A 951,735-nucleotide genomic window follows, 5' to 3' on the forward strand; every position below is an offset into this window, starting at 1 on the left:
CTGCAGCGAAGTGAGAAGTTAGGAAGTAACCTGGTGAAATGTGCTCAAAAGAAACCTCAGACATCTCTAGCATCGAATTCAACATCATCTGTCAAACTTCGATCAAAGCCCCGTTAGCTTTCCAAGTTCATGTTCTGTCTGAAAAGGAGCTGGAAATGCATAAATACATATCCACCAGCAGACACAAAGCTGTAGCTCCTATTTTTCCCATCCCTACTGATCCAAGTGACCTTCGCTACAGAAACAGGCCCTGTTTGCCACAGGTGGTCACAGGGCAGTCACCTGAGCGTACAATCTGAACGTGCCAGCATCTTACCTTTGTACTAAATACAGAAGCCAGAATATTAAAATATTAAGAGCAAGATCTTCCCCACTGGTCCATTATCTACAAATTCTCAGAAGCCGAGCAAGGTCCTCGGGGTTTGACAAATTATTGCACATTTTCCCTGCTTGCATTTCTGCATTTTCACTTAGCAATTGGCGAATTGTTCCTTCCCTGCTCCCCAGCTGAGCTGGAAATTAACAGGCTTTTGCTTATTTGTTACACAGTATACAGTAGTCCAAAATTAGCTTGAAGAAATTAGATCATACCATTAAAAAATAGAAAGTACTTATGAACCAGACACCTTATACACTAAAAAAAAAAGGAAGAAATTAAAACAAAGTCAAATTATCAGCCTAAACATGTACTGTTCTCTCCAAGACATCAGCTAAACATAATGCAAGGCTACTGTAGAAGTTAGTTCTTTACTGACTTCATATTCTTTGTGATCATGTGAGTCGTAGTAGAAGGACATTTATCATCAACTTTTACTGGGATTTTCCACACAAAAACAAGCAGCAAGTAGAAAAAAAGGAAAGTAAGATTTTGTCTAAAAAGGGAAGCCTACAAGGTGTCTGTGTGGACTTTACACTGAGGGGAGAAATAAAACCTCTCGTTTAGGGAATTGAACTGGGTGGGGTGGTTACTGACTGGCAAAAAAAGGCTACACGGCCGAGTGTTTGTAGTAACAGAAAACCAGCCGTGGCTTGATCTCTCCTGCATAAACAACATGAGCATGAATGCACGTGTTTTTGTGCAGAGAGGGGGGGGAAATTAAAGCTTTCTTGTCAGAATTTTCCAATCTCAACTTACTGGTGTTTATTTGAACTCTAAACTTATCAAGTAGAAAAAACCCACCGGTATTCCTCACCAGGGAAGAAATAAAGCAGCAGTTGTTGTTCCACATCCTGGGTATTTGCTTGTTGTTTCTTGATGAAAACTGATGAGAGTTGAGTTTTGGGTCAGTTTTAGCACCAGGAATTATCTCAAAACTCAGCTTTGACAAAAGCAAGCAGAAAGTTTTCTCTCAGATATAATACAACCAGGTTTTATTTAAGTTCTCTCTTTCCCCCCCCCACACTGGCAAAAGTTCAGAGGGAGTTTAAAGTTTTGTAAACATTTTAACTACCCCTCTTCCCCCTTTTATGAATTTACAAAGCAAAGGAGACAGGGAGACCAGATTTGCAACAGTTCCAAGTCTCTCCATGCTATTGGATCCAAAAACTATATACAAGTCTGCAGCAGTCTCTGTATAGTTACTGTACATGTTTGGGGGCAGGGGGAAGAGAGAGGAGGAGGAGGGGAAGGTGACCCCAAAAAATGAATAAACCAAACAAAACAAAATCCAAAGCCAAACTGCTCTTGAGCAACTCGAACTGTTTTCTTTAGGCAGTGATGACAAAAAGACAGACACCTTTATACAACTCCACCAAAATTGTAGCGTATCTCCCTTGGCAGGTTATAACTCTCTGGGAATGGGAGATGGGACCAGGGAGTTGAAACTAAGTGCATTTGGCAGTTTTCGTTTCCTTTCCTTTGTGGTGTGTGCACGTGGGTGGGTGGAGAAGGGAAGGTGGTGTTAATCTTTCGGTGAGAGAGGAAGGTTATGATTCCGTAAGTACTTAAACATTATGGATCCCAGTGAAGGTGTGTGAAGTAGTTTAAGGTGTAGAAGATAAGCAGGGCCGTCATTGCACATAGCTTTGCCCTCCACAGTCTCTCTCCATGACAAAAGGGCATCTCTGCTCATTAACCTAAGCACTGCTTGAAATGACAACTAGCTAAGACTGCTGGGGTATATATCTGAAAGCCAGTGTTCGCCCTCACCAAAGACTAAAGATCCACACGGTAAAGATCCTACTGTCTCTTAAACGAGACAAATTTGCAGGAAAAGAGCTCAAAATAAACTGGTCCTAACCCTCCGAAGGTAGCATTTAAGAGACAAATTCAACCTGAAAGAAGAGATGCCACTCCCCTTTTTTCCCAGAGTAGAAGTCCCCACTTGTCCAGGAAGGCTGGAGTATGCTGATGGGGAACTCCACCAGCTTCAGCATCACCACCTAATGAAGACAGACTCGAGCTTTCCCTCCAAAAATAATGTGCTGAGAAGGGCTGGCAGGGGGTGTGCAACTTCAAACCAACCCAAGCTAAACTGCGCCCACCACCGCCCCTCTCCTGCTGTTGCCAGTTCTAAGGTTAGCTTATGAATGCAACTCCTGGCTTGGGAGAGCACCTCTTGCCCTGATGGAGCGCGGAAGTCAGTGTCTGTGTGGCATTTTGGTTTTGACCAACATCTGTTAACCACAAACTCTCTCTCTCTCTCTCCATGACTGCACGTGTTGGATGTGGTAAGAGTAACCAGGAGAGGGAAGCAATGGTTTGTAGAATCCCAATTGATATTTTTTCCAGGTATGTCAGCAGAAGAAATCACAGCACAGTGAAAGCTTGCTGCCCAAATCAGCCTTGTTGTGAACAAATCCTATCTCCCACCCTCCCAGGACTCTGAACAAAGTCCACTTGACTCTAGGCTGACAGTAGGAACAACGCCTGTGCAGTCCTGGGCAGAAAGGGTTTGCTGGGGCTAGAGAAAGCAGCCTGAGATGATTGATTCTGTGATTCACTGCGAGGCGAAGAAGAACGCATGGTGGAGAGTACTGTGTCCAAAACGGAGAATCCATGGTTAACAGATGCAGGAAAAGCCAGTTGATTCGCACATGCTCAGTAGTCTTCCAAAGTCTCTATTTCTCCCATATTGAGCCGCTCTGATGAGGCATTCACTGAAAACCCTGTAAACCAAGAAGGACTTGTGTTAAAAATCTGGATGTGGTATATTGTATTTGATGCAATACATCTGTTACATACAGTAGCATGTGTAAGATAAAGTGAATAATATATATATCAAATAAAAACTCAGGGGAAATTCAGTAAGGCGAGAGATGTAATTACCCAAACTGTTCATTTTTTTCCTTAATAAATCAAAGATAATCAATTGTATATTTAGGTAAGTATCACTTGGTCTTTACAAACAGATCAGCGGAAGACTGTTTGCAACTCATTTAAAAGATGTGCCTCGTACTAGCTCTGCAGATGACATCTAGGCACAGTGGCGATGTCGCTCAGCAATGTCTTGGAAGGGAGCACACTGGAGTCAACTGGTACTTGGAAGTGCCTGTCAACACTGTACTTGCATAGTCCAAGAGGCAGAAATACATCTTGTGAACTCGGAATCCAAGTGTGGAATCATGCTCAACACTTCAGGGGGTGCGAGCAATTCTACCCCTTACTTTAAAGTCTAAATACATGTACCTATGAAATCTAGCAGCAATTCCATGTATTTCCATGCTTTTTTACAATCTTCTCTCTCAGGAGTACAACATGAAAATGTACAAAGTTATATAGGGCTATGCAGATGGCTCAAGATGCACCTAAGCTTCTACCCAACCTTTTAACTGTAAGTGCTGAGGACATGATGCACGTGAAAAAAGTGTGAGAAAAAGCAAAACATTTTCTACAAGGAAAAAATCCAATATATCATATGCAACTTTCCTACTGAAATCCAATTTTTATGGTTGTACCAACCCCATATGTAGTATGAGAAAAAGGAAAGTTTTCCTGTGTAAGACTACTAAACACAAACCTGACATTTCATTGTCTTGAGACTGCTGTGTAGGCTTGCTCTGTGCTAGAAAACAAACCGCTTTTCACAGCCATTATCTTCAACAGATAAAAAGTGCTCTGTTTAGCAGGTTTAAGAAAATTGTTCTGGCTCCCTCTTGTGGCAGTATGTTACCTAAAAGGTTTTGGAATTATTTTGTAATAGAGTGTACTGATTTTTAAGCTGCATGTGCTAGTTCTCTTACAGTTGCAACTTCTTAATTGTATTTAGTGATTTCTTGCTCACATTACATGAACAGGTTTTTAAATTATTCAATTGAAGACCCAAATCAGACTCGCTGGATGGCATCTAGGGGTGGCATAAGCCAGGATTCCACTGAAGAGTTCAGTATACTTCAATGCAGAAATCATTGATTTAATTGAAGAGTATTGATTTTTTTTTGAGAACAAGAAGGGAAGATAAAAAACAAAGGCAGAGCTCTGTTAGAGCCTTAAAAAAGGCAGTGACTTCCAGGTGTTTAATACCAGGCTGCTTTATAGGAGTATGAGCTAAGTAGCACCAGCACAACAAATACTGGCCCAGTGTGGTGCCCTAGTTTCTTTTCTATCACACACAGCACAAATGTGGACACATTTATTCTACAAGAATACTACAGCGACGCATTACATCCCACAATGCTCACTACTCACGTACTTACACAATGCCCTTGTATCTTAAAGGCCACTTTAAAGAAACCTTTCCATCAATGCTATAGGGGCTGGTTACCATCCTCACATAAAAATTAAGGTAGAGAAAAAAACCGAAAAGGACTACTAATGATGTCATCATCTCCACTGCCTCCAATTGGAAACTTGTGACCACGTTTTGACTTTTTTTCATAAGATCTTTGCCATCTTTTCTGACTAGGGTGGTTAGCTCATGTGAAAAGGTAGGAAGGAATAAAGGCAAGCCTCAAGAAGCTGTTCCTCATGAAGAAACAGAATATGTGCTTTTCTTAAAAGAATGAATTAGCATTAATTCAATAAAATAGGCATAGGTCAACTCAAAAGAGGAAAGGCAGTTTAACTGACATCCCTGAACTACTTAAAGGTTTGCAGGTAATAACCAAGGTATTGAAGAGGCCTCTTTCATGAGGGAAGGTTCAACAGAAGTTTTCCATGAAACTGATACAGAATCTTTTAAATCATTAAATAATAATACTGAAACAAATTCTAAAGACGCTTCAACAACTACCTTTTCTGCTCAAATACAATATTCCCATTTAAGGTTAACAAGAATTCTACACGCCACAAGGCCTTTACCAAATTAAACACTCATTTCTAAGAATTAAAACTGACCTAACAAGCTGGGATCTGCGCGAACCATTTTCTGTTTCTTCTTTTTCTTCCCACTCTGCACAGCCTCAAAATTGGATTGCTGGTTGTTGCTCTGATTGGTCTGAAAGACCGAATGTAGCGAACTGTGGTTCATCCCCCACACTGAATCCTAGAAAACAAAGCAAGTACAAGATTACAAAGTGCAATTAAGTTTGGTTTATTTATACCAAAAACATTCAGAGAGCCCAAAGCACCTTCTATATCATGTGTGGCAGCACTAGCCACTGATGCATCCACCCAACACATCTACCTCATCTTTCTAAAGCATATCCTGGATCAGCATGCTAAGACACTACCTGATCTACAGTTGGCCTCAACTGTTAGTTATAAAGGAAACTTGATTCTGCAGTAAATATTTGAAATCTGCTTTATTCTCTGCATTTCACATGACCTGTAAAATCCTGCTCATCCTCCTGTCAATCCAGCAGAAACACAGACTCTTCAGAGTCAAATATAATCTCTATACACTCCAAAGGATCATAGCGAGTAAGACTTACCTGTTGCTGCTGCTGTTGCCGCTGCTGACTGGCTTTCTGTTTGGCACGACGCTCAAGAAACTGCTTGGCAAACTCCTTGGCTTCAGGAGTATCTCCAAGATAGGCTCTGATATAATCATGAACCTCATAGGGAGACTCCACTTCCTTCAGGAAAGAAACAAACGTGGGAACTGCAAAAAAGAAGGCAGACCATGAGGGAATGCATGTTGATGCGTGAACACGCACCTGCAGTAAACACAAACTTTGGATTTCTGTTTCAAGTATTTGCTAATCTAGTAGCCATAGCACACAGCTTGCCCTTAAGTTCCCTACGGTAAAGCCCTATGATGCAATGCTTCATCTATTCTGCAGTCAAGGCAAGGATAAGAAAGCCAGCTAATATGATGAGAAGGAAAAATAAACTGACAGTCCTAAGGGTATGTTAGTCCATCAGCTTTAGCCACTGCCAGCTTTAAAGCTCAAATTTAATGCCAGGCCCAAATGGAAAATACTCGCCTCAGAGCTGTCATCAGTACAGTCTCTTTTTGGCTGAAGCACAACAGATCACACGCCACAGTGGCTGACCTGACCTGCAAGCACCTGAAGTTCAATAGCTAGCTCACTTGCAAGCCTTCTTTACCATCTTTTTTTCTTTAGAATATCTTTGTTGCACTGAATTTTTTTTAACATGGAGAAGGGCAAAGCAAATCACAAGCCAGGAAGACTCCAGGACAAGAGGCTGCCACCTGTGGCACAAAGTGCCCTTGGAAGGAAGGAAGCTCACTGTTGATGCATGACTCACAATGGCACTGCAGAGTCACGGTCCCTCCTCAGACACCAGATGCAGCCAGTTAGTATACCACAGATGGGGCCAACAAATTACTTCTAGTATCTCTCCTCTAAGAGGAGGGAAGCTGTGGCACTGCAGCCACATGTGAGGTGTATGCAATCCTGGCTCTTGGGGCAGCACTGGTTCCTCACTCAGGTTCAAGGGTCCCACAGAACCACAACTTTGCAGCGTGCAGATGCTGGAGCACAAGGATTTGCACAGGTCCACACTGGAGGCAGTAGGAAGCCTGCAGTGTTTTGCTACAAGAAGGTATCAGTTTGTGATCTTGGACTGGGAGCTCCTCTACATGCCCTCGAGCAGAATTAGTAAACAACCACCAATTTCACACCAAAAAATGCTTTGCACAGGGGCACATGATGCTTTGACTGGCACTTAAAAGTGAACTGGATCCTCATCCGTCTGCCTGATAATGCTTCCATGACCACCAAAAATCCTCAGCAGAGCTCTGGGTGGCAGACTTTAAAACCGTTTCCAATTCCCACTGATTTGCTATAGTTAGCCCAATGAAAACCATGGAGAAGATGATGCAGCCAGTTCTTTGGACTGCTATTTAATGATGCCATTTTGCTGACTGCATTAAAAACATTACTTTGATGTCATTACTTTCCCTCAGAACTATTTAGTCAGGAAACAAACTGGATATTGTTTCTCACAATGGATCATTAACATTCCTCCCCACCTCTTACCATCTAAGTTGTTGGCTGTGTTGAGTGCATGAAGCATCTGTTCACACCACTGAGTGAATCCATCCTGGGCTTTATTAACCCCCTGGAACAATTTCAACAGCTTCTCCTCTTCTTCCACCTTCTTGTTTTGTCTACTTGTAATACCTACAGATTTACTGAGATAAAGAAAACATATAATAAATTATAAATTACCAGACTTATCAACAGTATAGTATACAGTACAGTGATACAAGACTCACTAGTTTACAAGATGCAGACACTGTTTAAGAACCAACTAATTTTCCAAGTAGATGACAAAATAAATTGTGAATGGTCACCTATTAGCTATTTTTGTTGTCAAAACAGATCCTGAGTGACACAGAAAAAAGGAAAACACATTAAGATGTCATAACTGCTAAGTGATCATCTCAGGAGTGGTAGCCTTTCTTTGCAAAAGCTCCTTCCCCAATTCCTACCTGAGGCTGGCATTGCTTTTGTTTTTATTGGTCGAGTTACGAGGTCCCACTTCTTTCACTGCATCATCCCAGAAACCCATGTTCGAGTTTTTGGTATCAGCATTACTCCAGATGCTACTGACTAGGTCAGATGCCCACTGGTTGCTGGGATTAGTGTTTAGGGAGCCCCACACTGAATTCCCAATGCTGGTGTGCAGGTTAGAGTGCTGTTGAAACATAACAAAGAGATCCTGGTTATTAGCACCAGACCTGGCAGAACAGTAATGAACAGACATGGAGAACTGTCATGTACCGTTTCCCTCTACATACTGATTAGATAAATACCGTACGTACCGTAGTATTTCTGACTCTGTTCGGCTGCTGGTGCTGCTGTTGCTGCTGTTTCTGCATCTGCCTTGCCTCTTCCTGCTGTATCTCCAGCAGGGACTTGGTGGTGCCTGTTGGTTTGGTGACATTACCCCAGCCTGACAATTTTTGTTGCTGTTGCTGCTGCTGTTGCTGGAGGGCCTTCATTAGTTCACGCTGCTGACGCCTTTGCTGTTGCATGCAAGACAAAAGTGCTTGTCCGTACTTTCAGAAGATCATTACTATTCAAAAGTCTAGCTGGGAAACTGGTTTTAAACTAATTTCACTCTCTTCTGGAGGAGTCTGGCTGACCTATTATTTTTTGAGTCGTTACAGTTCCTCCAAAAAGGGAGGCACTAAGTAACTAGTAAATACAAATTGCTCATTAGCCTAGGACAGAATAAATTTGGCTAATCATGATTGCAGCCAGCTAAGCATTTGGGGTCTTGGAGGAATACTTTCTCTCCTACCACCACTTGCCCCCCTGCCCCTTAAAATGCCCTCATCTTGTGCATATCTGCAAACAAATTACAGTACAGATGTGAAATAATTTTATATTGTTTTGTGAACATATTATACTCCTAGGGTTAAAAGGGTAGTTCCCCCTCCTCTCAGATATTTATATTAAGAAGCTACGAAAACCTTCAAACAAGTACTTATTGAACCTATGCCTGAAAAAGATAGGATTTTACCTGAGTTATGTTATTTCAAGAAAACATTCCTCATCCTCACTATTCCTTCTAATCACTTACTTGACAGTTAAGCAGTCACATAGTTGAGTCCACTAACAAGTTACACTGTTTACACTATTTACCTCTTCTCGAAGCTGCCGTTCTCGTTCTTCTTCTAACTTTTGGATTTCTGCCAATGACAGTGTGGTCTGGGATTGGCAAGCTCCTGAATTTGATTGCTGACCCCATGTTGAAGATGAAGGGAGCTGGGCCAAAAAACCACATCATTAAGAATTACAAAACATTTTACAGAATACCGCTGAAGTATAATCATGAAAAATCAGTATAAGCTCGCAGCACAGGGGAAAAGGCAGGCCACCTTTAAACTTTAACAAAACATTGGAAAGTGTAAAATGGTATAATTAAGTATTGGAAAGCACACTCAAAGGGTAAACTGTATGCTTCTTTGAATTGCCCTCTGATGTATAATAGTGTCAAAGACACAGTGTATCAAGAATAAGGTAACACATAACCGCCTGAAAAACAGCAATCAATTCTGATTTCAAGAACTTCAGAAACTCTAAGCTTTAAAAATTTTGCACTGGCCCTTGCTCATTGCAGCAGAATAAACATCTGTACTCATCTGTGAATCCCTTTCCAGTAAGTTTCTATCGACTGAACCTTTTTCTTCTGTGTTTTGTAACTTACCTTCCTCTTGTTTCTCCCGTCACTTTGGAAGTCAACTATTTACCCTCTTCCCTGTCCAGATAGTTCATCCCTCCCTGCTCTGTTCAAGCTAGTCTAGACAACCCTGAATCCTGCTGTGGTTTTACTTCCTACACTGAACTGAAGGAGAAAGTTAAACTGTAGAAACATGTTACCTTCATTTGTGCAAGTTGCTGCTGTTGCTGCTGTTGTTGCAGCCGTCGTAAAGCCTCCTGCTGCTGCTGCCTCTGTCTCATTATTTCCTTCTGGCGCTGGAGTTCCAGCTCCTTGCGCTTTCGCTCTTCTTCTTCAAGCCGCTGTCTGGCTGCCTCTTCCTCCATGCGTAGCCGACTTTCTTCAAGTCGCCGTTGAGCTTCCTCCTCTTCACGTGCCCACTTGGCAGCCTCCTCTTCCTTCCCACGACATAAAGAAGAGTAAAGTCTAAGTAGACTTAGAAAATCTAAATTACTTCTACTCTGTGATACTGAGATCCTGACAGAACAGAGAGAGGCCTTTATATCTGTAATATGTGCTGTTTAGGTTGTTCATTTATCTTTACATTTCTCAGACAAGAAAGCCCAATAATATAGTCTATATCACCCCAAATTATAAGTTTCCCATTGCTCCACCAAGGGACTTGGAAGAGAATGACATCTTCCTAGTTCAGACTAGCTAATTTCACACCACTTTCCTTCTAGGAGTTATGCACCTTTCAAGTCTGAGCTTCTATCTGCTTATACTACTTACAGTCAAGCACTGCTATACTTTCAATGGAATAAAACTTGACAGAAATAAAGGGACACGTGTTGACATGAAATAAGAAAAAAGATGACAAAGACGGTGACGTTTACTGTTGTTACTGAACACTGAGTTGCAAAGGAAAAGATCCTTCTGCTAACAAAGGAGATGACTGTGTGGTGGGACAGAAATGGTGATGAATGTCTTATAAGGGGGGGCCCTGAAAAAGAATTTTAAAATAATAACTGGCAATTCTGAAATGGACCTGGAAGTTAATGTGAAGCCAATTGTGTTTCAAGATTAGTTTGATTTAGGGACTGTGAGAGTATCAATTAGGGGGCTGGAAGCTCAAGTTCCCCGATATGGACTTCTAAAGCTGACCCCAAGGGAAAAAACCCTGTTAATAGTAAGACAAGAAAAGGGAAGAAAAAAGCTGAAACTTTGAGAGTGGGTATAGTCTTGGCATAGTACAGAAAGACTGGCAAAACTGATCATCTCAGATGACATTAAAGATAACAATTCTATAGTAAAGCCTCAGAGAGTGACAATTCAAAACAAATTATTACTCTGGTATCTACTCTGCCTTTCTTTTGAAGAAAGGAGTAGAAATAACATGCTGCAAAGCCATTCTTAAGGCTCAAACATGAAGGAAAACAATCATTCAACGCAAATCTCTTTTCCAAAGGGTAGATCAGATTCTCATTATTTCGTCTGAAATCAGGATACAGGTAAACAACCTATTTTTCATTCACTTGATACTGTCTACAAGCTTTGCCTTCCTCCACCAAAACTGATGGTCTTTCAGGCACGGATGCAACTTTCAAAGCTTGTTCGTTCTGGCAGCCTCCATAATCAAATATAATAAGTCCCTTTTGCCATTTTTCACCTGTTTACGAATTAACTCCTCTCGCTGCCGTCTTTCTTCCTCTTCTCTTCTTCTCTCTTCTAGTCTTCTAAGTGCTTCCTCCTGTTGTTGCCGTTCCTCTTCCTCCCGCTGCCGCCTTAGTGCAATTTCCTGCTCTCGTTGTCGCCTCAGGGCTTCCTCCTGGAGTTAGGAACAAAATGTCAATCTATAAATGCCATTTTATTGATGAACCGCATCAGAACACAGACTACAACATGGTCTGGCCAGATAAATGGCCTCAAGAAAAGCTCCTTAGCTCCAAGCTAAGCGCTACCAAAACAACTATATTAAACAACACAGACCCACATGTTAACAAGTTTTTTTGATGCAATGTGCATCTCATACATAAATGAATTACTTTAATAAAGAAGGAAACACATGAAATCGTTGCCTGTCTTTGGTTTTAAGAATGGTGTTGAGAATGAAAACAAAGGGCGAGACTCCTCTTTCCAATATGTACTAACTGTACTTGAACATATATATATTTTTAATGTGCGGGTATAATTCCTTTTTTTGGGTGTCAGCTGTAAGTTGGTAGCTTTTTCTACTTGTAGGATTTTCTAAACACTGACTACTCAAGTGCACTACAAAACTCAAACCATATCTCCAGACACCAGAAATAAGCTTAAGAAGGTCAGTGCACTTAAGGACACTAAGTCCCAGAGATGTGGAATTTCATGAAAGGGCTTTGACTGCACTATTCCTACACTACTTAAATATCATGGGTGACAAAAGGTCTCTTGAGGGCTTTGATTTTGGGCTGTCCCTAAATTATTTAAATAGCTTCCAATAAATTATGTTTTGCTTTCCAAGTAGCAAAATTATTAACTTAACTCAAAAATAAACATCAGCACCCTTTCCTACTGCTCTGAAGAGCAATATAAACAGAAGCTTTTCCATTCTGCTACTTGCTTTTTGGAAGAACAGGGCACAACCAGCCTTCTGCTGGCCTCCTGTATATTGTTAAACAGGAGCGCATCTGTGCAACTTTTCCCCTAGTTCTTTCTCTTGCATATAATAGCCTTGCTTTTTGCTGCATTTTCTGATCTCTGAAGTCCAGCAACTGTGTTAAGGCCACCCTGGTTTTCATCCCTGCTATTCTTCTCTCCACTTTCTGACTTAATCCTACCAGCTCAACCCAAAGGTCCTACTTTTTGGACAATAACTTTTTTTAAGCTTTCATAAATACGTTTTCCTTTTGAACAATCAGTACTGTGCAATTGTACACTTACAAGTTTTTTTTATAAGCAATACATTATTCACAGGATGAAGGGACACTAATTGTGCAGCATGGATATAAATTTTGAACTCTGGTAAATCAAGGAAATTAATTCTGAAATCGAAGACCATTTTACTAAATCTGATACCAAATCTTCATATACACACAGCACAGAAACTGCAATACAGTTCACTGAACAACTGGACCAGATTTCTCTCTGACAATGGCTAACTTCAGATGTCTACAATATAACTGTCCAGTAGACAGAACATTTTTATAAGCAATCGTATGGCACTGAAGAGCTGCTGGCTGCAAACCAAGAAGTAATTCATATTCCTGTATATCACTTAAGTGGTTTAGTGCTAAATGTAAGTGCTATAAGTGTAAATTTTTCTTCCGCTAGCTGGACACAAAAAAGTAGCCTGTGAATCATTTTCTCATTAATCAAATCCTTGATTTGTCATATTCACAAAAGCTTCAAGCACAACACAAAACACCTAGACCATTTTGTTACTTGGGCCTGTAACTGAATTAATTGGACACATGCAGACAAGTCACAATAATCAAGTGTCCCCAATACAAGTGCTGAAAAATTTCTGCTTGTTTCTTTTGCTGAAAGTCTACTGAGGAGGCTGGAGGTGTGCCAGTCTGTTTTGTTTGACTAGAGACCACACACCAGGATCTCAGCTCAGGATGCCTAGCTGCCAGCCAGGCTCGGGGGGGATGTTCGGCACTAGTCATTGACATAACACGTAGTACCTGAGAGAGATGAACAAAGTCACCAAGTCCTCCTATATGACAGCAGTTCATTGACATCTCTGCCCTACTTTCCCGTTGGGAAGTGAGACTAGAATTGCCATTAATAAAACTGTAGGGATCTTTCTTGCTCAGACATGACAAGAGAGACACTGTTCAATGACAACAATTTAAAAAAAAAAAAAAAGACTTCTCTCCCCTAGAGAACTGAAGATGAACAGTGTTGTACCAATATGAGGAAAAAAAATCTGCAAGATTATGAAAAGCTGGGAACCACATGGCTGATGTGATTCTTTTTTCCTACTCTTCACGGCTATAGAAAAGGTTGTCTTAATATTTACTTCTGTATCTTCTATTCCATATCTACATCTATTCAATATTTTTGTTTGAGCATGTGACCAAAAACATTCAAAGCTCTCCAGCTTTCTGTCACTGACTTGTATGGGAAACAGACTCATTCCTTTGGCTCTTACTGCTCCCATATTCGTGGCTTCCTGCTCCAAGAGAATCCCAATATTTTTTAGCATCTTTTCTAATAATTGTTTTCAAGCACACATATCTTGCTGTACAGACAACTTATTTCAGATCTTTTAAAATATCTATAATATTGCAGAAAATCCTTAAGTAGCAAGCCTCATTTCAGTAGACTCTGGATTCTTAAATAAAATATTATAGAATTTTTTGCAGTTAGTAACACCTGCAATTCTGCTTGTCTATGTTACTAGGGCTTACAAATCTTTTAGTTTTGTGGATGTCATCTTTGAACCAAGTACTTTGAAGGGAGCACTAAAGATATAATTCAGAGAAAACAATTATTAGCTAATTATTAAACCTCAAATTTTGTTCCTGAAAGCGATCAATCATTACAAAATAGAAAATATCAGACCAGAAACAAAAAAAGAAATACAGGAGCTACACAAGCTGGGCATTACTGTTTGCAATTCTACAGTGCAAGTAATTGATGAAAACTATGAACAGAACTGGATTCAACATTTGGTATGACATTTCATCCTACAGAATTGAATTTCTATGAGTTATTGTTTTTATTTAGAATTCACCATCAACAGCGTATTTACTAACCTTATATACTAGTCTTTTATGCAGTATTACATCAAAAGCCTTCCTGAAGTCCAGGCAGATTAAGTCTACTGCTTCACCCCTCTCAGCTCTCACTGTCATCTCCTCAAAAGAAGTTAATCAAATTTGTTAAGCATCATCTCCTCTGTATAAATCCATGCTAATAAATCAGTTCATCCCTGATTCTACAATGCCTTCCAGTACAGAAGTCAGATTCAAATATTAGACCAGTTTTTTTTTTAATACAGAATACAATATTATTCTCTTTCCAGAGAAGTGCTTAAACTCTTTTGTTACCTTTTCAAGACATTACTGCTCAGAATTAAGCATTGTGGCAATTATTCAATTGGTAATAAACTAAGATACTTGCTGTGACTGCTTTTCAACCCCATTCTGCTTCCTCCTTGTAAATAATTATTTCCCATGACATCTCAGAAAGGGAGAATCAGATTGTTTACTGTACAAATCCAAAGTGGACAAAACACTTTGGAATTTAATGGACATTTCTAAGAAGTTATACACAGTAGCAAAACTCTTAGTCTGAAAAGAAACAACGCAAGTCTTTATTTGAAGCCACCATGGATGAAACACATTGAGTTACCAGGTGATCAGCTGAAAAATTAGTTATTATTAAAACAGGTCTAAAGCAACTTAACTCAAAAGTTAAACTTTTGAGTGTATTATTGCTTTAGCGCTACAGTAAAGCTTGAACTCGAACATCAAAGGATGCTTTTCTACTGTATACCATAATGACTTGCTGTACACAAAGTAGATATATTAAAGCAAGGAGCCATTTATTTATAGACTTGATTCTTAAAGATACCATGAAAGCTAACTACATATCACACTGCAGTCTATTAAAAGAGATCTTCAGTGACAAACCCAAACACTGAGTGAATTGAGGTCTATGACTAACTTACAAATAAAACTAAAGATTCTAGAGGCTTCCTCAGAAGTGTCTGATCCTCAAACCAGGAAACGCGCTTTACAACTGCCTACCTAAGCACATAGAAAATATTATAAAGGACAAAATTATTTATTACTTTCGCCTATTATTCATGTGCTACTTTACAGGGCATTTATTGACTAACTCCTTAGTGAATAAGCTCAACAATGTCCTTGCCCTTATCCTTCACATGCAGAGTGAAAACTTTTAACTTACACTGTCTTTCCCTCCTACGACACTTAAGGAACAATTAATCTTTCTTCCATACAGAATTCAGAAGTAAACGCTAGAAACGTCAAGCTAATAATGTCTCCATTTCATGTTCTTGCAACTACTACAACTCCTACATTCCTTCTCCTACTGCAATGCAGATCACATCATTCATCCCTTCCTTTCCCAAATACCAACTCAAGAAAATAAAGCTGAAAGACTCTACGACATAATCCAGATAGTAAATAATTTTTTTTAATAAATGACTAAGTTAAAAAAAAAAAAACAGGGAAAAAATAAGCTAAATGTTACATCACTTTTTTTTTTCCACTATAGCCCTCTACAATTTATTCATTTGAAACAGCTGCTCAAGCTCCAGTCTACTCCAGAACATACCCTAATCAAAACACTACACTGCATAAATGGTGAATAAAGATTAAACATACAATAACTGGGCAACTACCTAAAGTCTAATATTGACACTAAGAAGTTGGGAGGGAATATTCCACACGGAATAAAGCCTCTCAGCTCACAAACAGGAACCTATCTTGAAGTGAACCATCAAAGCCCATTTCTCAGATTGCAATTTGGGCTCTTAAACTTAAAATCAAGAACAGAAGAATCATTTCATATACTCACATGAAAAATATTAGAACTGTCTTCATACACACCTACCAAAGATTAATTAGACCCCACAGGTTTCTTAAAGTGAGTTTTATGAAGTATTAAAATTAGAGATGAACTACATTGAGGAAACTCACTTGCTTCCTGCGGGCCAGTTCTTCTTCTTCCCGTCGTTTCCTCTCATCTTCCTGCTGCCTCCTAAGTAGCTCTTCTTGTTGCCTCCGAAGCTCCTCCTGCCTTTTCCTCTCCTCTTCCTCTCGTTTGGCCCTCATTTCCACTTCTCTCCTCTCTTGCTCTAGCTACAATTCACATAAAACTATACTCAGATGCAGGTAACGTATTCCTACACCATTTCTTAGGGCAACTCTGCTGAGATCATACTAACAACATAACAGATGAAGCCTCTGACAGATGCTCTCCCTTAATTGTAATTTTACCTATCAGCTAGCTGCCTACTGGGGTCAGATTCCTGAAATAGTCTAGAACAATTTCTGACAATTTCTCTTCTGTAATGAACACCAGTTCTCTAGTCAGAATGAACACCAGTTCTCTAGTCAGTCTTTCTACATCAGCTCCTTAAAATAACCTCTGACTTTAGAAGCTAGTAGCGAGTTGCTTTGCAGTCATCATAAAATAATCAGTTTCAGGAAATGTACAGAATCATACAGGTTCAAACTTACAGAAATAATTTAACACTAGAGTAAGTGTGAAACAACCCCAACAAAGAGGACTCTTAAGATTCCCCAAACCAATTCTGGTGAAAAGATGCAAGGATTAAGAGAACGACTACCTGCTCCTGCTCAGGGTTTGGCATGACAGCTCATGATGATCACATTTTAAAACAGAGGTGGCTAGTGAAGAGTTTTTAAATCACAAGTGTAAAAAATATAACCACTACTTTAGAGGTCAGTAGTACCTCCACAGCAATGGTTTCCAAACAGCAGTCCACAAGGATTTCATAACTGGTTTCTATAACCCATATTCTCTTTATGGTGTTTTCCATGAAAATCTAGTAAAAATTGTACAGAGTGGCTTGAGGATTGAAGAGCTAGTAGTCTTCCACTGGCTCAAGAAACACAGTTACACTGCAGAACAGCAATCTCAACTTCTTACAGTACAAAACAGTTTCTGACCTTTGCAGCTTTGGCCTTCTCGAGCTGCTGAAGTTGTTCTAGAGCTGGTCCCTGAGCTGCAGTATCAATGGGGAGATCCCAGACACTGCTTCCTTCCCAGACTAGATAGTGAAGAAAACAAACATTGACAAGCAAAAATAAGCACATCACCAAAAAATAACTGAAAGGGGAAAATCTTGTGTATGCAGTTACTATATTTTATGAACTAAAATCATGACAATACATTAGTCTAAGTCAGTAGAGGGCCACTTTATCTTCCTGTAGAACAAGGCTTGCCTGTTACTGAAGCAAGGCTGGGTTTCCTACAAAATTCTGCACAAGAACCAGCTATTCAAACTCCTCCCATCAGAGCAGAACACCTTTATAATGTAACACACAATCCCTTTGGATCAAGACTTCCTATAACCATAGGAAAAATTACTGTATTCTTCACAGCTCTCAAATGAAACTTAAACTGCAAGACAAAGTAGCCTGAACCAGTTAAAAAATACTGATGCAGAAATAATTTCCCCTAGCATCAAAAAGGGAGCGATCATCTCAAAGATGCTGGCTCTTAATCCATGAACTTTTCTCAACATCTGACGCATGCTAAGCATTTTACCTGTAGGTTGTGAAGCTGACTGAAGTTCCCATATTGAGCCAGTGTCCGGCACTGACACAGACCTTGTAACAGGTGGCATCATGTTCTGTTCAGATATTCTGTAATACCAAGAGGAAGAGTCAACATGCCACTTCCAGGGAGAGGAGTGCTCTCAACATGCATGAGATTCAGTAACTTGTAACATACTCTTTTCCTTCCACACCTCTATTTAAAACAAAAATATGATGTGGACAATACTACTTGCTTGCAGAGTTCTTGCTCATCTCATCCCTGCTACCAGGTCAAGGGCTAAGCCAGCTACTGCTACAGTTTTGCATTTGCTGTTTATAGGCTAGTTTGAGGAACAAGCATCCAGTACTGCAGAACTCAACTGGCAAAGACATTCTGTTACCAGCACAACAGATCTGTCAAAAAGGTATGATTTCAACTATAAGATTTTCCTCCTCATTTTCATAAACATTCTCTGAGGTGAAGGCTACATATATAAAGAAGTACTCGACATCCTGCAACTGTTTCATATTCACACAATCTTTAAAACATGTAATGCTTAAATATGAGCAAACTTGAATAGGATGGACAAGATTATAATTATCATTATATACAAGTTAGAGTATAGGAAGAATCGTATTCAGTTCAAGTCTGGGCTAACTCACCTCATCTTCAGGGCCTGGAACTGTTGCAAGAGAATAGCGAGCTGCTGCTGCTGCTGGGATGAGAGGGCTGCCTTTTGCTGCTGAGCCAGCACCTGTGCATATTGTTGTCTTCAAAAGAGAAGCAGAGAATCACTGGTATTTGTTCACTTGCTTATTTATATAATGCCCAAGTTGCAGAAGTTGCGCACAGATTCATTCTCTGGGACTAATGCCCACTGACCTATACAATGTACATGCTAAATACTAGAGGAAACCACAGAATGGTGCCTTGGAAAGAATCAGAATACAAGAATACAACAAACCGGCCCACACAAGCAGAACCAAATTTCTCTTCACCCTCAACTATGTCAACTGGTTATTGCTGTCCAATGTTACTCTTGTAAGCTGTGCAACACTACTTCCCTTTTTCTATAAATTACATACAGATTGCTCAAATTAATCTGGCTTTGATGACTGCCCACCTATACAAATCAATCTCTTCCTCAGTATGTCAAAGCATCCCCTAGTACCGGGGCAGGCTCTTGCCTTATCAAATCATAAGCTGACAATCAGTATTAAAAAAATCATAATCACGGCACATGCTTTCAGGACCCCTTGAACAAATAGTCTATCTGATTGCTTTCTTTTCTCCAAGCTCCTACAAAACAAGTTGTTAGGAACTGGCCAGAACTGAACAACTGACAACTTTGGCAAAAATGGATGACAAACTGCTTTCTCCAGCAGTTACCTTCCAATGATCTTCAAAACGCTGAGCAAGCAGACCAAAAGTAAGTTCTGCCTTCTCCATCTCCAGTTCAAAAGACATGTAACCTTCCCCTGACTCCAAAACATCCGAACTGCATTACAAGAATAGCTGCGATTCAGTTTGGCTATAACAGCTACCTATACAGCAGGTCTCACCAAAGTAGCTATGCATGACACCGAAAAAGACTCTGAAAAGTGTGCCTGAGGTAGCCACACTCTGTCCTAATCCTGTAGATTATCGAGCCTCTGGTGTTTGTGGAAGCAGGCTATTGCTGTTGGAGGTGAAGCACTCCCAGACCCATTGCCCAAGGAAACAATGACAAGAAGCTGAACCCAGATGATTAAAAATGCAGAGCAGAACACAGCCACTGGAAGATCTCTGGGACTGGCAGTCTTACTGTATTAAAAGATGCTGATACTGGAGGTGCTGCATTTGGATCAGGGCCAACTCTTGTTGTCTAGTCAGCCGCTCTTGGTCCAGCTCACCCTATGTTTAGGAATAAAACATTGTATTTTAATAACATATATATAACAACAGTAGTAGTATATTGCAAATGCAAGCAATGTAAAAATTGCATTCTGAACTGAAAAGACAAAGAAAATAGAAAAATACCTAGACAGAGATCAACATTTACAAACAAAGCCTGTAGTATGGTGACTGTGAAATCACAGCACTTATGTACCACAGGACCAAGCCTTCCAGCCACAAACATAGCAAAACAAACATTTTTAAATTGAGTGTCTTTTCTTAAAAAGGTAACACAGGGCTCAACTTTGGTGCTTGGAACACCTGCAGTTCCAAGACAGAGCAGTTGACACATAAATAATTCAATTTCCATTTGTTACAGGACTATTTGAAGACTGTAACTGTCACATAATTACCAGATGTGGAAGCGGTGCTGGACCTGGAGTGAAGGGAACCCTGCCCCACATTTTCATGATGTCTCCCAGTGGCTGGAAAGTCTCATCACAGGCTCTCTTAACCAACAGTGACATAGTGAAGTATCCAGCCTGGAACCACTCTGCCATCTCCTGATTACTGAAAGGACCTGAAATAACACCAACCAATACACATCGAGGGGAAGGGGAAGTAAAGCCAAGTTGAGCATATCGGAAACAAAGAGCATGGTGCTTGTTAAAGTAACACAGTAGCTAGCACTCCTGTCTGTCTCATTCACTTGCCTGGACAGACAGTACATTCAAGGCTGAAGTGTCAATGCACCTATCTAGATCTTTACAGTGGCTACAGCGTTGCCCCAGATAGTCTTTATTGAAAAGTGCATTACTGCTTTTACCATGCATTGGAGGGAGATGAAAGCCAAGCAGCCATGGTGGTGTGGAGCTTGGTCCAGCTAATACACATCCTGCCTTCCAGCAAAGCTCACTACTTTGGGCTCAGCATCATGTTGATGACAGCTGCAATTTCCAGTTTGGACCTCAGCAGTATCCGCTAGCTGACAGTGCTAAAAGCACAAGTGCTTTTCCCCACATATATTGCACAGATAATTAAACAATCTTAGCCTGTTTCAACTCTTGCCTTCAAATCAGAGGAATTCATATTTTTTATAGAAGTTCTGTGTCTGGAACTTAGCAGACGAGCAGATTCACCTCTGAGTGCAAGATTACATTTTTTAAGATAACAAGGAAACCAGTTTCTCTTTTCCTTTCTCAAAAAGCTACACTTTTCCTTCTCTTCCTCTTTTTTCCTCACAGAGATTTCAGTCACTCCCTTCAAAGGAGGACTCCTATACTAATTTTACATATCCAAATGGACACAAAGCCAGTATAAAAAAAGAAAGGTTATTTATCAGAGTAAGAACCACGTAAATACAATTTTTGCAAATATATCTTCTGAAAAGCAAGAATGTTCAGCAATTCTTGCCTTCTCTGTAAAATTATCTTTAGAAGGTAATTCCTCCCAGAGAATATGAAACCACAAGAGTCATCCCAAGAAAAAATTACGTGGGAGTGTTTACTTCTGGAGGTCACATTCAAGGAAGTACTTACTCCAGTGAAAAACTGTTAGACCATCACTGAGCAATAAACACTCAGCAGCGACTAACATACAGTTTGAAGCACACTGAACGAATATAAACGCTTTATGGTTAATATCCTTTAAACTTAAAGGGGTGAGAAGAAAACCCTAAAGATGTGCAATACCTGCAGACAAGAGACTGGCACAGATCCCACAAACAACACCCCCACAAATCCTATCTAGAGTTCATAGCTGAGGAAGTCATTAACGCTAAACAGCATTAGCAACTACTAGTGAAGTACAGCAAGCAAGGAACTCACTGCTTAATTGCATTTTTGGGAGGCAGCTAAGCAGCTGCTAAGACAGAGCCCTGAGACCTCCAAAAGAAAAGTACCTTCTAAAAGCAAAGATGCAAGTATCTCTATGAAAGGCCTGTTCCTACTTTCATTGCAAAAATATTGAAGTTTAAGTGAAAACTGCAAGCATGAGACAGTTGGTATTATATGAACTAATAATGCACTGGCTGCATATACAATTTAAATTGAGATTATGTATGAGCACCGGCTTGTGAAAACTTGTTTTCTCTTTGCTCTGGATTCTAAACAAATTACCCTTCCCTGAATACTCAATGTCTTGGGCTGAGACTTAGAAAACTGATTTTAGTATTTCTCATGGATTCTTCAACAAGCTACTGAATGGTCACATTCTTGTTTTGTTTCCACTGTTGTCTGGAAATCTGAGTAACTATTAGCATGAAAAACAGGTTTTAGTCTAACTTCAATTTACAGAAACATGAAGTGATGGCAAACCTTAGCCACGATAAAATATAATTCTGGACATGAGGCATGCTGAGTTGATAGGGGCAGTGATGGGTAGAAGGATCCATTTTCAAAACCTAGTTCTAGAGTGGTAAATTCCCTGTGCTGCTTTTGTAAAAAAAAAAAAAGCATTAGTATCTGTTGGTGGTAATTTTGTGATGAACTCTAACAGTTCTGTGAAACAAAAGAGGAAGTGTAAAGGGCACAGACCTACCCTGAATTTCTCCTTGTGGATCTTTGTAGTACCACTTCTGCATGGCTTCATGGAACAACGGCATAGAGGAACCCTTTGCTCTGTGCTCTTGAATTTTTGCTGCTAGTCTTTCATCATCAAGGGCACTGTCCTGCAGGTATGCCACCATTTTCTCTGCTTGCTGCAGGAGACATTAAAACCAGCAAGGAATACAAGAGTTAGACGTGTGCTTACAGATTTGAAAATGAGTGTGCCAAATACAACAACCTTGTACTACCCAGTGCTGAAGAGTGTAGCAGGAATTACAGACAACTCAAGGACTGGTGTAATTGCACCACAAACCCTGAGCTTAGTCTACCACCTTGTCAGAGTCCTGAATAAGCACGGTTCACCTGCTTAAGTAAAGCTTTAAAACAACTTGCCAAGAAGGTTCCACACAGTATCACGGTGAAAAACAAAACAGGTATGGGAGCAATAGCATGAAAAATGCTCTACATCCCAGGAGTCACTGAACTTTCATGAATAGTCTGTGCTTCGTTTATATAAATTTTTTTTTCCAATATATTGGGCATACTGTTTTATGGTTTCTCAAGGCAAATGGTAAGGCTACTTGACAGTGGTCATAAGCACTAGGATCTCTAGCTCTTTAACACTAGGTATAGTACCCTTATTCAGAAAAATACTACATAGGCTTGAATTATTCTCCAGAAAAATAATGGAGGGAAGAAAAGTAGCTTTCAGTATACACTGTGGAGTGTAAAGTTTCAGCTGCATTTCTGTTTTTATGGGCTTCAAATATTTTTTGCATTCCACACTCCTCCAGTCTCATGATTACCAACAACAAAGGAATTTGAGAAATTTTACCTGCTCTAGGTGTTTGAGGCCCTCTTCATCATCTGGGTCAGTGGGAATGTTGCCCATGCCTGGAGCAGCTGTGACAGGTGTCTGAACTGGCCGCAGAGCAGGATTTGAATTGGAAACAGGAGGAGAAAGATGAGCAGGGGAAGCTGTGTCTGCAGAAATCTGTGGCAAAGGTTGAGCAACAGAAGCCAAATCTAAAGAAAAATGTTAGAATTAGTTCCTTATCTTTAACATAAGGGAAAATGACTTTTAAGAACCTACTGTAGAAAACATTCAACAGCTCAAAATTAGCACCAAAGCAAAAGTATTTTCATATCTTCCTGTATGTATGATTACACATTGGTACTGTTAACAGCACAGGCACCCAACCTAACTTCATGGAACAAACAGTTTAGTTCTAACAGTGCAGAACTCAGAACATTTCAGCATATCCCATTCCCTGGCCACATACATTTGTCCAGACTGATCTGCTCTACCACAATGAGGCACACCCACAACTAGCCTATGTTTCTCTAGACTGCATTGCAATGTGAAGTACCAGTGCACTGCAAGCATTTGAGATGGCATATCCAACAAATCCTGTATTTATAGACCAGTTGGTGAATTCCAGCTTTTCATCACCATAATCCAGTCCTTGTCTCTTAAAAGAGACCAAGACTAATCACAACGAGTAACTGAAACTTATAAATTTATCTATCAAGTTTATCACCTTCCCCTCTGTTGGGCATTTTGGCTGGCGGTGTATTCTCTGTTCGATTCTCTTTATCTTCTGTTTTTTCTGTTCTTTCTGGCACAGACTCTTCCTTCCTTTCAAAAAGGCTCGTCTGCAGCGGGTCTGGAGGCTGGGATTTTGGTGGGGTATCTGACCTGGCAGCCGGTGAAGATGTTTGGACTGCTTCTTCCACTGCTTCTGTAACATTGCATGGTTCTATGTAACTGAATTAACGGAAATTCTACACTGCAGTATAGAACAGATGCATGAGAAATCCCCCTTACCTGCCACTACTCTATCTGTTTTCTCCCCCTCTTTCTTTGTGGTCTTTTCATGATCTTTGGCTTCCTCATGGTGGCTCCCTTCAGAGTCAGATCTTTCTTCCCCTTCCTCCACAGGTCGGAAGTCCATCTCCTGTTCCTCAGGGATTGGCTCCTTCTGCACCTTCTACAAAGTCAACATAATCGTCCATAATCCACCCGACATAACAGGACATTTGCTCAGAGTAAAAAAAAAGGGCCCAAGACAGCTTTTCACCTTTAAAGAGAGAAACGCTCCAGAGGAGTCAAATGTTCCCATTTCTTCTTCTGCATCTTCTAAGCACCACTCAGGGAGACTGTCCCTGTCGTCATCCATGCTGCCACTCCCACACCGTACTCGCCGATAACCCCGTTCATCATCTCGTTCCCGGAAATCAAATTCAAACCTCCGCCGTCGCTCCATGTGTTCTCGCCAGCCTGCAGAACGAGGGCCGTCTAAGGTAGGGGGAAAGTAACTTTACAAGACAGTCCCGGGGGTAGTAGCTTACTTGGAAGGGTGAAGGGGTGGGTGATGAGATGACAAACAGTGACAGAAATTCAGAAAGCCCCTACAGGGTACAATCCTATGAACAGGAATCTTAAAGGACAAGGGAAAGAAAAGGAGTATCTTACCATTAAGCAGGAGACTTTCAAATATTGTCCACTGTATATACCCACATTATAAATTGTATTATGAGCATTAAAAACCCACATAAGGCTAAGAAAGCTGGGCTACATAATCTAAAACATGCTGGAGCACCAAAATAAGACAAGCAATACTAGATGCTGATTGAATTTACCAGCCATCGACTTAAATATTTTTTGGTATCTTTATATGTATAAGATTTTATATTTTCTTTTAGGCAATCTGCAAAAGTCACATCCTGAACAAACCATGCTTTTTTCCTCTTGCCCTCAGAGACACTTTTGTGCATATACATGAAAAATGGACTGACAACTGTTCAAATACCTTTGAAAGGACTGTTAAGTCTCTTGGATGGTAATTTTTTAGCCATGGAATACCAAAACTTGGAATGATAATAAGAGAAGAGGGAAAACTTGCCAAATTCAAGTGTAATTTTTATTTCACTTTTCCTTCTAATCTATTCAGAAGACATCTTCATTCAGCCAAGCTTAAAATCCTCTGACTGCAATAATGCTATTTAAACTGTAAAGAACTTGCTGCTAAGGAAAACAAATCGGGAGTGAAAGGATTGTAGTGGAAGCTTTCCATCCAACAGAAGGTATCTTTACCAGAAAGGTGCAAAGCAAAAATGAAAGCACCTTAGTTTTTAGTGCTTTCAGTGGTGGCTGTGTTCTTTTCTGGAGAAAAAAAATTTTTTTTTTGTCTCAAAATTTGTGCAGTCTCTCTGCTATCAAATGGCTACCAAAAAAATCACAGTAAAGAGGAGAAACGTTGTCCTCTGTTCCATTTGCTTCATATGAATGAGGAATGTTTCCACATCAACCCTAATACCGTAAGTATTAGTATTAACCATGCAAAAATCCACCTTTGTCTCACAAATACAGCAAATATAAAACAAACTCCTTCTAGAAATACTATGAACTTTAAGACTATATTTTATCAAGGAAACACAAAAGGTTAGACTTTAACAAGGTCTTCACTATACCCTACGTGCTTATTTGCAAATAATTCCACTGTATAACTTAATCTATGCCTCTAGTTATGCCTTAGAAACAAATAAATAACATTTTTGGTATGCAAAACTGTCAATCAATGTTCTGAGTCAACCTTTTTAATGTCATTAAGGAAAAACGTAAGGCACAGTAAACTTGCAATTATCCCATCTTTTCTGCCTGCTTTAAAGTAGTTCTTAACATCTTAGGCCTGTTATGTCAACCTCTTGTTCATCGATAACGTCTCAAAAAATACGTAAGCGGAGATAAAAGTTCACTGAAGATGCACTAATGGAGTAAGTGCTCCAGAGAGCTCAAGTACACTTTTGGACACTTTTAAGATTCAGCTGGACAGGGTGCTGGGCTATCTTGTCTAGACCGTGCTTTTGCCAAGAAAGGTTGGAGGTCCCTTCCAACTTGGTATTCTATGATTCTATGAAGTAATAACCATTTCGTGCATCCTCTTCAGAAGAGGATGCCTGCATCACACCCCATGCACCTCTGCCCACAGCGCCCTGGCCTCCAACTTAGTGCAAACTCAGGAGGTGCAGGTTTCTACGGGCCTTCTTTTCAAGCGAGTCATGCATATGAACATCTCATTAAAATGCTGCTGGATTTTAAAAGAACAAAAGCATCTCTGGGAGCAACCAGCAACTAAGCAGGACAATACAGTCTACCTGAAATAAAAGGCCTGACACTGAAATTCCACTGACATGGCATCAGAAGCAGCGTTAAGTTTACTTCCCCCCTCCTCATCAGAAATATCAATGCATCAAAACCAGGACTTCTTTTGGAATCGGAGGGCTTTTTCCAAGGTTTAAGTGTGAGAGGTTGCTGACAACCAGGCTGCATTTCTCATTAAAACCATGGGCAGACATCTCCTCAGTACAACCAGCAATGTCCACGTCAGGTTTCCCAATACGTGGAAAAAAAAAAAGAGCTATGGCCTGAACCTGGCAATGTCGTATCATACAAACAGATTAATATCTCTGCCTGTTTGCTAACCTGGGGCTCGCAAATAGCTGAGCATCTCCAGCTCTTTTGTATAGAAGAGGAAAATTTGGTATTAAGAACTTTCTATACGGCCATAAATGGGCCATCTTGAGACCATGCACTGAGAAGAGCCTCGATTATTCTTAGACCGTTCACATCCCTACACCAGGAGCACAGGTTCTTCACAGTGGGACCCAGAAACATGGTTTTTGAATGTTAATTCTAAGCATTTTGTGAATTCCAGATATCTTCAAAGTTCAAATTAAGAACTTAAAGAGATTTTGTTTACCATATGGTCTGCTTCCAAAGATTTAGTCACACAACCTCCTTTTATAGCCCACACATTTTCAGAGCTAGGTGGACAGGCAAAAAGAAGAGGCAAGTGGAGCAGACACATGCCCTTGTTTCTTAATAACAACAAAAGTTTATAAAAGCCTAGTTAGAATATAGTGAGCAACTCAGGTGTGAAGTACAGGGCTGCCAATCTTTAAAGCAAGCCAAAAGTAAAGACAAATCTTAAGTTCTTACCTAAAGTTTTTTAACCAACAGTTAGGACACAAACATAGCTTTAAATTCAGTCCTGTAGTATCATTAGGCACCAGTTATATGATCAAGATTCCAAGTTAAAAGAAATAACTTTAAGCTAAATTTACCCCTTGAAATTTATGGTGACATTATAGGTGAAAGAAAGGACTACTGGCTGCTTCAGGAAATCCAAGTACACTTTAGTCTCAATTAGTAATAGCTATTTATCTCTTAAAAGTTATATTCTCTAATTCAGAAAAGACATTTCCAATGTATACTAAAACAATACTAAATACTAAACAAAAGACAAAGGAATAGTACACATTACTTTTTTGGCATATATTGTATATGAACCTAGTTTTTATTTTGCTGAATTTTAGAGCAATATTCTCGAACGTACTTTAGCTGCTTTAAGATATTCAACAAGCACAAAGCCCAAAAAATAAGCCATTTACTTGATTCACAGCAGTTGATTCTGAAAATGGAGTGAACCAAGATGAGTTTGAAAAGCCTTTCAAAAAAAAGCAGCAACCAAAAAAAATCTTTTTATGAGATTACAGAATAAGGCCTCTCTAAAATGTTTTTCAGGAAGAAGATCTTAGAGCTGCTTAAGCGAAGACACAAGATCATATCAGAGAAATTTTAAGCAAGAAGAGATTATTCCTATTCCTTAAGGATGACTTGGTAACAAAAAACAAAAAGACATTTATATATCATTCACTAGTTTTGAGACCAAAAAAAGGTTTGTATATTTATCTGATAAAATGGACTTGCTCTGCAAATTTAAAGGGCAATCATTGTATGAATGCAAGAACTGGAACAACAGAAAGAAGGGGCTTTTTAGGTAAGCAGTCATTAAATCATTAAAAAAGATGGCTAAAAAAATTAAAAAAAAAAAAAAAAAAGAGAACTTTGAAGCAGCCAGTGAATTTAAAGCTATGGTCACATTCTTCTTACAGATAGTTAACCCACTCTAAAGATCCTATTTCACATCTACAATAGCAGCGGTACCACATTTACCCAGAACAACTAGCAAAACAACTTTTCCATTGTATAAGCCAAGGAAAGATGTCTTCTCATCAGACTTCTAGTCCTAGTGCACAGGCAGTAGTAGAAAAAAGCAGAAAACCCCATAAACTCTGACTGGAAAAGCCTGGTGATACAATCCAGACAGTTTTCATGATGCAAAACCAGACAAGTTTACATCCTTCTGAATTAAGTCGGAGAAGAAAAAAAGGATTAGGCTTGTCTATTTTAAGGAGGAGAAGTCTGACGGATTTGCTTCTTCACTTTATTACCAGTACTCAGAAGATCCCTCACTTCATATGAGGCATAGCCATGTGAGTGGAGAACAGTTTAAACACAGCATGGACACGACAGATCCCCTCAACTATGTCAAGGGAGTTAACTTTAGCTACAATAAATCAGACAACAGAATCTGTGAAACTATACTTAGGGGCACAAGACTGCTTCAGCAGAAGCAGTCCATCCTCTCGATTGTTTGTGCCTACTAAAAAAGCATAAAATGAGCAGATTTAGGTCAGCCATCCTGCAGTAAACACAACTGAAGGAGCAAGAGGAATTCAAAAGCTGGAAAAACAATGGTCTCTGGGAATCAAAGTATTCTTTGCTTAACAACAGAAGATTATAAACTCAAGCCTGACAACTGCTACGTTATTCTAAACTGTTCTCACCCAAAAGAAAAAAAAAGCAGCAAACAATCTAGTAGGAAGCATGCAGAGCCAAGTCCAAGGAAGATCCAGCTAAACAAATGACGACAGTACTCTGAAGACATTTCTCTATTTTTAGCAGGACACATGATTAGTACTATTACCTAACAGCTGAGTAAGTACAAAGAAGCAGTTCAAGCCATGACAATTTGAGTTAAATTCATTGTAAAGCAAGAATGTGATTAAAACCATTTTGATGGTCCTGTGGCTACTACTAACAGGAGAATTCAAATACAGCTCTGACCAAAGCTGAGAGACTAGTACAATACAGCTGTCAAGTCAGTCTACCTCAAAATTAGCAACTTCTCCACAGATTCACAGAATTCTTAGAACAGGCTTTTTATTATATCTGCTAAAACTAACTTGTAAGTGAAGTTAAGTTAGTTGTCTACCACAGCGAAAATTCAAATAAGCAGTAATATTTCCTATGATGGAAGATGAATTTTCAAAACCTTCCTCAGAACATCTTCCAAAAAAGTTCAAGACATGAATGAACTTCTGAACTTTGAGGTCTATGCTTCCTTTTAAGCTAAAGCGTGCAGGCTTGTACTTGCAAAACACTCCACTCCTGAGTATCATGCTGCATCTGATTATCATGAGGTACAATCGTAGCTGGCCTGATGTCATCTGAACTGTATAACAAAGTAGCAGTGTCTAATGAACAATCGTGACCAAACACTGGGGAAAAGAAAATTACATTCTTCAAAATTTGCCCCTTAGCCCTGCTCTAAATAGAAAACATCTGATGATAAATCTAGCCTTGGGCTCACTGCTAAATTTTAGTACAAGCTAACAGTTGTTTGAGGGCAGAGTAATACGTAGCTGTGGAGAGAGTTAGGAACAGAGGTAATGGTTGTTCACAACCATTATAGTACCAAAAGTCCTTTGGGATGTTGAAAAGGGTGATAGACCCATTGTAAGAGCAAGCATGACTTTTTTTAGTTGAAGAAAAGTTGTCCACCTCAGCCCCCAAAAATGTCCTGTGCTTCCTTTGCTTCCCTATGAAGATGTAACAGTAGAAGAGCCACAATCCTCCCTCAGTTCCCCAGAAGCCTTCTGCAGTCAAAAGATACCCAAAACCAAGATCCCACAACAGGTATGACTGGCTAGCAGGATCTTTTCCAAATAGAAGGGAAGAAAAAAGTTTCAGCCATATTACCCAAATACCAAGCTCTGCTTTGTATTTCTCCGGCAACTCTAGCAATGCAATGCTGGAAAGCAAGTGAACCAGACTGACTGTGTCAGGCCAGGGAAGGGTGACACCAAACAGATGCCTGAAATTCAGCGAGACAAGACATCCTGTAACTAACTATAAGATGCATAGAGCAACATATTTTGAGATTTTCCAAGGATGCCTCTTGGCATTGCAAACACATTTGGAAAACTAGAAAGAGGCCAACAACCTGAATGGTTTAGTACCAGCATCACTCCACAGCCTCAGATATGCTACCTAATGTAGGTAACTTCTCTCCCCTCAGCATCACAGCCACAGAGAAACAGTACTATTTAAAAAAAACCCTGATTTTACCAGGCACATACACACCTGGAGCACAACAGACAAGCACACACCTGAAAAATATTGTTCCCTTAAACATGTTAGGGTACTGAAGACATTAAAAAGAAAACAAAGGCACATAATTTTATGCTAATTGTTTTGTGACCAAGGGTCCCATGTATGCCAAAACAGTATTTAACGACCAAAACTGCATGAACCTTACCTATTTTTGTCCCAAACTTTATGCCACCTCCCTTTCCTCTGCTTTCCCCATGCCCTGATTCACCCACTGCCCTTTCCCTATAAACATGGCTGCATTTTTCTCCAGATCTCCTCTCACCTGGACTGTGAGGGCGCCATCTCTCACCATCCCTCCGTGACCCAGCCAGTCGCCAGCCTCCATCATCATCTTCCCCATTTTGTTCCTCCCTGAAGATGCGCCAGTTCTCGCTCTCAGAGCGTATAAACTCATGCTTCCTCCCCGTTGTTGCTGTCCCACCTTCCTCAAAGTTTGGTCTCACTGCAAAGAAAACACATGCCAGTGAACTTGCGTCCCGTCTTTAGGAACCTAGAAACAAAAGGGTTGAAATCTTGCTCCCTTATAGCCAAAAATACACCAGAAGTAAGTGGTGATAGAAACCTAGGAGACAAATGGAAGTTCATGGAAGGAAATGTATGACAGATTTAGGAAATCCCTCCACATCCCTACGTACCTTGGGATGGAAAGACTGAGGGGGGAAAAAAACAGAAGCAAAGCATACAAGAAATTATAACATGGATAGGAAAGACGGAGGAGGAAAAGATGACAGTTTAAGAGACATAGGGAAGCATAAAAGGAAAGAAGCCAAAGCATACAGAGAGAAAGAATAAACTGCTGTAGTATGAAAAGTCTCATGCTAAAGGAAAAATGGGAATACAGTAAATTGTAAACATTACACCCATTTTATATAAATGAAACATATTTGCTACTTCTGTAATAAAAAGAATGAGATCTACATATTTAATCCAATATGATGTACAGCGTTCTTGCAATGTTTTAGGAAAGACTGAAAATTTAAAGTAGGATTAAGGATTAAACAAGAAAAACATAGTAGTGTTAACATTATCCTGTGAATCCATCTTCTGGAGAGCCAAGGTCAGCATATTAGGCGTTAGAAGCAACTATGCTCGAGCTCAAGGACGAGTCTACCAGAAGTTTAGGAGACAGGATAGTCTTTTAGTTCCTAATTTACATTACATTATAATTAAAATAAAACATATAAAATCCTCAAGTACTTAATGAAGAGCAACACTGTCACAAAAGGACGATGTAAGTATTTTTATAAAAAGAATGCACATTATACACCAGTAACTCAGGCTAGATATACGCTGCTTTCACTGCTGACTCATCCTGACAGGGATACACCACCACCGAAATAAATGGTAGTACTAGCTTCAGGACTTCTGGATTTTGTATTTCTTTGAATATGTTTAGTTGTGTAGCACCAGAATTCTCACAGGAACCATGGTGATGCCACTTTGCTGATACTATTAACACCAGTGTCAACCTGAAATTGTGTGGTTATCTATAAAAAAAAAAGTATTCAAGTACTAGAGAAAGGTATACTTAATTTTTCTTCTTAGAGTCTTAAAATCCAAAAATATAAGATGATATTTGGTGAAGATTGTATAGTATGCCTGCTTGCTTAGACAGGAAAAACAAAAGAAAGCATGAGTATGCACTAAGATTCCTGGGGTGGAAAGGGACATTTTTAAGAATTTAGTTTAGGAAGGATAGGAGATTGCATTCCCCTTTCTTCACATCATGCAGCTTTTTCAGTCAATGAAAAAATGAGGAAACAGAGTACCTGAAATTCTATGGCATATCAAACCTCCGTTTAGAACTCAGAAATTCTTCCTACATAGAGATATTGCACTCTGGAGACAGGAAACACACACTGTCTTTGGACCTTGCATGTATCTTGGAGAAAAACCAACATCCGTTCTCCACCATCTCAAAACACTGGAGGAATAAAAACTTTTTCTTTCTCCAGCTCAATATTTTCCACAGTATATTGTTTTAGGGAGTGACTATAGTGAGAGAGTACAGGTGGAATTCAATCCAGAGTACAAAATCCAAGATGTTTCCAGTTTCCCATGCTCCAGGTTCACACGAAATCCTTTTACCACTGTCACAGGAACAAGTTTCTACAAGAATTTAAGATGGCAGGGCCCTTGACCTATCAGGTAGACAGGAGAGGCAGGAAACACCCCAATGTTTAAGATGCGAGAGTTCTTCCACCCTGATGACTACTTGGGGCCCTCAGAAAGGTAACTGGAATACCTTCCTCTTATTTTGTTTCTATATAAAGAGCTAAAGCACATTGGCTAATTTAAAGTACCTCATCAGTATCAACAGGCAATCTCAGCTACGAAGCCTAATATAACCCAGATACACATTTACTTCATTGAAGGGGACATCTGGCTAAAGACCCCTTCTGTCCTTGCTGGGCTTTGAGAACAAAAAATTTAAAACAAGTGTATTTTGGGAAGTCTCTGGTGATACTGGCTCCAAATAAAACAAAATCGCGGGAGACACTCAACTCCCTTCATTTGGTAGATGCAATGTTGGCAAATGTACTTATCTGGAATGGATAAATCTTTGCAGATGAAGGTCAACCACATTCTGTTTTCCCATGCTTCACAGAAAATAAAGGAAGGCAACAAACTAGACAGAATATCCAAGTCTAGGAAATATAGGCTTTTTTTTGTTTTAGATCTCCGAAAAATGTCACTTAGAAGAATGTAACAGGAAGTGCAGGGAAGCCTCTCAGTATTGCTCCTTGGATGGGCTTCGCATAGCAGAAAACTAGGGAGACAGAGCTACAGAGCCAAGTCAGCTGAAAGTAAAATACACAGATGGTGGCCCAGGAGAGAGCTGCAATCCAACAGACCACATGAGCCTAAGACCCAGATGATAAAGAATATGCCTCATTCTTTCTGAACTTATTTTTAAAATGCTACAAGAAGAAAAATGTAATTTTTTTTATTCTGCAGCACAAGACACTCGTTTTTCCTCACTAAAACAGTTACCAACAGAAAAAAGTTATTCAATTTGCTATTTTGAGACTAGAAAAATAGTATTTTTAGAGATGTATCTATTCTTTTTCATCAAAATTCACAGCTATTACCTGACACTTATTCAGTAATGTTAATTTGAGAGATTTTAGACTCTACCAGTTAAGAAAAAAAGATGTTCTTTCTTTCCATTGTTATTAAGTTAAGAGTCTGGAGACTGCTCTTTAACACTGGCAAGCTATCAGCTCACAGGCTCTGTTCTGCTCTCCCAAAAACATCTGAGAAAAAAAAAGTTACCTAAAGAATATTATGAAGTCTACTTTGCCACTAAATATCTGTATGTTCTTAGCCCCTCTACAGATATGTACATTCTATAAGCACACCCAAGGCAACTCAGGTTTTCTTAGTTAGTCCTTGTCCTGGTTTCGGCAGGGATAGAGTTAATTTCCTTTCTAGTAGCTGGTACAGTGTTTTGGATTTAGGATGAGAACAAAGTTGATAATGCACCAATGTTTTAGTTGTTGCTAGGTAATGCTTACACTAGCCAAGGACTTTTTAGTTTTCCATGCTCTACTGACTGAGAAGGCTGGAGGTGCACAAGAAGCTGGGAGGGGGCACAGCCAAACTGACCAAAGGGACATTCCATACCATGTGATGTCATGCTCAGTACATAAACTGGGGAAAGCTGGCCGGGGGGGCCGCTGCTCGGGGACTGGCTGGGCATCGGTCAGCGGGTGGTGAGCAATTGTACTGTGCATCACTTGTTTTGTGTATTATTATTATTATCATTTTATTTCAATTATTAAACTGTTTTTATCTCAACCCACGACTTTTTCTAACTTGTGCTCTTCTAATTCTCTCCCCCATCCCACCAGGTGGGGGGAAGTGAGCGAGCGGCTGCGTGGTGCTTAGTTGCCGACTGAGATTAAACCACGACAGTCCTTAAGACAGCTGGTTTTGCTCCCAAGAACTGAACTATTGAAGTCAGGTTTTGTATTCTGAATTTGCAGAAGATGGCATCCCCATTTGCTGCTGTGGGGTTTGAAACACACATCTCTACAGAGGTGACAAAACACCAAATGCTGTTTGCCAAGATCAGACACAAGTGGGATCCTGCCCCTCCTCTGATTTTAAATTCTACAGCATTAGAAATCTAGGAAACAAAAGAATCGATTACAAGGGGTCAGTGTTATATTCATCTGAGGATGGTATCACCTGTGATTCTTGATATCACCTTTCTAAATACAGCAGCACTCCAATGTGTCACATCAGATGACTGTTCTGATGCCATACTTCAGTGGAATTAACAGAGAAAAATGCAGTATATCATGACATACTTAAGTTTTCTGGTACTAGGACACCATAGCAAACAATATTCAAAGACAGCAAGGTATGTGTCAAAACAGGTCTGGCATTAGATGATCTTGAACATTAGATAGACCAGCCAAGAAACTAGTTCTTTACAAATACAAACTGGTCACAGGTTAAGGATCAGAAAAATCAGGCTACCCAAGTGACAGAAAGACTGTGACAAAACTATACAGGAATACTCCTACAGCTTTCATCTAAATTCGTAACTTCCAAAGTCCTAGCATATTGTCTTTGCTAGCTGTTCCTAGACTTGAGAACATTCATTTCAGTTGAAATGACTTAGGTCAGAGAGTCAGTATTTGGCAATGTTTTAAGGATGAAAAAAAACCTAAAATGCAATCTATGGTTTTGCCTTGGACTAATTGACTGGACTTCCTGAAGAGAAGGAGCAGTAAAAGGGCACCTCTGTTCAAGTCTGTCACAAAGCCAGTAATGGTGTTTACAGAAAACTTCAGATAGAGCCTAGTGGTATCCAGCCAAAAAAGCCTACAGCTGTGCAACACTGAGTTGAAGGGAGACTAACTGCAAAGAACAAGACTGGGATTCTGGGACATAGCCACGTGGCAACACGTTTATGAAGAGGACTTACTAACAGAATGGCAAATAACTTCTGTTCTCCGTGCTGTCAGTCCATATTTCCTATGACATGATCACTGTTTGGAGAGAATAAACAGGAAAGCGATGATTGACAGCAATACTGTTTCCTCTAAAGAGGGGACAAACTAGGAGTCTATTAAGTGCTTTGACTTGCTCTCTTCTTTCTGCTGCATGCTACACACTTCCTCAAGAAAAGGATTAAAAAGAAAAACCTTTGCAGCTAGTGTTTTTAAAGGAATTCACATAACTTTGCCTAGATGTGTAATTTTGTAGCTCATTTTACAGAAGAATAAAACAAATGGCTGTAAGATGATGTTTCTAAAGAAGGACTACCTTCTCATTAGGACAGTATTTGACATGCTAGGGACACAAAAGGAATATATATGTCATGAAGTGACTCATTTGTAACCAAAGTCAGTGACAGATCAGGAGTTCTGATGCCCATTTCTAGCTTCACATTTTCTCTCTCTCCATAAAATCTCAATCTCAACAGTAGGTCTCAAAGACATACTACTCAAATATCACTCTGTATTTTTTTGCTAAATTGACCATTATCCACTGTCATGAGTATGGCTGAACCAGTAAATTCAAAGGAATTAACAAGACAGTTTAATTCTGTAACACACACCTGGAAATCACTTACTGTAGCTATTTCATCTGCTGTACAATCATGTTAGATTTTCAATCCATTCAGTTGAATCACATTAGAAAACCTGTGACCAGGCACCATATGCTTTCTACAGTACAAAATACAGTTTGTAAGAAAATAACTGCTTGTAAAAAAAAAATCCTACTTGTGAATAAAAGAGGCTGTCTGTAGTGGAAGTTCAACTTTGCTGGAGTATAGAGGGAAGGATGAAGGGCAAGTCACACTGTCCTACAGGCTTGCCACAGCGGTGGGAGTCCCCTTGCACTACATTATTTGCCCTGGTTCTGAAGGTCACGCTATGCCTATCACAATTTTCGGTGCTGTGCCTGAACATGTATTAAAATGTTCCATACTAATGAAGCAAAGAATTAATGTTTTGCAATTTAGGGTTGGGGGGAAGGTTAAAGAAAAAAAAAAATTAGGAAGGATTTTGTTTCCTAAGCAGGAAAGTCTACATTAATAATTTTCCCAGCAGGCCTTCAGCAGTTTTAGTGCAAACAACCACAGCCTTTGTTTCTCAGATCCTCTTACATCTGACGTTCAATCAAAGCCCTCACATCAGCAGCTCACCAAGGGGAAAAAAAGTGTAAAATACTATTGCATTACAAAGCTGTCCTCAGAGTTCAGTTTAGTAGTGCAGCATGCTGACCACTCTGCATGGTCGTTCAGCTAAAACATCTTCCCTAAATAACTCTTCTCATTTGGTAAGTGAGAGAGAAAATAGCTTAAGTGAAAGTGGTTTCATTTACTGCCTGGAATCAGCAAACCACCTAATCTGCATTGTTTCATTCCTAGGCTTTAGCAAAATCCTGTGATTAATTCCATGTTTTCACAAAGGAGCAATGTGGAGATGGAAGAGAAGTGGCCAGATTTACATCTTCTGACCAGCATTAAGCTACAGTTCAGCAACACCCTTCAGAGACCATAGGCTGTACCATTAGCTGCAGCCCACCCTTCTGTTAAAACCAAGACTCAGGAGCTCGGGACCTAATGAGAAGAGGAAGAAGTGGCACTAGACAAGCAGCAGTGAGACAAGAGTTTCTCTTTTCACCTAAACAAACAGTAGTTGACACTGGTTAGGGAGAAAGTATTGGAGAACAGTGTATGTTTTTCAGCAGCAATACAGGAACTTTTTCCATTCAGCTTTTCCAGGGGAATTTTGGCCTTTTCAACTTTCATGTAAAACTTTAAGATTATACAAACCTAAAAAGTGATCTTGATTAAGGAGGTGAAGGGGAAGGCACCCCTTTTCCAACTAAGTGTTTGAGGATTTCTCCTTGGCTGCTAAGGGTTTGTATTGGGTAAAGAAACACTCCTAACAAACCAGCATTCTTTTCCACATGATCAGAGCTAACCGGCCCCCCTGCAGGCAAAATGACCAATCAAATCAGCTTCAGATGAAAACCAACCTCCCCAGCACTATAAACACAGGAATGAGACATACAAACCCATTTTTTAATTTTTTTTTTTTTTTAAGGGGGGGGGGGGGGAATCTCTACCAACCACTTGTGGGAAGTTTCTTGCCAGTGCTGGGACCAATACACAAGACCAGCCCAGTCCCTCTCCTGGAGCCCAGGTATTCCCCTTCTCCTGCACACAAACCTTTGGAAGACCGGTAAGTACACAAAACAATTTTTTTTTCTTTTTCTTACTGTACAATTAGAAATTGTTCTGTCATTCTTTAATTGAAGAAATTAAAGTTGTTTTCAGGGCACAGATTTTTATTTCTAAAGCTTGCTAAATTAAGTTATCACCTTAAACAAAATGGTTTCTGATTTCCCCCCCCTCAAAGAGAAAAAAATGCTCCCTCAGATGACCATAGTCCTAACAGCATACAAAGCAAAACCAAAGTCATCATGCAATATTTTTTCAGAAAGTTTTCAAGATAAACAGTGCTGGAAAGACTCTGCAACGCTCTGCAAACAGGGAGCATTTGCAAGCCTCCAGCTAAGGTAGCCAGGTGTTACCTGGCCAACTGTTATGAAAAAGTCATCCTCACCTTCTTGCTGCATTCATCGTAACTCAGCATTTAACTTCAGTTCCATCACAAATTAAAGAAGTGAGCTTCACCTCTTCAAGCCTGCTTTTACCATCTCTAATTATATCTCTTGCCCTCAATCATTTTCAATCAATGCATTCTCTGTGCTTATGGACACATTGTGAGCTAGCACCGCTGCCCAGGAAACCATGCACAGGCATCGAGTATGAACTCCAACATCCTAGAAAACTCAAGTCACTCCAGACAAGCTATTGGGAAGTTTGCATCACATAGGGCAGGACTGCTCTTCAAGACCAGCAAGTTCCACAAAAAATGGATGGCAGCAGACTTCTATTACTACAGCCTTACATCAAATAAAGTCTTCCCTCTTAACTGTAAATTTACTCCTCCATTAACAATACTTAATTTTGCATTTAAGTTTCTCTATAAGGATTTAAAATATACTAGCATATTTTAAAGCCTTAAACAACATTTAAGCAAAGTCTTGGTAAAGTTTTTCTGCTTCTCTAAAGGTGGCCAGACTAGCTGGTCCACTCAGATGCTACTTTATAATCAAGAATTAGGGTTCATATGGATCCTCACAGTATTTTCAGCATGCTGTACTATGTGAAAACACATTATACACAAAACGGAGCATTACAGAGGTCCCCAAAAAATCAAGTATATAAGCAGCCTTGCTTTCTGTACTATAAAAAAAAAGACATACTCTCTCATTTAAAAAAAAAAATTTTTTTGGTAAAGTGCATTCTGTAGTAAACTGTCATAGAAGGTCAAAAGTACGAGCTCTCACATCCTATACTTTGTAGCACTTGCTTTGAAAATTATGACTTGGGCTCAACAAATTAAAGCTCCCATTTTTACAAGACTGACTTACATATGTAACAAGTCCTGAAAACTGTTATCTTAGTTCTGCAGACTGCTCAGAAAAAAGTTTTGTCACAAACTACTCCCATTCATCTCAATGAGGCATTAGCTACAAAACCTAAAGGACTAACATGTTTGAAATTTTAACTATCTTACTAACAACTGTAGCATAAGCTTTCAACCAAAGCAGTTATTCTAACTGAATTACTTCCTACATTTCTAAGATTGTCCCCTAATGTAAGTTATATGATCCAGTCATGTCATCAATACTGAAAAAAAACTTCATTTCCTAATATTCATGTCAGAGCATCTCAAGGATTGCTATTCAATCTATAAATAACAATACTGAGATTTTTAGCATGAAAGTGCCTTTAAAATAAAATTATAAACTTAGTTTGTTCTCATTGCAAAATGCAGAGGCAGCAACACATCTGAACGATCACAGCTTAGAGTACAGAAATGATGTTTAAATCTGAAACTAGTACAAGATTATGTGGACCCAGGACAAGTAAAGAGGGAAAGTATACATTCCCAGAGAGGCATGCCAGCACCACCTGGATTCTAATAAATCTTCAAATTATGCTACAGTTGTAAGCAGTTTTTGCAGTTACTCTCAGCAAACAGCAGATCCTCTTGACTACTTTGCTGTCATAATGAAGCAGTGCACTATGAACTGCCTCAAATCCCTTCCAAGGTCAATTAGAACAGATTTTGTTAAGAGTAGAAGTTAGGCAGGTAGGGCAGCACTGCAGAAGTCTCCCTTCAACACAGCTCCACATAAAGGCATTCGGGCTCCTAAAAAGATTGCAGGTGCATTAGTGTACTGAGCTGAAAACCGGCTGGAAGTGTCACTTTAAATGCCTTCAACTGAGAAGGCAAACAAAAAGAAAATGAAGACACTGCTGCAAATGAGTCCCCCTGCAATCCTACCAGAGTCTTAACAGCTGAGCTTCTGCTGTCCAGAGAAAGGTCAAGCAAGAGGAAAGAAGATGAAAACAACATGGTGGCATGAAGCAGCAATATAACAAAGAGCTGTTACAACACAAGGAAGATGATCTCAAAGAGGCAAAGTGCAGGAGGTCAGTGTGCTGGATCATGAATTTCAGAAATGCAAGCAATATCCTAGAGCTGCAAGGCAACGTTTTATTACACATAAATCATTAGCAAGTCAAGTCAGTTTAGAACCTGCGCGACTGCTAGGAAAAGGGAAACTGTGACTTTCATTTAAAAAGGTAGCACTCACCCTACCTTGACTTGTCTTAGAAGAGTGTATAGAAGAAAGAAGCCAGAATGAGGGACAATGATGGTAAAGAGATTAAAAAAAAAGCTGAAGAACTGACATACACACTGGAGTTGGTGATAACCATTTAATTTTCAATAGACTGGAAACAGGAAGGATTAGACACACTGAATTCATGATAAAAGACTGGTCAACGTGCCAAAAGATGTTTAGAAAAGTCATTTCTGACAGTTCCCGTCTTTCCAGTCAAGGGCTATCAGCTGGGAAATGGAGGGAGAAGGAACACCCCAAAGCTACAACAGTTTCACAAGTCAGGAACCAGGAAAAGCAAAACCAGACAAACAGCATAACATAAAGGTTAAGAGATTACATTAGACAAATCTGGATTAGAAACTCACTATGTATTTAGCAGTGGAGACGAGTATTCTCCAACAAACAATGCAGAACTTTAAGTCAAAATTGAATGTCTTTCCTAAAACATACAGTTTGAAACTGGGATTAATGTGGGGACATCAAGGACCATGCTGGGCAGGGGATCGGATCAGATGGTCCAAATTGTACTTTACAACTTCATTAATTTATCACTAACAAGGAAAGAAGGTATTTGTATTTTTTACTACAGTGGGCAAGGAAAGGAGTATACAGAAGACAGGAATTCTTTTTAAATTCAAAGTCACATCAACTCTTCAGCTGAATCTGCTTTTGAGAATACAGAAGACTGATCCTCCAGCCCAAGTAAACTATTTCTCACAGGGCCATTCTTTCACCTCTTATTCTAAACCAACTGCATTGCTCGCAGAGCCTATTTGAAGTTTCTTACCCATTTTTCCCACCCCAAGAAGTTGAGACTTGTGGCTCTTAAAGCCATCAATAGCTTTTGCAAAAAAACAGTTTTAGAATTCAAGCTTACACACTTCCAATGCTATCACTGTCATTGAATTAGATACCTAATATTTTAAACAGTCCCAGACAAGAAAAATCAGAGGCTTCTATCAAAAGAGACCAGAGCAGTAACCTGGTTAACCTCAGCAGGCAAATTCCACTGCCGGAAGCAGAGACACAGGACTGTTGTGAAACATGCTGCTAGGGGCTAATGGACGTTCTCTTTCTCAAGTACCTTCGAAATCTGTCAGTAATGGATCCTCCCCCATAGAAAAGATCCCAAACAACCTGACGGTGAACACGGACTAAATTTTTTCAGAGCTTAAGTCAACATTAAGTGATTAATCACCACCCTAGAAAGCTCCTTAATGAACAAAATTGAGACCCTGCAATGCTGATAGCATTTTGCTCTGAGTAAAGCCTGTGGCACTCAAGCACGCTACCTTAGCATTGATGTGTGGAAGATCTAAAGTGTAGCCAAGAAAAGTGTACCACATTAAGTATGTTCTTCCTTTTTCTCTTAATATATGTAACACTGTAAAAAAGGCTTCTGTCACCAATCAGTATCAGATTCACTCTCACAGCATGTTTGTTTTGCAAACCCAAATTACTTGGAGGCTATGAAGCAGATACTGCCCTCAAAGTACCATGAGAATTTATACAAACACACTAGTTTTGGTTTTTTTGGTTTTGTGTTTTGTTGGGGTTTTTTTTCTTCTTCAAGAATGCAAGATGTTCACACCCAGAGGCATTTTGTTCTGTAAGTGTTCTCCTCTATTCAAACAAGGGAGTACTTCTTGTGAGTTCTGCTTATTCTAAGTTGATAAAACCAAGGCATTGTCCACGGCTCATTTTGAGCATGGTCCCCATCATCCTTCCCATTCAGAGATGCCCATTTTCCAGCTCCTTCAAGGCATCCAGAAGGGCCCTTCTACATCTTAGTGCAAGGACTCTGCTCTACAGACAAGTCACTAATCATCTGGTTTCTGAAGCATTTAAAATTATATTCAGGTTATTGTAAATTCTGTAACAGTGCAGCAAGACTGAAAACTGTAATTCAGAGAGCTATATAGTAGACCAAAGATCAAACTCAGATGAAGGCAGAGGTCATGCTATAAACTGAATGGACTATGATCAGAATCCCCCAAGAAAAGTAGCCTGGTACTATTGACCAGGAGAATCTCAGTAAGCCCACTATATTCTTTGGCACATGGAGCAGTTTCAAAGTAATTCCTTCTAAGAGATGTGAATTGGAAAACAAAAAATGAGTGGAAAAACACCAAATTCCACGCAGGCCATCATCTACTCTACCTCCTTTGACTACAGCATGGATAGAAGAAATAGCTGGATGGTTTTGAGAACCTACAGAAGGAAAGAAAAGTGAAAATTTAGCTAAATATTCACTGTGATGTCAATTCTCATACTTCAGTATGCATTAAGCACAAGTAAAAGCAAAAGAGAATGTTCTGTAATTACTAAAATTTGGTATCAAGATCAAGTAAACAGTCATGAAAACTGCTGGTTTACAGGATCATAGATCACAAGAAAGACTTTTACCTTTCATAAATTCATTCTTAAGTTCAGGATCCTTGGATCTAATGTCTTTCAAGATAAAACTAAGATGGCACTCTTGGGGGGAAAAAATCCAATTCCTCTAGCCTGTTTGTACACTTGTATTATACACTGAAACAGTCATAATTCAGAGAAAAGTCAAAACTGAAAGGCAACCAACAACATTGACTAAATACACCATGTATAATTATGATTTGCAGAATTTACATATATTTTTAAATCCTCTGTTGTTCTACAAACAAGCTCTATCACAACTGTCTTTAAGTAGATTGTACACATGATGAAGTCTCCATTTTACGTGAACTCATATTTAATTTTAATCTCTCCCAGGTGAACTTTAAACATTCAGTATTTATAAAATTTCTGGATTTGAGTGGCCAGTGTCTTTTCAAACGATACTCAGCATCTCTGACAAGTTTGGCAAGTTTTGAGGTTTAAAAGTAAACAAAGGAGCTTAACATGTCAAATACCTACAAGTATCCATTTTGCTTCCCACATTTGCAATTCCACCTTCACCTCCTATTCCCATACATTTGCTGTCCTATTTTCTTATTTGGTCACTAATAAAAAATACACTGCTTAGGCAGACTAGACTTATATCACAGTATATTTTCAGCATTGGTCTTCTGCCCTCTTTTTACCCAATCCTTACATAAACAGCCTCAGACTCCCAGAAGCAGCTGAATACTGTAATTCTGCTTAACTGGACATGGTGGGTGCAGACAGCAGTCATTTCCTGAGCTAGGGAAGTCTGAAAGGGCTACTAGGTAAAATACAGCATTCCCCTAAAATGCATAAACATGTTAGAGAAATAATATAACAAACATTATTTCCACAGTACTATTGTTAATAATATTCATAATAGTATTGGTAAACTATTATACTCTGCTAAAAAGAAGTTACAAAACCTGATAAAATCAGACAAAATTCAGTTTCTTTTCAGATACAGCATGCCTAATCCCATCCCATTCACCCCTAAAGAATTAAAGCATGCAACTCAAATGTAAATTTAGGAAGGTAGACTATGAAAGTTATATTTAAAAAACTAAGCGGGGAAAATTTGAGAAGTAGTCAGATTTTTAAACTTAATCTTTTTTAGCAAAGTATTACCACAAACAGTGGTAAATTCCTCTCCAGGCTCCTGACTTAATCTTCTCTGGATTGCAATGTATAAGCCCTCCTTTGTTGGCTTCAGTATTTCAACCCCTGCTGATGTGTCAAAAACTGTGAACGTTAGGCAAAATACAAATATGCTGCATTGTATCACATTTTTTCCTTTTCGCTCTTTTCTAGAAGATGACCACAGATATGATAGAGAGCAATAACACCAAATCCAGTGCTCCCCTCCTGACCCAAAGATACCTGAGGATGGTGACCAAGGATGGACACAGCACATTCCAGATGGATGGTGCTCAAGGAAAAGGTCTGGCATACCTCCGAGATGCATGGGGAATATTAATGGACATGCGCTGGAGATGGATGATGCTTGTCTTTTCTGCTTCTTTTGTCATTCACTGGCTAGTCTTTGCAGTGCTTTGGTATTTGCTGGCTGAGATGAATGGGGACCTGGAGCTGGACCATGATGCTCCACCTGACAACCACACTATATGTGTCAAGTACATCACCAGTTTTACAGCTGCTTTCTCCTTCTCACTGGAGACGCAACTCACAATTGGTTACGGCACTATGTTCCCAAGCGGGGACTGTCCCAGTGCTATTGCACTGCTTGCAATACAGATGGTCCTGGGGCTCATGCTGGAAGCCTTCATCACAGGTAATCCTTCATATTTAATCTTTAAATAGAATAGGTGTAACAATTAGATTTAAGAAATGGAGCTAGAAATAAATAGTGATCATATTAATATCTGAAAGAACAATTAAGTCAGTCACTACAAGGATGATGAGATTTCAGCTATGTAGTAGTAAAAGTTAAGCACCTTTCATTAACAAAAGACATAAATTAGGCAATATCAAGATTTGGACTTGAGAGTTCCGTTATTCATTGGACAATACTTGTGGCAGATCCCCACTTATCACTCTCAAGCACTTATTTCTTATACCATTATCCCTCCAAGTTTTTTCCATGGAATTACAATATTTAAAATCAATTTGTTTTGATTTTAAGGTTTACTTTTGTCTAGCTGAAATATTTTTGTTGGTCTTTAACTCAGTGTTTAAGTATTCCTCAGTACCCGATGTAATGAAAGTTTTTACAATGTCGCAGCTATTTCAAGGTATTTTAAGTTATTTAAAATAATTTTCAGGTTTAAAGTATTTCAAAAGACTTTAAAAATACACAGGTTAGTTTACTGTGTATTAAGAAAGAGCTTCTCCAGTGGTAGCACACCAAGATCAGATACTATTACCAATCACAGTAAATCGGGGCAAGCTAACAGCTCTCCTTCCTACAGCTACAGTTCACTCTCCAAATATTAATAAGTGAACATAGCTTAGAAAAAGAAGTATTTTAGGAAAGCTATACTTTTAAAAAAAAAAATAGGTTAGTGTGATGCCAGCCTAGCAATGTTCAAACATGTAGGTTGAGGCTAGAAAGACCATGTCCACCCAAGACTGCTTCTTTTCCTTTGGACTGTTTCACAGAGCTCGGAGGCTGCAGGGAACCAACCCAGGCACTGTGCTCGTATTCAGTTTGTTCTTTTCCGTGATGCAGGTGCTTTTGTGGCAAAGATTGCCCGACCAAAGAATCGGGCGTTCTCCATCCGCTTCACCCGCTCTGCTGTAGTGACACACACCGAGGGGAAGCCATACCTTATGTTCCAGGTGGCCAACACACGCTCCAGCCCACTGACTAGCATCCAGATTTCTGCTATACTTTACCAAGAACAAGAGAATGGGCAGCTGCACCAAACTAGTGTTGATTTCCACCTAGACAGTGTTACTTCGGATGAGTGTCCTTTTTTCATCTTTCCACTGACCTACTACCATTCAATCACTCCATCCAGCCCCCTAGCTGCTCTCCTCCAAAGAGAAGCTGCTCACCATTTTGAGCTGGTCATCTTTCTGTCAGCTGTGCAGGAGGGCACAGGAGAAACATGTCAAAGGAGAACATCCTACCTCCCCTCAGAGATCATGCTGTACCATCGCTTTGCCTCCGTGCTAGCCCGCAATGCCAAAGGTGAATATCAGATCAAGATGGAGAATTTTGACAAGACTATTCCTGAGCTCCCAACTGTGGCTGACTCAAAGAGTCCAAAAAGGACTGACAAGGAGATCCGCATCAATGGACAGCATGCCGACAGCTTCCAGCTCTCTGAGACTGGCCTCACAGAATAGAGAGAACAGACTTTGAACTTTGTGCTTTTTTAATTATTATTACATTAAAATTTCAGGTTTCATTTACAACCTTCCTTCCTTGCAAGCCCTGCCATCTTCCAGTGATCTTTCTCTTGTACTCCCATCCTTTTGATTACAACATGATAGGCAGAGTAAAGAGAACTGGTATGCCCATGTAAGCTGAGGAGAGGCTGGATTAACCACCCAGGACAAAGTCAGGTACAAGAATCACAGTACTAATTCTTGGAAATTAAAAGAGCTACCTGCTGAATTCACCAGATTATGATTAAAGCTGTACTGACCCTGAAAGGAGAGACCTTCAAAACTCCCAAAGCTGACCAAAATCATCATTAACCAGCTTGTGACAAAATGGACAATACAAAAGAGAAGTATCAGTCAGAACAAATACGGGGTCATTCAGTAAATATATTAGTTCCGGGATAAGCAACTCTGTTCATCCAAGATCCTAATTTTTCTGTTCTCTGAACTCTTTGGGGATACAGAGTTGTATCAGTTTTCAGATGGCTGAATTCACTCTTAAAAAGTACTGCCGATCTCACATGGCAGTGAAAAGCACTCCTGCTGGGCTTATTAAGCAAAACTGTAATACTAACCGTAGTTCTTCATTCTGCCAAATAAGAGAACATCTCATTTCAAGACAGGTCTATGAAGATACTATCAAAAAATCTTGATGTATATGACAAATGCTGCAGTGGAAATTTTTTCATATTTGGAAACACTGAATAAATTATTTAGTAGTGGAAAACAGACTATTCTAAATGAATTAATGTACTTTTTTTTTTTTAAAGGACCATACATTCCACATGTTCTCACCTTTGCACTGCTTGTCTCAAGTAGATCTGACCCAGAAGGATGCACTATGTACACAAGAAGTAGAACTGCATCCGTTTATATTTTATGCTTTTTAACATCAATGTTTGCCTGTACACACAGCATAAAAATATTTAGACACTTGAATCAATTTTAAAATAAAAAAAATAAAACAAACTATACATGAGACTTCTGTATTTAAGTGCCTCATAAACCTACTGCAATTAAGACACCATTCTGAAGCTCCTAAATAATTTAAGAAGCTAAAAGGATAAACAGAACAATGGATAATTATTTCCAAGCTCTCAACAAAAGCAATGCCTATTACATGTTGATACTTCACATACAGTCAAGTATCAAAATAAAGTAAAAGTTATCTTTCAAAGGTAAAAGACTTTTCCCAGAAACCAAGATGGCACAAATAGCAACTTTCATTGACAACAGCATAATACACTACCAAATATGCTTCCTTTTAACTTCACTGAAGTGGTCAGCAGCAGGAAAAATGGTCTCAAGCTGTCTGATGAGATACTGTTTAACTGAATTCTTCTCAAGCCCCAGAACTCTGTTAACTGACTTGTGTTCACAACCCGAAAGAGGCTAGCAAAAAGCTACTTTGTTTTAGGGTCTGGGGAAATGGGAAGCAGCCCCATAGAAGCATTTCACACAGGGAAGGGGAACGAGGCAGAAGGCCCACGTTTTCATTGTAATTCAGCTCTCGTTCCAAAATTGTTCAAGTATTGCCTCCCCACATTCCAGACCTCAGACAGATTTGGTTTTATCACAGATACTCTCAAAATCTCTTTTTTAAAATTTAATTTTATGTAAAAGCATTCATGAACATTGTGGAGCTTGGAGAGCAACACACTATCAAGTTACATTGCCTTCATCCCTACTTTTCTTAGCTGTTGACCTGTATGCAGTCTAAAGATCCCTTTTCCACCCTCATATCACTACCAATAATTTTTAAGTATTCCTTGCAAGTGTTATTTCCATGTTCTCGACCAATATAACACATTGAGAAGAGTCCTACAAATTAAGAACCAGTGCAAGAGCAGTAGAACAGATTCCCGAGTCAAGCCTGAAATAACCGTTTAGGAAAAAAGAGCAGTATTCTGTGCGAGGTATTATTTTTCCCCATAGATCACATACTCCAGTCTCAGGCAAACCAATTGTTCTAAAATTCAGATGCATAATCCCAACAGGATGGTACTATAATCTCACCATTTAGAGCCAAAGCTATAAAAAGCTATTTCTAATTTCAATTAACGTCTAATGAAAGCATGGGCTGCTTTGTTTGGTTTCTAAATGACTTGATACTTTAAAGTTGTCCTTTTTTTTAAATCATTTTCTATTTATAGATTTGGTTTAAAAGGTGGTACAACAGCAAGTATTAAGAAAAAAATGTTTAGTATACACTAAATGCAATCTTCAAATATTACATTTTGGAATGTAAAGCTGAAGAATACTACAGAAGCAAATTAGACAGACAAACACAACTGTGTAGTTACTTCAGAACAGCTGCAGAACAAAGGGTAGACAAAACACCCCTATTGCTTTTACAGTTCGAGAACTGGTGAACCATGGATGTCTGATAAAGTACTGGAAATATGCCAGGGCCCAAATTGGAATACAAGCCTAGAACAATTGCTGATGGGCTCTGATGCAACAAAATTGCACTCTATGCTTTGACTAACATTGCAAGAGCAAGCTGGTGATGAACCTTCTTTGGATGTACTTCTTGCTAGGGAGGTAGGGAAGAAAAACAAGCTAGGCAGACTAAGGGAGAGTGCAATTCAAAGAAATTCAACATCCTTTTTATAGTCATTTGAACACCCTTTTTATACTCAAGTCATCTTAACCTAACCAAAAAATACAAATTAAACAGAACTCAATCAGGTTCCACAACTGACTTACTAAATGTCTTGTTTAATCTACATTATTTACTACCAGTGTGTAATTACTGGCAACTAATCAAATCCCCTCAGCTACCAAGCTGGTATTAGTCAAGAGGCTGCACAGAAAATTAAGCAGCTTTTGTGCAGTTCTAAAAGACAGCCGTGATCAAGAAAACAACTTGCTCATTTTCTTTGCTAATGGCCTCAGCCTTCCAGAAGTGATTTGGGTTCTCAATGAAGTCTGTCAGAACTGTGACAATCTGCAACGGAAACTCACAAATACTTTGTGCATCTTCAATTTGCGTACTGAAACTAGGAACAGGTATCGTTTATGTTGAGAATCAGTCAAATGTGAACTTGCAGACTGTTGTGAGCACTGAAAAAGCAATCATTAATTTTTAAGAACAGCATATTGATCATATTTGAGAAGTAATTCTTCGTTGAAGGTCTATTACTTTTTTAATCTCATGATTTTTAATTGAGGGGTTCTTGCATTGTCATCCATTATGAATGCCCAGAAGAGTTTAATTGATCTCTTATTAATTCTGTAATGTGATCACCCAGAACAAAGAACATAAAAAAGCTGGCAACTCAGTAAATTATGTAATTTGAGGCTAATCCAAGGCCCTATGAAAGAGCAACAAAAAAATGAAGCACCATAAAGTTAGAAAATAAAATCCCAAACTAAGGAGTTTAACCAGGATAACAGAAACCAATATATGCATCTGCTAAAGCATGTTAGCCTGAATTATAAACTGCATGTCAATTCACTCCTTGATCTTTCTGCTTCCACTGCTTTGTGTGCTATACTAGTGCTTGGTATTAACATGGGACTTCTTTTGGCACATCTGTATCCCTATCTCACACTCAAAATATTTTGTCATTGGAAAGCCTTTACATAACAGTAACTATTTGTTTATTAATCAAGGCTTGAGTCAAAACAGACCAACACCTTCTGTTAACATTTTTCTGTTCTCCACCTTATTTCTCTTTGAAGGTAAAGAGGAGAGAAATGGTCCTCCCACTTATTGGGACATTAATCTCTAACACAGCAACCTGCAAACATAAATCACTATTGTTAAAACAATTTTTTTATATTAAAACTTCAGAAAGATTGCAGGTCTCTTGCCTCTATCATACTGTGCTACAGAGCTTTTAGCCAAATATCAAACCTGGAGAAACAGAACAAGAGACTTAAGAGGAACAATCAGGTACTACAGAAAGCTTCATGATTTGAAAATAAGCACACCATCCCTCATAATGAACCAGGACTTCCAACAAGCTCATGGGGACACCATCTTCTCTAGAAAATGGTACACAGAAGATGCATTCCAAAGTCCGATATGCACTATCCTAGCTGAAGCATTAACCCCCATGTTCAGGCAGAAGTCAGCTTCAGTAAGGACACCTTGCATACTGTAAATTCTTCTCTATTTCAACTGATACATCTCATCCTAAACTGACATGCAATATTTTTATCACAGTCTTAATCAGAAATGTGGTACATTCTATGGTCTGGATATGGAAGTGTTGTAATTTTATCACAAGAACAGGAAGGGGATAAATAATTAAAATTGAATCAACTGTGGTAGATATTACTTTTACATCTTTTGTAAAAAATGCAGTCCTGAAATCTCAGTAGTACTTATTTTTTCCTATTTTCTTTTTTTTTTTTTCCAAAAGGTCTCTGAATATAAAGACACACTGAAAGTCTGAAGTTTCACTACTGGCATTTAAAGACGGACAATCTCAGACCAATCTCAAGTTATTTTTAGAAGTAACCTCTTTTTAAGGAAAACAATGAGGAAAACAAGTAACATCTTAGTTTTGTGTTAACTTTCAACTTAAAAAGCAGAAAAATAAAAGCACTCTTTAAAATACATGAAAATCAATTCCTACATGGAGAGAGGACTGGAAGGGCTTTGAAAGCAAACATGGTAATTTAAGATTCCTAAGGCATGTGCCACCAGGGTAATCTGGAAGATTATTAAAATGGCAACTTATGCTACTCTCACTAAAAAAATATTGACAGCTAAGCAGGGATTAAAATACATTCCTGTCAGCTTTTAATTGCAACTGAATCTCTTTGGTTTTGTTTGTCTTGAAATTCAACCTGCAATTATGTTTTCTGACCTATGCTTTATCAATATGTTCACTAAGGAGCGTATTTAGCCAAGACTCCTTTGGCAGAGACCAAAAGATCCTCTGGGTCCTAAAAACACAAGACTCATTGTCAGCAAGCTTTTACTACTACAAAACCTCTCACTAAGCACAGCTGTGGTACGCGCTTGTGGAAACATGCCATGGAGAAAGAACAAGGTCATACTGGAGAACAATCAGTGCATGATCCCACGAAGCAGAAAAATCACTGCAGTTACCATATAACCAGTCGATAGAGGAGAACTTCCTTGAATATTCTTACCACTCTCAGAATACAGATTTTACCTAAATGGATATGTTCCATCTCCAAGATGACAGTCCACTCCAAGTTCAGCTGAATGTTCAAACAGACATACTGGGTCACAATTAAGGATCCAGTATTCTGCCTGAACATGGCCAGTGTGAAGCATTTAAGAAACAGAATAGGAGAGGAATGGCAGAAAGGGGGACCAGATGATAACCTGATCGAACAGAAGATTTGTATGACTTAAACTAATTTGACAGACAGTAAATCCATCAGCATGGGTACCTCAAAACACTGCTGCTGGGATCTACCTCACATTAGCAAGCATTCAAAAAAATTAACAGTTCACATGGTCCAGAAGTCCTAGATAACAAAATAGCACACGCCAGGAATGTTTAAAAGCTACACTGAAAAGGCATATTGCCACAACACACCTGTTAATCAGTACAGACTCCTTTCACAGAGGTACAGGAATTTAGTTCCAGCTGCAGACATCACATCTTAATTGAACAAACAGAATCTATTTACTGCAGATTTTTCTTATCTAAAACCTTTAAAAGTCTAATAGTGAAAACAACACAAAATAAGAAAAACACTTTGAGAACACATTTAGGTAAACTGGCACACTATCATGAATCTTGTATCAACAATATACTTGGAGCAATAAGAAACATTTATGTAGATATAGGTTCCTTCCCCAAAACACACCCTGTTCCTCCCTCCCATTTTCTGCCCATGCAGTAACAAAACCATACCTGGATCTTTTCGCCCTGGTTTTTCAAAGCGTCTGTCTCCCCTAGAAAGGCAGAACAGAAGTTTCAAATAAGGTTTTGGAACTACTCCACTCATTTTAGGAATGGCTTTTTTTTTTTTTTAACTTGGTAGGGGGCTTTTTTAACATCGGAGCTTGATGGACAGTATCTTTAAAGGTCCAAGTGACAACTGAAATTTTCAGGAACACTGATACGCACACAGCCTTTGGCAGCTAGGTATGTTTTGAAATGCGACCCTAAGTACTGTCAACAATGTTGAGACTAAAATTGAAGCGAATCCTTTAGCAATCCATATTTTCACCTATCATTTCCACTGCAACTGTCATAATTTATATTCTCTTAAAGTAGTTCCTTCTTCCCAGGAACTCAGCAGAAAAATTCTTTGCAAAAATGCTCTTTTACTTGCTCCTGAGTTTCTAGAAACATTACTGTATTGACTCCATCTTAGAAATTCAGACACTCCACTCACAGATACACCTAATCACCCTTCCTAAAGTGTTTTTATGAAGTCAAAAGTTACAAATGGAAGCTGAGCAGACGTATGTAAAAAAAGTTTAAGGGCTAGAGTTCTGTTACCTTTCCTCCCAACTCTGTGATCTGTGCATTTCCCTGCCCCCTCCTCGCCCAAATCCACCCTCCACTTCATCAAAACTTCTTTGGTAGAAACCGCTTTCTCCTCGGCCTCTGCCTGAAAAGACAAAAAACACAAGTGTTTGTACAAATAATAATAATAGAAGTTGAAAGAATCAGGTAGGTTTCCCTTTCCTGGTGTCCCTGTGAACTAATCTTGCAGTCTTAAGCCCCAGTCAAATTATCTGGGGCAAAGGGAAAAAGGAAAAAAGACTGAAGAAAGAGTCTTATGTAAAAATTCCAATCAAGAAGCAGAAGATCAGACAGAACAGGCAAACAATTCTGAAATAAATACTATGCAGAAAAAAACCCAGAAAACAGATACTTACCCAACAGAAATTACCAAACAAGGATGCATTGTTCACACAACATCCACACAGTACATGTACTTTACACTCACAAAAATCAGATTGCTTTTAACGGTGGAATCCAGTATAATGGTACTGCACTGCAGATGTACTCATAATTACTGCTATCAAGGTTAATAAAGGAGAAGGAAGCTTCACCACTATTAAGTTCTAGTGATTCCCAGCAGAAATCTCCCCCAGGAGCAGTGGGGAGAAAAGAAGAATCACAGGATGGGTATAGGCAGGACAGCATGAAGAACCCCAATAGCTATAGAATAAAAATTATCCTCCCCACTTTCTCAAGAAATGATTCTCCATAGGTGGCTACCAAGTATCAAGCCTCAAGCCAAAAAGTTATAGATGTATCCTCAAGTAAAGCATCTTGAAGCACATCTTCAGTGTTTGGGTAGGCGTGGGGTGTTTTGTTAGGAAAAAAAAGAAAAAACACAACAGCAAAAACACCACCCACACACATCCCCAGACCTTCAAGATAGCTTCCAGCACTGTTTAGATTAATGGCTGGGGTGAAGTTTCCAGATCTACAAAAGATAACGCTTCTTCACAAAGTGCTACAGCAGAAGAAATGGGAGATTTTTATCAGCTAACTTACCATTTCAAGGATCTCATGGAAAGACAACAACAAATGAAACACATCAATCAGCTGGTTGTCAGGATAATGCCTTTCCTACATACACATGCAGTCTCTATAGTCAAATCCAAGAACCTAAAAAGCACCGGATAAAGGGAATTCTTGTCTGTGAAACTATCACAAACCTCAGTCCTTTCATATTTCTCTCTTCCTGGCTTCAAGAAAACAAACACCTCAAAGGATGAGGTGCAAACCTGGCCAGGGACCTGGAGGAATAAGACAGAATGACCAAATGAAACAGGAAATAAACACCTTGAGAATGGACTCCAGTCTCTGTAGTCTTCTGAAGAAAGTAATGATAACAAGCCTCTACATCTAAAATCTAACGACCCCTGGATGCATCAAGGAATTGTACAGTATTTCAGTGTCTTATGAAAAGAGGCTCTAAAAAAATGGAAATAATCAAGGCAGTTACAACAGTTTCTCTACTATTCTATACCAAATCTCTTGCAAAAATAAAAAAGTTGCTTTCCAGGCAAAGAAAAAGAAAAGTGATCCCCAGATAATCCAGTCAGGCTCCTCAAATACACACTGATTTCATATCAGGCAGTAAAGGTTGCAGGGCGTATAAGGAAGCCACAAAGTTAATGTCTGTACAATTTCTCCTTCTGCTTCAGAAACAGGATTTAAATATCCTCTTTGGACAAAACTATCCTGTAGCTAGCACCAGCAAAGCAGTTCAGTATCAGACCTCCTGGTCACAGAGTTGCGGACTTCCTTACCACAGAGTTCTGGGGATGCTTAAGTTCAGATGGAGACTGAACGAACTCATAAAAGAAATAACACTGAGATTTACTAAAGACAGAGACCACATCTGGTTCAGGAAATACACTGAGCTGCAAATGTCTGGAAGCTGAGCATATATGTGATGCTTCTTCACCTTTGTATTTTTTACACAGCCCTTACTCTCTTGCCAAGGTGTCTTCTCTTGGCTGTTGCTAGAGACAGACTATTGAGTTAAACGAGCCCTTGCCTGATTCAGCATAGCTGTTCTTACACAAACTCAGGTGGAGACAGAGGAGTTGACTGAGCAGTCAAGGCAAGAGATGAGAGATTAGTATCAGACCTATTATGACTGTACTAGAAACACGAATACCTTCACTGTGGCAAGTCTGATACTACAAGGTTGACCATAGTCACGAGTGCAAAATAAGTTGCAAAGGCAAGAAACAGTAAAGATGTGATACAACATCAAAAGTAGCACAATGTTTATCCAGTTAAGGCATTATGGGTCCCTTAAGATCCTGGAAAAGGACTCCAAGCTGTTATTCTTCACAAATAAAGCCCAGGAAAGTTTAAGCATCTCATGCAATGGCAATCTTTGCCTAGTTTCTTCACCACAGGAAAGCTCTCTTCCTTCCTCTCACAGGAGATGATAAAGCAAAAGCAGTTCACAAGAGAAAGCCACAGGCAGGCAGAGTCAAAACAGAATGACGGCGCTGACTCATCTCACGTCTCTCAGGTAGTGGAGGTGGAAAGCTGCACACTTTTCCAACAGAAACAAAACCAGTTGTCCTTCTCTGTTTTTTACAGTGAGCGACAGCAACATTTGTAGTGCTCCCCCTTGCAGCGTGAGCAAGCATGAATGCACACTGATTACTGACAGCAAGACACACAACTAGCAGAGCCAGAAGGCTGGCGATATGGGAGATTTCATCAGCAAATAAAGCAAATGTCCTGGGTAAGGGGAAGAACAGAATCAGAGTTGTCTTAACAGCAGCATGGCTTATGGCAGCTTTAAAAGCACGTGAAACAACAGCCTGAGAAACCTCTCTCCACTTACACCCCTCTGTGTCACGGTTCATCAGTATTTCAGTTGTGCTCAGCCACCAAAATGGTCTGAATTAAAAGAGAACCTTGCAAAAGGTCCAAACAAACGATCTCAGCAATTCAGTTTAAGGCTGCCTGTGGGGCCATGGTACTCAGCTCCCAGCTGTACTGATATCACAAAGTATCAGACAGGACCTATCTAAGCCATCTTTGTCCTGGTTGTGTTGCCACCCTCCTCCACTGCATTCTACAAAGCACACCGTCCAGGTGGAGTAACAAGATGTGCCCATTCATCAGTACCCAGTAGAAGTACATGTGCAACTCCAGCAGAAACCAAGTAGACCACTGCGTGAGAAGCATACTGCATTAAAACAGATCCTACCAAGCTACAGAAGATAAGTAGCTAGTTAAGGAAAACTGTCGTGTACAAAGTCAGTTATTCAGCAACTATTACACAGATGAGTCTGACCTGAAAGTGCACCCTGGGACACAACTAATAGTGATAACAGAACATATGAAAAATGCTTGCAGAGAGGATAAAACTGCACATTCTGTTTGAACAAACAGTTCGCCATTCTGTTTCTGCGCTTCTAATGAATCTAGAACGACATGCTTATTTTAAATAGAATGCCACTTCCAAAAAAATGCCTGGCACATGAGGAGCAGACTTTCTAAGTGTAGATGTTGCAGAAAGTATTGAATGCAAAGTCAATAGATGTCAATAAACCCTTCCGTCTAAGAATCTAATGGAGCAGCTGTATCATTTGTATTTCACTAATTCCTTAAAAACCTCAGAATGAGGACCCCAATCCACTGGGTATTGTAATCATAACAGCCAAAAGCCTCTAACCTGAAAAACAGATGTCTGAATTTAAGTAAAAAATACAAGACACAAGCAAGAGGGCAAGAAGCAGCACACACTGTCATTCTAATTGTCATTACAAAACCAACACAATACAAGCAAATTCTTGAAACTACAACATGGCTGGAGTTTAGGATCTATGATCATAGCCATAATACTGTGTGGGAAGAGCAGGATAACTATAGTTCAACTACTGCTGTTTAGGTATGAGAACTTCCCACTTTCACACCATTTACACACTTTCCAACAGCAGCAAAGACAGATTACAAAGGGGAAAGAGGGTGGGAGAGGGAAGAGCTCTAATGGGAAGCAAAGTACCCTTCATAAGGGTCTTAACCAAAAAGGAGAATAGCTACAAAACAAGGTGTCTGTAAGCTTACAGCCCATTCCAGGTACTATTTAAATCTCTTCTCGTCTGAGGCTCTTATTCATGAATGTTGACATTCCAGTCCCGCCAGCACAAAGCACAGGGTTTAACTGCACACCACAGGGAGCTCCCAGGAAAACAAGTCAATTAGAAAAAAGGTCATGTGCAAGTAACTTGGTTTTTTTAGAGAATATAATTTCAGAACTAAATAAAATGTTTTGGCTTTCTATGTCCACACAAGGCACATACAGTATTAGCGATGGCAGTTGCATGCTGCAAATGGTTTTTAACAGTAACACCAAGTTGTATTTCAGCACACAGTCATAAAAATTTTAAATGAAAATCAAAGCAACTTCCACACAGTTGGAAATGTGAAAATGATTATTTTCACATCAGCTAAACATAATCATTATCAGTAAGACTTGGGGTGACTATTGAGAAAATATTTACTGACTGTTGTAGCTTTAAATACTGATAAGGGAAGTCACATTTAGAGTTCTAACAATAACCTTCCTTTACCAGCAGTTCATCCATTCTTCCCTTTGCCAATCTGTCACAGATTCCCTCTCACGCTCCCAAATGTCGGAACACAAGTCTGATTTGTGCCTCAGTGAGGGAACTTAATTAAGAAATCTAATCGTACATGCAAATTCTTCCCTGAAGTTACTGTTGTGCAAGTAACTTCAAGACCATAATCTTGATTTGGTAAAGCTGAAGCCCACATTTGATCAGCAGCAGCTTTGTTGCATACAATGATGTAAAGTTCATGAAAAACACCAGATAACCTTTTGAACCCAGGCAATTTTGCAATGCAATAGAGAAAAATGTTTTCCAACTGTTAAGTGAAGCAGTTCATTTAGTGAACAAACTCCGAAGAAATTCCAAGTCCTTTTCACTGTAACTTGAAAAAAACCACAGTACTGCATTTAAAGCTTGCAACTTGCAAGCAACATGTTAGCTTTGCAAGTTAGATGTCAACAGTCCTACACTGAGCTTTTCATAAATAACTATTAGAAACAAAGATCTGAATTTCAAGAACATGACATGTATAATTATGAAAAAATGTACAATTTTGTCCTGGCAGAAGCCCTAATTCGTTTGCTGAGATATAGAAAATTTGGGAAGACTCATGCCTAAAGCCCAAGACTAATTGCTCGTGGAAAGAAAAGGGGAAGAGTGGAAGAAACAAGCAGCAACCAGGATCAATGAAAGAGAGAAAGCTCAGTAATTTACAATTTCAAACTGTATCAAGAATGAAAAATGAATGGGGTAAGGTGGAGAAATGTGTCCTTTATAGCTTAGCAGAAGATAAGAATGACAGAGTAGGCTAACAAGCACAGCATATAACGATTCATACAAATTAAGAGGAAAAAGATCAAATGAGGATGAAAACAAAAATAAGTTAAAAAGATGAATTTTGCACCAAAGCTCTTGAGCTAGTATTTCTTAACGTATCTTAAAAATGAAGTATGAAAAAACAGGAATATATGCAGTAGAAGCTTTCAAACAGTCTTAATACTACTGTATAAATTTTAAGTTCTGTATGAATCAAACTTCATTGCCAAACAAAATTTCCATGCATATAAATAGATTCAATAATAGAATTACTGGATTAGAAGCCGTATTCTGCTACATTTAACCGTATGACCTCTTTGAAACTAGTGGGGGCAATTAAAAAGCAACCCACTGCTCACTGCATAAGGATGATGTTCATTGTTAATGGTACAGCAAGAAAAGAAAGGAAAATTTGATGAAAGAAAAATAAAGGGTTTGGCAAATTAGAAATGGTCAAGGTATCTTGATATTGAAACTAGAGAGCACACTAGAAGTCATATGAACTCAAATCACCAAATTCTAAGCAGCATTCATTTCATTTGCAAAACTAAGCCTTAATGCATCTGAAAAAAAAAAATAGCTAATACATGTATTCCTAGCAAAAGCGGAACATGGATGGTAGCAATGCAATACGCACATTAAAAGCACACAGCAAAAAAGCAACAGCTTTCAAATGCACAACAAAAATATAACAAGGTATATATAAGAGTGTCACCCCACATTATGTATGTGCACATACTTTTTTTTTTTAATTAAGCCCTGAACATTTGGGCAAAGACAATGATAAATAAAGAAGGGGAAGTGACAGGGAAATCTGGGGATAGCCTTGTAAAAGTTTAAATGTATATGCCATAGCTGGGAAGCAACCACAAGATGACAGATGACAATCTACAAATATCTGAAAGATGTAAGCCAAGAAGAAAACAGGATTAAGGAATGAGAACAGAAATGAGAGAACAAATTAAGTCAGAGCAAAATTCTGGTCAAGCATTTAATTATGTATGGCAGTGATTTCTGAAGATGTTATTGAAAATATCACCAGTTAAGGTCATTTAGAATTAAATTAGAAAGGACCCTAAGAGAAACCTCACCTAAGCACCTGCAAAGACAGAGGTTACATGATTAATTACTCCTGATGGTATTTCCAAGTCATTAGCTTCTTAGTATTCTAAATGTAACCCATCATATTTATATGTAAACCCCCAAAATAGTGTTCACAGCAGTACGTACGTTGAACGGGAACTGCTAAGATAAATTCTGGATTTAACAATTTGTTTTGAATCTAGTGATACGGCTTGAGGACATTATCTCAATTCATTTGCAAATGTTTGAAGTGATCCAGGATGAGACATTGACTATAGTGATGCACTAAAATTGGCAAGACTCAAATTTCTCCCAAATTCAGTTGTGTCTTTCCATTAACCTTCTCCTGTTTATTCTCAGGATGTTAATAAATAAAAATGACTTTTCAGAACACTGAACACCATCTACTACAATCTTAATGTTTTAAATACACTTGTGGATTCTTCTCCCCTTTCCCTATAAACTGGTTTTATACCTTTATTAAAGTTATTTCTAACAATTCTGAACCAAACAATTTCCTATTCCACCTCAAAACTACCTTTCCCTTTTGCTTTCCACACCCACCAATCTGACAAAGGCACGTAACACAGGTACCAGATGTGCTCTAAAGTGTGCAGAACAATCACTAAACACAATATTCATTCTCTTAACACCACCTTATTGGAAAGGCTTCAAAGCTTTAAGGGAAACGAAACTGGGCATGAGAAAATCTGGCTATAACCAAGCTCCATCTAACATCTTTCAGAAGCTTTAACCTGGACCACCTGCATACATTGCTGCACACCCCACTAACAGCTCACCTCGACCTCTAGAGGAACTTCGACCTCGAGGAGCCCCTACCACTGTTCCTCCTCCACGTCCCGTCAACCGCAGGACAGCAGCACTGTTTACAGACATCGAGAAATTTCTCTGCGAAGAAGAAGAAAGAGCCAAGGTGAGATTTTATTAAAAAAACAATACCAGAAACACTTATCATTATCCTAAATTTAGCTTAATACCAGCTTTGCTTTCCTTACGTTCATTACAAATTCTCTACAACTGACTAACACTAACAAGGAAAAGGATTCCTTGGAGACATGAGTAGCTGAAGCAGTCTATAAAAGTATACTGGTCAATATTAGTGCTTCCAAGTTACTTACCTGAAATTTCCATGCTCTAAATGTAGCAAGTGAACACCTACTCCTGTATCAGATGATTCCAGCACAGAAGTGATTAGAACATCAACAGCTTTAAACACAGCCATTCAGTTGCAAAAAGATTGGCACCTACCTATACCTGACACCATTAATTAATACCAATTCTAAACTTACTTCTTAAGCAAAGCAGGAAGATGTAAAGAGCAACAGAACTTGAATAAAATTATATTTACCAATCTCTTTTGCAGAAATAAGTCTTTTTTTTCCTCTAAATGTATCCTAGGAGTAACATGCTTTGGGGAAAACTAAGTGTATTTACGACTTCTGAAATTTAAGGGATACTCATTTTAATAAGACAATAAACACCAGTAAAATTCAACTTTATTTTAATATGAAATAATTGCTAAAGAAAAAGCTATTTCGATAAAGAATGGATAATTATAACCAACTCTGGCCCCATTCTCTGAGCACAAAGAGTTGGAAAACTGGGCCAAAGAATTCAGGAGCATGTTCAGAAACATTAACAAGCAAACCTGAATTCACACATTTTGACTGCAAGTTTTAAATAATTAGAATGCAAAGGGCTCCAAACAGCTGTTAGATCAGGCTTCTTGATAGGAACTTAAAGGAGGCAAATTGCTTACGTGAACTCATCTGAATTACTATGACTTTGAAGGTCTTCAGAGACCAGAGACACAAGCAATTATATACTATTTAAAAAACTAAATGGCTAACAGCAAAGCCAACAGACCATCTGAAAGAGTTTTAACCCATTTGAGAAACAAGCCTAACTGCTTGATATGTTCTTCCTACAAAGTAGATCTTCCTTCAAGAGAGAATTGGTAACTAAGTATACTGGGGGGGGGGAATCCAGTCATGCACGGCAAAATAGCAAGGTCAGACTCCAGTAAATCTGATAACCATTTCAACAGCAAGTCAAAATGAACCACCTCCATTTGCCTCTAAGCAAATCACCATCTTTCCTGCTGTTGATACTTCTGCTTTTTTGTTAAGTGGTGAAATATTTTACTACAGAAACAACTTCAAGCTATTGATCAGATTCACTGTGCATAGGAGATTCCTTAATTTTTGATGCCTTATTTTTCCAGTAAGAACAAAATAGTAATCTCATTTCCTTTTCCAATTTTTTTTTCTTTGATTTGCCTGCCTAAACTCTGAACAAATTCTCCTTCCCCTCTGTAGAGCTTGTGGTAGTAAAGATGCAATCCTTGTAATGTGCATAGTGATAATAATCCACATGGTAAGATCACAATAAGTAACAAAAAAGTAAAGTCAAAAAAGCAAAACACACCCTACTATTGATTAGTATATTACTTCAGTGTCCATCCCTGACAATGCAGACCAAAGAGCAAAGCTGCCCCAAAATGGGGGCTCAATTAATTCTTTAGTAGCAAATGGAAGACGTCCCAGGAAACAGATGTCAGAAACACAACCAATGAGGACACAAAAAAATCTCCGTTATATTCAGCAAAAGCTTGAGACTGCCTTACTCCACAAGCAGATAAGATTAAGAGAACTGAATTCTTTCCTAATGCAAATAGGAATTGCGGGGGGGGGGAAGGAAGGAGGTAAAGGAACATACGCTGCATATTGCCAGTGGTCAGTGGTGGAAACCTCTGTTAAAGCTATCTGCAGAAACCTTATTTTCTTCAAAAGACAGTTCCCTGGAAACAGATCTCAGACAAATCTATGATGTCATATAACAAAACTTACTACAAGGTGAATCAGTTGAACTCTAGGTTAGCTTCAGCATACTTATCACCAGGAAAGTGACATTCTACATAAAAAGGATAAAAAGGACCAGCAATTCCGTCCAAAGTATGTCTATGTCCTGTAATAGGGAATACTGTAGCCATAAGTATCTGGCTAGTTAAATTCCACAGGACTAAACAAATTTAAGCTTAAATTCATATAGCTGACATTATCTATCATGCATCTCTAGATAACGCATCTTTAAATCAGCTTGAGACAAGTTCTTCCTGGACATACCACACACACAATTACAATGCTATCAGGTGTATAACTCTCAGGATGCAAGCAAGAATTGCTCTGAATCCAAGCCTAGAGTAAGCCTGACAGGTTCAGCTTCAGCTGAACACTACCCCGAAGTGCACGTGTTCTGATCAGCCTGTCCTCTACAGGACTCCCAAATCTCCATCCCTCAAGTTCCAAGAGGATAATACTACCTTCAGTATTCATGGAGGGGGCACAAAGGTGTTTTAAACTCTGTTTTAAACTCTCTTTATCAACCTTAGATGAAAGAGCTTTCCTGCACCATGACTAGCAGCAAGGCCATTAATATTCACCTCAAGATCACTTCTGAACATGATACTTGATGATGAACAATGTTTGTTATGTCATGGGGAACAAACACCAGCAATTTCTGGTAGCTTAAATAATGCCATTCCCTTGGTATCTCAAATCAGTCACAAAGGGGGAAAAAAGATCTTCAGACAAGAAAAACCAGATTGTTCACATCTTCTGGGTCCCCAGAAAACGTTAAAGGAAAGACTTCTTAAAAAGGGAATATGGACCTCTTCTTTCAGATTAAGGTTTTTGTGGAGATTGTAGAGAACTTTTAAGCTGACGGTGAAGACTCCTGTATGATTACAGGTGAAAAGAAGCAGGAAAAAACAGTGACACAGTGCACAGCACCTCCTCAGAAGTTTTCAAGACTGATGAAACACTGAGCATTGCAGCAGAGGACCACCTATCCCTGAAGCTCAGCAGCACTTACCATCTCATCTGTACCAAGAGGCTACTCAGCTCATCTTCAATACCATAGCCTTAAACTCGTATTATTCCTCTTGGACAGTATCTTGACAATCACCAGAAGTCAATGTCCCCTTTAACTGTAAAAGGCTTGTAGTTTACTCTCCGAAGGACTCTACTATGCATCAGCAAAAAAAAAAAAAAAAAAGTCCAAAAGGTATTTAACACCAAGGTTCAATATTTTGGTGTGCTGCTGTATGTCTGGCTGACCATTTCCTGGGCTTGCTGCCTGAATCCCTCCTGTTCCCACAGGAGAATGGGAGCTGGGCTAAGATTTCCCATAAAAGCATATTCTCAATCTCAGTTTTCTTTTAAGACTAACTATGACATGAATTGCCTACAGTGTATTCACATGAACTTAAACATGACTGCTGATTAAAAGCTAAACTATTAGCATCCTTTTGTCAAAGGACAGCATCCTAAAAAGACACAAGAAATATTAATCAACTCTGAAGAGGAAGGAATTCCAGAAGAGGTGAAGAGGATATGCCAGAATACCCAGGCACAAAAAGATGATGAAAAATTCAAGAATACAATAGCATGCGGCAAAGGAAGGATTATGCTCCGAAATCTTAAGAAACTAATACTAACAGTCCCCACCTCTGCAAAAATCAAATTACACTCAAGTCAGTAAAAATACTCAGCTTTCTATTAGAAAACAAACAAACAAAAATTCAAACCACAATATTCTGAAGAAAGAAAAGTGCTAAGAAACATGACAAACCAGAGAGCAACTGCAAAAATCAGAAGTTTTGACAGCCATAAAGAGGGAATCAATTCAGCGTCAAAAGTCAGAGGCATTTTTCTCTGTAACTGTAGGACAGTTTTCTCTGCTAGGAATCGAATTTAAAGCAAGGGCTTTCAAACTACTCAGATCAGTCACCCCTGAAATGGAATCTTTGTTGACTACCTGTTCTCACTCTTATCTTGTTCACCAGTTAATTATATATCAATAGAGACCAAACAAGGAAATAATCAAGCAACTGCTTACATACAAAGTAGTTAAGAGTACTGCACCTTCCTAAGAAATGTTAACAGTCAAAAGACTTCAACACTTCTCCAAAAACCACAAAACTGAAGTTACAGAACTTAGACACTTCTTCTACAACAGAGAAGGTGTTCCAAGAACTGTAGAAGAAGTTTCACTGACCTGAAAATGCTGTGTACTTAAGAAATAGGTAATACTTCCCAGAAGATGATCCTGGATTTAACAAGTTGACTTGTCTGCCATCAACCAAACATCATATGAAAAACATTTTTTAAAATTTAAGACAATAATTAAGCCGGAATGGAATTTAAACTTTACACTAACACAGTATGCTTTCATAATTTCTTTCCCTGAAATCTACTAATCTCAAATTTTATGTTTTTTTTTAATGGAGGCGTACTCTTTATTTTGCCTTTAGACTAATGACAACCTAAAGATTTTTTTTTTTTTTTTTTTTTTAAAAGGAAGGATACAAACCTGTTCTTCTTCTGTAAAAGGTACAAGTGCCAGTGGTGGCAGGGGCTCCTCTTGTAAAATAGGCAGAAACTCCTTATCCAGAAGGTCTGAAGGTATCTGTATGAAAGGAAAATAGCATACAAATATACCCAAGTATTTCCATTTCACGGATGATACCACATATTTTGATTTAAAAAGAAATTTTTATCCTGCCAACTCCGTCTCCATCTACCCAGTACACCAGTACTTCCAATAACATTCACTGGGGATGGGTGTAACTCCACTGCAAATTTACGCCCCCCAGAAAAAATATTCTTACAGACAAAACTTCCAAAGCATCCACCACCCACAACTGTAATATGTAAAGTATCAAGATCATACACATCAGAATTCAAACTTCCACACCACTGCAGCTCAGATTTGAATCAAGTGAAATTTCATCTGGTAAATTAAAGTAGTATTGCTTTAACTTCAACACACTTTTATAAGCCAGATTTTTATTTATATATTAACAAAACTACCATATATAGCACAGAGGTTGGATTTGATTTAAAGTCAGCATTTCCAATTTACAACCAACAAGTAGAGTAAAACAACAACAAAAAAAGTAAAGTGAAACTATAGGTATGGATTTATTAAGTAGAGAACACTGATGATTTAAATCGAAATAAACTTTAACACTAATTTTTAATCAGTCCAGCGTCAGGTGGAAGCTCCATCAGCAGATGTGACCTTGAGCATGTGGACAAGAAGCTGCAATTACAGCCAACTGAGCTCTAATTATGCCAAGAGAACCGTTTCAAAAATATCTAGTTCACAATACTAGAGATAAAGACTTATCCCAATTTTAATTGAAGAAAAGCAACCTAGGGGTTTATTTTTTCATTTGGGTATACGCTAGCAGAAGTCTTCCTGCTTTCAATCAGAGCATCTTTTAATCAGAGCTACAACTTTGCCTAATCTTCAGCCAGCAAAGATTGAAGATGACACAGTGAAAAAGGACTAGGGTACAAGATACAGCTTAAAAACATCCCATCCAGTAGTTGACTAGAAACAGTGTCAAGAGTCCTCTCAGTCTCAGTAACTAGAATTACTCAACACCATGAAAATGTGTATATCAAAAGCAAGACACACTCTAATAATAACGCCCTTCTGGCAAACACACGGGGAGAAAATATTCTTTTGGACCATTCATAACCATCGGAGTGCTTCCTGTAACACAGGGTATTAATAGGTTGTTCTGAATCAGTCACAACTGTAGACGTCTTAGCATCATCTGATATAACGTACACAAATTGCAAAAAACAATGACCTCTGACAGGCTGACTTATTCAAGCATAACATCAAGGTCTAAATCGCAGCTTCTCAAAGTAGAGCACAATAATTCTGCATGTTAAAGCACGGCTTTAAGTTATAACACAGTTAACAGCTTTAGAAAAACTTTTGACATGTGGACAAGAAGCTGCAATTACAGCCAACTGAGCTCTAATTATGCCAAGAGAACCGTTTCAAAAATATCTAGTTCACAATACTAGAGATAAAGACCTAGAATCTTGTGTATAAGCAATGCAGGACTCCCGGTATGAAAATGTCAGCACAGTCATGGTAGGGTAAGAACATGGAGGTATGTGTGCACATCTATAGGCAAAGCTAAAGGCACAACCTGACATAATTTCTTGCAGTCCCTCCCTGACTCGAAGGTAAGGCTCTCGGAGGGATTCAGACTTGCAAGTCACTATGTGCCTGCTGCAACAATAAACCAACCTCTGTCACCATCTACAGAAAAACCTAATGTTTACAAATGCACAGTGTATGAATCATTTGCCTGAAACGCTCTCAGAAATTTGACTTTTGTAGCACTGCGAACCTTCATTTGAAATTAAACCAGAGGGAAATACTTGACTTTCTACACCGCTCTTTTGTATTACATGTACTACATTGTATTTGTGTCCCGAGTCCCAGAGAAGTTAACTGCTTGAGGACTGCTCTCATTGGGCTAGTTACCTGCTAAAGTGAACTGCCTTAAGTCAGGATAAATGGGGAGCTCTTGCCATTTTTAGATGATCTGCTAATATGATTTATTGCCTAACTTTCAAGCTGAATCAAATAACTATTTTACACTATATTAAATAAAATCCTACTGAGGCAAGCAAATCTGCACATCTGCAAGGAGACTTTAACCCCCAGTCATCTGTGGCAGTGGGACTGAATATGGCAATCAGGTTTTTTTGTTCTCGGGGGGTACAGGAAATTGCGTCTAAAGTGGCAAAAAGAATCAAACATAATGAATGCAGTAAGAGTGGAATCAAACAAGCACACACACAAAACCCCCACACAATCGGACCTCTTCAGTTCTTTGCCAAGGGATACACAATTTCTTTGCCCATAATCACAAAATACAAGTAACTATTCCTCATCACAAGACTGTCATTAGGAATACACACATCAGGACTTCTTCCTCTTCCTGCTCACCTTATTATCCTTTAGAAAAAGTGCCAACATTTCTTCTCTCCCATAGCGATAGTCTGCTAGTTTGTACTTTGGCAAAGCCGGAGACAGAGGAGGGGATGTCACGCTCCCACCACTAGACAAAGCTCGAAGCCTAAAATAAAGCAGAAAAGCAATGAAAACTGAATTGAGGAGAATGTGTCTTCACCTATGCTATCATCCCTCTGCACATTTACGAATTTGACACAAATGAAATAAATCCAGTACTGAAAGTAAAGGAAAGACATTAACAGTCTAACTTTAAAACTCTAAAATTTGATGCTTCAACAAGAAGAATGGAAGAGCTTCCCTCATTTTTCCCATAGCCAGGAGAGAGAAAGGAAAAAAAAAAATTATTCCCACGAGCACATCAAGGAATTCAACTCATCCTCTGGAGAACTCTTTTATGTTGACTATATAGCAAGCTAGCTACACACCTAAAGCCTTGACTAAGCTATTTACATTGGCTGCACAAAATTCAGTTGTAAATCTTCCATAGATATTAATGACAACAGCTTCTTTTTGACAAGAAAAATTCTTACCACACTAGGGACAGTGCAGCAAACATTAATCTAAGGAAAAAGTTTATTCAGATGTTTCGCAAAGTTTAACAAACAGTATAGGACGGTAAATTTTGCAGTGAGGTTTCTTCTTATGTCTCTGGAATTCTACTCTACTCGAAATACCTTTTCCAGAACTTAAAATTAATAGCATTTTTCAGAGAGCACATACATCATTTAGCTTAGTGTCTCAATAAAAAAAGATGTACAAAATATAGCCAGTTCAGAGACATTTCAAGCAGTAATCTAACCTACGGTAATAGATAAATATGCTATTAAGTTTGGTCCCATCCCACACAGGTAAGCTACTCAACTTCTTGCAGGTAACATCTTCTAGTTGTATGATATTATTCCCACTCCGCAGGTAGATTAGTCTCATTCTATACAATCATTTCCTCAGCTACCCAAATACCCTGTATTTTTAAGTTTGGGTAATGTTTTACAAAAGGATGTGTGTCAAGAAACAAAACCCAAACCACTTTCCTACATTCTCCTTGATGTGCATCTTAGACAAGCAAAACAATGAAAACTCTTCTCAACAACCGCAAAATCCTTGGAAAGGAAGGTGCTCTAAACTAAAACACTGATTCAGAGGCTACCTTTCACCTAATTATTGAAGCATGCTTTGATTTGTTTTATTGCTCTTTAAACAGAAAGGAAAAAGTAATTTGCAAGTCAAATGTTTATCTTATTTTTTTAGTTTGGTGCCACCCAGTGGCAGTTTCTTTACATACCACTTCCAAACAAAAAAAGCCTGGGGAGGCATTATTCAAAGGATTAGACGGCTCAGTTCAATGTTCAACTCCAATCCAGATCAAATGTGACCGAGAGTTTCACTATTAAGTGATACAACAGCATACGTGACAGACACGACTATACTGCAACCCAAAAGAATCATTATAAATCTTAGAATTTTATTCCATTATTCCTGCAGAAATCTAGTAACTCACTGAATATATACTTTCATACATAATCTGATCTGTTTTTTAAACTAAACGGAGACTGAAGTCCCCTCACTATGACACAGCAATCAAGTTACTGTTGAAATATGTACTTTTTTTAGAGTTGCCTTCCCCCTTCTCTTTTTTTAATATAACTTTGGCTTTCATCCATCAATGAATCTAATCATGTCTGTCTCTTACACTGAAGAGCAGCACTCCAGTATAAGATATCTGCCTGGTGGGTGTATTTATAGATAGTGATAAAGTCACTCTTTAACCTTCTTTCAATCTAACAAAATAGACTGAGCTCTCTCATTGTTTGCCAGGCCACAAATCATGTCTTTCTTCTTTGTTGAATACTCTCCAATTTTTGTACATTGTGTATAAAAATGTGTCAGCAAAAGTGAGTACGTTATTCCAGTAATAGTCTTACCACATGCTATGCAGCAATTATATTTCCTATAATCACTCCACACTCCCATTTACACACTTAAGGATCACATCACTCTTCAGAAACCATCCGGAATTCTTGTTTGTAATTGCAGTCACCAACACTTTAACAAGAAATTGGAACAAATACTGAACAATAATCGCACCTGTGCAATTACTCTTTAGCAAAAGCCAGGACAATGCATGTCAGACAAGCTGGAAAACTAACAGCTGACAAGATTATTGCACGTCATGGATTCCCTTTAACACAATAGCTCATTTTTCCTGACACTTTTCAGCGTGCAAATGCAGGAGACTATGACATGAAACGCACACTTTTACCATATTCCATATAGATTTTTTTTTTTTAAATACTGGGGGAAAAAAAAAGCTTGCTTAGCTATAGATTTAAGTCCAGTAAGGACAGTGTAAGAACTTCCTTATTAACACATGGAAAGACCAAGCAAGTAAGTTGTCTTCACTTACCTTTGTGTATACCTCTGAGATCATAAACATTATTCCTCCCTCAGATATTTGGTAGCAATGTGAATGTTATGCCCTACCATAATGTGAAACCCAACTCATTTCATACACAATGCCAATTTACAAAGTGAAGACTAATTTTATAATATTGCTTTCAGTCACAGGCCAGGGACTGAGGTGAAGCAGTATGGAACAACAAAGACATTACATCCCATTCAATCTTATAATCGATTCAGTCCCAAAGAACAGAAATTCACAATGTTTTTTTAAATTTTTAGACAAGGTTCCAGAGTCTCACAGAACAGAAAAAACTCACCATTCAGGCCCAAAGTTAAGTGTCTGAGTTTCTGCTGCCATTTTTTCCTTTTCTATTCCTCTTTTTTAAAAAGTGTGAACCTGAAAAATAAAAATGTTTACTATGAAGACAACTGGATTAATACAGTCCTTCATAAATTTCTTCACAATACAAAAGCACACCTGGTCATGCAAAGAAATGAAAAAAAATTGACTACGTGGATTTTTTTTTTTTTTTTTTTTAAGGAATCCATTTCAGCTCTCTGACAGATTAATTTACTAATATAGGAGTAACTGCATCAAGATCTCTTCCCTAAATTCCTCTTTTAACTGCTCAAACAGGACACTGGATCAGGGTATCTGAAGAAACAATTTGTACAAACAGTCCCTTTTCAAATCAGTGATTACTGCAAGACAACCAAGCACGGAGAATTTGATGCATAATCCTCTTCTGTGAGAACAGTAATGCTTAATTAACAGAATTGCAGCTTCCTGACAATTACAAGAGGATAAAAAACCCACTAGAATTACAGCAAGAAAGATTTGCCCGTTGAGTGGCAGAGTATTCAAGAAATTTCTACTGCTCATTCTTGAAAAATAAGCCTTCTAAAGATTGATTACATCCAATGCTGTGACATCCTCCTAAATCTGCAGGCAGATGACAGTATTTCTCTCATTCTTGGTTTTATTAAGCAAAAAAAAATGCACAACTTAAGACATCAGCTACTTCCATTCCTATTAGCCAAGGTCCTGCAGACATTAGTGAAGGTCAGGTCAAGTTCCTATGTATCAAGTGTATGGACAACAGCAGATGAAGCCATAACTGGAGGGAAAGAACAAGACTAAGGGAAGGCTATGAAGTTTTCTCTATCAGAGCCAAGTGCAACCCAGGCAGTTCTGGAGAAGCATCTTTTGCAGTAAGAAAATACAGCTCCTCTTTCCTTCCAGCAACAGCAAAATCCAAATCTGCAAAGGAAGGGGTTTTGTTTTTTTCAAAATCAAACAGACAGTAGCCAAAGCCTAAACAAAAAAAGGATTTGAAGCATTACCTACAGAAACTGGTTGATTAGACTTCAAGAACCCATAAAGACAGATGGTAGGGAGGGAGCTTTGCCATATCAGAACCCTGTTCCTTAACAGACCCAAGAACTAAATAAGGAGCTTCGTAAGTTTGTCTATACTTTGCAAGAAAAGGTGACGGAAAAGAAAAACAAAACATAGGGAGATAGAAGTGGAAAGGGCATTAGTTACTGAAGAAAAGAAAAAGACAAAAACAAACAAACATTTTTTTCTTATATATATGCTACTGAAGTAATGCTATTAACATAAATAAAAAGAGTAATAAAAAAAAAATCAACAGCCCGAAAGCTAGAAAATGCCAAAAAAAACCCCCACGCTAAAACTGCTTGAGCAGATTTTACCCAAATCTTTTGGGCATAAGATTACAAATAGCTGTAAAATTCCCTGCAGCCTAAACCTACCAACCAACGTTTTGCTCATGTATTTTTACTACGTACCATATTAACTTTTTCCCCATACACAATATAATTTATATACAAATCGTAATATTTTTATTTTCACAATAACCCTAAATAATGAAGTGGGATTATCCCCACTACATGCACCAGAAGCTAATACAAAAATATCCAGCTATTCTCACAGGCCTAGTATGAGATGATTTTGGTCTGATTTGCGTTGCCTTTTTGAAGCAGCCAACAGCTCATTAGAAAGTTCATGGTATATGCATTCATCATTCTGCAAATCAAAATACAAGGTTAGGTACCTAAAGACGACATAACAGCAGCCACATGTGAAAATATTGTGGGGCAATTCAAGCAAACCATTGCGCACACTTTGGCAGAGACAAGCCTCTAACACAATCCCTAGTAGCCTTAATTGGATGGCTGTCCCTTTGCTTCCTGCAATGCCTGTAATCCTTCTGCTGGGGGAGTGGCGGGGGGGGAGAGCTTTCAGATCAACCCATGTGGATCACTAGGGAACCTGGGATCTTTAGCTCCCAGCATCAAAGCTAGCTTAGTATCAGTAACACCTAAAAGGCTGGCACTGAATGTTAAACTACAATGAAAACACAGATGAAAAGCACCAGATACAAGGATAAAACACTAAAAAACAGTTAAGATCGAGCCATTTACTAGTTTTGGATCCACTGGGCCCCACCCTCTTCAGCCTCTGGGTTTCCTTCCCAAAAATTGAGGATACTGTGTCACCTTTCTCTACTAGACTCCTAAGTACTTTAGTACCTACAAGCATACTCAAAGCCTGCTAATCTCATCCCATTGAGCTGCAAAATGCCTTTCCTTGTCCCTCATTTTGGCCACCACACTTTGTTTGGGAACTCTTTACTGGCTTCCTCTTCTGTGTTGCATTCAGATAAGTTACTTCCTCCCTAGAATTTCTGACTGTATGAATTTTGAATTGAAAGCGAGACACCTGTAAGTGGATGAAATTGTAGCTGAACAGAAAAAAACCCAGATCTGCAGATGATTTGAGTAGGTGTAGCAGGTGAATTTACTCTAATAGGCAACATTACCCAGAAATAAAACATACATGAAAAAGAAGTTACAGGCAAAGCGGAGAGAAAACCATTGGAAAGGAGGCACTCTGGAAATAGGTAATGATTTGGGAGGAGAGGGGCAGAGGAACAGGAAAAAGACTCAAGAAGGCTAAGTGTATTCCTCTTGTGCGCTTGCTGTCTTAGCTGTGTCAGAGCAGACAAGATAGGGAAAGCAAAAACTATGTGCTGCTTCTGCTGGTTCACAAAGCAGCAGTCAAAAGGTGAGAGCACGGAAGCCAAACTGGAGAGGAACCTCTGACAGGGACTGCACAACACACAGGGTTGGTGTGTCAAGGAGAAGCTGTACTAACTGGAAAGGCAAGTTGGGGTGGACTATATGGCGCTTGCATTGTGAGAGGAAAGAGGCAGGGTGGAGCAAGAAAAAGGGTGAGGAATTAAGAAAAGGGAATGAATGATCAGGTCATTAAATTTAACTATTTTGGCCAAGGAAAAGGTATGAATTTATCAGATCTTTATTATCTAGATAACTTTCTTAGGCTCTAAACTTCAATATTAATAATTAAAATGTTAATTTTGGTCTTTTTTATCTATGCTGCCTCTTTACTAATCAAGCATGACAAATCACAAAAATAATATATACCTAACACATTTCCTCCTTGATATAATTTGATGAGGGAAAAGCCCTTTTCTGAACCGCTAGGGTTTTGTAAATAAAGATTTTCTAAAAATTAATGGCTATTGATTGAGGAATCTGCACAGCCACAGATTTTGTGTGGGCAAAGAGCACACAGGGACAGCCTCAAGTTGAAGCAAGAAAAACTGAGGCCATATTTTGATATGTCCAGTTAGCACTGCTGCTTGGGCAAGAATGCTACCTGGGGACTTCGCAACACTCCTTCAAAAGGGACCTTTTCTCCAAGGTTTTCTTCAAATCAGGTCAATCGTTGATCAAGGTGCCAGTGCAACCCTACAAACAGTTGCAGTTTTCCTGCATATTTGGGGAAAAATGGAATTGCTTCACAAACTGGAACTGGGACCCCATTTTCCTGGGGTGGTACCGCAGCCACCAACCCGCTATCAGCACGCAAGACTGAAAAGAGAAGAAATCACATCAACCCTACCATCAACCTGTGGACTAGCAAGGGAAAAAACATCCTTTCTATTTTGTCAGCAGCTTAGTACTTTCTAAGTCAGAAGTCCATCCTCTGAGCAGACACAAAATGTAATCCAATAACATTAAGCATTTAAGTGGCTTTCACTCACAATTAACAGGTAATATTATAGGTACAGAAGTTGCTATCAGCACCACTCAACTCATTTCACTGGTTTGCTTTAGGTACAATGGCTGTTTTACCAAGCTGACAGTTTTTTAAATTATTTTTCAAGCTCACTATTTACTACCTGACAAATCTATGAAAGCTCTCAGAAACATCTGCTTCAGATACAAGTCAGAACTTGATTCTACCAGCTAGATTTGTGCGTTAAAATGCATAAGAAGATGTTTCAGTTGAAAAAAAAAAAATCTAAGGAACGTCTATAATTACTGTGACACATTTTGGCCACAAGCTCTGGTCTTTTAAAACATATCACTATCTAATAAATATCTAGGCAAAAAGCTGTTTTTCAGAGACTTGAAAGATCTAAACTGACATGTTTTCCAGACTTTGCTCAACCTCAGGATTTACACGAAAATGCCATTTTAAGGTTTGTCCCTTACTCACGGGCACTTGAGTTAAGATTTTCAGGCAATGTTAAATTCCTACATTTCCATTACAGAATTCTGTCGGCTTGTACCACATGGCAATCTGTCTCACAAAGATGTTTTGCTGCTTTGGATAGAGATAACTTGAGATGCTAAGAATCAGTTTGAGTCTAAGCAATGACTGCATTCAGGTGTGCCCATCTAATCTTTCCTACAGACAGAAAAAAAATTAAAGATTTGGACTGTCACTGCAATTTATAGCTTTGGGGCTGCTGCTTGCTTGGGTTTTTTATTAACTTTGGAGACCTAAACCTTGGAAAAAAGATATACCACTGATCCTGCCTATACACAGATATTTTACTTTGAAATGGTCTACTGTTTGATCAGAGATGTTTAGGAAGAAAAGTATCATTTCCTTGCAAGGTAATTCTGTTGCTACTGTAGGTTTGAAACAGCCTTTTTAACCTAGAAATTGGCTGAAAATTTTGAGAACCAAAGAACACAACGGAAATTTAACGCGAGCAGATTTAAGTGCAAGGAATTAGGTTCTCCTTAAATAAACTTGGAACAGGAATTTAACAGCAGTGTTCCACCATGCAACAGCAACATTACATCAAGATGATAAAACTTCACCTGCCACAAGCAAGAAAATATTCCACAGGCAGCTACTACAGCTAGCTAATTTCAGTGCCAGTAACTGCGTTTTAAAAAAATTAACAGGTTGACTGAATAATTAATGCTGATTTCCTCTAATTCTTGAAATATTAAAGAAGATCCAGAACTGTATGCAAGCTACCTTTTAAGTACAGTGGTAAACAGGATGACTCAGGTGGCTACACTACCAGTCTGTTTGATATTAATCATTGGCTAAAGCAGACAACACTGATTAAAGGACACTGACATAATTAAGGCCAGCCAACATGGATTTATGGAAGACATTCAATCAAAATATACTTTTGTAAGATTAGAAATTTCATTGCTCAAGCAAGTAGGTGAAATAAAATTTAACTTCTGCAGGACATTTCAATTAAGTAGAATGCTAAAAAGAACAAAATCATTCAGAACCACAAGACGAGTCTCAAATCATCACAACCTATTTTTTCTTTTATCCTTCTCTTCTAAAGAATCTACAACAACCCATCTCAGAAGGCAAAATATTCTCAAAACAGAGAAAAAGGTAAGGAGCTATCCTCTTCTTCTATAGAATCTGTAACATTGGCCCACATAACTTCTAAAACCTGAGGATGACAAACATGGATATGGTAAATAATGGAAGTGACACGTCATCAATAATACCATTATGAATTATTCAATTACTCAGTCCAGTATAGCAGGTTGCATTCAATAAAGCCAAGCATACAATCAAAAGACTCACAAGAAGAAAACATAGGTGATACACAACAAATGCAAGACTATTCTGAAAAAACAGTCCTGAAACCAATCTGAGATTTATGACATTAATCAGCTGAAAAGGAACATATGATACAATATTGACTAGAAGAGCTAACAGAAAACACCGAATACAGAAATAAGGAAATTTAGAGTAAATATATAGTGGATTTTATCACTGCAGGGATACTGTGTCCCGTTCTGTTGTCCGTAAGGCAAGAAAGCTGATAAATCAGGTGTTCAAAAATTGATAGAACATGACAGATATGCCTTACAGTGGGGAAGAAAAACCACACCAAAGCTCTATTTATTGAGCTCTGAGAAAAATTTAAGTATCTTGTTCAGTCTGTAAATGATCATGCAGGTAAAAAAGGCTGAAGACCCAAGTTTATTCAGTGAAGGGACTGAGGCAAGACATTCAGAGATAAACAACAGAGTAAGTTGTTTTCAAGGTCAACACTAAATGATTTTCTAAAAAGTATGTTCTAGTTTAAACAGAAAATTAATCAGAAAAAAAAAAATCCATTAGTTACATTACACAAGATGCCAGACGAGTCACAGTAGTCCCTTCCGGCTTACCAAGCCTTTATCCTGATGAAGGCGGTAAATTTTTCAAGGCCTATCTACCCACATGCCAAGAGGAAGTTTTTCCTAAGGGAACAATGTCTAAACCATCCACTTCTCCAGAAACTATGCCTCTATTATTACAGTTACATTTTTAGATCTCCTAAAGTCTTATAACCTTCCTGTCTCAAATCATTGCAAAAGTGTTCCAATCTCTCAGCAGTTTCTGGTCAAAAATGGTCCGTGACATTCTCAAATGGCAGGACCAAACTGACTGCCCTCTGCTCACTTCATACAGATCCACCTAAAGCTTCACGGAGTGCTGCAGCATGCTGCTCCACAGTCAAGAATGACAAACACCAGAAGTAGGCACTGAAGCTCTTCTGGGATAGGATTACTAAGGAGACCTGCACACCTAACAAAATTCAAGAAAAATAAAGAAGCATTAAATATCACAATTCCAGATATTTCCTCCTTTCCTATCTACTATTGTGAACTTGGTGGTTAGAGGTAGGTTAGTGAACTATCCACTTCTTGCTTCACCTGCACACGAACAAACGTGAAAGCTTTTCCCAGTTTCCCCACCAGAAAGCAGTGTGACCTCCACCTTTATTACAAGACTTCGAGCCAAGGCAGACACCAGCAATTAAGCTCCAAGCAGAGTCAGGGGACCACACCCTTGGCTCTGCCACTGGCTGGAACACAAACCACTTCTCATTCCAAATCCTGTCCCAAAATCCTGCCAGCACTCTTGTTTTCCAGCTGAAAAATCACTTCCACATCTGTCTACCTTGTACATCAAAAATTTGCTGGTAGGTAAATATTTAGCCTGTGCCATTCCACAAGATGTTACAGATCAGGATGCTGAGTCTGTCTACCTGCTCCTCAACAAGGACAGTAGCCAGACTACATGAATACAACCAAAACCACATTGCAGCACCTCTCTCCCACTCGTCACACACATTATACAGACCATACATATATTCAAAGTGGCAGAACAAAGCTTCAGACTACATTCACTGAAAACATTCATTGAATTAACAGATATGGGTTGTTGTGGGTTTTTTTGGTTTTGTTTTTAAATGTCATTTACATAAGCAGTTTCTTCAGGCTTTGTAGAAATTCTGTCCCCCCACCCCTTCTTTAGGTTTCCTACTCATGCAGTTCTGAGACGTCCTATACTTCAGGAAACAAACATTCAACAGTGAGAAAGCGTCTAATAAAAAGTCCTAACAGAGAGAATTAGTATGTGTATCAGATTGCATATGTTCATCAACCAGGAAGTCAGAAGGTAACTTGTTACTACATATGAATTACAACACTTTTTAATAGCTTATCACTTTTCTTCTCTTTATGTTAATATTGCTAAAGATATTCACTTGTTTTGATCTAAGAACCATATCTTTGTACACTGACTTGTGATGTTATCCTGATCCTGCCTTAGTACTCTTAAAGCCTAGTATAACATAAATAGAGAAAATTACATATACAGATGATTCAGCATTAACTAAGCCTAATGCAAAAGCTTCCACTGGTTTTAAATTGGAGGCCCAATTCAACTACCATTATTAAATCAAGTTATTAGATGCTTTTACTTAAAATACTTGCCATATGCTACTTCCATGATCAACCTCATTCACTTTCCATCACACACATTATTCAGTCTAACACTGATGTCAGCCCTGCTTTGAGCAGGGGGCTGGAGCAGACAACCACCAAAGGCTGGTCTCTTCCAACCTAAATCATCCTCAGATTCTACTATACATGGCTCAAGAAAAATCAGTTTATATATCCATTACTTGCCAGTCATACCAACTCCTTGCCACATGACGTTCTGACTCTAAGTCTGAAGTTACATAAATTCAGCTATCCATTCATCATCATAAAACTTGACCCAAAGTAATCTTCACAGTGTACAAAGTGCATCTTTTCCTTCTGTTTCTTCCAATCTGAACTGACACACTATCACACACAGACCGCAAATCTGCTTTTACCCAATCTGATCTAGACATGGACATCTATAGCCTCTGAGTCTCCCAGTCACACAAACCAGTATCTTTGCATTCTGTTGATAGTATTTTATGATAAAGTGTTTCAATTTGTTGTCAGTGACAGGAGGAAAAAAAAGTATTTCATAGTAACCACAACTTGAAACAAGTATTTCTCTACTGAATAAAAAGGACCAAATACCCAGTAACAGAACATTACCTTCACAAAGTGCAATGCATCATGCTTACTTTCACTGTAATAACAGCTATTTAACATACAAAAATAATTTTGTAATTGGTTTCTTTTCCTAACATGTTATATGTAAGCTCGTTTATCTGTTTATAATGACAAATTACATATACAAGAGCCACTGTTGAAGGCATCAAGTAATCATTCTTTTTTGCCTAGATTTTTTAAAACATACGGCCAAAAAGATAGAAAATCATAACGCACAGCTTTAGTAATCAGCTGAGGGAATCAAAAAACAGTAAGTGATCCAAAAAGTATTGTCAACAAGACAAATTTTCTACATGTCCATCAAAACTTTTCATTGACCTATATACTCTACTACCTCTACAGAGCTCCCGATATCCCTTCTGCTTTTCTCCACAATCCTGAAGTCTACGTATCCAGCTTCTATATATTACAAGCTTTAAGGATTGCAGGAGAGGCTCACTCCTGAAAACACACACTTTGATTTCATGCTTGCCAAAAACCTCAGATGCATGAAAACAATTCTGCGCATCCTTTCCATACAAAAAAAAAAAAAGCAAGAGGGACATAAAAATTTTAATGGCAGCCTAGTTTCCCACACAGACGTCAAGCCATCGCTACAGTTTCTATATTCAAGGAATGTTTAACCACCTTTAGAGAGAATGGACTGACAGCCCTCCCTCTGCAAAAAAGAGAAGTGGACGCATTTTGTAATCAACGCACTGTGGCAATCTCAGCTACTAACAAAGCAATGTAAAGACCTCAGTCTGCTACAATCCCCTGCTACCATCTGAGCTAAAAATGAAAAAATAATGGTATTAAACATCACTATGATGAACTACATGGTTATATATATACACACACTACCACCAACCACAAGAGGGCCAATGTTGTATAGACCTTACAATTTAAAGCACTTAATTCTTCACGGTTCCATCCATAACTTATGTATACCTTGAGCAAACTTGCTAAGTTTTCTCAGTTCTGACAATTTTCAAACCAGATAATTTGTGCAACCAAAAAAAATGTTCAGGAATTGACTGCAAGAGAGGAAAGGAGAGACTAAGCTGGGCTGAAAACTGACTTTATTCCTGTAAAAGCAAATACCATCCCCCCTGCAGCATTTCACACACCTAGGTTTTCAAATGTCACTCAATGAATTAAAACAAATTGATGAGAAAACCATACAAAGAAACCGAGTCCCTTTCAACAGAAATGCTTCTTCAATAACAAAGAGGAGACAGGTTTCTCCTTACCAAAGCATCCAATGGATCTCTAGCAAGCTATGTAGGAAGAAGGCAGACCAGGCCTGTGCTTTTATGCGTGTGCAGAAATTTTATTGTTCTGCCCCTTAGCTCTGTCAATCTATAATGATGAATTAAATACAGCTTATCTCCACTCATCTTTGAGCAGAAGCACTGAGAGAAAGAAAAAAAAAACCACAACACAGAAAAATGAGAAAAAAAATGCTAGGAAAATGATTTTTTTTCTAAATCAGACTATGAGAGGATTTAACATCATACCTTAAAAAGCCCTAAGAAGGAATTTTGAAGACCTCAGTGAAAGAATAAGAAACATACATTTGACAGTTACTTGAACTTACAAGATCAGACAAAAGTAGGCAGAATCAAATTTCATATTCTTGGTATTTCAAACAAAAAAAAAAAAGAATATAAAGAGCTGGATGCCTGAACTACTTTAAAGGAGGGGGAAGAGGGGAAGGAAAAGACCATGGTCCAGGTACCTAGCTCATCTTCATCAATTACTGTGAACCAATGTTTCCCTTGTATGTTTAAATAATTAGAAAGATCTTTCAGCAGAGGCATGTAGTAGCAAACCACCTCTTCAGCCAGTCAGCTGCTCCAATGAGATGTTCCATATGACTTTGACATCTAGTTTGTTTTTAAATGAAGTATCTGTAGATCTTAAAAGAGCTGCCAACTTTTTTCTTACATTCAGGTATAAGAAACTCCAGTTTATGATACAGCTCCATTTAGACAACTGGCCTTAGGAGACAGCATGCATAGAAGAGATGCAATGGTACTTAGTCTGAATTCCTTAAAAAAAAAAAAAACAACAAAACCAAAACCTTCTTTGCGCTCCCCTTTTATACACACAGTCTTTTCCTCAATCAAGGAGTAAAACAGTTGGGGAAATTAAGTTGTAAAACCCTCAAGTCTCTATTTACTAGCACTTTTTTTTCCCCTGCTTACATCAGCATAAAGATCATATTTTTCATTTACTGTATGTTTTAGGAAGGCAAGAAAAAACACTAAAAGGAGTATCTGAGGATATTTTACAGTCCTCTTAAGATCAACATCTATAATGAAAAGAGCATCTGCAAGAGTCCAAGTTCTTACTGTCATATCAAATTATTTTTGTAAGCACCCTGTGAAACAAATCGCTGCAACGTGACTACTTTGCATTTTAGTTCTATGCTCTTCCTTTAAAAAACAGGCTCAAGAAACCATTCAGAAAAGGTCCTGAAAGAAATACAGTGACCAGGTACCCCCATACACGTTCATGTATCCAGGGACTGGGAGAGCCTGAGCAGCTCTTAAAATCATTAAGAAAACCTAGTATTTATAACACAATATTGTCAGATATTGAAAGGGGCTATCAAAGCCTCAACACAAGAAGTGGGTCTTGCTGGAAGTGACATTCAACTTCCACGGATAAATCTCTACCTTCTTAACATAGTTGACCATCAGATAGAATTTTTTTTTTTTTTTAAATCACACATTCAGTGAGAAACAAACACTGATACACATGACCATTGACATCAGTTAACTTGTAGAACTATGTGAGCCTGGGGAGCAAAGGGTGTGCAGAAGGGGCAACGGACACTGCAACATTTCTGTTGATACTCCCAGGACAGATCAAGGCACACATTTTTACCTCAGCATCAGCTAACTGTTCAAAGGATGCATATTCCAGTGAATGGCAAGAATACCAATACCTCGTAATACTAAAGCTCTTATGTATTGGAGCCAACACCCAGTAACAGAGCTCAAAAATACAAGAACAAAGCTTTTGTTGGTGACAACTGCAACCCATTTTGTTTACAAAGGTTCCCAATTATCACACTGTGCATCTACCAAATGTTCTATTCACAAAGCAGCAAAGTAATTTGTGTTTATTAAAAAGTTTCTTAAGAACAAAAGCAACCAGCAGTTATGGGAAAAGGAAAAAAAAATTCACACGTACTTTCCAGGAACTTGCCCAAGTCAGCTCCTGAAGCAAGAAAATAGAATGAGCAGCAAGAAGTTAGACAGAAGAACATAATCAGAATTCAGAAGTTCTTTCCCCTCCCACCCAAGAAAACAGACACTTAAGAATTACAGTAAGAGGTAAAGCATTACAGCAGCAAACCAAGAACATTGACCTGAAGGTTACTGGGGAAAATGTAGGTTTTATTCCAGAAGTACTACCTGGCAACATCTCCTTTTGGCCTACAATTTGTCCCACTTCAAAGTGCAATTACACAGAGTTGAAAGAGCGGAGACTGCTTTGTTGACACTGAAACTACTTGTCTTGGATCAATACCAAACATACACAATCCTGATCGATGTTCTCTTCAGCCTGCCAAGGCCTCTCCAGTCAAACACTGCTGGTCATTGCTGCTCCCAACACCCTGCTGCCTGCGGGCGGGGAAAGGCTCGCGTGCTCGACAAGCTCCCTCCTTCCTCTGCCTGTATAACCTGACAGGGCCGGACGTGCTCGGAGCGAGGCACACACGGGCTTCAATGAGGGCGCACCTGCCCGCGGCGCTGCCGGAACACAGGCCCACTCCCACTGGGCTGGGAGGGGACGAGCGAGCTCACAAGGGTCAATGTGAGGGGAGACGGCGCCGGGGACGCAGCTGCCAGCCCCGGAGGGCGTGAGGAGCCCCGGGCGCCCCGCCGTCGCCTGACAGGGACCGTCTCCCCCTGCCGGGACCTGCTGCCAAGGAGCCGCATGGAAAGGGAAAGGCCCACACCCCCGAGCGGAGCCAGGCCCAACAAGCCCTGCAAAAGCCCATCGCCAGGAGCGCAGGGGAGGCCCTCCAGGCGCGCCCCTCGCCGCCGAGCCAGGGCGGCCTCGCCTCCCGGTAGGCCGCAGGGCGCCTCGGGGCTGCGGCACCCACGGCGGACAGGAGCCGCCGGCGAGGCCGGTGCTCGGCGCGCGGCCTAGGCCCGCTCCCGCAGGCGGGGAGCGCGGCGGCAGCGGGAGCGCGGCGGCGGGGAGGCGGCAGGGGCGGCCGAAGCGGTGGCGGGGACAGGGAGCCGGCGGGACGGCGTTACCTGCGCTCCCAGACGGAGAGTCCCTCACGGCCACAGCGACTCCTCAGCCCCAACAACACAAGATGGCGGTTGCGCCGCCACGCAACGTCACGTGAGGACAGGCCCCGCCCCCTGCCTCCGCCGCGGGACCCGGATGGGCGACGGCACTCCCCTCCCCCCCCCGCCCTCTCGCAGGCACCGCCCGCGTGACGACACCGTGCCGCGCGCACGGGAGGGAGGAAGGAGAGGGCGGTCCCCCAGCAGCAGCGCGCGTGTCCCCCCACACCCCCACCGTGCGGGAGCGCGGGCGCCCCCTGCTGGAGGCACGCGCCGACTGCAGCCTCCCCCGCCCCGCCCTGTAGGAAGATGGGGGTGCTGGCGGGGGCCCGCGGGGTCGGTGCTGGGGGCTCCCCGGCCAGGCCCGCTGCGCCTCCCGCCCAGCCTCCTCTCCCGGAGCAGCGGCCCCCCCTCAGCCTGAGCCCCCCGGCAGTTAAATTACTGCGTCACCTTCGTGCCAGTTGTCTCCCGCCTGGGCAGGCCCTGCAGGGCCAGGTGCAAACCGGCGGTTGGGGCCTCGGCCGCTGAGGTAAATTACTGCTGGGCTGCTGCATCCACGCTTCAGGAACACACGTCATCACCCTCGGCCATCATACTCTTTCCCTGTCCTTTTAGGTTACATGTAGATAATTCAGCTTTATTGGTGGTGCTAAAAGCCCGCAAGATACTGTCTTAACTCTGAGAAGCCACCATGTTTTAAGTACACGCTGTGTCCGGGCATCGAGGGCAGGGTGGGCACCGCAGGGATCAGACCTGCTCTCATGCGGTCACCGGAGGAGCCCCGTGCATGGACTTCTGCAGGAGACAGCCTGGGAGGAGGAGGTGGCTGCTGCTGCTGCATATAGAGAAAGGGCATTAGGTAGTACATATTTTTACTCCAAATTACATTACCTGATGGAAAAATCAGGAGCTCAAGGCAAACTTTTTTCCAGCTAAAAATACCGTTTTATTTTTAGTCCTAAAACCCATATTAGTACATGATGCAAAATAGCCCCATGTGGTTCCTTCAGCCTAAAAAACTATTCTTAGCTGTTATGCACTATTGAAGGTATAACCGTTTTCAGCTGAAACAATTTCACTCCAATCATGATTTCGGCCACAATCCAGGTAGCTTTCTCCCTCCTCTTCTAGGTGAATAAATACTTGTCATTGAGCACTGAACGCCAGCCAAAAATGATGCAACAGTGAACACAAGTGATTCTTCTGAGCTAATGGGCTGAAAGCCTGTAATTCTTAGGACATATTTTTAGCTGAGAGCAACGTAGGACTGGACTACTTCACCCGAAAATCTTAGAATGAAATTTCTCCTTTAGGAGGCTGGTATGTAAAAGCAAAGCTCCTGAGCAAAGGGCTGGCCTCTGATTAGCTGCATCTGATCCTCCTGGTTGTTGTCACACAGCTTGAGCCAATACTAATAACAGTATGGGGAGGGATCAAGCTGTCAGTCAGAACTTCACAACTTCACTGCAGAAGTGGCTGTACCTTGTTATTCTACTTATCAAACTTTGGTTTGAGCAGTCAAAAGTATTTTCACATGCTCTAAGACAAGCTTTATCTGAGATGGCAGAATTTTAGCACTTGTGGAAATTTTTTTATCCCAGTTAGCACAAACATTGTATTATTGAGACAAAAAAAATTCAAGACGACAGTATCTGAAACATGCCTCATCTGCAGAACTTGTCATTTTTGTAAAATACCTCAAGGAAACTCACATGCGGTTTTTTTTGTAATAGCGGATGCATCTTAAATGCTCCACAACACTCATTTTCAAGCAGAACAGGCAGACTGTCATGAAAATTCAAGACTGTAACTGTGTGGTTAAATTCCTACATGGTTCAATTACAGGACTTCAGCTGATGTTATCTAGGTGTGAAATCACCCCAGCAGCTAGTCTGACATTTACTAGGGTACCGAGGGCATGATGTACTTCAGAGCCCTGGATTATCATGCCAATTCATCCTCACTATTAAAAATCCAAGTGCAGGGAAGTGGCATCCCTAATGAACTAAAAACCTTCCTTACTGACCCTTTGCTTTCACCTGTCCTAGCTTGGAAGCAAGAGCCTGCCTCCCTTGGTACAGCAGAGGAGCTACAATCACAGAACACAGCTTTGAAACAGCAAATAATTGTCAAAAGCAGCCCAGAAGATGTGGCAGAGTCTGTCACGCCTCCCCTCGCCACCCCCACTTTTCGTTATTTGGAAAAGTGGCTCTCCTGTTTGTCAAAATACCAGGGATTTTGTCTGAGAAGAGTCAATATCTCAGCAGCCTCTGTTTTCCATGTCCTCATTTCTCACATCCCTAAAAATAATAAAAACAACAGGCAATTCAGGCAGGTGAGCAACCGACTAGTTTTTTCTTTTTAGTACTTCTGCATAACCATAATAATGACATTGTTATTCAATCCAACAGTTGCCAGCAAAACAGAACAATTTAGAAAGCAATTAATATCCCAATGTCAATTTTTGCAAAGCTAATTTCAAAACTCACATTGCTGCAACTTCAAAATCCAAAAGCACTTACTGTTCACTGTGCTGAATAAAGGCTCCAACTAACAGCATCTATTTGAATTGAACAAAATTCCTTCAGACACGCTGCTCACTTCCTTATTGAAACCTGTCAACTGGAGTTGACTCAGATCTATTAAAATAAAACCACTGGCAGCCCTTTTTCCACCCTCTCTTCCTGCTGCCCCAGGCTCCTCACCCAGCTGCACGTGCAAAGCAGCACGACTCAGCAGTGCTTGCTACACTGGGGGGAAAAAAAAAAAAAGAAAACCAAGAGCTGCAGTGTTGCGATTTTCCGGTGGAAACAGAGACTAAGGAACCTTCACCCTTATTTTACCTGACCTCCGAGACCTGAGGGCTCACAGACACATGGCGAATGCATGGACTGCCGACAACGCGCAGAGCAGAGCTGCACCAGATAAAATATTTATATTTTCTGTTTCATCACTGGATTGCACCTGCAAGAATGCATAATTAGGCCTCCTCCTGAGCCCCCCCCCCCCAACCGGCTATGCCAGCAAAGCTTAGCAGATCAGCAACAGTAGGAACAAGACATTTGTACACGTTTTCAGATGTCCACATTTTTTTTTTCTCCCTTCTATAAAGGCAGAAAGAGGAACTGCAAAGGGAAATCTAGCTGCAGCAACCTGCCCAGCTCCCAGCTGGGGCACTACCAGGGCTGAGATGCAGAGGGTATTTTAAGATAAGGGAAGGCTGACAACGTTCTGATGTCAACATTGAAATACTGTCCACTGCTAAAATATTTACACAGCCATGTCCCTTTCTGAGGAATTGCAAACAGTAGGGCTTTTTACACCAGAACCGCTGTACAGAAGGGGAAGTGCTACCAAGAAGGGGCTGAACACTTCCCTCACTCATCCAAGTCAGGATGCCGAGCTTTAGGGATCAAACACGGGCACCTTCAGGAGTGGGGATTGCTACTGTGATTTGTGAACAAAACAGTATATTCAGGGACCTAAAATAAACGACAGACAAGACCAGAGATAACAATGCTTTATTTGTACATTTCAGCAACAGGAGAAATAATTGAAGATGAAATTATCTGCTTTGTTGTAAAGTATAAAACCATTTAATTATAAATATTTAGCTAAAAAAGCGTGATTTATAAAATATAATCTGTGAAGATATATATACACAGTTTAATTGTTTAGCAATTATTTCACCTGACATTAAAGAGTAGAGGTTTTTCTATTTATTATTCCACGCTCACAGTTTAGTGCTCACAGTTTAAGAAGCAAAACAGACAAGTGAAAAGATGACTGGTGAGTTTCATTCTGGAAAGAAGAAAAAATAAAATGCACGAACTGGGGAAACAGCAGAGGCAGAATTTGAGCAAATCTGTGTTTCAAGAGAGGTCTCTGAGGGAACACAGCTCCCCTGCCATGAGTTACAGAGTATATATCCAGACAAGCAGTGGGCATTTTAACATTTGTGGGCAAGTTTCCTGTGTTTGCGAAAGAAAATGGCTAATAATATAGTGCAAGCCCTCCGAATTCAGTTCAGCTAAGCGTGTTCACCTCGCTGCTCTTCCCTTCTTGAGCAGGGATTGGTCAGTATGCGGGGCTGGTGTTATCTGTCATGGCTCGAATGAAATCAAACAATGTCACCTTTATGATTCAGGATATGAGCAAATTTCCAAATAGAAACCCCCAGTGTGCCATCTGATTGCATTGTCCAGCTGGCAATATCGCTTAAAAACATACAGCTGCCTAAGGCTGGAAAATACAGTGAAGCCATACAGTACACTAAACGTGATGGAATGTGAAAGAAGATACGTGGTCAGGCAACTCAGTTTTCTATTCCTCGTTTAAGAGAGAGCCAGCTTCCTTCCTTCGAAGTCTTGGGAAATCTCACCTCTTATTGAAAGGTTTATTACTATGGCACTTCAGAGAAGAAAAACTGGAAGACTCTCCAACATGCTGGGGCGGCAGAAAATGCTATAGGAAATGATAATTAATTTGATCCATGTCCCTAGTAACTATCTTTCTCTCTTCACAGTGTTTTCACAGTGCCTGTGGCACGGAGCTTTGAGGACAAAGAAAAGGGATAGTCAAGGATGCGTGACAACACCCAACAGCAGTACAAACGTACAGGAAGTCAAGCTGTACTTTGTACACCGATTTACACAAGACCTCACTACTTGCCTGTAAACAAGGAATGAATTAATAAGGAGTTAAGAGAAAAAGGATGTCTAGGAAAGAATGAAGTCGGCAAACATGACACTTGTCAGTGCTCACCGTGATTTGCTACCTGCTGTTTCTGCTTCAGGGTGATGTGCTCCTGACAGTTCAGAGCAAACAGCACGTACACAGCTCTTATGATTCACATCGTTATGAATGCATAGTAACTGCAAGAGTTGTGCCCTTAGAAACTCAAGAGGATCTTCAGGAGAGGAAGGCTAGCAAAGCAGTAACGAGTTTTAGGCAGGATCCAGGCAGTTCTCTCCAGGTTAAGCCCTGATCTGGGAAACGTACCAAGTCATGTGCAGTCTCAGACTGCATATCAGCTGGTCGGTTACTGGGTAAATGCAGATTTTAACTCCCTGAAAGCCGCTCGGCGGTGTTTCCTTTCCTCCTCTTCCCGCTTTCGCTCATCCTTCTCAGCTTTTATCTCTGCTTCAAACTTACTGGCTGAAGAGAGGGCTTGAACCTTTACAACAGAGAAAATAAATGAGCGTCAAGCCTTGCATCAGAGGGAGAGCCAGAGCCTGAACTGCTCCCACATGAGCAACACAGAACTGTTTGCTGCACCTCCCAGCACTTGCTGGGAAGCTCTGTCAGGATGGGTCAAGTATTAATTACACTGCAGTGCTTGGGTATTTACACCCAATACCTGTTAGCTCACTTGACTTTAGCATCAATAAAAGAAAGGTCATTTACTAGTAAGTCACTAACAAGCGACCAAAACAATGGCATCAGTACTGTGTCCCATACATTCTTTCTGTAAGCAGGAAGCATAGCATAAGTTGTGAGTATACAGTTGGAGAAACTACTGCAGAAAACAGTTCTGAACCACAGCCAAATCTGAGAACATCATACTACACCATGGATAATCTGCAGATCAAAGAGACATTGTTTATTTGCTGGCTATTTTTCCACCTTTCATCTCAGTACATCTGCTGTGCAATAGCTGTGTTATGCTCTTGGGAAAAAATGTCTTATATAAACAAGCAGGATTATTTTCTCTTGAAGAGAGCTTTCAAAAAGGGTGCTTTGTCAGCTTGGAATGGTGCAAAGCTCTTTCTGCCAACCCCAGGACCCTGCAGAACAATTTTGATTCCAAAGGTTATACAGAGAGCTGCTCAAGAAAGAGATGTCTGAAATCCTATACTCCAAAATACTCCATTCACCGCTGAACTCAGTGTTCAGGTTGAGGGAGGTTTTACAAAATGGGAAACTCAGTCCCATTAGTTTCAGGATGCTTGTCTTTAAAAGCGGTCAGCCAGCTAGTCCCGTAAGAGCTCCCAGCCACAGGGACACAGGTCAGCCAGTCAGCTCTACCAGGGTAAGACCCACAGCAGAGATGATGAATTAAGCTGTTATAGTATTGACTGATCTGCAGAGGAAGGCTGTAGCTACAGTCCAACATAAAGTTTGAAGGGAAAAGCTATGGCTGAGCTTAGGGGAGGGCCATGAAATACACATCATTTTAGCTAGGGAGAAATCTGGCAGTATCTTCTATTGAAAAGCAAGCAGGGTCAGTGTCTCAGTGGCAATTAAGGCCTGCGTGCAGAGCTTTTTCATGTTCCTCTGTGCCACACCATACCTTAGCTTCAAAGAAGTTCTTGGCTCCTTTGACTCCCTCAATGGACACATCTATCTCTGAGAGCTTTGCAAGAGTCAACAGGCCGCTGTCCTCCTCGAGTTCCCCAGCTGCAGCTTTATGGAAAATCAGCAGGAACTAGCAAGACAGAGAGGAAAAATTCAAGTTCTTCACTGAGGCTCAAACAACTTAAAATGCAAACAGCACTGACATTTACCTGGAGGGGGCTGGAATTTACATTTCTGAGCAAAGGAAACCAGGTCTATATAAATGAAGTGGCACCATGCAACTTGTGCTCCAGTGCCCTGGCTCTGGTACACAGACCTGTTGGACTAAGAGGTAAAAATCTCATAGGAAGAGGGTTTTCTAGGGAGCAGAGCCCTGGTGAAGCACAGCTCCTACCGAGCCTGGGCTGCTACATGGCCAGAGGAAGGAGGCTACCTCTCCACCTGCCTAGTACAATTGTATGGTGGGCTTAGATACACCTCTTTATATCCCCACACCCTAGTGGTATATTCACAAGCCCCCCACCAGCTTCTGCAGTGTTCTGGGGGCTCAGATCACATCCCATGACAATGAAAGCAGGGCAAAGACATCCCTGGCTCACACCTGAACCCCAGGCTCCCTGGACCAAGGCACCAGTGCACTCCTGTTAAGAACAGCAGCCCAAGTGTGTGCACTTGAAAGGGATCTGGGGACTGCCTGGCTGCTATGAACCCTGCCTTCTGTCCTTCCCAAGCCCTATGGTCCACACGGTATGGGAGGGGAAAACAAAATCAAGGTCATAGAATCATAGAATCATTGAGGTTGGAAAAGACCTCTAAGATCATCGAGTCCAACCGTCGACCCAACACCACCACCCACTAAACCATGTCCCTAAGTGCCTCATCTACTCGTCTTTTAAATACCTCCAGGGATGGGGACTCAACCACTTCCCTGGGCAGCCTGTTCCAATGTTTAACCACTCTTTCAGTAAAGAAATATTTCCTCATGTCCAATCTAAACCTCCCCTGGTGCAACTTGAGGCCATTTCCTCTCGTCCTACCACTAGTTACTTGGGAGAAGAGACCGACACCCACCTCACTACAACCTCCTTTCAGGTAGTTGTAGAGAGCAATGAGGTCTCCCCTGAGCCTCCTTTTCTCCAGGCTAAACAGTCCCAGTTCCCTCAGCCGCTCTTCGTAAGACTTGTTCTCCAGACCCCTCACCAGCCTCGTTGCCCTTCTCTGGACACACTCCAGCACCTCAACGTCCTTCTTGTAGTGAGGGGCCCAAAACTGAACACAGTATTCGAGGTGCGGCCTCACCAGTGCCGAGTACAGGGGCACGATCACTTCCCTAATGCACCAGGAGAACAGAACATAGTTACTTCAACTAGTCCCTTCTCTAGGGCATGGGAAAAGTGATTCAAATCAACCCTTGGAGCTATGCCTCAGCCTGTTCCAGGGAACCCCAGCTGGTTTCACTAAGGTGAGCAAAGCCTACGTAATCCTGTCATGCCCATTAAATAACGTACAGGAGAGCTTCTCTAAGACCTGTCAGAGGTCAGGTCAGAGGCATGCCCTTGTGATAGTCAGAGCGGCTTGAACGAGTGTCCACAGAGCAACTGGTTTTAAAACCTTTGTCCTGCCCTGGACCATAGACATTTAACAAATCCAGAGTCAGTACAGCAGAGTGCATATTGGCAAGTGAATTGCAAAAGGAAACAAACAAAGAAGAGAGCCGTATTACACTCCAGGAAAGCACACTTTTTTTACTGAAGGAACAAGACCTGCCTGCTTAAAAATAAAGACCTCTGCACCACCTTCAACCTGCTAACCAAACTCCAGGTTAAGATGTGGATGCTCTAAGTGTAATTTGAGAGGTCCTATAACTCCCTGCTATTCTTGGCTACCCCAGGAGGTGTCTCAATGCTTGGCACAGTGCAGAAAGAACAGACGGGGACAAGTCACTCGGGTACAAAAGGAGCACAAGCAACAAAACTGCGCCACTGCACCACTTCAGTCCAGGGCAGAGGGCTGCAAATACCACGTAGGGTTGCCCTGAAATTTGATGTTCCTGTGCAAATGGATATCTAGTGCTGTGCTCCTCAGATTGCCAGGCTTGGGACTTTGCGTCTTCCTACAGAGAGCCCGAGCTGTCCCGAAGGAGGGCAGCAGAGTCCCAGGATCCACGCTGAGCCAGCCCCTAATGCGCTCGCCTGCTTCAAGTTGCTCGCAGAAGCTGGTGGAGATGCAAGAGCTTGGGAAGGCCTCCCATGGGGAAGGGTGTGGAGATGACAGCAGTGCTGGCTGCCCTCTCACAGAGGCAGTGTCACCAGGCATTGCTTCATGCAATGGCCTCATAACCCGTATGTGCTCAGCACAGAGCAGCCAGAAAGCAGGCTGTGCTTCGGGAGGGAACTTTTCCCCCTCCAAACACATGTAAGAAATTTAATGATGCTCTGCTGAATGGGCAGAACATCCTGCTCAGAAAGAAACCAAATCCTCCCCAAAATATCCTCTCCCTCTGCTCAGATCCGCTAGGCTCGGGCTAGTTCCTCTCCTCCACCACCAGGCATGGGGACACGGAGGGCTGGCAGCCAGGCTGGTGTTAGTCATGGTTCCTCCCCACAGTTTCTGCTCCACCCTGCAAGTCCCACTTCCTGGCATCGGAAACGGCCGGAGGAGGCAGCACAATCCTGAGGTCTGGTACAGCTGTTGCCCAGGGAGGGACTGGAAACACCCAGTCATGAGTACAAGTGTGCATGAATCATCCTGAAACTAGGGGATGGGGCAGCAATCCTCCCGTGGAATATGGGCTGCCACAGCCAGGAAGCTGAGCTCAAGGAAACCAAGGGCTGAGCCACCGGTTGGGGCGGACACAGCATAACATCAGCCCCAAGGACCCAGCAAAGCAGACCATGGGGCATCATGCTGGTTTCCACAGAAGCAACCCTTCCTCATGTAAGCACACCACCTGCAGCCCACCTCGCCAGTTATTTGCCCTCGAGGCATCGGTCCTCGCTAACTAGAGAACACCAGGAATCTGCATTCAGTTTCCTGATGAGTTCCCATTCCCAGCCCATCTCACACCCTTGCTAGGCCCAGGACACATCACATGCAGCTAAGCCTCAGGGAAATGTCAATAGAGAAGCAAAAGTGAGTAATGTTGGTATTTTTAAAAACCCTGCTCTCAAGGAGGACACAACACACACTTTCCACCCCACTAACCTCATAAGAGATGTATCTGTTCTCACATCCTTCATGATCCAAGACCTACCCCACAGTGCCAGGTCTCAGAGCAATGCTGCAGTTACACAGCCCCACCGGGCACCATGCTGGCCTCAGGGATGCGAGGGAAGGTATGGGACTGACTGGCAACTACTTTGCCTTGCAGCAGCTTGCCAGAAAAGCAGTGCCACCGAAGGCTGTGGTTTGCATCAAGCCTGCTAGCAAACACATGACATGGGTCAGCATTTAAGCTGGTGTGAACGTGGGGGGGCAGTGGGTGGATTTTTGTGAGTTCTAGATAGCAGCTACAATTAGACATTACTATTATAGCAATTAACTCTGGTTTCCTGTGGTAATGACAGAACTAGATGGTCAGAGGTGGTTTTTTCCCCCCCAACGTACCTAATCTTTTTAAGCCTAAACTTCTTCACTTGAGTCATGGAGGGAGTCTTGTGCAGTTAATTGTTGATGTATTGATGGATGCTCAAAGGTCAATGGTAGAAGGCAACTTTCCTAACGGGGCCAGCAGTTCAGCAGCAGCAAGTGAGAGCCATACAAGCCTGCTTTCCAGACGACAGCTTACATGGGAAAGGAGGACATGACACTACTCAAAGCAGCAACAAAAGGTGAAAGCAAGTGAAAGAGGTCCTTACCAATTCTCTGGCCAGGCCACGAGAAGCACTTCTTCAGGCAGTTATGTCAGGACTCGATATTCTCTGGAGAGGCAGACAGGAGCCCTCCAGTGCTCAAGTTACACTCTGCTGAATTCGGACACTCATTTAAACCAGGGTTTCTCCCTGTGTTGTCAGAGTGCCCCAAGTCAGCTTCGTCACCCACTACATGCTTGCTTGTCACCACCAACGGGAAGCATAGTGGGGCAGGGCTATAGGCTGGTTCAGGCCTCCTCACCCACTGGGAAACCTGCCTCCCTGCCAGTCCTCTGCCCGAACATAGCAGCTGGACACAGCACATCTGCAACAAGGCAAGAAGCATCCTGCTCCTCTCTACCATGGGAAGCTTTCGGTACATGCCAAAGCTGCTGTGTAACTTGTCCCCAGAGCTCTGCCAGTACCACTCCTTCATTCCAACCCATGTGCCACTCAAGCTTGCATTTGCTTGACCATCATTTTGCGTCTGGCGAGAAGCTACAACAGCACCAGCTGCCACATGCCGCCTGCCAAGGACTGGCAGCATGGGCAGCCTGTGCTGGCTGACAGGCGGCTGTGCAGGGAGCTGTGCTCCAAACAGGTGGCGGCAGAAGAGGAGCTGCTCTGCCACTTGTGCCATACCACTGGTGCCAGGACACCATGGCATCTTCCAGAGAGAGCCTTGGGGATAAAGGCCCTTCTCTTTCACAGGAGAGAACCCCTGCAGCAAGCCCAGAGGCTGCCCCCAGCTCTTCAACCAGGGTGAAGGGTGGCCCAGGGGGCACGCAGAGAGACAGAGGCTCCTCCAGCCCATGCAGTGATTTGGCAATCACAGTCTGACACGGGGCCAAGGGCATGATGCTCTTCCTGCTCTGCTGGATTCTTTGCTACCCCCGGTTAACCTCTGACCAGGCATGTCTCCTTCCCTGCCCAGAGGAGCTGCCAGCTTAGAGCTTTGCTAGTGTGAACTGACAGGCTCTCACTTCCCAGATTTGCTTGTCTTTCCCCCTTTCTATGGGCCAGGCCCTGTAACCCAATGGTCTTTAGCCTCTGTCTTCTACTACTGCCCTCTTGCAGCAAAAGCAATGCAACAAAACCCTTGGGGAACAGAAGCAGGGGGAGATGGTGTGACATGCCAGCACAGAGAGATGGTGCAGCAGCTCTGTGAGCTGCCAGTCACCCCTCACACCCCAACCAGACATGGGCCCTGACTGCTCATCCTCCCTCCCAGGCACTGCCAAAGGTCCTAGCACTTCCAAGATGAAGAACTTGATGTCCTGAGCTGTGGAGAACTCTGCACCTAATCTCCACAACTAAGCCCCATCCTGCAAGAGGCATGGTGAGAGCACAGCCCCTGCAGAAACAAGGGAGCCCAGCTGCTTGGGGCCCATTGCAGCTGTCCCCTGGGGCGGGAGAAAGCAGGACAGCAGCACAGCCCTCACAATCGCTGCAGGACACAAGCAGCACTAGCCCTCCTGCTGCCTAAGGGGCTGTCGGTTAATTCAGAAAGCCACAGTGTGACATACACTTCCTACTGAGACAGCAATCAAAGCCTGGGAGGAGGACATGATGCAACAGGAGGTTTTTATATGTGGGCTCCCCCTTCCTGCTGAGATGAGTTGGGTACCCTTGAGTGCATGCAGGTCACTGCTCAAATTCCCTCTCTTCCTCTGCCTGGCAGCAGATCCAGGCCTGCCCACACTGCTCCCACCGGTCTCAGCACAGAGGTGACAGACAGACCTGTTCGCTGTGTGTCCCTGTTGAGACAGCATGCAGTACTGAACTGCTGCATCACCACATTTATTCCTCACTGCAGGGAGGTGACCACCCCTTGTGAAGCTTGCTGTGGCTAGTCACTGTGCGATGCTGAGAGGGACTGAATATAAACTGGAAGAGGAAGCCTCCTGTGCCCCGTGAGACCAGCTGCTCCAAGGAGAGCCCTTCCCCTGTACCTGAAATGAGGCCTGAGCCACTGTACTGCAGGAGCCCAGCAGTGAGACCTTGTGACTGAAGGGACATACCACCTCCAGCTACAGCAGGGAGCTGTCAGCACGCCCGGGCAGCTGCACTAGGACTTAATGCACTCCTAAAGCAGGCAGAGAGGTTGGAGAGCTTTGACATCAGGTACCATTACTGCCACGTGGAGATGGATGCTGACAGTGGTCCACACCTTGAGCTCCCCATGGCATGGGGAAGCTCACCTGCTTCTCCACTGCACCCCACAGCTCGAGAAACATGGAGGGGACAGTGCTACCTACAGACAGAGTACAGGACCTGGCTGCCTCCTCCCTCCGCCCCACAGCCACATCCCTGTCTGCTTCTACAGCCACCCTCACCTCGCGGAAGCTGAGCTTCCCGTCGAAGTCTTCGTCCACCTCCTTGATCATGTTCTTCAGCCCCAAGTGGGTCTGTGGGGCTCCCAGCTTTTCCATCATCAGCTTCAGCTCCATCAGGTCGATGTACCCATCCCGTCCCGAGTCATACCTGCAGGGTGCAAAGGGGAGGGGGTCAGCCCTCATCATCCCCCATATCCATCTTCCCAGAAGAGGAACCATGCAAATGGATACAGTCACGGGGTGGTTCAAAGCTTGGGGGAGAGGGGAAGCTGCAAAACACAGCCAGTGCTGAGATATATTAAGCTCGGGGAAGTAGCAGGCAGCTTTCAGAGCTGTCTCAGAGAGAGAAGTGCTTAGGGGAGCTCAGACCAAACCACCCACACAGAAGGAGCGTGGAGGAACTCAGCTTATCTCTGTGGAATTTCCATCTCGCCCACTTCCATGCCCAGCACAAAGATTACTTAGGCACAGCTTACACCATACACCAGCACGGTGAGGCAAAGGCATGCTGGAGCCAGCTGCTGCCAGGTCTCCTGCTCATTTAGAGGAGAAACAGGGAGCAGAGACCACTAGAACCTCCCAGCAGAAAGTGGCTACCTTTCTTTGCAAGCAAAACACACCCCCTCTAGCTGTTAAGATCTTTCCTCTCCAAAATGATTTTGTACTACACAAGCACCATGCTTCAGGGCAGCTGCTTATTCAGTGTCCCCGGGCAGAACAGAAAGGCAGTCCTGGGGGAGCACAGCAATCCTAGCTGGTGCCGGGGGCTGCACCACAGGGCCAGGCTGGCAGAAGAAACCAGTGCCCACCTCTAGGAGCAAGACTGGAGTGGGACCACACTCCCAATGGAGCACAAAGGACGGCAAGGACTCTCTGCAGGAGGAGAGAGCACCTGTGCAGGGGGCAGAGTGCTTTAGGGATGGGGAGGCAGTGACCTGCCGTGCTCAGCCTGGGACTGTGCACTAATTCCTCCCCTGACATCCACTGCAGGTGCAAGTAAAGCATCTGGCCCACCCAGCAACCAGCACTTCACACCCACCAGGGCCACCACTGGGTTTCAAAGTCCAAAGGCTGGAGGGATGGGCACTCTGCTATCAGACAGCCCATCAACAGCCCTCCCTCATCCTGGTCCTGCCATCGGGGTCTAGCACAGAGCTGGGGGCTTGCATGGGAGGACAGGGCAGGGTCTGCCAGTCTGGGCTCAGCCCCGGTCCACAGCCTGCCACTGCCCCCTTGCCACCATCTCAACCCCAACAGAGCTAAATCCTTTCAACCATTCAGAAAGGAAACCCTAGGCATGGTGCTGAAGCTTTCCCGTTGGCAGGAGCCAGTCAAATCCTCCCACCCATCATCTTTCATTGACTGTTAGTTCTCTTCCAAAGAAATGAGGGCTGTAGCCATCCCAGACCAAGACCTGCACAGTTGTGGTTACCCTGGAAGAAAGCCCTTTCCAGCTGAGAAAACTCACAGCCGCAGAGGAAGCTGTGGCAGAGGAAGGCACGAACAAAGCCACTGGCCCCGAGCTGCTCGCAGGCATAGGCAGCGCAAGGCAGGGCTGCAGCCAAGAGTTCTTCCCCTGCCTTCATGAGCACAGGCACAGGGTGCTTTTCCCCCCACACTGGGGTGGCCTCCACGGCTTTCCAGAGTCCCACCACCTCCACAACCATCTTTTATACTCTCTGTGCCTCTTTGTTTCCAAGGGTCCCAGGTCCAAGAGACCGCCAAATGACAGGGATGTCACCACTGGGCTGGCATGTAGCCCCTACTACCAATCTGCCTGCATGCTCTGCACCCAGGAAACCTGCAAGCCCACTAGGCCAAACAGCTTTCTGGAAAACTAGAAAAAAAAACCTCTGTCAGAGCAGAAACCAGGTCACAGACCTGAGACTTCACAGGGAAGAAAGGCAGTGGGTTCATCACAGCAAGGAAGGCGTCAGTTAGTTAAGGCACACATTCACAGCGTTGCCCAGCCCAGCTCCAAGACACACTTTCAAGACCTCACAGAAGCGTAATAAGTGCAACATTTAATTGTCAATTTGCTTTTCCTTTAAGTTTGGGAGAAAGGGTGTGGAGCCATTCCTCCGGAGTAAGGCGGTTGGAGAGGCAGTACCTTTGATCAGATAAAGCAGCAAAGCACTTGGAATTGGGGTTGGGGTTTTTTTTTTTTGGCCCCAGCAAGCTCACACTGCCCTTTGGCCAGGTGCAGAAGCAGGATGACAACAAGGTCCCCACCATGGGCTGCCATCCGGGGTCAGGACACTGCCCAGCCCCTCTCAGAAGCATTGGGTAACGGAGATGAAGGCAAAAGGAGGGTACAAGCCCAGCCCATGCCTGCCATGCTCATCTCACCCTTCTGCTACAGATGCTACCCGCAGGCAAATACCGGCCCTCAGTGCCTGTCCTGGCACTGCCCAGGGGCAAATGCGCTGCCCCGAAAGGGTTAAGCGTGGGGCACAGCTTCAGGGCTCATCATCCCTGCAGAGAGGCAGCACAAAGCCAGAATTGTGAGAAATGGGGTCTTGCCAGCAGTGGGCCACAGTGGCAGAGCAGCACGCTGTACCAGCCACACAATGGGTGTTAAGCACGCTGGGCCAGGGTACAGCTGGCACCGAGACGCACCCTGAAATCAGGTTACCAGTCCCTTGCAGTTGGGGACAGACAGAGGGATGCTGAAGCCCCCAGATGCTCAGTGCCAGCCCCACAGAACAGCAGCAGCACCCTGCAAACTGCTGCATTCCCTCCCTGCCCCCCTCGCCTCCTAAAACAGCCTGAGTATTTTAGGACCTGGGCACAGCCACTCAGCTGCCATGGAGCCATGCAGCCAGACTATTTAGGGAGAGGCATATTTATAGGGCATGAGAGACAGCACAATTCATTCCCCACTGCCCCCCCGCAGGCACAGGCACTCAGTGCAATGGGGCATGGCACGGGCTACACCTTGTTGGTTGGCCGATGCTCCCAGCACACCTCAGCCCTACCAAAAAACCTCACTGTCCGCCTTTTGGGAGCTCCCAAAACCCCAGTCTTCTTTTTGGGAGCTCCCTTTCAGGTCCCAGGGCTCCAGCCAGCCCCTGATACCACTCACACCTGTTTCACTGCCCGCAGAGCAGCCCTGTCCCAGTGATGGACACTGGTCAGCCCTCACAGGCAGCACAGGCAGAGCTGGAGGAGGGCACCAGGGCAAGTTTGGTCCCTAAATGCATCCCAGCATCCTGGGGAGCCATCCCATCCTGTACTCCAGGATTGGCACAGCAAGAGTACGCAGCACTCTGGTGCCTTGCCAGCCCTCCCAGCCCCGCTGTCACCCGCTGTCCTGCCGTGACACCAGAACTTTGCTTCCTTCAGTCTCAAAGCTCCCCAGGCCGCAAGCCAAGCCTCACCCTGGTGACAGACGGGCATTACGGACAGAGGGGCTCTTGCATCAATGGGCAAAGACGTCTCACATCACAGGCAGGCAACTCCAGCAGCAAGTCAGTGCACAGCCATGGTGGGTCCCCACTCGCAACAGCTGGGATACTGCAGGCAGCTACGAGCACCACGGCCTGCACGATAAGGCTTCGCAGTGCCGCCATAGCAGCGTTCCTGGCAGCAGATGAGACACAGGCAGCAGCTGCCAAAATCTGCTGCAACAAGGATGCACCCAGATTCCCACGCTGGCTTGCTTCCACCCAGGCTGCAGTGTGTGCCTGGCTGCCGAAGTGCTGGGGGAGGAAAGCAGGAGCAGAAATTGGAGGGGGGGGAAGGAGGGAATTCTTGCTGAACAGACTTGCTTAAGAGCAAGAAGCGTGTTATGCACAATTACTGCCTGAAAACAATCATTGTACTGGTGTTACACAGCATAGCTAGGGGGTTACACCGTGGAAGAAAGAGGGATCAGGAAGGGAGGAGAAAGGAGATGCCGAGGACTGTGTCATCTGTACTGGCTCTGCAGTCACCTCCCAGCTGCCTGAAAAAACTCCAAGGAAAAAGAAAAGGATAGTTGAATGAGAAATCCCAAATCCTGAAGGATCAAAGAGCAGCTTCTAAATATTCACGCTTCTTGAGAAAGGCTGGAAAGAAAACCTGCCCTCCCTGTACACATTGCTGTACCTGAGCTTGCTCCACATGCTATGGGCACCTGTACTTTGATCTGTAGTTCCTGCATGCTGCAATGGCCTAATACAGGCTTTGAAACAAAGCAGTCGGAGTAATGGTGCTGAAGTAGTAATATTCTCTTCTTAAATATTTCAAAATCCTTTCTAAGTAGTACTTTACTCCCTCTGACCATTGCGTTTCAACTTACATGGAGAGGGAGGTGCTGATCTCTTCTCCCTGGTATCCAGTGATAAGATGTGTGGGAATGGTTCAAAGCTGCCTCAGGGGAAGATCGGACCTGACATGAGGAAGCATTTCTTTACCAAGAGGGTGGTCAGACACTGGAACAGGCTTCCTAGAGAGATGGTCGATGCCCCAAGCCTGCCAGTGTTTAAGAGGCATTTGGACAATGCCCTTAACATGCTTTAACTTTTGGGTCAGCCCTTAAGTGGTCATGCAGTTGGACTAGATGATCATTGTAGGTCCCTTCCAACTGAAATAGTCTATTCTGTCGCCAAGAGCTTTGGAAACAATTCCTTGTCCTGGTTTCGGCTGGGATAGAGTTAATTTCCTTCCTAGTAGCTGGCATAGTGCTGTGGTTTGGATTTAGGATGAGAATAATGTTGATAACACACCGATGTTTTAGTTGTTGCTAGGTAGTGCTTACACTAGTCAAGGACTTCTCAGCTTCCCATGCTCTACCAACTGGGAAGGCTGGAGGTGCACAAGGAGCTGGGAGGGGGCACAGCCAGGACAGGTGACCCAAACTGACCAAAGAGATATTCCATACCATGTGACATCATGCTCAGTATATACACTGGGGGAAAGCTGGGGGGGGGGGGGGGCAGGCCCCGCTGCTCAGGGACTGACTGGGCATCGGTCAGTGGGTGGTGAGCAATTGCATTGTGCATCACTTGCTTTGTATATTATTAATAATTGAAATAAAATCATAATAAACTGTTTTTATCTCAACCCACAAGTTTCCTCACTTTTACTCTTCCGATTCTCTCCCCCATCCCACCAGGGGCAGGGGGAGTGAGGGAGCGGCTGTGTGGTGCTCAGTTGCCAACTGAGGTTAAACCACGACATTCCTCCATACCAGGGTGGGGACAGGAACAGGCTCCTCAGCCATGTGCAGCTCCGTCCTCCCCAGCCCAGGCAACAGGAGCTCTCCTGCTCTTGGAGGGACATGAGGGTGAGATGAAAGTCTCCTCCAGCAAGATCTCCTCTGAGATGCTGGGCAAGACCCCGAGGCACCAAAGACTGCAGGACCCAGGCTGGGTGGCCAAGTTCCTGTGGAGATGACATCCCTGATAGCTGGGACTCCAGAGGCAGCTGGTCACAGACCAGAGACAGCTGGTCACACTGGGAGCACGGCAGTCCTGGAGTGAGCCAGTCTGCTGCAGCACATCAGACATGTCCCTCGGTATGGGGCACCCGGCGAGGGGCTCCCAAGTGGCTCCAGGAGCACAAGAGGACATTACAGCCTCTCCCACCAGCCAGGCACAAGGCACTTGCAAAACATGTGGGCAACACATGAAATTGCCTAAATACAAAAGCAATAGCAAGGCTGGAATTTCTCCACTCCCTCACACCCCGCAGATGAAGCCAGTGGCTGTTTTCCTCCCCCCTACATCCCTCAGAAAGGTTACTCCCACCAGGCACAGCCTCACAGCCTGGCTTTTACACCCCTCTCTGCCATTTCCCCAGACAAGATGGCACCAAGGGGAGCTGTGAGACTCCAGGGCTCCTGAGGGTTCATTCACAAGACTTGGGGAAGGGAGGTTATCATGGTTACCACAGTCCTCACACATTGTCAGAATAGGCAGCTAATTAGGTCACATTATAATTAGCCTGAGCTGCAGACTTCCTGGTCCCTCTGCCAAAAAATATACCCACCCCAAGAGCTGCCTGCACCCAGCAGCCCCTGCATGCTCTTGCACAGCCCCAGCACCCGCAGCAGATTCCCCCGGAGGCAGGGGTGGGGTGCAGGTATGGGGCCAAAATGGGGGGATGCTGCCAAGAGGAGGCTTGGACAAGTGGGTGAAAAGTGAGCCCAACTTGTGGCAGCAGGAGCAAGGAGCATCGTTTCTGCTTTGGAAGGATGCTCCCAGCGCAGCTGGCAGCACACAGCACCTGGATGGAGCACTAGATTTCAGGAAGTCCCATGTTCAGACGAGCCCTTTGCTTCCACCCTAGCACAGGGTGGTCACAGCCACCAGCCATACTGTGGCAAGCGCTGACAGATGCCAGAGCAGCTGCTATCACCAGCAACTCCTTTCCGGCCAGAGGGCCCTGACCCAGCCCACACCATGCCTGGGTCCCACAGGCTCAAGTTTAGTCCAAGTTACAGATTTACAAGTCCCACTAAACTGATAAGAAACACTTTTGGATGGGAAGTCTTATACTGGAAACCTGGCATCCCGTGGCAGTGAGAAGATACATCCCTGTCTGTCAAAGGCTTATTTTTTACCATTAGTAAGAAAGACCCTGGGTTGTGGTGGCCAGGGCCAATAAGCCATACAAAGAATAAAAGCCTTAATCACATTAACTCAAGCTCTGACTGGCAGGAATTAAGGGGAACATTTCCTCTCCTCATGGAGCACGTGGTATCGGCCAATACTTGAAACGGGTTGCTGGCAGCAGATGGAGCAAAGACCAGATCCTCTGCCACTGTAAACGCCAGGTGCCTGTAACAGTGAAAACCAGGATGGGGTTTTCCGTCCGTTTGTCCGGGGAGCACGGGGGAGCATGCAGGCCAGCTTCTTCCCCTTTTGGCACGGCTGGCCATCACTCAGCTGCAGTAGTCCTCACAGGGCATGCAATGTTTTCCAGCTACATTGACCAGCTGATTAGCATTCAACTGCAAAGCCTAGGTTTCCCTACTTACAAGGCCGGCATTTAATGAGCTCACTGTTGAAAAATTCGGCTGCAGTTCAGCTCTTCCACTTTTTATTTCCCAAACCACCACTGTTCCTTTCCTTATCCCTATTGAGGCAGTGCTGCTGCCCGCTCTGGGCTCTTGCCCGCAGCTTTTTGGTACTGCAGCTGCCAGCATCATTTGTCCTCCTGCCCTCACAGTGCCACATCTCAGCCCTCTGCAGAGTGGGATCCCCTTTAACCGTCATCAAAAGGGGCACAGGAGCGAGCAGAGCAGCGGTCTTGCCCGGACCACCTCCCTTCCTGCACCCAGCTGCCGACGCGACGCTGCCCATGCAACAAAGAGCTCTGGTGAACTCACAAAAGCCCATTGCCTGGTCTCCCGCAGCAACAGCCCCAGCTGGGGCCAGCAACAGCCCGCAATGTCAGGAGCTGGGAGCATTCAGCCAGGTTCTTGGTCACCTCCGTAAGCTGAAGTAGGTCTTTGCACCTTGCCGTGACAGCCCACATAGCACCTCTGTGGCCCTGCCTCCTCGTGCCTGGCAGTAGCTCACTCCCAGTCCAGCAGCCCTGCCTGTGGCCAGCTGGCACATGAGGCTGCCTGCCTGATCCCTCTACTTGGGGCTGGGAGGACGTCAGTCGCCAGGAGCATAGGCGTTTGGAGTGCTGGAGGGAAAGCTGAGCACAGGTAATCAAAGCTACCCAGGCACAGCCCAACTGCAGGAGCCAGGATGGGGATTCGTGGGGGAGAGACACAGGCTGGATCATGGTCCTGAGAAGGGCCAAGCCTTTCTGCTTACAGAAGCAGCTCTCCACATTGCCACCAGCAGCTTGACTTTAATACAAACCTTCCTGCAGGAAGGGGTTCTCCATCCCAGACCCCAGGAAGTGGGAAGCAAAAGGAAGCTATGCTCAAGCTTCATTTGGGTGCATGGGAGGGAGCACAAAGCCTGGCGAACAGAACCGTGGATGGAGCTACAGTACTGCTGGGCAGAGTCAGCAAAGCTGCTAGGGACGTTCGGGGTCGCAGTTGCTGAAGGCAGACATCCAGTATCACTGCAAAGCCTTGGGACACAGACCCACCAGGTGCCCCAGGGTGTGGGGCAGCAGCGCCTGTGCTCTCCCAGCCCCCCATCCCACCCAGCGTCCCCCAGAGCCACAGCTCATGGGTGCCACCACAAACAGCCATCATCCTGAACCCAGGTAGAGCAGAGGCAACCCCAGGCCGTGAGCTAAGCGCGGGACTGAGCTCCAGTCCCGAGTCTGAGGCGAACCCTACGACCCCCCCGCCAAAGCACAGGGACAATATGGGGATCAGATGGCGCTGGTAACCCGCCGCAGCTTCTTCCAGCCCGACCGCAAAACCGCGGAGAAATGCAAACATCTCGCCAAGAGCAGGCAGCCTCTCTCCAGATGTCCCCCCGGGGAAAAGCGCTGGGAGGGTCTGCGGAACGAGGGCAGAGCCCCAGACCCGACGGCAGAGTCCGCGGGGCCGTGGCAGGCGAGCCCGCTCCCGCCCCCGGCGCCCCCCCCCGGCGAACCCCCGCTCCCGCCCCACTCACAGGCGAAACATGCGCTCCATGTCCTTGATCTGCCGGCGGCTGAACTCCTTGAACTCGGTGTAGGGGTTGAAGACGGCGGCCCGCCGGGGCTGCGCCGCCCCCTCGTTGATGTCCTGCCGCCGGCACAGCTTGGCGCTCAGCTCCGCGCCCGCGCTGGCCGTCAGGCAGCTCCGCTCCGCCTCCTCCCCGGCCGCCTCCTCGCCCTTGGCCGCCGCCTCCTCGTCCTTGGCCGCCTCTTCGCTCTCCTCCAGCTGCAGCCGCCGCTGCAGCTTCTGCGCCAGCTCCTCCGAGGCCATGGCCCGGCGCTGCCCAGCGGCCGCGCTCCCGCCCCGCTCAGCTCAGCTCAACTCAACTCCGCTCCGGCTGGGCCCGCTTGCCCCGGCCCGCAACTTTATTCCCTCACTTGGAAGGAGCGGGGCGGGACGGGGCGGGACGGGGCGGGGGGAGGCCGGGACGGGGCGGGCGCTTAAGGAGGCGCGGCGGCGGCCGTGGGGGTGGTGGGGGCCGTCCGCGCGTGGGGCGCGGCGTGAGGTGGCCGCGCTGCCCCCCGGGGGTACCCCCACATGTGCACCCACAGTCGGGTGCAACCCCACAGGCTGACCCTCTCACGTGTACGCTCTCCCACACAGGAATCACCCCCACTCAGTTACACCCACACAGGCTATCTCCCCACAGGTACCCGTCTCCCCAGGCAGGGAACCCCCCACTCAAGTACAACCCCATGGTCACTCTCTCACGCACCCTCCCACGGGCAGGGTCCTCCCCAGGGAGCCCCCTGTGCCCCACACCAGGGCGCTACGCTGGCCCTGGGGAGCACAAGCCATGTGCATCCCACAGCTGCTGCCTGCACCACCCCGCTCTGCGGGGTGAGATGAGCCCCCAGCCTGGCCGGGAGCCCCCACAGCCGGGGAGAGCAGCCGGGCCCCGCCAGCTCCCCAGGCACCCCACAGCCCACCCCACGCCTGCAGGAATGGCAGAGGCCAGGCCTGCCTCATGCCGGGGCAGAGGGACCCCTTAAGCCCCGCCATGCACCTCCCCTCTCTTATCTCCTTGGGCTAAAATTAACCCAGGACAAAGCTCAGCTCAGCTCTGGGCTCCCCCTCCTTCTCCAGAGAGCATGGAAGACAGGCAGCCTCTTTCCACCACTCTGCTCCCCTTCCCCAGGCCAGTACCCAGTGCCACCCCTGCTATCCCCCAGGCTCTGCAGGACACAGGGGTGTCCCCACCAGGACCGTCCATCCCTGGCCTGGCTGATAGGTGGCTGATGGCATCCCCCAAGATGGGATTAGGGCTGGCGTGGGGCAGTTTAGGGTGGTTGCTGATGGGATTTACTCACCAGGGAGGGGAGGAGAGGAAAGCAACAGCTCGGACATGCCGTCTGCTTACGGCTCCTGCATGCCCGAGCCTGTGTGTCATGGGGAACCTGTCCCAGCAGCTGTTATGCGGCTGTTTCACACCTCCAGGCAAGTGGTAAGCAGCTCTCTGACCCTACCATGATGTGGTGACCTACAGTTGATCCTCTTGGGCAAGCTCATTCCCACGAAACCTCCTAAGAAAATGACTGCTGAGGCCATTTGCAGCAACCAAGCCTGCTACCTGCTGCCTGGGCAGCTCGAGGCTACCCCAGTGAGGGTCGGAATGGCTTGCAGGGTCACCACTGCATGTGGTACAAGAAGGCCACTGCCGGTGTTTCACACCAGGACCACCTGAAAACACGGCTGCTGAGTGGAAGGGATGGCATGTGCTGTGCCCACACTGCTTTGCCCTCAGACAGTGTCATGTCCGTCATGCAGAGTGGGGCGGTTTAGGGTGGTTACTGATGGGATTTACTCACCAGGGAGGGGAGGAGAGGAAAGCAACAGCTCGGACATGCCGTCTGCTTATGGCTCCTGCATGCCCAAGTCTGTGTCTCATGGGGAACCTGTCCCAGCAGCTGTTATACGGCTGTTTCACACCTCCAGAGCTGCTGCAAGGTCACTGGCTACCTTGGAGACTCATGAGTCCAGAGGCGCTTGATAACTGTATGGTGGCCAGAGACCTGAGTAGAACCAGGGTGAAATCAGCAACAGCACAGCCACGTTGCCATCTACTGGAAATAAATTTATGGGGTATGAGATGACTCACAAATAAAATGAGGAAAGCAACAGTCATCTGCAAACAGTAATCGGTACAGAGTGAGACGGCACAAGAACTAGGAGTATGACTATAGGGACATCATCTGTGGGATTGTGACAAGTCTGTACAGCACACATTACTGGAGTATATTCTAAGGTGCAAAATAGAGTAATACTGCTGGAAACCACTTAGCGTGGGGTAGGATACTTGTGGCGGTTAGGTGAGAGGGCTGTTGGCGGGGCAGGGGGCTGGTGTGTGTGTCGGGGGGGGGTACGTGGAGTTGTTGCTGTTGGTCATTGTGGTGAGGTGGGTGTGCGTCGTGGTTGCCCAGTGCCGCGCCCCGTGGGTCGGTGGGGCTGTAGCGTGGGGTGGGAGCATGGTGGCAGTTAGGTGAAAGGGCTGTTGGCGGGGCAGGGGGCTGGTGTGTGTGTCGGGGTGGGGGTACGTGGAGTTGTTGCTGTTGGTCATTGTGGTGAGGTGGGTGTGCGTCGTGGTTGACCAGTGCCGCGCCCCGTGGGTCGGTGGGGCTGTAGCGTGGGGTGGGAGCGTGGTGGCAGTTAGGTGAGAGGGCTGTTGGCGGGGCAGGGGGCTGGTGTGTGTGTCGGGGGGGGGTACGTGGAGTTGTTGCTGTTGGTCATTGTGGTGAGGTGGGTGTGCGTCGTGGTTGCCCAGTGCCGCGCCCCGTGGGTCGGTGGGGCTGTAGCGTGGGGTAGGAGCGTGGTGGCGGTTAGGTGAGAGGGCTGAGGGCGGATCAGGGGGTGCCCACGGCCATAGGAGCCTGAGAACGCCCGATCTCATCTGATCTCGGAAGGGAGGCGGATCGGGCCCGGTGAGTACTTGGATGGGAGACTGCCTGGGAATAGCAGGTGCTGTAGGCTTTTGCTGTTGGGAGGGGGGTGCGGGGGCGGCCCCCGTTTTGGTGTTGTCGTGTTGCGGAGGGTCAGGTGTGTGTGTGGGTATGTGCGTGTGTTGCTGCGGGTGGTGTTGGTGGGGCAGGTGTGCGCCAGGGTTGCCCAGCACCCTGCCCCGTGGGTCGGTGGGGCTGTAGCGAGGGGTGAGAGGGTGGCGTGGCTACAGGAGAGGGCTGTTGTCGGGGGAGGGGGTTGGTGCCTACGGCCATACCACCCTGAGAACGCCCGATCTCGTCTGATCTCGGAAGCTAAGCAGGGTCGGGCCCGGTTAGTACTTGGATGGGAGACCGCCTGGGAATACCGGGTGCTGTAGGCTTTTGCCGTTGGCTGCGGGGCCTGGGGCATGCTGGGACGGCCACTGTTTTGGTGTTGCGGAGGGGCAGGTGTGTGTGTGGGTATGTGCGTGTGTTGCTGTGGGTGGTAGTGGTGGGGCGGGTGTGCGCCGAGGTTTCCCGGCGCCCTGCCCCATGGGTCGGTGGGGCTGTAGCGTGGGGTGGGAGCGTGGTGGCAGTTAGGTGAGAGGGCTGTTGGCGGGGCAGGGGGCTGGTGTGTGTGTCGGGGTGGGGGTACGTGGAGTTGTTGCTGTTGGTCATTGTGGTGAGGTGGGTGTGCGTCGTGGTTGCCCAGTGCCGCGCCCCGTGGGTCGGTGGGGCTGTAGCGTGGGGTGGGAGCGTGGTGGCAGTTAGGTGAGAGGGCTGTTGGCGGGGCAGGGGGCTGGTGTGTGTGTCGGGGGGGGGTACGTGGAGTTGTTGCTGTTGGTCATTGTGGTGAGGTGGGTGTGCGTCGTGGTTGACCAGTGCCGCGCCCCGTGGGTCGGTGGGGCTGTAGCGTGGGGTAGGAGCGTGGTGGTGGTTAGGTGAGAGGGCTGTTGGCGGGGCAGGGGGCTGGTGTGTGTGTCGGGGGGTGGTACGTGGAGTTGTTGCTGTTGGTCATTGTGGTGAGGTGGGTGTGCGTTGTGGTTGACCAGTGCCGCGCCCCGTGGGTCGGTGGGGCTGTAGCGTGGGGTAGGAGCGTGGTGGCGGTTAGGTGAGAGGGCTGTTGGCGGGGCAGGGGGCTGGTGTGTGTGTCGGGTGGGGGTACGTGGAGTTGTTGCTGTTGGTCATTGTGGTGAGGTGGGTGTGCGTCGTGGTTGCCCAGTGCCGCGCCCCGTGGGTCGGTGGGGCTGTAGCGTGGGGTAGGAGCGTGGTGGCAGTTAGGTGAGAGGGCTGTTGGCGGGGCAGGGGGCTGGTGTGTGTGTCGGGGGGGTGGTACGTGGAGTTGTTGCTGTTGGTCATTGTGGTGAGGTGGGTGTGCGTCGTGGTTGCCCAGTGCCGCGCCCCGTGGGTCGGTGGGGCTGTAGCGTGGGGTAGGAGCGTGGTGGCGGTTAGGTGAGAGGGCTGAGGGCGGATCAGGGGGTGCCCACGGCCATAGGAGCCTGAGAACGCCCGATCTCATCTGATCTCGGAAGGGAGGCGGATCGGGCCCGGTGAGTACTTGGATGGGAGACTGCCTGGGAATAGCAGGTGCTGTAGGCTTTTGCTGTTGGGAGGGGGGTGCGGGGGCGGCCCCCGTTTTGGTGTTGTCGTGTTGCGGAGGGTCAGGTGTGTGTGTGGGTATGTGCGTGTGTTGCTGCGGGTGGTGGTGGTGGGGCAGGTGTGCGCCAGGGTTGCCCAGCACCCTGCCCCGTGGGTCGGTGGGGCTGTAGCGAGGGGTGAGAGGGTGGCGTGGCTACAGGAGAGGGCTGTTGTCGGGGGAGGGGGTTGGTGCCTACGGCCATACCACCCTGAGAACGCCCGATCTCGTCTGATCTCGGAAGCTAAGCAGGGTCGGGCCCGGTTAGTACTTGGATGGGAGACCGCCTGGGAATACCGGGTGCTGTAGGCTTTTGCCGTTGGCTGCGGGGCCTGGGGCATGCTGGGACGGCCACTGTTTTGGTGTTGCGGAGGGGCAGGTGTGTGTGTGGGTATGTGCGTGTGTTGCTGTGGGTGGTGGTGGTGGGGCGGGTGTGCGCCGGGGTTTCCCGGCGCCCTGCCCCATGGGTCGGTGGGGCTATAGCATGGGGTGGGAGCGTGGTGGCAGTTAGGTGAGAGGGCTGTTGGCGGGGCAGGGGGCTGGTGTGTGTGTCGGGTGGGGGTACGTGGAGTTGTTGCTGTTGGTCATTGTGGTGAGGTGGGTGTGCGTCGTGGTTGCCCAGTGCCGCGCCCCGTGGGTCGGTGGGGCTGTAGCGTGGGGTGGGAGCGTGGTGGCAGTTAGGTGAGAGGGCTGTTGGCGGGGCAGGGGGCTGGTGTGTGTGTCGGGGTGGGGGTACGTGGAGTTGTTGCTGTTGGTCATTGTGGTGAGGTGGGTGTGCGTCGTGGTTGCCCAGTGCCGCGCCCCGTGGGTCAGTGGGGCTGTAGCGTGGGGTGGGAGCATGGTGGCAGTTAGGTGAGAGGGCTGTTGGCGGGGCAGGGGGCTGGTGTGTGTGTCGGGGGGGGGTACGTGGAGTTGTTGCTGTTGGTCATTGTGGTGAGGTGGGTGTGCGTCGTGGTTGACCAGTGCCGCGCCCCGTGGGTCGGTGGGGCTGTAGCGTGGGGTGGGAGCATGGTGGCAGTTAGGGGAAAGGGCTGTTGGCGGGGCAGGGGGCTGGTGTGTGTGTCGGGGTGGGGGTACGTGGAGTTGTTGCTGTTGGTCATTGTGGTGAGGTGGGTGTGCGTTGTGGTTGCCCAGTGCCGCGCCCCGTGGGTCGGTGGGGCTGTAGCGTGGGGTGGGAGCATGGTGGCAGTTAGGTGAGAGGGCTGTTGGCGGGGCAGGGGGCTGGTGTGTGTGTCAGGGGGGGGGTACGTGGAGTTGTTGCTGTTGGTCATTGTGGTGAGGTGGGTGTGCGTTGTGGTTGCCCAGTGCCGCGCCCCGTGGGTCGGTGGGGCTGTAGCGTGGGGTAGGAGCGTGGTGGCGGTTAGGTGAGAGGGCTGTTGGCGGGGCAGGGGGCTGGTGTGTGTGTCGGGGGGGGGTACGTGGAGTTGTTGCTGTTGGTCATTGTGGTGAGGTGGGTGTGCATTGTGGTTGACCAGTGCCGCGCCCCGTGGGTCGGTGGGGCTGTAGCGTGGGGTGGGAGCGTGGTGGCAGTTAGGGGAAAGGGCTGTTGGCGGGGCAGGGGGCTGGTGTGTGTGTCGGGGGGGGGGTACGTGGAGTTGTTGCTGTTGGTCATTGTGGTGAGGTGGGTGTGCGTCGTGGTTGCCCAGTGCCGCGCCCCGTGGGTCGGTGGGGCTGTAGCGTGGGGTGGGAGCATGGTGGCAGTTAGGTGAAAGGGCTGTTGGCGGGGCAGGGGGCTGGTGTGTGTGTCGGGGGGGGGGTACGTGGAGTTGTTGCTGTTGGTCATTGTGGTGAGGTGGGTGTGCGTTGTGGTTGACCAGTGCCGCGCCCCGTGGGTCGGTGGGGCTGTAGCGTGGGGTAGGAGCGTGGTGGCGGTTAGGTGAGAGGGCTGTTGGCGGGGCAGGGGGCTGGTGTGTGTGTCGGGTGGGGGTACGTGGAGTTGTTGCTGTTGGTCATTGTGGTGAGGTGGGTGTGCGTTGTGGTTGCCCAGTGCCGCGCCCCGTGGGTCGGTGGGGCTGTAGCGTGGGGTAGGAGCGTGGTGGCGGTTAGGTGAGAGGGCTGTTGGCGGGGCAGGGGGCTGGTGTGTGTGTCGGGGGGTGGTACGTGGAGTTGTTGCTGTTGGTCATTGTGGTGAGGTGGGTGTGCGTCGTGGTTGCCCAGTGCCGCGCCCCGTGGGTCGGTGGGGCTGTAGCGTGGGGTGGGAGCATGGTGGCAGTTAGGTGAGAGGGCTGTTGGCGGGGCAGGGGGCTGGTGTGTGTGTCGGGGTGGGGGTACGTGGAGTTGTTGCTGTTGGTCATTGTGGTGAGGTGGGTGTGCGTCGTGGTTGCCCAGTGCCGCGCCCCGTGGGTCGGTGGGGCTGTAGCGTGGGGTAGGAGCGTGGTGGCGGTTAGGTGAGAGGGCTGTTGGCGGGGCAGGGGGCTGGTGTGTGTGTCGGGGGGGTGGTACGTGGAGTTGTTGCTGTTGGTCATTGTGGTGAGGTGGGTGTGCGTCGTGGTTGCCCAGTGCCGCGCCCCGTGGGTCGGTGGGGCTGTAGCGTGGGGTGGGAGCATGGTGGCAGTTAGGTGAGAGGGCTGTTGGCGGGGCAGGGGGCTGGTGTGTGTGTCGGGGGGGTTGTACGTGGAGTTGTTGCTGTTGGTCATTGTGGTGAGGTGGGTGTGCGTCGTGGTTGACCAGTGCCGCGCCCCGTGGGTCGGTGGGGCTGTAGCGTGGGGTAGGAGCGTGGTGGCGGTTAGGTGAGAGGGCTGTTGGCGGGGCAGGGGGCTGGTGTGTGTGTCGGGGGGGTGGTACGTGGAGTTGTTGCTGTTGGTCATTGTGGTGAGGTGGGTGTGCGTCGTGGTTGCCCAGTGCCGCGCCCCGTGGGTCGGTGGGGCTGTAGCGTGGGGTGGGAGCATGGTGGCAGTTAGGTGAGAGGGCTGTTGGCGGGGCAGGGGGCTGGTGTGTGTGTCGGGGGGGTTGTACGTGGAGTTGTTGCTGTTGGTCATTGTGGTGAGGTGGGTGTGCGTCGTGGTTGCCCAGTGCCGCGCCCCGTGGGTCGGTGGGGCTGTAGCGTGGGGTAGGAGCGTGGTGGCGGTTAGGTGAGAGGGCTGAGGGCGGATCAGGGGGTGCCCACGGCCATAGGAGCCTGAGAACGCCCGATCTCATCTGATCTCGGAAGGGAGGCGGATCGGGCCCGGTGAGTACTTGGATGGGAGACTGCCTGGGAATAGCAGGTGCTGTAGGCTTTTGCTGTTGGGAGGGGGGTGCGGGGGCGGCCCCCGTTTTGGTGTTGTCGTGTTGCGGAGGGTCAGGTGTGTGTGTGGGTATGTGCGTGTGTTGCTGCGGGTGGTGTTGGTGGGGCAGGTGTGCGCCAGGGTTGCCCAGCACCCTGCCCCGTGGGTCGGTGGGGCTGTAGCGAGGGGTGAGAGGTTGGCGTGGCTACAGGAGAGGGCTGTTGTCGGGGGAGGGGGTTGGTGCCTACGGCCATACCACCCTGAGAACGCCCGATCTCGTCTGATCTCGGAAGCTAAGCAGGGTCGGGCCCGGTTAGTACTTGGATGGGAGACCGCCTGGGAATACCGGGTGCTGTAGGCTTTTGCCGTTGGCTGCGGGGCCTGGGGCATGCTGGGACGGCCACTGTTTTGGTGTTGCGGAGGGGCAGGTGTGTGTGTGGGTATCTGCGTGTGTTGCTGTGGGTGGTGGTGGTGGGGCGGGTGTGCGCCGGGGTTTCCCGGCGCCCTGCCCCATGGGTCGGTGGGGCTGTAGCATGGGGTGGGAGCGTGGTGGCAGTTAGGTGAGAGGGCTGTTGGCGGGGCAGGGGGCTGGTGTGTGTGTCGGGTGGGGGTACGTGGAGTTGTTGCTGTTGGTCATTGTGGTGAGGTGGGTGTGCGTCGTGGTTGCCCAGTGCCGCGCCCCGTGGGTCGGTGGGGCTGTAGCGTGGGGTGGGAGCATGGTGGCAGTTAGGTGAGAGGGCTGTTGGCGGGGCAGGGGGCTGGTGTGTGTGTCGGGGTGGGGGTACGTGGAGTTGTTGCTGTTGGTCATTGTGGTGAGGTGGGTGTGCGTCGTGGTTGCCCAGTGCCGCGCCCCGTGGGTCGGTGGGGCTGTAGCGTGGGGTGGGAGCGTGGTGGCAGTTAGGTGAAAGGGCTGTTGGCGGGGCAGGGGGCTGGTGTGTGTGTCGGGGGGGGGTACGTGGAGTTGTTGCTGTTGGTCATTGTGGTGAGGTGGGTGTGCGTCGTGGTTGACCAGTGCCGCGCCCCGTGGGTCGGTGGGGCTGTAGCGTGGGGTGGGAACATGGTGGCAGTTAGGTGAGAGGGCTGTTGGCGGGGCAGGGGGCTGGTGTGTGTGTCGGGGTGGGGGTACGTGCAGTTGTTGCTGTTGGTCATTGTGGTGAGGTGGGTGTGCGTCGTGGTTGCCCAGTGCCGCGCCCCGTGGGTCGGTGGGGCTGTAGCGTGGGGTGGGAGCATGGTGGCAGTTAGGTGAAAGGGCTGTTGGCGGGGCAGGGGGCTGGTGTGTGTGTCGGGTGGGGGTACGTGGAGTTGTTGCTGTTGGTCATTGTGGTGAGGTGGGTGTGCGTCGTGGTTGCCCAGTGCCGCGCCCCGTGGGTCGGTGGGGCTGTAGCGTGGGGTGGGAGCATGGTGGCAGTTAGGTGAGAGGGCTGTTGGCGGGGCAAGGGCTGGTGTGTGTGTCGGGGTGGGGGTACGTGGAGTTGTTGCTGTTGGTCATTGTGGTGAGGTGGGTGTGCGTCGTGGTTGCCCAGTGCCGCGCCCCGTGGGTCGGTGGGGCTGTAGCGTGGGGTGGGAGCGTGGTGGCGGTTAGGTGAGAGGGCTGTTGGCGGGGCAGGGGGCTGGTGTGTGTGTCGGGTGGGGGTACGTGGAGTTGTTGCTGTTGGTCATTGTGGTGAGGTGGGTGTGCGTTGTGGTTGCCCAGTGCCGCGCCCCGTGGGTCGGTGGGGCTGTAGCGTGGGGTAGGAGCGTGGTGGCGGTTAGGTGAGAGGGCTGTTGGCGGGGCAGGGGGCTGGTGTGTGTGTCGGGGGGGTTGTACGTGGAGTTGTTGCTGTTGGTCATTGTGGTGAGGTGGGTGTGCGTCGTGGTTGCCCAGTGCCGCGCCCCGTGGGTCGGTGGGGCTGTAGCGTGGGGTAGGAGCGTGGTGGCGGTTAGGTGAGAGGGCTGTTGTCGGGGCAGGGGGCTGGTGTGTGTGTCGGGTGGGGGTACGTGGAGTTGTTGCTGTTGGTCATTGTGGTGAGGTGGGTGTGCGTCGTGGTTGCCCAGTGCCGCGCCCCGTGGGTCGGTGGGGCTGTAGCGTGGGGTAGGAGCGTGGTGGCGGTTAGGTGAGAGGGCTGTTGGCGGGGCAGGGGGCTGGTGTGTGTGTCGGGGGGGGGTACGTGGAGTTGTTGCTGTTGGTCATTGTGGTGAGGTGGGTGTGCGTCGTGGTTGACCAGTGCCGCGCCCCGTGGGTCGGTGGGGCTGTAGCGTGGGGTAGGAGCGTGGTGGCAGTTAGGTGAGAGGGCTGTTGGCGGGGCAGGGGGCTGGTGTGTGTTTCGGGGGGGTGGTACGTGGAGTTGTTGCTGTTGGTCATTGTGGTGAGGTGGGTGTGCGTCGTGGTTGCCCAGTGCCGCGCCCCGTGGGTCGGTGGGGCTGTAGCGTGGGGTAGGAGCGTGGTGGCGGTTAGGTGAGAGGGCTGAGGGCGGATCAGGGGGTGCCCACGGCCATAGGAGCCTGAGAACGCCCGATCTCATCTGATCTCGGAAGGGAGGCGGATCGGGCCCGGTGAGTACTTGGATGGGAGACTGCCTGGGAATAGCAGGTGCTGTAGGCTTTTGCTGTTGGGAGGGGGGTGCGGGGGCGGCCCCCGTTTTGGTGTTGTCATGTTGCGGAGGGTCAGGTGTGTGTGTGGGTATGTGCGTGTGTTGCTGCGGGTGGTGGTGGTGGGGCAGGTGTGCGCCAGGGTTGCCCAGCACCCTGCCCCGTGGGTCGGTGGGGCTGTAGCGAGGGGTGAGAGGGTGGCGTGGCTACAGGAGAGGGCTGTTGTCGGGGGAGGGGGTTGGTGCCTACGGCCATACCACCCTGAGAACGCCCGATCTCGTCTGATCTCGGAAGCTAAGCAGGGTCGGGCCCGGTTAGTACTTGGATGGGAGACCGCCTGGGAATACCGGGTGCTGTAGGCTTTTGCCGTTGGCTGCGGGGCCTGGGGCATGCTGGGACGGCCACTGTTTTGGTGTTGCGGAGGGGCAGGTGTGTGTGTGGGTATGTGCGTGTGTTGCTGTGGGTGGTGGTGGTGGGGCGGGTGTGCGCCGGGGTTTCCCGGCGCCCTGCCCCATGGGTCGGTGGGGCTGTAGCATGGGGTGGGAGCGTGGTGGCAGTTAGGTGAGAGGGCTGTTGGCGGGGCAGGGGGCTGGTGTGTGTGTCGGGTGGGGGTACGTGGAGTTGTTGCTGTTGGTCATTGTGGTGAGGTGGGTGTGCGTCGTGGTTGCCCAGTGCCGCGCCCCGTGGGTCGGTGGGGCTGTAGCGTGGGGTGGGAGCGTGGTGGCAGTTAGGTGAGAGGGCTGTTGGCGGGGCAGGGGGCTGGTGTGTGTGTCGGGGTGGGGGTACGTGGAGTTGTTGCTGTTGGTCATTGTGGTGAGGTGGGTGTGCGTCGTGGTTGCCCAGTGCCGCGCCCCGTGGGTCGGTGGGGCTGTAGCATGGGGTGGGAGCATGGTGGCAGTTAGGTGAAAGGGCTGTTGGCGGGGCAGGGGGCTGGTGTGTGTGTCGGGGGGGTGGTACGTGGAGTTGTTGCTGTTGGTCATTGTGGTGAGGTGGGTGTGCGTTGTGGTTGCCCAGTGCCGCGCCCCGTGGGTCGGTGGGGCTGTAGCGTGGGGTAGGAGCGTGGTGGCGGTTAGGTGAGAGGGCTGTTGGCGGGGCAGGGGGCTGGTGTGTGTGTCGGGGGGTGGTACGTGGAGTTGTTGCTGTTGGTCATTGTGGTGAGGTGGGTGTGCGTCGTGGTTGCCCAGTGCCGCGCCCCGTGGGTCGGTGGGGCTGTAGCGTGGGGTGGGAGCATGGTGGCGGTTAGGTGAGAGGGCTGTTGGCGGGGCAGGGGGCTGGTGTGTGTGTCGGGTGGGGGTACGTGGAGTTGTTGCTGTTGGTCATTGTGGTGAGGTGGGTGTGCGTCGTGGTTGCCCAGTGCCGCGCCCCGTGGGTCGGTGGGGCTGTAGCGTGGGGTGGGAGCATGGTGGCAGTTAGGTGAGAGGGCTGTTGGCGGGGCAGGGGGCTGGTGTGTGTGTCGGGTGGGGGTACGTGGAGTTGTTGCTGTTGGTCATTGTGGTGAGGTGGGTGTGCGTCGTGGTTGCCCAGTGCCGCGCCCTGTGGGTCGGTGGGGCTGTACCGTGGGGTAGGAGCGTGGTGGCGGTTAGGTGAGAGGGCTGTTGGCGGGGCAGGGGGCTGGTGTGTGTGTCGGGGGGGTTGTACGTGGAGTTGTTGCTGTTGGTCATTGTGGTGAGGTGGGTGTGCGTCGTGGTTGCCCAGTGCCGCGCCCCGTGGGTCGGTGGGGCTGTAGCGTGGGGTAGGAGCGTGGTGGCGGTTAGGTGAGAGGGCTGAGGGCAGATCAGGGGGTGCCCACGGCCATAGGAGCCTGAGAACGCCCGATCTCATCTGATCTCGGAAGGGAGGCGGATCGGGCCCGGTGAGTACTTGGATGGGAGACTGCCTGGGAATAGCAGGTGCTGTAGGCTTTTGCTGTTGGGAGGGGGGTGCGGGGGCGGCCCCCGTTTTGGTGTTGTCGTGTTGCGGAGGGTCAGGTGTGTGTGTGGGTATGTGCGTGTGTTGCTGCGGGTGGTGGTGGTGGGGCAGGTGTGCGCCAGGGTTGCCCAGCACCCTGCCCCGTGGGTCGGTGGGGCTGTAGCGAGGGGTGAGAGGGTGGCGTGGCTACAGGAGAGGGCTGTTGTCGGGGGAGGGGGTTGGTGCCTACGGCCATACCACCCTGAGAACGCCCGATCTCGTCTGATCTCGGAAGCTAAGCAGGGTCGGGCCCGGTTAGTACTTGGATGGGAGACCGCCTGGGAATACCGGGTGCTGTAGGCTTTTGCCGTTGGCTGCGGGGCCTGGGGCATGCTGGGACGGCCACTGTTTTGGTGTTGCGGAGGGGCAGGTGTGTGTGTGGGTATGTGCGTGTGTTGCTGTGGGTGGTGGTGGTGGGGCGGGTGTGCGCCGGGGTTTCCCGGCGCCCTGCCCCATGGGTCGGTGGGGCTGTAGCGTGGGGTGGGAGCGTGGTGGCAGTTAGGTGAGAGGGCTGTTGGCGGGGCAGGGGGCTGGTGTGTGTGTCGGGTGGGGGTACGTGGAGTTGTTGCTGTTGGTCATTGTGGTGAGGTGGGTGTGCGTCGTGGTTGCCCAGTGCCGCGCCCCGTGGGTCGGTGGGGCTGTAGCGTGGGGTGGGAGCGTGGTGGCAGTTAGGTGAGAGGGCTGTTGGCGGGGCAGGGGGCTGGTGTGTGTGTCGGGGGGGTGGTACGTGGAGTTGTTGCTGTTGGTCATTGTGGTGAGGTGGGTGTGCGTCGTGGTTGCCCAGTGCCGCGCCCCGTGGGTCGGTGGGGCTGTAGCGTGGGGTGGGAGCATGGTGGCAGTTAGGTGAAAGGGCTGTTGGCGGGGCAGGGGGCTGGTGTGTGTGTCGGGGGGGGGTACGTGGAGTTGTTGCTGTTGGTCATTGTGGTGAGGTGGGTGTGCGTCGTGGTTGACCAGTGCCGCGCCCCGTGGGTCGGTGGGGCTGTAGCGTGGGGTGGGAGCATGGTGGCAGTTAGGGGAAAGGGCTGTTGGCGGGGCAGGGGGCTGGTGTGTGTGTCGGGGGGGGGGTACGTGGAGTTGTTGCTTTTGGTCATTGTGGTGAGGTGGGTGTGCGTCGTGGTTGGGTGAAAGGGCTGTTGGCGGGGCAGGGGGCTGTGTGTGTGTCGGGGGGCGGTACGTGGAGTTGTTGCTGTTGGTCATTGTGGTGAGGTGGGTGTGCGTCGTGGTTGCCCAGTGCCGCGCCCCGTGGGTCGGTGGGGCTGTAGCGTGGGGTGGGAGCATGGTGGCAGTTAGGTGAAAGGGCTGTTGGCGGGGCAGGGGGCTGGTGTGTGTGTCGGGGGGGGGGTACGTGGAGTTGTTGCTGTTGGTCATTGTGGTGAGGTGGGTGTGCGTTGTGGTTGACCAGTGCCGCGCCCCGTGGGTCGGTGGGGCTGTAGCGTGGGGTAGGAGCGTGGTGGCGGTTAGGTGAGAGGGCTGTTGGCGGGGCAGGGGGCTGGTGTGTGTTTCGGGGGGGTGGTACGTGGAGTTGTTGCTGTTGGTCATTGTGGTGAGGTGGGTGTGCGTCGTGGTTGCCCAGTGCCGCGCCCCGTGGGTCGGTGGGGCTGTAGCGTGGGGTAGGAGCATGGTGGCGTTTAGGTGAGAGGGCTGAGGGCGGATCAGGGGGTGCCCACGGCCATAGGAGCCTGAGAACGCCCGATCTCATCTGATCTCGGAAGGGAGGCGGATCGGGCCCGGTGAGTACTTGGATGGGAGACTGCCTGGGAATAGCAGGTGCTGTAGGCTTTTGCTGTTGGGAGGGGGGTGCGGGGGCGGCCCCCGTTTTGGTGTTGTCGTGTTGCGGAGGGTCAGGTGTGTGTGTGGGTATGTGCGTGTGTTGCTGCGGGTGGTGGTGGTGGGGCAGGTGTGCGCCAGGGTTGCCCAGCACCCTGCCCCGTGGGTCGGTGGGGCTGTAGCGAGGGGTGAGAGGGTGGCGTGGCTACAGGAGAGGGCTGTTGTCGGGGGAGGGGGTTGGTGTGTGTGTCGGGTGGGGGTACGTGGAGTTGTTGCTGTTGGTCATTGTGGTGAGGTGGGTGTGCGTCGTGGTTGCCCAGTGCCGCGCCCCGTGGGTCGGTGGGGCTGTAGCGTGGGGTAGGAGCGTGGTGGCGGTTAGGTGAGAGGGCTGTTGGCGGGGCAGGGGGCTGGTGTGTGTGTCGGGGGGGGGTACGTGGAGTTGTTGCTGTTGGTCATTGTGGTGAGGTGGGTGTGCGTCGTGGTTGCCCAGTGCCGCGCCCCGTGGGTCGGTGGGGCTGTAGCGTGGGGTGGGAGCGTGGTGGCGGTTAGGTGAGAGGGCTGTTGGCGGGGCAGGGGGCTGGTGTGTGTGTCGGGGGGGTGGTACGTGGAGTTGTTGCTGTTGGTCATTGTGGTGAGGTGGGTGTGCGTCGTGGTTGCCCAGTGCCGCGCCCCGTGGGTCGGTGGGGCTGTAGCGTGGGGTAGGAGCGTGGTGGCGGTTAGGTGAGAGGGCTGAGGGCGGATCAGGGGGTGCCCACGGCCATAGGAGCCTGAGAACGCCCGATCTCATCTGATCTCGGAAGGGAGGCGGATCGGGCCCGGTGAGTACTTGGATGGGAGACTGCCTGGGAATAGCAGGGGCTGTAGGCTTTTGCTGTTGGGAGGGGGGTGCGGGGGCGGCCCCCGTTTTGGTGTTGTCGTGTTGCGGAGGGTCAGGTGTGTGTGTGGGTATGTGCGTGTGTTGCTGCGGGTGGTGTTGGTGGGGCAGGTGTGCGCCAGGGTTGCCCAGCACCCTGCCCCGTGGGTTGGTGGGGCTGTAGCGAGGGGTGAGAGGGTGGCGTGGCTACAGGAGAGGGCTGTTGTCGGGGGAGGGGGTTGGTGCCTACGGCCATACCACCCTGAGAACGCCCGATCTCGTCTGATCTCGGAAGCTAAGCAGGGTCGGGCCCGGTTAGTACTTGGATGGGAGACCGCCTGGGAATACCGGGTGCTGTAGGCTTTTGCCGTTGGCTGCGGGGCCTGGGGCATGCTGGGACGGCCACTGTTTTGGTGTTGCGGAGGGGCAGGTGTGTGTGTGGGTATGTGCGTGTGTTGCTGTGGGTGGTGGTGGTGGGGCGGGTGTGCGCCGGGGTTTCCCGGCGCCCTGCCCCATGGGTCGGTGGGGCTGTAGCGTGGGGTGGGAGCGTGGTGGCAGTTAGGTGAGAGGGCTGTTGGCGGGGCAGGGGGCTGGTGTGTGTGTCGGGTGGGGGTACGTGGAGTTGTTGCTGTTGGTCATTGTGGTGAGGTGGGTGTGCGTCGTGGTTGCCCAGTGCCGCGCCCCGTGGGTCGGTGGGGCTGTAGCGTGGGGTGGGAGCATGGTGGCAGTTAGGTGAGAGGGCTGTTGGCGGGGCAGGGGGCTGGTGTGTGTGTCGGGGTGGGGGTACGTGGAGTTGTTGCTGTTGGTCATTGTGGTGAGGTGGGTGTGCGTCGTGGTTGCCCAGTGCCGCGCCCCGTGGGTCGGTGGGGCTGTAGCGTGGGGTAGGAGCGTGGTGGCGGTTAGGTGAGAGGGCTGTTGGCGGGGCAGGGGGCTGGTGTGTGTGTCGGGGGGGTTGTACGTGGAGTTGTTGCTGTTGGTCATTGTGGTGAGGTGGGTGTGCGTCGTGGTTGGGTGAAAGGGCTGTTGGCGGGGCAGGGGGCTGGTGTGTGTGTCGGGGGGCGGTACGTGGAGTTGTTGCTGTTGGTCATTGTGGTGAGGTGGGTGTGCGTCGTGGTTGGGTGAAAGGGCTGTTGGCGGGGCAGGGGGCTGTGTGTGTGTCGGGGGGCGGTACGTGGAGTTGTTGCTGTTGGTCATTGTGGTGAGGTGGGTGTGCGTCGTGGTTGCCCAGTGCCGCGCCCCGTGGGTCGGTGGGGCTGTAGCGTGGGGTGGGAGCATGGTGGCAGTTAGGTGAGAGGGCTGTTGGCGGGGCAGGGGGCTGGTGTGTGTGTCGGGGGGGGGGTACGTGGAGTTGTTGCTGTTGGTCATTGTGGTGAGGTGGGTGTGCGTTGTGGTTGACCAGTGCCGCGCCCCGTGGGTCGGTGGGGCTGTAGCGTGGGGTAGGAGCGTGGTGGCGGTTAGGTGAGAGGGCTGTTGGCGGGGCAGGGGGCTGGTGTGTGTGTCGGGTGGGGGTACGTGGAGTTGTTGCTGTTGGTCATTGTGGTGAGGTGGGTGTGCGTTGTGGTTGCCCAGTGCCGCGCCCCGTGGGTCGGTGGGGCTGTAGCGTGGGGTAGGAGCGTGGTGGCGGTTAGGTGAGAGGGCTGTTGGCGGGGCAGGGGGCTGGTGTGTGTGTCGGGGGGGGGTACGTGGAGTTGTTGCTGTTGGTCATTGTGGTGAGGTGGGTGTGCGTCGTGGTTGCCCAGTGCCGCGCCCCGTGGGTCGGTGGGGCTGTAGCGTGGGGTGGGAGCGTGGTGGCGGTTAGGTGAGAGGGCTGTTGGCGGGGCAGGGGGCTGGTGTGTGTGTCGGGGGGGGGGTACGTGGAGTTGTTGCTGTTGGTCATTGTGGTGAGGTGGGTGTGCGTCGTGGTTGCCCAGTGCCGCGCCCCGTGGGTCGGTGGGGCTGTAGCGAGGGGTGAGAGGGTGGCGTGGCTACAGGAGAGGGCTGTTGTCGGGGGAGGGGGTTGGTGCCTACGGCCATACCACCCTGAGAACGCCCGATCTCGTCTGATCTCGGAAGCTAAGCAGGGTCGGGCCCGGTTAGTACTTGGATGGGAGACTGCCTGGGAATACCGGGTGCTGTAGGCTTTTGCCGTTGGCTGCGGGGCCTGGGGCATGCTGGGACGGCCACTGTTTTGGTGTTGCGGAGGGGCAGGTGTGTGTGTGGGTATGTGCGTGTGTTGCTGTGGGTGGTGGTGGTGGGGCGGGTGTGCGCCGGGGTTTCCCGGCGCCCTGCCCCATGGGTCGGTGGGGCTGTAGCGTGGGGTGGGAGCCTGGTGGCGGTTAGGTGAGAGGGCTGTTGGCGGGGCAGGGGGCTGGTGTGTGTGTCAGGGGGGTGGTACGTGGAGTTGTTGCTGTTGGTCATTGTGGTGAGGTGGGTGTGTGTCGTGGTTGCCCAGTGCCGCGCCCCGTGGGTCGGTGGGGCTGTAGCGTGGGGTAGGAGCGTGGTGGCGGTTAGGTGAGAGGGCTGAGGGCGGATCAGGGGGTGCCCACGGCCATAGGAGCCTGAGAACGCCCGATCTCATCTGATCTCGGAAGGGAGGCGGATCGGGCCCGGTGAGTACTTGGATGGGAGACTGCCTGGGAATAGCAGGTGCTGTAGGCTTTTGCTGTTGGGAGGGGGGTGCGGGGGCGGCCCCCGTTTTGGTGTTGTCGTGTTGCGGAGGGTCAGGTGTGTGTGTGGGTATGTGCGTGTGTTGCTGCGGGTGGTGGTGGTGGGGCAGGTGTGCGCCAGGGTTGCCCAGCACCCTGCCCCGTGGGTCGGTGGGGCTGTAGCGAGGGGTGAGAGGGTGGCGTGGCTACAGGAGAGGGCTGTTGTCGGGGGAGGGGGTTGGTGCCTACGGCCATACCACCCTGAGAACACCCGATCTCGTCTGATCTCGGAAGCTAAGCAGGGTCGGGCCCGGTTAGTACTTGGATGGGAGACCGCCTGGGAATACCGGGTGCTGTAGGCTTTTGCCGTTGGCTGCGGGGCCTGGGGCATGCTGGGACGGCCACTGTTTTGGTGTTGCGGAGGGGCAGGTGTGTGTGTGGGTATGTGCGTGTGTTGCTGTGGGTGGTGGTGGTGGTGGGGCGGGTGTGCGCCGGGGTTTCCCGGCGCCCTGCCCCATGGGTCGGTGGGGCTGTAGCGTGGGGTGGGAGCGTGGTGGCAGTTAGGTGAGAGGGCTGTTGGCGGGGCAGGGGGCTGGTGTGTGTGTCGGGTGGGGGTACGTGGAGTTGTTGCTGTTGGTCATTGTGGTGAGGTGGGTGTGCGTCGTGGTTGCCCAGTGCCGCGCCCCGTGGGTCGGTGGGGCTGTAGCGTGGGGTGGGAGCGTGGTGGCGGTTAGGTGAGAGGGCTGTTGGCGGGGCAGGGGGCTGGTGTGTGTGTCGGGGTGGGGGTACGTGGAGTTGTTGCTGTTGGTCATTGTGGTGAGGTGGGTGTGCGTCGTGGTTGCCCAGTGCCGCGCCCCGTGGGTCGGTGGGGCTGTAGCGTGGGGTGGGAGCGTGGTGGCAGTTAGGTGAAAGGGCTGTTGGCGGGGCAGGGGGCTGGTGTGTGTGTCGGGGGGGGGTACGTGGAGTTGTTGCTGTTGGTCATTGTGGTGAGGTGGGTGTGCGTCGTGGTTGCCCAGTGCCGCGCCCCGTGGGTCGGTGGGGCTGTAGCGTGGGGTGGGAGCGTGGTGGCGGTTAGGTGAGAGGGCTGTTGGCGGGGCAGGGGGCTGGTGTGTGTGTCGGGGGGGGGGTACGTGGAGTTGTTGCTGTTGGTCATTGTGGTGAGGTGGGTGTGTGTTTTGGTTGACCAGTGCCGCGCCCCGTGGGTCGGTGGGGCTGTAGCGTGGGGTAGGAGCGTGGTGGCGGTTAGGTGAAAGGGCTGTTGGCGGGGCAGGGGGCTGGTGTGTGTGTCGGGGGGGGGGTACGTGGAGTTGTTGCTGTTGGTCATTGTGGTGAGGTGGGTGTGCGTCGTGGTTGCCCAGTGCCGCGCCCCGTGGGTCGGTGGGGCTGTAGCGTGGGGTAGGAGCGTGGTGGCGGTTAGGTGAGAGGGCTGAGGGCGGATCAGGGGGTGCCCACGGCCATAGGAGCCTGAGAACGCCCGATCTCATCTGATCTCGGAAGGGAGGCGGATCGGGCCCGGTGAGTACTTGGATGGGAGACTGCCTGGGAATAGCAGGTGCTGTAGGCTTTTGCTGTTGGGAGGGGGGTGCGGGGGCGGCCCCCGTTTTGGTGTTGTCGTGTTGCGGAGGGTCAGGTGTGTGTGTGGGTATGTGCGTGTGTTGCTGCGGGTGGTGTTGGTGGGGCAGGTGTGCGCCAGGGTTGCCCAGCACCCTGCCCCGTGGGTCGGTGGGGCTGTAGCGAGGGGTGAGAGGGTGGCGTGGCTACAGGAGAGGGCTGTTGTCGGGGGAGGGGGTTGGTGCCTACGGCCATACCACCCTGAGAACGCCCGATCTCGTCTGATCTCGGAAGCTAAGCAGGGTCGGGCCCGGTTAGTACTTGGATGGGAGACCGCCTGGGAATACCGGGTGCTGTAGGCTTTTGCCGTTGGCTGCGGGGCCTGGGGCATGCTGGGACGGCCACTGTTTTGGTGTTGCGGAGGGGCAGGTGTGTGTGTGGGTATGTGCGTGTGTTGCTGTGGGTGGTGGTGGTGGGGCGGGTGTGCGCCGGGGTTTCCCGGCGCCCTGCCCCATGGGTCGGTGGGGCTGTAGCGTGGGGTAGGAGCGTGGTGGCAGTTAGGTGAGAGGGCTGTTGGCGGGGCAGGGGGCTGGTGTGTGTGTCGGGGGGTGGTACGTGGAGTTGTTGCTGTTGGTCATTGTGGTGAGGTGGGTGTGCGTCGTGGTTGACCAGTGCCGCGCCCCGTGGGTCGGTGGGGCTGTAGCGTGGGGTGGGAGCATGGTGGCAGTTAGGTGAGAGGGCTGTTGGCGGGGCAGGGGGCTGGTGTGTGTGTCGGGGGGGTTGTACGTGGAGTTGTTGCTGTTGGTCATTGTGGTGAGGTGGGTGTGCGTTGTGGTTGACCAGTGCCGCGCCCCGTGGGTCGGTGGGGCTGTAGCGTGGGGTAGGAGCGTGGTGGCGGTTAGGTGAGAGGGCTGTTGGCGGGGCAGGGGGCTGGTGTGTGTGTCGGGGGGTGGTACGTGGAGTTGTTGCTGTTGGTCATTGTGGTGAGGTGGGTGTGCGTTGTGGTTGACTAGTGCCGCGCCCCGTGGGTCGGTGGGGCTGTAGCGTGGGGTAGGAGCGTGGTGGCGGTTAGGTGAAAGGGCTGTTGGCGGGGCAGGGGGCTGGTGTGTGTGTCGGGGGGGGGGTACGTGGAGTTGTTGCTGTTGGTCATTGTGGTGAGGTGGGTGTGCGTCGTGGTTGCCCAGTGCCGCGCCCCGTGGGTCGGTGGGGCTGTAGCGTGGGGTAGGAGCGTGGTGGCGGTTAGGTGAGAGGGCTGTTGGCGGGGCAGGGGGCTGGTGTGTGTGTCGGGTGGGGGTACGTGGAGTTGTTGCTGTTGGTCATTGTGGTGAGGTGGGTGTGCGTCGTGGTTGCCCAGTGCCGCGCCCCGTGGGTCGGTGGGGCTGTAGCGTGGGGTGGGAGCATGGTGGCAGTTAGGTGAGAGGGCTGTTGGCGGGGCAGGGGGCTGGTGTGTGTGTCGGGGGGGTGGTACGTGGAGTTGTTGCTGTTGGTCATTGTGGTGAGGTGGGTGTGCGTCGTGGTTGCCCAGTGCCGCGCCCCGTGGGTCGGTGGGGCTGTAGCGAGGGGTGAGAGGGTGGCGTGGCTACAGGAGAGGGCTGTTGTCGGGGGAGGGGGATGGTGCCTACGGCCATACCACCCTGAGAACGCCCGATCTCGTCTGATCTCGGAAGCTAAGCAGGGTCGGGCCCGGTTAGTACTTGGATGGGAGACCGCCTGGGAATACCGGGTGCTGTAGGCTTTTGCCGTTGGCTGCGGGGCCTGGGGCATGCTGGGACGGCCACTGTTTTGGTGTTGCGGAGGGGCAGGTGTGTGTGTGGGTATGTGCGTGTGTTGCTGTGGGTGGTGGTGGTGGGGCGGGTGTGCGCCGGGGTTTCCCGGCGCCCTGCCCCATGGGTCGGTGGGGCTGTAGCGTGGGGTGGGAGCGTGGTGGCAGTTAGGTGAGAGGGCTGTTGGCGGGGCAGGGGGCTGGTGTGTGTGTCGGGTGGGGGTACGTGGAGTTGTTGCTGTTGGTCATTGTGGTGAGGTGGGTGTGCGTCGTGGTTGCCCAGTGCCGCGCCCCGTGGGTCGGTGGGGCTGTAGCGTGGGGTGGGAGCATGGTGGCAGTTAGGTGAGAGGGCTGTTGGCGGGGCAGGGGGCTGGTGTGTGTGTCGGGGTGGGGGTACGTGGAGTTGTTGCTGTTGGTCATTGTGGTGAGGTGGGTGTGCGTCGTGGTTGCCCAGTGCCGCGCCCCGTGGGTCGGTGGGGCTGTAGCGTGGGGTAGGAGCGTGGTGGCGGTTAGGTGAGAGGGCTGTTGGCGGGGCAGGGGGCTGGTGTGTGTGTCGGGGGGGTTGTACGTGGAGTTGTTGCTGTTGGTCATTGTGGTGAGGTGGGTGTGCGTCGTGGTTGGGTGAAAGGGCTGTTGGCGGGGCAGGGGGCTGGTGTGTGTGTCGGGGGGCGGTACGTGGAGTTGTTGCTGTTGGTCATTGTGGTGAGGTGGGTGTGCGTCGTGGTTGGGTGAAAGGGCTGTTGGCGGGGCAGGGGGCTGTGTGTGTGTCGGGGGGCGGTACGTGGAGTTGTTGCTGTTGGTCATTGTGGTGAGGTGGGTGTGCGTCGTGGTTGCCCAGTGCCGCGCCCCGTGGGTCGGTGGGGCTGTAGCGTGGGGTGGGAGCATGGTGGCAGTTAGGTGAGAGGGCTGTTGGCGGGGCAGGGGGCTGGTGTGTGTGTCGGGGGGGGGTACGTGGAGTTGTTGCTGTTGGTCATTGTGGTGAGGTGGGTGTGCGTTGTGGTTGACCAGTGCCGCGCCCCGTGGGTCGGTGGGGCTGTAGCGTGGGGTAGGAGCGTGGTGGCGGTTAGGTGAGAGGGCTGTTGGCGGGGCAGGGGGCTGGTGTGTGTGTCGGGTGGGGGTACGTGGAGTTGTTGCTGTTGGTCATTGTGGTGAGGTGGGTGTGCGTTGTGGTTGCCCAGTGCCGCGCCCCGTGGGTCGGTGGGGCTGTAGCGTGGGGTAGGAGCGTGGTGGCGGTTAGGTGAGAGGGCTGTTGGCGGGGCAGGGGGCTGGTGTGTGTGTCGGGGGGGGGTACGTGGAGTTGTTGCTGTTGGTCATTGTGGTGAGGTGGGTGTGCGTCGTGGTTGCCCAGTGCCGCGCCCCGTGGGTCGGTGGGGCTGTAGCGTGGGGTGGGAGCGTGGTGGCGGTTAGGTGAGAGGGCTGTTGGCGGGGCAGGGGGCTGGTGTGTGTGTCGGGGGGGGGGTACGTGGAGTTGTTGCTGTTGGTCATTGTGGTGAGGTGGGTGTGCGTCGTGGTTGCCCAGTGCCGCGCCCCGTGGGTCGGTGGGGCTGTAGCGAGGGGTGAGAGGGTGGCGTGGCTACAGGAGAGGGCTGTTGTCGGGGGAGGGGGATGGTGCCTACGGCCATACCACCCTGAGAACGCCCGATCTCGTCTGATCTCGGAAGCTAAGCAGGGTCGGGCCCGGTTAGTACTTGGATGGGAGACTGCCTGGGAATACCGGGTGCTGTAGGCTTTTGCCGTTGGCTGCGGGGCCTGGGGCATGCTGGGACGGCCACTGTTTTGGTGTTGCGGAGGGGCAGGTGTGTGTGTGGGTATGTGCGTGTGTTGCTGTGGGTGGTGGTGGTGGGGCGGGTGTGCGCCGGGGTTTCCCGGCGCCCTGCCCCATGGGTCGGTGGGGCTGTAGCGTGGGGTGGGAGCCTGGTGGCGGTTAGGTGAGAGGGCTGTTGGCGGGGCAGGGGGCTGGTGTGTGTGTCAGGGGGGTGGTACGTGGAGTTGTTGCTGTTGGTCATTGTGGTGAGGTGGGTGTGTGTCGTGGTTGCCCAGTGCCGCGCCCCGTGGGTCGGTGGGGCTGTAGCGTGGGGTAGGAGCGTGGTGGCGGTTAGGTGAGAGGGCTGAGGGCGGATCAGGGGGTGCCCACGGCCATAGGAGCCTGAGAACGCCCGATCTCATCTGATCTCGGAAGGGAGGCGGATCGGGCCCGGTGAGTACTTGGATGGGAGACTGCCTGGGAATAGCAGGTGCTGTAGGCTTTTGCTGTTGGGAGGGGGGTGCGGGGGCGGCCCCCGTTTTGGTGTTGTCGTGTTGCGGAGGGTCAGGTGTGTGTGTGGGTATGTGCGTGTGTTGCTGCGGGTGGTGGTGGTGGGGCAGGTGTGCGCCAGGGTTGCCCAGCACCCTGCCCCGTGGGTCGGTGGGGCTGTAGCGAGGGGTGAGAGGGTGGCGTGGCTACAGGAGAGGGCTGTTGTCGGGGGAGGGGGTTGGTGCCTACGGCCATACCACCCTGAGAACACCCGATCTCGTCTGATCTCGGAAGCTAAGCAGGGTCGGGCCCGGTTAGTACTTGGATGGGAGACCGCCTGGGAATACCGGGTGCTGTAGGCTTTTGCCGTTGGCTGCGGGGCCTGGGGCATGCTGGGACGGCCACTGTTTTGGTGTTGCGGAGGGGCAGGTGTGTGTGTGGGTATGTGCGTGTGTTGCTGTGGGTGGTGGTGGTGGTGGGGCGGGTGTGCGCCGGGGTTTCCCGGCGCCCTGCCCCATGGGTCGGTGGGGCTGTAGCGTGGGGTGGGAGCGTGGTGGCAGTTAGGTGAGAGGGCTGTTGGCGGGGCAGGGGGCTGGTGTGTGTGTCGGGTGGGGGTACGTGGAGTTGTTGCTGTTGGTCATTGTGGTGAGGTGGGTGTGCGTCGTGGTTGCCCAGTGCCGCGCCCCGTGGGTCGGTGGGGCTGTAGCGTGGGGTGGGAGCGTGGTGGCGGTTAGGTGAGAGGGCTGTTGGCGGGGCAGGGGGCTGGTGTGTGTGTCGGGGTGGGGGTACGTGGAGTTGTTGCTGTTGGTCATTGTGGTGAGGTGGGTGTGCGTCGTGGTTGCCCAGTGCCGCGCCCCGTGGGTCGGTGGGGCTGTAGCGTGGGGTGGGAGCGTGGTGGCAGTTAGGTGAAAGGGCTGTTGGCGGGGCAGGGGGCTGGTGTGTGTGTCGGGGGGGGGTACGTGGAGTTGTTGCTGTTGGTCATTGTGGTGAGGTGGGTGTGCGTCGTGGTTGCCCAGTGCCGCGCCCCGTGGGTCGGTGGGGCTGTAGCGTGGGGTGGGAGCGTGGTGGCGGTTAGGTGAGAGGGCTGTTGGCGGGGCAGGGGGCTGGTGTGTGTGTCGGGGGGGGGGTACGTGGAGTTGTTGCTGTTGGTCATTGTGGTGAGGTGGGTGTGTGTTTTGGTTGACCAGTGCCGCGCCCCGTGGGTCGGTGGGGCTGTAGCGTGGGGTAGGAGCGTGGTGGCGGTTAGGTGAAAGGGCTGTTGGCGGGGCAGGGGGCTGGTGTGTGTGTCGGGGGGGGGGTACGTGGAGTTGTTGCTGTTGGTCATTGTGGTGAGGTGGGTGTGCGTCGTGGTTGCCCAGTGCCGCGCCCCGTGGGTCGGTGGGGCTGTAGCGTGGGGTAGGAGCGTGGTGGCGGTTAGGTGAGAGGGCTGAGGGCGGATCAGGGGGTGCCCACGGCCATAGGAGCCTGAGAACGCCCGATCTCATCTGATCTCGGAAGGGAGGCGGATCGGGCCCGGTGAGTACTTGGATGGGAGACTGCCTGGGAATAGCAGGTGCTGTAGGCTTTTGCTGTTGGGAGGGGGGTGCGGGGGCGGCCCCCGTTTTGGTGTTGTCGTGTTGCGGAGGGTCAGGTGTGTGTGTGGGTATGTGCGTGTGTTGCTGCGGGTGGTGTTGGTGGGGCAGGTGTGCGCCAGGGTTGCCCAGCACCCTGCCCCGTGGGTCGGTGGGGCTGTAGCGAGGGGTGAGAGGGTGGCGTGGCTACAGGAGAGGGCTGTTGTCGGGGGAGGGGGTTGGTGCCTACGGCCATACCACCCTGAGAACGCCCGATCTCGTCTGATCTCGGAAGCTAAGCAGGGTCGGGCCCGGTTAGTACTTGGATGGGAGACCGCCTGGGAATACCGGGTGCTGTAGGCTTTTGCCGTTGGCTGCGGGGCCTGGGGCATGCTGGGACGGCCACTGTTTTGGTGTTGCGGAGGGGCAGGTGTGTGTGTGGGTATGTGCGTGTGTTGCTGTGGGTGGTGGTGGTGGGGCGGGTGTGCGCCGGGGTTTCCCGGCGCCCTGCCCCATGGGTCGGTGGGGCTGTAGCGTGGGGTGGGAGCGTGGTGGCAGTTAGGTGAGAGGGCTGTTGGCGGGGCAGGGGGCTGGTGTGTGTGTCGGGTGGGGGTACGTGGAGTTGTTGCTGTTGGTCATTGTGGTGAGGTGGGTGTGCGTCGTGGTTGCCCAGTGCCGCGCCCCGTGGGTCGGTGGGGCTGTAGCGTGGGGTGGGAGCGTGGTGGCGGTTAGGTGAGAGGGCTGTTGGCGGGGCAGGGGGCTGGTGTGTGTGTCGGGGTGGGGGTACGTGGAGTTGTTGCTGTTGGTCATTGTGGTGAGGTGGGTGTGCGTCGTGGTTGCCCAGTGCCGCGCCCCGTGGGTCGGTGGGGCTGTAGCGTGGGGTGGGAGCGTGGTGGCGGTTAGGTGAGAGGGCTGTTGGCGGGGCAGGGGGCTGGTGTGTGTGTCGGGACGGGGGGAACGTGGAGTTGTTGCTGTTGGTCATTGTGGTGAGGTGGGTGTGCGTCGTGGTTGCCCAGTGCCGCGCCCCGTGGGTCGGTGGGGCTGTAGCGTGGGGTAGGAGCGTGGTGGCGGTTAGGTGAAAGGGCTGTTGGCGGGGCAGGGGGCTGGTGTGTGTGTCGGGGGGGGGGTACGTGGAGTTGTTGCTGTTGGTCATTGTGGTGAGGTGGGTGTGCGTCGTGGTTGCCCAGTGCCGCGCCCCGTGGGTCGGTGGGGCTGTAGCGTGGGGTGGGAGCGTGGTGGCGGTTAGGTGAGAGGGCTTTTGGCGGGGCAGGGGGCTGGTGTGTGTGTCGGGTGGGGGTACGTGGAGTTGTTGCTGTTGGTCATTGTGGTGAGGTGGGTGTGCGTCGTGGTTGCCCAGTGCCGCGCCCCGTGGGTCGGTGGGGCTGTAGCGTGGGGTGGGAGCATGGTGGCAGTTAGGTGAGAGGGCTGTTGGCGGGGCAGGGGGCTGGTGTGTGTGTCGGGGGGGTGGTACGTGGAGTTGTTGCTGTTGGTCATTGTGGTGAGGTGGGTGTGCGTCGTGGTTGCCCAGTGCCGCGCCCCGTGGGTCGGTGGGGCTGTAGCGAGGGGTGAGAGGGTGGCGTGGCTACAGGAGAGGGCTGTTGTCGGGGGAGGGGGTTGGTGCCTACGGCCATACCACCCTGAGAACGCCCGATCTCGTCTGATCTCGGAAGCTAAGCAGGGTCGGGCCCGGTTAGTACTTGGATGGGAGACCGCCTGGGAATACCGGGTGCTGTAGGCTTTTGCCGTTGGCTGCGGGGCCTGGGGCATGCTGGGACGGCCACTGTTTTGGTGTTGCGGAGGGGCAGGTGTGTGTGTGGGTATGTGCGTGTGTTGCTGTGGGTGGTGGTGGTGGGGCGGGTGTGCGCCGGGGTTTCCCGGCGCCCTGCCCCATGGGTCGGTGGGGCTGTAGCGTGGGGTGGGAGCGTGGTGGCAGTTAGGTGAGAGGGCTGTTGGCGGGGCAGGGGGCTGGTGTGTGTGTCAGGGGGGTGGTACGTGGAGTTGTTGCTGTTGGTCATTGTGGTGAGGTGGGTGTGTGTCGTGGTTGCCCAGTGCCGCGCCCCGTGGGTCGGTGGGGCTGTAGCGTGGGGTAGGAGCGTGGTGGCGGTTAGGTGAGAGGGCTGAGGGCGGATCAGGGGGTGCCCACGGCCATAGGAGCCTGAGAACGCCCGATCTCATCTGATCTCGGAAGGGAGGCGGATCGGGCCCGGTGAGTACTTGGATGGGAGACTGCCTGGGAATAGCAGGTGCTGTAGGCTTTTGCTGTTGGGAGGGGGGTGCGGGGGCGGCCCCCGTTTTGGTGTTGTCGTGTTGCGGAGGGTCAGGTGTGTGTGTGGGTATGTGCGTGTGTTGCTGCGGGTGGTGTTGGTGGGGCAGGTGTGCGCCAGGGTTGCCCAGCACCCTGCCCCGTGGGTCGGTGGGGCTGTAGCGAGGGGTGAGAGGGTGGCGTGGCTACAGGAGAGGGCTGTTGTCGGGGGAGGGGGTTGGTGCCTATGGCCATACCACCCTGAGAACGCCCGATCTCGTCTGATCTCGGAAGCTAAGCAGGGTCGGGCCCGGTTAGTACTTGGATGGGAGACCGCCTGGGAATACCGGGTGCTGTAGGCTTTTGCCGTTGGCTGCGGGGCCTGGGGCATGCTGGGACGGCCACTATTTTGGTGTTGCGGAGGGGCAGGTGTGTGTGTGGGTATGTGCGTGTGTTGCTGTGGGTGGTGGTGGTGGTGGGGCGGGTGTGCGCCGGGGTTTCCCGGCGCCCTGCCCCATGGGTCGGTGGGGCTGTAGCGTGGGGTGGGAGCGTGGTGGCAGTTAGGTGAGAGGGCTGTTGGCGGGGCAGGGGGCTGGTGTGTGTGTCGGGTGGGGGTACGTGGAGTTGTTGCTGTTGGTCATTGTGGTGAGGTGGGTGTGCGTCGTGGTTGCCCAGTGCCGCGCCCCGTGGGTCGGTGGGGCTGTAGCGTGGGGTGGGAGCGTGGTGGCGGTTAGGTGAGAGGGCTGTTGGCGGGGCAGGGGGCTGGTGTGTGTGTCGGGGTGGGGGTACGTGGAGTTGTTGCTGTTGGTCATTGTGGTGAGGTGGGTGTGCGTCGTGGTTGCCCAGTGCCGCGCCCCGTGGGTCGGTGGGGCTGTAGCGTGGGGTGGGAGCGTGGTGGCAGTTAGGTGAAAGGGCTGTTGGCGGGGCAGGGGGCTGGTGTGTGTGTCGGGGGGGTGTACGTGGAGTTGTTGCTGTTGGTCATTGTGGTGAGGTGGGTGTGCGTCGTGGTTGACCAGTGCCGCGCCCCGTGGGTCGGTGGGGCTGTAGCGTGGGGTGGGAGCATGGTGGCAGTTAGGTGAGAGGGCTGTTGGCGGGGCAGGGGGCTGGTGTGTGTGTCGGGGGGGGGGTACGTGGAGTTGTTGCTGTTGGTCATTGTGGTGAGGTGGGTGTGTGTTGTGGTTGACCAGTGCCGCGCCCCGTGGGTCGGTGGGGCTGTAGCGTGGGGTAGGAGCGTGGTGGCGGTTAGGTGAGAGGGCTGTTGGCGGGGCAGGGGGCTGGTGTGTGTGTCGGGGGGGGGGTACGTGGAGTTGTTGCTGTTGGTCATTGTGGTGAGGTGGGTGTGCGTCGTGGTTGCCCAGTGCCGCGCCCCGTGGGTCGGTGGGGCTGTAGCGTGGGGTAGGAGCGTGGTGGCGGTTAGGTGAGAGGGCTGAGGGCGGATCAGGGGGTGCCCACGGCCATAGGAGCCTGAGAACGCCCGATCTCATCTGATCTCGGAAGGGAGGCGGATCGGGCCCGGTGAGTACTTGGATGGGAGACTGCCTGGGAATAGCAGGTGCTGTAGGCTTTTGCTGTTGGGAGGGGGGTGCGGGGGCGGCCCCCGTTTTGGTGTTGTCGTGTTGCGGAGGGTCAGGTGTGTGTGTGGGTATGTGCGTGTGTTGCTGCGGGTGGTGTTGGTGGGGCAGGTGTGCGCCAGGGTTGCCCAGCACCCTGCCCCGTGGGTCGGTGGGGCTGTAGCGAGGGGTGAGAGGGTGGCGTGGCTACAGGAGAGGGCTGTTGTCGGGGGAGGGGGTTGGTGCCTACGGCCATACCACCCTGAGAACGCCCGATCTCGTCTGATCTCGGAAGCTAAGCAGGGTCGGGCCCGGTTAGTACTTGGATGGGAGACCGCCTGGGAATACCGGGTGCTGTAGGCTTTTGCCGTTGGCTGCGGGGCCTGGGGCATGCTGGGACGGCCACTGTTTTGGTGTTGCGGAGGGGCAGGTGTGTGTGTGGGTATCTGCGTGTGTTGCTGTGGGTGGTGGTGGTGGGGCGGGTGTGCGCCGGGGTTTCCCGGCGCCCTGCCCCATGGGTCGGTGGGGCTGTAGCGTGGGGTGGGAGCGTGGTGGCAGTTAGGTGAGAGGGCTGTTGGCGGGGCAGGGGGCTGGTGTGTGTGTCGGGTGGGGGTACGTGGAGTTGTTGCTGTTGGTCATTGTGGTGAGGTGGGTGTGCGTCGTGGTTGCCCAGTGCCGCGCCCCGTGGGTCGGTGGGGCTGTAGCGTGGGGTAGGAGCGTGGTGGCGGTTAGGTGAAAGGGCTGTTGGCGGGGCAGGGGGCTGGTGTGTGTGTCGGGGGGGGGGGTACGTGGAGTTGTTGCTGTTGGTCATTGTGGTGAGGTGGGTGTGCGTCGTGGTTGCCCAGTGCCGCGCCCCGTGGGTCGGTGGGGCTGTAGCGTGGGGTAGGAGCGTGGTGGCGGTTAGGTGAAAGGGCTGTTGGCGGGGCAGGGGGCTGGTGTGTGTGTCGGGGGGGGGGTACGTGGAGTTGTTGCTGTTGGTCATTGTGGTGAGGTGGGTGTGCGTCGTGGTTGCCCAGTGCCGCGCCCCGTGGGTCGGTGGGGCTGTAGCGTGGGGTGGGAGCGTGGTGGCGGTTAGGTGAGAGGGCTGTTGGCGGGGCAGGGGGCTGGTGTGTGTGTCGGGGTGGGGGTACGTGGAGTTGTTGCTGTTGGTCATTGTGGTGAGGTGGGTGTGCGTCGTGGTTGCCCAGTGCCACGCCCCGTGGGTCGGTGGGGCTGTAGCGTGGGGTGGGAGCGTGGTGGCAGTTAGGTGAGAGGGCTGTTGGCGGGGCAGGGGGCTGGTGTGTGTGTCGGGGGGGTGGTACGTGGAGTTGTTGCTGTTGGTCATTGTGGTGAGGTGGGTGTGCGTCGTGGTTGCCCAGTGCCGCGCCCCGTGGGTCGGTGGGGCTGTAGCGTGGGGTGGGAGCATGGTGGCAGTTAGGTGAAAGGGCTGTTGGCGGGGCAGGGGGCTGGTGTGTGTGTCGGGGGGGGGGTACGTGGAGTTGTTGCTGTTGGTCATTGTGGTGAGGTGGGTGTGTGTTGTGGTTGACCAGTGCCGCGCCCCGTGGGTCGGTGGGGCTGTAGCGTGGGGTAGGAGCGTGGTGGCGGTTAGGTGAAAGGGCTGTTGGCGGGGCAGGGGGCTGGTGTGTGTGTCGGGGGGGGGGGTACGTGGATTTGTTGCTGTTGGTCATTGTGGTGAGGTGGGTGTGTGTCGTGGTTGCCCAGTGCCGCGCCCCGTGGGTCGGTGGGGCTGTAGCGTGGGGTAGGAGCGTGGTGGCGGTTAGGTGAGAGGGCTGAGGGCGGATCAGGGGGTGCCCACGGCCATAGGAGCCTGAGAACGCCCGATCTCATCTGATCTCGGAAGGGAGGCGGATCGGGCCCGGTGAGTACTTGGATGGGAGACTGCCTGGGAATAGCAGGTGCTGTAGGCTTTTGCTGTTGGGAGGGGGGTGCGGGGGCGGCCCCCGTTTTGGTGTTGTCGTGTTGCGGAGGGTCAGGTGTGTGTGTGGGTATGTGCGTGTGTTGCTGCGGGTGGTGGTGGTGGGGCAGGTGTGCGCCAGGGTTGCCCAGCACCCTGCCCCGTGGGTCGGTGGGGCTGTAGCGAGGGGTGAGAGGGTGGCGTGGCTACAGGAGAGGGCTGTTGTCGGGGGAGGGGGTTGGTGCCTACGGCCATACCACCCTGAGAACGCCCGATCTCGTCTGATCTCGGAAGCTAAGCAGGGTCGGGCCCGGTTAGTACTTGGATGGGAGACCGCCTGGGAATACCGGGTGCTGTAGGCTTTTGCCGTTGGCTGCGGGGCCTGGGGCATGCTGGGACGGCCACTGTTTTGGTGTTGCGGAGGGGCAGGTGTGTGTGTGGGTATGTGCGTGTGTTGCTGTGGGTGGTGGTGGTGGGGCGGGTGTGCGCCGGGGTTTCCCGGCGCCCTGCCCCATGGGTCGGTGGGGCTGTAGCGTGGGGTAGGAGCGTGGTGGCAGTTAGGTGAGAGGGCTGTTGGCGGGGCAGGGGGCTGGTGTGTGTGTCGGGGGGTGGTACGTGGAGTTGTTGCTGTTGGTCATTGTGGTGAGGTGGGTGTGCGTCGTGGTTGACCAGTGCCGCGCCCCGTGGGTCGGTGGGGCTGTAGCGTGGGGTGGGAGCATGGTGGCAGTTAGGTGAGAGGGCTGTTGGCGGGGCAGGGGGCTGGTGTGTGTGTCGGGGGGGGGTACGTGGAGTTGTTCCTGTTGGTCATTGTGGTGAGGTGGGTGTGCGTCGTGGTTGCCCAGTGCCGCGCCCCGTGGGTCGGTGGGGCTGTAGCGTGGGGTAGGAGCGTGGTGGCGGTTAGGTGAGAGGGCTGTTGGCGGGGCAGGGGGCTGGTGTGTGTGTCGGGGGGGGGTACGTGGAGTTGTTGCTGTTGGTCATTGTGGTGAGGTGGGTGTGCGTTGTGGTTGACTAGTGCCGCGCCCCGTGGGTCGGTGGGGCTGTAGCGTGGGGTAGGAGCGTGGTGGCGGTTAGGTGAAAGGGCTGTTGGCGGGGCAGGGGGCTGGTGTGTGTGTCGGGGGGGGGGTACGTGGAGTTGTTGCTGTTGGTCATTGTGGTGAGGTGGGTGTGCGTCGTGGTTGCCCAGTGCCGCGCCCCGTGGGTCGGTGGGGCTGTAGCGTGGGGTAGGAGCGTGGTGGCGGTTAGGTGAGAGGGCTGTTGGCGGGGCAGGGGGCTGGTGTGTGTGTCGGGGGGGTGGTACGTGGAGTTGTTGCTGTTGGTCATTGTGGTGAGGTGGGTGTGCGTCGTGGTTGCCCAGTGCCGCGCCCCGTGGGTCGGTGGGGCTGTAGCGTGGGGTGGGAGCATGGTGGCAGTTAGGTGAGAGGGCTGTTGGCGGGGCAGGGGGCTGGTGTGTGTGTCGGGGGGGTGGTACGTGGAGTTGTTGCTGTTGGTCATTGTGGTGAGGTGGGTGTGCGTCGTGGTTGCCCAGTGCCGCGCCCCGTGGGTCGGTGGGGCTGTAGCGAGGGGTGAGAGGGTGGCGTGGCTACAGGAGAGGGCTGTTGTCGGGGGAGGGGGTTGGTGCCTACGGCCATACCACCCTGAGAACGCCCGATCTCGTCTGATCTCGGAAGCTAAGCAGGGTCGGGCCCGGTTAGTACTTGGATGGGAGACCGCCTGGGAATACCGGGTGCTGTAGGCTTTTGCCGTTGGCTGCGGGGCCTGGGGCATGCTGGGACGGCCACTGTTTTGGTGTTGCGGAGGGGCAGGTGTGTGTGTGGGTATGTGCGTGTGTTGCTGTGGGTGGTGGTGGTGGGGCGGGTGTGCGCCGGGGTTTCCCGGCGCCCTGCCCCATGGGTCGGTGGGGCTGTAGCGTGGGGTGGGAGCGTGGTGGCAGTTAGGTGAGAGGGCTGTTGGCGGGGCAGGGGGCTGGTGTGTGTGTCGGGGTGGGGGTACGTGGAGTTGTTGCTGTTGGTCATTGTGGTGAGGTGGGTGTGCGTCGTGGTTGCCCAGTGCCGCGCCCCGTGGGTCGGTGGGGCTGTAGCGTGGGGTGGGAGCGTGGTGGCGGTTAGGTGAGAGGGCTGTTGGCGGGGCAGGGGGCTGGTGTGTGTGTCGGGGTGGGGGTACGTGGAGTTGTTGCTGTTGGTCATTGTGGTGAGGTGGGTGTGCGTCGTGGTTGCCCAGTGCCGCGCCCCGTGGGTCGGTGGGGCTGTAGCGTGGGGTGGGAGCGTGGTGGCAGTTAGGTGAAAGGGCTGTTGGCGGGGCAGGGGGCTGGTGTGTGTGTCGGGACGGGGGGAACGTGGAGTTGTTGCTGTTGGTCATTGTGGTGAGGTGGGTGTGCGTCGTGGTTGCCCAGTGCCGCGCCCCGTGGGTCGGTGGGGCTGTAGCGTGGGGTAGGAGCGTGGTGGCGGTTAGGTGAAAGGGCTGTTGGCGGGGCAGGGGGCTGGTGTGTGTGTCGGGGGGGGGGTACGTGGAGTTGTTGCTGTTGGTCATTGTGGTGAGGTGGGTGTGCGTCGTGGTTGCCCAGTGCCGCGCCCCGTGGGTCGGTGGGGCTGTAGCGTGGGGTGGGAGCGTGGTGGCGGTTAGGTGAGAGGGCTTTTGGCGGGGCAGGGGGCTGGTGTGTGTGTCGGGTGGGGGTACGTGGAGTTGTTGCTGTTGGTCATTGTGGTGAGGTGGGTGTGCGTCGTGGTTGCCCAGTGCCGCGCCCCGTGGGTCGGTGGGGCTGTAGCGTGGGGTGGGAGCATGGTGGCAGTTAGGTGAGAGGGCTGTTGGCGGGGCAGGGGGCTGGTGTGTGTGTCGGGGGGGTGGTACGTGGAGTTGTTGCTGTTGGTCATTGTGGTGAGGTGGGTGTGCGTCGTGGTTGCCCAGTGCCGCGCCCCGTGGGTCGGTGGGGCTGTAGCGAGGGGTGAGAGGGTGGCGTGGCTACAGGAGAGGGCTGTTGTCGGGGGAGGGGGTTGGTGCCTACGGCCATACCACCCTGAGAACGCCCGATCTCGTCTGATCTCGGAAGCTAAGCAGGGTCGGGCCCGGTTAGTACTTGGATGGGAGACCGCCTGGGAATACCGGGTGCTGTAGGCTTTTGCCGTTGGCTGCGGGGCCTGGGGCATGCTGGGACGGCCACTGTTTTGGTGTTGCGGAGGGGCAGGTGTGTGTGTGGGTATGTGCGTGTGTTGCTGTGGGTGGTGGTGGTGGGGCGGGTGTGCGCCGGGGTTTCCCGGCGCCCTGCCCCATGGGTCGGTGGGGCTGTAGCGTGGGGTGGGAGCGTGGTGGCAGTTAGGTGAGAGGGCTGTTGGCGGGGCAGGGGGCTGGTGTGTGTGTCAGGGGGGTGGTACGTGGAGTTGTTGCTGTTGGTCATTGTGGTGAGGTGGGTGTGTGTCGTGGTTGCCCAGTGCCGCGCCCCGTGGGTCGGTGGGGCTGTAGCGTGGGGTAGGAGCGTGGTGGCGGTTAGGTGAGAGGGCTGAGGGCGGATCAGGGGGTGCCCACGGCCATAGGAGCCTGAGAACGCCCGATCTCATCTGATCTCGGAAGGGAGGCGGATCGGGCCCGGTGAGTACTTGGATGGGAGACTGCCTGGGAATAGCAGGTGCTGTAGGCTTTTGCTGTTGGGAGGGGGGTGCGGGGGCGGCCCCCGTTTTGGTGTTGTCGTGTTGCGGAGGGTCAGGTGTGTGTGTGGGTATGTGCGTGTGTTGCTGCGGGTGGTGTTGGTGGGGCAGGTGTGCGCCAGGGTTGCCCAGCACCCTGCCCCGTGGGTCGGTGGGGCTGTAGCGAGGGGTGAGAGGGTGGCGTGGCTACAGGAGAGGGCTGTTGTCGGGGGAGGGGGTTGGTGCCTACGGCCATACCACCCTGAGAACGCCCGATCTCGTCTGATCTCGGAAGCTAAGCAGGGTCGGGCCCGGTTAGTACTTGGATGGGAGACCGCTTGGGAATACCGGGTGCTGTAGGCTTTTGCCGTTGGCTGCGGGGCCTGGGGCATGCTGGGACGGCCACTGTTTTGGTGTTGCGGAGGGGCAGGTGTGTGTGTGGGTATGTGCGTGTGTTGCTGTGGGTGGTGGTGGTGGTGGGGCGGGTGTGCGCCGGGGTTTCCCGGCGCCCTGCCCCATGGGTCGGTGGGGCTGTAGCGTGGGGTGGGAGCGTGGTGGCAGTTAGGTGAGAGGGCTGTTGGCGGGGCAGGGGGCTGGTGTGTGTGTCGGGGTGGGGGTACGTGGAGTTGTTGCTGTTGGTCATTGTGGTGAGGTGGGTGTGCGTCGTGGTTGCCCAGTGCCGCGCCCCGTGGGTCGGTGGGGCTGTAGCGTGGGGTGGGAGCGTGGTGGCGGTTAGGTGAGAGGGCTGTTGGCGGGGCAGGGGGCTGGTGTGTGTGTCGGGGTGGGGGTACGTGGAGTTGTTGCTGTTGGTCATTGTGGTGAGGTGGGTGTGCGTCGTGGTTGCCCAGTGCCGCGCCCCGTGGGTCGGTGGGGCTGTAGCGTGGGGTGGGAGCGTGGTGGCAGTTAGGTGAAAGGGCTGTTGGCGGGGCAGGGGGCTGGTGTGTGTGTCGGGGGGGGGTACGTGGAGTTGTTGCTGTTGGTCATTGTGGTGAGGTGGGTGTGCGTCGTGGTTGCCCAGTGCCGCGCCCCGTGGGTCGGTGGGGCTGTAGCGTGGGGTAGGAGCGTGGTGGCGGTTAGGTGAAAGGGCTGTTGGCGGGGCAGGGGGCTGGTGTGTGTGTCGGGGGGGGGGTACGTGGAGTTGTTGCTGTTGGTCATTGTGGTGAGGTGGGTGTGCGTCGTGGTTGCCCAGTGCCGCGCCCCGTGGGTCGGTGGGGCTGTAGCGTGGGGTAGGAGCGTGGTGGCGGTTAGGTGAGAGGGCTGAGGGCGGATCAGGGGGTGCCCACGGCCATAGGAGCCTGAGAACGCCCGATCTCATCTGATCTCGGAAGGGAGGCGGATCGGGCCCGGTGAGTACTTGGATGGGAGACTGCCTGGGAATAGCAGGTGCTGTAGGCTTTTGCTGTTGGGAGGGGGGTGCGGGGGCGGCCCCCGTTTTGGTGTTGTCGTGTTGCGGAGGGTCAGGTGTGTGTGTGGGTATGTGCGTGTGTTGCTGCGGGTGGTGGTGGTGGGGCAGGTGTGCGCCAGGGTTGCCCAGCACCCTGCCCCGTGGGTCGGTGGGGCTGTAGCGAGGGGTGAGAGGGTGGCGTGGCTACAGGAGAGGGCTGTTGTCGGGGGAGGGGGTTGGTGCCTACGGCCATACCACCCTGAGAACGCCCGATCTCGTCTGATCTCGGAAGCTAAGCAGGGTCGGGCCCGGTTAGTACTTGGATGGGAGACCGCCTGGGAATACCGGGTGCTGTAGGCTTTTGCCGTTGGCTGCGGGGCCTGGGGCATGCTGGGACGGCCACTGTTTTGGTGTTGCGGAGGGGCAGGTGTGTGTGTGGGTATGTGCGTGTGTTGCTGTGGGTGGTGGTGGTGGGGCGGGTGTGCGCCGGGGTTTCCCGGCGCCCTGCCCCATGGGTCGGTGGGGCTGTAGCGTGGGGTGGGAGCGTGGTGGCAGTTAGGTGAGAGGGCTGTTGGCGGGGCAGGGGGCTGGTGTGTGTGTCGGGTGGGGGTACGTGGAGTTGTTGCTGTTGGTCATTGTGGTGAGGTGGGTGTGTGTCGTGGTTGCCCAGTGCCGCGCCCCGTGGGTCGGTGGGGCTGTAGCGTGGGGTAGGAGCGTGGTGGCGGTTAGGTGAAAGGGCTGTTGGCGGGGCAGGGGGCTGGTGTGTGTGTCGGGGGGGGGGTACGTGGAGTTGTTGCTGTTGGTCATTGTGGTGAGGTGGGTGTGCGTTGTGGTTGCCCAGTGCCGCGCCCCGTGGGTCGGTGGGGCTGTAGCGTGGGGTAGGAGCGTGGTGGCGGTTAGGTGAAAGGGCTGTTGGCGGGGCAGGGGGCTGGTGTGTGTGTCGGGGGGGGGGGTACGTGGAGTTGTTGCTGTTGGTCATTGTGGTGAGGTGGGTGTGCGTCGTGGTTGCCCAGTGCCGCGCCCCGTGGGTCGGTGGGGCTGTAGCGTGGGGTGGGAGCGTGGTGGCGGTTAGGTGAGAGGGCTGTTGGCGGGGCAGGGGGCTGGTGTGTGTGTCGGGGTGGGGGTACGTGGAGTTGTTGCTGTTGGTCATTGTGGTGAGGTGGGTGTGCGTCGTGGTTGCCCAGTGCCGCGCCCCGTGGGTCGGTGGGGCTGTAGCGTGGGGTGGGAGCATGGTGGCAGTTAGGTGAGAGGGCTGTTGGCGGGGCAGGGGGCTGGTGTGTGTGTCGGGGGGGTGGTACGTGGAGTTGTTGCTGTTGGTCATTGTGGTGAGGTGGGTGTGCGTCGTGGTTGCCCAGTGCCGCGCCCCGTGGGTCGGTGAGGCTGTAGCGAGGGGTGAGAGGGTGGTGTGGCTACAGGAGAGGGCTGTTGTCGGGGGAGGGGGTTGGTGCCTACGGCCATACCACCCTGAGAACGCCCGATCTCGTCTGATCTCGGAAGCTAAGCAGGGTCGGGCCCGGTTAGTACTTGGATGGGAGACCGCCTGGGAATACCGGGTGCTGTAGGCTTTTGCCGTTGGCTGCGGGGCCAGGGGCATGCTGGGACGGCCACTGTTTTGGTGTTGCGGAGGGGCAGGTGTGTGTGTGGGTATGTGCGTGTGTTGCTGTGGGTGGTGGTGGTGGGGCGGGTGTGCGCCGGGGTTTCCCGGCGCCCTGCCCCATGGGTCGGTGGGGCTGTAGCGTGGGGTAGGAGCGTGGTGGCGGTTAGGTGAGAGGGCTGTTGGCGGGGCAGGGGGCTGGTGTGTGTGTCGGGTGGGGGTACGTGGAGTTGTTGCTGTTGGTCATTGTGGTGAGGTGGGTGTGCGTCGTGGTTGCCCAGTGCCGCGCCCCGTGGGTCGGTGGGGCTGTAGCGTGGGGTGGGAGCATGGTGGCAGTTAGGTGAGAGGGCTGTTGGCGGGGCAGGGGGCTGGTGTGTGTGTCGGGGGGGTGGTACGTGGAGTTGTTGCTGTTGGTCATTGTGGTGAGGTGGGTGTGCGTCGTGGTTGCCCAGTGCCGCGCCCCGTGGGTCGGTGAGGCTGTAGCGAGGGGTGAGAGGGTGGCGTGGCTACAGGAGAGGGCTGTTGTCGGGGGAGGGGGTTGGTGCCTACGGCCATACCACCCTGAGAACGCCCGATCTCGTCTGATCTCGGAAGCTAAGCAGGGTCGGGCCCGGTTAGTACTTGGATGGGAGACCGCCTGGGAATACCGGGTGCTGTAGGCTTTTGCCGTTGGCTGCGGGGCCTGGGGCATGCTGGGACGGCCACTGTTTTGGTGTTGCGGAGGGGCAGGTGTGTGTGTGGGTATGTGCGTGTGTTGCTGTGGGTGGTGGTGGTGGGGCGGGTGTGCGCCGGGGTTTCCCGGCGCCCTGCCCCATGGGTCGGTGGGGCTGTAGCGTGGGGTGGGAGCGTGGTGGCAGTTAGGTGAGAGGGCTGTTGGCGGGGCAGGGGGCTGGTGTGTGTGTCGGGTGGGGGTACGTGGAGTTGTTGCTGTTGGTCATTGTGGTGAGGTGGGTGTGCGTCGTGGTTGCCCAGTGCCGCGCCCCGTGGGTCGGTGGGGCTGTAGCGTGGGGTGGGAGCGTGGTGGCGGTTAGGTGAGAGGGCTGTTGGCGGGGCAGGGGGCTGGTGTGTGTGTCGGGGGGGGGGTACGTGGAGTTGTTGCTGTTGGTCATTGTGGTGAGGTGGGTGTGTGTTGTGGTTGACCAGTGCCGCGCCCCGTGGGTCGGTGGGGCTGTAGCGTGGGGTGGGAGCATGGTGGCAGTTAGGTGAGAGGGCTGTTGGCGGGGCAGGGGGCTGGTGTGTGTGTCGGGGGGGGGTACGTGGAGTTGTTGCTGTTGGTCATTGTGGTGAGGTGGGTGTGCGTCATGGTTGCCCAGTGGCGCGCCCCGTGGGTCGGTGGGGCTGTAGCGTGGGGTAGGAGCGTGGTGGCGGTTAGGTGAGAGGGCTGAGGGCGGATTAGGGGGTGCCCACGGCCATAGGAGCCTGAGAACGCCCGATCTCATCTGATCTCGAAGGGAGGCGGATCGGGCCCGGTGAGTACTTGGATGGGAGACTGCCTGGGAATAGCAGGTGCTGTAGGCTTTTGCTGTTGGGAGGGGCGTGCGGGGGCGGCCCCCGTTTTGGTGTTGTCGTGTTGCGGAGGGTCAGGTGTGTGTGTGGGTATGTGCGTGTGTTGCTGCGGGTGGTGGTGGTGGGGCAGGTGTGCGCCAGGGTTGCCCAGCACCCTGCCCCGTGGGTCGGTGGGGCTGTAGCGAGGGGTGAGAGGGTGGCGTGGCTACAGGAGAGGGCTGTTGTCGGGGGAGGGGGTTGGTGCCTACGGCCATACCACCCTGAGAACGCCCGATCTCGTCTGATCTCGGAAGCTAAGCAGGGTCGGGCCCGGTTAGTACTTGGATGGGAGACCGCCTGGGAATACCGGGTGCTGTAGGCTTTTGCCGTTGGCTGCGGGGCCTGGGGCATGCTGGGACGGCCACTGTTTTGGTGTTGCGGAGGGGCAGGTGTGTGTGTGGGTATGTGCGTGTGTTGCTGTGGGTGGTGGTGGTGGGGCGGGTGTGCGCCGGGGTTTCCCGGCGCCCTGCCCCATGGGTCGGTGGGGCTGTAGCGTGGGGTGGGAGCGTGGTGGCAGTTAGGTGAGAGGGCTGTTGGCGGGGCAGGGGGCTGGTGTGTGTGTCGGGTGGGGGTACGTGGAGTTGTTGCTGTTGGTCATTGTGGTGAGGTGGGTGTGCGTCGTGGTTGCCCAGTGCCGCGCCCCGTGGGTCGGTGGGGCTGTAGCGTGGGGTGGGAGCGTGGTGGCGGTTAGGTGAGAGGGCTGTTGGCGGGGCAGGGGGCTGGTGTGTGTGTCGGGGTGGGGGTACGTGGAGTTGTTGCTGTTGGTCATTGTGGTGAGGTGGGTGTGCGTCGTGGTTGCCCAGTGCCGCGCCCCGTGGGTCGGTGGGGCTGTAGCGTGGGGTGGGAGCGTGGTGGCAGTTAGGTGAAAGGGCTGTTGGCGGGGCAGGGGGCTGGTGTGTGTGTCGGGGGGGGGTACGTGGAGTTGTTGCTGTTGGTCATTGTGGTGAGGTGGGTGTGCGTCGTGGTTGCCCAGTGCCGCGCCCCGTGGGTCGGTGGGGCTGTAGCGTGGGGTGGGAGCATGGTGGCAGTTAGGTGAGAGGGCTGTTGGCGGGGCAGGGGGCTGGTGTGTGTGTCGGGGGGGGGTACGTGGAGTTGTTGCTGTTGGTCATTGTGGTGAGGTGGGTGTGCGTCATGGTTGCCCAGTGGCGCGCCCCGTGGGTCGGTGGGGCTGTAGCGTGGGGTAGGAGCGTGGTGGCGGTTAGGTGAGAGGGCTGAGGGCGGATTAGGGGGTGCCCACGGCCATAGGAGCCTGAGAACGCCCGATCTCATCTGATCTCGAAGGGAGGCGGATCGGGCCCGGTGAGTACTTGGATGGGAGACTGCCTGGGAATAGCAGGTGCTGTAGGCTTTTGCTGTTGGGAGGGGCGTGCGGGGGCGGCCCCCGTTTTGGTGTTGTCGTGTTGCGGAGGGTCAGGTGTGTGTGTGGGTATGTGCGTGTGTTGCTGCGGGTGGTGGTGGTGGGGCAGGTGTGCGCCAGGGTTGCCCAGCACCCTGCCCCGTGGGTCGGTGGGGCTGTAGCGAGGGGTGAGAGGGTGGCGTGGCTACAGGAGAGGGCTGTTGTCGGGGGAGGGGGTTGGTGCCTACGGCCATACCACCCTGAGAACGCCCGATCTCGTCTGATCTCGGAAGCTAAGCAGGGTCGGGCCCGGTTAGTACTTGGATGGGAGACCGCCTGGGAATACCGGGTGCTGTAGGCTTTTGCCGTTGGCTGCGGGGCCTGGGGCATGCTGGGACGGCCACTGTTTTGGTGTTGCGGAGGGGCAGGTGTGTGTGTGGGTATGTGCGTGTGTTGCTGTGGGTGGTGGTGGTGGGGCGGGTGTGCGCCGGGGTTTCCCGGCGCCCTGCCCCATGGGTCGGTGGGGCTGTAGCGTGGGGTGGGAGCGTGGTGGCAGTTAGGTGAGAGGGCTGTTGGCGGGGCAGGGGGCTGGTGTGTGTGTCGGGGTGGGGGTACGTGGAGTTGTTGCTGTTGGTCATTGTGGTGAGGTGGGTGTGCGTCGTGGTTGCCCAGTGCCGCGCCCCGTGGGTCGGTGGGGCTGTAGCGTGGGGTGGGAGCGTGGTGGCGGTTAGGTGAGAGGGCTGTTGGCGGGGCAGGGGGCTGGTGTGTGTGTCGGGTGGGGGTACGTGGAGTTGTTGCTGTTGGTCATTGTGGTGAGGTGGGTGTGCGTCGTGGTTGACCAGTGCCGCGCCCCGTGGGTCGGTGGGGCTGTAGCGTGGGGTGGGAGCATGGTGGCAGTTAGGGGAAAGGGCTGTTGGCGGGGCAGGGGGCTGGTGTGTGTGTCGGGGGGGGGGTACGTGGAGTTGTTGCTGTTGGTCATTGTGGTGAGGTGGGTGTGCGTCGTGGTTGACCAGTGCCGCGCCCCGTGGGTCGGTGGGGCTGTAGCGTGGGGTGGGAGCATGGTGGCAGTTAGGTGAGAGGGCTGTTGGCGGGGCAGGGGGCTGGTGTGTGTGTCGGGGGGGGGGTACGTGGAGTTGTTGCTGTTGGTCATTGTGGTGAGGTGGGTGTGCGTTGTGGTTGACCAGTGCCGCGCCCCGTGGGTCGGTGGGGCTGTAGCGTGGGGTAGGAGCGTGGTGGCGGTTAGGTGAGAGGGCTGTTGGTGGGGCAGGGGGCTGGTGTGTGTGTCGGGGGGTGGTACGTGGAGTTGTTGCTGTTGGTCATTGTGGTGAGGTGGGTGTGCGTCGTGGTTGCCCAGTGCCGCGCCCCGTGGGTCGGTGGGGCTGTAGCGAGGGGTGAGAGGGTGGCGTGGCTACAGGAGAGGGCTGTTGTCGGGGGAGGGGGTTGGTGCCTACGGCCATACCACCCTGAGAACGCCCGATCTCGTCTGATCTCGGAAGCTAAGCAGGGTCGGGCCCGGTTAGTACTTGGATGGGAGACCGCCTGGGAATACCGGGTGCTGTAGGCTTTTGCCGTTGGCTGCGGGGCCTGGGGCATGCTGGGACGGCCACTGTTTTGGTGTTGCGGAGGGGCAGGTGTGTGTGTGGGTATGTGCGTGTGTTGCTGTGGGTGGTGGTGGTGGGGCGGGTGTGCGCCGGGGTTTCCCGGCGCCCTGCCCCATGGGTCGGTGGGGCTGTAGCGTGGGGTGGGAGCGTGGTGGCAGTTAGGTGAGAGGGCTGTTGGCGGGGCAGGGGGCTGGTGTGTGTGTCGGGGTGGGGGTACGTGGAGTTGTTGCTGTTGGTCATTGTGGTGAGGTGGGTGTGCGTCGTGGTTGACCAGTGCCGCGCCCCGTGGGTCGGTGGGGCTGTAGCGTGGGGTGGGAGCGTGGTGGCGGTTAGGTGAGAGGGCTGTTGGCGGGGCAGGGGGCTGGTGTGTGTGTCGGGGGGGGGTACGTGGAGTTGTTGCTGTTGGTCATTGTGGTGAGGTGGGTGTGCGTCGTGGTTGACCAGTGCCGCGCCCCGTGGGTCGGTGGGGCTGTAGCGTGGGGTGGGAGCATGGTGGCAGTTAGGTGAGAGGGCTGTTGGCGGGGCAGGGGGCTGGTGTGTGTGTCGGGGGGGGGGTACGTGGAGTTGTTGCTGTTGGTCATTGTGGTGAGGTGGGTGTGCGTTGTGGTTGACCAGTGCCGCGCCCCGTGGGTCGGTGGGGCTGTAGCGTGGGGTGGGAGCATGGTGGCAGTTAGGTGAGAGGGCTGTTGGCGGGGCAGGGGGCTGGTGTGTGTGTCGGGGGGGGGGTACGTGGAGTTGTTGCTGTTGGTCATTGTGGTGAGGTGGGTGTGCGTTGTGGTTGACCAGTGCCGCGCCCCGTGGGTCGGTGGGGCTGTAGCGTGGGGTAGGAGCGTGGTGGCGGTTAGGTGAGAGGGCTGTTGGTGGGGCAGGGGGCTGGTGTGTGTGTCGGGGGGTGGTACGTGGAGTTGTTGCTGTTGGTCATTGTGGTGAGGTGGGTGTGCGTCGCGGTTGCCCAGTGCCGCGCCCCGTGGGTCGGTGGGGCTGTAGCGAGGGGTGAGAGGGTGGCGTGGCTACAGGAGAGGGCTGTTGTCGGGGGAGGGGGTTGGTGCCTACGGCCATACCACCCTGAGAACGCCCGATCTCGTCTGATCTCGGAAGCTAAGCAGGGTCGGGCCCGGTTAGTACTTGGATGGGAGACCGCCTGGGAATACCGGGTGCTGTAGGCTTTTGCCGTTGGCTGCGGGGCCTGGGGCATGCTGGGACGGCCACTGTTTTGGTGTTGCGGAGGGGCAGGTGTGTGTGTGGGTATGTGCGTGTGTTGCTGTGGGTGGTGGTGGTGGGGCGGGTGTGCGCCGGGGTTTCCCGGCGCCCTGCCCCATGGGTCGGTGGGGCTGTAGCGTGGGGTGGGAGCGTGGTGGCAGTTAGGTGAGAGGGCTGTTGGCGGGGCAGGGGGCTGGTGTGTGTGTCGGGGTGGGGGTACGTGGAGTTGTTGCTGTTGGTCATTGTGGTGAGGTGGGTGTGCGTCGTGGTTGACCAGTGCCGCGCCCCGTGGGTCGGTGGGGCTGTAGCGTGGGGTGGGAGCGTGGTGGCGGTTAGGTGAGAGGGCTGTTGGCGGGGCAGGGGGCTGGTGTGTGTGTCGGGGGGGGGTACGTGGAGTTGTTGCTGTTGGTCATTGTGGTGAGGTGGGTGTGCGTCGTGGTTGACCAGTGCCGCGCCCCGTGGGTCGGTGGGGCTGTAGCGTGGGGTGGGAGCATGGTGGCAGTTAGGTGAGAGGGCTGTTGGCGGGGCAGGGGGCTGGTGTGTGTGTCGGGGGGGGGGTACGTGGAGTTGTTGCTGTTGGTCATTGTGGTGAGGTGGGTGTGTGTTGTGGTTGACCAGTGCCGCGCCCCGTGGGTCGGTGGGGCTGTAGCGTGGGGTAGGAGCGTGGTGGCGGTTAGGTGAAAGGGCTGTTGGCGGGGCAGGGGGCTGGTGTGTGTGTCGGGGGGGGGGTACGTGGAGTTGTTGCTGTTGGTCATTGTGGTGAGGTGGGTGTGTGTTGTGGTTGCCCAGTGCCGCGCCCCGTGGGTCGGTGGGGCTGTAGCGTGGGGTAGGAGCGTGGTGGCGGTTAGGTGAGAGGGCTGAGGGCGGATCAGGGGGTGCCCACGGCCATAGGAGCCTGAGAACGCCCGATCTCATCTGATCTCGGAAGGGAGGCGGATCGGGCCCGGTGAGTACTTGGATGGGAGACTGCCTGGGAATAGCAGGTGCTGTAGGCTTTTGCTGTTGGGAGGGGGGTGCGGGGGCGGCCCCCGTTTTGGTGTTGTCGTGTTGCGGAGGGTCAGGTGTGTGTGTGGGTATGTGCGTGTGTTGCTGCGGGTGGTGGTGGTGGGGCAGGTGTGCGCCAGGGTTGCCCAGCACCCTGCCCCGTGGGTCGGTGGGGCTGTAGCGAGGGGTGAGAGGGTGGCGTGGCTACAGGAGAGGGCTGTTGTCGGGGGAGGGGGTTGGTGCCTACGGCCATACCACCCTGAGAACGCCCGATCTCGTCTGATCTCGGAAGCTAAGCAGGGTCGGGCCCGGTTAGTACTTGGATGGGAGACCGCCTGGGAATACCGGGTGCTGTAGGCTTTTGCCGTTGGCTGCGGGGCCTGGGGCATGCTGGGACGGCCACTGTTTTGGTGTTGCGGAGGGGCAGGTGTGTGTGTGGGTATGTGCGTGTGTTGCTGTGGGTGGTGGTGGTGGGGCGGGTGTGCGCCGGGGTTTCCCGGCGCCCTGCCCCATGGGTCGGTGGGGCTGTAGCGTGGGGTGGGAGCGTGGTGGCAGTTAGGTGAGAGGGCTGTTGGCGGGGCAGGGGGCTGGTGTGTGTGTCGGGGTGGGGGTACGTGGAGTTGTTGCTGTTGGTCATTGTGGTGAGGTGGGTGTGCGTCGTGGTTGACCAGTGCCGCGCCCCGTGGGTCGGTGGGGCTGTAGCGTGGGGTGGGAGCGTGGTGGCGGTTAGGTGAGAGGGCTGTTGGCGGGGCAGGGGGCTGGTGTGTGTGTCGGGTGGGGGTACGTGGAGTTGTTGCTGTTGGTCATTGTGGTGAGGTGGGTGTGCGTCGTGGTTGCCCAGTGCCGCGCCCCGTGGGTCGGTGGGGCTGTAGCGTGGGGTGGGAGCGTGGTGGCGGTTAGGTGAGAGGGCTGTTGGCGGGGCAGGGGGCTGGTGTGTGTGTCGGGGGGGGGGTACGTGGAGTTGTTGCTGTTGGTCATTGTGGTGAGGTGGGTGTGTGTTGTGGTTGACCAGTGCCGCGCCCCGTGGGTCGGTGGGGCTGTAGCGTGGGGTGGGAGCATGGTGGCAGTTAGGTGAGAGGGCTGTTGGCGGGGCAGGGGGCTGGTGTGTGTGTCGGGGGGGGGTACGTGGAGTTGTTGCTGTTGGTCATTGTGGTGAGGTGGGTGTGCGTCATGGTTGCCCAGTGGCGCGCCCCGTGGGTCGGTGGGGCTGTAGCGTGGGGTAGGAGCGTGGTGGCGGTTAGGTGAGAGGGCTGAGGGCGGATTAGGGGGTGCCCACGGCCATAGGAGCCTGAGAACGCCCGATCTCATCTGATCTCGAAGGGAGGCGGATCGGGCCCGGTGAGTACTTGGATGGGAGACTGCCTGGGAATAGCAGGTGCTGTAGGCTTTTGCTGTTGGGAGGGGCGTGCGGGGGCGGCCCCCGTTTTGGTGTTGTCGTGTTGCGGAGGGTCAGGTGTGTGTGTGGGTATGTGCGTGTGTTGCTGCGGGTGGTGGTGGTGGGGCAGGTGTGCGCCAGGGTTGCCCAGCACCCTGCCCCGTGGGTCGGTGGGGCTGTAGCGAGGGGTGAGAGGGTGGCGTGGCTACAGGAGAGGGCTGTTGTCGGGGGAGGGGGTTGGTGCCTACGGCCATACCACCCTGAGAACGCCCGATCTCGTCTGATCTCGGAAGCTAAGCAGGGTCGGGCCCGGTTAGTACTTGGATGGGAGACCGCCTGGGAATACCGGGTGCTGTAGGCTTTTGCCGTTGGCTGCGGGGCCTGGGGCATGCTGGGACGGCCACTGTTTTGGTGTTGCGGAGGGGCAGGTGTGTGTGTGGGTATGTGCGTGTGTTGCTGTGGGTGGTGGTGGTGGGGCGGGTGTGCGCCGGGGTTTCCCGGCGCCCTGCCCCATGGGTCGGTGGGGCTGTAGCGTGGGGTGGGAGCGTGGTGGCAGTTAGGTGAGAGGGCTGTTGGCGGGGCAGGGGGCTGGTGTGTGTGTCGGGTGGGGGTACGTGGAGTTGTTGCTGTTGGTCATTGTGGTGAGGTGGGTGTGCGTCGTGGTTGCCCAGTGCCGCGCCCCGTGGGTCGGTGGGGCTGTAGCGTGGGGTGGGAGCGTGGTGGCGGTTAGGTGAGAGGGCTGTTGGCGGGGCAGGGGGCTGGTGTGTGTGTCGGGGTGGGGGTACGTGGAGTTGTTGCTGTTGGTCATTGTGGTGAGGTGGGTGTGCGTCGTGGTTGCCCAGTGCCGCGCCCCGTGGGTCGGTGGGGCTGTAGCGTGGGGTGGGAGCGTGGTGGCAGTTAGGTGAAAGGGCTGTTGGCGGGGCAGGGGGCTGGTGTGTGTGTCGGGGGGGGGTACGTGGAGTTGTTGCTGTTGGTCATTGTGGTGAGGTGGGTGTGCGTCGTGGTTGCCCAGTGCCGCGCCCCGTGGGTCGGTGGGGCTGTAGCGTGGGGTGGGAGCATGGTGGCAGTTAGGTGAGAGGGCTGTTGGCGGGGCAGGGGGCTGGTGTGTGTGTCGGGGGGGGGTACGTGGAGTTGTTGCTGTTGGTCATTGTGGTGAGGTGGGTGTGCGTCATGGTTGCCCAGTGGCGCGCCCCGTGGGTCGGTGGGGCTGTAGCGTGGGGTAGGAGCGTGGTGGCGGTTAGGTGAGAGGGCTGAGGGCGGATTAGGGGGTGCCCACGGCCATAGGAGCCTGAGAACGCCCGATCTCATCTGATCTCGAAGGGAGGCGGATCGGGCCCGGTGAGTACTTGGATGGGAGACTGCCTGGGAATAGCAGGTGCTGTAGGCTTTTGCTGTTGGGAGGGGCGTGCGGGGGCGGCCCCCGTTTTGGTGTTGTCGTGTTGCGGAGGGTCAGGTGTGTGTGTGGGTATGTGCGTGTGTTGCTGCGGGTGGTGGTGGTGGGGCAGGTGTGCGCCAGGGTTGCCCAGCACCCTGCCCCGTGGGTCGGTGGGGCTGTAGCGAGGGGTGAGAGGGTGGCGTGGCTACAGGAGAGGGCTGTTGTCGGGGGAGGGGGTTGGTGCCTACGGCCATACCACCCTGAGAACGCCCGATCTCGTCTGATCTCGGAAGCTAAGCAGGGTCGGGCCCGGTTAGTACTTGGATGGGAGACCGCCTGGGAATACCGGGTGCTGTAGGCTTTTGCCGTTGGCTGCGGGGCCTGGGGCATGCTGGGACGGCCACTGTTTTGGTGTTGCGGAGGGGCAGGTGTGTGTGTGGGTATGTGCGTGTGTTGCTGTGGGTGGTGGTGGTGGGGCGGGTGTGCGCCGGGGTTTCCCGGCGCCCTGCCCCATGGGTCGGTGGGGCTGTAGCGTGGGGTGGGAGCGTGGTGGCAGTTAGGTGAGAGGGCTGTTGGCGGGGCAGGGGGCTGGTGTGTGTGTCGGGGTGGGGGTACGTGGAGTTGTTGCTGTTGGTCATTGTGGTGAGGTGGGTGTGCGTCGTGGTTGCCCAGTGCCGCGCCCCGTGGGTCGGTGGGGCTGTAGCGTGGGGTGGGAGCGTGGTGGCGGTTAGGTGAGAGGGCTGTTGGCGGGGCAGGGGGCTGGTGTGTGTGTCGGGGGGGGGTACGTGGAGTTGTTGCTGTTGCTCATTGTGGTGAGGTGGGTGTGCGTCGTGGTTGCCCAGTGCCGCGCCCCGTGGGTCGGTGGGGCTGTAGCGTGGGGTGGGAGCATGGTGGCAGTTAGGTGAGAGGGCTGTTGGCGGGGCAGGGGGCTGGTGTGTGTGTCGGGGGGGGGGTACGTGGAGTTGTTGCTGTTGGTCATTGTGGTGAGGTGGGTGTGCGTTGTGGTTGACCAGTGCCGCGCCCCGTGGGTCGGTGGGGCTGTAGCGTGGGGTGGGAGCATGGTGGCAGTTAGGTGAGAGGGCTGTTGGCGGGGCAGGGGGCTGGTGTGTGTGTCGGGGGGGGGGTACGTGGAGTTGTTGCTGTTGGTCATTGTGGTGAGGTGGGTGTGCGTTGTGGTTGACCAGTGCCGCGCCCCGTGGGTCGGTGGGGCTGTAGCGTGGGGTAGGAGCGTGGTGGCGGTTAGGTGAGAGGGCTGTTGGTGGGGCAGGGGGCTGGTGTGTGTGTCGGGGGGTGGTACGTGGAGTTGTTGCTGTTGGTCATTGTGGTGAGGTGGGTGTGCGTCGTGGTTGCCCAGTGCCGCGCCCCGTGGGTCGGTGGGGCTGTAGCGAGGGGTGAGAGGGTGGCGTGGCTACAGGAGAGGGCTGTTGTCGGGGGAGGGGGTTGGTGCCTACGGCCATACCACCCTGAGAACGCCCGATCTCGTCTGATCTCGGAAGCTAAGCAGGGTCGGGCCCGGTTAGTACTTGGATGGGAGACCGCCTGGGAATACCGGGTGCTGTAGGCTTTTGCCGTTGGCTGCGGGGCCTGGGGCATGCTGGGACGGCCACTGTTTTGGTGTTGCGGAGGGGCAGGTGTGTGTGTGGGTATGTGCGTGTGTTGCTGTGGGTGGTGGTGGTGGGGCGGGTGTGCGCCGGGGTTTCCCGGCGCCCTGCCCCATGGGTCGGTGGGGCTGTAGCGTGGGGTGGGAGCGTGGTGGCAGTTAGGTGAGAGGGCTGTTGGCGGGGCAGGGGGCTGGTGTGTGTGTCGGGGTGGGGGTACGTGGAGTTGTTGCTGTTGGTCATTGTGGTGAGGTGGGTGTGCGTCGTGGTTGACCAGTGCCGCGCCCCGTGGGTCGGTGGGGCTGTAGCGTGGGGTGGGAGCGTGGTGGCGGTTAGGTGAGAGGGCTGTTGGCGGGGCAGGGGGCTGGTGTGTGTGTCGGGGGGGGGTACGTGGAGTTGTTGCTGTTGGTCATTGTGGTGAGGTGGGTGTGCGTCGTGGTTGACCAGTGCCGCGCCCCGTGGGTCGGTGGGGCTGTAGCGTGGGGTGGGAGCATGGTGGCAGTTAGGTGAGAGGGCTGTTGGCGGGGCAGGGGGCTGGTGTGTGTGTCGGGGGGGGGGTACGTGGAGTTGTTGCTGTTGGTCATTGTGGTGAGGTGGGTGTGTGTTGTGGTTGACCAGTGCCGCGCCCCGTGGGTCGGTGGGGCTGTAGCGTGGGGTAGGAGCGTGGTGGCGGTTAGGTGAAAGGGCTGTTGGCGGGGCAGGGGGCTGGTGTGTGTGTCGGGGGGGGGGTACGTGGAGTTGTTGCTGTTGGTCATTGTGGTGAGGTGGGTGTGTGTTGTGGTTGCCCAGTGCCGCGCCCCGTGGGTCGGTGGGGCTGTAGCGTGGGGTAGGAGCGTGGTGGCGGTTAGGTGAGAGGGCTGAGGGCGGATCAGGGGGTGCCCACGGCCATAGGAGCCTGAGAACGCCCGATCTCATCTGATCTCGGAAGGGAGGCGGATCGGGCCCGGTGAGTACTTGGATGGGAGACTGCCTGGGAATAGCAGGTGCTGTAGGCTTTTGCTGTTGGGAGGGGGGTGCGGGGGCGGCCCCCGTTTTGGTGTTGTCGTGTTGCGGAGGGTCAGGTGTGTGTGTGGGTATGTGCGTGTGTTGCTGCGGGTGGTGGTGGTGGGGCAGGTGTGCGCCAGGGTTGCCCAGCACCCTGCCCCGTGGGTCGGTGGGGCTGTAGCGAGGGGTGAGAGGGTGGCGTGGCTACAGGAGAGGGCTGTTGTCGGGGGAGGGGGTTGGTGCCTACGGCCATACCACCCTGAGAACGCCCGATCTCGTCTGATCTCGGAAGCTAAGCAGGGTCGGGCCCGGTTAGTACTTGGATGGGAGACCGCCTGGGAATACCGGGTGCTGTAGGCTTTTGCCGTTGGCTGCGGGGCCTGGGGCATGCTGGGACGGCCACTGTTTTGGTGTTGCGGAGGGGCAGGTGTGTGTGTGGGTATGTGCGTGTGTTGCTGTGGGTGGTGGTGGTGGGGCGGGTGTGCGCCGGGGTTTCCCGGCGCCCTGCCCCATGGGTCGGTGGGGCTGTAGCGTGGGGTGGGAGCGTGGTGGCAGTTAGGTGAGAGGGCTGTTGGCGGGGCAGGGGGCTGGTGTGTGTGTCGGGGTGGGGGTACGTGGAGTTGTTGCTGTTGGTCATTGTGGTGAGGTGGGTGTGCGTCGTGGTTGACCAGTGCCGCGCCCCGTGGGTCGGTGGGGCTGTAGCGTGGGGTAGGAGCGTGGTGGCGGTTAGGTGAGAGGGCTGTTGGCGGGGCAGGGGGCTGGTGTGTGTGTCGGGTGGGGGTACGTGGAGTTGTTGCTGTTGGTCATTGTGGTGAGGTGGGTGTGCGTCGTGGTTGACCAGTGCCGCGCCCCGTGGGTCGGTGGGGCTGTAGCGTGGGGTGGGAGCATGGTGGCAGTTAGGGGAAAGGGCTGTTGGCGGGGCAGGGGGCTGGTGTGTGTGTCGGGGGGGGGGTACGTGGAGTTGTTGCTGTTGGTCATTGTGGTGAGGTGGGTGTGCGTCGTGGTTGACCAGTGCCGCGCCCCGTGGGTCGGTGGGGCTGTAGCGTGGGGTGGGAGCATGGTGGCAGTTAGGTGAGAGGGCTGTTGGCGGGGCAGGGGGCTGGTGTGTGTGTCGGGGGGGGGGTACGTGGAGTTGTTGCTGTTGGTCATTGTGGTGAGGTGGGTGTGCGTTGTGGTTGACCAGTGCCGCGCCCCGTGGGTCGGTGGGGCTGTAGCGTGGGGTAGGAGCGTGGTGGCGGTTAGGTGAGAGGGCTGTTGGTGGGGCAGGGGGCTGGTGTGTGTGTCGGGGGGTGGTACGTGGAGTTGTTGCTGTTGGTCATTGTGGTGAGGTGGGTGTGCGTCGTGGTTGCCCAGTGCCGCGCCCCGTGGGTCGGTGGGGCTGTAGCGAGGGGTGAGAGGGTGGCGTGGCTACAGGAGAGGGCTGTTGTCGGGGGAGGGGGTTGGTGCCTACGGCCATACCACCCTGAGAACGCCCGATCTCGTCTGATCTCGGAAGCTAAGCAGGGTCGGGCCCGGTTAGTACTTGGATGGGAGACCGCCTGGGAATACCGGGTGCTGTAGGCTTTTGCCGTTGGCTGCGGGGCCTGGGGCATGCTGGGACGGCCACTGTTTTGGTGTTGCGGAGGGGCAGGTGTGTGTGTGGGTATGTGCGTGTGTTGCTGTGGGTGGTGGTGGTGGGGCGGGTGTGCGCCGGGGTTTCCCGGCGCCCTGCCCCATGGGTCGGTGGGGCTGTAGCGTGGGGTGGGAGCGTGGTGGCAGTTAGGTGAGAGGGCTGTTGGCGGGGCAGGGGGCTGGTGTGTGTGTCGGGGTGGGGGTACGTGGAGTTGTTGCTGTTGGTCATTGTGGTGAGGTGGGTGTGCGTCGTGGTTGACCAGTGCCGCGCCCCGTGGGTCGGTGGGGCTGTAGCGTGGGGTGGGAGCGTGGTGGCGGTTAGGTGAGAGGGCTGTTGGCGGGGCAGGGGGCTGGTGTGTGTGTCGGGGGGGGGTACGTGGAGTTGTTGCTGTTGGTCATTGTGGTGAGGTGGGTGTGCGTCGTGGTTGACCAGTGCCGCGCCCCGTGGGTCGGTGGGGCTGTAGCGTGGGGTGGGAGCATGGTGGCAGTTAGGTGAGAGGGCTGTTGGCGGGGCAGGGGGCTGGTGTGTGTGTCGGGGGGGGGGTACGTGGAGTTGTTGCTGTTGGTCATTGTGGTGAGGTGGGTGTGTGTTGTGGTTGACCAGTGCCGCGCCCCGTGGGTCGGTGGGGCTGTAGCGTGGGGTAGGAGCGTGGTGGCGGTTAGGTGAAAGGGCTGTTGGCGGGGCAGGGGGCTGGTGTGTGTGTCGCGTGGGGGTACGTGGAGTTGTTGCTGTTGGTCATTGTGGTGAGGTGGGTGTGCGTCGTGGTTGCCCAGTGCCGCGCCCCGTGGGTCAGTGGGGCTGTAGCGTGGGGTAGGAGCGTGGTGGCGGTTAGGTGAGAGGGCTGAGGGCGGATCAGGGGGTGCCCACGGCCATAGGAGCCTGAGAACGCCCGATCTCATCTGATCTCGGAAGGGAGGCGGATCGGGCCCGGTGAGTACTTGGATGGGAGACTGCCTGGGAATAGCAGGTGCTGTAGGCTTTTGCTGTTGGGAGGGGGGTGCGGGGGCGGCCCCCGTTTTGGTGTTGTCGTGTTGCGGAGGGTCAGGTGTGTGTGTGGGTATGTGCGTGTGTTGCTGCGGGTGGTGGTGGTGGGGCAGGTGTGCGCCAGGGTTGCCCAGCACCCTGCCCCGTGGGTCGGTGGGGCTGTAGCGAGGGGTGAGAGGGTGGCGTGGCTACAGGAGAGGGCTGTTGTCGGGGGAGGGGGTTGGTGCCTACGGCCATACCACCCTGAGAACGCCCGATCTCGTCTGATCTCGGAAGCTAAGCAGGGTCGGGCCCGGTTAGTACTTGGATGGGAGACCGCCTGGGAATACCGGGTGCTGTAGGCTTTTGCCGTTGGCTGCGGGGCCTGGGGCATGCTGGGACGGCCACTGTTTTGGTGTTGCGGAGGGGCAGGTGTGTGTGTGGGTATGTGCGTGTGTTGCTGTGGGTGGTGGTGGTGGGGCGGGTGTGCGCCGGGGTTTCCCGGCGCCCTGCCCCATGGGTCGGTGGGGCTGTAGCGTGGGGTGGGAGTGTGGTGGCAGTTAGGTGAGAGAGCTGTTGGCGGGGCAGGGGGCTGGTGTGTGTGTCGGGTGGGGTACGTGGAGTTGTTGCTGTTGGTCATTGTGGTGAGGTGGGTGTGCGTCGTGGTTGCCCAGTGCCGCGCCCCGTGGGTCGGTGGGGCTGTAGCGTGGGGTGGGAGCGTGGTGGCGGTTAGGTGAGAGGGCTGTTGGCGGGGCAGGGGGCTGGTGTGTGTGTCGGGTGGGGGTACGTGGAGTTGTTGCTGTTGGTCATTGTGGTGAGGTGGGTGTGCGTCGTGGTTGACCAGTGCCGCGCCCCGTGGGTCGGTGGGGCTGTAGCGTGGGGTGGGAGCATGGTGGCAGTTAGGTGAAAGGGCTGTTGGCGGGGCAGGGGGCTGGTGTGTGTGTCGGGGGGGGGTACGTGGAGTTGTTGCTGTTGGTCATTGTGGTGAGGTGGGTGTGCGTCGTGGTTGCCCAGTGCCGCGCCCCGTGGGTCGGTGGGGCTGTAGCGTGGGGTGGGAGCATGGTGGCAGTTAGGTGAAAGGGCTGTTGGCGGGGCAGGGGGCTGGTGTGTGTGTCGGGGGGGGGGTACGTGGAGTTGTTGCTGTTGGTCATTGTGGTGAGGTGGGTGTGCGTTGTGGTTGACCAGTGCCGCGCCCCGTGGGTCGGTGGGGCTGTAGCGTGGGGTAGGAGCGTGGTGGCGGTTAGGTGAGAGGGCTGTTGGCGGGGCAGGGGGCTGGTGTGTGTGTCGGGGGGTGGTACGTGGAGTTGTTGCTGTTGGTCATTGTGGTGAGGTGGGTGTGCGTCTTGGTTGCCCAGTGCCGCGCCCCGTGGGTCGATGGGGCTGTAGCGTGGGGTGGGAGCATGGTGGCAGTTAGGTGAGAGGGCTGTTGGCGGGGCAGGGGGCTGGTGTGTGTGTCGGGGGGGTGGTACGTGGAGTTGTTGCTGTTGGTCATTGTGGTGAGGTGGGTGTGCGTCGTGGTTGCCCAGTGGCGCGCCCCGTGGGTCGGTGGGGCTGTAGCGTGGGGTAGGAGCGTGGTGGCGGTTAGGTGAGAGGGCTGAGGGCGGATTAGGGGGTGCCCACGGCCATAGGAGCCTGAGAACGCCCGATCTCATCTGATCTCGAAGGGAGGCGGATCGGGCCCGGTGAGTACTTGGATGGGAGACTGCCTGGGAATAGCAGGTGCTGTAGGCTTTTGCTGTTGGGAGGGGGGTGCGGGGGCGGCCCCCGTTTTGGTGTTGTCGTGTTGCGGAGGGTCAGGTGTGTGTGTGGGTATGTGCGTGTGTTGCTGCGGGTGGTGGTGGTGGGGCAGGTGTGCGCCAGGGTTGCCCAGCACCCTGCCCCGTGGGTCGGTGGGGCTGTAGCGAGGGGTGAGAGGGTGGCGTGGCTACAGGAGAGGGCTGTTGTCGGGGGAGGGGGTTGGTGCCTACGGCCATACCACCCTGAGAACACCCGATCTCGTCTGATCTCGGAAGCTAAGCAGGGTTGGGCCCGGTTAGTACTTGGATGGGAGACCGCCTGGGAATACCGGGTGCTGTAGGCTTTTGCCGTTGGCTGCGGGGCCTGGGGCATGCTGGGACGGCCACTGTTTTGGTGTTGTGGAGGGGCAGGTGTGTGTGTGGGTATGTGCGTGTGTTGCTGTGGGTGGTGGTGGTGGGGCGGGTGTGCGCCGGGGTTTCCCGGCGCCCTGCCCCATGGGTCGGTGGGGCTGTAGCGTGGGGTGGGAGCGTGGTGGCAGTTAGGTGAGAGGGCTGTTGGCGGGGCAGGGGGCTGGTGTGTGTGTCGGGTGGGGGTACGTGGAGTTGTTGCTGTTGGTCATTGTGGTGAGGTGGGTGTGCGTCGTGGTTGCCCAGTGCCGCGCCCCGTGGGTCGGTGGGGCTGTAGCGTGGGGTGGGAGCGTGGTGGCGGTTAGGTGAGAGGGCTGTTGGCGGGGCAGGGGGCTGGTGTGTGTGTCGGGTGGGGGTACGTGGAGTTGTTGCTGTTGGTCATTGTGGTGAGGTGGGTGTGCGTCGTGGTTGACCAGTGCCGTGCCCCGTGGGTCGGTGGGGCTGTAGCGTGGGGTGGGAGCGTGGTGGCAGTTAGGTGAAAGGGCTGTTGGCGGGGCAGGGGGCTGGTGTGTGTGTCGGGGGGGGGGTACGTGGAGTTGTTGCTGTTGGTCATTGTGGTGAGGTGGGTGTGCGTCGTGGTTGCCCAGTGCCGCGCCCCGTGGGTCGGTGGGGCTGTAGCGTGGGGTAGGAGCGTGGTGGCGGTTAGGTGAGAGGGCTGTTGTCGGGGCAGGGGGCTGGTGTGTGTTTCGGGGGGGTGGTACGTGGAGTTGTTGCTGTTGGTCATTGTGGTGAGGTGGGTGTGCGTTGTGGTTGACCAGTGCCGCGCCCCGTGGGTCGGTGGGGCTGTAGCGTGGGGTAGGAGCGTGGTGGCGGTTAGGTGAGAGGGCTGTTGGCGGGGCAGGGGGCTGGTGTGTGTGTCGGGGGGTGGTACGTGGAGTTGTTGCTGTTGGTCATTGTGGTGAGGTGGGTGTGCGTCTTGGTTGCCCAGTGCCGCGCCCCGTGGGTCGATGGGGCTGTAGCGTGGGGTGGGAGCATGGTGGCAGTTAGGTGAGAGGGCTGTTGGCGGGGCAGGGGGCTGGTGTGTGTGTCGGGGGGGTGGTACGTGGAGTTGTTGCTGTTGGTCATTGTGGTGAGGTGGGTGTGCGTCGTGGTTGCCCAGTGGCGCGCCCCGTGGGTCGGTGGGGCTGTAGCGTGGGGTAGGAGCGTGGTGGCGGTTAGGTGAGAGGGCTGAGGGCGGATTAGGGGGTGCCCACGGCCATAGGAGCCTGAGAACGCCCGATCTCATCTCATCTCGAAGGGAGGCGGATCGGGCCCGGTGAGTACTTGGATGGGAGACTGCCTGGGAATAGCAGGTGCTGTAGGCTTTTGCTGTTGGGAGGGGGGTGCGGGGGCGGCCCCCGTTTTGGTGTTGTCGTGTTGCGGAGGGTCAGGTGTGTGTGTGGGTATGTGCGTGTGTTGCTGCGGGTGGTGGTGGTGGGGCAGGTGTGCGCCAGGGTTGCCCAGCACCCTGCCCCGTGGGTCGGTGGGGCTGTAGCGAGGGGTGAGAGGGTGGCGTGGCTACAGGAGAGGGCTGTTGTCGGGGGAGGGGGTTGGTGCCTACGGCCATACCACCCTTAGAACACCCGATCTCGTCTGATCTCGGAAGCTAAGCAGGGTCGGGCCCAGTTAGTACTTGGATGGGAGACCGCCTGGGAATACCGGGTGCTGTAGGCTTTTGCCGTTGGCTGCGGGGCCTGGGGCATGCTGGGACGGCCACTGTTTTGGTGTTGTGGAGGGGCAGGTGTGTGTGTGGGTATGTGCGTGTGTTGCTGTGGGTGGTGGTGGTGGGGCGGGTGTGCGCCGGGGTTTCCCGGCGCCCTGCCCCATGGGTCGGTGGGGCTGTAGCGTGGGGTGGGAGCGTGGTGGCAGTTAGGTGAGAGGGCTGTTGGCGGGGCAGGGGGCTGGTGTGTGTGTCGGGTGGGGGTACGTGGAGTTGTTGCTGTTGGTCATTGTGGTGAGGTGGGTGTGCGTCGTCGTTGCCCAGTGCCGCGCCCCGTGGGTCGGTGGGGCTGTAGCGTGGGGTGGGAGCGTGGTGGCGGTTAGGTGAGAGGGCTGTTGGCGGGGCAGGGGGCTGGTGTGTGTGTCGGGTGGGGGTACGTGGAGTTGTTGCTGTTGGTCATTGTGGTGAGGTGGGTGTGCGTCGTGGTTGACCAGTGCCGTGCCCCGTGGGTCGGTGGGGCTGTAGCGTGGGGTGGGAGCATGGTGGCAGTTAGGTGAAAGGGCTGTTGGCGGGGCAGGGGGCTGGTGTGTGTGTCGGGGGGGGGGTACGTGGAGTTGTTGCTGTTGGTCATTGTGGTGAGGTGGGTGTGCGTCGTGGTTGCCCAGTGCCGCGCCCCGTGGGTCGGTGGGGCTGTAGCGTGGGGTAGGAGCGTGGTGGCGGTTAGGTGAGAGGGCTGTTGGCGGGGCAGGGGGCTGGTGTGTTTTTCGGGGGGGTGGTACGTGGAGTTGTTGCTGTTGGTCATTGTGGTGAGGTGGGTGTGCGTCGTGGTTGCCCAGTGCCGCGCCCCGTGGGTCGGTGGGGCTGTAGCGTGGGGTAGGAGCATGGTGGCGTTTAGGTGAGAGGGCTGAGGGCGGATCAGGGGGTGCCCACGGCCATAGGAGCCTGAGAACGCCCGATCTCATCTGATCTCGGAAGGGAGGCGGATCGGGCCCGGTGAGTACTTGGATGGGAGACTGCCTGGGAATAGCAGGTGCTGTAGGCTTTTGCTGTTGGGAGGGGGGTGCGGGGGCGGCCCCCGTTTTGGTGTTGTCGTGTTGCGGAGGGTCAGGTGTGTGTGTGGGTATGTGCGTGTGTTGCTGCGGGTGGTGGTGGTGGGGCAGGTGTGCGCCAGGGTTGCCCAGCACCCTGCCCCGTGGGTCGGTGGGGCTGTAGCGAGGGGTGAGAGGGTGGCGTGGCTACAGGAGAGGGCTGTTGTCGGGGGAGGGGGTTGGTGCCTACGGCCATACCACCCTGAGAACGCCCGATCTCGTCTGATCTCGGAAGCTAAGCAGGGTCGGGCCCGGTTAGTACTTGGATGGGAGACCGCCTGGGAATACCGGGTGCTGTAGGCTTTTGCCGTTGGCTGCGGGGCCTGGGGCATGCTGGGACGGCCACTGTTTTGGTGTTGCGGAGGGGCAGGTGTGTGTGTGGGTATGTGCGTGTGTTGCTGTGGGTGGTGGTGGTGGGGCGGGTGTGCGCCGGGGTTTCCCGGCGCCCTGCCCCATGGGTCGGTGGGGCTGTAGCGTGGGGTGGGAGCGTGGTGGCAGTTAGGTGAGAGGGCTGTTGGCGGGGCAGGGGGCTGGTGTGTGTGTCGGGGTGGGGGTACGTGGAGTTGTTGCTGTTGGTCATTGTGGTGAGGTGGGTGTGCGTCGTGGTTGCCCAGTGCCGCGCCCCGTGGGTCGGTGGGGCTGTAGCGTGGGGTGGGAGCGTGGTGGCGGTTAGGTGAGAGGGCTGTTGGCGGGGCAGGGGGCTGGTGTGTGTGTCGGGGGGGGGTACGTGGAGTTGTTGCTGTTGGTCATTGTGGTGAGGTGGGTGTGCGTCGTGGTTGCCCAGTGCCGCGCCCCGTGGGTCGGTGGGGCTGTAGCGTGGGGTAGGAGCGTGGTGGCGGTTAGGTGAGAGGGCTGTTGGCGGGGCAGGGGGCTGGTGTGTGTGTCGGGGGGGGGGTACGTGGAGTTGTTGCTGTTGGTCATTGTGGTGAGGTGGGTGTGCGTCGTGGTTGCCCAGTGCCGCGCCCCGTGGGTCGGTGGGGCTGTAGCGTGGGGTAGGAGCATGGTGGCGTTTAGGTGAGAGGGCTGAGGGCGGATCAGGGGGTGCCCACGGCCATAGGAGCCTGAGAACGCCCGATCTCATCTGATCTCGGAAGGGAGGCGGATCGGGCCCGGTGAGTACTTGGATGGGAGACTGCCTGGGAATAGCAGGTGCTGTAGGCTTTTGCTGTTGGGAGGGGGGTGCGGGGGCGGCCCCCGTTTTGGTGTTGTCGTGTTGCGGAGGGTCAGGTGTGTGTGTGGGTATGTGCGTGTGTTGCTGCGGGTGGTGGTGGTGGGGCAGGTGTGCGCCAGGGTTGCCCAGCACCCTGCCCCGTGGGTCGGTGGGGCTGTAGCGAGGGGTGAGAGGGTGGCGTGGCTACAGGAGAGGGCTGTTGTCGGGGGAGGGGGTTGGTGCCTACGGCCATACCACCCTGAGAACGCCCGATCTCGTCTGATCTCGGAAGCTAAGCAGGGTCGGGCCCGGTTAGTACTTGGATGGGAGACCGCCTGGGAATACCGGGTGCTGTAGGCTTTTGCCGTTGGCTGCGGGGCCTGGGGCATGCTGGGACGGCCACTGTTTTGGTGTTGCGGAGGGGCAGGTGTGTGTGTGGGTATGTGCGTGTGTTGCTGTGGGTGGTGGTGGTGGGGCGGGTGTGCGCCGGGGTTTCCCGGCGCCCTGCCCCATGGGTCGGTGGGGCTGTAGCGTGGGGTGGGAGCGTGGTGGCAGTTAGGTGAGAGGGCTGTTGGCGGGGCAGGGGGCTGGTGTGTGTGTCGGGGTGGGGGTACGTGGAGTTGTTGCTGTTGGTCATTGTGGTGAGGTGGGTGTGCGTCGTGGTTGCCCAGTGGCGCGCCCCGTGGGTCGGTGGGGCTGTAGCGTGGGGTAGGAGCGTGGTGGCGGTTAGGTGAGAGGGCTGAGGGCGGATCAGGGGGTGCCCACGGCCATAGGAGCCTGAGAACGCCCGATCTCATCTGATCTCGGAAGGGAGGCGGATCGGGCCCGGTGAGTACTTGGATGGGAGACTGCCTGGGAATAGCAGGTGCTGTAGGCTTTTGCTGTTGGGAGGGGGGTGCGGGGGCGGCCCCCGTTTTGGTGTTGTCGTGTTGCGGAGGGTCAGGTGTGTGTGTGGGTATGTGCGTGTGTTGCTGCGGGTGGTGGTGGTGGGGCAGGTGTGCGCCAGGGTTGCCCAGCACCCTGCCCCGTGGGTCGGTGGGGCTGTAGCGAGGGGTGAGAGGGTGGCGTGGCTACAGGAGAGGGCTGTTGTCGGGGGAGGGGGTTGGTGCCTACGGCCATACCACCCTGAGAACGCCCGATCTCGTCTGATCTCGGAAGCTAAGCAGGGTCGGGCCCGGTTAGTACTTGGATGGGAGACCGCCTGGGAATACCGGGTGCTGTAGGCTTTTGCCGTTGGCTGCGGGGCCTGGGGCATGCTGGGACGGCCACTGTTTTGGTGTTGCGGAGGGGCAGGTGTGTGTGTGGGTATGTGCGTGTGTTGCTGTGGGTGGTGGTGGTGGGGCGGGTGTGCGCCGGGGTTTCCCGGCGCCCTGCCCCATGGGTCGGTGGGGCTGTAGCGTGGGGTGGGAGCGTGGTGGCAGTTAGGTGAGAGGGTTGTTGGCGGGGCAGGGGGCTGGTGTGTGTGTCGGGTGGGGGTACGTGGAGTTGTTGCTGTTGGTCATTGTGGTGAGGTGGGTGTGCGTCGTGGTTGCCCAGTGCCGCGCCCCGTGGGTCGGTGGGGCTGTAGCGTGGGGTGGGAGCGTGGTGGCGGTTAGGTGAGAGGGCTGTTGGCGGGGCAGGGGGCTGGTGTGTGTGTCGGGGGGGGGTACGTGGAGTTGTTGCTGTTGGTCATTGTGGTGAGGTGGGTGTGCGTCGTGGTTGCCCAGTGCCGCGCCCCGTGGGTCGGTGGGGCTGTAGCGTGGGGTAGGAGCGTGGTGGCGGTTAGGTGAGAGGGCTGTTGGCGGGGCAGGGGGCTGGTGTGTGTGTCGGGGGGGGGGTACGTGGAGTTGTTGCTGTTGGTCATTGTGGTGAGGTGGGTGTGCGTTGTGGTTGACCAGTGCCGCGCCCCGTGGGTCGGTGGGGCTGTAGCGTGGGGTAGGAGCGTGGTGGCGTTTAGGTGAGAGGGCTGAGGGCGGATCAGGGGGTGCCCACGGCCATAGGAGCCTGAGAACGCCCGATCTCATCTGATCTCGGAAGGGAGGCGGATCGGGCCCGGTGAGTACTTGGATGGGAGACTGCCTGGGAATAGCAGGTGCTGTAGGCTTTTGCTGTTGGGAGGGGGGTGCGGGGGCGGCCCCCGTTTTGGTGTTGTCGTGTTGCGGAGGGTCAGGTGTGTGTGTGGGTATGTGCGTGTGTTGCTGCGGGTGGTGGTGGTGGGGCAGGTGTGCGCCAGGGTTGCCCAGCACCCTGCCCCGTGGGTCGGTGGGGCTGTAGCGAGGGGTGAGAGGGTGGCGTGGCTACAGGAGAGGGCTGTTGTCGGGGGAGGGGGTTGGTGCCTACGGCCATACCACCCTGAGAACGCCCGATCTCGTCTGATCTCGGAAGCTAAGCAGGGTCGGGCCCGGTTAGTACTTGGATGGGAGACCGCCTGGGAATACCGGGTGCTGTAGGCTTTTGCCGTTGGCTGCGGGGCCTGGGGCATGCTGGGACGGCCACTGTTTTGGTGTTGTGGAGGGGCAGGTGTGTGTGTGGGTATGTGCGTGTGTTGCTGTGGGTGGTGGTGGTGGGGCGGGTGTGCGCCGGGGTTTCCCGGCGCCCTGCCCCATGGGTCGGTGGGGCTGTAGCGTGGGGTGGGAGCGTGGTGGCAGTTAGGTGAGAGGGCTGTTGGCGGGGCAGGGGGCTGGTGTGTGTGTCGGGTGGGGGTACGTGGAGTTGTTGCTGTTGGTCATTGTGGTGAGGTGGGTGTGCGTCGTGGTTGACCAGTGCCGCGCCCCGTGGGTCGGTGGGGCTGTAGCGTGGGGTGGGAGCATGGTGGCAGTTAGGTGAAAGGGCTGTTGGCGGGGCAGGGGGCTGGTGTGTGTGTCGGGGGGGGGGTACGTGGAGTTGTTGCTGTTGGTCATTGTGGTGAGGTGGGTGTGCGTCGTGGTTGCCCAGTGCCGCGCCCCGTGGGTCGGTGGGGCTGTAGCGTGGGGTGGGAGCATGGTGGCAGTTAGGTGAGAGGGCTGTTGGCGGGGCAGGGGGCTGGTGTGTGTGTCGGGGGGGGGGTACGTGGAGTTGTTGCTGTTGGTCATTGTGGTGAGGTGGGTGTGCGTCGTGGTTGACCAGTGCCGCGCCCCGTGGGTCGGTGGGGCTGTAGCGTGGGGTGGGAGCATGGTGGCAGTTAGGTGAGAGGGCTGTTGGCGGGGCAGGGGGCTGGTGTGTGTGTCGGGGGGTGGTACGTGGAGTTGTTGCTGTTGGTCATTGTGGTGAGGTGGGTGTGCGTCGTGGTTGCCCAGTGCCGCGCCCCGTGGGTCGGTGGGGCTGTAGCGTGGGGTGGGAGCGTGGTGGCAGTTAGGTGAAAGGGCTGTTGGCGGGGCAGGGGGCTGGTGTGTGTGTCGGGGGGTGGTACGTGGAGTTGTTGCTGTTGGTCATAGTGGTGAGGTGGGTGTGCGTCGTGGTTGCCCAGTGCCGCACCCCGTGGGTCGGTGGGGCTGTAGCGTGGGGTAGGAGCGTGGTGGCGATTAGGTGAGAGGGCTGAGGGCGGATCAGGGGGTGCCCACGGCCATAGGAGCCTGAGAACGCCCGATCTCATCTGATCTCGGAAGGTAGGCGGATCGGGCCCGGTGAGTACTTGGATGGGAGACTGCCTGGGAATAGCAGGTGCTGTAGGCTTTTGCTGTTGGGAGGGGGGTGCGGAGTCGGCCCCCGTTATGGTGTTGTCGTGTTGCGGAGGGTCAGGTGTGTGTGGGGGTGTGTGCGTGTGTTGCTGCGGGTGGTGTTGGTGGGGCAGGTGTGCGCCAGGGTTGCCCAGCACCCTGCCCCGTGGGTCGGTGGGGCTGTAGCGAGGGGTGAGAGGTTGGCGTGGCTACAGGAGAGGGCTGTTGTCGGGGGAGGGGGTTGGTGCCTACGGCCATACCACCCTGAGAACGCCCGATCTCGTCTGATCTCGGAAGCTAAGCAGGGTCGGGCCCGGTTAGTACTTGGATGGGAGACCGCCTGGGAATACCGGGTGCTGTAGGCTTTTGCCGTTGGCTGCGGGGCCTGGGGCATGCTGGGACGGCCACTGTTTTGGTGTTGCGGAGGGGCAGGTGTGTGTGTGGGTATGTGCGTGTGTTGCTGTGGGTGGTGGTGGTGGGGCGGGTGTGCGCCGGGGTTTCCCGGCGCCCTGCCCCATGGGTCGGTGGGGCTGTAGCGTGGGGTGGGAGCATGGTGGCAGTTAGGTGAGAGGGCTGTTGGCGGGGCAGGGGGCTGGTGTGTGTGTCGGGTGGGGGTACGTGGAGTTGTTGCTGTTGGTCATTGTGGTGAGGTGGGTGTGCGTCGTGGTTGCCCAGTGCCGCGCCCCGTGGGTCGGTGGGGCTGTAGCGTGGGGTAGGAGCGTGGTGGCGGTTAGGTGAGAGGGCTGAGGGCGGATCAGGGGGTGCCCACGGCCATAGGAGCCTGAGAACGCCCGATCTCATCTGATCTCGGAAGGGAGGCGGATCGGGCCCGTTGAGTACTTGGATGGGAGACTGCCTGGGAATAGCAGGTGCTGTAGGCTTTTGCTGTTGGGAGGGGGGTGCGGGGGCGGCCCCCGTTTTGGTGTTGTCGTGTTGCGGAGGGTCAGGTGTGTGTGTGGGTATGTGCGTGTGTTGCTGCGGGTGGTGGTGGTGGGGCAGGTGTGCGCCAGGGTTGCCCAGCACCCTGCCCCGTGGGTCGGTGGGGCTGTAGCGAGGGGTGAGAGGGTGGCGTGGCTACAGGCGAGGGCTGTTGTCGGGGGAGGGGGTTGGTGCCTACGGCCATACCACCCTGAGAACGCCCGATCTCGTCTGATCTCGGAAGCTAAGCAGGGTCGGGCCCGGTTAGTACTTGGATGGGAGACCGCCTGGGAATACCGGGAGCTGTAGGCTTTTGCCGTTGGCTTGGGATCGTTTCAGGGTGCCCATGGTGGCCTTAATTTTTGGGGGGGATTTTGTTGAGGGGACAGGGAGTTGTTTTGGGGTTTTTTGGTGGGTGTTGTCGAGGGTCAGTTTGGTGGGTGCTGTATGCTTTTTCTTTCCTCTGTGGTCTAAGTTTTTTTATTTCAGTGTTTATTGAAGTTCCTTTTTTTATTTTTTCTTCCCCATTCCATGTTTTTTGTGATCATTTTCCTGTGCACATGCTTTTTCAAGAGTCATTGGCAGTAACCTACTTTTTGGAGTTGTCTGTGTAATTTGGCAAGCTAGTGGCGTTGTTGCTTGGTTTTATGGTGTAACTTTTTTCAGGGCACCGCGCTGCTTTTGTCTTTCTCACGCCATAGCCACCCCACAGCCTTTTCCTCCATCGCATGTACTGTGGGGGCTGCTGCCATGGCAGCATGCACTAGGCGAAGAGGCCATCGGTGTCTTCGAGAGGCCGTACCATGCTCTGGAATGCCCACTGCAGGATCCCATCCCAGGCGCCCTGCGGGACAGCCCCAGGGGGTCACTCTGCCGTTCCATCCCACTCCCTGCTCCCCTGTGCTGTCCCAGCTCTCCATGCCTTGCCCATGGCTTGACGTCACCCAGTGGGTCACATCAGAGATGTGGTCCCCTGTGGATTGACTCTGCCTGTTGGTGTCCCCCTGAGTGCCTTACCTCACCCAGGAGCGCATCAAGCTCATCCCTGCTTAGCACGGGGTCGCTGCCGGGGGAGCCATCCTCTGCCTGCGGGAGCAGACATGTCCTGCCAGCTTTCCTGCCTGCCCTCTGCCTGCACCCCTTTGGGTCAGGGCTGGTGACCAGGTTCAACCCCTCACCTGCTGCAGCCTGAGCTCACGGCCCCTCCAGCACAGCTTCACTGCCTCACCTCCAGCTACAGTCAGCCCATCCCTTACCCAGCCTGAGCCATCGCTCTTCATCATGCCCTTCGTACCCAGTACTGCCGCCTCACCCAGCCTGTTTCCCTCCACTGGGGCTGGGCACTGGTTGTACTGACCTTCGCTGCCTGTAGCAGGTGGTCGCCAGTCATTGCAGTGCTCTCCAGGCTGCCTGTGTCCAAGGTGCCCATGCAGGATGTGCAGAGCAGCAGTCCCCTACAATCGATGGGGGGTGACACAGACCATCAGGGCAGCCCCCCTCCAGGGAGAGGGATTTAAGGCCAGGATGTGGGGGATGGTGGGGGGCTCACCTCGGGTCCCCGCTGGCTGTGGGGCAGTGTCGGGATGCGGGGATTCGGGTTAAGCAGCGGCCGCAGACGCTCCTGTCACCTCCACCCCGCCGGGTGCCGCATGCCTCCTCCCCTGGGATCTCGGGGGGTCGTTCCGCAGCCACATCTGCCTCCCCCAGCTGGCCTGGCTCAGCTGCACTTGCCACACAGGAGCCACACTGCCACGTCCCGCTGCACCGCGCAAGTGGGGTGGTGAGGGACAGCCAGGGGCCACTGGGGTCCCCATGGCACCCCAGGGCTCACCTGGGGACACGGGGCAGCGGGGGCACCAGGCATGCAAGGTGGAAGGCCCTGGGGCAGCCGTCGCAGCAGATGAGCTCGCCACCGTCACCGCACGCTGCGCACTCGTCCTCGTTCTCCTGCCCCGGGGGAGTGGGCAGGGGGTCACTGCCACCACCACCCTGGGTGGCGCCGGCGGACAGTCTGCACCCATGGCTGTGGCAGGGCTCGTGCTGGCAGGGGACCCCATCGCCCACCGCCCCCTCTACCCCCACATCACCCACCCCGCACCAAACACACCAACCCTTTTCAGGCCTGGTGACCCCCATCAGCTGAGCCCCAGGTTGCCTGTGCTCAGCCAGACCAAAGGGGCATGCCAGGGACACCCCAACAGCCCCCAGCTCACCAGGTGACTCTCAGGGTGCTGACATGCTGGGGCTCACCTGGTGGGGGGTGAGGTCCTGGGTGTGAATGGCAGGCGCTGGCAGCCGGCCCTGGGGGTGCAGTCGGGGCTCCCCGCTCTGCAGGTGAGACATGAAAGGGGTTTGGGGGAGCTGCTGGGACAGCCTGGTGCAGTGGGATGCCCCCAGGCCATGGCCATGCTGCCAGGCAGGGACAATCCCCCACTGCAGCCTCAGGCAGCTGCAAAGGAGGGGTGAAAGCAGGTGCTGGGGGGTGCAGCATACACTTTGGGATGCCTTGGGCCGGGTGGGTGGCTTCAGGCTGCGGCTTCTGCTCCTGACCCCTGGCTCCTCGCAGATGGCCGGGGCATATGGCTCGTCCCCAGCTTTGCTGCCCATCTTGGAGCTGCCTGCAAGAGAGGCCAAGAGCCGCTCCAGTGGGGCCCCCTCCCCACCACCCCCCTGCCTGGGGGTGGCTTCTGAATTTGGGAGCTAAACTGGGCAGGAGGTCAGCTGGACTGGGCTGCACCTACCCGGCTCCAACACGTGTTTGATAAGGATGCCTTCGACGGCCCCGCGAGTGATAGGCACCTCACTGCCCGCCACGGCCACTGCTCTCTGCACCGAGGCGGCCACTGCCTGCAGGGCTGCAGGCAGGGGGGCGGCTCAGCAGGGCGGGCAGCCGCCCCTGCCCTCAACTGCAGGCAAACAGGGTGCACAGGCAGACACTGCCCCAGGGGGGGTTCGGCACTCACCGCTGGCACGAGGGGTGCGGGGGACATCCATGCCCTCTGGCTTCTTCACAGTCCTTGCCTTTGCCAGGGGCCCTGTGGGGTTATGAGGGTGGGCATCGGGGGGGACAGCACCCCACTGCACCTCAGGGACACCTCCAGCGCCCCACCCCATTTCCATCCCACTCTGGGTCTCTGTACCGGGGCTGGCGGTGTGCCGCGGGGAGGGCTGCGCCACTCGAGCCCCATCCCGGTCCTCGGGGGCTTTCCTCTTGCCTTGGGGTCTGTGCAGGGCTGGCGTTGTGGGGCTGGGGGAGAGGCGCCTGCCACGGTGCTGCCGGCCCAGCTCCACCTCTGCAAAGGGGACAGGGAGAGGGACAGGCACAACTGGCCCCAGGCGTCACCCCTGCCCTCTGGCAGCCCCCTGGGGTGCCAGTCCCCCCGGTCCGTCCCCCTCCTACCTCTGGGGAAGGCACCGCGGAGGGGCCGGAGCCGGGTGTACCGCTCCAGGTTGTAGTCCTTGAAGAGGACAGCCCAGAAGTCACGGACGGCAGCAGCATCGCGGCCCAGCAGCCAGGTGAGCAGCGCGTGGAAAGCACGGTGGGAGCCCTCCCGCTCTGTCCGGCTCAGCGTCTCCTGCCAGTGCCACCGTGGCCCATCGGCACACATCCCGGTGCTGCCAGCCAGCCCCAGTCCCTGCGGCACGGACATCATCTCCCACCCCATGACCTCACCTTGAAGACATGCTCGGGGACAACATCATGGTCAGCCAGGCCATGCAGCAGCGGGAAGACATCGTCCACTGCCATGGCGATCTCAGTGCGGTGCAGCTTCAGCAGGTGCCGCAGGTCTCCCTCACCCCCCAGTCCCGCCATGCTGCGGGGACACTGCCAGGGCCGAGCAGCCCGCCCTGACGCTCCCCTTTAATAAGCCCCAGCCGCCAACAGTGGGAACCTCGTCACGATCCTGCGGCCCCACTCATTTCTGTACGAGGCTGCGTAACCTGAGATCACCCCTCCCGCCACCGGCTGTCCCTGCGGCATGGCTGGGCTTGCCTCCACAGTACCACTGCGTCCTCAGCCCCGGTTGGGGGTTAGGCTGCTCCCCAGCCTGGGGCATCAGTAGCTGGTGTGACATAGCTGCCACTGCTGGTGAAGGACACCCAATCCCACGGTGACCACCCCATGGTGGCTGGGGAGAAGGGTGCAGCCGGGGTGCTGGCACAGGGGCCCTGTGTCATCCCTGCAGTCAGCCAGGCATCGCCCCAAAATTTCTGGACTTTCCGCAACACCTGCTTCTCTCATCCAGAAACTCAGCCATGGGAGCACGTGGGAAGTAACGTCTCAACAGTGGGGGAAAATGGGAATATTTGCCCCGGCTACCTGCAAACCACCTTCTGCGGGCCAGCAGGAAAGCACTGACACCAAAGAAACTCTACAAATGTGCATTTGGGTACAATTACGGATGCTGACCAAGCAAACAACCTGCTTGAAGCATCACACTGCTGCCCTCCAGCCTGCCAGAGTGACAGCAGCCCCAGGAGTGAGCCTGGGGATTACCTGGGCAGGCGCTGCCAGCAGCTCTATCATTGCCCACTCCGGGAAATTGGGCAATAAAGTGATTTCACTGGAAATATGCAGCTGTAAAAAACTTCAAGCCGGGAGAAACTGGCTCCTTGGGAGCATCTGGCATATAAAAGTCTGGGGGTCTCGCTGCTCTGTACCAGGCATCCAGGAAAGAAAAAGCTCCAAAGCTCCCATCCCTGTTCCCAAACGTTTGGGATTTCCCCAGGATTAATTTGCAGCCTCTCTCCCTCCAGAGACGTGTCCCTGCTGCCTGGAAGGCTCAGCTGAGGGTGCCATGGCTGTGCAGAGCTGTCCCCACACTGCAAGGCAGTGCCTGATGCCCGCTGTACAGCAAAATCCAACCTGAGTGGGATGGGAAAGGGGTGCAAGAGGGGAAGCTCCATTGCACAGAGCAAGGCAATACGGGTAGGGACAGTTACCAGTAAATCCTAAAAGACTGGAGCGGTATCCACTGGCTCCAAAGCCGTGCCAGGAGGAGGCAGCTGCTGTCCAGAAACTCGGGAAGAATAACAAGACAACACCCTCCGCAAGAGCAGAAAATACCCTCATACATTTCTGCTTAATGAATTAATGTGTTTACCCGCAGAAACGCTCACCCTGAAGCTCCTTTCAGGATTTGGGGTGACTTTTCCTGTGGAGACACTGGGAGCTGTGGGATGGGGGTTGGGCAGGTGCTGTGCTGGGTTGCCGTGCTCCATGCTGGGATTTCGGTATCCAGCGCTGCCATGGTGGGGATGGCTTCATCACCACCTGCCCGATGCGCCCACCCAGGGGACAAAACATGGGTGTCAGGCAAAACGGGAGGTTCATCTCCCCTCCTGGAGATCCACCACAGCCTGGCCACAGGCGCTGAGCACAAGTCTGTTCCACCCTTCCCAGGAAAACTGTTTTCCTCAGTGTCCAACCTGCAGAGCCACAATTTGTCACCATCACCCTGTGTTAAGCTCTCCGGCACCTCCAGGACAAGGCTCCAGCGCCTGCTGCAGGGGCAGGCAGTGGCTTTCCCCTCCCCATGCCCACCACCAGCAGTTACAGGAGCTCCTTCATGGGCAGGTGCTGCTCAACGCAGCCGCCAGCTGTGTGCCCACAGTGCTGGGCTCGGACTTGTTTTAAATTCCAACTTTGTGACTGTTTCTGTGCTCTGAATCACAGACAGATTTTTTTCCACATCCAGCCTGCTCAGTGGTGCAACAATTTGCATTTTGGGTTGTTTTTCTCATGTTCCTTCCCCTTTCTGAGACGCTACGCAGGGGGCAGAGCAGCAGCTGCCAGGTGCCATGTGAAGAGGCACGTACATCCTGGGAAATCAGATGGGTATTTCTGTACAACCTCGCTTAGAGCAGACCTTGGCAGCTGTAAGGTATTTGTAAGGGCTGTGAAAAGTCAGCTTTCAGAGGGGTGTAAAACCCTCCCTGGGGCTGGCACAAGCCCTGCCTGGCTGCAAGGGCCCAAGGCTGGGGCACAGGGGAGCCTGGCCACGCTCAGGTTTTGGGATGCCCTCTCTTTTCTATTGCTCCCCTTGCAGAAATCAGAGCGAAAGGTTCAAGGTAGGCGAGCTCAATTTGAGCTCACATCTGACTGCGAAGACTGAAGATGTTTCTCCTCAAATGCCCAGTTAAATCACCAACCCAGCATCCATCAAAAGCATTTGTAGCCCTCGATTCCTTCCTCCCACAAAAAGCTGTTGAAGCAAACGCACCCTTTCCAGCATTTCTTCCTTTCCCATTTCCCTTCCACACCGAGGTCCCATGGTGCGAACCATCGCCCTGCGTGTCTCTTGGACACCACCTGCCCCGTGCTCATCTCATACAACACGCCCCTGAATCACAGTCAGAAGTGGGGAACCCACCTGTGGTATCACCCCAGGAAGGCAGGGCACCCCCCGCCCTTGTCTCCAATACTGATCTCCCCATGCCTGCAGCTCACCGAGAGCCCAAGTGAAACGCTGCCACCATGCACAGGTTTCATCCCTCTCCCCTTACCTTCGGCTGCTCCAGGCTCCAGCATTTTTGGTTAAAAAAGGGCTCCAGGTGGGGCCCTCATCCTAGACTCCCATTTCTAGCAGCTTCCCTACCACTGCCCCATGCAGTCCGGATGAGAGCAGGTCCACCTGCACGCTTCACAGCTGCTCCTGCAAGAGCCTGGGAGGGAGAGCTGGAGTAGAGATTTATTTTAGCTTCAGTTTCCTCTTTCCTCCCCCTTTAGAAAGAAGAAACAAAAGCCCAGAGGTATGTTACATTAATTTATTTGGGACACACCAAAAAAGGAAAGTCAACAACTGTTAACGTACAAAAGTACAGAATCCTGGGACAAGATTTACTGTCCTGATTAAAAAGGCACCATGGTCCCAAAGAAGAGTAATCAGAATACATCATTTAGAAATTTTCCCCCTGTTGCAGCAGAAACAGAGCCAGGCTTTGGCTCTATCCACAGTCAAACCCAGTTAAAAAAACAAGTATGATTTAAATGCAATAAACGCTGCTCAGCCTGTACAAGATGTCATGAAAGGAATCACAGCCTAGAAGATGGTTGGACTTTTTTTTTGTTTTGGTTTTTTTTTTCTTTCTAGAAACAGTGAAGGTGACAAACCACTAAGTGTATAACTGAGGAAGACAGCAGACTTCTGATGTCTTCAGCTTGACTTTCTGTAAGACACATCAGTTAAACTGAAACTAGTAGGCTGAGTGTGGGGCTTCTGAATGAAATGTAATTCCCTGTGGTATACAGGAAGTCAGATTTGACAACCTTAAATTCCCTGAAAATCATAAAGCACTATACAGCTGTGTTCCATATTCGAGTCAACCCTGGTGGATTTGCTTTACACATGAGCATTTATACTGTCAGCTATATTTGTAATACAAAGGGGGGTTTACAGCAGTTATTAAAAAAATTCTACTTCGGCGAGGTCCGAGCTTGGCTATATTCCCTGCTGAAACAGAGCTGCTGGTGTAAAAGCCCAGTGAGAGGCTCAAGTCCAGCACCTCAGGGCTGGAAGGCAAATAGTTTAAACGTGACATAATTTGCACAGGGAAGTCAGTGAAGCACATCAGAGAGAGGAGGAGAGAGGGCTGCAAGCTCTCAAGCAGCGGAGGCTGAAGGGTGTTGCAGAACATGGGTGCGTGCTATCAAACCTGTAACGACACTACGAGTGATGCAGAATACACCGAGTTCACTAAATATTTTGGAGCAACTTACCATGAAGAACTTCTCAGAGACACAGAATACGGATCCCGGCAATTACTAACGAGCAAGGTCACTGGGAAGCCGATGCATCGCTCGGAGCCGGACGGATCTGTCCGTAGGCGGAGGGACGGAGCAGAGGTACGCCAGAGGCTGCCTGAGCAGCCAGGCCAGGGCTGCCACCGCCTTTTGCGCTCGCTAGCTCTGCTGTGTCCCAATCGGACCAGCAGCTAATTTACGTTTCATTCCTCCTTTGGCATAGGACTTCAAAGCAGTCCAAGAACTGATTCATCAGAAGTAAAGGAACTGTCAAAATTATTCGTACATGCATTTATTGTTAAAGGGAGCAAAAGCCAAAGAATGAAACAGCACGAGTTAATGTCAGTAAAACGATGTGCAGGACGGAGAGGAAAGAAACGGGGGAAAAAGCTGAGATACTGGAGTGGGGAAACCAACATTCACACTGAAAGGTAAATTTGAAAACCAGGCAAGTTTGCACTCTTTCTACCAGAGAACTTCTGTGGACAAATAGAGACTTGGGGCTTTTAATTTTCAGTGTAGTCTGGCAAGGTTTGGAAATCTCACCAGAGAGATCTCCAGCACTGGGTTTCACTGAAAGTTCCAAGTCTCTCATCTTTAAAAACCAGTAAAGCAACTCTAACTAAAAATGGCCGATACCCTTGTACTGCAGGTATCTAAAATCACAGACACGTCACTGCTCAGGATGTACGTGGGCAAGAGGGTTACACTTTGTTCAAGCAAACTCTGGGTGGAAAACTACCGTTTCCACCCTGCTGGTCTGCACGGACCTCAGGGCATGGAAAAGCAAGCCCAGATTCAGGTGCCTTTTGCTGTAAATACCACAGCTACCCACACCTGGGAAGGCTTTTTCTTCCCTATATCCTGAGAAGGCAGGATAACAGTTTATAAAATTCTCCCCATCTTAAAACTAAATAACGCAATTTGCATCCTTCCCCCTACCTTACCCCCCCAGAAGATAAAACATTACCACTTCATTTAGGATTCACACCTCAGATCCTAGATTAGGGACTTCACGTTAAACTCATCCAATTATGGGAAGGTTTATCCTGGTCAAGGAAACGTCATTAAAATAGAATCTAGAATAAAACATTCAGAATCAACAATGCTTTTACAGCCAAAGCATTCAAATGTCTCCTGATCTCTCTCTCCCCCTCCTCAAGCAAGAGAGCAATCCCTCCACAAAACCACAGGGTGCCTCTCCGGGACTGGGTAATACAAGCTGAAAACCAGCTTCCTTCCTCACAGAAATGCCAAATTCTGCTGAAAGGGGCCGAGCACCTTTCACTCTCACCGAAAACAGCAGGAGTTAGGGCTTTTCAGCACACAAATTTTCTATTGGCAACAAGTCCAAGTTATTTCCCTGCAGTAAATCAGAGTCCTGTTTCATACTGTTAGGCCACCACTGGCTCAGAAATGGGTGAGAGACTTCCAAAAACCCACTGATGTAGACAGGACCTTGGAAGAAGAGGCTTATATGCTACGTAACTTTAGATCATCTGCTATGTTTGAGCCTTCACATCATTAGCTGCTGACTACGTATCCTTCCAAATTCATGTGTTTTAGTCCTTGCCGCTGTTGTCATCCCAGTGCTCTTCCCTGGAGGCAGGATGTTCCTGAGCTCTGGCTTGGGGATCTACAACAATCACTTCCAATTGATGGTGGGATTTCAAACTTGCCTAACGTGTGCATTGCCACCTCATACTCCAGCAGCTCTGCCTGCTGACCGCGACATGCGCTAGCAGTTTTCGACCTTCTCCACAGTCTCATAAAACCCAGGCCTAACTCTCCTGATGCTCATCCGTATATGCTGGCACTCCAAGGGCATGGCGGTGCTTGCAGAAATCGCGGTGCACCGGCGCTTCCTTCTGCCCCGCAGTGAAAAGGCCGGAGCCCCGCCGTTCTCCTCCTCCGCGGGGTAGGATTCATCCACACTCGTGCCTTCGTCTGATTGCTCGTCATTTTTATATTTCATTTCCTTCGCTTTGTTTCCTTCCTTCTCCTCCTTGGCGAGTTTTCTGAAGTGCTCCAGACATTGTATCTTTTGTCTTCTTTCCATCATCTTCAATTCTTGCTTGTCTGTGAAATCTTCATAGTACATTTTTCTTTCGCTTCTTTGATCTTCAAGAAATTTCCACTCGATGCTAGTCATTTTTATTCCACTGTATTCCTCCAGTTTATTTCTCATCTGTGTGTCCATACAAAATACGTCAAAGAGCTTCTCCGAAGTCTCATTGAATTTGTCTGCTCGCTCAGTAAAAGCTTGGTTCTGTCTCTGCTTTCTGGTCTGATACAATCTGGTAAACTCCTCGTACATTTTGAGGATAAGTTTCTTTATATTTTGCGTCGCGATGGTGTGCAAGTTGCAAACCAACCAGTGCTCTTGCAGGTGCTCAGCGAGCAACTGGGCCGCATCCTCTTTGGACCGCTGGGCCTGGCCAGCTCTCTTGGGCTGCAATAAATACAGCATATTCTGAACCACATCCTTCTTGGTTGGCAGTATTCCCTGGGTGAAACCCGAAGACTCTACATATTCAACAGTCCCCAGAGTCTTCCGTGCTCTCACCTCGGTGTCCAGTGATTCCATCACTGCTTGTTTATCTTGTAGTTATGACATAATCTGAAAGACAAGGAGGGAAAAAAAAAAAAAAAAAGATGAGAAAACGGGCTCAGACCAGTAAGATCTGGGATTTAATGGTGTACTCCGTTGCTGTTGGACGGCTGCTGCGTTAGCCCAGCCCATTTAAACATCTGCACATCGAGACTATCTCGCTCCTCTGTGCGGTTCTTAAAGCCTAATATAGTGTGTTTGTTTATGTTAATTAGTTTTTAATTGGGTTTTGGACTTCATATTGTAAATTACAGCAAATCAAGACCGCCTAGGGCGCCGGACTTTAATGCCAATGCGCGAAGACAGGCATGCCTCAACACCGGCTGCACCGCAACACTGCACAGTTTCTCCTGCGCCGGTACGGGGCTGCCTAAAACGGGCGAGCTCATTTCCCCCGCGGGTCCTCTCGCCTTGCCCCCTCCCCGGGAGCGGCCCCGAAACGCCAGCTCGCCCTCCCGGTGCCCTCCACCCCTCCCTGCCCCCCGACGGAGACACCGCCCCGCAGCACCGAGGCCTCAGCTGAGGATTACTCATTGCAGCCCGCTGCGGCCCTGCCTAGGCCCGGCCTGCCCCGCAGCATGACTGGCACTTTTCCCGGCCGCGCAGGCGGCGCGGGGAGCCGGGGCGAGTGGCATCGCAGCCCGCAGCTCTTCAGCCGCGGCTCGGCCCCTCCGCCGCCCCGGCCGAGGCGGCCCGGGGAGCCACGAGGCCCGGGCCCGCCGAGGACACACGGTCCGCCGTGGGCCCCGGGCAGGCCCGCGGGCCTCCCGCCGCCTCGGCCCCCCTCGGCCGGCGGCTCCCGGAGGCGGGGGCGCGGCGGGGGCTGCGGGACCGCCACCGGGGGCTGCGGGACCGCCACCGGGGGCTGCGGAGCCCGGGCCGCCCCCCGCCCCCGCGGCCCGGGGCCCCCCGCAGCGCTGAGTCACGGCACGGTGCCGGGAAGGCCCCGGGCGCCACCCGCCCGCCCCGCCTGAGGCCTCCTGCGGGCCGCGGGCCCCGGGCGGGGGTCGGTGGAGCCTGGCGCGCCCTGCCCCCGGCCCGGCCCCTCCCCTCCCCGGGGCTCACCGCCATCTTGGAGGGGGGTCTGCGGAGCCTGCGCAGGAAGGAGCGGGGGGAACAGGCCGAGGTTGCCGCCGCCATCTTGGAGAGGGGCAGCAGCGCGGCGGCTCCCGCCCGCCCTCTCCCGGAAGGGCCGCCCCCGCCGCTCGCGTCTCGACCGTGCGCGCCGGAAGTGCGCTCCGCCTCGCGGCTGCCCCTTCCGCCCGGCGCGGCGGCACCAGCCGCGGGATTGGCCGCGCGGGGAGGAGGGAGCGGCGCGTGAGAGTGAGCGCGCGGCGGTGCCGCGGCCCCGACACCCCCCACCCCGCGCGCTGGCGGCCCCGCCCCTCCGGCGCCCGCTGGCGGGGGGGAGGAGGGGTCCCGCGCGGACCCCGGACGGAGCCGATTGGCTTCGCCGCGAGCGCCGGCTGCCGGGGACCAATGGGAGCCCCGCGGGCTCGGGGTCCCCCGGCTAATGGGCGGGCGCAGTGCGGGCCGCGAGGATGGCGGGAGCTGATTGGCCGCTGCCCAGGCGACGGAGAGCCGATTGGCGGGCGGACGTCATGGCGGCGGGAAAGGGAGGAAGGAGGGAGCTGATTGGCGGGTGCTATTATTGTTGGGCAGGAGAGAGGGAGCCGATTGGTCAGTGCCGTGATGGGGGGGGAAAGGAGGGAGGGAGCTCATTGGTGGACACAACGGCAGTGGGGCAGGCAGGAGGGAGCTGATTGGTGGTGCCATGGCAGTGGGGCAGGCAGGAGGGAGCTGATTGGTGGGTCCCTTGACCGTGGGGCAGGCAGGAAGGAGCTGATTGGTAGTGCCATGGCAGTGGGGCAGGCAGGAGGGAGCTGATTGGTGGTGCCGTGGCGGTGGGGCAGGCAGGAGGGAGCTGATTGGTGGTGCCGTGGCGGTGGGGCAGGCAGGGCAGCAGGCTGGTCCCTGCCGTGGGCACCCACACGTCTGTGCCCCGTGGTGCCAGGGCGGTGGTGGCAGCAGGACGGCGACAGTGACAGCAGCAATGGGCGCTGGGACGGAGCCGGCGGAGGCGCGGCACGACACATCAGAGGGGTGAGACCCCGCCCTGCCCCGTCCCCCCCCTCCCCGCCCCACAGCCCCCCTCACCTGCCACGTGCCCCCCGCAGGAGGGTCTACCTGGACCACAACGCCACCACCCCCCTGGCCCCCGAGGCGGCCCAGGCTGTGCGGGATGCCATGTGCCAGGCCTGGGGCAACCCCAGCAGCTCCCACCCTGCAGGTAGGGACCTGGGGGAGCTGCCATGTTAGCTCCCTGCTGTGGCTGGGCCAAGCCCCGTGGCCATGGGAGCCCATGGCAGAGCTGCCGGGCCTCATCCCGCAGGCAGGAAGGCAAAGGAGCTCATCGGCAGTGCTCGGGAAAGCCTGGCGAGGATGGTGGGAGGCCGGCCGGAGGACATTGTCTTCACCTCAGGGGGCACAGAGGTGGGAGTGGCCGCGATCTCTGTGCGGGGCGGTGACCCCCCTTCCTGGCCGCCCCTGCCCGCCACCTCCTCTCAAGCAAGCAGCGATGAGGAGGGTGGGGACGAAGGGCGCTGTGCTCCCTCTGGGCCTTCATTTTCCCCTCTGCCTTCCTCTCTTCAGGCAAACAACATGGTGATCCACACTGCCCGCAGGCACTTCCACGAAAGCCAGGCCAGGCTGGGGGACAGCTGGGGGACACCGCACATTGTGACGTCGAGCGTGGAGCACGACTCCATCCGCCTGCCACTGGAGCAGCTGGTGAAGGAGAGCCTGGCGGGTGAGCGGCAGAGGGACCACAGGGGACATGCTGGGGATGTCTGGCCGCAGACTGGGGTTTCCGAGGGGGGGGTTTCTCTGCTGGCATTTTTGTGGAGGAGGGTGGAGACCCGCTTGCTCCATGATGTTCCCCTTTCTCCCCGCAAAGGGCACTGACTCCCCACATAGTGCCCCCATTCCCTCAAGCTGGGTGCATTACCCTGTTGGCATTCAAGGCCGGCCCCAAGAGCCGCCATGGTCTCTGCCTGCGCACCAGCTACCCACACAACTTTCCTGCCCGCTCAGTGGGGCGCAGGCAGCCCTGGGCACTGTCGGGCTTCCCAGCAAACCTCAGGGCTTGTTTCTTGGCTTGAAGAAACCACCTTCGTGCCTGTGTCCCCACGAAGCGGGCGTGCTGAGGTAGATGACGTCTTTGCCGCCATCCGGCCGACCACCTGCCTGGTTTCCATCATGTTGGCCAATAATGAGACTGGGGTCATCATGGTGAGTCTGTGGGCAGCAAGTGGCACAGGGTGGGGACATCCTCGCAAAAAGGTGCTTGATAAGGGGGAGCAGACGGTCCCTGGGACGCAGACCCTCTTCCCTCCCGCCAGCCTGTCGCGGAGCTGAGCCAGCGCGTCCATGCTCTTAATCAGCGGAGAGCGGTGGAGGGGCTGCCCAGGATCCTGGTGCACACGGATGCGGCGCAGATGATTGGCAAGGGGCGTGTGGACGTGCAGGAGCTGGGGGTGGACTACCTCACCATTGTGGGACACAAGGTATGGCCCTGTTCACATGGCCCAGCTGCTGTTCACCCTCTAAGACATCTCTATTGGGGTGCCAGGGAGACTTTGGGTGCCCCCCACAGCTTGATACCTCATCAGTGGCCAAAGTTTTCCTGCTGGATGGTGCTCTGAAGACAGTCTTCAGCTGGGTGACAAGGCTCCTGCGAGTCAGGGAGACCTGTCTGGAAGGGGGAGCAGGAGGAGGCCAAGGGCAGGGGACAACTCTGCAGCAGCCTGTGCCTGTGAGATGGGCAGGGGTCAGCACTGGAGGGCACTCGGATTTGGGCAGGAGTACAGGAAAGGGACAGCTGGCAGTGTCTCCAGGGTCACTGCAGCTGTTTCTCCCCACAGTTCTACGGCCCACGGATTGGCGCGCTGTATGTGTGTGGCCCCGGCACCACCACCCCACTGCACCCCATGCTCTTCGGAGGGGGACAGGAGAGGAGTTTCCGGCCAGGGTAAGGTGGCTGGGTGTGGCCCAGAGAGCTGGACCTTGGGCTGGTGGCCAAACCACGCGTGGCTACTTGGTCCGAGCTGAACTGGCAGCTGTGTCACCTGCCAGCCCTGGGGCAGGCAGCCCAGCGCAGGGAGATGGATCCATGTGTGGGAACTGTGGGAGCCTGGTGCACAGGCTTTGCCACGGGAGGAACCACAGGGTGGAACCGCCCCCTTCCCAACCACCTCAGAGAGGTGTCCAGGACCCCCTGCCAGCAGTGAGGGGTCCCACGTGGGGAATGTCTGTGCCCCGAGGTTGGGTTTCTGGTCCGGAGAAATAACTCACTGCTCCCTCTTCCCTTCCAGCACTGAGAACACCCCAATGATCGCCGGCCTTGGCCAGGTAAGTCATGGGTGAGCGGTTCCCTGGGGGTGCTGCATGGCGGAGCCAGCATGGAGACAGTCACTTGTGCTCCCCGGTCATTAGAATTGACAATCTCGGGGTGCAGGAGGGCGGGCGAACTACCAGGAAAGGAGATGGGGCTTTCTGGTGCCAGTTAAAGGAGGTGCTTCGGAGCACTTGCTGCAGGCTTTGCAGCCCTGGCAGTGGGCAGTCACGCAGCTCATGTGGTGCAAGGCACCGAGAGACTGTTGGGGGATGCTGGGGACCTGGCAATTGCAGAGGCTGTTCCCAGGCTGGACTCACATGCCAGGGGGCTGCACGTGGAGGGAGGTGTCAGGGGGTCGCTGATGGAGCCTGTCTGGGTTTTCTTTCCTCAGGCTGCAGAGTTAGTGAGCAAGAACTGGGAGGCCTACGAGGCTCATATGCGGGATGTTCGGGATTACCTGGAGGCCAGACTGGAGGTGAGCAGACCTGGTTCCTGTTTGTCTTTCCCCTCCCAGGGTCTCAGCCTGCAGAGTGTGGGGCCTGGAGCCAGGGTGGGTATGTCCCTCTGGCCCTGCCACCTCCTCATCAGGACAGAGCTGCTCATGATCCCAGAGCAGTTCACAGCCCTCTGATTTCTCAGGCCGCCTTTGGGAAGCAGAGGATCCACCTCAACAGCCACTTTACAGGCTCCAAGCGACTCTGCAACACCTCTAACTTCTCAATCCTGGGCCCAGGCCTTCAAGGTAGCTCTTACCCCACCACTGCCCCGTGATGGTGCCCATGGAGGCAAGCACCTGTCCTGCACAGCACCCTGCAGCTAGAGACCGGCGGGCGCTCGGCCGTGGCTTGGGCAGGGAGATGAGGCAGGCAGCAGCCCTGGGAGAGCCTGGGCGCTGGGAGACCTCTGCTTGTGTGTGCTGCAGGGCGAAGGGTGCTGTCTCACTGCAAGATGCTTCTTGCCAGCGTTGGGGCTGCCTGCCACTCTGAGAAAGGGGATCGGTAAGCAGCTGGCTTTGCCAGGCCCAGGGTGTCTTCTCAGAGGAGTGCGGGTGGGAGGGAGGGAAACAGGACAGGGAAAGTGACCGTTGGTAGCTGTGGGCAGCGGCACCTGGAGCGGCACCCAAGGGTGCAGAGCTTTCCAGAGGGGCTGAAGGGCTGCGAAGGAGGTTATTGCAGGAGGCACAACTGGAACGCTTGACTGCTGCTTGGAAGGACTTTGTCCCTCCTGGCTTTGGGGATCCAGGTGAGCTTGGAAGTACACTTCAATGCCTGGCACTGCCAGAAGAGAGTCTGCCTTATGTCCGTGTGTACCTGGCTCACCTGCTCAAGCCCAATTTAAGTCTCCAGCAGGCTCCTTTGGGGGTGTGTGAGGACAGCAGGTGCTTTTGGCCTGGTCTAGAGCAATGCCCTGTAGACATGGCAGAGCTGCCAACCCATGGGGACATGGGAGAGGTTCTTCCTTGGAGGGAAAGAACCAGATCCATCGTAGGGCAACAAGCCCAGTGGGAGCAGGTGCCTTTGGAAAGGGAGCAGGGCACTGTGCAGGAGACAGGTTTGCCTGGTGTGCATCTGCAGATGTGCTCCCTCTTACGGCTTGGTGAAGCTTTCTGGTGACGCACGTGCTTCCTCAGCCTTCGAGTTAAACCCACTCACCCTCATGTCTGTTTCAGGCCCTCCTCAATTCTGCTCAGCTGCGGGATCCCCTACAACGTGGCGCAGAATGCCTTGCGGCTGAGCGTAGGGCGAGACACCACCCGGGCAGACGTGGACCTGGTTGTGCAGGACCTTGTGCAGGCTGTGGCGCAGCTGGACCAGGACCAAGCCCTGTAGACCCCGGGAATCGCTCCCTGGCTATCACCCAGGTTCTCAGGACGGGATTGTGCCCTGCTTGGCCCCAGGGTGCTGGCTGCCTGTATCAGTTTGGGCTCAGGTTTTGGCAGGATTAGTTTTGCACTTGATCCCCAAGTCGAACTGGCCCAGCCTGCAGTTTGTGATCATGGATCAGACGTTGAGGAAGTGGCGGCTGGTGGTGGCAGGAGGAGGAAGTGGGATTGCCCGTTTCGGCAGCAATGTGCTCTTAGATCTGCTTAGCCATATATCAGCTTGCGCTAACAAGGATCACGGCGGGGCTGGCACAGCTCTGCAGCACGTGTGGCTCAAGCAGAGAAGCTAGCACAGGCGCTGGAGGCAGCAGGGAGCTGTGCTGAGGAGGGGGCTTTGCTGCTTTGGGGCTGGGGCAGCTCATCAAGAGCTTGCTCAGGGCTCTGTCATCCCCACTGCACAGTGCAGGCATTCGCAGAGTCTTGCCGTCGCGTGCTCCTCGCTTGCCAGCATATACCCAGCTGGCTGTGTGCATGTTGGAATGATGGAGTCTCAAAGCTTGACTCCCTCCAGAGCTAACAGGCGTGGAAGCTATAGATGGAGCCTTTTGCCCTGGTTGCTTTCCACAAAGGAAACTTTCCCGTTGTCTTATCACTCAGAGGAGGAAAGACTATCTGCCCCAGAGGGAAACAAGGAGTTGATAGAAGCACAGCAAGATTCTGGGCTGGGAACTGCCTTGCCCCTGCCAGGGCCCTAAGCTACCAAAGGGTTTTTCGGCTGGGAAGGTGTCAGGCATGGCTTTCCCAGCACTGCGTTGCTTTACCTACTCCCCTTCCTCCTGTTCTTCCTACAGTGGGCAGAGCTCCTGTTGCCAGCTCCATGTGCTCCTAAAGGAAACAGAGTTGTCGGGGCAGCCATAACTGTGCCAGCACCCGAGGAAACGCGTCTTCCCTGTGTGGCCGAGGCAGTCACTCTCATCACCGACACAGGACGACACAAGTGTCACACGGATTAGGAGCGCTGCCAGCTGGGCTGACTGATGCTGGGGAACTTGGTCTCCCTGGGTATTCATAGGAATAAAAGTGATTGCTGCTGCTGTGGCTTTTTCCCAAGTAAAATGTTATTTTCCATGGTGTTTTCCGTGGGGGAAGCTAGACTGGTTGGGGTCACCTGGGCAATGTCTTTTCCCTCAGAAAATGCTCATGTCCCAGAACAGAGGCACAGTCCGCTGGAGCGGGGAGGTGCCCGCTGGTCCAGGTTGGCATGGAGTCCATGGACACAGATTCTTAGACGCTGGTCTTTCTCTTTACTAGCCATAGATTAGCATGGCAAGGAATACTATTTGGAACCAGAAAACCCCCGGGGCTTTCTGTAGATCTCATTTCTAACTGAAGTGTTAGGACCCAAGCACACTGACTTAAAGTCACTGATGCTGTCAGGCTGTTCAGTGTTGCCGCTGCTGCTCACACCTCAATCTGAAATGCAATCTTTTCCCTTTTTTTCTTCCCTTGCATAATAGTCAAAACCTCTTTTAGAAAAAGTAGTTCCATAGAGAGAATATTGCTCTGCTTCAGGGATAGATCTTTTATCTATCATGGACCTTTCTTTCACAGCTGTGGCACAACTGGAGATCCAGTTTTTGGGGCTCTCCTTCCCCCACAGGAGGTCCAGGCTTCCTGCATTGATTCAGACAGAAATTTAACCACAGAGCACAAAAAACTTTACTGACTTATTCTTTATACACACATGAAATGCAAGTTTTAACCACAGAAATACTAGCATTAGTTCATTTAGAATATTGCAGCCAAAGCATAAGAAGCGTTACAGAGGATATGAATACTCTGGGTGACCATTTTAATGGTTTTACTGTTCATTTTCCTACTACCACACTGCACAGGAGTGAGAGTCACTAGTGAATTCCTCTGTCTCCGTATTGCCTTATCCAGGGAAGGTGAGGAAGAACATGCCTATGACTTGGCCTGCACTTCTGTGGGCCAGTCTGTGCTTCCGCTCACACGTCCTACATGCTGGAGACAAATAGCCTTTTCTCATATGGCAAAATGTCAGTGGTTGTACACATTAGAACAAATTCACCTGTCATGGAAGTCTGGAAATACCAACATTGCTACATCAGCTGTGAATTTAAAAGTAGAGAGAGGACCTGGCCACTATGCTAGAACACCACAGAGTTGAAATATGTTCCTTTGACGTGGTCACATAGCTAGAATTGGATGGTAAAACCACAATTCATTTAATGGAAGAATCCACAATCTCCTGATAATCTTGTCTTCCTAAATTCTTCCAAGACAGTTTATAACACGCAAGGAAAAAAACACTAACCAAAATAACCGCTCCCCCAACAAGATCATAAGCACCTGGGAAGATCCGCAACACGACAAGCTGCAGGACCATGGCGATGACTATTTCCAGGTGCTGTACGGTGCTGACCAAAGCCGGGTGGAACTTGCTCAGGGCGTAGTAGACCCCCAGGAAGGCTGCTGTGGAGCACAGGCAGATGGCAAGGAGATAGCTCCAGGTTTCTCCATCCAGTGGGACGATTGGCTCTTGAAGTAAGAACATGGTGGATGCTCCCCACACTGTTCCCGTCCAGCTAAAGGTGAATAGTGCTGTCCACATGCTGATGTTATCTTTGATTGACCTATAGACTATCATGGAGAGAGCAGTGGTCAAACCTGCCATAACAGTCATGGTATAGCCAAAAGCTTCCTTCCAGGTGCTCAGCAAAGAGTTTTCTTCCTTAACAATGTTGGGGATCATGACCAGACAAACGCCAAACACGCTGCCAACTACAGTAATTATGTCAACATAAGCCATTCCTTCATCTACGAGTAAAAAAGCCAAAATGGCACTGAACACTGTAGTGGTAGCCCTCCACATAATGGTCCCATTGCTGGGGGGAACTATAGAGAAGGAAGTATAAGCACAGGTAATAGAGATGACATTGCAGACCCCATAGAAGAAGAGTCGGAGTCTGTGGCCTTTGGGGCCAAAGGGAGGCTCATGGTAATAACACACAACAGTAATGGACAGCACCTGTAAGACTGAACGGATGAAAATTAACTCTAGGGATGGCACTTTGGAACGATCAGAAATTAATCTTGTAATTAGAGCCACACATCCATGAGCCACGGCAGATCCAAAAAGGACTACCCACGTTTTCCTCGACTGCAGTATATTTCCTTCAGGAAAATGCTGGAATTGCCCAATCTCATCGGGTTTTGGCAGTTGTGCTGGCTGAAGCTTTGTGTCTATTGTACCGAAAAAGGTCCTTTCTCTCTTTTTCCCATCATTCAGTAGTCTTTTCTTAGGATTATCCTCCATAAATACTCCAGTATCTTCATTAACATCCTCATAGCCCTCTTCTCCTGGCTGGGGATAATGAGAAGTATATTTCACCGTTACTGTGTTGGGATGAATTTTCACTCGCTTTTTGACTGGGTATTTTTGGGAAGACGTATCCATTTCCTCAGAAACGTCCTGGTCTTAAGAAAAAAATGGAGAAGCACTGTTATTTTTATTTAATAAATAGCGAGAGATTCATTAGTATGTAAATGCTGTTAGTGTTTACAAGCTATTTTTATCAATTAAGTCCAAGTACTAGTAGATTGTTCTTGGTTTTGCTTTAATTTTCTGGTGAGTTACTGCTAAATACCATTGATAGGCCATTTGGATCTCCTTAAAAGCCAACCGTGGAACTTCATTTTAGTCACTAGTTTTTGAAAATGACATATATTCTCATTACGTGTAGTACATATAATGCATTCTAGTATATTCTTATTCTAATGAGAAAGTTCTCTTGCTAAGCTTTTTGGACAGTAAATACCCTGTAATTATGAATTAGACTTATTATTAATTGCTCGCTAATGTTACAAGATTACGGAAGAAATTTGGCTGGAGGAGATGATCGCCTTGTTTCTAAACTGACAGAGAGCAACACAGGGAAATAGGGAGTATCCCCGAGCAAGTCAGCATGGTTAGCATATGAATAAACAACACATTTTTGAACAATACTTTGACAGTGTTAAAAATTCCTTCTTCTTTTCATATCCTTTTATTTCCAGTGATTGATTTTGCAACAGATTTGTTCTTCAAATCTGATTTTTTTTTTAATGGGGAAAATTTAGAAGGACTGATCCAGACTACTAACTAGACCTTCCCGTGGCAGACATTTAAAAACCACAGCAACAAAACCACCACCCTTTTGTCTCCCACTGAAGGTCCATTTCACACTACACAAGCAGTGTGAGCGCTCCCCTCGGTGCCCCCGATTTGTGCACACCACCGTGACACATGTAGCAACACACGTGGCGCTGCTGCATGTGTCACAACGGCAGCATCAGCCTCCCAAAACAAGCAAGCAATCCCTTCACGCACCCAGCCTTCACCAGCACAAATGCCACTTGGTCTCTGCTGTCACAGGTGTGTGCAGCCTGCCCACAGGGAGCCCACCTGTGCCCTTAATTCCCTCCAGCTCTCCGCTGAGCTTGCCATTGCTGTCCCCAGGCCCAGCGTGACAGCACTGGGTCAGTTTAATTCAGGCACAGGGATGTCATTGAGATTACTTTGTTTCCGCAGCGCCCTCCACCATCTGCGCAAAGAGCCCTTCCAAATGAAGTGGCAGCAGGAGAAATGCAACCTTCCCTGCCTTCTATTCGCCCCAGCAAATAAACACATGCAGACCTTACCTGCAACTGAGAAATTTAATCCCAAGCCAGAAGGGGAAAACACCTCTTGGTCATCTACATCTTTGTCCGGGTGTCTAAACAGAAACAGTAGATGCTCTCAGATACCAAATAGGAAAGGTTACAATCATCTCAGCACAGAAAGTAATACCCGAGGGAGGCATGAAACATTCTGCTTGTTTTTCAAAGTTGAAAATTTGAGAAGCACTAGCATGACTTTGAGGCCATGCTCCTTGGGAACTGGCAACCCTGGTGCATTGTTAGGAAAAAAAACACCACCATAAAACCCAAAAAACTTTAGATGGAGAGAAAGCAATCAGTGTCATCTTGCCAAAATCACTCCTCAGCCATCTCTCAGAATTATTGATGGGACTAATCCAAAGAACAAGTGGCAGTTTTGTGAGTGTAAGGTTCCTACAGGTTAGTAACAAGAAAATTCACCATCCCATGCCTGCTGTACTGCTTCACCAGTGCTGCGGAGGAGAGGATGCCCAGGAGGACCCATCCTCTGGATCAAGTCATCCATCCCCAGAAGCCAAGCCCAGCCCTGCAGGCAGCAGCAGTTTGACCTCAGTGGTGTCAGCAGGGGATGGGTATGGACAACCCTGCAGTCCTTGTCTGCAGGGAGTACCGAAGCACCAGAGCAGGTGGGTCCTGAAGGTGCAAGACCACAGCCGAGTGGACAATCGGGCTGAACAGCACGACGGTGGTTTGTCAGGGAGACCACAGATCAAAAGAGAATGTAAAAGTGGGTGCAATAGCTCTTCACAGAAATACTTTAAAAATATCGTGGCCAGGTTCAGCCTTTGCATTTTCTCCATCCATAATCTGTGACAGCCAAGCACTGCCTGTCTCCTGGCAAAAATAATTTACATAAGAATAGGACATTCTTCCTTGTTCCTCACAGGCTAAGTGTTTATTGAACCCCTGCTACACCCAAGCTAAGCTGTAGCCTACTTCTCGCAGGTAGAGTGTATCCCTGGTAGGGATCACGATGAATGGGAGTGGGGAGAGGGGCAGGCACCGAGTCCCAGCTCTGGAGGAAGGCAGCAGCACCAGTTTGGACCTGCACAAGTAAGCGAGGTATCCTGGGGCACCACCTTACTTTTGGTTTGGCAGACTACACTCCCAGCCCTGAGATACCTCACTGAAGCAAAGATTGGTAGACGTTAGAGGGTCTGAGGACAAGAAACACTCTTGTCTATGCAGGAGGCCTTGTGCTAGTACTCCTGTTCACGTTTCTGCTGCCAACCCATTTTCAGCAGAGCTCAGCTGAAAAAACAAAGCGTACCCAGTACACCACTAAATGGTGGAGGAGTACCCCAGAGTGCCCATTAACGTACAGTTTAAATACTGCAAGAAACTTGAGAAGAAACAGCTGAAATGCCAAGGAGAGTAAATAAAGAGGGTAAGAGCTGGTATCAGCTGCACTAGTGGGCAGTTTAAAAGCACCCTACCAGAAATCTACCCGTCTCACCTGCTACTTGTACTTTTTCTTCAGATAAGTGGTTAATTTCAGATTCTTTTAATATGCAAATGCAAAATGCACTGAATGAGTCCAGGAAGGCAGTGATTTTCACAAGCACAGCTTTTCTTACCAAGCATTTTCATTGTGTTATAAATTCACAATTCTGCCTTGCTGTCCCCATATCTTAAAGAAATTAAGATCTTCTTGATTTAAGGCACAATATATGGATCGTGAATAAAATAAGTGGGAGGAAAATAGGACAAAAGGTGCACAACAGGCATTATTATCAGAGTGACAGTGGATCTAACCTGTATAAACTGTCATTTCATTAAGAAACAGCTGAGTACATGCTGCAACTATTGGTTCATGAAAACAGAAGCAAAATAACTAATCTTTTTACTATTAGCATAATGGTAACTTTCTTGCTTCCTGAGTTTAGATTACATTTTCTTCCAACAAATACAGAAAAGGGTATAGAAAAGAGACAAAATGCAGTTGCAAATTTAGTACTGGACCTGTATAACGTATTCAGAGATCTCTCTGCAGCAAAACAATAGATCATGAGCACGTAGCTCAAAATGGCTGTCCTATACAGATACTGTATTCCCTCCAGTATTCTTCAGCACTAAGAATGCTAACAATTGGAAGGTCTGGAAAGTGGAAGGGCAAACACATGAAAAATGAGAAAGGCAGGAGATGAGAAGAAACAAAGAACAAAAAAATAACAGGAGTGCTTAAACCAAAATTTAATTTTCTCTACTAAATATTGAGTATATGACAAATGTTACGCCAACTCTCACACAGTACATTTATTTGTACTCTTTGGTGTCCTTGCTTTTCTTAACCAGCGAGAATTTCAATGGAGACTGAGATTAGTGTATATCCCAAATCCATTATGTTTGTCCCAGACACAAATTTAAAATAAATGGAAATAAGCACAGCCTATGCAGAAAACCTGCTACTTCTCTTTCTGCTAGTCCCTTTTGTGGAGATCACATGAAGTTTTTATTTTTCTTCATCTCTGGAAACATAAAATGGTTTATTTGCATTTTCTTTGAAAAACATAATTTGATTTTGAATCAAGTTTAATACAAGGCTGAAGATTAAGCACTATGCAAAATTCTCATGTTATATAACAAAACAAACATTCCCAATCCAAACGACAACCTGGGACACCCATTTGAATTACCAGTTCATGGAAATCACCGACTGCTAAAGTGTGAACCCCGTTTTCCCATGGGTAAACGAATAATCACAATGGATTCAATAAATGTCACAAAACATTAATAGAATACACACCATGATTTCTTTCAAAAGAAAAAAAACCAAATACTCCTCTCCCCCCCCCCCCCCAATCACTACACATATGCTGATTAGCAAGGTAGAAATAGGTGATTATATGCCACTTGACTACTGCGTGGGAGGCTGAGCTCTCCTTCTTGCCGTGCCTGAAGGAATTAAGGCTTTGAGATCTGACTGGTGATTCTAACCACCAATTTTGAATAAACTCACAGAAAAATACTCTCATCTTCTGCCAGATCGGTCAAAATCAGTCAGCCAACCGAAATGTTATTACAAAAGATTTGCAGACCTGGCAATTGCAGTCCTTACGAAGTCGAAAACGAGAAGTCAGCTATCCCTGTGCTCTGAAAAGCAGGCCTCGCAGGGATGTTCCTTTGCCTCTGCTGTGGAAAATTCCCTGAATCCTGACCAGGTTAGACTGAGATTACCAGAGGGCTATTAGCAATCTCTATAGGATAACTAGAGACTAACCATTTTCCTTGAATATTATACGTACGAAAGACCCACTCCATCCCTACAAACCCATGCAACTGACTCAACTTGTGCCACCTTCGCTAAGCACTTCCGTGCACAGTGCACTGACTTCTCACATTGCAGGTTTTTCTTTTGATTCCTTATCAGGTGCAGGAAAATCTCCTAAATTCCTGTTTCAGCACCCTCTCCATTAAACCACCTTAACCTTGCTGGAGATTCTTTGGTGCTTGATAGTTCAGGCAACTGCACATGCCAAGGGATCTACACTCATGTGATGTCTGACTAGTGTAACAACGTGAACCGAGGGGGAAGAAGCACAGCAGGCAATTAAATGTTGGTATCACTGAAACAGCCTACATTTCTGCTAGGCTTTTAAACTATTTGATAAGGTGCATGCTGGAAAATCAGAGTACCTTTATCTTTTTAGCCAGATGGTCTGACTATATCAATTAATTTTATTAAAAATAGATGCAAAGAAACTCAAGTCTTTATTAAAATTTAATGAATAATAAAAGGTATTTAAGAAAATGACAGCAATTGTATGAAAGGAGTTTTTGGTACTTAAGCACAAGAGCACACTTTATACACAAACCAACAAACCAGTACCCCATGTCTTCAAATTAATCGAGTCACATCCAACAGCACTGCCTAAGGGAAGAGCCAGTACACCCTTCACAGAATTCAAATATAAACCCTACACTTAAGCCCCACGAATTGTCAGTACATTCTTGATAATGTTTTGCTACCCAAAAAACAACCCATATTTGTGCTAGCTTGCTAAAGCTGCCACATGCGATTTCAATAGGATTATATGTGACACCTTTAATTTCCCATGCTTTCACTAACCTATTCTCATGCTGTATAAGGGCTCCAAATGCATCCAGTTCCATGCAAAAATACTCTTCTCTGATTTCTGCATTCATGTCTGTTGCCTGCTGCTACTACCTCTGCAGCAGCAATACTTGCATTAAGTGATTTTGGAAGAAGAGCCACTTTGTCTGCAAACTTCCCATTCCAAAACCCCTAATCTGAACAAACCCCTTTAGACTGCAATTCCAGGCATGGGGGAAAGAACGGAGAATACATCAACACTTTATATGGTCTCCTACAGCATACGAAAATCGCCTGGCTAGATGTAAGAAAGGCCTTAAATGGTACATTACAATGGTCTGAAATAGAGCACGAGAAGGCACGTTCAGGTTTACTAGAACAGATTACAGACTAAGATTTATTTAAAGCTTACTGTTTTTGATCTTCTCCCAACAAATTGCATAAAACCTGGCAAGGCAGCAAGCTGGTGCGTGTGAGGCGTGTGCAGAAGGGCTTACAGGGACAGCTGGGTGAAAAACGGGAGACGGGGCTCAGGAGTTTCACATAGAGGATGGCACAAGTTGCGATGGCAACTATCACGTTTCCACCACCAAAGAGAAGATACCCAGCAGAGGAACTACGGCATCTCCAATGAGAACACAGGGAGCAGGCTCAGTAAGGCCTAAAAAAACCTAAGAGCGAGCAGCAACCCCGCGCGGTGGCCAGGGCAGGTCTGGCGTCTCGGCTGGGAGGGAGGCGGACGAGGGGCTGCTGCTGCTCGGGCTCCTTCCCCGCCAGGCCCCTCTCTCGCCGCCGGCTCCGCAACCCCCCCGGTGCGAGACTCGCCCGCTCCTGCTCCGAAACACTTACCGCTGCCGAAACACCCGCCCGGTGCCGCTGCCCGAGGCCGCCGCGCCCTCAGCATCCGCTCCCCGCCTCTCCCATGCCGGGAGGCCCCCGGCCCCCCTCAGCCCACAGGCCGCATCGCCGCGACCCCGGCCCAGGTGACCCGCCGAGGAGAGGCCACCCCTCCGGCGCCCGGGCGGGCGCGCAGACAGAGCGCGGCAGCGAGCGCTCCGGCACGGCCGCCGCCGCCAGGGAGGACGCTCCGGCCCACCTCGGAGCCGCGCCCCCGCTGCCTTACGGAGCCCGGGACCGCCCCCCGGCCCGGCCCGGCCCGGCCCGGCCCAGCCTGCCCCTCCCTCCCACGTTCTGTCGCGACAAACACAGCGCGTGTGCTCCCCCGCCCCGGGCGGTTTCCTGTCACCCTGGCGACGCCCCGCCCCCTCGGTAGCAGCGCTAACGGCCGCCTTCCGCCCCGCGCGGGCAGCCGCTGCGAGGCGCATGCGCGGCGTTTTCGCGCGAAAGACGTTTGCGGCGCCCGCGTGCCGCGCGCCGGGCGGGGCCACCCCGACTTGCGGCGCCCCCCGTCCCCCCCCCCGCCCCACGCGGCGGCGGCGGGCGGGCAGTGGCGGCGCGCGGGCGCCAGGGGGCGCTGGGGGTCCGGCGCGCGGCGGCGGCTGCGCCATTGGCGGGTCGGAAATGCCGCCAGATGGCGGTTTAGGATTGCGGCTCCGGTGAGCGCGGCCCCCGCCAGCGCCGCCGCCCCGGCCCCGGCCCGCACCCGCCCGGACCCCGCGCGCCAGCCGCTCCGCAGGCTCCCGGGGTGCCGCCCGGCCCGGCGCGGCGCGGCCAGAGGTGAGCGGGGCGCGGGGGAGGGAGGGCGCTGAGGCGCCGATCCAAGATGGAGGCGCGAGGGGCGGGGGCAGCGGGCCGGGGCCGCTCGCTCGCTCGGTCTCCGCGGCGGCCGGGCCGGGAGCGGGCGCTGCCCGTGCGAGGAGAGAGGAGAAGGGGAGGGGAGGGAAGAGGAGGCGGCGCGGGGCGGGGCGGCTCCTGCCGGAGCAACGGGTCCCCCGGGCGCGGCGCTCTTCGCCGCCATCTCATTGTCCCCGCCGGGGCTGCCGGGGGCGCCGGGCCGAGCTCGGCGGCCTCTCCCGCTGCCGGGCCTGCGCCCCGCTCCGGGCGGCGACGGCGCTCCCGCTGCGCGGCCCAGGGCCGCGGGGGCGGGGGCGGCCCGGGCGGCGGCGGCGGGGGATGCTCGGGCGGAGCGGGGGTGGCGCTTCCGCCGCGCAGGGCACGGGGGCTGCGGCGGCGGCCTCCGGCCGGCCCGGGAAGCGGCGGCGGAGTTGGTGCTGTGGCTGTGGGGAGGGAAAGTTGCGGGAGCTGGTGGGCTGCCCGGTTCGACTCGGCCCGGCCCGACCCGCCCACCTGGGCCGGGCTCGGCCCGGAGGAGGGCGCCGGGAGCGCCCGGGCCACCCCAGCGCCGCCAGCGTCTGGCTGGCGTCCAGGGGGGACAGGCGGAGTTGGGGGTCACAAACCGGGGGGAGTGTGGAGCTGGAGCCCCGGAGCTGGGGACCCCCCGTCCTGTTGCTCCTGTTGCTTATCCCCAAGTTGTTAGTGCGGTGACACCGGGGCAAGGGGATAGCGATGGGGTGGGCAGCCTGCCCGGGCTGGGGGCAAGAGGCCGCTCCTTGGCTTGCTAAGGGGAGGCAGACCCGTGCCGTGTAGTGGTGGTGTTTCCCTGACCTTTGGGGCGGGAGACGCAGCGTGCTGAGCCCGGGGTGGCTGGCGGGTAGGTTGGACCGTCTGGTAGTACTGGAGCTGGGAACCGTGGCTCCGGGCAGAAGCCAAGTGTAGGCAATGGCCTCTGACCAGTGCTGGGAGGTGGGAAGAGGCAGAAACACCAAGCTGGGGTCCTGAGCCGTTGGACAGCAAAAATAACAAGGGTTTTGCTTGGTTGGAAAAATTCTGTGATGGATGCTGGTGACTTGGTGACTGGCCTATGGTAGGAAGTGGTGGGCAGCCGCGCTGGGCTTTCTGTGTGTTCCTGGGGTGGTGTGGGGAGTGTGAGGGGTTGTTGGGATGAAGTGTGACTTGGCAGGAAGAAGATAGTAGCAGTATCCATAGAGCAACTTAGGTATGTGACTGCTAGTATCAGCATCAAAAAACTTAGTTTCTGGTAAGACAGTGTGAGTTTAATTAAACTAAATTGAGCTGCTTTATAAGTATTGATGATTTCAGTTGTGTTCTACACAATTTTGTGGTACTTGTAGCTCTGTAGAATTGGTCTAGTAATAGCATTTATTAAGTTATTGAGGAACGAAAAGCCTTTTCCAGATCACACCACTAATGCAACTGTTCTTAAATTGTGTCATGTGTTTGGTATGATGGACAACATTAATGTCTGGATTCAGACATCTCAAGACTTGCTTAACTTTTCCATGCTATTACGCTAGCAATAGGGGTGGTATGTGAGAAGGATTAGTCCAGATTTTCTGGATCCAAAGCAGTTTTGCCTTGTCTGGTGAGGTTTTTTGTTCATCTGTAGATAGCAAGGTCATTCAATGAGCATTTCTACAGTATAATCCATCAAGCCATGAAGAAATCACTGGACCACAGGCGGTATATACCTTGTCTGTTGAAAGGTGTCCTGACTATGGGAAGAAGTTCTTACTTTGTGGAACTAGAGGCCAGTTTATTTTTTCTTTCTTTCTGACTCAACTGTGATGAATTTTTGGTGGATAGCCTGAGAAAGTACCTGTAGTAGGTGCAGAGGTTTTTGAAATGGCAAGCCAACCCGTGATGCAGCAGGATTTCCTGGTGAGCGGGAGCAGAGGAGCTAACTCCAGGGTTATGATTAATCTGATAGGATGTAATTTTTACTGGCTGCTCAACACAGAGTGTTCAGTTGAAATTCTTGGTTGCTACTGCTGATGTACACGCTTGTGGATTTGCAGCAGTTGGAGGGGCTGGTGGAAAATGGTACTTTTCTGAAGCTGAATGAACAGTTAGTGCCAGCTGTGGAGGTTCAAAGTACCTCTTCTACAAACCCTGCGTTTAAGGACTGGAGCACATGGCATTTGGCAGCTCGTGGCCTCTGGTGGTTCCCAACATTTTACAAATGTGCTGAAGTTGATAAATTCACTATGAAAGACAGCATTTATGGCCAAACATCCACATACAATATGCTGTGGACAGAAGTTGTGAGGGCAGCTGAAACCCTGATATTAGAGCTTTGTGACTGGGGTCTCCAAGCTTTTCAGCTGCTGTCTCTGTCCATAGCCTGCCCTTCGTATTGTGCAAATTTTTGTGTGACATCTACTGAAACTGCAGTGCAACTATCAACTGCACCTTTTGATAGTTGAGAAGGTTTATGAACATTGAATGTTTGGATGCATTGACAAAATAAGTTACTCAGGATGTTCAGAAACTCAACAAGTGAATGTTTTTGGTTTGAAAGATCCCTTTCCTAAAGAATATGTACCTCAAGTTTGCTCTGGTGACTTTGGATTCTCTCCTTTCTTTCCCTTTGTTGCAGAGATTTGCCCTGATATAAGGTGGCTAAACATTGCCATTTTAAATATCATTTTGGTAGGCAAGTGAACCTGTAGAAGTGTAAGGATGCAGTGGGAGAGAAATGCTTAATTGTGATGGCTTTAAAGTCATTTATTGTGATAAGAACATGTCTTTATCGTAACATTTATATTGTTTTCTGTTAAAATGCACAAAAGACTGCTGAAAATTTGGAAGTGCTAGTTCTGTAGTTAACACAAGACATACTGAAAGCAGTGAACTTGTCTTTTCATCCACTTAAGTTGTGCAGGAATGTTAAAGAGTAAATTTGGATGCAGTGCTATTGAATGGGTGGTTGGCCTCCAAGAGATCTGGCTCTCCCCATTCTGCACCTTGAAGTGCCCAAGTGTTCGGGTGAGGCTCTGGCTTCTAGTGCTTGGAGTCAAAACCAGAAGATGATATTGAAGTCTGGCGCCAAGATAAGGATATGCCTTATCTAAATCTGATGTACTGGCTTCGGGATTTGAAATGTCAACCAAAATTTCTAAGATACTTCATGCTTTTTTAAAGTTTTGGTGTTTTACTTGTGGTCACTCAAATTTACCACGTGGAGCTCTGAAACTCCCATTGTAAGTTAACATCTCCCCTTGCTTGCAGTGCCACTGCGTTCGCTCATTTGGCTAAAAATAGAAGTTGGTTTTCTTTCTTGGAAGAGAAAGATAAATCCTACAAAGTTTGAGTTCACCCACAGATGATTGTTTTGTCGTTCCTATCCAGGGCATCTAGAGATATGCTTTACTCTTAGCAATATTTTGCTTTTCCAAACTGATTTCACTTTGTTGGTTTGTGTGTTGAATATGTGATCAGGATACAAAGACAGATTTCTTTGTTCCTCTAGAAAATAAGGGGTTGAGAGAACATTATTATGACCCTCTGTTGCAACTTTTCAATCTGAAAATATGCTTCCAAAAACAAGTGGTTTTTTGGGAAGGTCCACACTAATTTTTTTTTTTAAGGTAGACACCACCTTCAGTGGGCTGAAAGAGCTGAAGAGAAGGAGCTGCATAGGGAATCTTCTCCCTAGTTCTGATTTTGTAGCTACTTGCTAATTTCTGACATGTCCTATTGAAGGTCTAAATGTAGGTAATGATTTCACCACTTGACCATTTGTGTGTATCATTTGTGAGAGAATACCCAGTAACCTCAGGTCCTTTGGCTAAAGTTAGAAGGAGCTATGCTCCTGGCTTTTATAGTTTTGCAACACTTCCTCATTTGCATCTCTGTGGGCATTTTAGTATTTCGGAAGATGCTTTTTAATAATAACAGTATGCTTGAGATAGCAGGATGCCTTGGACGATAGATTCATCAGGGTATCTTTACTGAGCCCAAACTGTATCACGTGTATCCTGTTTTGAACTATAGGTTCAATATAAACTTGATAAATTTGGTGACTCTGCTTTCATATTACACAATCTCAAAGCCACCTTATTTTGGAAGAAAATGCCCATTTATAAGTATGGGTAATGCCATATTTGGTACAACAGGTGCAAATACAAAGCTTTTGTGCCACACACACACACACACCCGCAAGCATTCAAGTACTCTACTTCGATACTGCCAAATGCTCGTTCCATGATTATGCTGCTAGTCCTGCCCAGGGTGGATTTGTAGACTCAGTCTTAGGATATGCAAAAAGGCATTGGTTGCATGACATTGGTGGGACAGGCCTCTCAGCCACAGTTGCCAGCATTATTAGACACAAGAGCTTGATGTGGGAGTGTATTCTGAGTTCTAGTCTCACAGTTATTAATCATTTATTGCAGAATTAAGAGCAAGAGGTTGAATTCTTAAGTCTGTCCTCCCTCAACTGAAAGGCAAGTTGTTTCAGGTGGTTCCCAAAAGTAATGTTTTATTAGAAAGCAGCATGAGGCAACATCCAGCCAACTGTGTTCCTTGCTGTGCAGGAGTTCACAAGAATATGTGCTATTTATTCTATAAATAAATCTAATGAGTGTATATTCTGTAACTCTCCATATAGCAGACTTGTATTATATTGGCAGGTTAGCTGAGTGAAACAGTGTTAACAGATTGTTCAGCTCATAGGAAAAAATATTTCTTTGTAGAGTTACATAGGAATAGACCTGTGTGTCAGAAATGTTTCTAAATGTCAAATATTTTTCTACAATAAAATAATAATCAAAACAATTCATCTTGGATGCATTTCTTTTATATACTAGAGGATAGAATGTGGTGGTGTTTTTTGAAACAAAAATCAAATGACAAGCTGAGAATCTGTTTGTTCTCCCCCACATGAGGGTTTCTCTCTCCTTTTTAGGGTTAGAATCCCCAAGGACCAGGAAGATACCAATGTGTTAGTGTTTATAAGTGGAAAATAAAACTTCATTTGCAAATGGGTAATGAATTCCATCTTAAATGAGTGATAAAGATGCCAATTTTGCATTGTTATTTTCTTAGATCTGTTCACTAGGACCACAAGAACTTGTTCCTGCCAGTGGAATTGCACAAGATGGTTGAGCTGATCTGCCAGCCTGCCACAGTTGAGAGAAGAATCTCTTTCTCCACAGCTGCACAGTTCTTCCCTTTCCTTTGTGCTAGTGCCGCTGCTGGCTTGACCTTTCCTTGAGCTAGCTGAATTCCCTACCTGGCAAAACCCATCTGCTTGGGAGGGGTGTTTTTCTGCCAGGTGAATGAATTGTATCAGGCCATCAGAGTAAGATGTTGCTAGAGGTCATGCAAGGTCAGTGGCAAGAATGTTTTGGGGGAAAAATGGTTCTGGAGCTCCAGACCCTTCCTTCTTCAGGTGGCAGATTCAGAGTGACTCAGCTGTGTGCGCTCACCCTGGGTGGCAATGTTCAGCTTGGAGCCCATCACTGTGTGTGTAAAGTTGGGATTCCTGTGGGTAACTCTCTTACCTTTACTGAATTTCCTCTGCCAGCTTTGCTGGCCTGTGTTTGTTCTTCCATTCTTTGCGGTTGGTCCTGTCTGCCTTCCCATGAATAACTTGGTATCATCAGCAAATTGTCAGCATTCACCTCCTTTTCCAGATGTAAGAATGTCTCAAACAATTTGGGCTCCAGCTCGCATTCCTGTGGGACTTCACTGGTGGCCTTACTCTATTGTCAGAAATGACCATTTGTTTTGCTCTTTGTTTCCTTTCTTTTAACCAGATAACCTATCCATGCAAGGCCTTTTATTGCCATGGCAGCTTAATTTCTTTAAGAGCCTTTTGTGAAGAATCTTGTTAAACGTTTCTTGGAAATTAAAGCAGTCTTTATCAAGTAGAGCCCATCAGTGTGTGGGTAAGGGAGATCTTCTGGAGAACTCCTGTAGGTTTGTGGAACTTGACTTTGCTGTACAAAAGTGGGGTTGATTTCGCTGTCTAAATGCTGTCTTCTACTTAGCTATCAACTGATCTATCTTCTAGAATAGTTTCTACTAAGTTAGGCTCACTGGGCTGTGTTAGGTGAGAGAGAAAGCACAATTATAAATTGTGCTCAAGAGTAAGCACTGCTCCAAGCAGTAGAATTTTTTGAAGGCTCTTTTCTTTTGATTCACTCTTACGTGGCTTCTGTGGTGTCTAATAATTTTGTTTTTCCTGTAGCCTTACTTTAATAGGGCACTGCTTGGGGGAGAGGAATTAAGAATCTCTTTTCTAAGAAATGAATATTTTTAAAAATGTAGAGGAACTTATATATTTTGGGATCTTCGTTTTCCTGAGTTCAGTGGAAATTGGTCCAGGGATTGACAATTACTGGTAGTGGGAATTGGAGAAAAGGACAGAGAGAAGGATAAGCATGCAAAATACAGCCATGCAGGCCTGTTTCTATTGGATACTGAGCTTAAAAAAACCCAAACAAAACAACATGGTTGCAGTGATACTGTAAAACAAATAATATAGTACAGGGAGTGAAAGTCACCGCTGTAGAGATCATTCTTGCTTACAGAGCTGAAGTTTAAGGGTCTGCCTGCCTTTGACTACTTCCAAGCTGCACTCAGCAGCCTGTAACATTTGTGTTCTGCCATACATAATGCTCTGAGAATGGAAGTGTGAGTGGAGATAGAGAATTAAAATGGTAAGGATAGCTACCAAGCCTTTTGAAGGACTTCTCTGAAAGATTGTGACATGTCGGGTACTCTGCCCTTTTAGTTACAGATCATGATTTGTTTATTCTTCATCTCCTTTCTATTCCAGAATTCCAGTGTTTTTCTTCAGCTCTCTGAGGCTTTTGCTATTTTAGCACTAGCTGATTGTTCTACTTGTATTTACATAAATCAAATAAAATTTGCCTATAATGTGTCCTTTCTCATCCCTCTAAAAAGGGTTGGTATAGTGGGTCAGAAGAAATGGCATAATTTCTGTGGGTTTGTGTGTATCTCTTGCCTTCCCCAGTCTCATTGGTGATCTTTTTCTCTTTAGTATGTATTGTTTCTGTAAGCTCCATTTGGAACAGTTTTCTCTGCCAAAGTGATAAGATGGAGCTGAAATTTAATTCATGTTTCAAAATGTTTAGGGAATTTTTGAATACTAATTATTATGCTATTGTACAAGATGCTGGATGCGGTCAGAACCTGAAGAGGAAGAGACATGCAGAATATTGTACTATTTCATTAAAAATGGCCAATCTGAATTATGGCAGTGCTGTCCATTTGCTGAGGTGGGAAAGAGGACGGTAGGTTGGATGGCAGTGAAAACTTGGGATTGGGTCCTATCAAATATCCCCAAAGCTGGAGTATAACAAGTGGAATTGTCACAGTGGAACGGCAGATTTCCTCACTCTTCACTGTTGTAAGTGAGTGGGAGAACACAGGCAATAGAGTTAGTCAAGTTTCGGATATAACCTATGCTACTGGCACTGTCAGAAAAGGAATGGAAGTGAAATGCCCCACTTCTGGCATTTTTCTTAAATGTGTGTTTCAATATCGTACTGTTATACTTAGTTTTCTCCCCAAAGAAACCAGAAAAGCTGCTTGTCTTTTGCTTTGCAAAGAAAAGCTTTTACACACTTCTGTTTCTGTTGGTGTGTGTAACTATAGAGCACTGGCGTTAGGGACTGGTGGTTGTCCAATGTAAATTATTTTTACCTGAGGTGGCTATTGAATTGTGAATTTCTTGTCTTTTTGAAATGTTTGTTAATGTCATAGCCATTAAAGCTGCTAAAACTAACTTTTTCTGTTGGTATGCCTTACTTTTCTGATTTCTCATTACTGTTGTTTGACTTAGAGCATGTTGGTGTCCAGGTAGAAAGTTGAGAGGGAAAAGACAAGGGCATTAGTGAGGAGTAAGAATCAAGGGAAGCAAAGTGTCATGTTTGGTGGGCAGGGGGAGGAATTGCCAGTTGTAGCTGCCACTATTTCCTAGACACTTTGTTTTCCCTAGGCAAATGCATATGAAACTGCTAAAATTTGAAAGTGTATCCTTTTTAAAACCTTCAGAATATTTTCTTAGAGACTTGTGCCAAGACTTCATCCGTGAGGAGCGCCAGACCTTTTGCAAGAATGTTGTCATTCACCAGCGTCATCCATAGCATTTGTGCAGAACTTGGAGTCTCTCTCCGTGTAATGCCAGGATATACCACCAGTATTTTCTGTAGTAAATTCTGAGGTATTGCTAGGGTATGTCACTCATGTAGTTCATTTTATTGTGAAATACACAGCTAAGAATAACCCTTTCACATCTTACTTGCCCATAAATTTTTGGCAGTCAGCTCCTTTGTTGTCTCTCCCTCAAAACACTTCCCTGACCTAAAGTCATGCTTTGATAACACCCACATCTAGAGTTTAACTATTGTATCTGCCTCTGTCCCGAAGGCAATGTGTTGCTCCTTTGTAAGTTATGTTTGCATTCAAGCTTATGTCAAAAGATAATGGCTTTCTGTGACAGTAATCACAAAAAACATTCATCCTGTGGGACAATCGGTACTGATTTGTAGTTCCCCAATTCTGATCTCTTCACCTACAAGACTGGTAAATGGCAAGCAGCACCATTGCGAAATGGTACAAAGTGCCATTAGATTTATTTATGCTGTTTGAATCCTGAGTGCATGTGCAGGTTCACTATTACTGGCAGAGGCAAGCATGACACAGGGAAAAGCTTATGGAACTAAGCTATGATGGAACAAATACATAATTGAAGAACACGGGAATGTACAAAAACATTGGCTTGCAGCTTGCTAGAATGCAAGATTGCACAGTGGGCTCCCTTTGGACCAAATGAGGTGATGGATGAACAAACCAGCCTGTTCCCCTCGCATGCTGGTGGCAGCTAGTAGAGGAAGTATCGTGCAAAGTAACTACAGCTCCTGCAGCTCCCTGCTTTTCTTTGAAGTAGCATGTTTTATAAAAAAAAAAATGCTAGCCTTTTTAATCTCTGGTCAAGCTATTGCTAATATTCTTTGCATGTCAGACTCTTCAAAAGAAGAATGTGTGTCTCAGGTTAGTTTAAGAACTATTCTGTTCTTCCTGCGAGCTCCTGCAACTGATGTTACTGGCAGAGTTCCCTGAAATGGAGGCTTAATTTGAGAAGACAAAAAGCTGTGGTGAAGAAAGGGAAGAACATGTTGGTAGAAGGTTAGAAATGATCTGAATGTCATATTACGTTCACCAGACTTTCCTTTTTAACAGCAACAGAGACCAAAACTTTAAGACACAGAACAGCCTTGTTTGTATTTTTTTCTTAGCTGTAAATTCATGCAGTTAGGGCCTTAGTTGCTGGGGATTTTTTTTAATCCTAAAGGGGAACTTCAGTTATTACATTGTTATAGATGGCTCAGATAAGCATGCCTGTGGTTGAGATGGGTATTGTTAGGCAGTTATTCAAATAATGCCTCTGACAAACAAATAATTCAGACTGGAAATTCCTGTATTAGATTTTTAGCTGCAGATTGATTATTGTTTTCCAACAAAAAATATTCAAATTAATTATTGAATATGAGATTAAGGAATTTTTTTGACTGTGGTAAATACACATTTTTTTCTAAGGATTTTAGTGGGAAACTCCTGCTGAATTTTCCCACTTTAGGGTAAAGACCTGTAGTTGACCTGTTCTGTGGCTTAAGTGTGATAGCTGTAAGTTGTTACTTAAAAAAAAAAATAATAATCCACGTAGCTTGACGAGTTTATAAGTGTCTGCAAAATAGTAAATGGGAGCTTGGTAAGGACTACAAGCTATGTTTTTCAGGGTGGATCTGCACTTAGCAGATTTCATTATTGTGCAGATTTTACATAAGGAACAGATTGCATGTGCCACAGTGAGGGTAACCTACACTGTATCCTTCCAACTTTGTCAAGAAGGACAGGAGTTTGACAGACATCAATCTGTTACTATGTAAACACAAGCCATTCCCCATATCTTAAGCATAACTTCCAGGGTTTGAAAACTAGGCTTGAAATTCTTTGTCTGTTGTCATTAAGTTACTGAAAGGTAGATCTTGCCAGTCAGGTGTCTTTTGTGCTATATTCATGTTTCCTCCAAAGCATGCAAGTTATTGAGAACTCAAAAAATGAACAAATGTTTTTCCTAACTTTGTTTAGGAGAGAATGTTTGTTTTGGCTGAAATCTTCCAGAGCAACTTAGACAGACACCAGCATGGGAAAATTAGTAAAACTAGCAGGATATAACAACATTTTTGTGCTTGGGCAGTTTAAAATGTCATAATGGAATATGAAGTAAAAGAACAATGTAAACTGCTTTTACCCTTGCCAAAAGCTAACTGATGGTGTGGAGATCAGACTTGTTAGTGCTTCAAAGTGTGTTATAAAGGTAAGCAAAAGTGTCCATATATAGAACTTCTCACTTTTGCTACGATACCCAAGTGGGAGGTTACTCTGTTGGGGAGCCGTTTGGTGACTTCATTTGTTGTGTGGGTATCAGTGCTCTCACGAGTGGAACCCGGTGGCTTTAATACCATTTTCCCGCCTTAATTCTAAATATCCTGATCATATGTGATGAGAAGAATTGAGACCGCCCTGCCCCCTCCATATTCTGTTCCTTACAATCTGTTTTCCTTACTCTCCAGCTCATAAGAATTTTCCTGTATTACCAACACAGATTTAACCTTGCAGTATGTTTTCTTGAAGACCCACTACCTGAAATGTTCAAGTGGTTAATAGTTTCATGTAATATCTGCTTTGCAGTCTTCTAGCACCTGGCTTTCAAGCAGAAGTACACTATTATTTTGTCCTATAATTCCATTCCTTTAGAAACAGTAGTTTATTTCTGAAAAATTGCAAAGTCTTTATCATTTCGACGTCTTCATCCTCTAACTGGGACGTGCTGTGTTGTGAGAATATATGTTATAAAGATTTTTACCATTGAAATTTTATTTAATGAAATAACTGGTATTGAGGAGACTATTAAAGTGTGCTTATATCTAATTATTTTAATTTTTTCACTGTTTTTTTTGTGCATTGCTGGAATCCCTAGCAACATAACTCTAAATCCAAATTCATGTTGCTTTTACAGCCACTAAGGGATATTAAAGCTGTAGCATTCCGAGATCTCTATCCAATCTTGTGTTTTACTGTAACAATGGACTTTTACTAGAAGGGTTATTTATTTGCTTTTACTTTTGTGGTTCTGCCTGGGCTTTCTTTGTTCCTGGAAGAATATTCAACAAAAAAAAGGACGAAGAGAGACCTTGAGTTAATCCCTTTCTCTGTCTTGAGGGAAGATCATTTACAATATTCTTGACAGATGCTTGTCTAATCTCTTAATTGCTGGGAATTCCACCGCGTTTCTTAAGCAGCTTATTCCAGTGCTTTATATTCTTACTGTTTGGTTTTTTTTCTAATGTTTAACTGACACAATTTGCAGTAAACATTGATTTTTATTTGGTCATGTCCAGCTATTTTTGATGTACTTGTATGTATTTGATTCCCATTTTTTCCCTTGATATCTTCTCTAACACAAACGGTGTGTCTTTATATTCCAGTTCTTCCAGTGTTTCCTCATAGATCTTTTCTTGTCTTCTGATCCAACTCACTGCTTTGTAGACTGTCCTATCAGTCCATATCTTGAAACCTGGAACCCCAAACTGGGCACCCTGCTTTAATGCTGGAGACTTACTAGTGCTAGGTGGATTGCTCTCCATTCATTTATTTTGAAGAGCTCTTCACAAGACTCCATTGCTCTACTGTTATTCTTTTGTTTGTAGTTCATGTAAGGCTTTGTAAGCAATCGCAGTGTTTTGAGGTTCTGTGTTGGCCTGTACTTGGTTGTGTATCTGGATTCACTGTTGGTTTCTGTCACTCAGAGGCATGTTCATCCTCCTCACAAATGGAGGAATGAAAAGCAGGATGGCAACCAGCATGTAAAACAATTGTCACTGGTGAAACAAATCAATATTTGCCCCTTGGTAAAGCCAGCTTCCACTGTGCGGTTAGCAAGATGTACAACATAAACATTAGTTTCTTGGCTGATGATATTTGATCAAGCAGGAGCTGTGGCTTTCTTACTTGCTCTTGTCTAGGAGAATCAGGACTTTCCTTTTTGATGTTGTTGCCTGATGCAGTTGCCTGTGTTGTCATTCGATTAGTTGCAGTCTTCAATATTCATGAAGAGTAGTGAAGAAAGGGGCTGCCTTGTTTGTTCAGCGTCAAGCTGTTGAAAGCATACGTGGAACATTGGTTTCTCTACATCCTTTGATTTCAAATGCTGGGTTTTTGTTACTATAAAATGGTACAAATCTTCATGACTATTTCTGACAGTACAGAAAGAGGATTTGCTTTTTCATGGTAAAAGTGTAATAGCAGCTTTAAGAGAAAAGAAAAAAGCTGGGAAAGAAAATTAAAAAATTATGCTAAAAAAGTGAAAAAGGGATACATTTAATGTGAATATAGTCTCTGTTTTTTACAGTCTTCCTCTAAAATCTGTCTAAGAAATGACTCTCTTCTAGCACAGACTGTATTTTCAGCTTTTGTTTCTTTCAGACTGTAGGTATGCTTTTGTACCAAGTAGGGATGTTTTGAGCCTTGAAACCAATCTTCTAGTTATGACTTAATTAGCAACACTTATTTATTGCCTATTTGGATCCTGGCTTCTTCAAATAGCAGTGTTTGTTTCCTATCAATTTATAATCTTCAGTGAATAACTTCAGACATAGATTTGAATTGGTACTATATTATTTTAAGTGCATGATGATTTGAAACTTGGATTTCATTCATTGTTTGCTTATTTTGAAACTCTGTCTCTTACTGTGTTTTACAAGCTAATTTTTCTTGGGACTATTGATGGAGGTAGGATGAAGATTTAGAATTGCAGTGGAACTAGCATGTGTTTCCTAGGCTTTACTGAATTCTGTTCATTTAGTAGCTTTATATTGATAAACATGCCTAATCTTTTTTTTAGTGCATTTTTGTTCTCAATTACTGTTTTCCCACCTTTTTTTTTTTTGTGACAATCACTGCTATCACCTTTGCTGCCCTCCTGTCATGCCCAAGCATCTGCTTTTGACTGATTAGCTTCTGTTCCCTCCACCCTTGTCACTGCTTCCTCTACAAGCAGTTTGGCTCCTGCTTGGAGCACAAGGTCATCTGCCTGGCAGGGTTTAGGGGGTTGTTCCAGGCCATGCCTCTGGTAGGGAACAAGTGCTCTATACAGCTCTCAGAATAAAATAGGGGATGTTGTATGTTTCACTTAGCAGTTACAATGCTGTCTGCATTTGCCAAATCATCAGTAGCCGCTAAGTTTGTACTGTATTTTTGGAAACACATCGAATGAATTTGAAATTTGTTAGCAGTTGGTTTGTCAGCAGATGAACAAGTGTTTCAGTAGTGAAAAAACTAAGAGGACAGTGATTGAACAACCTTCCTTTCCTCCTGCGTGTCCTCTCTTTAAGCTACAGTCCCCCAGCAGTTAGCTGTATTTTGCTGTGCTGTTTCTTTGGTAGCGGTGGTTAGTAAAGGCATGTTGGAAGACAGGTATCTCTGCAGGTTAGAGAGTAGTTTGTGGTCTAATGTATAATAATTGTGATACTGAGGTTTGTTTGGGGGTGGAGAAGTAGTTGGTGTTTTGATTCTATACTTCTGTGGCAACCGCATTTCTGACTTTGGCTCTGAACCTAATGGAGCATGCTTTGTTCTATAATTGAGCATTTTACTAGGTGTAACAGTGTATAGTACAGGAGTAAATGATTTCTCAAGTAATCTGGCTAGTTCTCTGAGAATATGGGTTTCTTCCCTATCATTGCAATTGGGAGACCATCAGTACTTTATTCTTCAAATGTACCACCCAGGGAAACTCATATCCTCCATATATATAACTTATCTTACCAATATATCACCCTTTTTAATAGACTAGGAAGAACGTAATCATCAATCTCTTACTTTCCCTTCTAAGAGCTGTTAAATATCCAAGGCAAAAAAAAAGTCAACTGCTCTCTGATTTCTTGAGAGTTTGGCACTGTATGTGTATAAGGTGCTTGAGCTTTATTTATTACATCAAAATCCATTCAGTCTTACGGCATCTTTCGCTCTGGTTTCATAAATGTAGTGCACAATTCCACTGCCAGTTTCTCTTCTGCTCTGTTCTGTTTAGACTTTGCAACATTTTGAAGAATCCTTTCCTCGTTCAAGCTCCAAAACTGTTTTCCTGCCCCTCCATAGTAGTCTAGAGAGGTTTTTCCACAGTGGCTATATATGACTTCTTAGTTAATAGGCTTGGTAAGATTCAGTTTAGTTTTAAAGCAAAAAAAAAAAGTTTGTGCTTTTGCGTCACAAACTTGTAGCAATTTCTTGTCTGAAATTAAAGTAAGAAATTTAAGAAAAAGAAACACTAACAGAGCAGAACAACAGCCAGTTGGAAGGGGAAGCTAAAAGACTAAATATGGGGTATAACAACTCTAATCAGAATTTCTTGCTTCTGACAGCAAAGAACTAGATGGTTTGGTGTTAGGAGCAAGAATCTCACCAGCTAGCTGACAAAGTGATTTACCCTTAAATTCGCCTGCTGTGGTTAGGAATTGTCTTTTTGACCTTAAGAATTCATTTTCCCCTGTAACCTGGGGGCTCTGCCTAGAAAAGAGATTGCAGACTTTAAATGTTCATTTCAGTCTTACCTTGGGTTTGTAATAACAATTGTTTGTTGATTTCAGGAAAATTTGACTTGCAAATATAAAATGGTTAACTACCATGTTCATTGTTTTCTGTTCCATTTCCCTGTAATGCAGCTTAATTTTATGCAAGCCTTCATCTGTCTGGGAGTTTGCAAGCAGGTTAGAAATTAAATTGTACATTAGAGAACAGTCAATAATAAATATCCTTTTAAATGTTCGCATTTAAATAAAAAGAATTGTCAAAACCCCTCCTATTAAAATGATACTGTAAAATGTGTTCAGGTTCCCATTTTTCTAGTGAATTAAAATCTCAGTCTGTTTTCTTTTTTCCTCCTTTGGCAATTGATCTGATATCTCCTTCTCCCAGATCATTCTCCCGGTGTTCGAGTAAGGTCAACAGCTACTCAAAATGACAACCTTTTTTCAAGTGTGGCTGCCAAATTGCATTTTCATGTTCGAGAAAAATCTTCTGTCTTCAAAGAAAGCATGGACACTCCTGTTACAGAAACATTAACCGTTCCATTTCTGCTCACTGGTGTTAAAGAATCAGTGCTCCCTCTTTTGAGGAATAATTGAAAACTTGTGGAAGAGGCTTTTGTACCCATTGGCAAGGAACTCATGAAACTTTTTTTAGCTTAAAATACAGGATTTTCTCAGCATTGCTCTCTGAATGCTGGCGAGCTGTTTCAGCTTCAGTTTGGGAAATTTTGATGAAACTAGTAACTGGCTCATTTTGCATTCTCTTAATCTGTCCAGTATATCCGAGACTGGAAGATGACTGTATTGACTGCAATTAATATCTGAATAAAACATGGGCACACAAGTGTTGAAGAGTTCCCTGAATCGTGACTGCAAAGGAAGATTCAAGTTGTGGGAGTGCTCAGTGTTGGGCTTCACTAGGATTGTTCCTTCAGAGGGTTGGCATTAAAACAGGCTTTTCTTTAAAAGCTGCAGTAACCACAGGTTCTATCAGACAGAAACAAGCCTTTGAAAATAGTAATCTTTGATCAATTGATACTTCTGCAGTGTCTGCCTGTATCTTCTACAGGCAAAGAAATTATTTCAGTCTTACTACGGTGGAGTGGCAACTTAACTGCGTCGGTTTAACATGAACTAGCGAATGTGGTAGAAGAACATATGCAGTATTTACTGTTAGGAGCCTTTTTCTTGACTGAGTAGCTGTTAGATTTGTAGTATGAGTTGTGTTGCTGTGAGGGGCTTGGGTGTTTCTGTGATCAAACACAGGTAGAAGACTTCAATGGCAGCACTGTAGGAGAGGAAAAACTGAATATTTTATCAGTGCTGTGTCCTAGATATGTCATCACCTCATAGCATAAGGTCTATAAGAAAACTGTAATTATGTGTATTAATGAAATGAACGCAGCCACATGTAAATTTTTAGTTACACCACTGAAGAAGGCAGATGTTGTACTACAATTGCATATTGTGTCAGATCTGCTCATGATACTCCTGTCTACAAGGTTAAGTCCTTCTTACAATTCTGTTTTTGAATGGTACCTGCAGAAATATGAAGTTTTAGACAGAAATCAGCTTCATGGTTTTTTTACTGAAAAGGTATAAAGAAGAAAAAAAACCACAACCCAGGCATAGAAAGCTCAAATGCAGTAAAACCTAGCAGGCAGGGGTGGGGTTTTTATTAAATGTATCGAATGGGAAATTAACTGTAAATTCTCTGGGAGCTCTATATTTGGGAGTTTTTGTACTTATGAAGGATATGCGTTTTTCAACATGTGTATTTTAACATATTGAACATCTGCTTTAAGCATACAGTGAAGTCCAGGTTTCGCCCCGCATGTAAGACAGGTGCTTTCCATAGGAAACGCACAAGTAATTTCTGGTGTTCCTGGGAAAGAGCAGTAAGCCTAAAGGGGTTAGTTTAAAACGGTAGTCTGTTCCATTTTCTCCCCTTGTCAGTATTATGACCAGATTTATGAACACTTTTGATAGAAATGTAAAAATCAGTGATGGAAGTTGCTCTAGAATTGCTTTTGAAGCACACATTTCTTTTGTTGCTTCTTCCAGCCAGGTATGGGAAGGCCAGTTGGCAATTCTAGCACGTATGTTCTGCTTTGAAAGTGTCTGGAGGCTTTGGTTAGATAGATAACATGTTTTGCTAGAGACTTTACAAATGCATGTTAAAGCAGCATATCCTTATTGAATAACATTATTTAGAAGGCAAGGTATGACAGAGACAGGAGAATATGGTAATAACAGTAGAACAGTTAAAGAGTAAGAGGTGAGATTGCTCTTATGTTTCCTGCTGGTCATGGGCTGAGAATCGATTAGAGTAGTGTTGGACTTGAAATATGTAATTAATGATGAAAAGAGCCACTAGGAGTTCGGACTGTATTGAACATGAACTGTGTAATGAAGTAGAGAGGTGAGCTCAACCATGTTAAATGGAAGAACGTGTCACATCTGTAATATTAAAAAAGCTGTCTTAGTATTAGAAAACTGCAGTGGTAGAGTACTCAGTGATTTAGAGTATTTAGCATAAAAAATCTGAATGAGCTAATTAAGGGTATTAAAATGCTTGCAATAAAATTTGAATATTGAAAGTTTATAAAAGCTCTAAGCAGTAATTAAGGATGCTATTTTAATATCTAAAATTCATTAAAGTTGAGCAAAGAAAAACCCTGCCGCAGCTCACAAGGGAAAGTGTAAAAAGAACATCTGCTTTTAAATTCTTGTTGTCGTCTCTCTATTGGATTTAGTTAAATAACTAAGAAACATGAAATTAGACTATCCTCTTCTCATACATAGTATAATTTGGGATATTCCCATGTCCTTGCTAAAACTGGAGAAGATAGCCCTTTGAATGTTTATCTAATTTTATACTTCAGTTGATAGGGGATTAGAAACTACATTGTGAATTTTTTGTCTGCTCTGTATTTTCTGAGATTTTTCCATTTTAGAGCTTCTGAGATCATGGTTGAAATAAAAACTATACTTTCTGCCTAATCAAGCAACTTCCTCATTTTTAGCTGGTGAAGGTTTTTTGGCACCCTGTTCTCAAGCTATCCTTGCTATAGCTGTCAGGCTACTACTGCTTAGGTAACGGCAGCTCCCTGAAGAAAATGAAGAGAAGCTCTGTGTTTATAGCAGCTGGCTCTGGATAACCCTTTTGGTGCTAGAACTGCCAAATGGAGCAGTAGGAGAACATTCAAGCTAACTCCCCATCAAACTGCAGACCTTTGGATAAGCTCAAACAGTAGCCAAGAAGCTACTGGGAAATGGAAGAAAGGTCTTTGGCAAGAAGTTCTCTAGTTTCACAAATTTCTTCAAAAGCTCACCAGAACCTGTAGTGGGTTATTCTGAATATTGAGTTACATCTTGTCACCTGGAAAGGTACTTCTCCAAAAATGTTTACATACCTGTGTTATTGAGCCATCCACCCTCTCTCCTTGCAGTAAGTCTTTTGTGTGACAGTGAGTTGGATTAAATAAATAGAACGGGGCCTTTCAGTTTGCCATCAGCTTCTTTCCTTAACCGCTTTCCACTGGTGATAATCAGGATTTCTCCACTTGTTACCAGGATCTGCCCCTTTCTGCTAAAGTATCGGTGGTGTTTCTCTAGTGCATGCTTTTGCCATTCATAGTTTGGGCCACTGCAGTAGAGACTTATATGGGTGAGTCTGTGAGCAGGTTTGAAGGTTAAGACTATGGCCTTTTGAGGTAGGGGAACATGCAAAGGCTCACTTATTAACTGTGCTTATTGATGAGTAATTTTTGTATTAGCATCATTGACTAGTAATGATCGCCATTACCTTTCTCCAAGAATGAAAAATACTTGAAGATTTGTATCAAATTCTGAGCTGTTCTAGCTCACTGTTAACATCGAGTGTCTTCCCTAAATGGGATTTGAGCATGTCCATTCACTTTTGAAACCCAAAATGGGAGAATTAATGCCTTGTGTGTTACGGAATGAGTAGTACTGAAAATGTCTTAATTATCTTTCAGTTACTCTGAAGTTTTATACGTACTGCATCTTCCTCGAGAAGTATTTCTGAAAAATAAGGCTATTAATTTAGTTGGCTTTTGCTCAAATTAAAGGGAAAGTGCTTTTTCTTGTTACATATATCTGTACAAGTGAATGGATATTACCTTGGCCACTCAACTAAATTCTCCATAAAATAGTGCTAGTGTTCCTAGAGAACTCATTTTTAGCACTACATTAATGTGCTTTTTAGCGTTTCTCTTAGCAGGACTGTAATCAATACAGTACTTCATAATTTCTCAGGATAGACTCAGATTTAGATAGAAAGTGAGTATTAATGTGTAGAAATTATTCTCTGCAAGTGATTATGCTCTTAGTTCATTCAGGAGACAAAACCAACTTGTCCTGGACCAGGAAGCTGCCTCTTATCCAATACCCTTATAGTCATTTATTAAGCTATCTGCATTCATTGATGTTGTCTATTCACACCACTGCTTTTCATATTATCAGAGAAATCATTAATAGCTTCCTCTTCTCTGAGATTATGTTATAGTTTCTTAAAAGTCACTTATTGGTCAAAGTTTTATTTAAACAGCAAAATAATTCTAAATGTCCTGTTTACAGATGATTAACTTGGAAGATGACTTAAAGTCAAAATCTGAGTGTGGATGAAGTATAACAGACTTAGATGTTCTCTGCGTATGCAGCTCTCCTATGGTCTTGATGTTTGCCTGGGCAGTGGGAGTCTATTTAAACCTGTAAAGTTGAGCCGTGCTTTTCTTGTGGGAAGTCCAGGCACTTATTTTAAAGGAAGTGGTCTCACAAGTATTGGAAAATGAACCAAGTTGGGTTAAACTCTGTTTCTCTTTGAGAGGAACAACTGCATTTATCAGATAGTAATTTCATTATTTATTCCTTTATTAGAAGGCACTCCTTCACATGGTGATGTTTCATATACTGTTTTATCATTGAGAGTTTTACTGTAACTTCCTAATTGTTTCCCATTCAGGGAGTGTAGTTTTGTGGGGCTAGACATTACCTAGGAAATTGCACTTGGGGGGGGGGGGAAATCTCGCCAAGCATTTTCATGAGTTTAGCTGTGTTTGCAGTGGGTGTTTTAGTTTCATTAAATGTATTTTGAATTTTTATCAACTGAGATAGTGAAATGTTTCTTAGATTTAAACCTTTTGAAGAGTTACATACTCTGTTTCATAACCTATAAGCTAATAACATAATGTTACTTTTCCTGAGGGTCCAAGATGGTGAGCTTACAAGCAAAAAATGCTTGTCAACTGGAACCAATTGTTTGTACACCCTCCTTTGCCCAATTTTTGAGCCCTTCCTCCCCCCACTAAAAATAAATAAATAAAAGGCTAACAACTCAGAAGCCAAAATGATGAACATTAAATCCTGTGCTACTAAAGTTCTGGCATATTTGAAGTAAGTTTTTTTTGTTTTTTTTTTTTAGAACAGCCTTGAATTCTGGGAGATTTTTGAAACAAGCCTTTGAAGTAAGGAACGTGTCTTACTTTGGAAACAGAGAAATCAGTCCTTGTAAAATAATTCTTCAGTATGCATTTAATTATCTGTGAGTAGTCCAAATGCTTTTAAGGTAGCGAAGGAGCCTAAAGATTTCTGGGGAATTTCTTAGCTTTTCTTGGTCTTGGTAATTTATATCCATGCGGGCAGTTTGATGTCACCTTTTGAAGATTCATGATTTTTAGTTTGGTTTTCTAAGGCAATGCGGCTTTGCAAGTGTTTCAGTCGCTCCTGTCCCTGACAGGACAGTAGGGTGTGTAGTGAGGGGCAGAGGAGGGGGTTGGGAATCCTGATACAGGAGGGGACAAGGAACAGCAGATTGGAATGCTCTTATGTTGTTAATTTTTGGTCTTGTTTTTAAATAGGGAGGGTTCAGATTTTTTATGGTATGACATGTTATTTAAATGCATTAGAAATTTTATTGAGTTGCTGCATGTCTCTTTTGAACACAGTGACCAATTTCAATTAAATTTGGAGGGGGTGGGGGTGTCCAAAAGACAAATTTCTGCAGTTTTTGTGAAGGTAGATAACTGGCTAAAGTTACTTTGTTAATATAATTTCCCTTTCCCATCCCTCTCCTATATACACATACTCTTCTAAATAAAAGCAACAGCAGGATTTAAATTGTTGTTACATGTTAGAGAATCCACACAGAGTTATACTACAGTAATCTGTTCAGAACCAGGCTTCATTGTTTCCACAGCTCATGAAACTGCTGGAAAAGACAAATGTGAGGAAAGCGTAAGTATACAACAGTCTCAGTTGGACAAACACTAAAAAGAGCTCTCTTATCAGTGTATCAGGATGGCAGCAGACTTTTGAGTCTGTGATTCCTGAAAACAGAAATAATGTTCTTATTCTAGAAGAAAATCTTGAATATGGTTTAATACAGAGCAATTACATTCTCAGGAAAGACAGCAGAAGGAACAGAAAAATGCATCAATACCTTCTCAGAAATCCCTATGAAGTAGTTGATCACATTTAGGATCTTACTTGATGGCTCATGATGTGTTCTTGCAAATTCATTTTTTTTAAAGTGGGATTGTGCTTGACTGTTCCAAAGCCACACAATCCACTTATTGCATTGACAGAGAGAAATCTGTGTACAAGAGCAAAGTACTGTTAGATGAGATTTTCTTATTGTCTGAGTGAGGAGATGGTTTCACTGTTTACTTTTTTTTTTTAACTAGCGGTTACTATAGTTCCCTGGGGAAAAGGGGTTGACGCACTCAACCTGTCATGCTCGGGCAGCAAGTGGTTGCAGGATAGGAATGCACATTGATCAGTGTAACAGGGAATAAGGTTTTATTCTACTTTATACATATTGTGTAAAATTTTACACATTAATATTTTACTTTTAAGAAGCACTTTATTTGTTTTAAGAATTACTTTTTGAAACTTTGCAACTTGTTGGGAGTAGTGATCCATTTACTGAGGAAAAATTCAGCTCGTTTGAGGTTTCAGGTCAAATTTGTCACCTGTCCTCTTCAGTGCAAACTGAGTTTTACGCAGTGCCAATGACAAATGGGGAATTATTGCTAGATTGCTAATAAATATAACCTTATACAGTTTAATGTTAGAAAACCCAACCCTCAAATAAAAGGAAAGCCTGGTGAGTCCCACAGCCTTATTACTAGTACCTTTTAAGAATGAAAGTGAGAATTATCTATGTGACGAATAGGTGATTGGAAAAAAGCCATGTAGGATTCATTTAAACAATCAATTCTTCATGTTAGTGCTAATGTATTAATTTAGTAAGAAATGATTGTGTTCATGGGACCCTGATAACAAAGCTGGTATTAATGTGTCGTTTTGACTTCCATCTGAAGAAAAATGGGAGCCAAAAGACCACATGAATTTTCAGTGATAAGCATCACAGTTCAAATGTTTAATTATAATGGCAAATTTATGTATAAAGGAAACAGTGGGATTTTGTAAAACATATCTTGTTTATGTGAACACTAGCACTGTATCTCCTCCAAATAGTAAGACAGAAGCAGAATACAGGATAAAATGTAGAGACTCATTTTGGGGTAAAAAGAACCAAGAAGTGCTTGGACTTAAATGTTTGGGGTCAACAAATTAATTCTGGGGGATTTTATGGATGGTAAGTAAAAATACAGTTAAACAGTATATTACTCAAAACTGACTGCAGGCTACTGCTGAAAGATGTATCTGGTTTCTCCTCCATCCTTCTTCCCTTGTTTTCCGAACTTTGTGCTCTCATCAGCATAGTCTGCATCGTAGCAACGGTAAACTTTTTGGAGGAATATATTCTAAAATTGTGAATATATAATTTTTCAACTGGAAATATTACCTACTTAGAAGGAGAGGCCTGGGAAAATATATGGAGTATTTGAGATCGAAGTAGAGAAGCAGGCATTCAAAGGTGATTTTACTGGTAGACCTGAACTTGGTGACAGGAATGTAAATGGGGGCACAGACTCAAGAACAAGGGAGGGGATGGGGCGGGGCAGGATGAGACCTTCATTTGGGTCAGTGGAAGGAAAGGGATGGGGAGGGAAGTTGGTTCCTGGCAGGGAGATGCTACTTTTCTGGCTAAATCTGTGGTCCTTGAGTCATGGTCATTGAAAGTGACGGAGAGGAAACTGCACCAGTCAAGATCTACGTGACTGGGGTTCTCGCATTGGGACTGTGGGGAGCAATTAGCCTTCCTGAAGATGTGAAGGAGAAGCAGAAAAACTGGATCTGGTCTGCTTGTGCAGGTGTAGAGCTGGGGACGGTCGTGGTGTTCAGACTGCTAAGGGGTCACTCTTCTCTGTGAACTTCAGTTGATGCCTGGAGATCACAGGTCAAGAAGACAAGTGGGGATTTTGTACTGAATAAAGGAAAAGATCCAGAGGGGAGAGGTAGATTTGGAAAGCAAATGGCAGCAGCTGTAGTATGGAACATAGATGGTAATGAAAGATAACTTGGTTTGTTTATTCTTAGAGGGCAGTGTTAGGGTGGGATATGACTACATTTTTGAATGGGGGGGGGGGAAGCATACAAGCATACATAATTCCCTAGTATTTAATCAAGGAATGAAAAGTATCGAGTTCAAGTGATACAAAATCTAACGTATGTAAATGCGAGCAATCAGGAAGATCTAGATTTTGAGTGTTCTGGAGGAGTATGGCTACACGCATGCAGTTGTCTTGTGCCCTGCTCTGGGCTTTTGGCCTCAGTCGAAATACTGGTCTTTACAGGTCTGTCTTCTGCCCAGTGTGGTGTTTTTATTATTGTAGGTGTATTTATATTGGTGATTATTAAAAAAAAAAAAATTAACCAGGAGTGGGCATCACTTTTTAAATAACTTTCAAGGTTAAGACATCTTTCATTTCTCAATTATTTAAAGGTTTGATTAATGAAACTGTGATCAGCTAAATTCTGGATTTAAAAAAAAAGTTAATTACACTTTAAAATTCTTGTTACAAAACTTTGAGAGTTGTGTTTACTGGTGTCTCACTGAAAAGGTTAAGGGAAACTTGATTGTCATATTTAAACAATATTGTTTAATTAGTCCTGTGCCTCATGACTGCTGCCAGCTGCCCACAGGCAGCAGGAAAATATTTTCTCCCATCTTGATGTGAAAACTGGCTTTGTAAGGCAATGCTTTTCTTGCTGTTCTTCAGAGTGTTAGATTGTCTATAACTAGAAATGAAACATTGGTTATTTGTGCTCTTGCCTGCTTTGCTCATATGGACTGACTGTCAGATGGTAGTCAGAAAGAAATGCCTGTGTACCCCTCCTGCCTCTGGGCCTCGCTACTTTGATGAGTATCTTATATATTTTCTTAAGCAATCTTATAATTTTTTGTGTGTGTGTGTATATATATATATAAAAAAAAAGGATCAAACTTTCAAAGTCGGTCCTTTTTATCCAAGCTGAAAGGTTTGGTTGTGATTCAGTTTTTAGAAAATCCTCCCTGTTAAATCCGGGGCGAGTGGAAAGTCCCTATAGAAATTGTTGCATGCATGTAACCAGCCCGATACACTCAGTAGAGCTCATCGAGACTGAGCTGCTTACTGAAGTCACGCAGAAGTTTAGGCAGTATATCTTACTCTATATTCTGATATCCATAGTGTCTTCCAGAAGGATTTCAGCTAGCATCAATACTAGTATGTTTTCAAAGACTGGGTACTGTGAGAGCTTGAGGTTTATCCCAAAGCAGAAAATATAACGGGAAAGCGTTTTTTAACTTTGTCATGTGAGAAAATGATTTGAACTGGATTTAGAGGATGTGAGAAAGGAAATGGAAACACTTTTCAAGGTCACATTGGAGCTGAGAAACCACTTCAGTGTTTCTTTATGTATCATTGACAGAAGAGGCAGCACTTGATTCTGAGTCTTTGCAAAACTCTCTGATTAACCGTTATATTTTATAGAGAGAGAATATTCTCCACTTTAAAATGTACTTATCTTTCAAAGGTCAGATAGGACAGTCCATGAACAGGACATGTGTGTCATAGCTCAGATAGGCAAAAAATTGGCATTTAGTACCTGCACTTTTATGAAAATAACCTGCTAGTATAAGGCAGGGTTTTGAGAGGAAACAATACTAAATAGGCTAGTGTTGGTAGTACTACACTACTGTCAAGTTTTTTAATTGTGATAGAATTTTCCTGAAGTTTTCTTTCTGAGAATAACTAGTTGGCATTTTAGTACACATTTTAGATGTGTACTCCTTTACTATGGTTATGCTTTGTGTATAATAGTTATCACCAAGTATACCAACCAAAAATTGGTAGATATCTAGGTCTGGAGAAAGAGACAGTGTGATTCTCTTAGTCTGATTGCTAATTAGAAAAAACTTGATCAGGTGATTTCATGAAGTCTAGTGAGGTTGAAACTGTATACTCAATTTTTGGTTTACGCAACATATTTTAAAATACAGTGGTGGTGTTGTTTCTTATTACAGGGACTTTACCCAAAACAAATAACAGAAACCTAAATTACATTATGTTTTCCGTATGCTCCTATAGATGATTTTACAAGTAGCTTGGACTTGCTTAAATTAGACGTTTAATGATACATCTGAGTGATTTCTCCCTTCAAGATTGCAGTGAAGTTTTTTCATACTTCATGAATTTTGTGCACTTAAATAGAAATACAAGAGTTACATCTTGGTGCTAAATATGTGATCTTTTTTTTTATTGGTAGAGTGTCTTAAGCCTGCAGTGGGTTTCCAGATATTTCCTTTTGTAGACATAAAGCCACAATGTTTATTTTTTAATTTTTGGTGTATGTGATGTGTTAGTCTGAGCCGTGGTTATTAATTGACAGATGAGTTACACTATGATGGCACTTAAAATGCACAACATGTATTTCTGAAAGCAGTCGTTGCTATAGCAACTTTCTAGTAGGTCACTGGCAGTGGTGTGTGTGTGTATGATTTGGCTGTTAATGCAGACTAATACTGATAGAAAAATGAGAAATGTAAGTGTCAGAAAGAAGGTAGCCCTTCCCCCTCCCTGTCCTCTCCCCTCAAAAACAGGGTAAGATAATTTTGTGGAGAAAATGCTTATTTAAGATATTGCATGTATTGGCAAGAAACTGGCTATCAGCTGCTATAATTAGATGTTTTCTTTCTATTTATGCAAAGATTATTAAAAAAAAAAAACAAATTGCCTTAATCTCATTCTGCTTTTCCTTTGACATCTTTAGAGTTTGTTTAGGAAAGGAATACGTATTCAGTTGATCCGAAAGCAATGTGTTATATTTATTGAGCATGAAGATCTATTTTTAAAGACAAAGTACATCTGTATTATATACTGAAAGTGAAAATTTTGAGAAATTGCTTCTTATTCCTCATTTGTAAGATCTTTCAGCAAGGTACAATGCATTTCCATAGCAATTTAGGCCAATATAAATCTCATGGTCCCATTCTCCCCTGGCCACCCCTGTCTCTTTTGTAGCACTAGTCCTGTGCTCATGTGAACAAGGGGTGAGCCAGTTCAGGGAGCTGATCCAGATACAAACAACTTGAAAACAATTTTATAAATTGCTAGATGATTTCCTGAATTGCGTAAAGGGGCAGAAAGCCACATGCCAGTACAGCCACAGGAGGGAGGAACCACAGTAGCTGCAGTTCAGGTTAGTGTACATGGTTGGTAGTGACTGGGATTTTCAGAGGGGCTGAAGACGCTATTTCCCACTGACTTCTGGTTTTAGTTTGCTCTGAAACATAACTAAAAGTACTGTGCAGAGGACTCTTTCCCAAATTCTTTGCATTTGTATTCTTCTCTGAAATAGTTCTCTAATAGTCTCTTCTGTTTTTTTAATAGCATTATACTGCTCTAATTAGAGAGCATTCATATATCTCTTTTAGAGTGATCAACCTATAGCCAGGCCATTATTTTCAGTCTTGAATTAACACTGCCTTAAGATATTAGAAAATTAATGATTTAAGATGACACATTCTAGATTATGATAAATGAAAATAATGCCAAGTGGAGCAAGTGTTTTATGATACTGTAATCCACTAGATTTTTTTTTTCTCAAATCATAGTGTTGTTTTTAAAAAAAAAAAGAGTATAATGTGAACTTTGTTTTGTGTTGCCTCTCTTGGTCTCCAGCAGAAATGAACAAGCCATGCTGCATTTGCAATTGAATCAATATGGTAGAATTGTTCTGCTGTCTGGATGGGAGCAGTGAGAGATCATGGTAAGGAGTGGAGGGAGGGCAGTAGACTTGAGCCGCTTGCTGCTTTCTCTTTTCCAATGTCTCCTGTCTCTCCATTCACTGGTTTGCTGAGGGCCAGACCAGTATCAAAGCTACCGTAAAAGAAGCAGCAGGATCATGTGGCCAGGAGTAGGAGGAGAGAACAGGGATTGTGTTTTTGACAAGAGCAACCCATCAAATTGGTTCAACCATTGTATGAAACTTCATCCCAAGACTCTACTGAAAAAGGAAATCTCTATTCCATGTTGGGTTTGTTTGTTTTTCTCCTCCTGATGTGTAGTCATAGAATCATAGAATGGTTTGGGTTGGAAGGGACGTCTAAAGGTCATCTAGTCCAACCCCCCTGCAATGGGCAGGGACATCTTCAACTAGATCAGGTTGCTCAGAGCCCCAGCCTGGCCTTGAATATTTCGAGGGTTGGGGCATCTACCACCTCTCTGGGCAACCTGGCCCAGTGTTGTAAAAAAATGTAAAAAATTCTTCCTTATATCTAGTCATGTTCTCTGTGTTTTGAGAACTTGATTTGTGAAAGTGCTAAGTGTTGATTTAATCCCTGGAAAAAACTTCCTTGACATTTTTTTAGTATTTAAATTATTGTTGAATGCTTTATTAAATGTACTTGTATATACTGTGTACTCTGGAAAAACTTGCTCTAACTTTGCCTCAAGGGTGAAGGCAATGCTTACAGATCAATGTTTAAATTTCTTTGAATAATTTGTAGGGAGATGGAGGTAGGACCAGGTACAAGAAAAATGAAAGCTTGTATCTTCCTTATATTTTCTGTAAGGATTGTTCCTAGAGGAAATGTTCCCTTATTTGTTCTTATCTCACAGGAGCTGAGAATCTCTTTAAGGAAATGCTTCGAAGTATTCCCACTCTTGCTCTTACAGCCTGACAGTTTCAAATATCAGTTACCGTATGTATTTTTTCATTTTATGTAACTGTGTAAAAGATACTGAAAATCCTCTTCTTATCTTTCCGAAGTGCAGAAGAAAGTATCTGCAAATTCTGCAATATTTAAAACTGTACAGTCTGATCCCCTCTCTGCAAAAACAAAAGCCAAGAAGTCTTACAGGGGAAAATAACCTCTTGTGTGGATCAACTGCTGGAATTTCCCCTCTCACTGGAGAGCCTTAGCTTCTGGTGGTGGCAGTTTCTCTCTTCTGGAGCTTCTGCTAAGTTTCAATCAGTTTTACCAGCAGTGCTTACAGAACTGTGCTTTTTCTATTTTCAGTGTCTTGTATTTGAAAGTAGAGGTAAGACGATTCTCTTCTCTTCTAGGCAAGAGGTTTTTTCTTTTCTCATCCATTAATTTTTCCTTTTTCTTAGTCTGTCATTCACCAGGAAGAGATTTGTAAGGTTGTGTGTATCTAAGCAGCAGGTTGATATTAGCAGGCCTGTTACAGACCATCATTGCAACTAAGCAGAGAATTCTGTGAGTAGCAGGTGTTTTTCTGTTCCAGTTGTTGAGGATAGTGTGATACATGCTCTGAACGCTGGCCTTAATTTTGCCACTCTTCTCTTCCCCTGAACGGAGCTGTGACCTTCCACAGACTCTGAAACCAGCCAGATAACCCTAAACCCCCAACACATTTTTAAACAAGTTTTGGTTGTATCAGGGTAGCCTCAGGATTCCGAGTTGTTCCTGTTGTTGGGTCCCTTGGAGATGTTGGCTTGTGCAGCATAGCTCCTGTAGATAGATTCCTGATTTCATCTGTTAGCCTGTTTTCTGTGAGGCATCCCACTGCAGCTACTCTGTATTTCTAGTCTATTGGTAGTTAATCCTTGATTTCCTTTCTCAGCTCACAGTTGAGGTTAACTATCTTTAGGGATCAGGGTGGGGAGGAGGTTTGGTTGCCTTCCCCCCCAGCCCCACCATGGGAGGGGAAAGTGTTACTGTTTGGGTTACTGGAAAAACCCATGTTTTAGCTTTCCAGTACCACAAGGTTTCATCTCTGGGTATCTTTAGAAAAATAAAGCACTCTGCCAGTTCATGCTGGAACTCTCGATGGCTTCATCACCAGCGTCATGGAGCAACTTTCATCCGATGGCAACCTTTCCAAGTGAGGCAAGATCTCTTCTTTCTTCTGTCTCTTTTTAAGTGGTCCGTTTTGGCTAAAGCATTATCTAAGCTATTTCATTAAGCCCAACAGCTGCATTTGTCCAATGAACTGTTTTGGTAAGTATCTCCCAGATCAAAAATTCTTTCTTGTCTAGGAAGAAGGACTGCTGTCAGCGTTACTGGGAGAAAGCACTTTGGACTAGGCTTTAAAGCTCACAGAACAGAAGCACAAAAATGAATGATGCTTGCTCAGACACAGTCACACTATTTCCGGTTTTTGTCATCTGCTTGTCTAAGTAACTGTTTAGAAATAAAAAAAGGTATTCCCGTATTTCTGTAAGCAATGCAAAATACAGTTTAAAAAAAAGTCAGTGTTTGCAACTTACAGTCTGGGTATTCAAGTAAATTAGTGATAGCTTTACAGTTTGTGTTGTCATCATGTCTTCAAATAGATGTGTTTGTTTTTCCTCTTGACTCAATACAATCTTAAAGGGCAAAGAGGAAGAAGGTAAGAAATAAGTTGTATGGTCAGTTAGTGAAGCCTGGTTTGGTAGTCCTGTTATGTTCCTTACTGCTTACTGCAGTAAGGAAGTAAAGTAAAAGTATTTATTTACTTATAAGTAAGTAAAATCCACTAGTTTACCCATGTTCATGAAGGCTGTCCACCCTGTGTGTAGCACCTCTATTTGCAGTATCATGCACCTCAGCACCTTCCCTGGGCTGGGCAGAGCAGGGCATGTGGGCAACTGGCTCCGAGCTGTGTGCCTGATAAACAAGACAAATAGAAGCTCTGCTGATCCTGGCCCCTGCCACTACCCTCACAGGAGCACTAGGCTCAGCCAGTGCTTATTTTAAAAAATAGTCTTTTGAGGTACCTGTCCTTCTGTCAAATCTGTTTGCATTTGGTAACATGTTCAAAAATTGTCAAGAGATGGAGGGCAAAAACAGCCTGGTTGGATGTGAAGTCCTTGGGAGCTGAAGCTGAATCAGCTTCTTGTCCAGCTCATGTGTTGGCTTCTCTGTTCTTGCCTCTCCTCCTTGTATTTCAGGTAATGCTCCTCTGGCTTATCAGTTTGTCCAGTTTGGAATTGGGCTCTCAACTCGTTTCACACAGTGCGATTATCTTCTTCCATCTGTACAGTCATCATTCCTGTATCTGGAGCAATGAAGAAGATATTTTTTTCAAGCATTTTTTTTCCCAAGAAAGTTTCCCTTTTAATGGATTTATTCTGGTGTGCAAGATGTTTTTAAACAGCAAAGAATAGAGAGTTTCACCCCCTACTGATTCTTCCTAGGGTGGTTGACTAACCAAAATTTATTTCAGCACTGAATGATAAAGACTTTTCTTCAGGATTATTTACTGAGCTAAAATAAATCTTGTTCCCAGGTGCTAATTTGTCTTTTCTCTATTGATATTTGCATTTTGGACTATTGCAGAACTATTTCCAATTTTACATAGTATTTGATAATAACTTCTCTCCTTATCATTTCATTGATTTCTTGTGACTGGTGTGTCAGCAAGGTCATTAGGGAACGCTGGTGGGTAGACAACCCCATTTAGCTTATCTTTAATTTCTTGAGTCCTTCGATTCCTTTTTTCCCCTTGTGTCAGAATCCACATCAGGAGAGGCTTATAGGTACAGATAATGTCTTTTTTAGGTCAGTTGACATTGCTGCGAAAGAGTAGACAAGCTTCTGGATCAAACATTTAGCCTGAAATAAAATCACAATCCTCAAGCTCAGTACAGGTGGAAAGCAATTAATTGCTGTGAGCTCTGCTGCAATGGGGGGAGGATGTTAAAATCAGCATTTCCTGTGGGGCAGAGAGATAAGTTATCTTGGCCATGGAATATGGAGGCATCATAACCTAGGGACAGAGGAAACTAATTGTAATAAAGCCACTTTCCCTTTTGAGTCAAGTATTTAAAATTATTGTGAATTTTTAATTTCCAGCCATGTGTTTTCTGAAGTCTTTAGGATCAGGAGTGAGAACGTAGAAGTGGAATGTTTTTTTCTTCTGTGAAGTGTTCTGCTGGTAAATCATTATTTCTGAGTGTTTGCTGCTAGTCCTGCTGCTTTTCACCTGTGTAGTTGTGGAGAAGTCATCTTGGGGCTTTGGTGAATTACGTTCGTCTGGGATCTGTGGATTTAGGTTTGAATTTTGATTGCAGTATGAGGCACTTATGGTCACTGGGGAAACATGTTTGCAAGGCTTTTTATTTTTAACTCCAACGTGGTTACATGTGTCCATTGGAACAATGTGCTTCGCACAAGTGTGGTGGTTGGGTTGTTTTAAGATTGGAGGATGAGAGGAAAGTATTTTAAGGTATGCTTTTCCAGTAGAGGTTTTAACTGTGTAACTGACATAAGTCATAGTCTGTGCCATTTGTAATAATTGAGGACATGCAAGCAGTGGCTATTGGAGTACATTTCAGTGATGTTTATTCAGCTTGTTCAAAGTGTAGGTATATTTTTGTGTAGCAGTGTCTTTGGGGAAAGTTCTCTTTAGATCAGTGAAGGAGTGCAATGATGAGCATCCTTGCAGCACATGCTGTGGTTCTTGATACGCTGCTTAGATGTTACGGCTTGTTTGAATTTCATGTTGTTGTTGGCTTTGTGACATTAGGTGTGTTGGTCTGGCGTACAGGAAACCAATACCAGTGTAGGCTCTGGGAACAGTTTGATAGAAAAGTGTTTGCTTGGTATCACACATTGGATGACTTTGAAAGAGTATGAGTTTTCAGACTGCAAAATGTGTCATCTGTATGTTTTAGAAAAAGAATAGGCTTGGCTATATCTTTAGAATCTCTCTCCTTAAGCAAACCCATGAGGATTTCAGCATATTTATGGGTCTGTTCAAGTGCCTTTAGACTGAGGCAGTGTCATGAGAAATTGGTGATCTGACTTAATACATTTGCGGTAGCATTGATGGCTTTGATGGAGGGATGATTTAAATTGTGTAGTTTATAGATGCAGTTTAGTTTGTCTTGAAGATGACTGGCTTACTGAGTAGTAAAGAGAGAAATTCTTTAATGCATTCTGATGTTTTTTGTTCCATCTATTTTACTTGGATTAAAGACCTGCCAGGCTTGTCGGTCTTGGGGAGCATATAAAAAAAGTTCCTAGAGTAGGAGGATAGGGTTGCTTAGTATATTGGGAAGAGAACTTGAAACAAGTTTTAAGGTGAAGAGGAATCAAGTCAGAGTTGCCAGCTTGTTTTGCTGATTGTCAGGGTTTGGGATTACTATAGCTCTTTCTTTGGTATCTAGGACATGGTGGGATTTAAGGCTTGAGTAGTTTTTTCCTGAAAGGCTGCAGTTGTGATTGTTTCAGAATAGGGATTGTAGTGGTGCAAGACGTAGGTGAAGGGTGTCTGGTTTGATATGGGGTTGGGTTTTCTCAGGAAATTGTTGGGGTTGGGAGGTAAGGTTTGATTCTGTCATATTTATATATATATATTTCTAGTTAATGACTTCTTTTCTGGTCTACCTCTGCTGCTTTTTTTTTGGGCTCTTGTTCAGTTTTCACAAACTCTTTTTAGGAACTTAGCAGGTATTTGTAATTTAGGTGCTCTGGCTAATGGGTAGAGGAAGGATATGGAAATTACTCCCTCTCCGTGGTACACTACTATATTCTGTCAATACTCCAGCAGTGTCAAGAATCAAGAGTCAAAAGATCTGTGCTACTGTGAGCTCTTTTGAGAAGTCCCTTTTATGCCAAGGCAAACGTTTGGGGTTTTTTTTAATCATTTACAGAGTTATTTGGGCTAAAAATAGTTAATAATTGAAGGAAAACAACTTTCTTATGATTCTTGTTGAAATTTATTCCTGCTTAAATGAAAAGCATCAGTGAAACCCCTGTCTACTTAATGGTAGCACAAGTTAAAAACAGTTACTAAAAGCGAGGGTATTTAGACTGCCTCACTGCAGAAAGATAGCATTATGCTACTTACATTAATGCCTATTGGATATTTGCTAATCCCTTTATTAAATGGAACCTGTCTTCCAAGGAGCTCAAAACATAAGGGATTTAATAATTTTAAAAAATCCACATACCCTCGTGCACACAAAAAGATTGTATTTGAGTGAAAAAGGAACCTTAGTAACACAGATGCCAATTAGCTACATCAGGCTGAGGGCTAAGCTGAATCTCCAACCTGTTAATAGAGAGGCAGTAGCACAGGAATCCATAGTTTTTGTCATATGAGCATTGCTGAAGTCCCTGGATTGGGAAAAACTGGTACTCCAGGATCTTTCAATTCCTGGTCTGGTAGCATTGAAAGACTCTCTTGGCCTAAAGCTTTGTAAGGGTTATCTCTGGAGTAAGTATGAATGCTGAGCAGAGGCTTTCAATACCTCAGTCACACCTAGATAACGTCCAGAAATCTTTGCTGTTCAAGGGACTTGGGGCATGACATCTTCGTAAGGACGAGGATCCTGACAGGTCTAGCAACTAGGAAATTGACGGAGCTGTTTCTCGAAGCTTGGAGTCCAAGACGTGGTTTTCTGAATGAGCAGTTTTCAGTGGCGGGAATGCTTTAATATAGTCCCTCAACGCTACCTTCTTTTGAAGAGCCATTATGCCTTCGTGTTCTTTTGAGGGTAGGATAATAAAGCTGCCTATCAGGAAATTGGTAGAATATTACACTTTAGAGTGGTCCTACATTTACTTCTACTTAATACATGCAAGAGTCTCTCTATATTAACCATTAAATAGTCTTTCTGTGACCTTTATTTATTTATTATTTTAGTGACCTTATTTTCCTTGAGCCTTTGTGCACATCCCCATAAAGATCATGAGAGTACTAGAATTAGTCACTTCCCAGAGTTTTTAATTTATATGTGACTTCAAAATGTATGTTTTCTTTGATAATCTGGACAAAATGTTCTGCAGTTCCTCTTGGCTTTTCTCATCAGAGTCCCATATGAGGAAAAAAGAAAAGACAAAACAAAGAAACAAATGCCCAAAGAACAAAAACCTGAATTATTCTGAGTTTTTTCCTTTATTCCAGTGTTCTGCATGTCAGGCTTTGCTTCTTTTTGTGAAAATTGGTTTTACTGTTGGCAATTTTCCAGATGCAATGAATAATAGAACACCAGGTGTCCACTGCCGAGAAAAATTACAGATGAGTAAACACTCTTCTGAGGTAGCATAAAAATCTATTAACACTGCTTCTGGTGTGCCTGTAGACTGTCTGTGTTCTTGGCCCATTGTGCTTTGTGCTGTACAGAGATGAAAATCCAAAGCCTGTGCGACCATCTAAATGTGTTTGACTACACCAGGGATTCCTGCCTTCCTCTAGACGTGGATTATTTTGCAGGAATAAGCAGTCACTCACTGAAGTGCTTGAGTGTGAATTTAATCACTGGATTTAATTTTAATTATTGTCACACATGGATTTGATTGAGGGTAAAGTCACAGAAACATTAGAAGAAATGGGGGGGAGGGAGAAGGGATATCAAGAGTTCATCTAGTTCTCACCCTTTTCCCTCTAGCAGGCACAGTTACAGTAACACCATATTTTCAGACCCAAAGCAGGCTGTGTTCCCAAAACCTTGTCTGTTTTTTCCCAGCTGTTTCAATCTTGTAGGAATAAGCCTTTTCCACAAGCTTTGGTATGTTTGTTGTACCCAACAAGTATGACCCATCTATTTGTGAAAAGAAAAAAATCTTCAGTGGTGGATAATTCACATTTTCTTGAGCAAACTATTAGAGTGCTTCACTAGTCATTGTCAAGTTTTTCTTCGGTGTGTTACTTATATTTTCCTCGCTGCAGTTGAAACCCGTTACTTGTCCTTTTCTCACTCTGAGAAGGAGTTTATTCTCCCTTTCCACTACCTTTGCAGCAGTTTTTAAATATTGAAAAAGAAGTCATCCACCTTCAGTCTTGTCTGTGTCCAAATGTACTCTCCTGTTGCTTTCCTGCGCACAGGTGTTTCTGAGCCTCCTGGAACCCTGGCTTGGCCCACTAAAATTAGCTATGCAAAACCCTGAAAAGTTTTATGCCGTTTTAGTGAGCTGAATTGGCTTACTAAGAAAGCAGCTGAACAGGATGGCCCTTTTTGGGGGGAAGCATTTCATGTCTTGATAACTCAGCTATCTTTTAAAACCTTATCCTAAGGTATGGTGAACACTTATGCTATCCATACTATCGTACAATCTTTTGCAAGTTTTCACTGATGGCTCAGTCTTTGGTTTGGGAGGATGACTCCACAGTTTCTGATAGGCAAAATCTCTCTCGACTTTAAATTTGTCCCGTGGGCTTTTTTGTGACTCTCAATGCTCTTGCATCATCTTAAAAAGATGAGTGAGTTTATCTTCTCAAGACTCCTTCTGAGTCTTGGAAATACAAGTGCAGAGAAGCAGAAGACTTCAAGGATCCATCTATTCATGCTCACAATTTGAGGGTAGTAGAACTTAACTTTCTAGAACCCTTTTTATTATGGGTATTTTATCTTCAAAGCAGGTAGGTAGGAGGCTGGTAGATAGCTGATGTTATCCTAACGGACAGGTGGCAAGGAGCAAGTTGTTAATTTAGACCTTAATTGTCCAGATACCGGACTAGAATTAGAACTCAGTGCCTTAAGTTTTAGTCTTGTGCAATCAGACCATAATTATTTGCCTTATGAGTGACGGAGTGCCTGTAGCCCCCAGTGATCTCAGTCACAGTTGTGAATGCTCAGTGCTGCAGAAAATCAGGTCAAGTGTCTCACTGGGTTTCCGCAGAGTGAGGAGTAGTTACGTCTGAAGAGTCTGTAAGAATAACAAAGGGAAAGCAAGCTTGTTTTCATATGCTCAGTCCATCAAATTTATTTTTATTTAAAAACAAACAAAAAAAAAACAAATTGAAAAGGATAAAATTTCTGTTCTTGAGCAAGCCATATCTACAGGCAATCGTTTGCCACAAAGCATTTGATTGATATCTATAGTATTAGCCATCCTAGGCATTATAAGAAAGCAGTATGTGGAAAATATGGTTAAAAACTATTGAAGTAAACATTGGAGATGATCAAAATTGTCTGAGTGATGTGTGACATTTGAATCAACTATGCTATTACAATCATGGTTGAAAGATTGTATCAGCTTTCCTGTGTAATCTTAGTGTCAGTGCCTTGGCACAGACATGCACAGTACAGGAATTAGCTGCTACCTTCTGGAAATAGTAGCAGAAGATACAGAAAAACTGATTGGTTTTGGCAGTTCACACATTTTTAGAGACAGAAAACTAAGTATAGAAATGTGGTAGTATGACTTGGAGGTTTTTGTCATTTAAGAATTTTATTCCCAGCTCTGCAAGAAGTGATTTGCATAACCTTTCAGTGTGAGGTTTGCATTCATAATTGTGAAGAGCACAGAATAATATTGCACACTAGAAAGTGAGACTTCAGATTATTTTTCTGGCTGACTGGGCAGGACCTTTCTAGGCTAAAAGCGTTTGGTGAGAGGAAGCAGCAACAGCTGTTTTGCCTGTAGAGTCAGTTCTACATGTTGGTGCAACTGTAGAGTGCAACTGAGGAGACAACTGAAATTGAAGGCAATGTTAAATGGTTAGCTAGGGGTTGCCACGAGATAATTCTTGTTCCCACATATATATGTAACGCATCTGAAAACATCTGTAAAGAATGGAGGAAAAAAAAAAAAGAAACTTTAGTCAATGATAATGGACATATACTAAATGCTTTAATTTTGTGTACGGTCTCACGGCGTTGTTCTTGGCTTCATGTTTTTCTTGTATTATACACATTACCTTATACACATTACCTCTGTGAGCTTGCTTCCCTTTTTCTATGTATTAACTTCTTATTGACATTTTCTGAGGAAAAAACAATTGTCGATCCTCAGCTTGCTGTTCTGATAACTCCATACTTCTGAAAGACCCCTAGCCAAATCATATGCCACACTGTTCAGAATTGTCCCTTTAGTGCAAAACAAAGTATGTCCGTGTCTCTCTTGTACTGGGGAGCCCAGCACTGGACGCAGTGCTCCAAATATGTCTCATCGGCTCTGAGTAGAGGGGAAGGGTCACCTCCCTCGATGTGCTGGCAGTGCTCTGCCTAAAGCAGCCCAGAAGATGCTGTTGGCCTTTGCAGCAAAGGCCCGTTGCTGGCTCGTGTTCAAGTTGTTGTCCACCAGGATCCTTGGATCTCTTTTGGCAAAGCTGCTTTCCAGACGTTCGGTCCCAAACATGTGCATGCAGTTGTTCCTCCCCAGGCTGCAGGACTTTGAGGGTTCCCTTTATTGAACTTCATGCGATTCCTGTTTTTCCATTGCTCCAGCCTGTCCAGGTCCCTCTGAAAGACCAGATGCTTGCGCTGCCAATCAACCAGCTTTCCCAGTTTTTTGTTCTTATTGTTGACATGCTTTTGCAGATTGGGAACTGCAAGTCCTACTGGGTATTAAATGGATAACAACAACAGCAGACACACACATTTGGGAGAGGGATGTGGAATAATAATAATATGTCCAGTATGCTTTTGAAGGATGTACGAAATGAAGCATCGCCACGCTGCGCTAGCCTAGTTGTTCCTAATACTACCTCCTTCTGTCACAGTTAGACTGGATTAAGAATATTGCAGACCACATATTGGCAGAGCTTGCTATATATACTTTAAGTATTGAAGGAACTCACTAGTGCTTAGTGTTAATTTTTCTATCACTTGGGCTTTCAATCTTGGTTTAAATACTTACTAAAATGTGATAATGTGCAATTTAGATTTTGTGTAGAACATCAATGAAATTCTCTTAAAGATAGGCTAAGCAAGCATTATGTCTTGTTTGGCCTTAAATGATGCTATGTATTTTCAAAATCAGAGCTGGAAGAGGTGGTTTAATTTGGCTTTCGGTTCAAGTGGCTGCGGGGTCAACATGAATTAATTTGTTTCAAGTTCCAAACCTGTAGTAGAAATAAAGCTTATGCTTATAGAAATACATAATCCAAACGAAACAAAAACTCCTTAGTGATGAAGAACATGTCACAGCAGTTGTTAAATTCGTTACAGGGTTAGTTCCTGATGACTGTTTTTCTAGTTCTGCAGGATTTAGAATTTACACTTTCAATTTCTAAACATTATTTTCACTTTGCAGATGGGATAGCCGAGCAGGAAGGATTTAAGTGGTGTACCCAAGGCCATGCATAGGGTTGGATAAAGCAGTAAAAGGCTAGAATTTATCTGCCTGGCTGCGAGATCCTCTTTTCTCTCTCACCTTGATCAAAGCTTTTGGAGCTCTGCCTTGGTGTGCAACATGCTGCCTTCTAACAGAATTGTTGTTTGCTGCTGATGCAGGCCTTTTCCTAGCTGTCAAACGCTGCTGTTGGGCAAGAATATTGAGGGGACAAATCTTGTCTCTAAACTGAATACGAAAAACTTGAGTTTTACATGTCTTGTTTTATGATGCTGTGCAATGGTATGGCACACCATTGTGTATTATAGCTTCTTGTCTGCACAAGCAGTACGTTTGGAGTTCTCAAATTTCCTTTGGGCCTTAATGGGATGGAGAAGCGTACTGCTTTATCAATTTTCAACTTGCAAGGAAAGACATAACAGGGAGCACTGAGGGAGAAAGTAAAGTAATTTTAAATGCAAAATGAAGTTATGGCGTACAGGCGTTACCGATTAAATAGTAGAAGATATTTCTCTGTTAGTGAGCCATTGTTTGAATATATTTTGCACTTGGATGGGACAAGGTCACTTGGTCGACAAGGTCACTTGGTCAACAAGGAAAGGATTTTGAATGGGAGTCCGTCAAATACCAGTTATCTTTTAGTTTGTTTATCTTTTAGGTAACGGAATTAATAATGATGTAACTCTTATTGCTAAAATTAGTAGTTGGGGCTTTTTGTTTGGTTTTTTTTTTTTGTTTTGTTTTAAGTTTTGGTTTCAGCTTTATAACATGTAGGTACCTAGTTTATAATAAGGTAAGTTGAACTTACTTGGTTCTTGCTACCAGGTAGTTGCTTGGAACAATTCTGTCAGGTTTCAGGGTTCATGTCAATGCTTTCATTTGTTTGTTGTTTGGCTAAAATGGGTAGATTACTTCAGCACCAGAGAGGCAAATAAACAATCTAAAGACTGCAAAAAATAGGTAGCTATATGTTAGTGGAAAGTACAGAAAATATTGATGGAATGCATGTATCAGATTTATTGTTGTAAAATTGTAGAGCCTTTCTTAAAGCTAAGCTCATTATGAGATACTTATTGAAGAAAAATTATCGTAACACTGACAACTTACTAGAAAAGGCTTCTTTCTTTTTTAAGAAGCAGTTTTTTATATAATTATGTCTGCCCTGGTTATTTTGCATGGTTAAAAAAATAGAAGCAAAAAAGAAACATTTACTTGTTTTTCCATTGTATGTTTCAACTGAATGGTCTCTTCTACTGCCTGTGTTACATTCTTCTACAGGTCATTTTTAATTATGCCAGCATAAATTTATGTCATCTTAAAATATAGATGTGCAGGTTTAAAAAGCTGCAAACATGCTAAGGTCATTAAAATTGGGATTGAATGAAAACATCGGATTTTTTAAACTCCTAAAATAGAAGCAGTTAACCACAGGTTAAAGGACTTGTTCAGCTATATTGTGTTTATTATAGTTTAAATAACCCAAAATGCAAAAGTATGAAGTGTTCCTCCCCCTGCTCTTCTCTTCCCCAGGAGAAAGGTGACAAAATGGGAATCTGTCTCAAGCTTTCAGGATTTTTTATCAGTGCCTTAATTGTCAGGCTGAATAGGACAGAAAGGAGGAGAGTTTGATTTTTCTTGTTTATAAGAAAATCATCTTTAAGAAACAGGTGTTTCTTTTATTAAAACCAGAAAAAATGTGAAGGTTCACATTTGTGTAGTCCATAAGGATCAATGATTTTCCCGCAGTTGTCAAACTTAATTGCACGACAAAATTGAGAACTCTGTTCCAAGCACATAAAGCTTTTCATTAGTCACTATAGTGACTTATTTTATTTCCAGACCCAGTCTAAGCAACATGGGTGATAATTTAAGACTGAATTTTGGAAGCAAGTGGTGGTGTTTCTTTGAGCTTAGAGGAATGTTACTGTTGAGTTGCAAGGCAGTTATCTCACGACCGTTAAGGGTTTCCTAACTTGAGCTGAGTGTTTGGGTTGAGGAAGAAAGAGTTAGCATCCAGAGCATAATAGCCAGCAGGACTGTATTGGATGCATGTGAGGGATACAGATGACTTGGATTGTGTAACGGTGAGGCGTTATTCCATGCAATGTAAGACTCCGCTTCTGGTCAGTCCCACAAAATGGGTAGGATTGTGCTTTTTCCTTTTGGGCTTCTACCTCCTGAGCTGTTCATTTTCCAGCTCGTCAACATTGACAGTTCTTGTATTTTAACACTCTGGCTTAACCCTTGTTAAGTGCGTTTATTAACACAAGACAGTAGAAGGGCAACTTTGTTGTCTTCTACATGGTCCAGTCTAGACCTAACCACATACAGATGGATTTTTTCCAGCACTGCTTTGCAGTTTCCTGTTTAGCATATGGACTTTGAGAAAATACCGCAGGACCTTGCAGTTCCCTGTGTGTCAGGTTGTCTGCCATTACCACTGTGTCAAGGCTGTGGCTCCAGCTTCCTTGGTTCTTCAGTTGCTTCTGAATGAAACAGCTCCTCGCTTCTCCCTCTGGCTCTTTATACCCTTCACTCCATACTTTCTTTTAGGCCAGGACTTCTTTTCAAATAAGTTATTTCTGAGCAAGTATACTTTTCCTTATGTGTGAAACCACTTCCCTAGAGCAGTTGTGTACTGCTGGTTACTATATCCAAGCACGTACAGCACAACAGTTGTGTAGGGTGATAACTAGGTTAAAAAGGAAAATTAAAAAAAGAAATTCCACATAACAGTTGTCCAGGATGCCTTAAACATCTGTGGAAAGTCTCTCACATGAAACACACATCAATTTTCTTGAACTTCTTTTGAAAACTCTTTTGAAAAGTAAGATTGATACCCAGTATCCTGCTAGAATTAGATAATCTGAAGATCCAAGATGGATAGGTTTCCTTTGAGGTCTAGTTAGCATACACAAGAGTGCGTGTGTGTGTGTGTAAGTGCATGTGTCCTTGTGTGGGTACAAAAAAAATACACTTTTTAAACAAAGGGAAGGTATTATAAAAATGTGTACATCTAATTGTCATGGCAGGAGGAAAAAATACTTCCAGAATCTTAATCAAAACCTTTCTTCTTCTATTTTAGGATTTCATTAAATATTCTTCTTATGTTATACCTAAATATTAGTATTTTGTGATCACCAGAGTGCATGTTGTTCCGATTGTAGCGAACTTCTCCATTTCGGAGATCTGAACACTGCCTTTTTTCTTTGTGTATGAAATCAGCTCAAAACTTAATTGTCTGATGCTATGTTTGTTTTTAATAAATTCTTACAAGTGCCTGAAATGGTTGCTTGATGTTGCTGAATGGGCGTGTCATTCCCCTGTTAAGAGTAATCACATCCTTTAAAACATAGTGTCTCTAATGAAGAAATATTGTTATGGAAATGGCACAAATAGCATATCATGTAACATTTTTGTTCTTGAAGAACTCGGACTGCTTGTGTCTTATAGTGAAACTGGAGAACTTTTACACTAACCTGGTGTACTGACTGTGGAAAATGACCCCCTTTAAACTGTTAATGCTAGAGTGGTAACTTTCATTTCAAACAAACTTCCCTTTTGTGAACATTTCTTTTGCAAGAAGGTGGCTTTTTAATGATACAGCAGAAAAAATGGCCAATGAGATGGTAGTATATAGGAAAAATCTAAATTTGGTGATACTGTAAGTAAAACTGTTGGTTGTATGAAGTAGTAAGTACGGGAAGAACTAGTTGTATGCATCTGTGAGTCTAATTGGAACTGTAATAACCAGAGGCAAAAAAGTCTGTTCATGCTGTACAGTTATGGTTTTGGTAAATAAATACTGATGTGCATTATAGTAGGATGGAAAATAATACTTTGTGTACTGTTTTGCTTACACTGGTGCAGTTTTATTTAGATACTGTGCCAGTCATGTTGCCTCTTTCTGGCTTGATTTTCCTGCTGTCTTGTGCAAAGCTACTAGAGCACAGAAAAAACTGCCGATTGAGAAGAAATTAAATATTTAAATAAAAGATATTTTAAATATCCCATGTTTACAAAAGATGCAGTTAAGTCCTTGGTATTCATTACTGTTCTTCAACTGCAGTGCTCCATGCAGCTATTTGTATTATCCCAAGATCTGTAAAAGGGGAGAATGAAACAAATCATTTTAGTTTTTCCAGAACTTGCATTTTCTGGAAGAATGGGATGGCAGTTTTATGTTTTATTACATCAAAGATTAGTGCATCTGTCATATTGTGCCGTTATTTAGTGGTAAAGTCATGTCTGCTGTCATTAATCAACTCCTCGATTAGTCTTTTGGATAGAGAGATTTTACTAGTGGGTGTAGTGGTACCACAGATGCAGGCTAGTTTATTGTTTAAACTTACAACTTTGGTTTCATCAGGTTAAAATACTTTCTATTGCAGTTAGAGTTGCACAGCTTCTGACTACTCTTCTGTAAAATTCAGTCACATAAAACTGTAAGCCAGTTTGTCTAATTTGAATAGGTGTAATTCCATTAAAGGGAATGTTGTCAGGAATATTATCTTCTACCGGTTTTGTTGTGCCTAAATCAAAACTTGTATGATTTTTAGGTGCAGACTTTTTGTCTTGATTTGAAACTAGGAGAGACTTTCTCATGAAACTAGACTTCTGTCTTGCAAGTTTAGTCTATTGTGTGACCAGAAAATAGATTCCTTAAATCTGGATCATCATATTCTCTGATTGCTTATGCTTTTATATATATATCTTGTTTATTTAAATTTTCTCAGATAGAGTTCTACTTGTGTTTTTACATTAGAGTTACTGTAAACAAATATGGGAGGTAATGCAAAATAATTTGTGTAATTAAAAAAAAAAGTACAGTTGCCTAAACAGAATTGTAAAAACTGAATGTGAGAATATGATTAAGCTGTCCTGGGGACATCCATTCTAAATTTCATATGGTTTAATAGTGATGATACTTCAGAATTGACCACTTTTGTTTACAGTGGGTTTTTATTCAATATATGACTATTTTGGAATCACAGCTAACAATTTTTTTCTCTTTTTTGCAGACTGGACTTTGACGTTCTTTTCATGAAAGAGATTTCCAAGTAGTTGTTTTGTAATAACTTTGAGAAGAAGTTCTATGTAGCTCTTACTTTCAAGAGTGCTGCAAAAATGATTACTTCAGATTTGCCAGTACTACAGTGAGTATATGTTTCTCTCTCTATTTGAAATCTTCAGTGTTAAAAAGGTAGAAGTAAACAGAGAGGTGATCGTGAGGATAAAGCACAAGCTTGAGAGAAGTGCAGATTAGTGACTGTTCCAGGCCTCCTGTGTTGTCTTATGCTGAAAAACTGTGTGTAAAATGAAACAATTAAACCTAAAAGATATTTCTTTGTATGCATGGAGATTTAACTTTGCAGTGAAAAGCAAAACAAGATCTTTGCTACTTTTATGCTTGAGTATTGTGAGATTTCAGAAATGTGAATGGGTTTTAGTCATAATTTACCATATTTGTGTATTCCAGTTGCGTACTCTTTCTTATGACGAGCTGTATTTATTATGCAAAAAGCCTTTGGCCTCTGCAATTGAAGAGAGCAAGTGGTGTTAGCATGTTTTGATCTTACTGGGAAATACGAGTGGCATATACAAAAGGGAACGTCGCTGTACCTGGATAAAGTGAGCTATTGGGAAGAATAGAGTGGAAGTCTATGAGAGGAGCTAGAGAGTAAATCAAGTGGAATTAAGAAAGGAGTTTTAGAAACAGGAACAAAATGGAGCTTTATTTGATGTGTTGGGTTGACCTTGTCTGGCTGCCAGACACCCACCTAGCCACTCTCTCGCTCCTCTCTCAACAGGACAGGGGGAGAAAATAACACTAAAAAGCTCGTGGGGCAAGATAAAGACAGGGAAATCACTTACCAATTACCCTCAGGGGCAAAACAGACTCGACTTGGAGAAAATTAATTTAATTTATTGCCAGTTGAATAAGATGATGGTGAGAAACAAAGACAAAAACTAAAATGTGTTCCCTCTCCCCCCTGCCCCGTTCCCCAGTTCAACTTCACCCCTTCATTCCTGACTCCTCTACTCACACCTGCAGCATGGGGTCCTCTGAGGGCTGCACTGTGGATACCTGCTCCAGTGTGGGCTCCCCAGGTGCCATGGGGGAGTCTGTGCCAGAATGCTGGCAGCACCTTCTCCTTCCTCCTGCTGCTCACAGGGCTGGGCCCTCACCCCTCATGGCATTCGGCCCTTTCTTCAGTAGCTCTTACAGGGGCACTGCCGATTTCTCTGACTGACCCAGCTGTGCCCTGCCCTGGGGCTGTTGGAGCTGGCTGGAACACCTGTGTCTGGCATGAGGCAGCCCCTTCTCTCCTGACAGAGCTCACCCTGTGGCTGCCCTGCTGCCACTACCTTGCCTTGTAGACCAAATACATTCGTTAATTATCTAATGTTAAGTTTTTTGCTGGAAATGGACATATGAAGATAGGAATTATTGCAGGGTGTAAAAGAGCCTCAGTTTATCAAAGTTGAGTGATGTTCCAAACCTAAGATTTCAAGTGCCTTTATGTAAGAAACTGAATGTTTGGACAAATGTAAGGTTATTTGTCTGACCTTAATAACAACATGCTCTGCATTGCAATCTTTTTCTTATATTTTTAAAACCTCTTTCAAAAAAAGTTAACTTCTGCTGTGGGTGAGTAGGTGGCTGAAGATGGGGATGACCTTGATGGATACCACTGAGCAGGGAGCGTCTGGTTAGCTTTGAAGGTAGTTGTGGAAAAAAATTTTTCTCGGTTCATATTTTCCTGGATGTGCCACATTCAAGAAGTGAGCGTGTGCTTGCAAAACGTGCCAAGGACAAAAAGCTGGGAGATTCTGTCACGGCAACGGTGGGAAAGGGATATTCCCGTTCCCAGTTCAAGAAGTTAGATGACCTTAAGAAGTGAATGAAATATCATAGTCTTTAAAGTTAAAAAGTGCATATTAATAGGTTTGGTAACTCTGCACACAAGCTGAAAAACCTGAGGGACATTAAAGATGTTGGCATATTGTTTAATAAGAAGAAGATTGTGAGCCACCAATATTATGCAACTTTAAAAAATGAAAGGAAACGTGTATGTTGTTTTTTCCAGTAGGGCTGAGAATCATTTAATGCCACTGCGCGAAGTGTTGGTGAGATGTCATCATCAGTAATATATATATAGTTTTGGTTGCTTGTAAACAAGATGAGATCTTTCTTTTTAAAAAAAAAAAAAAAAATCAGCAGGATTTGCACATAAAGGTTTTGAGACTCTCCTGAGGGCTCAGAACAAAGTCTAGTTTGGATGAGGTATCAAAGAAAGTGATAACTGCTAATTCAGTAGGTCCCAACCAGACTTTCATCAGAAAGGAGTCTGGCTAAGAGTGAGAGAACCCGAAGCGATCTTTGGTTAGGGGTATTAGCTTCACACATTTATATTTGAGAAACCAGAATCTGGTTCCACACAGAGAAAGCCAAGATTTTCTTTCTAGCTCTTAAATAAGCAGCTTTGAAGGATTATTATAATCTACCACTTCTATGCCTTATTTCTACTTTTTCATAACACTTCCTAATCTTTTTGGCTACCCCCTTTAAACAAAGGGTCCTAAAGTCAATTTGATATATTAATGTACTTTGCTTAGGACCATATCAAATATTCCCTCCCCAATTCTTCTCTGTTGAGGGAGCGTGAAAGGAGAAATCTTTAATCTTTCTGGATTTATAGACGTGGCTTCAGAATGCAGTGAAGACAGGATTTCACTTATTGGTGTTTCAGATGTAGGGAAAAAAACCTGTCGTGTATTTGATCTGGGTGACTGACTGTTATGAGTCTTCTCTCAATGGGATGACTCATATTTGCTGTGAGGCATGTTCCTCTTTAGATTTTGAAGATCAACCATGAGAGCTGATTCATCCATGACTCATGAGCCTGTGCATTTAGCCATTTTTCTTCATGAATGCTTTTCTTCACAAGGCTGAGTCTGGTGGTAGCAATTACGGAATTTATGTCTGCCAGAACCTTGAGCCACCTCAGCAACACTGATAAAAGCTTACAGAAGCGTTTTTATTTACAAAGGCTGATACATGAACATACGTTTTTGGTGTGATGTGTTTTTAAGGGGGGGTGGTATAAGCTCTATAGCTAGGGCTTTATGTAATAATAGAAGGAAGGTAAACTTGTTTTGATTTATTTTGCAGAGATGTGAAATTTACTGTGTCTATGGAAATATGTACTTCAGACGCATGACATGGCAAGGGGCTGCCCAGTCATCTGTTAATTCTTCATTACCATATGGTTAGTTTAAATGGCTAGTTATTATAACTTCAGAATAATATCTGGAGTTTTTAGGAGGGATCCTGGAGTTACTGCAGGTTTTCCAGGATGCTTTAGCCACCACAGAGAACAGAAAGAAAAACAGAGTAAATTTGAGCCCCTAAAAGGGGTTATCACGTCTCTGCTTTACTCTGCCCACCCCAATCTTGTAGGTCTCCCACAATCTGCCAAATTCTCTTACGTCTCTGTCATGTCAAAGGTGTTTTAGAGAGGAAAGGTTTAGCCTTTTCTGGCACTGCTGCCTCTCCTCTTCTTAGATAATGCAGGTCTCTTTAGGCCCAGATTACTTTCTCTCCCAACAGCTTCAGGAACGATAAATTGTGACTAAGCCTAAGTTTTCCCCTCAGGTGACTAGTCACACACACGTAAGACAGGAATAGGATAATTCTGGTTTATTAAGATGTGGATGACTGCCACCAGATAAATTACTTCCTAGCAGTTCTGCAAGATGTGTAGGGAATGAGGGAGATGGATGCTGGCCAGATGCTTTGGTGTTAAAAACCTGACAGAACTGCAGGCAGTTGAGATGCTTTACTCCTCCTCTTGAGTTCAGAAATAAGAAGAAAAGGGGCATGTGTGAGTGTACCCAGAGCAACTGTAAGGCCTTGACAAAAGCAAGAAGCTCTACTTCCCAAACTGAAGGGACTCAAGGCCACGGTGGAAGGACCTTTTTGTGCAGGAGTTGCATGATTCAGACAGAATTCCCTGATGCTTGAAATTATGTTCATTTTAATGTAAAATCAGCCAAGGACTGTAGGTTGTCCTTGATCCTGTCTCCCTACTCCAAATAATGCGGGTATTGAAGGGAACTTACTTTCTGATGTTTTCCCCTTATTCCTTACATACTTATATTCTTTGCCAGAAGAAATCTCCTCTCTGTTCAATTTTAAACATTTATATTTGAGCTGCTCGTCTAGGTCACCTTACCATCAATAGAGAGAAAAGAAAATTTATAAAACAGACCAATTTTGGACACTGACCTTAGCATGAGGTATGTTGCACCTTAAGATTTTCTGTTTTCTGCATTGTATATGTCTAAAATTTAGATTAGATGAATCTCACTGTTAGTACTGATTTATTGAGCCTTTCCCAAAAGGCTTCCAGCAAACCAGAGAAGTTTTACCAGAAAAATATTAGAGAAGCATGGTTATCAGGTTTAAGACAACAGTCTGTTTAAGACAAAGAAGAGAACGTAGTTAATAATTAAAATGTTCCCTCCATATGCAGTGTTCCGAAGCAATTGAAATTTCCAGAACTAAATACACAAATCTCAGTAGGTTTTGCTAGACTGAGACAGAGGGTGTAGCAAAGTCAAGCTCTCTGTGGACTAAATGCATGCAAAATAGTAGTAGAGTTTAATTTATTTTTGTAGCTCCAGTGTTTCAAGGGAAATGTTTGAGCCATTTGCCTAGGAGGACTGCTGAATCTGGTTTTAATAGAGAAAAATCTTTATCCTGATGATATTAGAGGTGTGGTTTTGTAAGCTAGCAAAGCTACAGCGTTTCCCCAGAATGGGGGTATTGCTTAGACCACACCATGCCTAAAATTTTTCCAGTAAGGATCTGTGTAGACCAGAGAGAAGCTTATTTTTTCTATAAAGAACAAAAGAGAATGGCTTTAATTTCTCTGCAGCAATAGAAAGCAGCAGATAACTGGCTGCTCATGGCTTGGACAGGTGTACCCTTTGCTGAGTAAAAAACTTGCTGGATAGCTGGGCCCAGAGAGTTGTGGTGAATGGAGTTAAATCCAGTTGGCGGCCGGTCACAAGTGGTGTTCCCCAGGGCTCAGTACTGGGGCCAGTTCTGTTTAATATCTTTATCAGTGATCTGGACAAGGGGATTGAGTGCACCCTCAGTAAGTTTGCAGATGACACCAAGTCAGGCAGGAGCATTGATCTGCTTGAGAGTAGGAAGGCTCTGCAGAGGGATCTGGACAGGCTGGATCGATGGGCCGAGGCCAAGTGTATGAGGTTCAACAAGGCCAAGTGCCGGGTCCTGCACTTCGGCCACAACAACCCCATGCAGCGCTACAGGCTTGGGGAAGAGTGGCTGGAAAGCTGCCCAGCAGAGAAGGACCTGGGGGTGCTGGTTGACAGCCGGCTGAGCATGAGCCGGCAGTGTGCCCAGGTGGCCAAGAAGGCCAATAGCATCCTGGCTTGTATCAGAAATAGTGTGGCCAGCAGGAGTAGGGAAGTGATCATGCCCCTGTACTCAGCACTGGTGAGGCCGCACCTCGAATACTGTGTTCAGTTTTGGGCCTCTCACTACAAGAAGGACGTTGAGGTGCTGGAGCATGTCCAAAGAAGGGCACTGAAGCTGGTGAAGGGTCTAGAGCACGAGTCTTATGAGGAGCGGCTGAGGGAACTGGGGTTGTTTCACCTGGAGAAAAGGAGGCTCAAGGGGAGACCTTATCGTGCTCTACAACTACCTGAAAGGAGGTTGTAGCGAGGTGGGTGTCAGTCTCTTCTCCCAAGTAACTAGCAATAGGATGACAGGAAATGGCCTCAAGTTGTGCCAGGGGAGGTTTAGATTGGATATTAGGAAAAATTTCTTCACTGAAAGGGTTGTCAAACCTTGGAACAGGCTGCCCAGGGAAGTGGTTGAGTCACTATCCCTGGAGGTATTTAAAAGATGTGTAGATGTGGTGCTTAAGGACATGGTTTAGTGGTGGACTTGGCAGTGCTAGGTTAATGGTTGGACTCGATGATCTTAGAGGTCTTTTCCAACCTAAATGATTCTACGATTCTATATTTTTATGGGGCTTCTTCTGTATTCAAAAGTTATTTAAAAAAAAACCTGTCATTGTGAGGCAATACACATTTTTGTCAAATTGAGTTGCAGTGTGATGGCTGGTGTTTGAGTAGAGAATGGATACATCCATCCACATAGGCATTGTTTTCACGTGTATTCACTGTATTGCTTTTCACCAGTGTGGCCCTATTTTACCAAATAATTTTGAACTATGTGTGGGGTTTCTTTTATTTGGTTTTAGGCTTTTTACAGGTGGTTTTTTTTCACATTAATCGCTTGATATTGAGTTTTTCAAATTTCATATTTTATGAAGCAGAAAAGCTACTTCTCTTTAATTTTATCACAACAAAGCTTCATTTTCAGTATTTTGTAGAGATACTGTTTTACAAGCGTATAATTTTGGAACTCAAATGTACTCGAATACTGTTTTTTAATCTGGGGTGCCTGGTTTTCTGGGGTCTGTAGAGTGTTTAGAGATAATCCTTTGAAGTTACTTTCAGAAAAGGAGATTCATATATGTTTTACTCCATTCTAGCTTTTGTAAAGGATTCTGTGGACCCCATGGTGTTTTTGTGCTTGCAAATTGGAAAAGGTTGGAAAAGAATGTCTTAATATTAGAAATTCATCATAGTTCTGCAGAATTATTTGGGTTAGAGCAGATCTAGAACAATGCAGTCATTTCAGTAAAGAGAAGTATCAGAACATTCTTGATTCCGGTACAATGTTTGTATCTTTCTGCATTACTAAATAGCTTTTTTGGTGATACAGCAAATTTGTGAAGTATTCCTGATTTATAAAACAAAATAAAAAAATAAAACCCCAGACAACGTGGAAGATCTGTGTAGATCTTGGCTTGCTGAAGCTTCTCAGTTTCTGTAAACCAGATCACTAATGCCACCTTTTATGTTTGAGGTTGTATAAAATAATGGAATAGGTCTGTTTTTCACCTTCCCCTTGCACAAGTTTTACAGCAATTTAACTCCTTTCAGTTCAAGGAAATGCTATTGGATTTAAAGAAATCTCTGATTAGAGCTAGACTTGACCCATCTCTGAGTAATCTAGGACATTGTTACAGTTACTCTTTCATTTACAAAGATCTCATGCACTGGTGGTCTTGCAAACTAAAAATAAAGCACATCAGTAACAGGTATGGTTTTGCTTGTGGGCTCTTCTTGGGCAAAATCTAGTGCCTCAGAAGATCAATTACAAGCTGAGTTTCTTCAAGCAGCCAGGTCTGTTTTGAAGGCAGAGAAGTACCTGTGCGCCTGGCTTGGGGTGGGGGGGCGGGCAGAAATTGGGATAATGTTTTTTCCCCTACTTAGTATGGTCATAAGTTTAAAACAGGAATGATTGAAAAATGATACTGTGGGCTCCTCTGCTAATAGTCGTTGAGCAGTGTCAAGGTTTTTTCATTGTACAAGTGAAAACATTTTTCTAACTGCAAGAATTGTAAATGTCTTTAGAACAAAGTGAGTTTTCGGGTTTGTGCCTCACAGTCAGTGATAATCCTCTCTTTATTAACAGCTGCGCCATACCATTGTCTTTGAATGTGACTAAAAACATGATGTAACCCGGGTGGGAACTTGTGTAACTGTTCTAATGATGTGATAGCTGGATTGGACTCCAGTTTGCTTTCTCATGGCCTTGAAAGCAGCTCGGCAGTAGTTACTAAGAGTAAAAGAAAGTTGATACTAGTGAATACATTGTGGGATGGATATGTTGAGAATGTGCTGTTTAATATAGCCAGTTTTTGAAGTGTAACGTGGTTTCAAAATAAGCTGTTAATTTAAATAATTTCCAGTCTATAAAATGACATTCCAGCCCATAAAAAGGTAAGGCTTTTTGCCAGGGCTAACAATGCTTAGTTCCTTAGTTTGCAGAATAAATGTGGCAAGCCTTTTAATGCTGACTTTTTTTTTTTCTGGCTTAGGACTAAATATTTAATCAGTCAGTTATAGATTACTTGTTGATTTCAAATCATTTTAATTTATCTAGTGTTTTTCCCCCCCTAGGGATTCTACAAATGAAACTACTGCACATTCAGATGCTGGCAGTGAGCTTGAAGAAGCAGAAGTCAAAGGAAAAAGAAAAAGGGGCCGTCCTGGCAGGCCTCCAGTATGTGTAATTTAGTTTTGTTTTGTTATGCATCTATTTAAAATTGACTGCAAACTGTTTTTCATCTAATCATCTTGTGGTCACATAAGTAGGCTTTTAATGAGCCCTGTGTCAAACTTTATGAAGACTTGTAGTATGAAATATTTATCAGATTGATGCACAAACAATGTTTGGAGTGTTTAAAAAGGGACATAAAAATGAGCTCATAATAGCTATTATTTTTTCTTTCACTACCTACTTACATGAACATTACAATTCTGTTGTTATTGTCATATTACAACATTCTTTCAGACATGAGACTAATCTCAGTAAGCACAACCACTTTCTGTTTTGAAAGTTGTAATGGATTCTAAGTGACAAATGACATTTGAGCCATCCTTTTAGTAACTGATAATCTCTTAATGCGAATGGAAGAGTTGCAGCATAGTATTAACTAAATGCCTCGGAATATCTATTAACACATCTTAAAAATTCATGTAATTGACATACACTGTGTCCTATGTATAGATTGGGAGTGTCAACCTATTCTCTAGCATAGTGCAGCAGACAGTATTGCTGTCTGCTGTATAAGATTTGCTGTTCTTCAGTAGTCTCTGCCCATTGCTCACCCATGAATGGGAACATACAGAAACAATTCTCTACTACACATAGTATTTAAGGAGGCTTTCTCTTTTATTTTCATTTATTTTATAAAATAGCCAATTTATTGGAAAATACAGAAAGTGCTGTGTGTCATATTGTCCTTCATTTTAGTTCTTCAGTGTCATCAGATGTAGTTCTCTTGCTTATATCACTTGAAGTACACACTGTGGAATAAGATTTTTGGTGGGAACTTCTATGTGTTTGTTATTAATGGTTTTGATTCTCCTCATAGTGTTTGTCTATGAGTACACCCCCAGCATGAATATAGCACTAATAGATTGAGATTTATTATTTTTTACCCTAAGACCTTCCACCCTAAGTCTAACTCCTTAAGCATGAGCTAGTGAGGCTGTAAGAATGGACAGAACCATGTGTTCCTCTCAAGCATGCTGGCCAAGCTGGAGCAAACTCCTCCTTAGCATTGGTTTTCAATTTGCATCACAGTCTCTGGACTTACTTTGAGAGCCAACATTTTAAATCCTGGGCTTTTCTGGGCATGTTGTCTTCCTTTTTGAAAGCTTTTGAACAGTGTTTCCTATGATGGCATATATTCTTCATCAGATGGACAGACTTGCTCACAAACATGGAGCTTCTTTACAAGAAGCTTTAAAGAAGCATGTAAAGAGAACGGGTCATCTGTTTAGCTTGTAAGCGAAGGGCAAAATCAGAAATTATCTTAAGAATATCTCATTAGTAAATCTATGAGGTTTTGAAGATCTAATTAAGAAAAAAAACAACAGAGGATGGTGTAACCTGATTGCTAACCGAGAAGGTTGTCAGAGTGTAGGTATTTAAGTTAAAGCAACACTAGTGGTATCTTGTACCCACCACACATTCACTGGAAAGGAAAGGTGAATGTTACAAAAGGCTTTTCTCATCCCTCTGTCTGAGCTTATTAGTAGCTCCTATTCGCTGAAGCACTCTACTGGTCCTGCTATCAAGTTTCTACAGAAGCAATTGCTCATTATGCTTAGAACAGCTCCAGGCTCATTAAGTGCACGTGATTGTAAAGTGATGAACATACAGAGGAAGCGGCCATTGCTTCATACATAAAATGGTGGGCTATGAGCTGATCGTTGCTGCTAAGGCGCAAGACCTTAGGGTTATCAGAGATGATTCCATGAAAGCATCATCTTAATGCTCAATAGGGGTCAAAAAAACCAAATCCAGTCTTAAAACTGAGGAAGAGAATAGAGAATAAAACAAATACTGTGTCCTTTATAAAACTGTGGTTTGCCAAAATTTGGAATACTTTGCACAATTCTAGTTTCTCTTCCCCTCTTGACCTCCACCCCAAAATCTCAAGAAAGGGTATATTAGGACTGGAAGAGGTTCAGAGAAGAGAAACAATGATGGTCAATCATGGAATCAGGCTGGGAGGGACCTCAGGATGTCTCATTGCAACCTCCTGCTCAGAGCAGGTTCAGCTTTGGGATCAGACCACATTGCTCAGGGTTTTTCCAGTCTGGTCTTGAAAACCACCAAGGCTGGAGACTGCACACCCTCTCTCAGCAACCTGTTTCATTTTATTTCATGAAAAATTTCTTCCTTGTAGGCAGTCAGAACCTCTCTTTCTTCAGTTCATGACTATTGTCAGTTGTCCTCCCACTATATGCTGTTGCAAAAAGCCTCACGGGGGAGTGTTCCCGGCCCCCTGACCGTGCTGGTAGCCCTCTGCTGAACTTGTTCTAGTTTATCAATACCTCTCTCGCATTGAGAGGGCCAAAACTGGACACGGTATTCCAGATAACGGCTAAGAAGTGCTGAGTAAAAGGGTATAATCACTTTCCTTGGTGTACTGTTATATTCCTGTTTGTACAGCCCAGGGTGCTGATGGCCTTTGCTGCTCAGGCACATGGCTGTCTCATGTCCAGTTTGCTGTCCTCCAAGATCCTGAGGTCCTTTTCCATAGAGCTGTTCCCTGACTAGCTGGTCTCCAGCCTGTGTTGGTGCAGGGATTTATTCCTCTTTCGGGGCAGGTCTTTGCATTTGCCCATGTTGAATTTTGAGTGTACTGATAGCCCAGTCCTCCAGACTGTCAATAGCAGTCTTGTCCTTGATGTCATTAAGCCGTCTCCCTGCCAATTTGGTGTCATCTGCACACTTGACAGGAGCACACTCTTTCACCCCCTCTGGCTATCTGATAAAGATGGGAAACTGGACACGTTCCAGTTAGACTTCTGTCTTACTCCCTCATTGGCAGCCTCCAGGTAGAGGATGATCCATTAACTGCTATGCTCTGAGCCCAACAGTTCAACCACTTGTCCACCCATCTAGTCTTCTACCCATCCACATCACAACTTCCCAATTTAAATACAAGAATATTGTGGGAGACTGAAAAGCTTGCTAAAGTCAAGATAAATGGCATCTATTGCTCTCCCCTCATCCACAAATTCAGTCATTTTGCTACAGTTTTTTGGGTGACTTGACAAAATGTATATGTTTGGATACACAATCAAATCCTGCCTTCATAATCGATACTGCAGCAACAGAAAGGAGTAAATAAGGTTGTTCTACAAAAGAATGACCAAAAAGGAAAAAGCTACTCATTTTCTAATATCCTTGAGGAGAAGTGTGAACACCTTGGAAAGTCTAATCTAGGCAATTAAATTTATAACATTTGATATTAAAAGTCATGGAATTAGTAATTGAGGTATTGTTTTTGCAAACATTGTATTTCACTTTCCCTCCTCCTCCACATTGCTCACCTATCCACGTTGCTAACCCATCCACTTTCCCCAGGTGAATGATCTGTTTCTTACAGGAGGTGCAGCTCTGACATTTTTTCCCCCACTCTTCCATCTGCTAATGTGATTTTTATTTCCTCCACAGATACCACCTACCTTTGCTCTCAGACGTGAAACAGATTAAAATATTTAGTTAAATTCAGAGCTGTTTTTCTCAGCTGATACTTAGCTTTGATGTTTTTCATTTCTGTTGTAGACCTAAAGAAAGGCTTTTCTGCCCAAAGGCTCTTCTGTTTTTTGTTTGTTTTTTTTCCCTAACTAAAATATTATGGTCTAATAAGATTTGATGTCTCCCTGCAAATACTGATTTGCTTATGTCCTTAGGCCATCACAGCTACAGTGACACATCTGCCATAAACATATTGACCTCTTTTGGAAAGAGAGTTTACTCTTCTGTGCTTGTTTTGTCTAGCTGCATGGTTCTATTACAGAGCTGCACACAGTGTACTGCATCAAATACATGTATGTATGTATTTTAAATAGGTTTCTGCTGTAGTGTTATAGAATGGACTTGACCTTTTGTTAGAAAGACAGACTAGAGGGTTTTCCAAACTTTTTTCCAAAGAAAGATATTCCTCTTTGCAGATTTGAGACTTTTGTAAAGAGATGGTCCTCATTTTAAAAATTGCCATTTGTAGCAAATACCTCTTCAGTTCATAGAGAACCTTAATATTTTGGGGAACCTTCCCTTCCTGAAAACACTGCTTTCCAAGTTGCCCCTCCACTTCTATGAGAGACTATTCTAATGAATACTTGACTGAGTAGACTAGACAGTCAACTTGCGAAGAGATTAAGTGCATTGGTCCTTCAAAATAACTCTCAGAATCTAACCTGATTGTCCTGAATTCACCGACCCTTGCTGTGAATTTAACAGGAGTTGCACCATGTCCTGTTCTAGCATTGACAATGGCTGGTGCTGGCCTCCCCCTTGCCCATGTCTGCTTCTGAACACTGAGTCTTGTTAGACCAGATGCCTGTAGAACGACTGGCCAACAGGTAAATCTGTCCAGTCAGTGGAATATTTTGGTGCATGTATTTATGCGATACTGCATGTGAGCATACCATCTGGATATCTATTTAGTGAATTGTGTGGGGTGTATTTAAGGAGTGACCTATAACAGTCCTCTGGTTGAAGTTGCTGAGAAGCATTGGCCAAAAATGCCTTTTCTGTCTGCTGCATTATTGAAATACATGGGTATGGATGCGCTCTCCTGTTCTAGGTAGGGGATTTTGAAAGCCCAAGGGCTTATGATGCAATGCAGCTTTCATATTAGTGAGCTCACACTCAGATCAGTTATTTATCTAGCCTTTTTTGTCTCCTCTCTTGGATCAACGCTCTTTGTTCAATGTTGTTGGCATGCTTTATTTTAACCTACCTGGCCTTACCTTCCCAGGAGCTCAGAATAGCTTGGCTTAAACCTCAGCTTTTAGGGGTTGAGGGAGTGAGAGAGATCCCTGGCTATATTTCAGCTTTGAAGTAGGAGTAGACAGATTAGCCTCTTCAACTCAGAGGACAAGAAGAAATGTCAGTCTTTCTGTTCCAGAGGTGACAATTCTGAGATCTCTGCTGGTGTCTCTCTCATCCCATACTCAGGGCTGCAGCATGCCTTTCTCCAACTTCTCTCCTCAGATTCTTCTATTAAGGCAAGATGGAACAAGGCACTTCTGATCCTTTTGTCCCCAGCACAGACTGTACGGTTTTGCTTTCAAGTCCTTTTGTATTGTTTGATATGGAGGAGACAGAACACAATACCTTATCTTTGCATTCATATGTGAAATTTTAACTTTGCAGCAGACTCCTAGCCTTATTTAGTCTCGTAGCATGAATGTTAGATACTGCAGGGGATTGAGTTTTCCTCCTAGTTCCAAATCATACATGTCCTGATTAATAGTAGGAAGGAATCCTCTTGGAAGAATTTCTTTTCATAGTAGTTGAGCTTTGTGGTTTGGCGTGACTTACATCAGTGTCCTGTTTCAGCTTGCTTGCCTGATATTTTAGGTCTGTCCTTTAAAAATGAAGTGAATAAGTCTTTCTGTAGTTCTGTGGAAACGAAGTGCACATACAGCCAGTATGTGAAGACTTCTCTGTCGTGCTACTTGTAGCTTCCTGGTGGAGAAATCCTAATGACATTAGAAGTTTTCCTTTTAAGCTTTTGATGGGGTGGTCCTTGTATTTTTGGCAATCTAATCTATTCTTCATTTTTCTGTGGAAATAGTCTTTTTTTGGTAGCAATTGCCTCAGCTAGAAGAATAGTAGTGATTCAAGCATTTATAGCAGACTTTTGAGTCTTTAAGATCGCTTTTAGAACTCTTGCTGGATTTTAAAATAAGGATGAAAAAAAGGAACACTCCCCCACCCCTCAACACTGCCTCTGTTTTGTTTTTTTTTTTTTTTGATCTAAACTGGATGTGCTACAGCTGAAGCAGCTCTTTACACACTGGATGTTAGGGGACCTGCATCTGTCTTTATTTGCAGGATGAGGCTTTACACAGGGAGCATCTTGTTTGTTTCTATGATGAAAAAAGTCCAGAGGACTGACCATTTGAATCCAAGATCTTTGCCCTAGATAACCATGATGATGTTATGAAGTGGAAAGTGCGGTAGCCTTCTTTGCTTAATCAGGATTCATTCAGAAAGAGCTCAGACATTACCACTCTTCTGCTTAACATGAAGTTATAATGCAGAGGCCTCTCAAGATGATGATGCCTTTGAGAGGCAAGTTCTTCAGTCTGACTCAAGTGGAAGGTTAAAAAGCTTCTTTGCGCTATCTTGAGAAATGGGGTATTGCTTTAAATTACTTACGGTATGAATGCATGTAGAGGCCATCATTTAAGGCGGTGGGTTAGGTGCAGTTACTGACCTGTAACGCTTCTATTGTCTTTATTTCTTTGTGAAGTGCATCAGATCAACTTGGAATGTTAATGGAAAACGTCAAGCCACTTTCACTTTCTTTTTTGGTAGCATGTGAATTAACTTTCACTGTATTACTTGATTTTACAAATGTCAGTCACTTTTTTTCACAATAATTTTAAAGACATGAAAGGAAAAGTATTATCTAGCTAATTTATTACAAAATTCTGACTTGTCATCATTTGAGTTTAATTACAGTCAGGGTAAGTATTTTGTTTCCTGTTTGCCTTAGTTTAAGCCATAAAGCAACGGGTAAACTATGTGGTCATCAATATGGCCATTTTAGAGTTGCTTCTGTGACACATTCTGGAACTTCTGAATTTCCTAATGCTGGTGTATACAAATTCTCAGCTTTAATTGTTGTCAGTTGAATCTACTGCACAGATCTGAAAAATCATTAGTATCTTCTGTTTTCATTTGGCAACTCAGTCCATTTTGACACCACCACAAGTCTGACTGTCCTGGGTCTCAGAGTGAAAGCATGGATTTAACTGCTACAGGCTCACAGCTCCAAGCAGCACTTTTCTTGGTGTGTGATGAAAAAGCCTCAATCTTTCTTACCTTGTCATGCTTCTTTATCCTTCCCTCTGGTAGTCGTAATTCACCTCAATGTTGGCTCTACCATTGCAGCAGATGCCTGGATTATGGAAATCGTTACAAGGCTTTACGCATACATTTAGATACAATATTGCGAACCAGCTTGCCTTTTCCATAACTTTTCAGAGATCTCTCTCATAAACAGGAGAAAAGTCAGTTTTGAGTCGGGAAAACAATCAGTTCTTACCCACCTCAGGATTCTGACAGACTGACATTTAAAAAGGAAAAAAAAAAAAACCAAAACCCATGCATGACTGTCAATTTAAGGGGGCTTTAGGTAGAGGCAGGAAGTTTCTGGCTGAAAGTGTGTAAAGGGGCAAGCAGTAACCACAATTGTTGTTCCTGTTAAGAAGCAGAGGTTTTATTTTTCCTGTATCTTGATGACCATTTGGTGGATCCTCACAAGAGTAGACTTGCTACAAGTTCAGGCTGTTTGATCTTATGAAACATCACATTTTATACCTGTCAGTGATAGTCTGACAGGTTTACTGGAGCCACACTCATCCTTGGGCAGGGCTGTTTGTGTGGAAGCTCTTCATGGCATTAGAGGATGGGGTTTTTTGTGTTAAGCTGAAGGACCACCCTTTCCTGTGAATGCAGGTATCTCTTTTGGGATGCAGGGTTACTTCTGTTTGGCATCCTCAATGCCAAACATAATTTTTAGATTTGTAGTTTGACTTTGCAACTCCGCTTCCAAGAGCACCCTGCCTCTGCAGATATTCCACAGATACTCTGTATCATGGAGTCGTCTTTGCGTTTCTATGGTTGTACCAGTCCATGCTTTTTCTTCACTTGCTTCAGTGGTGTTGGATGTCTCCATCCTGGGATAGAATAATAGAATACCAGGTTGGAAGGGACCTCAAGGATCATCTGGTCCAACCTTTCTTGGCAAAAGCACAGTCTAGACAAGATGGCCCAGCACCCTGTCCAGCTGAATCTTAAAAGTGTCCGATGTTGAGGATTCCACCACTTCCCTGGGGAGATTATTCCAATGGCTGATTGTTCTCGTTATGAAAAATTTTTCTCTTGATGAAAATTTTCCTATTGTGAAAAATTTTCCTCTTGAAATAGGGTTACCTATTCAGCTTTGTACTCGGAGGTAGGAACCCGTATGAAGCTCATCTGTCAAGATGGCCTGCAAAGTTTCTTGCTGTAAATTCAGGGACAGTACATGCAAGTAATGTCTGACAGCAGCATTGTAATATTGTATGTTAATGAATAAGATAATGCCAGTTCCTCAATTCTGTGCCTTGTGCTTGCAAAACTTCATAATTAGAGTACCAGGCAGTTTCTGGAGGCTGGAGGACCTACGTATGACTTGCTTTCATATTTGCACTCTGGAGTGGGATTGAGCTTGGGCTTCCTATCAGATGCCTACTGGGTGGAAGTGCTCTGCAGTGGAAGTCCGGTGGGTACCCATCCTCTAGTGCCTCTCCACCTGAAGATAATGTTAGTCCCTGCCTAACTCAGAAAGTTCTAGTTTTGGATTTTCTTCAGTTTCTCAGTGGAGGATCTGAGGTCTGCTGGTTTTGTCTTTAGAGGCAGGATTCAATACAGATCCTGCATCTGGATTTAGCTACCCCAGCTTGGATGCAGAATGGCTTTTGTTAAATGAAAGACTTGGTTTCTCCACTGAGAGAGATGTTCTCATTGTCAAAAGAAAATCTATACCAGAGAGAAACTTTATTCAAGTAGACTCAGTACTATATCAGGTCCAGGATATCGAGATATTTACTTGGGCTTGAAGAATCTGGCTTTGTCCAATAATTCTGTCAAAAGTACATCTGTTGGTTATTTCTGTACCTCTTCTGAGAGCTCGTAGGTGTTCTCACCCTTCTAATTCAAACTATGAGTCTTGGTCAAAGCACTCCCCTTTCCCCAGGATACCTGACAAAAGTGGAGTTTAAACTGAGCATTTACATGTCTTGTGATTACTTGTTCTGAGCATGTGCATGCTGGTCCATAGTACTCATGCCAGTGTAGGTGGCTTTTCTTATTGCTTTCCAGTAACAAGGTATCTTTGGATGTGTGCATTTCACTTCCATCTCCTACTTGCTTTCCCTTCATCCTTGCAGTGTTTAATGTCTCCCTTTGAATTACATGTTGAGAGAAACTGAGTATAGAGGGGGGTTGCATTAGCTTCTGTGGAAGGCATCAACTTGCATTCCTGCTTTCATTTAGCAGTACATGTAGCTAGTTGAACTGCTTATGGCTTACTCTCACCCAGATTGAATAAGCACGTGGATTATATATCTCAAAAGAGTCAATTTACTTCAAATTCTTTGCTGTTCTATTAAATAGCGATTGTGGTTTTTTTGGAGCTTGGTAGAGATCAAACATTTCATGTATTGATAGCTTTCTTGCTGATAAAGGCAGCTTTGCACGTTTAAAAATTCATTGAGAGAGAACGCGTATTCTTTTGATCATAAGTGCAGATGATATCCAAAAAACTTTTCACAGATTGTACCATTATTTTAAGCTTTCCAGCTTGCATCTGTATGCAAGTCCTTAGTTGAATATTTGCAAGAGGCAGTTGCAGTTGCACTCTACTTGGCCCTTTTCTTTAGCTCTCTGGCCCCACCAGCAGTGATCCCTTTTAAAGTAAGGGGAAAGCTAGACTGCAGGTCTGTCTTCTACCAGCTCTCTTCCAGAAGTTAGATCCCTTTCCTCTGCAGGAAAATTCTTAATGTGTCTGCAGTTGGAAGATGCAACCAAAAATGTTGACTTCATGTTCTTTACTGTCAGCCAGTTTCTGTTAAAGCTTCTAGTATACTCAAGTAAATGGTACCATGAGGATATTGTCCTAAATGTAATCTTCAAGTCGCTTGCATGTTGTTTTCTTTAACATAATTCCTCAAAATAGCTTAATTGTTCTGTGGAAAACGGCAGCTTTTGCTTTTGTCTGCCTCACAGTAGGGAGAAAGAATAGAATATGGAAGTAAGATCGTAGCAGGAATCTTATGTTATTTTCCCCAGAAACTTTTTTTTTGTTTTTGCATAAAGTGACTTAAATTCAGAGCAAACTGTTCACTAGGTGACTTCTTACAAGTGGGATCTATACGACCTGATTATAAGCTTGAAGAATCTGGAGAAAACTTGTATTAAATAATTTAGATTCACAGGGAAAATGTTTTAACATAAAATTTTGAAGCAAGGGGCTATTACGATCTACTAAATCTGGCTGTATAAATTCAGTGATTTAAGTTGAGTTGAAGAGCTGACTCTTTATGTACACAATTTCTTATAAAATTTGTATAAAAATGAAAATAAATAAAATTAATGTTAACATGACAAGTACATTTTCAATAATTGTCTTCCAAAGATCATTAGTTATTCTAAAGTTTATTTTGTGTGCCAACATAAAACACTTTTCCTGTCCTGTCTGTAATTTGCTACCATTTATCTAGTTTTAGTCATGTTGTCGACTGTCTGCCTGTGTTGAATAAGACTAATATGGGTATTGACGTGAACCGGTACTCCAATGTTGGAAGCTCACCACTACTTACCTTGTCATGACAGTGGCTTTTAAGTTGTTCCTCAACAACTACTGATAAATAAAAATATATGTACCCAACTGGATAAAGCCCTAAGCAACCTGGTTGAATTTCATAGCTGACCCTGCTTTGAGCAGGAGGTCAGGCTGGAGACCTCCTGAGATCCCTTCCAGCCTGGCTTATTCTGTGATACTTGTGTGTGTATATACACGTGAGAGTGTATAAATGTGTGTGTAATATTTATGTATAATTTATAAAGATACATTGAGTGATTTCAGATATAGCTATAGTAAATTTTCATTCTGCTGGTTTTCTTTGCCCAGTCTGCCACTAAGAAACCTCGGAAGTCTCCAGCAGACAAGGGTCGTGCTGAATCTGGAGCTAGAGGAGCAAGTCGTGGAAGAGCTAATGGCCACCCTCAGCAGAATGGTGAAGGGGACCCGGTCACTTTGTTTGAGGTGGTTAAGCTGGGGAAGAGTGCTATGCAGGTAAAATAACTAATTGTGTTACCCCTTTACAATTCAGTATATCCTGCCTGTAGAAGTTCAGTCTAAGATATGCTTTTGTAAACAATTGTATTTTTTCATAACCTCTATTGGTCCAATGGACTGTCTGTGTATGATAAAGTAAGGGACAGAATGTGCTTTGATTGAGTTGAGGACTGTCATATATACTTCTGAAAGACAAGAGACAGGTCAAAGTCATGCATTTCAAATTCTCCATTATTTTGTTCATTACTTCCAAATTGAAAATACATGTTGGTATTAAGCAGCCCATTAAAGAACATCCTGTAATAAGTTTTATATGAGGAAAAAGTATATATGATATTAGTGATGGATCCAAGGCTTTTTTTGTTTGCTTGTTTTTTTTAAAAATATCTGCCGACACAAGCACTTTTGAGTACCTTGCACTGCAGCTTGCATTCTTCTTGCTCTCCCCACCAGAGCAGCAGATGAAGGAAAAACTAGGAGCCTAGACTTCCTCTGTGTCTAAGGGACAAACATGGACACATCCTGAAGGCAAATTTTTCATTGTAAAATAAACATCTAAGATAGTTGTAGTGAATTGCCTCTGGAAGTGTTTCTTACTCCTTTATGTTTTGAGAAATTTCAGAGGTCTTACAGGGTTTATTGGGCCAGATGAGTCCCACCTCAATGTCTATAGATGATTGGTTTTGACAGTATTTGTATGCTCTTAGTAAGCTACTGTGCTTCAGCTATTGTTTTTGGCACTCAAAGGAGAAACAATGGGCCCAAAAAACTGTTCATCTGGTGCAGTGCAAAGCCAATGGTCGTTGCTACTGAAAGATTGTTTAAGCAAACCTCCTTTACTTTGCATTTCAACAAAACAGGACTCGTGCAATATCAGTTAGTTTGTTTTGGCTTTGTGGTGCTAACTAACATGAGAAAATTACAAATTAGGAAAATTAGGGGCCAAGTCCCATTTTCAATATTACTTTTACTGTAGCTAAAAGCTGTCTAATTAACTCCCAAAGGAATCTAGTCTTCCAAGTGAGTGAAAGCTGTTGAAAATTTTTCTCTCTGTCTCAAATCTGTGGAAGGTCTGAGATGTAATTTTAAAGAAGTAATAAACAGGAAGAAAATGAGAGTTTTTATTCTTCATAGTTGCTGTATTTACAGTTATTCAGGATTGACCCTTCTTTTCTAGTAGGTGAAGACAGAACAAATTTACTCCTAACAAAGCTACAGATTCCTTGTGCCTCCTCTTCCTACATTTTTTAAGTCAGGGCTTCCAACTTCGCTTGGTTTTCAACACTTCTTCAAATTTCGTTTTTGGCAGGATTTGAGGAAACATCTGGAGTCTATTTTCTGGTTTTACTGTGGTACAGAACATACAATATGCTTTATGTAGTATGTTTGTCTTAGAGTTACTGATATTTGCAGGAGCCAAATGAAAAGGAATGGGTGGTTGCTTTGATATTTGATGACTCTGCATGTGTGGAATTGACTTTGATACATTTTATCTATTTCAAAAGAGATGCCATCAGAAGTCTTCTGCAAATGAAATTCTAAAAAGAAATTGTCTACATGTTTGTATTAAGAAACCTTTGGAATTCAAATACCAAGGAATTGTTTTGAGAAACTTAGTATTTGTATATGCATATATAGATGGGTGTGTCTGTATATTTGTGTATATATACATGTGCACGCACATGCTTAAAATGTGCCCAGCCTACATATTTGAGGAAGAAGTAGACAGCACGTTTTAAGCAGTGGAGAAATGATAAGCAAATAGTAAAGGAATAAGCAAGTTTATTTGAAGGCCTGGGATGCAAACAGCCATAAATGACTTGAGCCATATTTAGGAGCACCAATCCTAATTTCAAGACTGTGTCACTTGTGCACCTTAGAAAATTTTACTATTGGTAAAAATATTTAAAAAAAAAAAAAAAAAAGAAACCCTATAGTGGGAAAGAGGATGCAATTAAAATGTGATTTAATATTTTTTAACTTGCACTTATGGACAATAGTCCCATGTGAAAGCAAGGTTCTATAAACCAAATTTATTAGCATTTTTATACTTTTTCCTTAATAGCTTAGGGATTTTGATGTAACAACTAGGAATACCTGGCATTTTTGTTTTTCATAGTTTCAATGCAGGTTTTTTGTGGCCAATTTTAGCGATTATATATATTATATATATATTATAATACTGACAAGTATTGCCAATTTTCAGACAAGTGCCATATATTTCTATTTGTCAGAACCTATTATTTCTCAATATTTAGTTCTTTCACTGTAATATGAACTTACATTTTTCTATAGTGCTCTTAAGTTTGCTTCCAGCAATGAAAACCCAGAAAAATTAAATTAGTATATTCTGAGATTACATGGGAATTTTACTTCATGTGCTTTCATTTCTGGTCTATCTGGTCCTGCTGTCTGCTCTCAGGATTTTAGTTGTTAGATTTTTCTGGCTTTGTGTTGCCAACTCATGAAAGTCTGTACCTGAATTAAATTCTTACTTCTTTTAAGTTTGTCCTCTATTTTGGTTCTCGTAGCAGGATTCATTTACTTCTCTTCAGGCTTATTGCTGTTTGGTTCTTCCAGGGAAACAAAGTTAGGTTAATATTTTGTATTTCAAGTATACATAACTTCAGAGCTGTTCTTTGCATATAAATCTTTGCCTGTATTATGAAGTGCTAGTTTTGTCGGTGTTAAGTCTCATTTGAACTCTGTAAATCAATTTGATACCCACATTAACTTGGTATCGGATTGTTGCCACTGTTTTTTAATTTGCTGTGTAACCTTTTGTACAGTTAGTTGCTTCAGAAGTTTTTCTGTCGGCAGCTCTCTGTGTATGAAGTGTGATATGACCTGATGTTCGTGTTTTCTGTGGGTACATTTTGTTAGTCCATTAAGACTATTCATAGAGCTTTTTTAGGCTCTATGGTTTTTTCTTAGACAAACATGATACTCTTCTGCTTTTTGTCATTTGTCTCTTTTTTTTTTTCTTGAATGTTTTTATCGATACAGCTATATCCACTATATTTCCCCACTCTAAACCTCTGGAGGCAGAATGGACTATATCACCATTTCTCATGTGCTGAACTGCCTGAGTTTACACTGACGGGAATGAAGGGCGTGGGTGAACCTCCACTCTTCCAGCTGAGCCCCCAGTACAGAGGCTGACTTGTAGCTTAAATCTTAATAGGCACTTCTGCATTGGTCTCTGACCCTGGCATTAAGCTGACAGTGGAGTAAAGAACGTCTGATGATCTCCCATTTTGTTTAGGCCTCAGTCTGAAAATTTCTCATCAGTAAATTATGACCAATTAGCTGTAATGAAGTTTGTACTTCTGTGTTGGTCAAACCAAGCACAGAAGCGTTCTGCTTTCTTGTGTGCAAAGGGGATTTGTGCCTCCCCCAGAACATCAGAGAGAATCATCAGTAGTTGTAAGAGGTGTTCAATACCAAAACATGAATAGATCTATGCCTTGATTACCCTGTAATATTATATGCGTTACCAGCTACCCTTAATTGATGTTAGCAGTTCACTACAGATTAGATGCTGATTTTGAAAAACATATTTGACCCCTTTGCTTATGCTCATAAAAGTAATCTTGGTGTTGATTAGACATGGTTCAGAGTAAATATGGCTCTGTTATATGCCAACAAGCATTTTAGGATGTGTATCCAAAGAGAGCTTTCTAGTGTGTTGAAATGGAATTTTTCATTGTGCCACCAGTTCTTTGTCTCTCCAGAAATCAAGAATGTATGGGGTTCCTCACTGTTCTTGTCTGCACACCTTGGCACTCGTGGATTTGAGTCTTTTGAGGTTCCCTCCATGTTTGAGTAAATATGTATTTGTAGCACTGCCTACCCTGTCATGAGAAGAAATTTTCTTTGTTTCTTATATTTCAGTTCCTCAGATTTTTGTCATCTTTGCACCTACTGGGCTCATGTTGGCAAGCTGTGACTCTTGTTCACAGTTCTACACTGGCTAGAAAGTTTGTGTATCAGAGCAGGAACATCATGAGACCTTTTTTCCCTTCAGTTGTCTATCTGAAAAGATTAAAAATCTTTCATTAATATTAATTTAAAATACTTCTGAAATGTTAGTATTTTCAATAGTATTTTCAATATTATACTGATTTTCAGTGTTTATCCACCTGTCTCTTGCAGACTGATGTTAAAAATTAGTACATGCAAAAATAAAGGGTATGTGTCCCTTGTAATTACACGTTTGAGCTGTTGGAAATAATATGGAAGTGGTAAAGGAAACACTCTGACCACTTTCAGCAGTGCTCTTTTTTTGTTCTTTATGCATTAGCATCTTACTGGCATGGTTGCCAGTTCCTTTTATCATAATGTATCAGGTTTGGATGACACATAGTCATCAACATCTGTATCTGAAATTATTTTCTGATTGAAATTCCTAGTACCTCCAGTATCTTTTTCTATCACTTTGAGATTTGATGAATCTGTACAAGAAATGCAGGATAGTCGGTTCTTCCAAAGATCTGATATGTCTTTATGCATCTTGTTAATATGGCATATCCTACATAATTTCAGTAATTTTTGTATTTTCGTAGCATTTAGGGCAGAAATAGACCATTATGGTCTGTATACTACCTCCCTGCATAGCTCAGACCATGGAATTGCACCCATTCCTGTATTAAGCCAACAGCTTCTTTTACAACCCTCATTTTTCTACAATAATAGTAATATTAGTTTCAGTTAATTAGAAGTTAGGGTGGGCCAACCTTAGCAACTGTAGAGGTAGAGCCAAAGTTTTGAACATCATTGTTCCCACTCAGGTCTTGCTGCAGTAGCTGCTCCCCTATCCTGGCGGCCACAGGTACTTTGGCCATTGCAGCAGGGAGCTGGGCTGGTGAATGTGGAGCAGGAGGTGGCACTGGCCTTGGAGAAGGCATCTGGTGCTGCCCCAGAGAGCAAGGCTGCTCCTTGGGGTGGCTTTTCCCAGGGAAGGAAGTTGATAGTAGAGCAAGCCCCAGTGACTGCACAGCTTTATCAGCTGGTTCCTAACGCATTCTGCATGGATTAAGCTTTGCTTTGCTTACTTCTCTCAACTCCCTGGAATTTTATCCCACAGTTATTTTAATCACATAATCATTATACAGTATGAATAATCCCAATGTTCCTTAGTCCTTCCAGTGGTTCTGGTTAGAAAGAATTGCTATGTGCCTGCTTTAATCTTGCATAAACTGAGGCTGCTGTTGAACAGATTGGTCCCACCTTCTCCCACACCTACAGCTGATGTTTTTTACACCTTTCTTTTGTGTTCTGTCGTTGCACCAAGAAATAGATTGAATTGGAACCTGATGCTTTGGTGGATTTTTTTCAGCTGGATCAGCTCCCTGATTCAGCTCATCTCTGGCAGCAGCTCAGACTTCTTCTTGATTAGAATGACTGTATAACCATCACCATATCTACCTTATTTAGGAGGGATTGTGTTTTACATATATACTTTTACATATATACTTGAGCTTAAAAACATCAGAGCAGCTGTAACTGGATCGTACCAAAAGTCCAATATCTTGTCTCTGACAATGGCAGTTAAGAAAGAGAATAAGAAGGCAAAAATGTATTTTGGGACTTCTCCCTACCTCTGACTGTTTGCAGCTGAGGGTGAATGTGGTGTCTGTGGTTTTAGTAGCCTTAATGGCTTTCTCTTCCCTGAGTTTGTCTCTTCTCCTTATTAGAAGTCCTCTTTGCTGGATAGTGTCTCTGTGTCTGCCTCAGCTATTTCTGGGAGTGAAGGTCTTTGAAGTTTAACAATATAGACATACGATATTAAGTATTATCCATGTTTTTTGTATTAAAGGCATGTTTTAGTTTAATTGTGCTTTCTTGTATTTTAACAATGCTGTATTCTCCGACTTGAAGGATGGGTAATAACTTTGGGTTTCCCCAAACTGTCTCAGAAACTCCTTAGGAGTTTTAAGTATGCATTGTCTAAAGTTTACAGGGTAAAACAACTGCAACTATTATTGTCATTTAAACTACTATTTAGTTTTCATATTGCTAGATGGATTTCTTCTGCAGCCTAATCTTGTTTTGCTTTTGGTTGTATGCTACTGAATTAAAAGAAAAACAAAATCAAAACTAAGTATATGTTCTCATGCTTGTTATACTAGGAACAATTTAGCCACCAGATGAAGCATTAATTAATTAGAACGGTATCCCTTAATACCAAATGAATTTTTCTGCAGTCATCACACAAGACTTTTTTTCCCCTGTGATGTGATAAGATGTAGGGTGATGATTTTGCTGTTAATGTGAACACCTGTGCCAGTAGGGCAGTGTGTGAAAACATTTATACCTGAAAATACCCATTATACTTAAAGCTGGAGAAGTCTTTTGCTCTCTCAAATGTCATCATTTTTTGAAATATCTGGGGTGATCTGTGAACTCTTTACAAATTGTGCTAGCAAAGGAACTTGAATCATGTTTTATAATAAATTGATGTGTCTCTCTTATTGGAATAACTAATTTTTGTTTCTGCACTCCTCTAATGATTTTTTTTTTTTATTCTCATGTTCAATGTATATGAGTAGTTTTGATGCTTTGTAGCATCTCAGAACCATTCGTGCCCATGATTGGCCCAGCTTAAACAGACACAGCCCTTTGGAAATTGTGTAACATGTCAATTGTGAGAGATTAGCACCTACAAAAATTCTGTACCATAGTAGAAAACCTGCTTGGTATGAGGCCATTGAATGGTCCACCCATCATTTCTGAGGACTCAGATGAGGAAATGCAGCTCTGAGCAGTGCAGATCTGCTGTGACAAGAGTGCTCGTCCTCAGTTGTTCCTATAAAGTCAATCCATTTGAAAGAAGAATTTTTCCAGTACCTTTTATGCACATAAGTGTAATGCCAGTTAAATTGTGCCGTTCTAATACTCTTGTAAGAGAACTAAATATTTTTATCTTTCAGTAGTGTTTTTTCTCCCAAAAGGTTCCATATAATGTGTTACACTGATTTCCCCATATAATGATATTTAATGCCCATTCTACTGCATAGAAATATGTATTTATATGAAATGCCAAACACAGATCTCTGTATGGAGAGCATGAATCCCTTAGTTTTATTGGGAATAAATACTTCTAGGATTGTATTCCTTCCCTCTCTGTGCTTCAGGGGAAAAAAAAGTTACAGAGGTAGGCACTGCATAAAGCAGATTTCCCCATCTTTGCTTATGATGAAAAAAGAAAAAACAAGACACAGGTACCGTTACATTAAAGTAAGGCTTTTTAAAAAGAATCATTTGGGCTTTTCAGAAAGTGCTTGCTAGGTGTTAGAAAAGTGTGGACTCTTTCGTAATTTAAAATGACTGTCTTTAGAGGAAAAAGAATAAACTGCAGCTACTCAATCTACAGGTCTTTTTTATTAACCTTGTATTAGGTTTTTCAATGGGTGTATGTAAGACTTACTGTCTGCAACTTGGAATGCACCCAGTCATCTTGAAGTCTAATGCACAATCTTAAGTTGCACATACTTTTTCACATGTTAGGAACTACCTTCTCCCCAGTAACTGTCTGTGTAACTACTTCAGTCTTCACAAAATTTGACCTTAAAAGGCTTTTATTCTTTTTTAAAAACCTGCACAGATTCACTTAAAAACACCTTTTACACAGAGGATTGTGTCTTTCACTACTTCCCTTTCTTTCCCTGTGTTCTTATTTTCAGTATACTCTAAGTTCTTCTCACTGTCTGTTAAAGCGTATTTTCTAGCTTTTATCTTCTCTTCAGACTGCTCTTTATACAGATAATTGAAATCTTTAATTTCATTGTGCTTTTTTTTGTTTTGTTTTAATAAGCTTCGAATTTCATTTGAGTAACTTTGGTTTTTTTGGACAAAGATGTTAGTATAAGCTTTGATTTTGGGGGTTTTTTTCCTACCTTTAATGGAAACATGCTGCACACCCATTCTAGAGTCATTTTTTGTTCTGTCATATTCACTGTAAATGAAGCATGTCCACGATCAGTTGTGTGAAATGGCAAATTATTTAAATGTGCTTTATACTTGATTTGCCTTGGTTTACAGTTGACTCAGATCTTACACTTGAACATGCACTTTGTATGTAGTGTCTTTTTGTTTTCACTTTGTATTAGTAGCACTGGTGCCAGATTGTTACTCAATTTAAATTGTGAAATAGCTTTTTCTGAAATCAACTTTCATTAATATTTAGTGGGACTGTGCTAATTTACACGAGCTGGCAAGGTATCATCTGCAGTTAGTCCCTCTGGTTCCTTCAGCACTTAATACTCCTAAATGTAGTAATGTTCTTGCAGTGAAGGAATACGAAATGGATTCATAGCTGTAAAGCCTCCAGGAAGTAATAAGATAACTAGCTTCATTATTTCATTCATTGCATCAGACTTCTGCTTTTACTGGCAATCTGAGCTGCTGTTTCTCTTCAATACTATAAAATGTTCCTATTTATCTTTTAGCAGACTGTGAGATGTGAAGGTCAATATATCTGTAAGTCTCCATGATTGATTTTAAGTTGTTTACTCAGACTATGGATCTATTCTGCTACTTGCTTGACTTTCTTTAAGCTTCTTATTTCTGTAGCGTTGTCTACTTGGCATATTCTTCAAATTATGCTGCATGGTAGTTCTTAAAACAGAGTCACCGGAGAGTTAATTTCTGTGAGATTTTCTTGAAAGCTGTTACGGGCTTTTGAAAATCTCTGTACTGATTATGTATTTGTACTATACATCATCTGCCATTTGCAGAGGACCTTGATTTTTCACTCAGTTCTCATAAGAATAGAAGCATTTTCAGATTAAAAAAAAAAAATATGCTTAAGGAGTCTCATTTTTGTAACGTGTACTTGTATGGACTTGTTATGCTGACTGACCCAGAGATGCGGTGCATCTATGTGTGCATATATATGTATATCTATATATATGTACATATATAGGTATATATGTGTATGTCTGTATATATATGTATAGCTGTTTTCTGACAGCAGGGAGTGAAAGGGGGTCGTGAGTGTTACTGGAGTAATCTTGAGGTTTTATCTATGTAACTGAGCTAGATAATTTTTTTACTTTGCTTAAAATTTAGTTCCAATACTCCTTGCCTCACTCCAATCGGGTAACGAAGATGAGAAGCTAAAGAGTTTTTTTTGTGCCATTTCTCATTTATTGTGCTTCATAACCTCGTTGTCAGGGGAGCCCTTTCCCTTGTGCACATGCATTGAATATGGTGAGTCCCAAAAGCATGGATTTCCTGCACCTGGGCAGAGCGCTGCAGCACACGTACTGTAGATCTTGTGCTTCCCAGGAATGCTGAATTTATCATGTATTTCATGCACAGCATGCACGTGCACATTTCCATATGGTAAATCCATGCTCTCTACTGCATCTGAAGGTAAAAACATCTGGAAGCAGATGGGTACTGCCAGAACAACTCATGCAATCTATTCCTACCATCTTTCGTAAGTGTTTTGCAGAAGTAGGCAACAAGACTCTTGTGGGGTTGAATTCTTCTGGTGAATGGAGCCCACTTGTAGCTACCTCCTTTCCAAAGAGCTGTCTGGTCCTTTCTTCCTCCTGTCGTTGCATGTGCTTTCACTGCTATAGCAATTCTGTGTTTGGGACAGATGACAGGGAGGGGGCCAGGGCAGGATATCTCTGGGCAAGATGGTGACCAAATGTGGGTTGTTGCCCTGAGTTTGCTCCTTGCTTGTGTCTGAGAAGCTCTTGAAAACAGGGTGACTGGATGGAGGCCGCTAACAAGATAAAATCATCCTGGAGTGTTTGCTGTAACCTGTGGACTGTTGGTTAGAAATCCTTGTTTTTAATAGGAGTCTTTTTCTCTCTATGCATGTTTATGCAAAATAATTCCTTTTCTGGCAATGATTGCTTGTTGCACCATTTGCTACACTGTTGCCTGTTGTTTGATTTCTTTTTCACTCATATTCGACCTTTTTCCTGGTATTTGGATTACTGCTGTTTTTTCTTGGTTCAGTTGATACTTGTCTCTATTTTAGGTCTGATGTGTATAATTCTTATTTTTTCATCCTAGTGTTTCCAGTTTTTATAGCTCTTTTCTGTTACATCAAAAGTCAACAGTTTTATTAAGTTCCAACTGTTGTAGCATATGTAGTCTGGCTTCATTATCTCCTGTTGCCTTAAACTGCAATCTCTAAAAAAAATTTACCAACAAGCATGCCAAATGTGCATGAGGGGTTGAATGATGTAGATCTGTGGGTGTGATTCGGATACACTGAAAATACCCCTCTCATTTTTAGGGATTAGTGAATACAATTTGCGTGACTGTACTGATGCCGACAGGTCAGGTGCCTGTATGTGACTCGTCACCCTAAGCTCCTCAGCCAGTCAGTGGAGATCTACTTAGTGTAACCACGAGCATTTTTAAGCAGGAGCCATCTCATCTCACCGTGCATACCTGCTCTAGACAGATGAATTATGCTGACAACTTCACTGAATGCTGACTATATATGTGTATGCATGTGTGCGCACACATACACACTATGTTGAGTATAAAGGGAGTGACTAGCTTGTGTGACTACATGGGCTGTGCATGTGAAGTTAGGTAAGATGAATCCTACTCAAACATCCAAAATGTTAGTTAAAGCTTTGTCAATCCCTGCTAGGTCCAGACAACATAGGAGGTAGTCTTTGCCTGCTATCCCTGCTCAGAACCTTCACTCCGATTTTGCTGCTTTCTTTATCTACTGCTCCCACTAAAGGCTCTGCATTGCCTCAAGTCTGGTCTGTGAGTCTTGAGATCAGCTGCTTGTCTTTATTTTTCTGCAAATTGCATTATGGTTCTGGGTTGAAAATACAAGTACTATATTAGATAGGACAGAGTGGGCCCTTAGTGCCTAAGGACATAGCATGTGCCTCACAATTCTTTTTGCATGAAGAGACAAAAAATATCAGAGGGGGGATAAGCTGCACTGGTGCTACGGTTTTGAGGTAGTACTGCAAAAATCAATTAAATAATTGTTTAAAAGAGGCAGAAACAAAATTGAAAGATATTCCTCTAAGTCTTTCCCCTCCACTCCCCTTTTTTTTTTTTTTTTTCAGTCCAGATGGGTTCACTGGCAATATTTATAGCACAGTCCAGAAACAGCTGCAGTGGTATAGCTGAAGGGGCAGTATGTTGTAGCAAGAAACGTGAGTAAGGCTGAATGTGGAAAGGTATCTCTCAGGCCAGCCTTGCTTCTACAGGGAATGTTTTATGTGAAACTAGGCTGTGGACAGCGCACAGATACTGGTGAACTAGTTATTAACACTCAGGAAAAGCATCTGAGATTTCCCAGGCTCAAAGAAGAATGTAGTAGACTTCAGAAACTGTTAAGAGATGTGTGGCAAGAGTGAGCAAAGATAAAGATATGGAAGTATTTCTGTGCAAGCCGTGGCACAGAGTAGGATTCTTCTGCCTGAAAAGAGGGGACCAGATGGAAGCATGGAAAATACAAATAGGGGGTTAAGGTTTGTTTTCTCTTCTTCCATAAGAATTAGGTGGCATCAAATAGATGTAGCAATTGGCAAGTTTAAAACAAAACAATTATTCTTTTTTTGCAGTGAATAATTAACCCTTAAGACACATTGCTGCAAGATGATGTCAGTATAAAACTTTCTGGTTCAGACAGACACGTTCATGAGAGAAGAAATAGGCTAGGTCTTAAAGGTCTGGGAGAGTAACTCAGAAGTATCAGTATATTCTTGTCCTATTCTTACGCTTTTCCCTATGTGTATAAGCCCTGTTGGGCAGGTGAACCTGTGGTCTGACCCAGCACAGCTGCTATTTTCTTCAGTGAAAAAAATAGCTGCTGGCAATTGCGTGTTATTCTGATATCTATGCTAACATAGCTGTTCAAACAAATGTTTTAAGTTAGTAGTTCACCAGCAGTCTGGTCGTTAAGCTTTGTCAATATTTGGTTTAGTAAATAATTTTTACATTTGGCTACATTTGGTTTTATGTGCCCTGGAGAATTATGATGATTGAGTAAAATGATTGATACTTACAGGAACAAGTCTAAATTCATGATGAAATAACAGTGAAGCATTCTAGATAACTGGTTTTGTGCGGCTGCTTCATGTTTCCTCAACTTGTGTGATGATTAATTTGAGGCCAAGACTTCCTTTTTAATTTCTTCTAAGTAGCAGATGGACCTCTTCATAAGATTGCTTCTCTTACTGTGCATGCATGTGTGTGTGTATTGGTAGACAAAACCTCTAAAAACTTAGTTTCCCTGGCAAATTGAATGTTTAGAGATTCACGCTGGTTGTTGAATAATGTGATAATACCGATAGTCTCATCCTGTCTTGGGTTAAGAACGAGTATAGTGATCTGTGTTAAACATGGAGTGTTTTGGCTCAGTTCAGAGTTGTGTATGTCTCTAGTACATACACAACTGTTTTCTTGCTGCTTCCCTTTTCTCATACACTTGCTAAGGTCCCACTGGCAATCAGGGAAGTTTGCACTTGGATAAGCTAGAAACTGTAGAGGAATTTTTCAAGATCCTGTCCTTATATCTACCAGTTTAGAAAGAGGCAACTTTTTTTTAAGAGGTTGAATTATTTGGATTTTGTCTTTCCCATTCATTCTTTTTCAGCACGGTTGGAAACAGGTTGCATGGGGGGTGGTGGGGGGTGTGTGTGTGTGTGTTTAGGATTTTTTAAAATCAATTTTATAGAAATTCATTGTAAACCTGAACTCCAAAATAAAATAATGCATTTGCAAGGTGTGCTCTGATAGCATAATCAAGCTTCTCTTAATGAATGCTGCCACATGTATGGAACAGTAAAATTTTTTTTTCTTCATAAAACAAGTAAAACATAGTATTTGGTTACATTAAATATACACAATTCCTTACCTTCAATGTTTATGTAACTGAGGAACTTGGAATACTGTATTTTAGTGACATGAAAGGAAGCCATACTTGTCTTCCTTAAGTATGAAGAAGGACCTCACACAACCCTCTTGCTTTTCTAGAACAGTTTTTAAGCATCTCCATAGTTATTTTGTTTGCTTTGCCCTCATTGTTTCATTTTACCTACATCTGGAGTTTTAAAAATTGTGGGTCTGCACAGCTCTGATAGGGTTCTGTAGTCAGAACTGTAGGGTAAAGTCTCTGTATGGGAAGCAGCTATAGGCTTTGCCCTTGTATGTCTCTGCATTCCTTTCAGCTGATGTATATCTGCCATTAACTCTTTCTGATGCTGTGATTGCACTTCTGTTGACTGGCAAAATTCATTTAGTGCCCTTTCTCATCAAGCTACTGAGGCACATTTTCTCTCCCCAGAGATTAATACATGACAAATGACAAACATTCTTGACACCTGTATGCTTTCTGTCCTCCTCCCTGCTATTATTCATAATAATGACTGCGTGCTATGCCTGCGTATCAGTGTTTATAAAAATGTCTCCTGGCTACTTACAGTTCTGAGTGCAGTTTGAAACTATGACTCATCTTCATATACTGTGATTCAGGTGGCTTATTGACTCCCAAAAACTGTAAAACCAACTTCTGTGTATAATTTTTATTTACAAAGTATTCTTCATTGCATTCTGTCTTCCTGAACTATGTACAGTGTTTCTGAATGACTGATACACTACTTTGGCCTTTATAAATACTGAGATGTCCACTATGCAATATAAATTCAGTTTTTATCCCCAAGTGTTTCTACTCATCAGTTTTCTGGGAATATATGTTGACCATTCTGAATGGAATCACAGTATTTGGGGTTTTTTCCAACACAATTTTAAAACGGGATAAATACTGCAAGTAGAGTTTTGAGGAATGACAGTAATTTTAATTTGAACCTGTGTTTATACAATTATGGTACCAGAAAACAATGCATATAGTTCTGTCCTCTAACAATATTTGTTCTGTCTCCACCCTGAGAGAAGGTGTATAGATTTCTGAATTTGTACACATGTATAATTATAGAAAACAAATGCTCAGTTATAAAATTATATTCTGAAAAGAATAAGTCATTTGCCTTTAATAAAATACTTTTTAAGAGTCTCTGATAAGTATTCTTTTTTTCTTGACAGTCTGTGGTGGACGACTGGATTGAATCATATAAACAAGACAGGGACATAGCACTTCTGGATTTAATCAACTTCTTTATCCAGTGTTCAGGATGTCGAGGTACAGAACGTTGGAAACAAGTTGTATAGAATAAATCTGACAGTTATACAAACGTGTATTAGTGCAAATGCTGGTAAAAGATGTGGGAGGCACATGGATTGGTACTCCTCATATGCATGGTTTATGTAGAAATATTGTCTACGTTCAGGAATAATTTTATTTAAAGCTTGTTTGTCAAGGGCCTACCCTTTCTTTTTCTCACTTTGCTGTCATCCTAAAGTGTACAAATCCTCACAGAGACATTCTACTCGTCAGCAAAAGGAGACAAAAGTTCTGTTAATCAAGGTAGGCGTATCTTTACTTCCCCTTTCTGTTTCTTCCCTTTTTTTTTTATTACAAGAATTAGTAGGTGTAGCTATACCTTAACTTTGCTATTTTTCTTTCTTTCTAGGAAAATGATGGGTTTTTTTTAAACTGAAGAGGAAGGAGTCAGGCTTCAGTTGACTTTGATTAGCAAGAAAGATTTCTTCTGGATGAAGCACCAATCTTATTTCTTCCTCTGTAATACTTGATCAAGTCAGCAGCAAGCAGCCTGCCTTTTATACCCTATTTAAGCAGTCTCCATTACCAGGCATGCGGCAGTCAGTCTTTCTAGCATTCTGTTGCCACACCATACCTTCTAATGAATTTTTCATGTGTTGTCTTTTTTCAGTTAACTCGGCCTTGAAAAGAGAGAAAGACAGAGCTCTGCTCTCTCTGTAGCACCCAGAACCAAACTATTTACTGTTTCCTGATGCTTCCTATAATTTGCTTTGAGTAGAATTGAAAATAACCCCCAGTTCAGAAATTCTTTTTCTTCATTTTGTAACTCATATGGGAATATACCTTTAGACATCAAATGATCTGGGTAGAAGTCCCTTTTCTTCCTTCTTAAGTATAAGGTGAAGTCCCAAGTACAATTAAAAGCATCAGAGAAAAGAAATATGAGCTTGTCAGCAGCTTCAGCAATGCTTTTTCATAGCTTAAGGAAATAAACTTACTTTGTGGATGATAGGAAAGGCTGAAGCTCTGGAAGCATTCTGTGAAAGGGCTGAAGCTTAGGGTTTAGATTAGCAGCCTGTGTCAATGTCTGTACTGTTCACACAGATTCCCTAAAATATTTTTCAGACTTGTTTGGCAGCTTATGTGAAAGTAGTTGTATTCTGTGCTCTTTTTTAACACTCTCCTAAAGGTATATATGAAAAAAAACCCACAAGCTTCTTTCTAAGAATTTGGGCAGCATTAAACCAAAGGGATCCTTGGCCATATGTTTTTATTCTTGTTGATGGTGGAGGTATTTTGGTGGAGGCATGTCATAAATATATCTTCATTCCCCTGCTGCTCTCTAATTTCTACTTCCTTTCTTTCTCCTTGTTAGAGAAAGCAGCACTCTTATAATCTGAGAAGATTCGTATTTTTTAAATGTCTTGTTACTGACTTACACAGGCTGAATGCTCACTGCAACCATATGCTGCTGAAGCAATTGCTTCCCAGAAAAGCTTTCTGTTATTGCCTGTGAAGCAGCAGCGCTTCAAGTGGCTGATGTCATTTACTTTTTTCTTTTAATTCTTTTTTTTTTTAATGGTGACTTTCTATCCATTTTCAGTACTCTGCTTTGTACCCTTAGGGATATCTCTCTGCTGAACTTTCTTTAGTAGCCTTCTGGTTCCAAACAGCAATGATAGGAGAAAGAAAGCAAAAATTACTTATCCCCTGAGTTATAGTGTGTTTGGGGGATTTATTTCTGTGTTGGAATTTTTGCAGTGGGTATAGTAACAGCTGTAAACAGGGTTAAAATCCTGGCACACAGTTCTGTTCTTCTAATTTCCAGTAACATGCCTGTTTTCTAGAATAAGTAAAAACTTTATCAGAAGAGATTTTACCCCACTTAGGGTAAAATGCATACTAAGCTGTCCTTAATGGAAATGAGTTATGGAAATCTGGGTATTTTCTGTATTCTGTGAGGAAGACCAAGTTTCTTTTCATGGGAAGGTTATGACATTTTTACTTCCCTTTAAAGATTTTGTTGACATTCTTGATTGTTTCCATTTCTGATAAATAACAGCTCCTCGTGAATCTTAATGGCTTCCTTAATATTTCTTAATTTTCTTCTTTTCAGTTTGCTCCACTAACATTGTCTCGGATTCTCCAGCCTTCTTTCCCAATATTGGATCTAAATGCTTATTGATAATACATCTAACTTCGTGATCATTAACTGGAAGGGAGGATGACAACTAGCTTGGGAAGAGTTTCCTCAGGAAACTCCAAAAGTGTTGCTAGGTTTAAAAATCTACCATTTTAATAGTGCTTAGAATTATTTTATATCTAAATATATGTAAAGTGCACTTAGCATGACATTTCTTTCAAAAGTTTTAAGCAGGTGAAGAGTGTGTGCCTATTTTCTGACTTTAATCAGAAATCATTTAGGCAACAAACTGTTTTATTTAGCAACAGGATTGACCCTGATGAAAATACCTTTCTGTTTAGAGAAACCTTGATTTTTATATATTTATCCCATTCTCTTGGGCAGTGCATACGCTTAGATGAACCTCTTAGCATCCTCCAGCTTTGCTTAGAGATGTTCCTGAAACGAGAAGTGATCTATTCTAAATATGAATAAGCAGGCATGCTATGTAAATTATTAATACTAAAAAATTGTAAAATTCATGTATTTTGCAGGCAAACTTAAAAGATCTGTGCAACTTAAAATTGAATAAATATAAACCAAATATTCAAGCATGTCTGTCCTTTTGTCAACTCTTCTGAGTATCTGTTTAATCAGTTACTTTCTACCTAATGTGTTCTGGTTCATGCAGTAATGTCCATTAAAACATGAGAGATTTGGTTTTTAGCATGACTTCAATAATCTTTCTGGGTTTTTAAAGGATCGTTTGGTATAAATTAGAATTTTGTCCTATTGAACTACCAAAAGCATCTCAATTCAGTAATGATGTTTGCACGGGAGTTAAATCACCTTTCATGCCATCTTTCCACTAGTTTGCCTGCTCAATCTGTATGTTTGTTGCCTTTGCTGATTTTGATTACAAAGAAGTGAAAGTAGTTTCTTAAAGAATTTTTCCTTTATCTTGCTATTTTTTTTCTTCAAGAATAGCAACAAAAATCCCTGCCTTTCACAGTTTGTCTGTGTAGTCTTCTCCATGATGTTACATTGTATTTCCGTGACAGAAAAATGGTTAACAAGGACTGATAAATTCACCTATTCACTTTTTGTTTCCTACCCTTTTAAAATGCATTGCTGCTTCTAGAGGGAGGATCTTGTTATCAGTACCTGAGAAAGATGAAAAAGTTAGTTTTAAGATACTTTTTTCCTGGTAAAACCAGCAAATAAATGCTGTTTCCAGTCCTTGAAAAAAATAGGTTTGTTTGGTAGTAGGTATTTATTTTCCATGGTATTCACAATCTGTAAAGCAGGTGGTGTTTGTATTAACCTTCTTACTTCTCTGTCAGGAACTTAATTTAGGGGTTTACGTTTTTAGATAACAGGGAGCTTTTTGAATTTAGGTTGTTGTAATGATAAACAGATTTTTCAAATAACTTTCACTTGGCTGGGGGTTGGAAGTGTATCCATACTACTGAGATTTCCATTCCAAATGTTGTAGTTTGGTCTGTAGCATTGTGGATACAGGCATCCTTCTCTCTTGCTGAAGAGTAGCAAGTCAGTGTTCAGAGTTTTTCTGGGTTTTTTTGACAGCTCTTTTCCACTGCTTTCTTCTTTGTAGGAAGACATTTTTGCCTTTTTTTTCCTTTTTTCTTTTTTCTTTCTGCTTTTTTTTCTTTTTTCTTTTTTCTTTTTTTTTTTCCTGAACACTTACGTAAAGCACAGCATAGTATGCCAAGATCTCTGAGCCTAGTTGCAAGCAAGCTGAAATGTCTAATCAGCAATATGCGTGCCCAGGTCCCAGAAGGATTATAACTGTGTCAGTATGATGCTGCATCTGGGCTAATTAGCTCTGCCTCTCAGACTGTGTAATTAGCTCAGGTATCATGCTCCGCTGCTATGACAACCAGGCTGTTTCCATTTCTGGAGCTCCATGGATTTAGAGCTGACTTGGGTATCTGCATTGCTGTCTGCTTTCGCCTTCTGTTGTTGATATAAAACAAACAGAAAACCTCACAAGCACTCTGACCTTTCTACATTTTAAAGGTGGAGAGCCATGCTTGTGGAATAAATTTTTTTTTTTTTCTAACTGGAAGCAATTAGTGGTTGAAACTCTTCAGCTGTGAAGGACAAACCAACCCATCAAGTGCATGTAAGAAAAGAAACTTTCTTTTGCAGGGAAAAAAGGTCTCTCACATAGTCGAAGAGAACTACTTGACTGCTTTCAAGTATATAGTGAAATTATTCCCATTCTTTCTCTCCCATCCTTCTCCTTCACTCTCTTTGCTGATAGGTAATCCAGAAACCTGTAAATTCTTAAGCAGATTTTCAGAAGTGGTTTGAGCACTGCTTCCACTGCTAGCCTTACCTCTGTCAGACAGCTCTGAGATACCAGTTACTGACAAAACAAATCTGGTGGAACTCCCTTACTGTAAAATTCTTAGCAGTGTTGTAGCCTTCTCTGGATTGTAAGGAGCTCTCCCTTTAAGTAGTTGTGTGATTTGGCACACTGAAGTTGTTTTTAGGAGTAGTTGGTGAAGGAAGCAGTGAATTTCCTTTATATGATGTTTCTTGTATCTTATTTTTCCCCTCAAAGTCTTCACTTTATGTTCTTGTGTAGAATCAAATGTTAACGAACATAGTTAAAACTGCCACCTGTCAACCTTGATTGCTGGTGTTGTTTAGGGTTGGGTTTTTTCAATTGTGAGTAAGCAGGAATCTGTGTATGAACTTTTTGCCCAGTGCTTAAAGCGGGACATCTTTATGGAATTTTTCCTTGTGAATCAGACACTTGGGGATCCATGCTCTCTTCCAGCTTAAGCCTTGAACATGTAGTTGTTCCTCACCTATTCTAGTAAGATCCTCTGAAAAGTTCTGTGATTGAATGGTGCAAACTGAGTCAACAAGTGCAGGATTTAGGAGTTAGCTTGCCTGAATGCAGGATGGCATGCTCATTTTGATTTTTATTAATGTTCTGTGCTCTTAATTAAGGGCAAGCTAATAGATTTCTGTTTTGCCAAAGGCAATTGAAGGCTAAAACCAGGAAAAAGCACCGTAAAGTGGCCAATGTATGGTCTGGCAGAAGAAATGAACAAGCAACTGCTTGCTTTGCTGTTGGACAGGATTTCAGAAAATAAATTAGCCAGGAAATAGTGTTATTTACTCTGATTAATAATATTTTAATAGGCAGTATAACATTGTAAATAGAGTAATGGTTTGAAAAAAATTAGTCTTTTTGTCATTTATTTGTACACAGTTTTGTTTTGTGATCAATGAAATAATATTGCTCTGTACAGATGGATGTTATTGATCATGGAAAGAAGACTCCTTGATAAATATCATTTCCTGCAAACGGTCCTTTTGTAAGGAACTGCAAATTGTTCATGAGAAATGTTGCTGCCTTTAGCATGTGTTAAAAAGCTTTGTCTTCAGTCATTCATGTATTATTAAGATAGTGATATCATAAACGTAGTATTTTGAACAAATCAGAAAATAATGCTATTCATTGCATTGGAGCCTGTATTTTCATTAGGGGAATAAAATATGCTTTCTCACAGTTTCTTCAACAAAATCCCTTTTTTAGTGTGTGAGTTTAGGGGAGAAGTTGCAAAGTAAAGGACTAATACACATTAAAAAAAATTGATGCTTACTCATACATGATTTAAGTCATAGTAATGTCAAGGAATTATAAAATATTTTGTATGCATAGTATACAGAAATAAATAACTATATAACTATATAGTTATAACTATATGAGGCAGTTAAAAACATGCTGTTAACCACATTCAAAAATGGGAAGGTAAGACTGAAAGATGGAAATGACTTAATTTTAATTTCACGCGTGGTGTAGATAAACCAGATCTGATCTTTGTACTTCTTGTTTCTGAGCCTTGAGGTCATTTTTACAGTGTGTTTATCTTGAAGTGAAAGCTTCTAAAATTCAAACTGAAAATAAGATGCAAATTATTAACTGGTTTGGGTGAAGATAAATCAGATTACCAGAAATGCATGAAATGTTTCATCAGTTCAGTTCTTTAAATGAAGATAGGTAAGGTTAAAAAGTTCATATGAAACACTTGACAATGATTGTGGTTACATAAAAATCAGTTTTTTGTGAAAAAGTACAAATGGTTGATATTTGTTGACATTCTTGAAACTAAAGCTTTCGTTTCATTCTGTATATCGTTTTTAAACCAAAAAGGTTTTCAATATTTCTTCCTGTTTGCTGCTGAATGATATCTGTGCTTTTCATCTCATATACTCTTTCTTCCTTACTATTTTTTTTCTATTCTTTAGCTCTTAAAAGTTTATTTGGCTATGGGAAAACAGCTACAGATTTTTGTTGTTGTTGTTGTTTTAAGCTTTGCATCTCCCTAACTCTTCTGGAGATGGGAAGCCTTGAAAAATGAAAAAAAAAAAAAAATCAGATCTGAAAGTGTAAAAAAGATATGAAATAGTACATCACATCTTATAGCCACTTGTGAACTAATGGCATCTTTTTCCCAAATGGTGCATCCTACTACTTTCAGAAAACGAGTGGGGAAAAAAAAAACCCACAGGAATTTGCTGACCTTTCAGTACAGGAGACATGAATGAAGGGCACATTGTTCTGTGGTTTCAAAATCTGAACGAAATACCTGCTGTGTTGAGGTCTGACTTCAGTCCCAAGATTTCACCCTATGAATTAGTAACAGGAGCAACAGTAATTTAAACCAAACTTTTTTTTTATTACTCTCTACCTGAATATATTGAGCTATTCATGTCTCAAGTATGACAGCAGACCAAAAATAAGCTGGCTTAAAATCAGCTATTAACTAATTTATTAATATGAATTAATATAAACTTTCAAATAACTTAAATTTATTGAATTAATTGATGGAACTTGTGATACTAGAATACTTTAGAGCAAATGTATAATATAAGGAAAGACAAATTACCTTTTGAAATTGTAGTCTAAGAGCAAGTTCTGCACTGCCAGTTCTGTATAATACGTTCAAATCTCTGTTGAAAGTGAAAGCACTCCTTGTAAGCATGGAACAAAGTCTATGTTCTACTCCTGTGTACTACTTAGTAAATTCATAGCTTGTAAAATTATTTTTGGCACTGCTCATTGGAGATAGATTGTGTAAGGCTTTCAAATATTACTGCTTGTTTTCTATTGTATTCATTTAATTACATACATATCGATCTGGAAAATGGTACTACTCGTGACTACAAAGTTACTGTTTGAGAAGTCTCTCTCAGATCGATGATGCTTTAATGCTACAACTTTTTAAGAGAAGAGTGATAAACACTTCTTGGTGTTAATGATTCAGAACAGTTGCTGTCTTACTAGCCAGATCTGTCATTTCCTCTTTGTTTATGCTTAGTTTGTTTTCTGTATAATACAAATTTGTTACAGGAGGGACACCTCTGTACTAACAGATAAGAACATTAGTTTGATTTTTGTGACAGTATTGTTCTGACTTGTGACAAATCATGCCTCTGTATGAGTTTGTCTCTACCTATGTGTTAGATGCATTGCTGAATTTTTTTTTTAGGTGACATAGATGGTACTTTTTGTGAAGACAGGAACTAATTATGAAAAGCAATCAAATACCACTAGATCTTAGCACCGTCTTACTGCATTACAAATAGGAAGGCTCCTCATGTCTCTAGACTTTCCAAAGATGCAAATTCTGCTGAAGGTTGAGTCAGACTTTTTCCAGACCAAGGGTAGGAATTGAATTCCGAAAATGACATTTCTCTTAGCAAACACTCTAATTACAATTCTCTATCTTTTGCATTAAGGAAGCCATAGATTTATTAAGTGCAATGCTAGTACATGCTTCAGTAATTACTTTTGAAGAGAAAAAGACAGGGATGATTAAAAAGGTCTACATCCTAATAAAAAAGCCTTATTCTGTGGCACAAAGAAAGTGGTTAAAACAAATCCAATATTCTCTTAATCTGCAAGCATTCAACAGTAGCTGGATATAGAAGAAAAAGAGCAACTTGGGTTTCAAAGAAGATACATCTAAATTTGGCAAAAGCGGGCTCTTAAGCAGATACAATCCTGCTCACATTCCACTACTACCTGCTTCATTCTCTATTTATATCAATCTGATCATATTGCCTCAGTCGTCTTTAACCTGAACCATGACCAGCTGAGCCTTACAATTTTTCACCTCCTTCTAACTGGAAGTTATGGCATTTTCTGGCACTGCTAGGGTCAAATCCATTACAGGGAAGACTGGTGTAAATGGCATTTACCTCCATGTTGTCGTCTTTTCCTTATTTGCATCGAGCAAGAAGGATGGTGGAATGTTTTTTGGGTACCTGGAAGGGTGAAAAAGGAGGTTGTACAAAACTATTATCTTGCAGGAACAGTGAGGAGTTCCCTTGCCAGAAGTCTGTACCCTTGTTTAAATAAGGAACTGATAACCCCTAGCAAAGCTGAACCCAGTTCTTGGGTAACTGTCATCAACTGAGAAGTGAGCAGTAGAGTGTTTCACACTTATTTCAGTTAACACCATTAGCTTAAATTTCAGTTTAGAACAACTGGTTTTCATACTCTCCACCTGTAGCATTGGGTCCTGGGTATTTCAGTTCGAAACCGCCTGATTTCATAAAGGGATGAACTCAAGAATTATGAGGTTAAAACACCTTTGACTGATTAGAAAGCCTTTTCTCTCAGGAGTAGTCTGCAGAGTTTAATGGGCACTATCTGTTGTGGAAGTAAGCTTCTACAAAGTCGTAACATCATCTTTTGAAATACCTTTAATGTAGTTTGTCAGATTTACCACAATCTCTACTATTCGTTTTGTTTATTTCATCATTATTGAAATAAGTGTTCTGGGTAACCTGTAAGTTGTTGTGACTTAGGAAACTGTGATAATAGGAAAAGGGCCTAGAAATACTTCTAGCAACTTTTGGGAATGAAAACTTACTGTAGATATATTTAACTACATTGATATAGCCAATAATGTTGTTATTGGAAATAACCTTTTTTTTTAGACTCTAGAAATTATCAGATCCCAAAATTCTCAAGGATTAAACCACTAAAACAAGTTTTACTTCAGATCTAATTTGGTATGACAAGCATACATTTCCTATTGGCTATGTTTATTCCCAGCACAGACTCCTGGATCAAGATTATTTAGCCAACTATATGAATTGAACCATGAAGTAATGCAAGTAGCTCCGTGATAAGAGGTAGCGGTGATAAATTTCTGAGATATAACCAAAAAATGATGGTGGTTTAAAAAGAATTGCTATGAAGTGATTGTTCTTGAAATTTAATAAAACTAAGTAGCAAGAAGTTCTTTAAAACTATTGGGAATAAGACACCTGCCTAAAAATTAATCTGCTTGGATTATCAATGTATAGAAAGAGCAGTCAATGAATACTGGAAGTTTCAGAAAGACTAAATGATTTATTTTGTATCATTTCTTACCACAGGTGATGATGGATAGGTATCTCAAGCAAAAGGATACTAAATACATAAATGATCACGGGAGATGTGGTGTATGAGAAATGGAGGTACATATTTGAACAGAGGGCCGTTAAGAATTTGCACAGTTTTATCTGAAATGCAGAAAATTCTCTGTCAAGCATTTTTAAGGGAAGTTGTGAATATTTTTGTAACTTACATGCTGCAGCTCAATCAAATTACAGTTTTATTTTAGTGATTGAATTGAGCTCCTATTTACACAACTACACAGGGCTGTAAACAGGGTAACTACAGAGTCCCTCTTACCAAAACTTTCTCTGTCATCCAGATGCAGAACCAGATACAGAACCAACCCCTCCACCTGCCATCTCCCCGCTCCCTGCCCCCCCCCCCCCCCCCCCAAAAAAAAAAAAACCCACAACCAAACCTAATCTACTGATGTCCTAAAAATTGTTTTGGAAGTATTATCACAAAACTCAAAAAAAGAGATCCTGAAATAAGCTAATGAAGTGAGAATCAAGACCTGATCAGATCACACTCCTAGACTTAGAAACGATTTAGGAATAAAATCATTGAACTACCAGCAAAAGTATGTAACCTTCATTAAAGACAGTTTTTCTTCCAGAGGGAGGACAGACTGGAGTTTTACAGAGGTTTAATTTGTCTCTGGGGGCAGAGGTGGGAGTAATACTTCAGAGTCCAGGAAGTTGGATAACAATAAAATTAATGAATTAAATAAGATACCTAGAAGAAAATGGAAGATACTACATTCTCTCTAAAAGAAAGCCATATTGTTGCAGTGTACTGGCATCTCTTAAACATAAGAACAAAGTAATGTGGTAAAGCAGGTCTGCACAAAAGCTGTTGAGAAAATTGTTACATGGCCAACTATTAAAAGAAGGGACTAAATTTTCATTTTGGGAGACCAAAGCTGATTAATAAGTACATAACATGGTTTATATAGGGAAATGGAATATCATGCAAGTGACTTTAATTATGCAATTGTATAATAAGGACATTTCAGAGGGACCTAGCAGTGCTGCTAAGTAGCATTATATTTATTAAATTGAGAACTGTAACAGGAGATTATATATATATATTTGATGGAAAAAATACCTTTTTTCCAAATAGTTTAGCAGATAATTGTTTTGAGGATTAGGTGGTGGTAGTGGATTTTCAATTTGTTGATTCAAACCATTTTTGCCCCTTTTTGATTTTTATCTTACATTCTTCAAGTCAGTTTAATTAGCCATTCAAAGTGACTTTTTTTTTCATTGATGAAGAGGAGGCAGCTGCATCTCAAGAAAAGAGTATCTTCTGAGGTTAACAAAAGATTGCTGTTACTCCTGTGTTCTCACAGGCTGCCTTTTAGACAGCTAGTTTTTTCCTTATGGTGGGGAAGACTGAAAAATAAAAAAAAACCACCCCACACAGGTGAGGTCAGGTATATTTCCACGGATCCCCGTAACATGTTATGGGGATAATTTCCTCCAGTTAGAGGTGGATTTATCAAGAGTCCCCTTTTTCTTTCTGAAGTTATGAACCAAAAGAAATGGAGAATCTTGACAACTAGAGCATATGTGTTTCCCACTGAATTCATACTGTACTAAGTGGCTGTGTGTACGACAGTGTATTTCTAGGGAGCTCCTTTGGTTCCAAGGATATTGCTCACATGACTTTTGCTTGAAGTGAGCTCAACCAGAGTCCTTGAAGTATTCCCTTCAGACTTTTTTGTTAACCAAGAAAGGCATTGAATCCCATGCCATCCTAACTGCAACTGTAAATCAGCCTCTCTGATCTTGTGACCTGTGTCAGTTTTGGATTCTGAAACTGTAGGTGAGTGGAAACAACAACAGTTGCTGGGCCAGTCAAGTTCCTAAGTGACCTTTCTACTCTTAACTCCAAGTCTTGTAACAAGAATTTCCTGTCTTAAGGTTTTACTTATAGTTTAGAGCCAGCTGAAGATTCTCAGTTCTTGTGAAGCAAACATCAGTGGGGAATACAGTGGAAATCATTAAAATTCTTTCTTTAGAGCCTTTGAAGACAAGTTACTTCTAATCTGCAGTGAGGTGGTTATTCTAAAACTATGGCCTAACAAACCAAAAATCTTAACTGATTTTTGCAGTTCAAAGTAGAGAATCACATACACTAACGTATTCAGGTTCAGAGGAAAGGTATAAGTTTGTTTTCATATCTTGCTTTATTATTTGGTGAGTTGGGTAAGTGACCAGTGATGGAGTAGCTTTTTGCTCTGAATTATGAGAAGATCGAGTTTATGGATTGGCAGCACTTTGATTTGTAATTTGCCAAGCAGCTGTTGAACTGTCTTTTCAACCAGTCACCACTGAATTTGCTTCCCGAAGATGTAATCCTTTCCACTAATATACAGAAGAAAATATATGCCACTCAATTCCTGGTGCCACTTGTGAGTATTTCAGTAAAAGATTGGAATTTTAAGGCCTGATTAACAAAGGAATCATAAGAGATTCAAACTGTCTTGAATTCTTTATCTGAGTTACAAAGGGTTTAATCTTAATGATAATGATCCAGAAAACCTGGATGAGTTAGTTTGCCTTCTGTTCTCAAAATTTGTTATTAATGTGATTCCCCCCCCCTCCCAGAGACACCAGTCTTCTGGGGTTAGCATCAAGATAGCGAAGGTTTGTAGTTGATGCAGAAATTTGACTTACTGGTGCTGTATGCAGAATACAGCTTATTCTCCCTTATATCATATGATGTCTCACTATTGAATATGTTTTTTGACAATTTATAACTAAATCCATGGCTTAGAGTTTAATTTATGATGTGTACATTTGGAGTTGCTTATACTTCTGCCAAACAGATACTTTTTTTTTTGTGGTGGGAGAGTACACTTGTGTTCTGAAGATTTTTAAACACTCTGTGTGTCCTGTCTGTCTGCTCCGCTTGTAGCTGCCTACAGAAGAATGTTGCAAACAGGAAAGATACCAGCCCAGGCCCATTATAAGCACTTGCAAACCATTTTGTCTAATAGCAGTGAAGGATGTTCTCACTCTCAAATTTGTTTGATATCTAATTTTCAACCCTTTTTTTTTTTCTGGTTTCCATGGTAGTCTGTAACAGTAGGATTATACTTCAGTTATGTGCTGTGTGGAAAAATCACTTTATTTAGCTCTCTGATAGTTCACTGGCTACTTCCTTGGGATTTTTTTTTTGAGATGTAACAAATCGTTCCATATACATCTTCTCTGTCCCACATGGAATTTTGTAGAGACTTCTCATAACCCTCTTTTTGCCACTCTTTTTCATTTCATTTCAGTTACTTCTTTGTATTAAAAATGCACCAATTAAGATCAAAGAGTGAAACTGCATTCATATGATATTTATGACCTAATCTTAGGTCCCATGGTTCTTACCCGCTAACTCAGCTGTGACGGTCAACTTCTACCCTAAGTTTCTGAGATATCTGCATTCAAATGAGGCCTTGATGTGAACAGTCTGCTGATAAGGGGCAGTGGCTGGGTTCACCAGTTCGCAAGGTGTTATTGGAGTGGAGTCATAACTGTTGGGTATAAGCTGTTTGGCCTTGAGAAAGACAGGGTGGCCTATAACAATTGTCAGTTAGTTTAACTTGGTATATTACTTTATTGCTTTGGTTGTCTGATACTTTGGCCAGTGATTACTTTGTAGTGCTACTTTGCATATTATGTATATAATGCCATAATTATTTCTTTTACCTCCTTAATTGGGATATAAAATTAAAGTTGGATTTAGTTTTGACAGGGCTTTTGTGCATGAATAGTAGCTTAGTAAACTTAACTCCGTGATTACAGAGGTGTTTAATACATTTTAGGGAGAAAAAATAATCAGAGGTTGGGGAAGGAAGGAAGAATTTTAACATTCAAAGTGAGTAAATTAATTGATCTCAACTGTGTACTACAGTAATATTAGTATAGTACAGTATAATGTAATGCATATTAGTATGGTACACTGTGTTGATTGTAAAGTGTATTCACTGTAGCATACAGTATTAATAGTTGAGCTCACTTGCATTGGCTTTGCTCTGATTATGGTAGGTTATAAAATCAAGAGCGATACTATGGACCAGGTTTAATACCCGAGCTGTGAAGATGTGAGACAAGTTAGAGAGAAACTGCAGGGCTTAGATTTAGATTTAACATGCACAGATGAATGCACAGATGGATATCCCCTAGCTTTCTTTCAGGGAAATACACACAGAATTGATCTGAGTGGCTGGTGTTTCCTAGTGCTCTGAAGGAAGACTAGGCAACAAGCTGCTCTTGGGAAAGGTGAGCATCTGCACTCCTCGCCCTTGGTAGTGTTCCTTTCTGCCTGCCTGTGTTGAGCAAAGCTTGCAGTTCATTCTGTTTAGAAACAGTGAGAGACATTGCACTATTTTGAAAAATGCATTTAACCCTTAGGTATTTTGAGACTTTGATCTCATGGAAACAATGTAAGGTGGCAGGCATTTTGAAAATGGGCAATCCTCTATGCATTTCTTTAGTTCTTATCAGTGTGTAATAACAGAAAAAAAGTACTAAGTATCCTAGAAAAAAATTAATTACATGCATGAGATCTCATTAATAGGGACAATTCAGGGAGAACGGGAAACTGAAACGTGTAACAGTGGAATGAAGGATGAAGAGGTAAACTAGTGCCTTTAAATGCAGGAAAGTATAAGGCAAAAGGAAGAAATTATGGATTCCAAAAATTACAAGAAGGGAATATGTTTTGTGAGGGCACATCTACACAGATGAGCTTAGGAAGCAGGAGAAGAGAGAGGCAGACAGGTGTACATCCCAGTGGTTTAGCTTTGCTTCAACAGTCAAAATAGCAGTATACTCATTTCATCTGATAAGTAAGTTGTGGGGCTGCTGTAAGCACAGAATGATAGAGCCAGAATATATTGCTGAACAAGGCCATAAATTAAAAATGTAACTCAGTTTTTTAATATTCTCATCAAGTACTTGATCCATAGTATAACACCCTTTGGTGTTTTTATTGTGGACTTCAAGGAAAATTTCATGTGGGAAGGACAACAAAGCAATTACTAGACAAGAGTCTATGTTGACATGGAGTTACAGCTGAGAATGTAGTTATGCCAAAAAAAATGGGTACTGTACAGAAAATTCAACATTATGGTTAAACTTAAAAATGTGAGCATATTACAGTAAAGACATCCTGATATCAAGATTTCCCGACATCTTAAACTGATAGTGGGGGAGAGGGAGCACTGAGAAACCTTAAAAGGAAGGATTGCCTAAAGTGCTGAAAGCAGGGGGAAAAAAATAAGAAGAAAAAAAAAATTGAGTGGTTTGTTACAAAATATTGAGAAAACTAAATGCTCTTTACAAAATAAAACATTAGCTGTAGGTTATGTTAAAATATTTTACTTTACCCAAGTACTGCTTTGTGTTTTAAGGATTTTTTCACCAAGCTGTAAGACACAACCAGAGGAGTAAGGTGGCTGCTTTATTCTGTCGCTGCGTAAGTGGTGTTTTGCATTTGGATATCTACAAAGAATAGTATTAATGGCATGATAAAACTTGATGTATTTATAGGGCCATTTTTAATTTGAGCAAAACACACCATTTCAACTAATTCTGATAGTAAAATTTGTAAGGTAGAGGATCCAAAACAATCTGAGAGGAGATTGTAAATAAGGATTTAAGCCATTTTCCAGATTAAACCTGCCTTACTTGCAATGCTTCTCTGTGTCTTTCTTCTTTCCTTTTTCCTTGGTGGCACTTGATTAATTTTTCCCCTTGAGTCCACTATCTTTGTGTTAATTAATGCACTCGAACTCTTCATTCCCTCTTCTATTTCATCTGCTATTTATTACTATTAGTCTTCAGCAGTCTTTTCAGTACTTGGTGCTTTATCACTTATGTAAAGTTTTGTTTTTCTAGTATTATTAAGTTTACATAGGTGTATCTTTTTTTACATTTTGCTCTCAAATACTCCTTAGTGAATACTAGACACCCACCGTTGAGAAACAAGTTATATGTTGAGCTTTCTCAGTTTTCTGTGCCTTTTTCCACATTCCCACTTATATTTGTCTTGTCAATGCTTCTTGTGATCTGTGTGTGTTCCAGCAGTTTATCTTTTCTCAGTTCTGAGGTGACAGTTCCCTCTTGCATTATAACTTTACAAGCGTATCCAGACTTTTACTGATTTTTGGCTCTAGTATGTGCTCTCTTGTTCTCTTACCCATGCCAAAACATGTTGAGCAACTATTCATTGTGTTGTTTTAACTTCACTTTTAATATGATGCTTCCTCTTATTTTTCTGTAGTAGCCAAGTTCCAATTAAAAAACAAGTTTTCCTCAAGGGCTTTTTTCTATAGAGTTTCATCTAGTTTTTCTTTGTAAATCCCTTGTAAATAAAGATCCTGCCTCTGCTCTGTGAATGGCTAGTCCAGGCACAGTGTCATTGATATAAAAAGCTTTTGAGACAGCAGATACAGTATCTGTGCTACTCCATGTGGGGAGTTTTTTTCAGATAACGTATTACATGTTTAAACCATAGCTGTTACTGATTTCCTACTCCTCTTCAAATTGGTTAATGACCAGTCTCGGAATACCTAGATTTCTTCAAGTTTCCATTCCATGAACTTTAAGTTCTTAATTTTGTATAATAGATATATATTTGCAATAAGGATAAAGCAGGACTCTAGCCTAAGCCCTCTTCCTTACCCTCTCTGGTAAGGAAGGGCTAATTCAAGCTCTCCCTCCCCCCCCGCCTTTTTTTTTTTTCCTTTCAGTTTAGGGTTTTTTACATACCCGAAAGAAGGCGTTACAGTCAGTGTACATGCAGTTACAATTGTTGGTATGCTGCACTTTTGTAAATTCATCCATGAGTCTGCAAGATAGATACCTGGAAAATGGAGAATGTGTCGTTGTGGACCATCTTTGAAATAGTTCAAATTGTCCAGGCTCTTACAGGAACTCAGAAGTGAAAGAAAATAGCAGTCTGCAGCATCCTATCAATTCCTTTTGTAAGACCACCCTCTTTCTTCCTGCACTTCCCTACCTAGTTCATTGGCTGTAGCAAGAGCTGTACACATCCAAGATACAACAATTTCACCTGCACAACTCCTGTTCACTTCCAAAACAGTTCTATTTTCTATTGCTAATGAAGCTAGACAGAATAGTAGACAGCCTGTAAGTTGGTGACTCATCAAAGTTTACACACACAGAGATTAAATCAAGGTTGCACTGAGCATCTTAAGTTTGGCACTTCTTGATTTTTGCTTTAGTTTCTAAGCACAAAGATTTTGTATTTTTTGCATGTGATTTCTTAAATTCTTTGTATTTCCTTAGACAAAGACCTCCATATATGTGTTCAGATAGTCAAAAAATAAAAAGCTAACAAATAAGAGAAAACAGAATTTTTTTTTCCTAGCAAAGCAGGAAAAATAAGTATGTGAAAAAGGAGAACTTCTCTCATCTTGCATACTTTTTAAATGAGGAGAGAGAAAGATAAAGGCATTGCTTTGAGCCAGCTCAGCTAAATTTGCATTGTCTTTTCACAGATCGTGGTCAGTAACTACTTTAGTCTTTAATATATTCTAAGTGATTTCATGAGAAGCAGAACTAATGAAGAGTGATTCCTAGTGTATCTGTGTTGATCCACTTTACTGAATTATACAAAAGCTGTTGAATGTACTCATGAAGTATCAGCTACTCTTTATGAGAGATGATGTTCTGAATGCCATGTAACTCTAAAAAAGATTTAGAAGCAGCTTGAAACTTTTTGGAAACTGAATAAGCTATATAGACAAACACTGCTGGGGAAGAGGTTGGTGTTCTCCAGTTGAAGCTTCTCTTGAAGAAGCAGCAGCATTGACAATGTGAGTGTCCCTGTCTTTCTCCAGCCTCAGTCAGAGGCTGAGAGAGATTAACAGAGATTGAGGTCATGGTTCATACTGTGCCTGAGTGACCTCTTTGGCTTCTATTCAACTACCTGCTTTTGTAAAATTTATTGGAGCGTTTTATATCCAAGATCAGTCAGATTTGGTTTAAACAAATAGTTCAGAATTTATTAAGTAGCATACTTACAGACAGAAATGCACAGAAGTCTCATTTCCTTCTTTCAGATTAATAAAAAAAGCATAGAAACTTTTCAGATAGATGGTGGCTTTCATTTAATGAGGGAAATCAAATTTTTTAGATATAAGTTGTTTCAAAGACATTTCTATATCTCCAATCTTATTTTATGAAGCACAGCAGCTTTCATCAAACCGGCTGTTAAAGTTCTTCAGCTTTCTGCTGCAGCTCTGTTTACAGTGCTTACAAAGTATCTATTTTACTGTTGTTTAACATGTCTGATTTTTTTCCAACAAATAAATGATATGGGAAGATACCAGTCAGTGTTTGCCTGGTGGCTCTCAGAGTGGTGACTGGGGAATTCTGAAAAGTAAGGATCGGCTATGGGAAACCTGGAGCTATTTTGGTCTGTTTGGTGGTGCTATTGCCAATAAGATTTGGCACTTTATAGATGCTGCAAACGCAGACACTCCTTTTATGCCTTATACTTTCCTTCCACATATTGGAGCAGCAAACAGTTTAAGTAAAATTGTAGAGGACCTGTACCAAGTGTATTTCTTCAGAGCCATATTTGAAAAGATCTCATGCAGTTAACAGTAGCTTCCTTGAGGTAAATAAAGCAAGATCAGTTGTCTCAAGGGACAAGAGGCAGGTAAATGAGAAGCCAGAGTATGGTGGTCCTTCAATAGCTGCAGGGGACTGCTTTTTTGGCCTGCTGAGTTCTGTCAGATCTTTGGCAACACCCGGGTGTGGCACAGCCCGCAGAAAGGCCTGGCCTATTGCTTTGAGGGAAGAACAGTGCTGTAAAGGATTGTGTTTTTCCTTTTTTGTTGTTGCTTTGTTTTCTTTCTTATGAGATTCTTTTTTTTGTGGAGTCTAGACCCTGTCACATCAGTTGAAGATCTCTAGATAATTACTTCTCTTTTTGTAATTTTTTTTAGGATTTCTCTTTCATCTTCCCTTCTTTACTACTTCTGAGAAACACTGAGAAATAGGGCTAGAAATAAGAGTAACAGAGGACTGAGGAAAGGATCAAAACTTCATCAGGGGAAGCAGAAAGACTGAGGGAAAGAGGGTGGACCCTGGCTATATAATCCTCCTGTGATTGTCTTTTGCCTCCTAGCTTCCTGGTAAGTGGAGGTACCATGTTTTACGGAGTTTTGTTTTATATATTGGGAGAAATGTAGACATTGACTAACAAGAAATTTGTTTCTCTGATAAAGAAAATACCCTTTGGCAAAAACGTGTATGAAGGGGCGTTGAAGGTTGATGGTATGTCTGTGAGTCTACTGCTGAGCTGTCTTGTCAGTGTGAACCTGGCGGGACAAGCACATTCATAGAAAGTAGAAGGAATGGTGGACCTTTTGAAGTGAATGGATGGACGCTGAAGTGGATGTCCTTGGTGGATCATTTCTATGAAAGAGAGCTTGAAGTTCTTTGAAGCAGGAAATGTGGATAAGTGTGATGTGGTTAAAAGAGTCTGCCTGGATTTCCAGAAGGCCTTCAGTGGAGTCCTCACTCTCCTGAGTGAGGAGAAGCTGAGAGAACAGAGTTGCTCAATCTCAAGAAGAGAAGGCCAAAGGGAGATCTTACTGCTTTCTTCAAATAACGAAAGACTAGAGAGAAGGTGAAGCCAGACTCTTCATGCAAATCCATAGTAATAGGATGACAGTTAACAGATACAAGTTGAAACATGGGAAATTCCAGTTTGACATAAGGGAAAACATTTTTGTCATGACATGGTCAAGTACTGGAGGCATAAGGCCTCAGGGAGGCTGTGGGATCACCATTCTGGGACATACTCAAAACTCACCTGGGCAGCCTGATCTAATTGGCCCTGCTTTGGGACGGGTTTGGACTAGCTGACAGTCAGGAATCCTGCCAAATGAAATTACTCTACAATTCTAGACTTCTAAGGAAAATAAGTAGCTGTGAGTTTGTCCTTGCGTGGATAAACATTTGATAAAAATCAAAGGAAACAGAACAAGGATAAATAATCCATTTTAAAATAGTAATTATCTGTTTATTACTTTCAAAACTGGTGGATTAAACCTTTTAGCTATCCAGAAGAATGCATAATAAAGAACCTGTAGTACATGAAGCCTCTTCCAGTATGGTGGAACAGAGATTCATTATTTTTCCTTCAAGGAGTACTCAGTATTTCTGAAACTGCTCTGGGGTTTATTGTAATTGCTGTGAAATATTGTAGAAAGCACAAAGAGAGTATAATGGTACATTATAAGTACAAAGTACTGGTACAAAGCAATTGGTCTTAGCTGAAATCACTTTATCAGGCAGATTGCATATTTTCAAGGCCTTTGCTGTTATATCATCCCACACTTGAACTGTGCATTATAACAAAGAGACACCTGGTACCAAGCTTCAGTTCACATAGGTACTCATAACATGTTGATAACTAGCCTAACAGCCTGGGACTAGGGCTGTGCGCAATGAACATAGGCACAGTTACAATGCCTGTTGTTAGCGATGGCAGTAATATTTTGACTCTGCCCTTGGCTACAAAAATGCTTACACAGTTAAGCTCTATTGATGTGCTCATGTTTGGATTGTCTGGCCCTTCTCCTGTCACTGGGCACCACTGAGAAGTGTCTGGCCCCATTGCCTTTGCGCCCTCCCATCAAGTATTTATACACACAGATAAGATCCCCACCCAAGATGGGGGAAGAGCTTAGGCCCACACTGGGCCTCTGTCATTACAGAGGGAAGCTTATGTGGTTGCATGTTAACAGCGCAGGTGATGGGTGAGTCTAGATGTGAAAAGTCTTTGATAAAAGCACTCTGAAAGAGTAGATATACCTAAATGGACTTATTTCAAATATTTACATTGTTGTATCTTACACAACTTTCAGTTCTACCTCCAAACTACCTATGTTTATATTGCTGGATTTGGGTAACTTCTGACAGCATGCAGCCAAAGTCTGGTTCCACATATGCAGTGATAAGCTGTAGTTACTAATGTTTTGCTCCTGGAGCCTGCTGTCATTGTGAATAATTTGAAAATATAACCTCTTTGCTTGGCAGTGCTCTGAGAGGCGGTTAAGAATTAGAAATAAAGGACAAATTTATGTGTTTGTATATTAGAAACAAAGAAAAAAGAAATATCTCAAACTTACATTGCATCTGCATCTTGAGCATTGAATGTCGTTCTGACCATCCCACTTCCAAAAGGATATACAAAATCAGAGAAAAACCCAAGCAATGGGGAAAAGAATGGCAAATAGAGGAACAGTTACTCTTTGCAAAAAAAAAAAAAAAAAAAAATCCCAGGCTTATCAAATAAAATTATCAGGCAGCAGCTTTAAAAATAGAACGAGGAATTTCATAGGATTTGGTTTCTTTACAGTAGACATCAAGTTTCTATCACTTTTTTAAAAGAATGTGTACTTTTTTTTTTTTTGCAACAAGGGGAAATAACTGGATTGTCATCGACACAGATCATTGTCCTCTTTGTAAAAATTTCTGATGGTCTTCAATGTATTTCTTCTCATACCTGTAATGAGGGAATCGTTACCTTCACTGTTATATCCTGGATCAAATAATATTTTGTTTTTTGAGACGAACAGTTCCAATCATATGAAACACTGGTTATTTACATAAAGTTATCAACTATCAGAACTTTGAACTTCTAAGTGTAATATAGAGTTCTCACTCTAAAAATGAAGCAATCATCCTTGAATTTGGATATCAGAAATAGCAAGGATTTGATACTAAAATTCCACTGTTTCATGCAGTGAGCCCTATGATAGTCAAAAAATTAGAGTCCTCCCAGCTGTACTGACATTTTTTACATCCTTTATTGATACTCCTTATAGCTATTGGCACTATTAACATTACTGATTGTTTTAAGTCAGTTTCCATTTTAGTAAACTTTAAGAGATTATATTGAGGCTTCCATACTGAGCAAGACGTCTTCCTTTAGGCTGAATTTGGTTGTGAAAGGTCAGCAGAAACAGTTCAGCTAATTTTTCGAATGACAATAAGAAAAAAGTGTTTTCTTGCTTATGTTTAAGTTATGTAAACCAGAACAATAACAGATTTCTGGGCCTTGTATTATGGAGGAGGTAAAATTCAAAATGGTTTAGTAGCGGTCCCTTTGAATGTGCCTCTTTCTGTCTCAGTTAATGACTGTGTATGTTATATGTACATGCCATCATTGAACATCTAAATGAGCACAGAGTAGGAACTGTAGGTGGCAGTCAGGCATTGGGAGGAGAGAGCACAAAAGGGCCATAAGAACAATGAAAGGACTGTAACGACCAAAGTTTCCTCCATTCCAGAACCTATATTTTGTTGCAGGTTTTCTCAGCTTTAACATCACATGACAGTAGAGAAACATGTGTCTACCCTCAAGTATCTGTTCACGATGACAAGTAACAAATTACTTTATTTGTCATTTTCTCTGTTATCTGGTGGAATACTGTTCTATTCATATGTTTCTCATACTGCTTAAGACTCGCAGTGGGGCTTACACAGTTCTCTGTAATGGCTTTTCTGGTCTTCATCTAGTTCAAAAAAGCTTCTTGGAAGGATTTTTAGCAAAATCAAGATCTGAAAATTCAGGAAAAGGAGCCTGCCACTAAATCCTTGTCCTGTGTAACATTTACGTTTATATTTGTTCTGAAATCTAGAATAGCTTTCTTGAAAATGTCTAGGCAGTGATAGAAGGGGAGAGAAGCTAGGAGTTTCTGCTGTAGATGTCTACTATGAACCATCAAAACAAGAAGGCCAGACACAAAAGCTTCATTGTTGATTTTTAATCAGTATATAGAGTTGTATGATGTACAGTAGATTGTGAGATGAAGGGACTTTAACTAGCAAGGTGTCATCAAGGAGTAGAATATAGCAAGTTAAGGATTGTCCAGTGAATTCTTACAAAGTGGTGGTGATAATTTTTTGATACAGAAGATTGGGGAATACAAATGGAAAACACGCTCCTTTAGAGGTAATTCTCATTGTTGGGATGGCAACTTAAATGAGCTCAGTCATTAGAATAGTAATATTCCTAGTTCTGTGAGAGCAAAGTGAAGGGCAAAGCAATGATAATGGTCTTCAGAAGAGGAAGAGACTATACTGAAAAAATAGATACTGCATGGGAAAGTCTGCATGGGAAACATGACCAAGGGAAAAAAAAAAAAGAAGAGCTTCCTGTTCCAAAAAAATTATATTCAAGACTCAAGTGCAAAATAATACAAAGCAAAGGAGGAATAGGAATTATAGCAAGAGAACAACTTGTTTGAATCGTGCTATGCAATGGTCTGAAAATCAAAATGGTATGTGGAAAATCAAAGAATTAAAGGTAAACGGTCAAGAATTGCAGGAGCATGTTGGACAAAATCAGAGCAATGCATAAAATAAGTAAAACAAAATTAAGGGTAACAAAATTATATTCTGGTATGTAAATTAATAACCAGAAGGTCAATTAAAGAATTGGACTGCAGCAAGAGAATACACTTTTCCAATGTATACTGTGTATCAGGTGAATGGTAAGGCATTAACATTGCAGGGAGATTTCAGAGAATGCATTCAGACATATTTTGGGAACTGACAGATATTTGGGTTTGGTTTCGTTGTAGGAAGGTAGACTTAGACCAACCATTAGAATTCTTTTTAAGAGTTGCCTGTGATTCTCTGTTTGATAAGGTTTTAATTGCATGATGCCATATTTCTTCCCCCCCCCTTGGGATTCTTGCTGATTCATTCAGTAAGAGTTCACTATCTAAAGCTGTTCTAAGGACAAATTAGGGCTGTGTCTTTCAGGAAGATACTGGCTTTTGAATACTGCTTCATTGGTGGCAGAAGTTGGGCAATGCAGAGTCCATGCAAAAGGAAGAACTGGGGAATAAGTCGATAAAAGGGTTTTCTATTCCTGCATGTACCATGAAAGCTGAAATTTAACTAAATATTTAGGCTAATGTCTTTCTAGAATCCTGACTTCTGGTTTCAGTAAAGTGTTTCCGTTTTCAAGCACAGAAATCAATAGAAAGTTAGGAGACCTGATGGGATTTAGGAGTCTCAGCATCTATTTGGATGTGCTTCAGCTGTACCAATACTGCTTCCATTTAGATTAATGATTAATGCCTATTGATTGCAATGAGATAAAATCTACTTCAATGTTCCTATGTGCCACAGAAAATAAACTTTTTTACTGGTGTGAGTACTTTCTGGTTAGTTTCAGGCAGCTCTCTTCGGGGAACAGTAAATGAACTGTTACAGAAGTGTACCATGACCCAAGTTGAGCAGTGAGAAATAATGTGCTCTTTATGGTTTGACTTCAGTCTTTGTTTATCATCTTTCATTCGGAGATTTGTCACTAACACTTCTGAGACAATTAAAAACTGCACTTATGGACATTGTAGAAGTGGATTATTTCTTACGATCTAAATGGTAAGTGGGGAGAAAGGTATAGGAAATGCATATTGAATGATGTCGAGGGAAAGAAATACTGCCCATCCAGCTATTCTGTAATCATCATCCGTCCTTGCAAGGTCTTCATTAAACTTGCCCTCTCTTGACAATTTCAACAGTCAAGATTACTTCCCAGTGCTCTGATCCCAACTATTGACTTTCAGCTAATGCAAAAGAGTACATTGCCTTTTTCATATGATACTTCCCAGTGCAAATCTTCTAGTGTCTTCATCTTGATGCCTTTATAAATCTTTCTTCTGGTTACTGTTTTTCCAATTTGTGTAGTTGAGAGATACTAATCAGTCACCATGAATTTAAGGTCCCACAATTAATCCTTCTTTGGCAGGACACTTGTGGGCTTACTTTACTCCATTGACTTTAGTCTTGAGCTGCAATTTTCTCACCACTTTTCTTGCAGCTTACTCAGTTTGGGCAGGTGGTCCAAAAGAGAAGGGATAAAATTGGCTGTGTAGCTTTCGTGAATAAAGGTACCAGAGATTACAACTGACTATATAGTATAGTTAGTATACTACAAAGTATGTAACTTATTACCAACTGTCAGCAGTTTAGATTTCAAGAGTCCATTTACTAGTGAGTAATTTGTTTTCATTAGTAGTGTTTAAATGACTGTGGGCTATTATAGCTGTAGTACCACTTACGCAGTGGCTTGTTTCTGTCATATAAGCTTCCCTTTCCTATAGAAATACCAGAATTGCCATATGCAAGAGGCCATTGGTGTGTAGTGTTTGGTATGATGGTGTTCCCTGATTTCCAGCAGTGGTTAGTACTTTCTGTTTGACAGGAGAAAAGGTAGTTATGAGACAACCTGCATCCAAAGACTACCCTCTTTAACTCCCGGTTTTAAAGGTTGGTGGTTGCTCAAACTTGAGAGCTTACACATCTTACAAAGCTCTTGGAGATTTTTGTTGTTACTTTTCTTTTGCAGGACTTACTGTTACAGCTGGTTAGTCTTCTCGCTATAAATACATGTTTTGAAGCCACTGATTTTGTGGTATGTTATATCTCCTGGAAACATTATATCTTGTTTTGTACACAGCTTTTTTTTTTTGCATGTATTCATGCAATTTTGCATAGGCCCTTTTAGTCTTTCTCTCCTCTAGTTGAAAATAATGTTGTGTCCTCTGTATAGGTTTTTTCTTTTCACTTTTAAAAGCCAAGTTGGGTGACATGATTAATTATTGACAAGTTGAATTGATATCTGTCTTTAGCTGAAAGTTAAACTGGAATTTTGTCATTAAGGAAATATACTTACATGTCAGCAAGAAAACTTTTTAAAACACAATCGTGTGAATAAGTTTGAACTGAGAACTTAATAGTGAAGTGGAATAGGCTTCTCAATTTGTAAGTGGGCTAAGACAATTTAAATCCTCTTCACTAAATACAGAGTAGGAGCTTCATGATAGAGGTAAAACTCAGTTTAGAAAAGGATAGAAGACTAGTAGCAACATGAGTAAGGCAGAGACCGTAGGAATGCACTCCACACCTTCAATTGTATTTTACTGACAATCTGTTCTATTTTAAGGATTCACTTTAAAATGGGAGAGTTTAGCTTTTCACTAATTATAAAAACTACGAATCTGAATAGTATTGACCATTGTAGTATCGAAATGTTTCGATGACACCATGAAATGTGTTGTGAGCAGAGTCTTCATAGCATATTTACAGTGTGTTAAAGCAGTTTCCCAGAAAAACAGACAGGATTATGTTTTGGTCAGTGGGGGAAAGGTGGCAGTAAGAAAAGCAGTCAGGCCAAAGCTATTACCTACTGCCAGATAAGCAGAAATGCTCATTTTGCTTGATATGACTTCCAGTAAACTCTGTCATAAAAAGTGGAGGAAAGAATGAGACATGACAGTGAGTTGATAAGTGCTTTCATCTTCACTCCTCTTAATGCTTGCTTGACACTTCCTTGGCAGTGTTGAGCTCTTGTCCACCCTGGCATCCCTAGGAGATGTCAAGAGTTTGTTTCATCCTGTGCATGCCCCTGCCCTGTGTCTCCAAAGAGCTGGACTATTGCTTGTTTGGAAGATGTGTATAGAATCTACACCAGCCTTATATGTAACGCCTCTGCGCAGTGATCAGTAGAAATCCTAAGGTGCCCAGGAGATAGATGATGCTGTCTCAGTTCTAGTCATGGAAGGCAAAAAGCCTTTCCATGACTGAAGGGAAACCACCTGTGGTCTGTAGTCCTGCGTTTACAACCTCTCCCCTTGGCCAATTTAGTGGGTGGATTCCATGTGTCTGTGGCACAGTGTGTAACCTGGAGGGTGAGTGCATCCAGTACGAGGCATCAGCTTTCTTTGAGCACAGTTACTGCATGTGCAAAGTTGCTGAATTAAAGAAGCAGTGCTTTAAGCAGTGACCTCCTGAAACAGATTCCTTGAGAGAAATTGTTGAGGAGAAATTATACTTGACTTGACTGTGAAGTAACATGTGGGAGGTCATTTAAGAACTAACAATGTCTGAGCCACTAAGCAATAGTAACCACAGTACAATTGCATTCTGTATCCTCAGGGGAGAAAAGACATAGAGAACCACAACAGAATTATACAAAGTTGGAGGGAGATTTGAATTGAGTGAAGTGCATTAACAAGGAATTTTAGTTATGGTATTTTTACTTTTTCTGACAAAGTAATATGGTTATGTATTATGTGGAAGGTATTTAAGGTATTAATAGAAGTCATAAATAGATAAGAATAAAATTAGAATCAGGGCCGTAAAAATGAAATAACAAAGGTCAATAGATTACTTATTCAATGAGGGTTATATTACCATGAGAAGAGCAACAGATGACAGCATGCCGTGAGAGAAAGAGGTATTAATGCAGTTGAGGTGGATTTCTAAGGATAGCTGTCCACTGTTCGATACACTGAGACATACTTTGAAACTGGTTCGCTTATTCAAAACAAAACTTTCAATATTGGGGGAAACATTAAAATATAGCTCCATTTACAGATGACTTCAAAGCTGATAAAACAGGTCTTCAACTGTCATATGGTAGTATTCTCTTAGTTTTGTGTTTTATATTAATATATTGCATTAATGTTTAATAATATGTAAATTACCATGCACAAACTTAAATCGCCATTGTTAGAACTGAGGTTGACAGTGTTACCCAGTATGAAATAGATAACAAGGAAATATTATTTAATGAAGAAGCAAGACCAATTCAAGAAATCAGTATTTACGTTGTGTTGTAAAAAGCTACCCCTACTAAGATATAGAGAATTGGTGTCCTGTAATTGTGCTTGTGTATTTTGAAATGCATATGTTTCTAATGCTTATTTTTCAAGGAATGAACTATCGGAATTAAAACACTCATAATATTTAGTATACTTAAATTATCTTTATTTATCCTTTGTACAGGGACTAATACTATTAGCTGTTAAGCTTCTTCTATTATGGTTTGAATTTTTGGAGCCATGCAGTGGATCATTAATCCAATTGAACTTTTTGCAAAAGCAGGGAGACTTACCCTTTGTAACGTTAATGATGTTGATACGGATTTTATAGCTCTGCAGTTTGCTTAATTTTTCTGCATTTCCTCCATTAACAAAAGAAGATTATGAAGTGACAAAAAGAAGATTGTGCAGTAGCAAAAAAAAATGTTCTCTATGTTGACTTGTGCTATGTGGCTGGATATTTAGACAATGTCTAGTTGCAAAGGCAATAATGTGTAAAAATATTTGTTTCTACTGATTGAATTTAGGATCAAGTAACAAGAATTTAATTTATTGCTATTGTGTTGTTATATTTTCAATTTTGGTAGCTTTCTTCAATTTACAATGAAAAGTTAATCCTATCAACTACGCTGTTCGGGTAACAAGGAGGAATGGCATAATCCAAATGAAGGAATAACATAGATGCAATTGCCGCTTTTGGTCCTGAGCTGGCTCACATCTTGACTGAGCCCTTTGGAGCCTTTGGTTTTGCAAAGCCTTGCTGACAGTAGCACCATACGATGCAGTTGTGCTAGCTCTGGTCTGCAGGTGCTGTAGCTCCATTACCACAGTGCTGTGCCTAAGTCAATAAGCTGTGCTGGTCCTGAGCTAAGCAGTTCAAAAATCACTCCTGTTTCTCTGCGTAGAGATCATGGTATATCTGTAATCCACATGACCCAACATAAAAAGTGGAGAATTACTAGTGGTGGCTGTAGAACTAAAAGATGTTCTTCACCTTATTTTGCACACAAAATTAAACACTTGGCAACTGCAGACATGGCATGAGTCCTACATTGCTATCACTTCTGTATCACACTTGCTCAGTTGTAAAGAGTAAAAAGATGGAAAATTTTACTAACTCTTAGTCTGATAGCACCTTACAGGACAGGTGATTTTTTTTTTTTTACGCACTTCTTCAAGAGACAGTCTTGTTCAATGTGTTCCTGTTATTATTGCATTATATACTCTTTCATATGTATTATTGAGCTGTAAGTTTAGCAGCAGAAAAATGTTGATACTATGACGTAACAAAAAATGGGTTGTGTTAATTTCTTTTATTCCTTCATTACATTACAGGTACTGTAAGAATTGAAATGTTCAGGAACATGCAAAATGCAGAAATCATAAGGAAAATGACAGAAGAATTTGATGAGGTATAGTACACAAAGTACTTTAAACATTATGAAATATATTACAATATACTTTTGTTTTAAAATAAAAATGCAGTGTGCAAGAAACCAGTGGATAAGCAATGTCTCAGTATGAGAAATTGCATTGACAAGCAAAGCAGCGATTTAAACTATTGGATGAGGAATAACGAGCCAGCATGAGCTTTAGGAAAGAATAATAATGGAAAACCAAAAAGTAATAAAATAATTTGAAAAGGTAGTTATAGTCACTCATCTTGAGAAGTCAGGGTTGTGGATTGAGTAGGCCCTGGATGCTGAAATACTGGTACTGAAAAGTTTGTAAATTAGCCAGTTTAAGGGCATGTGTACTATCGCACAAAAGCATGGAGCAAGCTCACATCTGGTGCTGTAAGAGAGCCTAGCCAGATCTTACTCTGCAAGAACTAGTCTGGGTCCATGTAGACCCTCATATATCTTTGTATGGCTTTAGGGATCTCCTTGTCTGTCTGTATCCTGGGTAATAAGTGGAGGCAGTAAGAAGAACTGTAGAAAGTTTTCTCATCCCACTGAAATTGGTGGTGGTATTCTGAAGTTCACCTCTTGGAACTGCCATCATACAACAAAGAATGCCAGATTCCTGAGACGGGACTGCAGGCTTGGTGTTTGCAGTGTTCTGCTCTGTTTTCTGTGTGCAAATTGATGTTTTGTTCATTCGAAATGGCAATTTAAGCCAAATAGTAACTTGACGTGAAAATTACCATTTTGGAACAGTGTTACAGAAAGAAATACTCTTTCAAAAGATCTAAGCATTTTGTTTGAAACAAGTGTATTACAATTCAGATTGGGTATCTTCTGTCAAAATAAAAATGTTCCTAATGGTGAATGCTTTTTAGCTTTGAGATTCTTGAACTGTATTTTCTTTGACTTTTTCATGTATAAAAAACTTAAATATTCTGAGTGTTCATTTTGTTTAGTGAGGAAAACAAATGCAGAAACATGAATTTTCTGTAGGACAGCAGTGTCTTTTTCTGACCAATTCTAAATGGAATGCCAAGGCTGTGATTCAAAAAGTTAAGCAGGAAAACTATAAATGTGAGCACTGCTCTTTTTCAGGTTTTCTTCTGCAAGATTTCCATCTTGTTCACGGCCTTGAACATGTTTAACTATGTACTTAACTGCAGCCATATGGATGCTCCTTTTGCTGTACTCAGGTGTTCAGTCAGGGCCTTTGTGTATGGGTGGGATAGGGTACAGTGAATAAAATTTAGGTGGACAATGAGTAACAAAAGGATTGTATCAAGTCATGCTACATTCTGGCTAAATTCGTTTTGCTTTTAAAACATCACCCAACCAAAGTTAATAAAATGCAGTGAATTTTTAGTAGTGTAATTTGAAAACAGAATTGGATATTGTCTTTGGTCTAGCCCCATTGTACAAAATAGAACGGCCAAGGCACTGTCCAAAAGCCGAAGAACATTGATTTTGCCCAAGGGAGGATTGTCCCACAGTTGATGGAAGAAAGTATTTCTCAAAAAACCCTTTTCAAAAACTGCCAAAGTTTTTTCCTCAAAGGAGAAAAAAAAAATGTTCCTTATGCAGAGCATGACTGTACATATAAGCGACGTATCTCAAATAATTACAGTTACTAGTACATAAGCTTTCTTTCTGCATTGCCTAAAACTTTTCAGAATTTTTACAGTTCTAACAAAGTTTCCATTCTAGCTTCTGGCTTAACACCTGAATTGATTTGTGAAAGAATTTGTGGATTTTTAATATAAAGCATGAAATTGTTAGTCTTAGACCACAACCCAGTGAATATTTTGAAACCTGGAATAAACTCATACACTGTGAGCAGTGGAAAACATTTTAGAATTTAGTGCAGTTTTCTACCGATGTTCATATATCAAATGGTCACAGCATAGTAAGTTTATAATTGTTATGTGACCTATTTCACATTATATGTCATATGACCTATGTTCATATTCCTAGTCATACTATTTCAGATTGGTCTGTGCCTAGCAGGATGTCATAGTCACAAAAAAGACCTGCCAAAATGTAAGCTTTTAGAATAAGAGCAGCTTACATTACTGTTCAGGGTAAAACACATAATGAAAGAAACAAACAAAATCTTTCTTGGTCTTCAGCAGATTGTAAAATTGCAATTGTGATTGGCATAGCATTAGTACACTTTTTCGCCCTCTGTTTAGTGTCCACCAATTAAAGATTCAGAACAACAATCATTTGTTTCTGGGAGAGCTGTTGGTAGCAGACACCATTTGCCAGTGACAGTCCTTTGACTAAAGGCAACACAAGCTAAATTCGGCAGATCTGTATGATCCTTCCCAACCTTTCTTTTCTTGCTCGAGAAAGGAGAAGAGAACCCAGGCAGATCTACTTGCCTTCTTTCAGCAGTGCAATTGTCTGTGCTCCCTGACTCCGTGCAAACCAACTAGGCTCCTTCCTTGATCCTGTCCTACCACTGGATTTCTTTATTTTTTGTAAGTCTATAGTAAGCAATGAAAGAAAGGGAGCCAGAAGGAGACCAGCAGTGGTGGCTGGGCCAAGTGGTCATCTATTTTCTCAGTAAAGCACCACCATTTTCTGTATAGCTGGGAACAGCCCTCAGTTCTTCATTCTAAATATCACTGTTGGCATTTCACCTATAATACCTCTTCCAGTACCCCAGGACTCCCGAATCCTAATGTCCATCCCCCCATGTCATCCTGAGACAAAGCAGTTGCCTAGAGCTGTTGCCACCAGAACATTTCCCTTGCCCTGCTGTCCTCTCATGCCCCTAAATCCCATGTCAGTCTATGAGAAGGTAATACTCAGACTGCGTTGGGAGTGAAGGAGACTGAGACTCAAAGTTGGTGACGCTCTTGTCAAAATAATTAGGACAGTCTATCTGCCCAACCTACCTTCACTGTCATCTTTAGATTGCCATTTTCAGACGGAGACCATCCCCTTGTTAGTATATTTTCCTCCCTGTATCAAAATGTACCTAAAATGCCAGGTCTGTTGTATCAGATTAGGGTTGAAAGGGGCTAGTGCTCAGTGGTACATGTGTGTAGGTGGTATAAAGTACGTGTTGTCATATTTGTGACATGATAAATCATTTCTACAAGTCCAGAGCTAATAGGAAAAAAAAGTACAAGTGTAGTATTAGCTAGGGGAAAATCTTGCATTATCTATTCATTAGCACAGTATGCTGCCCAGAAAATATCTTAATCTCCATTGAAGATATTCGGATTTGCTGCTTTCTTTACTTTTTCAAGATCATCTCATTGTCTGGTCAGTGCTGCAGTAATCAGGTGGCTGCTGGTCCTAATTTCTGCATTTATGGCAGGGATTGAAGCATTGATTTTCCTCATCATGAGGGGAGGAACACTTGTGCAGGACTTAAATGATGGAAATAACTTTGTTCATTGTTGCCACAAGTTCAGTTTGAGACAGGGAATTCCACCAACATCCATCTGCTGCACTATTTGGGTGCTTGGCTTATGAGTACAGGCATTTTGTAGATGAATTCCCTCTTAATTCTTGTGCTAGAGTTAGCAGGTGAACAAAAACTTGTTTTGGTTTGAGTTTTCTAACCATTGGACCATCAAGTATCACATGTCAATGTCACTGATGTATCACATTTTTATTGGTATTCGAGAATAAGAGATCCAATAAAGTGGCTTTATTGTAAATTTATTCTTCCCATTTCAGCCAGATGAGATGTTCTTGGTGCAGTCTTCACATGCTTTTTGAAAGGACTGTCTAATATGTAATTGTACATTAAAAATACATCATACAAATGCGAGTAGTTACACACAGCGCTAGAGATTCTGAGGATCTATTCCAAAAAATTATATATACATAAGCATATATTATGTACGTAAGTTCACATGCAAAGTTCCCACAGGTACTGTGCAGGCAAGGACTTAGTCTGGAAATTATTTGTGAAAATAAGGTGTAAGCAGGGAGAAGAAACAGAGTCTGGGGTGTTCATATGGAGTTACTGTCAGAAAAACATTGAGGAGAAAGCTTTAGCATTTTAATTTCAGTCCTAAATCTAAATAAATATGAGACTAATGCAGGGCTTGTATTTACATGGCAAGACATTGTACCTTGCTGAAGTTCACTAGCAAGAGCATTAAGCATAAACAGACGAAGAACACATCGAAACACATGGCACAACTAATGATACTGCTACGTATTTTAGACTGTGTTTATCTGGGTTTCTACTACATAACGCTTTGGTCTGATTTACAGAAGTTCTGAGGACTCACAGCAACAATTGAACATGCTAGGAGATAATCTTTATGCCAGGAGCTTTACAACCCTGTGAATTGTTGGGGTTTTTTTTAAACCAAAGCTCCTATTTCTCTCAAATCAGACATTCAAAGTTAGAAGTAAAAATATTGCTCGTTAAGATAATGTCATTCAGCATTGCAATGAATGAGACAGTAAGGTCATTAAGACTGCCTTGTAATTCTGTCTTTTTCTAACATTCGGGCACTTGTCTTTGCAATTGTAATCATTATTTTAGTATGATTGAAATGTGTGTGATTTGGTTAAATTTGATGGACGGGGTTTTTTGCTGCAGGGGAATATCACTTATTTTAGGTAAAAGGTTATTTGGTTACAGCTCCTCTGTGCTTACGTTACTGGCTTTAAATGGTTCAGTCTGGGCGATAAGACACATCCTGAGAGAACAGAAGTGCTTGTTCTTCACAAAAACACAGCATAAATACGTACAAATGGATTTAACTTTGATACTGCTGACTTCTTATCTTGGGGAAGAGATTCAGGATGGAACATTATTGCCTTGATGTTTTGGATAATCTGGAATTGGCTTACAAATCAGGTGACCAGAGAGATTATATTTAGTCTTTTTCATTGAAGGGGGAAAAAAGCGTTTTCTAGTTTGGGGGGGGGCAGTGTCACTGAAATGCAATATTGCTTGAAGTGAGAATAGTAAGAGCAGACTTGGAGAGGAGTTAAACTTAAATGAACTGAGTGTTCACATGCCTACTCCAATCTTGCAATAATCTTTGGAAGATAGGATGTATGAAACTGTCTGGGGTATATGAATCTGTAGTAAAATTTCCATTACTTCTATCAGAAGGCAGGTTTTACCACTAGAAAAAGGGTAAGTTTATAAGATCAAAAAAGGGCAATGTTTACTTTCTGATAAGATCTCAATTGTAAACTTGAGTAAAGCAAAGTTTGTGGGGAGGGGCAGTCAGTTAATTAGAATATTACCATGGAGTTGAAGTGGCAATGGAGAATAACACAAACCTTCAATCACACAAGCCTTTCTTTAGGTTTTGACCTGAAATACTTTGAAATATTCGTTTCTCATCCTTTCCCCCCACTTCCTAACCCAGGACACAAGGAAAAGAATTGAGTCTTGATGCATATTTTGGACTATACAGAGCTAATATCATAAGTCAAGACCAGTTATAATGAAGTCTTTGAAAAAGTGGTTTTATGCCAACAAGCTTCTTTGTTTATTGAAGACTAATGTGTTGGGTTTATTTGTTATTCTCCAGTGGCTTGAATTAGACCATGATGGCTACAACAACATTAAAATAAATTAAATGGGGAGACTTCTAATACTTAATATTTTTATTTTCTTGTTCTTCAGGACAGTGGTGATTATCCACTTACCATGCCTGGGCCACAGTGGAAGAAGTTTCGATCCAACTTCTGTGAGTTCATCGGAGTGCTCATTCGACAGTGTCAGTATAGCATCATTTATGATGAATACATGATGGACACAGTGATCTCTCTTCTGACTGGTTTGTCAGATTCCCAGGTCCGGGCTTTCAGGCACACCAGTACATTAGCTGGTAAGTAAGCTAGCACAGAGAAGAGTTTTTTCAAAGGAATTGCTACTATTTAGCCAGTTTGAGAATTACTCCTCATTTTGGTTGAGGTGGAATTTGACCAGTACTGAGAACTCTGGAAAGCTTGATCAAATCCAAGTACTGTATATGGTATCACTCTACTTAAAAATACACTTTTTCGTTTGGAAAGGAGTATGCTGAGGCGCTTAATCTGAGATTTATGTTATACCCAGAGGCCTCCAGTGAATCCTGTCAATCAAAAGTGGCATGCTTATGTCTTGTATTTTGTTATTAGTTGTTCATTTATTGTATAGAATGTCTTCATAATTTTGTATTTTAAAGTACAAATTTATTCTAAATAAATGTCAAGAAAATTGTATTATCAAAGAATTTCAGTCCACCGAAAAAGAAAATCTATGCCTTCACTCTTGAGAAGCGTTAGGTTTGGGAGCACTGGGCCATCGTTGTAGGTCTCACTGTCTTCTACCTCCAACACAGCTGCCTACATCTAAGGAAAGCGCTAGGTATATCATTAGATAGAAATAAGCTTTTCTAGAGTGTATTTCATCAGACCTGTATAAGATGTCTCCTGTAAGATGGATGAATTGCTCTCTAGAAGTAACTATTTTTCTCCAGTTATAAAGCAATACTAGGGTGGCTAGCTTGGATGTAGGTGTCTAAAGCTAGTTATGTCAGGTGATATCTTTCTGCTCATCTCCTGTGCTGAAATACATTTTATTGGAAGATTCTTCTCCCTACACTGTTCATAGATCATGCCAAATATTTGAAGCCTTTATAGGAGACATTTGTCATAATCTGAATATTTCTACTGCCAATATTTGTTCCTGATTTAGTTAGTCTTTCTGTACTCAGTCTCTTACAATTTTGTTCAGGTTTCCAAGTGTATGACCCAGTGTCCAACAAATTCAATCAGAATTTGTTTGAAATGTCATCTCTTGCTATGAATCTAAGTAAGAGGCAGATTTCCAATGATATTGAAAAACCAACTCCAGATTTGATTGGAGTTTGATTTTAAAATTGAAAATCAAAACCTTCAACTCACAGTGGCTGAACTCTTTTGGAAACCTATCCCCTTGCATTCTTCACCTTACTCAGTAATGGGATGATAAAAACATGAATTACGCAGACGTAAGTTTCCAGGTTTAGAGTTTGCCTCTACAAATTCAGTATTCGAAGGTGAACACTATTTGAGCTGCAGATAACCTGCTGGAGATCTGTGCCTATTACTTAAACTGAGATGGAAACTGTATTCCTTTCCAGCTGATTGACTATCTTCAATTCCAGGTGATTTTGATTTGCTATTTGCTTAGATTGTCGTTGATTGTCTTATAGAAGATAGGTCATGGAGTGAGAATAATCGTGTATGCAGTCTGGTCTCTTATTTTGATTGGTTCATCTTTGTGTGGGACAGATGTTTGAGAGGTTTGATTGAAAAGACAGGAAACAGCACCGTATATTAGAGGCGTTACCCAAGACCTGTGCTATGTGGAAGAAATATTTGCTATCACTTGGCACAGATTATGTAGCTAGAAACTTCAAGCAAGGATAAGAAAATGTGAAGGCCAAGGTTCATCACAACTAGCTTCAGTTATTTAAGCCACTGCTGGCTTCTTGCATTAGATGTATATGTATTTAGTGCTTACATTAGGAATAGGAGCTGCTGAAGATCATTTTCCAGTGATAATACATGCCGTTTATTTATTTATTTTAACACACCTGAGAGCTTTGTTTTGATTCTGCACATTTCCTTGAAGCTAGTTTTTGCACATTTCATTTTGTTGCTATCCTGCAGAGCAGAGGTCAGCATGATGCCATGGAGCTCAGTCTTGATAAAGATTATGAAAATCTACTCGTAGAATTTCATTTATTCATGAAGGAGTGTTTCTGTGGTCTTTGTTTTCAATTTTCCTCTGTGCTAGCCAATTTGAATGAGAAATGATTCACTATAGCAAGAAACTGACGCAAGAGGTACATGTGGGCGCTTCTAGAGTTACCAGCTTTGAGCAATAGCAAGATAAGACAGAGTTACCATAAGAGTAGCTTCACTTCTCCGTTTGTATAGTTGCTTTTCTACCTCGAAGACAATGCTGCATATTTAGCCAGAGATAATGTGATAGTTTGTGATATGCCATGTAACCACACAGAATGTGGGAAAGACCCTTATTAATGTTTTTGTAAACATAAATTAAGACAGAAAAATATACATGAACAATATTATATCCAAATGAAATAGTACATGAAAATGCATATATATAGGGGTACGTAAAGTTCTAACCGTATTTTTATACAACTATACACTTGACTTTAGATCAATGACAGACTTACTTTCAGAGAAACAGTGCTGTGGTCCCTTGTAAACTGAGTAATCCTCAATAGCTATTGGTTAAGAGTTACCCTTAGTATGGAGGCATCTATAATGATTCTTAATGATTCTTAGTAGAGAAATGTATGTAACTCCACAGTAACTGGCTTCATGGTGTACACTGATCCTGCAGATTCACATGCTTGCTCACCGACCTTATGCACTCAGAACATGAATAATTTTCTGGAGAGGGCCTGGAGCTCAATGCGGTATATACACACTCTTTTCTGATCTTTAGATAAGCCAAGTGGCCTGAGTATTGCTTGGGTGGGAAGTGCCTTTCCAGATGGCTTTGTGTCAGGGTCAAGTTGGTTATTTTCTGTGAGTATGGATCTGCTGAGGCAATATTTTTTAACTCTGACTACAGGTAAAGAGTCATACTCTGTCTTCTGCCTTTGCAGCTATGAAGCTTATGACTGCTCTTGTGAATGTTGCCTTAAACCTGAGCATTCATCAGGATAATACACAGAGGCAGTACGAAGCTGAGAGAAACAAAATGATTGGCAAAAGAGCTAACGAAAGATTGGAGCTGCTGCTTCAGAAAAGAAAAGAGGCAAGTGAAAGATGAGTTTTTTTTCTTCCTGGTTCATGTGCATTCCCTCCAACAGAAAGTCCAGAGTGGTTTGTGACTTGGGTACCATAGTGAGAAGCAAGAGAATAGTTCTGCAGTCGTGTTTGTGTGATCTCAAGAATATTACTTGGGCTACATTTTTAAATCTTGTATTAACACATTCAGTTGAGTTTGTGTGCTGTTCTTCACGCACAGAAGAATTCCTACTCTCAGGCTTGTGTATATGACCAGGCAGGAAGAAAGTTAGTGTCAAGTTGTAACTGTTTTGGTTCTGCAAAAAGATTTTGAAAAGAGGATCACATGTTGTCCCTCACTGCACTGCCCATTTCTCCCTTTGATGACTGCAATTATTACATAGTGTCTCATTAGTACTTCTTTTTGTAGCTACTTTCAAGAAACACTGGAGTGGGGGCTATAGCATCTGGTCTCAGGGAGAAGAAGCTAGGGAGACGTTTAAGTCGCTTTTAGTAAGTACCAGTCTGGCATTAGGTGAGCAAAATCATTAGAAGGGTGCTGTAATCATCCCTAAATAAAGTATTATATCCCAGGAAATTCAGTTTTAGAGTTGTACTTAAAAGAAATTTAAAGATGACAAGTAGAAAGTGAATACATATACACCCAAACAGCCATAATCTGTAAATATGCCATGTAAAACTCGAAAGATTGAAAGTATAAATGACTTAAATTTAAATATACTATTTTTAATATATTAGTTTTGAATATATTTCCTGCGCCACTGTTGTACTCCGTGGCAAATTAAGGATGTCTGGGTGCTTTACCTGTATGCACCTTGGATTCTTTTAGGTATAACTTTGACTCAGAATTGCTTGACTTTATAGTCTTTGTCTGGGGATAATTACAATTACGTATTTTTATTTTACCCCTACAGTCCATAAGACAATTTTATTTGGCTTTCATAATTCTTAAAAATCATGCATTAAGGTGAAAAGCAAGAACAATCTCTCCTGCCCAAACTGCAAGGGAAACATTTTAAATTAAATATTAAATTCAATGTCAGCCTTAAAGCATTTTAAAAAGCAGAATTGCTTTGTCAAAATAGCTGGAGCACAGTTTCTATTCCAGATTTGTTGATTGTTGCTTTGAATTTCCAGAGAAGGACAAAGTCACTAATTACATTGATTAACTTGATTTAGTATCTCTGTGTCTATGGATGTCCTCTATACTCATTCCTTCAGCTGTTCTTTTCAATGTCTTTTGGAGATGCAGTGTATAAATGCTCTGGGGAGGCTTTGAAGCAATGATGCCCAGGCTAGCACGGGGCTGTGAAACCCTGAAAGAATGAGCATTGGGCAAACCTCAACTTTTTATATGTATGTTCAGTCTCTCTCATATCACTACTCACTATAACTAATAAAAATGTTGCGTAGGAGTAAGCCAGAGAGGAGTGATGGTGATTGAGTATGTCCTCAGAGACATGGTGTTAAGCATAGTAGAGGGCCCTGTATAGAAGAGATTTATTAGGATTAGATGGCATAATGGCTCTGTGTAAGAATTCCTAACATAATGCTGTATATTTCCTGTGTTTAAATATGCTGAATTTACAATAGTATTCTGTGCTGGCACTTTCTTAGTTGATTCTTTTGATGTAGTGCCATCATAATAAACCCTCATAAGCACATACATGGGCATGTGTTTATCTTCATGAAGTTACATAGGGACAGTTGGCAAGCTAAGTGTGGCAAATAAATCTGAAGTAGAAGAGACGGAACACACTCTCTGAAGTGTTTCATTCTCATGTCATCTGCGTGCCTAATGTGAGAGCAGTGCGTGAAGGTCTAATCTCATCAATGAGATTTTCAACTAAACTGGATGATTTATGTAACAATCTGCCACAAGATAGAGGAAGTTGTGTTTTTAGTTGCTGCCAGTAGTAATTCAAATTTTGTGCTTGTCATACATGTCTTTTTGAGCTTCTCGAAGTGCTAGCAGAGTCAACAAAAGAATGTTTCTCTTATTGCTACTTAGGTTTAAGGGGGGGAGTGTTAAATCACTTTTGCATTGGTAAGAGCAGGAATCCTGAGACACAAATGCTCTCTCAAGATGCTTGAAGTTAAGCACTCAAATTCAAGTACATGATCTAGAAAAGCTGAAAGCGTAAAAAGCAATTAGTTTTGGAGAAAATTCGTATTTTTTAAAGAACTGTTAATTCATTACTGAATCTAAAATACATTTGAGAATTGTATCTTTTAAATGTTAGCACGCAAAAGTAAAAGGGATCTCACATGGACCTACTGAATCTCTGATTCTCCTTCTATACCAGCTCTGCCCCAGCACCTGGATGCCTGTATCAGTTACATAGCTGATAACTTACCATGTTTATAGTGAGCTGTAAATTCCATGCAGAAAAAGAGGGAGGAAGCCATCCGTGCTGTCCCCTGATCTATGCCACTTAGTCTTGTATGGTGCTGCTCCATTTCGCACTCAAAGAAATGTCAAAGTACACTTTTCTTCAGTATCTTAACCTTCTCATGGCTCATACAGTTCAGTTTTTCCTACCTTTCTTCTGTGGTGTGTTTTTTATATTAACAATTCATACCGAGAGTTGTCTGGGAGCTTCCCCTTTCCCTTTCAGGGCCTCAGTGGTTTTTTAGAAGGCCTCCTGAGACTTCGTGGTTCATTCCCATCCTCATTTTACTCCACAGTCTGTGCTAGGTTGTCTCTAGCCCCATGTTTCTGTGGATATTTGCCTGCCTGTAGCCTGTGAAGTCAACCGAGGAGTACTTAGAAATTCACGCTCCGTTTTGGGTTATGTATTCTTGAACAAGCATTTAGTCTGTCCATATTTGGGTTGAGCTGATGCTGAAAGTAGTGCTTCTCCCAGAAGCCATGTCTAAATATGCTTGTTTTGTGTACCAGCCCTTTGGTATACACAGAGCTGGTGTGCACCCAAATTTTCCCTTTCTACATAACACCTTTTACTATGAAATTAATTTCTTTGGCAGGTGTTTGACAATTTAGTCAGGAACCCGCAATGCCTCGGTTTCCCCATATGCAAAATGGAGACAGCACCTCTTACATTTTTAGGGAACTGAGAGACTTCATTTACTGAATTTTGCAAGCTACTTTAGATCTTATCTGGAAGATACTGTAGAAATATTTACAAACATGGCTTGAAAAATGTAAACCCCTAGGTGAAAGTGTTTATGAGCTCATGCTATGCAGGAAGTCAAAATAGCTGATCATAATTCTGCCTCTGGCTTTAAGGTGTTTTATCTGTTAAATATATATCTCCATAATTATACAGGTTTTATTATTTTACACATATATGCACTCTGTACTAGCAAGGCTGTGTTGTGGTTTTCATACTGAAAATGTGAAAAAAATTTACATTCACACATGTTGTGGTATTCTGCTTTGACATTTTGACATTAAGAAACACCTTGATGGAAGAATAATGGTTTTGAGTGTAGTAGCAGTTCTGCTCCAAAAGCTGATTGTATAAAATTGGCGTCATCTTATTTAACAAAGCTGCATTTTGGTGTAATTAAGTCATACTTAAGTAAGTCATTTAGTTTAGTACAAAAGCTGACAGTATGAGAATGCTTTAATTGATTCCAAGGTGTTCCTTTAGGATGTGTTAACATATTCATTGACACAGAGTAAGCTTTCCATAGTATTTACAAACTGTGCTCATATTACACAGGAAATATTAAGTTTTTTAAAAAAACACTCTTATTTATAAAAACACGCTCATAACACCTTTTTCATTTGGGTTTGGTTTTTGTTTGGGTTTGGTTTGTTTTTTTGCAGTCTAAGGCCTGGATGTCAGGTGTGCTCCAATGTTAAGCACCCATGCTCTGATTCTGGAAAGCTTCCTAGTTCAGAAACTCGGTTATCATGGGCACTGAAGTTAAAGCAACTGACACTCATACTTAAGATTGAGAACATCTCTAAGTACTTTCCTTAAATAGGACATTGAATTTTTCAGAGGGGATTCCTGATACGTAACCAGCTTCATTTCTGCAGCTGTCATTCACTCCCAGTTCTATCTGTGTAACTATGACTACAGGATTGCTGACATTACTGAACACACAGTCTCTACTTGTCTAAATTTCAGTAGCAAAAAAATGGTGATGACCACTTCAAAAGACTAATTTGAAACTAAATTAATTGATGTTTGTAGAGAATGTTAACTTTCTTCCATTAAGGCATTGTGCGTATATATATGTATGTATATGCACACAATATAGGCATGTGCTGAAAAAGTAGAAAACGGTGAATCTACTAATACCTTTAATTAAGTGCTCTTCCATGATCTTCTAATGTTTCCCAATAAGGAATTGTAGAATATCAAATTATAATAAGCAGTGATCTTTTATTTATTTTTGTTTTGTTTTTTGCAGCTACAAGAAAACCAAGATGAAATCGAAAATATGATGAACTCTATTTTTAAGGGTATATTTGTTCATAGATACCGGTAAGAAAATGCATGCTACAGTAGGCATTACAGTATGATTATTTATAATCATAAATAATGTCAAGGGCAGTTTCTGTGTTGATTTTTCTTCTGATGAAATTCTAGATGCCACAAAAGCAGTATCAAAACCACTGATGTTATGGAAGAAAATCTAAGTGTAACCCCTATTAATTACACAGTAGAGCCGGCCACACAACTTTATTTTAATTCAGTGAAACAATTTTAAGGAGTTGTGGGAGACATGGAATTTGAATCTTTGTCTTTTAAAAAGAAAAGTTGTCCAAGGTGGGAGCACAAACATGACATATCTTAAGAATAATCAAATGATCACTGCATATCATAAGAGGGCAGTTTTGGTTGTTGGGTACCTCTACTCTGCATTTCCTTTTGTGTGCCTTAAGTGTAAACAGCAAATTTCTGATGTTTCCACCATATATGCTTCAGCCACAACTTCAACTTTATTGTAGGCTTTTTCCTCCTTAAATTACATAAGAGTGATCAAAAGCCTTAATTGCAGTTAACATGTATTTTTTGTTTGTTAATTGTTTTGGACGTTTGTACCAAGAACATTAAAAAGTTATTGTGGTGTTAGCACATCACAAAGGTCTTTTTTAATAGTTAATATGCTATGTCTTGTGAATACAAAACCACAGCAGGTTAGATATATTCATGTGCATGTGTGAATGTGCACATGCATGCATTTCTATTTACTTTAGAATTGCACAAACCAGTAGATTTGGACTGGTGCATGCTATTTTGGAGTATGGTTTATCAGAGAGCGGTAGTCTTTTAAAATAGATTTAGGGTTGTTTTGCTTCACAAGATACCTCAGATCATCTGCAGCATCTTGGTGAAACCAGCTCTTTAAATGTTAATTGACTTACTGAAGTCAAAAGATAAAATTCAAGGATACTAAACTATGCAATTAACCTTTGAGATTTAAGTTCCAGTTTAAAACTTTACTGTTTATGAAATCTTTTAGACAAATGGCAGAAAAAAAAGAAAGGGTGTATGAGAAGAGGGTTAGAAGGTGAAGAGGAACCCACAGTTCAGGTGGGCAGAGGGATTATTGTAATTACGGAGAAAATCATACAGGAAACCTGGAAGGGGCCTGTGCTAAGAAATACATGAGTGTGAACAACACAGTGGAGTCGGAGCATGTCTCTTCAGTACCAAAGCACGATACGTGAAAGAAAGTTTATAGCAGTACTGGGAGCATCTCTCCAAGGAGATCAGAGGTAGCAGCAAAAAGGGGTCTCTTAAGACAGGGGATCTAAGTATAGTGATTGCTCACAAAAGAACCTCTTTTCCTGCATGCATATGTCACACTTCTCTTTTTCTTCAGACCTTGTACCCTTATTCTGTCCCACACACCTGTGAGACAACTTCATTTGCTATCCATTTGTTTCTTCCCTCCTGAGGAAGTCGTGAAGGAGGGATGGTGAACTGAGAGGGTCTGAAAGTTCTGAGAGGAAATGGATGGGTATACAGAGTCAACAGGTAAATTAGGATATTAGCTCAGTATAGCACTCACACTGTTTTGTTATGAAAGCAGCTTTTATGGTGTGTAGGTAATAAAGTTTAAAGAAATTAAATGCAAAGAGTTTTTCCGTTTTTCCCCCTTCAGAATTTAGTGTACTGTATCAAACAAGAAGTTTTAAAATATTTTCCTAGTAGCTCATGCTCTTCTGTGGGGTTGGAAAAATACCTTTTGATGGTCTGCATGCTGTTTCCTTTTCTTTCTTTTTAAATCCTCCTTTTGTAACCCTGGTTTCTTTTCATGCCTTCTGCCACCATTAGTAAAGGCCTGATTTTGCTGATATTGCTGTAACAAAGGAAAGGCCAAATAAATAAACTCCGCTTATCCGTGCCCTGAAAAAAGATGCCCAGGCTGACACTGTTAGACCACTGAAGAATGTGCTGAAATCTGTCAAGTACTGATGTGCTCTGAGCAGGGTGGGTGGCACCACTTCTGCCACTGTTTAGAGAGGGTCAGAAGAAGTAACTGCTTCCAAGTCTGCCCCCAAGAGCCACTTTTGTGAGGAGTCATCATCTCTCTGGCTTCCTTAACTTCTGTGAAGCTCCTAAGAGTCTGTTACAACATATACTCGAATATGAGTAATCTGTAGACAACAGAGAACATAGATTCAAATTTCTGCAGTCACATCTGTGCAAGAACATAGAGGGGGAAAAAATACCTGTATTAAAAACAGCTAATTGAAGAGCAAATCAGGGCCAGGGCAGGAAGAAAAAAGGAAAGGATTTCAAACTATTATCTGCTTCCATAATGTTTCTTAAGCATTCCTTCTCTCAAATAGTTCAAATGCTTTATAAACTTGACATAATTTTACAGTCCTTAGCCCATGCACAAGTGGTAATGATTTCAAAAGAACATTATTGTAATTATTCCCAGAGAAGAAATCCCTTGCCATAATATGATTCAGAGTCTGCCACAGTGATTCATGCTTAGTGACCTTTGTAATTCAAATTGCAAGTCCTTGATCTAAACAAAAAGCCCCCTAAAACTGTTTCGTTCAGAATGTAGCTGTCTTCCTACTAGTAAGCTAGGGTTGCAGTGAGGTTACATCTTTCTGTAGATTGGCTTCCAATTTATTGGAAGATTTCAATGCTCATTTCTCTTATTAAAAAAAAAAAAAAAGATTTGCAGAAATAGCTAATGTTAGGTGTAATGTTTGTCTAGTGGTAACAGCAAATTTGGTCAAAAATTGAGATATTCTTAATAAACATGCAGGAGATGTACCTACCTCATGGCATATTTCCTTATCTCTTTCCTGAATCACTTTTTCTGACTATTTTTGTGTTGCTTTATGACATGTTGTTAAATATTATCAACAACGATGATGACAAGTTGCATATGAGTTCCACTCTAGGAAACAAGAGTGTTGCATGAGAAAAAGGGAGAGGGGATATTAGATGAAGTCTGGTGAGGAAGCGGGTAAGAGACTGAGAGGAGCAAAAAACAGTCAGCACAGGGAAATGAAAATCCAAATAAAATAATAGAAAAATCCTTTTGCCTCCCCCTAAATATGTTATCTTAAGGAGGTGAAACACACATCTTAGGTGACAAGAAAATGCATTACGTTTTTATGTGTGTTTGAAAAAAGAGATAGAAATTACTGAGACTGTTTGTCGCTTATAGGCATAAAAAGAGAAAGGCAAAAAGTTACATCTTTGTACTTAAATGAGTTTGACCTTATTAAGTTTAAAAACACACACTGCTCCCTTTCCTACAAAGCCGTGTATCATACTTCATATAAACAAAGGTGTTAGTATGGTAAGTCTTTGAGAAACACTGGGTTTAGAGATGTGTAGAGCTACATCTTGAAATTCAAGTCATGCCTTCAAACAATACAATTCCTTGGTCTGGCAGGAATGTTGGATAATCAGCTTAGTAACACATTATTGAAATAGCCATTTCAGTAGCACTTGGTGTAGCATTACTTAGAAATGGGAGTGCTGCTTACCAGCCCCTCCCAGGAGCGGGATATGCAGTGAACATTCACCAGAATTTTTGGAAGTGGGCTCTGCACGCTTATATTTTTCTTACCCTTCTTCCCTTATGGGGTCCTAATTCAGCTCCAGAAATGAGTCACAGAAAGAAGTAGAAAAGACATTTTGTCCAGTCCTCTTTATAACTTCACCTTCAAAATGTTTAGAAACAGTCAAGCAGCCCAAGAGACAGGTGTAGTTTGGTCCATTTGGCAATGGTGTATTATTGTAGAGCTGCACCATTTCATGTCCCTTGACTAGGAATTTGAGATTCCATCTCAGAGAACTGCAGAGGCAGGTGAGTGACCCTCATTTCTGTCTTTGTTAGAAAGTTTTCTCATAAACTAATTCTTATTCCAACCCATTGACTGAAACATCTTTTTTTTTCCTGTTCGTATCCAATTCGCGTGTTGAGTAATGCCATGTTATTCTGAAGGTTATCTGTAGTTCTCTCTGTCTTAAGGTCAAGATGTGAGAAGCAACAACTCCAATGGTTGTATTAGGCAAGCAAACATGCATTAAGAGTGTAGTCAGGCATCCTTTTGGAGCTTCCAAGAAGTCTTGAAGCAGTTACTGCTCTGCTAGTCATCTCCATCTCTTGCCTTGGGTGTTTTCCCTCAACACTGGTAATGCTTTAAGGATTTAAGCATCCATTTCAGTGCAGATCAGCCAGGTTAGCTTAAATTGCTTTCAGTTTTAGTCTTGATTAACCTAAATGAGTTTGTGATCAAATGGACTGAGAGAACCCAGGAGTTACAACTGGCAACCACTCCAGCAAGACCCTGAGGAGCATGCCGGTCTCCACCTGACATATCCCAATTATCTGTTTTAGACTCTATGTTTCAGGGTCCTAAATACTTAATCAAAATACTTGAGGGTAATTTAGCATGAAATACCTGCTAAAGTGGCACTTCTGATGATTGTTTCTCTGAAAAAATCAACTAGTAAAACCTATTTCCTGTTTGCTATGGTTTGTCCTAAGTTTTATGGGCCTGCCTTGTCAACACAAAATTTTCAAAGGAACCAGTGAATTTCTTACCTGATCCCCTTTTGTCAAATCTCTTTATGAAGTTGCATCATGGGGAGCCTCTTTACTAAGAGTAGGAATATAGGTTGTGAATTTTGCTGCAAATAGTTTGCTAAGTGTTTCGCATTCACCACATAGATTTTACTTTGCAGTTTGTGCTGAAAAGAAGGTTAAATATATTTTATGTCTAATATTTCTAGATCTAGCATTAGTTTTGGTTCCTGTGCTGGACCTAGATTCCGTTCCTTTCTAGAAGCATTTGGCAAGTAATACAAACTTACATCACTAATTTATAATTATGATAATGAATAATGCATGGATTATTCCAAAAGTACTTCCAATGCTGGTATGATTAGTATATATATGTTCTTGTGTCATCCACAAATAGTGTATATTTTAAAAAAACTAAACAATTAATAGTGACTGTGACAAGAAGCTAATTTATAAAAATTATAAGAAAAGAATTATAGTTTAATAACAAGCAATTAATCACATGCATAGCAAAGTTATAAAGGCTTTTTGGCTGTATCATGTTTGATACAGCATCGTATGGGCATGGAATCTGTGTTAGTGATTCCTGCAAGAAGACGAATGAATCTTATTGGTAATACAGTTACCTGGAAGATGGTGGTGGAGTGGGAAATGGGTGTCTCAAATTCTCCTGCCTCTCCAGCAACTTGAGTCTGTTTGCTAGTCTCACATGCCTTATGCATGATTTTTTCCCATTTTCAATTATACTGAAGATGTTAAATTTTTATTATACTAAATCTTGTTATTAGTTGAATAGCTTTATTCTTTCTTTTTTTTTCTTTTTTCTTTTTTTTTTTTTTTTTAATTATAAATAGCAGCTCAGCGTGAGTGTTTGTCCGTAGGGCCTAGGGGATCCCGAGAAGCTTTTGAATCAAGAATCAGTTTTTCACTGTCTGCCTAGGGGAGCTTGAATGCATTCTTACAGAAAAGATAAATTTTACTGATTTTTGTCTGGCTGTGCTGTATGATTAAATAGCTGTTAACACGTGGGTTCTTTTTGGAATTGCCATTAAATCCTTCCAAAATGCTTCACAGTTAGTAAATTTATAAGGTGGTAAAATAACCTACTTGGATGTGGGGACTCAGACTGTCATACCCTAGTGGAAATGTCTTCATGGCTACTTTGTGTTGCTGCATATGTGGCTCCCCTTTTTTTTCTTGATTCATACTTACCGGTCTTTTAGATTGTTCTTTAAGTCTTGCATACTGATTCCTTCCACCTATGTTTTGTTTTAAAAGTAGTTTAAAAATAATTCCATGAAAGAGGATTGCTAATCCAGTTTAGTGTGAAGTAATATACAATTAGACATATATATATATGAATATATTCATAGTTGTAATTAAAACTTGTCTTCATAGTGGCTGCATTCTGCATAATGAATGCAGTTTTTATAGCGCAAACTCCTGAATGTAATATTTTAGCACATTCATTCTTACAGTGTCTGAAATCTGTTTGAGAAATCCCTGGTAGGAACAGCTTATTTAATGCCCTAGTCTGCTTGTAACGCAGCTTGTCTACATTGTGGATTGACAGTTACCTTGGTTTTGAGGTTATAGAGTCTTCAGGGAGTTTGACAGACCAGTTTTAATGATTCTGTTTGGAAGTTGATAGAATCAGTGTGTTTGACGTAGGCAAAGAGAGAAAATGATAGTGGTTTGATGGCATTCCTAAAATTTCCCCCTAACATTCATACATTAGCTTTAAATGCATGTTTTATGCTGTTACACCAGTACAGTTTTCTCCCTATAATTTGAAATTGAATGAGAAAATCGGAGACTTGACTGTAGAAGTGTCACATCTAGTCATGTATGGTACTGCGATTGATTGCCATGTTCATGTAGGAACGGTGGTTTTCACCTTGGTATCTGGAAGATCATATACAGTAGAATGGCAGCTATTGAGGTGGACCAATTTGAAGGTTGGAAGTACATAGGCAGTTACAGTATGGAGTAATCACAGGTTTTTTACACTATTTTGTGTGTATGAACTTACGCAGTATCTTGAGCATAAGATAGAGTGCATTTTATTTATGTTTTGTAAAATTGAAGACTTCAGGGAAAATACAGTTTCTCTTATTTTGCAATTCTCTTGCTTGAAGCTTGGAATTCTTTTTTTTTCCATAAATTAGATTTCATTTTTGGGCTCTGTTGGTGCTGTTTTAGAATTAAATTGATGTTTATTACTTTTCCAAAAAGATTTTTTTATAAAATACAGAACAAAAGTCTCAATTATAAGCAAGGCCGGTGTTTGCAAAGCACCAGACATTCCCTTCTTCTGTACAGTGGCTCTTTATGTTCCTATTTTATTACAGCTGAAATTTTGAACTGTGAAGCAGTGCCAGCTGGAGTGGCACAAGCGATTTCTCATAGTAACAGATGTCTCAGAGATGAAATTACTAAAGGGCCAGATGGCCCTAATCCCTTTTCCCGTTGTTTAGCCGTCGTTCATTATTAGTAAATATGCCATGCTCTATGTCAGTCAGGCAGGAAAGTGCCAATCAGGTTGAAAACATTTCCATCCCTGATTTCTTTAGGTGATCTCTCCAGACAGTTTCCTGCTGCCCCTCCTCAATAAGCAGCTGATAAGTCTGCCTGAGATACGTCTTTGCCTCTTCCATCACTTACCACAGTCAGAATGTAGAAAAATGCAAGAAAACTGGAAGAAACCAATGTTGAAATGTAAACATTCTCCTGGGTTTTGTTATAAGGGCTTTCATGCAGTGCATGAAACAAGATCTGTTTATGTACCAAATTCCATTCTGCCCCTCTGGCAGGCTCCTTTGGTTAAACCAAATAACTTTTTCCACCTTGCAGTTGTTCTACACGTCTAACTGGAGAGAGTCAAGCCTGCTAAGCAAATGTCAGTGATGATGTTTCAGAAATTATTGTCTAGAGCAGGTTTGTAGCTTGGATTCATAATTCTGTTTGAAAAGAGGGAGGTAAAAGATAGAGTAATAAACTAAGAAGCAAACTAGGGTTAGAATTTTTTGAGATAATGGAAGTATCATATCTGAATGTAGAAATACTGAAATTATTAGATAGATCAGTGAGTTCAGGGACATAAAGGAACAGAAAATCAGTGAGACAGCAGTGAAAACAGTGACAGGCCCTACATAGTGAAGTTCATCAAAAGTAAAAGCAAAATATTATAGCTAGGGCAATGGGAATGAGAAGTAAATGTTTTGTGTCTGTAATCTGGTTAATGCTTTTTCTTTTCTTTTTTCCTTATTAGTGATGCTATTGCTGAGATTAGAGCTGTCTGTATTGAAGAAATTGGTGTGTGGATGAAAATGTACAGTGATGCCTTCCTGAATGATAGTTATTTAAAATATGTTGGTTGGACACTACATGACAGGGTAAGTATTGTGTATTACTGTACATAGCAGAGTGTACTATAGATAGCTGGTGTTACACTACCCAAGACATGTTTAGGGTATCATCTTTGATTTGTAAAGAGATTGTTCTTTTTTCTTGCCTGTTATTTATCTTTCAACCAGCTTATTTCATGGTGTTCACTTAAATTAGGATACAGTAGTCCCAAACTGTGTGCTTGGTTCGTGTGCTTTTTGTGTTTTCAGTCTCCGTTAGAGTATCTTAATAGAAATGTTTCCATGATGCTTTTCTTCTGATTACAAGAGAAAGAGAAGTCTCCTCAGATCACCCCTGAGAACCTTTGTGTCTGAAGCAGAATGGAAAAGAGATTTCCAGATGTGTCTTCTGTTTACATTGCCCAATAGTTAGAGGAAAGAGAACATCTCTGGGTCCCCAACAGACATCGCTGGCTCCACAGCCAGTGGAGTTCTCATCAATTCATTTTCCCTTGAAGAATCTCTTCAAGGTTCTCTTTAGCTTTTTCTTCAAAAAATTGTTGGAACACCAGGTGGAAGCAAAAAGATTTATATCCAGAGGTTCTTTCCTATCTCACCACAGTTCTTCGTACTGATCATATCCACAACATGCCTCTGCTGGGTGTCAACAGGCCTAAGTACCACTCAGTTCCTGCAGCAAGAGTAGGCCATTCCTAATGCTAATAGAACAGGACTTTGCACTTCTGGCTGTATGCGGTTTCTATACACCAGGCAGCAACTGGGACTAGCCGTCCGCCCACTCACCAAAACCACTAGAAACACTTGTTTTACTCTAAACTCTTTTGCTAACATTATCCAAGGAAAACAGATGAGACCTACCTAAGCTGTTGAAATGCTCATTAAATTCCAGCAACTCAGGCTGGAGGATTAGGATTTTAGGTGTGGTGGAGGGCTTTATTTTACTAGGGCTTTTAATTAAAAATAAATTACCCCTTGAATAATTGCAGTGGATTTTTTGAAGCACATTCTAATCCTAGCAGAACAATTCCACAAATTAGCACTTCCAACGGGAGAGCAGAATCTAGTAGTGTTGCACTTCGCAGCTCTCAGTCCCCTTCTAGTATCTGTGAAGTCCAGCCATTTCTCACATGACTCCCTTTAACCATCTGTGAAATCCAGCCATTCCTCACGGCACTGTCTGTGACTGGTGTCGGCTTCTCACACTGTTATCTGTCACATCCAGCAAGTTCTCATGTCATGTCCAATAGTTTCTCGCGTCCTCTTCAGTTAACTTAACCTCAGGCCAGGGTCTAGTCATCTGCCTGCAGCCTTAAGATATCTTTTTACCTCAGGTTTTTTAAAATTAATATGTTCTTTCATGTCAGACAAATTTTAAATTACAGTGTTATGGTAAGAAAAAATGGGTTTCCATCTGGGCCAGACACAGAAGAATTCTATCAGGCTACTCTCCCGCCTCTGCTTGCTTTGTAATATTTATCCTTGCAGGCCTCAGAAGTGCCTTGGGGTTCTCAGTCTTTAAATCACTAGCTAATCTGTTTAATATCCTGATATACATGATATGTGATATTTTATTGATATAGTGTATGTTTAATGTATAGAGTGAGACAGATTGTAAGTAGAATAGGGGAAGAGTCAGAGGCAGGTGAGCCGCGTGTCAAAGGATGAAAAGGGAGAGAATGGAGAGAAAGAGACATTTGGGGAGGCACAGAAAGGAGGAAGGAAGTGCAATGGGAAGAATATATTGAAAAAAGATGGAATAAGAACCAATTAAAAATGCGAACCCTCCAAAAGTACAAGATCCCTTAACAGCATGGTTTTCATTGGCACTACCTGAAAAACTTGCCGGCCGTAGCCAAGTTTCTTGATTTTGCTTCACTTTGGTCAGGAGATAACTTTTGCTATGATCAGTACTTAAAATATTAAAAAAATGAAGGCTGAGGCAATAGTCGTAAGATATTTCCATTTCATATGAACAGAAGTCACTCCAAAATGATTAACTTCTCTGGAAGCTTGCTACTACAAAAAAGAGAGGAGGCAGCAGTGCAAGAGATTAATGAGCAGTTTCATATACTACTTCAGAAGACATACAAATTAAATCACAGGGAAGACACAGTTCTTACACTTCTTTGTAGTAGCTCCAGTGTAGTCTTTCAGAGGTAGGATACAGAAGTTTAGTTCTCTAATTTGGGAAATCTGTATATTCTGTATGTTAATCCTGTCTCTTTCCCAGTTTTCAGATGAACGTCTATAAGGCTTTTTGTTGTTTATGGATTACTTTCTCATTTGAATATGGGTTTCTAGTTCTGCCTTTCTCTCCTTTTTAAGCTTCTTTTTCATTCCTGTGGATCTGGGAGCATAACTTAAAAATATATAAAACTATAATATAATTGCATAAAAACCTCTTTTAAAAAAAAAAAAAGAAAGAAAGTCTTAAATCAGACTTTCCAGTCTTACTTTTCACCTGCCTCATTGATGCATGGAACTGTTTTGAAACCATGATTGTGTCTCTAGATACCTAGAAAGTCATGGTTCTTAAACCACTTCCTAACACATAAGAAAATGCCTTTTCCTTTTTTGCATGCCTCTACTTTCTGTGAAAGGAATGAACCCAGGGTCCTCTGGAACAGATGGTATTTGAATACTTCATTGTGATGGCATCCTAACTTAAAAGGATGAAAAAATAGAACTTGTTTCTATTAAGATTATATAGAAACTAAACTGTAGTTTTTCCAAGCTTCTGAATGTTTAACTTTTATATAATCTCCTTGGTACCTAATTTCCTTGATTTTGGAAAAGCTTGAGAAAATTAAAAAATGCATCCAATGATACACAGTATCTTCATAAATGGTATTGAGTGGGCCTGTGCAGACAGAGCACAACTGCTTGCTCCTGCCAGGAATACTCCTGTCATAGGTACTAATGTGCTGCAGGACATTTTCATCTGTTTCTCTCTGGCAGTGTAACTATTTCTGTCATTAAGCAGCAAATTACCTCAAAATACACCACCCTAGAGCATCAAAATGCAACACAGTATATCGCGGTCATCCCATAAACTGTGGGATTGAAGATACCAGTAATTTAGGTCATTTTTTTACACAAGAGGAAAAAAAAACAAACAGTGCAGTCTGCAGAAATATGGTAGGGGAAAGAGCTGAGCAAATTCACTATATATTATTAAAACCTGATAAATTTAAAAAAAGAGCAGAATACCCTTAGCCACCAAAAAGGATTGGAAAAATCCAAAAGAAGAAACATGAAGTGTGAAAAAAGAGAAATGGCTTTGCTGGCTCTCTTGTCTACCCACCTACTTCAAAAAAATACTTAAAACTGTGTTTCTAGGGGCTCAAAAAGTCATCATCTCTGTGTGATCTAAGTCTTCGCCTGGCACGTGAGCTGACACATAGCAGTGCACCTTTAATTACCATTTCTGGAACTGTGGTATCGCTGAATGTTAAGAGAAGTCTGGTTCTCATCGGGAGATGGCAAACTAATACTCAAAAGTATCAACTTTATGGAACATTAATAAGAATCTAAGCCAGCTCGATGCCAGGCTGTAGATCCCTGTGAGACTTACACAAGAGTTACAGATTGTTGGTTCAGGTCCTGTGATTAGCATGTAAAAAATACGAAAATGGTCTGCTTCCATCAGGATGGATTCTTTTTCACAGGTCTGGCATATTAAAGAGAATTTTGAGTAGAGCATGACTCTCCCAGACAAATGTAGACTACCCCACACTGCTGGCATGAAAGGTGTATGTATTGCTTTTTGCTTCATTAGCAGCGGTAACAAATTTTTGCTCAACTCAGAAGTGTCTGGAGGATTATCTCAACAAAAATAGGGAAAATATGAGAAATGTTTGTCATTTAACAGGATTGATAACATCTGATGTTTTTGTTTTAGGTACTAATTTTAAATTGTAAATAAAAGAAAGCATTAAGAAGTAGTGCAAAGCATTTCTCATATGCATGAAAAAGAATTTTATATAACAAAAATAATAAAAATACAGAAATAATTATCTAAAAACACTTTGAGAGAAGGGGAATTACAGGAATAATTAGACTGGAGAAAGAGGCATGCATAGAACCGATGACAGTGTGGATGAATTCAGGATTCTGCAATAATCAAGTGTCACAATTATAAATTGGAAAAAACCCCAAGTAAGTATATTTTTCTGGAAGATGAAACTCAGGAGAATGGAAGGTCTTATTTGCATTATCAGCATTCTAACAACTATTTTGTCTGTTATTTACTTAGAAAGTGGCAAGGCTTTCCTTTCAGATACGTTCTTTCTGTCTATAAAGCATAGATGTGACTACACAAAAATAGCTGGAAAGTGATGCTCCTTTTCTTTAACAGAATTAAAGGTATTGCGTGGTTGCAAATATTTGCTGCCTTAGGTTGACTCATACTCACTATGAACTTCAGCTCAGAATTGCAGAAAATCTGGCTAAAATCTAGTCTGGGAAATATTCTGCTTATTCCTTTCCTGCTTAAGGCAGAGTTCACTGTATATCCACAGTGTTTCCCACAGACAGTCATATTTTCTAAAAAAACCTCTAGTGTTGGTTTTTCCACAGCTTTCTGTAGCAGTTTGAGTGCTTAACTATGTTTGCCACTAAAAAGTTCTTCCTCACGTAAGCTAAATAGTCTGTGTTGTAATTTTAATTTATTATTTCTTTTCCTACCCACTGTGCACATAAAAAGTGACAATTACTTTTTTCCTCTTCCTTCAAAGCAAACTAATTTTCTTTATTGTGCTACAAAGATATTTACAGAAAGTTTTCTTCATTACCTCTTGTGTCCATTCCATACTGTATCCAGGCCTTTATTTTATCTTCCTTCTGGTTTTTGTGTTCCTCTTGTGCTTGACCTCCCAATTAATTTGTTAAGTAAGTTCTTCTCTTAGTTAAGTAAGTCTCTTCCTGTCCTTGCTCTGCATCACTTGTGTTTGCAGCTTTTAGCCTGGCATAAGTTTCTTAGGAATTCCCCTAACTTTAGCATTCCCACCTGCTTACTTCCTTGCTAGATAGGAAATTTCTGCTGTGTTTCTTTCCCCAAAAAGTGTTTGGGGTGTTAAAAGCTCACATTACTTGGATGATTCTCATAGTTACTCAGGAAACAACTTGTGTCTGGCATGTTGATGGTCTGTGGGACATTTCTACGCCTCCATTCTGGACTTCAGTGCAGTGTATCCATGTACACCTTCACTTCTGCCTTTCTTAGGTTCTTCTCCGGGTCATTGCTGCTTATGCTGCCCCATGGGTTCCTGTCACTAATCTCTGCTGAGTCTATTTTAAAACCTTCTTAAGAGGATTAGCAAGCTGACGTGCAGGGGCTCTTCCCTCTCCAGAGAGATGAATTCCATCCTTGACTAACAGTTTAAAAAGCAGACAAGTCCTCTTCGTATCATTTGTCTGCCAAGAAAGGCAGTCATTTCCAGGGATTGCCTCTGTGTCTCTTGGGCCTTTGCTCTCAGCTAGAGGGACCAGGTGTAACACAACCTTTCTCTCTTCCTCACCTGCTCCTGCAGTCGCTTGTCTTCTGCTTCAGATCTAGTGAGCGGCAGGAGAATAGTAGCCTGGTTCAGTACGCTTTTGTTAGCATCTGGCTTCAGTCTCCTGGCAGGCCATGCAAGTACCAAATGTTCACAGGTTTGCTTCCTATCTACCTTGCTTGATTTGCTCACTTAAGACTTATAGAGACCCTCAGTATCAGGCCTGAACTTAACTCTGGGACCATTGATCCATGGTGTTTGGTGAAGTCCACAAGGGCTTTGGACTCCACGGGGAATCCAAACCTGATCTGCACACGTCTCAATGTTGGCACTGATTTTTTTTTTTCTGTACCTAACCAATTTGGAGTTTTGCATTTTGGGACTACAGCACTGGCTGAATAACAACCCATCCGCTCACAAGTGAGACAGTCTTCAGTGGAGCTGTAACTAAACCTGCTACCTCATTGTTGCTCCGTAGTGTTCATCACGTGCCAAAACTGATACTGATCCTTTGTGGCTAAATAAGCTAAGGCCTTAAGAGGCTTACATCCTCTTCTAATGATTAGTGATGACTCCAGAGATCCTGGCCTTTCTGAATGCCACACACAGCAGAGGAAACACCATTTCTGGTACTGCAGCATAGGTACCATTAAAAGAAGAATGACAAGCAGCATTTTTCTGTGCTTATGTAGCAGTTGATCACATCCATATTAAATTTTTCTTCAAGAAAGTTCTTTTCTGTACCTTGAAGGATCTTGTGATAGATCCTTTAAACATAACTTTCCTCTCATTGACTTCCTCTGCAATGGTAGTCAAAAAGATCCCTAGAAGAGAGCGTGAGTGCTCAGAGACTCCTCGCATAAAGAGATGATTTCTCAGGAACAATAGTTCTTCAAGGAAAAGTTCTTCTGAAAATCCTCCTTTCAACTTCTGTCCTTCTTTTATCTTCTATTTTAATTTTTGAAATCGGTGGGAAGGAGGAAAGAAACTTAAAAATGAGGATTTTTAGCTTCTGTTTTTATGTCAGTCTCTGAATGTTCTTTCCATTTTTAGCTTGAGCAGTTTTTTAAATACAGACTTGATTATAGAATAGACAGGACTAGAAATGAAGCCCTCTAGGCATGGGGTTTTATTTATAAAGTTCAATGATTTGTATTAGTTCTTGAGCAGCTTAAGGCCTTAGACTCGGTAGTGTACTCACTTTCATAAAAGTAAGTTCACACTGCGGTGAACTCCACAGATTATATTTGAGCAGATTTTATTTATAACCCTTTTGCTATCTACAAATATTTTTCAACAAGAATCCATAGTTTGCCAAGACTATGCAGTTGAGCTGAGTTTTACATCTGCAGCCTGCCAGATGATGTGCATATGCCTAGGGGGTCCAGCCCTTCTCTTTATCATCAGTGTTCCTGTAGGCGACAAACCTTGATCCATAGGCACTCTATTGTGACACCCACATTTCCTGCCTACAGCTCACCAGATCAAAGCAATCCCCATCTAAAGAGCAGCTGGGAATGAGCTGCTGCCACCAGAACAACTCAGACAGATGGACACAAGCTGCTTTTCTTCCTGAAGGCTCCTCAGGCTGTGGCTTAGATGCATTGTTCTTGTGGCAGCAGCCTGCTCTGTACTGGAGGGTCTCTCAGGCCTTTTGCATCCTTCCGCCTGTGCCTGTCCTACGATGAGAGATGGGCTGTAGAAAATTTCAGAATAATAAATCCAGTGTATATTCCTTCTGTCCCTGGGAAAAGGAAAGACGATGCTCGGAGATGGCTGAGTTGCTTGAGTGGGCTACACACAGCCCATGCTCAATCACTTTGAACACTTGTGCATTGATTGTAAACACCAGATACCAGGCAGAAGTTACCTGTAGTCTCTTTCCTAAAGATAAATAGCCACACTGCCTTTTCACCAACTACCTTGAGATCATACATCTTTATTTTGTATTTACTTGCTACATTCTTTATCTTTTTGTGGAGTTACTTGAAAGGGAAACAGTAACAGACGTTTAACTGATGGCACATTAAATTCTTTATATATGCAAATAGGAAGAAAGTTTAATATTGTTTGTAGGCAGCTGCATGTGGTTTTTGGTTTTTAGCTGAATTGCAAATTGGCTTTGGTAATTCATTTGCATAAAATTTTAAATGTACATTAAACAAATTACAATATGTTATTTAATATTCATGTGCATTTGATTAGGGTATTCTATCAGCTAATCTTAGTGTGTTTTATTTAGCAAGGTGAAGTGAGGTTGAAGTGTTTGAAAGCTCTTCAGAGTCTGTATACCAACAGAGAGTTATTTCCAAAACTGGAGCTGTTCACTAATAGATTCAAGGTAAGAGGAAATACAATTTTTGGAAGGAGTACAGAAAATAAAAGTATCATCTATCTCATCCTGTTGCGGTCTTTGAGTCATGTATATTAAATGCAAAAATAAACTCATTTGTTTACATTGTAAAGGCTTGTAACTGCAGTAGTAAAACTGTATTACTGCACGCTGAGATTAAGCCAAATTCATTTTACAGTGTTTATTTTGTAAGATTTGTCAGGTTTGGCCAGGATGATTACTTATCTGTTTGTATTCTTGATAGTTTATATATTGTCATTATTTAATCTGCTTGTACTTATTTAATTTTAGGTTTATTGAATTTTAAGGACGTGTACTGGGTGTTTCACACAATCTAAAATAACATCTGAAAGTAACAGCCTGTAACAAAAGATTGTTTGTAAGGCAGCTTTTTAGCTAAATACATGCTTGTGTTTGAAGGAGGAGATACTTTGATCTGCATCACAGTATTCTACACAGTGAAATGCCTTGCTGCAGAACAGAAGTTTACATTGTGCTTTTAGACAACCCCCCCCCCGAGCATGATTGTCTTGTTTAGGAGATAAATACTGGAGGAATATTTCATGGGTTTTTTTACTAGCACAAACATGTGGACTTTTTGCTTAATATCTTGATTGGAATGTGGCTGTTAATTCACTTTGTGGCATGACTGCTTTATTTCACAAGTGAAATATCTGGAGAGATGAGTATAGAAATACTGTCATTGCTTCTGTTTGGATGCTCTGCGAAGAAAGGTTTCAGACACTGTCACCACATCAGTTGGCACCTTTTACCATCGCTTTTGTGTTCTGGAGAACACAGAACTGTGGTAAAGGCTACCCCCCCAAGGAAAGACTACTTTAATTTATTTTAATTTAAATCATGATTGTAATGCTGATGAAAAATTCTGTTTAGAAAAGAAGTGGAGATTTAAATACCCGTAAACAACTACTGTGCACGAGACTTAAAAACTCTCATTGTAGATTTTATATTGCTTCACTGGTTTTGTCGGTCATTGCAGTTACTATTAACTCCTCCAGTTTGATCTAGGAAAACACAAAATGTAGAAAATTTGTCATATCTTCCCTGTATGTAAATGATTCATAAAAACATAATGGTAATCAGCCTTTTACCACATTCACTTGAGATGGAGAAAGAAGATGCTTAAACTGCAGTAAAGTCTAGATATTAAGGAAGGCTTTTTGTCCAAAATTATAGTTATGTAATAGAACAGACACTTTATTAATAATCTCCTTCATTTGAGATTTTTAAGGGCAGATTAAATAAATATGTCAGGAATGAACTAGGTGTAGGAGATGAAACTAGATCATTTTGTGAGATCACTTCAGTCTATATTCTTCTAACTTTATAAAGTCAGTTTCTGGGACTGTTGCAGTAAAGACAAACTTTCCTCTCATAGAAGAGTACCTGGCAAATGGGTTCAGACCTCAGACTACTTCTGTAATGACTCCATAAGTCTGGTTTGCTTATCATCTTAGGACAACCAGAAATACTAGTTAACTCTCCAGAAAAATGAACCCTCCAACTCTGCTGCTTTTCTCGTTCCATCTGAGCAGACTTACAGATTTGTTTATATTTGCTCCTCATGTAATTTGATTTATTTTGAATAGGCCACTAAAACTCTCATGGTCTCTATATCTGCTTCTCTTTACTAGAAAATGTGCTGGATGCTTCTCTCTTAGCCTTCTATAATTCGTAAGAGAAAATGCTGCTTTGAGTCTGAACCTGTCCCATCCACCAGCAAAACTTTTCAAGACGATTGGAGGCACTTTGAGAAATAGTTACTCAGTAACGTACTTCAAAAAACTACAGGAACATGAAACCTCTAAATACTTCCTCCTGGCTTTTTTCACAGTATAGACAATTTTCTTTGTTAGAAGAAGTCAGGTTAGCCTGTGCATTGCTTCTTGGTTTTGAATGGCACAAGAAATTTTCATTTCTGTCAAAAAGAATCAGAGGAAAGGGAAACCCTGCTAGGAATCGTCGTCTTTCTTCTGTTCCATTAAAGCTGTTTTTACTACAGAAATGTGTATCATTTTGAAATAAATTAGAGAAAAGGTGAGTTCAAAGTCTCTGTGAGCCTAGAGAACAGATATGTTTAACACGATGATTTATCAGTTTCAGTTTCCAGCCACATCAAGAGAACAAAAAGCTGGCATTGCCCAAATGCCTGCACTTGGATTTACAGCTGTGTTGACAGGGATGCGGCCTTTGGCACCAGGATGGAGCAAAGTTTCAAATTGATGCTTTTTGAATCTGTGATACATTACTTAAATGTCTTGCCACCACAAACTGTACCACCACCCCCTGAAAAATAATTGACCTAAACGCCGTTCTGAGTTCCATGTCTGCTTATTTATATTTCCTCATCAGACTTTAATCGACCTGCACAATTCAGCTGGTGTTCAGCTCAATCCATTCAAACTGTCAAGAGAAATCTCTCTAGAGATCTTCTAGCTGTTTAAAGTATGAATTAATTTAATCCAGAATGACTTGTACTGGGGTGTTAATATTTCACCACCTTCCTGATAGCTGTGACAAGGATCTGATAATGTCACTTCTCCAAAGGAAATATGTGTGTTCTCTCCAGCATTTGTTTGTGTTTCTAGGAGTAGGTGATATGCTAGAAAATAAGTTTTGTCTGTCAAAAAAAAATTTTGTCCATCGAAGAGGAGACTTTTGTTTTCCATCAAGAAGTCCTGTCTGATACAAACATTAACTGAAGCCATATGGAAAAGATGTGAAAAACTGCTCTTTTTTGCAGTCAGTGCCAAAGTCAAGACACAAGCAGATTTAGATGCAGCCATTTAATTCCTGTCCCTCATCCCTGACCCTTTGCAGGAGAGTGCTGTCTCCACGGCCTGAGAGGCAAAAGGAGATAGATTTGCTCTTCAGCCAGCCTTGTTCACAGCCTAAAACATAATTGCAAACTGATCTTCATAGACAGTGAAAATTCATATTTCAAGTTTTAAATACAGGCATGTCCTATTCTACTGCTGTACAGTGGTACAGGAAATTTCCGTCAAAGCAGATTGAGCAGCTGGGGTTTGTAACTTACTGAACCACAAAAGTTACACCTTCAGGCCTTAAGTGTTCAGGTCTCATTTTCAAGGATCGTGGTGCCTGGCTGGCAGGTGCCATCACACAGAGATGCTAGCACCAAGGCAGAAAATAAGAAATGACACATCCCCACTGTTTATTTTAAGCCTGATATTTCTGGGAAAAATTGAGAGGAGAGAACAGTCTTTTTGGATAAGAAAACATTGTCGCATTAGTTGGTTTCAAAGTCCAAAAGGACTCCAAATTCAGAGAGTACCTCTTGCTCTGTAGGCAGAAGATACCTTCCCTTCCAGGCTTTTTTCAGTGTGCAGTTAGTTCCCTCCCTGTGGTATCCTGGAGTTTAAGATACACTTTGATGGAGTATATGAAATTCCACTGAAACTTTTAAGATCAGTATCTCTGGCTGTTCTTTCTCTTGATGATGATGTTGTTCCTTGGCCAGGACCTTAGGAAAAGTTGACAGCAATTTTTTTTTGTCTTGTTCATACATAGAATTTCCTGTTTGGAAAGTTATTTCACTGTTTGAGTCTCTTCATGGACTTCTCACAGTCTCTAAAACTGTCTACATATAACAGTTAAATGCATCAAATTTCCCAGGAACTTAATGGTGATTGATAGAGGTGCATTCAGTCATAGTGGCACAAAGTATCTCTACAGACCTGTTTTTGTTGAGAGATAACACTTGAGACAGCCACAATGCATTCTTTACATACTATTCCTAAATTTCAATATTGAAATAAGCATCAGTTGCTTGATATTCACCTTCAGTCTTTAAATGCCTGAAATAGTAGAGAAAAGAGGTGAACACCTTTATTTTGTCCTGATTTGTTCTTGGTGACTTCACTGTTGTTTCCTAACACTTCCCTTGTTTCCAGTCCCTGATTTCTATTTTTTCACATCCCAAAATGTCATATAGTACCTAGTCCATCCTGAAGCAGGTCAAGCTGCAGAAATCAAGTTTTATTTTCAGATGGCCCAATTTCTTTTCATTAACTTGATTAGTCAAGCAAAAAACATCAAGACACATTGCATTTTTATGGATGGATAGAAATTCTCCCTAGATAGGAACGACAACATACACTAATCACATCTATTTTTGGTTGCCAGTAAGCAAACTGAAACTAAGGAGAAAGAAACCCTTAGGAGACTTCTCATAACTACAGGGTCCTTAGAAGTTATAAAATCATTAGATTTGACTGAAAAGTGGTGTGCTTGTCTCCACTAGAAAGAGTATAGGAAAATACAAAGTTAAACCATGGAATTTCCCACTTTCCTGTGGAAGATCTGTAGTGTAATTCTTGAGATCAGCTTCAAACCTTAAGATGTAGCCAGGTATAAAGGCCACAACTTTATAGGCAATATGCAGGTGCATATATTCAGGTGTGATTTTCTTCACAGTATTTCCAAATACGCATATATGCAGCATTCATTGCTTTAAAATTATTTGTCTTCAGGGGGATGAAGCGGGGCAGTTTTTCTGCTGTCATCCAACCCAAGTACATTCCTTTTCAGGAAAGAACTGTTAAATAAGACCAGTCCAGAACAGTGCTTCAATGCCAAAGTCTGCTTGCTTGTTTCCTGGAAAACACACAAGGATAAGGACCATTTGTTAAGCACTTGTTCTCATTCCTGTGTACTTGCCTATTGTTCCATTGTGCATATAGCACACAGCTTCCTAAGATGTACATTAAATGGTTGAATAATATTAAAGAGCTTTCATGTGTCTAGTTGAAAGATCTTTCTCCCCAAGAGTATTTATTTTGTAATCTATAGAATTCTTCATCTGATAGCTGTTTGTGTGTTTCTGTTTTGTCACTGTAATAAAATTCCTTTTCAGGATCGCATTGTATCAATGACACTTGATAAGGAATATGATGTAGCTGTGGAAGCCATTCGATTAGTCACGCTAATACTTCAGTGAGTATTTTTCAAAATCTGTATATTCCCTTTGAAAGTTACCTAAGCCAGGAATATTTAATTGACTTGATTTCTTTGCTTGTGTAAAGAAGTGAATCTGTTACTTTACACTTAGTATGAAGTTGAACTGAATATGTAATAATATGGTCATGAAGCTAAAATAAGATATTCCATCTTGTGGAAATACAACAGGCAAAGTATAAAAATTTATTGATGTATTGAGACTATTAGTGCATCCATTGTTGTGGAAGAATGCCAAAGGGCATTTATGCCTTTTGCCAAGGGCAAAATGATCGTCCTCCCCAAAACAAGTATCTGTGGGTTACATTTGCTAAAATAATTCGAGCAGTAGCTAAGCAAAGATCCAGTGTCAGGAGGTTTGATTACCTGACGCAGCTGAAAAGAGAGTCATCTGGTAAATAAGCTGACAGGGAAAAGATGCTAGCTTCAACATCCTTGTTTGGGTTATGTGGAGGTGGCAGCGGTAGCCTGCAATTTTAAACACTTGGCCGTGCAGGAGGAGACATGCTTCCAGGCCACCAGCTTTTTCTTACAGTGATGCAGTGGCTTCCCTGAGGCAAAGATCCAGTCCAAAGATCATCCCTCACGCTGACTGTTTGAACCAACCTGTCCACAGCAGCGTCATGAGTGAACTGCTGGAGGAGCACTGCTAAGCTTTTATTGTATATTCATTAAAACATACATTAAAGACAATCTGTTTTACAATCACATGCATAGAATTTCTGCATCATACTTTATACCCAGTGGCTCCACTTTGAAGAATGTTTTTGGACATGCAGAATTTGGATGAAAGATTAGACTAGCTTTTCCTCTTAGTAAAGAAATCTGGACTTTATTATTTTTTTATTTATGAGTCACTCTGCTTTACAGCTATTAGACTTGTAATATTAGGAAGAAAGGAAATCTCGTATTGTTACATTTTTAAAGCAAATATAACAAATATGATCACAAATGAGATGTAGAACACATCTATTCCCTACATTATTAGCAATCTTTGGGAACACAGTAAGATTTTTAGGTCAAAAATTGTCCAGTGCACCTTTTTTTTTCCTGTCCTGTTTTCTCTTTGGTTGCATGATGTAAACATAGCTAAATGCACTTAGCACCAGAAGAATATGGGTTACATTGAACATCACAGGGCAATATTCTGGCAGGTAGGAACTCCAAAAAGATGTCATGAACAATCATGATGGGGAATGACCAATTAAAAATTATTTGTAGTATGAAGCCAAATGATGTTTAGAATCCTGATACATAAATGTTTCTGATGAATGCTGACTAAACAAGGAGGGAAATAATATTCCTGTATGCAACAGTGGTGATATTTTGATATCATTGATGGAATATAATTGTTCCATGGCTCATAGCATTTTTCAAGAATACTGCTGAAAAATTGAAGTTTTTCTGAGTTTCAGAAAACTCACACACAAAATCTGCCTTGAGCTCAGAAACTGCAGAAGCCCCGACTATGTCATTTACCCAAGACAAGGGTGAAAGGTGGCTTGTTCTTGTCAATAAATACCTATAGAAAATAAACTTTTCATCTTCTTTCATCCAGCACAGCAGGGTATGATCAGATTCAGTTCCTTGATGTTGAAAATGAAGTCTATATCTAGTCAGCACAATAACCACAGTAAAAGTGTGATGGGCAATTTATTGTATCAGCATTATAGTAATTCTAAATGTACACCATGATTCAATCCTAAAGTGATTATGTGTTGATTTGATTGGTGGATGCACAGTGCTAGTTCTGTGTCCCCATTTTGTGGCGTAATCTGGTTTAGTTTTCTACTGCCTGTGTCTAGAGCATTTCTGTGCCTTCTCCCCTTGCAGAGGCAGTTTTATCCACCTGGCCTGGCCCTTTCAGCAGCTGGAATTGGGAACATTCCTTCTCACTTTCCAGGCCAGCAGAGAGGCACTTCCTGCCCTACAGCACAAAAGAGCACGTGGACTGTCACGTGAAAAGACTTAACTCCTGAGAATGGAGTAGGCCAGGAGGCTGAAGCGGGTTTTCCCAGTCCCAGATTTGAATACGTTAAAAATTAAAAGCTTTGAAAGCAAACAGACATTGCTATAGAAGTAAATAAGTTTAAGCAAGCAATTGTATTTTCCTCATGTAACATTCTAGGTTTTTAATTTAATAATGTTTGATAATCAGTGTTTGGCATCTTGCAATACGTGCATTGTAGTTACTGTGATGGTCTAAGTAATTAAGCAGGGCAAGATTTGTAAGTAGTGGTGACATTTTTTTCATAATTTTTTTGATAGATAGATAGATACAACTGGGAGATGACAATCAGACAAACTTTAAGTCTTACAGGCCCTTTAAATATCTCTGTATTTGGAAATTGAACCAAAGATCCTTGAAGTCAGTGTTCAACTGTTTAGGATTTTGTATGAAGGAAATCAATCTTGTAGCTGTCAAAAGTAAGTTACGGGAGGTGAGAGGATTGAAATTAAACATTTGTTTTAGTTCAGGTGTTACTTTCTGACTCTTTCAGTGGAAGCGAAGAAGCTCTGTCTAATGAAGACTGTGAGAATGTTTATCACTTGGTGTATTCAGCACACCGGCCTGTTGCAGTAGCAGCTGGAGAATTCCTTCACAAAAAGTAGGTTATCAGTTACCCTGGAATAAGACCAGGTTTGTGAATGCTTCCTAGTAGAGGTAAGATCAAAAGGCGAAGAAGTGATAGAGTGAAATATCCCAATTTAGCAAATCAGGTATTTAATTTAAAACACAGACTTATTCTCTTGTTTAAATTCAAGACCTAAAGACTTGAAGAAACTGGATTTACGTTTTCCTTGCTCTAGAATTCAGAAACTTTTCCTGACTCCTCAGGGGCTAAATCTGAAAGGCTGCATAAACCTCTCTGTATTAAAGTTGTTTTAAATCCTGTGATAGTATATATAGGGCCTATACATCCCTGATGGTCTACCTGATATGCAGTCATTATTTTTACAAAGTTTTAAACCAGTTTATTTCAAAATTGGGAACTTGAGAGGTTTTTATGTAGTAATAATTAAGACATTTGTTCCTAAACTTACGGACTTCCCCTAAAAATACATTACACCGTGGTTACCTCTTTCATGTACCAACTACGCCAAAGGAAATGAGCTAGCTTTTCCATGGATGTGAATCATACTGCATCAGTAACTATGACCAGGACATTGCCACATCATAGTAGTTAACTGTTTCACCTTAGTGTTTGCAGTTAAAAGTCTTTTAGCAGTAGTTTTCTTTTTTCCCCTCATGGGTTGTGACATTAGAGTTCTTTAATATATCAGAATGAGGGTTATATAACTTTTCATGCCAAGATACACAACAGAAAAAAATAACGTAAAAACATCAGTTTTCCTTTGCCAGTGTTCTAATTTTCTGTGGTTTATTAGTGATTTAAAAGTCCACACTGTAATTGTAAGCTCTTGTTGGTGGATTTTTGGAGTTCCATCTATGTGATCAGGCATTATCTTTTTCAAGGAGTTAATTTACAAAATTCAGTTACATTTAGTTTCCTACATGATGTTTTAGGAAATGGTTAGGTTCTTTTTAAAAATATATACTGAAATTCCTTTGTTAATCAACATGTGACAAAATAATTTTGAAAAATGCCTCAAAGGTAAATGAATTTGAAGACATATCTGCACTTCAGTGTACTTAGTGTAAAGACAAAACTTTATCCTAACTTTTCTTTACACGAGATACTATGCTGTGTTCTATAAATGTCTCTCAAGGTAAACAGCATTGAGAGAAGATTGTCCTGTTCCTAACACTCAATTTCTCTTGGTATCTGCTAACACATAAGAGCTGGTGCTCCATTTTAAATAAGTTACAATCTGCTTGAGGCGTTTGATGTGGGATTTATCTCACCTAATTTTATACATTTAAATATCACCTTCTATGTGTAAGCTAGTCATTAGAATTTCTCTCTGTAGTTAGCAAAGGAAAGCAACTAATAGAGAGGATCACTGACTCAACCCTGAGGTGGATGTTTTAAGATATTTCAGCACCTGCAGAGGTGCTTATTTCTTATCTGTTAAGATAGGCAGGGGGGGAAAGGTGATGTCTTTAACTAAAATATGTTTGCATGTAACTCATCCTTCTCTTTTCAGTGAATTACAGTAGTGAAATCAGAATACTGTGTTTCACATTTCTAATTTCTTTGTGACTGTGGTTTCAATGTAAAAGCAAGGAACAGTTTTCAAACTTCTCAAAGTAAAACAATCATTGCTGTAACTGTAATGTAGACACATCTGAGATCTCTTTAAGCTAGCAAATTTGAGCATCGAGAGTAGTTTGGAATTAGCCATGCATCAGGGAACTCAATGCAGAATGTATAATTTACCTGAAAAAAAAGGCCAAATAATTGACTGGCAGCTTGCTTTATCCTTTATGCTGCTACTGGTACCTGAGGTTGTTTTTTTAATGGGATGTCAAGTTTGTTTATACCAGATCCCAGTCAGCATGACCACAGTGGAGATACAACCTTAGTTCTTAAGACACTAGTAGAATAAGTGCTACCACCATTGTAAGACTTGATATGTTAAAAATGCAAAACTATACAATTTATGCAAATATGTAAAACTGTGCAAAATCTTTCGATATAAATATGTTTTGGAGAGCTTTTTCCTGTGTGAAATTCTTCCAGCCCTGTGAACTTGAAGACTCTGAAGATAAATTCATCTCTTCAGACAGGCAGAGGTCTTTCCCTTGAAAGAAATAGCTTGAGATACTTTCAGTATGTTTTATGAACAAATCTACTATATCAAGAATGAATGCTCATCATATTATTGCAGAAGTCAGATTTGTTTTGATAAACATGATAGCTTCTTTTGCTTATTTTTAGACTGTTCAGCAGACATGATCCCCAAGCTGAAGAGGCTCTAGCAAAGAGGAGGGGGCGAAATAGTCCAAATGGAAACCTTATTAGAATGTTGGTTCTTTTCTTTCTTGAAAGTGAGGTAAAAAATTCATTTTTAACCTTTACATGTTTAATAAAACCTGGAACTTAAGTAGTGATTTATCAACATACAGTAACACAAGTTGTCTTTCTTTTCTTTGTTTTCATAACTTCAGAAATACTGTATGCCTTTTACCCTGCCCCCCATTTCCTTGTCCATCAAGCAAATTCAACTCAATCTTCTTCATGGTTTATTTTGCTCTTGCATGTCCCCACTGTACTCAGTACTGCATTGCTGGTAGTATGGTGGGTACCAGGATTCATTTCTACACAGAAACATAACTGGTTCTTTTTTTAAGATAACCATGTAAGGAGTATACCCCTGGAAGTTAGTCTTTATGGAGTAAAATCCTGTGAACCAGAAAGGAACAAAAACTACATAATATCTCAAATTATGATTAGAATCATAGAATAATTCAGAGTGGAAAGGACCTGAGGGTTATTAGCTCAAAGTATAGTCAGCTGTGAGATTAGATGAGGTTGTTCAGGGCTTTATGAAGTTGCATCTTGAAAACATCGGAGGATGGAGACTGCAAGCATACATACGATGACATTAAGTGTTTGATGAATACATTCAAGATGAGAAGTGCCTGTAGTTTATGTCTGTAGAGATAGCATATATGGGAAATTTTATGGTAGGCATACTAATAGTAATTTAGGTGGGGAATGGCAATGGAGTGGAGGAAAACTTGAGAAGATAAACTATCAGGTACAGGATGCTCTGAAGATAGAGGGAGAAAGGTTTAAAAATGATACATTTGATTTGGTAATAAATAGGTGGCAAAGGAAGACTGAAAGAAAGGAATGACAGAAATGTTTCTCTAACATTCTACAGAAGGGAGGGTAATATATTTTGTGTAAAAAGCGAAAGGAAAGGTATTGCAATTGGGTATTTTAATTGTTAGGAAGCCTTGAACAAGAGACTTGACTGTGAGGATGAAAAGAAACACAATCAGAGATGCTGAGAAGGAAGGATAACATTTAGGTACAGTGTTAATGTTAACATTTTTTAGAAACACCTTATAAACCTACAAGTTAAATCTGGATGAAATGTCACTGCCTGTGTGAGCCTTCAATCTGCTATCTGAATGTATTTGTATTTCCAGCTTCTTAAAAACTTAGATTGTAATAGGTCATTGTATTTTCTGGTGAAAATACCTTAAATCTGAGTGCATGTGATTGGGAGTTACCTAGCGTTAAGCTTGTCTATCCTTCTGAGGAGAAAAGAAACTCAGCTTTGCTCCCAAAGCTATGATCAGCAAAGTGCCTTCCCATGCAAGCCATATGCTGCTCCCCAAGATCGCTTCTCTCTCAGGGCCAGTTTTTGCTATTGCTGTTTTTGAGAGAGTTGCTAGAAACAAAGTAGAATATTATGACTCCCATTTTAATAAAGAATTAGAGAATTGGGAGTTTCCATCTGCATAGAACTAGAAGATGTAAGCACTGCAGTCTGAGAGGGGGCGTTCAGAAGAGGGAACAGGTAAACTTGTGACAAGCATCAGTAAGCTCTGTGACACATAACATTTTGCCCAAAGCTGTCAGAAACAGAAGAGTAGGTAAAGGTACTGACACCGCCTTCCTTACGCTCTTAGATGTTTTCCAGTTAAGGAATTAGTCCCATGTCTGGCAAGCAAATCAGAACTGCATATTGCGCTTATTACTTTTTGATAGTGGTTAAAGATCAGTTTATAAACCAGTAGAAGCCTATGGATTATTTTTCTCACTTTACAACAGTTGTGTTAATTCACATAAAAACATTTTTTGCAGTTAAAGTTAGTGTTAATTCTGTACCCCCTGAAATCAGTAAGATTTCTGCTACTGTTTTCTGAGCATGTATGAAAAATAAATGCTTGTTCGAAACAAATATATTACAACTCTCTCTTAGTCTCATGTCTCATCATCTCTCCTTTTTATAATGCAGTAAGAAAGTGAGGAAAGGTAAGTTTACGGCTTCTAGGTCAAAACTCTGAGATTTCCTGCCCCCTCCCCCCCCCCCCCCCCGAAACAAGCTGCTTTATGGAAAAGAAGCTCAATTTGTTTTTATTCCATTTTCCATTAAAACATATCCCCATTGTAATGCAGTTGTACCATTCAGTTTGAAGAAGACCTTCCAGAGTTAGTTTCAAGCTGAATTTTCTTTCCAACTAATGTAAGAGTACATGCCCAGGACACTCTCTGTGGCCAAATGATAGTGAAAGTTGACGAACTGCTGCTTGTACCAGAACGCTGTACTGATGGTTGCTTTGGATTTTCTAGTTGCATGAACATGCAGCCTATTTGGTGGACAGTTTGTGGGAGAGCTCTCAAGAACTGTTGAAAGACTGGGAATGTATGACAGAATTGCTCTTGGAGGAACCAGTCCAAGGAGAAGAAGGTAGTTGTTTAACCTCTATACTTTATTGATATTGCACAATATTGTTAATTATTCCTTAAAAAGATGTTTCACTGTGGGTGATAGAGGTATTTATGTTGTGGTTTGTTTAGAAAGCATATTTGAAGAAGATTTTAGTTTAATCCATTTTTAATGCACTTTGCTTCAGAAGCAGCATTTTTGTACTCTGTTTTTCATCTTGTGAAGTCTGTTGTACTGTGATTCCCTAATATTAAAGGCTAGGACTACTTCTTGTCTGCATGTTTAAATAACTAGTATATACATGAACATTTCAATAAATTAAATAGCTAATACAATTTTGAATAAACAAGCCCTTCAAGTGGTGTTAATTAAATATGGGGCTTTTCCAGACAATGTTAAAACCTAATGAATTCTCAAGAGGAAAAAAATAAGGGGATTCTTTTGCCATTAGTTTCAAATCTCCTTTGGCTAATAATAGATCTGTGTGCACAAGGTAGCCAGGGAGGTTGGTGGCAAAGATTCCCTAATGGTAATGAGTGTCATTCAAGATTCTTTATAATCCTTCAGGATTATCCTGCTTCAGGGACCTTCGCAGGGGTTAGGTGGTTGAAAAACTGATGTACTCTTACTGCTTCCTAGCATGATGTGCTGATCATCTCCATGTTTAAAAATCTGACCTTTTGGTATCCACCTGCTACAATTGTGGTATTTATATGGTAATTTCCTTAGGAAATTAGGCACTTTGGTTCTTTGTTTCTGTGTAGCCTAGTGGGGTTTGATCCTCTAGATGTGACCCGAACTACTTCCCAAAGAATAGAAATAATACTTCATGACAGTGAGAATATTTTATAAGGAAGTGACAGTGAACAGTCAGTCATTTTCTGTCCTCCATGACACTCTTTATTTTGTAGATCTTGGTTATATTCCCCTTCATTCATCCTTTTTCCAGGCTATGTTTCTCTGGACTTCTTTCAGTTCTGCCGTATCCATTTTGAGATTATATGAATGGTAATTCAAAGAGCAAGCAAGAAAGCCTTGGTTTTATAAATGGGACAAAATGACATTATCTCTGTTGTTCTCTGTTCCCTGTGTTTTACAACTGCATTCACAGATTTGTCGTCTTTAAGATGTCTTGCACACACATCAGAACTGATGTTACTTGTTCTTTTCCCTCCATAGCAATGTCTGACCGGCAGGAGAGTGCTCTTATTGAGTTGATGGTGTGTACAATCAGACAAGCTGCTGAAGCACATCCTCCAGTAGGCAGAGGCACTGGCAAGAGAGTAAGTGGTACTGCAATAGGTAGCTCAGACCTGTGTGTGTTACTATAGTAACATAAAATATTTGTCTACAATGCAAATTTTGACACTTTTAAATTAGATTTTTATAATTGGTGTTTCCTGTTTCATGTGAACATTTTTGAAGAAAAATAGTGGAAATTCTATTTCTGGACATGTTTGGTTTTTTGTTTGTTTGTTTCATTTTGGGTTTTGCTTTGCCAAGTTAGGTAATATAAATTTACAGCATGAAAATCTTTTTTTTAATTTTTTTTTTAGATGTTCTTTTCATCATACCCCTGGCTTACACTTGTAATGTACCCACGTCTACAGCTCTTAATATTAAGTCTAGATTAGAATTGAAAGTGTAGAGCTCGGGAGCAGAACAAGATTACCTCTGACTATCTTCCATAAAAAGGAATGTGCTGCTAATATGGACGTTAAATTTGCAGAAAAAAACAACTGTATATTCATCCTGAGAGTAGTTAAGCACTGGAACAGAAGCTGAGAGTTTGTACAGTTTCCATGCTTGGCAGTTTTCAAGACCTGACTGGACAAAGCCCTGAGCACCCCGATCTGAGCCCTGAGCTGACTCTGCTTTGAGCAGGAGGGGTGGGACTGGGACCAACCTGAATGCATCTGTGGTTTTATGTATCCATCCTCTTTGGCCTCTTCCACTGAGTGCCCTAAAAATTTAAGAATTTGACATTCTGGCTGTATTGCAATCTAGCTGCCTCTTTCATTTATTTTGTAGTAATTGTTTGGGGATCAGTGGAATTCCATGCCTAAGGCTGGACATGCACTTCTAAGCATTTCAGTATAAGTTACAAGGTCAGGGTAATCAACAGGCTTTCAACTGTATTCTCCATAAATACAGCATCCACATTTCAAAAGTCTCTCAGCTTCCCAAACGTATTTCCTTGATTTTTGGTAGTCCCCCTCTTATTTAGGTTACACTAAAATGAAATAAACCCATGTGAACATTTGGTGCTTCTGTTAGGTTCTGTTCTGAATAATCGTAACTAGTTTATTAAAGAAAGCCACAGACTTAGTGAAGGTGAAATCTGGAGATAGACTTAGCATTCTTTATTGCTAAACTAAAGGCAGTTACTTTAGCTTCTTAATTTTTATGTGCCAAAAGCAGATTAGCCTCATGTCCAGAAACAGCATCCCAGGAAAAGCTCCAAGAAACCATCAATTTAAACATGTTTTATGTACCTTAATTTATAAAGCATATTCTAAGAAATTCCTAATTCATTAAAATATTTCAGGGGTGAGGGGGGCTATGAAAGCGCTTACTCAAATTTACACGAGCATGTATTACCCTGTGTTACCAAAACTGTATTGTAAGCACATCTTAGCTGTGTTTTGTCTCTAGCTGCAAACCGTTCTAGCAGACAAAGCAACCTTTAAATTTAACAAAAATTTCATGTTTGTATTTTCTGTTTGGAGCACCAAATAATGTCACTATTAGCTTTCCGGGTATGTTTTCTATCTCAAGAGGTCTACAGTTCAGTTCACTTAAGTTCAGCAAGTTGCTTAGTCTTAGATTTTTTCAATGTCTGTATTTCTTCAAAGCTAAAGAAAACACTTCAATAAAATAAATTTCACCTTCTGAAGGATGATCAAGAGAGCCTCAAGATCATCCTAGGGACCTAGATTAATAGCACCACTGAACAGCAATATTTGGTCACTAGAATATGACTGGGTTGTTAGGGGGTGGCAGCCTGACTTGCTAGCTGTATTTGTGTTGCCTTCTGATGAGCTAGCAGCTTTTGCTGGCACGGTGCTGCACTGCAAGTTGGTACAGGAATTGCGGTTGCTGCTGTATGTATCCAGCTGTCTGCCATGTACTATGGAAGTGGTTTCTTACCCTGGTTACAAATCTGTTCCCCATCACTTCCATGGTTGTTTTGGATTCCTGTTGACACAATAGGTTACCTGTCATCCAAGCACATGTTTTGTTTCCAGCTGTTCCTCCTCACTTACAGAGAGATGTAGGTATGACATTTAGCTTTTGCTTCTTTTCAGTTAGATCATGAGTTGTGGGATGGTAACTGCAGGGACCTCTGACTTGTCAGTAGAGGTTTGTCATGTTCTCACGATCTCGCTAGCATATTCTCTGAGTTGAAATGGGAGCAGATTTCTAATTATGCACTCACCTTCTTGTGAAATAGTTTCTTCTCTGACTTTAGCTTGTAACCCTTCTTGTGCAGTCTGGCAGCTTTGCTATACATAAATCATTAGGTAACTTGAGTATTTTATTATCATTATTTGTTTTCAAAAGTACTCTCTCCTTTTCTGAAGGCAAGAAGCCAGATCTAAGCTTTTATGAAGCATGCTGTTTTGATTATTGTCTCTCTATTCACTGTTTCAAGGTGGTTTTGCTATGACAGCATTAGTAGCTTCAGTATGTCACTGAAATTTGTAAATGAGTTCTGTGAACTTGGATGTATGTTCTCACTGAGAATTGCATTCCAGTTTAGAGATGAGGCCATAAATCTGCTAATGAAAATCACTGTTACAGTGTGGTTTGGTTTTGGTTTTCTTAATTATATTTCAGTTCGCCCTGAGGTCTTACATTAACACTTTGTTTAATGTGTGAAAGCCAGAGCTCAATTCACTTGGAAGCAATAGCAAAACTTCCACTGACTTGGGTTATATTTGAATTTCAATCCTAAAAAAATGTTGATGTGTCGAGACAATATCATGCTGGATGATATGATATTTTCCGTTTCGATCACGGCTTCTTAGGACACATGGTCCTCCCATTTAATCACTTTTCAGTCCAAGTATGTTTGAGTATTTTATTCCCTCCTCTTTTGATTTATTAAAAATACACTTGCATGGATTTTTGTTTGTAATACAAACTTTAGAAAAATTAATGAATGCTATATGCAGAAATTGTATTTACTTTAGTTATTTTTGATCACTTGCAGGTCTTGACAGCGAAAGAAAGAAAAACTCAGATAGATGACAGAAATAAATTGACTGAGCATTTCATTATTGCACTTCCTATGTTGCTATCAAAGGTACATTTTTCAACAAAATAAATCTCTCGCTGGTATTTACAACTGTCTTTAAACTTTTTCATTCTGTAGTGTAGGTGTTTATTTTTAATTCACTATTTTTTTGTTTTGTTTCAATGATGTTTTAGTATTCTGCTGATGCCGAGAAGGTTGCAAATCTCCTGCAAATCCCTCAGTATTTTGATCTGGAAATCTATAGCACGGGCAGAATGGAAAAGGTATAGTACATTGGGCAAGAAGTCTGATTGCTTTCAAGTACCTAATTACTATTCTAGTCACACAGTGCCTTCATTCAGCATATTAGTAATATAACCTTGATTTGGTGTATTCTTCAAATGACTTTTTCTTTGAGTTTCGTTGTTCAGGTAAGGTGAAAGCTGAACTTCTTTTCTGATCTACAGCATCTGGATGCCTTACTGAAACAGATTAAGTTTGTTGTGGAAAAGCATGTGGAATCAGATGTTCTCGAAGCCTGCAGCAAAACCTACAGCATACTCTGTAGTGAAGAATATACAATCCAGAACAGAGTTGACATAGCCCACAGTCAACTTATTGATGAATTTGTGGATCGATTCAACCATTCTGTAGAGGATCTGCTGCAGGAGGTTTGTTTTCTTAAAATGAATTTATTTAGACTACCTAAAATACGCTATGATAAACTGCAGAAAAACATTCTTACCAAGTCATGAAATTACCCATCTGAAGACGTAGCGCAGCAGCAACTATTTCATAATTATTTGGAGCTATTTCTCCGTGTAGAAAATCCCTTGAACTAGCCATTAAGTCTGCAAAGCATTGATGCTGTAAAACAAAGACCACGGGACAATCCTGCTTCTGAAAATTTAGTCTAGTATTTAAACAGTCCACGTAAGAAATTAAATGGATGAATGGGTGAAAGCTGATGAAAAATGCTGAGAATGGTGCATTTACATTAATGCTTGTGGTGATTGCAGTAGTCCCAAATGGATAGGCAGGCAGCAGAATCAAGGTTGGATTATGTCTTGAATGGAAGAGAGGATTTAGTAGAATAATTATAATGGCATATTGAAAGAGCTCTGGAAAGAATGAAATAAAGATACAGGTCTGAAACCTGAAGGTACCTGGGATTTACTTATAAGAATTTATCCTTCAAAATGCATAAGACAGAATACATTCAATAAGAATAGAAACCTTACTCAATTTTCTTGCTTTACATCAATTTAACTTTGTGTAGCACCACTTAATTTGTTGTAATTCTTATGCTTTTTAAACATAATTTAAGGGCTGCATAGAATTTTTTCTTCACTTCTAGCCATGCACTGCGCTGTGGCAGATACATTTAATTTTTTATGTACATTTATAGAAAGTTAAGCTAAAGTCTCTATTTTAGAATTGCATATTAAAGAAAATAAGCTTTTTTCTATCTTTAAGTAGTATGCCGCATACAGGCATACTGTATATATGCCTTGTCACATCGCAGAGTAAATAAAAATTTGTCTGTTGCTGTAGGAATGTACATGAGTAAAAAAGGCAGTGCATGCAGGAAACAGGCACTCCACAACCCAGAGGAGTTAGTGCACCACTGTACGTTCTTTGATAGAATACATTTACTTTGCTGTCTACCTGTCTGCCATTTTATATGTGCTTTCTCAGAAACTTTTGAGCAGAACCTGAAAAGACATTCCAGAATTTGTGCTACATCTCTGCCCATCTGTGTGTGGCAAGGGAATCCTTTCAGCTAATGCCGCATTACATGTCTTAGCCATCTGTTTTAATAGCCATGGATTTTTGAAGATCCTCACCTCTGGCTAACAGGACCAAAAACTCTGAGACAGAAACCTTGGGGAATCTGTTGCTGACTTGGGTAGCAAAAAGGGCAAGGGCTAAAGTTGGACTGCCAGCACAAAGGTCCAGCTTCAGAACCAGCCGAGTTCTCCACACCAGATGCCCAGCAACTGATCACCATAAATAGTGGCCTTCACTGTTTCCATTGGTACCCACTGACAGAGGTTTAGGAACTCTGGTGAGGTCCTCACATTTTTCACTATCCACACATCCAACACCAAGGTTCAGTCTGGCTCTATATGCAGGGACAAATCTCCTATGTTGTTTCTCCAAACCTGGCTCTTGGAGAATCTTCAGTTTATGTCTCCACAGCCAAGCTCAGATCAGCAAAAAGCATCTCATTCACACTGTCTTGCCTCGAGATGGAAGAAAGTGCCTATGGGTTTTTTCAAGAATCACACCAAGAAGCAAGTGGAATCCCAGTTCTTTGACACTGACTTGCCATTTCTGTTACACTGTCTTGTCGTAAGTCATTATGAAAATGTCTCCTTTCAGCTTTTTCTTATAGTTTTATCTTGGAACTTCTCCAAAGCGAATGCCATGTTTGTTCTCTCTGGAGACAGTTGTGTAACAGCCAGTGTAACAAACAGAAATTAGGTCTGTCTGAGGACATGCAACTTTTTTGGAAGAGCCCCCTTGAAGTTTCCACACTGTTCAGTTGTATAGATGTTATTAATCCGTGGATCCATTCAGGGATTCAGAGGTGGCATTCTGTTCCCTGGATAGTTTCACCCAAGAAAAGATCCACTCACCATTTTATTAGTATTGCTGAGACACCCACAGATAATTTTTTCAACCATGATCCCAAACTCAGTTAGCAAATACAGGAACACTGAGATTCCTCCTGCTGTACAGCAGCTGCTCTTTCTCTGACTTACCCATTCTCTTCCACACAGCAGCTCTGAAGAGGAGTCGAGACAAGAACCAGTCCTCTAGTTCTGTCAGCTCCTTTTCTGTCATCCACATATGGAAGCCAGCAGTGCAGTTAGTGTTGAGTTTGGTTTACTATAGCATCAGTCCTCTTGTTCTTGGATTCTCTGATCTGAGGAGATCCAGTGCTGTCCTTCCCTTTGCTACCTCGCAGTCCCTAGCTGTATATTTTCAGAAGCCCTTCTTAGGGAGTCCTCTTCCACAGTCAGTGTGGTCTCTGGGCCTCAAAGAACCACATGCCAATACTGCAAGCAGTAAAGATGAAAGGAGATTGGAAATCTACCTCTCTTCCACCCCCAGCCCACATTTCAGATCAGTTATGCCAGCAAAGCATTTAGGTCCAGCTGTTTTAGACTAGGGATACATGAATGTTGAGAGAGTTCAGAAAACACACTCCATATTTTAGGTACACTGTACGGGTCTGCAGGCCTGTCCTCTGCCTTTCTGACACTGCTTGAAAGATCCCTCCTGCCTCACCTTTTGCCCAAAGGGAATCAGGTGAGAGCAATGAGATTCTGGGATTCATAAATGACTTCCCACCAGTCTTCTCAGGAGGAATGAACTAGGAGAGAAGAACATTTTCCTGCAATTTTCCTTTATTACTAACTGCTGTTGAATCAGGAAGCTAGTAACTGCTTCTTCCCACGCAATTTCCCTTCACTCCTAGTTGCAGGCGGCTTCTCTTTATGCAGCACTCCAGTGCGAAAAGCCCTGAAGGATGCACTGATACTACTGGGCAGAGAACAAAGACTGAGCTCATGAAGGAACATGGGCCAGTGATACCAAAACACTTCTGATGTATCCCCTTCCTTTACCCAGCTTGGGAAGGAGTAGAGAAATGCAAGCAAGGGCTTATGATCTTTGTGTGTATTTGCTTGCGTGAGAGGGGGATGAGGACTGAGGATTTCGGATAAAAGCTGTGTCTGAAAGTCTCATGAGAAATGAAGAATTAAAAGTTTTAGATCCCTAAGGAAAAGGGAGCATGGAGGTCAGACTTGTGACGTAGAGAAAGATGTGGAGACAAAACCAAGACAAAAGTAGGAGAAAGGAAGAAAGAGAACAGCGGTAGCAAGGATTTAAAATTTTGGCCTTTGTGATATTCTTTGCTGGGTGATACTTGGTAGAATAATTAATTTTAATAAGTCTATTTCATCATTTTAGAGAGAGTAAATTAAAAAATGTGTGTACTTGTACCCAAGCAAGTATCTCACTGCTTTATGGCTTCCCACTAGGTTGATAATGAGAGAAACATTGATTGACAATGTTTCCTGCATCTGAAGGCAGGAAAATGTCTTAATTGTTAGGCTTTTAGATGGAAAAAAAATGATCAAAACGAAATGGAGAAGAATTGTTGTAAGTGGGTTTCCTGTTTCAGAAAGTTGCTGGAAAAATTAAGTTTTGGAAGTACCTTATTTCCACTTGTTTCGCTAAGAGAATTTGCTGTTCAGTTTGCATAAAATATTAGGATAATGATATTTTAAAATGCCAGAAAGAAAGACTTAAATGAAAAGTTTTGATTGAATTGTGTGATATTTATTCTCGAACTGTTGTTTCCCCAGATTTGTAAAATCTAAATTTAAAAAAAAAAAAAAAAACAACAACCACAAAAAAAACCCCTTCCATCCAGTTCGGAATGTATGTCAGTCTGTACACATAATGTGATTGTCGTGCATCACGGTGTTTAACAGCAATGAAGGATATGAAAAGAAAGAAACTTTCCCACTGATCATTTTAAAAAACTTGCTGTTGACATCTGCAGGTTTCTGGCGTGGAGCAAGGCAAGCATTTGGCTTTATTCTTGTAGCACGTTCATCAGCTGATGGTTAAACTGCAGTTCAGTCCTTTTTGTAAAATAAAGTAGAACTCGGATTTTATTCTTGGGAATGATTTCTACTGCTAGAGGATACTGGTTTGAGTATTAACACAGTGATACTGCTGAATATTGTCAGATGATCTTGCTTATTTCCAGTTATTTAGATAACCAGTGCTATGCAGTGGTTATCTAAATATTATTATTATGGAATCTAGATAAAAGTCATTGGAAAATTTGGAGTCAGTTTTGGTGTCAACATAAACCCTCAAAGAAATCTGCTCCTCCCCATGCAGTAATGTACTCTGCTGGATTGCTGAACTCTCTTAATGGATTTCCTTTCATTTTCAGGGAGAAGAAGCTGATGATGATGACATATACAATGTGCTCTCCACATTAAAGAGGTTAACCTCTTTTCACAAGTAGGTGATTTTTTTCCCCTCAGAAATTTACTATGTTAATTTTATCATTTCAGCGAGTATCAGTTGACGTCTAGTGTTAAGAAATGAGAAAATATACGGCCTGAAATATGAAATAGATTGATGAATGATTAGTGGTATTTGTAAGTATAACTGTTTGGATTAATCTGGGTCCTTGCTTAGTTAATGCCATTACTTTTACAGATGTGATTTGCAAGTGGCATACCATCCCTTCCACTAAATGCTTTTACACCTATGAGTGTCTTACTAAAAGTCATAGTCCCCTGCATGCCAGACAGTCAATGCACAAGGGAAACTTCTCACTTGATCTGTGAATTTTGGAGCATCGCACAAATCTTCCCCTCCTATCAACTGTAGGAAGTAATCGCTCCTGGTCAGTGTGTAAGAAAGCTTCATATGCAGATGGCTGAGAGCCACAAATCATTTCTTCCGTATCACAAGACGTGAGAGTACCTTGCTTCTGCCACCTCTTTTATACAAATTGTTTTTAGTGATTTCATTTCTCTTTTCTTTCTGTGCTTTGTCTTCACTTAACCTGAATTCTGCATTGGATCATTGTATGAAATGGTTCTGCAATATCTACTCTTTGTTTCCATTCAACAAGAGTCCCACAGAGATCATTAAATCGTTACTAATTTATGTAGTGCAGCAGGCTGACACATGTGCAAATTAGGCTTTTGGTCTCCCTGGTAACACGCTGGAGCCAATTCTGCCTTTCCTGAGAGGACTGGTGAAAGCTATAGTTCACATCCAAGAAAGAAGCACAAATCTTAAGGCTTTTCTGAGAGTCTCCCATATATATTTTTTCCTTTAGGGTTCCAAATCTCTAGAGAGTTAATTCAGACTATAAAGAAAGCTTTGTAGACTAACACACAAATCGGGGTCGGGGACATCTACCTTCACCTTCAAAAAACAGGAAAAAGAAAAGAATCAAAGCTAAAGAGCTGGAGAGAGACTGTCTATCATTACTCAGCTGATTTGTTATTTATTATTACATTTCAATGGGAATTTCTAATTAATATCTGCTTGCATATAAAGAAGTAATGAAAACTTTTCATTACTCTACTGAATGTTACATCTGATGTGATTTCTTTATGAAAGGAAACAATCACACCATCCGAGACAGAATTTTTGCCAAACCTTTAGCTGTGAGATTAAGATCTTCAATTCAAAACTCGCATTGAGCGTTCTCATCTCAAAGAATGGTGGCTGTTGTCTGATACTGTCATTTTCTGTCATCAATTGGGAGCCAAAAGAAATTAAATCAATAGAAGTTGTTGAAATTGCAGGCTAACAACTGATACCTTTCAGATCCTCTAAAAGTGCACTGATAAAGTAGTTGCTGAGGCTTCAAAAAGAAACAAATCCCTCTCTTCTTCCAGTGAGAGAAACTCTACTGTACCTTATCTGTGCTTGTGTTTCCTTGGTAGTTGCTGCCTCTTCATATTTTAGGAAAAAGAAGCCCAGCAAGGTGGAAAAAAACATGGTAGGGGATTATCAGAAAAGCCTTCCAGACCAAAAAGCTTCTATACTGAGATTTTCCAAGCCTGAGCTAATCCTCTTTCTGAGAGGGTCATGGCAAGAAAGCACTCACAGCACACTTTTTAATTCATGTCTTTTCATCAAACAAGGATATCATTCATTATTACAATGTTTCCTTCCAAGTTTTCAGAATATAATGATAAATTTTCTTGAGGTCTTGAACACCTGGAGTATATACTTGGGCTTCTCTTTTTGCCAGGGTCTCACTGATATTTATGGCATTTTTTTCTGGCCTTAAGTATATGGAGACAATTTTTCTATACTGACTCCAGCCCAATTCAGCTGAGCTTTCACAGCTGTAGCGGTTTGTATACTGCAAAATATCAGCATTTCTTATTTAGTTACTTCAGTTAGTTCAGTGCAAGACGTGTGAATCTCAAGCATCATCTCCATTACTCTGGATGTGCTCTTTTGATGCTGTGTTGTGTATAGAGCATTGTTTCACATTTAGAAATCAGGACTGTTGGTATCATTGTCCAGTAGTCCTCAAATATGATACGGAATTTGATTCCTTCCTGCCTCCGCACTGACTTCGTAAGCCTGCAATGGCTATAGTAACTCTCCGGATACGAGTCATGTTTTTACCAGTATAAGCATGATCAGTCAGGACACTTCTGAGATAGGTAAATTCATGGTCAGACCAGCAGATCTTCTCTTCCTGTTATAGAAACCTTTTGCTTAACCTTTTTTCCAGTAGCTGACCAGTACATCCTTCAGACTGAGTTATGTGGAAGTTTGTTATATCCAGAAGTAGAAATGATGATACATGAAACCTCAGTAGAGAAATCGGATTGTATCTAGCATAGCTGTTCAAAGCCCAAGGTACAGCTTCTCTCACTTTGTGCTGCTTTAAAAAGAGAAGCAGTTTTGTAGGTGGAGAGATCACCTCTTCTAAAAGGAAGTTTCTAAGCTGCTACTTTCCACACTTTCAGAAACACAGTGGAACTGGTACTCTTACTCCATCTGACTACTTTCTGGCAGAAACGTGCCCCAGCAGACAGTGCTATCTATAGGGATGAAAAGAAACCTTTGATGAAATGTTGGGCTTCCTTTTCTGTAATCCATGAAGACTCTCTGACATGGGAGGGACTAAAGGAAAATTCTGTGTTGTGTGAATTTTCATTCTAGGAGCCTCTATATCAATCTGAACCTCTGTGGAGAATTGTATTGTGTCCAAGGTACTTTTATAACTATCATTTTGATTGCTAAGTAGTTCAAAAGAGACAAAGGTGTACCAGAATATGCCTAAATTTAATGTGGGGGCTCTTCTTTAAGGAAGTTTATATTGAAAAGCCCTATGCAACTTGTTTATGGTTAGAATTTTTCAGCTTTGGAAGCTGAAAAGCTCTTCCCAAGATCATCTGTAAGGCCAGGCTCAGAGCAAAGAGCTAAGGTGCCCCCAGCTGTCAGGGTAATGGGGCATGCCCCCTGTGACAGCTGCCTGACATGGAGGGCTCTAAAATGAAAAGTCAGAAATGAGACAGTTTTTCCTTTCATATTCTCTGTAGGATAATCTATGCTGATATGTGCCTCTGTACACCGAGGAGATTTTAGTGCTTTAATTACAGCGCTGTAATTAAGGAGGCAGAACTCTACCTTGCTAGCAACCCTGTGATTTGCTGAAGCAGCATCTATGTGCTTAATATCGCTAGTCAGAGGCGGTTCTCTGACAGCCTGTAATTTATATATGAAACATTTTATTTCCATACTTTGAAGACCATCCAGAATCTAAGGCAGGGGGAGTTTTTTTGTTTCTTTTTTTTAAGTTTTCCTATTGTTCCATTCATGGATTTGAATTAGAAGTCAAGATGTGACTTGTGTTCCCCAGGGCTCAGTACTGGGGCCGGTCTTGTTTAATATCTTTATCGATGATCTGAATGAGGGGATCGAGTGCACCCTCAGTAAGTTTGCAGACGACACCAAGTTGGGCAGGAGTGTTGATCTGCTCGAGGGTAGGAAGGCTCTGCAGAGGGACCTGGACAGGCTGGATCGATGGGCCCAGACCAATTGTATGAGGTTCAACAAGGCCAAGTGCCAGGTCCTGCACTTCGGCCACAACAACCCCATGCAGCACTACAGGCTTGGGGAAGAGTGGCTGGAAAGCTGCCTGTCGGAAAAGGATCTGGGGGTGCTGGTTGACAGCCGGCTGAACATGAGCCGGCAGTGTGCCCAGGCGGCCAAGAAGGCCAATGGCATCCTGGCTTGTATCAGAAATAGTGTGGCCAGCAGGAGTAGGGAAGTGATCGTGCCCCTGTACTCGGCACTGGTGAGGCCGCACCTCGAATACTGTGTTCAGTTTTGGGCCCCTCACTACAAGAAGGACGTTGAGGTTCTGGAGTGTGTCCAGAGAAGGGCAACGAGGCTGGTGAGGGGTCTGGAGAACAAGTCTTATGAGGAGCGGCTGAGGGAACTGGGGTTGTTTAGCCTGCAGAAAAGGAGGCTGAGGGGAGACCTCATCGCTCTCTACAACTACCTGAAAGGAGGTTGTAGCGAGGTGGGTGTTGGTCTCTTCTCCCAAGTAACTAGCGATAGGACGAGAGGAAATGGCCTCAAGTTGCGCCAGGGGAGGTTTAGATTGGATGTAAGGAAAAATTTCTTCACTGAAAGAGTGGTTAGGCATTGGAACAGGCTGCCCAGGGAAGTGGTTGAGTCCCCATCCCTGGAGGTATTTAAAAGACAAGTAGATGAGGCACTTAGGGACATGGTTTAGTGGACATGGTGGTGTTGGGTCGACGGTTGGACTCGATGATCTTAGAGGTCTTTTCCAACCTCAATGATTCTATGATTCTATGATTCTGTGTACCTTGGCTTAATGACACAAGCCTAGGGTGCATATTTCACTTGCTCTCAGGGCATTAACTGTTACGTTTTCTGTGAAACTTCTATCAGTGAGGTTTTCCAGGGCTAACACACTCCAGACTGGGAAGCATTTCATACTAGAGGTTTCAACAGGATCTAGGCATTCCCAGTCTTGAGTTCAACCTCTGTCCGTTTCGGAACTAGAGAATTATTCTTTCTGGCTGAGCAGGGTAGTTAATTATTTAGGCAAAGTCAGGCAGCTCCAAAGCAGGGCAGACACAAAGGGTTGGGAAAAGTGAGCATATCTCACTGCTTTATCTAATTTAGACTTGCCAATTCAGTCTGAGTATCCCGTCTTCTGGGTGGGTATTTTAATCACCAAGTTTCTGATTATTCTGAGGTGGCTTGCTCTTTGATAAACATATTATAAATTGTTTCAAACTATTTCAGTTTAATTCTACTGCAGAAAAATGTGTTAAACTAATTTTTTTTTGAGAGAATTTTTGTCTTTCAGGCAACCTGATGTTTTATAATTTCTTCTGTATTTCTCAGTTCTGTATTAAAAAAGCTATATCATAAGCTGTTGAGGTCTGTAAGGCTGTAGAATATATGTTGCTAATTTCATTTGTATTCCTCTCGCTGGCGAATCGGGTTGGTACACCTGAAATGTGACACAATGAATGGGGGGTGGCAACCACCATCTCTTGTCTCATATACATGTATATCATGCTGTCTTACTTATAGATATTTCAGGATATTTAGTATCTAGTGATAATGTATATTATTTTTCTCCGAATGATACAGCAGAAAAATATGTAACTTTATTTTGCTTAAAGCCATTTTTCATTCAGTATATATGGTTACAGTTTGGCCATAGTTTCTGCTGCAATGCCAGAGAAGTGCCTTCTGGAGTTCTGTCAATGTTTAGAACCAAAGAGGAAAGATGATTTAGAGGCAACACTGAGAAGGAGCTTGTAGCTACACTTAAGTAACCTTTAAAGATGTATGGTATGCAGAGTGTTTATCTTCTCCCTACAAAAATACCATGTAGTAAAACATTTTTCCTCAATTATCAGAAGGCCTAACTTCTGCTTTTAGCATGGTGTGAACTAATTGTGCAGCTGCTTTGTCAGCAGGCTGTATTGTCTCAGCTTTGCAAAAATACCAAACTGCTCACTGAGCTGCCTGGTCAGGCTATATTCTCACTGTGATGTGGAGTTTTGAGGAACAAAACTAATGTCTCTATTACCTCTCGTTCTAGTGCTCATGATCTCACAAAATGGGATCTGTTCAGTAACTGCTACAGATTACTAAGAACTGGAATTGAACATGGAGCTATGCCAGAACAGGTACAGTTAGCAACAACTGCATTGCATCATTTGGGGATTCAAAGTTTTAGAGTCTAGTTGTAGAGAAATGCAAAAGATTAATGCACTAGACTTCAATTACTTAGGAAAAACATGGAGTTTTGAATGAAGTTTGTATTGTAGCAAGGCACTGTCCAGGAGGTGAAAAATCTTGGATTCTGTGATTTTTGAGCTACTTGCCTCACCTTTCTCATCTGTAAAGAAAAGAATAACTAATGTTCCTGGCTGTGAAAAGCAATCCATAAATCATTATGTTTACACTGAGACCCAACATTTGTAAACCTTGGCTGCAATTAGAATTACCACAAACGATTATTGTGCATTGAAGGTAAGATGGAAGCTTATGAAAACCAGGAAACAAGAACAACATTTAGCAGGGATGCTGGCCAGCCTTTCCAGTGGAGTTCTTTTAGTGGACACATCTTGGACTTTGTTTCCTCCTAGTTTGGTTTTAGTCTTCTCATGGATGAGCACAGGGACCATTTCAGATTCTCCCAGGATTCCAGTTTTAACTGCAGACTGCCTGCTCTGGTATTTCAGCACATTTTAAGTTATAATTTGATTTCAACTAGAAGCCAGTTGTTAATTCTAACCCAACTTCATTGGGGGGGGGGGGGGGGAATTCTCATGAAATTCTGTAAAAGTATTTTCTGAAAAGGACCATATGGAGGACGCATTGCCACACGCCATGTGAAAGTCATGGCTTTAAGCTGTGGGACCTTCTGCTCTCTCTGCAGTTGCTACTTAATGCTGGAGTTGTCCTACCTGGAGGGAAGGGGCCAGCAGATAAAAACTGTCCATGCAACTACCAGCCATCTTCAGTTTCTGGGTTTGACAGTGATACGGCTCCCCAGATACTTCTGTAAGATCTTAGGAAAAAATTTCTGAAATCTGAATTCTCCTCAGTATTTCTTCCCCCAGTCCACTAGAAGGAGTTTGCTGAAAAGGAATGGTTTGGTCTTTAGTGATATCTTTCAAAAAAGTATTTTGTGAAGTGATTAGAGCTGTTACAAACTTGATTTATTCTGCACAGAACCACAAACTATTGGAAGCATCTTCAAGCCAAAAAGATTTTGAAATTTTTAGCACCTAATATAGATTTGAAATTTTAAAAAGACACCATGGATGTTTTTATGGGCACCATAAATATGAGCCTAGTCTTCTCTATGAGAAAATACATATTTTTCTCCCTTTTTTTAGAAATTGGGCTACATGTTCATTTGACAGTGGAACAAATTTCCAGACTGTTTTACTAGTGAAGTCAGATTTAGAGGTATTTAAACAGATGCTTTTGAACTGAGATATGTAGATGTTGGGTTGTACTTCTATCATGTTGTGACATCACCTCTTGCTGTACTCTAATGCAGTTTTCTGTTCTGTTTCCCAGCATTTACACAGTATTTTTTTTCACCTGTAGTAGGCTGGTTTCTTATTGCACCAAACTGACTAAGGAAAAACATAATATCCTTGAAAACAAAAAGTACTACCTAAGAGCTGCTCCTATTTCTTCTCCCCAAAATGCATTATAAATTTTAGATACACTTTACTGATTTGCTTGATATTTCCAATGTGCTCGGATTCTTTCTGTTCCCTCTGTTACAGATAGTTGTTCAGGCACTGCAGTGTTCCCATTATTCTATTCTCTGGCAGCTGGTGAAGATCACTGAAGGCTCCCCTTCCAAAGTAAGTAGACATTTGATGATACAGATTTTACTGAAGAAATGCAACTTGCCTAAAAAGGCATTAGACCTGATTCTCTGTAACTCTATTCATTGTACAGTCATTTTATGTTGTTATGAAACAGATATAAAATGCTGGTGTTTTGATTTATTCGATATTTCAAGATCTGTTTAACATCATGCGTATGTCTAAGTAAGCTATACAAACAGCGGAAGCTTGTCTTTATCAGGATTTGATACTAAATGATTTTTATATTTTTATTGTTGAAGATACTTAATGCACTTTGTGAGTACAGCAGTTTGCATGAATGGATAAGTAATGTTGACAATGCTTACCTAATAGTTGTAAGCAATACTGTTGATCAGTATACCACAGATAGCTTAATATTATGTGTATTTGCCTTGCTTACCTTTTACTTACATCTTTTATGTTGCTAAATATAAATGTAAGGTTATAGCAGTGACAGTTACTCATATAAAGTAAGTGCACACAATTGTAATGCAGTAAGGACAATGTTACATGTAACTTGTTTATTATACTTAGCTTTTCCAGGACCTTTCCTTAGCTCTTTTCTCAATCAGAGGCAAACATCCTGTCTTCTTAGGGCTTTTTCGAAAGTAATACTTCAAATTAAAATGGTATGAAAACTGAAGTAGCAAGGGCACTTCCCCATCAGCATCAAAAAGAAAAAGATGCTATACTAAAGTACTAATAAAATAAACATTTTATGCACATAAAAATTATAAAAATATATTGTAAATTCTTTGAGGTTTTTTGAATACTGACATATATTGACATTTAAAAATAGCTACTAGAAAAAAAGAATAATTGGTATTCTTTATTCTGGCTTTTGTTCCCGTTTTCCCCTCTCAGCTTCTTTAGCTTCTTTCTCTTTAGCATGGTGGTAGTATATAATATTACATCTTGACTCCTTATAACTGAGAAAACTGAATACATCCCATTTCTTTTAAATGAACTCAGAATCTCATCACAATAAAACATCTGAAGTCCTCCTGGCTAGCAGCATTGTTATCCTTAGGGAGAAACTTGACTTTGACAGAAGGAGCTAAGTAACTAAAAGTAAATCTAGGAGGCCATACACTGCTTCAACCCTTAAGTCCATAAAACCAACACACCAAATCTCATTCTTAATGCTTCCCTGGTAAGGAAAACTGGATTGCTGGTCACCTGTGTAGTGGGTACCCTGTACTTGGTTATGAAAAACCAAGCACTTAAAGCAGGTGCACTTAGAGCACCTGGTTGACTATCCAAGCCTGGACACTGTCTTCAACACCTTTATTAAATTTTTCCCCATGTGCTCTTGACTATTGGGTCTTGCTAGGTGTCTTACCCACTCCTGAAGATGCCCAGCCACTCTGTCCTCCTATTTGCTGGGCCCCCTTGAGCAGCAATGCCCAGTCTTGCCTTGCTCTGGGTGCAAATGCCAAGACACAGAGCGTTTGGCGAGATTCTCATCTCCCTCTGCTGCCTGTCTCCATTATTTTGAACTAAATACATAAATTGCTGCAGTATAACATAGATGGTGCAGGGTGATAGCTGTCAGCATTGCTGGAAAAAAGTTTCATGTTTTCTTGTGTCTATAGCAAAAGAAACATACTTAACAAACTACAGCTAGCAACTAACTTATACAGCATCGATCTGCGTAGGACCTGGTCAGAAGCTTTGCATTTTGGTCTCAAAGTATTAATGTGGACTGTTGTTTGCAATATTACCATGATGGTCCAGTTAAACTGAAAGAGAAAAAGACCTTTATTCATTTCAGTGACTGCATTTTCTTGCGAACAAGCTTAGTGCAATTGTATGGCTTTGCCTACTTTTTCAAAATAGGATACATTTATATGAGACATTGTTTTATAAGATGAATGCAGAATAGCCTTGATCTCTCATGTATTTCTAATACTATTCTGATTCATATTAGTCATAATGTAGTTCATAGGAATGGAAAGAACTATGAAGGCTCCACTGAGAATGACCATTCAAACTACAAGTCAATTCTGCTTCTGGAATCCCCAGTGAAAATGATGATTACTATTAACCTTGAGAGCTGTTATTAACTTACTGTTTGGGGTTTCACTCCACTCCCTACAAAAATAATGAGTGTTCTGCATGCTTAGTTCAAGAGGAGCACTGCATTAATGCCCTTCAGCTCTTCATACCTGGCCAGCAACCTCAGCTATGCTCACCACAGAAACGGGATAAAGAGAAATCCACAAACCTGATGTGGTTGTAGCATTTTGTTTTGTGTGGGTTTTTTCTATCAAACTTTCCACTGTAGTTTCTTCACTGTGAAAATAAATCTGATCTGCACTCTATCTGCCGTTTAATCCATTAGGAGATCACTTTGCCCATGGTTGTTTTATAAGCCATGTTTTAGGCTTATAAATTAGCAGACATTAAAGGGGATCACTTCTGAAGTATGATTTATGGGAAGACAAAGGCATTAACACAAGCATCTCAAAATGAAAAATAGTGTATTTCATGAGCATTTTTTAAGTATTCAGGCTTTTACAGGAAGATTTCTGACACGGTATTCTAATATGTAGGTCCATCCAGCTTTCTAGGGTTACTTTGCTGTAGCTGTAATGATCTAAGGACAGAGGGAGGTGATGGTTTGTAGGCTGAAGTGGTATCTTTAGTAGACCAATGGATGTAGCTTTAAAAATTAGAGGGGCTTTTGGACATAGAAGCCTTTCAGGTTTGAAATAAAAGCAGAAGATTACAAAGCAAAATACAAGCTGAGAACAATTGCTTGGTTTCTATTTAGATACAGATCAGGTAAAGTGCCTCTGAAGGAAAAGGTCATTGGTACCTATAGGGGGGTGGGAGCAGGGGAAGGTGAGGTGATAAGACAGTTACTAGGAGGGAAGTAGGAGCTGGATAGTGGGGAAGAGAAGGAAGATGAAAGATGAAGAGGCTAATGGGGAGAAGGGAATTTATAATATGTCATAAAACTAATCCTAAGTTCTTGTTTTTCTGTATCCAGTAGATTTATTAATTTTTGTTCCCAGGCTCGTGTTTAGAAGATGATTTTTTAGATTTCCCTTGAGCATCGAGGCTGAGAGATCAGAGATGGAGGGATCGATTTGTAAGAAATGTTCATCTGCTGCCAGCTGGGTCATTTGTGTGGGTTCATGCTGGCAAATAGTAGCTGCTCTGTTTCACCTACTTAGTTACCATGTAGGCATTCAATGCACAGGATAAAGTATATTAACATTTTGGAATTAAGTACAGGATTCAAAGGTGTTAATGTTTCTGTGGGAGGAAGTATTAAGTTTGGTAGTAGTGGGCATATATTGGCAAGTTCTACGTTTCTTAGTCAGGTATGCTCTGCATTCATTAGGTGTACATTTTATTGCAGGGAGTTTGCGGGTGGGATGGGTGGTTCTGGTAAGATTTCTTTCAAAGTGAGTTCTTCTTTGAGTAGAGCTCAATTGCTTAATAGTTTTGTGTATTGGTTCTAAGGTAGAGTCATACATGGCAACCAGGGGTATACAATCTGGAACAGAATCTTTTTGGAATTAAGTTATTCTTTATCTGGTGTTCAGATAGCTCTTCCAAAAATACAGCCTCTCTCCTAAGAGGATTGCCCTTGTTTGGAAACTGTCCTGGGCATTATGCCCAAACCCAGGGCACATTTATTGCTTTCTGAGGAATATTTTATATTAGAGCTGTAATGTTTTGGGTTATGGCTGACTACATGAGGTTAGGTGTGTTGGTCTATAGGGAAAGATATGTGTGGCAGGGAAAAACTGTTTGACTCTTGTGGTTTAAATCAAATTAGAATCAAGTCAGCTCATTGATTTATTAACAACACATGATTAACCTGCAGTCAGTGCCACACAGCTCCAGGATAAGTATCAGCTATACAGCAGGTAAACCAGAATACTAGACAGTTTCATAATGCTAATGAACACCTACAAATTTTGAACTACCCTTCTGTAACTGTTCACAAATTAATCTAATCCCCTCCCCAAGACACACACACAATTTTGAGTTACACGTGCACACCCCCACTTTCACAGGAAATGTGAGGTACATTGCCCTTCTTTTGGGAGCATGAGATCCCCTGCTTATATGTGGCTGCTGTTGGACGTGTGGGTGCTCCAGCTTCATGTGTACCCACACCCACAAAGCACTCCACAATCACATACACGTGCTTGAGGTTGTGGGTTCCCACGTGTTGCACCCCATATTGACAGTCCTTCAGATGGATGCAGGCTACTTAGAGCTTCCAGGGGAGAGGATGTGCCACAGGTCACAATGTTGGGGTGTCTGACTTGGTTTGACTGCTGCTCTGTTCCACCTCAAGATTCCTCTCCATAATCACAACTTTTCATGCTGCTTTTATACTTCTTTTCAAGGTGACTCCTCTTTTTCTCAAAAGTTTCTTGGTAATCTCCTGGTCATTTTAAGCAAATTCATTGTTAACTTTCCTCTTAGCATTATCATTTTTAGGCAAATACCCCCTCGGAACAGGTGGTTTTGGGTGTGCTGTTCACAGGCACTGTTGCACTCATGTTCTCATCATATCAGCTGTTGTTTATCCAGGCTATTACCAAGAGTGTGCTCTGCAGATTCCCCCCCACTATGTAATAGCATTTGTAGATTATAATTTTGATCATAGAGCTTAAGGAAGTTATATCAGCATAAAAGTGTTTCAAAGACATTTTAATATAAGGATGATAATTACTGATTATTTGAATTAGTAAGAAAGTCCAAATTATCTGCCCAATAATAAAGGTTCCACCAGTTAACTTAAATACAGCATAGAGTTGGGGCGGAGTTATTTTAAAACTCTTTTTCAAGGTGGCCAGTGGAAAAAAGAGTGCATACAGTGGAGTCAGTGTCTAAGATCTGAAAGGAAAAATTGATCACTAAAAGGAAGGTTGCAGCAGGTAAGGATGAAATGTGTAAGCTTTGAAATACCCATAGCCTAATGCTCTAATCTTTCGTTGTCATCTTGTACATGTTCAGAGGAGGTTGAGGCCATGACTGTGTGGGCTGTCGGTAAGCAGACTAGTGGTAAGCAGCACAGTATTGTGGGGGAAGTGGTTTATACTGTGTAGTTTGTGGGAGCAATCTGTTGTAGCCTAGAGAAAAACTGTTCTTAACATGAAAAGGGGTTTGAGGATGGTTTCAATGGAAGCTGGTAATTTCTCAGCAAGAGTTCTCTTGTTTGTAGATCTTGGGGAGCAAGATTGCTTACCTCTCTTGAGGTAGGAGAATTGGGGATTGGATTATGTAGTTGTTTTTTCCATCTAGATTTCTTCATGTATTCAATAAACCAGGTGTCTGGGACTATTGTACTATGAACTGTACATGTATGTAATGAAAAGGAAATATTTGCGAAAGAATAGAGTCCAAAATCTTAGAACAGTAAAAAAAAAAAAGCATGAATAGAGCAAACATTCAGAGGCAAGACAAAGGCGAAACAGTTCTGAATGAGCAGCAGCCAGACTAGCCAAATGCATAGCTATTACAAAGTGATTAGTAGGCAGAGGAATTAGTAGAGGGGATTTAAAGAGGGATTTAAAGAACAACATAGTGACTTGGTGACTTTTCATATTCATATGGGCACAATGAAAGAAAGCACAAAATGCTGAAGGGAGGAAAAGAGTCACAAGGTGCAAAAGGTTGGATTGTGTTCCACAGTCGCGTTGAAAGCAAATGGCTCTTGAACATTGTAAAGTTTATTGAAGACTTGGAGTTGCAAGGAGAAGGAAGTTAATGCTACAAATAAGTAATTTAGAGGAAAGGCAATGGGAAAATAGGAAGAAAAGCATTGGGTTTATTAGATGAACCTAGCAGAAGCACAGCATTTCTATGTGGCTTCAATGGAAAAAACAAGCTTCGATTTAAAGCTAGAAAATAACTGAAGAATTTTAGATAGCAGTCTTGTGAACACAGTTGTTCGGTTACAGGTGGTGGCAAAGCCAATACAAGTCCTTGCTCTTAGTGGCTCCTCCTTGTTCCTGCCATGGACTAGTTAAATTTGAAGATATTATGCTGTACAGTTCAGGAAAGGGTTATTTTTATCCTGGGTCACTTTAGTGATCCAGTTCAGTGTGACCCCATGGTTTTACCCTGGCAACCAAGAGGATGGTAAAATTTTTTATACCAGTTTTTCTGCTGAAGACAGCATATCAGGTAATCACACCTCAAGAGCCTTGGCTGTGTGCCTGAGAATGGTAAAAGACTTGAAAATCTAATTCTTTTTTTTCTTACCATTTTCTGTTTTTTAAAAAATTACCACTCTCTAGTAGTCTGGGGATTTCTCCAAATTTAGAAAAGTTCCAGATGGCTCTGTTGCACTGTTCAGTCAGGCTTTCTTCTGCTGTCTGTAACTTTTCAAAAGGAATCTTTGTCATGCTATCAAGACAGGATAATACATAAAGTGTACCTACCTGTTACTCATTCTTTGATAGAAAAAAAAAAGTGGGAGACATGCTCATTTGCTTTTTAAACTTTATATAGGATTTTTCATAGGTTTTAGTTTATTGAATCCATTGAAATGGAAGATAATTGTGATAGAAAGTAGGAAGTTATTAAAGTGATTGTAATCCCAATGTTTAAAGCTGTAAATCAGATTACTATGTAACAGTGAACTGATAACCCTGGCATCAGTCCTAGGTAAAATCTTGGACTGGCTGATAGAAAACACAGTCAGTACAAGGCTGAAGGGCAGAAAGAACATGGCCAACAGATAAGACCGGAAAGAACAAATAAATTTGTTCTTGAGAAGATTGCATTTTTGACTGATAAGGAGACCAGTTGAAATACCAGTTTCTGTAAGACATTAGTATCACATTGCATTTCAGGTGAATATGTGAATTTAATGTAATTCATAGTCAATAGCTCAAAGCTGGTTAATATATTAGAAAAAATTCTAAGTGGGAAATCCTCACACAAGGGGATAGCTTCTGATGCATTCCAGGAGAGATGCATTCTCTGCTAAAAACTGATGATTTTTACCAATCATCAGGGAAAAGGTAAAGTGAAGGTATTTAAAATGTGGATGACATAGATCAATTGGTAAACAAAATACAATTAAAAAAAGAAAGAGGCATTTTAATGCTGCCAAATGGAAGGCTTATATCTGGGAACAAGACGGCTGATGAGTGGAAAGTTGGGACTTAGACTAGAGCAGAGCTGTCTTACAGATCATGTAATGGCAATGTAATGCAGTGGCACAAAGGGATCCTTAGCTATATTATCAAAGAAAAAATTAATAGGAATAGGAAGGTGAGGTAGCTCATAGACCTTCAGTGTCCATATCAGAAAATCACACTCACTCTATTGAAAATTAGAAGAGGTTCAGAGATTTAGGAACACTTGGGGAGCTTCGGCACGCTTGCAGACCTGCCTTCTGTTGTGAACCAGTACAGAGGGAATATACGGACCACAAAAAGGCTTTTCGGTAAACAAAGAATAACAAGAAGAGAAGCTAAAACTAGAAGTGAGACACATGGACTGAACAGCCAGCATAATTAAAAATTGGAATTTTTATCAAGGAAAATGTTGCATGTACACTATGTAGATTCTTTAGATTTAGGATGGATGTTCTGTAGGGCACGTGGTCTTCCATCTGAAAGCTGATAGGGGCATCATGGAGGAAAGTCTGCAGCAGCGGTAGGCCAGCAGTCTCAGTGTGAATTAATGGCTGTTACGATCCCTTCTTTACGTGAAACCAGTGATGGTGAAAACTGGGAAGGGAAAGATCTTTCAAGCAATGGTCCCAGGTGCATGTGAGAAATGCTGTCATCTGTGGGGCCCTGGGCAGAACTGCTAGTGGCACGGGAGGAGATCTGAGTGCTGGGAGACACATGGTATGGCAGGCAGGAGCAGACAGGGCAGAAGCATTTGTATCACTTGAGCAATGCAGAGTAGCAGAATCTATGAATCAATGCTGACAAAACTAGTCCCTTTCACAAAACTTGAAGCTAACACAAAGTCCTAGTGATTTCTGGTTCTTGTTTTCTTCTTGGTGTTTGGTTTATTACTACTGTAAAACAGAGTAACTAAGTATGTGCCAAGAAGCCATGTACATCTTCAGTATGTTTCTTGGTTACGATACTTGCTGTTTTCTTATGATTATGCTCCAGTATCTTATGTTTTGTTTTGATTTGCTTTCACTAGTTTATTTTGTTATCCATAAAAAATAAGTATTCGTCAGGGTACAGCATTAATTCCCCCAGGTCAAAGTCTACAGCTTTCCTATTGAACCTGCCACTTCTGGTACCCACATTTAAAATACACATCAGTTGTCTCTAGATCAAGGTGATCAGGAACAGTCATTCATTTATCTTTTCCACCCACAAATCCTTCTTTCTCCAGATCAACCAACCTCCCTCCTTCTTCCATAACTCGTCAGGTTCTGTGATTTGCTTTCACATTTCCCATGTCTGCGGGCAGTTAGGATAATGTTTTTGTTGACCTTGAGACATTCATTGGTATTTTACTTTTTTGTTCGTGTTGATTTATCTGAGTACAGAATTCTTTATAAACCACCAGGTAGGCTGGCCTTGTTGTACTAAACTTCTTGTTCTGAAACATTTATAATTTACATTCAATATAAAATACAGACAATTTAACTCAGGAATGTATTGGTTTATTATTATTATTTATTACAGGGAAACTTGGGGTCATTCCTCTGAAAATTAATGACTTGTTTTACTCTATGCTCTATGAATAGAATATTTTTTCATGGCCTTTTTTGTTTGGCTAGTTTATGGGATTGGAGGTATGAAATTATCACCATCTCTTTATTTTGCTTTTTCCTAGCAACCTTTTAGTAATATTTATATATTATCCCTTTTTAATGTTTATTCTAGGAGGACTTGTTGGTATTGAGGAAAACTGTGAAATCCTTTCTGGCTGTCTGCCAGCAGTGTCTATCAAATGTCAACACTCCGGTCAAAGAACAGGTAAAGGAAATTCTGTCACATGCTTTTAGAAAAGTGTGAATATTAAACTGCAGTAAAACTCAAGACAACATTATTTCAAACTTAAAGTAAAATCGTCTGTGCCTTCTGTCTAAATAAAACTGAACAAACACTCCATAAGAAGAGCTGTATTAAAAGCACCTTCAAAGCGCAGCTAATGTAAATTCATTTTTGATATAACAATAAGGATTACCTGGACACTTAGGCTCATGTTCAGCTGTCATAACTTTAGGCATCTATCTCAATCACCTAAAATAAAAGCCTAATCTTTTAGACACTTACTGTATTAACAGATGGAAATAGGCACTTTTAGGGGGTGATTGAGACCTCAAATGGGCTGAATCTTTCTCTGTATATTTCTGGATTTTTTCCCCCTGTTATTGACTAACAGGGAGTCTAGAGTGACTGCTTTCCTGCCAAAGGGAAATGCCTGAAGCATCAGTGATATTTCATTATTTCGTTATCCTAATAATTCCATTAAATGTAGTGGTGAATACTAATGATTGCATCTCTTTCCCATTGTGGCTAAAGGGAGAAAATTGAGGCTTCTAGCAGCACAGGTCATACTACTGCGTATTTTTTAGCAGAAAAAAAGTTAATTCATTTCACAAAAATACTCTGAGTAACACTAAGAATGTAGTGTCCTCTCACACTATGCAAAAATCATCACTTCACAAATACTTATGTCTCCTTGAGAAATCAGAGTAAAATATCTATTTAAACAGTGTCTTCATTATAGAAATATAAAGATCTGGAGAATCTAAAAAGATTCTCATCAATACAACGGTTATAGCTTAGGTTGCTGTGCTATCCTGTTTGGTAGGCTGACTGAAAACTTAAGTGCGTGCATCTCTCTGCATGTGTATGTGTGTGCACATATATGCCAAAAGTATATATGTGAAATATGATTGCATAATAAGGTATCAGATTTTTTTTACGGTTCAGTGTAGTTATCCCATTCTCTGGTGTAGATTTTTGGAAAGCCACGCATGCATGGAGTGGGAAGCTTCTGCTATATTTCAATTTAGAAATTGAAATAAAAGAAATGAAATCCAAGGGCTTGTTGAAATAATTTGCAGTCTCTGAAAAAAAAAAAAAAAAAAGCTGGTTTGTTTGCTGAGATTTTATGAATATATGCTGATTTATATCAAGTCTGTTGATATCTTTTAGTTGTCTACAAATTGCATTTCTATCACACCTCCCAAGATTTTGCAAAGACTGTAACTAACTGGCCTGTGGTTTTTGCCTGTGTTTTTTAAAAGATAATACTTCTTAAAGGACAGTTTTATTTTTTTTGAAAGATAGCTCTGCTTGGCATTTACACTGTGTTCTGCAAGTTGATAAATATAAATATTAAGAGCTCAGAGATGTCACTAGTTCATGTATTTTTAAGAGAGACTGATGTGTCATTGTCTTCCAGCAGATTTAACTTTAATTGTTTTTTAATATTCTGAGTAGTTACTCTTGGCATATTTTATTAATATTATATAATGTGAAAATATCACCTAGCTTCATGAAAATACCAACCATTCTAGCTTAAGCTAGCACTAATGTCTTTTCTGCATCAACAAATGGTAAATGATCCTTTCCATTACTGCAATGTTTTTGTTCTTGATATATATTAACATGTTTTTATTCTGTTGTTATTTTTTTCACTGGTAATTTAAACTTTTCTTAGAAGCTCCTTTGCAGTTCACAATTCTGTGGAAGCTTTGAAACCTCAGCTAGACAAAGCCATGACCAACCAGACCTAGAGACAGCAAGTGTCCCAATCAGAGTAGGTTGGACTAGAGACTCCAGAGGTCCCTTCCAACTAACACTTCTATGATCTTTTTAATTTTCTTCCTTAAAAAGTATATTTCTGCAAGTGCAGGACTGCTTCTTAATCCTTTTGTTTCACTGGGTTTTTTTGAGAATTCTATGTAAATTATATTGTCTCCCTAGTATATTTGATTCTTGATCTATACATTCTTTCCAGAGAAGATCAACGTACATATCAAAGGAAGGAAAAAGTATTAAGTATTTATAGAAACAGGACTCAAACATTTCAAATTTTCCTAGACTATTTGAGTGAAATAAATCTCCTGTGACTAGACGTATCTACAATATGTAGACATCTGTATCTGAGTCCACTGCTGTCTTCATATAGGACTGAAATAAGCACTTTCAGTGCATTATTCATATGCTTTTTTTTAGAGGTCTACATTAGGATGAGCTTAAATTCTAGTGAGTATCAAAGGACTTTAGAGCAGCTGAGATCATCAGTGAAATGAATCACAACTTTTTGGATCCAATGGAGAAAAATCCCAAATACTGGCATCTGTCTCCAAAGTCTAAGTAGAACATAGTTTACAGTGATTTGCGTTTTGTTCTCGCCTAAGTATAGCTCATTCAGATTTTATAACATACCCCAAGAAATAAGTGAGCTACTATGACGTTCAGCATTCACAAAGATTTCATTTTGGAGGTTTGTAAAGCAGATGCTCTCGCTCACTACTTTTCCTTAGGCTTGGTTCAAAAATATGTTTAAACACACATTTAACTATCTTTCTGTTCAGCTGTTTGTAGAGGGGGGATATAGGGCTGAATCAAAGCCTACATTGGATTTCATGACTCTGTGAGAGCTATCCTGCAATCTCTCTTCAGTTGAAAATGCCTTTGGTCTACCACCTACCTGGGAATGGTGATTGACACTGCCCTGAGTGAGACTCCTGCAGGCTTCTGGGGAAAGAGACAGCACATCCAGCATAGATCTTCTAGGAGTCTTTTTACACATTCATACTTTGAATCTTTCTCAGTTTTCAGAACCTGAGGTTAAAGACAGAGAAACTAAGATGATTAAAAAGTACTTTCTGAAAGGTGCTCAGGTGTTGAATGTAATGCAACAGAATACAGCTGGCTATGACGCTCCGACTTAAGCCATTGGGGAAAAAAGTGTTGTTCTTGTGCATGAGAGTATACAGATAAGCCCTTTAAAGAAGTAGTTATTAATAGCTGCCGCCTTTCTCTGTTCTCAGGTAATGAGCGTATAATAGTAATGAGCATAAATCATTGAAAATTCTGCCCTGGTTGGCTTTTATCTAGATTTGAAAGCTGTGCAGAGTTACTTGATTCTTTTTGCAGAGAATTGTTGATGAAATTCTGCAAGGATTTCTTTGCTTACAGCTGCTTCTCTGTATTTTTGGGATCTGACAGTGACTCAGCTTGGATTTTCACTCACAATGTTGTTAATTTTTTTGCTTGTTTAATTTTTCCAACTGTTTACCAAAAGAGGTGTTTATTCTTTACTACAAATTTGGCTACAGTCCTTGGATCAGAGGTAGATTTAGAGTTCTTTTCATAGAGGAGAAATGGAAGTTTAATATGGATCATCCTGAACATGGAAGAGATAGTAAACACAGTTCCTTACATAGAAATCAAAGGCATAACATTTTAAAGTTAGGGGAAACCCTCATGAACACTTTTCACAGCACACAAACAACTACAGCAGAGTACAGTTAACGAAGGACATTTAATAATAATAGCAGGGGTTATCTGGAAATTAAATAAATGGTATTTTATTTTTCACTTACTTACGCTTCTTACTACATTCATTCTCTTTTGCCTTTCAGGCTTTCATGCTGCTCTGTGATCTCTTGATGATTTTTAGTCATCAGCTGATGACTGGAGGTCGAGAAGGTCTTCAACCTTTGGTGTTTAATCCAGATTCAGGCCTCCAGTCAGAACTTCTCAGTTTCGTGATGGACCATGTCTTTATTGACCAAGATGATGAAAACCAGAGCATGGGTATGTTTAGCTTTCATGTTTTCTACTTAGCTTTTTTTCATAACAGACACAGAAGAAAGAAGAAAATAGAATTTTCAGATCAGTTTGCTCAAATGTTTTCAGAATTATTCCTTCTTTATTTTTGGGAGGTGTGAATATGAAATATTCAGTATTCAGTACTACTTGTGTTAAAAAAGAATAAGTACCTATAAAGTTCACTTCATAAAAAGAGATGTTTTAAGAAGACATGGAAGTGGCCTGTAACTACATGCTATAAATCTGGACAAAATTATTCTTCCTTTACTGATCTATTTTTCTTATTATTTATTTCCAAAACAGTACCGTCTTAGTTCAGCAGCAGACTTCATTTAATATGGCTTCAAGGGAGGAAGTACGATGGAACAGTACATGGCAGAGAAATCCTTTAGAGTTACTAAATAGAGTTATAGGATCCTGAAGGCAAACCTTACCAGCAAAGCTCTTGACAAAGAAGGCCTTAAGAAACTCTGACGTTACTAAATAAACACCCCTTCAGTTCTTCCCTAAAATAATCAAATCAAGCTCAGGACATCACTGATTTGGTTGGAGACTAGGAAAGTACTTGAGAAAGTATCGTGTATGCTTGCTTACTTTCTTGCCCTTTCCTAGGCATCTGTGCATGGCCATGCTTTGAGAGGCCAGAGTTTGACGTGACCCCATCTCTACCTCCTCACAAGGATGTCTTGAAATTTTGGGCTTTCAGTCAGGGAGAGGCAGATTTGCCAATTAGGTCTGGTTTTAAATAACTTGGTGCTGCTGGTGTGTGTTATAAATGCCTAAATGCAAGTACAGAAGTACCCAATTTCTGAATGCTAAATAACTTTGGACAAGAGATGGATTCCCCGATAGTCAAACTATGCGAAAGAGCTGCTGAGTGCATACTGCAGTGCTCTTTTTGGCACATTTTCTGAATTTCCACTGTACTCGGTTACTTGTATGTTAGCATGACACATAGTTGCTATTTTAGATCTTTTAAGACAGCAATACTTAGAAGTAAGGTCTCAGAGAATGTATTCTTGCTCTAAAGGTGCTTTCAGTCTTCTAGTTCCCTAGTTCCTCAGTAGCTAACATCTTTCTTTGTTGAGCATCTCTTTAAGGATTCCTGGGAAGAATACATTTTGAAACACACCTTCACCAGAAATCTATGTGCAGTTAATCGTATTTTGTGAGTTCAATGTTCAGCATTATACCTAAAGGATAGATTTTTAGGAGGACAGTGTCTAATTTTTTTTTGCTCTTTAGCAAAATTGCTGTTCTTTAACATCCTGTGATTGGACTGGGAAGACAGCAAAAAGACGGATGAAGATCTTTGTATGTAATCTCCATTCCCTAATGCTGCTCTGACTCCATGAAGTCAGTCTGACCATTTATAACTTTTGGTATTCAGAACACATCAGTAATGATAAAAAGAAATTAAGGAAGGAGGGGGAGGGGGAATGTGCTAATGGGCTTCAATTCTGTGGGTTAAAGCATCTCAGGATTAAAACATGCATGCATATTCAGTCAACTCCGCTGCTCGTAAGAGATTTCCTGTGATCAAATATGTGACTTAAGTACTGTGGCTCTGTGGGGACTCTAGTAAGAGTGCAGCAAGAGAGTCGCAGTTGACACTATGTCCCTCCTCCCCCCTGCACAGGTCTGTACTTCTTCAAACTGGTTGGAAGATTCCCTCCAAGAATAGGCTTTTCTAAATACCACAGAATATTTAGTTTTATCACAACTGTCATAGCTGATTTCATTTTCTTATATAAGTTGTGTCATATGCTTTTATTATATGATACTTTATTTCACATTTTATGTGTATGGTTTCATTTTCATTCACAGAGTGGAGTCTTACATGGGAACTTAATACTTATGACATTGCCATTCAATGTTAATGTTTCTTACAGCTGAATTTTACTTCCTGTTGTTATTGATGCTTTAGAGCCATCGATTTCATATCTGAAAATCCAAGGCATGCAGTAGAAGTATTGCTGCTTCTAATTTTCCTCATGAAATATTTATAGCTTAGTCATGTTAAAGAAGCATCTCCAAATGTTTCAGAAGTCAGGCAAAAAGCATTCAACAAGTCTTCACTGTGGCCTTTCACAGGGTAAAGAAAATAAGCGATTCAGTTCCATGTGGATTATGTTTAGTACCTATTCAGGACTACAGCATCCTTGATCAATGGTGTGTCATGTTCCTGAACTTTCCTAAAGGTCCTAACATAGGCAGGACTCAAGAATTATCACCTTTCATTTTAGCTGTTCCTGCAACAATCCTTGCTTCATTTTAAAGAATTGATTTTTTTCTAAAAGCTACTCTTCGCTAATGTTGCTTTAGAACATAGCAGTTACTTATAAACATTTTATGTTGATGCTTTCAGAGGGAGATGAAGAAGATGAAGCTAACAAAATAGAAGCTTTACATAAGAGAAGAAACCTTTTGGCTGCCTTTAGCAAGCTGATAATTTATGACATTGTGGACATGCATGCAGCAGCAGATATCTTCAAACACTATATGAAGGTACAGCTCTGTGTATTCTCCTCTTCCTAATTGAACACAGATTGTAGTGTCAGGGCCCCTCTTCCTCTCCCTTCCAGTGCAGTAGTTAAAGGTTGAAAAGCTTTTCCAGCCTTATTTGATTTCTTGTAATAGTTTTTCCTTTCTAAATTACACCTGCCACTGAGAAGCAGTAAGCTTTGAACTTCCTCTCCTATGTAGCAGGAGTACCTTATTAAAGGCAGCACCAAAAGTTGGTCCTACAAGGTGCTGAGTATTTCCAGAGAGGCTCCTCTCTACAGAGAATTTCTTATCCTGCTCCTCAAATTCATTCCTAGAATCCACAATAAGTTATCTGTTCAATGTCATATTTGACTGGGAGTCACCCAATCTTGGCGCTTGCCATAAGGGTTTTTTGTGAGAAAAGATTGTTTTAAACAGGAAAGCAGTAAAAAAAAAAACAACTCTGTATGGTACTGCTGTAAGTGGGTATGCATTAACTGAATGTCTTACCAATTTAACGCTTCTTCCATACACTATTTAGGCCCAATGACATTCAGAAAGACTTGCTGCTCAGCTACCACTGCACCCTGTAGTTGCAAGTTTACCTGCCAGAAAACAGGCACATTAGCAGTCCTGACACTGCCAAGCAACACAAAGCCCCTCAGATTATATCAAATTGGCAGGTATACCTCACCTGTCTCTCTTTAAGGGATTAGTCATCACAAAGGTGACAATCAAGGAGGAAAACCTGGAGTGGGGAGCAGGTCCTTTACTATAGATAGTGTTTGAGATGTTGATGCGAAATATAAATGATTTAACTTTAAATCCTCCTTCTCCTGTTCATTAGGAGCACTCAGTACAATAAAATCCCTAGTGCATACTCTAGCCATCAGCCAGGTCACTACTCAAGGTTAGTCTTTCAAACTGAAGCTGTCACAGTCCAGGTTAGTTTCCTACCTGCTGCTCTAGGTTGGTCTTCTCCTCTCCCCATGCCCTTCCTTCTCTTGAAATGGAGGGAGAGTGGGAGAAATTGAATTTAAATTGGAATACAAACAAGAAGGATCTCTGTACCAAAGGCGGCAGGAGCCATATTTAAGAGGGAATGAAAATAAGTGGTTGCAAATGCAAAAATACTAATCGGGCTGAAAGAATACTGGTTGGAGAAGAAAATGTTATATTCTCAGTCTGGAAGTTTTAATGATTATACAGGCTTTTCTACCCAAATGGTCAGTACCAGAGGCTGTGGTTTTCAGGAACTATTCTTCTAACAGAAAAGAAAATCAGCACTTCATACTGACTAATTCCTTACTCAGCTTTCTGGCTTCAGTGAATTCCTTTCTTGACCATCTAACTCACCTTGCATTGTATATGGAGCTTCACACCTGTGTGCTAGTGCCTGTTCACACCTACTTGTTGAAGGGTGCATTGGTTCAATGTAATGTTGTTTCTTAGAATTTGCAGCCATGGGTCACTTTCATCAAATATTTAGTTTGGGGTAGGAAATACTCTTTTGTTTGTTTTTCAACATATTTATTAGAAAATATAATAACAAATACAGAATTTCCTTCTCTCATTACTGGGTGCTGGCTACCAATCAGTTTAAATTTTGATATTGAAACATTGCCTCCCACTCATACAAAAAACCTGGATTTGAGATTAGGTTTTTTAGCAACTGCTGCCTTTTCACAACAAGAATTACAAGTAATCTTTCTATCAGGAAAACCGTAAGGAGTTGTATTACAGGTTAAATTTAAAGATTTAAAGAGGGTTCTTTCCACATTTTTTCCTAGTACTACAATGACTATGGAGATATCATTAAGGAAACCCTGAGCAAAACAAGGCAAATTGATAAAATCCAGTGTGCAAAGACACTCATTCTCAGTTTGCAACAGGTAAGAATATTGATTTTTGTTAGAAATGCCTCACTGCAAAAAATACTGAACAGGATTTTCTCTGGTGCACTTTACAATGAAGCGAAAATACTACAGTTCTGTTAAGACATTGTCTTGCTCCTCAATTCAGGCTGTCACCGTTCATTTGTCTCTAATCTCTGTCTCCTAAGTGTACACTGGCAAAGTTTTGGTCCGATTAAAATGGAAGAAAGGGAGAGAAGAGCCTTGAAGGCAATTTGGTCCAAACTTGATACGTAGCATTTGTTTACTGGTACCTAGTGAACAAGAAGAATTAGGATGACTTTTTCTTCTTATAATTAGCTGGAAGTAATGCATCTTCTTTACATTTTGTCTAAATACTGATTGATTTTTTCAAACTTCAAGCTAATTAGCTTAAGTCTTCCAATATTGTTAAACGTGTTTTTTCCCTGAAAAATTTGCTTTGTAGCAACCATAAATTATTGGCTTGATGATGAAATCTATCCTTGTTCTGCCAACAGCACAAAGTGTGTGCTTCACTAAATACCATTTAGGCCCTTGAAGTACCAGCTATACCCATTACATAGAGAAATTACTTCTGTAAATTAGATGTTTTCAAATCAGCTGGGCCTCCCAAAATTCATTCCAGAGTACTAAGGGATTTCCTGTAGCAATCTGGAAGCTGAGAGATATCTGTGAAAACTTGAGAAAAACAGATGTACTTCCAGAAGAGGAGGTTGTAGCGAGGTGGGTGTCGGTCTCTTCTCCCAAGTAACAAGCGGTAGGACAAAAGGAAATGGCCTCAAGTTGTGCCGTGGGGAGGTTTAGGTTGGATATTAGGAAAAATTTATTCACCGAAAGGGTTGTCAAGCATTGGAACAGGCTGCCCAGGGAAGTGGTTGAGTCACCATCCCTGAAGATATTTAAAAGACGTGTAGATGTAGTGCTTAGGGACATGGTTTAGTGGTGGACTTGGCCGTGTTAACTTAAGGATTGGACTTGATGATCTTAAAGGTCTTTTCCAACCTAAACGATTCTATGATTCTAAGAATCAGTGAGTGTCAAAGTAGCTCCTGTCTTTAAAACTTGGAGAGAGGAAGAAGCCAGGTGCCATAGATCAGTCAGCCTAATATAATTTCGTAAAAAAAAAAAATTAGACGAGCTATTTGCAAGTGCCTACGTGATAGGTAACAGACAGTATGAATTTGTCAAGGAGAAATCATGTCAAATTAAGCTGCTTTCATTAATTCTATGGTAACAGAGCTTGTGGATATCAGAGAAACAGTAGATTTAATGCAACTTGATTTAATATTGTCACTGACACTGTCTCCCTTGATATTCTCATTAGCAAGTTAGGAAAATGTGGTCTAAATGGCAATACCAGAAGATATAGAACTAATTGGAAAACTACTGAGTAGTTCATTATTGTACTGAAAGGGCATTATCAAGCAGGCTTTGAAGGCATTTACCCAGTAATGCTGTTCAGATATTCATTGTCTTGAATGATGGAATAGATATTTTGCTTCCTAAATTCAAAAAAGATGCTGATCTGACGGGTGATGTGTAGGTATTTTGGAAAACAGCATAAGAATGCAGAACCATCTTGAGTTGGGAGAATAATAGATGTAATTCAATGAAGGTACCTGCAAAATTCTGTTTAAGAGTTATCATCCGCACAAGTACAAGATGGGGGACAGTTGGCAAACCACAGTTAAACAGAAGAAAGTTTGGGAACTGAAGTGGATTAGAAGTTGAATATAAGAGAACTCTGTTACATCTCTGTGAAAAAAGTCATTGTAATGTCCACTCCTAACCATAACTGCTTAAGAACAAAAGTCTTTCTCAAGAAAAGTGTTTTCTAGCTGACAGATTTTAACAATTGAATTCTTTCTCTAGCTGTTTAATGAGCTTGTTCAGGAGCAAGGTCCCAATTTGGACAGGACATCTGCCCATGTTAGTGGAATTAAGGAACTGGCCCGTCGGTTTGCCCTCACGTTTGGCTTGGATCAGATCAAGACAAGAGAGGCTGTGGCCACACTACACAAGTGAGTGGTGGTAAATAAACTAGATTTTTACATTACTTCAGATTAAAACTTTTGTTCAGCATACCTTTTCTAAAGGTACGTAATCTTAACAGGTTCTGGAATAATGATATCTTTTTTTCTAGTTTATGTAGAAAAATGGTGGGGGGTGTACATGTATGTATGTAAGAAAGGAAGAAAAACTAGCTGCTACCTAATTATTTGTTGGAATTTATCGGAATGGCCATGTTTATCTATCTCAGGTAAAGCCACTGGTATCATACGTATTTCTGTGGACTGTATCTAACAACTGTAGATAGTTCTTTGTACCACACCACTGTGGATTCTGTAGGCACCAAGGGCTTTTATAAAAAGATATTCCAAAAATATTTTGGAAATCTTTTTTTTTTTTAAGTGGATTGAAGCTTTTTATGTAACTGCTGTGTAGGAAAGTATAGAAAGGTGCTGCTAAATTTAAATTATGACTTTCCCATGCTATAGAAAAATTAAAATATTGAAGTTTGCTATCTCAGAGACTAAGTCATTAAGACTAAGATTAGCAAAGCATGACCAAAATGCTACCAGACACTTTCCTGTGCCAAGCAAAAGAGAAGTCAAGACATGCATGCGCCCTTATTGGATAATGTGAAAGTAAATTGTTTTCTTTAGTCTCACATGATAAAGCAAAGATAAGGCAGAGATGCATGTATCAATGTACTGGTAAGTAAATTCTCTTTTCTGACTCTTGATGCAAAAGTTACATCTTGTTATATCTTACGTATTACTCTTATTGCAAGCTTCTGCTTCATGCAGAAACAAGAAAGAGCCAATTGGCTATTCCTGCTAAGACAGTGGCTTTCAGCACCTGCCAAGTTTCTTAGATTGTGGTAAGTTCCTTCTTACCATGTGACTGACAATATGTCTTTGAGATTGAATCCTTACAAATCGAGAGGGAACATTTGATTCCCCTTTGTCCAAAAGCATCTGTTTGCTAGTAATGTGGAAAAAAAAAAAGTTATGATGGGATATAAAGAATTTCACCACAGTTCAGATTTTGGGCAGCATTTAGAAGTGATGGATGGCCTTTTTTTTTTTTATTTTGTTACAAATGCCTGAAAATTTTAATATTTCTTTACTGTAGAGATGGCATAGAGTTTGCCTTCAAATATCAGAATCAAAAAGGACAAGACTATCCACCTCCTAACCTTGCTTTCCTTGAAGTGCTTAGTGAATTTTCTTCTAAACTCTTGCGACAGGACAAAAAGACTGTGTAAGTAATGCTCCATTTTCTTCTGTGGGTTTTGCTGGGCTCTGTTAATCACTGTAGTGTGTGTTTAAGCTCTATGCTTTGAGGTTTTGACAGTCTAATGGGGGCTATAGGAAGTCCCAGTGAGACATTTCACATACATAGTTATTCATTGGTTTATATTTTAAAGTAATAAAAATAAATGAGAAAAGGAGAATCAGATCCACTGAGGGAGGTGAGCTTGAGACCTCACAAAACAATGTTCCTTAAAATTTCCCATGGGGCACTGAAAATAAAAAACAATCTTTTTTTTTAGGCTAGAAGAAAAAAGAAATGAAATGTTAGCAGTGCAGGAAATTTACAGGCCTGTAAACACTGCAGTAACATCTGTTTCTGTTAGATATTTACATAAAATGTAAACATACATTTGTTTATTTTAATATAGTGAGTTAGACTGGGAAATAAAGGTTTGTCAAGGCTTCTGTTACTGGCACAATAGGTTAGAGAAAGAGGCTGAGAGAGGACAGTATTGTTGGTTAGGACAGAACAGGGTGGTAGAAACCTGGGAGACTAAAACAAGCAGCCTGAATTTGCTACGGCAGGTAATTACTGCAGATGAAATACTGGCAATTAAATAAATCAGAGGTATTGTTGATAAGGTCTGAATAAAGAGCAAGAAATACTGTTTTATGAGCAACATTTGAACAGACTGTCAAGAGGGGCTGCAGATATCAACAGAATTGGCAAATAGAAAACTCCATTAGTTCATAGTAAAGTCATATTGTCAGCATCGCTGCGGAGATAACACTCTACATTTCTAATAAGTTACATAGCAAATATCCAGGAGTTGGCCACAGCACAGAAGTAGTAAGGGAAAAAGGAAGAGGACTCCAGTCAAAAATCAGCCAAGCACTATGTGCCCAGTGTAGAACTGAAATATTTGAATAACTTTATGACCATTTAAAAAATGCAATTGCCAAATCTTCTGATTTATGGTTATAGATGTCTTTCCAGTCAATTTTCTGACCACAGTGAGTGTAAGTCATATGTATCTACTATAACTGCCTCAACTGACTCTTTCTGACAAACTTTTCTGTGTTTTTTCTGTGAAAACATTGGTTTTAAAGGACTTTTCTGTTAGGGTTAACAATTATGAATATTATAGCTTTATCTGTGTTATAAGAAATGCATCTTGGTTAACTTTGTATAATTTTTAATGTATACACACTTGAACCAATTTAATTTTTTTAATTGGGTCAATAATTAGTTAATTCAGCAAACACCGTATAGAAGAAATAGTTAAACAAGCTTGAGATTTGGATGATCCAGTTGGGCTAGCTTGGCACTCAGTTTTTGAAACTGCTCTTCATTGTTATATCCTTGAATCTTGTCAACCTCTGTCCTATTCTTCAGGAGAGGACTTCAGGATTTTATGACTATCTTCCTAGCTGAACCATAGGTTCTCCTGCATCTGTTAGTTTAAGTGTCATTAGCCTGATTCCTGTTTAATTTAGTGAAGCTTATCCTTCCTGTACAGTAACCATCCCTTCCACAAGCTTCTCCTGTGACTAAAATTTAAAGTTACATCATTCTGTACAATTTACATGACAGCTTAATTTGACCTGATCCTTTGCATGAAATTCAGTACTTCAGGAGATCTTGTTCTTGAGCCTTCTATGTTGCCATTTAAAATTTTTTCTCAAAGTTTCTCCTTCTCCACTCGTTGGTCCCCACATACACAACCACTGGTTTCTTTCTCAGGACTGTAAAGATTGCTGTGATAAGTAAAACCAGGAGAAATGGATCCCATCTTTATTGTAGTCACCTGAGCTATTTACTTTAGCCGAATTTGAAGATCAGTGAAAAGAAATATGCCCTTTAGGACATGATTTATCTGATCTGTGCTCAATTACCGCTTTAAGATGAGTTCAGACATGCCCTAGATTCCATTGGCTGTGGTGACTGTGAAAAGAGTCAAGATAACTTGCTTATATGTAAAGATTTCTTTTGGAGATAATCTGCATTCCTTCCCTCGAAAGATCTGTCGTGTTTGCACCCATCAGGCAATGGCTGCATTGCCCATAGTGCTTCACTGACATTACATACTCAGCTATATTCTGGACAGTTGATTTGCCCTTCTCTGTAGCATGACTCCTCCAATCCACAGGGACCTCTCCCCCTCCCTCCAAAGGGGTTGCCTATGAACAGGAAGGTACGTGACCACCATCTGGTGGAGAAGTCCTGTGTACAGGATCATTTACCTCCCTCCCTGGCTTGATCTCCTCCTGCCAAGTGACTGTCCCTAAACTCAGCAATGGGCTGTTGGTCTGGAGGCAAAAGTGCTCTAGAATAACCCTGAAAGTCTCATGAGCATACATCTGCCTGTCACCCAGAAGTCCTCCAGCTTGGCTTCCCAACCCAAGAAAATGAATTATCTACTTGATATGTCTGCATATGTCACCTGCCCTTGCTGCGAAATACCACTCCTGTCACAGTTCAGCAAACACTGCTCTTTTGCAGGGCTTCTACTTCCTTTCTGCTTTACTGCTGGCTTTTTTATTTGGAGGGGGAAAAGGGAGATGTTTCCAGTTTGGGAATGGGGCAGCAACATTGGTTTAATTTAGTTTTCCTATCCTATTTATTTATTCAGCTTCTTGTTTTATGAGTAACCTCCAGAATCAGTGATAGCCATTTATGGATTTATTCAAATCTAGGGATTTAATATAAACCATACATTTAAGGTGCCAGGCTCTTACACTTAGCAGAAAAAGATTTATACTAATGCAGTTACAAACACACAAGGCAGATACAGGCAGGGAAATCCTGAGGAATTCACCTAACAGTATAGAGGTGAATTGCCCTGTGGAGGCATTTATTTCCACTTATTTCTCTCAAATAGAGACTGTTAGCTTAGACTAGACAATTGACTATTGGGTGTCTGAAGTCAGATGGGACGGAGCCTCAGCATGGTGTTCTTACTTTGAGAAATTCAGAGTTTCTGTGCTTGTTGAAGCTGGCAAGAACTGCCAGTATGAAGCTCCTCTAAAATGCTGAGCAGTTTGGCGTCTAATCAGTAAAGAACCCCCCAGTGGTGTAGTTTTTCCTTCTTCACAATTCGGGCATAACCTGTGCACTCTAGTTTTATAAATATAAATTGGATGCGGGAAAAGTTCTTACTTTCCAAGACTATTCCGCAGGTAAATTCTCAAAAGTCATGAAGCACTCAAGTGTTGTACTGTTTGGTACTGTAAAAGAGAGAATAAACCAAGAATTTCCCATTCAATGCAAGGTTTGGATGTTACTCAGTATACACATGAAAAGGGGAAGGAAGAAGCAGTCACAATATTGAATAAAACAGTAGACAGGAAAACTGCTGTTTCTTGAGCAAAGTCATCCTATTCACTAAATCAGAACAAAATCCCATTTAAGAATTGGATGTGATTGTTACCCAGGCACATACAGTGTGGCTCCTTCTCTCAGTCTGATACCTAGGCCGCGTAAGAAGTTTGAGCCTGCCATGAGCTAACAGAGGAAGAGAGAGATTGAGAGTTCATTTCCATGCATAATTTGTGGGTTTGACTCCCACTGATGACAACCTGGCAATGTGGTATTAAATGAAATCATGATCAAAGGGTGCACCCTAATGTAGTTGCATGAAGAGTAGAGGTAATGTTGAAGAATCCTGAGGTCTCTTGCCTAAATTCTGAGTGCTTGGTTCTGCAGCTTGAAATTCATTAGAATCGCTTTTCTGTGGATTTGCATATTCTTTTTAAGGACTACTTCTAATACTGTAATTAAATAATCAATGGAAAATGGAAAAAGAAAACAATTCAAATGCCCTCCAGACCATATACAGGAGGGAAGTTGTTTGGTTCCTCCCATAAGTTAACAAGTGTGCATTGGACTTCTCCATGGCAGTGGAGCAGATCTTCCATTTTTTAATTGAAAAATAACTGCTTGCATTTGAGGAAACCATTTTTCTCATTCCAAGATGCAAAAGGGTATCGTACATCTTCACAATAGTGGTTCTAATTCAGTCTGTCTGTTGACACAGTAGCAATATATAGAAGTGGCTTCCTCGCTATGCAAAACAAAAGAAATTCAAGTAGAGCGTGCTGTGAATGATCATGGACAAATGTGGGAGGAAGATGTTGGGGAGAGAATGCTTTGTATTGTTTATCTGTGAGTAACCTGTGCATGATTAACTATGTTACTTTGTTTTGAGGGAATGACATATATGCTTATTCAGTCAGAGATACAATGCCCTATCAGCATATGTTATTAAATTAAAATAAGGAAACACCGTGTGGGATTTGTGTTAAGCTCTCAACAACGTGAAGAGGGCTTGCAGATTAAAGACGAAATTAAAAAATTAAAGAGGAAACAACGTGCTGTGCCTCTGTACTCATTGTCTTTTATTTTCAGTCACTCCTACTTAGAGAAGTTTCTGACAGAACAGATGATGGAAAGAAGAGAAGATGTATGGCTTCCACTCATTTCCTATAGAAACTCACTAGTTACAGGTGGTGAAGACGACAGAATGTCCGTTAACAGTGGAAGCAGCAGCAGCAAAGCCTCTTCAGTGAGGAATAAGAAAGGACGACCACCGCTCCACAAAAAGAGAGTAGAAGGTTTGTATGGTTTTAGGTTGCCTAGCAGAGGCATTTCTCATTTTGTACATATATTACAGCCTTCCTTCTTAGGAGCCCTTATGGTTTATCAGTTAATGCTGAAATACATGATAGATTCTGTATGTAGTAAAAACAAGATATCTGTTCAAGCTTGAGCACTTCTTTATGAGAGATACCATTGTGAGTCCCTGTTCTTGTCTGTCTTCTGAGATTTGCAGATTCAGAACTATTAAAAGCTGTTACTGAAGTTGGAAACAGGAGGTGTTTGTGGAGTTATCTGCTCTACACCTTTCTCAGTCATGGACTTCTGGTTTTCTGCCTATGCTTCAGTCTGGAGTCATTGTTAATTAACAGGGTGTTAGAGCAAACCCAAGGCAGAAATTCTTGCATATATCTGTATTTTTGCAGGACCACTGGAGAACACTAGAAAGACGCCTTTTTTTGTTTAAAATGGTATTGATATCCAGTGTCTATATTTACTCTTTCTGTGACTTCAGGCATGTTTATCAGGAATTTGGCTATGACAGCCAATTTCTTACAAGATTGCATCTGTTCCTGGTTAATCTGTGTGATGTAGTGTGTACTTTTGTGAACATAAATTTACTGTTTCACTACAGAGTAGGTGTAAGTAGGATCTTTAAACTTCAGGGATTTTTCCAAGGTCAGTATCTATGATAGTAACTCCTCAGTGAGGAATCTAATGCCAATTTGCCTGAATATACAGCAGTTTCCCAAAATATTCTTCAAAAGTTTGTCCATATGCACTTCTACAATCAGGTCCATTCTCCAGTACAGCTTATGTTGAGCAGTACGTGCACCAAGTCCTTCGGTTTCTTATAGCCAACCTAGAATTTAAGTAGATAAAATACTGCTTCCTTTCTTCAGACACTGTTCTGCTTCCTTCAGGATGCCACATTTTTCACAGAATTCAACTGCTGAGGTTTTTTTTCTTTCGTCTTGTTACTATTTTCGTTTTATTTTATTGTACTTTACCAATATCTTTTTTTTTTTTTTTTCCCCCCTGGGAAATGTAGTAATGTCTTTGCTTCCCTGTAAAGCAAGTCTCAGTCTTATAATGTAGTGTTTATGGCATTGTTTGCCTCATGCTTTTTCGTGTCCTCCTCTTCCAGTGATCAGTGGAAGGGAGAATTGACCTGCAACGCTTTACATTTGACTATTCCCTTTCTTTGCAACAGCTGTGGTCCTGAATTTTCCACAAACATCACTGACTTAAAAATTATGTAGGCCAAATGCAAGGTTACTCAGCTATTTGTTCAGTTCCTGAAAGATCTGAATGTACAGCAGTTTCCACCGGGAGATCATCTAGCTGTAATACAGACTATGCCAACACTCACTATGGGTCTGACAGGATTCAGACATCTACAGAGGCTATGAGGGTCTGTTTACATTCTAGCAACAGTGTGTCATCAGAAGACACCCAGGATTTTTCTTACCTTAGGCAGAGTCGTCTAATGTCACTGTTCACTACAGTAACCCAAAATTCCCCTGTTAGTAATCTGTGGCCAGAAAAAGGACTGATGTATGCTGCCTCTCATGGGGTGCTCTTGTGGGTGGGGTACAGGCATGTCCTTTGAATACTACAAATACAGCTCTGGATCACAGTATAACGTTCAAGGACATCACGTTTTGAAGAACAGTGGTTAGGAAGTGATTCCACTGTCCTTTCTTCAGTGTGAAACCGAATAGAGCTTAAATTCATAGATCACTACGCAGACCTTCATTACTCATGAAAGCTTTGCTATACAACCTCAGTATATAGGTCCAGGAAGGATGTCTAGCTCATCATTGTTTGTTTTAGCCCATAACAGCATAACCATCTTTTCCTTGATAGATACCTTCATTGTAGAATTTGACTGCCTGGTAGATGATAGAACTGAAAAGTTACCAGCAAGTGCTCTGTAATAACAGCAGCAACACAAGCTCTATGGCCTTTCCATACATAGAAGGATATGCAATGCAAGCACCAAAAGTCTTGGTTTAGACATGTATTGATACAGGACGTTTGATATCATATGTTAAAAACAAACCCACAATAATATAAACAGTCGGAAGGACACCACATACTTAATTTTTGGATGCTTCTTGATGTGCAGTAGGCATTACTGATTGTGTTATGCCCTAAGCATACTTCCTTTTGAATCTTGGAAAAAGGAAAGCCAAGAAAACACGGAGCCAGGTTGTCTGTGTTTTTCAGAGAAAGACATAGATTTCTGTCTTATTTTGTATGTACCAATAATGAGCTCATGAAATAATCAGAGATTTAATCCTCAGAAATAAGTACTTACTGTTCACTCATCTGTATAACTTCAGCTATGAAGAACCAGCCTTAACAAACAGCTGGTTGCCTACAAATTAACTGATGATCTATACGTAGTATGTCACAAGTCTTTGTTGTCTTTTCATCTTTGTATATTTTTATAACTCTTCCAAAAGTCCTGGCTTTAATCTTAATCTGGCAGTACAGTTACAAATGTGGATGTCTCTTTAAATCCTGCTAAGATTTTTTTTTTCTTTAAATTCCACTCTAAAGGAACGAAAACAAGGGCAGGGTCACTGCATAAACTATCCTTGCATCAAAGAACCATAACTAGTCCCCTATGGTTCCTTTCTCATCTAAATCCAGTATATATTGGGTTCAGCAGACTGTCCGGGTTGGAGAACATTCCCTGTTGCTACTGAAAGTAAATCTGCGCTGTGACATTTCTTCATAATGCCTTAAGGAAATCAAACATAAATAGGATTTAAAAAAAAAAATCTCTCACATTATAAAAGCTTCAAAGGTAAATTCAAGAATAAATAGGCAACTTTTTAGACAACATTTATGCCCAAAGGGTAACAAAAGGCGTAGGAAAAATGAAAAGATCCATTGAGATCCCCATCTACTTTCTCACCACACATTTCTTCCTGTTAGTAATTCTGTGATCTTGCCTTCCCCTCTCTTGTCATCTCCCCTGTCTTTCACTTCCTCCAGCAATTTACGGTTTTTTTCTACGTCTCTTGCCTACACACTTGTCTGCTCTATCACATTCTCCTCAAGTCCCCCCTCTTCCTTCCTCTCTGGTTTGCTCCCTTTCGCAATATGCACAGCATCCCACTTCTACCTTCAATCACCTTCCCATCTCCATTCCTCCCATCTGCTCTAAACTTTAAATACACTGTCTGAAATCACTATTTAGAGTTCACACCAGCCAGACCACTTTTCTTACTTAAAATGCCCCCTCTACTCCACTGAAATGGTTCTTACTGAAGTTTCTAAAGATCTGTGCTGACCAGATTTTGGGTTTTATCCTCCACCCTCATCTTAGTGTTTAACTGTATCTTGGTTGCTGTATGCACATGAGATTAATAATTTTATATTTAGATTGTAAATTCAATGATTGGGAATTATCTTTGTTATATGTGTGCAAGACATGACAAGTTAGGTAGTGCTGCAATACAATATTTGTTTACAATGGGGTTGTTTTGTTTGTTTGTTAAATATTTCTACTTTAAATTGTTGTTATTGATGGGAATACCTGGTAGTAATCCTTCCTTAAAAGAACACAAAATCAGAGCTGAAAATGTCATCTTTTTGAGTATTTATCCAGTTGATCTCTTGAAGGCACACTTGTTTTAAAAGACGCTGGACTGTTGAAAATCAAATTTGGAGAAGGTGCTGCAACTAAAATCAACTGTATCGAAGTGTGTCAATAGATGGAAGGCTTTCATTACTAATGCAAGGTATTCGTTCAGTGAGTTGGCTGAACGAATCCTGAAGGCAGTAATACTGGACTGCATATTATCAGAACTGTGCCAGTAACTTTCAATGTTCTTTTTCTAGATGAGAGTCTAGAAGGCTCATGGCTGAACAGGAATGAAAACATACATACTCCAGGGACACTGCAAGCACCACAGCTCACCTCAACTGTCTTGAGAGAGAACACTAGACAAATGGGAGAGCAGATCCAGGAGCACGAGTCGGAGCAGGGATCTGAACAAGATTTTTTACACAAGTAAGTTTCAAATACAGTGAGCCAGGCAAAGGAGTTGCATGTTATTTACACAGATAGTCTGTGGCTCCATAAATGCAGCATTTATTTGCAAAACCAACTGGAAATGTCTTGGCTATAGCTCAGCAATACTTCGATTATTTTCAGTTCCCAGGAAGAATACGTTGTCATGAAATCATGGTAGAAATTCCTTATGTTAAAATTATCTCATAGCATAACCATGCGATTATGGTTAAATCTTTCTAGTGTTTGTGGCCCCAGGCTGGATCGAACTGTTTCTCTAAAGATCCATTAGATGTTCTCTTTCCTTTCCCTCTGCCCCGTGTCATAGTACAGTTAAGGTTCTCCAGACATCCTAACTGATTTCTTGTAAATTAACTCTTCAGTTCTAGCTGCTGAGGTAGTCATTCCTCTTTCTGGGGTAATTGCCTGCAGGCAATTTTATTTTGCCCTAAATTATATATACTTTTTGTCACTCAACTCCCATTTTATCACCTCCATTTAGAGGGGAAAAAATGTTGGTTATTATGTCAGTAGTTTATTTAAGAATAGAGAAGTCTGCAGAGAATGCGATTATGTGATGTTTCTATTAATTTGAAGATACAGAATAATAATATCTGGTTTGGAGACTATCTTGTAACTTTTATAGCCAAATTTACTGATCTGATTTATCTGTATAAAAAAGTCATACTATGCTGGCCAGACAAATCAGGTTTCTACCAATGTAGTATAGTATAAATAGCCAGATTAGGCCCCTTGGTTTTCCTCCAGCTTTTGTCCATCATTTTTTTCTTGATACACGTTCCCCACCTTCCCAATTCTTCCTGAACATGCACTCACCCTGTTCAATTCTAAACTTTACAGCTTCATCCTGCATTCTTTAATCATAGTATTTTCTAAATAGAAATAATTCATAATGGTCATTTTGCATGGGAAGGTAAAAATGTTCTCCAGTCTCAAATGACAAGGGTGTATGTATACCACCATGTTATAGAATCATAGAATAGTTTGGGTTGGATAAGCTATTAAAGTTTGCCGATTTGTGACCATAGGGTCTCAAAAAATCAAAACAACTTCTAAAGAAATGTACTTTTGAAAGTATAACCTATTCTTCTCCCTTCCCTTGCTTGTGTGTGTAACATGCCCAGGCATCAGCAGTGCAACAGATTAAACCTTGATATGATCCATTAATCTGTGCCCACCACAAGAGATACTGGCAGCTCAGCTGCTGGCTACAAATACCTATTAATTTTTGGAGCACATAATATTTGGCATTTCCATAAATTAGTTCAGCCAATTTTCCTTCCCCATATCAAACATGTAACATCACCATAAGACAGTGTGAGATAAGGTGGCAGGCTGGCCGGGCTGGTTCACACTGCAGGCAGGGATATGTGTGGTCCTGCGCAAAGGCCTTACATGGGTTTGAGTTTTCCCAGCTGGTGCTGTCTGGAAGGAAGGAGGGCTGGCATGTAAACAGGCGAACACAAGGCAAGCCTGGGCATGGATTTCATCACCTATGCAGTTCAGATTGGCAGGTAATCCCAGCTGGCCACAAAGCAAGCACAGCTGAGGAAGAGCCCCTGTTCATGTCAGTCCTAGAGTATCTTTTCACCTTAATCCCACAGTATGTGAGGTCTGGGTTGATGTCTCTTACTTGCCTTTCTGAGGTCAAGGATTTGCCTCCCAATCGCCTGCCTCCCCAGATGTTGCCATAACTTCTAGATTATAAGGAAGATGTTGTGGCTCTCAGTTTCTCCTTAAAATTCTTATAGTCTGCAGTAAAAACAAAACCAAGAAAATTACTGAAGCAGAACTTTCTTCCTGACCCTCTCTGATCTCACCTATCACTAAGCTAAATCTCTCTCTGAACATTTAATTAGTTATGGAAAGTGGGACAGCTTCCAGTCACTATGTTTTACTCCTGAGCCTGATGAGCAGGCGCTGCCTTAAGCTGTGGGAGAACCTTCCCCTTCTCTGGGGGGGAAGCTGAACCAGGTTCTTCACCCTGGGCTTGAACCTCTGTTTCTCCTATCTCAGATGAATGCTGCGAGCAGAGAACTGTTGAGCAAAGGCAGATAGCATCGCTCTCCTCCCTGTTACTTTCAGAGTTGGATTCCACATAGAAGTTCACAGTGTGAACTGACAGTGGAGAATCCTTTCCTTTCAGCCTGGAGTTAGCTGCCACATGCATTTCCTACAGGTCAGCTTAGGAGAGCTAAAACGTAAAATAAATACAGAGCAGTCAGTTGCTGAACTAATGGGATTAATCATGTCCAGAAGAATATTTTGTTCTAGATTGTTTTCACGTGGGTTATCCCAGTTTATTATGTCAATCTTATTAGGGTACAAGACTGCATAATAAAATAAAAACTGGTGTTGCTCTTGAAGAGCTGCACTTTACTACTATTTCCTTGTGCTGCAGTACACAAATCATATCGAATGCATTGCTCTCTACTGCTGGATTTAGATGGTATTAAAAGTACAGCCTTTAAAGTATTTACATGTGGATAAGTTACTGGATGCTTAAGTTGATCAGGGTATATATTTAAAATCTATTTGTTTTTCATGCTGTGTGACATTTTTGATTTAAAATGTGTCAGTTATTAATTTGGATCTATTCTTGCTCATATTTTGCCTGATCTGAGACAGTGAAGTAGGATTTAATAAAATGAATCTTAGAAGTGCTCCCACTTCAGGTGCATGTCACACTAATGAATGAGTAATGTTAGCATTTTAGGTAGCTGGTTTTATTACACAATTAATGGATTTTTTTTGTGCACATACAGTGAGAGGAGACAAGTTGTGGAAGGGAATCCAGAAGACGTGTACAATGATGGATGTGATTTAAATATCTTAATCTGAAGTATGGCCAGACACAAAACTTGAGGAGATAGATATTGTCTAAAAATAGCCAACTCAAAATTGTTAGTGTTCTCAATCATAATGCTGCTTTATGTTTGTTAGTCCACAGATGCAGATATCTTGGTTGGGCCAACAGAAGCTAGAAGATTTAAATCGAAAGGACAGGACAGGAATGAACTACATGAAAGGGAGAACTGGTGTAAGGCATGCAGTGTAAGTGTTCAGAGCGTCCTCATCTCCAGATCAGAAACATTTTAGATGACAATGCCGCATTTTAAATGTTATCTTTTCTGGGTTGTTGCCAGTAATTTCTGTGACATTTTAACTCTTGTTAATGAAGGCAGAGTAACAGCTTTGCAATGTTGGAATGGACACCAGGCCATGTGGCCCTCTAGCCGAGCGTTCTGTCTCTAACTGTGGCCATAAGCAGGTGCCTAGTGAACAGGTCAGACAGACATGGCACAATTCCCTGTTATTCTCTCCCAGCCTTCAACTGTTTCTGTTTCAGGGGGTTTCCATGATTTGTCTGTTAAGTAATTCCCCCTGAACTCTTCCAAGTTGCTGTCCAGTCTTCCCGTGAACCTGTTTATGCTTCTTCCATCCACATCATCTTTTGCTAAGGCATCCCACTGGGCAGCTAATGGAGGGAACGCTCGTGGGTGAATGCTGAAGTGTTCTGTTGTGCTAGGTGCTCTGGTGCCGATCCAACCAAGTCTTCCAGCACATCTTTCAGGATGGGGGCCAGAGTCTCTATCGAGATCAAGTCCCTACAGTGTTATAAACTGGTCTTGGATTCACTGCTGGATTCCCAGAAATTTACCAGTGATCCTGGCAAACAGCGTAACTCCTTTTTGGAAAAGGGCAAGCAAGACCTTTTCTTGTTAGGGACAAATTTAATTATTGTTTATAATGATATTACACGGGACTTCCTGCTTTAGCCTCTGCAAGTGCTAAGTTTGTTTTTACATAAGATTTTCTTCCAGTTAATATTACAGAAAGCATGCTGGGTTTATTCTCAGCATAAGGTTTTATGTGAAAGCATTAAGGGATAGGATTTGTGCATTCTTTTTAATGACGAAGATCATGGTTGGGAAATTTAAATGCCTGGAAATTACTTTTTCTTTCTCTTTATTTAATCAGACGAGGTCTAATGGAAGATGATGCTGAGCCCATCTTTGAAGATGTAATGATGTCCTCACGAGGTCAGCTAGAGGATATGAACGAAGAATTTGAGGACACAATGGTCATTGATCTGGTCAGTAAATCTTATTAATAGCAAATTTAAAATGGATGGAAGATAATTCAAAAGGAATTTGAGAAGCACAAACAAAAAATTCCAAAATTTTGAGCCTGATTTCCGGTTGTCTGAACATTAAAGAGCAGAAATGATCCAAATACTCCCTAGAACCTACAACTGCAGACTCAGGCCCAATTGATTTTTTTTTTTCATAGAAAGGCAAGGAACGTTGGTTAGCACTTTTCCTCTCCAATATTCTGGACTCAGGCAGTAGCAAGTGCCTGAAGTACCATCATGCACCTGGGACTTGTCAACCTGTGAGAATCAGGTTATGACTTATGGTGTATCAGGTGTATCGGTGCAGCCCTCTTAGATGAGTGCTAAAGATGTTGCTGATCTGACTCACCATGCAGCCAGCCAAGGGCAGGAGGAGTGCTGGTGGGGGATAGAGGTAAGACCAGCTCACCCCATCTGATGGAATATTACACGAAGCTGCCTGCTTGGCCTCAGGAAGTAGAAGTGGACTCTCTAAAATCCAGTAACAATGTTTGATTCCAGTTGTTAGCTGGCATTATGAAGAGTTTGGAAACAGTATCATCCAAAGGTATTCTAGGTGTGCCTTCCCTATGCCATTGTCACAGCCATCACTAACTCTTTTGCTGACATGGCTCTTTATGCAGCCAAACTGTGGTCAAACTGATACAGCCAAGTTGTTTCTCTTTTTCTGTTTCCTGGTTTGTTTGATTTCTGGGAGGTGGGGTAGATAGGGGATCCTTAATCAAGGTCTGGTTACCTTACAGACATACACAGAGTTGTTCTGGCACAGCAGAAGGGAGAGCAGGCAGTAGTGGGTGATACCTTACACTGGAATTGCTCCCAAACAGGTCATATCATCAGATGGCAACCTCAGGTCCTTTCATGGTAATGTACTGACTACAGGCAGGATTGCCTTTGTAGAGGTTATAACCTTACTAGCCTCTCCGTTTGGAATTAATACTTTCCTTGTAAAATGGGAAAAAGGATCAGTTTGCATTATACAATACACTTCACCGTTTTGATGCTTTCCTGTTTCTCCTTTCATATCCAAACAATAAGGCATAGGTTACTTTAGGACTGGTCTATAATGTCTTGGAAAGAAAATTTAGGCAATAATTCAGTTGCTGCTGCTGAATACTGAGGTTATTACTAGTGTTCAAATGATTATCAAGTAAGTAGAATCTCTCTTTTACTGGTAATCCAAGGCAAGGAAATGAAGGAATTGATCAAGCCAGTGAAGCTCACATTTACTCTTATGTTCCTAGGGAAGGACAACACAAAGGGTTTAATCCTCAGAAATATTATGAGATCTTAAGTACTTTTTTTTCTAAATCCATTTTTTGAGCATGTCAGAGCTGAAGTTTCACCATAAACTTAAAAGCATAAAGACACTTAAAAGACAGTTTTTATGCAGTCTGGCCTACAGTCCTAATACAAGAACATCGTTAAGTGAATAAGAGCCTTAAGCAAGTCCTCAGCTATCAGCACAGACTTAAAATTACTTTAGAATCCATCAGCTTTTACCCCATTCCTTAAATAAAACATGAATTTAAGAAGTATTCTCCTATGTCAGGGCCTACATTTGTATCAGAGCTTTTATGAAAATCCACGCAAAGCTGCTTCGTAAAGGAACAGGTAACCATGTTCGTACCCATTAGCTGTAGAGCCATATGAATCCTTTATTCCCAGGTAACTGATGTGAGATTCTAAAATGGCTTACACTTTTTTTTTTTAGCCACCTTCGAGAAACCGGCGAGAACGGGCTGAACTGAGGCCAGACTTCTTTGACTCCGCAGCTATCATTGAGGATGATTCAGTAAGGCTTTACTAGTATTGTTTGCTGGTTATCTGAGGTTCTTTTTGATTATCATTACACCTAGTTAATTACTCTCTTTTAAATCATTTTTCTAGGGATTTGGAATGCCTATGTTCTGAAGTCTGGTGAAGACATTTTACAAATTTGGAACTCTATTGTTTAGAGCTAGAGGCCTATATACTGTGATAGCTTGTATGAAAACCACATTTTTGATGTGATACGGTTTGATTTTTAACCAAATGATTGAGGTCAATCCCTTTTTGTAGTGACAGAAAGAAGAGGAACTTCTTAATGACACAAAGGAATGTTGGCCAATCCAGTCACCTCAGAAGGGCTGATCTGAAAAATCATTTGTATCCCTGTTCTTGACTGTCCTAATACAGATTTTTTTTTTTTTTTTCCTGGATGAGGAGGAAGTTTTAAATTGTTAAGACAGCTGTCGAAATAAACACTGTTCTACATATGTTTTCTGAAAACAACATTGAGTGAAAACAGAACTTTTTAACTTTATTTTTCTGCTGTACAATTTAAAACAGTTTTAACATTTGCCTTTTTATGTTTTAAAAGCTAGCCATTTTTATTAAACCTATGCCTATCAGCCATTGACTAGCAATGATGCTATAAGCAGGTCATTCTGGCTACAGAAAAGTGTTTTTGAACACACTGGATTTGATTAACATTATGGTACGCTTATATCCTCTCATAGGCATTGAGAAGAACACTCTTATAGAAGAGCTTAGAATTCTAATGACGTGCATCTCTGCCAAAAAATTTCAGATTCTGATATGATAAACCCAGATTTTATACTCTTGAGAAGATTTATTTTTATTTATAATGGGACATAAAGTAAGAGATGTCCATGAAGCCACTTTTCCAACAGATGCTGTGTAACATTCATTTTATATAGCACATGGGGACACAAAAACAGTAAATTTTCTATTGGTACTTGCTCTGTGCATTTTTAGCAACTTATACCAGCAAATAAAGTATTCTCAGTAAAACACACAAATGGTTCTCAAGTAATCACTTTGCTGTTTTTACTACCTACTTCAAGCCCTGCCAACCCAAGGTACATAAACAGCAACTTTCCTATTAAAAAAAAATAATTCAAGGGTGGGGGAAAGGAATCACTTTAGCATACTAAAAGCAATTTTAACTGTACCATAAAAAAAAGTCTACTTTCCATGCCGTAAATACCCTTTTGCGCTATTTTTGTAAATTAATTTTGCCAGTTAGAAGTACTGTATGTGCTGCATAGAAATTTGTGCTTAGATGGTGAAGTTCTTAAGCTTACAATGGAATACAGCTACATTTTCAGTGTTAACTGTGCATATTAAGAGTAATTCTTTGGGGGAAAAAAAAATATGATTTTTCAAAAAAGTTAAAAACATCAAAAAAAAACCCAAAAAACCCAAAACATTCTCAGCAAATTCATTGTAATAAGAGATTTTTTCAATGTCTCTGATAATTTGGAATTTCATTATGCTTCAATTTTATGACTCTGCCTAGTAGCTGCTACTTAGTTAAAACTGGCCTGATATCAGAGGTGCTGGCCATCCACAACTTGCACTGACTCTAGTATCTCTAAGAATCAGCCCCAAAATGTTAATCTTCCTTTCTGCATTCTAATATTAGCATTTGAGATACAAAGCAGATTGACCCACTTGGAGCACAGCAGTTTTAGAGGTGCTTTTTTTAGCAACTGCAAAATAACCATGGAGCTTTTTTCTGTTACAAGCTTATTGAAAAACAAAACAACATTAATGCCCGGTGGCATTAATTCCCTCCCTTGCTGGGAGGGAAAAGAATCTAATTTTAAAAACAAACCAGCATTTCACTCAGCTGAGGTTTGTTTCTTACAACATGTGCAGTTCTCAGACATGGTTGCCAAAAATGTTTGACTAGGTAATTCAGCCATTCCTCAGATGTCGGTTGGGTAATGTATAAAACCTGAGAAGTAGCTGGAACTTTATAAAATAACGTTACCTCCCTTCCTCTTCTGTCCACCCCAAAAGTAACAGGGGTGGGCAGGAATGGCTGCATTAAATTGTCATCACAATAATTCTGTGAGCATAGTAGCATAATAAATGCTGCCTGGTTTGAGTCATAGTCTCAGACAAACCTTGTGCTTCACAGTCTTCTGTGTGGAAAACTGATTCCTAATTTAACATTGTAGAATACTGTATAACAAACATTTATTATCACGGTACCTGCAATGGGTTTCCAGTTCAGTTTGCAGTCAATAGGTTTTTGTATTATGAGTGTCTCCTTGATTGGTTTTGCTAGTAATTCTGTAAATTGTACATTTACAATATGAGGTTTTTTTTCCTTTTGTACAATTTAAAACTGATGCTTCACCTTTCATTTAATAAACTATTCAAAATCATGAGTATGATGAGCACCCTCTTCACTATAACTTTCTTTTAAATGCTCGTTTGGACCATCACATCTTGTCATCCCATTTATTAGTAGCCAAAGGAAATACTGAAAGGTAATTCTCACATAGTCCAAGCTTTACAACCAGGTTCTGTACAGCTACCTTTCCCATTCAGCCTCAGAGCAAAGGAAAACTCTGTCTGGCCTTTTTTTTTTTTCCTTCTTCCCTCCAGCGTGGTGTGGTTTTGGTTGATCCTGGGGGGTTTTGTTGTGAGATTGCTGTAAATCCGGTAAGTCATCACACAGGTTGGGAGAGTTGCATTGTTAAAACTTGTAATTTTTTGAACTGTCACAAATTTTGAGAAAAATTTCACTCTCTGCCCTGTACGGCTGAAGTGAACTGGACCACGTGGGAAGAAACGGAAATGATAAAGGCTTGGAAGGTCTAACAACCAGCTGGGCTAAATGAAGTTTTAGAGATTCCTGAAACAAAATGTCCTCTTGTTATTCCCATGTCTCAGAGAGAAAGGTGCTATTTTTGTCCAACCCATAAAATGGTTTCATCTCTGTAGTGCTAAAGAAAACTGACTTACTTATCATCTGGCCCACTTCCTAAAGAAAAATCATCTGAGTCAGAAAAAGTAACAAGGTGCAGCAGGTGAGGAACAGGGATAGGATTCAAGGTCTGAACTGCACTCTAGGACTACGCCTGAGACAGAGCCCCAGCGCTACATCTCCAACTGCTTGTAAGTTACGCTCAACTCCCAATGCACTGTGGAACACAGTAAGTAACTTGTCATGCTTCTAAGTTCAAGGGCTGCTCTCTGTTGAAAGGATTTTATTTTATTGTTTCTGCAGGTGACTGGAACTCAAGAGAATCTCAAGTAGTGTGGCCAGAGCAGCTTTCTAGTGTCTTTCCAAAGCGTTGTGCTGGTCGAGCAGCTGACTGCTTGGAAATCAAGAGGATTTAAAAGCCAAAGTCTTGTGCTGGCAAGGGATAGAAGAGAGGATGAAGTCTATAGAACCAATGAGGTCAGGAAACAATTAAGAAAGGTGGTACTTTTTTCTTTGTGACAATGACGATTGGGTTTCCCATTTGGTGTCTCCTCCTGACTCTGCAAGCTGAAGAAACTATGTGCGTATCGCTTCACTTAAAACAGCTTTTGCCTCTAAACTTGGGACAGCCACCAGCCACTCTCAGCTGCTAATTACCTTTGAAAAATCCTCTTGGTCCTTACAAATTCTGGCTACACCTTTTCTCACAATTAACTAAGAACTCACTCCATGGCAGTGACCCGCAGCATAATGACATTTCAGTTTACCTTCCCTTGTAGTTGCAGCCAGCTCTGTTCCCTGGGGCAGTACGTACAGGCACCTGCTCAGAGTGTTTCTGCTGAGATACAACCAGGTACATTCATGCAGCTAGCTTAAATGTGTTTGCAGCCAGGATAGACAGTGTATCTATAACCTGAATGCATTGCCTCTAGCCATCACAAAAATCTGTGGAGCTTGAATGCTTGAAATGCTCCTTCTGTACTGTGTTTTCAGATGATTTTTAGTTGTTGCCTTTTGGTTTTCGATTGGGTTTTTTTGACCCCGCAGGTACAGGCTCCAAGCTCCATGGCTGTACTCACTAGGGCACTGGCTGCACCCACCTGGGAAGAGATGCTACCTGGAAAGTCGCCATCTTATCTTTCTTCCACTTCAGGCATGTGCTTGGGGAGTGAACAGAAGCAGCTGCAGTGTTGCAGGTATGGTAGTTCTTAATATAGTGCCACTAATTACTGAGGTTACTTACAACAGACAGGCCATTACAGGACTTCATGTGCTTGGCAGCTGTTTGCAGTAGTGCTAAACATGACGGTAGCCATTACTCACTACCTTCTGGGGCTGTAGTTAAAATGCAGCTTCTAATGAGCAGAGTGAGCATAAGGCCCAGGGCTGATCAGTAGTCACATCTACTGCAGTGGTTCCTTGCAAGTCTGGCAAATATTCATAGAAAAAAATTAGGCTGGAAGGGGCCTCTGGAGGTCTCTATTTCAACCCTCTGCTGAGGGAGAAAAGCCTCCCACGCTCAGGGAGAAGAACTTTTATGTCCCACCAGAATTGTCCTTTTTCCAATTTGGGTGCATTGTCGCTTGTCCTTCAAGAGGAGGCTGGCTCCATCTCCTCTATCCCACCTGTGCCCACAGCCTGGAGGTCACTGATACCAACCTGAGACCCAGTGTTGCATGTAAAAGTTGCAACTCAGGACAGTAGCAGAGGAACAGAATGGATTAGTCTGAGATCAGCAAAGCCTGGATTCCAGTGCACTGAAATCCAAGCTCAGGACTTTTCTCTCCCTGAGTCTGTGGTGCAGGAAGTAGAGTCAGACTCCAAAGGTGGACCCAGGGGTTAGACTTGAACTCCACGGGGGTCTGACTTCTCAGCAGTGAGAGGTCACTGCAGCTCTGCCTGTCTGAGCCACCTCCAGGGCCTATGGAATGAAGGAGCCAAGGGAGCATTTGACCTCAAGCAATTAGTAACAGCTCGCCTGCAGCAGGCATTGCAGGTTGTGTTGATTATTAACCCATCAAAAAGGCTTTGTAGAGATGAACTCATAAGACCCCAAACTAAATGAGATATGTAATATGATTTATTGATGGTCATTAGCAAAATCAAAATGAAAAGAAGTATTTCCGTTGCAAAGTAGACCTCCACTTAAACAGAGCATTTGTGTTCAGAATACTGCCATGTCTTCCAGCATGGCCAAGCCCCTCCTCACACTCACAGTGGGATATTAGCATGTTTCTTCCAGGGATTGGACTGTGTTTTACTAGCCAGGACATCTAGGTCATGGCAGATGCGCATGCGGGTGGTCGAAGGCTGGATGATATCATCAACAAAACCTGTTTAAAAAAAAAAACCACACACACATGAAGTGTTTGCCTCTCAGCCTTCTAAATCTAGGTTGTAATGTAAATTAGCAAAATCAAAACAATATTTGGAATAAACAGTTGACAAGTTACAAATTAACTTAAGAAAATAATTTAGAATAATCTGAAAAGGAAATATTCCTGTGTCAGTAGTTTTTAAATTAGAAACATTTGCTTCTTTTAATTTTTGCAAAAGTTAGCAAGCCAAAAAATGTTAAGGGAGGGGGCTTTACTCACTGAGTACTGCACCTGTTACTGCAAAGTTTTAGACATACCATCTCCTTCCATCTACTACTATTAGTATGATTTAAAGGTTCAGAAGTGTTGATTAGAAGAGACATCCCTGGACTTTGCATGTGCAGGCATCTGTTTTTTTCTGGCTCAAACAGCAGTAATAGTAATAGTCTACTGCAAAACCACAGGGAGCAATAATGTACATATTGGCTGTGGTGGAAAACAGCTTGGTTAAGTCTTCCCAGCTGTGTGGCACTATTAACAGGATTTAAATGAAGTACAAAACCAATCAACAGGGTAAGCCCTCCCCGTTTCCAGTTATGCTGGCTGACTCCAGAGTCTACAGAACTGCCTTGGAGAGCACAGTTAATGCTTCAAAGCTAGAAGTAAAATTCAGAAGTAAAAACAGTGGGAAAATTTACTCCAAAGCGTCCTGGGGAACATCACTGAACTGAACTAGACTCTGACCCTTTCTTAAGGCCACTGGTCTGCATCTAGGACTGTCAAATAGATGGCCAAAGCACCTGTACTTTTAAGGAAAAGGCTGAGTTTTGAGATACTTTCTAATATCTACAAAATTGAAAATAAGTTCTTCAGTGCCATCCCCACATCTCACCAGTCTCTTTCCATCTGAAGATGTGTTTTGTGTCTAGATGTGTTCTTCCTTCACATGCACGAGCTATGGTTAAACATCACGTAACCATATCACTTTCTGACTCGCATACAAATGTCTTGCCTAACTAACTTATTCATTAGCAAAAAATTTATTCAGTAGCTAAAAATTTATCTACGTGCAACGGCAAACTCAAACAGGGGACACAATGTGCAAGATAACCATACCTCTCATGGCTGCGGGAAAGGGGTTTGCAAACTTATCCACATATTCTGCCTCTGCATCTGCCTCTTTTCCTCTGAAAATGATCTGGACAGCACCCTAGAAAGATAAAGCCTACAGGTCAGTGATGGTAATTCAGCCCATACAGAGGAAAGCTGTCCGCTTTACCAGCCCCTTCCCCCCACCACAGTATATAAGCGTGCATTCGGTAAGCTGCTTCAGGGAAAATACCAGTTGTCTTCATCTTGCTAGGCCACCTCTGTGCCACGATAAAGGTGTTGATGGCTGCTGCACACCAGTGTGAGAGGCAGCCTGGACTTACCTTTGCACCCATCACTGCCACCTCTGCAGTAGGCCAGGCATAATTTGCATCTCCTCTTAAATGCTTTGAACTCATCACATCATAGGCACCCCCATAGGCCTGAAACAAAACCAAAGGGATTAATTAGCGTGAAGTGACCTCGCAGCAGCAATAGCCTACATTCCTCTTGCAGCTTTTACTATTCCAAAGACAAGCAAGTGGGGCTCAATTTTACCTGAAGGAGAGCATGAGCGTCTCCATTTTGCTACAACAGTCTCCTAAGACTAGACATCTCTTCAACTAGAACCACAAAAGAGCAAGGAAGGGGGCTGTTGCTAACTAAGACCATTCTTGATGGCAGATAAAGAGGAATCTGCATATACCTGGAACACCAGGCCTTAACCTACACCCTGCACATGGGCGCAAACAAACCAGTCGGCATGGTACTGGAATTTCCTGGCCAGGGAATGCAGGACTCTGACTCTGCAGCGCTCCACTCTGGTACTGGAAGTGGTCCAGACAGCAGTGATGAACAGATACTGCAGAACTGCAGAGCAACTGCAGTAGAGTCTGTTTGAAGGCATTACTGAAAACTACAGCAAGGCTGCAAGCTTGGGAAGTAAAGGATGGCAATATTCAGAAGAATCAGAGAAGGCAAAGGAACAGAAAGAGGGAAAGTTCTTTTTTTCTTTTTTGCCGTGATAAGTCAAAAGCCTATCAGAAAAAACAAGCAGGAGGGGCAGACCAGCAAGGAAAAAAAAAAGCTAAGCCTTTTAGGACCCAGAAAGTCCCCGGAGCTTATGGCAGCATGCTGTCAGGTACCTTATAGAAAAAGAGAAAGGAAGAAAATCAAGTAGACTGTAGCAAAAGTGTATAGAAGAAGAGAAGCCACACGAGCGTTAAATCTGCAGACACAGCAGAAGAAAGATACAGTCGGCACTGGTTTTGGAAAAGGAGACAAGAATGGCAAGAATAGAGAAAGAAGATCGCAAGGATTTGCTGTGTGCAGACAGATGGCATGTCCTCAGTGAGACAAGCTGGGTGACAGAGGACAAATACTTGACTGAAGGCACTCCAGGGAGAAAGCAAAGAGCAAAAACATGCGATTTCAGAGGAGGGCAGAGACAAGAGGAATGAAGGAACTGAGGTAATAGTCTGAGAATAGAAGAAATGGCCTCCTGTAACCTGACATGAAGAGGTGTCACCAGACGGGACAAACAGAGATGTGACAACAATAGAAAACAGAAGTGGGGCAGATGGACAAAGCTTCACATAACTAAAATTGCTACTAGTGAAAACAGGAACTCCAAAAGAACGCCATGGAATTGTGCCACCTTACCTTTCTGGTGATGATAGTAATTTTAGGCACAGTTGCTTCTGCAAAGGCAAACAGTAGTTTTGCACCATGACGTATGATTCCACCATACTCCTGTGCTGTACCTACAAATGACAAAATTTTTTTCACTCCAGGGAACTAACAAAAACCCCATATGGAGTTTGGCAATTGTCATCATCCATTACCGGCAGCAAACCTAACAACCAGAGCCATGTTAATATCCAGGAGAAGGTAATATCCAGGTGATGTTCTCCAAGATGCTGAGCAACTCTACGAAAAAATCTCTCGCCAAAAGCAGCACATATTTGTATGTAAGGTCACAGAACCGTAAACGCTCACCAGATGGTATCTTCCTAGGACCAAAATACAGTTACATCATTTTAAAGACTCCAAATGTGACTAGCAGTGAAAAACACAACCCACATTCACTTCCCCACAAACCCACTCTTCCAAACCCCCTTTTTTCTACACCATACTGAAAGGCAGCTTGGCTACCATACTAAAGACCTATTCTAGTCTTCCTTCAAGCAAGCCCAAAATGATGGACCTTAAAAGACAGAGCATGAATTCCTCTAGAAGGATTCTCACAGCAGGTGCTTCTGGAGAATGGTCATATGGAGCAGATAAGAATGCAAGTCATCCATTTTATAGGATGTTCAACACAGTTCTGTCCCAAACACAAGCCTACATGACTTGACTTGGAAATGGCAATCCCATGTACTTTATTTCTAGGATTTCTGAATTTCAGACCACTGGATATAACTCTACAATTACTTTCGAGCAGTTTATCCAGCTATTGCCTTTTGCTTTCAGCACCTGAGATAACCTCTTAGAGTACCTTGGGATCTTTTTAATGGATTTTTAAAAAAAAAAAGTAAGATTTTAAGTAAAAATTCTTCTGTGAGGTTTTTTTTAAATAACTTACTTGATAGTCTGTTTGGCGGCTTGATTTTAATGCTTCCTCTCAAGTGTAATTTGAGTGTCTAGTAATTCATGCCTACACTTACAAATGTCTCTTCTCAACTGCAATTTCACTTTTGGTTCTTGTATTTCTCTCCAGCCAGTGGGACTTGTCAAGCCTGCAGAACCTTCCCAGCAGCAGAAATCAGAACAGCCACATCTTCTTATCCCAAGCAGCAGTCTGAACACAGCTGGGACGCTCAACCCAGACCCAGAAGCTGGGAAGCACTCGCAGACCCTATAGTCTAGTCACAGCCTTAGTTTCTAATTCATGCTTAGAACAGAGTAGCCAGTCACTTAAAATGCCTCATGCGTAAGCTCAATTCAACTGTTACTTGAACTATTTATACTGTCATCCATGGCCAATTAACATAAACTCTTTTCTGGCCATAGATTCAGTCCCAAACTTGTTCTAAATGTGTTTTTATCCAGCTACAGGATATGAATGCCTTAAATGCCATCTCTGTGCACACCTATTACATTGGGGACTATTTAAAGTGTTCGGGTCACTAACACTGTGAGATGTTTTGTACACCTCTGTGAGCCGGTGCGACAGATTCTTTCTTCTTCTCTACTGAACAGGGAAATTAGGTGATCAACACCCTCAGAATTTATTACTTAATCTAAAATTTCTAATGCTAATGTACTAGTCTTGTCAAACTTTAAATACAACAGTTTAGGATCACTATCAAGCCTCAGCTCTCCTCTCTTTACTTTTATCTTCCATTTATCTACTTTTAAACCAACATTCTATTATGCAGTATTAAGTTACTACTTTTCATTGGCTGTATGGAAGAGCTTTGTTCTTGAATTCTCAGCAACTGTCCAAATCTAGATTGCTGTAGTGGCCCCTGAAGTGAACTAAGCTGCTGCTTGGTCCACCTCAGACAAGGAAAGTGTGTCTACAGCAGGAGAGAAAGGAGAGAGGGCAAGAGGGAAGAGGAAGGTTCTGTTAAGCCTTCTGTATTGCCTTATTGTTAAAACATGCAAAATATGTTGTATTAAAATAACAACTGGAATGTTAACTAGCGACATTTTGATGCTTTAGTATCTGTAGAGGCCTTGAGGTAAACCTTGGTTTATACAAGTTTTAACCTTCTATTCAATTGTATGAAAGACAGCATGTTTATCAGTATAACTTTTATATTCCTCTCACAATCTGTTTTCTAACAGGTCATTTTAACATTAACTGCTCATATAGCCTGTGCTGTCAAATCTCGGACCTTTCCTTACTGATTTACCCAAAGCTTCTAAATCATGGGCATTTTTATCTGAAAAAAGTGCCTTGGAGCATGAAAGAACCTAAGCTTTCAAAGATACAGGGAGGGGGTTTGTGTATAACTGAATCAATGGCAACCAAGGACATACTTCCCCCCCCCAGCTTCATCCTTTTACACATTTGGGCATTAAGTACAGCAGATGAAGCTGGCAGATGAGGTAGACAGTTTCTCTTGCCACAGCAAAGCTTGGATAGCAACAGGGGCCTGTATTAGTTCAGTAACTCCAGTGCTGAGCAGATGTTGTTGGAATGTGTCTTCACAGTACCCTCAACTGCCACTCCTAGCACTGCTTCGACCAGTGGCCTCCCTGCCCCCAGGAGAATCGGGAGTGCTGCGCAATCACAAAATCCTGTCCAGAGGACTAAGAAACAGTGTGTTGGACTGATTTCCACTGCCTCTCAGGAAGGTACAGTCTCTGCTGGGCCTTCTGCTACCACACTATCCAGCGTACAGGCATATAAATAAAACAGCTGAGCATTTAAAGGGACATGGAGTCTCATTGTAATAAAGAAAACAGTGTAACTTCCATACCATTTATGACAAGGGCAGCATCTCCAGGGAATGCTTTTTTTTTTTTTTTCTTGGACAGGCCACAGTCAACAGCTTTGCAATTGTGCTGCGATTCCAGACAGTAGGACATAGCTTTCCAGAGCACGATATACCCACGCTCAGCCCTGGCAAACTGGTCATCCTAGTGTCTCTATCAGACTGCTAAATGCTTCAGCATTAGCTTACTGCATGAACTGGCCCCCTCCTCAGTGAAGCCCAGCAAAGCTTTGTGATCTCAGAACACACTGATGGCAGGATTAGTGGCATAGTTAGGCGCTTACTGCATTTTTCTGCAATTTTTTACATATTTCAATATCCATTTGTGATGGCTACTGTACTTAGATTACAGAGTTTCTGTCCCAAAAAGTGGCATTTTAAAACTTGGCTTATTTAAGTCTACTACAGTAAAGGTCGTCTCACAGAGTTTTTAAAAGAGGTTTTTAACACCACCACCCCCCTGCAGCTAGCTGAAATATAATGGCAAGGCATACCTGGCAAAAATCCAGGAACATCCACAAAAGTAATCAGAGGTATGTTGAAAGCATCGCAGAAACGAACAAAGCGGGCTCCTTTCACAGAAGAATTTATGTCTAAGCACCCTAAAGTGAAGAAAACAGGGTAAGGTGTTAACCGTTCCAATGATCTGCTAATGGCAGTGATTCCAGGCAACGTCAAAATCAGGCTCTATTTTAGCTGTATTGTCGTCTTTAAAACAAAACAAATCAAAAGCTTATCTGTAGATAATGTGGCGATCATCTGCCATGAAGTTTTGCTGGTTTAGAACTAAGACTAGAGTACAAGCTACATTCAACAGGCACTCATTTCATTTTTCTGACCACTGTGCACAGAAGCTTTCTATCCCCAAAAGTAGCAGTTTAAGTTATATTCTTGTAATTTAAAGTATTTTTCTGTAATTTTCTCTTTGCTGGTATTCTTTCAGATCAGTCATATTGAAAGGCTAGAGAGTTCTCCATTTAAAAAAAAATTTTAAAAAAAGTCCACTAATATTTTGAGAAAGATCAGCATTTTTTGTAAACATGCTGCAAAGTATTCATGTTCTGTTTCAGTGCCATTTAGAACTATATTATGTGGTATATATAATAACTGTATTATTAGGTATTATAAAACCTAAACGCATTTTGTATAAGAGCATCTATTGGAAACATTAAAAATGTTTGTTAAAATTGAGAATATCAAACGAAGACTAAAGTAATATTAAAACCTGCTGACTGTCTAGTGTCTTGATAGTCATATCTTATAAAGATTATCAAAAGAACAGAACATCATACTGGGTCATCTGATTTTCCCAAACAAAAAGGCACAACCTTAAAAACAAGGAGCGAAACAGAAAGTCCTGATTAGTGAAAGTCACTTCAGAAATTACCTAGTTAGGAGAGAAACCAAAATCCCTCGACAGTTAAAAATGTAAGGACGATCTTGGCTATAGCTACATGTTGTACCTTCATATCTAAATTATTTGAGGTCAAGAGCCCCACACTTGTGTGTCTAAAAGCTTTGCATTTTTCTAGCTATAGCCAAAAAAAAAAAGTTACCTCACCCTACAGAAGAGTTTTAGGTGTTTTAATGCTGTGGCAGTAAGTACGTAGTTTCCATATTATGCTTAACCCGCTTAATTGCAGGCTGCTGCCAAACAGGTCTCATACCCACCCTGCTTATGTGCTCCTACCACTGCTCTTGTGCTGGATACAGCAATTGTTTAGTTTACCTGTGAGCAAGATCACCTTGTTGATCCACTAAAGAAATTAACTGTTTTTCAGTTAGTTTTAACATGTCACGGCTGCATTACAATGAGATTCAAGACAAAGAAAGTGGTAGAAAAACATAGTGAGAATGAGTGGAGGACCATACAAAACGTAAGCAGTTAATCTCATAGCCAGACAGCCTTAAAAAGCATGCAAAAAAAAGACGAAACAGAGAGGAGGCACAAACACTGTTAAAAACTCGCACAGCTAACTCTAACCTGATGCTACTTTGGGTTGGTTGCCCACCATCCCAACAGTTCGTCCATTCATCCTGGCAAATCCAACAACAATGTTTCTGGCATAGGAAGGCATGATCTCGAAGAATTCCCTTTCATCAGCAATCTGCAAGGGTGAGAGTTAGGCAGAGCCCTTATGAGGTCATATATGTGTATTTATATACACAGGCAAACACAAAATCAGTTATGTTAGTATCAGAACTTTTAAAACATTTCAGAATTTGCAGAATTAAGGAAAAAAAGAAACCTGTTAATCTTCTCTGCAACCTTCATTCCAGGAAGGTTCATTCCACCATAACTAGTGCTGCATTTACTTATTATCAGAACTGCCACTTAAGCATTTCATCAGAGAACATCTTTATGACATTTCCTCTGTAGTGAGCCTTTTTTCCTAGCTTATAACAAATTAAAACTTCAAATCAGATGTCAAGGACTTCTTTCTCGCAACTTAATTATTGGCAGACTACACTTTTAAAGAACAATTTCCAGTGATAAAAAGCAAATAGTACTTTATGGAGCTCAGAAACTCTCCACGACATGTTTAATATATACTCTGTTTCTTTGTAAGTTCAGAGCACTTCTTTGGAAGTTAACAGAGACCAATATAGCGTGCGTCGCTGCGTGCATCTCCCCCGAAGTCACTGACGGTGCATACGATAGAGAACGGAGAAACAAACACTTTTATCTGCACTGGAGGAATACACACACTACACCAAACACATCTATCTGGAACCACGAATCCCTGGTAGCTGCGCTTCCCTCTGGGGCTGAGGTTCCGGTGTGTGCTCTGCAAAGTGACATCCACTGGTGTGTAACGCAGTATCAAAATTCACAAGTTCAAAAAAGATCATAATTATAAGTGGAGCAGTAGCGACACCTATACATGGCTGCCTAGTGTCTTCTACTAGAATTCCTTGTTTTCAACTGTTTATGACAACTTTGCCTATACAGACTGCAGTTTGCCAGTCATTTCTGAGACTGAGGCAAATGAAAAGTTGTGGAAAATGTAAGTATTATTAAAGTAGGTTTATTTCCTTCCTTAACACTTCTGAAGCCTGTGGGAGGATTTTTTTTTCTCCTAACTCACTTAGCTTTTTTTTTTTTAAATGCCACCTTTTAACTTGGAACAGGTAGTACTAAAATTCAGAATGGAAGAATCCAGAGATTAAAAACATCCTGAGCTTGCTTTCTCCACTAAAATGAGCCTAATGCAGCCAGCTGCAAACTGAAATGTGTTAGCTGAATGAGCGTGTGGGAAGAGACAGTCAAATAAAATAGCAGAAGGGATAATCTGTAAAGGTCCTACAAACACAGCTGAACTCCCCACACACACACACCATTTGTGTATGCTGCCTGTGAAGTGGAGTTACTCAGCTTCATCATCCACCTCAGAACCCTGGGTCATCTGCCACTCAACATCTGGGTGGCAGAAGCAGCAGCTGGAAATTTTAATATTCAAAATTCAGACTCTCAGGGTGCTCTGCAGGGGGCTGTAACAGTTCCATGTGATAAAACTTCTTTTACAACCATGTTCTCTGCCCAAGCGTTTATCACGTAGTAAGTTGTTACAACTGGAGAAGTGAAGTACTCAAAGTTAGGCAAGAGAATTATCAGCATTGCCTATGCTGCTTTAATAAAATCTCCATTATTTATATATCGTGATACTGGCTTTCAGGGTTTTTAAAAAATAGTAAGATGCTTTCTTCCCTGCTACCCTCCCAGGAGATCTGCCTCACTTAATGAAACTTTAGTATTGGAGTTTCCAAGCTTCTGAGTGTTTGACTTGTAATTAAAAAAATATATTCTTGTACCGTCCATGTCTGTAACTGTCTCTTAGAATAAATAGAGAAGGGTAAATCTTTGAATGCACTCTATGTAGTTTATCACCTTTTATAAAAAAGCGATAGAATTCAAGACCATCGTAACAAGGTGCAGGGAGGGGGGCAAGTGATAGAACTCAAAGCAGGGGGTGGTTTTGAGCCCAGAGAGAAAACTGAATTACAGCATCTTTCGTCTGTACAGTTATGCATGCAGCATAAGAAGACGCATCCTGAAAACAAATCTTAGGATTCCTTTCATCTACTAAAATCTTTTCTTCTGCAGTTTTTGTTGTCCCTTTGTTCATGGCTACTGCACAGGTAAAAATAGTAACTTGCAAAGACTAAAAAAAAAAAAAAATCTTCAGTGCCATTCTATCTGTTTCTTTCAATTATTTACACACAGAACATAATATATCCTTAATATATCCTTATTAATCTCAAGAATGCTCACACGAGCAGACTTACGGAGTGTATGATATCCAGCATGTCGTAGGCTTTAGTAGATTCAATTGGGACAACTGTGTCCAGCTCAGGAACCAAACGGTCACTGCAGAAAGTAAGTAAGCGTGAGCAACAGTATTTACAGATCAGATGAATACCAAGAGAAACAACTTGGGCAAACAATTCCACCTCTCTGAGACTTGGTGGAAACTGCTTCTCAAGTATGGGGAAGAGAAACAGGCCTCTTCACCTCAGCCAGTTGTGCCTCAGGCCACTGAGCCCTCATGCACCAGGAGGACAAAAGCCTGACCGACCTCTTCCTGAAGGAGACATCTCTTCTACAGGCACCTCTGCTTAGGAAACCATCTCCTGGAAATACTATTTCTCCTCTTTGACTAGAAGAGCCTAATATTACACATGCTGAGTATCACAGCAGGGAACTCGAGAGGCAGGCAAATGTTACAAATGGCAGTCTGCAGGGGGCACTGGAGGCATGTTGGACACTGCGTTTGGGCACAAGTTGGCAACGTGGAAAAGGAGTTGGTAGAACAAGCGTCAAGCGGCAGAAGCAGAAGAGCCTGCTCCAGTCCTTAGAGCTGGACAGCCAAAATGGTTTCTCCCAACGGCAGAGCAAGGTTTCCTGTCATATACCTGGATCTACTGTGCACACAAAGTTTAGGAGCTGCACGTTTACAGCTCCGATCCTTTCCCTGCCCATGTTGTGCACTTGTGGTTTCGAATACACTTAGCCGTAGGAAACCTTTCCATATTTATTTCCCCTGCCACCAAACAAGCAGAGGTTCATGGGTGGGGAAAACATCCACTCTCACCTTCTTCAGTTTAATGGCTGTGTTTAAAGAATCTTTACTGTTACTCTGCTTAACTCAACAGTGATGCACTTCAGGTGGAGCTTTACATTTAACAAAAATGCTGCCTCCCTGTTAGCAGCTGACACTATCAGTTACCCCCATCTTTGACCACATTAGCTTCATTAAGGACCTACAAATGTTAGCATTCACTGGGTCTTTGGATTCATTCACAGTCCCGGTGGGGGGTGTCAATTTTTATGAGTCACCACTGAGAAGACTTCAGGGAGTATTATATTTGTGCTAGTCCATAAAAATACTGTTCTGTATTTGTTTAGTGCTAGTCCATAAAAATACTGTCTGTAAATGGTGTTTCTGTGGAGTTCTTATTGAATTACTATTTTAACAATGCCATGATTTAGTACATTTAAAACAAGACAACACAAGGCTCTAGACACCCGATTTAAAACTGAAGGAAGTGATCTGCAGTTTGTCAAAATCAGGCAAAAACTAATAATGCAAGCCCCAGGGCTGTCTCTGTGCTCCCTCACATAGACAGGACTGGAGAGGCACAACTCCTTGCCGAGAGTGAGATACATCTATTAATAGAATAAAACTGACAGCAACACTTCAAGTATTTTTTCCACATGATTAAGAGAATGCATGCAAATACTTCCATAAAATGATATAATGAAACCTTAATCTGATGAAAGCAACCAATTTTAACATACTAAACCCCAAACTACAAAAGACCGTAAAACTTTTTCTTGTCCATAGAGTAGATGATATGAATGTGCTCTAAGTTCTGTCCATTACCTGTGGTAACCCAAAGGATAAGGAAAGTGGAAAAATGAAATTACTGCTCCCATAAATTCACAGTGCTGTAGAGTACTGAGGGAAATTATAACGGCATTAAAATGAATAACCACCATCAAAACGAAGGCATTACCCAGGATATCACAAGTTTCAAAATCTCCTTCAAATCATTACAGATAAAGGACATCTGGAGCTTGCGAGCAGAGTCACTGGACTTACGAGGTTGAGAACTGTGTTTCTTACAGATCCCGCTTATCAGGAAGGAACTGCTGCTCATCATCAAAGCAGTCATCTGAAGCCTGCGACAGCTTGAGACACTCTCACCCAGATCAATATTGGGTTTCATTCAATACAAAAGGGAAACCGTACTCGGTTACCAAGAATTGGTAATAACCTCCTCCAGAAATTTGTATGCACACTTCAGGCTTTAGAGGAAACGAAATTTGTTTATAGTCAAAGACACATAAAGGTAAAATCGCCCCCTACAATATACCAAATGCAATGAACTAGACACCCTTCAAAGGGAGGGGGCATATTCACCATTAGTCAACTTGGTACTATAAGGAACCTTCTAACTCTTTAGAACCCAGGCCACTGACATCAAAAACTCCAACCGACAGAAGCTTCAGCAACCGAGACTGACATTTTTCAACACCACAAAGAACCTACCCACCTAGGGAAAAAACCAACCAACCAAAACAAAAAAAACCCACCAGCTTCCAGACTTAACAATGAAGACAAAAGTACATTACATTTAATTTGCATTATTCGTGGCAATTTTTTGTGGTGTGAAAATGATGCAATGAGAAATAATTTACTCTAGAGGAATGGGCTTTGACTGGAGCAGTGGTAAGGATCAAACACATCAATTCAAAGCAAAAGGAGTCTATTAAGACGTCAGTATGTCCAGATGAAATATTACCAATGTAAGCATTAAGACCACAAATGGGAGAAATACTGGAGATGCTGCTATAAAAACAGGCAAATTTAACAAACAGATCTGTCTTCACATGTACAAAGACTACTAAATTGAAGTTCTTAGTACAAACTATTGAGCATTTATTATACTGTGATCCTCCAATAATGTATCTGGCACTACATAAGAGATTGTCTCCCTTAAGAAAATAAAGAACTAATCTCTCATACCTTAATAGCTACAACGTAACTGACAGCTTCTCACAAGAAAATAAACCGCCTATTATGAGATACATTGATGAAAAAAGAACAGACTGTTGTTTCTATAATGAAATTAAAATATCACATTCAAGTCTAGAGAGGGTAATTATCCCAGTACAACTTGTTGAATGCTTAGAAACAACATGATAACCTCAGAGATAATCCTCCAAATTTACTAAATAATAGAAGAGATTTGCTTTGGTTTGTCACTATCAAACCAGAACAGTCTTCAAGTTTATTAAACTCCTGAAGATCAACATCTTAGAAAAAATTAGGACCAGTAACTAATTGACCTGTCTGACCATTCTCTAAAAGCAATTGGCAAATTTATTTCTCTAATAGTGAACAATGTATTTCAGGTACCAGAGCAGTGATTTGTAAAATTGATCCAAAAAAACCTCCCCAAACAAATTGTTTCAAAGACATTGCAAAGAACAGTGAAGCATGAAGAGAAGATAACCTTCCCAACTCACATGTTAAAACCTTCACGCGTGTAAGAACCACAAGACATAGATCACACACATCTGTGGAACTGAAAGGAACAAATTCAGGAGCAGCTCCCATACAGGAGGGGGCGACAACCTCTTACGGGTTCCCTACAGAAAGGGCTGAACTGGGGGTGCAACTGGATCTCAGGTCAAAATGCTTTTGCTCCATTGACATTCTCCGACTTTAACACTACTAGCAAGGCTGTCTACTCAAGCAGCCCGGTACTGGCTCTCTGGCTGCCCCTCTATCTCTTGGAAAAATTCTCTGATAAAAATCCAGACAGTCGCCGTTTCTCCCCTCTTGAAATGACTCAAGTCCTTCCTTTGTTATGTTGCCAACTACACAATGAGCCTGATGATAGACAAGTACCTAATACATAAAACCTTCTGCCTCCTCTGCCTCCTTGTTGCTTCCCCACCTCTAACCTTAATGAGCAGAACTTACCCAACAGACCCATAACTGACAAAGCAGGGCAAGTTCTCCCCACTTTTGTTCACTGTGCTATCTTCTGCCTCGCTTGTTTCAAGGGACTGTGACATCTGTACAGAGATTACTTTTCCCCATATTCTGGACACAGCCTGCATAACATTGCTTTCAGAAAATAAAAAAAAATTAAATCTATCAGTGAGCACGTATGTATGCACACATGCATGTTGAAACACTTCCCATATTCACACCCCACAATGCAGAATTATCAGCCAAGATCCCAGGCACAAAACACTCATTTCTTTACACTCCTTGAGCCAGAGAAGCAATGAAATTTGGTGGACAGAGACCACAGATCTCAGCCAGTCTCCTCCTACCTGGGATCATGGCATTCACAGACTGGCGCTGGATCACGGTTGCTAAGAGGTAAATAATTAAAGAACTCTCGGAGATTAAGTAAAGCATCTATATCGTTCTCAAAGGCTCTGTGCGCGACTCCTGGAAAGAAACAGTTAAGCTGTTACTGAAATTATTTTGCAAGGTTTCATTTTCAAGTACGTACCAATAAAGATACAAAGAAGTAACAGCAAGAATTTTTAAACCCGAGCTATTAACAATCACAAGTTTTAAGCCACCAAATTTGACCAGCTAAAAATATCTAGAAAATGCATGGCTGTATCAGACTTCCTCCTTAACAGGTCTGGATTGTTGATCTCCTGTTTAAAATAATGTAAACTGGTTTCTCAGCTGTCACCGACCTAGCTGGATCCCAGCCTTCTGGAATTCAATCCAGGTTACTGTGCTGCACTCAAGCTTTGGACTACAAGTTCTTCTATAAATGCTGGATCTGAGCAGCATCTATGTTTGTGGTTTTGGTTCATCACCAGTTCAGTTCAGATAGAATTTGAGATCCCACAGTCATTTTGAGCCTCAAGAAGATTCATGAGTCACCAAGTTTTCCCAGAGGGAAAAGAAAAAAGCACTTAATCTCACATTGCCACTCAGTTCATAGTTAAGAAGTTCAATTGGTTATGTTAGTAAGCAAACAAGGGATTGTTAAGAATCTTTCAACCCCTGCAAATTTCTGGACAACAAACAGAAAAACCCGCACCACCCCAAGCCTGCTTTGCTAAGCCCTGCCCTCCTACAACCTTCCCACTTCTAGAATCTTTTGTGGATTTGCCACTTTCTCTTCTAAATCCCAGAACTCTCCCACACTCCCACTTTTCCTATTTTGTTTTCCATTACTGAAAAGGATCAACAAGAGAGCCCTATAGAGAGTAGATCCTGTGCTTAAGTAGAGTTTTATCACTTAGGCTCAAGTGACACCCATGAATACTAAAATCTGTATTAGACAATCAACTGTTTAGCTAGAACAATTATGTCATTTACTTTGAAGAGTGACTAGTATGTTAAGTAAACTACCCAGCTCTCACCAGATACAGCAGTGTGCGTCTTCGCACCCCCAAGCTGCTCTTGGGTGACATCTTCATTGGTAACAGACTTAACTACATCCGGGCCAGTGATGAATAGATAGGATGTATCCTGGGGGAGGGAAAAAAGCAAAAACACAGTAAATGCTAGACCCAAGCTGCAAAAGCACCTAAGGAAAAGCCACAGTCTCTAGAGACTTTCCCCAAAATAAGAAAACAGTAGAACATAGGGCCAATTTTCTTCAAAATCCTTAATGTATTTTATTAAAAATCCATAGAAAATGCAATTATCCACAAGTTATTTGGGAAAGTTTTTCTTAACTTTGCATGAAAAACAAACTTGATCCAAAGTAGGAGACCATCTCAAAAAAAACCCTTTCATGTGGGGTCAGTTTGTGTCTGATCAATGTTACCAGCAGCAGATCAGGATATACTCCACCCTTACCTTCACCATGAATGTGAAATCGGTTAAAGCAGGCGAATACACAGCTCCACCAGCACAAGGACCCATAATGAGGGAGATCTGTGGAACTACCCCAGAACACAGAACATTTCTCTGCAATAGAACAGGCAGGCATCTAGTTTTACCAAAAGAAGTGCATCTTTAAGTCTGTGCACAGATTCTGCATGAATTCACAATCACAAACAGAAGAGGACAGCTTGCTTTATTTACTGGGAGACAAATATCTGGACAGAATGTCTTGATGCAAATAGAACTAAAATAATTGTTGCTACTGTTTTGCTTCTTTCTGTTCCCATACATTTGATTTCATATACCATGCAATGACTGCAAAGGAAGATGGAATGTGCAACCTCAACAGATGCTGCAGGGGCAAAAACTTCACTGAGCCTGGAGTGGTGAGAAGTGCATGTACCTGAAATTTGAACATATAGGTATGCTATTGCTCAGAGGTAGAAGTAAGCTTTACTAACCAGCTGTGGCAGAAATTCTTTTAAAATCAGATTCCTGCACTGGCTTGAGTTTTACACAATGGTGAATTACTGCTGTCCACCAATATAGATGGCATGTTGTCCAAAAAAATGTTTACATTGCTCAACTGGACTACAATTGACTTCTGCAACTGCTCAACTGTGTCATCCCAGATCGCGCTAACCCAAAAGATTGTTAGCATCTAACTTGTCATCTCACCTGTTCGCACTCCTACTGAAAGCACAATCATGTTTATGTTTTGTGCACTTACTTTAAAACTGCGTGTTTTGTAGACATATAAAATGATGTCATGGGGGGGGGGGGGGGGGGAGATCAGTAGTGTGTCTAGAGGAAAAATTCTTGCATTAACCACAAAAATATCGTAGAAAGACAAAATTTTCACCAGTCCAATCAGTACTGGATGTCCCCAAACGGTAAGGTTAACAAGTCCCATTGTACTGCGTACCATTCTTTGAACAGAAACCTCAGATTTGCATCTTCTTTTCTTTTTTTATTCCCCTCAAACTTTTTTCCCCACTGACCTACCAACTTGACAGAACAGGCACTTGGTGCTTCTGATCCGACTTTCTCAAGTTTTCTTCAAGTGCACAGTGTTTGATTTACTTTAAGTCCCTTTTTCTGCAGTGGAAACCTTTCACCTTTTATCAGCCCTATTGAAAACAAATCTGCTGTGTGAAATTCTTAACATGTCTGTATTTCAGAGGAGACATGGGGACAGCTGGTGGTGGATCACAACCATCAGTCACCTAACAAAACACCCTCTGAACTACAGCATGCCTGTCTCAGACAAACGGAAAAACACTTGAAAGAAATTACATCCCCACACAGGCAATCTATACATTAGTGTGAGTCAGAAAGTTAATTGAAAGAGAACCCTAAAACAATTAAGTAAATTGCCTATTCTTTCATTCTTATGACAAAGCTCACTATATAGCGCAACTCCTACAGAGCTTTTCATTGGATCACAGTGTTTTACAAGGCTCAGCATGCCCCTGTTTAACAGATGGGTAAATGGAACTAAGGTACAGTAACTTGCCCAAAGCCAAGAAGAGAACGAAGAGGACAGTCCGGGTCTCACAAGCCCTCATATATGCTGCTTTATCCACCAGGCAACACTGGCTGAAATAGGATGATGATAACCTAAAAGTTTACTTACAAACACTGACTTAAGTAAAGAAGACTTTGTCCATCTTGTGGATGCCAAGCTTCCTGGTCATCCAGCAGCCTACTTACCAAAAATATATCTGCATAGCCAGCCAAGGACTCCACTCCCTCCTGGATACGGGCTCCTCCAGAGTCATTCAGCCCAATCACGGGTGCTCCAACCATGGCAGCTTGATCCATGACCTGGTGATGAATACAAACTCCTCATTATTGACCTAGCTAAGCTAAAATCCCAAAGCAACCAACCCCAAAAATGTACATCCCCCAGGAAAAAATCCATACGTGCCAGAATTTGAACTGCCTACATAGTGCTCAGCTTCTCCTTCATTTGTATTAACTATCACAGTCACTAACTGCCTACTGGGGTATCATGTTTTGACTCATTCAGACTGGAGGCTAAAAGATACACATTCAAACCCTCTAATGACCTTTAATATTTATCTGCCTTACTAGCTGTGCATCTCCATGCTCACACTGCATTATCCAAATCCTGTGCTAAGTGACACAACCACAGGAGTTTGGACCAGAGAGGTCCAATCTCTCCCCGTTCATAAGAGGTCTCAACTGCACCTTAAACACTCCCTCATATATGTCTAATCGGATCTTAAAAGTTTATTGCAGTGGTGATTGTGTAATCTCCCTAAGCAGTATATTCTAATGCTTGATTATCCTTCTTAGAAGTTCTTTGAGAAGACTAAACTAAATCTTTCCTCCGGATATTTAGAAACATTACTTCTTTCTTGATATATAGTAGACAGGGAGAGCAATTAACTACTACTTTGCCTCTGCATTCAGAAACATTCAAGTACCTCAAATCTCCCTTCAGTCTTCATACTTCCCTTCATGTTTCTAGACTAAGCACCATCAAGTGGCCTCATTTGCTTATGTGAATGTTACACAAGGCATTATCAAATGCCTTATTAAAAATTAGTTGAGTTGACATTTATTGCTTCTTCCTAGAAGGCCTGTCATCCTATCAGGACAGGTTAGTGAAACAATTTCACTGAAGCATTTTGCTATTTTCCAGGGCCTTATATGTGGAATAATTATTTATTTCAAGGCTTTTCCAGACACTGAAGTTCTTCCTAAAACACACATCAATATGCACATTCAGATTACTGAGAATGTGTTCATATATTTGACATTGTTTAGCCTACGGTATTTGTAGGGAACATTTCAGGATTCATTCTCAAAAACACTTTTCTTCATCTCATGGACTCAACAATTGCCTTGAAACATGCCATCATAGATGCACACACAGGCTTTAAAGTGTTCCCCACCATAAGTGGGCACATATTACTCTCAAAAGAGTCACACTGAATCTCTACTGCTTCAGGGAAACCACTACAGGCATTTAACGTGGTCTGGAAGACCACAAGGCTCTTCTGCAAAAGTAACAGGCAATCTGTAGCCCAGACCCACCTAGTTTGGAGCTTTGCTGCAAGATGCCAAATATTGCTACCTCTCTGCAACTCTAGGAAAAAATCCCAAATGGGAAATGATTACCACCAAAGAGGCAGATCTCCAGGGAAGTCCAGCTATGGGAGAACAACTTCACTTCCATGTTCCATGACATTTTACATCCCTTAAGCCACTGATAAGGTTTGCAGGAGCCAAGATCGTCTCTCTTAGAACAGATTTCTGCTTCCCAGAATTCAGCCCAACAAGAGAACTAAAAGGAGACAGAAACCACACTACCCAGCCACTACCCTTTTTTGAGCTCTCCACTGCCCAGGCTGCAGCCTCAAAGACTCTGAGCCCCAAAGCAACTGATGCATCTAGAGCCCTCAAACTTTAGAGCCTACCACTGACGTTGATGCCAACCAAGAACAGTACCAACTAGGAAGGACTCACATTTTTTTCTAGTTCAACTACCAGCACTCTCCCTGCTTCTTTAGAAATAAGGGATCAAAAAAACAGTAGAAAGCATCCCAGTGGTCCAGTACCATTACATCCCTCCCCAACACAAAGAGACACTGCAAAGCCCCGATGTGAAAGGGTAATATCAATTCTTTCCCAGTATCAAGACTTGGTAAAGCCAAGTAGTTATTATCCAGCTCAAAGTCTTCATGTTTTCTAGTTTTATACTTTCTCACTGCTGAGAAGTCTATGCCAAAAAGTAGTTATTTCCATCAGGAGAAAAGGCCTTGCGCACGAAAACCCTTGTTTCTGATTCCATAGCAAAAAAATTCAGGAAGTTTTCACCAGCCCATACCACTGAACACTCACGCATGAAAAAGTTCTTGTCTTCCCCACCCTTGGGATTCAGACACCAGCTTTTCCAGTGAGACAAGCAGACAAATGAGAATAAATAGCCACAAGTGCCTGATAACAGAAGCTCTGAGTATCAAGGTGACCTCCAAGTTGTAAAACTGCTTATCTTCAGATTCTCTACTTGTTACATTTGCTTTTTATAAATATTGCACACTTCCACATAGCACTGTTTATAGGAAGAAGTTTCTCCCAAGTCATTTCACATCTCTCCAGTAGACAATGGCTAGTTAATTTATATTTGTACTTTGCAAGTCTCTCTTGTCTTTTGTAGCACAGTAGAAAAGGCAACTTATTTTAAACAAAAAGTGTGTATTACTTGGAAAAGCTCTCTTATACTTGAAAAGCTTCCAAAGGGTACCCATCTGCTCACCTGTGCTTTCACATCTTAACTGACATGAGGAGGCAGGCATTTTCAGGTTGCCATGACATACGCCAGAGTCCACTAAAGTCAGTCACAAACCATTTTCTCCAAAGTCATTAACACAACAGACTGAAAAAAAAGAACGCTGACTATTTTCTCCTGTGAAATATTACCTTGCAGATCTTCTGTGCATGAGCTCCAGATAAACTACCTCCAAATACAGTAAAATCCTGGAGGGAAAACAAATTTTCAGATTAGGGAAAGAATCATTTCAGAAAATGCTGTAAAATGTTGCAGGTAAATAGTATAATCCTACAATGCTCTATATTTGGTATGCTGCTCCAAAACAACCTGACTCCCTCAGTGCAGCCTGCAGATCAATCCTGTTCAATGCAAGCCTTCTTTACAAGTAAAAAGATCTTTTATATGCATTTTCCAGTGGATTCTATGTTAAAATCACAAACTTATTATGTCTCATTTGCTTTTTTTTTTTTGCTTCACAGAAACATTCTCTCTTTCTACCAACATATGTTCCTCTTTCATGGACATTATCAATACTGGAGTAATCTGGAGAAATTTCACCTGTGAGGAGTGTCCCACTGCAAGGGTCAGCAGTAAGATATGCCTGCAAACAGGCAGAAATAAAAAAAACCTGAAAATGCGCCATTGTTCTATATTCAGGAGTTATGCTCCAAGAGTCAATTACTCTTTTATGGGTGCTATAGGGACTATATCAGCCAAAACTGACTGTTGGTGCTACCCCTGGGCCTGAGCAGCAAGATCTCGAACAAGCAACATGAGGCCCTGGGGCTGATCCAGAAGAGAAAGAGGATATTGACACCTACTGGCACCAACAGAGCCCAGAGCCAACTTCTGGTGAGCTTCACTGATGCACTCCCACTGAGTCTTACTCTCAAAGAAGTCCTAAAAACTGTGTGGACAGAGAACAGCATGACTATGACTAGCAGTTGAACCAAAAAGGAAGGAACATCTCAGGCAGCATCTTGATTTGGAGGGGAAAAAGGTCTTTAAATATAAATATATATATAAAAAAAAAAAAGAGGTGTATCATGAAAGGACACATTTAAATTCTTTTAAAACAAAAACTGCCCTCTACTTGTGTTCTTCTAAAATTAAGGTCTGTGTTTGGCTCCTACCTTATGTTCAGGCCCACATAACAGTGCCCTTCCTTGGAAGAACTACACATCCAAGACAAAAAAGGCACGGTGTACGAGTTGCTCCAAGGTCATACAGCAACAATCATTTTGGCCATGATAGCAAATTGAACAAAGGCTACTTTGTGGCCCAGAACAGAGAAGCAGTTACCAATGATCTGAAAGAAAGCCTTTCTTTCACTGTGTTAAGACTAACAAAGATAAATCTCTACCTATGGTGTTTCCTCTCAAATATTTTTATTTTAATATAGAAGTTATATTTTAACATAAAAAGTATATTTTATATTTTATCTATCTATTTATATACTATCACAATCCCTTCAACTAATCAGAGAGTTCGAACCTGAGAAACAATTCAAGGTTGCTCAAGTGCCCTCTATCATGAATTCCACTCATTGCAATTCCAGTTGACATCTCCAGCAAACAGCCCCCATTCTGCAGCTTGAAACCCAGAAGGTGGTTCTCCGAACTTGCAAAGCCCTTCACCGACACTTGCAGGTCTCCACACGCCTGCGGGAGCTCATCCACACACATCCAACTGCAGGGACAGAGTCAAAGCTTGCAATTGCTTTAAGCACGCAGTGCTCAGTGACTTCTCCATTAATTCACTTCTTGGTTATCAAAAACGTGTTTTTGGGGGACACCTCCAGTCTCTCAGCATATCAATATCCAATGATATTACACTGAAGTAATAACGGTTTGTTTTTTCAAAACATTCCCACTGGCTCTGCGTTCTTCACTCTTTTCATCTCACCCTTGTCACAACTGCATCTATCACCCAACAAAGTTTTTACAAATTCTTTTTTGCTTCTTGTCTAAAGGTGCCCTGCTTCCTCCCACAGAATGTTATATCTGTCTTACGCTTATTGGTAGAAGGTAAACAGGTACATTACTACATGGCCACACTAAACTATTGTGAATTTATTTCAAAGGATAAGTTCATGCTATTTAAAAAACAAGCAAAACCATACCTGACTGAAAACATAAGCCAGTCTCCCATTAATCCGTCCGCGGCCAGTCACCACACTGTCTCCAGGATACTGCATTAAAAACCAAGTAAATTAATTAAAAATAATAATTAAAAAAATCAAAGCAGCAACGACATCCACTAAAAAACCCACAAACTTATACTGAGTACTAAGTCAAAGCAAAGACTGATTCTCCGAGAGGACTGGTCTTTCATGTTTGCAGTGGGGGCTCCACAAAGATTTCCCCCAGCCCTGGAAAGGAAAACTAGAGGTAATATCACAAATTAGTTGTGTATCAGCGTAAAGATTAGTGAATTTTGCAGTTTCCCTTCAAACTTCAGCACATCTGGAATTAAGGCAAATCATGTCCTTAGAGACAGGATGTACCTTTTATTAGGACCACCTGATGTTTCTGAAAGAACGGACACAGCACACAAACCTTTCTTGAGGTGTTTATACAGGGAAAAAAACAACCCTGGAAAGGTCAAAAAATATAATTACAGTCACCTCAAATACTTCAACGTGACCTGTCCCATTTTTCACCCTGTAAATAAGGGAAGAAGAAAGAGTTGGAAGAGGAAATGGAGCCTGTGAATCTTAAAATCTGCTCATCTATGTTGTCTCACTTTTTAGTAAAGGAAATACATAGAAGTCTTTCAAGAGAAAAGTAGAAAAGGAACTTTACTGGGCTGTCATAAAGGAATTCCAGGCATTTAAATGCTTTTTGCTGTTTGGTATTTTAAAAAAAAAAAAAAAAAAAAAGAGTATATCGCGCAGGGCCCACTCTAAGGGCCATTTATGCTCGAGGTGATCTGTTCTCAGGAAGGTCATACCTGTGTGGGGACTTTTCTCAGGCTGCACAGACAGCACTGCTACCAATTCATGGTTCTTGGCACAGAGGACAGCGGGAAACACAGCTGTAGTTCCAGCCACTGCCTCACACAGATGACTCCTAAAAGCCCAGGCAGCCTGCAGAGCGGCCTGCATGTGAGTACAAGTCTTACCCTACCTTCAGAAAGCTCCAGGAACTCAGAAAAATTAAATGCTAAACCAATATTCCAGCTCACTGGCCACAGGTCATCTGTTGTGAAACTGTGCTCTGTAAACACAATCTGCATCTCACTGAAAGGTGAATTCTGAAGGACAAGGAAAAAATTAACCCTCTTGTCACTCTCAGGACTTTGCTGCTCCTCATAACTTCAGAAACAGCAATTTGTTATCAGCACTGTGAGATGCAGTGTTGAGTAGCATGATGAGAGGCAACACAGCAGTTATTTGAGTTTGCTGGGGAACAGAGTAAAAAATTACTTAGAGAAGAAAAGACGTTTGCTCCTACACTTATTGAGAGGGGAGAAGGTCTAATACGCCATCCTTCCCAGCACCAAGTCACATCAGTCTCCTGGCTACTGGAACAAAAACAAATCCTTCACCTTTGCCGGTTCCCAATGCCCCAGCTGCTCATGGTGGAAGCCTGCTGATCCCTCCCTCATCGATAGGATGCAGCCCTGCAACTTGGAAGGACTGAAAACTGATGAACTGGTTTAATAACTGCATAAACAGAAGTTGTAGGTTTTGTGTACAGCATGGGGCAGTGGGACATACGGAGCAGCTTCTCACCACACCCCAAACCAGAATACTCCACAGCAAATAGGGTCTTTTGCTACAGGAAGATTCACATTGAACAGGCACATCTGCACTAGCCACCTACACATCCCAGCATGTTTGTTGGTCCTTTCTGCACTAAATTGCAAAAAAATACTTTTCCCATGGAGTAATTCATCAGGCATCAATGTCATGGTGAGAGACTTCAGGGGGACACAGACTTTTCCTCTACATGATGAACCTCATGTACCATGTTGGTTTAGGATGCATGGCCGTATCTGAAAACTGCGTAAGCAAGCATATTGCAACTTGCTAACAGACCAGTATGAATGCTTGAATTTCCAAACGTATCAGATTTTAAGGCCCTAAAGGATTTTATGACACTACAGTTTGGCAGGAATAAATATGGATCTGAGTTATTTCATCCTATAACTCTAATGTTAACTGTAGGGAGGCAGAAGTATCTACCCGTATTTGTTCCCCTTATCAACTTGATTGACAAAGTTGTAACAACAAAGCTCTACAGCCTCCTCTATTATTTAAAATACAGATCTAAGACAATATCCGGGGAGGTATTTGAACAAAACAGGTGACCTTATAAAAAAGGTATCAAGTTAGACAATGGAAAAGTAAACCATGTAAGCTGTTAAATGGAAACTGAGAGTAATAAAAGGAAATTTGCAAAACAAAAAAGAAAGAAAACAAAACAAATAAATTACATGTGAACAGAAGAGCCTATTTTCAACCAGCTGGCTGGCTAAGCAGCCGAGGACAAAGAAACAAGAGTTATATGAAATAAAAATACCTTATTCTTATTAGAGTCCATCCCAAAGTCAGAACATCTGTGTTCCACAAACATGTCATATTCATCAAAACTGTCGGGGTCCAACAGCAGAAGAATTCGTTCTCTTGCTGTCAGCTTTCCCTGAAACGGAGCAACAATTAATATAGCCATCAGGTGGTTCTGGCTCTGTTTACTGACCACCAGCAGATGTAGTTTAAGTAAACATAGCCTCACTTGATCTGCTACATTTGGTCCACTAAGCAACTGCATGCCCCCAAAGCTGGAAATAGCCTATATAGTGATTATCCTCCTTAAAAACAAACATAATGCAAGCCAGACTTTGAAAAGGCAGCACTACCACAAGATAAAGGAAACAATCTCAGAGTCTTTTCAACAAGATATAATAGCATCACAGCTATTTTTGCCTGCACATTTAAATGCCACTATTAAGGCCTTTGTTCTATTCTTAAACATGGAACCCTTCCACAGCTAAACCAGTCCTTACCAACAGTTCAAGGCTCAATCCACCACACTCAATATCTGGCTGCAGCAAATGAGAGGAAAATGGAAAGACGACAGCCTGCAGGGATTTTCTGACAAAATCCTCTTGTTCTTTTTTCTGGTATAGGCAAAAACAGAGTAAGGGCCAAGAACGTAATCAATTGACCAGATATGCATGTCCCTTGCTCAGTACTAATGATGCCACGTAGTAATAAATGATTGCAAAGTTCTTTTTATCTTAACCTTCCAAACAAATTTGTTATTTCGAACCCAGGTAAGCATCTGTCTACAAAGGTCAGGGCACCTGGGTTGCCTTCTCTAGGGGATGGTATGACCCTACCTCAACATGACATTAAAACACAGCTCGGCTTCTCTACAGAACTTCTAACCAGTAGGTCAAAAAGTTCATTAAAATCAACAAATGCAGGAAAGACTAATGTAAGCCATAGATTTAATTTATACAAAACATGACATAAGATGTTTGGGGCCCCTAGACATGCAGAAATGCTTGCATATTGGTATGTCAGTGTCCTAAACGTAACTCAGGGAGCCTGTAACTTTTCAGATGTTGTATAACTGCAGGAGGGAAACTGCTGATGGGCGAACTGATCATTCATGTAGTCTTCACATGAACGGCTATTACTACCTCCTTGATGCATACAAGCCATCGTGGTACCACTAGGTCCTTGCGCTAAACTGAAAAGACATCCCAGCAAGAAACAATAAACAGAAATAGGAAAACTATGCTGTCACCCCCCTCAGCATTCCCTAAATTCTGAACAACAGAAGGAAGAGACTAAAAATCCAGCTGTTGTCATCCTTCCCATCTGTCTTTTCCTCTGCCTTACTTCCACTCTTCCAGCTCTTTGCTCTCATCTCTTAGAAGACCAGCTTAGATTTGCAACAGCAGTGTAAAAGATGAAGCTGTGCTGGATGGTATGCCTCCAAGCCCAGTGAAGTGTTAAGCAACCTAGAACTTACCATCGCACGACAGGCAGAAGCTGCAACTTTTGTCTACGCTACCCCTCATACACATGCATTATAGCCAATCTGGTGACAAAGCTAATGTAAATGAATTGTTCTTTTTTCTGCCCAGAGTAACAGGTAACGCAGTCTTTAACGCCGCTTCAGAAAAGCTCTGCCGCAAAAGGGCCTCTGCAACTGAAACGCAAAGCCGCCCCGGGTTTCCAGTACTCCAGTGATTTCCGCCTCTGACCGCGGGAGGCCGTTTCAGCCGTGCCTGCGGCGCGGCACCGCTCCCTGCTTGCCCTGCGGAAAGCGGGTCCCGGGCCGGAGTCGGGGGGCCGCTGTGACCACCCCTCCCTTCCCCGCCGTGCCTGCCGCGAAGGGGAAGCGCCCCGTTACGGAGACCGGCGGCGGCAGGACGACCGGGCCGGGGCCCCGCCGTGGGGGCAGCGGGGAAGGGGCTCTTCTCCCCGCCGCCCGCGGCTCACCCGCTTGTGCTGCGCGTCGATGCGGCTCTGGCCGCCGCCGAGCAGCGCGGCGCGGCGCTTCTCCTCGATGCGCTCGGGCACGGAGGGCGGGCGGCTCCCCGAGGCGGCCCGGCACAGCGGCGGCGCCCGCGCCGCCCGCCGCAGCACGCGCAGCGCCGCCATGTCGCGAGCCAGCCGGCGGCAGCGGCGCCTGCGCGCGGCCCGGCGGCCCTGGCCCGGAGCCCCGGGGCGAGGCGGCGCTCGGCCCCGGCCTCGGTCCCCGCCGCCGCTTAGTTTCGGGGAGGCCACGGCAGGGGCTCACACGGATGACAGGCCTTCGGGGTGGCCCAGCCTGCCGGCGGCTCCGGGCTGCTGGTGAACACGCTCCCCTCCTGGCCGGGAGGGGCGAGAAGGGGGAGCAGCCGGCAGGGCGCTGCCATCTTCGGGTTGCCTCGGCGCCTGCCTTGTCCTCGGGCCCTGCACACAAGCAGGCAGCTGCCTGACACGCAGCCCGAGATTTCCTCAGCCCAGTTGTTAATCGCTTTTGTCTTTGCACAGGGAAGCTCTCCGACAAACCAACGTGAAAACGCATCAACTCTTCCCAATCTCCATTTCCTGTTTTGTTGAGATACTGTTTTGGCTTTGGAATAGCCACTGGGACTTTGGAAAACGTGTTTCAGAAGTGAGGGCGGCAAGCAAAAGCGTTCAAGTCTCAAGATTAGCTGCCCTCTCTTTCTTCCGAGTGCTAGAAAGCATTTGTTATGAAAACACTGTTCTTGTGAAATACAGGCACTGATTCTCTGCCTCCTCGTATTAACAGGCAATCTGGCTCTTGTCATAGCACGCTTTCAGAAGGATGAAGAAAATAAAGACCCTGTAAAAAGGGAGTGGATTAGGGTGTTTGGGGAATACGCACTGTGCAGACCAAGTGACCTAGCCGCAGTGTATCCACAATCCAGAGATTTTTTGAAGTCATCAGTTCCCAGGCAGTCCTCCGGTTTGCAAACACAGCCATCTGTATACCAGACAATTTAATTGTTAACTCCCATATCCCACCTCAGATGCTGACCACCAAGAAATAACCGGTCAGTTGGAAAGAACTGAAGTAGTGCTAGGTGAATATTGCCTTACGTGTCCATATTCTGAGCACAAAAAAGGACACGAGCATGGTCCTGTAGATATCACAAGGGTAAGTCTGAAGAAGAATCTCCAAGAATGGAAATTCTTGGATTACACAGCATATACTAGCTGTCGTATAATAATTCATTTTGGAAGGGCGCTCAGGCTCCAGTCCAGCCTCCTACTCAGAACAGAGTCAACGCTGAATTCATACCAGTTTTCTCAGGACTTTGTCAGTTGGATCATAGAAGTCTGCAAGGACAGAGACAGGCACACCTTTCCCAGTCCCTGTTTCAGTGCTTGACTGGCCTCATGGGGAAACTAATTCCCCTCCCACCCCTTCTATTAAGTCGCAATCTGCCCTGTTTCAGTTTAGGACAACTGCCTCTTGTCTTCTGACTACGCACTTCAATAAAGAGAGGTTAGTGAGGAGACAGACAGGCTCTTCAGTACCAGAAAGCAGCTGTTAGGGGTGTCCCCAAAGTCTTCTCTTCTCCAGGCTAACAAAAATAAAGGCCAGTCCCTCAGCCTCTCCTTCTGGGGCAAGTGCTCCAGCCCCTCACCATGATGTCCCAACCTGGATACAACTGTACAGTAAGAGTACAGAGTACTGTCAAAAACCTTGCCCAAGTCAAGGTAGATGACATCCACTGTTCTTCCCTCATCCACAGAACAAGTCATCTCATCATTAGAAGGCACTGAGGCTGGTCACACATGATTTACCCTTAAGTTAATCTATGCTGGCTATTCCCAATCACCTTTTCCTTCATGTGCACAAAAAAGGCATCCAAGAAGACTTACTCCATGGTTTTCCTCAGAGACCAAATTGAGGCTGACTGCCTTACAGTCCCTTAGATCATCCTCCCCAATCTTTTTGTAGATGGATGTAACACCAGCCTTTCCCCAGTCATCAGGGATCTCCCCTGATCTCCATGACCTTTCAAAGATGATAGTGGCCTCGCTATGACACCTGCCAGCTCTCCCAGCGCACTTGGGTCATCCTGTCTGGTCCCCCAGATTGTACATGTCAAACTTTCTCAGTAACTGCTGACTCGATCATCCTCCACTACTGGTAGCCCCTCTCCTTGAACCCTGCCGCTAGGCAGAAAGGGCAGGGTTGAGATCTTGTCAGTGCAGACCAAGACAGGGAAGGCATTGAGTACCTCAGCCCACACCCCACCTAGCATGAGACTGTTTTTGCATGTAAAGTTTCCAGACCCCAGCCAGAGTAACTGCAAGATGTTAGCTGTGTTCCTGCCTATTTGTGAGATAGCTGCTCCCCTGCAGCAGTTAAATAGGCACTTGACAGTCCCCAGTCAGGCTCAGTCAAAAACTGGAAAGCATAGGTTCTCCCCAATCGCAAAATAGCACAAGTAGGAAACAGACAGCAGGGGATGTTTGAAGCAAAAACCTCCACTGTCCCTCAGTGGGAAATACTTGTATGCTGCAGGTTGGTTAAGTATCATTCAGGCTGGCTACAATAGCTTCTTCATTAAAAATAAATGTGAAGAGCCATTCTGAAACTTTAGAAATTAAAATTACCACTATTCAGAACATGGGTCACATGCAAAAAAGTTAGAAATCTGCATTCTGGGAACACAGAGGTTTCAAAAAGACCCCATCCTGGAAGAGAAAGTTGCCATGCCTCAACAGCATGGCAATGGGGGTTACTAGAGGCAAAAAGGCATTCTTCAAATAGTTGAAGTTCTGCCCAATAGAGGAGTATAGGGGGGAAACAGAATTGTAAACTGTTGCAGGTTACATGTAAAAAACAAAGTGAAGAGGCCAAAAAATACTTTTAGGAACAACTTGCTAGAAGTATGAAAACTAGTAAATTCTTTTTCAAATGCATGAGGAAAAGGAAGCATGCCGGAGAATCTGGCAATGAGACAAATCAAGATTAAAGGGATTACTCAGAGACTATACAACCATTGCAGAATAAAAAAAGAAATTGTTTTGTTTTACATCTGAACTCAGTGCAAAGGAACTTGAGAAGATTTCTGTGCCAAAAAATTGTTTGTTATTTGATGAAGGGATACATTGGAGGTTCTGTTTCACCCTGAAGAGCAGGAGATTAAGTTATAGAACAAATCGTTAACACTAACAAGTCTCCAGGACCAAACTGTTTTCACTTCAGTGTTATAAGACAATTCAGAGATGAACGAGCTTAAATATCAAGTCTCTTGCTAAAACTCATATGGCAGGTGGCTATTGCAGTGCCAATTTTTAAGGCAGGCATTAAGGGATTTAATAAAACTATAAACTTGTAAACCCAATATGAATTAGGAAGCAAAATAGGAAAAAAAAACACCCAAAAAAACCCACTGCCAAAAACCGGTATTAGTGAACATGTAAATAAATAGGGGACACTGGGGAGGAGTTGACAGAGGTTTTGTACAGGAATTCATGCCAGGCAGATCTAGTGACATTATTTAATGAAGTCAAACATACGCAAGGGAGATTCCGTTCATATAATTACTAGGACTTCCAGAGGCCTTTGAGAATGTCACTTATTAGAAGCTCTTGAAACTAAGTTGTCATTGGATGAAAAGAAAGGTCCTGTCATGAGCAAACAGTTTTTTAGGAAATAAAGAGTAAAAAGGGAATTTTCACAGTGAAACAATTTTACCAGCAAGTCCCACAGGACTCTTGAGCTGGGACATCTTCTGTTCCTTGAGTTGGGACCTATTCTGTTCATCATGACTGTGAAAGATCTGGAAAAGGGACTTAGTATAAACAATCCCAAGAATACATACATGTTGGACCCTTGAACTGTCTGTTACCAAAAGGAACAAGTTCACAATACCTCTGCAAAAACATCAGCTCAATTTTCAATAGCGGTCAAAAAACAAACAGTAATGATTACAGAAGAGAACAAAACAGAAGACACATTATGCCACAGAATACCTTGATGGTAAATCTACATCTCTAATACTGCGTGCAGTTCTGGTCTTCCATTGCACTTTGTGCCCCACTCTTGAAAATGAGATATGCATATATGATTTTATATATTCTCTAGTGTATATACATTCATATATACACACCCAGAAAGACAGAGAAAAGAACAAAGTTGATTGAGTGTATGAAGTGACTTCTATAAAAGAAGCAAATGAATAGTCCTCAGCCTGGAAAAGGGACAGCTGAGGTAGAATGACAGACACCTGCAAAATCAGGAGTGGCATGAAAGGGGTGGCTGGGGATTGACCGTTCACCCACTATTCCAATACAAGCATCATAGGCTTCAGCTGGAAAAGGCAGGTGGATGATCTGTTACAAACAAAGAGGTACTTCTCCATACCACACAGCTGAACTAAGGAACTATTTACCACAGGGTACCCTATGTGCCAAAAGGGTCTGGAAAGCACCCAGACAACTGAATGGAGGAGAAATCTATAAAATGCAAAGGTGTCACTGCTGTCCTTGGAGGTGCCTGAGAGACAAATTGCTGGAAGCTGGGAGACTATGCTAGGAAAATAACACTATATGCTTACAATATTATTAGTGTTCCCTATGTATTTGTCATTGCCTGCTTTTGGAAGCGGGATACTGGACTTAGTTCTGACACTGTTGTTCTTACAGTCCTATATTGTTAGAATTGTTAAGTTTGATATTGTCTCAGAGATACAACAGAAAGCAAAAATTCTCCAGGCAGTTTCTCAAGAAGCCCCCACAATTCAGTGAAAGAGGAGAAAGGATTTTGGGGCCAAATCCAGTTACAAGAGGACTTGAAACTATGAGAAAACAGTCTCCTGCTATTCAATTTTTCCATGGTCAGTCAAATAGTAATTTGTGTATATTTTTGGTAAACGGAAGTAGTCAATAAAAACTAATTCCATCATCAATTTGTATTCCTGTAAGAAACAGCCCAAGGTCATCAATGTCGGTTGATTTGTTAAGTCAGAGGGGTAACTCAGGTGTATAAGAGGTAGATTCTTGTTCCCAGAAAAGGATGTACAGCAGCACTCTCACTAAACCCAAATTAAACTGGAATACATGCAGAGCTGAACCAGTACTTCTACATTAGCACCTTGGCTCAGAATCAGCTTGAATATTTAGTCCTAATCCCAGATCATCTTTGCTTGCTTTGTGCTGTTCCAAACCAAACTGAAGCGAAAGTTCTGTTCTGACAAAACTCCTGCACTCCTGGAAGCCCAGGTGCTGAACTGACTCACAACTGACACCAGAGATGAGCTGGGGACTCACAAAAATAAGCAGACCTCAGACAAGATACAAAGCCAAAACTGGATTTGTAGATACTAAAGCCAGAAGTGACTGCTGTGATCGTGTCAGACACACTGTACAAAATGAGATTGTCTCGGTAAGATATTCTCTGAATTGCGTATTTTAATCAACTATCAAATACTGGTATTACATTGTTTTGGTTTTTTGTGTTTTGGTTTTGTTTTGGGTTTTTTGTTTGTTTTTTTTTTTGAAAGACAACTTTATATTCTTTGTCTGATACAGTGAAATAATCATTCTGCACTGGTTTCTCAAAAAAGCCTGTCAGAAGACCTCTGAGTAAAAATAAAGAGTTTGTCAGGGGAGTGACTACAAAGTACCCATTGAAAAAAGGCAGTTGTAGTCTTCCAGCTTCAAAACAAGAAAAAGCAGCAAGGGGATTAACAATCTGTCTGTCATCAGGCAGAAGATTTTTCATTACAGAACGCTGGAAATGCTTTGGTCAAAGAAAAGCTGCACAGAGAACATACGGATCTAAGAGGTCACCTTTAGGAAGTCACAGTAATACTTATTTTCCTGGATGGGGAATGAGGTAGTCAAGGAAACAAGTAAGACCAGTGTTTTCCAGCAGTTTTTCTATCCTACTTACAACTAATACCCAAAGGAGAGAGGTCAGAATATCCCTGCTTTAATAATAATAATAAAAACCCCCTACCAATCTAAAAACAATCTATTTTTTGAAAGAGGGGCTCCCTGCAAGAGCTTCTGTAGTACTTTTCAACCTCACAGCTCAGTGGGCAGTTGGGAAGATGACCAAAGAGGAAGGGAAGGATGCTCCTGGAATAAAAATTCAATGGCCAGCTCTTATGCAAATGCAGAATTTGCTCCCCCCCCCCATCATTACAATTTAATAAGCTGTCCAAATTAATTTTGAGCTCTTGCTATGTGATTTGGAAGAAGTCATCATCCTGAGCTGGCTAGCACATGTAAGAGCTAGAACAGGAGTAAAGTGGTACTACATCTGAATTGACAGGGCCTGAGATTTTCCTGCCATGCACAGAAAACAACAAGAACCCCTAGCCTAAATAAGCAACAGTTGATTTTTGATTTATGGTACTATATCTGGGGGCAGTGAGCAGGGGGAAGGCTGGAAGAGCTTTAATTTCTTTGTTTGGCAACACCATAAGAAAAAAAAAAGAGTTTCAGTGAGGAGGTGGACTGCTGTGAACTCTATCAATACACTTCTTCTAACTTGCATGCTGGAAATCTGTTTTGTGACACTTTTGAAAGGTAAGGTAATCAGATTTTTTACATTAGCCACAATATAAAGTCTACTCACACAGTTCATGTAAATACCACTACAAGGAAAAAATAACTGAAAAGGGTACTTTCGTAAATATAAAGTACATCAGCACAGAACATGTCTAGCATCTGGTAAAAGCTCTCAGGTCCAGTTCTGGGAATAAAGAGGAATCCATCTCATCTGACAGAACTTGAGTTGCACAGATCAATCCCATGACTTCTGCTTATACCTACAGAATTTAATAACAACAGGAGGAACTTGATTACCAAAGATCTAATATGATATGCAAAATGCATGACCATACTTGATGCTGATTCAAATAGAGCAATTATTAGGCCAGGCATGCTTGCACAGCTGGAGAAAAGCTATTGCAGCTACACTCACTAGCCTGTTTCAAGTTGGTGAAGTGCTGGGAGAACTAAAGGAGAAAGCTGTGCTGAATAATAAATGCTGGGGAACATGTCCTACAAATTCAGCCTATGAAAATTCCCTTTAAACATATCACCCAAATTAAGTAAGTGAATTGTGGGTGACTGGCTTGTAGAGAACAATAAGCAAAACCTGTAACAATAGTGACTTAGTGGGTGGTTTTTGTACTGAAATCCCAGGGACCTTAAAATTGTTGGGGAATATTAATTCTCAAGTCCTTGTGTATCCAAAACAGAAATAGATTCTTGTTTATTTGCTGGGTGTTTCTGAAAAGCAGCAGATAGTTAAAAAAAAAAAAAACACAAAAAACCAAAAACAAAAAACCCCACACAGTTGCAAAGAACTGGTAGGCCTAACAAACATTGTTATAAAACTGTTTGTACAGCATTGTATATTTCAATGTTCAACAACAGTGTAAGAAACTTTCTGGCTTAGAACTGGGAATTCCTCTGCACCAGTAGAGATACAAATTGTACCGCACTACTCCAGGCCTCAAGCTTGATAATGTAGATGCCTTTTTTCCTCAGAAAAGGCTACTTGCAAAAATAGACCCAAACAAAAAAGCAGGAATTGGCTTCTTCATATGTGAATATGTACTTGAATGAAAGGGCCATCACAGCCACTCCTATAATCTGTAAAAATAGGATGTCCCTAGACAGGGCATTGTAGGCATGAACTTCTCAAAGCAAAGATAACAATTCTCAAAGAGAGATCCTGTTACGAGATTAGTAAGCAACTGGAATACCTTTTAGAAAACGTGGCCACTCTGGAATAACATACAAGAATACTTTTGAACACAGAGGGAAAAAATTGTTATAATGGTGAAAGTCTACAGTTCATTCATGAATATAAAGTCAGGCCAAAACTATGGACTGGGGGGGTGCCAGTATGCTCTGTTTTACCAGGATTCTGAAGCCATGTCATGGTTGGACCCCCCCTTGGACATTTGGGGGTTACAAAACTAAAAGGACAATCCTATGAGACAAAATGCAGGGAGAACTAAAAATAAAAAAGGCACAGACAAGTTAATTGATGTGGCTTGTATTGCAGGAGAGGTCCCTGCAGCTGTGTCTTGTTGGGATAGTAACAAGGGTGAGCAGGTAGCCGTGGATCACTTAACAGAAAGGCGCACAGACTTTGCAGAGTAATGCTAACAATCTTCAGTGCCTTCTGATTGCTTTGTGGCAAAATTCAGCCTTTGTCTTTTTTGGAAGCTGTGGGGAGGTTTGTTGTTTTTCCTTTCTTCTGTAGTTACTGTGATTTTGTATTTATTAGTGTTTGATTTGTTTTGTTAATTCATTAATAACATCAGCCCAGAAATCACAAGCACCCCTGACTATGTTAGAATTATTACAATCACTCCAGTCTTATCCTGCCTCTCTTTTCATGATATTCAAAATGTAATGACACAGAAGGAAACGTATGTCAAGTCAAACAAGCAAGCAATAAGAAGCAAGTTTGCCATTGGAATTTGTCTTCTATTGGGAGGGGGGGAACAAACCCCACAGCAAAACAACAACAAAACCCCACCAGTTTCTTCATGTCCAAGCTTTCAGAGGCAGTATATGTGGTGACGAGTATTTTTTTTCTTAGTTGATAACTTTCCCTTAAAGATACAGCACTATAGGAATTATACGCTTTAGGATGCACCACTTCCACAACAGAAGGATCTCTTGACACAGGGAGCTCCTTCATCACCTCGTGTTCTATATAATATAAAGAACCATCCATTGAGATCAAACATGGTTATTGTGTTCAAGCGCTGTAGTAAAGAATCAAAAACTTAAAACTGTCACCCAGGGACTTAAGACATTAGTGCAGATATTTGTGTTTGGCAGAGTTCATAGGCCATAGTCTAACCTAATCTAAATGAAATGTCTAATTCTTCCCAAATGCAGCCATGGGCAGAATGTTGATAGGAACTGGACAAATGGAATAACATCCCTATTCTACCCTTATTCAGATTCATTTTCCACTGAAAAGATAGAGGGATGTAAATCAAAAGATTAGCACGCAAGCTCAGACTGTAAAGTGACTGAACTGATCCATGACCACAATCATCTGAGGGTGGGTCAGTCAGACAGACAGACAACTCTGCTGAAGGGCAGGAATAGGTCTGTAATTGTGGAGTTAACTTAAAAGTAGTCTGTAGCCTCCAGAGTGAAGAGAAGGCACTTGTTTGCTGTCCAACACAAAGGAATTTGGTATGTTGAAACAGCACCAGGTTTGAAATGGTGAACTGATTTTCAGGCACAAGGAAAACACAACTTCTCGTCTGGGTTTTTTTTTGTTTTTTTTTTGTTTGGTTGTTTTTTTTAAGTACTATTCGCATTAAGGTCTCTAAATAAATGTCCCATCTGTCCTCTTTTGTACTCTCCCCTCCCCCTGCTAGATCTCTGGAAATACTAGTTCTTCTTCACCAGTTTGAAGCAGAGTGTTTGTTTCCTGCACAGGTCTCTTAAAATGGTCTCCCAAGGCAGGTGGGTTCAGGGAGGTGAAAGGCACAGCATAGAAGTAGAAATAAAACCACAGCGGTTGGAATGTGAGAGGAATCACACATTAAGTCCTTCTTTCTGCCACTCTCCCAGCAGAGGAGAGGGGATGGCTACTGAATGTTATTTCCACTGGCATATGAAATAGTTTATTGAGTGTTTCAGGGCTGGTTCAGTATTAAGCACACACCACTGGCTGGAGAGGTAAATGAGCAGTGAGAACACTTGTACCACAAGGCTTTTAGTATGGGGGAGCAGCAAAAGTGGCTACTGCACAGGGGAAGGTGAGCCAGGAGCAGCATTTGTCACTGACAAGAAACACAGTCCCACAGTACCTGAACAAGAAGAGCAGAGCCAGTCCAGCAGCAGTAACAAGGGTGAGCCCAGTGACTGCCAGACATCCACAGCAATGAGGCAGGTCCGAGGTCAAAGCAGGAAGTCAGCAGACCAGACGCAGTGTAGTTTAGAAAACAGCAAGGTCTTGTGCTTAAAGGCAGCTTCTAAGGCACAGCAGAGAGGGCCCAGATGAAACTTCTCCCAGCCTGGCTATTTCCCAGCAGCCTGATCCAAGGTCACACAGCTGCACCACATCAGAGCTGGCCTGATGTGCAGGCAGGCAGCCAAACCCCTGAGGGTAGGGGGAAGAGGTTGCAGAGCCTGTTGGTGCACTCAAGACCCTAATATTTAGTCTTACCATGCTATTTGTCCTAGTGATCACAAACAGCTGAGGACCTAACCCAATCTGTTTGGATAGCAGGACTCATTCTCCAGAATAGTGATGCTGATAGACTAGAAGAAACAATCAACAGAGGCAGGAAAAATTATATTTGCTTCTTGGACTGCACTGTTAGAAGCATGGACCCTCAACTCAAGGGTCTGACTAGAAGAAAAGTCAAATTCAAACAATCAGCCAGCAACAGTGAAAAAAAGCACTATGGGCTTCCTCTGGTCAAAAGAGTATGACCTAGTCAGTCTTGCTACTCTTGCCATTTCATATTCAATTATTCAATAATTACCATAATTTTCAAGAGTAAGATTTACTTGCAGTTCTAGAGAGTTTATATTATCTGTCCTGCTAGGATTGCAGTTGTTCTTAAATGGAATCCAAACCTACTTATTTAGCTTTATCAGGGAATGTAAGAATAGTGCAGGTTAATGCTGTGGATGGGGATATTGAGGTTTGGTCCTGGAACACTGTAGATTGCAACTGCTAAATCCAGCTCATGCACGATACCCCAAAGGAGTATATCCCAGAAATTAGACGAGACTGGTAAAACTCTTTGGATGTCAGGTGTCAAGTTAGTTCCTTGCATAACAGCCAGAGCAGCATGAGATACAGTTGGGAGGCGTTGACATGAGAGTGTTCAGGACACTGGAGTTTGGCAGAGGATGTGATACAGGGAGGTGTATATGAGAATGTGTACTTGGTGGGAAATTCCTTGAATGTTATTTCAGTTAGTTGGCTTGGTTCAGCACATAAGATGTTTATGGCAGTAAGCTGGAGAAGGAATTGGGCATTTTACAGGCAATATAGATGTAGGCCGAGAGTGAGAATGAAGATGCTGTGCCATGAAATGGTCAGGTTAGGGATTGAATGTGTGCAAGGAGTTATGGTCCAGAGATGGCATACTGAGTGTTTGCTGGGAGGTCAAAAGGGAGATGGGGGTGTTGTAGGAATGCATGTTAATATGGGAGATACACCGAGCGAGCACACAGTGGCTGTACGTGGGGTGAGTGAGAACAGTGTCAGGTGGGGAATGAGCTGTACAGCTTGATGAGGACCAGAAGTGCTAAATGTGTATTTGGACTCAAGACCCAAGTTCCTGTATTTTGTATGCACACTCATTTTGAGTTGGGCTGGAAAGCTGGGGGGTTTCATGAAGAGAACAAGGAACAGAAAGATACAGGTGGAACGCCTTGATTAGTTTAACATGGGCAACTCTAGGTGAACATAGAGGAACAAGTGCGAAAAAGGAGAGGTTCTATCAGACAGTTCCCCAAAAGGCCACAGAGAAGCAGGGAGAGGGCTGCCTTAATGGCACTGGCAGTGTTGGATCTGGAGGTGTGTGGAATGGCGATTTCTGTCAGTGGTGCTTACAGTGAAAATATCAGAAGTTCCCGCCATATGCCCCCAGTGATCTAAAACCTGGAGAAGGTCAAAAATCCTTCCTGCACCCATGTCTTGGTCACATCTGTCCCAAGCCTGTAGATCCACTGCTGTGTCATACATTGTGGTCTCCAGAGCGCAGGTATGGGCAGCGAGAACACTTGTGACAAACTTCCATCTACCCAGCCATGTGTGGGCAGCTCATGTCCGCCGGGGCATCCAAACTGCATCTGAGAAGGGTGTGCTCTCCAGCTCCTGTGCCAGATCTTCTAAGAATCTCATAGGCCCTGCAGCTCTCTCACTTTGAAGGTAGACACACCAGACTTGCTCCATGCTGGGTGGAAGGGGGGCCAGTTGGTACCGCGGAGTCTCAAACCCAGACGGAAGCCTGAAGTACTTGACAGGCCTGGCTGCAGGTTCCAGGATGGCTTAAGGCAGAGGCGGGGTCCGATTCCTCAGCCTGAGATATGAGCGGAGGCGCTCGCCATGACAGAGCAGCGTCCGTGCCCAGTCACTCTAGAGGCACGGCCGCCCGTGAAGCCCCGAGCGCGGGGAAAGCCTAAGCGCCCCGTGCCCCGCCGGAGGGGGCTTGCCGGCAACCGACTCCGCCCGCCTGGCGAGAGAGCGGTGGCGGCCCGCCCTCCGCGGAGCAGGCGCAGCGCTGCCGGCGTGGCGGCTGCGCTGAGGCGAGGCGACCGTTTCGGCGACCGTTGCGGCGCGCGCTCGCCCTCTTCCTCAGGCCGGCGCCGCGCCCAGGCCGGGGGCGGCAGGGCAGCCCCGCTCCCCGCGGCGGCGCGCCCGGGCCCCGCTAGAGGGCGCTGCGCTCCCCCGCCCCGCGCCGCGGGATGGGCCCCCGCTGCGGGGAGGGAAGCGGCCCGGCCGCGCATGCGCAGTGCAGGGCGCTAGACGGCAGCGGCGATGGCTCCGCAGTGACGGTTGGATCTAACGGTTGCTATTGACATTGCGGCGCGGATCGGGCGGCGGATCCTGCCCCGCGAGCGGCGCCCGCCCCGCGGCCGCGCAGCCAGGAGCCACCGGCCCCGCGGAGGAGGCCGCGGCGGCGCCGCGGTGATGCGGCCGCGCTGAGGCCCAGGTGCATCCGCCTCCCTCCCCCGCCGCCGGATCGGGCAGCGCGGCCCGGCCCGCCGCCGCCCTGAGCTGGCTTCGCGGTTCCTCCCTGCGGCCGCCGCCATGCCGGGCCGCCGCTGAGGCGCGGCCCGCAGCGGCCGAGGAAGCGTCCGCTCGGAGAGGAGCAGGGCCCGGGGGAGGGCGGCCCGGCATGGCCCGCAGCCTAGAGTAGCGCCGCCGCCGCCTCCCTGCGCTGTGTGGCTGCGGGCGGGCCGAGGCCGCTGCTCGGGAGCGAGGCCCCGCTGGAGGCGGAGGAGGAGCCAGCGCGGCCCCTCTGACAGGGCCGCCGGGCCGCCGCGGCCTCCGCGCTGCCGCTGCCGCCGCGCGGCTCCAGGTGGCCCCGGACCAAGGTGACACCCGGCCTGCCCCCGCCCCGGGGCCACCTGCCCCCTCGGCCGGCACGGACTCGGCGCCGCGCTTTCTTCTCACCCCGGAGCCGGCGGCGTGCGAGCGGCTGCGATGAACCCGGTGAATGCCACTGCTCTCTACGTTTCAGCGAGCCGCCTGGTGCTCAACTACGACCCTGGGGATCCCCAGTCCTTTACAGAGATTAACAAGCTCCTGCCCTACTTCAGGCAGTCCCTCTCCTGCTGCGTTTGCGGTGAGGATCTTTCTTTTGTTCCCTGCACAATGAGCGCCCCCCCCCCCCCGGCTCGCCGCACGGCGCTGCGGGGCGGCCCTCGTCCGCGCTGCCCCGGCGGGGTGGCTTCGCCCCGGCACGGCCGCCGGAGGAAACGCCGCGGTAGGGCTCTTCCCCCCCGCCCCGAGAGCCGGGCTCACCCACGGAGGCGGCCCAGGAAACTTTTTCTCAGCCTTTCGCCGCGGAGCCCCCGCTCCCGCGGAGCCTCTTGCCGCCGGGGGGGCGGCGGCGGCGCCCACGTGGGCGGGCCGCGTTTCTCCCGCGGGGGGCGGCGCGGCGCGGGGGGCAGCAGGCGGGGGCTCGGTTTAGCGGCGTGGTTGTTTTGCAAGTTGGGAAAGGTGGAGTAGAAATATTCTTCGGCTTAGATCCCCCCCGCAAAAAGCAGCCCGAAGTGGGGGGGAAATCTGCGGGCAATGTTGGTCAAAAAGATAGAAGGGCGTTAGGGGCCTGCTTATTTAATAGCCTGGCAAGCTGTGAAGAAAATATTCTGTTGTTTTTGTTGGGAGAGTGTGTTTTGCCCAAAACGCAACGCTTTATTATGATCACTTTATTTCATAAAGGGTATGGTAGTTATTAGTGGTTATTGGAATACCCTGGTATAGTGGAGTTAATTGCTTTTAAAAAGTGATGACTAAGAGCAAGTGTGGTAGGGGATACTGAAAACAATATACAGACCATCGAGGCAGGGAAACAAGAACTTTTTACTTCTTTTTTCCCTCCTTGAAGTGTAAAAAAAAAAAAGTAAGATTGAAAGCCTGGAGTTTTAAGCACACAGAAACAATGTTTGGATTATTGTTTTTGTGCGTAGCAGGTAATTGTCCTATAACAATAATTACCATAAAAAGTAAATAGGCTGAAAGTCTGCTAGGATTTCCCCTCTCCCTCCCCCCAAAAAAAGAGCATTCTGCATTTTGTGGGCAAAGGCAGACGTCCGGAATTTCTGTATTACAGTCTGGGGAACGTTGGGAAGGAATTGCATTCTGCTGTGTTTATGAAGTGGGGGCACGTGTCCGTTCCTGGTAGGAAGCTCTGGAATAAGCTGTCAACCTTTCTTGAACTTTCCTTTGAAGTCTTGGTCAGTGTTGGGAGAGGGAGTCCAAACTGTTAAGACCTCTCAGTTGATTAATTTTGTTAATTCTCCTTTTTTTCCCCTAGTAGTTTTAAGTCCTGGCCCTGTGTGTTTGTATGCTCTTGACAGAGTGGACTTATGTCCACTATGTTTGCATGTGTTTATCTTTACTAATGTGTGTGGTCACACTAAGATTTAATTGAATTACTGAGGTTTATAAAGTTAAATATTTATTTACAGGATCAGGATTTCAACTGTTGAGGCTGCTAAACTAGTGTTGGATGCTTCCTATCCTGTAGCTATTGGCTCCTCCCACTTAAAGTCTTAGAAAAGAGATCTGTTTGTACTGGGAAAGAGGGAGCCTGCTCCCAGGATCACTGTGTCGTCATTTCCTGAAATAATTTGTCTAAGTTTTTTTCTTTTCCTCACATAACCCTGATGTCAATATTGATGCGCACCTCTGCTCTTTATCTCTTGCTTATTACCTTAGGCCCTGTTAATTCCAATCCCTAACTGCTTTTTTTCCGTAAATCCTTCTTGCTTTTGGTCAATCATCAGACTGCTTTTGCCTAAAAATATGCTAATATTTTTCTGATTTTTTTTTTTTTTTTTAAGATATTTACATAGGGACTATGGGTTTCTAACTACTGTGCTATCTGGCCTCTCCATTTTAAGACTGGTCTTCTGAAATGTGTTCTTTGTTCTCCTTGCCTTGACTTCTTTACTTCTTGGCCTTTTGCAATCTTATTTTTACACTCTGTGCTATTGAAATCGTCTATCTTTAATTTGTTCCTGCCCAAATTCCTGAGCTATTTTCCCCCTCTTCAGCTTTTCTTGCTTGACTTTTCTGTCACTTCCAGTTTGGTAGAGCAGACCATGCTTTTTAGTTTGTTTTCTCTATCGATTTGTGCTTCCATGGATATTCCTACTTACAAACTACTTCTTGATGGTTCCGCTTTCTCTCTTCATCCCTTATTTTCTTTGAATTTTAAGGTTACTGCTTTGGCTTATATTTTTTTTCTACTGTGGCTAGCTTTCAGATAACTAGCTGCTGTTTGTTTCAAGTATTTTGTCTACGGGTGATTCCCCAGTATTATCTCTGTGTCTTGGGCTCCTGTTTGTGGCGTGGTTGCATACAGAGGCCTCAGTAAATACCAGGCTCTTCGTGAAGCTATACAGTAAAATATAGTTTCTGTCCTTCAGAATTAGTAAAGTGTCTGTCTTGAACCTGCAGGCAGTTAGTCATGGAAGAGTGGTCTTGCCTGATACAGAACTGTCCACTCTGGTGTTGACCAGCAGTCATAAATCTTCAGCTCAGACTGGTAAAGGCAAATTGACCTTCTTTTTCTTGTTTGCTTTTTGTGTTCCTTTTCTCCCACTTCTGTCATGGGTGAATATTGGTGCCTCTTTCTCTCTTTGGCCCTTGCTATATTTTTAAAATACTGTTTTTCTCTTGTACACATTAGCGCTAAGAGCTGTTATACCTTCTACATATTTAAGGTCATTTAAAGCCTATCCAACTGTCAAAACCTTTTTAATTTTAGTGTTTTAAAAGGTAAAGTTTAAGTACTGAAGTAAAGATTACTTTGTGAGATGTCATAATCACAAGAGTGAGTGCTATGACCACCCAAAACTTCACAGTGTAGGGTTTTTTAAATATCTAAAAGCTTTTCAGATGCTCACTTCTTTCTACCCTATTTGTCTGTTTAGACCATGAGATCCAAATATCTGGGCATGGGTTCATGTACATGAAACTTTGAGTGTCTGGTACTTTCCTTGCACAGATCTTAGTAGAATGTGGTCTTGACTGTAAATGTTTAAAAATCATGCTTTGTTGGAGAAATGCTGCATGAATTATCAGTAATGCATAAAACTCCTACACTTGGTTAAAGTCCCAAGTGTTGGACTTCTAGGACTTCCCTTGGGAAATTACTCCCCAAATTAGTGCTCCTTATGTCATCAGCCTTTCCTCAGTATTTAAGCTCTCTGAATGCATTCTGTAATGCTTTGTTATGCTGTAGGTATTAATTCTGCAGTCAAGATTGTCCCTTTAATTTTAGAGAATTGTTTTTAGAAGAAATTAGTGACAGCTATATAAATCAACTAACATTATTGTGCTTTCACTATTTTCTCAATGCACTAGACATAAGCCAACTCATTTTCTTTTGATCTGATAGTTTTTTAAACCAGCTCACATAGTAGGGGTGGCTGAAGTTTTTTGAAATTACGAAATTCTAATTAAAGCTCTGATTTTAGATTCAAATTGGCACACATGACGTTCCATCAGTAGAAAGTCATAATGTAAATACAGTATGCCATTTGTAAATTAGTCAGCTAAGTCTGTTCTAGGTAGATTTGAGGTCTGTCTTACCTAATGAGTTATAAGGGTTAAATTATGTTGGTGGTACGGCAGTGTATGTTTCTAGGATTTAAGTGTGATCATGTGATAGTTTCCTAGATGGTGTTGTAGGTAATGCATCATCCTTTTACAGGGATGTATAAGATGATATTTCATAGAGCTTTTAAAACTTAAAAATAACTACTCCTGAAGGTACGTGCCTTACATGTTTTGGGGATGTGAAATCTGAGTGTCAGTCTCTGGACTAAAGTGATTATTATTAAATTGCATGTTGATACCACATTTAATTTAAAAATAGCTTAGTAGGATTTATGCAACAAACTTCTATGTTTTAAAAGTACTGCTTATTGGGAAGAGCATTTCTCTGTTTCAGATACCATGTAGGTTACTGCAAGTCATTCAGAGGTTCACTTGGCTTTTCAGCATTAACAGCCTTTTTTGAAATTCATTTAAAATGCTTGTAAAAGACAGATTGCCAGTCAGCTCAGCTTAGCTTTTTAGCTGTGGAAACTTCACCCTGGAACCTCTGAAAGATATTTTAAAAGTGTTTGAAAGATTGTTATTGCTGATTTAGAATGTGAAAGTGCTTGAAAGGTTGCATGGCTTTAGGACAACACTTCACATTTGGCCAGGAACCCAGCTGTAGCTTGTGCTGTAGAAATACAGGATAAGAATATAGTTCTTGCCTTAAACATCCTGTAATCTAAGTAAGGGGATGTGAGACAATATGTGGCTTAGAGGAGATTAAGGGGTGGGAAGGAACAAAGAAACAACGTGACAGTACTGACCGGTACCTTATACAGCTCCTGCCAAGTGTTTTGAGATAGCTCTTGATAATTTTAATTAGAGGGTTGAAGGCTAAATGGTAAAGTAGCATTATGGAAGCAACTCCCAAGCACGGGGAATGGCATGGATTACCAAAAAAAAAAAGAAATAAAAATTGTAGACTTTTTGTTTTCCTATTTAAAGATTAGTATAGGGATGTTATTTCCATCCTGCTCTTGTGTAAAAGTATTAGCCTATTTTTTGAAAATTTTATACTGTTAATATAAGTTGAGTCTTATGGAACTCATTCTGCTAGCTAGGTTTGAAATTTCTCCATAGTTGGTGGTATATTGTGTTTTGTAAAATATTCTTTGTGCCATCTTGTCTGTGTTGCTGGACCTGTGAAGGCTCCTCTTATTCCTTGCCCCTTGCTGAGCTAATTCTCCATTGCTTCTGCAGTTCTGACTGCTTTCCCCCGCTACTCCAGTGCATGGTGTGACCTCCTCCGGACCCCTTGTCTGTAGCTCTTAGTGGCGTTGTTATGGATCCCAAGTAGAGCTTATTACTTTAGGCTATACTTTGTCATTGGGAAATTGTGAATTAGACCTGTACAGTTTCATTAAACTTTCATATGAAAATTTCTACAAATATCTAAGGAAGCACCACAAGCAAATGGAATGCAAGTGAATTATGGCTGTAGAGTAAGCAGTCTTTTTCTCACTGATGGTATTGAGACAGTCTGAGGCATGCAGCAGTTATGTGATGTCCTTCGGAGAAGAGAATATAGTTGGGTGACACCTAATTAGATTTAAACTTTCTAGAAAATTTGATTTCCAGTCACAGAGATGGAAGAAGGCAGAAGAAACAAATTCCCACTACTAATAAAAATTAATTATATGCATGATACTGGATTTTCTGTTTGGGATGTGAGCCATGACTAAGTGAGTTAAGCCTGGATATCAGAGTTTTAAAGTGAAAAAGTGTATTTAAGTTTTGTGATGGAAAAGTTTAGCCTAGAACTCTTATTCCTTGTCCATTCTTCTTAGATTAAGGAGAGTGAAGGCTGATTCATGATCCGTGCTGCCAGATCAGAGTTGTCGTTTATGTTTGAAAAGTGATCTGGATTGGTGCTTTTTTTTAGGTATTTTTTCATTGATGTTTTCTTCTGTCCTCCGTTTTCAGTGATGAAAAATACTGTCCACTATCACGATAGTGTGTTATTTTCCCCTTAAAAATTACATGAATGTTTGCCAAAATACTTACGAATTTCTGAAGAACGTGCAAAATAACCAGAATCTGTGAAACAACCATCAGGGAGCATGGACTACGGGACTAAGTACCTATCAAATACTTTCTGCTGCAGGTATTCTTTTTCTTCTTGTTGTGGAGATAACCAGCATGGGCAGTTGCCTATAACATGTCCACTCGCACATCTCTGAATACACCAATTTTTAGCCAAGAACATGTTGGATGATTTCTCTTCCTCTTGAAATCTCCTTACTTAAATTCACTGTTTCCCTTTCCTGTTTTTCAATCCTGTGTGTGACTCCTGGGAGAACTGCTTTTTCAAGGTTGTCTGCGTTGTACTGCATACGTTTTGATAACATAAAGTTCTACCAGTTGAATTTAAATTGGTTTCTAAACTAAAAATACTCCTCTTAAAACAAAATTGAGAAGAGGAGTAGGAAGAGAAGTAACTGTGGTTTCTACCTTAACAGCTGGTTGATACCGGGCTTCAAAAGAAGGTTGCAAAGTGAAGGTTGCAGTATTGTCTTCTGATGCGATTTGAGTGTGTGTTTCTTATTGAGGCAATGGGAGATGATGGAAGGGTTTTGATGGTCGCCTGAGGATATTGATTAAACCGATTGTGTTTCAGAGTGTTTAAAGAAAAGTTAATGTGTTGCCAAGAGGCATCTTTATTGGGACAACTTAGTTGTCTGGGTCTATGGACATAGTGCATTCAAACACAGATTTCTTTGGTCTTGTTTTCTTACTATGTTATGATTTACAGATTAGGTTGACTAAATATGGAGTAAGCAGTTGCTGGATATTAAGTTGGAGTTCTTTGTGAGGCCAGAAAACATTCTTTGCATCTAGCATATGACTTGAGAAATAATGCACAGCACAACTTTTCTTGAGCACTGTGCTTTCCAGATAGTAAAGATTTCCCTGCTCTTATGGAGGATTTCACTTCGAAGTCCTTCAATGATGTAATTTTTTATTCTCTGTCTCCTGAGCCTTGCAGTCACAGCACAGGGCTTGCTCACTCTCCAGTGGCCTTGAAGAGCACAGTTTACTTTAAGATTGCGCGGTTAATCTTGATGGTGCGAGCATTTGTGTTCGGTGGGGGAAAAAAGTAGCTTTCATTACTTTTTTGTTTGCTCAGAGAATGTGATCAACTTGATCTATAACTTTCAAAGCAAGTTTTAACTCTTATGAGTGTTTATGCTGCATAGAAACTTGTTAAATTAATCTTATATCCATAGGAGAAATGTTAACTTTGCCATTTAAAACCTCTTAAAACACAGCAACCTTGACTTTTGGAAAGCATCATTACATGAAAATTTTACATTGGATGGTGAAAAAGATGAATTTATCTATCTTTTTAAAGCCTGTTCATTACAGAGTTTGAACTTTGCCACCTAGTTTGTTAAAAATACATTTAGAATTTTTCCAGTCAGTGATTTTGTAAACACAAAGACTTTCAAACAGAAATAAAACTTTGACATAGGACTTGGTAAAATATGTTCTGTTGTTTATTATGCAGGGCGTGGAGTCAGAGAACAAAGTAGTCCCTTCTACAGTTAAAATGCAATTTGTTGTCATATTTCTTTTTTTTCTTGGACTTTAGCTAAGGAGGTTGACTGTATTTCTCCAAATATACAGAAAAATAGTCTAACTGTATTCTTATCATGGTTAATTTGGGTTCCTATGGACAAAAATAGTGCAGTTTTTATTTTTCCAAAGTTATACAACATTAATTCTTTAGTCACGACCATCCCTATATGAGGGTAATAATTTCTGTAGCTAATTTTTCATAGTTGTTTGTTGATGGAGGATGCTCAGAAATATTCAGCAGCCAACAATGTTTTCTCTGATAAAATTTTGAAATAAGGTTGTGGGTTGTTGTTTGTTGAGGGTTTTTTTATGCTTTTTTGTGTGTCCCCCATGTTTCCATTTCACCTGACTGGGAATGTGTCAATGCTTGTGAATGTCTTTGGAAAATTCTAGGGGCACTGTTGTTATAGTTGTGGTGATCTAAGAGCAAGATGGTATTTTCAGGAAGAAATACTATCATTTAGTTCACAGGCAAACTCTTACTGTTTCATATCTGAAAAGGGTTGTGTGCCAAAAATCTTGGGCAATTTTTTCTATTTCTAGTTTTTGGCTGAATAAAACTATTTTTGCCTACAAAACCTTGTCTCACAAAAAACATTAAAGGATAAGTACATTTGCAGTGTTGTCATTGTGAACTCCTCTTACTTACAATCCGTGTTTTGTAAACATAGGTTCAAAGTTCTATGCTAGTAATATTGCAAATGTGTCTCGCGTCTTCATGGCTCTCAACCAAGAGTGTGATCGCTACAACTGCTGATTTGTTTTCTGAACGCTGGGGAGTGGGTGTAGGATATCTGGGTGATAGGTGGCACCTCTGCCAGGTGATCAAGTAGGTTTCTGTATGATGAGAGAAGTTGCCAAACATATTTCTAACTGGGACAGTTTGTCAGGGCAGGGTAGGACAAACGTCCGTCTGGTGAATCTGCCTCTTGACTTTGGTGCAGTATTTGTGAAATGTATCAACCAGATACATGGTTCAAGCCCACCATCTTGAGTGTACAGTTTGGAAGGGGTTTGTATTAGGGCTTCATCTGTGGAAGGAGACCTTTCACTGTTGTCTTGTCCTTGGCAGTTGTCCCTTGCACTAACCTCTCTTGAAGCTTGTCTGGTTTTGAGTGTATTTAGTTATCTTCTTTTCTAGTAAGTATCCAGATCTTTCACCCATATAAAACAGAACTTACACATTTGTTTTATTTTTCTGCAGATGGTTAACAGACCTTTTCACTACTTATCATATGCCTGCCTGTCTATGGTCAAATAGTTTGCAAACAGTGCTTTTAGTTTTTTTTATCCAACTCCAAAAATGCTACTGCTTTTATGATCGTATTTTTCTTTTGCATGTTTTGCTTTGAAACCTCATTGAGCTACTTATTCTTCAGTTGGATCTAGCTGATAATTTCTTAGATGAAAAGATGCTGCGTGGGGTTGAAGAAGGAAGCAGTGCAGGGAAGGTGGTGGGGGGAGCAAGCCTTTTCCTTTCAGAGGCTGCTTCAGCTGAAGTGCTTGAGCTGCAGGTAGATGGATAGCTGAACTTCAAGCAGCCTATCAAGTGGTATCGCTGGTCAGTGAGAACTAGCTCCCATCCTTCTGGAGGTGGTTAACTCTGAAGCTTGAATGTAGCAATTTGTTAGAGCTTACTGCCTGTTGCTAATTATTTTAGTAGAAACAATCAGATCATGTTTAATCCAGAAATGAAAATGCTGAAGGTATAGCAGTCCAACTGTTAAATCTTTGGCTTCTGGTTATTACTTTGAGGTGCTTGCCATATATTAATTTTAAGTGTAAGAGAGGTATATGTGTGCTGCAGCAGATTGATTATAGCTTCCTGTTTTTTACAACTTGCTAGATTCACAGAGCTGTAGAATTTCTGATAATCCAAAGTTCACAGAAGCTTTTTGTAATCTTGGTTTAAAAATGAAATCATGGTCATTATAATGTTTGATGTTAACAGATTAACTGGTGCAGGTGAGCTTCCTTCTTACCTTCCTTCTTAGCGTCTTCTTCCCTTCCTCATGGATGCCAATCCTACTTTTGCATTGTGTAGCAGATATGCCACTTCAGTCAGGTGGAGAGTGAAAGGAGTAGAGGGCTGGGCCGTTGAGCTTTCCACTTGCTTGCTGCGCACTGTAAAACGAGGATGATTTCTGGTGATATGAATGCAACCAAGGATTAAAGACTCTGTTTTGGCAGACAAATGTTGGAGATTAACCCCAGTGATACATTTATTTCTACTTGTAACAAAATTTGACATCATAATTTTTTTCTATTTTACTTCATCAAATTAAGATTTAATAGTTACATCATTCTTAAGACTTTAAGTTGTTAAAAAAGGCAATATATTATGTTTCAGTAGGCTTTTCCAAGGGCACTAAATTAGTTACTTGTGTTTAGCCCCTTTTCTAGGGCATTATATTTCTGCCTTTGCTGAGGATAGATGAGAATGGAAGGAGGTGACCTGTTTTGATTCAAGTCTGTCTTTTCTGTGAATTTCATCCATTTGGAGCACATTTGCTGGATATATACACCTAACAATTGCTTTGATTCCCAATTCTTCTCCTCCCTTTGGTCTCTGAGATACAATTTGCAGATGCTTCCCCTCTTCCTGCAGCTGTGAAGTAATGCTTATTAAGGAACATAATAGGAAGTATTCCTTGTGGTTTAAATGACCTCCCTCCTGGTAGAAGCCTTTCTAGGACAGCTGTGATATTTTGTAAATAATATATTAAAAGTATTTCCTCTGTATATGCAGCTTATTAAATGTAAGTGGACATATTAAAGTAGATGTTTAGTAAACCTTTCTGAAAGTAGGATAGTTTAAGAACTGATGTTGTTTACGGAAAGCCTCTTATTGGAGGCTTTGTAAGAACATGATTTTGCTTTTGGTGTATTAATATACCCCTTGCAAAAGAGGGTGAGAAAAGACAAGGCAAAGTTTAGTAATACCAAGCTATTTAGGGTAGTAAAAATGAAGGCCTGCATTGGGTAATTGTGGAAGGATCTTATGCAGATGAATGACTGCGCAATAAAATGACAAAATAAATTTAGCTTAGATAAATATTAAATGATAAACATGGAAAACTATTAACTTCTCAGAGCCCACCATTTTTATATCTCGTGGATCGATATAAATTTGTAAATTTAAAGAAGGTGGTAGCATTGATGGCTACCAGCCAAAAGCGAGATCTTAGCCTTGCAATAGAAAACTTCATGAGAATATCAGCTCAGGACTGAGTATCAATCAAAAAAGCAAAGCAAATGCTAAAAATCAGGACTGGAATAAAGTGGAGAACTTTATTATGGCACTGTATAAAGCTGTGGTTCACCCATATCTTATGGTGTTGCAGTTGTGGTCCCCCATCTCAAAAAAAGAACTGTGGAAGGGTTAGAAGAAGATCCAACATAAGAAACAACTTCTGTACAGTCTGGAAAAGAGAGAACTTGGAGGGTTACGTGGTAGATGTCTGTAAAACCATGAGTAGTGTGGAAGAGAGGATAGGGATTGACTGTTGCCTCATCCAACACAAGAACCAGAGATTGTCAAGTGAAACTAGTAGGAGTAATGTTCAAAACAAAAAGGTCATTCTCAGCACAATGGGTAGTTGACCAGGGAACTTCCTGTCAAAGCCTGTTGTGACTGATTACATTTGAAATAGTTCAAGAGGAGATGAGGCAAGCCTAAGGAGAGAATCTGAGGGTTACTGAGTACATGGAAACCCTGTCTCCCATGAGAAGTATCTCAGCTAATAATGGTTAAAAGCTGGGCAAGTATTAAGAGTTTGCTTGCCTTGTTTTTACTCTATGCCCTAGGCACCTGCTTTTGGCCACTAGTGAGACGGCCTACTGGGCTAGATGGATCTTTGGTCTAACTCAGTATGGTTATTCTTAGGAGTTTGAGGATGGGCTAGATAACGTCTTGGAATCCTTCCTGGCTCTATTTTATTGGTGGAATTCATAATCTTAATTTGGGAAGATTTGGTAATTTGCAGCATTGAATGAATGTTATGCCTTGCGAACCTGTACAGTCCAACAATTTGGAACATCCCAGGCTTAGTACCCCCAGGTTCTGGGTAGCAGCTCAGGTGTTGTCTTTCTGGGACAGTGTTGCTGACTTAATACCATTCCCTGAGTATTAAAAGTAATGAAACTTAATTTTCTGTGAATTTGCATCTCATGGTTGACTCTTTTTTTAGCTTAATGATACTAAAGCTGAAGAGAGTGATAGGTGCCACAGAATCCATATGAGAAAGAAACTTTGAAGAATGAATATTCAATGAGATATGAGCTCAAGCTGAAAATATTCCCACAGCTCAGGCATTCCTAATGTCTCTCCCATGCAGGTTGCCTGGCATTTACTGAGGGTAGAACTTGCTCTGTTCTTTCCTTCAGTGAGAGCACGTGAAGTATTCTGTCTTGTCTGTCCATCTGTTTTTTTCCTCAAAGCTTCTGGAAATTTAAATTTTCCAGTATCCTCTTTTAGCATTCGTACTCATTCAACAGTTTCAGCCAAATTTATTTTGGGAGAAATGGTTGGTGATGACTCTTTTTTTTTTTTTTTTTTTTTTAAATTATTTAAAAATACAAGTTAAAGTTGTGACTGTATATTGTTTATTTGGTCCCATCTCTGAAGTATTTTAGTGCTTCATAATCTGTAAAGCATTGATCATCATAACTCATACTCATCATCATAGGTAGCAAAAAAAGGCTAAAGATGGGCCAAGGAGCACACCCAACTGCTTTGTTTCATTGGGTATTAATGCTGGTGGGCTTTTGGTACTGGAAGTGGTGTGGATGCATGTAGTTGTACGATGGCTTCTGAAGTCTCAAAGCATTAAATGAACGAGGGTTAGGTGTGTTTGCCTCCTGCACTGGTCAGGGCATGGCTTTCTGCTTGTCCTGTTGGAAAGACTCAAGATCCAGAAGGGACGGAGAGTTGTTTGTGAACTCTTTCTGCTGAAGGACATGACTTCTGAGACTAGCTGATGTGATTTAAAACTTTCTTTTTGTTCTTCCCCATGGGAGTTAGGGACTTTTCTCACAAAATCAAATCCAATCTTAGGACCATGATGGACATCTCTACCTGCATTGCTGTCTATATAGTGTCATTTAAAAAAAATCCACTGCAGGTTGGATTGTGTGACTTCATGTTCCATCTGTTGGCCTTAAATCTTCACTGCTTAATGTGAAGAGTGTTTTGCTACTCTACTGAGTCTTCTCATGGTGGGGTCTTGTGGAGTCACTCTTCCTCAGTCAGCCCTTCCCCATTAGATTAGCAAAGAAACATTAAATACCTAGTCTCTGATTGTGAAGTGCCTTTCTCGTCAAGTATTGCTGTAATTGTGCTTTGAACTTTTCTCTGTTCTACAGCTTCTCCTATTCCATGTTCCTCCTGCATTGCTTTCAATTAGCTTGTTCAAATACTCTGCATTTCCCTACGGCCCTTGTTCCAGTCGTGGTGTAATGACAGTTCTCATTATTTGACATTGTGTAGATGTGTGCCACCTGCCAGCTTTCTAAACAATTATATTTTCTCTCAATTTATTAAAAAAATACTACATAATGATGACTTCAGCACTGACTCTTGTTATTTGTTGCTCAAAAACCAGTTTACATCAAGCCACTTTTACTGAAAGACAGCTCAGATGGAGGGCTGGAGCAGCCCTTTCCTAAAGAGGTACCAAGGGATCAGATTTCGAAGGGAAAATGGGGTAGTCTGCTCACTCATGGAATTCAACAGTGTTGCACAATTACTGTGCTGATGCAAATTTCCTATTTAAACACACAGAAAAAGTTGAATTTTCAAAAGTAGTTTGATTAGTGAAAAGTTTGGAGGGTTAGGTTATAAAGGGGGTGGATGATTTTGACAAAAGCTACAGTGTGAGTGACAAGTTTCATATTTCAAGTGCTACTACAGCCAAGGGTTAGTATAGTATGTCTTCTTCTGCCTGAGGCCTCGGGTTCTCGACTAAGGTAATACAGGTAATAAGGTAATACTAAGGTTTTATTACTTGGTTGATAACTCAGTCCACTTGACTAGGTCCAGTTAATTATATCCCTTCAAAGCACTATCACAAGAATCTGTTACAGAAGGTCCGTGTGATTAAAATTCCCTTGGCAAGGGAGTGATGAGAGAAAGTATCTTTATATTTGATATGATTTTTTTACTCAGTCTGTTTTAATATATGCACTTTGCTTTGTCATCCCAAATAGTTTCATTTTATTCATTTGTTTGTAACAGCATGTTTTCACTTTGGAAAATCTGGGTGAGAATTCACTGATGGTTGTAAATCATCCAACAGAGGCTCCTTATGGGGAGAAAGGTCTGATCAAAGCTGAAAATCTGCTGCTTGGAAAGGAGGGGAAACCTGTTGCTGTAGATTACTATAGGTACTCTGAAATTTAATTTAGGTGTTAGAATATCTTTCTGGCCTAGAGCTGGCTAGAAATAGCAAAGCAATACTGTCATTTTCTGGATCTAGTTACTAGTTGGTTTATTTCTATGCAGAGTTTCACTTACCTCTGTTCTTTCATATTTTATCTTTACATGTTATTTGGTTTGTTCTTAAATAAAAACAAAAACATTCTTCCAGGTTTTTACAGTTTCAGAGATCTGGAGACACAACCTTCCAGATTGTCAGTACTGGGTGCCTGAAACTGTCTGTGCTGTCAGGTGTGTTGATTCCTTTAGCAACTGGTTTTTATTAGGTTTTTTATTTTTAACAGTAAGATCTCAGAGAAAATCCTTTCTTCTGATTTCTTCACTCCTGCCCAGGACATGAGCTGTTGTTGACACTTTAAAGTATTTAAGCATCATGGCTCTGACAGTACCATTATTTTAAGTATTATTTCACTGGTATGTGTCTGTGAATTGGAAAACCGGGAGCCACCACTCCCCAGGATATGTTAATAGTCGCCTTGTTGCACCTTCTGGTTTGGCACAAGAGTAATCTATTTGAGAGCAATATAGTCTTTTATTATTATTATTATTATTATTATTATTTTTATTCAAATATATTACTAGGTGTTTTATTCAGTGTTTGTAAGAATTCATGGGATGCATTTAACTCTTTTTGTTGCTTGCAAAGTTAAAAACTCTGTGCTTTATTCATGGCATTGACTGTCACAAAGCTAGGCTCTATTTTTAGTCCCAGCTAAATGAAAAGCAAAACAAAGTCTGCTGTTTCTTCTTTCCTTTTGGGGTTGATATTTCATCATTTTTACATTCCTCTTAGAGTTTTCCTCTGCTCCATTGCCATTTGTTTTCACTAATTTCATTAAAATCTCTGCAGTAGCTCTTCATGGGAGTTTATTGTTGCGTTTTTGGCAAATTCCTAAAAATCTTCTGTGTTTTGTAAGTTTCAATGGAAGAAACTGCTGAAGGGGACGAGGGTAGTGTTTTAGTTGAGAGTGTTTCTAAAGGCTGCAGCAGCACAACAAATTATGATGTGATGGTTTTCTTCTAATTTTTTTTTTTTAATTTAATGTTGTTTTAAAACCAGATATGGCAGCTGTGAAAATTTTTACAGACTGTTGTCTGGATGGTATGTTTTCTTGTGACTTACTGAACTTTTTCAGGCAATTTTTTTGATAGTACAACAAATTCATTCCGTCCTGTCCTGGAAACCTGCCTTGAGTCCATTGTAATCTTTCTCTTTCTTTTTTCCTTAGGAAATTTGCTACAAGACCCTATTGCTCCTACCAACTCCACATGTCAGCATTATGTCTGCAAAACTTGTAAAGGCAAGAAGATGATGATGAAACCGTCATGTAGCTGGTGCAAGGACTACGAACAGTTTGAGGAGAATAAGCAGCTAAGCATCTTAGTGAACTGCTATAAGAAGCTCTGCGAATACATAACGCAAACTCCACTGGCACGAGATATTATCCAAGCCGTTGATTGTTCTGCAGATCTTTTGGCTTTGCTCAAAGATGGATCACCACTCCATGAAGAGACAGAAAAATCTTCCGATACAGCCTTGGCTTTGTGTTTGACACATTCCCCCGTACCTTCAACCTCAGAACTCACAACTGATCCTCCAGCTAGTTTTACATCAATACCTGAAAGCACACACAACATTGATATTAGAGGTTCTGTTATCAACGGGTTGCCCAATTGTAATGGGCTTTCGGTAGATAAACTTGGAGTGAATATTCCTTCTCCTGAACACGCAAACACAATTGATGTCTGTAGTACTGGAGAGTATATAAAAACTGAAGATATCTCTAGCAGCCTGCAGCCTGTGTGTGATACAGTTTCTACTAGTGACTTGTGTACAACAGGCATCGACATCTGCAGTTTCAGTGAAGATATAAAACCAGGTGGCTCGCTTCTCCTTAGTGTTGAGGAAGTTCTCCGGAGCTTAGAGACCGTTTCAAATACTGAAGTCTGTGATTCTAATTTGCAGCCCAGCTTGGAAGCAAACATGACTAACGGCCCTTTTCTGCAGCTTTCTCCCCCACCTCTTAGCCATAACATTTTCATGTCCACAGATGCTTCTCCTCACGGAATCTCCTGTACAGCGGCGACGCCTAAGGTAGTTAAGTTAAACAGAAAGCGATCTCGATCAGAAAGCGACAGTGAAAAGGTTCAACCTCTACCCATTTCCAGCATCATCTGTGGCCCAACATTGGGAGCATCAGCTCCTGTAACAGTGAAACAGGAAAATAAAATGTCTTTGCAGCCTATTGCAACTGTACCTAACGGAGGCACTACTCCCAAAATAAGTAAAACTGTGCTCCTGTCTAACAAAAGCATGAAAAAGAATTTAGAACATGCCCCTAAGAAATCTCACCCAAAAGCCAAACCAGGGGTGCTGAAAACAAAAGACAAAGCAAAGGAGAAAGTTCCTAGCAGTAACGTTATGCCAGGAAGCCCAACAAAAACTGTGTATAAAAAGCCACAAGAAAAGAAAGGGTGTAAATGTGGTCGTGCCACCCAAAATCCAAGTGTTCTTACATGCCGTGGCCAACGCTGCCCTTGCTATTCTAACCGCAAAGCCTGCCTTGACTGCATATGCCGTGGCTGCCAAAACTCATACATGGCTAATGGGGAGAAGAAGCTGGAGGCATTTGCAGTGCCAGAAAAGGCCTTGGAGCAGACTAGGCTTACTTTGGGCATTAATGTGACAAGCATTGCGGTGCGCAATGCCAGCACAAGCACCAGTGTAATCAATGTGACAGGGTCACCAGTAACTACGTTTTTAGCTGCCAGTACACACGATGATAAAAGTTTGGATGAAGCTATAGACATGAGATATGACTGTTGAATCTTTCTTTCTTTTCCCTGCCATCAGTAGGGGAACTGCTACAGTTTTAAGGCAGCTATGGTTCTGTTTAACTTGCTGGAGCTCCTGCGTTTAGATCACTTGTATCAAGTGTTTTTCATTGCTATGTTATGTGTATTAGTGTCTGGGAAATAGTTGCAGATAATGGAGGAGTTACCCTAAAACTGTTTTTAGTTCTTACAGCACCTCATAGTTTGAGATCAATTGCTGATGTAAATGATTTTATCACAAGATCTTTGGCAAGGAATTTATTAACCTCATTGTACTTGGTCATGCTTTGTGCTCAGTCAAAGCTTCTGCTTAAATGTAGAAAAGTGGTATCTAGTTAGTCCATCTAAACTGTGCTAGATTATGATGTAGAAAAGTAATTATTGATTAGTTACAGTCACCATTACTAGAAAAATCACCTAATATTCCTGTAGGAAATGCGGCATTGAGCTGGAGAATACAGTTTGAAAAGGGTAGATAACCAATTCTCACAATCAGAAATTATCTACTCTATGGAACAGTTTAAAAGTAAAAAAGTTTAGTAATATATTGAGAAAGCTAATAGCCCAAAAAGCAGCTCAGTCTCCAGACAAGGGTCAGGAAGATCAGTTGGTTAGGTATGAACATCAAACTGCTGACTCAGATACACCGTCCCTGTTAACAACATCATTCATTTTTTTGTTTTCTTGACAATTCCACAGGTCACGTTCCTGATCAGCTATGACTGCCATGCCAACTCCGTTTGTTTGACATGTTACTGACTATTTTGGCTGGGGCGAGAAAATTACTTGTACACAAAGAAGGCTCAAGTTTTATTAGCACCATTCTCTCCTCTCCCCCCCCCCCCTTTTTTTTTTTTTTGAGTTCCTGCTGATTTTACTGCTGTTGCTTCTAGAAAAGAGAGGGGATTTTGTGGGTTACAGAGAGACTCCTTGGCTGACTTTTTTCCCCTCTCTGCTGCCGATCAGTGCCTGGGATACACAGACTTCCACAGCAGTTATCACCATTGGGGTTTTTTGTTTGTTTGTTTCATTAAGTTTGTACCACAATAGACTTGGGACCCATCCCCTTGAGGGTAGTTCTTCGCTGACAGGCATCTTTCATCTGGGGCAGAGGATCGCTTGCTATCTAAGGTCAAATATTTCGGATGTTTGATAGACAGAATAAGCTATATAACTTACTCCACCCAGCATCTATCTCATTTTTCGCTAATAATGTTGAAAGTAGCTTTCGAAGGTCAGTGCTTTTCAACCTGGGGTAGAAGGCTCTAAAATGGAAAAATAGCACAAAGTTGTCAAAGAGCTTATCTCAGAAAGTGTTAAAATGAAAGCGCCTTTGTAGGAATTCAGTTTTATGCAAAAATGGTTTATTTCAGTGTAATCCCTAAATAAGAGTACAAGCGGAAGAATTTAGTCTTGCATTTAGGGCTTTATTGGCAGCCTGAAAAAGTCAGATTACTTTGTGAAAGCAGAAATTTCTCCTCTTTGAATGATACAGCACAAATTAAACATGGGCTGACTAGAACACAAAACATTACCTTCTAATTTAAAAGGCAATTCCTGTTTCAACAGCATGTTAAATAGTAAGTGAATTTTTTGAGTTACTTTACTGCTTCCATCTTTCCTTTTATTCATCCAATAAACGCTGCTGTGCTTTCTGACCTAACGTTAGGTGTATTTTGATTTGGCACAAAGCATGTACAATGATGGTTCCTCACCTGAGAAATAAGCAAAAACCTTTGGACACAAATGACACCTCCTTTTGTTTTGTAGTGTACCATGGTGTCATTTTCTGTGAATGTGGTCAGATCTTTTTGTTGGTTTTGGTTTGTTTCTCCCCCCGTCTTTTTTGTGGGGTGGGTAGGGTGGGGGGTTAAAGCCATAGGAAGAAAAATGTGATGTACGTGTCCAGTCTGTACTTTTTTGTTTTTGTTTTGCAAGAAGAGTTGAAAAATATTTTTGATAATGAGTAAATGGTGGAAAATGCTTCTTAGTATTCTTGTCTTTATTTGCCAACCCAAGTACCTAAGATCTGTGTTTTTTAGCCCTCATGAGATTTAATGATGTCCTATTAAAATGTATTTAGTTAAACTTGTATGTGATTTTTCTGTTGACCCAAAAGGATCCTACCATTTTCTAATTTGGTGGTTTGATCGTGACCTACTAATGTAAATCTGTTTATTAGTCCACTACGTGTAAGAAAAGTAGCCAAACCAGAGTCTGATTTAAGGGGAGTAAACTGCACAGCATGGGTTGTTTCTGAATGCTTTTGCAGAGCTGTTAAGTTTTGCTGAGATTGTTGATGGTACATTTATTAGGACTTTCATTAAATTAAATACATAGTACCTTTGCTCCAGAAACATGGGAGTACTTGGAATCTTTACTATCTCACTGCTGCATTAAATATGGTACCAAAAGTTGGAGAATTTAGGTCAAGTGTGTTTTGGAACCGTTGACAGGAGAGCCCTGATCATTAATGTAAAATTGCAAATGGTAGATTCAGGTTGTTTCTAAAAACATTTCCTTTTATGCTGCCACGTTCTTGAAATGTATATTAAAATTCAAATTGATTTAATAAATGTTAGTTTTCTAATTCTATTTTGCAACTGCTAAGGGCATCAGTGTGGCATATGTTGAACTTCTTGTCTAAATACTACTTAGTTCGTTGATGACTAATTCTGTAATTGTTTAAATTAGGGATGGCTTGGTTTGGTTTTCTTCACCTCCTGGCTAGTTGTTCTTGAATAAGCTGAGCAATGGAAAGGATCATAATGTTGCTGAAAATAATTGCAGTGGTTCTAGTTTGAAAAGCATCAGTTTCCATTTTATAGCGATACAAGCAGCAATACTGTTCTGGGACCTTCCAGTGTTGGCTGTGGTCAAAGAGAGTTGAGTGAAAACTCAGTCCAACGCAGCCCACAGCAAGGACTTGCTCCCTGCTGGCTGTATGTGGGGAAGCGCTGGGGAAGCGCTGACGCAGAGCAGTCGCAAGGATCGTTTTAGCTTAGTCTGGGCTGGCGGGAGTTCCCCGGCTGCTGTTGACCAGGCGTTCCTCCTGTGGTGCTGTGGATTTGGGGAACTGTTCTCAGTGTTAGCATAGACGAAGCTGCTTAGGGATTTGTTTTCATATAGAAAGTGCCTGGTATTTCAGCTTTCTTCCCAGTCCTCTTGAAGACAGTGATTAGCTTCCAAACTTTATTAAAATCCTGTAATTTGTAGAGCTGCATCAGAAAGAAAAAGCAGCAGTTCATCAAATGTTTTGCAGGGGAAGTCTTCCTGCCTGAAAACATGTTGCGAAGATGGAAAGGACAGAGCTCCTTCTGGAAGGGGTGGACTTTTGATCATGTGTAGTGGTACAAAATTAGTCTAGTGCTTTTGACCATCCAGATCTGAACATGTGGAAGATGCTCCTTCTAGAAAGAGAAGACATCTAAACTTTCATTTTGAGTGGAAAGGCTCTTTCCACATATCATAAATCAGTGAAATCACTGGTTGGATAAAATCCTGGAGGGAGGAGGGACAGGGAAACAAAACTGGAAATGAACGCTTGGATTGCGTTGACCTTGCTGCTCTTCCAGCAGTTCATTCATGCAGGTGATGTTCTCGCTCTCTGGCTTGTCTAAGCCCACGCTATAGTGCCTGTGAACAATGGGGTCACAACAGCCTCTTCTGTTTCCGTTGAACTCCCTGCAGATGTTCTTGTACGTGCATATGAGTTTTAAAACATTATCACAAACCAAGGAGGCAGGTAACAGATGTCTTTCTTGGACAGCTGCTTCCGTTTGTGTTGCCATTACATCTTAGAGGCTGCCCCCCTGTAAGCACCGTAAAATTCTGTATTGTCAGAAAAAACCTGTAGAGTTACAATGTACCAGCAGTCTGAAATAAAACCTGAAAAGCCTGCTTTCCAAGGCCGGTACTTCTGGCACAGCAAGGACCTGTTTGTTCAATGAAACTCTGATAGACCTTCAAGGAAAGATCATACAGATGTGGCACATGAATCGTGCAAAGATTCTGGTGTGATCCAGAATAAAAGCATCTTTTTACTGTATGCAAGAAGCACACACCCCCAGACATTTTTTATGTATTTAATTTTTATACAAATTGTAAACAAGCTTTTGATTGCTAACTAACCTGAGAAGTGAAACAACAAAAAAGAGGAGCTTGTATGTTAGACTCATTCCAGTTATGTGGCATGGCTGATTAAATTCGCTCTGAAAGTTATATAATGCTATTTAAAGTAGTACTGATTGATAATGTCGCAAGCACATCTTGTTTGTCTGGTCTTACGTCCTTAATTTTTCAAATTGAAGTGCCTCTGGTATTTTAAAGAAACCCAGAGGTCCCCACCAAAAAGTGACTGTGCTATATACAGGTTTAGGCACACAGGGGAATGCTGACCTGTCAGTCTCACAGATGAAGTAATAAGATAATGCAGTGATTCTGCTTGAGCATTTGCATATAATGAAATTAGAAAAGGCATTACATTTTTTTCTTTTTTTTTTTTCTTGTTTTTTTTTAATTCATTCCACTTGCAGAAGATCCAGGAGATGTTTGTTTTCGCGCCAGTTTAAAATGAGGGAGCTTGGCATTTTGGTAAGTCAGCACACAGATAGTGCTCCGTGTTGAGGGATGAAGATGTGAGGAAGGTAAGTGGTAGGATTGCTTTTCTTCCCCAGTATTTTTGAGAAGAAAGCCTGGAATTTTGGCTTTGGCAGGCTTGCTGACAGGTAGCTGGATGGCATGAGCTTGGGACAGCAGCTGGAGATGAAGTGAACAGTAACACTACCCCACCACTACAAGACAGGTTTTACTTTTTAGATTCAAAAGTCCTTTATTTGCCAAAAAAGAAGAAAATACAAAGTAAAAATACAAAGATAAAACCATGCCAGCACAAAATGTCTCCAAACTACTTTTACAAAGTATGAGAACCTTTATTATTAAATACTCAGTTTCTAAGACCATCACCCAGTGATACAGAGGAAAGATTAGAACAAAAGGGTAAGCACTGTTTACGTGTTTTTCTTACAGTAGCTCATGCTCTTTACTGAGGTTCAGATTTGATTGCATAGACCTAAGATGCTGTGATTTAGAAACACCTTACTCCAAAAATACATACCATTAAATGACACTTCAGTTACCTCTTTTTTTTGGCCTTTCAGGCATATTTTGTTTCAGAAACTAAGCATAGTACCTTGGTTAGAGTATCTCGAGTCAGCTTTCTTAAATCCTTAGTTCAGGAGGGCAGGAAGGTTTTCCGCAATGTTTTCTGTAAACCTGAGACACTGGAATTTCTTTTTTGCTGTCCATGTCTGTTTTGCAACACTGCCGCTTGGTGGCAGACCGGCAGAAGGGGAACTATGTCAGTGCCTGGGTTTTGCTGACGAAAACTAACGTAGCAATTACTACTGAGATTTTTAGAAGAAGAAGAAAAAAAAAAAATCAAGCTAGTACCATTCCAGCAGTAATTGCATGTGGTTGTATCGAGCCATATCGCCAATCTTAGTACTGCAGAGAGAGAATATTTGTGAATATAAAAATAAAAAGCAAGGTTTTTTTAAGGACACAGGACTTAATTTTGCTAGACAAAAGCAGACTAGAGAGAACAAATAAACATTTTTTTTTTTTAATCATGCAAAACTGAATTTTACTCACTTTTCTGACTACTCGTAAGGAAAAGGAATCCAGCTTATAATAGACTTCAGCCTGAGCTGGATTTATAAGGAAAAATGCATGCTCTGTTTTTCAAGGTATGCAACATCTAAAGTGGCATTGACAGTTGGAGATGGGAGGCAAAGTCAGAGCAAAGCGGACTGCTGCAAGTTTTCTGTGCTGTGATTCTTGGGTTGCTTCATTCTAGAGAGCTGACCTCTGAAGCTGCTGTGTGTTGCAGCTGAGCAGATTCTGGTATCTGTATTCACAAACATACTTGTCTTCTTATGTTTTGACTATCCCAGAAATAAAAGCTAAGAAGTAGGACAGGCATTCCCAAATTTACCTTGCTTATATACTGCATTTAGAAACCTTCCATCCAGAGAAGCTGTGGGCAGGGCTAAGTCACAAATGGGGTGTAGAATACCTCCTTTACGAATTCATCTGTGGCTGTTGAATTATGATTCTTTTCAAATGTATCAGTGAGAGAGAATGGATTTCTACTCCTGGAGTAAATATTATAAATTGCTGCAAGTTTTGCATTGATAGTGTGCTAGCAGTGGCTTCTGTAGCTTGTCCTTATATTCACATATAAGGCAAAACATTTGCTCTAAGTTTGGTTGTTTTGGTTTTTTTTTTTTTTCTTTGATTAGCTTGTTGTGTTGACCTACTAGAAAGCATGAATTGGTTTGGACTTATGCTACTTTATCATAGCAGCAGCAAACCTCTGTTTGTAGAAGAGAGGGCCTTGGGTTTGGGGGCCAAAGAGCTCAGCAGAGACAGAGCTTCTGTCTCAATTTATTGAAGCCAAACCTTGAAAAAGTAACTGGTGATTTTTACCAGGCTCAGAATACTGACTTCCTCAAGAAAAGGCACCAGTTCAGGCAGATTGGTGTGGTGTGAGATGGAAGTCTGAATTGATTTGATGGGTTGAGTTAAAGCCCCTCTGCAAAAAGCACATGAGGAGAAAGATGAAAGGTGCGTGAATAGGGAGAGCAGGAACAGCAGAAGTAGGCTCAAGGTACAACCTAGCAAGAACAGAAATGCCAAGCCAAAAAAGCGATGCACCAAGCGTTGCTGGAGTACCAGCTCTTCATAGTACATCATGGGCTGCGTCTGCATCCCAACACACATCTGGTGCTTGAGAACAGGGTGTCACTTGCTCAACTGGCGAGTCCTTGAGTCCTTCATCTAACTCCCTCCTTGGGTGAAAAAGAAACTGTGCATTCCCGGGAATACACATCCTTCCTGGAAAAGGATGTTACTCTGAACTCCCATAGGGAGGAGGAGGAGGAAATGTAATACCTAGAGAGGTTGTAGAATCACCATCTATGGAGATTTTTCAAAACTCAGCTGGATGAGGTCCTGAGAAACTTGCTCTAACTTTGAAGCTGGCCTGCTTTTGAGTGAGGAGGTGGAATAGAGACCTACAGAGGTCCCTTCCAACCTGAATTATTACATTATTCTGTACTGTGCTAGGAAAGCTTCTTTTCTTGAAGGTGCCAGGGTATCCCAGGTTAAAACCTTAAAGAGACAATCACTAAGTTATTCTGGAATGAGACTTTACATAATTGACAAACTGGACATTCCAGTACTGCTGCTTATGGAGTTAAAAGCTAGCAATGCTGAAGTAACATGAAGGTTCAGTTTCAGCCTAGAATGGGGTCAGGTTCTTATTGTTCCTTTGAGGAATCTGCCTTTGGAGAGATGTAAAATTTTATCAAAGTAAAAGACCACTCTGGACCTAGATAGTGAACAAAAGAGGTGAACTGCTTTGCCTATGTTCTTTCAGGTAAAAAGTGGACGGAACTGGTTACAATTAGTGATTGTGTGACTTCCATCCTATGTTCATTTCTGCAATCATTTCCTAGTTTCTTCTGTATTTGGGCCTTTGTGGAATCATCCCCAGTAAAGCTTTTCCCCTCAGGGTTATAGTGATGATGGAGATGCGATTCAAACACCCTGGTGTTGGACAGAGCCGCTCTTGTGTGCTTGTTGCGTTCATAGTGGCTTATCCTGGCTTGGTTAGAGTGTTCCCTGCTTACATCTTTTACTATGGAATGGAAGTTACCTTGCAGTGCCCTTGCTAATAACCTGGGCATCCAGAAGTTTCCCAAATATCAAATCCAGGATCCTGGAGTCTGTATATGCCTCTGGATAAAACAGCAGCTTTGTTCAAGAAAAAGAGAATAAATCTCCAAGGCCGGTATAACTGAAAACTTCCTCTCTTTCAGATTTTCATCCTGAGGAGAGAGTTACTAACCTCAACAAGGCAGCAGTATATCCCACCTGGGCATCGGGAGGCAGGTGTTACACTTCAAAGGCTCCTGGAAAAGTTGAAGCTGCATTGTAGCGATCAGCCAATTACTTATTTGGTTATTAACAGTAGCACTTAAAGGTATCATCTAGGGATTAATGTTCCATTGTGCTAGCATCTGTATGTACAAAATACACCAGGCTACCAGTGTGTGTGTGTGTGTATATACAAGTCACCTATTAACTGGGTGGGTTCTGCGCCTTTAGTGCAGGCAAGGAGGTGCCTGCTTGGAGATCTGAGCCTGGCATTGGCAGTTGTCTCCCAGGTATTCTGGCAGGAATTCACACAGGGATGTCCTGAGGAGGCATGGTTTGATATTCTTACAGTGAGGTAAGAGGAAATACAGTATATACATGCCCACCAAGCATTACATATTTGGGCACAATTACAATAGTTGAAATAAAATATGACAGCTGAAACCTGTCCAAGTTGGAGAAGGTAAGTACCAGATCTATTTGTGTATCTACGATGGCTAAAATTGTGGACTGGTAAGAATCTGTTACAATCACCTCTGTGCTGAATCACAGACAGCTACTAAGCAAGGAGGAACAGCTCTAGCAGCAGAGCATGTGCTATTACTAGAGACACCTGTTGCGATTCTATGGGGAAAGTCAGTTTAATTTTACACTTAAAGCAAGAATTCATTAGTTACAGTGTTTCCTCTCTGAGACTGGGGCCTACTTCATGGGTGGAAAACAAATTTTTGGCAGTATTTCAGACTAATTCCTTTACCAGTTAAAGGATCCCTCTGGTAACAGAAGTTTAGCAAACTAGGTTAGGATTGGGTTTTTTCTTCATTATCTCAGCTTAGCCTCTTGGAGAAGGCTACAGGTTAGCAATACAATAGAAGGGAAGAACACAGGAAATGGGTAGAACTGGTGCACACAAGACACGGCAGTTTCAACACACCAGCTGAACAGCATATATGTCATCTTTGGTAAACACGCTAGAAAATACTTCTACAGAGACAAAACACTAGCCTGAGGAAGATTAACTTATGCACAGGAGAATATGTAGAAATGTTAACTATATATCAAATTCTTAGCAAAACATTACATTATGTGGTGCTTTAACTGTCCACAAATTCATACAAATAAAATATGTCCAGTATCAACTGTACGAGCTTGTGGTTTAAAGCGCAAAAGGGGACTTCACTCTCCCCATGTGCAGGCATGTTGCCTTGGTTTCCAGGACACTAAGCAAAAAAGAGAACTTCATTGTGACTTGCATTTTAAAAGATTTCTAGACATACATTTAAATTAAGTTAATTTGGCAGCTCTTTTGTCACTCCTGGTATAAAGTCAAGGGGACAGAATGGCACAGGACTGAACTGACTGAGAAACGACCACTGTAGATGTTGCATGCAGTTGTTACAATTAACCATTAGATGCTGGCATTTATTGCACATCTGGGGACGTAACAGAATTTATATATAAACGAAACAAGGTGCAATCACCATTTTTAATGAGCGTGCACGATAACACATTGTAAAAAGCCTTTTTATAGAAATTACCTTATTGCAATTACACAGGAGGAGAAAAAGGGTTCTCAAGTTACAGTGTACAAAATAAAGCACATTGCTCCAATGACGGATTTAAGAAAAAACCCTAAATGTCTTGGGACTGAATGCTATCCAGTTTGAAAGATACTGATTAAATGTCTTCCATTTCTCTACGCTGAGAGATCTGAGATAACTAGTTTGTCTGACTTGTCTCCAGTTTCAGGGGGAGATAAGACTTCATCTGTGTCATAGTCTTCTTCAAATGATCTGCAAAGATAAAAGGTATGTCTTTAAAAGCCATATTTTGGTGAGAGCACTTTCGGGTAAGTTATTTCAGTGGCTACTAAAGCAGCTGGCTAAAATACAGTAGCATGCAAGATGTTAACCTCGAGGAGGATATTTATAAGGCATTGAAAACAGTGCTGTAGTAATCAGTATTCTGACAGCTGACAGAACTGTGCTCCCATCCATCCTCATTTGTAAGTTCCAAAACAACTTTTCACTCATGTTCAGCATTATAAAATTTGAATCCAGTTTCAGTAACAATTGTCAGTAGCTCACAGTAGCCTTAATAGTTCAGTGCAGAAATGAAGTCATCCAGGCCCTAGAGGAGATTTGGCTTGCTCAGACTTGCTCAGAAACACCTGGTTTCCAAAGCGTCTTTGGCTTAGGATATGTTTTGACAGCCACAGAACAATTGTGGCCATGCTGTCATGTTCCTCTCTCACTTGGTTTGAAGTTTAATATCCAGGTGTTAGCATTTATGGCCTGGGGAGGTTTGGCTGTGAATTCTCAGCTCCAGCCAGTTGCACTATTCGGGCTGGTTGGGTTCTGTGCTCTGCAGCAGAGGATATCACTTCGGGGCTCTCAGCCCATTTCTATTCCTCAGAAATGACGTTTTTGAGATGTTCTCCCTTCAGTCTCAGCACACTACAGGTTAGTTTCTCAGGGCTCCCAAGAAATTCCAATTCTTCCTTTTGTTCTGAAAGCAATGCTGCTTATGAAGGAAATGTTGCAGCAGGTGTTCCAATGGCAAGTACAGGAATAGCTTTAGTTTGTTCAGTGATAAACTGTGCTGCAAAAAGGTTAACTCCTTTGATACCCCAGCACGGATGGTGCCAAGAAAGAATTGTCTACCACTTCTTGTGCTGTTTTTCCCTTCACTAACCCATATGCAGGCACAGTGAATCCTTGGGAGCCTGTCAGTATGTAAGTCCTGCTGTGGGGAGGATTCTGTGCTATAGTCTGGTGATCCCTATGTGAAGAAGAGACAAACAGCACAGAGATCTTCCTGGACAACATTTTCATCTTCTCTTCCATAAAGGAAAGCACCTGCTTAGTAATTCTGCCACCTTCTGGATCCTTGCATAAGTGGGAGAAGGGAAACAATGGTCTGGATCCTACACCAGTAACTGTTCTGATCATGCATGCAAGGATACCAGAAAGTACACAATATGCACACTTTCCTTAAGCAGTACGTGTCGGGAGTCTGCATGGCCCATGCACATTTCTGTTAGCCTTCTTCCCTTTTCTCCTCTAAGTGGAATGTGACTTTTTTCCTGTATTGTTTATCTACCTTGCACATTCACCAGCACTTGGAGCTCCATTATAATTTTTTTTCCGGTGCCTTTTGCTTCTGGACTAAACCACCTCATGCCTTCTTCAAAAGGGGCTTCCCATTGTCCTTTCCTATGTGAGTTACTTTTCCACTTCAGTCTTTTGCTCTTTAAGGCTCAACAGTGCCTGCCTTTCCCATCTTGGAAAAAATGCTTTCCACCTTCATGGCTAGGAAGCATCCAAGGGACAGCTTTTCCACAAGATTAGCACTAAAGATAATCACCTCCTCTCCTTCCAGGCCAGTTTCAAAACTTCACAGTCCCATAAATACACATATGGGCTCATGTAGATTAAACACCCATTCCTCAAGACTCAACCATGGCAACTCTAGCTTGTTCAGAGAAGACAAATTACTCAAGGAAATTCTTTGTCCTTCCTTCTGGCAAACACACACATTTTGTCACTGGGTGGTTCAGCGATATTCTTCTTCCCCCTTTCCCTTCCTTATGCTGCTGGGTTCATGAAAGTGAGCAACTGAGCCATCAGCCAACTTGAGGGAGACAAGAAAAATGGTCTAAACCTGCCTAAACCAACATCATCTGATCCTGTGTATTTGTCCCACCTATCCACCTCTGAGCAGGACTGCTCTGCATTGTGCCCTTGCTCCTTGTTGCTCAGGTGAAGGGGATGCCTTCTTATCAGCAGCTGATAAAAGATGGCCTCTTCCTCCTTATTTCCCCTCCTATGGAGAAAGATCTCTTTCCATGAAGGCAATTGTGGCTTCCATGTACATCAGCTGGCTGAAACTGGTTTCTGGAACAGTGAACAAAGCAGTGCCCGCTTCTGCCAGGCAGGCCAAAGCCTGGACTGCAAAAAAGGATTTCTGCAAAACCAATGCTTACAGCTGCATTAAGAGCTTGTGTTGGTCAGATTCAACTATTGGATCTGCCTTCTAACAACAATGTGTGTATGCATTCACCAGGAAACAGACTCTCTTCATTGAATCTCATACACAGATAGATGTATAAAGCAGAGCATGGCTGAGAAGTGTTCAGATCAGCTTAAGCTTCCAGTGAAACATGACGCTTCTTGAGCAAGACAACGCCTTTCTCTTATTTTTGGTCATTGTAGCTCTCAATAGAGTCACAGCATCCTTGAAGTCACTCTGAGTATCCACTATGTCTTGATGAGATTCCTCTTCCAGGAGCAGTGCGCTCTCATGGGCAAGCCTGCAGACAGCCAGACAGACACTTGACTGGTTTTAGAAACCTTCCATCCAGAGAAGCTATGGACAGGGCTAAGTCACAAATGTGGTACACACTTACTAATTCATCTGCGATAGCTGAATGATGGCTATTTTCAAATGTATTAATAAGACAAATACCAGATTTCAGATTCTGCCAGCTAACGTAGCCAAAAATCTTCCAGTCTCTCATAGAGCTCATAAATTGTCTTGGTTTTGTCCCCACTCCCTCTTTCTGTCATCCTCAAAGGACAGCAGAAATAATGTATGTGCAAAAACTCAATGCCTGTTTCTGGCAAATTTGTCTGGGCATCCAGCTCTTTGTTTTTCTTTTTGCCTTCCTTTTTTCCTTCGTGGTCTGTTGCTATGCTCCACAAATGAGATCTAATCCTGCTGCCATGACTACAGAGCTTTTCAGGGGCTCTTAAAAGCAAGCAGCAAGGTTGCTGACATGCTCTTTACAGGAAGACACAGAGCTGTTTCAGAGAGACTTCAAAAATCTGACATCACCTGCCACTTTTCCTCTGTTTTTGGTGAGTTTTGGGATTCATAGTCCTGCAAAACTTTTATGGCAGACTCCTATTTCTTTTCTGTGCTGAGGACACAGGTGTTGCAAAGCAGTTGCAGGGAATACAGCAGTTTTATCTTCCATCTTGTGTTACCTCATCTTCCATTGTGAAGGCCACAAAAAGGCAAGGCAGCTCAAAGGAGATGAGGGAAAAGCCCATAGCTGTTTGGATGCACATCACAGGGAGAGAGGGAAACATAGCTCTCAATAGCTTTGCAAATCTCTGTGGCTAATTAGTAGGTGCTACTGTTATCCCAAGCAATTTCCAGTGTGGGAAGTTTTGAAAATTATGCAATCTTCTCAGTACTCTTACTTTAATGGCTCTACAAATACTGTTCAAGAATGGATGAAATCCTGAATCATGCAAGATTAACAAGGGGTAAGCATTCTTTGGATGTTTGTTGTATTAACCTGGAGTCTTCCAGAGAAATAGTCTCAAGAAGGTACTAACACAGACACAAATCTAAAAGATAATTATACTGAGTCTCCATTAGGAGTCTCTGCAGGAAGCCCTTGCACACAGAGAGGTTCTGGAGCAACTGCTCTGCCTAAATTCATTGACTCTAAGGATAGCTGGAGTGTCTGTCCGTAATTTTATAGAAGGCTGCAAAAATGAGTGTAGGTATTGCAGAAACCAACAGTGTTTTAAAGAAAAAGTCTCAACAAACTTAGTAAACAAATGAAAATATTGAAACACAGCTTATGAAGAGCACAGACTAATAGGCATAAAGTTTGGCAGAAAGTAAAATTATTTGACTAAAGAAAGTCTCTGCTAGGTATAATAAATGTAACAGAGCTACAGCTTCTAATCTATGATAGTGTGACATAGTCAATGCATGGCCAAGACTAGCAAAAGTCATTCGATCTCTTTTTTTGTATGGTTGCCAAAAGAAAAAGGCTTTGTCCTTTTTCCCCAGCTATCTTCATTACTGCAGCATGTGTAGCTGATTCAAATGGCTGCCCACAAAGAAGCCCATTGTGACAAATACACCAATACTGCCTTTTGGAGCAACTGTTTCAGGCTTCACATGCTCCAGTGTTGAGTCCAAACCGTAAGTTCGCTAATCCACTACCTCTGTTAAAAGTGGCATCCACATGCTCCTACTAAACCTCAGCTGGAGCCAAATAGTGTGTCCCCAGGGCAGTGCAATGCCTATCCTTACCCTTCTTGTAACTGTTCGTTCCCAGATTCCTCAGCCACAAGAATCTCGTACTCTTCAGCGGCATATCTGTCCCAGTCAGAGGGTTCAGGGCTGTCATTTTCAATGTCCTAAAGAGATCAGACAGTCAAGCACATTATGTCCATACCTCTCTACAGCCGTTTACAATAGGTCTAAACATGTGAAACAGCAATTCTAGGAATAGTAAGCAACTGTATAGAAACAGCTAGTCAAAAATTGCCTTAACTGAAAGATTCACAATTATGTTAAACTATTTTAACATCTGCACATAAATGACTATGAAAAAATACATTCCTTAGTCTATAAAGCTCAGCGTGACCTGAGCTGCCAACAAACTGAGCCTGCTTCATTTCAGAAATGCTGAACATTATTAACTGCACATTTTCTTTGCTCTAGCTCAGCAAGCCCCGCATCTGTGCACTTTGTCACTGGTTAAAGAACTTAATGATTTAAAATCTTTAATTAAATGTTAATTATAACTGATCTTTTGAGGAACTCTTCATAGTTTGCTAAGTTTGGGCAAGTTTGAGGGAAGGTTACAGAATAATATCCTAATAAACATTTGGCCCTCTGCCATTTACTATAAGACAGAGAAAATAAGTTATCCCCCCTGGCCCCACTTGACTGCTCTTATGATGATCCAGTTTAAATAAATAAACAAAAAAAAGGTAGGGTGGTTCTGGACTGGGATACATTTAAGCCTTGAATCATGGAACCACAGAGTTCCTCTTACAAGTTATGTGGGAACAGCTGGGAGGGAACCAGAGTTGCTTTTGGCATGCCCACCACTTTACTGTACTTTGACCAGATAAGAGGCTTCTGGGAGATAGTCTTTAAGCTGTAGACACATCTGGTTTCACTGAATGTGCAGGGGGAGCCAGGGGTGAGGCACTTTACACCAACAGCTGACAAAACTCAAGTCTCTGAACATCCCACAGTTAGTGGTGAGCAACGACTGCAAAATACAAAAGCCACAATCTCCTCCTGTGTTTTCTCTGCTTTGGAAGAGAGGATGGTGAATGACAGCGCAGCCAGGCTGATAACCAGGCACAATCTGCAATATCCAAACCTTCTATCTAGTCTACCGCATGTGTGGCCTGATCACGGAGTTGGCATCTCATCTGCCTTGGCCCCTGCGTTGTAAAGAAGGTCTGTCTCTTTGGTTCTGTTTAGGCTATGGGAAAATTGCTAGTGCTGTTTTAAGGATCAGACCCCAACCCGGATGTTTAATAAATCTTCACATGTAGCCTACTTATTTATGACTGCAGCTGTGCAGGAGACAGGAAGAGACAAATGGGATCTCAAGTTTAGAATCTCACAGCTCCTTTCTAAACTGAGCGAACCAGGTTCCCTTCTAGTGCAGCTGAGCCCCCCTCTTTCAGCCTGCTGAATCAGCGCAACTCAGCAGGCTCCAGTCATTCTCTCTAGAATCACACACTGCACTGCCAGCGCTGGTGTAGTAGGATCAGTGATGGCAACCGCATCATAGAATAGCAGTATAATTTGTGTTGGAAGAGACCCAGGAGATCTTTAGTCCCAGCCACTGCTCAAATCAGGGTTTGCTATCAGGTCAGATCATGGGGCTCAAAGCTTTGTCCAGTCACATCTTGAAAACTTCCAAGAATAGAAGCTGCACAACCTCTCTGGGCAACCTGTTCCAGCGTTTGACCACCCTATTTGTGAAAAAGGTTTTCTTATATTCAGTTGGATTTTCCCTACGTCCAGTTGCATTCCAAAGACGGGTTTGAGAAGGCCTGGATTTAGAAATAAAGGTGACTTATACCTTTTGCACTGCAAAGGGATCCCTCTGTTCATTGTCCAGATATTTCTCTAAATTAAAGAAGGTGTTGTAGAATACATGAGCCATTCTGCACCTCTTCAGGTCTCGCAGGGTTACTCTTCCTGCAGAAAAAAACCCCACAGTATTGTGCTGAGTTCTTAGTGAGAGGCTGGACCTGTTCCTTGTCAGTCTTATCAAAGTTCTAATTATAACACCAGTATGCTACAATATTACAAAATTTCTTCCCAAGTCAGTCAAGGATTTTAACATTATTCAATAAATGGGTACGTTTATTAGGCTTAAATCTCACAAACATATGGAGATCTTTCACATTCATATAAAATATGAAAGAATGTGAATGGGGATGGTCCAGTTTCATAATCTAGACTGTCAGCACATCCCACAGCTGGAATATAAAAGACTTGTTGCTCCAGTTCCAGCAAGTTAATTCACAAGGTCTCTTGTTCTAGTATTTCAAACCTCCTGATGCATAACATTATGGCACAATAGCCGCTGTTCAGACTTTTACCTTGTGCAGTAATTTCAGCCCTGTGATTCTAACACAAGGCTCTACCTATAGATGGGTTTCACAGTGACATTACTTTCTCAATCCACCATAGATCAAAAAGGATGGAAACTCCTCTTAAGCAGAACTTACCTTCCCTCTCTGGCTTAACGAGATCAAGCATCTGACACAGCAAGTCATGAAATGGCAGTGGTTCTATGCCCATCACTTCCATCCTCTCACACTGCTCCTCATAAAAGTACTCCAGTTCATACATGGAGAGCACTCCATCCCCATCCAGGTCCATGCACCGAAACCAGTACTCAATGCTAGGAAAAAGAGACAGGACTAGTGAAAGCGCAAGACTGCACTAGGAAATCCAAACAGCACAGATTGCAGCAATGCACATTCCCCTTCCCCCATCCTCTAATGCTCTTCTGCCCAAAGGCTGGCATAAAAGCAGGGATGAAAATACCCTTTGGGAAGAATCAGGGCACAGGCTAGCACTCAAGAGCGCCTCCTGTTAGTCTCCTAGGTGGCTTGTGAGCACAGCCATGCTCATGACCTCTTTCACCTGGTAGCTGTAACAAGTGTCCACTGTGCTGCAGCTCAACTGGCTCACACAGGTTAGAGTGTCCCTGTCTGATTCAGCAGCCAAAGTTGGCCAAATACAACCAACTCTGAACCCAGGACACTGGCTGTCCCTGAGGGACCCTGGTGAATGATGAGGCAGGCATGGTATGCACTTATTTCCTCTACTCCTTTATACAGAAGGCAATGCTTTCAGGCAGTTACACTCTACATCATCCCTTCACCTCTGGATAGTCCAACCCTGGATTTATGAATTATTCTTCTCATTTTTACTGATAAGGTTCCCTGTCCTAATAATTGCATGCAGATCTAGTTCAGCTCTGCACAATAGCCTCCCACTGGCTGTACAAACCAGACACACAGGCAGGTTTTACAAAGTGACACAGTGAAGTTTCCCTACAAACCCTTCTTAGGCACTTGTTATGTGCATGAAGGGAACATGCCTATCTGCTGCAAACATCTCATAGGTTTACCCCCAGAGCCAGTACATGGCATGGGGTAACTAAAGGCATTGATGACTACCAAGACATTTAACATTACAAGAAAACTCTGCTTCTACACAATTTCTCCTCAAGAAAGGCAAATGATTTGACCAAACATTGACAGTAAGTTGCTTTCCTCCTAATAATCACTGGAATGCAAGCTGCCGTCTCTTGTAGAAAAGCGGTAGTCACAGAAGTTTCTATCATCTTATCTGCTCATCTCAATACTTCCACTAAGACACAGAAAACAGTCAGACCTTGTAGCACTCCTTTTGTCTTCCTCCGAAATCAGGAGCCACACAAAATCGGCGTAACTCATGCGGCCTTCCTTTTGAACTTCATTGCCTCTGGAAGACACATGAGAAAAAAAAACAAACCCAAAAACAAACCACCAGGCTCCTAAATACTCAGAATGTTATCAAATGTTTTTCAAAAGCCCCAAATAATTGGTGAAAGAAAATGGGGCATCATCACCCATTTAGCCTGTACTCCCTGCACTCCCCAGCACCACTCCCTGTGCCCTTCCCCACAGGCACAGCATTTGCTGCCTTGCTGTCACTGCAGCGCTGAGACTCATCTACCACATTCCCTCCCACAACAAGTGCTGGGCTGTTTTATTTTTTGGAGACTTTAAAGCAGAGTTCTCCAGCTACCCCTGTGCCACTGTGGGGCATAAACACATAGTGCTTGCATGTTCCCTCCAGCTATGCCCAGCTTGTTCTACAATGAGGTCCACAGGTGGTCATCCTATGGGCTTTTTTAATTTGTTTTCTTAAGATACCCAGAAGTCTCACTCCATTCTCAGGCAGCTCTAACTGGAGCACCATGTTGGAAACCAATCTGATCAGTGGGGATTTTTGAGGGTATCTTGCATTTCTAATCAGCCTGACAAAAATTCCCTTCACTTCTATCCCCAACCAGTACACTATTCCTCACCTCACCACAGCGCCGCTGAATATTCGCTCAATAATCCTGTTTGATAAAGCTGGAAACAAAGAAAACACAGGGGAAATGAAGCTACAGGTCACAGGAATAACTACAATCAGTTGTTTATGCTGAATCCACACAAAGCAATTTCCCATTGCTAAAAGAATGCTGTATCTACATTGCCTGTCTAACCACTTTACTGGTCTCTGTTCAGCAGCATTTTGTAAAAAACAAAGATGGTTCTCCCAGCGTGTCTGCCTTTATATCCTCCCAAACACCACACTTCCCCACAAATATGGCAACTGTGTGTTATCTGGATTCTTGGACATGGGCAGTGTTACTCCTACTTTGCTGCAGTAGGATTTGTCACATAAGCAAATCCTGCTGATAGAAGGAGACTATTTCAGTATGTATTGCAAAATAAGTTCAGTTATCAAGCAGAAATCACACATCAAATCCCTACAAAACACTTCTTAGCAGAGCACAAGCTGTGGCAATCCTGCTGCAGGGAAGGACAATGAAAAACAAGCATCATTTTAGGTGAGTGGGAGGGCTTTGCCAGCCAGGAAACGTGTGGGATAGATTGTTATGGCAGAGACACACCAGCCAAGCAGTAAGTACCAGTCTTGAGTAGGATTTGCACACTGACCTCACCCTCCAAGCCTGCTGACACACTTCCTTTAGATCCCCACCTTAGCTCCTTCTACATGTTCTCCATCACTTCTGTAGTCCTGGCACACTTCGAACACAGCAGCCAGGCAGACCCAACCTGCACCACCCCTCAAATCCCCCTGGCACAGTGCTGACAGGCTGCTGTACCGCTGCACTGACAGCTTCTCCCCTTCACCCTGCCCACAGCACCCCTTCTATCTTTAGCTCCCCAGCACCCACTGCTCTCAAGCCTCCTGTGCAACAAATACTACATCCCCACACTTCAGCCTCCCAGCAGGGACCAAGTCCCCCATATCACCTACCCCAAGTCAGGCACTCCTCCATCCTCACCCCACCCAGCCCCATCATCAACGCTCCTGACCCCTGTGACTACCACACACCCAGAACCCCCATGGCCTTCCCATAAATGCCTGCACTCAGAACACATGGGCCACCACACCACTCTGACACATACCTACAGCATTGTCATTCTCACACTCCCTTCCTTCTTCCTTACTTCAGTCCACTAGGATCTGGGCTCCTATGAAATGTTGTCCCCATCTCCAGAGCTCCAGCAATGCCTGACAACTTGTCACACCTCCAGATCCCTGTAGCCCTACACACTACAACACCTTACCACATACTTCACCTTTCCTGCCACCTCCAGTCACACGTTGTGTCCAAACATCCCATTTCCCCAAATCTGATTCTCTGTCCCAGACCTACTTTCCCCAAAAGTGGAGCAACCACACGGAAGAATCCAAGAAGGCTTTGTCTCCAGGATTAAACATGCTGGTCAATAGCTCAAGCTCTTGTCCAAGACTTTACATCATGAGTCCTAACAGGTAAGCACACGGGCATATCATGCTCTCAGAACATGGATAATCCTAAAAACAGCTGACCTGAGTGCCTCCATCTAGCACAATGCATACAAAACAAGTGCCTTTGGATTTTTTAGCCCTTTGTGGATTTGTATTCCATTAACTTATCCGTGGCCCTTGAACCTTTCAAAATATAGCATCTGCTCAACTTGTGGAAAGGATTGCCACACTGAACTCAAGTGATACTCTCCAGAGTGCATCTGCAAACTGAGTGCATCTGCAAACTGAAATTCACCAAGTTTCACTGGACTCTAGAATTTCTCTCACACATAACGAGATTGCACTTCAGCAATCTTTGAAGTTCACATGGGCTTGTCCTTCTTGTCCCTACTTCCAAGTTCCTGCAAAACCCTTAGTAAATAATAAGCAAGTTTCAAGACATTATTTTAGCTTGTCCTTCTGGCAGTGACCCACGCATCAACAGAAGCTCCCTCTCTAGCTACTCATGCAGAAAATAGCGTGTACTGCATTTCTCTGTCTAAGCCCCTACAACTGGCTCTGTAAATCAGCATTTGTGTAAGAGATGGATGACTCCATTTAAACTCTTTTGAGGCATCAAATTAACCAAATTAAAGCTAGGCTTTACTCTTTAGTGGGAACATTCTATTTTCAGCAATCCCCTTCGTCCCACCACAGCTTGCAGGCAGCATACCTTGATCACTGTACCTAGACAGATCCTTCTGGCTGATGTAAAGATCATGGTCAGTGTCCAGCTCCCAGAATTTACAGTATATAACATAGAAGTGCTCATAGGAGAAATAATCTGTGATCTGATTTATGTCATCCTCTTCTTCCAAGAGAGCAAGAGTCTGAAAGAGTACAAATAAAGTGGGAAGTTAAACCTAGACAAAGAGGCAGTTCAGCAGCTGAAGTCCTCCAACCTCTTTGGAAGTTGGGTGAACGCAGCTCTGAGAGCTAATCCAAAATGCAGCCTTTCCCCCCTATAGGAGATTTTGTTGCTGCATTCCTTAACAGGCACTTATAGAGCATCTGGCTTGGCTATCCTGGTTAGCATATGTATGCACAGTATTTCTGCCCCTCCTGTGAACAATTTGTGCTAATTTTCAGCTATAGTGAAGAGTGAGGCAGAGAAACAAGAACACAACTGCTGTCTCAGCTGGGATCCATTGTTTGTGAAACATTTCTGCCCTGCACCAGAGACTCTTAGAGCCATTTATAACAGCAAGTCCACAGTTCTCCACAGGAACTGAGATATATCTTTACACATCACACAAACTTGCCTGGCTCCCGAAGGGCAAAATCAAGTCTTGCTCCAGACTCATGCCTGGACTGGGGAAGGAGGGATGGATCCCAAGCAGATCAAACCAATCACACCGATTTTCCTGGGCTGTCGCTGACAGGAATTAGTCTGGTTTAACTGGGAGGCTTAGACAGATTTCCAACCATGACACCTGTTAACATGTCTTGCTGGAAAACATTTAGTGACAATGTCCTTGTTTCACTCCCATTTCACACCTACCTCTGTCCTTCCCTACACTCCACCTTCCCACCGACAGGAGGGTATTGCATGTTTACCAGTGCCACCTCCCTGCCTGCCTTTCTCCTAGTGCTGAGGCCACGGGACACCAGACAGCCTTTTCAGTCTAAGAAATTATGGCTGCAGGAATGTGAAAAGGCTAACAGACTCAAGTGAGCTATAGGTCTGTCCTCCCCTGCCCTCACAGCCTCTCAGAAGAGAGGAGGTGAAATGCAGCCTAGGAGCTCCCAGGGAGTTGCGTCTCTAAGCAGGCAGGCTTAATGGCTGTTCTATCCATAACCATAAAAACAGATGCTGTGCTATATGTAGGCACTGAGTTCAATGTCACCTTTCAGTCATCTCCACATCCAAGGAACCCAGCTGAGTCTCAACAAAACTCTCACATCCTGCTATCCACCAGGTTCAGTAAAGTTTCAGGCAGGGACAACATGATAGCACTGCCAGACCTGCACTATTCTGACTTGCTGACACTCAAGTCTAAAAACCTTGGATCAATCACTCACTAGCCTCTTCAGATTCTTCGTGGGGCTCTCCATTTCTTTGCAGATGTTAATCAGTTGGGGAGGTTTTTCAATATCTAATTTTTTTCTTTTATAGCTCATGCCAAAATATGCCATTTACACACGCAGCAAAGAGCTGCCCAAGCGAAACTATGGTCCCAGAGCTGAACTTCCCTGCTGCAGGAGATGAAAGGCAGAGTAGATATGCAAGGAGAGAAAGGGGAAGAGTGTATAATGGGAGAAAATGAGTGAATAAAGATGCAGGATAAGTTGAGAGGATTTGTTTATAACAGAGGTTAGGGAGGAACTGGGGTGAGACAATCCAAGGGAGCACTGATTTTTTTCATTAGCTGATGTGATCAGTGGGGCAGAAGACGTCTGAAAGGAGGAGGAGCGCAAATTCACGCTTGAGGCTTTTGAGGAAGACAACACACTAAATCTAGAAGGGAGAACAGGATGCAGTAGGGAAGTCTCACTGCTTTAGCTGAGTCCTTAACCTTTCAGCCTAAAGACTTTCTGGCTTTTTAGGTTGGGCTGGAGTTGAGCAGCCTTAGACAGTTTTAACCTGGTGCTCTTTTGGGCAAAATATACAGAGAACAGAGATCCAAATCCTGAAACCTCTGCCCAACATAAGGATACATCACAGGGATTGTAACAAGAACTAAGCTTCATTCATCAACCTTTCTGAAGAAGTCTACTGCAGAAGTGGAAATCAGCTCCTGAGATGCATGGTCTTGCAATTGCACAGCACAACATGCCTGACCAACTGTCAGTGGGCTGACTGCCGGTTGGGAGTCAGGAAATTGGCTGTCCTACCCACCACATATTGTAGGCAATCCAGCAGCTATTCTTGGCTGCTCAATGAGTCACTTAACAGAGGTGCACTGCTGCATCTTGCTTCCCTTCCTCTTTGGCTGTATCAGGAGCCAAGAGCCAATATGCCTGATGTAGCTTCAGAGAAGGTGCACAGTTGCCCCTTGACCTTCTGTCAGTGCACTCTTGACTACTCCAGTCCCTGGTCTTCTCATGTCAACTCAGACACAACTCCTGACACTGAGCATTTGGCCTACCTCACTACAACCCAGGTACAGCTCCCTCACTATACAGTGTACAGCTATAGGAACAAAGGTATGATGCATTCTATATCTTGTTCAGGCAGAAACCAACATACTTGCAAGAAGTTGCTCTTCCTCAGCTCTGTTAGAGTGATCTTCCCAGACCAGGATCGATTGACTGTGTAGAATATTCTCTGTATAACCTGCAACACATGAACAGTGCTCTTGAAATCAACTCCTGAAATATACCAGTCTGGGAATTTAAATGCAGTAACTTTATTTTGTTTATTCACTCATTCTAAGGGGACTCCTTTTTGAAAACTGTTTTGTGATCTTTTTTGTAGATATTACTATCCTTAATTCACTATGCAGTCTGAAAGTAACATTTGTTTCTGAAACAGTATTACCCATTTCCACTCTGCAAGTACTTTCACTGCTCTTAATTCACATCTTTGAGCATGCAGATGCATTATTTATGTCAGGGAATATGTTCAAAGTGCTGACGAATCATTTTCAAACTGAGTTTTTCAGGTTTCAGGCACTGTAGCTTGCATGGATCTCCACTGAAATAGTGTTCTGCACCAGAAAAAAAAAATCAGGACTTTTGAAGAGGAAACAGGACATGTAAATGAAATCCACAATTGATGCCTGACCTATTGTGTGTACAACAATGCTTATCCTCTTGGTGGCTGCACTGAAAGCAAGCAATAGAGATTATGTCTACATTTATCTTAGGGAGGTGTTAATCTCATTTGTCTCCTTTACTGATCTGCCTCTGGTGAAAGTAAGTAAAAAGCATGGGGGGGAACCCACAGACTTCTGAGAACCCAAGAGAGACTGTTCACAGTATGAGACTGAGTACACTCCCAAGTACCGAAAAAAAGCAAGCTGAACTCTTCCTAGTCTGCTCCTTGTTAGCTTGTCAAATATCATCACAAAGTGGGGAAAATGTGAATGTGTGATCAAGCACATGCAAGAATAAACTTAACAGGGGAAACAACAACAAATAAACATCTTCAACAAGAGAAATTAGAAATATAATTAATCTGACTATCAGCACTGAAATCTATGGAATATAATTCTTGTCGACCAAATCTAATACAAACAAACCTTTGATGTCTCTGACACCATATTGACATATTATCCTAGAATTTTGGTAAACCTTAATAGTGCATGCTATTCCAACATGAAAATTAACTTTACACAACAATATGGACATTATAGGGATTAACCTGGTTAACAAATTAAATGGGATGGGTTTGTTTCTTAGCTAGAACTAGCTTCAAGTGGGCAATCACCATTTAAGGGCCGTGCTTTGACTCAGTCACACAAGCCCTGGTTCTTAGTCCAGAACAGATATGGAACCAAGTATGAGTTGTTGCTAACAGTCTGCTTTGGGATACACAGATTAGTGAGACAGTAAAAGCTGATCTGCACAAGTAATTTTGAGAGCAACAAGAATGATTTGAGGACTCAAAATGTATCCTGAAAAGAGAGAACTAATATATTCAATTTAGCTGAACATGACACCTATTAGTAGCTATCCTGGCCCTTAAAAGCATACACGGGGAGACATGGGACAGCAGGACGACTTTTTGTCTCTCATGAAATACGTAACTAGAAGCTGAACTCAGCCTAATTCAGACTGATAAGAATGCACTTCTTTTACACTGCCATTGATTAACCACTGGGACAACTCCCAGAGAAACACTGCAGCCTCTTTATCACTCCAGACTTCAAAGATGGATGTCCTTCTAAAGCTGGGTGTCAATTCAATTAAAAACAAACCAAAAAAATCTATCCTAACTATAGCAATCACTGAGCAATGTTCTATGGCCTGTGTAATGCAAGAGGTCAGACTAGGTAATCACAATGATCTCTTCTGGTCTTAAGCACAATGAAAACGCTGTATGTTTGTTTCTTCTTTAATGCCTCTGGCAGCCGCTGCCATTCTGGATTCTATTTTTGGACTCTGTTTGGCCTCTGCTTCCAGATTGCACAACAGCCGAGAGACTGAAGTGGGTCTCACCTCATACATAACCCATTATCACACCTGACAACTCTGTAGCAATTCTTAAAGATACAGGGTTTTCACACCATTCCAAGGACTCAAAAATAACAGTCCCAAGAATAAGAAAAAGGACCCCTAACCAGCAATCTTTTTCTTTTCCTCTGCCTGCAAGGTAATAAAAGACAACAAAATATCCCCCTGTTTGTGACATATAAGAAACTGTTCCTCTATCAGACCATATTGATAAAGATGTTTATCAATTGAATGCCTCTAAGGCATTCAGAGGCAAAATGGGATCTCTTTTACCATGTTCAGTCACTCATGCAAGCTTTATTATTCAAATAATGGTCCAGTTTCAATGGATAGTATCTAGTGTATATATCAGCATAAAGTGTCAATACTTCTCTCTTTCTTTTCTAGGCTGTGAAAACCAAGCTGTCAAAAAAAGCATTTGGGAAACATTCTCGAACATAATTACACAGCCTGAGATGATCTGCAGCATTCAAGCCACACTTGTCAGTTATGCTTTATTGAAAGCCATAACTGGCTTCGTTTTTCCCAGCATGGAAGATTATTTATTCTGAATTCAGTACATAAGCCTTTGGAAGGGGGAGCCCCTTCCTATTTGCCCATTATCCTCATGTAATCTACCTCCAGGACCCAAGCCATTGATGGGTCAGTTCTAGACCTTTCCCCAAACTTCACACAGAAGAACAAAAGCAATACCATTTCTGGAAAAAATCACAAAGCTTTATTAAACCCTGTAGGCCATCCTCCCCTTACACATTCGCATTGGTAATACTGCATAAGCTGAAGCATCTTTCAACAAGCAATATGTTTTGCCAAGTCGTTTTTAGTTGACTCAGCTTTTCAACAACAGTATGCAGTGCTAACTCTCAGCCTTGTTTGAAAATTCTGGGAGAAGTCACATTTTAAAGCTTTTACAATAAATGCTACGTGATATTCAGCATCGTCTTCACCAGCTTCAGGAGTTGTTCTCTGTTGAAAGAAACACAGGTAGTTTAGTATACTGGCAATACAACAGCTCACAGATACTGATACAGATTAAATTACAGCCTATTGTATCCAAAAGGCATCTCTAAAAGGTGCAGAGGTAGGCAAAAAAAATTGAAACATGCATACACATCTTACCCATACTAGACTGTTAGCTTACTCTCCAGGTGATTTCAACCAAGTGATGCTGTATCCAGCAATGAACCCAAAAGCCAGTGTCTCCTTACAGCCTTCATCTGTAACACAAAAATAAAATGTAATTCTTGCACTTGCAGCAAATACAGCATTCTGTCACTGTAAGTAGGTATAAGGCACTCTACCTTGAAGGGATCAAAAGGATCCAAGTAGTCTCAAATTCCAAGGACAAAGCTGTTTCCTTCATTACATCCTGGTGGAAATACTGAATTTTGTAACATTAAAGAGAGAGAAGTACCAAACTGTCTGTGAAAGGAGATGTGAGAAGTAGGAACTCCTGGTATCAGAGAGGAGAGCCACTGCTGCAGTGGGCCAAGTACTGCCACTCCAGATGGGAATAACCTGACCCAACAGACTGTCTGTCTCCCGAGGTCTTGACTCTGCTCCAACTCAGTGATCTGGCCAAGGCTGAACACACTGAGCTCAGAAGGAATCTGTCTGTCGGCACAGACACCCAGAACAGCACTGTCCTGCCAGCGTGAGGAGTCTGTGAAGGACATCACAGCTTTGTAAGATTCGCCACTACACACCATTCGCCTCAACCACAAGCACCAGTTTCCTGGCTGCCTGGGAGCAAGCCTAGGAAGCCACCTCTGTCAGAGTATTGTGAGTAAGGGTGCCTAAAGGCTCAGACTGAAGTAGGAAAGCACAATGGAGGCACAGCAGAATCAAGAAACACTGAGGAGCTTCACGTACTCATGAAGGGTCCAGTTCTGTGACTGCTTTATGGTGGTCACACAGGACCTCGCCCAGGCACAAGGGAAGTTGTGGAAAAGGAGAGAGGAAGGAAAAGGTGTTGCCCTTTTTAGTAGCAGCCTGCACTTCAGTTATCTTGAAGTGGAACCTCAGCTTCACACAGCTGGTCTCTCTCAGACCAAAACTTGCATTGCACCCTGATGAGGTCCAGGAAGCGCAGCAACTGCTGCTTTGGGACACCAAGGGTGATCATTTGGGGGACCACTCTACAAAGACATTTGTTTCTTGCCTTTATTCCCTCCTTTAGACCCTGAAAAATACAGGAACAGCATGTGACTTGAGACGAGGAACCTGGAAAGGCAGATGCACAGAACTGCCTTTATCACCACCCAACAGCCAGCATCTGGACAACCACACATTGCATCTTGACCCGCTCACCAGCAAAGAACAACTGGTTGATATTGCAGTCAGAAACCGATGCTAGCGTGACCTTAAATCTTTCAGCTCTCACACCTCCATGTACTTTAAACACCAAACACCAGGGTACATGTGCCACAGGCACCTTCCACACTCACCCATTCATGTGTCTCCATAATTCCCTAGCCATTGTTATACCTATACTGGCCAGTTACTATGATTAATGTATTTTGTCTTGCTCCATGGGGACTAAAATATGTTGATAATACACTGATGTTCACTGTCATGTTCAAATGCATCTAAACATTTAAAACTGATTCTTGTTATACATTTTCATAAAACATTAGTGTGACAGTTCAGGGTTTGCCCAGAGCAACAGTGTCTTTCTGCCATCTGTTCCTTACAGGAAAGGAACAAGCCTGTGTCTGCCAGTAATCTCCCAGCTGCCAGCATGTGGTGCAGCTGGCCCCCATGCAGACCCTGGCAAGCAAACAGGAGAAACTTTAAGCCCTTGAGCCCTGTTGGGATACAGCTCCCATCAGGTCTGTCATTATTTGAATTTGTTACTGCTGCAGAGATAAAACATCCTAACATTTATACCTTTTACCCAGATTCATACCCAACATGAGACAAGCTAAAGGCTTAAAAAAAGTACAAACTTATTCAGGTAAAGCACCAGTCTAACTGCTGACTGCAAAGTTAGAACAAAGCTACAGAACAAAACTCAACAACAAACAGTAGTCACAAAAGCTCAGAGACTCAGAAAGACTAGATAGGCTTTCTGGCAAGAGCGAGAGGCAGGAAAGTTGGACGGTAGGCCCCTGTGCGCAATGGATGCTTTGTACCACGGAACAATCAGAGATTCTCCATGCCTAAGTGACAGAAATCTTCAAACATACAGCCTTCCACGTCTCAGCAGCCCAGCAGCATTAGGGGTAACTTAGCAGCTCTCAAAGACCAAAGGAGGATCTCTCATTTTGCTTCATCAGGATTAAAGGCTAAAAAAGTTGTTTTTGTAGATTTGCTTAAGACCAGAAAGAATCATTATTAACCTCTTGAATAACCTCTGGTACACACAGGCAGATTCATTTTTCCTTTGGAAGTAGTTCTTAAAATAATTCATTACCAGTAATATTAAAAACACTTATTTTTTTAAATAACTGAATAACTGAAGGATTTGCTGATGGGAACAGTGACAAATCACAAAGGGAGGGTTGATACAGCAGTATCACAGGAGATCAAAGGAGCCAGCCTACCGTCGTAATATACCGGGAATGGAACTCAGGAGCATCCTTCAGGAACGTCAGGCCAGGATGCGTTTCCACCACATCCTGCAAGATAAGACCAAATAAAATGAAATAGATTTTCTTCTCCTTTTAATGCTTAGAAGTTACTGGGTTTACAAACCAATACTTTTGCTTACTTTTGAAACTGTATTTGCAGCATTAACAATAAAACTGAAATGACATCTTTTTATCTATAAAGTGAACCTTCTAGAAGTATAAGTAGAATACATTTTCTGGGCAATACGCACCTGTTGGGCCATTTTGATTTACTTAAGGACAGAAAAACAAAGGAAGAGAGTTAGTGAGTAGATGACAACTCGTTTTCATTGAATGAGACAAAAAAATTAGTTAGTTGACCATGCAACTATCTCCTCTCCAAGGTCTCTTTTTTCCTCCATTCATTGAAGATATTAACATTTGTTAGAGCTAGGTGTCAAGAAATAAATATTCCTTGAAAGGTTGAGAAAGTTGCCTTTTATGTCCTCCACAACAATGAAAGATCTTGTGAGCCTCAGAATGCATACAGATATGATCAGTGTTTTTCAAAAAATTTACTTGAACTACCTGTGGAGATGCCTCTTTCTCAGGATCAGCTTTTTGTAAGTCAACACTGGCTCATGATGCCAAACCTGCCAAGAAATGCATGACCAAAAATGTGGAGAAACTGCTCGGATCCTGAATGAATCAGTTCAGATCCTGTATGAATCAATGTCTGTGTAATTTCTACATGTCTGACTCCTCTACCCTTTAAAAAAGTGCTCAAAGTTTTGCTTTGTCTATGCCATAACATGGCAAAGGGATAGACCAGACACAGTGCCCTTAGGGGTGTGATATGACCAAATTTTGGCCAGTCTAACTTGATGTCTAATATGACGGTGTAATATGGTGTAATATCGCTAGTCTTTGGTTGACTGACAAACAAGATTCTACACGCCTTTGATTGCACCAGTAGCTAAAAAGCACAGCTGCAATCAATCAGGAAAGGCAGTGTGCCCAGTGGAGAAAAGATGAAAAGGAACATGAGAAAATTTACCCATCACAGTCTCAGTTTTGTTTGAGACACAGAAACATCCAGTACAGACACAAAATCTTTCCCCAAAGGAGCATCTCCACAGAGGTTTTGCATAGAGGGCAACACAGTGTGAAAAATCTAGGGATACGTGGAAAAGCTCAGCAAAATTATCAGCAGATGATCAGAGGAGCAGATGGAGCTGATTTATAGAGAAACTATAAAGAAACCCTAAACCTACCCAGAGCCTGCCTAAATGGTCACAAATAATTAAAGAATGATACTTTGCTTTGTTAAAAATATCACATGTGAATAAAAGGAAAAGAAAGTAATGAAACCAGGATGCATAGAGTTAGCCTGAATATTAGGAAAAAAATAAGTCAGCAGTGAGACTTGTGCACTAGCAGGTTTAGAGGCATATACAAAACAATTGGAACTGCAAAATTTTTTTCAAAGATTTCCACGTGATGTTGTATCTAGTAGTCTTGCTAGACAAATTCAATTATAATTGTCTTGTCAAGCAACTTTTACAACTTTTCTAATAAGCTTTTATGTTGTGCTTGAGTATCAACAGTGCCGTGCATTTTTCCCAATAACCACCTAGAGAGATGGGGCAAATTTCAGGCTGGTTATCAGGCACTGATAAACACGAATCCAGACAAGACTAAATAAAGCTTCGACAATCCTCAGCGACTTTAGCAAGATATGTAGCTGGTTGGCACTTATGCAAAATAGTCCACTTAAAATGCTTATTTCTATTTCACTCCAAAATAAACCCCACCCAGGTGCTTTTCAAACAAAAGGTCTGCATGTCCTTGGTAAACACTTGAAGACATGAAAGTAAAGAAGTTACAAAATAAACATAGTTCTCTCTCCCCATGCATTTACTGCTGAGCTGTTGCAGGTACCTGAAGCAGCGGGATGAAGTCCTCCTGTTCTAGGTAGTCACAGCTAGGCTTTGCTAAAAGATACGTGAATCTGGATGCATCATCATGGCAGTTACATAGGATTCTACAAGAGAGATGAAGAGTTACTCCAACCACTTTGTACCTCACAGGACAATCACGAACTACAGATGGATTATGAAGTGCCTTATCACATGTTACACAATACATCTACACTGTGAATTGTGCAAAATTGACCTCAGACTACCAGCACCCATTTTCTTCAATATCTTTCAGCAGCACCACAGTACTACCACCCAGTGGAGCTTTTTTCATGTTAACATTGCTATGGTAAACAAGGTTTCTTACTGAAGACTGTTCTTACTTTGATTCCACAGCATCTTAGTCAGTAACATGACTTTTCAAAATGCTGCATGCTCACTGATTTAATTTGAAGTTAATAGGATCAACCTAACGGGATGCCATAACAGACATGCTCTCCAATTTAATCCTTAACCGTATTTCAGTATTTGAGTATATTGCCAAACTACAAAGACTAAATTTTCAACCAGAAAAATCACTCCCCAGAAAGGAAAAAAGAGCATCCCTTGTTAATTATGGCACAGCTGGCTGCTGTGCACTGAAGTCACGGAGAACAGCCTAATGAAAGAATTAGTAGGACTGAGTATTTAGAGAAGCATGTAAACTCATTCCTTAGGTTGACAGTTTGCATCTATGACACTGATTCTCATCTCTGCTTTCGTCTAATACAAAATACTACACTGGTCAAAGGTATCACAATTACTTAATTCACTCCGAACAGAAATACTCATGAAAATGGAAACTCCATGACATTTATCAAATCACTACTGAATACCTGTAACAGAAGAGAACATTTGGATATATCAAACACTAAGTTGTTCATATAGTATAAGGGAAACAACAAATTACTCTGAAAATTACCTTGCATTCTTCAATAACTGTGAAAATACAAATGCACTGTTAATTATTTACTATGAGTGATTATTCACCCCCCTCCTCTCCTGAAAGCGTATGAACTTATTTTGAAACATAGTACTGAAACACCTGTAGTTTTCCTGCAGAGATCACACTGTAACTGGCTTGCTGCTAATTCTGGCCTCATCACTCTTTAAAAAAAACGGTTTTTTAAAATAAGCCTTCCATGAAAAAAAAAGAAAGAAAAAAAAAGAAGAAAAAAAAAATTTAGTGGCTGACAAGCAATCCTGTTAGCTGCACATTCATATCATGCTAACTGTCAATTAACAGATACATTCTAAATCAGCTGTAGAAGAGAGGTGCTAATGTTTTAGCTTTTTAAAAAAATTATCAGGCACATAAAGATGAATCCCAAAGCCATGTTTTAGCAGCAAAATAAAAGATCTGATTTTCAGAAGTATTCTATACCCAGCAGTTCCTATTGACTGCAAATGAGATCAGTGAGCATGCAGCATTTTGAAAAGCCAGGTCAGCTACTAAGATGCTTGAAAATAGGCTTCAGCAATTAAAGATAACTGTTTTAAAATTATGGCTGTGTTCAGATAGCTGTAGTCTAACTTTACCAGGAACACTACATTTATGTCTATCATGTTTCCATAAAAAAAATTTGCAACTGTCAGAGGGGAAGAGGAGGGAAAAAAAAATCTTTCTAACAGAGCAATTAAAGTGAGAAAAGCATACAAAACTTGGCTTGGAAATGGTGTGGTTAAAAGGATACTGAAGAGGGGCATGACCACACTCTGCAAATATCTGAAGGATGTGAAAGTCAGGAGTGAAAGTATGTGGTATCATACATGAGGGATTAATTAGGAGTAATTGGAGGAACCTAAGGAAGGAAAAAATGTTGTCTGTGTCAGGAAAAACTTACTGATCACAGTCACCCCTAACATTTTTGCTATTTTGCCAGGGTAACTAGAAGCTGTTTTGACAATATCATCGCAGGAAATACTTCGGGAACTCAGGGTTAAAGGCTACTTTAAGAATCTGAAGAGCAACCATTAAGTCAAAAATTAAAACTCTCTCTGGATATGAGATGGTGACGTTGTTCAGGTGTTTCACAAAGTAGACTAAAGCCTGAATCGCTGGAAGGAAAAATATTAGACAAGAGAGCAAGTCTGTTCCATCTCACACCTCTGACTCCGAGCACGATATATCCAGAGCTCTCAATTTCAAAAAGAAGCCTTGACAATGGTATGTGGAAGTGACTGTCAAACCCCACAGATTTATTATACTGTGTGCTTAAGGTAATAACTATTAAAGCTCCCAGAGTATCCACTTGTATGATGTTTCTTTACATTCCTTCTTCCTGTCCTATAACATGCCTCCTCTCCCCATTCCCAAATGGCACTCACTTAGTGCACTAGTGTAGCAGCAATAAGGCCTCAGATAAATATATCCAAAATCCACTGACATCTATCAGCTATCTCACGAAAGGCTGACATATTTCTAGGGAGTGTGTTAATATAATTTATATGCCAACCAGACCAAAACATCTCATCATCTATACAATTGCTTCAAAGTTTGTTGATGCAGCGTGGAAACAAGTGTTCAGGGAGTTTTGAGGAAGAAAACTTAAGCTGACAGAGATTTTTAAGCCATTTATTTAATTCTAAATAAGGGACAATGATTTGAAAAGTCGGGGGGGGGGGGGGGGGGGGGGCAGGCTTCTATGGCAGGCTGTTCTCTATTTCCAGAAAGATAATTTTGTATTTGCTATACTCACTTTCTCCACATAGATACAAATGAGTGTACAGATACACATCCTGTCCTTTCTCCTCCTGATGCATTGAACATAGGTGCTTTCCAGTAGAGTGGGCAGCCACATATCTGTAATGAAACACCAGAACAAAGAGGAACACAAAAGCAGTCACAAGAAGAGCCTGCTTATTTACACACCGAATTCACCATCAAGACTTTTACATAAGGGAAATAAAGTGGTAATGGCACACAGGTTAGTCAAAAAGCTATTTACTGTATGCCAAGGTTCAGAATCCACCAATAACTTTCTACTTTGTCATATGCCTTTTTAAACAGCTGAGAAATACGTCCTGTCAGACTAGGAAAAGGATCAGAGACTACCAAGCTCTTAAGCTCTGTCTTTGAGCTGTTTAGCAAGATTCCCTGAAAAGTGAAGTGGAGAGAGACAGGCACCTCCTTCCAGAAGACCACTCAAACCAGCTACCTCACTGACCTACCTTAGAAAGGATGATCCATTCCTATATGGACTGACTTCTTCTCATTGACAGCAAGGGAACTTTAATTCTAACTACAGATAATTAATGATTAAATGCCTGAAGGTGAAATGATTCCCAATCTGTAGTTTTCAGTGCAGTGCCTTCCACCCAGAACAGCCCATTTTCCCAACACTGCTAGATCACAGCAGGATAACAAAAAATGAAAGCACAAATGGAAAGAGGCTGATTCCAGCAAAAGGACTCCCTGAACACAACTTTTTAACTAGCCTCTGTGCAGAGGCTGCTAGGCTTCAGAATGGTAATCAGTGAAAGCTCAAGCATTTTGTACTCTCAATGCCTCAGAAAAGCAGGCTTGAAAATGGCTTCAAATATTCAGCTGCTGACACCCTCAAGTAACCTCCTCTTTACCACAAAGATCTTTCCAGCCACCTTCATAACTCCATCCAAGGTATCAGAACATCTGCAAAACACAGGCCTTGGAGGGAACGCAGCTGATTCAGGCCAGGCACAGGTAAGAAGGATATCACACCAAAGGGAAGGAGGAATATTTTGAAGAAGTAGTTGAGGCATCACTTCCGCTTTCCCCACAAAGCCTCTTTCACCTCTTCTATTAAGCAAGACTATCCTGCAAGTCCATTCTCAATTTTTTGTCTGGGCCTGCATGTTTCTTTGGGAACCCCAATCAGCATAAGAACTGCTTTCGGATTTAGCCATCCCTCTGTCAGGCAGCTGTACTTCTACAGGTGTTTAGCGACTCTGACTTACTTCCTGCTGTTTTCTTTGTGTAGCTGGTTCTCTCACATTTATTTCAGAGCCCCAAAACTGGTACCATTATCAATAGTCTCATGGAACAGAAGCAAGCCTTAAAACAGCTAAATGGCATGACGCACATCCACGTAGAGACAGATGCAGAGACCAGACAGAAAGGCAGAGGTCTCTTCTACACCACCCTCCTGCTTTTCCCAGTTTGAACATCACAGGCCACACACAGTTGCCTGTCTTATCATAAAATCAGTTTCAAACCTTTTTTTGGTCAAAGGAAGTTTTTCTGTTTATGTTTTCAGAGATGGTTTACAAATAGTGCCACTCAATTCCTCTAAAAACAAACAAACAAAAAACCAACCTAGTCTCTCCTTTCAGAAAAATCTTCCTTCTTGGAAAACAAGTGCTCCTCTTGGGCACAACATCATTGCTCAATCTACAGTGCCAAAGATGCATTCAGGGCAAACTGAACATATGAGATGCGTCTGACAACTGCTAGTTCTGGATCAGCATTACTAAAAACCATGGCTGAAGGAGAGGAAATAGAACCACCCATCTGCATCGCGCTCCCACACAAGTACTGTGTTTTGTTCCCTGAAGCCAGGAACTCATTAGCAGACTGTAACAACTCCAAGTCTGCTGACACCTGCATTATGGATATTGAACGTATGCATCTCAGTGGCTGAAGGTTGACTAAGCATTTCCCTCTTCTATGTCCACGGAGGCGTAGGTTGGAAACTGCTTTCTCAAGCAACACTGCAACAGTGTACATAGATCACGCCCAGATTAGTGGGGCAGCTAGCCACAAAGAGGGCAGCTGGCACTACCTGAAGCCACAGAGGCAGACTAAGTTTCTGCTATCTTCCGAGCATAACTACGGAGGAACAGAAAAACAAAAACGCAATTTGTATCTGGTAAGAAATCTGAAAGAACCATTTTGCAAATCAAAGCAAGAAAGAGCATACACATCAGATGTGAAAAACGGAGCTCATTTTTGTTTACTGTTTTCTTAATCTAACCAAAAACATTCAGAGCAAAAGGATATTGGTTCTTTTTTCACTACAAATGAGAACAGCTGTGAGATACTTTATTATTTTTAGATTCAGTCTTTCTCTCCAAAAAATGAAAAACCTAGAGAATAGTTACCTTAGCAATTTTCCCCATTTCACAGATGTTTGCTTTCTCATCTTCAAACTCCGTAAAGGTTTCTTCAATCCTGGCAATGATTTCTTCATGATTAGTGCAGACATTCGGAAGTCCTTTAGGAAAGTAGAAACGTGGAATGTTTATCGACAAGGGGCTACTGCTGGTGGCTTTATTCACAGGCAGAAGAGTGCAAGGGCTAATAGCGGAGTTCAAAGGGACTGGGGATGAAGTTCCAGGTTTCTTCTCTTGTTTACTTTGAACCTGAAAATATAATGAGTAACAAATACTTTTTAACAGCATGGCATAACGAGCAGGAGAAAGTAGTCTGTGCTCCCAGTGACTAGGAAAAAATTTAAAAACACCAACAATTAAATTATAGCACAGGGATAAAAATGCATGTCTTAAGTAGCTAATTAAAAAAATTCTGCAATATCAGACATTGCAAATTTAGGAGATGTCACATCCTGCTTTTAAGTAGTTTCTGTGCATTTTATATATGTAGCTGTGGATTATGATATACTATTGAACCACAAGAGAACACACTCTGCAATTTGGCAATACCATAGAACAAGGACAATGCTATTTCTTCTCATGCTGGTCACTGTGTTGTCACTCTGCCCCATAAAAAGCAAAGCATCAAAATCTGGTCTTTAGTATTTCCCCTTAGAACTAGAACACCCACCCACACAAACGTCTTGCCTCATATATGAGCAAACTTACATTCCTAACATCGACATTTTCCATCCCTTGGGAACATAATTATTTTTGCCAAAGTATCGCTTCATAGATAAATTAAGAAAAGATTTGCAAGACTGTCTTCTAAATTTCAGGAAATCTTTTATTCTAAGTCCAACTTGAGCAGTCCAAGACCTGATTTTGTTTGAGGTACTATGTACTGGCAAAACAATTTTTACGTTAGGAATTATGAGCAGCCAGCAGTTTGTCATTGGGTACCCACATGATACAGCACGCAGGGTTAGTGCAAAATGCAAAAGGTCTGTTTACAACTCCAGTTGGAAGAGTCCTTTTGCGGGTGAAGCACCCAAAGGTTTCACTGAATCAGCACCTACATAATTTGCTGAAAAACAAGGAGAAAACTGGGAACTGAAACTAGGCCTTCTGCATGCCTGTTTGAAGGTGGTCTTTTCTCCTGTCACCTCTTTTTTCATTAGCTCTACCATCCTATCACTCCTCTCCTATCTGTAATAAACATATGGCTGACCTGGTGATCCCCACTAGAACACCTTTCTAATGGACCTCTGCAATCTTCTAGTTCTAGCTATACATCAATACTTTTCATAAAAGGCAGCATTTGTATTTAAGTACATAATGAGATCCTAAAAGAGGTAATTTTTCAGACATGGGAGGGAATATTTTTTAAACTTCGAAAAGTAGTTACAGTATAAGCAGCAGAATTCAGATGCTGGAATGCCAAGGGATGAATTCCCTACTCTCCCATGAATACACACTTTCTTGGGAAAAGGTGATACGCTTGCCTATTGCACAATGGTTCGAATGCAAGAGTTATTATTAATGTAACAACATATGTGATAAGAGGCTAATAAGGCAATAGTCAAGTAAATACAGCTGCAACTTTCAGTTTGTTTATTCTAACTATTTCAAAACAAAATGGGTTCAGGATAAAGTAGCCAAGTCTGAGTTCACTAAATACAGAAGAATGTATATGATGAACTGACTAAACTCTTTGCCTTATTATTTTCCAGAAACTTAGAGCTTTTTTCTTAGCACATACTGAATACCCCAACTTGCCATTGGTTTGCTCTCAGGAAGGTGAAGAAGTGAGAATTGTAAAAGCTTCCTTAAGCCCTGTTTTTTCTGCATTTTAGAATACTTTATAACCCATTCTTCAGAGACCTGTAAAATGAGATATGGAAGGATTTTCCTCCTCTTCACTCCTCCACTTCTCTGCTCTTTCTTTAAATGGGGAGGACCTCTTCCTTCTTCCAAATGCTGTCCCATTTCAGAAGCAGGAACACATGTGTTTGCACATACACACCAGCCCAAGCATACTTTTGTACTGTAACTGCTCCGTACAGGACACAAATGAACCCAAGCTCCAGGTTAATAAGTTCTCTTCTCCCACATCTTGCAACACACGAACAGCTGAAGATCACTTTCAGCCTTCGGGTTTTCTGAGTGTATCAATACTAGTATTCAGAGTCAGTATGGTACTCAATATAGCTCTCAACCTTTGGAGAACAAGCCTGATTACCACCATCTGTTCTTCCTCTCTTCCTTGACTTTTCCTACTCTCCCACATACTGCACATCTTTGTGTCTGATCCTGAATGATGCTGGAGCTCAAAGTAGGCCAGGAAAGAGGCTCAAAGGGTCTGAGGCCTAAAATGTTACTGGGGCTGAAGAGGGCTGGAGGACAGAGTAAGCATCAGCCCTGGCTACTCCGTCCCACAGTATGGCAATGCAGGTAGGGGACCTGAAATAGTGGCACGGGTTAAGCTGGGGAGGGAAGTTGGTCACTCACTTTAGGAGCTTACTGGGTTAATAGAAGACAACCCTTCTCCTGGTTTCCTTTTTCTCTTTACTCAGTAGAGTAACAAAAGCAAAACCCAGACAGGCTGAACATGTCTGGGAAAGGAGCACATGGCTCCAGAGCGGCCACTGCTGCACGTTAGAGGTAGATGAGGATCCACCCCCCTGCCATGGCTGCCTGCTTCAGAAAGGAAGGCTAAGCAAGAGGGGTGAATGGAGCTCCCTGAGACAGGCCTTCTCAAGAAACCTTCAACTGATTGGGAAATAGCGGGTTAGTGAATTAGACCTTTGTGCGTAAGTCAAGCTAGTAATTTGGCTTGGAGGAATCCTCATGCACATCACCGCTTCTGCTTCTACAATCTGCCTTCCACCCTATCTGCCCTGCCTCGCTAGTGACTTTCCCAGCCACGACTCAGCTCTACTCAGTAGTTTTCACTTTCTGGATTCCAGCAGTGGGGAAATCCCTGCTAGTCTCTCACAGCACCATATTCATACAAACAATGCAAAGCTGGAACAGACAATGAGGTGCCAACTCCAGCCATTTGACTTCTATAATAGGACTTAACATCGGTTTGTCTTGAAGACCCACTTCTCAAACAGGTTTATTGCTCATTAATCTCTTTGATGCATGCATGCACTCCTAGCTGTCAGGACCATGAAGAACTAGAAGAAATGACTCAAATTTAACAAAAGGGTCCACAAACCAAAAGGAAGCAAACCAACATATTGTTCTCTCAAAGGACACTGACTCTTCACTTTAACAATATATCCCCTTCCCTTACAGTACAAGAGAATGATAAAATTAGATTATTTTTTTTTCTTGGAAGGCAAAGAGGCATCCCCAAAGTAGACCACCACAACAGCACTGTGCCATTTTCCTCCTCTTCTGCATACCACATACATCCTGATATGGCACAAGACTTGAGCTGATCATCCTTTAACACAACTCATCCACTTTACCCTGGCCTCTAACTTCTGAAAAGCAGAGCAACTCATGTTTCTCCAGGTACTGCCAAAGTCAGCAATGCTTGGTACCAGCTCACATAAGCCACAAGTCAGGACCCCAGAATCTACATTAATTTCCTGATCCACAACCACAACACAAGCCAGACAGTTAGACATCTATAGGAGAAATACAGGGAATGCTGCTAAGCTTCAAAGTACGGAGCCAGTTCAGACACAGGTTTGCAGCTGACCTTCCCAGTAAGACTGAATCACTAACTCCTGCTCAGTCCAAGGCAAACAAGGTGGAAGCATTGCTCATGGATGGCTTCTTTTCAGAAGGTTCTACTTTAGGAATAGAAATAAAATTTTCATGTAAGAAATGAGCTGTCTACAACAACACAAAGAGAAAACAACAAGCAGCAACTAGCTCGTGAGGACCCTGTTCCCTAGAACAATCTTGCAAGTTAATACTCTGGGATGGATATAACCGGATGTCAACCGCTATGGAGACAGCAGGGAGTTAATTACAACTATTAGTGAAAAAATAAAGTAAGTGATATGAGGCAAATTCTGTGGGAATTCCTTGAGAAAAAAAACAGTTTCTTATTGCAAAAAGTTAACCTTAAATGCTGTTTGCTTAGTGGAACAGATTTCTCCAACAGGTACATGCATTTTCAGAAAGGACAACTAAGAAAGGAAACTACAAATACTATAATAAATCTTTTAGCTTTGTTACCAATAGCTAATAGAATATTTTTTTTTTGCTAAAGAGGAAGGTGAGATTAAAGCCCATTTTTAAATACTACTCTATAGCATAGTGTAATTTACCTTAACTAAAATCTGTCTATCCACTCTATCACCTTTTGGCAGTCATACAATTTATTTATGGACAGACCAAAATAGTGACATCTGCATTATAAATAAACCAGACAGAACCACAGCCTCATTGTAGCTACACAAACAAAGCAGAGAGACTAAACCTCTGCCATCCAGGCCTGTCTCTCAGGCACTTGCCAGTCCCAGCAGAAAACCCCATGGAAGGAAGTAGTATCACATCAAGTGCTCAAATACTTTCTACTCCTTCCTCCTGGCCCCAATCTCCAACAGGAGCCTAGATAATAAATTTACCAGTTTCTTGTTTTTTTCCAAATGGGATTCTGTAATCCTCTTTTCTAGGGTACAGTGACTCAGCCTGGTTTCTCGCAGTCCACAGTGCTGACTTCATGTCTCCTTCCATTTTTTACAGTTCCTGTCTTACTGAAGTCTGATGGTAACTGGACACAAGCCATCCTCAAAATTCATCAGTTCTCCAGAGCTGATTTGTATCTTTTGCCCAAGACTTTCTCTTCCTTTCCTTCCCTGAAGGCCTTTCCCATCATTGTATCTTTCTGCTGCCTCTTTTTTACCCATCTTGAAGGGGAGTAAGAACAGCAAAGGTTCATCTGCACATGGCTCCCAACAGCACAAAGGAGAGGCTATGAGAAAATGCATTTCTGGAGAGAATCTTTTCTATTATAAATCGTAAACTCACCAGCAGAAACAAAGTCCAATCACAGCAAAACACAAATGAAAACAAACTCTATCTAAGCAACATAAGATCACAAAAGGATTTAGGTGGGAAGGGACACAGGGCTAACTCTAAGGCTAGATCAAGTTCCTCATGGCCTTATCCAGTTGTGTTTTGAAAACACAGTCTTCGCATGCCTCCACTGACAAATATGCCTATAGATCTTACACATGCCCTTCCTGCAACTGATACACTTCAGCCCACACTCCAAGTGCTTCCCTGAAAACTCCATGGAGAAAACAACCAGTGTGCATCCAAATTAATTTGGACAGAAGGACAACAGTGGGCATAAACCCCCACTCCTCACAGTACCCCCACTGCAATTCTCATCTCTCCTGATTTGCAGATGACACTTACCTAGGGGGAAAGCTGGCGTGATGAAAGGCAGCACCTCAGGTGTGAGACACCTTGACAAACTGTTCAACTACTTCCATGAGAAAAGGTGCCAAGTTCTCCACCTGTGCACAGCAACCCCAAGCATCAGTTCAGGCTGGGAATCCACTGGCTGAGCAACAGCCCTGCTGAAAAGGATATGGGGGAAATGGTGTGCATCAGGCTGAACATGAGCCTGCAGCGCTGGCTAATTACAAATAAGGCAAATGATGTACTAGACTGCACTAGAAGCAGGGCCAGGAGAACATGGGAAGTTATTATCTCCTCTGCCTGACACTAGTGAGGCTGCATCTGGATTACTGTGACCAATTTTGGGTCTTCACTTCAAAAGGGATGGGGAGAGACCAGACAGAGATCTACAGAAGGCAAATCAGATAGCCGGGGTCAGAAGCACGTGGCAGGAGAGACTGAGGGGCTGGGCCTGTTTAGCCAGGCAAAGAGGAAGCTAAGGGATGAGCTAATCACAGCTTACGGCTATTTGAAGCACAGTTACAGAGATGGTGGAGCCAAACTCTGTAGTGGTACATGGGATAAAAGGGGCAACAGCCATAAACTGCAGCTTGGGAGGGTTAGGCTGGACAGTAGGAGGATGAATTTAACTGAGGGTAGTACAGCCTGCAAGAGGTCACCAGAAGGGCATGGGAAGAATCCTTATCCTTGGGGAGTCTTCAAGACTTGGAGAAAGACAGCTCTAATGTGAATTAGTGTTAGGAACAGTCTTCCTACAAGTGAGATGTTGGATTAGAGACCTCCCTACCTCCCTTCCTACCAACACTGCTATGGGAAGGTCTCTGATCCTTCCATAAAAAGACCTGCAAAAGATGAGCACAAGAACTGAAATTTACAGCTTTTAAGAGAAATATGGGTTTTACAAAAAACCTTCTCCTCCCTTGCCTTTCTGGCCAACATCTACATGTTCCACAAACTACCTATCACTCATCTCTCTGTCCCTATTGCTTTCCCTCATTACCTTTCCTCCTGCTAGCACTTTTTCTGTACTTAGTGAGTCCAGTTCCCTCTACTCTCAGGTCATCTCACACTAACACACCCATGCCACAACGTATAGCCCCCTGAGGCACAAAAATTAACATCTCACTGCTGCCAAGTGGGAGAACTTCAATCTCTGTCCTCCACTCCCAAATGTACATTGTCACTGAGTACCAAGTGCCAGCTCCAGAGCTTGCCAGACCCCTCTGTGAACCGATTTAACCCACTTGGAAAGGCAGAAAACGGACTTAGCTTTGTTGCTGGATGATATTCTACCGTGTTATGAGTTAAGCCAGCTCACAGAAAGGCCCGTGAGGCCCAGTACAAGAGAGTAGTGACATGGTAAGGAGGTAGCAAGAGGGAACAAGTACTGGAAGAAAGAAAAGAGGAAGTAAGACCATCTTTTTTCAGCTGCAGTTGCCCACTGCATTAGTTCACTTGCCTTGGACCTGCAGCCCCAGAGCAGTTATTCTTAACATATTTAGCAGTGAAGGTCGCTGCTCCTACTTCAGACCAGGCAGAGGGCTCATCTACCAAAGGCTTGTCAATTTCTCCAGTTGGTCTATCTCTCCCTGCAAACCGTACCCTGATTATGTCCTTAGATGATCAGACTAACTCTGGAGAGTAAAGTTAGCTGTGCTGCATGGTTCTTGTTAGTCTCTTCTGAATTGTTTGTGGGCCCCGCCCAAGCTATTACTACACATCATTACTTCATGCAATTCTCCTCTAGGGAGTGAAAAAACATGTTCCAGAGATTAACCTCCTATACGTACTTTAACCTGTCACCAGAAATCATGAAAACAAAATGCACTACAATATACTCTGGAGTGATTTTAATAGCTGTTTCTTAGGAAACAGCTGCACCGCTCATAATTTCAACTTTTTAACTTCCTCACTGGGTCACTGATTATTTAAATATAGATGAAGCTCAAGATGGGCTGATTTCAGCATATTGTGACCCCCTGTAAATTTGGGGTGGCTACATGCCCATTTGGTGTCCTAGCATAAATTACTCCAATCTTTTGCCAGTTGTCCCAGAAAGCGAGTACAGCAGCTGGGATTTACCAAGAAATATAGCCATGGTACAATTTCCATTTCTTTGGCTACATCTCCATGATCTTAAGGGTCTTTTCCAACCTAAATGATTTATGATTCTAGTATCTCCTTCAGCCACAGCCCAGAGACAGGAGGAAACAGCACAAAGAAGCACCTTATGATGGTAAAAATCACAAATGCAAAAGCCTGGTAGGCTGGTCTGTGCACAAATTTGTACAGTAGAGAGCACAACCCACTAAATACAGCAGAACGTTGTGGTTGTTCCACATGCAACAAGAAACATTCAGAGCAATCACATACAGAAATACGGTTTTTCTTACAAAAAACACAGAAAAGATTTAACAGTCTTACACTACCTCTCCCTATTAAATCACTGCCCTTGCTGTTAATTTTTTCCCCTTGTTTACAAAGACATTTTAACTCTGCAATCTAAGCCTGGAAGGTTTATTTTTAAACCTGCTGATATCTAGCTGCAAATAACTTTCTGCAAATAGACATGCCTAGAGGGGACACAGTTTGATTCTCTGATCCAATAAAAAATACAAAGCAATAGAAAAAGAAAAAGAAACGCCAAGCATTCAAACCTGGGCCTGCTGGAATGACTTCAGCCTCCTCTTGAATCGAGATGGAAGAACAAAATCACAGCCCTTCGCAAGGAAAGCTAGCTCCCCTCCTAAGTCTGGGTCCCTCCGCAGAGAACTCTCCTTGATCATCATCCTGGTCAGCTCCTAAGCAGATATTGCCCTTTCCAGAAGGGGCACAGGGACTCTGTAGGAGACCACGTCAAGACCAGTACGTTGCTTTCTTGGTTTTGATTTTTACAGGCAAAAAATGGCAAATGGCTTCAACATACTATGTCTTCTCTCTCTTCACAAGGACAACATCTAGAGATTTTAACTTACTCCTGAAGCCAGACCTCTCTTTTTTAACTGATATTCAAAGTATCTTTCAGTACCACCAGGATCTTCTGCCTTCTTGTAATACTTTAATTGAGAAACATGATCTACAACAGAATCTATTTCCCTGCTGGCTACATGACAGACAATCTGTCCTTGGCTTGTAATAGGCCAGGGGTAATACGGGAAAGGAAGCACCCACCACCACTACCAAGAGTGCTAAAATTAGATGCACTGCAGAAGTGGCTAAATATACCATCTTCCCCAATAGTTCTTACTTTATGTGCTTTAGTGCTGAAACCTGAGGTACAAACTTGCATCAGACTCAGCTAAAGCTAAACCACATGCTCTCAGCCAAGGCCCATGCGCGTATGATGGTAGTGGTTTGAGGTCCCTGCTTCTGAGGTGATGAAGCAGAAGATCAGCATTAGTTCCCACACTAGACCAAAGGCTGTAATTTTCAAAAAACATCAATTTTTCCTTCTTGCTTGGAAAAAGCAAATCATCTAGTTTCTTTCACACCAAGCAAGCACATAAGGATGATCTTGGATAATGAGCTCAGGCATTCTAAAGCAGTTCTTAAGAAATCCGTTTCATAAAGACACCAAAATGCATCATTCTTTTTATTCACTTTTCCCATAACTCTCACAAAGCAAAGGCAAAGCAATTCTCAGTGGACAATAGTCTATTCTTTCTCTGCGCGACCTTGAGCAAGTATACTTCAAACTCTTGCTCAGACTTTGTCTAGGCTTGTTAAAAGTGTGTTCTCCCTCTCCTGTCATGACAACGGTGCTGAACAAAGGCCTAAATCCAGTTCTTACTCCACAAGATGAACAAACACTTAGTCCCATGGCCTGCTTTCCCTACTTGACTTTAGAAGTCCTAGCTACTTTGCCAGATTACATTGTAAGCTTAGTAACACAGAACAACATCCACTTTCTAGCTAGTAGAACTTGCTTTTAACAAGATACTGCATTTGAAATGAAAAGGTCTCACTGAGCCTCACCAACAGAAAACTTTTATTGGACCACATGTGCCTCTGATATCCTTCTCTTCCTGGTTTCCTGTAGAAGGCCCCAGGTTACTCCATATACAGCATCACTTAACATAACTGGACTACAGATACACACAGAAACAGCCTATCCAAAAGGATGCTCTTACCATCATAAAGTTGGTCTCATGCAGTTAAATAGGCTATTTACTAAAGGAGAGAGACCCCCAGCTGACATTCACAAAAGGAATTTTTTTAATGTCATCATAAATCTGTATAAAAACCCCCAAGATTATTTTCTTTGCTGTTGCTTCTCAATCATCAGACCGTGGTCCCAGAACCTGGGCTGTGGAATCCAGTTCTTTACGAAAGATTTGAACAAGAATGTAGCATAGTTTTGGTTCCTTTGGGTCACTGTAGCTATGTCTAAACTGTGCAACCTGGGAGCTGAAAAAGCTCTGAAGTCCAGGTGTATATTCACAGCTACAAGTCCCAAGAATCACAAGGTTCATCAGCCCACTTTGCCACGTGCCCTGTGAATGAATATGAAGCCTAACACAGTGGTAGGATGAGGATGGGAATGAGAAAAGGAGCCCCAAAAAAGAAAAAGGCAGGCAGGAATGTTTTAACTGGAATTGCTACTAAGTGAAGGATACACAGATCCACATGCAAAAGTTTTGGAATAAATTTTGTTTTTCTGACTCTGACAATTTTTTCTGAACATTAAGGCAATGCCTAAAGAGCCCATTAGACTCCACTGTACTAGGAGTCCTGCACATCTCATATAGCAGCATGTCAGAAGGTAATTTATTTTAAATCATCTGTGGCAAGTGTAGTTACTTCATCTTCCATTGAACTCTCACTCTGCTTACAGACTGCCACCCCGTTTACAGACTGCAGAGGAAATGTAGTCCAAAGAACCTCTCATACCTACAGCTGCATCCAGACCAGCTACACTGTGCTTTAAAAGATGTATGCATGGAAGAGACATACTGATCTAGCAATCACTAGCTGTTTCTTAAAAAAAAAAAAACAACACTCATTTTTCATTCACAAATCAACCAGTCATAAAAGATCCCAGAAGTTTGGGGTTTTTTGCACTGATAACCTGGGAAAATACAAGTAATCTGGAGACAAGGCTTGCTGCATCTGAATTCCAATTTTTTACAATATAGCAGGTTCCTGGTATGATACTTCCTATCCTCAAAGGATATCCTCAAGGTGGGTATAAATAAAAACAGAAATATACAGTACCATGAGAAATTGACAGCAAGAGACTCTTGTATCAACAGTTTCAAAGTCAACTGGACAAAACCCACAGCAGAAAAGTCTGGTATGAACAGCCTACAGATCAACTGAACAAACTGCAGTCAAATTTAGAAATTCCTCTTTGCTAGAAGTGACCCAGTTTAAAGCGTGAAGGTGAGAGATGACAAATCTAAAGAGGTGTCAGATTGCCTTTGTTAGCCATCAGAACACAGAAAGAATCTCACCTGTGCCTAAAGCTGGAGGCTTAGTCCCAAAAGATTTGGATGATTTAATCATCACAGGACTTAGCTGTACCCCAAAGCCTGGCTGGAAGCATTCAATGCACTCTGTATAGCTGAGAAGGGCACCAGCTTCAGCTGTTTTCAAAACAGATTAAACTTCTCCAGCAACAGTGTGACTTTTTCTTGGTTTTAGAGTCAATGAGGCTGAACAACTCAACATGTATCACTAGACTTTGTTTCACCTACCTTTAGATGTCTACTTCAAGATAAATCAACTTCACACAAGCAGAGACTGTATCTGCCTTGATTACAAAAGGTGCTCACATGCCATGAACATGTCCCTACGTGTTTGGTATTGGTTAATTGTTTAATTTCATCTGGTTTAATTTTTTTTTTTCTGTGTCACCTTTGATTGAGATACTTTAAGATTCACTTACCATTTTCATTTATTCCAATAACTATTACCAAACAGAAAAAAAAAAATAATGCCCCTTTTTACTATTTCGGTTTAGAAATAATGAATAATTGACATCTGAAAAGAGTACAATTGTGTGTATAGCTTAATTGACATATATTATCAATATCTGATCAAAACAATTTGTAATATATGTAGATGAAAGCTGATTTTCCAGAAAAAGCTTTCCATTATATTTTGGATGCATTTTGAGAAAATGTGATTGTTTCATGACAAAGTTAAAGTCACTATGATGTTATAGAAGACACTTTTTACAGTTACTTGCCCCACACAAGATCCTTCATAAGCTTTTCATTAAATTTGCAAAATGAAGCTGCACACAGAATTATGAAGCAGCATTTTGAAGGGGCAGAATTACAAAGTTACCAGGTCAACTTTAACTTTATATATGATTATGAAACAGTCTTAATTCCACTCAGAGCCATCTTCGGGCCACCTGTTTAAGCATGCAACATAGACATTTTGATACATAAAAGCAATGTGTGTGGCCTCAGGACAATGTTTTAGATCACAGTAAGTTAGGAACACTTCTGAGAGTCCCAGCAATACCCACCCCATCAGTCATTCAGGCGAGGCAGGATTAGATAGATGCTACCTAGAGCCAGCCCAGAGGAAATGTGGCAGCAGGAAATGGCCTCTGGATATTTGACTCAGGGCTCTGCCACCTGAGATATAATGTGGTTAGACAAGGTGGTCTGAGACCATTTCTCAACTCTGTAAACCCTCTACTCCCAGATCCACAGTCCCTGACCAGAGACAGTTGTACCACCCATTTGACCTCAGCGTGAGCAATTCCATTTACTAATCTGGCAGAAAACAAACCTAACTAAAAAATTTATCTTGTATACAAGCATCATAGTCATCATAAAGAAAGATTCAAAACCATGCAATAGGAAGTAGAGGCATGGGGGAGAGAGAAATGGGAAGCAGGACTGCTCTTTCTGGCTCACTACACCATGAGTAATCCTTTTGAGAAGAGATACCCTACAGAGGAAGGACAAAAAAGAGGCCTCTTTTGTATTAAACCCTGGTCCTGGTCTCTGCTCCCAAAATTATTCACAAACTTTATCCAAGAGCTCTTAAAATAAAACACATGAGCAGGACTTGGAGCAGAGCCCTGAACTACTCAAACTTGTTTCTGAAAACAGAATGAGTAAATTTCTTACAGACTTTTCTAGGGTACTTTCACTAGAGTACCAAGTAGTCTGCAAGTGCTAACTGAATTTAAATACTCTGTCATCCTGTACAGGTGGTAGACGAATGGCACAGAGGTTAAGGTCAAAAACATCCACCGCTGACTTTTCCAAGGACTTTGCATAAGATGACATCTTACTCAAAAGGTAGCACCCTTTACCTTCCAAAAAAACCCCCTGACACTCAGCACTTCCACAGATCAGGTCAGAGAATCCCAACAGCCCCATCTCCACCCTGTTCACTACTCACTGGTTCTAGTTTCCCTCATTTCCATCACACCTGCCAGACCACTCAGGCTTCACTCCTTATTGCCCTCCTATCTGGAGACAAAATATAGATAAATATTTGGGGTTTCTGCTAGCCTCTATACAGACAACTGAACTGTATCCACTGAACTATTTATTTCAAAAACAACATATTAAAAAAAATCAGCTTAAGACAGGCACACAGAACAGGAAATTTTAAAACAAATAGTTGGAGGTTTAGAGATAAGCAATGGAAAACTGGATCTCAGAATGGGAAATGTCGGACAGTCTAAAAGTATGCAATGCTTCCTGGCCTGCCTGAAAGAAGCATGATGCGCTCATTATGTGCTCTGTAAAATTGATGGACTTCTTGAGTATTCATGCCCTAGTTTCTAAATATTTTGGTTTTGGAAATGAAGAGGCAAGTAATTCTATTGTTCTCTGTGGAGAATCATAATTGGTTTTATGATAAAGGGAAAAGTCTGTTGCTGATATAAGTTAGCACAGATTTCAACACAGATAGGCCATCAGTGCCAGCAAACAGTCTGGTCTGAAGTGGCTCTCCCTTTCCTTTTTCATTGTTTAGGATTTGAGGGATATTAAAACTGTCACAACCTTCATAAATGAAAGCTGCACTGTGTTTTCATCGATATTAGATCTCTGGGTTTTTTGTGTGTGCGCGCAACTATTTGATAACAGTTTTATGAGCGTTAAGAAAATATAACAAATACTTTACATATTATTCATTCAGGCACACATGTGCAATACTGAATCAGAATCCACATGGAGCTCCAGCCAGATCCAGAGTCATCCAGGAACATGGATGTGTTCCCTAGATGCTATACCCAGAGAGGGCCTTGTGTCCACAGCCAAGTGTGTGGCCACATCTATACTATAAGTGACAGCAAACCTCAGAGTAAGTGTAGAGGCAGCAGTTCAGATGACTTTTGCCCACTCTGCTAAGGGCTAACTCCTTCTGAAGGGTACCAGCTGCATCCATGCTGCGCAGTGCTCAGCCCAGGCCCCCTCCAGCTCCTCTGGGTCCCCAAGGCAGATATTCTCTCTCATGATCTTTGGTTCTAGGCATCTACACACAGCAAGGGTTGTGCTGCTGCATGGAAGAGAAGTGCTCTTGTAGTATGCGTGCATGTTATATGTCCATAGAAGGCAGGCTGGGAGCAAACTAACATACAGGCTAGGTGGGTGACTAGGGAAACAGAAGCTGGTAAGGGACCAGACTGATAAGCTATTTGACAGTATAAATGCATCCAATTTTCAAGTATTATAGAAAAACTGCCACAAAGTCAGTGCCACACTTTATCAAACACATTTTTGTTTGAAGTTCACAAGTTGGAAAATTTTGTAAATTAATATACAAGGCAAGAATAGCTATTATAAGAGATCACTTTAGAGCTTTTAGAACTGCTTAATTCTATACTCTTCGAAGAAAAAGACTCTTTCCCTTCCTGGAGATACCAGACAAGGTTATGCTCACCATTTGCTGTAAGCAAAGATGCCCAGAGAAACATCAGAAACATTTGGAGAGCCTAGTCTAAAAAGATCTCAGCACTGTCATATAGGGTCAGACACACCCCACCCACCTCCTTTCAGAATTGCACCAAATACCTGTATTTTCAGGAAAGTGGACAGTTTTGAAGACATGCACATTATGCTCTAACTGGAAGAAGCTGTGAAAGTTCACTTACAATCTGGGCACTTTTTAAGTGCCTACATGGAAGGCAGATTTTGGAAGTGAAGCCCTCCCTATATTTTCTGTGCACTTGGAAGTTTGGCACCAAGTTGTCTTGAAAATTTGGCACTTGTTATCAAATGAAAAGCATTGAGGGCTGGACAGCCAGCCTTGGCTTCCCTCTAAAGCAGGCTCCCATCAAGACTCTTTTTCCTAGGAAAACCTACTTCTCATTTGAGAGATACAAGCAATGCAGACTCCGCAATGACTTTATGCACTGGGGACAGGGAAAAGAAAATAAATCTTCCTAGATTCTGACCTTTGTTCTGTGGAGGATCTCTCTCTTTAGGAACTAGTGATGAGGCAGACAACAAAGGCTATTGGAGTCTGCTTGAAGATGGGAAAGGGAGAGGTGGAATATTCATTTCTCATTGAACTGGTGAGAGACAGTCCAATACCCGCTCCCAGGAATAAAGTAGTTAGCTGAAAAATTGTTTCTACCCTCTATTATATAGGACCCATTTAAACCACAAGCAAACAGCCTGCAGGAGCACCAGCACGAAAGGAACAAGCGCAAAGGTGAAACTGCACGTCAGGGCATATTTTGTTTGCTTAGGGGTTTTAGTTTCCTTTTTTTGTTTGCATTTAAATAAACACTACATTTCTGCCAGGTTGAGCATGTTATTCCACACTGCAGCATCCAAAGCACAATGAATCACTTAGCAGATGTTTATTGTGTGGGTTTTTGCCTCCCCCCTTCCCATGTTTGTTTTACTCACTATCCCATCAAAGATTTGGTTCTCTTACCTTAATCACTTCTGGGGCCTGCTGAATTGAAGCTGGAACGGAGTCTCTGGATACAGCCCCAGCATAGCTTTTTTGCCCTGCAAGGAGGGACTGTGAAGGAGGAGTTAAAGTTTCCTGAAGAATCTGCATCACTTCCCTCTCCTTGGACAAGCTTCCCTTGCCTGTCTGGAATTCCACCAGTTCCTGGGCAAAGTCCTCAATGCTTTCCAGGATACGCAGTAAAAGGGCTTTGTCATCCTCTTCCATTTTATGACCATTGGTTTCCATGATTTTCGACAAAGGGGAAGTGGGGTCAACGGGTTTACTTTTGGGTTCAAGAGTCAGAGGTAGTACCTGCCTACCCTGCCAGCCAAACACCTGCAAACAGGCAGGTTCACTCTCCTTTAGAGAGGGTTCCCTCAAAGTACTCTCCATTTTCTGTGAGAAGCGCTCTAAGTCCAGCAGCAGTTTGTCTATCTCATCATTGTCTATCTTACTGCACATCTGTTCTCCTTTGGAGACATCAGCTTGGGAACCACGCAATACAGAATCTGAAACTTGTTTTAAAGGAGTAATTTTCTCAGAAGCGTGGGAGAGCTCAACATCTCCCACTCTGGAACGTTCTGCTTTAGCATTGGCAGCTAGATCTGAACAACCAGCTAGCTGGTAACTGCGCTCTAAACTCTCCCAGCCCCGCTTCTGCTCTGCCTTCTTTATTTTCCCTAACGCTCTTTCCCCATCAGACTCCTCCTCAATGTACAGAGCCTCTGTGGAAGATGTGCAGTCAGAAGGGCTTGTGGCTGATAACTGAGGTAGAGCACAAGCATCTTTCACAGCTCTCTCACTGTTCTCCTGTGGGATGCTGTGAAGGGAGTTTGAGGTAAAGCTCACAGTACTTGTTTGGATGGACTGAGAGGTGCTTGTCACCTCACACTGATCACCTGGTAGTCCAAGAGGAACTGCACTTGATGATGGCAGCTGAATAATATCTTCATACCTAGGTGGCTGCTCATCTCCAAATACTGGGGGAAAGGGAGTTTGCTGCAAACCATGAAAACAATTAACTAGTTCTGCCAAGTCACTAGCTTCCTTATGTCCTGGTGGCTTGAGCTCAAAGGGTAGCTTTTTCAGGTATGAAGAAAATCTTGTCATCAGATTCATATATATCATTTCTGAATTAGCCAGGGGATCACTGCTGTTCCCTCCACTAATGCTGTCTGCAGACTTCTTTTTGATGCAATGTTTTATTATGTCTGTGCACTTTTTCAGATCCTCTGAGCACTTGAGCAAGATGTCTAAGCACACCTTAATATCTCCACCAGAAGAACCATCTAGCTTATGTTTTTCCAAAATCTGAGTAATGAGGTTTTCTTCAGAGAAGGAATGAGGGGAGAAGGGAACCATGGGATTCATGGTGACTTCTGGAGCATCATTGCTCTCCTGCCATTTCTCCACAGGTGAGGGACTCTGCAAAAAGCCACATGGAGGGCAGTTCTCATCATTGTTGAAGTGCCCATAAATCAAGTCAAAATCAAATGATCGTCTACTGAATGATTCTGACCGAACTTTCCTTCCCTTTCTGTAGGCCACATGACTGGAAGAGTTTTTGAGCTTTTCAAAGGAGAATTCCTTTATTTTACCACTGGCAAGGTTTATCGCCTCACCAGTAATGTCTTTTAAACTGCTGGAGGCTTGCACTGAAGAGCCCTTTTTGATTCTTGGATTATTTGGGAGGATTTGGTGATAGTCCTCATTCCCAGGCAAGGCAAGTCCATTTTCAGGAACAGGAATTTTATGGTCTAGGTTGGCATCTTGGACACTGAGCTCTGCGCAGACACTGTGGTGGGCAACTATGCATGTAACTCCTTGCTTAAACACTTGGCAAGTCCCTGTGCAGTAATGCACGGTGTGCTGAAAGTGCTGGTCTATCACCACACTGCTGTAGCAGTTCACAGAAGTGACAATAAGCCTGTAGGTTGCTGCCATAGCACAGATCACGCTTGGAAGTGCGGCTTCAAAATTCACCATGAACTTAAGAGGAAAAAGTTCACCCCACACACACTTTTCACAGCCACACCAGATTTAATAAAAACATTCAAATGTCAGTTGAAAACATTCAAACTACATGAGAAACTACTGCCTCGGAAAGCCCTAGTGAAGTCTGGAGTGGTATCAGCAGTACCATTACAACAATTAGTGCAACTTGCATATGGTTTAACTTAAGCCAACTTGATTCTTGTACTCCATGCAGAAAGCTTTGCTGATCAGAGATGTAGCATGAGCTGCTCCATTTCTAATGGTCCTGGTAGCTTCTCCAGCAGGTGTCAAAATTCAGCCAGTTCTTAGACAGAAGTGACAAGACAATGATTTGTCTTTTGGGTGGGTCAGTAAAGATAGACAATCAAGTAGCAGGTACAGACTAAAAATCCACAGTATGCTTGTAAGATTCCCCTCTCACACTGGTAAGGTAGGTCCCTGCAACAGGAAAAAAAGGTGAGTCATTATAATTTCCATGTATTATGCAGTCTTGTCTACTACCAAACATATGGCACCAGACTGTAACAACCAACACACAGGCTTGTACAGAATAAGAGTAGGCTGATATTTTTCCTTCACTCAGATCTACCATATAAGAGCACTGCTGAGGAGCTAGCCTATATTTATACACAGGCTGTCTGTGTGTTGCCATTTTAACAGCTCTATTTTAACCACTCATTAATTTTTTTCAGACTTGCTTTTTTTCCTCCCCAGACTGAGCAAAACATTACCTTTAATTCCAATGGAGCAAAACATTTAGATCACGTTGTAAATTTCTGACTTTCATTTTCCAAGACTCTAAAGATAAGGCAAAGAGCAGTAGAGAAAAGCACTTTCAGGATTTCCAAGCTCTCTGGATTATAAAAAGCTGCAAACAGCCTGGAGCAAAGTAGATGAATGCCTCTGAGAATGCATGGCCTTTAGTAAAGGCCACATTGGCTTCCATTAGCCTTCCACCAAGGTCTCTGGGACCATGGCAAAATATTTTAAGGAGGAATAACTGTTTTTCATTCTCGTACAACCCATAAATAGCAGCATATTTTATTAAATAAATCTGCTGGTGTAGACATCAAGAGCAGAAAGTAACATTTGTATAACGGCTAAGGTTAAGCTTGTGAAAACTAGGAATTGAGTGTTTTACACTTAGCATAGCCATTTCCAGCTGCATTTGCTATCATCATGGTCAGAACTGCACCAGAAAAAAGAAAGGCTGCTTAACTTTGTTATGAAAAGATAGGAAGTCCCAGATTTAAGGGTCTTAAATTTTAGACATTGCTTCATCTTTCTTGAATACTTCAATAATCAAATTAAAACACCCCAATGAAATTCTAAGCACCCTCTATTCCTGTACAAATAGAAATTCATTTCATAAAACATGATTAAATCACAGCTAAGTCACACTGCAGCATGGGTTTCTTTTGTTTTCAGAGGTAAATATCTAGCACTATGTGAAAGGCCAGACATGCATCTGATGAAAGGACTGCCCTCCATGCACGTTAAATCCCACCTATCTTAGCTCATAAGCCCGTACAGATGTCTCACACAAAAGGAAAGTACCTTAGAGTTTGGTGCTGTTGTAATTAAGGACTGGGGATAGCACAAGACTACTGAACATTCACATTTTACATATTTTAAAGCCTTAATCTGAAATTGAGAAGCACTGATTGAAGAGTATTCGATGGAATTTGTAATGTGCCATGTCTGTTCATTGCAATTATGTAGAATTGCACACTGTAAAGAAATCTTCCTGATTTGTTCTTTGGATTATATAAAGCATTGAAATGATTGCATTCAAGATGAAGAACTAACTGCTCCAACTACCATGCTGGTATCTGTAACAGGCTGCCACCTGCCTATCAAACACCGCAGGCCAAGTTGCATGTTGTACCAGAGCCAGCTTCACAGTACACTTCTGTGCCTGTCCTGCTCCCTTCTACACCCACTGGCACTGCCCCAAAGCCCCATAGGCATGGGAGGGCCTTCCAGAGGGATGATCAGAGGTATGAGGTGTGCCCCAGCCACAGCAGTGAGTCAGGGTGTGAGGGGATAAAGGGCGTAAACAGAACCATTTTTAAACCCCAGGGTGCTTATACCATCAGGCATAAACCTAGGTAATAAGACTGCACACCCTCCAGTCACTGACTCTCAGGCTTCACTATCAGGTGTGCTAAATGCTCTGCTGAATCAGAGCCATGGTTAAAAAAAAAGTACTATTGGCTCCCCAACAGCCTCATCTTATAGGACTTAATGAGCTTTGTTCAGACAGGAAAATCCATGCTTCTATGCTTCCAAAAAGTCTAATCATCCATGGACTCCCTGAGAGTGCCTTCTGTCTAACACATCCAGGGTAAGAAGTCTGCTGCTTTTCCTTTTCTAAGCCTCCATCAACTACAAACAAGCTTTCTGGCATTTCCTGAAATAAAAGTTAGATAATATTCAGAGAAAATAGAAATCTTCAGGGCAACAGATTTGATGAAGGATTAATATTGCTTCTGAAAAAGCATGGGACTTACTTTCTCAGAGTTCCTTCCTCCCTCTGTGTTATATACAGCAAGGAGAGACTGGTCTTCTTTTTACCACCAAAGAATAGTCTGGGTTTATACCTAATTTAGGAAATAGTTACATCTTGATTAAGTTATTCCTTAATTAGAGAAATAATGTATTAGACTCACTATCGTCTCCTCCTGTATGACTCCAAGGGTAATTTCCTCCCTACGCATGTACCCCTTCCACCAGGACTAAGTCAGTTTCTCCAATCCTTTAAGCCACCTTCAAACAACAAAGCTTTCAGTAGCTGTAAGATGATTCCACAACGAGTTCTTCGATGAAAAGGTCTCCCAGATTCCCAACCTAAACTGACTCTTTTTTAGTTCAACTTTGTATTTCCAGCTATACACAATAACAACGCTCTTCCCACCATCTCCACTTCATACTTCCCAAATAATTTTAGGTGCTCATGCCCTAAACCATTGCTCAGCCATGTTACAAAGTCAGCCCCTTCTGCTTTAGTATAAGGCAGGCCCTCAAGCCAGGTTTGCTGCATTCTCTAATCTCTTTCCAATTTGTCTGTATTTCTTTGGTACTATCACACCCAGGAATCAACATAATCCAGACACAAACTTTTCAAGGCTAACACAAGATTGCTACCTCCTGCCTCTGTTGTCAGCACCTTTTACTGCTATGTCAGGGAAGGAAGTAATCAATGAATCAATATAAAAACCTGATATCCTCTTCTGAACCATGAATGTCTTCTCAGTGATTATTTACCACTTGCCTTACTATCACTGTCTGTAAAAACATGCTAAGGTTATTCAAGGTGCTGGAGTACTTGATTCCAGTTATGCAAGACAAAAAAAAAAAGAAAATAAGATTGTATAGGCAGCACAAATGCACATAGATGCAGAGTAGAAACTATTTTTCTCATTTCTTCACTGGCTTGACCAAGGCAGCACATGCTCAGCTTGCAGCTTTATTTTACAGTGATTCATCAAACACGATCCAGCATGTAAACCTAATCAAGACAAAACCTAGGAGAAGAGTATTCCTGTTATCAGATCTGGGAACCTGATCTCAAGTTTAGCTTGAATGGGCTTTTGTTGTGACTTTCTTTTGGTTGGTGACTAAAACCTACTATTTATGAACAGCAACAATGGAAAGACTGGATGTGTTAAGAAACATTCATACTTCGTTCTTTTCAGCCTGCCATTTCATTCCAGTTGTGACTCTAGAACAGCCCCCAGTTCAGATATACTGCAAAGATTCTGTAATTAGGACTGCTGCCATGAAACCAACTCCAACCCTGAGGATACAGGATTGGCTTCACAATATAAACTATGAATGAATAGGGTTTCTTGTGTGATCGTAGAATAATGCTTTATGTCTCTCCTATCTGCAAGATGACATGAATCACTTTCCAAAGGAAAAAATTATTGCAGATACTAGTGATATAAAAGGTTATTCTATAAGACACACAAGAAATTCTATTCATGCAAAGATTATGCTGGAGTTAAATAACTGAACAATGACAATCTGTTAAGATGGGGACTGTCAGCCAGCGCTTGACTTACTTGCAAACTGAAGTCTAGAAAGCTACGGGACAGGCCTCTACTGCCTCTGAAAATCTCAAATTAGGCAAAAATCTTCTTGAACTCCTATCTCCAGCACTAGCAAAAACATTATTAGTGATCACAAGTTAGAAACCACCATAACATAGCAGTATGGAGAAAACTAGCCCTTGCTGCACCAGCACACAGCATGGGTGTCACTGTGCAACTGTGCTTGTTCTAGTGGAAGAGGGGGTAGGATAAACTCTCAAGTTTGGTATTCTTGCAAAAGACAGACAGAAAGACAGGCAGAACAATAGTTTCGCCATTTGGACAGTCATCAATATAGTTTCAGAAGTATCATCCTAGCTATGTAATCAGATGTCAGGTCTTACCCCCTTAGAGGAGCTTGTGGTGCCAAAAAGCAGCATATAACTGCCTCCTCTTATTTAGAAGTGCTTGATTTTTATTTATAGTTTACTGAACAAAGCAGATTTGGGAGCAAACTATATTGATTATAGAAGACAAAAAGCAGGCAAACAACAAAGCAATGTTTTCCTGCAAAGCACAACTTTCAGCCAATCTTTGGTACTTTGTCAAATAATAAGAAAAAAAAAAAGAGTATTAATCTTCTACTCTTAAATTCTTTAATTTTAAAACACACTACAGAATGGTACCGGACCCTGAGATGTATCATTACTTTTCTTACTACCTGGTCAAGTCAGAACACGGTAAACTTTAAGAATCAAAAGCACACTCTGAGGACGGAGATCAGAATAGATGAGGTGACTCACTCGAGAGCTGTTCTGCAGCTCTGTCCTGGTTTTGGTTGGGATAGAGTTAATTTTCTTCCTAGTAGCTGGTACAGTGCTGCGTTTTGGATTTAGGATGAGAATAATTTACCATGAGAATAATGTTGATAACACACCGATGTTTAGTTGTTGCTAGGTAATGCTTACACGAGTCAAGGACTTTTCAGCTTCCCATGCTCTACTGACTGAGAAGGCTGGAGGTGCACAAGAAGCTGGGAGGGGGCACAGCCAGGACAGCTGACCCAAACTGGCCAAAGGGACATTCCATACCATGTGATGTCAGGCTCAGTACGTAAACTGGGGGAAAGCTGGCGGGGGGGGGGGGGGTGCTGCTCAGGGCCTGGCTGGGCATCCATTAGCAGGTGGTGAGCAATTGCATTGTGCATCACTTGCTTTCTATATTCTTATTATTATTAGGATTTTATTCTATTTCAATTATTAAACTGTTTTTATCTCAACCCACGAGTTCTCTCACTTTTACTCTTCCGATTCTCTCCCCCATCCCACCAGGGGAGGGGAGAGTGAGTGAGCAGCTGTGTGGTGCTCAGTTGCCGACTGAGGTTAAACCACAACAGACAAGCTCGTAAAGGAGCTGACACTGAGCCACACTCCACGAAATCCAAAGGGTCTCTGATCACACAGCTAAGTGGTTACTGCTCCAATGCCCCAGTCAACCATTGCCAGAATCGACAGGGTTCACACGACTACTAGTAATGTTATACAGCATTCTATACAGTCACTGAAAAATCACCAGATGCTCCATCTATGATAGAATCACACCAGCAATAGCTGTGGTAAGAAATTTTTGTAACAAATCCACTGCTGAATTCAGCAGAAATGTTACAAAGAGCCATTTACATGAATTATTTTGAACCCTATCACAAAGGAACTTATTTATAATTGGCTATCACTTGCATAATTTACCTTCCAAAATAGTTTGAACAGGAGACTAAAGAGTAACTTTTTCTTCTATACTAAAGAAGTTCAGAAGAAAAAAATCTAACCATCCGAGTTGCTCCTTTGTGTTGTATTTCTTATATATTTACCGCTTATAAAATTTTAATGTCCTTAATGGCAGCATGTATAGTTAATCCAAAAGGACTTTTTTGTACATAGGACTTAGATGGGAACTACAGCTATGATAACTTTTCAATCCTTATGACCAGTGGGAATTTGACACACATGCATACATTTCAGCTATAGTAAAAGAAACCATTTACAATTGCACCTGTAAAGTTTTCGGATTAGAAGTGTTGTACCACTTACACTGGCAAGGCATCCTGAGTTCAGTTTTAAGAGGTTTTAGTACCAAGATATTTCATGCTTTAGAGACTGCAATGGATTGTGATGGCTACAAATCCTGACTTCCCTCGTAATCCAGGTCAGAGGATGTGACCTAGTCAAACTGAGAACTCCTATTTGAACCAAAGGACATTTCTTCATATGCTTAAATGCTTCAATATTTTATTACATGCACTATAGAAAAGGGGTCATTATTTCCGATTTGAGTCTGTTCAACATCAAGTTCCAGCAAACAGGTATCAGGCTTTCTTAAGCTAACTTAAAAAAGCTCTCAGGAAGATATATTTCCACACCTGCAAGTACTGACACACTATAATCAAACCACCTCTTAGTCTTTTCCAGGATTGCCAGAGAGTCTGGAAGAGAGATGTCTTCAAAGTCATTGCTATAGTCCTTTTATGAATTCGGTCTGTAATTTGTCATTGTTCTTACAAAAACCTAAGAGAGGTGGGATTCATCTAATTTAAGATAGCTACCTAGAAATTAAGTGTTAGGTACTCTCTGTAGGCAATGCAGAGAGGCAGGCACCTCAAAGAAAATCACCCCACTGAGCTTAAAAAACAATCTAATTTTGAGATTACAAGTTACATTAGATGAATCCCATCCTTCAGGATTAAACAAGAACACAGGAACAACTGTATCTGTCTCCAACAGTGGCTATATGCCAATGCTCAAGGAATAGTATTAGAAAAAGATATATGGTATCTCCTAGGAGTACTCTCCTGGCCTCCAACTATTTTCAGCTCATGAGAACTGTGAAGCTGGATGTGGTTTCTGTGTACTTAGTAACCTTCAAAGGATTTCCCTCCCGTGTGCTTGGGCATCCCCCAGATTCCACAGAAACTCTGCATCCAGAGCATCTTTTGACAAGACATTCCACCACCTACCACCCCTTTCAAATCTGTCACTCACCAGTTTCAATATGTAAAGATCTTGTACCGAAACAGAGCACAAACACTAGCCCTGTATACACGCTGTCCACAGCATTCCCGAGTTTACAGAATTCCATGTCATCCCTCTGCCTTCTCTTTTCCAGGATTATTAGTCCTCACTTAACTCAGTTGTTCTTGTACAGAAAGCCATTTTGCACCTTTGATTATTTCCACTGCCCCTCGTAAGCTCTTCTGGTTCAACTACACACTTTAAGATGCAGGAACCCAAACTGTGGACAATATCCAGAACAGATGAGAACCACATTCAGAAATGAATTTTTGAACTGCCTTTCAAAAACTAGTATTATCACTGTATAGTGCTTTCCCCTTCCAAGCCTCACTATTTTCAGATAATACATTCTCAAGTGTCTGTTCTCATAACCACCTGGGTTAATTCATACCTTCTGTCCCTCTTGCTACCTATCTTTCAAGAAGAAACAATGATACTATTGTCCTTTGTAAAATGTGCAGGGATCTACTGATAGAATGCTCTATGCAAGAGGAAGGTATTCACTCTTAGAGACCAAAATTTTCATACAGTCTGAGAAGAAAGGTTAGGAGATGGGCAACAAGAATGATCCAAAGGTCTTGACAGCTTGTCTGTGAGGAATGACTCAGCAGGACCAGGCATTTCAGACTGGAAGAGAGGTGACTTTGGAATAATATGATAATCTACAAAATCATGAATGGCATAGAAAGGGTAGATAGGGTCTGAATGCTCACCTTAAACATTGGAACAGGCTGCCCAGGGAAGTGGTGGAGTCCCCATCCCTGGAGGTATTTAAAAGACGAGTAGATGAGGCACTTAGGGACATGGTTTAGTGGGCATGGTGGTGTTGGGTCAACGGTTGGACTCGATGATCTTAGAGGTCTTTTCCAACCTCAACGATTCTATGATTCTATGATTCTCCTCCAACACAAGAACTAGGTGCGATCAAGCAATGCTACAGGAAGCAGGTTAAAACAAGCACACATGCAGCAAACCTGTGAATCTTCTCATCAAAGGATGCCATGGACCCAGAAAGGTTCTGGGGAATCAAGGGGTCATATTTTAATACTTCCACTGTTAAAAGTTAGCACCTTTTGCTTGGGCACCACTTGATGCCCTTTCATTCTTGCCATGTTCAGGTGACAAAATAAACAGGGAACAATTGTTTCATATTCCCATGGCTGCAGATTGCTATCATAATCCCTCCTCTTATCCATCCTACTTCCAATTGTGTATTTTCCAGGCTAAGCCCCAGTTTATTTGGTTACTCTTTTTATAAAAGCTGCTTCAATTATGCTCTTCTGTGTTTTTCCCTAATCTTTGGAGAGGGGAGAATGTCTGCCCCTAACTTTCAGGGGGGTATGTTATTCATTACAAAAACATACCATGGCTTTATAACATGGCATTCTGTTTTGCTCCCTCTCCCTTTCCTAGAGACCTCTGTCATTTCTATTTGCCTTTTTTTTTTTTTGACTGCTGCTGAGAGAGTTTCACAGAGTTTTGTCCGTGTTACTTAAAAGATCTTTCCTGAATGGCATAGATTCTTAAAAGCTCATCACTGCATAGACACAGTTAGTTGTTTCTCCCTGTGCACACTATTTTATATCTACCAGAATCAAGTACGGCTTGCCTACAACCAAGTACTGTGAGAACCTTCTGCAACTCGTCACCTTTTGTTCCTGCTACCCTAATTTTGTGATTCTCAGCATATACTGTCACTTCGTTACTCAGCCTCTCTTCCAGATCATTTATAACTATGTTGAGCAACACAAGCCTGAACACAGATCCCCCTGGGATTCCACTGATTACTCTTCACTAGAAAAACTGACAGTTCTTCCTACACTTTTAACCAGGTATAACTGAAAAAGCTACACTCCTGCTCCATGGCAGTTCATTTCCCTTAAGAAGTATTAGTAAAGAACTTTGTTAAACTCCCTCTGAAAATCCAGAAACAGAATACTCGCTTGTTTGTCTCTTGTGCCTTCTTGCTGAATAGCTTCAGACCGTCTAACTTTACCAGCTGAAGATGGACTTCAGCATTCTTGCAGTGAACCATGAAGGTCACTGCAATGGGAGCACTTACCAAGGCAGGCTTCCAAGTAGACATGACCTTGAGAATCACCTTCCGTGACAGGATGATAAATACTGCTTTGCAGTCAGTATGGATTTGGAGAAGTAAATTTTTACATTAGGAAATCTGTTTCAGTAGATTTACCCTAAAAAAAAAAATCCTCCAACACTAACTTAAATACAACCTCCCCACATTTACAGCAGCAACGTAAAGCAAACCCAACACGCAAAAAGATTTGGGCTAGTATCAATAACAATAGTCTACACTGCTTTTTAAAAACAAACCTGGCACTAGACTCTAAACTATTGTTCTAAAATACTGACTTGCAGTTAGTGAATACAGTATTATTCAGTGAAATTCTTCAGGTTAAGTCACAGTGTTATCTAATATTCTAGTGCAGCTATGCCCTTCACAAACAGCAGTATACAGGGTCTTTGAACACAAGTATACTATAAACTCTGTTGTAGAGAACCAATATTATGGGCCCTGCAAAGCTTGTCATTATGGGTATCAGCTGGGGAGGAGGATAGTCAATAATATCAAGACAGTTTTCATCCCTTTCAGCTTTTCTGAAATACCCTTCTTCAACTTTCCTTTGCACAGAGACTTGGAACTAAAACTGACCAGACAGGAATTTGTGTCCCATGAGACTGGTTTCCAGTTATACAGATGAGACAGCAAGAGAGTAAAAGCTCACACAATTTTTCCACATAACACCAATCTGTTAAGTATAAATAATTTGCCAACTAATTATTGTTCTAGTCCCATGTCTGTATAGAACTACAGAATTTAACCTTAGCTCATTTAGCAGGCCCCCAATACATTAACATACATGTTGAAGCTTAGAAAGGCATGAGTTAAAAAAAATTGTAGTAAGAATAAGCCTGACTGAGCTTTGTCATGCTAACAGAAAATAAGGTGACCAACCAGAAAACACTGGAGGTGAACAAGATTCAAAAGCACATAATTAACAAGGCTCAGGGCAGAGGTCAGAAAGAACTTAAGTAATGTGTCTCTTGGCTGTTTATAACCTTATATGGAAAAAGATAATTTCATATTAGCAAGATACATTTATTTTCCCTGGAATTGGTTAATTTAGTATTAACAGTATCCAATTACTTTACACAAATTAAAGTGATTTTATTAAAGTGTTAAGATAACAAAGGAAGAGTTGTGTCCAAGATGGCATTCCCTCAGTCATTAACTTTCATTGATACTGAGATTACAATCTACAGATTCCCTGAAACCATCTTGGAAACTTACTTGCAAGTTAGGTAAAATTTCTCCTGTAGCAGACTAGCTGTCTGCTAGTGATCTGCAAGGTAAAATAGGTTTTTAATTTAATAACAAATAAAGAAAAATATTTTTTTTCTTTCATTACCCATCTATTCAGAGCTCATACATTTCTCACTGCTGTCCTATCTGACTTCTTCATGTCTTATCTGTATCACACTACTCTTTATTCACTTATTTCCTCATGGATTCAAGATTCTTAGTAAAGTTCTCTTTGTCTAAGGTGACAGTCCATTTCTCCAGGGTAGTCTCAGTTCCCAGCCCATACCTGGCCCCAGCTGGAGTACTATAGCTCTTACATAGGTCAGCGATGAGAACAGTGAAATGCCAAGCTGGGGAGAAATGCTTCAATTCTATGCTGCATGCCCATCCTCTCGTCTGAGGCACAATCACAGGAGTAAAAAGCAAGCAGTCATTTCCACCAGTCATACCTTCCACAAGCCCATTCCTGCCAGCCTCCATCTCACACTGAAAAGGAGCAGCTGTTGAAACGTAACAAATTACACCAAAAGGTGCAGCATGTCCTAGCATTCAAGAAGTTTGGCACTGCTACAGTTTTTACTGCTTATGACTTTGATAAGCCACACCAGAGGTACGGATCAGTGTGATCAAAGCAACATGTAATTTAAGGGAGCATAACTTTTCTATCCCCTTTCCTCTACCACAGAAAATTAAGGGTGACATCCCAGTAAGACAGAGGAAGTAATTTCCCCAGTATCTTTACTAACCCAGGGAGCTTTACAAAACAAAAAAAGAACTTGCATTCATTTCTTTTTCCTTTGTGTATTTAAACAGAAGCAGATTAAAAAGACAAGTGATACACACAAGAAACAGAAAAGCAGAAAAATGTAAAGATTCCCTCATTCTAATTTGAGTGAACAGCAGTGTTCACATTCAGGAATCTGAATATTCATTAAAATGAATAGTCATTTTTAACAAGCTTGCTTGTTACATATGTGACCTCAGGTATTGCTTACTGCATCCTATTCATACACTATTCTGCAATCAGAATTATTAATTTCTCCATCAGTATAGTATTCACATGCTACTTAAACATTAACTTATTTTCCAGTATTACCCTCATTTTACCCTGCAAGAACTGTGGCAAAGAGAATACATCAGGTTTTGGTGCTCAAGGCCTGATTTTTCCAAAGCATGTGACATTATAGAGTATTTCATATGGTCAAAGCACAGCACCTGCTCAGCTGCAACTGCCCTTACAGTTGTACATCAGAAATTCTGCAAATCAGATCCAGGGACACAAGCAGAAGAGGAAATAAAACAGTGAGGTCTGGTGGAAGAAGCTTGTCCTGTAACACACATGAAATCAGGTCTTTAAGACAGCACTTAACTACCTTAATTATGAATGAGAAAATTCCCTTCCTCCCACAGTTCTACTTTGCTGTCCAGTTTCTGCCAGAATTGGAGCACAAGATCCAAGCTCTAATTCAGTCTTCAGAAAAGTTCAGTTCTGTGTAACAGGAGACAACCTAGTCTTACGGGGGAAGAACAGCATGCAATCATTTAAGTAAAAACAGTATTGGAAAACATTTATACAAAGGAAGTGAAGAAAGACTGCACAGCAACCTCTGTACTGGACCAAGATATACCAAGTTCAGAGTTACTGTTTAAAGTCATGTTTTCTGTGTAATTCAAAGGGGGAGAGGTGTCCGCAGGAAGGATAGAGAAAGGTCCTTACCAAAAAAAAAAAGTGTTAGACCACAGGGCTCTGTGGTAATGTACAGACACACTAGTGAGTGTTAGACCACAGGGCTCCACTACAGAGACTTCTGAACTGCCTGAGCCACAATATTCATCACCTGCTCCACAGGCCGCAGCTGAAGGGGATGAAATAGATGCTTTACCAGTGAAACTCTGCAGTATTTGGTAGTCACACATTGGTCAACTTTAACTTGAGGCACTTTGCCCATAGCTACCTTTAACACTGCACCTCTGAAATTATGAGTGCAAAATAGTATGACGCATGACAGTGATTGCAAAGGTCTAGGTAGTGGAAACTGGCTGTCTGCCATCAGGGAACTTTTTATTTCACATGAAGTCAAATGTAAATCAGTCTCATCTGATACACAATGTTACCGTTTCAGATACGTAAATACTGAAAAAAAACCCAAACCACTGTCTCTTGCTTCAACTTCTCAAAATCCAGCAGACATTAAATACATAATTTTACAAAACTGAGAGAAGTCTAATAGTACTGACAATCTCAAAGTTCTCACAAAAATAACTTCCCCCTACATAACCTGTGAGAGCAGACCTACCAAGCTCGAGAGATTCACAAGAAATAATTAAGAGGCAGCTATTTTAAGGAAATGCCTGGAGAATTTATTTCCTGAAGCGGGCATCAGATCATGTGAGGTAAAGCCTTGAGACCACCACTAAGAAAAAAGTACTCAGCCTTTCAGGCAGCACTTCAACAGCAAACAGCTTGGGGACTACCTGCCTGCCTCTTCTCTTGAATTCTTCCCTTTGCACTGCTAGCCTGCCTTTGCAGGAAAGATGGGGACACAGAACAGCACATCTTCCAGGGCTTCCTTCTTTAGTGTGAAGAACAGAGGTAATAAAATTAGTCCCAGGCTTAAAAATATTTACATTACTTGAGACCAGCGCAGTCTGATGACCTTCAGAGAGAATTACTCCAGAAGGAACACGTCCTTCAGTAAATCATTCCAATAGTTATTCAATCTCAATTCTACAAGTTTATGTCCAACTTAATCTTGGATTTGTCTGTCCATTAACCAAGGAGTCTTGCAGCCACAGCTGTTCCCTTTCTTGATCATGAAGAAATACTTCGGAAAAAAATTAAAATCTTACTTTCATGACCATATATGAACAGCCACATTGAAGAAGATCAAAGGTCCAGCTACCCAGGGTCCTGGGGCAAGTGGGAAGCGTTCACAAAAAAAGAACAGCCCAAGTAAAGGTGATCCTTCACCGGTGTTAACCTCCCACTTTACAACAACTAACAGCTTCGGGCCATCCTGAACTGGAAACTACATCCAGATCACTGTGCTTAAAAGCCGTTACGCCTCTCAGCACTCTGTCAAAACTCTTTTGAGACAATTTATAGTCTCGGCCTCCGCAACACCAGTAGCAGTGGTTTTCACAACTTAAACGCGTGCGATGTGAGAAGTATTTCCTTCTTCTCCACCCTGTGTGTTACCTGGTAACTCCATTCAATCACTGCTTCGCCATCCTCCCCGAAACACCCCGACGCCACCGCCGCTCCCCGCCAGTCCCCACCCCGGGACGGCGGCCCCCACCCCCGGCGCCGCACACCGGCCGAGCCGGGCCGCTCGGCCCGCAGCTCCCTCCCAGACCCTGTCAGCGCCGGCACCGCGACCCCCAAGACACGACGCGCCGGCGGCGGGACGGTTCACCACCGACAGACAACGCACCGGCACAACCCACCCCGGGGCCCGCCCGGCACCTGCCCCCGCCGCCGGTCCTTGAGGGGAGCAACCGCTGCCCCCGGCCGGGGAGAGCCGGGGGCCGCTCGGCCCCAACGCCACCGCCCCTCCCCGTCGCCGCCCGCCCTCAGGCGGCCGCGGGCACACCCCTGCCCCAGGCCCCGCGGGCTCTGCCGCCGCGGCGGCGGCGGCGGCGGCGGCACCCCCCCCCGCCACGGCGCCCTCGCTGCACCATACCTACCCGCCGGAGCAGAGCTCCGTCCCATGCCGGCGCCGCCGCTCCCGCCGCCGGGCGCGCTCTGCCGCCCGCCCCGGCCGGCCCCTTCCGCGCGGCGGGGGGCCCCGCCCCGGAGGCGCGGCGCGGCGGGCGGGCGGCCCCAGGCGCGCAGGTCGACGCCGGGCTGTGAGGGGGCGGCCGCGGAATGGCGCTGCTGGCGCTGGGGGGGGGAACGCCCCCCCGCGCGCGCCCGCCCGCTGCCCGCTCGTGCCCGAGGCGCGCGCGCCCCCGGAGGGGCTGCCCCCGCCCACGTGCACGCGCCGTGCCCCTCCCTCTTCTCACAGCCGCCGCGCCCGCGCCGCCCGCCGGGTCCCGCCGTGAGAAGACGGCGGGCCCCTCGCCTCAGCGCTGTGTCCCTCGCGGCCCTCACCGCCGGTCGGCCCGGCCCGGGCCTGCGGTTCACCAGGACGCAGCGTCCCGGGCGGTGGTTTTTGTTCGCCCTCAGCCACTCGAGAAATCCAGCAACGCGGTTGCTTCATGTCTTGGCTTCAGAGGGTTTTCAGCCCTCTTTGGCTCGAGGCCATTAGTAGTGCCCTCCAGCAAAACAGCATGATGGGTGCCTCCGAGAAAAGGAAAAAATGAAGAGGAAAAAGAGCCAAAGTGCAACTGGAAGGGGAAGGCAACCGCCGTGCTTCAGTGACTAGGCCTGCAGTGAGCCTTGCATTGGCAGTGTGTTTTGCTGCATTTATCAGACACAATACTGGGGGAGGAGGTGCCCAAAGACACCAAAACATTGTTGCAGGTAAGCCTTGTGATATTTAGGCTAACCACATGGGGTCTTTTTCTAAGGTGGTTGCAGCAGTGTCTTCCTTCTGTCACACACATGCACACCAACCTGCAACCCCACGCTCTCTCATGGCTTACAGGGACATCTCAAAATCTCAGCTGGAACACATCAGATTTGTCTCTTGCACCTCCAGTTTACCTCCCTCTCCTTCACAAACACATACACTGTCTCCCACCACTTCTCCCTTGTACGTCCCTTCTCAGCCACGCTATCCTGCCCCAAAAGTCAGCTACACATGCCTCCCTTTTGCTGTTCCTCTTCATTTTAGTACCTTCTAAATGTGCTAGAAATCTTTCAGTATCTTCTTTATTGAAAGAGTGGTTAAACATTGGAACAGGCTGCCCAGGGAAGCGGTTGAGTCACGATCCCTGGAAGTATTTAAAAGACGTGTAGATGAGGCGCTTAGGGACATGGTTTAGTGGGCATGGTGGTGTTGGGTTGACGGTTGGACTTGATGATCTTAGAGGTCTTTTCCAACCTTAATGATTCTATGATTCTATGATTCTAAAAGCGCTAGAAAGCACTTGGCAGGAAAGTGTCCCTCTCATTCTGTTTTCAGAGATGAGGGAAGCAACCCTGTTATCCGCAGCCCCTTAGGATGCCTTTCATTCGTCCTCATTTCTCTGGAGAGGAAAACTGAACTACTTCCATGGCTCTAAACTACCTTAGTTAGCTCAGGAAAAAAAAAAACATTACTGGTCAGTGCAGGCAGGCAACAGCCAGAAAGGCAAATACCTCCCACCCAAACAATCCACTGATCTGAGCCTGTTTCTCGGGACTCTCCCTTCTTGGCCTCACAGTTCCTTCTCCTGTCACACAGGACAGGATGTGCCTTCAGTCACTTCAGACAAATGCAGGTCCTCTCTTGTGGGACTGGACATCCAGACACGAGAGACATGCACAAGTGCATCAGGGCAAGGGACTGTGCCTGCAAAGCCCAGTCCATAGCCAAATGTGTTAGTCATGTGGTGGAAGAGAGCTGCACCTCAGTCACATGTTTTTTTAAACAGTCTTGAAGGATTGAACAAAATTACAATAACACAGTTAGGCATTAACTTGCTACTACTTACCCTGTAAATAGTAGCATGGCTGCTTCCCTTTGTGGTCTGACTGCTGTGGAAAGTTCAGAGCAGTTTTGTGCAGTGAACACCCAGTGTTAAATGAGGGATGCTGAGATGCATAATGAATAGTGTACAAATACTAAAATGCTACAACGTAAAAAAACCTTATCGACTTTACTGTGCAGCAGTTCACCTGGGGTAAGTGGCACATGGAGCATGAGAAATGAGCCCGAGCTAATGAACCCAGGAATTACAGTATCAGCTTACCTTGACTGACTGGGGATGAATTTGGGTAGGCAGGAGAAGCATCTGCTGGCAGTCTGAGGAAGCCCCCCAAGATGGTGTGTCTTGGGTAAGGTGGTATATTCCAGAGACTTATGGACCTTTTCTGTCTTTCACCCGCCTCCTTTCAGGAAGTCTGAGACGTGGCAAATGTGAGGGGCTGCTGTTCTTTCCCAGAGAAGCTGGAAAGCCTTCCTAGGAGATGCGTTGGACTGACCGAGTTCTCACACTACGCCCAGGTAAGTCTCAGCAAAGTTAGTGAAAGAGCTAAGTACACCTAGGAACACTTCTGTGTGCGCTTTTACTCTGAAGACCTGTGGGGATTGAAAGCCAGAGGAACTTTTCCCTTCTCTTCAGCTGGGCTTGGATGAGAGCCCCAAAAAACACACAGTAACCCAACATTGTGAAATTATGAAATGTGTTAGGGAACACTCATATTTTCTTAGTATCAAAAGAGAGGCCATTATGTAATAGTTGCCACTGTAGGGGAACAGGAATGTCTGCTTGGTTCCATGATTACAGGGTAAGTAGTAGCAAGTTAATGCTTAACTATGTTACTGTAATTTCGTTCAATCCCTCAAGACTGTTAAAAAAAAAACTCAAACAGTGGAAAAAGTCTGGAGCGGTTTTATTACGTGACACACAAATACCACCCTTTGATCCAATTCACTGCCCTTCCAAAGGAGGAAATCGGTGCTCTCCGAAAGAGGGAGCCTGATGGTCTGTAAGTAAAGGGAGAGACGCCCGATTTCTCACCCTGCCTTGTACGCCATTGCCCTGGTAAAGTCACTGACTGTTCCTGTCCTTGCGTGTTAAGGAGTTACAAGAAGCCAGTGCTTAACTATGCTAAAAATGTGCTTGCCTGATGCTGGACTGGCAGGACAAAAGCACTGCAGGGATGGTACGTCCTTTGCAAACCCAAAGCTGTTTTTTTATTGGCACAAATGTCAGGCAAAAGCATGCACAGCTACTGCTCGCTCTGCTCTGCCGCCACTGCTCCACCACCACTCTGCTTGTGGTCTTTGTGCCACGCAATGAGAAACAAGTAAAGGTTTTGCTGCTTCCCTGCAAGGCTGGCAGAAGAGGTGTGGGCTGTACTCCACTGGCTCTGGCTGTGGAGAGAAGTGCCTGGTGGTTTCTGTAGTGTAGGGGGGAGTTGAGCAGCGTCTCCTCAAGCAGCTTGCGTACCTGCTGCAGGGCCTCCTGCCCCACTGCAAAAGGCACCGAAAGTTTCTAAAACTCCGCTCTGTGTGTGGCACGCACCTTTTACATTTATTACGAGCCGTTGTGCTAATTGCCGTGACAGTTTACCCCCCCCAAGAGCGAAGCGGAGCCCTCGCGCAGGTCCCAACTGCCAGTGGCGTGACTCATCCCCACACGTGTTGGGGAGAGAGATGGGGAGGGCAGCAGCACCCCCTGGGCCAATCTGGCAGCAGGTGATCTCGGAGCGGCCTCGGCTGGCCCAGGCACGCGTGGCCGTGACCGCGCCAGTGCGTGAGGTGCGCCCCGGGTCGCTGTCTGCCGGCGAGACGGGCCGGGGCGTAGCGGCCTCCCGCGGTCGGCGGCTGTCCGCTGCCAGGCCCCCAGCCGAGCTCCGCCAGCGCGCAGACGCCGTGGGGGGCGGGCGGTGACGCGGAAGGCGCGCGCGGCGCCTGCGCGGTGGAGGAGCGGCGGCGATGAAGGTGGCGGTGGCGGGGTGCTGCCATGGCGCCCTGGACAAGATGTACGAGACGCTGGAGCTGCTGCAGCGGCGGCACAACGTGCGGCCCGATCTGCTGCTCTGCTGCGGCGACTTCCAGGCCGTGCGCAACGAGGCGGACCTGCGCTGCATGGCCGTGCCCGCCAAGTACCGCCACATGCAGACCTTCTACCGGTAAGCGTCGCCCGGCCCGGCCCGGCCTGGCTTGGCCTGGCCTTGTCCCACCTGGCCCCGGCCCGCTCCGGTACAGCAGCTGTCGTGTCTCCGCAGGTACTACTCCGGCGAGAAGAAGGCCCCGGTCCTCACGGTGTTCATCGGTGGGAACCATGAGGCGTCCAACCACCTGCAGGAGCTGCCCTACGGCGGGTGGGTGGCGCCCAACATCTACTACCTCGGTAGGGTCCCCCGCCGGCTCCCGGCGGCGTTTTCCCCTCCAGCCCCTTGCCCTGCCCCGGCCGCGCCGTGACGAGCTGCGCTTCTGTTTACCCTAGGTTACGCGGGCGTGGTGCGGTTCCGCGGCGTGAGGATCGGCGGCATCTCGGGCATCTTCAAGTCTCACGACTACCGGAAAGGTATTGGTGGGACAGAGCAGGCGCGGCTGGATGGGCCGGGGAGGGGAGCACTGGGTCCGAGCCGTCGCGGGAGGATCTGGCTGTTCCTCCTCTTCTCTGAACCGACTCTTATGCTGGAAACCTCTCTTGGCTCAACACGTGGATTTTTCTGGAGGCGGTAGATGAGTCGGTAGCTGCCTGGCGACCACAGCAGGAAGCAGTGCGCCTTTTGAATGTTGTTGTTGGAACAGTCTTGATTTTTCCATGGCAGTGTCCTTTTAGCATGTGATGCGAGACTGTTTAGTTTTCCTTGTGTGAAACAGACAATTTATAAGTGTGATATTGTACAAATGTACTGTCCTGAGCTGAGGCTTAGTGTCAGTACATCTTGCGATTGGTTCCTTCTGGTTATATGTATGTGTATTCAAGAGTTCTTCCTTGGAAGGGTCTCCATCAGTGGACAGAAATCTTATCACAGATGATACCTAGTGTCAGCAAATAGAAGATAGTTTAGTCTTTCTGATCTCCTCAACACATGAAATAGTGGTCTCTTACTTGCGATTACTGTACAGTAATATTATCTTTAATAACATACTGCTTCAGAGAAGCTTTGCAGATGGCTTTCAAGCTGCAAAGTACTGAACTAGTTTTCTAGAACACCTGATTCTATCTAATACCTATCAGTGCTAATTAAATTTGTTGTTATCAAGCATACAGTTTGTATGCCTGAATATTGCGTGTGGGAGATAAGACTTTTTTGACAATAATGCTAACTACTAAAAAAGTAATTTTTCTGTTCATTCTTAAGAATACATAGGAGCTCTGCTAGGCATTGAGGTTTCGTGTCCCCAGGCAAAGTTGGAGACTGCGTCCCTTTTGACAGGGTACATGTTTGCGCTTCCAGAGTCTGTGGTGCCTGTGGGCAGTTACAGGCATGTTTAAGCTGCTGCCAAATCTGTTAAGCTGTAGTTTCATGGTTGGTGGCAGCACTCTTAAAGAAACACAAAAAGTCACAGCCTCAGTGGCCTGAGTCAGGAGTCAGATCTCATGCAGTGCTTTGTGATCTTTTAGTTTATACCTCTTTCTGAGTTGTTACGCCCTAACTTATGTTCTGATCACTGACCACTCATAGAGGCTTGCTCTGTGCTCTCGCTATGTCAATGCCCAACTTTTGCTTGTTCCTGTCTGCCTTATGTTCTTTGGCTGTGCCAGCATGTTTGCATGTGTAGCCGTGGTATTAGTAGATACATATGTTTCGTGGCTGTGCAGTGAACAGCTCTCTATATATGTGATTGCACATGGCTATGCAGCGTAACTGTGGAGGTAAGGGGTGTGGGGAAGTAATGAGGGGTGTTATCTCACCAGAGAGGTACAAAATCTCATTCAGGAATTAAGCACATAAATCTTTCTGCCAAAAGTTTCTTGTTTCAGACAGGTCCTGAGTTGTATTGGCGTCAAACTCCCATTTTTTGTTTCCACAACTGAATTACTTTATTCTCTATATTTATGAAAATAAAACACAGAATGGAAGAAATGCTCATTGTTGTACACACATTTTTACAACATATTTGCCTCACATATGAAAAGTTAGCAGCCTGTTGGTGTAAGCCTCGTGTAAAGGAAATACAGTATCTCCTTTGATTATTGGCAGCCTTGTATTTGGGATTGCTCTAGGTGTCTATATGACCCCAGGAAGCTAGCTTGCAAACAGCGTTAGGAGGGAACTATTGATTCAGGCAACTAGTCTTTTTTTCCAATGTTTCAGGCCACTTTGAGTGTCCACCATACAACCAGCAAACAATTAGAAGCGCTTACCACGTGAGGAATATTGAAGTCTTCAAACTCAAGCAGGTTAGTGAAAAATCTATTTTTTTAAACAGCGGTAAATAGTTTTCATTAATTTAGAAGTAAGGTGTTAAAGCTACTTTGCAGAAGTATGCTATTGGATAGCAAATCTTACCAACAGCTCCCAGCTAATCTGGACAGGCCATTTTATGCTGGGTGTTATTCCACTGTTGTTCCTGCTGAGTATCTCCTCCAACGCTTTGTGTAGCAGTGCAGATTTGATCTGAGTCAGACACAGGCAGGAGTGGTTTTTTTGGTGTGGTTTTTTTTTTTAATTCGATAAAATTCACAGAATGGAAGGTACTCCAGCTATACACCTCTGTTCCAGCTTTATGTTAGCTTTAGGAAGATGGATGCTACCTTGTCTAACATGCAAGCTGGTTGGTACAAAGTTAACCAATCAAAATTAAACGAGCTGAATAAGCTGATCCCAAATTTTTGTGGTTGCAGTATTTTTGACTCCAGGACGAGAAATTCAAAGGACAGATTAGCTTTATTTTTGAGCTATTACCTACTCCCTGCGTTGTCACAAGGGCTACTCCGTTTGGCTGAGGTTGTGGTATGAATACGCGTATCTATAAGCATCTTGTGAATGATTATTCAGGTTGCAGTTGCACACTTAACTGTTCAGTAGATACAGGGATGCTGAAGATAGGGCAAAGGTTTGCTGTCATTGTAAAGAGTTTGATGCATTTCACTGTAAGTTTCTTATTAGTTGGACTTGGGTTTCATCTAGAAGTGTGTTCTGATACAGCTGATGAAAATATGCTGAATGTTGAACAAGACATGCTTAAGACATTGATTAGACTTCTGAGGGGTGCTTCCTTTGAGGAGGGATATCGTGCTTAGCCATTATCCCTTTTAAACAAAGCTTTTAAAAATTTAATGAGGAAGAAGATGCCTTTGATTGTGGGTAGAGAACTTGCTCTATAGCTGTAATTTTTAAGTCGTCTTCTGAGTGCCTCACACTTACTGTGATGATATGATCTCTTTTATAAGGCAGTTTATGTAAAACACAGCTGACTGTCCCAAGAAGGTGTAGTACAAACCGTGGAGACTAGAGTCCCTTAACAACTTCAAAGGCCACCTGAAAGATGGGGCTCAGTGGTATACTTACTTGGTTTGAAAGTGAGGCTATTGGTCACAGCTAACTCTGTATTGATCTGAGGTAGAACATGTTACACGTGTTCCATCTTGTGCTGTGTAATTTCAAAACTTCTTTATCATATGTGTTTTATTTATACTGTATGCATTTTGGCTTGACAGTTAAAGCGTCCAATTGATATATTTATGTCACATGACTGGCCAAGGAGCATATATCACTATGGAAACAAGAAACAGCTTCTTAAAATGAAATCCTTCTTCCGTCAAGAAGTGGAGAGCAACACATTAGGAAGCCCTGCTGCTTCAGAGCTTCTGCAGCATCTGAAACCCACCTACTGGTTCTCAGCACATCTTCATGTTAAATTTGCAGCTTTCATGCAACACCAGGTAAAAGGGGAAAAAAAAAATCAAGAATATATGTGTCCCAAGCACATTTTAGAATTCCAATGCAGGTAATCATGTCTGGAAAAGCAGCTTCTTAATGTTTTTGCTCAGTTATTAAAACTCAGCTTAAGCTGCAAAACATTAAGTGGTGTTAAGACTACTAGCTTATGTAAGTTAAATAGATGTTATAAATCAGTGGTCTAACTACCTAATCTTCTTCAGGGACAGTGTGAAATAGCTAATATTACTGCACTTGAAACTTCTTAATCTAAGTTTATAGAAAAGCACTCTCTTTCCCACTTCACTGGGGAAGGAGACAACTTCAAAGCAAGGTGATAGAGAAGTGACTGAAAAGAAGGTAGTGGTTAACCGGGGATGGGAGGATGCCTGTAGTAAGGCTTGACAGATGAAGTTGTCTGGTGGCCTGGGTAAAGCCAAAACCAGCCCCTGTGGGTTGAAATGTCTCTTGGTTTGAGTTATTCCTGAAAGTGGTGTGACGTGCTATTGCCATTTGCAAGTTATTTAGCTGTAAAAATGTAACTAGACCTTCTAGACTCAACCAGTCTGTTTCCAATTATGTTCAAGTTTTTTCTTTTTGCTTTAAGGCTAGGTGTGCTGAGCTGCCTTGGTTAAGAATGAAGTGTGGCTCTTGCTTTATCTTGCTGTCATCTGCATCCAGCTTCCTGTTAGACTTCCAGTGAAGTCTGTCTTTCTCTTTGTCCCTCTGTCCCTTTCTTATAATCCCATGCTGATTTTCTATTTCAGAAAGTCTTTTTTCTGTATAAATTATGCCTTTAAATCTCTCTATATAACTTGTCTAGTATGGTCAAATATCATAGAAATGCTAATGACTGTGTTAACACCATTTGTTTCCTAGACAAACTCCAAAGAAGAGCTACCAAAAGCAACAAAGTTTTTGGCTCTGGATAAATGCCTGCCGCACAGAGACTTTCTGCAGGTGATGACCACGTGCAGTGGGTTTTCGCTTTTTAAGTACTTCACTTGTCTGGACTGCTAAGTGCTGTGCTTAGCTATAAGCTGAAGAATAGTTCTGATAAATGGAGGATTTGGAAAGAAACTAGGAATGGTGCATGTGTGGAATGGTCTTTGTATAATAGTGTCTTGAAATAAGCAGACCTTGCGTCCTGTCATGCAGGCACAGTGCTTATTCCTACCATTTCCTTCCACCTTAGAACAAGTACTTGACTTAATTGGAGGAGTAGCTCTACTTTAACCTGAATTGAATCTCCTCTTGCGGTTTTTTGACAAATGTCAAACCTAAGAAGAAAGCCCATCTTGAGGCTCTTCTTCTTTCACAGTTTAGTTTGGGTCAGCTAGTGCCTCTTTATTCAGAACTGGATTAATGAGTTCAGACAGGATTGAGTCTCAGTTTAAGTACTGTAATTTCCTTTAGTATTGTGAATTCCAGCAGGAACTGGTGTGACTTCCTGGGAGAATGGCTCTGCTTCTTTTTGTTTGGTTCTGATATTTTCTGATACCTTGGCTACAAAGGGCAGTGGACAAGTAGGAGGTCTAGGTTGTGGGAATTTTCAATATGAGTGCCAAACTGATTTACCAAGAGCAAAACAACGTTCCTGTGTGCGCTGCCTGCAGTGCCATCTGTAAAAACTCAAATGGATGAATCTAAAATCCTTTGCTATGAGAGGGAGCTGCTGACAGCATGTTCTTCAAATGCAGTCAAGTGTTTTAGTAGTCTTACTTTTAAAGTAGCTTTTATTTGTCAACGTAATGGGAAGATGGTTCAGATAATGAACGTCCTTTGGATGTGTGGTGGGATCCATTTGCCCTAGTAGCTACTTTTGAAGATGGGAGAGAGTGTGAGGAGGGGCTTTTGCTATGCAAAGGTACACTGGGGGTGCTAGTCCAGACTTAAAATCCTGTAGCAAAACTGATCTGGAGTAGTACTACCTCCAGCAGCGTGGTGATGCACCTGTGCGTAGCTCTGGTTTAAAGTGTATCCTTCCCCCCCCCCCAAAGCTATCTTAAAAGGTTGAATTACTTTATGGATTATTTAAAATCAGGGCCTGACTAGTGCAGTTTGGCTAAACCAAATGATTTGATTCGAGTTAATGTCGCTGAAGACAAAGTGGTTTGGATTTCAATTTGTCAGCTGTTGAAGGAGTTTAAAAACATTTCACGTTAATTTCATTGCTATGCTAAGAGTGTGTGTTTATACAGCAGAATAACTGTTGCTATCAATTCTTGATGTATTTCTGCTTAGAAGGTGGCATGAAAGAGTAGGCAAATTCTGGTTTCTAAGTTGCATTAACTGTCCAGTAGCTGGCAGTAGGGAGGAGGGTGTTCTGCTTTGTAATTGCTGGAAGCTAAAATACAGAAATGCCTTTTTTACCTTTGTTGATTGTCCTTTCTTACTCCCTTATTGCTATAAACTTTTATGTAGGGCTAACTTGAGAGGACTTTTTTGAGACCACTAGCTCAGCGTCCTTGAAACAATTAAAACTCTGTACCACACAAGTAACACTTCAAACTTTTAATCAGTTTCTGGTGTCAAGAGAAATAACTCACCTCATCTGTTTTCTGTTTTTTTAAACAGATAATAGACATAGAGCATGATCCTAGTGCAGGTGACTCGCTGGAGTATGATGCTGAGTGGATTGCAGTCCTCAAGGCCACCAACAGTCTTGTTAATGTGACTCAGAGCTCATGGAATATGCCTGAGAAGAATGGCCTCCATGCAAAGTAAGTTGCATGCAAAGTAGAGGAAAGCATGATTTTGCTGGACTGGAAGTAAACTTGTCTTAGAGTTGTATTTCTCTGTTCTGCAGCCTATAATGTCTGTAGGACTTGCTAAATGCCTTGGAAAACAAAGGGAATGGTGGCAAGAGCTGTACTCTACAGTATACAACTTCTTTACTGCTCTACATGGGTAGTTAGTTTTGTTTCACAAACTTAAATGCCACCATTTGAGGTGCAAAAAACCCATGGTGTCTGATCATCTTGCCAGTTACACGGTGAGACGGAAAATCAGGCTGGATATAGGGGTGGGCAGGTGAATGCTTATTGAGTGGGTTGACATAATACACAAATACTTGGTGGGGGGAGAGGGGAATCTCAGTATTGACCAAAGGCAGTATACTTTCCTGAAAAATCATTTGAGAAATTAGGTGTCTGTTGTAAGATGAATTTATTATCCATCTTTAAAAGTTTCTCTTTACAGTGGGAACAGGAAATACCTTTTGACTAACTGCACTTGTTTTAATTTTATACGCTTATTTAGGTGGGATTACAGTGCGACAGAAGAAGCCATCAAAGAAGTGTTAGAAGAATTGAATCATAACCTCAAAATTCCTTGTAACTTCACGTTGACAGCTGCTTGTTATGATCCCAGCAAGCCCCAAAAACACGTGGAACCTGTTCATACCATCAATCCACAGACCACTGAGTTTTGTGCCCAGTTTGGCCTCACTGACATCAATGACAGGATCCAGCAAGCTAAAGAAGAGGGCTCAGTACGAGGAGAATATGAAGAGGAGGAGGAGGAAGAGGAGATGGACAGTACTGGGTCAGCAGAGGAACCCAGTGAATATAATACAGATAATTCTGGACTTTCATCCATTAATCCAGATGAAATAATGCTGGATGAAGAAGGTGGCGATGAAGACTTGAGTACATGTTCTGTAGATCCTTCCCCTGATCATCCTCCTGACTTTTCTGCAAGTTTTTCTGACATCCGGATCATGCCAGATTCCATGGCGGTATCATCTGATGATGCTATGGATTCTACTAATGAGGAACTGGAGAAATCTGGTGTGAGTAAGCAGGTGGAAGAGAAGAGCTTAAATGAGAGACCATTAAAGCGTATTGGTGGTAATGAAAATGGAAACAGTGGCATTAAAAAAATTAAGAGAAGGAATCAAGCTATCTATGCTGCAGAGGATGAAGATAAAACAGAATAATACTTCATATGATGTATAAATAAGTTCTCTCCGTACCTTTTTATGGGAAGGTGGTGAGACCTGTCGTGGACTACTCATGCTTTTAATGTTTCTTGATCTCATTCATGTTACTTTCTTAAGCTGAAGAGGCTGTAGGAACCTCTTGCAGGGAAGATGATTTATCTGGATTAAACATCGAAGTCAGAAGCAGACTCTTCCAGCAGTGCTTTGTCAGAGGATTTAAAGCTCATGTATAATCAGTTGATTTTGCTTCAGTTCTTGGTTATTAGTGTATACTATGTATCTTCAGCTGTACTGCTATACAAGATTCACCATGCTTGTTTAACAAGAAAAGAACTCTTAAACTATAACTCAAGTCAAAGTGACAGGATGTCTCACTTACAAGACTGAATGATTTGATTTTATTGCTTTTGTCTTGTTTTATACTGACCTTTTAATACAAAGTAGCATATGCAATAACTCCGTGAACTAAATTTGAAAATAGAATTCCCATGATAACAAAACAGCAATAGAAGAGTGAAGATTTTTGTTTCTGGTGATATTCATGCCATAGAAAAACTTAATGGTCATAAACAAAACAATGTGTACTGGCTTTTAATTACAGTTTTGATAGGGAACCAAGTCTCTTCATTTGAAGCATGACAGTTTTATAGGGACCATGGAAGAGTGCATGTCTCTGTTCTTAAAAACTCACTTGTGTGCTGTTTCTTAAAACTTGAGAACCACGTCTTAAAGTTAAAATGCAAGTAGTTAGGATGAACAGCTTCCTAAATGTGGACATCATCACCGTCTCAAGTCTTAGTAGTTAAGGCTGTGTTATATTTTCATATAAGGTGGTTGATGTTTATAAGTTGCTTGAAACATTATCATTAGCCTAAGTTTTCACTTGTCACTTCCTTTCAGTAGTGTGTAACTTGCCAAATTCTTACAACTGGATTTAGAATCTTCCAAAGTACCTTCATAAACTTCAGCTGAGGGAGAACAGGAGCTGCCAGAATACAGATCCTCTTGGAAGTTTTCTTTTTACTGTTCTAGTTTGCCCTGAATTATTAGCAAGCAAATTACACTCCTTTGGCTTAAAAGGCTGTGAGGATAACAAAACTTCCTGAAGTCATGAAAATGACGGTGTTTTCAAGAACTGTAGCATATGTCATTAGACTCATTAGTTTTACCATGAAGTTCTGCTGGCTTTCTGTGCTGAGCTTTCAGAGTCCAGAGCGAGCAGGACTTCCTCATGAGACTGCTGCCCTTGAGAGCAGAGGTAGCTCCCATGTGCTTTTACTCCTCTAAGGCACAGGCACTGTGGAGAAGAAAGCGTCCTGACAGGAAGAGGGAACTGGACAGGGAGCCATGAGTAAAATGGATTGGTGAGTGTGAGTTATGTAGCAGGGAAACACTTCAAGGTCAAGACTTCCATCTTTAAAATCACTTCCACATTCTGGAATTCATCTTGGTTCCTCTCCTGTCAGCAGTTCACTATGAAAATTAAATGCGTATAAGTATTCAAGAGCTAGAAAATGGCAAAATTTATGCTCTCCACAGTTTGTTTAACAGCTTTATACTGGTGGGTTGATGCCATTAACATCCTGTTTTTTTTCCAGAGGACACTATCTTGTTTACTAAATGATTAGTTGGGCCCTCTTAATACTGCTCCTCTATCTCTCTATGCCTGCTCATCTGTTAGAACACCCACCAAAGAGAACTGTGGTAAGATGTAATGAAAAATTGGAAGTGTTTGGTGTGTAACCCTCAGGTTATCTAAAGTAGCTGTGAACTATCAGCTAGATTACTCAAGATAGTTGAGTATCCTGGATCTGCAATGCTAAAATCTTAAGCATGCCTCATGATCTGAAGACTATAATGGAAATAAAGTATTTTAAGTATAAATTGTGTTATGAACTTGAAAAGTCTCCTAAGAAATCTGAGCATGGTATTCAGCTGTCAAATTTTACATGAACTGGAGTGGAAGATGTATGTTACACATAATAGACTTTTTAGTCTGATTTCATATGTTTTTAAAGCAAATTATTCTGTCGTGTGTCGTCCCCCGTCCTCCCCTTTCTGCTAAATGTGTTTTGGCTTTCTGGAAAGCAGGAGACTTTGACAAGATAGAATACTGATTTATTTATTTATTTATTTTAAATCTTTAAAGATTTTTTCTTTTATAAAGTATTTCAGCATCCATTGAGCAGAGTGCAGCTGGTAAATATAGTTAACAAAATTTTTTTGAGTACGAATCATGTCTGATCTATATAGAGTTACTGTGCCCTTTCTTGCAGTTGTTCACACCCTCTTTGCAGTTTGAAGTGTCCAGCTCTACTGTGCTCTTGTCCATTATGGATTTTCCATGTCAGCAAGATCCTCTGCTGCACGTAGAATTCAGTTGAAGCTCTGAACTTGAAGCTTCCCCATTAAAGATGACCAAATACTCCAAAAAGTAAGCAAAACACTAGGGAAGGCTGACAAAGTTTAATCAGTTCTTAAGACCCAGAGTCTTCAGTCCTCTTTAAAAGGAAGCTTTAAAGTCTTTCTGAAAACACTTGACTTCTTAAATTTTGGTGAGAAACAGCTGGAAAATGTTTCTCTGTCAGACTCTCATACAAGTTATAATCACAGGTTTTTCAGTATGAGACTTGCACTTAGTCTAAAAATGTTTTTGCTGTTACCTATAAAGTGCTTGAGAAAAGTGTTCACCTGTTTCATTCCAGGCCAGCACACAGGTATTTTGTTCAAAGCATGTTATTAATCTACTTGGAGAAAAACAAAGAAAAGGAGTATTGCTTTTTTTCATGAGAAGTGGAGTATTTTTTTTTAATTAAAGCTATTAAAGTCAACTTGTGGCAGCATCCCAAAGTATGTTTATTGTGCTCCCATTATCCTCTGCAATCTCTAACAGCTGGCAAACCTGCATTTACCTCACAGTAGCAAAAGTTGACAGTGTGAACCCTGATGTGATGTTTTTACTACCCTCCCTACCCCGTTTAATTCCGTCTTCAGGAGCAATGAGTTCATAGAATTAGTATCCCCGTGCCTCAAGATGTAAAATACAGGGGGGCTAATACCAAAATATCAGATCTTACAGAAGTCTGTAGCAAAACTGAGTGAAGTCCTGGGTTTTTTGGGGTGTTTTCTGCAAAAACCCAACCCAAAACCAAACAAATTCACGAGAGCAACAAAAACAATGACAAAAAAGGAACCCAAACCGTCTATTCTATGTGCAGCAAGGCTGAGGATGGGAAGTGGTATGCCATGCCTGTGTCCCAGATGAAGATTGTGCCCAAGGAGATGGTTCTCAACAACTCTAGCTCTCCATATACCTGGTGTGAATGAATCGCCAACCTATGCCCCACTCAGGCTGTCTTCATTATGTTCCAGGAACTCCACAGACAGGGGCAAGACCCAGGATGAGGATGTGTCAGAAGAACCCGCAAAACTCCATGATTTCCACTAGTCAGAATATAAGGCAGTCAAAGCTAAACCTGGTTGCTTGTAACAAAAGAAGGTCAGGCTGTTGTTGGACAGCTGAGGGGCTGCCCTGAAAACCGTGCTAGTGTCCCTGTCCCACAGGGTGCAGAAGGGGGACTAGGAAAACAGCAGTGGGGGGGTGGCTGTTACGGTGCTGTGTGGGAAGCCTGTGGTAAGGTCAGCCTCCCGCTGCCTCAGTGTCAGGGCTTCAGTCAGATGAAGCCAGTCACCCAGCCCCACGTTCGCCGTCTTCCTGGAGGGCTGGTGGGGTAAGCTCTGCAGTGGGGCTGAGAGAACTGAGGTGGGAGAGCTGAGTAAAATAACAAGGGCTGAGTCAGTCCCCTGAGCTGTCTGCGCCTCCGCAGGCAGCTTCATCGGTCCCAGCTCCCCGAGGCCCGCGGGCATGGAGGAGGCAGCGTTTTCCGCCCCAAAGGGGAGCGCTCCGACTCCGGACAGGTTCGCACCTGCCGGGGCCGCCAGCAACGCCATGCCGGCGGCCGCGCCCTGCTCCGCGCGTGCGCACAGCGTCCGCCACGCCGCTGCCGGCCGGGGCGGGCGGTGGCGGGAGGCGCATGAGCGCGGCGGCCAGGGCGGGAGGCGGGGTCGCCCCGCGGATCACTGCGGCGGGGCGGGAGGAGCGCACGCGCCTTGGCGGCGGGCTGGCGGAAGGTAGCGGGGTTTCGGCGTCGGCCGATTCGCTGGGCGCGAGGCCGCGGCGCCCCGCCCCCCGCCGCCCCCCTCCTCCCCCCCGCCCGGCGGCGCTGCGCTGCGCTCCGCGATGAGGCCGTGCCCGCCGGCGGCGGCGGCGCGCGCGCGAGCGTGAGGGCGCCGCCGCCGGAGCTGCTGCGTCGGCCAAGATGGCGTGCGTGCTGGAGGCGCCGCTCCGCATGAGCGTCCTCTCGGTGAGTGCCGCGGCCCCTGCGCCGCCGCCGCCCGTGAGCGCGGTCGCCGGGGGGGGCGCCCGCCTGCCGCTGGGCTCGGCCTGACCTTGGCCTTCGCGGGGGCCGGGCCGCGGGGTGTGCGGGGGCCCCCGGCACCTGCCGGGCCCCTTTGTGTGGTGGTGGGGGGCCCGGCGGGCGGGTGGGCCCTGGGGCTGGGAGTGGGCCGGGCGGGCTGTGGTGGGCCGCAGGGGTGACACAGGCGTCGGTAGGGCGCTCATTCCCTTGTGCCTCCGCCGTCGCAACAACTTCCCGGAGGGGGTTTTTCTCTTCAGAACGGCATTCCCCCTTTTCTGAGGAGTCTGTTCCCATTTTTGTTAGAGGTACTGGCTCTTCTGAATGTATTTTTACCTCATGACATGACTTACGCTCTTTAGCTGCGCTCCTCTAAATGTTTTTGGTCCCTCCGAAACTCTTGTTCAGCAAAAAGAGGGTTCGTTGACATTATTTTGAGCTGTAATAACCAAGCTGCTGCAGAGGAGAGTAGGGTCTCTCTCTCTCAGAAGCGTACCGGGCTGGTTGTGGCTGGTGAAGCATGCTCTGCCAGCCTTTGCTAGCAAGTGGGTGGTGTTTTGGTGGCGAAACGCTGATCTTCTCATAATAGCTCTTCGGGATCTCACGATACAGCCTCGTTGGCTTTTGCTGCAGGGAGGAGGCTGATGTGTTGCATCTGTGGGCAGGGCGCTGGTCTTGCGGAAGGGGGTCTGACAGCTACCACTAGTTTCCTTTCCTTGGGGAAAGCTGAGAGTAAGTAGAACAGCCGGTGCTGGTTGCCCAGTCCTACTGTCGTGCGCTGGGAGTAACAATGTGGAAGGTATAGCGTGGATACTGCTTAAAAGAGCCGAGGTTTTGGGCTTTTTTTTCCCCTTAGAATTTCTTACTAGGTAACAGAACCATGAAACTGATGATGTTAATAAATTCTTTATTTTTGGGGACTACCTGAAAAACTTGTTCGCCTGGATAAAAATGCCCTTCTTCTACATATTGCAAACCTAGTGGTTGATAGGGTAAAAGCCAGTATATTTTAGAAACGGAAAGCAGTGAGATCTCTGAAGTCCAGAAGACTTTTGCATATAAATACATCACGTAGATGAAAGTCTACTGCTGTTCTCAAAAAATATTGTCTTTCGTTACGTGGTGGAAGTTTATCTGTAGAATTTATTTGGCATAATTTAATAGTGTTCCTGGAGGCAAAGGAGTCTTGCTGCCTCTAGATTACTCTTCTCTCAGAGTTATGTGAGACCACAGGCAAGAAGCTGCTGGTGCTTCTGACATCTGGGTGGGGAAACAGGAGCAGATTCAGCCCAAGAGTAGATACTTGCAAAAGCAAGGGAGAGTTTTCAATTCCCTTATAGCTTCCTTCAAGGAAAACTCATAAGGAAAAAATGGGAAAAGCCTAATAAAAAGTTGAGCTGAGAAAAAGAAAAAAAAAAAAAGAGGTAATGGAAACGCACCCTGGCACGTGTTTGTGAGAACCTGGAGGGAAAATTCCCTTCCCTTTTCCCACCCCTGTTTTTTTGGAACACTTGCCATCTCCAACTTTGGATCTTCTGAAAAGGAACAACAAATCATTGGTGCATAAATTTTTAGCTTACAAGCATGGTCCTGTTGCTGAGAAGAGAGTTCACTTTGTCTTATAAAGTAGCTATGGGAATATTATGGAGAATATTGTGCTGCTGTCCCTGTTGAAGTTGCGTGGGACAGTATATAGAAGGACAATCTTTGAAATTTGTAGATACGTTATGATAAAGTAAGTTACAGAAAAAGTCTTGATACGAGCTTCCTTATTTTCGAGAGCTTGTTTGTGGGTATGCTTCTTGAGCAACATTAACTGCTCTTATAAACTTTTTCTTTCAGGAATTTAGTTTTTTTCTATGTAGTAACTAAACATAATAAAATTGGAATTTAAGGCAGTGCTGACAACTGAAGTAGACCCCTTTTGTGTGCCCTGTTCATTAACAGCACTCTGTTAACTTGCTTTCACTCATAACACATTGTTATCTACATTAAGTACATCATTTTCTTTAAATCACACTTGAACACAGGGTTAATTCTTTGTGTGGATGTTGCCCAGCAGTAACATACTGCACATTTAAATATGATTCTGTGGTTTTGCCGCTGTCTTGCCTGATAGGTTTTGTAGATTTGCTGCTGCGTTAGCCATTCCTGTTTGTCTGCCATTATATGAACTGATACAAACTATATAAACTATTACAATTTTTTTTTTTCTCTGCAGGAAGTAACGGCTAGTAGCCGCCACTATGTTGATAGATTATTTGACCTCGATCCTCAGAAAGTCCTGCAAGGTGTCATGTAAGTCATCTGAAACACACTTGGGCTGTCGGTTGCGCATAGGCTAGGTTTACTTGAATTCCACTAGAGTTGTATGTCAAGGGCAAGAAGCTCTTCCTATCTTTTATTGAGAAATCTTCTTGGAAAATTTTAATGCAAACATGATAGTATTGTTTTAGCAGACTATCACTCTGTAGTGTATATGGTTCATAACGCAGCCTTCCAGTTGCCAGAAATGAGATTAAACGTTCTGTGAGCATTCAAAAATTTTTTTGATACTTTTCTTCCTTTTGGCCACCTTTTGCTCCTCTTCCAGGTCTGTTGAGACTCCTTTCTCTTATTCCACTGCCAAGTCAGTGTACCTGTCTCTTACTTTTTCCCCTGTTGCCATGCCTGAGTGTTGGCTTTTTTTGTTTTTATGCATGGCTTCTGTCTCACTGATGGGAACTGCGAGCTGAACGAAAATGCTTCCATAGAAATTAATTTGGATGCAAATTATATTTCAATACTGCTGTTGCATGCCAGTGATAAGGGGTAATGACTGAAAGAGTGAATAGAAGACTTGCCCTGCTGAATAGGTAGTAAAACTCGTGCAAAGATCTGGTGGTTTTCTTGCTGTCCTTGGGCTATAAGCTTTCCATTATAACCACACAGCAATGTGGCAAACAAGTCCTTGCCCAGGACTGACTTTTGGTGGTGAAACCAGACCTTTTCAGGCTTACCAGTGACTTGCTGGCTGTGGCTATCTAGCAAAACATCAGAAGACATCAAAGGACCAAGTGGATCAAAAAGTCAAGAATGTCGGTTGTGTTGCTTAAGACAGTCTGAGGTGTTTTCCAGTAGCAGATGAAAAAAATTATTCCAGAAGGTGTCCCGGGGCAACATATCAGAATTAGTGTCCCTTTGAAATAACATGAAAAACACAACATACATAAAACTGTCCTGGAAACTTTATTGGTTGAAATACCCCCTTACCTGTACGAGAATTTCTGGTACACCACCGTAACTATGTACAGGTTCTTAACTCTTCCCTGTAGGAGAGTCTGGTTTTGCTTCTACTCCTTGGCCTTCTTAGTCCACTACTCATAAGGGCTGGTGTGATGGTCCCAGGGGCAAGGATGTGTCATCCTATGTCCAAGTGGGTTGACTGAGCCCCTCTTTTCTCCTTGGCAGATGCTCTGAGCCCTGGGTGGCGCTCCCTCCCTGCTCTTCTTTCTTTTCAAAGGACTGGAACCCACAACCCTTGGTAATCCCTTCCCTATCTTTTGAGGTGTTTAATTCGTATCTTGTGAAGTATAACTGATTTTCCAGAAACAAAAGTTTTAGGCAGTATCTTTGCCTCAGCTGACATCTGAAATTATTCATCTTGTCCATGGATGTCAGTGGATTCTATGCTGAGATGCTTTTCTTGCATTTAAAGACAAGAAAATACCAATTTATTTCACAATAGCTTTCAAAGGGCAGATTTGGATGGTAAACCATATTTGTGCTGCTCTGGTTAAAATCCTAATTCTGAGCATTTATCTTTCCTGACATTGAGCAAATCCTATGTGGTAGATTTGTTATTTTCTGAATATTGGTGGATGGGTGCGAAACAGTCCAATTTAGAAAAGTGCATATATAAAAACAGAATGTAGAATAGTGTATATATAAAAAATTTCTGTCAGTCCAAGATTCTGTTTGGGCAGAAAAATACTGCTTTGCCTTCTTACTTTGAATTCAGGGTATCTGAAGAGGTATTGGAGTTGGAATGAACGGATATTTGGGGTGGAATAGAAGAGGATTAAAGTTCTACCAGAAGCATCTGTCAGAAGCTTTACCAGATATTCTGCATACTTTGCTGAAAATCTTTGATTCCTAAGATGTGCTGGGTTTTTTTCTGCATCCTGGCTGAAAATACTGATGACCTAGATTTTTATTTTGATTGATGGAACTGTACAAATATCAAGGATCGGAAAATAGGCTGTCTTAACAGGCTTTGTTTCTGCAGATTGTCTTCAGTTACAGTAGTCCTGTTCTTCATATGCTATTAAAGATGCTTGGATGAGTAACTTGAGTTTGGGGCTTTTTTTAATTGCATCCTTGTAATTTTAATGAAAACCAACTTCTGAATGAGGTTTGATAAAGGTAAAATAAAGCTAAATGCTTCTTGAACTTGAAAATCATGCCAATCCAGTTGTCATCTTATGACTTGAGAAAGCTTTTAATTACATATTCTGAAAGTATTTAAATGATCAAATCTCTTCTTTTCGTTTCTTTCCCATGAATTGTTCAGAGAGGTTGTGTTCAGAATCTTCTTTTGTATAGACAGTGAAGTCTTACCTGGCTAGGAGCTTTTTCCTTTTCCTCCTCATGGGAAAACTGAGAAACCATTTCCCTTTTGTCCGGTACTGCTGTATGTGGTTCTATTGATTGTATTTCAAACTGTCAAGTTTCCTGCAGAACTTTTGTTCACATCATTTCTATCATGCTCATCTGGGTATTGATAGTAGGTAGGAAGGGGAGAATTGTGTGTACCTGCCAGTAAATCATGAATTTTAGTTCAGCATTTGAAGTGTTGAGATTCTTACAAGGGTGACTACTGCCTTTTACTGTACCTGGTAGAGAACTATTTAAAGTGTGCAAGGCCCACATCTTCACCCACACCTGTATGGCAGTGTATGTATTTGCCTTTCTATTTACTGTCTTTATAAATGAGCAGGTTTACTATGGTAGTTTCCTTCTGTAAACATAAACTATACATTGTGGCCATGCTTATGCTTGAGAGGTCTTACAGGTTTGCTTTGTGTCTACTTAGGTGCTCTTCTAAACCTTTATCTTCTACATACTGTTCTACAGTTCAAATTTTATCAAATACGCTTTGACTACATTCTGCAAGGTCAGCATTAATGTCAGGTATGCAGCTATCGAATACATTTAGTGTTGACAGTGCATAGACTACCTCAAACAGATATTGTAGGGGATTAAATACTGTGTTCTCTCAGAAGTTCTCTTAAATATTTTGCCATTATTGGCAGAGGAGCAGAACATAGATAGCTCTGTAAATTTCTTCATTGTTATAAGAGCATCATTTGTCCTAAGGTGCTACAACATCATCCTGTGCTTTGCAGTGTGGCAGTATTATTTATTTATTTTTTTAAACAATTCTGGGTGGTGATCCTTAGACTATCATTTGCTTTTTACCTGCTCTTATGCTCAGGACCACATTGTTCAGATGCAAGACTGATGCCTATTTTTGTCCTCTAAAATTTGGTGGTCAGGGGCTTCTTTGAGAGATGTTTTGTCATGCTTACATTTAGCCTGATGTCTTCAAAGAGGCAATCTATCATTTTATGGAGAGCTGTGTAATTCCGTCTCAAGGGCTGGTTTTGAAAGGAGCATTCTTTCTGACAAATCTGGCTTACTCAAGGTCCCAACTGTTTCTCATCAGGTTGTTCCTCAGCAGTCAGAGGGTGTCATCTTTTAAGGCTTGTAAATAATCATCTTAGTGGTGCACTGAGAATTCCTATGCTACTGCTGTTTCTGTCCTTTATGGATGTGCTTATCCAGCCAGCTGGAGTTACTAGACAAGCATTTTCCAAACTTGTGTGAGCATTTTATTTCTCAGGAAAATGAAAGAAACATCCTATAGAAATGGCACTTGGTACTGAAGAACCCATTTCAAAGTGTATGTCTATGGTATCTTCCTTTTTTCCAGGGAGCATGTCTAGTGCTGTGATGGGAATACTGGTACAGACCTATGCAGTATATTTAATTTGAGTTATATATGCTTTCTACACAGTATGATTTTGAGTATTTGAGAACTTGCAGACTACTTTGAATCTGACAGTTATGTTTTTAGGGTCCCTGAGACTGACAGTGCTGCAGTGGTTAGTGGTTATGCTCCATGTTTTGAAGACTCAGCCCAAGATGTAATTGGGCTTACCTTTGCGGTAGGTTCTTGGATGCAAAGTTAGGTATGTGTTAAAAGCTCCTCTAAGGGACAATGGACTTGTACTTGCATTTGACTGAAGATGTTTTGTACTGCTTGCTGGTTTCTGCCTTCTTCAAACAGAAGGTATGAGAAGGTAGTCACAAACCAGAACCGTTCCCCCCCCCCCCCCCCCCCCCCCCCCCGACATTTTAAGTAGTAACATTGCTTTCATGGAACCTATCTTGTATTTCTTTTGTGGTCGGTTGCTTTGAAATTAATTTGGAACACCTCAAACAGTGTGTATTTTTTAAGTAGTAACACTGCTTTCATGGAGCCTATCTTGTATTTCTTTTGTGGTTGGTTGCTTTGAAATTAATTGGGAACACCTCAAACAGTGTGTGTTTTTTACATCCAACTTTTTTCATTTGTGTGTTCTTGGATTTGAAAAAAATGTTCCAGGCACATGTTTAGATGACTGTATAATAGCATCTTGTATTTCTCAGCTATGGCAATTGGAATGAGGGCATCAGTGCAGTGTTCCACACATGCCTGCAGGGAAAGCTGTGTGAAATACAGGAGGCAGCTTCATGGAGTGGGAAGAGAAGAAATTCCCATCTCAGTTCTAATGGAGCAACAGGTACCCCCTTCAGACAGTTACAAAGAGGCTGCTTCTGCCTCTTGTTCTTCATGTCCTTCTTTAAGACTAAATAATGAACAGCACTTGTTTTCACATTGTGCGTCCTGAACATATGCAATCATACTTTCAGTCTCTCAATGGGCACTTCCAAACCTAAAATTTCTGCGGGAGCCATGTTTTATTCTTTGCATATTCCCTTGCTTCAGTTTTCACCAGAATGGCCCTGTGGAAACAGAGCAGTCCTTAGAGGATTGTTCCTGTTATACTTTGCCTCTGTACATTTTTGATTCTGTTATCGCCTAGACAGTACTCTGTAGTAAATGCATATTCTTTCAGATGCAATAGGGAACTTTGAGGTCTAATTGGCTAAGAACAAGTGATGTAATTTTTTGAAGCATTGTTTTTGTGCAGTGTCATTCATGTGGTGAAGGAAGAGGCTCCTGAGTCTCTTCTGCTGATACTTTGTGAACTGCAGGATAGGTTCTCTGTGGCTTGGAAATTGAAAGCTTGTTCTTCAGGTTGCAGAATCTGACAGAAATTTGAGCAGGTTTAGGTGAGGCTGAGAGGGTGCTAGGAGCACTACTCCATTTGTTGATTTCTCCCTTTCAGGAGGTAAGCTGAGGAATCTAATAGCTAGACAAACTTTTCAGAGCGATAGAAGATGAAAGGCCTCAAACATCATTTGAGAATTAAGTAGTGCTCTGTGAAGAGTGGTTTTCAATATAATAGGTTTTGTAGAGTCAGGTGGAAGAATAGTATAGAAACAGAGGGAAGAGAGGAAGATGCAATAGGAAGAAAGTGTGTTCGTGTCATAGAATAAGATACTTTCTCACTTTTGTGCTTTCTTTATAATGCAGCAAAAGGTACAAATGCATAGTACTATTTTTTTGCAAGTAAATTGTTACGTATTGTGACTCCTAGTGTAATATTTAGAGGTGGGCTAAACTTTAGGAAATTAGGTATACGTATTACATTTGGCTAGCAGTCTTTAGCCTAATAGGGTTGTTTAATATTTCAAGCCTTACAGTTGCTGCATCGAGTCTGTGAGAGAGGATTGATGATTAATGAATCTGTTTCAGTGCTGCCTTTCAGGAGGGCATGAAGCCACTTTTCTCTAAAATCCATCTCTTGATGCCAACTTCAGAGAAGTGATACTGTTGCTGTGATGATTTCAGGCTGTAAGTAGGATGAGAGAGGAGAAACAACTTCTATCAGACTAGCTGATGTACTGGAGAAAATCAAGTGAGTATTGGTCACAAAAGTCGAGGTCTGAGTTAGAAGTGGCAAACTTCAAGCTGAGCAGAGTTGAATACTCTGAGTTCATTCAGAGTTTAACTTAACTTTATTAATCTGTTAGACAAATGCAGAGGAGAGGTGGTTGCCTGTAAGGGAGGGCAAAATGTAGCAGGCAGCTGAGGGAGAAATAGTCGTTATGCCCTTTGGGGGTGTGTGTGGGGTGTTATTAAGACTGAACTAGAGGTTGGGCCTGAGGGATGTGTGCCACAAAATCAGCAATGCTACCAAGTTTGTGATTCTTAATATTTGGAGTTTGATTTTTTTGCTTCTAAGCTGCCAGTTCAAATTGATTGGAATCAGCATTAAAAAAATTGAATTTACTTACTTTCCAAAACAAGCTCACTTCCAGTTTGCAGTATGGAACTGTGTTCTTTTAGGCTAGCTCCCTGTAAAAGGTTGATATTTCTAGTAACATTCAAAGGACAGAACTGTGTTTACTAATTAATTTGTCTACCAGCTGATTAAAATGATTTCAGCATGTGTGCTGTGTTGGTGCTGAACTGATGATTTAAATGTGTTGAGATTTTTTTTTATTTTTATTTTTTCTTTGGGAATTGTAAAGTAGCAGGAAGGCTAGCTGGTAGAATTACTTGCTAAAACATACTTCAAACATGCATTGTCTGAAATGTCCAGTAACTCCCCCATATGTAGAATGAGAGAGTTTATTTGGATATAGATAAATTACGGAGTTTCTGTCTTAGTGAGCACTTATTAACACCCATTTGAAAAAGGAATTTAGGCATGACTAAAGCATATGGAGGCCAGTACATCATCTTAGCTGATAGCTATTTGGAGCTAAAAATCTGAGGCTATACTTTCACGTTGGAAAGACTTTAGATTATTATAATCTAATGGGTAGTAGCTATGTCAAATTAACAGGTTTTGGTGATCCTTCAGTAATTGCTGGCCTAAGCTGAAGTGGACTGTGTCATACAATATTACAAGCTCACATCTGAGAACAGCTAAGCAGGTGCTGGAAGGCCATTTTAAGGTATTTTCCTGTACTGAATGAAACTTGAGAGTTCTCTATGTGAGTGACTTGTGGTGGAGAACATTCTTTTGATAATGAAATGGGAGAATGGACAAAAATAACTTTAAATTAAGAGACAGTGAATGAAAAATAGTGCTAGAAAAATGTAGTGTTACAGGATGACTCTTTGCTTAATGAAATTTCATTTAATTTTTGTTTCAACTGTGGAATATACTGCTAAATGCTGAAGGTGCTACTTCATCCAGGGAGGGGAAATATCCCTGGGGGGAGATACTTTTTTTTTTTTAAATGTCTATCATAGTTACTTATATTTCATGGTTTGGGTCATTCATCTGAAGCAACAGTGGTGAAGGCTGTTCTTTTCATGTGGTTTGGCTGTTTTGGGATAGCTGTGAAAAATGTATTTTGCTGATCTGGCATCACAGAGCAGGAGATCTCTCATTTTCCGAGAGTTCTGCTGAACTGCAGCTGTTTTCCCCACACTTCTCTTTGCTGTTATGACCTAGTTTATTTAAATAGCGGAGATTGATGCTGAAATTGAAATGCTGATAATAAAGACCTCTAGCTATGGTTTGTGTGGTTTTGTTTTTTTAGTTTAAAATGTTTACATAATAAAAATTAGCTAAACTCCCATCCTCCACTGACTTCAAGCATTTTAAATTTGAGCTACATCATTCTTAAGGTTGAGTAGGCAATTTTTCTATTGATTAGTGATCTCATGCAACTTGTAGCACAATTTCCAGACTCAGTGCAAAGGATGAGGCAATGAAACATGCTTGAGAGAGAGGTGGGAAAAGCAGCATCTCCCATGTTAGTCAGCCTAGAGATTTGAAAGGAACTTGAGTTGAAACTGCAGCCAAAGACATGGAGAGCTTAAGTTGTTGAGCTTGATATAGAAGGCTAGCATGTGAATTGACTGATGTAAGCTCTTATATCAAACTAAAGGTTTGATATGAGAGGTTTCTTCAGTCTGTCACACACGCAGAGCAAGATGAGTACTAGAAACTGGGCTAGGTTCAGGGTAGGAATAAGGTATAAATATTTCTAACTACAGGTATGGATCATTGAAACAGCTTACCTTTCTATTTGGTAGACTTTCCTTGGCAAGAATACTTATGACAAGGTAAGTTGCCTCTCCAAAGAGGATACTTCAGATAGGGGTTCAAGCGGTTTCTGTGGCATTGTGATATGGAGAAGTTGGATTAAACAATCACTTTTAGCATTATGTATATTAAATTCTACTGTTCTGCATTGCTGTAATTATAGCCATATGCTATTTTTCTACAGCACTTTGATTTTATGCAGTGTCTGAGAGTACAGAATTAAGATGGGGAGCAACCGTGGATTTAGCGTTTCCTTGTTTAAATGTTGAGTTTGTTTAGTTTGCACTGTATGTTAATTGTGTAACAGTTTCTAAGTGTTAAAACTCAAACAAGTTGAGTAAGTGTCTCTGTGTGCTACTTTGTTTTTTCCTGTAAAATCATCTTTTTCTTTGCATCAACTGATATTTTTTGATGGGATTAGAAATCTTGAAACTTTTCTTCCCAACCTGATGATTAACCTTAAAAATAAGCTAATTTGTGATTTCTGTGGTTTGCTTGAGTTGGCAGGAGTTTTTAACATTTTATTCACTTAGTTGGACTAGTAATCACGTTAATACAAACATGTTCCCTGCTAAAGGTGTAGAAAACCACTCACTTGTTGGGTAATTAACAGATATTCAAGCCATAGTAGTGTCCATCTTAGAAATTAATTCTGTCAAAATAACAATGGACATATTTTAACATGCAAAATTTGTCATTAATTCCTGTTGTTGATTGTTTTGCATCTGTCCATAAAAATGGGAGAGTGGGAGGAAAGGAGAAGGAAGAGGAGGCAAAAGCTATAGAAAGCATAATTGTCAAAATGTTAGCTCCGCAGTTAGCTGCTGACTTGAGTCCAGCCAGTCCAGGTACCATTTGCTCATATGATACTGAAACTTAGAAACTTTCCTGAAGTTGGTGCAGACAGTTTTTATTTGAGCTATGTCCTTGTATCAGCTACCAGTACCTCAGCTTTTTAGATACTTGCATTTTGAGTTTTCGAAAACCTTTTCAGAATGATGCTTTGTGTCATTCTGTTGTTTGCAATTTTGATCAGCCTCTGGTAGATAAATCTTCTGGTCTGACAATGCATTGTTTTGGATGCTTCCTCTGTGTGCGTAATTGTCTCGGAATCTCTTGTAACTATTTCATATTAAAAGTGAAAGCATTGGCTTGAAGTGTCTAGGACTACTTTTCTTTCTGTGATTGTCCATCTCATGTTTGATATCCTTCTCTGTCTTGGAACCTCTTAAATATGGCTACCTACTCTATTTTCAAAAGACATAAGATGAGAAAATACCATGGAGGCTGTTTATTTCCCCCTCTTCTGTGTAGTTCCTATTGCTGCTTCCTCATCAAGTCACTTTAGCTTGTTTCAAGATCTTTTGTGTTGCTTTGCTAGAAGGTGACGTAAGAAAGCTCCAAGGCTTTCTGTTAGAATTTTAAAATTTCTTATGTTTGTACTTGATTTACTGTATTTAAAAATGTAGGTAAAACCAAATTCTCACTGAGGAGTCCATGTATCCATATTGCTTTCTCATGATCTCTTTTGCAGAAGAAGTGCAGGTATTGGGGCTTGTTAGAAATGTTTTAGAGGTCTGTTCTTTCTCAGCTGGGAATCAGAGAACTGCACACTAACTACTGGACACTTCTGGTGTTTTTGTGGGAGGAGTCCCAAACTTAGAATCAGCTTTATGAAGATGTTGAACTTCAATAATTTCTGAAAGTTCAGCACCTTAAGTTGCTTCGACAATAACAATTTACATTGACAGACTAGAATGCTAATTTTTTCAGGACTTAGATATTTCATAATATTATTTTTTATTGGCTAGGAATCATTAAAACTTAACAATTTGTGAGTAAAATATGGCCTTTGTATTTAATATTGCTTCTTGCTTCTCTGAAGTGGGCTATATCTGGTGCCTTTAAACAATTACACAATTCTGATAAGCATCAGAATAAAAACATATTAACTTCATACACAATTGGCAGATTAGTTCCTCTTGTAACTCTTGTCGAGCTGCATTTGGATGGAAATTAGATTTTTGGGGGGGGGGGAATGAGTTTAATGTACTCCTAAAATATTTTATTTTAAACACTCATACTGTGCTAATACACTTACGAAACTAGCATGCATTGCATTTTATTTATAGCTAATTAATTGAACTGATTGCTTCTAGGTTGCTATGTTCCAAAAGATTGTTAGAGCTGATAAACCTCACCTGATATTTTCTTCCTACAAACTCGAGAAAAGGGGAAAGAAATTAAGTTTTTCTGCTTTTCCAGTCTCTAGTTAGTTTCATAACTTAAAACTGAGTGGTCGCAGGATTGAACTGATGAAACTATATTTTTATTTCTTTAAGAAGCAATAAGAGATGGGAAATGCTGGTTTAGCACTTCAGAAAGCAATATTTCCAAGTGCTTAGCTAGGATCTCTTTGCCATATTTTATTGTTGGCAGCCTATATTATCCTGCTTGAAATTTTTTTCCACATAAATTACTTTATTGCATTATAGTAAATGTAGACATAAATATCAGCTGTCAGATTTTAAATCTATGCATTAAAATTATTGTAATTCAGGTTATTTTGTTTGAATTTAGTTTGAATCTAAACTATAAGATTTAATACACAGGATATTTAAAAAAAAAAACCAACGAAAAAACAACCAACCTCAAATACATCTTAAGAACTCTGTCATATGAAAGCTTCATGGTTTGTCTTTTGGCTCTATAGAAAGCTACCTTTATGAGGCTGAGAAACTAAGTAGTGCTGGAATGTGCTAGGTACATGCGTAAGATCTGCATTTTTCTTCTGAAGCTGCTCACACTGTGCTGTTGCCTGGCAGTAGGGTTGATAACCTGCCTGAGAGCTTGGAGCTGATTATTGGAAAGCCTGTGTATCTCCCTCTTCTGGATCATAGTCTTCTAACAGATTAGGCCTAGAATCACCACAGATTAGTTGTTCTTTTGAAGTTCTCATCTCTTTGTAATTGTGTTTTTGCTGCCATTTCCTTCTTCCTCGTTTCAAGGACTCCTTTTCACAGTAGGAAATGGGAGCAGTGGGCATGACATTCGAAATAAAGTGGGTGCCCAGTCTTGGACTACAAATTTCTGAGGTTTCTTTGTTGTGTCTTGTAGAAGATAGTGACCTTTACTGCTTTTTCTCCTTGGATGAATCTCATGTCATCTTGGATCTGAAATCAGTCAAGCTCAAACTTGTTGGAGATGATGTTTTCAAATAAAGGAGTTGCTCTCAGTTTTTCCAAGGTTCATGATTCACCAAGGACCTGGTAGACTAGGACAGCACATGGTGGTACTTCACTTCTTAAGGAGATTAGCTTTCTGATCAAGAAAATCTCCATAAAATGTAATGTGGAATCATAATTATTTTTCATGGTAAACGAAAGTACTTCACTTCTTAAGGAGATTAGCTTTCTGATCAAGAAAATCTCCATAAAATGTAATGTGGAATCATAATTATTTTTCATGGTAAACGAAAGAAAAGTCTGCTATTATTCAACACTGGATTATGGCGTTTTGAGGATATTCTTGGTTTCCATATCCACCTGCTTCCTGTGTATTGAATAGGTTCATTTCTGTAAGTGGCAAATCTGAAGAGCTAAGTGTGGCACGGAACTTGGGAGTGCCAAGGCATAATGCACACAAACATGGTGATCTTTGAGTCCTATATCTGACAGTTTTTAGTCACCTTACCAATTTGAAGGTATTTTACTTGCTTGCAAGTTGAAGTGGTCAAATGTACATGTGTTGGATTTGTCAGAAATCTCAAGCTTGTGATATTTCTTGTCTATCTGCCATGACCTTTCTGAGGAGCTTTATGAACTAGGATGGAGAAACTCATCTGAATCATTTACAGATCAGGACTGTGACCTCACTAAACCTCTCAATTTGAGTGTTATGGAACTTGGCCATGTTCCTGCCACTTCTGAAAGGGTCTCTAAATCAAATTCTAATAGGCAGTACTTATTACATATTAAATGGTTATAAGGTTAGCAAGCCATTCTATTGTGGAGTTGGTGCAGGAGTCACAGAAGTTTGTTGTTGTTGGTTTGTTTTTTTTTTTTTTAAAACACAAAATAATGTGTAAAATCACCTGAGCAGAGCATTAAAATGTCATCAAAATCTGTTTGTTAATTCTTCAGAGTGCTTGGCAAGTGCCTTCTCTTTTAGCTTCTCAAGGTGCCTTCGTGGATACGTGATATGATGCAGCCTTTCTGATGACTTTGAGAGCTGGTGCCTAAGGATAACAGGGAGAGGTAGCCTTTTTAGAAGTCCTAGAGTGGCCTGAGCAGTTTAGTACCTGAATCTAGCACATCTGTTGTTACAGTTTCCATTCCTTTGAGACATCTGATCATTGCTTCTGCCACTGTTTTGGACTGACTTTTGTATTTTAAAAACCTTTTAAAATGACCCGGATACTTTTATATCAAGCGTTCAGCATAGAAACCACTGAAGTACTGTTTCTGAGTTTAGTGAAATCTTCATTTCCATTCCTTAAATTTTCTTGGGCTTCTAGCTTAGCCTGTCTTCTGATCTTGCTCTTTCTCCTCTACCTCCTGTCTTGTGGTGTAAAGTTACCAAACTTAGGGGAGATAGAACAGAAAGGTCCAACATTTTCTGCTGATACTCAGCTGTGTAAAATTGTGTGCTGGGTAGGCATATTCCTGTTAAGTAATGGCTCACTTGACAAGTCAAGTAGTTTCCTGACTCTGCCTGTATTAAGAGATACACAGAACTGCAGTTCAGCGTTCAGCTGCAGTTAGTGCAGCTCCCTTGTTGGAGCTCCAAGATCACTAGCCAAAACTGAGAAGTTAGGCAGCATCCATTTGCTTAAAATTCCTAGATCACTCTTCTGTGGCCGGGTAACTGTATGCAATGGGAGAGTGAGTCACATGGAGAACTACTTCAGAAAGGACGGGCAATTACCTTTCACTAATTGAGGTTTATAAAGGTTCTGTTTATGCCAGTCTGGATGTTGCCTGCCTTGGCTGAGAAGTTTTTTGTAACTCTAATGAAGTGAGTTTAACACTTGGGACAGCTGCTTATTGCAGTGGAATTTGCACTTTCAATGGATATGTAAGGACTGTGTAGTGTTCATGTGGGCCAGGGTGGATCTTAAAGAACAGGGCTACTCTAAATCTCTTAAAATTTGCAGATAGCAGGTGAAAGAGTGATACAGTGGCAAGAAAATATGCTAACTTAAAGCAACCACTGAAGCTCCCAAATTATTTGAATGAATTATGGACATAGTTAGCCAGTAATTAATTTATCAATTTTGCAACTACTAACACTGTAATCAATCTAGTTTTGTTTTTTGTTGATAAAGAATTATCTGAAGTTGGACTGTTTTTGTTCTCTGCTCTTATAAAGGTCCCTACAACTAGAAAGTTTCCTAGAAATGTGTCATCTTGATTTTTCTGAAACTGGTCATAAGTTGCTAGCTTTCTTTCAGATTCTCTGGATGTTGATATATATTCAATGTGTTCATATGAAGAAAAAAAAATCTTAAAAAGATGGTGATGGTTTTTAGGATGCAGTAGCAATTTTCTGAACAACAAGGTTGCAAACCACACATTTTCATAGGACTTCTTGGTGTGTGCAGCCAGTGTCCTCTTTCCAAAATGCTTCCCTTGTTCCTTTACCATAGTATGAATGCCTTTAATGTATTTAACCTCGCAGTAACTCTCAGACAGGAAAATGCTTTTGTTTCCACTTTATTCCTGGGATTTTGACATACAGATGTTTAGGTGTCCTGCTGAAATTCACAAAAGGAAGCCTGTGGTGAAGAGGAGAGTGAAAGCCTGGTCTCTGGAGACTGGTGACGGTTCCTTGTTCGGTTTTTTTTTTGCCCCCAGCTTGTCTTTTCCTGCACCCAGTAGAATATTCAGTTAATACTTTAAATTACCAACATTTGATTTCCCAACCAATAGTGTTCTTTTCTTTTAGAATTCTAGTGAATATATGGGCACAAAGAACCAGTATATCTAGTTTTCCTCAATAATGAGACTTCTTCATGTCTGGTGTGCATGTGAGATAGTTTGGGTTTTTGCTTACTTGCATAAGCTGGGATGTAATGGAATCCCAGAGCTCTGGGGTATTTATCTGTGGGCTGTGGAAACTGTGCCCTGAAGCCCTACTCAGTCCTGTAGGTGCAGCATGGACATGTGGAAGTCTACTTGATAAGCCTTCATGGAAATAGTAAATTCTATAGATTAAGCCCTCAATACCTCAGCATAATTTACCAGGGTTTGTTTTTCTTTCTGGATTTACAGAGATATGAAAAATGCTGTAATTGGAAACAACAAACAAAAAGCCAACTTGATTGTTTTGGGAGCAGTTCCAAGGTATGTCCTTTGCTACTCTCCTTTTCACTGATTCACAACAGATCTGGAATAATGATCCTTAGATCACAGGCACTTTTTTGTTTTAACTTTGATTGTAGTTGACTGCATACTTCTTTAATGTAACTGAGAGAGACTTGAAATATCTGTTAAACTCATGTATTACAGAACAGGCTGTTGAGTAACGCTTTTAATTTAGAATTTCATAGAATTCTCTAAAGTGGTCTTGGTGATTTTTATTAAACGTTATCAGTTCAGGAATGAAATCTAATTTCTGACATTGATGATATTAATGATGGATGAAAGTGGTTGTATCTTAATCCTGTTTTTCAGCCAATTGCTTGCTGAGTTCACAAGTGAAAATGTGTAAGGTTATGTTAAAATATAATTTAAAAGTATTAAAAAACATCTGAGATAATTTGCTTGTCTTCTCTACCTGCTTCAGAGGATTAAAAACCATTGATCATACTTTATTGCTGAATTACTGCTTCAGCTGACGTTAACATTTGCTGGATCCTGATTCCACTAGTACAAATTTAACAGGTAACTTTAGCTACTGGATTGTTCACTACAGCTTTCATTTCACCCCTCTTGTCCTCCAGCTTTCTTTCAGTCACAACTTGCAGCAATGGAGAAGGAAAACATTGAGCACTGCATTACTTGTGCTAGCAGTATGGGACCCACCTATGATCCTTTTGCTTAAAATGGCAACTAGGTCCCAAACTCGCCTGCTTGAGAAAGCTTCTGGCTTGTCAAAAAATGCATTTTATTTGCAGGGAATATCTTCTCATTTATAGACTGAGTTTGTATCAAGGCTAGTCCTTTAATTTCTCTAGGAATTAGCTGCGGGGAAACCCCCTCTACAAAAACTGCTGAATTATCTTCAGTTTTGACCAAATTATAAACAGGTGAAGACTTCGCATGAGATGAAAAGATTGAAGTGGACATTTGTTGAAGATTATGTAAAGTTTAAGAAATTTTTTTCAGCAACAGGCCCTAAGGGATTCTTGCGACTACCATTGATTCTTGTGGTTCCCATTTTAAAAGCAACTGAAGATCTCCAACTTCCAAATCTAGAATCTGCCTGTTCTTAAATTTTGTAGGACTTCATGTTCCTTCAGTTATCCTGCTTTCTGCTGTTTCTTGTTCTGTGCCCAGTAATGAAAATCCAAACTTTTTTTTTCTGTTGTTAATGCCTTCTGGCTGTCCAAGTAAATTATATGGTTAACCTATAACTGGAAATAAATGACTGGGTTTGGAAAATCTTAAAAGGTAAACTATCACGCTTGTCCTCATTTCAGTACAAGTTATCCTCAAATTACAGGAAATCTAATGTCAAGGCTTTTCAGACTAGAGGTATAGATGAAGGTAAATTGGCTGGGTTATTTATGAGAAAAGACAATCTCACTGGCTAAAACTTAAGTGGCATCATCTACCCCAAAGTGCCTTTCTGAAGGCTTTAGAATTTCCTCAAGGTGTTGCAGACAGACTTAAGTAGATTATAGACCATTTGGATTAGAGAACTCCTTCTGTTGTTCTCTCTAACAAGGTGGTGGGAATTAATTGGCTTTTTTGACATGCCTTCTAATTTGTGAAATGGCCGCTGAAGCCATTGGAGTACGGGAACCTTTGGAATTCCAGTCTGCAAAGTCAAACCTTTCCCTCAATGAGAATAGGAGTAAGCAAGCTAGCATTCTTTGTTTTAAGTCTCCTCTGCAAAGTTAATGAGGAGAACAATTTTCTTTTCACAGATTTAGATTGCAGTCTCTCAAGGGAAGTTGATTCTTTTCTGTAATGGCATGGGGATTGTTAGAATTCTTCTGCTGCTGCTTTGTCCTGTGGTTCATCTTCTTGTTTACTCATTTCTTGCTTCTCTCTTCTTCCCCAAGTATTCTTCCAGCAAGCTTTCAGAAGAGACCCTTTAGACCCAAAGAACCCCTTCAGATTTCTGTCACTTAGTGGAAAAGAAAACAGTATGTTCATATATTAGAACAGACTCTCACGAGGTTTGGAAACAAGTCTAGGAAGTATCTTTTGTTTGAAATTGGGCCAAATACTACCGGTAGGTATGAAGTATCCCTATTATTTTAAAATATTAGACTGCTGCTTGGTTGGAAAGAAATGCGAAGTCCTTTGAAGATCTCCATACAGGAAGAAAATGCTGGGGAAGAACGGCTGAATCACTGTCACTTCTAGCCCAGGGGCCTCCTGAGTCCATGAGCTGACTGCGTAGTGGTGCCATCTTTAGAAAGGGAGATATATCTATACCTTAAATGAAATTTTTTTGTCCCTTTTAAGTTCAGTCTGACCTATGGTCATTTCTTGACCACTTGTTCTGAAGAGGGTGCTAAGAAAAACAAAGTTGATTGAAGAAAGCTTGCTGAATTGCCATGTCTGGACTTAAGAACTAAGAAGAGTTAAGAACTGTACAAATGTGTACGCAAACATGGTCCTAGATGTTAAGAACATAAATGTAGCCAGCCTGTATGTGGATTTTGTTTCTTAAGAAACTATTTTCTATCTCTCTTCCTCTCTAGAGAATGAGAGTTATTCCTTTACCTTCTCATGAAATGCTGGCCTCTGGCACCTCTGTCAGGATGCAGAAATTTTACTTTTTGAAACTGTTACTTTTTAGTAGCAGTCCCAGAAAATAAAATTTCTAAAGTTCAGGGGGGAAAAAGGTATTTTAATGCCCTAATACAGAGTTCTTTCAGTGGCTGGCCAACTTAAAACAAAAAGTCAGCCTTGCCTAAAATGGTTTACTACTTGTACTGTCCTTCAATTTTCTATTTTTTTTTCCTCCTACCACACAAGTGCTAGCAGAGAATGAGGAAGTCCATACTAATTATTGGTGTGCTCCTTCACTTGACAGTTTTATAAGAATAACTAAAGAGGTGTCTGACATGTCAGACACCTCTTCAGAGTCCAAGTTCGGTATTTAAAGCTTTTTGTCAGTTGCTCTTACCTCCTAAATCTCAGGAAAATGATTGAGTCTTCAGTTCAAATGTAAATTGTTCTTTTCTAATTCATCTTGATAGGAATTCTGACTTAATGAAACAACGTTCATTTAGTAGCAGTTAGTCTGTAGTGCTGCTTGCTCCCAATCCTCTGAGTTGTAATCAAAGCCCCTTTCTGGTGGAGTTTATAATAGAGGCTAGAAAAACGCTTGTTTACTGTGGAGTCCAGGCTGACAATCATATTGTCATCATAATCATTGGCACTTAATAACACCTAAGGCATGGGGAACTAAGGAGTCTCACTTAAGTGGTTACAAGGACCACGCAGATATCTTGCCATTCTTTGACATAACTTCAGAAGCTAAGTAGTCTTTCCCTCCCCACTCTGTGGTACCTTGAGGCATCCTGTATAACACTTTCCCACAAACTGCACATCAGCCACATTTTAAGGCCACTGAATTGGTGAGTAGGTTAGTTTCTGTTGTAGGCAAAAGTTACTGCTCTTAAGCTCTTTGAGTTCTGCAGTAAACAGTCTAAAGCCTCTGGCTTACAGAGATGGAATTGGAAAAGAAAAACATTCAATGAAATGAACACATAAGTTCCTGTTAACTCTGTTTTGCAAGTTTGTGGACCACTTTCTGATACCCTGAAAGATACGGCATCCAGTGGTTTGTAATCCAGTCAACAACTGGGTCTTTCAAGCCTGTGACATATTTCCTCTTTTCCTCTTTCTTCATCTGGTGGATGGCAGAGCGTAGAGAGGGCAATCTTAAATTCCAGTCATCAGAGCATAGCTTTGTCTTCCTGTACATTGTGGTTACCTGTTAAAGCTCTGACCTGTGCTATTTTGTCAAAAATGTTAGCTGAATCCAGTTATTGCTTATCTAATCATTACTGAGAGTTTAATATTTAAAGTCTAATCTATTTCAGAGCTAGTTTCTCATTAAAAGCTTCAATTATTCCTTTGCTCCAAAATGAATACAGAATTTTCTAAATCAAATCTTAAACCTGACCACCCAAGACCTTTAACAAAAACACTAAATCATTCTCATCACTTACCAAAAATCATTTTCTAACTTCCAGCTGATTGTTCTCCAGAGTCTTAAGGCATAAAGTCAGTTGTTCGGAGCTGTAACGTGGTAGTGTACTTCTTCCCAAAGCTAAAGGCGTATCTCTAGGTAGGTGCACCTCAAAGAACTTTATATAGTCAATTTTCACCTTTCCCTAAGTCATTTATTAGGGATTTTGCATAGCTCACAAGTATCCTGATCAATTCTTTGTTTAAATGTATGGTATTACAAATTCATAGACGACCCATGATGTTGATACTTGATCCTGCATGGAGCATAGCAGAAGAGCCACCCTTACATATTGAATACTTTCATACTGGGATGCTGACTGTTGTGAGAGCAGTTGCAGGACTGCAGGGTGAAAAACCACCCTGTTGCTTTCAGCTTTTCTTGGAGTTACTCAGATAAATGTCAGATAATGTTCTTAGTTAAAAAATTCATTTACTGTTTAAGTAGAAGATAAGCAACAAACTCCCTATGTTTGGGTATTTAGGAGTAAAGAGGCTTGTGCATATAGCAAGTATGACTTTAGTTTAACACCAAGAAAGTATGTCTGTTAGTTTGTGTCCTGGAAAGCTTGGCCTCGTGGCTGGAATATTGAGCAACCTGCTGTAGCTGATCCTGCTTTGAGCAGCGGGTTGGACTAGATGACCTCCAGAGGTCCCTTCCAACATCATCTATTCTGTGATTCTGTAATCTGATTTAATGAAGAACTACCTTTATATGTCTAGTTTTTCCTTGGGGTTATCCTTGAATTCATGCACTTGCTCTAGAAGTTCTTTTAATTAGTGTCTTTTATAATGCTACTCCTAAAGGACTGGCCATCCTTTAACTGCAGGAATGCAAGTATCTGCTTGACAGAACCATCTCCTGTACAGACAGGATGTATTAGTACTTGCCTGAGTACTCAGCTCTAAATCCATCGTTAGAGAGATATATATATATATATATATATTTATAAATTAAGAAATTAAGACTTTCATTGAAACCACACCCTCACTCATAGGGAGCGTTTCCTTATGAGTGAGGGTGTGGTTTCAATGAAAGTCTTAATTTCTTTATTTATAACTTTATATGCTGAAATTATGCATGAAAGATGTATTTGTGCAAATATATGTTGTGCTTGGTGCATGTCATGCAAATCTCTTTTATTACTGGCTGGTTAGGATTAGACATAGCAGTATTGAACCCAGTGCTATCCCAAAATGGTTTTAGACAGAGGTTCTCTAAACCACCTTTGGAGGTATGCACTGATCCATGGACCTGATACTGAATTTTGGTAAAGAAGGAACAGCACAGCGATGGATTAGGAGTTAACTTGCATAGGTCTGACATGACTTTTTCTTCTTTGTACCTGGGACAGTAAAGCCGTTGAACTGTTTCATAGAACAAACAGCCATCAATTTTCACTACAGTCTAAGGCTGGGTTACTAGACAGATGTGATTAGGTTTAGCAATGACAGCAGATGATTTTTTTTTACTGTTTTCTAGTTTCTGATCTTAAGGTAGCCACCAAAAATGAGTTCTCTTGTTGGAAAAGTTCTGGTACGGTGAAGTGGAAAGGGGCAATGAATGGTGGAAACTGTCATGAGAAATATTTAACCTCTATGTGTTTTTTTTCTCTATTATCTGAGTGACTGATGGTAAATGATGTCTGCTGTTGACTATTTTTGTATCTGATGGTTTATTTTCTCAGTTTCTTAAACAAATAGTTTAAAAAAGGTAAAAAAAATCCTTAGTAGCTGGGGATTGTTTTTCTTGATAAAGGATGAAGAATATTGCAGGGTTGCCAGTTCTGATGAATTGTACAAACCCAGAATTTGCTACAGTAATAAAAATATGAAGAACTGGGGGGGCGGGGTTTCTAGATTCACCACACATGCTTTCCTATGAGGAAAAGGGAGCAGCTAGTTATTTCATGACATGGAAGAGGGAGAAGAAAACTGATCGTGGAGGATCTACCCCTTTTATGGAAAGGAGATGGCAACTCCTTCCTGTCTAATTTGTCCGTGCAACACCATTTGTTAAAGAGAGAATAAAACCCAAACCATTCTTCAGCATGAGGGGATGAAGCATGCCTGCAGTTGCTCCTGCAGACATGTGAAGAAAGATTTCTAGTTTGAGGCCTAGAGAAAGAGCAACTCTAGAAATGTCAGTGAAGTGACAGATATGAAGCTTGCAATATTATTATTTTTTGTGTTTTGAGTGATAAATTGGACTTCGATATGCTAGATAACCTGTTTTAATATGTGTGATAGGATCTTTGTTTCTAACGGGGATGAACAGTATTTAGAAAGCAAGCTGGTAGGAACAAAAAAAAGGTATAAATAATTTAAGCTCTGAAAAACCTGTACCAATTTTGAGTATCAGATTTGGGTGTTCTAACTTTTTTTCCTAGACTTTAAATACTTACCAATAAAGGGATCAAAGTCTTTTTTTAGGATAGCGAAATTGCATTTTACAGAAGGCTAGGAATCTGTTAAGTTTCCCTTGGTCAGTTGATATTCTGGGGAACAAAAACATTTTAAAACTGTAAACTAGTATTTCTGAAGAAGAGTTGGTTTGATTGTTCTGACAAAGCCATAGGTCTATCAGTAATTGTTATATGAATTGTTTTGGCACAAGATGTCTCTTAACTGCAGAAGAAAGTGTGTTGTGTATCTCTTCTCCAGAAGAGAGACCTGGTGTGCTTAGTGATTGTTGTGGTTTAACCTCAGTTGGCAACTGAGCTCCACACAGCTGCTCGCTCACTTCCCCCTGCCCCCGGTGGGATGGGGGAGAGAATCAGAAGAGTAAAAGTGAGAAAACTTGTGGGTTGAGATAAAAACAGTTTAATAATTGAAATAAAATCATAAGAAGAATATAGAAAGCAAGTGATGCACAATGCAATTGCTCACCACCCACCAATGGATGCCCAGCGAGTCCCCGAGCAGCAGCCCCCCTGGCCAGCTTTCCCCAGTTCATGTACTGAGCCTGACATCACACGGTATGGAATGTCCCTTTGGCCAGTTTGGGTCAGCTGTTCTGGCTGTGCCCCCTCCCAGCTTCTTGTGCACCTCCAGTCTTCTCAGTCAGTAGAGCATGGGAAGCTGAGAAGTCCTTGACTAGTGTAAGCACTACTTAGCAACAACTAAACATCGGTGTGTTATCAACATTATTCTCATCCTAAATCCAAAGCACAGCACTGTACCAGCTACTAGGAAGGAAATTAACTCTATCCCAGCTGAAATCAGGACAGTGAGGCACAGAATAATTATGATCTTCTTAGCTTGTTACATCTTTTATAAAGTAGTTTTTGGCAAGATAGTGTCCAAGGCCAGAAAATACTAGGTTCTACTAAAGTTCTGATCTCCAGTTTGCCTTCCAGTGTTGGTACTTTTTCAACGTGGTCTGTTTCAGTGGGAAACCATTTGGGTACACAGCACAAACATGGAGTTGGGTTTTTTTGCAGGTGGGGGTCTGTTTCTTAGAGAAGGGTTGCTGAGTATGCAACATGCTAGCACCTGTTGTCCTGATGCTACCTTCCACTTTAAACATAATCTGATGAGGTGATGACTTAGGTTCAAATGGGCCTTCAAGCTTCATGCCTGTGTTTTGAGCTTTTTTCTTTATTTTTGCTTGGCGTCTTTCTTCTCTGAAATTAGTATTTCTGGAGTAATCTTGTCCCTAATCCCTCAATGCTCAGTAGCAACTCCTTTCTTGCGTTCCTTTGTCTGAAAACTTCTGTTGGTAGAAGTGCAGCTTTTGTGGCTTGCATCTCCTCTTTCTGTTGCCTTGGGATTAGGACTTTGTTACACTAATGAAACTGCCTTTGGTGGCTCTGACCCAGGCAGTGTATGTAAAGGTGGAGGTGAAAAGCCAAGTTGATTTAACAGGTCTCTTCTTCTGACAGAGGGTTATCTCACTGAACCACCCCTCTATGTTTGTGATCATCCTACTACCACTTCTTGTGTTCATGTTTGTGTGACTGCACAGAAAACTTCTTCAGCTCAATAATCACAGAAAAACTAACTTTCACAAAAGAGCAAGTATTGTTCTGTTGAGTTAAAAAAAAAGGATAGATGAGCACAGACAAAGGAGAGAGCAAGACTGCCCCATAGCAGTAGAGAAATGTATGTACATCTGCACCTTGCAGTGCTGAGAGGCTGCTGCTGGTGACAATGTGATGAATCTCCACCAATGGAAGTATTGAAAAACAAGCAAGACAGTAACTTCAAATGATTGATGTTGCCTTGGAGTAAGGTCAGTGACTAGAGGATCTGTCAAGATTCCTTACAGCTCTGGTTCTGTGATCTTCAGTTCCCATCTAATTCACCTGCTGACTGCAGAAGCTGTAAGGTGTTAGATCAACTTGTACTGCATGACTGCTGCTGGTGGTGTTAATAAGAAGTGTACTAGTTATCAATTACACACATCTTTTGAAACATTCATGATTTCTGGCATGTTACCAGCTTTCTTTCAAGAGCTCGGACAGTACATTTGGATATAGTATTACTAGGTCTGTCATGCACATTAATGAGGTGTTTTGTCCAAACTTCTTGGACATCTTTACGAGAGCAAGGCACAGTTGTTTCCTGATGCCTTGTTCTGTTCTTGGCTGCACTTCGCATTGGGATTTTCTGTGTCATGTACTCCATAGGGTAGGGATCTGTGCCCAAACCTAGTGGTTTGTGTGCTTAGGTGAAGGAGCTGCATCTGTGATGCTGGTATTTTTAAAGGCTTCCTTTGCTCTAGAGTGGTGAAAGAGGTGGAGAGCAGAGGCCCTAATAGGCCTCCTGTGGTTGTCCTTGCTTTTTTCTTCAAAGCAAGTCAGGAGTTGGGGCCTGTTTATATAATTATACATCTCTTTATGAGGAATAACCCTCACCATGAGAGTTATGTATAACTGGAAGAAGGTATTCTTCTAACCCAGCTATGAAGTACACGTGAGTCAAGGCAAATATTTGCAGTCAGCAGGACTGTACTAAAGCTGATTTTGTTTAAAAGCTGTGCAGCCCTCTCTCTCTGAAGTGGCTTTTCTATTAGCAAAAAGGAAGTTGTTAATATAAGCTGTACTTCTAATGACACCTTTTAAATTCTGTATTTTTAAATTCTGTATTTTTATTAGAATTTTAAGTTTCAGGTTTAAAAACATGTAAAAGGTAGCTTTATGATATCTCATGGTGTCTGTTCCTAAGGAGCTGTAAGAGACACATCTGTAAAAAAAGTATTCAAAAACGTATTCTTGACATCCTCTTTCATGTGCAGAAACTGAATGTTGGGCGGTAATATGAAACAGAGTGGGAATATCGTGTAGCCATTTTGTATACAATGGAGAATTTAAAAATGCAAGTGAATGGGAAGTCAAAACATAGCTTAATTTTTGTTTTAAGGTTGCTTAGCATCCTCAGACAAAAACCTTTTAAAATTGGTTTGTCTAAATGAACAGTAGTTTTTCAGATGGTGGTCATAGGCTGCCTGATTCATTGATGTTTTAACATGGAAAAAATATTTCCACACAGGAATTTCTGGAACATTTAGAATAAAGTCTGCGTGTTGGTAGTTTATAAAGGTAAATGGAATGAACAATTCAACAATGAACTTATTCATAAGACATCAGTCTTGAGCAAAGTGGTAAGATGGTTGAAGCAAGACTGGATGAAGATGTTGCTTTATATAATGCCTATTAACACATTTCTTGTAAAACAAGAAGCTTGTATCATCTCAAAAATAGTCTTTCTTTGATGGAGGCAACTGCCCTAGTCCTATAAATTATTTGAGCTTGTGTCACACTTCAATACTAAACTGAATCAGTGTAATTCACTGTGTAAGTTAAACAGCTTTGAGTGTTGCTAGTGTAAATTTACCTCTGTTGGCTTTCAGGGGTTGTGTGTTGATCCCACATATTCTAGTATAAATGTCTGCAAAGAAAGGATGTATTTATTTTTTGCTAAATGGCTTGTGGAGTAGTCTTAGGGGGAAAAATAGAATAAATTTAGCTCATACAGACTGCAGATTTGATAGTGCTCAGGCACTTGGATGTGAGCTTTTTTTATCTAGTAACAAAAAGGAGAGGCCATACTGTAGCAACTTCAATATCCTTCAAGTTACTCTAAAAGTACGTGCATGTGAACAACTTTAGAGAGTCGGTAGCACCTTGGGGTAAGAACTAGGAAGACGGTTAGCAGTGTTATACGCTGAATGAAAGTACCTGTATTATAAAAAGGTGAATCAGACTGCACTGGCTCAGTGTAGAATAGCAAGAGTTATTTTTCAAATGAAACTGATCATTAAAGAGAAAGGTGAGGAAAAACTTGATCATAGTCCTTATTTACTCTTACATGAAAAATGTTTTTTTTTTTTAAAATTCAGACCTCTTACAGCTCAGTAGATATTATAAGGCTCCAACGCTGGATTTAGTTAAGTGAACAAAAATCAGATTGGATGCAAGTTATGCGATGTATATAGAACAAATCATAGAATATTAATGTAAGTGAAGTTGTCTAAGCATTAGAATAAATTACTAGAGCTGTAAGCTGAGACTCCTTGTTTTGTTCCTAAAGGAAAAGCTTTCTTTGTAGCTTACTTCCCTACTGCTTGCAGCACTGTAATACTGTAGAAGTAGAAGGGTGTTTTTCTCTAATCCAAGTCAATGGAGTGTTTATGTTACTGTCTCCTTTACAGACATTTAAGTAGTTGGAACATTTTCTATAGTATATTTCAAAGCTGAGTCCTACCATCACATTTCTTGACTTGGCTTTTTTAAAAAACTGACAGGTACTATTTACTTTGTATGAACTTTTTCAGAAGCAGTTATCTTTGCTTAGTAGTTTTTTTTCTTAGCTTGGTAGTAGAGTTAGCCCAGGCCCCTTGGATCCAACTTTTGGAGATTTTGAATTAACTTGTCGCTTCCAGAAGTGAGACTGTGACATCTCAGTTTAGGATACATTTCTTTGACTAACAGTCATAAAAATCACTCATATTTTTGAGTCTTCTTGTGTAAGAATCCGTAACTATTTAATTTGTCACTTCAGATATTTTACAGAAATTATTCTGTGTACTTTTAAAATGATACTTAGTTCTTGCTTTGGAAAACTCTGTGGCCAGTGATTGCTTCCTGTTATGCTGTTTGAAAAGTAATGCTTAAAATGCATTAAAAGGAGAAGTTTTTAAAAAAATTGTACGTTGCCATATCTTGTTTGATCTATTCTCATACTTTAATTCAGTTCAGTTTGGGATTGATGCTCACTGGGACTTCCCACGTCTTCAGAGGTCAACTTCTACGCATGCATTAACTTTTTATTCAATATTCTGTAAGCCAACAGTAAATAATATGCCTCAGTAGTACCTTCATCTTGTACATTCATCGCATATGTTTCCATGGTACAGTTCTCAGGCCTTCTTGCAATGGACTGGAAGACAAGCATCTTCCAAGGTAGAATAAGAAATCATGATCATTCCAGCAGATGGTGCATTCATCTGTTTTGCGAGGGACTAATAATATTCAGATAGTCATGATTGAATTAAAGCTCTTATTTATTCATATAATTTGATAAAAGGTTTAAGATTCACGGTACTGACTCGAACTGTTACCCTGAGCTCTCTTTCCGCATGCCTGCTTATGGGGCTTGATGAAGTGCTGAAAGTGTTCTTTTACTAACAGCTGAGTTTCATCTCCTTCCCAGGTATTTTAAGAACTTCAGAGATTTTTGTGACTTGTAAGTGGGATGGAATGTCAAAGAGTAAATTTCTGTTATTTTTAGCTAACTGTGAGGTCTGTGTACAGACCGGATTGATGAGGTCTAAATCATGCAAGTCTGTCTTATAGTGCACAACTCTGATGCACCACACCCATCTCAATAATCTTCAGAAGAAAGGAAAATCTGAACTGTTTACCTTCCTTGCTAAGCCACTGTAGTTGCCATTTGTTCAGCGGCTACTTTCTTTGATAGGCTTCTACTTTATCTAGAATACTGTGTGGTTTTCCTAGATGAATCCCTATCAGTTCTTTAAAATACATCATGCCTCCAGCTGACCTTATTTTTGGTTTCTAGGCATAGCTAGAAACCATGGAGTTTCATTGAAGTATCTCTCTGGATGGATTTACTGTCCTACCGCATTTAGATATGATTGCCTGGATACCATTACTGACATCTGAGACAGAGGCTTTAATCAGTTAATTGCTCTTAGAAGTGCAGGGACAAATGGAAGAAACTGTATTCTGTGTAAACATTAGAAGAAAATATCTTGGGGAAGCCTTCTAGAAGCTTGAAAAAGTAAAAATACTGCGTTTTAAACTACTTAGCATCAGACCTTGGATTAATGTTCATAAAGATGTTGCAAGATCTTTCTATTAGCTTTATTTCATTTCCTGTCTCATTGTAATGAGCTTTACTGCGGGATCACAGACTGAAGAGTGACTCAACAGGAATATTAGCACCTTTTTTCTGTTTTAGAATATCTGTTCTGTGCTTTTGGTTTCTCCTGAAGCTCTCAGGCTCTACAAAAGTGAGTTACGGTAGTTCTAGCAGAGCCTTGTTCCAGTATTTCTGCAGGTTTCGTAGAAGTCGAATGGCTGGCTGATAAGGGATAAGGTTGGATATATGGGATCCAGGTTAAGCAGGGACATCGTGTTTTTAAAAAATGTGGACTATGAACAAGTACCTTAGTAATTTTTTTTTTAAATTTCCAAAATCCAAATTATGACCTTCCCTTTTATCCCCTGCTTGTACATGCTGTTTTTCTACCTTTTTATCCTTTTAATATTAATACACAGGAGGAATGTATTACAAACATCTTTGCTGAATTTGTCTATGCTAGACCCTGGAAACAACAGACCAGTCCCGAATGTACAGTAGTGTGCTATCCCTGTGTTTCTTGTGACAATAGAAGGATGTGGTCTTTGTCCTTAATGTTTCACAACAGTTTATTAATGCACAGTTTCATCATTTATCAATTATATGGGTTCTCCTCACTTGAAACTTTCTGTAATTTTATAGTTTGTCATTTAACTACTTAATTTTCAATGTTACTTGGTGTCAGTTCTCTCTTTTAAAGAAAGAAACAGAAAATGTTATAATATGGATGTCTAACTCCGTGGAAAACCTCATCTGAAACACAAGCATATTTTAAAGATCTAGAAAAGGATATTATTAATATTTCAAAAACTTACTGTATGTAAAATCGGAACTTAAATTTTCATCTTCACTAATTATAAAGCTTAGTTAAGGATTTCCATTTTAAACACATAGAAAGACTATAGATTATAGTCAGCGTGTTTCATTTTCACTATTTAATATTAACGTAGCTGTAACATCTGTTCCAAGTGCAGAGTGTTAATAGGAAAGAAAATAGCAATTGCTTGTTTTGGAAGAGAACAACCTTCAGAATTTAAGGTGCGTTTGGATTTTGTAAAAATCCCTTTAAAAAAAAAAGTGGTTTAGGACATGACATTGAGGTGCTGGAGCGTGTCCAAAGAAGGGCAACGAAGCTGGTGAAGGGTCTAGAGCACAAGTCCTATGAGGAGTGGCTGAGGGAACTGGGGTTGTTTCACCTGGAGAAAAGGAGGCTCAGGGGAGACCTTATTGCTCTCTACAACTACCTGAAAGGAGGTTGTAGCGAGGTGGGTGTCAGTCTCTTCTCCCAAGTAGCAAGTGATAGGACGAGAGGAAATGGCCTCAAGTTGTGCCAGGGGAGGTTTAGGTTGGATATTAGGAAAAATTTCTTCACCGAAAGGGTTGTCAAGCCTTGGAACAGGCTGCCCAGGGAAGCGGTTGAGTCACTATCCCTGGAGGTATTTAAAAGACATGTAGATGTGCTTAGGGACATGGTTTAGTGGTGGACTTGGCAATGCTAGGTTTACGGTTGGACTTGATCTTAAAGCTCTCTTCCAACCTAAACAATTCTATGATTCTATTCTATGAGTGAACATTTCTGGATATAAGGAACAGATTATTTATTGAAGTCCTTAATAATCAGAGCAGGCTATTGGTGTGATCTATACAGGGAAGATGCATCTTGGAGCAGGTTTTCAGGAATTCATAGTGAAAATGGAATGAAATACTCTTGCATTTCTAAATTGACGTCTAGGTTATTGAAAGCTATTTAAAAAAAAGTGACTGTTAGTGACAAGTTTTAATTAGTAATTAGATCCATATTTCCCAACACTTACATCGGAGGAGTCTCCTAGTATTCACCAGACAACCCCATGTCTGAAAAGCTTGTTGAATGGCTTACTAAGCTTGTTAGAAAATAATCAGTGAAAGGATTGGTTTAGTCTTGATTCTTGTTTTGGGTTTTTTTTTTCTTGGTTGGGGAGAGGCCTTGCGGATCTTAAATCTAAGAATAGGTATTTTTCTGTAACAGTGCTTCTTCAGATAATTCTGAAATGAAGCTTAGCATATCTCCAAATTAGTAGTGGTCAGTAATAATGTGTAAGTGAGGCCTTTCTCACAGGAAGGGGACAGATGCTAGTGGCCAGTTGTCTTTGCCCCAGCACTCTGAAACGTATTTCCCAGCTTAGTCCATAAAAACCAACCCAACTTAAAGCATGCTGCTGCAACACTTGTCTTGGGGTATGGTTGAGGATTTAGGGAAAAATGGAGCCTTTTATTCCCATTTTGGAGGTTGTTTTATGTTGCTTGACGACATGTTTGTTCTGTACATACTGAATTAAACTACGATTCAGTTTTATGTTCCTGCATCATAAGTAGATCTGCTTACTGCAGTATAGGTAGGGGTGAGCCTGGATATGTCCTTACAGATACCATCACTGAAGAGTTCTAACACTTACACATTTGAAGGAGCAGACTGAGAAAGCATAGTGAAAATAGTAGGAATCAAGTGCCTTAAGTCTTACTAAAATTACTGTATCATATACTGTATCATTTAAAATAATTGTAAAAAGTAACTTTTAATAAACTACTTATACCTGAAGCTGAATCATTTTGGTAACAGACTTAAAACTTTCTATTCTTTACTCCTCGTGCAGAGATGAAAGATTATATGTATGTTGCTGCTGATTTCTGTTCTTGGCTGGTCTGGGTGGTTGTCAGTGTGTTTTCTAAATTGCCAACTCTTTAAAGACAAATCTGTCAGCTTGCTTTTTAAATACCAGGGAAAAAAAAAGTTGAAATTTTGCTGTGAAATAGTGTGATACAGATTATAGAAGATAGGTAACTGTTTCTAGCAGTGGAGTTACAAATAGAACATATTGAAAACTGTTCTGCAACATTAGCTTACAAAATGTATGTGTGTAAGTTAGGGTCGAGTAAAGTCAAATCTCTGGTGTTAAAATAAAACAGCTGTACAGGTTACTGCAATAAATTAATTCATGTTCTGATCTACTCACGGTAATTCCTGTCAAATTATTTTCTACAATAAGGGATTTTTCTTGGCAATTAGCGAATGTCAATCAGAGGTAGCACAGTAGATGAGATTGCACTTTCCATATAGTAGCTCAGTGTCCAGAAAAAAATTAACATCTTTTCAAGGATGAATTTTAGCCAGCATCACCCAGTGCATTTGTACATTACCAAAGAAGCTTCTGCTTCCTGTCTATCCTTACCTGATCTAGAAGGCAGAGACCAAAACCAGCTGTCTATAAAGAAGTAATAGTAATGCAAGGTTATTCTGTCCCATTCGGATTGAAAGTGGAATGCTTTTTTTTCTTTGTGATGATTTTGCATAAGACTGATTATGTATTTTGCTTCTTTTGTAGTCTTTCAGAAACAGCACTAATCTTTACCTTGAACATAGCACAGCTTATACTTCAAAGAATACAGTACCAGAATTTGTAGCTTTAGAAACATGTAATTTAATTGCCTTAAGTATAATTTTTGTTCCTTTTCCACAAGCCAATAATATAGGTATGCTTAATTTTGAGTTTGCACAAATGATGTGTGAGATAAGCTTTTGTGGAACAGCTGATAATCTGAGCCTTTTTTACATACCTTGCTCTGTCAATATTAAAGGGGCTTACAATAAAATGAAGAACAAACAGCGGATCAGCTCCACTGAGCCATGTGGGCAGTCTGGGCCAAAGTGCCTCCGGACCGTTAGCTGGTCGCTGTAAGAAATGAGAAGAATTACACAAATTAAAGGATATGTATGCAATACTAAATTGATGTAAATTAGTCAGGAATAGATTTGTACAAGAAATTAGAAGAGGTTTCTAAATATCAGGAATAAATGGCCTTTCAGATAGATAAGCAGGGGCAAAGAACCTGGATGCGTTTGATTAAGTTTGTGGAAGGAGTGGATTAAAGAAAACAGCAATGATTCTGGAAATCTGTGCCATTCTGAATTTATGCCAGTCTGATCCTTTGAATCCGAAGGAAGTTGAAAGGAGAAAAGAGATCTGTGCTTTTGGGGTTGCTTTTATCTCATACATTAATTTTGTGCCACATTTCAACTGTTTTGTTTGTGTTCAGGAAGAAATTATATTCTCCTTAGTATGTGTTTGTGTTTTGGAGCTTTTTTCCATCATGAGATTAGCTACATCTCAAAAAGGGTACACATGTGCTTTGAGTTATAATAGCACACCTCTACTTTCTGGCTGCTGTCAAACCTGCGTTTAGAGCAAAGCAGATTCCTAGCAGATTGGCAATCAGAAAATTTTTCATCCAAATAAATTGTTAGGGAATACTGGGGGGTTATTTTGCTGTTCTCCTTCTCCAAGAGCTTGGTAAATTATCTACTGCCTGTGATAGTCTGAATTTTATGTAATGAATGTGCTGCTTATAGATATTGAAGAGACCTTTGATCATAGCTTTCTTCCAGTGACATGCCGTAGTTATGTCTGTTGGCCTTTTACTTTAGGTTTCAAATGTAGGGGATTCTAAGAAGCAATTTCTGCCTTATGTAACTGGGAAACATTTGGAGTGTGTGTTAGAAGTACTCTTCTGTGTTATTGTCTGGTGTGGGGCTGCTTGCACTTCCCTTGGTGGCTTTTCCAGTCCCATGTACCTAAATTGCATTTAGCTACTGTGTTTCCAGTTATTTTTTCCCTTGCCTTTGATTTAGGAAGTCAGCTTTTGGGACATTTTGTTTAGGGATCTATTTACCTGAGTAACTACTTCTGTTCCTTTCAGCAGTGGGGTAGAAGCTGGCTTTTGTCTCCTTTTTGCTCCTGGAGAAGGCTTCAGTATACTGCCTGGCTTTAGGAGAGACCTTTTCAAACTAGACAGAGTAGTGTGTTACTAAATTGAGAATATTTATATTTTAGCTCAGTGAATCTAGAAAAGTGACTGTGTATGTTACATATACAGAGAGAATTGTATCTCAATGTCCAAGTCATCTTACCTGTTAAAGTTTTGCTCAGACTTGTATGTAATGTGGGAGCTCTTAGTTAAACGGTTTTCATCTTAAGCTTATAAACCATCTGAATCTTCAAGTGATTATCTTCTGTACTGATGTGAGGTAGGAATGTGGTTGCTATCTGGGCTCTTTGCATAACTCAAATTTAGACTGAAAGTGTTCGGTGACCTCTGCTGTGATTCAGGTGCTACTGATGTAATCTAAAATATGTTCAAAGGGGCTCCTAGGTATCTTGATACTGTATAAAGAATCCAAATTGATTGAGACCCAAGGTATGCATTTGGCAAGATGTGTTTTAGGCTTGAAGTGATCCTGCTTAGCTGCAATTCAGCTGCCTTCCAGCACATAAAACTTTTCTGGGCTTTCTTTATGTTCATATATGATCATTTCTCAATGTTAAAAACTCAGATTACTCTTAGCCCCCATGCTTGTGCTTGATGATGGAATTATTTTGCAACTGTGACCCAGAAGAAATCACTGTCAAAGATAACAATCATCATGATAGCAGTAATCATGTCCCTAGGTGTTAGGGGAGATGCATGAGGTTCCCTTCCCCATTGACATCAAACTGTAGACTTGTTTCCTTTAATTGAAATTTGGGATCTTCCTGGTATCCTGAAAGACCTCATCCTGGATGTCAGTACTGTGACACTACATTTCTAGAAAAAACAGCGCGGTATTTTTCTACCATAACAGCAAGTAAAATCTGTGTAGGAACACAGAGTGCAAAAAGGTTCTTATGAATAAAGTGTTCGTCTTACTCTTGTTCACTCTTCATCTTTCTTTTAAGGACTTCATCTTCTTTACATAGCAGGATTCAGATTTTTTTTTTTTACTAGACTTAAAAGTTCTCTTCCATCTGAATTTTCCTCTAAAAATAATTCTCTTTCCAGGTTGCTGTATTTACTTCAGCAAGAAACCTCCAGCACAGAACTGAGAACAGAATGTGCAGTGGTCCTTGGAAGCCTTGCAATGGGTACAGAGAATAATGTCAAATCCCTACTAGACTGCCATATTATCCCAGCCTTATTGCAAGGTACTTTTCCCTTAATGGATCTATGTTAGTAAATGTTCCTAAAGTACTCAAATAAGCAAAGAGAATGAAACTGAACTGTAGTTTTTGTCCATATTTATAGGATTACTGTCGCCAGATTTGAAGTTTATTGAAGCTTGCCTGCGATGTCTCCGTACCATTTTCATCAGTCCTGTAACTCCAGAGGATCTACTATACACAGTAAGTTGTTAGCAGATTCTTATGTCCTTTTAAAACCTATAGAGTTGGTGGGAGTGAAAGGTCTTGTTGTCTGCAGTAGTAATGAAGACTTGTTTGGCCAACAATGTTAGCGTTTCTCACCTGCGTTTAAGGCATCTGGCTCACCTAACATTTATAGCAATATTTGATAAGAGATGGTCAAGAAGGTAGCACACTGATAAAGAAAAAACCTAAGATTTTCAGGCTCGCGTGCAATCTTAAGGAGTAAAAACTATCTCTAAATGGTATTTACAGATATCATTATCACAGCTATATTGGCAAAAGTTAGTTTCTGAAACTTAAAATTTTATCTGACACTGTCCTCCCACACCAGATGTGAGGGTGCTTGCTTAGTTTTTGCACTTCATGTGGAAGAGTTTCACCTCCAAAATTTCTCTGCTTTTAGTTAATATATGTGTGGTTTACATTTAACTGACAGGAGGATAGAAAATGTCCTCCACTATTGCTATAATCTTGAGTTCAGCTTGGAGCATGTGAGCAATAAGGCTATTGGTGCTGACCTTGTTAAGGTGACTGGGCAAAGCCATTGATGTGGAGCCCTGTCTGAAGGTAGTGCTGTCTCTTGGCAGCAGAGACGCAAAAGGCCTTGCCCAAAATCAGTCACTGTCTCTTGGAAGGAAGGGAAAGAAGGATTTGCACTCTTCCCTCTTCCTTTGTCTCAGTGTAAGGGATGAAGCAGGCTGTGACCTGAAAACCGTACTGTACAAGCAATCGCTTTCTGCTAGGAAAAGGGTAGCATTGCACCAGTCTGTTGGCTGGAGGTCACCGAGCAGATCCAACTTCTGAGGGTAACTGGGAGTCCACAGTGCTAACTACTCTGGTCCCACCACTCAAGGGGATGATTCTGTCGCTTGCTGAGGAAGACTTGATGCTTGTAGAGAAGGGCACAGCTGGCCTTTGATTTCATACTTTCTCTATGGTTCGGGGGTTTCTGTCATTACCAGAGACAATTTCTGTATGTTCCTAGTCCTCAATAGATTTTCTTCATGATTTTTTTTTTGTCTAGTTGTTACGCAGTGCTGTAATGTCTGTTTTGTTCTCTATTCCTTTTCTAATGATTCCTTACATTTTCATTCCAGAGTGGCAATAGGTATGTAAACTTGTTATTTTCCATGGACTCAGTTTTACCATACACCTATTCTAAATTTCGTCTTCTAATTAGTCCATCTCATGAAGTCTTTCTGCAGCTCTTCACAGCTTACCCTTGTATTTAGTATGTGTAGATAATCAGCCAGCTTTGTCCTCCACTGTTCACTGCCTTTTTTTTTTTCCCCAGTTGATTCTTGATTGTTCAGCAAGGAAACCCTCAGGGCAGATTGTTTGTGTGACCACTGAAGGCACCTCTCCCGAGTGATCTGAGAGTTTCCTCTTTGTGTCTCTGCTCCTTCCTTTGACTCCACTTCATGCTCCCAGATTCCCCCAAGTCGGCCTCTAAGAGTTCATAATTGCAGGGGCATCTGCTTCCTGCTCTCAGCATCCAAAGTCAGGGGTTAAGATGATCATCTCCATTAACAATCCATACCTCTTCCTGGGATCAGTGCTCAATAGAGACTATTAATTGCTCCCTATTTGGAGGAGAGATTTGATATCTTGAAGGGAGAGGAAGTGGAAGTCTGTGTACAGAAATGTGAAAGAACCACTATTAGCATATAAATTACCACTAACATTGTGGGAACAATATGCTTAAGATACTGGATTGTCTGTTTCATCCTTTGTTTTCTCTGCTGCACAACAATGACATCAGAACTCTGCCACCCCATTCCTTATTCAGGCAAATGTGATGTTCCTTAATTAACCATAGCTACAGGAAATGATCATCTGGTGAGGGTGCCCTTGTTCTTTAGTTTCCACTGTGTAATACCCGTTTTCCAATCTCCCAATCCAGTTGGGCACCTGAAAGTTGAATATTTTATGACTGTGCTTAAGGTCATATTTCTGCAAATCAGCTTCTTTTTTGCTTCTCTTACGGGAATACCCAAACTCATGCTTTGAAAAGTAATGAATGCAGATCCTTTGAAAAGAAGAGATGTTTTTCCTCTCTTTTGCAAGGTATAGCCGCAACCCCCACTGCTGCCAGCTGTGTTTCACAAGGCAGCAGTTGAGAAATTGTCTTTGCAATTAAAGAAGTAATTATGGGCCACATCAACACTTTATGGCAGACACTCTGTTTTTCCGACATTGATAATAACAGGAAGAACTTAAAAGTTCTTGTTTAGCCACCCTGCTCCCTCTTTGTTTCTGATCACAACAGCTCCAGGGAGACTGTCAGCATTTCCAGATAGCTTCAGATCTTGAATGAATGAAAGGGCTTATTCAGCAGCCTCTCGAGTTCTGCCTTTAACAGGTCCTATTTTGAAAGGTAAGAGACTAAGTTTGTCAATGGCTTTTCATTCTTGTCCAGCAGTTGTGGAGAAGACTTCTGAAAAGTTGGTTCCTGACTTGTATCTAAGATAGCAACTTTTCCCAGAATTTCTTCGCAGTTTGACTGCATGGAGGATGCTGTCTCTCAAACCTTGGCCAGGACTATTTCCAAGACAAGATATTATGACTTAGCTCAATGTCTCCAAGGATGTTATGGTCACTCTAGAGGTTTCAGAGGACCTCTCACTTAAGATCTGGCATACACAGGTGCTTTAAAGAGAGCTGCTTAAAGGGCCTTGAAAATATTTTTTTTCTGTTTGTAATAGGTTTGGGAGAGAATAAACATAAAATCTCATTTAAAAAAACCCCCAAAACCCAAAAACACGTCATCCACAGTAACTTGAATAGTTGTCCCAGCAGAAATGCTAGGTGTCAGAAACTATATCTTCCCTTTTGAACCTTTCCTTATAGATAGGAGCTTGAAGTATAAACTGCTGGCAGTTTTGAGCAATTATGTTCAGTTCCAAAGACAAAATAGTTCTTCAGAGGTGGAAACATTTGGGCTGTTTCCTGTAGGAACTTGGGACCTGTACTGAGAAAATGTGAAGACCCATCCATATGTGTGTTGAGCTGAATGAACACTGAGCTCTCAAAAAGACCAGGCTTTTAGTGTCTGATACTGAGATCTTACAGCAAGTTTGCTGCAGAACAGTAAGCTGTATCCAGACCTGCTGTGCCAGGTAAACATATCTTGTGGAGACTTCCTTCACTGGAAGGGTGCAGGCTTTGGTGCTGAGACCTATTTAGTGACCATCCTGCAAATGGAAATGAGGAATGACATGGAGTCCCAGGGTGAGAGATCTGTTGAGATGCAGATATATGTGCAGACTTTTTTTTTTTAAATTGTAAGATTATATTTGGAGGTGTTTTGTACATCTGAACTAGCCAGCTCAATGTAGCTAGGTGTGTTTTGGCTTGCTGAATAGATTTAAACACGAGGTCAAATCCAGTTTGACTCACAGCCTGTTGCTTCAGCTCTTGCTATTCTATTTAAAACAGAAAGAATGGATTCAGTGGCAGAAACCCTTTCCAGCTTGTTTTCTTACAGATTTTTCTCAGTTGTGATCCCATTTTCCTTCCTCAGTGGGACCCAGCTACAATTTTATTCAGAAATTGCTAGCTGTGGCTACTGTGCTGGCCTTGAAGGAAGAGGCAGATAGCAGGTACATTCTCTGCTGTGAACAAGTCTGTCCTTGCAGGAAGCTTGGAGAATGAAGGCACTGCATCAGGATGAGTTTCTCCCTGCTGTTGAGACAATGAGGAATGAAGTTTCAGGAATCTCACGTTTTCCAGCTAGTAATGTTAAGTGAAAGACATTCCTCCTTACTGTTCAGGTTCGAAATGGAAAACCTGACGTCACCTGGTGATCGACCAGGCTTGATGAAGGGGAGGAGGAACAATTCGAGGACAAGGCTAGCAGGACAGAGCAGGATATGTTACACTGATTAACAGCCAGGTATTCAGCAAGCAATGAAACCACACTGCAAAGTGTACATGTGTTCCACCATGGCTCAATGATACACAGTTACTAAAGGAGGAATCTAGGTCATCTTCTAATGCCTTACTTCTTTCATTCCTCCCGTTTGTGATGGCTGAGCCCATGCAACAAGGCTAAATATTCTCTAATCTGAACTGTTTCCTAAAAATGAGAATTGTAAAATGATGAATTCTAACTTAGAGAGCTTGAACTTAAGTTATTTGGATGAATATAAGAATTTCAGTTCTCTGACTTGGGAAAAAAGAATAATAATCCTCTGTTAAAAAGAAATGTTTTAAGAATAGATTTTGCAGATTTTTTTTTATATTAAAAAGGAATATGAAGAAAGTAGGTATGTATTGGGATCCAAGCAGGTAAATGCAACTCTATTAATTCTTTCTGAATTCTGTAATTCTGTTTGGATGGGCAGTAATTTTGTTACAGTACATGTGATATATAGGTATTTATCATAAGTTGCCTGGAACCAGTCTTTGTTAGCAGACAACATTTCGATGGATTTGTGAATCTCATTGTTTTAACTGCAAATTATGAGTGTAGACTCAGTGTCGCTTACTAGGGTTCCTAGAAAGATCCTTCATTACTTACATATTAATATGGAAAAAGTGGAATTATGTAGTCTCATATTGACGCATAATTACTATTCGCATTTAGTTGGAAGTCAGTAATGTCCACATATCTTTTTACTTTTTCTAGATTAGTTTCTGAGAAACATACCAAAATTATTATAAAAGTTGGATATATTTTAGCAGAATCAAGGGGCAAGATTAACATAATTTTCTCACAAGCATGAAGGAAGCACTCTTGCAACTTTCCAAGAGTTTTTAACCTTTTCATACCCACAACATTTCTGATTTGATGGAACAAAATGAGAACGTGTGTAAAAAATATCTCCAAAGAATTGCTTCTCAAATGTATCCTTTTATAGTCCAGAATAGCTAATAATACAGTTCTTTATGTATTGGTAGAATTTCAGGGAACCCTTACTCTGTTGATTGCAAGGATTCATTAACCCTTATATCATATATACAACATCATTGCCAAAAATGCCCTGTCAGAATGTTTGGTATCGGAACAGCCCAGTCTCATAAATGCTAAATTAAAATGCTTTTCATCATCCAAAATGAACACCTTCCTACCCAGGAACTTGCCATTGGGCCATGATGCCACACTGGTCAGTAAAATGTTATCTTATACAAATCACTGTGTGCCATTCTATTCCCATTTCTATAACTCTATAGTAGAGCTTCCAAACAGTTAAGAGGCTCAATTTCTGTCCACTTATATCTTTACTAAAACTCTCCAATCTATCAAACTGCAGCCAAAAGTACTCTTGTGATCAATACTGTTGAAGTTTTAGGCGAAACTGAACTATATTGCATGGAGGTGTCACTGGTTAGGACGTGAAATAAAAGTTTGTTTGTTCTTTCCCTGGTGTTAGATACAGGTAGAGAGATGTTATGCATTCATCTGTGTTGAATAAGAGAGTTTAACTGAATAATTATTTTATTCAAAGATGAAAGCAATATATTTTTATTCATAGTTTGGGAGATAAAAACAAGGATATGGGAAGATATGTTCTAGTAGAACCTGTGAAAGATAGCATCAGAAATCTTCACTACTCTAGCTTCAGGTTGATTTGCAGTGGCTCCTGATACAAAGCTTGCCTTGCACTTTTTATAAATTTCAAGTGCTTTCTTAGTTGATGAAGAATAATGTAAATGTTATTTTTATGTATTTTCACTGAAATGTGATTTTCATAAGCAATTCCACCAGTTCAAGTTTAAAAATAAAACAAGCTTGAGGGAAGGAGGGAAAGTCCTATAGCCTTTTATAGGACCACTTCAAGTTGGCAGCATTATTCAGTATCCAGATGCGCATTGGTCATGTGATAAAGGTGACAGATCATGTGAGTGAATTGTATTCATTGCCTGACAAAAATGTAGATCTGTACCTGCCAATAACTCTCTGTAGACAAGACAGCTGCACAAAGCAGTCCATAAGAATTACCCGATTGATGTGATGGTCAAATCTGGTTGCAAGATAGTCACCTATGATTTAGCAAATAAATTAGCTGCTACTCCTTTGGCTTTCTTGTTCTCCCTAAGAACCTGAATGGATACTGATATCTATAAATTCTTATCTAGAATTTCCTGGTTAGCTGAGAGAAAACCAAATTTAAGGTAAGGACAAAATACAGTTACAAAGCAATATATAATAGTGGGTGCTTATAAATTAGAACCCCACCTATTTGGTGGAAGAGACCAAAACGGGACAAATGTGTTTTCTTCTCCCCTGCCCCCCCAATATCTAGGTTTTATGCTTGCTGACATCCCCAAAGTTTGCAATGTTCTATGGTTTTCTAGATCATGTAGATAGAAAAAACATATGCTACTAGCATTAGGGAACTCTGTCTATGCTTCTTTCACAGTGACAGTTTGAATCCTTTTTAGCTCATGGGAATCTCCTCTGGCTAAGGATTACTGAGCTGGTGCAGATTTTTTCACTCGGCTCACTCTGCATATATTTCTTTAGTTGTGAATTCTTGTACGTCTTATCTTTGACAAGAGCAGCATCTCTGTCAATTTCATTAGACTTTAACTTTTAGACCAACATTTACATCCTTCTAGTTGCAATTTTTTAAATAAGCCAGATTACCTATTCAGTGATTTCCCTGCAGGAGATTCCAGGTCTTGCATTTTACATTTTGAAGCTCCTTTCTTTTTAAGCTTTACTGCCTCTGAATCCTGAGGTGTCTCCTTTCTTTTCCCCCTACCCTCCTGACTTCTTGGTTGTTTTGTCTAAGGTGCACTTTATCGCTGATAAGCCTCTTAGCATGTATATATGTATGTTGTGTTGAACACTAATGTGGCTTGATATCTTCAGCTGCCTAAGATTTACCGAAAATGACAAGACTGTTTTAATGGGTCAAATGTGTTAAACCACAGAGGAATCCTGGGTATATTGTCTGTTTGTTGTGCTTTAACTCAAAGAAGGAGACACTTAAAACTTTTGGGGACCTGCTATGACTTTGTAAGGTTGTAATGTGTTTTTCTTGAGAACAAGGTTGTCCTGTTAGCTGCTTCTGTTTGGTTTCTCATGGAAATTTGCTGCTCTGCTTGGCATATGCCCCAAACCCACTTAGTTTACACACCACTGCAGGCTTACCTCTGTGGTGGTAAGAGAGAGTCAAGAGACACTTCATTATGCTTATGACCATCAGCGCTATTACAACATACTTGTGGATTTAGTGTCCGCTATTGCCCTGCAACCAAACCAGTTCCTTGCAGGCCTTTGGGTTCTGAAGTTGCAAAGAAATAGATGTATTTGTATATACGCCATATGTAAAGGCAGAAGACCAGATGGAACTACTGTTAACCAGACCCTAAGAATACTGCTTAGAATAGTTTGTCCCTTGCTTTTCCTATGCACGTAAGTGTGCAATGAGCATGGATATATAGCTGGTGTACCTGGAAGAACTCCAGTTTCTGGTAAGTAACTTTTTCTCTATAGGATGCTGAAATGGCAAATGAGGCTGTTGCACATTGATCCTTTCCAGTTATTGAGAAACAAGCAGTAGAAACAAGTTGTTTTTATTCTCAGTGTGTTTCTTGGCTCTGTTGTCCTATTGTTTTCTGTTGAGAATAAGAAGGCTGGATTGTTGGCAGCAAAGCTTTCTAAAGTAAGTCTGCTAAATTTTATATATATAAAATGTTAAAAATAAAAAAAAATTGCAAAGTGTTGCCTAATTTCAAATATATATACAAATAGGAGAGACTTATACGTGTTTGTTTTGCTAATATAAAAAAGTGTGATTGGAAATTTCCCAAGTAATTGGGAGATAAAACTTTTTATAAACAGCCATGTATCTCTGAAGCTATAGTCATTAAAACAATCAGGCTAGTGCTACTTTCATTACTGTAAAAGTAGCTGAGGAGCATGAAGATTTTACTGTAATTTTAATCCACCTCTCCCTAGTCAGAAGGTTGCAATTTATCATTCTCCTGCAAGTAAAACAAAGAGTCTGACTTACTTATATAGGGTCAATATAGCATAAGTTCTTTGGAAAGGAAGACTCATTAAGTCTTTTGTCTCCCCTGTTCAGCACCCTTTGTCTCATGGAAGTAATTTAGTTTACCACCTTTCCAAACTAAAATGACCAGTGTTTCTTTTAATATCACTGCAGTTGCTGCCACTAAAATGCACTGGTAAAAGTAACTCAAAGCTTTAAAATGTTGTAATTTTGTAACTTATCACAGAGCTTAAGTAACTGGATGTGTTTTCAGAAGGGAACTTCAGTATAATGATTTTCTTTTGCTGATTTATTTGGAATTCTCTGTCATTAGTGTCATGCATACTAATAGCGTCTATAGCATGTGTTTGACTTAAAGACAGAGGAAATTATTACCCTCATTAATTGATTAGGAAGAGAGTGTCACAGAATTCAAGGTGGACCGTACATTGTTCAGTCTGGCACTTTGTTCCCCTCGCTGCTCTTTTCTGCTCGGAGCTGAAATGAAGAGGTAAGTAAATTACACTTGTAGTAAGAAGATACTAAGACAATTCCTGGAGTAATTGCTTTCAGTGACGATGTTCCCAGTTGGTATGTTTTTTTTCCCCATTCTTTTATTGTTTTCTCACAAAGTAAAGATTCTGGAGACAAATCCCAGAAGTTTTATACCTAACTTGCATTGACCTTTTATTTTTTCCATGAGGATTTGGCTCAGAACTGTCACTCATGCCTTGAAGTCTCTCCTGTACTACTTTAATGCTCTTGTCCTGTGTCCATACAAGTTTCAGTGGAAGGGAGAACACTGAATGCAGAATCAGGAGTATTCTTTTAAGTAACAAACTGTGAAGAAACTATGCTGAAATACAGTGTTAATACTTTTTTCTTTTATGACTTGTTTCCAGGATGCTACAGTTATCTCCCACCTCATGGCACTGCTCAGTAGGTCTCGATATACACAAGAATACATATGTCAGATCTTCTCACATTGCTGCAAAGTAAGAAAGAGAATACATGTTCTTTATGCAACTTGTTGTGTTTCTGGCATATAAGAAACTGTGTAAGATGATACTGCCTTTTGTGGCAGGAACATTAGGACAGTAATGACTGAACTATCATTGCTGGATCGCTCTGGATTTGCTGACAGATTTATTGGGGTTGATATATGTTTCTCTACAATAAAACAAAATATGCAAATAAGTGGTTTTTTTTATAGGGTATGCGTATATATATTTATACCTTTGGCTAATAAAGTCAACAGTCTAGGCAAATACCAATCCTCACTATTACCAGTATGAATTTTGGAAGGCTTATTTTTTTTTTTTCTCTGGAAGTCTTCAGACAGTGTGAGCATCTCTTTGCAGAGGTCTTGCATCTGCTTTCAAGACAGCTGTTTTAAACCCAGAGAATGTTTTCTAAGAGGTACTGTAGGTTGAGAGAAAGAAAAATGCTCTTCTCAGTTGAGCTCTACCAGTTACAGGTTTATCCAGCTACATGTTCATTCCTGCTATATAATGCAATTCTCTTGATATGGGAAAACTAATTTAAAAACAGCAGCAACCCCACCCCAAACAGAGGTTTTTGTCTTTCCCTTCCCCCCTCCAAGTTTCCACACACCACTGTTTTTTGTATTGTTGCGGTTTTTTGGTAGTTACTGTACCCATGGGTTATACAGTAACTGTATCAAAATAATTCAGTGTAGGAAATCAGATTTGTACAGCATCTTTCCCTTTTAGAAACAGTTTAAAACTAAAAGATCATAGATCATATTTATCTCCCAGACTAACAAATGAAAAAGTTCCAAAATTTATGAGTTTGTAAGTATTTGCCTTCAAAAATATCCTTCTATATTATCACTTGGATGAGTTCCAGTTCTTCTGGAACTCTGAATTATTCCTTTGTTAAAAATGTGTTTTTCTCTACCTTGACAGTTATTTATGTACATTCATCCAATTGCATTTCTTCTGTTAAGTGAAACTGAGGACTGAAAACTGTAGAGTTAGTGTGATATAAAAATAGAACTCAGCTACTAATATTTATAGAATTGTTTAAAGAAAACATTAAGACAATATCCTACACTGGACTGTGGAAGTTCAGATCTATAGCTAATACTAGAAAAAGAATTTGTTATTTTAAGAAGAAAAATGCACCAACAAGGCATCTCATGTTTAAGTGGCCCTTGAAAGTCTCCTTAATAGGCTGGGTAGCTTGAACAGGTGAAAATAGGGCCATGTTCGCTTACAAGAAAAATAACACAGGACTGATTATGGGGTGGTATAGAAGTCAGTTTATACAACCAGGGGTTAGCTCTGTAGCAGTATAAACCCTGTTGGCTGTGTGAGAACTGCTGAGTAACTTCAGGTAATTAATCCAACATGAAAACAGTTATTGTCATCTTTTTCCAAATGAGTTACTTCCTTGTAGCTCCATTAACTCCTGGTGACTTGCATATCAAATATATTGTTAACAAAGCAAATGCCCAGTCACTTAGCAAGAGTAGAGTAAGGAAGGTCTTATGAACTCGCTATACTGTTTTGAATGCCTCCTCCATCCCCCAAATCTCTCTTGAACAAAATTTACAGTGAATGTTTTTGGAAAGAAAGTTGATTGTGTGAACAGATAGAAACACGAATGCACAACAAAAGCAGGGTGATGGGTATGACTATTAGGAAATAGTTGCATTTACAGAATAAACAGCTGCATAACAAAGAAAAATATTTGAGGTTGAGTAAACAGGTCGTCACAAATGTTAAATTGATCAAGAACTCATTTCTCTCTTGCCCAGGCAAATGCAGCTGTTCAGCATAAATCTAAAATGCCCCCTTCTTTCTTTTTTTTGTTTAGTTCTTGTGTTTCAAGTCTGATTATCGAAGTCAATTGCTGTATTTTCAGACATAGCAAAATACATCTAATACAGTGAAGCAGAATTTGCAGGGGATTTTCTGATTTATATGGATAGGCAAAGTATGTTCTTATAATTTAAAAAAAAAAATTAAGTACTGAAAGTTTCAGTATTCACTACATTTTTAATGAAGACTTCCATCTTCCCCCCAAAAGAAACATGAGTGAGAGAACCTTTCTAATTTTTTTCCTGAAGAAATAAGTTGCTATAAGCTTTCGTATTTAGGTAAGGCTTAGCATATAAGAGGTATTGATGCTTTTATTTCTCTTTTGCCTCATCTTAGTAGATTTATTCATTAAACTAATAGTGACATATCATAGCTCCTACCCTCCTTGTTCCTGCATACTGTTCTCTGCTTAGATCTTGTGCATCCATTTTTTTCTCTTCCTTGCCAGAGTCGTGTTTGGTTGGGCTTCTCGGGTTTCTTTTTCTCACCTGCTCAAATTTCCCTGGAAAAGCTCAGACCTGTTCTCTTGAGCTAGGAAATCCTTAATTCAGTTCCTAGCATATTGCTGCTGTTTTCTGCTTTTACTGCTTACTTTTACTGCTTCTCACTGCATTTTTAGAGTTAAAATTAACTGATGGAAAAGATTGACCCTGGAGAAGAGCCATCCTAAGCAAGGGAAAGTGTTGATTTACAGGGGGAGCAGATGCAGTTCTTAACATACGGAGCTAGGATTCTATCAACATATAAGCAAATAAGTAAACTGAAATCAGGTTGATGTACATGGTATGTTAAAATGCAAGTCAAAATTTACTTTTTAAGATTCTCTCTATCACAGTTGATTTGTTTCCAGAGAAAGTGATGTGAGTAGGTAAGCGTTACTATTTTAATGGTCAAATTAAAAAGATAAGGTATGCATTTGGAAACACATGGTTGTATGAATAATTTGAAAAGATAGTTCTGGAACTTATATTTGAATGTGGTGACATCTCTGCGTAAGTAATAATTTCACCACCAGTTGAAAATTAAAATCTTGTGTCTGGGAAAGATCCAGGATAAAGCCTGTAATCAAGGCAGCTTCCTCCCAAACCCGTTCTGAGAATGTTTTCTTATGTGATCTTAGGCCTGGTGCTGGATCCCTGAACCAAGGTACATTTGCATTTAGATATCTGCTTCTAAAACTTCATTATGGAATGAGTTGTTACATTGTTCTATCCTACTGCTTTCTTGAAAACTGACATTTTATGATGGAAAATCATGCAAGAAGCATGATTTCTATTCCTGAAATATGTCATTCAATCATACTTGGAGAAAAAGATTACTGTAATAGGACTGGCTCCTGGAACTCTGTCAGTATACCCAAAGAGAAACAAAGGCAAAAGGCCTTGCTATTAAATTGGTGCCTGAGCTGCTTGGAATTAGGAAGGAATGATACATTGTATTCTCAAGTTTGCACATTTATATTTGAAGCTGTCCCTATTTATGGATTAGTGCTTAACCTGATTGTGCATTAAATAAACTGGATTGGTGTGTGCAAACACAATGTGTACAGATTAGGTATTTTCGTGTACATCTAGTTATGCAACTAAGAATACACCCAAGTGTTACCTCTGTACATGCATTCGTCTTGTTTGCACAGAATTTACTGTCTACATCTCATTGAAAAATCACTAATACTTGTGAATTACTAAAACTATCTAGGTCAATATGATTTCTTTTACTTTAATTTCATTCATTTTTTTCACATATTTTAATATCTGTTCTTCAGCTTCAACACTGGCATAGCTGCGGCTTTAAATCATTGCCTCAGCCACTTCTGTGTGCCAATGTAAGTTGTTTTCCTACTTCAACCATGCTGTTTTAATTGCATTTTTTGGTAGAAAGCTCTTGGTGTCAGTAGCAGCTGAAGCATCTCTTAAAGCACCAGATATGTTACATCTAAAAGTAATTTTATGCTTTTTTTCTTAGAGGTAAGGGATGTTCTAAAAAATGTTCTTTTGAATATAAGAGGTATCTGATTTCAGCTGTATCTCAAATGTGAAAATAAAATGTCACATACTAGGGTGTATAGATGTGCCCATAAACTCAGCTGGGTTTGAACAAAAGACTAAGGAGTGAAGATACTTTCTTCACTTGCAGATTAGTCAAGAAAATGCATTGAGGTATGATTAATGCTGTGACATTCTAAAAGCTGAATTTAAATTGCGCATGGTCTGTGCTAAATGCAAATGTGACTAGAGTAATGAATCTACTTCTAAAGAGATGTTTGTAAGTCACAGATCAGATTTCACAAGAGATGGTTGAGGGTTGCAGGCCCCATTGAGATTTCATGTTGTTTTTTCCGACCTCATTGAGCCTTGTCACACTACAGAAGTTCTGAGACCTTTCTACTGCAAAATTCAGTATTTGTGTTTAATTCCAAATGCTTTTTAAATCTTGGAAAAATATTGATGTATCAGCCATTGTTGACTTAAATCTTGAAGTCAATAAATGGGTGATGGCTGACTAGATTTATGGCTAAATATGTTTGAAACTAAAATAATCTGTAGGAGGAAAATATGAATCTGTTCTCAAAGCACTGTCACATTCTGTCTGGAAACAGTTAAAATGAATTCACTCTCTTCTGAAGTTAGAATTGTTGAAAATGCTTAATATTACCAGTGAAGACGACATTAGTAACTGGGGATCTCTTATACAATTTGTAGAGAAAATCAGGAGCTTTCGATTGTTTCCAATATGAAGAATAGAAACATTAAGTACTCTATCCATGTTTCTTCACTTGTGAAAACTAATTTCATTGCTTATTGAAGAAAAGAGTGGAAATGATTACCGGAAAAGGACAAATGCTATAAAAATAAGAGTTGGACTTACTTATTTAAAAAAAAATTAGGTATGCCAACTGATTACAAAGTAAATGTTAGTAAATCTACCTTTAATACTTAACAATAAGTTGCAGATAGTGGAAACCTCTTATGTGTTCTTTTAAAAAGATAAATCGTGTTTTATGTTTTCCTTTGAAGGGTCCAGATCACCAGACAATCTTATTTAACCATGGAGCTGTTCAGAATATTGCACATCTGTTAGTCTCCACCTCCTACAAAGTAAGACATTAAAATTATTTGGTGTTTTACATATATTTATGAAAGGGATCCAAATGAAGATTGTAAAAACAATGTTTATGCATATGAACTAGAAGTATAAACAGGTATAATGTATATTTCTAGAATAACAGTTGTTTTTACTTGCTGTATGGATTTCTATGAAAATGAGACCTATTGTTTTGGAGTGCTCTGTAAAGTTAAAACACCGTTAATTAAAACAGAGCTGACTTTCATTGATCCAAAGAACAGTCAATTAGCAACCAAATAAAAATGGTCTAATTTGTTGAACAATAAATGAGGAAAAGAAATTAAGCCAAGAGAAGCAAATGTGAGTTGTCCTAAACAGAAGTCATACCTGTGAAAACATGGACATGGAATGTGTGGAGGCCACCAGGTACCTGTGTTTCATGATCACTGAATCTCCTGAGTCTCGGCTCCATCCTCTGTTATGTTTTGGAAGTCCATCCTGGACTATCTGAAAATACCATCTCTGGGGAAAAGCATTATATTCTACTTGTAACTTGGTGGCAAGGAGGATCAACTAGCTCTTTTCAGTCTAAGGCCAAAATTTCAAATCCTGAGCACAGCCTTAGGAGTCTGCTGTAGATTACTTAATAAAATGTTTGAGTGCATAAAATGCTTTGAGGCTCTTCTGTGTAGTTTGTTTTTTTGGGGGCTAACAGATGTCTGCTATGCAAATGATTTTGAAATCTGTCTGAAGCCAATCCTATGATCTCTAAGCATGGACTTTCTTATGAAGATATAGATTTACCCCCCCTCCCCCCAAAAAGTATGAATGTCATTCTGAAAATAAGAAACACTTCAAAGTATCCCAATTTATCTTGAGTTATTCTTATTACAATATCTAGTACAAAATATCTGATATGTTATCATGCCATTTTTATTTTATTGAAAGTATGCTGTTCACTGGTTGATTGAGACTAGATGAGATAATTGTGCTTGTCTATTTTGATCTCCTGCCCAATGCAGAATATTCTTGATAATTAAAGTATCTTTCAGCAGGAAAACCAATCTTTAAATGAGAATTTCAAGTGAAGGGAAATTTGGTGCCCTGTTCCAGGGGCTTGTTAATCTCATATGTGGTGCTTTTTGTTTGGTTTAGGGTTTGTTTTGGTTTTTTTTATAGATCCAGTAGGAAGTTTGTGGTCTTCAATATTTTGTTAGTGAGACTGGTAAACTTCTGTTTTCTGTCTTTCTGTACTAATTAGTTTTTGCCATGATCAGGCAATATTTTGCTCTTTCTCCCATTAGCTTTTTTACCCCGTATCGTAAGGTGAATTTTCTAAGCTGTGTTTGGCTTGGAACCTTTTCTAATGGCTTTAAACCTTCCCTAATTTTTTCAAAGAGCTGCTTTAAAACAAAGAAATTGGAGCAAGGTAAAGTTTTCAAGTTGCTTTTTCATCAACAAGATACATGTAGCGTTGCATTAAAATATATATATTTAGTCCTACCTTACTGGAGAGATGTATAAAGTATTCTTCATTTCCTCCTTTGCTAGTTTGATCAGGCCTTTAAATTCCAGGTGTACATACTGAACTGCTTTTTATTGCTCTTCATACACTTTCCTCTGTTAATACTCCTGGGGTTAAGAGCTTCATTGTGGTCTTAGCTGCTTTCTTAGTGTTCTGCAGTATTTAGACATTCTCTTACTTCTAATGTAACGGATACATTTTTATAGAATACAAGCCATCTCATTTTCATACTTCTCAATACAGTTTCTTAACATTCAACCTAATAAGAACTTAACAGGAAAAGACAGCATTTAAAAACTTTGCCTATTTTTCAATACTTACAGTAAAGGCCAGTAAGGTGTCTCAGATGATTTAGGCAATAAGACCACATCAATAAACAGCAGAAACCCTCAAAATGGGATTTCGGTCCCCATGAGAAGAGTTTGTCTAGGTCTGCCAAGAGAATTGCCCATTATTTTTCAATAAACTCTTTGGTTTTGGGATTGTCCCATAGCCAGCTGATTCTATGAGTATCTTTCCCATATGTTACATGATTACAAGTGTGCATTTTCACCACTGGTGAGATGTCTAACACAAAAGGACTACAGCTTTTACAGCAGCATTACAGATAATGGTTTTAAGACCATATTTACATATTTTTCCAAATGCTTGTGTTCCCTGTTTCTCATGTAACTACTGAACTAATTGCCCTTAAGTAGACATTATTAGCAAAGAAAGTAGTCATCATAGTAATTTTAATATCTTTATAGAGCAATATTATATAAAATAGCTACCTTCTAGCTAGACTTCAGTTGTTTTCATTAGAACCTTTACCCCCCCGCCCCTGACTTCCTTCTGGCAAGAATACAGCTCTTGAGCTGTGGGTTTGACTTTTTTCAGTGCTTATTCGATACACAGTCTCTGTTTCCTGCCGCTTTGAAGCGTACACTATATTCATTAGATTGTCTGAAAAGTAAATGGAACAAAAGTACCTGGCTTTTGTTCTGAAGTCAGGTAGCCTGTTGTCTGTTCCTCCTGACTAAGACTTCACTACTACTGATGAGAAGAGATCTGACCATGGCTGTGATTATGTATTATAAAATTAATGCACAAAAGTGTGATTGTCTTTGCTGTTGTTGTCTACCCTTGGACTTCCATGTTTCGAAGACTTTTTGTTGAGGAGGGTGGGATGGGCCTAAACCTAACTTGCAGTAAGTGCTTTCTGCATTGACTGGATTCTTTAGGTCAAAATCTTGTTCCTTTTGCTTTTTCACACTAAGAATGTGGTAACAGAAATATGGAAAGACATGGACATAGTTTAAATATGTGTAACTGTAGAAGGTGAAGTCAAAGACTAATGTCTGAACTAAATTAGATTCTTCATCTGGGAAGATGGTAATGGTTTGTCTTCCCTGTGTCAAAAAAGAGGTTATAGAGACTTCATAGTCTAGAGTGACTAGGCAACCATGAAATACTGTTCGATTAAACCAAGACATGGTTTTGGACTGGAGGACGAAGATCCAGCATGAAGAAATTTGTCAATCTTTTTTGTACAGGTGATATCTGAGGCTGTGTAACAGCAATAAAACTTATGGTATATATTTGTTTTAGGATTAGTTTAGAATCACTTCAGCTGGATGGTTCTCTTTAGACATTTTATTAAATTCACCTTTAAAAGCTTCTGAAATATAAATCTCGGCGACATGTATTTCTGATTCTCTTATGTACTTATGAGTCCTGGAAAGAAACAGTACTATTGTTATGATACTTCCATTCTTGTTGTTTGCACATTTGTGGGGCATCACAAATAAGACCAGTATTTCTTACTGTCTGGTTCCCAAGTTTTATCCTTGCTTGTCTTTTTCACAAATAGTTCACAACATACCCCACAGAAGGATAATTCCAACAGGGAGATCACAGGAGTCAAGGTGTGAGTTAGATGTTTCCATCTGCCTTTTATTCATCATCTACATTTCTTATTGATTATACAGAATTATTTTCTACAAGCCTATACAGCAGTATAGACCAGTTTTGCTTTTAAGTTTGCATTTACATTTATACTTCATCTATGTTATGTTTTTATGCAGGTTCGAATGCAAGCATTGAAATGCTTCTCAGTTCTAGCCTTTGAAAACCCACAGGTATCAATGACTCTTGTAAATGGTAAGTATAATGCTGCTGTTGCTTATTTGACACTCATTTTATTGACTGGCTGAATAAGAATTACTTTGAGTTCTCTTTCATTGCTTGCAGTGTCGGTTGATGGAGAATTGTTACCGCAAATTTTTGTGAAGATGTTACAAAGGGACAAGCCTATTGAAATGCAGCTCACATCAGCCAAATGGTAATTTTCATCAGGAATTAGAATGAAATAGTATGCGATTTAATACTTACTTTTTAACTGTTCCGTTTTTGCTTGTTGCAAAGTAATATGTGATCTGAAATCTTAGGAATAATTATAGATATTATTTGCATTATCTAAATCCTTGAAGAAGTGATTCTCACCTAATAATCTTTATAGCACAACTTTCACTCTGCTGTACATAAACAGGAAAAAATGTTGCTGGGCAGCAGTTTTGTCAGGAATATGTATTCAGACATACGGTTTTTCATAAGCTGAACTGCAGTTTTCACAAGTTGCTTGGATTTTATGATAAGTTTTACTTTGGATTGGCTATGGTCAGTCGTATGTCCTTACATGATGATATTTCAGTATTATACTCTGTAATACAAGTTAATGCCGTTGTTGCACCACTGTTCAGAGGACTCACTCAGGTGACTGGGGCTGTGGTGTGTTGAGAACTGTAGGCACTAAGATGATGAGAGCAGAGCTAGTCCCTCTTCCCAACTGTTTTAATTAAAATAGATTATTCTTTAAGCTTCATGTGCTCATACAGCAGAGTTAATGTTATTAATTAATTTTGTAGTTCAAATCAAACTTTTCCTTCTGGTGTGGGCACACTTCTGTGTGTTCATATTCATAATGACTTTCTACCCTGTGACAAAAATGTGACCAAGTTCTGCAACAGCAACACTAGGGTTATACTCACTTCATAAATGGGGAAATGACTCCCTTTAAGACCCTTTTCCTTTTGTTGTGTGGATAATAATGGAATAAATGACTTCAGGGGGTTAAAGAGATAAAATTACCCATCACTATAAACTACTAAAATCAAACGTAACTCAAGAGTTTGGTCACTGGTGTATTGTTTGATTATTCTTTTAGATTTTGATGGCTTGTTTTTGACCTGGATCAGTGAGTTCTCTGATTCAGTTCACCAAACAATTTCACTGACGCTTGTCTCAGTGCAAGGTCTTGAGATTCTGGGTGAGGAAGTAGGGTAGGTAGGATGGCCTCTTTTGTAACATTGCCAGGTTATGATGACTTAACCCATTCATGAAAGCAGTTATAAAGATGTGTACGTGTGGGGGTTGTCTTAGGAAGGTAATCCCACTCCATGTGGGAGGTCTGCCTGGGGACCTCCCATGCTCTTTTGCAACCACAATTGGTCTATGCAATCTGGTTTTACTGGTTTGTTAGGTAGCTTTTAGTGAAGAAGGCAAGTTAAATTAACTGTGTTGTAGCAGTCTCAGTTGTGATTGATTTATGTGTTTCTTTGAGAATTCAAAGAATACATAGGGAATTAAGTGTTAGAAATTTTTTTTAACTGAAATCAAGATATAAGGCAGTTGATAAGTCATGAATGCAGGCTGGAGTTAAAAGAATTGTTCTGGCTCTGGACTGTCTCCTTGTTCTGGGATGAATGCTCCCAGGTCTATTGGTGTTTTTTACTGATCTGCTTCACATTGGAAGGAGTTTGGTAGACAATCCCATCTTTTGCTGTTGCTTTGCAGTACTTTGGCTCAAGTGGACCTTTGGAAGCATGGAAGAAAATGATGCCGTGAAAAGCAAAAAAGAAAATTGTAGGAAAATGGAAGACAAATCAGTATCTTGAGTTTCAGAATGGGTTTCTAATTAGTCCATGGGCAGTCATCCTTCCTTAGTAGGGCAGTCAAGGCCTCAGTTTCACGACAGTCCTGGGGGCTTGCAAAGATCTACTGGCTTTTCTTCGATAAGTCCATTCCCTACTTGATTCCCTTCAAGGCAGACTATCTCTCCTTTCTTCTTTTCTAATGAGAGTAGTAGGTGAAATTGTCACAGGTCCTCTTTTTTTCAGCTTCTAAATTAGACTTCACTCCTGCCTTGCCAGCTTTGGTGAATTAATCTACAGTTCCTCTCTGATTTATTAGTAGAGTCCTTGGAATGCAGATGAAGAAGGGTTTTTTTTAATGCATTTGTGAAGCCTTTTGTTAAATTTCTATTTGAATCCAGACTGGCATACGGGGCTATCATAAGAAGTTTCCTTTGTTTTTCAACAATTGCAGTAGACCTGGAAGACCCAAGTTAATACCTCTTGATTGAAATGGAGTAAGGATCCTTCACTTGAGCAGCAGTGTTGGCACAGAGGGAAGAGCAGTAAGCTTCTTGGGAGAGCGATTTGCAGCTACAAGTGGAGGAGTAACCTTTTCTATTAAAATTACCGGAATTGCTTCCAGCTAAGCCAAGCCTATTTTACCTGAAGTAAAAATATTTTAACTTATTTCATGTTTGAAATAGAGCTACTTTGTCTGGCAAATAGGGTCTAGCTGGACTAAATGGCAACTGCAAGACGGGTGCTTTCCTCCTGATTGTTCAGGTGTGAAAATGAGTATTTCCTGCTGTCAGCCGCAAGGCTTGGGCGGTAAAAGTTTATAAAATGATCTCTGTGCTAACAGTCAAGTCTTATCTTTTCTCTTCCGAGAAATAATATATAAAAAGGCTTCTGATTATGGGATTTTTAGCTATGTCTGTCACTGGTAGGTGTTTGGAACAGGATCAGTGATATTACCTTCTAAGAGGTGAAAGAACTCTCTTTCAGCATTTGGAAAGAGCTCAGGAATGCAGTGAAACATGATATGGTTACAGTATGTTAGCATATTACTACTCCTTAGCTGAGCAATTATAATTGACCCTATGTACACTTTTAGCCTGCCCAATTGAGAGTTGAAACATGTTAGTTTTAAGTCACCTTCACTGAAATTCAGTCATTCTTTTAACCTCAACTGTGGCATGAGAAAAGCTAGTTACAATGGCTTAGTTCAGAAGCTAAAACAAAAGATACTTGACTGTTCCTGCAGTGAATGCAGAGCAGTTACCCTCTAGCTTCATTCTGTTTCCTTGTAGCAAAGCAGGTAAAAAGTATAAACCAGTTAAATGTAAACCACTTTTATTGGTGGGTGAGCTACTTTGCATTTCTGGTAGCTTGGAGCACATGTACAGATAGATTAACAAAGCAACTTACGCATTTGTCTGATGTTGTGTGTCAACATTGTAGTTTCAGACCTTGGAGTTGTCATATCCACTAAGTTGTTGTCTAATAACAAATGCTGGTTTGGTTCAGTGTCAGAGACTTAATTGGGCAAGGATGTGCTTATTCCAGCAGAGTGTTAAGACATGCCTGTGGACAAGCATCACAACGATACTGCATCGCTTAGGCTAATGTAAAGCTTGAATGGTTTCTGACTGAGCTGTCAGGCTACCAACCTTGTATCGATTCTCTCCCAGTTGTTTTAAGTGCTTGGCCATGCTCTTTGCAGCAAAGGACAGGTCTATGAATATTGCTCCTTTATGTTAATGAAAGTTCATTTTGTTTTTTTTTTTTTGTTGGTAAAAGAGGTTTGTGGATCAATCAAGTTTAATAGTTAGACCTTTTTTGACCAGTGTGTGGTGTGTGTATTGATTGGTGCTCCAGCAAGATGTCCTGTACTAGAAATCTACTTAAAAGTGTGTCTGTAGTAGTTTGTTCATGTGCCCAAGTCTAGTAAGCACAAATGTATTGAAATCAATGGTAGAACAAAGGCGAGTACATTTCATTAGCAGTTGGTTGTTCTGCAATGTCTTACTTAAGTGCATAAAAAACAATGATAGGTGACTGTTCTATTATGTTGTTACAGCCTTACTTCCATGTGCAGAGCTGGAGCAATACGGACAGACGATTCTTGCATTGTTCTTAAGGTGAGCTGGTTAAACAGTTCTCTGTTTAGAATGTTCTCCTCACATAGGGCTATCCTGTTTCCATTTGTCTTGTATACAGGTAGCACAAAAACTGTTACACTGAAGATTTCAAAGCACCAAGTTCTCCTGAGTTTTTTTTATTTAAAAAATTAGTTCCCTATTTTCCTTTTGTGTCTTTAAGCATTTATAGTGACATGGCTTTTTTAAGAAGTTTTAAATAAAGAATCATACTAAAAGGTCAATATCCAGGAATAAATATTACAGAGTTTGACACACATCCATTTGAGGTTTGTAATCATTTCAGTAACTGTTTGTAAGTAACATGGAAACAACATTACTGCCTTGGTTTCTGTATATGAACTGGTTTGTCTTTCAATAGCTTATTTCACAAGACCATACTCAGAATACTTGCATAATCTATACATGGAGTCTGTCACAAGCAGATGATTTCTTAGGTTTCACGATGTTTTTGTAGACTTGTCTGCTTCGTAGTTTGGCTACGGAAATTTGTTATTAAAAAAAAAACCAAAACCCTGCCATGCCATGATATATTGGATTTGATTTTTATACCGCATGTGACTTTATAAGGAAATTCAGTAAAGGAAACTTCATTAAATACCATAGGAATGTAATATCTTTCTTAATAGTCACACCTTTATAGCTAGTCAAAAGAGAGGAAAAAAAAAAAAGCTGTTGATGAGCAAGCATATCAGCCAGAGATCAGATAATACTAACACTGCTTGTTTCTCCATAAGATACTGAAGTATTACTGTAATACTGCAATAAGAAAACTTACTTGCTTTCTCTGATAATTTCTGTAGCAGCCTGGCAGACTCCAAAGCTTTTAATATGCTTTTAGCATCCTTCATTCCAGAGAATAATACATAGTTCAGACTTAAGGAAATGTAGTTTAAATGCCTGAAAAAATAAATTTTTCCCCATATATGCCCCTGTACTGAGATTGAGAGACTACATGTGTTCTTGGAATGAATCTGGCAAGTGAAGGGTCTAATCAGCAAAGCAGTCATTGTCAGGATTTGGTGGTGTGTGATCTGAGACCCAGTAACTTTTTATGGGAGTTCTTTGTTTTTGGCTGTGAAGGCCCCTCCATGGTGTTCAGCTCCTCTCGTGAACAGAAAACTAGTAAGTATATGCGTGGCCATAGTGTGTGCTGAAAATCCATGGTGCTGCAGGTAGCTGTGTGTACTGCTTAAAGCAACAAATACTTCTCCCACCAAAGGCTACTGATCAGTATCTTCTCACTGTGGTGTGTTGCAAACCCCTGATGGCTCCAGCAAGCTTACATTTTAAACTGAAAAACTGTCACCAGAGTGTCAAGACTGTCCCTAAGTCCCACTTCTCGGTAATACTGGAGAAAGTGTAGGCTGTATGTAAGATACTGCAATAAGAAAGCATATTCATTCCTTTCAGTGTCCATGGCATTAGACTCTTGCATATCTACAGCTTTTGTTAGTGGGATTTTGATATCCATCATCCCAGGTAATAACAGATGAAAAATCCATATGTTGGCTGAGACAAAGGCCCATCCCTCCTGTCTTTTTACACAAGGAAGTCCAAAATGCAATTCATTCCAGTGTTGCTGGTGTTGATCGTGGCATCTGTTCTGCACAGGCATCTGGTCTTACAGCAAGTAAGGAAGCCAAGCTGCATCCCTCTCTGTCACTCTCCTACTTAGCTTTTTTCCAAATTGACACTCCAATTCCTTGATCCTCTCTTCTTTCTCCTTATAACACCTGCAAACTGAGGGCTACAATTCCATGCTCCTAACCTATCTGGCTCCTGCAAACCTCATTCTTAGTTTGAAAATTTCTTCCCTTCAGAAATCCCCTGCTGTCTGCTTAACGCTGGGCTATGTCCTGGTCAGGACATGCGGGTTCCAGAACTGTTCTGCTCTGGGGAGAAGCAGTGGGGGACTACTGCTGTAGGCAAAGGCAGATTATTGCTGATAGCTGACTGCTAACTGCGTGGAGCTACACATGCTCTGCCACGTGGGCTGAGTGGATGACTGTAGTCCTTTCAAACCATTGTGAACTGATTTGCTTGCCAGCCTACAGCAATAGGAGCACTTTCTTTCTCATGGAAGATGCTTCTTTGCAAATAAACATTTTAAACTTTGGACTAAAATTTGTTGTAATCCTTGAGAGTAGGCGAAAGAGTGAGGACAGAAGGAAGGCGTGGAACCTTGCCCTCTTGTTCAAACAACTCATGTAATTTCCTCTTTTCTTCTGGGGTCACTCCAGGAGCTCATAGTTTTGAGATAACACACTGTCTCAGTCTGTGGTAAATCCAGTCATAAATTGTTTGACTTCTGGTGAACTAAAACAAAGCAATGCCCTCTTTAGTTTTCAGAAATTATTGAACAGAACACTGACCCTTTGCTATCAAACTTTGATCAGCTGGAGGGCAGTCAGGGATGTGTGTTTCCAAAATGGTTTTGATTTATTTTCATTTCTTAGTTTGAGTAGTGGGTTGGCCTGTAACGTGAAAAAATGAAATCAGTTGGGATGGAGAGAAGGCAGAGGAGGCTGATAAACAATAGATTTGCTTGGAAGGGAAATTATTTCTCTGGAATCCTGATAACAGAAGTCACCATTTGTCCAGATAACCCTGATGCATCCCAGTGATACCACGTGAATTAGATATTCCATCTTTACAGTTCATTTTCAGACTTTTATCTGCTGGCCAGAAAAGGTCAGGTGTGCTTTGTGGCTCTTCATCTTACACCTCTAATACAGTCCCCTACTCCTCTGCATTAACTACATTGTACTGACCCGTAGGTCTAATGGAACAGTTAAAATGTGTCCTTCAGAATTCTTGATTTTGTTTAATTTTAAACAGATGGAATTTCTAAAAGTTGAAAGGTATGAGATTTGTGTTTCTTGGGTGCTTGCAGCCAGTGACTTAACAATATCTAGGCCTTGAATTCCAAGATAGAGTTCATTTCAGGCCATTTGACCTTGGAAAGAGTTGGGAAGTACAATATCTTTGTGGTTTAGGCATGAAATTCCACTTCTTTCTTAGTCAACCTGAATGTTGTTTTTTGAGAGCTTATGTTCAGCTTTTATGAGTTTGTTTATGCCAGTCTCAGTTTTTAATAGACCTAACGCCAGCTTGGTAATTGAAACTGGTGACATTTAATTGTTATGGTGCAGTTCTGAATTCTACAGATTAAAAAGTGTCATAACAATTAAATGCCTGAAGGCTTTAAAGCAAACTTTGGACAAACTTGCAGAGGTCCTAGAAATCTCACTTTTGGAATGAGGTGATTTTTGAGGGCTGCTTAAGTTTACAAACCCTCAGCAGCTGTCTTCTCTTCTAAAGAGTTCTGCCTAACTTCCTAAGGAAGCAGAAGGTCCTTAGGTGTGTCTGTGTTATTAGAACCAGTTTTCAACTGTTCAGGCTGAAAGTCTTATCTGATGTCTTAAGTGACAGATATGCAGAGAGGAGGTGCTTTGGCTCCCTGGATTAGGTGCAGGATTAGATGCTAATCCTTGTGTTAGCATCTACTTTTTTAATAAATGTAGGCAAGTCCTGTAACTCTGCTTCCTTATCTGTGGAATGGAGATATTTATCTATTTAATCATTTGAACAGTCAATGGATAAATGTTATTTCAGGTTCCCAAAAACGTAACTCTGAGAAACATTTTCTACCAGCATAATTCTGTTGAAGTCAGTGGAATAATGCAAGCAAAAACCTTGATATTATTCCTCATCTATTTTCATACTTCTGTTTGGTGAGGCTTGAGTGAACAGAGTCCCAACCATTGGAGAATTGGTCTTTCCAGAGTTAAGTGCCTTTCATTGAGCTTCAGGTAAAGAAAGCTTTAATTGTTTTTAATATTTAAAGTAGAGAAGGTATGACAAAAGTGTTGCCATATGACTGTAACCAAGGTGGGGGGGTATGTCAGGGTAAGGCAGAATGGACCTGGATTCCAAGTGGACTTCATTTCTGGTTGACCAAATATACTACCTAGGAATAGTCCTCCCTTCCCTGCTACTCTTAGCAGCCAGCATGGGTCAAGGAAGCCCTGAGATTATTTTTGACTGCATTGTCCTTAGTCAATCCTAGATTCCAAAAGGGCAGGAGGGGTCAAGTACTTCTTAAGGGCAGCTTGGGTACTTTTGGTTCTTGTGTGTAGTAAGAACAAACCTGTGGAAATAGGAACTTTTGAGGGGATTTTTTTTTTTTTTTTTTTTTTTTTAGCTTTTGTGAAACTTTGACCATGGTCACTTCTAAACATTGCATTCATGCAGACTAATTTTGACTGCATGAGAAGTTGGTTGAAAGTAGCCTACTGTATACTTAGTAATGCCTCAACAATTTCTCTGTGTGTGTAGTCTTAAAATACTGAAATCTTTTTGTCTAAAGGTACCAATCTAAAGAACATTGTTGAGAATTGCTCTAGGATAGCTGTTTGATTTTTTTTTTGTGAGCTTTTTTATGAACATAGCTGCACTAAACAATGGTGGTTTGTTTTTTTTTTTTAACTTTTCAGACTCTGCCATGTTTGGTTCGAATGTGTAGTAAGGAAAGACTGCTGGAGGAGCGAGTAGAAGGAGCAGAAACACTGGCCTATTTGATTGAAACAGATGTGGAGCTCCAGAGAATTGCCAGCATTACCGACCACCTCATTGTCATGCTTGCTGACTACTTCAAGTATCCCAGCTCAGTGAGTGCAATCACTGATATCAAGAGGGTACGTTTCCTTACCCAGTTCTGAAGCTTTGAAAAATGTGCAAACCCAATAGTAAATGGGCTCAGGATATTTTTTTATTCTATTTAAACCTTATGTCTGAGTTCCTCAATAGAAAGGTAACCAGAGGTCCAGTAGGACTTCATTCCTGATGTGCATAGTCCCCAAGTCTTTGCTCGCTCACTGCTTTTTCTGGAGCCTGTATTATCCAAACTAAAATTGTTGTGGTATATCTGGACTCCCCATCCTGTAAGAAGGATGCTGCCATTCTTCTATGTCAAAGATAGAGAGATGGGCTATGGGTAGTTTAATACAGCTTCACTGTACAAGTTTTATGACTTTTTCCAGAGATAGCAATGAAGTACCAGACTGAGACATCTGTCATGTTTCTCCTTCGCAGAGTTTAAAAGGCTTACTTTCAGGAGCCAGCACATTTCAGCTTCATAAGAGATAATAGTCCATGTGATGAGAGATTGATTTCAATTCTTAGGTCAGGTTTGTGAAAAATGTTAAGTTCAGAGACGGTTCTGTTAAAGCAGAAAAACATGTAGATGTCATGTAGCATTTCATATTGAGTTACCTGCACTTGCAAGAGGTTGGATAAACAGAGACCAAGTATACCTTGGAGACTTAGTTTCATACGTGTTGTACTAAGAGTTTTCATTCGTGAACTTTTTTTTACACGTTTGCATACACTTTCCAAAGCGCCAGTGGATCAGTCAAAGCACTAGTGGATCAGTCAACCTCAGAAGCAAGATTGCTTTTGTATTCCGCATAGGGAAATATCCATTGCCTATTCCCTTCCCCTCTCACTGAGGCTGATTTTTAGAAAGTACCCCAAAAAACTGGATTACAGAGCCTTGGTTTTTCTCTGAAACTAGCCCAAGAAGTAGACTCACTTCTCAGACTTTTATAGAAGGGGCTGATTCTGCATATAGAGCTGCCTTGAATTCTATGTAAAAATGCAAATTAAAGATTAAAAAAAATAGTTGCAGTATAAAATTAAATAAGCAGAAGGAAGTTTAGCAGCTGATTGGGGAGTAATGGACGTTGGCTGCAGCATCAAAAATATGATAAGGTTCCAAACATGAGTGGGGCAATTATAAATATTATGACATTGCTTTAAGTGTTCAGAAAGTCTGTAAAAACAGTCAGCTGGGAAGCCAGGGTGCTTACTTTGTAAAAAAATGCTTTGAATTACACCCTGTAAGGGAAAAAACTATGTGAGTGAGGAATCTGCCAAACAGATTACTTGTCTGTTTTAAAAATTTTTAACAATGATATAATACATTCTGCTCTAATATAGCTGCAACAGAGAGAATTACTCATACAGGTTAATATTTGACAGTTCTTTTATTTCAGTGCTTTGCTGCTTAATACTAGCATTTTTCTGGCATTTTGTGTAGACTTTAAATATTGCATCGTTTTGTGGAACCCTTTGGTACAGAGTTTTGAGGGCAGTCAGAATCACAGAATTATTCTCGTTGGAAAGAACGCGAGGAGGTCTGAAAGTCTTAATTTTCTGTTCAAAGCAGGGTCAATGCTGAGCTTAGATGAGGTTGCTCAAGGCTGTGTGCAGTTGGCTCGTGAAAACTGCTAAGAATGGAAATGAAACAACGTCTCTGAGCTATCTGTTCCAAAGTTTGACTGTTCTAATGGTGACTTTTTCTTTCCTATATCCAGAAAGAACCTCTTCTGTTTCAATCTGACTATTGTCTCTTCTCTTGCTGTGCACCTCCATAAAGAGTCTGGCTCCATGTTCTTTGTAATCTCCTTGTAGGTATTGGAGGGCTGCTCTTAGGACTCTGCTCAGCCTTCTCTTCTCCTGGCTGAACAAGCCAGGGTACACCCCATCTGTTCCTCCAGGTCTGCTTTCCTGAAGTCATGACTGTACTCTGCTCCATACCTTTCTCACGCCTCTCAGGAACTTGAACACCACTATTTTATGATCCTTATAGCTAGTGCTCCCATGATCATACTCCTAAGCAGTTTTTCCTGATTTGTGAGCAGCCTATCCAGTGGTGCACATCACCCTAATTCACCCTTCTAGCACCTGTGTTAAGAAGTTATCTTCCAGAAACCCCCTAGACAGCTTGTACCCTGCTGTGTTGCCTTTACAGCAGAAGTCAGAAGTTAACATCCACCTTAAGATGGAGGTCCTGTGATTTAGAGACCAGCTTTGGTTCCTGCTTTTGCTTCAGTTCTCTTGATAAAACTTCCCTTGATTCTCTCCCAATTTTTTCACTTCTCCTGGCTTGTTCCTGTAAGTTTCTGTTGGGTAAATAAGAATAATTTTTGCCTGAATATGGCCTGGACGGAGTCGTAACTTTATAGCAGTATTTTGGCCTCAAATTTTTTAAGTTGACTTATCTGTAACTCAGCAGAGAAATTAACTATATTCTTAACTTCAATTATTGTATTCAGTTGGTAAATGTGAACATCATCTAATGGAACCAGCAGTTCATTTGTGTTTCTGGCTGCCCTTGGTGTGGTAGACAAAACCCCAGTAGATAAGCACTAGTTTACAACAAATAAGAAAATAACACCTGTAATTTTTTAGTGTCTAAATTTGATATCTGTGTTTTATTTAAATAGCTTGACCATGATTTGAAGCACGCCCATGAGCTGCGCCAGGCTGCTTTCAAGCTCTATGCTTCCCTGGGAGCAAATGATGAAGATATCCGAAAAAAGGTGAGCCTGTGCGAAATGATAGCAATCAGGCAAAGACATAGCTGGAAGTTGGGCTGAAGGGCAGTGCAAGAATTTCCACTCTTCTATCCCTTTTTTTCATTGTGGTATAAGTAAGTTGAAACAAGAAGGCTTGCTTTCTTTTTTGTTACCATAAATTTTTACATTGCACTTTCTTTGCATGGGTTTTGAACAAAAATTAATGTCTTGCCATCACAAAATATAAGAATAGAGTTTATTTATGTAAACATCTTCACAGTGATGAACTAGATTGTCACAATAAGTTGTTTTTCAACATGTTGTGGTCCTTGCTACTCATAAGCTGTGCAGGGATATTGTTGTGGCATATGAGTAATTTCTGAAACCTATGTTCTGAGGGACAGAATATACCTCTTGTCATGTATCCTATTATAAAACAAATGTTTTTTCAAAAACAAACCCTAGAAAGTCTAATCATATCGGGAAACAAAGTCAAAATTTGTTCCATGATTCTGAAGTGACCAAGGGGGCTCGCGCTGTTTTAATAAAGCAATTGGTGTGAAGGAGAACAAACTCTACTTGGACATCACGCGAAAGAGATTGGGTGGTTGGAGCACTTGTATAGTTAAAGATTTGTGTGGAAAGTGGAGGAAATTAAACAACGAATAATTAAAAGCAGCGTTTTTGGTTTCTTTAAATTAAGAATGGAGTTGTTATGTCAAACAAAAATGGCAGGTACATGAGGCAGGAGAGTTTTTAGTTTATTTGCTGGTTAAAGGGGAAAAATAGAAGGAAGAAAGATATGGACAGGAAGGAGGCAGGAAAACACAGCATTGAAAAGATAACTAGCAGGAAGATTTATCATTGGGGAACCATTCAGGATCTCCAGAATTCGAACCCATAAATTTCTCTTTGTTGCAGGATGAATTTCTTTAGTTAATAGTAAGGATCCTTCTTTTACATATCAAAGCATAATTTTTAATAAGTGGTGGGTGTATACATGACCAAGTGATTTATTATACAAAAGCCATCTTTCATCTCGGTATTAACTCCCTTTTATCCTAGTCTTAAGTGCTTGTGCTGGCCATGTCTAAATATGGCAGATGAACTACTATGTATTTTTTTCCAGATAGCTCCACAACATGTCTCTAATCTGTAGTTTGTATATATTGTGTGCACTCACACATGCTCTCTTTTCTTTTAATATGACATTAAGGGTAATTCATATATATATATATTAAAAAAAATAACCCTCTTGTTCCTTGATGATTGATTAAAATAATTTTGAAAGCAGTAGTGGAGCATAGAATGTAGAATTTTTTTTTTCTAAATTGTATGCAGATACATGCTACTTCCCACTTAATCTGGGAAGAGAATGTAGCTTACTGTTTTTAGCTACAATTTTTATATGTAATATTTGAAAAGTTGCAAGAAAAAAAAACCCAACACCCATAAATGCTGATATTATTTTATTCATATAACATTAATTCCTTTTTGCTCCAGATCATTGAGACCGAAAATATGATGGACCGTATTGTTAATGGCTTGTCTGAATCTAGTATCAAGGTGCGATTAGCTGCAGTCAGGTAGGAGGCTTTTCTGATTCATACAGATACTTTTGTCTTGTCAAAGGCTGATGCTGCACTTATTAGAATTTCTGCTAATTTTTCAAAAGCTAATCTGAAGTAATTTCTACTGTTGGAAAATTTATTGGGGGGGCAGGGAGTTATCCTGGACTAATACAATATTTTCTTTTTGCTATTTACAGTCTACTACTTAGCAAATTCTAAGCTGAATCTTTGTGTTGAAGCAATGTATATATTACAGTAGTATACGTGTGAGTGTGTGTGTTTCACAATGAAGGTTTATTTTCTGTTACAGATGCTTGCACAGTTTGTCCCGTTCTGTACAGCAGCTCAGGACAAGTTTTCAGGATCATGCTGTATGGAAACCTTTAATGAAGGTAAGCAAAGAAAAGTCAAGTCTCAACTACTGAAGTGTTCTGTTCCATTAAAGGAGGATATGGTGTCTGTTCAATTTTCATGCCTTTCTGTAGAATCATAATAGAAATTACCTAGAAATCAAAATTCCATGACCTTCTCCTAAGAGAGTCGTAAATAAACAAAAGCCAAGCAGCAGCAGCAAAGAGGACTGTGGTCCATGCTTGATTTTTGGTTGGCTTTTTTGGTGTCGGCCCCCCTTCCCCCCTTTTTTTTTTTTGGTGATCAGTGAGTGAGGCTAAGTTATCCGTAATGTTTACATAGGGCACTAGGAGGATGATACCTCCTTCAATTTCAGCCTCAGACTAGATGGCACAGTTGAGACTTGGTCTATAAGCCCTACAAGAGAATTTAGATCTGTATTTTCTCCTGTAATTCTCTATCTTCTAGATGTCATTGCAGATTCTAAAACTGAAGCCAAAGAGCTTAGCAAGACCTTTAAAAAGATACATTTTAATATAATGCAATTATCCACAAGATTAAATGGGATCAAAGTGTGTAAGGTATATATCATCTCTCATCCTGTAATATGACTGTCATTAAGTGCAGATAAATAAACCAGTTTCTCAGCTTCAACATCTTTTAGACCTTGAAAATGAGGAACAGACAAAGTCTGCTAGCAAGCAGCGTAAAAGCTTAGGCAGCATAGACATCCATGAGAATCACCAAGAGAATCACCTGAAGTGAACTTGACTCTCTGCTCAGAAGTAAAATAGCCAGACTGGAGAAAGTGTTGTTGGCAAAAACGAACTGATGAGCCTGATAATGAGGCAGTTACGTGAGCTGCCTGTCCAAAGCTTCACTCAAGAGCCTGGAAGAGGAAGTAAAGGATCAGGAGATCCTTCAGTTATTTCTAATGATCCAGATACTTCAATACAAGAAAGATGCCTGTTGGGCATACTACTGAGTAACATTTTATTCAGGCCTGACTTTTTCTGTTCTACTTATGTTCTAATTCTCACAAGTTACGGACTCAAGAAAACTTGACTCACTAGTTATCTTACACTGGCCATCTTGATGGCTGCAGGCTAAGAAACTTTCTGAGTCTTTTATGTTGCTTGCATGAATTAGAGGCCCTAAAGTATGGGCCTACTTTTTTCTACAGTTTCATGATAGAAATGATGGGGAAATTGTGTTCTGACAATATACACAATAAACTTATTACACGTTAAGCATTCATCCTTGAATTGGGTGTGTGAGCTGTGATACTAATCCATGGGTGTCTAATTCATTAGTCTTATTGGGAAGTCAAGGGAGAGTTGATCGTGCAAGTTTTTTCTATCAGTATAGTGTAATAATCCCATGATTCAGGACTCATGATCATCACCTGAAGGGGCTTGGAGGGAATGATTTGAATATTTTAAGAGTTTGCGAAAGACCAAACATGAAAACATCAAACCTTTATAAATGTAAAACACAAAAATGACAGGATTGCTTGAAGAAGCACAACTAGCATAAAAAGAGAGCCATGTGGAAAAAAAACAAATGTAGATGTCAGACTTCTATGTAAACGCATCTGCTGGCAGTTGTTCTTTTTGATTTGTATTAAATAAGCTGAAGTCAGAAATCTGTATGTTCATTCCAAATTGTCAAGAATTATTCTTAATAGAAAAATAAAAGCAATATTAAATAAAGATAAATTAATTTTCAGTCTAAATTAATAACAACTATGTAAATCCTTTCTCTCTCCCCTAGCATGTATAGCTGTGTAAGCCATGGAAGAATAATGTCTAAAACTATGGACTTACATATATGTAGGACTTAGATATATGTACTTTAGTGCAAGCTGCTGTAAATGCAGTAATTGTTAATGTTTGCAGTTTGCTCACTGCTCTGAAACAAAAGGTGGTATGGAACAACCCCTCTACTCCCCGTTTCTTTGCTGGAGGAGCAGTTGTATCCTCCATACCTATTTCCTCACCGAGTTTTCTCAGAACATGTAAGGGAGATGCTCTGCTTAAGAATGGCATGTATTGGTCCCACTGGAGATCCAGGCACAGATAAGAGAGAGTATAATTGTTCCAGGCTACTTGCTTTTCTGAAAGGATGGTCATGAAGAAATTTGCCGTGTTGTGCTTTGCACGAGGTACAGAAGTGTTGAGGAGGCTCCTCCTGCAGCTTCCTCCTCTTTTCTGTAAAACATGACACAGAGGTGCACTGCAGGACACAGCTTGCTCTCTGTTGAGAGAATGGCCGCAGAGCTAAATTACAACTGCCAGCACATGTATGCTTTGCAGAGCGGGGATCTGTTCCCACTGATTTCTTTTAAATTGGACCTGAAAGCTCTCAAATCTGGCTTCTGTGAAATAACTTTGCGTTGCTCCAGCTTGTCATGTAATCTGTATCATCAAATTGAGTTGAATGACCACTGTCTGGATTTGCACTGCTAACATCAAAACATCTCCTAAAGTATGGAATATCAAAGTGCAGCATAATTACAGGTATTCCATTTCAAAATAATCCCTTCCTTATCCTACTAGTTAACAGAGATTCCTCACTCTCCCCTTCGTGACTGCAGGTTTTACAGAATGCTCCAAATGAAATTCTTGTAGTAGCATCTTCCACGCTATGCAATCTTCTTCTGGAATTCTCTCCAAGCAAGGAGGTTAGTATTTATCCAGAAACAAGAAGAGGTAACAGACAAAAGTTACATTATACAATGGTTCAATAAGCATAAAGGTATCTTAATTGTTAGCCACTTCTTGTGAAGCGTTCTAGAGCTGTAATGTTAGGCAGAGTGTATCACTGATAGCTTGTGAATAAAAAAAAAAAAAAAAATCATCTGTTTACAGTGCTGTGACAGTTAAATATGGTTGAATAGTTAAATGTAGTCTCGAAGTAGACATGAAATTTTGGAGTTTTTTAGTTGTAAAACACTTATCTAAAAAATTCATAAGCAGGAAGAAAACAAACTGATAATTGGCAATATGATCCGTTATCTTAGAGAATTACTGCTGTAATCTTGAAAATGCTGGCATAGCTGAGTCTTGTGGTTTTTATTGTTCTTGACTGAACGATACAGGATATCCGTTCTTGAGTTCTGCAATATCTGTATTTCATAGAGATCATATATATCAATACTTCATAGCACTGGAAGTCTTAAATATTTCTTAACTACAGAAAACATTTGCAAAATTGTGGTATATGTGGGCTCCTGTGGGGCACTTTGGATTACCTTGGTTTGATCAATTGATCCTGGTGGTTTTAGTCATGTCTGTGAGACAGAAAGTTAACTGAAATAGTGCCAAGCACAGTTCACTGGCCCATGGGCTTTCTTGTTCATGCTGCAGGTCACAGTCAGTGTAGTGTTTCCACTTAAATTGGATTGAAATACTGAATTTTCAGTCGGGTCACGTGGTTCATGTGAAAAGCGTCATTGCCAAAAGAAAATAGTGCTTACGCAAAATGAAGGAATATTTAGAAATGTTAGATTTGAAAGCATCTATAAGCCATCTGATCTTTATTTGATGTATGACTTTTTTCTACATAGTATTTTGAAAATTGTACATAAATGACCAGTCACTTAAGTAAATAAGCAAAGCTGAAGTGGATCTGTATTTTACCCTGTAAAAGAGCTGAGTCAAAACCAATTTGGGAACATCACCCATCTGCCGTGGATGTGGAGAAGTCCCTAGGAGCCAGCCAGCTACTGGGCCCATGGAGAAGTCACTGGCAGCTTATCGCAGTGCACAAGTGCCTGGGATCAGGTGAACTTTGGCACAAACTGCTGCTGCCTGGTTCTATTACGGTCTTGCTGCTATTCAGTGAGATGAACCTGTTCCTACAAAGTGCAGCCTTTTCCAAACGTTTCTGTTTTCTGATGAATTCAGCTCTTAAGTGGGTTAAAAAACACACAACTTCCCCAAAACTCAGATATGTTCAATTATTCACTGCTTTTGAAGCAGTAATTTCAGGAAGATAGGAATACCTTACAAATTAGAGCAGCATAAGTCATTGAATGAATCCCTTCAGTGCACGAGCTCTTCAGGTCTTAGATAAAACTGGTAACCTTCAAATACGGTTCGGGCTGAAAGCAGTTGTTCCAAATTTAACTTTCATTACATTAATCAGTTTGAAAGAAAAGGTGCCTGTATTGATATTTATCCTGTCACTTAAAGATGTGATATTACAAAGTTTTGCATTTCAATCTGATCATCAAGACGGTTTTCAGTCTTCTTTATTGTGCTAAAGTTTTTCTGTTGGATTTTAATTTGGTCTGATTACTAAACATGAAGATTAAATGTCAAGAAAGATATTAAGTAGCTTCCATTCTTCATAACCTCTTTTAAACAGTAACGTGTCCCACTTGATGCCCAAAAAGATGTGATTGCTCAAGGAAGACAGTGTTTTTGGAGAGCAGTCCCAAGCTGAAGGTTGTTGGGGAAAACATTTGCTTGTGTGTGTGGCCGATGTGTGTACAGTATCACAGCAGTGTGTGTGTGTATATACATATATATACACACACATGTATGGCTGTGTATATACATGTGTACACATACACGGATACACACGAGAATAAAGCTGTCTTGACCTGAGTTTTTTTGTAAAAACCTACCTTTTAATGCTCATGAATGTAGGGTATGGCTTGGCCAGTTCACGTGAGTGGGCTGGACATGTAAACTCAAGAATAAGATATAAGCAAGACTTTTTTTGTTATATTTACATTTGTATATATATCTAATTAGTCTAAAGTAGTGTTTTAAAGATTTTTTTCCCCCCCCACCCTGTTCATTTTAGCCTATTTTAGAATCAGGAGCCATAGAACTTCTATGTAGTTTAACACAGAGTGAAAATCTTGCCTTGCGAGTGAATGGCATCTGGGCTTTAATGGTAAGTAGAACACGCTGATGAAATACCGCTTTGCTTCTTAAAAAGTTTGTGAATGTAACTTAAAGAACTCATCAGCTGTTTTTAAAAATAACATAGCTGAAATTTGGCTTGTCTTTCCACCTAACTACAGAACAAAAACAGTATCAGCCTGGAACACTTCATCAATTAGTCCATAAAATAAAATAAACTCTTCAGTTCTGATACCAATTTGGTTGTCGAGATCATTCAGGGAAACAGTTAAGTAGTGTCAGTAGCAATACCAGGGGACAAATAAAAGAAGGTAATAACCAGGTCAGCCGTAAGACTGTGTGGAAATTTAATTCACTGTGTAGCAGTTCATCATCAAATTATAACCTTTGCAAGATTAATTTTAGCAAGGATATATGCTTGCAGGTAATAGTCTACTAAAAGAGTAAAAGCCCAAGTTTAAGGTAAAAAATCAAGCAATAAATTTCTGTCTCTTTCAGAACATGGCATTTCAAGCGGAACAGAAGATCAAATCAGACATTCTACGAGGTCTGAGTACAGAGCAGTTATTCCAGTTGCTTTCTGATTCCGATGTAAATGTTCTGATGAAAACTTTGGGACTGCTCAGGAATCTTCTATCTACTCGCCCAGTAAGTAGAGCTGCAAACAGACCTTCTGAAAGCTGACCAAACATGCGTAAAATACAAATTAATTCTTAATCTTTTCTGTAAGACAAGTTATTTTTCTGTTTAATGTTTGATACATTGCTAAAACTGAGGCCTTTGCATTTATCCAAGTATCTGTAACCAAATGTACAAATCAGTGTAAGAAAACATTTGAAAGAATTCTCTACATCCACTGAAACTTTGTAATTATTATCAAATACAGAGCTAGACAGTTACATTTAATGTTCAATTCCATTGCATTTAGCTTTCAGCAAAATTATTTTCCTAACAGTCCTTCTGTTAAACTTGTCCAGAACAACAATAAAAAGGTTGCACAGTTGAGTCAATGTGTGGAGAGGCACATATCTTAAGGATACCTGTGTTTCTTCTTTCTTGATACGTGAAATACTTTGTTCTTATCCAACTATATAGATAGTACTGGCTTTTTGAATTTGACTGTGGGACCGTGCACTTACAAAATGCATACATTCATTTTACACACTGAAAATGGTTTGAAAATGTAAGCCCATGAATTGTTTTTGACAGGGAGAAAGAGATATTGGTGGAGGAAAAGAAAGGGGTAATCCCCTGTGAAGAACAGAGGGAAAACATGCAGCAAACATTTGGCAAGCCAACATTTTTGTGGGGGGAAAAAACCCATGAAGCCTCTACTGTGCATTTATCATGTATTGTGTTTCTACCATAAAAAGGTCACTGCAAAAAAATCTTCTGATATTTGTACTCGTTGAGTCTCAATAAGCTTCATAGAAAATTAGCTCTGTCTTAATGTGAAAAGATATTTAATAACCAGTCATTAATTAAATTCAACCCGAGATCTAACAGCAGAGTCTCATTATCACTTAAGGTGTTCTTCATCTGAAACTACGTCCCAGCTTCACCTACTTTCTGCAGTATGTTTTACAGCCAGAACCAACCATTTTCATTCTCTACCCAAAACTCGCTCCAGAATAACTCATCCAGCAGCTTTCAAATGAAGTCTCGTTATTAACAATTTTAAGAAGTCCTACAAGAATCCCTAACGTTTTAAAAAATTGTAGTGTGCCGTGTGCTGGTAACCTCTGGTAGCTGTTTGCTGTCACTCTTGAGTTTTGCTATCAGTTAATGCAGTAGATCTAGTTTCATCTTTTTCTCTTACTCCTAGCGATCAATTTTATTGTAGTATAGGTGTTTATAGTCTGTGATCAAATGACCTTTTACCTGTAAGTCTCTTAACTTGAGACAGTTTTCCTAGACGATAAGTAAATATGGCTTACTTCTCTGAACCCTCTCAGACTTTTGAAATATGGATATTGGACCTGGCCACAGTGTTCCATTTAAGAGTAGCAAATACCAGATAAGAAACCTCAGTTTTCTTACCCCTCTCCGATATCCCCATTGTGAGAAGAGAAGTGGTTCTTTCTAACTGCAACATCATACTTAGAGCTTGGGTCCAGCAGGATTCAGTCTTCAGACTGGCTTCCATGCAACTGGGAAACCAGTGTCTTTTCTACAGGTTACAGTGAAATCAGAATCAAGGTCCATATCATGCTCTCAAACAAGACCAGGCTTCAAATGAAGAGGAATATTATGAAGTGTTTCTGTTGTGATAAGTTCTTGGTTTTGGGAGACCTTGCTAGGAGCTAGGGTCTTTGTGCAATGTTGCTACTCTTTACTTAAAGTAATTCAAGTAGGAATGCCCCTTCTTTGTCTGGAAAGTTATGCTGATTGTATTTCATCATTGCTTTGGCAGCACATAGACCATATAATGAGCACTCACGGGAAGCAAATCATGCAAGCAGTGACCCTCATTCTGGAAGGGGAGCACAATATAGAAGTCAAAGAGCAGGTACCCTTTTTTGTTTCATGTTGACTTGGCAGAATAAAACTTAAGAAACAGCTAAGAATGCTTACTCTTCTCAACATGTCATCTTTGTTTGGGATTATGATGTGCTGTGAATATTTTACTGAGATCTGTCAGATTAATAACTTAGTACCTACAAGAATGCTCTCCTTTCTAATGGATTATTACAAATGTGTTTGAATTGAATTCAGAATGTTTTTTAAAATGTAGGTTTGGTAAAGAGGAGGGCACTGTATGTGAGAGCAGAAGAATTAAATCTAAGGCAATTCCATGGAAGAAAGGGGATAGTAGGAACAAGAGAAGAGAAAGAAGCCAGTATTTCACACTGGGGAAAGTGTCGTGGTTATTTGCTCCTATAGCAGCCATTGGAGCAGTCAGTAATGAATACCATCATCGCCTGCCTTGCTGGCAGAAATACATGTTCTGCTGGGACATGTGCTAACTCAGCTGTTCTTGGGTGCCTGCAGGAGGCAGCAGTGAGTAGAGGAGGAGGAGCACTAGCAGGGAAAAGAGCATCTGGTGTAGCCCAGGAAGAAGTGGGGAGGGACTTGCCCTGATGAAACTTAAGAAAAGCAATATGCAAGAGGAAATGGAGAAGGAAAGAGGAGATAGCCAGGAGGGAGAAGCATCCCTGTTTTGGTGGCAGCATAATGGGGCCAGCGTACAGGGATACCTGCTGCAGGGATGCTAAAGCAAAAGTAAGAGGATAGATGGGCAGAATTTGGCTGATCAACTCTTGTGACGGACAAGACGGTCAGTTGGAGAACCCCGGTTCTTCCTCATACAGGGCATGTGGTGATGAAGAACGGGGGCAGCGAGAAGCTGTGGGAGATTCCAGAGGATTGCTTTGGCTTAGGATGGATATTGGTAGCAAACAGCATGGCAAATAAGTGTAAAAATACAGCTAAATCCAGACTGGTTTAAATCTCTGCTCAGTGAAGAATGGGCTGAAGGCAAACAGGCCTTTTATGGCTATTTAAGTGCAAAACTAGCAAAAAACCCCCAAAAGACTCTTAATAGGTAGCAAGTTTGGTGATACCATGGTTCTGAAAAAGCTGAGAATTAACCAGTTGTGTCTTTCTAAATAGTTCTTCCTGAAAAAGCTCTAGTGACAGGAATGGCCTTCATTGCTATAGAAGGTCATTTACCATGCCAGGCCTCTCAGAATTATTTTGGAGGAGAATCAGTGTACCTGAGAAATACTCTTGGAAAAGAGCTAGTGGACTAGGGTTGAATATAACCTTTAGGGTTTGGGGCCTTTATGCATAGAGCACTTTCTTTGTCCCTGTGATCAGCAGTTTGTTCTTATTTCAGAATTAAGTCATGCATCCAGTACTGCCTATCTGCACACAAGGGCCCATACTTCTAGCAGGACAGTGCCTATCTCTATCACTGACTGGCTCATCAGTATGTAGTTAGCAGCTTGGAAGTAATAAATTCCTGCAACTGCTGACATGAATGCAGTGTAGCTTGGACACAGGCATCACACAAGTGCTGATCATTCTCCAGTGTCCTCCTGTAATCATCCCTGCATGACCAGAAAAGGTGGTTAAGTTCTTCCACAGCTCTTTGGGAAAGAATTTGTAGAGCATCTCCCGGTGCCTCCTGAGGACCAGGAAAGCTGCTTCTGCAAGTCTTAATGCCATGTGCATGTAGTGCCAACATGGGCCTAGTTGCTTCAAGGTTAGTTATTCTGTAGGATGGCTTCTCTAATTTGCAGGAAATAACCAGATGCATTAGTAGTTTGAGTTATCTCTGCAGGTAAGATGTGTGATTAGACTTGTTGGAAAAAAAACTATTACTCTGCTAGATCAGCAGATAGACCTCTGTCTTTCCTTTTCCTGGCCTGCAGAACTAGAAGGATATGTTTGGGGTTTGTTTTTGGTTTTTTTCCCCCTAGTCACTGATAAAGAATAGACTGCTTTATTTTCCCATGTATTTAGTCTTTCCTATATGCTGTGTATTTCCATGAGAGACTTAAAATTTTACTCATTGAAATGAAGTAATGAATGTTACTTTTTATTTTAAAATGGTAATGACTCTTTTTTTTTGCCAGGGCTGTTCAGCCACAGCTGTTAACTCTTTGGCATTGGCCCCAGATGTAAGCAAGCTGGAAACTCCAGATTAAAGATATTAAAACCAATTAAAGAAATTGTTTGTCACAAGTTCAAAGCTGTCAGGGAAACTGTATAAATCATGGGATGTGATCTGTGGCCAAGTGACTTAACAGTTTTTCCTCTTTCAGACATTATGTATACTTGCCAATATAGCAGATGGAACGACAGCAAAAGAACTGATTATGACCAATGATGACATCCTGCAGAAAATCAAATACTACATGGTATGGGGCATTTCTCTTTAAAGGTTCTATGTTAGTCTTTTGCAAGAATGAAAAGAGAGTACTTCAGCATTTTGTCTTGTAAATTATTCAGTATCATGCACTTAACTTTCATATACCCAGTTGTGTTTAAGAAACCATGTCATGCAGTTCTGTATGGCAGAGGTATACTGAGGATCTGATTAAAAGGAAAATCCAGTCGTTTTTTCCCATAAGAATGTTAGTGACTTAAGCAATACCTGTAGCAAATCTATATGGAAAATGTTTCATGATCTTGGAAAAGGCTTATCTTGTAGAACTTAATAAATATTTGGAAGGGATTGAACGCTTCTCAAGTGCCTTATGTTACGGCGCTGTCTTTGAGAGAAGTTGTAGATAAGAATTAGTCTCAGCTTTGCTACCTTATTTATTACAGGATGAATGCCAAAATGTAAGTCTGAGAATTTCTGAATTTCTTCTTCTAAACTTGAGTACTATTTTTCTATATTTAGAGTCATTCAAATGCTAAACTTCAGCTTGCTGCCATGTTCTGTATATCTAATCTCATATGGAATGAAGAAGAAGGTAAGAAAGCCTCATTAGTAATGCGTATACAAGTTAATATCCTGATCAAAAGGCTAATGTTGCATAGTAATCAATATTTGCAGTGCACAGCACAGTGGGATCCAAAGCATAAAGGGAGACATCATTATAGGTATAATATGGAATAAGTGAGAGTGGTCAGGAGGACATTGAGGGAAGTGTAGAGAGGTGTTACGGGGCAGGAAGGGGAGACACAAGAAGAGAATGTCAATAAATAGGAGTTGATGAAAGTCACACAGCGGGAGGTTTCCACCTGTAGCATTTCTGTAAAATCTGAAAACAATTGGAGTGAAAGAGAATCCTAGTAAGAGAGCTTCCAAGTCTTAAGGAGGTTGTGGAAACTCATTGGAGGGAACAGGTTCACTGGAGAGGATAAATGGATTAGAAAGGGGATTTGTTGCAAAGAAATTTTCCCCAGCGTGGATGGCTTGAATGGGTTGGGCGGTGAGACTCTGAAACCAGGCAAAGGACTTGTGTGTGTTGAACAGGAAGGAATGGGGAAGGCATTCGGTAAGAAGAGTCATGTCCTGGAACAATGGAAGGTAACCAGGAGGGAGCCTAAGGATGCTGCTGCACAGAAAAATGTGTGTTTGTGTTGAGAGGTGGAAAGGGCAGATGGAGGCAACAGTGTGGAGCTGGAAGAAATGGCAAGGGAAGGAGTGGTGGGAGGTGGTGTGCTTTGAGGAATGGTGGGGCTGGGAGGAGGACTTCCTTGGGTGGTTTTCAGATCCTCAAGTTGACCATGCTGCTCTTCAGCAAAGAAATCAGTGTCTCTACTTGGTTTTCTTTTTTTCCCTACTGTGTAACTTACTCCACATCTCTCACATCACAGAACTTCATTCAGTGTGTGACACTTGACTATGCTTCTGGTGGCTTTCTGCTCATTATACTGGCATTATACAGTCCTACAAGTCAGACTCAAAAACACGCCTCCAGTTAAATGTTCTCTGCATCCCAGTCGGAGAGATGAGAATGAACCAACTGAAGTCAAGCTTCTTACTTTAGGATAAAATGTGTTCAGATTTTTGCCTTCAAAATTTTGTTTAAACATATGCACATGGAGTACAAAAAAAAAAGAAACTAGAGTACCCTTGAGAAGTAGCCACAACTGAGGGAGTTTTTCCATTGCTGTGTTCTAACTGAACTGTGTTCCATACTCCTCCTTTAAGCTGGTTTCTGCTACCACTCCTTTCATTTATTCTTGGTGGTATTCCCAACAATGTGATTTATTGTTATAGGTTCACAAGAACGCCAAGATAAACTACGAGACATGGGAATAGTAGATATTCTACATAAATTGAGTCAGTCATCGGATCCAAATCTGTGTGACAAGTGAGTATAAAGAAAAATCCAAGAAGATTAGTGGGAAATCTTCGCTTTTTATTAAAAAAGTATCTTTTTTTTGAAATCTTTTGATTATAGAAAAATTCCCCAGAAAAACTATCTATCATTGCACTGAGTTTTACGGTGTATAAAGAAATTGTGATGAACACTTATTTAAAGAGCAGGTTTTGTATTGCTCAGGAGTAACAAATTTTACTGAAGTTCTCAATAGTATAAAATAACTACACTTAAGATCTTCTAAGCCAGCGGAGGGTCCTCTCTGAAATATCACTGATACACAAATATTTGTGTAAACCTTGGACTAACTAACAAAGTTCCAGAGGACTGGAACAATGGTAAACCATCACATAACACTATGAATTAAAAAGATAATACAGGATCACCACTGTTGTTAATCTCAATTAAATGCTTTTAAACTAGTTAAGCTCAACAGTAACTTTTCACATACCTGTTCTGTTACTCATATTATAGTATCTACACAGACCGTCTAGCTTCTTCACAAACACATACAACCAAAATAGCTAATGACATTTTCTGGCTTTTTATGTTAACTTTTTGCAATTATCCCACCTACAGTTAGTAACAACCCATATTTCTTTCATGAACTGAAGGAGATGATCTGATTTTTGGAAGAGGTCATATACAGACAACACAACTCAAAACTGTGCAGTGTTTTAAAATGCATTAAATTTGGGTTTCTTGTTTTTATGGAATATATTCCTGTGTTCTTAGACATCTTTGTAGTAAAGTTAGGACTTCTCTGTTTAAAATCTATGCCAAAGTATCGGTATTGAAGGTGATAATCAGGAACATACAGATATCAATAAGCAGGCTCACAGAAAATTATGGAAAAGCTAAATATGGTTTTAAAACAGTGAGAAATAGGAAAACTTACACCAGTAAAAATACTTTCTGGTAAATGGACCTTGCTTGTCAACACTTAAGCCTTGCTTTTAAGAGACAGGGAGCTGATTGTGCTTAGCAGTGTTGCAAGTCACTGTCCCTCCTGTTTCTTCTGGCCACCTGCTCCCACTGTTCACCCTGTCCCAACTCTGCCTCATCAGTCCCCTCAGTGAGCTGATACAACTTGTGAATGTAGCAGGGAACTTAGAAGAAGATTATTTATTTTTTTTCTTCCGGGTTGCTGAGTTGTATCGGATCTTGGAAAAGTCTGTCCAGGTCATGATAGTGTGGTTGGGAGGTGTGGGGGACAAAGGAAGAGCAAAGCTTCTCACTTCAGGTGGTAGGAAACACTGAATTAGCTGAAGTGATGATGAAACTGTAACTCTAGACTTTTGGGAGGTGTTTTTTTTCTTAACAAAAATGTTGCACAATGTTAGATTACATAAATTCCAGTGTTAACGCTGGCTGTTGCTTCTTTTCTCCCTCTTACCTCATTGTATGTTTTTGGTAGGGCCGGTATTCCTGACAGGACTAACGTGCTTCTAGTATGTTCTGAGTTATGACACCTCTTTCATTTCTCAGCTCAAAGACCTGCTTTTCATGGTACATCTGTATTACAGAAAAGTAATTGCTCTTCACAATTATTGCTCTTAAGGGTTTTTTATAAGGTGTGTTGATAATGAGGTTCAATATACATCTTAAGCCCCACAATACTTGAAAGTTGCTCAGTTTGTGCTGAGCATCTAATAATACTTGGTTAGATCATCTTATTCTTAGATGCAAGGTGGATTCTTAAATTGTTACAGCCCACGCAGAGCACTTCTGCACCATGGGCTAGATTCTTCCAAACTGAAGGAGCCAGCCACTCAGCTTCCTTTTACCTCACTCCTTCATCCTTCCTCTCTTGCTGGCACAATGCACAGTCTTGTACATAAAGCTGTTGATTATAAAGACAAACCCCAATAATTAACAGGTTGTTCCTTTATTGCAGGGCGAAGACAGCACTCCAGCAGTATCTTGCATGATCAAAGACTAATTGAATCTATGGACACCCCTCATGTCTACTTAAGGAATAGCAGGAGATATTCCTGACTCCTTATATTTGCACAAGTCACCTTGGGCTGCATTTTTCTCAGGTGCAGGGAGCTGCTTTGCAGAAACAGTTTAAATGATCAGGTCTCCAGTGCACTTGAGAATTTTCTTGAGGTAGTTTCTTTACTCAGAGGACTCTTGGGGGGTTGTTTTGGTTTTGTTTTTGGTTTTTTTTTTTTTTTTTTCCTGAGCTACCTGGACTTTCGGATAGAACAATCAGTCATCATTTTCCTTTTGGGCCTACAATTTTCTGCTTTTGCTGCAGCCTGCGTGTGTGGATGTGTGAGGGTGTGCTCGAGTGTGTGCATGTGCTTGGGTGAATGTGTGTGGGTGATACCTCAATTTTGTTTTTCCTTTTTTTTGTGTGAAAATCTTTTTCTACAGGTTTTCAAGGGTTAACCATTGTTTGCTGTACGAATACTTCAATGAATTATATACAGTTTGAATGAAATGTTATTTAAAAAAAAAACCAAACTGTTGTATCCCATAAAGTTTATTTTGAATTTTGAACAGATGAATGTTTTTAAGTAAAATATATGCATTTCTGAACTTCAGCTTAACTTAGATTATACTTCCTTTTTAAAGAGAAAAATAGAGGGAGACAGTAGACCCCAAATTATAAGCAGCACATTCTGTACTGACAAGGTCCAAGAGTTTTTTACCACCATACAAGGTCACCTGGTACTGATGACATGCTCAAATCCATGGAATGGATCAACTGGATTGTTTTGGGTTTTCTTTATGTTTTTAGAAGAAAAGCTCATACTTCAGAGTTAGCATGACTGTTGACTTTTCTGGAAAGGAACAGGTGGCTGCAATATCAGCAGGCATAAGCTATTGCTTTAGTAGCCACGAACTTGCTCAGATAATTGCTGAAGGATTAGCTTATTTCACTGGTGATAAGTATTTGCTGATTACTAATATCAATAGAGCAAACAGTATGTTGTGGAAGTTATACTTTCAAGAGACTAGAAGGAGCTGGCAAGCAGTGATTAAGGTTTGCTTTTGTTTTGCATCCTTTACCTCCAAATACAGTTAAGTGACTTACATATTATTTCCATGAAAGATCAGCTGGGTGCATTAAGTTGGGGAAGGGATGGAAAAATTGGGGTTTTGGTTTGTGGTTTGTTTTTTGTTGGTTTTTTTTTTTTTAGCTCAGTAATGTTGCTACAGATTTTGTGTATATATTCAGATATACACACTTGCATGGATTTGGATACCTGGATAATAAGCGATGGGATTTTATTGCATTCAGAAGCCTAGATTGTCCATAAGTTCCTGAAATTGTGCCTGTAAGTGTGGAGAAAAAAAATACGAGTACAAATGAAGATGACTGTAAGGTTAGGCTGGAATATGAGACCCCAGTGGCTTCACAGTCAAATATGCATAGAAACAAATGAGGGCAGCAAGGAGCTCTCCTTCATGCAGTTCAGGGTTCTTGCTTTCTTCCCGTGTCTACTTTCTGATTTCAGTTTAGACCATAGTTTTAATAGTCAGAATCTCCAAACACTATATTTACATAGCACTAACAGGCACACTAAAGATTGCAGCCAATGTCTTAAACCAAATCTTTCTTTTGTTACACTGAACTTGAGGAAGGCTGCAGCAAGAAGAGAGGTCTGTAACTTTGCTAACCAATTTTGATAAGTATCTTAATCTTTTATTTCTAATCAGAAGGTCAAATTGTGATAGCCTTACTTTTTTCCAAGGTAACTACTTGTGTCAGAAAATGTTACCACAGTTTGGCCTGGAATTTGAATGTGCTATGTATCAGATAACTGTTATCACTTGGTTACAAAGGAGAATATATACATTTCATGTAACTTCTTCCACTCTTGAGAGACAAATAAAAGTGAGCACCTGACACTTTTTCCCCAGGTATTGCAGTAAGTGACTGGCAGTTTTTTAATGTCCTTCTGCAAATTTTTCATGATGGACTTTGGGGGCTGAACAAAAGGGAAAGTAAAAATATGTGAGAACTGGATAAATATCAGTACCTCAGAAGTGAAGTCTTAGTTATAAAAGTCAATCAAATATTATTTTTCTGAGAAAAAAGTTCTGAGGCAGGTATTGTAAATGCAAAACTGTACAGCATGCATCTGACTTCTAAATTTGCACTCCTGCTATGTACATTTAGGAGCTCAAGTTCTAGTTCTTACATATCTCTTCTCGTCCTCCCCCAATTCACATTTCTAAAAGCAAATCTGAGTTTGATTCTATAAAACTTCGATGCCTAAAGGTGTTCAGAAAAAAGGTGGGTAAGTATCTGTGTACAAGGTTTGAGGTGGTTTCCTAAAATTCTACCAGAAAAACTAAAAAACAATGCTCAGACAATCTTGTTGCTGCATGAGAACAGTTGACATTTTCCATAGATATTGATAGGACAAACTGTTGGATGAGAACATTTTTACATTCAGTTAAGCTTTGTGAATAATTTTTGATGTTGCTATAGGTATGTACAAAAGAAGAATACTGTAAATAAAAAGAACTTTACCAGAACATCTAGATTTTTCTCAGCTTCATGGAGAAATCTCAGCTTTCTGTGCCAGCTTCTCTACAGACTGACAGTTGCTAGCCTGAGATTCACAGTGGGAACAAACCTGTTTGCTGGTTGGCCAGATCTTTACCAACTTTATTTAGGTAGCAGCGTCTTGTGAATTACAGGGTTGCTTGCAGAACCAAAGCAAGTATAGAGTTGGTCTGGACATAATACAAATCACCAGGATTTCTGCTGTTCTTGTGCCATTTCTCTTCTGAAAACCAGTCCTAATGAATTTTGATAAGTATGTCCACTCTTTATATCTGGGTCCAGTAATGGTAGTCCTTCTCTCAAAGGTTACATGTGTCAAAAGGTCAAATAGTCCTGCATGGAGTTTGGCATGCTAGTTGTCAGACAAGTAGTACACTTGGTTGCTCCCCACCACCTCCAGGCCATGTTTGGAGTAGTCTCTCCCATACAGAAAGTCAAATGAGACTTGTCATTTGGCTGTTGTTCCAATCATAGATTTGCATTGGAATAGTGAAAGAAGCGAAGTGACCTGCTCGAAAGCATCTTGTGCCAGTATATTCTTAAGGCAAACACTTCATATTTTTTAAAATTTATTTTTACAGACTTTAGCCATTGCAGTAGATGCTGCGCCTCCATGAAACTGCTGTACCAGTGGCACAGCAGGCAGAAGAATAATTGAGGTGCATGAGATTAGATTCTTGAAGACTAGAAAATGGGTTTAACAGGACTGTCTTTGGTAATCTGAAAATGTAAGTGCATGATAGGTGTAAACATGCAAAATTTCAGTGGTGGTTAAAATCATCAGGACTTTACTGGAGGCTTATTTCTACAAAAAGAGACAGTTACTGGGGGCATCCAGGGGTGCGGTTTGCTCTGCTGAGCTGGTGCTGGAGGCAGGGGAGCCCCTGCCAAGGCTCAGCCCTACCATGTCCCGTGGAGGCACTGGACAGTGTCCCCTGGGGTTACCAGGGGAGTTGATGTGTCACAAGCTCAACCAGGAGGGACCTTGACCAGCTGGAGGACCTGGCCACCATGACATTGTGTGCTGCGTGACAAGAAGCAGCACCACCAAGGTCTGCACCTGGAGCCCAGTGACCCCAGGCATGGGAATGGACAGGATGAGCAGCAGCCCTGCCCAAATGGGCATCACCCTGGGGGGTTCTGGGCACAGGTGCTGTGTGCTCATTGCAAATAAGAAAAAACCCAACCAACCTTCAAAAATTGAGCTGCGTTTGGAGTGGGGCCAGCAGCTTATCCCCTCTGCTCGGTGCTGGGGAGGTCATGTCTGGATCCCGGACCTTGTTTTGGGCTCCTAGTTTGGGAGGGACAGGGGAAAACTGGAGCCAGGGAGCACGTGGTGGGCTGGGGGCACAGGGCCTGCAGGGGGAGTTGGGCAGGTTTGGCAGGCAAAGAGGAGGCAGAGGGGCTCCAGCTGCTGCTGCTTGAAGGGGAGTAACAGAGGAGATGGAGCTGAACTTCCTGGCTGCAGCGGACACTGAGAAGGGAGCAGGGGCGGGCTGGGCTGCCGCTCCGCCCCAATGTTGCCAGGGCTGCCATAGCAGCGTTGGGGTGCTGCCAGCCACTGCACAGGTACTGCCAGGCCCTGGCTGGGGCCGGTTCGCTTCTGCCACCCTCACGGGGCGAGGGGGGACAAGCTGCTGTGTCTCTAAAAGTAAGCAGCAATTCAGGCCCTGCAGCAGCACCTCACCTCTGAAAAGGGTGCAAGCAGAGCCGTGTCCAGGCTTTGGGCACTGCTGAGCCAACCCTGCTCCCTCCAATAGGGCAGGGATGCTGCTGTAGGTGGTATGTCGTGGGTGGAGGAGCAAAGATGGGTAAAAAGCTTTCTCTATGGTGCAGGTTGGCCAGCAGTTGGATTCACATAATTAGAGGACGCCTGCAGTGCTTTGCACTTGGGACTGCTGCTCAAAGGACCCTTGTTCCCGCAGAAAGGATGGCTGCAAAGAAAAAGGAGGTAGTACTGCAGGTCAGTAGGAGCCAGCCTTTTAAAATATTTTTTAAACTCATAGTAAGTGCAAGGATGAAGTCCAGTCTTGGAGTATCTCAGATTCTGCTGGCAAAGCCCTACTGTGAGGTCCTTGTGGTGGAAAAGCATTCCTGAAGGCAGGTAGGAAGCATGGGAAAACATGGCAAGTCAAATCTGTTCCCTGAAGTCAGTGCTGTGGGGTGCAGAGGGAGGTTGCTACGGGGCTGCAGGTTGTGTTTCAGACCTGTTATGAGCTGGCACGGGTTTGGCTGCTTTCATAGATCTAAATGCATCTGTGTTTCGTGGGACAATTGTTCAGAGGACGTTTAGAAGTAGAGAACTGGGGAAGGGGGGGTTTCTCCTGAATGGCAAGTGTCACTGAATGTTTCTGACCAGCTCACGTGTTTAGAAAGATCGCTGTAAAGGTGGAAAAGTTAGGAGGTACAAGAAAAATTCAAAGGCTAAAAAACCTATTTCACAATGATGTGTAGAGGAATTTTTCCCTATTTACACTGCGCAAGTGACCTAATGATGCTTTATAACTACCTGCTTAGGGGAGAGAGGGTTTCTGAGAGCAGTTTAGCATGCAAAAAACATTGAAAAACCCAAAATAGGTTATGAAGGTCTTCAAATTTTGAAACAAGTTCAGTCTTCACAAGAGAGAAATACTGAAGGAGATTATGGGCTCTATAACCTTGTTCATTCATTGTTAAAATTGGAAAGCATGGAGTGAAAATGTGAACATTTGTATAAGAGAAAGAGGATCGCTTTATTAAGGTAAAAATGGTTTCTACTGCTGCTTGTACAACTGCGTTCCTGTGCGATGGGGAAAACTACATCAATCAGACTTTGCACCTTTGCCAGCTAAGGGAAAGATCTGCAAAAATGGGATTGTTCATATCTGCAGATGAAAGTTGAACCTCACATAGGACATGATGTGATGTCCTAGAAAAGTTCTGGTTATATTAGAGAAAAGCCAAGTACTAGCAGCCTCAGGGCATCCAAATTAGCAAAGCACTTAGAAAGTAATGCCAGCACCCTTCAGAGTCCATCAGTTGAACTCACGGCTGAACTCGTTATCACAAATTATTGTCATAAATCATTTGAACTCCTTAACATTCTGTGAAACACTCCAAGGGTGGTCCTAGCACTAGTGATAACTGGAATAATTAAATTTCTTAATTCTGCAGGTGTTCTCTGAAAAAATTAGGCTTGGGGTCTTGTGCTAAACAGGAGAACAGACAGGTGTTTGAACAACTCCCCATTCTCTGAGTGAGGCGGGGTCCTGGAGAAACTGTACTGTATGACCTCCAGTGACATCTCTGAAAATGTATAAGAGGCCATTTAATTTGCACTGGAGTTTCCATGCTTGGAATTCTTGACGTTGCAATTTTAGCAGTCCTTTAATGCATGTTGGTGTTAATTATTGTAAAATAGCAGGCCTTACTGCAACTTACTCTCTTCCAGTGTAGACTAAATGTAGTTAGGATTAATGATACCAACTGAGAAAGTTAATTAGGAATCATCATTGTTCAGGATGAACAAAAACAGATCTTACATTTCTCAAGAAGCTTTATTTTTTTTAACTTACTGTGTTTTTCGAAGTACATACTGAAGGACAAGTCCTGTAAGATGGGGAAGATGCTAAAGATATTTTCCTTTCTAATAACAGTATTGGAAGTGTGGGATAATATAGTACATGGCACAATGTATGGAATTGTCTAGGGCATCCTTGACTGAGTAAGTCCCGGAGCAACCTGATCTAACACTGAACTTTGAGCAGGAGATTAGACTAAGGACTCCACAGATCCCTTCCAACCTAGATCTTTCTATGTTCTCTGTTGTTCACTATGTTTTGGAAGTCTTTAGATAGCAGCTGGTAATTCAGGTAAGGATATGCTGGTCTCAGACCACCCTCTAGTGCCCAGACATCATGAAAGCTGTGTATTTACTAGTTTATTTTATCAAGACTGAAACATCTTAATGAAGTAGTATAGCTTGTGTGCAGGGAGGGTGAGAAACTGCTGGTGGAGAATCATCTGGCTTATAAAATGCGATGAGGACTGGGTCTGAAATAGGTGTGAGGAAAGGAGGATGTGTGCTGGAGATGAGCATGTTGAAGCAGCACTCAATGCTGCAGGTCAGCCCAGACCACCACCTTACTGCTGCTTTTGAGCACCATGCTGGCTCTGATGGGAGGTCCCTGCTGAGCTGGGACCTAGCGGGTGTCAATGTGTGTGTGGCTCTCCTCCAAGTCCATGCTTCTTGTGCTGTGATCCAGGCAGCCTGCAGAGAACCAGTCTAGTCAGTTTTCTGCCAGTGGCTCTTAACTGTTTGAGCTGCTAGCCTGTGTTAAAACATCATTACATATCAGACTTCCATTTAAGTGAAAGCAAAGCAGCTCTTTGTGTTTCTTCTACAGCAGGAGTGCTGCAGTAGGGAGCTCAGGGTCCCTCATCCCCACTGCCTGCTGCTCTTCCTGCTACCTGCACACCTGCAGGGCTGTACGGTAAGCCAAGGCACAAGAGGAACATCTGGAGCCCTTCCCTGCTCTCAGATCTTGCTGTATGGCCCCACAAGGAGTCATGTTGCCATAAAAGCAGGAGAGTGCCAGGAAAAACCTGAGGTTTTACAGGTATTTCACAGACCTTCCCTCTTGCGCCATACACGACACAGCCTGGTAGGTTCAGCTAGGGCTCTGGTCAGTCAGCCAGAGGCCCTGATAAGATGCAGGGGGCTGTGTCCCCAGTCACCCCCCAGAACAACTCTCAGTCTCTCTGCAGACTGAGTCAGGGGTCCCCAAGCAGCCAGACTGTTCAAGTAGTTGCTGCCACTAAACAGGGGAGGGCTTGTTCTTGGCTGGACGCTGCTACCCTTTCCATCTGCCTTTCCTTGGTTCTTGTGAGACAACATGAGTCTCTAATTGAATAAGCTTTTCAACAGAGTTAGCTGGCTTGCTGATGGGTCTCTCAGAGCTGGTGTCAGGTAGTAGCAAGAGCATGTGGGAGGAAGGGGGGAAGGAATGAGTTTGGAAGTGAGGATATCTGACTTCAGCTGTTTTTTCTCAGAGGTCTTCTACCCATGTTCTAGCACAGGTTGGCACTGCCCAGCTAGTCAGAGGTGAGAGGATCGCAGTCAAAAGAGTTTCCTGAGTGCTCAGGTAATACCTTTTCAGGCAGATGTGTCCAGCTTAAGTGCAAGCATGAGGTGATTTGTCGGTATGTTTGCAGCAACCAGGTAGTACCTGATGACTTACTGTTGCTTTTACTGTGTCTTTAAATTTTCACACAGATTAACATCAATAGCCAGGAGCTTTGGGAAGAAATGCTGTGTCTCAAAGGACTCATTGGTAAGGGTTTGGTCAACATACTAGATTGCTTTTGTTCTGTGTTAAAAGGACACCAGTACTGTTAGGAATCAATTACTACTGATATGGATGTTTAGTTAGTCCCTCCATTCCTCTTGCCCTGAATGGAAGAAAGAAATATGCTAACAGAGGTGAGACTAGCTGGAGGTTGTAGTCGTCTTCATTTATGTGGGACAATTGTCATGCAATCAAAGCAGTTCTGGTGCAGGAGCTTCTGGAGTCTCCAGTCCAGCCATCTGCTTGGAACAGGACTGTCCCCAGTGCAAGGAACAGCCCTGGTTCCTGAGGGTGGAGGTTAGAGGGCTATTAGGTAAGCCCCATGTGCTCTATCTCTGTGCAGCAGTTTTCCGTAGAAAATCTAGTACCTCCAAGATCACAGCCATGTCAATTTTTCTTCTAAAGACTCCTCCATACCATTGTTATTAGCTTGCTATTTTATAATGTGATTTCATCCTCTGATCCAGCATTTGAAACCTTGAAAGAGTATGATGATTTCCACTTCAGAATTGAATCCATAGCCCTTCTAGCGCTCAACAGGAGTCCTGCCACACTCCAGACAGAACTATGGGAGCAACAGCCACAAGTCGCAGCTTGGGAAGTTCTAGTTGGACATGAGGCAAATCTCCTTCCCCAGGGTAGTGCTGCAGAGGTCACCAGAGGAGGGAGACCTCAATCCTCGCAGGTTTTCAAGATTATTCTTATTGCACTAGCACCCTTTTGCAGTCCCCTTCCAAATGATTATGCTGCAAAGTGGAAAAGTGCACAAACCAGCCTTATTGGTCTATGTCTAAACTGACCCATTTTGACCTAATTCTTACTAACTTTCCTGCTTGCAGTTGTTGATGCGTTTCAAGCCTGGTGTGGTCCATGCAAAACAGTAGTGGATCTTTTCCGAAAAATAAGGAATGAAGTTGGCAGTGATCTTCTGCATTTTGCTGTGGTAAGGTCTAATTTGGCACTGCTTAAAATATCCAGTCCCCTGAAATTAGCAGGTAACTAAAGGCTGAAGTCATTTATCTTTCCAATAATCAGCTAAAATGATAACAGTCCTGGAGTTCCAGCTTGTGTGAGTGAGCCTGCCAAATACAGACACTTGGTTACATCAATAAGAACTCTCATCATTAAGAATTTTCAGGCTTCAACTGTTCTGTACTTTTCAGATTTCTGCTTAAGCAAGTAACGCTAGACAGAATCATTAACGTACGTGTCCCTCTGATGTACAGGGAGAGTCTGAAGGAGCTGGGTTTGTTCACCCTGGAGAAGACTAAGGGACAGATGTCTAGTGAGGGATTAATAGAGAAGGCAGAGACATTTCTCAGTGGTACACAGCAAATGAACAAAAAGTAATGGGATCAAGTTGCAGCAGGGAAAAATCCAAGTAGATAGAAGGAAAAAGTATTCAGCGTAGGAGTGGTTGGACACTGGGACAAGTTCCCAGAGAGACTGTGGAGCACTGATTCTTGGAGATGCTCAAAGCTAATGCAGCCTTGAGCAACCTCCTATAACATTGAGACTAGCCCTGCTTTGGGCAGGGGCTTGGACTAGAGCCCTTCAGAAGTCCCTGCCTCCCTCAATCATGCTGTGATCCTGTGTTTAAATGCCTTTCCTGGCTGAAGGCCAGCTCTCGATTGCTGACAGCTGTAGGCAGCGAGGTTTCTTGTGGAGGCCACTGCTCAGCACTCCCTGCAGCTGCTGCCTCTGCTGCTGCTGCCATCACAGGTCCTCCTGTCACTTCTCACACTCCTCATAGACAAGGGGCCCCGATTTAAGTTTTACAGGCTTTTTCTCTGGGATTCACTCAGGCAAGCTGCTGTGAGGTAGATATCCCTGCCTCACAAGAGCTGCTGTTCCAACCTCTGCAGGTGAGATCTGCCAGACATCTGCCTGTTTCTCAGGTTGCTGATACTGAGCTGGGAGTAGGTTGTGGCCCTGGCTCTGACCAGTGTCATTTTGGTCTGTAAGACTGGGACCCAGAGGTGTTTTGCTGTACGTGGGGGATGAGTGCCAGCCAGCTGAGGATGTCTGAGTCAAGGCAGTTTCATGTGTATTCCTCTGAAGCAGAAATGCTTTTCTAGAAACACCTGTTTTATTTTACATTCCTTTTAGGCTGAAGTTGATTCCATTGATGCTCTGGAAAAATACAGAGGAAAATGCGAGCCTGTCTTTCTGTTTTATGCAGTGAGTGAAAATATTGTTACAGTAGTTGCATAGCAAAAAATATCACTTGCCAGTGGGAACAACTGTCCTTTTTGAGAGATATTATTTTTCTTTCATGTGTGACAGCAAATTTTATTTGCTCTGTATCTGCTGGTATCTACTGGTGATCAAGTGCTGCATGGATAAGAATATACAGCCAGAGTTTAAATTGAAATATCTTCTTCATTGCCACCAAGAAACAGAACAATGTAATTTTGTTTTATTAATTAAAAAAAAATTAGGAGAGATTAAGGTGTGAATGAAGTAAAACAGTTTAAAAATTGCACAGGTGGGTGAAAGGCAGACATTGCACAAAGTTACAGGAACTCCTCTAGCTAGAGATTGTTGAGCTTTTTTTGTTGTTTCTTTTTTTCCTTTTACCTGGGGCAAGACCCATGTAGCCTGTGATGGATGGCTATATTTCATGGCCCTTTCCCCCTCCATGAGAGGGTATCTTAATCATGAAAATCGCTATCATTCACGCCCAGGGATCCCTGTGACTTGCTGAAAGATGTGTATGTCCACAGGGTCTTGTGGCTGGCTGAGTCCACGTGAGCAGTGTTCACGCCATGTTAGCACATGGACACGTGTGTTGCCCTGAAGGGTCTTCAGGTTCAGCTCCTGCTACTGCAGGACCTCACTCCTCTCACAAGCTGCTTTGTTTCATCCTAAGACTGATCAGGAACAACAAAGAAGGTTGTTCCAAAATTTTCCTCTTGTTCTAGAGCAGAGCAGCTCTGTTGGGGAGGAAGGCCTGGTACATAATATCATGTATGTGATATTGTAAATGTGTATGATCATGTAAAGTGATGTGCTGCTGTGGTGATTGCCAGAGCCCAGAGGGCACCACTTGAGCACTTACTGACTGATTTGCTTTTCACACCTTTCAGGGAGGAGAATTAGTAGCTGTTGTAAGAGGAGCAAATGCACCATTGCTGCAGAAGACCATCCTGGAACAGCTGGCAGTGGAAAGGAAGGTTTTAGAACATGGAGGAGAGCGTGTGGTGGTAAACAGTCACTGAATCCTTAAATACCTGTAGATGTGCATGCCAGAGAAAAGGTTCAGCTCCCCAGTGCCAGCATAGCTCTAAAGCAGAGTTACTTCCTTGCAAAAGTCCTGTCCTTTTGTCTAGACTGACTCTGAAATCTAGTTAGCATGCTGCTTGAGTGTCCACAAGCCTGCGGAGCCTACCTAGATGGAGGAAACTGGAAAGGGTGACTGTGTTTTTCAAAACCTCTGTCCTATTGACGAGAGGAAAAGTAGTACATACCACCCAGCTCTGCAGGATGAAAGAGAAACTCTACTGTGATTTCTCTTGACTTGTTCACCTACCCTAAGCATTTTTTTTTATTCCCTAAAGCTACCTTCCTAATCAGCTACTAATTCCAGGATCTCTAGCTGGTCTCTTTGATGGCATTTCTCAGGCTGTGGTAGGGAACGGTTCATTGCAATCTTAGTCATTTTTGTTTCTTGGTGTGAATGATTCTGTGGATTTCTGCCTGGAGCATCTTCCGGAGCTCTGCTCATCTTTCTCACTAATCTACAGCTCCAGGCACCTGGTGCCTGTACTCTGGGATATCACTGTGTGATCAATCATTTTGCCTTTCAGCAGCTCTATAGTAACAGTGGTTGTGCAGTCTGTAATGCCTGCTGTAAAACCCTGGGCTATTGCATGGCAAATGTTCTCCTCCTTACAGCAGTGAGCTCTGGTGTCACAGCCTTGAGCCAGCCCAGCAAACTCCAGCAGCCTGCTGCTGGCAAGGTGCTGTTGGGAACAGTGTTACCGAAAAAGTGCTGCCCTTTGTTTGTTCTGAACTCTTCTACGCGATAGAACTAGGATAGTTCCTCCCTAGTTCTCATATACTGAAGTGACTCTTACTCCCTAGTCACCTTCTCCATGTCACCGATGACTTCTTTAGACTGCTATTAAATCTTCCATGAGCCTGGAGACTTTTGTCATCTTAAGTGTCATGATCCTGTTTTGGTTCCAGATTCCTAGCCTGGGCACTGCTGGTACAGGGTGTATCCTTAGAGCAGCTGGGCAGTCCTTGGAGCTGAAACCAGAGACAGCCCCAGGCCTACCCCTCCCCAGCCCAGCTGGTCTGCTGAGCCACTGTCACAGGGACCATCTTTTTGTGTGTGGTCTCCTGAATGGGATTCCTGAACTAATGGCATTTCTGAGGAACAAAAATGACTTTCCTGTCTGTAACCTGATAGTCTTAAGGCATCTTCAAAGCACAGATGATGGTGTGTTGGTAACTGCAAGCTACCTCTACTGAGCAGCTCTCTCTGGTGACATTGGCTGGCCTGTTTCTGTGAATGCTTTTTCCCCAGCTAGTCAACTGATTCAGAGCTCAGAAGGTGACCCTGGACAGGTAGATCCTCTGCTCTCACTGATGAGCTGAGCCTGGCCCTGAGAACAGCAGGAGGACTGGTTCCTGCTCAGGTGGAGGTGGAAAGTGGGGACCTGCCTGGCAGATGCTCACCTAGAGGGTAAGAGGACACTCAGGATGCTCCTTGCTCATCCACATGCTCTTGCTGCTAGGTACAAGACAGAGCCTCCTCCAAAGAGGAGGAAAACATGGCTGCTCTTCAAGAAGAACAATGGGAAGGCCAAATAGGTAAGGCAGGCACAGCTGTAGGGTGCTCCTTGTGCCCTTAGTATGTGCCTTTGCTAAAGCTGGAACCCTAAATGATGATTCAGCTGCTGCTGCTACTCAGACACCAGAGGGGCCATTCCTCCAAATGGGCACAACGTGGGCTCTCCCCCCAGTCTCTGACAGATCAGTACACAGGATAGTGTCACCTCAAAACAGTATATGTAGGCACAAATAAGAGACCAGGGTAGCTTGGGTGTCTGACATCATTAAACTCTAAGTATTTCTCCTTCCAGTGTGTGTTTTATTTTACATTTGCCAGTACTGACTCCTCCCCTTGCCTCCGAGCTTGGCAAGGGCTCTTGGAAATCCCACATGGCTTTCTTCTGTCTTGAATAACTGAAATACTGAACTAGCTGTAAATGCTGCGCAACTTTTCCAGGTGGTTTTTAAAAGAAAACATAAATGCTCAGGCACCAAATCTTGTTACACCAGCTCTTGCCTTGTGTAAAATTAGCCACGTATTCCCAAAGGCTTTCGTGTCTCACACGATTTCTAACCTACAGTGACACTTTTTCTTGGCTTTGCTGGGATGCAGCTGCAGACTGGCACTGTGCACACCAAATCCTGGGCCCCAAAATGCTCGTAATTGTAGCAAAACCCACTTGGCTTTAGCTAAGGCACCGTGGGTCTGGAAGGGGTGCAATGCATGTTGATCTCTGTCTCTCATTTCTTTACCTATTACTAATTTTTTCCCTTTTCCTTCCCTCGGAGGTTAACGCACCCGTCGGTCCCGCGCCCGGTTTCCCAGCTGTCGACGTGGAGCAGACGCGGGATTTCCCAGTAAATAAAAGGATTTCGTGTGGTAGCACCGTCGGCTCTGTCCCTCCCGGCAGTGCCGGGCGCCGCGGCCCCTTTAAGGCCGGCACGGGGGGGAAGGGTGGCCGTGCCGGGCTGCGCCTGCGCAGGGCGGGGGCGTCGCCGGACGTGGGTTCGAGTCCCGGCGGTGCCGGCCTGGTGTGGTTGCTGCCACGGCGCCCCGCAGCCCGGCGATGGAGGCGGCGCCGGAGGAGGGCGCCTGCCCCGCGGGAGCGGAGGCCGAGCCGTGCTCGGAGCCACCCGCACACCGTCTGAGCGCGGCGGAGCTCGACCGCGAGCTGGACTCCCGCAGCGAGCTGGTGCGTCGCGAACCTCCGCGCGGGCGCGGCCCCGGGGCGCGGCTCCCTGCCCGCCGCCGCAGCGCTCCCTCCCTCCGGGTGAAGCGGCCCAACGGCAGCGGGGAGGGACGCGGCCGGGCCGCGGAGCTCCGCGGTGTCCGCGCCGGCCCCCGCCCGGCTGGGCCGCTCCCCTCAGCGCCGTTGGTCGGTGGCGCGGGCGCTGGCCGCCGTGGGCCCCCTCAGGCAGCTGTGAGGGAGGGTCCGTGGAGCGGGCGGTGCGGGCCGAGGGCGGCGGGACCCCGCCGCTGTCTGCTCATTTCGGGCGGTGGCGTTTGTCCCGCCAGTGCGCTGCCGTACGCTGAAAACAGATCCTACGGGCAACTTTCACCGTGTTTAATTCTTACCTAAGAGCTCACACGTACGCAGTTCTTGCTGGTGGGCAGAACGCAGGTAACAGTCAGGCTTGTACTACGAAATTGCTAAAGGAGCAGGTAATCAAGAGTTTAAAATAATCCTGTGTCCTGGAAGATGCTGTGTCAGGCCTTAGTCGTGTAGTCAGCCAGTTTTAAGTCAATGGGAACGGACACTGAGGAGGTGTGGGGACAGAACAGCAGTAGTTACGTAGGACACGAGTGCTGGGACTAGCTTTCCTACTATAACAAACCTTGATTTTCAGTAATGTAAGTCTCAGATAAACTTTATTTTTAAGAAAACTACCTTTTTTCCCATTAGTAAGTAGTCAGAAAATCTTGTGTATCGATGTCTATCTGTATTAGAAAGGGAGCGTAACATTGGTAGTGGTGATCTTTGGAAATTAAAAAAAAAAAAACCCGGCATTTGAAATTTCAGGTCTGGGCAGAAGTCTGAGAACTATTATAATTTTCATAATAAATACCTCTTGTTCTATTGCAGAGAATGCATTTTGTATAAGAGAATCTGTAGTATATATGGTGCCTTTCTGGGTAGAGGTAGGTTGGAAGGAGTGCATACATAGGTGCTTCTTTTCCTTAGTTAAAAAAAAAATTTGGAAGGTGGAGTAGGCAGCCTAAACTCAGTCTATGGTTTCTGATGTACAGATCGATGACAAAGAATTCGACATTCCTCAAGTTGATACCCCTCCAACACTGGAGAGCATCTTAAATGAGGTGAGTGGTCCATTGGATGTGCAACCAGCTCCAATACAGGGATGATCCAGAATGAGGCAGCACATATTCCTTTGGCTCTTCTCATATTGTTTTTTCCTGGGAAATAAAATTGTGTAACTTCATAATTTCCTGATACTGATAGCTGACAAAGCACATGTTCAGTTGAGTAATGACTATGTAGTGTGTAATGAGGAATTTTGTTTTTTCAACCAAAATAGCCACAGCTGAAACAAAGGGTTTCCATCAAATTTAAGCATGTTCACCTGTGAATTTGGACAGTCACCTGAAGACTATACAGTCCATTAAAGGTCAGGGTCATCAACCAACTTTTTTTATTTTTTATTTTTTATTTTTCTAGCTAAAAATAAATGCAGAGAATTCTGGGTAGTTCTTAAGTTGTGGGAGGAGAGGAGAACTAGATTCTTCACAACTCCATTTATATTGTACATTTCATGTATTTAGCCCTCTGGCAGGAGTAATGAACTGTCTCAGCATCTAATGTTTCCTGTAGTACCTTGTAGGGGAGAACTGACTTTGTCTTGCGTATATGCAATTTAGTGCATTTTTTACAATAGCCACATGAGTGTATGATTCTTAGAAAGGAAAAAAAGGGCATGGAAGTAAAGACAAACTCCAAGAAAACAGGCTTATTAACAAACTGAGGAAATTAGAATCATAGAATCATTTAGGTTGGAAAAGACCTTTAAGATCATTGAGTCCAACCATTAACCTAGCACTGCCAAGTCCACCACTAAACCATGTCCCTAAGCACATCTACATGTCTTTTAAATACCTTCAGGGATGGTGACTCAACCGCTTCCCTGGGCAGCCTGTTCCAAGGCTTGACAACCCTTTTGGTGAAGAAATTTTTCCTAATATCTAATCTAAACCTCCCCTGGCACAACTTGAGGCCATTTCCTCTCGTCCTATCACTAGTTACTTGGGAGAAGAGACTGACACCCACCTCGCTACAACCTCCTTTCAGGTAGTTGTAGAGCGCGATAAGGTCTTCCCCCGAGCCTCCTTTTCTCCGGGCGAAACAACCCCAGTTCCCTCAGCCGCTCCTCATAAGACTCGTGCTCTAGACCCTTCACCAGCTTCGTTGCCCTTCTCTGGACACGCTCCAGCACCTCAACGTCCTTCTTGTAGTGAGGGGCCCAAATCTGAACACGGTATTCGAGGTGCGGCCTCACCAGTGCTGAGTACAGGGGGGCAATAATCACTTCCCTACTCCTGCTGGCCACACTATTTCTGATACAAGCCAGGATGCTGTTGGCCTTCTTTGGCCACCTGGGCACGCTGCCGGCTCATACTCAGCCGGCTGTTGACCAACACCCCCAGGTCCTTTTCCGACAGGCAGCTTTCCAGCCACCCTTCCCCAAGCCTGTAGGGTTGCATGAGGTTGTTGTGACCCAAGAGCAGGACCCGTCACTTGGCCTTGTTGAACCTCATACAACTGGCCTCAGCCCATTGATCCAGCCTGTCCAGGTCCCTCTGCAGAGCCTTCCTACCCTCGAGCAGATCAACACTCCCACCCAACTTGGTGTCGTCTGCAAACTTACTGAGGGTGCACTCAATCCCCTTGTCCAGATCACTGATAAAGATATTGAACAGAACTGGCCCCAGTACTGAGCCCTGGGGAACACCACTTGTTACCGGCCGCCAAGTGGATTTAACTCCATTCACCACAACTCTTTGGGCCCAGCCATCCAGCCAGTTTTTTACCCAGCAAGGAGTACTCCCGTCCAAGCCATGAGCAGCCAGTTTCTGCAGGAGAATGCTGTGGGAAATGGTGTCAAAGGCTTTACTAAAGTCTAGGTAGACAACATCTGCAGCCTTTCCCTCATCTGCTAAGCGGGTCACCTTGTCATAGAAGGAGATCAGGTTAGTCAAGCAGGACCTGCCTTTCATAAACCCATGCTGACTGGGCCTGATCACTTGGTTGTCCTGTACATGCCTCATGATGATCTGTTCCATAACATTCCCCAGCACCAAGGTCAGACTGACAGGGCTGTAAGTTCCCCAGATCCTCCTTCCAGCCCTTCTTGTAGATGGACATCACATTTGCTAACCCCCAGTCAACTGGGACCTCCCCAGTTAGCCAGGACTGCTGATAAATGGTGGAAAGTGGCTTGGTGAACACTTCCACCAGCTCCCTCAGTACCCTTGGTGGATCCCATCTGGCCCCATAGATTTGCTTGTATCTAAGTGGTGTAGCAGGTTGCTAACCATTTCCCCTTGGATTATGGGGGTTTCATTCTGCTCCCTGTCGTCCAGCTCAGGGGGCTGGGTACCCTGAGAACAACTGGTCTTACTATTAAAGACTGAGGCAAAGAAGACATTAAGTACCTCAGCCTTTTCCTCATCCTTTGTCACTATGTTTCCCCCCGCATCCAGTAAAGGATGGAGATTCTCCTTAGCCCGCCTTTTGTTGCTAATGTATTTATAGAAACATTTTTTATTGTCTTTTATGGCAGTAACCAGATGAAGTTCTAGCTGGTCTTTGGCCCTTCTAATTTTCGCCCTGCATAACCTCACAGCATCCTTGTAGTCCTCCTGAGTGGCCTGTCCCTTCTTCCAAAGGTCATAAACTCTCCTTTTTTTCCTGAGTTCCACCCAAAGCTCTCTGTTCAGCCAGGCTGGTCGTCTTCCCTGCCAGCTCGTCTTTTGGCACATGGGGACGGCCTGCTCCTGCACCTTTAAGATTTCCTTCTTGAAGAATGTCCAGCCTTCGTGGACTCCTTTGCCCTTCAGGACTGCCTCCCAAGGGACTCTGTCAACCTGTCTCCTATAACAGGCCAAAGTCTGCCCTTTGGAAGTCCAAGGTAGCAGTTCTGCTGACCACGCTCCTTACTTCTCCAAGAATTGAAAACTCTTATCATTTCATGATCGCTATGCCCAAGATGGCCTCCGACCATCACATCACCCACAAGTCCTTCTGTGTTCGCAACCACCAAATTGGTGGTTGGACTTCCTAGGAAGCCGGTATAAAGGGAAGAGGAGCCTGGGAGAGGTGACAGTTCTTTTAAAAAGCTGTATTAAAGATACAGGTATAAGGTGTCCCAAACAGATATAGTCTAGGAATGAGAGGAATAGTCATCGGTGATTTGCTGCCCAAGTAGAAGGGGATGTTGAGGGGTAGCATACAGGGGTATGTCCTGTTTCTGCTGATGCCTTGAGTGATGAGGGTAGAGAGAACTTACTGAATTTGGGTGATACCAAACTGGCAGGACGTGGTCACATCCACATCAGAGGAGTATTATCCTGGTAGTCTTAAACTTGAGAGGTAATCTGAAGAAATCATAGTTCAGTGTAGGCAAATATGAAGTTTTACTCCAATGCTATTTATCTCAGTGCATATGGGATGGGAATGACTGGCAAAGCATCTTTTGAAAAGGATTTTAGTGGAGAACAGCCTGACTGAGCCAAAAAGGTATACAGCTGCACTGGAAAACAAAAAGACACTTAATGGGCACAGGACTGCCAGCTGTAAGACAAATGAGGAGCACCTGTTGTGTTCTCCACACATTCGGCATTAGGTGGGGTATTGTGTTTGCTCTCTCTGGCTCTGTGCTTCAAGAAGAACATGAACTGTACTGAATTTAGAAGACATTGGGGAGAATGGCCATTTAAAAATTACTATAAAAACAGTCCCAGGCTAAGCCTCCGGGTGGGGGGGCGGAGAGGAGAGGAGAGGAGAGGAGATAGATAGATAGATAGATAGATAGATAGATAGATACATATGGATCACCAGCAGAAGAGCACAGAAAGAGAAGAGCAAAATCAACCCTCATAGCAGCCGGAGGGACTGCTAGACTCTTAGCCACCACTTGGTGAAGTGCTGGAGTAGATGATAAAAATTCTAGGCCTTCTTGTGGCAATTGGAGACTTTTGAGAACAGCTTAGTTAAAGGTCTGTTAAAGTTTTGATGGAGTAGATCATATCTGGGGAAGAACGATTAGTTGAATAACTTTCTCTCCAGCTCACTTCTGTGATTATTGTGAATTCTGGAAACCGGTTCTTCCACAGAATCAGTTTAGTAAAATACTACATAGTTCTGTTTTTAACATATGGGACTATCTGGTTCTTTCCTTGATTTTTCTGCTTAATTGATGCTGTTTTGCTCATGTTTCAGTTAGGGTGTTGTGCATTTTGAACGTTTAGTAAGCTGTGGTGATTCTCTTCCTTCAGACTGATGATGAAGAAGAGTCTTTCATTTTGGAGGATCCCTTTCTCTTGAACATTGATAACATGGATACGCACTCCTATGACACATCTTCTGTAGCAAGCTCTGACAGTGGGGACCGGACACACCTGAAAAGGTAATGCAGGACTGATAGCCTGGGAGGTTAAATGATTTTTGAAGGAGCACTGCTTATATCCATTAAAAACAAATTCTCCTTTTTTGAGTGGGTAGAAGGACAATCCAAAGCTAAGAGCAGTTGAAACTTCCTAAAGCACCTCCTCCCTGAGCTTTGCTGTGAGCACGCAATTTGTCTGTTACATGGGTAGGAACCCTTGATTGCATGTGTGGATTTTGTCTCCTGCTGTTACATCCTAGTGCTGAAGTCCCAGGGGGATGCTGCAGGGACTCTGGTGAAGCTGCTTTTGACAGAACAGTGTTATTCCTGCAGGATCAAGTAGGCAAAGATGGGATTTGTTTTTGCACTGAGGGCTAGCCTGTTTGAGCAATAAATGCATTTTATGGGAGATGGAGTATTTAAATGTCTCTGAATTTTAATGGAATCTTTAAAACACTGAACCATGATGACTTTAAAGAAAATCTTTCAAAGGTGTCTGATGACTTCCAGAGTCTGCAAGCAGCTGGTGGTTATTTTTAAAAGGCAAGTGAACTGCTGTCACTCCTGCAAATGGAATGCTAATCTTGACATCTGAATCAGCCTGGAATGTGATAATTAGCTATAATACTGCTGACTTGTCTCATTAATTACTCAAATGATGGCCTGATCCTACATCCTGAGCCACTCCCATGGCCTTCTTTTGTGCCATAAGAAGTTGTGATTGTTGCATGAGCAATTGCATAGGATATAAACACTCTTAAGTGTGATGGTTTATGGTGGCATATGGTGGTGTACTGACTCACTGTCTTCTTTTTTCAGATAAGATGGTTTGTATTGAGGGAAATGTTACGTGGAGTGGCTTAAACATTTTCCAGTACAGAGTGGGCAGAAAAACCTTGAAAGTGTTATTGTCATCTTTGGGTGAAGCTAGTTGCCATGTGTATGGGTCCTTAGCCATTATATAAGCTATTAACAACATGTTTCTTCAGCCTACACGTGAGCTACTTATTTGTGTACCTCTGGAGAGATAAGAACCAAATGTTTCCGTGTTAGTTTTGGAAATTTGGCTTTCTGGTGGTGTGAGCTTGGCAACAAAATTACAACTTTCCTGGGATTTTCCCCTCTACTGTGTGTGCTACAGTATACCAATGCTCTTTAGAAATAACTGTCCCTCGTACACTAGTTACTTTTTAAAGACGTTTTCTCCAAAAACAGAAATACTTAAACTTTCATATCAGATCAGCTGTGTTTTAATTGAATGTTATTCTTTAAGTATACATCCAGTTTTCCTAGGCGTCTGTATTCTGCTAATGAACCTTTTCCAATTGTGTTTTTCCTTAGATATTCACCTGTAAAGGCTGAAACTTCCTGACTCACTGAAAGATTAATTAAAGAGCAAAAGTGTTGCTTTCAGACTTTATTAATAAATTCTCAGGTTTGCAGATATGTGCTTGAAACTGACAATTTGTTTGAAGAACTTTTTTTTTTTTCCTGGGAGATGAGTTAAAAACAAATTTTATGCAGGCACAGTGGTGCATAGCAGGCTTTGCTAATAATCTCATGTCTGTTTCATTCTGTGCATGTAGGCCCCAAGAATAAGAATGGAAACCGCATGAGTTATGAGTGCATGCAGAATTTACCTGCTGGTTTAGCTGTGGGTTAGGCAAAGTTCCAAACTTTTATTCTGCTGTAATGCATTTGGTTTATTTCTTATTTCCTTAGGAGGAAAAAACTCCCAGATTCTCACTCACTCCATGGATCAGTTATACGGCTCTCGCTTCTGAAAGGAATTTCTGCCCAAATAGTATCTGCAGCAGTAAGTGTCTTTTTCTCTTGGTCACATCCATTAAGAAAAATTTGAACTTCTGGCATGGAGGAGGGTGTGTGTGATCTCCTCCCTCCCCCTACCATTAGGTCTGGATAATACTAACATGTTTGGTACATGAACTACTAACTAGTAATCCCTAGCCAGTAGTGAGTCAGGTATTACTGACTTATTGCAGCAGCAATATGGTAGGTCCTCTTTAACACTGATTTGCGTTGCTAGATGTCATTAAACCTGGTGGGAAATGTTAATATAAAATGATAGTAGTGCTATTGTTCTGCTTGCTTGAAGATGCTGGAAACAGGTTTGCTTAATGCCTGCAGTGGGCACAGAACACACTCATTGTTCTGAGCTGAACGAGGAGCAGGTTTGCATGTTCCTGCGTCTGTGACACTGCCCTTCAGGCATGGGTGGAATAGAGCTGGTCTATAGCTCGTACTGCCGGGGAAAACTGACTGTCCAAGATCAGAGCTAAGGTAGTGATTTATAAAGTGTATGATTTCTGAAGCGTGCAAGGTAGGCTTGTTAGAATACAGGTGACTCATCTGTGAGTGTTTTGTGATGGCTGTGTGAGCAGGGTCTCAATGTTACTTGCTGTTACTTGCGTTGATGGAGGTGTGGGTGAGCCACCTGAATGGGAAGCTAATAATGTGTGCTTGAGAGGGGAGAGGGAAGTAGTTTTACAGTCGATATCTATGCCGTGTACACAGAGAATACTGAAAACTGTTATTAAGATTAGACTGTTTTGAGAAGAACACAGTAACTTTCGGATGGAATTACAGGATATTCTGCTTTCTCTCCATTTCTGTGCACTTTCTCATCCCTTCTGGGTATTTCTAGCCAGTGGTTCCCTCAGCACTGTGTGCCCTGGTGGGACTATTAAAATGCAACTTGTGTTAATTTTTCTGCATGTTGTACTTCTAATTATTAGACACATGCATGGAGCTGGGAGTTCTGTCTCTCTTACTCATGACTTGTCCTGTTTTTCTAGGACAAAGTGGATGCTGGTTTGCCCACTGCAATTGTAAGTACTCTAACAATTTTCAGGTACTGCATAGTTAGTTTTCATGCAAGTTTGTTAAAGCAGTAGTTTAAGACAGCTGATAAATGCATCTTCCTTCTTACCCTTACTAAGAATTTTCAAATATGAGGGGTGGGAGAAGCAGCATAAAACATCTGGTTCCTGGAGGCAGAGTTCAACCTTTCTTAACTGCCCAGCTGTTCCTCTGCTGATCAAGCCCCACGCTCTCCCCTTTTTCATGCCATCACCAGGGCTTGTTAGTTGAACACCTAACCTTTCCCCATAAGGTAAGTGTTCATCTGTTGAACTCAATTTCCCTAGCTATTTCTTCTTTGCCAGTTATTGCTTTGACTCCTAACAATTTTTTGAAGAAACTTAAACTGAAATGCTCATAAAGTGATGGGTTCAAAATCTCTACGGCTCTGATGTAACTGAAATATGACCTTAAAATATAAAATTTCACTAAAAGCCCGTCTGAAAGATACTCCTGCAATTTGCATTAACTTCTTGAAGTCAAGCATGCTAATTAAAATACATCAGAAGTGAAGCTGTCTATAGTTAAAGGAGAAGGGAAACGTTTTAAGGAGGTGAAATACAGCAAGTATTTGTTCTGCCCTTGTGAAATGAGTTTTAATGTTTTACGAAGAAATTAAAGATGTGCTTGGTTGCTTTGACTGTAGTAGCAGCAATCCATAAGAAATTATGCTTTTTGTTTAAAAAAGAAAAAGGAAGAAAACCATAGTCACATCTAAGGCAAAAGGTTGCACAGCAAAATTGGAAGCACACTGTGACTGATATGCACATAGGATAAAAACCTGTACTTACACACTCCAGACATTAAAGCACTTATTTTTTTTTAATGACTTATACTTGCTAAGAAATAAAAAGTAGAACAACATTAATATATCTACAGCATGATATGATTTCTATTAAGTTTTATTTAATTGGGTGCAGGTTTGCAAGAGTGATAGAATCTTGGAGCTATGTTTAATTCCCCATGGAAGGAAGTTGGAATCTCTGTGGACTGTCTCTTCAGGGGACCAGCGCTGCCCAGGGTTGTAGAAGAGTTCAGATGTGGATGTAGCAGCTGAGTGAGAAAAACCCTCTGAGTATTTATACTCAGCTACCACACCAAAAGAATGAGGCTGACTTTACAGAGAAGAAATTTCACTGTGGGTACCACTCTGAGCATTTGAATTTCAAACAGCAGAGGAAAAGGCAGCCCTCTGAACTTGAGAAGATCTGTGTGATGGTTGTTCAGGTGTAATACTTCTCTAGCTTTCACGTAGGAATTGCTTGTCACTTACAAATCAGAAAATGGTTATATCTATAACCTTCTAAATCTTCCCCTTTTGGCAAACTTTGCATGAGTGTAGTGAGAGTTTAAGTGGTGGATTTGTGACTGACATTTCTTCTACTTTCAATCTTTCTGCATGACTATTTCAGGCAGCATCAAATCTGATAGCAGTGGGGACTTCCCATGGGTTAGCACTGATATTTGGTAAGTTAAAAATAAAGTTTTTGAGTTTTTTGCGTTTTAATGATCTTAAAAAAAACCCCAAACAAACAGAAGCAAAAAAACCCAGCCTGAATTAGAACTGCAGGGTGGATTTCTTCTAATATGTTCTGTTTGTGATAAATGTGATTTTCTTTCAGTAAAGAAATAAAGAACAAATAATATTTTAGTTGTCCTTATTCACATATTTCTTCTGCTTTGTTGGAGATTGGCACATTGATATGGAGAAATTTAGCTCCGTGGCAATTGTCTAAAGAGCCTTTTCTATGTTTAAATATAAATTGCTCTGTTTTCATGTGGAAGAAACCAGAACCAGTATACAACCATCATCTCATGCAGTATTAATATTCTTCTCCCCTATGCCATAACAGCTGCCAGCATTAGGGAAATTAAAATGTGCTTCTTAGGAAGTGGAACTTCTGACCCATGGCTACCTGCAGGCTTGCATCATAGGTTTCTCCTTCCCTGACCTTCCCCTGCACCAGTTACCTCTGCGTCCCTTCATTCTGTTATTCTTTCATTCCTCTTATCAGCAAAGTTTCTTAAAAAAGTTTCTGAGCTTGTGCCTCTGTTTATCCAGCTCACCAGCTGGGCAAGAACAGCTCTTGAATTGCTCCCATACACATGGAGTTTTTGCGCCTTTGCTCTATGCAGCACCAAATTCTTAACAATTTTAGAAATTTCATTATCTTCTCTACTTTTCTTTCAAAGTTGGCTGAAATTATTCAAGAGACCAAAAGTTACAGGGGGCAGGATACAACAGAAGGATGGGAAGGACTGTGACAGTGTAAGACTCACCTTCCTGGGTATTTGGACATTAAACTATTTGATGCCATTTGCTTAATCCAGTATTGAAACAATTACAGGATGTGCTTAATCTGAATATAAATAACTTCTTATCTGCTACAGTCAACAGATGATCTTACTGAGTTTTTTAGTGGTAGATCTTTGTGTTTTTTCTAAAATTTGTCTAGTATGTGGAGATCTCCAATATCATTACTATGGAACACATTTTTACTCTGATTTTCTTGTTGCTCTCTCTATATGCAGACACTATGAAGTCAGTAAGCTTTTAAACAAGAAGTTGTTCTCTGCAAGTGTCATAATAGAGAAAGATTATTTTTAGCATTTTACACTCCAGAAGGGGCTCTAGGACTCTATATAAAGCATGCAAAAAGGAAGGGTCATTCTTACCTTTGTTGTGATTATGTCTGCATCAAGTCCTGTTTAAGAGGATGCCTGAATGTCCAAGATGCTTAGTATGCTATGGTATTTTAATTGATTGTATTTTGTAAGATTTGTTTGGGGTTTTTGTTTTGCTCAATGCAAGTGTGTTTAAGCAAAGTTTTCCTTGTTACACTGTTGATTACGTTGGACCAACATGTTTACTGCTGTTTTGGCCATGATCTTTGCAAGGCCCTGTAGTTTGTAGTTATTCAGTTAATTTTGTGGCCTTTAGGAAACTTGGCACAATGCCAGCTTTCCACTAATTGGCTTTTATTAAAATAAATGTCACTGCTTTGAAGAACTTCTCTGCATACTTGCAACAGGGCCTTTAAAGCTTTCTGATCTGTTGAAACATACAAAGTTATGGTTTATACAGCCAGATGGTTTATATGTACTGGACTGTATTATCACAAGTGCAGGTTGAGGAAAATTATTACTCCTCTCTATTCTGCACTTGTGAGATCACATCTGAAGTACTGTGTCCCATTTTGGGCTGCTCAGTACAAGAAAGACATCGATGTACTGCAGTGAGCCCAGTGGGGCAGGGGTCACCAAGATGATTTACAGGGCTGAAATACATGATGCATGAGGAGAGGCTGAAAGAATTGGGTTTCTTCTGCGTGGAGAGAAGGTGGCTAAGGGGACATCATGTTGCTATCTTTTACTACCTAATGGAAAGGTATAGAGAAGAGAGACTCAGATGCTTCTCAAAGGTCCATGGTGTTAGATAAGAGGCAGTGGACCCAAGTTGCAACATGGGAAGCTCTGATTAAATTTTTCACCATGAGGGTGCTGAAGCATTAGATAAGGGTTGAGAGAGGTTGTGGAATCTCCTTCCTTGGGGATATTCAAAACTCAGCGAGGCCTTGAGCAAGCTGATCTTGTTGACTTGCTTGGAGCAGCAGGACTGGGCCAGAGACCTCCACAGCTCCCTTGCAACCAAAGTTATTCTGTGAGTCTATGCTGTAATTTAAAGGTCGTGAGGAATGAAAGTATGTCATACAGCTTTGTTTCAGATATGGGCACAAATGCTTCCTGGACTCTTCTGTTATCTGCTAAATTCTTTTAGTTCTGTAACTAAAACTTGGGCATTGACCCCAGTGCTCTCAGATCTATCTGCAAAGAGAGAAATCCTCGCAGGATACGGCTGCATAAGGCCTTCTTGTGTGCAAAGAGAGAAGATTAGTGTTCTGGCTTGGTTTTATTCTGTAATTTAAACCAGCAGTTTATGTCTGTAGACCTACCAATTTCTGTACTTTTTTTATGAAAACATTTTTCTACTAGATGTGTTACTTAGGATGAGATTTACTCCCTGAAGTTTTGTAAGCTGCATGGTTTATACTGTACAATGGAAACATCACCTTTTTTTGCCTGCAAAAATGTAGGTCCATTTTCTGGGTCAGTGTTGCTGATGTTCAAATTTCTCTGAATAGTTTTATTTCACTAGCAAATTTTTTAACCCTTTATTTTTTCTTCCATATATTTGACTTTATGTAGCTATTTTGTTTGTCTCTTCTTGTAAGTCCACCTGTACCTCTTGACTTGTCTGCTTTGTCCTTTTTAAGGAAGACTTGGGTAGCTTTCATTCTGCTTTTTTGAATGCTTCTGTTGGCTCTTGAAAAATTATTACAGGACAATTCTCAGATTGAGCATCTAATCTTTGAAAAACAATATTTTTCTTGTGGATTAGAGTTGGATTAGATGCCAACTCTTTGACATCCTGTAAGTGTTGCAGAAATGTTGGTAGGAAGGGATGTCTGGAGGCCTGTAGTCACCCCCTCTTTGGTGCAGGACTGTCACCAATAACTGGGTCAGGGCAGCCCTGGCTTTGTCTAGCCAAGTCTTGAAAAACTCTTACGGATGGAAAATAGTGCCCAACAGGCAAACATGCATGCACACACTCTCTGGTAACCTGCTCCAGGGCCACAGAATCTTGCAGGGGGAAAAAAAAATCCTAACAACCCATCTAAACCTCTCAGTCTGCCATTTCTGGTATTCGCCGTTTGTTACATGGTCTGACGTTAGTGAGAAGAGTTTGGTGCTCTCATTTTTAACCTATCTTTCAGGTAGTTTATCTTCTATTTGATACTTTGTTACCACAGTTAAATGATAGTTTTTTAATGATGATATCATTAAAAATGATAGTTTTTTGTGCCTTAGGAATATGACCCTTAGCTTGTTTCTAGTGCTGGGTTCACTTGGGGGATTTTTTTCTTTTTAATATCAATGAGGGCCATCCTTTTGCCAAATTCTTTCTGAAACTTGTTTGGAGTTGTGAGCATTGTGCAAATGAACAGTTATGCTCTGTGCCGTGACTTTTCTTGAGGATTGCTAGCTGGAGTGGAGAAGTGCTCTCCCAGCAAGCCTATAACCATAAACAAATAATCTTTAGAGATTTAGTTTCTTCATCTTTCTAGAGGAGCTAAGAGGTTTTTACACTACTGAAAAACTAGCCCTTAAACAGAACTCACTGAAATGTATTATTTTTCATGGAGACTTTATGTTCTGGGCAGAAAATTTCTATATAACTAAACTTTGTTTTGATTAGCGTTGAACCATTTGTTTTCTCTGTTGACTGTAAAACTTATGGTTAGTGTCTTGAGTCTTTGTTGAGGTGTGGGGGTAGCATGATATCTTGAGAGAACAGGTAGTGTAAGTACCTAAAGACAGCATTAAAACTAGATTTTGGGGACCATTGTCCTTGGTTGTTTTTTGAAGTTAATGGGGAGTTGATTGGCTGGCTGGTGGTAACTGTTGAAAATAGTTTTATCAGTTATGTCACTGTGAACTTCCAGTTTTATTTCCTCTCAGATTTTTTTTTTGGTCTTCAATACAATGAAGTCCAAATTTATAAACTTCTTTTTCTTCAGTGATTCCATATGCTTTTTAAACTGCTTGGTTTTAAAACACTAGCTATCACAGCATCCTCTCAGTTACTTGAATAAATCAAAAGGGGAAATGTTAACAAAAGGAAACACTATCAGCAAAATCGGAAGGTTCTCTCTGTCTTTGAAGATTATCACATATGCTGTTCGTTACTTCACTCCTTTCTTTTTATATTGATTTCTGGCGTTTTCTTTCTTCTTTTGGCCCTTTCTGGTGGACTGAAAAGGAAAAGGTACAGTAACACTGCACTGTGCACGTACCCTGCATGAACAACTCCTGTCTTGCCCAGTTTGCATGTTGTCTGTGCCAGAATTTAAGATGCCAGATAAGCAGCAAGTAAGGCAGTGCAGTAACCAGTCAGTGGATAATACTGCTGGCCAGTCTGGGAATTGGTTATTGAATGCATGTGCATTGCACACTTCCAAATTCTCCAGGCAAGAACAGCAGAGGAACAGGTAAATGTGCTATATATAATGTTTTAGGGCTGCAGGTCCATAGCTGTTTGTAAAGGCATTATTTCGGGGCAGGACGAAGGCTCTTCCATGAGATCACCATCCATCTATTTCTGCCTGAGAGCTGTCAAGTGGGGTAGGAACCCAATTCAAAGAGCCACAAGCCAGAAACTCTGTGAAACCCATGCAAGCAGACAGCAACTTCTGAAAGCCCTGCTCATGCACCGGTTATGCAGCTGAGGAGGGAGCATTGGGATCCTGATGTGGTAGCCACAGGTGGTCTGACTTAACCCCTGCTCTGAGTGATCATTTTACTAGCTTAAGCTGAGGGCAGGGGGTGGGGAGGGGGGTTCAGCATGCTCTGGTTTAGGGGACAGCTGTTGTGTTATTGGGGGAGATGGTGTCTGCAGCCTGCCCCATTAACTCACCATCTATTGTCCCCCTGATTCCCAGGCCCAAGAGGGATATACCTCCTGGGAGAGCATTTATTGGTATTGTGCCTAATAAAGGTGGGAGGAAAGGACCTATTCGTAACATTTGTAGTAAGTGAGTAATTCTGCAGGAAATAAAGCAGGCCTTTCAAACTCAGGAAAGTCATGGCTTAAGGAAAAGATCTTGATGAAAACCTGGTGATCTGGGAAGTAATAACTTCTGGAGCGCTATGCTTATTCCTTTGGTCTGGAAAGTGACTTATTTCATATTCACAAACTTGTTTTTATTCTTTACTTGTAGAGCTGTATCAAAGTGCCATCTCGTTTTGACTTCAGACTTTGAGAGCAACACAAATAGTTACTGCCAGAAATTTTTCAGATGAAGAATTGCTTTATGTAAATTGCAAAATTAAAAACATTTTTTTGACAATTGATAGCCACTTTTGTTTCAAGCATTTGGAAAAAGCTTTTTATGCTTAATCCTAAATGTGCCTTAATTCAAAGCTGATAATATTAGTGTGGAAAATCATCAGCTCAGCTTTTATAACCTTTTGCTTTTATCCATTTTTATTACTCTACCAGTTGATTAGCAGGAGCTCATTGATTCAGGCATCTTGCTTTGCTTTGGAAGCAATTTCATCCATCTTATTCATAGTTTTTTTTTAAAAATCTTATCTAATGGCTCCTCCTTGTGTGTCATCTTTTGACTGGCTGGAAACAAGAACAAGTACTGGCATGGGTTTCTCTGGGGTTAGCTTTCCAAGTGATCATTTCTCAACTCTGAAAATGCATCTCTGGCAAACAATGGGCACTTCCTTCTTAGGAAGGAATAACTTGAGTCATACAAAGCATTTTATTTGGGGGTGGAGTGGGGGTCTTGTTTATTTTGAATTGACATTATGGGTGAGGGAGGAAGAAAATGGATTTGAAAGTTCATGTGGGTATACATATAAAGATGTAAAGCTGGATTGAAAGTAGTAGTGATTCTGAAGCTGCTGCCCTTTTCAGAGAAAGCTGTGAAAGATTCTCCTTTTTCATGCCTTACAGGAAACAGGTTATTGGCTTACTGACAGGTTTAAGCTGAAGTGGAAGGGACAGAATACAATTCGCCTTTAATAGCAAGAGCTGCAGTATTCATCTTATTTTTAAACATATTTCTATGGTTAGCAGATGGTCTTCTTGTAAATGAACTGTATTTCCAGACCTCTGTAACAGGAATTACTTCTTTGGGACTTGAAGGACGCCATTTGGAGAATACCTCTCTGGGGAACTTGTTTTCCAGCTGTAGCTCTGTGTTCTCTGAGCTTCCATGGAACTCTTCCATGATTTTTCTTCTTTTTCTTTGACCTGTTCTCTCTGATCTATGCCATGTACACCCTTGTCACAGTGATGTCAAGGTGTTTTCTAGTAGCATGGCAAAGGATGATTTTTATTTCCGTCACATGACTTCTGCTTTCATCTTATCCTAGTAAGGAGAGTTGTGTGCAGAGCAATGGCCTTAGTTTTGAAGCGTTTCCACTGCCTTGTGCTTGGTAATAGAGGTGGTGGCTGAAACACCCTGCCTGGCCCCTGCAGCAGAAGGTGCTGTGGTTTGCTGTGGCTCCGTGGCATCAGACTGACCTTCAGGAAGGCTCTGCGTTGTGCTTGAGTGGCAGATGCAATGAATTGCATGGTGCTTTTCTAATTTCTCGCTATAGTGATGCTGAAGTAGTTTTGGCTTCATGTTCCTCTTATGTATTGAATGATGGCAGCCATCCACAGTATAGTCACTTGAATTGTATACATCCTTTGTTTAGTTAAACATGAATGTCAAGGCTTATAAAATTTAGTTATCTATTTAAACAGTAACTTGTGTGACTGTCAGAGCTTTCAGAGCTGCTTCTGTACATGTAGGTTCAGCCAGTTTGAACCCTCGCATTCTCCTTGGCTTTCAGAGGATTTTATCTTGAATGATGTCACATGCCTTTGGAAAGCTAATGAAAAGTAGTGTTTTACACAGTTCTGGATTATTTAACTGTGAAAAATAATCTTCATCTACTTGTAGTTTAACTGAACATCTCTTACAGTAGAAGGAGTATCTTTATGAAATGTTTTTAAGTGTAAACAAGCAAATGTCAGTTCTCATTTGAAAATGCAACTCCCTTGTTCTGTGTTTGACATGAGCCAGACTGCAGAGGAAGAAAGGGGAGATGCCTTCTTCTTCATGCAGCATCAGGTGTTGTGCTGGCAGGCACAGCAGAGTTAGAAGTACATGAAGGAACAGGTAGCCTTTTCCAGAACTGCCTGGGCTGCTTGTCGCCTGATGAAGAGGTGATGATTTTCATTGATGTGGTCAACCGAAGGCACCTTTCTCTTTTCCTCCCACAGATCTCAAGAGCAGAGCTCTTCAACATTCACAAGAATCCTGATGTCTCTGAGCACCCATAACATATGGTGTCCTCTTGACCACTACTGTCGTCATGTTTTAGATCAAAACTGACAGTTCTTTATAATACCTGAACCTTCCTTGTGCATTTGCAAGACAGAGCATAGCCCTTCTGTCTCTCCCAGGCCCTGTCTCATTTGGTGTGCAGAACAAGTGGTGTTTGTAACACCCTCTTGATCCCTACCTCTCTGCTACCACTATCCAGATTTCGCAGGAAAAGGAATTTTTTACTTTCTTTTGGGCCATTACAGCAGATGAGTTTATTGAGGTAGATGCAGGAAAACAAGGAGTAGAGTGGAAAAAGTATTTGAACTTGGCCCTAGCCTCTTTCTTCTCACCCTAAACAGTGCTTTAGAGTAATCCATGAGTTCAGGTACTCTTCTTGCTAGTGTTTATTTTGGTCTCCCACTAATGCCTCTTCATACTGGTAGAATTTGAAAGGTGACCCCCACTGTGTTTGTGCTCAGCCATCAGTCTGTCTGTGCAGACTGATGAATACATTACTTCGTATTGGGGAAGAAATGAGAGATATGTCCATGCCCTGTTTCACATATAGCAGCACATCACTAGCGGTGCTGCAACTTGGAGTAATGTGTCCCGTGCCTTGGGCAGTTCGTCCAGGGGGTTTCTGGTGCTCAGCTGCTGTCTGTTCCCCTGGATCCTGTCCTTTCCCTTCCTTGCTCAAGGTGAAATCCCACACACAGTGTTATTGTGGTGTTTCTGATGTATTTCAAATCTCTAGTCTTCAATTCAACAGTCCTCACAAAGCATCTTTTCTTTCTCCCCCATTCAAAAGCAGGACAAAAACAAAGAGAGGTAGAAAAAGCAGATCCAGAACATTTGTTTTCTTAGCTTTTAAGAGCAATGCACCGAAGACAGGCAGAGGGTTCATAACACGTTCATAACATATTCATAACACGTTCATAACGTTCATAACATATCATTCATAACACGTGAAGTGCAACATCTTATAAAGCAATTTTTAGTCTCTCATGGTGGAAGCATAAAAGAACTCAGCACAGAGGTGCCTGTTGTTTGTTGTCTGCAGGGGGCAGACAGGGCATGGCCATGCAGCAGTCCAGTCCCCTAGGAGGCTGTGCAGGCATTAGCATCGCCTTTGCTGTAGCCTGTGTCTTAGGAAAGGAAGTTCTGTCACAGTGTGGTGATCATTACTGTTTCCTTATAAAGTAAGAGGTATGTGCACTAGAACTCATTGAGCATTTTAACTGTGTAGCCTGGGGACACAAGTTCATTTTCCCTCCAGCTTCTGGCCTTTATCAACAAAACTGAGGAATAAAAGCTACGTAAAATTACACTTACCAAAAGCTGTGTTGGGGATTTGTAATTGATGTTCAAATCGGCATGCAGAAGTATAAGGCTCAGAAGATAGAATTAGTTTTCTGTCATCTTCCTTGCTACAACTTAAGCACCATTGCAGAATAGTAAAAGGAAAGCTAGATATTGCTTTGATTTTTCTAGTCGTTTGTTCTTCAGTTTGTAATACCTCTGCATTTCCATATTCCCTGTGCCTGTTTTGTACTTTTTAAAATAATTTTTGTATTTCCCTGCAAGACAGTGTCCCACTATCTCTGTACTAACATGTACTCTCATCTTGTAAACTTTTTTAAGAACTTAACTGTAAGCCTGTGAATCATTAATGTACCCCAAGTGAATTGTATATGTAAATAATTGCATGATGTTAATTTTAAGCATTGCTCTTTCTTTCTCTTTAATTTCTTACCAATTGTTCTGCTCTAGATCAAAACCAGGCTCTTCGGCTGTGTCTGGGCAGCACTGCTGTTGGGGCCCAGTATGGGGCTATCTCTGCTCTCAGTATCAACAATGACTGTTCAAGGCTCCTGTGTGGCTTTGCGAAAGGACAGGTAATTCCCACAGGATGAGATGGTCCAGTACTCTGTCCTTCTGCAGACTGTTATTGAGAGACTATCCAGGGGTGACAATAGCTCCAAGCCAAGCACACTCAATATGTAGCTGTTTGTTCGTTGTTTTTGTGCTGAGAAGCAGTATGCGTGGCTTGATCTGCCCAGAGCTTTTTTGGCCAGCCAATTTCTGCATCCAGTGAGCTAACTCAGACAGATTGTTTGGGGTAGGTGTCTGTGGAAGAAATGGGTAATGCAGAATATAGTGAAGGATTCAATTAATCATGGCTCATTGTGACATCCTGCTCCTGATAAACTGAAATGTGCAATGGCACACCAGGACAGCCAGCTTAGTCTTTCTAGGTCACTTTGTGAGATCTATGCTTTGTAATTAAAGTTAGTTTTTACTGTGGTGATGACTTGAAATTCTTGAAACTCATATCTAGCCCCAAAGTTCATTTTCACTAATACCTTACTTCTGTTGTATGACGGAAGCAGTGTAGCTTTTGAATGCAGGGCAAAAAGGGTTTGAGTCTGCTGGTATAGTTTTATGTCCTTCTCTGAACCTAAAGAGAGAAAGCAATTCCTGAAGAAAAGTTATAAGACTAAAACTAAACCAAAATGGATAGAAGTTAACTTGGTAAAATTTAGAGGTCCATGGAATACAAAGAAGGCTGCTTTGTTTTTCTTTGTAGTTTCATTTCCCTTTGCTTCTTTGGCTTTCACCTTCATTCTAGATGAAACATACTCCAGTGCCTATGATAGGGCTAAATGACAGACTGCTCCAGACCATGTGGAAATACAGATTTGATCCATGCAGAGCAGCGGCCAGTTTTAAATGATACTCATAAAATATTTTGGAGCAGCAGTTCTGAAACATCTGGTCTACCAAGCTTTGATAGATGATTTATGGAACCATATAAAATAGTATTTCCAATAAAAAGTTTAATTCAAATTGTAATCTCAGCTCTTCTGGGCTAAATGTTCCTCAGTTATGCAGTAAGTAGTTTGGGACTTCCTGCATCTTAGTTGAGAAATTGCCTGAATTTAATATCCAAGTGCAAACCAAGCTGTACGCTCCTACCTGACCTGTCATGCTGAGCAAACGCAGGAGGAGAGGAATGACAAGGTTCATGGTAGCCATGGAGATGCTTGAGTTTTGCTAATGCGTGTTAGCAGGGATTATTCAACTGTTCACTGATTCTGTGCAAGAGAAATGCATTGAACCACTTTGAACAGTGTTGTGTGGTAGCAAAGTTATCTTACATTCTTTAATTGTGTTATCAGGCAGATAGCTGTGAGGTGAGTGAGTTCAGGCAGATGGTGAGAGCTTGCCAAAAGGACGTGATTCAGACTTGTGAAGATAACTCTAATGTTGTCAACGAGAGTATAAGCAGATAAGTAAATGGCTTGTAAAAATAGGGTAGGAACAGATTTCAGATCACTTTTCTTTGATATGAAGACCCAACTAAGCCAGGATGATATTGGGAATATAGAAATTTATTGATGTACTAATGCACAAGGTGATGGAGAGAACCCCTTGGCAGTAAACGTGTACTGAGAACAATCTGCTTGCAGATCACAATGTGGGATCTGGCCAGTGGGAAGCTGCTACGATCAATAACAGATGCCCACCCACCAGGAACAGCCATTTTGCACATCAAGGTAACAAACACTGCATGTACTCCTTGTATACTACTTTTTTTTTTTCTTTAAAACACACTTGTGTTCAGTTAGATGTGTTGCCTTTCCTTGTGTAGTACTTTTAGATTTACAGATGAGAGCAGCTACCTAGGAGCTATATGGTGATACTATACAAAGGTGAGAAAAATGAGCAGAAATTCTATTTAAAAAAGAAACGGAGTATTTTGAGAGCTGAAATAATAGTATCGGCTGTGAGTTGTACTATAACAAACAACAGTTGTTGTCTGTTATAACTCCTCTCTCTGATGCCAAAATCTATGACAAATTAGTTGCTAGAATACATTTCTCTAAAATTTGCAGTGGTTTGAACCAGATACATGACTTACCATCTTTAAACTTAAAAGAGTCTGAAGTGTAGAAAGTAGCTTCTGTCAGCAGTTTTTCAAAAAACTTGTTGGGAATGTTTGGGTTGAAAGAGAAATCATCTGTGGATTCTTGTTCAACATAGTGTTGTCTCACACAGAAACTCATATCTGATTTTGAGCATGGCTTTGTTTTATGTGGACCTCTCCTACCAGAGCATAATGCTCCTTGGCAGCCTGGTCAGAGCAGTGACTTTGATGCATCACCCAAACTCCTCTCTCTCTTCTACTTTCCTGGAACTTGCTGAGACATCCCAGACCCATACGGTGTCACATGTGGAACTAGTGTAGTGGGTCTGGTGGGGCATGTTGCTCAAGGACAGGTTCTCATGTACTGGTTGGTCTGACCTGGCTAACCAAATATATTTTGTGGGCATGAAGGTGCCCCCTTACTGCTGCATCTTCCACGCTTCCATCTCTGCCATCTTTGCCCTGTGCATAAAGATGAATATTCCCCTGTGCCAAGTCCTCTGCTCCTAGTGGCCCCCTTCTCTAGCTCATGACCTGATGGCAGCACCAGCATTGAAGAGTACTCAGACACTGCTATACAGCCCAGATGCTTGTGCTGTTAGATGCTGGGTTGCAAAGTCCTCCAGAAGGGTGCCTCAGCTGTGGCTGTGACCCTTTCTTATTTTGATTATTTGGTATCATTAGTAGTTCTGGATGTTTCTGATTTTGGTCTGTTTGTGACTGCAGCCCATTCACCGGCTCTGGCACGAACTCATGGGCTTGAGGCTGTGAGCTGTTCTAGTGGTAATACAGGTTTTGGTATGCTGTAGTTCTGAGCTGCAATAGAAAGTAATGGGACTTTGGTAACAAAGTCTAGCGATAGGGCTTGCTGGAGGGGTGAAGATGAAACACAAAACCTTGCTTTTCTTACACGTCATAAAAAAGCCAGTAATTGTCTCAGTGCTGTATGTTAAAGATGTCTTTCTGGTAGGTACAATGCTTGTACTTTTGTGCGCTGTTAATAATGCCATAGCATACACTTTTCTATCAATTTTTTTGTAGTTTATTTCTTAGTGCCGCTTTTAATCTAATTATCTGCTCAGTTTACAGATGACCCGACGCTTGCAATTTGCAATGACAGTGGAGGCTCCGTATTCGAACTGTCATTTAAGTAAGACAATAACTCTAAGTACTCATAGAAAGTACAAGAAACTAATGCTGGGACATAGTTTCTAAAACCTAAGCAAAAAACCCCATTGGAACCAATAAAGCTACTTTCTGAATGTTGAAGGTGTAATTTAGGGCTGCAGTATAATTTCACAGCTGAAGCAAGATGCTATCTGGCAGTGTAATAGTCAAAGAACAGCCTAAGTTATTAAGGTATCAACGTGTTGTCCAGAATCTTGGCATTCCTTGTGGGCTCTTGGTAGTTGTCATAAAAGTGCTGCCTCTCGGTTTTCCTTGTTTCATTAGTGAGAGCTGCCCTGCAGTAACTGCTCGTTTTCTTCTTGGCCTCTTCAAGAGGAGGAGGGACAAGGAGGAAGGATTGACAGTCTAGGGACTGTCCAGGAATTTCCAAAACTTTACTGTTAAATAAGATCTTAAGGAATTCTTGTCTGTATCTGAGCAGTTGTATGGGACTGCTTCCAGTGACACACTAAAAGTGATCCCTGGAGCTGTAGTTGGCCACCAAGCTGATTTATCTTCTTTGCAGGAGGGTTATGGGAGTGAGAACATGTGAATCTCGATGTCTCTTCAGTGGCTCAAAGGGGGAAGTTTGCTGTATTGAACCGTTACATGCAAAGGTTGAGCTGAGAGACCATCCTATCACCCAGTATTCACTGCTGGCCATGGCCTCCCTAACAAAGGTAACTTGCTGCTTGCAGAAGGCTTTGTGTGAGAAATCACAAAGGAGTTTTCTGGTATATACTCAAACATTTTATTTCGCCTTTTTGTTTTTCTTGAAGATACTGGTTATTGGCCTGAAGCCATCTCTGAAAGTGTGGATGACCTTTCCCTATGGTCGTGTGAGTAATGAAGCCAAACAGTTGCTTTTTTGGATTATGGGTACAAACAGTTCCTAGAGTGAAGGGCATGAGATTAGGACCAGGTGTTTGGTATCGCTACTTTATCAGCATGCAGTAAACTCTGCATTATGGAATTGCAGTGATAATCTGTTGGTCTGATGTGTGCAGACTGTGGGCAGAGAGGAGGTGAAAAGGCTGCTTTCAGCTGTACCTATGTGAAGTTGCTGAATTTCTCCAATAAGTAGGAAGGGAGGAACTCAGGAGCCCCTCAGCTTCTTGTCTTCCCTGCTGCAGCCTGGACGCAGCCACAGATGGGTCGTTGACCTGATTATGGTTACAATCACCTTGGACTGGGGCCATTGCTTTACATAAGAACCATACAATAGAACCCTTAGTTGTAGGGACAGAAACAAAGTGGAATTAGAGCACTAAACAGTCTTCTAAACTCTTGATTATTCGTTTTCGCTAGTTGCTGGTATAATTCATCTTGAAAAAGCAGCTGGGGGAAGATGTGGGATATAGAATCATAGAATCATTAAGGTTGGAAAAGACCTCTAAGATCATCGAGTCCAATCGTCAACCCAACACCACCATGCCCACTAAACCATGTCCCTAAGCACCTCATCTACATGTCTTTTAAATACCTCCAGGGATGGTGACTCAACCACTTCCCTGGGCAGCCTGTTTCAATGTTAGGTTGGGAGAATGGAGATAAGGCTGCTAGCAAGCTGCAGCTTGTTGTAGTCCATCAATCCATGTGAGATTGGATCTACGTTAAGCAGCTAGGACACAGGTTTTGTTCTGACTGGCTGTCTACTTTGCCAAGAGACACACGTTGCCCCTAAACCATGTGGCTGGACCAAAGAGCACAAGCTACTGCTAAGCTGCCAGCAGACCAGGAAATTGCTTTACAGACTGTGTGTGTACATAGCAAAGTCAGTGAGTAGCAGCTGATGAACAGCATGTGTCCTGGAACTGAGGTTCTGCCTTCTGTACCTTAAATACTGGCTGTGCTTTTTGTCTAACAGATGGACCCTTCTAGTGTCCCTCTTCTGGCATGGCACTTTGTGGCTGTACAGAACTCTGTGAACCCCATGCTTGCATTTTGTCGAGGAGATGTCGTACATTTTCTTCTGGTAAGCCTTGGATGTTTTATGCTGCTTTTCAGAGAGTCACGTCTTATTCACATATTCAGTTGACTGAGCCTCTGTCTCAGTGAAAGTATGATATCTGTGCATGCTGGGGATGTCTGCAGCTTGCAACCAGCTTGGGAAAACAAACCTGTTGGTCGTTGCTTTTCATCAAGCAGTGGTGCCCTTCCCTGAGAATCTGGAGGCATGAACTTTATGCATTCCAGACGTGTTGATTTGCAGCTTATCTCATTTCTACTGGAGGTAGAAGAATGTGGATTGTTTTCAGGGAGATCACATGAATTTGAGATACCATTTTATTTTTTGCTTTAGAACATGAGTCTGGAAAAAACTTGTATAAAGCACTAAGAGACAGCAGCTTTCAGGTCCTGTTGGCATGGGACTTTAGGGCACGCTGCTCGTCCTGTTTAGGTCTGCAGAAGTTACACATGCAGATATGGTTGTTTGAAGATGATTTCATGTCTGATGTCGGTATGAGAGCAGTACCTAGGCTTCAGAAAATCTGGCATTTTGGTTTTAGAGTGCTAAGTTTTTTTCCCAGCTCTGCTACCATAGAATCATAGAATGGTTTGGATTGGAAGGGACCTTAAAGATCATCTAGTTCCAACCCCCCTGCCATGGGCAGGGACACCTTCCACTAGACCAGGTTGCTCAAAGCTCCATCCAACCTAGCCTTGAACACTTCCAGGGATGGGGCATCCACAACTTCTCTGGGCAACCTGTTCTGGTGCCTCACCACCCTCACAGTGAAAAACTTCTTCATTGTATCTAGTCTAAATCTACCCTCTTCCAGTTTAAAGCCATTACCCCTTGTCCTATCACTGCATGCCCTTCTAAAAAGTTCCTTTCCAGCTTTCATGTAGGCCCCCTTCAGGTACTGGAAGGCTGCTATACAGTCTCCCCGGAGCCTTCTCCTCCAGGCTGAACAACCCCAACTCTCTCAGCCTGTCCTCATAGGAGAGGTGCTCCAGCCCTCTGATCATCTTCGTGGCCCTCCTCTGGACCCACTCCAACAGGCCCATGTCCTTCTTATGTTGGGGGCCCCAGAGCTGAACACAGTACTCCAGGTGGGGTCTCACGAGAGCGGAGTAGAGGGGGAGGATCACCTCCCTGGACCTGCTGGTCATCACCACCCTGCCCCTTCCTAAAGAGCCTGTGTCCTTCCATTCCAACACTCCAGTCATAGGACCCATCCCACCACATCTCCATGATGCCAATAAGGTCGTAGCCCTGCAGGTGTGCGCACGTCTCTAACTCCTCTTGTTTATTCCCCACGCTACGTGCATTAGCATAGAGGCATTTAAGTTGGGCCCCCGATGAAGCTGACTTACTGTCTGGAGTGGCTGGAATTCCTTTGTGCTGCTCTTCAGGTGCCCTCCTGCTGACCTGTGATCTTTCTCCAGGCTCAATCATCTTGGACCTTAAGCTTTGCTCAAGCACCCAGACGTTGTGTTGTCTGGATTGAATCCTCTTTCTCCTCTATCTTCTCCCTTGGTAAACTTGGGGAGAAAGAAAAGGGTGTATGTTTAAGCCTGTCTTGCTGGAGATGTCTGTGCATGCAATAGCACGAGCCTCTGCACAGATTCCCAGCAGTGGCGCTGCTCTGCTTATAGGTTACTAAACAGCAGCCATGTTACCTGAATTCAGGTCCCTCTTGCTGTACTTCAAATTGTCAAAATGTAAAAAACCCCTTATTTTTATTTGCAGAATGTCTTTTTTTAATGATGATGAATTAAAGCCAGTTTCACATTAGCGTTCTGTAGTTCTGACTTTTACAAGCAGAAAGTATGGTAGTTCCTGCATGGGACAAGAGAGAACCCTTGACTGGGAGTTGTCATGCAACATCTCCCTTCAATTCAGTATTCCAGTGGGGCTGAGCCCCTTGGGAGTCAGTGAATGAGAATCAGTCCTCCTTCAGTGCTCTCTGTACAAATGCTGGAGGTTTGCACCCCTTTTAGAAACTGAATTGCCTTATATAATATGTGAAGCAGGGCAGGGGGGAACAATCCCTTGAACAGATGTAGTGCCAGCTTGTTTATGACATACAACTCATGTACTACAAATAAATGATTTAAAATTGATCCAACAGAGGGCATATATTTTTACTGCCCCCTGCTCAGAGCCTTCTGTTTCCTCACTTACATGAATGCTTTTGAAAGCGCGACATTATGCTCCATTTGAGAACCGTGTGTGCTGCTACTGCGCACTCAGTGTGCTTGTCTGAGGGGAGCTCCAGACTCCTGGAGTTGGTGTGATGCTCTCTGGGAACAGAGAGGTTGAGCTGAAGAAAGTCTTTGAGCCTTGTCCGATTTCTCTTTTAGGTAAAGAGAGATGATACTGGTGCAATACATGTCACTAAGCAGAGGCAGCTTCATCTACACTATGACCTCATCAACTTTACTGTAAGTCTCAATACTATATATAGAATGGTTAGGGTTTTTTTGCACTAGTTTTCTTGTTAAATGTATCTCGATAGCCCTTAGTTCTGTACTATTGGCTTTACAAATGTAGCATAAGAAGTGGCTGTGTTTATCTGGGGCTAACTAACTGAAAATGTCCTTAAATTTGGGACTCATTGGAAACCAGCACAAGTGAAATAGCAAGTAGTAGCTAAAGGATGAAAAATTAGTAGCATGGAGGCAGCAATACTGCCCTTTCTTGGGAAGGAGGGGTAGCCTTGTTGAGGAAATATTTTCAAGAGCTAGAGAGAATCTGGCAAGAAAGATTTTTATTCTATATTCTCACTAAAAAGAATGCAAACTTCTGTGTAATTGGCTCAGTAAAATTCTAATGTTTCCATATACGAGTGCTTGCTAAAGCACCATAATTATTTGATGCTTTCAACAAAAAAAATCGTTCAACTCTAAAACATGTTTACAGAATACAACGAGTAAAACATGAAAGGCCAAAATATCAAGATGGACATCCACATCAGCTGGAATTTGAAGTTTGTTAACAAATATGCTTGGCTTTTTAAAAAAAATACAAATATTGTAAAAGCAGCGAAAAAAAGCCTTTTTATTTCCCAGGTTTTGAACATGAAAGTAGAAGCCACAGAATATGAATGACAGGCTTTGAGTTAAACTTAGATGTACTATTTCTCTTTTTAATACCTCCTGATGCCATATTTACCTCCTAAGGGACTTGAGAACAGGTGTTGTAGTAGTCTTGTTTTTGAGACCTTTGGATAGAAAGTGTGCTAGAGCATAAACAGTGCACGAAGAGGACAAGAACTCTGCTGGATTGCCATTTGTCTACAGGTGTTTTCTGTAAAGAAGGTTCCTTGTAATTTTTCTCAGTGTTAAAGCTGATACTCCAGAAGGAGCCTCCCTATCTTTACCTTTGGAGTTATGCATGGGTGCTGTTGTGAAGTGACCGTGTATAGTAACAAAGCTACTAGCCATCCTAGAACTTCCAGTACTGATACTCAGGGATATGGCCAGAGCCTGTTTAGTTGGCCTATAATTGTGTATGCATTGCTGAAATCTGTGATTTGTTGCTTTTTCAGTGGATAAACTCACGGACAGCAGTGCTTCTGGACAGTGTGGAGAAGCTGCACGTTATAGATCGTCAGACACAGGAGGAGCTGGAGACAATAGAGATCTCCGAAGTTCAGCTAGTCTACAACAGCAGCCACTTCAAATCGCTGGCTACGGGAGGCAATGTCAGCGAAGCCCTGGTAGGCACAAATGACCTGCTTGTGTTAGCTAACTCTGTTTCAGATATGCCCTAAGTGGAAGCCTGGAGCTTTGGAAAAAAGCCTTTTTGAAGCATCTCAGAAATCATACATGGTGTTGATGTGGCCAACTAGCAGACAGTTCATGTTTCCTTTTGTGCATCGATATTTTTAGGAGCCAAGCTTTGGAATACTGTACATGTACATTGTACAGGAAAAAAGCTGATGTGCTTTATTCTTCAAGAGATTCCTACAGACTTTTCTACTTTGTATGCCACAAATACTCTGCTGTAGCAGTGCCTGTGCAGTACATGCATTCCCTGCCCTCGCCTCGTAGATTGTCATGCAGGGGTAGAGAGGATAGTACCTATGCTTGAAATTCCACAGCTGGACAATATGGTTCCTATTCAATTCTGCTATAGCCCTGTGAGACTTGCTGGCCCAAACAACTAGCAGAAGGCTCCTGTGGGTCTGTAGTTTGGATCTGCAATTTCAAGCCCAGCATATGGTCATGACTCAGTTCCAGAAGACCAAGGAGAAGTGCCTTCAATGCAGGATGGCAGGATTTCACAAAAAAGGCCTCTCTGTCATGGTTCCCTTTGAGCACCAAGGAACAGAGTGCTTCTTCCAGTCTGAATGGCCAGATCTATGAGGAGTCTTTGCAGCCTTTAGATCTACATAGCCGCTGCTTATCTGGTTTTCACTGCTTTATCTGCTTCACACTGCTAGCATTGCTGTCGTCATTTCTGCTGCAGATGCATACTGAGGAAGAAAGAGTCAGAAGGTGGAGTCTAGTCTAAGTTAGCTGATGTACTGCCTGCCACGTGATCTGGAATTGCCAGGCACAACCTCACAGAACATAGCTAGAGATTGGCACTGAGGTGGTATACGAGCTCTCCTTGCTAGGATATGTCATTATTCAGAGCCTTTCACTCAATTCCAGAAACTCTGCAGTGTCCTGTGAGGACTTCTGGTGATTACCATCAAAGCCAGAGACATGTGGCTTGAAAAACTGGTGGGCCCACATAAGTGCTGCCTGTTAAAATGCTATTGTGAGTCTAGAAAAGACCCCTACTTAATTCATAGACTGTAAGTAGCAAATGAGATCTGAAGTCTATAATGCCATTTTGAAATACTGAGGATATGGAACAGGCAGTCTCTTTCCCTGCATTTCAGTAGGAATTACAAGACAACCTATTCCAGAGCAATTGAGTCAAGGACAACTTCTGATAGGAAGCTTTTTTTTTCCCATGGCTCAGAGGATCAGAAATATACCTTTTCTTGTGTTAGTTCTGCAGACACTCTGGGAGGCAAATCTTAGATGAGACTGCTACTCCCACAAGAGATATGCTGGTTTCAGAGATGCCTGGGTTTGTGGATGAAGACTGTCAGACCCCATTCTTCTACTGCAGCATCTAAAGAAAGATGCAGGGAATATCTGCCACTTCAGCCTTAGGTTCTGTGCTGAGCAGGTTGAAGTGTTATTATGGCAGTCCCTGGAATGGACACACTTTTCAGCAGTGGGAAGAGATCCAGGAAGCTTCCCTACCTGACCAGACTGAGAAAAGTACAGGACAAACAGCTCTAGCCTGTGTAACTGTGCAGCAGAGTGGGAAGCAAGCACTGTCCATGCACTGTGGTAAAATCTCTAATTTTGATGTGGTCCTCCATTTCTCACATTGTAAATGTGCCCATATACAGCCTTTTGAACAGTAGTTACTGGCACTCAAACTTCTGTTGTAGCAACTCTCACTTCAACAATATTCTTTCCATCTGTGTCTCCTACACATTTGCTCTTGAGGAAGATTTGTGAAGAAGCAGATGGCAAAGAAAGAGCCCCCGTAACTTTTTTTGCATCTGAGGATAGACACAGAGCACTGCTTGTGGGTCCTTATGACTCCGTCATGTTTTCTGGGCAGCCAGAGCTCAGTAGCACTTTAAGCTGCATTCACAAGCAGGAAGGAGTGACAGCAGAGCTTTTTACTTACTACTGCCCAGCAATCTGTGTTGTTCTCTCCCAATCCTCATTTTGATTTCTGAATTACAAAGTGTCTCTAAAGTTCAAGTGTATGTATGTTTCTTGGGAAATTTTACAAAAACAAAAAGCGTTTTTACTTGCATGTAATTTTTCTCCCTGTAGGCATTGGTTGGAGAGAAAGCTTGTTATCAGTCCATCAGCAGCTGTGGTGGTCAGATCTTTTACCTTGGAACTAAGGTAAATGTGGGGAGTTTTTAATAAAAATACAGGGCATTCATTGTTGATGGTAGCTCATCTCCTAGAGAAGGGCAATTTTTTATTCTGTGGAGATGTGAATCAGGGATGGGTTCTTTGTGCACTTATGTTGTGGGGTTAAAGAAATGTGCAATAATTTGGTCTTAGCCAAGGTATGGGCTAGGTAAGACATTGTCATAGTTTCACAGTATCCTGGTTCATGCTGCTTCAGGGTAGACTTAGCATTACTTTACTGACATCTCCTCTGTCCTAAGCTTCAACTTTTCTGTCCTAAATGTGCGAGCGTGTAAACAGAAGAAAATAACACAGCAGGGAAAACTAAGACTCTATTGCATGGAATGATAAAAGAAATATCCTATTTGCTTTTCCTGTCCTGCAGCGCAGGCTGTCTCTGAAAAGGCAGAGAGAGGTGGCCTATGGGATGGCACGTGGAAGTAGGGGAAGAAATGAGGGATGGTATCTTGGAGCGGATGGGTTGTAAGGCCATGTACAGGATGTTTTCTGTTAAATATAAACATCCAATTTATTCCTGCCATGCCAAGCCTGAAGGTTGCTTTAGTTAGCTTCATCTGCACCAGCATGCTCTGGTGGGTCTGTGGGATACCACAGGCTGCATGAGCAACTGTAAGTAAATAACTTTTTTTTTTCTTTTCTAGTCTGTTCACGTCATGACATTGAGAAGCTGGAGAGAGGTACGCTGAGAGGAAAACTGTACAGCTTAGTATGTTCGAATTGCTTAAATGTAGCTTGAGAGGAGGGAGGGAGCATTTGTGAAGCATGTTCTGAGCACTGTGTTCAGGATCCCTGATTGCTACGCGCAGCCAGCACCGTAGGTACACTGCTTTCCATGGTGGGATGCTATGGGACTCCTGCTTGCATAAACTTGCAGGCTGAACAGAGACCTTGTTCTCCCAAGCAAGGCATTATGTCTTGCCATGTTTCAGCTTCTGTTAATAAGATAGAGTTAGTGCAATGTATGACTTTGGAGGACTGTGTAAGTGTAAGCCTTCTATCTGCCAGATAAGCATACAGGAGTGGAAGGAAATCTGGTTCACTGTATTTTGTCTCCAGCTACTCCAGGAGCTACATCATAAAATCCATCAAAGACTACCTAGAAAGTTCACTGAGTTTCAGATCCTTGTTTCTGTTGGTAGAAGATTTTTTTGGAACATCATTTCTCTGACAGCTGAAACCCTATCAATTTCCACACTCAAGTTCTTAGTGATCTATTTATGTCTATTTGTTCCTGCGTTGTTCTTTTCACTTGAGTTAAACATCAGTTTTTCCTTTCTGGATCATCACTTAGCAGTATGTTTATTCAGTGTATGCACGTTCTCTCTCAGACTTTGTTTTGCAAGGCTAAGCAAAGCTCTTTCATGATCTTTTGTGAAATTACCTTCCCATTCCTTTCTTTTTTCATAGTCACTGTTCTCTGCACCTCCTTTGTGCTCAGTTTCTTGAACACAGGTAAACACTTTGGCACATATTACTCTGGGTAGGGTCTTACAAGTGCCATGTACAATGTCACCTGTTCTTCACTGTCTTTACTAGATATGTCATTCCTCAGGCATCCTTGGGTCTCATTTTGCTGTTCCTTTGGCTACATGATGTCAGTGCCTTGTGGCATTCTGGAGATTCACCAGTACCCCATAGCCAAACTCTGATTTCTGCTGTAAGTTGCTTGTACCATTGGATTGCATCATACTTCTATTACCCAGCTTTAGGGGCGATCCTATTGTGTCTGTCTTTCTGGTCTGCTCTCTCATATCACATGTTGACAGTTGGTCATCAGCAAACTTCATTAGTGAATTCAGCTTATGCCAAGTTAGTTGACCAAATCGTTATGTAGAAGGGGGCTTCAGGGCTGATTCTCAAGGAACTCCAGTAGTCATTTCTTTCCAGTCTCGCATTTCTCCTTTAAGCAGCGACCTTCACTATTTTTCCTCTTACCTGCTTTATGGCTCTTGTACTCATCCATGATTATAAGCTCCCCCATGTGACATTGTATCAGGACCTTTAATGAAATACGAACAGTTCAGCTCTATAGAACTTTTATACAGTTGCTGCTTTTAGTTACCAAGATCACTGTCCTCTGCTAGTTTTCCCTCCAGCCATTCACTATTGTTTTTGGTTTAGTAAACTGTTAGTGAAAAGTCTCGCTTTGACCCATGATTTCATGTACTGGTTTTCCTAGAATTCAGAAGTCAATCACAACTTACATGCTCTTGTTACCATAAGTTGGCAGATGAAAAACTCTCTAAGACTCAATTTGGAGTTTTAGAAAGCAGGCATTCTTTATTGCGGTGCTGGGTGCACAGGGGATTGCTCCACCTAGTGTGCGTGCTGGGCTGCTCAACTATTGGAGTTATGTACAATCAGAATATACATATTCATTAGCTTTCCGAGACATGATTAACATATTCATGTTATTTCTTGGAACTCATTAACATATGTAAAAGTCTTTAACGCCTGCGCTCTTATGTTCATTGGTGGTCTTTCAGGGTCCTCTGGTGGTCGTCGATAGTCTTCCTCACCATGTCCACTAATTGAACTCAGTCTTTTCGCCTAGTTGCACTAGCTGATTTCAGCATAACTTCCTTATCCATTCCACCCCTGTACACAGAGCTTCAAGGATTCCTTTTATCTATGGAATGTCCAGTCTGCAGAACATTTAGCTACTTTGCTTCGACAAAGAAAACCATATGTCTCCTTAGTATTTCGGTATCGCTCTGAGCCAACCTCCTAAATTACTGTATGGTTTCTGTTGTGCTGCAGGCCTCTTTATTGTGGGGGACTTACTCAAGAGTTGTAGTTGAGTATGTGGGGGATTAGGGTGTGAAGCTGAGAGTTAGTCCTTGCTGCAGTACAGAATGCTGGTCTGAGACTCAGAATCTCTCTTTTCTCAAACAGTACTTTAACATTTTGACCTAACATACCAAGACTAGTGGTGCTTGACCTTGCGTGCTAATAATTCCTTAAAGCAGAAAATACTTGTCATCTACTTCAATCCTTGTTTACTGTGAGCTCAGGAGAAAATAAAGGGTAGGATGAGTACACCCGTATGTTGAAAACATGGCAGAGATTTTGTTGTGCTCTAAGTGATGAGGCAAGGATGGGGAATGGAAAATTTTTATTCTTTGTGATTGCATACACTTGCTGATGCTGTGGGTCTCCATCCATCAAGCATCTGACCTAAAATGTAGGCCACAGGGACTTGATGTACTGGGGCCTGACATTTCTTAGTCTTTTTCAACTGTCTGGCGGAAAATGTACATATGAGAGAATCTTTTTGAGATACTGTCCTCTACTGTAAATGTGTTGTGAGCTTCTGAGGTTTCCTGTCCCCTTGCTGTCAGGAATCATGACCCACTACTGGGAAATGCTGATCTTAAATGGGAGGGGATTGTCTCTTCTGTAATACTAAGGTCCAATATTTCTTGTTATTTTAGAGAGTTGACCACCTTCTGAAACAAGAGCGTCTCACTGATGCCCTGGCTCTAGCTTGGTCTTTTTATGAAGGTAAAGCAAAGGCTGTAGTAGGTAAGTTTGGTGTTTGTTTTTTGTTTTTAATTGAAACCACTAGGGAAGGTTTTAAACCTATGCATATACAGAAATCACTTTTTCAGGAGGAAAACAAAAAAGAGAAGAGAATTGAATTGAAGAAGAGAAAGTAGGATGTGTGCTGCTTTGGGTTTGGCAGAAACACCACCTTTATATGGATTGGTTTGATTTTTTTTTTTAGAGTCATAGTCCCTTTAGCAGCCTGCTGTTTTCAAATGAAAATCAGATTTGGTCTGTGTTCCGACTCCTATCTGTTGTCACTTTGCCATGAAGGAGGTGGATCCAGGTGTTGAATATCTAGCCTGCTAAAATATTCCTGAAAGTCATGCATGACCTGTAGGTAATTTTCAGTGTGATGTTCTGTCAGCTCTGCCAAGCAGGTACTTTCATTCAGGTCTCCTCTGACTATGCAACTGACTGAAAGAACTGCTGGGTTTTGGCACCATGTTTCCTATGAAGGAGGATGCTTTGTGAGCGCTTAGCCTGTTATGATAAACATATTAATTATGCCAGACACTGCTGCTTGAATGATCTGATTTGGACTGGACACATTGACTTTTTGGCAAATAACTTCTGATGGTTTTGACACATGAGACTCAAGTTCTAAGGATAAGATCTTCCTGCTGTGAAATTGCTAGTATATGAAGATGTGTCTTGTTTTAATGCATGGGTATAATGCAATTAAGCAGATAGTTTTTTCAGTATTCAAAGAATTACTGTCTTTCTGAGTTGACATTTAAGATTTTTTTTTTTTCTCTTATAGTGCACTTAATTCAGCTTCTTTGCATCAAGGCATCCTCCAGCAATTAGCCTCGTACACAGTCTTTTACAGCCCTTCGTTAATTGTTCTCTAAATGTTAAACAGCACTCAGATCTGTTCTTGCCATTCCTGTACTGGAACAGTCTTTACACTGGGAGAATAAGCTCTTCAGAAGAAGAGTGGGCTAAAAGTAGAACACAAAATTGTGTATTTAGATATCCTGACCTCTGCATCTCATGGGTAGTGGTTTTAGCATCTGAACTGTGGGATTTTTATATTTCCACTGGTAGCTTAGATGAGAAAAGCTTCATTTTTTTTTTTCCCCCCTCATTCTTTCTAGGCTTGTCTGGGGACACAAGCAAGCGGAAAGCAATCATTGCCGACAGAGTGAGTCACTGATCTCTTCCTAACTGGATTGTCATGTATGCTGATGTGATACTAACTGTGTTCCTGGAAGGAATGGCTTCTGCCCTCCAGAAATTAATCCAACTAACTCTAGAATGTGTACATGTGCCTCTCCTGCTAAGATTGTGAGCAGGATTTTAGAAGAGACTTGGAAATACCTTTTGGGTAAAGGTGGGGGTAAAATCTGCAGCATTAGCAAATCAAAACGTGATGTTATCATCCAGGCCTTGAGATCTCTGGTCCCCTCACAGCGGAGAGAAACCTTTTTTGTAGGTAACTCCAGAGTATCCTGACATTTGGTTGGCAAGTGTCCATCAGTATGTAACTTGCTGACGCTCAGGATGGAAACTTTGCTCCATGTATACATGGACGTGGAATAAACTCTTAACTGATCCTGTTCAGTTGTTACAGGAACCTTTTTTCTGGGAAGGGTATGTTTAAAAGACACAATTATTGCAATAATTATTCAGCTGTACTTTGTTAGTCATGTATATTTTATTTGCAGGTAAATGAGTTTTGCTGTTTAAGATACTATAACTTTAAGCTTTGGGTAAAAACATGGCCCAGATGAGCCTTGTGCTTCAGGATGTGTTCATCCATCTGAAAATTTGCTGGCAGACTGGCTGCCCAGTTTCTCGGTCAGTTAAAGTGAGCGTAGGCCTTCAGTATCTCACTGGGCCACTTCTATGCTATGTCATGCCATTGTCTCTTGGTAGCCTCTTCCCCCTTCTCCTTCCTGCCCGCAGTAGTTCATACCCAACATGGGACAACAGAGTCTACAGTGCTGTCAACCCCCAAGTCAGTCTATTAAATGTGCTACCAAGTAGGGCCTCAAGTGTAGGATTTGAATGAATTTTCTTGTTCATTGTAATTCAGATGGTTGAAATCCTTCTCCATTATGCTGATCGGACTTTGAAGAAATGTCCTGACCAAGGGAAAATCCAGGTTATGGAGCAACATTTTCAGGTATGGTGTTCCAGAGGAATCTCTTGTATAGATCTTTTGAAATTTTTAATCAGACTTTGCTTTGTTGCAAAAATTACTTGTCTATTTTTGAAAAATATTGCTGTGGTTCACCTGAACTCTCACCTCTGTTGTGTGCACTAATGAAATCAGGACTTAGTTACGGCTAGGCGGCAGAGGAGAACCCGTACGCCCTCTGTCCTCTGCAGAAGTATAACTAGAGTTTTTCTCCATATGAACCAGCATACGGGAAAACCTGTAACTGTGCCAGCTACCAGCTGATTCAAATAACTCATTGATTCTGCTCTGTATTGGCCAGGCTTCATTTTGTGCTCTGCAGGATGTGCTATTTGGCAGGGATTTTTGCAAGTCCCTACAGCTTTTTTATGTTTCTTCCGCAGGACGTGGTGCCTGTCATAGTTGATTACTGTCTCTTACTCCAGCGCATGTAAGTCTGAGTTTGCAAGCCTGTCTCCCAAGGCAGACCACCAACCCATGTAGTCCTGAGTGCTGTCTCCTATAATATCACATGGTTTAGAGGAATTGTATCACATCGTCGTATCATATATCACATCACAGTTTAGAGGAATGCTTAAAAATTTATATTAAAGTCGGGGTACTCAGTAGTCAAAGAAAAGTGTGTCTTAAATTTTCATTGATGTGTTGAGGAAGAAAAGTTTGTGTCAAACTGTTTCCCCCACACCATCCCCTTAAAGAAGCTGCCTTGATAGGTTTTCCTGTCGTCATCATTTACCCTCTAACAGCAGGTTTTTTGCTGCAACATCCATAACCGATTTATTCTGTGTAGCTGCCTGTAACTTGCATCAGTACAGGAGCTGAACGGGGCATTCAGCTCCTGAGTTTTAGAAATACAGAGAAAAATGAGTTTAATTTGGAGCCCTCAGAAAGTAGATAAGTAAGGAGATTTTAGTAAGATTATTTGATAACTAAACACTTCTTTCCTCCTAGGGATCTATTATTTAACCAGATATATGATAAGATGAGTGAGAATTCTGTAGCTAAAGGCATCTTTCTGGAGTGCTTGGAGCCATATATCTTAAGTGATAAGCTGATGGGAATCACAGCTCAAGTGATGAAAGACTTGCTGCTTCACTTCCAAGACAAGAACAGGTTGGAAAATTTGGAAGCCTGCATTGTGCATATGGATATCACCAGCTTAGACATACAGCAGGTGAGCTGTTGTACTGCATACTCTATTGAGTTCCTCTGAATAAATGACAACATCCCCTAGTCGCTGATGCAAACTTGTGCTTTTAAGCACAGCACAGAATGTGGAAAACAAGGTGTCACCTTTCAACAGGCAAGACTTACGTAGTCCAAACCATTCATGCCTTTTGGTCACTAATTTGTAACAGAACTTAGCCCTGTGTCCCTGGGATCAAATTCAATGGATGTGGGAATTATTTAGCATGGCTGTGTCCATCCTGTAACATGCATGCTCCTATAAACATGTTTTGCTCCCCCAGTTTGTGTCCTGGCATAGGTTAATGCATCAGCAGCTGAATGTGTTGGAAACTACTAGTCTGTCAGGATTAGTCTGATATTCACAATGAGTCTTTCCTGTTTTGAGTACCTCACCTAACATCAAAGGCTGCAGGGGCACAAAAAACGGAAGTTGCTTTTGTCAGTTTGATGCCTGCCAGCCTGCTCTGCTCAGGTGCTTGCTTTTGCATGACAAAGTTAGTGGAGCAAGGAGGTGTTCCTGCTGGGTAGTCCTGTTTTCCTTGGCCAGTTTTTATTCCCACAGCGTGGCTTTCCATTCCAAGGAAGGAACTGCTTGGGAACTTGACAAAATGATTCACTAACCCAACCAAAAGGCAAACTAGTGCAATGAAGGGTTTTGAGGAACTGATTTTTCTTATTCCTTAATCTCATGCAGGTTATCAATGTTAGAATCTAGACAGTTAGAGTCCATGTTTGCTGTGTGAGCAATAAGCTGGATACTCCCTTTGGAGATTTGGGGTCCTTACAGAGACTAGTTCTGCAAGTGGAAATTCTCATTCTGCTTTAAATCATACCATAGGATGATGGAAATGCAAGGACAGAGATTGTATTTGAGAGACAGGGGAATGAGAAAACTGTGAGCTAAGAGCAGCTGTATGTCTACATTGTGCTTTGTTTGCCTTGCAGGTAGTTCTTCTATGCTGGGAAAACCATCTGTATGATGCCATGATCTACGTCTACAACAGTGGGATGAATGACTTCATTAGTCCCATGGAGGTAGGAAAGATGCTCAGTGCAGTGACTTGTTATTTGTGTGTTCAGCGCACAGTCTTTCTGAGAAACAGTGTTTCAAACCCAGTGCATTGTCTTCTCATTCAGTGTGTATATATCCTTGTTCTTTTTCATTTCAAGGGAGAAATCATGTATGATATATGCAGTTTATTTGACTAGATGCAGTAGAGGAGAAAAGTAATTTGTAATCACTGTGCTTTAGAACACAAATTTCCCTGCTGAGGTAGCAATGCTCTGCAAAGTTACAGCAGGAAATTTAGTCATGTTAATAAAATAAATATAAAACAAAAGCGGCAGAAGAGAATAACATGATGACTTAAGGAGACTTTATTGCAAAACTGTCTGCTAACAGCTTTGTTGCTGGTGGTGAGCCTGGCCTATGTGGCATGACATGCTGAGAAAGCATCAACTTTCTGCACAATGGAATTAATGGGGGTGTAGGCATGAGAGGTTCTATGAACACCTCATGCTTTTTTTCCTTCATACTGTTCTTCCTCTGCTGACACAACAGTATATTAATATGTATTAAGGAGTAATGGAAGCAAAGGATGAACTTAACCTGTGTACAGAGTTCAGAAAAAAAGCTAGAAACAGTCCTTGCATTGAGGCAGGCTTTGTTCTTAGCACTTGGGTGTGATCTATCAACAGTAAACACAGGACTCGGTGTAATGCTGTAAATGAAGGCCCTGTTGATGCTGCTGCTGGTAATCCTGAAGATGTGCCTGATATACCAATTGCTCTTGAAGCCTATAGCTATAACGTCAAGATGTTTCATTATGGAAGCACTGCTGGTATTTTCTCAGTAGTGCTGAAATAGAGAGCTGGGTCTATTTGAATGTGAAAATATTAAACTGCCCAATTTTTAGCAGTTATAATCTCATTTGATTTTTCTCAGAAAGGACACTCTTCAGGTGTTCATGATTTTAAAAAGGAGTTCTGGAAACCTAGCACTAGCTGTACAAGTACAAATAACTTTTTTTGCTTCCTAGAGCTAAGTATTTAGACGAGTCCTCATTCTACATACCCAAACTGAAGGCTATTTGGTGACCCTGCTAGGTAGGCTCAAGATTTGCGTAATCTCTGGTGGCAGAAGATTCAGGAACAGGAAGTGGGGCTGGTCAGTTATGCTCTGACTACTGACCATTGCTTTTTTTAGTGTGGCCTGTGCTTAGGGTTAGATCTGATTGAATGAAGGCTGTTTTTCCATATGTCATAACATCAGCTGGGAAAAGCATCCTCTGACACACCTTGGTGTCCTCTGCACCTTTTAATTGTAAGACATGGTGAGAAAGCAGAGTTTCTGTGGGGAAGACGCCCCATTGATCTCTGCTTTAAAACCACGCAGATTCTTTGTTTTGAGCTTTTCCAGCTGCTTGAGCACTGCCTTCTTTCTTGTTACAGAAGCTGTTCAAAGTCATTGCTCCTCCACTGAATGCTGGGAAGTCTCTCACAGGTACAGAATTCTTTCCCTTTAAGGGTTTCTGGTTTTGATATTTAATGTTTTGAATATCTGTAGTCACTTCCAACAGAGGGATGCAAAAAGGAAATATATACCCAAGATAAGGGTCTTGGAGAACAGAAAAGTGTTTAGTACTATTTACTGTGTGTAAAGCTGCTCAACTTACTGTGTGTAAAACTCTGCCTGTGTGTCAGATGAGATGTTTTGCTAACAGCTGGGAAAAAGAATTGCATTTCTGTATGTTGTCTTGTGAAGAAAAGGTGACAAATAATTTTTGTTTTGTAGATGAGCAGGTGGTAATGGGCAACAAGCTGCTTGTATATATAAGGTAAGGTCCTTTAGAAAGTGTGTGAGGTGTTGCCTAGTGGCGGCACCAGATTTTTAACTCACTATAGTTGCATAATCTTAGAGTGTGTTTCAAGGTCTGAGGGACTGCATAATAGAGCAATGGCTACTTTGCACAGCTGACTTAAAGTTACAATGCCTTCTTGTTACACATCATGTGAGTAGATAGGTAGGATAAAGTTAGAGACTTAGAGCTCAGGTTACTGCTGATATGCCAAGACCATGTCTTTATCTTTAGAATTTAGTTAGAGTGAGTTCTTTGTCCTGTGTGAGACACAGTGCTCCTTGAACAAGGACCCCATAGCCTGAAAAGCTGTATTTTAGCCCTTTCTGCCATGTCTTTTGGGATAGCTGTGCTCAGTTGCTGCTTACTCATTTGCAGGAGGTCATTCAGAGATTGCACAGTAATGATTAATTAGTGAATTCCTCTTTCTGGAATCTATTCAAGATCATGAACATTAGGTTCTGCATTACTCCTGCTTCCTAAAATGCAAGAGTAAAGATTTTTGTGAGAAATACTGAGTTTCCCAGTTACTTTTCTGCTGTGGAATGGCATACCTTGAATGCAAATTCATGCAGTGCATGTGCTTATTATGTAGTGCTGTCTGCCGTGTAGTGCTGTCTGCCGTGCTTGCTTTCATGATTTACAAAATGAATTTCTTTTGGCTTGTTTTAAGAGCATCCTGAAAACCAACTCAAAAAATAAACTGTTCTCCTCAATTTGTTTAATGTCAGGACATATTAAAAATGCCTTTCCCCTCCTTTTCCATAGCTGCTGCTTGGCAGGCCGTGCATATCCATTGGGTGATATTCCTGAAGATCTGGTACCTTTGGTTAAAAATCAGGTGAGCAGCCTTTCGGAAGAAAACTTTCCCATATGAGGTTTTTAGAAGAAGCTGCGTATGTCTCATTTCATGGGTTTCTGATAGAAAACTATTATCAATCTGATAGCTGTATCCTTGTGATATGAGTATATACCACTGTAAATACTAAATAAATTTTTAAAGAATGAAATCAAACAGTTGTTGCAATCTGAACATTTAAGCTTAATATTTTTCTTTCAACTGTAAATTAGGGTGTGGGAACATAGAGTTCTTATTTCCCCCCCTTATTCTTTACCACAAAGTTACCAGAAATTTGTAGCTGTCTTCTCTTTTATGATTTTATGTTCATAATTATATTAGTGTGTGTTCATGCTCATCTCTGCTCATCAAGACATTGTATTTGCTGAAGATAAATTTCCAGCCTTGTGATAACTGCAGGTATCCAGGTGAGGTCAAAAGCGCATTGTAATCAAGTGCTCCAGACTGCATCCTTGTACCCCTGGCTTCCGGGGTCAGCCAGCTACCTGTTTCAGTGGTGGCTGCTCCTCTGCCACTTCACACAGTCATATGTGGGCAATTGTTTGCCAGAGCTACTTAATAGGTTCAGGGGGCTGCAACACATCTGTCCTTAGGCTTATCTCAGGAACCCCTCTTGAGAGCCTCCTTTGGCAGGAAGGAGGTTCTGGAGGCCACAGAACTGGGAAAGGGTTTAACATTAGATGTCTTTTGGTACTTGGACAGAAAGGAGGATGCTGTCAGTTCTGAACTTAAACTGCTGTATCCTAGCATTTGATTCCAGTTGATGTGATTCCAGTTTTTTGTATGGGTATTTTTGGGTTGGCCTACAGCTTACGTTCCTGTTGTCCCTAATGTCTATGACTATATCAGAGGTTTGGAGCTGAGGTGAATCTGTGATGGCTGTGAGGTCTGTGATTCAGGTTGTTTGACAACTCTTCCCCTTATGTCCTTATTACTGCCTCCTGCCCACAGCATGGAAGGGAAGAGGCTTTCCCAAAAGACTATTCCACAGTGATGGTGTTTGGAAAGACAGTTTCCCTTTTCTGATAGTCAGCGCCACTTTGAGACAACTTAAAAGGTAGCCAGTTTCTTCCTTCTCTTGAGAAAAGGCATAAAGCAACCCATGGCTTGACATTTTCCAGTCTTGTGGTGACTCTGTTAAGATCGTCTGCTTTCTCAGTCTGTTCCAGCTCTGGTTAGGAGGCAATAGGCTGGTACTACATTCCTCTTCATCCACACATCTTGGCCATCCTTAGTTTGGGAGAGTTGGCCCTGAGCATGTCCAGCCATTCTGCTTATAAGGCAGGATCTTAGCTGCTTCAGAAAAGTCTATACCTATGTTTATAGGCTCTGAAGCTGCTTGTTTTAGACCCTGTGGGCTGAGCACAGGCTGACTACCCATCTCTCATTCTTTTGTTGTTCTGCCTAGTCCCTCTAGGAAGAACTGTGGCCTAATATCTAAATCATCTTCCCAGGGCACTTTAGGAACAGCAGCTGATGCCTTAAGTCTTCTGTGTGCTGCCATTATCCTGTGACAGTGCAGGCTTGTCCCACTGTCCTCCTTTTGGGACAAGGTTTGATTCTTGAGCTGCATCTCTTCATGTTGTTCTTTGCCGCCCTGTTCAGTGGACCATCTTTGGCTGGCCGGATTCATCACACTGTTCCGAGTCTGCAACAGTAGCTCTCACATTGGGAGAAATGTGAAATCAAATTCCATCTTGATTGCCCAAGAGATTGGCAGGTTGTTTCAAGGCAACAAGTACTATTGCATGTGCCTTATATATTTGTTCAGGACAGGTGTGAGCATGTTTTTAATGGTTTCATCGTAGGGAGAGAGTACCTAGCTAAAATCACAGTGAACTTATGCCAAAAGTATGACTAGACATGCAGATTACATGTTATGAAAGTTGGCTTGGTCACTGCCAAGTAAATCTGCTTTCCTTATTCATTATTTCCATCAGAGCCCTCAAGCTGACTATTTCTTTCTCTTTAAGCTGTGTCTGAAGTTTGACCTAGGGCAAAGCTTAAATCCTTTGGAGTCATCTCTGACAATTTCTTAAAACAGAGGATGCTCCTGATCATCATTTTGTGCTCATAAAACTCTTTCCTGAGTTTCTGGCCTGTTTTACTGCAAACATTTTTTTGGGGGTCTCTAGCATTTCACTATTTTTGGGTTTCAGTAAGAGGAAGTGCTTTCTGTTTTGCATTTTCTCTTTGCGGTACAATGGAACAGATATTTTTTGGTTGTTGGGTGGGATTTTTTTGGTGGTTTTTTGTTTTATTTTGTTTTTTTTGTGCTAATCCAGAGCTTGTAACTATATGTATGTGGTAGCTCTGGGTTACTGTAAATCCTTTTCTCACAGGGTGTGCAAACCAGTCTGTTCCCCTTTGCTGGATCAAGCACTAGGCTGTTGCTCTCTCCCATGGTCCTTATCAAGTTGTCCCCTGCACACACTAGAGCTGGCACAGCAACAGACTGTGGCTCGAGGTCTGAGGGGAAGTGATAGCCCAGCCAGCAGCAGTAGCTCTGGGGAGGAGCCGTCAACCTTTCCTTTTTATGACCTCTGAGAGTGTTTCTGAGCGCTTGGCTTAAGTAACACCTTTCTGTCTGGATACTTAAATCCACTCTAGCTACAGTCTGGGTTTTTTTGTTTTGTTTTGTTTTCTTAAGAGTTCCCAGCTGGCAGGTGGGTATCAGGTTCAAGGAGGCCACAGGGAAGGTTGTGGGTCTGAAAGTCAAGCTGCTAACTCCTCCTGGCTTCACTGCCACTGTGGTAACAGGAAAATTAACTCTGAATAGGAGTAAATGAGAGAACGTGGCATTTCCTGAGGATGGCTGGGCGAGTGTATCGCCTGTCAGTTCTCCATGGGATCCCAGTGTGTATCTTAATACGTACTCATGAGTGCTAGCCAGTCTGCAGCAGTCTGCTCTCTTTCTGCCGGTAGTCAGATCTGTTATGAGCGTGTTTGAGACACCTGGAGCTGTCACTGCCCTGTTGGTTCCATAGGAGGGTCTGGACACCCCTGTCAGTGGTTCAATAAAGGGAGTTGCCTTAATTTTGAAAGACATGGTCAAATTTCAGGAACTAGAAAGTCAGTGGAAGAGATAGAGTTGAATAGCACCTAAGTCAGTCTTTGCAGCGCCAAAAGCTTTATGCCTCAAAGTGAGGGGGCAGATTGACTGGCTCTTCCCAAGGGAACTGCTGACAAGGAGAGGACCTGTGGCTTGGATAAGGAGGAGTTGCACAGCTTCTCAGGAGAGCTGCCAGGAAGGGGAGGGAGTTCTCTAATTTCACATGCTTCAGTCTGCAAGTATAAGCCTTAATTTTTGCTTGATCTTAAATTTTGATTGGTCTTAAATTGGTTGGCGAGTCTAAGGAGAGGGAATTTTTTTCCTGCTAACAAGCAGCAGAAAACATCATTCAAGTAAGAACACTGATGGACTCCTAAGGTGCTTTAAAGCTTAAGTGCAAAGCAGGTAACAATGCTGCTTTCCCATGTGCTTGTGCTATCAGTTATCTGAAATCCATAGGAAATCTGCTGTGTGTGTTTGAATTTTCATTGCAGGTCTTTGAATTTCTCATCCGGCTGCATTCAACTGAGGGATCTGTGGATGAAGAGGTCTACCCTTATGTTCGTACGTTGCTGCACTTTGATACTCGGGAATTCCTTAATGTTCTTGCTCTGGTAAGAGATTGTTGATCTCCTCCAAGAGAAAAATGCAACACCAGTTCTTCCATCATCTATGTCATGTTTGCATGATCTGCAAGATTCCTGTTAAAAAGTTCATGCTTTGGCTAAACCAGTAGTTACTGGCTTGATGCAGGAACAGTTTTGATGTGTGTTCTATAAGATATCAGAGGAGATCATAGTAGTCCTTTATGTCCTTAAATATAAATTGATGAACATGACATTATACAGTGAAGACTCTGGTAACAGAGGCCACCTTTAAAGCACAGGTAAAACAAGAATAATGTATTTGTAAAGAGTATTTTAGTATCTACATCTTTCTCCTGCATAAAGATTCATCTTTCTTCCTTTCCAAATTTCTTGAATTTCTTCTGTCTATTTGGACCTGTTACTTTTACCTGAATAAGTAAGAACCATTTTGGTAGTTACAAAAGAGCAAATTGTATCTTGGAACCTGCTGCTTAGGTGATATGCACAGAAAGGACTTAAAAGCATTGACAGCTTTGTGATGTGTCTGCTTCTTTGTGTTTGCTTGTATTTCTGGGGTTGGCAGTGGAGAGCATTCTTCTCAAGGTGTCAGTGTTTTGCCTCATGCAGACTTTTGAAGACTTTAAGAATGACAAGCAAGCTGTGGAATATCAACAGAGAATTGTGGACATACTTCTGAAAGTGAGTGTGCCTAAAAATTAACCTCTGTGTTTACATCTGACTGATTGTATACAACACTGTGCAGTAAAGCCTGTAATTTGAATGAGGTGTTTCCAGTCCTGTCCTGGATGACACCTCTGAGAAGGTGGTGGGCTGGAGCGTGGATTCATCTCAACCAAGGCTGTCGGTTGGATGTTCGGAAGTGATGCTTCATGCACATTAAGTATGGTGACAGAGAGGTCTCCTTTGCTGTCTGTGATTTCACCTGGGTTGTACTTTGTTGTCAAATTTCTCCTCTCTGCACTGTTAAGTTTCTTTTTATCTGCTTCTCATTGATTCCACTCCCTGATTCCTTCTGAGGAGGAAAAAAGGTCCCAGGAATCCTGTGGTTGGCAGGGTGCCAACGCTCTTCTGATAAAACCCTGTTCCCTGTATCTGTAAATGCTGTGTTTGGGATGTAACATACCCAGAATGACAGGCCTATCTTTAGTAAATGGGAGAGAAGAGGAATGTCAGAGTTATCAGCCTGGTGCTCTAGAAATCACTTGTCATTTGCAGACCGTGTTCCTTAACAATGAATGTTCTCATTAAAAGCTATCACTGCCAAATGCCGTTTGCTTTCCCCTTCAAAGCTGTCAGCATTAATAATGAGTAACTCCACTTGGAAGCTGTTTATGTATAAACATATCATAAGCAGTGTTTCCCTGTCACTGTCATCATTGATAGATGAGAGCAAGGGCAGCAGTGAGTGAATTCAGTGACAGCGCTGCTGCAGTAGGCTGTGTTGGAGGGTCTGAGATAATGTCACCGTGAGGGAACTTTTGTGAGCCTGCCTGGATGTTGCTGTTAGGATGTTAGTCAGCCCTGTGTTGTGTTAGACTATGCTTTTTTGTGTCTTTAGCTGCCATCAGCAGGAGGTGGCACACTGCAGCTGTGCTCTGGAGCTACTGTGGGATGTGTTCCTGTGGCACGGCGTAGGCTGGATCGAGCTGTTTACAGCCCTACTCTGTGCTGCTGGCCACATAGCAAATGTCCACCACAACAGAATTCAACCCTGCTCTTGGAGGGGAAAAGGAGGGTAATTGTGAGAAGTGCTGCAGGATTAAATGCATCTGCAGGCAAACAATTTGGTGTTACGAAAACTGTCAGTCCCTTGGTCTGGAATCTGCTCTCCTTTTGGATTAAAAAAAAAAAACAAACTTGGAACTTTTTATTTAAATTTATCATTGGCAAAAAAAAACCACTTAGGAAATAGCTGCACTTTTAAAATAGTTTGGTCAACGTAGATGTTCTGCTAATGCTGATCTAAACTTGGACAAATATATTGTCTTTTAGAAAGTCCACGTGGTTAGCCTGCGGCCTCTGTAAGGTTGCTCTGTTTCAGAGGCACAGTATTTTCAACTTCACATGGACTGATGAGGACCCAGTTTGTGAAAAACAAAGCTAAAATGAATAAAACACTCCTATTGTTTTAGTGAGCCATATTTTTAATGCTATTAGCTAATGCCATCTGACTAGGCTCCTGTATGAAATAGCCTTTTTAAACAGAAAATGAAGATTAAAAAAGAATGATAGCATTAGCTGATATTTCAAGCAGAGCTCTACTTGATTCGTTAATGTGTCTTACCTGTCTGCCTCTGCTTGTGTAAGATAACCATTAGCATCTCATGGGGATCTGGAACTCCGGGTCGCTTTAAGAAATCAATTCTATCTCCCAAGCTTAGACTGAATGAGGTTATAAACTGTGAGGTGCTCTGTGTCTAGGCTTTGCTAGAGCAATTCTTAGACATTAGCTGAGAGAGTTGTTCAGGTGATGGATTTCCTCCCAACTAAACCCACTGCTCTTAGCGGGGGACTCTCCAAACAGGGGCATTTCACTTTCCCTTAATGTTTAGGATTTTTTTAGAAGCGTGAGACACCAAGTCAGGACACATCATGCTCGTTTTTTATATGCCAGACAAGCACTTCTCAGGTTTCAAATCCCTTTTGTAGTGACTCTTAGGTATTCCAGTTTTCTGTAATTTCAAGTCAAGTCAGCACAGCCACAAGTTTCTCAAAATATTCATAGACTAACAGCTAATTTAATGCAAGAAAAGAAACTTTTCCCAAAACCTACCGTTGTTTCTTAGTCATTTGATCAGTTCTGCATACCACAATTGAAGTGGTGAGTGCCTGGGGCTTGAAGTCATATGTATTTTTTTTCCTATAATTATTAATTTTATCTCTTTTCCTCATGTGACAACATTTCTCTGCTCAGAAGCTCTGTTACACGTCCAGTGATCAGCACAGACTACAGAGATGGAGATAAACGTGGGTTTGGAGCCCCCTCACACCTGAAAATCAGGGACATGCAAGAATACTTACCTTGAGTATATGGCAGAGAGGTTGAGCCTCTTCAGCTTTAGGACAGAGGTGATTTAGCAAGGACACATCCACTGTCTGTGTCTTCAGGTGACACAGTTAAATGCCATGGAAGGTGGCTTATCTTTTGACCTTCAGGATGGACTAGCACCAGGAGATTGTGTAGATGTCTGGGGTAGGAGGAGACATGATGGCTGTACAGGGATTTCTTGTTGCAGTGTCCTGATTGCTTTCCTAAAGGCAGTTGCAGAATCAATCACTTGTGTTTTTATTTTTCTCTTTTCTCTCTAATGCTTCTCAGGTCATGGTAGAGAATTCTGACTTTACCCCATCGCAGGTTGGCTGTCTCTTTACCTTCCTTGCCCGTCAGCTCGCCAAGCCCAACAATACATTGTTTGTGAACAGGACGCTTTTTGACCAGGCAAGTATTTCTTTGTGAGGGGTGGAAAAATTCCAAACAGGGTGCAGCACCACAGAAGGTGTGGCTAGTGCTGTGGACTGAAGCAATTCTGGAAGGACTGTTGCATTATAAAACAGGTAGCATCTGGGACTTTGTTGTGGTTTCAAAGAAGCAGAGTAGGAGAGACCACAGAAGCACAGTCAGCTCCATATTTCAGCTTGCCTGCTGGAATTGTGTGAGAAATAGGGTCAGGTCCTAGGAGATGGAACAGCCTCTGCTCCTCTCCATGGAATGGCAGATTCCTGTGGTCACTAGTGTGTCAGGAGAGGGAAAGCAAAGACCCATAAGGGCTGGAACCAAGCTGTTTATCTTTAAGCCCCAGTGAGCATTTTGGTGGCTCTGTTGTCACTTGTTATGTGTATGAAGATGCCAAGATAGGGAGATAAAGGATGCCAACTAAAATGACGCTAGCGAGCTCATAGAGCTTGTATACATAGCTGGTAATTTCTAGTTTGCATGGCCACCATCCTTCTCTGCTGTTTGAAATAGGCTGATATGCACCAATGCATGCCTAAAGCTTGCATGGGTTAAGTTTATATCCCAGTCTAAGTCCCAGAAATTCCTGGGACTGAGGTGGCGTCTTCAATGGCTACAGCAGTTGTGCTTTGATGATGATATGGGTATATGAACACTAATAAAAAACGGGTTAGAAAATATATGTCCTTTGTCATAATTTAAGACCAAAGAAGTCTGTGGAGGCTATGTGGATTTGGATTAAACATTGTAATTGCAGATATATTAAATTTTATGAATTACATGATTTCCTGTTTTTCTGGCAGAGATGGCACAGTCCAGGAGAGAAGTTGAAAGGGTCAGCGTAGTGGTTCCAGCTGTTTGGTGTGTGGTCCAAGGCAGGGTCATGGGGTCCCCTGAGTTCTTCTATATTCCCTGGGTTTCCCAAAGTTTGGTTCTAGATCCTGGTTGCAGAGTCATGGGTTTCCCTCGCTGGAGTCTTTCAGCAGTTCTTGGTTACTCCAGTATTCTTAAGTCTCCTTAGTTATAGGACCAAGTAGAGAATACCTCACGGATGAATAGTACATTCAAATTGCACTGTTGTGTTCTGATTTGCTGTTGCCATTATTGGTGCTCACAATCTGCTTGTTAGATTTATGCTAACAGCTACACTAACTAGGCTTAACTCATGCTAACCTCTACATCCTTGCACAGGTCCTTGAATTTCTGTGCAGTCCGGATGATGACTCCCGCCATTCAGAGAGGCAACAGGTAACAGCCTTCAAGGGAACATTTCTTTAAGCACCAGGTATGACCAGACTGTAGAGCAAAGTTCAGCCTCATTGGGAACTTATGCTGGCTGAAGGTCGTATGCTAAAGCAGTCACCTAGCGTAGGAATGGTGGCCAGCACGGAAGAATTGGGCAGTGCTGTACACAGCAGGAGTGAAGGAGGATCCTACCCCAGTATTGCCCTCAGGAAAGGTTTGACAGCAGTAAGAACAGAGGCAGGAGAAGTTCTGGATAAGCACGTGACCTTCATAGTTAATGGACGATCAATTAAAAAAATCTGTAAAATAAGTCCTGTGTTAATACAATGTTTAATGGAGCAGGAACTGTACTTTTGAATGGCACTGGCTGTCCAGCTACTACTGCAACTTAAACAACTGGCCTTCAATATCTGCAGGTCCTTTTGGAATTGCTCCAGGCAGGAGGGATCGTACAGTTTGAAGAGAACCGTCTTATCCAAATGGCAGAAAAAGCAGAATTGTAAGTTGCCATGTGCAATATATAAATACTGCATTTAAATCTCCTCCAAAGGTTTTTTCCTCCACATTTCTTGTTCCTACTTTGCAGCTGTGTTTGCGATTATTTTCCCTATGCATTCACATATGCTTCATTTAATATGTTCTTATTTAGTCCCAGTTTTTCTATCTTATCTCTATGGGGTGTTCTTACAGAAAGCATCGTTAAGATAAGAGGGGGTAGAGCTGTGGAAACCCTTCAGAATGAAACCCTGTGGGGCTTGATGAGTTTTGGCACTTCCTATCCTAGAGCCCAGGCTTTGTTTAAAGGTATAGTTGTATATTTGAATGCTCTACCACTGACAGATGGAGATGACTCGTTCGGGTGAGACCCACAGGTGGATTTAAAAGCACGAAGGGGTCTGAAGCCACCCCCATGGTACTCATTTTAGAATTGAGTAGGAGAGACAAACACAGTGTCTGGAAAGGCTAAAAATTTCCACCATCTCCTTTAGATGCTTTACACTTCCAGAAAGAGTCTGTCATGCCTGAACAGAGTCAGCCAGGGCGGGGCATCTTCATCAAAGTCTTGAATTTGGATGTTATGTGAATTAATCCACCATACTACAAAGGACCAGAGGGATAGAAGTGCAGTGGTGGGGTATGCCATGCCTGTTTTTCTGCGTGCCCTAGAAGGATTTACTCAACCAAATTTTTCAGACTCAAGAAATGCAATTTTTCTCCTTGCTTCAGAGAGTTTGACAGCCAGAACCACCAGCTCAGCCACTTCCATCAGAGCTAAAAGACCTATAGTGTAATGTTATTTAGCAGACTTTTCATTTGTTTTGCCTCAGTTGCATCTGTTTTTATCTAAAGTCTCAAAATATTAAAGGTGTTTATTAAAATCTGAAGGTAGGAAGCTGTGTCATAACACATTATTGAGTCATGTTCAGTATATTTCTTCAAATTAGTATTGTGGATCAGCCTAGTTTAGAGCTGAGTGTGTTACGGAAGTAAGGAGGATGATCTATGAACAGCAGAACCTGTGAAACCTGATTTCTTTAAGGATTTTCGTCCTCTGTCCCTTGCCTCTCACCTTAGTAACTCTGGTTTTCTCTGTTCTGTATGATAACTTCCCAAAAAGAGGGAGGTTGATAGGCCTGTGGCTGATACTAAATGGCATATGTAAACTGGAGCCACCCAACCTGTGTGCTGAAAACCTTAATGTAGGATACTTCCAAATGCTTTTTGTAAAACATGCTGTATTTTCTTCTGAGTGCTGCCAAACTGTGCTAGATCTGAGCTACCTACTTCTATTCTGCTGACTCAGCTGAGTGGGTGTGTTTTTCCTAATGTGGAAAGTATTTTTCATTTTAGCTATCAGATTTGCGAGTTCATGTATGAACGAGAGCTTCGCTATGACAAAATAATTGGCTGTTACTTGCGTGATCCAGTGAGAAAGGTGAGTAAATCTGGTGCTTCTGGCCTTTCTTCTTCATAGCAGTGCAGCCTGTCCTGCCTGTCCTGCTGGCCGGAGTGTGAATGGGCACAACAGCCCTGTTCTTCTGTCATACTTCTCTATCTTAAAAAGTATCCTCCTTTTACAGTTGAGTTTTCTTAGTTATAGTCAGGCTTTTTGTGTTTGTGTGTGTGTTGGAGAGGAGTTGATTTTTTTTAAAGCTTCAGAGTTTTTAATTTCATTTTAAATTTAAACAATGCTAATACATAAAACCTGAGTGCAAGGTGGGATTTATTGCAAATGTTACTAACTGCAATACTTTGTTTCTGCCATCAGTCCCCTCTTTTCTCCCCCTGGATGGAGTCTCTCTGCCCTTACTATCTCTTTGCAATTACCTTCTGCATGTGCATAAGTTGCATATCTGCCACAGTTTTTTGAGGTATTCTCTTCCCTACCACCAGCAGAAGTTGGGAGGAGCATCTGGCAAATTTGATCTCACCAGCTCCTTATGAAACCACTGTGCTGAAAGTTGTGTGGGTGAAGGAGTCAGAAGAGATAGGTTGTGATAGTGAGACAGTCAAAAACTATGGTACAGGAGAGCATCTGAGCTGAGGACAGTGCAGGAGAACGTGGGGGAGAGGCTAATGTTGAAAAGGAATTCAGGAATATGCTGGGAAAACTGACCTACCTTCTGGTAGAGCATTCTTTTCTCTGCTTATGCTCCTAGCTAAAGAGTGATGTCCTGTCCTTTTTCCCTGTGAGCAAGAGGGGGACATTTCTAATAGTGGAAGAAAAATTCTCTTTTGACCTCAGTGCTTAACATATTTAGCATCAATTCTGTTCCCCTTGGCTTTTTTTTCCTGGCAGTTCTTCAGGAACTATTTAGGGACATATAATCTCGCCTGCAGATAACTTATCCTGACTTGCTAAGAGAGGACTAGCCCTGAGGTCATCCTAAGACTGTTTGAAATGCTCTCCCTTAGCAAAATCTAATGCTGTTAGTGGCGCTGCAGAACATACGATACCATTTATGGGTTTATGCCTTACAGGAAGAAGTTTTCAACTATATTCACAATATCCTGTCCATGCCTGGCTACAGTGCTGAAGAAAAGCAGTTGGTGTGGCAGAAAGCTTTGGAACATATAGAGGTACAGTGTATCCTAAACCCATGGTACCTGAGCTACTGCTAACTCCTGTTGGATAGGCCGAGTGCTGTTCTGTAAGCAGAAATGACACAGTTTCGAATCAGAACTGTTTAGGAAGCTCTGACTTTAAGGTTTTGTGGTCTCATATATTAATATAAGTGCATCTCTCAGATTCAGGCTGGCCTCCTTGGTTTGCTGGTTTCAAGTATTGCTGTCTGGATAATGGGACCTTATCAGGGGATGATGGCTAGTGAGTGCTGTGTAGCAGGTAACGGAAACATTAGCAAGTCTTTCATCTCTTGAGCTTGCAGCAGCAGCAAGGTCAGGACATTGACATCACTGACCTCACAGTCTGGTATCACATTCCTCGTCTTACAATGGTAATAGCATTCAACCTTGGTACCCTGGCACTTCTAACCTGTGGGAAGATGGGGTCATGACTTCTACTGTATGATACGGACTGTTGCTAGACTTCTCTAGCTAATAACTTTTCCCATCTCTGCAATCTCTCTTTGCTTCAGGGGATGGAGATAGATGTGTCTGAAATAATTGTCCAGTCAGTAGATATGGGGAATCCATAATATCTCTAGTTCCTACAAGGTGGTGTCAGTCCCCTCCAGGGTTATCTGGAGATAAGCCAGGAAAATAACTCTGTCTATAAAACAAGCAGTCATGCACTTGCCTAGACTACTTTAGCAGAAAACAGCCACAGAAGTCTGTGTCCTGTGAGGTGGACAAAAAAGTACTAGGTACATTTGAAAGATACAGAATACTTTCAGTCCCTACCAGCATCTGCAAGTAGTGCGTGACTAATGAGAAAATGGACCAAGAGGGAAAATGATTTGAAAGACAATAAACAACGAAATGCTGTGAATCCAGCTGTATGACATGCAGCTCACTGAGCTCACGCCCACTCTCCAGATGCACTTTCAGAGCCTATGGGAATTGTTGGTGGTGATGGTTGTGCTGTGGCTGAGCGGGCCTGGCTCATTACTGCCTTATCAGAGCAACTGTGGTTCCACACTGGACTTTCCCAGTTGAGCAAACTGCTGTCTACTTTGCTGCTTCCTTGTGTCTGCTTCATTCTTCCCCTACTGCATCCCTTGTCTCTGCTTGTATTGGTATATACAGCCCAAATTGTTTGGCATTATGAGTGAGTCAGCCTCCCTCTATAAGCCCTATTTTGTGACTTTATCAAATCACAGGTATTTGCTTGGTCAAATCCTTGCTGGGTCTCTTCAGCCTGAGGCCTTTACAATTGCTGTTCCATGCTTGGGTGTCTCAGGATAAATCAGAAATGTCCTGGGTTGCCCTTCCTGATGTTTCTCACTGTGTTGTACTGGTTTTGATAAGCTTGTTGTAGGCTAAGACTGCCAGCTTTTCGTATTGAGTCGTTTGTTTATGTTTTCTCAGTCTGGTGGAGCCACTTCTTGATTATTGTACAGCATCAGAAGTGCCCAGTGGCCAACTTGTCAGAACTGCATACTTTTCTGAAGTTGGCAAACAACAGAAAAAACTCCTCTCAACTTGTCCATGGCCATCCTTAAAAACAGTGCTTCTTGCACGGTTCCACCAGCCTTGCAGGTAACTGCTGGCTGCTTTTACCTGTGCTTTTTGCAGCTTCCTCCAAAAAGCTGCTGGGCAGATTATCAGTTCTGTAGGTCACCTTTCTTGGGTGCTGTCATTGAGATCAACTCCCTCTTCCCTTTCGGCATCTCTTTTCCCAGCATTGGTGAACAATATACACAATTTCATGTGGCTTAAGAGCTTATTGGCTGCTATGGGTTTTTGGGTTTTTTTTGTTGTATTAATCCTGCTCTCAGACATTCAGAAGACTTAAAATAGTAAATAACATTTTACTAGGATGACACTGTGATTTCAGGTCTTTGTACAACTGTCCTTTCATCTGCTTAGGTATGAAAGTAGCAAACCAGCCTCTTCAGTTGAAACTAGCAGTGTCTAGAGAGGCTTTCCTGGTGATCGTATTACAGAAAGTGGGGTTTGTGATCAGTGCCACTTCTTATTTTCACCATCATCCTACATACCTGTTGTTCCTTGATGTTTATCTTGAAAATAAAGCCTAAGGCTTCTCTTCAATCATAGTTCTGTTTGTGGTGGTCACTTTCTGTCCTCAGACCCACGTGCCTTGTGTCAGTACTGTCTCCTCAAGGGCTGTCTACCTAAGAAGTACCATGTTTGCAAATCGCTCAAACCTGGGAGAGGATGAAAACCCAAGCCCAAAACCTTTTGCTTGGGTGTAAGCTACGAAGGTCACACTGATCCAAGAGCTGCAGTCAGTTACAGGGAGGCTGGGCCATCTCCCTCTAGCCAGTCAGTCCTATCTTCAGCAGTCCTGAAGACTCCCAGGGAGGGTTTTTCCAGAGAGAGAAACAAATGAAGGCAGTCACACTACATCCTTTCTGCATTCCTCTGCACTCCTGTGGTTAAGATCTTCTGGGTCCTTTGGATTGCCTGGGCTTGTGAGCTGAAGGTGTTGTGCTCCTGGGCGCTGGGGAAGCAACTAAGAGCTGTGGCTCATGCAGTAAAGCTGTGGGGTCAAACACCGCAGAGCTGCATTATGTACAATATGGTAGGCAAATTTTGCTTTGGAAACCTCACAAAATGCATCCTTTATGATAGCTCTTCTTTAAAGAGCTTGTGGAGTAGTCACATTCTTTCTTGTTACTTCCTTTCTTCCCCTCACCCTGGTCTGTTGCTGACACTGACTGCATTTGGTGGCTGCTACATCTATCTGGAGACCAAGCTAGTGCTAAGTAACTTTTTCAAGTTTTTTTCTTTTTCTTCTAGATGTATGTTTATGAAATTTTCCTTTCTTTATCACTGTAACAGTTTAGTAAAGCAATGTTTTCTCCTTTGTAGGCTTAGCAGGGGCTTTTGGGAAGGGTTACCAGGTACCCAATATTGGTTTGAAGCAGTTGCTTTTCATTTGTTTGGAAGCATGGATGCATTTTGAAACATTAGGAGCAAAAAACCTCATGTTCTGGGTTGTGTAAACTTCTATGATATGAAGCCTTTTAGATCAAGGTTGACAGGATGCAAACCCACAGGCATCTTAAAGAATTTTTTCCTTTTATTACAGTAAAGAAATTATTCTGGTTTTTTCAGGCCTGGACAGGTATCAGGTACCGTTAACAGTTACAGGAAACCTGCTTTTAAACCTGTGGTTCAGTTCAAGCCAGTTAAACACTGTTTCCATTTGACTGAGAAATTCCCTAGGGTCAATTGAGGGCTTTGTTTCCTCTCTACTGCTGGTTCCTAGTTGGCACTAGCTGGTCTTGTTGGCAGGGGGTAAAAGGCAGTTGTCAGAAAACCTGATGAAATAATTTCCTTGCCTTAGGACTGAGAATGTGGTCTCACTGGTGTGAAGAGTTTTGCATTCTTACAATGCCTGTTGGGTAGTAAAATCATCAACTTTCAAAAATGCCTTTTTACAAACTACCCTTTCTTCTAATTTTTTTCAAAATCACTTTTTGTGCAATGGTATTCATTATTTTACAGCTTTCATCTAGGCAAAGATGCAGTTACAATGTGAATGGACTCAGTGAAACGGCATAATTATATTGCCTATGAACTTAAAAGTAATTATTTTTGTTGTGTTTCCCTCTCCGAAGGAGTTGCTGTTGCTGAGCCCATGTAAAGCAGCCGACTTGGTAGCCATTCACTTCAGTGAGCAGATTGAGAGCATCATTACAAACCTCCAGGTGAAGTGTCAAACTTCATTGATGTTGGTGCTTCTTTACAGTGGGGTTGCCATTCTTGTAAGAAATAATTGCTAAGAGTAATAGTAAGTTGTCACTGTGTCATAAATGGAAGAAAAATAGCTTGATAGTTACTCAGCTGCAGGAATTGCTACATTTAAATTATTTGGCCTGTTTGTAGAGTTCTGGCCGTAAAAATGTATGATCTCTGAGGTGCTGGTTGCATCACTTGATAACGCAGTTTTCAGTTTGGAGTTCAGTATGGCTTGCACGCAGAGATCAGACAGAGCTGTTGTCAGTAAACATATCCTCTGAGTATTTACGCAAGACAAATGCCTAAACCAACTTCTTCATCAGGCACCAGCTGTGAACAGCATTTTCTTCAATGGATATAGTTCAGGAACCACTGGTTTATAGCACATTATTTAAAATAGTAATACTCTGTCTCCTTCTGTTGTACAGGACCAGTTTTTACTCTTCCAGTTTCTGAGGAGTCTCCTTGATCCGAGGTATGTAAGAAAATTAGACCATTTGCAAACTACAGCTTGAAAACATGGGTTAAAATAAATTCCTTTGAAACAGTCTACAACCAAGTTTAGGGCTTGGAAAAGGTGACTTGCTCTTCAAACTGCACAAAGTTGAGAAGGATAGCACAGAAATAAGTGTTCTGGGAAGTATCCTTTAGCAGAGCCCATGCCAGCTTCCTAACTGGGAAGTGGTGTGGGTTCCAGTATGTGCAGTGTGATGCCTCCCCCACACTGGTGGGAGTTTGGGCATTGCTGTAACAGCTTCTTTGAGAAGGCTGTGAAATGGTTACCTGTGACTGAAACTGCCATTTCTGTTCTCAGAAATGGCAGTTTCTGTTCTCAACCCACTGATTGATTACTTGACCAAGGTGCCCAAGTTTAACATAAATAGAAAAGCATTTTGGTCTATTGGCATTTTTCATTTCTATCTTATTTCAGAATTGCTGCCGCATTTCATTGCAAACTTCTCTTTAACTACTTGCTTGCTCCATCTGCTTCTGGTCTTTCAGTACTTCAGCACTGAGTGTTCTCTTTCTGTTGAATCAGTTTCAAATGCTACAAGACCTTGATTTTATTTATTTAATTTGTAAGACATTTATATATGCACAGCTCCAATTGCCTTCAAGCGATTATTAATGCAATTTAAGGCAAGATCTTGTTTTGTCAATTAGCTACAAATTAATTGTCTTTATGAGGAGGAGTACTAGGAAAAGGTAATATTATCTAAATTCAAGTGTCAATGTTTCAGTTCTTCTTGAAGTGGAAGAAGAAGCATGCTTTGGAAGCTAGAACCTGGAATTAATCACTTTTTTGGATTTTGTTAGGATGTAAATTAAAAATTAAAAAAAAGACATGTTTTTTTATTTCCTGAGTTTTACAGCCATGTTTGTATGGAAGGTGTGAACCTCCACACCTATTTTGTTTCTTAGAAGTCAACATAAAATCAGCATTTTGCCAAGAAAATATCTTGGTTGGGTTTTACAGGAGAGAAATTAGATTATTTAGTTAATAAATTAATAATTTTAAGAAGAAAATTGAATAGTTAAGCAGAAATGATACCCAGCTGGATGTTAAGTAGGACTTTGTTTATGCTGTGATATCACTTGCAGGAAGTGAGACCAATGAATGTAGTAATTAACCTGGATTTTAATCTCAGGCATAGAGTAGCTTCCATAATCTCTGAGTAATAAACATATCTAATTTAGCTCTACCATAATTAGAACTAAATACAACCATTTCTCCTGTATTTATCTTCTAATCAAAAGCAACACATGATGTGTTCAAACCAGCAATAGGAAGCAACTTTCTGTATCTGATCTTTCAAAAGATCTCTGCTTTTCCCTCCAAGGCTGGTGTTCAGCAAGGTGCAGTAGGCCACATGGCTTGTCACGTTGTGCCGTGTGTCCCTTAGGAAAGCTTATGAACAGTTCCTTTTCCCTCTCTGTTTCAAAGCCCACTAATTCTCTGCACTGCAGTAAGATGTTCAGCATCCCAAGTAATGGAGATAAACTGTGTACTGACTGGATTGTTGTAGCCAGAATACTCAATAAGCAAAAGATAAGTGGGACAGTTATGCAGAAAAATGAACAAAATAGTACTAAATACTTTGGATTCACATGTGCTAGTGACTGACCGTAAAGCAGGTCTGCAAGTCCAAGGTTTAACCTATTGTTATTAAACTATGTTGTCAGTAAGAAGTGTTCTCTAGAGGTCCTAGATTGCTGGAGGGGCTTTTTTTTTTTTTTTTTTTTAATAACAGTCAAGGTCCTGTGGTCTGTTTTCAGTGCTATGAGGTTGTCTGCTTCTAAGACCTATCGAAATGAGCTGAACTGTATCCTGAGAGAGGTGGGGAAGGAGGGAAAAATCTTGCTATGCAAGACCTAATCTGCAGATATACCTATACTTTGTTAGTATATCTATGCATAAAATAGTGATTAAGTTCTTCTGAAAACATCTGTCTCTTTTCAGTCAATCTAAATGTTTATATGCTTTTTTTGAGCAAAATTCTTATTAAAATAAAGACTCTTAAGCAGTAAATGAGCTTTTAATGTCGCAAATATGATTGGTTGCTTGATCATAAGGGGACAAGACTCATCATGCTAGTGTAACTATCCTAGTTGGTGGAATTGCATTAGGGATTAACTTGGCCCATTTAATTTAGCCAGAGATTTATTTTAAAGGAGGTGGAAGGGGGAAGGGAGGAAACAGGGTTAACAGAAATTGCCTGGAGAAATTAAAACCGAATGTCTGTATGTTTTTATCTTATAAGCAGCCACAGAAAACAGAGAATGTAGTGTGTATTGCTCAGCTCATTAATCACAGCCTTTGCTACATTTCCATTTTAATTTCTTAAGTTTTTTCCTCTAAAAAAACCAATGCAGTGAAACATGTCTGTTTGCAGCATGTGTTTGTGTATTATACCAACAATATTAACTTATTTAGCAATACAGTGTTCTGGGTCTATAAATATATTAACAGATACCTAAACTTTTAGGTTCTGTTACAATGGCTGTTCTCACTGACCACCTATCTGTGACACTCGCAAGGCTCGCTTGTGCCACGTTTTGTGAGAAACCAAGGATTATCTCTTCCTTTTAGGAAAGAGCATGTAGGGTATGGCAGAGGAGATGTTTGGCATGCTTATATTGAAGATGAACCTTATCACACTGAGCTGAGCAGGACCTGCAAGTCTCAAGTCTGTTGCTTAGTTTTTAACATTATCAAAATCCAGCTTTCTTTCTGTTCTCTCTTCTCTGCATTTCTTAAGTAAAATGGTTAAGGAAGAGGTCAGCTTGCTCATGAAGTCATGAATACTAGGTGCCAGAGTTATTTGCAGCCTAGAAGTTTGTTCTCATACTAAAAATGTATGACTTGCCATTTTTCCCATTTTGGTAGATAGATCATCTTAGATAGAAAGTGCTGCTTTATTTTAGTCTAGTAGCAAAAAGAGTAGAACACTCACTCCCTTACAGGCATGGGGGAGTTTATAGGGTGTGTGTTGTGGGAGGAGTGGATGGTGAATGCAGGAGGCCAGAATTTAGGGTTCTTGTTTGGTCCTTCAAAAGTCCATTCTTTATTTGATGTCAGAACACAATAGTTTGGATACCAATTTTTGTACAACTGTGTCCATACTTTGGACACTGTGATCAGTACCTGCGTGAGGCTTTCACTTCTGTGCAAATATCGTTTATAATCGAGTGATTAACATTGTAATCACAGTCAGCTTCTTTTGGCTTGCTAGGGGCACAGAGTTCTCCTGGCCTTTCTTGGATGATAATAATCCTGTTAGCTCTTGTAGCTCCCAGGAAATATAGGATCATATTGTATATCAGACCTTTTCCATCCCATGGTGGTAGGGTTTGCACATCAACTCATCTTCTGCTGATTAGGAATTTCCATTCAGAAAGATAACAAAACTAAATACATACCTTTATCTGTTTTCTTTCCTAGCAGGAGCTTCAGAACAGGTTTAAGAGCCCTGTTTCCTAGACAGGTTAAACTTCTGCTGTTTCTCTGCATGATGCATCATCTAGAACTGCCACATGAAGTTTAACCTACAGTGGTGGAGAACTGCTGTTCATTTTGAAGGGTTGCAGGTGCTATATCTATATCTAGGAAAGTATCATCCTTTCCATCCTAACTCTTTGAAATCTCTTGCTTCATGTTGCTCTTTTTAAAAACAAGATCAGTAGAAAAACAGTCAGGACACAGGGACAGTCATGGGCACGGCAAGCAATTCTGTTCTCTGTTTTGTTTCCCCCACTTTTGGAGTTTACTTAATAATAAGCCAAGGGATTAGAAAATGGCCACTGCACGAACCACTGCAGTGCCAGCAGCTGCTGCTGGAAAGAAATTGGAGAAATCTTTTTTACAGGGACATCTTTATTAAATGAGTTTAATTGTACTCTGAGCTTCACCTGCAGAAATTACCTCAGCTAGAATCAGAAGGGAAGTCCTAGTTTGGCCTCCTGAACGGCTCAGGCCAGGCAGCATTATCCACGGCCCTAACCAGAAGAGAAGTGTCAGGTCTGCACTGCTGAGTGCCTGACCATCATGGCAGTGTTGCTTGTGATAGGTCAGAGGAGGTCAGGGAGATAACAAGGGCAGGAAACACAGCAGAGGTTGGAGACTTCACCTGCCTGTGTTGATTGAGCAGATCCCATGCTGGGAGATGAGGTAGTTGTCTTTAGTTCCTGCTGAATATGGTTCTGTAGTGCAGCTGGTTGCAAAACCCTTGAGAGACAATGCAGCCTTTGGCTGAACAATATGCAGGGTCTGGTTCAAAACCTTACAGTTGGTGATCTGCTCTACCAATGACCATAAAGTGCATAGAGTTATTGCCTCTGCAAGAACAAAACCCAATTCACTATTTTTCTTCTGTCTGAGAAGAGGAACTAAATAAAAATGGGGATGTTTCCCTAAGAGAAGCATGAAGTCATATCTCAGTGAGGTAGATAAAAGGGATCATATTCTAGCAGATGAAACATTAAAATGTGATAAAGCAGGTCAAAGAAGAATTTCAGGAGCAATAAGCAAAAAGCAACAAAATATTTCTTCAAACACATGCAGAGAAGGTCTATAGGACAAATAGATGATCAGCATACCAGAGCTGATCCACTCAGAGACCATAAGGTTTCATTGAAGAAATTAGGTGAGTTCTCTGTACCTCTTTGCCATAGAATTGCTGAAGAGGTGTCTGTGCTGGAATCTTTCTTCACCAGGGGTCTTTGATATTCTACTGATGCCTCAGTATAAATTAGACTATGTTGTAGAACAGATGAAATGCCTACTAACAGACCTCCAGCACCAGTAACTAGTAGAAACAGCATAATTTTTCTCTTAAAACCAGATTTTTTACTTCTGTATTAAGGATAAAAGACAACACATAATTGAATAAGAAACTTCTTTCCAGCCAAACTTCTGGGCTAGAATTTGACTTGAGTCTCCTGTGCCTTTTTTATTCCAGAGAAGGCATTAACCAAGACCTGATACACTTACCGCCCTGCATCACTGAGCATTTCATTGAGCTGCTGTGTCAGTACAGCCCAGACCAGGTTTTGGAGATGCTTAAAGTTCTGGAATTCTGCAGACTGGAAGAAACCATCCAGGTAGGAAAGACATGTATAAGGACAGGGGCTAGGGGAAGCATTCAAATCAGCTCCTACCTCTTTAAAGTACTGTAAAAGTACTTTCGCCTAGGTTGTGGATTAGTGCCTGGATACTCTTCCAATCCATTTCCTACACTGTTTGTCCCCCCCTGCTAAACTGCTCTCCTGCAGCATGGTTAGCTATATTTAATGTACTGGTTCTCAATTTAGTCTCAGGGCTAATAAGAAAAGGCCATTAGTGCGCTAAAGCTACTGAGTAACTGCAGAATGCAGATTGGCTGTGTTAATGTTGATTAGTATGTTGAAGGTATATGCAATCATGGGCCTGGGGTTTTTGGAAAGCAACGCTGCCAAAATTTGGCTAGCGCTGGGAGAGAAATTATTTCTTCCCTTTATGAAAATTTTAACAATAGTCTGTCCTTGATCTTGATTTATAGGTGGTTTTGGTTTTTTTTTTAGAAAGATTTTAATGCTGGTGGTGGCAATACTGCAAGTTGAGAAACAAAGGCAGTATAGCTGGGGGGAGGAGGGGGGAGAAGTAGGAGTGCTCAGACTTGGGTAACGTGCCTGTGACCACATGGAGACACAATCCTTTCTGACCATCTGGTCATCATTGTCTTGTGGAGTAAACAAACACTGGCAGATTTCTTAAGATAGACGTTAACCTTTTTTTTTTTTTTTTTTCTCTTTTAACTCAGATAACCCAGAAACATCAGCTCCATGAAGCTTCTTCATATTTACTGGAGAAGAAGGGAGATATCCATGGTGCCTTTCTGGTTATGCTTGAGGTGCAGTACACTGAAATCCTGAATGTGGCATTTTTGCCATCCCAGCATGGCATGACATGCCATCAGCATGATGGCATATGTTACGGTTTGATATTGTCATTGCTTCCCAATTTGTTTCCACTAGAATCCATGGAAGCATTTAGCTTCTGTCAAATAACAGTATGTTGTCTGCGGACTCGGCAGATCAGTGTATTCTTCCAGCATGTCTACAAACATCTAGTAGATACTAGATGCTGAAATTTGTTTTTCTTAATCAAAAATAATCTTTCAGCTCCTGTTTTCCTTTCCATATTTGGAAAGACATTTATGCTATGTTAGTCATTTTGGGGAAGAAAATGAGGGTAAGCCTTTGTTAACCATACCTTTTAAAAACCACTTCTATCAAGATTCTGCAAGTTTGCTGTTCTGAGTTCTCTCTTTTGTTTCAGCGATTGCAGAGCAAGTTGCTGATGCTTACACAAGATGATGAAAGTAAGAGTTATCAAGTTAAATTCCATTTTCTATTAAAAAGAGATAAACACAAAAATGTGAAGTGCATATGTCTGACACCTGGCATAATGAGATCCTCTTTCAGGTTTCTAGATATTGCAGTGACATTTTTTAAATTTATATTCACATGGCTGTGGTAGTTATTCTGATGACACTTCCTTACCTCTAGCAAGATCAGAGTAAACAAAATGTGATGGTTTTTCGTGTGTGTGGTCATCTGCCCTGTTAGCTCTTTTGATTGTGATTGTTACTCTTACTGGCTTACCAGACACGTTTCCTATGTTAGAATCCATTCAGACTCATTACTGAGCTTTAGCAGGCCTTATATATGAACAGTGATGAGAGACATCTGGAAGTAGCTTTTTTTTTTGAAGCAAACTTCTCAGAGAAGCAAGAATGTTCTGCCTACAGAAAATGAGTATATGCACAGGTGTACTGTTCACTAGCCCAAGGACTCATGGGCACCTAATTAAATGCAGTGCCCATATTTGTTACATAATTGTATCCTAAACCACAGCTAAGATCTTCCTTATTCAATTACACAAAATGTTTTATATGCCCAATTTATTGTGCTATTCAGGAAAAGTGCCAAAAATCAGGACCTGTCTTTATAATTTAGTTGCTCACTGTAGTGAACAGATTTTAGAAGAACAGCATGATTTTATTTTGCAGAATGATTGAGTTAACATATCTAATGGTTTTTATAATTGCAATTTGTTTTTTCCCAAAAAAACTTAGGCTCAGCCGAACTCCTCTTGCTAGAAAACATTGAAGATACTTTAATGAAAACAATTGCCCTTTGCCAGAGGAATTCACACAATTTAGACCAGCAACAGCGAGAGGTAAGGTAATAAAAAAATGTATCACTAAAATCAACAAAGACCTCTGCATCTCCTGAAACGTTCTCTTCATGTGCTTCTTCCTTTCCCTGTCTATTGGATACTGATATGTCTCAAGCAGTCATTGTTTTCCTCTGCCTTGTGTTCTTGCAGTGGTTCAGGTTTCAGACCCAAAAGAGAGAAATCCTCACTTGTAAGGATGGAGCACAAAATAAAGTGCATATCAGCAGTGGAGAAGCAGTGAGACAACATCCTTTCCCCCATTTTTAGCTCCAGTTGAAATTTTGGCTTGAATGTCAATCAGACACTAAAGAAGGCATAGTAAGGTTTGAGCCAGCTTTATGGTGGCACAAAGCTGATGCTGCTGTCACTGTGGCTGCAGAATATTGCTGTTCTGAATATGTTCACAAATCCTGAATTTAATGTCAGCCTGGCCTTTGAGGGGTGGAGACAACACAGCTTGCTTGAGCTCTTGCAGAGAGAACTGGGTTTGCCTGTCTCCTTGTACTGAGGTTGCATTTCCATTTTGCCAACATCAGTGACACAGAAGGCATCTTTACTCCTAAGATTATGCATAACTTACATAACTGAACTCAAAACTGAGAACGTTGTTCCTGTGTCTGAAGAGGTGGCATGTCTGGAAGTCAAGAATTCTGTAATTTCTTCTGAGCACTGTCCAGTGTATGAGGTGACCTGCTCAGTTTCTTCTCTTAAATGATCTTATTGTGCAACAGATAGCTGCTGTGTTTTATTGAAGAGGTGTCTGTGTGCACACCCTGAGTGCTTATGGCCTGCCTGCCTGCCTAGTTGGATAGATTTGAGTTAGTGTTTGCTCTCACTCTGGGTCCTGTTCCACCTGCTGGAATTGCTTTGTTGATGCCCAAGTAAGATTTGACTCTGGTCACCAAATGAAGGACCAGTTTCCCCAGTACAATATTATGCAAATTTTCACAACTCCTGTATACTGCCTGGGGAATTTAGATGCCCCTTTCCAGTTGGGATCCATTTATTGTGCTACCTGTTATGTAAGCAATCCCTACACCAGAGAGTTTGCATCTCACATGGAGAAGTAGTTGGGGACTGAATGAAGTAAACGTAAATTTCTTATGTTGTCACAATTCCAGTAAAGAAACAGGTGGGAATGGAGAAGAGGGAACAACAGGAGCCAAAGGTCTTCTGTGCTCAGACCCCAATGAAATAGTATCTTAATCTAAGATATGAGCAATTTAGACTGAAAACAGATCCCTAAGTGCTTTGCTCTGAAGTTATTTTAACATGTTTCAGTTCTGTTCCACTGCAGTCATGAGAAATGTAGTTCTGTTCTTCAGAATGTGGAAGTGAGTCTTTGGAAATAGACTCTGACATTGCTCACAGCTCATTTTTAGTAGTCGTGTTCTTACTGGTTTTCTCCTCACATTCAATTATTTCAGGCCCTCTGGTTTCCCCTGCTGGAGGCTATGATGTCCCCACAGAAATTATCTGGTTCTTCACAGTGTCGATACTCCGAATGTAAGTATTTTGGCCTTTGTGACCCCAAATATTAATCAAAATCTGTGTGCTGTCTCTCCTCCTCTATTGAATGAATAGAAGAAAAGCAGTTTTATTACTCAATTCCTAAATTTGCTGCTCCTGCAGTAGATCTGAACTGCAGTGGCTGTAGGACTGAGCTCAGGTTGGGCATTTGGTAGGCTACAGCAGTCAGATCCTTTCTTTTTAGTCCTGAGTGGAAGAGGAACCCTGCCACAGCCTCTGCTCATAATCTGGTTCCATTGAGGATGGTCTCTATGAAAAAGCCAAGGTGCACAGCGCATACAAAGGTTTTCTAGGTTGTAAGTAGGTTGCAGTCTGCACTTTGGGAACTTCTGACATAATACACTGTCATCTTCCATGCCTAGCCTTTTTGTATGCTTATCCCTGCACCTGTCTATTGTATATAAAATCAGTAGAACTTGAATACACCAGCTAAATTCTCTACTCCAGTTCTAGTGCCCTGAATCTGTTGTGGGTGTCAGCAGCACATCTTGAAAAGCCTCCCTTTATGGGAGACTTAAGGCTAGTTAAAAAGGGGTTTAGATACTGTGGTCTTGGGACAGAATAATGTCTTTTGATCCACTCCAGCCCTGTGGTCCACAGTGATTGTAGTTGTGTGTGGTTAAGGATCACAACATAGTACAAGCAAGTGTGGTGGTGATCATGCTGTCTGTCCTCCCTCTCTTTCTTTCCTTCCAGTGACTGCTCTGGACTCCTGGGGATAGTCTTGCAGAGATCAGTAACCCAAAAATATAAACCACCTCTCTTCCCTCAACTCATCTTTTCCTCTAAATTCAGAATGTCCCCTAGATTATCCATTTTTGGGAGCTAATGCCTGCAGAAAAGTAATCATCTGATGTGATAACAGAAATGATGAGAGGATAATGCACTTGGATCCTGCATAACTATTTTGTTTTCGTTCCTAATGTGCATACTTCCCAAACTGCTCTAACTAGCTAATTATCCCCACAAAGAAGCTGAATTGCTGGGTCCGTGCATATCTCAATATTGACTCTTACTTTGGGCAACTGCGGATCAAGAACAAGTTTCATGCAAAGGTTAATGTTAGGAAGTTTTAGAGGCTATGGGACTATAACATGCACAAGGCATCCAAATTAGTTTTCGGTAGCAGTAGGAAAAGTGAATGACAGTGCTACAAAGTAAGTCTCAAAATGTGAACATTTACTGTAGGTAGGGTGTGGGAGGGGAAGGGAGAGGCATCGTGGTGTCGAAAACTTTTAAATACACTTTCTGATACAAAAAGCTGTGTGTGCTTAGTGCAAAACATGTACAGAAGAAAAAATGTATATAACAACCATTTTCAAACTAGAAAACATGAACTGAAATAAAACTCTCCTAATCTGAAACATTGATCTCTCATTACTCCTTGAATCCCAATGAACTGGGATGGCTTTTATGTTTGATATTTCAGCTTTGAAGAGTTTGACAATGCAAGTGCTGAACAACATGGCTGCATTTATCGCTCTTCCTTCAATCCTGCAGAGAATTCTACAGGTGAGTTTCTGAAGAGAAGAAGCTTTTACCAAGCTGTGCTGCTCAGTTATTGGGAAGAGCTGAACACGTTCCTGATGTGATAGCAATTTCCATGTCTTTAAAGATCAGATTAGCTAATTGTCTGGTTCAAAGTATTTCAGTAAAAGTTCAGCTGGTGAGCTATAAGTTGGAAAAGCTGATAGAATGACCTGGAAGACTTGACACTCTGAGGAGACGTGTGAGAACACATAGACCTGTGAGAAGATAATTGAGGTAATTTCTGCAAACCAAATAAAATATCTCAAAGGTTGCAATTACTTTGAACTGAAACTTAGCAGTTTTAGGGGCAAAGCCACTATGAATTTCTCAAAACTTGGAACTAAATTTGTTGAAAGCTATTTAGCTAAGGCTCTAAGGAAGGGATGGACAGTTGTGAAAACACTACAGCAAAATTTGTAGGCTGTTAAGAGATTAAGACTGCACCGTTTTGATTGATGGTGCAATGTATTATTTTAGAGATGTTTGTTAGTGAGCAGCAAACATCTTGTAGAAGAGTTGATTTCAAAACGGGATCATGGGTTGAGTGATCACAGGCAGATATGATTTGTTAATTTGCAAAACAGACGAAAGATGAGGTTGGGATTTAATAGCAAACCTTGAGAAATGCAGAAAATGAATTAGAGAAATTGTCTGCATTGTGGAGTGGAATGATTGAAGGGTTGAGAAAGTGTTGAATTACTCTTCAGGGTTTCTATTCCAGATGAAAGAAGAAAATGTAGGAAAGGGCTTACAGGCTTCACAGGGTGAACACACACCTCTAGCAACCTATTAGTTTGATCTTAATATTATGCACAATCTTGGATTTTGGAAAAAATCATAAAGACAGTGAAAAATGTTGTAGAAGAGTAGATAGAAAGCGTGATTAATGAAATATGGTTTTATCAAAGGTAGAAAGTGTCGAGCAAACTTAATGCCTCTTCAATAACTTACTTTGTCTAGTTTTAACTGGGGCATTAGATATAGTTTCCTATTGAGCTTTGTTTGATGTTTAATGTAGGCAGGAAATGATACAGAAGCTGTGAATGAGTAAGTGGGGACGTTGACAAGGGAAGCTTTCCTGGGTTGTGTTGAGAATTACCAGAATGGGGCGAGAGGCAAACCAGCGACCACTGTGAAGATAACACAACCGGGAGGTGTTACAGTGTGGAGGAAGATCCTGTTCTCCCTTGGGAAGAATAGAAATTCTTGTTTGCAGTCTTCAAATATTTCATCCCATTTCTGTTCTTACAGACTCTTTTAGCAGAAACAGAAAAACCCTTTTCTAGAGGCTGGCATTCATGTCCTGGAGGCGACAGATGAGTGAAATGTATTTGTCACTTGTACAGGGAAGTGGTTGGTGTGATGGCACTATTGCAAAGGATAATGGGATGCTTATGGTGCATCAGGTGAAGTAGTTTTACTAGGGACAGAAATGTGTAAGGCATTATTTAAAGCAGCATGTGCAACTCTGGTCACTGGGTTTGGAGGCAGGGGGAAATTGCTCCTGCTCTTTCCATTTCTCTGGCCAGCCTTACAAATTCAGTCTGACAAAACAGCGATTTAAAAAGGCAGATGTTTTTGTACAACTAGAGCAAAAAATGGGGAGAGATGGTGACTTCTTAAAATGCATTCAGAGAGAAGGTCTGAATTCCAAGTAAAGAACATTAGCATCAGAACTTCATAAAATAGGAGTAGTCATTGGTATCTTGTAGCTCAGAAACAGGTGTAGGGAAAATAGTGTTGTAAAACTCATTAGAAGATCCTATGGAAGGGAAGGTGGTATTTATTTACAGGATCTCTAAATAAGCTGACTTTGCCTCTTAACAGTCATTCTTTTATAGATTTCATTCACTCACTCGCACTCACGTGTTTGCAAACACATAAGATGTACGGGAATGAGAGATCTTACCAGGATCATTTGTGGGCAGTAGAGAGGGTGTCAGCCCCTTACTGCATCTCTGGGGTTCCTCTGATTGATGATGACAGATGTCCTTTAGACGTTGCTAGCTGTTACAAGGTGGATTTTTGCCTCTGAATCTCACTTAAGCTTCCATAAATCATAGGCCAGGTTGCTGCACATTTTGTTTCCCCTTGTTTGGAACCTAGGTTTGAAATACATGTCTATAGTCTGTTCTCCTGTTGAGCTAACAGAAAAATGGTGCGTGATATTCTGCAACTTGTCGTCCTCCTCATGTTAGGAGATCGGGTCTTGCATTGCTAACTTGTCTGTGCTGGGCTCTTATCAGTCTGCTGCCTTCAGTGCTTGACACCCTCCTCAGCTTTGCAGCTGGGAACAGTGTCCTTTGTTACCAAGACAGACCATTCATTTAACCCTTTATTCTTGTGCTTAAAACCACACATTTCCATTCACACTGTGTTCACACCAACCTTGATTTCTGGGATTACATTGCTCTAGGTCACTTTTGCTTGTGTGTTTGTAGCTGTGTTGTATTAAACTATTGCTTCAGGGCTTGCACCAGATGCCTGTGGGAGGTTTTTTCTTTGGGTTTTTTTTTGGTGCACAGCTTGGCCCTTGGAAGAATGTTGCTTTGAATTCAGCTGGGAAGATGATGTTTGGAATAGTGATGACTATGTCTTACTGTGTGGCCATGTCTTTGAGTGCCCAGCTCAAATGTTCAGGGGTTCTGAACCCTTGCCATGTTTGGGATCAGGAAAGAAAACTCCCCCTGTGTTAGACAGCAGGGAGCACTGGATTTTTTGCCCCCTGAGTAGTGTGACCTGTCATCTGCTTCCTTGGATTATCTGGGAATGCCATTTAAGTGCCCTGCGGGGAAGAATCGCAACGTGGCATGCATACATGGTGTTTCCCCAGAACACTCTGTCTCAACAGCTTTCTTAGCTAGAAAGATCTCTATTTTGTTAGCCCTGGGTGGGTATTCCTTTTGCAAAGCTGTGTTGTTGCTCTTTGAAGCTATGTAAAATGCTAAATCCTGGTGCCAAACGATACTGCTCTGAGCAGTATGTAGGGCCTTGTTCAAAACGTTATTGACGTGTCACTTCAACTGTGACCATAAGTAAATTCTTAAACTAGCTTTTCTGGGCCCTGGAGAACATACAGCCTTTTCCAAGCCCTCAAAATATTTCTGTGAAACCCAGAATTATAAGCAGTGCTTGTCTGCAAATGCCCTCAAAAGCTGTTCCAACAGAGGTGAAGTCTTGGTGGTAGAGCATAGATGCACTGGAGTCGCAGGTCTGGAAGGTAGAACAGCTGCCCAGGAATTAACTGGGGGATTTTTTTGTAAGGTGAATGACATCAATAAACTGAGGTAGATTATCTTGCCTTTTCTGAAAAGGAATTACAGTATTCCAATTTTAGTGGACTGTTTTTCTTCCTCTTCTGGGCTTAACTGCTTACAGATTATACCTTATGCAAATGTTAACTTTGCAACCAAAATGCTTTGCTAAAGGGCACCTTGCAAAGGGCTATGACCAGGCTCCACAGCTTTCACAGAAAATAGGTAGGCTACTGGCATCTGCCTATTACAGCATATTGATTGAACTTTATATAATTGAAGTCATATGAAATGACGATTGATATATTTATGTTCTTGCTCATCTTTAATAATGTTGTAAAGTTATTTATTAAATAGGAAGTCAGAAATAACTGTATTAAGAGAGGTACTAGAGGAACCTGTTGAGCATTAAGAAAAATTCCATGTCATTAAGGATGTGAATGCTGTCTGAAGAGGGCTGAAAGGTTAAGTCTTAATTCCCTTACAGAGCTGTAATCCTTCATGCATGTTTTGTAAGCAGATGCAGCTGATGCATCCTATAAAATGGAGAACTGGAGAAGCCAGAAATTTAAAATCTACCTGTAGGAACCCCAAAGTGAGGAAGGAAGGAATCTCTAAAAACTGTTCCAGAATGGAAGCAGAAAGATCCAGAAAGCATTTGCTGGAATTTTTTCCATCCCTGCTTAGGGCTCTGCCTGTGTTTCTCTTTCCAGTCCTGAAAGTCAACGCTGGGATTAGTTTTATGTACAACAGTTGCTCTGTCCCCTTGCAGATGGGACAAGCCACAAGTGAATCCATTTTCTGAATTCATAGTGCATTTATTAGCACAGTTCTGTGAGTGCTGTTAGCAAAGAAAGTGCTGTTTCCTGGAGCTGGGAAGAAATTGGAAATGGAGGAGACAGAACTGGCTGAAAGGCTGCATGAGCATCTCTGGCTTGCATCTGGATACCTGCCAGCTTTTCCTGATCTGTTTGTTGGTAGCGGCACTGGGCAGTGAGTTTGGCTTCGGCTTACCATGCTGAGCATTGCCATATCCCCAGGGAAATACCAGCCTGGAAACAGTAGCTGTGATCTGTTCCTGACTTGGTGCAACTGACTGTTATTAATGTGCCATCCTGTATAGTGTATTTGGAGCATGCATACGTTCCAGACTGAGACAAATTTTATAAGGTGGAATTAATGAAACATATTCCTCCATAAAAGTAATTGATCCCACAAGGGTCTTGTGACTGTAAATTTTGTGGGGGCTGAAACCAGCAAATTGGAAGAAAGCATTATAACTTGCTGGAAAAGTGAAATTACAGCTCTGGATTTCATGCTTAAGGCAGGTAGACAGCTGCAACCCAGGCCTGTAAAGCACTGTCTTCAATGGCTGCTGGTAGGACATATGCATGAACTTCACTGCTTGCACTTGACTACCAGGCTTGGGATAAGGTTTGCTAGACCACATGGCTCCTCTTTGGAGAAAAGTCAGTTCTCTTCCTACCTGCCATTTTTTTAGAGATCATCGGGTGTGACCTGAGAAAAAATGAGCAACTGAAAGTTGGCCCTCAGACTCACGTTCCTCCTCTGCAAAGCTGTAGGTGGCTATTTTATTCTTCTCTCTTCTTCGTAGCTCTTCTTATTCCTCTCTCTCTATGCAGATAAGAAACAAGTTGCTTTGAAAGTCTCTAATTGCAGCTTGGGAAGTTTGAGTTGCTACATGTAAATGGTTGCATCTGTCCAGTTTGTGAGTTACCTGTTTGGGTTTCCTTGGCCATGTACTTGAGTGCTTTAGAAAAGTGAGTATCTGGCAGATACAAAAATAACTTGCTCTATGTTATGGATCATGTACATGCTGCGTTAGAAGTCCTGAGTTCCCTGTTGCTCTCTATAATTCATATGGTGACTCAGTGTAGTGTACTTTCTATGCTGTTGCTTTTAAATTACGCATGCAGAAAGAAAACTTAGTGTTGTTTGAGGCTGTGCTGTTCACTTAGCAAAAAAGTAGCCTCTGCAGCATGTTGAGCTCTTCTGTATATTCCAAATCTACAGCCGGTTTTGACTCAAGTGCTATTACTCAGTGCTGGTTTTATTTAGGCTTGAATGTTGGTGTTTCTGCCTGTCACATTTCCTCTGAAGACTGTTGTTCAAAAATTGCCTGACTTGCTTTCTATAACTGTTTTGGTGATATCTCTGGGTATCTTGCAGTGTAACTTCCATGCTACTTTAGTCATCTTTGTCAACTTGCTTTTTCACTCTTGATTCTCCTTTCTCTCTCTCGCTCTCAGTCCCAGCATGGAATCAGCCTTGCTCCTACTCCTTTTCTTACTCATCTCATCCAGAGCTTGTTCATCCAGCTTCTTCTGTTCCTGTTTCCACTGTGTCTCCATCATTTTTCTACTCTCTAGGTTAGTTTCCTTTTCACATCTTGCCAGGCTATCTGTTTTTGCCAATGTCTTGTCCATTCCACCAGTCAGCTTCTCTCAGCTTCCAGCAGGCTTACCCCAGTATCCTTCCACTGCCTCCAAGCAGGGCAAAATGCTTTTTTCCAGGTCCAATTCAATGACTCTCTGTCAGCCTCGGGGATTTGTGTGTTACACAAAGATGATTTCCCCTGATCCTCTTTTGAGGCATTCCTGAATAGACTTGTTCTGATTACAGGCATGTGTGTGCCTCATTGGTGCCAGTTTGGGGTGAGGAGGGCACAGCCTTGCTCTTTTGCAGGTCAGACTGTCCAGGCCACAGGGATAGAATGATGCTGGGCTGCACGGTGTGGATCACACCGCTGCAGTAGCCAGTAGTGGATCCTACTACTAACCTGACTCCTCTTCCTTGCTTTCCATTCATGTTAAAGACACAAAGACTGACTGGATCCCAGCTGGTTAGCCAACATCTTGCAGGGCATCTTCTTTAGCAAAATATCACTGTTGCATTCTAGTCTGATCTTGCTGCTGCTGCAAAGACATGTAGGAGGAAGTTGTGTTCCTGGCATGTGTGTGTTGGAAGTGGTGCCGTGTTACATGTTGGTAGGGGACAGGGCACCTCTGCAATTACATGGAGAGATCTTTCAGGGTCAGTTCTGCCCAGGAGACACTAGTGCTGGTGGCTGCTAGTGCTTGTGGCCACTAGGAGCTGTCAGCAAACTCTCACCATGCTGGTTGTTGGGCAGAGGTATTTCCTGGCATGGTCCAGTGTGCCCGTGAGCGGGAGCCTGCTCTCTTGTTGTGCAACAGGGCCCGGCAGGAGGGAAGGGCATTGCAGAAGTCTCTCCCCTCTTCCACTGCTTTGTCCATCTCTGCCTGTTTGAGAGGCTGTACACTGTCATGGAGAGCAGCTCTCAAAGGGCTCCTTGCTAAGCTCACCCCAGAACAGGGAGGTGCATCTTAGACCAGGGTTCCTGTCCTGCACTGAGCAATGCTTCAGAGGGTCCCAGAGTGGCTGTGGAGGAGAAGGGGATGTTTGGTTTGGAGCAGGCCTAAGGAAGGTGGTTGAGATGCACCAGGGCAATGACTTGTGCCACAACCCTTCACTTGTGCTGCTGGGATACAGAAATAAAGCTGCTCAGGGCACGTGGAAATCATCCCTGCAGCAACAGAAGAGCCCCAGGTCCCTGTTCCCTAGATGATGTTCTGTCATCTAGGATGCGAGACCAGGATTGCTCAGGATTCCTGCACACTCCACAGGATTGCCCAGGATTCCTGCATACTGCTGTGCAGCTGCACAGCCCACTGGATCTGTGCGCTTTCAACCAGCAGCTTGAGGGGGTGTTGAATGAGCTTGGGGGTCACCTGTGGATGCACAGAGACTGAGGAGTGAATTACCCTCTGACCTGGGCAAAAGCACACTGGCAGCATGGGGCCTGGAGCCCTGCAGGCAGCCCTGGAGCTCGCTGACCAGCAGACACCTGTAGCAGTCGGTGCCAAGCGGCAGCACGGACGGAGTCGATTCCTCCTGTGTCACTGCAGGGTGTTTTCTGCTGTTTTCTTCGATATTCCTCAAATGCATTCTCCAGTCAGCTCTTGCAACTCGCGAATGAAATTTCCAAGGTCACATTTAAAGTCTTTTGACCCAAGCACGGTAATTAGTATTGATGTTGTCATCTACTCAGTTTTGCTAATTACCAATTTTCCCATCAATACATAGGATTATTCTGCTGTCCTTGTGCATGTACAGCGTCTTTAAATCTGGAGTCATAACTTCCATTTGCAATGCCAATCTGGAGGAAAAAAAGATTAAAAAAATAGCCAGAATGGTCATATCCTGTGATTCAGCTGCGGCTTTTCATTTCTTCATACAGGGTCCAGTTTATGGAAAAGGGAAACTTGGAGAAATTCAAGGACTTGTCCTGGGAATGCTGGACACTTTTAACTATGAACAAGTAAGTTGCATGCATTTCTTTTCTGTCCGCTGCTGTATACGGGGATTACTTTTAGCTATCTAGGCTACTACTCTCTCTATCATTTGTCATTTCTCTCTGCAGGACAAAGTAAATGGACATGCAAGTGATTTATATTTGTGTGATTGGGGAAAGGGGAATGAGTTTGTATTGCTCACAGACATTGCAAGTGAAGGGACTGGCAGGTACATGGTGATGTGAACACCTGTGTAGTTCAGTTTTATGTTAAATGTACTGGAAGGATAACATCTGCTTTTTCTCCAGCTCTTCCTGCAGTTAGGGATTCAGAGGCGCAAAACCAGCATGTTTTGTCTTTTTACGGGGTTTTAAATAAGTGCCTTTTTGATTAGGCTGTTTTGCCACTTCCCAATGGTAATGCTGCGGTTCCTTTGTCACCTGATGAGATTTCACCTTATCTCACTCCTGCCTTTCTCTGTCCAGTCTCAAATCCCAGGCAGTCTCCAAACTTCAACAGTTTTCTAAAACTCATTTCCCCCAAAACAGAATGCGTAGTCTTCCTCCAAACTCACCCTCCCTCGTTCTGCCTACCATATGGCACTACCACCCTAGCTACTGCTCAGGCCTCCATGCAGCAGCATCCAATTTAAAAATAAAATGGAAAATAGCTTTACTGTAGAGGCCTGAACATAAAGAGCCATCTCTGTTCGGGTTCTTGGTAAAGGTCTGCTCTGAGCACCACAGGTCCTCTGTCATTGCCTGGCAGTTGTCTGGTACAGGCTGGATGTCACATCTGGACTAGGCCAGATGTGAACCACTGGTGCAACCTCTGCAGCCTTTTGTGAGTTTCTGCTACAGAGCTTTGATAGATCATGGACCAGAGCACCTATGCCTGTTACCTGTTGTTGCTGAAAGAAGCACTGACGGCTAAAAACTAAGAGTATTTTGCTTTTGGCTCTTCAGAAATGGAAATCTCAGTTGGGAAGAACTAGCAGATGAGAAGTTCAGTGTGTTTTTCATATTTTAATTGTGATAGTGCATTTGGGCTTTGATTTTTATCAGCACGTTTCTCCTAAAATGGGGGATGTAAGCAGTAGCTTACCAGGTAGAGAGAAAAAAAGGGGGGTCTGGTATGGAAGATGACAAAATGAGCCTACCATGTCTCTTTTAATGCTCTTTGACAAAAATCAATAAAGGACTTATCTATTTAAGAGTGAAAAGGTATTGTCTCCATTAACATGTGATGAAAGGGTAAGTATTTTGAGGGCAGTGGCTAGAAAACATATAAAGGGAAGCAATTTTGTTGGGTTGGTTTTGCTCTTAGTAATCTGCTAAGCTGCTTGTTACGAAGAATTGATCAGTATGGAGTTTCTGCAGTCTGGAGATGACAAAATGACCTAGTTATTCTGTATATTGTCTTCCACACAGACCCTTCTAGAGACAACTACGAATCTTTTAAACCATGATCTCCACTGGTCCCTGTGTAACCTAAGAGCTTCTGTCACTAGAGGGCTTACCCCAAAGCAGGATTACTGCTGCATTTGTCTACAGCAGTACAAAAGAAGGCAAGAAACTGCTGATGAAATAATTGTTTTCAGGTAAAGTTAAGGGTAGGGTCACAGCTGTGATCATGTTAGTAGTTTCAAAAGGAAAAAAAAGAAAAAAAAAAGCTACTGGTCTTTAGCTTGCACAAGTAATCATAATGTATTCCTGTGAGCATGTGTCCCTGCTCTCTTGCACGGTAAAAGGGCTGGCTAATTAAACCCATCAGAGCCAGCCTTCTTTGCATGCAGCCAGCTCTGTCTCGGCTGGAAAGAATTGCCTTACAATTCTGTGAAAGCTGTTCAGTAAGCTGTCAGTTTATCTGTCATCTCTCCCGGCAATGCAGTTTGTGCAACTGCAGCACCCTGGGTTCATTTGCCTGTATTTGTACATCTCGGATCTACTGCAGCCCTGACTACGTACTCTGTTGGCATCTCTGATATTCCTGTCTGTGAGCAGGTGGCTGTAAAATAAGACAAGATCGTTATTACCTTAGTATTATGATCGGTAGCTGTATTAGCAAATGGGCATCTATTGTTATTTTTGCAAGTGTAGAAATACTACAGGAGGGTGTGGAGGTATGAAGGGAGTGTATACTCTGCTGATCTGTATTTACAGATAAGCAGCCTTGTTTTCCATTGACCAGCGATTTCCCCTCCAAAGTACAGAGCTGTCAGGCTGCGTTACCCTGCTTCCGAGCACCTAGCAGAGTTCTCTTCTCTTTACAGCTGTGGCCACTTGTACCATTCGCTGTGTCTGCTGAGTAAAGAGTGTGGGACAGTAACCAAAGGCCTGATGAGGTGGATGTGCTATAAATGCAACTCAAGTAACAAGGGAGGAAAACTGAGCGAGAACTTCTCAGAGCTAAAAAAAGGAAGTGGAGAATCCTTGGCACAGGTAAGGTTTGTGAGGCGGTTTCTCTTCAAGTAAACTTCGAGCAGTGCTTATAGACTTCATCACTTTGTTCTCGTGTCTGTCTTTGCTTCCAGACAAGCCCATGATCAGTAACTGTCAAACAGTATCAGCAGCTAACTAGTCATGTTTATGAATGTAATTTTGTTTCGGCGTGGGTATACAGAGCTGTGGAAGTAATGGAAATGTGTTCATCCAGAAGGCCTGGGAACTGCTAGCCAGCGTGAGGGGAAGCTGGATGCTTGCAGCTGATTGCCCGCTAGATGCATCCACCGCTTTGTCTTGTTTGTGAGAGCCTGGGATGGGCCACTGGGGACAGTTCCTTTCAAACTATTTTTAGGTGTGTTTTATATAAAACTTGTATTAAAAGCTGGCATGTTCCTTGTCGCTGGATCGTGGAGCTTCCGTTCTACCTTCCTAACAGATAACCTGGCTCTGGGTAAAAGATCTGGAATTGATTTGACTCGCTAAGTGCTTGCACAATGTTTTAAGAAGCTTGCGTGTAAACAAGACCGATGCAGCTGGATTTGGGTGAGAGAACAGATAATTAGTTTGTATTTATTGTCAGTATTTGTGTGCAAGAAGTTTCATCATCCCTAATTCAAACAGAAGTCCAGTCTCAATATGCATGCTTCTGTCTTTTCCCTGGCATGGTACTGTGGATTGTAAGCAAAAATGGCAGGTAGCTTGTTGGGATGTCTTTTAGGGATATTGCACCGTGGGGAGCTGAACTCTGCTGCCCCGTGTTCCAGCGAAGGCGGTCACTGATGAGGGTTTGTTCCTAGATGCCTCAAGGTACTTTGTGCATTTGTCACCGCACAGATGCATGCAAAGCAACGTTTTTCCACTTCTGAAACCAAAGTAATTCAATCTTGGAGTACGTTTTTATAGTAGTACTTTAGTTTTCTTCTAGAAGATTATTTCAATTTCTGCCAAATCAATTCCGATCAAAAGATAGCTAACAGCATTAGTCAACTTCCATCAGCTTCTGTATTAACAAAAAAAGAAGCATCCTGCTTGAAGGGAGACTTGGGGGAAAAGTAATGTATGGAGCACAATGCAATCTTTGCAGTCAAATTGTGTTAGTTTCTTATATGGTGACAGAAAGAAAAGCTTTCCCAGGAGATTGTAAATCGACTGTGGTCCAAACAGTCTGCTTACAAATGCTTGTCATTTTGTGTACTGTCCTGCTACAGTGAAATATGGATACTGGCTCTAAAGTTAGGCAGATTCAGCAGCCCCATATTTTACCCTCTACACTTCTGCTCCAAAGGCTTGTGTGCAAATGGGTGTCAGAGATCAGGTTTAACTTTAAAAGCTAAAGGCAAAATTAAGTACTAAAACCACATTAATCATTAAAGTGCCTGACATTTTATACCAGTGCCTTATAACTTGGTTATCACTGGATTTCTCATGGGCTAGTCAGTCAGAGAACCCCTGTGTCTCCCCTTTAATACCAGTCTGGACATACCACGTAGCAGAATGAAGCAGAAAATGCTCCAGATGACATGGGAATGATCGGGGCAGGGAGGAGAAGATGCTTCCCTTTATTTAACTGATCCATCTGTAAAAGTGAGGGGCTGGCTGGGACTCAGGGCTTAAAGGGAGATGTGGAGAGACTGGATGGGGAAGAAAAGGGGTTACAGCACGGATCATCTAGCGCTAGCTAGAAAATGTCCGTGCCAGACCATCTGAGAGTGCTGGATGCTTCCCTGCTGTCTGTCATGTGCTCTTGGCAGAGGAGTCCATCGCTTCCTGCTCCGCACACAGACGGCCCAGCAGAGCTTGGCTCTGGCTCATCAGAGCCTGAGCACTGCTTCAAGCCCCCCCACCTCCTCCTCCTGATGTCCCAGATCCTCTCCAAGTTTGTGATGTTCCTCATATATTTAAATTATAATATTTAACTGTTGTACTTGCATGTGATTAAACCGTTGCACAGTCAGATCTTTAAAAAGCTGAATATATTTAGACTTGGCAAAAGACTGTAAAATCTCTAGCTTCTCCAGGAAGTTTGTTTGCTTAACAATTGCCGCTCAATAGTGTTAATTAACCCTGTGAGGTAATGATTCATCTGGCCAGGCAGTAGTCTGAGTTACAGAACAGACTTTTTCTTCTGGGGGAAGTGCTGAGAATGCAAAGTGGAGGAGATGGATGTGCGTATTGCCTGGCTCCACTGGACCCAAAAGCAGAAGGGCAAGGAGCGTTACCTGGAGTACAGAAGCGCTTGCTGGAGGGAGGCTGGTGTATTGCCGGTATGGCAGGGTTTGGTCTTGTGCAGCCTCAAGTAAATTTAAGCAGAGAATTAAGCTAAGCTCCCCATGCTTGTTTTGACATGACACTGGTCTCTGCAGAACTGAGGTCTGTTTGAAAGGTGCATCTTCTACAGTAGCCTGGTGGATGATGCACGATACTGGAGAGGAGGTGCAGGCAAGCAAAGGGACTGAAGGAAAGGGGAGACTTGCAGGGCTCCCCCCCACCCTGAGCCACATTCTTGTGTTCACAAGGGTCATTCTCAGCCTGGGTCCAAGATAGCAGTGGTCACTGGTCTCTGGTGCCACCCCAGGGGCAGAAGGTATTTATTTCTGTTTGTCACAAGGTTTGTTCAGCCTTTTGGTGCTGCAATTCTCTGGTGAAGGGCTTCTCTGCGTTCCCCCTCAACTCCGCTGACACCAGGCAGACCCAGAGGTCTGTGTTGGCCAAGCTGCTCTTGCTTCCACAGATGGTGTTTCTGCAAACAACGAACAGGAAATCCCAGAGGGAGTTTACGCTAACACAGTTGTGCTTCCAGCCCTGCCTTCCCTTGACCCCGGAGAGCCAGCTCCGAAGCTTCTGGGACATTTTGTGTATAGATCTGTGGGGAGGGTATTTCTTTGCAACCACGTTGAAGACCCTGAAAGCTTAGTCCATCTCTTGGCAAAATCTAATGTGTTTTTTTTTTCCATAGTGAAATCTTCAGTTTAGGTATTTATTTTCTTAGCAAGCCTTGAATTAGGAATACATTCATACTGAGAAACGCCACTGAGCATCTGGAGTGCATTTCATAGTACCAATTCTGCTCTGTTGAAACAAAGACTGTCAGTTTGAATTTTGCAACATTGTTGAGATTTATATGTGAAATGACAGCCCAACAGACAGTGTTTTCTCTGTCCCTGCTTTGCATGCATGACTTCTGTAGCAATTGCCTTGAAATTGGGGGAGGTGGAGAGATGCCACAAGCCAGCACTGAACCGTTACTGAATCTGGTGATAGCACTTATTTCAATGGAGCCTTGCTGTGATGAGGGCTTGAGGCATTCTGCCCTAGTGAAAGGGAATAGTGAGAGAAGGGCAAAGGGGCTTTTCCTCCGGTTTTGCTACCAAAAGTTTGTGCTTTCTGTGTTATCCCCTAAACCTTGCTGTCTTCCCGAGGGTAATCTTCTGTGTCTAAACTGATCATCTTTCCTGTCCTCCTTACCTTATATCATACCATAAATGAGTGTTAAAAGAAATGAAAGCTTGTGTGTTTGTGGTGGTTTTTTAATCTGATTTAAAACTTGCAATGCTTTTTTGCATTGTGGTGTTTGAAGTTAACTGAGGCATATTAGGTGAAAGCACAGTAGCTGGGCTTCTACCTAAATACATAAATGAAATAGTCCTGATATCTTAGTCATTGATCTCCAAAACTAATTTGCCTTGTTACAGTGAGCTAGTTTGTGTTTTCCATTTATTCTGCCAGCCTGTGTACTAGGGATCGGGGAGAGGAACACAGCCTTGACTCTTGGGCCATAAGCTCTGCAGAAAACGCCATGAAACCCTAAGCTGACAAGCTCTGGTTATTCCGTGTTTGAGAATGTGCCCGAGTTCTAAGGGCACCGTTGTTAGAGCTGTCCAGATGGCAAATGTGTTTTATTCAGGAGTTTAATCCTGTCAAGTCACACCAGGACAGACAACGAATGTGATCCATAGTTTATCCAGTTTGTCAGACTCTACCTTTGAGCTCTGTTCTGCAGCTTGCCACCAGCGTCCCTCTTTGCAACACAGCCTTCCATCCAACTCGGAGCTTCTTGACCGACTTCCACCTGTGAAGTGTTGGTACCGTACTGTATCACTTAATTGAGATGTTAAACGTCCCTCTGCAGCATGTCTGTGTGCTTTCTATTGGGTAAGAACGAAGGTTTAGGACATTTTTTTCGCCAATGCTTATTTTAGAGCTAGACAAATGTTACATGACCTCCATCAATCAGTAGACAGAGCCAATTTTACTGTTTTCAGTGTAATGGTGACCATCAGTTATTAGCTTGACTCCCAGCAATATCAAAATTTTCCAAGGGCTTTATAACTGAAAATATCCAGGCGTGATTTTTTCCCCCCAAAAGACACCAAGCAGATAATTAGCATTTTATACAGTTACAAGATTGTGCATTCTCCTCTGTAGAGAATATTCCCACGTACGTATTAACTGAGAAAATGCCCAGTCCTTTAGCTTTGGAGTTGGGTTTGGTGGTAGATTCCTTAACTTCTTCAACAATGCGTAGGAAATCCATATGAGGAAGGAACTGGAGACACTTTGTACCATTGGCTTCTCATCAGCAGAACATCTGTGTTTTAAGATTTCTTGTAATATATTGGAAACAAAAGTGATTCAGCTAGAAGAAAACCCAGTGTGGGAGTCTTAACTAGCAGCTAGAGGAGGACTGGCACCAAAGCTAAAATTGAAAATAAAATACAAATTTAAAACCACTCATTTCAAAAACATAATTATCCTTTAGCAGTTTTTAAATAAAAATTGACTATTTTCTTGGACTTTTCATAGGTTAGTTTATTCTGTTGGGGTTTTATTTGAGAAAATCAGACTGAATTGTAATTGTTTCCCCTGGCCTTCATATATAGGAATCTGTAGCCTGGCAGAAGTTTCCTCTTACTGCCTGCAATCCGAAGTCTTGCACTCTAGGACCTGTGAGAGGCTAACAAAGCAGAGACAGCTGACTTTCAGACTGCCTAAAGCGAAGACCAGTGAGACTGGTCTGTGTTCCTAGGACCACTTGGGGAAGTGTTGTGTCCTGGTTAAGAGAAAAGATGGCAAAACTTCAGTGGGTAATCTTTGCTTTACTTCACATCTCAATTTCAAAGAAACTATTCTTATGGTTTGGTGAAAATCTCCTCCCTTTTAATAAAACATTTCATATCTAGGAGGATCTGTAGAACAGACTCATTTAAATACAGTGACAGATGCTGGACTGTTGCAACTTGTTGATATTCCCACAAACTGCATCAGTCCCTGTTGCCAATAGTTATGTGTAGTTTAGCACAGTGCTTGACAGTCATATATCTGTCCTCCAAGGAACCAGCACAGCTCGTTACATACATCTTTGCTGTGAAATTGCGAGCTTTCAGTCTGTCTTCGCAGATCTGTCTTGGAGCACAGGCAGGAAAGAAAGCATGTGACTTTCAATCTGCTAGGAGAGGCTGCTTTTCCAGACCCAGCGCAGGCTGGAGAGTCAGTGCGCTGCACTGCCAGTAACCTCTGCCTGTGGTGCTGTGCTTGCTGCTGCTGCTGGAGGGCGCGATTGCTGCTCTCCTCTGTGGTTTGCACTCATTCCAAGCTGAGAAATAACCAAAAGACCAAAGGGTTAAGAAGGGTGCAGATGACTCCTTTCTTCTGATGTTCCTCTGAAGGAGGGGAGCAAAATAAATAGAAGCTGAGGTTTTGGTTCAGTCTGTAGTCCCCAGATGGGAGGGTATGAGAAGGAATTATGGCTGGTTCAATGGTGTTTGCTGTAGCCGAGGGCATCATTGGCTGTTCTGGAGGTCGGCTTTCAGAAATGCAGGTGGCAGATGTCAGGTGTCAGGAGCTACGAAGGGGACAGAGAGCAGAGGCATCCACTTGAGTTTTCTGTAAGGTTTGGGGTCATGTTATCAATGAGCCTCTGGCAGGAGGGGTCACTAATCCTTCTTACACCAAGTAGGACTTCTTCCTTCTTCTACATGTCTTTACCTTCCCTTTCTCTCCCCAGACTCCTGCCGTTGAGAGAACACTGCACCTCTTGAGCCTTCTGTGGTTGGCTCTTGTGGGATGCTGTTTAACAGCCTCTTAGCTCATGTTTAGAAAATGAATTATTTGCCTTCATGCATGATGCTTCTGTCCTCTTGGGTTCAGGCACTGAATTGAGATCAGCCTGAGCACAGGTCTGTTGTGCATCATCTTTATATAATGTTTAATCCATGTGCTGCCATGCTTCCCTCGAAGCCTGCTACATTATAGATAAATATCTCATCTGCTGGGCCATAGAGTCCAGTGAAGATATGTGTTTTTTGTGTTTATCTAATTAATCCTGAACACCATTATTGCTCCTTTGGCTGAAGGCACCAGAGGAAGTCCAAGGGAATATTCCAACAGTGCCTGGTGTAAGCATGAGCTGCTAAACAGACCAGCTAGCAGAGGGAGAATGGAGGTATGCCAGTGTGTTTCTAGATATTTAATAGCGGCAGTTCTCCTTCCTCCTCTCTCCTCAGTCACTGCAGTATCTCACGTTGCAGCAGCAGTGAGTCTATTAGAGCACAAATAAGCCTGTCCTCTCCCTTGCCTTGAGTGGGAGGTTTGCTCCTTAAGTTCAGCTAAGTTCAACTGGAAAAAAGAGACATCTGCCTTTCCCATTCTGCTCCTGAAGAGATCAGAGGACAGAGCTGTAGCGCAGACCTGTGTGACAGATTGCTTCTGCTGTAGCAGTGCTGAGGGAAGGCTGCTCTGCGATGGGCTTTGGTGAGTCAGTGCTGCTGTTTACTTGCAGACAGCAGGTCCTGGTTTGCCTGCCACTGCCAGCCCCAGTGGTACCGACTGCCACTGCATCCAAACAGGAGCAGGCAAGGCCTGGCCTGCTGCCAGGGGTTTCGCTCCTGGGTGCGCTAGCAGAGGTAAGTGGTGAAACACTGTGGAGGCTGGTCAGAGGCTGGTCTTGAAGCAGGATGTTCTGCTGCCATAGTGCAGCTACAGTGGCTCTGGGACTTCCTCCCAGCAAAGGTTTGCCCACTTGCCGCATTGCCCAGAGTGACTTGCAAGACTCCGTTTCCACCTCCTCAGTGTTCAGCCGGTCTGCGTCTGTCCCGTAGCAGTGGTGCATTACTCTGCAGTAGCTCTGCAGAGGTCTGCAGCAGCACGCTTTTGTTCTATGAGGGATGTCCTGAGGTTTTCCGAAGTTCATTAAAAATTTTGTCATCTTAGTGTCATTCTAGTGACTTTGGGTCAGAGCAGCTGCCTGCCTTGCTCTCTTTTTGGTCGATTGTTCCAGGTTCCTGGGAGTACCATGAAAACAGCAGGTCCTTATCCTGCGGAAGAGAAGTAGATTTACTTATTTTTACACTAACTGGCTCCGCTGTCACTAAATAACTGAATACCTTTTTGTAAGGCTACTTGAGCCATGGTGAAGTGAGTGTCCAGCTGCAGGGGAGGAATGGCAGAAGGTGGACTTGGTCTCCATTGCCTGTGGATTTGGCTCTGTAAACAAGGGAGGTGGGTGTTGCTTTTGTTCCTAGGAATCCCAAAACCTTCCCCAGGACTTCTGGCTGCCTCTGCCCTGTGTTACGGAGCAGGCCCCTGGGGTAATGTGGTGCTCTGATGCTCTAACTGATGTAGCAATATCTTTTGTGGAAGGTATGGCTCTGAGAGGCAGCACTTAGATGGATCTCTTGGTGTGACTATTAACGGTGCCTCTGCTTACAACTGCTGTATGATCTGCTTTGCTTAGGCACTAGCTGATGATGGATTTCGTAGCTGTTAAATTAAAGATAATTGCAGGCTTAGGAGGGCTGTGTGGTGACTACCAGAGGGGGGTGGAATATGTGCAAGCAAAATGTGCAACAGAGATTAGCATTATAGTGGTGGGATCTATGAGAACTGCAAAACAAAAAGGAACCTCTCTTCTGCTTGCTGGCCCAGATCTTCAAGGGGATAAATTGCGTCTCTTGGGTTCTGCATCTAGTCTGAGGCCCTTTTGAAGGGGCATAAGGATTTGGCTGGAAATGGCTCGGAGGTACCGAACCGCTTCGTACTGATCTAGACAATAATGAGCTGGCTGGCCCTGCAGTAGCACTGGAGGCAGAAGCTGTGTTGTGGGGTGAGCGAGTGAGCAGAGTGTTTTCCACTAATGCCTGAGTGCTGATGCTGGACTCTGAGAGCCTCCCTGTAGCTCTTGAATGAAAACATGCCTTTAGTGACACGGTTAAAAAAGGAAAAGGCCTGACAGCAGTTGTTTCCATGACAACAGAAAGAATTGCCTGCAATATTTCAGCTCATCAGCCTGGAGAACAGTCGAATTGATAGTTACATACACATGGTAGAAAGATAGCAGAAGAGGGGAGGCCAATTATATTGCATTTTCCTTGTCCTTGAATGCCTGTGGCCACAGCAACTGTGGAGGGCAGTTTTTCCTTGCTTTTTGTTGTTTTTTCCCAAGTGAGAATGACCTGCATGTCCCTTGGAAGCGCCTGTACAACCTGCCAGCTGCGGATACGTGACCCTCACTGTCATAGGCTCTCTGGTTCAAAGCCCATGCCATGTGTGCAGGGAATATGGACATTTGGCTCCTTGACTGGTGATTAGCAAATAGTTATTTACAATACAAAGAATATCTTGGAGGGGGAAAGAAGTGAGTTTGAGCACATGCTTCCCACATAAGTGATCTGCACTCGGGACACTCCTCTCTTCTCAGACTGTCTGATGAACGTCTCAAAGGCAAGATGCACTTGGCTTCAGGAGAGTAATGGAACGATTCAGGCTTCAGGAAACCCATGGTGGGTTCAGTGCATCTTCCCCCAGAGCACTCCTGGGCTCGTCAGCTCTGAGCCATCTCTGGGACATTCACATGATGAAGGACTGCGTGGCCAGATTCTGCCCTGGCTGTGCTTTGCTCAGAGCTGAGTAGGAAGGGGAGCATGTGATGGAGGAGCTGCCAGAAGAGAGGGACAGGTAAAGGTGCTGTGGGAGAACATGAGAAGACAAACCCAAGGGTCTGGGTGAAGCATTCCCAGATCAAGAGTTTTGCTGAGGTCTGGGGACAACATGGCTCTCAGGTGGAGCAGGAGGCCCTGCCAGTGCAGAGCGGTGGGCTGCTGCTGGTAGGGAGCGCTGTGTCGCCTGGGGAAGCCAAGGCTGGTGCCAGTGCTGGTGCTCTGCGTGGTAGCATACGCAGAGTTTGTGCTCCGGGTTTTGTCCACAGTAACTTTCTTTCAAGGCAGCTCACGTTAGTTGATTTTCATTGCACGGTTGCCAGCAGGGTTTCCCTTTTTCCTTGGGTAGTGATTAAAAATTGAGTCAAAGACTAAGACAGTGTGATCTCTGGAAAGATGTTTTTTCCCTCTGCCCCCAGACCTTACCCATTGCAGACTGCAGCTCGTCATCCACTTTGGGCAGGGCTGCTCAGAAGGAGCCGTGTCCAAGAGGCCCTTAGCTCTTCCTGGGACATAGGGCACTTTTCTGGGGCCGTGAGACAGAGCTGTAATGCAGACTGCAGCCCCCCCCCGGGCAGCAGCAGCCCCAAGCTGTACCTTAAACCTGGATGGCAGTGTACCCCAAGCTTAGGATAATTGCAGGCTCAGGATAATGATCAGACTGTGCTCTCTAGGGTGTTTGCCAAGTCTTGCTGGCTCTTGTGAAGGGCTGATGGTGAGCTCTTCCAGACAAGCTTGGGAGCCAGCATGCTGTGCCCCGCACAGCACCATGTTGCTGTAGCATGCACTTATTTCCCCAAATCAGGCTGGGAGTCATCTTCACAGAGCTTTTGAACATGCTCTTTAAACACACTATAAAGCATGAGAAGTACAAAACAAGCTGGTGTTGCAGCGAATGTGCTGCAGCCCCAAAGGAGAATGCCTGCCCTGGGAGAAGGGCCTCGCTGCTGGTAGGAGCCTGTAAGTGCAGAGAGGAGCACACTTGTGCCTGACCGGGAACGGTCCCAACTCCTGGTTGACCCTGCCCGACTCTAAAGGAACAGTGAAGCCCCCTCTGCCTTTGTGGGGCCAGGAGTTCAGCCTTAATTCCAGCTGATCGCACTCCTTGAAGGCAGTGATACTAGTTCTTCACGTTCAGCTTGATCCATTGCCAAAGAGAGTTTAAAGTAAATGCAACTTCAGTCAGTACCCACTGGTAGGACTGTAGCATTTTGGGTTAATGGCCCTCGGGAAATGTATTTTGGGGAAAATATTTGAGAATGAACATTGAATGTTCCCTTAAAAATAGATCCCCAGAGAAAACAGATGCCACATTGCTGCTCATGAGGGAGGCTGTTCGCCCTGGCTCCTGTTGTAGTTTCTTGATGATGCTTTTGCTTTGGAATATGAGCAGAAACATTCAAAATAGAAACATTGTGATGTGATAAAATGGAACAAACTTACAGGAATCTGTGATGCTCTGTCATCTCTCCCTGGGATATGTAAATGATGCCTTTTAAAGCAGTTTGAGTATGTATGCAGCCCTCCTTGTGTTAATGCTCTTGTTGCAGGCTGTGGTCCCTCTATTTGCAATTCTGTTTGCTCTTACCTGCAACTCTGTAACTGCCCTGGCACTGCTGGTGTGACACGTACCCTTGTACCCAACTGCTTGTACCCTGCAAATGCTGATACTGCTGGGCAGTACTGTGAAGTCTGTTGTGTCCGGTTTCTCAGGGGACGTGGCTGCCACTGATGTGTGAGTTGCCTTGCCTCCCCCCACCCCTTTTCACCCCTCATTTCCTAGCTTTTAGTCTGTAACATCCTACTAGGGAAAAAAATGGACCTTAGGAGAGATACCATTAGTAGATAATAGTGATTGGCACAGTAATCATTCCCCATAATAGCCACGCACAATCTGCGCCCGGTCACAGCGTGCTGCAGTCTGCACTGTGTCAGGACCCAGTAGGGAGGCTGAGCGGGGCTGGGGGAGACTATCAGGAGATGACGAGAAAGGACTGGGGGGAGCTGCTGCTGCCTGGGAAGGAGCCCAGGAGAGGCTGCTTGTCTGCAGAGACCCATGACTTCTCTTCCCAGCTGGCTGCGGGGAAGTTTTCCAATCCCTTTTATTTCTTTTTCTGCCTGTCCTTTTACTTTTTTTTTCCTCCTTCCCCCAAAGGTAACTTAGTACTGTTTGTCTGCCATCAGCTACAGACCCCAACAATAAGTCATTGTGGATGTAAAGGTATCTCTGTCCTTTGTGCAACAATAGGATTCTTTTTTCCAAAACGAAGGTGCATACAGTGGCCTCAAGCCAGAGGCAAGATGGCTAAAAAAAGCCCCCTGAACAGGCTGTGGACTGGCTGCTCCAGGCCCAAGGACAGGGGCAGGGATGAATTTCTGTGTATATGAACTTGACATCTTGTTGTGTGTTGTTTCTGTAACCTTCTCACTCTCTTTATCAGACAAGTTCAGAGTCTCTGTTGGATCCTCAGCAAATCCAAGCTTTTGACCAACTCTGCCGACTCAACCGAGGAACCTCCAGAGTACGTATCACCTGTTTTCCTTTCAGTTTTAAATTGGTGAAGGGTATTTTGCATGTTGTCAAGCCAGATATTAGTACTGGCAGCGTAGGCTTTGGCTTGCCTCTTGGGTTTCATTTAGTGCTGGCAATTTACTGTGCGCAGAGCTGGCTGTTTCACATCACAAGGCAGCCACGCTGCCTCTGACAGAGCTGGGGAATTCACTGGCAGTTAAACCATGGAAATGCCTCTGGCTTTGGGGCTGGGCCTGAAAAGTGTCCATGGTGTGAGGTTTCTCAGATTCTTTTTAGATTTGCAAATAACCTCCCCTCCAGACACTGTGTGGCTCCCGCGATCGCACAGAAGGCTCCCGCCAACTGCCTTCCATGTTGTCCCAAAGAGAGTGCAGCTCCCTCTGTCCCTTGCATTTTCCTTGTGCCTCCTGCCTGTTTTAGCTGCAGTTGTTGGCACTTGCAGCTCTTTCTGGGATTTTCAATTATGTAACTTTAAAACAACCTAAAGACACCTGGAAAGTTGTTTAGTTCAGGACTGTTGTCCTGCACTGAGCTCTGTAGGGTCACTACGTACCATATATACCCTTTTCTTTACATGTGTTAAGGTTTTTCTAATTGCTGCAGGAAAAAGGTGAGCCCCCATGAGCACTTTGTCTTTCTGCACCTTGCACAAGTGCTTCTAGGCGGTCTGCCCAGGCTGCCAGACAGTGATCTGTCTGGGTTTTCTCTTGCAGCTAGCTCTCCTGACAGAACTGTCTCGCGGCCATGGTGGTGAAAAGCACGGGCTGCTCAGCGTTTCCCACGGTGACCCGGCCACCAGCAGTGTCTTCCAGAACGAGAACTTCCAGCTCCATCTGGCCCCCCCTCCGCTGGCTGAAGACTAGCACTCCGGCCTCCAGCCCCGGCTGTGGCAAGGCCACGGTTGGTTTCAGGTCTTGGTGCTGGGAAGCCTTTCCATCACAACACTAGACTTTCCCCCGCTCCGCCGCCTTTCCCAGAACCCTCTGTGCTGTGTTGAGTCTTGCTGGGCGCTGGTGGGTTTGTAGCAGCGGGTGATCTTCCAGCTCTGCTGCCGCCTCTCACTAAACTGAGGCAGCCATGGGGCAGCGGGGCTGGAAGCTGTGAACTCTGGGGGCAAAACCAAGCGTGCTGAAGCACTGCACAGTACTGGGCTACCTGCACTGACCCGGAGGCTCACGGCAGCAGTGGTAACTTTGCCAAATAACCGAGTCAGCTCCACTCCACTGGAGGAGCGTGGCCTGTCCTGTGCCCAGAGCCTGCGTTTCACGGTGGTGTGTTGTTTCTGTGGATGGGTACCATACCTGAGTTTTAATTGTAGTACTAGTAAAAGCAGTCATTTTGCCAAGGCCTGGCCCACTGTCTCATGGCAGCAGCCGTGGCGTCTGAGGACACAGAACAGGCAAACCTGGAAGAGGCTGAAGAATGCAGAAAACGATGCATGTGTGAGCAAACTAACCTGTGCACAGTGTGTTCTTACAAACTTCCATTAAAAAGGCCCTTGGCTGAACTTTCCTGCGTGAGCTGTGCACACGGGGAGTGGGTAAGAGGGCTGCTGGTCTGGCAGCGCTGCTGGCTGCCATTTTGTTAGTACAATTGCCACTGAACTCTGGTAGAGAAAGATGCATCTTGTCACTGTGGGTGAAGCACAAATCTTCCCTCTTGCCTTGTGGTACCTATGTTGGGGGGGCGGGGGGGAGTGTCTGTGTAAAAAGGTGCTGCAGGCCCTTGGGGGCTGCAAAGGGGAGAGGATCGGTGTGATGGGCACTGATGGTCAGAGAGGTTTGTCACGACTAAGCTCAACCCACTGTTTTGCAATACCAAACTGGGCAGTGTCCCTTCCCAGCGGCACCTTTATCACTCTACTCACACAGCTGCAACCTAATAGCAGTGGTGTTTCTATACTGTCACCTCTGGCTTGTGAAATGCACTCCAGATCCTGCCCTAACAATGTGTGTTATTGGTCTGGTGATCATTATCTCACCTCTTCCCCCTGTTCATTTTGTCACTAGCACTTGCATGTTTTGGGGTACCATACCTTCAGGGTCCCAGCCACCCCCAGGAAGAATACAGCACCAGGTGGGTGTTGCTCTCCACACACACAGAACTAATGCACAGAGCTGTGTGGCTGGTCCATGCAGAGCTCACGCTGGATGGCAGGAACATGGGGCAGCACTGCTGCCTCCAAGGAACACGAAAGTGCCAGCTGTTGTGCAGAGCCCACCTGGTTGGGGAGCAGTGCCAGCACCATGCGCCCTGGGGCCTGGCATGCCCAGTGTGCTCACCTTCTTCCCACTGGCATTAAGAACTACAAAATGGTGCCCCAGACTGATGTTTCCAGGCTGCAGCCACCTGTGAACCTGGTCAGAGGGAAGTCAAGGGGCTACAGCCAGCTGAACTCTCCCAGACGTCAGCCTGGGCTTGCAGCTCTTTTCCCCGCTGTCCTCCCCCCTGACTGGGGCAGCTCTTCTTTTACAGGCAAGTGAGAACTGGGCTGTGAGGTTGCCCAGCAGCCCCAGTACTTACCACGTGCCCAAACCCAGGTGGGGCTGGGCCTGGTGCACTCCACCTGGTTATTACATTTCTCTGCCTAGCACTGGGTGTGTGTTTCAGGTGCTGCCATCTGAAGCCCTTCCTTTGCTGGAAATATCAGAATGTTTCACTGTAGTATGGAAAATACACAGTTAGTTAGGACAAGCAGAACTTCAGTTGTTTAGTATTTTATTAAAGAGGAAATATACACACCTCTCCCTGGCAGAATGGAGCAACAAGCCCAGGGCACGTCTCTTACAGCACGTCTACACCAGTGTTTGTGCGAAGAAAAGAAATCACGTTTCTGTGAAGAGCGTGTTTCTGAACTGGGGTGCGTGATGGAGCACAGTGAGAAACCTCCCACTGTGCTGGCTGCTGAAACGCTTTCCAGAACTAGCCCTGTCCCACACCAGGCTGCTCCACTGACGTTTTACGGGTACAACAGAAGGAAGAGGCAGCTTATTGTGCTTAAGACATCTGAACAAATCCTGGGTAGGAGACACTCACAGCTTGTCAATATTGCTAATTACTTACAGTTAAGAAAGAATGTATCTTGACGACAGTGATATGAACCTGCAAGACCTCAGGATCTTACAGTAAGTCTTGGTCATAAATACCCAACTGAATTTCACTATACTCACAGCCGGTGCCCCTTAACAGCAGGAGGAGGTGGCTCCTGCTTGCTTGCAAACAAGGCGAGCTCATGCCAAGTCAGAGGGTCCTGGTAACCTTTCCTGTGCCTGGTGCCCACAGCGAGAGCTGGCGAGGAGCACCTTGTCCTCAGGAAAGGCCCCACTGCCGCTAGTCCCTTGGGAGGATGCATCTGTCAGCCCACCCCGTCTTCCCGGGAAGGAGAAGCCGCCTCTGGGAAGAAAGCTCAGGCAGGCCAGGCACAAGAGTAAGCTTTTTCAGCTCTCCACTCAGATTACAATTGAAAGATTAAATACGAATAAATGCTGTAGGTTTATACATAATGCTTCCTTCTACCTATGGAATGTGTCTGAATGGTCAAAAGACACTAAAATGTTGTTAGAAACCTTAGTTAACCAAGAAAGACAACCCCGCCCTTAAAAAATTAATAAATCCTATTTACTTTTACTACGGCCTTCATTTAAATGCCCTCAGAAAAACAGAATATTTTCAGGTGCCTTGTGAGAATGTATCTGTTCATGCAATGGCCCAAGTTCCTCATTTAACAAGCATTGCACTTTTTAATGTAAATCATCAAAACTATAAAACCTATTATTTTTGTCTGAAAGTGTTAGTCTAAAAAGTACAGTATTACTTTATAACCTTTTATGGTAAACTCCTAGCACAGGCGCATGTGCACATACACACACTGTTGCCTAAACGTTTTCTAAAGATACTGATTACAAAGTGTATAAAATTAGTAGTACATTGTCAGGATACAGTGAGAGAGGTGAGCCATCCTATAACACAGACTATAATCTAGTATCAGTCACTAAACTGTACACATTTATACAGCCTTATATTCACCAATGACTTTTGAAACGTAAACAGCAAATACACAAAGAAATTCAGTAATGCTGTTGAAAACACAGTTATTACTGACTCCAACTGATTCAAGCTGACTGAAATCTTCTGAAAATGACATTTTTGTTTCATCAAGCAGGGCTGAAACCAAACCACCAGCGAGACAGCTCGCTCTTACCAGCTATTTGAGGAAACCCCTGTTCAGAATCCGCTCTTGAACTGGGTGCAAAGGAGCAGGAGCCAAAGCTTCCTCTCTCTGCTAGAATGATCTTAGGCTGTATTTTAACAAGCACACACACTACCGAGCCCATGGGCCATCTCCCACGAGCACCTCCACGCTGTCCCCGAGCTCTGCCGACACAGTGGTGTGGCTGATAAACTTTTTTTTTAAATTTTGTTATTCTTCAGGCAAATGCAGGCCCTGGGGCCATTTGGTCCTGAGTGCACGTGTCCGGCACCAAACAGCACAGGAGGAAGCAGCAGGCAAAGCCGAGGGCGGGTTTTGTGTCTTTGGAGGTAGTCACTTCCTTCGCCTATCATTTTACCCCCCAGTCTAGCATGGTATTGGTTAGACGGCCACGCTTCATCTCTGCCTGCTCCCCCTCCTGCTGAGCTGCAAAGCCAGATCCCTTTCCCGAGATCCATGCAGAGAAAAGGGACCAGCTGGATCCAGGCAACAGATCCCCCTCCGGAGCAACAGTTGCCTTCTCAGGAGATTTCAGAGCCTGACTAAACTCAGCAGATGCTCGGTGCATAGCCTGGAGAAAAGTTGGAGGCACTTTGTGCATTCTCTAGCCTGCCATACCAACCTGCTGGAAGAGTGGTGCCGACAGCCTTCAAGAAGGGTCGCACCAGCACTAGAGAAAAGGATGGACAATGCGCAAGGACAGACAGAGACGGAAAGAGCCTCTTGTCGCCACACCTCGCGTAGCTGTTTGAGAAAGAATAAGGGCAACTCGGTTTTGCTGCTTGCAGCTGTGCTGCACCAGCTCACCCTCTGTGCTTTGAAGGCCCACTGCAAACATCCTGACAGATGGAAACATCTCGAGTGGCACATCCTTGTATGAGCAGTACATGATGTAACCCAGACCAAGAAAAGGGCCTATTTCAGCTACAGAAGTCTTAAGATTTATCACTACCTTACGTGCAGACATGGGAGATCTGATCAGGCTGAGAACATGTTAAAATTGCTCAGGCTGCTGCTAGTTCACCAATATGCAAATCCTGTGACCGCACTCCCATGAGGAATCTGAAATATCAAGTGCACTGGAAAAAAGGGATTGTCAGAAAAAACAGAAAATATAAATACTACAAAAGCAACATTGCTGAGTGGGAACTGGACTGATCTGATACCAACTTGACGGATCACACAGTGGTTTCTATAGTCTCAATCACTTCCATTTCGCACTGCGAGGGTGACAAGAGCGGGCATTCATCTGGTTCCCAGCTGCTATCCGGGCTGTAATCTTCTTCTGAACTTAGCTCGGCCACCCCCTCCGTGTCCTCGTCACACGACTCCATGTAATGAACCCCCACCGCATTGATCCCGGAGTCCTCAGAGCTGGAAGGGGACGAGCAGTGATCTGTTTTTGGTGTATTGCTCTCTTTTGTGATTAAGGCATTGCGAACAGGGACTTCCTCGGGCTTTATCTTGTGGGGCATGGGGGGAGGCTGCCTCTGCACATAGCACATCTTCCCGTTGATGCATTTCACGCGATAATTGTCAATGAAAAGGTCTGCGATTGTGCAGAACTGCGGGGAGTCGGGGGGCAGAGGGGGCTGGAAGACGGGCGCAAACTTCAAAAAGTGTTCGGTGAGCGAAACGGAGATCTGGATTGTGTTTGTAGACTCCCGAGGGCGAACGGGTATTTCGGTGCTGGGAAGCTGCTCTACAGGTGTCATGGGCTGATAGACATATTTACCTGTGGGGAAAACAGAAAAGCAACATTTAAAGACCATTAGCTTTAAGTTAGAAACAAACTGATGACATGATGCTTGCCCTTGGCTGTTAATAATAACCAACAGTCAGCAGCCACTGTTTTCAATGGCCTCAAGGTGTTTAGTCCTCTCCTGGTACAGAATCTCTGATGCTTAATATTGTAGGTAAGCATTACCTTCCTTACCCCAGTCCTGCTCCTTTCCCTGCCCCTGCTTCGAAGACATCTGTAGGACATCACTAACTCTAGAAAATTAACTCCAGGGGCACAACTCTGTAGCTAAGAAGCGGGACAGATGACAAGTCTGCCTGCACCCCTTTCTGGGGGAAAGAAAACTGAAAAGATGCTGAGAGACTTTTTTTTTTTTCACTGAACACAGAGCAGTTCTAGCTTACATCTTTGCTACAATGATCTAAATTTTATTATATTATTATTATTCCAAATTACAGTGAGTCTCCCTGCATGTGCTTCCATGTTCTTTTTTTCTGGGGACTAAATTGTGTTTTTCTATATTATAAACCAGAGGTTCATACATGACTGCAATTAGAATTTTAAGGCAGAAAAGAAGGGAATTCCCAAGCCATAGAAATGCTTTTGGCATCTTGATTATCTGGTTAAATAGTAACAAAATAGGATTATGTTGGTTATACAGAGCTGAACCAAGTGTGAACTGCAGATCTTTACTAAAAGAAATAAATAAAAGAGCAGAAAATCAGTACTTTGTTAGGAAAAACTGAGAAACTTGAGGCTATGCCTAAGACTGTACAATGCTGCATTTTATTTGCATGAAGCCTCTGAAAGATTCATGTCTCCCGTGGGGTTCATACACCATGAAAGCACAAATTTCCAGAAGACTTGCAAGTAGCAGGGCTCTCGGAGAGTTTTGATTCACGAGTTGCAAATACTGCTTTGCAAAGGCAGAAAAAGTATCAAAGCACTGAAGGACTGTTCTGATGCTTGAAGCTCTCCAGGTAAGGAGCAGAAAGCCACCAAAGTCTCGCTGCATTAATGAATCTGGCTGTGCTGTAATGAGATCTGCCACATGTTTTTGTGTCTGTGGCTCAGAGGTAGGTGCAGCCCTTCTCCCCCGAGTTACCCATTCCTTTGGAAAAATCGGAGCAGTGATTGCGTTTCTGCTCAGGGAAGCTGAGCAGGGCCTAGGCCAGTGGCAGGAGAGAAGGGCTTTCCTCTCCCCGAGGAAGGGCTCGCTCCCCCTGCCATGCCTCTCGGCAGTAAAAAATCCCATCCTCAGTCTGGGAATCCTTCCCAGACATGGGAAGAGCTCTGACTGCAACAAGTTCCCAGCCAGCGTGGCAGTCGGTGCCCCAGCCACCTGTTGAAAGCACTGGCAACAGGGTGGGCTGAGAGATCCTAACTCTTGGCTGCAGCAGCCTCTGGGGCGTTCACTGCCTCTACCAGCCCTGACAAACCAGGGCCCACACACAGGCTGTGCTTTGCCAGCCCAGCTCCAGCACATCACCAGGAAAAACCTTGAGCACTGGAGAAGGCTCTTCCCACCCCTGCTGCACTGTTGGTATTGGATGGGAAATGGCTCATGTGAAAGTTGGCTGTGCTCCTCCGCTGGGACTTCAAACCCCCACTGTCGAAGGACAGGGAGAACAGAGGAAACGCCACAAAGAGCACAGAGCCAAAGGAAGAGCTCAGGGGAGCACTGGAGCGTGGGAGAGGCACATTGCGAGGCCAGCACATGCAGAAAGCAGCTCAGAGGAACGAGCGCCAGATACGCTGAAGAGAAGCCCACCCCTGTTGTGCCATGGGAGGAGAACAGCTAGCCGAGCCAGACTGAGAGCAGCAAGACGGTGGCAGCGGGTGGGCAAGGGAAAAGAACATTTTGTCAATAGATTTGACCAGCTCCCCTCGAATACCTCATCAAGCAGTTTTTTCCTACAATCTGTGGAATGATAGTTGTTAACAGAGCCACTGGAAAAACTCAGTGAAAATAAAACAAGCTTTTTTCCCTCCAGTTTGATTATGGCTGGATGGCAGAAAATACAAAGACATCCTCTCCACTTGCCATCTTTTTAACATACCATGGTCTAGTTTCTAAACTTGCTGTGACTCAGAGGAATTAAGTGCTAGCATCAAACAACTGAACACTTCAACCACAGGCTCTTACTCCTTCGGTGCCCTGAGGAGCAGCAGCACAGATATTTTGGTTCTGGCAGTCACTGAGGGATGGGGTCTCTCAGGCATTTTTCAAATCTTGCTGACACAACTTCTCTGTGAAGCTCTCCGGGTCAGGTGGGCAGACCTCACCTTCACAACCTGCCGTAGCAACAGCAGCCCATGGCTTCCTGCCATCCACTGTTCTCCAGAAATCCTTCTTTGAAATTAGTGAACATTTAAATATGCTATTGTCTTGCAAAGCAACACAGATGCCCGATTAGTGTGCTGCTGGTTGGAACAGTGTCTGATAAAATTCAGCTCATGGAAACTGAAATGCAGCCTACCCTTGCCTGAAACCACAATGCGGTGTATATTCATGTATTTGGAGTGCTTCTGTGTGGGCTTCTATTCCATTCCATTGACAACCAATGATGAAAAACAGGTACTAGTGAAAAAAAATTTCTCAACTCAATTTTGTGCCACCTCTATTTGAAGTGTCCAAGGAAGGCCCTGGTGAAGATTTTAACAGGATCAAGAAAAAAGGTATCTGCACAACAGGGCTATATTTTTCCACTTAAAATAGCCACCACGTGCTAGAAGGCTGGGGGACGTTGGGAGAAGAAAGCAAGAGGATTTAAGCCAAGGTAGCTTACAGCACGGACATTGAATGATGAATCTTTGATTCACCAGTTTGACCTTTTTTTTTTTCCCTCTCTTCCCCCCCCCACCCCCCCCCCCCAAAAAAAAAAAAAGTGGCGGCAGGGGGAGATGAGGTGTTACCTGCGAGCTCAGCTGGTTGTTTTACCATTGCAGCAGCATGTGGTAATTCTCTGCATGTTTCAAAACTGCCCTGCTGGCACTAATTCCAGGGTAGAAGAAAACAGTGGCTATTCTGTTAACAGAGGATTTCAGATCCCCATTTGTGTGACCGTACAGTGGCTGAAACCATTTCCTCACGTTCCAAGGACAAGCTCTGCCAGGGTAAAGCAGGAATCGCCGAACAGAAAAAAGAGAACTTTCTACATGAACCGATTTCTACATTTCTTTAGAATTCTGGTACAAGTTTGTTAATATTCAGCTATTTTTAGGGACAAGTTTGTTTATTTTAGACAGGTTAAACTTCTGTTTTAAAACATGATCAGGTCCCTCTTTAAGGGATGCTGGTGCACACAGCTGGGACTGTCAGACTGGATCACGGCCAAAGCTGTGGTTACAGCCTCAGTTACAACTCCTTACCCTACACAAGGCATGTAAGCACATCAGCCATGATACATCCTATGAAAAATAAATGCAGAAATTTAAAAATAAGGTCGGCCCCCACCCCTGCAGCTTGCAAGATCGGCAGGGATGTCTTTTTCACAGAAAATTATCCCAAACGCACAAGTCCCCAAGTTCTCTTATAATACATCTTGGATTGAGCAAACTCCCACTGAAATAAACAGCAATATTTTTGCTGACTTTAAACAGCTGGCGAAAGTCTATGATAAAAGAGTATTTTGAGCACCTATTCTGATACATTTCTTTTAATATGCTAGCACGTAATTTATTGCTTATTTATTCCAACGAAGTCAGTTGAAGAGCTCTGCAATTGGGCTGTGCTGATGAATGCTCCTGTAAATTACAGTGTTTTGCACAAATACAGATGCCAGACTAGACACTGCATCGCAAGTTGTTTCCTGGGTCACTTGCCACCGCTGCCTACGCGGAAGACGGTAATTCAGTGAAGGAAAAATACTGCACATGCCGAACACATGTCCAAAAATCAAACTCTAAATTCTGTGAAAAGCAGTTTGCTGCATTTGCAGAAGTTTGGGAAGCTCTCAAGCACTGTAATAGCTGCTATGGAGAAGCGTCGCTGTTCTGGCTCTGTAGTTCCACCACCATGGCAAAAGGGCTCAGGGGAAACAAGAGCCCGTTCCTCTCCTGGGTGTTTAACAGGAAATGTGTGAAACTAGGCTCTGCCAAAATTATTTTAATGATAAGTCTCAATTATCCATGACAGCCATATGCTAACAGATGATACGATGAAATGCGACACAATGAGAGACTTCAGAAGTAGGTATGTAGGCTACGCTTAACTATGTCACAACCAAAAGCCTGCACCAGTACCTACACTTTCTGCTGCTACATGCTCGCAAAGCGTTATCCTCCATAAACACTGCACCTCTTTGTCTGATCCCAGTCACACAGTGACAGCAGTTTGTGCACAACTAAAAAGGACTGATTGTTTTTCCATTTCTTCATTATTCAACTGACCCTTGTGAAAGCCTAAAAAACAAATCCTCCAGAGAATTAGCACACACTAAAGCCGATACTCAACTGCAAAGCAACTATTCCAAACGTGTCCAAGGTGGTAAGTACTGGGCATTGCTCTTCTCCCTGCTTCTCTGTTCACAGAAATATGATTTTTATTGCCAAATTGGATGGATGCTGTTCACCAAAGCCTTGGCTCCACGCCTCCAGTGACACCTGCCAGCAGGTTAAGGCAGAATCCAGCAGAGCAGTGAGCTCTATCATGACATGCAGATCTTGAGCAAACTCATGCAACTTGGAAAATTTTTTATCCCTAAAAGTAGACACACACTTCCATATAATATATATATATATATATAAAGTCTGTTTGTGGCACTGATTACCAGAACTATGTGGTTGATTGATTGGAAGCTGTATTATAGTGTCTCCTGCTTACAAAAAAACAAATACAAGCCTTTAGAAGCAAACCATGAGGTAATTTCTTTCTGATTTTTTGCTAATTGAGCAGTCTGCATGCATCCTCCCCGAACAGACACAGCAGCAATTTCCGTAGCTAATACAAAATAACTTAGCCATGAAATAAGCAGAGGTGCTGGTTAAACATTTTATTCTCCACTTCCCTTCGTCCCAGCATTCTAGTTTACCTCTGACACTCATTAACGTGCTTGGCATATTAAAAAAAAAGAATCCATCTTTCAGCAGTGAGGTTTCTCATAACAAATTCTCAAGTTCTACCCTCTCAAAATGCTACCTTGAAGGATTTTTTTTCCTAATAAACAGCAACAGGAATTGCAATGCACTTCAGAAAATAATAAAAGATTGCTGTGGATCTTACAAGTTTAAGTCAGCGATACATACTGTGTATATTTTTTTGCATGCAAGACATTTAGACACCTTTAACTGAAACATAAAAGCTTTTTTCATATGTATTCTTTCCCCTGCAGCTGCTTGGACAAAGATCTCTACACTGTCCAATCTGCCAGCTCATCTACTCTCTAAAAATCAGCAGGGTTAATGAAGACCTGCTAACCATACACTATTTAACCATAACCTGGCTCAATTTAACACATACAGCTTAGGAACTGCTCCCAGGCGCCTAAGCTGGCTGAGCGCTTGTGGTGAAAGCACCTAGCCGAGGTGCGCTGGAGGAGAACCAGCTCTGATCTCACCAGAGATTTCAGTGCCTTTGGCTGTGACATACGAGTCAGGGAGGCTGAAGCAGTGACCTCAACCATAGGGCAAAGCACACGGGCTGACCTTTAGGCAGCTGTGTGTTCCCACCAAATAAGGGTGCGCAAAGGGTGTGTGCAGTTGGTGTCCATGGTTTAACAGCAGAGAGCCGCTCTTTAAGTGTTGGTGACTTGTTTCTGCTTGAACCTATACCTTTGTAACAGCACCAGTGATCTTTGGTTGCCAAGTCAGCTGGGATTCTCACTCCAGCCATGCAAGGCTCTCCTATTGCCGCACACAACCCTGCCAAAAAAATCAGCTTACGTGGGAGGGAAATTGGTCCCACTATGAAGAACGTTAAAAAAAAAAAATTCTAATTAAATACCGCACCGCTTTGAAGGAGTGAAGGCAAAGCAAGTATTCATAATGCATATGTAACAGAAGACAGTATTAGCTTGGAGGGATTCTGCATTAGTCTAAGGAGAGTTCACAACACGGGGGCTCTTCCACATCTCTCTGCATGGGGAAACCTTGGAGATCAGCGTCTCAAGCACTGTCTTTCTTCCTAGCAAAAGATGGAGAACTACCAAGCATTCTTCCCATGGGACTTGTTTCATATCTCACCAGTGTGGTAGGAGAGACAAGTCTGCCTCTTCAGGAAGAGCTAACTGGATGCACACCTCTCTGACGTCTAAATGAAGTTGTCTTGCAGGTGATGACAGCTACAAGCTGGAGTAGTGTGTTGCTGCCTGGATTGGCACAGTAGCCCAAGGACAACTTATAAACTGTCAAACACCTAGCTGGTTCTCCACGATCCCCTGGGGCGGTGGGTGGCACAGGTGGCAGACAGCTCTGCTGTAACAGACTGGCCCGCGGTCGGCCCCAGCCCGTGCACAGGAAAGAACTGGGTATCGTTTCACCACTGACAAAGCAGAAAGTCTGGGCAGATGGAGGGTCTTCCTCCTTTACAGACTAAAGCAAAGCTCACTGCCCACAATCTGGAGGTGTATATTGAAGGGAACTCAGCACCCTAAGCCTGCTTGAGATACCCACCACACCTTTTTTTCAGAAGCGTTCAGCAGAGTAGAAGGGTCATCTGAAAGTGTGATACTGGTCTGAGCACCTACATGGGGCTGCCTTCCAGCCCCGCAGGATGCAACAGCGGACAAAATGACTGCCTCTGGCCTTCCTCCTTCTTTCTCTCTCCAGTTATATGCACAGCTTGGGACAACAAACCTTTGCAAACAAAGATTGCCCTAACCATAAATATTCACCAAGGACTATAATAGCTGCAAATTACACTTTGCTTAGAGCACAGTAATAGCTTTTCCAGAGGGGTGAGAACAAATGGAAGAAGAAACCCAGAGTATGTTTACAGATGGCACATGTAAAAAAACCGCTGCTAACCCAGTTTCCATTTCTTTGTATCGTATGGAATAGCCATCATGTCGTACCTAGCAAAACATCATGGGCTGGGTTGGGAACGTGAGACATGGAATAAGCCACCAGAGGAAATGAAAAATATTTCAGGGCACTAAGGCACTGTCAGATTTATAGTACAAGCTCAAGTAGAGCTGAACTGTGCTATTAGTTGTTATAATGAAGCATAACTAAAATGCTTGTCGACATTGAAGGAGTCTCATAGATAAAGATATGCAACACCTTAATGCAAGTGATACTTTCATCCTGAGCTTCTTCCAAACAACTTTGAAAAAGCAGTGAGATTGTTCAAACAAATTTCTAGTGCGGGGAATGCAAACAGAGCATCCTGCACATTTCCAGTACTTCTGGCATAGCTAGAAGGCACAATAAGGGATCATAAAAGAGATTCCAAGGACACAAGCCAACTCTGCAAAGGAACACCAGTTACCTCAACACCACCATAAAAGAAAAAGAAGTCATGCAACAGGACCTTAGCAGTCTGGAAATACACCAGGAAACATTAGCAGGCTCTGACTTAACAGAAGTGTATCATTACAAACAGCACCTTCTTACAGAAGCACCTACATCAGAGCACTAACAAATCCGTCCCATTCCCAACCTCATCCAAGCACAGAAAAGAACTGGTCTAGCACTGTTTCTACAGTGATAGAATTTTCATTCCATAGATTCATTCCAGCAGTGATTTTGTACAGTTGCCAGTTCTCTTCCCAAGTGAAGGAGAGGTGTTCCCTCTCATTGCTGTATAGCGAGAGACAGCTGTGACAGCCCTTGCCTTGATGAACCATAAGCTTTTCACAGGAAACCAAGAAAGAGGGGGGGAAAAATCAGCAAGTTTTTCTTCATCAAATTTGTATTTTAATGTTGTTTTGTCTCAATTTGTTTTAAATACAAAAGGGATCATGATTGTACATGCTATGAGCTGTCTAAGCCTTTCAGGGTGTTCTGTGCATGTCTGCTTAAGAGCAGGTAACTCTTAAATGCAAACAGGCCCTGGAGCTTCCTTCTATCATCCCTGCTCTTTCCTCTCATTTCTTACATGGATTTACCAGACTTCAAGAAGTAGCAACCCTGGAGGCTTGAGAAATGTTTCATGCAGCCATAAACCCTCTTAAAGGGCCATATTTGCTTACTAGCTATTGTAAGGGAACAGAATATCAACACCCAAAAAAGCAACGAACAACAATGCACACCACATGTGCGTTCTGAAAGGAGCTCTTTCCTTTCAGTACCTGTGAGAAGTGTCAGACTTCTACTTACCTACCCACAGGTACTACTAATCCCAGCCCTGGCACAGCCCCACGCTGGGTTACAAGAACACACACACACACCACAGCGCAGGCATGAAAAGCGTAGCAGTCACTCTCAGGTACCTCCACAAGCACAGCTTACCATGAGCACAGCAGCTAAGCACTGGCTATCACAACCCGAGCTCTGAACCCAAGATATTTGCCTTCCAACATCCCTTTATAAAGCTACCCCCAAAGGGGAGAACAGCCACTCTTTGCACACTTCCCTGAAAAATTTTATCCACCAACTTACACTAGGTATTTTTTAAATTCAGTAGAGAAGATAGCAAAAATGGCTTAGTGCTAAATATTTATTCTACAAAACCATCCCTGTGCACCATCTGCTCAAGCTTCAGCATCCCATCATTTTCATGCAGACAGTCAGTGTGCTGATATGGTAACAAAGAAGGATAAGCACAGATCAGTGTCAGAAGCTACCTAGAAAATGAAGGCATTTCCTGGTGTAGAGAAATCACAGGCACAGTGTGAGAGACAGAGAGACAAGTTACAGTCTTCTTCCAGGTGCATAGTACATGCTGCAGGGGGGCACCCATGAGCCCCTGTATGCAATGGGAATGTTTTCCTGTGAATTCTCAAATAAGCAGAACAGCTCATGGGTTCTTGACTGGAAAATCCGCTCCAAAGGACTGTACTATGCAAGAAAGACGTGCACTCTGTACCCACAGAAGACAGCCCGGACGGACAGCTGAGGCAGGAGGGTTTTTTTGGTAACTTGGAATAGACGCATCTTTATGGCTACAACCTGTTTTCCTGGTGGGCTGACAGGAGAAACAATGGCATATGCGATGTGCTGTACCTGTGCTGCTCCCTTCCTGTTGTCAGAGTACAGGGTCTCCTGCTGACAAGTCATCTGTGTGGTGGCCTTACCAGAGCGCGAGCCTTCTGGGCTTGACAAACACATTCTTCAACTTCATTGCGGGGAACAGTGTCTTTATTATCAATACAGGCCATTCTTTTAACCCTTGTCCTATTGGTTCTTCTGGTGCCTATCTACATGCATTTCCATTCATACTTCATTCAAACCAATCTTTGTATTTCTATTACAAGCCTCTACCGAACCCATTTCTGGAGAATTTAAAGGACTACTCTCCCTGCTTACACCCAGAATATGTCACCACGTGGAGCTGAAGTGTGTAGGTATGGGTGCCAACCCTTCCCTCGGAGGGGTGTGGGATCCAGCAATGCTCTGCATGAAAAAATAAAAGACCGAGTACCACCCTTGCAGGCGGAGGAGGTGGGCCATCACATCACACAGTGCCACTGCGGGCAAATGGCTCAGAGCAGCTGGACAATGTAGGTGGGACCAAACTCAGCACTTGCTGCTGTGGCAGGGTAAGCGAATGCTGGTAGAGAGGTAAAAGCATCGCCCTCAGTTTCACACCAAGAGGGCCAAGATCCCACAGCACCAGCTGGGGAACGCTGAGATCAGTGGCACAGGGTAGGAAAAACAAAGAAAAAGGTGAGTGTCTCCTTTTGCCTGCCCTGCCTACGGACGGGCTAATGCTGGTGAACTGCAGAAGACTGCAAGAGCTGATCAGTCCACCCTCACACAACTGATGGTGTCCAAGCCTTTCACCAGGGACAAGAGGCACTTGTGAGTGAGTGCAAACACCTGGAATGTGGCTCAGGATGAGCAAAGCACTGAAATCCAAACAACACAGGCAGCCACACAGCATGAAGTGTGAAGCAGCCAAGCACCCTGCCTGAAATGGCTGCAGGTGTGCTCCAGCACCAGCATCACACATCGAGCAGCAAGAGGGATGACAGCAGAGCATGCTCTCACTGGGCACAGCAGGGAAAAGGTTTCAGGGCTGGGTGCAAGTACACAAGCAAAACAAGCAGTTTTGAGAGTATGCGTGTGGGCTCTCAAGCTCTGCAGCCACCAGTGAGAACAAGAATACAAATGAATGCCTCTTGAAATTGTTTTACAACATAGGTTATATATAAATTCCAACTGTTACATTGCCTAAATTAAAGTATGGGTATATTAAAAACAAGGCCCAGTTGCCAAGCAATCAGATTTTACTTTCCCAGTAGGTTTTTGACTTCCATCTATGTGAATATACTCAACTATTGGCAAAAACATCTCTAAATTGCACCAACTGCACTTCTTGAATTCTGTGATCAGTAACTACATAAAAATTGATTAGTGGAAGAATCAAAGCCATTATGAAAACATACTCTGTATCTTGTGGACAGATAAATTCATGAAGGTGCTGGAATAAAAACCACAACACACTAAAACAGGGTTACTTTATATACAGAGAGAGAGAGAGAGAGAGAGAGATACGCACTACCTGGAATCCAATCTACTGTCAACTAGCTTTTTACGTTAGTATAAGCTTGTGCCATCCATCAACAGCTAAACCCACACTGTCACAGCTATCATTCTGGAACATCTTACAATGTTTGTGAGTAAAGCATTTTGTTTTTTGCCCCTTACAGAAACAAGAATTTCTGGTATAGCCTTACCAATGTGCAGAACTAAGCTACCAAGGCTTGAAGTGAGTCATGAAGGCAGCGTTGGTTAAACTGAGAGCCATTACATAAAAACACCCCAAGATGTCCATTCTCTACAAGCCCAGCTCTCGTGGTTGCATCCACATGAGCAGCGACAAAACAAATTCTTGATGAGCGCACAGGTGCTGCCAGGAAATTTGAGGTCCTGTGCCAAGTACCTGAAAGCCCTCTTCAGTGCTTCCATCAAACCTGAGCACACAGTCAGCTCTGCAGACCTGCATGATAGAAACCATGAAGATGACAATCTCATGACTCAGTTTGTCTCATAGGGCAATGCAAGGATATGACCATCGGCTGCAGTTTAAGACACACAAAACATCCATCAGCAACCACAAGAGTAAGGATAATGTGTTAGAAGGCACTGCAATCATACACTTTTGCATTTAGGCGCTCGGAGTAAGCACGCTTGCAGATTCAAGCTGGTAAACAGATTTCCTCACCTGCAGAGTCCAGGAAGGAAGCCACACACTTGCCACAGGCACTGCACTCCAGTACAAATTTTACCTTTGAGCTGTTACTCTGCAGTGAGAAAAGTGCCTGAAGCCCTTTACCGGAGTGAAGACCTCTGAGCAGGAGCAGAGGCTCAGTCTTCACCATGAAGCCATTCATAACATCCTGAATTCACAGACAATCGCACCAGCTGACGGGACACAACGTTAATGAACTTTTCCTTCGGAAGTACTTGCTTCTGGTAGGAAACATCCACACCCTCATCACTTCAGGCTGGTCCTGAGCAGGCTTCATGAAAACAGCAGGTTAACCCTTCAAGCAGCTACAGAGGAGAGGTGTCATTTATCTGCAACAATCAGAGGCTCTTACTAGCAGACCATTGAGTTTTGCGCAAGCAGGCATAATTCTTTGTGAATCACGCTCATCAGATGGATGGACAGATTACAAAACACAGCCTCATAGTCATGCATGACAAACAAGAGGTTTTGTCTGGCAGAAAGCATTTTGGTACACAAGGCCCCTTTTTCTCAGGACTTTTGGAGAAAGAAGTGAAGTGATTTCTATTCAATCCTGTACGAGGCATAGAAGAGAGTCCTACAAGATGTACTTACAGCAAGTAACTTGAATTCAAAGATTTTCCTGTGGTCTATTCCTGTTAAGTGATATCAGGGGTTTTGTTAATAATAATAATAGAACATGCATGTCTCTAAACATAACTGCATTGTAGTAAGGATTTCAAAATGAATGCCAGCAGGTTCTTTCAAAGGCACTGATGTTCCCACAGGGTATGATGAATCTACACATGTGGGTTCTCTTTCTGAGACACAGCATCAATAGTATATTCATACTGTGATTTGAGGATTATAACTAAAACCAGAGCAACACAATGCAATCCAGGTCCAGCATGGTGCACCCAAAAAAACTGGTGGTAAGTGTTTTCCCTTTACACTTCAGAATATATTAAGCTGACATTCTTTCCTTCGTTGTGTACAGCTTAGTGAAATGAAGCTAGAATATCATAGCTCTTCAAAATACAGGTGAAGAGAAGATCTTGCACAGCCACAAGCATCAAATCCTCATTAAAAGTCTTTTCCCATTACAAGCTGAAAAATCCACCTTTCTGTGGCTCTTGTATGGTGCTCAGCATAATGTCTCGCTTGAGCACAAACATTTTGTTCAGATACACGGACGTAAACTGGATGGATATTCAAATCCTCTTCACAGCAAAAGCAAATGAAAAATGCCTATTTCTCCTAGGATTTGTAATCATCCTCCCACCAAGACAAGCCATGTTTTCAGAGAACACCCAGCCCCAGAATTCCTAGCCCCACTGCTCCATTCCTGTTTAGACAGAGCTTTCCACAAAGAAAAATATATGAGCTACTCCAAATATTCAGTCTCAGAATTTAAAACATAAGCATGTTACAACTCCCTTTCCATGTTTATCCAACAACTCAATCATCAGCACGTAGTTTTGCCCTGCAGAACAGCACTGCTGGAAATTCAAGTTACCATCACTAGTGCCAGGCTGGCTACTTCCAGTAAGCTCCAATCTACATCACCTTTCGCAGAGAGATACACGTAAAGCACTGGTACGCTACTGCCCTTTTGCTCTCTCCTGGATGTGACGAAGAGTTTCGTAGCCACCAAAAAACAACGCAAAGAAAACCCACCAGAACAAAAGCAAGGCTTTTGGAGATCTACAGTGTATGCAATGCTGCAGAGCACCCCAGGGCTTATTTTAGGATCCCCTGCAGGGCTGTAGCTGCTTCTCTAACATGGAGGGATCAACAGAAGCTGGCTGGCAGGCAGACACAACTCTTCTTTAGATCCCCAAGCTCTGTCAGGGTGCACTTGAATACCTTCAATAACCATTTTAACTCACTTACCAGTGGTCTGTTACAGGAAAGAAAGGCTGCCTTGCTGATTCGCCGCTTACGATTCCCACAGGCAGATGGGGGTCTGAATAATTACATGGGCTTCAAAGACTGTCAGAGCTCCTGCTGATAGCTTCTGTCGCTCGAGAGGTGGGAGAGACACAATGGAAATGCTACTTGTGTGCACAGAGCTACTTACATGCTGCACATATCACTATGTAGCAGGGGGAAATACCAGCACCTGGTGCGTGGGGCCAGGGTGTGTACACTGCCAGAGGACAGGTAGGAGATGTGAAGTGGCACAGAACACCACATCTTTCTCTCTGGAAGAGGTATAATCAAGGCTGGCCTGGACAGAGAGCTTTCACCAGTTTTGTGGGACAGAAAATGGATGTTTTTATTTAAAAATGTTATAAAATAAAACCACTGGTATTTCAAGTAGAGAAGAATATAAGAAACAAATATCTGCTCAGAGTACACACAAGTGCAGTGACTGTACTGATTTGCTTCATTCCCTGGCAGCAGCTATGGGAAATGGATAATCGCCTTTCACTGCCCAAGCACACAGCAGAGACCGACCGCAGACCCAAAACTACAACTGCCTGATCCACCTCCGGGGGACCTGCAGATGCCCGTAAAACAGACACAATGAGGAAGCGATGGAACTTGCTCTGAGAGCGAAGAGAAACCCTGGTCTCCCTGTTCAGCGGGCAGATGAACAAGAAATATAAATATACTCTGATTCTGCGTCCCCAGAGTATGTGCTGGCACGGCCAAAATCAGAGAAGTCCTCCTCCCCAAAACCACCCAGAAAACACATGCCCTTTGTGGCGTGCCACCCATCATATAAACCCATTTTCTCCTCTTGGCTGAGGAATGACAGTTTCTTGGGTTTCTTGCCAAGCCTGCCTGACCTCATGCAGAAACTGCCAGGTCTGGATCTAAACTCAGGGCCTAACAGTCCCATAATTACGTGATGCACACCAGGGAGCAGGAAGCTATTTCAAGGCACACCTGCAACTGTTATACACCACTTGGCAAAACGCAACGGTGGGGGACCATTTGTGTCTGTTAAAACCTATACTGCCACCACAATCTTTTTACGTGTCTGAGCCTAGCAACTGTTTTCCCTTTCTGACCACCCAAAGGAGACCTCACAGCTTTCACCCATGCTCGGTTTGTTTTCTTGTAAATGGTCCAAACAGCTGAATCTCACAAAAGTGCTGGAACTGAAATTCATTTGCCGCATTTATTTTTCAATATAAGATATGCAAAAGGCTTTAAGTAACTAAAAGCCTGCTTTTTGATGCTGAACCAGGGCAAAAAAATAAATTACAGAAAGGCTAATACAAGGTAGCACAATTGTTATCTGTTGATACAACTGCTGTGAAACGAGTATTGTGGAACCATTATTCATAATGTATTTTTGATAACTGCAACATAACATACTGAGAGTTTTGCAAGGTGTTTAACATAATGGAAGATATTCAGATTAAAAAACAAACACAGTTGCAACAGAATACCCTATTTTTGCATTGTCCGGGGATGAAGCCAACCTTGTAATTGTATCAAGTGTAATGCTTTCGCTGGTGAGCTAATTCTTAGGAAGTAAAATTAGCAAAACACGATCAAAGTCCTGCTGTCAGGACAGATGTAACCCCAAGGATCTGATCCCTTCCGACAAAAGCAGGTACCACCACACAGCCAGCAGCCTCGCAGACAGCATCAGTGCAAATCAGAGCCACAGCAGAAATCCAGAGGTGAGGAAAGGAAGGCAGGCACCTTGCTGCAGACCTGCCTCTGGAGCATGTTTTCTCTGACTCTGGAAATAGATCTGAGTAATTTAAGGGTCTCAACCTGCATCTAATAAACAAAACCCCACAAGTCTGTCAGAGGGGAGGGGAGGAAGGTGAACAGGGGGCTGTCACCCTGGCAAGGGGAATGCACGCAGGGGTAGACTGAAAGGGTGCAGTGCAAGCAAGAGAAATGTGTAACGGGACAAACATACAGACTGAAGTCAAAACACCTCTTGGGCCAACACCTTCTTCCCTGCAGGGAAGAGGACTCCAAAGGCTTGAGCCCTCATCCTGCTTCCACCTGCAGACAGGAGTTGGCAGGCACACAGATGTCCGGCAGCACACAGGGGAAGGGTTTTGTAGACATCTATTGCAGCAGGATATGAAGTGCTGCCTGCTCTCCCGGACACCTGACACCCACAGAGCCAGGCGTCTCCAGTGACATCCAATGTACCCTGCCAGCCCTCCCATCTGCAGCCTCCCCAAGCCCACCAGTGCTGCACATTTTGCATGAGCCTGCTTACAGAGGTTTTAGTTGGGTTCAGAGCTCCCCAGGCACAGGGGCACATTAGAGAACCACCTCCCATCTCATAGGGAAATCTTCTCCCTACCAAGCCCGAAACAGACTGAAAAGGACCCAAAATAAACTCCCAGGCTTGGACACAGAAGTCATGCAGATACCCACAGCACGTGAGGTTCTTGGAGCTGTTTGGATACACTAAACAGTCTCTGTGATCTCACCTGCCAACTATTATTGCCATTTTACAGACAGAGAAACATCGGAGGCAAAGAGAGCGCTTAAAGTACTGCTCACTTCAGAGCATGCCAACAAAAATGGCTTTGGGGAATTCAGACTAGGTTCTTTCTCAGTTATTACTTCTATAGCCAAGTGGCTCTGCAACGCTAAATTGCTTCTGCCACTGAAGTAAGCAGATGTGATCCTGAATACACATGAGGAGACAATCTACTCACTGTAGCGGTGGTGAGTTTTTGTAATTTTTCAGTGTAAGTGCACTTTAACCGAGTTGACATTCTCCAGGACCTTGGACACTGATGGAAAATAATACTTCAAAGGCCATTTTAATTGATGTAGAGCTTCCTGTACCCCAATACAGCTCTTAAGAGTCACAGAAAACCGCTTTCAAGAACCCTCTGAGGATTCCCAAGTCAGTATTACAGCACTGCGTTTATGGAAGATAACTCCCAACACTGTTTAATTACATCTCTGACCTCTATACAATTTTCCATTATAGGCCTCATTCTTACCCCTTTTAAGTCCAACTCAACTCATTCTGCAGGAGCAGGATACAAAGAGATCCTTAGCTCCGAAATTTGCATTAGGAAATTAGCCACTTCTTCATGGCTTTCAGAAGATTCAACAAGAAAATGAGGTATGTGACTTCCTTCATTTAAAATCATAGTTTCATGGGGCAAATATATCTCAAAGTTTCCTAAGCCATAAAGGAGGACTTAAGAAGGAAGTCTGTACTTCTTGCAAAAGCTATAATGATTTTTAAATCTTACGATTGCCACAGGGAAGCTAGGGTTTGGATAGGATCTCAAGTGGTCCTTCCAAGAGGGAATCAGCTCCGTGTAACTCCTAAGAGACACCAGTCAAAGCCTTCCTTAAAGGCCTTCAAGGACCATGATTCCTCACCTTCTTAAATACTCCGTTCCCTTGCTTCATTTGTCTTCCTAGTTAAAAGGTTTTCTAATATCCAAACCTAAACTTTCCTTGCCACTGGTAAGTGATAACTGGTTATCTTCCAGGTCTGTGTAGAGAAGGACTAGAACACAGCTTTCTTTGCAAGGCTACCTTTACACTTTGCAAAGCTTATCTCCCCTCCCTCCATCAATCTTTTACAGCCCAAGCAACCCCTTTGCTTTTGCACCCCCTTGTGAATCATATTTTCTTATCACATCACTGTGATCTCCTACAGAACCTCCTCAATTCTCCTACAGCTTTTTAAAGTGCAATGCTCAAAATTAAGCCCATCAGTCTGGTTTCATCATTACTGAGCTGAAGAGACTAATTAAATTGTACGTTTGCAATGCTCCTGTTAACGCATCCCCAAGTGAAGCCTCGGGTTCTGGTTTTGGATTTTCTGCCACAAAGGCCTCCTGATGCTGATGCACACTCAGTTTGCGATCCATCTTAATCCCCAGATCCTTCTCTGCAATGTCAGTTCTCCAGGTGTTCCCAGCTCCGCATTTGACTTCCCCTTCCCAGGACCATCCCCAGCTGATTTCAGGTAACATCTCCAGTTTATAAACACCATTTTGAGCTCCAATCCTGTATTCCAGAGTGCTTATAAGCTCATATATCTTGATGGCAACCACAAATAACTGAGACCAGAGAAATTCTGGAAAAGAAGAGTATATCTAGGTCATAACTTGAGGGCTTTTATGTCATCGATGAAATGCCAATGAGACATCCCTATCCCTGTGCAGCAGGTGACTATGGCACCTTCTCACATAGCCAGTTGTGCCACCACACAGTACTCATATCAGAGCACAGACAGAAAAAAAAACATTGTTCTGAACTGATTTCAAATGAACCCCAAATCAAGGTGAAATTCCTAGAATGTGTATTTAATTCAAATAGAAGCTCTCATCCAAATAAAAGGTGGCTTTTTAGGCAGGTCGTTTTCCCCATTAAGCAAAATTTGCAAAAAGTGTCTGTGAGGGGGAATCCATGTAGGAGATTAAATTACAAGGAGAGATGTCGACAGACTTAAAAGGAGAACGGGGTGTCAGGAGTCAAGGGACATCTTCAGCAGCACCAAGCAACCCTCACATAAGGCTCCAACTTTAACCCCGACCATCCAGGCTTTAAGATCTCCAAAACGCAACACGACCTAAGTACACAGCTCCATCACCATTTCCTGACCTCATACCGACACTCTGTTTGAAAAGCCTGCTCTTCAAGGCTATATGTGATTAATTATTCATCAAACTATGTTTGGACATCCACAGTTCAATCCCAGCCTCCATGATTATACACATCAGTATCTTGAATACAGATATTAAAGTCATCAGGCGCCTTTTCAACAGAGTTGGATCAACACTGGATTTTGAAACAGTAACTATTTGCTATAGATATCCTAAAGCAGTTACTTCTCTACTCAAAAGATTTTAAACCGTATGCCTGTAAAAGGAAAATAATTAGAACCGAGAACGAAGTAGCTGGTGAATACTTCCTCCGGTGAAAAGGACAGCCGTATGCAGCAGCAGCGGTGTGCGAAGGCAGAAGCCAGCGCCACAAGCAGCTCACCCTTTGGCCGTCACCGGGTCTGAGGGGTGTTTGGACGCCAGGCCCTGAGGCAACTCTCCCGAGCACCGCCGCCGCAGCCCCGCCCGGCCACCCCTCCGGGAGCAGCCCCGAAGTTTGGGGTCCCACCGCAGGGGGCTCGGCCCCGGGCTCTCCGCTGCGGCCGCGAAGCCACCGCGCTGCCGCCCCGCCGCCAGCCGCCTCGGCAGGGACAGCTCCGGGGGGCGGGCTCCTCCCGGCCGGTCGGCCGGCCCCCCCGCCGCGGGACGGGACGGGGCGGTGAGGCGGACCCCGAGCAGCGCGGCGCGCGGGGACCGTTAGGACCGTTGGGACCGTTGGGGCCGCGCGCTCCCTCACTCACAGTGGCACCATCCCAGGTGGCAGCACCAGTGGAGGCGGAAGCAGCGGCCGTGGCTGTGGGTGGCGCAGAGCGAGAGCCCGTCGCAGGGCTGGAAGTCGGGTCTGCCCGCGCAGCTGCGGGCCAGCGCCTGAGCCTCGTCCAGCTTCTCGCTCTTCGCCGCCGCCGCCGCCCCGCTCATGGCGCCGCCGCTCCGCCCGCAGCCCCCGCGCCGCAGCGGCCAGGAGGAGGAGGAGGAGGTGGTGGAGGAGGAGGAGAAAGAGGAGGAGAAGGCGCCGAGCCGCAGCGGGGACCGCCCGCCCGCCCAGCGCCGCGGGGGGCAGCGCCGCGGGCAGGGCCCGGCCGCCCGCCCCGCCCCGGGACGGCGGGCTGCCGCCCCTCCCGCCCGTCCTTCAGCACCTCCCGCTGCCCGGGACGCCGCCGGCTGCCCGCAGCCGTGACGGGGGTGCGCAGACCCGGTTACCGGGCGTGCGGCGGTAACCCAAGGGCAAAGCCGCTCCGGGAGCAAGGTGGTCGATCGCGGCGTCCCGAGGCCGGGCTGGCCAGAGGTCGGGTCACCCCTCGGGCTGCCGGCTGTGTTACACTGGGAACACCAGCTCTGCTGCGCCAAGGTGTGTGCGCAAGGGCACCTGCCATAAATTTTGACCCATTATGAGATTTAACTGATTTTCAAAGGCATCTTGTAGCGGCAGGAGCACGTGTGCATGAGCAGCGACCAGTCCTGGCTAAGCCAGCCTGGCTCCCAGCAGAGATAAGCAATGCCAGTGGGCCATGGTGCCAGGCACTCCTGGGCCAGCCAGCTCCCTGGAGCATCCCCCTCTCACCCCTGCCATGACAGGGCGTGTGGAGCTCCTCTCTGGACCCCGCCGGGCTTGTTAAATGGGATCCAGGCACCCTTGCATCCAGATGGCAGCCTCCAAGGAGTGTGAGAAAGAGGCAAGCAGGCTCGACTACATGATCGGGTACAAGCGATATGGGGTGCTCCATGTGTGTGGCTCTTGGCTATTTTATGAGACAGGTGGACGCAGATTGTCCCTGCAGTGCCAGAGTCAATGGAGCAGGAGACTGAGCTGCTTGCACACGTGGCCCGTGGCACAGGCAGTTCTTGTTTTGTGTTTTATTCTTCATGCTACTTATTCTCAGGCCATCTAATCAGGAAAACCATTTCTTTCTAAGCATGCAGTGATTTTAAAAACACTGATAAACTTTGTCTTCCATTTTGTAAAATAGTAGATATAATTTTGATTAATAATGATATGAAAGTGTATTGTTATTTTCCAACTATAGCATCTTTAGGCCAAAATTAAAGTTTGGATTTATCTTGAGCAGTGGCTACATTATTTGGTTTCCTAAGTGTAGTGGTAGGCTTGTTTCCCTGTCATGTTTGAAAGTAAATGGTGTTTTTATTGTCCCTCTGCTCAGTACTAGAAGAGTTGAAGTCAACTTTCTGTTAAAACAGAAATCAAACCGGTCATTTTCGTAGTCGCTTATCTTTGTATAATACCCAATAGCTCTTTGTCAGAAGTAGTCAAAAAATACTTATTTTTCTGGGTTCTCCAGAATATTCCCAGACAGTTCCTTTGGGGTCTGTCCTTGGGATAGATCCCAGAGGTGTCCCTATGCTGTACACCCTGCTGAAGATGCGCTGAGAGGATAATTTGCTCCTTGCCAACAAAAAGAGCTTAAGAACAACCAAGCTGCAGGTGTATCGCTGTGATCAGCTATGCACTTTATGGATAAAAACAAGGTATATGGGTCATAACTGCAGAGCAGAGAGTTGGACTGAGACTTTCAACAACCTCTGACTGTCATTCCTGACTTCAGCACAGACCAGCTCCCTGCAGCGCTGCTGGCCCTGTGACGTTTCACCGCTCGCATCGGTGCTGAGCCAGGCACAAGGCTGAGACCCACCAAAACAGCACGTACAGGTGAGCAGCTCCTACCCCGTGCACTGCCCTGTCCCCCAGTCAGGTTGCCAAACCTGTTTGCCATATGCATTTGCACAATATTCTCCACCTGCACACCCACAGCACCCTTCCCCCCAAAGCAAAGGCACTGGAGAATGGAGTTTAAACTGGCTGGCTGGTGCGGGGCTCGTTGGGCAAAGCTTCTGGCCTGTGTTACGATGGAGGCTGCACAAAATGGTCCTGCTGGTCCCTTCTGAACTGAACCCTCCCTCGTTGCTAGGAGCGGGGACAAGCGCTTTGCCTCGGCAGATGGGCCAGATGCCAGAGTGGGAGGGCTGGAACGCTCACCCGCGGTACACCTGGCTCCTTTCAATGCAACACACATGGGCAGTCAGCACATACCTGGTCTGCTGCTGCCCTTCCTGCCCTTACATGGTCCCGGGGAGTCTTTCACTCCCTCCTGCAGCATCTCAGTGCCAGGTGAGCCCTGGGCACACATGACTGCGTCCCAGCTTATGCCCTCGCCTCCTGGGATGTGCAAGTGGGGGCTACAGCCTCTCCCTCTCAGCAGACTGGTCGCCCACGGCTCGAGGGAGAGCTTTTCACCAGGCTGATGGGACGTTTCTGGGGCTGGTTTTGATTGCTGAGACAAAAGCAATCAGAGCTGACTGAGGGTGGCAGGGAGGTTTACACCGTGCCTCAGGGACGGGACCCGTTAAACTCAGCCTAACTGGGCAGGAGATGGGTGCCCAGCTGCACTGAGCAGAGGGCTTTGAGCCTTCCTCGGCACTGGTCATCAGGACTGAGGGAGCTTCACAGGCCTATAGATTTTAAATGCCTCCAGGGTTAACTGCACTGGAAAGTGAGTTTTCTCAATCACTCCTCAAGGCTTACCTGTCTTTGTTTTGCAGAAATCCCACTGAAATCTGCAAACATTCAGGACCTTGCTCAGCTGTTTGCAAGCAGAGGAGAAACTGACTGCAAAATCAGGTGTTTCTTTGACACTGTCCTGTTGTCCTCCAGTTCCCTGGAGCCCACCAGCGGCAAACAGGGGATGCAGCTCAGCTCCCCTGAGACCCCCGGCCCAAGGAGAACTGCTTCTTCGACCTGCTGGCATGAAGCCCTCCCTCTCCACCGCTGTTTCACCTCCAGAGCTGCTCTCAGACCCAGCCTGGGCTGTATGATCACTTTCTGTTAAAAAGAAATAAAGTGAAGGAAGGTGAACTATGGGTTACAGAAACGGATGTAGGTGCTTCTGACAAGACTCAAGCACCCCGCCCGATTCGGACATGCGCTGCAGGACAGAGCTTCTTAGCATGCCATAAGACGGAGCTTTTTGCCTCCTTTGAAGGCTCAGTGCTGCAGGGAATGCTGATCAAAGCTAAAGCAATTCTCTCCTTTGGTGCACTCCCGTTCTTTACTGTTTTGCAAAATGCCTGTGGCTGAGCAGTTAATGGAGGCATCTGCTGCACTGGCAATGTTCACCGACTTAATTAAAGACATCTAACAGTTCTGCAGCTGTATGCAAGAGACCATGGGTACTCGCAAGGCTGAAACTGAATACCCTCAGCACTGAAAGCAAGTTTCCCTGCTGTGCAGAAAGCATAGATCTGCAGCCAGACACTCACATGAAAGTAGAAGCAGGGCCCAAAGATTAAGCATGGACTAGAGCTTGCAATGTGTGTCGACAAGGCCTCAACATGCTGGAGAACTGTACAACCTCAGCTCACACTCAGATAGCTTAGAATGGTCAGATTTGTAACAAGTGAGCAGAGCCGGGGACATTCCTCACCAGTAGGGATGGTTTTACCTGGAAAACATTTTTAACATATTTTCTCACTGAGTGAAAATAGCTGGTTTAAAAAGACAGGTGGGAAAACTAATCCTGTACCAAGTGGTTATCAAGTTCTCCTCTGCGTGGGGCCGTGTTCTCTCCCTGTTAAATGAAGAAACATTTCACTCACGGGCATATTTCTGGTATCATTGCATATTTGAGCTGATAAGGGACTTTGCAAGGCTGTTATTTTAACAATTTACCAAAGAAGCTCACAGAACAGGCTGGTGCTTTCTAATTAGATTGCATGTCAGCAGACACCAAGGGCTTTGAATCAGGCTGCCGAGCACGGGCTGCTGCCCTGCGGGGCTGGGGAGCTGTGGTTGCCCTTCAGTGTGCTCTCGCCCTCCCAGGAGCAGAGCAGTCAAGAGGCAGGGACTCCCACACACTCCTGCCAGCTGTGGGAAGCCTCGCGCCTGCCCTCTCGGATCTGCAAATGCAACCTCTCAGTGCCAGCAATGTCACTGATGGCTGGCTGGGATGTAAAGCAGACAGATCAATGCTGTGCTGCTTTGGTCGATACAAATTTAAAAATGAAATTCTGTCAGGAGAGACACAACTAGTGTGAACAGCCTCTGTTGGAATGGGCACATCAAATGCACCAGCACAAAAGTGCTGCAGGTGAGGAGAGGCATTTTGGCCACACGGTAGAAGCTGGTGGGTCTCGATATCCTGAGACCAGCATCTCTCCTACAGAGGAAGGGCATGCCCTCTCCTCTGCAGCCAGCTCCTACTGCAAGGGGAATTGCCCTTTCCCAACTCATCTCCAGTACAGGTGAACACCACGGCATGAGGCACAAGAGAGGGGATGTTAGCCCGGGCAGTGCATCATGTCCAGAGCTGTCCTGCGGATGACATGACAGCCCCCAGCACCAGCCAGTGCTGTCATGTAACATGCCACATGGAGTCTGCTCACATGGAAGCAGTGCTTCACCTCTGAGCAAATGCTGGATTGCTCTCAGCTGTGGCACATAAGTGATTTGGAGGAAACTGCAGCAGTTTGCTGGGCCTGGAGTTAGCTCTTTCTCTGGTCCTGGAGAAAAATCCTCCCTGGAACCAGGCACTTGGGTTGGCTTGTGACTTCTGAAGGGTTTCCTGCCCTTAGTTTTGCACCCTCACCCACTGAAGGACAGGGGTAGATAAAGGGCAAAATATGATATATTTAGAAAAAAGGAGCATGCAGCCTTTTCAAACACAAACCCCTTCACAAACAGGAAAATGATCTAATTCTACCGTGTAGAGAAGCGATGGAGGTATGTATAAAGAAAGAACAAGCACATTTTCCTTTTTCTACTTTTCTACTTTTATGTATCATATAATCTGTCATGAGATAATCCAAGCACTTTTGTTAAAATAAAAAGCAAAAGTTAGACATCCAATGATAATCTCCCTGAGAAGGGAACCCAGACCAACCTATTCCCCACACTGGACTAGAAGATACATTCATTAGACACGAGAAATGGGAGACTTTGTCCCAAAGCATCAAGCCTGGAGCAAGTTCGGCTCACTCTCTCTCTGCTCTCTGCTAGAGATCTGCCGCCTGCCTGCGTGCCTGCAGCAACGTTCCTGCCTACTCTTGAGCCGTGTACTTTTCAGTGTGCCCTCTGCCCATGTGAAAACCCGGTAAGTGCCAGGCCAGGCTTCAATCTGGTCAATTAGGGCATGCTGAGTTCCAAGACCTGGTAGCTGTAGGCAGGCAAGATAGGGGGAGTGATGGCAACACATATCCACACTTAAGAGATGCCAGAAGATATTTCTGCTTGGACAAAGCCGTGTGGGGATAACGATAATGGAGGACGGAGTCTGGATGCAGAAGGCCAGTCGTAAGCCAACACCACAGGGCAGGTTAGTCAGGTCAATGCGTTTGTGGCTTTTCTGTCATTTATTAAAATTTCCTCTGCAGCAGGGAGGAGGGACGGTACCAGCCCTGCCCCTTGCTCTCTGTCCAAACCTGCTCTCTCCAATTCATTTGATTTTACCTCTGAAAGGTGTTGCGCCCTGTGCGGTCTCTCCTGCAGCAGCGGGAAGGCAGCAGGCTCCAGCTGGCTGTCTTTGGGAGAGCCAGGGAATCCAGTAGAGGTGGGCTGTACAGGAAAGACTTGAACAAACTGGGAAACAGACTTAGGGCAGGATCTGGCAGATCCAGTCACTCTCAGGTGAATTGTGACCATCTTTCTCTTGCCTCCTACCCCGATTTGCTTTGTGGGCTGTAGATGCTGCTCCCTCCCTTCCACAAAGACAGACTGGAAGAGGTGTACAGCTGTGAAGACCTGAAGGCAGAGCAAAATGAGATGGGCCTTTACACAGCAATGTGCAAAGCAGGTGGGTAAGGCTGGTGGTGGGAAGGGTGGGTGATGGCAGTGGTTACCTGCAGCAAGAGGGAGACTGAGATCAATCATTGGCCAAAGTTATTCTTTGCAAAGGCCCAGGAAGGTCAGTGACATTGTTTATGAGCCTGTAGCACTTTGGTTTTGATTGGAAAAGACAGTGCAATTACAGCACCTATTTCATGAGATCAGCTTCTGAATTTATACAGCAGGCATCAACGAAATCACAGCTTGTTGCTCTGCCGGCTTAGGTAGGACATCCACTCTTTGAGGGGAGGGTTCCCCATAGCTACCAGCTTTTTCAGAAAGGCACTGGGCCGTAGCCCAGGAACATCAGGGTGGACCTCGGAGTATTTCTGCAGTTTAGCCAGTAAGCGAGGGAGCCCGACAGTGGAAGCATAGAACATGGGGCCACCCCTATGCTTTGGCCACCCATAGCCATTGATATAAATTACATCCAGGTGTTCTGGGCCAGATGCTATTCCCTCAGCCAGGATGTCAAACCCTTCATTGATGAGGGAAAACAAACACCGCTCCAGGATTTCCTCCTGATCTATAAAGCGGGTCTTGATGTGATGGGTGTCTCTGTACTGGGCCAGGAAGTTGTGAAGCCATGGATCTGGCTTGGCTGTCCTGCCCCCAGCCTTCTCATACTGATACCAGCCTTTTCCAGTTTTCTGGCCGAACCTGCCATTCTCACACAAAAGATCTGGCAGTGGGCTGTAGCGATGGCCATGCCGCTGGCGGGCAGGTGTTTCTGGAGGTATTAAGGCACCAGTGAGGCCCTGGTCCTTTCGAGACCTCCAGCCCACATCCAGCCCAGCAAGGTCAGACATTCGGAAAGGTCCTATCTTAAACCCAAAATCTTCAAGAACCTGATCTACGGCTTCTGGTCTGCTTCCTTCCTCTAAAAGAAAAACTGCCTGTTGAACGTATGGAAACATCATTCGGTTCCCAACAAACCCAAAACAATTCCCTACCACCACTCCAACTTTTTTCAGTGCTTTGGCTAGCTGCATGGCAGTGGCAATGGCGGTGGGGGATGTGTGATAGCCATAGATTATTTCTAATAGCCTCATCACATGAGCAGGGGAGAAGAAGTGCGTGCCAATGACCTGCTGTGGGTGGCTCGTGGCAGAAGCTATTTCATCGATGTTCAGGGCTGATGTGTTTGTACACAGAAAGGCCCCTGGCTTGCAGATTCTTGATAGCTTATGGAATATTTCCTTCTTTAGTGCCATGTTCTCAAACACAGCCTCAATAACTAGATCTACATCCCGCAACACATCGAAGTCCACAGTGAACTGGAGACGTGCAGGGTTATGGAAATCCAGGGTTTGGGCACCCTGCTCCATTTTCATAGCCTCATGTTCCAAAAGGAGCATCACAGCTTTTCTTCCTGTGTTCAGAGACTCCAGATTCTGCTCGAGGGCTACCACAGGTATGTTGGCCTTAACCAGAGAAGTCACAATGCCTCGGCCCATTGTTCCTAGCCCTAGGGATAAAAGTGAGACAGAATCAGAGACAATGGATAGAAAATGTTACAATTAATCACTTGACAGTAGCACTTCCTTTGTATCTCCAGGATAAAATGTGGAAGCCTATGCAAAATGAGTGGTGCACAGATAGAAAAAAAGAATTGAAGACTGGGAAAAAGGAAGGTGAATTCTCCCTTTCAGTGAGCCTAAATGTTTGAAAAGCAGTAGCGTAATGGCAAGTTAATGTCCTCTCAAGCTTACAAAATATCAGTGGGATTCATGCCAGTGTGTGCAGACCATGTGATTCATGTCTTCTCCCTGCAAAGTTTTATACCTATGGAAACCAGCATCACTGAAGAGTTAGAACCTGGGGATCAAAGGCAGGAGATCTGAGTTTCAGCTTCAACCCTGTTAACAACTTCTAGCAGGCAGTTTCATAAGCAAGCTTCACCCTGAGGGTATCAATGCCTCTCTGTGCCTGTGAGATGGTCCTTTATGGGCACTCATAGAAGAATATTAGTGTAAGCAAACACACCACACCCAGAGATTTTAACACCAGCAAAGCTCAGACAATTGGTTTCTCCCTCCTTCCAAGCTTCCTCTTTGTCCCCTTCCTCTTCTCCCTCTGCATTTCACTGCGTAATCTTTGAAGCAAACAAAATTCAGCTGATCTTGGACACTGATCTTCTCTAAACTTTGTCTCTAATGTCTTGTATGTCTCTTGTCACCAGTTCAAACAGGATGGAACTAACATAGTGTTCTTAATCCAGATTGCAACATCTTCTATCTCCTTTTTAATCACTCTGGAACATCAGTAGCCTTTTGCTTGCTGTTCGCACTTTATATCAGGCATCTCTGCCCACTGGGAACTCTCCAAGTCCTCCAACACAGGCCATTCCTAACTTCTGAAGATTCTCAAAGACACAGTCTTCCTTGTCCAACCACGCAGTTAAAGTGCTTGCCCAGAATTCCTGTAACTGAGCATCCATTCAAGCTGTTTTTTTCTCCAAGATCCATAAATGCGCTACTACCAGCTCATAGCCCCAGGAATACCAGTGTAGAGATTACCAGCTTGATCCCTTCCCTCCTTCTGAGCCCTTCCACCAGCTCTGCCCTCTATTACATTAAATGAAGCTGCACGCTTACACTTTCCTGTGATACACAACCCACACTATTTATCCTGCTCTCCCATGATGGAGGCTTTTCAGACTAAGTTAATACAAACTAGTAAGAGAAGGCCAGCACAATTTTACCAGCTTTAAAAGTGCGAAGCATCTGAATGGGAGGATTATTAATATCCTAAATAAAGCAACAACCAGACAAAGTACAGGTCTGTTATAATTCTGTAAAAATGATTTTTTTAATCCCAGGTTTACAAATGAAAGTCAGCTAAACAAATAAACAGAAACAAAGGGATTAAAAAATTTGTCTAAAGCAGCTTTGTAAAGAAGAGCTGAAATTATGTCACCAGTTAAACAAGTTCCAACAATCAAGGTCAAACAAGGTAGTATGTTTTTCCCGCAAGCTACACACCCATGGTTTAGTTCTGTCCACCCTCAGCTTGTGTACACACAAGACATTTAAAACATTCCCTGCTTAGCCACAAGAAGATAGTTTTTACAGACATCACTATCTGGCAGCCTGCTTATAAACCATTACACTCCCAAGCAAATGCTAAAGTTCTTTTCTAGGAAATTAGATTTGCTACTTCATAATCAAGTACTACTAAAAACTAATTTGAAAATAAAACTAGAATAACATGAATCAGTTCTTAGTATTTCAGTGTCCATGGTTTGCTGACTGAAAAACCCCCGAACACAAGTAGCTCCTGCCACTGTACTCAATACTCAGGGGCTTGGATGTGGCAGCAGGGACAGGCAGAGACAGTTTTTTCCCTGTCTTTGGTGAGCTACACAGACTGCTTTCTTCTCGAACAGTGCGGGAGGGTAACTCACCACCTCCTGCATACCCACCAAACCCGGCCCCATCTTTAAGGCTCTCTTTAGACATTAAGGGTTTGCAGTTCCATATCTGGGTTCTTCATGGCTCCCTCTTGAAGTCTTTTCCTCCTTTCCAGGGTGGAGACCTGGGATTTCTCCCTAGAATTTCCAAGCTCTACTAAAGAAATAACACACACATCCTGGGCCTTATTAACTTCTGTTCCTCTCAGCTTCAGTCTCATGACTGAAATCTTAGCAGTCCTCTTGCAACATGAACACGCTGCTTCTCCCTAAATCAAAACCTCTTCCATGAGCAGAGGTTCTGCAGCCTTCTTTTCAAGGGAAGTTCTGCAGTGGTGTTAGCTGATTCCCCTGTTTGCTTTCGTCCACATGTAGTATGAGTACTTCCATCTAGGTTTTAGCCATCCCATGATAGACAGGCATACATGCTTGTAGTACCTCACTTTCTAGACCACGGGAATAGCCTTATAGATAAGATATGAGCTTGCCAAGCTTGTTTCTGACCTAGAAAAGCTGTCTCTCAACTTACTACATCATAACTCTTCAGTGGCCTGTATGAAATGATGTTTAATGAAGCTGGCAGAGAGAGTAATGAAAGCCCCAAGGGTTTTGTTACATTAGAGCTTGCACAGCATGACTCCCCTGGAAATATTTTCTAAAATTGGGCTATAAAACTAAGGAGGGATTTGGCTAGCTAGCAGGGAAAGAAGCATTTTTGAGGACTCCCCTTTTCAATTTTATAAAGCTGAGTGATACTGGGGAAGAATATATTACAGCAGAAAAAAATGGTAGGGAATCATTGGGCCTTACATGTGTAGAAGGCTGTAGAAGAAAGAGAAAGGGAAATGTTGCATGCTCAGCTCAGATCACACAGACCAAAACACGGTGAGGAACTACTCCAGAATTTCTACTGTATGTTCCATTTTCTTCCTCAATAGTGCTCTCACTTCCCCCAAACCATGAAAAAATCCTATATTCTTATCTTCCACACAGGGGACAGTTTTCAGAGCTGTGTTACCATCTTTCATGCCTAAGGCACATCTTTCAAAAGAAGACTGAAATCTGCTTCAGGAAAAAGAACAGCATCTAGCCATCTTGCTTCTGGTCTTTTGTTGTGAAATGTAGCTTTGACGTATAAAAAAACTACACTTGAGCCCATGTAATTTCAGGCCAAATATGGATATGACAAAGCCATTTGCTGGGCAAGCTGAGTGACTAATGACTGTTAATTATTGATCTGTCACATGAGGTACTTAGAATATGAAAAATCATGCAAAATTAATTGAAGGACTTTAAAAACAAATTTCAAAACAAATTAACTCGAAATATGTACAAAGCAACTCATGTACAGTCACACACACACGAGAAATACAGATCAGTGGAAAATATTCTGAACTATAATGAATTTTTGGACTTTAAAATGCTGGGCAATGGAAATAATACTTTATAGATTGGTAAAAGTATGCAACGACTGTTCCAGTTTTCCTGTTAAAAACAACAATGAGCAATTGGCGGTGGCGGACTGCTCAGACTGGAGCTGCTTCTTTCTCTGTTTCAGGGCATTAATTTCAAGCAGAAATAATGTGATACTCAAGGCAAGCAGGGAGCTATGGGAAGACTGCAGAAGGGACAGAGAAGAAGAACTCTTTTTCTGGGTGATGAGGAACCAGAGAACGTGGAAAGAGATGGAGCCAAGAGTTCAGAACAAGCAGAAGCAAATGAAATAGGTGACATTGCATGTGGCTGAAGACAGTCAAGGACAGCTAGGCCAAGAGCAGGAGGGATTCCACATAGTTGGTGTTACCCACTTATCAGTCTTTCCGCAAGCAAACTGCAAAGGCAGCTGATGGGAAGCCAGCATTGCACAGGAACAGTTGCCCGTTCATCAGCAATGCTATCTATCAAGCATGCCCACAAAAATGATAGATCATCCTTGATGTTGAATCTACGTTAAGACATCGTCAGCAAGCGATGTGCCAGCTCCCTCCAACAAGTTCTTGCTAATACTGGACAGACAGGGGAGTCACAAAGCAAGGCTCCCCTAGCATTCATGGCACTGTTTCCATAACCTAAAGGTCCTCTGTGCCTACAGAAAAGGTACTGAAGGAGGGGGAAGTCAATGTGATCTTCTCAGTTGCTTCCCATGGTGCAGCAATAAAAGCCAGAAGTAGCAGCATAATGTGACATGGTTTTAGTGTGTGAAACAGCACAGCACTGTCTATTGGAAAATGGGGTCTGCATGATTTCTGACCATCCAAAATGCATGCAACATCTTGCTCTGACTGCCCTCCTCTCTGCAGTGAAAACAGAGAGACCCTGGATCACCTAGGTAGACTCAATACTTAAATGGATGAGCAGCACTATTTTAAAAGGTGTCAGTCCCTCAAAAATAATCCCTAAGATTTTGATGTCTGGTGCTGCAAGAATGTACTTAAGATCAAGAATGTGAAATTATGAGATACTGTACAGCATGGTACTGGCTGGAGAATGACTTTTTGTTACAGCAGCCTGAAAGAAAAAATACAATTGTGTTGGCATGTTCTATGCCTGTCTGTAACGGACTTGCAATTTCACTGATGTCAAAAGGCAAAATAGGAGGAAAACCTTCCAGAGGAAGGAGAAAAAGCCCAATGGCGTGGCAGAAAGAAGTGGTGGAAAGCAGTGACACTTAATATGGTGTGGGATTCAGAGTTAAAAGGAGGTGATCAATAACCTCCAAAATAGAAGATATCACTAATCAAATGAAGTCTAACATGAACAACTAGCATAAACAAAGCAAGCTATAATTGTGGGCTATGGGGGCTGTATTGATAGAAGCAGTGATTCAGAAAAGGCATTAGGAATCTTGGTAAGTGTCAAGGCCTTGAGGACACTGATAAGCTTTAATGACTCTGACCAGCTACACCTGGAGCCTCCACCCCCACGCACTTCCCATGGGCCTCAGAGCCCCATTTAAGCTCAGACCTGGGCCTTCAGTCCCTTCTTAAGCTATGTTGGAGGAGTTCTGGTGTCTCACTGTGACTGTGCCGGGCTATGGACACTGTTGATCCAGACCTCAGCCTGCAGACTGGCTTCCCAACTTTACCTTGGACCTGCATCATCATGTGAACTTTGCTTGATCATCTGTACTTGTAGTAGATCCTGGCCATGATCTTTGGGTCTGCCCTGCTTGCCTTGCTCAGGTACTGTAAATAATTGATACAGCAGTGGGTTGTGCTGTCATCCAGAGGGAGAAATGGGTTGATAGGAACTTCATGAAGTTCAGCAAGGGGAAGTGCAAAGTCCTGCATCTGGGGAGGAATAGTCCTATGCACCAGTATATGCTGGGGGCTGACTGGCTGGAAAGCAGCTCTGCAGAAAAGGATCCGGGGGTCCTGGTGGACACCAAGTTGGCTATGAGCAGCAATATGACATTGTGGCAAAGAAGGCTAATGGTATACTGGGCTGCATTAGAAGGAGTCTCACTGGCAGGTTGAGGGAGGTGATCCTTCCCCTCTACTTAGCACTGGTGAGACCGTATCTGGAGTATTGTGTCCAGTTCTGGGCTCCCCAGTACAAGAGTGATATGGAGCTATTGGCGTGTGTTCAGTGAGGGGCCACTAAGATGATTAAGGGACTGGAACGTGTCTCATGAGAAAAGGTTGAGAGAGCTGTGACTCCAGCCTAGAGAAGGCTCAGGGGGATCTCATGAATGTATATAAATACCTGAGGGGCAGGTGTAAAGAAGATGAGCCAGACTTTTTTCAGCGGCCCTCAGTGACAGGACCAGAGGCTATGGGCACAAACTGAAATGTGGGAGGTTCCATCTGAACATAAGAAAACACTTTTTTTTTTTTACTGTGGGGTGCCTGAGCACTGGCACAGGTTGCCCAGAGGTTGTAGTCTTCATCCTTGGAGATATTCAAAAGCTGTCTGGACATGGTTCTGGGCAACTGGCTCTAGGTGGCCCTGTTTGAGCAGGGGGTTGGACAAGATGACATTCAGAGGTGCCTTCCAGCCTCAAAGATTTGGTGCTTCTGTCCCTGTGGGAGGTGTTATTGCCATTGGCTCCCCATCCCTGGGGCACAGCTACTCCCTGCCAGTAGACAATTAACAGGATGTGTTGAACATGGCTAATGTGAAAGTTGGCTGTTACCTTGAGTGTACTAAGTAGGAACAAGGCAGAAACATCTTGTTACCTGGTCTTAGCATAGCTGCTCCTGGAATACTGCTCCCACTCTGGCTATGCATGCTTTATGAAGTGTTGAAAAATTAGGGGAAGTTCAGAGTCATGAAAATGACTGGAGTGTGACAGATTGTGCTCTGAAGCAAAAGTATCAAAGCACTTAGCTTATTATTGTGCAAAAAGCATGGGTTAACTTGAGCATTGTCTGTAATCAGCTACAAAAACACTGAAACTTGGGGGTAGAGGTTGGGGCAATTTCAGACCAGAATTCAGAAACCTGTCTGGAGATGAGATGCAAATACTTAATCCAATGGATAGGAGGTGTAGCCCAGCCAGTTCAGTTTGGAAATAAGTTACAGATTATGTTTCTACTAGAAACTTTCAAATAGAGATTGCATTTGTCCTTAGAATTCCCCCTAGCTCAGTTAAAGCACCAAAATAAGCAGACCAGATCTAAACAGCCCTTCTGGCTAAACTGTCATTGCGATTGGGACTTTGCAAATGTATTATTCTGGCATGATTTATCAGTATGTAGCAAAGAATGCCTATTCTAGTCACCTGATCATTTCTACAAAACTTCAACACAAGCCCCTCCTGCCAAAGCACATGTTGCAGGACTGACCTGTCTGGGATTGCATGTGTCCAAAGTACTGTGCTCTTCAAGTTACATGATAAACTTGGCAATAATTCTTGCCTCTTTACCTGAATGCTATAACAGCCATGGATCCTCCTCACAAGGTTTGTGGACCAATGTTTAAAAACCATTTTCATTAAAAATATGGCATGGCAGCTAATGAAGAGAAGGCAACTTCCAAAAAAAAAAAAAAGTGTTTCTATGGCCTGAAATGAGCTTTCAGAGAGCTCATACTGCAGAGCACAAGAGGCCTGAGAAGTACCCAGGAAAGAGCAGCGTTGATCTGGTGAGCTTCCTCTGAAACAGAATGGATGTTTTCCAAGTGCTCCATTACTTGTCTAACCAGTTTTTGAGTGCTACTATCAACAGGCAGAGCTGAAAAATACTTTTTTAAATCTCAGCAGTGCATCAAAGGTTTTATTTAAATTGCTCTTATAAAAAATTAATGAAGGCATTATCTTGCTGGGCTATAAAATGGCAGGAGCGGATCCCAGTGAGATGAAATCTTCTTAAAATACAGCTGTCAAAACATTTTTGTATTAATATATCCCTGAGTGACTCTGCACATGCACTTGCAGTACAGAACTTGACCAGGAGGAGGAGAATTTCATGCAAACGTGCTTATAACACAGAACAAAGCCAGGACTCAACATAGCAGTATTTAAAAGGGAACAGACTGCTTATGGTCCACAGGTGGAAGCTGTCTCTGAAGTGAGAAGTTATTCTTCCAAAGAAAGAGGTGGCATCAGGTAACAATCTAGTGGGATGTGACTTGCCATCTGAATTTCTGAGCTTACCAATGCAGTGACAACTTCCCTCCTTGCATGTCACCTATAGGTGTGGAGTATTTTTGCCTATGATGGGTACCAGTGTCTTTGAGTGACTGCTAGGGAATCCCACTTCAGCCTTCTGTCTTGAGTAAAGCCCAGTTATACTCATCCCACTCCCCTTCAGCTGTGCTGTTAGCTGCGCAGCCAGCAACCACAACAGCTTTTTCATTCCCTTACCTATCACAGCTGCTTTGCAGATGGTCTGAGGGGAAGCACTTTTCCATGAAGCTCCACTGGGTGTTGTCCACTTCTGCACTGCTCTCTCTGCGAAGAAAGCGTACTGCAGTGCTTGGGCCTGGCCTGAAGTCAGCAGGATGTTAAACAGCTCTCGCTCCTTCCGGACTCCATCTGCAAAGGGCTGCTCTGTGGCAGCTTTGACTGCCTGGAAGCACAGCTCTGGAGCCAGGCACCCGTGGGCCTGTTTCTTCACCTTCACAAGAGCCTCACTGAGAAATGCTTCCATGTTGGGCAATTTTGGAACTGGCTTCAGGCTGAGCCTGTGGGGTCCCAATGGCTGGCCTGGGGGTAGAAGAATGGAGTTACAGAACAAAGCATCCACATCTGGAAGACTACAGATTTTCACCCCTTTCTACATAGACTGGGAATGCAGTCTACCTCTTTTCCTCCTAAGCTCACTACATTAGGGCTTGCATGGCACAGTGATCTAGGTCTAGAACTAAAGTGTCTGACATTTCTCTTTAGCTTTCTGTTTGTTCTGACAATTACAATTTTTCAAGTCCCTTCTCAGACTTCAAAAAAGCAAGATTTCAATTTCAAAGAAGTAATTCTCTCCTTCCTTTTCTCAGCTACACAGAGTGCCTTGGCTTCTCCAGTTCTCTTACTCCACAGTCCCAGCTGCCACATTCATATGGCTCTTTCTATAAGCTTCAGTACTAAAGTTTTCCTCCAGTATTGTTTAGTACTCAGTGCCCAATTGACTTTGCTAGCCAGATGCATTCCAGCCAGGGTCCTGACCCAGGCATTTATAAGAGAGACTGGGAAATATACCCTGACTTCAATTCTTCCCCGGCAGCAGGAGTCCCTCTATTCACTTTGGCACTAACCAAGGGGACAGCTCATGCAGCATGAGTTGGGGAGCAAATGAATGATAAGGGAGAGTTCATGCTTCTGTGTCAGCAAGGGGTGAATCAAGCAGCCACACAAATACATGAGGCTCATTACAGACAGAGGTTGCTATGGTGACACCTAAAAAGGATTTTAATTGAGAGAAGTTAGTTACATTTCAGATGCCAAAATCCTCTTCATCCTCTTCAGAAGTACAAACCTTGGTGCCTGCTAAGGGATCTCTGATCTGTCCATACTCAGGCTGTTCCTATGCTCTTAATGGCAGCTTGCCTCAGTAAAGACCGTGGAGGAACAAGATCAGAAATTCGGGATGTATCCCCTTAATATTCCAACATTTTCACAAAGATCCTTTTGTCATCATAGCCACATCCAGATCGTTAACTGTGTAGCAATGTTACTGCACTGACTGCTGCAGTGCTGTTCCCAGAAGTGCCCAGGACTGCCACCAAAGCAGGATGGTGGGTGGGCTCCCTCTAATGGAGAAACTTATGGTGAGAAGCTCTCTGGTATACAGTCTCACTGCCCTAGTTTCTCTTATATGAGCTCTGCCACAGGAGCGCACTTCCTTCAAAGGTGGCATATTGCATCCAGCTCCCTTTTTTCTTCTTGTTGTCTGAGTTAGGAAAGTGCCAGTGCATCAGCAGAAGACTCAGGAGCAGGAAGTCATACACAGGATGCTGAAGGGCAGGAATAATGGTAGCACTGCAATCATGGTTGCCCAAAGAACATGTCCTGACTCTAACTCTTCCTCCAAGACCAAGCAATGTTTAAGAGAAACAGAAATATGAGTTTCCAGGATGAGTTAAGATACTGATTTCCTGAAATAATGGTCTTCAGAGCTCAGGCTTTTTAATTAAGCCTTTTGGAGAACACAAAGATGAACACTCACTGTGTAAGTAGCTTCCCTTGTAATCAGAGTTCATAAAAATAATGTTTTCACATTGACAGTGAATATAGTTTGTATCTGCCAGTATTGCAGGATTTAGTCAGGATAATGTTCCTTTATTTTGGAATCCTTTGTTTCTCCCCTAAATGTATGTTTTTAACCCAGAAATGCTCTTTATCCACAGTCCCTTATTTAGGAACTTAAATAGTGGGTTTCATTTCATCACAAGAGGAAACCTCAGGTTTGTCCCAGAAAGCAGATCTGATGGCTGGAAGGCCACTTAAGACTGGGCAGATCAAGGGACTTTGTATGACATCTCTGATGTGGAAAGGACTGGTAAAGAAGGAATACTACTGGGAGCCTTTAAGCTTGGTCTTTAGATAACAAATAGTACTTGTAAGCACAAATACTGATGGGGGACATGAGAGAGTTCCTCAGAGTAAAAAAAGAAAAGTAACTCTCCTCAGGGTCCTGTAATAAAACTCTCATTTAGCTGTAAGCTAAATACGTTTTGCTAAGTATTTCTACAGCATCTCTATGCAGTGTCTTTGCTTCTGCAATGCTAATAAGAATCAAGGGTGTATTTATGAACAGGAAAAAATGATCTGAATCCAAACCTGGGAAGAAGAGATCAGTGTGGGACACCTGCAGCTTGATTTCTGAAATCAAAGCAGCAGGAACATGATGAACAGTATCAGGCATCAGTGCCACAGGGAAAAGCATCATCCGTTCACAGGAGCTAGTACAGATACCTGCTTTGTTTTACTAGGGTTTGTAGTCCAGGTAGCACAAAGGACAGATCAAGTCTATAAAATTTCTATCAGCAAAAGCAACATGTGAGCATGCAGTATCAAATATTGTGCTATTTAAAGAAAAAAAAAATCATCCCAGAGTTGTAAACCCTTGGGATATTACAGGATTCCACATGCAAGAGGCAGGGCTAGCCTAACAGTCTTCCTGGTGCAGTGAACTGCTTGTGAATTTCTGAGAAACAAAGCTGAAACTGGACCCCTGCTCCTCATGCTTGCAGTTGTCTCAGGCCTGCCAGAGGCAAGTCCAACTTGTCAGACCTTTCACAAACTCTGGTTGTGTCAAAGGGGCACTTTGCTAGACCTTCTGCCTAAAGAAGGTCGCAGCCAGAATCGTGAGCCCTGGAGAGAGGTTAAAATGTCTTTATATTGTACATCTTCCCAGAGATGACGCACTAAAGGCCCTTGCAACTGTAACTGAAAGCCTTTCTCCAACAGTCACCATTTAAAGCTTGCAATTACCTAACAGCAGTATCTGTTACTCCTTTGGGTTTTATGAGACTCAGAAGAAACACATGCTTCCTCCACAGTTACTCCTAGTGGCTTACAGTCAGCAACTCATAATCATCTTTCCATGCAGAGTTTAATACCTGTGGGGCCTGAGCTAGTCTAAATTGAACTGATTTTCCCTGGCTCTTTGGTGCAAGCCATTGATGCTTTTGTGCTCTGAGAAGATGATAAAGGTCAATCAGCAGATGTGGTCAGAAAGCAAGGGAAGATTATATATAAAGGGAGAGCTTCAAAGAAGTCTGCTGTGCAGAGGATCAGCAGCCATTTTCTCCTCCAGCCGAGGAAGACTACAGCAGGCCAGCAAGAGGTGGGCAGTATAAGCTGCAAGCTACTGCCTGCCACAAGCAATTACAGCAATTTTTCAATTTTGTGATGCCATCAGGTGGACAAATTACATAATGCAGCTTTGAATTAGTGCAGTGATTATCAAGCACATTGAATGAAAGAACACTTTCCTTGTCTCCAAGGATTTAGCTCCTATCTATTCCTTCTAAAAAATGCCTTCAAAAGTGAAGATATTTTCTTTTGTCTGAAGAGGCCAGTTTGCCTGAAGAAGGCCAGGAACATATGCTCACTTCCTATCTGCAATATATAATTACTGCTTTTCAATGAAAAATTTAACTTAGAATCGATAATTGTCTCTGTGTATTCCTACAACCACTTATTCAGGACTGTTTCAAACTCCTTTTGAAGGTTTTCTTCATCCATACATTTTTATGGATTATTCCTAATGAAGATGCTTTCCCAACATACCTACCATAAAGGTAGCTCTCTCAACTGCATATCAAAACAATAATCAAGGACCCTTGCTTCAGTAAGGCCAGTCATTTGAGACTGATCTCTTGCCATGAGATACTGCAGCTCCAGTGCTGAGAAAGCTTTAGAAGAAAATAACTTCTGAATTGATTCTTTGAGATGTATCTTGCAGTACAGCCTTCCCAGGAATAGAAATTCCATCAGTGACAAAACTAGTTATTTAGCCAAACTAGTCTGTAAGAAGCCAGCAGTTGTTAACCTCATGTTTAAAAAAAAAAAAATCTCATCAGAAACAAAATGCTGCATGCCTTACAAAGGCAGTGGAGTTCTGTGATGGCATTTTTTTGTGCAGCTCTGTCTCTGTTTTAAGATTATCTGAAAAATGTTCACTGAAAACAGAACTCAATGTGAACAAAAACCAGACCAGCTATGCAAGACTGTCATCTCTTTTGCAGCCCTGAGTTAGTGCTCGATGTAGAGAAATAAAAGTGCTGGTTTGCCTTTGTATGGCAGGAGAATTATATTAACTTTAGGCAAAGGCCAAAGCCAGGGATGACTCAGAAGGAACATACGGATGCTGGGTACACCATTCTTTCAAATTATCAGGTAACCTGGGGCTAAATGGTGCATCAAAACTTTCCATGGTCTTCTGCAAGGTCTAATGAGAAATTTTCCAAGCGGGAAAGAAATAAAGATTGCTGACTTGCCAGTATTTTCACTGTTAAAGCAGATACTGTAAATGCCAGTAAAGCTGTCAGAAAGGGTCTTGAAAGCATTTTTAAAGTCCTGTTGGAGTTGGTATATAGTGTGATGTGAAACACCTTCAATGACATTACTCATTTTTACTGGGGTAACTCAAACCAGAAATAAACAGATAGAAAATCTACCACTAATAATGAGTAAGACTGGGACAGGTTATGTGCTGAACATCCAGCTAGGATTCTTGTATGCTTATACAAGTCTCAAAATTTTTCTTGGTAGTGACAATTTCCAATGAAGATGAAGCTACAGAAGAGGAATTTGCCAATAGTAGTAGTGGACATACATTCCAGAAAGCAAGTTACGCTGAGGAGTAGTGTGCTCAATGATTCATTCCTGAGGTCTAAGGTCAAGCTGACTTTCACAACTGTCAACCACTGCACAATGTCTGTCACAGAAGAAATAAGCATACAAGTATCTAAATTTCACCCAATTTCACATAGCATTTGTTGAAATCCAGAATGCTTGCCGGTTTGTCAGTTCTAGCAATGTATCTACTACTCATTTTGTGATACACTGCTGCTGCCATCAATACTGGTATAGATCTTATGCAGGGCATCATTCAGAAGCCCAGAGGGTACATCGAAGGGAACACTGTTGTTTGGGTTAATTTGCCTAGAAGAGTAGTAATATTTCACTGCTCTCCCAACAGATGGAGAAACAGAGTTCTCATTCAAAACAGACAAAAATCAGTGAACGAAATTATCTTCATTTTTCTTAGAAGCAATAGCGAATTACATCACCCATCTCTTTCTAAAGAATTATATTTAAATAGTCTGATTACATATAGAGAAAGAGGACTGCTTATGTCATCAATTCTGCACTAAAAATGAAGCCCAAAAATACCGTAGGATGAATACAGTGAGAAGGAAGGGCATCTCTTACAGAAAACTTAGACAAAGAATACCCTTTTGCAGCTATCTGGTAAATCTCAAGTTGTAGAGAAGTATACAAGACACCGATCTTTAAGAATAGCCTATTCATTGAACTATCTTAAAAATATGGTGCACTGCCGTCTAGGACAAAGCTTAGGCTGCTATAACTTCTAGCACAGGAGAAGTGCTCCTACAGAGAAGAAAGAGCCTTGTTTGTAGCGAAGAGAACTGCAGGAGCAAAGGCAGCATCCCAGCTTGGAAAAGCATTGCTTATAAAGGCCATGTGATCAAAGCAGAAAGGGTTTTTTGCTTCCTTGCACGCATCTCATTGTGACAGAGCTCCAGATGAAATCCTGATGGAAGTCAATGGTCTGTTTCCAAAGGTATGAGGAGGTTAGTAACGGAAAAATATCCTGTTTTCTCTCAAGGTGATGCTCCTCATGCTGCACAAGGAATGTTCCTCTTCCTGTGTTAACTCCAGTGAATTTAATTTTGTTATTTCTAAGGTGGGAGGAAAAAAGTCTCTCCACATCCCTCCTATCTCCACAGGCCACTTTCTTATATTGTCCCTAATCCTTTAGTTGCTGAATCACTTACAGACTCATGGATTATTAAGTTGGGCTGAGGATGTGCCAGCCCCTCCACTGGAGGGAGCAAGTTATTTTTGATCAGCCATTATTGATGGTGCAACCAGAATACATGCAATACCAGCTGTGATCCAAAACTATGTATGATCCAAAACTCCTATGGAAGGAGCACATACTCCCCCAAATCAGTGGAGTGCAGCAGCCCAGAGGAGCATGTGAATTTGGATATATAATTAAGAAGCAGGAGGACTCGATATGCATCTGTTCTCTGAATCCTCACTTGAATTTCTGCAGCTCTCCAGCATCTGAATTTTTCACTTCAGACAACAGAAAACAAATTTTGCAATTGTATCTTATATGGATGCCAAAACTCAATGAATGGAGCATATAAATTGGAACAAACTGGTGGGCTTTGTTCTGACTCCCCCCAGCCCTGAAACATCACCAATTATTTATTGTCATTGCTACAATTCTTTCCTCACCAATCACTTTGTTTGCCAAGCGAATTGCTGCCTCAACTGTGTTTTCTTCCACAACTTCATCAACCAAGCCCAGCTTCAGTGCTTCAGTTGCTGGAATGTGTCTTCCTGTGATAAAAAGAGAAATAAGCTGACTAGAGTGGGGCATGATGGGCAATTTCATTCTTTTCCATCTGATCAAATGACTTGTGTGTAGCTGGCTTCAAATATGAGACATGCTCATTATCAAGTACACAAAATGCATTACTAACTTCATGCCTCAGAAGCACGTATGTCCCTTTCTTAGCTCATCATTAGTGGAAGCAAGCTGAATTTCAACCCCAGCAGCTACTTAGATAAAAGAAATTAATGTTTCTTAGACCAAGCTGGTGGTATGACTCAATGCCATATTCTTATATACAGAGCAAGGCCAAGGCATGGTACTTTACCTGTAGTGATTATATCCAGAGCAGCTGGTACCCCAATCAGTCTGGGTAGTCGCTGAGTGCCTTCAGCACCTGGAAGTAACCCAATGGTGACCTCTGGTAAACCCATCTGTGCCTAAAATTAAGTCAAATTCAACAACAAATCTGATTAGAAGGAGTGATAGTTACAAACTGAGCAGAACAGAGGAAGGACGAGCAGACCTGATTCACACATTGCTCTTCTAGGAAGCCTCAAAACTTCTACATAGAAACTTCATCCTTGCTTTATGCCACATAAGACATTTAAGACAAAAGCCCACTCAACCATTTCAAGAACTTGTGTACAAATGCACAGGAAAAACATCACCTTTCAGTGGATGTATGTGTGCTAGCACAGCACTGGAGGAGAGCTGTGGGGCCAATAGCATCCCCCAGATTGACACATATGTAAACTAATGCTTTCAAGCATTTGTTACCAAATCCTGGAGGGCACTCTGTGACTTAACTGTTACCTCCCTACTCTAATTCTTGGAAGTTTAGTAAAGGAAAATTGGTACTGAACTCTTCCCTAATCTTCCTTCAAATGGCTCTTGGTGCACTTGACATTTAGTAGGGTTATGGCAGAGAAGCCAGGGGCAGCAGGAAGGGGGGGCTTGTCTTCTCTTAAAAATCTATCTAGATTTTGTTGCCTCGTTCTAACAAAAATTAGTTCACACATTTCCCATTGAGCTCTTAAGAGATTTGGAGTCACTTTAAGACCACTAATTATGGTGGTATGCCACCACCCACCTTAGGTGGCATATAGGATGATGTAGAATATCTCTTTATGCTGTTACAGGAACCCACACTGTCATGGAGAAACAGTGATTCACACTGCGAAAGTGAGGGGATGGCCCTATCAGTGAAGAGTCTCTATAAGGAGATCAGGTACCGCTAAAAGGTAGTTCAGCTTTCCTGAATCTTGAAGGAGGGGGTTCAAGAAAAAAAAAAAAAAAAAACAGATCACTCTTTTAAAGACTCTTAAAGCTGTCTTTTGGTCAGAGTACTCCCTGAGGAACCAGAGCTCCTGGGGAATCAAACTGTAAATGCTCCATGCTAGCTGAGTTTCAACTGCCTATTGAAACTAGGCCACTAGCAGAAAGAAATGCAGAATTCACAGGGCTGGGGGGGGTGGGGTGGGGAGAGAAAGTCACACTGCATGAGCCAGTAAGATACAGCCATCTACATCAGAATATAGATAATGACTACTGAGATCTAGGGCAAATTAACACTCGGTTACTGAAGTTTCTATGCAGCCACCTTATTCTCCTAGTTACAAATCAATTTTATATTTAGAAATGACTTGAAATTAGTAATTTAATAAGACTTATGAAAGCATGTCAAGGGTGGTGTTGCAGGTGAAGAATGTCTGAGCACACAGACTTGTATCCTGTAGCTATAAAGCCCCCCTCCTCTGAGCAGATGATCCCAGGAAAGGCATACTGTCCCACTGCTCTCCAGGAACAGCCTCCCATGCTGTCCATGGCCATATGTACATGGCTCCTGATGCCTTTGCCAGCCTTTCTAGTTTGCAGCATGTGTTACCTTCACATGTGCAATCCGATAGTGACAGCCAAGTGCCACCTCCAGGCCTCCTCCCAAGGCAATGCCTTCAATGGCAGCCACCACAGGCTTCTCACTCCTTTCTATGAGAGAAATGATGGGGCCCAAGGCAATACCCTGTCTCTTCGGAGAAGAAAATCCTCGAATGTCAGCTCCTGAGTTAGCACAAAGAGATGAGGAATTAGTGGGGAAGGCAGTGATTGGAATGATCCTTCCTTCTGTGCTGTTGAACATAGCTGCTCACAGATGATCAAGCCCTTGCAGAGCATGCTGCTGGCAGAAGGAGTGGTCCCCTTTTGGGACCGCCTTCAAGAAACCCTGGCTCCTTGAGGCTATTCAGAGAGCTCAGGAGAAAACAGTACAAAAATACATAACTGTAGCAATCATGCAGTTACTACAGAAAATTGCGGACATGCTTGGTTAAACAAAAACAAAAAGTTGAGTCTGGAATAGTTAAGTGCAAGTTATTAATAACAAGCAGTGTAAAGCTCCACAGAAATTCCATAGCTTCACAGGTTTCTACAACTTGAGAAAATCTGTTATTCACCACTGCCCAACCCCAGGTATGTTCCATACACTGGACCAGTTGATGGTCCAGAGATTTTATACTGATGCCTCCTTACTTTCCGTGGCTTGCTTTGCATATCAGGGAGATGAGGAGGTATCCCCTACTTCAGCATGAACATACCAACTTATTTCTGGCCTGGACAGTCCAACTTGTCATGTGCCCCATGTCAATTGTGGCACAGCAGAATAGAAAAAGCCCATTTTCTTGTGGCCATTTTCAGCCAAATCAGGACTTTTATCAGCAGTGTTATGAGGCAGAGAATCTTCAGACATGGTGGGTGGAGTGTTTCCTCTTTTTCTTGGGCTCTTTGATGAAAAATGTCTTACCTGCACTGAATTTCCCATTTTCACCACAAATCGTAACAGCTTTCACTGAAGGATCTGCATCTGCTCTCTTCAGTCCATCCTCTAATGCCTGTAGAACTGTTAAGCTGAAATAAATTAGAGAGCGAGTAACAGTCAACTACATTACCTTTCCAAGAGGTCTGTGTTATAAAGGCCAAGCGTCCCAGTGAAAAGGAGCAGTACAGCCAAGCATATGTCTCCTCTAGCTTGTCTTCTGCCACAGCCTCTCCACGTGAATCCTTTCATTAGTCTCCTTCTCACTTTAAGGGCAAGTGCCAAAATCCAACAAGCTTATGACTGCTGACCTGCCATTCACTTGCTGGAGAGTCTTCTTGTGGCTATGACATTACTGTTTCCAAAGCATAGGGAAATGTTCTTTTGAAAATGCCTTTATGAATTAAACATTTGGATTTTTAGGAAAACAGTTTAGCATAATTTAAAAGTAATTAATGCTAAACCACTGACAATCTAAGAACTTTTCAAAAAGGGAAATGAGCTCCAGGGATAAAAAGCTGTCTTTTGAACACCTGACACAGACTTGGTGCTGTGCTGACAATTATGCTTTCACTTTGTGGAGATTTGTATTTAGGTCCAGACTTAAAACTTGTGTGGGGTCCTGTCAAGGTGAATTTGGGCCTAAAAACCTAAGTAGAATTTCTTTTTTTTTTGTCTTATCTGAACATATTTCCACAGATACAAGCAGTAAATGTGGCCAGCAAAGAATTAATGAGGAACTTCAAAACGGAACAGTAAAAGTATAAACAGTATTTTTACAAATCAGATATTTAAAAAAATCTGGCCTGACTGTATGCTCACTTGGCATTTGAAGCTTAGAAGCTAATTATATGTGTGTGTGTATGGATGGACGTGGAGAGTACCGTCTGTTTTAGAAGACAGTGACAATAAAGAAGATGGTAGGTAAAAATAGAAGCATTAACACCTAACACTTTATTAATAGAAGTATTAACACAAATTGTGTGTATACGTAACTTAGATACTAAAATATATTCATATACACACACTTGTAAGCATGTAAGTGTATATATAGTTTGTGAGAGAGACTTTTCTGTGTGCATGTGTGTATACGTACTACATACGTAGATATGCCTCTGATTCAGAAAATCTGAGCCACAAGTGGTTGGAGGCTGGAGGAATACTCGAAGTATCATACATGTTTGCCCAGTCCTTTATAAATACACCTTCTGTTCCTAGACCTTCTCCAAACTCTAAGCTCAGTTTTACACGTAAGCTTGGTGGCTGATGAAAAGAGAGCAGAGCTCTCTTGATGCCCAGTGGGGCAGAGCAGCGTGAACTAAAAGGAACTGATAGAAAGACCTGATGCATACTCAGTTTGTGCATGTTTTTCAATATATTTGAGGGCATTTCACTTAAAAAGGAAGTTTGTCATAAAGTAGATGAAAAATATATCACTGTACTCGTGTAATGCTTCTAGGTGTGTCCAGGGTGAGTGACCACACTATTTATGCAAGGCAGCAGCCTGCAGCATTGAAGTGGAAATCCATAGACTGAAAAGGGAAACCTGGAGAGCCCAAGAAGTTTTCTGTAAGCCAGCTGTGTGAGGTCCTGCCAGCCAACCTCTGCATATTCTTCCTTCAAAATAAACAATTAAGAGAAGCTATTAGCAAAGTCTATTAATTGGGGCTGTTGGCTGAGCGGAGAGTTGGGGGGCTGCCTAGGGGGGTCACCAGGATCACCTGCCACCTGGATTAAGGCCATGCTACACAGAAGGATCAGTGGGAGCCCTGAGACCTGACAACCAGAGACTGACAGAAGTGTTATTTTTGGCAAGAGAACAGCTGGTTATGTACCAATTGCCTCATCCAGACATTAAAGACAACTCTGAAGTCTGACATTAAGTTTCAGCTTTCAGAACCATTACTAAAATGAGAATAATTTGGCCATGACAAAGAAAAATTATTAGGTGATTCTGCAAAGGTCCTTCCAAGTGCATATAGTTCCATGTAGCAGAATATGAAAGCCTTCCCAATTTTAATAAGTGGTTTCATATTCTGTGGGGAAAAATACATATTAAAAGTTTGTTTTTTATCTCACTCCCTTTGGACTATCAAGTGCTGTGGCTGCTGCTATTTGAGGAGGACCCACAGGCTGCACCCAGTGCTTGCTGCTCTTAGAGGTCTGTTTTTGCATCAGTGGAGAGCCAGGCCACAGAAATACCAAATTCACCTAGCGGCTGGAAGATTAAAGAGAAAACCATCATGAAATGTCATACTTTACAAACCATGGTGCAAAAAGGGGGAAAAAATATGTACCAAGATTCTGAGCAAATGTTAAATTGATTTGAAAATATTGTATATAAAAATGGCACAATTCTTTCAGGAACAGACAAGAAGCAATCAAAGCATTTATGTGTCTGTTGCAGGCACATGATCAGCAGATGCAAAATACTCATATGAAAGGTTTGTCTGCATTAAATGGAAAGGTTCAGGATTTTATATAGGAAATTAGTTACAAGCCCTTAGCACTAAAAACAACATACTCCTACCAGAAGAAAAATTAGTCATCAAGGCTGCCACAAAGTAACAGTTCAATACCTTCGTGACCTGTAATAACCCAACAGAACTATTTTTGCCAGAGAATAACTTGACCGTGTACTTGCATAAATATTTCTTCTCCCTTCATACAACTTTTTCCCAGTGGGAATTTTGTTGTGGGACAAGAAGGAAGAAACATCGGACTCTTTGCAGTTTCTTGTTTTCCTAAGATGGAGCAATATGTTTGCCTCAGGATATGTTACAGTCCAACACACAGGCTGCATTGCTTTGTAACTCACATATTCTAACTGGTACTAAAAGATGTAATTTTCAACAAAAGCGTTGTAGTAAAATTTATGACAGTAAATCTATAGAAATACTCAAGAGTATCACAACTTCAAACAGAGCATTAAAGAAACAAAAAGTCACCATAATTTGCATAAGTATTTCATTACTGTGACAGTGTCATTCATTTAACAGTAACAATGCAAAAAGTCACTCCATGCATTCCAATCAATGTTTAATCCCATGCTATGTAGTCAGCTCCACCATGTATACTATTTTGACTGCAAGAAAAGTGATTCTGCCAAGATGAGTCAGTGTTACGGGTTTCAGAAACACCACAGGTGCTGTTAAAGAACATGTGTGCACCAGGGTAAGAGAATATTCTTGTAGGTGACCACACCAGGTTATTTTTATTTTGCATAAAACTCATTGTAGTGATGATGTGCTGCATTTCTAACAAGGTTTTATTATTTGCCTTAATAATTTCAGATTTTAGGTAGAGTTTGTGAATGTGAAAGTCTTTCATTTAAAAAAAAAAAAAAAGGTAATTTAAGGGAATCCTGAAAATTTGCTTAGTCACCTTTAAAGTAGTGAGACTCGAATCCAACAGTAGAAAATGCTGTTTATGGAAAACATGCAGGTCTGGTCCTTTCCCCTTGCACTTCCCCCAGCATCCACAATCACTGCATTGGGGATGTTGCTGTGTACGTCTACACACATTCTTTTTAGCATCCCTTATACACCTACTGTCTGTGAATTTGCCTAATCCCTTTCTGATTCTGCTGATCCATCTGCCTCCACAGACTCCTGTGGCAGCAAGCTCTGTATTATCTTTTTTAAAACAATCTCCTACTAGTTTAATCAAATGTCCCTAGTTCAACCATTGCAGGATTTGGTAAAGGGTTATGCCTTTAACGTATTTACTTTCTTTATGATTTTGTAAACCTTGACCTTATTCTTCCACAGCCTTTTCCTCTCCAAACTCATGACACTCAGCTTTTTCAGTCTGCTTTCTTAACACAGTGCACCATCCCTTGGATTATTTTGGTTGTCCCTTTCTGGATCGACCCTATATCCTTCTGCACATGCAAAATCCAGAACTAGACACAACAATTAAGATGTTTTATATTGCAGAAAAGGGATGCCCTCTGCTCAGTTCTCAACATACATCCTGATGGTACCCAATATTTTGTGGGCTTTTTGGGCTGCCCCAGCACATTGAGCTGATGATTTCACAGAACTATCAAAGGTAAAGATCCCTTCCCTGAGCTGTAACTGCAGTTTTGAGCTTGGCATCCTGTAAGCTTGTCCTGGGTTATATTTTTTATTTAAAGAACTTTTTGCTATTGTTTTTTAGCATGCCTTGATCCACTCTTTATATTTTTTTAGTCTTAATTTCCAGTTTACATCTCTCCTGTCATGTTTGATGATGTCATGAACATTTTCTTGTTCTCATTTGAGTAAGCTTTCCACTTCTTAAAAAAAAAATTCAAACTTTTCCCTTAGTCGTCTTAGCTTTCTCATCAAGCCATGCAGGGCTTTTACTGGATCACTTGCTGGCTGAACAGTTTACCTGGGCTTCTAATAAACTTAAAACCCCAAAAATCCCAAACCCAAACAACAACAATCCAGACTCCACCCTTCTTGGAGGCTTCCTGTCTTTTGGATAGCTTCTTGCAGTGCTTTTGTTTGAACTAACTGCTGGGTATTTACATAATTCCCTTCTTGTACTCGGGTGCTGGATTTACCTGGTCTGCTCTCTCTTGCCTCAGTGTCAGATCCAGCCGTGCAGTAGTTGCTGTCACAGAGCAGCTAATACAGCTTGAACGGAGTCATGCACATAAATTAAGGCCAAATCCAGAATGGCGTCCTTTCTGTGGGGTTTTAGAATAGTTGTTTTAGGAAGCAGACACTTAACTGCATCCCAGAATTTTCTCTCTGCATCTCATCCTGATAAGGTGCTGATCCAGTCCAACACAGGTAATCACACTCTCCCATCGTTGCTACCTATCTGAAGTTGCAGCTTCTCTAACCTCCTTTACATTTTCTGATCATTATGCTGATTGGGGGTCAGAAGGACAATCCTAGCAGCCAGGGAGAGCCTTTTCCGATCGTGACTGTTACACGGTTATACTTTATGTAATCCCACATGTACACTCCCCTACCCCATGTCCTACCCTATCATCCCTGGAGCTTTTCTGCACTTGTCGGCTCAAATGTTGAAATACTCTTCCACACCCTTCTTAATTTTCAGTGCCAGCAGGCTGCCTCTGCTAGTAAGGTGTGGCTGGTCCTTTCTCTTGCAAGTCTCGTCTGTCTGTTCCCCCAAACTTCCCAGTTTTTTGCATATCTAAATCCCTTCTCTCTATGCCGTGGCCTCATAAATGCAGATCTCTGAATGCTAAACTTCTGCAACCCAGGAAAAAAAAACCCCAAACAAATCAAATTTGGCACACGCCACCTCTGCTGGTGGAGGGAAAGATTAACTTGAAGGGGAGTCTGTGTGTGGGAGCCAAATTTGCTGCCAGACTTACAAGTCAGCATACATTCCTCAGGAAAGTGCTGCCCAGGAGGTACTTGCACAGCAGTGCATGGTGTCAGACAGGAGAAAGCAAATTCCTACTCACCAGTGGCTTCTAAAGTGCTAATGGCCAGGGCGATGGCCTGGGAGCTGGGATAACAGCACCGAGTGACACATATAATGGGGAGAGAGGGGTGAGGCTGGAGCAGAGCAGGAAAAAATCCACCAGCCTTTTAAAAAGCATCTGTGCCTGCTGTGAAATTAAATTTTCAGGATCGCAGGAGATGGCTCCTGTCTGTAATTTTCACTGCCTGCTATCACCTACGTAGTCAAACATTTCCAACAGCAATCACAAACCTGCTCCCCTATGGTACAGTACATAAAATATGCAGAAGCAGAAGGAATGCACAAGGATCAGAGTGTGCTCTACCTTTCCTAGCTATAGCCAGGTCTCAGCTAAAAAATACCCGATGGCAAGTATGAGCTAATTATTGATCCCTACTAAAACAGGTATTACCCTGACATGTGATCAAAGCCCCCAGGCATGTCTCAAGCTGAAGCTTCACAGCAGCTTAACATTTAAATCCATGCTGTGCAGGTTCCCATCCTTCCCCACGTACTCCTACTCTGTCCCTTGTGCCAGCAGTGCTCCTCGTGCAATTGCACAAGGTGCTGATGCAGAGAGCTAGGCTGGCTGAAAAACAAACCCAAACCAACTTGCTGGTGTTCAGTCACATTTGCACCCTGAGCTGGCTCGCTGCCAGTCACAGGAGCACCAACGCTAGCAGAGCAGAGGCTGTGAGGAACCATGGCCAGGATCACAGCAGTCCCATCGTAGGTTGTGCTATGGAGCTCGTCACGAGGGAATGAGCCTACATGGGTGAAGTAAGTACTCGGGTCTCTCAGGGGCCTTCGTGCTGCGGGGCTGTCAGCAGATAAAAGAGTGTGGGCAGCACAATACAGGTGTGGGGGGAGTGAAGATAGAGCACTCAATGGAAACTGCCTTTTTAATGGATCTAAAGTGTTCTGCCCGGGTCTTCCTTCTCCCTCTTCGGGCTGGGGAACAGGACCACAACCACACCATCCGTTACCCTTGGCTGACAGCATCAGAACTGCACCTTGAGAGGGCACTGAGGGGTGAAGAGTAAAGGGTAGTAGAGGCAGGGGTCTGTCCTGAAAAGGCTGTTGTGTAGGTGCATGCAGTTGCTGTTCGAAGGCAACTTAGGGTTTTATCAAGGACTTCTCAAAAGAGACAGAGTTAAGGTTCCTTAAGCACGTATCTTTAGCTCTGTATTTTGTACTTTTCATGGTAAGGATGGAAGGTTTACTGTGGGCACAGCCTGGAAGTTTTCTTAGGCTGGTCTTGGGGACAGGAGGTCCAAGGGATGTCTTGCACCCCGCAGTTCTGGGAGTCCTACATGTCTAGTTCATCTAATCTCATCAAGTGACTCTGAGTTCGTTTTCTCATGATAATTATCTGGGCACGTGAAAATGATCTTACTCCACTTTTAAACATGTTGCAATGAAAGAGTGAGCACTGGCAGTTACTGCAGAGCAATGTAGCTTGTCACAGAAGAGCAGCAGGTTGTATTTCCTATTCATGCTCTTACTTGTCTCTTTCAGCTTCTTTTTAACAAACTTTCTGGTTTAGCAGTTGAGCATAACTGCAGTGGATTTTTTTTGCTTGTTAATATATACTGAATAGACACTATGGTCACTGTTACAGAACAGCTCTTCAACTACAGCTGCTTAAAAAGGGCCTATGCAGTACTCAGAACTAAATGAACTAAAATACACACCTTATAACAAATTATGTAAAGCCAAAAAGCACGTACATCCTTTTCAAAACACTTGAAAAACTAGAATTTCAGGGGCTTCTACAGATTGGTGTTTGACTTTGTTTTTCACTGGCTTGTGTTTGAGATCGCCTGGGGCCTTTCTTGACAAAGATCAGTATTTAGAGGTCAATTCCTTACTCATTTTTAAAAGGCAAATGAACTGCCTTCGCTTCTGACAGCCCTGGCTGTGGTTTAATCCCTGTGCCAGCTCCTCTTGTTGAACCACTTCTGCTATTTACAAAGCCCTTTGCCCTAACCCCTGCGCTCACTTGGATAGCGCAGGGACTTGCCATGCATGCCCTGTGGAGTGCGTGGGGCAGGCAACTAAACCAGTAGCAAATCTGAGAGGAAAAGCTGGTTTTCACCTATGAGCTCTGAATAAACTCCAGGGTGAAACAGCTGAACTGCTAAGGTCGCCGTGCAATTTCTTGCTGGAAGCATCATCTTGATGCTTAAAGACTGGAAGGTGATGAGAAATACATGAAGTTTTTAAACGGCTTCCAGGGGAGATGACAGCAAGTACAGATTGGTGAGCCTGACACCTCTCCTGCAAAAAAAACCCACTAGAAATTATAATAAAGAGCAGAAGTCATGTAAGAAATGAGCCTGTTTTTTGCAAAGGCTGGTGCAGGTACCCAAGCAGCGTTTGGAGAGGTCCCTCGGCAGAGGCTCTTTTACCGGGCAGCCTGCCCTGGGACCAGGAGGTACCTCACACGGGCAAGGGGGGGAAAATGAGGTGAAAAGGAAGGAAATCAGAGAATCCCCCATCCCGCTCGCCAAGGGAGGGCAAGCGCCAGGGACCGAGCCGGCCGCCGCTGCAGCTCCTCGAGCCCCGGCTCGGCGCTCCCCCTGAGCAGCGCCGGGGCCGGGCAGGGGCGGTCGCCACAGGAAATGGCGGGCGGCCGCACAGGGACCCCGGCCGCGGGGGAAACCGGCTGCGCCCGCCGTTACCTCAGCGCGTTGACCGGCGGGTTGCGGAGCCGGATGACGGCCACGGCGGCGGCGCCCCTTGCGTACTGCGCCATGCCGAGCGCCCGCCGCTGTCCCCGCCGCGCAGGCACCCAGCCCGGGCCGGCCCCCGCGGCGCCCCGCCCGGAGCCCGGCCGGCCCCGCCAGGGGGGGACGCCCACACCGCGGTTGCTGTCCCCGGCCCCGCGGCATGGGCTGCCCCGGCTTGCAGGGACGCCGTGACTCTGCCTGGGATTTAAGGTGCGCTTCCCGTCAAGCGATGTACCCTCGATCTCCTCGGCGTTACCTAGCCCCTCAGTTCAGTGCAGTGATACCAACGGTAATCCCTGTTTGGAAAGGATGGTGAACATTGTCATGGCTTGACGGTATGCAACATGCTCTTGGTGGTTAAATGGAAAACGTATGTCACAGGGGCTGGTCCTGCTTAAAACTCTGCAAGAGGCTAAGGCCCACGTGATTTTTTAAATTCATACAGGGAAGCTAATGAAGTGAGGATGTGGTAAGCTTTGCCACATTCTAAAATCCTACTTAGAAAATTACCAGTTTGTAAAAAAAGCTAAAAGGTAGGAAAAAAAACCCGAAAGTAGTTTCTAATATTACAAAATGTATCCTTTGCACTAAAATGCAATTCAAGGGAAAGAAAAGGTTCTTCAGAGGGAAAAATCCTGGACATTGAAGAACTGATGATCCGTATCTGTTGGTGTCTGGTTGTCCTGCCCCACGACCATCCCTGATGCAATTCAAGAAGCAATGCAGACAACACGACGAGGATGCTTCAGGAGCATCTGCTCACAGCACTGGGTGGGACACGTCAGAGCTGACCCCCAGACCAGGGTGAAACTCCCAGTAACTCCTGAAAAAGAACACCAGCAACCACACATGCTTCTCCCAGGTATGGGTACATAATGAGGCCTGTCTTTCCCTGTGGGTTGTAGGGTGTTGGTTTAATCTATGGGATGGGGTGTAGTTTACCCTAATTAGCTTGCTGTGGAAAGTTAATTTTGCTTGAAATGTTTTTGTATCTCTATAATCTCTCTTTTATATCTCTTGGCCTTTAAAAGTCAGCCACTGGGCAGAATGGCTGCAGCTCCTTCCCCTGGTCTGGAACAGGTATAGATAATTTTAGAACTTGATTTATGTGTACGGAAAGGTCCATACGAATGTATAGTCTTCACTCATTGCAACTGCTGCCTTTATTGTTATTGCTGTTGTGGTGGATCACTACAGTTCTTCCATCATTTGTTAAGTAATGTAACCCCCCCCGCCAACATCAAAACCAGGGATAATACTCTCCAATTTGCTTGTAAAACAGTGTGTTTTGGGAGTTTATAAAAATGCTGTAAACTATGCCTTAGAGGGCTAACTGATCTGTTGTATTTTTATTAACCAGAATGAAACCAAAGATCACTCTGAGGTGTACTTTCTGTTTATAATTTACAGGTCTATTTCACTTGTCCTTTAATAATACAACTGCTATAGCTGTGACAAAACAGGACCCTTTTGAGCATGAATAAACACAGAAGAAAAGAAGGAACCTTTTCTCAGGAAAAGAAAGCTCAGTGACTCTACAGAGTCATGGAAAGGCTCTAGTAAATGATTAAGGTTTATTGTTGTAAGCTTTATGTTTGTCTTTTTTTTTTTTCCTTAAAGATGAATAGAGTTTGGTAGTGAGAAGAGGAAGTGCATTTAAGTGTACACAGCAGAGGAAATTAAAGTCTTCAGAGCTTTCTGTGAAGTATTTAATCTGTTCTGTGCTGAGTTGTACAAGGATCAAGTGCAAGGGCCTGAGCTTAAATACAACTCCCAGACCAATGGAGGAAGACGAGTGCACGGGCCCGGGCCCCAGATTAGGCTTCTTGCTGTTTTTTTCTCTCACAGCTTAGGTGTTCTCACAGCAATCTGATCCAAGGCAATGCAGTTCTGCTTTCAGAGCTGATCTGGAGCACAGGCAGCCATGGAAGGGGGTTGAGGTTGCAGAGCCTGTTGGTGCACTTAACTTTGACAAAATGTAATCAAGATGGTCAAGTTTCTTTCTGTAAGCTTTTGAGAAATTCACCAAAAGCTTGTACAGGTCTCCAGTGCTTCTATTTCTAAGGCTGTTCTGCAAGGAGCAGGCCTTTTCCCTGCAGACTGCCTGGCAGTTTATACTTCAATGAAAAACAGCTGTTGACTATGAAACTACAAGACATGGTGGCTGCTTTCTCTAGCCCTAGGCCTGCCAAAAGAAAAGCTATCTTGCTGTACGAAGAGAAATACAGCTAAAATTGCATATCTAAAATTGCTCATGTCTTAATTCTCTGCTAGGGGACAGCTCTACTCTTAGTTGTCTGTGGCAGCCAATGCTATCTCAGAAGTAAACTATGATTATGGTAGAGGCTTAACTTTGTGTAGGAAAGTTTGAGTAGTAATGAAAGGCAGGCAGTGAGGTAGGTTGTGGATATTCCTCTGGGTGTTGTTAAGTTTTGTCATCCCTTTGATTACTGGTCTTTTGACTACATAGTAGAGGATCATGCTCAGAAAATATACCTGGTGCCCATTCCAGCTCTGGAGAAAGAAAAGGCGTCTCAAAATGGGAATGTCAAATCCTTAGAGACTCCATTACTAGAAATGGAAAGGGGGGCTACTCACCAAAGGACAAATTTCAGTGAATGTGAATGTTGTGCTTTGTCTTCCAAATCCCCCAGCATATGCTGTGGTAAAAGAAAAAGAATCCTGCTTCTTCCTGAGCCGGAGCAACACAAGCCTGTCAAGTGTCCTACAACCTTCTGGCATCATCAGCCTGGTTCAGGAAGTGCTGAATGATACAAACAAGTGCTTTATTTATAGGAGGCTTGGGTTAATTTTTATTCCAGTATATCACTGATGCAAGGTACTTCAGAAGATACAGCTTGATTTGCTCTAAACTTATTCACACAGAACAAAAATTCCTGGAAAATGATTATTTGACTAGTTGCACAAAACATGTCCGTTTCTGACCCCAGAGGCATTTGAAAAGGAGGGTCTGCAGTGATATTCCAGTTGTAGGAGTAGAGTATTTCCACTGAAACTGCCTCTGAGGAATATGTAAGGTCTAACTAGCTGTATTGTACAATCTGCGCTGAGGTTTTGTGGTCAAACCCGTGGTCACAGTGCTGAGAGGGGTAGGAGCTCTGAAAACTTACTTGTTTTTGGCAGCAGCTGGTCTAAACATCAGGCTTGAATTACACTCTGCTGTTGAAATGACGGCTCAGAGGGCCAGCTAAATTCACCAACAACTGTTTTCTGCTTTCCCTTTTACAGCTACGACTTTTTAAAAATTTTTTTGGCTTAAAAAAAAAAAAAATATGTAAAAAGAGCTGTTGATCTCCTCACCTTTATAATTTTTTGTCTGGTACACTGTTCTCTGATCCCGGCCAATACCTTCATCTCTGGTAAAAAACAATATTGGTAAACATCTGATCATGAAATAATTTTCAAAGGCTCCTTTGGTTATATACACCCTTAGGTGACCTCCTCTGCTAACTGTGAGGTCCTTTTCTAAACTGTCTCCAAAAACAGCCTTCCAGAGCCTCAGTGAGCTGGAGTTCATCGTCTCAGGGCTGGTACATACAACTCTTGGAAAGGCACAGCTGGAGTAAGTGTGGTAACTACATCTACACAACAAGGCATATTGTGGGCTGTAAAATAGCATCCTATTCTAGAGTTTAAATTTCTGCTGAAGAGCCTCAGCTTGTTTGAGCAATGGAGGTTGTTTTGGCTTGATGTGATGAAGACATATTTAAAAACTTTTCCTGCTTGCTGGATATCCTTTGAGGCGTTTTTTTCTTTAGCAAAAAAGGTTTTAAATGTCTTGGAAACTTTGCCTCCTGTTCTGTCTTCTAGACCAAGGCTGGGCATAATTAAACACATAATTAAATTTGTCACTGTTAATATGTACTTAAAAACAGGGCTGTAGGTGGAGAACAGTTGTATATCCAACACTGCGTTCCCCCTTAGAAAGAAACAGCTCATTTTCTTTTAAAATGTGTGTGTGCAGGTATGGAGAGCACAGCGACACAGCTTTCTGAGCAGGACAACTATTTGTCTTATTGAGGCTTTACTCCGCTCCTTGCCTTCTTGAAACCAAGAGTTACCCCTCTAAAACTCCCCACTGCATCAGGTCTGTTATGTATATATATATTTTAACATCCAGACCTGCAAAGACAAAGCCATTGACAGTTTTACACACATGAAGCTGCTGTAACATATTTGTTAGCAATGTACAAACCCACAGTATTTTCCACCGAGTGGGTCCCCTGTTCAGCATTTATTTCCGTCCGTACTACTGTGCGCATTTCAGATTTAAATTCTCTTAAATAAAAATTACCATTTCAAATGGAGGATCTTGAGTTCTCCCTGCCAGAACAAAGTATCTGTTGGTTATTTTTAATAGTCCAAGCCTATTTCATGATTTTTAAGCTCCAATATTTGCATGGTTTCAAAGCAACACCTCCTGGCAAGCCGTGGTATTGCTTGTGCAAGCAGAGAGACCTTCCTGTTGGACTGATACACGACAAAACAGCAAGACAGTGGAGTGATCTGCAGTGATAGTCCCTCGTTGCTTAGCGTGCAAATTGCAGTGTGATTGAGGTGGCTGTTACGACTTCCACTGCGGGAGAAATAAAAGTGGGGAGCGTGTTTCAGAATTTTTTAAAATGAGAGCAAACATAAGGGCTTAGTGCTGTCATACAGGTATCGCTGCCTTTTTTTTGTTTGTTTGTTTATACTACACGTGCTGGTTTACAGTGGATAATATCACCAAAACCAATGCAGGACTTCATCCAAAAAAATGTGAAGCCTGCAAACAAAGGATGCTTGCTATCATCCCCATAAATGGTAATATGGACATTAGTGTTCTTCTTTTCCTTCGTATTTTACTCCCTTCTCTATCCCAGTGTAAAACTGACTGGCAGAAAACGGAAGTGTGAATGGAAATTCAGAACGGTTTCAGAAAGCTTCATTAATGTTTGATGTATCGCATTCCCTTAGTGCTGAAGCAATGTGGCTGTCCTTATGAGCAAATGAAAATACTACAAAAGACATGGAAGCATCACAGAAAACCACTAAAGAACAAGGTTACAGTCTCCTTATTCACAGCATCTACACGTGGTTTAAGGTACTATTGTGCTCTATGAGCATCACCACGAAACAATCCAACACACTGGAATAACTTGAGGAATCAAGACATGAAGAACACCAGGCAATTTATACAGAAGACTGAGATATGGCATAAATGTTCATATACTTATTACGAATAAAAGCAACACAAGTCATTGTAGAGGGCCATTTCTTGAAGGAGACAGTAAAACTGTCAATAATGATGATAAAAAGCTGTAGGTACTCAAATGTTTCTGCTCTCCATTCTAGATTGCTGGTTGATTTGTTGACGTGCCACTAATGAAACTCTTTTCTGTCCAGTAGTAAAGTACGATGTTAAAAGCATCTGTCAAAGTTTGGCATCCTAATATCCAGTTTGGCTGCATCCTAATATTTTGAGAGAACTGGCTGAAATATTATCTATTGGGGCTGGTATCACTACGTCTTCGAAAACAGGGGAAACCTCAGATTACAAGAAGACCATTTCGTGGTTTGCCTGCCCTAACTGCACTCAGCCACAAACCCGGTGCACTGCTATCCGTGACAACCCACGCAGGTAATCGAACCGGCTGCCCTGGAGGCCGAGGACCGGCCTGCCTGGGACCTGTCCCTTGTCTGAGCGCCCCGATTCTCAGCAGCCTGCACGGGGCAGCTGGGATTCCCACGCACACTCGGCTCGGCCCAGGTCTCCTCTGGCCCGCGGGGCCTCAGGCGGGGAGCCCCCCGAGACAGACCCGAGGTGCTTCGGGGGTGGCGCTGCCCACCACGAGCGGCCGCCTCACGACCTGCCGGCCTCCGGCACAGCCCAAGCGCCGCCCGCCCACCGCTGCGCCTGCGCGCCGCGCTGCGGGCGGCGGGGCGGAGCGCGGCCCCGGAAGTGACGGGAGAGAGGCGAGGCCGGCGCCGAGCGGGGCGGTGCTGCCGGCGGCGGACCCGGTGCCCAGGTAACGCGGCGGGGGCGGCCGGGCCGGGGCCCTCCTGTCTCTCAGCGGTCGAGGCAGCGGGAGTGTCGGCGCGGGCAGGGCCTCTGCGCCGGGGGTCGCCCCTGAGGTGAGCGGCTCCGGCGGCCGCTGCCTGAGCGTTGGGCGCCTCTCCCCTCGGGACGGCCACCGGTGCTGCCCGGGTGAGCCCCGGGCGCGCAGGGATGCGAGCTGCCGCCCGCCGTCTTGCTGAGCGCGTACCGGTGCTCCGTGGTGTCGCTTCTGCTTTGCCCGGGTCGAGCCAGGATTTGTCCGCTCCTGTTTTGAGGCGCGTAGCTTCCACGCTTGCGTATTTAAAAAACAAAAAGGAGTTTTTCGTTTTTAAAAAAAGAAGTTAGAGTTGCATCCGTGGCACTAGCTGTTTCTCGGCTCTATAGCGAAGCCAGGTGTTGGTAATGCCTATTTTAAGGCAGATGAACAATCGCAGGGTATTAATTCCTCTTCCCGGGAGGGAGGAAGCGTTTAAGTAAATCTCCAGACAGAATCTGAAGCAGATAATTATTGAGTTAAGACTGTGGTGGCTATTGTAATCCTGTCTGAGCAAAACATACCAGAGGCTGTTGACAAAAAAAAATCAGCACAAGCTTCTATGGTTTTGTGCCCTGTTCAGTTAAAAAAAAAGAAAGTGTAGTAATTTCAATGCTTCTCTCATCTGGCAGAAGATTGGAAGAGTGAAAGGGATGGCTTTAGCAGAGACTTCGCTTGGGCTATCTTGGATTAGCCCAATAGAGTGAAACAAGTGATAACTGGTAAGAAGGGCAGCACTTAAAACTGTGAAGGAAGACAGCATCTTGCCGCCTTATAGAGAGAGGCAGTTCCCAGGGCAGAATCCAGTACCGCTAGCTTATTTTTGCTAAGTGGATGGAGATGGATATAAATAACGCTTGCAAGCATAGTACAATGAAAATAAAACCTTTAGAGGAAATGGATAGGAACCTGTCAGCCTCCTTTCTCATTTGAGCTTTGTGGGAGTTTTGCTGCTGGAAACTACTAAGACCTTGTTGTGACTTCATTTGCAGTTGTTCTTCTTTTATCCTCTAGTTTCACTGGTTCAGAGATAGACTGGTCTTAAAATACTGATCTCATTCTCAAAGCAGAGTGAAAAAATAAAGATAAATACTTTCTGCATTCACTCTGGGATGGATTTGATTCCTGATCTGATTGCTCCAAGCAGGCATTTGGGATGTGAAAGGTTACATTTTCATGGTAACTATATGTATCAGTAAGCATGGAATTTCAAGAGAGCAGGTTTAAGATGATGTTACTGCTGAAAAGGGTGGCCCTGTGCACCTCTTTTCCAACCCTCTGATTGTCCATTTTCATTGCCTCTTGTGTGCAGGTATAAGGAAGTGGTTGTATGGTTGGCTGGATTCATCCGCCAAACCAACCAGCAATTAGCACCACACAGAAAGTGAACTGATGGAGCTGACTGTGTGTCTGTACTAATGCTAGTGTATATAACAGGGAGAGGCAGGTCCGCCTATTAGGCAGTGTCATGGATCAAAATCAGTTAAGCTGCTTGTGAAAGTGTTCCCTGAGGCTGCACTTCCCTGGACAGGTGAGCTGGCCTAGTGTTTGTGGGGGTTTTTTTTTGGTGTTTTTTTTTGGTTGTTGTTTTGTTTTGGTTTTTTTTAGATGAAAGCTGTGCAATACTGTCTCCTTATTTCATGATGTGGCTAATATTCTCAGCACCCCACCCCCCCACTCTTTCACAAGTTGAAATATTTTTTTGTTTCCTGAAGAAGTTTACTTTTGGGTGATGACCAAATTGGTACATGTGGAAGGTTACAAATGTAGAACTGGAGAATTTTTAGAAATTGACCTGTGGTGATTATCACCAATAACTGCTAAAACAGATGTTCAGTTTTAGAGAACAGAAGCAGTTGTTGCTAAATGTAAAGGTGGGAGTACTAGCAGTAAGTAAAGAAATTGCATTTAGACACAAAAAACAGGTGGATAAAGAATTGAAACATGTAGTAAAAAAAAATTGCTCTCAGTTGCTCAGTTTTGGTCTGAACAGTATTTTAACAGCTGTTCCTGACATCAGAAAGATCTCTGTCCAAAAAGATGATAAAAGATGAGGCTATTAGCAAAACTTTATTTACATCAGAGGCATGCAAAGAATTTTTTTTGGATCTAAACAGTTTGGTTAGCTTCACTAAGACTGAGAACAATTGGCCTGAAAAACAAAAATCAGTCTTTTGTTTATTGTATTATTTTAAAGTCTATGTTAGTACAGCAGCTCATAGATTTTATTCAGATATTTAGTGGAGAATAAATACTTCTCCTTGTAATGTCCAAGAGTTTTATATAAGCCTTTGTGACATAGTTTAATGGCTTAATTGCAGTGTTAAAATACTACTTCTTGAAAAAGTGCTGAATTTCCAGAACTTGGTGTGGTTTAAATGATTTTTGTGCCGTGGCTCTTGCCCCTGTCTTGAACCTATTCTGCAGTGTACACATCATATTGTTTAGAACTCTTTTTATGGAAACATTTTCTTTTAGGTCCCTTATTAAAATTATTAAAGATTAATCTAACTGCTGTCCTTGTAGAATTTATCTTTACAACTTCTCATAAAGAAGATAAATTGTCTTTTATTATTCTTTGTTAGAAAAGATAGTGTAAGATTTAATAAGTTACTATATCAAATACTCTAGGCGGGTCTCAACAGTGCAGTGCTTAAGTTAAATATTCACTTGCTGTATAGGACTTTGGTCTTGTGTAACCCTTGCCAAAGCTGCAGCCAGGAGAAAGGTATAGTGGCAAAGATAATGACAACTTAAAATTACCTCCTACCAAACTGAAGCCAGTCTAGCTATGCACAGAAGCAGCTAATGATCGCAAGGGAGGCTCAGCTTGGTGACGCTTGTAACCCATTAAATGTAGAGTTAATTCCTCTGTCTCTTGTCTCTGTGGAAGATAAAAATTAATTAAAATGCCATTTAAAGAAAAGTGTGACATAGGGATGTAAAACATGTTAATGTTTTTTGCAGTGTAGTCTTTAACTACATAAGCGTAAACCTTCCTGTAATACACTCATGCCCAGTGTTGGTAGTCTCTGCAGCATGATGTGAGTAGGTTTGTACCTGGGGGTTGTGACAGTATTTCTCTGTCTCTCTGTAGATAGTGAAATGACTAGAATTTGGGGTCTCATTGCTGATGCCAAATCTGGTGGTCCTTTCTAATCTTGCTCTTATTTATACTTAAACATACCTTTAGCTGGAAGGAATTCTGTGTGCCAGCTGTCAGGAGGTCTCGTCTCTGGGACCATGCCTCCCAGTATAGAAGGCTCTTTGTGTTTTATACACATGATCACTTGAAAAAAAACCCAACATTTCTCATTCTTGCAAAGACTCACTTTCAAATATGAACTAAGCGTAATTGGTTCAGTATTTCCAGCCTGCTCCATGCCTCTTTCCTTGCTGCTGTGGGCTTTCTTACAAAGGTCTAAAATCTGGTTGCTAAATTGCAGTGAAAATAGAAGAAAACCTCTGGAACTGACAAGATAAATTTTTTTCCTCAGTGATGTGGCATGTATCATTCTTGAATGCTCTGCTGTGGGGAGCTCAGCATGCAACACAGAGCCGTATATTAAAGAAAACCCATTTTTCTCGAGCTAAGAGGCTTTGTAGGTGGGAGGCATCTTAGACTTTCTTATTTGTCAGTGGGGAATAGGAGTTTCAAGCTAATCAGGAGGTTGTTAGCAGCCGGTCATCTAAGGTGCTTTAGGTGAAGGAATTTCTGCATCCTTTAATAGGAAGATATTTTGAGCTGTTTATACATGGGTCAGGGAATAAGTTATTTTGTATCTTGGTAAGTCTGGTTTACTGTCAGAATCTAGTTCTAGGAAGATTTTCCTCCGGTGTTATTGGGAGAAGGTCAGGTATGTCATGTGTCAATTTCATTTGCTATAAACTGAGGTTTCTATGGAAGAAACCTTTTGTTTTAGATGTAGGACTGGGTTCATAAATCCTGCCTTTTTACTTATTCATTTTGAAACCATTTCCCTAACTGCAATGGGCATGAATTGCTCCTTGCTTACTCTCTGGATATTCTGGAACGTGCATTTATAGAGCTGTCTGTGAAGAGCCTGTGGAGTAAAAGGTGGTTCAGGTTTTTAGCATTCCTGTCAACTTTTTCCACTTTGTGAATTTAATGTTGCGATGTGATTCGTTTTCAGGTGTGTTTCAAAGATTCATGGGTGTTTGGTGTGACTGAGGTCAAGATTTAGGCTGAACTCCAGATGGTGGTCAGAAGATTACTTTGAGAGCTAATTATGAGTGTTCTTTGTATAAGTCTGTATAGTTACATCACAAAGATTTTTCTTTAATGATTCATTGGGCATTTTAGTGGGAAAACCCCCCCGAATTTTTAACTTTCTGATGAAGCGTGTTTTTCCCTTAGCCCATCTGGTTCATATTGAGCTGTACCCCAGCACTTGCAGGCTATTTTAATGGGTGTTCATTCCCTGACTCTGCAAATGAGATCTATGATGTCTCTGAAGTCTGGATATCTCTTTTTCTCTGCATGTGTGGCCTACATTTCTCCTTGCATCCATCTACTGAATGAGCGTACTGCTGTGGTGTGAGTTGTGAACAAAGACCTCTGCCTGTGGTTTATTCAGGCATAGACTCAATTGAGTTAGTGTGTGCTATTTTTGGAGTTCCCTTGGGGAGAAGGTGGTCAGCCTATCTAACCTCAGAGCCGAGCAGAGGGGAGTATAGCAGTGTCAGCTTTGGTGTCACTGTGCTGGATCAGCTGTTGGTGGCGGTTCTGTCAGAGAGGATCCTGTCTTCTGCAAAGGGGTGTTAGCGGGGTCATCCAGCAGCAAGTTGGTGCGAAAACATTCATTTTACTCCGTTGGTTTGTTATTGTTGCCAGGAAACACCTTGTCCACCTTTCAGAGACTTGTGAGCTGTGGCTGCTCCTATCTTAACTCAACAGATTTGCCCTATGACTTATAGATAAAGGTCAATGCCCCTGACATCCGCAGCTCCGGATCACTGTGCCAGCCTATCTTGTTAGGTTGCATTGTCACTGTCTTACTTGGTGCCTGGTGCTGTGGCCACTACAGTTTTGGCCTTTGGTCTGTGGCAGGACAGCTTAGTGCTAAAGGGGATGAAGTTTCCTCTCAGTTATATCCCTCTCTATTTCTGGATTACTCGGGTGTGCCTCAAAGAGCGGTTTCCCACTGGTGCTGTGTATCCAGCGCTGCTGCTGGCTTCAGATCAGCCAAGCACCTGAATGTTGGTGGACGTGGAGAAAACGTAGTGCTGGGGTCTCATGCTGGTGGTGCCATGGACCTCAGCAGGTAGCAGATTGATTTCGGAGTTTTCCTTAGTATCATTTGTTTTCTGCTTGTTTTCCTTGTAACAACCTGAATGCTAAAGTTTGCGGTGTTGCTTGGTGGCATTAGGATACCCCTTTGGGAATGAGAATGTTTAAAAGTTGCTTTACTCATAGGATTGCTGGGAGGACTTCTCTCTTTTCGTATCTTCTGAAATGAAGGGTAGTATGTCATATAGCTGACACAGAGTACTTTGACCTTCCTGGCTCACTTACAAATAGAGCGTTCTTCTAATGGGTTATTTACATTCCTCAAGGTACGATGTCCTGTAGTTTCAATGTACCTGCCTGTCTGTAATGGGAGGAAATACTGGTGCTGGTTAACTGATTTGATGTGTTCTTGTGATTAGTGCAGTCAAGTTCAGGAGCTCAGTAAGATGACCAGGTAGGCAGTCGACTGATGAGATATCTGTATAGAAGCCTCTTAGCGCTTGGAGCCATAGGGAATGTTTGCAGGGTCATTTTTTCCCCTGTGTCTAGGGCCAGAATGTACAAGTTGCAACAGAAAGGGTCGTCATGATGTCCCTAAGAGATGAAAGGATTTGTATGGGTTTTCCTTTGCTTTGTCAGGGAATGGTTGATCTTGGGACCAGTGCCTTGAGCTTGCTGGTGAGCTGGCTGCTTTCCTGTGGTTCTGAACACACTGAAGCAGCAAAGATCATTCCACAGATTCCGAGTGTGAGATTTGCCCTCTTCAGAAACTGGATTACCTTGAAGTCCATCTCTTTGCCTTCATTTCCAACAGGAACTGTCAGTTCTCTTTCGAAAAATCTAAATCTAAGCCCAGTCTTCCTGATTCATGGACTGGGAGGCCATTGTATGTCTGACCTCAAATTGGCTGCTACTCAGGGTTCTGCGACACACAATGCCTTGTGTTGTATCAGATGATGGATGGGTAGTTTCGTTGATTCCCTCCTGGCCAAGGCATCCTTGAACCTTTTGCCTGTTTTGTGGGAGGCCCGTATGGTTGCAGGACGAAAAGAAAACCCTAATTTCAGATTTGCATTGCATCGCACAGGCTGGGTGCTGGGTAGTGCTTGACACTTAAAACAGCCTGCTCATCTCCAGTATGAGACTGTAATCAGTACCAGGAAAGATGGTAGGAAAGAACGTGCTCAGCCAATGGCCAGTTTCCCTTCTTTGTGCTCAGAGTTCAGCGTTTTCTTTGGAGGTCACAGTACTTCATACTCCTTAATTTCTCTTCTTTCCTGTTAAGTCATGCTTTTTCCTGGTGAGTCATGCTTTTTCCAGATTGTTCCCTAAGACTTCATTTCAGTCTTTTTTCTGAAACCTCATATCTCCAAGGCAGAGGTGCTATACCACACTTGTGTATTGAGAGAAGACTTTTTTTTTTCATAATTAGAGGATTAAATCTTCCAGATGTTCTTTGAAGCTACTACTGAGAGAGCAAGGCTATTGCCAGAGTCACTTGGACATGCATTAGAGACTCTTAGGAGCTTGTTTATGCTTTGCGTGATGAGAGATATTCCTTGTCCTCCTTTCCCCCTGGGCTAGCTCAGATTATGCTGATAGTATTAGTGAAGAACACTTCCAAGTCTGATGTCACTCTACAGCAAAAACCTGGAGGTTTGTTGAGATACTCACCAAGCGTTGGGACTTTGCAGAGTCATCCAGGAATGAAACTGCATTTTGTAGAGCAAAATGTACTGAGATTGCTGTTTGCATGGAGGACTCTGACGCTTGTTTTTAGATAGCTGTGAAAGAGTAGCTCCAAGCAGAGCTTTACACACACATTGTTCATGCAGAAAGTTACCTGAAGTTACAAGGGAGCTGCTTTTAAGTGGCTCATGCTCTTTAACCTATATTGTCTATATGACACTCTACTCCTTCTCCCTTTGTAGTTCTTTCAAACTCCAGCAGCAGGTTGACAAGAACTGGGAGTTTGGGATAAATGCAAAACCTCTATACCCATGAGCCTGCAAAGAGGTGTGGGACTTGTTCTGCAGATATGGCCAAAGGGGGGGGGGGAAAAATCTTGAGGAGACTATGCATCTCAAGCAGTCGAGTGTGAAAGGGAAAATGGATTTTCCCTCTAATTATTTTTTTCCCCGCTGTAATTATTGGGAAGTAGCTGTGTTTTCTTAGGCTTCCTGGCTAGTGGGAACCTTGAGAGTGTGACCTGAGTAATCTAAAAGAGATGGAGGGTTTCACTGCCTTGAGTAGCATTGTGACTCTTTCATGGACACTTCCAGAAGGACAGAATATTGATTACAAGAACTGCAGGACATGCTGTGTTGAAAGTTTATCTGCCGAAGTAGCTGCTAGTCCAATTCCATTAACGTTTGCATGTTTAATAAACTTTTAATGTTGGATTTTAATGAGTTGGCAGTTATCTCTGAACATCCAGCAGCAGCGGTCACAGAGTCTAGGTGGCTCTCAAATGTGGATTTCTCTCACTTAGAAGGCATGTGTCCTTTCCTTGGGCAGTCAGTACTTGACAGGCTATATAGCGTGCTTTGATTCAGTTTGTACTGATGTACATCAACAATGAATTTCTTAATTTGGATGGAGCCCTAGGGTTAAGTTTTCAGGGGAGGAATCTTTTTAAAAAGCTGGATATAAGAGAACATGACCTTGGTTAATCTCGTAACACACCATTTATCTACTTGGGATGATTCTTGCTAGTGATCTAATTATTTTGGCTGCAAAATGGGCCTCTTGAGGAATTTGTTTCTAATGTGGCATTTGCTCATCGACAATCCCAGTGCTTTTGCTTTGCCTTTTCAGCCTTATTTTCCAAACATATATCAAACTCCTCAGAATCCCAGGCAGGCTAAGAAGTGCCCTGGTTGTGCTGCACAGTTGGAACCAAGTGTCTCTAATGAGGTTATGGAAGCTAATCTATTATTGAGGGGACCTTGGCAAAATTAAGCAGAAAAGTTCAGTGTTCGTGCTTTTGAGATAAACCTAAGTGTAGTAAATATATGTCAGTATGTAAAACGTAGCAGACAAGGTGAAAAGGGACTTTTGATAACACAGTGTAATTCTCAGTTCTGGCACCAGTATGACTTTAAATGTCACTTCCCCATTCCCAATCTTTAGGATAAATTCTCAATATGCTACTGTAATGTAGATGGTAAATGTGTAAGCTGTGAGGGTCGCAGAGGTAAAGAAAGAAGCCCTTGCTGCCTTCTTTGGGATAAGACAACATAGCAATTCAGTGACTGGACCCATCAGATTGGTTTCAGGTGACCTTTCAGTGTGCACAGTAAAAAGCAGGAAAAATGTAATGTTTATGTAACATAGTAACTTTATCTGAGAGTGCTGTATTTTAAATTGAAGTTCTTTTTATATCTCCAGAATACCAGTTTCTGAGAGGAAGAGCAAAGAGAGTTAACGACAAAAACTGATGGACCATTACATCTTCCAAAATGAGCCTGTTCACACTTTTCTACTGGAAACTAACAAGTCTTGAAGGTGAGTAGGTTTTGTATGTGACAGATGAGCTACCCAATGTCTTGGGCCTTGACCATCAGCCTTCCCAAAGATAGATCTGCCCGCATTTCAGCTTAGTGTGCAACTGCCTTTCTGGGCTGGCACAGCCCATAGAAGCATGCTTGTGAAAATATGTATTTCATCATTGGGAGAAATATTTAGGAAGTAGGTAATATTTTCCACCATACCAATTAATTATCATTAATTTGGAAGCACTTGAAAAAGCTAGAGTGCTTAGGGAAAGAGGTGAACCAATGGGAACGTGGATATTTTTTGGTGAGTGGAGGAAAAGCAGGTGTGTTATTTGCAGGATGAGAAAATTAAGTTTGTAAGACAAACTTTTGTTTAGTTTGGTGAATGTATTAAATTAGGTAAGGCATTTTCAAGCTCTGTTCCAGTTGTACCTCAGATGATAATATCAGCATTCAGAGTAGCTGAAGAAGAGTGCTTGCTGTCAAAGATGGTAAATTAATTTCCCCAAAGTAAAGAACGTAATGCTTGAATGAAATTAAATCAAAATTATATTTTGTAGAGATTGTGATATCTTTTATGTTTGTTGTACTCAGCCCCTTAGGACTGTAGTCAGTGACCGTACAGTATTGTTTTAAAATCCTTTAATAACAGAAATCAAAATGGGAAATGTTACGCAAGTCCTGCACTCAACATTGAAATAAAACCAGGATTTCTGAGACAAACAGTTAAGGTTTAAAATATCTTGGTTTAGACTTTACTGTCACTTTAATAAATAACATATAAAAGGAAGCCATGAGCCTATGTAAACCTAAGTTTGCCTGCTTAGCAGCATTAATTGTGATTTTTAATTAGGCTAATAAATTTGTTTTTCTGTTGGTTACTTTATTGATAATTAATTTTTCTATCTTTTGGTATGAACAACCTAGCACCTATGAACTCAAAGCTAATAGTGGAGTGTAAATGGTGAAAAATAGGTCTAGGTGGTTGTCAATTATCATTCTGTCTGCACAGAAATTGTTCTAAAATGTCCAGCATTGGAGTCACAGGCCTCTTGTGCGCAAATCCTTTTCGGTGTGAGGAAAAAGGCCTGGTAGAAATTCAGCCTACACTGAACTCGGTTTTCCTGTGTTTTTTCAGATTTGAAGCTGTCTCTCATTATCCATGTGAGTTTCTTAAATGTTTGTGTATGTGGTAGTGCTGATGAGCCTCTCATGAGTGTAGTACTTGACAGAGGTAGGAGGGGATGCAATGTCAGGGGCCCTTACTACTGGAGGAAGAAAAGATTTGTAGCTGGAGAAAGAAATACTGTTCACGTTCATTTGTGCTATTTGGTCCTGGTATAATCTGCACAATTCTGCATAAAAGGATGGAAACCTGAAACACCCAAACTGAAAGGTGTTACCAAATTCTAAAAGGTTCTCTTATATTGACTAGTTGCCTGTGTTTTGCAAGTGTCCTCTTCAGATTCAACAGGATGAGCTGTGGAATGTTTTGGGAACATGTATGAGTAACTTAATTTATATACATTAGAGTCATGGGACTTTTATATGGAAAATTAGTCCTGGATGAAAGTGATTTGTTGTACTGGGTCCATGTTACTGAATGAGCAGCTTCTGATTAATTTTTCATTAATTGTAAGTGTGTTGCCCTGGGTGTTCCTTATAGCTACGTGTGGGGAAAAGTCATATTGAAGTGCTCAAAAGTACAAACTGAGGTCAACTGAATATCTTTTTTTGTCAGCTGGGACAACTGGATTTTGAGTTTCTTTTGTTATACGTAGTTAGACACCGAGAACTCCTGGAAGACTTTAAATAGGAACTTGCTATGGATGTTTCACACTTTCTACCTAATAATGTGGAAGCTAATCTAATGCTACAGAAAAGTAGGATGTGTTCCAAGATCTGTAAGTAAGTTGAGTGTTTTCCGTGTATATGGAAGAAATAACAATTTTTAGCTGTACTGTGTTTGCAGTCTAAGCATTCAAAACATGCTTGTAGATCTTGGAGTGCCATAGTTTCTTCTACATTATGCATTCCTTATATGTAAAGAGGCTGTGAATGGTTACGTATTTGTATAATGATCTTCAGTTGTTTTTTGAGGGAAGGATATTTTAAGTGCAGTCTATTAATTCTGCACAAATAACTATCTGTATAATGATCTCCAATATTAAAATGGTCTTGTGATGTTTGAGTGATTGCAGAAGTCCGTAGTTATACCACATGCTGTTCATGTGTGGATGAAGGATGTTTTGAAAGTAAAGATGTTATCTGTGAACCCTTTTGCCAAAAAAAATCTTGAAAACGAGGGAATCTCACTTGGAAATATTTATTCTGGTGTAGTCTGTATTTTTCTGTTGATGTGGATGAACAGAAATACCTCTTCTTCCTTTTGCTCTCTCCTCTTTCTTCTGCTTTCACATCTTGTGAAAAGTGCAGCTCTAATCTTTTCAGGAAGATTGTGCAACAGGGTAAAGAAAGAGGGAGAGTGAAAAGAGGATGTTTTGCTGCTATAAAGCTTCTTTATTCTCTGAGGTCAGGAGGAGCTGAGCTTCCAGTGATTTCATAAGCTCTTCTATTACCTGTTCACATACTGGTCAGTAAGCCTAAATGGATGGATCCTCCTCTCTATGAGTCATTAAGTAAATATCAGGCAGTGCTGGTATTCCTGATCCTGTCTGCTCTGCGTACTTGCTTCTATTTGTTGCTTATTGTTGACTTGCTAATTTCTTAGCTGCTGTCACAACCCCAGCAGATTTTGTCAGCACAGGGTCTTCTCATGGTGTGCAGTTGTAAGAGAGAGACCTCCATTGGAGCTAGTAGCTGTTACAGCCTTGTTAGATGATATTATTTTCAACGGTAGCTGGAAAATATTTGGAGATGTTTCCAGTAAAACAGTTGGTACTGATTCTTGGCTCAAAGCCTCCTCTCGATCAGAGGCAGCATCGTGGCTTGCCAGATGGCCTGCAAGCTGGATCTGGTGCCTGGTCTGATCGCATCCCTCCTGCAGGACAGGGCACCTGAGGAAGTGCATCTCTGGCCTCCTGTGGGAGCACAAAGCACACTGTGTTCAGAGCTGTTAGTAGAGCAGGAGGTGTCAGCAGTTCATTCCTGCTTGACTGCCTTTAAGGACAGCTGGTGGCTGCAGATAGGGATTTAGGGCTGGAGGTCTGTGCTTCTCCGGCAGCTGCTGCAGCCAAAGGGTGGCTGGGTAATGATGGTATGTTGCTGTCTCCTTGAAGAGGAGATTTGCAGCTTACATGGTGGGACAGGGCACTTCAAGTATTTGTGCTCACTGGGAAACTCTACTAGGAAGGGAATAGGGCATGTTATTTGCCAGCCCACCCAGGTACCATAAGACTGGCTTCCAGTGTGCACATATTCAGGTATTGGATAACCACTGGGTTTTGCTGAGACTCTGGATTTGTGTCCGGTTTTCATATGAATTAGACTGTAGCAGGCTTTTATCCTAAGTGTAAGACCTTGGATAGGCATAGGGGTCCCTGTTAGCTTCTCTCTCCTGTTAGCCTGTCTGTCCCTGATATGTCATCACTTGTGGCCTTACGGGATTTGAAAATGCCTCAGTGTTTCTGGATTAAATTCTTGTCTCATCAGGAGAAAAATTTGCCAGCAATTTAACCTGAATCTTGACTAAATGTGGACAGTTTGAACCCTGGGCAAAGATTCACAAACTGGATGATGCTGCCCAGCCAGAATCAGTTGCCATCCTTACTTTCTCTGGGAGAGGGAACGTTTCCAGTGCTGGATAGCTGAAGCCATTTTGGGGGCTTCAGGCCACTAGAGATGAGAGCTGTGGAGGAGAACTGCATAAACTTTTAGATACTCCTTTGCTTTTACTGATACTGTCTTCAGGGCATTGCTTATCCCCTTCTGCCAAGGGGAGCTCTTCCAGCCATCTCTAGAGATGCTTAATGAAGTCCAGCTAATCATGGGGTTATGTCTCTTTTCTGGAGATCTTGAGGGTTTCATGTTATAAACTGAAAACACAATAGATGCAACTCAGTTGTGGTACAAGTAGTGCAAGCAGCCTGAGACAGACCAAGTTTCCTAGAGGAAGATCCATCAGATTCATCCCCACATTGAGTTTATAGCTGTTGTCAATGTTAAAGCAGTTGATTTGACAGCTTGGTTGCTAGATGTACATAGGCTTTTTTTGGTGTTTAATTTGCTGTGTTGGGAACCATTTGTTTTGCTTCCACTGGATGTGAAATATTTCCACTGGGGACTGATAGGATTCACTTAATGGCAAGGGAGGCTGTACTATCAACATCAGCCTGAGGCTTGCTGTTCTTAGAGCTGTTTTACACAGCCGCTGCACTGCAATGAACTTTCCGTGAACAAAACTTCAGGAATTCCTGATCTGGGACCTCACTGTGCCAGGAGGAGTCTGCAGCCCACTTCTGTTAGAGAATAAGTGTCCAGACTGAAAGCCACTGCATGCTTTTCTTTTATTAAGATCTGCTATTAAGAAAATCAGATTTGGTAAGCAGAGCGCATCAAGCTGTCATTTAGTTAAGGGAATAAACTATAAAAAACTTCTATCACGTTGGGGGGGGAAAGGAGGTATCACTTCAGATTCCTGTGGTGTTTTTTCTACCTTCCTGAGTAAAACAATTCTATTTTTATGGTATATTTTCCCTACATTTAAATATTGTGTGAATATATTTAAAAAAAAAGTTTGATTGCATTATGATTGTGTGTAATGATTAGATACTGATTAGTATGAAAGAGGCGCAGCATTCAATTTATTGTAAATTTGCCAGATAGCATTATTTGTCTGCATGTTGCCTTATCAAATAAGAAGATATTGTTTCTCAAGCATATTGCACCTGCTGTCTTGAAACAGAATTACATTTCTATTAAAATAACATTTGCTCAGTGCTCCCAAGTAAAGGAGAAGTTTAGTATTACTGATAAGGTTGATGGTAAACTTTTACTTGGTTCATTTAGCACTTGACTTGGTCTCCGTTCTCTGGTGCATCAGCATTGCATTATCTGTTATTTTGAAATAGCTGTGTTTGGAAAGGTGCTCAACTCTTGTGTTCAGATATCTGTTACCGCAGTTTATTTTTCCTTGAAATCTAAACACTGTCTTTGAGTTAATGCACCTTTTTAATCTCAAGCAAAGTGAAGTTCTGGTTTTATCTTCTTAATTTACGCAACCTTGATAAAAGCAGCCAGGTTATGCTGGAGTCAATTTGATGATAATAAATTGCTTCTGTTCTTCCTTAAGCCACAGTGAAAATGAAATAAGCTAAATCTACTGGCTGTTCTTCATGCCTTTTTGTCTAGTGCAGAAGAAAATTAAGCTATTTTGACCTTTCTCTGACATGTGTAGTCAGTGAAGATGAGGGCAGAGAAAGGCTTTGTAAAAATAAATGAAGTCGATATTGGTCTTTCTAAAATTGTTATTAATGCACTCCAGTATGGTTCAATTAAAGTCACAGCCTGTGAAGGCAAGTGCAGGCAATATCAGCTGCTATTTCATCTACCAACGTGTTAACTTGGTTTCAAGTTTTTGTTCCTATCTTTGAAGCGCTCTGTCACAGAGGTTTTGAAGTAGTGGCTCTGAGTGGGTGCCCTGCACCTTATGGCGAGCTCTGTACTGTACTTCACCTAGAATATGCTTGCACTGCCAGAAAATCAGCTGTGCCGAATCTGAACAGGGCTGGCTGAAATCAGGAGCATACCCCTGCCAGTCATATATGCACATGGATCAAAAAAAGGCTTGCAATAAGCTGGAGGGTTTCAAACTTTAAGACTGTGTATATACCTTTGCAAATACAGTTGCATACGTTTTGTGAGAGGATCATAATTCTTTGTGAAAGTGGAGAGAAATGGTGTCTCCTGTAAACACTACTAGACACAACACTACTGAGATTAAAAAAACCAAAAATAAAATAAAGCCCCAAAACCCCACCCAAACCCACTTGCTGGTCCAATGGATGTACTGGTGTGTTTTACTGTGTATTTGCTAACGGCAAGGGAGGCTGGGGAGAGCTTCAGCTGCCAGTCCTCCTCTGTGTTTAAGTTGTGCTGACCTGGTCTTTATTGCAGTAAGGGCTGTGAATTCATTCTCCCAAAGGGGTTTTGTGGAAGAGGTGGCGAGTATGACAACTTACGGTGCTGGGGACTGTTTCATTAGTTCATGACAGGGGTCTGCACGCAAACTGAAGCCTGCTGCTGGCAGGTATCTAAAAGTGTTACTCTGTTCTGTGCTAATGGTGGGTGAGTCAGGAGAGATGCAGGTGCATCAAAAGGATTGTGCGTTTGCATTGTCCATTGTAGCTGTAACTTATGAAGTAAAAACTGAGTGTGCATAGTTTAACAGCCAAAAACTGGTAGTGCGTGTGCTGCTACTTTGTATTGTTTCTGTTGGATTTGAAGAACGGAGCTGTGTGCTTTTAAACTGGTTGTGTTTTCTCCTGAGATGACAGTTAAGGGTGTGCTTTAATGTTTGCTTGACAAAACGTTGCAGCGGTAGCAGAGTATATTGTATTCTCAGTCCATGTAATTTCAGGTCTAACAGAACTCCTACTTACGCTTTGGTACATTCCTGCTTCTCTGCTGTATATTTTCTAGACAGCTGTGCTCGCGCTGGCTGATGTATCTAAAAAGTGATTATACTGGTATCTTTATTTGCTCTGCCCTGTACTGATATCAGCCTTCAGCCAGTGTGCTGCTTCCAGCATCAGGATGGGCAAAGTGGAGACAGCAAAAGGAGCTGGTGCTTAATCCCTTGCTTGTGGATGGGGGAGTATTGTGCACTGAGAACCTGAACAGCATAACATAGTGGTAAACTCAAATCATGGTTGTTTTTTTCAGTTATAAACTCCAGGAAATTGAAACCAGCCCTGATTTTGCCTGATAGAAGAGTTTCAAAACTTAGGAATGTGACTCAAAGGAAAGGCTTTTCTGGATGCACTTTTCTTCTAGAAAGTTATGATACATTTATCTATCATGCTGTCTCTTGCATTTAAAATCATTGGGAGTTTATGGGAAGTGCCATCTGAAAAATGCAAGGGATTTGCTTCCTCACAGTATATAAAAGAAAGCTTCACTTTGTTGTTTCTGCACCAGAAATGGCAAGGCTCTGTAATGGAGTTAGGATGTATGCCACTGCAGGTTTTCATTTTGATTTACTCTGAAAAGAGCTCATATCTTCAGGGGTACCTAAGCTGTAGTTTGAAAACTGCTACTGCTATAGATGAGTCGAACCAAATTCTTAATTACATTGCTGTGAAAAATGGGGTTGTACAGAAACACTTTGCATCCCTTAAAAAAAAAATTAACGTTGATGCAATGGTATTGATATTGGGCATTGGATGATACGAAGTTAAGGTCAGAGTTTGAGAAGAGTATACTCTGCCTACTTAAAAATTCCTCCCCTCCATTTTTTGGTAGCTGGATGTGCTAGCCTAGATTAAAACAGGCTGAGGGAGCAGCAGTGTAGCCAGCTTTCGAAAGTCAGGTCTTTCAGCTGCATGCCTAAACTAGTAGATAGAATTCTACATTTTATTAGTGTGTAATATTTACTAAGACTTCTGTCTTAAGTATTATAAATGCTTCTGCATATTGCTTAAAAAGATGGGAAAAAACCATCTTGCCTAGGAAATAGCTATGTTTTAATGTTGGGTAGAAATTTAGTTTATTGGGACCTCTTGGAATGTGAATGCTGTTAAATGAACTTTGCTATGTGTAGCAGTGAAGAGAATTTTCTGAATTTTTATTAACACTGAAGGATTTTTGTGTAAAAAGAAAGTGCATATATATTTGGCTATAGACATGTCCAGTAAAAATGGGCAATTTTATTAAACCATGAATTTAAGGGAGTGTTAGAATGGTTGCCTGGGGCTTCAGTATGATTTTTCAGTGCTCTGGATGGTTAATACAGAATAGCCTAACTGCTAGGACAGAGAAGCCCAGAATAATTTTCCTTGTCCCAGTTAAGTCAAGAACCATTAGAGCAGTGGAAATAAGGTTTCAACAAGAAGGGAAAAAAGGGTGAGGGAAGTGTCAGCTCTTACTCTTGCTAGTGAGAGGGGAGAGCACGCAAATGTACCCGAAGTTAGAATGGAAGAAAAGGGAGTAGCAGTTACCAGTGAAAATAGGCTAATGTTGCCAAAGCAACATTAAGTGGATTAGGAATGATTTTCACTCTTCCTGGTGCTTTTAAAAAAAAAAAAAAAAAAAGGCAAACTGTATGAGTGTTTGCCATAAGACGTGCAGGTCAAAGGAATATGTGATTTTGTTTGACCTGCATATTTATCAAGAAAGGCTTCTTCTCTGTTATCAAGTCTGATCCTTGAGCCATTACAAGTCATTTTTCTCCAACCTAGAACCACTGAATCGCACTACACTGGCTACACAGGAGACCTGCCATGATCCGATGGCTTTGCTTCCCCTGATGCTGGGAGCAGGGAAGGCACAGCAGCTAAGAAACTCTAGTAAACCCCTTTCACTGTCTAGCTGATAATTAAACGTTTGGAGGAGTGACATCAAGTAATTCTTAATGTACTTTTCTCACCTCCTTTTCCTAAGGTATTATATTTTTCTCCTGCCATGTGTTGAGGTACTTGATTATGATAATGCAATAGAAGTAAAATTTCTGAGCAGCATATTCAAGGACCAGGAGCTTGAAAGTGGACTTGCGTGAGAGGTATCTTTAACTTTCTTATTGCAACAACCTGTAGTGACTTACGGGGAGTTATTCAGTAAGCAGAATTTCTAGTCTCTTTTTGAAGTGCGAGTGTAACAAGACAACTGGAAGGAATGAAAGGGTGTAATATAGAAGGCCAGGTATTAGGCAACAGCCCCACATGCGGCTGCATATACGAAGGCTGTTTGCTCAGTAGCCACAACCAGTGACCACTATGCTTCTTGGCTGTCAGCCTTCTAGTCCAAGTCAACAATCAACAGACTACCTGTTAGAAGAAATGATGGGGCTCTTCACTAAAGGAAAAGATATTCTGCTCAACTCTTCTTTGCAAGGAACTCAGCATTGTGCTTGAGGATTTATCTTCAGGAATAATTTCTGATAGTGGTGTATCTTTATTCTCCCGTCAGCAGTCTGGCTGATACTTGAAGCTATGAATTTGAAAAAATGACTAAATCCTGGCACGGCTTCATGGGTAATCAGTAGCAATACCGTCATGGCTAAGTCTTGTCTCTTACCTGTGCAGACTGTTGGTGTGTCAGGATCCACGGAAAGAGGGATGAGGAACCCAGCTGCCATCTTCAGAAACCACCATGCCTCATTCCATCATTCAGTGATTCCCTTTGACAAATGGGTTTTGAATGTAATAGTCCTGAGCCACTCATTTGCTTGTTCTGTCCTACCCTTAGCCCATTTTAGGGATTTTCTGTGTCACGCTCTTACCAGAACAAGAAGATGCACCAGTGTGTTTAGGCTTGCAGGAGGTATTACAGGGCCTAGGGAACAGACTTTCACTGCCTGTGTTTCCTCATTCTGAACTGATGATCTGTCTGGAGCATGAGAAACTGATCTCACACATGAGTAAAGATACAGTCCCCTCTCTCACTCTCCCTGGTCTACATTTTTCAGCATCAAGGTTAGTTTCTGTGGTTCTCAGATTAAAATACATGTCCTCCTGTGTAGTTGAGATTCATTATCTGTACAACACATTTGATCTTGAACTATTCAGAGCAATGAGGCTATTTCTGTAATGCCTCCCAATGTGGGAAGGAAGAAGTTTGATCAACCTGTTTCTTACACAGAAGAAGATACAAGGCAAAGCCAAAGGTGAGGCAGAAGTAAGCATTAAGTGTTCTTTTCTTCTCAGCAAGCTCTTCTAATGTGTTAAAGAAAATTGTCCTTCATGTCATCTCAGATGATTATATTCACAAAAGCCAACCTAGAAAAATCATACCTGTATTAGGCACTAACCATTGATAGTCAAAGTCTTATTTTGTGCCTTTATCTTGATTACCTTTGTTACCTTGGGCACTTGGCAGGAGAAAAAAGCTGCATCATTCTGATTGCTTCATGTTTTCAAGATTTTTTTGGGAGAAAATGTTTCCTGAGCTTCATTCAATCTCTGAAGTAGAATTGGTCTTTCTGGGAATCGTGTGAGATCAAGTGATTGTCTGGAGGAAGAGAATATGTACTGAAGCTGCAATAGCAAAGACCTTGATATCAAAGGCCACCTGCTATTGCTCTCCATCTCTTCAGCCTTAAAGTTTACCAGGTTATAAATTCAGCTTGTCATCTTCCTACATAATGGCTAGCAGTTCTTCAGCAGATGAACAGGACAGTTTCACAAGGATTATTTCATATTTTTATCCCAGCCAGAAATCTCCTCCTGCGGAAACCTCGGTGTAGTCTTCACAAGGCATATAGAGTTGTCTTTTGGCCTTCTTTCTAGATGTTCCTTTTACTATTTTCTTGGTCTTCCTGGGGACAGTCAACAAATCCATGTCAGCATGTAGTTTTGACCTTCAGGTTTGCAACCCAGCTTACACAGATACGTGGTAAGACTATAAAAAATGTCCCACAATAGAACTTTAATAGTTTTTTTTCCAAAAATTGCTTTATATTGATCAACTTGTGTGAAGAATTTCTTGTGAAAAACTTAAATGAACGCCTGAACCCTTTCTGGTGGAAGAAAATGGGGAAAAATGTCTGACAGTCTTTACTGATGTGGCTGAACTTCACACGCGCACAGAGAACATTGTTTAACCTGTATTTTCTGTTCATGGTATGTATTTTATTAACTGTGCTTAGTCAGAAATACATTCCTAGCAAACTGGGATTGTATTTTTGGAGTGAACTTTATCAGTGTTGTAAAACTGATAGAAAAATCTTGACTAGGATCACTGTCCATGTGCAGGTCTGCCAGCCTGGGATTCACCTCTCATGTTTTGGTCACATACCCTTATGTGGTATTTCCTCACCCTTGAATCTGCGACATAAAGGACAGAGCACCTTTTCAGTCATTTTGCTTTTAAGTAGCTTTAGTAGTTGAGTATAGCTGTTCTAAAATATTTTTTTGCTTTCAGCCTAAACACAAACACAGTGGCCGCTTCAAGGCTACATAGGTTCAGGTATTGCGGTATATGCAAGGTGCAATAACTTTTTTGTTTGTTTTGTTTTGTCTGCTGTTTGGCACAAGAGAGACTCCCCCAGCCCCCAACTGGTGCCAACAATTAAAGACAGTTACCAGTCCCCAGTGGAAATAAATGTTTTCAGCCAATATTTACAGCCGGTTCTGTCCTGGAAGAACGGAGCTACTGCTGCTATTGTCAGCTGGAGATGTAGGGAGGCTTCCTTTTGGCTCTTCAGTGAGAAATAAGATGTAAAATACAGCTCTGGTGGTGGCTGTTAGCTTTACTGGTTGCGCAAGAAACACTGCAGAAGGTTTTGCATAGCTATGGCTCAAACTACTTAATGTATCTGTGCTTTCTTCTGAGACAGAGGGTCCTGAAATGGGTGGTAACCGTGGTCACCTTGATCCTAGTAAGGAGGGATCCTCCCTGTAGTTGAATGTCACATAGCATGACTAAGGCTGAGTCTCCTGGAGGTGTTTTATGAGTCTGTCCATGAACTGCTTCCTTGGAGTGTTCTTCCTTCTGCAGCCTTTGTATGAAGGTGAGGTCATCAACCGGTGTTTGATAAGATACAGGACAGCTGTTCTGCTTACTCAGCACCATCTATCTTGTATTCAGAGAAAGAGAGACTTTCTCATAAGAAAATAGCATGATTGTGTAACAGGAGATTGCAATTAACAGTAGAATCAGATCATAATGTGTCAATGTAAATATTTAATGTTTCCTGTCGTTTGAGTAGCATGGCACACCAGCAGTTTGGTTGTCATCTGTATCTTTTTAATATTGGATTTGGCTTCTTTCTCCAGAGGCCTGCAAAGGTCACTGTTCTGCAAGGAGAAATGCCATGTGACATCAGCTTTTGGGAAGCTGAAAATTCAGAGCTGCCAGCAGTGAAAATTGAGGTCCTGCTTTATCAGTGGTGATACCTTCCTACGTGAACTGTATGTGGAAAAGCCGAAGGTGCTGTCTTGGCTTTGCAAGTTTGTTGCCAGCAGCTAATTGCAGTGAAAAAGAGGCTTCTGATGTGGGTGTACTTGCAACATTTAATTGTGTCCTTGTAGGTTAATTGAGGCTGTGCTGTGGGTTTCTGTTTCTTCTTAATTTTTTTTTCCCACTACCTCAGGAGAGAAGAAAACTACTTGTTGGAACTGCTTCTGAAACTCCTGGTCACTTTCTAAAATATACTCCCAGTCTTGAGGAGAGTGCAAACTATGAGAATACTAGTGTATGTGTTTTTAAATCTGTCCATATTTTAAAAGAGAAAACCTGTACTCATTGATGACCTACACTTGTTGTGTGGAGGTTTTCCAGAGGCTGGACAGATTTCAGTAGGCTCTGTAGCGTTTGTCATTTGCTACTTCCTAGCTTGCCAATGTGTTCAGCTATATGAATCTCTCGTACTGGGAGTGAGGAAGGCTAAGCAAAGGACTTTACTGTTCTTATTCGATGCTTGTCAATTCAGTACTTGGGGATAGCTGGCTTGGGATAAGTGACATAATTCTAATAAAATATTGTTATGCTGCTGGGGTGAAATCTGGGCCTAATTGAACCTTTGCATTTGATTTTAGTGAAGCCACATTTCTCTTTAGGATTGGTCACAGGGAGGAAGACTAGATATGCTGGTGGATATGGCAGAGGAGAGAGGGGTAGTTCTATGAATTTCAGCAAGTGGACATAGAAGCAGGAAAAAGAATTATGTTTGAGATGAGAAAGATATAAATAGGGAAAGGAAATAGGCTCCTCTCTGAAGGTGGAGGGGAAACAAGCAGATAATGGTGATCAGGTGACAGTCTGGGGGAGGTAAAGAGCAGGAAAGGGAAGAAAAATGGAGGTGGAGATCTTACAGGGGTCATGGAATCCATTAATTTATTTTTTAGGATCTTCTTGCATTTTAGGCAGGAAGAAAAAATAATTAGCAACTTTTGTCCCCTCACAAATTTATTTAACCAGTCTGACCGTACTGTTTAGAATGGGATGGGAATAACTCATGGAAATCATAGAATCATAGAATAGTTTGGGTTGGAAGGGACCTCTAAAGGTCATCTAGTCCAACCCCCCTGCCGTGGGCAGGGACATCTTCAACTAGATCAGGTTGCTCAGAGCCCCGTCCAACCTGACCTTGAGTGTTTCCAGGGATGGGGCATCCAGCACCTCTCTGGGCAACCTGTTCCAGTGTTTCACCATCATCAGTGTAAAAAATTTCTTCCTTAGATCTAGTCTAAATCTACATCCCCTTTAGTTTAAAGCCATTCCCCCTTGTCCTGTCACAACAGGCCCTGCTAAAAAGTTTGCCGCCATCTTTTTTATAAGCCCCCTTTAAGTACTGATAGGCTGCAATAAGGTCTCCCGGAAGCCTTCTCTTCTCTAGGCTGAACAACCCCAACTCTCTCAGCCTTTCTTCATAGGAGAGGTGTTCCATCCCCCTGATCATTTTTGTGGCCCTCCTCTTGGACCCGCTCCAACAGGTCTGTGTCTTTCTTATGCTGAGGGCTCCAGAGCTGGACGCAGTACTCCAGGTGGGGTCTCCCCAGAGCAGAGCAGAGGGGCAGAATCCCCTCCCTCCACCTGCTGGCCACACTTCTTTTGATGCAGCCCAGGTTACGATTGGCCTTCTGGGCTGCGAGCGCACATTGCCGGCTCACGTCCAGCTTGTCATCCACCAGTACCCCCAAGTCCTTCTCAGCAGGGCTGCTCTCAATCCCTTCATCCCCCAGCCTGTATTGATACCGGGGGTTGCCCCGACCCAGGTGCAGGACCTTGCACTTGGCCTTGTTAAACCTCATGAGGTTCACACAGGCCCACTTCTCGAGCTTGTCCAGGTCCCTCTGGATGACATCCCGTCCTCTGGTGTGTCGACCACACCACTCAGCTTGGTGTCATCCGCAAACTTGCTGAGGGTGCACTTTATCCCACTGTCTATGTCATTGATGAAGGTATTAAGCAGTACCGGTCCCAATACGGGCCCCTGCGGGACGCCACTCCTCACCAATCTCCACCTGGACATTGAGCCGTTGACCACTACCCTCTGGATGCGACCATCTAACCAATTCCTCACCCACCGGACAGTCCACCCATCAAATCCATACCTCTCCAGTTTAGAGAGAAGGATATTGTGGGGGACCTTACAGAGGTCCAGAGAGACGACATCTGTAGCCCTTCCCATGTCCACTGATGTAGTCACTCCATCATAGAAGGCTACTAGGTTAGTCAGGCAGGACTTGCCCTTGGTGAAGCCATGCTGGCTGTCTCAAATCTCCTCCCTGTCCCCCATGTGCCTTAGCATAGCTTCCAGGAGGATCTGTTCCATGATCTTCCCAGGCACAGAGGTGAGGCTGACTGGCCTGTAGTTCCTCAGGTCTTCCTTCTTTCCCTTTTTAAAAATGGGGGTTATGTTTCCCCTTTTCCAGTCCGTGGGAACTCCACCGGACTGGCCATGACTTCTCAAATACAATGGATAGTGGCTTAGCAACTTAATCCGCCAGTTCCTTCAGGACCCGTGGATGGATCTCATTGGGTCCCATGGACTTGTGCACCTTCAGGTGCCTTAGATGGTCTCGAACCTGATGTTCTCCCACAGTGGGCGGCTCTTCATTCTCCCGGTCCCCGCCTTTGCCTTCTGCGGCTTGGGCGGTGAGGCTCGAGCACTTGCCGGTGAAGACCGAGGCAAAAAAGTGATTGAGTACCTCCGCCTTCTCTGTGTGCCGGGTAACCAGGTCTGCCGTTTTGTTCTGGAGAGGGCCCGCATTTTCCCTCGTCTTCCTTTTATCCCCAGCATACCCATAGAATCTTTTCTTGTTGCCCTTGATGTCCCTGGCCAGATTTAATTCTATCAGGGCTTTAGCTTTCCTAACCTGATCCCTGGCTGCTCGGACAATTTCTCTGTATTCCTCCCAGGCTACCTGTCCTTGCTTCCACCCTCTGTAGGCTTCCTTTTTGTGTTGGAGTTTGTCCAGGAGCTCCTTGTTCGTCCATGCAGGCCTCTTGGCGTTTTTGCCTGACTTCCTCTTTGTTGTGATGCATCGCTCCTGAGCTTGGAGGAGGTGATCCTTGAATATTGCCCAGCTTTCTTGGGCCCCTCTTCCCTCCAGGGCTTTGTCCCATGGCACTCTACCAAGGAGATCCCTGAAGAGGCCGAAGTCCGCTCTCCTGAAGTCCAGGGTAGTGAGCTTGCTGTGCGCCCTCCTCGGTGCCCTAAGGATCTTGAACTCCACCATTTCGTGGTCACTGCAGCCCAGGCTGCCCTTGAGCTTCACATTCCCCACCAGCCCCTCCTTGTTGGTGAGAACAAGATCCAGCATAGCACCTCTCCTCGTTGGCTCCTCTGCCACTTGGAGAAGGAAGTTATCATCGACGCATTCCAGGAACCTCCCGGATTGCTTATGCCCTGCCGTGTTGTCCCTCCAACAGATGTTGGGGTGGTTGAAGTCCCCCATGAGGACCAGGGCTTGTAAGCGTGAGGCTGCTTCTGTCTGTCTATAGAGGGCCTCATCCGCTCGGTCTTCCTGGCCAGGTGGCCTGTAGCAGACCCCCACCGTAATGTCACCTGTCCCTGCCTTCCCTTTAATCCTGACCCATAAGCTCTCGGTTGGCTCCTCATCCATCCCCAGGCAGAGCTCCATGCTCTCCAGCTGGTCATTGACATAGAGGGCGACACCCCCTCCTCGTCTCCCCTGCCTGTCCTTCCTAAAGAGCCTGTATCCCTCCATCCCAACACTCCAATCATAGGAGCCATCCCACCACGTCTCCGTGATGCCAATAAGGTCGTAGCCCTGCAGGCGTGTGCACGTCTCTAACTCCTCTTGTTTATTCCCCATGCTACGTGTGTTTGCATGGAGGCGTTTAAGTTGGGCCCCCGATGAAGCTGTCTTACTGTCTGGAGTTCCTTTGTGCTGCTCTTCAGGCGTTCTCCTGCTGACCTGTGTTCCTTCTCCAGGCTCTGGGCATGTATTGCTGGCCCTGGCATCAAACTGGTAAGAGTGGGATGGATTGAGGTTCCCCTCCCCTGGCATCTCTAGTTTAAAGCCCTCTTCACCAGCTTGGCAAGCCTGTGACCGAAGATGCTCTTCCCCTTCTCTGACAGATGGACCCTATCAGCCCCCAGTAGACCAGGTTTCTCAAGTGAGTCCCATGGTCTAAGTAGCCAAACCCCTGGCTGTGGCACCAGTCCCGTAACCATTTGTTGACTTGCCAGATTTGCCTGGCCCTTTCAAACCCCTTCCCTTTGACTGGCAGGATTGATGAAAAAACTACCTGCGGTCCTGAGTCCCTTACCATCGCTCCTAGGGCTCTGTAGTCCTTAAATGATGGGGAAGGAGTGATCATTACTGATAGGTTTTATTTGCAAGAGAAACGGCACAGAGAGAAAATCAGCCTTTCTTTTAGGGGAAGTGTTGCAAGAGGAACAGTTCCAGGTGGGTCCCTTTTCTGCTCCCAGGGCTCTGTGGATTCATTTTCTTCAGTATTTCCACATGCGTCTTCATTCTCTGCTTCTACAGTTTCACAGTTTTCTTAGCAGGCAAAACGCTGCCTTTAGTCAGAGATTTGCAGCACTTGCTGTTTTCTAAGGTGCGGTGCAATAGCTCTTGTTCTCAGGTGATGTTATCCCCAGCGAACCACCAAAGGTGTGAAATTGAGGTACCTACTTCAGAGCTCTGTATATGTTGCTGACCCTTGTGCTGCTGTGTTGTGCAGTAGTGAAGGGAGAGAGCTGAGCAGGTTGCTGGCTTGTGCATGCTGCATCAGTAGTGCCAGGTATAAAAAGCTCCCTGTTCTTTTTCTCCTATTTTATTTTTATACTTATGTTTTCACTTTGTGTCATTTAGAAATCAAAGCAGGAGTGTGCAGTTCAGCAGCAAAAGAACTATGCTTACTACGAATCTGCTGCTTTGCTCAAATTAAACATTTATGGGGCCAGAGACTCCTCACTGCTCCATCTCAAGTCTTTCAGCCTCCTACAGTGTGATGATTTTTTTTCTTTGCACTTTGACACAGCTCCTGCAAAAAATACAGCGAAATTATCCTCCATTGGCCTCTCTCCCTTCCAGGCCATCTTTCCTTTGTGTGTCCAGTTTGTTTTTTCCTTAACTGTATCTTATGAGGAGCAGCTGTCGGTATAAGTAATGCTTAATATTCCCTGTGAGTTGGAAGATTTCATCCCAGTCTGATGGGCAGAGATCTGGCCTCAGTTATTTGTACCTTTTTCTGTTTTCAGTGGTCTATACCGAGGTGGTGTAATTGAGTAGGAGCTCCTTATTCCTCAAACCAGGTAACACAATGCTGCTGCATATTACCTACTGACGCTGTAAGTGGTCTTGACTGGCTTGGTTTCTGTGGAGAGCAGTCAGGTACCTTCAAAGGCCTGGATCTTATCTGCAGGCTCTTCTGTGGCCTGGAGCCTGGTGTGAAACCTGGGCAGTGGTTCTATTTATTGGGCATGCTGGGAGCAAAGATAACTTTTGCAGAAGAGAGGGTTGTTTCTGAGCCTAGTCAGAGAGTTTTACAGGACCTAAGGGATGTTGCAAATGCTCAGTGTTCCCTGCAAGAGCATGGTCTACTTTGGTTTTACTTTTTTAGCTTAAAACAGTGCTGCATGGATGCTAAAAGCCCACGCTCCTAAAATAGATCAAGTAGAACAAGCACTTCACTGATGACTCCTCTTCAGGAGAGGAGAGAGAGAAGGTAACAATGAACAGATGGCAGGTATTAGTCATATCACCTAATATATCTGAAGACCTCAGACACTATCGGCACAAAGGTGGTGGAGGAACCTGGAGGGTATGAGTCCTCCTAACAAACCAGACTGGGTATTAGAGTTGCACATGATACAGATAGAGGGGACCTGAGAAAATGAGGGGACTTGCAGCCAAATGAGCTAAACCAAGAAGAGTATGCTCACAGAGGCTCAGAAAGTCCTGGCCAGATCCCAAGACTACTTTTACCTTCCCAGTTTGCAAAGCCATTCCCTTGCATGTTTGACATGTCCCTCAGAGCATCGTTTCTTGGAACTCCCGTGCTTATAATGCAGTTACCTCTGCAGAAATCCTAGTACAAAGGTCCAATACCTCAGAAATAAGTGAATTCTTCCAATTTCAATATCAGCTTGAATGGTGTTATTCTAGCTTTTACTGTAATGAATTCGGTACAGAAGCTGCTTGATCTTTTCGCGTAGTATCTGAATTGCCAGTGTGCACCTTGCAGTCTAATTCGGCCGGCTCAGCATCCCCTCTCTTCTCTAGGTCGCTGATATCTGCACGCTGGCCCTGGCCCAGTTGGCAGTAAGCTCATAGGAGAGCCTCTGAGATGCTACTGCCTGCTGATTTGCTGGAAACACATTGTGTAAATGAAATATAAAATATGTACAGTCGCTTGTACGTGAGTGGCTTCCAGCAAACTTGACACCACAGAGCAAGTAGGCCGCTGAAGTACCTGCGGAGGCATTGTGGGAGAAGTGCATTGTTTCCAGTTGCTTGCTCTGATTGCATTGTTTGTATAATCATTTGCTTTAAAACCAGTCTGTCCAAAAGGCAGCATGGCTGTGGGCACACTAGAGGGTAGGAAGACAGGGTGCAAATGTGGGCTCTTTTAACTTTCCTGTGCAGAGATGGAGTCATCAAGAGTCACAGCATCTGTCTGATCTCCCCACGGAATGGCTGTATCTTGATTTTTTTTTTTTTTTAAATTTGTTTTGGGTTTTTTTGTTTTAAAATCTTCAGCAACAGAGGCTGAATGTGTGGTCTTCTCCTTTTTCTCCTCTTTTGTTTCATCTTTTTGGCGTTCATTTATGAAGAGAGCTGCTCTGCTGGAGATACTCCCATAATTTTTTGCACTTGTGCTCAGACCTCTGCGGAAGCCAAGCACCCTGTGGGCCTCTGAATTACAAGTACCATTTTGGTGGCACCTTGCATCTTTGGGCTTCAGCTATTGCCAAACACCTAATGAATGTATAAAGTGAGTAAAGCACTTCTGCTGTGAACTCTGCTGATACATCAGGGGTTAAACTAAGCTCTGTTTATTAGTGTTGATACTTTAAATTGTGCCAGAATGCTTTGAAAATGTGACAGCGGACAGGGCAGCAGGCAGTAAACACCGTTAAATGACAATACTGTTCAATATTTGCTGTTAATTGAGAGAGGCAGCAGCTGCTGGTATGCAGCTTCAGCCAGGATGAATTAGTAATGAGTCTGTAACTCTGTTTTTTTTTTTTTTTTTTCTGGTTTAAAGTTGCATCAGCCCTTTATGGTTCAGTAGTTTGCTTGGGATAGAAATCAAAAATCATAGCAGGACCTAAACTGAAGATTTTATTTTGGTTTTTGTTTTCCAGTGAGTTGTCACAGAGCTGTGGTGTCAGTGATAAATTTGGCAACAGTGATAAAATTGACTTGTATTTAAGGACTAGACTTAAAGGTTTTGGGTTAGCTTTTCCATCCTGTGTGGCAGACAGTGGGAATGTAGCAGGCAAAGCAAGCTCCTCCTTTGAAAGAAAGCACTTTTGTTGCTTTCTTGCTGGCCTCCAAAGACATTTTCAGTTATGATTTCTTTGAACAGGAGTTTTGGTTCAACTTTCTTTGCTGTGTTGCACTGCAGGTTGTGGTGCATGAAACAGTTCTGGCCCTTGCTGGAGGGACCCGCAGCAGGAGAGGGAACACTAATTCAACATTTTTCTTGTGCTTTCTTTGCACTTTTGCCATGCAAATGTGTTGAGTTTAACCTTTGAAAACTTGCTGATAAGCTGTTATCAGCCAACAGTTAAAATAACAGACCCTGCCACCTCGCTGAGTTGGGATAGGAATTTCCCAAGGCTTCAAGGCCTGGGTATCGTACAGGAACAGCATTAATCCAGGCAGAACAACCAGGCTGGGGACAAAGTTTACTCTCTGAAGAAATCAGCCCCAGCTGCTAGTTTCACGCTGTTTATGCACCCTTCTCTGTAAGTATTTATTTTGCACAAAACATTTTTGTTTTGAACTATAGATGTGATTGTGAGAGTGCAAAATCGTGTTATGGTGGTTAGCAGCATCTTTAACAGATCTTAAGTTGGACACAGGAAATGAAATTCTAGCTCTGTTGAAAACAATGCTAACAGTCCTATTGATTTCAGTACAGCTCGGCTTTCACCACGAGTAGGAGAATTTCAAAGCAAATAATGTTTTGTTTGTTCAGTTCTTTAAACAAAATCCATCTGCAGGGGTTAGCATTTGAATCCAAATACTCAGAATTCTGCTGATATTTTGTTAGGATGAGAAATACTAGATTGAAAAAATTCCTTGGGTCCATGATGATTATGTTAAAGAGGAAGAAAAAATCCAATCAGCAGGTATGTTTTGTAACCCTGTTTCCAGTTTGTGTGATTTCTGTATTACATACGTTTGGTTTTTGTATTTGTTCTATACGCATTAACAGTTTTTACCAAGTGGGTAAGTGCATTTACGCATTTTTAAGAGCTTAAATCTGCGATACACCATGCTGTCTTCTATGTTGGCTTATAGATGCATAAAATCTTTCAGGTTGAATCTGGAAAGAAGTGTTAAAAGCTAATAGAATACTAGAAAAGGTGGCGGTAAATGGAAGTGCAGAAAGAGCTAAACTCATCTGGTGGTAAAAGTCTTTCGGCCCCAGAAGCCCCTTCTCATCTAGGGTACTGACAATTCCTACCTTTGCGAGCAGTTATCAAATGTTTTAAAATCTGTCCTTAGAAGGCTGTATTTTTTCATGTGAAATTCAATGATTTATTCCAATGGCATTCTGCCAACTTTGGGCATCTAGTGTGTCATGAAAAGAAGGCTTAGGGGAGACCTTATCACCATGTTCCAGTATTTAAAGGGTGGCTACAAAGAAGATGGAGACTCCCTTTTTACAAGGAGTCTTGGAAAAGAGGAGGGGTAATGGGTACAAGTAACTCAGGGGGAGATTCCGATTGGACACAAGAGGAAAATTTTTCACAGTGAGAACAATCAGCCATTGGAATAATCTCCCCAGGGAAGTGGTGGATTCCCCAACATTGGACACTTTTAAGATTCAGCTGGACAGGGTGCTGGGCCGTCTTGTCTAGACTGTGCTTTTGCGAAGAAAGGTTGGACCAGATAATCCTTGAGGTCCCTTCCAACCTGGTATTCTATGATTCTATGTGTTTTTACAAACAACTCTCCAATTTTATGTGCTGTTTTCTATGTATGTCAATTGTGTTTAAAACTATAATGTAATCAAATACAATCTTTCCGGTTTTGTGTGTTTTTGATTCTCTCAAGTCTGTGTTATTGTTTCATCTGTAGTATCTACTTACAATGTTTGGTTTTTTTAGGCAAGAAAATAAACCTTGGTGTGTTTACATGCACCATTCCTGTCTTAAAACAGTGGTAAAAATTGTAATTACTAGCTTTTTGGGCTCTTTTTCATTGATTTAATAGAAACACCATGTAATTTTCTTGTAAACAAAGGCAAATATTTACATTTTTAATATATAAAAAAAGTATAAACTCTAAAGTTTGTCTAATAAACCTGATAAAATGTATGTATATTTACTCTGGTTTTAATCTTAAACTATCCTTCCTTACCTCTGTTGGAAGGAGTTATTAACTGCTTAATAAACATTGTTCTCAGCAGTGTGCTAATTAAACGATATACCTATGTGGTATGTTTCCAGTTTCTAGAAGGTTTTTTGCTAGGTGTTTGACATGGTCTGTAACAAGGTGTATACTTGTTAATCTGCTTTGGAGTAGTCAAATGTCTGCACTTCAAGGAATTTGGATGCCATGTCTCACTCTTGCTCATGTTGTGTCCCCATCTCGCTCTCAGGACATGTCCGTGTGGCTGCTGTACTGGTGCCAGTGAGTTGCTGACTGGGTGTGTTTGTAAAACTACTTGGGCACCATCTCCTACTACAATAATGCTGGTATTGACCAGTTGTTTCAACTTGAGGTAGTATACAGCAGAGCTCTGCTGACTTACCTGATTTGGGGATTTTATTTTTCCTCTGCAAACTGTTGAGTAAGATGGGAGAAGTCCTCCATGAGGAGCATTGCCACTTGCTTAAATAATGCAGTGTGAAAGCACAGCAAGAGGCTTCAGTGCACTGGTAGAATTACCTTCTGGGGCTGATGGCAGAGGGGTGTAAATGGATGAACAGATTTTCTACAGTTGTGTGTCTGTCATTGCCCATATCGATGTATTGCTTCCAGGAAGGTGATTGACCTGGAAATTATTCTGTAAATAAATGGTTAATACAGGGCTGGTACAGGGCAACAGTGGTTGCAAACTGGTACTGGCAAACTTTCTTGTGCAAGAATATTGCTATATCATCATCATTCTCCTATATATTGACCAAATATAGGCTCTGAATGTAGCCTAACCTTGACTTCACAAGCTTCCCCTTATTGGGAATGTGGAATTACCTTTCCTGTTTTTGTGGCAAATTGGAGAAGATAGAGAGAACTAATACAGTGCTAAAATGAAATTACAGTGGTGACAAGACTTACAGTGCTGGTGAAAGACCAGCAAATGTGTGCAGAGTTAAGCTATCAGCACTGGGAATTTGTTTTGCAGGAATCGTTTTTGCTACTCCTTGGTCAGTAGTTTTTAAGGCGTATTCAATAGAAATTATTCAGCTTCTATAATTGTGAACGGTTTTTCTTAAATACAAGATTTTCATGTTTGTTTCTTGTAACACAATGTAACTGTTGTCTTCTTAAGTTGTATGTATAATTGTAATAACCAATTTACAGCTGTCCTTTTGAGATTGTTTTTCTGATGTTGCCATTGAAAGTGACTGTTTCAGAATATGTGACTGCCAGTAACTAAATGTGTGAGAATATTAATGTCCAGCTAGCAGAAAAGGTTGTGAACAGTGTGGGGTGAATTGCTCTGTGGGGGGGACCCCTAGAAAACAAACAGCTCCCGCTGATAGTCATCGCTATCTCCTATACAGGAGTGCTGGTGGCACCTTCTTTCTCACTAAGGATTGTTGTTATAGATCTTGTTATTGTGTTTCCTACATAATTTCTTAAATAATCCTGAAAGTTAATCTTGGGTTAAATTGATGTATGCAGTTTTGACATGGGAGGGGAATATGTGATGCTTATTCCTACTGCTGCAAAAAATTAGGAATATGCTGAACTTCCCAAACTTTGGGGAGTGGTCTTGAGACCAGCTGAATTGCATGTGGTACATAACATGGGGCAGATGGTGCCTATGTTTTTGCAAGGCCAGCTAGCTTTTGTTGTCTAAAGTCTCTTAATTCTGGCAGACAGTTGTGCTGGTATTACTGAATCCCTTCTTCAATGTTGTCGTAGCCTTGTTGTATCTGTGATGATTAAATATATAAGGAAAACAATGTTTGCAGGTAGAGCTAATCTCTTTAAGACCAGGTAGTTTAGTCTTTCAATTAAAGGCTAGTATCAGTCAGTTCTGTAATTTCAAGGGATTGATTATTTTTAATTTTATGAAGAACTGGGCTAAGTCTTGCATCCTTTTACATTTTTGTGGGGTGGGAAGAAGATGCCGTAGGCTCAGGATTGGAAGTCTCAGTATTTGTTGTTTCTTCGCTTGCATGTTTCTGATAGCAAGAGGAATAATGGTATTATGAGTTGTATATATGTAGGAGGATTGTAATAACTTATGCTTCTCCTAAAATTTGCTTAAAATTACGAAGATAAATAACTTGGAGTTTAGGTATAAAATTAAGTGTAAAAAGTCATTAATAGATTATCTTGAAGTACGTTATTTTAAAATCTAATCCAATCCTGGATGATGTAATTTTGTAATATGGAAAGCTCTGAGCTCTTTTAGTGGAGCTGCTTGCTTAATTTAGGTTAAAATTGTACTGTAAAAGGATTATAGAGTGTATGCCTGTGCTAAGAAAGGATGTACTAAATGTGTTGAGGTCTTTTTCTACTCCCAGCTTCTTTTTGAAAGTGCATACTTAATTTTTGATGTTTTCTGCTGCATTTAAATGTGCCACATAACATCAGGATGTGCTAATGGGATGTTTTGGGTGGATCGTGGGAGCATTTATTTAAATACATTTTTGTTGAATAGGATTCTGAGTTTTCTTGTTCTTCTTTCTAGAGAGAAGAATTCAGTGCTGGACTGTCATAAACATTACTCATGGTGCAACTTCAGAGAACAGCTTGATTTATCTGACTTGAAGAGGAGGCACATGTGCAGTAAGCCAAGAGGACATGGGCTTTCAGTGCATCTGGAAAAATGATCAGGTATCAGCAGTTGTTGATGTTTAAACTGTAGTAACTAGTCAGAAACTTGAGAAGATGTGAAACAGTAATGCACTTACTCCTGCAGTTGTCCTTAAATTTTAGGTATGCTTTCCTTTCAGTGGTAGGAATGAGGTAAGTTTACATTCTCATTTTATATTGTGTCCATAGCTATTTCACTGCTGAACTTGCTCACTTGCAGTAGCTCAGTTGCAGACACCTGACGGGATCCAGTTCAGATGTGAGTGAACGGGGAGGGACAAGTGCCAAAGGGGTGTTTGCATAGACTGAGTTGAAGTTAATCTTACAATGTTTAGATTTTTCAAATATAACTTGAACTCTGAAAGCATTTGAATCTGTTAATTCAGGTTTATTGATTTTGTGAGGGGATAACTTTGATATATTATTTTTCTATTGTTACAAGTACTTTTTCATTGTACTTACTCTGGTGATTGGCTGGAGAATGCAGATGTCCTCACAGGAATCCAGGCTATTGTAGCTGGAGTAGAGACACCAGCAAAGTTCCAGAAAATGCAGAGAGTCGTGGTTCATTTTGAAATCTGAGCAGGTTACGGGTTCAATAACGTAAGAACTATATGTTTTTAGCTATTTGTTTGTTTTCAAGCAGCTGTTCATAATTTCTAAAATAATGTAGTGTCAAACTTTACTATTGGAGGTAACTGCTCTGCGTAGGTACTTGGATTAGCTGGCTCACTTGTTGCTGATTCTGTGTCTGATGTCTGTTGCCATAGTTAGTGCAGAGCTTGTGCATCTCTGGTGTCCTGCCTCCAATGCTTCCCTTTGGCAAGTATCAGGCATGATCAGGGACTTGCTTTAGCAAGCACACAGCCCATTTCGTTATAGTGAAGGGGGATTCATTAAAAAGTAACTTGGCACTTCTGTGGTAGACAGCATTTGTTTGTTTTGTACTTCTGTTCACAGTTGTGCTGCCTGTCTTTGAGAAGACAGAGCCTGCATCACGGAGGAGGTGACTGCTGTCTGGGAACAGCCGGGTTCGGCTCAGGGAGAGAAGCTTTGGGAGGCTGAGCAGGGCAGGGGAGGAGGAAGGAGTGAGAGATGCAGTAGACAGCCAGGAGCCTGCAGCTCATGCAGGGAGACTAGGGTAACACTGAGAAGCAGACAGTCCTCAGAGGTGATGAGAAACTTCCCTAGGGACCAGATAGCACTGTACAGAGTTTGCTGCAATTTGGACATTGAGGGCTAAATGGAAGCCTGGAAACAAGACACAGCAGGCAGGGAAGGTTGTATAGAAACGCTTCCTATTTCTAGTCTGACTGACCTGGTCTCTGAGTTTCCGTTACTGAAAGCGTTCTAGTTCATATTCCAAGAAAACTTGGCTTTTTTCTTCAGGGAGCTCCCCGTGAGGCAAAGGTCTCTGCGTATTTGCCAAAGAGCTCTGACTGACAAGGAGTCCAGTCTCAGACAGGTTGATCCTGTTGACTAATTACAATTTCATTTTCTGAGGAGTGGCCAGCTGTGTAAGAACACCTTTGGACACGATAGAGAGACCACTTAGGACACAGGGTTAGGAGCTTTAAGATGGCTTTTGGTCTTCAAGTGTACTGTTCTTCACCTCTGTCCTCAAAGTGAGTCTTTATTGTCTGCTGTCACTTTTGAAATTTGATGTAAATGGCAGGAGGTTTCTTTCTTTGTCTCATATTCTCTAATCTTCTAATGCATCTGTGTGAGCTTGTGATATTTTTTTGTAATTATATCGCCTTCGATGTTGGCATGACACTTAATGTGTTTTGGATATTGCTATTCCTAAGAATATATCATCTGTTGAATCTGTGTCATATATGCAGTTTTTTAGTTTAACTATACCTATTTTATGTATTAAAAATTAAATGGTAAAACTTGTATATTACCAAATATATGCATATATCTGTGTGAAGAACTGAAAAGGAGCAAATTATATAAAAATTATGTAATCTTTTGGGAATTAAGCTTAGAGGAATGTTTTAAAAAAAATTGTTTCTTGTTTTCTTTATAGATGCTAGCTGAAAAATCACTTATTTCTGTCTCTAACTGTAAAATTTTCTAAAGTTTTCTTCAGTTAGTGAACGTATATATGCATAATGCAAGAAAACATTTAGTTGCTTCACTCAAGGAGACTGAAAATGGGTTTGTTTTATATGTTTTCTTTACATTTGTATGATCTTTGTCATAATGAGATACTTAATGGAGAGAAAGCTACAGATACATAAGTTTTAGGAGGTGACTGAGTCACCTCTGAGTGGGATTGCAGGAAGACGTGAGATGGAGCTACGTTTTGGGATTCATTTCTTAATATAAAAGCTGTCAATTTTTACCCATTCTAAGAGGAGTGGTGGGTGCCGTAGAGGCAGAGCATCCATATATTTAGACTCTAGCTCTCTCTCTTTACGAGTTATAATTAAGGTGAAGTATTTTACTGAAGAATTAAATTCTGCCTTGATTTGAACCTGGTTTCATCTCAATGAAAGCAATTAGTGCATGAACTACCCTGTCCTTGCTTCATCAACAACAATTCATCAGTTGCTTCATCAACGTCGCTGCTTCTTATCTTATTTTTTCCAGTTAATAGACAAGGCAGTCTATATTGGAGTGCTATATGCATAGTAGTGGCTTAAGGATAGAAAGTATAGCTCGTAAGGGGGACTGTGACATTTAGTAGATGGCATGTAATGGGAGAGCAAGTGAACCAGGCAAGCTTCTAATCATGTAGTCTGTCATGTTTTTTTCCTCCAGCGTATTATATCTTTTGTGAAAAGTATACAAGCACTTTCTGTAAACCTTTCCTTACTAATAAGGGGGAAACGAGTTTGAGCAGGCTCACATCTCTGCTTGAAGGGAAGTGCAGTCATCTTTTTTACTCGGCTTATGGAGGACTGTAGGTTATAAAACACTCTCGTGAAAGAGTTGTCCTGGAAGGTCCCAGGGTTAATGCTTCAGCTGACATGTTTTTGAACATGACTCATCCTTTCTCTCTTAGCCATGACTTGAATTTACTAACATGGTGCTTATTTTCCCTGGATGGGCAAATCTTGTGCAATACAAAGCTGATGGTTTGATTGAGTTGGAGTATTAGGACATTAGCTAACTTTTATGTGCCCTTTTGGTGAAGGCTGTTTAATTTTTGGTTGTCCGTTAAGGACAGCTCTATGACTTTGTTCAGAAATCAAGTATTTGGTATGCCATACAGGATCTCCTGAGAGTGTCCTGCTTTGGGGTGCCTTCTATATCATACTGCATTGTCCAACATTGTGCTTGAAAACAAGGATCAAAAAATCACCACTGCTGACAAGTTTAGCGCTCTCAATCTGAATATTCTGGACCAAAAATCTGTTAATCATGATTGTAACTATTTAAAGTGTTGTCATAACTCTTCATGAAGTGAATAATTCTGTGTCGTGATACCTCAGACAAATCAAGAGGACTCTTCTAGGGTCTGCATTTACCAGTGGGGAAACAGAAGTCGTCTCTTGGGAGAGAGGAAAAAAAAGCAGTAAGCTCTGAAGCAAAAGCTACTGATAGCTTCATGACTGATGCTAATCTGGGAGGAAGATGCTGAGCAGGTTTTATTTGTCTTGAGAATATTTACATAGGGCTGATCACTGTTCTTGAAGGAACTTTATCATAGTACTACAGAGAAAACTGTTAGTACTAAATATAGTGCCTTATTCTGGCAGTCTCTAACTTATAAATGCTTGAATTCTGCTGTCTTAATGGGCTTTTCAGCAGTTTTTTGGTAGAAATCTGAATAATATTCCTCAGAGAGGTTGTGTAACTGTAGCAAGGATGGAAAGATGTAATTCGGCAAGACCTCGTACTGCAAAAGATCAGATTAATTTTTTAGCTTCTGGTCTTGCTGCAGAGCTTTCAGTACTTTGATATCTTCATAGGAGAAAGAGGCCTGAAAGGTTCCAAAAGATCATCTTGATCCTTTGCATCAAAGCATCATCACTATTGTTGGACAATTCTTGTGAGATGATTTTTTTTTTTTTTTCCTTTACCTCCTAATATAGGAGACAACATGACTTCCTTAGGCTGGTGCTTCACTGTTTACCATTTAGAAAAGTTCTTCTAATGGCCTAAGTAAATTTCTCTTGTTCTAGTTTGAGTCCATTACTTTTTCTGCTCACCACAGATGTGGAGAATAAGTTTCCTCCTTCTTTGCAGAAACTCTTCCTATATTTAATAGAAATATATCATATCTCAATCTTACCTTCTCTTTTTACTCTATTCAGATTAGGCAACCTCAATGAGTTAGCTCACTCATCCTTCGTAGCTCACATTATTAACTCTCTGTCTTTTCTTGTAGTTCTGTTGTGATTTCTCTCTTTCTTGACAAGCCTAACCCAAAAATGGACTTTACCAAAGGCTTTATCAAAACTGAGTAGATTGGGAATTTGAGCTCCTGTCAATGGATGGAAGTTGCCTTGTTTGTGACAACTTGAAATTTGTAATTTGTGCTCAGTCTGTGATCCTCTCTATCCTGAATCGTTATCTACAGAACAGCTGCTCAGCAGTTGTTTCTATATTTGTGCAGGTGTATTGGTTTTGCATGGCAAGGTTTTGGTAGCAGGGGGGCTACAGGGGTGGCTTCTGTGAGGAGCTGCTAGAAGCTTCTCCCATGTCCAATAGAGCCAATGCCAGCTGCCTCCAAGACAGACCCGCTGCTGGCCAAGGCAGAGCCCATCAGCGATGGTGGCAGTGCCTCTGTGATAATATATTTAAGAAGGGGAAAAAAGCCTGCGTAACTGCAGCTGAAGAGAGGAGTGAGAATATGTGAGAGAAACAACTCTGCAGACACCAAGGCCAGTGAAGAAGGAGTGGGAGGAGGTGCTCCAGGCACTGCAGCAGAGATTCCCCTGCAGCCCGTGGTGAAGACCATGGTGAGGCAGGCTGTCCCCCTGCAGCCCATGGAGGTTAACGGTGGAGCAGATATCCACCTGCAGCCCGTGGAGGACTCCCATGTCGGAGCAGGTGGATGCCCAACGGAGGCTGTGACCCTGTGGGAAGCCCATGCTGGAGCAGGCTCCTGACAGGACCTGTGGAGAGAGGAGCCCATGCTGGAGCAGGTTTGCTGGCAGGACTTGTGACCCCGTGGGGGACCCACGCTGGAGCAGTCTGTTCCTGAAGGACTGTACCCCATGGAAGGGACCCATGCTGGAGCTGTTCATGAAGAACTGCAGCCTGTGGGAAGGACTCACATTGGAGAAGTTCATGAAGGACTGTCTCCCGTGGGAGGGACCCCACCCTGGAGCAGGGGAAGAGTGTGAGGAGGAAGGAGCGGCAGAGACAATGTGTGATGAACTGACCACAACACCTATTCCCCATCCCCCTGTGCCACTGATGGGGGAGGAGGTAGAGAAAATCAGGAGTAAAGTTAAGCCCAGGAAGAAGGGAGGAGTGGGTGCAAGGTGTTTTTAAGATTTGGTTTTATTTCTCATTATCCTACTTCGATTTGATTGGTAATAAATTAATTTCCCCAAGTCGAGTTGGTTTTGCCCGTGACGATAGTTGGTGAGTGATTTCCCTGTCCTTATCTTGACCCATGAGCCTTTCATTATATTTTCTCTCCCCTGTCCAGCTGAGGAGGGGAGTGATAGAGTGGCTTTGGTGGGCACCTGGTGTCCAGCCAGGGTCAGCCCACCAGAGCAGGTGATTTTTTTCCTCTGAACAAAACTTGACCTTGGGGAATTGTACCGCATTTTTTAATCACTTCTCCAGTTTCATTAATTCCTCCCCCCAATAGCTTCCCATTTATGCATGCCTTTTTGTGGGGAATATGCCTTTTTGTGAAAATAACGTAAATTATAGGACTTTTCTTTCCACATGGCACTAATACTGAGGTTTCATTGTCGTGTCTCATTTCTTTTGCAGGCTCCTAACCTGGGAGAGGAAAGGTGACTGTAGCTCAGTTGGCTTTAAAAGTGTCCCTTATAACTGCTAATTATACATACTTATTTTTTCTTCTTTTGCAGTATTTCTCACTGCTGGCAATTCTATAAGAGTTAATTATTGTTATGGAAGACTTCATTTTGGCATGTTCCCTGGGAGGAACATTATTTTGTGACTGTTTCCCTGAACAAATAGATCTGCTTTTCTCACAGGGCCTCTGCTAAGGGTTTCTGCAAATGATTTCTAGAGGAAGAAATCAGCAAATAAACACATTTTCATCTCTTTAGTTGTATTACCTTACTCCTGACTATCCGTATTTAGGCTGACTTCCTGTTTGTTCATCCTCTCCTCGATAATTTTACAACCTATTTTCTGATTTCAACCACATGTTAGAGATGGAGGTCTTAAGGTAACGGAATTCCTACAGGTTTTGTACAAACAGATGGGCAGCTTGGAAAGAGATAAACGTAAGTGCCCTCACATACCCCTGACCAAGGGAAAGGATGTGGCCTGAGTCTATGTAGTTTCAGGTGGCAGAGAGTTCCCCCAAGGAGGAGGACATTAGTTAGCAGCTACCTCAGCCACAAGGGTGGTGTCTATGTGCACGTTCTGCTTCACATGTCTCCTCTGTGCTTCTTGCCAGCTGGCCACAACGAGGAAGACCGCTGCTCACTTGTTGCATTAACTGCCTTTTTAGCAGCAAGGAAATGGGCTCTAATGTCTCTTATGTAGCAGCGTTTTCTTTCCTGATGGAGTTTCAGAGCTTTTCCTTATGTCTGAGGAACTGGGCCGTCTTCCTTCAGGAAGGTAAAAATCTGCAAGGGTAGTCTTTTGAACTTCCCCAGCCTCATCAGTGCATATTCTTAACGTTGTACTGGCATGCCTTCTCCTAAAACTACACAGACTTTTATCGTGGTGAGGAGTCTGAAAGGCAGGGCTTATCTGGAAAGAGTAGGCTTGCTGGGAAAACCACCCAGAAACTCCTTAAAAAAGAATCCATACCAGCCTCAGGCTTAAACAAGGGAAGACATAATGCATTTTGTCTTGTCATTTTTTAGTGCCTTTAGTGTCTTTTTTCTTCAGTTCCTGGAGTGTTGCTAAAGGCAATACAGGGTTAAAGGAAGTAATCTTATAGTCTTATGTACTCCTACCCATCATATCTTGCAGAGCACACTCAGTCAAAAAAACAACTGGCAACTGTATGGAAGATGGTTTTGCTGTAAAAAGCTTCACTTTGGTAACAGAAGTGGGCAGCACTTTCATTTGAAGACTGTACAGTGGTGGTACGAGTGTCCGTGAGTGAGTTTGAATAGCTTTTGGGTAGCCACTTGAAGATATGGGTAGCGCGCTCTCAGGGTATTGCGTATCTATGAGTTTGTAGCCATCTCCAGCTCTCTGCTTTCATTTTTAAGCAGACCTAAATGTCTCACCTTGGCTCACTAATGATGCGGTTTTGTGAGCAGAGGCAGCTCTGATGTTTCTGATCTGAGAGGGTCCGAGCCTTGTTCCAGGGATAGCCCTATTGCCTATGTAGCAGCAACTTGGTCACCAAAATGTACACCCTAGCTTCATCCTACCCCTAAGGCAACACCTTAATCGGTGGGGGGATCGTCTTCTAGCTACAGGCTCTGGGCTGTGGTGGCTCAGCAGCTGCCACAAGAGCAGCGAGGCAGGAATGGGGTCTGAAATCAAAGTGGCTGTCCCGCTGTAAACAGACTTCCTTACAAAATAGGGCTTATAATTAGGGTCCCTGACTCAAATTGCAGCTCACCTGTTCTCAATGGCATTGCACATGTCCCACTTTTGGGCTTTTTCTCTTTGAGTGATTTTTTTTCTTTTGGTCACACTTCTTGACTCCTAGCTCTTGGCTCTGGTCCTGTCAAATTGCAGTCCTGTTCATCTGCCTTTGCAGGAAGGACTTCTCAAAGTCTCAGATCTGGGGAGATTCTGGTTAAAAGCCTGAGGATCTGTTGGTTTAAATATGATTTTTTTCCTTCCTTCCTGTCACCCACCCCACTGCTGAAGATTAGAACATTCAGAAGAGGAATGTATGCCTACAGGGTTGGAAGAGTAGATCAAAGATTTCACAGATTTTAGAACTTCACAATAAAATGTCCCTCTAGCCATCTTATCTATGCAAATGTTTACCTAGGCTTTCTCCTGTTAGAGAATAATTTGCTGTTTCACTTCACCTATTTATTCATCCAGGTAGAAAGTTTTCACAGTGGAGTCCCTCTTGTACCTCCAAGTGTGTGCTGAGTAGATTTATAAAAGCAGATTTATAAACAGCCTTATTGATGTATAATTATGAAATTAGCCTTTGAGTCACTTTCATCTCTCTTCTAATTTTCTGCTTTTGTTAGTGGAATATGCCACAGAAGCGTTAGGCATTTGCTTTGATTTTCTGCTTACCTGTGTGTCTGTTACTGGCCACCGTCAGAGACAGGACGCTGGGATGAATGAGCCTTTGGTCCGATGCAGCAGAACCATCCTTTCCGATCAAAGGTTGTATTAGGATTTTAGCCCAAGATCAGCATCGAGTTACTAAGGCCTGTAAATAGCAAACATATGCTATTTTTGAATATTAGCATAATATTGTTATTCTCAGTCTTTTGCAATTTTAGTGGTTTTCCAATTTACTAAAATTGAAGGTCACAGGATTGGAGAACTTGTTAAATGATTATTTTAGGACTGGGCTCAAATTAATATGATGTGCCAACTTGAAATGTTATGCCTAGCAGATGCCGTATAACGTTCCTATTAGTTACTAATTGGCTTGAAAGTACTTAATTAGCTTGTCTTTTTCAAGTATGGCAAACAGATATTTTTTTTAAATAATTCTAGCTTTCCTTTTTGCACCCATTACCACCAGTTTTGCCTGCTATGTCTCCTAACGGTCTAGTCACTTCGTTACTCATATATCTTTTCAGAAATCCTGCTACCTGTAAACTTCTCACTAGCACTTGTATGCTACCTTATGAACTTTGGGTTTTTTTAATATCTTATACCCTTGTTGTACTTTGTGCACCTTTTTTTTTTTTCTATTTTCACATTAATACTGAACTAAACTTATCCATAGAATCTTGTTTGGGCATCTGATACTTCACAGACTTCCCTGCTTTTACCATTGTTTTTTTCTGAATGAGAAGGAGGAAAATAATTTCTCTTTCTAATATTGATCAACTTAGTTACTCACCACTGATGCATCAAAATGTAGTGCATGCTATTAAAGTATGTAACTGGTTGCAACCATCCTGCTTTCTAATGCTGTTGTTTGTCTACCAACATAATCTTGTAACAGCCATCAATTTTAGGCCAATGATTGTTTTTTCTTTTTCATAATGAATTAAAGTAGTTATCTTGCATTTTAAATTCAGGACCTTTGTGTTTGAAAATTTTAACCCGAGCTGTTGAGACATAGGTGAAATTGAGTGGTGGTATGCTGAACCAAGTCACCAGGGAGAAGAAAATCTTAAGTTGTATATGCAAACTCTTTTCCTCTGCTGGAGTATTCCTGGGGTTTTGTTCCCACTTATTTTCCCTGCTGGGTGTGTTTTTAAATGTCACTGCAATTAACCCTTGGAAACCTCTGAAAATTATTTTCCTTTCTATTTTTATTCTGCCTTTTCTTGTTCTACAGCAATATTTCTCCTTTTCTTCCACTTCTTGCATGTGGTACTGTGCTCCCCCTTCTAGTTCCTGAATTTATCCCTTTTTGCTTTAGGGTAAGAGAGTAAATTACCATTTTTGTTTCTGTTTTGAAAATGCCGGGTAAATCTGGAAGCTGCTGTTTTCGTACCATGGTGGTGAGGTCGGCTGTAAGGCAGAGTGTTGGGCTCGGAAGGGGAAGGGAAGGCAGGGAGTCAGAGCAGGTCCTCTGAACTAAGTAACCTGATGCGACTGGGGTTTGAAATCGTGACACGATGTGATGCCTTTGAAGAGATGTGTCTCACTATACCTCCACTCCTGCTTCTCCTTGTGTATAGTAGTGCTCAATCTGTAGCGGTTGCATTGTCTAGGTGGAAATCTCATTATTAGTGTTTTGTGACTTTTAGCTCTTAAAGAATAGATATTTCTTCAGCAAAAGTTAACCTGCACTTTCTTTGATCTTGAAAGTAGGTAACGAGAAATTTGCATTCATTTTAATTTTCTCTGGCCAGCTTTATAAAGCTCAATTCAAAAACCAAAGTCCAAAATCAAAGCTCAATTTATTGTGTCTGCTGTGAATTCAGAGCATACTAATACATTCCTATCATTGCAGCTCTTTGGTGGAGTGATAGTATGTAGTAATATGCTATGGTACAACTAAGAGACTGTGCTGAGAAGCAGATGTAGGAGTCCAGTGACTCCCCAGCGGTGTCTTTTGGCATTACAGAACGAGAGAAGGGAATAACTGGCTGTAGTGCCCTGGCTGTCCGTTCCTTGTTCCATGTCAAAGATGCATAAAAAAATAAACTACTGTCTTAATACATGCAAACACCTACTTATTCCCTCATATAAGTACATTTTTAGGTAAGTATTGTCTCTGTAGGTGTGGCTTTATTAGTCTCCAGGAAGGCTCTTGCATCCTGCCCTTCTCCCTCCACACAAGCTAGTATCAGTGGTGCTGGCTCACATGATACCAAGTAGCACAGAATCCTTGTTTTCTAAACCCAGATCCGCATTGTTGTTGCATCCAGTCCTGGTTTATTTTGGGATGTTACCCAGTTTCCATGAGGAAAGGTGGGATTTTCTCAGACATTCTCTTAAGATGTGCTCCACCAGAGTAAGTTTTGGGACATTCTATTTTGACATAATTGCTTCCTACTTGCTAGGAAAAGGCATGGTGAAAATATGGAAATTCTGGCTCTTAATAATTTGGAGGCTACAAATTGTTTACAAGGGGTTTTAGAGACCAGATTGATGAATTCTGGTAAACCCTGAGATGGTGTAATTGCATAGTTTACAGCCTAGGTTTTATTTGAAACCTTGACCTTAATTCCTGGTTATGCTCATCCCTCCACTCCTTCCCTCATATTTCAAAGATACTAAAATAAGGTAAAACTTGTGCTCTTCCCCTGTCCAGATCCAAGTTAATCACAGCCACTCTTGTGTGCATTCACCAGCCCATTGCCATCTATTTGGGTGTCCAAAATGATGCCCTGTGCCTTTGCATCTGGTATGCAGAATTAAGTATATTCATTGGCATGGAATTGAAAATGAAATGAAAATGCTCGTCGGCTGTGATACATGGATGTTGTGCTCACTGTTCGTACGTGGCCGCAAGTGTGAAACTGTGCATGCTCCGATTTTTGTTTCTGAATGTTTCTGATGTGAGCTTGTCTGCCCGCTGTTGGGAATGTTTGAGAGCTGAATGTGTGATTTTGTTAGTGCTCCTATTTTTATTTTGTTGGTGCTTTTGCATCACTAATCAAATACAAGCCTCCTATTGTTCTCCCTGCAGCTTCCTTCCAGTACATACTTATATTTAGTTATTTTGATGATAATACCCAGGGTTTGTAATACTGAAAGAAGCCAGAGAGATGCTAAACTCCTTTTCTGATTCGTATAACAGATGGCTGTTATTTGATATGCTGTTGTTATCCAAGCTGTACGGAGGGGCAGAAACTCACTGGAGCAATGACTTGAAGGCATTAGAGGATGTCCTCGCCTGGTCCTCTCCATGGAATGGCAGCAGTGATGCCATTTTACCCAAGAGCTTCGTTTCAGTTATGAACAAACTGTTTTCAGTGTCTTGCCCCCCTCCTTGCACACATAGTACAGAGGCACGCAGCCCTCCCAGCTGGCGGGGGAGCCCTGTGTTTTTGGGGTGGCTCGGCAGTGGGCTCGGGCTATTCGGTGCCCAGATTTTTGCTGGCAGAAGGCAGCCGGCGGTGCCTGTGTGGATTGGCTGCCCCCCTGCTCCCTTCTCCCTCTCGCGGTGCGCAGCCCCAGCCAGTGCTGCCGAATCTCGAAACAGCCCGATTTACATCCATTCATGAATCCGTGACGTCAGCACGCTTCTGTGCTTCTTTGCAGCAGGCTGCAGGATTGTGTGGGTGGAATTTCCTTTTATTTTGCAACACTTCCTTTTTTTTTTTTTTTTTGCCTTCCATCTTTTTAAAACAAGAAAATGGAGCATCACATAGGAAATCTTAGTCCTTGTAAGTATTTAGATGAAAATGTCTTTTTTGAAGCGTGTGTGTGTGTGCTTAATGGTCAGTGTTACCCTTTCGCCATTTATTTCAGAAGGACAGATGGATGTTGCATTTGTGATGTGAAAGGACTGAAAAAATGATGCTGAGAGAAGGGAAGAGGAAACGTGAAACCTTAATTTATCCATCACTGCATATAAATCTGATAGCTGGCCTGTCCTTTTGCTTGTCGGTGTGCTAGACATTTTTCAGTTGCAATTTTGCACGTTATCTTCTTGTGCCCCCCTTTTAAAGGGGAAGGGAATGGCAATGGAGAATGGATATATAGGGAATATACAGGGAATGACATAAGAATTACTAGAGAGAGTATAAAGAAGCAGAATTGTATTTTTTGCCTTCTAGGCAATTGTAATTTTTTTTTTCCTTGTGTGCTAATCAAACAATTCTTCTGTTGTGTTACAGTAATAAATAATTTTATTTTTTAGATGAAGAGATGTGGTTTTCTTTTTATCAGCTGGGTAGGAATTCGTTCCTTTATTATTGAAAATAGCAGTTTGAGCTGTCTCTGTGCTGAACACATGATTTTTACCCCTCATTTTCCTAGTAGATGAGGAAGCTGCAAGTACCATTGCAGTTAATTATACTGTTCACTGGGGCAAGATTTATCATATTCTTGCTTACCTGAATGGGGCATGATGTCATGTTTTCTCCCAATGAAATGAGTGGAGCTGCTCTTTATTTTTTTTTTTTTTGGGGGGGAATGGTGGTGGTGGTGGTTTAGGTATGGCAATAGCTTAATCATATCAAGCTGCATGTCTCTCAAGTAAATGAAAAATTGGGTATATTAAGTTGATCTGGAGAAAGGTGGCATCAGGCCCATGTGTTTGGATATACTGATTTTATCAATAGGCAGTCTGTTCAATAGAAGAAACTGAAGGAATGTGTTTTGATAATTTTGAGGAAGAAAATGTGAAAATATTTGAAATAAAAACCAAATGGATGAGTGAAATGAGAGAGATTCAGCTGGTCTGACTTGCAAATGTGGGCACTTTTCACAGTAACTGCTGTGTGTGTGCAGCCACAGACATCCTGGGATATCCTAGAATGCAGAGGTTAAAGTTGTCATTGGTTTAAAAGTTCTTGTTACTATCCTTTTTGTTGTGTCCCCAAATGTATGTGGGTTTTTGTTTCCAGAGAGAGACAACCTTTTGAACCTCTGTTTCTGTAACAGACTTTGGCTGTGAAAAACAAATCATGATTTTGATGTAGTAGGTTTGTTTGTTTGTTTTATTTTAACACCAGTTTCCTGTGCTTTGGGCCTCCAGTCTGATTCTTTGATCTAGAATGGTCCTGTCATTCAGATTTGTCTTTGTCCCCTGCTGCCCGATAGTTAAATTTATAGCTGGCATTCATTTTGACTCCTGTGCCTGGAATTAGCAAATAACTTCTAGTACAGAATATATGGTAGGGACTCTCACCGCTTCTCAGCTATACGTGAACTTGTGTTTGAAAATGTGTGGGTGGTTGGTTTGTTTTTTTTTCTGGTTGCATTACTAACCTTCCTCTTTTGTCCCCTATTGTAAAGAGTTGGCAAGTGGCTTATCTCCAGTGGATCAGAAAATTGAGTAATGATTTATTTGAAAATCTCTTCATAGGAAAGCAGTTTCACAATTAGTAGTTATTAAATATGGTTCTGCTCTAAGCAGAGGAAGGATAAGAAAGGTTTTACAGTATTTCCTGTTTTCTTATGACTTTTCTTACAGCAAATATGAGATAGTGACTGATTAGACTGGGGTTGTTCATATCTGGTACCTGTTCCAGGCTTTCTGCAGTTTAGAGGGATGTGTGGAGTGGATTTCAAGTGGTAGGACTTCTCAAAATGGCAGTCTTTAAATAAAGCTTTCATACATAAAAATAAAAGAAGTCTGACATTGGTCACATGAACAGATTTCAAATCAGTGCAGATTCCTCTTCAGATCTGGTCCCTGGAGCCAGGGTAGGCAGGGGAAGGCTCCCGAACTTTGCCATGCATAGAGCATTTTAGCCAAGCTCTCACCTGAGATCCCGTCTTTGGAGGAAGACAGCAGCAGACTTACTGCTTTTACAACTTCCAATGAGTTTCTCAGCCATAACTGAATCAAAATGAGTTAACTGAGACAAATGTTACCTCTGCATCTGCAGAAGAGGCTGAAGCTCTCAGGGGTTTGGCACTTCAGCAAGCCCTGGCCAGCTTATGGGACTTTTTTTTTTTTTTTTATCCCTCCTTGGCAAGTATGTCCTGCGCATGGGCTTTAGTCTTTTGTAGACTGCTGTTTTTGTGACATTACAGAAAATTGCTCTTGCTTCTTTGGGAAGAAGGAGTAAATATTTCACCTAAAACACATACTACTTTGGATTGAATAGCAAGTTGGCAGCTGTGGCAGAAATACCGAGGTGGGCCGGGAGCAGAAATACTATGTGTACTTACTTCCACCCCTATAAATACTCAACATGTATTTTGACCTCTGTCCTCTTTCCCTGTTTACAACTTCAACTGAAAAGTCGGCCGTTGGAGTGGGTTCAAAGGCATTAGCAACAATTGGGTGTAGGCCAGAGTGAAGAATAGATTTTTCTGTGTAAAGTACGTGGGTTTTATAATCCTCCAGTGAACCTGTAATTGTTTGTGCTGTTTCTTCTGGAGCAGTCGCTAGCTCAGTGTGAGAGGTGGTGTAAGGGAAGGAAGGAGAAAGTCGTGGCGAGGTATAGGTAGGAGGCTGGACTTTTTCCAGCATAGTGGGCGTGAGGAATGGAGGGGTCTCAGCGTGGACATTTTCTTCATTCCTAGGATGTTTGTCCTTTTCCTGTCCCCAGCCCATTACTCTGTTACCTTCGGGTCTTCTGGAGGACACCAAAATCAGTAATGCAGCTGTACAGCTGTGGCTTTTCTGCTGAAGCACAGAAAATCTAACCTTACCATCCTTTTGTGCCTGAGGAGATTCTCAAATGTTGGTTTATCAACCGTAGCCAAAAAGTGATCTAGTAGGGATGAACCAAGGGGCTGAGCGCTGCTTTGGAAGGTCTCTGCAGGGTGTTAGATGGCACGTGTCATGTCAGGCCTCCAGAGGGTCCTCTACAGTTCTTCAGTCCGTGACTGTTGTGTGTGCTGTCTTGATTGCGTTACCATCACGTAAAGCTCTGGTGGCCTAAGAATAGGATCACACCTCTCAGATGTTGCTCTAACCCCTTATGCTGTGTCGGTAATACAGGCTTAATAGAGGCTCCTGAGCAAGTCATTGTGCTTGCTTCTCTATCAAGGAGTAATCCTCTTTGCTCATAGAAGTGTTATGGTGCTTACTAAATACAACTTAGTACTACTGTCATTTCTCATCTGAGAGATCTGCCAGCTGGATTTCAAGTGTCCCGTTCCCATCAGGTGCACACACTCTGGTACTTAGTGTAGTGTTGATAGAGGCCAAAGCATTGCATGTACCCCAGTAATTTTTGTACTTTCATGGATAGTTGTTTAGTTACTTTAATACTGGGTATGAAGCATGTAAGCTGTTAGTGCTGAGAAGTTTGTGTGTATAGCTTTTACATGTCAAGTGTGCTTTGCAAATATTGAATAATTCATATCTACTACAAAAATAAGAACAAGCGTGTGAGTGAATTTACCTGAAACCAGTTTGATGCCTCACATGAATTAAAGTGAGAGTTTGAGTCATTCACTGGATTCCTGAAAATAGCACTTTGATATTGATCTTCATCCTCAAAGATCTTTCAGACATTAATTAATCTTAACACTACTCCTTGGAGGAAAACATGATGTTTCAGTTATGTAAGTGGGGGAAATTACAAGATACTGTTTGTTGGTAACACTGGAACATTTTAATGGCTTCATGTGGCAATGTCAAAGAAGCTATAAGGCGTCTGTGAACTTTGAGTTTTTCCTGGTTTTTGTAGTTGTAAAATATTTGAATTTAAATCCTTTAATCTGTTATTGCTCTTTAGTAATATAACATGGCTCTTTAAGGTCAGAAAAAAGTGCAGAATTCTGAAGGATGAAGAGAAAAGGAGTAGAGCAAAGCCTGAAGTCTGTGACTGGGCTTTAAACATTGTTTCATACTATGAAGACAGCTGGAAAGATGAAAGAGAAGAGTGTAACTTAAGGTCATTTCTAAATTTTGATCTAAGATGGATTCCAATAGTAATTCAGTAGTATAAAAGGCTAATCAGCGTTTAGTCTGTCTTTTATACCAGCTAAATGTTTTACAATAGTATTGATGAGCCTGTGGTGGAGGGTATCAATGGTCAATTAGATGTCAGAAGACTGTATATGAAACTTCTGGTGTTTGATGTATGCACATAGCTCAAGACATACAAACAACCAGAGGGAAGGAAAACAGAAGTAGCAAGTGGGCGTACAAAGTTAAACCGATTTTTGTGAAGTCAAATTCTTGTAACAGTATGGTACAAGATGGTCCTTGGTTTGTTACCCCTACCCCCCAAAGGCAGGTGACTGATAGATTATCCTTTCTTCAAAAACCAAGGGCCTCAATCCAGAAACATGGAAAAGGGCTGCTTTGCAACAGAAGCATGTAGTACTAAAATCCTGCAGTGAATATAAGAATCATTATGCAACATCACTTATTTCCTATGGCATCAGATTATGCAATTTCTGAGCAGAAGAATGCAAAGCCCTGGAAGAACAGTAGCATTTTAGCAGATCCAAAAATACCTTATACAGGATAGAGGAAGCATTTATGTATGTAGTGCTGAAAATACACAGTTATGTAAGCCGCTTATTTCACAAACTGTGCCTTGCAAAGCTGGCTAGCAGGTGAAACAGGAATCAATCTCACTTTCATTGAAATCAGCTGAAGAAATCTCCCTGAATACAAGGGAGGGTGGATTGGCTCTTTGTCTGCCTTGTTTGCAAAGGTGATTTTTTTTTTTTTGCATTGTTCCTTGTGCCAAAAAAAGAAGTGGATGCTTGATTTCTTTTTCCAAATCAAGCACTTCTTCTCCACTCCCCGCAAATTTGTGACCTTATGTTGACAGAGTTCCTAGTTAAACATTTGTATAGTGTTTGTGGAGGTAGAAATTCATTCCTATGCTGAGAGCCAGTGCAGATGTACAAATTTCAAGAGTCAACACAGTTCTTTTAAGGTGAAGTAACACCTTGGGAATCTATTAAATTTCTTTGGAGGAGTCAAGAGCATGTGAGAACAGGGGATCTGGTTGATACAATCTGTTGGGATTTTGGCAAGAATACTTACCAGAGACTCTTAAAGAAACTAAACAGCTATAAAATAACAAGGACACCCCTCTGGCAGACAAATGATTGGTTAAATGGTATGAAATAAGAGTAGGGATAAATAGACAGTAATGTTGAAACATTTTTCTCTAAAAGGAGTTGTCATATGGCTCTGCTTTGGAGATTGCGTACTCTTTCCACCTTTTCTTCCCTTATCCAGATCATTTAGGAATAGGCTGAAGCAAGAGCATTTAGGCTGTGGGACTATGGAAGTAAACTGTTCAGGATAATAAACATGTAAACCAATTGCAGAGAGTACCGGAAGGCTGTCATGAACTTGAGTGATAAAATGTCAGTCAAATTTAGTGTTGATTAAATACTATTTAATCTTAACATCCTGTACATAAGAATTAGGCTCTGACTTTGCTTTTACTGCTCAAGAATGAGATCTTATGGATGTAAGAGACCCATGAAAGTTAGCTCAACATCCTGAAGCATGCTTAGACACCGGATAGCGTTAAAGGTATAGTTAAGAAAGCAACAAAGAACAAAAATGATTATTATAGAATAGAATCGTAGAATAGTTTGGGTTGGAAGGGACCTTTAACGGTCACCTAGTCCAACCCCCCTGCCATGGGCAGGGACATCTTCAACTAGATCAGGTTGCTCAGAGCCCCGTCCAACCTGACCTTGAGTGTTTCCAGGGATGGGGCATCCAGCACCTCTCTGGGCAACCTGTTCCAATGTTTCACCATCATCAGTGTAAAAAATTTCTTCCTTAGATCTAGTCTAAATCTACATCCCCTTAGTTTAGAGCCATTCCCCCTTGTCCTGTCACAACAGGCCCTGCTAAAAAGTTTGCCGCCATCTTTTTTATAAGCCCCCTTTAAGTACTGGTAGGCTGCAAATTATGCCTTTGTACATTTCTGTGGTGTGCCCACATTGGGGATTCTGTCTGTGGTCTTACTCCCCCAACTCTAAGGTGTTATAGAAGAAATGGAAAAGATGTAGGGAGGTATTCAAAGATACATAGCAGCTTTCATATGGTGAATGAGAAGGTAGAGTGGGAGTTTTTAAACTTGAAAAAAGATGTTGGAGTGGATGATGAGATAGTTCATAAAATCACAGCTGGCATTAAGAAGATAAATAGGGTTCAGGTGTCACTGAAACGGTGAACAACTGGTTGTTCGAAGAAAGGAATTAGATGAGAGATGCAAAACGAAGAATAGTTGGTGTTAACCTTATGCAACATACAGTTAAGCTACAAAACTCCTTGCCACAGCATAGTGGTTGCCAAAGTGTTGTGGTTAAAAAAAATTCTTTGACACATTTGCACAGGAAAAATACTTTGCGGGTTATAGAATAGAAAAATACCACTGTGTGCTGTTGATGGAGAAAGCCAGTGAGCTGCAGATCATGGGGAACTGTGTGACACTGCACTGGTGAGGTTTCACTGCCTGCAGATCCTTTTCTTGGGTTTTGGAGGCAGGAAATGGGGATAGATGAACCTGTCATTTGGGTGTGGTATGGTTTCTCCTTATGCTGTAGTCTAGGTGCCGCTTATTTCTACTCTGACAGGCTCAGTTGGAATACGTAAGGTGCATAGCAAACCTCCAGCTGGCTCTATGCACAGAGCTTAAATTCAGCCATTATGAATATTTCTTGGCTGGTATACCGTACTATTTTTGTCATTGTCAGAAAGGGTTCAGATCAGAAAGCCAGACAGAGTTCCTCTTTCTCACTGATACAGCAACAGACAAAAGTATATTACAACTGTAAAATCACTTTTGCCAAAAGTGATGCGTCCCTGTTTTAGGATAGACTGAATATATTGAATAAAGGCTAACTTAAATCAACATACACATGGGTTCAAGCTTCTGTTGTGATAATATGCACATAGCTACATACAACATAGTTACATGTCTGTGGTCTCATGTGCTTAATGCCCATGGCTATGTTAAAATATTCTGTTAACATTTTAGAATGATCATGATAGTTGTGAACCCTAAACAATTGCTACCACATAGCTCAGGTGGTGATTATGGTGTCTGCAAAAGTTAGTTGTCTTATGTTGAGGTGGCGTCCAAATATTTTTCTGGAGAAAGGAATGAAAAGTATGTATTCCAGTCAGTATTCTGCAGGAGGTACAGAAGTAGTGTAGTATTTATTTGACAACCAGAAAGAACAGGGTAAAGCACAGAAAAGCCAGTGTTACACCACTTCAGTTTTCCCAGATAAATCTGCTGTGTTCTTGTAGAATAAGTTAGGGTACATGCATAAATGTGTTCAGAGCTGTTGCAGTGACAGTTAGAAAATCTCATGTGGGTCAGATGAAGAATTTTCAACTGTTTTATCAGAAATTAATTATGTTTTGGCAACATCATAATTGTAATACTTAAAAATAAGGCTGGATTGTGGCTAAGCATTCACGCGGGTGTGAGATGGGATGTATGTTATGTGGAAGAAACATGCTTCCTTGAAGGAGCAGTGTGTCTCGAGAAAGAGATTGATTGCTTAAAAAACCCCAAGCTTTTGCCTTGGGCTACTCCATAGTTAGCTTAAAGATTTGCCCATAATGTGGGTTATACTGCACCGAGCTAATAGTGTTGTTTCTTTTTTGAAAACCTAATAAAATAGAGCTTCCCTCCACCCCACCCCAGAGAAGGGAAAGAAAGGCAGAGCAGTTCTGGGTGAAGCTTCAGGATAAGTTCGTTTGCAAGTCCTTCCTCTGAATAATGTGACTTCACCAAAAAAAAAAAAACCAAACCAAAACAAACCCCCTGAAAACAAAGTAGTTGCATTTTGATGATGTGTAACTCATTCTCTATTAATAAATCTGCTATTACAGTTTGTGTTCAAAAGAACCATGCAAAACACAAGCATATATTCCAAGTAATATAAAACCATAAAAGTACAGCGTAAGAGGAGCATCTGATCCACTCATGCAGCATTTTCCTCACCAGGAGACCAGGAAAAGAAAAAGTTTGTTGGAATCCTGTGTAATAAAATCATGTAATTTCAAAACCCAAAGGTCAGAAATGACAGCCAAAGCTCTGGTACTTGCCAACTCAGCAACTCTCAGTGCTTTCCTGTGCTGAAGTTGTACAGTGTGGAAGGTCAAGAGATGGGAGAGGACTGCGTATCAACCTGTTGTAAATATCCCGTGTAGAAATTGAGAGATGATCACAAGGGGCAGGAGAACTCAGCTGCAAGATGTGTAGCAAGATAAATATACTTTATAGGCATGCTTTTTGCATTTTTGTTAGATTCTAGAACATTTTAAAGTATTGTCCCAAGCCAGGAGTATTGCACTAGTCTTGAGATGATACACACACAAATTGCAGTCGTGTTATCAGTGCAGAAAGGTGTGGTTACCTTGCTGTACCTAATGTAGCCAGAAGGAAATCACACTGAGTACCAGGAAAAAGCAAGGGAACTCCAGGGCTTGAATGTAAGTAGTGATATGGACAGGAATCTCTTCTGTCCTTGATACTTGCTGTGTATCAGCTGGCTAGTTTCTGCCAGCTGTTCTTTTTCAGCCCTTAAACATGGATCAGACAGTTGCTTTTATTTCCTTTGTATATTGGAAGTGCAAGCTTAGAATATGCTTGACTGGGTAATATAGGAAATAGTGCTTCAAGGAAACTAACTTAATATTACTAGACATTTGTGCTGTTAGGAAACTGAGCGGAGACCGCTTTGTACTTGTGCAACCTTTACAGCATACTAACATTTTGTTTGTGTGCTGTATTTGGAATTGTAATTTGCTAGTCTATTTTTAGCGCAGCACTTTAAAGGAGAAACTGCCATTATGGTCCATGCGAGGCATTTGTTTAACTCCGCCATGTGTTCAAACCTGACTATTGCTTTGACACTCTTACAAATACTGGGCTTGTATAGGCAGCCATGTGCTTTGGTTGCGCTGCGTGTGTGTGTGTGTATGAACACCTACTAGACCAATGTTTCCAGGAGCAGACACAGTATCAGGCAACGTGAGAGCATGCCTTGTGGTAACTGATACACCCACTCTGGTGCCGATTCGGGTAAAATGTCACTTTTCTAATAGTTTTAAGCTGCAGTTCGGGCTGTCTGGCGTGTTGAGGTGCAGTCTCACTCTTCCCGGAGGAGGTGCGCTTTGTGCTCCTTTTGTCTGGGCATGGTGGGATTTTGCCTGGAAAAATGCTTTGCCTGGAAATGGAATCATTTACAAGAAGTGATCGTACAAAATTACACTGAGCCTCAAATTTCCTTATAGACATAAAATAAATCTGTTAGCTGCAGAGTGCATGAACTCATCAAAATAGTTTAAATCAGAAGGTCTGCCTTGATGTCTGCTTTTGCAGCAGCACTTCGTGAAATCCGAGTATCTTGAATATGCGCACAAACCTCCTACACACACAGAGCTTTCAGCTTTTGACTTGAAGACTGCTACAGCAGAAGCATCGCTAAGATAGAAACAGAATGCCACTTGACTATGCTCTTCACTGTAAAAGTTAAGGAGGCACATACAGATCATAAACATCCCAAATGGCAAACGGTCTATATATAATGAAACTTTAAACTTTCAAGAAAATGTTTTTCTTGACAAATTTTTTTTTTCTTTTATAGGGAAGAGTTCAACGTGAACAATCTCAGCCATATCTTTGGTACTCTGACCAAAAGAATAGGGGAGGCATGACGATAAAGCTTGAAAAATGCTCTTCCTCCCTTGTTTGAAGAGATGGCAAGGTTGAAGACAACCCAATTTGTCTGTGTTATATCAAATTTTGCTAAGGCAAGAGGTTGCACATTGCAGAATTTACTGTAATATAATTTAAAAAATTATTTTCCCCAACAAGTCAGCATTGATGCATTGTGGCAGAAACTGCCTTCTACCCCCACCAATGTATCTGGACCACTTTAAGTTGGATTGATACAAAGTTGTTTTAAAATAAATGCTGCCATCTCATGCTCTCAAAACAATGAGTTCACTACACCTCTGAAAAATCAGGCTGCTTATGTAAGTACCTAAATAAGGCTGTATCATGTCAGTTTGAAAATAATTTTGTAACTTTTGCATGCCTCCTCTCCCCATGAAGCAGATACAGTGGCATATAAGATGGCAGGGCACTGTGCTTAAAGGCTTCTGTAGGGCAAATAATACCAGAGTACAAGTGAACTGAAGGTCAGGGCTGTCTAGTAGCTATTAGCAGCATAATGTATATATATTTTCATGCTTCAGCAGCAGGATGGAAGAGAGAGGCTTAACTTTCCAAGCAATACTGAGAAATACATGGGGGGAGGAGGAGTCACATACGATGCTGATAATCCATTTAGAAACTAGAAAAATATGAAATACATACAGGAAAAGCTGTTCTTTCTCTGTTAAATCTTACATGATCATGCATTGTGAAGTCAGAAAACTATGTAGAAAGGTAAAAGCAAAATCCTAGCCTTTATTAGATAGTGTATTTTGAGAGTTGTGTTCTAGCAAAACAATTTTATCCTCCTGCAAGTCTGATTTAATCCTTAATGCACTTTCCATTGTTTAAAATTGAGATACTTTTGGGATGCTGTTACCCCAAATTCTTGTTTTGGCTCTTACTCTGGGGTTTCTTGCAGGGGAAACTGACTGTTTTATTTACATTGCTTAATATGCTGTGTTATGAAAAGCAGATTCCTCTTTAGGGACACTGGTCACATTTTGCTTTTGCTTAAAGAATCACTTGTCTCTCTCAGACTTTTGGAAATGAGCAGGGGCAGTGCCTAGGAGTGCTGAGTTGGAGTTGTTTTGGTATTTTCCTGAAATTCTGTTCAGGTCTGAAACTTTTCCCTTTTCTTCTTTATATTGACAACAAAATCTGTGATCATATAACAACTACTACTAGTAGTAACCATACTACTGCAGTCACCCTACAGCTTCCCATGCTGGGGACTCAGTCATTGTAACGCTGGTCACAGGTAGGTCAGGAATAAACAACTTCGAGCTTCCTGTACGAGTCTAATTCAGCTCCTTTAGTGGTATGGACTGTGCTGCAATTTTTGTCTCACTTGCTATTTTGCTTTCTTTTAAAGAACGAAGTTTACAGCCTAAATGACGTTCTTCTAATTAAGCTTTTATGCATACCCCATGTGATCAGGCAGAAATATGGGAACGTAAAACAGGCTCCTGGCTGTTCCCATTTGCTGCTTCTGCTGTTGGAGAGGGGCTGAAGCCCAGGGCGTGAGCTTTTCATACACCAGGCTGAAGGTGTTATCTCTCATCTCTGTAATGACCTCATCTTGAGAAGTTATGGGACTGAGCTGTCCCCTTTCAATTGGCTGCGTGCTACCTGGCCACCTCTTTCTTCCTTTCAGTAGCTGTTTGCAGAGCCCGGGACTTTGCACCCAGTGTAACTGATCTTACTTTTTAACAAAATAGTTTCTGTTACTACTATTGCCCCCCCCCCCCAACTTCATATGGAATTTAAAATTGGACTTTGTTCTGTGTTACAGGCTGAATGCACTCAGTTACTTCTGGTGCAAAATTAGAGACTCTTGTTTCAGAAGTGGCTCTACCCCAGAAAAGTGCTTTGGCAGCGGGCAGCTATCGCAGCGCGACCCTCTGCTGTCGGCCTGGCTCTGTAGAAAGGTGGCACTATGCTGGATTGTGGAAAAAGTGTCTTTCAGAGGAGCACGTAGAAAGAGAAGAGAGATGGGAGGACTTCTAAAAGGGGACACCAGCTCTGAATTTATATGCAGACTACCAGGAACTTCATGCAGGGGGAAAGCAGAGCAGTGGGAGGAGATGCTCTTCAGGCTTGTGGAAGGAGGGAGATCAGAGAGGAGGGTATACTGTTCCTGTGAAGCTCTGTAATTCTTAGTTGTTTATGAGGTTGATATGTACATGGTTAGAGAATGTAACATATCTTGCTACATTAAACTTGAAAGGATTAAACTAGAGGACTAGGATGGTTGTAACTAGGTGGGGCTCTGAGGGAGCAGCTACAAACCATCCCTTGGTGGACTCAAGGTACCTATATCACTGTGCTTTGTTTCTCTAATGTCTTGTCTCAAGGGTTTGCAGAGGAATCCTGAGCTTGTGGGCTGTGCCAGACCCAGAAACAGTGACTGGACTCAAACCATACCTGAGCTGGGAAACCCCTGGGGGTCAGCTTCAGTCTGATAAATGCTATAGTAACCATGAAGAAACAGCTCTTTGCTGCAAAGAGTCTTTCACGGTTTTGACTTTTAGGCATTTGTTTAAAACTTGTGGTGTTTGTTTACCAGGCAATTCCTGCAGTAGGTTACTGAGAGTACTGTGTGAGTGGAGTTTCTGTTGGCATAACTTATTTGCTTCTTTTAGGGCAGTAATTATTTACTAAGTATCAGCAGTTGTCTGGAATGTCTAGTTAATTATCAGCTTGCCTCTGTGGAAGTGCATGTAGTGAAAATACTTAAATAAAAATTTGAAAGTTGTTCTTTTTTCCTCTCGTTTCAGGTACTGGGTCTGTGTGTCACATCTGAATTGTGTTGTACTAATTCTCTAAGTACCAACTCAGACCATCTCCTTGATGCACACTCACGGCATCATGGCCAGTACTCAGGAGCGCCTGAGCTTGTCTTCCTCTCCAAACTCGATCGGCAAAGCTTTCTGTGAAGATAAAGACTTTAGTAGGTTACATGATGAACATCCACCTACTGGAAACCACCCGTCCCCCGAGCTCATAGAGGATGTGCGTGACAAGGGCTTGCTGCAGGCAGACCTCATTGAAAACATGAGCAGCCCAGTCACTGCAGCAGTGCTGACCAGCATCAGCGAGGACTCTAGGGACCAATTTGAGAACAGCGTGCTGCAGCTGCGAGAGCAGGATGAGTCTGAAACAGCCATTCCTCAGGGCAACAGGAACACTATGGATGGAGAGAGCAATAGTGGAGCGGATGATGTTAAAGTCCAGTTCAACAGATCAGGCAGTGGGAGCGGTGGGTTTCTTGAGGGACTTTTCGGTTGTCTGAGGCCCGTGTGGAACATCATAGGCAAGGCATACTCCACAGACTACAAACTGCAACAGCAAGGTAAGTAGGGAAGCAAACCTTTATTGCTTCTGGGGGAATGTGTGAAGATGAGGAAAGCAACCCAGAGCTTTTTCCCAGCTTTCCATGTGACCATTTTTGTCTTGTGCAGCCTTATTATGGGTTTGTAAAGAGAAAACCTGCACTGTACAGCCAACAGTCGTCATTTGTAGCAAAGGCAGCTCATGATGGAGTCAAAAACAATTAGCTGTTCTGACCCATGCCTTGGACCGTTGTGACAAGGTCTGAATCTGAACTGAGTATTTGTGTAAGTGAGAATCAGGAAGAATTGTGTTGAACACGGGGATTGTACCAACTACTTCATTTCTGCATTTTTTTCATGCCAGATGAAAAACATAAGCATAGGTATTTTCATCATGCCAGATGAAAAACATTGACATATGCATTTCCACTCCTGTATGTGTATGTGAAGACTGTCTCCAGTTGACCACCAAATAGCAGAAGTATTGCTTTTCTATGGGCATATTACATGAAATTTTATGTCTTTCTGTTCACGAGTAATTTTACTCTTTAAAATATCATTCAGTAATTATCTTTCCAGAAATACGTCCTTTAATCATAGAATCGTAGAATAGTTTGGGTTGGAAGGGACCTCTAAAGGTCATCTAGTCCAACCCCCCTGCCATGGGCAGGGACATCTTCAACTAGATCAGGCTGCTCAGAGCCCCGTCCAACCTGACCTTGAGTGTTTCCAGGGATGGGGCATCCAGCACCTCTCTGGGCAACCTGTTCCAGTGTTTCACCATCATCAGTGTAAAAAATTTCTTCCTTAGATCTAGTCTAAATCTACATCCCCTTTAGTTTAGAGCCATTCCCCCTTGTCCTGTCACAACAGGCCCTGCTAAAAAGTTTGCCGCCATCTTTTTTATAAGCCCCCTTTAAGTACTGATAGGCTGCAATAAGGTCTCCCGGAAGCCTTCTCTTCTCTAGGCTGAACAACCCCAACTCTCTCAGCCTTTCTTCATAGGAGAGGTGTTCCATCCCCCTGATCATTTTTGTGGCCCTCCTCTTGGACCCGCTCCAACAGGTCTGTGTCTTTCTTATGCTGAGGGCTCCAGAGCTGGACGCAGTACTCCAGGTGGGGTCTCCCCAGAGCAGAGCAGAGGGGCAGAATCCCCTCCCTCCACCTGCTGGCCACACTTCTTTTGATGCAGCCCAGGTTACGATTGGCCTTCTGGGCTGCGAGCGCACATTGCCGGCTCATGTCCAGCTTGTCATCCACCAGTACCCCCAAGTCCTTCTCAGCAGGGCTGCTCTCAATCCCTTCATCCCCCAGCCTGTATTGATACCGGGGGTTGCCCCGACCCAGGTGCAGGACCTTGCACTTGGCCTTGTTAAACCTCATGAGGTTCACACAGGCCCACTTCTCGAGCTTGTCCAGGTCCCTCTGGATGACATCCCGTCCTCTGGTGTGTCGACCACACCACTCAGCTTGGTGTCATCCGCAAACTTGCTGAGGGTGCACTTTATCCCACTGTCTATGTCATTGATGAAGGTATTAAGCAGTACCGGTCCCAATACGGGCCCCTGCGGGACGCCACTCCTCACCAATCTCCACCTGGACATTGAGCCGTTGACCACTACCCTCTGGATGTGACCATCTAACCAATTCCTCACCCACCGGACAGTCCACCCATCAAATCCATACCTCTCCAGTTTAGAGAGAAGGATATTGTGGGGGACCTTACAGAGGTCCAGAGAGACGACATCTGTAGCCCTTCCCATGTCCACTGATGTAGTCACTCCATCATAGAAGGCTACTAGGTTAGTCAGGCAGGACTTGCCCTTGGTGAAGCCATGCTGGCTGTCTCAAATCTCCTCCCTGTCCCCCATGTGCCTTAGCATAGCTTCCAGGAGGATCTGTTCCATGATCTTCCCAGGCACAGAGGTGAGGCTGACTGGCCTGTAGTTCCTCAGGTCTTCCTTCTTTCCCTTTTTAAAAATGGGGGTTATGTTTCCCCTTTTCCAGTCCGTGGGAACTCCACCGGACTGGCCATGACTTCTCAAATACAATGGATAGTGGCTTAGCAACTTAATCCGCCAGTTCCTTCAGGACCCGTGGATGGATCTCATTGGGTCCCATGGACTTGTGCACCTTCAGGTGCCTTAGATGGTCTCGAACCTGATGTTCTCCCACAGTGGGCGGCTCTTCATTCTCCCGGTCCCCGCCTTTGCCTTCTGCGGCTTGGGCGGTGAGGCTCGAGCACTTGCCGGTGAAGACCGAGGCAAAAAAGTGATTGAGTACCTCCGCCTTCTCTGTGTGCCGGGTAACCAGATCTGCCGTTTTGTTCTGGAGAGGGCCCGCATTTTCCCTCGTCTTCCTTTTATCCCCAGCATACCCATAGAATCTTTTCTTGTTGCCCTTGATGTCCCTGGCCAGATTTAATTCTATCAGGGCTTTAGCTTTCCTAACCTGATCCCTGGCTGCTCGGACAATTTCTCTGTATTCCTCCCAGGCTACCTGTCCTTGCTTCCACCCTCTGTAGGCTTCCTTTTTGTGTTGGAGTTTGTCCAGGAGCTCCTTGTTCGTCCATGCAGGCCTCTTGGCGTTTTTGCCTGACTTCCTCTTTGTTGTGATGCATCGCTCCTGAGCTTGGAGGAGGTGATCCTTGAATATTGCCCAGCTTTCTTGGGCCCCTCTTCCCTCCAGGGCTTTGTCCCATGGCACTCTACCAAGGAGATCCCTGAAGAGGCCGAAGTCCGCTCTCCTGAAGTCCAGGGTAGTGAGCTTGCTGTGCGCCCTCCTCGGTGCCCTAAGGATCTTGAACTCCACCATTTCGTGGTCACTGCAGCCCAGGCTGCCCTTGAGCTTCACATTCCCCACCAGCCCCTCCTTGTTGGTGAGAACAAGATCCAGCATAGCACCTCTCCTCGTTGGCTCCTCTGCCACTTGGAGAAGGAAGTTATCATCGACGCATTCCAGGAACCTCCCGGATTGCTTATGCCCTGCCGTGTTGTCCCTCCAACAGATGTTGGGGTGGTTGAAGTCCCCCATGAGGACCAGGGCTTGTAAGCATGAGGCTGCTTCTGTCTGTCTATAGAGGGCCTCATCCGCTCGGTCTTCCTGGCCAGGTGGCCTGTAGCAGACCCCCACCGTAATGTCACCTGTCCCTGCCTTCCCTTTAATCCTGACCCATAAGCTCTCGGTTGGCTCCTCATCCATCCCCAGGCAGAGCTCCATGCTCTCCAGCTGGTCATTGACATAGAGGGCGACACCCCCTCCTCGTCTCCCCTGCCTGTCCTTCCTAAAGAGCCTGTATCCCTCCATCCCAACACTCCAATCATAGGAGCCGTCCCACCATGCCTCCGTGATGCCAATAAGGTCGTAGCCCTGCAGGCGTGTGCACGTCTCTAACTCCTGTTGTTTATTCCCCATGCTACGTGTGTTTGCATGGAGGCGTTTAAGTTGGGCCCCCGATGAAGCTGTCTTACTGTCTGGAGTTCCTTTGTGCTGCTAATGTTTATATGTTTTTCATTTAGATGTTTAAATGTATAAGTGTAAATGTATAAGTGTGTGTGTAAGTATAAATATATATAAAAATAAAAAAATACGTAGTTTTGGAATAAGTAATGTCCCAGTCAGTTGCATACATATAGCTTTAGGGGTTACTGAAAGCTGAATAGCAGAGTATGCTCCGCCTTTGGTGTCTAATTTCTCCCCTAGCACAGGAGGAGGGAAGTGGCAGATGGGAAAAGAACAAGCTGTCATTAGAACTAAGAAGCTGAAATGGTTGAGGCTTATAGAAAATGGGAACAGCCTGGCCACCATACTATACTGTTGGGTAGAAGTCTCCTGTATTGCTGTGGTCATGACTCAGTATTAATCAAATGGTTTTCTGGCATAGACAAATTATAAGATATGTGGTCAGAAAACCCATCTGAGTGGTTCATGTCTAAGCCCCAGAGTTGGGTTGGGGAACAGTTCCTAATGTGAGGGAACAGAGCTGTTAAATAACGTGTTGGGTGAATCTGCCTTGAAATAAACTTATTACTTCTTCCTAGAGTCAATTGTTTCCAGTTCATAGCTCTGAGCAGGGAAATCCACCTCTGCATTGCAGAATGGCAGGTGCCTCCTAAGCAGCAGCATCTTGTCTATCAGACCTATGTGCTCAGCACGAGTTTACTTGTTTTTGAAATCCTTTGGCAAAGTTAGTTCTAAGTTTTGTCTGCATGTTGTAAACTCAGTATGTCACACATGGTTGAGTCTATAAATAAAAAAAAGTTACTGAAAATTCCTTGGGGAATTAACACTCTTGGGGTGATAGCACAGTATGTGGAGTCAGGTGTGGTGAGTTTTGGAAGAGACTGCATCTGGCTGGGGAGCCTCCCTTGTGAAGGAAAATGAGCTTTGGAGCAGTCAGATAACATTCAAAGGAGGCATGGTGTCAGTATGTCTGTTATGCTTCTTTGGTTTGTATGCTCAGGTTCTTTTTAAGTGAAGATGAAACTTTCCAAGGAAAGGATACAGATGCAAAGTTACATCGGCTGCTTCCAGCAATTCTGTGACTATCCCATACAAGTGCTATCTCACCAGGACAGACTCCTCATCACTGGCTGCTGCTGAGCCATCATGTGCTTGCGTGTGCCTGTAAGCTCAGATGGGTAGCTTCAGGAAAGCTACCTGTGAAGCAAAGAGATTGTATTTCGCATCTAATTGGGACAGCAGATGCATTGGAGACCACAGTTTAATATGTGCTTTGATGGCCCACAGGGGACACTTTCTTTTGTATGAAAGTCACTAATAAAAAAGATTGAAGTGCTAACTAATGAAAATGAGCAGCTGAGAGCGTTGTTCTATTTGGGGGGTGCATGTAGAGCTCCTCTTTGTGTGCACAGAAGTATCTTGCTGTTCTCAGTGTCACGAGCATGTTCAGAGCCATAGATTCATGGATGCTTTGCAGCTTGCTGTTGGCGTTGGGCCCTTCCTAAAAGGGCAATTTTGAAATGGCTACAGATGTGGTAAGGCTGAAGATTAATTGGGATCTGCTATATATGGCCTGTGTGGTTTAGCTGCGTCTTCAATGTCTTCACTGTCATAAATGAGAGTGAAAAGAAGACTTTTTTTTTCTTTTCCCTCTGGAGCTGATCAGTTGGACAGATCTCTGATGGTAGTAGTATGCTTCTATTACTCAAGGATAAACCTTTTTAAACTGCTTCTGTGCTAAGACTTGAGGATTTTGTCAGAATATTCATGTTCTGTTTTCCACATGAACTCATTCTTGCTTCTTGCTACCAGAAAATCTCCTTTGTGTGCATTTCATCAGCTACATACAAGCCAGCAATTTAGTAACCGTGTGTGATTGCTTTTATTTTTGCTGTCTTTTAGCAAGAGCACAGAGGATGCAAGGTTTGTGTTTGTGCAAATGCTATGCGTTTGGAGAAGACAGGCTGAGGAAATGTTTCTGGCTCTTTCAGCAGTAAAGAGAGGCTTGCGGTGGCCTTTCATTCCCCTGGGAGCTTATTTACAGCTTTGGGCTGGTGCCACAGATCTGTGCAGGTGATTCCCCCCCCCATGTAACAATTACTTTAAGCCTTATCTGGGAGCAATCCTTTGTGTTGGGCTGAATCAACAGCTGGGCTAGGAGTCCAGTTTGGACCTGCAGCCATGGTGGACTTCATGTTGCCTGCAGATGCTTCCAAGTACTTTTTGCTGCTCATTGGCATCCCTGCTTGCCTGCTTTGGATCTCCTGCAGGCCCAAACTCTAGGACATGGTGGTGGTGTGGTGTGGCTGCAAGTCGTAAAATATAAATAGGTATCATGCCCTTTGCAAATGTCTGATACTTGAGTCCATATTGCCTGCGAAGGCTTGGCTCGTGACTTGGTGAATGAGGGAAAATACAAGAAAAACTTTTACATAATTCCAGATTATCTTCGTGTTGAAATTACTCCTTGAGTTTCCTTCTCAATATCTGAGATGGTCATCAAGAGGAGTGTGTTTCTGTGCTTCCCTTGAGGACCCATGCTGGGCAGAGCTTTGGTCAGCTGGAAGTTGCCGCAGGGTGGTTTGCTGGTTGACTAAGCAGTGCCAATTGCTGCTGTTAAATGCTCTACCTGCTTGGTGAGTGTTTACTTCTGTTTTGTTCGGTGGCTGCCGGTTGATTATGTGAGGTTTAAGTATTTTGGGTTTGACCCATAAAATCACTCCTGACTAGGTTTTTCCAGTTGTTTACCCTGATTTCTAAAGGCTGTTGGTGAGTGCTTTCAGGGAGATATACTTAGTTCTTTAATTTGCAACTACCAGTTATTTACCCTGATTTCTAAAGGCTGTTGGTGAGTGCTTTCAGGGAGATATACTTAGTTCTTTAATTTGCATCTACCAGTTATTTAATTTGGATAGTTGGGACTCTAGCACCTTTATAGTAAGACTTGTTTGTGTTTTCTACAGACTCATTAGACTTCTGAGCCATTTCCTTGGATTAAGAATCTGTCTTCAGGAGTTGCTTTCACTTTCCCTTTCACAAGTTACGTGTTTACCATCATCTTGTGCATTTTTTGTGTAAACCTGGAGAGCAAGTGCTTTACGAAGTGTGCTTGTGTTTGTGGTTTTTTTTGTAAACCAGAGATGCTTCTTGTCATAATGCCAATGCTGGCGAGGAGCCAGCACTGGCAAACGGCAAAAATTTGCTTCAAATAGATTGACTCAATGGCTCCGGCTGCTCCTGCGTTTCTTCCCCATGGGAAACAGATTCCCATCATTCTATTCAAATGGTTCTTAATCACCTTAGAAATGCAAGCTCTTCCGTAATTCCTGCTGCTATTACACTTTAATTTATTTAGGGAAAGTGTCCCACAGGTTTCTTTAGGCCTAGAAGAATCTGGAATAAAAACTGCTCCATCCTGGTAGGAGATATCCTTGTCTCTCTTCTGCTGGAGGAGGGGGGAGTGCTAGGAGAGCTGTAGCAAGCCCTGAAGTCTGGGCAATCTCAAAGGATGTTTAGCCAAGCAATGTTAATGGACTTTTGGAACAAGGCTGGCAGCACAGTCTAGTCTTGATTAGCGTGTCCAGATGTGTTTCCTAGCCACCCTGCTGATCATATGAGGGGTTACTCTTCTAGACAGGCACTTTGACTTAACTATGGTTAGTCATCATAGCCATGCACCCAAGTTCTTGCAGATGGTTTATGCAAGTCCTTTTCTGTTTCAAGCTGTTGGTTGAGATGACAGAGATCTCGGCATCACCTCTTGCATTCTGTGTTTCTCATTGTACCTGCTGTGTAGATGTGCCGTAGCTGGGACAGCTGTTAATTCACCGTTCTTTTCTTCACGGTATTGTGGGCTGTTCAGGATGGGTCTGTACAGGTAGTGGGGAGAGCTTTATAACCTGCTGTCTGGGTGATGTGCATGGTCTCAACTTTCAGCTGTATTCAGCTGGCAGTGTGTTGAGTCCTCTCTTTCCCAGCCTTGCCCATTGTCCCTCTGCAGAACTGATAAGACTAACTTTGTAAGACTGACTCTTGTCAGCCTGTTGTCTTTGAGGGTGGTCCCAGGAAGCCATAGGGAGCACATACACAGTGTAATTTAGAGGTACTTTTTAATCGCTGGGTTTGGATTGTAGTAGAAAATGCAGGTTTGCACCATTAATGCTAACAAACCCCGGTTTTCAATTGAACGTAGTCCAGTGCTGTTCTCCACCAGCATTACTTTCTTTGGGAAGCTTTTCAGTGCTTGATATGTTATGGAAGCCAAATGAATCACTGATGCTGGCTGTCTTGAAACGCAGTAACATGCTCCTGTACAGTGAAAGAGGTTTTTTTGATTTTTGTCTTACTGTTGCATTATACGTTACATATGGTTTGGCTCTTTGTTCTTCTTGAAATTCCCAAAGATGTAGGATGTTTCACTGATTGTTGTTACACTGAAACCTCTTCCCTGAATCGTGCCCTTGATGATCAGAGTGCAAGTGGGTTATGGGAAAGGATATATCTTGCCAAATAAACATGAGATGACTTTGCAGGAGGAAATGCGTGAACTTCTGCTTATACTTTGTTTACAATCTCTCTCTGCCTTGCCATTGCGGAGGTTAATAGGTAATATTAAGAGCAAATGAGGGTTCCTAGGTGATAGCAATATAGTTACCCATTACTGCTCACAAACTTCGGGTGCTTCAGGGAAATAAATGAGTGTTGTGTGCCTTGTACAGGAAAGGCAGTCTTCTCACACGTAAAGAAACAGCTATTTCCGTACAACAGAATAGTTTCAGTGTTGCCCACGTAAAAATACTGTTCATCAACAAACACAAAAATCAACTGTATTTGCCACCTTCTTTCAGAAGCAATGCATTTGCGAATTAAATAGAAATACAGATCTTCTCGATTTATTTATAAATTTCCTTATTTTCTTTTATTTTCCTTATTTAAAGAGCTGTCTTTAAATGTCTAAATGTCTAAAGAATTAAATACCAATTATAAGTATTGTGACAAAAAATTGCTCAAGTTGTTTGAAGAAAAACACTTATTATTTTAAAATACTTGAATGTCCTGTGGTCAAGATAGTGGTCACAGCATGTTTCATGCATCAATTTCTGTTAGGTTCTTACACGGACAGGCATTTCTTGCTTCAATACCAAAGGGCATGTTTGCTGGTAGGCAATATCACATTCACAGTGTCAAGGCATTCTTGAAAATTGAGGATAGGGATTGTCCGCTGCAAATCCATGGTTACTGGGGTTGCTTAGTTATAATGCATTTCAGTTGAGAGCTGCATGCGCTCTTAATATTTTTGTACAACGTAAGGTTGCAAGTGGATATATCAGCATGAAAAGTAGACTTGTGTCTGTGAAGAAACATGTGCTGAGGATTGAACTTTGCCCTGCCAAGTAGAAGGAAATTTTTGCTGTAGATTAACAATGTTGAGGTTTTTTTCCGAGTTCAGTGAGCAGAACAAGTGCTGGGGTCTGGCTCAGGATGGGAGCTGGCTTTCCTTGGCCATGCCTGGAGAGCAGTCATTCGGCAGGAGACATCCAGCTAGTGTCTGACTGTTGCAGGAATGATTTGAGGAAAAGATTTGCATCAGGATCAGTCCAGAGGCAGTTTGGGTATATAAGTTTCCCTTCAGTGGTGACAGTATCTACAATGAACACTTTTGCATAATCCCAGCTGCAGCCCTGGGAACACCCCAATGGCTCGGAGGCTGGATGAAAGAAGAAACGTCTTTGTAGTGATCTGAAATAGGGATGTGGACAGGCGCGACTTTCTTTTATTTCAGAAATCAGTGGGTTACTTGTTTTTGCTGCTAAATATTTTATTCTCTAAACTCATACATTTATTGAGTTACAGTAAATAAATTATTGCCTGCCTTTTATCTTGCTGTTTGTGGGATGTTAAGGTAATTTCAGGGTGACTCGCAGACAACAAAGCTTTTTGTTCTGATGGGTACAACTGTCTTGAAACATTTTATACAGTGCTACTGGACCACTCTGGCAGTATCCCTACAAGATGCATGCGGTTACCTAAGGGGAGGAATCGCTTATGATTCTTTTTGCCTGTTTGACACTGATATACACAATGTTACTGTGTGGGAAAGACCTATTTCTGTGACTGGTGGTGGTGGTTAATGTGCTTTGTGTTGGATAACTTGGTGATTGCTGGTCTGCGTTTTACAACCTGCCACCTCTGACTTTCCCTTTTATTTCCTATTTTTGCCCTGTTTCGTCGGGGGGGGGAACGTCAAATTTTTTTTTGTCAATGTTAAATGTTTTTTTCTCATCTATGCTTTTCAATGGAGTCATGTACTTTATAAGAGATACCATCATTGTTCAATTTTGGACTACAGGACCTGCTACCCAAATTTCCAGTCCAGTGTCCCTGGTATGTTAAATTGCTGCCTGCCAAGTCGAAGTGGCTCACCCAAGTGGTTAGGAGTGGTGGTGAGCTCTGTTGAAAAAGCAGCTGGGAGAATGGGAACGAACAGGCTGGAGGCAACTGTGATGGGGGAGAGGAGCTGGATGAAAGGAAAGCTGGGGCTGAGCATGTGTGGTGTGTGCCTCAGCTGCACCTGTATTGGGAGGAGATGCCATCTACCACTCCCAGAAAAGTCTGCCTCGAGATATAGCAAAGGAGATGGCAGGTGCTGTCCTGGTGTGGTCTTGCAGTAGAACACTTTTGTGGTCTTGATCTTTTACGTTGTTTCCTTTGCTTGCCTGTGCGTAGATACCTGGGAGGTCCCGTTTGAGGAGATCTCGGAGCTGCAATGGCTGGGCAGTGGCGCACAGGGAGCCGTCTTCCTGGGCAAATTCCGGGCGGAGGAGGTGGCCATCAAGAAAGTGAGAGATCAGAACGAAACGGATATCAAGCACTTGCGGAAACTTAAACATCCTAACATCATTGCATTCAAGTAGGTTGTGAAACTTGTTAGAAACATACCTTTACCCAGGGAAGAGCCATTCACAAATATACCCTGGCCAAGTTTTTAAAATCCAGGGACTAAGCTGTCTGTAGGACAAAATGTGTGGTCATCCTTCCTCTCAAATTGTCGCGCGTTCTTGTGGAAACAAAGCTATGGACGCCATTCCCACCCAAAGCTGCACTTTGCACGCAGGCTCACAAAACGCCTGCTGTGAACCCTACAAATCTGCAGGTGTGGAAGTTGAAGAAACCCACCCCTGTCATCAGTGAGGTTCCTCCTGTGCAAAGCATGCAGGAGACATTCCCCTTCCTGTTCAGTAAGACAGTATTAGCAGAGGCTTGCCCAGGCAGAGTAAACACGTTAGTCTCCCGCCCCTTGATTGCCACCTTTGAGAGTTGCTCTGGGACTTTTACTCTACTGATCCTCACTAGCTGTGTGTTTTCTTTGACAGGGGAGTTTGCACTCAAGCCCCATGCTACTGTATTATCATGGAATACTGTGCACATGGACAGCTCTACGAAGTCCTGCGAGCAGGGCGGAAAGTCACCCCTCGGCTGCTTGTGGATTGGTCCACAGGGATTGCAAGTGGGATGAATTATCTGCACCTTCACAAAATCATCCATCGAGACCTCAAGTCACCAAAGTGAGTCTCTAGATACTTAAACATCCCCCAGTTGTGGTTATCTTTAAACTATTCCTCAAGAAAAAAAAAAGTTAGGTCAAAAGCCCCATTATTTTTTTTTCCATGTTGACTCAAAACTAATGAGAGTCAAACTAATGAAACTTATTGGCACTCCCTCCTGTGCTGCAATTTAACAAGACTGGAAATTTTACCAGTATCTTACACGGTAAATAGCAGTCAGGAAATATTTCTCATGATTTGATGGTGTCTGGTCCTTTTTGAAAGTGGGATATTCTGTTGCCTTCTGCTTTTTTATCTTTCCTTCTTAATTGTTCTTTTGTAACTTCCCTGGTTTTCTGGAATGCGTCTTTCTCATTTCTCTGTTGCTTTCTGACTAAAACTATCTGGCTGCTTATATTCTTATTCCCTAGATGTTTATCACTCCTTTAGCCTGTGACATGACTGTGACAGTGCGTTAGGATAATACTTTTAGATGGTTTACAGTACAGTTTAAGGTACAGCTTTACTAAAACTTTGAGACACCTCAGATATAGTGATTCTTCAATGACTTGTTAATTTGCAATTTTATCAAGATTGATTTTTTGACTTGTAGCATTTAGAAATGCATTTGAGGCACAAAACACAACGACCCCAAAGAAAGTGAGTGCTTTCATCGGTGAAAATGCATAATCTTTTTTTCTTGTGCTGCAATTGTGAACAGCATGGCCTCATCAACTGTTTGTGTTGATTAAGAAGGGATTTACTCCCAGTGGCTGTTGTGGTACAAGAAAAATTGCAAAATGCTGATTTCTTTTTTTTTTTTTTTTTTTTTTCTCTCCAGCGTTTTAGTTACACACACAGATGCAGTAAAAATTTCAGATTTTGGTACATCTAAAGAACTCAGTGATAAAAGTACCAAAATGTCTTTTGCGGGAACTGTGGCTTGGATGGCCCCAGAGGTGATACGCAATGAGCCTGTCTCTGAAAAGGTGGATATCTGGTGAGTAGTATTAATGTTTAAGTATCTTCACCTTCTGTTTAGCCACTTGGTTTCCCAGCACTTTACATATTCAGCACTTTTTTCTCATTCTAGGCATGGGGATAGTTTGCTCTGTGGTGGACTATTCCTTTCTCCATCTGCCTAGTGCCCTGATCTTTGTTACTGAACCATGGGCTATAATGGAAAGAGAAATGACATACATGTGTAAAAGCTGCGTGTTGAGATCTGAAGGTATCTAGTGAGACTTGGTGCAGACTATCTGTGTCTTGCAGTAAGTGAATGCAACACTTCTTCCCTGTGTCATTATTCAGGCCAGAACTTTCTTCCACTCCTGGTGCTCAGGGCCCCCTCAGCAACTTTTGCAGCCAGGGTATTTTTCACTTGCTTTCTACCCTCTTCAGGGCCATGCATGAGCTGTCAGGAGGCCTCTACTCTGCTAGCTTGAAGTGTCTGACCACCTTTTGCTTTCTGCATACTGGGCTTGCTTGTTACGTGTACAGCCACAGGATTATAGTCCAGTGAATCTAACCCCAAACCCAAGAGGGAGGAAACCAGGATGCATTGTAAGAGTTTTGAACACATATTTCCGTCCCATGTGAAATGTACTCTGTGTCCGAAGGAACACAAGGAAAGGTTCAGATCTCTGTGCTATTAAAAATGCTTGAGAGAGGACTCAGCCTTGGAGCTCATTTGGGATGCCTCTCCACAGGTTTCAGGGTCCTCAAGGGAACTGCATCTCTGTTTCTGCCTTGTTATTTCTGCATACTAAATGTCAGGAGCCAGGACAAATGCCCTTCTCCCTGCTTTACAGCCAGGATGAATTTTCCTTCTTGTGGTTTTTCAGCTTCAAATGCTGTCACCTCCCTTACACAGTGTGAAGCTGCAGGTAGAAGCTGTGGGTGGTTCAGAGTGTGAGTGGAGTCAGACAGCAGCCTGCTGCTGGTGTTTTAGCTCGGAGCTGGGTCATGACTTTAAGTCAAGATTTCCTGTAGGGAAAGGGAAAGTCTTGTAATGTGCAGTATACAGCTCTTCTTGTGCCTGCAGTGTTTTGTGTGTTCATTTTGTGTGGATGTAGCAGGCCATAGCATAGCCAGCTCTTCTGGGAGAAACTCTTGGATTGTTTTGGAGAGAAAAAGATTCACCATTTGTCTTCTGAGTTCCTCCCTTTGAATCACAGGTTCATGAGGAGGAATGGTGCTGGATTTCCAACCTCAGCTTTCTGTCCTTTAGAGTGGCTTGGGTTCAGAAATACTGTGTATTTCAGTATTTCAGTAATACTGTGTATTTCATCATGTCCAATAAAAACCAGCTGCTGCTCTGCTGAGGACTGTGGGCACTCCTTTACTCCTTTCCTCAGTGACTTAAGAGATGTTGCTCTTTGGTGCAAACCTAGAGGTGCCTTCTGTGCAAGTTCCTCTTCAGTCCACTGCCACGGTGATTGCTCAAACAACTCCTTGACATCCATTCCTCCCCCAAGATGAATAAAAGCAATGTTCATGAATGCTGCCAACAAATGAGAACAGTTCCTAAGCTGCTTATATGTCTGCTCTCTCTCATCTTTAACAGCATGCTAAAAAAAAAAAATCTATAATCTTATCAGGAGTCTTGAAAATCCTTTGTCAGTTCTTAATTATAACAAAGCTGAAACCAGATGGGGTTTCCTGGTAGTTTGTTCAACCACCTGGATCCCTGCTTTCCTGCAGCCCACGGTAAAAAAACTTCGAGAGAAAAAATGTTCAAATGCTGCTTGGGTTTTTTTGTTGGGTTTTGTTTTTTTTTTTTTTCCTTTCCCCCCCACATGATTTGAAGCCAATGGGCTTTGAAAGTGCAATGTTTTTCACATTAAGTTCTGTTTCCTGACTGATGGTTGTTCAGACCCAGGCAGTTTGTCCCTTAGATGTTCTTCTGTACTTAATAAAAGAAACTTGGTATTAGTACAAGTCAGAAACACACTTCTCACTTTTCACCTGGTTTGACTTGCTGGCAAGCTTGGCAGGGTCGGTGTCCCACAGATGGATAGGGCATGCAAGTAAGGTGATATGTCTGGGTTTGAAATTGAGATGGTTGTACCTCACTTCGTATCGGAGCCTGGTTGTTAATGTGCAGTAAGAGTGGTGTTGGCATTTTGTTTGCCTCTGTATTGACTGGTTTGATATGTCTTTGGTGTTTTATTGGGTGAAGATTGTAAATAAAACAAATAACTGTTTGCTGTTGTAAGTTAAGGTTTTGGTCCTTACTGATCATTTCACTAAGGAAGAGAAGCAAAGTGAGTTTTCTTACCTATATCTTTCAGTTCTTGTAATAGGAGGTTCTTTTCCAGGCAAAGTTCTCTTAATTAATTTTTTCTTTCTTTTGCCTTCCTTTGTTCAGCACAAAAGAAATATCAGAGACTGCATGTGCTTTTGATACTGACACTTATGCATGTTACATTTGTTTCTTAATTTCTGTGTTGCAGTAGTTGTAGCGATGAGTCTCAAACCTATGAAACTCTTACCTAGGAGTACACGTAACAGCAGAGGGAGCTTTTGGCTAGAGGAAAAAAAAAGTTAAATGAAATGTAAAAAAAACCCCTGCAAAACACAATCTTTGTTCTGTTGTCTCTAAGACACTTATCAGTTCTTCTGTCTGTCCTGTAGACTTCTGACTGTTCTTATTGGTAAGAACAGATCATTTACTATCTCAGAAAAGCTATCTTTCCTCTTCATTTAACAGGAGTAAGATTTCATCTGTACAGAAAAACTTCTAATGTGCTTTCAGGATTTTTAAAATCTCACAAAGAAATAGGAAAGGATGGGTGAAAACCGATGTAGCTTGGTGGTCAGCCCAGTGCTGGAGCAGAGGAGGAAGAGTTACCTGATGTATGAAATAGCTATTCTTGGTTAAAAACTAGTATGTAAACACTGTTGCACCTACTTGCAATTTCAGATCAGACATAACTGACAAAAAGAGTGATTTCCCCCCCCCCCCCCCCCAAGCTTCAGATGTTTCTGTCAAATTGAATTCACACAGAAGTTTTTGTCCTGGTTTATTTCTTCATCAGGTCGTTTGGGGTAGTTTTGTGGGAGCTGCTTACAGGAGAGATTCCCTACAAGGACGTGGACTCTTCGGCCATCATTTGGGGAGTGGGCAGTAACAGCCTGCACCTTCCTGTCCCTTCCACGTGCCCAGATGGCTTCAAAATCCTCATGAAGCAGACCTGGTAAGAGCCTGAACCCTGCACAGACCTAGGGCTTGCTCCCAGTTCTTGCCAGATACCCAGTAAAACCGATGAAACCAGGGTCAGGGTGGGAGTGTTGAGCCTAGAGCAGAGGGCTCTTGAATAGTCTCACACTTGTCATGAGAGCAATAAGTTTTAACATTTTGGATTCTGCTTCCTTGTGGCAGCAGGCCTGGGCCCCAGAAGGACATTTGGAGCTTAGAGGAAGTAGGAAGAGACCTGTCTGGTTTGCTGGGTGGATGGGGCAGGGAAGGGAGCAGGTAGACACTGTTGAGACAGGCTAGTGAGGGGGAACGAGTTGAATAGGAGAGAAGTGGGGGAGTAGAGCTTGATGGGAGCCCCAGCAGAGTGACAGTTACCCATGAGTTGCCTGTCCAGTGTGAAACGGGAGCAGGCAGCATGAAGGTCATCTTCAGTAGCCTTCACAGAGGTGGTTGCTTTGTTGTAGCAAAGCAGGTGATAAAAGGTAGCTCTGTGGGAAGAGAAAAGGAGCTGGAAGAAAAGTAGGGGTAAAATTTCTTGAGGCTGGCTCCAGAGTGAAAGGAAATGATTTTTCACTTTGAAACCCCCTTGTAAGTGATGGGCTTGTGAACTGGACAAAGAGAAATTCGAGCTTTCTGTATGAAACCAGGATTTTACAGGTATAGATATGGAAAATGCTTTCAGTTTCCTCCATATGCCAGATTAGAGTTGAAATTCTTTGTCCTGGGTTATGCATTAATGCTTTGTCTTTGTAATTGCATTTTGACACAGAGTGTAAGTGGTCTTCCAGCATTTTCCCACTCCATGAGTTTTACCAGCCATCCTCTCGATGACACAAAGGGAAAAACAGGCCAGAGCATCTATGGATCTTTTCAAGTGGCTGTTTACCCGCCCCGACCGTGAGCTGCAGCAGGTCGTGCTGTTGCAGGATCTGTGCTGAGATGTGCTCTGCCTGGCTGTGCTTCTATGCGTGGCTGCAAAAGCCAGGAAGCAGTTTGTGCAGCTCTGAACACTGAGTACACACACTTGTATCCCCATCTAGTGGAAGTAGGTGGTTTGTAGGGGAGAGATGGCTGAAGAAGCTGTTTCTTGTCCTGAGCACTGAATTCATGCAGCAAGTCTGGTGGGTTCAGTCCTGAAGCTCAAGTGCTTGTCTCTTTTTTCAGATACCAGTGTTTTTGTACTTGAATGTGATCTTAGAGATGTTCAGTGCATTACTATACTGTGTAGACTTAGGCATTTACGATGTGGCAACATAGATATGTTCGGTGTTTATAGACACCCTGTTTTGTTGAATGTAAATTATAATTTCTACTAGACTGATTATTCCCATTATAAAATTTGGAAATTAACGGGATAATGAACTGAGATCTGCTTCTTCTCAACAAACAAGTTAGGAACAGTTTCAGTTTGTATCCTATCTTTCACTTCGTAATCACATTTTCTTATTTTAAATAGTTTTTCATCTCTTTTGTTTCTTCAGAATAGATCATCACAAACCAAAAACTGAATACCAAACAGCTCTAGCACAATAAACTCTCACTGAGCAAAAGAGAAAACCAGAAAAGCTCCTTTGCTCTAATCTGTCAGCTACACTATTCAGAGAATATGTTCTAGTGAGAAACCCTTTCAGAAGGGTAGGAGTAGCTAGCAATGTTAACCTCATCTCATGCTTGGGTATTTGTTTTGCTCCAGGCAGAGCAAGCCCCGGAATCGTCCCTCCTTCCGGCAGACACTGATGCATCTGGACATCGCATCTGCTGACGTGCTGGCTACTCCTCAGGAAACCTATTTCAAATCACAGGTAACTGGAGAATGGCTGTAGCCCATGAGTACTGGAGTTAGCTCCAAGGATCTGATTTTGGAGGCTGCACTGAGTACAGCAGAAGTCTGGATTCATGATTTCAGTTTGATTCTTGGGGAGAAGCAAACTGATGGGTATTTGAAAATCTTTTACTCAAACTTTCACAAACTGAGACATCTGCTGACTTTAGTCAGAAACTCAGCGTTGTCTCATTCACTTCTCCCCGAAACTGCTGACTTCAGATGTTCTGCTCCCAGCTGTTCTCCCAGTACTGTTGTACAGGAGAGGACGAGATTGCTGAGAGAGGAACTGCTGCATTTATAGTGAAGATGAGCAGGGCAGCCAGTGGGACAAAGAGCTGTTACAGGGCAGTGAAGGGACTCTGGGACTTTCAGGGAAGATCTAAAAGTATGTTCTTAGAGATTCCTCCGAGTCCTACCCAGCGAGCTATTGTCTGCTCCCAAGGAGGGAATGAGAATGAAACCTTGCCTCCAGTATAGAGGATCTATATGGTGTTGGGGTGTATGTGAGGAAGTGGGTGCATTTAGTAAAACTGCAAGAATCAGGGCTTCAAGGGACAAATAGAGTTAGTATCACCCTAGTGACAGTCATTGTTGTCATGAATATGGGTTTCCAAATCATAAGCCTTTCTGTTTACTTTAAATGCCAAAAGGGAAGAAAATGTTGTCTTAGGATGAAAAAAGCTTTAGGAATTTTTAAAAATATTTTTTAGAAAATGCAGATATATTTTAAATGATCTAATCAGAGCACAAAATTGGAAATTCCATTTGAAAATGCTGAAACTAAACATGCTGCAATGTTGTTACCCAGAATAATTCAGCTAACAGAAACATGTTTTCAACCCAAACCTGTAACTTTCTGCAGACACAAAGAATGTTGCCCAAGAGGTTTTTTTTGGTGCAACTAGGGATCCCAATCCTTTGTAAATACCTGAAAGTAAATTGCTTCCCTAGGCTGAATGGAGAGAAGAAGTGAAGAAACATTTTGAGAAAATTAAAAGTGAAGGAACTTGTATCCACCGGCTAGATGAAGAATTGATTCGTCGTCGAAGAGAAGAGCTGAGGTCTGTCAACAGTCTTTTATGTTTACTTTTCCCATCCAGCCTTCTCTTCACCAGCTAAATGAGCCCAGCTCCCTCAGCTTCTCTTCACAGGGCATATGCTCCAGCCCCTGACTGTCTTCATGCTCCTTTTGTACTGAGGACCCCAAAACAGGACTCGGTATTCCTGGTGGCATAAATTCAGGCAGCCTAAATTCCTTGTGAGTCCAGAAACTGAGATTCCCACGGGCATGCCCTAGGCCTTGAGCACTGCTTGGCTGATGGAAAGCTATATATAGCGAGAGAAACAGTGGAAACTGTCCCTGCTCTTGGGCAGTCTGAACAGTTTGCTCCAGGCAAGATGGGCAAAGCCTTGTGTGTTTACCAGGGAATATTTCTGCCTGAGTTTTGGTGTTTGTGATAACGGCACTGAAGCAGGTACATCTGTCTCAGTGGAAAATGCATCTTGCAGTTTGCTGTGAGCTTTCTGTGCCCTGATACTTTCTTTGGATTAGTTATTTCCAGAGAAGTGAACACACTCCAATTTCAGCCCACTGAAATTCATTTTGAACATTAGACCGACTTAAAAATGAAAGCAGAGTGTTTATTTAAGAAAGGAAAGTGTTATCTTCTGTGATACAAATTTGCAAATACAGTTATGACACAGAAACATAAAACACCAAATAGCAGTTCTATGTCAAACCTAAGAAACAAAAGGAAACCTTGTTCAGCCAGTTTGATGTAGTTGTTGATCAGTGTTCCCTAGCCCTAGGGAGCTTTTGATGGTCCCATCTTTCAGCTGTGGTTCAAGATGTCTTCTGCAACTATACTGTAGCTGTAGGGGCATATTGCTTTCTATGAAATACAAACAGATGATTCCTTTCCCTCTTTCTTTAGAAGCTGACTTAGCCCCTTCTCTGTGCAAACAGGATGATCAGGGCTTGGCCAAAGGGCTTGTGGATGCATGTGAGGCATTTGCAGCTTCTCTAGTGAGAAGTGTTGCCACTCTTTCAGGACTGTTAAATGCTTTCTAAATCATATCACGATTCATTGCTGTATCAAGCTCTTAATTGTCATTCATAGTTAGCTCTATCTGGGGTTCAGTGCAAAACAGCTGGCAAATTTGACTTTTAGAAGGCCTTTTCCTAAAGCACCTGTACTTTTCCTTATTCTCTCTTGATCCATGGACATCAGATTGTGGAATAATGATTTTTCTGTTTTTCAGACATGCATTGGATATCCGCGAACACTATGAGAGGAAGCTGGAGCGAGCCAATAACTTATACATGGAGCTCAGTGCTATTATGCTGCAGCTGGAGGTCCGTGAGAAGGAGCTCATAAAGTATGTATTTCTGGGCATAATAGCATGCCATGCACGTGGCAATATGCATACAGGAGAAAAAAAACAATGGTTCATTTCTAAACTGCATAGTGGTACTTGTAGATTTAGTGTCCCCTGACAAACTTACAGCGTAAAGAAAGAGCTGGCAAGCAGAGAGAGGCCCCTTAAGAGCAGATTACTGCAGACCACTTAGTGCACGTATCGTTACCCAGCGTTTACTGACTGGGAGAAAGGCACCTTTCCCATTTGGTGTTGGCATCCTTTGGCCCCTTTGTAAAGAGAAAAGCAGTGCTGTTTCTGGACTGTACGCCAGGGCCCTGTTCCAACTGCCTGATCTCTGCAGAGAGAATTTAGAAAATGACTATGTCCTTTCCCAGAACAGCATGTTGTGTTGCACCCAGCCATAGCTGAGAAACAGGCACGCAGTCTGCTTGCAGTGGAGCTGTGTTTCTGTCCAGCAGGAGCTGCAGTTGGATAAAGAGAGAACTGATTTTATTTTTTTTTTTTCTTCCCCAATGTTTCAGGAGGGAACAAGCAGTGGAAAAGAAATACCCTGGGACTTACAAACGCCACCCAGTCAGACCAATAATCCACCCCAATACAGTGGAGAAGCTGATGAAGAGGAAAGGTGTCTCCCATAAACCAGGCAGCCAGACTAAACGGTAAGAAGTAACAACCCAGTTCTGTGCCAGGAACCAGTGGTAGATCCCCACTGAGAAGAGCAGGCAGCTTACTTCCCTTTGAGTCTGATGACAGCACAGGACAGGCCAAAGGAGTGTTCACTCTTGGGCCTGGTCTGATCCTCAGAACCACAATTGTTTAATTGTCTTTAGGTAAAAGGGATGAATCCTGCCATCCCTTGTACCTGGGCAGCTCTCTGGAACCGTTTAGTCCATATGATTTTTTCACAGATGATGGTACTTTGACAGGAGGTATCTAATATGTTGTCTCAAATTCCTAACTATCCAAGCAAAGAGCAGTTAGAGCATCCTTGCCTTGAATGGTAATAAGCAGGGTGAGGGATTGTGGAAATCATCCAGCCCTCAGGGAGGATGGATTCATTGTTGAGGAATTAAATTGGGATTTGAGATTTGGGTATTCATACTGTCCTTTCAGCTATTTCTCTTCTGCATGACTTTCAGAAAGTGAGATTTTTTTTTTTTTTTTTTTTCAGAGGAGTTGTCTATTTTATTCTTCCCTTTTCTGGGATTTCCAGGAGTTAGAGAGTCCTGATTAACAGTGAATAATCACTTCTGAATTAGTATCCACATGTGCTTCTGAAATGAGCAGGCTGATAACCATCAGCAGATTGGGACCCTATTGTGCTGAGCATTGTATATGCACACAGTAAGAGACATGCCCTACACCAAGGTCTTAGGAGGGAGCTATTTTGGGAGCAGAACATCAAAATAAGGGTGGAAAAAGGAGAGTATGTGGCAGGTATTGAAAAAGCAGCAAGAAGGGAGTGTAGAGCACGATGGGCTGAACAGCAAGGACATTTTGTGGAGAGAATCAAAGGAAACTAAATGCAGAAGTCAAACAGCTGAAGGGGAGGGAAGCCTGTAGATTTCAGAAAGCAGAGTGTGCTTATGGCTACAGCTGCCTCTTCATCCTGGCTCTGAGCCGATGTAATTTCTTAGTTTGTGGTTTAATGTGTGACTTCTGCTGACTGTCTCTCAGGCCAGATCTACTGAAGTCAGAGGGCATACCCAGCACAGAAGCAGCATCCAATGGCTCACCAGTCTCAGGAAGTCCCAAAATGTCAACACTGAGCGGCAAAAGCCGCTACCGCAGTAAGCCACGTCACCGCCGAGGGAACAGCAAAGGCAGCTACAATGATTTTGCAGGGATCTTGAAAAACCAGCCAGTGCAAGATGATGCACCCCCACCTCCACCTCATAATCATTCTCATCATCCCAGCCTACCGCAGCAACATGGCCACAGCCATCCCCATGGCCATCACTCACAGCTTCATGCCCACGGACAAGATATTGCCAACTGCGCAAACAACTTAAGGTACTTTGGCCCTGCAGCAGCGCTGCGTAGCCCTCTCAGTAACCATGCGCAAAGGCGGATGTCTGGTTCAAGCCCCGATCTCATCTCTGCTGCCATGGAAGCAGATTGCCGAAGGAATCTGGAAAGCAAAGAAAGCAAAGCTGATCATTGGGAGTGTTGCAAAACAGATCCATATAATTCCTGTCTTCAGTGCAGGGAAGAGGACAGTGGTCAGGTACAGATGTCATCTGTTGAAACAGGGATGAGCCATTCTCAATCACCAACATCTGTTTCCCTATATGAAAATGCGCAGTTCATTGAGAAGATGGAGGAAGAGGGCTTCAGCAACTGTAAGTCAGCGTCTGCCCTAGGCACTCCCCAGCACATGGCTTCCTCAGTGCTACCTTGCAAAGCAAGACCCCTTCAAAAGGTAAAGACAAAGCATAGTGACTTAAAAAAAACCCAAAGCTTGCTCCTCTTTTCCCTCTCCACCAAAAGATGATGTGTAGCATAGGCTAGTGTCTGGATATAGAATAGTAGCAAAGCCATGTTTCCCATGCACATAGCAGTAGTTACATGTACAACTTTATCTTAAAGAGATCATGCCCATCTGAACTTGGCTTTGTGATCTGGACATACTTTTAAAGCCAATTTTATTGAGAAGTACTGTAGGCATATCGGAGCATACTGCTAATAATGAGGGTTGTCAAATGTGGTTTTGATAGGGCCTAGTTCTGTTACTTGCTATTTAGCCAGTTTTTGTTTCAGCTGAAACTTGGTCTACTGAATTTTTGTTGTTGAAACAGTCTCAATGTTTTCAAGCCTTTCTCAAAACAAAGGAAGGCGTAAATGCATTCTTTTGGTGATGTTAAAGATTATGTACCAGTTTCATTGAGAATCTGTAGTGCTGCTGTGCCTCGGAACAGAACTTCAACATTTGCCATGGTCTTGGGGACATGCCTTTTGCTGCACCTGCCAGAAACTGTCCCCCTTGATCAAACGTCATAGTTCTCATGTATTTTGTGAAGATTTTGCAAGAGTCAAAAAGATGTTACAGCACAGTTGTACAGAAACAGTTCTTCATTCCTCCTGCTTCCATCCAGGTGGTGAGAGAAGTAGGAACCAGTCTGAGTGGAGTTCAAAGAGCCGGAAAACTGGGCCTGAGTGGAAAAGTGAAAGAAAAGAGGATGGGTACCAGACCAAGAGTGTGATTTGGGCCCAGAATGAAGGGAGGAGCAGGAGCTCATATTACGAAGGGATGGGATGAGATAGAGGCTGAATCTGAACCAGGGGTTGGCAGGTTGGATAGGCTAGAAGGAGGCTGTAAAAACCAAGATTGCAGGGGGTGGATTTGGATGGGAAAAGGAGAATAAAAGGCTCTGTGCTCACTGAGGTAGAGAATGGAACAAAACTCAAGTTTTCCTAGTTGGTGAAACCCACCAGCAAAGGCTGTGTCATGCTCCATCCTGCTCTATGATGGGCTCACGTAGAAAAGGGTTGAAGTCGTAAAGCCAAGAGTGCCAGATCAGCTCAATAATTTATGTGGATTTTAGTGGGATACTAATTACTTGATTTGCTTCTGTAAAAATCCGGAACGTTATGTACTCGTTGCCTGCTAAAGTACTCCAGTGTATTTCAAAGTCAATCACTCCAAATTCAGAAATGGAAGCATTAAGACTGCCTGAAATAATCTCCTGGTAAGAAGTCCGAGTCAGTTTTCACTGATTTGCAAGTTCTTTTCTTGTCTAGATTGTTGCAGCCCATTGACAGAGTGACTTTGTCCTGGAGGACCAAGGGGCAACCATGTAGTTCCATGTTTGTTCTTTCGCAAATGTGATATCATTCTTGCCCTTGTTTTCTGCCAGAGCGGTGATGACTCTTCAGAGGAGGAAGAGGGCGAAGTAGACAGTGAAGTGGAATTTCCTCGTAGACAAAGGTAAAAGGTGAATTCACTCTAATCTCTCTTTGGTGGGACAAAACTCAGGAGGACAACTGTCATAGCAGCTGCACACCAGCATTGAAACTGTGGAAGGTGCTGGCAAAAGAACAGAATCACATTCAGTGCATCCCATCTGCCCTCGGTGATCTTCCGTGTTCACTCACTGTTTTCAGCCTGTTCTGAGATGTTTTCTTCAGCACAGCTTTTCTGTTGCAGGCTGTTTGTAGCACAACTTGATCACACTTGATAACATTATTCAGCCTATAAAAATAAGCTTCTGCATCTGTTTCACCAGAATCAGACTTACTGGATGTTGGGATCCTTTGTGAACTCTTTCAAATGTTGTTTATTTACTGTTGCTGCAGTGGGACTGACTCCAGCATCTTTGTAGTTGAATTCAAGTAGGATTGAAGAGCTAGGTGACAAAGCAGCAGATCAAATTTGGTGGTGTTGCCTGTAAAATAAGAGACTTGAGGGGGCGTTCCTACCTAAGCATATGTAATAATGGGCTTTACAGTCCTGTGCTCAGGAAAGAGATCGTGGCATTGGTGTGGTAGCTTTATGAAAGCAGCTGCTTGAAGCGCAGAAGTGATCCAGTGGGCAAATAGGTTAAGGGTTGTTAGGAAAGGAGCAGAGAAGAAAATAAAAGCTTGTCTGCTGTTGTATACCTCCACAGCACACCTGCAGCTTGAATCCTAAATGCCACCTTCATTGCTCCAGCTCAAAGACCATGGTAAAATTTGAAAAGGTACTGAAAAGTGTGCCAAGAATGGTTACAGACGGTTTCCATAGAAGAAGAGATTAAATCCACGAGGAATGTTTGTCTAGCAGGAGGAGAGGTGATACTGGAGGTGCATGAAATTGTATTTTATGTGGAGAAAATAGACAAGGAATGATTCCTCACATTCATGTTAGGGACACCTAGTGAAGCAAACAGAGGACTTAAAATGACCAAAAAGAAGTGCTTTTTCCATCCAAAACATTTTCAGATGTGGAGCTCATTGTCAAGGTATGCTGTGGAAATCAAAACATAAACAAGTCATAAGTGTTAAATTTATGGCATATAGATCCATCAGTGCTGTTAAACACTGTCATCCAGGTTTGATCTTCAGCTCAGAAGTCTGATTTGCTGAATGGTACAAACCAGGAAGATACGCCAGGAGAAAGCAGGCTCTGTCTGCACACCTTGTTCTCATACTTTTCCCAGATTATGTCTTCCTGCCTAGGGTTGGAGACAGAACGCTGGGCTAGATGAGTTTTCTGACTTACACGGTTCTTGTGTGATTGTTGCTTCTTCTGTGATTTACTAACTTGGAAGACAAATTGCCTTTCTTGAATTCAATGTGACGACCTGTTATGGGTCTCCTGGCATGTTCAGTCAACTGATATTTTGTACCATTACTGTTGAATCCTGGCATGAGGCGATTTCCACATTCAAGTAACTGTGAGCTTATTTTTTGAGCACACATACCTAAATTCTAGCCTGGCTGTTGGGATTGCTGCCAGGTGATGCAGATATTCCCAGCTGAATTATCTTGAACCCTACAGTACAGCCTTTCTTTAGAAAAAGGGACTGTTAAAGAAAAATATGCTCCTGGGCGGATCAGCTAATATGAACATGTAGCAGACAAGACCAAATAAGAACAGATTAATTTAAAGATGCAGCTCTTGAACTAAATCATTCCAAAGATGGTAGATTTCCATAGCTCCAAGATGTGAAAGGCAGTCCAACACTTTGCAGAGCTCTTGCTGCCAGCCTTGCAGATCACTTATGAATCAGCTGGAGATGTGTTCTTAGAGTGGGAAGAGGCTCTTAGAGAGTTGATGTAAAGCCTTTTGTAGGGATAGGACCTGTTTTGCTCAAAGACATTTTTGGAAGGATCAAGCCCTTAGCCCAGTGTGGAGGAGCGACCAGGCAGTATTGAGTGCACTGTGCCTGAGCGGTATCTGCTAGGGAGAACAGGATGGAGCAGCCTGGGCTGCCTGTTACAGTGAGTGAGTGAGCCCTATTCTTGTGCTGAAGATGCCAGTTAAAAGCACAGGTGCAAAAATCTGCTCTGTATTGCATGCTACAGGAAGGAAGATGAGAGGTTTGCCTGGGGAACCTGTGTAAGGATGTAGTAGCCACTCTGCATTTACTGCACTACTAATGTTGTGAGGGTTTTGGTTGTGATATGTCTCGAAAGAAAGGTGCCTGGTAACCTTGCTACACATCAGAAACAGAGTTATGTAAGGATATGCTCGAACTGTAACGTTGCACTGTCTTGCCAGCTCATTCTTACTCTGTGCAGTGAGAGCATGTGCAGAAACCTGTCCACTGAGCAGCTGTAACTTTTCTAGCTGGCGGTGGGCTCCTGGGGACAGGCTCACCCAGGGCTGAGTGTGCACCAGGAGTGGGGTCTGTTGAGGCCAGTTGTAGCAGGGTAGTCGAACACAGCACCCAGGAAATTGCTTTTCCTCTGCAATCAGAGGCACTGTGATACAAGCTGAACTACTCTCCTGGTTTGCAGACCTCACCGCTGTATTAGTAGCTGCCAGTCCTACTCAACCTTCAGCTCGGAGAACTTCTCGGTGTCAGATGGAGAGGAGGGGAACACAAGCGATCATTCGAACAGCCCAGATGAGCTGGCCACCAAGCTGGAAGATGAGCTGGCTGAGAAGCTGGAGGACATGTTGTCTCAGACTCCAGAGATCCCCATTGAAATCTCCACCCAGTCTGATGGGCTTTCAGACAAAGAGTGTGCTGTGCGGAGAGTCAAGACTCAGATGTCTCTGGGCAAACTTTGTGCAGATGAACACAGCTGTGAGGTGAGTTGTAAGTTAAGCAATCCCCTCTTCCTTCTATTGAGTGGAAAAAAAAAAAGTTACGGAAAGGAATCCAAGGGTCAGAAAGTTGGATGACTGCCTAGGAAATGCTGTGGTAGATGTACTACAGCAAAGCAACTGCTTAAATAACCAGTCTTTCTCATACTTGGCCAGATGAGTAGACAGGGGAAAGTAGTGCAAACAAAGCTGAATGTAATTTGCTGGTCAAGATGAGTGTGATATTGGGAGGGCATCGGATTTGCAGTTGCATTAAGTAGGATAAAAAATAGCACATAAAGTAGATAATGAAACAGAAGGGATATCAACTGTCTGCCTCAAACTTATCCATTGACAGCCTTGCTGATGAAGCTAGAATGATTTTCTTCCTTTTACTGTCTTTCATGTGTTTGGGAGGGGTAGGGCAGAGCCTGCTGCACCATCTTCTCATAATTCCGCCTGTGTTTGATAGTGCTCTGACCAGATATTTTTCTGCTGTCCCCTCCTTAAGGGGAGACAAGTGACCTTTGGTAGGGCGATTGTGTGTCGTTGCTATTTCCTGTGTTCTGCCAATCTTTCCTTCCCTGCTGGTGGTGACCTTTGCCTGTCTGCTGTTACAGATTGGGATGGTGTCGTTGATCTGCAGTGCAGGAATGTTGCTCAAGTCTTCCCCTTTCCTTTTACTTTGCAGAACCCAGCACAGTTTGGAGAATCAGACTGTGACTCTTCTGAAGGGGAGTGTTCTGATGCCACGGTCAGGACCAATAAGCCCTGCAGCTCTGCTACTTGGTAATACAGATCTCCCCCAAAGCTTCCTGATACTGGCATTTTGATTTCCCTGAGATTCCACTTCATTCCCCTTCATCACACTTTACAGGAAGAGAAGATGCTTCTCCTTCCCACCCCAGGAGTGATTTGCAATAACCTGAATCTCTGGAAAATGTCCAAATGAAATTAATTCTCTTTGAGCATTTCAATCAAGAATGGCAGGGATGTATTTTATTGAATAATCTAGTTACTGTAACATGGATATTTATTTTTTTGACATTTTAACACTTTTTACTGTAAAGAGTGGATTGTATTTATAGACACACAGACTTGTTGCAAAAAAAAAAAAAAAGTTCAGAAAGCAAGCACATTACAGAGAAACATCCTGGGAGTCCTGCCTGGACAGCTTTGTGTACAAACGTGGGGGGATTCTCTTGCTGCTTTCACAGGGGACCAGGCCTCGTGGCCCTGAAGATTGGAGAACAGATCAAGAAAACTAAACCACTCAGTCTTATCAAATGAGGAAGCATAAAAAGACCTTACTATAGGGTAACCTGTGAACAAAGCATATTCAGTATAACCAGCTGGGTAATTTTTAATCAGAAGGTGGACATGTTCCTGGAGAAAATTGGTACTGAGGTGCTAACATCCAGGGTCTTCTGAGTCGATACATCCCCAGGAATGTAATAGTGGGTTTTATTTTAAAGATTTTTAGTTTCTTTTTTTTAATCAGCATTTTGTTGTGAGATCCTGCAAATGTATTCTAACCTCGTCCTCTCGAGAATTGGTATAAGAGCACTTCTTAACATCGTCCTTGCTTCACTCTGGCAGTGTCGATCTCCAGTTGAGCAGGGAAACCTCTTTCAGATGCAGTGTGCCATTTCCCAGTTTACTTCCTCCTCTTACCTCCTGTCTGTTTCAGTCAGTCAAAGAAATCAATCAGATCAGTGTTGGAAAAGCAAGAACTTGCAAACCGTGGAAAGCACATTCTGCAGAGCCTGAGCACTCTTCTGGGGAGGAAACTGGAGATGCCTGTAGTGGACTTGGAGAAGCAGTCTCTCACCTACAACAGCATCGAGAACCAGCAGAGAGCTGTGTGTTGAGGGGGAAGACTGGGAATCACTGGCCTAGATAAGAGCATCAGCCCTGCTCTGTCTCCTTATTCACTGTACATTCTTGAAAGCATTAACAGCTGCCTGCCCTTCACGTCAGGCTTTGTGCAAAACAGGTTGCACAGGGAATCTTGATGGTGGCTGTGGCACAGCTGTGTCTCGGGTGTACCCTGAGGCCTCTTGTTTCTCCTTCAAGCTGAAATTCTGCAGGTGAAAGTGAGGATAGTACTGGTATGTGACAGGCCGAGGCATTGGTAGATGAGAAAAATTTGTTTTCTGATAGAACTCATAGTGCCTTCCCTTCAAACACTACTCTTCTAAATCAATATTTAAAGAGAACAAAATGATAGAGCACGTTTCCCCCCCACCTTAGCTAATGTCCCCCTGCAAGAGCTTTCACTCTGCCCTTCCTAGCGTGCTGGCTGGCGCGGCTGTGCCACGTGTGCGTGGCCGCACTGCTGGGTGCTGCTCTGCAGACTGGCACACCAGCCTGAGATGAACGGCAGGAATGGACCATGGACAGGTACTTCTGTTGCTTTGTTTGTTTACATTTTATGTTAAAATATTGGTTTGAATTTAACTGTGGTAATTTATAGCCTCATGGCAAAATGAAGGAAAATGTCTTACTTATACAGAGAGCAGTATTGTATGAGTTAAATTATCCCATATTTTTAAATTTTTGTAGCTGGACTACACACAGATCTTAAGTTATGATGTTATTTTATTATTTATTATCATTTCTGTCGATCAGAAGGTTGGCTTCACCAGTAGCACAATTGTAATCTGTTTGTGTGATGTTACCTTCTCCCTGGTCGCTGGGGGGGATGGGAGCAGAGCTGGTCTCAGCGGCTGTCAGTAGCTGCTGCCTCTCATGACTTCCAAGGATGCTGTTATACCGGGGCAGAGAACCTGTCAAGGCTGGTCCGAGAGGGATGGATGCAGTCAGCTCCCTGGGCCCTGTGATACTCCTCGTGGTCGATGCTGCAATTTGCTCGTGTTGCTGGTAGAGTTGGCAGCCCCTGAGCTGATGGGGCATGGTGATCAGGGAGCGAGTGGCTTTTGAATTGATCACAAAGTGAATAACCATCACAAGATCCCCTGGCAAGAGCATCCAAAAGGACAAGCGGAGAGGAAGGCAATTGCTCTGGGCAGCGGGTACAAGATCAGGGGTGGCCAGCAGTGGATCCCACATGGTGGATCACCCATGCAGGACCAAACAGGCTGCTGGAGAGGAGAGGGAGTGACCAGCTCACCCCTGCTTGAAGCAGCAATACTCAGCTCTGGGTGGAGGCAGAATGCGGAGGGGAGTGAAGCTCTTTTCTGGCTTGTTTCTTGTTTCCTCTCTCTTCCCATCCCTCATTCCTCTTCCCAAATGTTCTCTGTCTCTCGGCCAGTGGCAGGAGGAGGTGGCAGGGCCAGAGATGGCTTTGCTGTCATGGTGTGAGAGGGGTTTTGGTGTGGAAGAGGGGGTGCAGATGGTTACTCAGGAGGCTGGAGACCGGGGTGCAGGCATTTAGCAGTGGAGAACTGTGTGCATGTAACGTACGCACACAAAGAGGAAGACCAAACTATTGCATAAAGAGAGGTTGAGAACTACCATCAAATGTCCCCCACAGCAGAGGATGTCAGGCCTTATGCCCCTGGAGAGACTCTGCTGCTCAGATCTGGCAGGCTTCCTGAGCTCCAAAAGGCAGGGCTGTTTGCTGCCTGCAGGCAGTGTGATGTCAACCCAGTCCATGGCCCTGCAGTGCCCACTGCCTGTGGGCAGCACTGGTGTCCTAGGACAGCCCTACAGCAATAGGCTCAAAGCAGAGCTGCCTCCGGCTCAGACCTGTCAGAGTCTCTGTGCAGGGATTTCAGTCTGTGATGGTTCAGTCCCTAACAAAAAGATCCCAGAGGGGTTTTGGTAGCTGTGGTTTGCTTAGAGCTCCTTCACCATGTGATGAAGCTCCTCTGGGCTTGCAGAGAAGCATAGTTTCTTTACATGCCCGGGTCATTGCACTGTTATGGTCCAGCGTTGCTCCTCGTAACTGCTGCCTACTATGCAGCATCCCTCTGGGACTGCCACTAGGGCTGCTCCCCCTTGCCTAAATGCATAACCCTGTACCCATGGAGATGTAATCCCAGCTTCCCCCTGCACACACATCTCGTGCCCTTGGCTGTGTGTGGGCAGGGGTGGCTTGGCAGCCCCCCGTGTTCCTGGGACGGTTGCCGTCAGTTCTGCGGGGCATTATATATGCATTTTCTTCAGTGAAACCTACCCAGAATTGCACATAGGTGTGATCTCCACCTTGCTGTATGGGTGCCTCTGCTGCGGTTCCTCGCATTTTCTCTCCTAGCAGGGTATGGGGCTGAGAGGTGCAAATTGGCCTGCTTCCTCCTCGCAGTAACACCGCATTTGCAGGACAGAAATAAACTGTGGGTTCCCTTTTCGGCATCCTGACTACCCTGATCCAGTTCTCGTGGCTGCTGACAGCTCCTGAACACTAGCCTAGATTTTCTCCCAGAGCTGAATGTTGCCTTCCCCACTGTCGTGTTAAGTAACTATTTCATCTTGGCCCTGTCCAGTAGTGTTCATCTCTCTCCTCCCTGCTCTGCGGATTCCTGATACAAACTTGATTTTTTTTGTATTGAACAGTGTACAGTGATGGAAACAAGAATGACTATCAAAGCAAACAATGCATGGAATAAAAAGCCAGTGTACTTCAATGCTTCTCAGGCTGGTCTGGTGATCTGGGAATGGTTTCTCATGTACTTTGGGATAATGTTATGAAGCCTTTTAATAACTAACATGATGTTAGCAAGCAGCTTGTTGTTACCTGTCTCTGAACACAGCTGAACTGGACCTACTGGGAGCTCCAAGTAGCAGGGCAGAGGCTTGGTCGGACACACATAGTCCACCAAGCACCCAGGTGTCCCCAAGTATTGGCTTTTGCTCTTGTCAGATGAGTGATTTTTGCAATGTGAGCTGGGGGATTGAATCTGCAACCATGACTTCTCATCCTAGGAACCTTGCTGTCCCACTCAGTTCCAACCCTGCTGGTGGGGAAGGTGCTAAAATGGATGAAGCATTCACTCTGTCAGCTTCCCGAGTGCTCCGAGGTCTCCCATCTGCCCCCTTCCATGCCAGAAAGTTTACTTTATCCTCCAAGTGGAGGGCAAACTCATGGAGAGAGTAGAGCAAGGAGGTGCAAATACCAAAAACCCAGGAGCATAGTATCATCCCTGGGGGCTGTTGTTCTCCAGCAACTGGGACAGAGCCTACCTGCTTATTTGGAAACCTTCTAGTTATACATTAGCAAATGTGTAGGTTTAAAGGTGCTTCTTAAGGACAAATCACTGCCAGCCAGGCACATCCATTCTTTTTTTTTTTTGTCCCTTTAGTCTTTGTGGGGAGTAGCAGCCCTGACAGACCTCAGAAGCAATCATCTCGTGTGTTCTGACATATGAATGATACAAACAGGCAGCTCATAGCTGGCCCCAAATCCTGAACAATTTTGCTGCAGGGTGTGCTTACTTAACATCTGAATGACAAAGTAAGGGTCTTCTACAAGTGTGCAAGCTCTCCTACAGAAGGTGCAGGGATCCTGAAACATCATTACTTTTTTCTCAGCTTGGTACTTGTACCACTGCACCTAACAGCACAGAAATGCACGGTTCATCATTTTAGGCAAAAAAAATGCTAAATAAGTATGAGTTTGGAGAGGGCAGGGGGAGGAGGCAGTAGGGCCTGCCTAGAGCTGGGAAATGCTGCTACTAGAGTGGTGGTGAAAAATAGCCAAGGCTTTTGCTGTTGCAGCTCAACATAGCTCCGTGTGCTGTGGACTTTTGGTGCCAAGGGATGAAGCTGGGCAGAAAACCAGCCTGCCTTGCTCTTGGAGCGGGCAGCAGCTGTCTGCTGCCACCTCAGTCACACCACTGAGGCTAGCTGGGCTCACAAAGCTGGACTTGGTGGGAAGTGCAGGAGCCCAAGGGAAGCCTGTGACTTGGGCTGGTAGGGACACCGCAGGGAGTGTGGTGCTTGGCCCCCGTGTTCAAGAGCTGGGAGGGACTAAGGGGTTGTGATTTGCCTTCTTCACGGGATGCTAATACTCCTGATTTTTTTTTTTTTCCATTGCTAATACATTTGCAGTGGGCTGGCAACACTGTCGGGCACACTGGAGACACAGGCTGATTTAAAGGAAACAGGCAAATTAACTGAAGTTCACAAAGCCCCTGTATAGCGCTCTCCGTGCAGATACATGCACAGTTAAACATTCATTAAAAATAAGAACCTTACACCTCCTCATAGACGAGAAGAATGATTAAAAACTGCAATTGTCCTTGGTCCATGGTGGCACAGAGCATGCAGAATATAGCCCACAGGAACAGAGACCTGCAGCTTTTGCGAGGCAGTCCCCCAACATCTGGGGCACCTGAGCCATCACAAGCTCTTTTTGCCATTGAGTAACTGAGCATGTTTGTCTTCATCCAGCTTCAAGTGCTTCTTGCTGTATTTCTTGATGAGGGTCCCTGGTATCAATGCTGCCATAGCCATCGCAAGTAGTTTGAGCAGCGTGTCCCAGGAGAAAATGGCATCCAAAGAGGTTATTTGTGACAGAATGGCTCCTGTCTGCACACAGATGAAGTTATATGGTGTAAGACCTGAAAGAATCAGAGCAGAAAAAAGCCTGTTAGCATCCCCCCATGTAAAATTAGCTCTTGCCCAAGGCCAGACACAGGTGTCTGTGTTCGTAATGGAAAGAACGGGGTACGATTCAAAACTTTGCTGCGTTGGTGACACACACGTATTTGCAAAATGCTCTAAGACCTCCGAGTATAAGGGCAGCATGAAGGCAAACAGTTAAATGGGGCAGAGTCACAGCTACGACTCTGCTGCTCTGCCTTTCCCAGCTCAGCATGCTACCCAAGGCTTGGTGATGAGGAAAGAGGCAATGTCATGCTGTCCCCTCAGACAGTCTCCCCAGGCCTTACCGATGAGAACAGAGAAGAAAAACTGGGCCACAGGAATGTTTAAAATGGGAGCTGAGAGATTCAGAAACCAGTTTGGTGTCATGGGGAACAGCCTCAGGAACAACAAGAAGAAAAATAAGCAGCTCCTGTTCTCTTCTACCTGGCAAGAGAAACGTTCCAAATTATTTCTGCTCTTCAGACAGCAGTAACATCTGAACGTCCATGATGCTAAAGTGAATTTAAGTTTCCTTCTAACATGCCGCAACATAACATCAGTCCAGAACTGATGAAAAGTCGCAATCTTATGTATGTATGGGAGCCTAATGGTGAGCCAGCCCCTTTCATGCAAGTGGTGAAAATGGGATCTAACCTGAATGAGAGATTGGGAAGTCAACAGCAGAACCACCTCCAGCTGTACAATGCAGGGTGGAGGCAGTTCTGGAGCACAGGGGCTTCCCCATCAATCCATTATGTTACTTCTGATTTTCCTTGGGATCTGGGATTTTCCACACACTCCCTTTGCAAACAGGCTTGCTCACAAGAGAGCGGTCTGCTCCTAGATTGTGTCAAAGGTGGCCCTTAACTGACCTGATGCATCCCCTGCAGGTATTCATTTCTTTACTAAGTCAACCCAAAAGGCAGCCTCATCCAGGGGGCATTTTGGGTGCCTGCAGAACCATGGCTGCTTACCTTTCTTTGCAGCAGAGCCACTTTATCAGGAAAGTAGTAGATGACGAACTGCTTTCCGAACGCGCCAGAGAGCAGGTAGCAGAAGGTCGCTCCCACAGACGTTAGGGCCGAGCACAGCACCAGTCCAGTCCATGGCCCAAAGAGTGCTCCTGCCAGAACGTTCTGCCAGGGCACAACACCGAGTGAGAGCCCGGGGGCACACACACGCGTGTCCCCTCAACCTGGCTGCCTTCAGCCTCAGTCGCTCTGGCTTCTCGAGGGCATCGGACAGACCCGTCTCCTCCTGGCAGAGCCGTGACTCACCCAGCAAGGCACCGACCTTGCACCTTGCCCCAGCAGGCAGCGCCTGGTCCGGGACTGGGGGCAAAGGGCCCCTCTGAGGGGTTCGTTCCAGCTCCCGCCCTGCATCCCCCCCGGCCCGGCCCGGCCCCGCCGCCGCCGCCCTCGCTACAGCCTGGGTGGCCGTACCAGCAGGCTGGAGCCGGGGATGGCGAAGCTCTGCTTGTAGAGGTAGGCGGCGCAGAAGAGGGCCAGCGCCGCGCCCCGGTGCTGCCGCTCGTAGTCCCGCAGCGCCTCGGCCAGCTCCCGCAGCTCCTCCAGGTCCGACGGGAACCGCAGCGGCCTGGGGCGGGGGGAGAACACGGGGAGACCCGGAGCACCGGCCCGCCTCGCCCCCCCACCGCCCCCTCGCCCCCCCACCGCCCCCTCGCCCGCACCCACCTGCGCGCCTGCCCCGCGCTCAGCCGGGCCGACAGCAGCCAGAGGGCGGCCGTGGCGGCCGCAAAGACGAGCAGCAGCCCGGCCAGCCGCCGCCACATCCCGCGATGAGGCCCGCCGGCCCGCCCCCGCCCCGCGACGGAGCGGAGCGCAGCGGCACGCGCAGGCGCGGGGCGGGGCGGTGCCGTGGGCGGGGCGGTGCCGTGGGCGGGGCGGTGCCGTGGGCGGGGCGGTGCCGTGGGCGGGGCGGTGCCGTGGGCGGGGCGGTGCCGTGGGCGGGGCGGTGCCGTGGGCGGGGCGGTGCCGTGGGCGGGGCGGTGCCGTGGGCGGGGCGGTGCCGTGAGGGCCGTGAGGGCGGGGCTCAGCGCCTGAGGGCTCGGCGGTACCCTCCTCTCCCCGCGGCGGAAAGCCGGCTCCTCCGCGGAAGCATGCTCCAAAACACAGAACGCCATCATTTTTTTGTCACTTCTACAGCCCCATTTATAACTCTCTGCGTTGACAACAGGGCCCCACCATGTTGTCGCTTGGTGTCCAGAGAAGGCACCAAGGAACTTTCAGGTGAGTCCCCCGTATGGCTGCGAAAACATCTGCCGTGTTCAGACATAACATTCAGAAATAACATATTCAGGTCTTAGCTCCTGCTCCAACATGGGATGGGCTTGAAGGTTTTCTTGGTGTTCTCCATCAGGACAAGGTCGTACCTGCACAGCTGTGGTCTGCATAAAAACAGTCAACAGGAGCCAAAAGTGAAAAATTGGCCTTTCTTGTATCATCCCCCAGGCAAGTCTCCCAGCATGCTGGAGGCTTAAATAAAGTCACGTTCTCAAGACAATAAGTGAGGTGGACTCCAAGCCTTACTGAGGTCAGGGATACCTTGAGCGTATTTTCATTCTGTTATACATTATCTTTTGCTTTGCCTCATGGAACAACAAAACAGCGAGCAAACTGAGGTATTGGCTACAGAGTTCATGGTACCCTTTAAGCCAATCTACACTTGCATGACCACCAAACGGGTGGTCCTTCCATCTCCCCTTGCCCACCTGCGTGTTCCTGCCAATTCCCTGGTGTCAGCATTTGGGATTGTGCTGCCACTCTGAGCTGAGACCAGGTATTGATCTGGCTTAGAACTAGCCCAGCCGAAAAATCGAGGCAATACTTAGGCTTTCAGCTGGGGCTACATGAGCATTAGCCCTGGCATAGGGAAGGAGAGAGGGCAGGACATCCCTCCTTATGGCAGTGACTGATTACTTAATGGTGTTAAAATAGTCATGAAACGGTACTCATAGCCTGTGGCAGCCCCTCCTAGGGGAGAGTGGACAGCCTCTGATGAAATGTTTGGGCATTTGCATCTACTTTTTAAAAGATTAAATGTGGATCTGGGACTGGAAGTGACTGTGGAGGTGTAGGACAGGAGAAGGGGAGTGTCAGTGAGGGGGAGCTGCAGAAGGACTTTGCTTATTAGACATGCACAATGACTAAGGTAAGGGTAGCAGACCTTCATGAACTGCAAAGAAACCTGTTCTGCAGGTCTGTCCTTTTTTTGCTCCACCCTTCTCACTCTGTGGTGTGCAGTCCTTGTTTTAACCCAAATTTAAAGCACGTATGGCTTGATGTCCACATACTGTCCTTGCACACAAGGTCAACCTAAGAGATTCTGTACTCGCTGAGCTCAGGCAGAGATCCCCTCCTCCAAAGGTTCCCTAAAAATCAGGGAAGTGTAAGGATAGGACTGTAGAGCAGACAGAGGTTAACAAGGCTATTGAAGCGGCTGTAGAAATCTCATCAGCAAATGAACCTGGTAGGTACCTCATGATGTTGTGGACAGTAGTCAGTGCTTTGAGGCATAGTGGCGAGCAGCTCCCAGTTACTGGAATTCCAGGAGTAGATTAATCTCCCTGTTTGACCGGACACAGAAATTGACTGGGATATAAAACGTGTATTTGGGGCTGGACATCTGTATTTCCCTGAGAGTTGCATTTACTTTCAGCCCAGAGTTCAGGCCTGGGCAGCTTCTCTATAGCTACTCAAAGGTCATTTTCCTCACCAAAGGTTCAAATGTCAGACCATGTCAGAGTCAGACCACTAATTACATGTTTTCAGTACAATAAGACAACCTCTGTGTTCAAGTTCAGCTATGGGATTTGTGTGCATGCACTAAAGGCAGAATTTATTCCCAAGATATGTGTGCAAGAATTATTAAATGTGAAATAAATATATTTTTTCTGGACGAACTCAGCCAGGCCAGGCATCTGGGAGATTAATTTACTTCTGTCCAGTTTGCAATGACAGAAATGGTTTCTAAACATCTGCTTACCTTTCTGGATTTGTAAGTGACCGGAACCTCATTTGGAGAATCCTGAGTTTAAATTTTGGGCCAATGACAGATCCTGTGGAAAATGTCAAGGAAATTCTTTCTACGTTTTCAAAGTCCTGGTCGAATCCAATTAGCAAAGTGATTTGGTTGTACTGCTGAAAGGCTGCAGCTTCTCTAAAGATAAAGCAGACAAGGTGTCAGAGAGTCACCAAGGGAATAGCTCCATTTTTAATATATTCAGTATAATATTAGAAACAGTGCCGGGGGAGGAGGAGGAGGACTGAACTTATGATTAGTTTCTGATTTACAGGAAATGGGTGTGGATTCAGGTCTCCAGGTGTGAACCTGCTCAGCCACTTTTGCACTCTGTTATTTGGGGCGGGAGTGGGGACACAGAAGTCTGATGCTGTTTGCTCTGGTCCCAAACCAGAATCCTCGCTGTGATTCTGCTTTGAACTCGAGTGGACTAGACCCAAATGTTGTTCGTACATGGCTGGCTGTGCAGACCTGAGTGCTGAGTCATCTGTGGAGTTTGCAGAATATGTTGCTGTATATAAAAATCTGGTTGTAACAACACTGTATGGCTGAGGTAGCTCTACAAATGGAAGACTCTACCTTGGGGGTATTAATGTCCCTAACTAAATTTCTGGTAGTTCTCTTCTGGCAAATGCAGCAGAAGCGTCTGTGAAACAGTGCAGCTTTGACCGGGATTAATGGAGAGTAATCCAGCTTCTCAGGATAGGAAAATAGCACGGGTTTAAAGACGTGAAGCCTCGCAGGTCTGGGGTTTGACCTTGGTCTTTTTTGACAGAGTGACTGGTTTCACTTTGAGATATGTGTGAAAACTGCACCGGTCTTGGGGCAAAAGTAGCACAGCTGCTCACAAAAACGCTGTGGCCACACCACACGTTCTTTATATAGCCAGTTGTATGGACATATTTTAAGGTTTCCCTTACGAAGGTGAACCATGCAGATGTGACTGGAAGCATATCCCGGTTGCAATACTCAACATGACTGGCTTTGTTTAGAAGTTTTAGGAGGCCTGACAAATAGGACAAGTTTTAACCTGTCAAAGGTGTTTACGACGTGTGTGTGTAAGCATGCTGCCTGGTGGGCTGTCACACACTTGGCAGAGCGGGGTGGTCCTGTTGTGCAGCCCCAGGGAGCTATGCAGATTGCTCCAGTGCAAGCAGATATGGCTGAGAGAATATGCAGTTAGAGACGCTTGGGAAAACTAGTTGAGCAGGACTTGTTTGGCTGAAGTGTGTTTAGATCAATCAGGAATTTGCATGTCCACATAAACACCATTAATTTGCCTCTCCAAGTGGAATGAATTGATTTGGATGTTACATATTCAGGCCCAGGTTCATGCCAGCTGTCTTGGGCACCCGGAGCTGGAACAGAACACTTCCAGGAAAGGGAAGGAAAGAGGGGTAGATGTGTTTTTCCTCCTGTTTTAGTGGAAGCCTAGGATAGCCATGCCGCTGGCTGAGATTGTCCACTTCGGTCCTTAAGATGACTGAGAAGGGTCCAAACCCTGGCTGGGCTGTCAGCTGGTGTGTGCTGGGGGAGTCTGGGAAAATCACATAGGGCCGGACAAGCCCAAAGGCACGTACACTATCAAGTACCAGCAGAGAAATTAGAGGAGGATATCTTGCCTCCTCCCAGGTACAACTCCCCGGATGCAGTTGTACCAAGTGATTTGCTAACATTTACAGATTGTGAGATTGGTAAAACTTACGGATTAACTTTAGATTCTGCCTTCTTCCCAGTTTCATCAGCTAGTACAATGCTGAAGGTGCCTCTTCTGGTGTCTTTGTTCCATGTAATAATATCCACAAAGTAGTGATAAACTGAGGTGAGAGAGAGGGTGGTTAGACTCTGCACACTCTGCTTTCCAGCCTGACTGTGTGCCTGTCTGGGAACTGAGCTGCAGGTCTTTCTCCCATTTGCTCATTTGACACAACTCGTTCAATTTATGTCTAAAATCTCTTTCGTCTTCCTTTGCAGAGATTTCTAACAGAAATACTAAGAGATGTCTGGGAAAGTACTACAGCAAGGGCTCACAAGTGGCATGCAAGATGGCCTCTATGTATGGCTTTCAGCACACCGCCTTTCACTCCCTGCCTTCCCCGTTCATTTTCAGATTGCCTTTTTTTCTCCTGTCCGCCTCTGATCCCTTTCATTTCTGTTCTCAGCATCTTTCATTTGTCTTCTCTGTCATGGAGCAGAATCGTCTGCTCTCTACTCTGGTCTGTAACTCCCTGAATTCATTTGCTGACCAGCACTGGAGCTCAGGCCATAATCCCTGCCCATGGCTTGGTATGTTGGTGATCATGAGGGTGAAACCTTTTTTCACCCTTGATTCTCCCTTGCCTGGGCCCTTTTCCTGTGCCTTTCACTTTTGTCCAGGGTAGCTTTTTTACCTGTTCAGCTCAGAGCATGTCTTTGACTCTCATTGTTCCCACACACCTCTTTCTTGCACAAAAGAGTGGTGTGTTGTTTTGAAACATGGTTTGGGAACTACCCTTTTATGTTTCATTTGCATGTTCTCAACAAATTTCCTAGCACTGTAAGCAAGATGAGCCTGTTCTTGCACATCTCTAGCGAGTAGTTGGCTTTCACAGCACCAGGCAGGTTTGCAGGTAAGAAATGTAATGACAAGACTGCAGGTGGACTCAATTCTATCCAGCAGCCACTGGCTTTGTTTCTAAAATGCTGGCTATGATGCCAATAGCAACTAACCATCTCTGGTTCAGCTATTGCTGAAGGAGGCAATACACAAAGAAAAATCATCTCAGAAATCTTAGTCACTTACTACAAAATGGCTCTTTGTCCGCTGTATCAAAAAACATACTTGTCACTGGATGGCTCTGTTGTGTTAAATAGCTTTTCCACTTATGGGCATAATAACCTATAGATGACAGTTTGAAAATGAAAACAGAAGAAAACAGAAAGAAACAGAGAGTTACTGCACAGGGATATAAGCAACTGAATTGCTGAAAATAACAAAGCAAGTATTTAAGAAATAGTATATTCCTTGCCAGCTGCAAGGTATTACTGTGACACATGCTCCCATACTCTGTAGACTTATACCAGGGCTTAATTTTACTTGTGTAACTAAAGCCAACTGAGTGTCTAAATATGCCTGGTTACTGTTCAGCACTTATTTTAAGATTGATCTTTTTCCACGTCTGATATCCATGGTCAAGAAGGATTTCATTTTGCAGTGCAGAATGAAAATCAGCCCCTTAGCTTTGCAAGTTCATCTCTGGAAGTGTCAGGTTTTTTTAGCATCAACATTTCAGAAATGGCAGCCTGAAGCTGGGCTGTCACATCCAAGCTGGGACACCTCTGTTGGTCACTTACAAAAAAGCAGAATACCCTTTGTTCACCCCTCTGCCATTCCTTTTAGAGTCAAGAGGGGTTTGTGGTGCTGAAAATTTCTTAGAAAAGATTCTGTTTTAGCAAGAACATGCCCCTATCCCTCAAACTCTGCAACTAACGGACTTTAATTCATTGTTTTTGTGACTTTAGTGTAAAGATCCCAAGTCTTGTTTTGGCTTTTCTAGTTCTGGATCCTTTACATGTGGATTTCTTTTCTAGATCATAACATGATGTGACCGTACAAAGAGCAGGGAAATTTCTCAGGCCTCTTTTGCCTGCATCAGAGGCTTGTACCTCTGCAGAAGTCAAGGAGAGACCACCTCAAAAACCTCGGTGGAAATAACTTACATGCTTTTGCAAAGCACTGTGTTGTGTTAGTCCTTTAGCAAAACATTTGTCACACACCAAGTTACAGTAATGATGGGCAGCTCTGTCAGACACAGGATGTATTTACGTTCTCTGGATCCTTACCTAGGATGGGACATGGCATAGGCCAAAAAGTTTCACAGCTGGTACATTTGCCATTCCTGTAATTTCTGTATGAGTCACACGGGTATGCAGTAATATTGCAGCTCTGTTTCAGAGATGACATGAACAGGAAAACAGACCTCTGGTGGTCACATTTAAAATACTGCAATCCTTAATCATACATAGAGAAGAAATATTTTGTTAGCAATCCTCATGCTTCAGGAAAACAGTATTAATGCACTAGCGAAAAGGACACACCATTGGACAGTCACTGACCAGTCTGAACACAACAGATTGCACTGGGCTGTGGCAGAACAGTGAGTGGGCACTAGCCTCTCCCTTTGAGTGCACTCAGCTGTGCCTATGTCCACTTTACTTTTCTTCTTGTCTTTCTTGGTTTTAAAAACATGTTTGTTTGTATTGTTACTGTAGTTCCAGAGGATCCAGCTATGGATCCTACTCCGTCTCGGGTCTCCTCATCTTCTCTCTGAGCTCAGGCCTGACAGCTGGATATTGCTTTTCTTTTTTGCACATGGCCTTCCATTTTGGTGTTAAAAACTCTTTAGAAAGACATAACTAATAAAACGAGTTGTTGCATGAGCAGCAAAATGAGTGAAGCCTCATTTCCTATGGATTTTTGTTTCAGGCTGGTTTCCTGTGTAGATTCTCTTGGGTCTGATAAGGGTTGAGTTCACATTACTGCCTTTTCTTTTGTGAGGTATCTTCTTCACCCAGTTTTCATAAAACCAGTTCTGCTGCCGGGCTGCAAAGGAAAAGAGCTTTCTTGCATTCAAGACTAGGGCTCTACCTGCCAGACTGCACTATCTGTCACTGCCAAGAAAGGTGCATTGGATTCGGTATAACTGCCTACCCCACATTCATCTTGAACCTGTTTTCTGAACAGTTTCTTTCCATTGCTAGTCCTTGGGGTTTTGTGTGTGTTCTAAGTAATTAAAAAAAAAAATATCCCACAGGTTTTCTAAACATTGTCACAAAATGAAGGCACAAATCTGCCTGATGACTTTTTGCACGGAAAATTAATCCCATTTGCATTTGTGACAGAGAGCAGAAGATCACCCCTCACTCATACGTCTGCCTGGTGCACATCAGCTAAACTCCTGTTATGTCAGTGTGCCACATCAGTGCTGGGAAGAGATTGCTGTCATGGCTTTCCCAGAATGTGGTTTTCATGTATTTTCTAAGCAGTGATGATGTTTCTCTGGCCTTCTCCTCTTTTCTGATTGGAAACATTTTGTCAGTGTTTGTGCAATTCAATGCAGAATGAATTACCAGAAAATATTGTCAGTGGACAGCCAGGCTGGTCGGTCCCGCCGTTGGGGTAGAAGTCTATGTGGCCTAGTGCGTCTGTGTAACCTAGTCCTGACAAAAGAAAATATGAGGGGTAGGGGAAGGGAATATTAAATCGTAAAATGAAGAAGAAAGAAACATAACTGGAAAAAATAATAGTTATTTAGCTCTAGGATGCCTGTCTGTGCAGGAATATTAATGTCATTCATCTATTTAGGCAGCAGGCCAAACAGTTGTGACCCAGCTGCGTCATTTTAGCAGTGGTATCAAATACCTAAAATAAGTCTGTGCATGTGAGTACAAAATTTGGCTTTTTGTGTCGCTGTGTGTGGGAGAGGAAAAGGGATGTGAAACACTGGGTATTGCTGTGCTGCTGAAGTCCGAGTTCTTGGAGGGACTGGGAGAAGACGAGAGGCAGCAATGAGGTGGGAAAGCCTAGTGCTGGGGGTAGGATGCCAGTGGGAGCAGAGTGGAGGGCTTGCATCACACTGCTGGCCTGGCTGGCAGATGCAAAGACATGCTGTGCACTGGTTGGGAAAGGAGCGAGCTGAGGAAGATTCCAGATTCGCCCTAGAGGAAGGTTTAGCCCATGGGAGGTGGGATGAAGACTGGAAGCATCATGCAGGGAGCCACGGGGTTGGGGATAGCTGATCTGCTGTGCAAGGCATTGAGCTGTGTGACTAGCTTTTGAGATGCTGCGTGCTTGGCGGCAGCCTGACCAGCAGTGCGGCGTTAGTGTGGAACTGCTGTGGCAGGACTGTGTGCTGCGGTAGCAACAGGGCATTCCTGCACCAGGGCCTAAGTCCTTGTACTTCATGGGCCACAAGGCTATAATTGCTGTAGAACAGCAGCATGTTTTGAAATGCAAATAAAACAGCAGCTCCTGAGGGAGTGCTGAGCACAGTGTGAGGAACACAGGACCACAGGGCCCTTCACAGCACCAGTGAAGGAGACTGCTGTCCTCCTGGGCCAAAGAAGCAAGGATCCCCCAGCACTGCTGCCTACCAGAGCCCCCGCTTTCCTGTGCTCCCCCTGAGTTTCTAGGTTTCCTCATAATGGTAAAGAGGAGAAACGTCGCATACCATCGGTGTCCGAATGAATGACATCAACAAACTGTGCGTCTGTAGGATCCAGCCTCTCACTAGGCGGCTTTCCTCTGTACAAGGGGCCTGCTGGGTCAAGGCCTGCAACACAAAACCATGCGCATGGCATCACTTCCGTACTGTGCAGCTCGCTCCGCTCATGGTGAACAGCTATCCTCAAAGCAAAAGGACTGACAGGAAGAAGGGCTTACCTGTGATTCTTCCAAGTGTACCATCAAACATCTGTCCCACAAAGCCAGAGATGTGTGCTCCCAGGCTCACTCCTATCATGTGCAAGGAGTCAAGTGATGCTCCATCAACCTGCGATTTAAAAGTACTCGTGGTCACAGATTTTAGGCACATGAAAGGCATAAAAAATATCAGGAGGAGGAATGTAAATGCATCTCCCTGCTTTTCCCACATTTTCCCTTGGTGTGTTCCACTCTGTGTAAATATTCCCCCTCTGATAGTCCCATAGTACAACTAGCACTCATGTTGAGGGCTCATATCTGAGAGAGCTGCGATGAGAACAGTTCAGGCAATGGTTGTATTTTCCTGGGGCAGTGACTACAAGTGTGGACAGGAACGAGTATTCACAGGCCCCATGAGTTGCCCACAACTCCAGTTGCCCACATGAGGTTCCTGCAAGGCATTAGCAGACACAACAATCCTAATGAGCCAGTGTCATCATTGACTGTGCCTGTGCAACAGTCAATTGCAGGAGGAGCTGCAAACTGTAGCTGATACCCATAAGCTGACTTTTGGACATCCAGAAAGTGGAAATAGAGTTTCTATGTATGGGAAAACATATCTGTAGAGTTTTGTATCCAGAAATGTAGAGACTTAGAGCGTAAACTGAATATTGCAACAAAATACCATCATACCAAGTCCAAGGGTAGAATGTGGCACTGCAGTATAGCTGCACTTCCAAAAATAAATGCATTCCTTTTTAGGAGTTTCTTTTCCCAGACATCCTGCTGTGTTTAAACAGTTCCTTTGTGCCCTTTACATACTGTGCATTAACGACTATATCATAGTGTGAACGTTCAACTTACCAACATTTCATCAATAAGTTTCTTCAGAATCTCAGCAACTTTCTTGCAGTTTCTGGAAGCATTACTGTAGATGAGAGTTGTTGCCCCCTGGTTCCAGTCCACAACGATGACGTTCATGTCTTCTACAGAAAGCAGAAGATGTACCAAGTCAGGGATCCAGACCGGGATAGAGCCTGTGAGTCGGTATCCGTGGATGATGAAGGTAGTTTTCTTGGTCACATCTAGATGCTTGGAGGCTGCTGAATCGAGCTCTTCAGCACAGTTTGGGTTCTGTCTGGTGTAGAGCAGCAGCTTCACTTTCAGGTCTGTCCCTATCAAAGCATTGCTGATGCTGAGAGCTGTGAATGCAGGGCATGTCTTCCCAGGATCTGAAAAGAGCAGTGTGGCAATCCTGAGGTTAGCACCAATGTGTTTGCTTTGACCTTTTCTACCTGCCTGCCCTGCACAGGCCCAGGTACATATGCTATGAGCTGTCCGAGCCGGGGCTTCTCCTTTCCTCTCCATCACGTTCATGACTGGAGATACCCTGAAACTTAGGTTTTGTTGCCATGTTGGAACAAAGACAGCAAGTGTACCTTCTTGGAGCAGCATTCCCTGAAACAGCACAGTCCTGCTTCCACTAGCAGCTGAGAGATGGTATGGACTTTCTCCAAAAATCCCACTAGTGTGAGGAAGGTATTAGAGACTGACAACTAGGGTGGTTGCTGTATTGGTTTGAAAGCACACCCAGATGCTGTGGGCAGGTTCTAGGGTAAAGAGATATCCTTGTGGTTTGTTTGTAACTCCAGTCTGGAGCTGACAAGCTGCAGAGGATCTTGATGTTGTGAGGGACAGCTCAATGCTTCATTTGTATTTGCAGATGCAGCCTGCTATTTCAGACTGCGAAATGGGACACCCTTTGACTGCATGAGATATGTTACTGATATTGCTTTATACACAGCTGAAGAGTAACTGTATTTTATGTAAGTGCTGCTTTATGGGACGGTCTCTGCCATTTGAAAGCCTGTTTTTGTTCCTTGCTTTTCCAGCAGAACACCAGCTGAGCCTTCAGAGTCCAGTACAATCTCCAACAGGGCACTGGCAGGGAATGGAATAACTGTTTCCAGACAGACACTGCTTATGAAGGCCCTCCCAGGTTTTGCAGCCTCTTCCTGGCTCACAATCCTTTTCCCCAAATCCCCTTAATCTTATTGAAGAACCTTGTGGGAGAGAGTGTCTCTCTCACACATACAGCCTGGGCTGCAGTAATCATTCAGGCTGCAGTTGCTAGAGAAATCTTCCTGATCTTTGTTGCTTAAAGGGCTGTGCAGTAGGTAGAAGGGTTTAGAAAACCTGCAGCTGTAAGCTAATTGTGCTCTAACAAATCTCCAATACGCTGTGCATTTTAATTTCTAAATGATGAAACTCTCACAGTTTCTACAAGCAACTTTCCCTTTTCTCCTCCTATGGAAATCAGGAGCATGAGCGTGATATAAATGCTATGTGCCCAGCACATAAAATAATCTGCTCAGTTGCCATAGTTCTGCTAATTACTTTGTAGAAGCCCCAGAAACTCCAGAAATGAAAGTTAATAGGCTAAAAGGATGTTGCAGTTAAGTCCAACTGGATATTTTAAATTGCTAACATAAATTCAGAAATAAATTTTAACATTTGAAATCCATGGAGTCCTTCCTGTATAAAGCCTATGGTAAAATATGAATAGCAGGACAGGAGTGGTGGAAAATGAGCCCTCAGCCAGGCCCAATGAACATGAGTTGAAATCAGTGGCCTTTGAATTGAGGGTGTTCTGCCTCTGTAATGCTTCAGTCAGGGCTCCCAGGGGCAGTGTGACTCTGGGCTCTGCTTGCAAGAGTAAAGGTGACCTGGGTGGCTGTCTCCTGACCAGCTTGCTCTCACCTCGTTCTTACAGTGCCAAGATGCTCCAGAGAAACAGCAGCAAGAGTTCTCTTATGACACTGCTCATGTGGAGATCTCAAAGTAACTAGCAGAGAAAAGTTATCATTTTTTGCTGACATATACCAGCATACACAGTGATACTCAACGACTGTCCTCTAGGTGCTACTGCAACATAAAAAAATACAATTATTTTTTACTAATAACTAGAAATTGTTACTGTATAGTATTATTATACAATATTGTTAATCATCTTTACTGCCACTGAAGCTGTAGGAATATAGGCAGAAATGCCAGGCAAGAATTACTTCTATATAGTGCAAGATTGCACTGATTGCTTAATTTGTTTCTACATCTCCTCCATTGTGCTGAGACTTGCCCCAAGGAGCAAGCACTATGTTTGTCACCAGAACAACCCAAACCTTCTGGTAAAGAAGACCTTTTAAAGAGCTGATCGGCATTTGCTAATACCTAACACAGGAATTGTTTAAAAAAGCCTTGTTATATCTGCACCAAGTCTGTTAGATTTGTTCTATTTTGATTAACAAAATCAGATCAGTGCTAATAGTGGGGGAAAACGTGCCAGCTTCACTTCTGGCAAGCTGGTGCATATCCCAGACTCATCCACCATGTGTTACAAAAGCTGACACATGAGGACAGCCAGTTATCCTGGCTTTGCTCTTCATTCTGATAAGCACAGTGAATCCTACCCAAATGGCTGGAAGTGTCTTTGAAACTGCAACAAGATTTCTCTGATGGGGCAAGAGGCTTACTGAGATTAAGTCTGCAAGCAAATAAGCGAGGTGGAAACTCACAGCCTGGCACTGTACTTAACCCGTATCCAGCAGACCACTTCCCTCCGGGAAAGATGAATAAATGTGGCAATTAACCCAGTGTCCCATTAACTTGCTCCCAGCTCTGTCTTGGCCATTAGCTTGCTGAACAGCCTCAGGCAATTCACTTTTCTCCCTCTGCTCAATTTTCTGATATGTAAAATAGGATGGCAAACAGCAGTTTCCTGGGCAAGGTGCTCTGACATCTCAGCACCTGTAGCAGGGGGCATACCAATCTGTTAAACTGATGTTCCTATGTGGGAGCTGGACATCTTTTGTCTCGAGCTTGAGATCAGCCTCTGAGGCGCTATTGCAGCAGGAGGGGCTGCAATATATATATATATAATGAAGTTATATACTCCCAGGTGGGAGTGTTGCGGTCATGAGAATGGTCCCAGGCAGACTCTGTGGTATTTACTGCAGTCAGTGCTACTTAAGGCCTGCATTCCTCTGGTCTCTCTCACTCCTTTCTTGGAGACAGTGTTTGTAGGCTTTTTCTTCCTTCTGTCCTGGATGTTCATTCTATAGAGTTTTTTAACTCTACCAGCGTGTCCTTTTGCAAAGTGAAGTTCCAACAGATTTTCACTTCAATGGGTCAGTGGTCACTTGGTCAGATTTGTAGTTGTCCTAGCTGTGGTCCTTGGGAGACCATATTGCCACACAGAGCCTGTGAAGGGGGCTGCTCACCGAGTCAACACCTTGCGTGGACTTCAGATAAACGTGTTGCTGCTTCTGCATCTGTCTGCAGTTTCACCGACACTCAAAACCCTGTCACCTTGCCTGAGCTTTTTATGGTGTGTTTCAACAGACTGGTCTTATGCATCAATAATGAAGTCTTCAGCTTTAAGCACTCTTCACTTCTGCACAGCAAATCTCAGTAGCATTATTGAAGAATTCCATCACTTTTCCATAGAGAGAGTGTGCCCTCTACCTCTTAAAATGGTTTTCAGTATCTCACTGGGTTTCCTTGGTGCCTTCTCACACAATTCTCTTTTTCCACTTATTATTACTACATTTCCTACACATATTTAACAAACTAAGCAAAACATGACCCCAAGATATTACTCAGAGAACCTGATGAAATACAAGTTAGTATTTATAAGAATACTTTTTTTTTTCTTTTTGTTTGTTTTCCCTACAAAGCAGAGAGCTATAACTTGAGTTGCTCCCATGTGAATGCTAACACAAGGCAGTACATTTGTTTATTGTTACACAGGTTGATTCTTGATAGGGCTGTGAGGATATCAAATGAAATTTATTGTTCATAAATGGCAATTCGTCCTTTGCGTCTGTCATATAAGACACTGCTGAAAAGAAATCATTCTTCTCTGAAGATTTCAAATGACATTTTCAGTGTCGATGGATAGTACTTATATAAAAGAGAAATGTTTGCAAAGTGAGAAAAAGATAATAAAAATGACTTCTGGTTTTACATTTGGAACTCTTAGAGCTGACTACATTCATATAACCAGTATAATTTGCTTTGCAAAAATAAATAATGCTAGTGAAAAACCCTAGGCAGTAACTATAATGCAGAGGGTAGATACATTAATGTTTCTGCAAAACACAAAGCATGTTATATTTGACAAAAACATTCAAAACACACGGTTGATTTCTTACCTGTTTTCACCCCATACAAAAGGTAGATGAACACGACACACAGCCCCAGCATATGGACTTCCACATGGAACTTCTACAGGTAAAAGTTTTTAAGGATCCCACAAGTTCTTTGGCATGTGTCTGCTGTCTCTGACAACAGTTTGCTCTCTTTTTTCTGCCAGTAGCCGTAGGTGTGGTGAAAGGAGGAAGTTACCAGCCAAGAAATTAAGACCAGTCTTTAGTTATACAACTAAAGCTTCTTCTTAAAAAGGTGGGGCACCTTCTATTCTACGAGGTTTTCTTATTTTAAATATAGTTTGCCCTGGGGAATGACTAATCAAAGACACAAATGGTTTGGTATCGCGCTATAAGCAGCAATTTGACTACACATGTTGAAACTAAGGAAATTATTGCGTGTCTATTTGTCTTTTGCAAAGAATGTCAAAAGGCAGCAAAGAATGTAGGTGTCACTGCAAGTCTGATAAGCGTCTGGGCAGGGCCAGAACTTGGTTTCACAGGGCCCTACGTTGGTAGCATTCATGATGATCCCTACTCTCCCATGTCCCTCTGGCTTTCCTGAGCACTGTGGCCCAGCATCCCTTCTAACTATCCTGTCATCTCGGGCAGGAGGCAGATGCACAGCACGATGTCATGACTAAGGGAAGGTATCAGTTTGAGTCAATCTATCTGGGTCCCCATTGGGCTGCCAAGCAACCACTGTCTAGGATGACACCTACACATCTGGCATCCCCACCACATTTTCTTGCAGACCTGCTGGAACCTCATGAATCCAGCTCTAATTCAAGTAAGAAAGGCTTTTTTTTTCCTTGCTGGACAGGAGGAAGAAGATGGCAGATGCAAAGACAACTGTCAGGGGCAGGAAAGGAAGTCTGAAATTGGAGCTGGAAGATCTAGTGGCAAAATTGGAAAGATGAGGGTGGTGGGGAGTTTGTAAAGGGGTGAGAGGGGGGAGGGGAAGAGAGAACAGGGATGGCTGCTGGATAGAAGCTGTGTGGTAGCTTTGCCTACGTTTTCTTTGCAAATTCTCCTAACGTAGGCCAGGGAAAGGGAACATGGGGAGGATCAGAAACACCTCATTAAGCACAGGCTCTGTTTTTTTCCCCCTGGTCATGATCTATTGGAACTATTACAGTTCCCAGCTGCATAGCTGTTTCTTTGGTCCATGCTGTACATACTAAGCTTTTTGACTTTGCTAATTCTTGGGTTAATCCTTAACTCTGCCTGCTGGCTGTCTGCAGCTCCTTCTTGTTCAGACAAGTGCGTGCTGCTTGTCTAGTGCAGGCACGGCTTACACCTCAGAGGAGTGCACCCAGCAACACACGTGATTTTTTCACAAGCACCTTGAGCCTTTCCATCCTCATGCAGCTCAGCAATCACAGTCTCACAGGACATGTGCTGTGCTGTGATTCCATTTGGTAATCACACAAGCAAAAGTTGTTTTTTGTTATTCTGAAGAGGATAAACATTCAGAAAAGACACCAAAAAACTTCTGTGGAGTATGGAAGCTGCAAGCTCCAGGAAAGTGCTTTTTCTGATGGACTGGCAAAAGAAAATAATTTGAAACATTGTTTTCCTTCCAGTTCCTTTCTCACCTCTACCAGTAATCCTAAACTCTGTCAAAATATTTTCTCCTTAGCAAGTTCTGCCAATGGTGCGAAGGAATTGGTCCAACAGTGAAACATGCAAGATGAACAGAAGGCTTTTACCTATTGCAAAAGACATTTGAGAATCAGAGATAAAATGAGATAAAAAAGTCAGGAGGGCCTTGCCTTTCTTCTCAGCACAGAGAGGTAACAATTTATTGCCTGAAGTTAAGCCCCACTTGTTTCTTTTCCCCATCACTTTCCTCAGATTTACGTTTCTCATCTGAGACAGCTCATCCAAGTGGCTATCAGTGCAACAGGTGGTACACCAGGACTGGCAGGCTCTTCCTTGTAACTCTCAATCATCCCTCAAAAGACAATGATTTTGAGTAACCACCATTTTAGCATAAATTAGACTATTTACAGTACGTGTATTGGCAAACATACCCAGGATGTCAGCACTGCAAGTGCTGTCCACTGCCACCGTCAAATCCTGAGATGAGGAGTTCAAATAACCACCTGTGTTTACAGATCACTTGAATCCTATTGACCAATCTTTCACGCCTGCCTGACACAACCTTCCTCAGCCACACACTAGTTAAAAGATGGTAACAACTGACTTACGGTTATTTGTTTTTTGTACACTGAACTCTGACCACAGACTACACAGGAATACTTCTTGGGACATAAGCCTCCAGAGTCAGAAATGATCTCATCGTGAGCTTTGAAATCAATAACAACTTGAGACAGTAAAAACTATTTCTTTTATCACATATAGAAAACATTTAAGATCAGAATTGGCACCAACTTAAGAACAATTTAACAGAAGATATGAAATAATTTTACATAAGAGAAACATTCTGATATTAGCTCTGAGGTATGAGATAGCCATTGTTATTTCACACTCACTATAGAAGCATTTTAAACTTGTGTTTCGTCACTGTGAATAGAACCATTGTTTGAATTCGAGCCTTTTTCAGAAACGTTGTTTCCTCCTTAGAGAAGCTTATGACAGCGATGGTCAGCTGAAAAATATTTTTTATATTGCATTCATGCATCCACTGCATGCGATCTCACTGATTCACTAGTTTCCTGTGGGTGGAACATTTTCATGGAGATACTGGAGAGCCAAATCTGTCCACTTCATTTCTTGCTCTTTCACAGACTCGGTTGTGCCACCATTGTCTTGCTCTGGTTCAGGAAGCTCATTCTGAGAACAAAAAAGACGTACAATGCATCCCACACATAATACACTTCCTGAAAGGAGTGGGTTACTAAGACTTCATATGGATAAATAGAAAAATTCACAGACGAGACCAGGGGGTGTATCTGAACAATACATATCATATATACTGATCCAGTTAAAAATATTACTAAGTCCAGTTATGAACAATATTCTTTTCATGTGAATATGGTGTTTAAACTGAAAGGTAAATTGGTTTTCCAGGACCCTGGGGCCTTGCTATACACTCAGACTGCACATGCAGTGAAGAAGGAGAATATATAGCAAATGCAAAATAAGTAAATAATAGTATGATGCAATTATTCCATTGCTTGTTTGCAATGTGTTTCTTTTGCTGTTGCCAAGAATACAGATACTACATTTATTATAGCTGTTATTAAGACAACTGTAACATGTTACTTTCCTATGGCAGGTGAGAAATCCTTCCTCTTTCTACATGCTGAACACAGGTGTGGTTGTGTTATATCAACAGTAGAAGTCAGAAACCCCTACCAGGTGCAACACAGAGCTGCTCACAACACAGTAAGGAGGAAGTATAGTTTAACTGAGATTTCGTTTTCCTTCCTTACATTATTTGTTCTCTGTGTTGCTGTAGTGGTGCAGTCACACAGAGCACATGTTATTCTGCCAGATACCATTTGGGCAAGAATTCTGAGTTCTAGATCTCTGGAAATCCCAGCATGAGCAAAATAAAATTTTTCAGTTTTGAAAACAGCATATGATTCGAGCCCATTTGAGTTCATAGGAATCTCTCGAGTGAGCACTGCATCAGATGCTCAGGACAGGCTCAAATACCACTTTACAGCCATTCTGTTCACTCCTTTACAATGCTGCTGAGTAAGTCTCCTGTGAATTTGTGCTGGTTTTCCTATGTGATCAGAGCCAATCCCATCCCCGGGGATCTTTATATCCACAGCCAGGCCTTTCTTTCTATTGTTAGTTGATGAGGCTTCCTGCTCTGAGGCTGCCATCTGTATGTGACTGTAAGTAGCTCAAGAGATGGCTGTAAGGAAAGAAACAGTAATGTTTGGACACAGGGTAAAGGCAAATGTCAGCAAGAAACTAGTTTATCATATTCAGCCTGCCTAATAAAGGTTATCCCAAGAAAAAGTGGGTTTGGGCTCTTGTATCTGAGAATCACAGCTCTGCAAGATCATTCCCTCAAGCCCAAATCTTGACAGGAAAACTTGTGTGCTGTGTATATGGATTTTGGAGGTGTGTAGCTACTCCTTGCCCTCTCTGAAAAGACAGTGGTGTGAAGGCTAAAGCTTGAGCCATGTCACTGGCGATTTGGAAATGTCTCTGTGCTAAAAGAAATCAGAAGCCTATCAATCCCCACGATCTTAGCATGACTGCTTTCTCAGTGCTAGCCAGAGTAAAGCTTGTGTACCAGAGAGAACAAGGAAAGGGAAAATCCTCAGATACGTCTCACTTCCCTGGTAGTTCCCAAATGGCTAAGGAAGACATCAGTGGGGGACATCTGAAGCTCCAACTTGGGGATCTGTGGGATCAGAGGTAGCTTTTCCCCAGCTGCATCTCTCTGGCCTCGTAGCTATACAACAAGCTGTACGCTGCTGACTAACTGCCATGTGTTGGATGCAGCGCTACAAGCAAGAGTCCCACTGCAGATGCCAGTTTGTTCACTACTATCCTTGAACTGGCAACAGCAACAGTTTATTTGGAAAAGACTGATTAGGAAGACATTTGAAAAATTTTCAGCTTCTTTTAATGGCATTTCAGAAAGTAGAAATAAAGTTTAACCAAGACTGCAACTGTCAGCATGAGACTGATCCTCTCTGTTCTACAAACCAACTGGGAAACCGCTTCAAACACTAGTAACATGAAGGGGAAGCATAGAGAAAGGATGATTCTACTTCTCCCTGATGCCAAACCCAGAACTGTGCGATGGGAAGGGCACTCCAGTTCCGAGGAGATACGGCAACTGGTCAGGGGAAGGGGGAGACAAACAGCCAAGTCCTCATCTGCACACAGGAATGACAGGCATATAGGACAGAAAAACAGTGAGTCAGATCCATTCCGGGAACATTTTGTACAAATTAGCTGCACCACAAGCAATACTCTCTGTGCCGTTTCTTGGAAGGGGCTGTGATAAACACACCGGTCTTAACTTAGATTGATAAGTAGCAATTCACCTACCAGAGGGATAGCCACATCCTCGTATGGCAATTTATCTTCCCTCCACGCATCATCGATCAAATCCAGGATTCTGCCATCTCTTTGCACTTCGCTGTCCATCGTTGTAGCAGGCAAGTACAGCTAAATCTGTGACACAAAGCAGATACTGTTTCTAACATCCACATCCCCAACCACGTAGCTGGAGTTTGGACTACGGGCTTGCTCCAGTTTTGATCCAATTCCTATTAAGCTTAAACTTTTATGGAAAACCTTGATTTTCCTAATCCGCTCAGAAAAGGGTTATAACCACAGGAGAACTACTTAATCTGAAAAGAACACTATCAAACTGAATTGCAGATTGATGAATATATAAAACTAGCCTGTTATTATTAATTATAGAGATTTACATGTGTGTATAGCTACTGACCTTTAGAAGTCTCTTTTGAGTGAGCTTGAGGACCTAGAGCTCCCCCGTGCCCTCTAACTCTGTGCAGAACCATTGCTTATCGTTTGCTGCTTACTCGCTTTCAGTCCCTGATCAGTGCTGTAACTCACCCACACCTTCACGAGTCTGGGAAAGAGTCAGAACAAAGGATTTAATGGCACAGAAAATGCTGCCAAGACCTGGAGTCCAGGAAACTGGTGAAACAGGAGAAAAATAAGACCTGTCTTCCACCCTCAGCTACTACAACCGTTCCAGGGGTTTCTTGTGATTATTTGATTAGCACTCTGCCCTCCTTGAAACGTCACCGCAGAACTCACCCGCGTGACTCCTGCAGGACAGCAGCCAGCAGCAGGCAGCTCGATCGTGCCAGGGTTGGAAGACTACCGATATTTATTGAAAACCAAACCAGGCTTGGGACTCCCGGAGGGTGCAGGAGCCACCTGGCCATGCCTGGCTCCAGAGCTACACGTTGAACAGGCCTTGCCTTTACACCCAGAGCTGTGGCGCGCTCCAGCCGCCCCGGAGGCGGCCCTGCGGTGGGTGGGGACAGCCGGGCAGGGCGGACACCGACTCGGCGCTGAGGACAGGCCTAAGCGCATCCCAGCCCCGGTAACCGGGGCGATGCGGCCCCCTGCCCCTCCCGGCCAATGCAGCCCCGTGGCCCTGCCGTGCCTCCCCCCCGAGCGACGCGGCCCCCTACCCCTCCCGCTGTCCCCTATCCGCGCCCTACCCTGCCCATCTCCGGGAGGCAGCCTCGGCGCCGGCAGTGCGCAGGCGCAGTTCCCGCGCAGGCGCAGCGTTCGCCCGCCCCCGAGGCCCCGGCTGTGCTCCGCCGTTAGGTTGGCAGCGGCGGGCGGGAGGAAGGACGGATCGACCGACCGACCGACCGGTGGCGGGGGTGTTTGCGGGCAGGGGAGGCAAGCCAAGCCAAGCCAAGCAAGCCCGGCCCAGCGCTGGCTTCCTGCCGGGCGGGCGCTGCCCGCCGTCAGTAACTGCCGCCGGCCGTCGCCCCCCGCGGCGGGCCCGCCCCACAGTCAGCGACCGGGGCGGCGCGGGGAGCCCGGAGCGCAGGTCGGCCCCGGGGTGTCGGGGGCTTCTCCCCGGGGAGCGGGGCTGGAAGGGCCCCGGGCAGCGCCTCGGCCTGCAGGCCGAAACGCTCCCCTTCGGGGTGTGTGTGTAAACATCGTAAGTGGTTGTTCAGTGCCGAGGCTCCCGTTGGGGAGGAATTAAAACACGGTAGGATGAGGGTGCGTCTTCCGGAGGCTATTCTGGAGAGGCCGGGTGGCTTTACCGTGAGCACCGCCGAGGGGACGCCGTTCCAGGTCACTTCTTGCCCCCGTGAAGCGCCAGCTGGGTCGGGGTGGTTCCCACCGGGCTCCTGCCTGGCCTTGGAACAGCCGGAGATGGCATTTCCAGCGGCTGGCAGGTTGAGCTCGGGTTTAGTGGAACTTTTGGGAAGTTCTTGCTGCAACGTGGGTCGTGCTTTTGTGTTCATTGTACGCTTACTTCCAGCAGCACTTTAAAATTGCATCCTACTTTGCTTTTTAAATGCAAAACAATCCCAGTCTTTTCTCATGGGCAGTATTCTTAAGTCCTCATGCGTATTGTCAAATTTTCTCCACTTGACTGCTGCGATTCTTTCTTGAGTTGGGATGCTAACCCTTGTTGACTTTTAAATGTTTTATCTCTTTTTTTTGCAAATACTTCCTTTTTCTTCAATTTCAGAAGTGACAGGCCAGCTCTTGTTGCTTCAACTGTGGTTAATGGCAGAGGTTGTTTCCTCTGCTGGTATCTGTGTGGGTCTTTACTCAGTTGCCTGTAACTTGCACATCGCGACTTGCAAGCTTGAGAGGTCAAAATATAATACTAAGTCAACAAACCTGATGTAGCGTAAAACTGGCTAGACGTGTCTGATTTTTAGGCTCTTCCCCCAAGCCCTGGGTAAGCTGACAAGTATGCAAAGCTGGCAGATTCAGGCATCTTGCCTTGGGGACCCTGCTTAAAGCCTAACAGAAGCAAGAGTAGATGCTGTCTGGCTCCTCGTGGCACTAGAGCTTTCAGTGTTGAACTGATCCCAACCTCTCACGGAAGGAGCTGCTGATAAAGGACCTGGATTCCTCTCCGGATTTTCTTTTTGAATTTTAGCAGACGTTCTCTGTGGCGGACAATGAAATCTCTCTGCTACCCACTGAAAATCAACGCTGTGTAGGTGTGATTAGAATGAAACAGAAGAGTTGCTACTGGCTGATGTCCGCTGTTGCCACCTGGAGAACTCTCTTGGAGTGCTGTCAGCAGCTCTAGGGAACTGCTCATCTGCCCTCCTCAGTAGCTCTGCCATCAGCAGTACAACAAAGATGTTCTGCATACTGATTGAATTTTGTTAAGCACAGACAGGACCAAAGAGAGACAAAACACTATCAGAATAGGGATAGGAATTTTTTTTTTTCCTCAGTGAAATACGTATTTTCTGTATGTGTGTGTTTTAAAATACAGCTGAACTCCCAGGGAGGCCTTTGGGCTGGCCTGTTTGGAGTCCCTGCATGTTGCTGATCCTCTGCAGTTTGGTGCACCCAGGAGATGGGAGATTTGCCAGTCCCAGTGTGCTGAGTTCGTCCGTTTGCCGAACGGGCAGATTCTCTTTCACTGCTGCTGTTTGAGTTATTCCATTTATTAGATCACATGATTGTATCACTGCAATTTGATAGTGCTGAATGGTTGCATTGGGTCTCTTTTTTTGGTAGAAAAATCTGTTTTCATTTATTTGGCAGATATTTGTCTTGTAAGTTCATGAAGGTGACCATTGTTTTCCTTACCTGTAATTATGTGCTAATTGTAATTTTTTTAACTTCTTTCCTCTGTGGACTTCTGCTTGTTCTGCAGTTGGATGGAGAAGTAGCCTTGTTCATACATTGCCATGAGTGACTGCTGCTTCTCTGTACTTTCCTAGCTGCTAAAGCTACCAGGATTTGGTGATGGAGGCTTTGCTGGAAGGAATGCAAAGAAATGGGCAGGGGAGGTATGTATGCAACAGTATACACGAGTCATTCAAAATCATTTAAGTATTAACCTTCGCTCTTCAGAATCAAATCCTCTGGTATCAGACAAAGCTTCCGTTGCTTAAATAAGGGCTTTGGAGTTTGTTCACTAGCGCATGCTGGTGGACAAATACAGTGTGCAGTGTCCTTCAGCTGGTGCGGAAGCAAAGTCACTGGGTGAGCTGGCTTTGCAATAATCCCTTAATTGTTAGAAATTTAGTTTTACATCTTCCTGAAAACCTTACCTCTTTTTTTTTGTTGTAGTTCTAAACTCTTCTTACCATCTTAACATCAGGAGCAGTAGTAATTAAAGGTGTGAATAAATATTTTTTTTTTTGTAACATCCTTGCAAGGTTAATGAGATGTGACTTTGTTATCTGTTTTTATTGAAAACATCTGATTATTTCCTGCTTGTGTTGAAACTGCAGAGTCCCATTCATCTCTGAAGAATCTTTAATGTTATGTCTTAGGTGAAAGTATCTAGACTTTTGGATCCCCAAGAGAGACTGTAGTGCAAATAATGGAAAAAAATGTTTTATGTGTTAAACAAGTGTGAAGCAAAAGTTACTGATGCCATTTTCATAGTCATCTTTGAGAATGTGACTCAAGTTTACTGATACCGTATCTTCTACAGAGAACTGGTTGCAGAAATCAAGTTTAGACGTTGCTTTATATTAGCAGATGCTGTGAAGGAAATGTTCTTGCTTTGCATAATAGCTGCTAATTTTTGGCTACCTCGCAGGACAGGGTGAACTTCAAATTTAACTGATCTTGGCTCCTTTAAGAAGTGTTTCTTTCCCTATAGAAAAACTGCCAAGTTGTGAAGTGTGCATATGCTCTGGAGGAACAGCGAAATTTCAATCCCTTAACCTATTGATTTCCATTTCTTTTCAGTGCTTCCTGTTTGACAGGCAAATTAAAGGGGTAAAGATCATCATGGAGTTCACCGTCCTCTAGGGCTGTATCTTGCAAGACTTAATATTGTCCCTGGCTTAGCAGCTTGTGAAGTTTTAGAGGAGTTAGTTGAATTGACTTCAATAATTACTGCACCAAATTAGAAATTGCAGCGTCGCTAGGGAGCATGCTCTCCCCAATGGATTGCGAATGTTTTATTCTTCATTATCATGTTGTCATCCAACCCCCTCTACTTAGGGGTTTGTCTGCATTTGTGATAAACTTCTGTTTTCAGGAGCTGATAGCTTGGCTGTAAGATTTCTCTGGTGACTGAAACTTGGTATAAAATGCCTCTGCCTGGAGAGCAATTAAGGCATAGGATAATATAAGGATAAAACATGCTCCGGTTTACTTAGATAATGCATAGTACTGAGACAAAAGATAAGTGTTTATAAGTTCTTGTAATGGTTCTCTGTATAGAAGACAACCCCCCTACATTTAAAGTGTGTAGGTCATTTGTTCTCACTGGGATTTCACAAGTATTCTTCGCTGGTCATTGCCAAATTTAGATCTCTGCCCAGTGATACGAACATACCACTTGTGAGATGTTTCATTAGAGAATGGGATGAATGCGTAAGTATTAAACACATTTCTCTGCAAGCTAATTTGCATAGCGTTCAAAGCACTGCATGTGCAGAGTTGGTCCTTTGGTGCAAGTCAGTTTGTTCTGCTGACTTTGGTGGTATGGGACACTAGACCTGTGTTGGGTGGTGCCTGCTTTGTAACTTCAAGCTCTTTCCCTTCCAGCAGTGGGTTCTTGACTTCCTGTGAGGCTGAGCTGCAGGAGCTGATGAAGCAGATCGACATTATGGTGGCTCACAAGAAATCTGAATGGGAAGGACAGACACAGGCTTTGGAAGCTTGCCTGAGTGTTCGAGAGCAGGAACTTTCCTCTGCCAGGGCTGCTCTGCAGGAAAAATATAAGGAGGTACTGCTTCAGGTTCATAGTTTCCTTATCAGTGTTGACCTGTGTGTTTTACATGTTACAAATACAATATAAAGACTGAACCTACATTTCAGAGTTTGACTTTGCATGGATGTGTGTTTTGGGTATTGTTTCATCAGTTTTGATTTTTTTTTTTTAATGTTTAAATGCTAAGCCGAAGCAAGGGGTTAACTTTAGCAAATAGCTGTGCTAAGCAAAACAGGAGCCTGTCTCATAATTGGAAATCAGGAATAGAATTTACAAAGGAGCCTGTTGGAACAAGATGTCTGATTCATAATTCAATCAAAGTCAAGTGATCAACTCCCTAAGGGTTGGTGGAAGTCCACAGACTGAATTGTCAGAGTTTCTAGAGAGAACCCAGAGATGCTGAATCTGGATACAACAGTAATTGACAGCCCAGCAATGCGCAGTCATTGGTAGAACGAACATTTAGTGGTGTAAGCTACACCAAGATATTGCTGGGAGATTCTCCAAGGACTATTTTATGCAGCTCAGGTTTTGTAGGCTTTAATTAAAGGCTTGGGGGAAGTGCACCAAATTTCTGTATCAGTGGAGAAGTATCAGGAAGTGAAGTTTTTGCATAGGGTGTGGACCATAAACTTTCTCTTGTGCAAATGAGTTGATGTATGTTTTCTTGGATCAGAGGAAACTGGCAGGAGTCTGGGTGGCTATATCTTAAGATCTAGCCACATTCACTTTTTCTGAAAGTGTTTAAAATTTGTCCTTATACTTATAGCTGCTGTGTCCTATCTTTTGGCAGACTCTTTGCTACAAACTGTGTTTTAGCAGCTTTCTAAGGAAGTTGCTTTGACTTCTTGGGTCGAAAGCCAGCTGATAACTGCACAAGCAGTTGGGTTTTTTGGGTGCCTGTACAACTATACTATAGCTATTCTTACATCCTCAGAATTACCCAGGTATTGCTGTAGATTTTAGTAATTTGGTGTGGAATCTAGTAAAATAAAGGGAAATGTGACAGGCTGTAGCAACAGTGGGTTAAGAACTCTGTAGTTTCTTGTTAATGCGGTCAGGTGCTTCTACTGGGCTGGATGGCAAGTTTTGGAATTAATGTCTTTGTTACAGGGTTATTAAATCTGGAGTCATGCCACAGGATTTTCATTTGCAAGAACTGTCATTTTTATCCTATAGGTTAGCATTGTTATTATCAATTGTGTTTTCTCAAGACACTTTTGAAATTACCACCAAAAGCAAACATTGATTTCAAAACTGAACTGTAAACTATGGTTAGAGTCACTACTGGAGTATATTCATGCTTTTGGTTTACTCATATGAATTTTCTGTTATGATTTCTTTTAATTTGTTGGCTTGCTGTCCTTTGGACCTACAGTTAGAAAGGTGGCCACTTTGGATTGCGGATGTGAAAAAGATGGGGTGGGAGTAGGGGGGGGAACTAAAAAATGAGTCACAGGAGTATTTGAATCAATGTAAGGGAAGTCTTCCCCATGAGTTTCAAAGCCCCATTTCTTTCTGTGTCCCCCTCATGTCCATGTATTATTTGGAATCTCTGCTTCACCCAAGTGTAGTAAGATAATGACATGGTCATCTTTTCTCTTGGTAGATAGGTTGAAATCATAATGCATGTTTATGAAGAATTTGATGAAAATGCCAGATAAAAATAGCCTTTTGACACAAGCCCAAACTGTTGGTTTCATCCCAAACATGAAAGCCAGAAACTGGCTCAAAACAAGAGACCAGAATAGAAACAATTCTGGCCCCAGCCTACCAAAGATTTAGGCATAGACTTAATCTTATTCATAGTGAGTAACTCCATTGAAATGTGCAGTTGTTAGCAGAATTAGGATCTTTTTAATAGTCATTTATCACTCCTACTATAATGTATATTTATAAAATGAAAGCTAATTCCAGTACCTACTGACTATAAAGTCCACTTCTGTTGTTTTATTTATTTGCTTTTTAACTCTTCATTCAGGTTGGCATGTTGCGTCACCAGGTAGAAGGCATGGAAAAAGCTAAACAGGACATGGTTAGAGAATATGAACAACAGCTGAAGAAATTTCAAGAGGAGGTGAGTTGCAAAAAGAGAAGATTGGTTTTTAGTTCCCAGTTGATGTATGATCTGATAGGTGAAATATTTTGTGTCATTGCTTTTGTTTTAAAACCATGGCATTTAAACTTCCCATTCTTTTATTGTTTATGCTCTTACAAAAAAGAGCATTAAGTGTAGACAAAGTAATATTTTTATGCTTCATTAGGCCTGTTTTTTGCAATTCGGAGGAACTTGGTGACAAACAGAAAACTGTTGGAGTAGAAATGTGTAGTAAATGTATTGCTGCAGTTTTCATGTGTTAGACATCTGCATAAGTTTACGGCAAAAATGTCCTGTGTTTGCCTATCCTAGTCACCATAGTGCTTGTTCTGAAGTTGCCGTGGTTACAGGAAGCAGCAGTTTGCTCTTTCAGCATTTCCTGAAATTAAAAAGGTGGTGGTGTAACTGGCCTTGATCATATGAGGTGAAGAGATGAGAATGGTATGTAGTCTCATTTTCTTTTTGCCTCCATTGACTCTGAATTTGTTCGTAAGGATTTTGTTCTCTCAAGGCATATTAGTCTTAATACACTTAATAAAAACAAAGTATACTTAGAAAATATTTTTTGAAAATAATTTCGGAGCTTTCATCTCAAAAAGCTTCTTATTCACCTCAAGGTGGTACATGTGGAATGTCCTGCAGGTCGTATAACAGCATTCCATGTTTATGCCTTAACTCTTTGCCTGTCTCCACTTGCTTGTCAGTAGCAGTGAGTTAAATGGCATGAACAGCTAGTAGAGTATTGACCTGTTTTCTCTGGAGGGTTGGGCCTAGTTCATGCTCACTGTAAGCCATAAGTTAAATTAATTTGGTAGTCTCTGCTTTGAGGACAGAAGGCATCTGTCCTCATTTAAAACACCTTACTATTCAGTATGACTAACAGTCTTCATTCACTAGATGTTCCCACTGGAATTGTGGATAAGCTGCAAAGCAAAGCTGAGGTGCATTGGCAGATCTGCGTAAATTGCTAAGGCTAAAATACAGTGTGTGTGTTGTGGCCAAAATTGCAATGTGTTGGTATTTTACCCACACAGTATTAACGTAGATGACATTAAGCTCCAATATTCCTCAGTCTTCTGTTCTTAGTACTGTTTGGGGAAATTTTTTCTGTCTTGGTTTACCACCATTACCAGTAAAATTACAGGTACAGCGTCTAACTCACTGAGACTGTTGAAAGAATAAACCTGTAATCTCTTGATGTGTTTGGCAAAAGATGTTCGTACATTAACTGTAAGCCTGTACGTCTGTCCATTCCCACTGAACGTGCCTAAGTACGCTGCTGACTCAGGGCTCTGGAGAACCTTTTGTGACCAGTGCATGAGGTCTTGATTCAGATGTTTTTTCTTCTCGTGATCCTTCTGTTCATCCATGGGCTTAGCTTTCTCCATCAGTGAAATGCGAATGATGACTTCTGAGATTCATGTGGCTATTTGGAAACTCTTTATTTAATAGTTGAGTTGGGGGAAGCTCATCAGATGGAAAATTCTGTGCAAGTTGCAAGTGATTATTTGCACAGAGGGTCATCTAAATGTCAAGAGTCTTTTCCTCATTCCTGCTTCTGATACGACTTTAGCATTCTAGCAGTAGGCGTAGGAGTGATATTTTCCGTTGGCATTCTCCACTCATTGTGAAATACATGGTGTATCTAAGCAGAAAATGACAGATGAAATAGTGTTGATATTATGTATAATGGCAATTCTCAAATCTTCCTTCTCCTGCTAAGCGGAAGAGTTCCAGTTCCCACCTGAGCTTTACAAGTATATTTTAATGACATAAGAAATTGTACCTCTTTGTAGAACTACCCCCCACTCCATGTGTGGTGTGCTGTGCCCCTCTGTGTGAGGAGATCAACCACAGGTACTGCCTGCTATTACTGTGGCTGGGAGCCACCTGCAGAGAGAGGGGTACCATGCTCTTGCTGCATTAACAGCTACATGTAACCCTCCATCTTATCAATATTTTAGTCATGTTTTAACAGTGGTAAGATAGAGGTCTAGAGCTGCTGATGTCACAACTTCAGTGGCATCTTGCTACTCTTATACAGCTTGGCATATTTTGCAATCCTGTTGGTACAATAGGCTCATTATACAAATAGAAGTCTTCACTTGCAAGCTGTGTGGCCTTGATTAGGGAATTGTTTGTGTGAAGACATTTTGTGTGTCTTCTTTCAAAGTGCTGTTTAATTCTTGCCTTGGGGCCTTGAACAAAGTTGTCTCTTTCACTGTATTCCTTGCAGTTGTCCAGGCTGAGGAGGAGCTATGAGAAGCTGCAGAAGAAACAACTAAGAGAAGCTAGAGGAGAAGCTAACAAGAGACAAGGGGAGGACCAGTTTGAAATGAGCCGACTGACCAGGAAGCTGGAGGTATGTAGTGAAAAAGCAAGTGCTAACCAGAATTTGTATGTATTAACTGACTTTCTGGGCTTCACTGGTGACTGAATAGTCAATTAGGAAGTGGACCATGAATCATGCTTAAAAAGTACTCTCTATCTACTCTCCAGGTGTAGCTCTTCTCAACTGCTTGTGTAATAATGGCAGTTTCCTGCACTGGGGCCTCTGAGTACACAGGATAAACTATGCCGCTGTTCTTAGACTAAATAAAAGAAAGAAGATGCTGGAAGAGTAATTAATTATGTGAATGGAATGAATTCCAGTGTGGTGAGGTTGTCATCTCACTTCTTTGAGGAGGAGGGAGCTCCATGTCAAACTACTTCTCAACCCTGTCTTATCTTTTAATCTCTGCTATGCTGAGCTCAACCACACTGAGTTTTCTTCTACTGTACCCTGAAGATGTGGCTAACAAACACATCTGACTGATGTAGTGTCCAATTCCTGGAGCAGAGATTAGCATTAAAATTCTGTAGTTCATACTTGTCATCTTAGTGATTTCAATAGCAGCATGTTTTGGAAGCTAAAGCCAGTCTGAATTGTTAAGCCTCTGACAGCAAATCCATGAAACTAGCCATGAATCTGTTAGCACTTAACATTTGTAAACAGCAATAATTGACACTGACGTTTTAACTCGGGAGGGAAAGAAATACAGCAAGCACAGTATGTGAGGGGTTTTATACTGCTGAGTTGGTGCATCAAATGGCTGGCTAATGGTTTCCCTGCTGTGGGGAAAGGTGCATGAGGATATGGTGGAAAGAGAAAGCAAACATGGATATGAACTAGAAGGGGGTCTTCTTGTCAACTGCATGGATGTACTGCTCCTAGCCACCCCTGCTGTGCTTGCAGGAGTTTCGTCAAAAATCACTTGACTGGGAGAAGCAGCGCTTGCTTTACCAGCAGCAGGTGGCATCGCTGGAAGCACAGAGGAAGGCTTTGGCTGAGCAGTCTGAGCTCATTCAGGTACAATTAATACGTGCTGAAAGTTTTTGTTTTGTTTGTGGCAGCAGGTGGGAGGGGAGGGAGGGGGAAAGAGGGAGAGACTAATGAAATCTCTCAGGCTTGAATCCAGTTTAGGTTGCCATTGAAATGACTTTTAATGTCCCGGTGGAATAAGGTTTACTTGTGTAAGTGCTGTATGGAAAAAAAGATCTGGAGTCTGTCAACAGAGGTTAGATAAACCTTGTGCAGTGCTCTCTGCCACCCCTCCACCCCTCCAATTAGTAGAGAAGATAGTAGGATGAAGCTTTCCCTAGGAGACAGAGGCCACAGCATATGACACTTTAAAATAGCTGTTACATCATGTGGTCTAGTTCAAAGCTGTGTACCTGCCAGTAGCTAAATATGTACCTTGTAGGTCCAGCTCAGAGGATGATGTTGGAAAATAGTCTTCCCCTATGACAGATACTTCTGCAAAGTACTGAAGTAACAGCAGTTTTCAGCCCTCCCTTTTTTTTTTTTTAAAGTCTCTTAAAGGCAACAAGTAGTGGGGCTGCTGTTCCTGAAAAGCTAATCATTCGGTGAGTTAGTGGTGCTGCAGCAGAGCAAGATGAATTGACCTAGAGCACAGCTGTGAAGTCATACTGACACAATCACAGCAGACACTGATAAGAAGCTCTTGCTGGGGGCTTTACACTTAATGGGCTCCTGAGTTGCTCTTGAGTGGAAGCTCCTGCAAGGAGGAAGCTTGTGATGACAGGATTGAAGCTGGCTCTGACAGGGGCTTTGTGAGAGGCTGACACTAGTAGATCTACAAATGCAGAGAGAGTCATTGAGCAGAAGGTCTTGCTGCTCTGCTGTCTTTGTATCATTGATAGCTCAATTGTCTGAGAACAGATGTGTCCTTGGAGTGCAGGCTAGTATACTGGAGTGCAGAGGAACTCCTCTTACTGTGCAGCAGAAAAGCAGGAATTTGGGGAGATTTTTCCTAAGCGGTATAGATGACTTAGGTGCGTAGGTACTGTGAACAGACCGCCTGAATCCTCAATTTCTTTGAAAAGCCCAGCATGAAAGTGCTAAATTTTTGCCTTGGATGTTTCTATGCATTTTGTATGCTTGGTTGTTTTTCTGGCACAAGGTCAAGCTGAGATCTGTCACCATGGAGTGCTTCCCCTTTCTCTTCTTTCAGCTGGCTTCCCCTCATCTTTCAGTGCAGCTTAGGGAAGCCTGTCATTCTTACCCAGTGATGAGCACCTTCCTGTAGCACCTGCAGCCTTTAAAGTCAACAGGTGAAACTTGGAATTCTGTGCTGTCCTGCATGTTCTGTGGCTGGAAATAAGAGATAGCTTAAATGTTTTCTTAATACAGAAATAAATATTCAGGTAGTTTCATACTCTGGTTTCTTGGGTGGAGAAAGGCTGTACTTTAAACTCTTGCCCCTCCTGATTACCTTTTCTGTCATGACTATTCAAATAATGAAAAGACTGTAATCAAAATTATACCATAGTCTTCCAAATGCACAGTTCCTATAGTTTTCTCAGTTATAAGGCATTATATGTCAGGCAATAAATCAAGGCATGTGGTGATTTAGAAGCTGGCAGGAATTGCTACTCTTAGAAACTGGGGCTAAAGGACTACTCAAATATTTTGTTTCAGCTTTTAAAAATTATAAGGTACTATACAAAAAGGGAATATATGAAGTCAATATTCTTAGACACTTATATGAGAGCTGGCTTGTTAAATTTCATCAGCTAGCTACATGGAAAGAAATGCTATGAAATAAAGTATTGTGCCTATAAATAATAGAGCATGTATTGTTTGCTAGTATTATGTTCCTTATAACTTTTTTTTGTCTGCCATTAAAACAATGAAACATTCAAAGTGAGCATTCTCACAAGTTGTTAGAACCAGATATTTACTGCATAAAGCAAAACATAATTGACTGTTACACCCAGTTTGGTTTTTGATCTGTTTGGTGGTTGTGTTTTTTTGTTTTGTTTTTTTTTTCATTGTGCTCCAAGAGCTGCTTTCTGTCCTGGTGTGGAATTAACAATTGGGTAATCTTTAGCTTGTGTGTGGTATTTGCAAACCTTCTTACATGCTGCCATTTCTCCTGTTCTAGCCTTAGAGCAAAAAATAGTAGGCAGCTTTGTTCTTAGACAGTTCATGCTCGGACAACTTGAGTGACTTGAGATCTTCTTTTCCCAGATTCTCTTTGAACCCCTTTTGGAATCAGAGGGCTCCCTCCCCCCCTTTTTTTTTTTTTTTTCTTTTCTATTCTGTTTGCCTTCAGAAGTTTTACCCATTGTGTAATCCTGGAACAATACTTTCCCTAATTTGCTGAAAGGTAGTGTTGCTTACTTTGAGGATGTGACTTGTTACACAAAGAAATCAGTAGTTGTTTTGAATGAATGCAAACCAATTGCTCTTAGCAGACTCAGCTTGCCAATCGGAAGCAGATTCTGGAGTCAGTGGAGCTGGCTAGCAGATCGGAAATCCAGCACTTAACCAGCAAGCTGGAGAGGGCCAACGATGCTATCTGTGCCAATGAGTTGGAGGTGGAGAGGCTTAACATGAGAGTGGATGACCTGACTGAAAACAATCGAATGATTCTGGAAGATCAGCAAAGAGTTCAAGAAGAATTAAGGCAATCCAAGAAAATGTTAGAGGTCAGTGGAGGAACTGTTAGGAAACTAAATATAAAGCAGTGCTTGGGAGAAGTAGCAGGAAGGCTCTTCATTCCAGAGCTCCCATCTCCTTCTAGAGCCTTTGTAAAGTTCCTGATTGGCCTCAAGGCTGGCTTTGTACCCATGTGGTGCTCTGCAGTATTTCCAAGGATTCCTTAAAAATCTGATCAACCTCTCTTCGCCCTACAACAAACTGATTTGGTCCATCTTGCAACAGTCATTCCTTCTGCCTCCCATGCAGGTGCTACAGGATGAGAAGATGGAACTTAGAGCCACGCTGCAATCTCAGGAAGATTTCATTGACAGCTCCAAGCTGCACCAGGAACAGTTACAGAAAGAGCTGGCCAGGGTGACTGAAACTCTTTGCACAAAAGAACTCCTCATCAGGTAGCATCTGTGCCTCACTGGTACTTATGCTCTTGAATCCAGAGCTATATTCCAGGTTCTCCCACTGAGGATGGTAGAAGCATTTTCATACAGCTGGATCTGTATTGGTTGATATATAGAATGGTATGCTGTAATTTCTCACAAGTGTTGTGCTTCCTTGCAGCATTTGCCAAATTGCATTGCTTTTGAAATCAACTGATACTCAATGAAGAGTGTGGAAGGAATCAGCTTTCTACTCAGCTAGGTTTCTGGAGGCAGCACAGGGCTTTTGAGCTTTTCAGCTTTTTTTTCCCCCAGGCATTTTCAGTCAAGTGCTGGAGGCCTTTCAGGATTTGATACTGTGCTTATTAATATAGGTGAAAGTTCTCACCGATTTAATGATGTCAGATTAGGGTCTTGGTAAAGTAACTACGTATGTGACAAAATCATCTTGGCCTTCGCCTTTTGCACTGGCAACATGCAAAAGCTTATAGGGTTCTGATGGCCATGTCAAAAGGTTTTGGTGTATGTTACCTAACAGCCACATGGTTTCTTGCAAGCTGGATGTCTGCTAATGGCAGGGAGACTGTCTGGATCAGGGAGGCCAACATCAAAATAGGATGTAGTCTTTTTTTAATCAGCCTGAACTCAAATAGGGGGCTGTCATCCAGCTGGTATGTGTGTTTATTCACAATGCACACAGGTGTCACCTAGTGTTAGGTTTTGTGTATTTTTCAGAGAATTCCAAGAAAATGGTGGTTATGTTCCCCATGTTAGTGAACTCAGACATGACTTTTCTGTGCTGAGATTAAAGTTCATATCTCTGCTTAGGGCCTTGGAGGAACGCTTGCAAGAGAAACAATTGTCTTCTCCCGGGCTGGAGCTGGAGCATATACTGCTGCGGCTGGATGTTGCCCAGAAGAAGGAACAGCACTTACAGTCAGAAGTGACTCACCTTGAGAACAGGTAGCCGACTGCTTGCTTCCCCTGGATGTGCAATGAAACTTGGATAATAATATAATACCTAATATATTGTATTCATCAAGTTAACCAGTCCCACTGATTTTTGTAGGCTTATTTTAAATATCAAAAGGCTGAAGAAATCAAATGCTATTCATTTTGCAGTTTAATAGTGAGACTGTTTTGCTAATTGGTTGGCTGCTTTTCACTGCACACTGTGGGTGTTTTCAGTGTTTTAGCTTGCTTAGGCTTAGCACCTTCACTGGTAATAGGTTAAGGAGTCTTTGTTAGTCAGCTGGTAAGAACCAGATCTAGACCTTACTGTGAAATAAGAATTATAAACAAGTCTTCCTCTCTGAGTTTGTAGTTTTCAGACTAATTTTGCATGGGAAGTTTGTAATCTTAGAATGGTAAAGAAATAAACAAGAAACAGCTATTATCTGTTAGATCAGTTTCCTGATCTCCTTTGAAATTATTTTGGTAAACAAAACCAAAGGATTGGTAAGGAACTTCTAGGTTAAGAGTCCAGTTTCTGTTATGACAGACATAGGAGTCTGCTTGGAAGATCAAAGTTTCTCTGACCATGTCCTCCTTCTTGGGGTATTCTACTAATCTGTAGTTTTACATTTGGCACCCAGCCTAGTGTCTTCAAATGCAAGGTGTGTACAGCTGAGTGAAGAGCTGGATGAGAATATCAAAGAGCTGCAGTCAATGGAAGAACACCATACTGAGTCAAAGGCAGAGATTAAAAAGGTAATGTCACTTTGTTCCTGGAGAGTGGGAAAGGCACTTGTGGAGTTAGCTGTTGCTGTGTGTGTCATGTGCCTCAGCAGAGACTGCAGTGTGCAGTTAGCAAAGCTCTAAATGGGATCAAAGGCCAGGAGTGTTGTGGAGGCAGTGATATGCTGAAGGGTAAGCAGCAGATCAGACAGAGGAGGAGTTGAGAGGATGGGTTTGCAGGTTTCTATACATGGCTGTGCGGTTTACTTTGTGAGCATCTGTTAGGCCTACCCCTACATCATGCAGTACTTCTCTACAGTGTGGAGATACTTGAATTAGTGCTGGAGGGACAAATACGCAAAGAAATGAAGGCCTGGAATTCTGAGTTTAAGCCTAATACAGGCTCCCAACAGGATGAAAAACAGGGAGGGAATGGGTTTTGCTGTAATAATGACCTATCACACTTGAGACAGGGCTTCAAATGTGTTCTCGTCCATATGTGAATAAGGGAGTTTGTTTCAGGCTTGATACTTAGACATGAACCAAGGTCTGGAAGAAATGGAGCAGCTCGTCTGCCGTGAGAACCTCACCCTAGTGCTCTGTACACCCAAGGGAGGCATGCCCTCCAAAAGGCTTGACTTTTAATAATGGTCTAGATCAGTTAGTGTGAGAGCTTTCACTGGTGCATGGTTAGAGTAGAAACCTTGTTGGACTTGAGTGGAAAACCTCACTTCTGTGAAAATCTTTCATTCTTTATTCTGAATGTACAGAGGTGCAGATCTTGCCAGAGATGCATGCTTGGTTACACATTTAAACAGCCACACAATAAATGAATCTCCTACAGGCTGCTAGGGAGGAAAGAGAGATTTATTATGGTTGTTTCTATTTTATATACTTGGGAGGCATTGAGGTAACATGGAGATAAATCACCATATGTATAGTATTTACGTGGCTAGGCAGAGATCATCTGGTTCAGTTTTCTAAAATGCTTGTAATTCTCAGAAAAATCCTGGAGGTTTGGGTAGCTAATATTTCTGGCTAATGGAATGCAATACTAGGGAAGAAATTATGCTGTGTTGTTGTTCTGTTATGCCACTGAATAAATATATGGTGTGCCTACCAGAATATTATATGCAATTCAGGTCTGCCATCTCAAAAAGGATTGAGTAAAACAAGATAAGATATGGAAAAAGGTGACCGAAAGGATGGAGTGTTTTTTTTATACAAGGAACAGCTGAATGGAATAGGACTTACCAAACTGGAAAAGAGATAAATGAGATTGAACATACTAAAAATAAAATCATGCCTGTCATGTGGAAAGTAAATAGGGAGTGATTATTCTCCCATAATGCAGGGACTATGGGTCATCAAATGGAGTTATGAAAATAAAGAGGTATATTTTTACCCTGTGCATAGCTAGCTTGTGGAAGTTTGCCATGGGTTGGCTTTAGTTGTGACAAGCTGATATCGATTCAGAAGACTTAGGACAAATTAGTGGAAGAAAAGTCTGGCTAGAGCTATTTAAAGATACCATCTCTGCCTCAGGAAGGCAGAGTGGCAAATTGCAAGGTTATATTATGAAAGTGTTATGGTGCTTGCCCAGTGATGGTAAACCCTTGGGTGTCTGTTGTTGGCCACGGAGGTAGAATGGTGAGCAAAAGAGACTGTGGTTTGATCAATTATGGGTCTTCTCGAGTACTCCACAGCATAACTTATGTCTTGTCCCAGTTGGCAGTTTATGGTGTGGAAAAGGACTGAGATGAGGTGGTTTTCAATCAAGAAGGACAAGCATGCACAGAGGGCTTGTGACATAGAGCTTTTTGTTTTCCAGTACTTAGATTTCACGTTATCATGTGCAATACTTTTGCTTTTTTGCTGAAACGTCTTTCAAAAGCTCATGGGTGGTGTGTGCATATCTTCCTCCAGCTGAAAGAGCAGCTCTCTCAAGCTGAACAAACTCACAGCAGCGAGCTAGAAGGGATGAAAAGGGAAATCTCCAGGTTGACACAAGAGTTACACCAGCGGGACATCACAATTGCGTCTGCAAGTGGCTCCACATCAGACCTAGAACAACGGCTGAGAACAGAGATTGAAAGAGCAGAGAGGAAAGCGGTGGAGCACAGGGTAAAAAAGGCAGAAGACTCTTACGCTGTCTCTTTAAGGGATCTGAAGGCTTGGAATACCACCCTAGTTTTTAGCTTGTTAATAGTTTCCTTCTCTCTTCAGACTTTGAACAAAGACTTTGAGACCCTTCCGATGAAATCTTCTAATTTATGGTGTTCACTGAATCTGTCTTGCTGCTTCTTTTCAAACCTGTAACTGGCAGTCCCACAGAATTCTTTGAGATCACTCATGTTAACTAGGCCTGCATGATGACATCTTTGAAAACTAAAGTAAACGACTGTGCATGGTTATTTGTATGGCCTTCTCTGTAGGGTCTCTGCAGAACTAATGTCCCAAACCTTGCCTTGTACTCATGCTTGAATTGCGGGTGGAAAATGCCTGTAGGGTGTTGTGGGCATGTGTTGTGTTGTGTTGTTTTTTCTGAGCTTGTTGTTTGCCTCTGTCTCCTCAGGTAATTCTGGTCCAGCTGGAAACCTTGAGGCTGGAAAACCGTCATCTCTCAGAGATGCTGGAAAAAACAGAGTGCGGTATGCTAGAGGTATGCATTAGGGAGCGGAGATGGGAAGGGGCTAGCGTTGTGTGTCCCCTGCCTGGGAACCGTAATAGTCTTTGCCTAGGCCTCTCAAAATGCTTGGTAGAGTTCAGTGAACTTAAAACCCAAGCAAAAGGGGCGTTATGTGAGGAAATAAGGCCCAGAAATACTGAATGTCTTGTTCAGTCACAGAGTAGTGAGGAGAACTACAGAAACGGAGCCCTCATCTCAGTTTCTTCTCCATGGGGTCTGGCCCATGGTTTTTAGTACATTTTGTTACATTTCCATTTTATGCCAGTTTACCTCAAACCTCTGATTCTAAATCTCTGATGTCCTTTTGACCTGTCTTCGAGCTGTAACTGCTCTGGTCCTTGCAATTTCTGGGTTGAGAGCATGTTCCCCTCCTGGTGAGGAGCCATTCAGCAGGGCTGTCCCTTGCTCTCCACGGGCAGATTGCAGCCTGGGAATATGGGCTGGATGCCTTGGGGCAATGTGCCGGGAAGGGGCACTGTGGTGGGCTCCTGCTGATGTGGCACTCTTGAGGCTCAATGAGGGCAGCTCGTGCAGAGGGGAGAAGGGGAGCCTGCATGGAAGAGGTGCAGTCTTGGCAGGAATAATACCCTGAATGTAGCTGATTTTAGTGCCTGCGTGAAGGAAGAAATGGCTAGTTTGCAAGTTCTCTCTCATATAAACCAGAATGGATGCCTCACAGGGGCGAGGACTGGATTCAGACAGCTGAAAACCTAATGGGAATATATCATCAGAGTTTTTATCCTGTCAGATCTGTGAGAAGGAAATACTCAGCTCTTAATATTAGTTTGGGGTGATTGTCAAATGTGCCAAGTTCTTGGGAAAGTGTTGAACAAAACCTTGTGGCTGGTGAGATGGAGAAAAAACAAAGCTTTCTGGAGGGCTGATTTGAGACTGAAATGACCTAAGGCCCATTACTTTCTGCTTGAAGTGCCTGGTGGGCTTTTGCCTGCCTGACTTAGAAAAACTTGATATCAAAGTGCAAAGCAAGAAATCTGTTTGTTTTTGGGTTTGTTTTTTTTTAAAAAAAGCCCCATGGCACAGGAGCTACCTATCTTGGCCAGGTTCTCCTAATGCACATTTGGAGAGATCTTAGATACAGCAGTGATGAGAATGAATTAAGCATCTAAATTGGCAAAAAGAAAGTGGGAATGTCACAGGAGTAGAAACAATGGAAATTATATCCACCTAGCCTAGTAAGGAGAAGATGGGGAGAAGCAAGCTGTTCAGAGTTTCAAAAAGAAAAAAATAATTCTCTTTTACCAGTGAAAGTTTCTAAAGGGCTATGGGTCATCCCAGGTGGGGAGGCGTATGCACAGCCTTTCGTAATTGTTACCGTAGGCCTTTGCTAATTTGAGTGAGGGGATCTAGAATTGTTCTTGCAAACAGCTTTGCTGGTAGATCACATGGAAGGTAGTTTCTCTCTGAGAGTGGTTACTTCTCATCAACAGCTAAGCCACTGGGATATGTGTTTCTTTACACCCGTAGGAAGTATCTGGCAGAGCGTGCTACTCTGATACCTGGAGAGTTGCTCGGACTGAGACAGTTTACTGGGGGTGCCACCTGAGTGTTCCCAGCTTTGGCTGAGAGGCTTGCATCTTAGCTAAGTGAGGGAATCGTAGACTGTATATCTGGAGGAGAACTCGAGGTCATGTAGTCCTTCTCATTATCCCAAGGCCAGAGGCAGATACATCTGAACTATTCTTGGTCTATATTTTCCTGTTTTTAAAAGCATCCAGTGATGAGAGAGAATTCCTTTTCTAGGCAGATCAGCACAGCGTGTCTGGATGCAGACACAATAAGGCATATATAATTGATTTGCTCATATGAAAGCCTTGAAAATTTTGCCAGTCAAAATTGGGATTAGACGATATGCCTTAAGGAATCACTTGATGGCCTTTGCTCTGGATTTGACTATGGTGTCTTGCAAATCAGAAGTTTAGACTTCAGCCCTTCTCTGTCTATTAGGGAAAAGAGGTCACCCTAAGAGCACTCAGTGAAGACTATGCTGTTGAACTAAATAAATTAAAATCTCAGAACCAGCAATTGCAGAAGGATCTAGCAGAGGCCAGAGCAAAACTGGAGCTCACTTGGCAGGTCCGCCAGGATGAACCTGAGGGCACTGCTCAGCAGGTGCAAGACAAAGAGCCCGAGGCCAGGGATGTGCAGTACAGGTGAGTGTTGCATGACCCCAAGGATGCTGCTTCCTTATTATGAAGGAGAACAGAAGGCATGGGGATGTGTGGGTTTTTGATGATGTGCTTTATGTATAGTATCTATCTCCAGCACATAGCACATATGGGAGAACACAAAGGAGTGTTTTGGAATCTGCCTTTATGCTTTAAGTAGTGCAATAGCTTTTAGTCCCAGCTGGTTTGCTAGTCCCAGCTAGCAAAGCCAGCTAGTATTTGACTGTCTTTTGACTGCCTTTGCCTTTTTCTTTGATTGAGAAGCAGTATGTGCTCTTTTTGGTGAAGGGATTAGATTTGGCCCAGGTGGCTGTGCTCCTTTCTTTTGCAGTACTAGGATGTGCAGACTGTAGTTTTTGGTATCTAAAATAGCAGAAGAGTGAGAGAGAACTCCCTAGAGACTGGATGCGCATCTGGAAGTCCTATGGAAACGAGCCAGTTTGGATTGCCAGGGCTATTAGTAACCTTTATGTTAATTGTTATCTCTGTGCAAGTTTTTGCTGAAGTTCAGCTGCTAAGAGGCAAACTGTCAAACAGTTAATGTGTTCAAACCTGCCTTCTAGGACAACTGGGGAAGCACAGCACAAACATGATGAACAAGCAGAGAGAATGCATCACAAGCCTGATGGGACTATTCAGCATCATCAAGGGGAGCCCCAGCGATGGGGGGCTGCTGAAATAGGAACTGTGACCTCTGAGACGGGTGAGCTGCCCACCCAAACCAGCAGGAAGAACTGCATGGAGTCACTTGCTTTGGGCGCCTTGCTGGGAACGGATTCTTTGCTCCATGTGCTGGATGGAAACAAAGATTTCGCAGATGAAGCATCTAAGCAGCCCATCTCAAATGATCAGAGAGAATCTGTGCCTTTGGTAAGCAGTTGTATAGAAGCTGGTTGCTATTCAACAGCTGAGAATATAGCTGGGTTCTCATCTGGTAAAAGGAGCCAGATTTTTTAATGTATGGTTTGGCTACATGCTGGATATGATTCTTTAGGCATACATCAAACTAAACAGGGAGGAAAAAACCACTGCTGGATGGTTAATACTTGGACAGTGGGAGCCATGTGGTTATTATTCAGAACTCTCTGGGGAAGGGCTTTGTGTTTGGTTTAACTGATAAGCTAATTCCAGAAGCTCATGGTTCTCTCCGTTCTGATGCTGTACATCAGTGGGTACCATGAACTGCTTTTGTCACATCAGAATTCTGCTTCAGCTTTTGGCTTGGGTCTGTAGTAGAGGCTCAGAGTGTATGTAGAGTGCTGAGTATTTCAACATACAGTTTCTGGGTGAATCTGAAAGCTGGTGCTGCACATCTGCGTTCACTGTAATGCACGGGGTGAGTTTGACCCCTCTGAATGGGACTGCGGTAGTCATCATACTGAACTTAAAGCCACTTATGCCAGCTGATAGGAAAGCCTGAAATCAGTGCTTCACTGCACAAGGGAAGGCTATTATTTTTCCCAGTCGATGGTTATACTTTTTTAGTAGGGAGCAGTGTTGGCACCTTCTCTGACCTTTTACCTCAGCTCAGTTGCTGGAGCACTTGCCCAAGATACAGGAAATTTGGACTCGATCACTTCTTGCTTGTGGTGTTTAAGACCATATATCCCAGTACACCCTGTAATGACTAGGTTGTAGACTGACTTGAGCAGGGAGGGGAATGGAAGAGGGTCACTGACAGTAACTGTCATACCCTGGGTCAGACAGGGCTGTAGTAGTTCAGGGAGGGGAGAATCCTGGGTGCTGATCCTTGCTCTAGATGTGTTGCTACTAGCAGTCTTTGGAGTATTTTCTCCTCTGGTTGTGTGTTGTTAGCAGTGACAATAGCTATTTTGTGGGGAGCCCAGAGAAAAGTCTCTAAGGCTGATGCATAGATAAGCAGAGGCATGTCAGGTTTGTAGATTTTGACGAGGTTTACTACCAAGAATAGGTCTTGATTGTTTCAAGACTAAAGTAGCTTGTGGGCATGTCCAGAAAACAAACATTGGGAGCTTAGGGAACTGTAATATTCTAAATGGAAACTCTTCAGACTGCAGGATTGGCATTGAAGTGCGAACAGTTCCACTTCAGGGTCTGAGAAGCTCTAGGGCTTGATGTTTAGTAGAAGAGAATGTGCTGCTTTTTGTCTGAGAGGTAGAAATAAGGTTTCTGAGGAAATGCAAATATTTCTCCTGGTGTTGACTGGGACTCCCTGCTCATGGTCAGGCTCCAGTGTCTTTAAGTCAGTTCTTTTAACATTAAGAGGAGAATTCTCATCATTAGGTAATAGTGGGGTGGGAGAGATTTGCTTTTTTCCGCTTCTCTTTGTTCCTGGCTGTTGATAAAAGACCAGAAAACCATGAGACTCCAGGATTTGAAAATAACCGGTTATGTTCTCTTGCCAAGACACTGAGGCAAGTTTTCTGTAATGGAAAGCAGCCCCTTAGTAGCTTTCTAATTCACCTGCCAGCCCCTGTGCAGGAAGCTTCTCTTCATCGACTCGTAAATTAAGCCTAGTTTACAATGTTATTTTTGTAAGTTAAGAACTTGTGGGTCAGTGATGTGAGTAGCCGGAATAGTTCTTGACTGTAAAGGAAAGAATCTGGGATAGTTTATTGACCATTGCTAGCTGAACTGAAGTGGTGTTCAGTGAGCTGCGATGGGAGTTTGGTCTGTACTTCCCCTGTGGGATTGTACCAGCAACCCATTATTTCAGGGAAGAAGAGGAGGTATATGAAAGAAAGCAGAGATATCCCCAGTGCTGGTCCAGTCTGGCAGTTCTTTCCCTTCCCTGGAACCCATATTCTGAGGTGATATTGCTCACTGAGATTTTTATGAAGATGAGGAACAAGATGTAGACCTTAAGTGCGAGGCAGGACTAACACACCCAGGACAAAACCCTTGGTATTTTGTAGTGACCTTCTCTAGAGTTATGCTATGATTGCACATGCCATGTCATTCCCTCTCATTTGAAGTGGAGAGGCTGGTAATTGAAGTGAAACTCCAGTTCCCCTAAGTAACCAGTCAATTCCTATTTGATACCTCTGGAGTCAGGGTTCCACCTGTGATGTGCAACAGTTATTTAGGCACATGGAGAGCTTGTTTCTGTTCAGCTCTAGTCCCCCAGTGCCTTAGAGAGGGGAACTACTGGAATGGAAAAGTTATGTGTGCTGAGGTACTGATTTTACTCCCTGCAGTTTTGGCAAAGGCTTGGGAGGCTTTCATTGTTGGTTGGAGACTGTTGAGAGGGACATTTACCTATGATACGAGCATAAGAGCTGAGTGCTTAGTCTGTCGAGTAAGACAGGAATGACACAAGAGCCCTTTAGAAGCATATCTAGTTGTGTGGTTTGCAGATCAGTAGTGTTTCTGACTGAAACTCGGAATGAGAGAATACCTGATATTCCTTTGTTTCCTTTTAGTGTCCCCTGCCTACAGCTTCAGTTGGATCGATAGCTGCAAGATACCTGGAAGAAGAAGAACTAAGATCCCAGCACATCCTGGAGTGCCTAAATGCTCACATTGAGGAACTGAAAAAAGAGAGTGGGAAGATAGTGAGACAGTTTGGACACCAGGAGTAATGTTTCTTAGTGAATTTGAATGCTGGTTTACTTACATGGTTCCAAACTGTGACTGGGGAGGTAGCTATAAACCCATTGCCATTGGAGCTTGAGTGAGAGGCTGTACCTCCCACTTTGAGCTGAATCAGCAGGATGGATATTGAGGAAAGGAAACTCCTCTCTAATGTGTTTGATCTGATGGACACCACAAACGCTTCAGTCAGCTTGCTGTAGGTCAGAAAGCTGCATCAGAGGTACATGTTTGTGCAGTCACTCACAAAGAGATTATGGTGTTTTTTTAGAAGCAAACCATTTGCTAATTTTAATATAAAGTATTTTAAGTATATTTTATACATGTAAAAGCATTGAAATAAAACAAAATGGAAAAACACCTCTTTTCTTGTTCATACAAATATACAGAGTAAATCTCTTGTGGCTTATCTTGCCTTCTCATCAGGAACTTTGATCAATACCTTTTCCATCCTTTCCCTCCCAGAGTAGCTATGTTCTTCAAGGAACAAGGAATATAATTCCTATTTCCTTTAGGCTACCTGTATTTTCTCCAGTTAATTTTCCCTTTGTGGAATTTCTTAGTATTTCCAGGTTCTTCCAACTTCTGCCCTTTACTGTTTGTATAGTATCTGGCGTCTTTATCTTGCCTTGCACATTGCTGGAAGTACTGCAAAATAGCTGAGGAATGAATGGCTGAATTCTGATTGTGGTCACAGCTCTTATAAAAGAAAGGAGAGTAGTTGGAACTGGAAATGAAATTGTATGGGAGGAGAACCCACAAACAAGTGAGATTCATCTGTATGGCAGATGTAATTGCAGCTGCTGTGTAGGCTGCTATCAGCCTGTTCTGAATCTAGGCAGTCTCGGACACTGTCCAGTCAAGCTGAACTGCTGCATTAAAATACATCTGTGACCTGTTTTGAGGAATATATTCAGTCCTTCCTCAAGAAAAGTAAGTTGTTAATGAGTGAACAGGACCTGTTTCCTGTGGACTTGCCTTTCTTGCAGGGGCACTCTGCAGTTCTTCTGTGGCTGAGCCTTTACAACCTTTGTACAGGCAAACCTAGGGACAGAGAAATCCCTTCTCCATCACTGTAAGTTTCCTGTTCCTTTCCACCAGCTTCACCTTGCCCTAGAGCAGCTTAAGGCTGTCCAGAAAAAGGAATTCAAAAGCAACATGCGCGTGCAAAAACCAACCATCAGATTAGGCAGATGAGTTCAGCAAAGGTCATGCCTGTGTGCAGACTGCAGCCTCTTCGTCATGCCATAAAATGGAACTGCACTTGGTCAAGCAATTCTGCATTCCAGAGTTGAAAAACATTTGAATCAACAAGTCCTTTTATTTTGGCTTTCTTCTGGAGTTCTTTGAGCAAGGATAAAACCTTCAAATCCATTCTGGATTCTCATTGTGCAGTCTTTGTAATGAGGTGTTTTAACTGCCCACAACTGGGGATAAACTGTGGTTGTGCATTTTGCACATAGTCAGCATTGGCCTTGGTTCCTGTTCAGAGCTGTCCACAGGTAAGCATTTTTGGAACATCTACCTTAACTGTCCCGATCTCAAGTAAGGGCTTGTTGATCATGGGGCATTTTGACAAAAACTGAACGGCTAAATAGAACAAACTTTTTCCCCTTACTGCATGAACCTATAGATCCATTGAGTATGTGGTATGCCAGAGCTCTTGGGGATTCCTCGTGTCCTTCAGTGGTGACATTTTTTTAAATGATACCTTACAAACCATTTTATATTTCCTGAAGATTTAAGTAAGCTACACCATGCACTAAGTGTTTTCAGAAGTTTAGAAGACATTTTGGCTCATTAGTGATGTTTGCTTCCATATCGCTTTCCTTTAGAGATATTTAACAGTTCATGTTGGCAGAAGTGAAGAGCGAAACTGAAGATGATCCATTTGTTTAATTAGCAGCTATAATCCTACAGTATTTATCAATTTCTAATACATGTAATAAGCAGCTTCATTCAGGGAGCAGGCTGTAAAAATTTGATCTAAAGAGTAAAATTTGCAACAGGGGAACTGCCGAATTACTTCTCTGTGCTGGTGTATGTGCTCTGTCTTTCCCACCTTCTCTCTCTGCAGGTACACAATGCCACAGGCTCTTGTGTGCCTGCTGTTTCTGGAGTTGCTGTGCATGGACAACAGGAGAGGAGGACAGAGGTTGAGCAAGGCAGTATGATGAGTTGAACAGTTTCCTGCTCTCACTGCATTGCTCATTTTTAAGCTTGTTTCTTTCTCACGGCCAGCATGGAAATAGAGCATCTGATTGTATACTAAGCATATTTGTTCGATGGGTGAGGAAGCTAGCTCGTGAGTAGATGGAAGTGCAGAGATACACTTGCCAGAGATAAAAACTTGTTCTGCACATACTTAATTTACCTTCACTGAGAAACAAGATGTTTGCAAAACTGAGTGATCTGAATTCATAGTGCTAAGTAATTGCACTTCTTGGTGGTGTAGGGATTACAAAAACTGTTCAGTCCTAAGGCCTGCCAAGGGAGACCTCTGACTGAAATGGGAGAGCTGGTAGTCCTGAGATAACCGGGAAGTCTGTTCCAGAGATGTTCTCCTGGTGTTAGTCTTGGCTGTGCTGAAGAATCTGCATTTTTTATGAGGGGGAGGAGAAGTAGTTTGGTTTATCCTGGAGGGAGATGTTACAGCAAGTACAGACTTCTGTGGTGCTTTTATCTGGGGCTGGAGGGTTTCTCAGGCATTCTTCTCTGCCTTTGCAGTGTCAAACATCCCTTGGAATAATCACTTGGCCCTGGAAGCTTTATAATTAATGAAGCTGGAGCGGGTTTTTTTGTGTCTTTGAACTCATGCCTTCAACAGCACTAAAGAGTTTCTTACACATTTGCAGGGCTGAGCCAGATGTTTGTTTTCTGTTTGAAACAAAAATGTGGAAATTTATTTGCAGTACTCCTGTTTGTACCAGCCTAGCATCTCAAAAGTGGGAAGCCGTTGCAGGCTCTGTCTCTTTAGTGTGCTACAGCTGCTGTTCTGTGGGTGTGACAGTGCTTTGGGTCAGTCTTTACTTTGAAGGGTTAAATGAGTCTGTCTGTGCCTGTATACATGTGTATAATTGCAGGTGCCTGGGTTTTGCAGTGTTGTGTAGGGGGAGGAAGGAATACTCCCTGAGACCTTGCTAGGTAGGGGGCAATAGTGTATAAACTGTCCTTTCTGCTCCCTTAGGATAATTTTTTTTCCCCTCTGCCATCTTGAGACAGAGCATGTGGGGTTAGAGAGAGACCTTGTGAAAGGGAGTCTTTGAGATGAGGAGCAGGGACCGCATTCATACTGGTGTCGCCCTGCAGAGAGGCTTTACCATGGCTGCCCACTAGTTGTGCCTGTTTGTATACGTGTAAATGAACATCAAGTATTTGGCTGCATGAAGGGTTGTATGTAGTTTGGTATCCTTGACCCTGTTATGTGGAAAAGGTAGTTTTGTTTAGTTCCTAAGCTCTCTGGGATGCCTCCTTATCCTCCCATTATAAGAAGTGATGTATTTGACTGGATCAGCTTGACCTGTAAAACGAAAGCTACTGAAATGTGTCCTCCTTGGTCTGAAAAAATGGGATCTAAGAAAAAAGATTTCTTTTACTAGGCACCAAAATAAACCAGGGCTGTCTGTGTTTACAGACGAGGCTTGCTTTAGCCTTCGAGGTCCTATAGGCAATCAAAAAATCCCCAAGTCTTTCTTGCATCCGTATCTGTGCTGTTCAGTATGTGTTGCTGTCCAGGGAGCGGATGCCTGCTGGGCTACAAGGCTTGTTAGTGTTCCTGCAGGAAGGAGCTGCTGCTGCCAGTTTTTGAAGGCAAAGACACTTAGCTGTCTGGGGGAGGCCTTAAAACCTACTTTTATGTCATGTATGGAGCCTCCTTGTCTCCAAGTACAAAAAAGATCCCAAAGCATTGCTGTACTCCTGGCATCCTAGAGTAAGCTTTGTTAGCTTACACGTTGTGTTTATACTTGCAACTCGTGTCTGCAGTAGCCTGCATCCTCACTGAGAGTTCTGCTACTTGAATATGGCTCCAGGTACTCTGCACACTCACTCAACTTGCTTAAAATGGGGACTCAAACCTGGTTGCTGGGGTAGGGGGAGTAATGTAGGAGGGATCAGAGGCAGTGAGCCTACTGCAGATGGGCAGCCCTTCGCTATCGTGTATAACTTCTGCCACCCAGTCGCTGAGGAGGAGGGGAGTGTAGGAATAACCCACGTATTTTGTGTGCAAAATACAGCAGCTTTGTGAAGAGGAATTCGTATCATTTGGTCAATGAAATAGAATGCAAAAACATAACAGGTTTATTTTAAATTCAAGTTCAAACATAATATCTCTCGGGTCATGCTAACACTTATGGACATCTGAATCGTTTATGAAAATGTTGCTTGATCTTATGACGTGTATTTGTGGTGAGATTCACAAGAAGACCACCTTTGTCTTGTGCATGTGGGGGTTTTCCAAGAGTACAGCACCAAATAGTTTTTTACAGGATAATAATATCACTCAGCCTGCTATTCCACATAACCCCTTAAGTTTTTTAGTTGCAGTATTGCATAGACAAGTAAGGAGTGGTTTTTGAGAACTTTATTCTCCATTTTACTGTAGTTTTAGTTATGGAAACACCTATATGCTTGAGATATGATTACAGTGTTAATATTGCAGAAAAAGTGTTTACAATTCAAATACTCTAATATAAAAAGGTAAAAATGATTTTGTTTATTGTATTTAAGAGTCAGTGTAAAAAGTAATTTCGCAGTATCACTTAAATTTGTAAGACAATGAAGTGCACGAGAAAACTTCACGTTGTATCTTCTTCCTAACGCTTCTCTCTCCTGGGATGTATTTTGCAACTTGACTAAAGACATACAGAAACTCGGTTTAAATATCCTGAAGTTCCTCGTGTCCAATATTGCTGCTCAAAACCAGGGTGTACCTTCTTCATTCTGCCCCATAACTAGGTGGATTCTTCTTGGAGTAGCCATTGTAAGACTTTTCTTATGGTCCATAACTTGGAAACCAGCAATCACTGCTGGCACAGAATGACCTATGGCCAGAGTCAGTTGTTTTCTTCAAAATGTTTGGACAGTATTACTGAAACATAGGCGAGGGTTTTATTTAATTTCTTCCACTGCTGCTCCTTTCTTAACAGGCTTTTCTGCTTCTTTGAATTTCTTTGAGCCTGTGGTCTTGCAAAAGCCTGCAAGTGTTGTCCTGCATTCGTTGAAAGAACAGATTTGATCGAGGGAATGAGCAATCTCCTAAAGCTGTATTGGTTTTGGGCACGTTGGAAATGTTGGTTCATGCAGGTGAGTGAAAGAACAAGGAGGGGGCGTTACTGGGTCTCAACTTCGTATTTCAGGACGTGTGAGTAAAAGCTGTGGTTAGCATTCTCGTGCACCATCACAAACACCTCTCTGCATCCCGAAGTGTTGCAGGTTCCCTCCCAGTAGCCTCTGCTCTGAGTGAGAGGGTAAGTGTTCTCAGCTTGAACTAGCACCTTTGCTATCCCATGCATTTTGAGTTTAAACTGAACATTGCGATTCGCTGGCAGCAAGCCGGAGAGCGGCTCCAGTATTTCATAGTCTTCTGCCCACTTGCTGTAACTCTGAGGGAAAGCTGGCCGCTTCACTTCAGTGTTCAGGCAAGTGATGAGGTAGTTGAAGATGTAGTCGTAATTGCCAGGATCTGACTTCTTCTTGGCATAGATTTTCAGAACAAAGTTCCCTGCGTGGGGGAGATGGATCTTCAACTCAATTTGGTTCCCACGGTGGATTTGCATGATGTGCCGCCTTCTCATATCCTCTGTCAGGCTGCTGTTATCGGAGTGCAGTGAGGCTAAGACGCTTATGTCTTTGCCCAGGGTGAAGGTGACAGAACACCGCCCGTCGTTGGTGTGAATGATGGGGTTGGGGTGTGATGGCCTCAGGAACCCTTGCCGCTCCGTGAACCAGCTTGGTCCAACAGGCTGATGCAGGTCCTTTGGGAAACGCATGGCCTTGTCCACAGACTTGCACTCTACAACATATTCTAACACGCAGTTGTAGACCTCTTCTGAGGCTTTGGAGGGCTTGGCAAAGATCTGAAGCTTGTGACTCCCTGTTTTCTGTGGGTAGATATCCAGCTTCATTCCGTGTTTTTTCAAAGTCATTAAACCATGTTCATCTGTTCCCTTCAGCTTAAACGTAAATAATGTGGCAGAACGGCAATCCACTGATACAGAGGCTTTTCCATTTACTATGAAATACAAAAGAAAAGAAACTGCATAGGAGTTTCGGCACACTTTTTGCATGTACACCCTGTTCTGGGAAGACTAATCTGTTCCAATAGATTGCTGCTTCTCTAATAGTAAAATAAAGAGCTGTAATTGACAGGTCATAGCTTGTCAGCTGTCTGCTTAGACCAGTGTCCCTCAAAAAGAATGAGGTGAAGAGTGGCCTTTGTTTTGGAGATGTGCATATGTCTTATTTTGATATACACTGAAATGGAGCTGTGGTCCTATAGAATATGAAAGCCTGTGTGATAAATAACTGAAAGTACTGTCAGCCCATGTGCTCGAGAAGGGCTCAATTAGATGGATTAGACCTGATTGATAGTCCAGTAGCTGTTCCAAGAAGCTTCAGAGAAAAGTGCAGGAACCCTCCAGTAGGTAGATATGAGATAATCTACCTCCCTATGTTCCCAAACAGCTTGAAGACAACATTAAGTCCTGAAATATTGTTGCCTTTAAGTTTTAACTCTGTGTTCTTAGCACTCGTAAATTAGCTATCTAGTTAAATTCCTGCAGCTCTTCCAAAATCTGAGGAAGGTGATGTTAAATGTGGGCCCTGTAGTTCAGTGGTGTTACCTGAATAGTTTTGTGTTAAAAGAGCTGCTGGACTTACTCAGGGTGCTGAGTATTGCGTTAAGAAGTGCCTGTTTATCCATCATTCAGTAAGTCAAACTTTTGGAACATTGTAAAAGGTTTTAATCTCATTTTCAAGCCAGAGTTGCTAATAAATAATAGTAATATTGCTAACTTAACACCACTGATGCTGGCTGAAAGAGTAACTCATCCTCAGCTGCTGGCTGAGGCTTTCTTTTAGACCCAGAGGCTACAACAATTTTTCACAGCTTGAACAAAAAGAAAAGAAAGAAAAAAAGGAACAAAAAAGACCCTCCTCTGCCCCAAGAGCTTTGAGTGCACGCTGCTTGCCAGAACCAAGCTGGAAATGTAATTCACTACATGCACGACAGTGTGTGGTGGATGCAGGGCTGCATAAGGAAAGATGCTCTGCAGCTTCCCCTCCACAGGGTGTTACCTGTGTGGATGACAGCTGTCTCCGGGTGTGCAGTCAGCAGGCCCAACATGTAAAAATTACTGTTGTGCAGCATGTTGTTCTCAAAATCTTTCAGCGTCAGGGTTGGTTTAAGAAGCTGCCAGTTACTGTTATCTGGGAAGTGATTGTTAATGAACAGAGCCGGGTGAGTCAGAAAATAAAACTCATTGTACCTGGAAGAAGAAGAAAGGTATTAAAGGAAAACAAGTAATTATAAATAGTTAATTCTTCCCCTGCACAGTGGTGGTGGTTTCAGCAGGAGGAAGTCAGAGTGTTTTGGGCTGCTGAGAAACTGAGGTCTGTGGGTTTGAAATTCTCCAGAGAGAGAAGGAACCTGAGCATTGGTCTTCCATTTCCAGGGCAAATGATGAGCTGATAAATACCCTGATAAAACCAGGGTATGTGCACTATCCCCTGCAACCACGGGCTCCTGAAGAAAGAGGGAGGCACTGCTTGTTGTTTGAAAGTGTGGAGGTACCACCTCTCAGGCAGCTGAAAGCTGTGAATCAAGCGTCACGTAGTATTGCATAAACTGAAGATGTGATAAGCAAAACAAGTTCACTTTTAGCAGTTATGTGGCTTGCTGCTCAGGGCCGCTGCCCTTCTACAGGTACGTGCTCCATCCCTTGTATAGGCAGCCCAAATATCTTGCTCAGAGCTTCGGGTCTTGCTGTGGGACCTAAAATTTGTCACTGTTTGGTGTTTCTTATCACACCCATCAGCTTTCTTTGACCTTTGGGATAGGTTTATTTATTAACGTGGAGGATGGTTTCTTTACCTGAAGGTGAACTTGGTGAAAGAATCATCAACAGCACCACTTCCCCAGGTGCTATCAAGTAAATGCCACCTTCCATCAAGGTAGACAGCATTCCAGGCATGGTCAGAGTCCCCTGTGAAGGTCTGCCCCATCTTGTACCCATACCCCTTAGAGTATCCCGATAGCTTCATGCACTGGATTCCTGCAATACTAAAAGGAAACAATCAGACATAGCAGGAGACTTCTGTTTAAAACCTGTCAGTGTACTTTTGTGGAAGGACAAAAGGAGGAGCAAAGTCCAGCATGTCTACAGAACTTCAGACTTGTAGTCAAGTGGATCAGCTCCTCAGGTGCCTCCTTGCAGTTGAGTCCCAGGGGAGTTAGGGGTTTTAAATGTCTAAGTGTGCAAGTGTACCTCTCTTTGAAAACTCGAACTTCTGACCCTGGTGACAGACTACTGTGGTAAATGTCTAGGTTACTGCACTTTTTAATTCGTTGGAAAATTGCTGTTAGCTGCGGCGCTGTATTTTTCTTGATAGGGTGATCTCTGCACTCTGTACAATGTTCCTCTAACTGCCTTCCTGTACCAGCCCGTCAGCACATCTAGAGCCAGGCAAGTTCTCCCCTTTGACCACTGACATCATGTAAAGACTGTATTTTTCTGGGCAGTGCTAGAGAATGGCTTCATATGGGGTGAGCATGTGAGAGCAACCCAAGGTAATGATGCCCGAGGTGTTGGGTAGGGGCCGTTTTTTCTTTTAGTCTTTGCATAGGCACTTGGAGAGAGTGTCCCACTGGAGGAAGGGGCTTTTCTCTTCCAGTTTTTGCATATTCCCTCTCTTTTTGTCTGATGCACCATCAATTCAACGTTGTTAGAGGAGGATGACAAAGATGAAGTGTGCTTAATTGCTCTCTGTCTTGTTACTCAGTGGAATCCCTTTGATGCTGTCCACAATTAGCCCATGTAATCATAAATTAAAAGTGTGTCTGTTCATGCTTGTGTTCTCTCTGTGATGGTAGGCCCGGTGTTTGACACCAACTAAGATATCTTAGACCTCATGGGATTGTGGATGCTGATTTAGTTTCATTAAAGAGTGAGCTTGTGCTTGCCCAGGGTACAAATGATTAAATAGTCTCTTTTTAAAAAAAATAATGAATACCTGTGTTGATGTGTAAATAAGATTTAAATAAGCATTGTGTTAATAAGCTCTCTGCTGTTGATAGTAATGGATTCTAACATTGGCATCTTATTTCAGCATTAATCTAAAATTGTTCCACTTAGAGGATTGTCTTTTGTGTAGGATGGTATTGATATTTTTCCTCTTCATTGAAAAGTACATTAAATGGAACAGCTACCTTAAGTAATAAACTGTGCATGCTTCAAGAGCAAGATTGTCTGCATAATGTGGGTTTAACTCAGAAGAAAAGTGATATTTATGGGGAAGATAATTAGCATGGTTGTTAAGAAGTCAAGGTCTGATAACAGATACTGGCTGGTAATTGGCAGTGCAGTAGTGCTTACAGGGAGGACTGCTTTTTTCACAGAGATGATGCTGGTTTAAAGGGAAGGTGGTCACTTCAGCTTCTCATACAGACTTACTAAACTCAAACCTGGATGTCTTTGTGCTACTTAGTTATTTGATACTCTTTCTTTAAGAGTATCAAATTAAATTCTTACATTCTTTCTTAAATTCTTTAAGAAAGAGTATCAAAAATAGAATCACAACTGCAAAGGGCTGATTGAGAACCAGCTTGGGAGCTCACGTTGGGTAGCCTGCAGAGAGAAGACAAAGTTATACGAAGAGGAGAAACGTGGCAGTACCCCATCCCTGCTAAAGATGGCCAGCAAAGAAGAGGAGGGAGCATGCTCTCGTTTAGCGTGGGCTGTTAGGCAGCAATAGTGAGGTGCTGTCTGTCACATGAGGTATTCAAAATGAACGTGGCAAGCCTGGAAGGAATGCCATTGAGAAACCTGGTGTCGCAGGTGGTCTGTAAAGTCTTTGCCAGCCCGCAGTCGCCTGTGAGCCAAATTCTAATGTGGAGCTGGGCAGTAAATCTGGAGCAACTCCACTGACAAGACTGGTGAGAGCTTGGATTTACATGATGTAATTGAGACTAGGAGCTGGCCCGGGAACTTTAAGGAAGATTTGATCCTAGGAGTTTCAAAGGGGCCTAACAGGAGCTAAGTACCAAATTCCCACTAATTTCATGGGGATTGGCATCTAATCCTTCTAGGCTTCTCTAGACATTCTTGTTAGCTGGGATATTCACAGAGAACATTAAGGGACAAGTTCTGCCCTTTGTTGTCTCTGTGCTCTCACTTACAGTGAATGTTAGCAAAGCAGCAAGAAGAGTTTGTGCTTGGATGTGTTCAAAGTTCCCAAAAGAAAGGTCAGAGCATTTAAACAGTGGTCTCTCTAATAATGGACACACAAAAAACCCAGCCTAAAACATCCTGTAAAAGGGAAATCCTGTATTGGTGAAAAGAGTGATCATGTCTCTGTTCTTGTGTAAATGACTTTATACAGATAAATTAACCAGGCAGAGAGAAGATTGAGAAGATCTCTAGAAATGCTTGAAGTGGCAATGTGATGGTAGGAGATGACCTCTATACAAGGTGGACTGGAAGAACTGAATTAAGAAACAGTTGGCAACATCTGCTTGGTGCAGCAAGGAGGTTAAAAGCTGAGTTGCTTTTCTGCTTCAAAAAGAGTAGGAAATAATCTGGATCTCGCTACAGGTGTCACTGAAATTCAATGGCACATTCTTCCCTTTGATTTCAGGTTGACTTTGATTTCATCTAAAAAAGAAGCAAATCTGGCTTCTCCAGAGGGAGACAGAATGGTTTATATTTGTGGTAGGTAGGTGTACACTCCTGTGCCTGAAAAGAAGGAAAGCTACTGACTGTAGAAAACGGGAAAAGCAAGAGGATGTGAAACGTGGATTATTTGCAGACTAATTATGAATAAGGAGCAGCTAAGTGGTCAGATCCACTGTAGGGAGTGTGGTCAGCTTTGCTCCCAAAGGTGGTGCTGAAACCTCTCAAGTGCAAATAATAGTTTTGCCTTCATCATTAATTCCGGTAAGGGAGTTTCTCCCAAAGTCTGGACTGCTAGGTTTTGCCCTAAATTGAGTTCATGAATTTACGCTCCCTGGTTCCCTCGGCCATGCCAGCTCCTTGAGTTGGTTGTCAGCTGAGAAGCCAATTCTTGATAAATGCTGCTAAAATATTCGTCAGAAGCCTGTGTTTACATTCATTGCTATTACGCCTGATCAGGCGTAATACCAAAATTCCAATACCGTAATTCCAAAGAAACTGATGTTTTGTGGCCAGCTTCCCACTATTCGTGCCCACCTTTCCTCTGTGACAGGAGTCTCAGCTAATGGGAGGAAGTCTGGCTGCCAAAGCTGTGGTTAGAGGTGACAGTGTTGTGTCTGCAACAGGAACTCTTCTCTCTGCTGGCACTGGGACAAGTAGGACTCAATCGGTGTCAGCGGTTGACTTCAGCAGGACCTTTGGGGGACTCCTGGTGACTGGCAAATTGGATTGTTTGTTAAAGTTGCCTCAACAGGAGCTAGGAAAAAAAGGCATGTTAAAAGACCTTTTTTTTCCCCCCAAACTTGGCTCTGAAAAACCTTTATATAAGACGACTGCTCTTTGCCTCTTGCCTTTATGCTTAGACTCAGCATAAGACTTGAACAGTGCACAAGAAGAAGGGATGAGGAAATCCTCTTGCAAGAAAGGGGTGTTGTCTTTGGTTATAGTTTTTCAGGAAAGGAGCTAAACGTTTAGCTAATATTTGACAAAAGTAATAGGCTGGATGACTGTGAGGTTTTCCGAATCACAAAATGAATAATCAACCTGGAACTGAGGAATTAAGAGTAAATCAACAGAGTCTTTAAATAGTAAAAGATATCCTTGGAAAGATTAATGTTTTTAATGAACTAAACATATGCTTTCTAATGAACAGATGCAAATTTCCCCCACTTCTGCTAATAACTGTTCCATAAGATGCAGTTATAAATTCATACTTCATCATCCTATTTCTTTATTTTACTCCTTAGAAAGCAAGATCCGATATCTCAGGATATGTTATTGGTTGGAAGCATTCATCACTTTAGCATCTGGCACAGTATTTTTTTTTTTTTTTTTAATCTGTCCTTTTCCCTGTAGATTTTGTTTTTTCATGGTGAAAACCTTCCCAAATCTTTTTGGATGGTGTGGAAAGCCAATTGTTACTTACACATGCCAATTAATAACAGGTCTTTAATTTTTTCCAAAGCTATCTTGCAAACGGAAGCTGCTCTGCTGAGAAGGTGCTCCCTGGGAGAACCACACTGCAAGCCCACGCTCTTGGGAAAGTACACCATTGCTTTCTGGTGTTGGAAGCCCCTTCCAATCTTGTGTCTGTGAATCGTCAGGTCCAGTTTTCTCCTCTTGGACAACCTTCTACTGGTCCCAGACTTGCCAGGCACCTTCATGGCCTTCACTACTCCTCTAAGCCAAACTATTGCATACAGCTGTGAGAGGTGAGATGCTGCTCCTTGCTGTGGTGCTTGAGGGTTGCCTTGCGCAATGGCCATCTCCTTTCTTTACTGGGTTGGAGAAATGTGAGGGAGAAGGGATTTGCACTGCATTCATATGCAAGGCGCCTGTGCTCCCTGCCAAGGAAGGGGCTGCCTCTGCTATGAAATGGCAGATTGTGATTGTAAAGTCCTGCTTTGTGGGGGAAATCCCACTTGTTTATGCAACTAATCCCCAGTGAAGTCAACAAGCTTTTGTAGGCAGGAGAATGGATTTTAGTCATTAAATGCCAATGTGGTTATAAAATGGCCAATTGCAGTATTGGCCTCAACCGTGATGGCACCTTGAGATTGACTGCAGAAAACGGTGTGGAAAGTGTGAGGCAGTGTCCCTGTGGTGCTTCTGTAGTGGAGGGGAGAGGGCATCTCCAGAAGGTTTTGGGAAAGCTCCTTCTGGGACTGTGCCTACCTCTTGCATGGGAGCACGTTGGAGATAACACTCTTGTTTAAGTCTTGCCATGCTTTTAACCTTCACCTACAGATACTCAAAGGAAAAACCTAGCTTCTTCTAACCAAATTAGCTCTGTGTTTTCATCTGCCATTATGTTAATGCAATGCGAAGCTCAGCAGATGGCACAAAGTAAATTATGCTGGGGAGGAGGGGGTGGAGGAGGAAGCAAAATTGACCTTTCTAGGACTTGCTGTTTTTCCACAGCATGGTTTGAAATGTAAAGTTCCACGTCCTGCTTAAAGTCACATCAGTCAATGCAAAGGCAGACAGAATAGGCACAGAGATGACAACGAATGTTAACTCTCCCTGGCATTGAATGTTTCTGAGCTTAATTTACCTGCACATTTGTTCAAAGAGCCCAGCGTATCCCTCACAAATGCTCTTCCCCGTCTGAAGCACATCTATGGGTTTGCTCGACAGCTGGCTTTTGTTATGGTAGCCCACTACGTCGTATTCTGCGGGAAGGAACACAGACGAAAGTTCATCCAAAAGCCTGAGGCAATGGGATCGACAGGCAGCAGGAGCAACGCTTGGATTGCTTTTCAGCTCCATGAGCGCGAGCAAAGAGAAACGAGCCGTGGCACGTGCTGCACAAGGATGTTGTGGATGGCTGGTGGGGGGAGAGGGACAAGGACTATCTCTCATCACTGTTTGTTCTAAGCCTGGGCTGGGATTCAGCAGTGGAATCCAAATGGGAGGAAAACTCTGCTTTTTTAGAGAAAGCGGGCCTCCCCAGGGGCTGCCCTTGTGTGTGGGGATCTACAATATCAAGAGCTCCTGGTAAAAAACAGAGCTCTGCATTTGAAAGAGTCGGACTTGTGTTACTGTCAAAGGAAACCATTGAGCTTTTTGCATTCTTTACAAGCAGTTTGTATTAAAATTACCTGAAAAGTAGCTTGTTGGGAAATACCTGAAATGATTTGTTGCAAGTGAGTCATATTAATACCTGAAAGTGTAGGAAACCTTAATTTGTTTGAATGAATGCAGAAAAGTGGTACAGCAGGGTTCGTTCAGACAGAGCTTGAGGAACTGGTCTGCGAAGGTTAATTCAATACTGACCAACCTTGGTCATGTCCATAACCTCTTTCTTAAAATACGAACATATTTTTCTGACAAAGCTCTAAGGAATGCTGCATCAGCTGATTCATCATCCCTTTAATGCTGTGGAAGAGGAAAAAAAGCTGGCAACACTCTGTATTTGTGCTTTGATGAAACACTGCAACTGCTTGTCTTTTATCTAAGGGAGCTCAGCTGTCAGCTGCCTCAGGGTTGGCTCGTGGGGCTGTAGGGAAATGCTGGCTTTCTCGACCTGGGCTGTTCACTGGGCTACCAGCAAAGCTGCAGAGCACTTTGAGGGGTATGGAGAGCTAGCTGGCTGCACGTGGCTCTGTATTTATGCTAGAAATGATAGCTAAAATAATTTCTTTTAGTGCTACTGCTGCATGGAGGTAGCAGTCCATCACAGGCAGGGAGTTGAACTGGGTGGGAAGAGATACCCAGGGAGCAGCGCTCTCGCTTAAAATCCAAATAAGGAAGGAGTTTATGTAATCAGTGCTCTTCCAGGATAGATACGTTGCATTTTCGTGAGCCGATTTAAATTCCTAGCACTGTGTTTGTTTCCCATGCATGTAAATAGGGGTCAACCTCTGCAGGAAGGAAGGAGAACCGGGGCCAAGATGGCGTAAAAAAAAAAAATCTTGTGAGGAGATCACAGCGTACCTGTTGGGGACCAGAGACATCCTGTGAATGCGTGTAAGGTAAATGGACTGACTCAAACCAGACTGGCCATCCCAAGCAGGATCTGGCCCAGGCAGTGGCAGGCAGAAATGAGTTAATAGCATAAAAACTGAATGACCAGTAGCCGACAGGAGCTTGGCACTGGGATGAGTCAAATGCTCGGTTTCAGGAAATGCAGTGAAATCAGCAGTCTGTATATTTGAGGGCAAGATTAAAGCTGCTTGGGATTGACCTAACTATGCTAACTGTGCAGTTGCTGGCAAAGCTCTGCTGATCTCAGTGGGTGTGAGATTAGGCTAGTGCTTCCCAAATTGCTCTTCTGCTCTCCGTCAGCTGGCCTGTTCAGCCAGCGAATTGCACTGCACCAGAGCCTGTCAGGATGTGTAAGAGGTGAGGGAAAGAATAGCTGTACAGCTGTACTTCTCCCCTTCCTTCCCCAAGAGATAATGGGAAAGAAGTATTTTTACATATGCTATGCAAAATGCAATCAAGTTGCACATCCAGTTTCCCCCCACTGAGGAGCTTGGGGTGGCAAGAAGCTTTTTGCCCCCTCTGATGTGCCAGACTGGAGAGGCTACAAATGCTGCCTCATCCTCCTTCCTTGTCCTCTTCGCATCTTGGTTATTTCTGAAACACCAATGTTTCCTGGGCTGGGGTTGGGTAGGAAGGGGCAGGGGAAACTGAGTGATTGAAGCTCTTATGAAGGTTGAAAGGGTGCACGTACAGGCAGGAACAGCAATTGAGCAGGTGCCAGCACGTTTTATGAAAGCTGGCCTCTCTGATGTGCTGCGCTGATATGGCTGATGGACGTGTCAATAGGACCAACGCAGTTAGGTACTAGCTAGAGACTGGAGTGCGGGATGTATCCATGATACTCAGGGGCAAAGCTGGCCATAAAAACAGCCAAGAGACTGTCAAAGGCAAGAGGGCACCTCATGCAGGACTGGTTGTGCTGAGCACTGGGCTGGGTCCAGGCTGCTCCTTGCAAGGGCTGGTCTGCTGCCCAAAGAGGGAGAACAGAGGAGCTGCAGAAGCAGCTGTGATGACACCGAGCTGGGAAAGGCAGCTTGATAGTTCCTGGTGGTACCTAAGCTACACCGAGATCCTCCCAGAGCAAAGGCACCAGGATGCAGAGTGCTCTGGGAAGGGCTGCATGGGGGTGCAGGGATTCAGGACAGTAGTGGAGATGAAACTTCTGGTGGCATTGGATGGCTCTGAAGGTGACAGCCAAGCCTCTGGTGCTTGGCAGCCGGGCTTCATGCTCTGGCTACTTAGATGATACAGACTTGTATGGTTACACTCGCAAATAAATCAGGTAGGAGTTACAGATTCATCACGTGGAAAGAAATCATTTACACGCAAACCTTGTAGGGCCTGGCAGTGCTAGGAGAGGAAGTATGGAAACAGAGATTGTAAGATAACCTCTGAATATATTTCTGGATGAATACATCCAGAAAGTCTTCCTACCACCCACCACGTGAAACTAACCCACAAGATATATAGTAAACTGCAATGGCAGAGTAACAGAGCAACAGCCTTATCTTCTCAACTGAAGATCTCAACCTACCTATGTGATGGCATATCCACATCCATATGGCTCGGACTTTCTCCAGATCAGTCCGGGCTTGTTTAAGCAGGGCTTTAACAAGTTCCTCTACGCTGTTCTTGACGTTTACCTGTTTGTGAGGAGGAAGCATTGCAAGATCGTGGTGAAGAAATTGCTATGGTAGATCTCCCTTCCTCCCTGCTCCCTTGTTCTTCTAAAGCTAGTGAGACCCCCACCTGCCAGGAGACTGCTCTAACTCGAGCTTCATTAAAAATAGAAATACAAAGCCATGTTTCAAGCAAGAAGTATTTTTGGTCATAGTTTCTGTCCTAGAGTGGGAATCTCTGTTTGCAGGGAAATGGTTTTTCACTTGTTTGGGAGATTTTGAGGCACTTGCCCTGATAGCTCAGACTAAGCTGGTGTTAGTGCTGGTAGCTAGGTTTCAAGGAACATCCCCGCAGGGGAGCCAGGAGGAGGACAGAGGCAAAAGCAAGACTTACTTTTAATGCATAGGCATCCAGCTTCTCAAATTGCTGCAGATCTACTGGCATGGATTTCAAAGAGGATTTGTCCCATGGATATGCTGGGAAGAAACAAGTTCTCATTGTCTCGGGAAGGGAGGGGGTATTTTTCCTGGCTGTATGCTTGAACAAGGGGACACAGCAGAGCTCCTGCCCGACCTGTGGAGGCATCCATCAGCAGGTGCTCAGGGAGCAGAGGACACAAGGGCACTTGCAGAAGGTCCCTGCCAGCTGCGTGGAAAGCAGGAGCCATCCTGTCTAGTCTAGTACAAATTGGGCAATGCTGGGGTGGGAGGTGCCCCTGCATCTTTGGCACTGTATAACAGCATAGAAAATCCCAGGATGTTATATGGAGGTGCACAAGATATAAAGCAGGAGTATCAGGGAAAATCTGTGCTGTGGAAACCCTGGCAAAACCATGACTTTTTAAAAAACTCAGCAAAGAGCTGCATTTCTTCAGTAGTTTTGCTGAAAGCGATGATTATTTTGCATGGTAAAGGGCCACAATTCTGCATGAATTCAAGCGTGTGAGAAACGTTACATAGGGAGAAGTTGGACTGAAACCGGTGTGCCTGCCCCTCTGCATCTTTGCAGGCTCTAGGCTCCCAGTTCTACTCAGTGTGAATAAAGGGTTAATAACTTGCCCTAATTAATCAGATAACTTATTTTTTAACAGCCTCTGAATGAGCTGACACTGTTCTCCCTCATCAGTGAGCCACCCGAGTGATCCAGCTATAGTTCAGTGCACAGATGTATTGGATGGACATCTCCCCCAAATCGCTGTCTGCTCAGCACTCCCTTTTCTTCTGGGCTGGTGAGAGAAGAATTGAGCTCTACGGCAATCTCTCCCCCTGTCATGTGCTGTCAAAGCCATTCTGGACTAAAGAGATTCTTCTAGCTATCTCTGTAGGATTGTTATTTCTCTGGAAAAGAGGATTTAAAAGAGATCACAAAGTGAAAATGCTGTTGCGTGAATCCTGAGTGCTGGGCGAGGTGAATAATGGTGCCGTAGAGCTGCTGTTTGTCTGGAGAGAGGTGACAAGGAGAAGTGAACTGCCTTGGGCTGCATGTGGGGGGACAGAGGCTTTGGCTGGTTGCATACTGCTTTATTCTAGACCCTTGCTAAGCAAGTGGGCCGCCACTCTGCTGCCTGCTCAGTGGGTGCCAGTGGGAGCAGGATGCACCAGAGGCTCCAAGAGCATCCTATCCTACCTGAGAAGCCAGCAGTGCTTCTGAAATCTATATTCATCACCTGCTCCCTCTCCATCTCCCCAAAATGGGGCTCTGGCCCCTTTGCTGCCAGCTCCAACCCACTGGGGAGGTGGCCAGAAGGTCTATTCCTGACTTGCAAAGGTGTTTTGTTAACGTGAGCCCTGCTTTTCTTGGAAACCTCTGCCCCCGTCCCGGTGACGGTGCAGCCTGCCAGGCGGAATGCAGGCACATCCCTGTGCTGGGCAGGTGCCCGTCTGCCAAAATCAGTGTGTAGGCACACAGCATCTGTTTCTTTAACAGGTTTGTTTGTTTATCTCTGTTTTCCCTGAAAAGGGCTATTATGCTGACCTAAAGAGAGATAAAGCAGATTGATGCGTTTAAAGGTTCCCACTCTCTACAGCTCTGAAAATTACTTTTTGCCTTTTGGGAACAGGATTTTTTTTTTTTAAATTGGTTATCAGTTTTTTGTCTTTGTCAGGTTATAGCTGCAAGGGCTCCCCGCAGATGTGGGATCCGCAGTAATTCATGTAGCCCTGTGCAGTTAGGAAGTGTGCATCGTGCCTGTTTGCAGAGTAGCCTTCCTCAGGTGTGGAGCCTTGGGAAGGTCTCGGGCATGTGTGACATTCCTAAAGCCATCCCCATCTGCCAACCTGATGAACAGGGGGCTGGGAAGCTGAACACTACTCGTGGTAATAGAAATTAAATCCCTTGTCTGTCTTCCCACTTCAGTCTAGGCTTGCAGCAGGGTAAGCCCTGTTTCTAGGACTGAAGGGCTTCCTATCTGGGGCTGCCCTGCGTTGTGCCCCACCATGCCACTGGTGTGGGGCAAGGGGACAGCTGATATTTACTGTGCAGGTCTTTTCCTCCTGGCGGCCGTGGGGCTTCGGTCCTCTGGAAACCTAGAAAATTGGGGAAGGGAGCGTGAGGTGAGCAGTTGTTGGCAGGAGAAAAAAGACAAATGGAAATAAATTATTCTGGGGAGCAGGACTGGGTGGAAAAAGTTGAAATAGAGGCTTTTCTTTGCCCGTTCCCTAGCATTTGGGCATGGATGTCAACACCCTGCAGAGTGTGGGTGCCGAGGGGAGAGGGATGAAGCAAGCTGCCTGGACAGCCACTGCACCTTGCGTCCCCTCCCCGCTGTCCCAAGGCTCTGCACAGAGGCCACATTCCCTGGTAGTCAGACATCTCCTGTTCTAGCCTGAGGGTTGGGGACTTCTAACCCCTGCACACCACCCAGCCAAATCCCCCAGGCATAAAGAAGGGAGAGCTGAGCTCGAGAGCTGTTAGATGATAACCCTGCAGAGCGGTCTGCAGGAGCTGGAAGATTTCTGAGGGACGCTGTGGCCCCCAGACTGTCACTACCCACCTTATCCCAGAGCCTGTGGAGGAGGAGACTCCCCTTGCCCCAGGAGCAGAAGGATTTTGCTCCTCAAGGTGCTGGCAGGGTCCAGCAGCATCTGCCTGGCAGGGAGAGTGGGCATAGGGGTTGGCATCCTCTCAAGACCCTCGAGCTCCCGTGGGTAGAAGGGAGCCTGTGTCCTCCTGGGAGCAACCTGCTGGGCAAGGGCTAGCTTGGAGACATGCGCCATGGCAGAGCAGAGCCTCACCTTTGTTGTCCTGGCCTCTCAGGCTGGGTAGCCTCCGGGGACCTGCAACAACCCTGGCATGGTTAGTGCAATCATCGCAACCCCTACCCTGGCTCAAGGGGTGCAACATCTCCTTGAGCTCCCAGAGGGCTTCTTGCCCTCCCTACTTCTGCATAGGGAAAGATGCGGCCCCTTCTCTCTCCCACCCTTGACCCACTCTGCCAGGATTCAAAGCCTGGGCTGTACCTTTTCCAAAGGAGAGTTTCTTGAAGAGTTGTGGGGTGGTATCCTTGGGATGAATCTCCACTGTCACTTGGGTTCCTGCAACAAATGATGACAAACTCCCTAAGAAAGGGAAAACTAACCAGGACGCAGAGGAAAAGGGCAGGATTGTCTGCCAAGGCATTGCTAAAGCCAGTTCTTAACTTTAGGAAAAGAAGTGGCAGCTCTGGCCATTGCGAAGGTGCCAAAGCGCTTGGCTTTCCTGGCAAAACAAAGAACCCTTAAGGTAAACTGTACAGCCAGAAAGCCTCTGGTCACCTCCAGTGTGATTTGTAATTCTCAAAAAAACTCCAAAAAACCCACAGCCCGTTATAGCCTAACAGGTGATAAAGCGGATCATAAATAAAGCAGAGGTCCTCAGCGAGGATTATGTGGCAGCTTAAAAAAAAAGTTTTATCACCATATTAAATAGCTCTTGATGGAGATACGGTAAGAAGAGAATCAATTTCTTTCATTGATTTTTCTTGGAAACAAACAGAAAAAGGCTCAGAGCTATGAAAATGGATACTTGCGATACTAAAATCTTTGGCAGAGGCCATTGCCTGTAAAAGGCAGCGTCCTGGCAGAGCTGGCTGCGGTCCAGGTGTCCCGTGGGACTTGCGCTCTGTGTGCCATGATGCTCCAGAACAACCTCAGATGGAAATCTGGGGGTCTTGTGTTTAAAGTTTTATAGACAGAAGTACAAGGAAAAAAGTTGGGGAGTGTCTTATAAGAACTACCTGAACTTTTTGAAAGAGACCGCATTTTTTTTTTTGGCAAGTATTTCAGAAGGTTTTGCAACCACCAAGGTTCCCTGGAGGACCTCGGCGTGCTCGTGGGCTCCCCATTTTGGATCAGACAGAGGTTACTTTGGAGACTGAAGGTCAAGATGTTAATGCACCTTGGGGCTGCCATCCAATCGCACATGCTACTTCCTACAGTTTTATTGAGAGTCTCATGACATTTGGGGTTTTCCTTGAAAGCCAGCTCTTGGAAGCAGCTAATTAGGCAGGAATCTGCACTTTCATCAAAGAATAAGTTTTTCCTCAGAATTTAACTTTAGAAAGAAGTTTTTTTTATCTCCTGTGATTATGCAGAAAAGTTTGATGTCCTTTAAAGCCCCAAAAGCAGAAGGCAAGAAAAACTGTAAAACCTGTAAAAAAACCCCTTTTAAATCCTAGAGTTTTACTCCAATTCTGGGATGCTTGCATACATCAGGGTGTCAAGACTAGAGCTGGTTGGTATATCTTGTCAGTTAATTCAAAGGTAAAATTAAGTTGTTTCTCAAAGACATGACTTTGTGCAAACAGTATAATTTTCTTACGATTTTTATATTTTCAGGGGTCCTTTTTTATTTCTCAAGATTATTTTTGTATTTGGGGTTTTGTGAGTTTTCTTGCCAACTTCCACTTTCTCAGTTTTCCCCATAAATTAAAATTCTTTGTTTTCAAGAAACAAATTTAACAATGAGGAATGCCTTCCTCCAGTAAGTTTAAAAGGCATTTAACAAATGAAAAAATGTAATTCCACAGAAATTTTTCAAAGTCCTACAACCATTGCTTTAAAAACTAATGGTATGAAATGGTTGCTGATGTGTTTTACTATTCCCAATCAAGACATCCTTCATAAAGAAACACTTGCATTTCTCCTCATTCTCTGTGGCCAGACATGTCCTTGGCCAGTGAGTGCTTTGGGGTGCAGCTGGCCCAGCACTGCCCCTACTCTAGTGCAGGGATGGCTCCTTGCAAGGATCTACCCTATGACAGGAATTCTGCAACCAGCTGTCTTAAGCTAAAGTTCTGCCAATATTATTTCTTCCAGCCCTTGTACCCTTCCATCAGCACCGGAATATCTGTCATTGGCAGGAGTATGTTGTTGTTATGCTTTCTGATTATATCTATGCTATGTCCTGGTGGTCAGGGGGATGGTGGGAACTGAGGTGCTCCAGGACCCACCTCCACGCATCCATGCTGAAAGACCCAAGGATTCTCCAGGCTCCCCTGGGATTTTTAATTCTTCATGCTCAAGATCACAAAATGGTCAGGGTGGGGCTTTTCTGCTTTTTTGGTGTGTTCTGAGGTTATTTTATTACAAAAAAAGCTTGAGTGGGAGCTCACTGAAGTCCTGCTCTGAAAAACCGTTATCTCTTGGGTTGCCACTTACCTTCGTTAGAGTAAGAAGTAACGGCTTGTGTCTGCTTGCAGGGCTCCCTGGAGCCTCGCTGGCCTGGTGGCGAAGAAAACCATCTTAGTGCCTTGAAGAGAGCAGAGGTGCCCGGCATGGAGGTGGACTAAATCTGTGCCTTTGCTCAGCAGCGAAGTAAGTAATGACACAAGAAGCCCGACCCTGTTCTCCAGCTTCGAAGCCCAATTGCTCGTGGTCCAGGGGCGCCTTGGCCCTGTTCCAGAGGGATGCTTCAGCCTGGGGAAGGGCTGGAGCAGGCACTGCCACTCAGGGGGGTTAGGGTGCTTGGACCAGCGGGTGCGTGTTTGGAGAGGTGGGTTGGGAGGGAACAAGCAGTGTGGGGAGCTTGCAGGTGATGTGGTCCCTGAGTGGGAGCATGGTGCGCTTCGCAGCATCTCATCCTCATCTTCATCTCTGCCCTCTGTGCTCCGGGAGCCCCTGACCATCTCAGTGATGCCAAGCCCCAGGGTCCTTGGGGCAGAGGGAGGTGAGTGGAGCACCTTGCATGCCCAGAGAATTGTAGGCAGCATAAATCCGCTCCCCGAGACTGCACTGACAGTTAGCCAGGGCGGTCAGCAAATGCCAGATGACACTAAGCATAGCTCCCCACATGGCTTTGGATGCTCGAGCCTTGCCGGAGGTGGGGTGGATGTTGGCCAGGATGCCAGGGCGATCCCTCACTCTTTTCCAAAGTGTCATGGGATCACTGTCCTGCCAGCCACCAGAGACCAGCACAAGGAACCTGGTTTTTACGGCTCGTCCTGAAGGCCAGATACCATTCGTACCTTGTGGCTGTGACAAGGATCAGGCCCGTGAATGATGGGATTTTGTGGCGCGGCATGGGGCCGCAGCCTATTTACCTCGGTGGGGTTGGGGTGAGGCTCATGTAATACAGTTTGTAAATATTGTGGCAGCACCAGCTGCTCGATGGTGTCAGAGGCTTCACCAAGATGCTAACATGGCTGATTAAAGGGGAAATTATTAACCCCTGCGGTGCTAGAGGAGTGAGAGCTCTGCCTGTTCCTCTGGTGTCTGAATTCCTTAGTAATCCTCACGAGGATTTAAATTGTGCCTAAGGTAGAGCTGCAAGGAAAGGTTTCTCATATGCATGCTAAATACTCCTGCCATTAGTTCGGGGTGGTGAATGATCGATACCGTCCTCTCACTCCTAATGGAGGCTCTGATTTGTCTCTGCAGCTCTGGTTGCAGACCCTCTTGAGCATGACGGAAGAGCAAGAGAGTGTTGAATATTTATCTGCTTCCCAGGGTGCAGGCTTTTGTTATCTGGTGTCTGAGACATCACATTAAAAAAAAAAAACAACCAAAAACAACCCAAAAAACCCAAACCCCCAAAGTTGTATCTTGCCATGAAATATTGCTTGCTCAGAGTCTGTGAGCACCGTCCAGCCACCACTGATTTCAGAGGGGCTTGGATCAGGGCTCCTATCAAGCATCGTAATGGCTTTTGTATACTGTTATTGCTTTGCTTGTGGAAGCAAAGTTCCTGTTTGGTATAACTAGAATCCACTGATTGGTACCATGAGAATTACCTGTTGTCTTGCTTTACCTTTGCCCCCCGCCTTTTTCTGCTAGACACCACATTAGGCTTAGACTACCAGGAAAGCAAGTTGGATGGTCTGATTCCCTTCCCCAGGAGCTGCTCTGTCCTGTTACATCGCAGTCCTGCAGCCTGGCTGCATGCAGCCAGGGGTAACCCCTTCAGGTGTTCCTTCTGAACTGTTTCAGGGCAGAGGGGTGAGGAACTGGCAGGGGAACATTCAAGACTAGCAGCTACATCGTTCCTGGATAGCAATCACACCTGCCTTGCACTCAGCAATCTCTGAGTGGGGGAGATGAAGAAAGGGCTGGTGGATAGATGGCTTGAAGCCCCAAAGGTTTCTTGCACACCCCAGACCCTGCTTAAGCTGTGTGAGTGCTGGGGAAGTCTCTGGAAGCTCTATCTGCAACCTGAGCAATTTGGGGCACTGAATTTCCCCTGCTATCAGCTGGCTGTGAAACATAAGAGCTCCGTGCACCTGAAATATGACCGAGCTCCATGGCAGCTTGCAGGAGAATCCTCTGCAGATGGCCATGCGCAGGCTCTGCAGTGCCACTGATGTGCGTCCTGGCCGTGGGGCAGAGTAGGGTACGGAGGGGATGCTTCCCATGGTGCAAGGCCTGAGGCCCTCCACATGTCTCTATTGAAACCTCCCCAAAAGTGCTGGAAAGGGATGGGTTGTTTCAAGCACATTTATGCTCGAGAGGCACAGCTGGGTGCTAAAAGCTTGCAAATGGGTTTTCTGTGCTGTGGCTAGTTTATCAGTAGAGTGAGAAGATGACATACCGTTAAGGTCTTTCCCCTGAGGTGGCTGTGATCTGCAGTTTCCATTTCCATCATCCTGCAAACCTATAAAATATAAATGTGAGATTGGCAGGCTGTCCTCCTGGAATGAGGTTCTGGCACTGCCTGGAGGCCAAGCACCCCGAAACCTTTCATGTAACCCATCATTCCAGCTGAATCCAGGTATCATTGGGATACACCTTCCCTGTCTTGTCTGCAGCATTTGTTGCAGCCGCTGTTGCTAGAGTGTGAAATACCAGGAGGAAGAAAGTGCAATAGTCCAGGTCTAAGTTGCTTCAATAGGGCTTGCTCGTATTTGGGTAGGCGCTGGATGCCGTGTTAGATGAAGCATGAACACAACTTCTGTATTAGCTTTGCCTATCCTTGTTAGCCTGGAACTGGTTATCTAAAAATCTAGCTTTTCACCAAGGTTTTAGAGCAGGAATACTCCTTTTTCTCCTTTTACTTCTGCAGGGAGGGTCCCCTTACAGTTGCAGAGCACAGTCTTAGCTTTTTGGAAGATCCCCTGAAGGGATAGGAGCTGGGCCAGGGAGACTGTCCCAAACTGTAGCTATAAATGGCTCAGGGTAGTCATCCTTGGAGACAAAGCCTAGACACGCTTCAAACAAAACAGTTTTGCCCACCCCTGTACTCTGTTGTAGTAGGTGCTGGTCTGGGGTGAAACTGCCGAGCTCTCCCCCTGCTCCCCTTGCACAGCCAAGAGAGCCTGTGGAGGCATCTCAGGGCCACCGCAGGACAGAGCAAGGTGCAAACGTGGTCCTCAGATTAGTATCCGTGCATATGTCACCTCCTCCTGCACCCTGGGTTGCATGCACCAGAGTCAAACACTGAGTAACATGCAGCATGCCACACTGCATGAGCAAGGGCTCTTCTGCACCAGCAGGAGGACCAGCGAAAGCACGCTGGATTTCTACAAAAAAAAAGTTTGAAGTTTGGGGGTTTTGCAGCACGTCTGCAAAGGAAAAGGGGGGGGGAAGCCCAAACCCTGCTCCAAAGCTGCTGCTTCGCTTCACTGTCTCCTGGGCAGCCGGTGCTGCACCTGCAGCCCTCCCCTCCGTCACACCAACTGCAGGCGGGACTTTACCTGCGCTTCGGCTCTCTTCTGTCTGCCTCTCTCTCTGCCCTTTCTGCTTGCTCGCTGTCTCCTCAGGGTGGACAATAAGCAGCAAATTGATCGTTACTGCACTGGGATCTGTCTTAAAGTCCATGGTACCCATCAGAGCATGGCCAGGGTGCCGGTCCTCCTGCGGAGCTGCTGCTGCTGTGAGCTGCCGTGTTTATTTTCCACCCTTGGAAAGGCAAGCGCGCTCTCCCCCAAGCCGCAGCACTGGCGGGCTGGCCCCGCCAACTGCACCATGAGTGCTCTGCCAAAGCTGACCCTAATGAAGAGGTTACAAGTCACCTTTGAAAGGAAATCACAGGAGGGATCCGTTTCCTAAAGCAGAGGAAGGAGCTGCATTTTGGCCAGGGGGGTCTGGTTTCAGAGTGTGCCCCTGGCTCCCCCTCCCCTCTCTCTGCCCTTTTCAGCTTTAAGCGCTTGTCTACACTCAAATCCCCCAGCAGCACTGTTTGCTGGGGGAGATTTGCTTCCCGGCGCTGGCAGAAATCCTTAAAAGGCTTTCTCCTTTGATCCTCTCCCCCGGTGGGAACTTAAAGGATGCTTAGGAGTATAAATAATAACAATAACTGCTGCAGGAGGAGGGGAGAGGAGGGCAGCAGCTGCAGCAGGGGGAAAGGGGCTAGAAATGGGGCACAAGCAGCCATTTGCAGCGGGGAGGCTCAGCCTTTGCAGGGCTGCTCGGTGTGCAAAGTGACTGTAGCGAAGGGATTTGCATGGTGTAAGCCGGACTGTCCCAAAGGAGCCAAAACCATCAACCTCCCTCTGCCCCAAAGGACCCCAAAAAAATCAACCTCTCTCTGCCCCCATCAGCATGCGAGCCCAGCTATCTGGGGTAGCTGGAGACCACTAATCAAAAAGGAAAGCCGTGCAAATCCCTGGCTTTCTAGAAACTCTCCTAGCCCTACAAAATGGGGGAGAAGAAGGGTTACAGTGCAGGTTAGCAACTGGGCTCAGCTGGCCCCTGCAGCTTGGAGAAGGGGCTGGCAGAGAGACGCTTTCTAATTTTACTGCTGGCCCCTGTCCTGCCCATGCTGCCAGCCCCAGCCGGCTTGGCTGGTGGTCCCAGGGGAGCGGTAGCACCTGTGGGCTGAAGGACTCTCTGGCAGCGTTAGGAAGGGCTGCGGGAGGCACTGGCTGGCAGAGGGGGTTTTCGGGAGCTCAGCACAGGCAAGATGCCTTTTTGCGGGTGTCGCGAGCACTTTTCGGGCAGGAGTGTGAGAGCACTGGGTTCCTCTGGCTGTGGGCTGAGGGAAGTTGTTGTCCTGGATCTGCAGGCAGGAGCTGGTACTACTGCCTGGTGTTAGGTTACTCATGTTCGCAGACACGGGTTTTCCCCGTGGATCCTGTTCCCTCCCAATCTCCTGCCCCTTTTCTGTTCTTGAGCCCCTTCCAAAGCATGGACAGCCGATATGCCCCCGTGCTTGCCTGCAAATCCAGCCCTAAGCAGCTCCTCAGCAGATCCAGAAATAATGTGTGTGGCTGCGGGGAACCTTCCTCCATCCAGCTTTGCTGGTGCACCTTTGTGTGGTCCTGCACGCTCTGTGACCCCCTGGATGGTGCCTGCAGCGTCCCTGCCACGAGGAGAGCATCAGGGATGGGACGTTGCATGTAAGCCCCAGTAATGTGGAGAGAGTCCCATGCTGGGGATGGATAATATCGTTGTTGGGGTCCAGGTAGCAGTTCTGCTCTTTAGTTCGTGCATCAGAGCGGTTTTAGGTTCAGGGGTCCCTGGTTCAGCTCTGGCTGTAAGGAGCTAGCTGGGTGATTAAACCTGATGAGGAGGAGGGAGGGACAGATGCATGCTGAGACGCACTGGGCTTCGCCAGGCAGACTTTCCAAGCCATCTGGGGCTTGCCTGTCTCCGGCTCAGGTCCCTGAGATTTATGGCTGGAGTGACTTTCTAATCACGGTTTTGCCATCTGCCTGTTGGCCTTTAGCACCCTCCTCTCACCTGTCACCGAGTCCTGCCGCTCCTGCCCGTGCCACCCAGCGAGGAGCACCCTTTCCTCCCCATTGCCCCAGCCGCTTGTCTGAGGTGCAGCCCTTGTTCCTGTGGATCCCTTCTCCCTCATCTTTCCGGGTGGGACCGTCTGATCTCCTGAACAACTCATCCGCACAGCTGAATCCTAATTCTGGTGTCCCCCAGCTCCTGCACCAAACTCTGCTCCGGCTAATGCATCTTCCCACCAACCCACTTCACTCTGCTGCTGCCTCCCATCGACGGTGATTTCAGAGAATCATTGAACCGTTTAGGTTGGAAAAGACCTTTAAGATCATTGAGTCCAACCATTAACCTAGCACTGCCCAGTCCACCACTGAACCATGTCCCTAAGCACCACATCTACAGGTCTTTTAAATACCTCCAGGGACAGTGACTCAACCACTTCCCTGGGCAGCCTGTTCCAAGGCTTGACAACCCTTTCGGTGAAAATATTTTTCCTCATGTCCAATCTAAACCTCCTCTGGCACAACTTGAGGCCGTTTCCTCTCGTCCTATCACTAGTTACTTGGGAGAAGAGACTGACACCCACCTCGCTACAACCTCCTTTCAGGTAGTTGTAGAGCGCAATAAGGTCTTCCCCTGAGCCTCCTTTTCTCCAGGCGAAACAACCCCAGTTCCCTCAGCCGCTCCTCATAAGACTCGTGCTCTAGACCCTTCACCAGCTTCGTTGCCCTTCTCTGGACACGCTCCAGCACCTCAACGTCCTTCTTGTAGTGAGGGGCCCAAATCTGAACACGGTATTCGAGGTGCGGCCTCACCAGTGCTGAGTACAGGGGGGCAATAATCACTTCCCTACTCCTGCTGGCCACACTATTTCTGATACAAGCCAGGATGCTGTTGGCCTTCTTTGGCCACCTGGGCACGCTGCCGGCTCATACTCAGCCGGCTGTTGACCAACACCCCCAGGTCCTTTTCCGACAGGCAGCTTTCCAGCCACCCTTCCCCAAGCCTGTAGGGTTGCATGGGGTTGTTGTGACCCAAGAGCAGGACCTGGCACTTGGCCTTGTTGAACCTTGTACAACTGGCCTCGGCCCATCAATCCAGCCTGTCCAGATCCCTCTGCAGAGCCTTCCTACCCTCAAGCAGATCAACGCTCCTGCCCAACTTGGTGTCATCTGCAAACTTACTGAGGGTGCACTCAATCCCCTTGTCCAGATCACTGATAAAGATATTAAACAGAACTGGCCCCAGTACTGAGCCCTGGGGAACACCACTTGTGACCGGCCGCCAACTGGATTTAACTCCATTCACCACAACTCTTTGGGCCCAGCCATCCAGCAAGTTTTTTACCCAGCAAAGAGTACTCCTGTCCAAGCCATGAGCAGCCAGTTTCTGCAGGAGAATGCTGTGGGAAATGGTGTCAAAGGCTTTACTAAAGTCTAGGTAGACAACATCTGCAGCCTTTCCCTCATCTGCTAAGCGGGTCACCTTGTCATAGAAGGAGATCAGGTTAGTCAAGCAGGACCTGCCTTTCATAAACCCATGCTGACTGGGCCTGATCACCTGGTTGTCCTGTATGTGCCACGTAATGGCACTCAAGATGATCTGCTCCGTAACCTTCCCTAGCACCGAGGTCAATGCATCCATGCATCCGGCTAATGCATCTTCCCACCAACACACTTCACTCTGCTGCTGCCTCCCATCAACGGTGATTTCCTTGCACATCTTGGCCTTGCTCCTCCAGCAAAACAGCTTGCTCCTCCTCCTGGTCTTCTCTTAACCTTGCTCCTCTCCAGCTCCAAAATGGTGATGGCTCAGTGACAACAAGAAGGAAAAAAAAATCTCATTGGGGACATTGATAAAAGGAGCTTTCACTGGTGCAACCCAAGTCACACTGAGAACATGAGCTGAACTCAGTGCAAACACCCAAATGAATATTGTGGTGGCACCAGCTGATGTTAAGCCGATGTGTTTCTTCCCTGGCACCTCAGAGCCGGAGCCTCCACAGCCGAGCACATGGTGGTCGCTGCTTCAGTTGCTGCTGGCGCTTTCCTTCCTGGCAGGCTGTGAAAATTAGTAGAGTCTTATTTTATTTCTCTTAATGGTGAACTGGCTGCTCCTGGCCCAGCTGCCCGCAGGCAGCAGTACTGCAGGCTGAGCACTGCTCCACTGTCTTTCCTCTGACAGCCTCAGCTGTGTTCTGCCAAAATGTGTTTCCAGCGCAATGAAAGCATCTGCAGGAAGTTTCTGCTCTCCTAGAAATAACAATCATCAGGGAGAAGGTAGTTGTTTTTGGAGGGCTCTTTTGCATTTTCCTTTCTTCTATTTTTTCCCAAGAAAAGGATACCTTGAGGGGGGAAAGGGAAGGTTCCTGATCGTGTTTTTATGATGGTGCTTTTATGACAGTGCCATGAGCACAAAGGCAAAGGCTTTGCTTGAAGTGGGTGCTGCTACCTCCCTCTGCAGCAGCAAGCCCTCCTTGTTTGGAAGATTTTTTTAAAGCCATGCGATTTCTCATGCATAGGAAACCTGTCATTGGCCTGAGATAAGGTCACGACCAGCAACATCTGTCTGTGTGCCAGGATATTTTTGAAGCTAAAAAAAATTTACATTTTGAGGAGGGAAAGAAGAAAGCCTTTTATTGCTGTGTTGATTTTAAAATAAAGGCAGCTCTTTGAATTTGCTGCAGGATTTAAAATGTTCACCTAAGTCCCAGGGAGATGAATTAATGGCCAGAGAACAAGAGAAGCTATCAGAGTGGCATGATTACATGTATTTACCACATGGCTGTCATTTCTCCAGGGGTGATCTGGGGGAGAGAGAGACCGTACAAATGTAGAGCAAAAATTAGGTTATTTGAATCCCATTGGGTAGAAAGGAAAATTGCAGGCTGCTTTCCCCAAGAAAGTGTTTTTAACTCTTCTGCAGGTGTTTTGCCTTCGCTGCGGTCCGTAAAGGCTCCAGCAGAAGGTGTGGTGGGAAGATGCTCTGTCTCTGCCGTGCCGGAAGGTGGCTACTGGAGACGTCGGTCCTGCTAGGGCCATGGTTGAGGGTGGCCAAATGCTTTTCTAAGACCGTTGTAGATGCCTGCACCTGGAATAAGTGTGAGGACTGCCCTTCTCCTCAGTGCAGAGACATGGGGCACATTCTCCTGACCTGCTCTAGCTGTCCACCTTGGGGGAGATGGCTTACACCCCGGTACGGGGTCTTCTCCATTGTCTGGAGAGGAAGCCTGGGCACGTAACTCCAGTGGAGACAACGCCAATGTCATCTAAAGATGAATCCTAACCCCTTTAAATTAGTTTGGAACTAACATGCCCTTGATAACACCTTTGGTAATTGGCTAATACTCATTGCTTTAAAAATTTTGCCTTTCATTTGATGCTTACTGGTTCTTGTGTTACGACAAATAATATCCCCATTTCCCCCACCTGTGCTGTCCATGAAGGCATTAGCAGTAGTCACCTCCAAGCTGTAAAGCCTTTGTGCAGGAGTTGTTCCCCATTGCTGCTCCTCCTCCTCTGTGCCCTTGTAAGATCTAATGTACCCTTTTTGAGATGGGGGACCAGGGCTGGACATACTGCTCCACGTGCAGGCATTCCAATGATTTCTGTCTTGTTCTCTGTGCCTTTCCTGTTAAAGTCCTGTCCCAGCATTAGCTTTGCTTTGTTCGCCCACCACTGAGCGGGTATTTTCACAGAACTATCCACAAAGCCTCCCAAGATCTGTCTCCTGACTCAGAATAGCTCATTTAGAGCCCATTATTGTGTGCGTGTACATATATATTTGGAGTTTGTTTTTTTTTTTTCCCCCCCCAGGCATTACTTTGCATTTGTAGGCATTTAAACTCAGCTTCCATTTTCTCTCTCAATTGCAAGTTAACTTTGGAGCGCCAGGAAGCGTTCATGTTGTATAACGCATTACAATTGCACTCTGATGAGTTTTAATCTACTCTTTTGGCCTGCCTGTCCTTTCTTCCTCCCTCCAACAGAGCTGCAAGACGCTGTGCTTATTCTCCTCCCAGCAGCTTCCAAACCACAGATTGCTCAGATGCTCTGTTCATTTTGCAGCTTCTGCTGTGTCAGCAGCTGTGCTTTATGATTTAAGACGGCAGCAGAACTTTCCACTGAACTATAAACCTGTGTATTCAGTTTCCTGGTATCCACACAACCGGGAAGCTAATTGATGGCTGGGATAGTCCTGCGAGGAGAGGTCAGGACGTATTTAGATTGCAGGGAGACAATGAGGGTTGATGCAGAACTGAATCGAATGCCACGACCCCCAGGAAGAAACATGGTGGGGGAGATGCTTTGAAGCTGGAGTCTACCTGTCTCCTTGCTGGAGTCTACTTGCCTTGGGGAAATAGTTGTCCCCAGGTTGAAGAGCCTCTGGCAGGAGGTAATGCATCTTGGATGGGATTGCTGGTCCATAAAAGCCAAGCCTGGCTGGCCCCTGGCTAGTGGTATGGCACAGCAATCGTTCCACTGGGGAGCACGTGGATAACCTTGCCCTGGCTGCCTGCACAGGGATGCTGGAAGCAGCCGTACGATGAGTATGGATCTGGGTGAGGAGTGGAGCCATGGCTTGGGGAATATGATGTCACGTCTCCGTGCTCAGAGAGAGGACTGCAAACATTTCTGCAGGTTTCTGCTACTTTCCCTTTTATTCAGTAAAAATGACATTGCTGTGATGATCACTGCTCTTTGTTCCTTGAAGAACAAGCTTTCAGCAACTGAATATTCAGCAGATGTTTTGCTAAGGTCTCTTAAAAATGAAAAATACCAACATTGATGCCCAGTGACAGAGACCTGCAGGAGTGGCCTTGTGTCCTCAGCCACTTTGGGTCGCTCTGGCAGGGCACTCCTTCTCCCCTTGCGCAGTAGCAGCTGCATGCTGCTCAGCCTGCAGCACCAGCGGCGGAAGGCAGGGCTGCCTCTGTCCTCAGCACGCAGGGCTGCTGGAGGGAGGGAGGGGGCTGTTGGCAGGACATTCACCACCAAAGGTTGCCAGGGCGGGAGAGCTATGCTGTCTTGTCTGTCAGAGCATGGATCTGTTGACCTTCAGTGTGCTGCTTGGCTTACTTTTTGTTGCTGGCCTTTCTAGATGAGGAGAGCGGTTCTGGCTGGGCTGCGTGCGGTCATTAAGGCATTAATCCTTTTATAATCTCCAAATAACTCATCCTTTGAAGGCAGTGAGGGCAAGTGCGACAGACCCCCTCCCCCTGACCTTGCTGGGAGGCCAGTGAGCTCTCCTGGCTGCTGCTGATCCCTGGAAGAGGTTTCGTCCTCTCCCAACCACTGCCAGATCAGCTCTCAAAATGGCTCGTTCAGCTTTCCCAGTGACAGTCTGTGTCAGCTTTTGGATACCCTGCAGAGGGTTTAGGGATCGTTTGTTAAGGTGTCCCGGTAACCTGAGTTATGCATTAGCCATGCATTTGGGTGACGTGCTTTATTGTTAACCACTTACCATAAAATTACCCTCAGACAAGCTGGGTTAATGTACGATGTGAAATGCATCTGAGATGGGTAGTACGGTTACAGATGTTTTAAGAGACATAGGCGAAGAAATGAAGGGGGGAGGGAAACCCATGCTATATTTACTTACACCAGTATTAAATATGAAGGGGGGTCTCTCCCCCCTGAGCAGACTGGCTTTCTCGACTCACCCCTTCTCCGAAACTCTGGCTCTTGTACTGTGCAAGTCTGGTGGAGATTGTATAGCTGTTCTTTCCTAGAGTCCTCCAGGATGCCTAGGCAGGTTTATTTTCTTTCCCTGGAAGGCTATTTCTGGTTTATTCAGGAGGGAGCCTTGCCCCTTCTAATTGAATAAGCAGCATGTCACTTTCTGGGAGATGCAGAAGGTGCTTTGCTAGACCAAGTGTCTTCTTTTTCATTTTATCAACATCTCTGTGCTGCAAAGCCCTTCTTCTTGTTGACCCAGAAGACACATGAGTTATCTCCTCTGCCCAATCAACCTGGTATTTTTTAATACAATGACAAATGTAAATGAAAAGCAAGTTTGGAAAAAATATCTGCAGCTCAGTATGAGTAGTGGTATTTGAGGGAAAGCAGACATTGTAGTAATCAACCTTTCTGGAGTGACAGTGGCCCTGGGGTGACTAAACCCCCAAACCTTCCTTTGTGAGATACCATAAGAGTGGGGTTGTTGTTCCTTGAGAGCTTTGTCTGCAGATGGACACACTCCCTGGTTGTTACCTGGAGCTAGACCTAAAGGACGTGAATGGTAATTTGGAGGCAAGGTCATGAAACAGTTCTCACTGGGGTTATTTCTTCATAACCCAAGATACCAGGATGCTGTGGAAGGAGCTGGATGCTCTACATGGTGGTCATGGACACCTGAGCTATTGGATGAGCTGATGACACAATGGTGGCAACAGAAGCAAGTACACCGATGACTTAGAGAAGCTATTGAGGAAACTCTCCTGTCTCTGAGATGGTTCATGCATATCTGCTGCTGGTGGGACATACCAAAGTGTCAGTAGTAAGGGCTGAACAGTTTGAATTTGCTGTGAGACCTGTGTTTGGAGGAGTAACCCTGGTGTTTCAGTGGGTACCTCTCTGAACTATGTCTACCGAAACGTGATCTCAGATGCCCTTGAATGAAGAATCTGGTGCTTGTCATGGCTGAATGAGCTGTTACGATGCCAATAGGAGATGGATAAACTTAATCCAGCCTGGAAAAGAGAAGGCTCCAGGGAGACCTTATAGCAGCCTTCCAGTACCTGAAGGGGGCCTACAAGAAAGCTGGAGAGGGACTTTTTACAAGGACATATAGTGATAGGACAAGGGTCTTTAAACTGAAAGAGGGTAGATTTAGATTAGATATAAGGAAGAAATTCTTTACTGTGAGGGTGGTGAAACACTGACACAGGTTGCCCAGAGAGGTGGTGGATGCCCCATCCCTGGAAACATTCAAGATCAGGTTGGAAAGGGCTTTGAGCAACCTGGTCTAGTGGAAGGTGTCCCTGCCCATGGCAGGGGGGTTGGAACTAGATGATCTTTAAGTTTCCTTCCAACCCAAACCATTCTATGATTCTATGATAATTCAGGGCGAACCAGGCCTGGTTTTGCTACATAGGGGTCCTTGAACCAGGAGTGATGCTGACTCCGTGTGTTCCCAGGGCCGGGAATGACACGAAGGAGGTCTGCTATGTCCCTCAGAACACGTGAAGCTGGCTTGCAGGAAGAATGTGTCCATAGGGAGGCAGGGCTATTTCTTCCACATGTAAACTCGTTATTTTTTTTGGCCACGGACCAGAAGGTAAGTGCTGCCTGGAGCAGCTCCTTCTTTGCATTACGCTGTGGGCAGCAATGCTATTCATGGGCCAGGAGGCAACGCATGGGTTTGCTCTATCAAGCTGGCACTGATGGCATTCTCCTTTACCACATCTCCTGCCCTTTTTGAGGGCCACACCTTCTCTCAGGCTGACTGTGTTACTGCCATTCCCACCCAAAATGGGTTGCTTGCCAGAGACACAGGCTGTTTGCTGTAGCATGCAACACCTGCCAAGTACAGGCTGCCTGCACTCGCTGCCGCTCACCCTGGCCATGGGAGAAGTCCAAAACACTGAAGCATTTTTGCACCAGCCAAACCTTCACGCTTTGCCAGGTATTTTGCTACCACCTTGGAAGAGCCAGCTGGCCAGTTCCCCAGGTTGAAGCCCCAAGGCGTGCTGCTTTCCCAGCAGCATGGTAGGGCACTGAGAAGAACCAGACACCTTCTCAGTTCCCACTGCCCTTCCAAAAGGTGCTAGAAGATGATCCTGACAGCCTGCCGCTCTGACATGAACACTGCGCCTGGCTGGAATGAGCAACCTGGGGTTGCCATGGAGATGCCTGATGGGCATCTCTAACTTTTCAGAGACCTGGCGGGATGCCGGGGCATCCTAAGCAACTTTAGCAGTGCTGAAATATACCCCATCTGCTCCAGGAGACCGAAAAGTAGTCAGGAAAGACTTCCCTACTCAGGATGGAATGAGCTCACCTGTGGAGCTGGGCTGTCTGTCTTGTCCAGTCACTGCTCCCACCTCCACATGAGCTGTTGAAAATATGAGAAAATGTTATTAGACTCTTTCCTTGAACAGCTGACCAAAAATCACATTATGCTTTTCATTCTGCTTGCATAGTTTCAGGAAGCTGAGCGCCGAATGGCACGATGCTGTGGGTCTGGTGAGATGCACGGTGCTTTGTTCAGAGAAGGAGAAAGTTGTTTTGATAGAGAAATGGAGAAAAAATGGAGAGGAAGGCACAGTCAGTGGCACAGCACATCGGTGTGAGTATTGGAGCCAGACCCAAAGCGTTAAAACAACCCAGAAAGCCTAAGAGGGTCCCTCAGGACAGCTCCTGAGTAGACTCAAGTAATGAATTTTCACTTCTGTACTTTCATTATCATTGTTCTTAGCTGGAAATTTACCATTTGTGCCTCTTAGCTCTGCGGCACATTATTCGTGTCATTGAGACAGTTGCAAGGACAGTGCTGTTCACTCAGCTTTCCTGTTGGAAACGTGATGGGCTCAATTCCTGCAGGCTCCTGCTAAGCCCGAGCTTTGGGGGAGGAGAAGTGTGCATGGACTGTTACCCCAGGAATGATGCTCTGCTTTGCCTTCTCTCTTGGGCCAGCTCCTTCAGATTGCCCAGAGAAGTCCCAGGTTTACCATAGTGCTGAAACAGCCACTGTGCTCAGCAAAGCCTGTAACTTCGTTCTTTCAAACATGAGCTGGTGACTACCAACCACCTTCCCTTCCCTATTAATCCAGCCAAGTACACGTACCACGATTAAAGGCAAGAGTAGACATGCTTAGGTTCAGTGCAGGCAAACTTGGTGGGAAGGAGTATCAGTCACTTCATTGCAAGCAAGATTAGTCTTTTTTTTTTTTTTTTTTCCAGAAATATTTTGCTATGTCATGTAAAATATTGACATACTTCTAGAGAGGTAAAAGGAGAGCAGATTCAGAAGTGCACTACAACATTGTACTGGAACACAAGTGGCAAAGCTTTGCGGTACCACAGCATAGCTTCCAAATCAAATACCTTTTTTAATCATTCACGCTATTTATTAGTTCCTGGAAAATTAGGGAACCAGGGATGTGACACTGATAATTTGTGTATCACTCCCTGATACAACTTCCCTTGGAGTTTATCCCTCCTGTTTGGTAAGATCAGCAAAAACTGTTTTATTTTTCCCAAGACCCCCAGAAAGTGGAAAAGCAGGAGAGGTAAGGCAGTGTCCTCCGTGAACCAA

At 43.6% G+C, this 951,735-nt stretch overlaps 21 protein-coding genes, 42 non-coding genes and 25 pseudogenes across 113 annotated transcripts; 75 read left to right on the plus strand and 13 right to left on the minus strand.

Annotated features, from left to right (window-relative positions):
* Positions 1 to 1,354: 1,354 nt before the first annotated feature.
* On the minus strand, positions 1,355 to 82,155 carry GIGYF2 (GRB10 interacting GYF protein 2). Of its 11 annotated transcripts, XM_076341705.1 has the most exons (30): positions 82,064 to 82,155; positions 80,988 to 81,014; positions 69,410 to 69,489; positions 66,666 to 66,795; positions 64,215 to 64,310; positions 59,621 to 59,729; positions 52,354 to 52,465; positions 51,760 to 51,800; positions 30,687 to 30,866; positions 24,204 to 24,421; positions 23,951 to 24,113; positions 23,664 to 23,864; positions 22,958 to 23,148; positions 22,115 to 22,274; positions 19,990 to 20,156; positions 19,506 to 19,594; positions 18,364 to 18,471; positions 17,711 to 17,808; positions 17,110 to 17,210; positions 16,114 to 16,275; positions 14,200 to 14,301; positions 11,127 to 11,285; positions 9,679 to 9,915; positions 8,941 to 9,063; positions 8,115 to 8,318; positions 7,782 to 7,987; positions 7,327 to 7,481; positions 5,812 to 5,981; positions 5,276 to 5,423; positions 1,355 to 3,108 (listed from the first exon to the last, which is right to left on the minus strand). In XM_076341705.1, exons 3-30 carry the CDS (start codon positions 69,448 to 69,450, stop codon positions 3,041 to 3,043), a joined length of 3,939 nt encoding a protein of 1,312 aa, XP_076197820.1. In that variant the 5' UTR covers positions 69,451 to 69,489; positions 80,988 to 81,014; positions 82,064 to 82,155; the 3' UTR covers positions 1,355 to 3,040. The 11 variants fall into 11 exon arrangements, with proteins under 11 accessions (XP_076197820.1, XP_076197823.1, XP_076197822.1 ...); XM_076341708.1 differs by lacking the exon at positions 80,988 to 81,014 and having other exon boundaries at positions 24,204 to 24,403; XM_076341707.1 differs by lacking the exon at positions 80,988 to 81,014 and having other exon boundaries at positions 23,664 to 23,861.
* Positions 82,156 to 85,604: 3,449 nt separating this feature from the next.
* EFHD1 (EF-hand domain family member D1) lies at positions 85,605 to 103,487 on the minus strand. Its single transcript, XM_076341716.1, has 4 exons — positions 103,100 to 103,487; positions 94,584 to 94,731; positions 88,392 to 88,526; positions 85,605 to 87,275 (listed from the first exon to the last, which is right to left on the minus strand). Exons 1-4 carry the CDS (start codon positions 103,393 to 103,395, stop codon positions 87,141 to 87,143), a joined length of 714 nt encoding a protein of 237 aa, XP_076197831.1. The 5' UTR covers positions 103,396 to 103,487; the 3' UTR covers positions 85,605 to 87,140.
* Positions 103,488 to 105,974: 2,487 nt separating this feature from the next.
* On the plus strand, positions 105,975 to 106,092 carry LOC143162704 (5S ribosomal RNA; annotated as a pseudogene).
* A 230-nt stretch (positions 106,093 to 106,322) lies between these two features.
* On the plus strand, positions 106,323 to 106,441 carry LOC143162691 (5S ribosomal RNA). The gene has a single exon (XR_012995779.1). It is a non-coding gene; the product is annotated as a 5S ribosomal RNA (ribosomal RNA).
* A 1,080-nt stretch (positions 106,442 to 107,521) lies between these two features.
* LOC143162705 (5S ribosomal RNA) lies at positions 107,522 to 107,639 on the plus strand (annotated as a pseudogene).
* A 230-nt stretch (positions 107,640 to 107,869) lies between these two features.
* LOC143162703 (5S ribosomal RNA) lies at positions 107,870 to 107,988 on the plus strand. Its single transcript, XR_012995787.1, has one exon. It is a non-coding gene; the product is annotated as a 5S ribosomal RNA (ribosomal RNA).
* A 2,788-nt stretch (positions 107,989 to 110,776) lies between these two features.
* Positions 110,777 to 110,894, plus strand: LOC143162706 (5S ribosomal RNA; annotated as a pseudogene).
* A 230-nt stretch (positions 110,895 to 111,124) lies between these two features.
* Positions 111,125 to 111,243, plus strand: LOC143162620 (5S ribosomal RNA). The gene has a single exon (XR_012995727.1). It is a non-coding gene; the product is annotated as a 5S ribosomal RNA (ribosomal RNA).
* Positions 111,244 to 113,345: 2,102 nt separating this feature from the next.
* On the plus strand, positions 113,346 to 113,463 carry LOC143162707 (5S ribosomal RNA; annotated as a pseudogene).
* Positions 113,464 to 113,693: 230 nt separating this feature from the next.
* On the plus strand, positions 113,694 to 113,812 carry LOC143162632 (5S ribosomal RNA). The gene has a single exon (XR_012995728.1). It is a non-coding gene; the product is annotated as a 5S ribosomal RNA (ribosomal RNA).
* A 1,421-nt stretch (positions 113,813 to 115,233) lies between these two features.
* On the plus strand, positions 115,234 to 115,351 carry LOC143162708 (5S ribosomal RNA; annotated as a pseudogene).
* A 230-nt stretch (positions 115,352 to 115,581) lies between these two features.
* Positions 115,582 to 115,700, plus strand: LOC143162637 (5S ribosomal RNA). Its single transcript, XR_012995729.1, has one exon. It is a non-coding gene; the product is annotated as a 5S ribosomal RNA (ribosomal RNA).
* A 1,358-nt stretch (positions 115,701 to 117,058) lies between these two features.
* LOC143162615 (5S ribosomal RNA) lies at positions 117,059 to 117,176 on the plus strand (annotated as a pseudogene).
* Positions 117,177 to 117,913: 737 nt separating this feature from the next.
* LOC143162700 (5S ribosomal RNA) lies at positions 117,914 to 118,031 on the plus strand (annotated as a pseudogene).
* A 230-nt stretch (positions 118,032 to 118,261) lies between these two features.
* LOC143162649 (5S ribosomal RNA) lies at positions 118,262 to 118,380 on the plus strand. The gene has a single exon (XR_012995740.1). It is a non-coding gene; the product is annotated as a 5S ribosomal RNA (ribosomal RNA).
* Positions 118,381 to 120,018: 1,638 nt separating this feature from the next.
* LOC143162697 (5S ribosomal RNA) lies at positions 120,019 to 120,137 on the plus strand. Its single transcript, XR_012995784.1, has one exon. It is a non-coding gene; the product is annotated as a 5S ribosomal RNA (ribosomal RNA).
* Positions 120,138 to 120,536: 399 nt separating this feature from the next.
* Positions 120,537 to 120,654, plus strand: LOC143162616 (5S ribosomal RNA; annotated as a pseudogene).
* Positions 120,655 to 120,884: 230 nt separating this feature from the next.
* On the plus strand, positions 120,885 to 121,003 carry LOC143162667 (5S ribosomal RNA). Its single transcript, XR_012995757.1, has one exon. It is a non-coding gene; the product is annotated as a 5S ribosomal RNA (ribosomal RNA).
* Positions 121,004 to 122,087: 1,084 nt separating this feature from the next.
* On the plus strand, positions 122,088 to 122,205 carry LOC143162617 (5S ribosomal RNA; annotated as a pseudogene).
* A 230-nt stretch (positions 122,206 to 122,435) lies between these two features.
* On the plus strand, positions 122,436 to 122,554 carry LOC143162661 (5S ribosomal RNA). Its single transcript, XR_012995751.1, has one exon. It is a non-coding gene; the product is annotated as a 5S ribosomal RNA (ribosomal RNA).
* Positions 122,555 to 123,808: 1,254 nt separating this feature from the next.
* LOC143162662 (5S ribosomal RNA) lies at positions 123,809 to 123,927 on the plus strand. The gene has a single exon (XR_012995752.1). It is a non-coding gene; the product is annotated as a 5S ribosomal RNA (ribosomal RNA).
* Positions 123,928 to 125,564: 1,637 nt separating this feature from the next.
* LOC143162698 (5S ribosomal RNA) lies at positions 125,565 to 125,683 on the plus strand. The gene has a single exon (XR_012995785.1). It is a non-coding gene; the product is annotated as a 5S ribosomal RNA (ribosomal RNA).
* Positions 125,684 to 126,082: 399 nt separating this feature from the next.
* Positions 126,083 to 126,200, plus strand: LOC143162618 (5S ribosomal RNA; annotated as a pseudogene).
* Positions 126,201 to 126,430: 230 nt separating this feature from the next.
* Positions 126,431 to 126,549, plus strand: LOC143162680 (5S ribosomal RNA). Its single transcript, XR_012995768.1, has one exon. It is a non-coding gene; the product is annotated as a 5S ribosomal RNA (ribosomal RNA).
* Positions 126,550 to 127,633: 1,084 nt separating this feature from the next.
* On the plus strand, positions 127,634 to 127,751 carry LOC143162619 (5S ribosomal RNA; annotated as a pseudogene).
* A 230-nt stretch (positions 127,752 to 127,981) lies between these two features.
* Positions 127,982 to 128,100, plus strand: LOC143162663 (5S ribosomal RNA). The gene has a single exon (XR_012995753.1). It is a non-coding gene; the product is annotated as a 5S ribosomal RNA (ribosomal RNA).
* Positions 128,101 to 129,356: 1,256 nt separating this feature from the next.
* On the plus strand, positions 129,357 to 129,475 carry LOC143162664 (5S ribosomal RNA). Its single transcript, XR_012995754.1, has one exon. It is a non-coding gene; the product is annotated as a 5S ribosomal RNA (ribosomal RNA).
* A 399-nt stretch (positions 129,476 to 129,874) lies between these two features.
* On the plus strand, positions 129,875 to 129,992 carry LOC143162621 (5S ribosomal RNA; annotated as a pseudogene).
* A 230-nt stretch (positions 129,993 to 130,222) lies between these two features.
* LOC143162695 (5S ribosomal RNA) lies at positions 130,223 to 130,341 on the plus strand. Its single transcript, XR_012995782.1, has one exon. It is a non-coding gene; the product is annotated as a 5S ribosomal RNA (ribosomal RNA).
* Positions 130,342 to 131,425: 1,084 nt separating this feature from the next.
* Positions 131,426 to 131,543, plus strand: LOC143162622 (5S ribosomal RNA; annotated as a pseudogene).
* Positions 131,544 to 131,773: 230 nt separating this feature from the next.
* LOC143162665 (5S ribosomal RNA) lies at positions 131,774 to 131,892 on the plus strand. Its single transcript, XR_012995755.1, has one exon. It is a non-coding gene; the product is annotated as a 5S ribosomal RNA (ribosomal RNA).
* Positions 131,893 to 133,318: 1,426 nt separating this feature from the next.
* On the plus strand, positions 133,319 to 133,436 carry LOC143162623 (5S ribosomal RNA; annotated as a pseudogene).
* A 230-nt stretch (positions 133,437 to 133,666) lies between these two features.
* LOC143162666 (5S ribosomal RNA) lies at positions 133,667 to 133,785 on the plus strand. Its single transcript, XR_012995756.1, has one exon. It is a non-coding gene; the product is annotated as a 5S ribosomal RNA (ribosomal RNA).
* Positions 133,786 to 135,039: 1,254 nt separating this feature from the next.
* Positions 135,040 to 135,158, plus strand: LOC143162668 (5S ribosomal RNA). The gene has a single exon (XR_012995758.1). It is a non-coding gene; the product is annotated as a 5S ribosomal RNA (ribosomal RNA).
* A 1,257-nt stretch (positions 135,159 to 136,415) lies between these two features.
* On the plus strand, positions 136,416 to 136,534 carry LOC143162669 (5S ribosomal RNA). Its single transcript, XR_012995759.1, has one exon. It is a non-coding gene; the product is annotated as a 5S ribosomal RNA (ribosomal RNA).
* Positions 136,535 to 136,933: 399 nt separating this feature from the next.
* On the plus strand, positions 136,934 to 137,051 carry LOC143162624 (5S ribosomal RNA; annotated as a pseudogene).
* Positions 137,052 to 137,281: 230 nt separating this feature from the next.
* On the plus strand, positions 137,282 to 137,400 carry LOC143162694 (5S ribosomal RNA). Its single transcript, XR_012995781.1, has one exon. It is a non-coding gene; the product is annotated as a 5S ribosomal RNA (ribosomal RNA).
* Positions 137,401 to 138,314: 914 nt separating this feature from the next.
* Positions 138,315 to 138,432, plus strand: LOC143162625 (5S ribosomal RNA; annotated as a pseudogene).
* A 230-nt stretch (positions 138,433 to 138,662) lies between these two features.
* Positions 138,663 to 138,781, plus strand: LOC143162670 (5S ribosomal RNA). Its single transcript, XR_012995760.1, has one exon. It is a non-coding gene; the product is annotated as a 5S ribosomal RNA (ribosomal RNA).
* Positions 138,782 to 139,867: 1,086 nt separating this feature from the next.
* Positions 139,868 to 139,986, plus strand: LOC143162672 (5S ribosomal RNA). The gene has a single exon (XR_012995761.1). It is a non-coding gene; the product is annotated as a 5S ribosomal RNA (ribosomal RNA).
* Positions 139,987 to 140,558: 572 nt separating this feature from the next.
* Positions 140,559 to 140,677, plus strand: LOC143162673 (5S ribosomal RNA). The gene has a single exon (XR_012995762.1). It is a non-coding gene; the product is annotated as a 5S ribosomal RNA (ribosomal RNA).
* A 1,086-nt stretch (positions 140,678 to 141,763) lies between these two features.
* On the plus strand, positions 141,764 to 141,882 carry LOC143162674 (5S ribosomal RNA). Its single transcript, XR_012995763.1, has one exon. It is a non-coding gene; the product is annotated as a 5S ribosomal RNA (ribosomal RNA).
* Positions 141,883 to 143,138: 1,256 nt separating this feature from the next.
* Positions 143,139 to 143,257, plus strand: LOC143162675 (5S ribosomal RNA). Its single transcript, XR_012995764.1, has one exon. It is a non-coding gene; the product is annotated as a 5S ribosomal RNA (ribosomal RNA).
* Positions 143,258 to 144,341: 1,084 nt separating this feature from the next.
* On the plus strand, positions 144,342 to 144,460 carry LOC143162676 (5S ribosomal RNA). The gene has a single exon (XR_012995765.1). It is a non-coding gene; the product is annotated as a 5S ribosomal RNA (ribosomal RNA).
* A 1,084-nt stretch (positions 144,461 to 145,544) lies between these two features.
* On the plus strand, positions 145,545 to 145,663 carry LOC143162678 (5S ribosomal RNA). The gene has a single exon (XR_012995766.1). It is a non-coding gene; the product is annotated as a 5S ribosomal RNA (ribosomal RNA).
* Positions 145,664 to 146,574: 911 nt separating this feature from the next.
* Positions 146,575 to 146,692, plus strand: LOC143162626 (5S ribosomal RNA; annotated as a pseudogene).
* Positions 146,693 to 146,922: 230 nt separating this feature from the next.
* Positions 146,923 to 147,041, plus strand: LOC143162679 (5S ribosomal RNA). The gene has a single exon (XR_012995767.1). It is a non-coding gene; the product is annotated as a 5S ribosomal RNA (ribosomal RNA).
* A 1,257-nt stretch (positions 147,042 to 148,298) lies between these two features.
* Positions 148,299 to 148,417, plus strand: LOC143162681 (5S ribosomal RNA). The gene has a single exon (XR_012995769.1). It is a non-coding gene; the product is annotated as a 5S ribosomal RNA (ribosomal RNA).
* Positions 148,418 to 149,673: 1,256 nt separating this feature from the next.
* LOC143162682 (5S ribosomal RNA) lies at positions 149,674 to 149,792 on the plus strand. Its single transcript, XR_012995770.1, has one exon. It is a non-coding gene; the product is annotated as a 5S ribosomal RNA (ribosomal RNA).
* A 1,084-nt stretch (positions 149,793 to 150,876) lies between these two features.
* Positions 150,877 to 150,995, plus strand: LOC143162683 (5S ribosomal RNA). The gene has a single exon (XR_012995771.1). It is a non-coding gene; the product is annotated as a 5S ribosomal RNA (ribosomal RNA).
* Positions 150,996 to 151,906: 911 nt separating this feature from the next.
* Positions 151,907 to 152,024, plus strand: LOC143162627 (5S ribosomal RNA; annotated as a pseudogene).
* Positions 152,025 to 152,254: 230 nt separating this feature from the next.
* Positions 152,255 to 152,373, plus strand: LOC143162684 (5S ribosomal RNA). Its single transcript, XR_012995772.1, has one exon. It is a non-coding gene; the product is annotated as a 5S ribosomal RNA (ribosomal RNA).
* A 1,084-nt stretch (positions 152,374 to 153,457) lies between these two features.
* LOC143162685 (5S ribosomal RNA) lies at positions 153,458 to 153,576 on the plus strand. The gene has a single exon (XR_012995773.1). It is a non-coding gene; the product is annotated as a 5S ribosomal RNA (ribosomal RNA).
* Positions 153,577 to 154,486: 910 nt separating this feature from the next.
* LOC143162629 (5S ribosomal RNA) lies at positions 154,487 to 154,604 on the plus strand (annotated as a pseudogene).
* A 230-nt stretch (positions 154,605 to 154,834) lies between these two features.
* Positions 154,835 to 154,953, plus strand: LOC143162686 (5S ribosomal RNA). Its single transcript, XR_012995774.1, has one exon. It is a non-coding gene; the product is annotated as a 5S ribosomal RNA (ribosomal RNA).
* Positions 154,954 to 156,549: 1,596 nt separating this feature from the next.
* LOC143162614 (5S ribosomal RNA) lies at positions 156,550 to 156,668 on the plus strand. The gene has a single exon (XR_012995726.1). It is a non-coding gene; the product is annotated as a 5S ribosomal RNA (ribosomal RNA).
* A 1,598-nt stretch (positions 156,669 to 158,266) lies between these two features.
* On the plus strand, positions 158,267 to 158,385 carry LOC143162699 (5S ribosomal RNA). Its single transcript, XR_012995786.1, has one exon. It is a non-coding gene; the product is annotated as a 5S ribosomal RNA (ribosomal RNA).
* Positions 158,386 to 159,295: 910 nt separating this feature from the next.
* LOC143162630 (5S ribosomal RNA) lies at positions 159,296 to 159,413 on the plus strand (annotated as a pseudogene).
* A 230-nt stretch (positions 159,414 to 159,643) lies between these two features.
* On the plus strand, positions 159,644 to 159,762 carry LOC143162687 (5S ribosomal RNA). The gene has a single exon (XR_012995775.1). It is a non-coding gene; the product is annotated as a 5S ribosomal RNA (ribosomal RNA).
* A 740-nt stretch (positions 159,763 to 160,502) lies between these two features.
* LOC143162631 (5S ribosomal RNA) lies at positions 160,503 to 160,620 on the plus strand (annotated as a pseudogene).
* A 230-nt stretch (positions 160,621 to 160,850) lies between these two features.
* On the plus strand, positions 160,851 to 160,969 carry LOC143162688 (5S ribosomal RNA). The gene has a single exon (XR_012995776.1). It is a non-coding gene; the product is annotated as a 5S ribosomal RNA (ribosomal RNA).
* Positions 160,970 to 161,368: 399 nt separating this feature from the next.
* Positions 161,369 to 161,486, plus strand: LOC143162633 (5S ribosomal RNA; annotated as a pseudogene).
* Positions 161,487 to 161,716: 230 nt separating this feature from the next.
* On the plus strand, positions 161,717 to 161,835 carry LOC143162689 (5S ribosomal RNA). The gene has a single exon (XR_012995777.1). It is a non-coding gene; the product is annotated as a 5S ribosomal RNA (ribosomal RNA).
* Positions 161,836 to 162,574: 739 nt separating this feature from the next.
* On the plus strand, positions 162,575 to 162,692 carry LOC143162634 (5S ribosomal RNA; annotated as a pseudogene).
* A 230-nt stretch (positions 162,693 to 162,922) lies between these two features.
* On the plus strand, positions 162,923 to 163,041 carry LOC143162690 (5S ribosomal RNA). Its single transcript, XR_012995778.1, has one exon. It is a non-coding gene; the product is annotated as a 5S ribosomal RNA (ribosomal RNA).
* A 1,080-nt stretch (positions 163,042 to 164,121) lies between these two features.
* Positions 164,122 to 164,239, plus strand: LOC143162701 (5S ribosomal RNA; annotated as a pseudogene).
* A 230-nt stretch (positions 164,240 to 164,469) lies between these two features.
* Positions 164,470 to 164,588, plus strand: LOC143162692 (5S ribosomal RNA). Its single transcript, XR_012995780.1, has one exon. It is a non-coding gene; the product is annotated as a 5S ribosomal RNA (ribosomal RNA).
* Positions 164,589 to 164,986: 398 nt separating this feature from the next.
* On the plus strand, positions 164,987 to 165,104 carry LOC143162702 (5S ribosomal RNA; annotated as a pseudogene).
* A 230-nt stretch (positions 165,105 to 165,334) lies between these two features.
* Positions 165,335 to 165,453, plus strand: LOC143162696 (5S ribosomal RNA). Its single transcript, XR_012995783.1, has one exon. It is a non-coding gene; the product is annotated as a 5S ribosomal RNA (ribosomal RNA).
* A 451-nt stretch (positions 165,454 to 165,904) lies between these two features.
* On the minus strand, positions 165,905 to 168,955 carry AIRE (autoimmune regulator). The gene is made up of 12 exons (XM_076343296.1): positions 168,815 to 168,955; positions 168,542 to 168,716; positions 168,282 to 168,434; positions 168,105 to 168,176; positions 167,883 to 167,996; positions 167,635 to 167,759; positions 167,392 to 167,469; positions 166,973 to 167,088; positions 166,691 to 166,900; positions 166,436 to 166,595; positions 166,159 to 166,227; positions 165,905 to 165,985 (listed from the first exon to the last, which is right to left on the minus strand). The coding sequence occupies exons 1-12, from the start codon at positions 168,953 to 168,955 to the stop codon at positions 165,905 to 165,907; spliced, it is 1,494 nt and encodes a 497-aa protein (XP_076199411.1).
* Positions 168,956 to 171,895: 2,940 nt separating this feature from the next.
* On the minus strand, positions 171,896 to 176,690 carry LOC143162044 (uncharacterized). Of its 2 annotated transcripts, none has more exons than XM_076341722.1 (2): positions 176,562 to 176,690; positions 171,896 to 175,505 (listed from the first exon to the last, which is right to left on the minus strand). In XM_076341722.1, the coding sequence occupies exon 2, from the start codon at positions 175,470 to 175,472 to the stop codon at positions 174,624 to 174,626; it is 849 nt and encodes a 282-aa protein (XP_076197837.1). In that variant the 5' UTR covers positions 175,473 to 175,505; positions 176,562 to 176,690; the 3' UTR covers positions 171,896 to 174,623. The 2 variants fall into 2 exon arrangements, with proteins under 2 accessions (XP_076197837.1, XP_076197838.1); XM_076341723.1 differs by lacking the exon at positions 176,562 to 176,690 and adding an exon at positions 176,027 to 176,075.
* Positions 176,691 to 176,752: 62 nt separating this feature from the next.
* Positions 176,753 to 182,808, plus strand: SCLY (selenocysteine lyase). 5 transcript variants are annotated; one of them, XM_076341721.1, is made up of 14 exons: positions 176,753 to 176,819; positions 177,511 to 177,599; positions 177,674 to 177,786; positions 177,889 to 177,989; positions 178,149 to 178,305; positions 178,660 to 178,787; positions 178,898 to 179,062; positions 179,420 to 179,526; positions 179,870 to 179,906; positions 180,284 to 180,367; positions 180,532 to 180,634; positions 180,815 to 180,890; positions 181,562 to 181,753; positions 182,566 to 182,633. In XM_076341721.1, exons 2-13 carry the CDS (start codon positions 177,550 to 177,552, stop codon positions 181,719 to 181,721), a joined length of 1,281 nt encoding a protein of 426 aa, XP_076197836.1. In that variant the 5' UTR covers positions 176,753 to 176,819; positions 177,511 to 177,549; the 3' UTR covers positions 181,722 to 181,753; positions 182,566 to 182,633. The 5 variants fall into 5 exon arrangements, with proteins under 5 accessions (XP_076197836.1, XP_076197835.1, XP_076197833.1 ...); XM_076341717.1 differs by lacking the exon at positions 176,753 to 176,819 and adding an exon at positions 177,406 to 177,427; XM_076341720.1 differs by lacking the exons at positions 180,815 to 180,890; positions 181,562 to 181,753 and having other exon boundaries at positions 176,775 to 176,819; positions 182,566 to 182,681.
* Positions 182,809 to 183,415: 607 nt separating this feature from the next.
* On the minus strand, positions 183,416 to 191,545 carry SLC35G2 (solute carrier family 35 member G2). Its single transcript, XM_076341725.1, has 3 exons — positions 191,340 to 191,545; positions 186,419 to 186,492; positions 183,416 to 185,215 (listed from the first exon to the last, which is right to left on the minus strand). The coding sequence occupies exon 3, from the start codon at positions 185,193 to 185,195 to the stop codon at positions 183,960 to 183,962; it is 1,236 nt and encodes a 411-aa protein (XP_076197840.1). The 5' UTR covers positions 185,196 to 185,215; positions 186,419 to 186,492; positions 191,340 to 191,545; the 3' UTR covers positions 183,416 to 183,959.
* Positions 191,546 to 192,131: 586 nt separating this feature from the next.
* On the plus strand, positions 192,132 to 392,398 carry STAG1 (STAG1 cohesin complex component). 2 transcript variants are annotated; one of them, XM_076341726.1, is made up of 34 exons: positions 192,132 to 192,167; positions 235,280 to 235,414; positions 243,333 to 243,435; positions 254,150 to 254,314; positions 268,361 to 268,457; positions 297,000 to 297,076; positions 302,688 to 302,892; positions 305,674 to 305,825; positions 310,208 to 310,281; positions 318,081 to 318,204; positions 325,915 to 326,013; positions 330,923 to 331,002; positions 333,525 to 333,632; positions 335,868 to 335,982; positions 338,238 to 338,355; positions 339,514 to 339,617; positions 342,551 to 342,643; positions 342,769 to 342,858; positions 343,042 to 343,245; positions 347,556 to 347,626; positions 353,247 to 353,334; positions 354,955 to 355,035; positions 363,885 to 363,977; positions 367,607 to 367,781; positions 370,165 to 370,304; positions 372,074 to 372,175; positions 374,051 to 374,199; positions 375,317 to 375,445; positions 379,847 to 380,052; positions 383,894 to 384,065; positions 387,030 to 387,140; positions 388,068 to 388,182; positions 389,936 to 390,016; positions 390,112 to 392,398. In XM_076341726.1, the coding sequence occupies exons 2-34, from the start codon at positions 235,386 to 235,388 to the stop codon at positions 390,133 to 390,135; spliced, it is 3,774 nt and encodes a 1,257-aa protein (XP_076197841.1). In that variant the 5' UTR covers positions 192,132 to 192,167; positions 235,280 to 235,385; the 3' UTR covers positions 390,136 to 392,398. The 2 variants fall into 2 exon arrangements, with proteins under 2 accessions (XP_076197841.1, XP_076197842.1); XM_076341727.1 differs by lacking the exons at positions 192,132 to 192,167; positions 235,280 to 235,414; positions 243,333 to 243,435; positions 254,150 to 254,314; positions 268,361 to 268,457 and adding an exon at positions 287,106 to 287,165.
* A 2,611-nt stretch (positions 392,399 to 395,009) lies between these two features.
* PCCB (propionyl-CoA carboxylase subunit beta) lies at positions 395,010 to 421,605 on the minus strand. The gene is made up of 15 exons (XM_076341728.1): positions 421,444 to 421,605; positions 419,510 to 419,629; positions 417,106 to 417,174; positions 415,133 to 415,189; positions 412,394 to 412,507; positions 410,654 to 410,764; positions 410,212 to 410,320; positions 409,153 to 409,273; positions 405,087 to 405,168; positions 402,784 to 402,907; positions 401,294 to 401,401; positions 398,017 to 398,117; positions 396,699 to 396,797; positions 396,382 to 396,475; positions 395,010 to 395,280 (listed from the first exon to the last, which is right to left on the minus strand). The coding sequence occupies exons 1-15, from the start codon at positions 421,603 to 421,605 to the stop codon at positions 395,159 to 395,161; spliced, it is 1,593 nt and encodes a 530-aa protein (XP_076197843.1). The 3' UTR covers positions 395,010 to 395,158.
* A 12,894-nt stretch (positions 421,606 to 434,499) lies between these two features.
* MSL2 (MSL complex subunit 2) lies at positions 434,500 to 453,697 on the plus strand. Its single transcript, XM_076341729.1, has 2 exons — positions 434,500 to 434,780; positions 449,516 to 453,697. Exons 1-2 carry the CDS (start codon positions 434,639 to 434,641, stop codon positions 451,111 to 451,113), a joined length of 1,740 nt encoding a protein of 579 aa, XP_076197844.1. The 5' UTR covers positions 434,500 to 434,638; the 3' UTR covers positions 451,114 to 453,697.
* A 6,832-nt stretch (positions 453,698 to 460,529) lies between these two features.
* PPP2R3A (protein phosphatase 2 regulatory subunit B''alpha) lies at positions 460,530 to 518,075 on the minus strand. 7 transcript variants are annotated; one of them, XM_076341731.1, is made up of 16 exons: positions 518,013 to 518,055; positions 515,541 to 515,653; positions 506,415 to 506,504; positions 501,886 to 504,339; positions 486,640 to 486,900; positions 484,260 to 484,363; positions 481,544 to 481,646; positions 479,597 to 479,671; positions 474,124 to 474,210; positions 471,607 to 471,763; positions 469,432 to 469,480; positions 468,753 to 468,842; positions 467,576 to 467,751; positions 466,921 to 467,039; positions 465,120 to 465,226; positions 460,530 to 460,855 (listed from the first exon to the last, which is right to left on the minus strand). In XM_076341731.1, exons 4-16 carry the CDS (start codon positions 503,890 to 503,892, stop codon positions 460,759 to 460,761), a joined length of 3,432 nt encoding a protein of 1,143 aa, XP_076197846.1. In that variant the 5' UTR covers positions 503,893 to 504,339; positions 506,415 to 506,504; positions 515,541 to 515,653; positions 518,013 to 518,055; the 3' UTR covers positions 460,530 to 460,758. The 7 variants fall into 7 exon arrangements, with proteins under 7 accessions (XP_076197846.1, XP_076197847.1, XP_076197849.1 ...); XM_076341732.1 differs by lacking the exon at positions 515,541 to 515,653 and having other exon boundaries at positions 518,013 to 518,067; XM_076341734.1 differs by lacking the exon at positions 506,415 to 506,504.
* A 3,779-nt stretch (positions 518,076 to 521,854) lies between these two features.
* Positions 521,855 to 532,545, plus strand: DBR1 (debranching RNA lariats 1). The gene is made up of 8 exons (XM_076341737.1): positions 521,855 to 522,051; positions 522,148 to 522,272; positions 522,369 to 522,449; positions 524,194 to 524,279; positions 525,540 to 525,764; positions 526,639 to 526,719; positions 528,337 to 528,482; positions 529,021 to 532,545. The coding sequence occupies exons 1-8, from the start codon at positions 521,855 to 521,857 to the stop codon at positions 529,697 to 529,699; spliced, it is 1,620 nt and encodes a 539-aa protein (XP_076197852.1). The 3' UTR covers positions 529,700 to 532,545.
* A 1,432-nt stretch (positions 532,546 to 533,977) lies between these two features.
* On the plus strand, positions 533,978 to 616,137 carry ARMC8 (armadillo repeat containing 8). Of its 7 annotated transcripts, none has more exons than XM_076341739.1 (23): positions 533,978 to 534,066; positions 536,339 to 536,415; positions 550,607 to 550,678; positions 568,892 to 569,034; positions 569,135 to 569,232; positions 578,102 to 578,194; positions 581,811 to 581,870; positions 583,063 to 583,143; positions 586,703 to 586,778; positions 586,869 to 586,959; positions 590,610 to 590,670; positions 595,188 to 595,388; positions 597,981 to 598,076; positions 599,556 to 599,638; positions 599,934 to 600,015; positions 602,571 to 602,657; positions 604,790 to 604,882; positions 605,350 to 605,499; positions 607,265 to 607,360; positions 609,621 to 609,716; positions 610,205 to 610,277; positions 611,534 to 611,627; positions 613,534 to 616,137. In XM_076341739.1, exons 1-23 carry the CDS (start codon positions 534,022 to 534,024, stop codon positions 613,565 to 613,567), a joined length of 2,082 nt encoding a protein of 693 aa, XP_076197854.1. In that variant the 5' UTR covers positions 533,978 to 534,021; the 3' UTR covers positions 613,568 to 616,137. The 7 variants fall into 7 exon arrangements, with proteins under 7 accessions (XP_076197854.1, XP_076197855.1, XP_076197856.1 ...); XM_076341742.1 differs by lacking the exon at positions 533,978 to 534,066 and adding an exon at positions 534,337 to 534,425; XM_076341740.1 differs by lacking the exon at positions 581,811 to 581,870.
* Positions 616,138 to 627,303: 11,166 nt separating this feature from the next.
* On the plus strand, positions 627,304 to 717,243 carry VPS8 (VPS8 subunit of CORVET complex). Of its 2 annotated transcripts, XM_076341748.1 has the most exons (45): positions 627,304 to 627,466; positions 628,522 to 628,590; positions 632,782 to 632,912; positions 634,614 to 634,707; positions 635,708 to 635,740; positions 637,184 to 637,238; positions 646,433 to 646,557; positions 648,133 to 648,219; positions 649,673 to 649,740; positions 650,284 to 650,437; positions 650,537 to 650,596; positions 651,625 to 651,732; positions 654,069 to 654,149; positions 655,256 to 655,426; positions 657,564 to 657,638; positions 658,313 to 658,348; positions 661,106 to 661,196; positions 662,318 to 662,364; positions 663,259 to 663,348; positions 663,747 to 663,793; positions 664,315 to 664,537; positions 665,497 to 665,586; positions 667,003 to 667,054; positions 667,346 to 667,388; positions 668,178 to 668,250; positions 671,815 to 671,934; positions 672,535 to 672,606; positions 675,248 to 675,367; positions 676,574 to 676,630; positions 677,044 to 677,126; positions 678,479 to 678,563; positions 679,610 to 679,708; positions 683,338 to 683,427; positions 683,887 to 683,933; positions 688,918 to 689,059; positions 689,758 to 689,847; positions 690,276 to 690,318; positions 691,075 to 691,178; positions 692,606 to 692,684; positions 694,138 to 694,220; positions 701,772 to 701,852; positions 703,257 to 703,426; positions 704,099 to 704,267; positions 715,645 to 715,725; positions 716,450 to 717,243. In XM_076341748.1, the coding sequence occupies exons 1-45, from the start codon at positions 627,341 to 627,343 to the stop codon at positions 716,597 to 716,599; spliced, it is 4,194 nt and encodes a 1,397-aa protein (XP_076197863.1). In that variant the 5' UTR covers positions 627,304 to 627,340; the 3' UTR covers positions 716,600 to 717,243. The 2 variants fall into 2 exon arrangements, with proteins under 2 accessions (XP_076197863.1, XP_076197862.1); XM_076341747.1 differs by lacking the exons at positions 715,645 to 715,725; positions 716,450 to 717,243 and adding an exon at positions 704,707 to 704,792 and having other exon boundaries at positions 627,321 to 627,466.
* A 1,194-nt stretch (positions 717,244 to 718,437) lies between these two features.
* Positions 718,438 to 740,518, minus strand: C6H3orf70 (chromosome 6 C3orf70 homolog). The gene is made up of 2 exons (XM_076341750.1): positions 740,272 to 740,518; positions 718,438 to 721,681 (listed from the first exon to the last, which is right to left on the minus strand). Exons 1-2 carry the CDS (start codon positions 740,447 to 740,449, stop codon positions 721,125 to 721,127), a joined length of 735 nt encoding a protein of 244 aa, XP_076197865.1. The 5' UTR covers positions 740,450 to 740,518; the 3' UTR covers positions 718,438 to 721,124.
* A 4,769-nt stretch (positions 740,519 to 745,287) lies between these two features.
* On the minus strand, positions 745,288 to 773,266 carry EHHADH (enoyl-CoA hydratase and 3-hydroxyacyl CoA dehydrogenase). Its single transcript, XM_076341763.1, has 7 exons — positions 773,178 to 773,266; positions 765,052 to 765,155; positions 764,140 to 764,312; positions 762,580 to 762,691; positions 762,155 to 762,259; positions 755,582 to 755,923; positions 745,288 to 747,831 (listed from the first exon to the last, which is right to left on the minus strand). Exons 1-7 carry the CDS (start codon positions 773,249 to 773,251, stop codon positions 746,561 to 746,563), a joined length of 2,181 nt encoding a protein of 726 aa, XP_076197878.1. The 5' UTR covers positions 773,252 to 773,266; the 3' UTR covers positions 745,288 to 746,560.
* Positions 771,228 to 865,492, plus strand: MAP3K13 (mitogen-activated protein kinase kinase kinase 13). Of its 11 annotated transcripts, none has more exons than XM_076341756.1 (19): positions 771,228 to 771,273; positions 773,830 to 774,087; positions 787,959 to 788,075; positions 812,210 to 812,355; positions 834,235 to 834,625; positions 837,086 to 837,660; positions 847,829 to 848,012; positions 848,476 to 848,667; positions 849,488 to 849,646; positions 852,687 to 852,845; positions 854,541 to 854,649; positions 855,624 to 855,733; positions 856,935 to 857,051; positions 857,576 to 857,713; positions 858,732 to 859,476; positions 860,912 to 860,982; positions 863,496 to 863,793; positions 864,479 to 864,576; positions 864,665 to 865,492. In XM_076341756.1, the coding sequence occupies exons 6-19, from the start codon at positions 837,159 to 837,161 to the stop codon at positions 864,699 to 864,701; spliced, it is 2,919 nt and encodes a 972-aa protein (XP_076197871.1). In that variant the 5' UTR covers positions 771,228 to 771,273; positions 773,830 to 774,087; positions 787,959 to 788,075; positions 812,210 to 812,355; positions 834,235 to 834,625; positions 837,086 to 837,158; the 3' UTR covers positions 864,702 to 865,492. The 11 variants fall into 11 exon arrangements, with proteins under 11 accessions (XP_076197871.1, XP_076197866.1, XP_076197877.1 ...); XM_076341751.1 differs by lacking the exon at positions 771,228 to 771,273 and adding an exon at positions 773,381 to 773,560; XM_076341755.1 differs by lacking the exon at positions 771,228 to 771,273 and adding an exon at positions 773,400 to 773,435.
* A 4,373-nt stretch (positions 865,493 to 869,865) lies between these two features.
* Positions 869,866 to 872,139, minus strand: TMEM41A (transmembrane protein 41A). 2 transcript variants are annotated; one of them, XM_076341764.1, is made up of 5 exons: positions 872,031 to 872,139; positions 871,779 to 871,932; positions 871,311 to 871,472; positions 870,642 to 870,780; positions 869,866 to 870,311 (listed from the first exon to the last, which is right to left on the minus strand). In XM_076341764.1, exons 1-5 carry the CDS (start codon positions 872,126 to 872,128, stop codon positions 870,091 to 870,093), a joined length of 774 nt encoding a protein of 257 aa, XP_076197879.1. In that variant the 5' UTR covers positions 872,129 to 872,139; the 3' UTR covers positions 869,866 to 870,090. The 2 variants fall into 2 exon arrangements, with proteins under 2 accessions (XP_076197879.1, XP_076197880.1); XM_076341765.1 differs by lacking the exon at positions 870,642 to 870,780 and having other exon boundaries at positions 870,183 to 870,311.
* Positions 872,140 to 872,481: 342 nt separating this feature from the next.
* LIPH (lipase H) lies at positions 872,482 to 886,250 on the minus strand. Of its 4 annotated transcripts, XR_012995638.1 has the most exons (11): positions 885,988 to 886,250; positions 881,642 to 882,009; positions 880,799 to 880,907; positions 880,587 to 880,688; positions 879,487 to 879,576; positions 878,200 to 878,367; positions 877,160 to 877,255; positions 876,083 to 876,194; positions 874,342 to 874,515; positions 873,834 to 873,922; positions 872,688 to 872,743 (listed from the first exon to the last, which is right to left on the minus strand). XR_012995638.1 is itself a non-coding variant. In XM_076341769.1 (10 exons), exons 1-10 carry the CDS (start codon positions 886,037 to 886,039, stop codon positions 872,659 to 872,661), a joined length of 1,110 nt encoding a protein of 369 aa, XP_076197884.1. In that variant the 5' UTR covers positions 886,040 to 886,250; the 3' UTR covers positions 872,482 to 872,658. The 4 variants fall into 4 exon arrangements, 3 of the variants coding, with proteins under 3 accessions (XP_076197884.1, XP_076197881.1, XP_076197882.1); XM_076341769.1 differs by lacking the exon at positions 873,834 to 873,922 and having other exon boundaries at positions 872,482 to 872,743; positions 881,642 to 881,763; XM_076341766.1 differs by lacking the exon at positions 873,834 to 873,922 and having other exon boundaries at positions 872,482 to 872,743.
* Positions 886,251 to 888,315: 2,065 nt separating this feature from the next.
* Positions 888,316 to 892,208, minus strand: ANAPC13 (anaphase promoting complex subunit 13). Of its 3 annotated transcripts, XM_076341777.1 has the most exons (4): positions 892,125 to 892,197; positions 891,377 to 891,520; positions 890,971 to 891,096; positions 888,316 to 888,780 (listed from the first exon to the last, which is right to left on the minus strand). In XM_076341777.1, exons 3-4 carry the CDS (start codon positions 891,067 to 891,069, stop codon positions 888,655 to 888,657), a joined length of 225 nt encoding a protein of 74 aa, XP_076197892.1. In that variant the 5' UTR covers positions 891,070 to 891,096; positions 891,377 to 891,520; positions 892,125 to 892,197; the 3' UTR covers positions 888,316 to 888,654. The 3 variants fall into 3 exon arrangements, with proteins under 3 accessions (XP_076197892.1, XP_076197891.1, XP_076197894.1); XM_076341776.1 differs by lacking the exon at positions 891,377 to 891,520 and having other exon boundaries at positions 892,125 to 892,208; XM_076341779.1 differs by lacking the exons at positions 891,377 to 891,520; positions 892,125 to 892,197 and adding an exon at positions 891,712 to 891,946.
* Positions 892,209 to 892,314: 106 nt separating this feature from the next.
* CEP63 (centrosomal protein 63) lies at positions 892,315 to 915,249 on the plus strand. Of its 6 annotated transcripts, XM_076341771.1 has the most exons (15): positions 892,315 to 892,465; positions 894,275 to 894,410; positions 896,131 to 896,311; positions 898,278 to 898,373; positions 900,631 to 900,756; positions 901,630 to 901,743; positions 904,152 to 904,388; positions 904,648 to 904,793; positions 905,604 to 905,738; positions 906,371 to 906,485; positions 908,379 to 908,576; positions 909,028 to 909,114; positions 911,107 to 911,312; positions 911,891 to 912,197; positions 914,729 to 915,249. In XM_076341771.1, exons 2-15 carry the CDS (start codon positions 894,367 to 894,369, stop codon positions 914,885 to 914,887), a joined length of 2,151 nt encoding a protein of 716 aa, XP_076197886.1. In that variant the 5' UTR covers positions 892,315 to 892,465; positions 894,275 to 894,366; the 3' UTR covers positions 914,888 to 915,249. The 6 variants fall into 6 exon arrangements, with proteins under 6 accessions (XP_076197886.1, XP_076197885.1, XP_076197887.1 ...); XM_076341770.1 differs by lacking the exon at positions 892,315 to 892,465 and having other exon boundaries at positions 892,570 to 894,410; XM_076341772.1 differs by lacking the exon at positions 892,315 to 892,465 and having other exon boundaries at positions 892,570 to 894,410; positions 904,155 to 904,388.
* Positions 915,250 to 919,180: 3,931 nt separating this feature from the next.
* Positions 919,181 to 940,661, minus strand: KY (kyphoscoliosis peptidase). The gene is made up of 12 exons (XM_076340694.1): positions 940,497 to 940,661; positions 939,395 to 939,457; positions 937,030 to 937,092; positions 934,852 to 934,926; positions 934,627 to 934,668; positions 933,868 to 933,918; positions 931,787 to 931,869; positions 931,308 to 931,416; positions 928,341 to 928,458; positions 922,990 to 923,178; positions 922,194 to 922,384; positions 919,181 to 921,129 (listed from the first exon to the last, which is right to left on the minus strand). Exons 1-12 carry the CDS (start codon positions 940,627 to 940,629, stop codon positions 920,228 to 920,230), a joined length of 2,019 nt encoding a protein of 672 aa, XP_076196809.1. The 5' UTR covers positions 940,630 to 940,661; the 3' UTR covers positions 919,181 to 920,227.
* Positions 940,662 to 951,735: the final 11,074 nt, after the last annotated feature.

Source organism: Aptenodytes patagonicus, chromosome 6 (genome assembly GCF_965638725.1).
Source record: "Aptenodytes patagonicus chromosome 6, bAptPat1.pri.cur, whole genome shotgun sequence".
In the NCBI taxonomy this organism is placed as follows: domain Eukaryota; kingdom Metazoa; phylum Chordata; class Aves; order Sphenisciformes; family Spheniscidae; genus Aptenodytes; species Aptenodytes patagonicus.

What these genes read in the sequence shown, in the direction of transcription:
- GIGYF2 (XM_076341703.1), bottom strand. Translation starts at nt 69,450, where the DNA reads ATGGCAGCAGAAACTCAGACACTTAACTTTGGGCCTGAATG. An exon ending in ATGGCGCCCTCACAGTCCAG is followed by an intron (nt 24,422 to 30,686) that starts GTGAGAGGAGAT and finishes CCCCTACCTTAG; the next exon opens with ACGGCCCTCGTTCTGCAGGC. An exon ending in TCCACAAGGAGAAATTCAGG is followed by an intron (nt 20,157 to 22,114) that starts GTAGGTCTGTGC and finishes GTGTTATTTCAG; the next exon opens with GTCCTTTCAGTAATCAGGAG.
- EFHD1 (XM_076341716.1), bottom strand. Translation starts at nt 103,395, where the DNA reads ATGGCCTCGGAGGAGCTGGCGCAGAAGCTGCAGCGGCGGCTGCAGCTG. An exon ending in GGAAGCTCAGCTTCCGCGAG is followed by an intron (nt 88,527 to 94,583) that starts GTGAGGGTGGCT and finishes CTGTCTTGCTAG; the next exon opens with TTCCTGCTGATTTTCCATAA. An exon ending in AGAACTTCTTTGAAGCTAAG is followed by an intron (nt 87,276 to 88,391) that starts GTATGGTGTGGC and finishes TCTGTTGTAAAG; the next exon opens with GTTCAAGCCCTCTCTTCAGC.
- AIRE (XM_076343296.1), bottom strand. Translation starts at nt 168,955, where the DNA reads ATGGCGGGACTGGGGGGTGAGGGAGACCTGCGGCACCTGCTGAAGCTG. An exon ending in CCGCTGCCCCGTGTCCCCAG is followed by an intron (nt 166,901 to 166,972) that starts GTGAGCCCTGGG and finishes TGCGCGGTGCAG; the next exon opens with CGGGACGTGGCAGTGTGGCT. An exon ending in TTGATGCGCTCCTGGGTGAG is followed by an intron (nt 165,986 to 166,158) that starts GTAAGGCACTCA and finishes GCTGTCCCGCAG; the next exon opens with GGCGCCTGGGATGGGATCCT.
- LOC143162044 (XM_076341722.1), bottom strand. Translation starts at nt 175,472, where the DNA reads ATGGAATCACTGGACACCGAGGTGAGAGCACGGAAGACTCTGGGGACT.
- SCLY (XM_076341721.1), top strand. Translation starts at nt 177,550, where the DNA reads ATGGGCGCTGGGACGGAGCCGGCGGAGGCGCGGCACGACACATCAGAG. An exon ending in GGTGAAGGAGAGCCTGGCGG is followed by an intron (nt 178,306 to 178,659) that starts GTGAGCGGCAGA and finishes CTTGGCTTGAAG; the next exon opens with AAACCACCTTCGTGCCTGTG. An exon ending in ATGAGACTGGGGTCATCATG is followed by an intron (nt 178,788 to 178,897) that starts GTGAGTCTGTGG and finishes CCCTCCCGCCAG; the next exon opens with CCTGTCGCGGAGCTGAGCCA.
- SLC35G2 (XM_076341725.1), bottom strand. Translation starts at nt 185,195, where the DNA reads ATGGATACGTCTTCCCAAAAATACCCAGTCAAAAAGCGAGTGAAAATT.
- STAG1 (XM_076341726.1), top strand. Translation starts at nt 235,386, where the DNA reads ATGATTACTTCAGATTTGCCAGTACTACA. An exon ending in CCAGTGTTCAGGATGTCGAG is followed by an intron (nt 268,458 to 296,999) that starts GTACAGAACGTT and finishes ATTACATTACAG; the next exon opens with GTACTGTAAGAATTGAAATG. An exon ending in TTTTCTTTCTTGAAAGTGAG is followed by an intron (nt 335,983 to 338,237) that starts GTAAAAAATTCA and finishes TGGATTTTCTAG; the next exon opens with TTGCATGAACATGCAGCCTA.
- PCCB (XM_076341728.1), bottom strand. Translation starts at nt 421,605, where the DNA reads ATGGCGGCGCTGCGCGTGCTGCGGCGGGCGGCGCGGGCGCCGCCGCTG. An exon ending in GCTATGCAGATATATTTTTG is followed by an intron (nt 410,765 to 412,393) that starts GTAAGTAGGCTG and finishes GTTCTATTGCAG; the next exon opens with AGAAATGTTCTGTGTTCTGG. An exon ending in ATTTCACATTCATGGTGAAG is followed by an intron (nt 410,321 to 410,653) that starts GTAAGGGTGGAG and finishes TCCCTCCCCCAG; the next exon opens with GATACATCCTATCTATTCAT.
- MSL2 (XM_076341729.1), top strand. Translation starts at nt 434,639, where the DNA reads ATGAACCCGGTGAATGCCACTGCTCTCTACGTTTCAGCGAGCCGCCTG. An exon ending in CCTCTCCTGCTGCGTTTGCG is followed by an intron (nt 434,781 to 449,515) that starts GTGAGGATCTTT and finishes TTTTTTCCTTAG; the next exon opens with GAAATTTGCTACAAGACCCT.
- PPP2R3A (XM_076341730.1), bottom strand. Translation starts at nt 503,892, where the DNA reads ATGGTGAATTTTGAAGCCGCACTTCCAAGCGTGATCTGTGCTATGGCA. An exon ending in TTTGTATCTATGTGGAGAAA is followed by an intron (nt 481,647 to 484,259) that starts GTGAGTATAGCA and finishes TCTCTCTTGTAG; the next exon opens with AATCCTATGTAACTGCCATG. An exon ending in GTCTAGGTACAGTGATCAAG is followed by an intron (nt 469,481 to 471,606) that starts GTATGCTGCCTG and finishes CTTTGTTTCCAG; the next exon opens with CTTTATCAAACAGGATTATT.
- DBR1 (XM_076341737.1), top strand. Translation starts at nt 521,855, where the DNA reads ATGAAGGTGGCGGTGGCGGGGTGCTGCCATGGCGCCCTGGACAAGATG. An exon ending in GCCCAACATCTACTACCTCG is followed by an intron (nt 522,273 to 522,368) that starts GTAGGGTCCCCC and finishes TGTTTACCCTAG; the next exon opens with GTTACGCGGGCGTGGTGCGG. An exon ending in AAGTCTTCAAACTCAAGCAG is followed by an intron (nt 524,280 to 525,539) that starts GTTAGTGAAAAA and finishes TTGGCTTGACAG; the next exon opens with TTAAAGCGTCCAATTGATAT.
- ARMC8 (XM_076341739.1), top strand. Translation starts at nt 534,022, where the DNA reads ATGGCGTGCGTGCTGGAGGCGCCGCTCCGCATGAGCGTCCTCTCG. An exon ending in ATCTTCTATCTACTCGCCCA is followed by an intron (nt 605,500 to 607,264) that starts GTAAGTAGAGCT and finishes TTGCTTTGGCAG; the next exon opens with CACATAGACCATATAATGAG. An exon ending in ATATAGAAGTCAAAGAGCAG is followed by an intron (nt 607,361 to 609,620) that starts GTACCCTTTTTT and finishes TTCCTCTTTCAG; the next exon opens with ACATTATGTATACTTGCCAA.
- VPS8 (XM_076341748.1), top strand. Translation starts at nt 627,341, where the DNA reads ATGGAGGCGGCGCCGGAGGAGGGCGCCTGCCCCGCGGGAGCGGAGGCC. An exon ending in GTATTCGAACTGTCATTTAA is followed by an intron (nt 649,741 to 650,283) that starts GTAAGACAATAA and finishes TCTTCTTTGCAG; the next exon opens with GAGGGTTATGGGAGTGAGAA. An exon ending in TAAAGCAAAGGCTGTAGTAG is followed by an intron (nt 661,197 to 662,317) that starts GTAAGTTTGGTG and finishes CATTCTTTCTAG; the next exon opens with GCTTGTCTGGGGACACAAGC.
- C6H3orf70 (XM_076341750.1), bottom strand. Translation starts at nt 740,449, where the DNA reads ATGAGCGGGGCGGCGGCGGCGGCGAAGAGCGAGAAGCTGGACGAGGCT. An exon ending in CCACCTGGGATGGTGCCACT is followed by an intron (nt 721,682 to 740,271) that starts GTGAGTGAGGGA and finishes TTTTCCCCACAG; the next exon opens with GTAAATATGTCTATCAGCCC.
- EHHADH (XM_076341763.1), bottom strand. Translation starts at nt 773,251, where the DNA reads ATGGCGCAGTACGCAAGGGGCGCCGCCGCCGTGGCCGTCATCCGGCTC. An exon ending in CTTGGCAAACAAAGTGATTG is followed by an intron (nt 755,924 to 762,154) that starts GTGAGGAAAGAA and finishes TTCTACCCCCAG; the next exon opens with GCCAGCCATTGGGACCCCAC. An exon ending in CTGCAAAGCAGCTGTGATAG is followed by an intron (nt 747,832 to 755,581) that starts GTAAGGGAATGA and finishes TTTTATCCCTAG; the next exon opens with GGCTAGGAACAATGGGCCGA.
- MAP3K13 (XM_076341756.1), top strand. Translation starts at nt 837,159, where the DNA reads ATGCACACTCACGGCATCATGGCCAGTACTCAGGAGCGCCTGAGCTTG. An exon ending in CGAGACCTCAAGTCACCAAA is followed by an intron (nt 848,668 to 849,487) that starts GTGAGTCTCTAG and finishes TTTTCTCTCCAG; the next exon opens with CGTTTTAGTTACACACACAG. An exon ending in CAGATGAACACAGCTGTGAG is followed by an intron (nt 863,794 to 864,478) that starts GTGAGTTGTAAG and finishes TTTACTTTGCAG; the next exon opens with AACCCAGCACAGTTTGGAGA.
- TMEM41A (XM_076341764.1), bottom strand. Translation starts at nt 872,128, where the DNA reads ATGTGGCGGCGGCTGGCCGGGCTGCTGCTCGTCTTTGCGGCCGCCACG. An exon ending in AGCGCGGGGCAGGCGCGCAG is followed by an intron (nt 871,933 to 872,030) that starts GTGGGTGCGGGC and finishes CCCCCGCCCCAG; the next exon opens with GCCGCTGCGGTTCCCGTCGG. An exon ending in TTTCTTCTCTGTTCTCATCG is followed by an intron (nt 870,312 to 870,641) that starts GTAAGGCCTGGG and finishes TGATTCTTTCAG; the next exon opens with GTCTTACACCATATAACTTC.
- LIPH (XM_076341766.1), bottom strand. Translation starts at nt 886,039, where the DNA reads ATGCTGGGGCTGTGTGTCGTGTTCATCTACCTTTTGTATGGGGTGAAA. An exon ending in TTTGTATGGGGTGAAAACAG is followed by an intron (nt 882,010 to 885,987) that starts GTAAGAAATCAA and finishes TGCTCTTTTCAG; the next exon opens with ATCCTGGGAAGACATGCCCT. An exon ending in TCACTTACAAATCCAGAAAG is followed by an intron (nt 872,744 to 874,341) that starts GTAAGCAGATGT and finishes GTTTTTATGCAG; the next exon opens with ACCACAGCTGTGCAGGTACG.
- ANAPC13 (XM_076341776.1), bottom strand. Translation starts at nt 891,069, where the DNA reads ATGGACAGCGAAGTGCAAAGAGATGGCAGAATCCTGGATTTGATCGAT. An exon ending in AGGATGTGGCTATCCCTCTG is followed by an intron (nt 888,781 to 890,970) that starts GTAGGTGAATTG and finishes TTTTGTTCTCAG; the next exon opens with AATGAGCTTCCTGAACCAGA.
- CEP63 (XM_076341771.1), top strand. Translation starts at nt 894,367, where the DNA reads ATGGAGGCTTTGCTGGAAGGAATGCAAAGAAATGGGCAGGGGAG. An exon ending in AATCCAAGAAAATGTTAGAG is followed by an intron (nt 904,389 to 904,647) that starts GTCAGTGGAGGA and finishes CCTCCCATGCAG; the next exon opens with GTGCTACAGGATGAGAAGAT. An exon ending in CAGAGTGCGGTATGCTAGAG is followed by an intron (nt 909,115 to 911,106) that starts GTATGCATTAGG and finishes TCTGTCTATTAG; the next exon opens with GGAAAAGAGGTCACCCTAAG.
- KY (XM_076340694.1), bottom strand. Translation starts at nt 940,629, where the DNA reads ATGGGTACCATGGACTTTAAGACAGATCCCAGTGCAGTAACGATCAAT. An exon ending in TCAGGGGAAAGACCTTAACG is followed by an intron (nt 937,093 to 939,394) that starts GTATGTCATCTT and finishes CTTCGCCACCAG; the next exon opens with GCCAGCGAGGCTCCAGGGAG. An exon ending in GACAGCTGTCATCCACACAG is followed by an intron (nt 921,130 to 922,193) that starts GTAACACCCTGT and finishes TGTATTTCATAG; the next exon opens with TAAATGGAAAAGCCTCTGTA.